Source organism: Thunnus thynnus, chromosome 5 (genome assembly GCF_963924715.1).
Source record: "Thunnus thynnus chromosome 5, fThuThy2.1, whole genome shotgun sequence".
NCBI classification, from domain to species: domain Eukaryota; kingdom Metazoa; phylum Chordata; class Actinopteri; order Scombriformes; family Scombridae; genus Thunnus; species Thunnus thynnus.
Genome location: NC_089521.1, coordinates 16,735,016 through 17,885,015, shown reverse-complemented (window position 1 = coordinate 17,885,015; position 1,150,000 = coordinate 16,735,016). Strand labels below are relative to the sequence as shown.

The 1,150,000-nt window shown below is 40.3% G+C and overlaps 42 protein-coding genes and 3 long non-coding RNA genes across 112 annotated transcripts; 18 read left to right on the top strand and 27 right to left on the bottom strand.

The window, feature by feature from the left end:
* Nucleotides 1–164,578: 164,578 nt before the first annotated feature.
* Nucleotides 164,579–170,865, bottom strand: LOC137183004 (uncharacterized). Its single transcript, XR_010928408.1, has 2 exons — nucleotides 169,230–170,865; nucleotides 164,579–167,222 (listed from the first exon to the last, which is right to left on the bottom strand). It is a non-coding gene; the product is annotated as an uncharacterized lncRNA (long non-coding RNA).
* On the top strand, nucleotides 168,568–186,544 carry nr2f2 (nuclear receptor subfamily 2, group F, member 2). Of its 3 annotated transcripts, none has more exons than XM_067589705.1 (3): nucleotides 168,568–168,900; nucleotides 173,246–173,773; nucleotides 175,828–186,544. In XM_067589705.1, exons 1-3 carry the CDS (start codon nucleotides 168,861–168,863, stop codon nucleotides 176,100–176,102), a joined length of 843 nt encoding a protein of 280 aa, XP_067445806.1. In that variant the 5' UTR covers nucleotides 168,568–168,860; the 3' UTR covers nucleotides 176,103–186,544. The 3 variants fall into 3 exon arrangements, with proteins under 3 accessions (XP_067445806.1, XP_067445805.1, XP_067445804.1); XM_067589704.1 differs by lacking the exon at nucleotides 168,568–168,900 and adding an exon at nucleotides 171,003–172,254; XM_067589703.1 differs by lacking the exon at nucleotides 168,568–168,900 and adding an exon at nucleotides 171,055–172,254 and having other exon boundaries at nucleotides 173,228–173,773.
* Nucleotides 186,545–196,950: 10,406 nt separating this feature from the next.
* LOC137183001 (uncharacterized) lies at nucleotides 196,951–297,393 on the bottom strand. 5 transcript variants are annotated; one of them, XR_010928405.1, is made up of 9 exons: nucleotides 296,985–297,389; nucleotides 295,676–295,756; nucleotides 293,490–293,542; nucleotides 229,267–229,373; nucleotides 226,593–226,684; nucleotides 200,119–200,408; nucleotides 199,955–200,019; nucleotides 199,610–199,655; nucleotides 196,951–198,456 (listed from the first exon to the last, which is right to left on the bottom strand). It is a non-coding gene; the product is annotated as an uncharacterized lncRNA (long non-coding RNA). The 5 variants fall into 5 exon arrangements; XR_010928404.1 differs by having other exon boundaries at nucleotides 199,955–200,408; nucleotides 296,985–297,393; XR_010928407.1 differs by lacking the exon at nucleotides 199,610–199,655 and having other exon boundaries at nucleotides 296,985–297,386.
* A 68,286-nt stretch (nucleotides 297,394–365,679) lies between these two features.
* On the bottom strand, nucleotides 365,680–400,311 carry mctp2a (multiple C2 domains, transmembrane 2a). 2 transcript variants are annotated; one of them, XM_067589701.1, is made up of 24 exons: nucleotides 400,107–400,310; nucleotides 398,216–398,319; nucleotides 396,542–397,580; nucleotides 394,941–395,000; nucleotides 394,753–394,852; nucleotides 392,164–392,306; nucleotides 391,965–392,041; nucleotides 391,758–391,872; nucleotides 391,632–391,655; nucleotides 389,130–389,306; nucleotides 388,306–388,436; nucleotides 388,022–388,208; nucleotides 387,640–387,733; nucleotides 387,433–387,535; nucleotides 387,245–387,338; nucleotides 386,998–387,099; nucleotides 386,804–386,878; nucleotides 386,395–386,514; nucleotides 376,032–376,151; nucleotides 375,074–375,115; nucleotides 370,224–370,333; nucleotides 370,003–370,112; nucleotides 368,747–368,844; nucleotides 365,680–366,578 (listed from the first exon to the last, which is right to left on the bottom strand). In XM_067589701.1, the coding sequence occupies exons 1-24, from the start codon at nucleotides 400,113–400,115 to the stop codon at nucleotides 366,519–366,521; spliced, it is 3,294 nt and encodes a 1,097-aa protein (XP_067445802.1). In that variant the 5' UTR covers nucleotides 400,116–400,310; the 3' UTR covers nucleotides 365,680–366,518. The 2 variants fall into 2 exon arrangements, with proteins under 2 accessions (XP_067445802.1, XP_067445803.1); XM_067589702.1 differs by lacking the exons at nucleotides 365,680–366,578; nucleotides 368,747–368,844; nucleotides 370,003–370,112; ... (1 more) ...; nucleotides 375,074–375,115; nucleotides 376,032–376,151 and adding an exon at nucleotides 378,039–378,666 and having other exon boundaries at nucleotides 400,107–400,311.
* Nucleotides 400,312–401,218: 907 nt separating this feature from the next.
* On the bottom strand, nucleotides 401,219–471,444 carry mef2aa (myocyte enhancer factor 2aa). 12 transcript variants are annotated; one of them, XM_067589692.1, is made up of 12 exons: nucleotides 471,181–471,443; nucleotides 470,763–470,902; nucleotides 445,466–445,684; nucleotides 436,162–436,365; nucleotides 417,431–417,565; nucleotides 415,748–415,970; nucleotides 414,213–414,272; nucleotides 408,809–408,993; nucleotides 407,237–407,260; nucleotides 405,375–405,504; nucleotides 405,089–405,212; nucleotides 401,219–404,898 (listed from the first exon to the last, which is right to left on the bottom strand). In XM_067589692.1, the coding sequence occupies exons 3-12, from the start codon at nucleotides 445,517–445,519 to the stop codon at nucleotides 404,562–404,564; spliced, it is 1,476 nt and encodes a 491-aa protein (XP_067445793.1). In that variant the 5' UTR covers nucleotides 445,520–445,684; nucleotides 470,763–470,902; nucleotides 471,181–471,443; the 3' UTR covers nucleotides 401,219–404,561. The 12 variants fall into 12 exon arrangements, with proteins under 12 accessions (XP_067445793.1, XP_067445791.1, XP_067445794.1 ...); XM_067589690.1 differs by lacking the exons at nucleotides 470,763–470,902; nucleotides 471,181–471,443 and adding exons at nucleotides 464,082–464,206; nucleotides 466,820–466,971; XM_067589693.1 differs by lacking the exons at nucleotides 417,431–417,565; nucleotides 470,763–470,902 and adding an exon at nucleotides 417,633–417,764 and having other exon boundaries at nucleotides 471,181–471,444.
* LOC137182999 (uncharacterized) lies at nucleotides 427,943–440,468 on the top strand. Its single transcript, XR_010928402.1, has 3 exons — nucleotides 427,943–433,787; nucleotides 434,927–435,021; nucleotides 440,218–440,468. It is a non-coding gene; the product is annotated as an uncharacterized lncRNA (long non-coding RNA).
* A 25,560-nt stretch (nucleotides 471,445–497,004) lies between the features above and the next one.
* ttc23 (tetratricopeptide repeat domain 23) lies at nucleotides 497,005–508,971 on the top strand. The gene is made up of 11 exons (XM_067589686.1): nucleotides 497,005–497,415; nucleotides 497,644–497,812; nucleotides 498,816–498,939; nucleotides 499,287–499,443; nucleotides 499,572–499,697; nucleotides 504,643–504,814; nucleotides 504,982–505,087; nucleotides 505,440–505,567; nucleotides 505,777–505,926; nucleotides 507,639–507,721; nucleotides 507,936–508,971. Exons 1-11 carry the CDS (start codon nucleotides 497,357–497,359, stop codon nucleotides 508,045–508,047), a joined length of 1,386 nt encoding a protein of 461 aa, XP_067445787.1. The 5' UTR covers nucleotides 497,005–497,356; the 3' UTR covers nucleotides 508,048–508,971.
* Nucleotides 508,287–516,508, bottom strand: synm (synemin, intermediate filament protein). Its single transcript, XM_067589685.1, has 4 exons — nucleotides 515,589–516,508; nucleotides 514,241–514,365; nucleotides 512,729–512,808; nucleotides 508,287–512,572 (listed from the first exon to the last, which is right to left on the bottom strand). The coding sequence occupies exons 1-4, from the start codon at nucleotides 516,384–516,386 to the stop codon at nucleotides 510,516–510,518; spliced, it is 3,060 nt and encodes a 1,019-aa protein (XP_067445786.1). The 5' UTR covers nucleotides 516,387–516,508; the 3' UTR covers nucleotides 508,287–510,515.
* Nucleotides 516,509–517,169: 661 nt separating this feature from the next.
* On the top strand, nucleotides 517,170–551,957 carry pgpep1l (pyroglutamyl-peptidase I like). 4 transcript variants are annotated; one of them, XR_010928401.1, is made up of 7 exons: nucleotides 517,172–517,532; nucleotides 517,610–517,662; nucleotides 517,750–517,866; nucleotides 518,306–518,532; nucleotides 518,609–518,822; nucleotides 528,236–528,290; nucleotides 528,455–529,416. XR_010928401.1 is itself a non-coding variant. In XM_067589684.1 (6 exons), the coding sequence occupies exons 1-5, from the start codon at nucleotides 517,502–517,504 to the stop codon at nucleotides 518,781–518,783; spliced, it is 603 nt and encodes a 200-aa protein (XP_067445785.1). In that variant the 5' UTR covers nucleotides 517,170–517,501; the 3' UTR covers nucleotides 518,784–518,822; nucleotides 551,941–551,957. The 4 variants fall into 4 exon arrangements, 3 of the variants coding, with proteins under 3 accessions (XP_067445785.1, XP_067445784.1, XP_067445783.1); XM_067589684.1 differs by lacking the exons at nucleotides 528,236–528,290; nucleotides 528,455–529,416 and adding an exon at nucleotides 551,941–551,957 and having other exon boundaries at nucleotides 517,170–517,532; XM_067589683.1 differs by lacking the exons at nucleotides 528,236–528,290; nucleotides 528,455–529,416 and adding an exon at nucleotides 527,962–528,229 and having other exon boundaries at nucleotides 517,170–517,532.
* Nucleotides 518,865–603,044, bottom strand: igf1ra (insulin-like growth factor 1a receptor). The gene is made up of 21 exons (XM_067589681.1): nucleotides 601,700–603,044; nucleotides 586,051–586,617; nucleotides 542,903–543,203; nucleotides 541,799–541,935; nucleotides 540,521–540,665; nucleotides 539,476–539,684; nucleotides 539,189–539,315; nucleotides 538,269–538,504; nucleotides 537,955–538,122; nucleotides 537,223–537,430; nucleotides 533,650–533,936; nucleotides 533,412–533,551; nucleotides 533,103–533,268; nucleotides 532,887–532,986; nucleotides 532,580–532,650; nucleotides 532,253–532,482; nucleotides 531,616–531,720; nucleotides 531,268–531,427; nucleotides 530,899–531,028; nucleotides 528,861–528,995; nucleotides 518,865–525,214 (listed from the first exon to the last, which is right to left on the bottom strand). Exons 1-21 carry the CDS (start codon nucleotides 601,800–601,802, stop codon nucleotides 524,698–524,700), a joined length of 4,242 nt encoding a protein of 1,413 aa, XP_067445782.1. The 5' UTR covers nucleotides 601,803–603,044; the 3' UTR covers nucleotides 518,865–524,697.
* A 3,477-nt stretch (nucleotides 603,045–606,521) lies between these two features.
* On the bottom strand, nucleotides 606,522–625,856 carry LOC137182992 (high affinity choline transporter 1-like). Of its 4 annotated transcripts, none has more exons than XM_067589676.1 (9): nucleotides 625,478–625,856; nucleotides 621,921–622,110; nucleotides 621,694–621,807; nucleotides 610,570–610,725; nucleotides 610,281–610,429; nucleotides 609,916–610,062; nucleotides 608,842–608,995; nucleotides 608,200–608,417; nucleotides 606,522–608,106 (listed from the first exon to the last, which is right to left on the bottom strand). In XM_067589676.1, exons 2-9 carry the CDS (start codon nucleotides 622,102–622,104, stop codon nucleotides 607,591–607,593), a joined length of 1,638 nt encoding a protein of 545 aa, XP_067445777.1. In that variant the 5' UTR covers nucleotides 622,105–622,110; nucleotides 625,478–625,856; the 3' UTR covers nucleotides 606,522–607,590. The 4 variants fall into 4 exon arrangements, with proteins under 4 accessions (XP_067445777.1, XP_067445778.1, XP_067445779.1 ...); XM_067589677.1 differs by lacking the exon at nucleotides 625,478–625,856 and adding an exon at nucleotides 623,044–623,306; XM_067589678.1 differs by lacking the exons at nucleotides 621,921–622,110; nucleotides 625,478–625,856 and adding exons at nucleotides 613,637–614,592; nucleotides 615,808–615,954.
* An 898-nt stretch (nucleotides 625,857–626,754) lies between these two features.
* Nucleotides 626,755–631,243, bottom strand: cfap161 (cilia and flagella associated protein 161). Of its 3 annotated transcripts, none has more exons than XM_067589673.1 (8): nucleotides 631,044–631,242; nucleotides 629,954–630,043; nucleotides 629,625–629,842; nucleotides 629,448–629,529; nucleotides 628,671–628,706; nucleotides 628,384–628,506; nucleotides 628,112–628,185; nucleotides 626,755–627,028 (listed from the first exon to the last, which is right to left on the bottom strand). In XM_067589673.1, the coding sequence occupies exons 1-8, from the start codon at nucleotides 631,113–631,115 to the stop codon at nucleotides 626,842–626,844; spliced, it is 882 nt and encodes a 293-aa protein (XP_067445774.1). In that variant the 5' UTR covers nucleotides 631,116–631,242; the 3' UTR covers nucleotides 626,755–626,841. The 3 variants fall into 3 exon arrangements, with proteins under 3 accessions (XP_067445774.1, XP_067445775.1, XP_067445776.1); XM_067589674.1 differs by having other exon boundaries at nucleotides 629,954–630,108; nucleotides 631,044–631,109; XM_067589675.1 differs by lacking the exon at nucleotides 629,954–630,043 and having other exon boundaries at nucleotides 631,044–631,243.
* Nucleotides 631,244–631,581: 338 nt separating this feature from the next.
* Nucleotides 631,582–637,156, bottom strand: cers3b (ceramide synthase 3b). Of its 2 annotated transcripts, XM_067589671.1 has the most exons (13): nucleotides 636,960–637,156; nucleotides 636,665–636,738; nucleotides 636,392–636,437; nucleotides 635,379–635,555; nucleotides 635,125–635,242; nucleotides 634,679–634,797; nucleotides 634,529–634,586; nucleotides 634,113–634,163; nucleotides 633,923–634,015; nucleotides 633,671–633,799; nucleotides 632,648–632,754; nucleotides 632,406–632,559; nucleotides 631,582–632,241 (listed from the first exon to the last, which is right to left on the bottom strand). In XM_067589671.1, exons 4-13 carry the CDS (start codon nucleotides 635,549–635,551, stop codon nucleotides 632,122–632,124), a joined length of 1,122 nt encoding a protein of 373 aa, XP_067445772.1. In that variant the 5' UTR covers nucleotides 635,552–635,555; nucleotides 636,392–636,437; nucleotides 636,665–636,738; nucleotides 636,960–637,156; the 3' UTR covers nucleotides 631,582–632,121. The 2 variants fall into 2 exon arrangements, with proteins under 2 accessions (XP_067445772.1, XP_067445773.1); XM_067589672.1 differs by lacking the exon at nucleotides 636,960–637,156 and having other exon boundaries at nucleotides 635,379–635,552; nucleotides 636,665–636,939.
* Nucleotides 637,157–637,861: 705 nt separating this feature from the next.
* On the bottom strand, nucleotides 637,862–658,753 carry ano2a (anoctamin 2a). The gene is made up of 27 exons (XM_067589670.1): nucleotides 657,936–658,753; nucleotides 653,736–653,903; nucleotides 653,226–653,531; nucleotides 651,675–651,770; nucleotides 651,299–651,471; nucleotides 650,730–650,784; nucleotides 650,573–650,624; nucleotides 650,365–650,420; nucleotides 650,033–650,080; nucleotides 649,524–649,588; nucleotides 648,918–649,052; nucleotides 648,652–648,812; nucleotides 647,706–647,788; nucleotides 645,886–645,960; nucleotides 645,727–645,783; nucleotides 645,079–645,153; nucleotides 644,225–644,426; nucleotides 643,055–643,166; nucleotides 642,905–642,962; nucleotides 642,711–642,811; nucleotides 642,449–642,612; nucleotides 642,171–642,323; nucleotides 641,851–641,903; nucleotides 640,748–640,926; nucleotides 640,433–640,538; nucleotides 639,241–639,820; nucleotides 637,862–639,121 (listed from the first exon to the last, which is right to left on the bottom strand). The coding sequence occupies exons 2-27, from the start codon at nucleotides 653,880–653,882 to the stop codon at nucleotides 638,457–638,459; spliced, it is 3,957 nt and encodes a 1,318-aa protein (XP_067445771.1). The 5' UTR covers nucleotides 653,883–653,903; nucleotides 657,936–658,753; the 3' UTR covers nucleotides 637,862–638,456.
* A 437-nt stretch (nucleotides 658,754–659,190) lies between these two features.
* On the bottom strand, nucleotides 659,191–682,974 carry vwf (von Willebrand factor). The gene is made up of 53 exons (XM_067589669.1): nucleotides 682,771–682,974; nucleotides 682,573–682,624; nucleotides 682,265–682,408; nucleotides 681,878–681,980; nucleotides 681,529–681,737; nucleotides 681,135–681,256; nucleotides 676,462–676,681; nucleotides 675,944–676,066; nucleotides 675,727–675,838; nucleotides 675,486–675,532; nucleotides 675,226–675,362; nucleotides 674,924–675,062; nucleotides 674,540–674,640; nucleotides 674,259–674,454; nucleotides 673,967–674,182; nucleotides 673,372–673,618; nucleotides 673,173–673,267; nucleotides 672,738–672,889; nucleotides 672,528–672,631; nucleotides 672,310–672,448; nucleotides 672,046–672,180; nucleotides 671,571–671,717; nucleotides 671,337–671,477; nucleotides 670,620–670,718; nucleotides 670,363–670,519; nucleotides 669,649–669,816; nucleotides 669,422–669,557; nucleotides 668,988–669,300; nucleotides 667,619–668,783; nucleotides 667,426–667,530; nucleotides 666,550–666,693; nucleotides 666,323–666,466; nucleotides 666,065–666,229; nucleotides 665,870–665,916; nucleotides 665,580–665,757; nucleotides 665,144–665,385; nucleotides 664,847–665,036; nucleotides 664,413–664,754; nucleotides 664,063–664,301; nucleotides 663,747–663,849; nucleotides 663,552–663,623; nucleotides 663,013–663,117; nucleotides 662,677–662,882; nucleotides 662,429–662,578; nucleotides 662,216–662,332; nucleotides 661,725–661,905; nucleotides 661,416–661,456; nucleotides 661,213–661,329; nucleotides 660,799–660,897; nucleotides 660,059–660,187; nucleotides 659,908–659,947; nucleotides 659,707–659,804; nucleotides 659,191–659,512 (listed from the first exon to the last, which is right to left on the bottom strand). The coding sequence occupies exons 1-53, from the start codon at nucleotides 682,774–682,776 to the stop codon at nucleotides 659,327–659,329; spliced, it is 8,565 nt and encodes a 2,854-aa protein (XP_067445770.1). The 5' UTR covers nucleotides 682,777–682,974; the 3' UTR covers nucleotides 659,191–659,326.
* Nucleotides 682,975–685,019: 2,045 nt separating this feature from the next.
* On the top strand, nucleotides 685,020–692,023 carry cd9a (CD9 molecule a). 3 transcript variants are annotated; one of them, XM_067589666.1, is made up of 9 exons: nucleotides 685,020–685,129; nucleotides 685,578–685,690; nucleotides 688,608–688,710; nucleotides 688,895–688,992; nucleotides 689,457–689,531; nucleotides 689,833–689,934; nucleotides 690,407–690,496; nucleotides 690,867–690,950; nucleotides 691,084–692,023. In XM_067589666.1, the coding sequence occupies exons 2-9, from the start codon at nucleotides 685,622–685,624 to the stop codon at nucleotides 691,147–691,149; spliced, it is 687 nt and encodes a 228-aa protein (XP_067445767.1). In that variant the 5' UTR covers nucleotides 685,020–685,129; nucleotides 685,578–685,621; the 3' UTR covers nucleotides 691,150–692,023. The 3 variants fall into 3 exon arrangements, with proteins under 3 accessions (XP_067445767.1, XP_067445766.1, XP_067445768.1); XM_067589665.1 differs by lacking the exon at nucleotides 685,020–685,129 and having other exon boundaries at nucleotides 685,172–685,690; XM_067589667.1 differs by lacking the exons at nucleotides 685,020–685,129; nucleotides 685,578–685,690 and adding an exon at nucleotides 686,943–687,345.
* Nucleotides 692,024–693,118: 1,095 nt separating this feature from the next.
* bbs10 (Bardet-Biedl syndrome 10) lies at nucleotides 693,119–707,455 on the bottom strand. Of its 15 annotated transcripts, XM_067589662.1 has the most exons (10): nucleotides 703,352–703,441; nucleotides 699,944–700,068; nucleotides 699,631–699,692; nucleotides 698,784–698,849; nucleotides 698,093–698,207; nucleotides 697,201–697,294; nucleotides 696,250–696,277; nucleotides 695,343–695,542; nucleotides 694,291–695,253; nucleotides 693,119–694,120 (listed from the first exon to the last, which is right to left on the bottom strand). In XM_067589662.1, the coding sequence occupies exons 8-10, from the start codon at nucleotides 695,537–695,539 to the stop codon at nucleotides 693,277–693,279; spliced, it is 2,004 nt and encodes a 667-aa protein (XP_067445763.1). In that variant the 5' UTR covers nucleotides 695,540–695,542; nucleotides 696,250–696,277; nucleotides 697,201–697,294; nucleotides 698,093–698,207; nucleotides 698,784–698,849; nucleotides 699,631–699,692; nucleotides 699,944–700,068; nucleotides 703,352–703,441; the 3' UTR covers nucleotides 693,119–693,276. The 15 variants fall into 15 exon arrangements, with proteins under 15 accessions (XP_067445763.1, XP_067445752.1, XP_067445761.1 ...); XM_067589651.1 differs by lacking the exons at nucleotides 696,250–696,277; nucleotides 697,201–697,294 and adding an exon at nucleotides 698,470–698,537; XM_067589660.1 differs by lacking the exon at nucleotides 696,250–696,277.
* On the top strand, nucleotides 698,865–705,762 carry syt1b (synaptotagmin Ib). Its single transcript, XM_067589668.1, has 9 exons — nucleotides 698,865–699,272; nucleotides 700,394–700,574; nucleotides 702,255–702,433; nucleotides 702,810–702,923; nucleotides 703,072–703,239; nucleotides 703,343–703,510; nucleotides 703,869–703,986; nucleotides 704,460–704,593; nucleotides 704,689–705,762. Exons 1-9 carry the CDS (start codon nucleotides 699,219–699,221, stop codon nucleotides 704,893–704,895), a joined length of 1,323 nt encoding a protein of 440 aa, XP_067445769.1. The 5' UTR covers nucleotides 698,865–699,218; the 3' UTR covers nucleotides 704,896–705,762.
* Nucleotides 707,456–707,543: 88 nt separating the features above from the next.
* On the top strand, nucleotides 707,544–732,809 carry otogl (otogelin-like). Of its 6 annotated transcripts, none has more exons than XM_067589644.1 (59): nucleotides 707,544–707,626; nucleotides 708,038–708,080; nucleotides 708,412–708,457; nucleotides 708,712–708,790; nucleotides 708,894–708,986; nucleotides 710,332–710,486; nucleotides 711,619–711,740; nucleotides 711,962–712,167; nucleotides 712,617–712,741; nucleotides 713,026–713,132; nucleotides 713,320–713,426; nucleotides 713,679–713,804; nucleotides 713,901–714,009; nucleotides 714,095–714,141; nucleotides 714,239–714,384; nucleotides 714,479–714,605; nucleotides 714,791–714,968; nucleotides 715,040–715,164; nucleotides 715,471–715,680; nucleotides 716,195–716,363; nucleotides 716,509–716,583; nucleotides 716,822–716,865; nucleotides 717,095–717,260; nucleotides 717,972–718,079; nucleotides 718,296–718,434; nucleotides 719,235–719,369; nucleotides 719,502–719,648; nucleotides 719,765–719,884; nucleotides 720,089–720,205; nucleotides 721,940–722,096; nucleotides 722,316–722,342; nucleotides 722,484–722,663; nucleotides 722,766–723,044; nucleotides 723,133–723,250; nucleotides 723,342–723,421; nucleotides 723,579–724,489; nucleotides 724,954–725,131; nucleotides 725,230–725,372; nucleotides 725,463–725,486; nucleotides 725,606–725,698; nucleotides 725,792–725,981; nucleotides 726,261–726,478; nucleotides 726,712–726,853; nucleotides 726,933–727,118; nucleotides 727,226–727,438; nucleotides 727,720–727,824; nucleotides 727,942–728,049; nucleotides 728,198–728,299; nucleotides 728,385–728,489; nucleotides 728,679–728,719; nucleotides 728,827–728,890; nucleotides 729,068–729,246; nucleotides 729,379–729,483; nucleotides 729,561–729,680; nucleotides 730,119–730,164; nucleotides 730,661–730,729; nucleotides 731,010–731,081; nucleotides 731,843–731,922; nucleotides 732,054–732,809. In XM_067589644.1, exons 1-59 carry the CDS (start codon nucleotides 707,554–707,556, stop codon nucleotides 732,252–732,254), a joined length of 7,980 nt encoding a protein of 2,659 aa, XP_067445745.1. In that variant the 5' UTR covers nucleotides 707,544–707,553; the 3' UTR covers nucleotides 732,255–732,809. The 6 variants fall into 6 exon arrangements, with proteins under 6 accessions (XP_067445745.1, XP_067445744.1, XP_067445743.1 ...); XM_067589643.1 differs by having other exon boundaries at nucleotides 708,412–708,490; nucleotides 714,482–714,605; XM_067589642.1 differs by having other exon boundaries at nucleotides 708,412–708,490.
* A 706-nt stretch (nucleotides 732,810–733,515) lies between these two features.
* Nucleotides 733,516–771,455, top strand: ptprq (protein tyrosine phosphatase receptor type Q). Its single transcript, XM_067589641.1, has 63 exons — nucleotides 733,516–734,050; nucleotides 734,209–734,334; nucleotides 734,470–734,614; nucleotides 735,075–735,353; nucleotides 735,524–735,741; nucleotides 736,496–736,676; nucleotides 736,926–737,297; nucleotides 737,406–737,717; nucleotides 738,484–738,774; nucleotides 738,884–739,186; nucleotides 740,032–740,162; nucleotides 740,475–740,604; nucleotides 740,693–740,846; nucleotides 740,968–741,074; nucleotides 741,696–741,793; nucleotides 742,254–742,422; nucleotides 742,599–742,859; nucleotides 742,992–743,152; nucleotides 745,566–745,677; nucleotides 746,237–746,345; nucleotides 746,928–747,042; nucleotides 749,240–749,309; nucleotides 749,421–749,620; nucleotides 749,829–750,057; nucleotides 750,175–750,303; nucleotides 750,402–750,548; nucleotides 750,897–751,060; nucleotides 751,676–752,213; nucleotides 752,369–752,530; nucleotides 752,708–752,887; nucleotides 753,016–753,123; nucleotides 753,440–753,721; nucleotides 753,824–754,105; nucleotides 754,540–754,660; nucleotides 754,760–754,914; nucleotides 755,045–755,190; nucleotides 755,850–756,021; nucleotides 757,434–757,754; nucleotides 757,845–758,120; nucleotides 758,242–758,393; nucleotides 758,665–758,806; nucleotides 759,918–760,193; nucleotides 760,340–760,711; nucleotides 761,529–761,638; nucleotides 761,875–762,061; nucleotides 762,172–762,410; nucleotides 762,605–762,674; nucleotides 763,108–763,266; nucleotides 763,486–763,774; nucleotides 763,895–763,968; nucleotides 764,078–764,177; nucleotides 764,381–764,509; nucleotides 765,785–765,829; nucleotides 766,548–766,574; nucleotides 766,770–766,851; nucleotides 766,939–767,029; nucleotides 767,626–767,702; nucleotides 767,992–768,126; nucleotides 768,277–768,402; nucleotides 768,827–768,972; nucleotides 769,217–769,352; nucleotides 770,644–770,767; nucleotides 770,862–771,455. The coding sequence occupies exons 1-63, from the start codon at nucleotides 734,006–734,008 to the stop codon at nucleotides 770,897–770,899; spliced, it is 10,827 nt and encodes a 3,608-aa protein (XP_067445742.1). The 5' UTR covers nucleotides 733,516–734,005; the 3' UTR covers nucleotides 770,900–771,455.
* A 427-nt stretch (nucleotides 771,456–771,882) lies between these two features.
* On the bottom strand, nucleotides 771,883–804,176 carry iqsec3b (IQ motif and Sec7 domain ArfGEF 3b). Of its 3 annotated transcripts, XR_010928398.1 has the most exons (16): nucleotides 803,471–804,176; nucleotides 798,172–798,246; nucleotides 794,129–794,243; nucleotides 792,644–793,051; nucleotides 791,381–792,108; nucleotides 790,498–790,659; nucleotides 788,448–788,570; nucleotides 781,171–781,337; nucleotides 778,536–778,675; nucleotides 778,232–778,363; nucleotides 777,998–778,097; nucleotides 776,539–776,697; nucleotides 776,351–776,443; nucleotides 775,733–775,779; nucleotides 774,242–774,757; nucleotides 771,883–773,673 (listed from the first exon to the last, which is right to left on the bottom strand). XR_010928398.1 is itself a non-coding variant. In XM_067589638.1 (15 exons), exons 1-15 carry the CDS (start codon nucleotides 803,983–803,985, stop codon nucleotides 774,338–774,340), a joined length of 3,384 nt encoding a protein of 1,127 aa, XP_067445739.1. In that variant the 5' UTR covers nucleotides 803,986–804,176; the 3' UTR covers nucleotides 771,883–774,337. The 3 variants fall into 3 exon arrangements, 2 of the variants coding, with proteins under 2 accessions (XP_067445739.1, XP_067445740.1); XM_067589638.1 differs by having other exon boundaries at nucleotides 771,883–774,757; XM_067589639.1 differs by lacking the exon at nucleotides 771,883–773,673 and having other exon boundaries at nucleotides 774,587–774,740.
* Nucleotides 804,177–804,912: 736 nt separating this feature from the next.
* Nucleotides 804,913–813,116, top strand: wash1 (WAS protein family homolog 1). Of its 2 annotated transcripts, none has more exons than XM_067589637.1 (11): nucleotides 804,913–805,071; nucleotides 807,467–807,607; nucleotides 808,210–808,321; nucleotides 808,481–808,627; nucleotides 810,604–810,740; nucleotides 810,845–810,980; nucleotides 811,103–811,298; nucleotides 811,414–811,581; nucleotides 811,765–811,923; nucleotides 812,436–812,504; nucleotides 812,584–813,116. In XM_067589637.1, the coding sequence occupies exons 1-11, from the start codon at nucleotides 805,064–805,066 to the stop codon at nucleotides 812,724–812,726; spliced, it is 1,416 nt and encodes a 471-aa protein (XP_067445738.1). In that variant the 5' UTR covers nucleotides 804,913–805,063; the 3' UTR covers nucleotides 812,727–813,116. The 2 variants fall into 2 exon arrangements, with proteins under 2 accessions (XP_067445738.1, XP_067445737.1); XM_067589636.1 differs by having other exon boundaries at nucleotides 812,433–812,504.
* ddx11 (DEAD/H (Asp-Glu-Ala-Asp/His) box helicase 11) lies at nucleotides 812,964–822,818 on the bottom strand. 2 transcript variants are annotated; one of them, XM_067589634.1, is made up of 28 exons: nucleotides 822,711–822,818; nucleotides 821,678–821,820; nucleotides 821,368–821,583; nucleotides 821,170–821,256; nucleotides 820,887–821,023; nucleotides 820,738–820,798; nucleotides 820,511–820,618; nucleotides 819,473–819,560; nucleotides 818,966–819,168; nucleotides 818,681–818,755; nucleotides 818,289–818,366; nucleotides 818,153–818,199; nucleotides 817,978–818,057; nucleotides 817,797–817,838; nucleotides 817,639–817,706; nucleotides 817,505–817,543; nucleotides 817,271–817,409; nucleotides 816,771–816,905; nucleotides 816,572–816,684; nucleotides 816,416–816,488; nucleotides 815,685–815,788; nucleotides 815,410–815,559; nucleotides 815,186–815,254; nucleotides 814,981–815,081; nucleotides 814,787–814,871; nucleotides 814,234–814,309; nucleotides 813,898–814,052; nucleotides 812,964–813,796 (listed from the first exon to the last, which is right to left on the bottom strand). In XM_067589634.1, exons 2-28 carry the CDS (start codon nucleotides 821,804–821,806, stop codon nucleotides 813,764–813,766), a joined length of 2,691 nt encoding a protein of 896 aa, XP_067445735.1. In that variant the 5' UTR covers nucleotides 821,807–821,820; nucleotides 822,711–822,818; the 3' UTR covers nucleotides 812,964–813,763. The 2 variants fall into 2 exon arrangements, with proteins under 2 accessions (XP_067445735.1, XP_067445736.1); XM_067589635.1 differs by lacking the exon at nucleotides 822,711–822,818 and adding an exon at nucleotides 822,449–822,652.
* A 1,822-nt stretch (nucleotides 822,819–824,640) lies between these two features.
* fkbp4 (FKBP prolyl isomerase 4) lies at nucleotides 824,641–833,344 on the top strand. The gene is made up of 11 exons (XM_067589631.1): nucleotides 824,641–824,996; nucleotides 825,577–825,721; nucleotides 825,811–825,953; nucleotides 826,084–826,204; nucleotides 829,236–829,392; nucleotides 829,645–829,735; nucleotides 829,859–829,942; nucleotides 830,037–830,222; nucleotides 831,106–831,249; nucleotides 831,834–831,929; nucleotides 832,063–833,344. Exons 1-11 carry the CDS (start codon nucleotides 824,898–824,900, stop codon nucleotides 832,162–832,164), a joined length of 1,368 nt encoding a protein of 455 aa, XP_067445732.1. The 5' UTR covers nucleotides 824,641–824,897; the 3' UTR covers nucleotides 832,165–833,344.
* A 2,103-nt stretch (nucleotides 833,345–835,447) lies between these two features.
* On the top strand, nucleotides 835,448–856,316 carry b4galnt3b (beta-1,4-N-acetyl-galactosaminyl transferase 3b). Its single transcript, XM_067589630.1, has 20 exons — nucleotides 835,448–835,911; nucleotides 840,399–840,454; nucleotides 840,562–840,645; nucleotides 842,591–842,686; nucleotides 843,433–843,523; nucleotides 843,624–843,724; nucleotides 843,832–843,899; nucleotides 845,557–845,635; nucleotides 845,786–845,852; nucleotides 846,087–846,221; nucleotides 846,406–846,515; nucleotides 847,063–847,163; nucleotides 847,454–847,521; nucleotides 847,625–848,879; nucleotides 849,420–849,679; nucleotides 851,039–851,192; nucleotides 851,295–851,367; nucleotides 851,455–851,608; nucleotides 852,552–852,678; nucleotides 853,286–856,316. Exons 1-20 carry the CDS (start codon nucleotides 835,776–835,778, stop codon nucleotides 853,395–853,397), a joined length of 3,327 nt encoding a protein of 1,108 aa, XP_067445731.1. The 5' UTR covers nucleotides 835,448–835,775; the 3' UTR covers nucleotides 853,398–856,316.
* Nucleotides 856,317–856,470: 154 nt separating this feature from the next.
* tnni1c (troponin I, skeletal, slow c) lies at nucleotides 856,471–859,741 on the bottom strand. The gene is made up of 7 exons (XM_067589633.1): nucleotides 859,586–859,741; nucleotides 859,245–859,283; nucleotides 858,297–858,338; nucleotides 858,007–858,138; nucleotides 857,766–857,855; nucleotides 857,438–857,620; nucleotides 856,471–857,349 (listed from the first exon to the last, which is right to left on the bottom strand). Exons 2-7 carry the CDS (start codon nucleotides 859,266–859,268, stop codon nucleotides 857,248–857,250), a joined length of 573 nt encoding a protein of 190 aa, XP_067445734.1. The 5' UTR covers nucleotides 859,269–859,283; nucleotides 859,586–859,741; the 3' UTR covers nucleotides 856,471–857,247.
* Nucleotides 859,742–862,999: 3,258 nt separating this feature from the next.
* c2cd5 (C2 calcium dependent domain containing 5) lies at nucleotides 863,000–886,820 on the top strand. Of its 9 annotated transcripts, XM_067589617.1 has the most exons (31): nucleotides 863,000–863,332; nucleotides 863,819–863,927; nucleotides 864,099–864,185; nucleotides 864,338–864,509; nucleotides 864,612–864,707; nucleotides 865,088–865,243; nucleotides 865,340–865,577; nucleotides 868,550–868,710; nucleotides 869,573–869,797; nucleotides 870,336–870,424; nucleotides 872,681–872,789; nucleotides 876,879–876,993; nucleotides 877,210–877,308; nucleotides 877,417–877,528; nucleotides 877,672–877,751; nucleotides 878,208–878,394; nucleotides 878,492–878,656; nucleotides 879,504–879,548; nucleotides 880,054–880,194; nucleotides 880,275–880,338; nucleotides 880,459–880,520; nucleotides 880,819–880,917; nucleotides 881,090–881,179; nucleotides 881,312–881,390; nucleotides 882,099–882,191; nucleotides 882,287–882,355; nucleotides 882,609–882,641; nucleotides 882,974–883,105; nucleotides 884,345–884,538; nucleotides 884,636–884,782; nucleotides 884,896–886,820. In XM_067589617.1, exons 2-31 carry the CDS (start codon nucleotides 863,838–863,840, stop codon nucleotides 885,019–885,021), a joined length of 3,555 nt encoding a protein of 1,184 aa, XP_067445718.1. In that variant the 5' UTR covers nucleotides 863,000–863,332; nucleotides 863,819–863,837; the 3' UTR covers nucleotides 885,022–886,820. The 9 variants fall into 9 exon arrangements, with proteins under 9 accessions (XP_067445718.1, XP_067445726.1, XP_067445719.1 ...); XM_067589625.1 differs by lacking the exon at nucleotides 879,504–879,548 and having other exon boundaries at nucleotides 882,974–883,075; XM_067589618.1 differs by lacking the exon at nucleotides 879,504–879,548.
* Nucleotides 886,821–887,617: 797 nt separating this feature from the next.
* lmf2a (lipase maturation factor 2a) lies at nucleotides 887,618–895,067 on the top strand. The gene is made up of 14 exons (XM_067589627.1): nucleotides 887,618–887,835; nucleotides 889,004–889,257; nucleotides 889,353–889,381; nucleotides 889,643–889,836; nucleotides 890,055–890,233; nucleotides 890,449–890,587; nucleotides 890,943–891,071; nucleotides 891,148–891,253; nucleotides 891,348–891,444; nucleotides 891,557–891,739; nucleotides 891,848–892,016; nucleotides 893,061–893,172; nucleotides 893,662–893,770; nucleotides 893,947–895,067. Exons 1-14 carry the CDS (start codon nucleotides 887,742–887,744, stop codon nucleotides 894,391–894,393), a joined length of 2,241 nt encoding a protein of 746 aa, XP_067445728.1. The 5' UTR covers nucleotides 887,618–887,741; the 3' UTR covers nucleotides 894,394–895,067.
* On the bottom strand, nucleotides 894,943–898,777 carry miox (myo-inositol oxygenase). The gene is made up of 10 exons (XM_067589628.1): nucleotides 898,613–898,777; nucleotides 898,442–898,522; nucleotides 897,628–897,708; nucleotides 896,800–896,962; nucleotides 896,604–896,671; nucleotides 896,261–896,370; nucleotides 895,934–896,001; nucleotides 895,769–895,818; nucleotides 895,491–895,603; nucleotides 894,943–895,410 (listed from the first exon to the last, which is right to left on the bottom strand). Exons 1-10 carry the CDS (start codon nucleotides 898,628–898,630, stop codon nucleotides 895,302–895,304), a joined length of 861 nt encoding a protein of 286 aa, XP_067445729.1. The 5' UTR covers nucleotides 898,631–898,777; the 3' UTR covers nucleotides 894,943–895,301.
* Nucleotides 898,778–903,179: 4,402 nt separating this feature from the next.
* adm2b (adrenomedullin 2b) lies at nucleotides 903,180–912,052 on the bottom strand. Its single transcript, XM_067589629.1, has 2 exons — nucleotides 911,620–912,052; nucleotides 903,180–905,448 (listed from the first exon to the last, which is right to left on the bottom strand). Exons 1-2 carry the CDS (start codon nucleotides 911,721–911,723, stop codon nucleotides 905,040–905,042), a joined length of 513 nt encoding a protein of 170 aa, XP_067445730.1. The 5' UTR covers nucleotides 911,724–912,052; the 3' UTR covers nucleotides 903,180–905,039.
* Nucleotides 912,053–916,223: 4,171 nt separating this feature from the next.
* LOC137182970 (MOB kinase activator 2) lies at nucleotides 916,224–920,622 on the bottom strand. Its single transcript, XM_067589616.1, has 5 exons — nucleotides 919,572–920,622; nucleotides 917,825–917,964; nucleotides 917,584–917,680; nucleotides 917,189–917,313; nucleotides 916,224–917,096 (listed from the first exon to the last, which is right to left on the bottom strand). The coding sequence occupies exons 1-5, from the start codon at nucleotides 919,652–919,654 to the stop codon at nucleotides 916,852–916,854; spliced, it is 690 nt and encodes a 229-aa protein (XP_067445717.1). The 5' UTR covers nucleotides 919,655–920,622; the 3' UTR covers nucleotides 916,224–916,851.
* Nucleotides 920,623–924,090: 3,468 nt separating this feature from the next.
* ppp6r2b (protein phosphatase 6, regulatory subunit 2b) lies at nucleotides 924,091–936,391 on the bottom strand. 3 transcript variants are annotated; one of them, XM_067589611.1, is made up of 26 exons: nucleotides 935,994–936,391; nucleotides 934,487–934,646; nucleotides 934,188–934,343; nucleotides 933,962–934,060; nucleotides 933,445–933,631; nucleotides 932,110–932,247; nucleotides 931,957–932,022; nucleotides 931,704–931,816; nucleotides 931,501–931,614; nucleotides 931,144–931,264; nucleotides 930,272–930,433; nucleotides 929,942–930,175; nucleotides 929,754–929,818; nucleotides 929,548–929,663; nucleotides 929,341–929,426; nucleotides 929,159–929,236; nucleotides 928,970–929,067; nucleotides 928,828–928,885; nucleotides 928,502–928,623; nucleotides 928,201–928,373; nucleotides 927,931–928,087; nucleotides 927,166–927,245; nucleotides 926,290–926,500; nucleotides 926,009–926,032; nucleotides 924,925–925,062; nucleotides 924,091–924,513 (listed from the first exon to the last, which is right to left on the bottom strand). In XM_067589611.1, exons 3-26 carry the CDS (start codon nucleotides 934,313–934,315, stop codon nucleotides 924,480–924,482), a joined length of 2,802 nt encoding a protein of 933 aa, XP_067445712.1. In that variant the 5' UTR covers nucleotides 934,316–934,343; nucleotides 934,487–934,646; nucleotides 935,994–936,391; the 3' UTR covers nucleotides 924,091–924,479. The 3 variants fall into 3 exon arrangements, with proteins under 3 accessions (XP_067445712.1, XP_067445713.1, XP_067445714.1); XM_067589612.1 differs by lacking the exon at nucleotides 935,994–936,391 and adding an exon at nucleotides 935,739–935,960; XM_067589613.1 differs by lacking the exon at nucleotides 926,009–926,032 and having other exon boundaries at nucleotides 935,994–936,388.
* Nucleotides 936,392–938,836: 2,445 nt separating this feature from the next.
* Nucleotides 938,837–946,691, top strand: dnaja2b (DnaJ heat shock protein family (Hsp40) member A2b). Its single transcript, XM_067589615.1, has 9 exons — nucleotides 938,837–939,165; nucleotides 940,427–940,486; nucleotides 940,910–941,136; nucleotides 941,225–941,305; nucleotides 941,460–941,593; nucleotides 941,729–941,925; nucleotides 942,090–942,234; nucleotides 944,801–944,928; nucleotides 945,029–946,691. The coding sequence occupies exons 1-9, from the start codon at nucleotides 939,088–939,090 to the stop codon at nucleotides 945,215–945,217; spliced, it is 1,239 nt and encodes a 412-aa protein (XP_067445716.1). The 5' UTR covers nucleotides 938,837–939,087; the 3' UTR covers nucleotides 945,218–946,691.
* A 146-nt stretch (nucleotides 946,692–946,837) lies between these two features.
* LOC137182968 (uncharacterized) lies at nucleotides 946,838–951,422 on the bottom strand. The gene is made up of 13 exons (XM_067589614.1): nucleotides 950,757–951,422; nucleotides 950,321–950,428; nucleotides 949,921–950,040; nucleotides 949,715–949,817; nucleotides 949,432–949,552; nucleotides 949,071–949,345; nucleotides 948,664–948,982; nucleotides 948,165–948,583; nucleotides 947,810–948,052; nucleotides 947,506–947,682; nucleotides 947,305–947,409; nucleotides 947,136–947,227; nucleotides 946,838–947,045 (listed from the first exon to the last, which is right to left on the bottom strand). Exons 1-13 carry the CDS (start codon nucleotides 950,948–950,950, stop codon nucleotides 946,970–946,972), a joined length of 2,352 nt encoding a protein of 783 aa, XP_067445715.1. The 5' UTR covers nucleotides 950,951–951,422; the 3' UTR covers nucleotides 946,838–946,969.
* A 2,019-nt stretch (nucleotides 951,423–953,441) lies between these two features.
* kcp (kielin cysteine rich BMP regulator) lies at nucleotides 953,442–980,373 on the bottom strand. Of its 2 annotated transcripts, XM_067589607.1 has the most exons (46): nucleotides 979,667–980,373; nucleotides 977,711–978,243; nucleotides 977,268–977,340; nucleotides 976,209–976,513; nucleotides 975,946–976,114; nucleotides 969,497–969,570; nucleotides 969,286–969,379; nucleotides 967,785–967,867; nucleotides 967,602–967,695; nucleotides 967,440–967,519; nucleotides 967,254–967,339; nucleotides 967,073–967,163; nucleotides 966,709–966,808; nucleotides 966,460–966,545; nucleotides 966,120–966,213; nucleotides 965,896–966,045; nucleotides 965,711–965,817; nucleotides 965,534–965,627; nucleotides 965,272–965,445; nucleotides 965,105–965,187; nucleotides 964,918–965,011; nucleotides 963,611–963,793; nucleotides 963,341–963,511; nucleotides 963,038–963,211; nucleotides 962,844–962,926; nucleotides 962,646–962,736; nucleotides 962,486–962,568; nucleotides 962,227–962,400; nucleotides 961,090–961,269; nucleotides 960,689–960,953; nucleotides 960,441–960,523; nucleotides 960,265–960,358; nucleotides 960,020–960,193; nucleotides 959,806–959,888; nucleotides 959,157–959,277; nucleotides 958,975–959,057; nucleotides 958,452–958,551; nucleotides 958,261–958,349; nucleotides 957,688–957,790; nucleotides 957,439–957,581; nucleotides 956,990–957,162; nucleotides 955,865–955,976; nucleotides 955,683–955,784; nucleotides 955,423–955,587; nucleotides 954,980–955,280; nucleotides 953,442–954,046 (listed from the first exon to the last, which is right to left on the bottom strand). In XM_067589607.1, the coding sequence occupies exons 1-46, from the start codon at nucleotides 979,767–979,769 to the stop codon at nucleotides 953,826–953,828; spliced, it is 6,318 nt and encodes a 2,105-aa protein (XP_067445708.1). In that variant the 5' UTR covers nucleotides 979,770–980,373; the 3' UTR covers nucleotides 953,442–953,825. The 2 variants fall into 2 exon arrangements, with proteins under 2 accessions (XP_067445708.1, XP_067445709.1); XM_067589608.1 differs by lacking the exons at nucleotides 967,602–967,695; nucleotides 967,785–967,867 and having other exon boundaries at nucleotides 979,667–980,371.
* On the bottom strand, nucleotides 970,857–975,551 carry LOC137182966 (uncharacterized). The gene is made up of 4 exons (XM_067589609.1): nucleotides 973,913–975,551; nucleotides 973,476–973,795; nucleotides 972,220–973,376; nucleotides 970,857–971,711 (listed from the first exon to the last, which is right to left on the bottom strand). Exons 1-4 carry the CDS (start codon nucleotides 974,478–974,480, stop codon nucleotides 971,519–971,521), a joined length of 2,238 nt encoding a protein of 745 aa, XP_067445710.1. The 5' UTR covers nucleotides 974,481–975,551; the 3' UTR covers nucleotides 970,857–971,518.
* Nucleotides 980,374–982,540: 2,167 nt separating the features above from the next.
* On the top strand, nucleotides 982,541–991,562 carry LOC137182964 (cadherin-related family member 5). Of its 2 annotated transcripts, XM_067589606.1 has the most exons (17): nucleotides 982,541–983,094; nucleotides 983,831–983,957; nucleotides 984,054–984,268; nucleotides 985,680–985,736; nucleotides 985,825–985,917; nucleotides 986,023–986,109; nucleotides 986,210–986,320; nucleotides 986,477–986,647; nucleotides 986,851–986,941; nucleotides 987,072–987,178; nucleotides 987,269–987,469; nucleotides 987,594–987,725; nucleotides 988,376–988,454; nucleotides 988,552–988,742; nucleotides 988,839–988,859; nucleotides 989,754–990,687; nucleotides 990,790–991,562. In XM_067589606.1, exons 2-17 carry the CDS (start codon nucleotides 983,867–983,869, stop codon nucleotides 990,822–990,824), a joined length of 2,616 nt encoding a protein of 871 aa, XP_067445707.1. In that variant the 5' UTR covers nucleotides 982,541–983,094; nucleotides 983,831–983,866; the 3' UTR covers nucleotides 990,825–991,562. The 2 variants fall into 2 exon arrangements, with proteins under 2 accessions (XP_067445707.1, XP_067445706.1); XM_067589605.1 differs by having other exon boundaries at nucleotides 989,754–991,562.
* Nucleotides 991,563–992,452: 890 nt separating this feature from the next.
* calub (calumenin b) lies at nucleotides 992,453–997,375 on the bottom strand. Of its 2 annotated transcripts, none has more exons than XM_067589602.1 (7): nucleotides 997,277–997,375; nucleotides 995,432–995,674; nucleotides 995,067–995,260; nucleotides 994,819–994,985; nucleotides 994,642–994,702; nucleotides 994,339–994,538; nucleotides 992,453–993,861 (listed from the first exon to the last, which is right to left on the bottom strand). In XM_067589602.1, the coding sequence occupies exons 2-7, from the start codon at nucleotides 995,659–995,661 to the stop codon at nucleotides 993,757–993,759; spliced, it is 957 nt and encodes a 318-aa protein (XP_067445703.1). In that variant the 5' UTR covers nucleotides 995,662–995,674; nucleotides 997,277–997,375; the 3' UTR covers nucleotides 992,453–993,756. The 2 variants fall into 2 exon arrangements, with proteins under 2 accessions (XP_067445703.1, XP_067445704.1); XM_067589603.1 differs by lacking the exon at nucleotides 997,277–997,375 and adding an exon at nucleotides 997,132–997,270.
* A 242-nt stretch (nucleotides 997,376–997,617) lies between these two features.
* gtf3c6 (general transcription factor IIIC, polypeptide 6, alpha) lies at nucleotides 997,618–1,000,941 on the bottom strand. Its single transcript, XM_067589604.1, has 6 exons — nucleotides 1,000,787–1,000,941; nucleotides 1,000,368–1,000,448; nucleotides 1,000,194–1,000,257; nucleotides 998,982–999,026; nucleotides 998,762–998,869; nucleotides 997,618–998,550 (listed from the first exon to the last, which is right to left on the bottom strand). The coding sequence occupies exons 1-6, from the start codon at nucleotides 1,000,808–1,000,810 to the stop codon at nucleotides 998,423–998,425; spliced, it is 450 nt and encodes a 149-aa protein (XP_067445705.1). The 5' UTR covers nucleotides 1,000,811–1,000,941; the 3' UTR covers nucleotides 997,618–998,422.
* Nucleotides 1,000,942–1,006,362: 5,421 nt separating this feature from the next.
* On the top strand, nucleotides 1,006,363–1,024,938 carry LOC137182958 (zinc finger homeobox protein 3-like). 2 transcript variants are annotated; one of them, XR_010928397.1, is made up of 12 exons: nucleotides 1,006,363–1,006,899; nucleotides 1,009,343–1,011,017; nucleotides 1,011,106–1,011,644; nucleotides 1,012,736–1,012,949; nucleotides 1,013,592–1,013,699; nucleotides 1,013,828–1,013,964; nucleotides 1,014,181–1,014,291; nucleotides 1,015,827–1,015,989; nucleotides 1,016,174–1,020,966; nucleotides 1,021,057–1,021,722; nucleotides 1,021,870–1,022,774; nucleotides 1,023,506–1,024,938. XR_010928397.1 is itself a non-coding variant. In XM_067589596.1 (11 exons), the coding sequence occupies exons 2-11, from the start codon at nucleotides 1,009,379–1,009,381 to the stop codon at nucleotides 1,021,984–1,021,986; spliced, it is 8,487 nt and encodes a 2,828-aa protein (XP_067445697.1). In that variant the 5' UTR covers nucleotides 1,006,363–1,006,899; nucleotides 1,009,343–1,009,378; the 3' UTR covers nucleotides 1,021,987–1,024,938. The 2 variants fall into 2 exon arrangements, 1 of the variants encoding a protein (XP_067445697.1); XM_067589596.1 differs by having other exon boundaries at nucleotides 1,021,870–1,024,938.
* Nucleotides 1,024,939–1,025,719: 781 nt separating this feature from the next.
* si:ch1073-390k14.1 (deoxyribodipyrimidine photo-lyase) lies at nucleotides 1,025,720–1,039,986 on the top strand. The gene is made up of 9 exons (XM_067589597.1): nucleotides 1,025,720–1,034,057; nucleotides 1,035,905–1,036,577; nucleotides 1,036,667–1,036,978; nucleotides 1,037,123–1,037,295; nucleotides 1,037,391–1,037,475; nucleotides 1,037,565–1,037,797; nucleotides 1,037,959–1,038,153; nucleotides 1,038,286–1,038,511; nucleotides 1,038,687–1,039,986. Exons 1-9 carry the CDS (start codon nucleotides 1,033,824–1,033,826, stop codon nucleotides 1,039,229–1,039,231), a joined length of 2,676 nt encoding a protein of 891 aa, XP_067445698.1. The 5' UTR covers nucleotides 1,025,720–1,033,823; the 3' UTR covers nucleotides 1,039,232–1,039,986.
* A 10-nt stretch (nucleotides 1,039,987–1,039,996) lies between these two features.
* On the bottom strand, nucleotides 1,039,997–1,043,318 carry LOC137182960 (glycine cleavage system H protein, mitochondrial-like). Its single transcript, XM_067589598.1, has 5 exons — nucleotides 1,043,129–1,043,318; nucleotides 1,042,820–1,042,902; nucleotides 1,042,641–1,042,704; nucleotides 1,041,817–1,041,948; nucleotides 1,039,997–1,040,572 (listed from the first exon to the last, which is right to left on the bottom strand). Exons 1-5 carry the CDS (start codon nucleotides 1,043,277–1,043,279, stop codon nucleotides 1,040,475–1,040,477), a joined length of 528 nt encoding a protein of 175 aa, XP_067445699.1. The 5' UTR covers nucleotides 1,043,280–1,043,318; the 3' UTR covers nucleotides 1,039,997–1,040,474.
* A 2,217-nt stretch (nucleotides 1,043,319–1,045,535) lies between these two features.
* On the bottom strand, nucleotides 1,045,536–1,062,960 carry fam107b (family with sequence similarity 107 member B). 2 transcript variants are annotated; one of them, XM_067589600.1, is made up of 4 exons: nucleotides 1,062,761–1,062,960; nucleotides 1,049,774–1,049,945; nucleotides 1,046,647–1,046,803; nucleotides 1,045,536–1,046,539 (listed from the first exon to the last, which is right to left on the bottom strand). In XM_067589600.1, exons 2-4 carry the CDS (start codon nucleotides 1,049,899–1,049,901, stop codon nucleotides 1,046,420–1,046,422), a joined length of 405 nt encoding a protein of 134 aa, XP_067445701.1. In that variant the 5' UTR covers nucleotides 1,049,902–1,049,945; nucleotides 1,062,761–1,062,960; the 3' UTR covers nucleotides 1,045,536–1,046,419. The 2 variants fall into 2 exon arrangements, with proteins under 2 accessions (XP_067445701.1, XP_067445700.1); XM_067589599.1 differs by lacking the exon at nucleotides 1,062,761–1,062,960 and adding an exon at nucleotides 1,050,904–1,051,070.
* A 15,487-nt stretch (nucleotides 1,062,961–1,078,447) lies between these two features.
* elapor2a (endosome-lysosome associated apoptosis and autophagy regulator family member 2a) lies at nucleotides 1,078,448–1,092,269 on the top strand. Its single transcript, XM_067589595.1, has 22 exons — nucleotides 1,078,448–1,078,756; nucleotides 1,080,330–1,080,450; nucleotides 1,082,263–1,082,452; nucleotides 1,082,535–1,082,682; nucleotides 1,082,775–1,082,864; nucleotides 1,083,534–1,083,639; nucleotides 1,083,767–1,083,919; nucleotides 1,084,745–1,084,833; nucleotides 1,084,944–1,085,124; nucleotides 1,085,244–1,085,372; nucleotides 1,086,110–1,086,200; nucleotides 1,086,293–1,086,395; nucleotides 1,086,486–1,086,623; nucleotides 1,088,107–1,088,370; nucleotides 1,088,473–1,088,646; nucleotides 1,088,753–1,088,939; nucleotides 1,089,173–1,089,269; nucleotides 1,089,360–1,089,461; nucleotides 1,089,596–1,089,722; nucleotides 1,090,627–1,090,805; nucleotides 1,091,273–1,091,441; nucleotides 1,091,562–1,092,269. Exons 1-22 carry the CDS (start codon nucleotides 1,078,661–1,078,663, stop codon nucleotides 1,091,628–1,091,630), a joined length of 3,003 nt encoding a protein of 1,000 aa, XP_067445696.1. The 5' UTR covers nucleotides 1,078,448–1,078,660; the 3' UTR covers nucleotides 1,091,631–1,092,269.
* A 5,427-nt stretch (nucleotides 1,092,270–1,097,696) lies between these two features.
* On the bottom strand, nucleotides 1,097,697–1,136,050 carry grm3 (glutamate receptor, metabotropic 3). Its single transcript, XM_067589593.1, has 14 exons — nucleotides 1,135,783–1,136,050; nucleotides 1,131,042–1,131,158; nucleotides 1,125,433–1,125,492; nucleotides 1,119,804–1,120,359; nucleotides 1,118,449–1,118,592; nucleotides 1,114,853–1,115,122; nucleotides 1,113,765–1,114,383; nucleotides 1,105,889–1,106,131; nucleotides 1,105,579–1,105,768; nucleotides 1,104,998–1,105,307; nucleotides 1,104,691–1,104,884; nucleotides 1,104,382–1,104,514; nucleotides 1,102,545–1,102,722; nucleotides 1,097,697–1,101,304 (listed from the first exon to the last, which is right to left on the bottom strand). The coding sequence occupies exons 4-14, from the start codon at nucleotides 1,120,119–1,120,121 to the stop codon at nucleotides 1,101,228–1,101,230; spliced, it is 2,676 nt and encodes an 891-aa protein (XP_067445694.1). The 5' UTR covers nucleotides 1,120,122–1,120,359; nucleotides 1,125,433–1,125,492; nucleotides 1,131,042–1,131,158; nucleotides 1,135,783–1,136,050; the 3' UTR covers nucleotides 1,097,697–1,101,227.
* Nucleotides 1,136,051–1,150,000: the final 13,950 nt, after the last annotated feature.

Genomic DNA, 1,150,000 nt, shown 5'->3' with positions numbered 1-1,150,000 from the left:
GGCATGAGTGAAAAGGCGAGGTCAGAACCAGGGCATTGTATGCAATAATCTCACTTACATGCACCATCAGTATGGAAAATGTGTGTGTTAGAAGCTCACCTAGTTTATGTGTGTGTACGTGTGCGCATGTGCATGTTTAAGAACGAGAGAGAGAGAGACACAGAGAGAGAGAGAGGGAGAGAGAGACTGCTGGATGCTGCAATCTCCCCTGTGGGCTAATAGATTCGAGATGACATGCTCTCCGCTTCCGTGCTGAATGTTCACTGAACTTTCTGGCAAAAGAGGCTGCCACTAAAGAGGGTTCAACCACAGGTTAATATAAACAAACAGCAGAAAATGGAGAGCTAGGGATTATTAAATACTGGGATGACTGACAAATCCCTCATTGCTATTAGCCCCTGGCCTCCACCTATGCCCCTTGCCAAAAAGACTATGTTCCTATTGTTGTCTTGATGACCCTTTGTATTTAGTGTTAGCTTTGCAGACCAAATTCTTGGTTGTGAAGTGACACAAATCATACTGTTGACAACATCCAATGAATATCACTGTAATAGTATCTTATACCTGTTTTTTTAATAAAATTATATCATTTTTTTAGCTGTCCAAAAGACCAAAGATTCATGACTTTTTTTAAATTCATTTTTTGAATAATATTTCTAATATCTTTAAAAAAAACATTTTTTCCTCTTCATTTTATGATATTCTGTCCAAAATAACAGTACGTGTTCATGGTGTTTAAATTGTATGCTGCCCTCTAGTGGTTGTTTTCATACATTGCTCCTGTTGCTAGACTACATGGCAGAGTGTGATGAGAGATCTGTGACCTGAGATAAACTTTGGTATTGTGCAGGGACCAAACTAGTTGCATTTATAATCTCACTAGTATGTAATTTTGATATTTTGTAGCACAGCAGTAAAATCCTGTGAATAGATCTGTGCAAAGATTATATTCATGATTGCTGGTATTTTCTTATGTTCTTAGGTGTCATCCTGCAGTATGGAGTCATAGAACTGCACAATATTGTGAGGAAAGGGTTAAGTGAAGGATGTGAGTTGTCCATGCTGGGACATTGAAATTTATCACTGCCAGCACTAATGTGCAAATTTTGTGACGTTAGCCGTGCATTGTTAACTGTGATTGTCATCTAATTAAATCGTGGATTGTCACAAGAGATGCTTTTAATGGCGAGATAAGCACTGGGAGTCTACTGAAGCATTCCCAAGATCAATAAAGATGTTACATTCTGGAGTACGAATTGTCTTAGGGTTACACAGGCCGGCTGAATTAATTAGTATTGCGTTCTAATATCCCCCACTGACTTTCTGACCAAGCACCATTTGTTTGGGTGCTGGATGCATGTAGCCTCTGACTCTTTATTTGCTGTTGGGTAGTTTCATTAAGGAGAGAAACAAAGCTGTTGTCCATCACATACAGTGGTGTTTTGGTTAATGCTACGTGGATACTGCTAAAAATGAGAATTTCATTCTGTACAAATATTGCCAAGGTATGCCTCCTGCATTGTATACTGGCTGTTGTTTACGTCCTCCTGTCCATTTTGGCCCAGCTTTTTCTTTGCAACAGTTTTATAAATCATGTCAATCAACCAGCTCTGGAAAAAGCTTTTCTGTCTCTGCAGGGGGTCCCACAGACAGACTGATGTCTACCCTCTTTGTATTACTGTGATTTCCATCAGCAGGCTCTGGGCAGGTAAAACAGAATTGCTTTTTTGACTTTTCTTGGCTAAAAGAACATTTTGGGGCCACAGTGTGCTTCATAGGTAGGTGCTTTCCGCTATGTTTAAGGCAGCTGACAAAGACAAACAATATTTTTCTCGATCAGTACAAGCAAAATTTGAAAATACACAGGAATCACAGGGTGTATGCTTTGATACAGGGAATTGACACACAAAATTTGAACTTTTATACAATCTTTATACATATTATGATAAAGATAATTTTTTTGCTCTGTGACATAATGCCATATTGAGCCTTTGTTTTATTTTATCAAAAGAATTTCTTCCCTGCATATTATTGCTGCCATTACATAATTACACTGATTATCTCAAATATATCACATTACAAAGATATAATTATATTTACTTAGAGATTTAGTTTTTTGATCCATACTTTATCCTTAATTTACTGAATTAGCTTTTTAGAAAGAGGCAGAAATATAGCTAAAATGTATCTTGGTTGAATTCATTGAAAGTGAAAAGGCTTATATATGAAAACGATGGTGATACAAGTTCATTATTAACACATTTATAAATACATTTCAAGTTTTTAAGTTAATATGAGAAAAAACAGGGAGAGCAGGAGAAACTGAAGGATAGTGGTGTCAGTCCAAGCATACTATAGCAGTGTACTGCCCAAGACATGTGACTGTGACTGTGTGAACCCCGAGGTTCCTCACAGACTGTGCCTTGTGTCAGTAGTGGAAGCCAGGGGCTCAACTAAGGGGCTCAGCTCAGGCCACCTAACAGGGAGTCGAATCAGAGGCGCTCAGTTGGCACCTCATGCCTGACTGGCCCATGACCCTGAGGGGCAAGACCCATGTCTGGGTCATGTACAGTCCTATGACCCACTTACCAACTGATGGGAATGTGACAGTCATGTTCTTATGAAGCAGCATCAACTTCACCTTCAAATAACAGTTCTGGTGTTTGCAATGTTAACTTGTAGTACTGTCAGAATAGATACATTTAATGTCGTGTTTGGCAGAAAGATGTATCATAAAGACCAAAAAGTTTTTTGCCTCTTCATCTGAGTTTACTTTTGAGAATATCAGCCTGAAGAGTAAACAGTACATACTGTATGTTAGTTTAAGCCACTTAAAAATGCCATTTGCTATCATTAGTGATTTATCATTCAGACTGATTTGCCCCAATCTCGAATGCAATAACTGGATATTTAGGGTCTACTAACACAGAGTTGCAATGCGACATTTGAACCTTCCTGCTTAATATAACTACTTAGTGCCCACTTCAAGTGCATAAAATATTGAAAAAGTCATGTGTTAATATGTTTGAAAGTTGATTAGATCAACAAACAAGCTAAAATAGCATCTTATCTTATCCTTAATAGCGCTAACATCTTAATGGTTCAGTGTGTAGAATTTAGTGACATCTAGCGGAACGGACGTGGCAGAAATGGAATATAATATTCATAATTATGTTTAAATTAGTGAATAATCACCTGAAAATAAGAATCGTTGTGTTTTCGTTACCTTAGAATGAGCCCTTTATATCTACATAGGGAGCGGGTCCTCTTCCACGGAGCCCGCCATATTGCACTGCCATGTTTCTACAGTAGCCGGTTTGCCAGTAACGGACAAACCAAAGACTGGCTCTAGAGAGGGCCTTTTCCATTCCACTGTAGATTCTCCTACACACTTGGAAAGGGACGCCACTAAATCCTACACACTGCACCTTTAAGCAATTCTAAAGGATGCAATATATAAAATTGTGTCACATTACTTTTATTATATTTTTAATTTCCGCTTTGAAGTTGGAACAGACCTCATTTTAAACTGGAACTACATTTGCACTGTTATCTGAACCATATTCATCAGAGTTGACATCTGATCTCTTAGGGGTATGAAGAAGCACACTGCAGGCTGCAAAGTGGTGGAGGGCCACTTGGAGCACATCACCTGCTTCCCTTGTTGTCACCCTCTTCCTTGCAGCTGTGAGGCACCACAGGGTCTGGTCACTGCTCTATGAGCCAACGCTAATGCACACCATCCCCCTATTTGCCCTCATATTGGCCTTTACACTTCAATGTCACTCCTCAGCTTACCCACAGCACTAAGATGCAAAGGCTTATCTCTTTAGGTCACAATTGTCCCTTGTGATATCATATATCCCTCTCATCTCAATATATTATGTTTTAGTATTAGCATCTTCATGAGATGAAAACTAATACTTTACTGTAAAAAATAATATCTATTTATACTTTTAGCACTTGGTGATATAATGTTTAGTTTTAATGCAGATACACAGTAGCTACTGATATTTGCCAAGCCATAGTAGCTTTGAAGGCTCAGGTAGTACAGGGGAATAATGTTGCTTATGGGTGAAAAAGTAGCACACCTCTTTAGCTTAATTTAATAAGACAGAGTGAAACTGTGGTCTCTCCTTGTGCGATGGGGTCTATTAGCTCACCGACATGCTACACAGTATGTCATTTGAGTCTGTTACAGTGGCAAACTGCCTCGTTACCCCTGTGCCTCGTTGTGCAGCCTGACCAATTACTTTTGATCTTAAGAGGACATGACATTTGTAGGTTTTGCACTCTGAAATGACTGCACATGTTAAAAGATGCATCATGCCTTTTCCCTTGCAAATAATTTATAGCACTAGCCCCCCAGGGTTTAGTCTTTGAACTTAAAGGTACAAGCTTTAAATATAGTTGTTATAGATGTGCTTTTAAAAATGTCACATTTGAAATTTGTTACAGCAAAGGGACAAATTTATATATTTTGTGCTTTCGAGAGAAATCTGTCACATTTAAAAAAATAAACAGTTTTTGATGGTAAGAGTTAAACGGCTCTCTGTTTATGAATGGATGCTAAAATGCAGAGCAATAAAAAGGTTATTGCCCTGAATATAGTCTTTTAACAAAAATATCACACACTGTTACAACTACTGCTAGTGGGACTGAAAAGAAAATACCATAGGGTAATGCAAATACCTTTTCTGATCTGTCAACAGCCTGCATATTTTCATCTTGTTTTATACAGCTAACTGGTAATGGGTGATATGATGTATTACATGTCATGTTTGTATTGTTAGGTATACTGAAAGCCTTAGGTCTGGACATATTTTATGCTTATTCAGCCATTTGAATTGTTACCTTTCATATCCAAATTTGCTGTGATAGATTGGAGGAAATGCTACAAGCTTCTCTGCATATTCAAAGAAGCTTTAAAGATGTTCTCTCCTTGTTGATAAAGATAGTGATAAATATAGACCAGTACATTCAATATGAATTCTTCACAGGTGATCACTTCACTACAAGTGTCTATTACTGCATAAGTACATTTCATTGTTGTCTTATATTCTCTATTATAGTACATATGTGCAGAAATCCTGACACTGGATAAAACTGTCATTACATGGCCAGTAAATTTGTCACCACTATTTTGAATCCTAGGTAGAACTTTGTTGACATTTTGCAATGTTTTCATTTTACCAAGGATTACTACCAATGATTTAGCAGTAAAAAAAATGTTTGTGAAGTATTGTGATTATACACCTCTGGGAAAGCATTTTATTTTATTTTTATTTTTTTCTCTTAGGACACAATATTTCTGTGAGTTACATCAGTTTTATGTTTTACTACTTTCCTGATCACTAACTTTTTATTACTGTTATTTAGCCACAGAGGCACAGTATGGACCAGGGATATTATTGTTTAGCACCTCTTCCTCTGCAGCTGCTGACTGTCATGATATAGCAGATTATACACATAGAAAATCAGGGATGGGTGGGTTGGTGGGAGGCTGGTTGTAAACCCAGTCATATTCCCTAATTCCCTTGCTGAATGCATGTGTTACCTCTATGGCAATTTGTCAAACACAACACTGCATGCTTGAGGAATCAAGTGCCCCCTGGTGGTGATGTAATGGACCAGAAAAATAGATTTTGATTGTTCAAATTGGATGTATAACCAGCCAAGGGCACTCTACGTCCATTTGAGCATTAATTTGCGATGGAAGAAACAGCATGTAAAGTCATTTATACAAGCCTCAAACAATGTTAGGTTGTATATTGCTGTTGAATGTATGACTCTGCCATATAGAGAAAAGAGGAATATTTTAATGTACAAAATTGTATAAAACCTACTGAGAGACATAACAGCAATATTTGTGAGACAGTTTTTTCATTCTCATAGCATAATCACAAAAATTCAGCCCTTCCACTGTCTTGGGTTCAAATTGTTGTGAAGTCTTAACATGGATGAGTAACCCACTGCCTCTCGCACACACACACACACAGACACACACACACACACACAAACACATGAGAGACATAAACAAATAAACAAGGGACATGAGGGAGTGTCCAGCCAGATGGTTTTTAGCCTTTGTGTTCCTGTGGAGAGGTCACCAAATGAAAGAGAGCCAGAGCAGGCATTTAATCCCATCAGCAGAACTGCATTCCCATAATGAGAAATTAATAACATGAGCATGCTTTCAGATTAAACAGAGCAGTTAGGACCATTAGATCGTTTTCTTTGCTGGCATTAGGGCAGCGGATCAGTTTTTTCCCCCGTATAATCCAACAAAGTAGGTCAGTGTCTATTGAGTATTAGTGCTGTGGCTGTGATCCTGTTGTTTCAGCTCCAGGACATGGAATTAACCCCAGAGACAGCTAAACTGGATAGGGCAGAGGTTGCTGGTAGGGTATGTTGGGGGTTGGGACTTCAGGCACCCCTGGACATGGGTGTAAACTGTGGATAGTACTTCTAAACCTCTAACAGGTCCTGACACTCAGCTCCCGCTTATTCTCAAAGCTTGAACAAGTCTACTTCCCTCCAGCATCAGCTAAGTACTATAACTTGTTACTGTATTCGCCACACTTAATGACCCTCACGTGAACTAGAATTATAATAAGAACCACACTACCACAACTGACTAGATAGACTATCAATTTGCTGTAATTACTAGATGCCTTTTTCTTTAACATGAGGCAAATTAAAACTTTAAAGTTATAAACACAGAGCTCAAAAAAGGTATCATTCCTTAGAAAAAAAAAAAAAAAGTTTCTGTCTGACATATGAGTAACAACACACATTGGGTCTCATTTGAAAATTATCATGGACATACAGTTCAATTGAGAACTTTCTCAAGAAAATCAGCTGTAGTTGTGGCAGCTATAGCATGTGCACAAAGTAATTATGACTGTGGTTTGAGGTAGATGCTTATTAAACCTGATCCTTAATCTTTATTTGATACTTTTTTTGCAGGAAATCTCGCCCATGCAATATTTATACTGGCTTCACTTGAATAAGTTCTAACAGCTCAGTGATCCCATCCACAGCTGCCCGGCAAGTAATAATCAGTGAGCAAGCAGAAGGCCCATTTAAGATCAGTGTCCTTAATAACCACACCCAAGACCTCACGCCCAATGAGATGATGAGGGGAAGTCACAGATCACGCCAGATTAGTGCAGCTTGTTTTGCTTTGGCGGTTGAAGCCCCCACGCCTCTCTCACACACACACACACATACACAGCTTGTCACTGCTGCCCTCTCAGTGTGGAAGCAAGTATATTTTGACAGATGAAGAATGAGTGGCAGGACAACAAAGCACAAATCCTGTCATATACTTGGGAGTAAGATATGTCAGTCAGACCATGAAGATTTTAAAGAACCCCTTCTTCAAAAATTACTTATTCTTACTTACTTATTCTGAGTGGCTGATGTGGGCATACACATATATGCAGGCTGGGGCTTCAGGTCTTACTGTTACCCATGCTAAAAATATACATATATGGTGATGCAACTTACTTTGGATGAAAATGTCTTTTGAGATATTATATTTTTAGCAAATTCTAAAAAAAAAAAGTGTTCACAATATACTGCAGGAAAGGTGTAGCCACATAAAAGTATGGCTCACTGTGAGATATATTTTCAAAGATTTATAAAATAACATCCTCCCCCTGACAATGGATGAAAACCATTTGGGCAGAGGATGCAATGAAGCAGTGAGGCTTGGGCTACTCTGTCCAGCTCTTAGAATCACAGAAGAACCTAAAGCCAGCGGTGGTGCTTCTGAAGCAATCTATGATGCCATTAAAAGTGACAGCAGCTGCTCTGTCTGTCCTTGTGCACAGTATCAGTGATTCCCTCTGCCACTTCTTAAAGAGCCAGGTCACTTTTACCTCTATTGACCCAAGAGCCCTTGTACTTATAGGGGTGCTCAGACACAACATGACCACCCTTTTTATAAGTGTTTCTTTGTGTGGCAGCATAGAATATCCATAGATCATTCTGCCTTGCACATTCATGTTGGTGGTGCAGTTATTCTATTATATATGGTGATGAGTTCACAGTGAAGATGCCATGTCCTGAAATGCACTATCGCTGTATATGCAGTCAAAGTTGGCTGGTTTAAATCCCAAGAGAGCTTTGCTGTGTCATTAGTTTGACCTAAATAGGGCAGTTTGGCACATTAACCTCAGTTGCCCCACAGAGACAGAAGAAGGATGGAGAGGAGGACAAGAGGTCGAGCCAGGAGGAGAGAGAGTGAGAGTGTTACTTATTGATTATTAACATTAAAAAAAGAACACTTAAATTTTGGTTACATCTTAAATTGAGCCCCCCAAGAGACACTGAGATTCTAGGCACTACAAACCCAGGAACTGAACCCCCAAAAGAGTCCCGTCTGTCAGTTGGTCCTGAGACTTACATGATTAAATAACACTCAATACTGTTTAACTCAGACCAGCACTGCTTTCCAACCTTAAAGTAAACCAAATTATTAAACTAACAAAAGGTGCCTATCTGGAATACTGGATGAATCAAACCAAAACTCAAAACAAACTTAATTGCTATCTGGCCCTAAACCATGAATATAAAATATCAGGTAGAATATCTCTTTACTGTCAGAGATACGAAGCAGAGACGGAGCCTGACCAAATACAGACTGAGTGACCACAGTCTAGCCACAGAGACAGGATGGTACAAGAAGTCATGTCTACCGACAGAGAAAACAGTATGTGGTCACTGCACCACAAGTGAGGTAGAGACAGAGATGCACTTCTTCTTAAAATGTGACAAATATCATAATATCATCAAGAAATTTGATTTGTTAATCCCAAACTTCATGAAGCTAGATGACAGTGAAAAGCAACAGATTCTACTAGGAGGGACATGCAGCAAACTTAGCTACAAAATATGTGACAGCATGTCACAAACTGAGCGACACATAATTAAAACAACATCACTGAATGTGACAAATAATTATCTTGACATAGCCTATTATACAAATGGATATCTTTATCTAATCTATTGATTACTTTTGTGAATGGCATGTTATTGTTGTTTTTTCTTTTTATTTAAACACTGTTTCTATGGCAACATTGTGACTCTACATAGTCCTGCCAAAGCAAGCACTGTACAGTAAATGTGACTATATAGTAGAGTTAATAGAGTAGTTATAGTAATACTTTATTAACACACACACACACATTTAGGTCACTTTTGGAGACATACATGGACTTACATTCACTTCCTGGATACTTACCCTAACCCTAACCATAACCACTACTTGCCTAACCCTAAATCTAACCTTAACATAACCCTAAACTTAACCACTAGCCCAAAAATGATCTTTTTCCCAATTGGACAAGCAGTCCCCAGTTAACTGGTCTTTAGTCTGAAATTTGTGTTTCTATGTCAGAAACACACATACACGCACACAAAGATACATATACACATACATTTGGACGGTTTTGATGTTGATATACTGTATTCTATCTAATATTCTGTTTGCTATCCTACTGTTTTTTGTGTCTTGTCTAAATATTTGGTCAATTTGCACTTCGATGCTTTGGCAAAATTGTTGTACTGAGGACAAATTCAGCAATAATGTTTTTAAAAGATACATCCCAAATACAACAGCAGTTAAAAGTAAAGTTTTGTGTAAAGCTATGTGTCTCAGCTCAAAATATTGTACAAAATTGTTCTTTGAAATGTGTGTCACATATTCATCACTCTGTACTCTGCAGCTAATGGGTCAGGCACTATTGTCAGAGATCCAGCTATCAGTGCAAAATGTGAATCAGTAACATGGAAGAATGATTCACATGCATGACTATTTTTACATCAATCAACTTGTACAATAATGACCTAAAGTCATCAGTACTTTTAAATGCTGGAACCCCGTAAACAACACAGTTTACACTGTTATTATTGTGTTGACTAGTTCATTTGTGAGATACAGACAGGTAACCAGTGCTCTTATCTCAAACGACAATCTGCAAGTACTAAATAAACACAATAATACAGCCAAAAGTAAAATGTGTAGGACTTGACATGTTCAAGTTATTAACTCTTTCAGTGAAAAGCAATGATTAGTGTCGATGACCACTTACAGTTGTCATGTATTTATGTACACTGCAATGTTGCTTTTATTCTTCAATAGTTATAATGCATTATCATAAGCAGTGTCATCAAATATACCAACATGACTACGTATGTTGAGTAACTTTGACTTTTTATTAGGCAGCTGGACCCGAAGGGGCAGTGAGCTATTGTTTCTCTCTTTCTTTCTTTTTAGCTCTGCTTTGCTTTCTTACTGAATCTTAAAGAAAAATCTTAAAGTTTGCAATCTGGAGAACTGAGGGGAATCTTGTAGACAGTTAAATGTACAGTAGAAGAAAACAGAAAAGCCCATCATTATGATTTTTATCTACACTGTGAAACGTTTAAGACTTTCAGTTCTTTTTCTCTACAAGTGCACAAAATTGCCATAAGTGTCAATGCAACAAGATAACTTAGCAGAAGGCTCCTCTCTCATCTCAGTATGATGATGGTGGTACCATACTGTAACAAGTATCTGCTTGTAGCTGTAATTTGAGATTAGTGCTGAAAAGTTTACATACTGTATAATCAGACTATTTAATAACAAGGAAGATAAGTGTATCAGCTGTTGTACATTTGAAACATTTCTTGTCCTATTTCCTAATCTGTAAGATTCAAGGCAAAATGGTTCTGAATCTGACAAATATGCAGACAAACTAGGCTCTTAGGATAAGCAGGTTTGTATACATTTCCCAGAACAACTGGCTGTTTCAGATTTGAGTTAATTGCTCTGCTGGTTAAGGTCTCGGCCACTCAGGTCAATGACTTTAGCTCCCGATAATCTTACTCTTTGCTTTGTGAAGTGCAGCAGGTGACAGACAACACAACTACCCTACAACTAACCTGGTCCATTAAGACACTGGATGGAAATCATAACTTTTAAACCTGTCAGAGGATGTAAGAATAAAAAGATAATTTATGATGCTCCCTTGAGCAACGACACATTATGCCAGGGTGCAAACGTCATTTTCATACCACCTTAATGAGCCCTCTTTAATTTGATTATTTCAATACAGACAGCCTTTACTGTATAGTGGAACCCAAGTGTGTAAAGTAAGGCAAAGGGTTTGAGTGCTGCAAGGGGTGGGTGTAAAAATAGTGTTTGGGTGGGGGGGGGGGGGGCAAAGGACATATCATAGATCACTAGGTACTCTTCATCCTGTAGAGGGCAGTGAAGACACATGGCACAGTGTTAGCCTGGGCTCTGTCCTGTCTTCTCACAGCTGTGCATGTAATGTTCTCCAAGCATTGCAGCTCTAACAGAAATACATACATACAGTAGTGGCATGTAATAAATGAAACCTTTATAGAACCACTCATCTGCAGGATAAAACTGCCAGTGATAGTGCTGCTAGTTGGCTGAAAAAAAAATCTCTACTTAAGTTAAAAGTAGTTATTTTGTATAAAATGTTCTCCATTAAAGTATAAATGACTGGCCTGAAATCTAGTGAACTAAAAGTTTGCGTATTTAAGTTGAATAAAAAGACATGTTGGCCATAATACATTACATTTTTCACTGAGGATCCCTGTACTGCTTTTAAATTTGAACATAACACAACTTCGGTACAATTCTTTTTGGCAAATGAAACAGCTAATAAAGTCTAGTAGTAGTTAAATGCCTTAGTCCAAATATAAAGTACAAAATTCTTAACACTTTTTACCAGCCAATTGTTAGTTCTTGTGAGTCGGGAGCAGCTATTTGGGTTTTATGTACTAGGGGTGATGAGAGCTGTTAAGAGTCAACCATACTGTAGGACTTAAACAGCTAAAGGCTTCGTAAACTGCTGATGAGACTGTTGAATATTAGTGGTTTCAGTAGTACCAGCAACCCTTTAACAATACAGGTAGGCTTTTATTATAGAAATATCCCTTTCTGGAGGCTTTCAAAACTCACTTAATCACCATAGTGAGAGGACTAAAGTGTTCTCTAAATGAGTAGAAATAATTCTAGATTATTAAATTCCTCAAATAGAGAATTTGGTCATTATCTACACAGCCATGTCATTCAAAACTCAGCTTGACTTTCTACAGCTATGATGAAATACACAGTGAGTGTAGTAGCGTACCCTCCTGGTGTTTCAGAACTGGATCTTTGTGTTCTTTCTTGGTGAAGATTGAGTTTGGATTGTTGACTTGTTTGTTCCCTCTGTTTTTACCTGTGACCCTGGCATCTGGCTTTTGTCTTCAATTTATATTGTAAATTGTTCTGTTTTCTGTCATTATAGCCATAAAATGCTTCAGATACTAAATAATTTGCTTTTGCCAGTGAAGAGAAATTAATAATTTTCTGCCTCTTTGACACAATTTTTTATATCAGAATTGTTGGATTTTTCTGCTTTCCATATTGTTTCTGCTGTGTTGCCATTATGTAAATTTATAGGTTTTATTAAAAAAAAACTGTACACACATCGGTTTGCTGAAACCTCATGCCTCTGAAAGTTTGAGGCCATTTTTATAAGGGACATAATCAGGTAAGTATTGATCTTTTGGATCCTTGTTGCTTAATTTTTCTTTTCTATTTTATTGGACAGCAAAGCTATGTAAGAGAGGCAATGAGGGAGATGACATGCTGGAAATATCCAGGGTCAGATTTTTAAGCAGGATGTTTTGACATTTTCTGTATTTTAATGCCGACTGACAAGAGTTTAATGTCTGCATCGCAACTTAAAAATCTGAAAAAAAAAAAAAAAAAAAAATTAATTACCAATCTTTTTCCTCCATCTTTCAGTCCACAGCCTCCGAACACACCTTTTGCCTATATGTAGGCTGCAGTAAAAATATCCGGTCTCAGTAGGCACTTCACATATGAAGACAAACAATTCTACCAGTGTACTCATCAGCCACTTATGTCAGATGATTATTACAGGCCACTCTTGAGACAGAGGGCCCTGGGATCATATCCACCTGAGTTGACAGTGGTAAACTTCCAATGAAAGGACAAACACACATGGGTCCGTCCCTCTATTCGCTGCTTGCCTGCTACATTGTTGATCTGTAAAGGGATGTTTCGTGTCACAATATAAGCAGTTGAAAGTAAAAGATAGTAGACAAGCCTGGGTCATCATGGCAATCTTCCAAACAGCTTTTAAACAGTGTTTCACAATTGATAAACAACCGTGCCTGTAATTAATATTGTACATTCATGGTAAAAGGCATTCTGCATAATTACTCCACTGTCTCCTCCAGAAATATGCACATTCAGTGTTATTATAAAGCACACCAGTATATCATATTAAGTCATAAATAATGTGCCAGTAGAATTAATTAATTTTATACACACCCCTCCCCCTTGTGTGGTACTTTACATTTAACTATGTCAGCAGTTATTGATGCACTCTTTAAACAACGACATTTTACATGCCTTTTAAAGGGAGCTATTTTTGTGAGGCGCTGACGCTGATGGTAAAATCTACTTAGAGATAACTTCAGGATTTTGCAAAGAAAACAGGTTTAAAGTGTTTGTACGGTTTAGCATTCTTTTTCCACAAAACATCTGTAAAGATTAAGTTTTCAAATCAATTGTTGCCCCTAAAGAATCAGTTATCTAGGATTAATTAAAGTTTACCTTACATCTGTGAAAGACAGAGTTTTACCTGATTGCTTAAATGTTGATTTGAGTAGCTGCACACATTAAGTGGCTGTATGCTGACATTAAACCTTAATCAGCAAATTAGCCAATTTTCCCAATAAGGACAAGGTACAGATATGGTTGTAAATTACCATTGATTTTAAATGTTATTAATGACCATTGGGCAAATTCCCCTCTCCTTGTGAGTTTTAAAAGGACGGGCTGAGATTTTACAGTACATCTTACTAAAGTAATCACATGAAAAAGTTATTGGCCACTGTAATTACTCTATACTGGCTGTGAAGAGTTCTAGTCTTAATGCAACTATTCTATTAAATATGATCGAACAAATCCACAGTCCTCATTCTGCACAAAAAATCTCTCAAAAGCACAGTTGAGGCCAAATCAAGTGTCTAACTTTCAAAGTTACAATATTTTATTACATAATTCCCTCTTTATGTTTTCCCAGGGAGCTTTCCTTGCTGAACAACAGTGGAGGTATATGCCCTGGTTGTCAAACGTAGGTTTGTTGCTGGGACAAGACACCAGCAATATACCCACACATGACTACTAGGATAAAGATATCCATGTGATTGGACTAACTCTAACTTCTGAATCCCCTTATTAGCTTCAGCTGAACTTCTGAATCCAGTTTTGCATGGAACTTGGACTGATTTGTCCTCCATGTCATATTGAAACGTGTTGGAAAGTGATCGCTTCACGGCCAGTGTGAACATGAAGAATATTTACAGAGAGACCTCTAAAATTCTTGTCCTGTGCAGTTAGGCTGCAACTACAAAAAGTTACAGAGCAATCACATCTTTAATTATAATTGAACACAATACACAACAATAATGACACTACTGCAAAAACAACAGTCGGGCCACGTACATGATAGTACATGCAGGGAGTAAAGTATAAAAGAGTATTTATTAACAAATTATAAAAAAATTAAATAACATTTTACTCAACAAACATATATGCTTAAAAAAACACAAACTAGCATGTAAACAGCAAAAAACACATTCAGAAATGTCTATACTGTAGGTCATATTTGACTTTGATAGTGTTTTACAAACTTAAACACAGTTATTGTTGATTTCGCTGCCTAATACAAACACTGTCTGAACCAGAACAGCTGACACGAAATCTCAGCTGTCCTGTGTGGATCATGTCCTGATTCCATTCAAAATGTATTATTTCTGTTCCAGATAATCATCTTTTGAAGTGAAAGTGCACCATGTAGTGTATCTCCAACCAGATTGTAAACATACCAATGAACTCATGTTTTTATGGTGTTCTGGTTGGATACATTCTAATAACAGGTCCTTGGATATATATATATATATATATATATATATTGTATCAGATTAATGTCTGAATATGAGGGCATTTGAGAACATATGACAGCACTTTTGTAGTTCTTATTCTCTTGTCAGGTTTCCTTTTTTTGATAAATACGAGATGTTGTCTTTGATGGCTGCTCAACAAAGAGAGAGCTGTCTTCAGCTGTAACCTCTCTGCACCAGAATCTGGAACATGACACATGTCAGGCTGTGATAAATGGTGCAGAGTCTCAGTAATTTCACCAGGAATGCCCTTGAGATGCCCAAAACCCCAATCGCAAATGCTATTGTTGAATTAAACCATAAAAAGAAATCCTTCCCCCTTGACATGATAGAAACCATGCTGAAAATGGAGGATTTTTTTTTTCTCTCCAGGATTTACCTGCAGTATTTTGGTTCATGTGCAATGGAGTGTTTGTATGTCTCCCCGCATGAAAGAGGACACTTGAAAGTGCACTATATGTTTATTTAGTTGTATGACATTTAATGTTAAAGCTATAAAGAAAAATAAGGGCTTCATACTATTTTCAAATGATATTTTACACAAAATGTTATTTACAAAAATATGGAAAACTAAAAAAAAAAATCTCATATCAGCACTGTTACAGTAGCTTCTAAAGAGCAAAAACAAATCAGACTGCCAAAATGTGCAAAATATATATCAAAATATTTCAAATTGAAGACGAATGATTTTCCATAAATATTTTTTTAAGTGTTAAAATTTTAATCAATAGGATATTTGTCTATCGATGAGACTCCTTTTTGTTCACAAGTCGCTTGCAGTATTTCAATCTGTCATTTGGGTTACAGAGTTTACTGGACATAACTAACGAAGATGTGTCTCACAACTGAGAGCTACCATTAACAGAATTACGCCCAAATTTAATCAGTTATTACAAAGGGAGTTGTGAAGACTGGACATAATGGTATATCTTTATTTGCTGATACTGTCGTAAAACTTGTTTTCTATTCCCCAATTTAAATGGGAATGGAAATACATCAAATTATCATAACCCAGGTGATAGTTAGATTGTGTTGAGTGACTTTTTTTGCACTAGACCTGAATTTTAATGTTGAGAATTGGAATTTAAAAGGTTTGTGACTCAGTTTTGGTTAACTAAATGTAATAATATTGGACAGGATACTTAAATAATATTTCTGTGTAGTTAAAATCACTGATTTTGGGAAATCCATATACAACATGGACCACCATGTTCACAAAAATACTGCCAGCCATATGATATAAAACCAAACCTCATCTGTGTGTGTCTACACAAATACCTAAGGTGCTCAATTTTCAGCAACCTTACCTATAAACAATAACAACAATGGCAACACACTTTTAAGCATTAACAATGTGAGCGAGGAACAGCCTGTGATTAATAGTTTCTAGATCCAGCTCCCCATGAGATTTATTTGTAAAAATAACATAAGAAAACATGTATCACTGGTATTCTTGTTCAGGCTCACTGAGTTTTCTTCGTGTGGTGATTTGCCCAGCAATTAATCCAAAAACTGTGGCTAAACTACCCTCTGTGATATCCTTTCCATCCTATTACAAATAGAGCAGTGGAATCTTAATTAGGAGGAGATTCACTGCAGATGTATTAGAGTAGCAATGGGAAAACAGATGAGGCCATCACACCACACAGCAGGGAACTGAGGAGTCTGGTCCCCCATTGCTGTGTCCTATCCATAATGCCACGAGTGTGCCACAAGCCTCTGCTGTCATCTGCATAGTGCCACCGGGGCCCCCAGGGGCCAGGGAGGTCCTCTCTGTCCAACACTTCAGCCTCTCTCTTCAGACTCATTGACTCATTTAGAGAACCTTCACCATTGTAGTGCCCCTATAAACCTGTTTCTTATTAAATAGGATATATCATGCACATTTCCAGGTCTATATTCATATTCTGGGGCTCTGCTGGAGTATCTTTGCATGATTTACAGTTCCAAAAACTCCTTATTTAACATAATGGCCTTTTAAGTCCTTCCTCCTAAAGAGCCCTCTCTGTCCTGATTGGCCAGCTCCCTGAAGCTGCCCCTTGGGACACTTCCATCGATTCTGGAGGCTACGTAAACAAACAATAGTTGTAGGATTTCACTTCATTTTCTCGAAAGATAAACTTCTTAAATACATCCGTTCATGTGCACAACATGAATGACCCATGGAGCAACCTTAGCAACAACCTTAGCAAAAAGGGTTACGGAATGGACGTCCGTTTGTGGGAATAAGTGAACAATCTGTCGTCATCACGAGGAGGAAGTAGAGGTAACGTTGCTAACAAAGCGTTCGGAGCAGGCTGTAGCCTGGACTTTCGACTTGCAGGGAGCATTTCTACAGACGTTCACCTCAAATTTTGGAACTTAAACCATGTTTTACATCGACATCCGACATCAAAACAGTATAAAAATAACAGAAAATCACAAAAAGCATGATATTTCCCCATTAAGTAATGAAGAGCAATCACTTAGGTTTGTAAATTGATAATACATACAGTAGCTCACGATTTTAAAACATGCAAGCTACACAAGTTAGGATTTACAGGTATAGCAAACATTTTTACAGTAAAGTGAACTGGATCTTTAAAGTTAATAGTTGTGAATTGGACCTAATAAATCATGCTACCATATCTGCATAGCCTTGCCCTGTGAGTTGGCCTGGAGACTGTTCCTGTTTTATTTATTTGTTTTTAACTTTCCATGTTGGTCATTGCGGTTCCCTTTTGAAAAATAGCCATAGTTTGAGTATGTCTGTTCTGCTGGCTGCCTTCAATTTTATACCTGCAAAGTTTCAATCTAGGCCCTCCCTGCGTCCTTTAACATTTGGTGCCCACACCAACACCCTCCCCCACCTTTTTCTCCCTTTTCCAGGATTACTGGCAGAGACTGCACTTGTGCTGTTATTTTCAACCTTGGTGGACAGGGGGTTTGGTATGTATTCTGGAAATACCTCAAAGAAAAGCAAAAAGGCAGCAATTTTCTGCTTGAATATCCCTCTGACTAAATCCATTGATCATCCTTGGGGTTCCTGAGAGAGAGGGAGTGAGATGGAGAGGCATGTTTTATCCTCTAATAACTCCTACCTTCACCCCTTCCTGCCTCTCTGTTGTTCTGTTGTTGTTGGTCGCACTTCTGCTCTATTCCTTGGAGAGCTGCTGAGATTGAAGTTATTTTATGCTTCGGCTCCCTGGGCCCCAATTTGAAAACTCTTGTGTCTCGTGTCAGTTTTCACACACTCTCATCATATGGCAAGGAGCACTGTAGAGTTTTGTCTTTTTTTTTCTGTGAAGGCGTCTTGTGGGGCATTCTGCATTGACAAATAGGTCAAGTAAAGAGGACTAGTTTATGTCTGTTTTAAAGATTCATAAAACTGCACTCTGTAAATGAGTCTTGATTTCTTTTGCCTACGGAAAGTTTTGACCAGGCCTGGTATGAAAACAGTAACACATCTGTATTTGTTATATTTACAGCTCAAGCTACAATGTGTAGTACAGCCCTGAAGTGGGTCTCCAGGATTTTGCGAAGGTCTGAGTGTGCGTCTGTGTCAACGGGTTGTACTGACAAGGTGCAAACACAAGTGAACATAATCCATTGGCCACATGGATCAAGCTTTTGCTTCTGCAAACTGAGCATATCACTGATGTTTTGTTTTATTTTATGATTAATTAATTTCCCCTGCCCCTAAAGTACAACTTTTACCCATACTGCCTACGCCAGCAGCTACATGTAGCACTCTAAGCCTATTTGATCACCGGTCAGGGCTGGATATAATTCAGAGATAATTGCAGGTAACAGGTTGGATCCAATACTGAGCTTTGCATGGGGAGGGCAAGTTTGCAAAACTGCACCTGTGCATGACTTTTACAGCCCCCTTTACAGTACTACTGGTCTGTTTTTTTGTTTCTTGTTTTGTCTTTTTGGCTAAGGTGCTAGCATATACGCCAATAGCCGGAAAGTTGCTAGTTGGGGTCACTCACTCATGGACTAGGAAGACAGTGTGTGAATTCTGTATCAGCCTGCTGTGTTGTCTGAATCCCATCAGGATTGTTTTTACTACACACAGAATTTGCTCCGCTCCAACCATTTTGCAGCACCAACTAGCTATTTAGCCATAAGCTATGTTTTTCTCTAAATTTGTATAATGCTGTTTTGTAGCTAAAATAATTAAAAATTCTAATGATATTTCAGTCATAAAATATGTAAATATGTTTCTTGTTCTGATTTTGAAGTATGTTTTGTGAGACTATTACATCAAGCCTTTAATCATGAGATGTTATTTTTTATCCATATTTCCCAGCTCTCCCACATACTTTTTGTTATTGAGTTGAAAATTAGCCTTCATATAAATATGCATAAACAGGCTGTGGCCTGGATACAGTTGCTTGTTTTTTTTCTGCAGTATCTTTGTGTGTGCCTGTATGCATTTGGCCTTTGCCTGTTAAGTCTTTGGGTCAAGGTGGCTGGTGGTGGATGTCTGGGTCACAAGTGAGCTCTGTCTTATTGTAGTGTACTGGCGCAGGCACCTTTCAGACACCTCTCTTCACCTGCTGACGTCCTCCATCTCTGGCAGACTCAATAAACTGCAACTAATTGGTAGGTGATGACAGACAAGCCAGGCCCAATTTATTGCAGTTTGAAGACAACCCATTCACTTTCCCACTGTGGCCTGGGTAGGTCCTAATGTTGGAGCACAGCTTTCACCCACACCTAAGCACACATTTAGAGTGTGATGTCTCAACTGTGTGATGGAATACTGAAATAACACATAAGGAAAAATGAATGAAGCGAATACCATGCATTCTTTTTAAAAAATGCTAGTAGATTAGCCTTGCTGCTTTCTTTACCTTGCGCTCTTTCAGTGGTATCAAAGGTGTTTTCCCTCGTTCAAGCAGGTTAATGCAAGTGTATCACAATAACCTGACACCAAATGCAATCCAGTACACATTTTTACACATAGCATGTTGGAAGTAGGAATTTAGGTGTCATAGCTTAGTGCATTGAACTCCAAGCTACACTTAACATGAAATTGTGTAATACGCATATTAAAACACGGATAAACCAGTATCGTATAAACTTTGTTTTCTACCGCTTGATTGCTGAAGCTCAAGCCTTGACACTTGTGATGTACTCTGCCAAGAACATTAAGTATCCGAAAGTGATAAAGCTTCAATTTGCTAGACCATTAGACTAATTACTGCAATAATTAAGTAACTACTTGATTAGAACTAATGGGTACCTAATTATCCAGGAAGAAAGGATCAGGTGGTAATTAATAGAGTCAAGCCGATGTCTTCTGACTTACCAGTGCCGATTACCAAACATAAGGGACTGAAACTGGTGAGGACAAAAAAGAAAAAAGCAGCAACTGCCATTTGAGTGTTTGCCTAGCCCCCTGCAGCTAAGACAAACAGTTTGTTATTATCAAATCACATGAGTGGATTGTTAATGATTGTAACAAGAACATTACACATCAATACATTATACAGGACGATTAGCCTGCATCTATTTTCTAATTTATCCCTGACCAGAAGTTGATCTCAGTAGTATTGATACTGATTACAGAGATGAGGAAGTGTAATACTGTACTTGACATAAGTTAGTTTGATTGATGGATGGATGTTTGTTTTCACTTCTACACCACCTTTGGTGTGTGTGTGTGTGTGTGTGTGTGTGTGTGTGTGTGTACACAAAGCAGAGACTATGACTATGTTGTTATGACACAGAAAATGAATGGTTTAAGCTTGATTTTAATCACATTTCACAATGAACATCTCTCTCAGACACAGAGAAAGATGAATAGAGACAAATCTAAAATTTATAGAATTCTACAATTTGCATAAAGTGTATTATCTAAACATATAAGTGAAAAGTAAGAGTGTTGAAAAGGTCATTAAAATTTAAGTACATTGAATGTAGAATATGGACATTATCTATCAATCCATCAATCTGCTTATTACTTAATGTATGACTGTTATAAGACGGGCAGCAGTCAAGCCTAGTCTACATATAATATGCATGACTATGAATGGAAGTAAAAGTGAAACCCGACACTTTTTGATGTATAGTTCTTTTTTATATTAATGTTTGAATAATATGTGCCTGGAGGGTGGGCTATAAATTAAAATAGAGAACTGAGGTATAAATTTTTATGAGTCATCCTCATCTATTTCTATTATGTGTTTAAAAATGAAAGAATCACTGTTATTTGGATTAAACAGACAATCATACAGTGCATTCCTTCAAGCAGACAGATTAAAGGTTAGAGGTTGCATTCAGGAATCTGCAGTTTTCTTCTGACAGCCCCACAAAGAATGCAGTGAATGAAAACTAAAATGCAATTTGATGGGACATTTTTCAGCTTACAATATATTTATGGAACCACAGTTGTTAATTAATGCTCTGTAACCATTTTATTGTGGTTATGTTTGTACAGGTTATGATATAGAGAAGCTTGAGGTTAGCTTGGAGGCATCATGGTCTGTAGTCAGTGTCCCACAACCTGTCTATTGAGGAAAACTCTTTAAAAAATGCTGTCATCACGGCGGTGGGAATTGCCCAGGGAGTATGCGATTACAAATAAAAGGACAGTGAAAGAGAAGGTGTGGAGTCTCCTGTGAGAGCCCCAATGAGGGTTCTTAACAAGATGAGCAGTGAGGCCAGAGATACTATGCCTAAGCTCTCTCCCTTACCATATTCCTGAGAGAAGCTGCTTTCCATCTCATGGCAGGATAAAAATAACATACTTTGTGTGTGTCTCTGTCATGGTATGGCATTTGGAAGGCAGGGGCTCATATAACTGGAAACAGTGGTGTCAATTAATCAAGTGTTTATAGGCCATGCTCTACAACACATCAAAGTTTACTACTCTCAGCAAAGACGGCTATTTGAAACATGGGCTCTCTGCAGACTTGTATGTTCATTAGTCAAGCATCTAACATGCTGAAACTTTATTTTCTTTATTTACACACTACGAATACATGAAAAAGTTGACAGAAAACTAATCAAATAGTATGTGAGAGCTTATTGTATCAGACTACTTGTAATAAAACAGCACTTTATAACTCAAGTCACTATCCACTCCTCTCCCTGTGCTCTAACACCACACTGAATTGATATGCAGTCTAATCATCTGCTAGGAGCTGATGTGATGTAAATGAAAGTAATTAGGGAAATGTCAAACATAATTAATAAAACAGGTTTAAGTTGTGAAAACACTTGTCAGCGGAATGAACGAAGATTTCGCCTCTTGTCTCCCTGACGCTGCCCTCCTATTTTGCTGCTGTTCAATTAGGTCACAGATTGCTCCTAAGTTACCGCTCCCCTCTCACTTTCCCTTTTACCCTCTATCTCTTGTTCTCAGAGCCTTTCCAATTCTATGCATAGAGACCTGTGAGAAAGGAGGGGGAGCCACCGCCATCCTCCTCTGGAAGGGAAATAAATTTGCCTGTCCATCCACCGCCTGGATGAAATTAATTGCAGACTCCTCATGCTGTCTGGGTACAACTGGGGCATTAACATAAGCAATTTGCGTCCAACTTCTTCTGCCGGCTGTTTAATAGAGCATCGGACCTGGCCGATAAGGCTTAAGGTCCCTGACGCATTAGCATTTTCATAATATCAAAATATTATAGCACCATGATTTGCTAAAGCCCATTCATTATTGATAAGAACAAAAGGTTTTATAAATTACAAAAGGGGAGCATGACCTATAATTACGGCAAGCAAATTAGGGTGTGCAGTAAAGTCAGTTACATTTTGAAGGAAAATAATGATGCTGGAGACCTTTCTCCTTCCCTCAGGATTGAAAAAATAATAGATTCCTTCACAGCCTCACATGGGGTTGAGGAGCATGCTCGCAGGTTCATGAGGGACAATGTCTGCACAAGAAAGAGAGCAAGTGTCCCTGGCCCATACATACATCGCTGTGTGCATAGAACAGCCCACTAGGTGAGTTAGTCTTAGTTAATGAACAAGAGTAGGGATATATTTATGCAAATAAAGATAAAATGTCATTCAGGACAATTTGTAGAATGGTGCTTTCAAATAAGCAGGACCAAAACATTGATATAGACTTATTTTTAGGACCTGACCAGTGGTGTAGCAGTGACTGTGAGGGATGAAATTGATTAAACTTCTGCTGTTAGTTGTAGTTGGACACATAATGGACACCTAATGTAGTTCACAAACTGCTGCAAGATTTATCTGCGCAAATAATGACAATGACCTCGTAGCCTGTAGCTAAATGATAGTGTTACAAAATCTGACTATAGTTACTATTCCTACTAGCTTGATATACCTTAATTTTACTCATTTTGTCCAATAGAATTTTATAAAATAAAGGCAAAAGTAAGAGTTCATGTATATTTCTCTTACCAGCCTTTTTTAGGTGGTGCTTGCAAGGATTGTTCAAATTATGAGTTGTTGTTCCACACACAGCTAACTGAAGCAGTTGTGAATGCTTAAGGGAACATAGGTCAGCAAAAAAACACTAGCAACACTGTATGCTGTATCACCAAAGCACAATGTGGCATTCTGTTACTATCCAGTTGTCCAGTCACATTTTCAGGTGGGGAACCACAGATGCCAGTTGATGCCTTCATGGTAGATGAGGTAATTGCGCAGGTTCTCCAGAGACACCCTCCATCATTATCCACCGTTTGTTGCTGCAGTTTGTTTGCCCTTGATGACAGGAATGGACTGGGTTATGCTTTTTTCTACAGTCTATGATTAATAAAAAGCTGTCTAAGGTGCTCTTTAGGCTGTTCATTTAATAGTGGAGTTTGCACACTGTCATAACACTGAACAAAATTCCAGGTAACTCTTGGCGTTATGTAGCTAACAGTATAAAGTATGTAATAAGACAGCTCTGGAGCTGTTGGAGGGTGTATTTGGTCCATAGACTGTAAAACAATATGGACGTATCCACCGTGATGTCACCCACTGTTTTCTGAAGAGAAGCTCAAAATAGGCGGCTCCGGCTTTTGCCATCTTGGCAGTGCCTGACTGCGCCTAACTACTGGCTAATCCAAAACCATTCAGTGCTACACTTAGTATGATTAGTTTCTATTTCTATTGGAACTTATACAGGTGGTATTAAAAAGATGTCCCCATGCAAAAACATCTGGTTAAAAAGTCATCTTTTGTGCAAGTAATGTATTTCATTTAGCAATGTATTTATGTGCATGTAAACATAAAATATGCAAACTATTTAAAGTTCCCCTCCACTTAAATATGTGTTTTGTTTGACCTTCAATAAATGATGTGTGCGCAAAGTTTGACACTGGAAGGCTGTTTTTCCTACATCTACCGTTTGATTTAATTTGATTACTCTGAGCTCACCTTAAATCTCTGCTTACGATGTGTACCTACAAACATAATTATGTGACATCAGATGGTTTTGGGAGCCAATCGTGATTCAATATGCAACCTACACAAGTGTGATGTGGAAACCTGAAACCTCCAGCACACATAGTGAGGATGGACTACATCTTCTCTTGAGAAGTTACTATTTGCATATTCATAGATTTTGGATTTTTCAATGAGGGAGAAAAGGTCGTTGTAATTTTAAGGACATTTTAAACAAGGTAATAGAGCATATCAGACACAGATTATTATTCAAAGCATGTTATTTGTATGTGTCTTAAAACAAGCTTAGAGGTGATCTGTAATGTTCACTAATCAGCCTATGGATCAATGAACATAAACACTGTTATAAGTTTTTCAGATGGTGTTTTCTTCTCAAGTGTCACGAACATGCTTGCACAATAGGTGTTGTGCTGCTGTAGCATAAGAAAGCCCACCAAAGCAGGAAGTGCCACATGAGGGACACAAAAGGGCTGCACACTGACCCTGACTGACCCTGAAAAAATGTTACTCTCGGTTATACCTGAACTATAGTTGAAATATTTGCAGCAATATGATGATGAAATATACAGAAATATTGATGAGCATAGCAGCCTTTCATTGGAATTAAAGCTGATGTAAAAAGTGTTTACTTAACACTTTGAATAACTATGCTGTGTCTTCACATATTCATTGGATATGTGGCAGTGTTGAAAGAAACTCAAGGCTAGATTCATTTATGGTGGAAAAAGACCTATCTGGGGTTGGATGTGTGCACACTATCCATCTAATATACGTTTGCCTTCATATTTACCCAGTTATCACAACAATTAATAAATCTAGAATGGGCAAAAAAAGAGAGAAATTTCAGATATCCCTGCCGTTTAACTCCATGCTGTAGTTGTCTGCTACGTTAATCTTATAGCATCAGTGTGAAGCTGGTTCTCAAGAGTAGTTACATTATAATATAACCAGTGGGAATTATTCTCTGTTATCTCATTCATCCTTGTAAAGTGGCTCAAAGTTTGATTGCCTCATATTGGACCCGTCTAATCACTGCCACACTGTGTCCCAGAGTGCTCCAGCCTCCTTATCATTCATTAACCTCCAGCTATAATGTTAACCCCAGTCATACAGCATTTCAAGTCATAGATATATTTTGCTGAAGAAACAATGCTTATGTAGGGAGAATATCTTGTGAATTTGCAGCTTCGTTAAAGGTGACTTAGTCTCCACTCTCTCTCCCTCCTTGTCCCTCTCTCAATTTCTCTCCATCTAATCTCCCTCTGTCTATAACAATAAGAATTAATTAGCCTGCTTATTTTTCTCTGGTTGTAGAGAGGCTCCCCATCTGGATGGAAGACAGTCCTCTGTGTGCCTGATTAATGGCGTGGAGAGACAGTTGCCAGTTCTGAAGCCTTGCTGTCTGGCCCAGGTCAAAACTTCCAGAAGGCAACCTAATGTTACTCCAAAAAAAAAAAAAAAACAAACCCTCAGAGATTGTTGTGCTCTCTTTAAAATGATCAGGACGTAATGTACCCAAGTTAGTTTTAGTAAAAAGTAGTAAAAAGTTGCCTATAAAAATAATTAATTGATGAAGGGATGTAAAAGAAAAATTGAAAATTTGTATTTTTTTTTCCTAATGAAGATGTACTAACTAGCTGAATTATCATGTTAGTGAACGTAATTTTAGTGAATCTAATAGAGCTTATAAACAATCTACTCAACTGTCCCGGACATTTACTGCTGTTGTTGAAGATGTTGTTGTCTTATTCACTCTTTGCACTCTTTGTCTTATTTACTCTTTGCATTCATTTTGCAACACTTAATCTTGTCAAAATGTCCTACTATGAATATTCAAATATATTTTACTACATGTCATAAATTTTCATGCATTTCCTCATCCAAATATCTGTCACCATAGTCAGACATTTTCGAATCCTGTAGGACTTAATGCTTTAATCCTTAAATATTTTGTACATAATTGATGCACTGATTGATACATTTAGCATCACCACTCGCAAGAACAAACAACACTAATACATTCTTTTATTAGAGTAGAAAAAAATGAAAACATGTCCACCCTCTTTCAGGCCTCAAATTTCAAGACTGTAGTCCAGAGCTAAGCAATTAGAATGATTATGAGGACTTTGTCTTTACTGGTTTTACTTTTGATTTATACTTTAAACTTTCTTTGAATCTTGGACTACTATCAGTACTCTGTAGAGCACTGCTCGTGATTTTAGCTGAGCCAGTCAAAGGAAGGGCAAAGCATCTCTCTTACCACCGGAGCCTTGACTCATTTGTCACTAATGTGTCAAAGAGAAGATGACATTTACAGCCTGCTGAAGTGACTGCCAGCTAGCCCTTCAGGCACCCCAGAAGTAATAAATGTTTACCTTTAAGAAAGAGGTCTGTGGGTTCAGGTTCTTTCTTTAGATGTGAGAAGGTTCTTTTGTACACTGCGTTCTTATTTTCCACATCTATACACCTTTATTTGAAATGTACAGCGAAGTGAAGAAATTGGTTTCATTTGTATTAGTGCTTTAATACCTATTCACATTAGCTTTTTTTTAGTCGCATAAACTGTATTTAAAATTAGAATGTGTCCTCTTTTTTTGCCATGAAGTATATTACTAAATAAATGTAGTTAAATGGCAGTATTATCTTTGCCTTGATGGAAGTGGAGTCCATTACCGACTTTGTGAAATTGTTATTGAGTTAAAAATTGAGTTACTCAGCAGAAAAGATAAAAATATTAAGTGGATTGAAAGATGGTAGGCATATTTCATACATCAACATCAAAGAGTATCACCCCCCGCCAAAAAAAAAAAGATTGAACTATATATAATATTGCAAACATTACAGCAACATATAGTAGAATCACATACATGAATAATAATAATGGATTTAAATATATAGCCAAAAACATCGTGGTTGAGAAATTCATGATGATAAAAGCCACAGCCATGACCAACATAATTCATAACTCAGTGTCACCCAACCTGTAATTCACACTGTAAAACAACCAGATTTCTATGTAAACCAGTGACCTCTGAAATCTTGTGTAAGAAAAGTGAAATCACACCCCTGGTCTCTTGAAACACTGTTTTAACTGATGATAAGCTGTTTATCTTTATCAAAATGAATGACCTCAAGTTGTATTTCTAGTAGAGCTGACCACAAACCTGTAAGAAGTAACACCTGAGGATATTTAGAATATGTTTTTTTGTAATATTCTCAAAATCTTATCGTGTTTCCTGTGATAATTACTCATAAATGCTCTCAACCGCATAGACATTGTTCAAGAGCTTGAAAACGTATCTTAATGGAATCCTGATAAATCGTGTGAAGGAGATAACAGTGTGTGTCTACATTGACCTACGCTGATAAAATTTGGACTTACGATGAATGTTTATATCCCCAACTGTCTGCATCCAGACAATAGCAACACCAGCTAATACAACCCTTGCTTGAACAACCCATAAATTGAACTAGTACTAAATCAATGGAAAGCTGCAAAAATGTGAGAACGAGATGAAGAGAAAACCAATGTCTGGGCCTTGAGGGAAAAGATGCGCAACATCACACCAGACTCTTATCTCTGGATGCATCTCTCCCCTGAGAGGATTCCACACTCCAGCAAACAGCAGGATTCAAAGGTATATCAGGTGCATGACCTTAGGGTTACTGAAATCCACAACCAAGCAGTATCAGCTGAAAAAGTCCGACACAGAACTAGATATCTTGTGGCCAGTATACAATTATACACACACATGCACACACGCGACTTCTTTCTTTTACTGTACACACTCCCTTGTACAATACTCACACACTCTCACAAACACAAGGTTTTATAGTACTTTATCTGAATAGATAGATACATAGATAGTTTGGATCAAGTCTTCCACATGCTAATAGCATAAATGAGTTAATTTTAAATTGAATTTGGTTTAATACAGATTGACTTTGCATTATGCCAAAACATAATGCATAATGTGCGATTTCTTAATAAAATATATCCATTATCATTCAATTTTCCCCTCATTAACCTTTGGTTCATTGCTTAATGTGTCACAGGTCAAAGGCCATTGTAATCTCTCTCAATGGACACACTGTTCTTGATCAATATGCTTCTTGCTCAGCAACTCACATTGTTTTATTTTCCTGCTTGTGTTCCAGGGTAAGGTGTGAAAGGATCATTCCAAGTCTCAAAGGAGAGGCTTCTTTCAATATCCTCAAAGTAGCGGATCCCACCCACTCAATTGTTCTCTGCATAATCATATAAAAAGATTCAGGAAGAGTTGTTTTTTATTGTTGTTGTGTTTTTCCTCTGTTGAACAATGCCCTTCCGCCACAGGGTCCCATAACAGCCTACCAGTCTGTGCTCAGCGCACCTCCACCCCTCATCCCACCCTCGCTATCTCGTTTTCCTCATCTGGCCCAGGCCCACTTCCACATCTACATCCCATTGTCTGAGTGAAGGCAGCACGCGCAGGGCTGGGGCCAGTCCAAACATACTCATCTCTCTCTCTGGATGGCTGCCAGCATTCTTTGAAAAATGTAAACTTTGTTACTTTCCAAATCAATTTAACAGTTGTCTCTTATAATGGAACAAAGATTACAGTCTGTTTTTTCCCTTTAAAAAATGTATATGTGATTATTTACATAGCTTCTTGTAGGTGTGTATGTGTGTGCATGTTATGTCATGTTGTGTGTTGGGATCCATGCATGCACATGTGTCGGAGAAACCAAATCCCAATCCATCATGCATTCCCCAAGGTGGGCCAGCCAGTGTGTGTGTTTGTCACTGTCCCCTGTCAGGAAAGAGGGTTGGAGCGTGTTCTCCGGACGAACCCTCTTTGGCTGAGGAAGTGCTCCTCTATATTGGCCTCTTTGTGGCTCGCTAATCGAGCTTTCCTGTCAGCAGGCTGCACGGTCCCAGTGCAGGGTGCACTACGTGATACAGACCCACTCCGGTGCTCCAAGGGAAGTTCTGGGATCAGCAGATAACAGCACAGCTCCCTCATCTGACACGCAGAATAGTGCTGCCTCTCTCTGTCTCTCTGTCCTTGCATGAATAAGGAAAACACCGATTTTAACCATCTGAAAAATTCCATTATTTAGACCTAAGTGCCATTCTCCTTTGGAAAACCCCACAATTTCCTCTATAAAGTATAAAATACTGTCCTCTAAAATCAGGATGAATGATATACTCTTTGTCTCATACAACTTCAACATCTTGTGTTACAAAGTTAATACATCTTGTAATTAGAAAATACTATCTGTTAAACATTTTAACATTTTGCATTACACTGTCTGGACTTTGTTGCCAATTTAGTGATTTCAACAGACTATTATCCCTCCCACCTGAGTTTTGTACTCCACAGTGGGCCATCATGCAAACTGTAACACTCTTTTGAAATGTAAGCGGAATCTAGTGCTATCTGAGAAGAGTGGTCACGAAGGACCCATGTTCCCGTATTCAAAACCAATTATAAAATGATAATCTGTAGGTGTCAATTCTATTTAAATTTTCCGGTTATTCAAGCATTTACACTTATGTCAGGGGGATTTTTCAAGGACACTGAAGGATATAGCAGATATCTTACTGGTGACATCACTGAATTTGTGATTTTCTCAGTCTACCTTTCATTTAGATGGTATATTATTGTTCACATTCCCCAAATTAAGTAGGCAAGGACTAATGATGTTACTACTTCAATAATATTATTTTAAGGAGGTCCATGTTATTGTGTTTGTATGCACATAATGAAATATGCAAAGGTGAATGAATCAACACCCCAGTTTCAGAGTAGAGCAATGTCAATGCAACATTATTTGGTTGTTGTTACTCATTTTCAGTTCTTCCAACTAATTTTCTGTGGTGGTGCATTAAAACTGGAAAGATAATTAGGTCTGAAGGTGTTAATTAAAAAAAAATAGTCTTGTTGATACTTCCTTCACTGACCGCCAACAGCCTTTTGGAGTTGTGGTCAGTTTTCTGCTACCTTAGAACATAACCTCTCTGTTGAAGGTGGTACATCCGAAGGAAGCGCAGGGACATGTGACAGAATGGTAATGATATGACTGCCACACAAGTTTAAAATTTTATTTTCAAACTCAAAGCTGCTGCATATTTCAAGTAGACTGGTGGTCTGGTGGTTAATTAGAACTGGCTCTTGACTTCCAGCCCTGTGAGAGAAGTATGTATCCAATGGTCAGACTATAATTTGTAAGAGCTTTTTAAAATCATACATGTTTTCAAAGTGTATTGCATTAAAAAGAAAGTATCATTTTTCTTTGAATTTAGTTTTTATTACCCATATGGCATTTATTCAACCACTTTATCACGTTCAACTTGCCTTTGAACATTTATACCAGACTTTCACCCCATGCAGATGGACACAGTGACATGAACAGCAGATCTGAATGGCTCAGCGCCAGTCAGTTGACCTGGATGTGTTTGAAGTTGAATGTGGGTCAGTTACTGCCTGCCTTTTGTGAAAAGGAGTCTTCATTACAGATGGGAACTTAATTTTAATAATGTTGAGTTTTAACCTCATTTTAAAATACTCAACAAAGCACGAGAGACCAATTTGTGCAAGGTGTGCGTGTGTGTGTGAGCAAAAGAAGCTGCAACAGAAACTTAATATGGTAATTATGCAGTGTAATTCAGTGTAAATTTAATCAAAAGTGTAGCTATGGACCTACTGTACACTCCTGACTGGAGTCTATGCTGATCATGACGACAAATGATTAGCTCCGGGTCTGAAAAATGAGGCCAATGCGGAAGTGACTTAAACATGCATTCTCTCTAATGGACAGCAGGGGGCGACTCCACTGGTTACAAAAAGAAGTCCGATTATATGGGAAAATTATCCCACTTCAAACATACATTATTACCTTAGTAAACACTTTCTTAATGTGTTTCTTGACAATCTCTAGTTTCAAGTCTTCGTCAATACAGCATGATGTTCATTTTGTCGATAATGGTCCCATTTAGAGTAAAATAGACAATAAAGCAGGGTATGCTGTAGGGCGTGGCTACCTTGTGATTGACAATTCGATACCTCGGCGACAACGTTTGTTACGTACGTTACGTAACGTAGGCGTATCTGTCGCCATTTTGGTGTGTTTTCAGTACATGGAAGTTAATTGTGACATCTTGGTTGCCTAAAAAGTCTTGTTCAGTGTTTGGTTTCACTGAAAGACCCTCTAATGAATCGGCTGTTCAGCTTTTCGGGTAAGTACACTTTGTCTTAAGCTTGTTTTTTGCTAGCCATAATTAGCATTAGCATAATGCATAATGTTGACCATAGACTGTAAAGCTCCATGCTGTAAAGGCACTGTGCTAACCAAGCTAGCAGCTAACGCTAGCGTTAGGGTCAGCTCCACCCTCTCGTCCAATTATGGTCACTTCTGGCTCCAAAAAACCAAAATGGCGACAGTCAAAATGCCGAATTCGAGGCTTCAGAACGGGAGACCACAAACCAGTGGGTAAGGTCACGCTGACTACGTGCATTATTTTATTTACAGTCTACGGTGACAGCATTTCATATTAATGGATCCACGTACATTTTGTTGTTCTCATTTCTCCTGAATGAAAAGGGTATATTGTTATTGGTGTAATAATATATCATCGCCGTTCATGCAAGACAAATGTATGCAACTTGATGTGGTTCCGTATGGTTTTAAGAAGACCTTATAATTCCAAGAGCTAAACAGGGTCGGTGCGCTCATTCAACAGAAATGTTTGCTGTAATGTAGCTTATACTTCCTCATTTCATGATTAATGGTCTAGATGATGATGGTAAGATTTTTGTCTTTTTGCAGTCACCTTTCAAAAAGTTGATACAAAAATTTACTTGCAATCATGTTCAACAGCCTTTCTTAAGGCAAATGGCATGAAGAACAGTTACCATAGTTAATTTATACTAACCTGCAGTCACCTTTTTAATACCAAAGCCACACAATGTCAGATCTAAACTCTGGTTAGATAACCCATGTCAATCCAAGTTCAGAGCTACTGAGCAGAACATAATGCCATACTACGAGATTCTGGTCTCAATATTTGAAAAACAGGAATATCAAATGCAAGTCTGAGACCGGTGAATTATTATGACTTTTACTGGTGACATTTTCCACGGGCATATGGCAGCAAGCTCATGGGAGTGTATAGCTTTTTGATGAATACTTTGAGTCAGAGGGACCAAAGGACAGTGCTGGGCATATGTTGCCTTCTGTCTTTGCCTTGTGAAATGATAATGTGGCCTCACTTAAACAAGATTCTGAAGCTACTGAGCTGCCATTTTTAGTAGCAAGAAATATCAGAAGACATACATGGAGGAACCGGCTGACCAACTATGTGTGTTAATGGCGGTGTGTGTTTGAGTGTTCATATGTGTTTGATGTCTGCTATTGTGAGTCTGTTCTTTCACCGTCACCTTTCTTAACTGTTGAACACCGTGACAGTTGAGTGAAACATGGATTTGTTTATATACACTATATGAGTATATATATATTAAAGTCAAAACATTTATTTTCAACATGGTCCCAAGATATTAATAGACAAAGAAAAACAAGACATTCAACATAAAACTAACAATAAAATCCTGAAATCCAAAAACACATCACTGGAATTTAAATAAAAAAATAATAAAGGCCACATCAAATTGCCTAAGTACAACAAGGACAATATGATAACTAAAAGCATCATTGAAGATTTCATTATAAATCTGTGACCCTGTTTCATAAATAAGTCCTGACCTGACCTCTATAAGCCCCTCTAATTTTTAACAACTGGATGTGAAGTGGAAGACTGTTCCACAACATAGCAGCACTGTGAAAAATGAACTTCTGGTTACATTTATGGTCATTATTTCACTTTTGTAGATGTAACTGAAGATGTTGACCAATATTTTAGGAAATGGTGTTTTTTATGTATTTTGAATGCTCCAATTTTTACTAGACTTCAGTGTTTATATCCAGATTTTGGCACGGCAGCATGAGCAACAATAACCACTTCATTATTTAAGATGGTCTAAGTTGTAAGTGTTTCGGGTAACACTACGAGCTGCAGCAACTGTTGACACTTCATTTAACTTAAAACTAACACTTCAAGTAGTACTGTAGTAAAATATATTTTGCTGCTTATATTTCCAGTCCATGTAACAACATTGACCATAGAAATTAAGGAATATTGACTAACAAAATATCATTCATAGTGAGCGTAACAAGCTGTAAACACATCATTGACATATTATCATCTTATAAAGTGGTTATAGTGAATGTGTTGTACACAGTATATATAGCCTATGTCCAGAAGACATTGAGCAACATTAGCATTAATCTGGAGTCATGTTTCTGGCTACCTGATGAATTTAAGTCCAATATTCACTCTTTTTTTCATCATTGTTTAGGACTCCACAAACTCCTAAGGGAAATATTTTGCTCTTACAAACACTAAAGTTGCGGTCTATAAAACCAAAACTGTGAGCAGAAAGACACTAAAACTGTGCTGACTGAGTGATGATTCTCTGTGAGTTTGTCACTACGAGTGACACTGTTCACATTACACATAGTAATTTTTAAACTCACCGGTATTGAATTATCGATGAGTGCAGCTCTCTCCAACTTTCAGAAGCTTCTCTGCTTTCCCGACTCTTCTGAAATTAGTTGTATCATCACTTTTTTGTTGTTGCTTTCTGCCAGCATAACAAACTCTGGTTCATTTTTGCCTGTTCAGTACGTATGGTTTTATTGGGCTGGTGTGACAGCTGTCAGTCAAACTCTGGTGTGGACTAAACAACTACACAGAGTCTGATGTGGTTTGTTTGTAGTAAACGGACCATGTGATAGTAGATATGTGGTTTTATCATGATTTCAAAAGCTAAACTACTATTAAATCCATCTGCTGATTGTGATCTGTTCTGAAATCAATCTAATAATAAGCAATCTGTCAACAATCTATATATTTATACATATTATTTGGTTACCACGGTGTATGCAGATCAGAGTACAGGGAGTGAGTACAGGGATTTTCCCTGAACAATCACACAGTCAAATGCTGTTAAACTGTTGTGCTTGTATCCAACTCTGTCTACTTTGGCAGTAAGTCAATTAAGTCAATTAAAATGCTTGACAAAGCAGCAATATTTCCCTGTAATATTGCTCTAGAATACGCCTCTTTTTTTGTCATGTCTCTAGCTTTTTGTCATTGTTCATAACAACGGTCCATTTGCAGTTTAATAATACTAATAATGCTCATAATCGATTATTTCTTCATGAGCTCTTTGTGACACCAGATAACATTATTATGCACATAAGAAGCATTAAAATGCTGTATGAGCTGTTGTCATGCAGCTCTCAGCTCTTCTTCATTATGATAAAATCCTGCAATATGCATCTGTTTGGCCATGACCCTCTTGATTCTTTGAACTTTAGTGTGAAATTGTCATATACACAGTTGAGCAAATAACTATCATGTTTTGGCATGCCTCTGTTAAATCTGTATGTGAAACCACCACCAACACACACACAAACACACACACACACACACAAACATTTGCATTCTGCAGTTTCCATAAACAAAATCAAATTGAAAAGGGTAAAGCCAGAAATTAATTATCCATCTAAAGCAAATGTACTGGAAAATATAATTTATGGAACAATTATGAAAATGGTGCGCTTAAGTGAAAACCCCACAATAATTTAATTAATATTTCATTGGATTACTCTTTTAATTCTAAGCAATGGTGAGTGTGATGGAATGTACAAGGCTGTTGAGTGGAGTGGTATTTGAGATTTTAGGTAGAACAAAAAAAAAAAAAAAGGCTTGCACTGCTTTCAATGAGATTGGAGTTTTAAAAGCTTGCTGTTATGATAGTAGATCTGAACCAAAGGGTAAATGTTCTGCAGGTGATTAAAACATTTACAAGATGAGACCTTGACTCTTGGCACTGAGATATGTTATATGATAAAGCATATTATCATGTACTGGACATTTTGCAGGAGAAAGAACACATGTAGCTTTCAGCGAATGTTTGTATTTAGAGTTTCAATATCTGTGTATTAGCATAGTGTGTGGGTAATTGTGTGCGTGTGTGTGTCACCTCTGAGCTCAAATGGTTCCTTTACTCAATGTCTTTCTTCTACACAGTGCCTCTTTATGCCAAGGAAGGACTTGTCCTTCTTCCTGTCACCCGTCCACTGGGAACACTGCTCTCTGTGCAGTCTCATTGGCATGCTAAAGAGCCCTGATAGTTTTGTCTTACATTTAAAGAGGGAATTACGCTGAGCTATTGAGGGCTTACGTCCAAGGCATTTTAACTTTTTTTCATGGTTCTTGGAAGTCGTCCAAGTAGATTGAAAAGATGGGAAGGTTAGAGAATGGATAGAGAGGTTATTGACAGCGCTGAGGTTGTACTTTGAGGGACAAGCGGAAACAATGTGCTGACTGTTAGCCAAGGACCAGCTCTGCTGTATTGCATGGGGACATAAGTGTCCTGAGTGGGCTTTTTTCAAATGTTTCTTCCCTTTTCCCTAGAAAGCCGTTAGAATGAAACCAAGTCTAAAGCAGCAATTTGTAAGTCAAGAGCCTGGCAAAATGGGTAGTGTGGGGAGAAAAGGGAGTTGAAAGTGCACAGTGTGTAAAGTGAGAGCCGAGGGTCTGTTTGGGGCAAGTGGAGCTCTGGTCAGCTTTGCATGCCACTTAAGTGGTTTCCTGCAGCTTGCTTGTATAGACACCACCAACACTGTAAAAGCCCTTTTTATCCATAGATATATCAGTCACTGTTATATGCTGTTGTTCGATACCATAAATTATGTCAGAAGAAAAGTCAATAAATGGCATTTGAGAAGTAACTACTGTAGTGCAGGGCTTATAGTTCCCAGGCACCATGCCCAATTTCAGGCATAGAGCAGTTTTAAGTACTTATTTCAATACATTGTACACATTTCCTCCTGGACAACTTTTCAGGCTCACAAATCTTTTCCTTGCTTTAATCCCTGGTAGTGTTTTCACATGCAAACTGATGATCAGTGATTTTAGCTTGGCTCAGTTAGCCATGTATTCATCTGGAAAGATAATCATCATTAAAGAAAATCCCATATATGAAAAAGTTAAAATATCAAAGATACAAGACGACCATATTAGACTGTTTGTTTATTTTTTCAATAGTTTCACACACTTTGAAACATGGGCATCAGTGTGCAAATGAAGAACATTAGGACTTGGCATACATATTAAAGATTTGTTTAGATTTGGGTAATGTGATTTCTAAAGTCAGGAAAAAATCAACTTGTAATAGCACTGCTTGCACTAGTCTCTTGGTACATAACAGTTTTAACAGGTGAAGATTTTTTTGAGAGTTTGTGTTTGAATCACTGAACTTTCTCAAAAAGTGAGCAAGTAATGCTTGAATTTCTCCTAGACACTTAGCAGACTTTTGAAATGCAGTCAAATGCACCATGTGCATAGGACATGGCGACGTACTTAATAAATCATATACAGTATGTCATGAATCACTCATCAGTCTAGATCCTGCCTCACTGACATTATAGCAGTCTGAATAAAACTGTATTTTCTGATGAAAATGCGATGTTGTTGAGCTTGTCTAATTGGTAGATGGGCGAACAGTGCTAAGCATTGTCATCCTTGACACCAAAAGTGCAGTGCTGGCTTGCCAATGGCACATCCCTACTGCGGCTCTCCTCCAACTTCAGCACAGGGCGAGTCACCAAAATGCCAAATGGGTGCAGGTGATGAGTACCTCTCTCTGCACCTCTAGAAAATGTCATTTCAACAGCATGAAGCTCCCACATTACACCCATATGAAATTTTGACACATTAAAAGATTTGGTAGACATGAGAGATTGCTCTAAAATATTGTAGCTTTCTCCATTGTGAGGGAAAGCAGATGGATGTAGTTAGTGGTATTCACAACATATACAATGATTTCAGTGGCAAAACTAATCAACAAACAAACCAGAAAACATCAAAATGTCCGTATGAACTCCTGAACCACTCCTGCAGCATAATTAACTTCTCTGTTATTGATAAATTGATATATACACTATTTGCAGAGTGTCTCCACTACATAGCGCTACATAGTGAATTGCCATGTTTTGCTCTGATTTGTGAAAAACACTGAAACAGAGTTGTGAAGTGTGAGGAGGAGCCGTTGGTTCTGGATGTGTTTTTCCCCATTCAGTATTCTCATTTCAGTTTCTTCTGTTGAAGATAAGATAAGTATAGACACCAGTTTTAATGATTTCAGGTTTGTTTCTGAGAAATCATGTTTTGTCCCTCATTTTGGTGTAGCAGGCGGCTCAAAATACTGCAGTATGCATGAACCTCGGCCATCGCTGCTATAGAGAAGCCAGTCCTGAGTTGTAAATCAAAGCAGTTGCAGTTGAGAACAAAACACAACAATGTTGCTGAATTCACCCACAACTGTCCCAAAATTTAAAAGTGAATTGATTTTATTTTGTGTGTTTTCAGTTTTTTCAATATAGTAATCTTTAGCTTCTGCCTGCTGTTAACCATGCACATAACAGATTTTTAAGCTTTGTGATTGGATGTTCCTCGCCAAAATGCAACTTGCGATTTGTAATTCGTTTCTTTTATGTACACACGCTTGTTGTATATTTGACATTTTATCAAAGAATCCAAAACCATATTTATGAACTGAAAGATGCTGAAATGCTCCATAGAGCTGAGGGGAATTGCAGAGTTGGTAATAATTATCTGTGGATTTGTTATGCAACACCTTTCACATAACACATAGTCATTTGATTGATTAATTGTGAATATAAAAATATGTATTAGATTAGCTTTAACATAATTACATTTAAATGTACTTTTTTTTGTTTCAGCAACCCACTTCATGAGTGCAAATGATATTCTAAACCAAACAAATTAATAGTTTGACAGTTTGTACAAATTACTACTGAACACATTTAACACGTTCTTTGTAATTGATATGTGCTGTAATAATGTTGTTTCAGATTTATTTGAAAAACAGTAGATGTGTCAAATTCATGTCATAACTCATTATTTCCTGGGCAAATGTAGAGTAAAAAATCTACCACAAGATCTACTCAGCTTTCAGAGTGACATGTTAACTGTAGCCTCTTAGGCAAGCATTCTTGATAGAGTCCCTGAAGTATCAAAACGATTATGAGAGCCATGGGCTGCCACTGGAAACAAACTCACTGACACGCTGATAAAATCCCTGCCCCGTGTTTATATGCCATTTTGCAAAGAAATCAGAGAAGGTAATCATGTATGGAAGCCGAGGTTAAGAAGCAATGTAACAGTCTATTAAGTTTAATATAGATATGTAGAATAAGCATATGCAGGGAGACATTAGCATAAATCTTGGTTACACACGAATGGTGCGGTGCGCTCTATTCTCTCACTCCAGTCGGGTCTAATGACAAATATTGTGAATGAGCCATGCCAGCCTGCCGACTGCTCACTCGAGCTCTCAATTAGCCCCCTTACCAGTAAGTTTCCCCTACCAGTCTGTTCAAAGCTCTAGTAGTATTCAGACTACAGTGACAAAAAGATTTAGACAGCACTGGTTAATAAGTAAAAACTGTCCACAGCAGCGATCATTTTAAAACTGTAAAGAGTTTTTCTGAGCTACCCAAAGAGCAATTCTAAACTTCAGGGGTGATTTCAATCCAACCCAAAGCTGTTGGCAGATTCTGTTATACAGACTGATCAGTAATGACTCAAGTTCAGTGTCTTGCTCAAGGATACTTCAGTAGCACATGCAACCGCTCTCTCACTTCCACAAGAATGATATTTAAAGTTATAATCGTTACAATTTTGATACTTTTTGATACTCTTTATGGTCATCTTTTTTTCATTAAATATTTTTTTTATATTTTAAAAAAAATGTAAAAATATGAAACACAGTGTGTTTGTCACAATTAGCACTAACCGTGATTTATCAAAAATATTCCTATAAAACAAGACAAAAGTCATTTTCAGGAGTGTTTGACAGTGGACAAGTGATAAATACTGAAGGGAGTAATGAAACAAGAAAGAGCAGCCAACGGGAGTGTTTCCAGTAGTATTAAACTACACTTGCTGTTATGACGGTCACCAGATCAACCATGACTGAAATCTTTCAAGCAAAAACAATAAATCCCAAAAGTTTTGCTGTTTTAACCCAAAGAAACCATTAATGTTTCTCATCTGGGATGCAGCTTATCTGATTGGGCAATGTAGAGTTTTTTTTAATTTAAGATTTTAAAATCATAGTGCATCAAAAAATCCTAATGAATTATTTTTTAGATACAAATACTGTCTTGTGTCTCTTGGTTGAAATCAACATGGATGCAAGGTATCCAGATTTCAAAATACTATTAGATATACATATTTTAAAAATGTTTTTTAAATGTTTTATGTGGAAGGAAACATTTGTTTGGCCTCAAGGATACACACAATGTGTTGTGGTTAGAGCACAGAATGTTAACATAAATGTTTGTTTACAAGAAATCTGCGCAGGGTACCTTTAATATTTGTTATCCTACAATACTCTGCCTTAAACATGGCTGTGTCCTTGTAGGAGAGCAGGAACTCAATAGCAAACTGCTATAAAGATTATTATAAAAGTGATATATCACAAGATAGGAAACACATACTCAATTGAGTTGGTGCTCTCTGTAGCGCCTGCAGGGGCTAATTGGATTGGTGTTTAGCAAGACCTGCAGGTGAGGCAAAGATTCATGCATAAAATTGTCTTTGTTTTTCTCTGTTGTCTTGTCTCTCCCTTTTCTTCCTTGGTTGCTTTTCCCACTGCCTCCCCCATCTGCACAGGCCATCGAAGGAGTCATGTAAGCATACCTTTGTCCCTGCATGGGAGGAAGAAGAAATGATCTGGTATTAAATTTCAATAACACGTTTTCCCAGGTCCTCCAGAGTACAAGCAATCAAGGGTTAAATTGGATCTGTAACGTATGCTCGGTGACCCACAAATCGCTTACCCATCAAACAGACTCATTACGAGCCGGCAAGCAGATGAGTGTTTGTGAGCCTTGCCTCTGAGCGGTGGGGATTGTGTGTATTACCGCTAACACGGCTGAGGTATTTAAATTTTGATTTTTTCGTAATGGGTTTTGACATGTTTCATTTCCTCTGGGGGAAGCGCTCGAGACCTCCGAAAGTAAATGTTGCTAAAAAGTCATCAAGGCAGAATATTAAAATGCCATCAAATAAGAATTTCACTAATGCGATGGGGCTTGGGCTTCAGGTACGAAGGGCTGGGGTCAGAGGGGCTTAGTTCTGGGAGAAACACTATTTGTTCCCCTTGGCTGCCTTCTTTCCCTCTTAAATAAATTATTAAACTACTTCACCCCCTCCTCCTCCTCCTTCTCTGCCCGTCCACCTCTTGTGCCTCTCATAGCTTAGCCCTTGCTTTTGAAATAAAAGGCCAACAAGAGGAGGAACTGGTAGAGCACTAAAATAGCACCTTTGGTTGAAATGAGATTAGCCGAATAGCTCTACATTTTCACGAGGTTCAAAAGCAGTCGTCCTATGTTTTTTTTACTTGTTATAATGCCATGCATTTAAAAACAGCAATTATTCAGATTGATAGTATTGACTAACATGTTATTTTACGTTTTTACATCTAGAAATGGAGATCAATGGACATGAGTTCTCCATACCACAAGCTCTCTGCTTTGACTTTTATCGGCAAGGTTTAAATCGTTGCGTCGCTGGTAGTTTTTGTATTCCATGGGTACTCCTTTTGAGGCCATTACCAAGCTGACAACCCACCAGCTGTCACTAATTGCCCACTAATGGGGTTTGGTGGTCTGATGGTTTATCTGTGAGGGGCGTTCCAATTCTACACTGGGGGTCCTTCTGGCTTGCCAAATCAAAGGGGACACATTTAAAAAAGCATGTCATGTTATTCTGTTATATTACCTCTAACTGCACCTCTAGAATAACGACTAATTTACAGGGCAATGTATTTGGAGGCAAAGATTTCTTGCGTTTGTAATTAATCACAGATTATTTAATATTCACCTGACATTACCTTGCATTGTTTAAAAAAATGCCAAAGATTGCTTTGTTGGTGGCAACAGCCATTATCATGCATGATATTTTCTGCTCCTTGTCATTGAAATCTTTGCAGGAGACAAGAGGGGCTCGTGTCTGCCCTCTGCGTCAGCCAGCCCGCTAATAGATGTGAGAAGGTCATCTGGCATTAGTGGCAGAAGTACGTTAGCATTTGTGCTGAGCGTCTCTTGCCAGACTGTGTGCATGTTTGAAGGCGCTTGGACAAGCAGGCCCTTTCATGGTGATGAATGGCTTTTTTCAAGCGTTCTGCTCCCTAGTTATGAGAAGGGTGACCTGGTCATTGGACGACTTTATGAAGCTATAAAAAATGTATGTCAGTCTGCAGTCTCTAATGCCATCCCTAAACGGGGGAAGGGTGGCAGGGGTAGTAGGAATGGTAAAAAGGCCATTTACCGTCACTCTAAATAGCTCTCTGACTGCCCTTCTCCACTTATCTGACAATGTCCTTGTCGTCAAGACAATTTTTTATTCTCTTTTTTTATTTTTCCCATTTTTATAGGTTACATTTGAATCAAGGGTAGACAAGCTAGTATTTCTGCCTAGTATTTTACAGTTCAATACAGTCACTAACTTGTAATTAGTGTTTATTCACACCTCTCTGGTAATGTAGTGTCATGAAGTGTGCTGCTCAGATTACAAGATATGTGCTTGATTAAACTGCTATATTTATACATAAAATGATATTCCATAACAGTATGGTGTAATGCTGTTGAACTGCATAATTGTTCCAAAATGTGCATAATACTGTATAACCAGTAATTCACAGTTCTTGGTAGGGAACAATGTTAGAAGACTATTGTACTGAACAGGGCTTTGCATCAAAGATCCATGACTTTTCTCCTCATCCACATGTGACATGGTCGGATGCCATTAATCACAAATGTCTCCTTTTTAATAAATATGCAAATTTATATTAGCCAAATGGTGTTACAGCTTTTGTGTCATTAATAAATTATGAGCTTCTTTGTTGGATATCTAAGGTATTTAGATACAAAGTCTTCACACTAGTAAACAGTGATGTGCAGCAAGCGAGTGTGAGTCAGATTTACTGTGTAATTTTACATTTAAGGGCTATGCTGTATAGATGCTAGGGAATCTGAAGTTATATGAAAGCCTGCACTGAGCTTGTCATTGTTCAGGCACATTATAACTGAAGACATGATGTATTGTTGACTATGCAGTTAGTTTTGATGAAGCATTTGGTTTAACAGTTATCAGTAACATGTAAGAGGTAACTTCAGTAATGGTGTGAAGTGTTACTAATTGTGACCAAGAAATACTCTTTGGTGCATCACATATTTTAAGATACATTCCATAAAACATAAAAAGTATCGATTGATCAATTTTAGTATGTAAATTCTCGTAAGCACTGGTACTGCAAGTTTTTGTAAAATATTTATTGGCTACACTGTGTCTGCAAATACAGGAAAAAAGAATCTGTCCCTAGAAATTGGAAGTAAATTGACAATCTTTCAGGTTTACTTTATAGCGAAGTTTTTCCGATTAGAGCATGATTTGTATCATACATAGTTTACTGTCAGATTGGACATGTGGCTTGGCCTCTTGTAGGTCTCAGACTCAGCTTGCACCCTTTCCAAAATAGTTAAATTTGGCAATATATAAACTGTGGTCCCTTATTTGTTGCTAAATTTGCCTAACAGTTACTAAAAAATACTTTTTCCCTATAAATTTTGGATTATGTGCTTATAAACAAAAACAGTGTTTTCACAGAAGTGCACCTGTTGGAGATTGTTAAGTACTTAAATGGACCCTCCGGTGTCTGAAATATATAGAATTCCCAGGAAGATTAGAAATAAAGAAATGTTTCCATTATCAGAGCATGGAGGCAAAAGTGAGATGTGGGGGGCTGAACTGCCTGACTCTGTCTCCTGGTGAACAATCAATCATGGGCCTCTCTGCAGTCTCTTTGATCTGAAAACAGCTGTAATCTGTGGTCATTGTTGCTAGAGTAGATTGTTTGCCAAACTATTACCATAACTGTCAGCCCAAATCAGAGAAATAATCTCATGGCTCTGGACAGATGCGGTTCCTCTGCATTATTGATATGGTCATCTGAGAGAGAGGGGGGAATTATAAAACATAGTTCTATTTACAAAGGGAGATTGGCTTGGTCCTTGAGAGTGAGTGAGTGGGACAGGCACCTCTAGAAAGTGAGATATAGCCAAGTTCAGGAGGAAAAAAACAAATTTCCTGGCTCTTTTAGGGTCAACTCACCCCATCGGTCTACTTCCTCCCTGAAAATGAGTCACCAGAATACACAATGGACTGATTTCTTGAGAAGGGCCTCCACATTCACCTGTATCAAGACATTAAAATATGTATATATATTTTTACTCTTCTTTTTACAGGGTTGCATGACCCTTGTGTCAAGGCAAGGCATGTATTTACTCAAGTATTCATAGTTTAGCATAAATGTTTACCTACATTTGCTTTCTAGTGTATCCAGTCATCTTTGTCTACCTAAATGAAATTCAGGAGTGTGACAGAGAGAGAGGGTGAGTGAAAAAAACAACAGCCTTTAGCGCAACATTGAATGTTTCCATTAGAACAAATGGTTGTGCCTTGTGGAAAGGTTGTGAACCACAGCAACCAATGCATGTTTATTTAGCAGCCCTGCCAACTATGTGAGACTGACTAAGTCAGTTAGTGTAGCCAATGAAAAAATTCCATATTTTAAAATTACAATGCCTTAACAGTAATAGTAGAAGGAAGTGTGAGGTTATCGGGGTGTCAGCATTCAGACACAAAGTGCCTGAAGGTGGGCGGGTCTTTACTACAGCCAGACAAAGACAAAGAAAGAAAGTAAAAGAAATATTTTACTTTCTTTTTTACTACATATATCTTTGATTTTGTGAACATTGTTGTACATTTTTTAGATAAATACCATGAATAGTAATCTCTAATTTGTGAAAGAATGAAAGAAATAACTCTAAGAAAGTAAGGTGAAACAATAATATGCTTGTACAAATTTATGTGGTATCAAACTACAAAATCATCAGCGCACCGTTTGCCAGATTTTCCTTTGTGGAAACATGTGGCCCTTGTTGGCAAAGGACAAAATTTGGCAGGATCCTGAGAAAGCGATTACAAGTACCGGCATATGGAACAACAAATAGTTCCTCATTCAGTGCATCAGGTCTGTGCCATCTTCATGGACTAAAAAAGAGACATGATGGATGTGTGGAAGTGCTCACTGGGCTGGGGCCAGGTTCTGCTGATGTGAGGTGAAAGAGTGCTGCATGACCCTTCTGTGGACAGTAAATGTCCTTTCAACTAAATGTTTACATGTTTTTGTACAATCAGGATTGAGACGGTCTGTTTTAATGATTTGGAAACAGGGTGGTCTTTGCCTGGTATTCTTACAGTAATATGTCATTACTGTGTTTAAACCTTTTCCATGGTGCTGCCTTCAGTCTAACCCCTCATTGCAATGCCATTTCAAATGAAATTACATTGATAATACTAAAATAATACAATCTGGTCATGGGTAATCATTAGGACTGCGACTAACAATCATTTTCAGGATAATTTTCTTGATTAATCAATTCATATTTTGTTCTATATCTAAATGTCAGAAAAGAGTGAAGAATGTATATCAGGATTTCCCAGAGCTCAAGATGATGTTTTAAAATGTTGTGTTAACATTTGGCTTTTTTTGCTTGAAAAATGACTTGACGGCAAACTTAACAAAAATATTTATGATTTATCTGTGCATGACATCTACATTATGATTAAAATGTGGTTAAAATTGGGCAACTAAAACCATTCAAGTTGGGGGGAAAAAATCCAGACTGTCAGAAAAAATTGTTTAGGTGTGGTTTACATTAGCCAACTAAAAGGCTTGGCTCAGGTTAGGGAACGGCTGTGGTTATGGTTAAGTAAGATTAGTCTATGACCAGACGCACACTCAGGACTCAATCATAAAAATCAGACACGCTACGTTCCCATCCACCACCCTGACCTCCAAGTACTTGCTTTTCACCTTGGCACACTAATTCCTTCATTTTACATTGGATATGTAAATCATGTAATGCAGAATTGTCTTTTATGACTGTACTGCAGGAATACTGGACTACTTATTATCTAACTAAGTGGTTTCTGTTCCTGACATAAACTGCAGGAGTCACATGATACTGTACATACTGTATGTACATGCGCATTAATAATGCATCTAGGATTAGTAAAGTAAATGTTATGTCTCCCAACTGGTTCAATCCTCCTCAGTGCATAGTAAAATTGTCCTTATTATCCTCATTGATGTTGAAATATCTTCATGGCCGTAACTATATAGACACCAGTCAGTGACAAGGGGTACTGCGACCTTCTTCGATCCATAATTTACACCTGTTAGTTGACTCCCCCATCATTTGTGAGTATACTCAGGCTTAAAGGTTAACAAAAGAGAAACAGGGCGAGCTCTGCTGCTGCTACAACGGATCAATGTCAAGTAAATAACCTTTTCTAGCTTATTTCCTGACTGGTATCGATCTGTCTCTCCTTTCCCCGTCTGCCTTCTGCACTCTGCTCCTTCACATGCCACCTCACTCTCCCCTTCATGTCTCCTCAACCCTACCATATTTTAAGACTCTTAATGGGCTATTAACTGCATAAAGGAACAGTTTTTCTGCTTTGTGTAATCTTTTTCCAAACATTCCTGTGTAGAACACACAAAGAATGAGGTTTTCAGATGTTTTTTTGTATGGCCTGACTTTTAGTTTTGTTAAAGAGTACTTTAAATGGGTAACTGTCTTTTAATCTAAACATATTTTATTGAGTTATTAAGTGAACAATTATTTTGTTGTTTTCTTTGATTACACCAAACACAGCATTCATGTAAATGTATTTATTAATTCTGTTGAGAGAAAAAGAAAACATCATTATTATTATTATCAGTGTGTACTCACAAATTTTTGTTTCACCATTATAAATTGAACTTTGCAGCTGGAATTGTTGATTGAATTGCAAATAGTATACTATACTATACTATACTATACTATACTATACTATAATGACAGTCAAACTCACCAACCAACAAAATCCACTAGTTTTAACGTTGGTTAGTTTTAAATATAAAGTGTGTTGAGTGTCTCTGTACAGTGTCTCTTGTGTAGTATGTCTGAAGATAATGGTACTGCCTATTGTTTGACATCAAAACAGCAGTGGTTTGGTGGCTGGTGACTGGCCGCTAACGTAACTTAGTGAAGCAGTCTCTGTGTGACCATAGCAACACAGGAATCCACAGCTAACATTAGCTAATGTTAGCCAAGCCTTCCAAGACGCTGTTGTCAGCCATTTGCCAGCAGGATCCTGCTAGGTATCAAAATTTGTTACTGAATGTCAAGAATTTTTTTGATTCTTGAAAATATTGAAGCAATTCAGTTGGTGCCATAAAAGTATTGAAGTTCGGTACCCAGCCCTAGTCACACTCATTAATGCCATCAATGCTTGCATCTCCCTTTTCTGACCCCAAAGCTAATGGAAGAGGGATTCTTTGTACTGGGGCTCCAAGGGCTCCTTTGGCACCATTATTGCCATTATTAGGACACCATTCTTTTTTGGATGAGCAGCCGCTGAATCAGGGGCAGTGCTTGGTTTGGGCTTAACAAGTCAAAAAATATAGAACCTTTCATACAGCCTGCAGTGTTCATTACACCTTGCAACACAAAAGCGTTCGACTAAACAAACAATGCACTGGCAATTTTGCTGATCTTAGAGCCTTACCGTGGTAGATTTGTCCTGATGGTGGCAAAAAAGAAAAGGCCATGGGGGGGTCATTAAAATGAAATGGGTTTGTCCTCTTGGGAGCACATATGTGCTCAGCAAACGTCTTTTTCTCCCTCTTTATTTTAATCTCAGAGTGAACCAGGATGCTTTATTTACATGTTATAATTGTACATTTCTGGCCTGATGATGATTTAAGAGAAATCCAGATGTTACCAATAAAAGTGAGATTCATCCTTTAGGGCCCATGAACATCCATAGCAGATTTAAGAGAAATTTCCTTATTCATTTTTGAGATATCTTTTCACCAATCAAAGTGTTTATCAAGGAAAAATGTACCACATTTCATTGTATTTTCATGAATACATGTTGTAGTAACTGGCGCAACAACCACTGGCAGTACAATGGTCTGCCATTCAATTTTCTTCCAGTGTGTTAAGTCTTAATTACTTAAATCAAGTAAAGTCAAATTACTTCTGCACCATACTACAACATTTCTGTTATATTAAGTTTAAACAATATATAATTCATATCATAAAAACCAGATATGACATGTAGAAAATAATTTTTACTAAAGAGAGATAGAGCTCTGATATGGAGGACTGAATTGTCTTAACATGACTGACTTGTTCCAGAGTCAGGCTTTTTCTTTTTCTGTTTTAAATTTATGAATACAATAGCTTAAAATCCTCACTACCACTTGTCGGCGGGTTAATCCTTTGTGGCACTTTGTCCTCAGATGAACTTGTAAACGCAGTTGTGTACATCTATTGATTTTTAAAAACACAACAACAGGGGACAGAGAAAGTGGTGAGACGGAGGTTGAACAGCAGTATTCATGTTCATGCCCTTGTGCTACAAAGGCTCTGAATTTCCTTTTGGGAACAAAAACCTATAACCTCTATGAATGATTTTGTGCATGATTGTGGAATCACTCAGTTTAGTTATAGCTTTGGAAGTTAGGCCCTCGGGTTTAAAAAAAAAAAAAAAGTAGAAAAAGAAAAAGACGTTCTCTGTGGTCTGAGGTCAGTGACCTGCTCTGTAGCTGTCTCTATTCCACCTCAGGGCACCTGCTAATGTCAGCCCTCTTTTAGATTCCCCAAAACGTGGCTTGCCACTGGTTATTTTCAGCCGCGATAAGTGATCCCAGTGACCCCAGAGGTCTGACACACTGCTTTTTTTAGTTAGAAGTCAAATGCCATAGCATTGCCTCCGGATCAAAGCCTTCAAAGTCAAACTCTACTTAGGCATCCATTGAAATAAGAGCTTCAAGCCCAGTTAAGTGTGCAGAGTCAGACCAAGACCATGGCTTGACTTTCACTCACACTACAGCCAAGTGATGGGTCAACAAGCACACATACACAACCTCACATCGAGATACATTTTTTCTTTCAATTTTTTAACCGCTCAGGCTATTGCTCTTAAGGACTAGCTGTGTCAGAGTGTAGCAGCAGACCGCCAGTGGAATCCAATGAATGCTGAAACTGCTCACCGCCGGGTCAGCCAGTTTGATTCCCAATTGATGCTTTTACCCATGCTGACATAGTACAAAACCTGTTTTTACAGTTTTGAAAATATGACACAGTTGTTTATAAATTATTGAAGGGAGACGGGGGATAGATATTGTACTCTGTTCCTTCCATTCTCTCACCTAATCCTGGTCATGTCCACTTCCTTTTCCTGTTCCCGACATTGCTGGACAACCCCTCCCCCACCTGACAGGATGCAGAGTCTGGCCTCTCAGCAGATAATGTGACGCACACGTGTGCTAGCGGAAAACGAGGCCATGAGCCACAAAGGTCCACTCTGGGTCCCGGATTATGATAACATCAGGAGTAGCAGAAAGGAAGAGGTGTCTGCAGGAAGTTGGCAGGCCTGTGAAGGCCTCAGTGAGAATCACACTTATCTTTCTGAGAAGCCTGGGTGTCACCCCGACTCTGACATGATATTCATGGAGAATGGGTGACAGGCCTTTTATCGGCTGTCATCACAAAACTGTATACACTTCATTACTTAGCTACCGCAAGACTCTTGCCAATGTTTTTTGAACTTTGGACATCAGTGCTGCTTTCTAGCTGCTGGCTCTTGCAGTTAAATTCCTGACCATTCAACAGAAAATGTCGAGAGAACATAAAGTGAGCCTCCTTAAGTGTAGTGATACTGAAAAAAATTGTATCCTTAAAAGCATATTCCCAATGGAGGATGCTCAAAATAAATGTTAAGTTTGGAAAGTCCAGATGGTCTTTAAGACTGTATTCCCCCGCCATAAGCGCCCTTGATTTATGAGATTCTCTAATGGTATCTCTGTTCTGATCTGGCTCTCTTTCACCCTGCTTGCCTCTGAAGCTTTAAACTCATCAGGTTCTCTCAGCCCTGTCGTTAATCCTGAAGTACAAAGGAAGGTATGGCTGTAGAAAATTGGGGATTCTTCCTCCTCCCTTTTTCTTCTGTACTGAAACTCCCGCTGTCTGATGAATGATAAACTGATGAGCAGACTTAATCCTGTAGAACTGCCCCCTGCTGCTTCACTTTACATTCCCCAAACAGATGTAGTCCGTGGTGGAAATTTGCCATGAAATTGGGAGCTGGTTGGTGAAGAATTCCTCACATGACACTACAGTGACTGAACATGTACAATTGACCCCCAAGCCTGCAAGTGGCATTCCTAGTTTTTGTAATGGAGTGAGAGTGGGTGGGCCATGTCAGCCTCACTAAATCCATGTAAATGTTCTGTGTATTATTTCAAAGTATATATGACTTTTTGAAGCTACCCATATTAATGACCAACCAGTTGGACATGAATGACTGGGACTGACGGGTCAAACGCCTCAAGAGTTTGGCACTTATACATGACTGTCATGAGATAATGTGGTTACTGTACGCAGCGGAGACTTCCAACCTAATCTCCCAGAAATTACGTTCAGCAATTATGTTTTGAGAGAAACATGCTGCATAAACATAATAAGAAAAGTCTTTTAAGGAACATATATGCCAAGGCCTGATATATTCATAAAGAACGTGTCTGCAAAATGTTCACTGACAATGTATTTTGTTTTATTTTCCCTTCAGTCTCCACTCTTTCAGTATAATATCTGCCAATAGAAAATACAGCATGATCAATGATTTTTATGGTTATGTTAAACCACTTAAAGCACTTGAGGTTAAATTTAGGGAAAGATCATTGTATTTGTTAAATACTGAAAAAGTCAACACTGCCCTGAAGCACAAGACACGATGTGTTTAACATTTAGCCGAAACCTCAGTCTTTTCCTAACTTTAACTGAAGTGCTTTGAGTGCCTAAATGTACCCACAAGGAATTCAGGATGTGAACTTGGGTCATCAGTGTCAAAATCCTGCACCTCGTAAGTCCACCCTCGGCAACAACCACCTGCTTATGATTTGCATGTGCTACTTTATTGCAGCTCACCCATTTTTTTTTTTGTTTATTCCTTTTTCGGTCAGGGTTGGAAATCTCATGATTCGATTCAGGTTCTTTGTGGCACAACTCAAATCAGAATCTTTTCTCAATCCAAAGCCCATTCTTGATCCAATGAATAGAAAAGGGGACACACACTATTTTTAGGCCTGACTCCAGTGCACTGTGTGCCAAACCTCTGACTCGTGTCCTTTGTCCAGTGAACTGCAATATGAAACATAACTGACAGTTAAGCTAACAGGTCTTGATGAAGGTCACTGTCACACTGTCAGAAAAAAAAACAGAACAGTGTGTGAGAGTACCCAACCTTTTGATTTAAAAAAGTTGACTGCGTTAATTTGGAAGCATATCCTGCGGCCTTCTGCCTGTATGAGAATAATGAAATGAAAGTGTCATTTACCAACCTCACAGGTTAAATGTTTTTTGTAACAACAGACGTTGAGTGTGTTATGTGTCAAGCAGAGGAGAACAGCCTCCCTGCTACATTAGTGCTGGAGAAAGCCATCTTTATCCATAGTGCTGTATGGATGCGGGGCCTTTGAAATGAAACTATAGACCGATTTATTTTCTTTGTCCCACCAGAGTTGGTTGAAGTTTTGTAAGTTACTGCAGTGTGTCTTTGTCCACTAATCTTGTTTGTTAGAAACCACAAGATAATTCTAGCATGTGGACGCTGTATACTGCCTGAGTGCTGCACTGTGCCCTTGTGGTTGATTTCAGCCTTTTCTCTTTTATCAACATAACATTATTAACTGGCATTATTACAGAAATTTATTTTTGGCACTTGTGAATGGCTTAAGAAACAAAGAAAATCAAAATTGCAGTTCTTATGTCACCCAACCCTATTTATGGTTTTGTCTTTAAACTTCTGCTTGCTATTGATGGCTGTAGTAAACACAAGTCAAAAGTTTCACACAGCCTGCCAAACATTTCTCATTTTATATGGCCTGACACCACAACATCCACCACAGATGAGGGATTAAAAGATGATCTTTGGCACAAATTTGTGTTTGGTGTTAACAAGCTTACAACTAGCTCAAGTAGCAATACTTTGTGTTGCAGCAGTAGCTCGATGCTTCTATGATGAAAAATTGCAAGAGATATAATTAGCGCAGCTATGTAAATAGCAGTTAGTGTTTGTAAGACTGCTGTAAAAGGATGTGTCTCAGTTTCTTACACCAATGGTAGTCCTGTACGCTCTATTGTAAAACTGGTCTGATATTTTATAAAATGCAGGCACGAGGTGATCACAAGAGTCAACTCACACGACACATCACATTCCCACTTACGGTGCAGACAGGAAGTTAAAAGAAAAAAAACTGAAAACAGATTCAGAGCACTTCCTTTTTGCTGAAATGCATAATTTCAATAAGAACATAACACTTCCGTCATTTGAAAAAAATGCTGCCACTGAACATAATTCATGTAGCAAGTACATTTCCCCCCCAAAACATATTGGTAAAAACAGGAGACTGGGACTGGATTGTAGCTCACCAACATATATATACGTATGTGGATCTGATCCTGTGTCATTGTCATTTAAGAGAAAAAAAAAAAAAAAAGCTCATGCTTGTCTCCAGGCTTGTGTGTTCACAGCTTGTGTGTACAGAAACCTTCTAAAGCATGGCATCACTTAGTGTTTCAGTCTTCCTGTGGTCTCAGCACCAGCATGGAACTTTTGCCCCTGGCTGTACAGATGACAGTTTATTATGATCTCTCTGACAGAGTGTGCACCCTGAGGGACCAGGAGCTCATACTCTCATGAACACACACACACACACACACACACACACACTGGCTGCTGACTGCCATCCCTGCACCGATTACCATTCATGCATGCTTTTTCCTCTCACATTTCCTTTTTTATTCTTCATCTGATTCTTAAAAAAAAAGCCATGTTCCCTTTTGGTCCTCTGTCTCCCCCTTGATGCAATCTTTATAAATAAACATACACACACAAATAACTGCTGTATAATTTGGAGTTTATATTTGGGTTATTTTTTACTGTCCCTCTTAGTCTTTCATTCATACTTAGGATAACATCATATCATATACTAAGTGTTAGTATTAAGCACAGCAGGTTCTTTTTGTAACACCCAGATATGTATTGTGTTAATTATTTTATGTTTGTGTATTTTTCTATGAATCTGTCTAAGCGCTACACAGCAATTCAAGATTGATCTATGAATGACAACCAGGTGTAGGGCAAAAATGAATGCTCAAACTTGACCCAGAGGTTCCTGATGGTAGACTTCAGCCTTCAGACTGTCTTCTACTGCTGCTTGTTCACTACCTTTATCTAATAGCCAAATAACTGTCTTAAGGTGATAATGTGAGTGAGGCATCTACATTTTATATATGATGTAGTTCTGCAGTGCATTTCTCTGGTAGCTGCTGCAGCACCTAACCAGAATGTTGCATTGTGTTGCGGCAAAGGTTGAGCCAAGTTGAACTTTTCTGCCTAACAACTTGCATTTTTTTGGGCGCCCTGCTGTGTCAACGAGTGGTCCCATTCAAATGAATGAAGGGATATATATATATATATATAAATTTTTTTAAGCATAATTATATTCATCGTGAAGCGCCATTTAATGTTTTTTTTTTAAAGGTGCTATATAAATAAAACTATTATTTACTATAATATATAAATACTTATTGCATTATAGATCAGATTATTTTTACTGCATATCTCTAGTACAGTTTGTTTTGTCCATGTTCTGCATGACTGACATTCACATCAGCCTTTCCTGACCATTCTGTCACACTGCGTTACTCACAAAAAGATTTTAGACTACAGTACATGTCAACAGGAGACATCTCTTTGTTGTGCTGGATTATGTTTCTTGTTGTAAACAATGGGAAGCACATGTTTCTTGTATGTAATAGCTAACGTAAAATAATTAGACCCTTAAAAAAGACACAACTCCTCCAACTGGCAATTGTATACATTATAATAATTTAAAGCTGGAGTGCGGGACTTTTACATATAAATGAACATCCGTTACATTCAGGCCCTTGCTGAGTGAGTTCACACAATGCTGATTAAGCCTATCACCGCCAGGTAAATCTCTCCATATTTCGTGGTATGCTGGAGTTTTAAAATCTGGTGTCTGTGGCGACTTTCCTGCGCTGGCGCACCGGTAGTGATGCGTTTTATGTCAACCTGCAATGACTAGTTTGTGACTCTCGACCAGGGTGGACTGTCTTCCTTGTGCCCGAACCATGTTGCATCGCCAGGACGGGGAACGGCTCACGTATAAAAAGCGTGACGTTGAAAGTGTTAGTATAATTACTCTCACTGTCGGAAGAGGGAGACAAAAGTTCTGCACTGCAGGTTTAATATTTAAGTATAATTATATGCTGTATAAGTAATAAGTGAGTGCAAATTATTTTCTGTTTGCATGTACAGTATAACAAAGTTATGTATGTTTTATAAGACTCACTACTAAATGCTGATCTTCAGGTCTGTATCACAAAATGTTATTGGGACATGAAAATTAGTTACACATTTATCTCAAAACTTATCTCAAAAATAAATTACTCTAATACATCAACAGCTGACAAGTTGATTTGAATCAAATGTCAGATGTACAATATGTCAGCTCACAGATTTACCACAGAACAGCTGGAGAGCTAATTATTAAACAGTGACTGTACAGCTAGGATCAACAATATTGTATTGTACAGTGTTTTATTTCTATTGTAGATCCATGTAGAAGGGTCCTTTTACAAAAGATTGTACACTGCAGCTATGAGTTCCACCTCACAGGTGCAGTGTACAACACAAAGAACCCATAAAGGTGCTAAATTGCACTTTTATTTAGTGTGTAGATTCCAGTGCTCTGTCACCTTTTGCTCCCTTCTCTCTCTAACATCCTTTGGGGTTTTGTTCACCTCTCATACTTTGCTGTCATTGCCTTGATGTTTTTGTCAGCTTGAGCCTGGAGGGCATCAGAGCAGCAGGTTCGTCCTGAGCCTCACAGTTCTGCGCTTTTCATTACGACGGTATCTGACTTACTATTTCAGGCGGGGAGACACAGAGACACGTATGGAGGCAGAAATGGCTGTAAAAGTCAGGACTGGTAACCTTGTCCGCCCATGGTCATGGGTCACTTGGCAAGTACACGTTGGAATTCGCCTCAATAGGAAACCCCTTTCCAAGGCTAGTTGAGTGAATGAGAGGAGCTGGGCAGGGAGAGACATGCAGAGGTGAAAGAGAGAGACAAAGCAGACAGTATTACAAAGGAAACTGTCTGAAAGGCTTGTATGTTTTTTAGATTTTAATGGCATAGTGATGTATCTCCATGTTAACCAGTTATACATCTTAATGTGACCCTAATACATTTTTATTTCACACTGTTCCGTATTATTTATTTTTTTGTAGAGATTTAAACTAGCTTAAAGCTGAGCTTACACTGTAAAATTATTTTGTATTTACTATTGTTCATACATACATACTTTAATGCTGAATTGCATTTTATGGCATGTTTTTAATGATTTTAGACATGTAATCCATACTAAGAAAGCAAGAATAATTTAGTTCAACAGTACAGCGTATGTTGTATTGACAATGCCGCTCGGTTACCTCTCATCTCACCAATATTGCATCATCACCTTGACCTACTGCGGGACCCTCCATGTCTCCCTCACTGCAAATAAAAATTACAATACATATTACAGACAAGATACTGTATAGTTATGTAACATCTTCAGCTCAAGCTGGGGCTTGAAGAAAGACAATGGCTTTTTGTATTTACTCTCATTTCCTTCCCTAATTGAGTCACAGACTAAAGTGAAGCAATACAAAGGCTTTTTTGTTAGCTACAAGAAACACCTATCCAAACACATTGTGCAAGGGCATGCTGGAGCAATTAATAACCCTCCGAGTCCAGCCAGTTGTAGACTTGCTCAAGTGTAGTCAATTTCAGCCGGTAGGTCACCCTAGCCTGGAATGCCTTATAAATATTGAAATAATCAGGACTATAATTACTGTTATTTTAGATCTCTATGCAGAAAATTCATCATGGAAATGGTTTCAGGGTGGATTTGTGTGCGCATGCATGTGTACGCATATTTCATCGATTTATTTTAGAGTTCTCAAATCAGACAATTAGACACAAATAAATACATCTATAGTAGGTGATCTGCAAAATCAGGTATTCCATGTGGCCAAAGATAAGCACCAGATATTAGCGGCTCACATTATGTTACATTAACCTTGTCACAACAAAATATAATGTTCCCAATTCCCAAGTGTCAACAACTAATGTAAGTGAGAGAAGAATCCCACTCAGTTATACACTTCCCTATGAGCGTACTCAAAGACTTCTACTCTGACATGTTCTTGAGATATAGCGGTCCTCTTGTCAGGTAGCTTGATTTAACCGCCGCAGTCCTGAATGTGTTATGAAATGATACAGCTTTCCTCTCTGAAGAGATGATCTGTTGGTTCTAGTTATTTCCCTATGTTTTCTACAGCTTCCACCCATTAACACGTAACACTTAGGAGATCGCTGGGTAAATGATCGACTCACATGACAGTTATGGGTCTCCGGCTGCAGATGACGGGGTGCTTTAAAGGCGCAGTAAATTATTTTGAAAGTAAAAGCAAAGCCGGGCGGGTGCAGGGAGTAAGCATGCCATTAACATTCCCTCTATTAGGATATACACACTACACATTTCATTTAGCTGACATTTGTGTGGGCTTCTACAATTAAGGAAATATGAGGCTTTTCACCACACATTGCAACCCATGCTTGTACACTACAGGGGCTATATGAGGGCTTGAAAACAAGGTTTAAAATGGTTAATTGGAGCAGTGAGGGTTTTATTGAGGAGCTGTCTTTTGTTGCATGCTTTCCCAACCCTTTGACCCACAGGCATACACCTGGTATTGGGTCAGGTTACATCCAGGCTCCAAGACTTGCAGGTCAAGACCTAGTGCTACACAGAGCTCTAATCCCTTGCATTGCAACATATTTGACTGAAGGGCTCGATCTACACACTCCCAGACTTCATACTTGAAAAAGTACAGCACTATCTCTTTTGCCCGCCTGCCCCTTTTCCTGTCTTTTCTCCCACTCCCTCCACAAAGTGATGATTTAACACTTAAAGGATGTTGAAGGGGTTTTGCGGAGCATTAACCTGCTGTGATTTATGAGCTTACAGAATTATGAGGAGTACATTTTGTCTTTACACAAGTTTGTGTATGTGTGAGCTTGTACAGTGTGTGTGTGTGTGTGTGTGTGTGTGTGTGTGTGTGTGTGTGTGTGTGTGTGTGTGTGTGTAGGAAGGCAAGGGGATGGGAGGAAGAAAGTGTGTCACCTAATGTACTTGTTTCCATTCAGGAACCCCTGAGAGAGATAAAAATCTTTATTTTTTCAAGGTGTAACACTCAAGACAAAAATGAACTTAAGAAATATTTTGATAGCCAATCTATTGAGCCGTGCAATTAACCATTTAAAGCAGTTGTATTGTGTTTTTCTTTTTTTTTTTCAGTGAAGAGCTGCAAGAAACTCCAGCTGCCAAGAGAGGTGAATGAGAGGTTGCTGAGCTGGAGCATAATGTGAAAACGCACTCGTACCAAGTCAGTACTTTGACCTAAGGGTGCATACTAATTACACTACAGATTATTCTCTCAGGCAATGTAGCAATAAGCACACCAGGGGGAGCAGTTATACTGTTATTTTGATCCTGAATTGGAGAAAACAGGAGCTCGGAGTTCCCATCTTAGATGCTTTCACAAGTAATAGAATAGATATTTCTTGGATGATTACATAAATAAGCACATTTCTACTGGAGACTAGCTTCACAGTTTGCCCAACTGCCCTGCCTCAAGTGGCCCCCGCTGCTCCTGTTTCAGAGGATTTCAGAGCATAATCCTGCCTGACTCCTGAACAACATGCTTGTTCTCACACACACACACACACACACAAACACATGTGCGCACACACACACGCACACACACACACACCCCCACTCTCCCAGGTTGTACTGTTATGAAATTGTGCTCTGTAATTATTGCTACAATCTAAAATGATGCAATCAAAATAGATATTACTATAAGAATGGATAGGTGGATACTAGAAGGCAGTTTTTATTTGACTATCTTTCAATTAATCTTTGTTAATTCTGTTACCTTGTACACAATGATTATTAAGCTTTCCCTACAACAAATTTAGTGTTGCCTACTAACAGCAGTGGTCCATTTAGTCGCTTTTACTCCACGTTTCAGCAGTCTTTGAGAGCTGGTTTATACCCTCATATTGTTTCTTTCAGTCAGTTTATTCTTTCAGTCAGTTTACTCAGCACTTCCATTCTGCCTGTCAAAAAAGACAGAAACACAATATACAACTACTGTATGTTCACCTCCCTGCATCAGCAATCTCTAACAATTTCAATAACACAAGTCTTTGTGCAGATATGTGTGACAAAAACAGCCGCCACAATGACAACAACAATAACAAGACAAACCACAACATCAACAACAAAACATTTTTTCACTCGCCGGTAATACATCATGACATTCAGTAACAGTATGTCAGCAGTTGGAAATGGAGCGCTGCACAAATCCAGTGGAGCACATATAACATTTACTGTATATACTATATACAGTAGAGCTGCAACTAACACTTGTCAATTATTTTACCTATTATGTAAAAAAAAATGCCCAGCACAATTTCCTAAAGCCTCAATTTACTTATTTTGTCCGACCGACAGTCCAAAAGTCACAGATGGATCAGTTTACTATCACATAAAACAAAGAAAATCAGAAAATCCTGACAAGTGAGAAGCTGGAACTGGATACTGTTTGGCTTTTTTTTTTCTTTAAAAAATACCTTTTACAATAGGTTACCAAAATAGTAGCTGATTAAATTATCTGTTGATCGACTAATCGATTAAACAGCTAATTGTTTCGGGTCTAATATCCAGTACAGTACACTAATAAGTGATGACTGAATTAGAACAAACAGAGCACAGTGTATGTACCATTATAAAAGTAATTAATTGCTTAATCCATTTCTCCTGGCACGTCTTCACTAGCTTCATGCCGTGTGACAAAAATAACTGCCAAGTAATTCTTCATCTTGCTCTCTAATAACATAACATATAGAACGTGTTTCATTTCAGACACTTTTACTGTTTGTATCACTTTCTTGTCAAAAATACACCTTTGAATGCACAAATCATACAAAAGAAAGTTTGAATTCTTACATACTGTCAGCACTAATTATATTGAAAATATGATGTTTCGTTATACACCATGACATCAACAACCAAATAAAAAAGAGTGATACAATACCTAAGACTATTACCCCCCTAATAATTGTAAAAAAAAAAATAAATCTCTAAAATTAGGAAAATAACAGTGAAATAATTATTTTGCATTGCCCATCCAGTTTTTTCTATGTGCATTTTTGCTTTTTTGCCTATATGGATCTTAAAATACAATATTTATTTTATCTTTTGCCAAAAAAAACCCACTTCAAAATAACAAAGATCACAAACTTTAAGCATGTGTTTATGCAACTATGTTTTAGTGTGGTAGGGGGGGCTCCTCTCCTCATTTTTCAGGATCAGGTAAATGGTTTTATTACCACACTTCTTTAAGTTGGTTATTGCTCCATATAACTGACATACGGCGCAGCCTCCATTTTTGTCCCAGACAGTTATGGGGCTGTGGTGATCATGTGAGGAATTTCTCTGGTGCCCTTGGTTTAATAGGATGTGTGTCTTACATCTCTGATAAATACACCCATTTGAGCTAAGTAGCTGAGAATGCTAGCAGCCTCTGTCGTTTTATCCTTTTCCCTTTTAACGTACAATATAACAGACACTTAGAGATCTCTGTACCAGTGTTTTAGGACATGACAACAAAACTACCAATTCTACCTCTGACAGCTGCTTTATCCGATTCAGTTATCAGGGAAAATAAAGTGTTTGTAAGAACACTTTTAGGCTGAAAGGCTGTTCCAAGTCAGAGACACTCTGCCCCTCTTTAATAGTGATTGCTGAACTCTGACTCACAGATTCCCTCTCCTCACCCCTGACTTCCTGTCTTAACATAGCAGAGGACTGTGCTGCGAGTCTCATTGCCATTCCTCTGCTCTTGGCCTTTCTCTTCCTGCGGGAATTATTCTAAATTGTGTTGTAGTGAAGCAACTGTTTATTAAGTTTCCACTCTGTTAATTTTCCACTTTGTTGTGCTTCTCTAAACCTCAGACGCTTGGGCTTAACATCAGTTTCCTTCCCCCCCCCCTTGACTCAGTGACATGAAATACGTTATGGGTATTAAGAGGGTTTAGAGTTGAAAGCTGTCTGCTATGTCCTGCATATGTTAATGTGATTATGAATACATATTTTTAGAATAACCTTGTAACTGACCTGGCGGTTTGTGAAATGTAAATCAAGTTTATGCCTTGAACTTCTTTTTGTCTTCTCTGTGTTTGTTGTTTTTACTTGCTGGACATGATTTTGGTTCCTAAGGAAGTATTGGCATGCTGCCGTACTGAGTAGTTGGGAACATGGTGCTGATGTTGAGTGTGTTTGCTCAACAAGCAGAAGCATATTTCATAGAAAATATGTGAAACCAGGTTTTACATACTGTATATAGCTAGTGAGATCAATCCCCTAAATGTCATTAACATAGGTTATGTAACATTTAGCAATGAACAACATAGATCACTGTCCATACCATCCTGCGGCGTCTGCAGAATGTGTGCGGTCTTCTGTCATTAGTGTTACTAGTGTATGTGAGGTTTTGATATATCACTGCACAGACACATTTATGTACACTTACACAATTTGACATGTTAAGTGATTCTAAAGCTTTTTAAAAATGTAGTAAAGCATAACACTCACAGTATAATAAATTAAAAAATAATTGAAAAAAATCTGCCAAAACTTTTGCTAAAAACTTTGTTTTAGATTGATTTCTTTCTCTTTTTAAGTTTATTGTTACTACACAAGCACAGTCCACACATACAAACATACCAGAAAAACAACAACCCACTGATTAAAAAAAAAAAAAAAAAGCCTGTGAACATTTCTAAAGATGGAGGTGGGGCACCGAGCCATTTACACTTCTAATTTAAGGCTTCTTTATTCCCAAATGTTAAATACTAATGATTGGCCCCCATTTTGAGCTCAACCCCCACTGGAGGCCTGTTCAGGATCTCCACTGAGGCATTTGTGTGTGTCTACCCCACTCCTTTCTTCTACTTTTAGCCACACAGGCTCAACTTCACAGGACAGTCGACAGCCCGTGGACAGCAGATGAAACACTAAGGCAGCATATCCTGCGCCTGTTAAGTCCTCAACTAATTAGCAAAAATGGTGTCCTTTCTTTTCTTTTTAAGCATTTAGTCTCGGGGGGTGGCAGAGAGAGAATAAGACAGAGAGGAGGAGACAGGGAAAAGGGGGAGATAGTGAGTGAAGGAGAAAGGAGAGAGATGGGGTAATGCTGAGAGCAAGACTGGAGCGAGGGAGTGACTGAGAGGGAGGAGAGGCATCTGAGCTCTCAGCTGGGCTGTTTTGAAAACACACTGTTGAAAGCCTCTCGGTTAATTCATGGCTTTTGTTTTTAGACCTTTTGTGTTTGCCAGTTTGACCATATAACATCATACATCTGGTCTATAGATTTTTTGGGGCTTTCTCGCTCAGGGACCCGTAGAGTCCCCCTGGGCTCAAATTCGAGTGGTCGTGCAACATAAAAGCACCTCAAGTGTGGGCCGAGGGAGAGACACAGAGAGCCAGAAATGGGGATAGATGACTGGGATGCGTTTAGAACGAGAAGGGATAAAAGCACAAAATTGTTCTACTCTTTTCTGCTCTAGCTTGTGTAGTCTCGCCAGGTGACTTATTGTCTGTGACTGTTTACTTAAGAAAAACGCTGTTTATATTTGTTATGTCAAGTAGGATAAGCGTTTACGTTTTAACTTTTACATGTACTCCAACAGCTCAAATAAACAATTGCAAAAGAAACTCAACCTTTTTACTTAAATGCCAATATTTATTAAGAGGTAGTGAGTGCAATGAATCTAATGGCTTTTATGTCAGTGCCAACATTTAAACAATAGCACTCCAGCCAGTCCATATTTCTACAGTATATCAGTATTAATACATTATTTCAGACTGTTCTTGCAAGCTAGTGGTTTCTCCTTGAATTACATTGTTTCAGTTAACAGTGCTAGCTTACTATTCAAAACAGTCCATCACATTTACTCCAATGTAAATATTTTGTGTACATTTAAATTGCAAAGATTGCAAAGATCCATTAAAACTGCTTCACAAATAATTAAACGTAATATATCATTATGGAATTATTTGAGATGAATTGTTGTTCTTCTATCTTGTTATCTATCTAATAAGTGGCTATTTGAATCTTATGTTTTAGGTGACTTTAACATAAGAGTGTTAAAATCAGTTAATATTTTGGACTGTTTTTCTGCAATAATTTTCAGCTGAAAGAAGATCCAGCATAAATTCCACAGCGTCAGGCTACCTGGACCCATGCTTTTCAGTTAATCCACAGATCACTGTTTTTGTCACTGTGAATTTAAATATAATGGCCTCTTTGAGTGTTCTGCTCAAACATTTCTGACTGATGATGAATTTGCATCATACTTAGAGAGATTTTGAACTTCACAAAAAGTGCAGTCACTCATGTACATCAAAATTATATAACTATTTTTCGGTGACTATCAGCCGGAAACAGTAACTTCCTTACATCTCTGCTGTTGATTGTCAATATTACGGTGACAACAAGACTCCAAGACATTTACATTGATAAATGAGATATAATATGTTAATGTCAGAACTCTAGAGTTGTTGCTAGGGAGATTTTATTACCTTCGGGGTGAGCCAAGCTGGCCATTACCCCCTGTTTCTAGTCTTTACGCTAAGCTAAACTAAGCTAATCTAATCTCCTCTTGGCTCTAGTTTCATAGTTAATGGACAGATTTAAGGATGGTTTCAATCTTCTCATCTAATTCAGCAAGAAAGCAAATGACTCATTTCCCATAATGTTGAACCATTCCTTTAAATATACACATATGCACTATGAACCTGGCCATGAAGTTGTTCCATATTCTTACTGCCTCATATGTACTCTGTTTTGTCTCCTTTAGCTTCTATTTCTTGATATAAAATAGATCTTTACTTATGAAGTAGAATAACTGTTAGCCCTTAGAAAAGTGACAGCAGCTTTTTTTTCTTACTGAAAGGAAGGAGATGTAGGGTTCCTCCAAAGAAACTAGTTAGTTTCATCCTACTGAAATTGGTATTTTCAGTAATGCTGTATGGTTGCATTTCCCTGTAAATAAAACAGATTATGGCTTTAGTAGTGGGGAGGAGTTGGGGCCAGTTGAAAGTAGCATTAGTTGCAAACACTACCATTATTTGCCTTGTGTTAATGGTGCCTCTTGGTAACTCTACAATCACATGACACCTTCTCAAAAGAGTTGCAGGTTTTGTGGTGCCACCGGCATACTTTCTGATAAAATTGCACATTTTGAAGATTTCAGTTGGTGTTGTATAATGACTGAATTCTTTTTTCTGATGTTGTGCTGCTCTGATTAATTACTTTGATTGCGAAGTAACAACGCAATGTGATCAATCATTCAATCACCTGCTTAGTTGACAGATCCTTACACATCTTATCTCGTTATCAATGCAGTTACAACATGTTGGCTTAAAAGATCGCCTCACTCATTAAATATGTAGTTCTTGCTAGTGCCACTACTTGTTTTCCCTGAAGCTTAAGAAGCCTTATAATATATTATATAATATTATCTTTGATAAAAATGTAATTTCTTCTGATGTTAGCAGAGGTGTTCTTTACTTTAGGCGAGTATAGGGAGGAAAATTGCTACCAGCAAAGAACATGATTTGTAGTAAAATATGTAAAACCACTGGTACGGTACCATAACTTGCCTCAACCTGCTTGTACTGAGACTATAACAACATGTTGCTCATATGCCCTTTTTGCACCTAACCACTAAGCTTTAGTAATCACAAGAGAGATGACTAATCATCAGCTACCAAAGACTGACTCATATTTTCTGTGTGTGTGTTTGTCTGTGAATACTTGTACAGAATATTTTTTCAAGAATGTGAAGACTTATCATTCTAGTTTGGTGAAATGTTCAAAAAATGTAAAAGTGTCATTTTAAAACAAGACTAAGAGTCCCTGAGCCACACTAGCAGCTCCATTAAGCTGTCTGAGACACAGCAATGCTATTAAGCAGGTATATTTTTTACCATGTTCAACATTTTAATTCAGAGTGTTAGCATACTTATGTTTACTAATTAGCACTAAACACAAAGTACAGCTAAGGCTGATACTAATGCCAGAAGTTTTGTAGGTATTTGGTTATAAACTATGGCAGTTTACAAACTGAAATTTTGACCCAGTGGTAGTGCTAGATTAAGAGTCAGAGGATCACCAAAGTGGTTACAATTCACCCTGAGGGAACCATGAATGTGTGGACCAAAGATCATGGCAATCCATCCAATAGTTATTGAGTCATATCATTCCACACCACAAATGTGAACATCATGGTGGCTCTAGAGGAAAGGTCAAGGGATCACCAAAGTCAGTGGGATTCATTCTCTGAGGATCATGAATGTCTGTGCAGAATGTAGTGGTAATCCATCCAGTAGTTGTTGAGATATTTCAGTCTGGACCAAAGTGGCAGTCCAACTGACCAACTGACATGCCAACATTGCCACTAAAAAAATCATATACAAACAAAAACAAAATACTCACCGTCAAAAAGTCAGGAACATAAATCTATGTTAGTAGGAGCTCATGGTAAGGTTGAACATAGCAGAATCTGGTTTAGACTTCATATTGCCCAAAGGGAGGAGGGTATATAAGGGTCAAGGGACTACTACCAATAAATCAATATGGTATATAATAAGAGAACAAAAAAGCATTTGAAAAATGGTGTCTCCGTTTGTTTGGTACATGTATGGAAGTACACACATGAGCCAAACAAGCACATGCACATGAGGACACTCAAGGATGTACAGTATATGAAGATAGAAAAAGATCACTACCCCCACCCCAACAATGAGAGGAGAGGAAAGAAGAAACCCCAAACATGTACTCGGGTTATAAATTAGGCGCTGTCAGTATTACAATGTATATTAATAGTCACACCTCTTTTTAATGAGTTTGGCATTGGCAGCTGAGAGGAAATACAAGTCATCATAGCGCAGCTCATGCACACCCCGATGAAAGAACCTATAATAAATCTTCTGAGAGCAGGGCTCACCATAAATATGTATCGCATAAGGCATCTGTTTTACATTCTGCATATAAATCAGCCAGAGTGCTGAATAGCAATGAATCAGATGCTCGACGCTTGATTTGATAACAAATCGACTCTGAACTTGGGAGGGGAGAATTTAAAGCCTTCAACAAAAGTGAGTGGGGTCAAGTTAAGACCTGTGAGACTCTGACATGCTTCTTTCTAGCAGATAATGCTACATTTCTTTTCCCGGGTCAGGTGTGAGACTAATATCTTTTGAGTTATCTTTTTCGTAGACTGCCTACTCTTTCACATGTCATAGATGATGACATTACCTGCATGTGAACTGGTGTGTGAGGCTAAGGTGAAACCACAGAATGAAGGACAAAGCTATGCAGTTGTAGTGTTGAGCTAGAATAAGAGGAGTTTGATGATATGGAGACCTATGTATTAATGATGGCAGCAACTTGAATCAGATTATTTTAATTAAATAAAATGAAGAAAATTTGAAGTACATTTGATTTCAATCCAAATTGATTTAAACTGGCATTTCTTTTGTAGATACTGTGAAGGAGCAGCCTGCCATTATCATTTCACTGTACAATTACATATTCAATATTTACAAAATATAGTTATAGTTTTTCCAGATTGTGTGATCACTTTATCGCTTGAAAACACTGTCATATACAGTTTGTGCTGTTTTACCTAATCTTTCGCTTGATGTACACACACATACATGCCTGCAGATAATGTTACAGGCTTCAGGGAACATGCTGCAACAGTTACGTAGTTTTTGAGTTCTAAACATGACAAGATCAATAACGTGTGCTTGCTGGTTTCAGTGGGAGTATCATTTTGAGTCCAGTGTTGTCATGAGTGGGACAAGGTCACTGAATGAACAGGAAAACATGAAAAGTAAAGCAATGGCTTCTTATTTCACTTTAAATAAAAGATTAACTGACATTGATACTAGTTCGTTACACAAAGCTTTATACAAAAAACACATATGTATTTAGTTTAAAGTTGGACTTTGTAGTATGTTTAAATCTAGAGCCCAGTCCATGCTGGATTTGTGATACTGATATTTGTTTTAAAATTCAGTAATTATATATTGGCTTAATTTTTAAAATAAATACATAGCATAAACATTTTTATAAGGATCACTTAAATTTACTTTAGAATTGCGACCAGGATGTACTGAGCAGGGCATTGTATAATTGAAAAATCATTGTATCACTGCTCTTGTGTGGCAAAACCATTGCAATGGTAAAACTTTTTTAAATTACCAAACACATCTTTGGGATTTCTGTTCTGCATTTTCTGTAACTCAGCCAATTTATATGCTGATACTAATGAATTAGCAATAAGCTAATATCGACATAGCCGATTAATTGCTCTGGCTCTACTTTAATTGGTAATTATAAAGATTTCAGTCCTGGTGCATTCATGTTTTCCTGTATATCCGTCGTGCTTAGGTAAACAATCTGAATCAATTGCAGGAATGGTGGACTCCACCACTACCAACAAAAACTACTATTCTAGAGAGGTAAATACAATAATATTAAATGTAAATAAATTGAATGCTAACCAACAATAAATGTTGTTTGATGGGTTTTGACATCACCTTTATTTCATGCTAGAATGAACAGCATACAATAATTGCACAAAACACTTATTATATGTATAAACAGTACAGTATAAGGGAGGGAAATATTTCACCTGACCTTTTAGTCTGACAAAATATCTAAAAACATTAAGGTGGATTCATACAGTCAGGGGCATAGAGGGCGTCTGGGGGGGAGCGACTGTAAAATATACTTAACAATGATACTGGCTGATTCACAAAAGGAAGACATAACCATCAACAGAAGAGCCAAATGGGAGCTCTCACCACAAACATACAAATTATCTTGTGATAGCAGCTGGGGTCTAACATCTGCCTGGGAAATCGAATACCCAGGGAGCAGATGTTCATACAACCAATGGTGTTATTTTCTGTACTTCATATTGCCCTTGGCTGTAAGGGCAGTACTTAAAAAAGGTGTGCCGTTTGTCTAACCTGGTCTGAATTTATCAGTGCTGGACAGTACCTCCTTTTAAAAAAACAAGAAATATTTATCACAGTGTAACTGATTATGGTGATCACTGAGGAGCTTTTTTTGTGAAAAATGTGGAAAATGTAAGTGTAAGACATCATGGTTCAGACGAGATATTACCCTTAAATACAAAGTATGGACAGCTGATATATTTCAACTCATCAACAAGTCGAACCTCCCAGAGGCCTGTGGATGTGGTATCTCCAAAGATAGGATGCCAGAAGGAACGTTAAAGGCAAGAGAATCAGAAGCCAATGCAAGCTATCTGGAGAGCTTACTCCTCAGCATGTTCTTATCCCCTGTTGTTCAGAACAAGCAGATGGTTTTCAGAGAAATTCAACAATCTTCCCTTGCTCCAGGGGTTTGAAAACGATTGGGAGACAATGTCTCTTGATATGAAATAAGACAACCTAGCATGTGATTTGTTGGCATGGACTCTTGCAAGCAGTGAACCCAATTAGGTTTTGTATTTGTTGTTAATGTGATTTGCTGTTTAACTCTTATGACAAATAGATGTAATAGTAGTATAGATACAGTAATGATTGCAGATCACCAAAAATTAAGATTTAAACATTTCTTCTCAGATCTTTGTGTTTTTCTCCAAAAAAATGTGATGTACTGGAGAATTATCATCCAACTCTGTAGCTCTACTTAAGTTTTTAGCCTCATTTAGCTCATTGTTTGGGTTTATTACACCCACATTTCCTGTACAGTTAAGTCTCTTCGCTTTCATCAACCACAGCAGCCATTTTTAGCAGATGAATAACCAATTTAGCCTAAGTAGAGTGCTGTTCTTCTCCTGAGTTTTGTTTTTTGCCTCTGGGAATTAAGCACCCATCTATACATACTGGGCTTGTAACAAAGATGATAGTACAAGTACAGATAGTACATATTTTTGCAGTGAGTTGCAATATAATCTAAATTGATTTAGCACACAGTGTCTCTCGTTCAAAAAACAGGGTAGGAGCAAATATTAGATGTATGATTTCTGTTGAATATAGAGATAGTCCTGACAAACATGGAAGATTGAGGAAGAGGCTGGCCATGAAGATTTTTCTTGCAGCTTGATTCACACCTGCACACCCTCTGTGGCAGCATGTTCTGCAAGGGTCGTCTGTTGCACGGCGGGAGTATTTGGGGATGATTAATTGCTCTGTCTTGTCAATGGTGTGCTCAAAACAGCGGGATCCTCTGCATATGTAAATACAAGCAGTCTCAGCACAGCAACCTAGAGCAGGATTAACACAAGTATGCTTCAGGATTCAGACCTATTCACCAATCTTTTCTATTATCTCTGACATCCAACATACCTTTCCTCTCTCCTGATCCAGATACATACATCTTGTCATAACACACTTCTTACAAACACAGATAAGATGTATGATACAACAGATTAATCTTATATTTTAAGGAGTTATTGTGGAAGTCTTCGGCAAGCAGTTAGTGCTGGTAGATATTAACATAATTAGGTATCACTTTTTAAAAAAACAAATACCTTAATGTATTTTTCAGGGATGAACTAGTGATACCAAGTTTGTTTTTGAGAAAACAGCTATGTATATCATCATAATAAACAGTTTATGGCAAATTCTTCATAGCTGTCATGTCAGTAACCAAACCCTGTAACAAAATCCTCATCCAGCCACAGACACAAACACAAGTACACAAACAGTAACTAATCATATTTTGAGAAAATAGAACATTTTCAGGTTTATTTTTGAATGTGAACACTGTTGTGAGAGATCTCACAGTCATGATATATTGGCCCAGCAACACCAGTCTGCTTCCTGTAATCTTTTTGGGCTCAAGATGATTAACAACATAAACCCTTCCTGTACCTGATTGGATGAACATACCACTTGCTGTCATTGGTCTTTGCTCCTGATTTTCAAATCAGAAACATGTTTGTTTTCAATATTTTTTTCCTGGGGAAAAAAACAAGATTTTTCTGCAAATATAACCCCCCCCCCCCAAAAAAAACAAAAAAAACAAAAAAACAACAAAAACACAATGCAGTTGCAGAATCATGTGTTGACTGGATAGAAATTTGGACAACACGTATCCACTTCCTGCTGCTATGCCAAAGTGAAGCCAAATTATCTCCCTTCCGGAAGCTGCCATCTTGCTTGTGTGACGTCATTTGTAGCCAGAGTCTGCGCAGTAGAGTTGGGCCCCCTCAGCTGTTCCACTGCCTGATGGAGTGGCCGTTAGAGCTGTCCATCATGATGTCACACCCCCTTTTTTATATCATCAAATAACTTATTAAAAACAAACATCGGAAAAATGAGCACTTGAACAAACATCAGCATGGTAAGAACTACCAAAAATAACAGAAACCATCTTTGGGAAACATTTCTTTTTTACATGTACTTTGATGTTTTTAGTTTGGCTCATGTCCCATCCATGAACATAGAGGGGGCGGGACTTATGACCTATACTGCAGCCAGCCACCAGGGGTGATCGAGAAGTTTTGGCTTCACTTTTAGGGAGCTGTCATGATGTCCATCTTTGATACAATTAATGATAACAACAAATAAGATGGTCTCAGTCAGTTCCAGGAAGAACAATGGCACTTTGCTTCAGACAATCTTACAGTTACGTCACTACAATGTGCTACAGTGCAAATACCTCTGGGGAGTCTCAGAGGAATATTCTGTTGTTTCACACCCACAGGACATCTGGTGACATGAAAACTGTATTGCTAAGGAGCGTTAAGAAGAGAAATCACCCTAAAACAAGCCGGTGATAAAAGGTTTCTGGGCATCTTGAAAATTAAGACTGTAACACGGTCTTGGGAGCCAGGCAAGACAACCAATTTCTTTGATATGTTTCATCCCTTAATGCCATTGGCTATTACGTGTGAACTCACTGCCTTGTGGCAGGTAAGGAATTTATTGGTGCTCCATTATTACGGGATGGCAGAGAAAGAAGAGCAAATCGCTACAGTTTTCTGAGGATGTTACGACCTCCTCCTAGATTATGCCTTCTGACAGGTTTGTCATCCCTGTGCACTGATGTGCTCTATAGAGTGCTCTGATATCATTAGCTTCATTGCTCCTAATGTGTCTGCTCCCCCCTGCAGGAGGACAGGTCATATATTGTGCACATCAGTGGACAAAAGCCAAGAGTGAGAGATTACTGGATAAATGCTTTCTCACTAGAAAAAGAGAAAAAATGTGTTTCATGAACTAATAATAACATAATATAAACCCAAAACAGTTGTGTACTCAGTTAAGATACCAGTTGCTTAACTAAGATGACATTTCAGATGATAGCAATATTAAGGACAGTGCCATTAAATAGACTTGCATTTTTATTGCAGGTTTTGCAGGAGCAGATGGGTAAGCTCATAGCTCTCTTAAAGGATTAACAGCAGTCCTGCAGAGCAAAGTGTCTCTTTTGGAGAGGCCATCTAGGTCAGGCAGCAACAATAACAGGAGTGGTGGGATGTGAAGGACACCCATGACTTTTAAATTATGACTCTTAGGAGCATGGGACACTAGTTCTATATCATGCAGGTGCATAGCGCAAGACACAGCTTTGCACAGGCGAAATTACATTTTCTTGAGGCACAATGAGGATGTAGTGTTTGTTTGGCAATTCAGTGGCACAGAACAATTTTAATGTCATTGATGACGACACTTATTGCCTGCAAGTGACCTGGCCGCATGAAGTGCAAGGCATCTGAGTCATTTCCATCACTTAAAGAGACACCTCACCAATTGTCAACCTGAATCCTTATATTCAAAAGATGGAAGGGCCTGCATGGAGTCTCAAAATGGGAAAAGCTGCTGGAAGTGTTTCTCCCTATTGTGAATTCCCATTTTAATTTTTTCTTTCAGACTCTCTTTGATTATGTAACGATCCTATTGGTTCATGGTATTACCACCATTTTAAATAGTTTCAGCTTCATATCTGAGAAATTGTGTTTTGTCTTTCATTTTGGCATGCCATGGAGAAGAGGTCAGTCAGAGGTGAGAATAAGATTTATAGTGTATTCAAAACATTCCGCGATTGCAGTTGAGAATAAAACGTAAAGATCGTAGTTGCTGAATTCATCCAAAATTGACCAAGGATTTAACAGTGAATTGATTCAAGCTGGTGTTTTCAGTTTTCCTAACAATACAAAATAGTAATCTTTAGCTTTTTTCCCCCCATTAGTATCGCACATAACATAATTTTAAGCTCTGTGACTGGATGTTTCTTGCCAAAATGCACTTTGAGCTGTAGTTAACTTCTACCTCATGTACACAGGCTTGTACCTTTGACTTTTCATCAAGTAACCAGATATTTTCTAACACAGTCATTAATCTTTTGTACTGATGATATAATTTCCATTCAGTTTCATGTACATCCAAGCTGCAGAAATGTTTCAACTGTGTCATGTAACAATTTTTAGGGGTACCTGACAAAAATAGCTCTTTTGTGCAGAGTCAAAGTATCACTTTCCTCACCTTTGATCTGTGTGGCTACTGATCCAAGGAGACTCCCATTTCACGATAGGTTTTCTTCACTGACTTTGTAACAGACAGCGTTGTCTTGGAGCCAGTATCTAGCAAGCATTAGATGAATTGTAAAGTAAGTCACCTCTTTGTTGGCTTAACGCCCTCTCACAGTTTCTATTGTCACACTTTGCATTCAAATCAAAAAGCTCAGTAATATAGCTGGTACCTGACCCATTTTCCAATTTCTCAATAGTTCTTTCAAATTAATTGACATGGTTTCCACCAACCTTTCACATCAACTTTGCCATCTTAGCTGTAGATTACTTGCATTTTAAACATCTTATTGCACTAAAAGTTGCTCAAATCGTGACCTAATAGCACCATTATCATATCTGTGTGTCCTAAAACTTGAATTCAACTGAAAGAGGCATCATATGTCCTCTGAAGCATACTTGCAGTGCTGTATAATTACATAATTTGGGCACATTGTAATTGCACCTTGGGACATGCACCTCTTTGACAAGGACAGTCTCTTTCTAATATGAAGCCATACTGGACTTTCCTCATGGCCCACTAGAAAACTGTTAACACATTATTGCAGAGCACAGCTTAAAAAAAAAAGAAAAAGAAATGAGTTTATTTGAACAGCCAAGTCCACCCACACTGTACCTGCTGATAATTAATTAACTCTATTAATAATGTATTTATCCCGTTCTAGCCTCTTTTCCAGAGTGTGCCTCATTGCACCAGATTGCGTTTGAGCATACGGTTACCAAAACTGAGAAAGTTGCACTTCCACTCTGAGCTTGCACTTGGGCTCAGTCTAATGAAAATAAAACCTTCTTCTCAGTCCAACTAATATTTTCAACAAACGAGGGTCAAGGACAAAGGGTCAAAGGATAGTAATCCAATGTAATTAATCACCCAACAGTGCTGCAGGCTTGTGGCTGCCAGACTGATGACAGCAAATGTTACTTGGTTCACGTTTGAAAATAAACGTGATGTGGGTGAGAAGTTACTGCAACAGTGAAGGTTTGTCTATTTTATTCGCAAGTGTAGTCTTAGTGTTTTTAAATCTATCCATTATTCAAACCTATAAGGACATTTGTAAAATGGGCCAAGGAAGCTTCCTTTTTTATTCTCATCAAGATGTTTTATTTGAAACTGACCTCCCAAGAAAAACAACGCAATAGGTCATAATGTCAGTCAGCCAAAAACATACATATAGTTACATTTATATAGGGACAGATGCCATCTAGCAACCATAGTAATTATGACCTGGAGTAGTGGCGCATTTGTTGTATATATGTCAACAAATTTCCTCATTCATTTCTTGTTTGTAACTGTGAGTGTGACATTTCCAAATGCAACTCGGGACAGTTTTTTTTTTTTTTTTTTAAAAAAAGCTATGATTGTCGCTTAACCTTAACCCTGTGGTTATTATTGTAGCCATGACGATGATGGTCACTTTTAAGGACATAGTAACTTAAACCCACACCACACGCTTCTCTAACCTTAATAAAGTGATAATTGTAACCTAAACCACAAGCTTTCCCTAAACCTAACCAAGTGTTTTTTGTGCATAAACATAACCAGACCTTAACCACAGCGTTGTCACATCATAAAACATCCATATTTTTAACAGTAATTTGTAACAGTTTTGGAAAGCACCGACAAATGATGTTGTCCTGCTGATTACTGCCAATAGGGGCGCCAGATTAGAAAATTACCTATTGTGTTGTTTAATTTGGAAGACTTGTTGCTTTATTTATTGTTCAGGATGCACTGCTAATAGACATACACTTCTTAGAAATACATTACACATTGTGAAGCGTCATTTTTTCTAAAACCAACTAGGTTTTTATAACCTTTCATTCAACTTAGCAGATATTTTTTGGCATCTACTTTGTTGTCTGTCCCCTCATCGTGCAATCAATTAACAGACATCAGTCTATGCAGCTGATGGAAAGGCAGGAATCCACTGAAGCTAGGAGAAAAAACTGCTGAAAACTGGTGTGGGGAATTACACCAATTGAGGAAATTCCTATTTTTCTGGGACCAACAAGAGTTATAGGCCATAGAAACTTTGTATATTTTGGTTAGGATGGAGAGGGGAGTTGAATCAAGTGAATATTGCTGAAAGAGCGTCGCTCACATTCAGACACAGACAAAAGGTGGAAATGAAATAACTTCCTTTCCTCGGGAAAACACGGCAGCTCTTGACAGAATAATAGCAGCTGAGTAGATGGAGAAGGTCTGGTACCACCAGCTCTAAAACACAGGAAACTGTTGTGCCGCCTGCTCGCCTTATTAAAAGTGAACAGACACACTCCTCAAAACAAATGCAAGGTCCTGTGTAAATGATTTTAATCATCGGCAGGATTTTACAGCATATTTAAATGTTGTTTTATCTAAGTGTCATTTATTTGAGATATACTTTTTTTTTCAACAATTGAAAGGTACTAATGACTGAATATATTTTAAGTGTGAGAATGGGATGTGGCCTGAGCATGAAATAATAGTATGTTTCAGTATTTAGTTGAAGTTTTGTGTGTGTGTTAGTGAAAGTCAAGGAATTTTCAGTTTTATAGGGAATCAAGAGTAGTTCACACTGTTGTGAATTTGACTTTCGTCATTGCTTTGCAATAACAAAGTTAGAAAAATTCAAAATTTCAAGGCAACTTGAATGTTTGGGTTTTGAGTCTGAAAGTTCATTAATTTAATTTACAATAAATACAAAAAGTAAATGTAAATAGTATATTTTTTATTTAACAGATTATATTATCACATTATTCAACAAAAACCTGCAAGTCTGAAATGCAGAAACATAGAATTTTGTATTCCTAAGACAGACTAAGTTTAGTGAACCCATAGAAGTTTTTCCTGTTAACTTGCTGAGACTACTCACTGAGTAAACAGAACTAAACTAAATTAAGTTAAAATAACCTAAATTATTACTTTTTTCACTTTCCGGCCGATGTGAGGAGACAGTATGGTGGACCTGAACCATTTTAGGAGCTAAAACTTTTAGGAGGAATGAAGTAGTTTGTTGCTGGAGTCTTGAAACTGTTATGTTTTGTCAATGAGTATATTTTAGTAAGCCCACAAGAAAATACACAAGAAAATAAAGTTTGGTGGAGCACAAAACTTGCAATACTTCAAATGGCCACTTCAAAAATCATATAATACTTGTGAATCTTTCATAGATACCAATTTGTATTTTGTTCATGATGGAGGAGATTAAAAGACCTCTACTGGGTTCCTGAACCTCTTCAGCATTTAAAAGCTATGTCCAATCAAGCAAGTGATTCCTCTTGTGCAATATGGTAATGACTCTCGTGTTCTTAGGAGGGGGGGGTCAGTATATTATACCAGTGTAGTAAAAGTTAATTACCATATGTTTGTGAGTCCTGTAAGCTGATGTACTTGATGTTTATAACTTGGATTATTAAAATGTCTCCACTCAATTACTTGAGACTCCACTCTATGCGGATCAAGACTTGACCTATTGTTTTCTTTCTCCACAGTCTGTGAACAGTGTAAATAATTTGAAAACCACACACAAAAATACATGAGGATTATGACATTTCAAACTCCAGTATTTGGCAGCATTGTGTCTCAGTCGTTCCTAAATATGACTTTACATTATATTTTTGTTGGCAATGAAGTGGTCTGCTGGAATCTTTTTTTTTAATTTTCATTTCAGAAAGCGTGCTTCAATGCTCTAACTCAGACGGTTGAGAACCACTGTTGCAGACAATGTTATCACTGTGCATGAGAAGCATTTCGATAAAAAGTCAAAGAGCATATGGTATTTAACCATTTGTATGGCTTTGTAATTGTTTTAGTCTAAACACAACTTGCTCATTCTTTTGAACTTAGCATGGAATTGTAATTGCAGATAATCGTAATCGTCACTGATGTTGATACTTGACCTGTGCAGGTTATCACTCTTGAATACCTGGTTTCCCTCTTCCCCTGAATCAATTGTCTGTTAATCTCTTGTTCTAGCTTTCAATTGTGAGAAAATGTAGCCACTGCAAGGGTAGTCCTTTAATGGCTTGACCCCGAGTGGCTTTTTCTCATACAAACAAAAGGGCTGTAATGAAATCAAAGAGAAGCATAATAAATGTTGAGAATTCTTTTGGTGCAGGGGCTAAAAAGCAATATCACTACTACAGCATATTTAGACTAAAAATTCACAATTTACATATTTGTATATGTAGGTTTTAGGAGGACCTGTAGAAAAGTTTTCCTTAAAAAACAAATAGCCTAATAGTAAAATGGTGCAACTATTGTTTCAGTGAAATACAGTTTTATTCAACGCTGATTAACATTTATATTAAGTGTCCGTTGAGAGTTTAATAGAACATCTATCCTAAATATATAAATATACTAAGAAAGTGGATATACAGTTATGCAATAATATAATCATGATGATGTTTTTATAATAATACTCATATGTAATTAGTAAATTGAATATGTCCATCAAAACAAAAGTTTCCTCATTATGTTGATAAGAAATATAATTCAGGGGGCATTAATTTTCTTTCTAATTATATAAGCATAATTTCTAGGAAACAGTGCCAAGCTACTATTTTGCTGATGGTAGATTGTTGTTCTACTTGATGAAATTCTACTTTGTTATATTAACAATTCAGTTGGTACATACAGTAGACATCCATGACTGTAGGACACAGCAACATGTAAATGCATCATAATTAAGATGTGATAATCATTGAAAATAGTTCTTGAAGACATATATAGAGAGATCCATGTTTTATTTTAAACCTCCGACTCCTAGGTTAATTAGTTTGTTAGTGAAGTTAGAAGTTTAAAAGGCAGCAACCATGGTGAAGTAGATTAAAAAATGTGACTCCCACAGTCAAATTGAAAATCGAGATTACAAGATGTATCTTGTATGAGGATAGAAGATTTTTTACTGTGTTGAAATATGCTCAGGACTTAAAGGATATGGCAGGCGATATTCTGTATTTTTCTTATTATGGACAAATCTCATTTGTAGAAACATGAAACAAAAACATGTCAGAGAGCCACACTATCACACTGGGTTACATGTTCCTTCGCCATGAATATTATGGTCATGTTAGTTTGTTTAGAAATGGCTCCAAAATTGATAACAGCAATTGCATTTTCAGTCTCTGGAGAGAAGTTCTGTGTAAGCAGATGCCAGGGCTCATGCCTGGGAACATGGTGCTATTTACAGTGCTTTGCTAGGTTGTTGTGCTCCATATCACAACCTCTTGACTTTGTACTGGAGTTCTATGAGAAATTTATAATCTAGTACAAAGTCAAAAGGTTGTGATATGGAACACACTTTTAATAGATTTTGGACAACAATGGGGATCTACGGCTCAGAGCTTGGGATGCACACACAATACTTGTAAGTAGGATGAGTTCATTGCTGGTTTGTTTTGTTTGGCTCTGCACATGAGATTTGTTGACAATAAGAAATATAAGAAAATGTAAGAATAAGAAATTGCCAGCCATATGCTTCAAATTGCTATACCACAGTACATCTGCAATGGAAAATGGACCTGGGACTTTGATATTTCTGTTAAACTCAGACTAAATAGTGCAAAAACATTAACACTGTCACAGGTGGATGTGTTGTAATACTGTTTTTCAGTTTGGGTAAATGATTATGTGATTGGTGATGGTAATGTTCATGATGCAATAAGACATTTTGGGTGCCTGCCTAATAGAGTACTAAAGTCCCTATTAATAAGTGTTCACATTTAGGACAAGTCCTGTGTAATGGGTCCTTTTAAGTGTTGATGCAATGGTGCCCACAGTAGTGTCGTACTTATCATTGGTGATATGTGTGCTGATTGTTTTAATGGCCTTCATTTGCTTGTAGGTTCGTCCTCTTTCTGTCTTTATTGAAGCAGAGAAAGGTCTTATCTTTTTTTCCAAGATTTTAATATCTAATATAAGCTAACTATCTTCTTTAGTCATGGTATGAGAAAAAAATACTAGCTTGTTTCACTGTTTGAACTACCTTGAAAATCTGTGTTTCAAATTAGATAATGAGATTGCATACAAGGGCGGTTATTGCATTCATAAATGTAATAGAGAGACATTAAATGGTCAAGAAGTCATTGACGTTGACATAAGCACTAGTAATGAATCTGAATGTGAAACTGCTAAATGTTATCAACCTCGACTTCGTATGTTATTTTTGTTCTGTTATTGAAGCATTGATGTGCTGTATTCTAAATTATTCTTTAAAGGCACATAATAAGCCCTCATAGAGACCTTTAGCTGAATGAACCCCTGCCTTAACTGATTGGCATCATAGCTACGCAGCTGATGTTTTACCTTCATACAACATATCTTGGCTGTCTATTTATTTTTTTTACCTGAGGGTGAATAAAGAGATAGTGGTGTAGTTCTCTTACCTTGATATAAATTAAATGGACATTTTCTTTTTAGTTTTAATTTAAAACACACGGATATCTGAGTTAATAAAATGCTCTGATGTCTGTGAAGGACAAATTATGCATTGGTTGACATATTTCACCCTGAGGGGGGATGTTTTTCTCCACTTACTTGCTATTTTCATTCATGTCATTAGTTAGTTGTTGTTAATAACGTATCTGCAGTCACTGAAGCCTCCAGGAATTCAACGAGACACGACGTTGTTTGTGACTAGATACATTTGTGACAATCAGGCCATGGCCTTTAAACTTGACATGAACTACCTTTTCAATGTCATCAAAACAATATAAACATGCAATACTAGGATTAAAAATCTCACCCAGTATTGAAAAAAGTATACTTCTTTGATAACCACTGTGTGAAGAGCTAAGATTTCCTTAAATGTGAAAGGAGACCATAGAGTCGTAAAACAGATGGATAAATTGCCATGGTTATCAGGCCTGAGTGTTTAGCATCTGGATTTACCCTTCCCCACTCATCTCTATTTTTTGTCTTCACTCGCTGAGACAAATCCCCATGCCTAGCCCACTGCTTTTATTAAATTCGCCTCAATAAAAAAGCTCAGACAGGATTTATTAGGTACTCAGCACGGACGTTTAGTATTTCCCTCCGTTATTAACTGAAAATCAATAGAAAGCAAAGAAAATGGAAGTCATACAAGTGTTGTCGCCTTTATATTATGTCGGCTGTCGGGTTAGATTCATGACGGGGCTCCAGCGTCTGCAAGGTGGATTTTCTGCTTACATTGCAAGACCTAAAGTGGAAGTTATTCATTAGAGTAAGCCAGCGGTCAGATACATTTCCAGGCCCTTTCACACATCTGTCTTGGTAAGACTCGAATAGAGTGAGAAAGGATGCTGATATACCCTGATAGAGATGTCAGACGCAACACACAGCTTTCTGGATTTATGATTATTTTGTTCTGAAGACCTTTTTTAACACCATCATGGAGCCTGTACCCTTGGAATGTAAACTGGAATAGCATTACGCTTAACCTTGTTCCTGCTCTAATACACATCATTCATTATTTCATCATACAATTTATTTTCTTAACTTCTGCAGTTGTCATCCTCAACTTGCTACCTAGCATGATCACAGGCGTTTTATCTTCTGCCTTCAATTTTTGAGATTTAACAGATGAGCGTTACGTGCTAATTTGACATTCTCAAAAAAATTCAAAATAGCATAAATTGAAGTGCTGCATACAAAAGTACCAATCCAATATTGTATCTTAAAGAAAGCCTTGATAGGTTTACTGAAGCTTATTCTGCACCATCAAAGGTTCGGAGTACTACACATACTCGAGTTCAAAAGGGTAAAGGTGCCATACACTTAATATGCTATAAAATAACAGTCATTCACTAAGCCTGCACACCATGGCTCGACTGCAAAGCAATTCCATCATGGGGAAAAGTGGCTTTGTTCACATATTAGTCTTTTCTTTCACAAAAGGGTAGAAAAATGTGGGAATAAAGAGCTTACCCACCTCACTAATTTAATTACTCTTAGGACCTCCATGACAGTAATGTAAATATTCCATCATGAGGACCCAAGATACACGGAGTAATTACTTAAGGCTTTCCTTCACATCTCTCAAGACTTTTTTTATTACCCAAAAGCTTTTTAACATTAGCACTCTCTTCCTGACAAATTAAATGAAATTTCATTACTCTAGCCATCCTAATGGCATGAAACTATCAGCTGTTGTATGCCTGGTCTCTCTTCCCCGGCTGCCCCAGCAGATTAATCAAATAGTCAGCTTCAGAGTCAAACTGAGGGGAGCATCGATCCGCAAGTCTGTGTTTGTCTAAGGTTGGTTCTTGTTGCAGATCTGAACCTTGAGTGAAAGTCTTATATATTGATCTCCATATGTTAAACATGTACAGTCCATCACAAAACAATTATTCAGAGCAGAGACAAAATGTCTACCTGCTGCTACCCGTTTCTGTGGTTAATGGAGAATATATCCAGACAGCATGTTAAGATTTACCAGAATATCATCATTAATGTATTTAAAATTAATTTAATGTACTTGAATTCATATAGTCCTCTTTACAAATAAAGCAATGCTATATAATTACCAGTAGGGTATATCTTTTTTTTTATATTCCACTTAATGTGAATAGATATATAATGGAATTCAAAATATGCTTAATGTGGCACTAAATGATATCATAGGGGGCACACCAATAAATGCTTTCCTAAGATTTGTTATAACCAGCCATTACCTATGATATTTAACACCTTCGGTTTTGTAAGGGTTAAGCTGCTTGGCCTTTGATCTCTCAGGGGTAAGGTCTTGGCAAAGTGCCCCTCCACCACCCGAGGCCCTTAAGGGACTTTCAATCCAATTGCTGGCTAAGAGTGGATGCAGATCTCAAGGTTACACCTGAGTGTTCAAGGGCAGGTCCAAGTGTAATCGGCACTTAGATCATAGATTAATCTTATTTGCTATCTATTAGGCTTGATTCTTGCTTCCTTCTCTCCCCTCCCAAAGCCAGGATTACTGTGATAGTTTAAGATAATGGATTCTTATGGAAGAGGAGGTCAAGAACCATTCTTGTTTCAGAACCTACAGATAATATGATTAATCTAAAAGCCTCTTTCAAAAGAGGTCCCACCTTCAAAGGCCTAATTGGCAAAAAGGTATAGAATAAATCTGAGATGTGGGCTCTTGGGTGTTTTATTAATTACAATTTTATTCTCTCACCAAGTGTAGGTGATAGAAAATAAAATTTGTATCTACTTCATTCACTTATTTACCAACGGAAACAGAACCAGTGTGTTTTTTCATCAACCAAATCAGCAGGGGTATATATATGGCATTTATTAAATATGATGTTGGTAATCTCATATTCTGAAGCTTTCAACCTTTAGGTCCTTGTATATGTAATTTATTGATATATAATGCAATATATTGATGTTGATGACACAATTTGGTATGGCATAATTGACATTTCTTTAATACAAATAAGCCAGACATTTTAGTGAGATGAACACAGATTACAACTTTTAAGGCATTTATAAAATGCTCTATTAACATTTAAAAGCAGAAGAATATGTACAGTAGCATCATTGTCCATACATTACACAAAAGGTTGTGTAGAGAGCTATATTGATTTCACTAAGTGCAATCTCATTTTGATTCAAAATCTCCCCTGTTTTGATTTCTGCGGTAGCCACTAGCTAAACAGATAACAGATAAACTCTGATAAAATATATCCAAATGTGGCAGCCTTCCTGATAACCTCCGAAGACACATTGGTTATCTTGTTCAGTCATCAGCAACTGAATATTTATCGCAAAGAACAGACTTGTGTTCCTGCCTGCATGTTTACCAGATTATACACAAGTTAGAGGTCTTTTTTTCTCAAGAAATATCAACCGATATTTGAACCAGGAGCATGTAAACCCTTTACCTACTAATATAAACAAAATGGATGTGCAAACAGTTTGACCAATTAAACATTGCTTTATTTTCTGACAGTGTAGAAAAAGTCTTAATTAGTATATGTAGGTGGAGATTCATATACCCTCTTGTGGATTGTGTTGTTTTGTGTTTTTTTCACTTCTTCACTTGTATTTCCTTGTTTCTATTTAATAGTCTTTACACATATATCAAGCCTTAGATAAGGGTCTCATTAGTTTGAATATCTTACTGCCAATCACACAGTTATTTATTTATTCATTTATAAATCCTAATTGCAAAATTAACACATAATTACATGTTGCGTATGTCCCACTGTTAACAGTTACCTATACAGCAATTTCCCAATGATGTTGGTAGAATATCAGTAGAAAAAATGTATAGTGGATGACTTTTTATATCACATCATTCTGACTCTTTGAATTTAGTCACTAATTAGTCAATAATTCATGTTCTTGATCAGGGCTGTAAATAAGGATAATACCCATTATCTAATAATTTGCTAATTAACTTCTTTATTAAGCAATTCTTCATTTGGTCGATAAAATGTCTCAAAGTAGTGAAAAATGCCCATCACAATTCTCTAAAGGTGACATCATCAAATAGCTCTTTTGTTTGTCCGACCAACCCCTTAAAACGTAAAGATATTCGATTTAAGACTGGCAGTTAGTAACTGTGCTTGTCATGATGGATCCTACAGTGATACTGACTGTTTCTCTCTTCACCTAACTTTAAAGGACCAGTGTGTAAGATTTAGGGGGCTCTATAGGCAAAAATATTGGCAGAAATGGAATATAATATTCATAAGTATGTTTTAATTAGTGTATAATCACCTGAAAATAAGAATAGTTGTGTTTTCATTACTTTAGAATGAGCCCTTTATATCTACATAGGGAGCGGGTCCTCTTCCACAAAGCCCGCCATCTTGCACCGCTATGTTTCTACAGTAGCCCAGAATGGACAAACACTGTCTCCAAAGAGGGCCTTTCACGTTTTTTGTGAGTTTTGTGGCCACTGTAGGTTCCCCCACATGGTAGGAAAGGGGAGGGGGCGAGGAAGGGTATTGATTTGGTTGCAATCTGCAACCTCACCTCTAGATGCCACTAAATTTTACACACTGGTCCTTTAAATTGCAGTTTAACACAAGTTAAATGATTGTATGGCTATGTGTTTGACTGCTCATAGGGCGACTAATTTATGTTTTTTCAATGGGTGACATACCATATTGTTTTATCAATAGAATTGAGCTTAATTTTAAATGATTTAGGAATTATGAGCCATAAATTCAACAATGTGAATTGATTTCCATAACACGTCACACATCTGCTCTTTCACGTGGCTCATTCTTTTGACTGGTTTGACTGTTAAGTAGCCTAATGTATATTGCTAAGCGGCAATGCCCCCTGCATAAAAAAAGATGGTTTGTGTGTGTGTGTGTGTGTGTGTTTTACTTCAATTTTGGGGAAAAAGGGGGGAAAAAAAATCATCCTCGAGAAAGAATTACCTCAATTATAAACATTACAAGTGTTTAGAGCGGTAATTTGCATTAAAATAAAAAAAAAAATACATGCCATTGTTGTGTGAAACACTTGGACTTTATTTAAGCTGGAAGAGGCTGATTTGTCATCTCACAGTGTCCACTTTGGAGCTCAAAAATAGGAAATCAATTACATTACAAAAGACTGTCTGGTTGTATGTTCTTATGAAATAGGGACATAACCTTTGCAAAGATAGATTGAGGCCTCATTTCTATTCTCACCTGATACTGTCACACTGCTGTGCTCATTAAAACCTGTCTGTCACCCTTCTCTCTCGCAAACAGCCCTGCTTTGTTTTCACCATTTATCAATGTCAGAGTTGTCATGAGAATCAGAATTACTCACATCTGTACATTGCTCAATTCTGGTTGTCACTGTAATTGATGGTCAGATTAAATCTCTTTAATTGTTGCTCATTTTTGAGAATGAATCAATATTTGACTGATTGATTAACTCCAGCAATATTGACTGAGAGTACTGTGGTGAAATTTTGCTATTTTTAAAGAAAGTATTTCAGAGTGGTGTTGACATGAAGTGAAAATGTTGAATAAATATGTTCACATTTTAAAGTTTGTTATTGGTTTTAAAGGAAAAATACATCCTGAGATACTTTTACGCTTTCAGTGTTGTTCCTCTTCTGCCCAAGATCTTCCTCCTCTACTTCTACTGGTGATTGCATATGGTAGTCCCCTATATTTCCAAGATTATCTTTTACCAACCCTTTTATAACAGTGTGAATTTGCCGTATTCGCATGTGGGTTGCAAGTAACCACCTGTGTTTTAGGTAGTGGTAGCAAAAAAAAAAAAAAAAAGATCATCATATTAATACATTAATAAATGTTAATACAAAATAATGGAAGCACAATTAACAAAAAATATGGACAATTTCTTGTTCTCACTGCAGAAAATGATGTCCTAAAATGTTTTTGTTTTTCCTTCTTTCCCTGCTTAGAGCACCTTCCAGGCTTTAATACTTAATCGTTACAGTAATGCACAACAAATATATGATCAGGGCAAAAGAGTGTTGCATGTTTTTTTGCATGTTTCCCCCTATTTCCTTAACAGATCTAGTCATTTTTCTTCTTAGACATTCTTATTGACTGTAATTTTCCTCCATATAAGGTTTATATTTTGTGCAGCATAATCATTGCATCAAAATGAAGCAGAATATGCTAATGACTCTAATTGGACTACTAATAGAGACTGTTTCCCCAGCTTTAAGCTTTCGGGGGGTCTGTGTAATCAGTGTAGACAGTCGTTAAGGGAATGGAGAGGCAACTAGCAATGTCAGGAGAGGGCCCAGGCGGTTCCGGCTGACACTACCCCAATCTTCCAGGACCCATTAAATGGCAGTTTCAACACATTACCAACCATAACATCCTTGAATATCACTGATTTTATTTGCAGTATCAAACATTTCATTTCACGCACCATTAATGGAAAAGTGCTGAGGTTCTAATGCTGCCAAACATTTAGTAACTACCTGGACTCAGAGAACCAATTAACTCCAGCGACAACATGGCCAATTAAACACACAAATAGGTGAGTCCGGCATTGGTTACTGCCCTAGTAATTTACTTTTGAATAAACCCAAGCAAAAATAGAAAGTCAGTCATGGATTGACCAGTTGAAGTGGAAGAAAGAGCAGCAATTTAGAAGCAGAAATGGAAGATAATGTACTGTACGAGCAATTCAGTAGATATTCAAGGAAATATGATGTCATGATGTAATGCACAAATGAAAAAATAGCAACTGAGTTGAAAAATGAATGATAATAGGGAAGGAGTAAGAACTAATTTGTATATAATTCAATTTGACATGAGTAAATAGGCTCTTGTTGAAGTGAAACTGGTTAGAGCATGAACTGTAACTGATGAAACAAGGAGAGCGAACTGTTAAAATGAAACAGATCATTCTGTGTTTTCCTGTATTATCCTGAACACGCGCTTTTTAAATGCAGTGCAAATTTAATAACATATTTTTGCTTTTTCACACCTACATTCAATATAAAGTATACTGAAGAAAGTCTTCTACATGTTGTTGTGTCTATTTACCACGTCTCTACCCCACACCCTATAGGTGATATGAACCATGGTGTTGGTTTGTTGCTTTGTGATCTTAATGCACTAACCTTACAACCTCATCTAAACTAGGTAATATTTTTTGTATTGATTTTCCACCATGCTTTCAATGATGCTTTCATTGGAAGCCAAAACATGTCAATACACAGCTGATGAACTCCTATGGCAAAGGGAAGCAAAGAAAAACATAAATTGAGGCTGTTATTTATGTGAGTCATGTCATATCGTAGCTTGATAATAGGTTTCCAGAGCCATTTACTGTGTATGAGTTAGAGAAGTGTGACAAGAACGTCCTCACATACTCAGTAGATTACCTCTGGGGTTCAGCTGACTGACCAGCAATGTCACCAATTTATTGTTTCATGTGTTTTCTTTGAAAATTTGTTTCTAAAGACAAGGTACCAAAATATACTGCTGCACTGCAGTCTTATTGATAAGTTAAACTTAATAAACTAAATTAGTAATAGTGTTAAATAGATGTGGGCTTGCATTCAAACAGGGCTAAAAGTAGCTCCTTACTGGTAAAGCTAGTAACTAACAGCTTTATCAGTCAACTTAACTTGGACGAAGTATTTTCTAAAACCTCCTAAATCTGAGACATTAGTGATACTGTAGTTCCAAAAGCTTCTTGGGTCACTAAGACCTAATCATTATCAATTGGCTGCTTCTTGTAGCATTCCTCATCACATTAGTGTTTTGGTAAAATACACAAGGGTATAAATCAATCAAATCAATTACAAGGGTATTTTGATGGTGCTTGGGGTAATAAGGAAAGCAATCAACTCGCTAATAAATCGGAGCAATCCAATAACCCTGGAGATCAGGGTTTGCACAACTCTCCACTACTTGGCCAATGGAAGATTTTACGATGTAGTGTTGATGAACTTGAAATATCCCAGCCGTCTGTCAGCAGAATTAGTCATAAAACCATAAATACCCCCTTCAGAACTGGCTGAACTGCAAAACAATATGATTCCAGATACCATTTATCACTTGGTTAAATGTATGTAATCAGTAACACTGTTTCATGGAATACATAAAAATATATTGTACTTACCTACCTACCCACATGCATAAAGTAGGATTGTTCACTCCAATCCTTTTGTAAAAATTGCTCTCAGCAACTTTTTAAAATATTGGTCTGAAGAGAAAACCCACAGACTTTTACTGCCATCTATGAAATTGATGAAATTTCGGACAGTTGTTCCAATAATATGTTAGTCTCAAGAAGCCCTACTGAGTGTACATATACCAGCCAGCAGAGCTTTCATCACCGCTCCAACAAGTCTTCCAAATTAAACAACTAAATGCGTTGTTTGACCATGCACTCCAGAGTGACACAAAGCTGTGCTTTCCAAAACTGTTACAAATGACTGTTAAAAAATATTCATGTTTTATGATGTGACAACGCTGTGGTTAAGGTCTGGTTAGGTTTAGGCACAAAAAACACTTGGTTAGGCTTGGGAAAGATCATGGTTTAGGTTAAAATGATCACTTTGTTAAGGTTTGAGAAACATGGTGTGGGTTAAAGTTAATACTTCCTTATAGTTAGGTGACCTTTGTCGTCATGGCAACAATAACACCACAGTTGGAACCACAGATAGGAGATGATTGTAGTTACAGTTTTTCAAAAACTGTCCCAATTCGCTGTTGGAAATTTGAAACGAACAGTGGTGTCCTGTTGTGAAGTCGACTTTTTGCAGGTTTGAGTTAATTCATCCACCCAACCTGCCACCTCTGAATGAGGAAACTTGTCAACTTATATAGATGTTATCTGAGCTGCGCCACTCCTCCAGGTCATTATTATTATGGCTGCTAGATGCCATCTATCACTCAAACATAGCCATAGGCCATTTTTGGGCGACTGACCACTGCTGCAACCAGCGCTCTCATTTTCCTGCAGAAGAAAGAAACGGATTTTCTTCACAGAGACGCGGAACTTCTCTGCCCCACTCTTCTTCCTCTGACTCGACTCTGCTGTTTTCCTCCACCACTCTGCCGAGGACCAACTTGCCGTACACCTTTGCCGACAGTGCGAGGACGGCTACCATCAGCATCCGAACCGAGGACCAAGCCGGAGCGAAAGACGGACTTAACACACACCCTGCTCGCTTTCTGAAGCGACCAAGTAAGAGACTTAAGTCTGGGCAGAGGCAGTGTTATTGTGTGTTAGTTTCAGCATCAGTGCTGTTGTTTAGCTTTTAGCTTTTTAGCTAATGCTATTGTTTTGTTGTGTGGATTGACGGACCACCAAGTCCATTTGCTCTGCTTTACTCTGAGGAGTATTTTAAGTTTGCTGCCTGTTTAGATGTGTTCACCATGCTAGACTGTTTTGCGTTTGTCCCGCTCGAGACTATTGCTGTGTTTGTGCCACCGTGAAAGAGAAAGCAAGTTGCTTTGTCGATCAGAAACCAGACAATGTGCGTCACAGACTGCCATCCGTACGCACGTTCTCTGTGGACAAAGGAACTGCCTCTCTCCTCCTTACGATGGCTTTCCCACCTCTTTCCTCCCTCTCTTTCGACTAACCCACACACGCGTGCACACACACATACTCACACCGACATCTTTTTACACATCTGATGGTCAGATAATGTCGGACAAAGCCTTGCTTTGTATTTCCTTATCCGTCATCAGACACGTGTGTTTTTCACGGAATTGGGTGAGTGCAAGATGCCAACCACCAGGCGGTGCCATCTTGCGATTGTCTAACCAAGACACCACCGTACTTCCGCCATTTGGTCCTTGCATGACGTGACTTCCTCCCATAGTCACGTCAGCGTCCCAGACCCACAACGCCATCTTGAGACACACACACACACACGCACTCACCTGCATGTGTTTGCCTTGTACATAGCTTTGTTGTGTTTTGCTTAGGTAGAATTAGATTTTAGGATAGTGTTTATTGAATAAAGCATTTGTTAACTTTGTTAACTTTGCTAAGTTTAATAAACACTGTTATATCTTTAAAGAGAAGTTCTTTTGTCATTATTGTGTTTAACATATTGTGAAAAGTGGCTGATTGAAGCAGTCAGAGCTCGAATTCAACCCTTGTTTGAATGTTGATATCTCTGATATTAACATTCTATGTGAACTCTTTTATGAGACTACCTTGTTTTGGTTATTGGTCCCAGTTTCCAGGTGGTGCTCCGTAATTGTTAATTCACATTAATATACTATTAATTGTTATAGTTAATTACTTATCATTGATAATTGATAATTATTGCAAATAATCAACTGCTCCTCACAGATCCAACAGTTGGTGCCCGAATTATTGATTGATATTAATAATCCCTTGATTTCATAATTCATAATTATCTATGATAATAATGAATTATTACTAAAAACCAAACACACCCCTACCCGTCCCAACACCTCTCTATGCAAAACCAATCAAAATATTCGTTTTTAAGCAAAATTTGCAACCATTGCAATATTGGTACAATGCAGACACCTGTCAGCCAATTTGAACTGTTTGTAGTTATACTATAGCTCCTAATTATTAAACTTTTGACCTTACAAGGTAACTAAATTTGTCCAGTCTTTCTCACGAGTTACATTAACAGGCTTAAACTTTTGGAGGCACCAATTGCTTGCTTGTTCAAGTCCCCTGACTGGATTAGAAAATCTGTGTGAAACGATAAAAAATATATTCAAAACAGTTCCTGAAGTGTCTTCAACAAGAATTTAAGTCTTTATGTTTCTGACTAGAGCTGTTCACGGAGCAACAACTTAAGCTGGTCTGGGAAATAGTCATGCGTTTTTCTTGCAGTTATCTCCATCTGGTGATGTCTGGACATACAGTAATATGATACAACAGCGTGTTCAGTGTATGTAACATTGATGTTTAAACCTTTGAAAAGGTTAATGACTTTCTGTTGCCATCTGGAAAATATTTGCAACTTGTAATTTAATCACATGATAGCTACAACACTTAACTAAACCCTGTAGTGTTATTTCGCAAAGTTCCTCTCTATTCTGGTAATTACACCTCTGTGCCATGACTGAGGTGTCCAATAAATATAATGCAATCACAGTACTAAAGGTGTTTGGAGTCATGTCAAGAGGACACGGATGGGTGATGGTCAGTGTTTTACTAAACGGCGTCTGATCACAGTGCCTGATTATGATGATGAAACAGTAAAGATGAAACGTTTAGCTGAATATTTCAGAGGATAAATTACAAGGAGCTTATGTGCCAAATCACTCCTCAGCAAGCCTGGCCTAGATTTGCTTTCTCTGTTTTAAGAGAAATTGGTATCTTGGCCCTCATAGAATTTTTTTTTTTTTGGTCTGTTGAGCTTGGATTACAAGGAAAAAATGATATACTACAGTACCATGTGCTTTATCAGGTTTTGTGTGCTTGAAATCCTAAAAAAACAAGACTGATGGATTCATATCTTTTTTCCTTCTCTGTTGCTTTGACTCTATTCATTCTGCACTACATATGTATAACAGAAAAGCAGTGAATTATCAGTACAATGGTAGACTGTTGTTATTCTGAATACTATGAAACACACACTGTGTGGACAAGTAAAATGTTCACATTACAAAAACACTTGAGTGATTACAATGCTGATGAGTAAAGTGCTCGTGATGATGGCAGCCTCACAGTTTGACATCATTACCCTCTTCACAGAGCGCATCTGTGTGGCATTAAGTAAGTTTGCATCTATTTGTTGTTATTCACATTTTTCATTTGTCCATTTAAAGACCTGAGTGGAAATTCCAGATTTCCAAAAAATGTTTTTACACTTGGCTGAAAAAACCTCTGCAAAGCCCCTGCCTGCAAAAGTTGGCATGAGAATAGAAACAAGTTGTGCAAAACTGTGATCAAAAATGGATTTTTCAGATGTATGATGACATTGCTGAATCTGCCTCAGTTTGTCCGTCTATTTGTTTTAGTTTCCAATAGTGTAGATGCAGGATCAGTGAACTGCATTCTTGCTTCTCACCATTACATGTCTTCACTCGACTGGCAAGCCCCCAAAAAAGCAACACATTTTATTTGAGCTGTATCTGGAGAAGAATAAACAAAAAAACAGTTACAGAACATTAGGCTGTCTTATAAATTAATATAATTTATTGATACATTGATTTGCATTTTGTTTTGCCTTTTTTTTGTGCTTTGCTTAGAATTTGACCAACATTTAAATGGAAATTTGTATGGTCATTGCAAAGATACTAAAACACTCCCTGTAGCTTTGCAATTATTTGTAATCATACCTCTGCCCTTCAGTCTTTCCCCTGTCTTCTGTCTCTTACACACACAATTTTAGTCCCTTCCTTTCCTCCACCTCTGGGGCAGACATCTAGTAGTATCCCAGCTTATTGTTCAGGAGCAAAGGGGTAGCCAAAGGCCAGGTAACTTGGATTTGACTGGTGTATTCTCTTGTCCCACAGGACATAAGATACAAATCAAGTTGCTTTGACCCCATTGTCCTCTCCACACTCCTAGTCCCCTAAAGGCAATACTGTGGTATGGGATCCTTTCTTCTCTTTATTTATTTTTTTCCCTTTGTATGGCTCCTGCTAAAGGCATAAGGTACATATATTTCCTTGGGTAAACCTACCAACATTTAGACCCAGAGTCTGCTAACGTTTTGATTTTAAATGGTGTTTACCCATGGTGATAGCTTAATAATCAGCTGGGCAGGTTCTTTGGTTTAGTTTCCATATTGATGAACACATTGTTTTGATTTATAATCGGAGACAATATTTAGTTTTTTTTCATTTTACTATTGATACTTATGTCTTCATGTTGTATATAACCTTAAAGATAACCTTAAACCTGAATTAAGACTTTGCATAAACCAGTAAGATTCTTGCACAACCCAGCATCCTCAGACACACCAGTGTCTCAGTCAGTGGTGTGTGGCTGGATCTCACCACAGAGGCTGAATCTCTTTTTCGAGTCACGTTGACCTTTCCCAGTCTTAATGAAATCAGTCCTGACTTAAAAAGCAAATAAGCACATTTCACCTCCCGTTAGCCCACAGATCATGCTAGTGACCTATGAACTTAATTTTCTATTCAAACATATATTCATAGGTGGCACCCTCTTTTTCCGTGATAGAAAGTGTCACAGGTGTTGAAGTCTGATTAAAAATATGATAATATAAATATCCTTGTTCAAAAGTCTTTTGACAATGCAATGAAAGAATAATCCAAACAGAATCTAACATATTTTAGGAGCAGTTTTACAAACCTACTGTAGTCCAATATACAGTTTTTTGACTGTGAAATTACATTGTGTTGTGTGTGTTTTTGTAGCTCTCAACTTAATGTTGATTGGATTTGTGTGAAGCACATTTTGTCTCCATAACTAGCTGACAATACACCAACAACATCATCAGCCTTTGATGTTTGTTTGTTTTTTTGTTTTGTTTTTTTTGTTTTTGTTTTTAATCAAACAGTTGTACACTGTGCGTAGTGCATACTGGATCATTGAGGTAAGAACATGTCATCACAATTTTATCACACAACACTTCACATTACTGCCATCCATTTTAGTAATCATACTTTTGTTTTCAAAATTGTTCAATGAGTCGTATCCCCCACCACATGCGCCATAGTTAGTTTACCTTTTTTTCTGTACCGAAAATATTGCAGAGGCTTGAAACTTGAAATAGGTAATCTCTCACAGTAAATATAATGGGTTTTATTTATGCCTAAATGATGTTGTCGTAATGTTGTAATGCACCGTCTTTATAAGCTTAGAACATTTAGACCTGTGGACAACAGAAAAGGAGATTAATCATGTTTTTCTGGTGTTAAAGTTGATGCCACATCGGACCTTGCTCACTGTAAGAAAAGTTAGAAGCTCTATCAGAATGTAGGTTTCTGAAAATTAACAGGTTGTCAACCCCAGATACATTTCAGCCACATTTGTCAATCAGTACAGTGTAGCTATTTGCACCGATGACGGCTTGCATTAATCTCGCTCTTTATCTGTGTAACTGTGTAACTCGGAGCATCTTTTTAGGTTTCTAGTCTATTTTTTCCCCGTCCTATGTGCGTAACTACAGTGATGGTGCGTTGAGCTGTGGGTGCTGCCAAATCAAATCTGTGCACACAGCATTGTTGTGGTTGAACGCATCCAGTGTAAACAGTGGTGTCGGACTGAAGCTGCTGCACCGCTCATGCTCTGCTCACCATGGCTAGTGTAGACAACGTACAGCTGGTCGTGCTATAAACAGTTGTACATCAAGGGTTTTACTATTCCTTTAAATCTATGGCAATATCAGTCTGTAACAATGGCAATGTAAAACATCTTAAAGTAAAGTGCTTAAAATATAGTAAAGCTACATTAATTTCTAGCTCTTTTTGACCATTAATCGGACGGTCATGACTCACGTTGCTGCTCTCGGGTAGCACTTTTTGAGATGAGCAGCAGACATTAAACAGAGGCATCACATGCAGAAAATGTGCTGTATTGCACTTTCCAAACTGGCTCCACAACAGTAATTTGTGTGGCGTCTGTAAATGTGGAAAAATTCAGCTGCACACCCAAATACAACACATGTTGGCTTGAATCAGATATAGTTATCTTCCAATTCAACCCTGACTGCTATTTTATTACTTTTATTAACACAATTACATTGTGCTGACAGTTGTAATTACTGTCTGGATTTTGTTCATAAGCAATGTCTTTTTCAAATGAATGAAGCGCTACTTTTAAATACCTCACAGAAGTTGGATAGAGGTGGTCCGGGTCGATGGCGGGTGTACAAAACAGAGGACGTTGATACCAGACAGACTTACCAGACAACATTTTCTCATTATGTTGACAGACAAACTTAATTCAGGTGGTATTACGTTTCCCTCAAAACGCATTTCATGTTGCAGTTTAGTAGTATAAACGTACTGCAGTTTCTAGGAAACAGAGTTGTCCACTTGATCAAATCTTTGCTTGTGTACATGCTGCAGAAGTTGGACAGTGTGTTTCATGGCCCATTCTCCTAATGGGGCCATAAAGGTAGCACAAGGTAAATGAAGTTGGGATTGTCTTTGGGTCCCCCAAGCAGCATTGAGTCACTCATCAGGAAAATTGAGCAACTGTGGAGAATTCAGGACTGAAGCCGAGCAAGGGAGAGATGCCGCCACAGCCTTTCTTGCAGAGGAACCCTGAAAGTACTTCTTCATCATGCCACTGACAAAACCTGTCAATAAGAGCAAAGAATGTGATACCTGATGGCATGCTTAACATAAAGGCACATTATGGAAAACTAGTAAAGACCAACTACAGTTTCCAAGTCAGGGCAGGATGGACAGTCTGTCAAGCAGTCACCATTACCTATATCGCCGTGTTTGGAACTGAAAAAGTGTATGAGGAGTGATGTTGCTGCTTCTTTTTGGATTGAATAGCTGCTTCTGATTTGTTGAGCATGAGCAGCCTCTACATTAGATTCAGGAACATATACAGAAAGATACTATTTAAATTTTATAATGTTTTAATTGAGGTTTAGCCAGTTTTTGGGTATTTTTCTCTTCGTATTTTTAAAAAGTGACATTTATGGAATGCACTTTGTGGGTATTTTTTCCTCATATATGAAAAGAAAAAAAAGGGATTTCATACTTAGTGTATCAGTTAATTTTAATCAAGGGGTCCCTCCAAAGTCATTGTGTTTAGGAAGTTAGATTCAGGCGTGGCTCTTGTTTCTTGTCAGATGAGGCAAACAATACAACCCTTTAACCCACCTCCTACCACCATCCTTATCAGCACGTTTCCCACAAAGGGTTAATTCAATCATGTCAAGGTTCTCTGCTCTGTTGCTTGCCTCTACCATCATACTTTAGGCGCAGTGGAGCGTCTCCTCATTGATGGCACCTTTGGCTTCACAATAGAAGCTAATTTGTTAGAATCTTTCACAGGTCAGGGGCTGCTTAAAGGCGAGGAGGGCGCCTTGGCCACCGGAAAAATAAAGCCATCCACTGAGTTGGAGCGGGGCAAATTAAATGCCCAGTCATTTTATGACCGTAGACATACAAAACATAAATATCCATTTTTTTTTACTTCAATACAGTCCACGAGATCTTGCCAGCCATCCCAGTTAACACAGGTTAATAGATTGATTCCAGTGACATGGCTCATAATGAACAGTAAATTGTTTTATCTCTTAAGTCTTATTTGGTCAGCCAGGAAAACATATGAGGTAATATGGCTGAGGCTAAATGGAGCGTATAATAGATCTCTCACTAAGGCATAAGGATAGGTTGATGGCAGGGCTATGATTAATGAAAATAATAATGCTCTTGAAATTGAAATTTTTCTCTTTTTTTTTTGGCCCTTTCAACCCTTCCCTGCTATGGTCATTCTGACTGTTCATGCACAATGTGATTGATGCATGATTGCTGAGATTTTTGTTTATGTCTATTGGGTCATTTTCCCAGAATGGTCTACTCTGGCCATGATAGAGACTTCAGCTTACAGTGAACTCAACTTACTTCATAGCCAAATATATAAGTTTATAACAAAAAATTCAAAAGTAGAAAGGGTGGGTCTCGTTTTACTTCATTATTTGTGTCATGTAGCCTTGCTGAACTAATTTTTTAAATGTAAGTTTAACATCGACAGAAAGTTCATGATAGTATACCATGCTATTAACTTTGATAAAGCTGACTCTGCACTTATTTTAAACAGTATATTACAAAGAGCAACAGAATTTGCTCCTCCCATTCAATTTTCAATCTCACCAAGCGTTTACTTATTTAAAGACATCAGATCAGTCAGTCTAACAGCTCCCACTACCTTCTTTGGACCAAAGGAAGAAAAAAAAAACTTGCAAAAAAATCAATGACTTTTAATTCCGTACTATTGATATGCTTAGATAATGCAGCAATTGAACTGTGCTTCTGCCAGTGGTGATGAGGAGTAGGTAGATGAAGAGTAATTGGGCCCTGACCCTTGTGTGCCTCGGCCACCATATCACCTAAGCGTCCCCCAACACATTCTGTCTTACAAGCAGGAGGGCTCATTTTGCAAACACTCAGTTGTGGCAAGGTGATAAATTACAGTTCTTAACTATCATTGATTACTTAGTGTTTCTCCACTTTCTGTGACAACTGTTCAGTCACTCTGAATGGCTTTTAATGGCACATTAGAGAGAAGAAAGCATACAGTTTCCCCAACATTGATTAAACTTGCTTGTTGCTTAATAAAGACAAACTGACATGCACTACTCTTTGGTAGCCTGTGACCAAGTAGAGACATAAGACCCATATTTCGTAAAACAGTGAGTTATCACTGGTGCAAATATGGCTTGGATGAAACTGAATCCAATGCAGTATTATTGAAGCTCAACCTTAAGCAGCTTTGTTATTCATAGTTAGAAGAATCAAACATTAAACCTGTATGTTTTAATTTCTGATTCTTGCAGTCATTTGTTATAGAATAAATGTAATAGCCCAAATCATTTCAAAATGTTTCATCCTTGAACAGAACTTGTATTTTGCTGTGATTGTGCGATAAACAACATTGGATTAGATACACAATACTAAAATGTGTAAACATTTGCTTCTCAATCTCTAACTACCTCATTTCCTTGTTTATTATGTACATTATTGTAGAGCTTGGCATAGCCTTGGTTAGCGCTGCTCTCCAACACAGACACACAAATACACACTGGTCTAGTATTTAGATATTGTGTTCATTATGTATCAGATGTTATGTTAATATGATCTGCAGATTGTTAAGAAAACATTCAAATTAATATCATATCTACCATTGGAATATGTGGAAGAATGTTCCAGGTTTTGATATCTCCCATCTGGCATCACAAATTTACAAAGCATGTTAACACAAGCAGTAAATATACAGTATCAGGAAATGCTACAAGTACAGTATGCATTTTAAATCCTCAAGGCTTGTCTACACAGAAAGCGTTCCAGCCGCGTAATGGAACAGATGCGCTGCTATTTTAATCAGTACAGCTGTCTGCACAGGCTGCGTGACGGCTCGCGTTTCACTTGTGCTACACGCGCATAACCGCAAACCAAATCGAAAATTTATAGACATATCAAGTCTTCATCATTTTCTTTTTTCGTTTGAGGCACATAACTATGGGATTGTGTGTTGGCCTCTGAGTGCTGTGGGTGACCTACACTCAGTACTGCGCCTGAACACATCCTCTGTAGACAGACGGATGAGTGGAGCTGCTGCGGCTGCTCTGTTAATGTGCTGCTTTCACTACACAAGCTGTGTAGACTTTGTGTAAGATTTAGAGTTAGTGTTGTATGAAATGTTATAAGAGTAACCTGTGGATCTCAGGGTCCTTTTATCCATTGAACTTGGGTCTTGGAAGATGCTAGTCGTTCGTCAGCCATGTGGGTCTGCTGATGACGCCTCTAGACAAAGTAATGTGTTTAATAAATACATAACTGTCACCCATGCACTGGTCACTGGCACTCCAGGTTCTCCCAAGTATTGACCTTGGCCTTGACTCATTCAAGAATCTGCTACTTACATGATCCACTGGGATCTACAGTATAGCATCATAAAGGAATTTCCAGTGTAGCTGTCTGTGTCTTCACTAATGTCCCGAGTCATTCAGTTGACAACAGCAATGCAATGATAGAGATGCAATGCTGTATAATGACGCTCAGACACTGTCAGCATGAAGTGTAGCTCATCTAACATACATGTTTTGGAGATGTGTTATGTGTAACCTTCTTCAGTTAATAATATTAAAGAATTAAAGAATGATGTGACATTGTAAAATCAGTCATTCTAACATATTATTGTGGGATTACAGGTAGGTCTGGTACAAGATTGATTAATCAATGAGCCTCTAATTTGTAAAAATCTGGGGTACATAGTCTAGTAATCTAGTGGTAACATATTATCCGCAACGCGAGATGTCCATGTTTGAATCAAAGTTTATACAGATGATAGTAGATTTACTATTTACTGATACAGTTTTGTTCTTTCTGGGAGTTGTGATGCTAACTTAGCATCTAAGTGTTTAGCCATATTCCCAAAGACAACAAGCTGAAAAACTAATAAACACAAATAAAAAAAACCTAATCGTTTTCTCCAGCTAGGCCCACTGAAGATTCTCACAATAGCATATAAAGTTTAGAAAACTTCATATCAAAGCATGCTATAATATAAAGAGCACAAGAAGTAAAAGAAATAATCATGTCTACATTATATAAATATCCTCAGTTGAGAGTAGGGCCTCTCTGATGCACAAATGCTTATTGACCTAACGGGTGTGACGGTAGTGACTTCCTGTTGGGCTTGTGAAGTTTTAAGATCCCCTGAGATGAATGTCCTGAAAGAAAACAAGATAGTTATCCTTGAGTCAGACTATTATTCATAAGGGAAAGATTAAGTATTCAACATTAAGTTGAAATTATCTTTCCTGTTGTATTTTTTATTCAACCATGGCATATGTAGATTAAAGTACAGCACATATAAATGTCTTATATTTTTTTTAGATAAAATCACTGTGTAGATAATGTATGAGATTATAACAGTTTAGTATATTTGTTTTACCACTGTAACCTGGGAATAAAGCCATATAAAACCTTAGTCCCCGAGCTGGATATCTGTTTCAGTCACTCATCTGTCTCTTTGCTGCCTCATTTCAAGAGATAAAGCAAACAGGCATGGTGCGTGTGTGTTTGTGTTTGAAAAGCCAAGGAAACCAGTTTTGACATTTTTGTCAGCTTGTGACCCACTACTCATAGGACTGACCCAGTCCATCAACAAAATGTCACCGAAGACAAATCAAAAAACAAAAGAAATGAACCCTCATTTGAATAAGGATAATATCATAATAGTGGCAGGTTGAGGAGTCTATAAGATGCTGTTGGAAAGATTTCTATTGTCTCTGAACCTGATGTCAAAATGCCATGAGAGGTGTCCCCCTGCCAGGTCAGTATGCCTCTGAGGTCGGGGCTTTTGCCCTGGCCTGGGCTCCAGGCCACACTGACTCTAGAGTGGGCCTGGCACTGCTGTCAGCCACACATCATGTGAAACTGCAGAGCTGAACCACTATAACAGGGTTAAACTGATTAGCAATGCACTTGTGTTCTGTGGGTCACAGTTTGAAGAACAAAAGTGATATTAAAGGATCTATGTTTCTCCCTTGGTTCCTTAATGCCATCAGTTCTTTTAACATACAAAAGTCAGCTTGAAATCACTGACAGATAGGTGCCATTTTTTTTCTATTCACTTTAGCCTTTTCTTTCCTTTCTCTGTGGATATCACAAATCCCCCGCACCCTGAGCCCAGTCCTCAAATTCTTAACCCCATCTCTCCCCCCTGTCAATACATGAACTCCTCTTTTCACTTTTAATTCTCGCTTTTTGGCTTGTACTCAAACTTCTGCTCTGTCTTGCAGTTTCCTTCTCACTTTCACCCACACTCATCCCTGGGAAATGTAGATCTTTTCCTGACAAGTTCCTCGTGAAGCAAAGCCTCTGGAGATCATCAGCAGAGCTCTGCCAAAAAATGCGTGGGAATAGTCTGGATGGGAAGGGGAAGGGACTTTTAATTGTTTTTCTTTTTTTTTTTTTGTCTTCTTTTGGAATTAGTCAGTAGGAAAAAAAATCTGTGATTGTTCCTTTATTTACCCTACAGTGAGTAAGGTTTTCAACCGTGGGTGGCGGTGACTGCTTATATAGGAGACTCAGTAAGATACTATTCTAATGTAACTGTAGTACTAATGTTTGGAAATGTTCTCCATGTGATACAAATTATGCATATTAATTCTGTTTTCTATGATATAAATCAAGCTACTTTGAACAGTGAAAATTATGTATTCCTTGTGTTTATACACTCAGTAACCTGCCTGTGTCAACAGCTGGAATAACAAGTGCTGTATTATGGTGTTCATTAAGAGCTCACTTAGATGGTTTCCCGACTGGAGGCATTTCGAAGTTCAGCTCTGAGGTTGGGGGTTGGAAAGTGCTGAAAAAGGAGCAAGCACTGTATAAAAAAAATGGGCAGTTTTTATCTTATGTAAGATTCAGGGCATTGTATGAAAATGCACCAACATGCATGAAACAGCCATATTGAAAAAACACTATTAAAAGTGGAAAGAATACATTTGTATTAAATTGCAGATTAGATTAAGGCCAGTGTGCTATAGTATGTTATTTTAGTTTGTTTTAGTCTGCTGCACTGCTGTCTTTTTATCTGATGGGTTTGCACTGTTGATCTGTTGTTTTTTTTCAATTTGGATTTTAGTTTATTTAAGTCAACACATCATATATTTGATGTAGTTTCTGTGGGTTAAGGAATGCCCCATGAAAAATATATTGTTCCATTATAAATTATCATGTGTCAGACAGTCAAACTTAGGACTTTTGGTCCATAATTACTTTAAAATATTATCAAACACTTCTTTAATACTAATTGATCGCAAAATAGTATATTTCAGTATAACTGTAAGTAAATCTGGAAAACTAGAAGCTGACAGTCTATCCCATCAGTTTAAGTATTAACATAAATTCTGTTTTCTCTGTAACAAAATGCTTACTAAAGATAATACATTCTTGACATGGTATGTGCCAGATGTGAGAACTGAACAGGGGGATAAATGGTTCTTTAATACTGTGAAATCAAGACCGAATAAGGTCATGTCTTAGATAAGAACTACATTTTTAATTCTGTTGACCTGCCAACTAATATCATGAGTGTATAAACGTGTATTTATTCAAGGAGCAACAGTGTGAAGAAAACGCTTGAATCGTACAAATATATTTGTTTGTGGCAATAAGATGTTGAGTGGACAAAATGTACATTTAGTCTCTTTTGCTGCTTTGAGTATCACTTAGATACATTGATATGCAGAGTGGTAATCCATTCGAAGCAGACATTAACTGTAGAAATGGGAGTTGTTTCCCAAGTTTTAAGAAGTAAACTCAGAAATCACAAAGGCTGTTTATCTCCAGAGAAGGAAAATGTCAAGTCTGCAAACAGTTTGAAATAGTTAGTTCCCTCACTGTGTTGTTGCACAATGTCAGTTACCATCTTTGTTCAGTGATGGACATAAAAGGGCTTCCATTGTTCAGACACAATAAGCCTCCATTCTTAAAGCAGATAAGCATAACAAAGTAAAAGTAGGGGGCCGTCAAACATCCAAAACTAGAAGTGTCCAAGCAACACTATTTACATATTAGCCATTCTCATGGAGGCTGAATAAGTTGTATTGATTGAAATAGTCTCCTGACAATCACACACATTTACCCTTTTGTCATTTGATATTACTCCCAGATAAAATAATTATATAGATTCTTTAGATGAAGGCACAACTGAATTAAATGTCTAATCTACTTATTTTGATATGGAAGTACTGCCCAGTTATCGTCACTGGCTTTACTACTCTATGCTGTTAAATTGATACAATTTATTTTTCAATAAATCACAAGCAAATCAGAGAGAAGACATTTGCCTCATTTAGTATCTGGCTTTATTGTCTTTACATTGCAAGAGGACCTGATTGGTATTTGTATTCCTGAATCGCTACAGGGGGTTGATTACCTAACAGTATTGTAAAGGCAACAACAGGCTGATGTTAACAAAGATAGGCAATGTAAGCCAAGTAAGGATGTGAAAATCAAATCCTATCTTACATAACTAAACTAGACTAATCTTGCAGTACATTCATATGAATGCAGAGGAGTAGGAGAAGGGATGAGAGGTCTACATGTGGATGGTGGCTGGAAAGGTCTGAACTAGTGCCTGGGATTTGAATCACTGCTCCACAGGAAGCAGGCCGGCTGGTTTGTTTAGCTGGATGTGATTTCAAGTGGCAGGAGGGGGTGTTGCCTGGTCATATGAAACACAATGGGGCATACTTTCTGAACACGACTATTAGGCAATAATGACGTGGCTGAAGTCCAAGCCATTTGCTGTCCATGTCTGCAGATTAAGATATGCCCCTCCTTGTATTAATCAAATAGTGGCCTCCGTGTGAGGGCAGTACATGAGCACATGCCTCTGTAGTGCCTATGCACATTTCTGAAGGCAGAAATAAGTTTTTACATTTTATTTTTCACCAGTGAGAAAAAGAGCAAGTGCTGCTTTTGAATCGCACAGTTAAAAGACAGAAGCTGCAGTTTAAAATGTAAATCGTTGCTGTTAATGATTGCTGCGGCTTTAGGATTCTTTGTAACAAAGTCCTGATTCGTTATTCCAGAAGTGACCATTGCCCTCAACCTAACTTGCACCATAATGATGTCCCTTGTGTACAGTCCTATAAACATTTGACTAAATGCACTATTAACATATTGAACAAACAGAAAAAAACAAAGAAACCCAGGAGTATCCTATTGCAGGAAATAACTAGTCTCATTTTCTCTGTAACTGATTCCAGGAAAGGAGCTACATGAGAGAAAGAAGTCAAGCAGTGGGATTTAGAACGCTGAACAAGATAGATTCTTCCAAATTCTAATTGGAGAACAGTTGATTTAATTGGTATCCATTTGGCTGACAAAAGAAAGCAAGAGTAGTGGGCAGGCAGGAATGCCTCTGGGGCCGATGTGAACATGAAGTGGCTCTGCTCAACGCTCAGGGACGGATCACTTCCAAAGACAAACCGTGGGAGCTGGCAGGACAGATTGCAGTGCGAGGGAAGGAGGGGAGGGGGACCAAATTCATGGCGGAGTGAGGAGCTTTCAATAGAGAGGCATCTTTATTTGGAGAAGGAGGCCATTTTAGACGCAAAACTGAACTCCCACTCCGGGTAGTAATGTGTAATGTGACTCTGACCCCGAGATGAGAGAAGTGGATATGGTTCAGCGGGCCTTGTAAACGCAGGCTTTGATGACAGACAAATCTAAATTATCTGTTTGATTCACAAGCTTCAGAAAGCGGATGGTAATATTTGCAACACTAATTAATTTGAGATAGATGAAAACACGCTGATGATTTCTAAAAGTTTACATTAAACCCTGTAGCCTTTTAGTCCTCAAATAAAAACCATCAATGACATTATGTTTTAGGAATGTTTGAAGGTCAGTCAATAATAATCTCTTTACAGATGTTGTAATGGCACTCATTATAACTTGGCCTTCACAATAACCTATCAGAGACGGGATTTTGTTTTTATGTCAAGCCCTAATCACAAAGCGCTCCCTCTTTTTCTCTGTGTGTGTGTGTGTGTGTGTGTATGAGAGCTTGTGTTTTCTGCAGATGAAAAATGTAGTAGGAGGTGTGTTGTACTGTAGCTTGCGCAGAACAGAGGGGGAACCCAGGTGTTGGAGTGTTTTTACTGCCTCTGTAGAGAGGAAGGGTGGGAGAGCGAGGGCAGATGACCTGGAGGGGGTTCAGAGGCAGGGGCCGTGCTTGGGAGACCTTCACAGCCTGCCTCAGGGGGATACAGCCACTGCTTATCTCTTCCTACACTTTTACTTCTTTTTTATCCTCTTCCACAGTACTGCTTTCATTTCCCTTTCCTCTCAGTTTAGGAGGACGAGTACTCCGGCATTATTTCCTACGAACGCCAGCCATTGTATTATCTGCTGACACGCATTTTCAAAGAGTGGAAATGCTCCTTTCTTCTCTTACAGCAAATATTTGAACCTGGCTGGATTATAAATCTTGGTGTTGAAGCACTCTGGGCTTACTGTGTCTTTAATCATTTAATGAGTCCTAGCCAATTTGGACCACAACACACATACACACACAAGACACCTCTACAAAGACGTAGTATTATCATGATGACATTATGGTTCTACACAAGACCTCTTTTCTTGTATCCAGTTGGTTACAGTGGCTCTTTTCCAGTAGTGACTACAGTAGGTTTTAATCCTCCTACAGTATATGACAGGCTTGCCCTCACCTTGCCCAGCACTTAAAGAAGCAATCTTTCAAAAAGTCCCCTTAAAGCCTATGTGAATGTGCGTCCGTTCAGAGGAGAGTGCAGTATGCTGATGGAGAATGGGCCCATTCCTGATGTAAATGAAGAGATGCATATCAGTGTTAATCCATTGCTTTGTAGTCACGGCCATACCCAAAGTCTGTCTAATTTCCCTCACACTCCCTTTTGCAGCCAGAAGTGTATCGATCGGCAGTAATTGAAGTGTACTTGATAATCCGTGAGGCAACAGGGGAGAGGGAGACCCTCAACTCTCACATCGATGCACAGAGAATGGGGCTGTGGGGTTGTGTGTATTTGAGTGTGAGTGTGTGGTGCAAGGGGGGCCCTCTAATGTATGGGCGGGTAAGGCAACACCCCCCTCACGGCTTCTTCTCAGCTGATTAAACTCATTGAGAGCCAGACAAGTGGAACAAATAGATATAAAGGTTTGCCTGGCAGCTTACAGCCATTCAGATTTCTTCATTGAAACGGCAAGCACCAAATCTACATGGCCTGCTTTATGCTAACATTAAGCAACTGGAGTGCCTGTTTTTGAAATGAACCATACATTATGCACCACACTCGCTAAGATATCTCAGGTGGAAACTTTAGGAATAGTTACATGGATAGATACATTTTCTCTTGAGCCAATTAATTGGGAAAGTACACAATCAACTGTGATGTTTGTGGTTTCTGTTTAAACACAACAGCCTGAAAGTACAATGTGTTTTTGTGCAGCTTTGGCTAATAATGTGTTATTCATCAGAGCGTAACGTTATGATTTTAATTTAGGATAAGAGCAACATTACAGATTTGAAAAAGTGTTTATTTTTACAATCAATCAGCCAAAATATTAGAATTTTAAATCAAGAAAAATTTGCATTTCTCTCCTTGAACGAAATATCCTTGTCATCATAACAGGTTAGCTTGTTTTTCATAACGTTGTGTGTGTTTCATTCAACCTGTTGTATGTTAACAATTTTTTAAACTTTTATGCTGTCAGCGTTCCTATACTGACAGCACATATAGATTATAATAGATTGTTTTATTTGTTTATAATTAATAAACAGTGAGGAATAAGATGATAACAAACAATGTTTTCTTTGGCTATTTACACAGATATGAAGCACAGTTTAATTTTTTCCCTGTACGACATATCAGTTGCTATAAATTATAATATTTGGAAGAAATCAATAAAACCGATCAATGCACAGTGAAATGGTTCAGGATGGAATATAAACAAGTGATAACATACTAATCACATAGCATTTATTGTGCAGCCGATACAGCTGTCGATTAGATTGTGTGATTATGTTCTCACTGCAGATGTGAGAACAGTCACTTTATGTCTCAACTTTAAATGTTATGAGATGATATTGAGATATTTATCTGTCTATCTATCTATCTAATTACAAGCCTCATTAAAGGTCAATGATTAAAAATGACTTTATGTAAGAAGGAAACATCACCTAGCATGCAGCAAAAACTAACTTCTGATTTCATAATACACTACCAATATGCCATTAAAGTCACTAAATATCCTAAATTAGGAAAGAGTAAAATAAAGAAAGCATGCATACAGATCCTATCCTATATGCATTGATGTAAATGGACCAACTGGAAAAGTGCTCCACTGCAGTTGCTTCATAAAAGGGCCCCAATGATTTAATTGCCCTACTAGGCCTGGTGGTGGGGTCAGGTGAAGGGACAAGCCTGGAGCTTCCTTTTACAGCATATTTATCACTACTCTGTGGCACCCATTCACTCCCACTGAAGGGCTTTTACCATTAAGGCTCAGTTATTCAGTGTTTTCGAATTTTTGCCCATTCACTTTGTTTACATTGACGTCATGATGGGAAATCCCATTTGAAAAATCACAAATCAGAACCTGGTTTATTGCCAAGTAGGTTTGCACATACAAGGAATTTGCCTCGGTGTTGTGATGCATAACAGTCAAAATATACACAAAATTAAGTAATCCTAAATAATATAAAAAAGAAAGAAAGAAATTTACAATAAAAAATATGTAGAATATGTATATAATATGTAATATATAAGTGAGAAGTGCTGCTACAGGTTTAAATTTTAAATTTAAGAGAATGAGATGAAATGTACAAAATATGGAACAGGAATGCACAAATGTTCATAGTGTAAACAATATATACAGTGTGCAAATAATAATAATAATAATAATGATAATAATAATAGTAATAATACAAATTGCGTTAATGTAATGTGCTGTGTTAGATCAAAAATCACAATGTGCAAATATTAGATTATGAGATTTTACAGTAATGTAACATGTAATGTCCATAGGTGAGACAGACAGAAATAAAAGCAATATGAACCGGTGTCTGTACGACAAAAATAAATAAATCAACAACAAAATAATCTTTCAGTAATGGTGAGAGATGCTTCAGGGCAAATTACCCACAAATGTCCACAAAAAGCAACTAAGTCTAATTCTTATCAAATTGTTGGTTGTTATTCATGATTCCTGTTATGTTTCATAGTTATGATTGGAACATGCCTACATTATTGAAATAAAGTCCGTTAACTACCATTGCTGGGCCTTTTACATCCAAACCTCACATATTTTAAACTCTCTGACTTGTCTTTGTCACACACCTGCTTGCACACACACACACACGTATTTTGCAGAGGAAGAGAGAGAGAGAGAGAGAGAGAGAGAGATGTTTCACCGAGTGTCTCACCCTGCAGAGAAAATAAGAAATAACCATAACTCCTTCCACTGCCAGCCTGCCCTGCATGACCCCTGTTTTAAGTGGGTAGCAGGTAATTGCTGAGGCGGTGTTACCCATCAGCCTACAAGTCCATGTGTGCCTTATGTGTCATCTCTATTTATTATATTCTGCACGCTCCCTGGGCCTTGGTAATCAATTTCACAAGGATACAGGGCTGATATCAGCTGCCGTGCACATTATGAGGCGAGCCCTCCTCTTATCAAGTGCAGAATTGCCGGCTAGAGGTCATGAACAGATAAACAGGGATGTAACACAACTCCCCCACTCACCTGCCCCCCAGTGAACACAAAGGTGGGAAGGTGATGTTGTGAGGGGGGTACAAAGAACAAAACACCCAGCAAGGAAAAGGTTGTGACCCTTGTAAGGTGCCTCTTGTTACGCCCAACCTTCAGAATTTCATCATCAGTGCTTCTGTCTGCTTAATAATTCGTAAGCGCCCGTCTCATCTCTCTCTTGAGTCAGCGTATGTGTGCGCATGTGGGTATGTTTGTGTGCGTTGGGGGTGGTTATGAGGCCTGCAGACACCCTCTCTCTGATTATCTCCAAGCACTCTTTGCAGACCTTTATAGACCAACCACAACTCCATCAATCATTTGCCCAGCCTTCTTACTCCTCAGGCTGCCCCATGTCCCACCTCACCACTGCTGTGCTAATATTATCTAAAGCTGTGTCTGTAGTGGCATGCACTGACTAAAAAACAAAGTTGATTCTTCCTCCACAACTTTGGGATTTAAAATATACATATTGATGATGTTTAGAGGGCAGAGAATCAGAAGAAGTCAAATCGAGCTCGTTTTTTTTTTTTGCTACAAATAATTTTGTTCTCCACATCCGATCCGGTCGATATAGCTGCTGAAGTGAGGTGTCAGGCAGCTACAATTTGTGAGAGAATTAAGAATCCATGTTTATACATGTTTGCAGCTCTAAAGGAGAGATGTCAAACTAAGTGTTTATAAAGATCATTTGTGGTCAGTGGACAAGTCGTGCAGCAGTAGAAATGTCATGCAGTTGCATCAGCCTTAGTAAACATTAATTATGAGTCCATCTTTGTTTACTCATCCCTACACCCCACACTGGCAGCTGTGCATATTTGCCAAGAGGATTGGATCTCCATGTCACTATATTTTGGTGATATGCCTATACTATCAACCTCATAGATTTGAGGAAAGATGGTTGTTATTAATCGCTAAATAGGTCAGCACTATCATAAATGTTTAAATACTGAAATACTAAATGATGAATAGCATTTTGAAGGATACTAGATGTTAAAATATTTTATTGTGCACTCTTATATTTCTCCTATACAAAGTTTAGCTCCGGTAACCTGCCTTTTGTTGTAGACATGTGTCTGGCTCCCTCACCCTGCCCCCGCCGCACAGCTGACCTTGTGCAGCCTTTCCAGGCCAAAGACTTGATGAGTGTTTTTTTAGCCCTTCCCCCAACATCCCTCGGCATGTGCGCTGCACATCCGCTCTGTCATTAAACCCTCCACCCGTGGCTTTAGGACCCAACCATATGGTGCAGCTAGTGGAGTGTTGCAAGAAAGGCTTTGCTTTGGTCATAATCTGATGAATCTTTCTCAGAAAAGAGGTTTTCTATGATGACATCACAACCAATCGTCTGTACAACAATCTGCACTGGTGTGTGTGTGTTTGTTTGTATGTGTGTGCACATGTGTGCATCTTGCATATTTTGTGTGTGTCATGCATGCATGTGGCTCTCGCCGCACATTAAAAGTGACAAATTAAGGAGAATGACGGAAATCCTCAAGAGACACGCGAGTGACATACTGCACGACTACATTTGTGGTACAAGTAGTAATGCACTTGTTTATGTTATTCAGTAAAACAGACAAACAGTGCAAAACATGTTTTACTTAAAAGTTTGTTTATAGTTCAATAATTGTCTAAACTATCCAACCACAAAGAGTTACTGTATGTTACAATATAAGAGGCCTTACAGAACATAGTAAATGGTTTAAGAGCCCTGGTACCTTGTGCAAGATGAAAGGTTGCCCTTGGAGTCGTTAGAGGCATGTTCAATAGCTGCACGAACAATAGTTGCCAGTTTCACAGTTAAGACATGACCAGTTGTCTGGCAACATGTTTAGTATGCAGCAAGCAGAGCGTATCACACACAAAGATGGAAGAGATTTTCTGTGGCTCACACAATCCAAAAGAAGCTATCAATTCCCTGACATAAGAGTGAATGGATATGGCTGATGTTCAGGAGATGTTATCGGTGTCCACATACTAAATCCACGAAAGAAGCAAGACAGTGACGTTCATGCTTGTATGGCCCGAGAGAAAACAGTGTAAATGAAAAACACGCTCTTTGTCGCGTTATCGTGGGTCGCATACGTGTGTGTGTGTGTGTGTGTGTGTGTGATAGGGAGAGAGAGAGAGGTGCATGGGGTTTGTTATATAATGCCGCTGAACCATTTTTTGTAGTTTTGGGGAAGTCACATGGAGTCATCTCTGGATTGACAGCTGTGCTTATTGAAAAAAAAAGCCAAGTTTGGTAAATCTGGTATTTTATAGGCTGTAGTGTTGTGTGTGATGACCCCTTCCACCCCCCCCCCCCCGCCCTGTCTGCCTGTTATTTGGCTTGTGTTGCTGCTGTCTTTGCAGGTAGTGGAGGTGGGTGTGGCAGAGTGTCATCAGCAACACATGGGCCCTGTGTGCCAGTTCTCCTTTAAAAACCCTCTTAGAGCTCAGTTGCTCGTGCGCTCTCCTCCTTGAGACACCCTTTGGTTTTTGGTTGGCGTTTGGCTTGTGTTGCTGCACTGTACGACGTTATACCTACATTATTTCCCCACTCGTGCGCTCACCTACACTACTGATCTCACTCATTACACATGTCACTGTTAGTTTAGGCTCTGCTCTCATGTTATTCCTTTTTCAATAGTTTGTTGGCTTGGTTTGTGTGTGTCTCCCTCTTTCCGTCATGGCTGCGCAGCCCGATTTGTGACATGTGTTATCCAGTTGATGTCAGGTCATGTTATTATCACAGCGGTGTTTTTTCAATATTATTACTCCCTTTATAGCGACCTACTGACCCAAAAAGGCAGAAAACCAAATGTGGTCACAAAACATAAGCTCATTTCCCCTTGGAAATTTGAATGAATGTAATTTCAGAGGCAGCTTAAGGACAGAGCAATGCTCCCTCATAATTTGAAATGTGTACAATTAATCCAAATTCCATCATGCTGGATTGCTAACTGAAACATTAAGCTATAAAAATATCTTTGGTCTCTCTTTTTGAAAACAGTACTAATGATTTCGTGACTTGTATAACTTTCAAAGCTGCCTCGCACAAAGTTCATAGAGTCCATCCACACATAAAAAAAAAAAAAACAACATACTAGCATTTAGTGTAATAGGCCTAGAGGCCTCCTGACTTTCTCATTTAGCTCTTTTGTGTATGTTAGAGTAAGGGGCAAAGGGGGAACACAGGGCCTTAAGCAGTAATTTCACCAGAGTGAAGTGTATTGCAGATGGGAATTATTAATTTGTATCTGCTTTGCCTCAGTTCTACCACTTACTGAAGAGGGGGGAAAGTGTCATTCTATTCAATTTTTGTGTTTTCTGAAGTCTCTGGTCTTGAGCACAGCCTGGTCCAGGGTCGTGAGTGTTAAATGTCAAGCCTTGTAGTGAGCTGTCAAAGAACAGAATAGGCCCGGGATGATTGATGACTGGAGAGCCTGAAACCAAAACCTCCCAATTGCAAATGCTACCTTGCGTCAGTCTTCTTACCCCCTGCTTTCTCACTCCTGATAGTTGCTCACTATAGGGCGAGGGCAGCTCCCACATGCACATTCACACACAGTAACAGCCTCAGCATACTAGCATCACTAAAAGTGTCTCCTCTGCACACAGCCGGGAGTTGTTTTGTATGTATGTGGGTCGGTCCCTTGCAAGCGTTTAATCCCACTAAAAGATGAAAAGAAAAAGTGAACCACTGCTTTCAATTGCTTTTTTGGACTCAGGCTGTGACATTTGTAGTAATGGGAAGTTGTCAGAATCCAGAGGATAGGAAAATAAGTTAGACAATAACTGAAAAAAAAACTTCCGAGATGTAATGACAAGATTATTAATGGCTCAGGCTAGACCATACTTAGCCCCATGCATATTCAGCAGAACCATACAGATGGGCGTCTGGCTGTGAAAAGTTTTCTGCTGTCTGCTATAGGTCAATTAGTCTACAGTCCAACATCTTGATTTTTGTCAGTTAGCCTAAAAAAATACACTGTGAAGTACATACCGCAGATAAATCACATTGGTAGAACAAATTTAAGATAATTTGAACCTAATATGTAAACATAATGAATGGATCTTTTTTTTTTTTTACATTATGTGCCATAGAATGTCCTTCCCTCATTTTTTTGAATAGCTTAATAAAAATAAATCCATTTTATTAAGTAGAAAGACAAATCATGTGCTTTAATGTTCTAAATTGCCTGAGGGTGCTCATATGTTCAATGTAATTATTATATATTGATGGCCCATGGAATCTAATATAGTGCAAATATTTATGCCTGCTAGCCTGTGACAGCTTCAACAAGGGGCACTTCTGATGAAGATATCTCCCTGAACACAGAAATGATCAAAGACTGTCATAGCATTACAATAGTTCCATTTGTCTGCCTTGGCAGGGACATACATCCTGCTTACCGGATGGTTAATCAGAGACTCCCTCTATCATCTTCATCAGAATTGCCTGTGGTTTCGGGGAATGTGTAAAAATGTGCTCACATTTCTTTATCTTCCTTTCTCCCACCGCCACTCACTTGTCCCCCAGATGCTATCTCCCCTCAAAGCACTGCCTATTTAGCAGATCAACGAATTATCTTTTTCAACCCTCAACACACTAATTACAATTCCTCACAGCTTTATTTATTCTTTGAGGGAGACTAGTACAAAGTAAAACCCAGCGATTCCAGTGTGACAGTTGTTGTTGTCGAGGCATATGATACTACCTACACATGTCAGGCTGAAGTCCCCTATTAAAACAGGGATCATTTCACTCACCTGAAGCAGAGAGCAAAGAGGCTGTGAAATCACAGCGTCAGAGCAGCTCAACACCTGCCAATCTGACCCGCAGTGACAGGCCACGCTCCTCTTGCCCACATTAATAACACAGATAAACATAAAGCTAAATACCAGGCCATGCTCTGTTAACTTTTATGTGGTTAAGAATGATTGGCTTTTTGCTTCACTACACCAGAGGGATCAAATACCCTGGAAGGATATCAGAGTGAGAGATCCTGCTCTGTTTCTTTAACTTGTATGCATATATAATTGTCAGTGTTCCCACTCAGGGTTACCTGCAACCTCTATGGACATGTCACACACAATATTGTGTGATATGTACGTAAGTGCCTTGGCAAGAGGCTGCACTGGGACTGTTGGACTTTGTATGCAGTATGCATATAAATTAAGTTTGGATGTGGACATACAGCTTTAATTAATACCTGCCCTGTTTTTTTAAATGACACTAAAAGATAAATACTGCATTGATTATTTTTTATAATTTAAGGTCAGTACTTAAGTATCGCCTATACAGCCTTTTATAGGTTTTACTGTATGTCTCAGCTATATTTTGTTCACTCTGAAAAAGTAAATTATTAAAAGAAAATTTAAATAGTAATACATATAATTATCTGTTGAAGGTTGACATTGCAAATTTGGTTTTCAGGTTCGATTAATTCCATTTAGTAAATAGTTTGTATTCATTTTGAACGCTCATATTTTTGACTGTTGAGTTAATGCAGCTTGATTTGCTTAACTAATAGCCCTACCAAAGAACCATATTTCACAGCTTGACATTTAAAAGGGTGGAATTGAAGGTCGTTAAGAGGCAGGGGATGCGGGCAGACGTCTGCAACTGTTTGTTTACCATACCGCTCATTGGTGTCAGACTTCCTGACATTCTTGTACCTTATCTCCACTATTCTGAAGTCTGCAAACTGGTGCCAGTGAACAGGGGATGTGTGTGGGGTCTACTTCCATGGCACTGCATTGCGCTCACACCGGGACTGAGTCCAAAAGAGCCAGGCTTGTGCTTTTGAGGAGTCGGGGTCAGGAGAGATTAACCCATGTGATCCGGCAGCGCTGGGAGAAATTTGACTTGAGTGTGGAGCAGAGGTGCTGCAGAGGGCAGTGCAGGCCGGAACAGGTTCAGCCCCTGCTTGCTTATCTCTGGGCCCCACTGTCGACAAAACTCCCTTGGTCAAAGAGTGCTGAGAGTGGTGTAAAAAACGTGTTTACAACTCAAGGAGGTCAAGGGCTTGAGGACAGATTACTATTAACAGAATAATGCCACAGTCATTTAAAAAGAAAGGACGGCATGGATGCTGGTTTAGTGTGATGTTGCAAATAATCTCAGAAGATTATCTCACTTTTTCAGTTTATCATAATAACTCAATTACCATGTTACCCAACAATATTAGATAATGTTAGATGAAAAAAAAAGGTTTAATTTAAAAGTGGAACTTTAACTACAAGGTCTATTAATGTATTATTTTGAAAAACGAGCAACTTAAATGTGCATAAATTCACAGACTAGAACGATATATCATGACAAGATAGAGACGGTACACTGTCTCAGATATATTGTATTGAACTGACCTATGCTGTATGTTTAAGCAGGCACTGGCTTGCCAATGTGTAATGGTTTCTTTGTCGAGTCATTCATCATCATTTTACTGTATTTAAATATAGACTCGCAGACACATGTGAGCCAGCTGGCAAGGGTGATAATCTTTAGACCTTGAAGTATTCTTTTTTTTTTTTTTCAAACACATGAAGGATCGATTACACATGCCTGAGTAAATAGGTGACAAAAACACAGTGGAGTACTTCGCCCTATAGATCGCCGGGGCAGCTGCAAGGTTGTCAGTCACGACGATGAATAGCGTCACACTTCTTTGAGGTCTTTGCCTACTTTAGGGCCTGTGATCAGACCAACTTGGATCGCTCTGTATCCATGCAGACTAACATCAGTGACAGGTGGTCTGCTGCCTTAGTTTTAATTGCATCTCTGTAACAAACGCACTGAAGGAATGAACAAATTCTTCATGCATTACCCTGCAAGATTATGGTGCAGTAAAACGGCAGTAGATGCCAATGAGGACTAATGTTATTTCACTGTGTGTTTCCAGTGGCTGACAGCTACAACTGACATCTCCCCTAAAGGTTTGGTGACCTCCATTCTTGCCCAAACCTGTCTAAACATACTATTTTGACATTGTTCCAGGGGTTAGCAATGTGAAGCAGCTGTTTCCCTGTATATGAGTTCAGTCTGAGCTTCACCCCACAACACCCACCCCACCCCCCCTTTTTCTTACTCTCCTTCTCTCACACAGATACAAACACAAAAACACTGTGTCTGTCATCCCATCCTCACACACTCCTCTCTGTCTGGGTGCTTTGTCTCCTAATGTACTGCAGCTATGGCCCTTGAGAGCAATTATTGCTTCAAGTCAAACATCATTATGACCTGATCAATGAAGACAATGTAGATACATGTAAACGGGTGAATCATGGACATAGAGTGACTGATAATTTACATGAAAAAAATGTAGGCTGTATGCTAAATGTATGTTTTCATCCCTCAATTAATATGTATGACTATATGAGTTTAATTCTACAATGCTTGACAGCATATGCTCCATAAGATAAATAATTAATAATGTTATTAATAACTAATAACAGGTTATTAAGATTATCAAGGTTTTATAGTCACAACAGGTACATTTTTTATATTTACATTTTTTTAATCTACCTATTTTGCAAAGGATGCTGTATAGGTTTCCCTCAAGGTTAACATGTTAAAACATTTGCTCCGTGCTGTTTATGTTTCATGCGGTGTGGTCCTTACTTTTTGTTGCAATCCAGCATGAATTCATATTAAATGTGACTGCATCCATCAGCACCTCCCTGGCAGCGCAGTTGTCTGGCTCTCGGTGTTTAATCTATTAAAGTGCACCCTTGCCTTTTTCCATGACATTGAGAATCTGAAACTGGCTTTGAGCTGACATCATGTTTGAGGATCAGACTTCCATTGACATGGGCATACTCATATCTCCTTGTCTTATTGATGCCACGACTTTAAGGTTATTGAGCTGTATTTTGTTTCAGTTGCATAATCCCTTTCTGTAAAAGAAAAATACTGGAATTGTTTTATGTGCCTACAGTGAGAGATGTGTACACTAAACTGGACCACAAACAACTAAATGACTAATGTAGACAATAATCTATTTAGAGGAACATTTGAATTGGCAGTAAACCCATAATCTACAAGAAATTATGAATTTTATTCATTCTGTTCACTTGTTTCCACTGTAGTTGATCAGGGGCACTTTTGAGTTAAATGCAGTCAGAAAAAAGTCTGATTCATTGTGATCAGACTCTGCAGGTAAATGATACTGTAACATAAATGAATAATTCAAAAGAAATTAAAGGTAAGGGAGATTAAAGGTTCTACCTCTGACCCATATCAGATTGACCCCAAAAAAATATCCGTAGGTTTGTGCCCTCAAGCCAATTACTGCAGGTGCTTAAATTAATCTTATACTATTTTTCTTATAGACCTGCACTGTATTGCCAGTTGATAAACAATAGTCCTTGAACATGTACACAGCATATGAAATGTTATATTTGCAAGGCTTCATGTAAAAGGGTCCCTCTTTCTCAAAAACATCATAAACTTATTCAGGAAGTGATGCACAGACAGGTTTAAATATTTTCTAATTAAAACCCTGAAAAGAAATATGAATATTTATGAAGAAAGCCATACATTATAACACTGAGCATCATCATTGCTGTACAGTATGTCAGGCCATCACATAACCAAAGCAATGACTGCTTATCACCAAAGGTGTCACCAAAATCAAGATAATCGTGAATCCAGCAGGACCGTCTATTTAATATTCTGCAAAGAGCTGCAAAGAAAGGAAAGTGAAAATGGAAGCAATTCCTCTTGACATTATTTCACATTTAAACTCTTTGTATTGGCACCTGCAGAAAAAAGGAACAACTGTCGGTGATGTGATTAGCCTAAGCAATGCTGTAACAAGGAGAGAAAAGAAAGCAGCAGTAGCTGGTACTTTAAAGTGTCAGAGTCTTTGTAGCAATGACTAGTTTATGATGCTGATGTCAAGCATCACACTCAATGAGGCCTTTGTCCCAGGCTGAGACCAGGGCAGTGGGAAAACTGCCCACTCTTAGTCGGCAGGCCCATCCATCTTTCCATGAGGCCTTGCCGTCCCCTTTGCATCAAAACTCTTGTGTATTAAAGATCTCTTGGGTTAATGCGCTGGAAAATTGGCTTGCATTTTTATTGGTGGAGGCCAGCTAAATGCAAGAAAAACAACTCACGGAGGGTAGAAAAGGACGAGAAAAATATCTGGAGGAGTGATTGTGGAGGGCAGGCCCTCAAGACTTGCTTCCTGTGACTCTGCTAAAAGAGAGCCCTGTCTGACATGCCAGAGATGATATTGTGCTCGGGCTGAGTGTAGCTCCATCCATTTATCATTACAGTCATAACCGGCGGTTGTTATTGCCGAAGTATTGACCTGGTCATGATGTCTGTAATAGGACATTAGAAATAAATCTAAGGAGAAAACCGGTGACGATAGAAACAAGAAATATACTATTTTCATCCTGCTTCACCTCTACAGTCAAGGATTACATCTCTTATTAAATTAATCACCTTTTTTTCTTTTTTTAAAGTTGGATTTTGTAAATCTATTTAAAAAATCAGTTCCAGATAACCCATCCATTTGCTCCAATGAGAAGTTTATCTCTGAGAGTGTTATGGACACATGCAGTCTGCTTGTGTCACCTACTGCCTCTCGTTCGTTTTGATGAAGGAGCTAAAGTCAAACCTCAGCACGGAAAACATCAGTTCGATCAATGAGTGTGGCGTGACTGACCTACTAGACACATTTATGGGTGTGGGAGGCTAATTAGGAACCACTTCCCAGGCTTGGAAAGACAAGCCCACAGAACAGCTGCTGGTCAGCACTGGACTATCCCTGGGTCAAATAGGTGGCAGCTCGTCACGGACAGTGACACAGCTATAGGTCTAGAGAGGCCAATTTACTTAATGGCTAGCCCTGAGGCTGGGGAGTCCCAGTATTTCTTTACTTGAACACTTGTAGATGACAGTGCAAGAGCCAAAACGATCCACTTTATCACAGCCGGTCTCACAGGAGATGCATGACTGGAGCCGTTTTACGGGAGAATCTTTTGTCTTTAAAAGTTAATTTAATGAAGTGCAATGCTGAAAGTTGTGGTGATAAGTTAGTTATAAAAATTGTTTACATCAATTTAATGCTACATTAATCATTATAATGTTTAACTGCATGGCGACAGTTCAAGAAGATTTTGTTTTGTCACAAGCAGCAGTTCTCAAGGGCTTTATGTCAAACCTGGTCATTGACACCAGCAATCGAAACTGCAGCTTCTTTATTTTTTTATTTTTTTTCGCAATCATGCCCCTGGGGGTCAAAATACTTTAGTCCCAGACGTCTCTTAACACACAGATGTTACAGTAACACAGGCAGGAAATCATGCCCAAACATCACCTTTGACCTCACATGTCAGCTGATCCACCATCACCTCTTTTGAAATAGACTCTCAACTTCTATAAATTACCAGATTTTCCCACCATGTCCCTCCATTCATTTTGTCTGGCTCCAGCCATTTTCCACTACAGACCCTGCGGTCAACTAATAGTGATTGCACAGTTGCTGAAAATCTGTCCCCTTGGGTTCACAGAGGTCAAAGGGCTCACACCAGGGTCAGAGCCTGTCTTTATGTCTCTTCCCACCAAAGGCTTTGTGGTGAATAGAGAGCCCCAGGAAACAAAAGCTTTCAGCAAAGACAAGCAACTTTGCTCAATACATCAGCACCTCCACTCGCTGCCGCCCTCCCTGGTAAAAACACACTTTCTAACTGAGATAATGTGAGATTGAGGGGGAACGAAATCCACAAAGACATTTAAAGCAAGCAAAGAGGAGAAGTGAAAACAGGAGAAATAGATCATTTGATCTCCTGTCCACATGTAGCGTTGGAAATGCCCCTGAAAATAGATGGAAACAAGACATTCAACAGCATTACGATGCAATAGAAGACAATTTGCTGCCGTGATATAAAACTTGCAACTTGCAAATGTACAGGCACATACAATGCTTCACAGTATTTCTTTTAAATCACCACTTTTTGTAGATTAATGTAAATCTCCAGCTGCAAACTGGATTTAGCAAAAAGTTGCATCATCATGACAAGGTTTTCTACGACTCTATCAGGAACCTATAGTTTAAGTTCCTGAAACACTTTTTCTTCCTCATCTTGTTTTCTCTATCATTGCATTTGACCCTTGTAAAACTGTATCAGCAAACTAATAACCAGGCTGGCCTCTAATCTACTGCCTTTGTTCCCTTCTTCTCTTATAATGTGTTGCAGATTCCAGAGGTTGAAACTGGCAGGGAGATTTTAAGCAAATGGCATCTGGTTAAAGGTCAGATTCGGGGGGCCCAGTGGGTGAAAGGTTGAATAACTTCAAGGAAGGTAGTGATCAAGTCTTTTGGGAGATGTTTTAGACCTCGTTTTAAGTAACTTCTTATCCTACGATCCATCTAATCCTTTAGAATCTTAGAGAAAACATTTAGCGCTATTGATCATTTGTGTATCGCATTTACAGATGCATGTTGCAGGTAAATGATTTATATTGTAAACTTTAAACAACAATTTAGTCAAAATGTTTCAGCATTGTTTTATGCTGTTACTGTCAATTTGGTATTTTATCGTTTTTGGCTGATCACTTTAAACAAATATGGAATGTCCTCATTTTGATTTATTATTTTAACCAGCTTTTAAAAATAAGAAGAAAAAAAAACCCTTTGCTGAAGGGATCACAGTCTCGAGTTCAAACTGCAGGTGTGTAAAATGGAACATGCACTTTTCTTCTAAATTAGGCATTGAGGGCTTGGAGAGAGCGGTAGGGAAATTAGTGGAATAACTGGTTGATTCTAACCAGATGATTGCTTCAGTTGGACACCAGAGAGTTTTCATTAGGTCTCTAATTTACAAGCCTCCCTCTGCATTCCAGCCCATGGATCAACTGCCCCAGGTCTTAAAGACCTCCTTTAGCCTTTGCCCCTTGCAAAAGTGTTTTGCGAAAGCCATGCAGTTTACAAACTGAATTATGGCCAAGTTAAACTTCAAGTGTCGAATGAATTGGTACTCTAATGTTATCTTCGTGCAACTTTTATTATTCTTAATGGTGTAAGTGGTACTATACATCCTCATCAGTCAGCTCTGTATGTGAGTTATGTTACTAAGAGCGAAAACAAGTAGGATACAGAAAACAGGCATGTACAAAGCCATGTGCAGGTGGAATTCATTGCCAGTACATATTGTTCATGATAATACTAAAGATCGGTTCAAAATTTTGTTAAAACTGTATCTCCAAATATTTTAGGAACCATAATTGTGTGTGTGTGTGTGTGTGTGTGTGTGTGTGTGTAAACTAGGAAAAAATGGTGTAAGAAATAAAATGTGAACCTGGGTGAAACTATAAATCGCCCCTGGCAGAGAATGAGAAATGTATTTTAATATCCTATTCCTTGGAATTAAATGTGTGAAAGCGCAGGATGAATAAATATATAATTTAAGGAGGTCATTCAGACAAAGATTTAAATTTACTACAAATGACTATTTATTTGTATGAAGAAGGAAAAAAAGTTTGCTATGAATTCTTGAGGAATTGTGATTGATTAATAATTGTGTCTTTGGCTTTATGTCTATTGAAACAATGACAATTTTGTTTCTCCTCCATATGTACCTGATCATTAATTCAGTGAGATGAACTGTTTTGTTTGTTGTGTTTATGTGGCTCGAGTGTGTATAAGTGTGTATGACTGTATGTGCGGTGGACCCCAGGAAGAATAGCCAGTGGTTATGCTGGTGCTAATGGGGATCCTAATAAACACAGAAAGAAAGAAAGAAAAGACTGTAAGTTGAGGCAGTTAAACCTTTACTGCAGAGGCTGCCCTTAAATACTTTTAAAACTTTTACACTTTTGACCTCAGTAACATATTCAAGGAACTGGACTTTGTATTTATTTATTAGGGACAGTGTACATTAATCAACATTAGACTGCCAATACACGATAGTTAGCCAAGACTGACTAAATTTTAATCTACCTGAGTGTTGCAATGGCCATAATTTCACAAACCACCTTCTTAACATTTGGTCACGCAATAACCTATTAATCATTTTGCATCAATCACCAATTGATAAAGCACACGTGTCACCAGATATGTCAAAGCATGTTGAAGGTGGTTGCTGATACAAACGAGTGCACATTGTGGACTGCAAGCTGTAAACTTAACAGTGATTCCATCAAACACAGTCATACTAACAGCCTATGAAAACCTGTGAACTCTCATATGGTGCTGATAAATCTGAGGTTGCTGTTAATTGTAGTTTAATTCCCATTTAATGCGGATTCACTGACAAACAACCCAAAAGCATAAACTTTACAACTATACAGTAAAAATAGAAATAATTTAAATTGACTGATTACACTGACTGATTGAACCTGCTACAAAAACACAATATATGTTCCATTGGATGGAGTCTGTATTCTAGTGCAGTGATCATTAAAAAGACACTAAACCACCCAACAACACTGTGAAAAACAATTCTCAGTCCTTACCATTTATTGTTTAGTAGACACTTTCCTTATCTTCCCAAGTTGATTGAATCAACTGAGATTTTGTCATGCACCCATGTCAAGCTGGAAATCAAGTTTACATTTAAAAAAGAGAAATCAAGTAGAATATAGCAAATTTTCATGATTTCTGCCACATAAACTTCATTTATAGAATAATCAAGCAAAATAATTCAACTTTACAATCCAAGACACCGAATATCTTGATCATAACCAGCTCATAAAGTTAGAGGTGATAAAGAAACTTCAGATAAAGTTCACTTAGCAATGTTAAGCCAACGCCTGTCACAGATGTACGTGCTACATATGTTATATTTAGAAGTTCTTGTACCAAAATATTGTCGACTCCGCTGACAGCTTCTACCAAGGGCATACAGACTGTTCCTCTAACTTGAGCACCACCCTGGGTCACTCTAACAGCAAACCTTCAACAACTGTTCAGGATGTTTTCATTCATCAGATCAAGTTCACTTTGATAAATTAACCTGTGTGTGTGTGTGTGTGTGTGTGTGTGTGTGTGTGTGTGTGTGTGTGTGTGCGTGTGCGTGTGCGGCACTAAAACTATAGTACACAGGAGGAAAGAATCTATACAAACACGTGTAAAAGGACACATTTTTCAGATGTAATGGCCTCTTTAAAGATTTTGTGTTAGTAATGATGATTTATATATTAACTGCTGAAAACCCATTACAATTTGCCAGAACTGACACAGTGGTAGTCTGGTTAAACACATTTGGCACAACAGATAACAAGTGTTTACACAAAATGTTTACACCATCCATAATATGAAATTCACTCGATTCAAATAGTTAAGTATAGATTGTAACGCTTTCCAATTCATCATAAGCAAATTCCAAAAATAAGCCACAGTTTTCCTGGCATGTCGCAGATGATGATGTTTGTAAACAGTGGGATGGATACAGGCGGGCCATGTGCCTCTGCTAATGATGTTGTAGGAAGGGAGGGGAACACTATGGGAGGCCCCATGCTGCTGCTTAACTCTCTCTTAGCTGCCAGGTCATGTGTGATTAAGAGGTTTGTGTTACCTGGAGCCCTGCAGAGGAACTTTCCCCTGGAGGGGAGTTTGTCCCATCCACCTAATCTGAGGAGGCCACGAATGGATACGGCACCATTTACCGGTAGTTTTATCACTCTTTTTCCCAGGGGAACTCTCTCAGGCTTCATATTCAATTTAGTAACCAGGCAGGGGCTTACTCACCACTGTAGATTAAATGCTTTTTATACATCGGGCTTACTTTTAAATCACAGATATATACTGTGTGTATTAGAAACATTTCTGAAGGTTAAAACAGTAAAAGGAAAACCAGCATTCATTTCACTGTTATACATATAAATTACAAATCAGTCTGACAGTGCACATACAGTGTATTCAACATTTGAGGACAGTGTAAAAAAAAAATGTTTAATGTGTTCATTGGAAAAAAGCTAAAATAAAAAACACACAAAGAATATACATGTACAGAAATTACTATCTCAGTGATCCACTTATAAACCTGTCAATATGTTTTAAATGAACATCCACAAAATGCTTGTCCCCTGTTTTTTTTTATTGACCACGGATAATAAATAGTCTTCAAATTGTCCCTGAAATTGTGTCCAACAGTGATTACAACTGGCATCACGCTGTGTTTGTGTGCAATGGAGCACGGGCAGAGATGAGCGGGGGTGTTGAAGAGGGATAGAGCTGAGACAGTAGTGGGTTAGGAGGTGGCATGCAGGACAAAGAAAAAGTATCACAGAGAGAGAAGTATAAGCATGACCATGCTCCTGTCCTTGTTTGTAAAATGATGAATGAGAGGACAGTGTGGTGTCGGATGTGTTATTTGAGAGTTGACTTTAAAGAAAGCAACAGTACCTAACTTCACCTTCAGAATAATTGTTTTCTGATTCTGTAAAAGGTTTGTTTACATTAAGATTACATTACCATCATTTGAAGAACACACAATATAATGATTTCCTATCAAAAACGCAAGTTCTTCAGTTATGTATGAAAACCTTTATTTATACTGACAGAATAATTGCCTCAATAGAATCATCTCATCCTCACTTAACTTTATCAATAAAAGTGAATCTAAAAATCAAAATGACATGTTTTCAAATTCTAAGCCAAAAACAAAATGTTAAACTCAGTACAGACTCATTTTTTATTCGTATTTTACAAAGATTCTTCTTAATGTTTGACAATAAATTGTGTCAGGGTAACAATGTCAAAGGAATGAAATTTAATGATTACTCCAACCCCTCAGCCAGACCACTACTGCCGGTGCCAAAGTGGTTGTGGTTCAAATAGAGAGCACTGAGGAGACAACTGATATTGTCAGCATGTTGAGTTGTTGCAGTGTTTTGAGTGGGAGAAGGAGAACCAGGGGAGCCCCAAACAGGGACGGGGCCGTGAGTTCCGCCAGCTGCACCCTGTCTTTGAGGAGGGGATGGAGAGCTTCTCATTGAGGTTGGCAAACGCTGGCTCATAAACTTTCCCCTGTCTCTCCCTTTGATTTTCCTTGGACATCTGCCTGGCCCTCCCATCAGGAATGTGCAGCAGCTGTTTGCTGCAAGTGTCTTCGCCGTGTGAACTCAGGCTTGTGCACGGGTCCTGGCTTAATGAATTGAGCCAATTCAAACTGGGTCGCCTGGGACACTGGGCCCTGGTGCATAACTCTGCTCCGGGGATGACAAGCAAGCTCAGAGAAAGAGGCTGGGAAATGTATATTATAGAGGTTAACCATTTGCCCTCATACTGTAATTGGCTTAGATTGTCTAGCAACCGGATTTGCAGGGGCAGAACCTGCGCCATGCTGCAGTGCAAAAGTTCAGCTGCAGCTGACATGATTGTGTGATCTTATGTGTGTGTGTGTTTGTGTGTTAGAGGGAGAATGTGTAAATGTAAGCCAAACGCATGGATAGACCGCAGACACACATTAAGTACACAACAAGGTGTGTGAGTTGAAATTGCAACAGCAATGCAACACAGATTTAATTTGTTTGACATTCTGTTATCCTGCAGCTTGTAGAACCGGGTAGACAGGTTGTACAGCTGTGCCAGTAAAAGTTGCGAAAGCACAGTTCTGTTGTTTTGAAAGGTTACAAGCGTACTACAAATTTGTATAATTTGTGTTACAATAAATTTAGCACAAAATTAAATTATGCATCATTAATGATTTTGTTATATGTTCCATTTCCTGTGGAAAGATTTCAATGGGACATTTCTTGTGTCTGGCTTTAATTGGCATAGATACATATAATTCTTTCTGCAAACTGATAAACTTTATGCAATTTATGTGATAGATAGAATTCCCTCATGCAAAAAGGAATTCCTCTTTATTTTCCCCTCTTTACTTTTTTTTTTTCCTAAGCCAAAGAAAGGTCCAGACTTTACTCACAATGCTCATCCAGACTTTAGACTACGACAGACAAGAGGATTACTGATAATGTGGACAGTCTTTATTCAAAAAGAGCTGGCAAACATGACTGAGTTGACTGACGGGGAGAAGAATCTGATGCTGCTTGTTTGTTTGAACGAGGAGATTAAGGAGAGCGAGAACACAGAATTCAGGAAAGTAAATACCACTGAGAGATTGCCATCATTGTCAAACCAGTGAGGCCCACTCTTCAGAGCAGTTGCACCATTTGCTTTATTGTAACCAGAAGAGTCTTTCTTTAACACTAGTCATAAACCCTCGACTGTTAATAGTTTAAAAAAGAAAAAAACAACACATAAGCATGTAGTTTATGATATTTCCTAGGAGGGCATGTCTGAATACTGAAAAGGCCCCCATGTTCATTTGTTTTGAATCTTGCCATTATTTTTTTTCCTTGTGTATTCCTGTATGACCGGCCACGCAGCACAGTGAGGGGAACTCCATGAGCCATGATGAGTTGTTTAAAATCTAATCAGAAACTAACAAGTCCCTGGTTATTTGTTTCAGCCTCAATACTTGAGAGTTCCCAGATGTTGTGGAAGGTAGGGAGTCGATTGTTTATACAGCGGCGAATCTCTCCCAAACACACACATTCTATCAGCCTTCATGGCTATCTATCAAGGGAGGCACAAGTTACAGTTTTTCTGAAGTCAGGCAGGCACAAAAGCCCTTCAGCAGCAAATTACAACTCCCACCCCACCTGCTGAAGCCAGCGTGCTGGCGGCGCAGTGTTCAGACGGTAACCTGCCTCCGATCGATCGGTTGTTGTTGCAGCTGTGCTCTGGTTGATAGTTTATTTAAGCGGCTCCACATGCTTGTTGAGGGGAAGGCAGCTGAATACATAAAACAGGCTCTCAGAACCACTTTGTGGTCCGGCTAAGAGTAAATGGAATAATAAAAACCAAATGGTTTCATCCCATGTTGTAGGCTCATAAATCCAGGAAGTTGCTTCTTACCTTTATGATCCGACGCATGTAGCATGTTAGTTTTTGTGGGATGAGTAGTGGGTTTACTTTAAGACAGTATGTCTTTTCAGCTAAATGAGCAAAAAATGTAGATCTGCTCAACTGTGACTGTTTCATCTGTATTAACTACTCATAATGCATCTCATTTAATAATCCTTATAAACAGAGAAGTGATGTGTTTCATTTGACATTTTTCAAAAAAATGTACATTGAAGTCGTTTCAGCCGCAGATCATTGCAAGTGTCAAATTTCAGCAGTCTACATTTAAATGTACTGTGTTTGTCTATGAAGTAAGTACACAATATTGACCGTAATAATATCAGAACATAGAGGAACTGAGCTCCATGTTCAGCCCTGTGTGATTTAAGTCCTCTGTTTAGTCAGCTAGGCTTCAAGGTCAAGCCTTGACTCTCTCCAGAGAGGTCAGTGACATCCCCTCTCCATTCACACTGTTTCCTTCCCTTCAGCCAGAGGGGAGGATGTATCTCTAACTTCCTGCTGCCATACACACAGACAGGAAATTAGTAATTTGCTGTGCTATGCCTGACATTTCAAGTGTTCAAAGTTACATGCTGCTGGACTGTAAGAGTTTTTCTGCTTTACTGCAGACTGTAACATTCAACCTTGTTGAGATATATACAGAAACACAGATACATTCAAAGAGAAAATCTGAGTTTGAAATTAAGTTACAAGAAAATCACTACTGATCATTTTGAATCAATTCATCACTTAAAAAATGTCCTTTTCAGCCATGGTCCTGTTATACTGATAATAAATGATATTGTAGATACAGTCGATAGTAAGCGTTACTGCTGCCCTGCTTATCAACAAAGCCTCTGACAGGTTGATAAGCACAGGACGACTCAGTGGGAACAGGACGACATCAATTGTTTACAAGTGATGTCGTCCTGTTCCCACTGAGATTTAAAGACACAGCTTTCTGTCTCATTAGCTTTTGGCTGTTTCTTAACTTATCAACAAAGATGTTGTGGAGTAAGCCCAGCCGTAAAAGTGTTTTGTTTTTTGTTTTTTTTTTAGTGTAAAAGACCAACTAGTTCTGTATTTTTCACAGTATTTTAAACCATTTTAAAAATCAACTAGTAATAACTGGTATTAAAAGAAGAAATGAAACAATAGAGTTGGTAAGTAAGTGGGTTTATAGTGTAACAAACAAACTGTGACTTGTCTTGTCAGATGAGCATAGCTTAATCATCCATTTAAATAGGGAAGTAACTGCTTTGAAAAATCCGGTAAACTGAAAATAGTCAAAGGTGGAAGACTTAAGTCAACAGCCTCAGAAGATACTATAAGTAAGTAACAAGCCCCAAGAAGAAAATGCTAGAAGTGTGTGGTCTAAGCAGTAATCGGCACTGAGAGTCATGGGTACTCCAGGATTTATTGCCCTTCAACTTACCATACTGACCAGAAAACCTAATTCAAGTTAAACGATTTATAACTGATGGTCATAACACACCCGATGATACTGTTAAATTGTTCAGATTACTGCTGTTAACAAAATGAAGAACAGGCTCATTAGCTGGATGTTAGCCAGCAAAGTTTAGAGATGTTTATCCTTGTATATTCTTGCATTTGCAGTAGATCTATTAACCACTCAGAATAAGAAGTACAAAACTGAAACAAGTAAATCTAATTTTTTTTATGGACCCTTTAATTGAATAAAACCCAGGAAAGCCACAGTTTGTCCTCATCCGTCTCATTCTAAAACTTATGATCCACATTTTTCAGTAAAGTTGTTGAATGTTCCGAACCAGATTACATCCCCAAATCCCTGGAAAATCACCCGCTGCTTTCATGTTGGGAAAATCAGTACATCATGAAATATGAATTTCCTTTCTCAGATTACAGTAATGCTACCACAGGAATTTGAAACATGACTTTGATTTTAAGGTAGATTTAAACTTTGGGTAAATACTGTTCATTTGTGACATATGGTTACTGTTACATGTTTTGGCTATGTCATTACAGACTGTAAACTCATTAGATCACATAGGTTTGCAGTATAGTGTGGTTTAGAAACATGGTATGATTCGCCCATGAACTTCCTAAAAAAATATTGCAAGCACATTGTGTTAAAGAACAAAAGGTGTACAGTGCTGCCAATTCAAAAAAAACCCCAAAAAAACCCAAATTAGAGGGATTTCATTTCATCTTTTGTTGTCAGATGTCGAGCAGCTGCAGTTGACTTTTCTGGCCCTTGGAAACAACAAAAGGTGAGCCACAGAAAAAGCCAGCCACTCTGATATTGTGGATATTTCTGTACACTCCCAGGGGTCTGAGCTTGCCCTAGAAATGGCTGAGGACTGAAAATATGTTGTTGGAGCAATATTGTTTATGCAGAGCACAGGCTCGTTGCAGGGGAATATTCAGAAAACAGTTTGGCCCTCTTTTACTCCAAGATATTTTGGCCCATGTCTCCCTGAGAATGACCTGAAAACCATAACCTAGATTCTATCATCCAATTAAAACAATTCAAGAAAACAAGCCCAGGAATAATAATAACTGCCACCATATTTAAATGATGAATCATGCAGCACAACTTACATGTTTATTTATTTTATGCAATGTTAAAGCATGGATTAAACTTGATGCACACAGAGTCGCTGCAAGTACTTTTATTAATGTGTGTTTGTTAAGTTTAAAGTGAAATACCCTGAAATAAATCACAGACTGGACTGTTTTAAAATGTTCACAAAATTGAGTTATAAGGTCATTAGTTGTAGTGCAACATGTGGAATATGTCTCAGCAAAACTTCAAAACCATGTCACTGTCTATTCAGGGTCAGAGAGGAAGCTCTTTATAGACGCTCACATACATAAACAGAGCATGACTTCCTCATTCCATTTTCAAAGCATTGCAAGTCATTATTATTGTGTTTTCTTTATACTGTTTGCTTCGAATGCAGTTTTGTAATCTTGTTTTGCTCGACACTTTTGGAGCATTTTTTTAATTTCATCCACACAGCATGTACATTATGTTCTCTCAACATTAACGACTCTTCTCACTTACAGAAGATTTTAATTTTCTGACTCTGAGCTGCACAGTAACACATCCACATCTGGCACTGAGTCCAATAACACATCTGGCTTTGGGAAATTTTCTTAAAACAGTAACTAACCAGTAATTACACTCCTAAAGACAATGTAATCATCTGTTCTGCTCTTTGAGGGATTCTCCGAAACACCCTTGAGAAAATCTGGGCTATCAGTTATAGAATCGGTTGCATTATTTTTTCTTACCTGAACCAACAGCACATTTCTATTATGACGGGCTCTCTAATTACCTTTGCTATTTATGGTGCACTAACCATCTGCTACTGATTCCTTCATTATCTTGAACACGACAAAATGATTAGGGCATCGTCGGAGAGAGTCATGCCTCTGCCAAGGTTAGGCACTTGTCATCACATATTGTTTATCAAAAGTCACCAAACACACTTGAAAATAATTAAAACCACTAATCACTTTATTGCTAAACTTTTAAGTGAGAAACGCCACATTTGAGCATCCAAAAGGTCTCTGTTTTACGGAGTGCCTCAGACGCTTTAAGATTTATAGGCATTGGGCGAAAGTGAAAATTTGTGAATGTCCCATTTGCTCATAATTGACAGGTGTGGATGAAAGTATTTTTAATAGCAGTCACTGAGTGTTTAATACATCTGTGAATGGTCCTATTTTTACATTAGAGCATTTTAAGAATTACCAGTCATCTCTTACAGTACTTTAAACCACCTTGAGCATTCAGCAGGCAGAATATCAAATTTCAGATCAAATTTTAATACAAGTGTGTCCTCACCAGAGAAACGAGAGCACTGGTCATTTGTTCAGACACTTAAAATGACCTATGGCTATGTTTTCCCAGTAAGCGACCTATTGCAGACATTGTCATCTCCTAGAAGCAAAAACGAAAGTGGCAGGATGTTATTATACCGCCCCAAAAAGTCTTAGGGAGGAGGTCAGGGTGTATGGTGGGGCTTTTGTACAAAGTGTATGACTTTGACACCAGAGGTTGCGGTGTCCAGCCTGCAGTCAACATTGGTTTCTTTTAACCATGACGACAATCTTTCCCAAACTGAAGCCATTTTGTTAGTCAACTGTAAATGTGTGACTCAATTGTTGAAAAGGTTCTACTTAACTCTTGAGACATTAATTAGCCACCATTTCATATTCATCACCAGGGCAGCTGTCATACTGTTTGACTTTGATTGAATAAAAGTTCATAGATAAGTAGTCAGTGAACTTTGGTTCTGATTTAGCCAGTGAACTGGTTACATTCACAAGTGCTTTTTCCTCGAATCTCCATTGATGATAAAGTGCGGTTTTTGTTTTTATCAAGAGAAGCTGGTTCTGTCATTAAATTAGTGATCACATAGTACAAAAATTCCAGGATGATGATTTGCATGTTTGTCTTTCACTGTTTGTGCATGAACTTTCCTGACCTCTGCTTATACGCTGTACAGTAGCAACAGATTTCGCCTGTACCACCAATAATTTATTTGCACATCATACTAGGGAAACAAATAACAGCCCTCTCACTGCATCCAAATATGATCCCCTCAATTATCTTGACATGTTTAAGACCAAATATAAACAGGCCGCAAATATCACAAGAGGTCACACTGACACTACAGTAAGTACATTGTTACTCATATTGAAATTCAAAAGGACACTCGTGAAAACACTGGAAAACACGACCACCCATCAAACACTGATATGAACACTCCTGCCAGCTCTCATTAATGTTTGGATATTGATATTTTGTATGCTTTTCGGAAAGCACTTCAGCATTTTTAAATATAATCTACAATGAGGAATGGTCGACAGTTATTTTTAAGTCTTACTGGACATAAACAGCACGTTTTGTCTTTTTCCCAGAGAGGCTATTAGCCATAATTTCACTGTCCTCTCTTGGCATTATTGTCACTATTCACGTTAGATTAAATCCCTGTGGCATAAGTGCCCAGCAAAATTGATTTGCTATCCTCCTTGTTGCATTGACTGACCAAGCCACAAGAGGCTTTCTGAAGGCTGCTGATCCCCAATATATATTTGTAACACATTTGTTTTAATTAAGTGTTCACACAGCATGGAAATTGGATACTTGACTAAATGACTGGAACCAACAGTAATACGACTAATTGCGGTTACTGTTGCAGCCATTGTGCCTCACAGATCAATATTTAGAGTAGCTGGGTATAGATTTCTAAAAAAGTAAAAGGAGTGATCAAATGGCTTGGGGAATTTGATGGCAAATTGTTTTTTTATAGCAATCTGTAAGAACTTTTGATCATTCTTTTTACAAGAGGAAATTTTACAAACTATAAAAGATACCATTTTTAAAATTAAATACATTTATCTTGCAATCAAACAGCAGATGTCTCTTTTTATCTTAAAAAATATATATTTATACCACCCTTTTGGATGTCTTGTAGTTGAGCCAAAGCTTGCGCACAGACCAAGGCAGCATTTTTAAACTACAAAACCGAATGAAATAAAACACTCAAAGGATTAGAACAATTTAGAAAGCAGACTCCCGTCTTTTCCATTGTGCCTCTACCATGCTGCGGCTATTTCTCTATGCCCAGCATGGGCTCCACTTTGTGGCTTTTAATAACCTACCCCTTCAAGCTTCTACCCCCTGAGACACATTTTTCCTACTTTATTTGTGCCGCTCTGTTTCTACCTACCGGCAGCTGCAACAAGGAGCAAGCAGTGGAGGCAGCAGCAGCAAATTTCTTCCAGTTGCTCAACACGCTAATACTCCCCTTTTCTTTGCAGCTCAAGCATTATATTGCAGTTTCATTGACTGGGAGGTGTTGTGTTGCAGTGGAATCAATAGCTGAGGGGATCCCAGCCCAACGATTAGCTTGTCAGTCAGGCCTCTGTGGTTGAAAGGAGGGGAGGCAGCGTAAATCCCAGAATACCAGGGGCCACCAGCATGGAAAAGCTGGAATGCTGGGAGCCGCCGATCGTGCTGCACCACCTGTTGTAAGAGGCAACATGTGCTGAGTGTATTAACCTTTCTGCTACTGTGGTTTAACCACTGACTGCTACCACTGGTCCCCACGCACAGTGCTGAGGACTTAAACCACAGCAGTAAGAGATGTTGCTGTTATCTAATCAAATTAGCTTGAAATGTTTTCATACCAACTGTGCGCTCTTGTTTGGGTTAAGTGGGAAATTATTTCAAATTAGATTTCTTTATTTTTATATACCCTGAAATGCAGAAATGGCTCACTGGTTGGTTACTGACCCCTGTCAGTTGATTTAGCATCTGGGAACGGAGAATATTTGTGGTTTTATATTTGATGTAGTGCAGACCTGAAGTGTTTCTGTTCAGATATCACAGAGGGGTCAGTAAAAGGAGAATGTGAGATTTTCATCCTAGCTAATACTTTCCCATGCTGGAGTTTAAAATTCCAGTGAACAGAAAAATAGCATACTGATCAAAAAGTACTTTCTTTTGCACGTCTGATGTGGGGGGTCATCATAAATCCCATTTTGAAAATCTCTGCCCCAAAGAGTGTGAGTGATCAGTGAATAAAATCCAGGTTATATCTACATGATGCAACGCCAATGCAATGCCAGTTCTAATGGTCACTTTTAAATTTCTTTTCTTATTTCCATGGTCTGGCTTTAAATTAATTTAAAAATACCTTCATAGCATTCTCTGTGGTTTAAATACACTATCATTATTTTTTTGGAGCCTTAAATCGATTTCTCAGGGGTAACTCTCCCCTGACAGTAGGCAATATTTTATTTCCTCAAGCAATGAGACAGAGCAATTGTAAACAGTTTGTATATGAGTCACATTTAGAGAAAATTTAGACAAAGTAAATCTTTGACCTTTCAGAATTATTTGGCTCTCGTCCCAGGGTCGCCACACAGTTCACCATCAATAGAAAGCTACGTGATATTAACAGAAGGCAACATACTGCTTGCGATGGTTCTTTAGCTATTATTCTCCATATGTTTCCTTGTGACCTTTTCCTGCAGCTCAGTTAGAGAATGCATACTATCATATCCTTGCCCATTATTTCATCAGAAACCTGGCCATGATGATGAGCACAGCTGTATTGCCAGCGCTATTAGACGACATACGCGTAATGCTGCAAACAATTGTGGTCCATAAATAGTGAGTGGAAAATTCTATGGCATTGAACTTTTATGCAGACTGTAGTTATTCAGATTAATGTGTGTATAACCAAAAAGATAGAAAATATTGCTGTAGGTAGTCTATTTCAACATGCAGACGGGCAGGCAAACCTTGATCGTAAAACAAGACTCTTCATTTTCTATTCTTCTTGAATGTATTTCTCATAAAGCATTTCCAGCATTGGTGTGTTATTGCATGCTGATTCCTAAACAGTATTAACTCTTAACATCTGTACAAATGGTTTGTAGATGACCACATCTTGTTATCAGGTCTCTGGCGACTTTCTGACCTTTTTAAACTTGGATGGGATCCTGACTCTTTAGCAGCAAACCCTTACTTGATTTAAATGCAGAGTAAGGATGCCTGCAGAGAAACTTTTTACACTTTTTAAAGTAGGAGCCAAACTGGGTAAACGAGTACCTGAACAATTGACCTCTGCTATTGGTAACTATCTGTTTGGAGAGTGTGCAGTATAAAATTCCTGCTTAAGCAAACCTGAATTCAGTAAATATGGAAAACTGTAAGTCAGACAGCCCATAGCTTAGACTTTGAACTGATATAATACTGTTAAAAAGCTAAAGTGTTACTAATTTGCTCTCTGCTGTTTCTCAGACTCAGAGTACAGTTTCTAGACGGCGGAAACGTGAGGCCATTTCTTCCTGTAAGCAACAGAAGATCACTAACAAGCCTCCCGCTGGGGGGCGGGCTCTCATACGGAGACTAGTGATCACTTGATGCCCCTGTCGTCAGACCAGGCTTAGGCGAAGGCAGCTTAAGTTCAAGGCAGGGAGAGAACTGTCAACTGAGGGTCACACTAAGAGAGAACTGGGGCATCAAGCTGTAGCACCAGAGGAGGAGTCAAGGGCAGTCATGGGCTGTTTGTCTTGAAAGAGGATGGGAGGGGGTAAGGGTCACTGCAGAAGGATTGAGACCCCATTAGCGGTGTTACTCTTACTTCCACTTGCTTAGCTTTTGACTGCTTAGCTTACTGAAATTACACATTTAGGCTCTCGGACATTGGAATATAATTTGCAAAGAAAACAAGTTTTAACTAATGTGTTTTACAAGCCACAGGTAAAGAAATGTAAATAAAAATATAGGCCTTATGGGCCACACCTCTAAACATGCTTTAGCATGACAGTTATGTAATAAGAAGGAGGGGGGCCCTGATCCTGCCACAATGCACTGTGCAGTATAGTAGACAGTAGTAGTGAGTTTGGACAGTAGGCATTCAGTTGTTTTTCTCTATTTTCAGTTTAAATTTCGCTGCTTTTCCTCATGATGAACTTTAGTGTTTCTGCAGACAGAAACTCCAGCATGTCAGGACATTGAGCTCAGCCTTTTACCACCAAGAGAAGGAAAGATGCTAGCTGTTATTGCTCTTTAGTGTGGTATCTAGAGGGGAATTTACATGCAGGAAAAACACAGATGTGTGCAGCCCTTATTTTAAGCAGAGGAATCATTTTTCTGGCTGGCATCATAAGTAGGAAAATTATTCAGTGACCACAAAAGACTAAGAAGATGCTTGTTTATCATCACTTAAAGCAATCCAACATGATGACGTTCAGTTGAGTAAAACAGTTCAATGAAAACAAACTGTTGTACAGAACATCTCAGTGAGCGGTTGTTAACTATATACTGTATTTGTATTTGTTGATACTTTTTTCAGATGGGGTAAACTTTAAATGATCGTCAGTAATTATAGGCAGAGTTTTCAAGATTTCATGATCAATTAGTAGAGTATAAAACGGAGAGAGAAATGCAGGCAGGTAGTTGTGGATATGATCCTGTTGCCAACTCGAAGAAGAACTAAATGTTACAACTCAATCACTATCTGAGCACCGAGAAGAGAAGTTTGATCTAAGACAGCTCTGCTAAGATCCTCTGTTCAATCAGAATAAAAATAAGAACACAGTTTTATGTAATTATGAGAACATCAGTTATTGAGTATTTTCTTAATTAGAGAAACTGTCTTTAGTTTTGCCACAAAAAGAAGTGACAAGTATATCACGAAAAGTTTTGTTCATCAATAAAAACATATTTAAGGAAGATAAAACGTTTTATTCACTAATGTTTGCCGAAGTAATTTGGAAAAGCAAAATATAAAAAATTGGATCGCTTAGATGATGACATATATAACAAACTCAGTTAAACCTGATTTCAATTAAACAGTTTATAATTATGTCTGAGGTGTGCAGTGTTTGTTGTACGTGTGTTCATGCGTGTGTGTGTGTGAGAGAGAGCAAGAAAGGGGGAGATAAAGAGAGGGAAAGTCTTTGTAAAGAATTTGGCAAGCTCAACAAAGTCCCTCAAGAGTCCTTACCAAAGGATCTGGGAGAATGTTCTAGGTTCCAAGGAGAAAGACCCCTCAAGAGTGAAAACACACTAGCGTTAAGTTATTAGCTCCACTTTGAGCTGTGTATGTGAAACAAGCTCTCACAAGAGCTGGTGAGAATCCCTTAACTCACATTACTCCACCCCCTGGCTTTGTCTCTTTTTCAGAATCAGACTAGGAGGGTTATTCTCTCCATGTGGATAGGTCCTCGGGCCCAATTATCTGGCTACAATGCTCAATTAGCCATAATCCCTCTTTTGAGGTGACAATAAAGGGGTTTAAAGTTTTACTTATAGAATAAGAACCACCTTATGTGAGATGGCATAAGAAATACATCACTTTCATCTTTTTTTTTTTAAAAAAAAAGGGAAGGGAAAATTATTCTCTTAGCAAAAAAAGTTGCCGTAATTGTACGTAAACGGCACAAAAACTTTGTGCTCGAGGCTTTAGTTGTTGCCAAGCGAATACACATGCAGATGTGAAAATAAGAAATCCAGTTACTGTAAAAGACGATGCAGCTGTTATTCTGAATTATTTTGATTTTTGAGCGTTTAAGCCAAAAATTCCTGACCCATGGCGGGATGCAGTCGTTCAGGTAAGTGTCACCATGAGCAAGGTCATATTCTGTCACCAGGTGCTCAATTAAAAGGAGCATTAACCTTGTTTACAAAATACAAGAGCAGTACGGAGTGGGGCAGTAAATTTATTGTCATTAAACAGTAGGAGGCTGTTTTCTCTTGGCTGCTTGCCTACCAGCCACATGAGCTGGGCTGGTTAGCACACACACACACACACACACACACACACACACTGTGCATTTAAGCCAGCACAAGGGCTACATCTGGGGCACCCCTCCACCACAGCCAACTAATGACAAATGTTTTTGCTTTACTTTGGCTTGCATCTTAACAAACGAGTTCAAGCGTTCTTGAAAAGTAGATTTAAGAGCAAGAGGTGCCAGAAGTAGGGGAAAATGTCTGCCTCAGCTTTATGATGTGGTAACTAAAGGCGCTGAATAAGGTGACTGCAAAGTAAGACATGACATAAAACAAAAGTTAAACTCTGGCACCCAAAATGTCATTGTGCTGCTCCTTATGAGGCTACCACTCACCCCCGCTCTGTTTATTTATGTGCCAAAAAGTACACATGATAAAAACTCCTCGAGAGGTGAAATAAAACAGTCTTCACTCTTTATTTTTATGGGTCACTTTAGTAGGTATTTGGCAGGAGATGTAACCTGTGTAGGGCTTTAGTTTTCCAAAAAGTGGAATTTGGATTGCACATGCATGTGAAGGTAAACCAGACTATCAGTAAGTTAAGGTGTTCAGCCAAGACCCCCAGTTTTCCCCTCTCCTGACCAAAAAAAGACCCTCAAAACCTTAGATCACCTTAGACCATTACAGAGGTTAGTGGTCAGATTGCCCTGGATACACTGGTGACCATAAGAATTTTTTGTTAACATAATATAACATTAGTTATATATCTGAGGAAAGGTGTCCCTTGTCTCCATCTCCACCCGGCTGTAACAATGTCTGATTCCATACCAAATCTGATACCGAGCATTACTCCTAAGCTCTGTCAAAGGTTCCTGCCGATCTAGGTATTACAACTGTCTCTGTTATTCTTGGAGGAGTGGCACTCAGTTAACCTCAAATCAAGGGCTGTAATTTGTGGTTGATGGCACACTTTAAGATGTGTCTGATCTCTCTGCCTCAGGCGTCGAGACACGGGACTTGATTAGAGACAGTTACATGTGGGAACTACTGCGCTAACCGCAACTCGGAGCGAATGTCAGCCGCATGCATGTCATGTGTCTTTTGCTTAGATATATTGGGGTAAAGCTTTGTAGTTATAACTACAAAGATAAGGGGTGCAGTCGCTTCACAGTGATCACAAGGTATTTTGACTTTCTCTTTCAAAGTTTTAGATCTGAGAGTACATTTTCTGGTACAAAGGTGGTGTCGATCATCGCAAACAAAAGATTTGTTACCTCTAAAGGTTCTCATCCTTTTGTATTAACACATGATGACATGAAATCTTACTTTTTTTTAAAAAAAATAAATAAATGCATGCTTGTGTAGAAATAATTTCTTAAAAGACAGACCACATAGATTTGCAATTATATAATGCAACAATATAACTACTATTAAAACCTTTCATGTAATAATCTTAAATGTCATTACATTTTAGAGTTTCTTAAATTCAAACAAATTAACTAAAAGTCTTACTGAATTTCAGAGCTGTTGATTTGGAAATGCAACGTTTTTCCAGAAAACAGTCGTTATTAAACATCATGCAAACTGTCCTAATTAACCCAAATTAATTAGTATTTATTGAAGATAGAACAAAATTTTATCATTAACACTTGGTCTCTCTCTATCACACACACACACACACACACACACACACACACACACACACACACACACACAATGCAGAGTTGAACAGCTTTATTTGGGGGTTATGGCCATTGCTCGCCCACCCACCCCCGCTTCACACTACACAGGAATAGATGTTGAAAGGGCGAAAAGAAAGAGAGGCACAAGGAGAATAAAACACAGCCACACCTTTCAGCGCCTGTGCTCTTGAGGAATTTGATGAGCGACAAAAGCAGAACATTTTGAAGCCCCATTTTGCCTAAGTAGCTGTGCATATAGTGAACAATTATTTACGCAGTAGCAGAGCGGTGGAGTTGCCTATGGATTCATTAGCCTCTTTGGGGCCTCCCCCCTCTTCAATCCCCACCAAGCCTTTCTCTATGTCTCTCTTTCTCTCTCTCTCTCTCTCCAACGCCCTCAAACGCCTTACTCTCGCTCTTTCTTTCTTTCTTTCTTTGCTGTCTATAAGAGGTTTTTAAGCCTAGCCAGTGTTTGTAATTAGCTCCCAATGTTGGAATGGAACATGTTGAGGTGGGTGTTAATGGGCTGGCCAGGCCCTTACTCTCACAGCAGGCTGAGAGCAGAAACAGAAACCAGTCTTTGTTCCTTGGATAGGGAGAAGACAAAAAGTGGGCATTAAAAGTGTGTAGAAGGACCTCTGGAAAATATTAACTGGCATTCATATTTTAAAAGAACACTTGGACCAAAGCGCAAAGCTGTTATAATGACTGTCACCTCTCTATATGTGCTCAGCTGGAAACTCTTTGGCAACTTGGTGTATACAATTTTAGGACTCCAGTTAAGCTTTGAAAAATTATGATCATTTTGAATTATGTTCTATGAATATATAAAGGATTATTTCATACATTTTGCTTTGTTTCTCAAGACTTTCAAGTATTTTTATTTACTTTTAATCCATTTTACTGTTAACTGTTTAAAAAAATGTTATATCAAACACAGATCATAGACATAAACATTGGAATAATTGGGCATCACTGTTAACACTGTTTGGACCACAGCACAGGGCTATACAGTCACTTTCAGAGCAGAACAAGCAAAAATCGTAGCTTTGAATGTTCAGTCTTTCAGGTCAGAGTTCAAACGCACTGGGAAAGCAGTGGGCGTTATTCTGAAACCTTTCAAGATCTTCCCTTCTCTCCTTTTTTTCTGGCATCTTCCCATTAAGCTGTGCGGCTGCTGGAGCAATCCATTACTGTGTCAAAGTTCTTGTTCTGCTTTGGCCTGGAAGCATAGTGAAACAGCTTGTTTTCATTTCAGTAGGGGAAAGGCAGGACTGTGTTTCAAGTCCCCTACCCCTCCAGATGTGCCTTGATCAAGGGAAGTTGACTATGCGCTTTGTGTTCTTTAAGACACTAATGTGATTATGTCACATATTTTCAGCTGATTCCCATTGCTATTAGTCTTGGTGTGGGGTCTGGGTTTCAATGGACTCTATCAGGATGGGAGTTGGAGGGATTTTTCTTCCAGCAAAGTCTGATTCCTAGCCAACCAGAGAACACTGAGGATTGTGTGTGTGTGTGTGTGTGTGTGTGTTTGTGTGTGTGTGGAGTGTTTGTGCAAATCTTCCGGTCTGTGCAGCAGCAGTACAATATTTAAGCTCTTCAAATCCAGTCTAAATAATTCACTTATGTTTTGGTGCTTCATGTTTCGTGCTCCTTTGACAAAACTCACAGAAAATTCCTATCTTATGGATCTTCAAATGTCTTCTTCTGTTTGTTTGCAACATATTTGCCTTCAGTGCATAGTGCGACAACACGACATTCATACTTTTTAATCTTTATTCTACATAAACCTACATTGTCTATATCTCCCTCTCTCACATGTTCTTAAAAAAAGCAAACAATTGTAGACATTGTGAAATTTACAGAGAAACAATACCGAAGACCTGTAACACTAACATTTATGGCAGCAAAATTAAAGCCCAAAATCAATCAATTTCAATGGAATTATAGCAATCAGAGTATTTGCTCTCAAAGACAAATGAAAAAAAAAAAAAAATTAGTGTGGTGATTTTTGTCTGGTGCAACTTTAGTGAACTTTGACAAACTAATTTGTGCCACTGACTAATTGCAAACTGTCTTCAATGTTCTGGGAGAGAAATGGAGGAAGATATCATATAAACTGTGTTTCACCATCCAATCTTATAAAACTCCACTCTGCCAGAGTGTAATTGAAGCAGCAAGTTAGCAGAGCTGCAGTAGCAGCTTCAGTCCTCCATCTGCGACTACATAGGATATGTTCGGGCACAGTATTGAGTGTAGGTCACGTTTTGGCAGCGCTCAGAGCTCAACACGTAATCACTGTAGTTACATGTAAATCTGAAGAAAATAGACATGTAAAGCGCTGAGTGAAATGTGGTCTGTGTAGACAGCTTTATTGATTAAAATACAAACATATCTGTTCTGCCAGACATGTGCCAGACAGAGGACTGAAAAACATGGCTGATAGGCTTGTAGACACTGTGTGAAGCCTTCTGCTATTGGTGTTTTATCTCCATTAAGAAAACCAGCCACAGTCAGACCTGCAGGTAGTCACTACCTCACCAAGCCTCCAGCATGACCAGTTCCGTACGGATACATAAATGAATTTCACGTAACTTCGTGGAACTTTTGAGAGCTAAACGTTGAGCTAGCTTCCCCAAGCAGATGCCATATACATTCTGACAATACGAAGTTGTTGGACGGAACAAACAACATACTGATGATTTTTTTCTATTCTTTGACATGTGAAACAAAACTGCTAACTGGGAGCGACTTTTTCGAGGTTCATTTCACTTTGCATTCGGTTGGCAGTCTGAGAACATGCAAGGTTTCCTCCTCACTTGGATGGGCCACAAACTCTGCTCTCCACTCTGGCTCATCAGGCCAAGAGAAAGGAAGGGCCACCTTGGCACTCATCACTGCCAGTCTGTCCACCTATTAGAAAGGCTGTGGACATTGTTGGCTTAGCCCCGGCTTCTTCTGAATTGTCCCATAATGTGACTGCATACTGCCAAAGAGCATACCCGATGGCAATAAGGAGAAAGCAGCGGACACATTAAATTTAGAAGCCTGTCCTCAAACATGTCCACTCATTGTATGGCAGGATGACTGCATATTACAGAGAGTTGCAGCATAGCTACTCTCACCCGTCACTAGATTAGAGGCCAGCTGGGAAGACAGCTCCATCATCTGCGAATCCAAATGGTGGACCCTACTTTCCTTTAAGCTGCCAGTCTGTGTAAAAACAGGATTATGCCTCCTGCTCACCGACTGGGCCTAGATTTGGTCCCTGATGGCTGCCAAACTATGTTGTGACAGGCCGCTGTCGTCGGCAACTCCTCTCACAGCACCCTGGACCAAGTGCGTAGAGTGGAGTGGGAATGGGGCCTTCAGCTGTGAGTTTTAGCTCAGCTTATCATAGGTACTAGTATAAACCACAGAAAGCTTAGCCACTCTTCCCACTCTGATTACTAGAGCAAAGGAGGAGAAAGATTTGTGAGGCTAATTTTACCACCACAAAGCATAGAATCACTACATCCATCAGAAAAGCAGCTCCAGATAATGCAGAGAGTGCAATGCAATGAAGGGGTGTGGCTTGGAACAGCTACAGCAACACTTGGCCGTGTTGTCATCACAGCAAAGCTCCATTTGAGGACATTACTGAAGAAAAGACGCACCGCTGCCAACAAGCACACTCTATCTGGTCTGGATAGCATCACACTCTACACCGAGGTACTGCCATAGAGAGTCAACTGTCGCAACCAAAACGGGGCAGGAATAGACGAATTTTGAGCTGTCCTCTGATGAAACCATAATTTGCTATGTTCTCACTGTTGCTGACAAGGGTTGAATGGGCTCAACATAACTGGCTGAGCATATTCATAAAAATTATCTGTGTCCAAATACATAAAAATGGGAGAAACCAATCTCATAGATTTCTGTTACAGGATGACGCTTCCCCCAAAGAGATGAGGAGTTTGTCATCCTGAAGAAAGATGAACAAAAGATAATTGGCTTTAACCCATTACTGTACTAATAAAGTTTTATTTGGGTTTGATATGCATGATGATTGGTCTTGTTGCAAGACAGTGAATTATTAGTTAAAATCCAACAGATTGAAAAACCTACAAAAATCACTGTTATGTGAATAAATTACTCTTTTATGATCTGGTGTCTTGCTATCTGTTGGTTGGAGGCCTGGATAGTGACAAGACAATTTTTGGTAGAAGGTAATACAAGGGTTCTTTGTTTAATTGACACTGTCCCTTTTCAAAGAGAAGAAATTCATTTGACCTCAACACGCTGACTTTATGTACTTCATGCATCTTAATCAGCATAGTGTGAACATGGCTGAGAGTGTCAGTCAAATACTCGAGGATTTTTTTAGACAAAGGGTGACGGTATTACAGATAATGAATTGAACGGTGGAGTTATTTGTTTTTAGGTGCTAACACACTCACAAATTAACACACAACAACTTTAATTGTGCATCAGTGTGTGTGTGAGAGGGTTAACGGAAGTTTCTGTCTTCAGTGAAGTTAAGTTTATAAAGTTTCAAGAAAGACATACGTGGGAAATAAAGGCACAAAAAAATCTGGTTGACCTCAGTGTCTGAAATGATTGTAAATCTTCTGTTCATGTCCCACAATTATTTTCATTTAACCAGTTTTTTTGGAAAAGCTGAAGAAGAATGTGTTCTTTATGAACAATGTACAATATTTATTATAACATTTTTAGCCAGAAATTAAACATTGAATCTGAAAAGTCTTAACAGAGGAAACTTGTTGGCAAGAAATGTTAAGAGTTTGACTAATGGCTGATCTATGCTGTATGTTGTATCAAATACTTGTTTTAGGTTCATGTAAAGCATTCCAACAAATTGGATACCAATTAAGAAAATACAATTTTTCTGTATTCTCTAAGGGGGGGATTTTCATTATCTAAATTATATAATCATTTGATTAATCTATATTTAATGCTGCTGTAGTGTACATACAGTAGAACTTAAGCCTTTTGTGTTTACAATATTTTTTTTTAAAAAAGGTCATTTGGTCTTGTTTCAGTGCTAATGAAAGCGGGACACCGTTCTGTGGGTTTCTTTGGGATAAAAGAAAATTAAATGCTTTCTAATATTTGCTATTTTAAAGAATTAAAACAGCTAAATAATAACAACAGGTAAAGATTAATCAGTGTAAAATACCAACATTCTGGCAGTTTCTTCCTTGAAGTTTTGCACCTGGGAGGGAAGTGTGAGCAGAGAACATGCAAACCACAGAAAAGACCAAGGCCAAGACCACAAAGAAGGATTTTGTGGCTGTGTGGTGCCAATTCTTACTAAGAGAAATAAGCATTCCTTCTTTGACCATGTTAAGCCAAAATACCAAAAAAAATACACCTGAAATACTATTGCGTCTCCAAAGTTTAGTACAGTTTTCATGAAATGACAGTAGTGGTCGTCTAAACTATAAATCATACTGTCTGTAAATACATCTGTAAATATCCCACAGAGGATAAGTGATCAGTAGCTCCAGAGGTGCTTTGGGTCACTATTGGAACAATAATTTTCAACAGGATAAATGTAATAGTTTAGTATAGGTTTGATTGGAGAAAAAATAGCATGTTTACATCAAGAGACATGCGCTTATGGTGGGATTTATGACGTTTGCATTGCCACAAACTGGATAATCCTGCTGTCAACAGTTTGTTAAATGCAAGAGCCACTTTCTGGGTTCATCACTGTTCGGAGCAGATTAGTAGAGGGTAGTGGATCTCATATGGCCTGGTCAGAGGCCATCATTGAAGGGCTTAAGGGATTAATGTTGTCTTGCGCTCTCACTCTGTCTCTCCAATATTCAATCAAACTCTGCTGTGAGAACGCATACAGGACAATTTGTACAAACATGTCCTCATCACTGTAGTTTAACAATATACATCTATTTGCTGAACTCCGTACAAGAACATATTTTGTACTTCTGCCAGATGGTTTGCTGAAGGATTTCCCTGACTCCTGTTTAGCCTTCAGACATACCAGTATTACAGCACAGTGTGTTGCAGTGCAGTGTAAAGCTATCTATGGCAACTGAGTCATGATGTAGTAGTGTCCATGGGCTTGAGGAGGATGGGTCAAAGGCTAAATCCCTGCTTAAAGACACCGTAGTGAGCCTTTTCTATCAACAGACAGGCCATTTCAGTATGTGTTGGATAAGATGTAATTTCCCATCTGCTTTATGGCTATTTCTGATCCCTGGGCTCTTGTCAGCAAACTCCTCAGGACAGATATCATCAGTAATATAAGGAGGACTCTGGCAATACTTAGGGCCTTAAAAGGCCCTTCACTTCCCTCAGTCATGTGGATGGCTTAAGGAGTTTGAGAGCGCAGGTCACAAGTAAACGTTTCACAAACACTATCAAATAGCACAGATTTAAGTGGCTTAGGACAGCTTCCTCACAGAGTGTTGCTGTGGTGTGGTGTGTGTGTGTGTGTGTGTGTGTTTGTGAGTGTATGCATGTAGTGGCTTGCGTTAAACTCTTCCTATCTGAATTTGATTTCTTGCTGTTTTTGTACTTATTTGTAAAGCATACATTTAATTAGTCAGCCATGTCTCCCAGAAATTATGTTTATATACTCCTAATTTGTTTTCCCAGATATGTTTTGAGTTTTGCTGCCTGGATCATGTTCAGTGGCAAAGTTTTTGTTTTTCCAGTGAAGGAAGTGCTACATACGTTCTTGTACCACACACTTAGGGAGGTGATTGTGGTGGATGATGGTGTACGTGGGACTTTGACACCAGAGACTTTTCATGCAAGTTCACAGTCTGCTTATGTTTAGACTCCAAAAGCACTTTGGCTAAGAATAGGGAAATATCATGATTTTGGATAAATATTAAAAAGTAAACACATCCTGTGCTTCAAGTCACTTCTGATTTTCTCAATATTAAAGCTGCAATAACATCCAAACAACCAAGCCAAAAACATCCTCATTAGAACAACGACAGTATAGGTCTAAAATTCAGGCTGGCAAAAACAACCCATAGATAGGTTTACGCCATCTTGCAGCAGTAGTAATGCAATCCGGCTTTCCAAAACTGTTATAAATCACTGTTAAAAAATAATGATGTTTTGTGGTGTGACAACACTCTGGTTAAGGCCTAGTTAGATTTAGGCACACAGGTTTGGGTTAAAATGATGACTTGAAATGTGGTTTATACAGTTTATACTTCCTTAAAATTATGCAACCTTCGTTGTTATGGCAACAGTAAACACCATGACATTACGTTGTTGTTGTTTTTTTTTTAAATGTCCTGACTCACGGTTTGAAACATGACACTGTTGGGACGGGTAGGAGTGCGTTTGGTTATTAGTAATAATTCATAATTATCATAGATAATTATGAATTATGAAATCAAGAGATTATTAATATCAATCAATAATTCAGGCACCAACTGTTGCTATCAGGGGCGTCTCACACAGGAAGGCACCAATATGATGGCTCCGTGAGGAGCACAGTTGATTATTTGCAATAATTATCAATTATCAATGATAATTAATTAATTACAACAATTAATAGAATTATTAATATGAATTAACAATTATGGAGCACCACCCGGAAACCGGGACCAATAACCAAAACAAGGTAGTCTCATAAAAGAAGTTTAATATCTGAGAGATATCAACATTCAAGGGTGAACAAAGAAGGGTTGAATTCGAGCTCTGACTGCTTCAATCAGCCACTTTTCACAATATGTTAAACACAATAATGACAAAAGAACTTCTCTTTAAAGATATAACAGTGTTTATTAAACTTAGCAAAATTAACAAAGTTAACAAATGCTTCATTCAATAAACACTATCCTAAAATCTAATTCTACCTAAGCAAAACACAACAAAGCTATGTACAAGGTGAACACATGCAGGTGAATGTGTGTGTGTGTGACAAGATGGCAACGTGATCTGGCATGATGACGTCGAGGGTTTGGGGCGCGGACGTAACTATGGAAGGAAGTTACGTCATGCGAAAACCAAATGGCGGTGTACGGCGATGTCTTGGTTAGACAATAGCAAGATGGCGCCATCTGGTGGTCGGCGTTTTGCACCCACCAAATTCTGTGAAAAACACACGTGTCTGATGGCGGATAGCAAGGGACGAGTCCCATGTTATCTGACCATCAGATGTGCAAAAAGATGTCAGTGCGTGTGTGTGTGTGTCGCAAGAGAGGGAAGAAAGAGGAGGGAAAGCGATCGTGAGAGGGAGAGAAGCGGTTCCTTTGTCCACAGAGAACGTGCAACACAAAACAGTCTAGCGTGGTGAACACAACTAAACAGGCAGCAAACTTAAAATACTCCTCAGAGTAAAGCAGACAAAGGGACTCGGCGGTCCGTCAATCCACACAACAAAACAATAGCAATAAAGCTAAAAAGCTAAAAGCTAAACAACAAAACCGATGCTGAAACTAACACACGATAACACTGCCTCTGCCCAGACTTAAGCCTCTTACTTCAGGTCGCTACAGAAAGCGAGCAGGGTGTGTTCAGTCTCTCTTTTGGTCCAGCTCGGATGCTGATGGTGCCTTGCCGCTGTCAGCGGGCCTAACGGCGAGCTGGTCCTCAGCGGCGTGGTGAAGAAAACAGCAGTCAACTCTCTTCCAATGAGAGACTGTATGTTGAGACTGTTTCCTGTTTAGCACCTAGGTGCGAAATCTGCAAAGCATCAGGGGAAATGGAGTTTGTGAACCTTTTTGGCGCTGTTCCTTCATCTCAGGGGGGACAAAGCAGAAGAGGCGCCTCGTGGTCAGGCCTCAGAGGTTACATGTGGGCCTACTTTGTATGACCCCATGGTTTGAGGCCCAACAACACTCATGGTTGGAAGCGGGAAGTGAACAGTGGTCTCCTGCAACCAAGTCCACTGGGCTATCCACCCAACCTGCCTCCTCCCAATAAGGGAAAAATAATCTTATCAAGTCAACTTATAATGACGTCATCTCAGCCTCATCACTTCCCCAGGTCATAATTACTAGGGCCACTGGATGGCGTAAATGTAACTATATGTCGTATTTGCCGGCCCGAATTTTAGATCTATACTGTTGTGTTTCTTGTGAGAATGGGCTGAAGTAAGCTGTAAACACAACACTGACATATTATCTGTTTGTAGGTTATGGTTAACTTGTTAGCTAACAGTTGCTTATTTACACATCCAGCAGATGGGCAGGGTAACATCAACATTCAATTGTAGTCATGCTTCTGGCCACCTGACAAACCAAAGTCTAATATTCTCTCTGTGTTTAGCTCCATTTGAATCTCCACCATCTCTCCATATCTGTCTCTTTAGTTGATATAGTCACAAGCTAGTCGCTAACTTTGTCTGTCTGCCAAATAGTCCTAATGTACAGTCAGTTTTTAGAGCATTTTTGCTGAGCCACCTGCTGTAGCTGAAAACTACACTATGAGAATGGTCAGAGTAAACTAAAACAGTAAAGTTGCGGGCTGCATAGCCAAAACAATGATCTATAAGATGCTACAAAGCTCTGTAGAGCTGTAGAGGGCAACTGTAGAGTAAAGTAATAATATTCTGTGGGTTCATCACAGATAATAGTGATAGTCATGTGATCTCATGTAGTTAAATACTGATTATAGCTGCTTCAAGTATAAGAATGATTTTCCCCTAACCTTAACCAAGTCAGTCAGTGTTTTGCAGACATGTTCAAATATGATATTGTGTGACTTTGCAGATGCAATCATTAAAAGTTCACTTACATTATTGAAAAAAAAAATGTTATTCATCTGATAATACATTCCTCACAAAATGTATTATCATATTATATTTGCTATTGCAAATTAGTACTATATAAACAGAATTTCTAGGCGACAGGGCAGTATGTATGTCCGTACAAATAAATTAGTAAAATCTGCTTTACTGACTTAGCATATACTGTATGGGGTAAGTAATAAGGTAATGGAGAGGCCATAAATAGGGACAGTTTCTTTCTTTCTTTCTTTCTTTTTTTCGACCACATGGTCAAAAGGCAACTACGGCCTGGTCATAAATGATAATGGGCAAAAATGCTCATTAGAAGGAACATTTAGGGAAACACTAGTTCACCGTTCAACTAAAACACTGCTGTAAAATGGAATTCCTTTTTTCTGCCTCATTATAGGCAAACAGAATCTTGGCATGTGAAATGAGTTATGAACACACTCTTGAGAGGAATACAAAACAGCATGAGCCTTAGTCTGGCCAGGAGTGCCGTAGTTATAATATAAAACATTAACTTGGCTCCGCTGCATCATCCCAACACATGTTAGTGTTGCTGCCAAATGCCAAATCTGAGTTAGAATAATTGTCAGACAAGTTGATAACATATGCTTAAATCCCATGTAAGTTTGAGGCATTTTCTGGTAGAAAGAGGTGATTTAATTTCTCCAGACTAATTTATGTTCATCATGCTGTTCCCACACAACACCTCTGAACTCAGTTTGACTTATTATTAGTGCAGAAATCTCTTCTAAATGAGCTGCCGTTGATTGTTTCACAAGCTGACACAGCGCTATGATTTACAGAGGAAATATCTCAGTTTCTCTCATCCTTTTTGTACCAACATCCTTTAGAGAAGTTTCACTCCTCTTCTTTGCACTCGCATCCTAAACCTTCTATCCCTCATTTACGAGTCTTGGACTACCGTTTTATCCTCCACTCCCACCACAGTACCACAGAGATATGCCTTTGTGACCTAACCGCCAACCACACTTTTAAAAAATCCAGCTGTTTCCCTTCGCCACTTTTACTCCCTCTTCACTTCATTCATGATCACGTATCCTCATCGCTAGGAGAAAACTGTCGGTGGGTGGATAGCATTTAAGACAACGAATTGTTTTCTCTGAGTCACTCAATGCACAGGGCCCATATCCAGCTGTGTTTCCTCAAGCATGATACACTTCACTTGTTAAACACGGTCATTAGTTAGTCAACACTTCTTGGGCTGCCTGGCAAGGAATTAGTGATGACAGTCTCTCCTTCATGCTCCCTCCCACACACCCAGAGCCTCCCACTACGAGTCTTCTCAGTTCTCTGCCTGTTCTGTTCATGGGAAAGTCCCAGGGTTGGTAACATTATGACCAGAGTGAATGATTATGTAGGAACAGGAAAAAAGAATCACTTTCCATACTAAATCAGTAAATGTGCGAGCATTCTATTAGTGTGCATTGAATAAGTTGCAAAGCCTGCAATATTTTTTATTGTGTCCTTACAGCACAAGAACTCTGTTTCCTGGCGAGCATAATATCTATTCCGTAACGATGTTCACCCACTGTTGATCCCTTAAAGCAGTTGGTAATGGCAGGAAAAATCTGATCAGGATTTGGATATGAATTTAAAAGCACATTTATCTGTCAAGCATACTTTTCTCTGAGCTGTCTGTTCCGTGGACATGAAAATCAGATGTGGAACGCTGAGATCCCAAAAGGGGAGTGTCCTTTCCTTGTGACATTGAGACAACCCAGGACCTCCATAGATCAAACATGGCTTGCCTTAAATAAGCCATGTGTAGGTGACCCCTAGCACCATTTATTTTAGCATGCAGAGCTGAGGAATGCTTGTTATTAAAATTACCTCCAATTTGCCCAAGTCTATTATTTCATTTAAATGCTACGTGTGATTCAAGCTGAACCCGCCGGGAGTTGTTGTCACTTGGTAACAGTCATTTTACATCATTATAGAGTTACAGGAAGAATAGCTAGTATCCTTTTTAATCACTGCAGTACTGTTTTGATGAAGTAATGTTATACATTTTACTGTCTAACTGCCTGAAAGAAAAATATCATCTCTCTGTCTCCCACACTCAAACACACATACTCCATAGACAAACACTGTACATATTGTATACATTTTATTTAAAGTCCCTGAAGCTCAGTACCAGTGTTTCTCCTTGGAGTTTCATTTCAGGAATGCAAATGCCTTGAGCCCAGACACTCAGTGATTTATCCCCTCATTTATCTTTGCACACATCTGCCTGTGCCCTTGTGTCTGCCTGTTGCTCATTCCTCCCTTCTTTCAGCCAGCGTGTCTCCCATGGGACCCGGGACTCCCCCACTTGCCCCTCTCTGCCCCTTAACACACACGCTCGTGTGCATGCATATACACAAACCACATGCACATGCAGAGGGAGGGTGAGAATATTCAGCTGCGTTCACCGCTGCAGTGCTCGATGCTACCCTCACCTTGCTACTGTCAGCTTTGCGGGGGCCCAATAATCCAGTCTGTTCACGACCATGCACAGAGTCTGTGCACTTCGAGCATCAACAATCTGCACGCTGTCTCTGCTGGATTCAGAACACTGTGGTGGTGCATTACTGGAAGCCATAGAAAGTGACCTGATACCCACACTTGCTTTCTGTCAACAAAGATTACACTCAGACAAGCGCAATGGGAGTTCCAGGCAGACCAACCTGCTGCTTTATGTCTCACGCAGACAAATACAGTATGCGCAGGACGGGTTGGAGCTTTGTTTTTCTTGTCAGAAACAGGTATGAATAACAGCAGGGCCTGCCACAACACCCCCCGAGTGAGGTTTCATATCTTCACAGCATTGCCATAAAATAAACACCAGTAGTGCAATTGCACTATGTTTCTTGACATGTCTCGCTGCTCATTCAGACGTCCCCTGTCCTCTTGTGCTATGCCCTACACCCTTCCTCCTATAGTGCCCCACATTCTGCCTTGATTTCACATTTCCTCATGCAGGCTTGTCTCGGGCCCTGCAGAGAAACCACCGCCTGGTGTGAGGTCAGGTGTTATTTATCACAGCCGTCTGCACGGGGAGTTGACATTCGTACAGGCGTTCTGCTCTGCCGTTGTAATTGACTCTCCTTGTCTTTTCGAGGACACCAACAGATATAACTATGTCAGGACACCTCTCAGCTATATATTACCCATCTCACTGAGGAAGACAACTGGTGAGTTATCATTCTGCATCAGCTAAACACAAGATGGGTGACACGGCTGGTCACTGGGAAATGGCAGGATTTCACAAAGCCAATACAAATCTCAGCCAGATTCATTTTTGCCTCAATATTAATCTTTTCCTTTCTTTCTTTCTTTCTTTCTTTCTTTCTTTCTTTCTTTCTTTCTTTCTTTCTTTGTCCCAAATTTCCAAGTAATATAAGTAATAACATAAGAAGTAATAACAGCAATCCCAGTGCTCGGGGATGAACTCTGTGAGAGGTTTTTTCAGAAGGAATTGGCAACAATTTACGGAAAAATCAAATCTATAAATGTGGAGTTTTATCATACTAGCCCAGTCGAATTATTGTTGTCCAAGAGTGCAGCCACTTTCAGAGAAAAAATAAATAAAAATCATTCCAACTCGTCTGGCAGGGGCTGACATTTGTGGGGCAAAGGCGGCGTGCACATTTTCAGAGGTCATCGGTAAGTAAACACTTATTAATGGTTACCTGCATGACAATCAGATAAACAGGTCATGGTAATGATTAAGCCAAGGTTGGCCAGGTTATAGGCCATGTGTGCACAAAAGTATGTTGGATGAAAGCAGGTTCATTCTGGTGCTAAGGAGTGAGTGTAATTGTTCTAGGACAACGATCTTTGACCTGTGATGTGTGAATGCAGTAGAGAGAAAGCTCTAGATCACTTTGGTCAAGCAGCAGAGTCACACAGACACTTGATAGCAACTTCACCTATGAGATCTAAGTCGTTGAAAGCCATCCGAATTGTAATGCAGGTATTGTTTAGAGAGTTAGCTGCTGACTGAGTAAAATGAAAGGAGAAAGGCGGAAGAAGAAAAAAAACATTCAACCCAACTTAAGTTCACAAGGTCATTTCCAGCTCAGGGATTAAGTAAACTAAACAAAACTACACAAGCTGCAACTTATCAGACTGCTTGCATGCCAGGACTTTTTTATCTCCCCCTCATGTTTGTGAGTGTGACAGAGAGGGCTCACAGTCCTCAGCAGTGTCAAACATTGGAAAGACCTTCAGTATGCTAAGAATTCATATTCTTTCCTCAATAAAGAGGATTAAAAGAATTTGAAATTGTGCAGTTTTTGGGAAAATTGTAATACAAGGAGTCAGTGTATGTGTGATGTTAGAGTGGTGGCTGATAATAATTGCACAGTCATGTGTTATTATGATCGCTTGTTTGCAGCATATTCATGCTTTTTTTTACTTCCTAAGTAATTGATTACCCAGCTGATTTATCACTTTTTACTGACAGAGTGGAAGGCAAGTTATCTGGTTATTCAGTGTCAGAATGAATAACAGTGAATATGTTCTTTAGTCACAGCCATGCAGGAAATAGCGCTTTAATTCTCTGCCTCAACAGCACATAATTGAAGCTATTCTGATGATCATTTTGTTTATTTTGATGAAATGCAGAGAACAGTTTTTTTTTTATTGCTTTCTCATTTTCATTTGGTAAGTATGGAGAACTTATTTCTCTGTGAATTGCTTCAATATGTGATCACTCAAAACCACCAGATTGCCCAAAACACAGATCCTGAATATTTTGCACCTTTTTAAAATACAGAAAGGCAGTGGTTGTTTGACCTTGACATGTTTATTTATGAAATCCTTTGGCTACTTTGAAATTTATCAGTAGGCACTGTTTAGAGTACAACTACGTTTTCCAAGTTTTATAATGGTATTTGCTGCACACAGTATTGAGAGGAATTATCTAAGTTGTCTTTAATGAATGAATAATATATCATACATTTTTAAAGATAATCTACCACAGTATAATTGATGAAAGGCAGCTGTAGAAGTCTAGAAGATTTGCGTTGCTTAAGTTTTTTTTGGTGGATTTTTTTTCTGGCATGATTACCTTCACACAGCTAAATTTATAACAACATCTGTTACTCTACCAAATGTACATTACACTTTTGTGTACATATTTGAAGCTTAATTTTAAGTCAAATTAAGAAGAGCAAATAAGTAGAATTGTTTTTCTTTGCTTGTTTATTTCTCTCTTCAAACAAAAAAAATCCAACAAATTGACAACACATTGACTACAAAAAAGATTTATATTAATTTATCATGATTAAGAAAAAATGAGTATATGAAAGACTTCTAATAGTTGCTAACATAATTATCAAAGACCTGATTGGGGACAGAGAAGGCTGTTGCTTAACAAATACATGTTTTATTGTATAAAAAGTTTGTTACTGCATTTTGCCCAATGAGAGAAGAAGATATTATGTTACTGTATGTTACTCTTGGAGTGTACCTCAGTCCGTAAACCACGCACTCGAGATATCTTTTGTGAGCACTTTTGTTCATTTATATATTATGAAAAAAAGACCTCATTTCACTACACACATCAGAATATAAGGATATAATAGAATTGTGACTTACCTTGACCTCTCAAATAATATTAATATAATATTTTCATTTGTTTGAATAAATCCTGATGATGATGAGCACATCATCTTTAGAGCTGCTGAACTGTCTTACTAAGCTGGTATGTACAGTATTTATTCTTCCAAAGCTAACGCTGTGTCAAAAAAACACTGGCCAAAGTTAAAATAGGAAAGGTGAAACGAAAAGCCCTGGCATAAATTACATAAGTGAGAGAATTCTCTGAGTCTGTATCACCTCAAGAAAAACTTCAACATTAAAAAGGGAGAAAAAAAAGGAAAGAAAGGTCATCTGGTTTCCATTAAGAAGATAAAATGGTTCACTTGGAGCCTTTTACTGGCCGCTTTGTTACTGGGAGGCATCCATGCTGCTCTCTCCATCATCATCCAGTTGACACAACATTAAAGGCTTCAAACAGCCGCGCTGGGTTCCTTAATCAAAAACTAATTGTAATAGATATTGAGGAGTGCTAACACTCTGACCGCTCAGCTGGTATCAGTGGTCCAAGGCTAGAGATACCATTAAACACAACAAAGGCATGATAGCTGAGACAGGGCAATGCAAGTGTGAAATACAACATGTGGCTGAAAAGGCACAGATACCCTGATACTATAAAGCACTGGTCCAAGGCGAGCCTGTCAAGTTAGGTTATTTAGAAACAAAACAATGGATCTGGAAAATTCCTGAAAGTGGATACAGCAGAGAGATTTAAAATCACTAAAAGCTAAGGCAAGGATACTGTGGCCTGGTGCCAGACTTAGAAAATTAGGGACATGTCAGACCTGATAAGAGTTTGTCGAGTTTTTCATGAGACTATGTCTGTGCACATTTGTGTGTGTGTGTGTATGGGGTGTGGGCCTGTATCACACCATCTAATTCAGCAAATTTAATCTTTAATTTGATTAGTTATTATCATTAACAATAACTCATGTCCAATCAAAGGCCTGTTCTGCTATATATTAACCTTTTAGACACACTCCCACTTAGCATATTAGAATTTGAGTCCAAATTCATGAACAAGGTGAGTAGACCTTCTTTATCAGAATGATACATGGTGTACTTCTCATCCTCTTGGATGACTGAGTAAGGAATTAAGGCGACATATACACTTGTCTTCTTCACTGTGTCACTCCCTTTGACAAGGCTCATTCTTTTCCTGTTAGTGAAGAAACAGTTTGATAAACCTGTCCCCAAATGAATCCTAACAGACTTATGGAGGTCAGCGCTGTTACAGTGGACAGACTGTTAATAGGAGCTGCTTTTAAAGGCATCTAATCAGCTCTTTCAGTTTAGGCAAGTGGTGATAATTCAGCTCAGTATCCAAAGGAATAACGTTCCTGTTTGATGATTCAACACCTCGTGCCAGCGCTCAGTGCCAGTGCAGGAAGTAGCATGCCCTTTATGTATTTACACGGAAACTAACGGTGTGGAGGTGGATGGGCGTGTAGAGCTTCAGACTTTCATGCAGAGTTTGTGCTCTGTCACAGACCTGCAATTAATGACTGAAAACATATCCTTCCCATAATAAAGTGTTTTAGTTGTCCAACATTAACCGTACCACAACCTTTACCATACTGTAGTTGCCATGCTGTAAGAGAGCAAGAATTTTAAATCGTTGGCAATGGACATAAAAAAAAACAAAAAACGTTGTAATTAAACTTAATCTGGGTTTTCACAGATTTGTCCAATATTGATGTTCTTTTCTGGCAATAGGGTTTGGATGATTTGACGCACCAGCATCTCCTTCAAATTGGTAATACACAGTTGCAATATGACTATGTGCACATATACACTAACAGTATATAAGCAAACGGTAGTGAGCATGTCTGCACACATGCACAGGCACGCACACAGATCATGCACAGGTGTTTGTATGCGTGTGTGTGGCAGTTTTACTCTGTTGGTGTAAGAGGGAAGGATATTCCAAAGTCTATATTGTATGTCACTTTCGCTTTAGCATAGTCAGTTTTCTCTGACCATAAATGTATGCCTATGCAATGTAAATGTGTGGAAAATGCATGCAGTCTCCACCTAGCATAACCACCCCTGCTGCACTCCCCTGTGGATAACAAATGGGCCTTTTCTCTGGGAATTGAGGCTAAACGATGGTTTCACTTAGAGAGCAAAGTGACTGTCCATCTTCATAACAGTGCTCTCCATCAAAGAGCAATGAATCCCATCCCGTCCCACTGGCTCTGATTAAACGCAGGCAATGGATATCCCCCTTTATGAAGGCCTGCAAAGCTGGTCCTCATGTCAGCCTTGCACCTGCAACTATCAGCTTCTCCTTCTCCTGTAATAAAAAAGCCCCACACATCTGGTCAGGGGAGCAGCATGCTGCTCCAGCAGGGCTATTCAAGCCAAGTCTGTTTGAAAGTGACACACCTCCACTTGATTCAAATTACCTAAGGCATTTCTTATTGCTGGGGTCACATGGAAAACCCACAGGTCACAAAGTTCACTGGCTGAGGGACTTTTACCCTTGGTTGTGCTTTGAACCTTCCCACTGGTGCTTTTTCCTAATTGTTATGTGATAACATCATGTTAAAGCATGTGCCCTCTCTCATTGTCATAAGGTTATGATATGTAATTGCATTATGAAACTATCACTGTTTCATTTTTTTTCTGTGTCCGTTGGATAGATTCAGTGGCCACCTCCCTAAAGAAATCAGAGCCTGTGAAATGTTCTTTGCTGTTATCCAGCTGAACAAATCAAGCTGTCTTTTAATTACCTTCAACTGAATCAAGTCCTGATGTTGCCTCAATTGCCTTAAGGTGTAACTGTCATTCATATGCATTTTGGGTGCAAGTGCAACACGTTGGAGAAAATCTTAAACACATGTATTGCAACGGTAATAATCAGAATTTATGCACATACTTCTGAGAAAAAACGTGATTGAATGTGATTTTATTGTTAAAACATGCTTCTTTAATTCTCAGTAGTGAAGAAAAGTTCAAATCAAAAAGTCCCCCATTTGACCTTCTATGCAAAAGTTGCTGACAATGCAACATGTACCAGAGCTGGCTCATACAGGCTACACATTAGGGGACACTGTCGTCTTTGACCACTTCCCACATGGTTTGTGCTCAGAATTTCCTCCAAGGTCTTCAGTGAGTCATATTTGAGCAACATCTTGAGGCTGTTAGGGCTTATCCTTGTGTAGAAAAAACATACAGTACACAGTTTCAGTTCAGGAAAGAGATCAAACTGCAGGTGAAGGAGCTACTAGCATCTGATGTTAACCTGCCATCGTCAGGTTAACATCTATTCACAGGGTACAGTGTTAAACCACTTGTGCATTAAGTGTGACCCACTAATAGCACCACTGTGCGTGATGAGAATTACTCTCTCTGGTCAGCACTTTTAAGAAAACTGCACTGCTCAGTCATTAATAGAGTACAGAAGACAAATAAGCCTTTGTTTTTAATTTGCTCTGAAAAGTAGGTTTCATGTAAGATGAATGACAATGTAGCTGATCAGGTGGAGACAGAGAACTCAAAGCAACAAAGTGCGTGTGTGTCTCAGTGAGGTATCAGAATGCACACAGAGGTATTCTATTGTTCAGACATTAGCTAATGTCATTATCTTGTCTGTGAAGTCAAAAGGGCTAATCTCGTGTTATAGGATTTGCAGCCACCTAGACTGATCTCATTGGGTAAACGCTTGGCACAGTGACAAAAGAACAGGATGAACATCCAAGTTCAGTGAGTAGTATCGATATACCAACAGCAACCTGACCCCTGTGACTGGTTGGAAAAGAACAAATGCAGATGTTACCATTTTTACATTTCACCATATACTGGTGTTTGACTGAGGAGCAACATTCGACACACTTCTTTCCCACTTTACATCATGCACATTGAGACACATTGGAAGAAACTGGAAAAATACTGTATGACTTCGAGTTTTGTTCAGTGGTTAAACTGGGATGTTGCAGGTCAGAGAACCCTAAGTATGTATTGATCAATATGGGGCAACACTGAACATTTTCAATGGTTTCGTAATTTGCACTTGCTTATGTTTTGTTCAGTCAGGTGTAAGGAGGCAGCAAACAACATGCAGTAAAAGAAGCGATAGCATGTCTTAAAATGACTTACATGTATTAAAGACAGGAATCTTATTGCAGTGTATTATAGTAACATTTGCATCATTGCCAAATCTTAAATGTGCCATATTATCGAAATCAGATTGGGTCTAATAGTCTCAATAATGCTGTGGACACTAATAACCCTGTTTTGGACTCCTCCAAACCAGTGAGTGACTTTACAGCATTTTCCAACTACTTATATCTGTCACCCTTCTCTCACACTGATCCTGATGGTCATTTCAATTTTTTAGATCAGAAGTTAGATAAAGACTTCATTCCTAACCTTCCTGTTAAGAGTATGGCAAAGCACTTTGAGTCATTAATTGACTACTTTGCCTCACTACATTTACATTTTTCTGTTGTGGGTCTTATTCAAACTTGGTTAAATTACTCTATAGTGTCTCTCTACTCAATAAATGGCTACAATCATGTTTTCAATCATATTAAAGATAGACCAGACGGTAGAGTATCCCTCTTTGTTAAAGAGTCTATTAGGTACACTCTGTGACAAGATCTAGTAATTGGTAATCCTAATACAGATCGTTATGTTGAACCCATTTTTACTGAGTCAATTAATAGGTGCACCTTGTTTTCCAGGCCATGTTGTCATTTGCTATGTGAAATATGTAATATTATATCAAGTTTGAAGTTAACTGGTGCTGGTCATGTTGATCTTAAAATGAAGTTACTGAAACAGTGCCTCACTGCTATTCTACAACCACTGTATCACATCTTCAATTGTTCACTTCAAACAGGTGTTGTACCAGACCAACTGAAATGGACCAAGGTTATCCCATTATTTAAAGCTGACAATCCATATTTACAACAGGTTAGTCAGTTTGTAAAAAGCTTTTGATATTATTTTGGTATTATTGGTATTATATTATCAGCATTATCAGGTATCAGTATTATTGGTACTGAGCTTAATTGGTTTAAAAGCTGCCTGCTTAACAGGAAAAAATGTCATTTGGAGTTGAACTAACTCATCATACAGCTACATACAGTGTGGTGTTCCACAAGGTCCCATACCAGGTCCTCTTTTATTTCTTATATACAGAAATGATTTACATTTGGTATCAAAAGAAGTACTCTTCATTTTATATGCGACGATACCAATATATTTCCTACAGATAAAGATGAACATAGGTTGATAACTCATATGAACAATTTTCTAGAAAGGATGGATATCTGGTTCAACTGCAATAAAATATCCCTTAATGTTGTACTTATCAGGTTATCTTCAATCTAGCTAATAATGCACTTAAATATGTTTGCCATGTTAAGTTCTTAGGTGTAATCATCGATGATCGGCTTAACTGGAAAACATATTTCTTATGTGTCCAATAAAGTTAAAAATATAAATAAATAATAAAATATATTTTGTCAAGAAAAAAACTGTCTGGATCTATATTATTCTATGATTTATCCTTTCATTTCTTATGGCAATATAGTATGGGCAAGCACATATAAAACCAGTCTCTATTCCTTCATTTTATTACCAAAAAAATTGCTAGGATGGTCACTATCTCTAGCTAGAAAGCTTATAATGCCCTGTCATTTCAAACCATTAAACATACTGTATCTGACATCAATAAACTTCAGATAGGTACTTTTGTATTTCGATTTCTTAACAATTCACTTCCCATTTATTTTTACAGTTTCTTTGTATCTAGGTCTCAGATCCACTGTTATCACATCAGATCTGTTGATCTTCTATAAAGTCAGTTCTACAGAACTAGCCGTGGCCGGTTTTCAATCAGGTACAGAGGTCCAGTCATATGGAAAAGCTTTTCTGCTTCACTTCGCAGTCACTCCTCATTTCATATTTTTAAAAAAGATCTTAAACAGCTTCTCTTGAAGGAGTACAGTACTATATAAATGAGGTATGATAACAGTGTATGAAAGCAGTGCAAACATATGTTATTGTAACCCTTGTATTCATTTCTTTTTGTTATTGTATGTTTCTTCTCTTCTGTTTTATATTTTATATACACAAATAAAGAACCAAAGAACAAAAAATAACATATTATCTCAACAGCTATTTTAACTTGAAATACAGGCTTTGTGGCTACTCGGATACTTTTTGCTCTATTCATAAGATATTGAGGAAGTTGTTTATAGTTTTAGTTTTCTTTCTGAGAGTTAGATGAGAAGATCGATACCACACTTCTGTCTGTGTATTAAATACATAGCTGAAGCCCGCAGGCTGTTAGCTTAGCTTAGCATAAAGACTTGAACTGGGGGGAAACACCTCGTCTGGCTCTGCCAAAATCAACCTATGTAACATGAACACAACAGAACAACTTGCGCTAAATTTGACAGATTGCCTCAGAGTTCAGAGTACTTCAGAACATATTTTGTAAGACTATGAATAGAATGTGGTATTAATCAATTTGTTATCAGTCTGCTAATTACAATCAGACAAGAAGAATGATACCAGTGTCTAAGACAACACCCAAACTAAACATCTACTTTACTGTTATTCCTAGATATTGTGCATAGCAGTTATGAAGCATGTGTAACATGTGTGATATTTCAGATTCTTCCCCTTTTCACCTTCCAGTACTGTGGGAAAGCAAGGTCACAATAGTTGAGAATACTTCCTTAAACCAGTCTTAAGATGTGTATCTTTCTTGGCAATCCTTGGATGGGCCCAGCCATTATGTTGATCTTTCCCTAGAGCTTCTTTTGAATTCATTAGTCCCATAATGCCCATTTGCCATATTTGTTAACATGCTGGGTCACCTGTCTCACAGCTGTCCATGTTGACTAGATTTGCCTTTTCATCGTTGAGAGCTACCTGCCATAATGACCCTGTAATAAAGTGTCATTATCTATCCACCCAGTCTAGTGTGCCATGCACAAAGCCACTGGAGGAATCCAGGCCCTGTCTGATTCATTTCTGCCGGGTATAAATGTCAGCGTCCTTTTGTGAGGATTAGACATTCCCACATTAGGGCTGGACTGATTGTTCTATATGGAACGGAGGGAGTGGAATAGAGCGTTTGATTTCAGATAATGTAGAACGAGACAAATGCCACCGGACCGGATGGGGCTTTTTGTCTGAACCTGGCTGCAGAGTTGAATCTGAGACTGTGACTGTGTCAGAGAGAGCTTGAAGAGATGAGAATGACAGTGGTGTGGATTACACAGTCCGTTATTACAATTTGTCAGGTTTTATGATGTCAGTGACAGCTGGAATTTATCTCTTCAACCTTTTATATTCTACCTCATTGTGTCGTCCAAAGACATCTAAGATCCTAATTTGTCACTATGCACATCATTCATGGATCTGGGTTCTGTTAAAAGGAAGAAATAAATTTAGATGGTGTGATCACTCACTTACCTTAAACATAAATAATCTTTGTTTTTGTTGTATTTGATTACAACTATTATACTTTCCAAAATTGAGAGGGCATGGTCAAAAATAAATCTGTCATGGTTATTTGTTAGAATCTGTCATCTTGAGCATGAAATTGTCCTTTAAACATCCGTATAAAAAGTTGTAAAACAGCAATGCACTTGTCAGTGACATTATGATGCACAAAATTCCTCAGATCCTTGCACTGTACAGCATATAGTTTGCAAAGATCATTGCATGTTTAATATCTTGTTCAGTAATTGGTATATTGATTGCTAATGTCATCATGATTTAGTAGAGAAGCAGTCATGTGGCAGCTTCAACAATTCAAGGGGCCCTTTGTCCATTCATCAGCACCCCTGATTGGGCCCATGTCATGGTTAGCTGCAGGCCCACCAGATAAAGATCAGTGGATGATTGGGCACACACATTCTTAACATGGCTGACCCGTGACATCTCAGGGGCAAGCAGGGAGCCTGTCATTATGTGTACAATGCACCGCTTTCTTCCCTCTTATCTTTGCTGATGACATTGAGAGTTTTTGCATTAACTCATTAACGAAAAGACTCATCATTAAAGGCATCACGGAGGCACGGTGCAGCGGTGGTGACACTGCATCGCCACTGCAAGCAGGAATGTGTCGAAGGCTCTGCAGCAGCACGCTGACAGCATGAGACTTTCTCAGTGCTTTGTTGCAGATGTGAAGCTATCAAGTTTCCCTTGTTCTCATATACACTGTGCGGTGGATGTACATGAAGAAAGAATGCAACATGATATATAAGATTGCAATCCCACTTTGTGATAAGACACCCTTTATAAAGTAATTATAAACTGCAACTAATCAATGTTTAATACATCATTTAATAATGCTTTATAGATAAGTTATAAGCCATCAGTAAGAACAACTTTTGGGTTTCCAGGTTGTGAAAAATTTCACTAGCTGAGGAGGATAAACATCTCCTCCAGCATGACACTTTAACAAGCTAAAGAGACAACAGAAAGACCCTCAATAGACCGCCAGACCTCTTACCTTCTGGGAAAGGTTTGCAGAGCATCTGGAACAAAATAAAGTGTGAAACTCCCAAACCTTGTAATGACAGTATCATTTCTAATTAAAGATTTGACAACTTATTAGAAAGTGGGAATCCCACAAGCATTTATCACTCTATTACCAACATTTATAACTACATTACTAACTAATAGAAAGGAGCAACATCAGCCAAATGGATTTTTCACAACCTGGCAACCCAAAAGTTGTTCTCTAAAATTGCTTCTAACAAGTCTGTAATCATTAGTAAATTATGTATTAATTCTTAATAATGCCATTAGTTACAACTTGAATGAATTCTTTGTAAAGGGTCATATTAGAAAGTTGATCTGAGTCTACATAAGTGTTGCATTGGCTTCCACGCATTATTATTTTGATTCAGAATAGTGAAATTTAATAAACCTTCAAATCCTAATGTGCCACGAAGAGGCCTTGATTAAATTTCAAGCTTGTGTCACTGCATGTATGCCCTGGCTGCTCAATACACCTTTAGGTGTGTGTGTGTGTGTGTGTGTGTGTGCGTGCCTGCTCACAACCACGTGCATGGTGGATGGGAGTGCTTATGTGCAGCTCATGTGTTAATGCTGTCATTTCCACAGATCAGTCACAGCAGCCTTTTCTCTGTTGTTTATGGTTATGTCACCACAATTACAAGCGAGAAGGGGGGCAGAAAATAAAGTGTCTGTGAAAGATTGATAGCTTTGGTCTTTAGTTCAATTGTAAATTAGAATAGCAAGTCCCTCTGGGATACAAGGGCTCTATTTATGATTAAGAAAGAGCCTCCATAATAGAGTGGCGGTAGAAAAGTTTGCTCCCGCTCACAAACAGGCAATTAGCTTGATGAAATGGGCCTTACTTTTTTTCGCAGCCCGGTTATGTGAGCCCATATTATTATGGGCAGCCTTATAGTTTATGGTATTATTTTCACCTTGAGCTGCAAACAATATGGTGTTTAAATAAACTGAAGCTTTTTTTCTGTATTAAAAAGCACAGACACTACGTAGTTGAATTTGAGCAGGACAAGTTCAGAAACAAACAAGGTGCTTAAGTCATGTGATGTTGGTGGCAAGTATCACACCAGTGCAAACTCCAAAGGCCACATAAATAACTTGGGTGCAGACTTCTTGCATTCATTTCACACCAAAACTTCATTAAAACTTACTACGATTAATACTTGTACTGTATATTCTGAAAAAAGAAAGAAAAAACAGTTTATACATGTATTAAGTATCTATATGGCTTAATTGTTTACCTTTCAGACAAATATTAACATTCGTATAAAAAGCTTTAATAAATGATGCAAACCTGAAATTTGAGCTGGTGTACACAATCTTTCCATCTTGCCTTAAAGTTTTCCTCTAGAGAACCTAATCCCTGCATTATACGCTCACTGCCCTGCCAGTTACACAACTAAACTGTCCAAAGTTGTCCCCCATTTTCCCTGCAAAGGATCAGTCACACCCTTCTTTAACAAGCTGAGCTTTACTAATGTTTCCTTCATAGAGGAAAATCTGGATCAAAAAAGGAGCCAGGAGTTAGTATTAGTTAACACTCGAGAGCAGTCTAATGATCTGAAAAGCTATAAATCCTCCTCTGAAATAAGCTGTGTAAAAGATTATTACCTTACCCATTGTAGTTAATGGCTTTATGACTGAAAAAAATGATCAGACTGCAGATTATTGAACCAACAGAATATCATTGGTTCTATTCTAGTGATTGCGGCTATTCGAGGGATGTAAGTAGGTGAGCCAGTAGGTGGGTGTATCTACTGTACATACATATGTACCAAAGGGTGCATACAAAGAGTTATGTGCCTGTGCGGCTCATCAGTTGTTCTAAAAGTGAAGATAATCATACATGAACATGTCCTAGAGCATATTCAGTTAGTATTTAAATGAATTTTAATTGATAACACGTTAATTTAAAAGAATTACAAGCATGTTTAAGATGTTAAGAAACTGAAGAGTAACTCAATTGTTGTTGCAGGGCAGAATACAGTACACTCACACACAACTAACCTAACTTACACTGAGTGGACAAAATAATAGAGACATACTCTTTTCATGTGCCTGATTGATGATGTGAATCCAGGTGCATGACTGATTTCCTTATTAAAGCAGAAAAGAAAACATTTAGATAAGTAAAGGCATAATTCATAGATTTTTTTAAGCTATATGATGTATGAAATGTCAAGAAAAGAGCTGCAGTTAGATCATCATCATTAAAACAACTTAACTAAATGATGTACTAACAATACACCCACCCACTGCTCACTACAGTACAGTATGTACCTACCGCCTCGGTACCCCCGCTGCTCCAAGCCTTTCCTCTCTCAATTAGTAATTTAATGTTTGTCTTGTTGGCTTCAAGACACATTTGATTTGTTTTTTTGTTTTTTTTTCTTCTTTTCATACGGACGTTTTGCCCTGCGAGCCAGACGAGGCTTCTCAACTTCAACACAGCACAAGACATGTGTAGCCACCCTCTTCTTTTACGGTTTTGCCTGAGGGCACATACTCCTGTGCCAGCTGTTGTCATGGAAATTATACCAGTTTATAGCATTTGTTTTTTTAGTACAAAGACAGTGATAATCATCCATTTGCTCTTGCCTCGCTAGTGTTTACACTTTGCAAATAAGTTCATTTTTGTTCTTGATTTGCTTTAATGCCTTCCAGTTTCTCTATGCCAGATGCTATGGCTGCACAGACAGCGCTCCGCAGCCACCATTGCTGTTTACAGCTCTGTTACGCCTGTTGATTGATCCACAAACAGATGTAGCTCTGTGGTGGTGGTGATTCACCACCGCCACAAGTGCTTTCTGTGGTTTCACCACATTTTTAATCACCTCGGATGTCAACGCCCTGTCGTTTTGTGTGTGCCTTTTTTGCTTTGTTGTAGTTTTTAGGCGTACCTGAAGTAGATTCTAATATCGTCTCATCATAAAATATATAGCAGTGCAAAACACCCCTTAATCTTCTCAGTGCAGTGAGACTGTGTTGTGTGAGTAGTTTATTGCTAGTTTAATCCTTTAAAAAAAATACTGCCATTGCACAGAGAGCAGTATTCATGCAGTGTAAAACACATAAAAATAACATTAAAGGCTCACTTTAGCCTAAGAATATGACACAAGTTTAGTATTTTTCGTAATTTTTTCTTCCACCTTGCACCTGCAAAAACGCTGGTAACAAATACAGTGACAGTTATCTAAACTCATTCCTCACTAATAAATCATAACAACTTCAGCCATTCTGCTAAAGCAAACCATTGAAAACAGATAACAGTTTCTCTGATAATCTGATAATTTATCTCTATCTTGTTGGGACCAAGCGTCATCTTTGAAGAAATTATAACTATTTATTCAGTCTTAAACCTTTATTATTTCTGTTGGGTAATATTTATCACTTTACTGCTTATGTGACAGAAGGAGGTGGCAAGCAAACATCATTAGGGATTTTATTTCGTCGCTGTAAGATATTGCCAGTGAGCACAGTTGGTAACGCCTCCTTTTTAATGTCTTTTAACATACTCTTCTAATCTGTGATGTCATCAGGCTGTTAGCACAGAGCATCTTGACAGATTATGAATTAGAGACACATCGTGTGGACTCAGGAACAGTCGAACAGGAAGTATACCTTTATTTGTAGACAAACAGTCATCCTGCTACTGTACAGCAGGGAATACTTACTCCTTATTTGCTCTTTGTTGACTGCTGCACTGGTGCCAAACATAAAATATTCAGTAACTGACATGACATGTCACTGTCTCAGTGTTGAATGGGTTTTACAATCTTAATAAAAGAAAATTGGTCCTCTTGTCTGTCTCAAATAGTGTTTAAATTCTGCACTGCGATGGACATTGTGTGTGTAGAAAAGTGTTGGCGAGAGTACGCTTATGGAGAAAATAATGTCACATAAATTTGAATAAATAGTAAAATTACATCATATCATATCATGATTCCTAGCCATGATAGTTAATCAGCAGGTCCCTGGTCATAAACTGGAACATTATACACAAATAGTGTTTACCCTGTAGCATTTATGTGAGAGCACGGTAAGTTTGGCCTTTTTCTAACCTCCGGGCACTATCAAATGTCCACAAACCCCCTCTCAATTATTGTCAGTGGAGAAAGTCTAAGGTCTGACTCTGATGACATCATCCACAGAGTATTGGCTCATGTCATGAGCTCTAAAAGCAGCTTCTGCTTGTCCTCTTATGACAATAAAGTAGCTAAAATCCTGTGAATGAGCGAAGTCTGTTTCTTGTTTGCTTGAAGTCGTCTCTACACTGAGAAAATCTTGTCTTCTCTTCATTTGGAGTCATCACTCTGGTGAAGGTTTTATGTACCAAATCACATTCACACATTTACCTTTTATTCCCTCCGTCACTTCTCAAGGACTATTGATCACGTGGATTTTTTATGATTGAAAAACCTCAAATAGCAATATTTTTGTTTATACGTTGTGTTGCATTCACCAATGTTGAATCAGTATCTGTGGAAGTAAAGATGTAGTTAACATCGTCAATATTCATGGGCTGCTGATTTTGTTTGTAGTTCCTAAAATTATGTCTTTTCATGATGTGATAAAACATTTCAGCTTGATTGATTTCTCAGCCTGCAATCGTTATGCTTGAAACTATATAAGTGTATGTTACTGTTGTTTATTTCGGTGTTAAACCTCCAGCTATTCTTTCATTTCAGACAGCGATACTGTACTGTTCAACTGAAACATACTTTTCTCAGTCCTGACGCTGAAGGTAAGGCTTCAGGCACATTTCTTCACATTTTCTTTAAATCTACTTTGTGAAATTTCAAGATAATATTCTACAATATCCCATGTTTTTCAGTTTTTGAGTCCTCATTATTTACACTACAGAAATAATCTTAACAAAATGTTGAATGTCCTGATCTTATTTTCAATAAATGAGAAGTTAACAACTGACAGTCAAAAAACTTACAATGCCCATGTGGTTTGGATAAAACTCCAGAAACAACATTGATGAGTGTGTTTTGAATCTAAATATCGTGCAGAATCAGTGAAGCCAAAGACTGAATTAGCCGCAGAGAATAATGTGAAAGTTACTTTGGGGAACAAACAGGGAGTCACACTCTTACTGTTTCCAACTTATCATTACAGATTGTTACAGCATGTCTCCTTAAGTTGAAACAATAGCTCCAGCGGAAAGAAGAAAAAGCAGACTTTATTGGCTCATTTACAGTAAACTATCATGAACTGAAAACACTTGAAATGTACCTGGAATACATTAAACAGAGAAAAAACACAGCTGAAGTATGTTATAACAAAAGTTTATTGGTCACAGATGTAGCAGGTGTAACACTGCAAATTGCAATTATACACAGCACCGCTTAATTGGCTACTTCGTTATAAACAGCAATACTTTATTGGTCATCCCGTAAGTGTGCGTACTTCACTGTCACATGAAAACCATGTACTTCCAAAATGTTAAAAAAACAAAAAAAACAAAACATGACTACATTTTAGCTTTACCACCATGCATTTATGTGTTGGTCCAGCAAGGTTTTATGAGTATTACGTCTTCCCCTATATACACAATACATGCATGATCACTAAAACTGGACATTAAGTGCTTTCACATGACAACAGCAATGTGATGTAACTGGTAAATCTAATGATAATGAGACTTTAATGATCACTATACACAGTAAGGTCACCATTATTACTAAGAAATGATGGTAATTGATATTTAAAAAGACATGCTGAACAATTTAAAGTTATCAGAAAGCTGAGGCTCAAATAATTCTCTCCTACAGCCGTTCAAACTTCAAACTGCTACCATGTAACACCTTGAGTTACAGTAATTCAATACACTGTCTGCTGCCTTTGGGGCCACATGTGAACCATGTCTGCAGGGCTGAATGCTGCCAGAGTTTTCTCTCTTGTGTCTTCTCCCAAACTTTTTCACTGTCTGAGTACATAAAAAAAAATGTGTGAGGCGAGTGGACTGCCCACTCTCTCTCTCTTTAAAAAAAAAAAAAAAAAAAAAAGGGAGGCCAGGTCACACTCAAAGAGACACATCTCACAAGTACCCAGTACAACCGCAATCTTGTACTGCTGGTCACTGTGCAGCTCCAATGAGACAGATGGGGTTTAAGCTGCTTTGCCGAAGGGCACTTCAGCAGTAGTTCCTAAGGGTTAGAGAGCACTTATCACACAATTCCCCTACCCAGACTTTCCCAGCGAGTCCTCAGAGTTAAACCACTGACCTCCTGGTCATTGCTGCTACAGCGCTGCTGCCTGAAGAAATTGTCACTAATGCTTCATCTATGCAGTGTTTAGCAGCCAAAACAGCACATCATTTATCATTTACACCGCTCATTTCTCTCCATTCTACAGTTTTGATCACTTTAAACCCAACAGCTGTGATTCAAACAACCAGCATTTACAAATACATTAAGAGCATGCTGGCAGTCAGCCTAAAGAGTGATCATTGAGACAAATTGATCCCTATCTGTTTAAATTGGCGCTATAATCTATCATTGGCAAATTGAACAGTGAGCTATCTGGGATCTATTGCCTTTTTAGATAGCGGCCCTTAGGGCACGCAGACAGAGAGAAAGTGATCTACACCACTGAATGAACTCTTTATTAACGGTCTCGACCAAAACGCATTTGTCTGCTTACACGCACACGTTCAAAGAAAAAAGGTTAATGTTATACACACCTCTTTTTCTCACATTGTATGTAAATGCCTCTATATGTAGCCAACATGTGCATGCACACAGACAAATCACTTACACACACACAAACCATAAGGCGGTCTGAATCGTGATAATCAAATGCAATTTTTAGTAATTACATATTATTAACAAACAAAAAAAAACAGGAGCATAATTTCAAGGATATGGGATCATCTTGGTCAAAAGTAAGAATAAGAATAAGCTATTTAAACAGAGGAAGTCGAATCAAAAGAAACTGTATATATAACAGAATATGCAGACATTATCAGCATGTATGAAACCCACATGTATAAATTCCTTTCAATATTAGTAGTTTTATAATAATTTAAGTTTAAGTTAGGTTTCAAGTTTAATAATTTTATAACTCATGCAATAATTAAATATTTTACGTCATTAAAAATTTTATTTTAAATAAATATGCTTAAAAGGGAGTATTTTTCTCGTGCTGCTGTATTTCTCTCTCTGATAATCTTGCGTCTAAAGTAACTTCTTGAAACTTTAATTATGTTTTGTCAGAAAATGGATTTACTTAAATTAAGCAAAATGTACAAGCAGACATTAGACTTAATTGGTCTAGTTTTTTTCATCTTTGCATATAAGCAACATCACAATGAAGCGTTAGAAGAAGAGAAAAGAGATATTTTTAAAGATACTTATTGATATTATGCAGTCCAACAGATAAAAACACCATTACATATGTGGCATAACCACCATCAATCAAGTGATCTTAATCAAGCAGGAACTTGAAACTATTTGTTGGTGCTCAAGAGAGTTTTTAACATTGAAACTATGCTGGACTGGTTTCATTTTATACTAATAACAGCTGAAACCTGTTGCCTGCAAGTAAACCATCTCCTCTTTTATCTGAAATTAACCCCTATATTTTTGGTTAATTTTAAGTTCATTTAATTTGAGCCCAATGACCAACGTCATGGTGTCTTTTTTTTTGTAAATGGTGCAGTTTAGTTTCTGTCCTGATTCCACAGTCATCTAATTCAATCAGACTCTTGAAGTTGATTAGCCTGGTTAACCTTTGCTCCTGCGCGGGTCTGGAAGGGTTAATCAGGCCGGGAACTTGGAGACCTCCGGGTCAGTTTCTCTCTATCTGCGTGAGCAGAGATAAGATTAAAGTCAACTTTTTTTTTTCCAGTTTTGACTTTTTACACTTTACTGTGAGAGGAATCCTTTTGCCACCAATAAGATAACACTTTTTATTTTAGATTATCAATCTCAAAGCTTTTTTAAAAAGTCAGATTTATATGCAAAATTACATATTTTTTAACCGAATTCACGCTCGTACTTTGAGTCTATAATCTGTTGACTTTTCCCTGTTTTGACCACTGCGCGCGTTTTGGCTTATAAGGGGAATTACCAATCTCAGTGCACGTGTCACTTTAACTTGATACATGAGTGGAAGCTTTTTCTTCGCACGCCCGTAAATCTCAAACTATTATCTACTCACTATCGATTAATTTAACCGCACTTATCCCAATCAGCACTTCTCCTCTCCTGTGTTCCAGAGCGTGTGCTTTGTTATACTAACAATAATAAAGTGATTTAGTCCTTTCTCTCAGCCAGGGCATGGGAAATCGTTAAAGATCCAGCTATTTGTGTGTGATCAGTAAATATTTAGTGCAGGCGACATCCTCTGTCTCGTCTTAATCGATACTAGTCCCGTTGGGCTGCGCTATTGTTGTGTGCATGCAGGCTTGCTGAGCATATAGTGCTTTATCCTCTGCTGGAAGGGAGAACAACTACTAATCACACAGGAAACTTTTAAACCCGAGAAATAAAAACTGCAGCACAAGAGCTTTTTTTTTTTGTGGTATTGGGGGATTTTAATAGCAAATCAATTGTGTTAGTGTAGAAATGTTTATGCGTGTGAAAGGTGCTCTATTTTTACAAGGTAGTAGCTTATAGATTTACGCGAGGTTAATTAAGGCTGTCCTCATTTCATCTATTATATAGGCCTTCTTTTTTCTTCATAAAGTATAATTGATAGAGGTGTGCCTGCAAAAAACATGATATTATTGTTTATTTAGTTGCGCATGTCTTTATTTTTTAATGTATATACAATTAATTTATATTGTAATTATTAATGCTAAATAGCAATAATAATAATAATGATAATAATAATAAAACTACACTTCTGTTTTTATAGGCTCCAGTTCAGCGTAGAGGATTTTTTTTATTTTATGCTTAAATTAAATTTAGTAATTTGTTAATTACAGCTGTAATGACAGCTCTTGTTGCATCTTTACTTCCACCCTCATATAATTTCTAATGTGCTGAATCTCGTAATGCATGCTCGCCATACTTAAAGACAGGTGTCTGTTCTGACTTCACCCCCTCCCTCTCTCCTCTGTAGCCCACACAAAGCAGCGGCGTGCAAACGCGTTTTGGCCATATTACTGTAGGAGAGAAAAAGGCGCACAGGCTCTCTGCTGCTGTAAAGCCTACTTATCATTTCCAGAGGCAGTCAAATGATAGTCTGCTCGGACGACACGTCAGTTTATATTCCAAATTTCTCGCTCAGCAACACATTGACGTGAATCAGATTGTTTGTTTCGGGCTCTCCAAAGTTTTTGCATGATCAGACATTGCAGTTTTCTAATAAACAACGTGGCTGGGGGCTTTTTTTTGTGTTTGATCCCGTCTGTTGAAGAGGAAGCTTTGCCAGTTTCAATCTGAGCATTGTGTCGAAAAAGAGAGAAGACTTAATATATTCTGAATAAGAGAGAAGATGCATCCCGCCTCGGAAGAATCCGCAACATATGCATTTGGTAGGTCTGTTATTATAAGAATACAGCCTCCTGCCTCACTATGACTAGCAAATAACTTTATGAATGAGTATTTGCAAAGTAGTGCAGCTTATTGTGATCATCATATAAATGAACACTCGGCTAATAAGCGAAAATGACTGACAGAGTCGCCCGTTTTCTATGCGCACTGTGGAAATACCGTTTAGGCTACGTTAAAGGCTCAGTCTGCAGCAGCCCGTCTTTATATTTCAGATAAGCTTCATTTTAACAAAATTTAATTCAGAGCCGAGGAATAAAGCATTGCTATTTGGCTGATTTATCCTAATAAAGGTTGCAAAATGTATACTTACCATTTGGAGCAAAGCTGGATCCTTGATAAGTCGAGACCTTGCGTAGTATTTTATTTACAGACTCTCCGTGTTTTCGGGATCTGTAAATAAAAACCGACAAAATAGTCATGCAGACAAAATATAATCGGCTCATTTGTTTTAGAATAAAGACATAATTGGTCTAAATACCACCGCTGGGACTGCCTGAAGTGGCAAAAAGTAAATCCAACTTTGGCAACTCTCAAAGCTTTGCCGTCCAAGTCATGTAAAACAGAATTTAAACAAACAGCCATCAGTTTAAAATGGGGCTCGTTAGTTTGGTCGATGCGAGAGACAAGACTGAAGCAGTTTCCGTGTCGGATGGCTCCTCTAAATTGAATCTTATTTGAAGCGAAAAATTCATACGCTAGGGGGCACCCATATACTGTAATACATCCTGGACAATGCATGCTGCTGCTGCTGCTGCTGCTGCTCACCAACACACAGCTCAGGCTATATGTTCATCTGTATGTCTGTGTAAGTTTTTACCTGCAGTACAAGTTTGATAGACTCCGGGCAAAGTAGAAGTATATCAGTCTTTACTGCTCTTTAAATACAAAGTAAAATATATTATATGAAGCAACTCTGACCAACCACTGACCCTGTTTTACATGCATCCTTCACAACGTTTGTTATTGTCATGAACTTCAGATTATATTTATTAAAGAACAACATCTGACAGGCATTAAAAAGCATCTAAATGACCACAAACAGCGTTTATAGTGTTTTCTATCAGGAAGTGACATCCTAACTTTTAACGTGCAGGGCATGGCCTTTGACCTCAAATGGCATTTTTAAATGTAGTCCCTATTTAAAGACATAGTCATTTAACGTTTTAAGCATGCAGACAAAGCTCTGACTTTTTCGACCCAGATCTGGCCTTTCTGACCTGCCTTGGTTGGGGATATTTGTGACCAGGGGGGATTAGCAGGCTGCAGCGGGTGTCCAGATGATGTCAGTAGCCTATCATAATATTTTTATAAGAGGTGTGGATTGTGATGAATGGTACCTGGTGTCATTAGAAGCACTAATAGATATATTAACCCGAAACTAATCCCAGGAATTTACACAAACATGTTGTAAAATGTAGAAATTAGTCAAGGCATTATTATTGTCTTGTTCACCTGGTCCAGTGTCTGCTTTATACTGTGTGTATGCATAGACCAAGAAGTCTTCACATGTATTTACTATTATCCTATTATATTGACAATCCTCATGTACAGTACCATCCATCCTTTTTGTCTTTTTTGTGTTTTTTTTTTTTTTTGTTCAAACATGTAGTCTGTGCATATCCACGGACCTAAAAGATCAAGATAAGGGCACAATAGATGGACAGTTTTATTGTAATGAGCACATATCATGTCGAGAAGGCGCAACTGTGTCTTAGGGACAAAATCTATTTGGATATTTCAGCTTGTTTCAATACTGCAACGCGATATGAGGCAAATAATTGAATTAAGATTTTTCTTTTTCATGAATTTTCTAAGGCTTTACCGAGCGTGCATGTGAGTATAGCCTCCTATAGTCTGGGCAATCTGAGTGACTAGAAATGATTCTTCATTCCCGAAAATCGTCTCCTTTTAGGACCAAGCGGCCCTCTCGACCTCCATGCTGGCTCTGGCAAGGTACCAAGTAGCACAAGTGCCGACTAGCCAATGGGGTTGAGGGGGAGGTCCCTGAGCTCTGACCAGTCAAACACACTCTCCTTCCTTATATGGCAGCTGATCTCCATGGTAACGTGTGCTAAGTTGCAGCAGTCGTGTCAAAGTTCACTATATAGAGAGCTCAGTGAGCTGATCAGAGAGAAAGCATTCTGCCAGCCCGGCTCCTACCAATCGCAAATCACTTCCTAACCTCCGCCTTTTTAACATATTTGATCACTTTGATTCTCTACTCCTTTTTCCTATTATTTTTCAGCGCACGGAGGAGGTTTGTAGGTTGTGATCTTTGTTTTTTTGTTTTTTGTTTTAGTGCTTTCGCTTTTCTGGGGGAAGAGTTGTCTTCATATTCCAAAGCTCTCAAAACATTGGCTTCAGCTGCGCGCTTGCTGGCGCTACCTCACAAGAATTAAAGGAAGAAGACGCTATTTTTTTTACCCAGTTGGTGATTTTCTTCAAGACTTGTGCTGGAACTTGATAGTAGCTGCTACAGTGTGCTCACCAATTGTTTTATGCTGCTGCAGGCACGGTCTCACCAACCTGCTCCATCATTTACTGAATAGTCCATGCTACCTCGGCTGATTATTTTAATATTTAGCCCACCTTCCCCATTGATGGGTGTACTGGATGGCTGACTGTAAGCGCCCCTGGACTTGGCCTTTAAGCGCAAGGCAGCGACTCAGCTCGCCATCGCATCAGTTTTGAAAACGTGCTTCGCAACGTCTCCAACAGCAATAAATCGACAGTTTTCGGGAGATCCAGAGTGGATTCAACGTAGGCTAGATTTGACATTGTGTGTGTCCGGCTGTTAATCACAGTTTACCGCGTTTCCTTGAGACATTATTCACCGCGACACCAAAACGGCAGACAAAAAGTTTCTTTACGTTGACTGATAGATATGGCAATGGTAGTGTGGAGAGGCTCCCAGGACGATGTGGCTGACACCCAAGGCGCCCTTTCCTCGCAAACCCAAGGAGGACTATCTCTTCCCACCCCTCAACCAGGCCAGTTGAATCTGACAGCCTCTCAGGTCGCCCCTCCGACCCCTCAGACTCCGGTCCAAGGACCCCCGAACAACACACAGTCCACGCCGACGAACCAGACGACGCAGCAGTCGGAGAAACAGCCACAGCACATTGAATGTGTGGTCTGCGGGGATAAATCCAGTGGCAAACACTATGGCCAGTTTACTTGCGAGGGGTGCAAAAGCTTCTTCAAACGGAGCGTACGACGGAACCTCACTTACACATGCCGTGCCAACAGGAATTGTCCAATCGACCAACACCACCGCAATCAGTGTCAGTACTGCCGCCTCAAAAAATGCCTTAAAGTCGGCATGAGACGGGAAGGTATTGGGACTTTTTGTTTTCTTATTGATGTATGTGTTTGTGCGTTTATAGGCTTTCCAATATGAAACCATCTTATGTCGTCTCCCCCTCCCCTATTGCCTGTTCTCCCTCCCGACTGTTCCCTCCGAGGCTGTGCGGCTGGAGCACGCCATGGAGCCGCTCTCCGCTGTGGTGGAGACGGGGCTCGCCGGATCGTCCTGTTTTTTTTTTTTTTGTTTTTTTTTTTTAGCGTTGCATTTTATTATCCAGCTACAGCGCATTATAGCTCAGCAATTCACAAATAAGATCCGACCCAAATCCACGCTAAGGCTATCGAATTTATATTTAGACAAAAGCTAAGGGCGTATAGATACATCTGTATTGAATAGATGATACAATATAGCTTCTGCGCTATTATGGCGAGTGTCGAACTAAGAGAGAGAGCGTGTTCAGGCTACATCTCCACATCTATGCTGCCTGCCTCCTCCACTGTGTCTAAAACTGGACATCAGCGTGAATTATGCATACAAAGCCTCCGCATAACCTCAAGAAATTATTAGAATATTGGTTTGAAAATAGGCCTGCATGTATGGTAAAACGAGATGAATTGCTAAGTAGGTTAAGGGTTAAACATGCAAGGTCTCCCTTGCCCTCTTTGTGTTCCTTCACAGCCAGCTCATGTTGCTGTTGCTAAAGAACATCATTTTAAAGCTCGACATATGCATGGCTTGTGTTAAACGCGTTTAAAGCCATCGCTGGCGTTTCTGTACATGCTTTGTCACACTGGGGGCTTCATTATTATCAGTGCAACCTGTCTGTTTTTAAACTCGTGTGCAATAATAGGCTACAATGTGTGTGTGTTTTGAGACAGCAAACATGCTGTGTGTCATATATTTTCTGAAGGTGTAAGCACTTTTTTTAAGAAAAAAAAATGTATAGCATGCTTAGAGTGATTGTATGATGATTTGTAGAATTCAGGCTTCAATATCTGTAGTTTCTCTTTTTACTGCAGCCGTGCAAAGGGGACGGGTGCCACCCACACAGCCACACCACGGTCAGTTCGCCTTGACAAATGGAGACCCACTCCACTGCCATTCCTACTTATCCGGATATATCTCTCTCCTGTTGAGAGCGGAGCCCTACCCGACGTCCCGGTATGGCAGTCAATGCATGCAACCCAACAACATAATGGGCATCGAGAACATTTGTGAACTAGCAGCCAGGATGCTCTTCAGTGCCGTGGAGTGGGCCAGGAATATTCCCTTCTTTCCAGACCTTCAGATCACCGACCAGGTGGCTCTGCTGAGGTTGACGTGGAGTGAGTTATTTGTGCTCAACGCCGCGCAGTGCTCCATGCCCCTGCATGTGGCTCCTCTCCTGGCGGCGGCTGGCCTTCACGCCTCCCCCATGTCTGCGGACAGAGTGGTGGCCTTTATGGACCACATTAGGATCTTCCAAGAACAAGTGGAAAAGCTCAAAGCTTTGCACGTTGACTCTGCTGAATATAGCTGCTTAAAGGCAATTGTGCTCTTCACCACAGGTAAGACAATAGACTGGCACACACTCCCAAGTTCAGCCTCTGTGAATGTCACTATAACATGCACACTGACATCAGCTAAATCACCGCTGACCTAAATATATCTGCACTGGCTAGAGGTTGTTGCTTGTCTTAGATCAACATCCTGCTTAAATGTTCACCTATGTTGCCTTCATGGTCAGGGGCTTTTTTTTGGATAGGCCTTAGGCTACTAAATTATAAAACCACTTTATTAATCAGCTGATTTACCAGACACATACACAGGGCTAAACTGAAAATTGTGGCATGACTACGCAAGATTTTTTTTTAAATTAAATTGGACGACAAAACAGAGGAAATAATACAACCTGATTGAAACAGTAAATAAGCTCGAGTTAAACAAGACTGATAACTTAACAATAATAGCCTTGAGCATCCTAAAATATAGCTATTAGTACACTTTTAGAGAGTCCAATAGCTTGCAGATGAATTGCTACACTTTGATTTTTTTTTTTCCCAGCATTTATCAATGTGTGTATACCCCACGTCTTGTTTGTAGGCAATGACAGATATAAATGATGTCAGGCTCCGAGGGGGAGGGGAATAGAAAAAAAGAAAGACAAGCCTAATGTCCTATTTGCACACAGTAAAAGCAAAGCGCAGGTTTCAACGCTCTCTTGTCATTTGGGGACAGGCATGTCCGAGAAAAAGCATGTAGAAACCCATGCACCGCCTGTAATTGCAAATATGTCAGTACAGAGCAGTATTGTGTGATACTGAGCAGTGACAGGAGGGGCGGCTTTAATTTTTATTTGCAGAAATATTCTCTGCGCTAGCGCCTTGTAGGATTCAAGGCGTCTCTGGACTTGCTCCAGAACTAGGTCATGACCTAAACTTCCCAGATATTTTGTTACATTAGCTACACCATTAAAGCGGGGGGGAATAAAAAAATGTGGAAGAGATTTACAAGGTTTCACCGTAGAGTTAATGCATGTCTTTGAAATGATATCATACCTGCGAGCCATCAGTCTCTGTATTTCATTCAGCTCTAGCAGCCTTCTATTGTTCTCCTGGTGGCTTGTTAGGCTTTTCTTTAAAAAAAAAAAAAAAAAAAAATCATATTACAGGTCATTGAATTTTATTATTAAACCCTGATAGGGCCACGATGGCTTAATTTGTCTTCTCCATACCTGAGTCCCGGAGGCTTGAACATGAGCTGTGTGTTGTAGCTTGAATGACACGCCTTTGCTGGTGGTTTGGTTGTTGTCATGCATAAAACTTTACAAACTTAACCAATGCGCGTACAAGCGTTTTTGGCACATAGTCAGCTGCCGCCCACATGCAGCAGCACAGATAGTGATTATGCGTCTCTGATGGTATAGTATGACGGCAACTCCGTAGGCTATGGGGCCTTTTTTTCCAAGCTAAATCTCTGCTCACTAAAGGTCAGCAGGTCTCCCTGTCTTTCCCTCTCTCTCTCCCTCCCCCTCCTCTCCACCTCGTTCTCCCTCTGGCTGTGAAAGACAGGCCCATCTAAAACAGTCTTTAGCTATGAATATGCTTAATTATTTAGTTCACCTGTAAGTGGCTTCATCGAGAGAAATAAGCGACTTATCACAGCGATAAACACCGAGTGAAGCAAGTTGAAGCAAAGCTCCCATTTCATCTGCTTCTTGACTGTGGAAAACTCAAGTTTTATTTTATTATAATTTTTATACAAACATAATATAATCGGTAAAGCAATATAAGTTGCAATCACAGCGTAGAGCCATATTTTTATCTGTGATGTGGTAATTATTAATCTAGCGCATTGTTATTATTATTACTACAAGTTCTAGTTAATTGATTCACTCACATTGGAAAATATCTGCACTAAGTTATTTATGAAAACAAGCCTTGAGACAAATAATCAATTTTTTTTTTTTTTTTAGATATAATGGGATAAGAGTAATTTCCTAAAATAATTGCTTTTTCAAACTCTGACAGGCTATCGCCACAGTGGGAAAACAAAACTCATAGTGAGAGGAACACTTTAGGTTACACTTTATTAATGTTTATTTGCTTTCCCCCCCTCTCAGATGCTTGTGGCCTCTCAGATGTGGCCCATGTGGAAAGTTTGCAGGAGAAGTCCCAGTGCGCCCTGGAGGAATATGTCCGGAGCCAGTATCCCAACCAGCCAACACGGTTTGGGAAGTTGTTACTCCGCTTGCCTTCCCTCCGCACAGTCTCTTCCTCGGTCATAGAACAGTTATTTTTCGTCCGATTGGTAGGTAAAACCCCAATTGAAACTCTCATCAGGGATATGTTGCTTTCGGGGAGCAGTTTTAACTGGCCTTACATGTCAATTCAGTAAACCAAGAAGGAGACGAACAAACAAAAGGTGGGGTTGGGGGGCTGCGAGACTACAATGATTATAGCTGCTTTTGTGGAAGGAATAAAAAACCAACCGGCTGTTACACGGGGCTGGCTTTCATGAAGAAAGACATTGACGTAAATGACTGTGAATTCCCCCCTACTCCGAAAAAAAAAAAAAAAAAATTGAGACATCCACTGAACTTTCAAAATGGCAGATACAAGCTCCCAGTGTTCATGCAGAACAACCTGCTTCGATCCATTTTTTAATGAAAGAAGAAAATGAGAAAAAAAAAGAAAAGGGATTTTGTTGATCCTTATAAGGAAATTTTAAGTATTAAGTGCATTTAAAAATGATAATTTGGGTAAAAAGAAAAAAAAAACTGGAGAAAGGGAAAATACGAAACGTGAATTTTCTTTTCTCAAATGACTTGTCCTGTGTCCATGTATAGCTGTGTTTTGTACTTTCTTTGTTCCTCCTTTCTGGTTCCAAACCGGTGATTTCTGTAGTACAGGTGGTGTTATTTTTTAAGACAATGATTTATTTTGAGAAGGTGAAATAATGTACAAAAAAAAGTTCTAAAAAGAATTAAAACCACAGCAATAGGAGTATAGGCTTATAATCTAGGCTTAATGCTGCAAGCGCACTTATATTCTTAGGATGACCAATTCCATCTGGAGAGGAAAAGGGAGGTTTTTTGGAGTTCATGTTCAACTTTATGACCCAGCGGAAACATTTGCTCTTTATTAATATGAAGTTACAGGATCCACTTGTTTTCCACTACTATTTTCCACTAAAGCCACATAAGCTCTCTTAAAAATAAGGATTTGTTAGTTTGACGCTCGCAAGACAAGACGAGTTTACACAATTTGAATTACTTGGCGAATAGTCTTCCCTTATTTCATCCACCTCTGAATATTTGGCATCAGTTCCCCAAATTGGATGCAAATTAAAAAAAAATCCTACAATTTGGCTAGACCCACTGTTATAAAGATATTAAACACAAGTTGCTCTAAAATGCGTAATTTGTGCATTTAAGGGCGTTTGCAGTCGCTCAAACTGCACTAAAAGCATAACTGACTTGTTTTTTTGTTTGTTTGTTTTTTAATGGAGAGGTCAAGGGTCATAAAAGTTTGAAGCCTAGCCAGAGTAGTGTTTAATAGCAGTATTATTAAAGCGTCCCTGAAATGTCACCCTTTATTCACTTCAAGCATTAAGTGCCTGACAAGCATGATGTGACTTCTTATCAAAACGTTGTTAAAGTAGGCCTGCAACAATTTTTGGGGGAACACAATTAGATTTGAGAACTTTCAGTCGTGTGTTTCACTTGAAAAACACGGATTAGAGGCAGTATTCTTGTAAATATAGGTCAATTCATTTCAACGAGTTTTTCCTTTATACAGAAGTATATGTGATTAAGAAAAATCTGTGGTTGCCATTTTTTTTTCGGTAATACAACGTCTTCAAATTGAGTGGCAGACTTAGCTAGTAGCACTGAAAGTTATGTTTTTAATGTATATACATATTACTACAAAATGTTTTCTTTTTCATGTATATTTAGACTGTGAATGCATGGCCACAGGTCGCTAACCTATTTTACCTTTGATATATAAATGTAAATGTTTTCTCTCTCTCTCTCTCTCTCTCTCTCTTTTTTTTTGACTGTATAGATATAATCTGTAATCAGCCCTTGTATTTAAAGAAACAAAAAAGAAAAAGAAAAGAAACAACGTTCATTATTAGGCTACAGACTTAAACAGGGTGTGCAGGTTTGGAAAAAAAGGAGCTGATATTTTAACTTTAGTGTTATTGCTCCTTTTGGTCTTTGACAGGTGCCGTGGTGTGCGTGAGCGTGTATGTGTGTGTGTGCGCGCGCGCGTGTGCGTAAGTGTGTGTGTGTGCGTGTGCGTGCGTGCGTGTGTGTATTTGGAAGCTAGCAATTTTGTCCTTGTTTTGAGGCTTTTCTTCAACACACACAAAAACACCATGTTGTGGTTGAATTAAAAGGGATCACTGATTGAACACTGATCTTTGGCTGTTCGTAGCCACATATGGACCAGAGAATGATACATGATTGTAATTATGAACAGTTTAAACTGACCCACGTTTTTATATAAATATATAAAAATATATGACTGCAGGGTATTGATAACGTATAGATACTTTTTTTATGATTATTATTATTATTATTATTATTAATTGCAAGTGATATATGTGAGTGTGTGTGAAAGTTTATAGTTGAACACAATTCTTGTTTGTTTGTGTTAGCTTATTGTAAACAAGCATTCTGCTGTAAATTTGTTCTTGGTATTAAATTATAATTTATGAATTTGAAACTACGAGCTTTTCATGTTTTTTTACTTCCCAAACGCACTGTGTGAACTTGTCCATGAATGTGCGTGTGTGTGTTTGTTTGCGTGCGTGTGTGGTGTGGTGTGCGGTCGGCTGGAGGGGAAGGGCGGGAGGAGGGAGGGAGGAGGAGGAGGAGGGGGAGGTGGTGGTGGTGGTGGTGGTGGTGGTGATGGGGGGACTGGAGTCAATTTGCTGTGGCAGGATGTTGCCCTTTTGCCCTATGAGAGTGATTAATGAATTACAAAATAATTAATCAGTCACCCAACAGGCTCGCTCATCGCCTTCACTTATTTTTGCTACAAGGTTATGATTTTTTTTTTTTTTTAGAAAAATTTTATTATAAAAACGCCCGATCTGTAATTCACTGTGTAAAATAATACCGGATTGATACTTCAGAAATTGGATACAACTCTTGAAATAAGGCGTCCTGCCTCAACAGATAACATTTCATAACAGTATAGACCCCCCCTCACACGGAACAGGGTCCATATAGTGGAGGAAATACCCAGCTCAGCTTCATATGCGGAATACAGTTTCACCTTTGGACGCTCACATAAATATTAAAGGGGTGAATTCATATATCATACATCATAAATACTATTGAAAAGGAAAATATAGAGAAGTTCAATTTATTGTCTGAAAATATAATTGCTTCCTGGCTGTATTTTTTTATACTGGCAGTTGCTAAACACTACTGTACATGATGCATTTGAACTTTTTTTATTTTTATAAACATGTCAGTATCCGAGAAGTGGATGTGATGGGTTTAAATGACAATTACTTACGCGCGTGCTATTGGCCTATCAGTAATTATTAGTAGTATTGGCTTAGTTGAGAGTTTGGCCTGAAATAGAATTAGCCCATAGGCTTAATCAGGATGGGTATACAAGCCAACTTTACCACGGTTTCTGCTGCTGCTGTTGCTGCTGCTGCTGCTGGTGTGTGTGTTTGTATGTGTGTGTGTGTGTATGTATGTGTGTGTGTGTGTGCGTGTGTGGTTTTGTTGCTGTTGATACTGATGAAAATGATGATTATGATGATGTGATGTGATGCTGATGGTCTTTTATCCTCGGCTTCTTGCTGAAAGCTCTATTTATCCATACAGTGATGCTTTCACTGCCTGTCCAACCAAACTGTCTCGGAGGCATATATCACACTCAGGCCACTATGAGCCCATATTGATAATTAAAGGTGGACATCAGCCCTACAACACACACACACACACACACACACTAGCGTCACCCCATGAAGCCAGTATGATCTCATTGGACCAAAACATCCATCACGGAAACCTCCATCACATCCGCCATCAGCACACACACCTCTAAAAATTCACCCCCAGAAATCAAAACTAGAGATTGAGAACAGGTCTGGATTGGTCAGATCTCGACAGGGGCTGATTTTAGTTGACAGAGCGTGGTGTATATGCTGGACTCTATAATTTGTACTTCTGCTCATTTATTAGCTTTGCACAAAAAAACTAATGAGGTGTAACCCGCTGCAACGTCACTTTTATTTACGTATGTGTGACGAGAGAACTTTTTGACACACGAGCTCGTAGGACCATAAAATTATATATCTATATAAAAAAAAATCATACAGGCTGCAGATGAGGGGTTTGTACAGTAGAGTCTGTGTGTTTGTTGGGGTTTATGCTGAAGCTGAGAACTTATTTAGGGCTCACAGGCTATTAGTGGGGCTATTTGTTTAATAAGATGAGGATATGGGTTGCAGTCCCTCTCTCTCTCTTTCTCTCTCTCTCTCTTTCTCTCCTTCTCTCTCTCTCTCTCTCTGTCTCTATTACACACACACATGCACACACATGCACGCCCGCACAGTTAAGCGACAAATATGCACATTATTTGCACTTTGGCACTATCACTATGACAAATTAGCCCATACAGCATGCGCTTTATTGCATAGCCTATATAGGCTCAGGCACCGCATCTCATGCACAGTGTAGCTATGAGTCAAACGCTTGTCAAGGTGGGGCACCTGTTCCTTATGTTAGTACACTGGCTTTAAAGAAAACATTATTAGTATTATTATTATTTTTATTATTATTGCTGTTTTTTTTTTGTTTTTGTTTGTTTTTTGTTGCTGTTGTGTTTTTTTTTTCTTTTCTAACACAAACTAGTCATACATCCTGAATTAAAAGTGAGTGTTTTTCTTTCACATTATTTTTATTTACTATATCAGTTGTTGATGTGTTTTTTGTTTTTTTGTTTTTTTTTTATTTAAAAAAAACATTTTCACACTTCATCATCTGTCATTAAAATAAATTGCTTTTCACTCACACTTAGTGCACAGGGCGTCTTGCATTCTGCCCATAAATGTAAGAAAATTGTGCCATCTACCCGCTATCCACGGAACTGTAGCTTCCCAAGACCTCGGAGACCTCAGCTCACTTTTAACACAAAGGGAAAAAGAAACCAGTGCTGCACATTCAGGCGCCTCCTCGCACATCCACGACAGCAGCTGCCGACTGCTATTAGGCTGTAACTTTACTAGTAATGTGTGTTTTAAGCACCTGTCATCCGCTCTGTATCCCACTGCGTCTGTCTGTCTATGCGCATGGGAAGGTAGTATATGGCCGCCGGCTACCTCTGCCTGAAGGAGAGTCCAAATGTGATCTTGTAAATTTTAACATGATAAGCAGAAGCAGAGATTTACATAAAAACCGGTGGGAATCTGTTTGGAAAGCTTATGTAAAAAAAATAAAATAACCTGAGTTTTCTCTAAATTTTTTCTCTCTGAACATTATGCGCATCTATAATTTATAACTATGATCATGTTGTTGTCAACATCAGTCAGAGCTCTTTTTGTCCCCAGATATTAGTCGGTGTTCGCGGGTTTGGAAGTTGTAGTTGGCAAAAAAATATATATTTTTTGACTCATGTAATGTAGGACTTGTCTGCACCAAACTATAGTAATCATCTTTTAAACAAGAATACTACTTAACCAAACCTTTCTTCTACAAGGAGTTTTCATTTGTGTTATACACGAGAAAAGCGAAATTGAGAAGAAAAAAAAATGCAGAAAGAAGGACCAATCAACACCAACATGGCAAAGTTCATTTGAAAAAAAAGAAAAGAAAAAGAAAAACCAGACTTTCAAGAGGGGCGCAGCGCTTTGTGGCGATATAAATAGGGGAGATAAAGACAACTGCAGCTGATGTAGACCAAGAGTGTGAATATACCCCATGTTGAATTTCCCCCATTTTGAGAAGCTTATTTCAGTTTTCTTTTAACTCAAGCGCGCTCACAGTGAGGCTATCTCAGTGCCAGTGGAGCAGCCAACATTTCCTATGATACTTTGAATATTGCATGCCAAATCGCAAACTACTATTTGGCCACTGAGTAGCACAACTTACAGTCTATTATATTAAAAAAAAATGTATTTATAGCCGTAAGAGGACCTAACTTTGGGGAAGCGGGCCAGTGGGTGGGAATCAAATAACGGTATGCACACTGTTTTAAAGCAGCACTTTAAAAAAAAAAAAAAAAAAGCATGCAGTTTGATTTGTCTTAATACACATGATCACACACACACACACACACACACACACACGCACACAGGGCCGAGACGAGCAGTGAGCCAGAGGGATGATGAAGAGACCGCAAACACTCTCCTGGATATTAGACAGCCCCCCTCAGCCTCCCCAAACCCTAACGCATTATTTCATCAGGACTACTTCATAGGTATTGATCGATATAGGCCTACATCTTGTATTGATTTGTTACTCGGGGTACATAGATACTTTATTAAGATCCCCATTAGGTGCACCGCAGTGGTTGTCAGTCTTCCAGGGGTCGCAGTATTAATGTTACAGGCTCGTCACTCTGAAGTAGTTTGGAGAAGGAGCCTCAGCTTTAACACACACGTTAAGTTTGAGATCACGTGCGTGTTTTTCGGCCCGTGTGCGCGCGTGCGTGCGTGCGTGTGTGTGTTACTGCGAAAAGACTGATTAAGTAAACATAATTAACAATGTCAATTGCTCAGGTCTGTTTATTCAGATCTTTCACCCTTTACGCGCACATGTATGATGGGTGTACAGGTGCACGTGTGTGCAACTCAAGCCACACGACGATGATGATGATGATGATGATGATGATTGCCTCAGTGGTGATGATAATATTGAAGACACTGGACATTAGCTTATGCCGACGTAAAATGCCACATAAATTGCTCAAATAAGAGCTTAATGTTTAATCAATTTTGCATTAATTAGGCGAGACGTGGCAGGCCTACGTCTCGCTCGTGTCACTCCACACGCGGCTCTGTCCTCATCCGCCACTGATGGAGATGTTTTCTATTTTCTTCCCTGCAAATGCTCTTTATAGAGAACCGTGTGTGTGTGTGAGTGTGTGTGTGTGTGTGTGTGTGTGTCGACGTGTGTGTCTTTGCCGAAACTTCAAACGCGCTCTTGGCAAAGCTCCCTCGAACTGTGAAATTAATTTGGCGTAATTCTGGTCGATGCTGGTGGTAGACTGAAGGTGCTTTAACAATAAAATTCACACCCTGAGCGTTATTCTCTCGTGCAGTCTTCATCACCACCACCACCACTGTCATCATCATCATTATTATCACCGCCATCATCATCATTTCCACCACAAACACAACATACAGCCCACACGTTCACATACTCCACAGGTGAAAAAAAACAAGTCAAATAAAGCAAAATCTAATCTCATCTTCACAGTGTAAATTCATAAAATGTACAAATCTCTCGCAACTTTCTTCATTATAGCGAAAAGTTGAGTCTTATTATCAGAACTGTTGCCAACAAAAGCGGCGTCTAGTGAAGATTTATTTATCCTTTTCCTTGTGTCCATCTACGCACAAATGGCACAGAAGGTGCGCCTGACATTTCTGCACAACGGAGCTTATTAGGCATCCTACCTGCGGCTGAAAAATACAAAGGCCTGCTTACAGTTAAACCTGTACTATTAAATGACTCTGCCTGCATTTTCCCGCATTATTTAGTTAGGTTTATTTGACCTCTGTGCCCTATTGCTGCAGAAGGTGAATATTTATTCTTGACCAGGTCTCTTCCAGGGCGGAAAAAGTCTCATAGGGTGCAGAAAGCGTTTAAAAGGGGCGAAAATAAATAAATAAATACAGGAAAAACTTTTTTTTTATCATTCAACCATCCCAGTTTGCAGGGAATCTCCAGTCCTTTCTGTTCCCTCGATTATTGTTAATTGTATCTGTTGTTGCAGAAACCGTACAGCTACACCAGGCTTATAAACAGAATATATATGTATTGAAACTGTGTTCTATGTATATGTATTGTTTTTTCTCTCCTCACGTTCAAAAACATTTTTCTCTCCCAGACCGTTTCATGTCAGGAACACACTGCGCAGATACGCGTTGCAGCTCCTGGATCCCCGCTTGATAAGATTTTGTCACACAGGGACCCGCATCTGACATTTTATGTGGCTTGATGGGATTTTGTGCACATTGTCCACATACTGCAGGCGGGCAGACAGCAAGTGAGAAACTGAATCCAGGATCTACATCCTGTAAATGTGCAGCAGTGAAATTAAATTATTTCTCTGATTTCTGATTTGTCTCCCTCCGTCAGCGTCCCGGGACTTCACTTTGGGAACTAGTTTATATGTTCAACTGGGACGATTCTGGTGAATTAGATTACAGTGAAATTACCCTACTTGTCAAGTTGCAGAGGACGCGCCTCACCCCCCTCCTCCTCCTCCTCCTCCTCCTCCTCTTCCTCCCCTCACTGACCCTCGCAGGTCCTGGGACCCGCGTCGGGACCCCCTGCACTAATGAACAGCGATAACACGTAGAACTGGTGGCCGCCAAAAGACAGCAGCACGCAGGCTGTTGTCATAGCTGGCTATACACACAGAAATCGGTCAACCTTATGAGAGGACAAATCTTCACTGAGAGTCTCGGTAGAGGAAGAAAAAAAAAAAAAGGTGAAGGAATAACGTGGTGCAACAGCGAGATGGCGCTATTCTGCACATTTAACCTCCCTGTGCTCCGGTGTCCGGACTGACTGCTCAGTCTCACATCTCCACCTGAGCTTCTTGCTGTTTTTTCTGCAAACTGGTTCAATTAAAAAATGTTAAAAAAATATTAGACACATGCAATCAATGTGCTGTAACCATGTGAGACGGATTTAGTTTGGAATTTCATGCATTTTATTGTTTTTTTTACTGAAATTGCACAAAGACATTTTGAAGGAAATCATTTATTCTATCGTCCATTTAATCGTTTAATTAAAAACGAATGATTGATTTTAGAAGGGAAATAATATATAAACAAAAATTAACACAAACACCTTGACAAAACACATTGAAGCTAAAGTTCAGACACTTTGTTTTGTACAAAAAAACCCCTAAACAACCTTGTATCTCTCCAGTAGAGACACCACCGCTGTTTATTTCGATTTTTTTAAAAAAAATCAGATGTTCTTGTTAAATATTTTAACAACAATCTGATCTGTCACATAAGTCTGTGCCTCATGTATCGAATATATATATATTTTACACTTCAAATAGATCACCGAGCACATTTTATGTTCGTTGAAAAGAGATTTTGTCTCAAAACCATCGAAAAACCTTTTTTTCCCTCACTGAGGATGTTCATGTTCTCACATCTGCTGTTATTTCATACAACTGAAACACGCTCTGCTGTCACCAGCTCCGTGTTTTCTTTTCATTCATTTATTTTATTGCCCTTTATAAAAAGGAAATATTGTTTCTGTTTTCATCTTGGAACCTTTTTAAGGTGTGAAACAAAACGAATATTCTGTTTCGGATTATAGGAAATAAAATGAGGTAATTTTGAGGTAATTTAGTGATTTTAATTCGCTTTTTATTGTAGATTTTACTCCTCTGTACACCTTGAAACTTACATTACAATGAATGCAATCGGATTTTTCTTATTTCAATTTATTATTATTATTGTTATTATTGTTATCATTTACATTATTTATATTATTTACAGTAAAAATTAAAGCCCCTAAATGAGTTCATATTAACGCGCTGTGATCTGCACGTCTGAACTGAAGGCTGCTGAAACTAATTTCTCCTGTAGGCTCAAAATATTAGGACAGATTTACTTATTCATTTATTTTTAACCACAATAATACTTCTAATTACTTTCACTACTGTATTATAAAATACACAAACTTACTTCTCTAATTTTGTCATTATTATTGTGTATTTTTCACTCTACAAAATGTTTTAAAACGAGTTACAAATCAACAAAATCAGAGGACAAACTTGTTAATTTCCTCTGAATTTCCCCATTTCTTATTATAAGAAGGTGAATAATATGAAGGACTTAAATGGAGCCATTTCATGAAGCTCACATGTTGTGGACTCAGTGATCAAGCTCCCTGAAGCCTTTGGCGAGTCCTGTGTAAACAAGTTGTCAGTTTGGGAATAATCTTCTTTACTTTTTTATTGGAATGAAAATTCAATCTCCCAAGCTTAGATTAGGCAGACGAGTTTTTTTTTCTCTCTCTCTCTCTTCTCTTCTTCTTCTTTTTTCTCGTTCCTTGTCATTGGTGGGGCTGGACTTTGGTGGACAATAATGCGGCAATTGTTGATGCTTTGTGACCCATAAAATTTGAGGGTGGCTATTCTGGCTTTGGTATGTAATTATGCAAAACACTTTGCATAAAGACTTGCCATCCGATCTAATGATAGAGCCTGCAGTCTCATTTCCAGAGAGGGAGGCACCAGCAAACCCTGCTCTCCGCGTGACGGAGGAGGAAAGGCTGCCATGATAAAAACCAAGACAAACTGCACATAAGAATATATGTTATTGTTCAGCTCATTTGTTGTGGTGGGGATATTTATAATCTATAAATGTGCGTGTATTTAAATTTAACTGTCACTTACAGTATGTATGTCTTAAATCAAATCCTCTGTTTTGCACCATGTTATCATACAGTGATGCATTGTTGTTGGTTTTTTTCTTCCTTTGGACACCACTGTCTGTTTTTTATTTATTTATTTTTTGTTATTGTAGTAATATTAAGTGTGTGAGATCTTCTGGGTTTGACTGTGAAAAATCAGATTTAAAAAAAAAAAAAAAAAAAAGGGAAAAAGGAATGCAAACATGAGGGGAAGTCAAACCATTTTACTTGATGTGTCTGCACTGAGGAGCAGATAAGCCAGAGCAGAGCACACAGTTCAGCTTCTTCGTTGGTATTAAGGAAACATATTTCATGGATCACACTGGGTTTCTTGACTCCAAGGATCTGGAATGAATATAAATATAAAAACTGTGTTCCTGTCACAATATTTATTCAGTTTTAGTTTAGCAAGAAATTAGATGTTGATGATTTTTCTGCAATAAATATGAGGGGAGGAAAAATGAAGGAAGTAAAAAAAAAAAAAGATACATGTGTTTTTGTGTAAAATTGTCCAGGATGTTTATTAAAAGACTGCAGACATGCCTTTGAGGTGTGCACTATATGGGATATTCTGTGTGTATGCACATAATAAACACTTGTGCTGCCTGACAGAGGTGTGAATCTGAGAGCTTTTCTACCAAATGAAGTGCCAGCAGAGAGAGAAATAAAGAGATCTGCAGCTGTCAGGGGTCAGTCAGGCAGAGATTGCTTCTAGAGATCTTTTGAAAAAATCACACGTTTGAAGGCTTAGTGCTTTGCTGTCTTCGCATTTCAAGCTCAGATCAGTGGAATCAGAAAAAAAAAAGAGGAGAACATGGGTTGGAGAATTCTGATGTTGGGATGGACACGGGATTGGAAGGCAGGAGACAAGCCTTTTTTTTTTTTTTTTTTTACCTGATCCTTTAGAGGAAAGAGGAGAGCCCGAGTTTTTGTTCTTACATTAAAACATGTATCACACAATTAAAGCAACAGTGTCTCTAATGTCTGCGTGCGTGTGTGAGAGGAAATCTAATGTACAAAACCTGCTCTACACTCGCCTCTAATTTGCTGTGTGTGTGTGTGTGTGTGTGTGTGTGTGTGTGTGTGTGTGTGTGTGTGTGCAAAAAGAAAGAGTGAAGCAAACAAACTGAAGTGTTTCATGCCTCTCGCAGTTTCTGTTGGAGAACCTTTATAGTTAAAATGTGGAAAACTCTTCAGTGTGTATAACTTCAACACATGAAAATAAAAAGGAGGAATTAAACTGAAAGTTTATTGATTTTTAAAATGTTCTTTCAGGTTATAATTCACCTTTTTTTGGAGTTGCTTTGCTGTGTGTGGTTTTGAAGAACTTTTGATCTTTTTGCCAAACAGGACGCCATGCTGCAGCTAGGAGTTGATATTTGGTGGTGATCACTTGCTAATTCTGGGTCTTGTTTGATTGATCAAACATTATATTTATCTGCAAGCCTTTTTTTTCAGATGATACCACAGATTTTGAACCTGCAAGAGCAAGTTTTAAGTGTTGAACAGCAGTAGAGGAAAGAAGGTGAGTAGAAAAGTTATGATGAAGTCATCAATCAACTGAATATTACAAATGAAAGCACAATGAATTCAATTAAAACAACTATGTAAACATCTGAACTTAAAATAACAAGATCGTATCTTTTCCTGGTAAATTCACCCTCCTCTCTCTTTGTCACACACACACACACACACACACACACACACCATGTATGATGACACAGAGCAAAGTAGGCAGTTCAGTTAAGGACAGAAACCAACAGTGTGAATTCTCTTATAAAAAGTTTGAAGGTTTTGCATCTCAAGGCTTTGAATAAATAAAAAAAAGTGTAATTAAATAAATGAATAAGTGTTTATTATAACAGTTTCTTTGTATATAATCCTAGTCAGGAAAGTTTTAGTGGTGTTATTTAAACTTGAGTCAATAGTTTAAGGTTTTCTGCTCTTTCTCTACATGATGTACCTGCAGAACAATCATATAATAGACTTACAGTTTAACCAGAATGATTCACATGAATAAATTAACACATTTGACAACTTTCTCTTTTAAACATGTAACAAACCTTAAACTAATCCTTCACTTCCACCGTGACACTACAGACAGTAAAGAAAAGATGCGAGACTTTGATTCTTGAGTGAAATGACAGTGCTCCCTCAGTAAGGACTAATATTATTTGACAGCAAGGTTTTCAGCGCATTTTGAAGGCACTTGAAGCATTTCTGAATGCAGGAATAAAGTAAACCTGTTCAAGATGAAAGAAGAGAGAAGTGAACTAAAGAGAAACTGTTAGGGTAAAAGAAAAAAGGAGCAAAGGTCAAATAAGCACAGTATGACTGATTATTTAGTTAATAATCTTTGTGACTGGGAGTCCTTCAGATACAAGAATAAAAAATATCTGTTCTTCAAGAAGCTTTTACCTTGAATACCTCAGATTTTTTCAATCACAAGTGAGTTCTGGAGAAACATATCCGTCTTAACGTGAACTTTAACTTCTGAGCGTGTTTTGTAACCGCTTCTTCTTTTTTTTTTTATAAGCCATGTGATTTCTTTCGCCTGCTTCCTGCTAGGGAGGCAAAATATGCAAATCCCATCAGATTTATAACACTCGGTGCCTTTCAGTGTTCATGTGCTTCTGCTGTGGTGTATTATTATTTTCAAGGGTTCTCAGCAGGACATAAAAGGATCATAAGTTATTCTTCCACCTGACAAAAAATATTTCATTCCCCCCCCCTCGTTTCAAAGATGGACCCAAGTAAAAGTGATAATGACGTGATTTATTATCATCTGAATGGGTGACGGCGGGCTGATTGCTTTCGACAGAGCTTCGTGCAATGCTGCATATGAAACAAAATATAAATTGACAGGGAATGCTTTCGATGAAGTAAAACAGTCTTTCATGTGACAGCATCATGCGCTCATTAAATCATCCGAAAAACAGGTGATACAAACATTTTCATTCAAACGCTGGACTTCATTCATCTGAAACTGGAAATGAGAGTTGAATAAGCCCTCCGGTGAACTCTAAAAGCTCTTGGTATTCCTCAAGTTTATTAGACAACTCAATAAAACTTTCTTGTGAATTACTTTTGTTGATCACTCAGAGCTCATTGTATGGATTTCTTATGTAATGTTGTGTTTATATGGCTGTTGTGTTGGGTATCTTTTCTCTGGCTGGTCTGTATTGGGATCCAGTGGCTTCAACAGACAGACCTCTGATAGGCCTGGTGTTAAAGAGCTCTGATCTGGGCCATGACAGCTTAGTCCAATCAGCCTGTTCAACATGCTGGTTTGACTGTCACTTTCAATTTTCACATGACCCCTTGGTCCTAGAATGGGGGATAAGTGGCAGAAAGTAGGACTGAAAGCTCATATTATTGGTCTGACAGCTTCACTCATCTGAAAGTAATGCAAGATGCAGTTCATATTTATACTCTGACCTTACGCTCAAACAGGGAATCTACTGTATCTACATGTTAGGTGCGGAGGCAAAAGGCCAAAAAAAAAAATGGCGGATTCCTGAAGAATAATTTGTCCAAAAATGCGTATTATTTTCAGACTCATTATTCAGCAGATGTATCTGAAGAAGAGAGCAACTCCTTTAACAGTTGCTCTGCAACAAAGAGTTTGACTAAATGCTGTTTAAACAAAACAACATATGGAGTAGTTTTAGGTGCAGAAAGCAAATCCACAACGTTTCACTTCATGGATCAAGTGACCAGCAGGTACATGTGCAACATATGGCTTTTTAAATATAATGTTATGAAAAAAAAAAAAAAAAAAAAAACACACATGAAAACACAGTTTCTGTTGCTACACGTGCGCAGCTGATCATATTCTCAATATCCTTCCTGAAATGTTTTATCTGAGCCGTGTTTATGCTCATGTAGGTCATAAAAGAGGAGCGCTATCAGCGGTGGTGGATGTGGTCATTATCAGACATGGTGCTAGACAGGAGGGAGGGGTTCATTGTTTACTGTGCGCTGGCTGCCCAATGACTGAATAAGGTGTGTTCATTGTTCATTCTCTCTGTGTGTGAAAGCCACAGGCTCCAGTTTTCCCGTCAGCGTATAGTCACTGTGCTTCACTACGCCATCACATATAATCTGGTGACTATAAAACACTGTCATTTGTAGAAAAAAAAGGAAATAAATGAGAGAAAGTGAAATTGCTGGATCACCTCTCACCATGAAAACACCCATAATATTTTGTCATTTACCAAAAGACTGCAAATGAATGATTGTGTTTTGTTTAAACACGTGTTCTTTTATCAAACCGAGGGCTTAAAACATGTAAAATATATCCTAAAAGAATATTACAGTTCTGCATTATGAACATGAAATAATAAAAGCACTATTAACGGAAATACAAGCTTCCTTTTTTTTATTTGCCAGTTGTGTGTAAGTGTTATCATCCACTTCTCATAATTCACTGACATCTCCATTTATTTGTCATAACTCCAGCAGTTAAACATGAAGAGTTGAGTGACGGAGCAGTGCAGGTTGTTGTTGTCCCCCCCCCCACCCCCCCTGTATAATCCACACTTCTTGTCCCCTGCCTGCCCTCCTAATCCCTTGGCATGTGTTGGTGACATCACATGGCTACTGGCTCCAAGTTCTCGTCCCCCTGCAACTGTCATTAACTCTGTGAACAAATGAATAATGACTGGGAGACTCGCTGGCTCCCACCGCTGACCTTGGGTATTATTACAGTGACCTCTCTTTGGCTTGACCAAAAAACCTTTTTGATATCATTGCTGGAAGTACACTAGGAATGATGGCCTGTCTGCCGGCGGGGGAAAGTCGAGCATTACACATGGGGAAGGTTGGAGGGGGGGTGGGGGGTGAGGGGGGGGTGATGCCGTCGGAACCTCCAGTGTCGTGTAAACCTATACTCTGCTCCCACTGCTGCTTCATGAATACTTAATTAGAGAGCACATCCTGAAAATACCCGACTCACAAGTTGCCTGACCTCTCTTTACCAACAATGCACAATATTTGGGTTTAGCTGGGTGACATGGTCAGATCTGTAAAGGAGAGCCATTTGGGAATCTTGTCGCAGTTAGCCGTGTGATATCATCTGTGCAGAGAGAGGAGAGCAGCAGCAGTCAGGTGTGGCTGTGGGAAGAAGCACCTCCATATGTCACAGGAATGGTTCTCATAAGAGCAGCAGACAGATGAGGGTGATTTATTAGAAGTCAGAGTGGTGGAAAGTAACTGAGAAAATCTACTCAAGTACTGTACTTCAGTACAAATTTGAGGCACTTGAGACTTTCCATTCTTTGCTATTTTATTCTCTACTCCACCTTTCAGAGGGAAATATTGCACATTTACTCCATTTCATTTGCAAATTTTACATGCAAAACATGTTGAGTTTATACAATATGATGCATTGTTATAGATTAGAACAACTCAACAATATACAGTCAGCCTCACCTCGATATGAAAATAACTAGGCTACAATACGAATAGGTTGCATCCACTTTAACGTATCAGCAATGATATAATAGTGATATAGTCTATATAGTCTAGTAATACAACACGTAATGAGAACTTTTGATATTTTACCTATGTTTTGCTGATCACTCTTTGCTTTTCATTAAGTAAAACTTTAAATGCAGGACTTTTAGAGTAGTTAGTCACTGTTGTATTACAACTTTTACCTCAGTAAAAGATCTTAATACTTCATACACTGGTTCAGTAGGAATGTGTCCCTTTAACTAAGAAACTACTGGTATTAAAAAAACACCAAAAACTCCAAGAATTTACATAAATACACCTTACATACATATAGTGATATACATCAAAGTTAAGAAGTGAAAGTACAGTGTAACTTTAACTGGACTGAAGGGTGGAGAATAACTTGGCCATTAAACTGTTGAGGAGGAGCCTTCTGCCCTCCAACTCCACCCAGAAAAAACTCTCTGTATTTAATTACAAAGCAGCCAATAGGAAATGAGAATTGTATTTTAAGACATGCAGTTTGTGTTTTGTCTGTTCTCTAATTAAGATCCATAAATGAACGAATAAATGAGTGAAATGAAACTGCCAGCTTCTAAATCTTACCTTCAGTAATGGAGAGTCCATCCCTATATGAGCAATGAGAGAGACGTATGGAAACTGTAGCAATTTATGGTGCGCGGAGAACGAATAAATACCTGAGATGAAAGGTAGACACAGAGGCAGGCTGATGTAATCAGCGCTGCCACATCGAGGGCTCTCCATCATTACAATCTGTAGATTGCAATAAAAGTTCCCAGAATTGCACTGAGCAACCCAATCTAAACCAATAGACAATCACAGCCTCTGATCTCGGTCCCAATTGAGACACATCCCAGCAGAATGTCTCAGAAATTAGACCTACTTGGTGTGTTCATGATCCCGAGATGGACAGATAGAGCAGGTGCTCTCCCTCTCTCACACGTGCATCAATCGATAAGGTTCACACAAAGAGGGTTTGTTATTCACAACAGTTTGTGTGAGAACAATTTTACACAGCTTTGCATGAGCGTGAAGGGGCCAAATTAGGTCGCAATTAATGAGTCGTTTGGTCACTGGGCTCCTTTAAAGCCGCGCGACAGAAGTGGACGACCTCTGGCAGCGGAACAGAGGAGAGAAAATACTGATGTTGTAGCAGAGCAGAGCGGCAAAGCATGTATGATACACAGGGTTTCTAAAAGCTGCATGTCTTATGTGTGACATGCTGAGAAATATCTAGAAATAGAGCAGTTCATAGACAGAGAGCATATAAAGGGCATTCCGTCGATTCCTGAAATAACAAGGCTCATATAGGCATTATAATCCAAATGTTATAATACACTTGAGTTACATGGATAAAATAATAAAATAAATAATAAAATAAATTTAGACACAAAAACATACTTCTTTCTCTCCATTACTTCTTCATTTAGTTCTCAGTGGTTGTTAATTAAAATATATCACTGCGTAGAAATGTGATGAGCTTGTGTACTTGGCCAATACATATTATTATTATTATTATTTTTTAATCATTTCTCTTTTTTATTACAATAAACAGATAATAATAATAATAATAATAATAATAATAATAATAATAATAATAATAATAATAATAATAATAATAAATGCGTAATTTTCAGAAGCGCAGTGACATGAGCCAGTTTCAGATTGCATGTGTTTGGGTGCAGCAGCAGGGAGAGCTGAAAGCTGAAATAATTCCCAGTGCGTAGAAACATCTCCTCAGGCGGAGTTGCTCTGAGCCAGTTTCTTGTTCCGCACCGCCTGGGAATGAGTCGTGAAACACGGCGGACTTGGAAACAGAAAACAGCAGGTTTAATGTCCGCCCAGCACCTGTCATTGACTTGGATGTTGTTGACGAGCAGGACGTAGAAGAAGAGCTGCGAGACGACAAAGGACGAGGAGGACGTGAGGGAGTGGGCGATAAGGGTGTATGGATTTGACCTTTCACAGAAAGTTGAAATGTGCTGCGCAAAGACCACATGTGACCAAGGTGGCCAAGATGATAGAAATCATCATCAGAGCGGTAATTACAGTATAGTTTATGGCTGGCTGCCTTTGCCAAAAACAGTAATTGGAGCACATCTCTTCTTTTAACCACAGAAAGCGTTCAGCTTGGAGGATGGAAGCAGTTGTGAAAGCAATGATGGATACTATTGTCCAAAATTTGACCCTCTATTAACATCTCTTGGCCGCATCTGGATCCCGTCACTATGGAAGAGGACAAAAGTCATTTTTTCAACATACCAAATCCCCTCTTTTTAAATGCCTCCCCCACCAATAGATGAGTGGAGGCCAGCCCAGAAGCCCAATCTCTTCCTTTATCACTCACCGCATTACCACCTCTCCATCCTCCCCTTTGTTTTGCAGGTGTCTCCAATTACCTGCTAATTTGCCTCTAATCTTGGCACAATTCTTAATAAATATGTTTACCCCCCCCCTAAAACCAAAGTCACAGAAAATCTGAGCAAGAGCGAACACACAGCAGTGTCATTCTCCTCTGCTGTGCCATTAAACAATGTGCTGATTTACTGATGTCAGTGTAAAAGTATTGCAACCCAGAGAGGGAAGTGAGGAGTGTCTCTTGGTGATAGATGCAGGTTGCCGGGTGGCTTTTCATTATGAATTTCTTGGTGAAAGATGAGTGCCAAGGACCAGTCAATTCAACACAGACACCAAGAGCAACAGAGTGTTGCTAAGAGACAGGGATGCTGCACAACTTCCATCAGGAGCTTGACTCTGACCTTATGCAAATTAGCTTCTGCCAAATCTTTTGTGTGAAAGCAGCCGCAATGTCACTAATACCTGGCCTAAAAAAAAAAAGCTTCAATATCTAGATTCCTCTCAGAATGCAAAATGCACTTTGAAAAGTGTAACAGTGCAAGAAATCCAGACCTCAGCACACTCACGAGGGCTTTAATTGAAATAAAAGAATGACTGAATGTCTAAATGAAGTGTGAAAATGAAGACTGAGGGTTTCTGCTGTAAATCTGTAATTGAATTGACTTTGTCTGCTATACATGTTTTGTTTTTTTTAATTCTAAGAAACGAAACTCTAAGAACTTAAGGAGCTGACATGTTTTCCAAAATTTCCTTGTGTATGAAAATTCTCCTACACCTATACAGTATATTACATATTATATAAAGTAGTGCATCTTTTCACAAATTTAACTGTCTTTAATACACTCTTATTAACCTGTATGCTGAAATCTACTCGATAAACCAGCAGCATGACATTTTGCAGGAAATGTCTTGCAGCAACATGGATTATTCACATGTGAGACATCAACACGGTGCAGGTTTCTTGACCTGTGTGTCATTTAACACAAGAATGATAATGATGGTTGGGAGGGTGGGGTCGGGGTTAGATGGCTGGAGAGGGCAGAGAGGTTGCGACCTGTGAAAAGGGCTGTATCAGGTTGTAGCAGGTTATCTGAAGTGGATGCTGATAATGGCCTTTTAGACATGCCAGGTTTGATCCTTTCACCACTGAAGAGGGAAAGTTGATCAATAGTATGAGTAGATCAGTGATATGAGGTTACTGTACGAGCAACTACTAAGCAGCCGACAACAACAACAACATCAGCACGCTGGTTAATTGGTAAGACGTCTGACAGGGTCAACATGAGAAAGAGAAAAGACCCGGTTATCAATAGAAAAATGTTATGAGCACCATGTCATGCGGCGTTAAAAATCAAATCAATTGTATATTGATTGTACATCACGTTATTGGCTCTTTATGCAAAAAAAAAAAGCATCCAGAAATTTAGAAATTATGATCACAGCATGCCCTTCACAGATTAACTTGTGAGTGCAATAAACACAACTTCAAGGCACAAGCATAAAATAGCCATTTTAATCAAAGCTAAGTGAAATATAGATCCCTTTCCTCCCGTGGTTCCTCACATTATGCAGAGAGAGAGAGGAAAAAAGAGAGGAAACACAGAGAGAGAGAGGGAGAGAGAGAGAGAGAGAGCGAGCAATACACTACCGTGTTCAAAGCCAACCTTGTCAATAGTACTCACAGTGGGCTAGGGGAGTGTAATAGCACTTCCCTGATTCTACATTGATATCATATAATCCAGTGTGCCCTGTTTCAGTATCATATTTATCTAACCTGCTGGGGGACAGGGTAAGGGGGACAGTGTCCCTGCTGCTAGGAGCAGACACATTACACACTGCCTCGTGTATTCTTATTGATTACTCCCACCCCACAGCCCAGGGACCATAATTTAACTCAGCAGGCTCTACAGTTAATACTGGAATTCAAACATTCCATCTACACTTCAAGAGACAAAAACAATTGACACTTTAAAAATGTGCAGGGCCTCTCTAAATGGGATCTGAAGGGAATGGATCTCCATTTTCTGGTCTGTGCTTTTTTTTTTTTCTTTCTCTCTCCTACTTCAGTCTCCAGCTTGTGTGGTTATCGTATTATTTCTGAGAAGAACTGCGGATAAAGTGCTTTAAAAGAAATACAATATGTTAAATTCTCTGAGAGGAATTTGTTAATTCTAAGAAGGACAAAAGATTTTTTTTTCTTTTAACTCAAATATGTGGATACAAAAACAATCATACAAAATTTGACAATGAGCAACAAAACATTAAAAAAAATGTAATCAAATTAAATTTTTGCTGCAATTTTTGAACGTCAATGAGGAATTACTCAGGATGTTATTAAGACAGCTTGACTGGGGTTGTGTAGGCATAGAGGTGCCTTGCTCAAGAGCACACAGGTAACACTGGAGAAGAAGCTGTTTCTGTGATAATTTTGCTCTTAGGTGGTTTGATTTAACTTCACCCACTGTGGTTAACTGTCTGATCATGATGATTGAGTCACTTAAAGTGGCATCCAGTGACATTCATAAAGCCGTGTTAAGAGAGCAAACAGCAGGGAACAGTCAAACAAGAAATTAAGCCAGTCAATGTAATGAAAGCTACAGGGGGGATAATAAATAATAGTCATAATTATCACAGTCTTTCTCACTATTAGTGTATTAACTAAAATGTGCAAAATCACATGATAAAGTTAAATTGATGTTTTCTCCATTAAAGCTGATGTTTTAAATTGTATATTTTTTTTATTAAGACACAAAAACTGAAGCATAATATCGCTATGGGCATTTATTGTGAACACAATTATATCAAGAGACGATAAATTACATTAATGAATTATCACCTATAGTCTTAATTGAACATTAATAGGTAAACACACACAAAAAAATCCAATTTGCAACATTGTTGGCGATCATATCTACAGACAATATCCCCACCTGCAATTCAATTATTGGGAGCTAAAGATGATGAAAAATGCTGTCAAAATGTTCAGACTGAGGTTGATTCAGAAAGTGATCAAACCTGAGTTTTTTGAAACGGATGAATCTGACGTCCAAACTGCCACGCTTTCCTAAAATGAGCATCAGCGGGGATTAATATGCATTAATTAAATTGACTCTGTTTCCTTTAATGAGAGGGAAAGGATTTGATGTTAATGCTGTTGATCTCACGGAGGCTTCAATCCACCTAATTAACCAGTATTTCTGCAACACACTAAAATAATCAATAAAAAAAAGATATTTCATCACTGCTATGGATCGTCTGCTCAGATATTCAGATAATTAAAACACATCGCATGCTAGCTCACCTCACCAATGACAGAAATAGGCTTTTCAGTTTGGAAACATGTTTCCTTTTTTTTTTTTTGTGGCGGAATAATTAAAAAATGCCTGTTTTATCTCAGCTTTTAGTCATAGTGTGGCAGCACTCACTGTTGCATCTGTGTGTTGTGCAGAGATAGAGCGTCTGTGGAGGGCCAGAGAGCAGACTCCAGAGATCCATCCATCTCAATCTGAGGCTACAGCTGACACCTTACAAAGAGGTACAATTAATAAGGGCATTATCCAGCGGTAGGCAACAATAGAGTCCTAACGCAGAGACACCAACCTCGGGAGGCCCGGAGAGGAGAAAAAGGGAGCGTGTGTGTTTATAGGTGGGGGAAGGGTGAGCCAAAGTGCTTCAAAATGGGATGCATTACAACCAATGTCTTCAGAACATGAATTACAATCTATTATAACCGAGCCTTATGATAGATGGAACCAGCTGCTTTGTGTGCTAAATAGGTCACTTCCAGCAACTCGTCCTGCACTCTTTAGGCTATATTTTTTAAAGTTTTCCATCTTAAATCTCCAAAAAAAATAAATAAAATTCTGAATTCATACAATACTTCACATTTCAAGATTTTATAAACTTCCTTCAGCTTTGGTGATGGCAAATTTAAGGTTTGAAGAGCTGATTGAAAGAATATTTAAGAAAGCATCAAAAAAAAAAAAAAGAAACTCATTGCTGTTTGTTTGACAGTCATTCAGTTTATGGAGGCATTATCGGCAGGAAATCTGAGATATCAAACACAGCATAACTCATAATGGAGCTCTCATGAAAGTGTCCTATTAGTGCAGGTTGAGTGCAGCACTATGGTTCACAGGGGAGAGGGCGGAGACACCGCTGCACTGACATTTACAGCAATCCAGGAGTTGTTTGTGGTCACTGGACTGGAGACAAACGCTGAACCCAAAGGTTAGAGGTCGAGGCTAAATTTCATCCGCAGTGGAGGTCCCTCTGTTGGAAAAGACAAACAGAGAGAGCAGCTGAGGTGTGAAGTGTTCCTGCTGTCGGGGAAATCAATCAATCGTCATGTATAAACACAACCCAGACCAAAGGAATACAGAGCAAAAATAAATGTTGGTATAAAGTTGGAAAAGGAACAATAAGCACAAACAAATAGAGATCAATATGAGATGAAGTGACACGTGAAACAATACTCTGGGAATGTATTCTTAAATAATGACCTCTAATCACTTCTGCGTCTGTTCCAGTTTTTATACGGAGTCAAGAGTCCTCCACAGTGATCGTTTTATATTTTCCTGCTCCTTCCGTGGGGGAAAGGATGAGCTTGGTTATGGATTAACGCTGTGATCAATAACAAGATAGGAGTCCGGCTCTCTAAGCTGAGGAAAATTAATTCGAAATGCAGTCAAACTCTTATCGACCCAGAGCCAGGGGTTGCTTTCATTGCAGGTAGTTGATAATCCACCAATATTGTGATGAGCAGCTAATCTCTCATTTTAAATATGACCTCCACTGCTCATAATAAAAGTTAAGGCTGGCCGTCCATTTGTTGCCCATATAGCAGGGTCTCTCTGTCAGCAGCAAGGTTTTGTGATCTATCCATATGCTTTGAGTGCTAATCTTCCCTGCAGAGTTTGAGTCAATTAAACAACTTAAATATCTTGATCAGTGGTTGCTCTGAACGCTGTGAAACCCTCGCTGAACTTTCATGTGATGTGTGTATGAAAAAATCTTATTTTGTATCATATGTTTGTTCTGTTTTACATAATTTGAAACATGATTTGGTGCCTTAAACAAGAACATGTCATATAGGAATGGCGGTGCAAAAAAAAGCATGATGGCGTTAACTTTTGCACTCAGTTTATGTAGCTAATATAAGAATAATGCCAAGAATAACATTATAGTGACCAAATTAAGGGTTTGCTGAACATTCAAGATCACCAATTTGAAATATTTTCACATTTATTTACAAAATACTTCCATCGTCTTGGAGAATGATTAGCAGATTATACAAGCCTAAATATGTTCTTTACAAAATCATATTATTTGAACTATTCCACACTAAAGCCTTTTAATTCCACTGGGTCAATTATCCTCCAATCAACCAATCAAACGTTCGGCCGTGACACGAGGCAGAACTTACTGTATGATGTGTCTTGGTCACCTCCAGCCAAACATTATACACAAACCTTAATCATTGGAGCGCAGAGGGAAAAACAGTGTTACGCAAGTTTAAATCAGAAGCAAAACAAAGCAGGTTAATTGATGATCAACACAGTCTGACTTTAATGAGGCCCCTGTTGCCCACGGCCAGGCCCAGTTCAGTATACAGGACTTTCTCCTGACTGCTCCCGCTTTCTTTGATCTTGTTTGCTTTTTCCACTGCTGGGACTGTCATTGTTGGTTTTAATTACTTCACCACCAAATGGTACAGATGAAAGATAGGTGTCTGTAATTAATAAAATTTCCATAAATTTGAATCACTAACCAGTCTCATTAGCTTGTGCCTTTTGTCTTGACTGAAGTTCTCATGTCATCTTTCTCCAACTCTGACTATACAGAATAATATTACTTAGGGCAGGAAATCACTTGATATGCACCATATTTTCTGATAATCAAATTTCACTGTAGGTAATTAAATGCAGCACATACTGTAGTCCTACTCCAATGATTGAGGTCAACCTGAAGAAAATGCCAATTGTTGTATTAAACCATTATAAAACTCTTTTCAATTAGTCGTTTCAGAGGAACACTTCGCAGCACCGGGCCATGTCGATTTTATTCAAGCTCAAATAAGTAATCAAATTGTTGAAGAACTCATCTTTGATCATGTGTAATCAGGATCAGGGCTGTGCGGTACATCTCTGGGCCACAAACTAAATGAGTTGCAGTGCTGCTGGCACTTGCTGGTTTGGATGGTAGTCAGCTTGGCAGTAAGAGAGCTGTGGTGTATTCACATGACAAAAAAAGGACAGTTACACAGAGGGGCATTTCTAGGAGAAAACACCTGTTGTTTTGATGACTTCAAATATGTTTGCATTGGAAAGTGTGGACTTTTTTCATTTCATCCTGACTGTTGAAATATGGATTTTTTTTTCAATTTTAAAAGGCAAATATAACAATCTCTCTGGAAAAAAAAATGTTTTAAATATATATGAGTTTCCAGCAAAAGTCATACATATTTTTTAAGACTTTAAAGGCTCACTGCAATAAAAATGTGCTTTTTATTCAGTCATTTGATCATATTAATAATTCAACACATTACACCATAAAAAAACACTATTTTAAATATAATAAAGACATCCTTCCATCAACATTGTAATTTTTCTCTGTTTACCTACAGAGTAAAATGAAGCCATTCTCAATTATAGTAGACCAGGTCAGACACAGGAAAGCAAGTCTTTGTTGCTTTGTGACAGGGCTCTATAATCTTGTGGGGAACAGCCTATCATTACCAGGCAGTGTGGTAATAGACTGACATGGATGCTATGGGGAGCAATTGATTCCACACATCAATCAGTAGGGAAACTCATCTGAACGATTGCAGAGAAGTGGCTTGTTTGTCCTCAACATCACAATAAATGCTAACACGGAAGCAGCCACAATACCTGCAGCTGAATGAAGGGGTAGTTACCCATCATAAGAAATTCATTAGTCTACTCTTACTTTGCCCGTAGCTTCCTTCTGATATTTTCAAACATTTTTAATACCTGCACATGTGTACTGATGTTACAGAGCTGAGATGAAATGGTGCCTCTCCGCAGCAGAGTTTAAATTCAGTACATTAATTTGTCCTATCAACAATATTTTTCAAACACTAATGTTGGATTTTTTTTAAATTAGTAATGTCAATATTAAGGGAAAAAATGAAGTATCAAAGAGCATGCATTCCTGAATTTATTTCTTAATATTTAGTTTTTTATTTTGAGTGTATAAATGTTCAGTAATCTACAGTTTTCTTTATGGATTTCTGAAGGTTTCATTTTTTTTTATTCCCAAGAAAACACACAAAGCAGCATTGCTTTCTTCCATCAACATTTCTCTGCTACGTCTTTATCCGAGGACATCTGTGCCAGTTAATATAAAAGCTGCAGCTGGATGCAGAGAATATACTATCTTCCACTCTAAAAGGGAAGGGTCCCACCTGATTAAGAAGGGCAGGGGAAAGACTTTGGCAGGCCAATGGGAGAGGTCAAGGATAGACCAGCCAGTTTCACTCCCCCACCACATCATTTTTGTATGACAGCACCACCCTAAGGTTGAAGTTCACTGAGACTTTTCATGAACAGAGCGCTTAACGTCAAACACAAGATTAAAGCGGGGGTGTCGCATCTTGGCAGGACCAAATGAAAATATCAACTGCTAAGCCCCCCTCTGAAAAGCCAGGGGACAGGTATCTAATATTAGAGAGTAAGCCTAGTTAGCAAAGGCAGCCTGCTACTTTCCACGTTCTCAGTGGTGGTCAAAAGGCCAGGCTGGCTTTGGAATTGCTTTATTGGTGAAATATATTACAGTAGAAGCCTGCAGAACCACCTTATTAAGAAGGCAGAGAAGAGATGCCCTCATGACATACAGCAGGAACTGAGGACATTTCCATATTACTGAATAAAATACAATTTTAGATTCTATTTTATTTGCAGCGCATCAAAAGTCATGTCAATTAAATTTTTACATGAACAAACATTTACTCTAGAGTTAATTACTTAGAAATAAGAAACACAATTGTCAAAAGATTATTTAATTATAATGAAGTAAAATATGGCAAGTAAAAAGAAATAATGAATAACAATGAATTAAAGCAGGCTGTTATTAAATATTTCTGTATCAAAAACATTTTAAAATTACAACTATTATATATTATAAAGGAAACAATGTTTATTCAAACCAAAGTCAAAATGAACCTTACTTTTTTTAAAAAAAAGGCACTTCAACTGACTCAAAGGAGGAAGCCAGAGCTCAAATATTTCGGATTTGAGGGAAGACGTTTTAGAGAGAAGCCATTTTGTAGTTAGTATACAAATGACTTGTTTTCTTCCCTCGCAGTGTAGCAACAGAAACTGGTGCTTCAGCTCTTTAAGTGGCTTGGAAGCATAAAAGAGGCTTATCTGCCCCTCATTTCTTCAGCCACATAATCAGATGACCTGAGGAGAGCTAAAGAGAAACAAAGACAGTCAACATTTACTACACTATACTATACTATCTATCTATCTATCTATTTATCTATCTATCTATCTGTCTGTCTGTCTATCTATCTATCACAGTTGAATCCATGGTAAACCAGGGTAATTTTCTTCACGTCAGGCAGTTTAACTGTGAATTTATATTTGATTTAAAAGGAGACAAATCATTGTAAAGAAATACAACTGGAAGTAACAGAATTCACCCCCTCCCTCACATTTTAAATAATAAGAGGCAAAGTTCGTGACCTGAGTTCACCAAACTTGGAGTGCAGACATAAATTAATACACAGGAGTCTGACCACATGGTAACTTTGGGAGTATAATGGTTGTAACGTATGAAATTTATTTCTGCAGGTTTCTTTCTCTTATTAATTGATTCTACTTCACAGATTCACTCTGAATGTTTCACATAAAAAAGGGGAAGTTTCTTTTCTCAGAGCAGATTATTTTTGTAGGTTGTGAATTTATTTTAAAATTGATTTAAAACATGTAAATCTTTGAGTTAAAGAGAATAAAATATTTTTTAAGGAAATTTTGAAAAATGTCCCTCACACTACTCTTTCTTTTTGGTTTGACATTGTAGGTAAATAAATGGCTTAAATATATTTTTCCATATGATCCTTGGCAATGCCTAGTTTTTCCTGTAACATAGCACTATTTATAATCAGAAACTCTAGTAAGACATGAAGCTGATCTCGAAGGCTTTTCTATAATCCCTCCCCTGGAAGTGGTCTTTACTGGAAGGCTAGTTTGTGATGGACTCACCCAGTAGCACAATGTTGCATTGGGATACAGCATTCAGCTTAAGCCAACTTATCAACTACATTCAAAGCACATCCATTGAGCTATGTGGGGAGACTTTTTGCAGATCTATTAAAAATACTCTTATCTGTATTTAGCATATGCTGTGTATGTCAGTGCTGGCAGCTTTAGACGGATTTACACTCAAAACACCTCAAGCTATTCTTGAGCTGAAACTCCTGATAACATTCTGAAACTTCTGCAGACAAGCAGGTTTTACAAATAGATAAATTCATTCAACATATTCTTATATCATTTTATTTACTTATTGTCATTTTTTTGGTGCACACTGCCTGTTTTTAAATGCCATTTTTTCTGCAGGGTTTGTTTTTTTTCCTTTTAGAAATAATTTTGCTTTCTACCTGCATATAAATATAGGCAGATTTAAATATTTAGTAGAAGGAGTTCATTTGTTGCTTTACTGCAGAGAATGAAAAGTCACAATGAAAAGATGAGCCATCTAACAGTGTTGCCACAACATGCAAGATCATTTGTAAGGTCACATTTTTTAACAGTTAAAAAAGGGGGAAGTGATAGTTTATTACATTTTTTAAATTTATTTTCTTATATTTTCATTTTGTTTTATAAAGTAAGATTGAAAAAAAAAGATATTTTCTTGGATATAAAACAAATAGTCAAACAAAAAGCTCGCTATAAAAGATTTGTTGTTGCCAGTTAACGAGAACTTTTGGAATCCAGCAGCAAATAATGTGGAAATAATCCACGCATGAGGCTTTCAGCGCGTTTCAGTGGGAAGTCCTTCAGAGAAAACGCTGGGGCTGCAGAATAACTCACAGTCTCTCTTTCAGCTTTCTGTCCTCACAGCAGACGAGCTCTATTTGTTCTCCAGAGTAATTAGACTGAGGCAAGCTCATATTTATTTTAACTAAAATGCAATTAAAGCAAAGTTGGCTAAAATTTGAAAAACATACACATTAATTCTCATGTTTTATGAGGCATCATGCTGCAAAAAAAATCCAAAAGAGATATTTATTCACAACACACTCATGACATTACTTTAATAAAAAAATATATTTGAATAGGATATTTGTTGTTCTGAAATTTGTCACATTTAAAATACTTATCTATCTATATTTTTTTTCAATTGCAAGCAAACCTTTATTTAACTCTGCTCTCTAGGCTGTAGAGGTTTGGCCTTTGAAGCGATTGAGAAAGAGCACCGTTATTCATGCTGCATTCAATGCTGAGAACTGAGACTCCAAAAACAGCAGTATCCTCTCATACCTGTTGAGAACACTTTCATCCTTAATGGGCTCATTAGCCACATTGTTAATTGAGTGCTATTCAGGCCAACATCAAAGCTAATAATAATTGTTTACTTACTTACTCACTTCTCCAAAATAGACCCAACAGTAGCATAATGCCGCTCTCTTGGAAGGTATATATGTTTACAAAAAGGGACTTATATTTCCACATGAAACATAAAGCACAAAAAAAACACTAAAAGTCTCACTTGAGAAATAAAAAACTCACAGTTCTGCTTGAACTGAGGGTCTGAAGAACTGCATTGCTGCAATTTGGTTTGATGAAAAACTTCTCTCTCTTTAAAAAAGTAATTAAAAAACCCAATAAATTTGAAAATCACAGCTCATTTTTGTGCTCCAAACTTGGACAGTTTTATAACTAACATTTTAAATACCTTGAAATAAAAATTTTGTTACCTTATAAAATGAAATAAAACAAGTATGGATTATGTTAATTTTCAAAAAGGGCAGATACGCTTTAAAAGTAATAAAGTAAGTTTTTGCATATGTGCAATGACACATAATAATGATAATAATGATAATAATAATAATAATAATAACAATAATAATAATAATAATGATAATAATAATAATGATGATAATAATAACTGAAAGGTACACAGCTAAAAACATTTATATTTATATGTAAGGACATATGTTTTATTTTCTGATTCCTTGTCCTGTAAGTTTTCTCCTCCCACACGCTGCTGCCATATTAGTGGATAATGGGATCCGAAAATGGAGGCTAACTCATTGGAATTAAATTTATCAGCATGTGCTCAGAGGTAATAAGCTGTCAGTTATAAAATGAAGATTTGTATTTAGATATATGATAGGAAGAAAAATGAATAGGCAAAATAAATGAAGCTGCTTTACAACTAAATTACTTATTTGGAGCCAACAGACCACGAAGAGAATCATGATGATGACAATGATTATTGCAGATAATATTTTCCCTATGGAGGTGAAGATAGCAAATATGAAATAATTATGTAACACAGGCCCACAAAGAGTTAACAGGAGGGAATATTTGCAGAAATGTTTTGATAGAAGGGACCAAAACCTTCAGGCATTATCAAACATTATAATGTAGGAAATCTAATTAGGACTGAGGGGGGATGTTTCTCCAAGATGTGCTGATCAAAACCAGACTCTATAAACTGCTCAGACTGACGCGGGCTACATTGTTGTTTATATACAGGCATATCATAAACCACAAACATCTCTACTAATTTTAACCATCGAGACAAACAAGTCCTCGCAGTGCTAATTACATAATATTGTGCAAATAAAACTAAGTATAAAAACTTAAACTTACAAGTTTTGTTTACAATCAGCTGTCTAAACCGCTCTCGCTTTAAATACAACACAGTGGGGAAGCTGAATATCCATTTCAAACTGAAATTTTCATCATAGCAGGATTTCTATTTTTAAAAGGCTGAGCTGATGAAAGCTGGTCTAAGTTACACCCAAGCTTGGGGGCTAAGGCAGCTGAATTTCAATTGATTAGGTACCCATGCATGATGAAAGTTTTTATAAATGACACCATAGTCAAAACATTTCAAAGGAAACAATCCCTGCTGTATGCCAGGATACTGCAAATGTGCCAGAAACCACATGAGAGAAGTACAGTAGATGAGAGGAATGTGAATACAACTGGGTAAAACACATTCAATCTAACAATAAATGACAGTAACTGTCTTATTATTTCTTATTTTCCTCTGGTTCCCCAATAACCAATTTGTAATTTGTGTAATATGTCATTTTGTAATTTACATGCGACTTGACAGCTGCGAATTGTTGTTATTTACCTGTTTTGTGTACTGATGAAACAATTTCTGCATGAACAAAGACTTGTAGAGGACAACAACTATGCTTGAGATTTATACTGATGAAATACAGCAAGTTTTTTAAATTATTTATTCTATAAAAATTAAGCTATAGAATTGAAAGAGTTTACTATTTTGACAACTGCAAACCTTTTTACGGGTAACAACAGTGCACAATTGATATCAACGGAAAGCTGCTGTAGGTTTTAATATATATCACTTATTGAGAGAGAGATGATAGATATGTTCTTTCATCTGAGCAGCTTGGTGTAAACAAGCAAAGAAAGGTGTATTAAAAATGCTGTGTCTACAGGGCTCATGTCTGATGCCTGTCAAATCATTAAAAAGGAGAGGTAGTGTTATCAAATGCTTGGGATCAGCAATAGTGGTGGCACATGACTGAGATGAGGTATGTCTTCCATGGGGGCAACTTGAGGGCCTTTTGTGAATTTATAGAGTGAGATAAAATCAGCTTCATATTTCTCCACGAAATCGGCTGATGAAAGCAGCCTGCGAGAGAATTACATGGCAAGAGTTTTGTCACCAGACCCATAGGCTTTATAGGCTGGGAATTGAAAAGGTAATGAGAAAAGCCATGCTGCAGGTTGGCTGTGTTTAATAAGTCATCATGCCTCTATCTATTGTTAGTCGCACAGACCCCACCAAGATTGTGTTTTCACCATGCTTAATACTCTGCAGCTAGCAGGCATTTCAATGGATATAATATATCCAGCACAGCAGCAGGCTAGCAGCTTATAGCACAGACACCATTACACAGAGTCGTGTGATAACAGTGAACAAAGAACAAAGTCTAAAAAATGAGACTGTTCTCCAGTTGCCTCTCTTCTTGAAGAATATGTGATTGCAATTAAGATAGATGGCTTTACCCAAAAAAAAAAAAAAAAAAAAAGAAGACATTTCTGGGACATGGTAATTATGTGAAGAACTTACAAGTAAAATTCTCCCTCCATGCACAATACATGGTATAAGTATGTGTCTGTGCATGTGCGCAAACACACAGCATTCAGGCAGCAGTCGACAGCAAGATAAAGAGTGACGTAAACGCTGCAGTCCAGAGCAAGCTGAGGAGGGTGATACTTAGCAGTTGTATTTTTCTCCTTTTTTAAAAATTGGTTCATCTCATAACTCGTCAAACAGATTCCCGCCATCCCAGTGATCCCTTTATTCTTCTCACAGATTTTCTGTCTCTGAGTAAACTCAGCACATAGGCAAAAAAAAAAAAAAAAAAAAAAAGCCTGAAGGAAAATGAATTTAAATGTGAGCTGATGATGAATGGTTGAACTGATTTTCTGGCAAGAATTAAAGCTTTGTAACGACACTTGACACACATTTGATGAAAGGGAGAGGAAAACTAAAAAAAAAAAAAAAAGAAGAAAAAAGAAAAGACTACTTTTTACAGTTTGTGTAATTACTGTATGACACATATAATGGGCCATATTTCCCATTTTGACAGCACACTCTAGAGCCATCTTTTGTCTTTATGTCATTGCCTCTGGCTATGCATGAAAACAACACTATTACTACATTCAAACGTGGCCAGGCTGTTTGTAGTACAGTTGTACACTTCCATCTACTGACATGAGCAGACCTGTTTTAAAAGACAGGCTTGTCACATACTCTGATCAACAAGAGCCAGTCAGGGATTTCTGAAGCGTGTGGAGTTTTTAACATGGAAATTGGCTTTGAACCCCATCTGCACAGGTCGGCACATCTTTGGGCAAAGCTCTGCTACTGCTGACAGGGAAAATGAACCATCAATTCCTTATAATGTGGCCTAATTATTATGCTACTTACCCCCCACAAATTCAAACTTAGTGAATTTCTGCACCCTAAGAAATTTGTAAACTCACAGATAGTGAAGGCCTAATATCTTCTTCTTTTTTTTCTCCAAATGGCATTCAAATAGCAGCACCATCAACACAACACACTCCAAAGTAAGATAAACCTAGCATCATTTCAACATATAAAAACCATCATATCCATCTGATAATAATCCTCCAAATCTCAGATCAAACATTTGTGTTGAACAAGGTCATATAAATCTTTAAAAGAATGAAAGTGAATGACAAATAAGTTAAAAACATAGAGGACTTTGACTATATTGATCTCGTGGGTCACTTATAATCACAATCTGAGTACTACTTTTATGTTTAACGAAACATATTGGCACCATAAAATGATTCAAATAATATATCCTACCTGTGTAGAAATGTTGATTTCACCAAAGTATCAGAGCGCAAAAAAACAAAACAAAATAAAGCAAAACAAACTAAAAAAAAAATAAACCAAAAATATAGATTTATAGATAATACCTTTAACTTAACAAGTGAAATTGGACACTGACTGTGACACAAGATACAAACCAGAGCAAAGTTTGAATGTGTGAAGTGTGTTCAGCAACTTCGGGAAGGGATCTGTCAACGTCCAATCTGGGATGTCTTTATTTGACACGATTGGTTTTGTTAGGTTTCTTGAGCCAGTCCAGCCCGCTGGTGTCCCTTTCACCCCTAAAAGCAGCTGGGCCCTGACCCTGCAGCTCTGGCCCTTAAAGCTGAGCTCCTTTCAGGCCAAGCGTATAGGGAACCTCCCTGTTCCCTCCCACCACCAACATCCCATTCAGCTGCAGAGATAACTTTATTCATCTTGTGCATCATTGTATCCAGTTGAATGCAGAAACTATGCCGACACTCGAGTGAATTGAGCTAGCGTGCGTGCATGTGTTAAGGACAGGAAAGACGGGGAGGTGTTATGTCTTAATTTCTTCATTTTGACAGAAAACGCATGCATGGGTTCACTTTGAAAAACCACCTTCAGCCTTTTCATTTCAGTATGAGTGCTACCTGAAGTATCTAATTTGAGGAAGACGGCGTCGTGATTACATGTTGGGGCTTAAAATATGTTATCATGCCAGAGAGATTCAATACATTTAGACAATTACACCAACGTCTGCAGATGACTCTGTGTACTGGAGTTAATTTACAAAACTGCTAAAGAGCTTTTTTCCCCCCCTTTATCCAATTTGGTAAACTCTGCACTCCTATTTCTGATTTAGCGATGGGCAGCTGGCAGGGACAGTTGAGCTTATTTTCACCTGCCTAACACCAAAACAGCACTAGGACCACCCTGCTCTTCTCTCATCATTCATATTCAAGCCAGGGCCTCTTGACAAGTCTGCTGATCTCACTCAATGTTTTGTGATTTGGACAATACGTTTTCACTGTGTGGGCAAAAATGCTGAGGCCATCACACTCCTTGAGGCCAGTCTTGTGAGACTCAACTGAGGCAGAATCCCTGAATTATTCCTCCTCTGCGAGAGTTATGCTTGTCAGTGCATCCGCTTGAACCAAGTCAAGTCTGAGGATGCAGTCAAAGTGAAAGTGTGGGATCCTGTGTTTCTATGCTAATATGACATCACTGTTTTATATGAACCTGCAGGAAAAGTACTTTAAATGTACTTTTAAAAAAATCCAATACAATTCAAACTTTAATTTACTCATTGTCGCACTCCTTTTTCCTTCCGAGTTTTGTTACAATATTTATAACTTTGAAATCTAATCTTACTCTACAGCTACTTACCTTTTTATTTTGAATATAAGATCAGCAATAATGTCAAGAAATAGAAAATACACTATAAAAATGTACATGATAATATTCCTTATATTGAAAGGTTCTATTGAATGTTGCAATAATATAGGTAGCAGTGTTGAAATATTGTAAAACAACATCCATTATGTTTGATTTAACACTAGTGGATACAAGACAGAGTCCTTCAACTGTGCTTGAATTGCTTAAATGTGTATTTTAATTCAATTTTAACTCAACAAACCTATAGAAACATATAGAAAGCTTGAGCCATGACTTATATAAATACAAAAAACATCTGTCCCAAACTTTAACTTCTCCTCACCACTTTTAAAATACCATTTGGTTTTCTGCTACATGAAGCGTAATGACACTTAAAAATATGATTCTTCATTAAGAGTGTGAATATTTGTGATGTAGCCATTGGTAAAAATCCTTTTTGGGGATTTCGATATCTAAAAGAGAGAGAGGTTTATACATTAGCGCTGTAGTTGCAAAACACTGTTGATATTCAAATGATTATTGTGCAAAATCTGGGATAAGCTTCTGTGTGAGAGCTCTTCTAAGTGCCTACAACTATTGCTAATTCCCCTCACCATTGTGGGCCGAACAAAGGCCTTAATCCCATTTCACTTTTGCAGAAGGCTGGGGCTATTTTCCCTCTCATAAACCAACAACACTCCCCCTAGCCAGAGCTGAGAGGTTCTGAGAAAGGGGCCAGTGTGTGTATACTTCAAGGCTTTTTTGTCCAACTTGGCTAGTGCTCTGCATAAACTTTTAAGTGGTCCCAGTAGGCCTCAAACACCTTTTGGCAGAAAAAATAAGCTACCACAAACTGTAAAAAGGAAACCAAACACTCTCTTAACCTGGACAATACAAAAGAAAATATATGAAGTCTTTTATAACTCAGATTGGGTCTGGACTGCAAAGAGTTAACATGTTTTTTTCATGCACTAGTAAAGGAACTTTCATTCTTCTGAAAGCAGCTCTCTCTCTCTCTGCATTTTAAACCCTTTAATACATTATTTATAACACGGTGGTCCACTATCAAAGCAAGTGAAGTAGGACAGGATTCAGTTCTTGTACTTTGTAGTTTAGCTTTAGCTTGCTGCGGAAAATAAAACCACTTCTCTGACTTTGACATAATATTTTCCTTTGTTATTGAATCCACTTCATCCCTCAAATGTATGGTTTAATTAAAGCAGTTTCAGGGATTTTGCTCATTCAATTATATGACGTAGTCCTCACTGCAATGTTAATATTGTCAAATACAATCACTTTTGCTATTACTGTCATTTCATTTCGTCTATAGATTATTTAATCTCATTATTGAATTTTGTTTTTAATAAAATAAATCCCTTAAGGATAAATAATAAACATCAAGCATATAAAGATGGCCTTTAAAAGTGATATTTTTCCAACTCAGTTCAATTTTGTAAATAACAACAGGAACAGAGTATGTTCAGTAGGAGTATGTACGGAAATCATACAGCACCCTGGAAGAAAGAGCAACACCACAAGCCCAGTTGTTCAGTAAGTAAGTGATGGCTTTATTCAGTTGCTGTGTCATGCGGTGCATGTGAACCAGCATGCAGACCAGCATGTGGCCTGTGTTGGCTCATGTTAGGTGTGTAGTTAGAGGGTGTACTTGCACTTAAAAAGGAGGGGCACGGCAAATACAAATCAGCCAGGCATTTTCTTCGACAGCCAGACAAACCTTCCTCCTTTAATCTTAATCAATTAGACACCCATGAAGTGCAAACAAATCACAAACCCGTCAGTGTACACAATACAGTGTAAAGAATTCCCAAATTACATGCAGTGTAGACAAGCTGCACCCCTTCCTACAAAGCTGCTGGGTTGAGTCCTCTAAAAAGCCAGATCATATTTGTGCCATTGACTTACAGTGTAATAAAGAGGATGTCTTTGCTAAGATGTCCACTGGAATCCAGAACTGTTAGCTTAATATCCACTGGGATCCACTGAGGTGAGTGTAGCCTTTCACATACAATACTCAGTCCTGGAAAGTGATACGTCTTTGCTTGATGTTAATGGTTTGTAAAGTCCCAAGATAGCAAAATTTATCTCTGGCTAACCTGGCCTAATGATATTTCTCTCGCTCAAGTTGACAGAGAGAAAAGCCATGGTTAAAGTATTATTGAATTTTTACACATGCATACATGGAGTCATGTATCAAATTCCACCAACTCTTATCTACACACAAGACCACCTGAGGCTTTTTTAGGGGGATGGTGTTGGGGGTGGGGGTTACTTTCTTCACCTGCTCCCAAGTTACAGAAACAACAAAGTACTAGTGTACAATAAAGAAAATGTTACTGATCATCTCATTAATGATTTGTTTACAATTACATGTACTACCATTGTACCTTGAATGGTTTAAATCATTTTGGTGATCTGGCGAGTATTTAAAGAACGAAAAGAGCAAGGATGCTGGCAACACAGTACTGTAACTAAGCACATTAAAATCTACAGTATATTTAGTTTCTCTCAATTGCCACAGCATTGTTATTGCTGTATATAGGAAACAATACTACTTTAAAAACCCATGGTCCAGATATTACTGTACAGTATGATTAAAAAACAAATTTTAATGGTCCAGTGTGGACCATCTCGGATGGCATCTAGCGGAACAGACTTGGCAGAAATGGAAGATAATATTCATAAGTATATTTTAATTAGTATATAAATACCTCAAAATAAGAATTGTTGTGTTTTTGTTACCTTAGAATGAGGCCTTTATAACTACATAGGGAGAAGGGTCCTCCTCCATAGAGGCCGCCATGTTGCACTGCCATGTGTCTACAGTAGCTCAGAATGGGCAAACCAAACACTGGCTCTAGAGAGGGCCTTTCACATTTTTCGCAAGTTTCACGGCCAACGTAGGTTCTCCTACATGCTCACAAGGGGAGGGTGAGGTGCAATTTGGACATGTGATACGTTTAATATTAATAAACTTTGAATCAACCAGTGATCGGCGAGCCGCTCTGCTCTGTGCAGGAGCAGGGTGGAGCTTCAGGGCTCCACCAACTGACTCCAGCATGTCAGGGAGAGACTAGAAACGAGGTGTGACACATGTTAGAGAAAAGAGAAAAGTAGACAGTGAAAACAGAGCATTTAATCAAGAATGGACATGTCTTACCCCTTGTCTAGACAGAAAGTGTAACGTTAGCAGCACGTTTAGTAGATCAGCAGCAGCAGCGAGTGACTACACAGTAGGTGTTCAGGTACATTGTTGAGCGTATGTCACCCGCATTTTGGAATCGCTCAGAGCCCAATACACAATTACTGTAGTGCGTAATGCGTAAAACATAGCAAATACTTCCTCGGGCAGTTCAGAACCAGTTTGTCTCATATGCTCCAAGACCATGGAGATTCTGAAACGCCACTACAGACAAAGCACAAATCTTTGGAGCAAACATACTCACTCAAATCCGAGCTGAAAATATCCTTTACACAGAAAATAAACGATCTAAGAGCCCAACATGATCAATCCACTTTATTTTAGGATGCACATTATTTTACTTAAAATGAGAAAAGGAGCATTTATTTACTAATAGAATACTTATTATTTATAACATCTTGTTTATAATTGAAAGTTAGTTTCTTTCATGTTGTTGGTGTATCATTCACACCTCACATTAACTGTATTATTTTTTCTATGTGTTGAAGAAGCGGCTGGAGACCAAACAATCGGCCTGTTCCGAACACGTTTAGAACAAGCACTGCACTAGTACTGTCTGATGTCGCAAAATCAAACCCAACAAAAGAAAACTCATTTATCTGGTTTTGAACGTAGTAATCACAGAATCCTCTCAGATATTCAGAAACACTGTAGACACTTATTTTGGTGATTTGTGCTTTGCTTTGCAGTTGGCTGATGCAGATAATCTTCTGGTTACAAATCTATAGTTTTTCATCAATAAGGAATATTTTCAGAGTATTAAAGTACATTTTTGGCACCTGTCCTAGAAGTTGAAAATTAGAAAATATAGTCCTTAATGTCTATTTCTTAGAGAAGCTTATTTTGTTACTCTCCATTATTACTTTTTAGGAAGATTGACTAGTTTGAGATAAAAGAACTTAAAAAATTATAAATTTGTCTCCAAGAATTTTTCAACTTCACTTTATAAGAGCTCCATCGTTGAGAACATTTTAAACAAATCTGATACAATGTTCTGCAACATTGCCAACTTTATTCTCCTTGTGCTTTTACAATATTTGGATGGAAACATGGCTAGACTGTTTGCTACAAGCCTATATAATGTTATCCTTCTCTGGCCAAGTTAGGCAAATCACATGGAGATATTTCTCTGAGGCAACAACCCTGACAGGAGAATTTGAGAGTTGACCAAGATTCCCGTTTCTTGTGCTTTGTTTTTGTCAGCCACAACTTCACCGTTGTCTTCAGGACAATATAGATGGCCATGTGCCTCCTCCAATACACATGGCGTCATAAGCTGCTTCTTTTCATCTGGAAACTAAGAGTTTTACCAAGAGGAGAAAACACATCCAGAGGTTACCGTCCCTAAACCTTACCTGCATCTGTGCAGCCACCATGACCAACCAGTAGGAGTCACTAGTGTAAAGACATGATCCCTCACCAGCTTCCCAACCAAGGAGGAAGGAGGACAGATGTCTCACTCCGCTACTCTGCTACTGCTGCTGCTGATGGTCACGGAACAGACATTTTCAGTCAATAATTGTAGCTTCCGTTGTCCAACTAGGTATTGATGACACGCTTAGTATTTTACAAATTAGTTTTTTTATTTGATAAACGTGGGCGCCGATACTTGATAATGAACCAAATGGGTTTTATTTCTATAGAAAAAGCAAAATGACAGTAAGGGTGGTGGACAAGGAATGTAATCGGTGTATGGATACCCGAACACCGTGTATCACCGGTAACACTTTTACACACGTTAACACATATTGCTCAGCAAACGTGTTAACGTTTATATTGTGCTTTGAGAAAATGACCTGTATGTGTCTACATGGCTTAATTTAGGTTAAATCATATAAATAATTGACTTTTTTTTTCTTGCAGATACCGCAAGAGTGAAATTAGACACATGTCTAATTAGCAAAAATGCCCCAAAGTAAGATACACAAGTAAAAAAAAAGTTGAATAAGTAAATTTCCAGGTCTTTGACAGACAGGACATGCTCATTGTACACCTTACTATATCTTCAAACAAGAGAAGAAGAACTTTGGAATCACTGCATTTGCAAAACCTTACATATAAACCTAGCTTCTGAAATCTTTTGCACTGTGTCTACAGTATTGTACTAGACTTTGTATTTATAGGGATGGCTGTTAATTGTTTATATAACATCAACTAGGTATTCTTGCAAAGTTTACCTAGTTGATCAGAACTCTGTTTGATGAGTCCTAATATACAATTTTAACCTGCCTGCCATTCAGGATTTCCTACACTGAAACATAGATTATACAATGATTATATGTAAGTTTCAGTGTAGTGGTAAACACATCTATCTTTGGGTCTTTTGTTCAGTTTGTATAATTGAATGATTTACATATATTTTCATGTGACATCTTCAAAGACTGCAGTTTTTATTTGTTTTGTTTAATTGTGATTCGATATCAGTTACTGGATGGCTGTAATCATTATTAGTCTGTTGAAACGTAACTTATGAGTTTATTTTGCTTCTTCTTAAGTATTAAATAAAAAAAACATAGGTACAGTATATTCTATAATAATATAGCCTACTGGAAACTTTGCACACCGCTCTTGTACAGCCTACAGTGACATAGTTACTTGTGATTGGTGGTATAAACCAAGCGAAAACCTCTGGGGCTGTAAAATGAAGCCAATGCGTAAGTGCCAAAAACTGCAGTTCCTTGAATGGCCACTTGAGGCTGGCTCCAAAAGCGAGTCAATCCCCATAGACCTCCTTGTTAAAATGCCCAACTTTACAACAGAAATAAACGTGTTTACAGCCTGGTACAAAAAACAGTTTAGGTCTCTATAGCTAATTTCCCCTTTCATGACAACTGTACGGGGGGTGAATTTTTTTATAACTCACTCGTTTAAATTTTATTAAACCGTAAAGTTATGCATAATGAAGGACATGGCTGCTTTGAGTGACAGGTCCGCTAGCCGCTAGGTGGCTTGTTTCAGCCATTCAGCCCGCCTCTTTTCCCATTTTTGATTGGCTGGGGGTTAGGCAGCGTCATGCACTGCCAAGATGGCGATGGCCGGAGTGGCTAACTTTGAGCTTCAAAACCGCTCTTCAGCTGGTGACGTCACGGTAACTACCTCCATATTTTTATACAGTCTATGGTATAAACCCATTAAAGTGCTTTTAACTTGTCAAAGTAGACTGTACATTAGTGGACAGAGCATCTCAAAAACAGCTGAAAACTGATAAACAGTGAATTTGGCAACTCTAGCAACCAATATCTTGTGTATGTCAACTTCATAGTTCTGCATGTGTAAATGCTCATAGTTTAGCACATTATGTGTTCTGTACTCATGAGCAATTAGCACTATTGTAATTATGAAGTGAGGAAAAATTTTTGAAAAAAGCTCAATTTTAATCAACAGTGAAAGTAATCAATACTTAGCATTATGTCTTGAAACGTATAGGAAGAGAAAGGAAGTAGAGGTATTTCAGAGGTAAGGACAGTGTTTTAATAGCAGCATCTTGTATAGATAACCGTGACGAGATTTTGTGTACTGTTTTAACTTACATTAGTTGATGTTTTATATTAACATAGAATCAAAGGACTACATATAATGTTCAAGTGGTTGCTTCCAGTGACAAAACCACAGAGAATTATCATTCGCAGGTCTACGGTGATTTGTAGTCTTTTGTAGTTCATCATTTTGGTTTTACAAACTTCACATTTACTGGTTGAGTCTCACAGTTCTCATCAACTCATTTTAGCTTAGATACACCCTCTGAATAAAGTTAGCTACTAGCTGGTGAAGATTGTGAAAAATCAAAGACACAGTCATTTCTATCAGTTGTCAGGAGTTGGATGAAGACCAAGTAAAGAGGACAATACTGAATACTGTATTTACTTCTGTCAGGTGAACAGAAACACGCCTAAAACGGGATGACAATGTTACTCCTTGTCTGCGAGATGTCTGAGTGGAAACATGTTTGCGAACACAGTCATGACAACTTACAAGGTGATCATATGTCAGCATGTTTTGGAATTTGTCTGTCCCCTAGTGGTCACATTTTTGTTTTTGCAGTATTAAATTAACGCCTGGACTAGAGAATGAGTTGCACTTGTTTCTCCACAGTGCCCTGATTCAGGTAAGCAGCACATCACCTGCTGGCCAGCAAAACATGTGAGTCCTCCATGGTTCTGTTCAGTCATGTCTTCCATATGTTCGGGAACTTCTGACAAGAAAAACCCAGCCTAATACTCAAATAAATGTTGCATGCATATCATTAGACATGTTGCCACCAGGATAAAGCTTAGTTCAATATGAACGAGGACTAAAACTTGGCAGAGTAGACACAAACAGGGAAGTGGTCAATACTTATCATTACTTTACCTGGTTGAACTTTTTTTTGCCCACCAAAATGCTGCTTGCAGCTGTATTTATTAACCAACCATGATTTCCATTAGCTTTACAGTGCAAATACTGTAAATCTGACAGATGTTATGCAAGCTACAATACACAACAGCTGTGTCTACAAATATGAAACTGAAATAGTATTTCTAACCTCTTCAGCTATGTTAAACTCGCCTTCCTGAACTCTACGTAGCTGGACTAGTTAAGCAAATACAAATAAATCTACAGATACAAAATATGTGCAGAAATGAGCTGATATGATCTCTGAGAAATATTACTGAATAAAATGCGGGGTTTCTTTGGCAGGGCTACTAATCGTTTGCATTATGTTTTGTTTAAGGACTAGGGCAGAAGCAAAAAATGAAAAAAAAAAGAAACCTTTGGCTTTGTAGTATTATATAAAAATGCATATATCTTCAAAATTTTACAATACAAAAGAACCACTTAGCCCCAGTAGATTATTGGTCTTATTAAGGTCTTAACTGGTGTGATAAGTTGTAACATCCAGGTGGTCATTAAATAAAATCTCTTATCAGGTTTTCACTTGTGGAGGAATTAAGAGGTAGTTTGGTAAAGAACATTTTCACCTCAGAGTTTAATTAATATTAAAGCAGTGGCAAAACAATAGCCCCACTGCATTTGAAATCTTAACCCCAGGTGCCCTCATTTGGAGTGCCTTGCATATCTCCATGCTGCACCAGTCTAATCTATGGCATGTAAGCGTGACCAGGTGAAAAGTGGCGTTAATTCTATATTGGAGCTGGGCATGTGTTGAGAGCAGCAGAGACAGGTAGAGCATGCCATGGGAGTCAGCGTGTGACCTGACAGGGATTGGCAGGCAGGGTGTTAATTGGATAGGTGCGCCAGCCCATTTGTGTTGGCCATCCCATCGCAGAAGACATTGTACCTAGTTCTTGACTCCCAAGACAAGCTGCTGTGCTCCTCTTAGACATGCTCTGAATATAGCCAATGAAATTATTTGTTTCCCAACAGTCACGTGACTTTCCCCAGACACAAAGACAGGGGGATGGGAAAGACAATGCATCAGAAGGTAGAGCCTCTCTAGGCTAAAATGGAGGTTATTTGGACTGGTAAGAATTCAGTATGTGTGTGTGTGTGTGTGTGTGTGTGTGTATGTATAGAAGTGAGTAGTAGCAGCTTGACACAAGTTTGTTTATAACTTAGAACATAAAGTCAAACATGTTTGTGAGATGCTAATTTGTGATTAGTTAGTTAATAAATGAAATTGCACTGCCAGTAATTAGAACATATTGGATGTGAACTTAATCAACCATAATAGGAAGAGATATACTATCATCGATATCATGCCCTGCAGTTTTCTTGGAGGCGTGATTCACTTAAGTGCAAGACAACAGAGTTCACTACTTTGCTATTATGATTGGCAAGTTGTTGACCATTATATGATATCTGGTATTAAGAGGCTTGTGTGTCACTGTTGGTACAAGCAATTTTGTTAATTTATATTTGTGTGGTGTTTTAACTTAAATACTACAATGTAATTAACTTACATGGTTAAGCTCATGGAGACATTGTGAAGTTAGTTCCTCCTGGATTAAAACTGCTGTTTCACGTGCCAACTTTGTCTCCGAGAGATTATGTTCACATGTTACTTAATTGTTTGCACGGTTACGTTGTGAAGAACAACGTAATCACTGCCTGTGTTGTGATAAATAAGTTAATAAATGTAATTATTAACTAAAAAACTTCTGTTCAGAGGTTTTTTTGTGCTACATTATACATTGCACTTGAGTCGCAGGGAGATTGGGATGGATGGTCAGCGTACAAAGTTTAGGACTGACACCAGTCTTGTGCATAAAGTCAATGCAGACTTTTTCTGTATTCATGCATGTATATCATAACCAATTGCTACCTAAAAATAACCACATTTTTAAAAAAATAATGCAGTAGTGGATATTGTACTGCAAGATCAAATATTTTAAGCAAAACAAATAAAATTCATGGTCAGTGAAGATGCAGATTCAGCGCCCACATTTGTGCGACTTGCCAGATACGTTAATTAACAACAGTTCCTCATTATGGTACCAAAAAACATAATTCAGACTAAAGCTGGAAATGTCATTTTCTGTTGAAGCTGGAGTTGCAGCATTCTTGAAGTTAGCTGGTTATGTGATTAACTAGAGCTCCTTGATCCTGTTGTTGGCATTGCACTGTGAAACTATAGCAGACAAATGTATGATGTCCAATGCAGTAGCAGGCAACTTTTACTACCTGGTCTGAAGATATCATTTTAATTCACATTGACAACCAAATGCATGACATGTTTTTGAAGAACCTTTTTTTTTTTTTCCCCCCCCAAATTTTCAACCTTTATTATCTAAGTGAAAAAAAATCCTCAATTTTGCTTTGCACACTAGTTACAAACATCTTCTTCCTGCTGTCTGATGAGCAAACTCAGCTGAAATTATAGGCGCTTCAGCATTATCACTGTCAATAGTGATGGACTGCATTTGTTAAGTGCGTTTAATATTGACTGATATTTTCAACATTAAGATAAAATATATGTACTATACAAATTAATAAAACAAATGTTTCATTTGAATTTGAGAGCTTAAATGCATATATTTTAGCATTATGTTGTAAGTATACATAGAATATCCTTTATAGTAACAAGTCTTATCCAGATGTTCAAGATATTTTGGTTCTTCTGTTTTGTCTTTTGTCATGAACTGATACAGTACATTGATCATGAAGTAGCTGCTCAGATGGAGGTTCTTCTTTTGGATAGATTTCCTCAAGTTCCTCATCTATCAGGAGTCCCACTTTACTTCACACGTCAGGCTCCATAAACATTACTTTACTGGAAAATGGGAAGAATCTCTCTGAATTATTTGTAAGGATCCCATGTTCAATCTTGACCCACATTTTTGAAAATGTCCAAAACATCATGAACAACATGTGAATGACTTAAAGAATGTCAAGGATTCAGATCTAGGATGTTGTTATAGTTATGTTAAGTGTCCCCAGTTAGCAGACTGACAGTGAGAAAATGTGTGAAAAATTATGACTAATATAATATTTTCCACAGTTTACATTGTTTTTTCTGAATGTTTACAAGTATCAGATATGACTTAGAAAGGCGTTAAGTACTTAGATAGGAGTAAATTATTGCCCACCCTTTAACAATTTAAGCAGACAAACTGTGAAATAAAAAATGAGTTAAGATTGTTGTTCGTTTTTAATATCAGAAAACTGTAACTCTGCATTGCATTTTTGCTTTGTGCGTACAATGCAAAATTGCACATTGCTATGCAATAGGAACCAGTGATGTCTGCTTTTATTTGAATATGAATACTCTCTAACACAGCAAAGGGTATACACAACCTTCAATTTAACCTTAACCATTGTGTTCGATGCAGACTAGCCTTTCTATTGTTAAAGATGCTGCATCTTATTTTTTTAATAAGCAAAAGGATTAAATTAAACCCCATGCAATCCAAATGAAATGGGGATTTTTGGACGCATTCATACAAAATGTGTCTGGAAAAGATAATTCCACTTAATGGAAGCATTTAAAGAAGTTGGCTGATGCTTCCACCGCAACTTGGATTATATTGTGTGTGTTTTTTATTTCTTTCTGCTGTCTTAATTTATCTTAAAAAAGAAGAAAAACATTAACATGAATGTTTACCACAATTTGTACACTGAAACATTTAATCAGTTTGAAAGATGCAGTGAATATTGAGGTTTTCTACATTCTGAGATAGGCATGATAACCTTAAAGATACTGTCTTATATTTTGATTATTATTGTTATTATTATTACTATGATATTCTTTGCCATTTATGTTCTTCTTTCCGTCCATTTCCTATAGATTTCTCTCAGCCTGAGGAAGGGGCTGGTGTGAGCTGTCAGATTTGCGGGTGATATCTCAATTAAGCAAAATAGGAAAATCTATTGTTTATGGGGGTGTGAGAGGGTATTTCCAAGCAGCAGCCTTTAAAATGGGAACAAGAATGTGTTCGGTCAGCTTGAACAGCGCAGGAGGATTTTGGGGAGGACTCCTCCTTTGTGACACATGCAGCATAGACATAATGAATTATATTATAATTACAAAGCACAGTCTGTAGAAGTGGACAATATAGATATTTGGCCAGGGGGTGGAGTGTGCTGCTCCATAGAGACTGGGCCACTCCAGACTGCATTTCTATTCAGATCACTTTAACTTAGACAAATCTCAATATGAATGAATGGGGCTTTGTTCGGAAAATAAAAACATTTGAACAAGGACGCCTCATCTTCTCATACGCTGGGGGTACATAAGCAATTTTACACGTCTGAATAAGACATTGAGCTGCCAAGATTTTACTATTTTTGACTTTCTCAAAAATCACTCTATGTATTTATCTATAAATAATCCAAAATAGACAAAACAATACAAGCAGGTACAATACTCATTTGATAAATAAATGTTTGTAGACTGGAATATGTTACACCAGAGAACATTGGTTTGTCTGGAGGAGCGTGCTGTGTGTGGTGATGGTGGAGGTACTGTATAGTTTGGAGAGATTGGGCAAAGCAGAGCGAGGAGAGAGGCAGAGGGGAGGGAAGCTGGCAGTGACTGAGAAGATGAGGATTTGACGGCAAGGTGACAAAGAGTTCAAACAAAATGAGGCTTGTAGATTAGCAGCACTCCCCTCAGTGACAGGTGTCATCTCTTGGGGCAGTCTGTCACTCTGCCTGCTGCCACTCTTTATATAAAATGAGGAGAGAGAGAAGGAGAGAGAGGAGGAGAGGCAGCACCACTTCCACCTCACAAGGCACGGCCTCTCCTGCTCTACCTGCCAGTAAGCAAGATTAAAGCCTAAAAGGCAGAGGGAGAGAAGGATGAACAAAAGTCGAGCAAATGTTTGTTTACCTCGCTCTGAATTTTCCTTTAATTATTTTTATCATATCAAGGGACTATTCAGTCAAAGTCAATGTAAAACCACTTAGCCAGGGACATTATCTTATAATAGAGAAACACTAATGTCCATAATTATTCTTTGACTTTGTAGTTTGAGGGTACGCCACTCAATATATACTGCTTTATATCTTTAATGTGTGTCATATTAATCAATCACTTTTTCTATAAGTCTATCTATGTGTGATATGATGATATATGCTGTGAGATGATATAAATGTATCATTTGTCATACCTTTTAGACTATGGTAGCTATTCCTTTAATATCTCTGGATGTATTAGGTCATTGTAAGTGTGAGCAGGACTGTTTTATGGCAATGTTAGATTTTTATACAATTTTTGCATCAATTCCTTGATTTGTCAGGTATTTTCTTCAAAAAAATAAACATTCCCATCTGGTTAATTTACCATAAACAGTTTCTTAATTAAATAAAACAAAAGTTACCATATTATAAAATTACATATACTTTGATAAAATTCTATAAATTCTATAAATACAAGTGTGTTAAATGGTGTCTTTCACAATACTACCCAACCAGAAAATCAATATATTCACACAGAGGTTAAGGGTAAAACATGCCAGTAAACATTTACCACCAGGGAGGGAGAGCACAAAGCAAGAGAGCGAGACAGACAGACAGACAAGAGAGAGAGAGTGTTGTTCTTTTGTAAAGCGGCGGTAAGTTTTGCCCACACCCTTAACAAGTCTGTGATACAGGAAGGTATTAACTAAAGCTCGGAGGGAGCCAGCTCACATCATCCTGGTGACATGCAGGCTGAGACCTGCTGCTCTCTGCCCAGGACTCCAGCCATCTGCTCCACAGATTGCACTGAAACACACACAGCAAGCGCTGCTGCCACCCCTCTGGGTGAGAGAGTCACCAGAGGGTCAGCTACTTCTTCAGGACTTTCTCGCTTATATGTTTTGACTGCTCTTACTCGCTTATGTTGATTAGAGTCGCCAGGCAACCCAACCAATAATCTCATAATCTACACTAAGCGACAAACTGCGGATCTGCAGTACGTGCGACAGGCGGCAAGAGAGACTACACAAAAAGAAGAGGACGGGAAAAGAGGCAAATAGCATGAGAAGTATTCTGATGTTTGTTTTTGACAGATGAGGGATGCCCCCTATTGACTTTGTCAGGGAAGCTAAAACAGGGGTAGAGAGAGTAAAACCAGGGAGCAACAGTCATTTCAAATTGTGAAGTGGAATAACCCAAGTGCAAGAAGCTCAGTTACAACCACAATAGTGGGAAACAGGTCCCTAAGATAATGTGGACAAAGGGAAGACTTGGGCTGAAAATTCAGATGGCCAATACACATTAAGGTTTTAAAATATTCATTGCACAGGTTGGAAGGGATAGAAGGTTATGTGTGTATTTGGCACCCTCCCGAATGGAAAATTCTTTCTGAATAACAATCAGGTGGTATAGAATCAGACGTATAATGACAAAGAAGATGAGTGGTAGCTGGTTATATTGTAGCTACACAGGGCAATTTTCTGTAGGCTGGAAAAAAATCAGCTACATTTCAACTATAAATTTTTCAGCCCAATAATTCTAAGTTAGGCTCAATATAAAACATTTAAAAATACCGTTAAACTCATATTTTAAAATGCATTTTTTTTATTTTGTTGATTCTCTTTAATTCAAAATGTTTTTGTTAAAGTGAATTTCCTGATAATACGATTTCACACACTTGCAGCATAACGGCATCTGTGCCCTGCCCATTGAAAAACAAGTCATATGCCTCACAGTGCCTCTCTGGTCTGTGAACCAGTGTCCGTTGGGGAAATCGACCACCCTGGGCACAGTTGTGCTGGAGTGAGTAATGAGGCAGGCTTTCCACGATGGCTGATAGAGGCTCCCATTAACAGCCATGCTTCAGGGTATTCTCTGTCTCTGTGTTGTGGAATGGAAATGAGATCTGATAGAACCATGTATAATTTGTTGTCACATCAAAGTGACACTTATTAGCTTTATTTCCTTATCATTGTTACATCTACAGTACCTCTGGGTAAATATTTCAGAGGAACAGACTGCTGTTAGCGTGCTTTTTTATGTGCTTCTAAGTATAGCAGTAGTCAGTAAAACTTTCATTGATTGGAGTTCTGTAACAAATGGTTATATAAACGTGTGTTTTCTATTGACATGCTTTCATATTGGATTCAATGAACAAACTTTAGAATACAAAAAGATTTCCTGAGAGCTTATATCCAACTCTTCTGTTGGCTCTTAAGGAATAGTTGGGGCATTTTCTTTCTTCTGGGAGTGCACACATAGCTGTCATTCTCCTTATTCCTCTGTTTCTTTTCTTTTCATCGCCCAGGTTGATAATCTTATTAGTAATATCATCCTACAGTATGCAAAAGTTTTTGGCGCTACAATGGTTTTTGATATATTTTATTCATCAGTCGTCATCCTCACACAGACACACAAGCAAACACACACATACACACATTTTTCCATTAATCTCCCAACTGTCCTGAAGTGGATTATTTTGAATTTATCCAGCAGCCCTCTTCATATCTTTGTGACTTTGAATTGGGATATTGCTGAATGGACCACTATCAGAGCAGAATTATTTTCCCAACTCCAACAGAGAACTGAGCATTGAAGGGCTATATTTTACCATTGCATCTATAGATGTGCAGCATTATAACTCATGAGTGGCACCTCATTTCACACAGCCTAATGGCTTGACACTGAGAGCACACTGGGGATCCAGGCAGGGGAGCTTCCCTTCATTTTTTTTTGGTCTAAGTTTTATGAGATACAAGGATTAGGGTTGATTGAAAGTCACAGTGAGCTGCTGCACAGCAGTGCAGTACGTATAACAGTTTTACATTTAAGTTTCCTTATTGATGACTTAATTGTATTAATCATACACATACAGCCCGAGGTATATCACTTTGATCTATGTTTTTACAAATTCTGCAAGCTCAATTTGCTGTACCGAATAAAAACCTGACAAGTCAAAGATAAGTTCAGATGCAGGTCTTTATACTTCCCCCAAAAAATCACCCCAGACTGCACCAGCCTTGTGATATTTAACTGATTTAGATAGAGAGAAGCAGACACTGAGGCGCAGTCTACTCTTCAGTGAACTTATCTTACCCGCCTGGATGTGACAGACAGTGTAGCCCTCCAGCTTAGTTGTCATACACTGGCGACCAGTCAGAGCTGGTCAGGTTGCATGATTGTATAATTGTGTTGTGACACCTTGAACCCGCCGGTGGTATATAACCATGTTAATTTTCTGATAGCACACCGTGGGCTGTTAGAATCAGAGTTATGATGGGTGTAATTTGTGCCTCCAACGGCAGAGTGAAAGGAGCGGGTCATCAGCAGGATAAATACAAATTAAAATTGATGCAGGTCTCATTTCTGCTTGACCAGTTTGTGTTGGGAGGCTGCAGAGAGCTAGGAATGGTGCACTTGCCATTCGTGCCATTTGGTCTTCCATTTCAATTCAGGGCCTGAAGGCAAAAACTCCAAATTAAATGTACCTGCCCAAAGATGTGCTGCAGTATCACAGGCTTGACAATAAACCTTAGAAAGCTGGAAATGCGGCTGCTTTTATAGTTCACAAACTTGAGTTAGGCCTCTATGAAGATGTTTCTTATATAAAGTTTTCTAACCTCTAATTTCATGTCAGAGCTGTTACCCCCCCACAAAAAAAATATTAACAGGAAAAACAGGTAATAAAAGCACAGAAACACAGGGGTAGATTTTGATGTTTTTCCAATATCAGTAGGAAGATTGGACATTGAACACTTTAAATGAAAATGTGATGATTTGTGAAACTATGCATGAGTGACAGCTTCATTCAGATTCCTGTATTACCTGTGTTTTGCTGTCTGTGTGTGTCTCTGGGTGCATGTGTGCCTGTGTGAGTGTGTGTGTGTGTGTGTGTGTGTGTGGGTCATACGTCCAGTAAAGCCAAAGAGGCATCCTCCTGAACTCCTGTCACAGCTTCTCTGACTGGGAGTTCAAGAGCTCTTCATTATAGCCTCTGCGCATCTGAGGGAAAGAGAAACAATGCTTAGAGCCCCGTGCACATAACCTTTCCATTCAATCAGCAGTTCAAACTGTCTCCCACTACTGCAAATCATTCTGTTTCTAGCTAGTCAAGTGCACTACTGAGTCAAAAAGTCTCCTATCAAAAATGGATAAAAATATCTTTCACTGTATTAACCGACAGACAGAAACCTAAATGATAATTTCTAAAATAGAACTTTTATGTGATAATAAAGCGACGCAGAAACATTGAAAATGGTAATCACAACATTTTAAACAGTGCCTATACATTATCCATCACTGTCTGTGAAATATGTATATTTATGAAAAAATGTGGGGAAACTGCCTGACAGTACAATACCAACGTCAAACAAAGACTCGTCAGTGATGTTTTATACAAATCCACTGATATAATAATTATACTATCCCCAGTCTTTAGTGGAGGTTGATTGTTCTTGCTGTGAGCTAACACACTTAATTGTAGTATGCAAATGAGAGCAATTACAAAGCTTTTAGGTGAAGAGATGACAGCTGAGTTTGGTGTTATTGGAGGCCTCACCCACAGTTGTCATGGAAACCACATAGAATAACGCAACTGTCAAACGGATATAATCTCATGATATGTCCAGAAATTGCCTCCTCTCTACTTTGTGTGCCATGAACCGATCCACATGAAAGGGAGATTCTTTTATTACAGAACAAATTGTCAATTTGGTTTGTGCAAAGGGAACGAGGGTTCGTTTGACAAAAAAGAAATGTTGGAATGGATTCAATTTCCAAACCAAAGCTTCATAAGAACGAAAAATATGCTCACGCACACAGTCCGAGATGCTTTGAGCTTCTTGTAGTGTCAACAATTAGTAACATGTATCAAAAAAGGAATTTCTAGCAATTATTTGAAGGAAAAATAGTTTTAATAGTACTCATTCAACAGTTTATACCTTTATTTGTTTATGGTTTATGGCTTGAACAACCAAGCGTCTCTTTTTTTTTTTTTTTTTTTAAATGTGATTTATTGATACAAGAGAGAATATAGGCTGTATGGGACAATTTTACCACTAGTTAGGTCTATCTATTGTACATCAAAGACTGTCTTAAACTGAACAGGGCTTATTTAGGTGAATGTTTACTGTCAGTGGAAACGCCCAGAGTCACCTTTTCAGGCGGCTGATGACATGACAGTCCTAATGATGGCGCTGATGATCGTCATTGTCTACAGCGTGACACAAGACAACTATTCCAATTAAAATCATCATTGCCATTTTTGCCATATTTGTATCATTTTGTTTAAAAAATATCCATAATTTGCTGTATGATGAAGTTGCTTCAACACGATCACGGTTTTAAAAAAAAAAGGCATTTTAAATTATTTACTTTTTAAGAGTATTTTTTGAAATTATTATTCCTAAATTAGACATTCACTGTTCATTCTCTGTTCATCCCAAATTACAGGAAATAACTGCTGCTTGCATGCAAAGCAAAAAGTTGCGGCCTACATTGGGTCTAAATTTTCTATAACAATCTATATTACAATTACTCTTGCGGTGGCTTTCATGAATTAAATATGAGTTGTGTCTGAGAATGAGATGTTATGGAGGTAAATGACAAGAGGCAGCCTGTAATTGAGGTGGTGGCAACATGGGCCTACTGAACTAATCCCTGACTCGGTCATGTGACAGGCTGTTCTCCAATGGCGGGAGTTCTTTTCACCACAAAGCCAGGGCAGCTGGGAAAATTGATTTCTCATCTGAGCTGTATTTGATAGCTTTTGAAATCAAAAATTGAAATTAACTAACCTACGCCCCATCATTACAAAAGAGCAAATTAAACTGTGCAACAGCGGTTCCTCTGAGCTCTGGAGGCCTGTGAAGGAGACAAATTCTAAGACGCGAGGCTCTTATCGGCCTGTGACTTTCTCTCATAACATTAAAAACAATGATTAGAACGTGTGCTGTTTTCTTTTAATGATATGTAAACCAGTGAACAACAGCTGTTCTCAAAATATAATTTACAGCACCTTTTACATCATATTTAAGTAAAATAAATCATTTTTACATTTAAATAGATTTTATTATGTGGTTTGCTTTTGTGCATGTCATCTAGAAATATAATAATTTGCAATTATTTTGTTTTATATTGCAGAATAATAAAATATTCAATCAAGAATACTGTATAAATATGTGAAAGATACAACAAATGTTTTAAAATGCAATTACTAAACTTTATAGGCTCAGTAGTTTTAGCAGCTTCTCTAAATGTGCAGCCTGAACCCGGGTAATTACACTAAATTATAATTAAATATAGAAATACTTATTTAAAAATTAACTAATTTTCCAGTACAATTACCACACCCACTCTTTGCCAAGAAGCAACAACTATGAATGACTAATTTACTTTACATTATAAGAACAATGCAAACAGCAACTTAACAGACAAATCTCTTTGTGAGAGAGAGTGAGTGAAAGTGGACAAGACGTGAAGCGAAACAAGGTAGCTGGTTGCGCTGACAAACGACATGCTGAAACAGATGTTCCTGCAGGTGGACATGAAGATCAATAGGCGGTGGAGAGCAGTTAGATAGTTACCTGAGCTGCTGGAACTTGTAGCAGATGTTAAACAGACTGATGCCCTGGAAGGCTGATCAATGGACAGGAGGCAGATGGAGGAGAACATGGAGGAGTGCTGGGAGGCGCTGTTAGCAGAGAGAAACATAAAATAATGGGAGTCACATTTGATATGCAGATGGGCGCCTGTCCACAACATTAACCCATCAACAACAAAAATAATAGGCTTCAACTTTGGGGAAAATTCAACTTCAGCCAAAACTCCACTCCCTTCATCGACTTGTGTGTGTCATGCTAATTACTGGTGAATTTACTTCGTCAAAGTCAGGATTCTGTGTAGCTGATTATTTGTCCGGTATCATGATTCTAAACAGGTAGGTTAGGGCACCGTGATGACCATTATCAGGTGAAAGTAACAGGAGATTCAGCAGTTTTTCTGTGCTAAAAACTTGCCTAATTAGCAGTGGTAAGAGGTAGTGTCAGGCTGTGATCTAACAGACTATCACCTTTACCTCCCATTAGTGAATTAAATAGACACTGAAAATCCCAAAGCATCTCTTGGCCATCACTACTGGGTATAACTAGTCCGTTAACAATCTTATTTTATAAGCACGTGACAAAAAAGGCTCGTTAGTCATGTTATAGTGTAAAATATATATATATTTTTGGCATTTTTTTGACATCTACACAATAACCAAGAAGTAAAATTCAGTATATTCATTAGACAGCTTGAACTTATATAACAAAAATTACATTTAGTTTGACACAATGTTATTTGTGCAGTGAAAAATAATTTCCCTGAGCAAAATCAAGACGTCTTTCTCCCCCCCCCTCCCCCAAATACTGTACACCTGCATGAGCATATATGTACGTATGAGGCCCACAGACGAACAGAAACACACGCTTACTGTACACACACACATACGCTTACACACACACGCACAGATCCTCTGACATCCAATGTCCCAGTGGCCTTGCTGTCCGAGAAGCAACTTGAACTGGGCGATAACCTGATAGACTTTATCTTGTCTTCCCTGGGTCTCAGTGAAGCCTGAAGAAGACACTTCAACTGCACAGCATCCCCCCAGAGTCCTAACCTTCCCCTCATCTCTCCTCGCCGGCATCGGTGCCGGAGAGCTGTCAGCGGCCTGTTGCTTATTGATGTTTCTGCATGTTTTATGTCTTTCTGAGATATGACGGCCCTGACACAGTGCTGATTTCAATCAGCTTGCCACATACCGCAGAGAGTGACAGCTGGGGAAAGTACGCAGGACAAAAAAAAAAAAGAGAGAGAGAGAAAGAAAGGATTGGTGGGGATGTCATTGGCTCAGATCAGCTCCGGCCTTGTCTCTGACCGAGGATTCTCCTCCCTTCTAATGAAAATGTTTCATTCACATCTCACATCTCATGCCTCTCTCACTGATGAATTCAATAGAAGAAAAAAGAGAAACGAATAGTGAGGGAAAGAAATTCAGCTTTTGTCAGATTGGGGAGGCAAGAAGAGAGGATGACCCCTGAGCCAAAGGTTTTGACACTGCATCAATCCCTTTAGGGGTGAGGCCTGCTGGACCAGCTCTGGCTGAAGATTACTTCAGCACATCTGAGGGATGGCTGCTCTATCTATTTCACACATTCTATGCAGAGGAGAGCCTTGTATGCTTTGGATCCTGAGCTGCCCAGTAAATTAGGTCTGAGATCATTCCATGGAATGAGGGGAGCTATCCAAGGCAATTCAACTCCAGACCATTGACAGAGAGCTTACCGAATCCCTGACAAAAAAAGGAGACACACATCTACTCCCTCTTTCTCTTTATGATACCAACTAGAATGTACCGTGGGTAATCCCAATAAGGCTCTTTACTTGCAAATTCAAGTATATGCACACATGTACCGATAAGACGCTCCCACGCAGCTTTCTCACATACATGTTATTGACAAGCATATCACATCTATTCAGCTCTCAGCGCTTTTGTCCCGATCTGGAGTAATATCTTTGACTTATTAGGTGGTGCAATGCTTAAATATGATGCGGTGATAATTGTAAATTCTCATTAAGATTTCCGACGGCTGGGGGAAATAATATTTTAGCCTGATTTTATAGATACCGTTTTATATTGCAGTGCAGTCTAGTGCAACATATATTTAAAGATAATAAAATATATATTCCCCATTTTTTCTGGAGTCCTCAATTATTCAATGTTCACTAACAGCATTCCTTTGTATCTGTGTTTAATACTGATGCTTTACTTCCTTTAAAAAGGTTGTGTTTGTCTCTATTTTCTACAGTGTTATCTTCAACTTTAACTTAATCTAAACTGGACTTTAAAGTAGGAAAAAAAATCTCCAAGATCTTATAGGCTTTTCAAACTTGTGCTTGTCTGAATCTGATAAAGCGCAATTTATTCACTTCTGTTTTTACTCAAAGATATCAAATTAATAGCTGTAGTCAGGGTACTTTACTTTGAGTGCGCAGTCATACATGTATTTCACTTTCAGTTTTTTTTATAGAACACAATTACTGCAGCCATAATGAGATTCAAAACAAAGACTAAATTAGCTGTCATTAAATTATTTCAATTTCCTTACCCTAATAGAAGATTGTGACAGGTGTCATAGTTGCCATTATGTTTGGCTTCGCAACATGTTATAATGGATAATTGATCCATCAAAAAACATCAAGCCGAGGCAATAACTGGCTTGAGACTAGCGTACTGAACATGCAGAAAATCGAATTTAACCCCATGTTGACTAAGACACTCCCTTGCTCTGTCGATCAAGCATGTCTCTCCTTGACAGCTCTGTTCGCATGTTGTTAAATAATCTAAAGGGAAAAGAGAAACATGAAAGAAAAAGCAGTCTCAGAGGAACTGTCACAGAGAAAGGAAAATGCCATGGGGGGTGAGGAATGCCTTCAGTCGCACAGCTTTTCACATTTTAATTTCAGTCTCCGGGACTGACTCATGGTAGCGCCTGAGTGAGTGGGTCCTGGGAGTCAGGGCTCGCGCTGACCCCAGAGCATAGACAAGCCCAGAGAGATGTCAGCTGAGAGCTCCTGAGGATCACCAGGCTGCCAAGCGCTTTGAAAGCTGCTGCCAATTCAGCCTAAGTTTCAGCTGAATGGTCGCCACAGAGAAGAGGAGCGACAGCAATAAAAACAGGTTGCAAAAGGAAGAGAATTTGCTTTCAAAATGTATTTGGCCTCTGACCTTGCATCCAACCTCGTGGCCTCTGTCTTTGAAGCTGAGCATATTTTTTGAGAGACATTGAAAGAGGGGAGGGTTTTAGGGGTGGACTTGGGGCCTGTCAGTATAAATATATTAATAATCTGACAGCTTCATCTGCTTTTGAGGGCTAGGCTTGACAGCTTCACAATGGCCTGCGCTGTAGTCCTTCTCGTACATGTCTAGCTTTCCTGTCTGAACAACACAGAGAGTTTATTAAGACATCACACTCCTGTGAAGTATTGATTTTACACCAGTCTCTGTCACTTACTGTATTAGCCCAAGCAGGAGCTCCAAAATAAACTATGACAGCTGCATGTAACCTGCTGAATATGTTTGAGAGAACTGCTCAGTTCAGGTAAATTTGCTTTTTATTTTGTACATCTTTAATCTAATATCGCCTGGCCAAGTTCTGTGATCAAACATAAACACATAACAGAAAAATACTCTGATTTATTTATTTATTTTTAAAGAATAGGGGATTCAAATTTTTTTGACAGCACAAATAAAGGAGAGACACATTAGAAAAGATATTGTTGCAATTAAGTTTCTGCTGCTCAGAAAAAGGAGCGAATGCTATCTTGAACAAAGGAGGGGGATGTGCATCTGCCTGTGGAAATGTGCCCCGCCTCTCAGACAGTGGGTCTGCCCGTGGAGAGACAGAGGGAGAGAGGGGTCAGAGGGAGCACAGGTAATTGAGGTGTCCCCGCCCCTCCCTTTTTTCCAGGGCTTCTCAACCCATCCTTTCACCCCCCACCCTAACCACACAGCGGGCACAATTACGCTTCCCATCACCCCACCAGCTGGCCCCCGTGATCCCACACTTCTTACTAAACGCGACTCCATCGGCCCTTTCCCTCTTAACCTCTCAGCACCCGCTCCGGGGGAATGGTAAGGCTGCACACAAAAAATGGGGAAAAAGAACTCAGACAGTTCTACTACTTTTAACACTTTGCAAAAAAAAAAAAAAAAAAGAAAGAAAAAAAAGAAAAAATGCAGAAGTTGAGTTAAATGCAGGTTGTGCATTGAAAATTAAAGTGGGTTTATGGCAGGAATGCTGAGGCTAAGATATCTACAGACTGCAGCTCTCTAAAATGATTTAACTGCATACGTGACTATTGAATTTAAGTGCAAATAGTAGGCTGTGGATTAGTTATTGTAAAACATTGTCATACTGGTTAATAAGACACTGCCAGTGTTGTGATAATTAATTTTACACTTTAAAAAGGAAGAAATCGGATTCATTTAGATAGATTTGAAGAAAAGTGATAAATCCTACGTTCAATAAGGAATAGTCCATCCAGCATCTAGCATACTAACAATTTAAATCAAACTGTAATAGCTATCAACATGTATGTTAATTGAGTGGCTTGAAATAGATTTCAACACCCGCGTGTCAGCCTGATCATATTTCTTGAACATGCACCGAGTGTCTCTTGATAGACAGTGTTTTCACTCCATCCCTCCACATTAATGAGTGGGAAGGCTCTCCTGTGCGTTATTACCTGAAATAATACCATATGGTAAAATGTAAACAACATCTGCATATTCATGTCATAACTTCATCTGTTTAATTAGTTCCAGCAAAGCAGTTTACCCTCTGAGGCCCTCGCTGTCAGAGCAGTGATGGTAGAGCCGTGCCCTGCTGTCGGTCCTGACAGTCCTCCATTGTTCAGTTGACGCTCCTGCCCTGTCTGTTTAATGCCAGGTGCATCTTTACAGGCCACGGATCAGGTGAAGTGCGTTAGGGAGCTTCTTTCACACCGATGCCAAACCTGACATATCCCTCTTTAGCAAGCAGACCTACCAATTATTTGAGGATATTCTATTATATGTAAACACGGCATGGTTAAAAGCCAAACTTTCACTAAAATGACACCATCTCTGACATGCACCAGCCACTTTGAGTATACAGCCATCAAAGTGTGTGGTGAAATGCATCTGTTTTCACTGCAGGCTACCACATTGTCAGAAAGAAAGTGATACACACAGCTCAGGTCAATCACATATGTAATATAATATCAGATATTGTTTATTTTCTTTACTTAAATCCTGGCCAAGATTAGATCAAACAATTCAACAGGCTAACTATTAAATGTAATTCTGAGAGCTTCATGAATCGGTGGTGGTGTAACACTGATTCATAATATTTTTATAAATTTTTAATTTGGCAGTCACTATTTCTGTATGTTATGAAAACAATGCTACCAGTGCCAGAAAATTCACAATGGCATTTTTTTAATAGCTTTGGACACTTGCAATGCAAAGTCCTACAAACAAAGACAATAAAGGAGAGAAATAAGAAAAACAGGGCAATGTGGTATGAGAAGCTTGAGTGGGCATTCTCTAATTAAATTCTCCTTCATCAGGCGCTCGTTTGTGCACAAGCATTAATACTTTTGACCCCATGTAGCCTGAACACTAACATGCCTGAGGAAGGAAAAAGAGGAGGGAAATGAAAGAGAAAAACATGAAGGAATATCTTATTAGGGGAGTCAGGCGTGTTTTGGCCCTCGTTTCTTGATGGCTGCTCTTGGTGTCGCGACCTACTGGCGTCTAGCTAATACGACAGTGTACGCCATGCCATTGTTCTCAATCAATAACTAATTATCAAAGTACTGGCTCCGACTTGTATTGTCCTCTTTGCTTGGAGCCCCTTGTTGTGGACTGAAAGACAGAAAGGGGGAAGAAAGGGGAAAGGAGGGTGGCTTTTGGCTGCACAGTGATGCTGCCGCCACAACATCCCCGCAAGCCTTTCAAGATACACTGTGCCGTCAGTTTGAATTACCATCCCCTACTAATTGATATGAATTAGAACAGAAGAATTATTGTTGCTGCTGAATGTCATAACGATATCCTCAAAGTAATCATGGGAGACAAAAAGAGAACAGCACAAAACACACAAGCAGACCAAATAAGAAAAGACAAATTAAGCCGACTCCTGCTAGGGACTTTGCAAACGAGGCTTTAGACAATGGGGAAAGAAAATTAGACTGCTACCAATCTGTATGTTTCATTATTTCAATCTTGTTTGCAAGTATGAACCATGATTTTAACTAAACAAAAGGACTCCTTTTCCAGAAAGACAGCATGAAGTTGTGTTTTATTTGTGAGCCATATCTTAACCATCAACAGGTTCAAAAGCAGCACTCTAATCACTGATACAATGTCCTTTTATCACCTTGTCATTGTTAGTTGGTTTTTACAAATGAGCTGACAGAAATAGAGGAACCCAGTAATTCGTAGTTGGCAACACAGGGTGGATTGTGTGCTGGTGCCTGCCTGTCTCTGTGCTTCCTAATGGAGTAGCGAGTCCTGTCATCCCACGTGGCAGCACAGTTCACTTCTCCGCAGCCCTGCTGGTGCCACTGGCACCAGGATTGGGGGCCAGAGCCCCCAGGAGCCCAGGGGGTGGCTGGTGCCCCAGTGGCAGGCAGGGGTCAGCCTAGTAAAAGTGCTGCCCTCAGGACAGTGAGTCTAATCCCACAGCAAGAGCATGGCAGCTGGAGCGGCCCATCCGTTCAGCCTGTGTAATGATATCACTTGCACTGGATCTGATGTCTGACCTCATTACCAGAGTTTAATTGCGTTGCTACCAGAGTTTCAGTTCTTCTTTTCTCTGGCCTCTTTCCGTTTTTGACAGTTGTCCAAAAGAGTTTCTCCTTTGCTTACAAAAATAAATTAATTACCTGCACATCTTGACCTGTTTACACTGTGGTCATTACAATTAAAATGAGCAATATTAAGTCTTGGATAAACAGGCAAAATATGATTTTTTAAAAATTAATCAGCTGAAAAATACTGTAAAATTTAATGTACAAATATTATTAATATATACATTAATTTTAAGAGTTCAGAACTCAGTTCAGAACTGTAATGCACACTAGACATACTGCATAAAACTGTCAATTTGACTTTTCAATGAAAAGTCTGTTACACTACTGCCATTTAACTCAGAACAACAGAAAACAATTTAAGCATGCAATGTTTTTTTGTTTTGTTTTTTTTAAAATAACAACTGGTTATTGATAAGGGAATAATTTGAAATAGGAGGGAGAGTATTAAATCAGCAGTTCATTAACACCTTTTAAATATACCTGGTCCTTATCACATTGTGTTTATTACAGATGAGTGTGAAAAAGCCTCACTACATATGTAAATGGGGATTGTGTTGTTCACACTTTTAATTAGGTAATTTTTTTTTTATTCATTACGCATAAGAAATGATTTAAAAGTGACAATTTTACCTTTACATTTTTATTTAGAGGCTTTCATTCATCAGATTTATGTAAAGCTACATGTTCTGGATAACTACAGAGGAATGGGCATTATGTCTCCTGGGAAATATTTCTTTTCTATTTGTGCAGGTTGTTTTGATGCTTTAAATCCAGAAAAGCCACCCCCCGCCCCAACTTGTTGCAAGCCGTGCGACCTGAGAGACAGCCGTAACCTGCCATCCACCATGAAGGAAATAACTCTCTTTCATGCCATGATACAACATGAAATATGAATAATGAAAACAGACAGAGTTGTGGTGTAAATAGGAAGCATGACTGGGGCTTGCTGCTGCAGATAGTGGCTCTGCTGCCTCGCTATCACCAGTCCTCTCCCTCCCACACAGCTCAAGAGGTAGTGTCATCTTAGTTTCGTACTCAGCGCCCAAGCTACAGCCCTCCGTAACGTGCACACCACTGGGTCGTGGGGAACGGGCCACCACTGTTAATGGGGTTGCTCTTTGAAAACATCACAACACAAGTAAACAGGGCACTCCATTGTGTATTAAGTGCAGTGAAACTTTGAGTAAAAGTATCATGGTGGGTAAAGGTTACAGGCAGAAGGTATCTCTGTGTGTGCAAACAGTGGTATGTGCACAGGTGCAGTGGAAAAAGATGCTGTACTGTATTGAAAATGCCTCATTACTCCCCTTCCCATTTTCTTGGGCTCATATAGTGTAGCAATGTGCCCTTGAAAACAGACCCCAATTAATTCTTTGCATTGTGCATGTGGATAGATTTTCCAATATTCTCATCATGAAAGAGCAATTATAATTCCATGATTCATATGCACACTCCATTTGAAGCAGCTATCCTAGCCCATTGTCAGTTGTCAGAGTAGAGGATAAACCATGAAAAGGCCTAATCCTGCTATGGGCAGCAGGCTTTAATGAGCAGTCTGTCTCAGGCAGAGCCATGTGATACCCTGGCTGGGGCCAGACCAGTGCAACGTGGAGGTCAGCTCCTAATGGAGGGCTCCATGGCTTCCCCTCTGGAGAAGGGCGGAGCCCACTTACGTTGACCTGTTAAGTCAAGTTGCTCTCCTCTGACCCTCCAAAAGATGCCTGGATGTGGGAGATTGTCAGGAAGGCTACAGCACAAACAGCCGTGCTGCCTGCAGGCAATGAGGCTCACTAGAAATGAAAGGAGGAAAAAAAGAAAACGCCAGCTCAGAACAAGAGACTGGAGCCTGTGAAAGATGTAAATTCAAAGCAAAAGCAGCAGAACTTTAACCTATGGGCTATTATGCAGCAAGTGAAACAGAGCTGCCGCTTGGAATTAGGGGACAATAGGGAGTTCAGGCCAGGGGCATTTAACCAATGGACATCTAGTGTATCAGATCCCAATCTTAATGACATCAGTGACCGAAGCTTTGCAGAAACTCTGATCTCTGGTGGCATAAAGAAAGGGTCGCGGCCAAAGGGGATTAGTAAAATATATGGAGTAAACGGGGGAAAAAGAAAAATATGAAAAAAGAATGGATAATGAAAAAAGGTTATGAGAAACTAGGGTGAATATTATTGCTGGACTTCGCCGAGATAAGGAGGGGGGGAAAGCTGTGCAAATAGTCATGGGATTGCAAAGTCAATAATATGTGCAATCTTCACAGAGAGAAAGCTATAATCAACAAAAATCCATATTGAGAGTGAATGCCAGAGTTTTTCAAAATGTCAGACGGGTGTGTTTGCAGAAGGGCAGGAATGACAGATGAAGAGCAGGGAGGTGAGTGGCAGGGACACAAGGACAGGCAGACTCTGTGCTGATGAGGTCCTAGACACAGAGACCAGGCAAAGTGCAGCACCGGGCCAGGAGAGCACTCTGCCTCAGCCTGCTCCCTTCAGAAAAGCCAAGAGGAGTCAGCAGTGCTACTGCTATCTAATGGGAACCATCCACTTAAAATTCATAGGTTAACAAGACAGTAGGCAGCCTGGATTGCAAAATGGTAGCAAGAGTGATTTGTGAAGACACTTTAAATCGACAATTTTGGCAATGATAAAATTACTTTTTCCTTCCTAACACAGTCCTATAAAATACAATGTTTTGTACTACTGGACAAAACAGAGCAACTGAAAACTGGGTGATTGTGGAAGAAGTGCAGTTTTTGTGAATATAAACACTTAAGTTGAGTCATTTTAGGGATATAGATATTTCCCATTTTCAACTCAGACAAAAATGCAGTAAAATAGATGGTCCATTTTTTTCCTTTCGATTTCTGTTTCGTAAATCCTTTTCAAGCGCAATTCCTATTCTTCTTTTGAGGTCTTTTAAGTCATTATAAATGTTTTCTCTCTCCCTCTCTCTCTGTCTGTTTCTCTCTCTCCCTCTCCCTTGCTTTAGTCTTCTTGAATAAAATAAGTGCAGATTTGCTGGAAATCAGTGGCTTTTGTGTGTGGCTGCAGGAGCATGGTGAAATGTTTGGACACTAATACCCATTCATTTCGGTAGCGCCATAAATAAAAGCTGCCAGCTATGCGGCTGCCGTGAAGTGGTATTCTTTGGTGCCCAGCGGGATGTCCTGTTCACATTAGCGCAGCAGGGAAAACTGGCCGGAACAGCCAGACAACTAAATCAAGACATTGTCAACTTCTGACAAAATTGCTATAGGGGGGAGAACTGGTTTTAAGAGGGGTTGTGCATGTCTGGTTGTGTGCATGTTGCAATGTGTGTGTGGTTGTGTGTGTTTGTAAGACACAGAGAAACAGAGAGGGAGAGCAAGAGAATGAGAGAACAAGAGAGGCATGGGGGAGATATATCCTTTCAAAATGCAGTATATTCTGAAAAATAATTCCTTACAGAGTAACACCATGGGGTTGGCATGAATGAGGAAATGTTGCTAGAATGGAGAAGACAGTGCTTAGCTCAAGAAATAAAACCTTAACCTCTACAAACACTCATCTCCTGTTGTGTTTTTTCCTCAATCCGTGCCAAAATGCTTCTAAGAATCAATTTTCCAATATGTACCAATGTTGTGCAAGCTTTAAAATTGTGATATGATAGAAAATAATGCAGAAAAAATACACATGCAGTGTGTTCTGAGTTTGTCATCAAGCTTGAATCCAGGCTCTAGATTTTGACTTGTTTTTGGATGACAGGGCTCTGGCCTCCAGTCATTCTGAGCCACCTAATTAACAACTGCACATGTTTCCTGTCTGTACATATAAATTTTACTAATCCCCCGCAACCAAAAAGAAAAAAAAAAAAAAGATCAGAGGTAAATCTTACAGCATCTGTGCTAAACTTACACCAGGTCAGGGCAAACAGCGCACATGCGACAGAATGTCATAAAGCATACTCCTTTAAACACAGTCCCAGCCCTGGGCTAGATTTGCAGGTGGTCGATTGCCTGGTCTTCACAGAGGTTAACTCTTAGGGAGTGCTAAAAGCTGCAGGTCTGAAAGGGAGTCCTATCATCAGAGGAGGCCTTAGTGCCAACAAGACCCAGATAATGACAACTCTGACCTCAGTTAAGTACATAACACAGCAAGAGCTCTTGGATGTGCTGCCCAGAACAATGTGCAGGGAGAAGCGAAATGCTGCGCCAGAGCCACAGCTGGGACATACCATGCCAGTGGGCCTGCCATTTTGATTAGGGGTAAATAAGCCTTTTAACTTAGTTAGATTGAAAAGAAAAAAAAGAGAGGGTAGATTTTCCATTCATATCTTTTCGCCTTATAAAGCCTACTTGACAACACAGTGGTTCAACACTTCCCTACAGTGGGGAAATGAACCATTACGGTGCATGTCACAGGCCTAATGTGTACTGCAGATTATATATATTTGGAGGAAAAGAATGAAATGAGGTTTGGCAGTGCCACCGTGAGGTTGCGGCTGGATTTCGTACATCTCGAGGCATCCTGGACCCCGTCCAGACTGCCCCTCTTTTGGAGTTCTGTGAACTGGAGATGAGAGGACTGCTCCCTCTTTCTGCAGGCTCTAAGTTGGAGTCTTTGCTGCAGGGTTCAGTGGACCTTGAGAAAACACCAGTGAATCCGTCACCATCATCCCTCCTGGGACAAAGCTGGCTGGCCACTTCTGAAGCTCCAGTGACCCAAGGCTTGAACCCTGCTGCTCTCCATTCCCTGCCCTACGCAGCCACTGGGAATCTATGACCTCAAGTTCATCGGGAATCACACAGTTGCATGGCAGCTTTAAAAGCAATGGCTGGCTCTGTCATGTTTTTAAACTGTGTTGTGCCCTCCACTGGCTTTGTGTAAATTAATGAAACAAAATATTGATAAGCGCACAATCTCTGTTTAAATATTATTAATTTTCAAGAAGGCGAAGACATATCATGGAAACAAAGCTCTGTTTTTTTTTTTTTTTTTTTTTAAAATTTGAGTCTCCACATCAAAAACATATCATGGAAATATGAAAACAGTTTTGTAATAGCTTTCTTACTGCATCCAAGCCCAGATGGCTCTTAATTGGTTGGCAAAGGGAGCAAGAGGTCTTTTTTTGAGGCGTGAGTGTGTGATTGTTGCTGCTGAATTGCTGCTGTGAAAGGCAGGCTGCGTGATGTGGAGATGGAACAGTGTGAGAACAGATCACACAAAGGAGCCACCAGCCTTGCATGTGGGGGGATGTTGGGGGTGCGTAGTGTGTGTCTGGGGGGGAAAACGAAAGACAGCTTAAGACGTAAAAGTGGAGACATGTAAGGGGGGTGGACATACAGAAAACCTACTTAGAGTGAGGAAGTCAGAGAGACTGTTTTATCCAATGACCGTTCTCTCATGTAGCATAATGCTGCTCATGCACAGTATATTCAGCTACAAATGCAAACCGACATTTTATTTCTGTCACTATGGGGAGCAATTCCAAAAGATACTATTAAAAACTAATTTTTTGTGCTACATCTAATTACTATTTATGTGGATCAATATCTATGCCAATTTCCCCAATACCAATATTACCACTTACTGCCAATTATCTATATCACTGCCTGCAAATAAATGACTTTATTATTTATAAAACGTTCCACAACAAATGATTACCAGCCTATATTAGGGGTGTAATGGTACTCATATTCACCACAAACCTTTCAGTACTGAAAGTTCTTTCTGTACATTTTTTTTTCAGTTTGGTTAACCCTGTGAACCAAATAATTACAGCACTATTATTGTAAAACAGTCTAATTAAAGTCTACATCTTGGAACATGCAGATCATCAATTTAGAAGTTCTACCCGGAAAGGTTTGGCAGTGTGCCAGCTGTTGACTGTTAACTACACCAATGCTAGTCATGTTAGCTTATGCACTAGCTAGCATCATGTGGTCAGTGCAAGTGAAAAGCCAGAGCTTGAAAAGCCTCCCAAGATCCCCTGTTGATGAGCATTTTTTATATCCTAGTGAATTTGTAACAACACTGGACAAGGAGTTCTAACATAGAGGAAACCTGTGTGAGAATAAATTTGATCATATTACTTCACCCACTGTGGCAAAAACATACAAATCCTGACCCCAAAACTGCACACGGTGAATCATTTTGAATACTGTAACACTCCTATTCTATATGGTAAAGTGAAAAAACTTCACCTCATTTCAACACACTGCTGCCTCCCACACCTGCATTATTACACATATACCCTGTAGGTAAAATAAATTTAACTGAGCAGCCTTTGCTTAATAAAACACCGCTTGGTCTTCAAGCACTGAGCGGGGAGATATAACCAGGAAAGATGAAGACCTAACACTTGTGTAACACCTTGTAACAGGATGTCTTTATGAGCAAGGGGCAAAATTAAGCTGTGTCAAAATGGCAGGCCATGGGAGAGGTTGCAGTAGACATCAAATCAACAGCAGTCCAATACAGGATCCCATTATCAATGACACTATATGAGTGCCCCCGGCCAAAAGTCTCCTGCACTGCAGAAGTTAAGGTGTTGCTTGATTCATTAGTGCCTGTGTCGGAGCCAAGGTGATGGCTCCCTCATTGTCCTGCGAGGGGTGAAAACTGGAATGTCTTTTCTTCCTGTCAACACTATGTCACTTTAATTTCTTTTTCTGACGCCCAGTCTTGACACCTGGAAAGGTTTGACCGAGCATGGCGGCAAGGGATCATAGGAGAGTCCTATTTAAAGGGAGTGGTTGACACTGTTGACATTTCATTCTCCTTCCTCCTTGTAGCTTCACCTTTTCTTGTAAGAATAGAAAAATGCATCGTATTAAAGGTAGATAAGTTGTTAATTGTTTGAGACCAGATAATGATCAGTCATAACTCAGATATTCTTTAAGAATTTGGCCAGACACTGACACTATCATCTGCATGTTTGAAACTGATCACACATGGCTAAGCTAGGGAATCTAGATATTAAAATATCTTGCAGTAATTTAAATTAAAGATGCAATCTCACTCACATTATTAGTAACTCCACTCAGAAGCAGATTTATTCAGGCAATTTCATTGATTATAATATACTGAACTCATAACTAAACAAAATTGTTAAAAGAATGATTGTAATGTGCTTCATTGTCTAATATTTGTGTTGAAGTATTTACAGTATGAAGTCACCCATAATACACCCTTAGAATATAATAGCTGTCAATGGATGCACAGTGCTAATAATGTAATGTGCCCCTCCCTAAGGGAGCTGATCTCCTCATCTGGGTCATGGTGAGTATTAAAAGGGTTAAGGGTGCACAGTAAATTTATTGTGGGTCTTCCAGCACCAATGGGCCAGAGCACTAATGGATGACCTTGGGGTTTGGCTGTTCCAGACTTGAGGAGATCATGTCTCACCACCTCCCTACCACCATGATGACCCCAGCCCTCTCTGCCCCTGGCCTCAACCTTTAACTCACTGATCTTTGACCAAATTATTAAGCAGACACCTGCTTTCCGGTGTATGGTCAGAGTGGGGGGAGGACTCACTCTGGGCACTCTAATTTGATGTAGATGTGTGGTGCGACAGTATCCATCTCGCTAAAGATAAACCCATCTGTTACACTTCTCAGCAGTATGACTCTCACTGACGCCAGCACGCAGTGTAATCATTTTAATGTTTATACTTGTGTAATATAACTTCATAATTTAATTAACATTAATAATCCATTTTAAATCTACCATTATAATTTGAAATCATAAAAATACAATTGATCTATGGCCATATTATCACCACACAATGCTGCATATAATTTATAACGACAGGTCCCAAGTGAGGGACAAGTATTTGTAGGAGATAAACTTTAGCCTGTTGACTCCAGTAATATTACTTCCTATTTCATGAGATATATGTACAATGTGCAATAACTTTCAGGCACAGTTCTCCAGGGCAGACGTATCCAGTGAAGTGACCTACAGCTGCTACCAAATGAACAGCTCAATCCAACTAATTTTTCATTTACATATTTCTGCCTCAAAGCTCATTAATATCAAGGTACACTAGCCACTTTGATGTATCGCTCATACAATGGAAAAGATGAGAAAAAATGACGATGATGATATAAAAAACACTGATTTTACTTTATTGTAAATTATTGCCATTTAACTTTTATCGATATATTTTCTCCATGCCCAACTAATCCACACAGTCTCATGTTCATGCCACACATATTTGCACACACTTACCCTTAAAATAGAGGTGAAACATAGAAATTTTGTGATTATATCAACTAGAAAATATAGTCCTCAGTCAAGGGCACAGAGGTACGGGGACCAGCCCCAAAGACTGCTATGGACCTTAGGGACTAGTATGTGTCAAACCTGAGGAAAAAAAGGAGAGAAAAAATGCTGCCATTAAGGTATAGCTTGGAAATGACACTGACCTAGGTCTGCCATCTTGCATTGTCCCACCATCTGCACAAATGTGAACTTTGCCTTTAAATCCTGGCTTCTCAATTAACATGTCCAGCTGGGTGGAGAATTCCGTCAGCTCCCTAATATCATTACTGCCACACCAGACTGTGATATAAATATTAAAAAAGTGCCCAGAGCTCTTTGCTTGCTATGTGAGAGCTTCTGCTTCTTGGGTTATAATGAAGTGCACCCACATAACAGGGTAACTGTAGAACACGTGGTCTTATTAGGGCTTCTGCAGACCACAAGAGGGAAAAGATAAATGTCTTGGGCCATCTTTCTTTGTGAGTTCTTATTCTACTCTGCTTAGTGGAGATCTTAGACACAAGGCAGCACCTATATGGCAAAATAACGCATCCTCCGATGCTCTACGACGGCTGAGGCTCAAGCCTCTTTGAGATATTGTAGTGGTCACAGACAAAGAGGGTTTAGAAAGCATCAAGTCTTCTTCCAAAATGCAAGCTGTGTGGTCTTTGTGATAGCCCCATTACAGCATGAAGGACTCTTACTTTAGGCTGTATGTCTGTGTCTGTCTGTTTGCTTGTATGGATAACTGTACTTTCCAGGAAAAGAGATCTTAAGAGGAAGTCTTTGAATGTAGGACATTGGCGCTGTAGCGGTTAATCTCCCCCCGCGGCTTTACAGACGGCTGTGGATTTAGGAGTTGGCATCATAACTGACCAGTGCTGTTTGATTAGATAACAGGGGATCTACTGCAGGCATCAATGGTCCACCGTGCTGAAATGAAACAGTTTGCTCTCCGCCCGTTCTGCTTAGAACACGATGGGGGTGATTCTTCAACAGTCTGATGCCACAAGCTGCCAACCAGTGTCCACCACAGCAATACCATGATCATGGCGATACTACGGACAGCACCAGCTTGTACCAGATGTTGGGAATTAGCTGTCCCTTTGGCTGTCATGGGTTGTGCCCTGCAGCTCTCCTTGAGACTCAATGTGTGGGATTGCAGGTGCTGATGAGTTGCCAAGAAGGCCATAGTAAGATATTTGTGTTTAAAAGAAAAGGAGACAGACTAACTCTGCCTTCAACAGTGACCATGTTTTCGGCTTTTAAGGCAAAGTCACAGTGTGGCCAAAGATGCAGACTGGCTCATTAAGCTTGGTGAACATGCTGACCAGATGAATACCCTTTTGTCAACACTGGATAATAAAGGAAATCCAGCTCCACATGGATGCATACTTTGAGGAGACAGACTGAAGAGCAGGAGGCTCCATATTTGCTTTAAATGCTACAAACCCAGCAATGTAGTATATGAACTATAAGAAGAATGAGAAGGACCCATTATTTTCCAGATTAATCCAATAGACCAAATATTTCAGCTGTATACTACATGTTCATTGGTTTACTGTTATTGCTATTGTGAATAAATCTGTTGTAGATTACGACAATTATGTCTTTGCATCCTGTTATCCTGATATGGACAATAATCTGGAAATTGAACTGAGTTGGGAAACTTAAGATTGTCATTTCATTTAAAAAGAAGACCTCTCTATTTCATGTATCACATGAAAGAACAGCAACCTACACATCTGCAAATTATAGTGTATGCATGATACTGATTGCACACTTATTCTGTTTACATGATGCAAGGGAATCACACTGAATGCTCTCACTATGTTAACCGATGTTTAATTCAAGTTCTCTGAAGGCTTGTATGGCAGCAGCAGCAGGACTGACTGGTTAAGCTCAGCCCTCGCTGTACTGTGGTGGAGGGCCTTTGTCCCCTAAAACGAAATATACTCTGAGTGCATGGGGGTGGATGTCACTTCAGATACAGATGCATTTGGGGTCTGCATGGGGGGATATAATGTGCAACAATGATATCTTTGATCATTGCTAGAACTCCCCAACACAGGAACTGTGTCGAGTGTGGTTATCATCAACCCATTTCTATTCCCCCAGCACAAATCATTTCATGGCTCCTTCATCCCATGTGCCAGAACTGGATTTCAAAAGCAATTTCAGCTGAAAAATAAGGTGCTTTTCTTCAATTTTCAAGCCATTTGTATCAGGGTTAGTGTTGTTTACCTAGCTAGTACACTGGTATTTACATACCTCTTTAAAGGAAAAAAATGGCCTGGTATGATTTATGGACTGCAGCAAGAACGCAATTTTCTATGTTGTACACCTAATCTGAGAGGGTATGGAGAAAGGTCACATTGACCATACAAATACCATGGCCCTTCCACAGAGAGTGGGTGGATATTCATTCTCTTTAAAAAAATGTCAGTTATGTCTGATTTATGATATGCAGAGCACACTGGGCTCGACAACACCTTTGGTTTCAGCCCTTACATCTGGCCGAGGTAATAGAGAGAATAAGAAAAAAGAATAATATGCCCTAAACTACTGTCTTTGATAACACAATGGATATACAATATATCTAGGTAACAACAGTGTAGCACACAGTTATTCTGTCTTGGTTTCTTAGCTTTTTTATAATACATTACGATGAAAAAAACAGTAGCAAAAGCAGCAAATGACGTGCATTATAATTACAAAGAGCAAAGACAGACAAAGAGAAACAGAGAAAGAGATGCTGTCAGGTGTTAGGATCAATGCCATGTTTCAGAGTTGTAACCTTTAGCCTCCCCCTTGACTCCGGTGTGATATGATACCATGGGATTGATAGAGATGGAAAATACATTTTCATGTGCTTAGTGAATACGATACTGCTATGCGGCCTTCTTTCTTCCCCTTAATTTCCCAAACACATCTTTTCTTTGTGGGACCCGGCATGAATTTGATCTATGTGACAGGAAAGAATAGACCACTTTCAATCCCTCTTATGATTTATTAAAATATCATTGCTTACAAAGGCAGCATCCTGCCTTGGGTGATGTTTATTGCCCACACATAGTTAACTATCAATGAGAATCCTTTAATTTATTATCCATTAAAACCTGACATTGTCAGTGTATCTTCATTAATATTTATATCAACTCTGTCTTCCGTGGTATAGCCGCATGGCAAGGACGCTTGTTTTTGCTGGAGAGAATAAAGGGAAGACTCCCAAAAAGGTCAGCCAATTCACAGAACTGCTGAAACACTAGCAAAGTAATAAAGGGCATCACAATCAAGATATCATCCTGGGACAAACCACTGAGTTGAAATGATAGCACCCAATTGGCTGAAACAACTTCAGGTGTTGAGTTACTCTAGCATCTGTTAGTGATTACATAGTTAGCGGTTGTGCATATATGTATTTTTTGTCCCAATTTAACCATTCATATCAAATAAAGTTGGATGAGATCGAATATAGGCTTCTTTTGTTTCTAAACCATTGTTACACCAAGAAACAATGTATTCCAGCTTTACATGTGACTGCAGTTTTGTAGTTTTACTCTGGCACCATGACACATTTAACTGGGAACAAATGGATCTATATAATATAAAAAGGAAAAGTATAGAGTGTCAGTTTTGAGATTCCATTTCATGTTCAGCATTATACGCTCATTATTTACAGCGTGCTCACTCCTCGCATGGACAGACCAATTTATGGGGAAGCAGAGGATCAAGTTCAGTCCTAATGACAACCCCTTACTGACCTCTCCAGAGAAAACAAATGGAGCCCCAAGGTGATGTTTCAATATCACTAACTACTTGGGTGTCCTAGGGAAAGGAACAGATGTAGCCCTGAGGATGAGGAAGGGGTGACGTGCAGGTCAAGGTCACCATACGCCAAGGTTAGGGTCAGATAAGCACGGCTGGCTCGAGGTCTTCACATGCCCACGGGCCATAAATGGGAGGCGTGGACAGAGACTCAAGAGCTATGGATCAAGTGTTATTCCGCTGAGGGCCTGAGGGGCGGGTGAGGGCAGGGGCACTGAGGTTCAGCACTGTCATATGCCTGTGTTATACAGTTGCTCTAAGTCTCTTCGTCTACTTTGGACTGTTGCTGGGAAAACACTTGCTAAATTACTCATGTGTTTATCAGTGAAGAAAGTAGGAAATCCTTTCTAAGTAATCCAAATTTGTTGTATGAAACTATGTGAGCTTGTTATAAAATCAGCTGTTACTTCCACCTGATATTTTGATGCAATTAAAGGCAAAACCATTTTTTATGTAAGGTAAAATTCATAGTTCATAATTAAGACACTGCTAGTAGGATTTCGAAAGAAAACACAACAAAGCTCTGTCGCAATTTCTGCTCAACTTACGATGCAAATTCATATGTATATATACTATGTTACAGCCATAAGAAATGATCTCTAATTGGAAAAATCTAAATGAATTACTTCAGGTTATTTGTTAAGACTATGAAATGTCAGACTATGCCATTAGTTGCAGTGGGAGATCCCATGGTATTTGGAGAGAATAAATTAGCTCTAGCACATTTATTTTGACTTAATTAATAAGATAACCTAAGTGATTTATTTGATTCCCCAGACTGTATGGCACAATAATAACCTACAGTACGAGGTAAATTTGCTAAATGTGTTCAACTAGAGAAGGACAACAGGAACAGAGTGAGACTGCAATTACTGTCATATTCATGGGGAGGAGGATGCTAATAGGGAGATTTTCTGCTCCAAGATCAAATCAAATGTAAATGTATCCTGGTGGGTTGTGCTTCCTTTAATTAGAAGGTGCAAGTAGTTTGATAAACTCTTAAAGATTGTGGTTCCTGTGGTTGTCAGCTCATTACATGCCTGCTCGTTCTGATGCAGTGCTATGCAGTGCGTAAAGCATTTCCGTGCACATTATTAACAATACTATGCAGGGTCTAGTTATAATATGTGAAAAGTCCACTCAGAAAGAGAATATACAGACATTTAATATCTCTATTCATCAATAATGACTCAAATAAGAATTCATAAGTAATGAAGAGTGCTGGTCCTGTATTCATTTATTATTCATTTTCCAGGTGAAAAACAAAGAGCGACCTGTCATATAAAGAGGAGATTAAAGAAGGTTCTACATAGAGGGAAACTTAAAATCAATTGCATTCTTCAAAAGCTTCTGAAAAAATATATTTAGGACTTTTCAGATGGGACTGAAGTTTGGCACACAGTATTTTGATATTATAATCTATGCAAGGAAAACATCTTTAAAACTGATAAAGGATTTTATTATACATTAATAAATGAGATTCCTGTCTTCCTTGATGCCACCTCTGCACTAAAGCACACCCATTCCAGTAAACTGTATGTACAGTATGCCTGAACATTGTGACACAGAGCTTCCATACTGAGAAATAAAATTTTCAAACACATAAAAAAAAAGATGCTTTCACAGTATCTCGTTATAACAGAAAAGTTCTCTCATTATAACTAGTATATGTTGTCAGAACAAGACGGGGTTGCTGGCTTTAACAAGTACATTTTCTCGATATAATAAGATGTGTTTATTGTGGAACATCCATTGTTAAAAGAATATATTTCAGGATTTACACTGATGGCTTAAGGTTAGTCAGATGACAGAATGAGAAACAATGCAACAACCTGAATATCATAACCAAAAAGGCTCTAATAGAGAAGGACTTCTCTCTCAGATAAAGCAGCAAAGCAGACATAATGTACATTACTTAGTGTCCAGACAAAACTGGCACGCTTGTTTATTATTTAATGGGAACAAAATTTCACAAAAAAGAAATATACACTTTAGGAGTTCATTCAAATGCTCTCACTTATCAACTTAAACAAGCCAACAAAAAAATCTTGTCATTGTAATAAGATATTTTTCTGGTTATAAAAAAGATATGAGATGGTTACAGTGATTTAATTTAACTTCACAAACATAACCAATATCATACATTGATTATGCATGTTTATAATAATGGTTGTTCTGTGCTACAGCAACATGAAACATATAGTTTGATACTGTAAAATACTGTTTAGAAAATCCATGTGAATTACCTTGATGGCAAATATGATGCCAAAATATTACACTACTGAAATATGCAGTACAAAATGGTATTTATATATAAAATAAAGGCGGACAAATTTATTAATGGCTAGATGATGGTAAGGCTGCGGCGCTTGTATCTACTACATTACTGAAACAATTCCACATATATCAAACACATGTAAAGCTGGGAACATGTTCACTACTTCTCACTGATGTGTTACATTGTGTCATTGTTGTAGACGCCTTCTTTATCATAGCTGTTGTTTTAATGAGATCTTAAGGAAAGCTGTTGACAGTGAGTATATTATTATTAGCAGCATGCATGTCAACGGACTGCTGTCATGAAACGTGAAAAGCAAAGTTAGTCAACATATAGCTAGCATAACAGTGAGAGGGTGCAAATAAAGCATAGGGAATACTATGACCATGGACAGAGAGAAAGAGAGAGACAGAGAGAGAGGGAGAGAGAGAGAGGAAGTGAGTGAACAGTGGATTGAGGAGAGAGAGAGATGACTCCACAAAGGTCACTCCTTTTTTGTAGTCAATAATTGACATTTAAACACACGTTTCAAACGTCACTGATAAAATTACGCGAGATAATGGAGAGCGAGCTGCTTACACTGGCATGCAATTATAACCATAATGAGATGCAAAAATGCAAATGTCTTTGTGCATGCTCCAGCTCCCTTTTGTGGTGTGCCGCGGCGTCTGTGGTGGATGATAGATGCCACGCTGGTGGTGGTAGACAGAATCGTGACATGTGGGAGTGGGAGCAAGCAGAGAACAGAACTGGGGCAAATATGCCACACACCCTCACAAAAGTAAATCCCATAACTGCCTTAGCTAATGCTTGCCTGAATGCTCTCCAAATCTATACAGTTAATTAATTGTTACAGATATTTTTCAATTAAAGGGGAAATATATGGGTTACAAGCTGTCTGTGGCTGTTTTGAAATAAATGGAATCTTAAGATATCAACATTGCATAAGATGGAGAAAAAATATCTTCATGCCCACAAATATACTTTTTTTCTGAGAAGAAGAAAGCAAAGATTCGTGAACATTTAACCTTTAAACAAAGTTTTTTGCCTTTTTGCATTGATTGAATGACAGTTTAATCCTTCTTAGGCGGAAAGAAAATCAAGTCATGTCATAATAACCAGTTTCTTGCCACCCACTGGTCTTTTTACTTTTGGATCACTGTATGGACATTTAAATATATGTTTAGCAGCATGTATTCAATAAACAGTTTAAAGAAATCATTTGTGTTGCTTTCCTGATCTTGAATTTGCTCTATAACGCTCCTCTCAGATGACAACTGAGAACATTATACGCTCAACATGGCAGGTATCTATAGAGAAACACAGCATAAACCTTTAACTCATGTATATCCTTAAAAAACATTCAAATATTGTAAGTACAAATGCCTTAATAATACCCTACTTCCACGATTATAGGTTCACCCTTTCCAGACCTGTCGCCCACCCTTCTACCTCTGGAGGCTGATAAGAATGGGACACAAAACATGCTAGCAGTCATGCTGTTTGTTAGAAGCAATTAATTTCTCCGAGGCCTTCATTCCATTCAGGGTAAGCTTTTGTGCTCTAAATCCCACTATTCTGAGCTTCTCTTGTGCCACGTAGGAGGGTATGAGAGAGTGGAGGATCGGAAAAGAGAGGGAGAGCCCGAGACAGAAGCTTTGGATGACAGATTATCTTGGGCCAGTTAAGCATGTAATTGCTCAAATGAGTTAAAATCCCTTCAAATATCTGTCTCTGCACCTCATCACACCACTTCATACACTCAAATATTTGACAATTGACAAAGATAAACCTAAAAGGGATCTTCAACAGTCAGCTGCCAAGACTTTTTTTTTCAGCTAAAGGAATATTATTCACTGGATTTCTATACATGTTTAGAAAAGTTTAAAAAAAGAAACTTGAACTGCTGTCATACAGGCCTTCAGATTTTGACTGACTATGAACTATTTCCTTAAACTTTAGTTGCAAAAGCTCCTCTGGAATGCTAACCACTGCAAACCACATGTCTCTGAAGACCTTGCATCACCTTATAGTGTGATATAATGTGATGTCAAGATCAACATGAAGTCTCCCCATCAATGGCACTAAAACACGTCTGAGCAATAACGCTAAGATCAAGTAGCAGCAGAATGGATGTCTTGCGTCAAGAGACAGGGGGATTGTTATACAGAGCAACAGACACAGCAGTCCACAGATTCAGATCTGGAGAATGCGTGCCTTCCTCTTGCCAAGCTTTTTTCACATAGCCACTGTTGCTCCAGACTAAGGCTGATGGATCCATGCCTTTGAGGAAGAAGCTGCTGCATGCCAGACTTCTGTGGGTCATTGAATGGACTGTTCTCTTGTGCTTTCATTAGTTTTGAATTTAATCATTAGTCAAATCACAGCTTTACAGCAATTTCCCCCCCTCTGCATCACATCTGACTTTGATATGAATCACACTTTGAAAAGAACTGCATTGTCTAAGGCATTTTGATGAAATTTGAAAGTGCTAAGATGTAATTGTTGCTACCCATAGTATAAAATAAGTAAATATGTTCTCTCTATGTCAAGTAATCAGCCTCTATAAAACATGTTTTGGATAATACAAAGACTGTTTTGTGTGCTTGATAGAAAACTAAATGTGATGAATATGATGGGCTAGAGAAAGATGGAGACTTTTTGCCAGGTGTATTTGGCCCTTGCCAAATGCCACCCTCAGAGCAGAGAGGGTGTCCTGCATTGCTTCCCTGAATGAATGCTAATGAGGGCGTGTGTGTATGTCTAAATGTTATTCACACCACATCAAACTGGGCCTGCAAAGAGGTGCAAAACTGGGGCTGGCAGCCTCCCAAACCAAAACAACCTGGAAGAATGTCAGACATTACATGTGCCTAGGACACAGTGCATGCATGGATTATTGTAGAGAGAGAGAGAGAAAAAAGTAGACTATGTTAACAGTGGCTCGGCTGTTACAAAAAGGTGGAGCTGCCTCCTGGAAAACTGTTAATGTTTATGTTGATAGAAAATGCATAGCTGTTTATTTTTAAATCCATACAGCCTACCACAAGAAAAATACTGAGTGGAAAAAAGCAGGAGTATGGTACAGTAATAGTTGCTTTAAAAGGACCAGTGTGTAACATTTAGGGGGATCTATTTTCAGAAATATTGTCAGAAATTAAATATAATATTCATAGGTATGTTTTCATTGAATCACCACAAAATAAGAATTGTTGTGTTTTCGTTACCTTAGAATGAGCCCTTTGTATTTACATAGGGAGCAGGTCCTCTTTCAATGGGGGCCGCCATTTTGCACCACCATGTTTCTACAGTAGCCCAGAGTGGACATACCAAACACTGGCTCTAGAGAGGGCCTTTCGCGTTTTTTGAGAGTTTCATGGCCACCATAGGTTTTCCTACATGCTTGGAAGGGGAGGCGGAGGGGTATTCAGTTGGTTGCAATCTGCAATCTCTCCACTAGATGCCACTAAATCCTACACACTGGTGCATTAATACACATCTGAGATGTGTTGCTATTTTTTTGGATTCCGATCAAAGCAAATAAGGCTTGTGTTTTCTGGTTGAAAATAACCGCATTCCTATTTACATAATTTGACATGAATTTAGTGAAATTACACTATGAGAGGACACCCTGCTGTGATGGGTTTCCAGGATTCAAAGCTCATATTTGAATTCTGTAACATTTAATGGCACAGTCTTGAGTTAGATTTCCTAAAGCATGTGACAAAAAAGTGAAAACAACCATATACTGTACCTTTCTTCTCCACTTCCACTGCAACTCAAGCTGGTCCAAAATGTAACAGAAATTAGATTAAAAGGAAGAAGTATGGCTGGGATAATAATGATAGATGCATACTTTAGATATACATTAAACACAAAGAGTTAAACAAAACTTAAGCCTGCTTTTACCACGCACAGTGCAGTACAACACAAGATAGATTCACAAACCAATTACAATCATTTAGGATGGTCTACTTTGCTAAGGTGAGACATTCTCTGGATTGGCTTCACATTCGCTGACAGCTGATGGGCAGACAAGGTCACTGGATGTACAAGCTCTCATTTAAAACATAGACATGAGAGCAGAACTGGGGTTAGTTGGGTCTATCAGAGCTGTCAATCAATTAATGACAATTATTGAGCAAGGACGCCTGTGGGAGGTGAGAGAGGGAATGAGAATGACCATGGGGGAACAACATGGGGAACGGGACGAATTATGGAGATTGGAAAATAATGACCAAAACTGAATGATATTACCAGCCCACACATGCAGATCGCTTACTTCCCAGCCTGCATAAAGTGTGTCAATTGAGCACCATGACAGGGATTTGGACCTTATTTTATAATCAAAGTACCAAAGAAGAAGATATTCAATAACTTATTAGAATTCCTATAAAATATGAATGAATTTTTATGAGCTTAATTATGTAAGGAGTGAAATGAGCCATAAATTATTTCATTTGTAGAGATGTGGATGGTGAACAGCAGCGTCTTCACCACACATATAGAAACTTGCCAAAACATTTGTCTGTCTGAGTGAAAAGAAACTCGGAAGGGATACCACACACTGTCCCACTATGACGAGGGTGATGGTGTTACTGCTGTGCTTATACAAATGAACACAGGACAGAGTCATGCTCAGTCTAAACCAGGATAGAAGAGAGAGAGAGGAAAAGGAGGGAGGGAAAGCATTTTGAAATTCTCCAGCTGGCAGGCTTTAATTTTCAACCATTCTAATTAAAATGCAAATTAAATTTATAATTAGCAACCACAGTATCCGAGAAACCACCTTGTGTGCAGCCCAAACATATGGGGTAACCAGCGGTGGGCAGCACTGTCTCTAGGAGACAACAGAGGTGGGTGGCAGGACTGGGGAGTGTTTGTTGAGGACAGAGCTGTTGATCACGGGCTGGGCTGGTGACATGGGAGCAGCACTGTGCTTTACCCTGCTCTTCTCAGCTGGGAGCCCTCTGAGCTCTCCAGGCACAGTGAGGCATGGGAGCATGGCCCAGTTTACTCTGCTGTCACTGCCCATGTCACAGGTCATTGCATGTGTCACCTCATCCAGGCAGAAGTGTGGTGACCAGTGCTGCCAGGGTCAGCTCCTCCAGATCGAAAGGTTTCTGACCAAAATTAACCTTTGCTGACTCTCAGATAATTCACTTTTCATTGATGGCAATTCTTTGTAAACACAACACCCCAACATTTCTTTACCCAGTACCTTTCAGAACCTGCAACTTGGCGATGTGGAGCTATTTTCCTAGAAACTCAAGTATAAAAATAATCTGAGTCTTACTTGAATAGCTTTTTTTTAGATTAGATTATAAGAGTCTGGAAGTGCTTCAGATTGTTTTGATGTTACTAATGGGAAAAATACAAATACTTTTTGGACAATAATCCGGCAGGGGAATGATGACAGGCACAAACTGTAGCTGACTATCTTTTGTTGTCCAACACAAGTTAGAGCCAGGTCACTGTGGGTCAGAGAAATGCTTTCTCTGAGGTGCCTAGCTTTTCCACTGACACTGCGGAAACTGGACCATCAATCATCCATCAGTTGTCACAGCCTGAAGCTAAGGTCAGAAGAAATCCATGTCAAAAGAAAAGGCCACATCTTACCATGCGCTTTCGCTCAGCTGGACAGTCTGCTGGTGACACTGTGTCAAGAGACTGCTATCCCACTCTATAGTCATTCTCTGTGACTGACTGAGTCGATGAGAAGGTCTCATATGACCTCTTCAACACCTCCATCCCCTTGTCACCTGAGTTGGACCACCAACTTCCATTACGCAGTTAAGTGTCTTGAATACAAGACAGATTTATCTAGGAAGCTGTCAGGTGAGTTAACTCAGAAAGCTTTGGGTAGACAATTGGACATGGCCCTGTGTCACAACTGACACCGTTTCCTCTTACATGCTGCTCTCTAAATGACACTCTTTGCTATGAGGAGTCAAACATTAACACACTGTCATCAGTAACCACATGTAGTAAGAGACATTCATAGATAAAGTACAGACATCAACATTAAAAAAGATCTCAATGTATTGCAGAAATGGAAATCAACCCATTTTCTTTTGCTGGATTTTCAGGCTTCCGTGTTTTAGACCGACAAGGCAAAACTTGGACCAAACATGTGGTGAGTTGATAATCAGAACATTGGATAAACTTTTTACTTGGCCACATTGTTGGGATATGACATCTTCTGTGCATCTGACTGAATTGACAAGTTACACACAAAGGGAAGCCTTTTTGTGAAGGTATCCTAACTGCAGTGGTGGACAAAAAAGTCAAAATGATATATGGCTTAACCAAATTGACAGCCACTGTTAGACAAAACACGGTTTCTAAATATAATCATCCATTGTTTTCTCCTCTCTAAGAAATGTTCTTGCTAGCTGTTTGGTTGTGCCACCTGTTGCCTTGTTAATCATGCTGAGAAGATACTCATAAATCATAACATTCTTCAATTAATCAAGCTGTCAGCTTCTAGTTGAGAGGTCATGCATGGAAGAGACAGAGGTCATCGCTGTGGTGTGAAAGGGTCATGGTTGTGTGGCATCTCTTATTCTCGGGAAGTGTCAGTAGAGGAGCCAATGGAACAAAGGAGAAATCAAAGTCCAAGGGACACGAGAAAGGGGGGTGGGGGAGGCAGCGGGGGCAGCCACACCAGAGCTGGAGAAAAGAACCAGGGTGCAAAGCATAAAGGCAGTCAAATTGACCTGTCATTACATCAAGAGAGCCGTGCCAAGCCGCTACATTATCACACTCACCATACCCTTTTAGATGACAGAGTTCCCGCAACTTACCAGGTTCCTGCAGCACCCCATTTGCATAATTAACAAGTCATTCATGTGTCATTCATTTGACTTCTATTCATTTGTAGGAGACTTCAGATTAAATAGCATTCACTGTATCTGGTAATTTCAACCAAGTGTCACAGAATTATTACTCAAAAAACACAAATTAAAGTCTATTATTGAGGTATTTGCCATTTCCAGATAAAAGATAAAGAATCATGTACAATCATAAGCACTAAACATTGCATAGTGGGTATTGTGTGTCTGGCATGTGCATCTTAAGAAATGCTTCAGGTTGACATATATATGGGAATTCCAGTTTAACAATGGTGGCTTTACTGTAGCAGTCTGAACTTCCAAAATTCCCACTGGCAGAACTGGAACTGTCCTTGTTTCAGTGAAATTGCTGGCCCAGCACACTACAGTATAGAGAGAGACAATTTGATACTGGTGCTCAGTGGGGGAAGAAGTATGTAGATTGTTTTCTTAAGGAAAAGGAAAGAAAGTACAAGTAGTAATACCACAAAGTAAAAGTCCCACATACTTATAAAGAAGTATCAACAAATCATATTTAAATTATTAAAAGTAAAAGTGCTTGTTAAGGAGGCAGAATGGCTCCTTGTAGTGTTTTATTTTATATATTATATCATTTGGATTGTTATTACTGATGCATTAACATCTTGGCACTATTTTAATGTTGTAGCTGGTTGGGGGTGGTGGTGGTCTTGGGGGGTATTTTAACTACTTTAGATACAGTTAGTCATTCATCTCTGTATTTTGTAAATAAATTTTAATCTGTAAAATAACCCGTAACTACAGCTGTGAGAAATGTTTTGGAGTAAAAAGAACAATATTTTCCTTTGAAATATTGCAGAGTAGAAGTATACAGTAGTACAAAATAGAAATACTCAAATAAAACACTAACTAAAGTACCTAGAAAAAAATACTTGAGTACAGCACTTGAGTACGTTTTTGTACATTTACAGATAGAGACAGTAACAGACAGACAGTGCGCCACTGATATGTGGCAGATGTGTGCTGGGTTCAAACCTATGAATTTATGTGTGCATGATTTCCACCTGCTATGCTATATATAGCCTCTATAGACTGTCCCCTACTATACATTCTCGCCATAGACTCCTGTAGCCAACTGTAGCGTATTTTAATGCAACCACATTATTGTGGTTGATTATTAAAAGCTCAGACAAGCCTTAACATGAGCGTAGTACATACAGGTTTGAGGTCCATAAATAAGCAAAGTGTTAAACAACAGTTCAGCATGTGTTTTCTCATTTTCTTTTCTTTTCTTTTTCTTTTTAAGCCTTTATTACAGCGAGAGTAGAGAGTAGACAGGAAACAAGAGGGAGAGAGAGACTAGGAGGTGAGATACAACAAAGGTCCATTGTGAGAATCGACGTATTTTCTCATTTTCAAAGTATAATACATCTTTTGGTCAGTGACCATACATTCATGCAGTACATATGGAAATTAACATGAATTTCCGTATTTTTTTAAATGTGAACTGATTATTTCCAACCATGAAAATAACTAGCAGAATAAACGTATCCTCTTTCTGGCTCTGCAGCTCATGAAGGTGAATGAACATACATTTCTTCTGACTCTGGAAATTATTCTTAACATTACTTTCTCCCATTTTGCCCCATTCATTTCAATAAAAGCATGCCATTTGCAGATACATGCCAATCTTTTCTTGTGCTACACATCTTAAAAGCAAAGTACAAGTACTTTAACCCGACACACTTTAGCACATGAGGTCACTCATTGCTGATAATTACAACATCTGTAATTTCCTATCTTAATGTGCCATACATCAAGGCTGAACTTTACCAAGCTCGACAAGTCAATCTGCTCTATGTATTTCCCTTTGCATTAGTGAATTTGAGTGACATTTAAGTCTCACAAACGTTGTTACCAGCCTGTCACTGCCCACTCATCCACCACCTTAGAATTTGCAAGTGATTTTAGTCATTGATTACTAAGTGTTTGAAAGTCTATTGCAAGTGTATCCAGGCAAATTTAAAACATCTTTAATGAGTCCATGTTACCACTTAAGTCAATCACTGCTCTTTTGTTTAAATGGGAACAAATGGTGAATAGATTTCAGAGAGCCACGGTGTCTACATATCAGGGCACAATTAGTTATGGAAAAATGAGAGCACTGCTTTTCCTTTTTTTCTTTTTCAAAAAAATTACACGTGATTTTAAATGTTACAGATCAGCATAGGTTTGTAATTTGAGAGAGACAAAACAATGATTATGTAGTGTTTTATACATTTAAACCATACAGACATTTATGCACCATTGCCAATAGGGCTTTTTTTTAACACTTTGATTAAATGCTTTAATCAATCACAATCCCAGCCTGTTTATTAATCACTTTATCAAACAGTTGATGCATTGCTGCTTTTAATGGACTCCATTTATTTTGATTTCTCCTCTCTTCATCTTATCGAAAGGGCTCTCCCAATCTGGACAGATAAAAAGGGGGATGCGAGAATGTCTGGCTGTAGTGGCGAGAGCTCAGACAACCCAGTCCCTTAACTTCATTACAATCACTCTGCTCGGACTTAACCAATTTATTAGTGGCAATATGTGCCCTGAGCGATGGCTAGGTAAACCACATAGCTTAGCTCAGATAAACAGGCGCCCATTCATTTGTCTCCTCACCTGACACTATGGTGATGTATGATCCTAACAAGATTAATATCCCCTGGATTTATTCCCTCTTAGTCCCCACAGGCATCTTTTAATGTTACTCCTCAATGATCTCAGACTGTTTCTCAACTTCCATATTGTAAGATTTGGAAGTAGAAATATAGCCGTTTGAATTATAACTTCATTCCAGGTTGGATATAACATTTCAAATGTAAATGTCGTGCTAACAACAATTTATTGCACAGAGACAAGGCAGCAAATTCTTACACTTGAACTATGAATGAACATTCTTCCCTCCCGTGGAGGGGCTGAAAACAAATTTCTAAAACAGAAGCCTCTCTCACAATTGCATTTCAAGTTTCTGTTGTATTCAATAACGCATTAAAGTAGTCATTGAACCTGTCATGTTCTGGTCAGAAATGACCACAATTAGCAAACAATCCATCTCCTTTTAAGCCCCTTCCCAGCCAACCCCGCCATCACCCAACCACCACAGTCTCTAGTTTGGATTCACGCACACAGACTTTCTGTCTCATCCATATTTCCCCCTGTCTGCCCTTCAGCTTCTCCTCTTCTCTCCATTGTGTGCTAAAAAGCTATTGTCTGCATCATCTGAAACTCTGCACGCTGTTACGAGGCAGCAGTGAAAAACATGAGTGCGCACAGGTTTGGAACGCTGAATAGAAAATTGTACTTAAGTGGTCTTCTCTTGCCCATCACCTCTAGCCTCTACCCTCCTCCACATGAGAAGGGCTGCTGGGGTGGGCTGGAAGGGGAAGCCAGCAGGGCAATAGCAAACTTGAAAGCAGCCAACATTTGCAGCACTCTTGAAAAACAAGCATTTCACACCTGAAGCCTTTCATGCGGGGCCTCGAGGCATCCCCTTCAAGGCATTTAATTGGCTATTGCTTCAGAGCTCGTTCAACGCGCCCATTATGGTGAGGCGACAAGCAGCCAAGTATGTCGAATGAAAAGGGTCCTTCTCCCAGATGGGCCTAGTGGTATTAAAAACTGCCCGATCACTTCTTGCTGTTGACTGGCAGAGGTAATTCAGATGTATGCACATCTACAAATACTTACAATGAAAAGAGTGCACTGAATAAGATAGAGAAAAAAAGAACGGCCTTCAGGATTTCTTTTAAATACAGTACTCAGCCACAAAGATTAGAAGATGTAGAGATCATGTTGTGATACTGATGTACATATGATATAAAGTAAAGCACATACAGAACAGCACTACCTTTTTATACAACTGATAGCTGTTGTAGTAAATGACACTCAACTTCAGCAGTCCTGTTATCAATGATGACATTTGAACAAGCTGTGAAACTCATCCTTGGTTATTGTCAACTGATGAAAAAATACCCTGCAGCATGCCTCCACACATCAGACACTTTGATCACTTACAGTTTTTGAAATGAAGACATTTGTGGCTTCTCTCAACATATATTTCATGCTTTAATCTTGGCCCTGGGACATAAGGCTCTAGGATATGATGTTCCACTTTTGTTTGGCAGTTCTACCTTAAAGATATGGACTTTTTCCTTCCCTGTGCCATCTGCCATCTAAAGTTTCACCCATATCAGCCCGAGGCATTGGAGCCTTCATTGGCAATGTTTTTGAGGGCACCCTGACTCCCCATGGATGGACAGCCTTGGGGGAACCAGATAAAGTAGGTGTTTAGTCTCTGGGCTGCTGATGAGGAAGGGATTGGCTTTGAGCTGGGTTGGGACTCATGGGAAATCTGGCGTGCAAACTAATTACGTTGTGCTGCCAAACTGCCTGTGATTACAAAATGGAGAGGCAGCGAAGGTGGAGCCTAGACTTTATCAATTGCCCTACTAGTTCTTTTTTAAAAGAAAACAGCTAAAGCTAATGAGATTATTTAACAAGATGTTCTTTTTGTAGAATCACTTGTTGTATTTTTATGCATTAAGAGAGGGATGGATGGATGGGTAATATATATATCATCAAATAAACCCATAAAGCCAAGGGAAAAAAATAATCTGATTTAAAAGTTGTGTCACCTGAAAAAATCTGAATTCTCAGGACAGTTCGGTAAAAGCAAATACCTAATTACTTCTTCCATGTTTTCCCACCTGCCAGTCACACTTTTGGTGAAAGCCACTTAAAAACAGGTTAGTTCACAAATTATCTGCTATATTTGTATTAACGCCTCAGCTGGTGGCACAGACAGCCCCTGAAGATACGCACCAGGCAAATCATTAAAGGTACAATGGGCTACTAGTTCACCTCCCTCATCATGGACCGAATCACATTTCAGACTCAATATCTGAATATTTGTACACTCAGTTACTTGATTTATACTTTTTACTTACTAATTACTTTAAGTTTATATTTAAAACGTGTTTTCTTACTGTGTTAATTATCTCATTCTAATTAATATTCGCATGGAAATTTAACATTGCTAGTACTAACAAAAATAATTTATTGTTGCTATTAAGTCTTGAAGGAACATACACACATGTACATCACACTCACACAAAATTACAAACACTAGTCATAAAAAGCAGGAAATAATCAAAAAGTATTTTAAGAGGACAAAGTGTGCAGCACCTTGATGGCGTGAATAAGAATTTTGCAGCTATCGACAGCTCTCTATTTGCAAGAATCCTCATGTTGTAAGGGGGGAAGTTGGAATGTTGCAATAAAGCAGAGCAAGGATGATTATAATGAGAGATAAATCTTCTATGTTGCCTCCATTATTTTTATTACATTATGTTTCATTAAATATGAATGTGCTTAGCAGGTGTCTCAAAGCATTGTGACTTACATAACTTATATTCTAGCTCATAACCCATTTATACAGAGGAACATGTCACCAACTCAGATGAGGAACATTTGTCAAGGATGGAGTGACAGCGCACAATGAAGCAATATCATCCCTTAAAATAACTTTACTTATTCTTTCTCCCTCACTCATTCACTTTCACTCTCTTTTCTCCCCGATAGCGGACTTGGCGCCTTGTGGGTTAAAAGAAAGGAAGTGATTTTATAAGGGAACTGTAGGCGCAGTCATGGATCTAATCATCACAGGGGGATGCAGGTAACATCAGTCAGTGACATGGAGCAACATGATATCAGACACAGAATAGATCACTGTCTGTGTGGTATACATAGCACCACTCTTCCTGAGACCTCATCCTTCAAAGGGGCAAACTGGTTGTGGTTAGGGAACTGAACTTGGGACAAGAGGGCTACAGGTTCAATATCTCCAGTCAGACACCGAGCAAGATACTTAACCTGAGCTGCCTCAATGAACATCCCAACTAATAAATAGATGGCATATAAAATGTCAGCACAGCGCTGGAAGATAGTAGCAATGCAATAATAATATACAGCGAATGCCTGGGCTCGGCATATCACAATGTGCACAATAGATATACGGACAGCAGGGCATATTTCTTTAAAGATGTGCGTCACAAATAACACATTACAATTGCTACTGGAATTAGTGCTGACCTGAAGATTTATTTTTTTTTCTTTGGTAATTTACTCTTATCACATTTTGTAATTTAAGTTGTCTCATTTGTTTTATGTTTTATCATTAATCTTAATAGGTTTAATTCCTCCTTTGTTACTGCAACTGTTTTTAAAATTGGTTCAGATTTCAGGTTTTTTATTTCAATATTTTGTCATTTTGGGGAATCTGCCTTGTTTTATTCTGTGAAGCACTCTGAGTTGCATTTATCTATGATGTGTGCTCTATAAATAAATTATATTATTATCTATTATTGTTATTATCATGAAAACTGCATGTTTAATGGTTAAACCCTTGAGTAAGGTATAGTCTCTTTCCTGTACCTTGGCTCTCAAGTTTCTGTCCAATGTTCACAGAGCAAGGGGAAGAAAAAAAAAAAATCAATAAACCAACACGACAGCTACTCTCAAGAGGATTCACTTTGGATTAAGAATAGAGAGAAAAAGAACAGAATGCAATACTGAGATTGCATTATGACATTATTATCAAAATCCTCATTGATTACTGATGTGTAAAAATAAAAGGTAATCCTACAGGTAGTAATTGAAACGAAATCCAGCAGCTCACTGTTCGACTGGGAATGATAGCCAATGACATGACATTAAGCAACGTGAGACAAGGGCCAGTGGTTTAAGTGATCTGGCAGGCGGTATGATGCCCTCCTGTCAGGATCGATCAGTCCTGCTGAAATTTAGAGCAACACTCTAAATTGGTCTTAATGGTGTGTTTCATCCTCCAGTCTCCTCCACACATTGACTGGGAGCCAGTGTCCTTCATCACGCCGGGTTGCTGCCCTCCCTTTCAATCTGGGCATACCACTGATCTCTGCTCTCTGAGGAGAGCGAGCAAATCAGGCCAGGGGCACCCACAGCATCGAGTGGCTTACATCCCACCTCCGATAGTCAGGGAGGTTCCCCTTCTAAAGCGCTAAAATAGTCTGAAAAACAAGCCGCAAGCCCTTACTGTGTGCCAAGCAATTTTTTTGATCAAAATCCACTTTTTGAGAGTGTGAATTATCAAATGGCACAGAAGAGCACACATAGAGTCAGCAATACGAACTAACTGTGTGGTATGGCAGCGGCTTCTGTCTCCGTCTTTAATGGGGCAGACCCATAAGGGGCACAAAAAGGAAAAAAAAAGAAAAAAAATCCACCCAATGCCCCTCTCCCACTCTGTTGGAAAGTAATCTGCTTACATCATTAGGCTAAGCTTGCTGAAACAAATTACCAGATGTTGTGTTCCTTTTTCTCTCGTCTTTTTGTCAGCATTTTAAAATACTCTCCGCCATTTTTCCTCACTAGCGCCCCCTCCTCTCCAACACCTCGACACAATAAGGCCATTTGCAAATAACAACAATTGGAAAAAGAGAAGTCCCTCCCGCTGTTCACAAGCCCTATCTGGTTCTGTTCGCGTCCTTCCATTTTCGGGCGATCCAGTCATGTAGTGGCTAATAACCTGAACAGAGAAGAAGAAAATACCAGGAAAAAAGAAGAAGCAATTGAGGTCCCCCACCCGCGGTTGCACTTGGTAGGGATTTTTGAGGGTCTAGTTTAGCTTATCACATTATAAACCATTTAGAGATAAAGACATGTCCCAGTGCTTGTTATAACTCTGTAGCATGCTGAGCATGCAAACACATATTTCAATCCGCCTCCCTTTTAGATATTTCTAAGAGCAGATGTAACATTAACTCCAAAGTCAATAGAGAAGAATTAGGCAATGTGTGCAATGTCCTTGAAACACTTTTAAACTATAATTTTGATGTTTACACATGCTATTATGTATTATTTATTGAAATGATAATTTTTGTAAATTGTAAATGATCATTGCAATAATTGTTCTTGTAAATTACTAATAAAAATTGGATTGAACATTCAAAATAAAAAAAAACAATCTGACAACATGTTTCCTGAAATAAAAGTGGCCATAATTATGAGGACACTGCTACTAGCAGCACTGTTCATAAAAATAATTTAATAATGCAAATAATATAATAACAATAATAATATAGTAAACATCTGGTATCATTATTTTTTAGTTATATAATATTTTTGTTATCATTATAACTATTATTATGATTATTATTGTTAATGTCACATTTGTATTATACTACATTATCATTAGTTATGATATTCTGTTTAGATTTTAATGTTGTATTTGTAAGTCTACCTTTTGGGTGTGAGAGAATTAAACTGCACCACACTTGTCTTGGTCATCATGTACATTTACAATTCTTAAATTAAATGCAAGCTTGTCATTTAGTCTCAACTTCTTCCTTTTCAGGATGGTGGCAATTGTAGAAAACTGGAGAGTTCAGTACTGACAATAGAAACTGGCCTTAGATTGTATTGGACTTTTAAAGAAACCGGTGTGCAACAAAGCAGAAATAGTCCGCCTTGCCCTGACCTTATTTTCTTGACACATAAAAGAATACATAAACGGATCTATACTTTAAAATCAAATTGCTTATGTATTTACCTCTTATCAACAGCCAGGCAGCAATTGTGATTCATAGCAGTCATTTAAGTGATAATGCACTCATTCACTACACTAACAAACACATACCTCCTGGTTATCTGTGCGTGAGCGTCGTTGCAATGTTAGTCGCCAAACAGGAGGCAGAAAACTCAAGATGGTGTTGATTGATAAATTGACAGGTTAATTTTCGGATGGATAATGAGAGTAAGACCCTGAAAGATGGTAGGGAGAAGTCTCTGGCCCTTTGCTCTACCTTGGATGCAGTGCCATCTATCTATAACTGGTAGAACCGCAAGTAGGAGCAGGTACACTCAGGCCCTGCCAAATGTTTGCACCATCTAGGTTAAATGAGGTCTCAAGCTTTAGATCTGTATTTTCTTGTTATATTCCCTAAGAACACATTAACCACAGCTTCACAGAAAATTAGACTGTATTTATTTATTTCCACCATGGCTTATATATCTCTCTATTTTTTTTTAAACTACAATGAATAACACTTCAGGAAACATTTTAATACCTGACTCTACATAAAAATATCTATAGCTAATTTCGATAGGAATCCTAATTTCTTAGACAAACTACACAAGTTTTACACGTTCTTTGGCTTTAGTGTAGTGAATAAACATTCACAAAATCTGCAACGTTCCTATATATTTAGAGTTGATAGTTTCTGAGACTTCTATTTGTCAGACAATATCATAGATCATGGTTTTAAAGAATAGCGTAATTTTCTGTGGTTGCAATTAAAAAAATAGACAATCCAACCCCAGAGCTTAATTAGAGGGCAAACTGTTAGAATGGAAGAGAAGGTTTAACTAGAGGTTAGAAAGGTTTCTATATCTTACACAAATTTCTACTGCTTGTCACTGCAATGTGCCAAGTCTGCAAGCACTCTAATTAAGTCTCCACCACATTACTATATAGCTCTTCTTCATGAATCAGCATACAATGTAATGCTAATCAAATGCCACTATTTTAGTTTCAGACCTAATGCCCATTATTTCTATCTTGTCTACTGTACCTATTAGTGAATGTGTGTGCGTCTTTATTTAATAAGGCAGAAATGTGTGGAAGTGAGTTCAGGAAAATCATTCACAAACGTGTCAGAATGACAATGACAAGACAAGAACAATTACATTTTCTGAATATTGCTGCGACTCACTGAAAAGTGTAAACATAAACTGTATATAATACAAATCCTTGGTAAAATGACAACACCAGTTTAGTTGACTTTTGATTTCTGTTACTGTGGTGATTGAATGCAATCACATTTCTATATTGTAGTACAACAAGACAGAAAGATGACCCATTTTATTATTTTTCTTTGTACTGAGGCTTCAAGAGACCCTGGTCTCTTTTGGATATGCCTCGACTGAATTTTCTGGCAACTTGTTCTCCCAATAGTGAGGCAGTTGGATGGGAAAACATTTTAAAATGTATTATCTATCTAGCTACAATTAATCTGAAAACATAACTATTTTATATTGAATTTTACAAATGGCTTAATTTGTATGAAATTTAATGTATTTATTATCCATTTTCAAGGTAGAGTATGTTATTTTGTACTATTCAGACTGAGGCTTTTTTATGTAAAAACATGATGTTTCTCCCTGTATTTTACCTGATAAGTTTATTATTCTGTCCGGCCTTGAAACAATCACGCGAGGAGGAACAATTTACATGTAGCACAATAACAAAGTCTCGCTCTCTGTCAGTGCTTCAGTGAGGCAGGAGAGGCTCTGTTTAGTACAATGTTTGATGATATGGCCACAACCATGAAAAAGGACACTCTCAGTTGCCATGGATGCAAAACCGGGAAAAAAATAAAACTTATTTCCTGTAAGCTATGCTATATTTGGTAGGTATAAGCATAACAATACAGTTTTTAAAAAAATATAATACTACTACTAATAATGTAATAATAGAGGTGAATCCTTATATGTTAAAGGTTTAAACTCCACTGCACACTAATATTTTTAAATGTATTCAAACAGGAAAATAGGGTGATAATACAACACATAAAAACACAGGTCTTGTCCACTGTTTAAAAAAGTTGACAGCGTAAAAACTCCTCACACTCTGCATTGATCTAATTTATAATGCAAAGGCTCAATGCAAATCAAATCAAAACTAATTAAACACCAACAAAAGTATGAAAAGATCCACACAAACTGCAGAACAATTTAAAATTCTGGTATGCACATCTATAATACTGTTCCACAACCCTTTTCTTTAAGTGCATTTTGTCCCATATTGTTGAAATCGAGAGCAATTGTGATGAGAAGAATTATGGCTTAGGGTGTCATTGTACTGCTTGTATTGCTGTAAATGCTGTTGATTACCAATAACCACACGGTCACACCTAGGGGTGCTGCACTCCTCCCATTCATTTGAACAGTGTTCTGAGCTCTGACAGACACCGCAAGTACGAAAGGAAGGGTGCAGAGGACAAATCTTGGGGGATTCACCCCATCTAAGTCTCCAAAGCACCCAACAGCTTGATCCTGTGTCACTCTGAGGGCATGGCTTGGCTCTCCCTTGATTTGCCTTTGAAATCTAAACGTTTAATTGTGGTCAATGAAAAGGGTTCAAGCAAATGAATGGTTGAAGAATATGAGCGGAGGGAGGGGCTATTTCAGAGTGTCAGGCTGTAAAATGAGTATACATAAAAAGCAGGAGAGAGAAAAAAAAAATCAAGAGGGAATAATGAAATTAGGGATGGGGCGAGAGAGAAAGAGAAAGCAAGGGCTGGAGAACTTGAAGCACTGACCCCTATCGTCCATGGTGAAAAGCAAGAGATTAGAAAGTGTTTCATGCTAATTTCCATGGAGATTTCTGTAATTTCTCAAAAATTACTTCTTCCCGCTTTGATTTGTCCATACTGCCTGGCCCCCTGCTAGTGTTGTCAGGGTGGTCTGCTCTATCATGCCTCTGCTCTCGTGGGCCCCTCGATGGCCCCTCGCTGCGGCCAGCCGTCGTGAGATTACTGAAGCGGCGCTGACGTCTCTATCAGCTCGCGCCACCACATGCCCTCTCCCAACCCCCCACCATCACCCGATCCCTTTCCCTCAGCCTAGCTTCCTTTCTGCCCACCCACCACCAACCCGCCCTCAGTGCAAACTCTCACAGATCTGTCAGATGATGGCTTCATTGGGTTTGCACTGCTCCCTGCAAACTCATACCAGTCTTTTTACACTCCCTCATCCCTCCTAGAAACCTGCACCACAAGAAAAATCCCCCCTCCCCCCACCACTGTAGACTGTTTCACCTTTTGCTATCCCTCAGCCTTCTCTCTCTCTGCCTCATCCTGGTTTGTGCTTCTGCCTGCCACATCAAAGGAGAACCAGGGGTCACGGAGCCACAGGCATGGAATATAAATGCAGCCAACTGCGTGGCAGTATGGGAAATCAATCCTCTAAAGATAGCTCCATACACTTCATGAACCCATCATCAGTCTCTGATACATATAGTAACATATAGGAATTTTTACGGCCTTTTGTACATTGTATAGTGCAAAGCATGTTTAGTCCCAAAACAACTGTGTTTTGCTGTTTTGCCTGAGCATTTATTTTTGACTCAAGTTTCTTTGACAACTTCTTAGGGTACCTTTACAATACAAGACTGTAAGATAATATCAAACTTACAATGTGTATGCATGTATGTATTAACAAGGAGAAATATATTCTTTAAAAAGTGTTAAAAATGTTCTTACAGTGTTAAAAAATATACAAATTTCCTCAACACAAGCTTGAATAGCCCTTAATAAGAGTCAGCATGTGTGTGTCTGTGTGTGAGGGAGGAAGTGAAGAGAATCAGCAAGACAAAAATGTCTGAGAATAACACTGCAGCAGAAATATGTAAACAACTTTTGTTGGAGGCCCTGAGCCGAAGATTCATGCCAGCATACACAGGTGATGCTTCCTGCAATATGTCAGAAATTTACTCAACTTTGTGTTAAGCACCTGTGAAGCTGTCGGGCTGTTGAGTGGATGATGGTACGAAGTATCTGGCTGAATGATAAAAAACAGACATGACACTGAGCAGCAGCAAAGTCATTGTTATGAATTCTATAAGTCTTGAGGGATGAATGGGAAAACTAGTGTGATTGCCAGACACTGAGGTCTGCGGCGGGGTTCGATGGCTCCGTGTGGGGGCGAATGGCTCTGGTTGCTTAGCATTAGTATTAGATAAACACTCTGTCGGAAGATGTCAACGTCTCCATTAATGCCAGAGCTGCCACACAGGCTGTGCTTGAGTGACACAGTGTTTTGTGGAGTGTGACAGGGGTTGTAAATGCTAACTCTCTCTGGCTGCATCTCCGAGCCTGGTGGAGCCAAACCCTGGCGACACCTGGGAGCGCAGAGGCGCTACACTCTGACACTCTGTGGAGATGATACATGTGTCTTATCCTCCTAATCTCGGGGCACAGTATTACAGACTCACCAAAATGAACTGTCAGTAAAATGAACATGGCAAATTTTATGTTTGATTGCTAGTTTGTTTGTTTGTTTTTGTCAGTTTTGTGTTTACTAAATAGTTTATTTAATCAGCACTAAGTCTGAGACATATTATAGGCCATAAGCAAGAGGGACAGGGAAAAAAAATCATTACTCACTTATCACACTGTACCAACCACAAGCAGATTAGCATCATCTGGAAGTGTGGCTACCCCAAAAGGCTTTTCCATAGTCTTTACAAACCACAATATGGAAGCTGTGTGTTCAGCACAAGTCTAATGCACTTAAAGCCTGCCACAAGTACACATATCCAGCCACACAATAAGCAGGATATGGGTTTTTCCATGCTTTCACGAAGTGGACAGAGGAGTTTTCCAGTCAGTAATTATGCAGACTGGAATATTCCAGTCAAAATATAATTGCATTATTGTTTAAAAAGGTTCAAATTTCACACAGAGCATGCTTATTTTCACAAACAAAAGACATGGAACCACATGCTTATCATACATAAATAATAAAATAATAATGGCCACAACTATATGTATATAAGACCCAAACTATAAAGTGTTGCTACATTATCTTAAAAGAATAACCATAATTGCGCTAAGAAGTGTACAGTAGCCAGAGACCCTTTAAAAATATATTTGTTCTTTAAACCAGTATGTGTTTACTCAAGATCACGACTACAACAGAAGTTGCTCTGCTAAGAAGAAAAAAAGTGGTTGCAAAACCATATGAACCAAACTCTAGTTGTATATAAAGTTCATAGTATATTTCATCTTTTTCTCCAATACATTTTACAGCCGGAAAGGTTGAAATTTTTTCAGTCTGAGAAAACAGCATGGAGAATTAAACTGCCTTGAGCTCAATAATACTGGCCATCTAGGAGCTGCTGAGTTGTTCTGTAGGCTGGAGGGCTGGACAGTGTAGTGTACTCTTCCCCCTAATGCCCTGTCCATTGATCTTTCCCGTAACTACAGCTCCCCACAGAAACCCACACAATCTGTGCAGAGGAGTGCTCCTAGGCACCCCCCACTTCAAAGGTGCATATTTACTCTTAGAAATTTAGAGAAAGTGCAGCTGTGGATGCATCCTCCAACCTCAATCAATGATAGGGCTGGTCCTCCTGACCCCCCCCTGCTGGCTAATAAAGTGCTTCTTAGGCTTGGTGGTTTCTCTGGAAGCCTTTTGGGGTTGGTTCAAACTAGCACTTAGGTTTGTTTCCATTCTCTCTTCTCGAAAATTGATTTTTAGAGAAATACTTATCTTGTTGCCCAACAAAGTTCCACAGTGAATTACTGCAGTCAGTTTTATTTTGTCCTTATATATTTCTTATTTATTTGTGGCATCTAATGACTGAAGTAAACAAATAAGAAGTAAATCACAGACCTGTGCAGGGCCAAATTGTATGATAAAGCTCAACCACATAACGCTTTGAGCACAGTAATTTCTCTTATTAGCAGAAAACTTATACCTTAACTATAACCTCAGGCTAGAAAAATGAATACATGACCGTGGATATTTTCACCCACATTCTGGTAGGATGATAAAGAAACAGAACTGAACAATGGTTTATTTTAGAGGGTACATTTAAAAAGTCTTTTGGGTTTCTTTTTTCCTCATTGTGTATCCTGTCACACTACTTTCCAATAAAACTGCAGTGTCCTGAAAATAATCGTAGAATAAAAAAGCTTCATTTTCAAATACCCAAAAAAAAAAAAAAAAAAAAAAGATTGTTACAATGTCTTTAATTAGCATTTTTCAAAGAATCTACATATGCATTAAGTCTACTTAACATGTCCTGTTTTGTTGTCTTTGACAAAAATATTTCATGCTGGGATACACATTATCATAATTGTCATTCCCAATCTTCAAAAACAAATGTGTATTAAGACAGTAGCTAAAATAGTCCTTCTGCTGAAAATCAGACAATCAAAATCTATTGTAATTAAGCACAGCGATATTCTAATTACTGATGATTCAAGCTACTCCATGCTGCTTCCTGTCCCCCCTCTGCAACAATTAGAAAAATATATGTCAGCTGTGATTTTTCCTTTATTTCACTTAAATGTGAGTCTCCAAAGTGGCGCAGTGGGGGATTTATCCAAAAACAATGACATTTATAACTCCTCTCTGGAAGGACTGCATTCATTCTTTACTCAGCAGGAAAGCCTAAGTTTTAAGTGACTGGAGTAAAGGTCTAAAGTGATTTGCATGTCTGGAGAACACTGTAAAAACCTTAAAGTAGCAACTCTTGACAATGTAGTATTCATTGTGCAGAAATTATAATCGTAAAAGTGAAAAAAGTAAAACTTCTACTTGAGAAATCATTTCTCTTGCAGTTACTCTCCAGACTACACATGGATACAGTATACATTATTTTGTGTGATGAGCTACAGTAGCCTGAGAACTAGTGACCTTGTGACTGCAATGTCTGACATCCATCATTTGATCATCACCCTGAGGTGAGTTCCTGCCTAACCACGATTTTCCTTATAGTGTTGCATTCTTCAAGTCTGCCGCAATAGTGTTAGCACTGAAAACAGCGGAAAAAAAACTTGTTTCAATGTCATTAATCCTAACTTGTTTGGACTCCTCACATTGACTCTCCCACACATCTCTTTTTCTCCCTTTTTTTCTCTCTCAGCACATACTATTGCTCTCACTCTCTCTGCCTCGCTAACATGTTGACAGCAGTTTGTTAGTAGGTATCAGTTTTCAGTGAGCAGCCTGAGAGGGAGAGAGGGATGTGGTAATCATCTCTATCTCCGGCTGCTTGGCAGTGTTCCCCTCGGCATGCTGGCAGACACTTGCCATTGAGCGGCTGTCAGGCAGAAAGGGTGTGGGATGTGGGCTCAAGCTACACAGGTCACGGTCATTTCTTTCCAAAAGCTGCTGAAGCTAAAACCTTAAGTGGCATTTGAGCTACCTGCACTGGCAGTTCTGACACTCACAACACTAACAAGGAGACCACCGGTAGAGAGTCAAACTCGATTATGCCTCCCTGGTGGATTTCCTTAATATAGCTTAGCTACTGCCATGCTTGTTTTTCTAACCCTTAGGAAGCACATGCTTTCAATGTAATGAGAGTTGTTCTGCAGGTGTGTGAGGTACAATTTTGTGGTATAAAGAGTGCAAAAGAAATATATTTGACATATTTATTAATATTCATATATTTAACAAGTACAACTGGTAAATACAATCTATATACATACTATATATATGTAATCTACTGCATAATGAGAAAAACAGACAGTTAATCAACTTTAGCTTGTAGCTTATAGTTTATATCATGAAAGGGGGACAAAAAATGCTGAATTTAGAATGTGCTTGGATACAATGCAACACAAACGCTATCATTATTTTATGTTTATTTTCTGACCTTCTAAAAAAAGGTGACCGGTATAGAGAGTTTTTTTTTTTTTTTTTTTTTAGTTATAGTTTTTATATTTCTAAATATTATTTTTGTGTTATGTAAGTCATATTGAGTCCTGGAAAGCTTTGCGTTGTTTGTTGTTGTTGCTGTATCTGCACTATTATAAATAAAACTGTATGTAATATATATTCACGGTAAAAATGGGTGTGTTGAATCACTGCCAGGTAAAATTAGAGAGTTAAACGAAAATCATTTTCAATTACACTTCAAAAATCAATGTTTCTCAAAGATGGACTTTGTGTAACATTGCTTTTCTTACACATCAGTGTAACAGTCATGCTCTTCATTATAACAATTATTCTGCGCTAATTCAAGGCTGTCTTTAGTTCACAAACTAGAGCCCCTTAGTTTATGCTGAATTAGTTGGAAACATAACTAATCAGCAAAAAAAACCCAAAAAGCAAAAAAACAAAACAAAAAAACCCCATCAAGTTCCACAAAAAGGTTAAAACTTTAAACAAAACTGCATGGAAAAGTAGTCTGACTTCCATGGCTGTAAACTGAATTGTGCTTGATAAGTTGCAGGCTCTCACAACCTGGACCTGTGATCTTTAGAGTGATACCCTCAAGTTCATAGCAACAAATACACTCAATCACTCGGGGAGATCCAAAGTCTCTCTGTTGGCCAATTACTGCTTTTTAAAAGCCTGAGGCACCCAGGAAACTTTGACTCCTGGAAATAAAGACCAATCTGAGAGAGAAACATTGCAGCTATTAAAATCTTTATAATTCTGTAAATCACAAGTGATTTGTTTTGCCCCATGGCTTGTTCCGATACATCCTTGCTGCTATTGCAAAGGGCATGGGGTGACTGCAATTGAGGAGAGCAAGCTTATTTTTACAACTAAGCTTGGAAAAAAGAGATGCCTTTTTTTCTTCTTCTTTTGGAGTGCAGAAGGCAAAGATCTCCTCTGTGTCATAATTGCCTGAAGTTAGAGAGTAAAGGCTCTGGACTCCTGATGTTAGTGTGGGCCTTTCATCAGGGGGGTTGGAGTCAAAGTTGCTTTAAAAGATCAGGCACTCTGGAGGATCAGTCTCTGTTTTTATTTATGTAATAAAGGCATTTTAAAAGAGAGAAAAAAATGATCATCATTTATCTATTGTTGCATTAGACATTTTCTAGACTGGTGCTGTCATTGTCGGGTTTGCTGTTTTTGTTGATGATTAAGGATCCCATTATTCAAAACAGATTTACATTTTCTCAGCTATTTCATTTTGAACTTCAATATTAAGTATGCTATACTGATTAATTTTGAGGATGGATTCTGAAATTAGCCTGCTTATTCAAACAAAGTGGAAGCCAAAAGTGGTAGAGAGGATCATGCAATTATGAGTAAAATCACTCCAATTAAACACTGCCATGTTAACTTTTAGAGAGCACACACTCCACATAAAATAATTACAAATTGGGATGGAAAATGGAAAAGAAAACACCAACATTATGGAATGAAGCATTTACAGTTGATAGATTCTCAAAAAGCTCTTCTCTCCTCTGGTGCTCAGGGTTAAGAATGGCACTCCTCTGCTGCTGCAACACTCTCCCTCCCAACTGCCACACTCCCCATTCAGCAGCGCAAGGCCCTCTGGTGCTAGACAAGGGCCCTGGCTGAGGACGCTTTGATACTTCAGCCTCTAATCACCAGAGTATCCTTATAGCGTTGAGCTGATGGACGAACGGGTCATAGGAAGGATGTCCCAACCATAAATCAGACTACAGGGGTGACAGCGCACAAAATAGGTGAATTGTCCTTGGGTTTGCGATGCTGGCGGCATCCCTTGTGTCCCCGAGTCACACCACCCTTTTTATTATTTGGGAGCGAGTCAAACGGATGCCCTACCAGCCATTCTGCCCTCCCCCTTGTGTTTTCCCCTACTCTTCGAGCCTGGACCCTGCTATGAACTGTTTCCAGAGTCAGTTACTGGTGTAATTGAAAGTGCTTTGTCATCGCTTTCAGCCAAACACTGATGGATGTGAAGTTGAATGAGGTTTGGGTTTTAGTTATACGAGTGAGCCTGTGTGAGATTTATCACCAGAGGCTTAAGAGGCTACAAGGGACCATTAAAGTACCACCGCCATCTACATCACAGTGAACTGTTCATTATTATTCATTAAAACAGAATGCCTTTAATATGTCTAGTTTCCCATGTGAAAAAAAAATGCACATACATGTTTTTGTTGACTGTTAAAAAATGAAAAACTGTTCAGTTGCCCAGTTTTTACAGTAAGCTCGGTCTGGTGCAATTAAATATGGGTTTCAAAAAAGTATAGGTAACACATTAAAAGTAACCTGGCCTAGAAATTAATAAGCACTAACATGAGAGAAAAAAACTGTTTGCACTTTTCTAAGTTTCTGCAAAATCAAAAACTCCAGAAAACATATTTTTTTTATTCCTTTATGTGTGTTGTATTAATCTTTGTTCTTTAAAACTTTGCACTTTCTTTCATTTCATTTTCATTTCAGGGTCTGTGATGTTAAACATATACCCTTAATATATATCTCATCTAAACCAACCAGTGTATTTTATTTCCTCTTATAATTGGTGTAGTGTATGGAAAATCTATGAAACCATTTAATTTCAATTCTGAATCGACATCCACATGCAAAGCGTGGGAGGTGTGCTAGTTCTCATTGTCTCCCACTTATTATAGGCTGCCCCCAGCTGCCTGGGCTGTGAGGGCCTGGATCCTGGCTCACGTCCAGCTCGGCTCTGATCTGGGCCTCTTTGTGATTTGAGGAGTATAGAGCTTTGCTGGGCTGCTGTCCTAGAGCCATGTTGGAATGCAAGAGCAGTGGTAGAGGTGCAGAGGGAAGTGACCTCACTGTGTGATGCGAGCAAGAGTACGGGGCAAGAGTTACACACTGAGGTTGGTTGGATTATAAATAAAGTAGAGTGTGGTTTCTGTGCTGCAGCCGGGAAATAGGAAAGGTGAATACCAGTGCTCACAGCACAGTTGTAAATGGTGCCCTATCCTAACATTGGCTCAAGGCTGCCAAGATAGGATGGCCAAATAAAGTAGGTTTAATAGAAAAATATTGCCCAATTTCTACATGTTTCTCAAAGATTTTGCTTTTCCATTGTGTATGTATGAATTCCCAAGGCATTCTAACATCCGATTAATCATTGCTATCATTAATTTTGTCATCTTAAATTATATTTCTTGTTTCTGGGGGTGGGTCAGGATTACTGGTGTTCATGTTGTTGTTGTTTTTTTCTTTTGACTTTTTTTTTCATTTAGAAAAAATAAGAAATATTATGATATCTTTACACATTCACCTCAATATAAAAAAAATATCTATATATATTTTTTAAATTATTTTTGTCAGATTTTTTTAATGATAAAATTCAAGAATGTGCTGACATGGTACGAGAGCCAATCATGTGGACTGCTGACTGCGTGTTGAGGGATACTCATGACCGACTTGTCTGAGGCCGGTGTGCATGCAGGTCGTCTTGTAGAGCAGAAGACTAGCAGGCAAGTACAAAAGACCGAGACCCTGCCACAGGCACAAATACCTGAGAGGAAAGACAAAGGCAACTTCACTTTAACTGGAAGTACAATGTCCAGGATAAACAGTGCTTGCATAGATGAACCATCAGTGTGTGAAACTTAATATGACTTGCAGGACATCCATCTGGAAGAGTAAAATGTGCAGGGGACCACAGATTCACTGCTCTTGAAGCTGTGTGCTTGTTTTGGCACCTTTCGTATAAGTTTATATTCCAGCTGAATTCACTTCAATCAGTTGAATTTAGTTACACCGAAATATTTTATTCCTCATCGACAGATTTCAACTTTTCCACATGTAGCCTCCTAAAAAAGGTGTAATTTTGTATATGAACCATTTCATAATGCCAAGAAAAAAAAAAACCCATAGATACGCTGTTGCCTATGGGAACATTAGCATGGTAAATGAACATTAACTCACAGATGGTTGGGTATAGGGCATCGCTGTGGCTCCTAACAAAAAATTGATTAACTTGTAAATTCCCATTGCCCAGCTGTTATTCAGGCTGTTTACCATAAATAAAAAAGGGGCAGTAGAGAAAGAATCCAGATGCTTTGAGTGCAGCAGAAAAGCAATCTGTCATTGTTCTCAACTAACACTGATGGATGCTGCTTTGAATGGGGATTGGTTTTAGTTAAACATGACAAAGTGAGGGATGACACGCCATTGGTCACAAAGGTCTGGAGGTCCAGCAACGCCTCAGCAGTTGCTTTTTTCAGCCAAGACAACCTCTTGTTCATGTATCAGCTGCCAATAAAGGGAAGAAGTTGTTGGGGCAGGCTTTGGGGTTTGTTTGTTTTGCTGTGTGTTCAAGCTGAAGTTGAGAAATGGGAAAATGGACAAAACTTAAAGACTATACCGAGGTGGCAGCCAGTATGATTAGAGTATGATCTACTTTCTTTCCTCTCTCCAAGACTCCAAGATTTCTGAAAATCTATAATATTGGGAAAGGAAGTGTGATTCCATTGGGGGCCCCATGGCTCATATTTGGCGTATTCAAAACCATGTTTGATCTTAAGTTATTACATATAATGACAGTACAGCTCAGACGTAGTTGATCTCTGCATTCACTAATTGCTATAAATATTCCACGAAATTCTGACCGATGGATGTCTATCAAAGTCACCATTAAACTAGGAAAACCATATGCAAACTTGCAAAATCATTCAGCTATTAAGTAGTGACCATTTTGTTTATGGAATAAAACATGAAACACTGGCAATAAACCAAACCAAACTTTTGGACATCGGGTAAAACCATTAAAGGCAGACATCTAAGTTTTATCACATAGCATAATATAAAAATTTAAAAGACATAATGTGTGTTGAGGTTATTGCTGTCAATGGACAGGAGCATTGGGATGAAAAATCCAGTCTCAACCAGACTTTGGTGTGATGTCAGATTGTGAATGGTCCAGTAAACCCTGCTTTTCACTGACCCAAAAATAACTGAGGGTGATGTAAAATGCATATGTGCGGCTCTTCCAGCTGCAGAAGATCACATACATGTTTTCAGTAAAGGATGACATCACAGATCTGGAAGGAACAAGACAAGCCTTTCTTTGGACTGGAGACTTCTGGCTGGCCCCAGAAGTGATCTAGTTTCCCAGATGCAGGGGGAGGGGCGGGGGGAGATCTACAGAGCACCAGGGACAGTTTAAGTTAAGACGTCTGCGAAACTCATCATTCATTGTCAAATATGGTTGAGGTAAAAATCCACCCTCGATCCACTCTAAACATACAATCCTTTCATCCTCTATCATTGACCGTTTACTTTTCCGCACATAAAAAAACTATCCCATAGCTTTCAAAAAGACGGGCAAGATTTTAAGATTCCAGGGTTCTCAAACCGGTCATCAAGAGACACCTGCAAGACACACACGCACAAAACATGCACACACACATAACCACCGCCCACATACGATAATATTCAGTATAAAGATGGTCTCTGTAAGGTGGTCTCAAATCTATCAAGGTAACCCAAAATGTTTGAAAATGTAAAATCAAAGTCAAGAGACAAAAGGACTCCCGAGACACTGTCTCAAATAAAATTAAGACTTTCACACAGCAACCAAACTGTCCTAAGTACAGAGTGTAAATAAATAACTACAGTGTAAAAGATGTGCATACCTTTTAGGATTTTAGAAAATGATATAGATCAAATTATATTCTCATGCAGTACATAATTGAAGAGTTTGAGTTATTGATGGAAAAAGAACATTTGATATGATTCTCAATCAACTCTAGGCCAGATATCTTATTCTGCTCAGAGGACATACTGACACAAAAGCCATCCATGAGTACATCTCACAGTATAGTCATGTTTTTCTGCATTTGAACAGTTGGTGAAGATAAGTTTTCAAGAAGCACTTGAGAGTTATGCACCGTTCCACAGTAATATTCTGTCTGATTCCTCAGATTTAGAGTTTTAACAAGTGTTTATGATGCACTAACAGGTATTAATATTTTTTACCCATAGAAATGTCAGAAGATTTAGCTCACATTTAATGGTACTTAAAAGAGTACTTCAAGTTACACTTAGAAATAATCTTAATGACATCAAAATGAGTGTGTCCCTTGGTCAGAATTGTATTTTGGTCACTTTATTTGGTGAAAATCACACAAATCACACCCTTTATTCATGTTTTGCTCATCTTTCCACTTTCATTTTACGTTTTTTAACCTATCAACATGTGATGATGTCCGCTAACACATAGAGCTATCCACAAGAGATGCTCACCTCCTCTGGGAAGATACACTATTTCAGACAGCATAGACCACTTAATGAATGAGGACCTTTCAATTAGGAACTACACTGATCATACAATGAGATTCCATCAGGTGACAGTGACTGAATGATCAGGTTTACACGTTTTATGTTTGCATCACTGTAAACCTCAAAACACCAAGTTTACATTAGTTTGGGTTTCACCAGCTGGATGCACGTTTTCTCACTGTGCACATGGTGAAGTTAATTTGTAGTTGGATATTCAGCAGTGGGTATTTTAACATGAGTAGCTACATGTTAGAAGTATCAAGTCCTCTCAATAAAGTGTTATTTAGAGAGGCCTCTGTGTTTGCCCTTTCAAAACATCCTGTGGCTGAAATCCCCGGTGGATCAGTGCAGAGGAGATGGTTATATAGCATGTAGTTGAAAAACAGATTTTGACTGTTTTATTAGCTCCAATCGACTGTGCAGGACTTGCAAGCATTTTAATTAATAAGGTACTGTACTAGAGGGATTTTAGTATTTTGACTATGCAGGACATACAGACCAGAGAGTAAAGTTCCTCTAACAAACTTTCTACTAGAAACCTTCTATTACTTTATAGTAACAAGTTATAGTTCCAATTCAGGATCGACTTGAGATCTGTAATATTGTCATTTGATTAATAGCATGCTTTTTGTGATTGATTGAGGGTCATTTGATGGTCAATTTATATTGGACTATAAAATATTACTGATACTGCCAATGATATTCAATATTATATTAGTCCTTATGCTTCCCAATAATGCTAAATAGCTACAAATAACGCCAACTGTGTTCACTGTAACCAAGGTCCAAGCCAGAGGTACTGCTACTGTATTCCTTGATAGGACATCAGTTTAGTATCTCCAGAGTGCTGGCTAGATATACAGCTCTATGCAATATGGACAGACCAAAGCACAATCTACACACGATTTGGTCTACTCCAATGGCCATGACCTGGTAACCAGAGATAATATCCTGTAAACAAACATAAACAGAGCATAGACAGTCCTTTGTATTCAAGGACTCTAAAATGACTTCTGGTTCTGCTACAAGAGCCATCTTGAGTCACAACAGCAGCAGGTCTGTCATGACTCAAGAAAACCAATGTAGACAGCTCTGCTCTAAGTTACATTTTGACTGCAACCTTTCTGTGCCCTTTATAAAACTAAATTCCCAAAGTTGAATTTATCACCACAGAGCAGAGGGCTCCAAAATCCATATACACAACTCACATGCACAATTTATAAGCCTAATTTCACTGTTCAGGCATGCAGCTACATTCAGGAACATTTCCGTCTTGCGTCTCTTCACATATGCCATGGCAATGCTGGAATAGATGGGGCAAGGGACAGTCCAGCAGATGACGGTCATGGAACACTTATGGATGCCAACTGCTCTGCATCGGCATAAATGAGGTTCTCTTATTTCTGAGTCGGTCCAATTTCCAGCCATTCTTGAAAAAAGGAGAGTGTTTGCAAACAAAAGAACCTGTATTGCTTGTTAGTTATCAAATCACCCACAAAAGCATTGGCAAGGCAACCATAAGCAAGTCGCGGATTCAAATATGTCATCAGCAGAGTCTTGTGATTGGTTCGCTTGCTCCATGTGAAAAGCATAACCAGACAGACATAAACCTTTACGTGCATGTCCCTGCAATGTTACTGCTTTCATTCACAACACAGCTGTACCGCCATTTTCCCTGAAATATCACTAGGTCTCGTGGTTTGAAATTGGCGGTACATATTTCCCTGAATATCGATCCCTGCTCCCATTCACACATGACCGCATGCAGGAAATGTTCCTGAACATTTCAGGGACAGACTGCATAGGTGAAAGGGGCTTAAGACATACCAAGTGCTTATCAACTAACTGCCCATTTAACACCAGCTGTAAATTCTGTTTTTGCTGACCTTCAGTGTTTTTTTTGCTGCAGTGATGTAAGTGTACTGCAGGGTATGTCAGTACACTCTGACATCACTGTTGGTGTGTTTACATCCAGTTTTTATTAAATTTTAAACTGTTTAAAATTTTAAAATCTGTGTTTTTTAGCTTGCTGTATGCTTGACTTTCTTCACCAGCTACTTGTTTACTTTGATTTTCTGCTGTTTCACATTAGGTAGTGTGCTGTTGCCTTATCTAAACTTGTCTGAAACAGCCAAGTATAGAGACCCGAAGTTATGACATCACATCTGGGCTAGCCTTTGTTCTATTAGCTTCTGTACCTCAGTGCAATCTCTCATTACACATTTCTTTCATCTGTCTTTCTGAAAAATTAAAGCATGTTCATGGAGTTTACTTTGCATATTCTACAAAAAATTAGCATCCAAAGAATTTGCTTTTAGAGGTTGAAAACTTTGTTAAAATTGCAAAGTTTAACAACTATTTATTCATTAGAATACAAAAAACTACAGCGACAATATAAATTTACCAGCACAACATTGCAGGTACTTAAATCATTGTAACATGGTTTTATCCATATCCATAGTAGTCACAGACACACTCATCTAAAGTCAGTTTTTCAATTCTTTAGCTGTGATCTCTGCTGTCTAAAAATGTCTACACTATTTGCAGCCCTTTGTTTAAAGCTTGTGGGAAATGTGGTCCATTAAAGGCCTTTAACAGAAATACTGAACAATATCAGATTGTTTTTTTTTTTTTTAAATTACCATCCTTAACCAAACATATGGAGTGAATAACATGACATACTGCATTATTGTTAAATGTTTTTTCCTACTTCTGGAGAAGAATCCAAAAGTTACAGTTTCACTATAGTTTCACAGAGTTGGCGAAAGGCAACCATAGAGTAAATGTTAGGTGATCATTCTCAATTAGATTTTAATATTTTTTGATTTATGAACATCCATATCAAATTTCATGGCAATTAGCCAATAGAAAACTTTGTTGAAATTACAAAGTTTAACAACAATTTATTTGATAGAATACAAAAAACTACGGCTACAATGTAAATTTACCAGCACATATTTAACAGGACGTATGGTAATTCTGTACAAGCAATATTCCAACTGTAGTCTGACCAATGCATTTTTGAAGCAGATACCAATATTTATATTTGAGTTTTAAAAATCTGATAATTATATATCGACTGGATATTAATTTTCTTTGCACAACTCATACCATAAATACACAAACACTTGATAAGGTGCAATGATTGGATCAGCAATGATTAGTTTGCGACTGTCGACTGGGGTGTCCTCAGTGCACCCCAACCGCATGTATCACCAGGGCGGGGACTGGGTCACGTAAAAAGCGTCATGGGGTCTGTAGCGATGACTTCAACAGTGTTTGTGTAATTATTCTCACTGACAGAAAGGGAAGACAAAAGTTCTGAACTGCAGTTTTTCAACCAAGCAACGTACTGGGCAGGACATTTTATTGCTGAAAAATAAACTTGTTGCTACTCTCTTGTGGGCTGAAATATACATCAATATCAATATATCTGTAATTAACTAATATCGGCCAACTTACAGTTCTGGCTGATTTACTGGTTGGGCTCTACTCCTCATATCTTTTTTGATTACTATTTTAATGGTGATCAAATGATGCTGTCTGATGTGTTTCATGTGATGTCTACTTAGAAATTGATAATTACTGTATTTGTGTGTTGTCTGACAGAAAACAAAGAATGTAATACTGTAGAAAATGACTATCTTCATAGTCTGTTTATGTTCACCTTAATGTATCATGTATTTATCTAAAAATTCAAAATGTAACATTTCTAGAGTCGTAACTATTAATTAATAGATTAGTTGATTGACAGAAAATGAATAGGCAACTATTTTTGAGAAAAATTGCCAAATGTCCTGGTTGCAGCTTCTAAAATATGAGGATGTGAAGTTTCTCTGTGTCATACATGACAGTAAACTGAATATTTACTGGATTTTGAACTGTTGATCAGACAAAACAAGACATTTGAAGACGTCACCATGGGCTCTAAGAAATTATAATACCTACATTTTTCACAATTTTCTCACATTTTGTAGATAATACAATTAAAAAATAATGAAAATAATCCTTAGTTGCAGCTCTACACATTTCATAAATTGTGTATAAAATATATCAGAGCCGAGACAAAAATAGAACTCCTTATTGTAACATTGATAACGTTTCCTGTCACAGACTGGGTTATTGTGGAGAACCAATATGATTCCAGTCATCAGTGAGACAGAACGTCAGATCAGCATGTTTTTTGTGATGTTGCTTTTAGTTCTTTAATGTGAGTCCATGCGGCCAGACTGCTCACAGACTTGGCCGCTGGCTGAAGCCAATTGTCTGAGTTAGGCATGAGAACACAAGACTCCCCACTTGGAAAAAAGGAGGAAAAAACAGTGGAGGAGTTTTAGCAGTCAGCCCTCAGACAGGAAGACTCTAGAGGAAACACCAGAAAGCCATTAACTAACCACAGTATTATGGTGATCTATTTGCTGGAATGGGCTACAGACAGCTAATGAACAAGCCTTACCCCCCTCCTCCCAACTCACCACCCATCACACACACATATATACACAGACACATCACATATACACACACTGAGAGGCAACACACACTGAGAAGCAATGCTGAAAGAGCTCTTGCTTGTACAAAACAGCGTGACAGATCAATGCCTGATTCCTAAATCAAGGGAAAAGGTTATTCTCTGTCTCACTGGGATTCCACTTACTATCCCCCTATATCTAAGACACTCCCATACCCATTTAAACCAAACAACTCAACCCCCCCCCACCCCCCCCATCAAAACAACACACACACTTGCACACATCTCCTAATTAAGAGTGAGGCGGTGGGGCTTTTTGTGTCTGTGGTTATGCTTGCAATGTTAGTGTCTGGAGTGTGAAAACAGATCTGATGGACTGGTGCCCTCAGCTCTCCCTGATCAGGCTCCAGCAGGTATCCCCCATGATTGACAGCTCACAGGTCAGCCGCCCATCTCTCAGTCTGTTAGAGGGTGGGCGGTAAAGAGATTTGGAATGCCTGGGACCCTGATTGCTTTATTGCTCGCCTGTCAGAACCATTGTACAGCTCTGTATTATTAGGGCTCGCCATCTCTCACCGTCTGGAAGGTGTCGCGTCTGAGCTCTGCATAAAGAATCACCCCACCATTCAAAATCCTCTTTCTTTTTGGCTGAAAGGAAGAAAGCACAGATTTTTCCACTGAATCTCCTGTATTGGTTTGTCAGATAATGCAACACAAGTGTCTCCAGGGAATGGTTTGGATGGCGCTGCTTTTACACTCCAATGCAGAAGATTTGAGATCCCATTTGGCAATAATTTATCAAGTGATACCAACAATAGTCTATAACATTATACAGGAATTACTCTAATGCTGCTGATTTTGTGCCTAATCATGTTGAATTTTTTACTACCATGGTGTCCACACACCTCAAAAAGGACACAATAGCAAGCTTCTTTATTTAGCATGTTGCATTTTTGTTGTTTATTTCACTTGTTTATAAGCCAAAAACAATTCATTTTTTACATATTTTGGTGTAACAAAAACTTAAAAGCAGTTGCATAAGTGGAATGAAGTATGCATTAAAATGCATATATTTCTGAATAATGGTGATTAAGAGTTGATTTTTTGACAATGTCACAATTTAGGTTAACCTAGCCTTAATGTAATTAGTTTGGTAAGCTAATGGTGAGCACCACATAAACATTTACACTGCAACAACATATTATACTTCAGTCTATAATCAAGACAAGTGCAGCATGTTTTAAATCCAACATATTTCTTTTACCATAAAAAATGTTGCAAACTACAGTGGTGAATAATAATAATAAGGGCATGAACAAACAGTGATTGTATTGTATTGTCACTTGCTGAGAAAAGAATGAGTCAGAAGTACAAGCATCTGTATGATAATATTGCAATCTGATTATATTAATTTATTTTTTACCCTTTACTTTCTCAGCTAGATGTTTCAATTTGACAAACCAATCACAAAATGCCAGTGAAGTACAAAAGTACGGTATAGTCTAAAATGCCCTATATTGCCTTGACATGTAAGGGTAACACAGACAAAGGAAAGTGAGGTAATGTTCTGAAAAGTATTTCTCTATAGTTCACTGCTGCTAGAACAAAGAGCCTCCTGCAAATATACAATGGCCCAGTAAACAATGCCTCTACACAAATCCCTCGCTGATTTTTTTTCTTGTTATTCCCCAGGCCGAGATGACAGACTGGCAGGTTGTTGAAGGTCATCAGAGCAGTGCCTCCTGGTCCCCTGGAGCCCAGGTGATGGCCAGGCCACATCCCCAAGTGCTCTTGCTGCTCCAGGCCATAGCAGAGACAAGCCCACTGGGGTGCCACGTCGCTGTCTCCATGGAGATGAGGCGACAGGCTGGCCACGGCTCAGACTCACACCTTTGTGGTCAGCGACTGAGCGTCTCTGAGGAGACTTCCCTGCCTAACAGCAGTTGCACACAAGTTGTGATCACCCCCACTTCCACCCCAAAACCATTCACCATCTTTTTTTGTTGTCTTCTTTAATGCCAGTGCAAGAACAGCACACGGACGCTCCCCCCCCTCCCTCCCAACAGTCTAACCCTCCTTGCCCTGGCAGTGCTACCCTTGTGAGGCCTGCTGGGAACAGTGGTGAGATGTTAGATTAGACCTGCAAGTCTGGGCAGGGCCTGAGAGGGGATGCAACGCAAAGGGACTGCCCACTCTGTCTATGGCTCATGCTCCATTACGGTTTTATCTGGGGGTGTGAAAGTATCATTCCCAAATGCTGTCTCCTTTAAGATCCTCTCACAATTGGCTGCTGAAGAAAACTGGCTTGAATAGCTCAGTTCAGTATCCCTGTTGATCCATGTTATCATGTCTCATTAGACCAATCATATTTGACAGATAGTTGAATAGCACATGCATAATTTCAAATGTACACATCACTGACAAGTAGCTTTCACGTTAGTAATCATATTGATTTTTAAAGCATGACTGTTCCTTATTGTGTATGTATCCTAATCTGAAAAAATGAATGATAACCTCTTCATCACTCTACCCCCTGAGTGTTCTTACTGGAAGCCATATTGATTTTGTTAGTCTGAGAGTCCTTGCATTGCCTGGCCTTTACCTCAGGGACAAATCTAATTGTTTATCTCTGGACAGACTTCTGCCTTTACTCCCTTCTGTCTCATTATGTGCCAAGATTTGTCAAGTCAAGTCTCTCCACACTCTCAAATCTCGCTTTACAACATGTCGTTCGGCAGAACACTACAGATGGCTTACTTATCAACAGACCCTCCCACATGGAATGCTACAAACATGACAGCACAACACACTTGCAAAAATATACACAAACTGACATACAATGTAATCACACTCTGGAGACGCGATTACACATACTGACACACAAAACATGAGTCACATTTTTTTTAAGAAGCTTATTTTTGAAATCTTTGTGCATGCTTACTTGGAAAAAAAAATCACAAGTACCCATTGATTGTTTGAGATCTACAATACACTGCACAACAATGGCATTATAATAGTTACTATTTTTTACTGCTGCATTCAAGACAATGTTGTTATTTCTCCTCATTTATAATAAATCTTATCACAGATGTCTTACAGTAGAAAAAAAAACATTGATCAAAATGAAATTTCCCACAAATGTATATATGCAACTGGTACTTTAACCAGTTGAGTCTTGTCAATAAATGTATTTGACTAACAATAATATTCTACTTGGCTGATATTGGAAATGATTTAATGTTCAACTTCGGCTGCTTTGAGTGAAGAAGTGTAACTTAGTAAATGCATGTAAGTGAGATTAAATCAACTGTAATTCAAAGGTGACTGAATGACTAAGGCTACTTTATAAATCACTGCAATCCCAGTTGTATTTATATACTTTTCATTTTACAACATAAGCCCTTTCTGTGGCAAGTCATTTCAGAAGCTCCACCAAAAAATATACGAGAAAGTCGGGACGAGTAACGCAAAGCTTTTTAGACAACTCTAACTCAGTATGTAGTATACAGCATGTCAAAATGGAGCACATAGGGTTAAATCACTTGAGTGGGGATGCCATAGTCAAGTGACTCATAAATGGACGTATTCTTTAAAAAGAAAATCCAAAAATCTATCAACCATTTATAGAGATATAAATACCAAATGAGTTAACAAAAGAAAATGCTAAATGGTTTGTATATGAAAGTATGATCAACACTTCCAAATATCAAATTTGTGTATGGTATGAACCATACACTAAGGGACGTCTTTATTCTTTTACATCAAAGTCCCACAACCATTTCTAACATGGAGGTTTGTTTTACTCTCAAAATCAGCATGTTAGTAGCTGCTCTAGAAACGCTACGATCTATAAAGCTTTAGGATACTGTGATTCAAATCAGATAAGGGTTAATATTTTAAGTCAAGCAACTATCTTGTCTAATTATGGCCTTCTGCAAAGCTGCCTACAGTAAAAACGTCATTAGATGGCCAGACAAGATTAACAAACTTAACAGCTGACTACCTTAATTTTATGACAGAACATTTTTGTAAATATTGTGACCAGTTTCTTTCTTATGATCTTTTCTTCTCACCAGCCCTCCAAACTCTTTCAGGCCATTGGAAGCCCTTGGTCAGGTTTTATCAGTGAGTTAACTCCAACGAAGTAGGCCAGATCGATAAGCACATTCTCAGAAAGGAGCCAGAGAAGAGAGTTAGAGGCGCGGGGGAGAGAGGCGCGAGAGGCAGGGAGCAATCAGAGAGCCATGGATGTGTGTGCCTTCAGGAGTGGATCGATGCACTGACAGGAGCCCTGCTTTGTTCTCACACAGTGCTCAGATGTTAGGCGTGCTTAACATGATTGCTTAAAGGTTTTTGTTTGCCTACTTGTGTTTTTGTTTGTCATTTTGCTCTACTTATAGTATATCCTGCTGTCGCTTTTGTTAGTAAGTTAGATAGGTAGTTAGGTTGGCGATCTTGAGTCTCATTGTTTCTTACACTTTTTCTTTCTAAATCAGCAGGGGTTTTAACTGGCATTTTAGTCTTCAAATTTCTGAGCATGGATAATGGCCAAGTATATAACTACAGGCAGCAAAAGTAACAACAAAAAAGCTGTTCTGAATACACCATTTTATTTTAAAAAAAAAGATGATTAACAATAGCCAACAGCATGCTTCTGAACCTATAAAAAAATCAAGTGCGGAAGTAAGCATTCAGAAAGACTTTGGTGCCCTTCGTTCTTTAAATATGAGGATTGTTTGCTTTTGACAAATTGGGTCTTTGACATCACTTGTCATTTCTCTAGTTCCAAAGAGTTTTTCAGCATTACAAAACTGCATTCTTCATCCTTATTCCCCATCCTTATACCACCCAGACCAAGTTAAGCACTTTGCCTCGCTAAATACTCTGCCAAGAATTACTTCTAACAAGAACTTGGGTGTGCCTGAATCCTCACAGAAAGGTGTTGACCGCAAAGGACAAGTAGGTGTCAATAGATCTGCTCTCAGCGCCTATGGGACGTTGAGACGCATGAGCTCTTTTCCAAGGCTTAATAAGATAGCACAGATGCGCCCTTGTCTGAGCAGAGCCCTGTGTCTCATTGTACTTTGGCCTCCCAACCCTGCCATTGCAAGACCTCTATTGCATTGGCCGCATGAGAGGGTCTCATTAGGACAGACAAACGAAAACTGGGGTCAAGGTATATAAAGGTAGCCACAGCTAAGGAGCATGCCTCTAAGATGAGTTGGGAGCTCCACCATATCCTAGAGCCACCCCTGCAGACCTCTGGCCCTCCCCATCATGACCTCCAATATCCACCATTATTTGATGAAGCAGAGCTTGATAATTATTTTGCGTGGATGAAGAAGGGGGCACAGTGTGAAAGGAGTGTCTCACTCTAAGGGAAAGGATAGTAGGGGATGACAGAGAAAAAAAAGAAAAAAAAAACTAACAAAAAAAAAAAAAGATCAAAAGCAGGCCTTTCGCTTTTCATGCCTCAGAGGCTCCAAAGAGGATAAGGAACAATTGGGCCCTGGGTATTCTGTCCTCTCTGGCAATTAGACTCAGCTGATGAAGTGAAAGGGATGAATGGCAGGGTTCAAGGCCTTCTCTAGGATTCACACAACAGGGTGTGTTTTTACCTTCTTCTCCTTTATCTTCATCTCTCTTTAGAGTGGCAGAAATGCAGCTGAAATATTTCCAGATGAAGACAATGTGATTCAAGGTGGCAAAATCTTAATCACGAGGGCTGATGAGATTGAAGAGGTTTAAGAGGAGCTAAGGGGCACAAACAGACTTGCATGCAATCATGTATATACAGACATTTTCAAGACAGTGCACAAAGAGATGTGCCTCTGTGATTACAAGACATTTTCTAATAAAATGTAGTCTACTTTGCTATGAGTTTGTATCATGCATCCATCATTAGTAACATTAACAGCTATTACATGCTGCACTGCAGTTATGTATTGTGTTCAATAGGCTGAAGCAGATGCACCTGACATATGGACAATTGTTCATTCATAGTGTTCAATGTGTTCAGGAACGTACCTGATTGGTCAATTTTTACTAATTAAACAAAACACTGCAATTTTCAATAATTTAGTTTAGACAAAGAGCATGCTCACATGTAGAAAAAATATAATAAATAAAATATATATAAATATAATAATAACATTTGTTCATTTAAATAATGAGCATCTAAATTCTGACAAACCTTACAAATCACTGATTTTATAAGTAAGATTTGTGGTAGGATGTATTTTTCACATTTTTTACACTACTATGGGTTGTAATTGTTTTAAAAAAAGTACCAACAATTACTTGTGCTGAGACAAAAAACAATCATCTACTGCGTCCACTGAGACAAACAGTAAACTACAAATTTAGAAAATAATTTGGAGCTGTGTAAAAAACAGAAGAAAAACGGAAGAAAAAAGATCAAGCAGCTCGACTGATTGATGTGGATTAAATGTTGCTACGCATTTGTTGTGGATGTCTTGCAAACCACCAGGTTCTACAGAAATCTGATTACTTCATATTTCCACTTACATAATCTTTGTATAATATGCATATGCGGTATCACCCTTGCCAAAAGGTATGCAGTCCATGCCAATTTCTTGACAGTCATACATTAATTATTTATTAAAGTGCAGCACTGACAGTTGACATTAAACTTCGTGTGAAGCTCTCCAACGCGTAGGAGTAAGTTTTAAGTTGACACATTAAGTAAAATGTAAAGTTATCTGTTGATGTTGGCAAAGAGGTTTTTGAAAATCTGGTTTCACTGAGTTTCATTTTGGAGATGGAGGATGAAATGGAGAAAAACAAAACAAACAGTGACAATAGAGCTTGTAGTTGGGTTAAGGGCTAAGGTCCATTGCTGTACTTTGAAGGTCGGTGGCTCAAATCATTTTCAGAGCTAAATAAGTGAACTAAAAGTAAATAAATACAGTGCATCCTGTACTATGATGCTACATGGAGCATCCTACAAGCATTCATACCACATCCCAACAGATACTACTGTAGAAATATCACATTTGCTACAAATGTCATATTATCAACAAAACTGCACCCATCCTGCTTTTATTCCAAAATGATGTTGTAAATGTAAAGAATTTTATAAAACATTTGACTTTTACAGTGAATTATTGCAGTGATTTAGGTTTAAGCTGCTCTAATCTTAAATGCATAAACCACTTGCTGCCATTAAGTTATCGTATATTTCACAGAAAATTTCTTACAGTGCCCATGCCAGCAAATGGGCCCCGAGGCTTTAACGATACTGCCACACTGCACTAAAACCTTAAGATGATTAGTGATATTCTTAAAACCTAGCCAACTGATAATGTGTTTAAAGAAGCGATACGGCTTTTGCAAGCTTTGAGTTCAAAGTCTGAGAAGCATGGGGTCAGAATGCCAATGGGCTAAACAAAGAGTAGCCAAAATGGGCTTTGGGGGATTTGAAAGTTAGGCCCCTGAACCCCTTTGATGAAAACAGAGCTATGGCCATAGAAATACTAAGTATCAAGTGCCTGGGACTGTGTTGCTGCCAAAGAATCGTGAGTTTGGCATGTGGAATGACCCAGTATACTGTATGTTCAGTAACAATTAAAAAAAATCACTAAAGTAAAAGCTAAGAAGCAGGTAAATGCTGTTTTATTCAGATAATATTCAGGGCTCCAACCAATGACCAATATCCGGGACAATTTAAGGTCGTTTTCCCAAAACAGGTCCACTTGGCCAGATGGACCACAGCATTGATGGGTGCCAACACTAATCTGAACATTCCTACACTCAAATATATTTTGACATTTCTATACCAAGTTATATGAGTGACACAGCCACTTGGTTCAAAAACAAGAAAAACACAAAGGATGCTCAGTGTAGCCTCTAATTACTTATATGTTTCAATTTCAGGTTTGGATGATCCATTTTTAAATTCTGTTTTAAGGTTCAATCAGGTGGTAAAAACTTTTTTTCTTCACCATCTGTTTTAAAGGAAGTTATCTGCTAACTCTGGAAATATTCAACTGGCTAATTAGTTCTACTTTGACTCTCAGCAAGTGTCCTGTTTTAGTTGGTGAGCTTGATGATACAAACAAGAATAAAGATGATTTAAACTCAAACTTGAGCAGATTTTCCCATCTTGAGCAGCCTTGAGCAATTAAGTAGGCATGTTTTCATCTTAGTCTAATGATAAATCCATTAAGTCCAAAAGAATCCCACCGTGTTCAAAGTTATTATTACTAAATTGACAATAAGGCTAACAGTATAACCTGACCAAATGTACAATGCGATTAATAAATCTCTTTCTTTAATGTCAAGATACCTGAAGTCGTTAGAGGAAAATGAGCAAATAATCTAAAATCGTAATCAATCAAAAACTCAATTATGCATGTTTATTATTATCCTGCCAGTTATAGTGTACCACCTCTATGTAGCTACATCAACAACTGATTAGTGCTGGAGACAGCCATAATGACAAATAGAAAATATGATGGAGAAGACGATTAAATTGGAGAATTTCAATTAGCCTATGCGAGGTCTTTGAATATTTCCTGATGGCAGTGATGGTTAGCTCACATTTAAACAGTTATCATCATGTTTCCAGTTAAAAGTATTCAAAAGGTGCATGGTGAGTCATACAGTGTCATTAGTGTACCGCAACAACACACACATTGGAATTCAGTTACATTGTCTGCAGCTACAACTAAAAGACACAAATGTTCAGGATGTGGCACAACAATGCAGAGTAACAAGCGTAGCTGTAATACCAGTGGATCATACTTTTCATAAAGAGAATAACATCAGGGTCTGGATAAATGAATCTATGCCTTCCTCTGTTTCTACTCAGTTATATGAGGAAACAGACATATTTATAGTACACTTTTCCAGTACATAACTGAATGCATACAGCAATACTATTCTAGCAAACCCATCAAGTAGAATTTTCATGGGGTTCAACACTTACCTTTAATTCTTTTTCTCTAACACTGACTCTTTGTAGTCATCAAGCATCTTCAGCTGTAGAAAGTAAACGTAACTTGTCAGAACACGTTTCACTGCAACAAAATGCACTATGATGCAATAAGTCTGTTGCAATAACAATAACTCTGAGGGAGAAAAAAATTACTTTCATTCAACGACAATATGCATGAAACTGAAATAGGACATGAACAAGTTTACCCAAAGTATACAGATGGCACAAAAGGTACATAATTTGAAGATTGCGATAAATACCATGTGACTTTGACATCCTGCGTTCAGGTTGAGCAACCTTAGATATTTATTATTGAATTCTCCGTACAAATCTTCACTGACTCAATTTTTGCTCTAACCTATTCAATGATCAGAAAAGCACAATCACAATAAAATTGACATTTATCAAACACCATATGTTATATTTTTCAAGTCATTCCTCCTTACTGTCTTTATTTTAATTGATCATTTTCAGTTTGGAGGACATCTTCCTTTATATTTATAATCAATAAAACTTATTCCATTATTCAGTCTATTAAACTGACAGATCCCTCCCGATGACACAAATAGATGGGATGCAAAAAATATAATGGGTGTCTTTTTTTTAATTGTTCAAATTTTCTGTCTTTTTTTAAGGTGACAGGGCCATTACTCCAAAGTCACCACTTATCGGCAACATCACTGAGGATTAATGGTTTCACTTGTGCTAGTAAGAAATGTTTAAGTTGTCCCGATTATCAGTGCAAGAAAAAGAATAATGGTTATTTGTCATTGTGTTAAGCAGTGAGAGAGACTAATCTAACAAAACACTGAGTTAAGAATGTCATTAACCCTTTGTGGGGAGACTGAAAGGGATACGTGTTGGACTATGCACAGTCTAAAATGAAGGTTTGCCTTCAGGAGAGCTGGATTTATAGTTGGACAATCTATCAGCAACTATACTATTGTGTATGAGAGGTGTTGTGCACAGACAATTATGTTCAAATGAAGGTAATAAAGACTAAAAAGGAGTGTATTTTCACTTACAAATGAAGAAATCTAAAGTTTCTATACCTTCAAACATCAATGTGATATTATCTTTCCCATTGATTTGGCTCATAACTCAGACTATGACTGGATGACAAAGAGGTCAAAAGATGAAAAAGGTTTTCCTATAACGTGCTACATAAGAACAAATGATCTGAAGCTTGAGAAACCAGGGGTGGAGAATCAAGGACCTTAAAGTCAATCAATAAAAAGCATGTCAAAGGAGAACCAACCAGAATAAGCAATGGAAGCTGAACTATAGCAACTGAAATCCAAAATTTTACAATAAATATCATAATAGAGCAACACTGAATAAATTCAGTAATCAAATTTACTAAATAATTACTAAATGTGACAATAAATGAAAAAATAGTAATAGATTACAATGTCAATTTAAAATAATTGGAATTTAAATTTAAATAGAGACTTATAGTTTGTTTGCAACAACAGCAATTACCACCAGCAATAACTGCCATACTACCCATTTAACACATTTGTCTGGTGAAGGATTTTTTTTTCCGCCGGTACAGTCCCTGAAGCTTTTGTACTGATCGTGCAGGCTTGTTCCTGCACTAGTAATCTCCTACATTATTTTCCTTGTCTGTCACCTTTATAGTATCTATTAGCCGCTCTCTACTATCTGTTTGTGGGGCATTTTCTCTTCCTTTTCCCCATGAATTTTTTATATATTGGAGGGAGAAAGATTGTTCTTTGCAATGAGGCCAGCGTGGCCTCAGTAAGACAAATTGCTCCAGAACGTCTAAATGGCAGTCAATGATAACTCATTGTAAGGAGAGTAAGTGACTTCCAATGGAGTGGATAGGGGACAGAGAATAATGGCAGAGCACAGGTGAAAAATAGATGTTTGGCTCGGTGTAATTACTCCATTAGGGGGCTCTCTGTTAATCTACCAAACCACAGCAAGTGTTTTTACAGCGATGAGGAGGTGACGGGCGAAAATGACTGCAACTGGACAGAGAGGAGCCCCGCTACCTCCCCAATCACAACACACACTATGAAGTGTTTACTAATGGACAAATGTACTCTCAGTCTGCGCTCTCTGCAGCATCCCACATGAGCTACTCCAGTTACAAGTAAGTGTGGTGGTAGATGTATTGACCAAGTTCATCATTGAGCTAACATATTAATTACCTGCAATATGGTCCCATGCGTTCAGAGTGTTTTAACCTCCACTGTCTCAATTGTGCACTGGGAGATGGATCAGCTGTGAGCCTGTTAAACATGAAAATCTGGGTTAGAACAAAAAGGGACAAAGGAAAACCCACTCGCTGGAAATCAACACCCCCACTCTGCTGATTTCCAGACAAACATAATGATAACAATTTTTTGACCATTTGGTGTCTGCTGCTTCCGCCTGTGGCAATCTAGACAAAAGAAGCCCGGGAAAAAATGGTCCAATATGGTCTTAAGAGTTTATTCTGACCACACAATCTGTTTTCTTAAGTCAACTTTTAAAACACTGCTATGAGCAGTGCCCACAGCTTTATCACTGAAGCTCAGATTGACCTTGTATTCACCTTTATACTATTTCCCATCTGTTTAGGTTCCACCCTACAATCCATCCCAGTTGGCTGTAGGCCCACTTTGCATTGGGCTTTCTCAGTGGAACCCTGAACAAAACCCTGTAGGAGCAAAAAGACTTTGTGTTTGGGCTATTTCAGAGAAATTTCAGCTTACATCTCAGCATTTCTCTCGACATCCAACAAGCCTACTTTGACTGTTCCGGCTGTTCCCCATGTGCAACATAAAGAAACCCCAGCAAGTGTAAGAGATTTACCCTTGTTTTACTGCATCTTTTCACTAAATCAGTATAGTCCTCCAGCATATGGCACAGTTAACAAGAAAGGTTAGAATGATGCAGTCAATTTTGCAGCTTAGTTTTTTAAAAGATAAACCGTGCCCACCATGTAGTGAGGCTGATAAGGAAAACATCCACCAATATAAACAAAAAAAGTAATTACATTTTTCAGAAAATTAGTCCATTCTTGTTTCTTTAAATGGCCCCACACTTTCATTTGACTTGCATTAGATTTAGCAGTGAATTGAGTCCATACACATTTATCTACATCCTTGCTTATACTGTTGGTGGGCAGATACAAATCCTCACCGCAGCTCATTAGAGGGGTAATTTGACCTTCAACTAGATTGAAAAAAAACGTTGAAAGCTATCAGCAGGCAGGTGTACATGGCTCAAAACACATACAAAGGCACCAATAGGGGGAAATACAAGGCGTCCAGCTGGACAATTTTCACTGCCCCAAACGCTACAGGTTGTGGTAAGGGGACTTCAAATGCTAAGGACAGTGAGAGGTGCCATTATCACTCACTGCTGAAAACGAGCACGGTGACCCGATTAAAGCGAGAATTTCTGGGTCACGGTCTTGTTTTTCAATGCTTAATTTGTCTATCGATAGTGACACGGTCCGTGGCTTGCACCTACCTGTAATATTATCTTTCTAAAAGTCGTGGTTCAGACAGGGGCCTTGTCACTGTAACCCAACACAGAGTGAATGAGCGGATTGGCCTGCAGCGTGTTGTGAGTGGGGAGGAAACGGCGACTGGATGTGGAAGTTGTGGGCTGCGGCGCCGCTCAGTGGACGCTCCGGCTTCAGGAGCCGCTTCCTCACTGTGCAGCTCTCAAACACGGCAGCCTTCCGGGCATGCAAGACATGCACCCACACTTCTGCAAGTTTTCAAACCCCGGACTTTTTTTTTTTTTTTTTTTAGAAAGTATTGAGTTACTCATTAAATGTAATCTTTTAGGTTTTAAGAGTTGTATACTTTTTTAAAAGAAGTTAGAAGGAAAAACAATTTGTTGCTTGAATTTTTCAGTATATAGGTTAATACCTATCGAAAAAAATATTAGTATATACAGGATATTTGTTTGTTCCTTACTGTGTAGTATAGATCGATCGATCGATAGATAGATAGATATTGCTAATATAATACATACACACGTTCCCTACACATATCCTAAGGTGTATTGTTAAAATAACTGCTCTAACCTACTAGTTTGTCATGCTAATGATGGCAAAAGTTTTAAATTGATCAGCATTGCTAGATCAATTAATTACAGATAACTGAGCATGTATGCTGAGATGTCACTGAGGTTTGTCCAGAGGCTTGGAGGAGTTTACATCTGATGTCTGTGTGCAGTTGGGTGTCCTCCTTTCTTGCAAATGACAAGCAGAAAGAGAGCAGTCTGTGATACCTCAACACGCTAACAAACCGTAGTTTTCCCAGAACCCAGGTCCATACAGTGTGCTGTTTTTTTTGTTTTTTTTTTAATATTGTTTGGTTACAGGTGATCAAAAGTGGACCTACATGCACACACAACCTTTTGTAAAACCTGTCTACATTTGAGGTAGATAGAGGTAGATTTGTGTGACTTGAGTCATATATGTATGAAATTCAAGCATTGGTTTTGTCTTTAGGTGCAGTAACATTGCAAATGAATGTGCAAAAAATACTATGGACTTACATTATACACTTCACCTGAGCTGAAACTGTTAAGCTTGTTTCAGTGGCCTTTGGTGTACAGCAACAAACAAGTTCATAGTGTCTGTGGTCCAGCCTTCTCAGGGCTTCCTTTGCATCAGACGCACTGCCCTTCATCTCATGCTAATGTAGTACAAAAAAGATATCCAGCTTTAAAGACATGGCAGTCAGTTAAAAAAAGGCTGTGCTTAGTGTTTGAAGCCATAAATGTGACAGAAGACTTCAAGAGGAAGACCCAAGACTGGCAGTCTAAAGATGAGTGAGAGGCGGACAGGCAACATGTTTTTTTCCCATCCAGAGGGATATTCTGCGGCCAAGCTTGATTATTAGAGATGAAGGACAGGCTGAGAGGATGTGGGATTGTTAAATCCTTGAATCCTTTCACCAAAGCCCCCCTATAACATTCTTCTGCACTCCATCTCTGTGCATTTATGGTGCACCCTTGATTTTCCTCACTTTTCTTTTTAAGGCTGAATGAAATTCAGATTATGATGATATGCAAAAAGCAGGAGAGAAATATGAAAATCTAATTTGACATTCTACAGTCTCCAAATTTTCGATATTTCCAAATAATATTGTGGTATAAATTTGTAATGTCTGTATTCCAAAACAGACCTTGTATGACTGGAGTAAAGGTGCTGGCAGGAATTCATAGGCTCATCCCACAACTAACTAATCACTACACTGTACTGTAGTCTATGTAGACAGCACTTCAACCGTGAATGGTATTATGTGAAACCCTGGCTGTGGATTCAAAACCTCTGCTCCCCTTGCTATGAGAGGCTGTGCTTCATTTGATGCCCTGTCCATTATTGCCAGCATATTTGAAAAGTGCTAAGCCTTGAAACGAGTCCCATATTATTTCAGGCCGGACTGAATATTTCACGGCAGGAGGCAGAAAATGAGACCTTCCCTCAAGAGACTACCTGCAGTGCATTCTACTTGGTGCAGCAATCGGAAGGTCTCATACTGTGCAAAACACACTTGAACAAACAATTATATATTTATCCACCACACTTTTGAGGATTTTTCTTTATTTTTTATATGTCTGGTGGTAGAGGAAAATAGGAAAGAAATTCAAAACTGAAGTGTACTGTAAATATGGAGAGTTCTCTACTTTTGTGTTTGCTAAGATTGGTATCAGTGCAGACATCAGGGTACGGTGAGTAATCACCGACCCATAAAATAAGGTGTTTTATCACCACCTTAGGAGCAGAAACACATTCCCAGGAAACTGGAGATGCCTTTGAGTTACACCCAGAGTATAACAGCAGCAGACTAAAAACAGGAAGCTAACCAGATTGATTCTTGAATCACCCGTGCCTGCTTGTCTTGTGAGATTAGCCAACAACATTGTCTGTGTTCTGGCGCATGATTCCATAAATGTGTAACAGAGTAGACGGTGGACTCAGTTGTTTAGTAACAATGCTGTCTTTTGACTGATTCAGGAGCATGCTGTTGAAGTAGCTTCACTGTGAGTGTAGCTTTCTGAAATGCTTGCAGGCACAGCACTCATGAGTAGCAGGACAAGGAAAGTTCCTGAGAAAGCTATCAGCCTTATTAGAAAAAAAATGAACCTAAGCAAATATGTAGGTGTGCTATAGTCACCCACTCAAACTGCCCTCTGCATATTTATACATTATTACTGTTTGAATCATTGTTGCGGTATTATTCTACTTGGCAAGCAGCAATAATACTATTTATTCAGATATGCATTATGGTTTGAAAAAGGCCATCTCTGCACAGATGATGATGGGTTCTTTTATCTGACAGAATGCTTTTTTTTTTCCTCATTTGATTTTGATTATCCACCTTTAAATTATAAAATTGTTATCAAACAGAAATGACCACCCATTACAATTTAATGTTGACATATAAAATATGATTCAATTTTATTTCAGAATATTGAGCAAACTACTCAATTTGCACCTAAAAGTAGATTTTGCTACAGGAAAAAAGTCAAACAACAAAGCTTTGCTTAATCATTGAAACTTCAGCTGGCAGTGACCTTTGAGAAGGATCCATATCTCTGTTCCTGGAAGAAATGATGTGGATGGCAAGCAGTTGTGTCCTTTGTGTTTTGTGAAGATATTGAGTGTTTGAAGTGTTAACACTGACACTAAGCCTTTGGGGCGAGCAGGCGAAGGAAACATGTCACACAATAGGATGGGACTTGGATCTTTGCTTCCCCTTTTCTGACCTTTGACCATTATTGGTTTTCAGGGTTGCTGCAGCCCAGGCTCCTTAGAGGCAGTGTCTGCCTTGATCATATCATCACAATGTGCAGAAATAAGAAATATTACTTAGCTAATAATTGGATGTTGAATAAAATATTCTGACTCATTTTATATAGTACTGCCATTTTATTCATAGTGCTCTCTTATTTTTTTTGTTTGTTTAGAAGGTTTACATGTATCATAGATGTTGTTGTGGTGAGGATTATTATGTGAAGTAAATTGCTTTAGTCTCATGTAAATGAGACCCTGTTAACAAAATCACGTATGAATGCTGCATAATTTATAGTACAAATCATTTGTTTGTTTTATAATGAAATTATAACTTCTATTCACATTTCAAGGCTTCCTTATCCAGTCTGCTTTTATTCTCATGGTGACTTGTGTCTTGGCCATCTATTAGGCATTTGCTGTCATGGAAATGACCTTTGTTAATGAATCTTTGGATTTTGGTTGACAATGTTTTTGTGTGATCTCTGTATATTATATGCCTCCAGTAGCTTGGCTGACATAATCCATTGAGGCCACACATAAAACAGTGTGCCATCTGCACCTGGAGCATGGCTATCAGCTCTCTTTTTCCCCCTCACACTGCCTTTGCTTGAGCTTTCTCCTGCCTGTGTGTAGCCTGACCCTGCTCTTCCCGTTCCAGGCTACAGAAGCCAAACCAAAGGCAGCTTTCAAGGGGGACTGTCTGTTCAAATCAAGTCAGAGGCCTTTTTAGAATCGGTTCAGAGATCATAGCAAGTAGAAGTCAGGGAAGAGGATGACCCTCTCCTCAAGGCTTGATCGGATCTTGGCCCAGTCAAACCCAGCAGGGCTCAGTCTCTGGACAGCTTCGTCTCTGCAGGCTTTGACTCTGTGATAGTGCGAATGAAAGAGGGCACCAAGAGAGCAGCAGTTCTGATGTGTCAGGCTCAATGTCCTGGCAGTCTCACAGAGCAAAGTGGGCAAAGCAAAGGACACAGCCAGCAGGCACGGGGCCAGAACAAGACCCCTATATTGTGTGACATGTCATCTAATGGCTGTCCTTTTGTTTTAAATTTATGCGTCTGAGATAAGCTGGGGCAATGAAATAGGTCACAACGTATAAGGCAAATAAGCAAACTCTTTAATAGCACCAATAACATAATGTTTAGTCTAAGATTATAAGTTAAATACCATATTGTTCACAAAAAATATAAAAGCCTTCCCTTATTAGTATCAATTAGCATCTGCTAATTTATCATAAACCTGTCTTATCCTCATCAGTAATTACATTCAGGTTTTATTTGCTCAGGCTACATAAGACCAGGTATTCAAAAACACCTTCTCTCATGGAAAACATTGTGAGTTTCTTTCTGGAGTCTCTTGCTTACTTTGTGATAGAACAACAATGTCAGATGTCAGAAAACTTTTGAATTCTGCTCACTGTAAACATGGCTACATATTGGGATAGAGAGAGCTAGTTATGTCTTGTTGACACACAGGATTATTCACCCTGTGTCTCTGACCCTTCCATACTTGACTTGGGCTCCCCTCACTCCCACCTCCACAGATCTCAGCATTCATTAAGATTACGTATTTACTTTAAGCCCGCCGCCGCTTTGCATAATGGCAAGCAGGTTCCCCGGCTGGCACAGTGTGTTTCAAGTGCTCAGTGAGGATAGGACTGAATTTTAAACACGATGTGTCTTGCCTCGAAGTTGACCTTGCACAAAAAGCCCAGTGATCTCATTCTTCGCTTCAGTAGAAAGCTGCTGATTCTCTCTGTTGCAGTGTTGCTCCTGTAAGAAAGGAGCCCTGTATGGCCCGCATATCACTGCAGGCTACTTCTGCAGACTCCCTCCACTCTCTCTTTTCACCAGAGCGGGAGGGCAGGGAAAATGGCTCAATTCATAATGCTTTGATATGGAAATCTAGGTTAATTTCTCTCTCCAAAGGGAGTAATTTACGCACAGAGAATATAATCCAGCTAAACCCAGGAAAGGAGAGCAGCCATTTTAAACTTTAGCACAGCAAGACTTATTTCCAGTTATTATTCTACAAAGATAGATAGCAAACATGATAAGGCTATCATTTACATTTGCTGATCATGTGTCTTTGTTAATATTGTATAGTGTTAGAAGTCATGGTCCCTTGTGTCAACCACAGTAATTTCCAACAAGGAGATGGCATCAAGTGGATATCACCCAGTTCCCACTGGATGTAACTTTATCTTAGACTTACTTAAGGCCAGTGAACTTTTAGGTCAGGGGAGGTCACAGAAATACCCTCTATACACTGAGGCCACATTGATCTGTCCACTCATATGGACCATAATGATTTGATTAAATGGCCTTGAGCTTTGGCATGGCCCTTGGCAGCTTTACTTGCCTACAACTATCTATTAGAGCACAAAGGACAGACAAAAATTGGTAATTGTTTTAAAATATCCTCACAAAAAATACCACTTAAATTTTATGTTTGTATGGTCCACATACAGTTGCCAAAGCCTCATTGTAAGGCAGTTAGGATCAGACTTTTATGAAGAGCTCCTCAAGTGCCTATCATCATCCATGGCTTTATGTGACTGAAAGCATTTATTACAGTGACACCCAACAGTTACTTTGATACTGTGCCTGTCAGTCTTAGGCATTGCCAAGCTGTCCTATGCGACTTGGGGTTATGAAGGTTAATATTGCCTAGTGCTCAAAATTCAAATGATGACAGGATGGGTTCATTGATGAATGACTGATAGTTGACCCCATATTTCACTTGTCACTGTGTCCACTAAAGCTTTCTCAGACAAGGTTTGTCAGAAGAGGTTTGTAGCTTAACTCTCAGTTGTCTCTATCTTTCCTCACTGCCAACATCACAGCTGATGACTCAGTTCCTTATCACGACTCATCGTCAAATCTGATTAAAACAGGATTTGCTCGACAAACAGTGCTCATAAACTCTCTCACTTATTTTAAGACATATGTAACTATATTTTTTAACAATATGTCCATGTGTTTACTCATGTGCATGTTAGTTCATTTAATTGTTTAAACATTTGCAGCAAAGCCAAATAACAGTGGAAAAAAACCTTTTTATAATCATTGACATCAATCCAACCAATCCAATACAACAACTGTGGTTTCAAGGTCAAATTTGAGGACTTTTCACATACCACAGTGGGTGTGAATCCAAACTTTATTTGGCTACATAAAATTTAAATACTCTGTCATCGGGTTATGCATCAGGTTGTTTAGTTCAAGTGTCCAAAAACAGTACTCGCACATACAAATGTGTTTAAACCTCAGGTTGAAATGCTTTTTCATTTCATTGGGTGTAAATGCCTTATTTTATTGGTCATTATATTACAGTAATAGCCCATTCATCCATTTCATTGGGGGAAAATGTCAATATAATGAGTCACATTGTATGGTGTTTCAAAAGGTGTTGTGCTACATTTGTTTTTAGAATAATTAAAAATTATATTATTCAGTACATGAAAAAGGAAAACAACAAAAAAGCATCTACTATCTATTAAAGCCATGGCAATACTTACAAGGTCTGTAATGTCTTGTCTCTTAATCATGACCTTTAGAGAGAGACACTTTTAGGTTACAATACATACATTACCTCTGTACTGTCATATGCAATATTGTTAGATGGCTTTCAAATAGTAATCTCATTTGGCCTTGGTTGGCCCATAATATGCCATTGCTTTGTTGAGGTCTTGATACCCGCATCTTGCCCCTGGGTTTTTGCTCTTTCAAGAATTCAGCTGGAGGACACGTTGGTGAAACCTTGCAGTGATGAGGGCAATATGTCAGTCAGAAGTACTTCAAGTCAGAATTGGACAAAAGTCATGAGTTGCATCAACTATAGTTCAGCAGTCACGGAGTCAAAGGACAAAGAGTAAAATATATGCTCTAATCTAAAAAGGTTGACTCAATCAAACTTAATTACATGAATAAGTGTTTACAGAAGTGTGAGGTCAGTGCCAGTTTTCCATAATAATTTAGATTTATTGTAAATATGTAGCTATAAATAGTGTATATGTATAACCTTTGTTTACATGGACTCTAATGAAATGATAATTAAAAAAAAACATTACTTACAAATCTCTCTATCATATCTGCAGATATCAATCATGGACACTTGTGCATAGTGTTGGTACTGTATGCTTGAATCAAATTAACCTAGAAAATTGGTGAAAAAATATGTGAAAAAATAATACAGCACTGGCTGGTTTTTACCTTTTGACCTGACAGATACCTCTCCTTTTTAATGATTCTTTAAATGTATCCATCACACACAGAATCTCCTGACTACTGACATTTATAATTCCAAGTAAAACAACTATCCCAACCTTCCCCCTTTCCTTCATTGGACAGGGCCTGCTGGAGCAGACAGGGTGCCCCTATTACGTCTCCCTCCTGCCCAGCCTCAGCACTGCTGTACCATACAGCCATTAACCACCATTACCGGGCAGGGCCATTTCATGGTCAAAGAGCATTTTAGTGTTAGCTCTCCCTGGGGCGACGAAATCAGCCAAGTAAGTTTCAATCCTGCCCAACTACATATGCTGTGTTGTACATTTTCCCTTTTTTCAGCTTATTTTTTTCCCTTAACATCTCCCTGTTGTGCACTTTGACTCGGCAAGTGTGACTCAGTGTAACTCAACTATACATAATCGATGCCATGCATGTCTGCAGTGAACTGTGAACTTTACAAACAATAAAAAAACAGTGAAATACATACTTAATATTATACATAACATAATGTTAAAAAGCATTCAGAGATCTTTTCAACCTCATCACTGAAGAAAGGCTTGAAGACCATTTTTATTTGTAAAATGATTGTCTGACATAATGTGATGGTCTATGTTGTGTCAATATTACAAAATATTGTAAGTGTAGTTTTATGATTATTGGCTGAGACCACTAATGGGGCTCTATAGACTTATGTCTCTTTGCATCACAGCACATTATAATTTGTATGCTCTGCTGCCTTTTCAACTCAAAGTATTCAGTAATGGGTGGAATGACAACTCATTAAGGGGCTGTGATCATAGAGAGTTAGCAGGTTACTTTCTACAAAAGTTGTTCTGACTGTCAGAATTTGAGGGTGCAGATGCCAAAGGATGCCAAAGGAAGAATTGTCTCAGCTCTGCTTTCTCTTTCTCAAAACTCTGGAGTTGAAGAGTTGGCAAAGACACTGATGCTTCCCCATGAATTCAGCAGATTATCCAGATCTTCTTTTTCTCCACGTTAGAAAGTGGTCATCTAGCAAATCATGCTTGACTCCAACTGTGCCTAGACCCATGACGTTGCAATTCCCTGAAGCTGCGTTCAGACCAACATCAACCCTGCGTGAAAAAAACGCAATCTGTCGATGCAGAGAGAGTGCCAGTGCAGACAAAAAAATGCGGGGTTGTCTGACAAAACAGTTGAATTTGGCTCAACTTTTGCTGCTATGCAACATGACGTCTTCCAGGAAGGGTGCTGAGGTGACCAACCGCATACATTCAAGCACAAACTCCTGGTGTATTACTTAGTAACTTGAACACAGAATTTGGACAATTAACCTCGTGATAACCGCAACGGTTCGTTGCCACCGTGATAACTTTCCAAGGTTGTAAAATCCTGTCTTTGCGTATTACAAAGTATTGTACAGTGTTTTGGCATCTGATAAGCCTTTAAACACATTATTCTCTTACTCCAACTGAACTTCCTGGACTGTTTTCCATTGTCTCATTGATACCTTAAATAACCCTAACCCTGCACTGTTTTAATGCGGGACTAATTTCAGTCTGAATCCCTGCTTGCAGAGTTTGTTCATCCAACCTGCTATGAAGCACATTTCCTAATAGCGAGTAAAGTCATGGACAATAATGCATCCAATGGATCCTTGCCTTTGTGACTCTTTCACTGTAAAGATGTCCAAAAATCCACGAAACAGATCGTCAGGGTTTTGCAAAGTATCATATTTCTTCAGGATAAGGGGCAATTATTATGGAGTTTTACACTGTATCCAGTTTGTAGACACACTCCAGGAAACACTTTGCATTGCACTGGCACTTGTGCAGTGGTAGACTACATCATGTTGGAGGTCAGAAAGTGGACACTTTCTCAATAGAGAAGGAAACAGATTGTTATCAGTTCATTAAAACCACATTAAATGTGTATCATCGTCTTCACAGTGGCTAACAGCAGTGATGGGTCTAGTGCAGGAGCAGTGGGCCAGAGGATGTGATAGGGCCAACACAACAATCCACTCTCTTTTGTCAGTAGAAATCTCAAAAGAAAGAACTTCCATGGCTGCTATTGTTTTACAAATGCAAAGGACCAGCATTCAGCACTTTCCTGCCCATCTTCTGTTAGCAACAGTGTATTCTGCACCAAGGTACATGAATCATGTAACCTATCAATGGAAGAGACCAAGCCAAAGTCATCACTAGAGCCTGTGTGAAGTTGGGTGGCTTCCCAAAGTATATAATATGTATACACTCATCCCGATTGGATGATCTATATTATGTGCTGCAGGTTACAGCCATTTTCAAACATGCATAAATATGCAAGCTTTTCTCTTTGCCTTTTCATAGTGCTAAATATCTTCTGAATACAAAATGCAATTTAGTATTAGCTTATAGCACAGGTCAGTGCACTACAAAAAATACACAATAGTGTATAATTAGTACATTATTTAAAAGTATGCACATATAATTATTATTATAACATATTATATTTTCATGTACTGTACTATTATTTCATATACTATTGTGCAGTCTGCTTAATAGTATACACTTAATGCACTTGTTACACTTTATCATTGTGTAAAGTGCATAAATAATATGTAATTAAAACAATTTAAGATAAAAGTATAAAAAAAAGTATTTCTGAATACACTTGGCTGTGCTAAACTGTGCTTACTTTACACATACTGTAAATAAAACTAAAATGACTAAAATTACATCTTCAGGCGTGTTCATAAAATATGTAGCATGTAAAAAAATGTTTGATTTTATTGAAAAGGGTGCTATTATTTCTGTACTTACTGTAACCTGTGCTATTTTCAACATAGTAACATTTTACTTTTATTAACAATGTAAGATCAGCAATTGCAATTTCTAATATACAGAACTACACTTAAATGCACTTGACTGTTTTGAGACATGATTAAAGTAAAGTGTATTCAAATACACTTTTTTGTATTCAATGTAGACACACTTCAAATCTATCTTAAGATTACATTTTCCATACATTCTTTACATAATTGAATTACATTATAAATTTACAATATTTCTTGTATATCAAATATGTATTAGTTATCCTAAAAGTGGAACATTTGATTTTAAGTGCATACCAAGTACATTTTTTTAAAAGTGCAGTATCGGTACAAAAAGATGTACATTAGCACACTGAATTACAACTACATGGTCTAAAATAGCGTACAATGTATTTTAATATATTTCCAATTCATTAATACATTAAATACATCATTAGTTTGTCACAAATAGCACATTTCACATACATTAATCATCAGTGCACTTGAAAAAAAATCTTAAGTATTCTTATTCTATATGCAATTTTGTATACTTATTTTTTTACAAGAATAGACTATCGTCCTTGCAAGCTTCCTCTGACTTTTCTTTTTAAAAATCTTGTCAGACAGATTATATTCTTAGAGAGATATAATTACCACACAGCAACTGGGTACATAAATCAATCATGTTTCTTGAATAAAAAGGTACTACGGACAAAATTACCAGTGATTCTTCTGAAATAACAATTAATTATGTTTATTATTACATTAAGTGCTAATATACAGATCTACAAACATGCATCTGATTGTATTTGTAATGGTACCCTAAGTGTATATTTACCCTACCTTGCAATAGCTTCTGGCTCTAACTGCTGTCAGTTCAGGTACCAGACATCCCTTGAGTGAAGACTGAAACATCTGGAATTCTTCAGAAATGAAGTAATCAAAGTTGACGTCAAGCTGGTCTATAAAGTTTGTTCCCAAGAGTGAGCAATCTGGCTCAACATCGGTGTGGAGTGTAAAGAAACATTTTTATTAACAAATAGCAGTGACTTGTGGTATATAGTCATGTAGAGCAGTGGAACATAACACACAGCTGTTGCTAGCAGACCCCACTTATATGTGTTGTGCACGGACTGTCGCTGCCATCTGGCTATTACCAGTGAAGGTGAGGTGATCTAAAATGCGAACATTAAAGCTCAACCTTAGTGTTTGAACAAGTTAAGGATCAAACTGATTCTAACTACCTACTAAACTATCCTTAACACCTGAAGGCATGCATTCTTTTTCTGGGACACAGAAACCTTGAATTCAGTAGAGGTCAACCTACAGTCATTTTTTAGCTTACTGTTTTACAGACAATCAAGGAGCAAAGGGTCTATGTACTGCATGGCAGGTAGAGCTTGATTCCCTTGTTCCTCAAAAGCAACCTGCTGATTGACGTTGGCAGAAGATGGCAATGCCACTGGGTGATTCTTGGGATGAGAGCGAGAGATACCACCCACCGTCAAGTTGTACACCAGCTCAATAGTCCACCGAGCATTGACAGTCACCACAGCTGTACATTTTACGCTACCTGAAGCCCAATAATTAGCATTTCTTTTTGAGCAATGGAAAAAAATAACAAACTGAACATGCACACTCAGACTTGCACACACATGCATACATTCACTCACACATGCACGCATAGATCACTGCGCTCAGCACATTCATAGAATTTCTTGTTAATTTATTTGTTTTTGTAAGCCTGAGCTCCGGATGAAATTAATTGTGCAGGTTTTGTATTAATTTGTGTCAATGTTACACTTGTCAGCTTGAAGTTGACAAGAGGAGCCATATTCTTGCTGTACAGTAGGAATCCAAACATGCTGGTTCTGCCTCATGCTGGTGGCGGATGACACTCAGGGAGAGATCATTCTTGCTCAGTAGGCAGTTTCCTCTCAGTTGAACTAGCCAGCTGTTAGTTTCTCAAAACTTGACTGTTTGACATATGTTGTATCCATGTTGTAGAAAATCACTCCAATAACAAATTACTTTTCCCCAAACTGTGTCTGCCCCTCGGAAAGAGCAACGTTTCATTTGTACATAATAAATATTTCGCTGCTCAAAGGATTATTATATTTTGGAATTCATTTTCTGTTTCCAGTACTACAGTTAAGGTTAGGGTTAGTGTGTGTAATGTAATTACTCTAGAAAACTGTATTTTCTTTAATGTACATTTTTAGCATTTGACTAATTTAGAAAATGCTGGGATATTGCTGGAGCATAATGTTGCCTGTGTTGTGTGTATTTTGTCCTAGAGGCAGACATAGCAGGACGAATCAGCAGGCCTCAGGACAAACCTCCCTGTCACCAGAGATGGAGAGCCTGGCCAACTGTGTTGACTGATTGTTAGCATTAGTGGCTGTGAGTGTGATTAATATGCCTGCCCCTCACATAGCACTCTGGAAAAAGAGAGGTGTAGCTTAAAACTGAACAGGGGTGACCACAATTCATGCTTTTAAAGAAGATAATGCATAACCTGAGCGTGGCCGGCTGTATATGGCAGGATGGATGGCTCTCAGAGACCAGGTGCTGTTGTATTAATTCCTCCACCCTAAATCAGAGGGAGGATGTGCTGGCCTAATGAGCTTGTTGTGTGGGATGCTGTGAGTGCTGCTGAGACGCTGTGAGAACACACTGTGCTCCGGCTTAGTGAGTTTGAGACTGCCATAATTGCTGCATTGTGATGGTGATTTTCTTCTTCCGCATTTAAAGCAGCCCCTTAGCATCTGCTTGTTTGCCTGGGCCTCCTGTCTACGGCGGTCATAGCACTCCCTCTGCTTCCACACACTGGGCCTGTAGTACTCACCAAACATTTGGGCTCTAATTTGAGAAGATTAGGTCCCCATGCTGATAAGTCAAACATTGCATCATAGCCTTTCTACTGTGATATGAAAGGGTGTCACTATGCTCTGGCAATGCTGACAAAACGATGTGCATGTTGTGCCATGAGTGCCAGCATGCAATCCTGCTTTTTTAAAGAGCTGTTGCCTCATCAGAAAGGCTCATGTTTTAATGAAATATATATATCTTGTTAACTGAGGCTAAAATTACCAGTGCCAATGTGTTGGACTCATGCCTTACGACGAGCTGGCGCCCATATTCGCATCTTTCTATTATTACATTTTTTATTTTGCAGTAAGTATGACATTGCTTAGAATACCAAACCAAATATATACCACATCCAACCAGTCTCACATTACACGTAGACATGACATGATAAAATACCACCTTCAATTTTCCATTTTTGTACGAGTGTCAAGGCCATAAGATGGCTAAGCGATTAACCACGCTGCTCACTCAACATCTGTAAGAGGTTCATCTGTGCAGCAGAGATCCATGGCTCGGGCACTCCTTCTGTGCCCCTATGGAAAAAGAGGCCTGCCAGAATGAGGAATGATGGCTAAGGCCCTGATTATTAGGATTAATTGTCTTTTAGTTATGCAGTGGAGCAGGAGTGCCAGGGTAAAGCAAGGTGGAAATAATGAGGGCCAGCCAGCAGTCGTCATGTTTTCTTTATAAGCACCTTTCACAAAACAGTTGCTAAGGTTCTTCACTCTATCAACACGATTTACGTTGGTGATAAGCATGAAGTCATAATAACATGTGAAATGCTTTTGAATGGAGGATAGCTTATGAACTGCACTGAAATAGGCAAAGTGGACAAAACAGTTCATTTGTCTTAAATAAAGCATTACATTGAGAATAAAAATGGTGCTGTGTGGCCCACAAAACACACCTGTCAGGTTAGAGGTCTATGTGGTGTTGTCTCACATAATTTATCTCCTGTTCATTTTGGCCTCCTAAAGTATTGATCTTCAGACAAAAGACAAGGCAAAGTGTTTGCATATAAATCTTTTTAAAGTATGACTTTGGTAAAATGTTTTGAGGAAAGGCCATTATAGACATTACTTGTTGGTATATCAAAACTGAAGCAGAAGTTATTGTTTTTTATAATATATTTTTCCTTTACATCCCAAAACTAATTAGTCTTGAGTTTTAAAATTGTTTTCTATGCTCTGACTAAAACAGACCGAGTATTAAAGTTGAATCATGTCCTCAAAGTGAGCAAGAACTGATTTCCAGGAAAGTTACAAATAGATGCCTTTCCACAGACAAAACGTCTAAACAGCTGTCACTTCCTGGCATATTCATTCATCATTATTAGATAATAAGTGGGGAATAGCCCCTGAAAACCTCTATTACCTTTATGTACTCTGCAGAAGTGTGCCACAGATAACAGATGAGGCTGGACTTGATGTAAAATTAAATTACTTTTTTTCATATTGGGCACAATTAATGGGTTTTAGAAGCAGCGAGGCTCAGTGCATTTAGGGATGTGTCCCATCAACTCATCCTGGGGATTAACCTATCTACTTTGCATTGGCCTCTGACTGCATGCAAGCAATGCTAATCTGTGCACAACCAGACAAGCCCCCTTCAATAACTTTCAAAAACTTCTGCATTGATGATGGAATATCTGTCAGCTGGATGTCATTAATTTTGCACATGATTAAGCGTGCATTTATGACACTTGTCAAGTGGAAGTTTTGAGCTGTTTCTACTTTGAGCAAAGGCAACATTTTTTGTACAACCTTGTGGAGCCTCTATGTATTGTTTACTACCTCATGTTGGAAAACTGAGGCTCTCTGTTGTCAGTAAAAGTATAAAGTCAAAAATGATAAATCCACTGACTTTGACAGATTTTTCACTGATAATCCTGTCAATCCCTATTATTTACAGTTACTGTAACTGTTACTACATCATCTCATCCTCTGTATCGTTTATATTTCTCCTCCTGGAAAAGCTTGGATTCTCTATCTCCCACTGAGAAGGTACATCTTTTGCTTTTATATAGTCAGATTTGTTCTGTTTTGTGTTTGAAAGCACCGCTGGGTCACCACAAGCTTCCCTGTGGCCTTGACTGTGACAACACAGCAGTTGAATTAAAGTCATAGGAGAAATGCCTTTGATTGTGGAATACCCTTCCAAATCCTACATAGCCTTGGGTAAAAACATGGAACAACAACGCAGAGGTACAGTACAACACAATGGAGGCGCTCAACATGAACTAATCAGTGTTTTGGGAATATATAAGTCTCTTTGACTTTCAAGGCAGTCAAGGGAGAGAGAGAGTTTCCAAGTTGTTTGTCATCTAAACAAATCTTCCCTGCAGCATTTCTTCGTACTTCCAATAATAGTGACTGGTTCAAATGCCAAATTATGCTTTGCTCTGACATATTGCCCACACCATGTGGTGTATGTGCGTGTTTGTATATGTGCTTATGTATATGTCTCTGTTTGTATGCCTCAGTTTGTGTATCACAGTGATTGTGTATGTGAGCCTCTGTGTGTGTATGTGTGCCCACTGTTTGTATGCATTACTGTACATTTTAGTGGAGGTGGCTGGTGGCGGTGTACCAACTAGTCACGGACCTGGAGGATTAGATTTACCATTTCAAAGATGCCTGTGTTTCTCAAGTTTACACACATACATGCACACACACTCATACAATCACCCACCCACACACTGCTTCCCCAGCTTGTCAACGTGCAACGTGGGCTGTGGAGGCTTGTGCGAACAGATGGGAGGAACCAGCATAAAATAAAGTTAAACTAGAACAGAATGACTATGCAAGTGGCGTGGCCGCCCTTTGTTTGCTAGGAAGGTGATCCTCAGCAGCTGGGGATGATGGAACGCATGATTAAAATTACCAGAGGGAATGATTAATATCTCCTTAAAGCACACACTTCCAGCATATCAATCATCTCATTACACTGGAAAAGTTAATTGTGTGAGGGGAGGGTTGGGGCCCCTGAACCATGAAAAAGTAGCCCACCCCTCGACATGTTTACTTACACAACAGAACAGACCCAATAACTCCATGTGTTCTGTACTGAGAGTTTCAACTGTTTCCACTGAAACAAGCCCCAATCATCAGGGGACACTGTATATAACACTGACTGGAATTTTTACTGACTGACAAAACTTTGTCTGTTCAGTGAAAATTGAAAGGTGTTGGCTGATACATGAATGGTTATAAGGTTCACACATAGTATTAAAGAATGGGGTATATAAATTTGCATTAAGAAAGTACAGCAGGCTCATCAATACATCATGCAGCTCTCACCTCTTTATACATTCATGTTAATAACACTCATGAAAATCGTTAAGAGCCAAATATTAGGGGGTTATTATACTATATACCGGATGTCATAAATGGCTAGGTTATGAACTGTTTGACTGTTTAATTCAACTGAGATAAGTTTGCTGATAAACCTGATTTCTTGTAAGATTTATATAACTAAAGGACACAGGCTTCAACTTTCATGAGGTGATTCAGAAATAAAGTGTGATCTCACGGAAGTCGGCACATGTTTACAAACAGTACGCACTGTAAGTGAATAACTGAAGATTATTTAAGTGCTAAACCATGACAAAAAAAAAAAGAAAAAAAAAAGAAATGAAGCTGCGTACAAGGGGAGATGAGAGAAGGTAGGGGTCCCTGTGCCTATGGTGGCCCGGATTGCCCTTGCCTTGCCTTCCTTTCCCCTAGCTGCCAGTGTGTCCTACTCTTTGCCCTCTCTGCTCCGCTGCGCTCGCTCCCGTCCCCCCTCCCACCTCTCCCTGCGTGCCTACGCTGCCTGAGCCAGCTGCTCCCACTTCATCTTCAGCAGCGTCACCAGGCGGGGTATTAATCATGTTTTTCGAGGGGGACACTCTGCTATTTATCTCTCTGACACTTCCAGCATTCAGAGGCCCGTTGCTGGGCACAGCCCATTGAGTAGTAAGATTACACATTACTTCGCTCCATTGCTTCTCCCTGCCCTCTCCATTGACTAGCTGTTCAACGGTGGCATCAAGCTTGCACGATCGGACATAATTTATGCCCTACATGTATAAAAACACTATCCTGTTTCTCTGTTTTCACCCTCTTGGTTAATGTGTAGCATGTATAAATGTAATACGAATCATCTACTGGATTCCATAACAGTAAGTGATGTAGTATTACGACATAATATCACTAGTGCAAAATCGAATTAATGTGAAACACTTCCAAAACATATAACCATGTTACTTCTACTCAGATACCTCGTGTAAATTCTCCTTCTTATGTCTGCTGACCTGAAAGATCTCTCCAAAATTAGCTTTTTAAATTTTTCCTCTGCCATTAATTGCAAATTTAAAATGCAACTAAATGCAAATGATCAATACTTCTTCGGTAAATCAGACTTAGTAACATTCTTAGTATTTATAGTATTTTATTTGCAGTCACCAGAAAGGCTACAGAATAAGAAGTATTATTTTGTATGATACACAAGGTATCTACTTTCAGTCAGTGATGCACTCACACAGTATTCAGTTTTCAAAGAGTCAGTGGGGTTACATCTGTGTAATCCAATTACACATGTTGACCCTGTACTTTTTCACTTACACTGCATATTGAGGCACTTTAACAACAACTACAGTGTAGCTCATGCAATAGATTCAAATCTCAATCCAATCCTCGTGTTTTTCAGTAGGCGATGTATTGCAGGAATGAATGCACCACCATTCTCCTGATATTTGGTTCAGTTTCAGTTTGTTAAATGTATGAGAATCCTCAGGCTAAAGTGATCTACTACCTCTTCCCATTGGAAGTTTCTCAAACAACTGAATTATACTGAGGATGAAAAAGGTTTTCTTGGAGAAACAGGAAGCAGTTATATTGGCTGATGGCCAGTCTAATGGGCTGATGGGAATGCTGAATGAATGAGTGATTCTCCAGGGATCCCCTCAGCTTTTACTAGAGTTCTGAATCGAGAGTGTCAACTAACTCCTCCTCTTCTGAAAATGGAGGGTAAAAGTGTGTTGAAATCCTGCCAAATAGTAAATCAAATATGTGTTCAAAAAGGAAGTGAACATTTTTAGAACAATGGAGTTAAGTACCCCCTCAACCCCCACCCTGTCCTCTCTCTCGCTCATTCTCTTTGCTGTTACCACTCCATTTTTCAGTCTCTACCATTTTCTCTTTCTTTCACGCATATTTTGATATTGCAGCACATAAAATTTTAGTCAGAAGAAAATCATGTATTGAGGTGTAGATTAAAATTTACCATAGCTGTTTTTGCAGACATGGTCTATCTACCTCTCCCCATTCAATATAAACTATGTTTCCTATACATTGGTTTAGATGTCAGCGGGTGGCTTTAAAGGGCCTCTTTGCTGATCTTTAACCTGACTTCCATCCCTCTAATGTGGGAAGGATAATACTTAAGTCTGACCCTAATCCTGCTGTCTGTTGGATGATGTCAAATATCATAGATACATAATAAAAGACAGCAGATATGGCTCTTAACATTTAGTACGTGTATCTTCAATGGACGACCAAGGCCTCTCCAGAATCAGCCAAGAAATGGTTCTGCCATAGCATGAGCCTGTTAGTAGCTAAAGCTATCATATGTTATAGGTAGGGCAGTGAATTACTGTCATTACAAATTGGTCACACTAGCAATTATAAAAGCCAAATGTTCAGTTTTGGTGCAAATTTTCACCATTGAATGATTGCACACCATTTTGACAGTGCAGACTTGAGGGGAACGGAGACTCCAAAATAATATTTGCTGTGTCTCACCATCCAGTCTTATTTAACCTTCAGCCCTGGTATAAACTGTTCCACAAAAGAAAATACACAAACACAATCCCCTCAATTAACTCCATTACTCTGGTTACAGAGGGATGTAGTAGTCACTAAGTCACCAAGCTTCCAGCACCATGTATTTCACAAGGAGCAGCAATTAAATTTTCTTGTGCAACTTAAAGCCCTTCTCCACTCAAAACTGTTTTCTGCTTCTTCACTTGGATATTTGACCTTCAATGTGCAAAATGATGTATGTAGCATTTGATACTAAAAGGCTGTTTTCAAACTCATCAACTGAAGGGAGAAACTTTATTTGTACTCACCTTAATTCTGAGTTTCAGCTGTATACTTAGGAGGATGATTTATCACAACTACAACTACAACCACAACTGTGGTCCAGAATAAAAATTACATATAACAGATAGGGATCTGTATCTCTATCTCTATACCCCCACTACATTCTCCTTATTTTAAAGAGGACATTTCTGAAACTCTCCATTCAGAAATCACCCATTTCCAAGCCCAGGGAAACGTACTTCTAACTGGAGATCTGAATGGACGAACAGGAATTGAACCTGATGTCATTGACCCACGGGGCAACAACCATGTGTTTGGTCAGTCCCCTCTGTTTACCACACCAACCATCACCCATCAGAACAACCTTGACTCTGAAATAAATCAAAGTGGCAGGGAGGTAGTGCATCTCTGTCGGGCCTTAGGCCTGTACATAGTTAATGGTTGCTTCAGGAGGAGATTCACATACTCCTCAGCTATGCAATCATTGACATGGATCCCTCTACTATCAGTGCATTCACTGTCAGACAGCAATCCCGCTTTTCAGACCACAGCCAAATAAATGTGTTCTTTAAACTCTCAGGTCAAATGAGTGACACAAAAAGGGAACCCAGTAAGCTGTATAAATTAAATCCTACTTACAGATGGGCCTCAGACAGTGGTGACAAATTCATCATGGCCTTGAACTCACCTGGTCTGATGAATGACATATCAATATATGACCAAAATCAATATGTCCCTACCAGAGATGGTGTAAACAAGGCTTCTGATTATATCAATATGATATTTCATGAGGCAACTATTAAAGCTGACCTTATAAAACAAAAAAGGAAACCTGCTAAAAGGCAAAACAAATGGTTTAATCAGGAATGCAAGACCATCAGAAAAGACCTGAGAAAAATAGCAAATGAAACACATCACCAGCCAAATGACCCTGCCTTACGCATTGGGTACAATGGAATTTTAAATGTACAATTAAGAACAAAATATGAAATAATACCCACATCAAACCTGAAGATATTGAGAATGCCATTAATCAAAATCAATTCTGGGATATATGGAAGAACTTCAACAAAAATCAACCACAAGCATTACCCATCCAAAATGGTGACATCTGGAGATCATATTTGTACAAAGACATACCAATACCAATAAATCTAAATGATTCAGATCAATGTATTACAAAAGAAAAACTCCAAACATTAGAAGAAACCATTAAAGACAAAAAAACCCTTGATTTCCCAATTACATGGAAAGAATCAACCACACAGACAAAATCTCTCTGGCCAAGGGAAACTTGTGGTCCAGACAGCATTAAAAATGAAATGCTCAGTTGTTCAATATCATATTACAGTCAGGATGTTTTCCTGACATCTGGTGCAAAGGGCTCATTTCTCCCATTCATAAGAGTGGGGACAAATCAGACCCTAGTAACTACTGTGGCATCTGTGCCAGCAGTTGTCTTAGTAAATTATTCTGTAGTATTCTAAATAAAAGAATACAAGATTTCCTTGACGAATACTCCGTCTTGAGTAAAAATCAAATTGGCTTCCTCCCAAAACACCACCGACCATGTATTTACCCTTCACACTTTAATTAACAAACATGTACACCAAACAAAAAATGTTAAGCTTTATTGATTTCAAGAAAGCTTTCAACTCTATTTGGCGTGAAGGGCTCTATTACAGACTTCTATATTGTGGTATAGGGGGCAAAATGTATGATGTAGTTAAATCAATGTATTTGGAAATTTGGAAAATAAACAAGCTGAATTCTTCACCCAGAGAAGAGGTGTTCGTCAGGGTTGCAATTTGAGTCCAACTTTATTTAACTTGTATCTAAATGACCTTGCTGTTCAGTTGGATCAATGTTGCTGGCCTCTCCCTCCTAAATATAGAGGTGAATTCTCTGTTTTATGCTGATGACCTTGTTTTACAGTCTCCTTCTGAACAAGGACTACAGCAACAGCTGGACATAGTAGAAAAGTACTGTCAGAACTGGACCCTGGCAGTAAATATGAAGAAAAGTAATGTTAGAACAAATACCAGTTTATCATAAATAATCATTGAACATAATATGAGTTATACCTACCTTGGTATAACCATAAGAGCATCAGGGGGGTTCAACATGGCAGTGAATGCACTAAAAGAAAAAGCTTGAAGAGCTTTGAATGCAATTAAGAAAAAAAGTTAAAATTTCCAAATTTCAGTTAAAATCTGGCTTAAAATATTTGGTAATGTCATCATGCCCATTGCGCTGTATGGCAGTGAAGTGTAGGGTCCACTCAGTCATCATAGCTATACCTGTTGAGACCAACATCTTGAACAGAATCTTTTCCAGCCCCCTCCATTCCAAAGCCCTCCAAACTCAAGAGCTGAGCCCAGAAAAGAGTCCCTATGTCAGTCGGTGCTGAGACTAACTGCCCCGTCTCAGACACTCAGACCAGTCTCACACCAACACTGCTTTCCAAAACACTGATCAGAGTAAACCAAATTATAACGCAATGTAAAGAAACTATTTGGAAAGAAGAAACTAAAAGCCAAAGTAGATTAGAATGTTATCTGGCCCTAAAAAGAGATTATGAATTGGCAGAATATCTCTGTACTGTCAGAGATAGAAAGCAGAGACAGATCCTCACCAAATACAGGCTCAGTGACCACCAACTGGCGATTGAAAAAGGACGACACAAAAAATCATGGCAACGAAAAGAAAACAGAATATGTGGTCTTTGTTCGACAGGTCATGTTGAGACAGAGATGCACTTCCTCCTACAGTGTAAAACATTGGAGAAAAAAAAAAGAAAATATGCATTTATATATATATATGTATATATATATATATCTGGATTGGCAACACCTTGTCTATAAATACACAAATTGAATAAAAAAAAGGGGAAAAAACATAGGTTACAACAAAAATTGACCAAACCTTTCACAAAATTGATAAGATTGCTCTTTAATTACTCCTTAAATTTAAATTTAAAAGCATAGGCATTATCTATATTTTAAGTAATACTAGTAGTTGTTCATATCTAGTAGTAATAGATAGTAAGTCTATGGATAGTAATACGTGGAAATTGCTATAACCATAGTAATTATATTTGTTTGCTTGCCTCCAGTAAAAACATAATGACAAGGGGAAACTTACACTTTTTGTTGGTTGCATCATCTTAATTTTTTACTTTTATGGATTCAGTCAGACTATTTCATGCTCATTAAGCATGGTTTGTGGCTCCTTTTTTACCTGATCTAAATTCAGGACTTTGAAGAGGCCATTCACTGTAAGGAAAAAATTAAAAAGCATTCAGTATTTGGAACAAGCTTTAAAGTAAAGCCCACTCCCACACCCCAGATGTTTTGTATCAGTGGAACCGTAGCCCTCTCCAAGTCCCTGCTGCTCAAAGTCCAGGCTTCTGCTAATATGAGACAGGAAATGGCAGCAGCAGGGCTTAATGGCTAATGTCTACCTACTCTGTCTGTAAGTGGTTCTCTACAGAGCAACAAGGAGTGGGCGTCAGTGTGGGGAGGAGAGGGGTGCTGTTGAGGGGAGAAAGACTTACAGTAATAAAGTGATGATTTATGACATCAAAAAGCTAAATATAGTTAAAGATCGATGACAGGGGTTGTCGGATTTGCATAGGTCTTTATGTGTCTGTGGGAGTGAGTGTGTGTATGCTTGTGTCTTTGTCTGTATCTGAGTGCCTGTGTGTGGTTTCCACTCACCTGGTATTTTGGTTGTACCTGTCATGTATTAATATAAGGAAAGGGTTTTGAAATGTTAACCATCAGTCAGCATGCCACTGGTTCTAAGACTGTTGGCTTCTGTATAGACGATGGCTCTCAGATGAAAGCCCTGGACTCTCCTCAAAAACCTTGGAAATGGAGCACGGTATATACAGTAGCTAGCAGTGATAACAAGAATTTGGCTTCAAACAGGGAAAACATCAAATACCTCTGTGTGTGTGTGTGTGTGTGTGTGGGTGTGTGTGTGTGTGTATGTGTGTGTGTGTGTGTGTGTGTGTCTGTGTGTCTGTGTATGTGTCAGTGTGTATTTTTGTGCATTAGCTGTGTGTGAACATGCATGTATCTGTATATGTGCTGTACATTTCTGTGTTTTCCTCCGCCATTATGTTACGTTCGAGTCTGTGTGCATGTGTGTGTGTGTGTGTGTATGTGTGTGTGTGAGAGTGTGTGTGCGTGTGCGTGACTTTCTGTTTTTCCAGTGAAAACCCTCCCATTTCAGCTCTAATGACACAGTATGTTGTGGCTGGGTTCACAGGATTTGGACATATGTTCACCTTTCTTTTGATGAACAGAAATTGAGACCAGAAGAAAGGGGACAACATTTGGACCAGGGATTCACCAAAGGGAATAAGATGAAAAGGGAAAGACTAGATGGCTAGTGAAACCCTGTCATGACCAGCAGAGTGGCCCATTCATCTGCTCTAATTCAGGGCATTAGTGCCTCACAGGATCAACATTGTCAAGGCTACAAACAAGAATTGTTATAGACTTCACTGCTGTAGATTCTTTCATGTGTCTCACAGCATTCTTTTATGCAGTAAATTTCATAACAGTGTGTGATCTTATGGTCATTGTGGTGGCATCAAAGTGGAAAACAACACTTTAAAAACAAGATATCAAAATAGTTTCATATACAAAATGACTTATTTCAATATTTGTTTTTCATAGTGGAAGGAATTTGTCTTGTGCACATATGCTGTGACCTTAAGAGTAATAGGAGTAATAATAAAGTGTTAGCATGATTAATCACCCTTTCTGCCACTGATTCCTGGTGGACTGCTGATATTCTATCTCCAAAATTTTTTATTGATTCTGATCAGACTGTGTAAAGTTGTGGCGTGACCTTTCTTTACAATTCCCTTGCTTGGGTCTCTTCCAGCATCTGTGTCTCTCAGCACTAGAAAGGCTCATTAATGGTTTTGCGGGTGCCTTTATTGCTGTGTCCCATCTTTGGACCTATGATTGATTGTTGGCATCGAGTGAAATTGGAAATGCTCTTTGCTGTGATTGTTTTGTTAAACACCTGCACAGTATTTATTACAAAGGTCAGATCGCCTTAGTTCCCTCATCTAAGAATATATGATCCCAATCTACCTCTGAAACAATTTCATTTAGACATACCTTTATACTCTGCTGCTACTATAGACAGTTTTTAACTGCAGCATTCAGCTTCAGAAATTTATTTTTATTATTTCTTACTTTATTTTCTGTAAATATCAACAGTGGTGATATTCAGAACGTTATCTGTCTCTATCAAAGCTCAATGTCATTTCACTCTGTAAACATTACAGTTATTTTAGTTGTCATATTTCATATTTTACATAAATATATTTTTATATCAATTTTAATAACTGCACTATTTGATTATTTGTCTTTCACAGCATCTGTATGGTGGGGATCAATAGCTGATTATCAGTGATGCAAAATGTATGTCAAAGCTTATAAGCATCCAGCATGAAAACACATGAAGCTCCGTCAGCATATTACGGTTTCATTTCCACAGTCAGAACTTCAGACAACTATCTAAAGAAAAATTGTTGTACCTAGAACCAGAACACATTTACATTCACAACATGAGTATGACTGTTAAGATATCAGACAATTAACTGTTAGTGTATATCATCAGTATGGATTATCAATATATGAGATTCACATTGCCTGGACATACGTGTACTATATATCTTGTTTTCTTGCACTCCTGTGTTGTTCAGTGTCATTTTATAAATGCACTGATGTTGTGCAACTCTTTGATAAGCTCTAGCCTTCATATGTCTTGAATATGACTTGTCTAAAGCCAAAGGAACAGAGTGATGGGACTTCAGCAAAAATATCCAGTCAGTATTATAGTCAGTGGCGTACTGTAGATGTAAAATATATCTTTTATTTTGCTGATCAAGCATGGTGTATAGTAATATACATCATTTTCAAGGGCCAAAGTAATGTATATTTCAGTTTGGTTTTATTTTACAATATGCATATCTTGTGTATATATTCACATGTCATGTGTTACAGAATATGCAACATTTACATCATTTTTTGTTCAGTAGCAATAATGAATCTATTTAACGTTCAAACACTTGAGTTTTGTCAAATTCTGTTCTAAATCACACAAACCAACATTTTTTTTATGTGCTTGTGTGGCACTCATTAACACAAACAAGCTTGAAAAATTCTACTTTTAATGATATTAAATACATGTTCAAGTACACAGCAATGGTAAAAAAAAAAACCTGCATTATGTTTGAGTAAAATGATGAAAATAGGTTTCACTCATTTTTATATGATCATACACAAGTCTATAATTAATTGAATTATAAAAAGTAAGTACATCTGCTGCAATAATCAGTATAATTGAAGTGTTGTACGCTTAATGAGTAGCTCATTAAGGGCTCTGAAATAATGTGCTCCATACCACTTCAAATTTTGTATTTTCATATTTAGTTAGTGTCCATTTACCTTAATTATACTGAAATGAGATTAAAAATATGCATCTTTATCTTCTGGTATGTTTGCACCATTATACGTCATTTATAATGTATTGATCAAATCAGGGAGAAGATTATTATAGACAGTCTGATGGCCCTCTGGTCTTTCATTTCACAGCAGTAAATTAAGTTTTATTTTTCATGCAAATTCACAGAATTTTCTATTTTCTTTCTTTTAAAATACCAGAGTCTTCATCAAGTGTTGTGAAATCATAAAGCCATCCTTATAATACATTTTCAAGCCATTTATTTGAACTTCACAGTTGAAAAAGGATTTCCAAGCTGGCTATGTGTATGCAAAAAGAGGAAAATCATTGATCCTTTAATGCTGTCCCAAAGGGTCTAATGGTGGGGTACAATAAAGAAGCCCTTAAACTCTGCAATTCCCAATAATGAGCCATCATTACTCAAATTACAGCAAGTACTGATTGGGTTTAAAGTAATGAAGAAAACAACATGATCAATCATCATCAAGGCCTGGTGTCGTCATGTCAGAGCCCAGGCCTTGCGCTTTGACTGGCGGGGCAGAGCTCCATCTACAGGGGCCAGGACTGGGCCATGTCCTTGGGGCAACCATCCATCCTCCAACATCAACATCCCAGAAGCAGCAGCACCTGAACAGTTCACTTTGATTTTAAAATACTGCTATGACCAGCACCTAATGATAAAATTAGGTCTACATCCACCAGATGATGGGACAGATGTTTTTATCAAAAGGTAATTGTTGGTACTGTATATGATTATAATGCTGTATATCCAGCACCGGCTTATTATCTGTGGGCACTGCTGTCCAGATGCTGACTTTTGTCTGTCTTTTGGCAGTCATTTCCACCAGAGATGAAATTTGTAAAGAGCTGAATATAATAGTTACTTTTCATAATCTCTACCATAGATGGCTTGTCAAGCACCCACACGCTCTATTATCATTTTAATACCCTGCTTGGACTTATTTCACCAGGGTGCTGACAGAATGGTTTCTGCGAGTAAGTCGTCTTACGAAAAGGAAAATTATTTTCCCCTGGTTCATCGCAGATAGCTCAATTAAGATAAGAGAGAACAAATCTAAATCTAGTCGCATTATGAGGAATATGTAAATGGAAAAGAAAACTCCTGGCAGCAAGGAGGAGCATTAGTTGCCTGATGAAGATATTGCTATTATTGCCTTGCATGGTAATCTTACTGACAAAATTTAAATAGTGAGGATAGTCAATCCATGTAACAGTCTTATAGTATATCTACAGTATTGTTTGCAGTTTATTCTAATTCTCTAGGTGTGCACTCATCTTCTCCCACTTATTTGCCATTCAACAGTTCAACCAGCCAGGCTGCCCTCAATCTCTAGCAGGAGATGCAGGAGGTACAAAGCAAAGTTTTATTGCTGATCCAATCCCTGTTTAGATTCAGCGTGCATGAAAGCTCTTTTGCCTACCATCAATAATGAGGTCTCATTTACACAAATTACTCTGAACGCTGATTAGGTATTATCTAACAGCAAGGGCCACCTCGATCAATCATCATCAGCCTGTGGAGCGTCAATGGACATCGAAAGGTTAACCCAGATCTTGGAGGCCCTGCCAGTGTCAGCAGAATCAGAGTGGGAGGCCTCTATGTTGTCGATAGAGCAGCCAGACAATTAGGTAATGATTAAAATAGCGGCACCTGGGACTCAATAAGAAAATGAGCCATCCCGGCATAATTTGAGAATGATTTGTTTACCGATCCATATAGCTGTAGACGAAAGTCACCGAAGTGCAATGTATTAAATGTACTAAGTCCTTTCTCTGCGACTACAAACTTTCTTAAGAAGTGTGTGGAATAGTGTGCAGTTTGACATTCATATGAAGTAAAATCAGTCTGGAGTGGAAAAGGTGCACCATACTCTGTTCATTGTATTACTTTGACGTGTTTATTTTTGTGGCATTTGCAATCACAAATGGGAGAGAATCATAGCTGCAGACTTGGAGGTGCTGACCTTAATCCGGATTCTGTCACTCTCAAATGGAAACCCTTGTAGTGTACACTGGAGATCACCATGCGATGATGTCCAAAGGAAAACATTGAGTGCACAAGAACAGGAGTGTTATTCTTACACAACCAAGCTCGCAGGGTTTTGATATCCTTGACACAATCACCAAAAAATTTAAATGCTTTTTTTATTCAGGTATCAAGTGGTAATATTTTAACCTGACGTACCAGATCTTTGTTAGGCAGAACCATCTTAGAAGTCGTCCTTGGAAACTGTTTGGAAAAAGGCAGGCACTTTCAAAAAATACTTGGCAGGTGATTGGATGAACCATCTGTCTATCACCATCTATCATATTGAAGCCTGACAATATGAATTCTCGCGTGATCTTGTGATGACGTGATCTTGTGAATCCAGCTGCCTCACAACGTAAGTCACGTTTATCTTAAGGCTGATATTTCTTATTTATTGTGTTAATAAACACTAAAGACAGCTTAAGTAACTTTTACTGGGCAGAGGCCTCTGTGGTTGCAAGTGGTAATTGCAGTACATATATATTATATATATTATATATATATATTATATTGCTCAAGATTCTTGAATCATCATTAGGCCTATTTGTGGGAATACACCAAACCAGGAACAACAAATGTGTGGTGTGAGTTGTGGTGTGTTCACATAATTTTGCTACTTCCATTACATTGGTTATGTGTAACATGCTAAAATATAGTGTAGCCCAGTAGAACAAGAAGAAATGAGTAAGATTTTTGTGCAGTGTGGATGCCTTTTTTATAGGAACATTTTTAAGATTTTAAGAAGAATATTCTTGAGTAAGACTTTGAAAAGTACAGTTACACAAAAATAGAGGTCAAATAAGTGTCCTGAAAGTTTACTTTCCCTAAAAACTTCAAGGGGATTTACAGTAATCAGCCCATCAAATGTTTTCAGGATGAAAATATGATAAGTATTTGTTTTTTGACACTAATTCTTTTAAAGCTATGGTCTTCAAAGCTACATATCTCACAGCAATGATAATTACTAATTCTGCCTTGACAGTATGCATGTGTGAGATGAAAATTAAAAAGTTAAAAAAAAAACAAAAAGCTCCTTTCCTCTCAGTCTGTAAATGTTAGAACAGAAAGATTCAAAACAGTCGTGTGGAGATGAATATGTGGTTGACAGTAAGGATGGATCAACTTCTTGTGATCTAGGAATATGCATTAAAAATGTCAGTTATACTTTCAACAGTGTAAATTAGCATTTCAAGATTATTAAGACACAAAACGCCCCATATATTACAGACCACAGGCATAATTTCTGCTCACATGTGGGATTCAAAGCATTGCAGTACCCCCTCAGACCATTATGACCTCACTTTTGCACTTCAGAAGAGCAGGAGATCCTGCATAACATCCAAAAGTTTGCCAGCAGTCTGTATCTTCTGAGCTGACTAAGCGCTTTGGTAAGTCATCTGCCCCTTCCATTGGAAATAACATCCTCCAGACACAAGTGAAAATGTAAACTATAGATATGTATGATGGGCTGGGGGGGCTAAATGACATGCAGGAGGCTGACGCTATATGTGTGCCTGATGTGCTACATTATAGCACGTTTCATTCCTGACATTTGCTCAAGCAATTCAGTCTTCTCTCTGTGAATGAAGTAGGAAAATGCATACCTGTTGGCTCAATTTTGTAATAAATGCTTTACAAGCTTTTTCTGTTGGAAAAAATTAAAATATTTTAACAAAGGTTTTTTTGTATTTAGACTCTTTGTTTGGATGTTCCAGATAGTCTCTAATAATGACTATTCTCTATATGACATAAGATGGTTGTCAGGGAAAGAACAGCTATGTCAATTATACTGCAGCTTTCTGATTTGAATAAAAAAATTAAATTCCACATTTCTGTCATTTTTCCCCATTGTTTGATTAGTCCAGGAGAGAATGTGATGATAATCATTTGAATAATTTGACGTCTAATTTTATAGTAGTCATATTTGTAATGCATTTCCAAGGAACAGATGACTAAATGAGAGTAAATTATCAAGGGAGTGTTACCTTGATCAGCAAGAAAATCATTAAAGTCTTTATTCACTTCTCATATAATATCATATATATATATATAAAAGCAGCAATAAATATTTGGATAGATACATATCCAATCTTTAGCAGCAAATATTATGTGTAAAGATATATTACAATGACATTACATTTGACATTATTTGGACAAGTAGGATTTGCTACCAGGAGTATCATGACACAAAGCCAAAATCCAATTCCATACTACTTATCACATACTTCTTATTCAGCACCACTTGGAGGCTACTTCAAGCCAAATATTTGCTCTTTGGAAAACCTTGTTACCTAAATCAGCTGGTGGCCCTCAGTATACATCCATCCCATAAGGAGTGAGTGCCAGAGCATGCTGTGTGCATCCACTAATACAAATGAACTTCTTCAGATAGGTCTGACACTTACAGCAGTGAACAAACAGTGCAGCCTCTTTATGTAATGGGTAGCAGTGGGGCACAGCAAAGAAATGATGAGACATGAAGGGCCATTGCCTCTGGATAGAGGTGAGTACTATCGGGCCGCTAGGATTAACACATGTCCCCCACAGCCAAGTCACATGCATTTCCTGCTCTCCGCCAAACAAGTAGGGTTACAAGTGTTATTACTCTCACCTTTCAGAGGGGGTTTTGGATAGAGAGATCATTAAATTAACCGCAGGGCACTGCATTTGTGACCAGAAGTACATAAGCCACTCGAGAGTGGTGGCCTACACTCTGTGTTTCTTGAGATGCACATATAGCAGTCCTCAGAGAGCCAGTATGACACTGAGGTGAGTCCGGGTCTGTAATGGTGTTAGCCTTTTGATCATTATGTGCTTAACACAGTAGATCTTCATTATTCAGGCTATTTTTCACCGAATTCACTTAGCTGAACATTATTTTTCTGTGACCTAGTTCAATATCTGGCACTTCACATTGACTTGACTGGGAGCTCTCTCCTCTTAGTGGATGGTGAAAGGTAATGAACGAGTGCCTCAAAGAATTTTTCTGCCATCAGTCTACAGCCTTTCAAAGAGAGGGTGATTGACAACATCCTATCAGTGTAAGTGTGCAGGGTATTATCATAGTTGTCCATCCTGTCTAACAGGAGAGGATGTCCCTGTCTTCAGACGATGCTTTTCATGAAGTGGTTCTGCCCGATCATTGTCAATAAATAAATCTGATAATTGTCAGTGCAGACAGCTGTTTGTGACAGCTTTGTTGTCTTGACTCACTGCATCCTGTCATTCTCACAGAGGGAAAAGTGAGTTTTATATACTCTGACTGCCATGCGGGGAGCGGAGACATTTGCACATGAATCAATTGTCAGCATCACTGTACTCTGACAACTCAGTGACAGCTCAGATACACCAAGAATGTTGTTGTGCACATTTTTCTCTGTGGCATCCAAAGTTTGTGCAGATATTTTTCCTAGTCATGTGATTCAAGGAATCTGGAATATCAAGGTTATATCTATCATTATGAAAACAGAAGTGCAGAAATCTTCAGAATTATGGACTCGAGCAGAACAGGAAAGTAGATGAAACATCTTTTTTTTTTTTTTAAATATCTCCTCTTTCAACAGCTACTTGAAAGTGAGCCTCTCCGATTATGATTGTGGCTCTTGTTGCTCAAGATAACTGCTTGACATTTGCTAAATCAGTCAGTGTCAGTCTTGCATACTCAATTTCCCTCCACTTGAAAGCTCTCTCCAACTTTGGCATTTTGCAATGTTCTGTCACTCAAACAGAATTTGCTATGGGTATCGATAAACAAAAAGTCTGACAGCATAGCAAACAAAAAGCTGGTTTTTATTACAGAAATAACTCACAGTGCCTTCCGTCAGAGCGTTTGGACTTAAGATGATAGATGCAGTAAAAGCAATATGTTTTATGCGTCGACATACAGCATTTTAGATTCACCTTGCATTAGTATGCGTTTGACTGCGGCGATATCCTATACTGTAAAAATGATCTTACTTTGAGGACAGGCAACTGTAGATATTTAAAATGCAGTTAAATGTCTTGCCTTTAGGTAACATTCTTATCTAGGCTGCCTTGCTATGTGCAAATAAGTTCAGCGTCTATAAAGGATACAACCACAGCAATGTTGATGAAAGAAGGCTGATGACGGATTGGATATGTTATGCTGCAGGGACTGAACTGGTAGCCTGATACCAGGAGTAGAGGCAGAGAATTATTTTTACTCTGATTACGCACCGGTATTGTCATGCTGTTGGCCTACAGTGGGTATCACAGCTCATGGGTTAATAAGTTTAGGAAAATTAAGATGACCTTCTGTCAACAGAAAGCCACTTATCCTGGTAGACAGAGGCACATTGATCCACGGTGGTGAGAGGAACCCTCTCCAGTTGCACTTCATCGTGGACATCTCTTAAATGCTTTGCCAGTGTCAGTACACTATAAGTGCTCCCGCTGAAAAGATAATCACTGCGATCGGTGTTCTTTAAGGCTTGACCAGCCACAATAATCTGTTCACATCAACGACTGTGCACTCACTTGCGCCTAATGGCTCTTAAGTTCTGCTGCCCTACAGCTCCCCTGCACCCTTTGACTCGCAGCCTGCAAGCTCCGGGGCTGATCAATTAAAATGACTTGAACATTTAAAGGCCCATCAATAAACAGTCCCCTATGACTCAACACAACCTGTTGAAGTGTTTGGATTTGGCTCATGTGCAGAGTCACTTGATTCCAGTCAATGCACCTCAGTGTCATAAACACAACTAATTATTAGGCAGTGTAAACACATTGCATTTTTACTGTAGTCGGGGATCAGTTATAGTATACAATGTAAAAGTGGGTTAACATTAGTTTTCTTTGTATTTTTGAGAGAAATTATACATGGATTGTTTAAATTAGAATAATTTATCAACCAAAACTAAATAACTATGTGTAAAAGTGTGTTTTGTGGCCATAGATGCTGGAACATGTTGAAGTTTGTACAATGATGCAGATAACAACCAGAAATTTAAATAAAGTGTTGTGTATAAGACATGATCTGTTCTAATACACAGCAAAATATGATGCTGAGGTGATATACATATATTGTAATGGATAATGTATACTACGATACATATGGTCCAAAAGATTCAACACTAAATGAGTAAAATATGAAAAGTCTAGAAATAGCAGTCACATTAGAGTTAAGATGGAAAAAAAAAAAGAAACGTTGCATTTGCATGAGCAGCATGAGCTTGTACTCACCTCGCTGTTGTTACAGATGAGATTGAAGTTGATGCTATAAATGGGCCGGGCAACTCCCTTAAGGGAGCCTCAGTTGACATGTGTTACTAAATCTTATGGAGATACCATCTGCCACTGTGTTAACTGTTGGGAATGTTGACCTCTGCAGACACTGAAGTCATCCAAAACTGATCAGATCTGGGGAAGCAGACTCACTGACTAACAGTTTTAAACAGTTTGACGGTTTCTTTTTTTTGATTTTAGAATTCTTGATTTTCCTGTAGATGCTAATGTGTAATGCTCCAGATGTAACATACAATACTACTGTGAGGATATCTTTGTGTGTGCACGTGTAAAGTCGTTCTTTGTGCAACTTTTCCCTCTTTGGAGTGAAACACTGTGGTTATTTACAAGAAACATGATAATAATTGTCAACTTCCTTCCTCACACTGCATGAACACTTTATATGTTTATTTTGACTATGTAACTGACACTATGGAGTTGGTTGTGGGTGGATACACTTGCCTGGAGCGTGAGGTCATGACACTGACGTACCAGGCTTTCTGTCCTTAGCAGTGAGTGACAGGAGGAGACAGCCCGCTGATGCCTTTCACGTGGGAATCACAGCTTGCAGCAACAATGAAACACAAACGTCTGCAAGATTTTGTGGGAAAATTCAATTGTGAGCTTTTTGGTCCCTTAATGTTTCTCTTAAAGTAAACTGCTGTCCAAAGTTTATTAGTTCAGATAACATTTTTGTCCAAAGAAATGAGCAGCTGTGTTTTCAGTCCTGCCCACAAGGTCACTCAATAGACACCAACTAAAAATAACTCCTTCTAAAATTTCTTGTTGCAACAATTGTTGTGGATTCAGATGCAGAGACGGTGCTTATTTCATGTACTGGATAGTTATTTGTTATCAAAGATATTAGTCTTTGTTTTCACCAGGGAGATGATTATACTGATGAAACTAATTTAATGAGGGGATTCTTAATTTATACTGACAATCAGATAGGACAGAAACAACATATTAGTGGTGACATTTGGCTAAAAGGAAAGCTTCAAAGTACGTTCTTCCTAGCGGTGTTTGACAGTGAAGGCATCAGTTGTGTCAAAGTATCTGCTTTGCTGTCTTGAACCATTGTGCAGTGCTAATCAGTTTGCGAGCATTTGGAACTTCTCCTGACTACTGAGCCATACAATCTGCACACCTCAAAGACACCTTTCCTATGGAACAGCGGGGGGCTGCTCGCTTTACAGTTTGTAAGTTCTTCACTGAGTCTTGTGTAGAAGTTTGCAGGCTTATTACTCAAGGGGGGGTCTTCACTGTTTTCCTTGCATGTCCCATGGGTGTCTTTTTCAGCTGTAATGAGGCCTCCTGGACCAGAAAGCTCTCTTTAAAACAGGGAGTAATGAGTCCTTGTTGGCAGAGAGAATGGGGATTTGCACTACTCAGTGGAAAGGGAAGGTCACTGAGAGGAGTTTTATTTTGGGAAACTGTCTTGTTTCTGAACCAAACAAAGCTTAAAGGGAAACGCTACAAAGTCCTAGTCCAGGAATTGACTATCACGGTCTAAAGGCAATTCAACACCTTCGAAGCTCCAACTTAGACTTGACAGCTTACGTCCTACATTCTCGCCCTGATGCCAAGAATTATTATAGCTGGCAATACCATTTTGCAGCAGAATTTTCATAAAGTGCAGTACTTTTTTTTTTTTTACATGCATGCATTACACTGGATGTACTATATTTTCTGCATTTGTATTTTCAAGCGACCAACTAATCAAAGCCAAGGACAAATGTTGTATGCAGGTGTAACTTCAATTATACATGAAATAAAACAGAACATTTCAGTCATGTATGAGCTTTTCAAGGGCAGGAATATCTTTTCAATGAGGTCTTTTCAATGAGAATGTGCATATATACCATTGTATGTAAAGCGTGATGGAAATTCCAATGCTTTTAGAAATAAAATTCATTAGCTTAAAATATGTAATTATGGCTATTTTTCTTTTAATGTCTCTGTCTTTCATAGCTTTGCACCAGCATGTACCAAAATCTGCCAATACAAACATTGCTGTTTACAATTGTCAAGAGTTTATCCAGTCACATAAAGAATGGTTAGCATTTTTACTCATTCAACAATCCATGCTAACTTTAACCTGAAAATGGGTTCTCGCCCTACATCGACCTACAGTGGGGAAGATTGAGCGCCGCACCTGCTAACCTGGCGTTGGGTGGAGAGGCCAGGCAGTTTGCGACTGCCTCACGTCATCCCTTTCCTGCAGTAATAGCAGTCGCACAGCCTGCCACCATGACACATCCAAGCATAATTGGCCCTGACAAGAGGGCAAATCATCAACGCAGGCCTGATAAGCATTACAGCCAGATGACAGCGTACAGAAGTGTATTAGCAACAGTGTGACATATCACATTACCACTGTGAATACAATAAAGGAGATACTAAACACTATGGCAGCTTCAATGACCATCCATTTCTTCTTTCTCCTGTCCGGCCATTATGCCCTATTTTCTATAGCTAATTTGTTACACAGATTTGTGTCACCTTAGACACAGTAGACACGTATTATACATTATGATGATACTGCATATAAGCAATTCATTTATGGTGGCCTTCGAGCCATTTGTTTTTTTTGTCACATGCTCCCCTTTACCTGACTGTAGGGGAGGTTAAATGTTGCATTGAACATGACAGTTTTCATCACTTATTATGTTTTAGGGCATAAAGAAGACGCAGTATGTTATCAGTTTGCATGAATGACCCTCAGTCACACATTTATTTTTAGCATACATCCGGTAAACCTACACAAAACATGAGTTATGTGAATTAGAGGTGATTCCTTCCTTCAGACACACAAGATCTACATCGTATAGAAAATGTTTTTGCTCACACTTGAGATAAGTTTGACTTGTGTTCTATGACTGCCTCCAAATGTACTTACTCTGATTGGAGCTTTTATGACAGACTTAGGGAGGCTGATTTCTGACATGCAGACAGTGGAAAATCCATTTCCCTTAATTGTTTTACCACTTGTATTAAGGGCAGTGCCATGTGTAACAGGAGCCCTCAGATACTGGGACAGGTCTTGAACCTGATAACTTGTACACGTTTTATAGCTGTTACATTATAAATTATTTCCACAGACTAAGGCCTTGAGGGATCATATTCTCTCAGCTTCAGTTACTGGTAACATCTTTTAATGATATTAACAAATTTGCAGCTCTAGTGTTTCAGTTTTATCTGGGAAATCTTAAACGGCTCCATGGTAATACTTGGTTATGATATTATCAGGCACAGCCCATTGTGTGCTGGGTGGATCATATGGCTATTAAAAGTGGGCCAGCAGTGGTAATAACTAAGCTCATAAAGGCCTGTGTTGCTGCCTAACAGCCTGTCTGCATTTCCTGTTGTAACAGTGCGATATTGGCTGGAAAAGCAGGAAAGAACACCTATTTAAATGGTTGCAAAAGCAGCTTTTTACAGTTTATTTTTCATGGCTCTATGGCGCTTTGTTAAACCTCTCATTAACCTCGTTTTTAACTTCCTCTGCTACGTACAGTATATTTGATACAGTATTGTATTTCTGCTCAGCTTCAATAGTGTCATTGCTAATGAGGCTCTCAGAAAAGTGTATGCCCAAATAAATGTGTTTTAGGGTTCACACTCTTCCAGCCTTTTGTAATGTTCCATTAGCCTCACACTGTTTGTACGTATGGATTCCTTTGGCAAATTGAGTCCATTCATTATTGGCTGTACATTTACTGTACCTTGCCATGTCTTCTCATTAGTTCCATGTGGGCTATTACGTTTCCACAATAGTTGCCAATAAACTGAGGTGTTACTATCAGAGGATAAACAGTTCTATATAATATGGCATTTATTCAGGCATATGATTACGAATCATGCTGTTAAACGTATGTAGTGTATGTTATTTCATCAGTATGGCAGATTTTCAGGGTAATAAAACCCAACTGGCATAATCAAATCCAAGCATTGGATTTACCATTTGTCATGTGAAGAGTGGAAGCAAAACTACTGGTAAGATAAGAAAATGGAAAATTGAAGGAATTCTTTTTCAGCATTTAATTTAGTCATACATACAGTATTATGTTTAAGTTTATATGACATTGTAATCTTGGCAAAATATGAAATTAGTTAATTCTTATCTCTTTTCTATCTGATACTGATGAAAATGTGCATGGAATAATGAGCTGCCAGATATCATCCTAAAGAGCCTTGAAGACTTATTCTACCTCTGTGGTCACACAAGACATAACAACTTTTAATCTCAGCATGGAACTATGCCAAAGCCCATTTTATCCCAAAGACAGGGAGAGGGATTTGCTTCCACTAATGGAGTTCAAAGATTGCCGCATGTCAGATAAGGAGTCATGGGAAGTGAGTGACAGCACTGGGTATGAAGTGAAGAAGAGTATGTGTATAGCTATGCAAGTGCTTGTGTGGTGTTTAAAAGGGTTTTGCTCCATCACTCGTCAAACACTGTCACTGTTTTATTTGCAACAGTTCTGACTTTTAATAGACTAACTGGCGAGGATGAGGAAATGTTGCACCAAAGCTTTTCAGAATCAGAGTTATAGGGGCATGAGCAGCATCAGACCAGACAGCTATTTATGGGAGATGACAGTTTGCAAATATCTCAATCTGGGGAAAGGCACTTGGGGTGACAATGAGGAGTGCCGTGAAATTGGAGGAGTCAGCAACCAGCATTTATTTCATCAGGGTTTTTCCAATGAGGTGCAATTGCCTGACAGCATGAGGTTATTGGTGGATGTGTCATAACACCCACAAACCCATTCTGCATAGATATGTGTTCCTAATGAAAATGTACTCCAAAAAGGCAAAAGAATGGCAGGGAACTAAACTAAAAATCTGAATTCATGTGTACAGGTAAGACATGCTGTCGTCTAAATCATACAGTATTATACAGATCTCACTGGAAACATGTACCTCTTTGTATGGAATTAAATTTCTTTTTATTTTTGATATTAAAGGAAATTAGTGAACAGTGTGGATTCAACTAGAGTTGTTTTTTACAGTTAAAATGTGAGATCATAACCAAAACTTTAACCTAACTTTCATCAAAATAATGTAGTTTAACCTCTGCTCTAAAAAATTTAACCTATCCTTAAACATTGTGTGGCAATAGCACTGTAATAATATTAACTTAGTAACACGTTACAGTAGTGTAAAGGATTACAGTTTTAAATTCAGTAATTATATTAAAATTACTGACAGCAATTTACTTCAAAAATGTTGGCTTGGTACATCGTCATATTTACATGCTGTGTGCTTTTAGCTGGCTTGCTAACATTAGCCACCGGTAAGCCTGCATTCTGGTTTTGTCCAGAGCGTGAGGGTGTGTGAACCCCGCACCTTCACTGTGAGGATGGGACTTCTTTGTGCAGTCGACACAGATAACATTGAGCGAGTTGCAGTAAATACTGTACCTCCAAAGTTTAGGCTGGCTACTTAGCAAACCATAAAGTCTCATATTCTGTTTCTACACGTTAAATACAGAATATGTGATGTGTGTGTGTAGAGGTTTTGAAGTTGTTTCAAGGCACCTTTGCTGAGTAATGAAAGTTAAATTAGATCAAGGAATTCCACAATATAAGCTGAGATAAAGTTAGAAGTAAAACTTTAAAAATGAAACGTCTTGCAGCATTTTTGTACTCAGAATTGTACTAATAAGTATGTAAATTGCCATGAAAACATGTTATATATTAGAGTTAGAACTCAGTTCCTACAGATTGCCAAATTATGAAGTACATTTTGCTGTAACGATCATCAAATTGACCCCTGAGTGGCTTCAGTATTCAATACATGTACCCACCGACAAATCACAATAACACAGCTCTACACTCTTAATGGTGCACGAACCAGTCCTACTTTTGGATCAAAGCTGTGTCACAGCCAATGACTTCCATGACGCACAGTATTAGAGGGGACGGGAAACCAGTTTGCCAGCAGGTATGTGCAAACAGCTGTACAAACAATATTAAACAAACAGGGGGAATATTTTTAAAAGGAAGCCAGCAATTCACCCAAAAATCAAGGGCAAGGTGGGGATGAAGACACAAAGAGTGAATTTTTGCAACTGAACCTCCACCCTCATTTCCAACTTGCTCTGATCATTTTAAACACAGCCATTTGGTTCTTTGGACTGTGCTCAAGTGACACTCTCAAAAGTAAATATGAACTAAAAGCCACCTTCAAAATGTAATTATGTTAAGTGCAGGCATATGTTGACTCACAGGCCTGTGCTGTGCAATTGTCATTTCAGTCAACTCTGACCTTTAAATGAGGTCTGGAAGCAACTGAATTTATCAGCAACAGCTGCAATTTTTCATGACTTCTAAAATGCTTATATTCCAAAGAGGCTCATATTTCTGTCCACTTGCACAAGTCAGGACCTTTATCGCTACTTTTAGTTTCAACTGGTATTATGTTGACCTGGATTTTATTGAGCATGACACTTTGTCCAAGGCATGCTGCATACAAGCATTTAGACGTTTGATGTCATGGTCGGGTATAGCGTTCAGGTTAGAGGACCTTCAGCTGTGATTACAAAAAGTATGGATATCTCCACAAAAGGCAACTTTATGATCTGTACCGACTCAGTGTCTGTGAATGCAACCTATTAAATGTGGCACATCCACATTCATAGATTGAGTTCTCAGGGGTTTATGTTTCCACGTCCTCTGATCTTTACCTACAATATAACATCACAGTACTTAGTGGGTTCAGGGAAAACTGTATGGCTACAGAATACCTGCTATTGTGCGCATGCAGAACAAGTTGGACTTTGGGGAGGAAAATCAGGAAGCATGAAGAAGAAAGAGGAAAGAATAAAAAAATTATAATAAGGTCCCAAATAATACCTTAGGATCTTAATCACTGCTGTAAGGCTAAAACGCATGAACTCACAGTATAAGGCTTTACATCATCAGAATTGTAAAAATGTATTGTATGTATCTCAGGGCATGACGCTTACAATTTTAAACGATTCCTCAATTTAACTATTTTATTCAACGAGTCATAAGTGTAACCAAAAATAAATGTAAACCTGAGTTAATCTAAAAGTTAGTAAGCAAATCTACAGTAGGTTAGAGTTTGAACACTTAGAGGTCTTGTGTATGCACACATTTATGCAATGCAGAATTTTCAAGTATGTTTCCTTTTTTTCATTTCCATATTAATGATTTGATTAGACTGGGTTTTTTCTTTACAGCCTGACTGTGTTACTTATTATATTGTAAAGGTGTATCATAAGTCACCGTACCCAGATCTCAGCTATGAACCTGCATTATGGTCAATCATGGTCCAGAAATGGTTACCTAATTTCCTGTTTAGATTGACTGATGTACAGTAAAGTTCACTAATGTTAAAATAAGTTCAAAGTAGTTTTAGTTGTTGAGATTTAACCATCTCATAAAGCTTCATCCTTTGGAGAAAGTTGGGATAGTTTTATATTCCATTAATGAGTCTAGCTTGATATTGTAATTGTACGTTTGCTCCATTCAAGAGCTAAAACCAACAGTCAACCAATATATCTATTGAAAATGACATGGTACTACACGAATAATGGATGTATACTAATCAAAACATGGTTTTGAGCATCACACATCCTCCATATGAAATCAAAAGTGAGCCTTTACGTTTAATCAATTCATGTTAGATATGCATTTTGAAGAGAGGTCAAACAGGTACCGCCGCACATGTTTTCCAGACAGTAAGAGAAAGGCTGATGTAAAACATATCATTTAGGGGGGGCTGTTTGTGAGGTGATACTTTTTAATTGCTTCAGACAAATTTGTTTTGAGACAAGCATCAAATTCAGAACATTAAAGTGGATTTCAGCGGATGAGCACGTAAAAGGCGTGTCCTTGGGGAGCACTGTGATGTGCTGGTAATGAGTGGAGGTAATGAAAGACTTCGCATAGACAGATGTATCCATTTAAAATAGTAATAACTACAGTTAAGATGGCAAAGAGCAAATTACACACAACTTTCACTAAAGCACATGTTTATTCAGACTCTGTAGGGACCTGTCATTTTTACTGAGTCCCCAGGAAGTTAAGGGAGCTCCTGATGACTCTCATTGCCCCTCAAACAAGGTCAAAACTGTGATAGAGCCAGCATGACAAGTGCTACTGGGTACTTGTACCTCTGAGACCAGGCGGGGCTCACTGTGTCAAGCATACATCCACTGTTGTGTGTGGCAAATGTGTATCAGTTGAAGTAATACCATCTCTAATATGAATATAGAGGACCATCTTAAAATATGTATCAGATCTGTACATGATTTAACATGGTTTTAACACCAACAAATCACGAGGAAATCACGGTCTGAAGTATTATACTCAGAATTTCTTCATTTAATCAATTTAATTTCAACACAGGTCATTTACAGTATATAGATGTGGAATAGAAAATGATGGACAAAAGATATCTATCTCAGAAATTGAACTTGTGTCCCAAATTCCGTCTGCACGCAGAGCATGTGTGACCTAGAGAGGATGCGTGTCCATCCATATGGATGGTGTATTTGCTGGCTGACAAGGTAAATGACACTTTATAGAGCTGTGTCGCTCATCAAGCTGCACGTGTGCTGGTGTGTCGGTTAGGCCCAAACCCTTCACCTCATGTCTGTTGTTTCAGGTACAGCCTGCCAGTGAATCACTAAAGGTCAATAGACTCAAATGACAGAGCTGAACACTTCTTCATTCTGCTCTGATGGAGAGCGAAGAGCAAGTTAAAGACAGGACTGTTGTTCGACAGCAACTCGCTCCTTACCTGAGCAATCATTTGTGCCATGTAATTCCCCTGGCACTGTGTCACAGAGATGCTTCCCAGACAGCTGTGTGGTTTTCAGGGCCTTTGTTGTGGAGTCACATGAAGTGATGGATGGTGCACTATTGAATGAAGATGAACCTCTTCCTGTGTGTGAGAAGGTGTCAACACTATGTGTGTTTGTGCACTCAACAGTGCTGCCTCCTCCTTGTCTTCTCCTGGAGGGTCCAGCCATTTATCCTGATTTAGTCTGGAGTGGTAACATCAGTACTTCCCCTTTGTGCTGGACAGAGACTGATATTCAGCCTCTTAAAGCTTTAGTGGCTTTCACTACAAATCTGTGGTGTAAAACTCTGACGAATGGTGTTTGTGTATTTGTGCTGCGTATGTGAGAGAGAGGAAGAAAGAGAGAAACTGTGAGTACATGAGTGTCTTTGTTTGTGAAAACTGTTGCCTCTCACAGTCAGCATGCACAGAGCTCGCCTGTGCCAAGGCAGTGCTTCCCACGCAGCTAATGGCGGTGGATGTGGAAATGAGTGGCTGACCGGGGTGGTGGAGGCAGGGGATGTGTTAATTGAAAGTTAGGATCACTTTGTGGCCATTACAAGGAAACCTGAGATGTGTTAACGCAACAGAGTTAGGCAGCACCTGCTGTCGCTAGCTAATTGTGTTGGGTTTGGTCATGTCTGTCAGGAGCGGGTTCCCATCACGCTCTGCTTCCAGTTACAGCTGTATTACTGCCAGAGTTGACATTACTGCAGCAGCCACAGGGGAGCTGGAGCAAACCTGTGACCTCACTGCCATGGCTCAGGCTGATGGATCCTCAAAACCCAATATAAATCTCATTCACGTAATTATTTTGCCATTTGATTGTTTTCTCTTATTCCAATTCTCCATTTTATTTAATCTCGATTAGATATATTACAATATGTGCGCAATATGCCATTTTTTTAATGCATAATATTTTAAGAAAGTGGTCTTCCTCTGAAATTATTGTATTGACTGACTGAAAGAGCGTCTGGTAGGAAAAGAAAAAACAAGCTGTGTGTTTCCAATTCATCCTCACTTACATATGCATCAGTCACAAACCAGGGTGCCTTGCAGATGACTCACTAAGGAGGCATACTGTGCTTTTGAGGACCTGCTAGGGGCAGCAATGTATAATCTGATTTAGACTAGAGCAACCTCCTATTTATTTTTAATTGTCCCACTTTAGCATTTAAGAGCTATTGATCCCCGGAAAAGTATTAAGTGACAGAATCACTATTACTGTTAGTGCTCCCTGCTTGGAAGGCACATCAAAGGACATTTTAATGTCAACTGACTTTCTGAGGGAATTTGAAGCCTGGTTTTGAACAGGCCAGCCTATGAACAGAAAGGACACACAATAGACAAATGCAGAAACAAATGTGAGGGCAATTTGCAGCTAATCAAAGAATAGCTGGAAATTGATTTTCTTTTTCTGATTGAATGTTTGTAGTGCAAGGATTTCATAAAACAACAACATTTAAAAGTCATGTTGGGCTCTTGTATAATATATGGTATATAGTCACAATTTATAATTCATAGAGAAACTATGGCAGAAACATGATAGATAGATAAAAAGAGAAAATAGCGAACATGAAGGAAAACATTGTGCCTATAATACTGCATCTTTTTTGTGCTTTATTTGTCCACTATTTGTCTGCAGATATCACACCTGTAATCTACACAGGGCTCTTTGTTGAACAGTCGCCTTGCATTGACTCCACTCACAAAATACGTCCCTTTCAAGTGAGACCTCCCCCCTTCTTCTGCCACCATCCCCAGATGTTTTGATTAGCAGCAACTCGTATGCTGGTCAGATCCCGGGATTAATGATGGATAATTTGCCTAAGGTTGGCACAGCACACTGCCACACTGCCAGCCTTTGGATGCCATATGGGCAGAAGCAGCTGTTTTCATTACTCTCCCTTGCCCAGATGTGTCAAACAGGATGCCGACTTCAATCCGCAGTCTTGCTGGCACTTGGTGGGGGGTGCTTTCTACTAGCTTGGCAGCTAATTACTTTAATGTAGCCGAGTATGGAGGCCCTGCGTGTTTTTTAAAGGCCTTTTACAAACAGCTGAATGCCAGCTGTCACCTCTGTGCACAATGAGGGAAGATGGATAGGTAGTAGCTGAGTGTCTGATGAGGTTGGCCACAGGCACAGACCCAGCCCAGACCAGGGGCAGGGCAGCCTCTGCTCACGAACAAAGAGAAGGTCATCCCAAATACATGCTGGCGAGCCACGTGGCCGCAGCACCACAGTGACACCTCTCACTTTACTAAAATCTGCACTTTCAGATCCGACCTTGCCCATGTCATCCATGTCGCCGTGTTTGCCCTCCCTCCACCCAAAAAAAAAAAGCTACTGCGGAGCGCCGTTCAATGAAACGAATGTGAATGTGGTAATCTAAGCTGCGGAGGTACAGTGCCAAGTCACAGCAAAGACCACACACAGGATAAGCTGGCACAGGAGCAGAGAACGGCAAGTGAAAACAGAAAGGAGGATGCTGCCAGAATGTCAGCTGGGTCTTTACATGAGATTGCACACATCACGGAACATGTGTTCAATGTGTCCCATTTCCTGCTGAGCAGCTCTGTTTTATTGTTCAGTGATACATCCTGAGATTTGTCACAACTGCCACATTTTTCATTGTTCAGACTTGTATGCCACTGCTGTCTTCAAACTGTGTATAATGTGCTTTGAAGTGATTGACACCAGTCAGATTAAACCTTCCCTTTTTTTCTGGGACATTGACACATGTCAAACAGCGTGAATAATACAAATAATAGCACTGTGCATTCAGTCAATTTCATCATTACAGCAGCACAGGGCATCAATAAGTTTTCATTATGTTGAGATGGCATGTCTATATTATCACTTAAACAGTGCCCAGCAGCAAGAGTGGAGCACTGACATCATGAAAGGGTCAGCAGCGCCTGTCTGCGGCTTTGATATTTCCATCAATGAGACTTGATGTTTCCACACCTGTATGTCCTCACTCCTGTAATGATCAACAAGGGGTTGCCATCAGTCAATACAGTACGATAGTTTCTTCCTAGGGCAGAAGATGATGAAAGCATTGTCTTCATCCTGCGCCTGCAGTCATCAAGGTGCTGTAACGTGTCCAAGGACCTGATTTTTTAAACGTTTTTTTTTTTCCCTCATAAGTTCACCAGAGAGGGGTTGAATTCAAACATTCAGAATTTGAGGCAGTGCTTGTCTTATTGACAGGCCTAAAAACATAAGCAATGTGGGGATAGTAACAGTGATAGCGCTCCCTTGCAGCTCGATCCAACAAAGTCACAAGGGTGTTGTTTTGTTGCTGTTGTTTTTGTTAAGTATTGATCTTAATGTTGCGCTTCATGTTTGGCTTCCATTGGGGAAAAGATGAGTGAAGAGAGCATTTAGTAAATCAAAAGAGCTTTTTAAGCAAGGGTACCAAATGCTTTCTTCTCCTTTTTTTCCTTTCTTTGTGTTTTGAGTGACATTTTGTTCAAATTACTGACAGTGCCTTAGGGAAGTTGATGCCAAACCTTTAAACTGTTATTATTGTATATACAAGTCCTGTTTTATTTCCTCGATGTAATTGAAAGTGGTGTTTGTTCAGCGTGGCTCCGTCGACACTTTTCCATGTAGTGTGCATCCCCTTCACAGCACTTTCATAGTCATGCTCACTTTTGGGCCTTAGCCTCTTCTCCCACAGGAGCCTATTATCCTTCTTAACATATGCAAAAGCTTGCTGGATTGTGCATCATACTCACTAAGGGACTTGACACACTTGTATTATGAGGCTCGTACTTCTGTGCGGGCTGCTCAGCATTATTGTAGGGGTGCTTCTCATTTGGAAAGCTCTCCTCACTCTGAGGGCTTTTACAAAGAAAGTCATTATAAGTTTTGAGCAAACATGAAGGTTATGTCTTGGTATGAGTTGGAGCATCTTGAAAATTCTACATTTAAAGACAAGATCGGATGAGTCTTTTCATTTTATTCATATTTTGTGTTAATCCATATTTTCTGTTTTTATGATATAAGGTATAACCTTGCATTCTTTCTGTTTAGCACTGATAACCCATTTTTTGGTATTTCATTCACCTACAGACCAATGCATTCTTTTTACAGAAGCGAAATGTTATAAATATTTTTAATTAGATTCGAGGACACAGAAAAACTAGCAGTTTTTCTCATCATCACTGTTCTGAAAGCATACACTCAATAGAGATGGGGGCACCTCAGCGACGCTTTGATTTCAGCTATGAAATTTTAATTTGAAAAAAGAAAGGAGGGAACATATTGCGCTCATTCAAATCTAACTTTGTTCCCTCAAACTGGAAGATTGGATTTTCTTAATTAAATTATCCCCCTTGTTCACATACTCAAGGGGGCCATTGGCTCAAGGCAGTGAGAAAAATGTGTCTGGGTTTTTGGATGCACGGCTGGCATAATGCTGGTTTGTGAAGAGAATGAAATGTTTTGTTCTGGTTGGACTCCTTTTTTCCATTCCATTTGGACTCCTTTTTTTCTAACTGGCTGTCCCTGCTTTCTTCTGTGCTCCTCTGTGTTGTGCCAGCATCAGCCCTGAGCCTCTCACCGAGAGAACGCTTTGATGTGTCCCCACTGTGCCGCCGCCCCCCTGTGCCCTGATTGGTGGATAGCAGGCGGGGCTGGCGGGGCAATGTGGGAGTGGATGGGGGATGAAAGCGAGCGGGGCAGCGAGGGGGCACCTGCACACAGAGCCTTGCCTGTGTGTCTGCTTCATCTTCAACTGCTTCCCTTGACCGCAGGCTGAACTCCTGTGTCAGCGACCATCACACGGTCGCTATGACCTCCCTCTCCGTCTCTCTCAATTTATTTCCTTTCTCTCTCCCTCCATATCCTCTTCTTTTCTTTTGCTCCCTTTTGTCTGTCTCTCTGTCTCTTTATAAATGTGTTATGAGAGACTAGCAGATGACAGGTGAATCTTTCTATGTGTGGAGTATTAAGCAGAATATGAATCAAATGAAATTCCTACTCTATTCAGACGGATTTACCAAATCAGGAACCGTATGGTATACCTTAGAAACATTAGTGTTGTGTTAATAATGACCAACTTTATAAATGTAACTAAAATAAAGAATTTAAATTGCATCAGTGTGAGGCAGATGAACAATATCCAACCACATCTGTTAACTGTAAAGCTGCTCTCCTGATTCTCTGTTCTGTGGGAATTTGATTAACCATAAAACGGTGCATTATGTCATTTCTATTTGTGCCATTTAGAGCTGCCAGAAGGTCAGAGCAAAAGGACCCCTTTTTTACTTTTATTGAGATGTCTCAGCAATAAGGGTACTGTTTCAGCACAGCTGTATGCCAAGAGAGGCCGATCAGCAACAATGAATGTCTCTGTGCCATCACATTTCAGACTTCGCTGTGTCCAGAAGAAAAGGGGTTTCGGTTCATGGCTGAAATATGGCTGGCTCGTGTTACTGATGTATAAAAGGAGGATAAAATGGATTTACATATTGTTTTCCAAAATTTGTTCATACTGTTAAGGTCAGCATTATAATTTTGGCGGCAATAGTGTCCTACCCCACCAAGACCTACACTGTGATCAAAACAAGATTTCATCACAAACAAATGCAACTGTTGTTTATATCAAGATCAAGACTTAATCTGTGTTCAAGAAATTGTATGATGTGAGTTAATATAAAACTGGCTTCACTCATATTGTTGTAATATAAACATGTGATATTGTTCCCTGTGTTTTTCCTCATGTGGTTGAAATGTAAAAAACACGAGAATCCATGTTTAGCTTTTATTTACAGTGATGCCTTTGACTTAAAATATAAGTCTTAGAGTAATACTCACTTCCATACCCTTGATAATAATTGACCTTAGACCTTTGTGTATGTATGTGCCTGCAGTGTGTATAAATTTCTGTGTGGTTCTTTTAGAGAAAAGCTGTTGATGCATCTCTCCTTTCGATGCCAGGCTGGGTTGTGACCCTGCTCTCCTCTGCTGTTTATGTGCAGTCATGTCTCCACTATTAGGAAACACTATATGATTAAGATCTGTCTGCTTTTTAGAGCTGTTTGGTGTACAGAGATCTTAGCTGACCCTGTGTAAATGCAGTTGTTGCAGTGGTGACCTGCTTGTAAATGAGGGTCATGGTTCAGGTGCTAAAGGTCACAGGAGTTCGCCCTCTCTGTGCATGAGGGCACCTTAGTGGCTGCCATGGCTTCGACCCCCAAATGCTGAACGTGCATTTGATTGTGTTAGGGCCAATAACGTATGGAGCTCCAAGGCAACAGAGAGGTCACCTCTGGGCCCATTGAGATGTGAAAGGTGACAGGCAGCAGGATCTAAGCCAATAGAACTCAAAGAGCATCTGTCAGATGTCTTCGACAGGAGTGTTTGCTCAGCAATCAGACAGCATTCTTTTAAAGAGACACAAGTACTTTGTGGATAGAAAGATATTCTTTAATGCTGTTTGATACTGTGCACTAACTAAAAGATTGTTTATTGTGAGGCAAATTATTCAAAAAGTAATAAATCTGCTAAAAATAATAAATCCTCTAATCAATCTCCCATTGACGTTAGCCATGTTTTCACTCACCTAGACGTTTGAGAGAAACTCAGAGGAATTGTTAAAGAAGTGTAAAAGACTTTCATGGCTGCCTGTGCTTGAGAATTTCAGAGCAAAGCATCACAACGCACAGCACTTAGGCCAAATCCCAAAGGCCGTGACTGGCGCAGCGTGTCCCACATTAGCTCAACCACAGCTCACTGAAATGGACTCGCCTGAGTGGAATGAAACCCATAAGGCACCATGCACACCACGCCAGCGGCTTTATCAGACAAAGATCAATGAACGGCAGCATTCACTCTGAGCACCCAAGCTGCAAGGACAAATACAGTATCTCGGGGGGTTGTGAGAGTCATTGATAGGCTTAGGCTGTGTATGTGTACGTCTCGCCTCCTTTAATCAGGTTTCCCAACAGCAAACACTGGGCGTCAAGTGATGCGTTTCAGGCAGTGAGGCCTTTCAGGCAGGACAAAAGGTGGGAGAAGCTGTGGGACTCAGGGCCCAGCCCTCTTATTCGGTGAATGTCTCTCAGTTTTCCAGTGGAGCTCAAAAGGCCTTTGCCCTTCCAGCTGTAAAATTGGCAGACAGGGAGCCTCTAAAATCCCCCACTACTGTGAGTCCACACAAAACTGCAGCATTTACTCTGGAGGAGCTAACCAGGCTTTATAACAGCCCATATCAGACAGTGATAGGGACTGAAAACAACTGTGTTGGCACTCTTTTATTCAGAATCAGAGTATAGAACAAGTGTAGCCTGTATACATTATGTTGCGTGTATTTTGTTACATTTCCATCACAGTGAATGAATGTAATCAATAGTTATTGTAAGCCATCAAAGCAATGTAGATAACAATGGCAATACCCATGTCATATCCACCATGGTTATAGGATTTCATACTGAAGGGGGGCTGTTATACAGATCTGAGAAAAAGGATGTTAATCTTAAACCTATGTTTAAAAAAAATGTATAGGATTACCATCAATGAAAACATATTCAAAGGGGTTTTCTTCACACAAAGAAGATAGAAGAATCAGTCACAATATTACAGAGGGTTTAGTTTTGAATTCACTCTCATCACTTTGTGTTTTGCAGTGATTTGATGTAAAGATTAGTAGAACAATGACAGTAGTTTGGAGGGTTGCAGAAACATATTCTTTTGATAACTGATTAATTTGATGATTTTCACAATTGTTATAGTTCAGAGTGAGAAAACTGAAATGATAAATATGTTTGTTTTGGTTCTACTGTCTCTCTTAAAATCCAGAATGCTTATAAAAGGAAAACACTACTGACAGTTAGTTTTGGTTAATAATATATTCATTAAATGAGTACATTGCTCTAATATTTGAGTACTGTTAATTTTCTCTATTGCATATATTTTTCTTTTGAAAATATCCTCAACAATGAGTGATTTAGAAAAAGAAGAAGACATTAATCTTCCTTTTTGTTAACAATTGTGTCAATGCACCATTTTCTGCCTGAGCGTTGCTTCAGTATAGTGATCCTCATGCTGTAAGCCTCTACACATTAGAGCACTAAGTGAAAGTGCTGGGGGTCTGAATTCATCATTATTGCATCACAAGCTAGTGAACTGAACTAAACTGAAGCCGCAAGCCCCTCGCTGGAGAAAATCATTTATTTATGAAGTGGCCCATGACTTAAGAGGATCATGGATCTTATGAGGGATTTACTGTACATACTGTAACCTAAAACAACTGATGCACATTTAACAAAGTAACAGGTCATCCTTACAAAGCTATTTATACTGTAGCAGATTCAGAAATTGTTTAAGGTCTTTAATGATGACTAACTTTAAGCCAACATGAGATTCTTGCCCACCAGTGCTTTATTCTTTTAATATTATTTGACACTTTATGGATTCACATATAAATAAAATTATTTTAGGCTATAAGGAAGAATGTTAATGCTAAATTATTTATAACACTTTGTCTGCATTTACACTGGAATGTTTTAATTTCCCTAAATATGTGGGATGGCCAGTAAGGAAAATATGTTTCCATGTGTCCGCAATCACACTTAAACAATCTGTAAGTACAGTAGGCTTGAGCATCTTTGAAGGCAAGGCTTAATTAAGACTGCATACCTTCTATAGGCTTCAAACCAACTATGGCAATAGTGACCTATCGCTACTGTTGACCATCTTAAAGCATCATATTAGCTCTGTGAAAACGCTGTAAATGTTTGTTCATCTCCTTTACTATTCCTATATCCACTGTGAGAGAAAACACTCGGCAAATCAGCCTTTAAAACTGACACCTTGAAGAGAAAATACAGCAAAATGACTACTAATTAGAATAGTAGGTGGTCTCTTCTAACCTTTTGCAAATTTATGAAATTGGCTAACGACAAGGTTACGACATAGGCACCAGGACACTTTGAAGGAAGACAGTAGAGGAGATGTGCAGTTGACACAGAGCACATCAGTCAGGGCCTGGCCATGTTGTTTACATGATTCATAGGGCTCGCTGCTCATCACGGCCTGTGGCACTCTGTCAGAAAAAGATAGAAAGGATTGTAACTTTGGCCCTATTGTTTAACAGCTCCCAAAGACGGAGGACACAGAAATTATTCTGAAGAGCAGGAGGCACACGGTGGAAAATGACCTTTAACTGCACTTCCTTAGCTGAATCTCATCCAATTAGAGCACTGTATATTTTCCCTAATAGCAGCTGATGAGGCAGGGCGTATGAGCGAGCACGCCCGACCGGCGTTGCTATGCAGCGAGATGGCTGCTTAGCACCAGAGGAGCGCTAGGGAATAAGTGAGCAGAGAGCTTTAATTTGATAGGGTTAGAATCCTGCAGGCTCCAGGGTCGTGGGTCACCAGGAGCTCGTCTCACACTGAATATGAAGAAATCAGAAGTAAATTGCTTACATCTGCTGCCAGTGGCTGTGAAGGCTGTGATTGGATCCCAGAGGTGTGCACTATCTAACGCAGGCAGCGGAAGGGGGCCTTGGTGCAAAGAAGGCTTGTAATTGGAGTAATTCTGCATTAATAGATGTTAAAAATCCTCCAAGCAGCTGGTTTGAAGAGAGAGAAGCAGTGCCTTCATGAAATGCTGCAGGATCATGGGGGCGTTTTTCCTTTTTTTTCTCTCTCTCTCTTTCTTCTTCTTCTTCTTTAAATGCCTGCAATACATTGCAATCACAACAGCCGGCTGCAAATGCTCTGTCTCCCTGATGAAGGCAGTGATGGTTATGTCAGACAGCCGAGCAGATAAATAAGGCAAACAAAAGTGCCATGTGAGAATTACTATCCATCAACATTTTCCACAGCCTGGAATGAGAGGAAATAGCTTGTAATATTACTGCCAATGAATAATGTTATATCAGGTCAAAGTTTGAGATGCTCCATATTGCATCCTCCCTGTTTCCTATAGATTCCATACCAGCTATCTGGTTTGTTTGTCTTGTATTCATTGTGATTACTGCTCAGCTATTTTGCCATGCAACAAATACTGTACATGTTCTCTTGTCAGTGTGACACTGTCTAGTGGTTCATGTTTCTCATCACAGCCCCTACTTTGGGACTGTGTCCAACAGAAAATGGGACAGGCTGTGAATTATCACAAATGCTCTGGCAAATGACACTTCATTGGAAGGTCTTTGTCACCAATTATGTGTCTATTAAGAAACAGTCAATCAGTCAATGTGCAAATAGCTAACCCTCCAAGGGCTCAGCTATTGACAGGATGCTGTCAATAGTCCATCTGATATGATTTAGCTGTGGAGGAACTATGTGCTCACCACAGAGGCTTGACAATCCCGGCGACCATTTTCGAGGCTAACTTCTACTCTCGCTTGTTTATTGACCAACAATTATTTTAATGAGCCTTTTTAATGGAAATGTATTATTCACATTGGATTTGCTGAGCAGCTTGCTGTGTGTGAACCTTTTGATTACAAGGTCCTCAGTACATCAAACGTAGGTCACTTTTTTGCTTAGGAAAATAAAAGTCTCCATTTTACATCAAGAGTAGCATATTTTTGTGTTATGTAACACAAATGAGCCACTCTCCACTCGCCTTGTGGCCTCCAGCATATTATGCAGCAGCTACATTTGACTAAACCAAAACACAAATTGGATGTCTGGCAGACTAATTTGATTTCCCAAAAACCCTGAAACTGAAACCCTGTTAGTTACCTCAAATGATGGACACTAATATTGTGTTTTCAGCATGTAACTGCAGCTCGCCAGACCATCCCATCCCAATCAAAACAGTTGCTTCCCAAATGTTATTACATTATGTTGCCATTTTCAGATAAATTACTGTAAAACAGCTCTGCTACACCATTGATGTCCATGCTCAAACACATTACATTTACTGGCATACTCTGGTTTCCTAATCCCACTGTCTCATTTAAGTAACTTATACACTTGAGATAATGAGCTACCATCACTGTGGATTAAAAAACATCTCTTAACTAAATACAGCTATGGCATAGAAGAAGACGTTTTTTGATCATTTATTATCCTGAGTCCTTCAATCCCTCTCCTACCACAGGCAGAAGTACGGTAATTTTTAATGTAAATGTAATGTTTTCTGTTTGAAGGGCATCATACTGATCTAAAAACTGTCAGCAGACATGCAGAAACAAGAAGAAAACAAGCATACCAGCTTCATATGGACTCTGGGAGATGTTGGATGCTGCTTCCAGACACTCTTCCTGTCAAGGAATGACTGGATTGTCAGTAAGCAAATTATAAAATGAGTGACAATTCTGTGACATTGCATTTGCCTTAACCAGTCAGCTGGTTACGGGAGCATTCACTCACATTCTGACACAGCCTGATGGATAATCAAACATAACGGCTGAATACGGCCACAGGGCACACACTGATACTATGCCTCAAATACAGTTATTCCTCACCATAAAATGCATGTGATTTGCCTCAGCTATTGCCATTAGGTAGATAAGTGCATCTTTTCAATTTCCCCAAGTTCACAGGAGACTCTTTATGTTCAGGATGGATCAGACTGGCAGTGAGCTAGCTGAGGACCTGATAGTCCTCAACTATCCACCGTAATTACCATGACAGACTCACTTAAGCTTCTCCTCCATCTAGCAACATTACTGACATGGATAGATCTCAGGATTCTTGTTGTGCATAATGGTCATACACTGCCAGAAAAAGCAGAGAGGTTACAGCGTATACAGTTTAGACCTTGTTCTTGTAATGAAAGGTGTCAGCGGAACGTAGGTGGACTGAATTTATTCCTGCGGGATGCTGTTTAAAGACTGACAGGGATTAGATTAATTAGTCATAGACTGTATAGGGAGTCGAGGATATTGACATCTCTTTTATTACTGACTTTGTGCGCATAAATAGGTTTTGCAAGTCACAAATATAAAAAAAGAAATTAAACTAAATGAGAAATTAACTTCAAAATGAAGGTTTTAAATACCCTCTTCTCCCCCAGGAGAATTTAAAATCTTATTAGACATTTTATTTTTAAGCTCTCAACAAGCAGAAGATTCAAATGCTGTTATTCCTTTGATTCCTTTTTCGTTTTGCACATTTGAATAACACCTCCTGTTTCCTTGTTTCTGATATGATTTGCGAGGAAAAAATAAACAGATAATCATTAAAAGCAGAGTAGTCTGCAGCTCATAAATCAGTGGTGGGTGTTCCAGCTGAGGTAGCTCAATAAGCTTTCCCTTAAACATTGGCCCATGGTAATGGGAATATCTGAGGGTCAATCGGGGTTAGGCAGTCTTCCTCAACAGGAAATGAGCTTTTGGTGGGCTGTGTTCCCAAGGTAATGAGCAATGTGTGTGTGTTTAATCTTAGCTAATATTGTTATAATAACTGGATAAATTATTAAAAACAAGCAAATGGTAACATTCTAAAGACCACCAATGCAACTTGATTTTATCTTACAACTTTTAACAGTACAGGGGAGCTTCATTGTGAAGGGTTGTAAATATACTTTTTAGGATCTTGGGGTGATTTGGTGCCTTTAGTACCCAAATATTCCGCAAGTTGTGAGTCTCATGTGAGGAGGTTGGGATGGACGACATCTCCAAATATATTAGATGTAACCTTTTTTAGTTTAATTGCTACAGTACATAACTCCTGCCTCTCTAGTAAGCTTCCTCATCAAATTCCTGGATGCCTGTTTTTTCCCTGCTTTCATTCTTTGTGCATACTGCATTCATTTTACCCTCACAAGTGAGCCGTCAAATCTTTGTTCTTTTCATCTGCTGTAAGGTCATTATTGCCTCGAATCTGCCATAAAGCAGCAGCGGTGAGGGGTATGAAATTCATGTCCTAATATGCAAATGAATTCATGAATGCTCCATATTGTATAACCACATGCATCTGGCATGATTGGGCAGTGTGGGACAAATTGTCCTCAGCCGAGGCATTTTGCTACTCAGCAAAAGCTAATGTTGAGGAGTGGAAGCGTGTTCACAATTACCATGATAAAGGTGAGCAGGGGAAGAATAAATTGTGAAATTAGGAACTTCTGTGTGCATGGCAAAAAAAAAAAAAAATTCCCCCTACAAAAATACAATATAGACTTAGTCCAGAAATCACAGGACAAATGCATCAAATAAATACTTTATTCATGTGGAGCTAATTTCACCCCGCCATTTTGATCACGTCATTCCCTCTGGAAAATTGCAATTAAGTTTGGTGAGATAAAACATGCCAACTACTCTGCATTTCAAGGCTTGATTGGCCTATCAGCTAGTCAGTATGCCGCCATGGTTTTCATCACTGTTAATTGATCCTTTCTTTAATTAATCTGGAAAGGAAAGCCCATATCTCTATCCTGTCTGATCGTCCCCTCTGTCTGTCATAACACAATAAAGGCCCTATCCTACTGCTAGTAACTCTGCCTTAGCCTCTCCCTCTGGCTCTCGGCCAAATGGACTATTTATGGTGCACCTATCTAGCGACGCTGGGTTCATTAATAGTGCTTTACTCGGCTACTTCTAATTTACATGCAGTGACACCTTGCTTTTAATATGGATGTGAAGGTTAGTGGTAGGCCAAGCCACTTTCTCAACTACTATTGGTCTAAATATTCTTCCTCCACCTCCTTGTCCCACAATGTCACCACATTTTCCGTCTGATTCAATTATACCCACCCTTTTTTTCATGCTTTGTTCCTCTGCTGGTACTCGTCATGTATGTTAGCCTCATACAAGACTTTTTTTTAACAACCTCACTGCTGCTTATATTCAGATTAGTACAGATTTGTTTGTTTTAGAACATTATAGATCAATAGACATTATGAAAATTATAATGTCATAAAAGTATAATAAACACATTTGTCAATATTTAAGTTTTTTTTTTTAAAGTCATACAAAATGACTTTTTTAGAGAAAAATAAAGAGTTGGTGTCTTGCAGTCGTTATAAATTTAAGAATCGCTGCAAATACAAAGGTATCTGCAGTATAGGTCTTTGTTTGAGTAGCATGGGTGTGGTCTTCAGGCAGGAGAATACCTCAAGACTTTTTAAAAATACTTTCTTTGTCCACGGAAAAAAAAAACTCTTTGCCCTCTCTTTTGTGTATTTTAACAGTTGGCCTGTGATTCTGACAGCTCTACCTGCTGTAATGGTTGCCTCTAGGAGGTGTGAAACAAGGTCTTAACACTTGGCTTTTCACTATGAATGTGTGGTTCTTTCTGTGCTCACAGTTAAAGTTACAATTGGACCATAAAGCGTTTTTCCCCAACAGACTGTAAAGAAATGGACGGGAGGCAGCTGAGAAATGAACATGTGAGTATCTGTTTCTGTCTAATTAAATCCACAGAACAGCCTCAAGCCTTCCTCTGCCAAGACTGGATTCAGACAACTTGCAGATACTGTAGCTGCCTTCTGTGGTAGCACACTGCCACCTATTGTTTGGAGACCTCACCTCTTCCTCCGACACCTTTGTCTGCCTTCTCCCTTGATTGTTGAAAAGACAAGTTAGCTGGTAACAGATAACTGATGATAGTGACATCAGTCATCTGCTGGGATAAAACACTCTTTTAAGATCACATATCTCTTTTGAAGGCTTCTTTATTACTATTTGTACAACACATAGGCTACCTCTAATGGCACAAATCATCTGAGCAGGAGAGTAATCCAACCCCAGCTCTTATGTGTTATCATTGTGAAATGTGTTTTCTTAGTGTGGGATTCTGCAAAGGCCCATTTGTTGTTGTTGCTCTTGAGAACAAAGCAAAAGAAGAAGTGGCAGCTGGAGGAGCAATTTTTGTCCATCAAGGGCTATTGAGAGTTCAATTATTTATCTTGTGAAGTGTTCCAAGGATGTGGTCAGCTCATCAGGGTTATAATGCACGGAGTGAGAGGACATGTGCATGGAGCAGAAGGAGGAGGACGTTGTTGTAGTCTGAAAAAGTCAGCTAAAGCTTGTTTCCAGATACCAGCACTCCCACGCTCTCTGCAGCTGATGAGGAAGTCTTTAGAAATGAACATTGTTCATATCTGTGGTGGTTAGGAGAACAAAATTGTGAATGTTCAACACTTGTTCTTGTAACTGAAACTGACAATAAAATACAGACATAGAAGAGAGATGAGTTTATGTCTCTTTTAAATAACATTTATTCATTGGAAGTGTACAAAGTGAAACTCAAGGTCAAGTCTGCTGGCTGCTTGCATGCTGCAATACAGTTTGTCCTTTTTTCCTCTTCTTATCATTTAAATGCATTTTTCTGAACATAGTACATCCACATCTTTCATGAATTACCTAAATTCTATAGAAGATCTAAAAAAGATAATAAAAACTATATGTTTATGTGTTGGATTTGAGGAGGAAATTTTATTTTTTGAACTAATTGAAACTGAGATCGATTTAATTAATTTACAGAAACAAATTTTGTATACAATGCTGGGATGACATGTCTGAAATTGTTCGCTAATAGTTATGTTTTATACTATATAATCAACTCCAATCATTTCAAAAGTTGGCTGCAAAACCAGTGCTAATGAGCATACAGTGCCATCTCATAGTCGCCATTGTAATGAATGAAATAAACTGTCTGGTACTGTTCTGAAGTTTTGATACATTGTATAGGTTGGTGAATTTAACTAACTGGGGCACAACTACTGTATACAAAGTACGTATTCAAATATTAGTGGAGTGGCAGAGTAAATGCTTGACTGATCATAGGAGAATTTATTGTCTACACTTTAAGCCAAGGAAACCTCGGTCGTAATTTTTCATGCAAAGATACATAACAACAGTTAATGGAGAAAGGTTGGCAGGGGAAAACAGAAAATGCATTACGACCATAAACAATGTCAAAGTTCTGGATGACATCATTGACTTTTTTTGGTCTATCTTGCTGTGTACTACATAATATGAAGCATTGCATAAAAATAAAACCATTCATGACAACATTTATATTACACATCATGGGCTGCCGTGTTTGCTTAGTATCCTAATCTATTTTGTTGTGTGACCTTTTTTTTTTTTTTTTTTTGCAGCTTTATGACAATTTACGTAGAAAATGCTGCTACTACACAAGACCTACACTCTAGGCTCTTATTTAACATTAGACAAAGCTTATAATCTGCCAGCATTTCAAATAAAAAAAGTTTTGATGCTCATCAGCCAAGTTCACCACTGCACTAGACCTTCTGGCCCTTCACATCATGGAAAGACAAAAGCAGCCAGCTTCGAGCCCACCAGCCCAACTTCCTACAGTAAGTATCTTCCAGGGTCTCGCTTTTCAACATTTTCACTGAAATATCACAACTTTAAAAAAAATGTCCAACTTTGACATCAGCCAAATGCATTTGAAGAAAGACAAAGTAGAAGTGAGATCTAATGAATTTCAAGTGACTGTTAGAACACTGCCGGAGGCGAAATCCATCACTAGTTTACCACCCCCACCCCCCCCAAAAGAAATGGATCACTTTCAGAATTCCTGATAATGTCCATCCATTTCTTCCAGTCAAATGGACTCTGGAGAAGTGACTGATTTTACACTGAACTCAATAATCCAGAGCCTGTGCAGCTTAAGCCATGGAGCCGCACTGTGCGCATGTTAACACCATTAAATCACCTCAAATGTCTACATGATTCAATCTTTTTCACAGTGGACGACAACTGAATTGAATTTCCCCAAAGTGGCTGTCCATTTCCTGTCTGTGTGTGACGAGTGGCTGGGTTGCTGGGGAATTCAGACCCACTCTCCCATTCACTTAACCCCCATATCACATTTAGCACAAAGCATGTGGCTGCACATTTTTCAAAACTAAAAAAATCAAAAAATGTTTCATGAGAATCAAACAGAAGATATGAGAGTCAAATAAACGAAACTTAAAAATTCAGTGGGATGTTATCTTCCTTCTATGGAACCTTTTATTTATGCTTGTATTTATTGTTGACAGTGTGTGGATATTTTGGATGGATATGGTTATTCTTTTTTATTTGGGCAAGGATATCTTTTCTATGTCTCAACAGTAGACCATATTCAGTCCCTAAATTTTGGCATTGCAGCCAGATGAGGCCCTGGCCTTGTACAAGCCTGTCAGTGGCACTCTATAGCACAGCGGCTCTTAGTGGCCGTGACTCCATGACCTGCTTTCCCGCTCCATCGTGAATAGCTGCTGGCACCTCTCTCCAGCCTGTCTACTAGATGAGAAGCAAGTTTAAAGAGATACCACGTTTTTTTTCTGTACCATTACATTTTTTTCCTTGATTATGTTATTATACTATATGCTATGTCTGCATAGCTCTGCACAGTTTGACAATGCCCTCCAGGTCAGGTATAAAATAACAAAAAAGAGTCTCCTTCTGTGTTCCTCAAAGACTCTTTGTATAGTTCAGCGACTCTCCATGCAAATGCTCAGCAGGAATGAAGAAACACAGAGAAAATGTAGAAAAAGTGTTTGCCATTAGATTGGAACTCATATCACCGAGGAGTTTATTTGGCGCTTCCACTTCAGCAACTTTTGTAGCAGGCAAAGGCACTGAAGACATGAAAGAAATAAAAAATACATTGTACTGCTATATGACATCAATATTCCCAGTAGCTTTTATTAAAGCACAAAGACTTTGTTGCACACTTTTGTTGTAACAATTTCACTTCTAAAGTATGAGCTCTCTAATCAATTGCAAGATAAAACCTTCCACCAGGAGTGCAGCTGTAGACGGGCTGAGACAGACGATGTACACATAGGCTGGGGAACACTGATTCCCTCTGACAGACTGGGCCTGTTTGCTACCTGCTTAATCCCCAGCATTTTAAAACTGTGTTTGGAATAAACGGACTAAAGGGAATAGAGCACCTAAGAGCTCAAGAAATGAAGAGCTCTGTGGGCTTGATTGGCAGGCCTTGTCAGTAAGTCTCTTCCAGTAAGAGGCACCTGCCTCAGCCCTAGTGGGATCCCCGCTCCAAAGTGAAGGCATTGTCTTAATTATACCCCTTCCCAACTCCCCCCCCCCCCCCAACACCACCACATCTCAACAAGAAGAGAAAAAAAAAAACACAATTAACGGTAAGCGTTTAGGGGAGAGAGATTATTTACTGGGGCCCATCCAGTGGAGACAGACGCTCAGTGGTCCTGAGAGACAAGCATGTCCATCAGCTTGGGGAAGCCAAGCAATCCAATTAAAGTAGAGATCTTTCAGGCGGTCAGCGCTAACTGATGGTGTTCATCATCCAACAAGGAAATTTCTTTAATAGTTTTTAATCATCTCTTTCGGTCAAAAAACTGCTTTTTATAGCAAGAGGTGAAAAACATGCAAGATCATCAGTTGTTTGTATCAAGAAGAGAAGAAGAGCAACCCTAAAACGGACCAGAAAACATCAGTTACACTTACTTATTCATGAGATAAGGTAGCGTAGAAGAAATTATGTTTGCTACGGTATGCATGGAGCCTAACAGACTGGAATCAGTAGGTGTAGGTATCAGCAGTCGTTAGCCATCTACATGGAAGGCTGACCACTCTGTCATGAACAAGGGGATTCTTATTAAGACAACAACAGGCATGGGAGGATATGACAGCAGGAGGATTCCAGTGCTCTCTATAGTACACAGACTTCACTACAGACCCTCCAGGCTGAGGCAAGAAATGAGGCAAAAAATGCTGCAATTCAAAGAACAGGACTTTACTTTGAGAGAGGCAAACCAAATGAGAGTCTGGGCCTTGGGTCCCCCAGGTCAGCTAGCAGGTGGGAATGAGATGAAGCAGAGCGGGGAAAAAAAAAAAACAGGATGGCAGAGTGGGGACGTCACATCTGGGCTGAATTAGGAAGGTAATACAGCGGGCCCAGGAAAGTGTTTGAGGATCTGGGAGGCAGATCTCCTTTCCTTAGGAACAGCAGGTTAGTATGTCAGCGGGGAGTCCAGATGAGAATGATTAGAGCTGGCCTTTGAGGAGCAGGTGCCTCCTCTACCACCGCTGCTTAGCACTGAATGGACCGTCATTCATCTTATATTGTCACAAGGCATTTAAGCAGATGATACTTTATGAGCTTGTCAAATTCCACCTTGTATGTGTTTCAAATGTAGAATTTTCTTCATATGCACCATTATGGGGGACTCCTTTATTACAGCCAACAAGCCTTGAAGTTGAAACTGGTGTACTGCGATGGAATAAAGAAGAAAGAGGCGCCTCTTAATCATTCTAAGTGGATTACCTCACCAAACATTACATCATGGTTGAATTTCTGGACACATTATTTGAGAATATCAAAATATAAAATAATGTGGCCAGCAGTTTTAACATGGACTGACCAGTTGCTGCCAACTATTAAAATGAGACACATCTACTGACAAAATCCTGTAAGAAGCCAACAGTAACAACAGTGTCTCCCTAATAGTCTCATAATTTCCCCTATGGCTCTATCATATTCACTGTCTCACTCCACTTCCCCATCCCGCCTGCTCTGTACAGCAGGGATAGACACGTTTGAGAATTGATTCAGCGCTACATTAAGTAATCTAGTAATCATTTACACCAACTGTTTTTGGAGAAACAAAAGCATATTAAACAGGCATTCATGTCACTACGAGGAGAATGGAGTGGTTTGGTTGCGATGTGAGTGCTATCTGACTTGGACGGCCCACGTTGGGGTTTTGCTCTCGGTTACCTCCTCGAGCTGTACAATGAAGTGGAAGATCTCTCTTTTCACGCCACCATTTCCACCCCATTTCTTTGCATTTCAACACCATTGTTATCTCCAAAACAATTCAGTCAGTCATGAGGCTCTAACCCAAAAAAGCGAGGCATACATCTGTTTGCAGGCGAGTGGGAAGAGCAGCTGTGGACACAGACCACTGCATGAGAACTACAGTGTAGGTGTTTGTCAACATAAAACGCTCCAGACAGAGATACTCTTTCACCATTTTGAAACCACAGTGGAGCACTGCTTTGTTATTCATTCCACCTCATGATTGCAAGCATTTTCAGTACATTCAGCTCCACTTAAGCATTGTGATACTGATACAAGTGGTGGTGTAGGGTGCTAGATTGGGGTTCGTTCATAGTTTTACGAGTTAGTATTTTTATTCGTTTCTCCAGTGGGATTTTAAAACACACCTTTGTGTTGTGGATGACGTGCTTTAATAAGAATTGTATGGTCTTTAGCTGTGAGCCATCTCAAACCTTAAACCTTGGACAAAGACAGGGAGATGGAAAAGAAATCTAAGCCAAAGGCATTCTAGTTTGAACAGCTTTACAGACTTGCCTCAAGTGCATTGCGCAGATTTTAGGAGGTAAAAGAATGAAAACGGTTATCCTCACCTGGCAATAGTCTTTGTCATAAAACAAAAGGTTTGTGTTCATGCAGAAAATTTCAAATATAAGATTTTCGATAGTTTTTTTGTACTGAAAGTGATGTCTGAAGAGACAGCTAATCAACATTTGTGGGGGGTTTTGTGTTAAAACACGTTTCCATAACTTACAAGCATGTTAAACAGAACATTAAGCTAAAGCTAAATATTTGTCTACATATAACAACAGTTGAAATAATGTAGACATCTGCAATACAATAAGGACAACTATATATAACATTATTCTACAAAGTAGTCCCCTGATATTAATATTTGTTGTAGAAAAAAAACCCTAACTTTTAAAAACTATTTTTCTTATGCTTCAAACTTTTGCCTGAATGAAGTGCATTCTCACTTCTCACATAGGTTTAGGATGGAGGTGTGGGTGGCTGCGGATCAGTAATGATTTACAAATAATAAGTAGAGGAATGAACAAATCAATAAATCAGTAGATCTCTGGATATTTGTGAGGCAACCTTATTTCTTTATTTATCTGGGTGTTTTATTTGTTTTCAACTCTCCAAGGCAGGAGCAGGAATCCCAAATTATCCAGGGGGTTAGGGGGCGCAGTGCCCCTGAGCCCCGAGCCCCATAGCAGAGGTAACGTATTCAATGGCCTGGGGCGAGTGGAGGAGAGGAGCGGCCCTACTGCATACTGATGGCAGGGAGAGAAGCCAGTAATTGGAGCTGCAGAGGAGAGGGGAGAGGAGGGCAAGCACTGGGAGATGATTGCTTTGTTTTCTCTCTTCCTGTCTGTGCTGCTCAAACTCCTCCCCCCAGACCTCGCTCTCCCTCACACTCACTAAGTAGAGATATGGAGAAATTGAATAGAGATACTTGCTAATTGGTCTCTTGCTGCTTGCTTAAAGGACCATAGACATTCTTTTTCATTTGCCTATTGAAACTAATAAACTATGTCTGTGTGTGTGTGTGTGTGTGTGTGTGTGTGTGTGTGTGTGTGTGTGTGTGTGTCGTAATTCAAGGATTACATGAAGCACTGTGTAGTTCTAATGCATAAAAGAGGAAGGTGTGAAGGACTGCCATTGCAGTAGTTTTAAGAACGGTTGTTATTGTTATTAAGACTGAAAGGAGAAACGTCTCGCTGAAATAAGCATGTCCTTTAAAAAAAATCTAAGCGTATTTATAATACCATATCAAAGCTTGACTAGATCATTTACCGCTTTATTTCTCTCTCTTGTCGTAAAACATATGCATTACGTCCATGAAAGCCAATTTAAACCCAGTGCTGCCTGATATGATGTAAATTGGTAAATACTATTTTAATCAGAGCACATCGCAGTTAATTAAGAAAATTACTTTGACAAACAGGTTTGAAGCTGGCGTAAGAGCTCAAGCCAACAATGCAATCAGTCTCATTCCTTATGGTGGTGCTCCCTCATGTGGGTAAGGAACGCTGAGAATGCTGTTACATACATTACAGAGCATCACTATCAAATCAGCCAGGAGGAAGTGGCGCGGAAGTGAATCTGTAGCCTAAATACTTCCAGAATTGGCACTTTCTCCCCACAGAGTCGTCTGTTGACACAGTTAATCGATACGAAATATACTGGCAAATGGCCTGAAACAGAAAAAGAAGGCCGTCGTTGTGTGTTCAAGTTGCCGCTGTTGGCCAGTTTGCCCTTAACAGGTTGAAGCTCACAGGTCACTAGAAGGACATAAGCAAGTGGAGCTTTCATTTCCTGTCAAAGAGGAGCAGGGAGTTACTTTCCAATGCATCAGTCGCAGGCTAATTGGGCCCCAGTGGGTGACACTGCAGCATCATAAATAAAACAAACACAGTTGTGGTGTTTCTGCCACTGGACTCTTTAAACCTTCATCACAGAGCAAGCAGTTCTGATGAAACACCAGGCCTAATTACTCTGGTACAGGGCTGTTATCTTTTCTGCCTCACTGTAATTGATCCTTTTTTTTCCTGCATGCATTTATGTTTTTAATCAGAAATGAGAGCAGGCATTGCCTGAGAGCTTGAAGACCTTGTAGGAGCCGATAATTAGCCGCTCTGGTTAATGGGCCTAACTGTGCTCGTGTGCTACATGACTCTCTGGTGTCATAATGTGGCAGAGCTTGGAGGAGACAGTGCTCAGGGGTGATACACATGTGATTAGTCTCCTCACTTCACCACAGCCCTCTTCACACCTTAGCTTTGCAGTCAGCACCGCAAACCTCTGGTGTAGAAAATTACATATCCTAAAACTGCACTCACTAATCAAATCTGCTCTGTGTGAACCCCTGACTGATCCATGACCAGTGTTAGAGTTTAATCGTTTTTCTAATTCTCTTGAAAGCAACAGAAATACTAAAACACTCTCTTTCCAAGTATGAGGACTAATACTTGTACAAGATAAAAGTAATGTGGCCTCTTTAATATGTGTACAGCATTTGTGTGTTTGTGTGGCAGCATGTATGCTAATTTGGATAAATATACAACTTGCCCTGGGCCGTGAATTATAAATCGGGCTAATAATAATACACTTTTAGTCTCTTGCTTCTTTTAAATTCACACCGGATCAAAATACATCAGCTCCCGATTGTCATGTTGTGCATTCTTCATTGTGGCGGGTTTGCTGGAGATTTCACTTTGTTATTCAGCCAGTGGCTCCTTCCTTGGGACCATATATCCATATTCATTCAGAACCTATAGAATGTGTCAAATAGAGGTGTCCTAATTGTGTCCTTGATGAAAGGCTATTAATATTGAACACTTTCACATTCACCCATGTGCCAGAGCTGAGGAAATGTGTTTTCCCCTTCTTTCACTGAGACAAAAAGCAGATCTGTTCATATCTCTAATGATACCTGATTCCCCAGGGGTTAGTGGTGAGACTAGCTGTGGCTTTAGCAGATTCATCAAACAAAATATGGTGCTCTTTCCTCAGGAGGCTGAGAGTCACATTGCGTTATATCACTGTTAATTAGAATGAAATATGCAGTTCAATTATTCTTTGTATTGTTTCCTGACGCATGTGCTCTTGCTAACTATAGAGCACTGATGTAACACCAAATGTCAGAAAGCTTAACACTTTATTTCCCCTCTTTTTTTTTCAAAGCACAGAACAGTTTTTCCTTCTACAGTTTATCCATTTTTCAACATAACAAAGTGAGTCTATAAGTATTTGGTACAGTGGCTATAAAAACATTTAATAGTTTGAAGGTTCTTGTAGTTCTCATAAGCAGTACTGTCATGATTTTGGCAGTAGCTGGCCTGATTGGCTCTGGGTGTCTATTCCCATGTGACATTGTTTTTTAAGTCAGGCAGTAGCTGTCCTGTGGCCAGTGTCAGTACCCAACAACCTCTGATCCGGGAACAGCAACTGTCAGGCCTGCACCTGTAACACCGAGACCTTGTGTGCCCCCCGTCCACAACGCAGGGTTGCGCTCAGACATGCTTTGCATCTCGCCGGCACTCATTGGCCCAAGCAATACTCCCGAGACCGGGCATGATCCCAGCTGTTGTCTTCATTTTAATGCACTCTGAATAATATTAAAGCAGAATCAGTTGAATTTATTAATGCAGCTCGCCCCTTAGAGAGATGCTTTTAAAGGCCAATGATTTAATTTCAGCTCTTAAAGGCCATCTTCTATTCTTGATGCTACAAAGAATTATGGCTTTTGCCATGTCTTAACACCAGTGTGTACTGTGGGCCACAAAATGAATTGTTAGTAAACTGGAGCCACTGCAAACAGCTGCTATTAGCGACCATTTTTCTCTCTGTTATCTCTGTCGGTTATCGCAGACATATTTTCACCCCTATTCCCAGAGACAACATCAATTCTGGTTACTGTGATTTATATCTTATATCACTGTGAGAGACTAAAGCAATGCGCCGACTGTTATGATCTGGAACAAACAGCAAAAACAGGCTATAGGATAATTTTAAGCGCTCCCCATGCAGCCTCCTTAGGTAGATGTGCTCTCCTAGGCAAAACAATCAGTAATTGTAGCAAACACAGTCTGGTCTGTCATTTGGATTGTGTTCTTCTGAGTTGATGCCCAGTAAATCCTGCTCTTTATTGGTGTCAGGGTTCTGTCTGGAGGCAGATTATAACCTCTGCACTTCTAATTTAAGCCAGTTGGTACTTGGAGCGCAGCCACTGATCTCTATGACCCGCTTCTCAGGTGGTACAAGCAGACCAAATAACATGTGCATAAGAGCTTTAACACATGTAAGTCAACTATGAGTTGTGCTTTTGTTACTTTGTCGTACTGTGAACATTATGTCTCTCAGAGAGGAGGTCAATGGCATTGCACATGTAACAATTACTAAGGAGATGCTGAGAATAGTGGCTTATTCAAATGAGGAGGGTTTTTTTTTTTTTTTTGCTATGCATCTCCTTATAAAGCAACACAGAACGGCGACAAAGAGAAAGGGTGCAGTGTTCTCTCTTTCTGCACTTGGTAGTTTGACGCCCGCTCCGGGGCTGAACATCACAGGAGCGGCTGCTGAAAAAACAGGTTGTATGGGTCCTTGCACACAGCCTGCCTGTGGTGCTGCCTGAAGGACTGCCATGGAAACAAGGAGTGTGACAGGCTCTGGGGGGATCCGCCACAGCTGCAGGCACTTCCTTTTTGACAGCCTGATGAAGACATCACTGCCACACCATGCACAACAACAACAACTACTGGAGAAAAAATGTGATCAGACAATGTTAACTGCTGTGTGGCTCAAATGTTCATTAGCAAGCTTGTAAAACATCCAGGGATTTTCCCCACTGCATTCAGGGACCATATTGCACGGTGACTTCCTCTGCAGAGATTCACAGTCTTCCCAGGAGATAATACATTGATAAATAATTCCTTAAATATGATTGCACATCTTTGAAGAGGGACTTATGTGTGTCTGTGTGTGTGTATGAGTAGACAGTATGAGTGTGCATTGGTGCATGCAGAGCCAAATCAACAATTGTTGTAACCCTGTCAGACTCTTCTGTATGATCCATTGACTATGAATGATACCGGGAACATCCAAGTCCACAACCTCAGTGCCACAGATTCAAACATTTGACAGCTTGGAGGCAGGCAACCGTATTCCCATATGACCTCTCATAATGTCACTGGCAGCATTTGCCTCAATAATATATCTGCTCATGACACAATGTTATTTTGACTTAAAAATTGCAATGCTCCTAAGTGACTTTTTATTTAAATTGGGATTTACATGACAACTAATTGTCAGGTTCTTATTTTTACGTGTCTCAGAGAGATTTAGATGTCCTGGTGCGGCAATTTGGTTGTTTGCTGAAATGTCGATTAAAAGTACCCTGGGAGTATTGCTTAATTGGTTTCACCTCTTGGGGACACTTCATCGGGTCTTGCCAGTGATCTGCTTATACCCTCTACCCCCCACCCCCTCCCTCCCCAGCACTGCCCTCCTCCCAGCAGAGCCAAAACCAGCCCCCCCACCCCCCCACCCCTCCCCAGCCCTGATGGAGCCAGGAATGTAGGAGGGTTTCAGCCAGTGTGTGGGATTTGGCTCGTCAGAAGCTCAGGGTCACCTCCACACCCTCTCACTTTGAAATGGACCCCTGGTGGCAGCTCCTGGGAGAGCCCAGTGATGTCTCTATCAGCCTGTCAAAAGAGATAGCCCGGGGCTCCACCAGGTCCCCCTGAGCCAATCAAACTCTTCACAAAGCACAGATGGATGCTCTTTCACCAGCATGCTACTGCTGAGGAGGGGGGCACCCGGCCGCAAGGCTCAGTCCCCCAATCAGTTACAACAAACTCCCATTGCTGGGGTCCAAGCCTCAGTTCAGCCCAACTCCAGTTCTAACTATGTGTATTTTAAAAGGGAGTACTCATTTGTCTACTATCAGAAAGATAGAAAGCAGAGATAGAAGAAACCTTATTTTTCCATGTTAACGTTAATTTGCATGGTGAGAGTTCAACTGGCAGACTTATGTAGACTAGCTGATATAATGAATCAATGCAGTATTAATTATAAATATTTTGAAGAAACTTGTTCTCTCAGTCGTGCATTTATATGAGAATAATCTAAAATTGCTTGGCAGTTTTGCAAAAATCTAAATGTCAAAAGGTGTCTTTAACTGGTTACTTCTTGGTATGTAAACTTAATATAAATGACAAAAGTGATGGATGATATAATACATCTCTCTACTTGGAAAAACTATTGTGGGAAGACAGATGGAAAACACAGTGTGTGTATGTGTGTGTGTAACCATTTGATAGGCCAGGTGATTTTAGTGGAAATGTAAAGCACTAAGTGCTGAGGATGGAGAGAGTACTCTCTGTGAGATGAGCTCTTTCTCTCTCATCTGGACCCTGTTATTGTGAGAAGGCAACAAAGCATTGCATTAGGAAGCACACAGGAGCCACACAGCTTTGATGTGAGCTCGGTAACCAAGGCGCAGCGGTGGCCGGTGTGTGAGCTCTGTTCCAATGGCTATGTTGTGTAATCAGATGTGTTTACTGTGTATTCAAGTAAAGAAGTGGTGTAATCCATCCTCACTAAAGTGCAGTTATTGAAAAAAACACGGGCAAAAACAGGAGCTCAAGCTGATCAAGATTCTTTATTCAGGATACTTGCAAATTCTTCATTTGATGATTCACACATGATACTGAGTAAAAATAAAACTCTCAAATGAATTAGTCTAACATAACATAGAGACTTTAGTTAAAAAAATAAAGGCAGCCAGAAATAATACACACACAGTACTTGAATACATTTATTGCTGAGATAAAATTAAGAAAGCTGGCAGCATGATATTATATATAGTAAAGAATTCAGTACTCTGTCCTAACATGTTTAATGTGTGATAAAACATTGATTCTCCCTGATTATTTAAAAAATCATTGAAAAATCATTGTGATATACTATACATGACCTTTTGACTTTTAATTATATTAACACATGGATAGAGAAAAAAACATTGCCATGATTTGTTTTCCATAAACTGTTAAGCTCATATTAACTTTACCTTAAGGCAAATTTCTCAGTTTCACCAAAGTAAAAAAAAAAAGAAAAAAAGAAAAACAGTGGAGGTCTGAGGTAAGCCAAACCCAACGCTTTTCATTCCTTTGCTAAAATACATCCAAAGATGAAGGCTGAGCCTTGCAGCACTCTCTTTTCTTTACCTCCAGGCTTGTGATTGACAGCGCCATGTGCTGCCCTCCTAGCTGCTGCAGTTCACAGCCCCTGTCAGGGGGGTGGCAAACACACAAGCCAGAGTGCGGCTGGCTGCCCCTCAGCAGCAGGGGGCAGAGTTAGGGTGCTATGGTGGGGCGCACAGGGTCATGGGTTCTGCTGGCACTGGAGCATTGTTGTCAGGTGGACTGCGTCGTACTATATTCAAAAGGAGACCAGCCTTTCATCCAGCGTGTCCGCGGAGCTTACCTTTTCTTCCGCGGCTGGCTCTGGCTGGTGGGCGCTTTCTGCGCGCTGTACTGCACCTGTAAAAACAAACAGGAGTTTGGTCAGAGGCAGGTAATCCGAGCTCAGTGGAGCGCACGGTAATGGCTCCCCTGAGGAGAGCTGGTGCAGGGGAAAGCGAGGCGGGCTCGCCTGTAATGAATCATTTTTTAAACACAGGAGCAGAGGGGATTAATCACAGGGAGGAAGGATTTGAAGAGTCAAGGGTTCCGTACCAGTGTACGCCCCCCTCATTCTGCACCACAATCACAATATTAGAAACAGACATCAACTGTTGAGATGACCTGCCAGGCCAGTGAGGGAGTTGCAAACTGCATAATCACTCACTGTAAGTTATGTCCCCTAAAGAAAACTTTGTTAAAGCTCAAGAATACGATAAAGCCAGTGTTGTTTAGGTTGAAAAGTTACCAACATCGCTTTCTTACAGAACCTTGGTGTGACTTTGATTTCTCCAGGCAAAAATTAGACCTGAAATGTAACATCTGAACTTTCAACCTTATTTTCTTCTACTTGTTAATTCTACAGACGTAGAATTAAGCTTGAGACAGGTTCACTCAAGTTCCAGACCTCCTTTTTTTTTTCAGAAATTCCTTGATGTTCAAACGGATTTAGAAAATAAATTTATGTTGTAAAATTGTGTTATCTTTGAAATTCAAGAAATTATATTCAAGTGTCCGTATTTTTTTGTTTTCAAAATTGCCATCGTAATCCAAAGAATTCTGATCATAGGGTAAACTGAAAAGGAGAAGGGCTAGAATTTGTAAACTTGCTTTTGAAGCATGCTTGCTGAGCTCAAACAATACGTTGAATCTGTTGAATAAAGGTAAGAACTCTATGCTAATTAGCTGGTCTCCATTATTAGAATGGGAGATGGAATGTGGGAACAAAGTGACTGCCTCCTGCATCAGAACATGAAACTGTCCTCAGAACTGACAGATGCTTCTTATTTCAGGACAGACACAGTGTTGTCAGAAGTCCCCGTTTGAGGCAGACTTTGTAGATTTGCGCAGGCACTAATTGCCAAGTCACATTTGCAAGAAAGACAGGAGTCAATTTTCAGCCTTTGTGGTGTTTTTGTGTCCACACCTATCTGAGGATTGAAGTTCTAAGTCAACAAAAACAAAATATGTGGTCTATTGTTTTGGGTCTCCGGTGTATATGATGTTAAGGTTATTTTTCACAGTACATAATGAAACGTACTTATGATGAATCTTAAGGGTGTTTTGTTTTTTATGATTGGAGCTATTTTCAAGATGTAGTTTCTCTTTTAAACCAGGCTAAAAAGTATTGTTTCCATGGGATTTGAATGTGAGTCATTTTCAAAGCTCAAACATCATATCCCAATGGGGAAGAAGACATACAAAGCATTCTGAATCAAAATGTATTCACCACCTTGTTTTGCCAACTCAGTCAGCCAAATCTCAAACAACACAGGCTCCCTCCAACATCATAGAGAAGTCAGCAACGGCTTGCTGCAGGAGGACATCAAGGGTGCAGCAGAGAAACAGACTGGGGTGAGAGTGTCTTTCCAGATCCAGACTGTCAGGATTTTTCACTGAATTCTGTCTGGTGAGTTACCTGGGAGATGAAGGCACTACTGTGGCACTTCATTTCCTGGCAGAGCAAAATTCTCAGTCAGACAACGACGAGCACCCAGCACCACTTACAACACCCTGACAGCTCTCCCCAGCTCTGTGATGTAAATGCAAATGACATATCAGCCATGGCTAATATGTAATCACATATGGCACCCAGCAAGACGACCGGGGCTCACGACTACATTAATTGACTCTACCACCCTGAAGTGACTGAGGCCACATCAGAGTTTCTGTGCTGACACAACAGCCAGAGACGTCAGGAGCCCTCTGCTGGCCCTCAGCCAATCACCAACTTTAATGTCACAGGCTAGCGCTTCAATCAGACAGACAAAATTGCTAATAACGGACGAGGCTGCAGCAATATGGCTGAGGACAGATCTGAGCATCTCCTCACTCAGGCGGTGCGGCGACTACATGGTACTGCACTGAGGAATAATTGGGCCAGTGCTGCTTTAAAGGCGAGAGTCCATTAATAATCAAACAAAGCTAGAGGATATATTTCTGCAACACTTGGGAATTCTGGTACAGCAAATAATGCAGACATCTTCAGGGAATTCCCTCCCTATCTGTATGTAAAATTGGACCCTTACCTTTTGAACATCAGAAGGCACCCTCTTGAGGAAATCCAGTATTTCATTATTGTCAATAGCATATGGGTTGCGCAGCTTCTTGGTAAATTTGTTAACGCCTGTGAAAACAAGAACACATTAATAAATAAAGTTGTCATACTGACCAGCATGTTTTTATGCAGTTTTACAGTATAAAAACTAATAATAATAAATAGAGTTGTGTAACCCTATCTGTGTAGAGTATGGAGCTCCTACCAGTGTATCTGCATTATATGATGCTATTTCCGTTGATACTCTTTAGCCAAACTGACCAGTAAAATGGAGACAAGAAAGGATAAAGAAACACTTTTCTTATCAATCAATTAGTTACTTCAATTTGAAAAACAGGCAAAAGTTCATGGTAGCTTCTTCTCACTTTTGTTTCCTTCAAACTGATCATTTCTATATTTACTTTGCACATGGCTGCATACCACAGAGAAAAAAAAAATATCTCTGGGGTCTTGTAATGGGACCATTATATTCACAGCTTGGTACTGCCTTACCTCAACATGCAGACAAAGAACCTAAGGACTTAAATATGTGCAAGCAACTTGAAAGGCTTGCCTTGCAACCACAAAGATGGGGGTTAACTGGGGAGGCAGAGGAGTGTCTCAGACTGTGTGTTTTTGTTTGATATGATGGTTTTTTGGTATTGATTGTGTTGAAGGCAGTGTGGAAGTACAGTGGTTGTGGGCTTACAGCTGGAGGAGGAGAGCCTGTTAAGGGCAGCATATCTCCCTGACCACTGAGATGACTGTCTATTCTGTATGACTACAGCAGATAATGAGAGGCTAGACCAGGAGCCTACAGACTGCCCAAGGACATCATGTATTATATACAGCTTGCTACTCTACCTCTGCTTTGCTTTGTTTTCACACAAACCCTAGGCCTTGCCTCTGCTGGGCTCTGCCATATCAGCCCACACTGAGCAGAGCAAACCTCTGCAGCTGTCTGATCTCTGTGCATTTGCAGAGGTGTAGGGATGGCAGAGTTCTTAAATTACCGCACTTCATTAAATCGTGGATTTGCAGTTAGACTGAATATGAGTTGTGTGTTGCAACAATGGTACAGGCATTGATTTTTATACTTTTTGTTGGGATGTTATGGTCATAAGAATTAAGAATCTAGCAAGAAGCACACAGTGGGAGTCTGTTAGCTTTTAGGTATTAGTTATGTAAACATGTTTTGTTCCTTTATAATTTTATGAATAACATTGTTTTTTCAGATGTACAACTTACCCCATATCAGCACAATATACCGCAGTGGGATAAAATACAATAGTGCTGTTCCCGCAAACAGCACTAAGCAGGCCAGACATGACAGGAATGGGACCGACCAGTTGAATATGCTGTGAGAGAATTATTGTGTCAGATTAATGTTGATTCCACAAACACTATTAATAAAAAATAAGATAAATAAAGTCAATGCTGCTGTGACAAATAGAAAATGGTTAAATTACTTCTTCATTCGCTCTCCGATGTTTGCGATTTCTTCCAAAACATTCTGGACAGCCATCACTACTTCCTGCACCATATGTATCTTGTCCATCAAACCCTTTTTTCCAGCTTCCTGAAAAAGCAAAAAAAAAATGCAGTCTCTGATGAGGTACACTGTATGTCAATTGTTGGGCAGGGTAGACAAAGACCAGTTTATCTCTGCTGTGCTATTATGTGTGATTTATCTATTGAATGGCCCATAATGAGCAAACACTGTATATCTTCAGACTATGCTTTTGAAGATGAGACAGACTCAGTGCTCAGAAGCTGTTATGTGGATGGCTGCGAGATTTCAGCTTTTGTCCACCACACACAATAGAGCTGTTGCACAAGTGCAGCACAATCAAGACTCTCTGGTAGATGAAAAGTACACAAAATGGCTATCCGCAATCAGGCAGACTAGACGACCTAGACAAGGAGTGCAGGGGCCTCACAACTTAGGAGAGATTCCATTCCAACAGCCTGCACAGGACAAGTTTGAACATGTTTTTACAAATCTGTCAGTCCAGGTTTTCTAACCTGTTTTAACACTTTCTCTGCATGAGTGAAACACTTCACCCTTTGTAGAGCACCAGTTGGATACGTATTTGTATGAATCTTGTCACAACTAACACTGTACAGAGAGTATTATTTGCTTTTAATGCGCTGACATAATAACGACTGAGTCTGGCAAGCAATAAGTCAACATGTGAGGGGGTTGGAGGGTTTGTCTCGAAACGAAATGAATGCGTTCACATCAAGGCAAGAAATAACGATGAGTGTGAAGCCTTCCAGAGGCAGATGAGTGACCAGAGATAACACAAGTAACACAAGCTAAAGAGGGCTGAAAAACCTCACATCAAAAGGAGGAAATAATGACAGAAATGATGACAGAGAGGAGGGTGGGAGAGGGGAATCAGAGTGCTGGGGGAGGGTGCTCTGATGGACCCTAACAGGAGGCTTGAGGATGTCTATATGTTTATGTTACAAGTCAGCCGAAGCCGCAGCCTGTGTGCATTGACAGGGTCCAGACAGAATGCCTTTATCAGAGCTTCATGAGGCAGCCCCTGGGAACACACTGTCTGTCAGTACAGAGAGACTCCCCACTGTCAGGCCCTCTCTCCTCCACGAAAGGCACAGGAAGAGAGCAATTCCCACACTAGCAGAGCCTCCCCCACTGGGCTCAGATCTGGACAGACACTGGAGGCTCAGCACTGTCCAAAAAAGGAAAAAGTATCACAAATATGCTTTCCTTGAGATTAACATCTCATGGTCTCATCATGGGGAAAGAGGACTATCAGTGTTTATGCGTCTTCATCATCTTACTCCCCTGCATTGAGGGGGCTGGGCGAGCATTCATGTGTGTCTTTTACTCCACATCAGGTGTTAATTGAGCTCTTTATCCTAAGTTTATTTTGAAAGCAGGGAACACTGTTAGATTCTGCTAAAAGCCATTACAACTCATGTCGGGGAGCTCCTGATGGACCTAGAGAGCCACACATTGAGAAATGATAGCTCGCTCAATATAGAGCCTCATCAGTTAGGCTCGCATTCCTTTTCATGTTTCCATTTCAATTTGTCTAAGCGACCCAATTACATGATTTAGAATTGAAATCTAATAAGTGATATGAGGCATTACTTAACTGCAATGGATACACACGCAAGGTAAATTTAGCCAGAAATATAGCCCCAGCAGAAAAAAAGAGAAACCATATTGGCTTTCATTTCTAAAAGAAAAAACAGACAAATAGATGCACTCTGAAGTATAAATCAAGAGACAGAGCTTTCATGATTATCATTATTCATCTCCTTTAAGATTCTTGAAATCCTCCATCTCCTTGGCGACCAAAACTGAAGTCCTTCCTACATTAATCATTTGATGATATTCTTTATCTTTGTTCATTTCTCTTCTCAGCATGTACAGGAGTGCACAGAAAACAAAAATAAATAGAATCTTCTTCTGAAATGGAAAAGGATGGTTAAACTGGGGGATGGACTAAATGAATCCTAAATGTCTACTGATTAGAAAACCTGTGTGAAATCATATTCTCATTTCAGATAAAATTGTAAAAGCTTCCTTTTAAGGTGCAGTAATGGAGAACCAATTTGATCTCGTGCACAAAGGTAAACATACTCTCACAGACATGTGGGGTGTTATCAAAGGCTGGAAAAAGCTCATTTAGCATCATTTTAATTAGAGTAAACGGTGCCAAATTTAAATTCTCAGACTGAATATTTTTCTAGTGACTTTTTTGACAAAGATAAGAAGTACATCCAAATGAAAGACACCTGTTTTTCAGGCAAATTATCTCATATGGAGCTAAAATAAGCTAACAAACAATTTGCTTGGATAAAACACACAAAAATTCTCTCAGAGGTTTTAATGTGTTCATGTCCATGTGCGGTAGCTCCCATAATACACGCCACAGATGACGACATGGGCAGTTTGTCTGACTGGTTTGCTCAAGGAGAACCAGTGGTGACTGTGAACTATCGGGTGAGAGATGGAGCAACCCCCCAGCCCCGTCTAGCACCCCCACAACCACCTCTCTTCCTCCCCCTAACTCCCCCTGGGCTGGGCTCTGGGAGCAAGTCAACCCCAGACCAGCTCTGCCAGCCGGGGGGCATGAAAGGGCTGTTTCATCTTCCCTGTTCTTTTCTATTGGAGATCTATGGACTTGTTTTGCCTCTCTGTTTCTTTATGTTATGATTAAATATTGTCTATCTGCACAATTGATACCTAAGGCCAAAGGGAAGTCACTTTGCCCACACATAATTTGTAAGCTGTCTCTTTCCCTGAGGACAGATTTGTTCACAGGCAGAGAATCTGTTCTGTATTATCCTGCTGTAACACTGCCTTGCCTTTCGTCTCTCTTTAACGTCATGCCTTCACATTCTTGGTGCTCTGCCTGAGGTTTACATATTTCCTTCCTCAAGGGGGAAAAATGGGGGATAAAAACATATTTGAGTGGTAATCATAACCTTCTCAGAGGGAAAAGCCTTTATTCACATGTTAGAGGAAAGACTAGGGGAAAAAAGCAAAGACTTTGAAGTCATCAAATTTAACACTGATCACTCTTTAACCCCAAATATTTTTAAAGAAGACTTTGATAGGCAGTGTAAATCTACACTGTTTGATCTAACTGCATGATATCACATTCAAGTGACAGCAAGACCATAACAAGACTTTCAAATAAGCCACTTTAAATTAAAGCTGACAGCTTAAAACAAACATGGGTGACTGCTTAATTAGTAAATGAAAGGAGATATTTCATTTCCTCTGAGTGTGAAAGGGCTTAGGAGGCTCATGGAAAACCTTTCAAAAAGCTTTAAGAGGCGAAGGCTGAGTTCCGAAACACATGCAGCGTATTGAGAAAACCTTAAATCTTTCTAAAGACACTGCTATTTCTTAAACTAAAAAAGTACACATTCCTCTATCATACATTGTGGTTTCAAGGTAAAGACAAATGTAATAATCCTTCTGTGAAGCAATGATATTAAATTCAGAGCGTGAAGCTAATCCTGCCAGATTCAATATCAATAAAAACACTGAATTTTCTGTATCAGTGCTATATGTGTAAGAACCAGTTTGCCTGTTCTTAGCAAAGATAGCAAGTATGGCTTCCCACTTTGTGTGAGCAGACATATCATGCGAGTTTCATCTGTGAATTAGCCCATCCTTTCAGACAGGATTTGGTGGATGTGCCTGTGTTTTTAAAAGGAGCTGGCTTTTTTCGTAGCCCCAGGTCGTCACAACAGAATATATTGAGCGCATTATGGATATGAATCCTGGGCCTAGACACGCAGCACAAGGGTCATTGCTTGGAGGCTTTGTGTTAGTTCCACACTTCATTGCCATAAAGCAATAATACACATCCCTGTTAACGCTTCCTTCTTTACAGAAAACAGTGGGATGAGTGTAATTGAATATTATGTGCTGTGGGGAAGTATAATTTTCAGGCTACTTAAAGATTTCCTGTTGTTTTTGTTTTTCAGGAGACACAAGAGAGATATATTAATACACGTCATTTATTGTTTCTCACAAATGAATAAGTGAAAACGACTCATAACCTTTAGGGCAGAGTATAAGTTTACTGCTGTGTTATTGTACTTTGTTCATTTGTTCTGGTAGTAAAGGTCATTTTCAACATTTTTGTTCCATTTAGACAATGATGATAGGAGAAATCTACTGATATTATCCCCAACAGCTGTGCAAAATTTAATTGACAATGCCGGTTAAATTTGATTTATAGATTTTCAAAGGGCTGCGGTATCTCAGCGGAGTGCATTTGTAGAGTGACACTGAATACCCAGAGGAACAGAATGCTGCAGTTTCATAGATGTTACGCTCATTTGTGATGCATGAAGATATTTCTATTCTTAGTTAGAAAAGAGCTTCTGAGCCCTTCATTGTGACTATGCTAAAATCTCAACTAGAACCTGAATGGTTCTTTACTTTGGTAGAACATTTTCTTTTTTTTTTTTTTTTAGGAAGCATGACTTTATTTGTGAAAGAATCACAGCTACTTTCTAAAACAGGAATTTGTACCCACCAGAAGCATGCAGTCATATTGATATATGTTACAGTATGTGTTTGATTTTCCCATCGTTATTCAGACATTAAAAAAAAAAGTCTTACGGTTCTCACACTTATGATAAACCAGAAAATGATTTTTAGACAAGCCACTGATTAATGCCACCATGAAATGTTAAAACAGCCAGTACTCATGGTAAACCTTTAAAGATTTATATTTATAGTGAAAACTGAGGAGTGATAATGCTCCACCAAGACATATTATCCCCTAAAATGTTAGAAAGAGACAAGATAAAATACCTTTTCGCCCTCATCTTCGTCGTCACCCATGCTCATGTTCACCTAAGAGAAAATAAAGGGTAGAGGGTGATTTCAAACGAACGGGACATGTGGGCACTGGAGCATTTTTAACAAACACCTAGTAATGAAATTTTCTTTGAGTACATTCACCCCTATTGGGAGAGGCTTGTTTCCATAGAGACTGCATCACAGGGGTGACCTCACACAAAAGGAGAGGTGAAAGAGGGCCTTCCTCACAAGAGCACTGTCACACCAAAGCAATCTCATTTCTCCACAATATAAGCACACAGAAAAACAGAAAGAGGAAAGAAAAAAAACACATTTAATTTGGATGCTGTTGCCTAGATCACTTTATATCAAGTCATCCCTGACCCGACTGTGGCGCACACTGTGACATTGCCTGGGAACAGAGCTGTGTCATTGCTGGCCAGAGGGTCAGAGAGGGGTGACAGAGCCTCCACACTGGATATGAGGGTGAGCCAGGGCTTTAACACTGCCCAGAGACAGCATCTTTGCCAGCAGCCATAAACACAATCACTGGGCCGGGGATGTAGCTCTTGGGAGGGTGTGTGAGCAGGCCAGGCCCCTGGCTGGCCGGTGAGAAGGCTTACAACACAGTGAAATTGGGGGGCAGTCAGAAGTGTGAACAGCATTAACCTTCACAGACATGTGTAGGGCAAACATAATTTCCATAACAGTAGATAGAGGACATAATGGTATGTTCAGGAGAGAGCAACAGTCCTGTCTTTACACATGTGGTGAGACTATCTTTACAGGCTTCTGCACATTGCATTCATTTCATTGTATAATACAGTATATATATTCAAGTGTAACAGCTGTGATTGACATTAAAATTTGCAAATTGTCCAATGTGAACAAAGGTTGTTTAACACAGTGTAGTTTTAATTTGTACTATAGATGTGTAAATACTGAAGAGTTTAGGATCCTCATCACTCACCAGGTCTTGGTTGGAATTGGCCTTCGCTGGGGTGAGATGGAAGTAGTTCCAGCCGATGAGCAGAAGCAGGAAGAGGGGCAGCATGAAGAGCTCCCAGTGCCACACCGTCACCAGGAAGATCTGAGGAGACAGGACGTGACAGCATAACGCAAAGCACATCACACTATAGCACCCTCACCCAGCTTTCAAATCTCAGCAAGCCTGTTCCCAAAACAAAATATATAATGGATTTAACCACGTCCTAAATCTCATGAAAGGCACTACAGACTGTAAAGCCTTTGAGATTTACAGCCGATGGCAACAGATTTTACTCTTAGTGGTTTGAAAGTAACAGACATTCAGGGGCAACTTTTAATATCTTGAAATCCTATTTATATACACCAATAACACTGTGCTGGCAGAGTGCCTTACTGCTGAACAGAAAGTATGACATGGATAGGCATGGTATGCTGTCTTTTAACTAGCACATCAAATCCTCTTAGATTCAGAAGCAGCGAGGCTCTCTGACGAGGCACATATGGCAACTGGAGAAGCATTTGCAACATTTACCCCCTCCGTGGCGATGATACTGAGAAAAGCCAAGACCCCTGGTAGAAATAAGATGGATCACACTGAATGAGTAATCCCTCATAATTCTGTAAAGGAGTGGTGCTAAGCACGTTGCACAACACCCACTGCATTTCACAGCAGAGCACTAATTGGACGGCTGCATTTAAACCCATTTAGTGACACCCTAATGAGTCTGTCTCCAACTGAAATTATCAGGAATGTGTGAGGAGGATCACACCAGCAGGTTGACAGGGATGAAATAAAAATGTCCCCACAGCAAGTTGAATCTTAAAATCTACTATAGTGTGATTATGCGCCAATACACCCAACATATGGTCCACTTTTATTCACAGACATCTTTCACAATGTAAATTTTTCCCTCATACTTATGCAACATTTTATATAATTAATGCATCCTTTGCATCAGTAACATTAGCCCCTTTTAAACAAAGATCCTGCAATATTGCCATAAAGAAGACCCGTCATTATGTTGATTCGCTTTTTTACATTGCACCAAACAAAGCCGGCATAATGCCGCCCCCGTGTCTGATTTTAGATAGCATGCCAGCGAATCAGAGGCGTGACGTGTGACACAACAGTGTCGACGTGTAGTGTGTGAAGTCCCGCCATGGCGGTTGTCCCTTTTACACAGATATTGACCCGGCAATGTGACTACCTGCGCTGCTGGCATAATGGTGGAACAAACATGTCTCCCACCGCCCCACAACCATTCCATGTTCTTACCTTTTATACAGAGCGGTGAGGCAGAATAACAGCGTAACATTCCTACTTTCCTAACAAGTTTTTCTTACAGAGTTTATTTCAAAACAGTGAATATGTCTGCTATGCTGAGCCCACACGATGGTAGCACTGTGCAGTCTAGGCTCAAAGAGCTGGAGGCTGCTTAGAGTACGAACAATATGTTCGAGTTAAGCCCGAGACAGGATGTGAAACACTGGGGCCTTCAGGCCTCAATAGCAGGCCTGTAAACAGCAGACTGCTCCTGTCATAGCAACCATGCAGAGTCTGTGCATGTTGCTCTGGGGGCCAGTCTACCTACTGCCACATCAGGCCTAGGTTCAAACGGCCACCAGGGAAACGTGAACCATGAGTAATGCAGACAACACTGTGGCCCGACTGCCCTAGGCTTCACCACTGTACTGCTTATTATCCTTCAATACAACCTGGGACATGGTGGTGAGCCCAAGCTACATGCAGAAACACAGTGGGATGACCAAGATGTGAAGAATAGAACAATATGTTATGGTCATTTTTTAAAAGAGCTAATTTGAATTACGTATACAGCAACAAACTAGAGCTGGCGGGGGATAAAAAAAGGTAAACAATGAATATGCATGATGTGCAGAAGTAGCTGCAGTATATCTCCTCTCTGTTATGAATAACCTACGTCATGTGTTGTCACCTCGGTTCCCATGAGGCGATCCTAAAGCGACGCTCCCCTCACCCCAGAGGAATTCAGCTGGCTGGTGGACAGGTAGCTTGTCATATTCCCAGTATTCTCATAAAAAAGGGAAAAGAAAAGGGGGGGGAATGTGCCTGGAAACTGACATGAGCCCAGCAGGAATGTTGAACCTCCTTGCCCTCCCTGCAAAAGCTGCTACATTAACCACTAAAGTCTAATTGCTTGGTCTCTGTCTTCCTGTGCAAGTCAACAGAGGGAGCCAATTCATTTCCGCCCAGGGAGCCAGTAGAGAGAATCTGTCACAGGTATTCATAATCGCCCACTAATGCAAATTTCTGCTCACCGCGTTCTGGCTCAGTGGACAAGATAAAAGCCTACAGAAATACAATGCCTTGTGTCTAAACTGAGCACTTAAATGAGGGTATAAACCAAAACTGTCAGAAATATCTTCTCAATTCCTCCCTCATGGTATGTCAGCCCATGTGTGCAGGATTTACATGCTTTTTTAACACTAATAAAAACGATGGAAAGAAACATCTGGGAAAACCTCTCAGATTCCTTCACTCAGGTGCACAGACTGAGACTTTGCCGTCAGATATCCCGCAGTAATGAGCAGAGGCAGGACTATACTTTCCCCTTGTCTCCTCACATTCTCCAGAGTTTCTGTGAAATGGAGACAGAGTTAATTCCCCACTAAGTGGTTTATGTTTTATTAGCAAGCAGCTGAGTGATTAAAGGACATGTTAGACAAAGTGCAACCTTTCAGGCTTAAGTGTAAATTTGTATAAAAAATAATCCACATTTTAATTGCCATCAAAAATAGGCTCCATTTCAGCTGTAAGGGCTTGACTGTGTATTTTTTCATCCGTCAACAAACTACACACAAGAAGTAAAACCTTGAACTTTTTAAACACGACAATGCTAATACGTAGCACATACGGTAAAACAGTCATTTATTTAACCAAAAGGATGTACAGCAACAAACAAAAGAAAGGCGGGTAATAATTAATGATATACCTGGGCATTTAGGTTTATACACAGCAGAAGTGGATAACGAACGACTTGTAATTGAACAAGTGTTAGTATGTATGTCTGGGAGGAGAGTTTCTAATGTAGGAAATCTCCCTTGACAAACACCATTTAGCTGAAAAATGTCTGTATGATTATGCACGGGGTGCCTAGGGAGAAAAAAAAACAATGAATTAATAAAACTATTAGCACACGGTGGAGTAGATGATGGAGATGCACTCTCCTTAGCCACCTGTAAGCGCTTGGAGAAGGGGGCAACCCTGGGCAGAGCAATTCTGCCAGCAGGGTTAAGAACAGCCTGACAGATTTGTTTTATAGTGCCATTAATATGATTCCACTAAATGCATTCTGCGCCTTCTCATGCAGATCCCCTGGCCAGCAGAATCCAGCACCTAATAATAAAGCACTCAGCGATTAAAAGTGTGAATAAAATAACTTAAAGCTGAGCAAGCATGGCAGCTCCCACCACCCACACTCTCCCAGGAGAGGGAGAAGGGATCGTAGCAGGAACAAAGGGACAAAGACACCCTCTATAAGAGTTTCTACCATCCTGTAAATTGATTAACAGAGAAGGGGGCTGCCCAGTCTACCAACCCAAACTACTGACTGCCAGACATACAGTACCACCTGACTACAAGGCTGCCAAATGCTGTCTTAAACACTACTGCAGACAACGGGCTACGGATATGGGCACCACATCAGTATAACATGCATAATACTGTTGATGAGCCAAATTATTGTAATGTCACAACACATGGCTATACAATATCATTACCGTAAATAGCAAAACAATCTTTCCACTATTTTTTTAAACATTTTTTTACGTGGTGCATTTCAAAAATACCCTTATTTTTAAGACAATGTACCACCTAAAAACACTGAAGATTTAATCTTGGCTGTATCTTCACTACTTCTCCTCAGTTACACTCCACTTGGAAAGCTAAACAAAGCGAGAAGAGCGCGCCAGCCAGCATTATGAGGGTCAGTCATGGGGGCTGTGGACGGATGCCAGATTACGTGAACATATACTGAAAGAGTTTAACACTACAGGCTGCAGGGTTTGTGTATGTATGTGTGTGGATGTCTGAGTGTGTGTGTGTGCGTGTGTGTGTGAGGGACAGGAAGTGTGGGATATATAAATATTTAGAAGATAAGTTAAATTAATTAATATTTTAAAGAATAAATAAGAGCCTTAACACAACCTTGTCTTTACTTTGATAGAGATGTTCTTTTTCTGGGTGAAATCAAGGGCAGTAAAATTAATCTGCATTACCACCTCAATTAAAATTCAAAAAAAAAAAAAAAAATTAGTAATGAATCAAAGGCACAAATAGCAGCGCCGCTCACTCAGGTCTTTTTTTTTTTTTTTTTTCAACCAGGCTGAAACAGAATCTGTGGCTGAGGGCTTATGTTGGGGACAGGAGCGGCAGGCTTTAAAGTAGCTGTAAACGCAGAGCAATGAGACATGTAATTTGTGTTGAGCTTGGGCCAGTGTGGGGACAGGCTTTCAGGGGGTGACGGAGGCAGAGGAAGCACAGATAAGATTTCTCTTCGGGGCAGGTAGAGTGTGTGGGCAGCCATGGTGCTCTGAGCTAACGCTGAATAAATATTTCACATACGCTCAGCTCAAGTCTTATCGACTTGGGAGGGAGAGAGAGAGAGAGACAGAGGAAGAGGGGGAGAAAGAGAGAGAGAGAGCGGCTACATTCGAGTGAGAGCAATAAAATGGGGAATCTTATGTCCCTCTTGAGCAGGGAGAAGTCAGTTGTATCATATCTGGAGTACGATGCAATTTACAATTCGATTTTTAATTCAAATACAGATATACTAACATTGATACGTACTTAGGTATCAAGTTAGGTGGTTATTTTCCCACTCTGATTAAATTATTACTATATTTGTCTTATTTCATGCCTTAATAAAAACAAAATAAACAAAGAAAAGTACAAATGTTAGTATTACATGCATAACTAAATATAAGTATGATCAATGCAATTAACTTAAATATTCCTTAAGCAAATTCAAAATTAAACCATAATAAATTGTTATATTATATAATTATATTGTCCTGAATTAAGTGTTCAGTAATTTCTCTAATCTGTAAACAAAAGAAGATTAAAAAAAAAGCCACAGCTCGTAAGGATGTCTGCACAGTACAGTGCAACAGTGATAGCAGCTCTTTATCAAAGCACTGAGGAAGAGCAGTTGTGCAAGGCAAAGCATTAGCATTTGCTCACAGGGCCAGCTCTGGCCGTTGTCTCCCCTCCTGTCTGACACATGCCAGGGCCAGAGTAGCGCCAGTATGAGGCTGGAGCGGGGCAGTCAGCAGGGGCCCCGTGGTGCCTGTCAGTGGTGGCTACACTGACCCTGCACTCCGGCACTGGCCACTAGTGTTTAATCCGTGTCGGGAGCGTTAACACTGAGCGACCTCCTGGGTGACAGCTCTGCCATGCAAGCCTTTTCCCCTGAGGAGGTGGGGAGGGAGTGGCATGGACTCTCTCTCCCTGTCAGCTCCGCTCACACACACGTTAACGCGCTGGGGCCAAGACCGGCTCCAAAACAGCCACACACAGGGGCGGACAGGTCACCGCCTCAGCTGCCTGGGGAGAGGTGTCCTCTGTGACTAGTAAGGTGGTGAGTATGTTAAAGGCAGTCATTATGATACGGCACACACAGTGGGGTTAAACACAGAGCATACTGCATCTAGGTGGAAAACCTGTATACTATTAAACAACAAAGTACAACAGATGCACGGATAAAACCATGCCTTCTCAGGTGTCAACACATTTATTTAGTGTGGTCGGTTATTATTAATCTGTAGACATTTGCTTCCACTTAATGCTGTTTAATAATACTAAATAATAATGATGAATTTGGTTAGTTTAAATTGTATCAAATGTGTTCTCAAAACTGAAATTCATGTCCTAAAACATATTTAAATGTGAACAATTTTGCAGCACTAATGAAGTGAATATTAGCAGAGAAAGCTTATCAATCCCACTAATAAGGGGACATGTTTCAAGGTTACACATTGCATTCAGCCAACCTCAAAAGCTGTCAACTATACCCATTCATAGCAGCTAAATAGTAACGCTATGTTAAATCAGGAGGCACTGCTGAGCTTTTTGCAAGTAGTCACAGCCTATCATTTAATAATTAATAGATCACAGACTCAAAACCACGAATACACACATCACCATCACAACCATCATTTTTTTTCCCCTAGTAGACACATTCCCACTGCGCAGTCTGTGAGAACTCCTACAGCCATGGAGAGGGAGAGTGTAACCCCCATGAGACTGAAGAAGCCCACTCCTTTAAGGCTTCCAACTTTTTCAAACAGAGAGAAAACAGATGCAAAGCAGAAACAAGGAGACAATTCACAGGCATGCACAGTCCTCTCACTGTTCTCACAAAAGCTGGGCTACACTGCAATGCAGTAAACCACAAATGGGCAGATCCAAGACTCACAAAGCATCTCATTTTCAGAAACAGTGTTAACAAGAACAATTATGACAACTCTGATTATGTCTTTGATCTCAGCTGGGCTGGTGTTCTGGTTAATGGCCCCGACTGCCATGGTTCTACACAGGTGGTCTCCCGAGGCCTCCGGAGCCAGATTTGACCCTGTCCTGCCCTCATCTGGGGAGACGATGATTCTATCAGCCCCAAAAAAGCACCCGTTGCAGCTGCCAAGTGTGTTTACAGCTGCACCGCATCAAACATTCATCAAATGCCATCTTTACAGTGTGTGATGTGAGGCAATCAGCATTTCACAGGCTGTCAAATGATGTCTAAAGCGGTTGCTACCTGGCAGTGTCAAAAAGAAAATGGTTCAAATACTCACATAAGGTATACAGGTTTCTTTCTAGTCTAACTCCTGACAGATGAGGTACCTCATATGTTTAAATATTAATTCTACTTAAATACTTAAAGTGGTCTAATGACAGCAAAGCTCAAAATCAGCTTTCAAGTGTAAATGATCCTTTTTCTTTTTTTAACTTTCATCCATTTCATCTAAATCAAAATTGTTCTCAACTTTAAACTTCTGAAACAGATTAATTTGGCTGGCTAATACATGCTCATTTAGCTTTTTTTTTTCCCTTCATCTTTTTTGTGGAAGAAACTTGTGTCTCTTGGTCTAATGCACAGAATGGAGGATTTCACTCCAAGTTGTTCCCACGAATGGCTCCGGTTGGGAAAAGTAACTGATCTACTTAGCGCCTCCATTCACATTTCCAGCAGTGCTGTAGCTCCATCTACAGGTCCTATTCTTGTGTGCAGCAAAGAACTCTGGGTGACCCCTCTGCAGTCAGTGCTGATGTATAGCACATTCATCTCGCTCAGTCTTAGTGAAAAGCACATCTAAAGGCCGTTATTTTATGAAGATTTTAGCTGTCACATTTTCTCTCTCTCAGAGCAAGGAACATGCTGTTGTCAAACTCTTGAAAAGCGCAGATCCTAGGCTCATTACTGTAGCATAAACAAGCAGAGGAAAAAAAATCCAAACTTCTTGTTTGTATTTCCGTTCCCTGATGAAAATGTTTATGAGGATTTGCCAGAACTTTGTTTAAATGCGTGAGAAATATTTTTTTCTTTTTCTCGTGCTTTTTTTCCCCTTTTTGTTACATTACCTAATTAGACAGACTCTATTTTAAAACTGCAACCCAATGGTGGAAAATCGATGGCAACTTCGAAGAGGACTGACTCTGCTGATGAGATTTCACAATCAAAACAAGTGACCTCCTGCACTGTGACAATACTGCAAGTCTTTCCATTCCTTGCAGAGTTTTCTCTCACACAATAACACTCAGTAGCAGCATAAAACGAAATAAACTATTAATCTGTAAATGCTGAATTCATATGTTCCTGGATGAGCAGCTTTCTGATTACCACTCATGAAGGAAAAGTTATCTTGATACGAACAAAGAAGAATTCGCCAAAAAACACTCATTTTCTCACATTCCCATCTACTTGCTTAACGTGAACCAAAGCAGTGATTTGAATACCTTACACACCACACACCAACAACCACTTCATAATGCATACATGAATCTACATAAACAGGATAGAAATGTAGACTCCATGCTGTGTAGAGTTCAGAAAATTGGCCTGTGGGACTGAGTGATATAATGGCTAAGTATTCCTGGTAAAGCACTACGCGAGCATCCCGCAGTCCCAGTAGAAACCACAGCAGCGGTAATGCATTACAGGATGTATATGGTGTAAAAGGGTAGAACTGGTCTGCTTGCTTGATAAATAATGTATTGTAATGTATATTAAAGCTAGACCCACCACTGCAGCATTTCCTACCGGCATACCCTGAGAAGCCGTGTGCTGCCTTCCACTGTGGAAAAGAGCAGACACTAGTGGTATAATTATGCACATCTGAGAGGCAAGCAGAGGCCATCTGTCAATGTCTGAATCAGTTACCTTATTACCACTGCCTAAAGATATAAAGATAGGAGTGGGAGCTGCTTTCATTAAGGCACATGGTGGCATGCTGCTTTAGACAGCTCCAAACACTAACTTAATTGCAAATGATGACTTGGAGGAGGAGGAGTTGCTGTACAGTGGCTGGCCTTGGAGTGGGCAGGGGCACTAGTGTAGATAGTGGCGTGGCACTAAGCATGTAATGACAGTCAGTCAAGACCTTGTTGTCACCCCTTCTGGCTGTCAGACAGTAGTGCAAATTCAGGGGTTTTCCTGTTGCTATCAATTATGCAATATTTACATGTCATTTGCATGTTTTCTGTGCTTGTTGCTTGTTGAGAATTTAATCATTGAAAAAAAAAAAAAAAACTTTTCACTCCTCTCAGTCTGCTGATGAGTGGGTGATGAATACACAGTGGCAGATTCACTCTGTTTGGGCGATTCTCACCATGCACCTTCGACACTTAGACTATTTGAAGCACACCTCCACGCAGACAAAGGTGTACTCTGACTACTCTGACTGTCTGCTTTTAAAAATATCAACCAGTGCTCCGGTGCTAGTGTCTGAAAACAGAGCAGTTGTTTCAAATAAAAAGGACAGCAGCATGACAAAGCAGCTACAGTCGATGTCACAAGAATTACCGCCTTCACTGACGGGGAGCAGGAGACATACAACTGACAAAAAATAAGATTGGGAAGCACTCCACTACAGTAACAATGATGATCATGATGAAAATAGTGCTTGTGCGAGTCCTTTTCCTTCATTCTAAGATCTCTATTTTGTGTGCTGCACTGCTAAACAGCGGGAGGAGTAGAAGTGGAAATGAAAGATTAGAGTGTGCCACCACACACTCCCATCGCCTGCGGAGGATCTAATTATAGGTGGAAGAAGATGGCCCCATCCCGCTGACCTGTCACCTGTCAGCCTGCCTATCCTCCTGCTCTCATGCCCATATCCCTGCCTGCCCGCCTGCCTCCAAGTCTCTCCCTATCCTCCCTATCTGCCTTCGTAGACCGCACTCTCACTGAACTGTCTTCCTCTTTCTACACTCCAACTTTCTTTCCCAGATAGCAGCCTGCCTCCCACTCTATCCTTATACAATCGCCTGCATTGTTCTCTGTCTTCCTGTCTGTGTGTCCGCCTGCCTGTCTGTGTGCCTTGCTGTTCTAAAGGCTGTGATACATTGAGCCTGGCCATTGCCTGGGGGGATTTGCACCTCAGGATCAGTGAGAAGGGCTTATAGAATACACCAGGTATGAATTGCATGTCATCCTGAGACAGAGCAGACAGAAGAAAGGCGGTGAAAGGAGAGTTCTTCACACACCCTGTCTGTGACCGCTTCCTCACCCTGACACGGCGCTGGCAGGGCTTTCATGGCAAGTGTACACTCTTAATCATGACATTACATGCGCTGTACTGAGGGGGATTCACAGGGTGATTTAAGATTATTTAAGCTTAGGACCTTAGATCACATACCCTCATTAAAAACAGCTAAACAGAGACATTTAAACAAGGTTCAAATCTCGGAGGCAGACTGTCACTCCTCCACCCAAGGAAGCTGAGACTGTGATCCTCCTTACACCGTGCCCCGGGTTAGGAGGCTTTGCTAAGAAGTCAGATGTACAAACGCCCAAACCCCACCCCTTCAAATACACTCTAATGTCATCAGAACTGAAGGAAAGCCAAGTGGGGTTTGATTTAAAGGATAAAGCACATCCATCACATACACAGGGGATAAAAACAGAAGCCAGCCATTGTTTTTCATGGGAAAAAGACTAGCAGAGAGAGAAAATGGCTAAACCAAAGATTCTCCTCAACATCTAATTCACATAAAATGAAAGAGTTAAAACTGGGCTGCAGTGAAATGGGACAAAACTTATTCGCCCCAAGGCTTAAAGAGAGTTCATTAACGTGAGGCAATGACTTACCAGAAAGGCTATTAGACTCCGTTGCGTGCTCTCCCATTGAAAACAGCTTTTAATGTACTGTAACGTGTACAGAACTGCTGTGCTGATTTTTCGAACCCGATATATATTCCGGGCAAGAACCTAATGGGAAATAATTGGAACAAAACACCGGTTAGTATCAATTGATACTGGACATAATGTTTATGACTGTGCAATGAGGTTGAATCAGCTTTACAATCCCTTTCCCTTCCCGACTTGTGAAGTTAAATGTTTAAAGCCAATTAAACTAATTAGTTTGAATGTGACCAATCCAAACTATGACCGTGTGTAGCTTTGTTGTGGCTACGTAGTGGTATGTGTAGTGCACTGATAGTGGAATGTGAGGGGAAGCCTTTTTGTTCCGTCTGCTAAAAACATCAACTGAGATAACCTTTTTGGAAAACTTTGGGTTTTCCTCCATTAATTTTCCTTCCTTTGGTTTGAAGGTTCTGATACCAGCTCTGACCTAAGACAAAGAAAGAAAAAAGAAGCAACATAATTTAATTACTTTTTGACTTTGGACTATATGATACAGAGTGTTATCACCTTTCTAAAAAGCTTGACCATATTTAGTTTGATACTTACTTTGTTGTAGACAATCTCCAGCACCAGTGTGATGGTTCCTTTGGACACACTTTCCAAGTCTTCTTTCTTCAAGAACAGACAAACCTGCTGCCCATTCTGAACCTTTAGGAATTTAAAATCACAGTATATTGATAATTATAATTTACAGCTACTTTATATTTTGTATGTCAAAAATTAATGTGTAAGACGTAAACAAACTAAACCTTTTAACAGTAGTAAGGTAGTGGCTGCTCATAGATAGACTTACAGTCAGTAATGGAATGGCCACTTTCCCCAAAAAGTTGTCTCCATTTTCATCCAGGACAGTCAACTCTATCACATCATGAATGTCCTTAATTGGGCTGTAACATCATAGTAACACATGTTTTTCAAGATAAAATATACAAGATAAAATAGGATAGATGTTTTGATTCTTTTTCCAGATGTCTTACATACAATGTCAATGCTTTGTTCCACTCCGGATTGATGGTTTTACAGACTGTGTGAGTTTGAAGTTTGCTGTTTCCGAGCTCAATAACACATAAGGGGTTGCTTTTCCCTGCAAGTGACAAATTAGTGTTGTTATTTAATGTAAAAAAAAGGCCACTATGAGAATAGAAAACAGTATTAGTGTTAGAGTAGTGAGTTGTTGTTACACGTTACCATTGAGGTCTGTTGCCGGAAGATCATTTGCCTTTATAACCTTCACCTGAAGAAAGCCGACCTCCTCCACACACTTGTGTGAGTTCTTTAAGCTCTGAAAAAACAAATATTATTAAAAAGTTATTCTTTTTTGAGCATGGTTAATAAATGTATCACATAAAATTATATTCTAAACACCTGGCATGTAACAGAATAATTTCAATGTTATTGAAAATGTGTTCATAGCATAAAATTCTTACGAACTATTTGCATTCCTTACCAAATTGGTAAAATTAGTCCTTACTAAACTTTAAATGCCTATAGGATATTATTACAATATTCCATTTCCTTTTCCATATTCCATTTTTATGCAAAAATGAATTTAAAACAAAAATGTACTTACAAATTTCTCCTCTATTGTGTCTCTCTCATCAGGCTTCCCCAAGGTAGCTGTCTCAGAGTCAGAGATGGAGACTCCCCAGCAGGGTCTTAAGGTGACCAAAAACACCAGTCTGCCCTTTCCTGGATCCAGCACATGAGTGTAGAGCTGTCTCTCATTAAGTGGAAGTCTCGATAGGTCAATCTCAAACCTGAGACACAAAAGGAAAATCGCTCCATTGAAACACATAAGGCCTGTGGAGGAGCCAATGTGAGCAAAATTAACACTAGCCAACAGGAAATACTCACATCCCCCATGATTCCTCACCCTTCCTTCCCCTCTTTGAGTACACCTCCACCTGCAGAGGTTCCTGGTTATCTTCAAACTGATTGAAGTCAAACTGCTCTCTCCACTGGGGATTGGCCTGAATGCAAAGGTTCTGAGGGCAATAAAGACACAGAATCAGCTCATACAGTAATGTGGAAACGCACACACTTTGACGTAATGTCAGGTTTAATGCATTAACAGACTGACCAGCTCCTTCACGACAGGTGGATTAAGTCCTCATTCAGTCAGACCAGAACAAGGCAGGAGAGGAGAAAGAGAGGTGTGTTGTGTGTATGTGTCTCTATTTGTGTGTGCTTGTATGTGTACACCTCAGTAGCCACTCTGGGATTGTAAACACTGACAGCTTCCAATTAGAATCAGCTTTGTTCAACAAACAAACAAGCAGAGAGGAAAGCAGAGAGGTTTACAAAGAAATGACACGACAACACAAGACAAGTGCACCATAGAATCATCAGGGGGGAGGCCAACAAGTACAGGTAGATGAACAGGGCATGCTGGGTATGCAAATGAAGGCAATGAAGCCCAGCCCCACAAAGCACAGGGCGAAGTGAGTGGCAGCCTTGCCCAGCCTAATGAGCTGCCTCTGCCATGGCCCAGTGAGCCAAGGTGGAGGTGAGTCACTGACAGGCACCTGCTGAGAGAGAGAAGCGGGGAAGTAAGAGATAGGGGCAGGGAAGAAAGACTTAAAGAGCAGACATTAAAAAGACAGAGGAGCATGAGAAAAGGGGGTGTAGAAGTGGTAGTAAGTAGGTAAGAGAAAGACTTTTAAAAAAACAAGTCCAACCTTGCTCTTGTACTTCTGATCACCAAGTCGAAAGCGGACATAAATGTCCCCATGGCCATACTGCGGCAGATCTTGTCCCTCCACCAAGGTGATACTGAGCACCCCACTCCACATCTGGTTCTTTGGCTGATTCTTCTGCACTTCAGCAGGACGCACAGTCGGTGTGGCCTGGGCCAGCTGCAGGGCAATGATACACACAGACAATTACAGTTTTAAAAGGGAGAACTGTGTGTGTGGAAGTTCTGTGCACTCCCCTCTGTTTACCTGCTCCTGCTTCAGCCTGGTACCTCATCATGTTCACAGAGTGCATAAAAGTAGGACAAAGGTTTACACTATACAGCACATCTCTGTTGGAGCATATTAGCACATCTCTTCTGACAGGCAAGCCACACCACAGAGGCTCCTGGAGAGAGAGGAAGAGTGGGACGTCAGCGAGCAGCCAGATGTCCCTGGCTGTGACAGTCCCACTCATCACTGGCTCCCAGACTGAGTGTGGGGAGGCAGGACACTTGGCATACTGCACCAGAGACAGCAGGCAGCAGTGAGTAATGATGCAAACCGCACAGCTCTCTCATCAGCAAATTATGCATACATGCAGTATGTATGGCCAGCATCAGAGTTTGCTTGTTGGCAAATTCCTCCAATTTTAATTTAACCAGCAAAATAACAAATATTTTCTACTAAGGTGAAGCTACAAAAATAGCAAAGATGTTGTGCATTTGAGAACACTTTGGAAATCAAGGACAAGCCCAGCAAATAATCCACTTCTCCTGCCGTGTGTCACAGAGGGAGTGAGAGAGAGAGGCCTTGATATGTTTCCATGTTCGAGTTCCCGTGAGGCCATGCGGTGATAGGCCAGGGCTGTAAAAACAAACAGCAGAGAGGTTGTGTAGGGCTGACTGTAATTAAAGAGCAGGACCGTAATCTGCTCTAGCCTCTTTGATTGCCCAGCTCCTTCGGCTGCCCCGGCGACGCCGCTTCAAACAGCCCCACTACAACTCCCCTGCCACTCCGGCCCCTCCTCTTCACTACAGGGTCACAACCCACATTGCCACCCAATCCGGAGGGGATCAAAGCACATCTCAGGGACCTGAATTAACATGGAATACCACAGGCACAGCCCTATAAATATCAGACCCTTCAAAAGAAGAAGAACAGAGGGAGTGGAGGAGCGATATAAAACAGGCCTCAGCCAAGTCATCCCAAGTGTTTATCTTGGACACATTTCTATCTCAGCGGCCAATAAAACAATTCCACTTAACTGTAAGTGGCCCCTAAAGAGAATCTATTCCTGGTCCTAAAAGGGCTGTGCGATTGCTTCCATATGGTGGGACAGCATGGGGACAAGCACGATGAGCTCAGACCCAGGTCCATTTGGCTGGTACCTCAGCAATGTCCATCCACAGCTGTGATATTACATCCTAACATCTGGGTTATTGCCCGCTATGCCTGGGAATTATCAGCCTTGCCGATCTTAGGCATCCCACACTGGCAACATGCCTCGAACAGCAGAGTCCCCCTCCTGCTTCTCCCATACGCCCCCCTCCTGTTTGAAACACTATCACACAGCAGAGTTTTACTTAGGCACTTGCCATTCCCTGTCTCTGTGGTGGTAACACAGAGGGAGAAAACGATGTTCTGAAAGAGGGGGAGTAGAGCTGTAAGAGCTGGGTATTCAGCACTTCCAGGATAGGTGTTAAATGCAATAAGATATTGTACGTTTGTCAAAAATGAAATGGGAAAAAAATGGCATTGTTACATTGTTAAATTAGCACTGTGATTTAGGCAGCAGAACATTGTGCAGAGTCCCATCACACATTTCTGTCTCCCAGTGAGTATCTTTAACCATCTGTAGTGGATAACCTACAATGTGTATGAAAATGGCGTCATTCCTTTGTCATCTAAAATCAAATTGATATTGTCTACTGGACCATCAAGAGACTGAACAGTGGCAGATGTAGTGACAACATAGGTGTGAATATAAACCCACTCGCTGCAGTGAGTCCCAAACAGCAACCCACCTATTTCACTCTGAATCTAATTACAGCTGCAATATATTGAAAACCACTTGAGAGAAGATGGAACTTTGTTTACTACAAAACCAAATACTGTGCTATAATACTCATCTAAGAGCTCTTTCATGACAACATATTTGGTCAATATTATTATTTTGGTTTTGATCAGAGTGTAATATTGTACCATACTTTTCCACAGCAAATAATACCACTGAAAATAATATGCATTACAAAAAAGGTTTCGCTATAAAACCACAAAAGCAATAGGCTGTGCTGAAACCAAGGTTACATACAAAAGCTTGAATCCTGAGCATACACCTCATTCTTTGCTGCACCATAGTACAGTGAGCTACTGCCCCCTAGTGTTTTACATCAGGGTAACCATAAGCACAACCCAGTAAAAGACAAAGTTGAATGCAAGAATAACAGCATTCTGGATACAATTTGGAAATTTTGAGAGTAAATGAGATGATATCAAAATCCATACCTTATTCTTCCTTGCTGGCCATCTCTATGAAAACAAAATCATTACAAGAATCAGTACAAATAGTTCAGAGAAGACAAGGGACAGAGATTTGCATCAACAAATACTTTTCATACCACAAATACTTACAGGGCCTCTTTTGATGGTGGCATCTCTAAACATTAAGCAGACGTCAACAATAATAACTCCCATGTCATCTTCCTTACTTTTCGGATCATTAAGATGCAACTCCATTTCATAGGTTCTGTGCAGAGAAAGAAAGGGCATGTAGATTACAACTGATAACCACTTATGGATATTGTTTTAACAATCTATTCTATAAATATAATCACTTACTTGTACAATTCAAGAGCTTTCAGTGAAATAGTGCTGGAGCCCATGAAGTCGTCACTTGTGCGATTTTTATCATAGACCTGCGACAACATTACAAAAATCAATACAATTTCGGGAGTGGGCTCCTGTACGAGACCGCTTTTGTGTCATTAGACAATGTATTTCTGTTCAAAGGTTTTAGGAAAACTAACAGTATGCCTACCCGAACTTCCACATTATGCTCTCTGTCTCGCAGAGGATGGGTGAAGGACTCATTCCACTGTGGATTCAAGTTTTTATAAACCACTTTGCTTTTATAGAACTGTTTTCCTTCAAGTTTGAACTTCACATAAGGATCGCTGGTACCTTTAAATAAAAAATAAAAACAACAAATCAGCAAGACAATGTTGTGAGACACAAGTGATAATTACTTTGAAGTGTTAAGTTTACATACTGTATATCCATAGTGTAAAATCACAATGATTTCATAACAATCTGTGGTTAAAGTAAATGATCTAATGCAAACTATGTTTACTTTGTGTGGAACATATTGTCACTTTAAAAACTAGTGTGTATGAAAGCACGCACATGAACACATACACACCCTTCCCCCATGCTGGTTGTGTGAGACTGAAATATGTGAGGAGGAGGTGCACCCCACACATTGCAAAAACAGAGGGATGTAGCTGTTTAATTGTGAAAGAGTAGAAACACTCGCCAGCATGAGGCAACCAGAAACTAAAATCTAGAAGCAACCAGTGTTAATCTCCCAAGCCTGTTAAGAAAGTCTGTCTGCGAGTGGGGTGGGGGTATGGGACTTCTTTGTTTCTGCAATTGCATGCAGATTGGCCAAAAAATGAAAGCCAGTCCCATGCCTTCATTTGTATAGGGGAATAAAGGGGTGCTTGAGAGAGCCTGCAGGGAGGCTTGAATCACATGACAAAGGCCCTGTGGGGATGGGCTGTCAGGCCTGTCAGCTCCCCACTCCAAATGAACATCTCGCAAAGGCAGGCAGGACCCACAGCAGCTCCACCCTGCCAGCCTGTGACAGGGAAACCTCCAGGCAACTTGACAGGAGGAGAATGTGGCAGCTAGCAAGGAGAAAAGCTCTGGCATGACTGAGAACGGTGACGATGGAAATTAATGGGAAAAAAGGGGAGAACAAAAACCAAGGAGTGGGGGCTGGTGGCGTGGGTCCTTTCAGAATATGTAATGACAATGTATGCCATTGGTGAGCCTTTGGCACGGTGTTGATTGTTGGGCAAACAGTGGAGAGACAGGGGGCGTGTGGGGATTGCATCATCATGGTGCCATCTTGTCAGGGAAAGTAAGGTCTCAACTAGCAGGGAGTAGGGCACTGGGCTTGGAGGGTCTCCTGCCACCAGACAGTGAAAAAACAACATAATTTTAAGAAGGTCCTTTTACCATTACACTCTAAGGTGAGTTCCTAAATCCGACAGGAGCCAGAGTGAAATCTAATACTGACTAAAATCATCTAAGGGTTTACTTTTTCACTTAGATAAGATTGATGTAGCTTTGAAATAGAGTCATGTCCCAAATTCCTATGAAAATTCATTTTCTGTCTAAAACAACTATTTAACTATTATTTGTACTTTAAGTATGAGAAATTATAAAAGTAAAAAAAAAAAAAACATGTCAAAAGACAGTCAGTAAATAATCATACTTAATGAGACCACACATGAATTTTCTCTTATGTTGTAGTTCCATTTAACACCACTTGAGGTCGCTGCTTTCCCAAAGTAAAGTCTACTGGGCTCCAGGGCAGGGTCAAGAGGAGAATGAGGAAAAACAAAAGTGGAAATATGTATTTCATACTTGTGTGTCTCTGTCTCCTTGTCACACACAGATCAACATAGTTGTCACTGAGTACTCAGTTCTCTTGCTCTTATGTATGTATGGATTCAAATGCACTACTTCAGAATGTTTATATCACATTAATAAAATATCTTCCAACTTCAGCACTCCTCTTGAAGACTCATTTCAACATCTAGCCTAAAGACATCAACGAAATAATTTAAGAGCAAAACTGTCTCCATGTTTAATACAGAATCTTGGATAAGCGATAATAACACTTTCCCTTTAAAATATTTTTGTTACCAGAAATCCCATCAGCCTATCAGTTAAGAACTATGGACATCTGTTTCTTAATTAAATTTTACAAACAAATTTAATCTGTCATACCATTTCAAAGTCAATTCTTTACATAACTGATATATCAGTGGTTTCATGTACAGATCTTGAGTTCCCTGTAATCAGTACAGATTGCTTTATCCTGGTCTGTCTTTTGTCACACTGGTCTGACTGCATACCTTTCTAGTGTTTTTTCCCTTTATACCTCTTGACAGGAGATGTTATTCTCACAAGTAAACAAAAGCATTAACTGAACACATCCCATCTTGCCTTTATACGAACACAATAACTCATTTCCGATTCTCTACTTTTGACTGTCTGATTCATAAACACAACAAGATTAACAAGATGTACTTGCAATGTATGTACGTGCAGTTTTTCATTGAGGGCTCACCCTTTAGCTGTGGCCAAGAGCCAACACACACAAAAACTGCATTCTTTCAGTACATGTACATGTAAAAGAAAACTGATAAAGTATCTCTTGATCTGTACTGATCCATCCAAGGGTGTTTCAAAAAATTCCTGCAGTTAAGAGAACAATTTGATGTTAGCTTTTTAAAAGTTAGTAATTATCCGCTCAAGACCTAAGCGAGACAGCTTTTTCGTGTCATAGGTTGTGAAAGGCCAGGGCTTATGGATCACCTGCGGGTTGTTGACCTACCGGAGCGTTTGTCTCTGATGACCAAGTGCTTTCCCTGCTTTAGGGTGATGCTCAGGAGGTACCTCTGGAGTGGGACAGGTACTAGGGGGTCCCTAAGCAGCTGTGGAGGACAAGCCACATTTATATGTTTTCTTCATATCAAGTGCTTGGCATACTTCAATGGGCACAGCAGTCAAGTGACTACTCACTGAGGTTTCTGACGGATCTTGCGCAGTTTCGTCAAAGAGGTCACATATTTCACTGGATGTCTACGTAGGAAAGGGATGTAATGACATTTTATGAAACATTAGAATGTAAACACTCAAAAATTCAAGCGTAGCTGTCTAGATGCATCTACTGCTCTTTGGTCTACATGATAACTTTAATTAGAAAGAGGACTGTTCATCAGTTTCAAGACACAATGTAAGTATTCCTTCCTCCCTTGCTTCCTGCTATAGATAGAGTCATGTCTTTTAGGGACACAAACGACAGTCTGACTTAAGTATGCAAATACTTCTAACAGCAGTAACAAGTGCCAAGTGTATGGCAAAGAGGGTTGTTATCAGCTTCTTTGTGTACTGTTTGTAGAACTCTCTGTGCCACATTGTGTCTCTAACTAGTAACACAGGTTTTTGACTGGTTTCCATATCTAAGAGACATCTAGACAAAAGAAGATACAATAGTTTTAGTTTCAACTATACCCAAGGGCTGTATAAAGTAAAATCCCAGGTGGTCACTTTACATTGAACACAAACCATCTGAGGATGCTTTTGATATGTTGCACCAGTAGAATGAATAGTTACTGTCACAATGCATATATATAGGATATACTGTATACTATGTGTATACTAAGTAAGCAAGTGCTGCAGGGATAAAGTGTAATAAAACTACAGGTCCAAAATTTAGACTTACAAAAGGAATGTCGATTTCATGTAATGAGGCTGAGGACACCTCTTAGCATAACAGCTAGTGTGTGAAAAACGAAACCATACTATTTGAAAGAGATATGAAAGCATGCAATTGTGACTATGGTGAGAATATATTGCTTGTTACTGTGGTATTTATTCATTTTATAGTAGTAACAAGTAACATGTATTTAGAGCTGCAGCGATTAGTCGATTAATCGATTAGTCGATCAAAAGAAGATTAATCGGCAACTATTTTGATAATTCAACAATCGCTTTGGTAATTTTCTAAGCATAAATAAAATTTTGCTGTTTGCAGCTTCCCAAATGTGAATATTTGAAGCTTGTCTTTGTCATAAACGATAGTAAAGTAAATATCTTTAGATTTTGGACTGTTGATCAGATAAAACAAGACATTTGAAGACGTCACCAAGTGCTCTATGAAATTATAACTAGCATTTTTCACTATTTTTATGGCATTTTATAGACAAAACAAAGCAAATGATTGTCAGATTAATCAATAATAAAATATTCGCTAGTTGCAGCTCTACATGTTTTTATTTATAATACCTTTATCACTTTAAAATAACTATATGCATCACAGAAACCTGGTCTTGATGCATTTATCGCACTAGAGCTTGTATACTTTGATCTAATTCCTAAAAGATGAACAGTTTCATCTAGGTTTCTAGAACTACAGCATAGGGTCTCTAAAATCCTTGAGTATGTGCACAGGACTGGATTGGATTTGCATCTATTTGATTTATCACTATGACCCTACTTTGACATCTGAATTCAAACTTCAAAAAACATACAGTAAGTCTACGGTACATGCAGAATTCAAATAAGAATATGATCCTCTAAATGTACATGAAGTATAATACACTTTTAAAAAAAAAGCTGACCTCTGCTATGTCTTCCAGGGCCTCCTCAGGCTGGCCTTCTAGCAGGGCCTCTTCTATGTAGAACTCTTTCAAGGGAGGGAAGGGTTCTCGTTCCAGTTCCTCCGAGTCTGTCCAGGGCATGCTGACTCGCTCCTCAATGGGAGTGCCACAGGCAGAGTCCAGAGAGATGCCATCGGCACTCTCCAGAGGGGTACCCAGAGTATCTATTCCCTGAGACATCCTATCTGCAGGAGCATTTTCTCTGATTGATGGTGGAGTCCCTTTTTCAGATGACACCTTTCTCTGCTCGAATGATGCGGTCTTCTTTTCTGTGTAAGTGTTCACTTGGTCTCCCAGTGAAGTTGTTCTGGCCAATGCTGAAGCAATTGTACCTGGAGGTGCTCTGTCTACTGGGGTGTCTTCAAGGATGCAACCTATTTCACCAGAGAGACTCTCTCTCTCTACAAGGTCTGGTCTTGGTGACAGGACTTGTGCATTGAAATAAACAGATCTTGGTGCGGGACTAGGGTCAAAAGAAAATTTTGGTACATTCCCCTTGGCTCTTTTATTCACTTGTGCATACAAGGCTTCTCCAGTCAAGTTCACGTTTGTCTCGGAGCCTGATTTTATCGTATCATCAATTTCCTCATAGAGGGTCGATGTCTCTACTGGTGTACTTCTATTAAAACCTGTAGCTCTGTTATCTGAGGAAACTCTGAGTCTAGTTTCTGAGACTGAATCGGTCAGTTTGTCTGCGAAAAGCGGCCCATCAATGACTGAGACACTTGCAACAGAATCGGTATCACTCAAACCGGGGGAAATGCCAAAATAGATGGCATCAGAGGCAGTAGCATCAGAGGAAGTGGAATACAAGGCGTTATCTGTAAATAATCCTTCACCTGGCACAAACCTTAGGTCTGGTACGGAGATACTGCGCCGGTGGGCCAGCCTCCCCCCCTGCTTGCCAAGTCCCTTCTTACCTGGCTTCTTAGCAAACTTTTTCACACGAAAGTTATCCAAGAAGTTCTTTTTCTTGACATCCATCTTGAGCGATACCTTCCTGATGAAAAAGAACAGTGAAATAAAGATCTTTTACATGTGTACAGGCCTGTTGTGTCCTAGGTAGACAGTTCACGCAAATACTATAAATATAGGTAATAAATAAATAAATAAATAAATAAATCATTTTCACAAGTGGTATTTTCAGCTTACCACAAGCTTTGACGAAAACAAAATTAAAGCCTCTGGACACATTTTCTGTGTTCTACACAATTCAATCTAATGAAGCTTTATAATTGTACGTGTTACTCTTACAGAAGGTGAAGATATGCAGTAGGTTAAGGTGTAGTAACGCAGTGGCAGATTAAGTGCTTCAGAGTATTTATCACTTTACATAGACAATATCAAAATGTTACTACAGTTTGTCTGTCATCTAAATTAGTGTTACAGCAGACTGTATCTACGTCTGCCAATTTTCTGTCTAGACCTAATAAAAACACAAACAACGCCTACAGATCAGATTACTAAATCAGCAAAACCAAAAGTGCCTGTCAGGGTACATTATTAATAAGAAAATCTTAGCATTAGTGCTAAACCCAAATGTCACAAACATTTACTTGACAAAATTATTCTACATGACATATACTTCCTGGATTATTCCAGTTAAATTTTGACAAAGAAAAAATCCTACCATACCTGTACAGTAGACCTCTGTTGAACAGCTTGAAAGAGTTACACACTGAGTCAGTTCCCACCAAGAGCAGCAGTAAATTTCCAGAGAGGCAGCTAAACGATTCTGACTATGATAAATAAGAGGAAGTGCAGCACATTTAGTCAGTGCACTTGTCTGCTTAAAGACAACTTTGAAGACAAGTGATTGGTGGAAACACCAGGAGTCCAAACTGGGTGAAACTAGCCATACCAGTCTCCCAAGGTGAGTTTCAACAACTCTGAGAATGCCACCGTCAAAGCCTTACATTGTCATTCCTACTCTAGTCTGCCACGCTGAATAGAGCTACATACTGTGGTGTGACTTCAGTTATGTGGGATCAGAAAAAATAATCTGATGACAAATAGGGAGTGTATTAAGACACAAGATTAAATTCACACTGAAGCTATAATGAACAGTTGCTACAGTACAGTAAGTTGAACAGCCTGTTTTGTCAGCTGGTCTGTTTATTGTTTATTTGAATATTTGATTTCTTATTTGAATTTCTAAGGCTATGTGTCTGTTTTAGGAACTTGCATGCATTACGCTTCCTCTAGAATGTGTTTTTTACACTGAGTCCAAGTATTTTGAAAAAAAAGAACTTAATGCCATAATCTATGCTAATTCTACAGTACAACTGTCATTCCTATCTGTCCAAAACAGTCCCAAAATACTGCTGATGGATTCTGCAACATGACTGAAGCATATGAAATGTTGGCTATCTGTTCGTTTTATCTTATCCCTTATCTTCAGCACGGATCTGGCATTCAGTGGATGCCTTGTCATACCAAACTCCATTTCTTTCATACAGCCCCATATTTGTTTACAGTGGAACATGGTTTAGCCTAAGCTCGTCAAAAGTGAGCATTTGTGTTGGCAAAGTATAAACTATAGCTTTCTGTCCACACATAAACGCTAATGCAACAGACCCACTGGTGTTCACTTTCTCTCTCTCCTTGTCAGCGCGTAACAGTGGAGACTATATGACAACAGATGTGTTTGAGTCTGGACCGAGTCTTGTTCAATATTTGCTAATGTCTTAAGGAGATCAGGCCCACATGAAAGAACCCCAACTTGGCTTCCAGTTGAAAGGCAGGGCTGGGGATCCGAACAGGGCAAGCCCCAATGGCAGGTGGCCTGTCGCCCTCCTTCTCACACAACTCAAACAGCCCAAAACCCTGCTTGGTTACTCTACACATGCACACTGGACCTGTTCCAGCCTGCAGCACAGCTGGTCTAATGGACAGGAAGCCAAGAACATGCACTTGGGGACAAATATACTGAGGGGACACACATGCAAAACTTCAAACTAAATACAGCCATGAAAGAATGAGGTTGTCAACTATACACAGCTGACCTATAACCCCATGTTGCAGTGGAAAACGTAATTAGCCTTTTTTTACTCATACATAAAAGTAGCATTATCACAATGGAAAACGCAGATAAAAATCCAGCATTCAAAATTGAATCTGGGCAACAGTAAAATATACTTTTAGTTAAGTTAAGTAAGTTAAAGTTAAGTAGGTCTACTAACTACCCTGCTTTGTATAACGTTGACGTGCCATCAGTGTTGGGAGAGTTTCACTACAGCACTGCTGCATTATATTTTATGAGCTTATTGTTTTACATAAGATCCTATTGTAAAGTAACTACCTAGTATACCCGTCAGATAAAGGACTATAAAGTAAACTAATTTCCCTTGAAATTCACTGGAGTCTAAGTATAAAGCCCTCCCAAAGGAAATAAGTTACTAGTTAACTCACCAAGGTAAGTTACATTTTACCATTAGTGCTAAAGCTAAGTTACAGCTGTACCTCCGTAAAAAGTGTCTAAAAATTACAAGTTTGTGAATTGTTTGTTTTGAAATGTTAGACTTACCGTTTTCATATTAAAAATAAAAAACTCTCAAGCCTGTGTGGATATTTAATCACAACTTTAGGAAGAGGGACATGGGACAAACTAACCAACGGTTAACTTAGCTACGTTAGCTACTAACTAGTTTATTCGAGTTGTTGTTTATAGCTTTAATGGTTTACTAACTTACCTTTACTAAAGTTAAGCTAAAAAGACATATGTGTCAACAACAAGCCAGCAATCTACTGCCTATAATTTAGTGTATTACAGTGCTTCCTGCTGGCGATACTGTGGAACTACACTGAGGCTCTGCGTTATATTGTTATAAAGAAATGTCTTATCTGTAACATCCATATTATACAGTCAACATGAGCTCAATAGTCTTCAAGGCATTTCAAGTGAACCAGTTGGAGGCTACAACTTGATTAAAATTACAAATAAGTAATTTAGCTTTGCACTAACTGCTGCTGACACCAGATGTGGAAAGTCAATTTAATACAGCACTGGAGTACAGTTTTGAGGTACCGAACTTGTATGTTACTCATTTATTTCCATTTTATTGTAGCCTTCTTCTATTCAAATACACTTTACAGTAAAATGCACAGTTTAAATATTGTACTAATTACTGTGGTTATTAAACTACATTTATCTGGCAGCTCTATAGTTACTAATCACTTTGCCAATTTAAATTTTTCCTTCTAAACATCTGACCCATATGTAGCCTATAACAGTTGAAATTAGCTCCACCTCAGTCAGCTAAAACATTAAAAAGCTGCTTATATGTTCATGCATCAGTAATAACACTACAATAGTATAAATATAATAATAACCCTTAACTTGTACTTTCTGTAAGTAGAATATTGGATGCAGCACTTTCACTAGTGATGGAGTATTTATACACTGTGGTATTACCACTTTTACCTAAATAAAATGTGTTTTTATTCATATACGTATATTGTGTATCTGTGTACTTCAAAGACTATTCTTTCATGAAGTCATTTCAGTGCTGTGTATCTGCATCCCAGTTCAGCTTGTATCACTGTGTACTGTGAACCAGGCAATGTTAGTGACGTGCTGATGCGTGACATCAAGAAAAAACATTTTCTGCACAAAATTCAAAGAGAATAGACATTGAGTTCAGATTGAGCATACACTGAGGTGTTTAATAAAGTTGACAGTTTCTACTGTTTGGGACTTCACAGGAGAACAAATTCTATGTAAGAGTCGTTTACTTCATTTTATACAGAATAAGAGAGATAACCTAAATTACACATTAAAAGCCAATATTTGTACTTTTGTGAAGAATACAAATTTTGTACAACAATATCTAGCATAGTATCTTAATTGTTTAATAAAAAGTTCACTTGAATATTTATTTGTATGATGAAAATAAAATAACACATTCAAGGGAAATAAAATGTAGATTAACTTAAAATCTCTTTTGATTTTGAAACAAATAATTTCATTATTGGCAACAAAGTCCAGCTTGTGCCGCCAAACGGTCTGAGCATTCAAACCGAAAACAGCTTCTTTAGTTAAGTGAACTATAAACTACAAACACTTACCAAACACATAGTTCTGTTTATAAAAGCCATGAAGCAAAGCAGTGTACTCTTGCACAGCAAAGTGAAGAAAGTTCTCTACAAAGGTTCATTGATTACCCTTTCCTTTCACATTCATCAGTTGTGCACAATTTGGACATAGACCAAAAGAGCAAAGTGTATCACAGTGCATTCACCATGCATGTTCTTGTGTGAGTCTTTTCTGAGTAGAAGAGGCAGGTCTGGTCAAGTTTGAGTGGTATCTGCATTGTTGTTGTTGTTGTTTTTAAACTGAAAGAAAGTAAAAGAAAAGTGGTGCATTTTTTTCTTTGGGATAAGGCATTTCCTAACTGTGCATATAGATAAGAGAAACTACAAAATTCCCTGATATGTCATCAAGTGCTAAAGTATGTGCTCAACTATGAGGTGATGCTGCCAAGGCAGGCAGACAATTTTTGTTGTAGTCATTTGTTATTGCTATTTTCACCTGCTGTGTTAAATATTATTACATTATGGATTACTATACATTATGTTAAGCATGTCTACCAATGTATATGAACATGAGGAGATTGCCCCTGGGTATCCAAATTAATCATTCAATAAAATGTATTGTATTGTGACTTGTAATCCAGCAAAAATCCAGCTGTGGCACTTAAGAATAAGAGGCTAACAGTCTACCCTCAGATGCTCTTCCTCCTAATGCTTTGTGGACTGAATATGACATCATAGTCTGTACTAGTCAGGTGAATTGGGGTAAAAACTGCATAGATCATTACGGGCGTATACTGAAAACTACAATGGAGCTGATGATGGGGAGGAAACCTCAGAAACACACAAGATATGTCACGGTGAATGCAGAGTGATACCCCCCCTCGTACAGCAAACTTCTCATACAAATGTGTGCAATCCAGCAGTGAGATTGAAGTCGATGCCATTGCGTTGTTGTTTTTATGAATTAGCTGCTGAATTATTTGCTTCTGTGACGATGGAGAAGAAAACAAGTCACAGCCCCCCTTTCCCCTTCTGTCTTCGCGTGATGTGATAACACAAGCATCAGCCTTACATCGCAACACTTTCCATATAAATGACTTCAATGCCTTCAGATTTTGACTTTTCTGGCTCCTAAGGTTCCTAGGCATACATTATTCTTACTAGTAATAGGGCATGGATATGAGATACAATTTCTGGAGCCAATTAAGGAAACACATGAGTACTTTTGTACATAATTATGACTGACATTTCAAGTAGACTGCAATATTTACAACCACCTATGGGCACAGGCATGATCAGTTTTGTGAGAAGGTCAGTGGCCATGTTTATGTCTTCTGCTTAAATTCCATGAACCAAAAACAGGATAGTGGAAATGGCTTGAGAGATGGCATGTTTTTCAGTTGAGTTACATGCAATAACAATAGATTATTCTTCAATGTGGGGTTAGGACCTTGGATTTGAATGTTGGCAGTGTATTCAGCAGCTGCTGGTATACAACTAACACAAGCTAACACAATAGGAGGGAAGAAACCCTATTTCCCCTAGCCTTGTGATCATCCTTCACAAATATGAAAATAGTGGAACTTCAACCTCACAGCATTGTTATAACATTGTCTTAAGAACAAACAGTCACCACTAATAAAGAGAGAAAAAACAGATTGACCACCTGGAACTAAAACATATGGAAGGTTTTGTTGATAATTCAATTTAGGAGAGATTACAGTAACATTAACAAAATAGCAAATATTGACCAGTGAATGATCTACTTTTTAAGGGTCTACACTTGTAAACTTGGCTGTAATCCACAAAAATATACTTTTCTTGAAAATGGTGATCATACAGTACATTCAGTATGTACTCACACCCCGGTGATATATATTAAAGTCGCTATTTACACAACAGAAGAAAATGTTTGGCTCAAATTTTCAATTGTACAAACAGAACAGCAAATGTTCATGGCTTTCGATATTGATTCAAGATCTGGTTTATATGACTTTACACTGTTTGAAATAAAGCACAATAGAAAATAAAACTATGACAAAAATGGTGCATTTGAGTGAATTTTTGAGGAAACCATAGCAACTGTACAAAACAACACAAAAGAACAGCTTTGGCTTATATTACTGATGAACTGTTACACAAATGTGAACATGTTGATTTTCTCACCAGTTCAACTGGACATTTTCGCATTATCTTAATTGCACATTTATATATCCTACTCTTTTAAATTATAAAATGAATAGTATGTCATTATTGCAATATATTCTGTTGCTATGGTGTTTTTACCTCCAACAGTAATTTTTCATGTACTCAATAAGTAGTCTCAACTGTTGCAGATGTTTACTGTATGATCCAATTTCCTATATAGTATTAATTAACTCCATGTTCTCTGTATCTCCTGATTGACTGAATCAATAAATTAGAGGCCACTTGAGATAAAGGTCTTGTATGGTTACAGCATGACTTTAAAAGATAGTTCTTGCAGTGAACATCATATGTAAGGGTCCTCAGCCTGAAAGCAACACAACTTTCTCTGATTGTTTGCAACTTGCGAGCACAACAGCAAAACAGCAACTACATGTAAGTGTCTGACTAGACCAGTGACTACAATAATCTACCGCCTATTGTTTAACAATTTTCTTTGAACATCTTTCTTCTGCAAACGTCATCTGAATTGCACCAAGTACCTGATACCACCTGCTTGTGCATATAATTCAGCCCAGCTAAGTGACATTTGTTTTATCTTACTGTATCAGTTTGAGAATTTACTTTAGATATGTCCTGACACTTCTTTGTTACATTTTCCACTCAGTCTTACAAATTGAACTGGAGTTGAATAATAGTATCATAATGATAGCTCTAAGGACCCTTGCTCTTTCTTTTATCTCCATGTCTAACCCCTCCCTCTCTCTGACTGGCTGGTGACTGGAGGCTCGACCGGGGCTCTTTATGTCACCCATGTGTCCATGCGCAGGCGCTTGACTGAGGGGCTCTCCCTGTCCTCAGATCCAGCCGGAGGTCTGCCCAGCCCCAGCGGGGAGTGGAAGTCTGGCCGGTGGTCCTCACGATCGCTGCCATCATAAGAGCTACAGGAGGAGCTGAGGCTGTCAGCAGGTGAACGTCCCAGAACTTCCTGTCGGCTGGAGCCTTGCTGCGGCTGCTGAGGGGGGAAGCCAGAGGGGGTGACACGCTCCCGTGGCGGCGAGATGGGCTCGGACTTGATGTTTATGCTCTGGCTGGTGCTGATGGAGAGGTTGGAGCCCTGAGGTAGGTGACCTCCACCACTGTCGAAAAGATAAGCAGAATATATTGTGTTCAGTTCAAAAAGGAGACAACAAAAGTGAGATGCAGCAATGCGAAAATCCAGGAATATGTAGATGTGTGATTCAGCATGATATCACAGAGCACAGTGGGTGTTGCTTTTATGTGAGGGCGTCTGGAGAGTGTGCCTTTGTTTGGAAGGGTGTTACTCACACCAAAGAATTAAGAGCTGCCTGGCCCAGTTGATGCTGTTGCCATGCCGACATGGATCCCAGTGAGAGCCCAGGAGAGCCGAAGCCCTGTAGGGAGGTGATCTCTGCACTATTCAGGGAGTACTCTGTAAAAACAAAAGCAGCCACACACAGTGAGAACTCACTAACGTTTCATTTACAACACTGTGTGCCACTGAGAAAGGAGCAGGAACCACCAGTGTGTAGTACAAACAATCACGGCTGAGACCGTTGTTTTCACTCTGAGGGGAGAGAGAGGCCAGACTCACCAGCAGGGTTGTAGGAGGTGGGCATGCCTGAGTAGGCCAGGCCCTGTGGGGGTAAGCTGGGGGTGGTGACAGACACTACTGGAGTGGCCAGCGGCTGGGTGGACTGGGAGCTGCTTATCCTCTGGGTGTTCTGCAAAACACAAAAAACAATAAAAAATTCATAAGTCCAAAATACAGCATTCAAAAAACACCACACAATAATACCAAACAATGTGTGTTTTCTTATCATTTATGGCATTTATTCCAAAGCCTGCAATTTCTTTCAGATGGTATTTAGTGTACATATTGAGGTAATCAGGGATGAATGTGTTATAATAAGTGTTAGCACAAGGTGGTGGTGTAGTTTCATGGCAGTCAATATTCTGGTTTTTCTGTTTATGTTGTTTACCATATTAAAATCTGTTTTGACAAGGATGCCAAAATAGATGATAAAAACAAAGCACAAAATATCAAATAAGTGATTTTGTGGTTTCATATGGGAATTCACTACCACCAGGGATGAATGTGTTATAATAAAAGTTACCACAAGGTGGTGGTGTAGTTTCATGGCAGTCAATATTCTGGTCTTTCTGTTTATGTTGTTTACCATATTAAAATCTGTTTTGACAAAGATGCCAAAATAGATGATAAAAACAAAGCATAAAATATCAAATAAGTGATTTTGTGGTTTCATATGGGAATTCTATGAATGTATTCAGAAATACAATCCACTAAAATGTGTATACATATGTGTTTGTATACAGAAAACTGCAACTATACTTGTGAATTTACCCTGCACCAAAATGATTACCATGTACCTATAAAAAGTTAGGTGGATTTTAGTATTTACAATAAATATTTCATCCATTCCATCAATCTAAAGTGGACAACAGATGTAGTCTTTAACATGCAACTTGAGGCACAAAGGATTTATTAGTTTACTGAATCTATTTTTTATTACAGAGTTTAACTTCGTTAGACTTGAAAAGTGATATTATTAAAGGGATAGTGCACCACAATAAAGAACAAGGCTGCTAGTGCTTCTAATGCAAACATTCAGAGTGAGTCAAACCAAGTGAGTCTAGTGATCAACTAAACAACTCATAACTGAGAGGGTACAAAGGGATAACATCAATTACACATTTCGCAGAGTGACGTCAATCTCTAGCGGTTTATAGTGCAGTGACTGTCATGCAGTCCACACCTACACAACACGGTGTGGTCATGCAGCGAAGTAAGTTGCGAGCTAGAAAAACACACACTCCAACTACACTAATCAAATGCAGACGTAGCTTAGAACAATACTAAAACAAATCCTCAGTATATAATGTAACAAACATATGTGCAGCTGCCAGTGGTTACGTTTGAAGCAGCATGGCATCATGATCTAGTTGATGGCTTCCTTGCATTGTTCCAACACTCTCCAGCCAGATGACTTCACCAAACCCGAGTATTTCACAGAATGACATCATTTAAGATGATGTAATCTTCTCTTCCTTAGAAAAAGTATAAATTATTTATATTTTGTACTGAACAGTCTTTTAACTGTAAAACTTTTTAGACTGTGACTACAATAATTATAATAGTTAAAGCACTGACTATCTTTTTCTCTTTCACACACTCAAACACACGCTTACAGACAAACTCCTTGTGGTATATGACCAACATTGACGTGTAGGGAATGGAGCCAATTTAACAGGCTGAGGCAATTTTCACAGGCCAAACCCAAAACATGCAGTGACAAAACGTTTTTTAGAATTTATTATTCTTGGCAGTTCTGAGAGCCAATCTCCGGTTTCAGCACTGCCTTTAGTCTAGCATGTGTGATTACCGGAAGCATGTTCACATTTCAGCCATTTGCCCAGGCATTTGTCACAACTCACCAAATCCATTTCCTCCTCCTCCGACTGCCCTCAACAGAAGAAAAGAAGAGAGGCAGAGTTACAGAAAAGAAGCAGAGCGACTATAAATCGCTCTGGAAAATAGTTCCACCTGTCTAGACTTTAAAAGGCACAACAAGGAATATAAAAGTGTGGATGACTGCTGCAGTCGTTGTAAAAACCCACTCATTTTATGTCTGTTGTGATACTCATGAACCATTTTGTCCAAAGCATAAGCACCAGATTAACTTCAATATGTTGCCACAATTCTCCAACCATGCGTGAATGATGAGTTCTGAAGCAGTAGTTTGTTGGGCTACAAAGTTTTTAACCAGTAAACGAAGAAGAAGTAAAATCTTGAAAAAGCCAGTGAAGTCAGGAACAAAAAGTAGAGTAAGGCTAACACTCGTCTGATTCTGAATGCGACACCATAATCAACCCATAATCATAAGAAATTACAGATAATATTTCTATAATTCTTTCTACCTACAGTGACTGCATGGTACTCTACATTTTGAATCAATCTTGTTCTTGTCATGTACTGTGCTAGAACCAAAAGCCCATCTTCTATCTTTTTCTGTGCTGTGGGACATACTGCGACCAGGCCAGGGCTGTCTTAATACCCACACTCAATCAATAGCTGCAGGAAGACACGACAAGGGCGACAAGATATTATCTGGCTCACACCCTGGGCCCCTGATTAAGTCTTCATCTACACTCTGTCACACTGAGATGTGATTAATTTAATACCATTATGGCCTAATGACAGGCTGTCTGCAGACCTGCTACAGCCAGCACCCTCTACAGCCTGTACCAGTCTAAAATACTTCATGGCTCAGAGGAGAACTGAACCCACCTCCCTCTCTGCCTAACCTGTTTCAGACCTCTTACAACACAACCGGTCCTGCTCTAATGATTCCACATGCCAACATCGCACCACACAGTTGTTTGAACACTGCTCCATGCTAGTTGAGGCTTGGAAAAGAGAAGCACCCACAGTAACCCAAAGTGTATTTACCAAACACAATCATTTTCCTGGAGTGGCTCCTGCTGCTGTCAACAGCAGATAGTAAATTTATTGGCCTATTGAAAATCCCCCACTTACATTATTTTTGAATGCTGATTTATGAACGGAAGAGTCTAGCGTAGCCCCAGGTGTTCACTGTGGTCAGCGTGCTGTGCACCTTCATTATTATAATTAGAGAAAGCCTCTCATTTAAATGTGAATAATTGAGTGAGAGTTATGACACCTGGGCTGCAGATTCTTTGCTCCGTCCACATTTTAATGGGTGTGAGAAGAGCGTGGCACAAGAGGCACAGATTTCGCCTGCCTACTGTAAGTGAGTCGCACTTTGTAGAAAAATACAGTTCTTGGTGAGGTGACAACCTCACTAGCATGGCATGCTACACTGATGTGATAACATCAAAAACGTGTGTAGGCAAAGTCCTACAAAACATTCTGCAAAGAAAGTCTGAATAAGACACTAAACAATGCTCCACTCTGCCCTGCAGCAGAGATATTTGAGGGTACTTCAGCTAGTGATACTTGTGTGCAGTGGTGTGTTCTGTACTCACCAGTGGGGGCATCATCCCTTTGCTAGATGGAGGGATAACAACCCTTAGGTCTGGCTTGCGGCCTCCCATTCCCATGTTCCCTCCAGGGGGTGGTGGAGACTTGGTGGGCATGACTTTACCCAGGCCATTGCCGCTGGGTGTGCTGAGGAGGCCCGGAGAGCCCCTGGGGTTAACAAAACCGTTCCCTGCAGAGGTACACAGCGACAGAAACACATCATCAAACCATGGACCGTGACTGACAACACTTCCAGTCATCAAGCAAACCTCTCGCACTGTGTTGTTTTCCAGCTTGCTGCAGCATGCAGCGCTAAGTGTTTCCAACCCTCTGGGAAGTTTTAATAGACTTGGATAATTATCCTGCACATTTACAAAAATAAAATGTCCATTTCAAAATTGATGAGCCTTTTATTTTTATTGTGAATGATTACATCAAAGTCAGTTCTTTGCATCTTGGGATGAGGAGCAGTTCACTGTCAAATGTACTGTGACTGCTTAAAAGAAATAGCTGAAGCCATTAGAGTTGAATAAAAACAATAAAAAATTTCTACGTGTTGTTTTTAAACTGTGAACACAAACAGTGCTAGACAGCAAAGTGCTAGATCCTCCCTTCATGGTCACTAGTCACTTCCTTTCTTCTAAAAGTGCCCACTCCCCCACTCCCACTACATCACTGGACAGCTATCCCATGTAAAGGACAAGTATTATCAGTGGGTGTGGACAGATTATTGATATTCAACAAGTAGTTCTCTTTGAGAAATACTTTTCACAGTGTATATATAAGTGCTATAAACTAACCATTGTAAACAACTTTATAGATTTATTGTACTGTTTTCAGATACTGTGTTGTATAATATACTGTAATATTTCATTCTTGGTAGTTTGCCAATTAAAACCAATCATTCTGAAGCGCTACAATGTCAAACATTAACCCTTTAAATTGTTAGAGCACTGCAAACTGCACCTTTTCAATGATGGTTTCACAAAAAGATAAAAAATCTTCCTGGTTTTGTCAACCTACAGTACATTTATTTTCAACAGCAAGATACTGTATGACTCATCTGAACAAGGTCTGCAGAGGGATTCTGCAAATTCCAAACAAATCAAATCTAATAAAAATGGAACAGTGAATTGTTATGAAATAAAGCAAACAAACAAAAGTGATATTTCAAGTGCTCTTCAATTTTAAATTGAAATTACTTTATATGAGTAAAAACTATACTTTTACAATATACTTTATACTCAAAATGAAAAACATGTTGAAATCCTAAAAACGAAGGGAAGAAAGAATAAATGGTATCTAGCACTGCATCAACAGATCAGTAACACTTCAACAAGTCGCTGACTTCTCCATTGTGTTCAGTGTATCCCAGTGAAACACAAAGTGTGTGCACAACGAGTAGGCTCTTGCGTAGGAACATAATGGAACAATAGCCCCTCTGACTACAGATAAGGACACCAACAATTGATGGTCAAATAAACAGTTATGAAGCCCACAATAGTATCTCACAGCTGAATCAACAGTATATACAAGCAGCTATCGCCGTCAGCTCTGGCTTTGATCATACAAGACTTGGCTGCTGTGAGAAAACAGTGTTTACAGAATTAGCAAAGTAAATGTCCAAGGCCCTAAAAATAGCAAACCTGATTAAAAGCAGAGAAGATGTCATTCAGTGGGAATGAGATGTTCATGTAAATAGAATTTCATGTAAAGGAATGATTTGCAGTGCGGTAATATGGCATGCGAGGAGATATCTGATTACAATCAGTGAGCTGTGATATTCTACTTTGAAAGAGATTCTTAACCATAAAGCTATTGTTGGGAAAAGCAGGATAAAGGCCTTATTCACAACAGACATTTTTGACTGTGTTGAAAATTACTCCCTCATTCATTCACTTGCTACTCCCTATATAATAGACACCTAGTAGTAGTTAACTCAATGGTGGGAAAGTAAATTAAGATTTAGGACACTTACAAATTGTCATTTTGCGTCATCACTGACAGGCGTCATGTTGCATAACTGTAATTTGTTCATTTACAAAATTTTGTACAAGATTTTGTACACACCTGCTAGTAGAGCAGGTTGTCAACTTATTTTAGGGTCGGCAGTTCAATCCCTGGCTTCTCTTTTCCACACGTTGACATGTCCTTGAGCAAGACACTGAACACCAGTTGCTCCCAATGGTTAGGGAGTGACTAGGTCTTAACTTGTGTGTGTGTGTGTGTGTGTGTGTGTGTGTGTGTATATATATACTGTACCTTTTTGTACAATGACGTGAAAATGTGTACTTTGAAAAGGACTACTACATTTCTTTCTGGCAAATTAGCTAGTCAGTGAAATACACCTGCATCAATATCCTACTTCCATTGTTCATGGTTCTTTAATGAGCTTATTGTAACTTTTTTTTTAAGTTTTTTTTTTGCCTTTATTTGACTGTGATTAGTGAAGAGGCAGACAGGAAATAAGGTCAGAGGGATGGGTATGACATGCAACAAGGTTCCCTGGCTGGTATTGAATCGAACCAGGGATGTTGCGGTTATGTGGTATGCACAGTTACTCTGATCACTGTAACATTTTAACTTTTTTTTTTTGAGGACTTTAAAAAAATCTCTAAATCTAGACATTACTAGACCTCCTTTGCACTGTATTGTATCTAGTGACATCTCAGTCATTTTCTTTGTCCACTTTATTTACAGTGGACTGGAGTTGATACCAATATATTTTGGGCAGGAGGCAGTGTGACACCCTGGACACACTGCCAGGTCATCACAGGGCAGAGACAGACAGACACTCACTGCTGTATTCATGGGCTAATTTAGCCTCGGATTAACCCACCTGACTTGCATATCTGTGGAATGTGCCTCTGATTACGACTTCAGATGTTTGATGATGAGTAAATCCCACATTTCTCTCAAATAATTGCCAGGATGGAAACACATGTTTGAACACATACTTAGACCGAGATAACAGCCACAAGTTGAGACCTAGCCTTTCAGCAGGGGCATTTCAATGGGCTTTCGTGATGTTTGCCCTCATTTCATACACAGTACAGATTTTTGTAACATTGGTTTTGCCAATGGATCTTCTCTGACTGAAACCTGTGCATGTTGAAAGCAGTTTGGTTTCTGTTCATTGTCCTGAATTATTAACACTGTGTGGGAAGGGGCATTACGTAAGGGCTTGTGTTTACAAATGAAACATTCTGTTTCATTTGAAGTAAAGTAAATGGAAAAAAAAACACACACAGTGACTTATTGTGCCCAACATCCCACGTGCGTCAGGTTCAGGCAAAAGCGAAATGTCTTGATGAATGAGAACAAATAATAGATATAAATCAAGTGCCTCCAAAAAGAGAACAATTTTCTAATAATAGATGCCATGCACAGTCCTATTGTTGTGTCTCAGAAAAAAAAGACCAGACAGGATGTGCAGAGGGTGATTTGTTTAGACAAAAGACAGATGGCTACCAGGTAAATAATTGTTCGTGCCCTTCACTCTTTTCCTTACAACTGTAGTTGACAGTTCACATTGTTGTTTTTTTTTGTTTGTTTTTTTACAGCTGGGGTACAATTCATCATCATCCCTCAATTTTGAATACATATTTTACATTTAATTAACCAAGCACAAAACTACAATAAAAAATAACTTTCTGACATCAAATTTGCACCAAAACGGACTTAAGTACATGATGATTTATTCCATTACCAGATGTGATGTGCTGAACATACAAACATGCTCTGTAATTGTGTTTCAAAAGCTTGCAATGCCCCAATATTAATGACGGGATGTGTATAGCTTGCAGATATATTGTATAACAGAGAGCATTCTCTTAAATCCTCCTTGTTCACCACAACTTTCAATTCTTAATGCTCACCAGTCAACAACCAAAGCTTGTAATTAGGTGTAATTGCGTGAGTTGTTGAGAGAAAAGATCTATTATAGGATCGCACACAGGAGTAACAGTGTAAAATGAGACTGGTTTATCTGAACCAAAGACTAGACAAGAACAACTACAGATGACTTATTTCAGAAAGAACAACTGAAATTTGTTTGCTTCAAAAATATCTCTGATGATGTTCACGGTGACAAAGACATACGAGAACTTGCAAATCAGGCAATTTCACAATTCACTAAGTAAATAATAACTCCTCCAGATCCCACAATGAAAACAGCTGCCCAGCGCTCTTCACAGGGAGCCGGAAGTTGTGTGGAAAATAAGACCTTTTCTATTTGTGTTATGTTTAAAAAAGTGGTAAGTATTTCACCGAACCCTGCTGTACATGCTTGTAATCTTTGCTCTGCAGTGACACCATCGAACAGGAGAGAAGATATCACACGACACATCTTCCATCTGGCAACGTTGAAAGGCTTCTGCTGTGGTCATAGCTGCAACTTGTGAAAAATCAGAGCTATGTCAGGAATGGTCATCTGACAGCAGGGCTGGAGAGGTTTCTCCTCCCTGTAGTCTCTGCTGTTCTACACACTTGGTACAAACAACAGCTGCAGCATACTCATACTGTGCCAAACGCTGACGCCCACTGGCAGAAGATCCTAACTCTGCCCCGACCCGGGACCACACCCCAAACTTAAAACTTACCCTGTACTCTCCTCAAAATGCTAACTGCAAATAGACGAAGTCGGTCTTCTGCTATCTAATCAATACCTAACAAAATATCTCATTCTTGTGGTCTTCCACAAACTATGGGCATTAAATACTGTACCATTTGGTAACAACATTCTGCATTTAGTCAGAAATACTATATGGAGTACATAAGCTAAGCAACAAGGAGTTAAAGAGTTAAACTCCACCTGCCTCCGCCTCTCAAACGGCACATTGCAGCCATGACAGGCTGTCCGGTCATTGTGTACTGAGGACTTAGTGGGATGTCATGGCCCGAATACCTACAGGGTTATGCTGGTCTAGGCATCTTACAGACCCTCTCCAGCCTTATAAGGGCTGCCAGGGTAGTGGGGGGAAAACAGATGCACCTGTCAATAGAGGGAAGGAAACAGGAGGAGGGAGGGCTGCATAGAGGTGACAAGTTTAAAGGAAACGCTGCGTTTATTTACCTGCCAAAGTCAGTTGGACAGCTAATTGCCTTGCCTAGTTACCCTTTTCAAGCACAAACACCACACTGTCTGAATGCTGCTGAGCCACTTCCCATCTCTCATGCATGCATTTAACAAGCATATCATACATTTCCTCTGTTGAGAGGAAGTACACAGATGTATCCCCTTAGCATGCAGCAAAAATATAGTCAGGCAAAGGCACTATCAGTAAATGATAGTGACAACTGTCTTGAACCAATCACAGATGGATACGCAACTATCCAGCTCGCGTGCTAAGCAGGAGGCCTATTGGGCAGAGCTACAGAGAGCTAATGAATCTCTCCGGGAGGACTTACCCGCTGGGCTGCAGCCCACACCACTTGGCACTGAAAGGTCTGTGGTATCCAGAATGCCACCTAATGAGATGCACAGAGTGATATGATTAACCATCTGCATCCTTCTGCGAACTAGCAGAGCATGTGATGGAGATGCCAGACCAAACATGAAAATGTCATGTAGATCTATCTTCAGAGCACATAAAAGGGAGGCATGTTTCCCCGCCGGTGTCCTCATGGTGGGGAAATTTTCAAAATGTGATTAAAGAGAGCAACATCAAGCTACGTTCAGCATGGTGTTTGTTTATAAGGTTTAAGATGGTGAGTGCAGCGCTCCACTATGAGCATGCATCTGCAACAAACAGTCTCTTGAAAATCAAGCATCAACCAGAGCCTCCCCTGACTGTTGTATGAACACTCCACCGAGCAGAGGCTTTCAACACTTTCAAGACTTATACTTAAATCAAAACAGGCAGAGCTACTATGCCACATGAGCCAGGAAGTTAAAATCTTTGCTAACATCTTTTGAAATATGTCCATAAACAATTAAGATGTTGCCGCGAACGATCAAGAATGAGATATTATCGTGACAACAACTATTAAGTAAATCCCCTGGAAATGAGAAGGTGTCAGCCAGTTCTGATATGTGGTTAAATTCGAATCATGAGACATTTCACACCTTTTTGCATGTACTTCTATCATATGCAGTGTAGCTGAATCTTGCAAAAGCCATCTGGACTGACTGAGTCAGACGAGTCATACAAGTACTAGCGTAGACTGACATCATTTTTCCACAATGCTACAGTACAAGGCGTGATGAACCTTTCAAAGGGTGTGAAAAAAATATATATCACACAAATACCACAAATATAAGGGTTTAGTATGACATGACTGCTTCTTCTCAGGCCATTTACATTTTTAAAAAAAGGGTAAAATACATTGTATGCATTATAAACAACGCAAAAAGTTACCTTAAAGTTACCTTTGATATCATGTGCACATATTATGCATATTACGTCCTATAACTGTTTCTTGGCTGGGTGAAGTAACTGTAGTTTTGTTATCACAGTGAAGTTGCCAGGCAATCAGCATAGACGCTGAGAGAAGTGCTGGGCATACAGATAAACTGTCGTTAAAAACGTTTTTAAAATAGTTATAGTATAGGATGAAATGCTCTTTAAGATAACAAGATAAAAGCTAATTAGTGAGTTTTAGAGAAGTTATTAGTTGTGTTTTTGAGCATTGGAAGGAGCCAGGCTATTGTAAATGTTTCCCCCTGCTTCTAGGCTATATGCTAAGTTAGGCTAATTACCTCTTGGCAGAGCTATACTTATTACTGAATGTACAGACATGAGAGTGGTATCAATATTCTCAGCTTACTTTATTTAAAAGTTAATGAGCATGTTTACCAAAATATCAAACTATTCCACTATATGTGGACACTATGGCAGACAACACTATGAGGGCTTTAATCAACTAGATCATCTGTTGCGAGTGGTCTGGATCACCCTCCGACTGACACATTGACCAACTAAGTGGGTTTGTTGTCCACTAACCTGCACTGCCTGCACTGGTGGGCCTCTGGGGGCCTCCACTAGAGCCCACATTCCTGTGCAGGGAGGCCTGTGGAGGGGATAGCATCCCACTGTCACTCAGAGAGGCTGTGGCTGCTGCCAGGGCCTGGCTGCCCAGAGTCCCTCCTGGCTGGTACATGGCATTAGGATTGGATACAGGCACTGCCACATGCATTGAGAAGTTCTGCTGAGGCAATGCTGTAGGCTGCAAGAGGGAGACAAACACACACAGATATTTACACACAAATGCACACAGAATCCAAAGCCTGATGATGATGGGTCAGTGGTTGTCATGGTATCATTAACAGAGAGCTACCCTTGAAGGTTAGCTTGAATTAAAAAAAAAAATAGATTCACAAAATAATCAGGCAGGTCACACAAAAAACTGTAAAAATGAAACAAAATATAAAATACTGAATGTTTTAAAGCTCTGCAGTTTATTTATATGAAATAATATTCTAAAAAACATTTCTGCTCTACATCTAAGGGTTATCAAGTGACACCATACAACCTTCAAAAAAAGTTTATTCTGGTTAACATCATACATATAGAAAACACACAATCTTCAGTGCTACCGTAGCACACAAAAAAACAGGAAACAAAAATCCAAAAACATGCATTTAGGTGATCACTTTGGCATTGCAGCAGTCAGCACTAAATACATACTTTTTGCCTTTTGAAACACCAGTGTGTGATGCGTTTCTCAGCACAGCAGAAGGGTAGCGGGGATTCACAGCTATGAAAATCGTGACTCACTTGCATTTACCTAAAAAAGTGCTGACTGTGCAAAGCGTAAGTGAGAATGACAGGTGGCAGTGAGAACATTTCATCATAGCATTATCCAGTGGGCCAGTCGGGTGTTATCATTAGTTTGTTAATGGCAAAGTGATGCTCTTCATGTCAGGAACATAGAGAAAACTACTGCTTAGTAAGCACTATGTTCTTGCACAATTCTAATATTGTCACGCATGATAAGATCACAAAAGGTTTGTGGTATTTTAGTGGGCGAGCCAGTGTGGTATTTGATGAAGGAGAGGGAAGATGCTAAATGATAGTGTAGTGTTATTGTGCACTGGGAACAGTGTGTTGCTGGAACTGTTCAGGAGTAAAAGGAGATATTTAATGCTAGAATGCATTGAGAGAGAGGTGATAGAAAGATTTAAAGGAGGGAAATTACATTACATATTACATTAGCAAGGAACTGTGAAAATGAATCTTTTGTGTTAATTTATTTTTGTTACGCAATGAGGTGAAAAAAACCCACCCCCTAAATCACAGAACCTGCAGATCTTTATGATAAACACTACATGAGTAAGTATTTACTGTAAGCTCCTGATGTGTTTAAATAGCAACTGCTGTTGGATTTATGATAACATGACCATGATACTAGGGTGTAATCTTTCCAGCAGAAGCATGCAACATTTCACCTGTTAATGAAATGTGATCTTATCAGGGTGTGCCAAAATATCAGTTGCAGAACAAATCAACATAAGGAACAAATGAACACCCAGAAGAGGGGGCATTAATCTTAAGCTAGAGTAGTTCTGAAAGAAGTTGACAGAGGTTCTGGGGGTGTAACAAAAAGAGGAAAAAGTTAAATGAAAAAAGAGTGAAAATCCTTTGTGCCACAAAGCCAAGCAAAAACGTTGCATTTACAGTACTTACGATTTTATGATTTCTCATCATATTATCAAACTCCTCATTAATTTTTTTATACTTTTCTTCTGTGTGAGGAGTGAGGACATATGAGGCATCGGGGTCCGGGCTATCACAACCTCTGTGTTCTTTCTTGTTTAGCGCCTGTAGTGAACATCAACATAAAGACAGGAATCAACACAAAATAGCAGGGGACAAAGAAAGTACTTACACCACAGCGCTTGTACATTAAATCACTCTCTTCGCTTAGTTTGCCGAAATGGTCGTCCATGAGGGGGCTGTGCCCAAAACAGTCATCAGGATCAGGACTAGCACAGTCATTATGGCCTTTGTTTCTCAATTTCTGAAATGAAATTGCACAGTTGAACAGAAACAGTATACAAGATGTGGCTGTGTTTTTGTGCTGTTACCTAATATATACATTTCTGCCAATATATATATATATATATATATATATAAAAATCAAACATTTACCAATTATTGTATGCATGTCCTTCATTGTTTTTCTTATAACAGCAAAACATTAGCAGCTGTTACACCAATGCAAAGCTAAACTGTAGTTCAATACATGGCTCTGTACCAAAGGGAAACTGAAATGTCACTCCATATCCTTTCACCCTTCAGAAGTGTTCAGAGAAACAAAATATTGTCCTCCTCCCTTTTCCTCTCTTTCTCTCTCCTTCTCAATCCTCCACCCTGCCGTTGTCCCGCTCTGTTCTTCCTTCTCCTTTTCTGCAAGTGTGTATGTTTGCATTTTTTATTATACTTCAGTTATCATAAGCCACCCTGCTGAGAAACCCCTGCATAAGAAGATACTACGGCAGAGCACTTTTTGTGTGTCCCAGTCTGTAATTCAGTATGGTTGTCACTCGTGGGATCTTATCAAAGTTAATGCATGTGGAGAATAAAATGGATTATCAAACAACGTGGTCAAAGATGCTTATTTGAGCATGAAATTGTGCAATTATTGTAAAAGCAAAGAGCTCATAAGTAAATAGGGTGGTGTGTTGTGGTGTTATAAAGAGCCTATTCTAACTATAAAAAACACACACACAAAAAAGTCATGTAACTAAACAAGTAATGTGCTCTTTTGCTCACTTTCATACAGGCTGTTCTCTGCTCCTCATTACGGCTCTGAATAGCTGTGTTAACAAGACTTGCTGACAGCATGTGACAGCTTGTGATATCAAGGCAGTGTACATCAAAACATGATTTATGTGTGGCTCTCAAGGTTCCTCTATCAGGCTGCTGCAGGTCCACAGCAGCGCCCTTCTCTATCTGTGGGCTGCCTCGAAGGCCTCGTGTCTACAGGAAGGTCACTGACTCCTGTGGATGTAGGGGTCAGAGTGTGAGCCAGAGGAAAGGAACCTACACACACTAATGAGACCTTACTCTCTGTTTCTTGTCTTCATCACCCAACAAAGTGGAAAATGTGTGTGTGTGTGTGTGTGCGTGTGTGTGTGTGTGTGTTACTAAAGAGAAAGAGAGAAAGAGAAACTATAGGTGTAAGAATCGGTGTCGTGTTGGGTGTGAGAGTGTGTGACTTCGGTGTGTGTGTATGTGGGGGGGGGGGTATTTCTACAGCTGCTACATCCTCTGACAGCGGTGTGACAGTACGTTTAGGTCTGTGCAGACAATGTGGCTAACCCAGAGCTGCTCACCACAACCTCAGTGTAAGTCACATTTCCTAAAACTGCCATGGTTTTATGAGACTCCTGCATAGTATCACTGATCATTAAAACCAGATGCTAAATCCCTCACTTTATCTTAGATTTTACGTTCATAACATTTTTTGAGAGAAGTACATTTTAAGGCACAAAAACTGTCAATCTACATTGCACAGATATAAATGTGATGCTGTGCATAGCCGATACCGAAATAAGGAAGTTCAGAGAAGCGCCCACATCTCTTCAAACGTAAGTGTCCACAATGCCCAGAGGAGAGTGAGAGAGAGAGAGGTCCTCTGGATAATGAATGGCCAGCACTGTACCACAGATGCATTACAGTTTGGTGTGGTACAGAGCAGTGGCATTCTTCTCATTCTAAGAAAACGCCTTGCTGGTTCATTTCCTGTTTACTGAACGAACCCTCTTTAGTTCAGGCCGTGAAAGGCCTGTGTTTACTGGGGTTAAACTATGCACTTTCTCCACCAGTGAGCCAAAGATCTGATCTGAACCTGCAAATTTAAGTTCCAACCTGCTCATTATGGGAGTATGTTGGTTGGACTGGTCGGGCACGGCTGTGCGAGATGGGCAGGGCTGCTCTACTTTCACAACAAGCCTGGCCAGCCTTCAGTATGCCTCACCCACTGGCCCAAGCCATTTAGGGAGGGGCTGCAGCAGCACAGTGGGTAAGCGGGAACCAGATAGCAGAAGACGAGGACAGCCAGCACTCAGATCTGCACCGTGGCACCCAACATGAATTATGACAATACATATTATCTTAAAAAAGACACTTTGAAGCTGTGATGCGAGGTGCTGTGTATACACAACAGTTGGTGTGCATTAGTTAAACAATGAAAGAGGTAATCATCTCAGTATCATTCTTATGCATATAAGAGACTGAAGGCCTGGGAGAGCATGGCTGTAATTCTTTGTTAAATGACTTGGCATGTTTTGGGTGTCCCACAGACACTGCCCACAGCTCCCAGTAAATGGATCACTAAATCAGCACATGGCCAAACAGGTGTCTCTCTTCCAAACACCTGTCAAGACCTGGCTCCCCATGCCGGCCAATCAGAGGCAGCCGCGCAGAGACATGGCCGTAGAAGGGACCACATGGAGCCCTGAAGGCCACCTGACCTCAGATCAACTTTGCTCTTACATGACAGTGCTACAGATTTCTCCAGACACTACAGTGTTCTGACCTAGAAAAGGGAAAACCTACTACACAAACAGGATGCAAAAGAAAAGATAACTTCTTTTTACATCGTGAATAGTTTGTTAAAAGCAGTTTCAAAAATGCCTCTCAAATGTTGGGTCAAGCTGTGGGGGTTGTTCTTTGGAAAGTGAAGTTGGCTGGATGTGAATGCAGCTGAGGTTGGGATTTTCAGTAGCATTTCTGATGAAAGATATGGACTGTGTGTTGTGTGAGGGGGGCTGTAGAGAGTATAGACAAGGGAACTTGTGTAATCTATTCACAAGGCCCTGAGAGGCTCACAAAGATGAGTGGGAACAAGGCCAGCTGCTATTTTCTCACAGCAGTCCAAACCTGTATTGACAGAAATTTGGCTCTTCAAATAAAAATGAGACTGTGAGTGGCTGACGTCAAACCAACTGGGCACTATTGTCCATGTGTGTATGCGTGTGTTCATGCATGTGTGTCTGTGAGTTTGCTTGTGTGATACTTCAACTTCTCTTTAAAAAACATTTTCCATTGCAGAAGGCCTTGAAGCTTCCTTGTCCTGAAGAAAACATCTATCTGTCTTCTCCACCTGAACCCTGACTATTAACCTAGCTGTAACCATGGGGAACATTCAGCACAGTAATTGCCTCTCCAGGTTTGCAGCATACAGTATGTCTGGTACGGAAAGATATAGCACAGTGAAAGGCAACCTTGCATACCACTTTGATTTAGTATCAATGTTAATTCTATGAAATATCATTCTTGACACCGAAAATTTAAGAATTGTTAAAATCAATATATATTTGGTAGCATTTTTAGACTTTTCATCATTTTAGAACATGCCTACATTATGTAAATTTTTGGATCCTATATTACAACTTTGCGTCATATACACGTCTTTATTACAAAAAAAACTGAAGCAAACACAACTCCATGGATAAAAATAAATCTAAAACCATTGCATAAGCCACCTACATCACCTGTTCCTTGAGAAGTACTTTCAGTGAAATGGGTCCAAGCAATTTACTCTGCTGTGTGTCTTGGAAAACCATTTCACTCTGATGTTCTCCATCTCTCGTGTCAAGAGAGCTTTCTGCATTTAACTTATTCATGTACTGTACAGTACTGTACGTGAATAGAAGGCAGGGTGAAAGGAGAAAGATAGTGGTTAGGTATAAAAGCTGAACTTCAAAATTGTGGGGGAGATGGCTGAAAGGAAGGCATGAAGAGGCTGTTTCTATAGTATCCTCCAGTGTGCCAGAATCACAGGCAAAAGGCTATACTTACAGTAGCTTTCACCAATGGCAGAGCACCACCTGACCTATGACTGGTGCACCACAGCTCTGATTACAGGCCCCCTCAACAGCAAGACAGTTTCTAATGTAACGGCAATACAGCAGGAAATTACACAAAATGTTCCAAAAGTGGAGGACATCATGAATGTTTAATGCATGTTGTGTTTATTCCAGCCTTCCGGCCTAAAGTACATAGAAACTATAATTTAACTGCTTGTTGTGCAGCCACCTCCCCTCACCTCATTTCAGTCGGGTGTCCCAGCCTCTCGCCCTGCAGTGCTGTGAATTAGCCCTTGTGCCTGCTGCTACACTAAGCAAGGTAGCGTGCTAATCCTCATGACATCACCATTGTGTCCAGGCCGTTCCATCTAATGTGCTTATCAAAGGGCTTCTTTGAGTGTGAACGCACTAGGAAATCAGCATGGGGAGGCGGCTGATAGGAAGGCTTTTATCTGCTAAGGAATATTTCTGCTCTTATATAACATCTTAAGAGACTTTCACTACCACCATGTTCCCTTTCCCCTGTGGTGCTGTAGTCTTCACTTGAGGGGAATAAAAGCCTCTTTTGGTGCCTCTTCAGGCACTGTATGCCATGGCCCAGCACTAGTTACTGTAATGTAGGAAGCCTTCTTCTTTCCTTTCTCTCTCTCTCGTTTCCCTTCACATATTGTGAGTTGGACTATTAGATAAGGAACCTCTGTAATTCCCAGACATATCTTGTTTAATCTCATGACCATTACACATTACTGAGTGGACTGATATCAGGATATGAGGCTGGATTCATGTCCTTCCTTTGGCTCATTCTATTGTCTAGTTACTCATGTACAGGAAGAGCTGTGGGAGGGGGCAAGCTCTCAACTCAACTGTCTGCATTTTATTTTGATATTGTTGTCTTGCAGCTGTTAGAAAAACAATATACATAGTGAGATTCAATCCCACCTGACATTACAATGACAATGGACAGACCACAATGGACTCAGAGCCCAAAGTCAGACTGGCCCATTAATCCAAAGTGAGTCATGCTTGCTGAATCTAAAAAAGTGATACATATGGGAGCAAACTCATCTTATTGTGTGTTGTATACTGCAAATGATTACCTGCATTTGACTGATTAGATTGCCAATTAAATATAGCCCACCCATTTTACTGAATAAGAGGCAATTGCTGTGCAGCCAGCAGTCCCTTCAGAGCTTTCTGCTCTGAGACTGTGGTGAATGACTGATGTGACAAAGCTATTAGCTGCCACAGTCAGAGAGAACAGTCTCAATCAGCGGACTACATATTTTCAGTCATAGACGAGAGGGAATTAAACTACAAATTGAGGATAAAGGCAAACCAATGTCATCATTATCTACAGATTAAAAAGAATGAGAACACAGACTCTGTTCCCACTCCACAGACAGAAAAGGTGGCACACATTAAAAACTGATCAGAAGAAATTACAATCCAGACAAAAACGTTAACATACAGATTATTGAAAATCTTTCTGAGCATTTTACTATGTCTCTCTGTCTCTCTCCCTCTCTCTCTGGTCATTGAGTGGATCATTAGCTGTCAGGGCCCTTGAAACCATACCCCCAGCCCTGAACTCCCATTCCTGCTCGCCTCTAAAATATTCATAAGGACAATTAGGAGTTCCGATAAGGCGAGTATGGAGGACTGGGGGGCGTGCGGCAGAGAGGGCAGGGTATGCCAGCAGGACGTCTGTTCTGCAACACTCTAAACCAAGACCACAGACCTGTCCTCATCAATCTGAGACACAGCAGCTTCCCTCTTTGCCCCCAGTCAGGCCAAGCTGCCAGGGGAAGGTGGCACAACGCCAGCTAACCCCCAGCCCACCCCCCACCCCCCATCCCAGCAGGCTTTGCTCTGTCCTCGCCCCTGGGCAGGAGGGGTTGGCCACACAGCACGCACAGTGGGAGGAGGGGGGCACAAGGGCAAGCTGGTTGTTGCACGAGCTAACTCACAGAAGCCACTGCGCAGAAAAGCAAGGTCTCATTTCAGCCGTTCAGCCCGCAAGGTCATTGAAGAACACAGGGGGTGGACTCATGGCTTGTGGTTCAAATGATCTTTAACACAACTAGAAACACTGTGGCTCTGTGACAAGATCAAACCAAATTAGGTCAGCTCAGTGTCTGACCTATTTCATGTGGCTCATACCAGACAGGTATATGGTTGGGTGTCAGTTTGAGAAGCTACATATGACACATTGTAATATGCCATCCAACATACCGTTACCACAGAAAGTTATTTTATGTTATGCCCTACAATGCTGCCACATCCATTGGCTTATGATATAAAATATATGAAACCTAAGCACACATTTCTTGCTTGAATAGTTGCATGAAACGTTAACTTCCAAACTTTGAAGTTGAATTCACCACATTGTTGCCTTGTTTCTTTGCCATCTACTGGTAATTGTAATATTATTGAAAGTACAATTTGAAAAGGGTAACATCTCAATAAATACTGGGTCAATGAAGGAATTAAAGAGGTTAAAGAATGTTATGCCAGCATGCCAGATCAGTGATTTAAAACAATAGTGGCTTACTCAACTCTGTTACAAGAGAAGGTAATGTACTAATAATCACTCATTACCTTGTAAAACATTAACAACCAGCAACAATTACCACATAGAAAAACAAGAGAGTATTAAATTAGGTCACAAAAGCTTAAAATATCAAGACAAAGAAAAGCATTTTCATGTAACAACATAAAATAATCATGTTTAATCTATGTAAATGTCAATATAAAATTAATGCCAACATCAATTTGCAAACTATAAACAAAATACTGAACCTCAGAGCTTCACTGTAAACTGTCTTTTTCTGTTAGTACAAACAATGGGAGACAAGTGACGTGTCAGACATCTTCATTTCTGTGAGACAAGTGGAGCTGTCTCACAAAGATGAAAAAGCCCACTTTTTCTCTACTCTGAACTGACTCAAGTACCTGGACGTGCAGCATAGTAGCAGACTTCTTGAGAAAAATAGATTTAAAAAAAAAAAAAAGAAGTAAAACTTAAAGAGCCAGGTCAAACTCTGCTCCATTTGTTGTGGAAGTTCAGTCTCGCGACAAGATGTGTGCTGAGAGAAATTATGTCCACCAAGTTGAACAAACAAAACATTAACTTCTGTAGAAGAAAACTGTCATGTATGAAAGTTGGATACAGTTCATGCCTGTCGTTCTATCTGCAGTCATGTTGTGCTGAAGATTATGTAATTGTTTAAGACATGTTTAGTTGCTTTCACTCTACGTACAATGTTAAAGCTACCTCCAAATATTTAAATTCAAGTGCAGTATCCTCTATAAATCCGTCAGTAGTTTGTGAAACAAACATAACAACTTCCATCTAACCACTAGTTCCAGGAAACTCTCTGAAGAAGTGAGATATTTCGCATCTTTAAATAAAAAAAAAAAAAAGAAGTGCAAAATCTTTTAATAAGTGTATGAAAACCACAGAGAACATTAAAACAGAGAACATTTCTAATTTATTCTTTAACTTTTGCATCTTTTTCTCTTTGGTGAATAAACTGTTTTTAGTTCCAGATTCTGAGATAGAGTACATCTCGTTTTAGACCTTAGAGTATTAACTCATTAGTGTCACTGGAAACTAATGTTCTGAATAAGGCACCATGGCTTGTGGTCTTTTGTTGTTGTTTGTCCTTGCATTATATGCTCTCTAAGAGACCCTCGATTTGAAATGAGACATATGCAATGTAGTTGTGAAGGTGGAAAAGAAGCTCTGACGTCAATGAAGACATGTGCCAAAAGCAAAAATCTCTTAGCAGTAACTAGGTAACAAGCATCACACACCGGAGAGCGGAAACATAACAAAACAATTAGATGTAAAACAAGATGGGTTTAAAATGCACAGAAAAACACTACTTTATAATGGAGTTTAGCTACTCAGCCAGTCATTCAATTTTCTGGTTTAAAATCAAAAGCCATTACTCAGCCCCCAGGTAACAGTTATCTGTATATCTGTTACAGAGCAGAGGACACATATTACAGAACAGTCTGTGATACTCTCATATGAACATTACTACAACTGTTTCATTACACTCAGAAAACTACAAAAGAGGACTGGTGACCCTTTTTCACTAAAAGCCCAGAGGAAAAGAAGTCCTTGTCCTATAAAAAGGGGCACTTTGAAACCCAGCATGTTGCTAGCAACGGAACCATTAATACTGCTTCACTCACTGAGGCAAGGCTGAAAAGACTTTTCAGACAACTCTCACCAGACTCCTCCATCAGAGATATCATAATATATAACAAGCAATATCATCATTAGGCTTTATCTCCATATTTATTATTTCTTTACTCTAAAACTCACTCAAAGTGGCTTACTGTACCACTGAATAACTGTAAGTAAAATTATCAGACAATATGTCTCTTTGTTTTTGTATTCACTATCACATTTGTGAGTTCTTATTCATTTTTAACTACTCTGAAAACAGATGCTGCTAGCCAGTATGTTTGTTTTGATGAGCAACACCGGTTAACTCTGCAGCGGACCTGGCCTGAAATACAGGCCCAAAGGTTAAGTGCCTCCGCTCAGGTCTACAAAACATTCCGTGCACGCACAGGAAATAGGAAGTAGCTCATCTTCACAACAATGTGTGTTTACATGAGCACCAAATGAAGAGGTGCTAATAGAATTTCAGAAACACAAATTACTGCTTGTCCATGCTGTTACTTTACCATCCTCTCCAGAGACAACAGATTGAAGACTGACAGGCTTCATATTCATGTGGCAACACAGAGAGGATGCAACCTCCTCCTCATTACAACACAGTATCACAGAGAACCTGCCTATCCATTAATTTAAAAACTAAAGTACCAAAACATAATATCAACATACTTATCTACAGTGCTGTATGTGGCCTACAGTCAAAATAAAAATATGGAAAATCATATTAATATCACTCCAATAAATCACGGGAGCCCAAAAGTGCACATATTATTAAAAATGGGCTGGCAGAAAATTTCATATATATTGGAAAGCTGAAAAATCAACATCAACCCAATAAGACTATGCCAATAGAAGTGACATTTGATTTAGCTTAAAAGGGATTTCTCATCATTGCTGCTGTGAGCTCAATGGTGAAATATCAAAAAGGAGAATAGCAATATGCTAATGGGGTAGATGGGAGACTGAAGTATAGAGATACCGCTGAAGAACTGGGAGTGTCAAGTGTTACAGAGACTTGACAATGAAGTCATTGAATCTACCCATCTATCTATCTATCTATCTATATATATATATATATATATATATATATATGTATGTAATTACTGAAATATTTTCGGTGACCTAGATTTGTTCTTCACCATGAGAAAGTCACCATTTACATTGGAGAACAGACCAACTTTCTGCTTGTTTTACCACTTTTCACTTTTCATTCTCTTTTAAATTTACATGTCCAAATTGAATAAAAATCAAATATTTCCAATCTGATATTTGATTAAAATATTTTTTTAATCTTAATTCATATTTTGTTGTTTCATTTAGCTTGCTGCTCTCCCGTGCCAAGCCTTTGTAAATAGACTGCCAATGATTAAAACATTATACATAAAGAATGAATAACAAGTCACACAATAAGAAATTGCAGATATTTCTGACTTGAATGATGATTTGTCACAAGTGTAATCTACCATAGTTACAAAATGTTTCATTAATTTGCTATGCTCCATCTCTTAAAATGGCAGGAGACTATTTTTTGGCGAAAAAGAATAAAATAATAAAACACAAAAGCATGTTTCTCTTGAGACCTGAACCACTAACCAGAAACTCAAAGTGAATGAGTTAAATGAATAACTTGATAATAATGTTACAAAAAAAAAAATAAAAAAGTTATTAAAGGACAGGTTCACATTTTTTCAAGTCTGTCTTGAAACAACAGTCAGGTGCCCAAATGAACATTGAAATAAGTTTTTTCTCTTTCTGCTATAATCATTCCTCCTTTTCATACTGACTATTAAAGGGTTCCCAGACTTAACTGCCCTCTCCAACCTGACAACTCCAACCCTCCCCCTCCCCTGCCTATAACCTCTACATGACCATGTAAGAAGACAGCTGATGAGACTCCACTCAAGCAATGTGGAGTACTTCACTATATCTTCGATATGAGCCTGAGTCTTCAAAAGGTCCCCGTGCTGTTGAAGACGTCCCGTCTCATTCCTGTGCCAAGACGCCATGTCCCACTGGCTCCAAGGACTACAGACTGGTGGCACTGACTTCCCACATGAAGACCCTGGAGAGACTTGTCCTGGAGCAGCTCCAGCCCATGGCTAAGCCACTCTTGAAGCCTCTCCAGTTGAGGATGCCATCATTTACCTGCTAAACCCTGCCTACGCACCGCTTGGTTTATGCCACACATGCACTGGCCCACTTGTCGGGAATATGGTGAGGGATGATTCATCTGACCATATCACTTTTTTTCCACATCTCTGTAGACCAGTGCATATGGGTTTTGCATCACTGAACTCTCAAATATGCATTCATCTTTGTAATGAGTTTATGCACTGCAACCCTACTACAATATCCCTCTCTGTAATTGTCAACAGACTACTCTTGCTGACACAGTTTGATCACATCCTGCATTGACATCCACCTGAGGAAGAGTTGCTCTTCTGTTTCCCCTTACATATCGCACTAATGCACGAGCATCACAGTCATCAAATGTGTGCTGTCAACCACAATTTCTGACCTTATTTACTGATGTTTTTGCCGTAGATCGAAATGCAGATGTCACTTTAGTCACTGTTCCTCTTGAAACACGAGCCAGCTGAGCAGTCTTTGTGACTGAAGTTCCTGCCATCCGAGCCCCAACAATGAACCCTCTTTCAAATTCACTGAGATCTTTTCCTCTTGCCACCTTGATACAAAATCAGAATCTACTAGGCCTGCTCAGCATTTTTATACATGCCAACAGAGAATGATTGGATGTTAATTGCTTAATTGTACCATGCAGTGCACCTGTGTGGAAGCATCTGCATTCATTATGTTTCTCTACTCATTTATTCAGGTTTTTCCTTTAATCTGTCACCCGTCTGTACATATTTCTATTATAGAATGTGAGAAACTGTGACTGTTTGATAGGCAGTATGAACAGGAGGAATGATTACAGTGAGGAAAATCTATTTCAGTGTTCATATGGCCACCTTACTGTTGTTTTAAGACAGACTTAAAAAACTGTGAACCTTTCCTTTAATAATGTTTTAACTGGCTATTTTAGCGTTTTGTGAAATACATGAATGCTCACTTAACATAACCTTATGGATGTAAGCATTTGAAGCTCTTCTTCTGTGTTCATTGGATATCAAAGATGATAGCCAGACACAGCGGCACAGTGCAGACCAGTTCAGTGCAGCTGATTTATAGCCGCAGTTCAGAAGTAGATGAGAAGGAAGGATGAAGGAAGAGAAAAACTAAACTCAAAAGACATACTTCTCTAAACTTCACAAACAGACCTTTTTACACTGTTATTCTCAATATACTGTACAGACACACTGAGCAGTAGACTTGTTTAGATTTTGCCCCTGGACATTACCACAAAGTAAGGTGGCTCCTCGAACAGTTAGTGCGCTTGGTCTTTCCAGAGAAAAATACTCTGCTGCAAAGGAAGTGATTTTTTTTGGCAGCAGCGATGTCAGTTTCTTCAGAATAAACAGACAAAGACATCAGAAAATAGCTTCAGAAGCATGTGGCAGCTGCAGAGACAAAACAAATACTATTGTCTTAACACATGGACAAAACCAGGACAAAAAAAAAAAAATAAAGATTGGTAATTATCCAAACTACAGGTACAGCTCAAAACCAACAACAATAATACTAGTGAATTCCTATACATATCGAACCAATATTGTGGAGTCAAACCGTGGACATTATGGTTGCGTGATATGCGCCTTAACCATAAGGCCACCAGGGCACAAACTTTAAATCTTTCATGAAAATGATAAGTGATGTATTAGTTTACTTGTTTTCCCAACAAGTCAAACATTCCCAGACACTTTTCTCACACACTTTTCTAAGATGTGTTGAAATATTTTATGGGGGAGAAAAAGACTTCCAAAATTTTTGCAAAAGTAACTTGAAGGCTACTATCAGCGTATCTGTGTGTTGGCCCATTTACTATAAATTACGTCTACTTCACATGACTGTTAACCATTTTTCTAAACTTGCTGTAATGTTCAAAGATCCCCTCCAGACATGTCTTAAGATATATAAAAAAAACTGCTTTGAATAATAATTTGAACCTACCATGTTTTTCCACAAAAAAATAGTTCACTGTTGTCTTAGGTGCCACAAGTGTGGAAGTATGAAAACCAGACCATTTCATTTGGTATGGTTGTAGCAAGACAACTTATTCTACTTATGTGGAAGTCAGACTATGCACCAACATATATGTGGATAAGTTGATGAATGCGTTATACTTAGAAAGGTTAAGGTTCTCTAATAAGAACAAGACTCGAATATTTGTCAGAATTTGGAGCCCTGTACTAGAGTACCTCAAGTAACTGTGTGCCCTCTATCACTGTGTATAAATATTTTATTTTACTGGAAATGATGAAGTCCTGTGATTTATTTTTGTTTTTCTTTTTTCTGTATCTGTGAAGATAATTGTGGCTGAGTTGCTCAAGCTCAAATTTACTAAGTGCTTGTCTCATATAGAAAATCCTGAAATAAAGGTTAAAAAAAGTTCATGACCTCATTATAATCCTTAAAATGAAATCTCCCTCTCACTCAGAATCTATGAATATGTAAATAATGTTCATTTCAAAACATTTTAATTGCTGGAAATAAGATGTCTCCTACTTCATTATAAAGTCCATTCTCTGTGTACGTGCACTGGAGGCTTCAAGTTTCCACATCACCTTTCTGTAAGTTGCATACTGGATCACAAATGACTCCAAACTAGTTATGATGTGACAAATCATACCCGTACACACACGCCTTCAACTGAGATTTAAGGTGAGCACAGAGAAACTGTCTCCTTTCAGCAGATGAATGTGAAAACAGCCTTCTACTGTCAAACTCTGCACATACATCATTCTGCACAGTGAAGCCAAAAGATCCGACTGAAGGAACAATAAGCAAAACACATTTTTGAGTGGCGGGAGACTTTGAATTTTTTAATAGGTTTTACCGAGTTTACAGGGAGCCATTAATTTTCCTTAATTTTTATGGAAACACAATTACTTTTATTAGCTACATCATTTTGTGGTAATGTAGTTGTGGGAAAAGTGTGTGGTGGATTACTAAGCAGTAATAACATAACTTAATGTGACATAAGTTAAGTTCATGTTAAGATGTTCATTCCACACAGAAATGCATGGAGATCAATGACAGCCTGGTTAGCAGCAACGTACATGATAAATGACTGCAAACACCATGCCTATTTTGACAAATCCTTTTTTATATTAAATTATATTTTTCCTCATTATTATCAGTGTGTTGCACAGTTTAACACGAAATATACATATATTATATTGCCTTGATAGCTAGTGTATATTAGCTAAAGCATAGTTAATACTCCGTGAGAACATGATAGCAGCCATGAGCCTCATTTGACCATCCTGTTATGTTTTTGTGTCACAATTATAAATGTACACTCAAGACAATCTGCCTCTGGTACTCGGTGTAGTCGTACCAGTGTGCTTTGATATTCAAGGTTTCTAGCTCAAAACATGTTAAAACCGACACAAACAAGCTACAAACCACACTATCTAATATATCAAAGTATATAGAGTACTGACAGTATATTTGCATTGCTGAGGATCATTTCTCAAAGGAATATTTGATCAGAAATTCTGCTCAGAGACTCAGACACATTTTCAAGATGCAAATTGTGTTTTTGTTCATGTAAAGTTGATGTATCAGAATGGGAACGCAAACAAAACAAAAAACGTAATTACAAATTCAGCACCACATAACCTTCTAAAAAATGAAACCAGTCAACCAGTAGTTGGTGAAATACAGTTTTAATCTTGGGATCTGATCTGATCTCTAACCTGCCCTTTTGGGTACCAACTTGGAAATAATTATTTTTGTCAAAAAAGTAAAATTACTGTTCAAAGATAAACTGACAGATTTTTTCAGTAATACTTCATCACTGTCTATTTAAGAGGTGTGTTAAAACTAAAGCCCCCTTTTTGAGTTAAATGAAGTGCCATTATTCAAATCAAATAAAGAATGTGATTCAATGAGTGAAGGTTTTGGATAGTTTTTTGTTCATTTTTTCTCATGCTCTTTCATCTCTCTTGCTACCCCCCACCCCCAACCACCACCATGTTCCACAGCCTCTGTTTCTAGTGAGCCACCAGCAGGAGGATAATTGATCAATCATGCTAATTGAAGAGTCTGGACAGCTAGCCCACCATAGCAGATGTGCCGATTTGCATTCATTAAGATTGAAATGAGTCTTAATCACTGCTCAGCCTTTGATGATTGACAACATAAACATCCCCTGTCTTAAACTCCTGGTGCCCATTCAGCCTAAAGCTCTTTAAGGAATTCATTCCATAACTGTTAATAAAAATGAGCTTCACTAAGTCATACATAAGAGATACACTTTAGAAACACACTGGCTCCATTAATGCATTGACTTCCTCCAAAAAGTAAGTTAGGCCTACAAAATATGGGGCACCATGACAAACTGAATCCTTAGTTGTAATAAATACATAAATAGCTTTTGTTACAGTAAAATCTACAAAGGGCAATGGTTAAAGTCAGTTACAAAATAATAATGTATGAAGCAAAGTATGATCCAGCTGAAGAAATACACACAGGGCCTGACATTCTGTAATGGTCAAAATTTACATATCTTATTGAATGATTAATACAGCCCCATTCATAACAAAAATTGATAGTGATCATGAAATAAAACGTAATGGAAATTACCTGATAATTTTATGCTCATTTCCTCTTACTGTAGTTGTCTTGTGAGAGGCAGACTGTTCCTTCATAAATAGAGGAGGAATTGTTTGCTTCCCCCAAGTCACATTAACAATGGCCACCTCTCTTTATTATGAGGAAGAAAAGCAGAATTTCCCTATGAATGATCGCGGGGTTGTTTACTCTCACAAATCATCAGGGCAGAAGACTTCCAAAAAAGCAGAGTCAAGTCAATTCTTGGCATATGGTGGAGTCCAGTTATCTACAATTACAAGGCACTGGTATTTGACTAAAATCGCATTCTCAAATTGGGTTAAAGGACCAGTGTGTAAGTTTTAGGGGGATCATTTGGCAGAAATATTGGCAGAAACTGAATATAATATTCATTAGTATGTTTTCATTAGTGTATAATCACCTGGAAATAAGAGTCATTGTGTTTTTGTTACCTTATAATGAGCCCTTTACATCTACAGAGGGAGCGGGTCCCCTTCCACGGAGGCCGCCATGTTGCAACGTCATGTTTCTACAGTAGCTCAGAATAGACAAACCAAACACTGGCTCTAGAGAGGGCCTTTCGCATTTTCTGGGAGTTTCACGACCAACGTAGGTTCTCCTATATGCTTGGCAGGGGAGGAGGAGGGGACAGAGGGGGCAGGTATTCAGTTGGTTGCAATCTGCAACCTCACCGCTTGATGCCACTAAATCCTACACACTGGTCCTTTAAAACCTATTCACAGTCCTGATTTTATAAGATTACAATTAAGTGTTGACTTAATGTCGATTCCGTGTCCCTGCAAACTTTATTAATCCTAATCTAAACTGTATACCTTAATTGCATTGAACTGCTCAAAGAGAGGACAGATACATGCTGATTGGTGCCTGTGAAGTTACTATCTGATTTCAAGGCTTCTCCTGGAGACAGGGGTCTTTCTGTGTGCAGCAGAACGGTGTGAGGTTATAGTGGAGCATGAGCAAAATCTCATTAGCTTCACTTGCGGAGAGGGGAGGAAGAGTAAATATTATTAGATTAATCTAATGACTAACAGCAGCATTTTCATTTGTGGTATAAACAGAATTCAATAAGAAACACAATAGAAACAAAACCATAAAACCTTCAGTCATGAATGCGCTGCTTCTTTTCAAAATAACACAACTACACAAAATTACTTCCAAATAGAATTTGTTTTGATTTGTATAGTACTGGCACAAAATACACTATGTATTCACTTAAAAAAAATGAGAAGAAGCTTTAAAACAATTAAACAGGTGAATGCATAGAAAGAGAGATTTCACAGAACAGCTCCACTTCTTGTCGCCTGGAGTGTTGGTAAGGTTAAGACCATCGATACACACAGACACGTACACACACCATCTCACACACACACATAAAGGAAAAATCTGAGCCTACTGCTCTGCTTTGGACTGCGAGCCAAGTTTGAGACAAAGTCCATAGCCCTCCACTGGGTTATCAAACTGTGGCCCAGGCATGCATCCATCTGTGGAAAACATGGAGACTGTTCTCCCACACTGCACAGCTCAGCCTTTATCTACAGATGGTACTACTGAGCAGGAATGTGACCTTTGATTTAGTTTCTCACACGGAACGAGCTTCCCAATGAAAAGTGGGAGAGGGTTTGCTGGCCTCCCAAACTGGACAAATGAGCACATGATTGTTTGCATGGCAAAGATTGGTTTAACACAATTTAAAAATTTAGATAAGTGTCCAGAGTAAGTGTCCTCATGTGAGGCTCATTTCTGTAGATAAATGGGGGAGGGGTGGATTCTTCCCATCATTACAAATGCATCAGCTCCTCCATGTAGTGTACGAAGACCAGTACAGCTGTAGAGAAGTGCAAAAGCTGAAAAGGCAGCCAGTAAAACAGGATTTCTCTTATAAAATGATAAAATCAAACCTTCAACAGATTATCAACAACCTCTGATACTGGCTCTCAGGGCCAAGTGAATAGTGAGGTTGTGTGGTGATGCTGTGAAGTGAACTGGGTTGGTTACTTCTGCTCTGCTTCTTCACTTCTGAGCCTGGACCATGTAGCCAGCAGGCAGAAGGGGTTTTGTACATATCTGCAAAGATGCTGGCCGAGTGAGCTGGGACAACAGTGGCTTGTTCTTGCCTTTTGTGCAGCAGGGCAGCTTTCTTGAGAGTAGCCAGAAGGGCTATGTGGAAAATCAGCATGTGACCACTGGTGCTACATTATGCACAATGTACATTCCAATTACACCATGCTGTCAACACATACATGCATCACAGATATATGTGATATAACAGCCTGAGGGGAATGGCCAAACTGATAGGCAGTGAATAACCCCATAATGATCCTGAGTGTGGGGTGTTGTTGTGTTTGCAGCAAAGTCTCGTTTTAAATAAGAAGGCTTCCAGAGTCACGGCAAAAACAAATTTGTGGTCACTGTTACATAAGTAAGGAATGTATCCATGTATTTTTTATGCAGGTGAGCCCCTGCTCTGCTCGGAGGGCCCCTGATGGAGGAGTGACTGCGTGAGTCTACTGGATGCCAGAGCACTCTTCTGCAGCTCTGCCAAGCAGGTAATTCACAAGCAGCAGCAGCATGAATAAAAGATAATGGGCCACAGCTGACTCCTTTATGCTGCATGTAATTTCTCTAATTTCTCCAAGAGAAAGTCTTTTCTAAAGCTAGGATTCTTGAAAATGTACATTCTCACGTATAGCCTTTATATCTCTTAATGGGGCAGCAGTAATAAAAATACCCTACGTCTCAGTGGACAGGTGGCAGTAAAAACACTGTGATTGCAACGCAGCAACATGCATTGACTAATAAAAAGCATCCAAGTACAAAAAATACAAATAATAGCTATAAAATGAATGGGCAACCCTATACTCGTAGTGTCACGATCTTATCATAGACATTATAGACATTATATATGCTCTCATTTAGTCAGAATGAAGATACCATCCTCTTAAAGCAGATCTTGAATAAGTGGAGAAACCACACGTGTGCCAGTGAATGATGTTTGGAACAGGATGTATCCCTAATCATTCTCATTTACTTTGGCTTTTACACTTTTGGCTGACAATTTTGTATGCTGGCATAACAAGTAGCGTACTCTTCCGCTAGTCACTGGGCATGAAGTGGCTGCCAGAACACCCAAGTGCTTATTGAGTTTTATAGAGCAGTATGGAATGCACTAAACACTGTATTTTTACTGCAAGATACTGCAGCAATAGTCAGGCTGATTGTCTATCATTAAAGAATTGCCACAGAACTGAGCCCTACAGGTACAATATCTATGGGAAACAGGGTCATCCCGCTGGTCAGCAGCTACTGTGAGCATGAGTGTGCGGAGATAGGTTTTCCACGTCAGTTAATGGGCACAAGAGAAGCTGAACTTATCAGGGAGTGCAGACCTCCTGCGCCCTATCTGAATGGTGACTTGAAGGAAACTGTTACTTGTTCCTCACTTTCGTATGTCTGAAACATTACCCCCGCAGCATTTACAGTAACAAAGGCTACTCTTTTTATTGAATAAGTACATTTCATGGTCTGAATTCCAGCACTAAAATAATTCATTTAGCCTAAATTTGATATATTTGAATGACAGTTTTGTATAATAAATCATAAAGAAGAGAAAATAATTGATCACAGTGAGGGAAATGGTGTGATGTGAACGTTGTCCCTCACAAAGTAAGAAAGCAACAGTCACTCACCTCTACAATGTCAGAGTTGGTTCTGCTCTCATGGGGCTCGTTGTACTCTGTATATTTCAGCAACACTTTGTCCATGTCTGTGCTGGCGTACTGGAACAGTTTGTTAGAGCTGTTGAAAATGATGAGGGCGATCTCACAGTCACATAGTACGCTCAGTTCATAGGCCTTTTTCATCAGGCCAAACTTCCTCTTTGTGAAGGTAACCTGAGGAACAAACAGAAAACAGAACCATCCATTACAGAGAAAAACTGTTACTAAATTAAAAAGAAAATCAAATTAAAGTGAACAACATAGAAATTGGTACAATACACGCAATTTGCGCATGAGTAAATGTTAATTTAGCCTTCTTATTTATGACAGAAAGCAGTAATTTATTTCTCCAACTCCATGTTTAATGTACAATTGTCAGTGTTGGAAAAAGTATTCATCTTCTTTTACTCAAGTAAACATAGCAAAACTACAGTGTAAAAATACTTAACTCCAAATAAAAGTATTGCATTAAATCTGGAACTTAAGTACAAAACTACTGTCAGCAAAAGTTTTAAAAGTAAAAAATTAAAAGTAAAAATACTCATTATGTCACAAAAAGGTTCCTGTCAGTGATATATTATTATTTATTATATTATTGTAATATTATCAGAGATGCCAGTCAAGAGCTTAGGATGGTGGTATAATGCAAGCCTTAAGGACTCAGACCAGAGTAAGCAATTGAAGGAAGAGATCATCAGAGGTCTTGCTAACATAGACAAGACCATACTTTCAGGTAAGTTGAAACTTTGGTGTCTGCAGTTTGGATTGCTCCCCTGTCTGATGTGGCCTCTGACAATCTATGAGGTTCCCATCACCAAAGTCAAGAAGCTGGAAGAAATGGCTCGGACTCCCACAATGCCTAGGCAATATCGGCTTGAATGGGAATTGAGCTCTGGAACTGCCTATCACTAGCCTTACCGAAGAATACAAATGCTCCAAGGTAAGGCTGGACATGACCCCCTTTGGGCTAGGCACAAATAGACCCACATGGCACAGAGCAACACCTGCCCAGAAGAGAGGGCTACAAGAAAAGAGACAGAAATACCAGCAACCCTATGGCACATACAGTACTCACCGGCTGCTGGATCAGCCTCACCCAAGGACACTACACCTGAAGGCACAACCAGGTCCTTCAGCAACTGGCACAAGTGCTGGAGGAAAGGAGGACTAACGACAATGCCCTATCTCCCCCAACCGCTGACTTCTCAGACACTATGGCCTTGTTCCAGCAGGAAATGTACCAAAGAGGTCAACTTCAAGAAAAGAATCAAGCCTACTGGATACAGCCTGGGATTGGAAGATGAAAGTCGATTTAGACCAGAAGTTCATCTTCCCACCAGAGATTATTACCAGTCTTAGGCTGGATCTCATCCTGTGGTCAGCCTCACAAAAGGCCCTGTTCATCATAGAACCAACGGTTCCATGGAAGGATGCAGCTGGTGAAACGTACAAACGCAAAAAGTACTCCGATCTAGCAACTCAAGCAGGAAAAAAGGGGTGGAGAACTCAGGTGCTCCCTGTGGAGGTTGGCTGCAGGGGTTTTGTGGCCATGTCAACCACCAGGCTGCTGAAAGGGATGGGAGTCTATGGACAAGCCCTCTGACAGGCTATCAAGTCACTGGCAGAGGCTGCCAAGTGAAGCAGCAACTAGCTCTGGCTGAAAAGAAACGAGGAGAACTGGGAAGCAAGATGACCATCAGCCACCAGCAGGGGTAAAAGCGGAGGGGGGTGCACCTGGGATGCCAGGTGTCCATTGAGCCCTCTGGAGGTGTCATGGGCCTATCAACGAGACAGGTGCCCACCTGATGACCCCAGTAGAACTTCTACCCCTGCCCCAACTGCTGGTTATGATTTATAGTCCACATTAACCAGGACTGTATCATTGACAGAAGAAACCTGGACTCGACTGATCCTCCTGAAGTTCTGTTGCTGCTGATTATGATTTACAGTCCGCATAAGCAGGACTGAATCATTGACAGAAGAAACCTGGACTCAGCTGATCCTCTTGAAGTTCTATTGCTGCTGGTTATGATTTACAGTCCACATAAACAGGACTGAATCACTGACAGAGGAAACCTGGACTCAACTGATCCTCCTGAAGTTCTGTTGCTGCTGGTCATGATTTATAGTCCACATAAACAGGACTGAATCATTGACAGAGGAAACCTGGACTCAACTGATCCTCTTGACGTTCTGTTGCTGCATGGGCCTATCAACAAAACACCAAGGAAGGAGGGTGCCTACCTGATGACCCCAGTGAAGCGTTTACCCTTAAACAAGAAATGATTGCAGATTATAATACGAGATTATCGAACCAAGTCCTATGAACTCAACTTAGATTACTTCTACTGCTGTATTAATGTGTAAGCAATATTAAAATGTTATAGCTAGTCAAAGTGCCTATAGCAGTAAAAAGTATGTTTTCTAAAACCTAGTGAAGTAAAACTGTAAAGTAGCATAAAATGATAAATAAATGCATTTAGTTACTTAACACCATTGAATAGTGGTGACAACTTCTAAATTATACTGTAGAGATGCTTCATGCAGAAAATGTACTTTTTAAATTTGTATAAAATGTATTTGTAAAGATTTCTGCTGAGGTTTAAAATCTGTGCTATTAAAAATAACTCTTATCTGAGTGTGTAAAGGGCAGGTTAAGCCAGGAGAATATTAACAGTCTCATTATGTTCCAACAATGTTACTGTAACCAAGGTGACAGATAACAAGATCACTCCTCCTTTAGAAATCATTGCAATAACATAGTGCATGTCTGAAATGTCTAGTTATCAGGCCAGAGGTCAGGGTTAGAGGCACGAGTCAGCGAGCTGAGTCAGAGCTTTGGCAACAACAGGGGTCCATACATTACTGTAGCCCCTGACTCCATATACGGAAAGCTATCTCTGTAGTGCAGCATAAGCCTTGTAACATGAGCCCTCAGATGGGACTTCAGGTCATACATCACTCCAATGGTAATGCAACCCTCTCTGCAAAGTGACTTTATGTCCTGTATCTCTGCAGCTCTGTCTCTGTGGTCACTTCAGACCCATACACACATGTCATTATGTTACACCATCTCTTTACAGTATGCTACTCATTTCTCAAGCTAAAAACATCATGCACAGGGAGGGAAGATGTTTTCTCCTTTGGTTTTGCAATGGTTGTTTTTAGAAAACAGTTTAAAATTTGGCTTCAAATTTATGTTTGTCTTCAGTGCATGTGTCTTTTCTATTAATGTGTATCATACTACGTGCCTTGTGAATGTGCTAGTAAAAGCTGTGCTCGGAGCGCGGAGGAGTGCATGTGTCTGTATTCTCCATCAGTTTCACTGACCTACTAAGAGAGGAGTTGAGCAGATGAGCTGGCTTTGTTCAACTTTAATTGGTCACAGCTTGCGGCTATACCCTCATTTTAACTGGTATAATGCAGTATAATCCTATGTGTTGCACAGTGTCTGTGTAACCACTCAGGCAGTAGGGTCACTCCAACTGTGATAAATGAATTTCAAATCTTCCACACTACAGGTAATTATACAGGACCATTATTCCTGCTCTAGACACGGAGGAGCCTGTCCTTGTGTCATTTTCTATTCAATGCACCGATGTTAGTCGAGCTCAAATGACAAACCAAATTCTAAAATGACATATCTTAAAATGACAAGGTTTAAATACAGGAGAAGCTGAATCAAATAACATGTTTTCTAGCAAATTGAAGTCACATAAAGCCTTTGAGCAAGTTTGGCTGACCAGAAAAAGCATTGTGTGGTTTTCATGTCATTCTGATGATTTTCTCAAGGTGGATGGCTGCATAGAGGCAGACAAGGGGGTATGCTATGACCAATCTCTGGACTGTTTGTACCAAGTTAGACCACCTACAGTTCTAACCAGCTGATACTAGTTTCCTCTGACTAAACACCATGGCTGCCCACTCGCTCATTTGCCTGCTTGTATATTTGTTTGTTTGCTTAGTCAACCGGAATGTAGGGACTGTCATGTGGGGAAAATGATTAACAAATTGTACGCTCTTTAGCAGATGAATGTGGCTGTTAAGCCAGGGAGATGTCACCTTTCAGCAGGAAGCCCAGGATGAGACGCTGAGCGAGGATTTTGTTCCACCTGGATGCGTGGCAGAGTGCTGAGTGCAGAGCTGCTGACCCAGGCACCGCTTCATTTCAACCTCAGCAGCAGCACTGAGACTTGGTCCTTGCCCCAGCCACAGAAACAGTACCTCTAAACCTAGCTGCTTCTCACACTGCCATTAAAGGTGTCAACCACATTGTTTTTCTGTTTTTACACAGTTACCTTCAATAGAGAAAGAAGTGGGGTATTTTGTACCTTATTTTTATCCTTTTGTTATAATATCTAAGAAGTGCAGCTGAATTTGATGAGAATGACACGAAACAGCTCAAAGAAAAAGGACCAACATATTCATAACCTCCGTCCACCCCCATCTTCTCTGGGGTGACTGGTGAAAGAGTGGAAAACCACAGACATCCTTGAGGTCAAGTGGGAGGTTCACTGGCAGAGTTTTCCTATGGTTCACCAAGTCAAAGACACCCACAAAGTCAGTCAATGTGGTTGATCCTATAGTAAGTTGTGGTACACATGTGGCGTAGCACCCTGACTAATTCATGTAATTTACAATGACAGGATTAGCCTCCGTTGTATTGTAAAGCTTTGTTGCACTACATACTGTACCAGTGCATCTTACAGCTGTTCTGAGACATCAAATGAAAAAAAAGGGAGGCCACATTTAAACTTCCAATGAACTGGAGTGATTCCAACTTTCTTTGCCTTTGATAAGGTCATTATAACAGCCCACACAATACCAGACAGATCTGTGACTATACTAGCATTTCATTTAGACTGTGCCAGGCTGAAAACTCTGGTGGTTTTTCTGCACTCAACTCACAATTTCTGTATTTCCAACTTTTTCCCAAGTGCTCCACCACCATAACCTGTTTTTACTGAGCTTTGAGCTTGGTAATTCAATTCTTATATGCATATTGTTTTTACATTTTGGGTACGAGTTTTATGTGTTTACAAGCTAACAACATTTTATTTTAAGCTGCACTATGCAAGATGTTTCCCTAAAGAGACACACCCATCATATCAGTCCAATTGTGTTATCTGTCTCTACTAGACAGCGTAGGGTCATCTATCTATATGCAAAATTGCAGTGTGTCCTGGGAAAATGCATCTAAAATCCATAGCAAGAGCCTATGTGTCTGTCACCCATGCTTTTACTGCTATATTCAATTTGTGTTTTATTGTTTTCATCCTCCACTAGACAGACTCTGCCACTGAAAATTGTATTGTATATAATAACATATGCTATAACAAACCCAACACACACATCCACACAGAGTTGATGTGTCAATCAAAAGGTCTATCAATGTCTGTCCTCCGGCAGAGGTGCCAAGATGACAAACAAGACATCTGGGACTGCGAGTGCAGCTGTGACTGGGGCATGGCAGGAGATGCCTGAGTCACTAACACCTTCAGAGGGGTGAGGAGCTAGCGGCCTTATTAGAATCTCATGTCACCTCTGACGGCCCCCATGGCAGACATGAGAGTGGGCTTGAGAGACAGAGAGGTCTGGCACCAGCTGGCAGAGTGACCCGGGCCCTGTGGCTGCTGCCCTGGCTATGCAGCACCAGAGTGTGGGGGGCCTGGGAGACAGGCCAGGGCCACCGCGACTGTCTGGCTGGATCAGCTCTCCCTGGGAGAGAGAACAGCCCCAGGATCCCCATGTAGACAACTGAGGGCACAAAGGCCTCGTCCACTGGGTGGGATTGACCTTGAAACCTACAGTATCCGTGACTGATCCTGCTTAGTAGAGAGGATGACATGGTAGTTAACAAAACGTAAGTAGGTTCGTAGAAATCCCTCTAATCAATAACAAGAATTATTCAACTTAAAGACAAAGCTTGTTCAACTCATTGATAACTGAAATTGTCATGAGAGACAGTGTACTGTGTCTGTAAAATCATAAATAATTTTCCATCATCTAAAAGTGTGAGCAATTCAATGAAACATCACAAGATATAACCTCTTTGTGATACCCAACAGCACACATACAATCACCATCACCCGACTTCATGTTTTTGCTGCTTCAGCGTAGTTTTTTGGAAACTACATAATCATCTTGAACATGGATAATATATGGACTGGCTGTCACATTTAACAGTGTTCCTCTGTTTTGTCCATTGCCTATCAACAAGCTTTTTACCTGTCAAAAAAATAATGATGACTGATCAGAACTTCAAGAATGGGTGAAGGCTGAAAAATGGGAGGTATGTGCTGTGCTGCTCCCTGGAGAGAGAAAGGGAGAGAGAGAGCTGCTCTGTGCCTGCAGGAATCTGACGTGCCAGAGCAAAATCCAAAATGAGCCACAGCAAGGGCAGGCAACCCTCCACCCAGCAGCAAAATCATCAAACTTTTAATGACTTGGGCAATTACCCCTAGTGAGCCTGCTTAATGGCATCCAGAGGACGTCACTATACACTGCTCACTAGGCTACACCAGCCTCTTCCTGACACTAACTTGCAAGACTAATGTCTACAACCATCATTGTGTAGATCCACAAAAATCATGACAGCAGCTGAGCTTGGCTCTGAGAAGTAGGTGAAAGACCCTGAAAATGCTCAAGGAGTGCCACTGGCTGTGCTGTTATTATTTTTTGTGGTTCATGAGTTGGTGCTTTAAACTCCTCTTTTTGAAGGCCATATTTCACAAAACCACTGGCAAGACATTGTACTGTGTATATGTAAGAAGGAGACAGAGATTATGAAAAAATGTAAATGTGTTTGAGTCTGTGTGTGATTTGTGTATCTGAGTCTCAAAAGGTAATAATTACTGTGAAAACTATAAATCAGGAGAATCATCCAGGGAGGTGCTGTTGTCTGGTTGTTATCTAGCATTCATTTACAATCAGCATGTCAAGTCTGGCTGATGACTCTGCTACTGTGTTGTAAGACCATCACTTATGCAGGGCATGGCACAGGAACTGGCTCTTCACCATCCTACAGTATGCATGAAAGGACCTCTGCTGCCTTCTTGTCTCATTCTGTATACCTTGCAGCAGAGACACACACTTATGTGGACACAAAGCACTGCATAAAGCCAAAATTGTACATTGTAATTTTTGTACAATACACTTCATTATTTTGAACTGTAGAATGTGTTGTGATTATTAACAAGTCTAACTATTGGTAATGACTTGAAGCAAAATTAAAAAAAAAAATCAGCTGAATTCACTGCCTGTCTCAACACTGCACTCACAATTCCTGATAGCAATTACAGACCTTCTCAGCCTGTGCCACGCTGTGGTATAAATCCTGAAAGGTGAACAGCCCTCCCAGAGCACTTGCAGTGATAATGCAAGGAGTCCCCGCTGTCCTCACACAACATCCTGTAGAGCAATACTATCTAATTAGCCCACTTAACAACTTTCATTTTAATGCTATGAGTATGGATAGCTAGCAGCAGAGCAGCATGGATAAAGATTCAAATTGTCTCCCGACAATGGGGACCATATGCTAATGGCTATCCCCCCTTGGTTAGGAGCACGCCCCAGGGAGATGGCACTGTGTGCTTCATGGCCCATGGAAAAAAGAGAAAGACACACACGCATACATCACTTTACACCATAGCTTTATTTTAGCACAGCAGCCTATTGTCATAGCAGAGTCTCTGCTGAGCCAGCTAAAACCAACTAAATGCAAGCTGAAATGCCTGTGTTCTGCTGATAAACTTTCTCACAAATTATACCGTGAGACATTTAAAATCTGATGCAAACACTAGACTTTGGGAGACACATTAATAATAAGCAATATCTCTCTCTGCAGCTCCACTTTTCTGTGAGACAAGAGAGCAAAACCTCACTTCCTTCGCATATGAACTAGAAGGAATGGATCACATGAAGAGTTAACTTGCTCACCTAGCGATCAGTTGACAACCTGTTTTCGTGTAATTTCCTCTCTTTCCTTTTTTTCTCTGCTGTCACAGGTCATTGCATACAGTGTAGATACTAGAAATGAGCCAGGAGTGATTCCTCCCCTGCCCTCCTGTTTGGATCCCACCCAGAGCCAGGTGTTATACTGATAATTGGCCCACAGTGTGGATTTTTGTTTCGCACTTGGCTGAACTGCTAGCCTCACAGTAACAGACAGATACACGGTTGGAGTACCGATTGGCTAGTGCGGTGAGCTATCATGTTATAACCCTCAGGAGAGAAAGCTCTACCTCCATTATATTTCTGTGTTCACAGCAAAATGTTGCTCCACCTGTGAAGGAATCTAAATGATAGTTTGAGGGAGCGTTAACAAGATGCGTTCTATTTTGCCCAAGCGAAAACTACGCATCTTTGTTAATTGGTATAATTCGTCAAAAACTGCGCTCACCATTCCTCAACTTAGCTCTTGAATCAAAGGGAACGTAGCTAAAAAAGAAATGGACCCAGCCTCCCTGCTATAGATATCCAAGCCTGTTATTCTTGTTTCAAACAGACGAAGGCTGTTTTGTACAGTGTTTTGCTGTTTAGGAGTTTATATTTAATGTGAGCAGACAGAGTGAATTCCAGCTCTCTGCTTCTCTGTGGCTAGACGGGACCAGTGTAGCCGAGGCAGAGAAGGGTGCTGTGTGTCCTGCTGACCCAACCCAGCAAATGAGAGGGTGCTGTGGTGCAGTGGCTGCTCCTAATTACTACCAAACAGCTGCAAACACATAGGGCTACAGCGAAGGGGCCCAGCCATACTGCCAGGCCAGGGGACAAACCCTACAGTGTGGGGAGGCCACAGGCGGCCCGCTGTGCTCCTTGCTACCCTCAGTTCACTCCCACGCCATGAGGCCCCCGCTGCAGCCCAGCGCTCCTGCTGCCTCATCAAGTTCTCTGGCTGAAATTGCAGGGTGGCAGGGGAATCATGTCTGTAAATACGACTGCACTGACAAAGAAATGTCATGGTCCCTGTTCAGCTGGCTGGGACTTTGGGGAGGGAGGTATGTCTGTTTAGATCCATGCACACCATGACAGCTGCTGAACTCTGGTCCAAGGCAGGAAGGGAAATAGAGGGAGACTGTAACCTTCAGACAGGTACAGAGCGGACCTTTTTCAAATAGACGCAAAACAAAGATACAATAGGATCTTGTGAAATAAGACAAGAAATATGTCATTTACAATACATACATAAACTTTTATAGATATGACTGCTCAACCTTTGACAGTTAAAAAAAGTTGTTTGTCTTGTATGTGTACAAAGTCAAATTCTGACACTCACCTGTCTGTTCCTCTCATCCATGATCCTGGTGATCTGTATCTTCTTCCGCCCCATTGCTGCGTCCTTTCCCGTCTCTCTGACACTTCAACAATATCAGAAAAACAACACGCTGTCTTCCACCGCTCTCCTAGCACATTGTGCAACAGTCTCTCTTTTCTCGTATACACTCTTTTACTCTTCTCAATACACTCTTCGCTCTTCAGCAAACCACAGCACGATCTGCAATAGGACAGAAAGAGAAAGACAGAGACAGAGCGGGAGAAAAACAGAAAGTTAACTTGACACTTACCAATGTCTCCTTAGGCACTTCAAAGCACCAGAAAGCTCTGTGTTCTGTTCTCAAACACATTCAGAGTATGAAACCCACATGTTGTGCCCTTATCTCCTCTGCTGTTGAACCACAGCTGAAGTCATTGAACAATGGCTTCACACTTACAGGGCAGCAGCTACCATATTTGAACTATACATAATTTCATGCATTACTTCAGACAATAGCAAAAAGAGCTGGTAACACACATTCACCAAAATAATCTAAATAATAAAAAATAGTTCAGCTACTGACATAAACCATGATGAGTAGATGAATAGTTTGAGCTTTTATAGGCTATGTTTGGCAGCTTATATTTTGAGTAATGAAACTAGATTCACTTAATCTCTATGTTTTGATAGAGCTTTACAAAACTACATCCACCTTCATAGAGAAAGTTGATCTGCCGTCCCCTGCTTGCAGAGACAGAGCAGCAACATTTTCTTGCCCTTCCTGAGCTGACCCGCCCTGATGCCAGCTTTGCTCTTAAGATGATTAAGAGAGCACCCAGTCTGGAGTTGACAGTAGTTGAAATCTCCTGGGCTAGAGGAAAAGCCGAGTGGGGGGGTGTAGGGGGGGGACTGAGAAGGGTGGGGGGTATATTTTCACATGAGATTGTAACCTGGCCATTGGTTCAGACTGCACTGTTCCCAGGGGTACATCTAACTCTGTCCTGTCTCTGCTTCTCTACAAGAAGAGATATAGCCCCCTCCCTGGAGGCGTATCCATCACTTACACCCAGCAAATAGAAAGTGTCTAAACAACTACATCTCCCCTATGAGTACAAATGTAAAAAGGTTAACAACTCAGGCCATTAGATGCAGTCAGCAGTTGTGAGGCGAGGAAGCCAGGGGCCGAATTGACAGTGAAAACGAAAATGACCAGTTCCAGTGGCACACAGTCATTATGGGTTACAGATGGACTGGCATTATGGTGTCTGGCTGTCTGAATCGGGGCTCCACTGTAGGCAAACTTGACTGAGATCACCTCGCTAACTACCCACGCATGGCTGCGGGAGCCAGGAAAGTAACCGCCTGAACCCCCGCAAAGAATTTCCCCAAACCACATCACAACAGGCCAGGGAGAATGACAATGTTCTTGTTCATTCACCATTTCACACACAAATTGACGGAGCAGTGTTCAAATTAGAGAGAGGTCAGAGGAGTTCAACTCCTCCACCCTGAAAGTAGAATTTGTGTCATTTACAAAAAGTGATCATTTCTTACCCATTACATTTTATTAATATAGGTATATCAACTTATTCAGTTAACTCACTGTTATAAATCAGTGTGCATTTTAAAGGTATACTATAGAGGACTTGGGCTACCTACACACCCACTGAAAATACAGTCTCTATAGATACAAACACCGCTACACACTTCTAGAGAGAGAGGTTCCTTCTGTATGCCTTTAAATAATAGAAATTTGAATTTCTTCAGTGATTTTGTTTTGTACATTTCAGGTAAAGGAGATTCTCTCCATCAGATTTCATGACAAAATTTCAAACAGAGTTTTGGTTTTACAAATAAGCTCAAAGCTTGTTGCTAAATCAACAAATGATGAACCGAAAAGATAGCAGGCCACCGCAATGTGTTTTATTTGCATAATGACATAATCATTTCTCAGTGTGTGTTTTAAACTATGTGTGATCTATATTGGTGACGGGGTGTATGTGTGTTTGCTATTTGCTATCAGTGGTTATATCAAAGCTTTATTTGTTGTCAATGTGCTAGTTTACTGCATCCTATTGTTTCATATGTGCGTCTGTGAGCGAATTTAGTGTTGGTTTAGGAGAGCTGATCTGAGATGGACTAATCTGTAATAATCTGTTGAGACTGGTTTGAATTGACCACAACAAATTCTGTTCTTGGAAAGCGTGCTTATGTGAATGTGTGCATTTTTATCAATCTAACATGAGTGTAGAGCTGCATCGACAGAAAATTAATCTTGTTTTAGTCATTTTTTAAGCAAGAATGCCAAAAAATTTGCTACAGCTTCTCAAATATGACGATTTGAAACTTTTTTGTGTCATACATGATAGTAAAGTAAATAACTTTGGATTTTGGATTATTGATCGGACAAACCAAGACATTTGAAGATCTCACGTTGGGCTGTAAGACATTATGTTGGGCATTTTTCACATTTTCTGGTATTTTATAGACAAAATGATTAATAAATTATTGAGAAAATAATCAGCAGATTAATCAACAATGAAAATAATCATTAGTTGCAGCCCTACATGAGTGTAAACAATGTGTCCTACCTACAATAACTGTCTGCTCTTCTAAAACACTGCATCCTTGCTCATTTTATAAAAGTCCAGTAAAACTGTAGATCAGAAAGAATTGAGACACTCTCACACATAAGCATGCATGCACACATCCTTTCCTGTCTTTATACAGAGGAGCTGTCACAGTACGACAGTTCAAGTCTAGAGGCATAATAGATTGTGTCATGACATTTGTCTTACACAGATATGAAATGACAAGCTGAGAGGGCCTTCAGACTGCAGGTGTGCCACGCTGTCAACATAGTGCCCACATTCATCAAAAGTTAGTCAAAAGCTATACTGTAACATCTTGCTGACAAAACCTTACTTTCAGGGTCCATTTAATCTAATACTGTGGTTGATCATATCACAACATACTTCACTGTGCATTGAATAACACAATTTCATTCCTTAGAACTAAGTGGGAAATTTTCAACTGGCATCACTACCCAGATATACATGTCAGGAGATGGTCAGATTACAAAGGAGAACAATGTCTGTACTGTAGCAGAGTACAAGTTTGTGAGGTGACACTCCGGCTTCTCTTGAGTGTTAGAACGGGACTGTTTATGGCCTAAATCATGTGCTCTTTGTGCGTGTGTGTGTGTGTTTATGTGTGTGTGAGAGAGAAAAAATAAATGCACAAAGAGAAAAGTAAAGGGGGCAAAATGAGCCTAGAAGCAAGAGCAGGCCAATACATTAATACTTGTGTACTCGATGTAAACAGGAACCTTACTGCAAAAGTTCAACCTCAATAAGTCACATATATATCATCCTGTGAATGATGACGGGCAAAATAATAGTTTTTGTCATCAAACCTTGTTTGTAGCGCGTTGTACAACAGCATATCATCTTATTCTCTTTAAAAAGACCTTGATATGATACACCTGGCCAACTTTAATATAAAGCAGTCCAGCACTTCTGAAAGATGCTTACCAAACATTTGTAACACATAAATCAATGTGCAGAGAATATGTCGCCATAGGAACGACCACATCAGCGTGAAAGAAAGTCAATATGACATGTCTAACACAACAACGCCATGCCTTAGTGTACCTTCTGTTAAACACACATGCAGTTTTGGCATATACTGTGTCTAGTGCTGGGCAGTTGGACCAAAAATTTTTATCACAGTATTTTTTAAGATTAGGGTGGTTTCACAGTATATCACGTTTTTTTGTTGTTTTTTTTGGTTTTTTTTGGGTGGGGGGGGGGGGGGGGGGGGGGGGGGGGGGTTGTTTTTTTGCAAGACTGGGCCTTTATATAGGCTTATAGTGGCTTCTTCTACTGTCAGGAGTACATAGAGTTTACATGAATCACTTCAAAAGTTTGTTTCTGAGTCTGCATGAAAGTAAACACAGGAACTAGCTACCTGTAGCAGCATTATGGCTAATTGTATAGAGCTCTATGTCTGGGGCAGTTTGCCGGTTAACTGTACCACCCAAATATTCATCTGCACACGACAGTTTGTTTACATGTCTGAGGCTGAGGTTTAGACTGTAAGGAAACTAAAAAAACTAAGTGCAATGACAGATTGTCCCATGGACTGAGGACGATTGTGAGTCATTTCACTTTGAATGGTCAAGCATATTTATTTGAGCTGGAGTACACAGAGAGGAGATAAAACAACTGAAAGAAGGAAAACAAAGAATGGAGGCAGAAGGGCAACAGGACAGTAACGGTTACCGAAGTTAGTGAAGAGTAAAACTTTTTTTGTAGTCTGCCAGACTCAGAATCTATATCTAGAAGTCTCCACAGATGAGAGTAATCCAAGCTGTGTAACTACTACACATTGATTTACAGCGTTAATCAACATTTTCATCCTGGAGATTGTTTCACCTCCACAAAATCAACTGGGAGAAAAGAGCGAGGCCCGCTGGATCAAACGTTCAGCTCCACATGGCAAGAAAAATGCGATTACAACACGTAATTATGTGTGTGAGGAATTACAGTATGCAAGTCTCTATCATCCAGCGGTAGTCCATGAAAACTGTTCAGTGTGTATCTTGTCATTTTACCCTTGCAATTTGGAAATTTGCAGACATGAACCATTTTATTTCATCTACTAAGTTACTACTTCTCCAGCATGAAGAGACGCTGAGCTATCCACAGCCTCAGACGTGAAGAAACCGACATACAAACTGCCACGGATGTAGTTCACTATGCAGTTAACCATAATGCTGCTACAGCGGATCGTTCTTGTGTTTATTTTCATTCACTCACAAACAAACTTTTAAAGCAATTCATGTAAAAATCAGTAAAGCAGTAGGAGTCTGACAGAGGTTGCCCCAATAACCGTCATTATACGCAAGGTCTTGTTCGCTCAAATCTCAATCTGAATCTCCGGATTCTCAATAACGTACCTGGCTAGCTAGCAAACTGTACCCAGCATGCTGTATGAGGGTGTAATTTTGTAAATGTACAATTGTTAGTGTTACAAATTATTTAGGTGTCACAAATTGTTGTGTGCTATGGTGTTTTGCTCTGTAAATGAGAGTCAGTTGTGGGTTACTTTTAATTGTTGTGTTATATATAAATATATGTAAAGTTATAAGCGTTAGTAAGAAGGTTACGCAGTTAATAGGGGTCCCCTTTAAAAATACTCTACACAGCTTGCCCAGACCGTAGCACTCTTCGGCGACTATATATTTTGCCGCGTATTGAAATGTTACAGCAATTATTTCAGCTGTGCACTGGTATGGCGGTATACGAAAAATTCACATCGTATGGGAAATTAAAACCGGTATACTGAAGGAATTGGTATACTGCCCAGCACTAACTGTATCTATACCAGGAGATAAGCATTACAGTAGTTTTTGACCGGGGATGCACTGATCCACTGTGAGACTGGTCAAGGGCCAGTCTGCCTCCTCCTCCCTTAAGACGGACCATCGAGACACTGAGAGGCTTGATGACAGACCTGGCCCTTTCACAATCAATAAAACATGGTCAATTCCCAGTGTAATTACTGAATCCAGCACATTCTCCTCCCCTCGTCTGCTTGTAAGTCTGTGTTAACTCTACGCAAAGTTGAGGCATTACGCCCTCAACTCTTGTCCTATATAAAAAGGTAACATAAAATAATATAGTAGATTTATGTTGCAGGGTTCACCTAATCAACAAAAAAATGAGGCCAATCTTATTCTGTATGTTTGTGGTTTAATAAACTGAATCAACTAAATCTACACAACTATAATCTTTTCCATTCCACACTTCAAGCATCCAAATGAAATCTAATATATTAAAGGTTATTTGAAAATTCATCCTATCTGACTTGCGTTACAGAAGCACCCACTATGTGCGGCAAGCATGCCTCCACTTCTTTGAAGGTGATGGACAGCAGCCAAAGTCTTGAGCATAGCCGTGACAGTTGCACTTCCTGTGCAAGGCAGCGTTAGCCTCAGTATCCTACCACAGGCCGTGGGCAGACAAGACTCAACTTCCTGCCCCTCCACTTCCTGTTATTCAGGACACTTCTGCATGCCCTCTGTGGGGGAGTCAGCGGGAGCTGGAGAGATGGAGAGGAGGAAGAAAGGGAGGGACCACCTTGGGGACACCCTTCCCCTCTGATCCTTCCCCTTATTACGGTCCTGGCTGTAAGTCCGAGACTAAACAACAACAGAAGCTCATCTCTTGTGGCTTCAATTTGTGTGCTTATTATGTTTACTGGAAGGATCATTACACTGGCTGGACGACGTGCACACGCTGCTCTCAGCCACTCACTTTACAATTAGTAGGCAGGGACCTTTCCTTGTTATTCAAACACTCTGCCGGTTACGTAAGAATGAATCACAGCTCTCACAACACAAGTTAATGTGCATTGAAACAACATCATTATGACAGAACTACATTTCTTGCAACTCACACAGTAATCTGATGTGAATTGATATGGGGATTCTGTGAAATAATCACTGACAACGTTCTTAAGTGTATCAAACTCAGAGTGTCAACACTCTGGCTCAGTTATGATTAGCTTCTGGCAGACTAGAGACACAAAGTGAAGCAGCCTAAATCCACAGTTTTACCGATTTGTTTCAATGGAGCCTTGACACCAGCGCAGTGGGAAATGAACATCCACCTCTTTGTTCTTGCTTTCATCAGGAGGTGCTGTACCTGTAAATGGGGCTGTTGGCCAGAGGGGAGTGGAGGCAAGCCAGCCCTCTCACGCTCTCTCCCTCTTCCCTTTTGTGCAACAGCGCTTATCTCCCTCTCCAGCAGTGAAAGGCAGGATTGTGGCCCCAGCAGCATCACTAGTGTTAATGTCTCCTGATGCTAATCTGACACACGGCTGATCCCTCAACAACCACTTTCTACAACGCTTTTTTTTCAGCCTTCTTTCTTTCTTTCTTTCTTTCTCGCTATCTCTCATAATTTCTTCCTTTCTCTTTTTCTTTCTTTCTTTCTTTGAACTCCTGTTATACATTCCCTCACCTCAGTTTCCAAGGCAACTAATGAGATATAATTAATAAGAGCTATCGCAAGGGCATGCGAACAAAAAAGTGAAAAAGGAGGCTTTGAGAAATGTAGAGAGAGGTGGAGTAGTCTGCAAAACATGTACTTTCTGCAGCACTTCCCCTTCCTCTGTAAAGCATTGCTTGGGGTGACGTTTCTTGTAACGGAGAATGATTTAAATAACATTTAAAGAGGTGGGTAAAATTATTATGATATGAATACCTTGAAGGTGTTGAAGGAAAATCAAATACATATGGTTCACACAAAAGAAAACCCTGTAGGCAACAATCTTGAGATAGTCAGATTGTAAATTCAAGACTGGTAAATCTTCAGTAGATTGCTTACAGGTTTGAAGCCACGTAAGCAGGTCGTCAAACATCATTCTTGTCTTATTTCATTAAGCAATGTTTTCTCCACATATTGAATCAGTCTGAACCTAACACAATCAACTAAGATATAAAAATGTATTGTTCAAATGGAGACAGTGACCTGCACAGTAGGGACAGTAACAAAGCCGGCAGTGAGAGCCTGCACTGAAATGGCAGCCAAGCAGACAGCGAGTGGTTAATCTGCCCTGATGACTGGTAGCTCAGTCCAACTCTCCAATGACCCAGCTGTAATCCCACATTGGATCAATGCAAGTTCAAACAATCCTCCATGCTGCTAGCACCTTGCTTGGGCTGGGGGATGGTGCTGTAAGACAGGGACCAAGAGACAGAAAGCTACTTAGCACCTCCAAAATGACATCAAAAGGAAAGAAAACCCCACAGGAAGGACCTGTTCTCACTGAGAAAATGTTTCACTGTAGGCCACATTATTCAGTCGCTCTTCAGATAAATAGTGGACATGTATCCAATCTACAAAATCTGAATGACGATGAGTGGATATAACAACCAATAACCAAAGGACATCATATGCTGACAGCACTACCAGACAGACATCCTCCATCTCACTCTCACAGTACTGTCAGGGGATGAGAGGACTATGCAAGGTGACTTTGACTAAGTGCCTTGGGGTTTCATGAGAAAACGCCATTGACATTACATTAATTTCATGTCTCTTTTTTAACTGACTTAGTGCCACAGAGCCCTGGATAGCAGGAAAAAAATGAAACAGACATTTTTTTTTTTTGCTTTAGCTTCAAGGCAGCGGGGATCCAGAGGCCAGGAAGACAACAGTGACAAATAGGTGACATGATCAGCCACCAACTTTTTCATTACTTTAAGAGTCATCCAACAAAGGGGCGAGACATTCGCAGAACAGGATAAATGTTAGTCAGAAACTTTCCACTGCACTTCTCGTATGTTTGGATTTGATAGCAGGTGTGTGTATGAAAGAGAGACAGAAAGACAACAAGAGCGAGAGAGAAGAGGATGGAGAGTCAGACAGAGAGAGTGGGAGAGAGAAGACAGTATGACTGTGTTAACTATCTGGAAAGATGTAAGGGAAACAAGACTAAAAGAAGCACCCCGCACCCATCCCATCCCACCTCTGTGGTAGTGTGCGGCAGCGGCGTTGTAACATAATTACTGCTGGGACACTTCTATTCCCAATGATCCATTTGCGTCAGTCAGGTTTTCGAGCCCAGCCAATGAATGGATTCTCAGTTTCTCAAGGATAAAGAGATGACCCTCTCCTAACAGTTATATCCATTTCATGTAGAAAAGCTACTCCTTCTCAAGGTAAATCCCTTGATGCATATTTGAGTGAAACTTTTTGAACAAAGAAAATGATGATAACTTCCTTGATGCACGAGTAGGGTGATGAATTATGTCTCATTAAAAATGAATGCGCTTGACAACTGAGAAATCATAGACATATAGTACAGTTTCCATAGTGTCCTACTAGCCCTGCTTGGTGCCTCTCATGTATTACAATTACATTTGAGTCATAGAGCTAAGCATCAGATTTTCTGAAAAATAAATACCCAATGATCTTTTACAAACCCAGCAAGTTATTTAACAACACTTACTGATGTTCTGAAGGTATTTTCAGAATCCTCAAAGGGTTTTCTAACCATCTGGATGAAAAAATATTCCATCTGCTACAAGATAAAAAAGATTTTTAACACGTCTCCCAAGTTGCGCTTTTTTCTAATCCAAAGATGGAATTTACATATCCTTTGTATCAGTTATATTGACATTTATTGCTGTTACTTTCCAATAATTTTCATACAAAATATTAACATTTTCTTATGTTTCACAAAAAGAGCAAGGACACGTCATATTATGAAATACAGTCGCAATTTGAAAAGCAGATTAAAAATCTTTTAAATAGTGCAGCAGACAAAAAAAATCATCCAGATGGTTAAAAGAGTCTTTGAGGACTGTGGAAAAACCTTCACAACATAAGTGTTGTGAAACGACCTTCTAGGTTTTACAAAGATCACCATATATTTACTTTATTAGAAAATCAGATACTTAGCTCTTTCACACAAATGTAATGGTAATACATGAAAGGCACAAAATGGGGCCAATAGAGTTTCAACCTGTTTGCAGCGGTTATCAACATGGGGCCCCATAGCCAGGGGGTCCGCAAAATAAATTAATTGTGCCATGCTGTGCAATAAAACAAGTACACCTATACTCATAGAATCTGGGGTTTCGGTATGTAACTACTCCCACCCCTGTTAGCTTTGGGCCAATAACAACTCTGATATGATTGTGACACATCAACGGACATCTGGTTATGTTTTAAAATGGGGGAGCAAAGTTCGAAATATACACAATTGGTGAGGAGTGTGGGGGTCCTCCCCCAGATATAAGATTGTAATTTAAAACAAATTTCCTTCATTTCTACACCACTTAACCTCTTGGATTAAGTCAAGAAACAGCCAACTGCACTAGTCTAGATTAATTAGACTGAGGAAACTATGAAAACCAAAAATGTATCAAGAACATATACAATATGTAACTGGGTGGATCAGGACAGGAAATGATTATTAGAAGAATGTCTGTTTCATATTCAAAATTATTTTTATAAAAACATTATGCCAGTTCGGCATTTTGGCAACGGTATATCCTACATTTAGCTAATGTAAAGTTTAGCTGGAGTCAGTGGGCCAAGCAGGTTAATTCAACACATGCTAGCCTATCTTTTCCTACATTCTATTTTCAGTCAATGATCGCAATTGAGCTAAACGGCATGTTTCTCACTTTTGAAAACAGTCAGACTCCTGTGACAGACTGTGAGTGACAGCGAAAACATGCTGTAGCAAATGATCGGTGATGGGTTTGATTGAACCAACTCAAAGGATGGTCCAAAACTGTGTGATTTTTTATTATCTGTTTTTGTCAGTTGCTGAAAATAGGTAAATGGTCATTGACACAGGCTGCATAAATATGATCACCTGGTTGCGGCGAATGTATGATGATTTGGGCTGCTTGATTATGGCAAAAATCATAATCATAATTTTTTGGTCAATATTGAGATCACGATTATTTAACACAGTTACTCGTTGACTTTGGAAACATTGAATTTCCTTGAACTTTATATATAATTCAGCCAAAAAACAAATAAAAAATAAATGTCTTATGATAATAATGATATGATAATAATAATATAATATAATATATATAGACTTTGACTTTTGATATATGATGTGTATTATAATGTTGTTTTTATTTGGTATATAAAATGTAAGAAAGGATCGCTGAAATGCTACTCTCGTCCTTTTCGGCCGCTCCAAGCACCAGTATCGTAACAGCACGGATTCGCAAACTATGGTTCAGTTGACCGCAGTGAGATGAACTAAGCATGCCACAGCCTGGCTGAGAGTGAGTTTGGGCTTTTAGAGGGGGGTGAAAGCAAACCACTGTAACGGAGCCGGGGGTGCTGGATTTATAACACAAGACCTAACGGGAGCATCACTGTAAAACGGAGTGTGGCACAATAATCGTTTTATCTCAATTATCTTGTTTTCATAATCGTTGGAAGCCGTAATTGTGATTGAAAATAAAATTTAATTAATCACCCAGCCCTAATGATGATAAGTTTATTTTTAAAAAGACAAAAAGTGGAGTAGCAAAACCATAACTTCGCTCCTCCGAATTGAACAATAAGGATGCATTTGCTTCATTTGTTCCATTGCTCAAGTGCCTTGGGACATATCACATCAATCTGTCATGAATGACTCACTTCACTCAGGGCACAACAAACCATTCCTGCTGCTGCTTAGCTTGGCTTATTGGCTAACTAGCTAGCTGGCAAGCATGGAGAAATATTTGAGACAGCCCACGTCGTCAAGTGATGCTAAGCCCCAACTAACTAAATTGAGAAAATATGACAACAGTTATATCGTTTGGTTTTATTGAGAACAGCGATGGGAGACCAAAATGCGTCATGTGTCTTCAGGTGTTAGCAAACGAAACCATAAAGCCAGCCAAGCTAAAGTGACATCTGATTACAAAGCACCTGGAATTTGAGGGCAACACAGAAGAATTTTTCCGTCGAAAGAGGGAGGAGTACACCCCCCAGAGAGCACGGATGGTGAACCTGGCCCACTGAAGGCTTCTTATTTGGTGGGTCAACGGATTGCTAAAAGGAGCCACACACAGTTGCACAAGGAATACTTCCAGAGGCATTTGAAATGTGTGCAGTTATGCTTGGGATAGAGGCAGCCAATAAACTGAAAGCTGTACCTCTCTCAAATCACACCGTGAGGAGGGGAACTGAAGAACTCTTGGTTGATATTCAGTCACAGCTACTGGATAGATTGCGCTCCTGTGAGCAATTTTCTATTCAGTTGGACGAATCAACAGACATTGTCAGTGTGGCTCAGTTGATTGTTTTGGTTCGCTATCCATGGGAACGGAACATTTTGGAGGATTTTCTGTACTTCAAGGAGGTGCCCAGGAGGACAAATTCTGTCAAGTTGAGTCCAAATGCAATTTGAATAAAATGGCCCTCTGTTTAAAAGTATATATGTGGCCTTAACATGATTCACATTGAAACGTGTTTCTGTTCGTCACTATGAAACAGGTCTGACGTATTTAGGTTGAAAAGTTTTAGAATACAAATAGTTCCAATTAGGGCTGCACAATATATCTTTTCAGCATCAACATCGTGATGTGCACATGTGCGATAGTCACATTGCAGGACAAGCAATGTCAAGTAAGACAAATTAACTCAAACACGTCATGCCACAATTGTTGATGTACTCTGGTGAAGGGATGCACTTTATTAGTTTATCAAACAACCTAAACAGGCCCTATTAGTCGCCTACCACAAACCTGAAAATGAGCGCTGCCTGTTTTGGTTGTTTGATAAACTGATCAAGTGCCACCGTTCGCCAGAGCACATAGCAAAGATTGCTGTGCATGCAGAGTCTGAGTATCACCTGCCTGTAAACATGCACGCGACACAGCTACTGTCACAGATAATGAGTATGCGTATATCCCTGTTATCAGCAGCACTTCATCCCGGTGATGGTGATGGTGAAGTTAAACAGTTGCCACCTGCTGATTAAAATGAAGGGGGTTAGCCCCGAAGTTAGCCTCTTGTGACGGAGCATAAATGAGCTGCCCATTGGATACTGACCAAGTTCACTTAAGGTGGACCAGCTATTCTCATTATAGTGGCAGACATCCTTAACAGAGAACAGAGAAATGTCTGGCTGCTGAGTCCCGAGTTCTCATCAGCACCCCCCTCCCCCATCACAATATATATTGCAGAAAAAAAAGATATCGCAATGCCAGTTTTTTCCAATATCATGCAGCCCTAGTTCCAATTGCATCTAAGTACAAATGGTAGTAAGCATATGCTTAATCAGTATTATAATTATGAGGAGATCCTTGGAAAAATTTCTCCCCTGTAAGGGGTCCCTGGCCCCAAAAAGTTTGAGAATCCATGGGCTACAGTATTTGTCAGAGGAGTGAGGCATTATTGTGACTTGAGAAACTTCTCTATTAGGCTCACCTCTTGACCCTTAGAAATAATTTCTAATCAGCCAATCTACAGTATGTCATGCTATATCCATGAAATGCAATTGACAGACTAATGGCTAACTACTCACTTCATATTAACGCCATTGGTTTAACAAACGATGTCTCTGAGCAAAAGCCCTCCATCACCAACATTCCTTATGACAGTATGTCAGTTTAACAAGTCAATGTCTTGACACGGCACAACATCAGTATTCAGCAGTCTTTATGGATGAACACTTGTGTCACACTTTGCTCTTGCTGAGAAAGATACATGTGATATATCTGAGTTACTTTTATTCTCAATTTTCACCATTTCATTATCTTTTATTGCTTTGTCAGATCATTTTCTGTGAACTGAAAGGGCAAAGGAAGGAGCAACACTTACGCTTAGACACACAAACACAAAAAAACAACAAACTAATGCATGCATGGTCCTAGAGGTTTATAAATTTGCATAGCATTACAATGTGGTGTTGTGGTCTGGCATGGTACAATGGCATGTGTCCATTTGCATGGTTGTCTATCATCAGATGGACTTCTCATCAGGGAACAATAATAATGCCAACACCATAGGGAGCAACAGTCCCCCACCCTCCCAGGAACCCTGCGAGCTGTGTTAAGTGCCATGGCAGCCTTTTGATGTTGCGCAGACCGCAACTCAGAAATGGTAAACAGCAAAGATGAACCAAGATCTTCCTCCAGGGGGAATCCACAGTGTAAGGATATTAGGGACGTCATGCATAATGTGTCTCAGCAGCAGCGCATTTACCCGATCTCAACACATCTTTGGAAACACTGAGGATCCAGATTAGACACTGAGATTCAAGATATTCAGTTCTCCCCTAGTGTTTGATGATCAGCAGGCAGATTTATTAAATAAATAGTAAGCGCTGTGGAAAGACAACAGTTTTTGGTAGACATACATGTAGTCCATATTGTTTAGGATTATAGTTACTGTGTGCCTTGAGAAAATGTCTGATTTTAATGGGAAAAAAAGCTCAGAATAAATATTTGATTTTCTCTTCCCATTTTTATCATCCACTCGATGCCTCTTTCCCACAGTGTTCCATTACATAAAGGTTTATGCAATCTGAGCAGTGAGGATGGCCATGAGTCATAACAACAGTAAAAGGGGCTAGTTGAAGTAGCATTGTTTTTTTGTTTTTTTATTTCTTACAATTTTGTGTCATAGAATTAGTAATGATCTCACAGAGGCCTGTTATTGACACATTTCATGTAAATAAAATAACTGCTAATTTCTGTAAACACTGAGTGACACATGCGGACTGGTAGTGGCTGGTAAATGTGTGAAATTCGCTTTTGTAAAAAGTTATTAGTTTCCTGTAACATCACACTGAGAGACGGTTTTCATTTTGAATAATAAGTGCACGTTCTGAATTTGTAAATTATTTGTTTTAACACATAATTTGAGAAACAAGAGAGAGATATGCATTTTCTCTCTCTATTGTCTCTCAAATCGAAAATCTATTGACATCAATGAACGGCATTCACTGAGCAAATAATCTGAGGGGTATTTCTGCAGCTACAGCCCACAGTTTCTCCCAAATCAGATGATGTGTTCTTGCTGTCACATGAACACTGTGTGCAAACACTGTGATAAAGAAAAAGGGAGACAGACAGAGAGAAGGAGAAAGAGAGAGAGACCCCCACAGGCCCTGCTGCTCGCCTCTCCAGGAATCTTTTCAGTCAAACTGTTTGCCGATAGCCTCTGGTCCTGAGTCTCAGGGCCAATGGTTGATGATGAATGCCCCCCACCCTCCCTCAAAACCCCCAAATATACTCTGAACACCCCTGGCAGTTGGACCAGCGACAGAGGTTGAGGGAAGGAGGGAAACAAAATCAAGAACACAGTCTGACATGAATACAGGCTGGCGACAGCTAACTGCTGGAAACACTACACCATTTTCACCTAGATTTGCAGCCCATGGCACACAGATGGAAAGTGGACTGGGAGAGAGGGAGAGGACAAACGGGCAGACGCACAAACAGCGGGCAGACTCAACACCTCAGTCACAATCACAGTCACACTATAGAGGGCTGGGATTAAGTGACTGGAGCTACAATGACAACACTGTATGAATGCCCTTGATTCAAATAGTAGTTTTAACTAGATGAAAATCTCAAAATTGACGAATATGGCCAGCAAGAGTGCAAGGATTTAAACCGTGAGCTTAGAGATGATATCATGTCTCAAAATGACACTTGACCAGGCTTACACTTCCCCTAAAGTGAGCAAGGTCAAAAAGACATTCTTTCCATCCTAAATCTGCACACAAAACATACTGTATCTCTGCCTAATGTACAACACTTTGGAATCTCGTCGTCTGACTAAAAAAGAACATGCATTAGATTTTTCACTGTTCACGCTGCTGGAGCGCAGCCCTAACAGCAGTGTGGAAGACAACTTTGAACTGCAAGTCAGAGCCCTGGGGTGGACTGGAGCAGCTTCTAGAGCAGAGGGGGGCCAGGTCACTTCCCTTCCCTGTTCATATGGCCGATGTGTGCTACAGAATAATGGGAGGAATCGCATCCCCCCCAGCTGTCCTTGTTCACAGGGCTTCTCAGACAGACAGAAAAACAAGGATATCGCAGGCCAAGCCCCCTTCCTGCAGCTCATGGGGCCATAGGGCCAGCCCAGCTGCAGGGGATCCAGCTCTTCCTTCCAGCAGCCACTGGACTAAGTCAATGGGCTCGCTGTAGGAACTGTGACACCCAGGTCTCACAGCTGTATTTACTACACAAACCATTGATAAACACTTTTTCATGGACTCTACTTATTACCATCATGGGTAACATAAGGGAGGCTAGAATAATTGGTGATAAAGGCTGCAACTGATGTTTCAAATCGCCTATTTTAGCACTCAGTAACAATGCAGTAAACAGCCTCATCACACAGAGCTCACCAGACTTTGAAGAAAGTTTACTTTGCACACAATTCAATTCTTTGTCTGTTCACGATGCTTCTACTTAATCGACTCTATACAAAGCCAGAGAAGTTAAATCTCCAGTGAGAGATGCTTTTTAAGATCTACAGTAGAGCATCAGGAATTCAATACAGTGGGGTATATTAGCAATCATGGGAGATCTTTTGATCTAGTAAATTAGATTATAATATATTCCTTTGATTTGTGTTTTTTTTTCAAAGTCTCATTAAAATTCAGTTAAAATGCAACTCAGCAAAGAGATGTCTTTCTTAACTTCCTTTTCTTTTTTTTACTTTATAGATGATTCAACTGAATAATATCACCACAGTATTGTGTAGCAGTATAGTCACCAGCTCTCAATGCAGGCAACTGTGTGTTGTTGTAATCAACAACTAGAAAACAAGCTTAAAAAATAATCACTAACCAAACCACAGGACACGCACGTTTGGCAAGTCTGTCCTCTAAGGGTGGCCCACTCACTTTTGAGATGATGCAGTGTGATTCTGTGGTTTTTCTTGCACTTCAGAAACCCAAAGAAGGAGGAGGTGGCATCTTAGAAAGGTGCTAAATGACTTGACTTCACAAAGTCGTCACCTTTGCTCCACCGCATGCTTCCACAGTCTTCCCTCCCAAACCACACAGTGTGCATGTGTTATTCTTGCTGCAGATAAGAGATGGTAACATATGAAAACTGAAAACAATAGCCAGCAACTGGGGGGGCAAGAAAATATGTATCATGTTTAGCAGAAAAGGGCTTAACATATCATAATTTGATGATAAAAAGTAACTATGATGCTATTTCAGGATTCTATGGCTACAGAGCATGTATAGCATGATAGCTATGTTTGTTTGAGTTACAGTCCGTAACTAGTATTGATGTTGACTGAGAGACAGACTAGGATCATAGTGGTGAAAGCAGATTAACAGCAGATTTAGAGTGCGGCTCTGCTTGAGGATCTTCCTGCTGATTCTCCTGTGTGGTCCAGGTTGGCGAGGTGAAGAGACCTCCAGTCAGGTCTCGTTTGGAAGACAGGAAAAGACGCTGCGGCCTTAAGCTGCTCTGCCCTGCTCAGCAGCACATATGCTGAGTGAGCCAAACGGGGTGGCTTACCACCAGAGGTCTCAGTCAAGGGCAGGACAGTTGAAAGGTCACAGCTAGCTGTCCTGCTATACGAACGGTGCTTCAGCGAGTAATACATTCACCCTCTGAGCTTAAAGCAGGCTATTAGAGCGCCTAAACAACACTGGAGATTCTTAACAGAGTTTCTCACTGCAGGTGACATTCACAGAGGTTATTTAATCACAGAGCCATATGTTGTTACAGCAATCATTTTGGAACTTATTCAATTATATATATTAGGAATTAGGAATATTAGGAAAAGTTTTAAATATTAGGAAAGTTTAAAGAAGCATTTGTTAAGAAAATAAATAACCTTAGTATGAGCTATATCAGTTGACTCAGTGATATCTAAAAAATTACATTTCAGTGTATTTCAGAAAATTCTAATGTTTAAAAGAAAATTCCTGTAACTTTGAATCAACCACTTAAATGTAAAACAGTAAGTAGTATCTAACAGCTTTATGTTGTCTGACACTCGCTGCCAGTTCTGGACACTCATGCCCAGTTCAATGGCAGATGATCACAGCACATTAATGTCCTATCTAATGTGCAAATGCCACACAGAAAAAGAGAGCCAGGAATCGAACCCAGGGCCTCCGCGCAGTGAAGTACCACTGCTAACCAAAGGCACACTGTGACACCCACACTGCAGGCACCAGAGTGACCTATTTAGCATGAATCAAACTCAGAAAGAAAAAAAAGTAAATTTAAAAGAACTCAACTTTCTCTCAACTTGAAATCAAACTATCAACTATCAGATTTAAATGTATAGTTTAGGCATGCTTCTTGGTTTACTGTACAACAACGGAAATAATCAAACTATATATAAATTGATATATAGAGAAATAAGATTCATATATTAACAGGTCAGCTATTTGTTTACAAGAAAGAATTACACATTTTTTTTCCTCTCTTTAGTCTACAGTTAACTGCGGTCTAAAACATTATCTGCCAGGCTCAAGATTCTGCATCCAACCTCCAGGTCTCACAGGAGAATGCTGGAATCTCCATATTGATGATGGAGCTCCAATAAACAATGAATCATGTTTCCAAGACGCTTTTGTTAATCAAAGAGAAGGCTAAATGCTTACTGAGTGATATGAGCATTATCATGCCAGTGATCTTTATTTCTAATGACCATAAAAAGATTATAGAAACGAATGCAAGTATGTACTAAAAATAAGAGTAAGAATTAACTGTACGAAGAAAAGGAGAGGAAGTCAATTACTACAATCACCTCAATCTATTTAGGTAATTTTTTCAGCGAACTTACACAAACTTTCTGATGTTTCAGTACCTTATTATAGCCAGTTTTACCAACCAAACTAAATAAAAACTGTATTCAATATTTAATATCTAACTATATGCCAGAAAACACAACTGCACTTGAAGCTCATTTGCCAAATGTACAGACTCAGAAACCAGTATGTTTCAAATGCCACTTCAATGGTACAAAATATGATTAAATAAAGTAAAAATATAAAAAAATAGACTCACAATCATGATTCTCAAAGATTTAAAACTGTTATACAACGTATTATCCTTAATTACTGTAATGCTGTAGCTAAATTTGCAGTATAAAAGAACATCTTGGCTTACCAAACAATCAAAGAAACACTATCCTCTTTATTGGACCGAGAATGTGCAGCTTCTATCGCTTATTTTTCAGTCAATACATCGTGGCTTTCAGCTTTCTGGTGTTTTGTCCTCCTTGGAAAAATGTCCTGGGAGGAGGAGAGTGGAGGAGAAAGACTTTCACTCAGTGATTCAGAGGCATCGTGTAAACGCCAGCATTCTCTTTCTGACAACCAGCATTAATTGCAGATCCGACTCGCCCACACACTCCACATTTCTCCTGGAAGGAGAAGCTGAGACGCTGAGATTGAAGTGGGATGAGGAGTGCAGTAAAAGATGCTGCAGCTGCCCGTTCCTCACACCGTCACCACCTCTCATTTCTCCCTTTCCACTGAGAACTTCGCCGACACGTACTAATGCACATTTACAGAGACATAGGGAGCACGCGAACACAACATGTAACAAGGCTAAAACATTTAATAAACAGTGGTAGTCTTTGTGGAAAATCAGCCATTACTACATCATCCTATCCTTGATTAAATGATACAAGGTGGAATCTAATAGTTGTATTATCAGACCTCTCTGTGTGTGTTTGCATAATGGCAAAGGCAGAACATTTGGGGTCTCTGAGGTTAGAGCAACAGTTCACCGCATATGTGAGAGTGACGTTTATGATGGCACTATCTGTACCTTCACAGATAGATTATTCATTCCTTTGACTAATATACGACATAAATTGTTAAAATGATATTCATTTCAGCAGCATTGAAAGAATCCCTCACCCACACATTAGACATAAGAGCTCACGTGATGTGGATCATGAGCAACAAGGCCCATTACTGGCAAGGCCTGGGGCAGCACAGAAGCTAATGACTGCAGATTGGAGGGTGCTTTACTGCTTTGCTTTCGAAATCACTGGCAACCAACCGGTATGGTAATGTACATGCCGTCAGAACGGTGGTAACATAAAATGGACAGAGAAAAATACAAGTGCGCTTTTAATACTGCTGCAACAACTCGTGTCCCTGAGGAATTATTTTAGTAATAACATTCGTCATTGGTTCAATCTGATCAGTGAGGGTTGGACTGTAAGTAGTAAAATATTTACGATTGGGGTTAAAGCATTTTTAAATACATGCAACTAAACAATCTATTGAACTCACAACTATTATGGATTCTTATATATAGTTTGGATTTTCTGTCGGTGGATTTCATCCACATAATACTACAAAACAACTTTACAGGTTGTAACACACAAACAAAAATTCCCAGAGACTAGATTCATACTGATTTTAAGAAGTTCTATAAAGAAAACTGTAGGTTTTGTGTATATTTTTTTAAACTGAATAAAACTTACACACACTAATGAGCCATGTATGGTGCCCTACACTAGAGACATTTGAGAAGGTCAGGTTACTGTTGGTCATTTCCCAAGCTGGCCAGGGGTTAAGGTCACAAGAGTCCGAGAGATTCAAACAACCACTACGCAGCGAAGAGTCACTCTCACAGGCTCAGTTACCAAACCCTCCACACACACACAGCAGATCTTAAATGTACTGCGCACTGTCCCATAGCCTGTTACTTTAAATAATAAAATAAAAGTGGGATCTTTAAGTGATCTTCTTAAGCGGTGAAGAGTTTATCTAGAGAAAGATTACCTCCAAAACATGGCACATTACTTCACCTGATTGGGGACATTTCAGCTGACCTTTTTTCAGCTTTAACTGGCCATTTATCCCCATAATTTCCCTTAAATAAAGCATGACTGGATTTACTTTATACCCAGGTAATAGCTACCAGCTATAAGCACTATTAAAGTTCCAGAATAACTGGTGAATTAGTTGCATGACTTTATATCATACAACTCACTTTTATAAATACTAAAAATACTTTCAGTTGGCCAGATAGTCTCCTCTTGTGAAATTAAATAGTAAACATACAAACAACATTGATGGCAACATCTATGACAATAAAAAAATATTTAATTTCACAGTGCACGAGCTGACCAGCACCAACTAGATTAAAACGCCACTAAGCTGTTATCAAAACTGGCAACCTTTCGCGCTCATATATATAAAAAATAAGATACAGTGAATAATTATTAACTATATTTTAAGTTAGGTTGAGGTGTTTACATGATGTTTTGAAAAGTTACACAATGTGCGTACATATAATTTTCAGTAAACTCAATATCAGACTTCCATTACCAGGATATTGTCACTGAGTGAAATGTAGCCTGCTGCTGTTATGATGGCTCAACAGTGTTATTACATACACATTGATTACTATTTTCCCCCAAACGATGCGCCTGTTTCACAAAGTACAGCTTAACATTTCACACTTTTGACCCCACGATAAACTCCGAGTGAGTTTTTAAGAATAATAATTCACAAATAGACCACCTTGAGGGACTTACAGTTAAGAATTGTCACCGGCGTATTAGTGTTTACGATGAAATCCGTAAAAGTTTCCCGCAATTAACTGATAGCAACAGCGCGCGCGCGTCTGACTGCACCCTTTAAACGGACACTTGGACATTTTACGGCGTGAAAAGCTGACACATCATTTGACATGACAGATGTTAGATGACACGACGCGGTTTTTACATTCTGTATTATCTCACATTCCGCATGTACGCCGACGAAGATACTGTCTCCGTCTCCCAAATCCACTCTACGTCTCCCTCTTGCGCTTTTCTACTCTCACTCTCTGTAGCTGCCGCTGCCACACTCCGCAACATTGTTTCTATTTCCGTTACTCACCTTTACTCCCAAGTCAGTCGCTGTATATAGACACTCTATATCGGTGGCTCCAGTGGATAAACGTAATTTCAGTTCACATTTACACGCTGACTGCTATTTTAGGGGGAGCTGACAAACTCAGAAAAGCCAGTCTCCCTCTTGTCAGCTAGAGACTCCTCCCCTTATCTGACGAGCTGCCTCCTTCTCTCTCTCTCTCTCTCTCTCTCTCTCTCTCTCTCTCTCTCTCTCTCTCTCTCTCTCTCTCTCTTCTCTCTCTCTTTCTCTCTCTCTCTTTCTCTCTCTATCTCTCTCTCTCTCACACACACACACACACACACACACACACACACATACACACACAATCCAACAAAACATTGGAACAAGTTAGAGAACTGTCTGTGTTTATATTGGAAACTTATAAGTCGCAAATAAAGTGAGAGTGCTTCAGATTTGTAGCTGTACAAGTACAACACATATCTTACGGATTATTTGTATACATGCATGTTGATATACTGCTTCACATTTGAATCTTGACATAGCCGATCCATTATAATAACAACTCTGTTCCAAATCGGCCCTGTTACAGAGTAAAAACAGACTAAACTTATGGAAACTTTGACAGAACTAACAGGCAAAAGAGAACTGACAAAACCGCAAAACTGCAGTCAGCCAGAGTACATTCTGTTTTCTTCAACTTGAAGCCTGACTTGTAGATTTGGACAACTACTTTCCCAAAATTACTCGGCTCAGCCTCATCACATTAGAAACATTTGACGTCATATCTCTAAGACAACAGCAATGGAATTTGGTTTAAAGGGCACCTCGCTCGTCCAATTGAAACCCTCAGCGTCTGTTGAGCAGCCAATTAGAGGAGGAAGGTGGGACCTGTTTGACTCGCATTTGAGGATGTCACGTGTATGTGCAGGATCAGAGGAGGTGTGGTGCTTGGACTGTTTTGCTGGCATTTGGAAGCAGGTGCGATAGAAATCCGGCACAACTGTCTGACTATGTATTTAATATGAATGAGATGAGCATGTGGCCAGGTTTAATAACTACATGCTCATTTTGCAGTTTAAAGCTATCACAGATGTTAAAGGACAATAAGCCAGTATTGTAACTAAGACCAATTACTCAAGTTCTTTATTAAGTATCATTTTGAGGTAGCCTACTTGTACTCTCTGCTTGTTTATACTTTAACTCCGCCATAATTAAAGGGAAATATTGTACTTTTTACTCTACAACATTAATCCTACAGCCATCATTATTACTTTACAGATTAAAACATACAAATTCTAAGGTGATCTTATAAATATGATGTTTTGCTTAAATAAAACTACTCAACAGTATATTAAGTGGTTAAGATCAGCTCCACCTTTACCATACAACATCAAAATGCTACGTACACATTAATGCAACAGTAGTAATAATCAAATTAATAATAAATAAATAAAAATATAACACTGACAGGGGCCCATTTTGCCCCCAGATTGAGTACTTTTACTTTTACTACTAGTACATTTTGCTGATAATTATGACGTACTTATTCTCAAGTAAAATTCTGAATGGAACACTTGTACTTGTCATTAAGTATTTTTAGATTGTGGTATTGTTACTTTTAAAAGGATTTGAATCCTTCTTCCACTACTGCTTGCTACTTGGTACTGTATCAGAGGGGGCTCAGAGGAGTCATTAAAATTGCACAAAAGTCTCACACATTAGACAAAGGCACGTCATGTTGCTTTTGAATGACTGCTTCTATATCACATAACTTCATCAGTCAGGTCACGGGACTTCTTAGACACATAACTGATTACCACAAGTGACATTTTTGAAATGTCAAACTACATTGGAGTTAACTCGCTTTAAGTTTTTAATATACTCAGATGTATTTCTGAGTTTTAGAAATGTCAGAACAACCGGATTTCTCTGCAAACAAGTGATTTGATGGCACCATTGCCTTGGTTGAATAGTAAAACAATTTTAGATTATTTAGAACTCCTCTTTTAATGTTTCATTTCACTGCATACTCACTAATGAAGAAAAGGGGCTTTTAGAAGAAAAGGGAGAAGTATGGTGGCAAATATCTCATTTGTTTAAGTCTGGTATAGTATTGTGCTGTCTTTTTCAACAATTGACCTCTAAAGGCAAAGGCCATGACTAGTCTTCCTCATCCCTCTTGATTTCTCAGGGCAAGGAGTAACATCAACTGACCTAAATAATAATACAAAAGTTCTGCGTGAAGGGTCCTCTGTTACCGACCACACTTCAATATATACAATATGAGAAATTAGATGTATTTATTACATTCTTCTTGTGTCAACCTTTCTTACAGTAAACTGTAATGATGGTGAGATTTAAACAAATTTAGTTTGACATGTCTTCATTGTTCTGCTCTTGGCTCTCGGTCATGCACCAGTCCAGGTTATATGAGGGCGCACTTTATGGCAACATGAGGCAACGTGGGCTGGCTCTTCCTGCAGTTTGCTTCAGCCTGTTTTGCTTTAGTGTGCAAACTCAGGCTCCAGAAGGACAATATTATGGCACACAGAAATTCCATTTGACAGTGACTTTGTTCATTATAATCTGTGGGGGTTGAGGCTGACTCCAGATTAAATTAATGTGTACATCACACATACAGTACATGTCCATTCAAAGAGACAGAAAAAAACATGTAAAATGCTAAGCCTAAAGGACACTGTTATCGTTCTCATAGTAGCCATAATAAGGCTTGATTTATAGTTCTCCCATATGTTTCCCACTCATACACCCATACACTACTCCTTTGTATTTCACCATATAATTGCAGATATTATCTAGAGCAATGCAGTTTTTGTTTTACAGTAAAATGCTTTTTTATTTGTTTGTTGGTTAGCTTTTTAATGTTGTTTGTTGATCAATGGTTTCCCAACCTTATGGCGCACCAAATGAGAGTTCAGGCAAATTTTCTTTCAGAATATAGAGACAAATTTATTTTATCATATCTGTAAATCACAAGGTATTCATGCTTGTATACAATTATACCAAATTCATTTTCTTTATTATGTGGATGGCCAAAACAACAGCAAAAACACACTTGGCACTAAACTGTCTTTTTGTTTTGTGTACAAAATGCATTTTGCACCATAAAAGCATCGATTTCAAAATTCAGCATGTGACCCAGAGAGATGCCACTTAAAGAAAACTGCAAGAAAACACCTCAGACTGATGTCCCTGACAAATTCACTCAAGCGTAGTAACATTTATCTAGATGCCCATAAAGCATCTACAGACTCTGTGAAGCACCTGACCTGGGATGACAGGGCTTTGTCCATTGCTGCGCCCACCCTCTGGAACTCTCTCATGATTGCATCAACTTGTCCACATTAAAAAACTACTCAAAACTCACCTTTTCAGAGTTGCTTTTAATGTATGATTTAATGCTCCCTGCTACGTAATGTACTTTTAGTATGTTCTTTTGCTTTTAATGTGTTTTTTCTGCTGTGTAAAGCATCTTTAAATACCATGAAAAGCACTGAATAAAATGTATTATAGTATTACTTGTTTAAAATTGGCTATCTGAAACTCAGCACTCCTTTTCTTGCTATCTACAGGTCAAGCCATGGGCCTATCACTAATACTGCTTCAACATCACGTGAGATTATGCTAATGATTAATAAAGACATATATTTAGTCTACACACTTCAGTACACTTCAATTAATCAATAGAATGAATCTCTTAGTTGAGTCTGCTCTTTACTACAGAAATGTATATATTTCTAGTTAGCATTAGAGCTCCTCGTCTTAACTAATTTCACAGTAATTTATTAATAGAATTCTAATGATCTGCACAGCACAGAAGAGTCAGGATTACAATTTCAACTCTAACTACACACATGCCACTAGGAGCACATGCACATTATTCTGCTCATTCCTGTGTATAACAACAGTTGTGACAAAAAAACAATTAGACAGAAAGAGTCTCCACCTGTTCTCCATCAGTAAAGTTTCTACCGTGTTGCAGTTGTTTATGAGTTCAGGTTGATGCGAACTGACAACAGTGTGGATCCATATTGCTCTCAGCATCCCCTTGAGCAGCAACTTTGTGTCGACATACACCCCTCCCATCTTCCCAAAGTGATGGCAGCAACAACAAACAAAAAAAACAGTGTTGCTAGCAAAAAATACAACCAACTTTATGGTAGTGATTTACATCAGCCTAATAAGTTTCACTTGAGCATGATGCTACAGTGTATGTGATGAATCCAGATTATCACACAAGAAATAAAATCTAATATTGGATTCATTATAAACACCTGAATCAAACTTGTCAAGACATTAGCATTAATTGGCATCCATTTCCATGTGCAAGGCATCAGGACCTTTCCTGACACCTGTGTTCTCACCTGTTTGTTGTTGCTGTTGCACAAACGCCTTCACAGAACCTGCTGATCCAATCTCCACTTCTCTTCCCTTTTGACTTTCTTTATCTCTTGCTGTCTACAACTCTTCCTCTTCTGTCTGCTGCCTTTGTTTCACTCTGCCCATTGATTTACCTCAAAGCCAGACCAGCTGGCTTTGAATGCTTCCCCTTCGAGCCCTAAGAGGCCCGACTTCACACCCTGTTCCTCCTCTTGTCCCTTGGTCTCTCTGCCGGCAGAGAGTAAGGGGGGCCGTGGTTTGAAGGGTAGGACCCCAGATGGACATAGACATGTCGGGCATGCGTTATGTGATGGGGCTTGGCTCTGGGCTCTCTGGACCAGCCACAGCTGTCAGTCATAACTCCAGAAGGTGTTGAGGATTTTTCATTCCTCTCACAGAAGTGTAGAAAGATGTCATTTTCTCCAACACAGTGAACAGTTTTAGAAAAACATTCACACGCTTATGTTCTTTGTGGTTGATACTGTGCTGGTAATAGTAAAATTAGTTTAAACAGCGGCCAACTTTTTAAAATGTATGTGTCTAAATGTAAAGGATTAAATACATCTTTAATCTGTATTTATCAAAACTTGAGCTAATTTGCCTTTTTAAATTAGGGAGGAAAAGTTATTATTCATGACATAGTATGTATTTCAACAAGTTGCAGGGACATGTCAAATAACGGTTTGTTCCAGCAGGGCTTTGATGCGCGACAGCTGGCATTTCCAACATTGCACCAGACCACAAATAGACCCAGACACTCTTTCTCTCCAATTAAAAAAGGGGCCTAAAACACGCGTCTCATGAAGCAAGCTTTATTAGGCTATATAAGTCAAGTTTGATCCACAATACGATAGCGAGGAAAGAAATAGATGTTTATTTTGTAAATGAGAAAAGCACAAACAGATCACTGAGTCACACAATTTTCTGAGACAGAGATCTGACCACCGAGCTCTGAAATAACATTTCATTATCTGAGGCTCATTAAAGCAGCCTCTCTGAAAAGCCCTCAACAGCCCTCACCAATCTCCCTTTCCCTGCACATTCAGTCATGGGATAAACACTGCCAGCAAATGCCATACAGCAGTTTCAGTGACTTTTGAGATAATCTAAAGATACCCATTACATACTCTGTAGTGTGAGCTCCCTACATAACCAATTGGGGATTTTATTTTATAACAAATATACACGTATTTTTTATAATAAATAATGTTTAAAGTACACGAGTACTCAAATCTAGACGGGTTGGTACATTAAGTATTTAGAAATCTGTTGATTGACTGATTACAAAGTCCAGAAATTCTCCATCCCCAGCGATTTTAATCATGATGGTACAAAAGTCTTCCAACAAAGTCATATCTGAGGAGACCGCAGCTATGTGTTAGATAATCAAGATCAAGATCTAAAAATACTCCATGTCTCACAGTCTGGATCTCTTCTCTCATTACCCACTGTAATTAAAAGTAACCAAGGCATGCCAACTCCAAATAGCATAGAATAGCACACAACTGTTAATGCGAAGGAATGACACTTGAAATGGAAACCGTTATGATATCAGCTCGCTGAGGAAAGCAGAGCGGATAACACAGAGCTATGAGAATTTCAGTGAATGTGGGTTAGTAGGAAGATGTCCAGTTAGCTTTAATAGTCAACTGCAGTCAAATGCTTTTTTTGTGCAAATCAAGACAATGCAATGTATTTGTCATACAGGTTTAATGACAGGAACAACTTGTGATGTTTTTCTCTTGTTTATATCTCACTTCTATACAACTTTGACACTGTAGTAGGTTTTGCCGAGCGCCTGTGCTCTTCCCGAGGCAGAGAACGACAGCATACAAAGGACCTTCTGATGAGCTGATGATCTCTCTTGAGATTACCAGTCTCCTGGGTTTCTTAATGTATTCTTCTCTGTTTATCGCACTGCTGAATACTTTCAGCTGCAAGGTGGAGTAGCCCAAACATCCATCCTGTCTTGTTTACTTGATGGACCCCTTTTTTTTCCCGGCAAATGTAAAGAGAATCAAATAATAACACAAGCTCTTTAATTATCTCCAATATTCACATGAGCCTATAGCTCCATTTATAAAATGTAGTCTCCATTGTACTGAGCTCATTAAAAATTGAACAAGGTCAGGAATGAAACTGCTCTTACCATTATTCATTTTGTCCCTAATTTCAAGTATTATTTAATTAATCACCTGGAATGACTCAAATAATTCACAATGTCATGAGTTGCTAGGTGATATTAGCGAATTACAAACAGTACCAGTCAAAAGTTTGGGCACACTTTCTCATTCAAGAGAATGGGCAGGTGTCTTAAGTTTTGACTGGTACTGACTCACAAACACATTTGCATGAGTTAAATGAGTTTCCTCTTAAATCTTTTTGAAAATGAGAGCCAGCTCTAAATTCCTGTGGTAACATTTATTAAAATAGAAGAATATTCATGATGCTATGATGCCTTTTCTGGCTTTTTAGGGGGGGAAACTTTGATATTCTATGAGTCAAAACAATCATTTTGTACTTTTCACAGTTGCCTAATTTCAAAGATTTTCTAAATTGATGATTGCATCATGAACAAAAAAATTGCTGCATGTATGTGCATGTATAGTGTGTGTATCGTGTGAGTTTCTGACACCACCATAGCCAGTCAGCAGGTGCCATCACTTCTCATTCCCACCATTTACCGTGTAAAGACATGTTGAGGACGAGCAGGATCAAGAGAGTCTGCCAAAGGGAATGTGTGGGAGAGACCACTCTAATTTCTGCCTTTCAGCCAGTTCTCCTTGGCATTTTAGCTATGTTTCCACATCAAGCTAATGCTACTGTAATTTATTTTGTCAGACTGTATAGCAAGAAGGCTAAAGATATCTGGATCTACTGTCACTGTTTACCTGCAGGCGGCATTTAGAGAAGACAGTGTTCCACGCTCCAAATCCTGTTTCTTTAGACCTTTTTAACTGATAGGTTAACCAGGCTCAAAAAATCTGAAATATATGTGTACTGTATCTGTGGGTCTGTGTCCTCTCTTTTTAAACAGATTCAAACATTTTTCTTCATACTAACTTTTGTTTTTGCTATCATATCCTCTGAATTGCTCCTACACTGCTGCCTTAGAACACTGAGCACTCACAATGCTCTATTACTGCATGGCTGATTTCTAAAAAACCTTCTCTATCACACAATTGTAGGTAGTAGGTGCCCAGTTCTCCCTAAGCATTATGACTCACACCAGGCATAGAGCAGCTATCCAACTCTAATCCACAAGAGATAATTTGGTATTCATGTTTTACAAATGTGCTTGAGAAAAATCCCTAAATCTTTTTGGCAAGTGCAGTCGAGAAAGTCGTGCGAGCATGTCATCCACCATGAAAAGGCAGTAGGATGGTGGAGTAAAGCGGGGCTTTGTCTCCTGAATTCAGCCTGAAAGACACTGCCATCATCAGCTTCCTTTGTTGTAGACTTTGTCTTTCCAATATTTTACTGGTTTCTCAAAGGTAAATAGAGGCTTGACTCAGTGGGGCACATGCAGTTTTCCTACAACAGGTAATAAATTTGCGTGTCAGGCCTGCGCGTCACAGATTAAACATGCTTTGTTTAGGATGATTTATGATTGTGATGTCGTGCTGAGTGCACTTGGCTGTGAGGAGCTGAGGGTTTGATGGCGGTGAGGGGGTAGCAGGTGAGGCGGTGGGTTGGTGAGTGTCAGATTTGTCTTACAGGAAGACTGATCTGTAGCTGCTCCGAGGGTGCCCACTGCAACACACACCTCTGTCATTAATCACATACAGCCTCGGAGTACAGAGTGCTTTGTCTTCTCCTCCTCTCACACCAGCGCTGCAAGCTGTCACCATCCTGAGAAAAGCTTACTTTAGAGCCACTATCAAGAAGTAAGATAGACTGCCTTTGCCTTCTGAAACTGTAGAGTATATATGTATTCCCACAAACAAAGATATAAAGTTACAACACTAAAACAGAACCCCCTTGCTTCTGCACAAATTCGTAGCTGTTGCGTGCTAGCATCCCTAACACTCAAGAAAAAAAATAAAACCTAAAGATCATGAACTCATGTATGAGTAGTTACATTTATATGCTCTGTTTTTTGTATAAATATTGCCTGACTATAGTATCTGCACTATTCTTGCACTCTTCCTCCTTCAGAGAAGGTTACCTGGATATACAGGATTAAGATCATTCACTATCCTTATGAGGAAACAGCTGAATCAGCAGGCAGCACAGCTGAAAGCATGTTGGCTTATAATCCAAATACAGCTGACTTCTGATGCCCCACTTACTTCCGATCTCTCACACACGCCTTCCTTTCTGAGCTGCAATCTGAGGTATTAGTATTAAATGATATATGATATTCTTTGTTTGGGGCTGAGTAGTTAATCTTTCACTGTAAGATGAACATTAAGAAGAAACATTGTTGACTTTACATTACACACATTTAGAGCAAAGCACCTTACAAGTAGTGCATTCAACCTGCATAGTAACAAGAGCTACATGTCATTAAAACTGTAATTCTATCCCTTATAAAAACAAACTGCTAAGAGTGTGTTGGCAAGGGAAATGTAAACCACCGCACCTGCAATCTCCACAATAGTTTTAGATGTGATGAGTGCTGAATGTCCATAGCCAAAGTACATCAAACCCTTGTGTTTGAAGTGTTTTCATGGGCCTAATAGGAATAATAGATGATACTGTGACAGCATTTGTAAGACACAGAAAGGTGAAAAATTCAAATACACAGAGAAGATAAAACCTGATGATGATAACAGTCTGTTAAAGCATGAATTCATAATAGCACATATTTTTTCCATGTAAAACATTTTGTAACTCTGTTTTGAAAAGTGCTGTATAAATAAAGTTTATTTTATTATATTATTATGTTATTCTACACCATTGCCTTGCCAATACAGTAATGGTGGGGGCAGAAAAAGAACAAATTAAAAAAAAAAATCAGAAAAGAGGCAAAGCAGGGAGCAGAGCAAAGCTAAAAACAACAACCTGTTAATTATGTCATACATATCTATCTAAAGCATCTCTGATCTGCATGAAACTAGTACCTGTTTTCTCTGTGTATTTTAATGTGCTCTCTACTCCCTGAAACTGTGAAATTGTCACGTCAAAATCTATATTTTCTTCACACTGAAATATGGGCTAAATTTTGCCATGTACCCTAGGCATCTCATAAACAGTTAATTTTTGAATGTAACCCTAGGTGGTCAGGAAGGGGAATAACGATCTGTCAAAATAGAGTGCAGGTCCACAAAGCATGCTTTCAGTGTGGAGGGCCAGATATGTGAAGTATATAATTGCGCGCACTGTTTAACATTTATTACATTCAGTACACCATTGCGGTTTGTTTATCGTAACATACCAGGCAAACAGAGTTAATGTGTGCCTAAGTAAATATTTGCAGCACTATATCAAATTCAGCTACCAAATTAAGGATATCAGAGGGGCCAAATAGGGTCGCGTGTGAAATAACAGAGTTGTTAGGCCATCCGCTGTTCCATACACAGATTGCCCTATCACAGGAGTGGTTGAAGTGTTTGCACACAGAGCTTTGCCGCCTGCGGGCTTATATATCACACTGTGCCTTATTAAGAGCTTTAACAAAATCTGGCTTTCACTACCCCCCCTTTAGTCACCACTCTGAGGGCAGCAGTCTTCAGGACCACTATTTCAACACAGCTCCGACTAAACGCCTAGTCCCCCTAAACAGATTGGGGCAGTGTACATGTGCTTGATAGATAAAAGGCAAGAAAAAGGCTGTGCTGTATAAACTCAGAGCAGAACGAGTCTAAAGTGATATCCTTCTTCCTTTTCTCTCTCCCTGTAAGTGGTGTAAGAGATCAGACACACTCTACTTTATTGGATGTCATGGCTTGATTTGATTCAAATATATTTTTCAACACACTGCACTGCCTATTTAGATGTGCACCACAAATGCTATACATGTTTCCAGTATTAATTCAGAAAGTGCACGGTATTGAACTTTTTTTTTTCCTTTCAAAATGTAATTTATGAGCACATGAAGAGAGCATGGCAGAGACCTCATGGTACAAGTTCAGCTGTCAGCTAGACAAGTCATTTACTTAAATGCAAAAGTAATGAACAGTGGTGCAAAAGAGTGAACCGCTGACCCATAAATTGATTATATTCAGCTGCATGCTGACCCACTGAAATGACTTCATGGTAATTGTTGAAAGTTACGATGTATTCTGGGTGTAGCCTAACTCTGTCCTATTCCTCCAGTCACCAAAATAGAGGCTCCATTTTATCACAGCATGCTGGGAATTCCCCTCCATTTCCTCGTGCTCTTGACCTCCCACCCTCCATTGTATGTGCGAAGAGAGGGTCCGGGGCCGGAGTAGCGTGTGCAGCTCTGCCAGGCTGACAGATCAGCTCGACGTGCCCTCTGCTGCTCCGTCTGCACTGCGGCTCCATTGTTCTGCCCTCTCAGGCCGAGCCGCAGGGCAACTCCTCACCATTGTGTCTGACAGACCTGCAACCTGATACCATGGCACCAGGCGCCTGCCTCTGTCCCTATGGAACACTGATGCAGCATGTATATGTGCACTTGTGTGTGTGTACATGAAATTTAATTACATTTGCACAGAAAAAATAATTGTAAAACTCCTCTTGAGTTCCATTTTCGCGTTATCCACATATCTCTGACATGTTTTTTTTTTCAGAAAGGTGTAGTTTAACTGTTGTAAACGTGAATTTTTCAACATTATATTTATTGGTTTTGAAATAGAAAGAACATACAGTCATACATACATTGACATTTACGAACATCCCCTCCCCCCACCTTAAATATGGGAATTAATAATCAGGGGATGTTAACATACTCATACACAAAAAAATCAATGTGATCCAGGCACCATAGGCACAGGAAGAAACTTGGGACTACACTGTAGTAGGATATATGTCTACAAAGGCCTGATGCTCCTATTTAGTAGCAAACTATACACTCACAGCCACATCTTTACTGCAACAAGAGGAAGACTGACATCTTATCTCACCTCCACAGAGAAATGGAAAAACTGAGTCTGAAGAAGCCTATAGTGCAGACACAACACAACAGCCTATACACATCAAAGCAAGCCCCAACCAAGCTGAGCATGCCGTTGTGTGTCACTGAGGAATAGTCCTCTTTTTATGTAACACACAGATGATTAAAGAGTTCAACACAGCAAGCAGACTAATGACTCCACTGGGTTGCAGGGGAACTCGGGAGAGAAGAAGGCAGGGCCTCTGGAGAATACTTGCTGAAACGGGGATAGGTTCTAAAATATACAAATTTATTCATCAGAAAGCAGTCTTTTTATGTCATCGATGTGTGCGTATGTGAGTGTGTGCAGGTGGCAGAGAGTGAATGTGAACGAGCAAGGCGGAGGGGGAGAGAAAGAGATGAGAGAGAAAAAGAGATAGCAAGGCTGATAGTATCAGCCTTCTGTGAGCTAAAAAACATCAAGCAACCGGTAACAACCACAATGAAAAATCTGCAACTCTGCCATAATGTTGGCTTCTGCATCTTCTTTTTTCTCTAATAGTCTAATGGATATTTTAAATATCATTAATAAGTTATCTTGCTCCATTTTAAGAGGTTTAAATGAACACTGTTTCTGTCTCTTTGGGATTTTTTATTGCTTTTTTTTCTTAGTTTATCATACATAGTAATGGTTGCTGTGGTATGTGCATACAGTCCTGAGTCAGAATTGTTTATCCAGTGGATAAATGGACACCACTGGGTCCCTTGTGAGAGGTGACAGAGTGATGAATGGTTGTGGTGTCTCTGGGACAAAGTGCAGGAATTATTGTCAGTCACTATAGGAAGAGGGATTAATAACCACAACCTAGTGGCGAAGGGTAATCATAGGAGATTAAGAAAACGCAATCTTCAAGGAGGTGGAAGGTGCAAAGATTGACCCATAACACATGAAACTGTGCATGCGGTGTTTCATAACACTGCATAATCATTTTAGAAAGATTGTGCAAACAGGTCATAACATGACTCCAAATTTAAAGTGTACTCTGTTTGAAAGACGCCTTAAAAACAAACTATTAGAATTTAGTGTCTCATTTACAGTGATGGATTACTGTTGCTAACCTAATTAGAAGTTCCCAGAGCCAAATGCATGAGCCAAAAATGAGAAAAGAAAAAAATCTGAGCAAAAACTTTCTTGAAATGTATGAAAAAAGAGTTGTTTTTAACAGTAGAGCATGTATTATTTATTCTGAGCTCCAAGGATTCTTGATTACAAATATGTCTTATTTATCTGAGGTCACGAACTGGCACTGTTGCTACCAAGAAGGTCCTTGGATTGGTTCTCAACCCCGCTCCTTTCTCTTCAGAGTTCCTGTGTCCATCTGGGTAAATACGGTTTACTCCCACTCTCTAGAGATCTGTCAGAGCGGGTCACATTCAGTGTTGCCAAATCATAGCAAGACATTGTTTAAAGTGGCAACGGTACTGTATTGATTGTCCTGTTGCAAAGCATTGGTGTAGCAGCGGCAGCTTAATGCAGATCTGTGGCTCTTAGAGAGTAATAACAGCTAAACTGAAATGTACAGTATATTAAACAGTGTGACGTGGGCTCCATGATTTACTGATGGCACTCTTTATGTATGTCACTGCTCTGTTCTCATCATAGATTGGTATTGGTTTCCCCAACGAACCAACAAACGGGAGCAAACAACTCAGAGGAAACATTTAGTTTGAAGCTATATATCTTTGTCTCATGATGATGTGGATTTTTATTTTAACCTTTTTTACTATGATGTTGGTGGGGTTCTCTGTGTGTGTCTCCCACTTTTCAAGGGCAATGCTCTATACTTGGTATCCATTATTCATCCATATTCTATACCAGCCTTTCCTGTTCAGGGTAGTGAGGGGCTGGAGCCTAATTGAGCACACACTGGACGAAAGGCGGAAGTACATGATACGCTGGACATGTTGCCAGTCTAACACAGGGCTCCAATTTGGTATGTTGGTTGTTAAATGTCACTTTGTTGTATCCATTGATAGGATAATGCTGTATTTCTCATGACCTCGAGACGTAGTCAAGACATGTTTGTCTTTTGTTTTGTTAATCATGTGAATAAAGACTTTTTTAATTGTTTGGACGACAATAAAGTAGTGCGCCTTGTATTTTGGGGGGATTCCAGTCCCTCTCTTGTTGACATAACTCAGAGGCTGTTACAAACCATTGTGCTCTGAGAGGAAACATTTTCCGTCCTTAGATTGAGGTGCTGTTTAAACATAGACAGGTAGCCAACACACTTGTAGAGAGTCAGAGGAATATTTTGAATACGCCTTTACCGGAACAAATTTGTCAAACTCAAACTCGTAAGAAAAATAGCACCAATTACCCATTGTTGTAAAAAGTCCAAATATATAACACACAATATTTTTTTCATGCACACATAGCTCCTTCACATACATAACAAAACAGTGTATTGTTGTAGTTGGTGAAGAAAATTGCAATACATTTCCAATTGATACGAATATTATCCCTGTGTGGTAGCTTTAAAGTGCTTTAAATGTATTATTATTTTTTGCTAATGTGTATAAGATGGCTTTAATTTACATATGACCATATACTCAATTTAACCAAAATCTAGAGTACATTTGAAATAAACTGCTTCAGAAGCAAATCGTTTTAGTCAAGTGTCTTTCAGATTTTATCCCATCTGATTCCATTTAAATCTTTCTCAATTCAATCTAGGGTTGTTTTTTTTTAAATTTCAGTTTCATATCCGCAAGAGCTTTGCTACCCCTTCTCTTTAGTCCAAGGCCTCTTTGGAAATAGAACATAATTTCAGAGGAAAGGATCTTCATCCCTGGATATGTCATTGGAATAGTAAATGCAAATCCACTAAAATGGTTACTCCTCGTGAGTACAATCCAGCAGGGATAACAACATAAACAATGGTGCAGATAGTTGTTCAAACCAGCTGCACAGTGCTATTGTTAGGATTAGCAAGGTAATCTCAGGGCTGGAAATGCTCACTGTGGAGACACCTGATCAGCCAGGGTGGATAAGTGTTTGTTCCTCTTTGATTTCAGACAATTATTACAAAAAGCGTTCCTACATATTACATTTTTCGGAGATGGACATTTAGGTTTATATTAAAGCTTGAAAATAGAGAAGTAGAGAGGTATGAGCAAGATAGAAATGATTAGAGAAACAATGTTGGGGAGGATTGGACTAAGACCAGGCAAAGACAAGAGAAAGGAAAATATAACGGAAGAGAAAAGAGAGCAAAACGAGAGCTTGTGTTTGTCTGGATGGGCAGAAGGCCTGCAGAGCTTGGCAGGAGTCCTGCTTCTGACAGCAGCTGCGGCCTCAGTTTTATATCTTAAGGTGGTGCCTTGACTCTGCACCAGCTCTTCTATCTGCAGCTCTCATGTTTTCAATCAGAGGGGACCATAAATTATTGTCAGCAGTAATCACAGCTGTCCACTGTGGGCCTGCTGAGGGGTCCCAGCCTGTCCTGGTGCATCAAGTCACACTGGATTGTGGCACCTCTGATACGGGCAGTGGGAAGGACCTGCAAGCGGAGTGAGAGAGAACACAAAAGTTTAAAAGAGGTGCTGTTTATCTGACAACCTGAAGCAAATGAAAATGATATGTTGGAATGAGACAATCAAACTCTGACTTACAGCAACAGTGCTAGGTTATGATATATCAATATCAGTTTCTAAAGATACTGCACCATAGTTCTGCCCTTGGCCTTCATCTCTGTACAGCTCCATAAACACATGTAGCTGGCTGGCATTTATAAGGTGAATATTAGACTTTTGACCAAAAAGAAATCATTTTTATCCCTGTTGTTTTGAGGCTAAGATTTAACTTCTAGTGTGCTTATTTTTTGTTCTGGCTTCAGTGGCGTTCTGATGACAAGGGGTTGAGTTGTTAATCACCGAATATTATGAACAATCCCTTTTATTCTGTAACACTGGAAAGCAACACCAATGACAGACTATACATCTGTGATCAAACATGATCATTCATTGTCACATTGTTAAAAAAAGAAAGATGTGGTTTCATTTAATTCTAACCCTGAATGAAATGAGAGAACGCCTGTTAGAGTTTTCACTAAATGCTGGCACAGCTCTCCTCCCTGAAGTCGTAAAGCAGACAAAGTGGGTTTCCCCTCTTTCTTCTGTCCGCAAAATTCATCTGGCTCCTTTGGCAAGTTGCCCGTGTAATCGTGGCACGGTCTGTGTTTTTCACGACAGCACTGTTATTTTGCTGTGAAAACTCTCAGCATGGGGTGGCACACCCACCTCTGGCAAGACACTGCTGTCAGAGCTGATCAGCAGAGAGCAGCCTTCCCTTTCAATTAGCCTTGTCTGTCTAAGAACAGGGCCAGGAGCACCAGCACACAGCCACACAGGCACCCAGTGAAGGAACAGCAAGGAGAGCAGGTGGGAGGAGAGGGGAGAGATGGGGAAGTAAGCCCCAAAACTCCAGACGGGGACTGAAATACCCTCCACTGCTGTGCACTAAGTCCCTCTATACCAGAAAGGGCCCTGCCATGGCACGTCACAGTAAACACAGGCAGGCTCCATGGAAACACGGCCATTTGGCACAAAAGCACGGGATGAGATATGGCACCAATGAGGCAGATAATTCCCTGAATAACTATATCTTCCCCCTCATGTGCTATCACTGTGATGAAGAGTGAGTGTGCATGTGTGTGTAAAAGAGGGAGAGAAAGAGAGTGCAGACACATGCGGTGAAACAGCTATGTCACATGTTACCCATGGAGTGACTTAAAAAACAACACACCACAATTTATATGGCATTAATCAAGAGACAAATTAGAGGCTGCTGGGGAGCTTATGAACAGCATTGAAGGGCCTTGAAGAGGAGCGCTGGGAGTGAAAAGAGAAAGGGTGGCAGCCATGCCCTTAGGTTGTTTATTACAAATGCCACATCCAGGTGGGATTTGCAGAGTTGCACCCTAGCCAGCATCTTTCTCTCAGTGGAAAGAGCCTGAGGTGGAGGATGGTAAACATGGGCAGCTGTAACACAAGCATGAATGTCCCCTTGGGCTCGGCTGGGGATTTTCAATAGAGAAACTGCTAGGAGGAAGTACTGTATCGATAACCTTATCAAGTCTGTGGACATTCTTAGCATTCAGAGTGGTGGTCAAAGTAGATACAACTTCTAAGTAAGTCTGACTGGACGGAGAACTTAGTTCAAAGATCTGTCTCAGGGCATAATCTCAACACCTTGAGCCTTTTCTTCCGTTTTCAGTGTTTAATTCACCAGTGGCGAGTGTGTTGAATAATGTACACTAGAACCAGGCAATAAGAAGTAACAGAGAAGAGAAAGACTGTGTGGTATGCTGCTCCAATTTTCCAAGGTTCGTTTTTCCTAACAGTTGAAGAGATGCTCTACTGTAATGAGTATCATGTGTTTAAGGCTGTTGTAGACGGTCGTTGTACCTATAAAACCGGCGGCTCTGTCACCAGCAGACTAGAACCTGGAAAACCCATCACTGACTTAAACTTGTAAAACTTCAATGTGAATATGGTGAACACACAAAATGGGTGTGAATTAATTCATTATTTGACTTTTTTGTCAATTCGTCATAATTTATACACCATCTCCCATTACTGAACCCTAACAACAAATATCATTTAGTAGCTGTTCGGGAGCTTTTAATCCTATCACATCATCTTTATGGTGAGATTTTTCTGTTTCCAAGGTCAGAAATGAACTTTTAAGCTTTAATATCTTATCATTCATCAAACAACTTGGTTGAATAAGAGATAGTTGTAGCACTTGTAAGTGCTCTATGTGAGTAGGTCATTCATTCATACTTGTACTGTAGCAAATCCAGACTAATGCCATCAGTTTCACTGTATACTTACCGCTCCAGATACTTGTATTAATGCACACATTCTATATTTTGCGTCAGTGACTGCAGGAACAATACAGGGCATTGTTGTGATGTGCATTGAAGAGGGTGTGAGATACTCGAATGAATGTAATGCTATTAGCGGTGCAGATGTAATTCTATTAGTAGTGCAATGTAATACCACAGAGCAAATCTAATAAGACTGTTATTATCAATGTCACAGCACAAACACAGTGTTATGATTGTTAAGTGGCATGGATGACTCTGCATGCTCTTTTTTTTTTTTTTTTTTGTTATGGGCTGGACTCAGTATCTCTGCACACTTTCAAGCAATGCCAAAATCTAAATTCCAGCTGCTTTCTTTCATATCTCTGGTCTCACATGCATCCTGTTCAATCCATATGTAACTGAGTATATGACTCTACCTCTTTGTTCTTTTGCCATTCACAAAATATCTATGACATTTGGGAGATATTTTATTTCATCCTTATTTGACCAAACGTATCATGATGATATGGTTTGACTTTGACTGTCTGAATTGATTAAAAAAATAAAAAAGTATTTCGAATGTTGATGATTTAGAATACAAACATCTGTGTCAATAGATCAGTTTATAGACATCATCCAGCTGTGGTGCAGCCACTAAATTTTATCATGTGAGCCAAGATATTGATAGTAGCTCTGCTTATTAAATTTTAGATCTAAAAGTGTTTTGATTAAATCGTTTTATCCCCATCCATGTCATAAACATGTAACAGATAATACTGAAAGAGATGCCTGTTTAAGAGAAAATATAATAATTTAGGAAAGGAGCAACAATATGACTTTAAGTACAGAGGGAAGGACAACATCCTCTCTCAACTATCCAGCTGATGTGTGGGATGGGGGGCCCTTTGGTGAGTGTTGTTGTCAACCGAGACAAACTGCAGCTCCTGGGAGTGCCCCAGATCTGACAGAAACCTCCCCCTCCATCAGTCACGTCATCTGAGTCAGTGAAGGAGTCTGCGCCCTGCTCGCGGTCACACTAACCAGGAGACACAAGCTGTTCCTCTCCAGGTGCTCATTAATGCACTTGTCCTTGATACCTCCACCATACAACAACACAAAGACAAACACATGCCTGCCGTGTTCTAATTACACTTGCACGCACACACTCACAAGGATGTGCATCGTGTATTTCACTAAGACTTGTAAATGTCAAACAACTGCAGATGCCCCCTTGCTTCCCCCTCCTGCTGTTGCTGTTCTTGTCTCTTTTGTTTTTTCTTTCTTTTTTTTTTCATAGGTGGGGTACACAATGATAGGGACCGTTGTTGTGAAGCGGAAAGAGACAGAGCAAATGCAGTGCTATGTAAAGATGGTGCAAACCTTTGAAGTGGGGGACGTTGGGGACAGCTGATAGGAGTGCCAGCACTGGAGTGGAGATTCATCAAGCTTCCTCAGCAATTAGCATATGGGCCTAATTATCATATGAAACCAATCCTCCATAACCAGCCTCTGCCTCCAATATGACTTCCTATCCCTCTACATTATCACCCATCCCACTGAAAAATGGCGAGCATGGATGACCCTGGTATTGTCTTATACTTCTTCTCTCCAAGGCCTGCTTGAATAACTACCATACCTCCAATGTTCCTTTTTCCATTATGCAGTTAAGCCAGACAGTTAATTATCCAGGAGCAGAGAGGCCGGGTCTCTTTGCTGGCTGCGATAACGATATGCTTTGCTGGGCAGAGAATGAAGAGGGCCAGCCCATAGGGAGCTGTGCTGATGTCAGGCAATCTTTCAAAAAAGGCCCAGGCAATTAGATGCACCAGCGCTACCAGGGATGACTAGTGTTATTGAGGATACTGGCTAGCTTCTCTAATGGGGGTATTTAGGGCAATTATGATAAAGATGTCAGGGCGACCTCCCTGCGACTGCTGCTTTTACAAGGGGTGCCTCTAAGTGCAGAATCACAGAGCAGAAATAAGGAGTGACTAAAGATGCGGCCAGTCCCGTGTGGAAGTCTTGCCACCAGCAGAACTGCACTTAAGACTTGTCTCATGTGGAAAATGCTGTCTAGAGGTGCTAAATGGGCTAATCTGCCCTCAGAGTTTAGTTTTTTTTTAATTTTGGGAGTCTTTAATGACAGTCTAAAGAAAATAAACACTCCAGCACTCAATTAAAGAGTAAAGCCTGGCTGATTTGTTTCCATTTAGCATCATTCGGCTTCAGCACATCTGGCCCAGGGAGAGATCGGAGCACTGTTATTATTTAATGGACGAGGGAAGCTGACCATCTGTAAGGTAGCAAAGCCCCACAAAGGGGCCTTTCATGTGGCTACTGTTGTACACTGCTTTCGTCTGAATTGTTTCCATATACACGTTTACCTTAGTCATCACCTCTCCACCACCTCACATCAAAGTTACTTCTCAGGGACTTAACCACGAGCTACTGGTCACCGCACACACCTATAACCAGCCAGCCCAGTTGCAATGTTAGCATATGCCATCCACATGGCTGGCATGACACTAGACACACATTGACTAATGTTTGAAGTGGGTTCAAAGAGGCAAAAGCAGAGGAAAAGTGCAACGTGGAAGCAGCATGTATCCTCTGTCCTCCTTTAAAAGCGCCAAACAGCTGGTCATGTTCTTACAAAGTGCTCAGTACATTTCCATGATTGTTTTTATACCATGGCTGTGGATAATGCACCATGATATCCCTCTCTCTGTAATAACTTCTCTGGATAGATATTAGACGGCCAGGAAACAGCAATCCCACTATCCAGATGAAGAAAAGCTCTTCAGTGAAGCACATTCCAAAAGTAAGTGTTTCTTTCTGTTGTAGTTCATGGAACAGAGCCATACACTAGTCAAGAGAGACTGGGGAGATTAGATATGAAGTTTAATGCAGTAAAACCCTCAAAGTACAATGAGCCTCTCTCTATAACACTGTAATGAAGGAGTGCTGCTAAAGAAAATTAATCAGATGAGAGGAATGTAAAGTGATAGTGTTTTTCTCTATATGTAGATACATTAATTTTTTTCCACACTGGTGGCACAACAAATATTGGATGAATTGCCATGAAATTTTATACAGATTCATGATCCGATTTCTACTGACTTTTTCCTCTACAATCAGGTGAGGCTGACATTTTTGTTTTTATTTAAAAGTCTCCACAATTATTGGACGGATTGCCATGCAATTTGGTACAGACATCTATGATGTCTAGAGGAAGAATCCTAATGACTTTGGTGATCCTGACTTCTCCTCCAGCACCACCAGTGGCAATTCACAGGTTAAGTTTTCAATCAGTGAAATGCTTCAACATCTACAGTATGGATTGGCACAAAAGTTTGTACAGACATTCATTGTTCCCAGACAATGTCTCTTAATGACTTATGACGGTGGTCTCCTGACTTTTCCTCAAGCGGCACCATGAGGTTGACATTTGTGGTTTTGAGTTAAATGTCTCAAAAAACTATTGGATGTATTGCCATGAATTCATGTCCCTCTCAGAATAAATCAATTCTAATAACTTTGGTGACCCAAATACCAGCAAAGCTAAAGAACAGCCTCACCCTTGTAGAGCTGCTAGCGTGGCTGTCGATTCTTAGTCTTGTTTAAATTGCTGTAACTCTTGATATATCAGATGTTTTCAGATTTATTCATTATTTTTTTACTGCTCGCCTTTATAATTAATTTACTATATGCGAATTACATCCATAAAAGTAGCAAAACAGACTAAGCCAATTTTGAAGTAGACTGACTTTTACTCATGAAACATCTGCTCCTTTCTTCTGTGAAATGAAAGACTAACAAAATATGGTAGCATTCAGGAGTGGAACAGCACTCATTCTGCTTAAATAATATAAATACCAGCATAGCTACTCCCTCTTTTTCCTAATTCACCCTCAATGATTTTTCATCTCACGTTGGCTGCTTTTCATTATTTGTCTTTACTCCTTCTACCAAATGCTACCAAAGCATTCCAGCATCATAAGCAAATGGGCACAGGGGCCTCTCTGAAATACTAGCCAATCAATCAGGCCAGGTTTGCCCTTCTGGAGCAACAAGCCCCCATCCTACCCAGCAATCAGTCATGCCCAACCTCTGGTTGTCCTCTTGTCTATTTTCACACCATCTCTTTCACTCCACAGCTAACACGATGACTTATTATGTTTTCCAACTTGATTCCCCTTGATGTTTGCTCTCTAACTCTCTCACTGCCTGTGAGTTACAATCCCGTCTGCTGAATTTCCATCACGATAGCTGGAGAATTAGCTCCAAATGTTTGGCAGACTGTCAAAAGAAAACAGGGGGAACCTGGAGAGAAAGAGATGGCTTTAAATTTTGATCTTAATTTTTTGGCTATTTACCTTTATCAGTAATATTTATCATGAAAAAGATTTTTTCTTAATACCTACCGACAGGAATGTGATGAGGGCATAATTGTTGTACAGTCACTATATTACCTTCACTTGGCAACGTAAAAGTTTCCATACAGTATTCTGCACAATGTTGGTTTAAAAAAGAGTTTAAAAAGCTTTCCATGACAAATTGCCTCTTGCAAATAAATGTATAATGCCCGTACTGGATGGAAGTGTATTGTCTTCTTTGGAATAACACTCCAGTGTAATAAAAATGAAACAAAAGTCAAAGCTTTTTCCCAAAAGGGTGCAACATATACCTGTACTGTACCTTTAAGGCTGCTATGCTACACTGTACACACGGCTGAGAGGTACATTTAAAATATCAGCTAAGCATCAACTAACAGTTTCACAGCCTGAGTGATTACACACATGTTTGTTTCTGTCATTTACTGCAAATTGTTGTTGATTGGTGAGGTGATTTTGTGAGGAACTTCTTTGCCTTTTTTGTCACAGGTGCTGAGAGATGAGATTACTGAATTTGTCTAAATCTAAATTGTGAGCAAATTGTCCTGAAAATGACTGAAAAAGCTCATAAATCAAAGCCTTACAGATAGCCATTTCATCAAAACCAAAGCATAACCTTACAAATTGCAGCCATCTGAGTCATTTAGTTCCATTAGAGTGAGGTGTTCCTCTTAATGCAAATGGATAATCAAGAGCTCTGCATCAGGCCTGGACAGAGGACCAGCATGACCTGCTGTGTGTACATAAACCACAGCTATAGTGATGGATGGCTGGCTTGACACTGTTGTTCTGTGATGTAGTGGAAGAAGGTTCCCATACACCATCATATGCACACACAAACCCCTAAAAACACCATATGTATCATTGTCTGCAGATGCTGAAATGAGGATGTGTGACAAAGGAATTGTTTGATAGTGTGGGTGTAATGAAAGGGTAAAAATGTGTGCTTGTGTGTGTGTGTGTGTGTGTGTGTGTGTGTGTAATTGCATAATCAGGAATACATAACAGCTCACTTGTCTGATTACATCAGACACACAACAGGAGTGAAAATCACCTTTGCTACACAAGCTCTACTCCTCTGCTGTTTTCTAATTCATCTATGGTCAACAGGAGGATAACAAAAGAAAAAGCAGAGAAAGAGTGAGAACAAGACCCACCATCCTTCCAGGAAGGACCCTGAAGGGTTTGGCGCCCTGAAAAATAAGGCTAATTTGAAGGTCATTTAAAGAGCGCCAGGCGGTGCAGCTCAGGAGGGGGGCCACGGAACAAGTGCAGGGGGAGCAGCTTGGGTTGCACCGCTGTGAGGTAGGCGCTCCGAAGCTCTCCCTGGTGCTCTTCATCAATCTCTCGCATCCACCGAGAGCCTCCTCTGACCCACATAGCCGCCAGAGGGAGGGGGTTGCCTTTCTTCTATTATTGATACCACTGCATCACACAACCTGCACTTACCTGAACCAAGTCAGCAGAGGAGCCACAAAGGTCAGAGAACCACAGGCAGACATTTAGCCTCTCATTCACATTCACAGTCAAGGGTAGGTGACAAAAAAAAGCCCTTTTGATATTGGTATTGTGTATGAACCATTCATACTGCATATTCATGGCACTCTGGGTTAAATTAATGTTCTGGTCAAGTATTAAATCTGAGCGAATCATTTCAGCTTTCAGCAGAAGGGATACATTTCCTTTGCAGTCGGCCTCTTCCTCAAAGTGCACTGACTGTACAAAAACTGCCATATTTACAAAGTTTTCTAATTGGGAAATTGGAAAAAGCCGTCTGAAACATTACTGACTTTTCGGACATATAATGTGCATCTCAGATGTTATGTTAAGTAAACTAATATGAAAAAAATTGATGTTCTTGCAACTGCAAAAAACTGACATTCTTTTGGTCTCGGTTTTATTTTTTTTTCCTGGACATATGCCACACATTTTACACATGTAGTAGAAACAGGTGAAATATGTGTTTCCCTATGTAACACTCTGAGTCAGTGAATGGGCAACTTGCAGCTTTTCCCTAGTTTAAAATCAAGGTGACATGGGGTGCAAGGCTGGACCATAGTGTACTAAGGACAAGGAGCCGCACCATCCTCTCATCATTTGGAGGGATGTCCTTGGCAGTGTTCAGTGTTATCTTTCTGTGTGTGTGTTTTGGTTTTCAGGGTGCAGGGATACGGAAAAAACACGCAACATAATTTTGGATATGTCTGGCGGACAGTTGATCCGTGTTTTAGCAGCTAAAGTTTGATTGCAGGGCAACTGGAAAGAGATGAAACTCCCTCATACACATATCTTTCTGTCACAATGCTGCTAAAACTGCAATTATGAGGGAATGTACATGCTGTCAGCACACAAAACACAGTTATTGGTTTAGTGGGCCATTGTCTAAGCAAAGAATGGCAATATCACCTCCAAAGCTCTCCGTAATCTTTGATTTTGACATTGAATAGAAAGGAGAGAAGAGGCATTAGTGGCAAAACAATAGTAGATTTGTTTTCTGCATATGCTTCAAATTAGGCCAAGGTTTGGGTAAGGATAAACATAAGTTTAAGCCATCCTAAGTCCATACCAGAATACAATTCACATTTGAATGCAAAACTATTGTTAAACAAAGCACTGGCATTGGAACGATGCTGCTGGATGGAAAGAGAGCTTATCTTATCGTCCTGTAACTATCACGTCTTTGTTGTGGACAGCTTCAGTCAGTTCAAAGAAAGGGGTGCCTGGCTTAAGTGTCTGGCTTTGTTTTTACTTCTCAACAGCAGCACTACTTGCACAAATACTTTGATTACAGAACTGAAACACATTTCTTATTCTATGTGCGAATAACATGCTTTATCTGAAGTGTAGCAGCTGTGAAGACATTAGCATATTCGCTGTGAGACAGAATATAATACCTTTGTTAAAGTGGTAAACCACTTATGCAATCTAACAGCTATAGAATTGTGCCAGTTTTCCTACATTTGGAATTTCAGTTGAAAATAAATGAACTATGTTGTTCTCAAACATAAAACATGAATAACTCAGACAGGTAAGACTACTGTATTATAAATGCTTCAACATCAGTAATCAAATACTATTTAATGACTTAATCATAATCTAAGAATGTACAGTATAAACATATCTCTGACTAAATACAATCTGTACTATCAAGTTGTACTCATACTGCTACTCTAAACTGTTTCGACAAGGGGCTTATGTTCATTGCTAAGGGATGGGTGTCTGTGGCTTAACTAACACAGGAAGTGGGGACAGCTGTATAAATGTTAGGTGCTAGTTTGTGGTTTTAACAAATAACTGTGACATATCTGACAAGCATGAGCATAATATGATTGATGACTGTTACTGATTGAATATGACTCCAAAAAGAGTCAAGATTGCAGGCATTCATCTGCCAGAGAATTTGATACATAAATCACTTTCCTGATACACAAGAGTGGCATATCCCTGTGTTGACAAGTAAAGTAAAGTAAAGTAAAGTAAAGTAAAGTAAAGTAAAGTAAAGTAAAGTAAAGCAAAGTAAAGCAAAGCACTAAGCTGGGCAGAGTTTTACATTAAGGCATGATAATAACTGGTCTCATTTACCTTGTTAGCCCACCACTAAATGTGAAATATCTCTGGTGCTATAGTCATTCTGGGGAGATCATTTTGCAAATGTATGATTTTCATAATTTCATTGAGCACAAACACTAAAACAACATGAAATACACATTACATGGATTTAAACTTCTAATAATGCATGACAATTATATATATATATATATATATATTAAAAAAACAAATACAGTGATTGTGTTGTGTAGTTCATTTCATTTTCATTCAGCTCAGCGAGCAGACTCTTACTACCAGTTATGTTCATGACACATGTTCACAATACAGCTTCAGCACAAGCTGGAGAAACTGTGGTTTGTTATCTACTGTAGCCTCTCAGTAACCGCACAGTTGTGTGACAAAAGTTGACAGCAAAACTTTGGGGACTTCACCCAAATTCTGTAAGTGCAGCTAGATGCAAAACACTGGTTACATGGTGAATCATGTGATGTTTTGATCTAAGTTTGGTTCCTTTTAAATTAATTGATAAAAGTCTGTTGTAATAGTACATCCGTTATCCTGCCTGTATATTTAGTATTTCTGCTGCTGCCACCTTCAAACAGACAGTGAGGTTTTCTGTTTTCATCAAAAACTTTGGTTTTACAAGTGAAGTTGACACAGCTTCCATGGGCCTCTTAAACTGCGAACAGGAAGGACAAGTGCTAAAGTGTTTACAGGCACATCTCTTGACAGATGAAAATGGAGTAATGTCAAACAAAGGACTCAGTTCATGCAGTGGACGTTCATAGCTATGAAACAATTAATTAAAAGGTTTTTATTACCAACATATTGCATTTCCCTTGGAGGCTAACACTTTGGCATCATTTCTGAGCAGGCGTGGTATTTTATGAAGAAAAAATGAAGCAGAATCAAATATTTAGAGCTGTTGTATGATTACAAGAAAGTTTACTTGTACCACTTCTCCTGTGTCTTTCACTAAAGTGATGGCTTCATAAAGTTATTCACTGTTAATGTTTGTTGGAATGGGTCCATGGAAAATGGAGAACTTTGAAAGTTTGAGGTGTATAGAGTAAACATACATTAAAAACATGTTTTTCTTCCGCTGCCTGTACGGCTGCTGCATACCTACAGTATGCTCTGTATCTTACATGTAAAAGGGTTACCCCACAGATACAGTAAGCCCTCATAGACGCTAAAAAGATGTACAGAAATAATTCACAGTGAGCATGGTGATCAACTCAAAATCATATGCATAAAATCCCAAATGCTGTTTATGTCTGTGAGAGTTGTTAATACCTGGATTTTGCACTCCTCTGAAGCTATTTTACAGAAAGTAAGTGGTGGAAGGGGCCATCCTGATGAAATAAAATAAGAAGATAAAAAGACAACGCAAGTCACACTGGAGGAGGATAAATACCAGCAAAATATTACTCTTAAAAGTGCTTTGACAGTTTTTCATTGTTCAGTTTATGCTAAGACTGTTTGTGGAGAGGATATTTTAAAACCGATCCTGTTGATGGTATAAGCACCATTATATAGAAAATTCAAGTCTTTCAATAATTCAGGTCTGTAATACCTTTGCACTGTATACTATAGGTTTGCTTTGCACTCTAACAGTGGGGCTGGAATAAAACAGAAGACTGATTAGAAGTGTTTGAATGGAGTCTGGCAAGGGTGAGAAATTTTAAGTGCTCACCCTCTACCCCTCATCAACCACCCCCACACACTCCCTTGAATGTCTACACATACACACAAACACAGAGATGTCAGAGAGGTCTGAGTGACTCTACCACTGTCACTGGGTGCCTGCTGTGAAAACAACCCCCCCACCCCCCCACCCCCCTCCTCCCCTCTCTCCCTCTTCTCTGGACGCCTGCCTGACATACCAGACCTTGTTCGTTAGCGCATATTTTTACCCACCGTTACTAAATTAGGAAGCCAGAGGGAGCAAATGTAGTGTGGCTGCCAAGGCAGAAGAAGAAGGGTCTGATCAGGCCTGGGTTTGCTGAGGGCCCATGCCAACCCTACCAGCTTCATTAAGAGCCACTTGGGTTTCAGAAATAGAAGCCCAACAGGGACCTGGGCCAAACAGAGCCCTGAACGGCCAGCCAAAAACTCACGGGACAAACAAACAAATAAACGGGTTGTCTCATGGCCTGCCAGAATCAACCGGCAGCAGCCATCCCAAGGAGCCATAAGAAGTTATCTTAGGCAGTCTTGCACACAAAATGTGCCCTGCCCTGAGTTTAAAAGTGGTGACAGTACACATACTGCCAGCCCGATACAGAATAAATTAACCTAGAAAGCTGTCTCCGGAGACCAATTTCTCAAAGCAGCCACAGAGACGTTACTTCTTGTTTATTTGGCATGGATTTTGGGCACTGATGTAAGAAAGGATATTTTCACAAGGAAATGTACATTTCCTCTTCTCGCTATTGGCATATAGTATTCATGTGTAAGATGTGAACACAGGTGTTCCTTATCTGTGTTCTGTTTGCTTTTTTTAACTTGAAAAGCCTTGCAGCTCTTCATCTCCATATACACTTACAATTCAGATTTTCTTGATTACTACAAAATTGTAGGCTATATAAATGGATACACATTGTGTGTCACTGAAACAGAATGTAAACTCTTTTTTGGAAAATAAATAAGTAAATAGAGGGGAAAGCCTGTTTTTGTAGAATATTTAATCAGTTTTATTTCCAGTAGATTTGGATAGAAGACAGAGCCTGTGAGAAAATATCATTTTTCATATCTGACAGTGTAATTTCAGAGAATAACAAACAATTAGAAAACACTGTAGAAAAATGTGTTGTTTTTTACATTAAAATTTGGGGTTAAAAACCATAGAGAAACATCTTTCAGGTTCATTGTTTACCGTTTCATCTGAGTGGCACCTCTCAACCTGTGTACCACAGTGACTTCAGTCCATTTAACAGCCTCCCATTAAAACTAATGAGCTATTAGCAGCTGACTTTGAACAACTTTAAGGTCACTGTTACCACTCCCATATTTTAACCAATAAGGATACAGAGAAAGTATGGGCCCAGTTTCTTTACAGAATTCGTTTTGACTGACAGTGCTGCATGTTTTTCTTCTTTTGATGATGCTTTTGATTTTATAGCCCATGCAGATAAAATTCTCACATAACATCAAATACACATCACTTTTTAACCTTTTTTCAGACTGTTGGTATGAGGCGCACAAATAATCATAGGTAGCATCTTCAGAGGCCTGTGAAAACTATAAATGAAATAGATGGTCTGATAAATGCTGAGGATGCAGTTTGGATTTTACTGAAAAAAGAGGAATGGCCCTGGGGTTTACATATTGCCAATTGAACACTTTGAAGTGTGCATACCCTGAAGAGAGGCCAAAGAGAGGCCATCACTTCTTAAAAGAGCACAATAACATCATAATTCTCCCTTGAGCGCAATCATACATGGGCGTATTACTCTTGTGTTACTATACTGACACCTTGTGGTAGTAGCAGAATATCACAATTATTATGTTTCAAACGTTAAAAATTTTCACATAAACTGCACATTAAGAACCCTTAATGTGATGGTTTTAAGTTTCTATATTTTGTGCCAGTTCACATGAAGTGATAAACAAACCATGAAAAAGGTATACTAACAGTGATCACAAGCCAGATTTAAACCCACAATTTAAAGTCACCTCAAGGAAAGCCACAAGGATATAATTTGTCTTTTTTAACTACAACTACCACTATTGCTGCTACTACTACTATTACTGATAATAATAATAATAATTTAATTTATTTATTTATTGTTGCATATTCTTTTAATTTTAGTAATAAAGTGAGTAGCAAGAACTGTAGTAGCGGTATATGGTCAGGTTTGGCATGGTTCAGCCATTACCCTGTAAGAACAAATGTAATCATTCACAATGGAAAATAATATCTTGGACTCATGAAGTAGTGAACCAGTGTATAGGAGTTACCCTGTTACTAAAATGACCAGATTAATTTGCTGGAGCCTTAGGGCAATATGGGCTGCGTTCATCCCTATCCCTGTGCAATGTGAACAGTTAATCTATGCTGATATACTGCCTGGTTCCAAGTTTGCTGTGTACTGATTTGGTGTGACACAAATAAAACATAAGCACAAAAGTGAAAAAAAAAGAAAGATCCCAAAACTAGATTTTAATACACAGGCCCTCTTTAAGACAGGACCTCAAGGTCACACAATAAAGCAAGGGCTGCTTTCAGGCCCATATAATGTCATTTGTAGTGCTTTTTGCTGCATATTTCCAAAAAAAGTTCAGGTTGAGGCACTCAACATCCACACAAGTGCACTCAATTCCTCTGACTAATTAGACCTCTAGTCTGGTTGAAGTTGGGCGGAGCTATGCTGGAAATTACGTGATGTCACCAAACTCTGAACTAATAACATTGACAAGGGTGTTCGTTTTTTGTTGTTGCTTTTTTGAGTGAACTAATAATAATGATAACAGTGTTAAAATAATGATGACGGTGTAAATTGTTCCACCTCAACAGTTGCAACAAAGTTTAAGTATGGAGCTGTCAATCAAGCTTGTCTACACAAGTCCATACAGAAGCGGTTTAATCAGGCAACACACGATTAATGAGAACAAACCAGTTGACACAGAGTTTACGGGGACCCTGAGGCCAAAGTACTGCTAAAGCAGTTGGCAGCTTTAGCAATCCAGCCTTCATGACCAAACAGAAAATGTGATGTATTGGCAGCATACTTTAATTCAATCACCGACTGTACAGAAGCCTAAAACAACGCACAGGAATTCACAGATAGACATTAAAAAGGAAAATATGAAAATCACAAAATCACAAATTTTCTATTTGAACACTAACATTATAGCCTAGTGTATCTATAGCTACCTAAAACGGGAGGCGTATTTTTCAGCGTTTGTCGATTTGTTTGTCTGTTTTATTAGAAAAAAACAAGCTGTAAAATCCATGCAAGCCCTCTGGTTCTTGAATGCGCCCCGCCTCCGTCTGTATACCTTCAGGAACAGCTTTTCCAGCGTTGGATAACTTTGTGCACTTCCTTCATGGCAGCCCACAACAGAGTCTGGCCTGATGACGCTATAGCTTCTGTCAGCGTCATGCTTTTAGAATTGAATTTCAGGCATTACATCGTATCACAAAGGGTAGTGTTGTTTTGAGAGCAAACGTTAAATGCTCCGAAGGAAACATTAAAATGGAGTAGCAGCGGTTGGTCGCGTTAGCTACAGTAGCACGCGCAGTGTATCCACGGTAACACGTAAGGAACACAGACTGCTGGTTATGGATCTGTGTTAACGGTTAAATCTCATACTTTCCCCACTGGTGGTTTCTAAAATGGATAATGACAACACTATGTCAAAAATACGACCCAAATCATCCGATTCTGCTGAGTCGTAAGTGATTTCTACTTACAAAACACTTGCGTTTTTACCGTAAATAAAAGTTCATCACCTTTTTAACTGGCTTGAGCTACCTAACGTTAATGTCAAGTACGATTTAGCTAAGTCATGTTTGTTGAGTTTTAAGTAGCGTTAGATACTAGTTCCACAAGTGTTTTCCTCAAATGTTAGCTATATCTCAATAAAAAATTATTAAGATACCTTGTTTGACCAAACTTGTAGGTCTCCTGAAAGCATCAACAGGGGCGTGGATGCGTCTCCTTCTTGTGACTCAGGTGTGGTCAGTCCCTCGCAAATAGGATATGCTAAGAAGGAATTTATTATGATCCATCCAGAAGAAAAGCTCAGACACTTTGAGAGCAGAGGTCAAGACCATGAAGACAACCAAGAAGTGGGTACAGTATAGTGGCAAATTTATATTACATTCATTGTTGGTATTTTGCAGTCAATTGTGCACAGATGTACTGTTTCACAATTTGTTCTGCAGGATTGATGCATACAGTCTGCATAAAGCTATATAAGCTATACAGTATGCACACCCATGGCTGCAACTAATAAGTTTTGCTAGAAATTATATTTTGTTCATAAAATGTCAGAAAATAGTGGGAAAATGTCAGGCACAGTCTAAACTGAAAGATATTCAGTTTGCAATGATATAAAGAGAAAAACAGAAAATTTGAAATCTGGGTGGACAGATTGCTATTTTTGCTTGATATTGACTTAAATGATAAGTCAAATTGTTGTCTATTAATTTTCTGTTAGTCAACTAATCAATTATAGATTAATAATTTCAGCTGTACACACCTTACAATAGAGGGGAAAAAATCTTTGGATTAAACAGTCAGAAAGTAAGGTTGACCCCTATGCAAGTCCCTAAGCATGATTGGAAGTTTCTAAAGGGTGTGTTTTTATTAGAGGGGGTGATACTTTTTCTAATCTGGGCTCAGGGTTGGCTGTGGTTCAGGAGGCAGAGTGGGTCATCCACTAATCAGGAGGTTGACAGTGGTTCGATCCCCGGCATGTCCAGTCTGCATGTTGAAGTGTCCTTGGGCGAGATACTGAGCCCCAAATTGCTCCTGATGGCTTCGCCATTCGTGTGTGAGTGTTTGTGTGAATGAGTGAGCATAGAAACATTGTGGGGGGCTTTAGATAGGAAGCACTGTAATGCTCCTAATGAGCAGGTTGGCACCTTGCATGTCAGCCTCTGCTTTTAGTGTATGAATGTGTGGGTGAATGTAATGTAAAGCTCTTTGAGTGGTCAATAAGACTAGAAAGGCACTATATAAATGCAGTCCATTAACCATTTAAGATGTAACACAATCATTATTGATGTGGTTTTTGATGCATGACATATTGGGCTATCAAGTAATACTGACAGACATTTATCCATTCAGTTTGATGCTTGCATCCAGGACCTGGTACGTTGTGTGGCACTGACGAGGCTGGTATATGGGGATGGTCACCTGAAACTAGCCCAGGCCCATGCCAGACTGGCTAAAGCATATTTCCAGTTTAAAGGTAAATTCAAAAAGACTGAGTACATTGTAAATTACCATTTAAGACTGATACGCAAAGCATATGGCATTTTTTGAGTGATGCAGCTACAATTCAAGCATCTACTGTTTTACCACTTATGGCAGTTGCTTCACCTTGTGTTCAAAAACTAAAATGTAAAAGTTTTGAATGTAAGACAACTTTTCAAGACTCACACATGCTTCAACTCAATGTGATCGATCCATGTAGCTGCTGTATGTGCTGTATAGTGATTTAGCTACTTCAATGACTAGTTATTTTCATGTGGTGTTATTTTGCTCTCTTTTTTCCCTGTTTATTTCAAACTCAACGATTGTTCTTTGTTTCTTCAGGCTGGGGACTGCAGGCCCTGGAGCACTCATTGCTGGCTAGAGAGCTGCTGCCTTTCTGCTCCTCCATCTCTCCTTGCAGAGGTGAAAAACTAGAGGTTCTCACATGTCTCCTGAGCATACACCTTACACAGGGAGGTGCTGCACTGCTTTCTGCCAAATATCCTTGCCATGATATGTTTCACAGTAAAGGTGTGGGATTGAATTAATAAGATTAACTCAGAAAACAGGCTAGATGTAGAATGTTACATTTTGCAGCCATAGACAATGTCCTTGACTCTTTTCAACTCTTGAGGAAGCAGAATCCTCTTATCTGGAGGCAAAACAAATTATTGAGGAGCTTCATCAACACGGAGGAATCAGTGAGGAAGACAAGATAAAGGCTGAGCTGCAAATCTCCACTGGTCTATCAAGGTACAGTAGTGAAACATATTTTTTTGGCGTACAGCAAATCTGTAGTCAAAGTAGTAAATTCACCAAGTGGTTAGTAATATAGTAGATTAGAGCCTTTGAGGGCTTGATTTTTAGCAGTACTCTTTGCTTATCAGGTGATATGCTCTATTTATTTCCTGTGACACATATAGTATCATGTTCAAGCTGAGTTAAATGATCTGGGGCCATCCCACGTTAAATGGTAAGAGGTCACATCTGTTCAGTTGGGTTTCAGAGTTTAGCTTAAGAGCATTTTACATTAACATCAATTGTTACAACTAAATAATATTAACATTATTACATATTGCACAACATGGTAACTGAGTCTAATTTGAGAAACATAACCTTTGAGTTTAGATTTATGTTTGACCACAAGATGGCGATATATTCCTACACATTCCTGTTCTCTTGGAAACAACGCCATATATTAAATCAGGGTTTTCCCCTGTGTTATTGTGCAGTCCACTCAGCAGTGAGCATGGGTGATTTGTAGTAATCCTTACAGACCTGCTGGGTGGGGTTTCTGCATGTCAACCCATCCAGTCATTGCACAAGCAGAGGCACAGATGGGAGAGAAGCATGGCTGCTCTTTAAAAATATTTCTTCCTTTTCTCCACATGCTTTCTGCCTAAATTTTTTTGGCTACCTCCTTAATTACTATCCTCCCTCACGTCACTCTTCACAGTGTGGGTCACTGCTTGAGATAAAGCAAAGCCTTTTTTCTTTCTCTCATCCACAGAAGAAATGTCGGTCACTTTATTTACTTTACCCCCTCTACATTTACACATTATTGATTTGTTTAACCATTTCAAAATATGCATTTGTAACCTAATGATGATATTGACAACAAAGGTCCCAAGGGTAGTATTACATGCTCAAGAAAAGATTAAAGAATTAGAGGATCATGGTGGGGGCACCAAGCACAGACATTAAGTGCAAGACAGGCTGATAACCTTTTACCGGAACTGTGGCCTGGCAATATAAAAAAATAGCAGCCACTTGTCATAGCTTAGATCACTGTGGGAGAATTTAGAATCTCAATCAGGAACTGGAGTATAGTCTTACCTCGGTTGAGATCACCTCACTAATGTGTTTATGTTTATTTTTATACTGTTGTTGTTCTATGTGAAAGGAACAGTTAATATTGAATATATTTGGACTAACTGAATAGGTAATGCTCACACATATTGTGTACATGTGGTTATAGTTTAAATCCATAAGTGCAAATATTATCTATGCTTTGTTGAATTGTGAAACACATTAAAAGTCAAAATACAAGCTTGTCGCCATCAAAACATTTGACAACCTCACAATGTGAGACAATACATACAGTTAGAATTGAGATCAGTTCTTTAAAATATGTTGGGGTTTTTTTTAGTTTTAGAAGGGGAAAAAAATCATCCTTATAAATCATTATGTAAGGGAAGTCAGTAGTGGGATGACAGTGTTTTAACATGGGACTCCATCCTAAAGTTATGCTTTAGTTTAATATTTCTAATCTCAGCCTGTAATTCGGAAGCTTTGTTTTAAAAAATCCTGTTGCGAGTTAAAGACAAGCAATACTGCAGCATTGAAACGAGCCTTATCAGCAGCTGAGGTGAGCTACACTAAAAGGAATTCATAGATGATGCCATCTTGGTCTGTTTCAGAGAGTCAGAGTTTGTTGACATGATATGCGTAATTGAAAAAATGTGCAGACTCTGGCTGGTGTGTAAGCTTGCTAAATCTCTTTTGTTAGGTGATGACTAAGAATTTGGCATGCGTCTAAAGCTCTGTCAGTCAACACTGTTGTGATGGAGGGGAATGTTCCCACCAAAGCCTGGAACAATAAAGTAAGCTCAGCCCTCCTATAGATCCTGGTCCAAACATTCTGCTTCAGTTTCAGGTTCACACTCAAGGTGTGCGCTTGTGATCAGCCAAATGAGATATTTCTTTCAAGGATGCAAAAGCTTTATTGCTAGGTTTAGATTTGTGTTGTGTGTGTGCTCAGATGACATGTTTATCTTTGCCTATTCATAACTGTTGTCATAAATCTACACTTAAGTTTACAGATTTCATCGAATTAAATTAATGTATTCATCAACTCAATCTAGTTGATTAATAAACCCACAGTAATTTCTTCCATATTTTCTCCACCCTTACATAATTTCCTTGTTCATGCATCACATTAATTGAACTGCACTCCCTGTAAACCAACTTTATGCAACTAATCTCCAGAGTTTGTGCTGTTGAGATAATCAGTGGCCTTACTCCCCTCTCCTTAGTTTTTACACAGGCTATTTACTGGGTTCATAGATCTAAAAACACAGACTGACTGCTCAAAATACCAGTAGTATTCTGATGATCAGGATCCACGGATTGCTGGTTTTCTTTCCAAAAAGGTAGTTAAGATGGCTGGAATAAAACCAGCAGGGCTTTTGTTTTAGATGACTATGATGCCTGGACAGGTGGTTTAGTATTCCTGTGCATATTCTAGATTATACCAAATTTTATCTCACTCCACCTGAGGCACACAATAATAAGCTCACTCTTGAGTGTTATTCAGTCAGTTCAAAGCACCACACAGATTTCTTGGAGCAGGCTGCTGTGTTTTTGTCCTCCTGCTTTCACTTTGGCTTGGCCTTTCTGGACCATTTTCCAAGTGAAAGCTCAGAGCAAACTTACATCAACCATGTTCTGGAAACATTTACAAAAGAGGGCTGTGCGGCTTGCTTGGCAACACTTCTACAAATCCTTAATTATAATAATTCCTGGCCCTGTGGACTGTTAGTAGATTTCAGTGGGATGTGGCATATTACCGCTTTGCCAGGAAGTGCGTAAGGATGCAGAGTGAATGAGAGGATAGAGGGGCATTGTGTCTGTCTGTCGATGCAAGCAGAATGGCAGAACTCAAGGCATGCTGGAATGTAGCTCAGCTAAAGCCATTGCTGCTGCCCTAAAAGGATCTGAAGTGCCTGCCCTACGAACACTTATGGGTGGGACACTCCATTATTATCCATCGAGGCATGTTAGGATAATCTGGGATTCATGGGAAAATTCAAAGAAATGAGCCTTCATAATGTTTTTGTAACCTGTGCTGCTGGCATTTAGCCACTGAGCCATGGATACCCAAATTCATGTGGTCCAGGGATGCAAGCATGACATACCACTGACAGCTTAGACTTTTGGTTCCCAGAGAGGCTGCCTGTGCTAAAATTACTGTATGTACTCATGATACTGGAAAGCACCTTGGATAAAACCTTAAATCAAATATCATGCTATAACAGATTGACTGCAGCATTCACTCTATAAATAAATAAATAAATTATCAGTCATCCAAAAAACCACATACAACTATAGTCTGAACAGTGCGGATGTGGGAAGACTGATTTGTGAAAGGGGTTTCCTATACTGCTGTGTGGTAGTAATGTTAGCTAGAGATGGTACAGTAGTGCCCTCTGAGACAGGCTGCCTCCTTGACTGGAGAGCTGAATTAAATTTAGAGTCCATTAGATGGTTTGAAGCTGTTCGCAGAATTGCCTGATGGATCCAATGTCCTTGCAGTGGATAATGCAGCCATGGTCTCTCGTCCTCTCTCTCAATTTCCCTTTACCATCCAACTGCTCTGTAGTAGCTCAAGCAACTCAAAACAGTATGACAGGAAGCATTAGGCACATATAAGGGACAAATTAAAGGAAATACCAACCTAATGTGCCTTAGAAAGGTATTAGGCCACCACAAGCCTCTAGAATAGCTTCAGTGCTCCTTGTCTACAAGTGTCTGAAGCTTAAATGGATGGAAACACCACTGTTTAAAAAGATATACCATCATTTGACAAGGGCAGTGGAGAGTGATGTCCAACACATCCATCTAAAATCTATCAGAGGTGTTCAGCTGAGTTAAGATCTGGTGACTGTGAAGTCCACAGCATGTTATTCACAGCATTTACAAAACCATTCAGTGACCTCTTGTGCCCTGTATGGAAGCAGGTGCTTCCATACAGGGCTATGTGTTTCCACACATTCATGTTTTTCCTTTAATTGTTACCCGTTTGTCGAATTTGTTGACATAGATGAAGAATTCTAAGCTACCAGTGTTTTATCAATGACGATGCCTAGATCTCCAGCTTTGCTCGGGTGGTTTCCACTGAACCTCCAAGGGCATCCGCTAATTTAGACGCCCTGGAATTAGAGTTTGAAAATACTTCAGGGGTTATTTGTCTGACTCTGAGTGGTTCTAGTTAAAATGCAAAGGTTAGGAGCAGTGTAACCTTCAGTCCCAGAGGAGACAGACTGTTGAAAGGATGCAACCAAAAACAGATAAAAGGGCAATGTGCAGGCTTTCCTCATTATAGAGTGCACTCCAACTGCAGCCATCAGCCAAAGCATTCACCACTCTACAGGGACTGGGTTTGGCTAGAGACCAAGGAAATTACTTCAGTAATATAAAACAGGCTTATAGTAATGAATTAACAGACATATAGGTATATACTTTATACAGCCAATAATTTAAATAAAGAGTGCTACTAGACAAAATGTGTGAACAATTGTTCAATTTTATTTTGTATTCATTTCTTTATCAGGGTGTGCAGGTTTAACAGACATTTTCAAGGTCTATTCACGTTTCCCTGTTTTTTACATTCTGTTGTGAAGAGTTGGTTCAACATATTACAAGAAAAATGTAATTCCAATACTCATTTGTACTATTTTTGAATACTCTGATATTGTGTCAATCCCCTGAATGGAAATCAAAGTGCAGGGCAAACTACAGAACATACACTGCAGCTGCAGCTGTAAAATGCTTTCAAATACAGGGACCCAGACAAATTACTTGAAGGGTAAGCTTTATAATCCTTACTCTACCCTGCTGCCTGTGTGGTGGGCTATACTGGTCACCGTCTTTCCATTTCTGACAGTCTGCCTATTTGTGTGCTATTTTTGTTCTATAGGGTCCATAAGAAACAGAACAGGCTAGAAGAAGCCTTAAGCCAGTGTGAGAAGTCGTTGCAACTGCTTAAGGATTGTGGTAAGCCTGAAAAGACCACTTCTGTCTATAGGGACATGGCCGCCATTGAACAGGACAGGGATCATTTGGACAGAGCCATAGAGCATCTTTCCAAGGCAAGGGGACTATCATTTACAAAGACATCATACACAACACTCAAGTACAACATACACAATCACACTAGGGCTGCTTTAGACAGTGCCAAGTTGTCTTGTCAGCTACACCTCCTACACCTATTTGTTGATATGTGATCTGTCTTATTTCACCGGGTTGTTTCTGCTAGGCTCATGCCATTGCTATGAGTCACTGCCCAGAGGGGCTAGAGAGGGCTCAGATCTCCCACAGCCTGGCCCTCATCCTTTCTGCTGCTGCAGAGCCCCACCACAATGGTGAGTCTATTCACATATTCACATATGTCGGGCCTGAGCGATAGGCACAAGGGGTTAATTAAGATTTGAATCTCCCACTGTCTTCCTATATGTCAAATTCTTTAACATGGTGTTATGGAAACCAGACTTACAATAGCTGTATTGAAGACATGTCTAAGTTGAGCCATATCAATATGATTCATCCATGTCAGCAATCATAAAGAAAACATCTGGAAAGAAAAAATTGAAGGGTTCATGTAGAAAAATATTGATAAGTTTATGTTGTATGTTTTCAGAATCAGTTATTCACTCAATTATTACCATAAATTAAGTTAACATGCATCATTTGTGTGTTTTCCCCATGCTGGTGTAGACTCTGCAGGTCGCTACTTTGAGCAGAGTCTAAATTCATACAAGATATCTGTAGGTCTGCTGGATCCAGCCTTTCTCACTGCCCAGGATGATTTCTGTCGATTCCTCCTCCTCAATGGACAGCAAGAGGTTACGCCACACACACACACACACACACACAGTGATTTTCTCCAGGCACATTTTTATCAACACATTTAAGTATCAACACATTTTCTGTTCCGAGAGCAGCACCATGGAAACATTTCCTCATTTCCTTTGTGATTGTCAAGGGATTGATTCCACCTGCTACATGGGTTGTGGCTCTGTCTGCTGATGATTTTCACCTATTTTTAATGCAGAGATGTGTGGAAATCCAGAGAGCATCTCTAATTTCAAAGAGATCTACATTCGGTGATTTGAGTGCCGAAGTAGCGGACACCCTTCAGCTGGTAGGAAGTGTGGAGATGAGTGAGGGCAGGATGAAGCAGGCCCACAGGACCATGACAAAGGTAATCACAAATTACAGACCACTTAGTGGTATTTTTTTGTCCTGGTTACAATCTATAAATACATATTAGAAATGCTGGACAGAGTAGTAGTTACTGTTGTCAGACATGACATTTTCCCTGCCAAATATTTGGGAGGGTTTTATTAAAGGCCAAGAGTCAGGGGGTGTGACCACCAATACCAGTCAAAGGTTGAGAGGCTTGTTCAAAATATATACACAAAGAGTCCCTGTAATATTGAGATGAGCTATTTTCACCATCCTCTCTAAAGGCTCAGCGCTATCAGAGTCGCATGCTAATCTTGGAAGGGTGCAGTGTGCAGAGCTGTCCTCCCTGGTGTAAAATATCACACAGAGTGACTTTGTGTTTCCTTAGTCTGGCTGGAGCCTGACAGATGGGCAACACAACTTTGGAAAGAGAATGTTTGCTAACTGTTGTCAATTAAAGGGACACTGACCCCAATTAGTTCTGTACGCCATTATGTCCTTTGAAACAGAAATGACATTCATGTGTCTTTCAACACATATGCACTGAATAAACAGCAGCATTTAGTGGATTTAATCATGTTCCATCTCAACAGCTTTTAGTGCTTTACTTTATTCCTTATGTAATGAGTATTATTTGTTTCTCATAAGTGACTGCATATGTGTGCCCTATGAGCTCAGTTCTACCGACCACCAAACATAACTAAGTTACACAAGTAAAGGGGGATTTCTTCATACTAGTAAGGACATGCCTGAAAGTAAAGGAGCCTGGTTGCTATGTTGCTGTGTTATTGCATCCAAGTGCGGAGAGGGTCTAAGTATGACAGAGTGAATCAAGTCTCACTCTCTCTTCTCCACGTTCGACTACTAACCTTTCTGAAGTACCCTGACATAGAGCAGATATGCCAGGACTTTTTTTCCCCGCTGTCATCATGACACCATCTGCACAATGATTGAGCAACTTTCCAAAGCAAAGCTAGTTCATACAGTATATACTACATAAGGTCTACCAAAAAAAAAACATAGAGAACAATGGCACACACACAAACACACACTTGACATTTCCACCTTCCTCTGTTGTGCTGCTGAGAAAAAAAGGCCTTCCATTACATCAACCTTAGCAACAGTGAAAACATCCAAGAGGCCAGATGGATCTGTTCCAGAGTGTTTTACTTGTCCTGGTGAAGCAGGAAACTTTTAGCTACTTTTTTCCCTGCTTTAACAAAAATCTCCTCACATCTTGTTATTTATGATGATTGCAAAAATGGCAAGCAGGTTTTTATCCTGTCTGTTGCGTCACTGTGTGTGTGTTGTGTAATCGTACATGTCTTTCTAGTTAAAAAGTAAGACTTCTCTGGATTTTGGAAAATTGTGTTATATTTTCATAGCTAAGCAGTCATTGCTCATTCATGTCATTTGATTTCAGCACACTAAATGTAGAGTGATATAAGCTGTATCTTTGATTTCTTGGGTTTACTACCTCAGATTCCTGTCTTACTGCTTTAGAGCCCTGAAAATAAATCTAGGAGATCCCCCTTGTTGACTCAACTCTTCGAGTGTTCAGCACAGGTGTTATCTCAACCTTGGTCTGCTACAGTGGTTATTTTGGGATGTTTAGTGCATTCACATGTTGCTAGGAAGTGTTTATTCCCCTGAGTATGAGTTGCACCTCTCATCTTCCAATGACCACTCACTCTGCCGTTATTAATTTTTCTTTATTTTTAATTTTAGTGCCTGGAGATCCAGAATTTACTGTATGGCCCTCAGCACAAGAAGACAAAAGCCACACAAAAAGCTGTAGACATGTTGGCCCGGTAAATATGCAGAACATTATTATATTTGTCACTAATTAAACTACCTTTAGACTATATTAAGACCAAGACATTTGATTCACCTGGTGATAAATTGCCAATCAACAGGTTTTATTAAATAGTTTGGTGAATTTAGAGGACAAATTGATTTGGAAGAACAGACATAAGAATACAGTCCCTGTTTCAGTGATGTAACCATGTACTGTATGTTTTGCAGGGCACCAGAGGTGGCTGAGAGTCTGCAGAGGCAAGGTAGAAGGAAGACAAAACCTCACACGTTTTCAGTTCTACCATCCGGTAGCAAAGAGGGAAGCATATCTGACTCTTAAACTGTTCTTCTCTTGTTTATGTCACAAGAATAATCCTGATGGTTTGGACCAAGAGCTAGTGATATTCACTTCCTCAAGAAATTTGTCTGTCTTTTGTCAATATTATACAGGCAACTCCCTCTGCTCAAAATTAGCTTGAATTGCTCTAATCATGTCCTCTGGAAGTACATGATTTTGTGTCACTTTGTACATTAGGTGAAATATTTTGGTTTTAAAGAAATACTCACACTCACAAAACATACCCACAGTAGTTTTTAATGATGTTAACATATGAAACAATTTCCAAGGAACCTTAATCAGCAAAAGCCATATTGTTATTTGTTCAATGTAAATTATTATGTCAATAAAAGCAATAATGTTGGGCTGTCCAGGGTGAACACTCAGTCATTAAACATCTTTATTCATCAGTAGATTTTCTGTATGCTGATGTATATTATTATGTTTATGGTATGAAATGACATATACAGTAGTATCCAGATTGCACTGTGTACATACTGTACATGTTAAAAAAAAAAACCTAACAGAGAATTTCCTTATTCAGCTACAATTTAAGTACACTGATGTGACTGATGTGAAACTTTTTTTTTCTTGTATTACTGCAGTTTACAGACCAGAAAATCTATGAGAATGTGTTGTATCTGGGCACTTAAAGGTAAAACATTGTTTTCATATAGGTTTAATTTTGTAGATTGACAATAAACATATTAATAGTCAACTTAAAAGCCATGACATTCACACTCACAATTTTTCAACATGATGGTGCCAAAAAAGCAATTTGAGTAGACTTTGCTCAGTAGTTAGTGTAAGTGTAAATTGTACAGCCATGCAAAACATGTCACCACACTGTAATAGTATTGGACCATTTCTGCTTCTGGAGCTAGTACACAACACAACAAACCCTGGTGAACACTCGGTGCCACTAAGCTGATGATCCAAAAATAGTCATGGTCATGAAAACACTCTTGTGTCAGAGCAAAGGTGAATCCTTCAAGCCAACACTGTGATAAACCAATGTGTACAAACAAACAACGTTCATACAAGACTTACATCAAACACAGATGTGATTGTATCTTCTTTAATAACCCTATCGCTGCATTCTTTTTCATTCATAAAGGTTCTACTACCTTCTTTTCTTTCTTCCGTCTTACCACTTGCCTTTAAAATTGACATTTTCCTGTGGAATTTAAAATGGTATTTTGAATTTCCAACTCCTTAAGCATGTGTTCAAGTCACAATATTTACTGTTGGGTGAATAAAAACACATGGTATTGACATACCATGTAAAGATATAGATTTTGTAGAAAAATGTAACATCGTGTAACAGAATTGTAATTATATATTGGGCAGTTATTTTTTTCCAATTGTTAAAACTGTATAGTGTGTACTTAGTTGTGAGTAGGGGTAAATCCTAAATACCTAAATATTTATTCTACATGACAGACACTTTTACGTGCCACATTTACTTGCACTCTACCTTGATTTCAGTGTTCAAAAACCTGCAGTATTTGTTAAGACAAATTACTATCTTTTTTTCCACTTCCCCAGCATACATGTGTATACTTTCTTCCACTATAAGCTTACCTATATTCTGTGTGCATTAGTGTCAACTGGTTAACATAACCTGCTGTTTTCCAGCATAGAGTATATACTATGATCATTCCATTTTGTAGCAGTCCCCAAGTGAAAAAAAAAATTAAAGCTCCAACCTGCAAATACTGCACACAGCACATCATAACTTCCAACTGTCACATGTTGCTCTGCATTAGATGTAGACTACAGAAGATTAGTCTTTTGGTTAACTCTGGCATATTTTCAGAAATGTAAGCAATATGCATTGTCCCTTTAAAATAAATGAATAAACTAAACTAATTACATATTAGAAAAGGCCATGATCTGATGGTCAGGGTGATGGGGTGCTGTGAACTGCAGAGCAGGATGTTTAAGCTGTACAGCACAGGTTAGTACAAAAATAGAGAAATCTAGAGAACATAAACAAGTTCAAAGATACTGCAAACTATAAAAAGGTTAACCCACACCAGCACTACACTCCAACAGTATATAGACTACCATTAAAAAATTGCTATAATATATAGATATTACAATCCTTACTCAAGCTAGCCCTTATTAGTTGGCATTGTGTATCTTTGACTATGTAGCACTGCCTCAATTAATACCATAAAATATGTAATAATCTAGTATGCTTACTTGATTAATTGAATTTTGTTTGAATTAACAGATGCAGTTAGGGGCACAAAATATTGGGTGACATACTGTACAGTAGGTACAATAAAAGCTGCACATCAATTGTGTATATAATGTTTTACTGCAAAAATGAAAGCATTACAGTGTCTGCAACCAGCATTAATGCCATATGTGGTGGATTGCTGCATCAAAACAACCTCTACATGTGCACTGAGTGACGCATTGGCAAATATTGAGTGTGAAAATATTTTTCACTGAAAACTTTTTTAATCATCTGTAGGGCTTTCAAGGTAAACTGTCGCAACTCTTTTCTCATGAGAAACCTTCACCGGGGTCTCCAAGATTTGAGACTGCAGATCTTGCTCTGAGGTTGCCTCAGCATGGCTACCATGCACATCCATCTGGAAGGTGAAGGACTTCTCTGATGGCCCCAGTTTGATATGTTTCTCAGTTATTTCAAGTGCAGACTCTCCTTCATTAGTGAAGCCTTCAAACTCTTCTCCATACGCAGCATCCTCTTCTTTGGTGACTCTGAAGCTGTACCCGCCTCCTGCCCCATCTTGGAAGGCTTTCTCAATGTTAGAAGACTTTAGAGCTGCCATGATCTGCTCTTCAGATAGATCATCACCTGTGTCTAGAAGCCCAGATTCCTCTAGTGTTTGAGAGACATTCAGCTCTGCAACAATGGTCATGGTTCCATTGTCACTTGACTGTTGCACTTTTTTGACATCGACAGTCAAATTCTCTGGACTTTCATTGCTCACTTTTCTGAGGTAAGCCAACTCCTCTCTCAGTGGACCTGACACTGAGTCTTCTAACTTCTCTAAAGCTCCCTTCAGCTGCTCTTTAGGCTCCAATGCATCCTCTCTTAGGAACTCAAGCACTGACTCCTGCACTATAGGGGAGACACAAACCTCTTCTTCAATGATGCACTCTGGAAAACTCTCTTTGACAAAGGCGTGATCACCTGACATGAACTTGAATTCGTCACTTTCCTCAACAATCACACTTTTTGATGGAAGACTTTCATCTCGATAATACCTCTCATCTGACAGGTCATCTAAAACGCCATAATGGCCATATGAGGTGATGCCAACACCTTCCTCGGGTTCAGAAAGGTTCTCATCTGGTGTGGAGACAAAGTACTCATGAGGCTCTTGGTCATGTGAGAAATATGGAGATTCACTCTCCCTAGAGATCTCTTGAACTTGAACAGATCCACCCTTGAAATGGACTGTGTCCGTCGTGAAGGTTTTCATGGCATCAACATCACTCTGAACTTGAGCGACATGAGGGACATTTTCTAGCTCCTCAATTTGGAAATATGTTGAGGAGGGCTCATAAAAACTAGATCTGGACTTCTGCTCAACCTCATGCTCCTCATCACTGAGAGACTCAACTGGTTCCTCAATAATTTCCACGTTGACAGACCTATTTTGCAGGCTCTCACCTCCCTGCAGGCCACTCAGCAGGTTCTTGATCATGCTTCCTGTTGTTGTGTCCTTGATGTCCTCCAGTGACACCTTCTTCACCCCTTGGTTCAGTAGCTCATCCAGGGCAGAGTCCTCTGAAATATCCAGCTCCTCCTCCACCTTGGACTCCAGCACAATCTGTGTCTTAGTTGAACCATCCTTCTGCTCAGTTTTCTCCACATGATAGATTACCTTTGAGTCTCCTGATGAGCAAACTTTAGCTTCCAAACCAGCTGGTTTTATCACTTTCTCAATGAGCTCCTCAACAGACACTGAGTCTAATACCTTTTTCTCGCCTGGGCCTATCGTAGACTCTGTTTTCCCTTCATCTTTAAACTCACTGTCACAAACATCTCCTTTTTCTTTTTCATCTGGCACTTTCTTTTTCCTTTCAGTCTCGGTTTTCATGTTCAGGCTCATCATTGGTGGCGACACCACTCTCACTGATGTGGTCTCAGCAGTAGAGGACTTAACGGGGCCTATTTGATTCTCTACCTGAAAGACCTGTTTGATTTGCACAGTTTTCTCCTCTGTTGTTGTTTTCTGCGCCTTTTGACCAATTTGTTTTTCACTGTGGACCATTGGTTTATCTTTGGTAGCAGTGGGCGCAGGGGCAGAAGCAGCAGCCCGAGCTTTGGTAAATGAGATCATGTCCCTTCTGGATGCGGGACTCTGATGCTGAGCTCTGGCTGTGAGTGAAATGGGGATGACCCTTGAGGGACTAATGGACCCAGAGTGAGGCACAGGAGATCTCCTCAGGTTTGGAATCGGCGCTGTGTACCTGGCATCCACATGTTGTCTGATTGAGGTGGATGCTCTTGGAGTGTATGGTTGGGCAGGCATCTTGATATCTGAGGCAGAGAATTATCATTTCTTGATAATTTATACTTATGTTTGATTAAGAAAAAAACACCCTCAGTGATGGAGATAAATACTTCAAACTATTCTTACAATGAACTCTTGGGATCAACATGCAACAAGAACAATAACACTTTTCATTACAGTACCTATTATTCTTTCTCTTTGATGTTGATTCACCCTCCTGTGAGCATCTTGCAGACCTACTCTCTCACCTTCCAGGAGAGCCCTAAACAAACAAGAAAAAAGACAAAATACTTTTTCAATACAAGCGCAAAAAAAGTAATTGTAAATTATGTGGTTATCTCCCCTTTCGACAATAATTATTTTCCCATGTATGTAAAAAATTACCAAAAATAAATACCTTACAAGACGCTCCACATCATTCAGCTCTGCCATCTCAACCCTCTCAAACTAAACGCAACAGGCTTACAAGACGGTATGAACCCAGGACCTGGCCATGTAGGGTAATAATCATCAAGAACATAACAGGCCACTGTCATCTAACAAATTCCTTGTAGTAATTTGCTTAAACAGCTCACCTTTCCTTGGCCGTGATTCAACAAACAAACAACAGCAAACCAAAGTCCCTCAAAAAGAACAACCTCTCCGGAGAGTGCTTTCAAGAAGACTGACCTAAAAATAACAGCTTCATAGTGGGGCTGTCCATACTTCCGTAGGAATCCAAAAGCAAAAGCTGACTCATGACATATACAAAAACACATGCCACTGCCACGTCTCGGAGAAAGCATTCTGTCTATTCCAAAAATTCAAAACAAACCAGACGTGCCTGATAACTGCATATAAACTTAAAATATAAGTATATGTTTATTAACTGATTCATAAATGTTCAAAAACATTTCAATAAAAATAGTCTGTTAGTATGTGAGCATGTGTGATCTAGCTGTGGTAGGAGCATGAAGACTAGACATGCCATGCTATAACAGGATATGAAATGCCAAATGTAATTTGTCTCTCTTCCTGTACGGTTAAAATAAACCCCAGAGAAAGTTTAATGAACCCTATTAAAAATCTATGTATAGTATTTATAAGATAGTAAATAGGAGCAACTAATTTCCAGCATATCGAACTGAAGAAAGAGGGTTTAGATGAGAGCACTTAGTGGCAAACAAGGAACGGAAGCAAGCAGCTGATCTCTTCTAATGTTTTTGATGAAATCAATCAAGCTAAGAGTAAATGTAGGGAGTGGGGGTTTGTTTGGACAAGCAAATTATTGTTAAAATTTTGTAAATATCACTGAAGAAGAATTTTTTAGCCAGCCAAAAAGCTTTTATCACTCATACTTCACAATGTATTTTCATCATTATCATAAAAAAAACATAACCCCATTTTTTCATCACGTGGTTCATCACCAGTTTGGTCATTAAAGACAGTTTGGGAGGTTCATACTTCTTGAACCAGTTACCACAACCAGTTCTTAAAATAGTTAAAACACATTCTATGACCATAAACTGCAGTGTCCCCAGTCTCGCCCACATTTCCTGTTATCTCTCTAGGGTCAACTATCTAGTAAAGGCATAATTCCCAAAAATGAATTAGGGAAAACTACTTTCACAAGGAGTTTAGAACTGGCGTCTTTTTCTGAGACATGATTAAAACATTTCATTTGACTAAAAGACTGATAAAATAAATATGATCACCTGTAGGCAGCCACCTCCATGCTCAAATCCATCTTGACCTGAAGAAGGTGCTGATGTTCTTTCATCTTTTCTGCCATGGTGTCAGACATCATGTTCCTCTCATGCTCCAGCTGCTCAATAATCATCTGAAGGAAAAAGACAAGAAGTTTTCATTTTTCACATAGTGTAATTTCACAAGTCTGCGGTCTCTCCATTAGGTACAGTATTGCATTTTTTTTGTTCATCCCTGCAATAAACTGAAAATTATGTAATCATTCAGCTCCCTTGTTCAACATTTTATTTTACTGCAGCCTTCAGTGTTAACTTGGTAAATCTGTGCTGTTTCTGTTAGATCCTTTAAGTCCCCACCACTTATTCTCGTTTAAATCTAATTTAGAAAGAAAGATAGTCATCTGTATGAACATTCTTTTTAAAATCAAGTCTGATCCCACTAACAGACTGCACTAATCATTTGCAGTGACTGCTCTCATGATCGTGCATAAGCCTTTTCCATAAGAATTATATCTGACATCTCACAACAGATGTCATGCGCAATTCTAAATTGTAATGCGGTGAACCTGTGATAAATGTGTCTTTGTTACAATATTGAAAGCAATCCTTCAGTATTTGAGCAGTGTTGTCACTGAAAGCTGGCTGACCTGCTTTTGGCTCCATCTTAAGGAGGCTAATAAGGATTTGTCAGTCTGACAGCTAATTGGTTTAAGTGGCTGGTGTAATCTAGCAGCCATGAAGTACTGGGGAGGTAAAACGCCATTTAGCTACTCAGGCTATCCAATCCTTTTATATGCAGGTCAAATGTTGCACGCAAGATCCATACTTTTGACAGTTATGGGAACACAAACTTGACAGGCACCACTTTGTTATTATGGAGGAGTGTTACATTAACTTTAGATCCAACATCTATTGCATGTTTTATTGTAATGGCACTGCCTGGGACAGGCCGGAGCCAGATTGGGGCAAGTTACAGGATGTCACACATCATATATATTCTAGTTAGAAAATAATCATTTCTGCATAGATTTTGGTGATATGTTCATTATTTAGGCTTCAAGGATTAGATTGATCCATAAATCATTTGTACAGCAGACACTGACAGCTGCTGCAGCTGCATCAGTGCCTTTAAGGACAGTGGGTGTGGCACAGCGAGGGAGTAGCCTCTCTCCTCTCCCAAGCCTCAGCGGGGTAAAGGGGGATCTATTCTGTTTAATACAGTTTTGTGTTTTCTAATTTCTTGTAGGCTAGTTGAAACAAATCCCCTGATCCCTGGTTTCAACTCAGTCTGTCTGAAAATATATATCTTATAAATAAGATATAAATCTTTCCTCAGTAACAACAGACTTCTCCTTACCTGATATTCACTGAAGTCCACACGGAATTTTTCCTGCATATGCATCAGTTGCTCTTCGAGATGCATCTGAACCTTGCCTTGGTTTTCCGCTTCTGTGCGTAATTTGTCCAACTCTGATGCGTACAGCATCTTCTCCCTCTGCAGATCACTCAGCCTCGCCTGGTCCGCTTTAATCGACTGCTCCATTTCTTCCACTTTCTGCTGGTACATTTCAAAGGTTTCAATCCAACCTTCGGACAGTCCTCGGGCATATTCTTCCACCTCTTCCAAGGAGGCCGCCGGAGGCCCGCAATAAGTTTGCGTGATGATTGGTACCACCCGGGACTCCACCTGACGATGTAAATGGTCCATTTGATGCCTGTGCGCATCTTCTAAGCATTTATACTCTTTTTCTAGTTGAAATAAACGCTGCTGGAGTTCACTGTTGGTCTTGTGAGCGTGGTGAAGCTCCGACTCGCAGCCTTTTAGTTCGCCACTGACTTCCCTGCACACCTCAGTCTGCTCGCAGCACATAGACTGGATCATCTGCAACTCGCGCCATAGCTTCTCCCTTTCCATCTCAGCCTGGGACTTTTCAAACGACATCTGCCCCACCATTCTCCTCAGATCCCGAAGCTCAGCCTTGTACTTCGGTTCCCATTCCGCCGTCTTCACATGTCTGAGTTTATTTATTTCGGCTATGAGATGCGCATTTTCCTGCTCCAGCTGCTTGGTTCTGGAGAGATACTGGGCAAGTCTGCTGTTGAGCTCCTTTAGTTGATGTTTTTCGTTCTCAAATGTTCTCTTGAAAGGCAACATTGTGGCATCTAATAAGAAAGAGAGAGTTTAAAAATTGTCCCGTCTGTATGACTCAGGTCCCGTTGTGATATGCGTGTGCGTCTGTGGGCACAACTGTGATGTAATTTGCGATCAGTGCCCTTTGACAAGTGCAGGAGGAGGGCGGGTCCTGCTTCAGAGGAGCGTCCCAAACGCGTCCGTGTCCCTGGCAGATGTTATGCTGCTTTTAAGTACTGTACGACATGTAAAAACTCAGTAATGACCAAAGATGTGGTAAACATAACTGTGAAAGTTATCAAACGTAAAAACATAGGTGCTGAAAAAGTAGTTATAAAACCACTGCAGTGTTATAAAATTAAAAGACGGTGGGGGGGACTAACTACACAATCTACTCTAGTCTATTTATAAAACTTAAGTTGTGTATATATTATTAAAAATTCATATGAATATTTTGTTTATTTCCTTTTGAATTAATATTTTATTGCATTTTCCCTGTAATTAAGTTAGGCTACATGCCTAATGTTAATTTATAACCTTCAAAGTGCTGTGCCCATTATAGGCTACTGTAAATCAAACTACACTTAAGATTTTTTTCTTTCAAATTTTATTGTCATCTATATCGGAACCCACAGGAAATTCAATGAAATCCTTGTACCAAGGCACCCTCAATTTTAACAAATCTGAAAATAAAAATACACACGTCAAGAAAACCGCCGTTTATTAGATTGTAATTTATTGTTTCCGGTAAAAAGCCTTCAAATGTAGCCTGTTTTCCGACCGTTTATATTTATATGTCATCATTCGCATAATAAAGTATAAAGAAGTGTAGTGAGTACATTCTGTAAGTCCTAAATTGTAAAAAATTGAGTGAACACGAAATTCAGTTTGATTATCACGCTATTTAAAATGTGCGACAGCTTGTCTTGGACTTGAATTGGATGCTAGAATTTACCGGAGGTCCCTGAATGCGTCGTCTCCACCCGATCTTACTCATTCGACGGAGAATCGCGCCACCAAGCGGACGAAAGACGAGTTGCAGGAGCCAAAATAAGCTTGTTGTCCTCTTTTAATGTCAAGTTATTAAATCCGAAACAACGTCTGTGTTTTCTTTCTGACCGAGTAAACCTGACTGCGTCATGAATGAGAGCGAAACTGTGGTCGTTACAGGTAAAGTAGGAAGTGTTTGTTGTTTAATACCAACTTTTGAAACCGGCGTTATGTCTGTTTTTTATTCTATCTGTTAGGGTTTGGACCTTTCAGGCAGTTCTTAGTGAACCCCAGCTGGACAGCAGCACAGGTAATGTTTTTTTTAAAATAACATGCAGTGCAACAAGTCTACTGTAAGCCATATGGACTCAAAATGTCTAATATTTCTTTAATCAAGGGGTTGAAGTTGGTCGGATTGGGAGAGCGGATTGATGTTTACACCAAGGAGGTAGCAGTGAGTTACTTCAAAACCCAGCAGATCATTGCTGAGATTTGGCAAACTCTTAAACCAAAGGTAAAAACATAAATATATTCTTATTCAAGGCTTAGCCATAATTTTAGAAATTATACTGAGGTCATGAGTCTCTCACCCAGATAATTTTGACCTTTTTATTTTAATGTATTATATTTTTTCATTTCCAAAATGAAATTCTGTAGGGGAAGCAATAAATCCTTTGTTTATTAATTAGTTGGCTGGAAAGTTTTTTTTTACATTTTAAATATATTTAGTTTAAAAACAATGGAACCAGACCATAATTGAATGTAAACTCTCCACCGGTTGTAAAACTCTCAAATTCCCAGAGGAAATACAGTGAACATGACATCAGTGTCCTCAATGTTAGCAAGGGCCCTGGACGATAATTTACTATGTGTTGAAGCCCGTAAATACTCTCTGATTAAGGTATGTGAAACTAAATATCTCACATGACCCTCTGTGCCTGTGTGTATTCCAGTTTGCTGTTCATCTGGGTATCGCCAGAGGTTCCCGAGTCGTCATATTAGAGCAAACAGGGAAGAACAGTGGATACAAAGACAGAGATGTGTGTGGCTTCTGTCCTGAAAGTCACTGCTGTGTGGAAGGAGGGCCGGAGAAACTGGACTCGGTGGTTAACATGAGAGCTGTTGCCAAACACTTCAAACAAGCAGGGATGGATGTAATTTATTCAAGAGATGCTGGCAGGTAGGCATCTGTTCCTGCAGTGTGTTGACAGACACTTAAAGACTTTGAGATAACGCTTTCTCTGTCCTCCTCTCAGGTACCTGTGTGATTTTGCGTATTACTGCTCACTGTATCACGGTCAGGGGAGAGCGGCCCTCATCCATGTACCCTCATCTGGCAGCCTGGCCTCAGCTGACAGACTGGTACTTCTTCTACAGAGCATCATTCAGAGCATGCTCGGCCAGCTGGAGGACCCTTTACAAACAACTTGAAGAGATGATGACAGCTGATTCCTCAAGCTAGCAGACACAGTGAGCTAGATCCTCTAATAGTTACCTTTTTTCCCACACCACACAGGTCTCAAGGGAAATGAAATAACAGAGTCATAGTTCTCATTCATTTATTTATTCAAAAGTTCAGAAAAAAAAGAAAATACAAGAAATTCTCAGATACACATTTGGAGATGGCATGTCAAAAAATACACCATCTCAGCTATAGGTGTGAAAAAACTTTGAGGCCTCAGATACAGAACTTGAAAGAAGACAAGAGTGAAGTGAATGTTTTTTTGATTATTTCTTTCCCCAATCAGGTAATGAACACAGAGATTTTGTGAAAGTAAATAAAAATAATAGTAGTAGACCAAGGCCCCCTTCTGAAGTTATAGGAATGCAAATCATAAAAACAGCGGCATGATAATGATAAACCTCAAACTTGTTATTGCAGTTCTTCATGTGAACCTCATTATCCTGACGTTCACATGAAGAACATTCCGAAGAATTAAAATGATAATGACGACTGCATTGAATCCGTTTCAGTAAGTTATTGTATATTTATGCTGGAAATCTGGTAACACAAAAAAAAAACAAAGCTAATAGTGTGAAGCTGTAAACTCAAGCCTATCATCTTTTTCTAGTCGTGTTGTTTACTCTTAACAATGACTACCCGTAATCTAGGCAACATCCCTGTCCTATATATGTCCATGTGTTTATTTTAAATGCTGTTTTGACAGGTTTGTGATCTAATGGTAACTAGTAATTCACCTCAAAACAAGTCAATGTAGTGTCTACTCTGACAGCTGAAATATATCATAAATGTTTGTATCATTACATACATTCAAACTGGAAAAAAAAAAGAAATGCACAGATATGTTAAGTAACTACATAAGCTGTTTGCCTGTCAGTGATTTTCAGCAGCAATCTGACTCGTTTTTCAACCAAAAGATGTGTACTTCCATTGTTATACTCTTAACTCATGCACCGATAAAACGCTTGCGAAGAACCTTGATTGAGCACCCAAATTTCACATTAGAAGTTACCCAGTGGCCTATTCATAATCACATTTTTTTTTATTGCTTTTGAAATCATTTCAACATGTAATTATCAAATTATTTGCAGAATTTTTCAGTTTTAATCTCCAGCCAAGGAGCCCATGCATCAAGACAGCGCTCTCCATGTAGCCTCTGTTAGTAAAAAGTAGAAATGAGGTCTTATTAGAAGCTTCAAGATGTAAAAAAAAAAATCACTTTTTCCACCTTTACACTCAACATTTTTGATGACAGTATAAGATCCACTGAGGCGACTCTTTGAACCAGCAGCATTATTGTAAGTAGAGCTTACTTACGAGTGATTCAAAACGACAAGAAAATCACAAAGAGATTCACCCTGATGGTAGTGGAAATGAGCTATCACTAGAGCTGTAACATGGTGGCATTCAGCAGGTAGACGTGGACAGGAGAGATGATGGTATTTATATAACCACAGTGAGTTTATGGGGTAAAAAAAAAAAGATCAATTCTAATCATCCTTGTGACAAGAGCAAGGTTTCTTCTGCTGCTTTGATTCCAACACTGACTGACAAATCTTTAAAATAGTCTATTTAGGAGTTTCTACTGAGAGTAGAAACACACAAGAGGTGGAGTTAATGCTATCTCTATGAGGGTTTTGTGTAGAAAGTACAGAAATATCCATGTTACATTCACATTAATGATCCATAAACAGAACTAAATGTATTTTTGAATGACTTCTGGATGTTTGGAATAAACTTAAGTTGTTGAAATGAAGGAGTGGTGCTGTAACCTTGCAGTATTACAGGCTGCAGGTAAACGGCAAAAAAACCCCTACAATGATTTTTGGAGGTCAATAAAACATTTTCCCTTTTTTAAATATTCCCCATGATAATTGTTAGGTTTCTATATAAATGCATTTTTAGATGAGACTATGAAGGTTTCTGTCTGCTGAGGATTTGAGGTTGTGACAACATGTTGGGAGTCAGCAGAGATGGAATGTCTGATGTTGGATTTGTGCCCCGGCTTCATTCCCACACACTGACTGTACTGCACCTGCTCTGAGCCACAAAACACTGCAAACTATCCTGTCAACATAAAATGTAAGTTGTCATAATTATGCAATCTTTTCTCGCATAAATAGTCAGATAATTTAAACCGATTCTGCAGAAAACGAGACCACACTTGTACCGAAGGCCTCTATTATAACACACAGATCTTTCATTTGTATTCTCAGAGGTATAAACGTACTTTTTGTAAATCACAGGGCCATAAATCGGTGGGCTGAACCTCCACACAGAGATTCCATCTCTTGTCCTAGTCTGTTTTTGTGAGGTTTATCTAGAACCCTGTGGATTTCATCCAGATGATGAGGTTTCGGTACAAGCTGATGAGAAAGAGTGAGATGTATTTGTTTTCCATACGCATACATATATTTAAAAAGAGTGAGGTAGATATATACTTGAAAGAAAAAAAAAGTTTTTTAAGTCCCCCAGTCATGACACCAAAGAAAATACATACAAAAAAATCCAACTTTATACTGAATCATGGGGCATTTATACAGTGATTTAAACTGATATCACAAAAGGAAAATAAAAAAATAAATAAATAACACTCCTACAGAAAAAAAACTTAAAGAAAGGAAAAATAATAATAATCACCAAGCAACATTTCCAAAAGATGAGGAGAAATCCTTCAAAACACTTTTCACTATTCAGCCTCCATTTTTTAAGACCTTTTCCTATTCATAACATTGAAATGTGTTCCCTTCCCTGGACTTTAACCCATCCTTTATTTGGTTTTCAGAAGCAGTGATTATGAAGACAAACAGATAAGACCTGTTCTCACTTTGAAGAAGTAACATGTCAACATTAGCAGAAGTGGTGTAGTATTGCGCTTGAGAGTGTTGAAGTAATAATAAAAAAGAAAAAAAAATTCAGATGGGTGAGAGATGGTTGGCATAATTAAGGCAAACAAGACAACCCAATTAGCCCTACTAATTCAAGAGGAGGCAGGAAATGGATGGGTTAAAATACCAGATCTGGTATGAAGTAAATATCTCGTGTACTGGAACTAATCCTGACTTCAAAAAGGAGGCACAGAGGGGGGAAAACAGGTACAGTTTGCTGTAGAGGTCAGTGAGGGGGACCAGAGGGAAGGAGAGAGGGCACTATTGGATTCAACAAAGCATGATGGGGGGAGGAGGCAGAGGAGGGGGAAGGAGGTACAAGGTGAGACAAGTAGAGGACGATCATGAGAATGTGTGGAGAAAGCAAAGCCTTTACTTTGACCTGAGATTGAGTCGCACCTAGAGGGCAATGCTAGGCGCAGTGCTAGACAACAAGTACAAAAAGGGTGCAGAAAGTACACGCTCACACATCGAGCTAAGGTGTCCATTCCAAATAATAATAATATTAATAATAATAATAATAATAATATAGACATCCACAAAACAAATACAGAAGGAAACTTTTCATAAAAATAAAAGGCAATGAACAAAATGTAGTGTTACAGAAAACCTTCTGGGGTAACAGAAAAAAAACAGTTTTATATCTAAGTCATCTTATTTTTTGTTGTTTTCTTTATTTTTTTAACAGAATTTGAGGATATAAGAAATGGACTGTAGTGGAGACCATAAAATACCAAACCTGAAGGATTTCTTTATATATATACTGTAACATCCAAAAGAGAAAAAGAATAAAATAGCAGCTTTGTTCTGTACAGACATAGAGGCAAACATTTTGAACCGTAAAAAGGTTTAAAAAAGTGACAAACCAATGATGTGTATAAAAACGATCCTGCAGTCTAAAATACAACTGTAAGACCTTTATATGTGTTTGAAATGTAGAGAAACAAATGACTATTCTAAAAGAGACCAGCTGTGTCTTCAAAGTCGTCTCTAGGCTACTAAAATCTTTACCAATCCAACGCCTTCTCGTTTTCTATCTCAGGTCTTAGATTCTGTTGGTGGTTGTGTGTTTGGTGCCGTTTGAGTTGAACAGCGCTGTCAGCAAACGTTGTTCACCTCTCGTGTGAAATGCACACTCAGTAAATGACAGATAAGGGTTGAATAGAATGAAAGTGGAGGCAAAGTTGTATCCCTTGATTGTGAAGTTCAGTGATTTGCAGTGTGAGATTTATGATGTTTTTGTATTACAAAGACAGACTAAGGCTGTGATTCAGAGTTGGTGGACTTAAGTCACATGTACTTTGCTCAGATATTCAAAAAATCAAATGAATGAAGAGGAACGTTCTTTATGCTCAGGTCTGAATAGATTATTTTACAAAATAAGTGACTGGTTAATTGTTTGGTCTATAAAATGTCAGAAAATAGTAAAGAGCAGCACAATTTCCCAGAGCACAAAGTGATTCTTCTTCGTCTTCAAGTCGCTTATTTTGTTTGACCAATAGTCAAAAACCCAAACATATCCAGTTCACCATCACATAAATCCTCCAATTTGAGAAACTGGAGCCAGTGAAATTTTGTCATTTTTGTTTGAAAAATATTTACATTTTCTTTAGAAAGACTAATTGATTAATTGACTAATGTTTCACCTTTTATTAAAAAATTACATTTGAAAATGTTTCTTTTGATAAACCCCCAAGACCTTTTATATTTATACCTATTTATAATCTTTTATCCTTTATGCATCATATCCACACAATGGATCATGACTCACAAAAAAATTAGGCTTTATGACAAAAATACAATTTTTAACTTGGTAGATTTGTATACATAAGAATCTTTTAGTCAGCCTCTAGCATTTAATAACTTACAATGGTTATAATCAGTTAAGAATCCAGTTGTTCAAAGAAATCTTCCTAACATGAATTCATACTGATATTGTGTCAGGTGATTTGAAAACTTAAAATCTGATGAAAGAGGTGTTTGCTTGCATTTCAACTCAACCTACTTTTATGCTGGCTACTCTGCCATATATGTAATACACTTGATGGAAATGTAGTTTTGACTTCAAAGTAGATTTATTCTAGCTCCAGTGCGGACGCAGCCTATTCTGAGAGAACTTTGACTGCAGGTGTAAATGCAGCACATCTCAACAGAAACGCTGTAATCTGTCCTGTTATAACTCCACACAAACACACAGCAGAGAAGCATGAAGTCTGAATACCACCAATTAATATTGATATCATTCCCCGGAAACAGACTTCTACTCCAACTCTGAACCACAGCCTTAAACAATAAGGGCAGACCTGTATGAAATTGGAGAAAAAGCTTGATTTGGCAATAGTTTGGCAGATACACAATAGGCCCTCCTCTTCCATTTTGACACACTCCTGACGGGATCTACAACCACAGAAATATCAACAATGATCTCAGTCCAAAATGTTTAATTGAGGCATCCTCACATGACATGAGCCAGCCTGCTCATGGAGAGAGAGTCTTTTGATGGAAAGTCATTTTAGAAATGGAGCTATAACCATATTATAGAGAGAATGATGTGTTCGTATAAATACACACTCAGATATTCACAACATCCTCTCTGAAATCTTCAGGAAAAAAGTGCTCTTCTGTTGGATTTGCTGGCAGATATGCTAAAAAAAAGTTCATGTCTTCCTAAATCTGTAAGTCAGGATAAATGCCTGTATTGATGTCCTTCTTGAAGGACTTATGTAACAAAGATGCAATACAGGCTGCACAGGAAGGAGTTCCCCAGTGTTGAGTCTGAGCCACCAAAACTCCAAATGCTTTAGCAGGTTTCTGTGCTATTCTTCAGTTTTTAGAGTTTATGTTTGACCTTAAAGGAGTGGAGAGACCATCTACTGGCACACAGTAGAAGAATGTCATTTCTTACCTCACCCATCCCTCCTTAAGAGATGGAGGAGAGGTTTGTGTTACCCTGTGTAAGAGGAGGAAGGGCTGGTCTGGCCACAGGGGGCTGATATCAGCAGGCCGACGACTGGGGCAGTGGTAACGCCCGTTCGTTCTTTCTGCCCCCGTTCATGTGTGCATAGGGTTGCATCTCGTCAAAGTTGGGCTGCAGCACCACCACAGGCCCGTTGGCCGAAACATGTCCTGAGTGCTTGTCCAAGGCTTGGCCTGGAGACGCTGAGGCGACTGGGCCCGGGGAGGAGGGAGACACAGGTCCCAGCAATGGAGTACTAGGGCCTTGCATGGGGGATAACTGCTGTGTAGGAGGCGGCGTGCCTCCTGTGCACCCTGACGAGGGGGCAACGGCAGCAGAGGGCTGCCTAGTGGATGCAGGGTCCAGTGGAATGTTCTCCATGTTTTCTACCTCCATGTCCAGCTCCTCAGTGTCCGGCGGCTTGTTCTCCTCACTGTAGAAGAAGCTCAATTCCCTGAAGGGAGGATCCAGTTCATCGTTGATGCTGCTGATGATCTCCAGGAAGGACGGACGCATCTTGGGGTTGTACTGCCAGCACATCCTCATTAGCTCAAATCTGCAAGTGATGTACAAAAAGTTAAAGGATTAAATACAGGAGTTATTTGGATTTTATACAATACCTTTGATGTGCAAATGTCCCATATGACCATTGAGAAGGTTCCTCTGTAATCATTCCTCCTCTTCATACTGGCTGACTCCATTGTAAGAGATCAGTCCTTTTTCTGTGTAAAAATGTATTCTTAAGTGCAGCTGAAGCTAACACGAGGCTTCAGCAGTCACAGTTAGCCAAATCAAGTAGGTATCTTCCAAACTTGCATTTTTTTAGTACAAAATTCCCTATTTGTATCTCCCCAGACATTATTTCCTTGCCAAGTTGCAGCAGACAGCCAGTAACACAAAGATGGAATCTCGCACTAAACTTTGGAATAAATGACTTGGCTTGATTTGGCTAACTCTTATTAGCTTCAGAACGAGGACTGTGGATTTTGTCCCCCAAATCCTACAGTGTAATTGTGCAGGAGGGGATTCACTTCACAGCCAGTATGGATAGGAGGAACAATTACAGCAACCAGTAACTATTTTAATGCACATTTTGGCACATAAGTATTGTGTTAAGACAGACTTGAAAAAATCTGAACCCATCCTTTAAAGCTTAGGAGTGGAAAGATTTCATGTTTGGTCAAAAATAAAGTTGTCGTTTGCTTCTTTTTCTCACCAGCAGGTGGCAGGAGACACTTAGGTTTAAGCACTATGGTGCTCTTGAAAGAAAAACTGCAGACAGGACATAACAAAGTATACAGTATATTTACTAATATACCACAGCTTACTAAATTAATTATAACTACAGTCCATTTCTGATGCTTTGATTCATTTCCCTACTGTCCTTTTGGAAATCAGTTCTGTGTTTTTCAGAATAGTAAAACCAGATATAATAAAAAAAACATAATAAAAACAAGTGATAAGGCTCACCTATTATATTTCACATTTCCCTATGTAAGTGGGTGTGAATGTAATGTTTTACAGAGATTTGTTGTTGCCAGGCAGCCTTGGCAAACTAACAAACTATCTCATTTAATGCCATCCAGTAAAATGTTTTGATTACTAAAATTAATTGAAATAGTGGACAGTGTAAGTACATGCAAACGTATTCCAAACTTGCAGTTAGCTATAACACTTAAATTAAACTATAAATTAACTTAAAAATCATTTTTTAATGTCAAGTTCAATCAAGGCATCTGGAGTTTGCATATATTGGATTTATTGCTACATTACTAACTCACACAGTAAAATCAGTAATGTAGCATGTACACAGCAGCGCAGTAAATCATGCGTAAGGTTACGGTGCCAGGCCAGCAGCCGAGCTATGGGAATGTCAAAACAACATCATAAAAGGGAGAATTATTACAGTTTTGTGTGGTGCTATACCACACGCCACAACTTCAATTATACACAAACAAGCTAAGAATACTCTAAAGCCCGCTGACATAAACACCTCAGCCATCTCTCTACTCTTGCTGTTCTCTCTCTCCTGTTTTCTTTCTCTCCGTCACTCCCAGTGGTCTCTTTGTAGCTACATCAGCCTCTGCAGCTGGGTGCCAGCTCCTCTCTGCACAGAGGAATTATGGGTAGAGCTCTCCAAAGCACGCGCCTCACTTCATACTCTGAAGCAGCAGGGGGGCGGCTCTGACTTGTTTTTCAGCGGCGCAGCAAGTGTCTTAAAGTTAACGTTCAGATGTCCAAACCCAGGCGGCGAGACCTCCCGTGAAAAAGACGTGTAATGCTTGGAGCCGAGCCAACGCTCCAGAGTAACCTGTCCGTGTAGTCCCACAGAAAACTCTTCTCCTCTACCATCTGTTGCTGTGCGTGAGGCTTGTTGATGCAAATTAAGAAAACAAACACTGCAGTAAATCTTGACTTCTTGTCAGCGTCCTGACTGTCATGGCACACACAGACACATGCTGTTGCTATTAGGCAACATTTACTTGTACTTGAAATGTCATCAGTCAGCCACACTGGTCAACATGTAACAGCTCCAAGTGTTACGTGCACTGTGAATGCCTGGTTCCTAAACTGGCATGAAGAGAGCACTTTGGGGTCAAACCACAACGTTCAGACACTTATTTGATTTCAAATCACGTTAGTTCCTTTTACTTGTTTGTACCAACTGAGCTTAACCGTGTATGCAACTTTTGTTCAAGACATTGAATGCTGAGTGTTACCAACAAATATCTGGTACCGAAAGTGTTACAAAAGCGCTTTCAAGATGGGATTTGGAGGCAGTCAGGCTTCTACAAAAATCCACACTGGTCTGGGTACAGCCAAAATTGCACCAGACTAAGAGATAGACAAAAAAGATCTTGAAATACTGATAAAATCAAAAACAGACACATTTTCAGGCCAAGTGTGAGTGCAGAGCGGTCTCCAAACATCAATGGTGGACATTTAATAAACTTGAACAGGAATCTCTTGCAACAGAACTGCACAACTTCACACATGCAACGTCCCCAGCATGGTGAAACCTTGATGTATAACAGCGCTGTAAGAGATACTGCACATTCCACAATAAATCGTGATGTTTAATGTGAATCTGTCTTTCATTTTTGCCCCAACCCTGCAAGAGAGAATGCACTTTTGTCCGTAGGAAACTCGAAACAGAAACATGGGAAATCCAATCAGTGACCCACAGTTACCTGAGTATGGGAAAGACAGTGCGGGGGAGAGACATTCAAAGCTCTCCAAATATGATCTCATCTCTCTCTCTGTTATCCTGCTCACTTCCTCTTCTTGTATCTGACTATTCAGGCATTGTATGAACTTCGGGGTTCACTACACTTCAGCAGTCTCCTGGAAATCTCCATTAAGTCACTACAGCAGATGCGACCAGCAGCAGCCTGACTTCCCTGTGTGTTTCTCACAGACCAGGAGGCAAACCCCCACCCCCCCACCCACCACCTCTGTAACACAATCCACACACTCCTGTAATCAGGGCAAAACAGTCAGGCTGCCATAGAAACCAGAGGTTTGTGTCTGCACAACACTTGGCCTTGTTTTTTTCTACTCACTCTCTCTTTCTAAGGTGAGGTCAGCCGTGGAGAGTGGGAGGGGAGAGAGCAGAATGCCTTCTTATTGAGGTCAGTGAGGGAGAGGAGAAATGCATATACTGGTATGCAGCACCGCACGCTGTCAAGCAGGCTGTGCTGTGTTTTTTCTCCAACAGCTGTGGTGATTCATTAATGAATTCTAAATGAATTAATGAATCCTGTCTGTCTCTCTCACTCCCTTTGCCTACGGACAGACACCATCACCGTCATCATGGCCCTTCGCAGCGGCAGGAATGAAGGGCATCTTTCACACACGGGTCGTGGCATCCCTTCTATGGGCCGAGACAGATGGGTGAGGAGTCCTCTCACTGCCAGCTGACCACCAGGGCCATGTCGTCAACGGACCACATTTAACCTGTGACGTTAATGTCAGGCCTCATCTTGGCTCTACCTTAGTGACACACCACATGATATCTTACACACTTAGAACCACAACTTAAAATAGATGCTGGGCAAAATATTAATGGGACACACATCGTGTGAGACGGTGGCAGTAGAGGATAAAACAATACATACTTCAAGGATGTTAGAACATTAATCCAGAAGGCCTAAAATGGGCAAAATTACACGGTTATTGATCGCATGTACAGAAAGACTTACAGCATGTCAGGGCAGTTGTCAGGTTTGTCCAGGAGTCCTCCCTCCATGACAAAGCGCAGCACTTGTTCGTTGGACATGCCCTGATAGGGCTGTTCCGCTAAGGTGGCGATCTCCCACAGCACAACACCAAATGACCTGTGGTGAGAGATGAGGACAAATTTATAAAATATTTTTACATTTTTGCCTCTTATGAGCAACTGTAGAAAAGTTTAAAGCTTCTGTCAGTTCAGATCACCAAGTACATTTATTCATTTTTATTACGTCTAAATAAGTCTTATCTATAAAGGACCAAAACAGTGTTTTTGCATTTTCTTTCAAACTATTATGACAACGTTGTTGCACACCAATAAGTCTTATTGACAGGTTGGATCAAAAACTTTTGACTGACGAAACCAAACAAGTACAAACACTGTTGCGACTTGTATTATTTTTGTTTATGACATTTCAGTCATCATCGGGTAAAAGTCAATGGATAAATTTAATCAACTGTACCTGATGGAAGTCTGAGGACGAAAACATCATTACATAAATAAATAAAGTGAGTATAAGTGGTCAACAGTTTGCAAGATTCTTTGTTTTCTTCACTTCCTCACTCACTGCAAATCATGTACAGTATATTTTACATTAATGCTAACCATATTTTAAAGCATGCTGTTGTGTTTTAGATTTATTAATGGTGTTTTTCAAGCAAAAAAATACTAATATGGTTCTTTTTACAGTCCTGAAATGTTTTAATCCTGGTTCGACCATGTAAAGCACCTTCTAACTGTGCTGTATAAAGAATAAAGTTTATTGTTTAAATACTGCAGCATTTAATTCCTACATTATCTACAGTATAAATAACCTGTTAAATCTATTTAATGAGCAGAAGATGTTCGAGAATGATATAGAAGAGAGAACCAGTGCTCAACGGATACTCTTAAAATTATCAACACTGTGTAAAACCTGGCAGCTTAAGTATTAAGAATAATGTAGGCTGTGTATCAGTGTACCAGCCAGTGAATAATAATGATTTCATTACTGCAGGACAAGCCTTAGTACAGTATTTACAGTAAACGTCACCTCAGTTTTACCTCAGGCTCCCTTGCAATGAGATTGCTATGCAACTATTCATGGAGAAATTCTTAACTTGACTAACAAAGACCACAATATTTGTTCACTCTTGCTAGTCATATTTTTACCATTGGCATGAGTTCTGAGAGCACACTCAACAGTCTTTAAAACAGCCTTATTACAACACTGCGTGTAACTGGCTGAAACAGTCTTGTGCTGACAGACAAAGCCACATTCAGACAGCTTTTCTTGATCAACAAAATAAAAAAAAGTCACCTACTCGCCGATTCCTAAGGAGCCTGGAATGGGTTCGTCTTACAGTAAACTTCATCTGTACAACATCAAAGCGGAAGATATAGTACGCAATGTGGAGGTGGGTTTGTGCTGGCACTGCAACCTCTCATTTGAGAACATCTGGAGCAGTTTAAGCCCACTCTTAGGGACTGACCCGTGGGACACTTTGAGTTGGGAAACAAAAACTTGCAAGGGAGCTAGTAAACAATTTTATTTCTCCACAACAATATTGCGCCTGATAGAAAAATGCTGAGACTTCTCCAAAAGCTGGCATAAAAAAAGGTGTCAGGAGGAAAAAAAAAAATCCTTTGCTATAATATTTTGTCATGCAGAGAAGAAATTCCAGGGAGCCAGCTGGAAAACAGAAGATTTTGACGGTTTTGGAAGTACTAGCTGTCATGGCATACACAGAAGGGATAGAGGACAGAAAATGCATGTTCAAACTAAGTAAGTAGTTAGCTAAGTAAAGAATGTTGTTACAAATATGGGCCGTGAAGTGATCCGAATGTTTTTATAGTTTTGACTCCACAGCATGAACCGTTTTAGCGTATCCAGACACACACACACACACAGACACACAATATGCAGACATTTCTGAAATACTTTGCAAGCCCCCAGGATTAGAGCAAGTTTATACATGTATAATGCAGGCTTGTGTATGTGTGTGTAAGAGAGTGATGTGTTCTCATACCAGACATCAGACATCGTAGTGAACACGCCATCTTTCAGTGACTCTGGAGACATCCAACGGACAGGCAGCAGGCCCTTCCCTCCTTTTCGGTAGTAATCCGTCTCATAAATATCTCTGGTCATGCCAAAATCTGCAGAAAAAAAGTAGAAACAGAGGTTGGGGAAGCCACTAAATATCACTCATTCTGTGTGGGAGAGGAAGCTCCTGAGAGCTCATCCATTCTCTCACCTCCTCCCTTCCTCTGTCCATCGACATTAACTGCCTCAGGCACTCACTGAAATCCAAATACTTATTTTTCGAGGCCAGCGGAGTGGGTTCAGCATCCAGCAACCAGGGGGCGGCTGGAGGCATCGTATTAACTTGACTTACCTCCAATCTTTACAGTGAAGTCCTCTGCTACCATGCAGTTCCTAGCAGCCAGATCTCTGTGGACAAATTTGTTGGCATTTAGGTACGCCATGCCGTCGGCGATTTCCCCTGCCATTTGGATCATCTTTTTTAGCGGGGGTAGGACCTGGCTGGTGGCGTTCTGTTGAGGAGCGAGAGATGAGGTGAGGTGAGAGGGTAAACGGCACAAAAAAAACGAATAAACAACACAGTCTTCATGTTATATTTATCTGCTTTCCTCAGTTCAGCACTACAAAGTGGGGGATGGATACAGTGTGTGGAAAGGTGTATGTAGGTGTGGGAGAGTGACAGAAGGGGGTGGGGTTTTACTTCTTTGCGGAGAGAGCGCAGGTGGCTCTTAAGATCTCCACGGGTCATCAGCTCCATAATCACCAAGGTTGGCTGTCCCTGAGAGACCACGCCCAGCAGCCGCACCTACACCAATCACAATACAACACACATCAGCAGGCATAACCCAACTCTTAAAATGAAGAAAAGAGCGTCTCTTTAACTCGGTTTGAAAATTGTAAAAAAAAAAAAAAAAATTCCTTCCTTTAAATTATTCAAATTGAATTTTATAATAGAGTGTTTGGATTTTTAGCAGCCAGATTCGATAAAAAGGTTATAACAACAGCTTGCAGAAGGGAAAAGCATCTGTTTAACGTAGGTAATGATGCTGTGATCATGCTGATCAGAGAATGTACACATTCTCCAGGAGGCTGAGACCTGCCTCAGGCTGCAGCTCCCTGAGTAGACAACTACACTGTACTCTGTGCTTGTGACCTGCTGGCCTCTTTCTCTTTACATCTATGCTGATTAAGTAGGAAATAATGATAAGCGAGAGCACTGTCTCACGACTGGTTTCAATATGACAGTATGTTGGTTTATTTATAACCTTACTGTAATGATTCGTCTGCATTCATTTGTGGTGCCTGACGGTTACCATTTGAGGCCGTGTCTCTCTTACCACATGGTGACAGTTGAACTCCTTCATGACAGAGGCCTCGTTCAAAAACTCAATGCGCTCCCTCATGCTGGCTGACTCATTGACTGTCTTGATGGCCACTCGCGTGTCAGGTTCGTCCTTGACCACTCCCTTGGCGATGCCTTCGTACACCATGCCGAAAGAGCCCTGGCCCAGTTCCCTGTGCATGGTGATCTTCTCCCTTGCCACCTCCCACTCATCCGGGACGTACACTGGCAATACACAGCAGACAGCAGGTTAGCACCACATACACACATTGCAAGGTAATGCATAGAGATATTTGAAATTTGGCATTAAGATGGCTCTTACTCTCAGCAGCACTGAAGTACTCTGGGTTGACTGAAGCATAAAGGACTCCATTCCCCAATCTGTCGCTATTCCTGTTGACGCAAACACATCTCAGTTAGCCAGCAGGCAGCTCTGATTGTGCATGGTATATATAATTCTCTATCGCAAGTCTCCTCTTCACCACAGGGGAATGTTAATGAAAACAACACCTATTAACTCTAATTAACATCACACCGGTCATTAAGTTTCATGAGCATAGCAAAGTAGAACAACATAACCAACAAACTTGGTTTGGCAATGTGGAAAGTCTGTTCATGAAAATACTTGCCTCTTTTTGTTAACAAAGAAGAAGAGTGTGATAAGTCCAGCAATGAAAAGCGTCACTATGATGGGAATTATGATGACCAAGTATAATGCAACATCTTCTTCTGTCAGAAAGAGGAGAACAATAAAAGTGATCAGCAATGATTAAATGTGGAATTTTTATCTACTTTAAATTAATCAAGAAAATATAGTATTTAATGTGTGAGACATGTTGCATTACGTTTGGGCGGAGGTACGCGGAAGGTCACGCTCTCCGTCCAGGAGCCGTTCCCTGCTAGAGAAATGGCACGCACACAGGCAGAGTAGTTCCCTGAGCCCAGGTTGGTCAGCCGAGCTCCTCTGTGCTCACGGTACTGATGACGCGACACACACTCCTGTTTTTCAGGCTGAAAGAAAAACAAACATTTTGTGGTTACTGCTGGAGGGACAGCAAAGACTCAAAGTCAGGTATGGAGTGTTCTGTTTGTATAGGGGTTTCTGTCCCATGAACTGACGGTTAAGTCTTTTACTTTTACCCCGCCTGACTCACCTCATTTCCCAGACGGAACTTGATCTCATACGTCAGGATGAGTCCATTGGGCATGATGGGCTCTGGCCAGTGCAACACCACGCAACCCTCAACCTTGTCGTTCTCATAGATTACTTTTCCAGGAATGTCATCTGCTTTGCCTGGGAAACACACACACACACAGTATTAACAATATTATAATGACGATGCCTTTTATCATTTCCATCAAAGGTCGTATCCAGGTTCGCGTGGTTCTCACTTGCAGGTTTGGTCCTGGAGAAGACAAAGCCTCCAGCGCTACAGCGCCCCACCTCCTCATTGCAGGCATGGATGTCAATACGGTAGACAGTGAAGGGCCGCAGGTTGGGGATCTCTAAGTTTTCTGTCGTGCTCTTGTCCTCTGAAAAGGGGTACTCCCTGATAGGAGGTATGCCATCTGTACTGTTGTCCACTGGGCCAAAAGTGGTGTTCCCCCTACCAGCACCGTCGTGCAGCAGAGTGTTGTTAGCCACACCAAAAAGGTCTCTACGTCGACGGTCTGGAGGTCTGAAATACAGAGGGACAGATCAATGCAATTACTATGATAAAGTTGTCTTAAATAAAGTGAGCACTGTTAGGATGATAGAAGACAAAAAGCTAAACAGGATGCCCTGGAAAACCTATTGTAAAAAATCAAAATTGCCTGTTTATAGCTCCCAAAAGCATTTTACACATAGCTTAAGCATCTCGCTGGACCGGACAGAGTGAGTGTGTGTTTCGTCTGTGTGTGTGCGCTGTGTGTCTGGATGCTGCATACTACTCCCTGTGGAGATATGTCGAGGGATGAGGTCAGACGGGTCATAGTGAGGTGGACAGACAGAGAACACGAGAGATTTTTCCAGACTAAGAAAAAAATCCTAACTAAAGCTGCTGTCCAACATATCCCAATCAACAATGAAAGAGGACAAAAGGGGGAAAAAAGCTGAAATATAAGCAAGAGAGAAAATATGGCTTATATTTTTGTGACAACGACACTGAACCAAAATGTTCAATTCAATAATGAACAATTTTCAGCAGCCACTGTGGTAAATGGACACAGGTTCCTGTAGTGCAGATGATAAGCTGTGGAGCCGTGTGAAGCTAGACATTGTCATTACTGAGGGCAAGCAGGCGCTGACAGCTGTGGCTGAGGCAGCAGCAGAGGCACAACAGACGCCACAGGGCACCTTCCCTACGGTTAACAGTTACCTGTGAAACCTGCAGGGTAGTTAGCTCAGACAGACGGACAAAGAAAAGAGTCCTGGCTCTGATTGAGTTGGAAGATGAAAGCTGTATTGATCCAAACAAGTGGCAAGGTAAAAAATAAAAGCACAAGTGATGTACTGTACATGAAGCCATTACAAAGGGGTTGTTTGGAACAATATGATGTAAGAAAATAGTCAAAAAATAGTGAAAAATGCCCATCACACTTTCTTAAAGCCAACAGTGATGCCAGTCCAAAAACCAAATATATTCAATTACTATCACATACAATACAACAAGGAAAAGCCGCAAATCCTCACACTTGTCTAGAGATTTTTTCTTTAAAAAATGACTGAAACAATCATTCGTGAAAGTAGCTGTAGATTACTTTTCTGTTAATTCATTAAACGTTTGTGTTCTACTGGGAATTTTAAAAAATGCTAAACTAGGAGAGCTGACTAAGCAAAGGTAAAGTCAATAGAAAGCATCTTTTGTGTCTGAGCAGACAGGAGGAGCGGAGAGACATGGACAGATCCGTGGGAAAGACCAGTCGCACGGACATGTCAACATTCCTCTCTGACAGTTATAACTGGTGCAGTACAATCCAAAATCTTGTGCTCAAAAACTATTTGTTTCTACTGACATTTCGTCAAAAACAAATCAGACAGTAGAGTAAACAGTAAAGACACAAATGCACAAGTCTGATTTCCTGTGATAAAAGCGACAACAAGAGGAATAGATATGAATAGATCACACAGAGAATTGGTGGCAGAGGCCAGAAAGAGAACTTGAGAGCTCTAATCTAATGTGCAATTAGAGCGTTGGGTTAACACTGTGAGAAAGCTCCTCAGCTGACTGAAGCATGACCTTTTAACTAGTGAGTTACTACAGTCGGTGTCCTGACCTCACCTTCTAAAAAAAGATCTACCTTTTATGCAACAGAATGCAGAGAGGAAAGCCGTGACTACACATTCAGTCAGTGGTGAGTAGGGCACATTATTAGCACCTTAGTTGTAGAAACACATGCAATACTGCAGGTTAACAAAGAAGAGTGAAAGATCTCTGGATTTGATGTCAAAAGGGGCAACTTCTACGGAGTCCTTATCAATTCATCTGTCTGTATTTATCATGAGTTTCAGCAGCAGGTGATTACAGTAAATAAATGCTCCAGCAGGCTGATAACAGGTTTTGGATTGTACCAGAAGATCTCCTGGCAGCCATCCTCCTCTCCTCCAGTAAATCAGTCTGCCTTCCTTACTTTTCTGTTTGTCTTCTAGCGTTCACTAGCCAGCGTGATGGGGCTCTTCCCTCATTCATTTAAATTCCAGATGGATTCACTGTACATTTCCTGGCAGCTGTCTCACTCCAGAAAAAAAACAAAAAAAAAAAAGAGCCCCGGACAAAGAGAGCGTGCAAGGGGAGGAGGAGAGTGGAGTGCCGAGTGGAGGGGGACAGAATGGAAAACATTTCCTCTTCTTTCTTTTTCTGTTTTCACCCGCCCTCTTTCCCCTCACCCCGGGTCTAAACCCTGAACTTTTGAAAAAACCTCCCCAATTTCGAGCCCTTTCCCTAGAGTGGTCTGTAATAATGCCGGCTCTGTTACAGTGGAGAGTCTGTGCATACACAGGCTGAGCCCTTCGCTGCAGGCCCGGGGACCTGCCACCCGCCTGTTTCTTAGACAGCTATACTATAACAAATCAACACAGTCAGAGAGAGGAGGAGGAGGAAGGGGAGGAGGAGGAGGAGGAGGAAGAGGAGGAGGAAGTGGGGGAAGATATGAGTTAAATTGCAATAGAAAGCTATGTTTTATTATTCTTCCTCTAAAGCCACATCGATCCAATTCAACAATAGCATTGGGTAGGAAAGCAGAAGTATTGCTTCTTGAATGAGTGAACTTTGGGGCTCAGCGGCATCGTTTTGAGATATGGATTTCCAAGATACCTGCTGTGTTCTTCATAAGAACCCACAAGTATATCAAAGCTCTCTGTATTTTACTGTGATGGATGGCAAGGCTAAGCAGAGCCTCAATTCAACAAACACAAGCATAGATTGTGTGTGACTGTCTATATGAGAATAAAGGAGTGCGGGAGGAGAATAAAGCTGCAGTCTTTGAAACAGTGAAACATTCATAGCCACGAGCAAGTTAAATGATAACACAACACAGATGTCAGTCGCTATAGTGGAGAACAAAAGCCTGAGCAGCTAAGAGTGTGCAGCCAAACTAGGCCCTTCAGACTCCTTAATCACCTCTCTCTCCTGGGTTTGTTTGTGTTGCCTAAATTGCTGCCTGCTAGGTCCTAACATCCTCCGTGCCACCATTGCCACGGCAACAGAAAGCCACAAGAGCGCTAAGAAGGCTTTGGATCCTACTCAGCATGTCTCCTCATCTGCACCGCCCGACAAAAGGGCTGAGCCCAGCGGGCCGGCTCAGCCCCAGTCCAGTCCATCTACACACCCCATGCTCAGATCCCATCAGAAGGTGTCGTTACACCCGGGCCGCCACCTCATCCCATAGTTTGACCTATCGAGGCAAACAAGCTCAGCTCCTTGCCGCTGTAAACAGTTTAAGGAGATCGCTGTGAGGCTCTGCTCTGTCTGTGTTTTACTGTACCTTGGCAGAAAGATGGCATTGTGAAGGAAGTTCTCGAAAACTTTTAGAAAGACGCGGTCGTCCTTCTCCCGGTCCTTCTCCTCAGGTGTCTTCGGGCAAACACAGCATGGGCCCTTCTCTACCCCTGACAGGTCTGACTTGGTGGGCTTGGTGTTCTCTTCCATGTCTGTGAATCCTGTTGCTGGGAATCGCATCGGGACCTTCAGCTCTGTGTCAGAAGAAAGCAGGAGAGTTTAGTTCCTGTATGCAGTCATGTTTCAGTATTAAAGGTACAGTACAGCAGTTTGGGACGTTGGGATCTACTTGCTTTCTTGCAAGAGTCTGTTGAGAAGACTGATTTGAAAACATCTGACATGGCTCTGTCCTTAATGTAAAACCCTCTGTAAAACTCAACTTTTTGTTTTTTGCACAAATATGATACAGCACGTGAATTAGTGATTTTTAGAAGTGCTAGTTGGTGGATTTTGTTACCTTTGGACAGAGCCAAACTAGCTGTTTTCCTGTCTCCAGTCTTTATGCTAAGTTAAGCTTACCAGCTACTGTCTGTGGCTTATTTACTGTACAGACATGAAAATGGTATCAATCTTCTCATCTAACTCTCAGGAAGAAAGTGAATACGCGCATTTCCCAAAATCTCAAACTACTCGTTTAAATGACATGAAAAGTCTCATCAGTGGGAAAGCTCAGACAATAAATAGGGGATGACTATTATGTAAAATGAGTGATGCAGACCTTTGGAGCAGTAGTTATGTTGGTAGAGCTCCCTGTCCTCAGGCTGCTGCTGCCAGCGGACCAGGTAGTAGGTCAAATTGCCGTTGGGAAAGACTGGAGGTGACCACTTCACCACCAGCTTGGTTGAGGAGTTGGCGTAGGCACGGGGGTCTTTGGGCATAGTCGGCACTGCAATAGGGCCAAAGTTATATTGTTATATGGTTTGTTATATTAAAATGTTTACCTGGTTATGTACAGTAATGACTGAAAGGTATCAGAAATACAAAAATTAACACCTACAGTATTGGTGCCAACAGAGTGATGGTCAGACTTACTCGATGGGCGGGTCCGGATGTAGATTATATCACTTTTGGCGCCAGAAATGTGTTTGTCCTCCACCTGAAAGGTAATTGCCCTCACAAAAATGGCATACTGGGTCCATGGCTTGAGGTGTTGAAGCATGACACTTGGTTCAGTGTTTTTATCCTGAGGCTGATCCACATCCACCATGTGCCAGCTGTTTGAGCCACAGCCATCCTGGCCATCAAACTCTGTGATGTTCTGGAAAGGGCTGGTAGAGACACAAAACATGGCTGACATTGACAAGAAAGGATTTCCACCATTTACAAAAAAAAATCTACTCGTATCAAAATTGATTGTTGGTATGAAAGTAAAACACATTCATTCACATTTGAACATATGATCTTGCCAGTGGTTTTGCATTTTTTACCTCATTATTTACAATTGTTTGTGTATTTTCCAAAGCATACCACACAATTTTTGAATCATTACCAACCTTCAAGACAGCCATTTCTTTCACTTTGTACCAGTTCAGTATGAAGATCTGCTAGGTAATCAAACCCAGATCTCAAACAATAAGCAGACATGGATGATGTAAATTTGGTTATTTGTTTTGCATTAAAATAAATTAAAAGATCAGTCATCTGAAATCAGAGTGCCTCAAAGGCAGAAAAACAATCCAAAAGTTCAAAAATAGTCTTTGGGAAAGGGTTTACAGTAATGTGAAGTGTACACAGTTAGTAGTAATTGAGGTAAAGTATGCAAAACCAGATAGGCATGATCATCTTAGATGCTTTTTTCCATAAAATAATTTGAAAATTCTGAATTTCAAATATGTCCAACATGTTTTTTGTATTTTAAAAAACCCTTTCATCCTGTCTCAATACAGAATTATTTTTATGATATGATACTGTTGTATGGAGTGTAATGATGTGTTTGTCTTCTGAGTACTCACGCCTCCTTGTAGTAGACTACGAAGCTGATAAGGTCTTTGTACTTCGGCGGCCAGAAGCGCTCCCATGTCAGCTTGATCGTATAGCTTGTTGTGGTGTTAGACAAGAACTTCAAGATATGGCTTTCACCTGTTGGGACAGAGCAGGATCCTCAATGAGACATATACAAAATTAAAATGACACTCTGAATGAATGAAAAAAAAAAAAAAATCACAGGTTGACTTTTTTTTTTTTTTAAAGATCACTCAACACAACAAAAATGTGTCAAAATTCATATGAATATACTCACAGCTGGCTCTTTCACCATTGTTGCGGAAATCACCCTCCTCTGGCTTCACTGTTATGCCTGTCTTTTCCCACATCATATGGATCTCAGACATGCAGAGTTTGGGGTTCAGACTAAAGAAGAGACGTCCAGTCCGAATAGTCAGGTTGTGCTGACTCCAGTCCCACAGGTACTGCAGGTGCTGGTTGTTGATGGCGGAGAATGAGTACATCCTGATAATGGAAGGAAATCAAAAGAGGTTTCAACAGTCTCATATAGATCAACAAAGGCTTTTTTTTATTGTACGAGAACAAGTTCCATGGAAGCTGAAGTTGTCAGAAATGTGGTTAGAAAGAGCTTTTTTTGCCACCTGGTGGCAGTGTTGAGCACTAACGTCACATGAACTCAGGTCTGTGTGTGTCTGTCTGACAATGTGCCTGGGTTTGTACAGAGGACGATATGAAACAGAAATAGTGTCGTGCCAACACTCTGAGCTCCACCAGTCCAAGTGACGCAGAAGAGCACCTCCAGAGCGAAGGGAATGCCTGCCATCTTCAACAGCATTCCACTAAGTGAAACTTTACCCTGGGAGAAACGACAACAAGATGGGAAGACAGACTTTCCCATGACCCCTTTGGCCACTACCAAAAAAACTTTACCTCATATCTAAGACTGCTGCTGATATCCCTTTAAAGAGGGGACTGATGGACCTGAGACAGTCCATTCAGCTACGTAGCCACACTCACTTATCTGGCCCGTCAGCATGACCTTGTGAATCATTTTTAAAATGACAGAGGAATATCTGTAAGCAGTGTCACAAGACACAAGACCGGAAAGGTTATATTTAGATTTACCCATTTATGTTAATGTACACATCCACCATCCAGGGCACACTCTCATTCAACAAGAATTCACTGTGACATTTATGTAACTTCAATGATATGTTGGTGGCAACCTCCCTGCTAGGCTACGGTTCGCTCATGTCCTCTAATTCCCCCAGTCACCACACACATGCATGCACACATTTCACAGGCAGAAAGTGCAGACAAATAGCGCAGATAAGCCATACTTGTCCATGAGCTCCTCCCCATTGATGTAACGCAGGCTCTTGAGGAAGGACAGCGAGCCAAGTGCGTGGGAGTGTCGAATCCTCACATAGCCCGTCACTGTCTGGATCAATCCCATGAAGCTCTCCAGCTCAGACGCTATGTTATCTGGGGACAGGAGATAAACGCGTGCAAACACAGACACACACACAGAGAAATACAAAACAGCATATGAAAAATCCACAGGGACCTCTACTGCTACTAACCCAGACTAGCTCTTAATGCAGATATCCCAAGGAGCACTAATGTGTATAAGCTTCATCATATGTGAAGATAAGCTTGTGAGCCACACTGCGAAACTGAACAAATAAATAGCATTATAGCATAATGTGATAATTAGGTTAGAGCGCAGGAAGCCGATGTAATGTTGATTTTGTGGCCCTCACTGTGTATCCCAGCGGCTTAGACCACCAGACTCTTCTTCTTTGTCTGTCTCAGTAATCATAATAGGTGCAGGGCCGTCAAGTGCAACTTGGTGCAGTAAAGGATTGTGCAGCAGATTGTGGTCAAGGAAAAGGATAGATTCACAGTTTTTCAAGTCTGTCTTAAAATAATTCCTCCTGTTCATACTGACCAACAGAAGATCCCCTACAAATGCGCTTACAGTGTTAGTGATGGGAGACAAAATCCACAGTCCTCATTCTGAGCAAAAATGTATTGAAAAGTTTATCTGAGGATAATATGAGGCTTCAGCCATCTGAGTTAGTCAGTTAAAGTGGATATCTTTCATATATATAGTCTTTTTAGTAAAATATTCCCTCTTTGTGTTTCGTTTGACAGTGTTTTCCTGTTCAGCTGCAGCGGAAAGACAGCAACAAAAAAAAGGAAATTTGATACTAAAAAGACTTTTAAAGATATTGATTTGACTAATTTGGGGAGCCGAAGCCTCATATTAGTTTCAAATAAACATTTGAATTTTTGTATTGAGGGAGGACTGTGGATTTTGTCCCCCATCACTTACATTGTAAGTACATTATGAAGGGATCTCTTAATGGCCAGTATGAACAGGATGAATGATTAGAACAAGAAAAATACGTCAATGTTCATTTGTTTTTTTTAAAAAAAACTTTAAAAATTGTGAACCTGTCCTTTAAATATTTTATTTAGTCAAATTCTACTAGTGTGGTATAATGTGCTTAGTTGCCGCTGATGTAGTCCACTTAAATTACCTGGAATGTAGTGTACTATGGTCTACTAAGTGTGGTGTTAAAAGCAATGCGCTGCTGCGTAGCTGCACTCACTTCCATGGCGGATGTTGATGTCCAGATTGCCTGAGATGACAGTGCAGTCCTTCAGGGACTGAGCAGCATCCACAGAGTCGATGACAAGGGACGAGCAGACCTTATCACACAGGCCATTGCAGGCATTGCATAACATACTGAAAACAGCAGAGGCGGAGGGAAGGAGTGAATGAGAGGGAGGAGACAAGGGGGAGAAAAAAAAAAAGTAAAAACTGAAAGCTAAATCTTATGTGAACCTTTCTACTTCACCCTGAAATCATTTTGTCCACTCCCTAGCTCCCAAGCATTCCAAAGGATTCATGCAAATAAATCCTCTGCATGATACAAGGTCACCTCTCACACTGAGAGTTTAATCTTTTATGGGCCCTCATCTGAACTCTGTTTCGTGAGAGAGTGACTCACTGTATTGACCTCAGAGACAAAACAGCAGTGTTATGGCCAAAAAATATAAAGCAGCAGAGAGTCGGCATGGAAAGTTTGGGAACTGATGAGTCAAAACAGGGAGGAAAGTTGCGTACAAAGACGTTTTCTTATCGTAGGTTAATACCAAACAAAAAGAGAAGTCAAGTGGAGGAAGTGTTGCCGGTAAAGACACTTCAGCTGAGTCTCTTCTTACTTCTTGAGAATTAATCTATAAAAGTCTAAACTTGAATGGTTAATAGTCCAAGACACTCTTAACCTCTAGCTCTTCCAGCTTTGAGATCTATTTTAAGAAAGGAACCTGTGAAGGGCCAGGTCAGGTGAAGTTCAGCTCAAGGATACTTTATGCAAATGAATTCATTATGCAGAAGTACACAGTGAACACAAGCTGCTTTGGTGTCGGTGAATACTGAATGGAAACAACACTGCTTTTCACAGAATAATAGCGAGGAAATAATAGCGAGACCTCTGGCTCTCTCTGTGTAAAAGATCAGGTTATGATCCTGTACAAATTCAAAATAAAGACCCTGCTTCAGTCAAGTACAGAACAGTACTTTAGAAATCTTTGACAAAATGTAAAATTATTCATTTTAAGGAGCTCTTCCTGATATTTTGTACATTCAGTGTGTTTCACCTGGCATGCCATTTCAGGACCTAACCTACAAGTGAAGGGTACGTCTTTACCGATTAGTCTCGTTGCGTGTGAAACCGGAGGGGCAGTCGGGCATACATTCTCCCCCATGGATGACAAAGTGAGGGTCGTCAGTCAGGTGCACTTGAGAGCACGCCTCCAGGGTGATACAGCGCCAGCCCTCAAACTTGTAAGTGTCTGTGGGACAGTCTGGTACACAGTGATCGTCATGGTCGTAGTGGAGGCAGGCAGAGCAGGCCATGTCGTTGTTGGGTTCAGTACAGCTGCCCAGGCACTGGCTGTGGCAACACTCCCCCTTGTCTGTGCAGGCATGCTTGCAGTGTTCTGGACATACTGGAGGAGACAGAGAAAGATGGGGAAGAGGTCAGTTTTGGGTGGGTGTAAACAGTCTGCGCTGTTGGACACTATTACAACAAAACAAAAGAATGATAAGGGTCAAAAAGATACTAACGTGATGCTGATAAAGTCCAGACTGTGGTTTAAATGTCATGTACAAATGAAGAAAAATCAGAAGATATTAAATGATGAAAAGCAAGCAAGGATAATGAAGATGTATTATTGTTACGTACGTTTGGACACAAATACAAACCTGTGCTAGCTGTTTTATTACAAGGCAGAGCTGAGCTCATTTAATTAGATCACCTGTAATGTCATCACCAATAGTATCATCTGTTCTGACAGCAACGTGAAAAACAAATTATTGGAGACAGATTTACCAGTGAGTTGTTTAAGCCAAATTTATCTTGTTTTTTTATGAATATTCTGCGATAGTGGAGGAAAAGACAAAACTCTCACTCCCACTATCTCTTCAGCTTCTAAGGACAAACTACTGTGCATCCTTCCAGGCTGTGAGAAAACCGACAGAAAAAATGATTGTGTGGGGTGTTTCAAATTAAGCTTGAGCAACATGAATAATAGAGGCTTCTCATTGTTTGCTGAGCATCAGTGAGGAACCCATGGCAATGTGTTATCAATAACACACTGCACTTTCCAGTTTCTTGGGACAGACAGACATTTGGCAGATTGCGCTTCCTGATAGTTTATCTTGCTGAGCTTGACCATTAAGCTCAACCAGAAATGACCATTAATGTGTCAGCCTTCGTCTTTAGAGAATACATCTGTCCAAACGCTGACAAAATGCTGACAAAAAAAAACAAAAAACAAAAAAAAAGACAAAAGTTACCAGGGAGTACTTGTTCAGGTAATAAGACACAAGAAAATTAAATCAGTGCTTGTTTGTAGCTTGTTTACCAGCTGCTTCTGATCACTCCACTGCCTTCCACAAATTAACAGTGACACAAATGAAAATGGCAAATGGGAGGCGTCTGTTTTTAACGTTCAAAAGCATTTTTTAACTGTAGCCTATTTATAGAGAAGCACTTCAGGAAAAGCAGATGTAAAGAGAAGAAAGCAGATGACTCCCACTGCTAACTAATCTTGAGACACTGCAGGCAGGGCTGTCCTAGTTTCAAACAAGTCCGCTCCATAGAAAAAGCACCTGGTGTGTGCGGACCTGTATGAATGGCCTGGTGACAAGGTGTTTACAGCTACTGATTGTTCCCTCGTTGAGGAGTTTCTGTATAGATAAAGAGCCGCTCTAGGAAAGACAAGAGCAGTTCTGGGAAAGACTGAGGTTCATGTGTCTTTCGGGAAAATTAGTTACAGATAAGAAATCTATCATAATATGTGCAAAAATCAGCCTTATTAGATTTACGCAGGCAGCAAAGCCCTGCCCCCCAACACCCTTGTGTTGTTTGTATATTGGGGCCTTAAGTGTTTACTATTTGTTGTTATGCTCTTTGTTATTGCTGCAAGACAAATTTCCCCACAGGGGCAATAAAGCTGAACTGAACTACGCTGAACTGAACTGAACTGAAGTGAAATAAGAGGCACAGCACTCCTGGTTCCTTAGCAACCGCCTCCTGGTGCAAAGCCAGAGCTGGAAGGAAATGTGCACACACACACACAATCATACAAACCCAGACAAAAGTACACTGACACACACATTTTATCAGTCTCTTTCATGTGTATTATCATAATTTGCAAGAATCTGAAACTACACATATTACTTCCTTGTCAGTGTCTTTATCTTGGCCGTGCTCTTAACACAGACTTTTATAAGACACATGATGAAGAATGAGGGTGCATGTGTGTGTAACATGTGCGCACATGCAAGAGAGAAGGGAAAAGAGCTCTGCTTGTTTATTTGCTTTTAAATTAAATACGGGTGTCAGAGCATTCGCTTTGTGAATCAGTCAAGGAAATGAAGCCGGCTGCGGAGCTAATCTCTTGATGAATATTTCATGTTGCTTTACAAAACATCTGTGTAGGTTAATAACGTGACCGTGCACTACAGCAATACTGCAGAGCAAACACACACTCCCACGGTGCCAACGCCAGTTTCGCTTCACAAGGGCAGGGCAGTGACCATCCCCACTCTTGACAGTTTCTCAAATACTTGCCATTCTTTTCTCACATTCAGTTAAATATAATAGTGCAGGGGAGGTGAAATGGTCTGTCTGGAAAATTCCTAGATTCTATGACAAAAGGAAAAAACAAAACATCTCTGGCTATTTCCTTAAAAAACTGAAATACACTGCAGTCCCTCAGGAATTTCCAATAATTGTTTCCTGATAAAACAGACCTTGAAACTACACAACAGTTACTGTGTGTGAGAGCATTTTCATGATGGCATGAGTGAGTGGAGTATTTAGCTATATTGCTTTTCCTGTGCTATGTATAGCTTTACGCTACATGTTCTGCCACACCAGGAGTTGACTGGCTCTGCAGTACTTCTTGAATAGTGTATCTAAACTATTCTGGATCTGGTCCAAAACAAATGGCAGAGAGCTTTTTTAAAACAACAGCATCAAATGCCAACACACACAGGTTCTCGTATGAAAGCTGTGATGTGATTGGAAATATGATGCAGACATTAGTGTGGTTAAAGCAGGAAGATCACTCTTGCACATTTGTAAAGTGAGGAAAAAAAAAAAGAGAGAGAGAGAAACAGCGAGGCTTCATTTTCTTGGAATCCTACCAAAAGGGGGCAGCCAAGGCAAACTCTAATGAGCCTTATTGGAGGAGGTCCCTTCCTTCCGCATCATTTTAACAGATTCCTCAATGAAGAGAAATTCCAAACATGCATACCTTCTGCCAGAAGAAAGCACAAGAGGAGGAGGGGGGGATTAAATCCATATAAGTCAACCCGGTTTCACTGTGTGACCAAACAACCCATGGTATCAAGGATACAATCCTCTATTTATAGATGCTCCTAATGCGGCCCTATTTCCACGCTGCTGCTCTCCACACATAGCTATGCAGGGCATTGTGGGTTTCCACTACTTCAAAGGAAAGGGACTACCTAACAAGGGGCTTCTCTTAAGATAACGCGTCATCATCCTTGTAGTCTCCTAAGTAGGCGTTTAATATGAGCGGGAATTAATATGAAGCATCAGAAACATGTTGGGATTGGACCCTATTTAACTACAAACTGTATCACATTAAGCAACTGTTGAAAGAGCAAAGTTGCGGAGAACAAATAAACTTTGACAATAATCTAAGGCTGCAAAGTCAAATAAGTCAAAGTGTTAGGAGTGGGGGTAGGGAGGTTTATGATGTTGTCCCTCTCATACAGTAGTTGCACAACCCCCCTCCCCTCTCCTCTTTCCCTGAGCAAACACAGTCAGGTCAGACACCATAGCCAACCACAGGCCTGCCCCTGCTGTTCACCCGAGCACTGCGACACGAGGAGTGGCCGGGTCCATTTCATCAATAGTAAACGAGACAACAGTCAGCACCAAGGAGTCTCTTTCTGAGCAGCTGGTGCATCCCTACAACCGCCATTAAATACACTAGCGGGGGGGGGGAGGAGACATCACTAACAGGGCGAGAGACAGACAAGTGCTGTTTGTTTTTTGTTCTAAAGGTATCCTCCAGTCACTGGACTATGTGAAGAATCTGCAGAATGTTCCAGGCTGCAGAGGATTCAAGGGGGAGAATGTTAATCCCTTGTTCCGCTGCAACAACACAGAAACCTGAGAAGAGGAGGTCATTCTGGCTACAAACGTGACAGCGGAGGATGACGCGGGATAATAAAAGGGGAGCATATAGCTGAAATGTATTAAAAATAACATGCAAAGATGTGAGTACCACTTTCAGACAGAAAAAAAAAAAGATGCGAGCCTGCAGCAGAGCAACAGAGGCAGCAAGCATCAAATTTATTCCTCTGTCAGGCTGGCCTTGCCTTCTTAAAGCGGAGCGTGCAAAGGGGGGTTCAGGGTCATGTGACCTAGAGCCCTTCAACCATGCCTTGCCCCTCCCTTCTCGCCACAGTCTGTATCAAAAAAAAAAAAAAAAAAAAAAAAGCAGCTTCAATTTGATAACAAGATGGCTAGATTTCAACAAGTCTGCTTCGGAGAGGGTGTGCGTGTGTGTCCCTGTGTGTGTGTGCATGTGTGTATGTGGTAGGAGGGATGGGTGAGAGGGTTCAAAGTTGGATTCACAAACAAATGCATCGCTTTATTGAATAAAAATGTCTGTGCTCGAGAGGAAGAGGATTGCAGTGCAGCAACGCTTCTCATCTGAATGCGAGTCATGTCCTGTGTGCTAGAGAGCACGCTGTGTAAGTAGACTACTACACTGTTTACACTGGGAGGCTGGTGACACGTTTACTGCCAGCATGCCACTGCCACCTCTGAAGATGAAGTATGGTGTGAAAATATAAGAAATTTGGTAAATTGATAAAAATGTTCCCAAACCAATTTTAGCTGTCAGCCACAGTGAGACATAAAAATTGTTTGTTTTTTTCTTAAATAAAAAGATCTAATGAAACACAAAATATTTCATCCTTCATAGCATATCAAAGAGCAGTATGTTCTCCCTGTGTCATTGAAGATAAGTAGGAAGCGTGACAGACAGTTGGGAAATCATTCATTATTCACAGTGGGGCTTGGGGGGAGGGGGGAAGTACGGGGGAGGAGAGGGGAGCAGGGGGAGGAGGGTGGGGGTTAAACTGGGAGCTGTCTGCTGGACCAATGGCAGGCAGGCAGGGGAGGTTCTAATCCTGATGATTGACATGTTATTGAGTCTGGAGCAGAGATGGTAAACAAGTCCTCTCTTGAGCAGGCGTCGGGAGGGGGAGTTGTAACCATAGTGATTAAGCATGGCTTTTCCACGGATTCAGAGAAACCATAAGTTAAGGGAAAACCTGCACAGACGTCGCTTACTCAACAACAAGCCTGAGTAAAATTATTCCTGTAAACACTGCTGACCCTTAACTGGAAAAGCCTCTACTGATTATACCAAGATGACTGGGCTACACAGGAGCTGAAATTCAAATCCAAGTGTTTTGCAGGAAGTAATACATGTCAAGACAGTTTAGTTAGATGCAAGACTATAATTATAGTGATGTAAAAATGTGCATTTTTTCAGTTTGTGCAGGAAAATAAGAACATAACCTCAACATGAATACTTTGCTGTAACTGCATAATTTTAAAGGAGGGTGCTGTAGTGGCTGCACATTAAGTGTCAATCACGCTGGCTGCTTCTGCTTCACAATATAAATGGGGCCATAGCGCGTTAGGACATGATTAAATTTATCTCTACATCACCTCCATTTACCGAAGTATTCACTCTACTGCACACTACAGTAATCCACTGCACTGTAGGGATGCAAAGCCTCCCACTCTGTGCAGAGTCGGAGTTGGTGAGCTTGGGTTACCAGAGAGCAGTAGCAGACAGTAAGGTAGCTAAACAGGAGTACAGTAGCAGGAGGCAGGCCTAGCAGGGGCCACTGCAGCCCAGATCGCAGGCCGACCCCCCAGCTCCCTGAGCTCCATCAGGCCACATCCTCATCCGGCAACCCGATCCTCCCTGGGAGACCCCATTGGATCACTCCAGACACTTGTTTAAACCACATCAGCCCAGACGACCAGAGAGAGGATGCTTCCTCCACTCACAGCCAAAGACAAACCACATCAGAGATTCCAGGGCTGTCTTACTGCAGCAGCGATAGAGTCTCAAGTGATCTAATCTAAAGTGGTGTTTTTCACCTCTTCAGAGTGCGTCTGGCTGTGCGTGTTCTGCAAGATTGAGTGTTCTGCTGATCAGAGCGTTTTTTTTTTAAAAGAGGAACACTGCACAGTGTCATGATGTGATTTTCTCACGCAGACACCTGGCTCAGACGAGCTTGACTAAATCTCTGTTCAGCCCTGCGCACAAAGGTGTGTGTGAGCCCATTCCTCCTCGTCGCAATGTTTCTGGGTCTCTTCCACTCCCATGCCCACTAAAGACCAGCAATGTGTTTTTCACACAACTATGTGCTGGTCTGTGTGTTCAGGCATGCGTGGCATTTCCCCTCACTCGCGTTCAGTCACAACAACACACACAGGCACACACACACACACACACACACACACACACACACACCCCTTCCTTCTACCCTCAGGCCTCGGTCTACTCTGCAGCTGCTGCTGCTGTTGTTGTTGCTTTGTTGTTGATTGCACTCAGAAACAGGACACAGGTATGCAGCACCGTCACATGTGAAAACACTTTGTGTTTTTATCACTGAGGAGGTAGAGGATCATCTGAGAGCTATTAGAGACAAGTGGAAGCAACAGTGGAAAAAAGAGCGTAAGAAGATCCATTTGAACTAGTATTTGGCCAACAAAACAACAAATACGATGTTCATTAATATTCTCATATTATTTAGCATAATATGAAAGTAAATAGTCCTGATAAGCCTATATTCTGGTTATTAGAAAATTGTATATGATAGGTAAAGAGTCACCTTGGTCTCTGAGAAATTGTGATGGGCATTTCTCACTATTTCACTGTTTCAGTTACTCGATAAATCAAGAAAATTATTTGCAGAATTATTGTTGTATGTATAGAAAGATATTGAAAGAAATTGGACATGAAGGTTCATAACAAAGTTCAAATAAACATGCTCAAGTCCCACTTCTGAGAGTCTGAACAGTCGTGTGTAAAAATGATCAGTGAGGTCAAACCCCATAACTGAGTCTGGACCCAAGCTGAACTTCTGAATCCCTGTAGGCTTCTAGTAGGCCACAAGTCCCAGAGTCCCAGCTCATTCCCTGACAGAAGCACCCCTGGAGTCGTATTTGTAGCAGAAAGATAGGCCTCTACGGCAATCTTCCGCATTAAATTACTCTGAGCACTCACTTGTAGTGGCTTTATGTAGTTGTCATGATTTTTCTATAAAAATAAATAGATCAATAAATAAATAAAAAACAGGATGAGATTTCACCCTGTCTCTCACTTTTTTCTTTTTCTCTTTGCCTTTCATTTGCAGTAAAAGTGGCACTAACCTGCCCACTAAGCCATCATACAAATTCATGGCACTGAATCATTTTAGCTCCACTTTGAACATCACCTCTAAATCAAGTGTTCTTGGAGTGCCCCGGTAGCCAAATGGTTACTACACATGCCACATATGCACCATGTCCCTGGTTCAAGTCTGGCAAGGGACCTTTGTTGCATGTCATACCCATCTCTCTCTCCCTTAGTTCCCTGTCGGCATCTTTGCCAATAACTGTCTAATAAAGACAAACGTGTGCCAAAAAAATCAAGTGTTCTTACGGAGATGTTCTCTGTGATGAATGCCATCACCTGCTACATTTCCAATGCTGATCTGATTTTCTGAAGAAAAGAAAATCTGTGATATACAATACTTACTTGCAATACACACAATATTGCCAGTTCAATGTTTTTGCTGTTCTTACCCTTCTGGTTAATCTCTGTGATTACATTTACAGGCATTATCATGTTAGTTGCATTGCTAAGTCAGACGCTAAGGCATTAGTATGTGAAAAGCAACTTCAGGGAAAACTCAGGCAATGGTTTTTTTTTTTTCACAGATTCTGAGGTGTTTCCTCTCACTAAAAGTGGCTTCTAAAAATACCCGACTTCCTAGATGTGCTTCATTAAATACAGTGTGTTTCCTGGCAGAGCTGTGCCGGCTGGCTGGTGAGCTGTGTTGGTTGGCTATTTTGCTATCTGGGTGACTGGTTGGGGTTAGTGAGAGCGTGTCAAGCCCTCACATCCCGTCAGCCTTCTACACATCACACTCTAATCCCTCTTCTGAATGTAAGGGAGACAGCCATGAGGACAATTACTGAAGACTAATGCCTGGTGTATAAACTGAACATGGTTTCCATCAACCACAAGCTTTGCTAGGCAACACTGGAGAGAAACAGCACTGTACACGTGAAATGAACAACTTGCTCCTTCATTTGGCCCAGGTGCTGGATGTTTGCAGGCACAGTCTAACACCTGGCTGTGTACCCACCTGTCCCCTGACAGGCAGCTACCCCGAGAGAACCTCCAGCCATATGGACCGATGTTGATTCTCACACATTAAGCTAACTCCACAGCACACCAATAAACACCTTGGTTTTTTTTATTAAAAAAAAAACATGATTCCCCGCATTACAGTACCTGTGAAATGCTACAAGCAACAATCTGCAGTGGTTTGTGTAACATTCTTACTCTTTGCCCAAACTTGGTTCAGCCTATCATCATCATAGCATCAGAATAGTAGTGGTTTCAATGCCAAGGGCTATTTCTGTAGATGACCATCTGCAGCTTTGCGGCACACGGTGCCCAGACTTCATCCTGGCACGGTGTCCAGCATACATTCTCCCTGCTGGCACAACGTCTGGATTCAAAATGACACATCTTTATTTCACATTGACTTCAAGGAGGCCCTAATCCTGATTAAGCATAGCAACATTTGCCTTGAGCTAAAATGCTGATGGGGAATTTGTGTTCATTGAGAGCATTCCTACCAGGTTAAAATGGAGTGCTTTACAAACACTGAGAAGGCCATTAGTCGATTACTAGGCTGATAGCCAGTGGACTGTAAATCCTGAAATTATGTTTGGTTACATTTTATATGTGTGTGCAAGAGTTGGTGTTTGCATGTATGTGCGTGTACACGGGGAATCATATTTAGGACCATGTCACAAAACTGGATATCATATATGATAGGTTGTCATGATGGCTGACATTGCAGTTTCTGTCTGACTGAAGTTTCCTTGTCTTTCAGATGACAGCGGCTGGTTGCTGGCACACGCAGACAGACTGCGGTGAAATGCTGTTGCTCAGCCCGTCTCTCCAGTGCATCTCCCTCTTCTCTCTGGGACGTACGCCTCAGTGTCTGCCACCTCAGTGGAGCCCGACGTTCTGTACGGTCCAATTAGCCACTTCAAATATGACATCTGGATTTAGGGTTTCCTTTTCCCTCCACTTAATTTCATTTTCACAGTGAGTTTCTTGAGGGTACACACAGTATCCTTTTTGTGAGGCTGCACTCGTTCTTTAAAAAGGAAAAGCTGCGGGTTCAGCAGGGACAGTTGTGCCTTAACATCTGTTACGATGGGACACTGAGACTATTCTTTCCAACTGGAGAGCCTTCGCTGAGACTTTAGGCTAATCCTTTCAAGTGTAATGGTCTGATAAGATAACACATTCCCAGATGGTATCACAGTAAAAAGGCATTGTATTGATCTGGTATCTGTTCTATACAAAGCTTCATTTCACATGAAAGAAGCCTGTCAGTGGTTTACCTTTTACTTATTAATACACAAACCTCGTGCTTGTTTTGCCAATTTCCTATCTGCTCAGGGAGTTAAAAGCTTGCAGCTTACAGGTACTTCACAGAAGAATAAAGGCACTTACTGCAGACTTTGTGTCGTGTTTGCACATTGATAAGGCCAAAGAGGATCAGTGATGGTAAATGTTTGGCAGCGTTCAACAATGCACTGGTTTTCACTTGATCCTTTTACACCAGAGACTGCACCTGAATACAAGACGTACTTTTAACATCTCCTTTATTCCAAGTGGTTGAAATAAAGGTGATAATCAAATAGGTGGTATAAGTTACCGTGTGCAAAGATTACACTAAAAAAGCCATAATGGTGCAGTACACAGTGAACTTGTAATAACTTGTCCTCATTAGTAATTGGGTAACAACAGCACCAAATATGGCAGTTGCTCAAAGCCTGTGCAGTGGAGTGTAAAAAACGTCACTGTTTACAAGTCTCTGAACAAACTGGGGGTTACGTCACCTTCAATAAGTTTCGCTCACAGCCTCAGCACAGACACAGCTCCTCAGTTTCAGCCTAAGTTTCGGTGTTAATCAGATTTTACCATGACGCAGGTCTCCCATTCACTTCTGGTCTCAAACACAAGCGGTGCAGTCAGAGCATGGAAACCATACAAGTGACAGACTGCAGGCCCCCAATCTAATCTCTACCATATTTAGTTTAGAGGCAGGGTTTCGGTGGCAAATCAGCCACAGTATCAACTACACAGAGTTGGGCTGATGATATGATACACATGGACTGTGGGACTAGGGGTTTGGGGCTCGGTTCTATGGGCTCAGGACAAAGGCCAGAGGCTGGAGGTCAAAGGCCAGAGACGGGGCAGAGTATGGATAAAGCCGTGGCTGGCCTTACTGTACCAACAGCAGAGGAGGGCAGTCGATGTGGATGGAGCAGGACAGCTGACGGGCCTTAAACAGTCCCCAGCCCACACTTCCTATTGGCTGCCGGTGACATCATGGTTCTATCCCCATTTTTCACCTCCTCTTTTCAGAGTGGGTGGAGAGTTCAGTTTTTCCTCCTCCTCTCTTTCCCTCCACTCAACCAGACTGTTTCTCTCTTTCTCTGTCTCTCCATCACACACACACACACACACACACACACACACGCACGCACAAACACTCCGCTTCATTTGCCCCTTTTAGGGACCTCAGCAGCTCACATGGCCACCCTTGTTCAGGAGGAGGGAAGAGAGAGGGAAGGAGGGAGGAAGGAGCGAAAGAAGAACGAAAGAACTATAGCATGTTGCGTATTGAGGCTTGGCTAAACTCTTCTTTCTCTCTCTCTATTTATCTCTTTATGGAGGTGTGTGGAAACTACATGCTGTGTGTGTGACACTCACAGGACATGGCATGCACGCAAGGCTGCAGAGCGTACCCTTCATAGTTTCCCCCCTCTGCCACATCACACTTAGTTACCATTAATGTCCACCATGTGGTCTTCGATGGGTCAGTGTGTGGTCCGTTAGCATGGAGCGGAATGAGACACACATGGACACAAACAAATATAATCACACATATGCTAGGATTTTTTTGACTCGAGCAAGCCTTTCTTAATTAACACAAGCGAAGTGAAGAGTTATGGTTGTTGTATTATGCTTCATGATATGTTATTGTGCAAGTCTAGCGCTGACATTTTTACTAGCAGACAGCTCACTAAATTACCAGCTTGGCTTCACAAACACACTGATATTTCTCCAGTAATGAAACAAAAAGGATGCTCAAAGGGAAAGAGAGAAAGACCCTGGGAAGAGGCATATTGAGAAATAATTGCTTAATATAAAAAAGATGTGTTGGAAGAAGAAGAGAAATCAGGCCATCTATTTATCGGCTGTATTAGAACAGACATGAAGCAGAGGGATGTGGCTCTTTGGGGAGGTCTTAATCACAGGGATCGATCCTTGTGCCAGACAGGTATTCCATGTCTGATGAGGTTGGAGGCGAAGGATGGAGGGAAGGTGACAGAAGTGCAAACTGGTGTGTAAGTCGGCCAGTCAACTGACCTTCCTCTGCTCTGCGACAATCAGATACAGTGTTCAGTCCGGGATCCACACAGCCCCCCCATGAGAGATTAGCTCTTAGTCGGATTAAGGAGGAGTCAGTGCACGTAGGAGAGGTGAAATGTCATCGCGGCACTGCAGGAGGAATCAAGAGGGCTGCGGCGAGAAGTAGGGACAGGGCAGAGGGGTTTGCTGGCACTCAGGCAGCTGATGGAGAAGAATCTGCTCTGCTCTGGATGAACCAGACCTTAAACACCCTTCAGCCCAGGCCAGCATGGCAGAGCACAATACCTCCTTCAATCCTTCCCCTCTAGCTTGTCCTACTATGAAGGTAATCCAAAAAGTTGCAGCATGTGTCAGACCCGCATCATTACAAGACTCCACAGGTGTGAACATGCAGTAAATTAGGGCCTTCAAAAGACGACACAGAGGGCAGAGAGGACAGATGCCAGAGGAGAGGCAGAGAAATGGGCACAGAGAACAAGCCTGCCTCCAACCACAGGAAGTGCTAAGCCCCCACCGTGTCAAACATAAAACTTCCAGAAATGATTGAAACAAAATACCCACGCTTTCTCCCCCAAACAAACAATGGCCTCCATTGTGAAATGCTGTGGCACACTCACAGTCAGGGGAGACATAAAGACACAGTTTGAAAACAGTGGGCGATATTCCCCCTCCTCTCTCTCTCTCGCTCTCTCTCCTGTCCAGGCCACAGACAACTTTCTCCTTCAGTTGGGACATTGACGGGGGGCACGCAACACTGAAGCCCACTGTGGAGCCCCCCTGCTCAAAAAAAATATGTCTTTTGTCTTCCTGTCCTTACAGACCTCACACAACTCAACAGACCGGGCTGCAACAGTATTAGAGCACCAACAGGGGGCCTCAGCCATGGGATCTCAAAGGAAAGGCATGCTGCACTGCAGACATGTTACACACATCCACTGAGAACGTAAACACACGTCTTAGGAGCCTTTTTTTTTTTTTGTTATGACCCCAAATCTACGGCGTCTCATAAGTTGGCGATGAATAATCAGGCAGTGAAGAAATGACATATAAGTTGAGAGTGCTCAGAGTGCACACACAGAACACATCCGAAATCCAGCATATGTTCCCCAAACGCCACAAACAGTCTTCATCATTTCTCACAGTCTGATCTCTAATAATATTTCAAGCTTGTTATCATTCCTCCAGCTCAGTATCAGTCTGCCTGAGGGTTTCCTCAAACATATCACTTTACATCAGGTTTATGCCATTTCTTAAGAGATCACTCTACTCCTCTGACATACAGGGAACCTGCAGAAAGAGGACACTGCACCAGCCGCGCACACACGATTCTATATTTACTTGAGAACTACAGTATCCCTGCAGTCCCTAGATGCAGTAATTTGTTGGAGTTATTTCATAAATGTCTTGTTAACTATTATTGGACTGAAAGCCACCAAATTGCACATCATACTGTAACAAATGGAAGGCCTGAGGCTATATTTACTTTTTCACGGTAGCACTGCTGCAGCTCTGGAACTGGTTCATAAAAAATCACTACGCCTAGTAACAGAGGATACTTGTGTATCAAGTATTAAACTGCACCAAAAAGCTGTGCAATTGATGATACAAAGAGCTCTTTGTCACATTTAAACTCTAAATACAATATTATCTTAACTACATGACCTTGTGTTAAATATTTCCTGAGCCTGAATGCACTCTAGTTACACGTTATCTAGTCCTTACTTCTCAGCATTAAGACCATGACAAGAAGCCAGAGTGAGAAGAGGATTCACACCTGCTAGATCAGTGATTTCCCCGCGAACACACTTAGACAAACATGAATGTGCACACACACACACATCCATACTTTCTAACAGCCGGTGTTGGGCCGGCTGGCTACAGACAGCCAGGGGACAGATAGCTGGCTGGGAGAGGGAATGGGAGCATGCTGCTCAATCAATGAGCCATCAATCACACACACACAGCGAGACGGAGCAAACACAGGAAACAGGAGACCATATCCTTTAACTACCACTCAAAAGAAAGCCATCAAAGTCTTGGCTCTGACTCCAGGCCTTTTTCCATGGCCAAATTTCCAAGCACTGCTTTGTCTTGTGATGGTTTGATTAGAGCTACTATTACTCTGCCCTGACCCTCTCAGAGGAGTTTGTGTGTGTTTGTGTGTTTGTGTGTGTGTGTGTGTGTGTGTGTGTGTGTCCTGTACAGTCTGTTGCACTACAACAGCTATCTGCTATCCTAACTAGCCCACTGCTCCGGGGCCTCACTGTACTTTGCTGAGCTCTCAGACAGTAAGAGGTTATAAAAAGGCTGTAGAGGAGTCGGTAGCAATCATATAGCAACACACATGCTGTGTCTACAACTAACAATTTTTGAGTTATCTGCTCATTTATTTGGTCCATAATTTCAGAATACTTTCCTAATAATTTTCAAGAGATTTTCTGGAAGGGATAGAGACAATGTTCAGTTGGTACACTTACAATTAATTAATTCTAATTGATTAAAGAATCTTCTAGTCAGTGCACAGAAGGTCTGCTAAATATTTTTTAAAAATTTAATTTCTCTAAAGGCAAGCCTAGAATTCAACAAATATTATGAATAAAGTTTCCAGTAATAAAATACTAATGAATGAATGTTTACTTGGGTTTAAATGGAGCAGCTGTGTAAGAGACATTCATATTTCCCTTCAATATTTCCCGATAATTAGTAGCAAAGTACATAGTTCTTTCCAGAAAACTTCCTGTGAAAATATTAGGGAATTACAGATCCCTAAAGTAAAGTGTTACCATTTTTTTAAAAAGTTGAATGATTGTTTATATCACCTATTAATTAATTGTTATAATTAAGTTAGGTCTCACTTACAAAATTGTACAGCTCCTGGTTAATTGACTATTTTATATCTCATCAGAGATTATCATAACTATGCAACACAAGGTAGTTCAACTACTATTATGCCTTTTAGATTAAATGCAACCGTTCTATCTATCTATAAATTGTCAGAAAATGTAAAAAAAAAAAAATGTCTATTACAAGTTTTGTGAACCCGAGTTGACATCTTCAAATTGCTTGCCAACAGTCTAAAACCAAAACATATTCCAATTTAAAATTATATAAAAGCAGCAACTCCTCACATTTGAGAAGCTGGAACCAGTGAATCTTTTATAAATGACTTAAATGATTAACTGATTATCAAAATTATCGATTCATGTTCCAAACGACAGATTGTTTCAGCACTACATCAGAGTTAGTGGCAGTACCACAAAGCCCTCCGGATCAAAGGAACATTCCGCCATTTCTGCCTGCAGGAGCACATTCTTACTACTTGTCGGCAACGCCAGGCACACCTGAGGCATGTTATTACTGCATAGCCTGTTCTCAGGGGGGGAAAAACACGAGTTCACCGAGTTGCCCTGAGAGCAAGTGAGCTCACCCAGCTCTTACACTGTGTTCCCAATGTGTCTTGGACACAGAGCAGGTCCAACGTGTAAACAGAGTTTTGAGTCGTCTCCAGGCCGAGCTGCTCCGTTTCTGTACCCTCAAGGGAGGGTAGAGAAGAAGAAGCAGGAAAAGGCTGGCAAGATCAGCAGAGTTAATGTACGCAATGAGGAGTAAACAACACCAGAGGATGTCCTTGTGTCCCTGAGCCACAGTGACAGCATGTCCTCCTGTCTGCGCTGTCACTCTGTCAGCTCTCATTACCTGCAGCGCTACACGACCAGCACTGACTGACTGAGTGACCGACTGGCTAATGGCACCTGCTACCTACTGTTGTATGGATGACAGTAGGGGGCTGAGATCACCATGACAACGCAGAGGCTGCACTATCCCTGACCTTGCTCACGTAGTCTGACTGGCTTTTATAAATATTAGCCATTGATTATTTATTGATAATACGTAAGAAAGCTATTTCAGTGTTGTGTTAATTATGTATAATTCACAGTTTATGGAGCAGAAATAAAAGGATGCAATTCGAATAGCCACCGAACACAAAACTTAAACAAAATTACAGCCAACATATGAACAAGTTTAATCAAAGCGTCATCCCCTCACACATTGTCTCTCTGCAGCGATACTTGTCTGCTTCACTGCCATCACAAAGGTCCTGTCGGCTTATTCACCAACAGCCATAAGTTATTTGGCTAGCAGTGCGGCACTCGGGGGGGGATACAAATGAAAAGGGTGGAGTAGGTTTGAACGTTCAACCCCTCTCTCAACACAAGACCCCCATCCCCTCAGTCCCATCACGCATCAAACAGAGCCGCAAACCCCTAACTCCCCACAGAGACCCGAGGACAGCCGTGCCAGCATTGTGTTGGCGGTTTAAGGGTAGACGGAAGTTGGCCAAGCAATGGCAGTGAGGGATCAATACATCTTGGCAGCTCAACGCCTCATGTCATGAGCATCCATGTAATATACTGCCTCAGCAAAGGAGAACAGTGGGTACACTCTCCGTGACCTCAAAGGCAACAAAAAGAAGAATGTGAGTCTTCACTAAAAAAAAAAAAGCGTCTGTACAATTTTGTTCTTTGCCTAAGAAAAACGTATACCGTCTCTGCTACCAACAGAAGCAGGGTCTCTCAAAAGTGTTTTAGAAATAAATATGTGAATAAATCTGTATTCGCCAACACCCCCTCTCTGCGGGAAAGAAGGAACCTGGGTATTCCGATTATTTGGAGGCGAAAAAAAGAATGTTTGTATTTACAAGAAGGTTTAAATGAAATAATAGTGCGGGGTAGATTTCATGGTGCGACTGGGACAACAGGGGAGCATAAAAACAATGTTTACAGACGATCCCCACCTCCCAGATAAACAAATGCAACTCAAAAGCAGCGAGTCTCTCTTCAGTGAAGCTGGTGAAGACTTCATAAAACTGTTGAGGTGTTCCTGTTACTCCTGATTTTGAGGACTGATCTGCTGAGGCTGCTAAGCGAGCAGCCTCAGGCGGAAGCAAAGCCCAAATTGGGCCTTTGTTCCAGACTGCACAGTGTCTCAGCAGAGGCATGAACAAAACACAAACACACAAAGCCTGTGAAGAGGCAAGAGTGTATGTGTGTGGGCCTACCCCAGGCTCCTCCTCAGCCCGAACAGTCGCTCACACACACATGCACACTCACACATACACATAACCAACTTCACCACAAGCGCCTCTGAGCCGCGTCTCACCCACCCACACACATACACAACACACAACCTGACCCGCCTCCCCTCTCACTCTCTCTCCTTCCTTATTCCTCTCCGTCTCTCCTTCCCACCCTCATTCATAAAATGGCCGCTTCACAACTCCAGCTGCTGGCATGGAATTTATGGATGAGGGGTCAGGGGCAGCAACGGGCCAGGAGGGACTTGTTTGTTCTATTTTTTTTTTCCCCCCCCCTCCCTTCCATCTCTCCATGTGCCCTTCACTGTCTGTCTAACCGCCTCCATCCCGCACCAACGCTAAGATTTGTCTGCCTAATTCTCCTCCTCACATATGCCAACCTTCCTCATCCTTGTCCCCTTCCTCCTCCTCCTCCTCCTCCTCCTCCTCCTCCTCCTCCTCCTCCCTCCCCTCCCCTCCAAAACAAACCTGATACCCTCATTGCCTGGGAGGGAAACTGAAGCTATGCGTCTGGAAGGGGAAGGCAGGCGCAGAGCAGAGCGGGGGCAGGAGCAAGCGCTGGTGGCTCCTCCTCAGAGGCCAGCGAGAGGGGAACGGGGACATTCTCAAGTTCCATCCCTGGAACACAACCTCCATGTTTCTGCAGTTTTACCACATCACACGCACACACATGCAGACTCTCGAGGCATGCTTTCAAAGGAACATGAGATTCATTGCTGTAACGTTTGCTTTTTTTCCACCACTCTTTGTAGTCCAGAAATAGGAGGCGATTTTTTGTCTTTTTATACCCAAACATTTTGCAAGGTGGTACTTGTGCAGGACAGTCAAAGCAGAGACAAAATGAGGCAGAGCAAATAGATTGTGTCCCTGAGTAGCTCATTCCAGCCTGCCACAGAGTTTTATAAACTGATCAATCAGACAGTGACTGCACACCAGGTTTTAATTCAGGGGAGAAAACAAAGACAACAGTGCCAGAACCATTCAGATAACACAATCGGGTGCAATAATAAGTGTCACTGTGTGCAGTTTTATGAGCGGAGGAGGTGTGTGTATCTAGTCTGAGGTGAATGAGTGCACAAGCGCTAATGCATCTGTTCCCCCCACCATGCCACTCTGCAGCGTCTTCTGCTGTAAGCACACAAATTAAAACTCACTCAACCAAGAGACTTGGCTGCCCCCTCCCCACCCCAATCCATCCATCCATCCCTCTCCTCTCCTGCTGCTACAGACCCAAGCAGACGAGGGCACAAGGGGGGAAGGATCGAGGGGCCGCGGCAAAGTCGAACAGACCCACCTCTTGCTGGAATGAGTTTTAATTTGGGAGGGTGGGGCTGGGCCTGGGCTTCTGTGGTAGGACAAGCACATGTGCCACACAAAAGGGGCATGTGTTTAGTTAATGGCATGCGCACGCACATACATACACACACTTATGGCAGACACGGTGACAAGGGTCAGTCTTGGGATAAGAGTCAACCATATGGTTTACGTTTCGCTGCATATAGCTCCTCACAGACGGTCTCTTCTTTCGACATGATACATCGAAACGAGGACACCAGACTTAACTATATATATCTGTAGAAGAAAAGGTATGATCTGATTATATAATCTCTGTACTAGTATTGGCACTGTGCTTTGCATCTCATAAAAAGCAGCACATTTGGTTGTTCAGCTATAACCAGGATATTGCATTTCCCCTCCTCAGCCCACAGGCTTCAACCCACGCAGGCCACCTTCAGCCCACCCACCACCCACCCTCTGCCTGCCTGTGTTTCAGTCCTGGCCCCACTCCACTCAAACTTTCCACAGATGGGCACAGAGCTGTGTGGACGTGCGCTGAGCATTCAGTGTACGTGCGTCAGTCACACCACAGCCCAGGGATCGGAGGATCAGAGGTGGAGCTGAGGGACAAGCGGGTGGGGTATAGTACGTGCAGGAGGATGGCAACATCAGACGCCATATCTGAGCTGGCAGTGCAAAAGAGGACCAGCAAGAATGAACTAACATCCAGGCTGTGCTGCATAGTGTGGTTACAGCTGCCTGGCTATTTATATGTGTCCCTCCTTCAGAGAAGGAAGCCGCTCCTATTGGATCCAGATGTGAGAGGAAGGACAGACAGCAGCCCGACTGAAAGGTGGCAGCCTGGACCCGGCGGAAGTTCTGCTGTTACAGAGCTACTGTGCTGACATTTCAGAGACAGCTACTTTAGTCCACTATGACAAGGACAAAGATGAAATTACATTCAAGTGTAACAACAGGACGCATATTTGCAGCATGATTGGCTGTCATGAGTGAAAAGTGAATTATCATTATGTATCTTTAGATATAAAAAAACAAAAACAACCACATGTAAATAAACACATATTCATACAAAAAGAACGCAAATCTAGGTCAAACAAAAGAACCGTGGTGAATGAATCTGTTTCTGGAGCTATCTTTGGACATAAATATTTCATTGACCCCAGTCAAGCTGTGTGGGTGAGTCATGGGATGAAGTGGTTAAGGTAAAAATCATTCTTCTGACAAGCTAAGGTCGCAGCCCCATCAGGGGCTTCAAAGATTAAATTGCGGCCCTCTCAGCCAGCCACCTAACATAACTTAGTGCTGCTTTCCTCCTCCCCCTGCTTGACCATGGCACTTGAATGACAATGAGTGCTTGTGAGACAGGGCTAAATGTGTTGTGACCCCTGATGATGGATTGCCAGTAGCCAGCCCCCAGTGGGCTACGAGCCCATTGATCCACTAGAGGATCCAATGACACATCATCAATCCCCAGGCTTAGCTCCTTGAGATGTAGAGGTGGAGACTAGTGAAGGAAGATAGGGCAGAAGACCCTCAATATCGCCCTCCAGAATAAGTTAGAATGACGGAGGAACTCGTCTGTCTATCAGTTCCTCTCCTCTCTCTCCCTGTGACTGCTTGTTATGGTTGTCCTTCTGTCTAAGTAAGGCTCTTACAGCCACTGGACATGACGCAGCAGACAATAGAGGCTGTGGACAGCTGCTAATCTACTCACATCTGGCTCCATCATCCCACACTTATGCCTCTTCCACAGTGAAGGGATACGGATAGGAAGAGTATTCTCAGAAATGACATACTGATCCCTTGATCCACTGTTGCATCAGATATGTCTGGCATGAGATAGCTGATGCAGGCGCAGGGACGTGCACACACACACACACACACACATATATACACATGGGTGCTGTTTGCGGTTGTGGGAAGTGAGGTCTGAACAGGAGCCATTGTGAACTGCGCTACCAGGCAGGCACACTGACTGGGGCCCTTTCGCCCCTCTGATATGGCTCGAGTCTGAACACCGACGTCAGCCCACAAGCAGCCCGTGTGACGTCAGCACATGTGTGCTTTGACCAGGCGCCTGAATGAGTCGGTTCCACACACACAGGGAGCAGGAGAGGATGGGAGGGAAAGGAGAGCACAATCCGGATGTCACAACTCCCCAAAACAGAAATTGAGATTAGCTTTGATTAGAGCAAGCAAAATGCAACAGTATTTCACAGCAAGCATCACTGTTACTGTAATGGTATAATTATGTGTCTGCTCTCAAATAACTCTGAGGCATTCCTGGTGCCCACAGTAGGGCCAGTGTTCAAATAAAATAGAACTGTCTGGTTGACCAGCGACTGCTGGCTTGTATTTAAAGAGAAGTGATACAGATGGCAAAGGAGAAAGCAATAAAAGTAAATCATTTCACCAGTCAGGGGTACATCAATGTCATGTCAGATTGGATAAACAGGTTTCTTGGAATAAAATCAGGCTTTCGTGTAAGTCAATATTCTCCTTTGTTCCTTGTGCTTCTTGTGTAATACAATGTTATGTGTTGTTTTCTCTGTCCAGGGCAGGGTAACAAAGACAGCCATGGCTAGTATTGTATTATATTAGTTAATAAATGACATCCTGATGCTGAGCTAACTGAGTTGTCTGGCTGGATGAAAAGCATTGAGAGAGATGTCTCAAAAGGTAAAAAAGTAGGTTTCTCTGTGAAATTAAATCTTTCTCTTTCTGTCTCACAAACACTGACACACAAATGCCAACTCCAGAGCGCATTCCATCGATCCCTGTGTCGCCCCTGCACCCTCCTTGTACCCGTTCTGCTGGCTCCACCCGCCCAGGCCACCCGCCACGAGAGGAGCGGGAGAACGGGCCGGCATTCCACAAGCCTACGTGCTACATGACACAACCGCACAACAGCACACACAGAGGGGCAGGGTGAGGGGGACCCTATACTCTCACAGCACACCCCGTCACACTCAATCACAACAACACACACATAACAGACGCACAGACACACAGGGCAGAACATGAAAACATTAATGCTTTCTGATTTCTTTGGAATATCTGTTGCCTTTACGCGCCACAGCAGGATTTCAGACCGCTGTATGGTCAAAAGAGCAGAGAGCTCCACTTGGCACCCAGTCCACAATACCATCAAAACAGTTTTGAACTTGGGGCTGTTGACCAATGAGGAGTAAAGAGGGCCTAATGGGCTTAAGTCAAAGCCCAGACTGCCCACTGCTCTCCTAAGCCTGTTTGACCAGCTGTCTGTCTCCCTGAAGATAGACTAGAGAGCACCTCGCGCACACACACACCCACCCACTTAAGGGAGGGAGAACCAAACATACTCCAACCTCCGGTCACCCCTCCCATCTGCTGCACCAACCGCCAAAATCAAACCACAACAATAGCAAAGAACCTGTGCTTAGCCTCATTAAAACCTCAGAGAATCAAACACACGCATTTATCTGCCCCACTTTGCACATCACACCTATATGGTGCAAGGACACATCAAAGTTTATCTGAGCTAGAAAGCCTCCCAAGTAATCAGTTAGATGTTTGTTATTTTTGTATTTTCATATGGATCTTTATCTTTTAACATTTTGCATCCTTTTAACATGTTATCTCTCAGAATCAGTGTCTTGTAGATCCCTATAAAACTTAGATCAAAACCAAAAGGCTCACATGCTTTAAACACCACACCTTTGTGTGTTACTTTGCACTAGATTTTAATACTTCATAGAGTTTAGAGAGTATATTACTATGCTGCAGCTCTGAGGTATGACAGACTGGAGCTATCAGCAATGAGTGGGTGTGAGTGCATCCTCTGTGTGTTTCTGCCTCAGCACTGCATTTTCCTCCACACTCTTGTCATTAGAGGTTGGCAAAGAGCAGGTTCACTCAGTGGGATAGAGTTTGTTAGACCTCTCTCATCAGTGTACTATCTGCCCCCCTGCTCTCCCTCTCCGGCCTACATTTTCTCTGGTGTTAACCAGATAGTGCTGCGAGATGAATGACTACATTAATTGTCTTTGATAGCTCAGGGATCTGCCTTGTGCACAGGAGGGAACAGTGTGTATATGTACGCTGCACAGCGTCATTTTGTTCAACTGTGTCAGTGTCTGTGCCTGTGTGTTAATGTGCTTGCACACACATTTGCAGAAACAACTAAAAACTGCTAAGGTTGGGCCATGCTTGATGGGCGATTCGTCCCTCTGCTCCCACTGTCTCTAAATGAAGCTCATAATGCAACATGGCAGTGGGCTCTTAACCCCACTTTGTCAGATGGACACATGACTGCGTCTGGTCTCCTGCTCTCCCCTCTCTTCAGAGGTGAGCCCCCGTTAGGCAACCACAATTCCCTTGGATTCCTGCAGCTGTCAGGGAAGGCCCAAAGGACTCTGGCCTGTTTCCAGAGAGGAGAGACAGTTTCTCACTCTCTCGCTGTCATACACACACATTTTCCCTCAATCTCTTTCTCTCCATGGGGGGTAAACTGTGAAGTGGTCACACTATGACATACATACACACTGCAGGGAAGAGCTGCAACAAACACCTGTGTCAAAGCAGCCACAGGTGTCAAGCCATTATACATGGCCTTATCTATACATCTGGGAGATCTTAAGATTCACTGTCACCCAATCACATCAGCATGCAGATTATGAGGGAGAGCTATGCAGGGTTTGCCTGCATGTGTTGTTGTGCAGCAGTGCTATATCATTATGGCACCTTTCTCCAGAGGGTACCTCTAATCCAGTTACAGATTTAAACAAGGGAAATGGTTCCAAGGCATCCATCCCACTTATCCTCGGATCACAAGGAGAACAGAAAAGCTTCTTGTCAACCCTGCAGGGACTTCAAAGGGTTCAACAGTCTAAACATTTGTAGAAATGTGTGGAATTCAACATACTTAATTGCACCTGACCCACAAGTAGACCTGAATTCTAGCCCATTAATCAAATTCTGTGATGAAACAGACACAACATTTGAACCTGGAGAGTAAGGCATGAGAGAGATAGAGGTATCTACATCTATTAATTCTTATTTAGACTGGAGGATTTGGCTATGTGGTCTAGGGAAATTGCGGAAAGGCAGGCGACCTGGCACTGACTGCGAGATACAGTGAGTAGCCTAGTAGTAGATGCCGTAGTGGCATGACATCCAAAGAACATGATCGTATATCTCTGGGGTTGCGGAAGAATGTAGGTGACCAAGCCAAGAGCAACAGCAGCACTACAGCTGGACCATTCCCACTGCACGACTTCATATAGAAACCATCAGCACTCCATATAGCTTTTGAGCCAAGCCCACACACACTATGCCTGATGTGCTGAATTGGAATCAGTCCAAGCATGGGGCAGTGTGACGTCAGCAGAGAATATGAGAAAAGACAACATTTCATTTACGGGAAAAGCGACAGCACTGAACAGCCTGCCCATACAGACTGTACAGTGCCTGTGTACCAACCTAAAATGGCCTTTTACAGCACAGCTCAATAATACTACCTAAGTAGAGGAAAATAATAGAAATCCTGCTTTGTATGTGTCATTGGCTAATCACTGTTAGCTTAAAGGGGAATTAAGAGGGAGTGGAATTTTCTAAAAATACTCAGATTTGTTGGGGTCTTAGAGGCTAAACACTTCATTCTGGTGAAGCTGAGCTGAGTGCAAGTGACGTTTCAGCGGATCACTTACCGTCATGCATTCTTTATTTGAGCTGTGTCCCTCTTGATTGCCTTAGGTAACCTCATAATACCGAGGAATATGGTGGAAACAGGTCTCTAAATGGAGATAACGATGTGGTGCTAGTTGTATTTTCATAGACTCTCTCACCAGTCCGGTGCATTGCGCAAAATGCCAAACATCCATTTTTAAAAGCCTCCAAAAGCTCTGGTGTCTACAAAGAGTGTGATAGCCTTTCGAGGACTCATCCATATTTTCCACTTGATGGTATACTGGAGCAAAATGACACAAGGAAAAAGTAATGAGTCACCCAGTTTAACCAAACTGATCCAATGAATGGGGGTTACAAGGAAAGTTAGGCAGCTGAGCAGCCACAGGCCTGAACGAGCTGCGAGGTGGTGGATTGAGAAATGAAGTTTTTAGAGGACAAGGGTTATGTCCTCTTTCTGTCTGTGACATTACATAAAGGCACCGGTGTTATCCTTTTGTAACAGTGGAAATGAACTGTACTGACAGCAAAGACAGTAGTCTTTTATGTAATCCCTGTCCAGACTGAGGCATTTTTTTATCCTGGTTAAGCAGGCCAACAGTGCCCACAGGCTGAGAGGAGGTCTTCCAGCTCAGCAGCTGTTCTTGTGAAGATCAGCAGGGAAAGCAGGAGGAAGATGAGGAGGAGGACAGATGAGGAAGAAAGGATGGAATGGGAGCTGGGTGAGAATGCGAGGAGGAGAGTTGGTGATGGAGTGTCGACAGCTTTCAGCCATAGAGTTGGTTTAGAGTTTATCAGACAAAGCAAGTGATGAGGAAACAATAGGCATTCTTCCAGTTCTCCCTGTGAGGGTCAGACAGTGAAAAGAACAACCACCCCCTACATGCTGTGCCCTACAAAAGCATTTAAAGCAAAGCACTCTCTGCATGTTACACAAGCTTTAACTAAGGCATATACTGGGCATTAAGAACAACAGATATTTTCATGAGGCAGACATGACATCATCAAGTGAATAACACTGTGACAATATGTAAGACGATGTCAGCCTGACTCAACACCAATTGGCTCATTTTAAAAGAATCTGCCCTTTGTCTGCCCTCTTTCGCGTCCCCCATTCCTCATTACTGTTGTAGCTCCTTATCTCCCTCATGGACAGAGGAATCTTCAGTATGCAACGAGAATGCCAGCAGGGAGACCAGCCACAAGACTGAACTTAAGTAACCCTGGGCCGACGATGTTAGGGGGCAGTCAAAGCACAAGAGCTCTGCCAAAACCTCTTTTCAAAGAAAAGAAGTAAATGTTGATTTTTCTTTTTTTTTTTTTTAAATATTTGCTAGAGGTAGATTCTGTCAAGTTTTTGAGTCCAACAATGAAATGTGTAAAAACTATCAAGTCTATCAGTAATCAGAGATGCCTGAATAGGTCCCAGATTGTAGGGCATTAGTAGCCACTGATGACAAATCAAGGCTTTGAATATTTCTCTGGGGTGCTGGTGCAACCATTGGGAGCAGTTTGGGGTTCAGTATCTTGCTCAAGGACACTTCAATATGCGGACTGGAGGAGTCAGGAATCGAACTGCTGACCTTCTGATTGGTGGCTGACCTGCTCTACCCCCTGAGCCACAGCCGCCCTTTTCAATAACATCCACATGCTCTTGTTTATCCTGGTCGAGACATTTTCTTCCATGGATTTAATGGAGCGGTACACTTTTGAAAACTCAATTAGCAGATTTATGGTCCTTCAACCCATGGTCACAGGCGCACATACGGCAAGAGAAGAGAGGGGAGCAGTTAACAGAGAGTAAAAGTAATGAAAAGCACTGGATTCAATAACAGAAGGGCCATGCACCTATTACCTCTTAGGGATCAATTCAGAGGTGATAGCAGCAATGATAACCAATACTCAGATTAAATAAACCACTACTGTGCAATATTCCAATGCAGAAATCTAATTACTTTCTCTATGTAACCCCAGTTCCACTGTCAATTTAGAAAACAATGAGGAGCTATCTAGGCTTTGGTGTTAATCCGAGTAGCCTGATGTCAGATGCTGAGTGTCCAATACGAACAGAAAGTAGAATCACTCTAGAACGACTGCATTGCCTAATAGAGTCTGTGATTTTACTGACTTAGATAAAGAGTCCAAACTAAACTAACAGACCATTAATAGCCATTTGTGCGAGGCCTTTGGCACAAAAAGGCTAATTCATTTATGCTGAGTAGCACAGCTCAGTTAGAACAATGACACTGGGCACTGATGAGGGTGCGAGGCCTCACTCAAACTCATTTATGATCTTCACAGTCCAGAGTCATGGGGGCAAGGGGGTGGAGATGTGAGCAAGAGTTGAGAAACTTGAAACAATAAAGCACATGTGTGCCTGTTAGTCTGAGATCAGAGCTGCTCTGCCAATCCTCCTCCATGAGGAGAGATGACAACACCAGCTTCTGCATTGTAATCCCAATCAGAAAGCCTTTACTCTCTGAGGATGCCCATGACAGACCTAAGATGGGGAAGGATGCCAAGCAATTAACTGGAAAACTCACTGGTTCAACAGTCACAGTCTGGAAGCGTTTTAATAAGCTGGAAACTATTTCCAAAATGGTTGATGGTTCCGATGCCGACCAGAGACAAAGGCCTGCATTGTAAAGGCAGAGCGTGTATTTTTCTTCGCTGATCAAGTTTACTGCCAAGAGGCAGGGAACAGGCGACAGACCCAAGAGCAGTCGCCGTTGTTTCTTTAGGCCCCACCTCCCCCCACCCCCTACTCCACGTCCGTACACACAAAACACACACAGCCCCCTTCACCACAAAGGCAGACATGCGAGACCTCCTCCATTGAGCTATGTCAGAAAAATGCCACGCTGCAGACCATCCCCACAGTGGCCTGTCGCCAATATCCTGAATCAATCTACAGCATGATAACCCTAATTTGGGCCATTCAGTGGGTAAGTCTTTACATGAGAAAGTTAAAGTCAGTAAAACCACCAGAGATTCCTGGAATGGGTGTGTCAGTTAGTTGACAAAAAAAAATGAAAGGAGAGGGAAAGAAATAATGTCACAGACAAACGCACTTCCCAGAACAATGCCTCTGTTGCAATTACAGACACACAACAGACACAGAGATGCTTTTCACTGGCGTCTCTGTGTGTCATTCTCACACGACAGCCCTATTCCACAATTCAGTCAGTCAAACACAAACATATGCACACAAATACAACCCACACAAAAACACATACAGCCAAGGACAAGTTTTCCCATTTTCAGGCTAACATTTTACATTGTTATGTTTTAGTTCCTTCTCCGCTCTCAGCAGCCAAGGCTGGTGGTGATTATAGTTGAGGGGAAGTTTTACCACTTGGCCTGGTCATAGATCAGAGCTGTGGGGTTATTTCTGGGACCATGGGGGTGACAGACTTGTTTGATCTTGACTTTGTCTTATATAGATGTCAATGTGGATGTGACCTCACGGCTGGGTGGGGATATGTGAACCTCCGCCTTTCTCTTTTTGTCTCAATCCTTCTTCACTCTTGAGTTTTTCCCTCTCCTTCTCTTCCTCCAGTAGCTGGCCTCTCTGGCAGGACATGACCCGCCCAGCTCATACTCACTCCATAAATCACGAGTGGCGTCTCCATCGGTGCACTTAAAAAGAGGCCGCCGCTCTTCCTTTCTTTGCCGTGCCCCGAGAGGCCACTTCCTCCCACTGCACCGGAGCCAAGAGTTTAAACACATGCTTGTGTGCAGCGTTTTCTGACACCCGCAGGCACAAAGTCACGTGCTGAATGCAGAGGTGTCTGTCTCCATGGCAGCGCCAAAGAGCATGTTGAGCAGAGCACGTACCTACATGCAAGGAAACAGCAACCCCCTTTGATATTTACATACCGTACTCTCCAATGCAAAATCACAAAAGGCTAGTGTGTGCTGCCATGTGGCTTGAACGGAAACAAATACTGTAGTAAGAGATCACTTATCTTGATCTTAATATACAATGTTAAGATTTGTCAAGGGCAGACACGGATTAAGTTTGTGCCAAGTGGTAGGTTAGTGACGTTTTATAGTGTAGATGTGTCACAAAATAAGGAAAAAGAATTTAAAAAAAAAAGAAAACACACACAAATGAGAGCTTAATTCCCTTACTGAAATTAAAATGGTTAAACCCAAATTCCACGAGCTTAAAAAGTGTTATTAATCCTTAAACTCAAGTATCAGCAGAGGCAGTGACTGGAAAAGGTCACAGTCAAAAGCATCCCTGGTGGTCTGAAATATTTCTTTTACTTCAGCCAACATGCTTGTGTAATTACACCAGCCACTTTAGGCTTTCACTTAATTAAAACACTGGCCAGTGTGCCACAAGGTGTAAAAAACTTCAAGAGCATTCCAGGTCTGTGATTCTATATGGTACCTCAGCCCCTAACCAGGCCGAGGGGCAGCTGGGTTGTTTTTATGACCAGGAGGCCTCCAGAGGCACAGAATGCTAATAATACCATGGCTACAGAGAGTAGGCCACAGTCCAGCATATCTAATTGCTCTTCTATGTGCCAGTCATGCCAGTGGTGCCAATCCAGAGCGGCTCACAATCTGACTCATCCACTCAGTCTGTACACCCAAGACTGTCCTTAAGCACATGGAGAGGAATCCTGCTTCTTACATCACATGAATCTGCCAGCCAGGGTTCACGTTTTCAGCCATAATCCATAATGATTCAAAGAAGTGCTCCCACTGAACCCCACCGCTCTCATCGCCGTACTTCAAGATGAGTTATGGATTCTCCGGCGCTAATGCTGCAATTCACAGACCCTTCCACACCTCAGTGATAAAATGAAGTCTGCCTCACGCTCTCTTCCCTCCCTACACTCTCTCTTTCTATTGCTGTCATATACATACAAAGTCATAGTGTGTCAGAGAAGCAGACTACAGTAAGGTGAGGGTCAGCTGATAGAGTAAACTTAGTAATATGCTCCAAATGAGAAAAAATGTCAAATGTGAAATGGCGGAATTGAGGCACATTTGTCTTCAATTACTGCAATGTACAAAGGATGTGAAACCTGTCAAAAACCAGCATAACCTGCTTATTTAATTTAATTTAATTTAATTTTAGTGTTTATCCACTTTGTGCCTGCTTCCGGCTTGACTACATGTGAAAGCGTGGATACCACTAAATGAACTCACATGCAGATGTAGTGTTTCATTAAACAGAAGTAGATAGTACATACTGTAGCATCCACTTACATGACATTACTCCCTAAAATCCAAAAAGGAGAAGAACTCTTCAGCACAGAGCAGATATAAACAGACTGAAGGCTAAAAATTACAACATATCAGCAAAATGCAGCACAATATATCTGGGGAAATGTATCAAAAGTGCAATAGTCTCTGCAATTTTCCAATCACTACAGGCTTTTCTAGATTTTTTAAGTGCTTGAACTTAAAGTGAATTATTATTGTGCAGACTGTGTAGCATGAACAGTGAGGTGGATCTATCTCAATTCCCCTGAGCTATGAACAGAGCTTGTTGTGATGTGATGCTTTAGGCAGCTACCACCACACACGGACATATCGGGCTTGTGGATGTCATCTGTTCTCTGTTTAGACTCAGGCTAAGCCCTCTGTCTAGTCAACTGTCACTGGATCACCTTCCACCAACTTTCATAATGGACCACACATGTCCAAAACTCTCAACGCCTGTTATGGGTCAGTTGTGTTTGTATGTTTCTGTCAATACATGTAAACATGCATACTCGATGTTATACAGTCTGTGGGCTTGTGTGTGCTTGGTTAAGATGGAAATCATCTCACATTCTTTGTCTCTGAAATAAAAAAACAACTTTTTAAGCAAAGACATGGCATGAGAGAGTAGCACAGAATGAGTGAACATGCTCTAATAAATTAACAATAAAATATATTAAAGTGGGGGTTTTATTCACGTTCAATCTAATGATGATCATTTGTTACAAGTGTCCATTTGTGTGGCACATCTCAAATGGTCTTTGGACTTGGACCACTGGCTTTCTGGCAAGCTAATGGCACTCCTTAATGATTTTGATGTAAACAAAATTAACCACTCATTTGAAAAAAGCTTTGGAGCAGAAGTAGATGGAGAAAAATACATTAAATGAATTTGAGCCTGAGGAAACTGTATTCTGCAGTGCGGATGAATGACTGACAACATTAGGGTCACAATGCCACAGTTCCTTGGACAAAAACCACTTTGTGTCTGAGAACGCTACAAGCATGCAGACACATACATACAGTACATAGAGTACATGCCATACACATGCCGTGAGGCAATGACTCATCTTTCCCGATACACCTCCCTGGCATTGATTCATTTTCAGGATGAATGATTACGTTTTGACATTTAAATGTGCAGTATATCAATTTAAGTAAGTAACAGTAAGTATATTGAGTTATTTTTATTCCCTTAAAAAATTGCTGCTGACTAAAGGTCATGCTATCGTGGTGAAAACTGGTCTTTTGTGTTTGAGCTCTCAAACAGAGTTATGAACTCCAATCCGATTTGGATAAAGCTTTATAAACAGAAAAATGTTAAAAGCATGTCTGGAATGTAAATATTTCAAAACAACCATTCAGATTAAAATTCAGCTATTGTGTTATTCCTAAATAGGAAGTTAGTTTGCTGCACTGAAACGAGACAAAGGAGAAAAATAAATAACTCTCCACCCCGTACAGTAAACAAAATAGACAGGAAATAAAGGCAATAGCAACAAAAGTTCTGCCTTATACAAACAGCATGAACAAAAGGAAAGGAACAAAAGACTTCCTTGTTTTCTTAACTTTAACTGAAGGTTACGGAAAAAGACCTCCACCAATGTAACATTTGGATGTATGAAAAAGTGCATTTTGCTATTTTCTTGTACAGAAAGAACTACGTTTTCATGCATTTAAATTTGGAACTCTTTTTCTATGTTTCTGCCTCCATACCACACTACGGCATCATTCCTGGCCACTGAAAACAGATATTTTCAATATGCATCCATACTGCAGCTATGAGTATAAACAGCAGATAAACAGAAAACTCTGCAGTCCCTCTGTTACCGGCTGAGAAAACAACAGAGAAAGTCAAAGCTGGATGAAACTCCAGGGGCTTTCCTACACAGGAGCATCAGTGTCATTACCCCACACACGGGAGGAGGAAGGGAGAAGGAAAGAAAAGGGTTGGAAGATAATACCATATATTATGCAGGGAGGTAGGTGGAATGCAAAAACAAGCTTTTTACAAGCAAGTACATGTCTGGTCTGGAAAAGTGCTAACAACAGTACATATAGCACAGAACAGTGTCTAACTGCCGGGAATGACTGAGACTGAGACCAAAACAAATACACTGTTGACTCACGTATTTTTCTTTTTCGTATGGTGGAATGGCGAATTTTGACTTACTCATCAACGGCAAGTCATGGCATTTTTAACTGAGAGGTGTAACAGAACAAAAAGCAAGCTGTTGGCCATGGCGTGGGCCCAGAGAGGAGAGGCTGTGCTGAGTAAATGAGTGTGAGTAATAAAATATGAATGAGAATGGGCGGCGTTTACATGCAGGCTGTGGGCTAGTGTCTGTCATGTTTATCAGACAGCCACAGAGAGAGCGAGGCGATTCCTGATGCACACTCAAGTGCAAACAAGCCCCACAAGCCTTGTCTCTGTAATTGAGGCGCTAATGGCAGTGGGTGGTAGGGGGATGACGTTGGATTGAAGGGGGACGAGTCCAGACTGGGACTTCAAAGGGCCTGCTGGACGCTTATCAACAAAATGCGCTCTCATCAGACACAAGGGGATGGAACAGATGAAAGGAGTGCTAAAGCACCTCCACCTCCACCCCCATCAAACCATCCATTCTGCTAAATCAGCAGCAGACCCGGGGAGCCAGGCTACCATAGGAGGATGCATAGTATCGAAACACACACACACACACACACACACACACACACACACGCAAACAGTTAGGGTCAATGAGTTCTTCAAGCCAGTAAGCAAGCTCATCATTGAATAGCAGAGTCATCACCAGGGAAGGTCACACATACAGAACATCCAGTAGGCCTAAATTAGTGACGACTCAGTACCATCCTCAGTATCATCACTTATCATCCTTAACTTACATCGAAATTAACTGATATGATTACGTCAGGTTATCGTTTTAACAAAATTATGTTGTCCAAACTATTTATTAAAAGCTGAAGTTAAAGAGTCAGTTCACCAAAATTAAAAAAAACATTTGACAAAACTACCCAGACTCCAGAGCCTCTGAAAAAGCTAGAAAGAGAACAATGAGTTGAAAGTGTTCTTTGAAACTACTGTTTCCAAGGTCACGAATATTATTTGACTCTAGTCAAATGTAGCCATGTAGACAGTTTTGGCTGGTAGATATGTTTGGGTTTTGAGATAACCATCTTTGAGATATTTGCCTCTGTCCCAAAACAATGGAAGTGAATGAAACTGATATCTCAAAATCTGGGTACATAAAACCAAAACTATCTGCACAGCTAGATGTAACTAGAGGTAAGTGAGAAAATGTTTTTTTGTTGGGTTTTTTTTGTCATTTGGGTGAACTGACCCTTTAAAAACAAGAAAAGAAAATTAGTTACCAAAATGTTTGTTTTACACATTTGAAGAGTTTTTGACAGTTTATAGCCCTGACTATCAATTTGATTATTTAATATTTATGAGACTTGTCATACATTTGCCATTTTTTATTTAATACCAATATCAGGAAATTCTTCTTATTGACATCATTATATGTATTCAACCACATCACTTAGCCTAAATGACAATCTCTCTGATGATCTCATCGTGGGTCGGCACTGTGTTGTCATATACAGTAAGCGCCTTGAGGGGTTACAGGAAAACGGTGACAAAATTGTCTTGTCACCTCAGCTTACCCTATCTGCCACTGTAGTCACAATAATCTTTAATGTCCTGTGAGTCTAAAGCCAATTTAGCGAGGATGAATGAGGATAGTGGCAGCTCCCAGGTGACGCAGCCTTTCCCTCCCTCCAAGCAGCAGGCGGAGATAGAGCTGCAGTGGGGAGCTCCAGAGACCTCTATATTTATCTGACACAGTAACAAGCCGCTGTCTGACTGCTGCATGGTGCAGTACAGCTGTACAATCTCTCTTCATCCAAACCCACCTCCCCGTCCCCCTCCTTTTACTCAGACTCTGCTCCGTTTTGGCCGGTGATGAGGGAACCAGGGATGACCTAGCAACATGTCATCACTTTGTGAGTCAACATGAATGAAGTTGCATTCACATCCATGTCTGAGGGAAGAAGAAATACACAGAGTTCTGTCCCTATATAGCTCATCGGCGGCACTTCACATGCTGCTGGATTTCTCTACAGGAGGAGCCATATTTCATCCCGGGCCACCCCGATGCTAACAAAGCACCAACTGGTGATTGCTGTGTTGGAGTGGCCCATTGAGGCGGCCGGCCAAGGAGCTGCCGGCCTGCCAAGAGAGCAATGCCAAGAGGGCTGGAGAAGGCAGAGGAGCCCCAGCCACCTGTGCCCATTAGGCTGCGTGCTGACAACTGCACTGGGCCCTGGGGATCCCACCCAAACAAGCTGAGGAGAAAGAGGAAGGGGAGGCACCAGACAGGGTCAAGGTCATTTTTCAGTCATTGACAGAATGCAGACTAATGACATTAAACAAGCCAGGCTGCTTTATGGATTGTTGACACTGAAAGCTATATGGGGGAAGATTTGTAAAGAGCTGACATGATCAAAACTTTGTTTGGAACTAATATAACGTCAATCTTCATGCTGGCTTACAGGGAGATTGAAGAAAGGGGTTTGAGGGGAAGTGTGTGGTTGTCAGAGGCATTTCATTTAGCTGTGTAATTCATGAAATGTCCTTTGTAATTTTATGACGCCCTTTCATCTCCTCATTGTGCACATGCTCAGAAAAAGAACAGACGGCAAAACACTGCTGGCACGCTGAGGCCTGCATGATATCTCTTTTATAGATAGTGCACACGCTAAATCCACACACAACACACCCTTTAGCTCCATGACTCATCCTGAGTTAAGCTGCTGCAGGATACGATAACTGTCCTTATCGTTATGCGTCCTTATAGTTATCGTGAAATACTTTTTCCCCTGTTGATATAAGATGTATCCCTATTCAAACGTAGTGTGTACCTGCCATACCACTCGGTCACAAAGCTTTAAAAACAAGACACATCCCACATCTAAACACACCGCCATACCCTACTTGGGAAGTGGATCTGTTTTCAGAGAAACACACGTTTCAGCCATGTGTGGAGGGAAAGGTAGAGGGATCAGATCAACCCCCCCCCCCACCCGGCCACTCGCCTCCTTACAACACATAACAGGGGAAGAAAATAGAGGAGCAGTGTTTCTGTGACCTCAATAAACCTGACTAACTACTCTGGCAATGCAGGATACTCTCCTCTCTCTGTGGTATGCCAGCGTACATCCTCACCTCTGCAGGAGAAATTTGTCAGCAGGAGATTTCTTTTTTTCCCTCTGTGGAATTAACCCGTGCTCTCAGAGCTTACTTGCAGGCATGGCACATTATCTCACAGGAAGCACTGCCAAGCCAGCCCAGCAGTGAGTAAATGGCTGGTCTGGCCTGCGCTATATGGAGGGACAGAGTCGGGACAAGCCGTGCAGAGAGGCAGACAGAGGCATAGAGGCAGACAGAGGGACGGCTCAGGCGCCATGGGCAGGCAAAGGCAGCAGGCGTGGGCGCTCATCTCTCTCACCTCTCTAAGAGGCGTCACTAAGAGGAGGAGATAGCTCTCATCCTTCCTGCCATTTAGAGCAGGACTGAGGGGAGCCTACAACAGAGCCGGGGGGCCCCACCGCTCTGTCAGAGGGAGAGGAAGTTATAGTATTCACGCAGATTTATGAATGAGTGGTGAGAGCAAAGGATGAGTCACAGCTTCCAAGCTGTACAGCCAGAAGTCAGCAGGCAGTCTATCACCAGAGGCACTGGGTGGCTCAAATAGGCATCAAGCGGGCTGGAAACACACTACACACTGGGCTGACACTTACACAGGCGCACATACATTCACAAACCAACACAGCAGGCACAGTCACAGTGGGCACACACACAACCTGGGCACGAGTTGAGGAAAATTTGTAAACGAAGAGGGATGGCACGTGAGAGAGGCGAAGTGTGTGTGTGTGTGTGCATGAGTGCCTGTGTGTTTGGATGTGAGTGCAAGTGTGTCAGTCAGTCTCTTTGGAGGCTAGGCAGCATGACACACAGGTCCTATTTTGGTCAATCAAGTCTATGAGAGGAAACCTTGGAAAAGAGGCCAATCTGTCAGTGCTTTGAGAGGAGTCCTTTGTAGGCCACAGAGGACAGGAGTCAGATAAACTCAGCGCTGGCCATCAATGGACAATAAGGCTTGCTGTTCATACATGGACAATAACACACTGTATAACCATGTCATCATGAATGAACTTTGCTTACTTGCAATCAAATTGAAATTATACCAAGAAAGACACTGTTGGTAACATTAAAAGTTAGCAATGGCAGTCGACACGTGTCTGTGGCTTTTCATGAGTTTCACCACACTCTGCTCAAGCAGTGAGGCAAATATAATATGTTACAATTTTGCGTTTGGGAGGAACTCAAAACAAATTAAAGCATGAGGCAAAAAGGATTCCATTCTGACCAATCACACTTGCCACTCGTGCTCCAAGCCTCTCAAAGTCCAAAGGCAACCAATAAAACCAATTGAGCAGAAAAACTATTTGTAACCAAACAGAGTTTTCCCCCTTACTTTAAGAGGGCTCAGGTTCTGGGTACTGAGTGAAGAAGGTTTCTGTTTTGGGTGAATGTACTAACATTGGCTGCTAACAGTTCCCGAGAATGACATTTATGAATGTGACCTAGATGGGAGAAAATGTGGCAAAGGCCAGGAGAAGGGGAGAAGAAGGAGGGAGGGTGCAGGGATGTCGATGAAATGTATTAAAACAGACCAACACATACACACACACACAAAAGCAATCATAAAGGTGTAGTGTCCTGAAATTTGCTGTCAACATTTAGATTAACAGCAATATTTGTAATGAAAATGCTGTTAGATTTTTGTTAATAGGAAAAAGAAAAATCTAAAAACTAAAACTTTTGATTTAAAGGATCAGTTAGACATTTTGGGGGTATGCTTATTTGCTTTATTGCTGAGATGACATTAGATGATTGATACCACTCTAATGCATTGCTACAATATTTTACATTTCTGTATTTAATTATACACAGACACATTTTAACATCCAGACTTTAGTCAGTTGCTATAACAGTAAATTTATATTCATGGAATAGTTTGACATTTGGAGAAATATGCTTATTTGCTTTTTTATTCTGTCTATAAAAATACAGCCAGCAGCCACTTAGCTTAGCTTAGTATAAAGACTGGAAACTGAGGGAAACAGCTAGCCAGGCCAAAGGTAAAAAAATCTGCTAACCAACACCTCTAAAGCTCACTAATTAATATGTTCTCTCGTTGTTTAATCTGTACAAAAACTGAAAAGTGAAAACGACAGGTTGTGGTTTTACAGGACGTTATGTGCTGGACTATTTCTTGGGTAGAGTGACATAAAACCACAAACTCATTTTTCCACCACAGTTTTATGTACAGATTAAACAAACAAAAAAATGTGTTAATGAGTGCTAGCTTAAACTCTATTGCATAGTCTGCCGTTTCTCCCTGTTTCCAGTCTTTATGCTAAGCTAAGCTAATCGTCTCCTAGCTGTAGCTCCATATTTAACAGGCAGATATAAACAAGCAAATAAGCATATTTTTCAAAATGGCAAACTATTCTTTTAATACTAATTTACTGATAAAGGAACTGACTAAAATCTGGAAATTAAAATGTGTATGTGTATATTGCTCTATATATAAAATGTGTAATATTGTAGCAATGCAATACTGACACAGTCATAATGGCATCATCATATATATGTAGATAATTGATGTCTCTAATCAAAGATAAAAAGCTTTTCCATGAAGGTAAATACCACAACTGAAGGAACAGCAGTAAAAGAATGACAAGAGAAGCTGTTGTGTCCACTCTCTCTCTAACACACACACACACACACACACACACACACACACACACACACACACACAGAACCCTCTTTACAGCCTGTTGTGGCTTCTCTTGGACAACTGTTTAAAAAGACATACAGTAAGCATCTGAGAACACAAAGAGAACAAACGGCTGCCTTGAAGGGAGCTTTGTCTGCTTTCTCGAATGTATTTATTTCAATGACACCATCGAGTTGTAACACTGTGAATCAATAGTCCCCAGTCCTCCGGGGAAATAATAGAGACAAGGGCGTGCACGCATGCACACGCACACAGTGCCGGAGTTAACTGGACAGGACGACTGTGTCACACGTGTTGAATACATCTTCCCAAAGTTACCTACAAAGTCTGCACTATACAGAGGCCAGTAATGTGTAGAAGTGTTCGGTACTAACTACGCACAAGCCCACTTTATTGGTCCTCGCTGAACAGTTAGAAAATCTGAGCACAGTAGCAGAGAAGATGATGGATCTGATTATTCCATCTTTTAGTCTGGTGGTTGTGGGATGGCAGGAGTGAATGAGTCTGATCGACATGAGTGCCATCTCTTCGGCATTAACTCTGGCACACTGCCTAAGCTTTGCACAAAATGGAGCAGAGCGCAGGCGAGTAGTTCATGCCGGGTGGAAACAACGGATGTATGGTCACTGAGTCATGGTTGCTGATTGTGCCCCCAGGAAAGCACCAGACTCTCAAGACTGGAATTTGAGCCTTTTCTGCTCCTTGTCGCTATAACCGCAGGACTTTGATAAGCTTCTGGAAAGCCATTAAATATTTAAAAGCTTCCTCATATTTGTGGGACAAGTACTGGAGATGTTTGTTAAACAAAAAGGACTGGCAGATGATCATATGAACTCAACCCATCCTGTCAACACCCTCAGACAAACACGAAACAGATCAAACTCACATCAATACCATCACTATCAGTTTAGCTCCTTCTTTCTACCAACAAATAGTTTCTGTAAGGCCCAGCACATGTAGTCTGCAAATACAGCCTGAGCTGTGTATTCCCCCTCTTCATCCCCTCAACTGCAATGACTAAGCCAGCAGGAATTTCTACCTTATATACTTAAAGGGGCAGTCTCATTCCATCTAGCTTAACATACATTCCTTATACCTTAAGTGTCAATAAATCTAGCTCTCAACCAGCACAAAGAGAGTATAATTTCTACAGAGTTCGATCTCTCTACAGCTAATCTTGACAACAAGAAGTATGAGCCATGTAGAAGCTCTAGAAATCAATTTACAAACACCTCAGAGAGAAAAGGAGGATTTACATTCTGTTTTCTCACTGATTAGTTTATATTTTCTTGTCAATATATTTTTTGATTAAATACATAAGCATAGAGAGCCACAAAAACAACCAAAATGAAGATAGAAATAAAGAAAAATATGTTAACAATTACTTGCCCTGTTTTAAAGGATAAATCTGGTGATTTTCTATGTTTTTATTATTTTTCTTAGTATTGTCTGTGTAGCCAAAGTCTGATATACTTATGTGCCACAGACCTTAAGTGCCACAGACCTTTTATGTAAACCAAGCTGTTAAAAACACATCAATGAGCTACGCAATTGCACCGAGTGGCATGCTCCTTTCATTACATGGGTACTGTAGTTAATTTTGAGTCGATCGTAGATCACTGTTCTGCTGCTGTAAATATCTGCTGGCACACTAAACCCATGGCTGAACACAGTCGCCAACAAATTCTCAAAGTTCTCAGAGTTTAAAAAAGTCAAATAGTTAAATCAAAAAGCTTTTGTGTGCAACACAGGTTAAAAAAGGGCCTCCTTTGCCATATACAGAGGACAACAGTCCAGTCTCTGTCTCAGGGCTTTAATATTTGTCCCATTAAATTCAGCAGCCTGTTCCAAGGTCGCTCATTTGGTGGCTTTAGCAATCATTTATTAAGCAGGTCTTAATTCAAAATAAAAGAGTGGCTATAATTTCATTATTTTGTTATACTTTCTAATATATTTTCATACTGTCCCTTAGTAAGAACAAACAGGATTAAGTATGAGTGCCACAAATGGAATAGACTATTATTACTTCTTGGTTTTGGTCTTTTCATGGGATTTGTTGGCAATCAGAGAAAAGTTTGAATATTGCCTGTAAAAAAGTAATCAAACAGTAGAAACTGCAAAAAACAGAAAACTGTAGAACATTTACAGTATAAGATTTTGTCCACCCGTCTGAACCTGCTTACCCTATAGTTGCATCCTCTAAAAAACTGTTCCCTCACTGTAAAGTGGGCTTAGGTCAGAGCACTCAGACCAGAGATATCAAGTAGGTCTCTGGCAAGGAGGGAGTAAACATTATTAAATGCAACAGTCTCTCGGGTCAGTGGAGAGCTCTCCTAACTGCCAGGGCTCCAAAATGCTTCGGCACTGCTGAGTTTCTTCTGGGTTCAGTACAAGGACACACAGAGCAAAGCCTGTCTGTAGCTTAGCAGGACAGCGGGTCTCATTACGTCAAATTTCACCTTACAACACTGCAGCTCAGACGCTAAAAATGCAAACTGACACCACATCACTGTCAACCCAATTACAACTCAGTTTCGCTGATTCAAAAAGCAAAAGCAGCTTCAGTATGTGAAAGTTTCTTTCATTAAACTTCCAGAGGAAAACTTAATCTCTGATATTTTTCTATCAATATCAATAGACAACACTTGGAACATGATGTTCCTTAAAATCAGGTAGCAGGAAGTTACTATATTGTTACTGATACTGTAAGTTAATATTCTATCACATAGAGGAGACATGTGAGCTATGTGAGGACTAGCAGGTGTGAAAGTGTGTGCCTCCCTGTGGAGCTATGAAGACAAACCTGCCCTGAGACTGGGCCTGGACACTGCAGAATGCCTTCCTGCTTGTCTGCCTGATTGTAAAAGCCTCTTGTCTATCTAGCTTTGGCTTCACTCCAGGGCTAAAGGCAAGCCTGTCTGAAGCAAACACAGAGACCTGAGGAGGCTATCTGAAGCAGGCCAGACACTTTTTAGTCACGGGATCCCCAAAACTCAAAGCAAACAGCGTGTGATGTCAAAGGATCCAGGGCCTGACCAAACAAGCCAGTTGGCCACCACTGCAGTGATGAGAGAATGCCTCCAACAAGTAAACAGTGGAGAGGTATCTGACAGCCGGAGCTGTTAACAGCCCCTGATAAGCCCTGCAGAAAAGAGTGAGGTGAAAATAGAGGAGGAAACACCAGCAGAACAGCTGACAAGGACAATCAGGGATGAGATCCAGGCTGAGGCTAAGTGAAGGGGAGAGCGCTAGAGAGGAAGAAACGGATAGATGTGTACGAAGCAGCGGCAGGCAAGGCAGGGAGGATTTACGAGGAAGCATGAGGGGGGCGAAGAAGGAGGAGGAGGAGGAGGAGGGATGAAAAACAAGGGGAGGAGAGCTTTTTTTTTTTTTTCAACCCTCCAAGAGCTTGCAGTTGAGCTTGTATACTTGACATTTGTCTGACATTTCCCCTCAGTGCCCCTCCTCCTTCATAGTCAGGGCCTCTCCACGCATCACTGCCTGTCACTAAAAAGCACCCAGAACCTATGCTCCAATCTCCACTTCCCTACACAGTCACTCCCACTCTCTTCCACCCAGCCTCAAGTACAGCATTAACCTGGCTTAATCTGTCCGGCATCTCTGAGAGGGCTGATTCACACACCCCAAACTGTTGTGGGAAACAGCATCTGGTGAGTGGATAAGTGTGTGGAAAGAGGAGTTTTGTTGTCGCTCCATGAGGAACTAGAAGGCCCAGAGGCTGCTAGGCAGACAGCACTCCCTCCTCATGAAGTGTAATTAAAGAGGAGACCGGACCGTATTGACTAAAAAACCACTGCATGCCCTTGAAGGAACATCTGTACTGGAGAAAAACAAGGCAATTATGCAGAGGGGTGGAGGGAGGAGAGAAGAATCTTAAGCAATGGGGGGAGAGAGGTAGACACATTAAGTCTACCAGAGACAGGGTTAGAAATGTTATCTGTGCATCAAGCTTGCAACATTAACAGACACCACAGACCTGCTCTGTTGCTACTATCACCAAGCTTCTTTCTGTCCTATTATTGCTTCAGTAACTCCTCCTTTTTTTCCACTGTGTCACTCCCCGAAGCCTTTATCTGCAGCCTTGAGACCTCAAGGCCCTCTAGATGAATGCATTCACCCTGACCTCGGCCTGGGCCTCAGAGAGAAGTGAACTGGTTCAAACAATACTCCTGCGCTGCCTCTCAAGTGCGACGTGACAGAACAACAGAGCGCTTTACAACATAACACTACATAGTATCTCTTGTGGGAAGAACAGACGTGACTTAAAGGTCATCGCTAGATTTTTATCCGACACCACAGATGACTGTACCTTTCAAAATGTAGCATTTTGTAAAGAAGAAAATGTCCTTTTTTTGAATATGTTTCGTTGTTTGAACATAATTTATAATTGCATATGGATCAAGCAATCAATAACATTATGCAGGGAACTCAGGGAGGTCAACACGTTCACGAATAAACCGAGGCAAAACAGTAAACATCAGAGCTGTTCTAGAGAAGCAGAGGTGGTCACTAGGGAAAGCACGCAAGCTTGATTACCACTATTTGTTCTGAGGGTCCCCGGGGGTTGGAGGAGGGTGGTGTTTGAGTCTCCCAGTAGACCATGGGAGCTGTACACAGGTCTTCAATAGAAAAGGGCTGGGGGAGCATTTTCCCACCATTATTTCACACAGATGAGAGGGCAGAGAAGCTCACAGTGAGCAGAAAGTTTGACCTCAATCTTTTCACCAAGAAAAACATTTATCTGTATATCTTTGATTCAACATTGAGATGGGGTGTGGTATGGATAGTCAGACTCCAGAAGGAGAGAAACACAAACCACCAGTCGCTCTCAAGTACCACAGCGTGCTGATGGTCTATGCAAAATAAACAAATAAAGGAGAAAAAATGCACAACGCTGAAGCTGTGGCACTGACATCACCCTCTGACCAGCACATAAACAAAGCACAACGAAGCAGCAAAAAGATAAAGAACCACAGTCAACAAATCTCCTCACACTAAACCATAAACTCTACAGCACTGATCTCTCTTTCGTTGTGTTAACATGGTTATCCACATATAATGTGAGTGCTATAAATGTGCTTTTATAAATGCAGACTGAGCTGAAGTGATTTGTATTTGTGTTAGCTACCTTTTCTGAATTATTGTAATTGCTGTTTCAACTGTTCAGAAAGGCACTGTGTGTTGTGTGCTATCTGTGAAGGAATCTGAACTTCTAATAAAAACATCAATGGCCCTTTTGTATCTGAAGAAAAATGTATGTGACCCTGCCTGAAACCTTGAAAAATGATTCATGACCCTACCCTCTTGCACCATAGAGAAAAATGTTAAAAATAATCCATGCAAGGCCTGAGAAAGCAACTAGAAAGCTTGATAATTACAAAATAACTGCATGAAAAATGATATGTGTGAGAAACATGATACAAAACCATAATGGTCAAAAAGCAACATAACATTTTCATCAAAAGTCTCATCGACAGATCAGTGCTCTCCAAGTCTGTTTGTGTCAAACCAGCTGTGCAAGTATATTACAAAGCCTCAAATTGCCTTCTACAGTAGTTTTGAAGATGACAGCTTATCCCAATTTCTAATCAAAAAGCACACGCCATCTCTCACTCTGAAATCTGAGAGAAAAAGAGCAGTGAAGATATGTTATGTTGCCACGTGCTGCTACCCTCACTTCAAATGCTGCACTGATTACTGAGACAAACTGAACAGAGGCGACAAATACACAAAACTGAATTTATTCAAACCTGAAGATTGAGATTATAATATATATATATATGATATGACCCTCCTCTGAACTGTTTTAAAAAATGCATGACCCTACGGGGCCAAAGTTAAACAAGGATGACCCTCCCCCAGATTCTTCAATATACCCCTTTTCATGAATTGCAAAAAGTCCCTAAGGCAAATATTTAACTGACATGGTCCAGACAGGTAGACTAGCTCATTTCTTGGCAGAGGCAACTTTAACCTCAACTGAGTATGCCTTTCTAATACCTGGTGCTCTATATTGCAGCCATCCCTCACTCCACAAATAGCCTGATCTAAAGACAAGGTCTCTATAATGAACAGAGAGGAAATGTTTGCACTGGCCCGTGGACAATCCTGCAGCCTGACGGAAATGAAGGAAAAACACTGCATAGATTCATGGGATTTGTTCACTGGTGAAGAAATGCACAATTTCAGAATGTTTGTGAGACTGGAAACCACCTACGTAGATCAAAGACACATCTGCACTTACTGTACTTGTATCACAAAATATCGCACAAACATTTCCGCTATTAAATTTAATTTAGCAAACATCCAATTTAAAACATTCTCCGCATTTCTCTGTTGGGATAGAGGATAAAATAAAACAGCATAGAATTCAGGTTACCTTTCTGACACTGGTTGGAGGTCCAGCAGCGATACTCTTGTTTGTTACTGAACGTTGTCTGTCGACACAGAGGGTTATCCTCCATGATGCCCGGGCAAAGGTTGTCACACTCCTTGGCCTTCTTATTCCCACTGATAATATTGTTGTTGAACTCAGAATCCATAATAAGAGACCAGTCCACTGAGTCCAGGTAGCAGAGCTCAGGGTTCTTTTCAATCCGGATGGCTCCCCGGGTGATGTTCCTCAGGTTGTACAGGCCGATATCCTTCAGGCTGGTCATCTCGTAGATCACCAGGGCGTAGTTGTAGAAGAGATTGCGCCCGCGGATGACACTCAGGTTTGGGAAGAGCACACTGAGGCTGTCCAGGCCCGAAACACGAAACAGCAGCAGGTAGTCGGTGATTACGGTCAGCTTTGGGAAGCTGAGGGAGCGGAAGACCTCCTGGTGGATGTTGTTGGTCTTGTCGTTGATGAGGAGGATCTGCAGGTAGCCCTCCACCACCGTGCAGTTCTCCAGCCGCTTGAACTCGCTAATCTCATTTCTGATGTCGATACTCGGACCACAGACTGGAAGACACAGAGAGAGACACGAAGTTGCATTTTCTATCTCTCAATCAGGAAACATGTTATTTAAAACATTATACATATACAATAGAGAGTATTAAAGATTTATTTTACTTTTGTATTAGAAATGAATGTAAGAGAAGTGTTTGGTGGGGAATACAGCAATGCTGCGTTAGATTAGCATGTAGATCATTTTTGACAAAAGATTTTAATTATAATAATCTTCTTGAAGCATATAATCCTGTTAGTCAAGATAGTAAGGGTGGTGCTTTGCTGGCAACATGTCATACATACAAATAATACCGAGCAGTGTGCAGTGACAGGACATCATGTTTTTTCATTTACATTTACAAGTTAATGTTTGCTCTGACTGTTTTCTCCAAGTTGAATGATGGCCTGCAGTCACACACGTTTTTATTGTAACAAAGGAGACATTATCATCAGGGTCAGCAACATTTTTAACACAGAGGTGACAAGGGAAATTGTTATTTAGTTGACGTTGAGGTTCACAAGTTAACATGTTGATACACCTCCTGTATCCGTCATATCAGATGCAAACCCTGCATTCCTCTGTAAAATGTTTTGTCTGTCACCTCAGATAACCCCAGCGCTTGAATAAGCCATTCCTCTGTACTCGGAAAACAACACTTGAAACCACATTGCCTGGAGCGTCCTCCAATACCACACATACTCTCTCACACACACACACACACACACACACACACACACACACACACACACACACACACACACACACACACATTAACAACAAAGACAATATTACTGATGAAAATCATCTCTCTCTTTAATTGTGCCTATCACTTACTACACCTGGGAATCAATGGTAGACGATATTCTCATCATGTGCCTGTCCGCTAATGCAGTGGTTTGTTATCTGATGTACCCACAGCCCTGTCAGATGAACTCAACTGCCGCTCATCAACACCATCCATCATGTTCCACATGTGCTCATTTAATTTAATGTTACACAGGATGTTATTTAACATCATTAATTATCGAAGGGGATAATGTTACCATACTTTTTTATACATTTGAACTGAAAATGTTTAAGTTGTTTTGGTCAAGTTTGCATTCAGAGAGTTTATTATCCCTTGCTGTTGGCTATTTCAACTGTTTATCTATCACCTTTTAACTATTTCAACTGCTTATCCATTACTTATCTATTTCAACTGTTTATACATTACTTTTAGCTATTTTAACTGTATATCCACTACAGTTAGTTATTTGAACTGTTTATCCGTCACTTTTCAGCTATTTCAACTGTTTAAATAGTTAGCCAAAGGTAATGGATAAACTGTTTATACATTACTTTTAACCAACTATGTAAGCTGTTTATCCATTACCTTCAGTTAACTATTTAAATTGTTTGTCTATTACTTTTAGCTATTTCAACTGTTTATCCATCACCTTTAGTCAACTATTTAAACTGTTTACCCATTATTTTTTTCTATTTAAACCATTTACCCACTACTTTTAGCTTTTTCGCCATTCATATATTGCCTTTAACTGTCTGTTTAAACTGTTAAACATGACTTTTAGCTATCTATTTTAGCCATTTATCCATTAGCCTACTTTTAGCTAACTGTTCTCTGCTCATTTGCTAACTAGCTTTCATGCACACTCAATCATTATACGTAGTGTTCTGGTAACAGCTCACTCAATATGTGGCTATATTTCGTAAATCAATTTCTTTTTTTACAAATTGGTTGAGTTACCCCACAATCTTTCCATGTACCCCATATAATGCAGCCAAAAAGTTGAAAAGTTCTTCTGCAAAACCTAACAGATAAAAAACGTCTAAACTCCTAACTACGTTGAAGATTTATGAAGCAATAAATTATTTATGTAATTACACAAGTGGCACATTTTGTAACTAACAGATTGCATATTATTTTGAACTGTGTTAAAGACGGTTCAACAATCAGCACAGGAAATGCCTTGACATATGAGCTCCTTGGTTAAACCTGTTATGTTCTTACAGAGGCTTAGGACGCCGTCGCCATGGGCGACACTGTCACAGGGCCTGTCCAATGAGACAGGCAGGCATGTTTTCAGTAAGAGTCTTTGATCCTTGTCAAAACACTGGGTAATGGCCCTAGGCCTTATGACAGTATCTGTGTTGACCTGCCTCTGCTTCCCTCTTCCCAGATTTTACGTGATGGTTTGGCCCCTCCCACTTCATTTAGGGATTGGTGTCACCTGCTTGGAGCCTTTATAAACTGGGTGATTCCAAAATGGCTCCCTCTCTCCCCCTCCTGAAAGGCTGGTGCTTTTCAGGTACCCAGTTTGGTTTTATTTGTGATTTGATTGTGTTTAGTATAGCCTTGGTTCATGTTACAAGTAGTTTAGGTTAGCACCTACAGTTTCATAGCACCCCACACCCATCCTTCACTACTGACTTTACAACCTCATAGTTTGCTTACATTGAGTTATTTTTGAATAAATTATTTGTTTAGTCAAGCTGTTACTGTGTGGACCTCCCTCCTTTGTTATGCTCCTGAATGAGCTTATGCTTCTCAACAAGCTGGGCATAACAAGTGGGGGCTCGTTCCATGTTGAACCTGAAAAACATCAAAATTTTAGGTGAGTTTGAGTAGTGTAATTGTGTTGGGATGCCCACAGTGACAGTTTCCTTATGTTCAAAGTTAAGCAGATAAGGTGCAGGGACAGTATAGTTCTCTATTAGACTTTCCAAATTTTATCAGACCGATTGGATCAAATTCTGATAATGAAACGAGTCATTTTGAAGGGGTTGTGTGATGCTTGAAACAATTTATCCACCGTCTTACAGCTGCAACAGTAGGTTAAGGCCAGTATCTACTGGCCATCGGGAATACTGGGACACATCTCGGTGGGCCATCAAAATATACATTTTTGGGCCAAAACATATCGGTTTATACCAGCCCTCTCTGTGTGCCTGTCATTCGGGGTGCACATGAGAGTGTGCTGCATGCCTGTGTCAGGCCGTATTCAGACCAAATCAGGTGTCATGGCGCACCACCACCGGGTTGAGCGGAGGTGTGGGTGTGTTTGTGCTCTAGAACGTAACCATTGTGAAACAATCAGAAAATAAAGTTTTATTGATCTGATTCACCATCTTTCTCACCATCACGGCTCCCTCTCTTCATTCACTCTCTAGCACGCTTGACCACAGCTGCTCTCTTTCTCGCACACTGGTCCTCTCAGTTCTCTCTCTCTCTTTTTCTCGTCTTTTTAAAAATGAGACTGGCCCCCGACAGAAAAATCTAACTGTCTTTTAACGTTATCAAATGAAGAGAAATGTTCTCCCCTCGTCCTACTAATGTCTTTGTACTCAGGCAATCACAGCTGAGTGCCCCCTTTACTCTCACTGCCAGAAGGGGGAGACAAAAGTCCCGCACTCCAGCTTTAAGGTGCATATAAGTTGTGTATCCAATGAGAATGGTGAGTGTGGGTTATGGAGTATACAGCTGGGTAGCTGTGCCATTTGTGCTGTCTGGCTGGAACATTCATTGTGTCCCCCAGAAAGGTGGTAGCACCAGTCATCTCACAAGGAGAAGTTTCTGATTTTTTTGTTTTCAGGGGCATTTTATTTTTGTTTGTTGTTCATGCGGTTAGTAGCATTTGGCTCGGGAGCACCCTGTATATTAGCTGGGGCAATTTGTCTTCCCCAGTACAGACAATTTGTAGGTGCATAAGTACCCACTGCCAGTATGCACATGAAAACTAGGGTGCAGTTAGTCAGTTTGGGCTAGGCAGTTGGGGGGGGGGGGGGGGGGCTCTGATGCCTGATTTTGTTCTTTTGGATGTGCTTAATGTATTTAACTCTGGCTGCGTAGTCAATCTGACAGTGTTAAACATGGATACTGAGCATTGTAATACTTTGGTCTCTGAATTTCTAAAAAAGACTGTCTCGTAGTACTTTAACTCAGTTTACAAAGGCAGATTTAGTAGAGTTGGCAGCATGTTTGAGCTGGTCAAAACCTGAAAAGTTGCCAGGCAAGGCTGAGCTAGGGGGCATTCTGGAGGGGCTAGCTGTATCTGCCAGGCTTTTGGAGGTAGTTCAGGCTCCAGTCGCTCCAGTGGTTTCAGAGCTTTTTGGTGGGACTTTGTCATTTGAACATTTGAGCATATGCAGCTAGAGAAGGAAAAGTAAAAATAGAGGAGAGATTACAGTTTGAGTTGGAGCAGGAGAGAATGAGGGTTGAGGTAGCATATGAAAGGGAGAGATTAAGAGTAGAGCAATTGAAACTGCACGAGTTACTAATGGCCATTTGTAGAGGACGTGAAGCTATCGGTTTGTATACTGGTTTTGACGTTGCTGAAAGCTTACGGCTTCTGCCTGAATTTGATGGAGACCCGGACATATTTTTTGCATTGTTTGAGCGTGTGGCAGAGGTTAGAGAATGGCCGGACAGTCATAAAACTTTGATGTTGCAATGTGTTTTCACAAGCAATGCCCAGAGAGCTTTTTCTGCCCTTAGTTCTGCTGAAAGTGGTGATTATGCTAAGGTTAAAGGTGCAGTTCTAAAAGCATATGAACTAGTTCCTGAAGCATACAGGCAGACATTTACGAACTGGAAGAAAGGGAACAAAAGCAAACCCATGTTGAATTCGTGCAAGATATTTTGGCTCATTTCACTCGCTAGTGCTCTGCTTCTGAGGTAGACAATTATAAGGATTTGTGTGATTTAATTATGTTGGAACAGTTCAAGAGTTCATTGCCTGCCCACCTTGCTACTTATATCGATGAGAGAAATGTGAAGACAGGATCTGTGGCTGTATTCCTCGCTGATGAATATGCTTTAACACATGCTAGTGACTCAGAATTTGGTCAAGTCCACAGAGAAGGGCAACAGCGGGAGAATTTCAGGTTTTGGCCTGCTAAGTCTCTAGGGGTCACCCATGAGCCCGCTCATCTTGTGGTGAGGCACATTCCAGGGACAAATGTAAGGTTTGATCCAGCCAGGATATGTCATGCATGTAAAAACAAGGGACACTGGAAAGGGGAATGTACTATCAGTAAGGCTGGCCAAAAATCAGCCGATTCCAGTGTATATGTGAAGTCGGCTGGCATAGTGTCCTCTGCACTAAGCATTGATATGTCTGAATCTTCCCTTGAAAACTGCTCCATCTAAAAAAGTATTAATGAGATGCATGCACCTTTTCTCTCAGATGGTTTTGTGTCTTTGGATGGAAAGGACAAGATGCTTCTTATTATTTTGCAAGACACTGGGGCTATTGAGCGTTTCATTGTGGAGAGCACTTTGCCCTTTTCAACCTGTACTGCTACTGGTGGAAAATCTCCTGTACTTGGCATTAGGTTGGTTCCTCTGTGGGTTCCCTTGCATCATTGTCATCTCTTCTCTGATCTGGTATGTGGAGAGGTTGAAATGGGTGTCTGTCCCCAGCTGCCAATTCAAGACGTAGACATTATTCTCGGAATGACTTGGCTGCGGCAAGGGTTTGGAAAGATGGTCCACCGCTATTGTTCACCCTTACGGGAATCTGAGGAACCAGATGAGTGTGCTAAACAGCACCCTAAAGTTTTTTCTTCCTGTGCTGTGACACGGGCAAGGAGTAAAGCTAAGTCAGAGCAGTCTGAGGTGTCTGAACAGATCCGGTTTTCTCAGGCAGAAGACATTTCTGAGGGAAAGGAGCAGTTTAACTTGTTTGCTATCCTGTTGCCATCACTGTCTAGAGAAGAGTGTATTAAAGAGCAAGCTGCAGATCCCACAGTGAAATCCTTGTTTGAGTTGATCTGTCCAGAAAGTGAGCTCAAGTGTGTTCCTAGTGTCTATTTTGTTAATGATGGATTGCTGTTTAGGAAGTGGGCTTGTGTAGTGTGTAGTGTGCAGGTACACAGTGCTGTTCAGATTGTGGTGCCCTCAAAATTTAGGGACCTTGTGTTGAGCAGATCACATGATGGAGTTGCAGGTCATTTTGGTAACAAGAAAACTTATGACAATGTCCCCCACCATTTCTGCTGGCCTCGTCTGAAAAGGGATGTAACAATGTATTGTGCAACTTGCAACACCTGTCAGTTAACTGAAAACCCTGACCAACAGATTAAACCAACTCCATTGTACCCGATTCCATTGGTTGAGAAGCTGTTTGAGTATCTGCTGCTTGATTGCGTGTGTCCACTTCCAGAGAGTAAGGCTGGGGATAAGTACTTATTGACAGTGATGTATAAAAGTACTCGCTATCCTGCTGCTTTCCCCTTGTGATCCATTAAAACCAAGCCAGACTACCTTTTTGACTACCTTTGGCATCCCAAAATTGGTGCAAACTGATCAGGGGAGTAATTTCATTTCTCACACCTTTTCCCAATTGGTAAAATGGCTAAGGGATAAACATCCTGAGTCTCAGGGAGCACTTGAGCTTTCCTATTGTACTGAATTTTCTCAAGATTGGGAAGATGGCCTGCTGTGGTTGTTGTTTGCAATGCAGGAGGTGTCTGGACACACATTTCGGGGTCCACTAGCCATGTTGGGTGATGAGTTGAAAAATGCTGAGCTGCCTGATACTGTCTTGAACTAAGTAAATGATTTTTGCCATTGATTGCGTATTGCTTGTGCCACTGCTCACAAAAAACCTTAGCTGTACACAAGAAAAAGTGAAGGAGGTTTTTGATTGCAAAACCAAAACCTGTCTATTTGAGACAAGCGATCAAGTTTTGGCTTCGTTGCCTATGGTAGGTTCACCATTCCAGACAAAGTTTAATGGGCCTTACACAATAAAAATCTGTATGTCAGACAGGGACTATTTAGTATACACACCAGAGAGGAAGTGCAGTGGTGTCATGTAAACTTATAGAAGCCCTATCATTCTGTTCATTCTGCCTCTGATGTAAAAGGTGACTCGCTTTCCACAGACAGTATCACAATGGAGCCTGTACGGTCAGTATCCACAGTTGGAGTCATGCCTTCAGAAGATTTTGATGTTCCATCTGAGCCAATTCTAACAGGGAGATTCAACAATTCTGAGTACCTGACCTACCAACTTCTAAGCACCAGCTGCCCATAGGAAAACATAAGCAGATGGAAAAGGAGCACATGTTAGAACCTGGGACCAGCTTGCTCTAGCTGGGCATTTCCATGTCTGTTGGCAGATGAGACTGATGGGTCAGATAGATTTTACAGAATTCAGAAAGGTTAAGGCTGTCACCAAACCTGACTGTTATCCAATGCTTCGTATGGAGAGCTGCACTGATCAGGTGGGAAATGCAAAATTTGTGACTAAGCTAGACCTTTTGAAAGGTTATTGGCAGGTGCCACTAACACCAAGAGCCAAGGAAATTTCATCTTTCATCACACCATGGGGGTTGTTTTCCTATTCTGTAATGCCTTTCAGGCTAAGACACACTCCAGCAACATTTCAGCACCTTATGAACAGGGTGTTAGCTGGTCTGACAGGGTGTGTAGCTTATTTGGATGATGTTCTTGTGTTCAGTGACACAAGGGAAGCTCATGTTCAACGTTTGCATGCAATCTTTGACCGACTGGCAGAAGCAAATTTAACTGTTAACCTAGCAAAATGTGAGTTTGTTAAAGCAACAGTGACCTATCTGGGTAAGGTTGTAGGCCAGAGTGAAGTTCATCTGGTGCAGGTTAAAGTAGAGGCGATTGATAAATAGCCTGTGCCAGCATCCAAAAAAGAATTGATGCGGTTCCTAGGGCTAGTAGGGTATTACTGCGGTTTTTGCAATTTTTCCACTTTGGTGGCTCTGTTGACTAACCTCTTGAGTGAAAACACTCCTTTTGTCTGGTCTCCCTAATGTCAGCTGCTTTCACTTGTGTAAGAAAATTGATCTATTCTGCTTCTGTTCTTGCAGTTCCTGATTTTGACTAACCTTTTATGATACAGGTGGACGCAACTGAAATCGGTGCTGGGAATGTCCTCCTACAGGAAGGGGAAGGGGGAAGGGGGTGATGGCCCTAGGCCTTTTGATAGTATCTGTGTTGGCCTGCCTCTGCTTCCCTCTTTCCAGATTCTCCCTGATGGTCTGGCCCCTCCCATCTCATTGAGGTATTGGTGTCATCTGCTTGGAGCCTTTATAATCTGGGTGATTCCAAGATGCCCCCCCCCTCTCTCCCTCCTGGAAAGCTGGTGCCTTTCAGGTACCCAGTTTGGTTTTGTTTGAGTTTTGGTTGTTTTTAGTTTAGCCTTGGTTCATGTTACAAATAGTTTAGATTAGCATCTACAGTTTTATAGCATCCAACATCCTTCCTTCACTATTGACTTTAAACCCCATAGTTTCCTTACGTTGAGTCATATAAATTATTTGTTTACCTAAGCTGTTACTGTGTGGACCTCCCTCCTTTGTTATGCTCCTGAACAAGCTGGGCATAGCAACTGTCTAACCATGGCTAAGGATAAAACGATGAGCTAAATAATCAGACCAATAAAATGGGAAAATGCCTGCAGAAAATACACAGAAATGGCATTTGTGACCTCTCCTTTGCGTATTCAAACAGCTTGTGTACATATTCTCAAAAGGTCTTGTGTGTAAATTAAATCCACTTGCCTATGTTTGATGTTCTTTGTTCAAACTATTCTACCAAAAAAAGAAGCCGCATTGTTTATCAGGATAAATGAGCTATCTTTGCTCTTGTCAGGGTGTTTCACTTCTCCAAATTTAGAACGGAAATGATTACTCCAGTAGAAAATAGTATTTGCTTTCTACAATCAACACCAATGCCCCTGGGCTCCACTTGTGAGCCATCGAGCTGCATGTCTTCTTTGTTTCATTGAGAATTTTCTTCCAGCTTCTCCAGCAGCCGGAGAGAGAGGGAGGAGGGGTGGAGCCACTCAAATACAAAGACTAATTTGTTTGTTAGTAAAGAGAAACTCTAGGCCCCACTTCCTGATGAGGGCATTAATAAAATCAGGGGGTGTCTGGCCAGAGAACGGAGAGGGGGGGGGGGGGGCAAAGAGATACTGTGGCAAGGGAGAGATAAGGTTTCTGCCCAGCATAGCTATCTGAGGCCAACTGGTGTAAAACCATGACAACAAGAAACCGCTATATGCATTAAATGTAAATCTGGGAGTTGTAAATGCCAAGAAGATATTCCTGTGTGTTCTATCTTTACCCAAAAATTGAATTACACTATAAAAATGTGGGGAAAAAAGGAAGTAAGAACAGAAAAAAAAATTAGGGTGGAGAATAAAAGAAAAAACTCCTTTGTGATTCCCTTGTTCTACTCATTAGGCATGTGAAGTACCAGGAATTCCAATAACCTCTTTGGAAAAGGATTGAGTAGGATGTTGCCTCAAACTAAGCCTCCAGGCTTCTGATTCTTGCCAGTCAATCCATTTGTTGTGAAGACAACAATGCTTGAATCAGGTTTAGATACCAAACCCTTTATTCATTGTTACATTAACAGGAAGAGGTGGAAACAAAATTAAAGAGCTGGCAATAATGACCTGGGAGTGATATGGATATTTCTGATCTGGCCGCAGAGGAGGGATAAGCCTGCATACATGTGTCTGTCTCTACCTCCTGCCTCTCTTTGCTCTTCACACTGCTGAGTAAACACACATATCTCCACAGTGTAATGGGATCCAATGGCTCATGTTTATGATTGATAAACCTTGCCCTGGCCCTCTGCTGAAATGTCATCATGCAAACACACACACAATTATTCATGACCCCTTTGTAAATCTGGGCAAATGAAGCCAAGGCTAATGGCCATGACTTCACATATAATCTGATCCTGTATGTAAATAAACCTAATCTCAGTTTTAGCTGACAAAAACATAACATTGAACGGTCTGGACTTTCAGACCACACGTCGTGCTGTTTATCAGAGGCCACGGACAGAGCATTCTGGGAAAACACATAATTGTATCCTTTTCCACACATCCAGCTGTAAACTCCGGGAAGTTATTAGGAAGATTCCTCTATCCCATGTTTAGTTTAAGGACAGTGTTTCTCAACTTTCTCTGACCTGTGGCACAGTTCTGGGGGCCTAAAACTGTCATGACCCCAGTAATTACAGAGCCGTCAAGGTGCAAGACTGCAACTAATAGTTATTTTCATTACTGATTATAATATAAAGGGAAAAGGAAAACATAGAGGAAGAAGCGTGAAAATGTTTAGTATTCCTACTGGAGAAATTATTTTAACAGTCAATTCATGATCAAAATTCGCTTCCCAATTATTTATTTGTCCATTGAATTAATCATTAAACTGCTAATCTTTTTGGTACTTAGAGTATAATATATAGCACCGAGAGAGCTCCATGTATTTCTGTGGATTTTTTTTTTTTTTTACAAGGTGCAATACCTTTTTTTCTAATTGAAATCATATTAAAACAAAGTGACTGAACACTGACAATTTCTGATTTATAAAGTATTTTAAATCTATCTATCCTTTATAAAAGTATACATCTTCTGCAAAAGACCCTGTTAAAATGTCATATTTTGGGTTGGATGTTATCCAACTTAAAAAAAACCCCATAAAGGCCAGGGTATTGAGTAGTGATATTTTTGTAATGCACAGTGAAGGTCAACAGATCTGTGAATTGTTTCTTAAATTAAATGTAATTGGATTTTCTAATTGAGTCTCACATTTAGCTCCAATTGATAGGCAATCACCAAGCACCTGCTTTTATTTAGAGGTATGTAGATGCCACATGGCAAAGAATTCACTCTGAAAAACTAAGACAAGCATCATATTTGGAATTTGTATTAATTCTGAACCATTATACGAACTGTTATCACCAAAAATCTTCCACTAAACTCTAGTTGTAGTCAGAGCATTGAGGGAGCTGGTCACTGTGCGGTCATATCCCCTCACACCTGCCACATCAACTGGCTCTAATCCCCAGCATACTGGAAGTCATCTGACCGGCAGTCTGGTGGGCTGCTTCCCCTCAGTGGACTCTTACTTCAAACACTGTGGCTCAGATATCACCAAAACCCCAAACAGTAACACTACACTCCCCATCATAACAACTCTCACACAAAGTCCCCCCCTCCGTTAGAGGGGAGAGGAGGATTTACATGCTCACTCTAACCTGATCACTTTAAATAACTACATCAAGTTGACTGTTTGAATATAGCAAAATCTGGTCAAAAAGGCCTGTTTTTTATTAAATTATTTGTTTAATTAATGGCTGGAAAGATGCGTGGAAGCCTACAGGAAACTAAAAATAATAAGAGAAGGACAATGGAAGGACTATTATTGGTTTAATTTAAATAGTGATTATTTTATTGACTTCAACCATAAGTTGCAACATAAAATCCTTTTTTGGAGTCGCCCTAAAAATATTATTTCCTACAGCTGCTAGTAATGCCGTTGTTACACTCTGGCATATATGTAAATAAATAAAATCCATGAAAAAAAAGGTAAATTGAATTATGAATCATAAATCAATGCTACACCAACCGTAAAAGCTTAGTGTGTAATCAGACAAAGGCATTTACATTGTTAGAATAATGGCTTTATCTGAAGATACAAACAAATCTACCTGCTGTCTTTTATGACATTATTGCAATTTTATAACCGCCAGTGCTCTACAATCACATGCAGAAATAGCTTATTTGGAAACTTTTATTTGACCAAGTGATGACTGAATGATTGGCATGAAATAACACAAAGGTTTCCTGCTAAGATTCTGGAAACATCTCAGACAATAATCTTTGGCTGATGAATTCAGATATAGATACATTTTTTGATGAACAGCTTTCTACTGATACAACAAGCGCCATCCATTAGAAGAGCTAACATTTGCAATCATCTCGCAAATTATACAATACTCCACAGGCCATTAAACCGGCAGCCCATGATGATGTAGTATGTGCGGTTGGCCAGAGACTGCATTTGAGCAAATCCAATGACGGGCCACTTGAAATAAAGTGTTTAATTAAGCATTGTAAACCTCAGCTGGCAGCCTGAAGGAGCTGCAGGACAGCATTTGACTGGGCTCTCGCAAACTAGCCCAGTGACACACTTTCACATCCTTACACAGGGGCACGCCACTGACTCAGGCTGTCACGCTGGGTCCTGCTGCAGTATGCGGAGAGCTGCACAATAAACTCACGCCCGCACAAACACACTCGTACGCACACCATAGGGCCATGAACATTCGCTACACCTTCTCACCAGGGGTGAGGCAAGGCATTCCTGCATCCCGGAGTGGGGGAAGGGAAAGCATAGTGAGAAGAGAAGAGGGGCGGGGGTGTATATAACCATGCAGCCCTAGTCACAAGATGGAGTGGGGCACCTTGGAGTAGAGTGACAGCAGTCATATATGAGCCACTTGCTCCGTCACGACATGGAGCACAGTGCTGCAACATACCATACCCCAAAGGGAAAGGTAGGAGGGCTGCCTGTCAAACACAATGCTCGCTGACGTTTGATTATTTATGCCGCCATTCAAGTTTTCCGGAGCAACATGCCCTTTCATAAATAACTGAACAGGAACACTGGTGTGCCCTCATGGAACAGGACAGAGGGTGCCTGTACTCACACAACCCCTGCGCCAGTGTTGTTGGTGACATATCTATTTATAACTCTAATAGTAGTGGTGCCAAGTGATGAAGTTAAGCGAGGGGCGCATCAGTCCATACAGGAGACCGCTCGGTGTGAACAGCAAAAGCCAATTAAACAGTTCACACACTCTCTACTCTTCCAATCAACAAAACCAAGTCTGTTTCTCTGGCAAGTGTATTTTTGCACGTTCTATTTCCAAACACCAAGTCTCCATCTCCCTCATGCTCCCTCTCCCTTTCAGAGACTTGTTTGCTACATGCTTGGAAGCCATGGCATGGAAAGTTTACTGTGGTGAGAGTTAAAAGGGAGCTTAATTACATTTTATTGGTGTGGATAGATTATCAAAATGAACAGAGCAAAAAAAAAAAAAAAAGTTTTCAACCCCTAATGGATATCTGTGATTTTCCATTGAGTGATGATAGAAGCTGGAAATTCTGACCCGCTACAGCCCAGTGAAGTAAACATCATCCCTGAGTGATAAACTGGTCCCTGTCTTGATATTCGCTGCGGTCTTTGTGTGTGAACTCTTTGTTCTGGAAGGACTGATGCATTATACACCACAGAGCGTCAAGATCTGAGAGCAACCACTTGTCTCCCAGCCCCCAGCTGCGTTCAAGGGTGTCTCACAAGCTCAGGAGGGTGCAAAGAAATAGAATAGAGGTCAGCCTCGTGTCTCCTTCCCATGTCAAGTTGTCTAAACCATCCCACGCACCCTCTCAGGAAACTGGCATATTATTAAAAAAGGAAGTGACGTAAATGCCAAATGCACACAAACAAATCACGCCACCCATGCAAAGCAAAACCACAATCACAGTCTCTGTGTGAAGGGCTGGAGGTAGAAAGACGCACATTGTCAAGTTAACACATGACATATCTAATACTTCAAAGGATCTTTGATGTAGTGTTATCGTAGATGTATAAGAGTCATGATTATTGACAGAAGAGTTACGAACAATGTTTTGAACTAATACTCACTTTTCTGGTTATGTAAAGCACGTTCCTGTAGTTGTTTTAACTAGAAAACATCATAAAAAACTAATTAAATTATTTTTTTACTACTGTATGTTACATTAACAGAGAAAGCTTTACTAAAACACCCCTATAATACAGTTAATCTCAGCCCTAAAGTTTTTTTAAAGACAATTTCAGTGTATCTTTCGTCAGACACAGCGAATGTTACTGAAAAGCCAAATACATGATCAACAGCAGTTACAGAAAATAATTGTAATGATTATAATGACCAATGAAAAAGAGCATCAGCCCTCACTGATTCCATTTGTTCTGTTTAAGCATTGGCAGATAGCTCTACTCTGCTCTGCTCTTCTATTACAATCGATTAGATAAGATTACTTAAGATTAGATGAGAAAAGCTTTAAATATGCTCACTGAAACATTATTAACTCATTCTAAATTGTAAACCATAAAAAAAACATTGAGATCACAACCAGGGCCATAAAATGGGTAAAAGCTTAAATCATATTACATGATGATACAGTAAGTACTTTGAAAAGTGCGTATAATTTCAGAAAATTCAATGAAGAATTATGAATATGGACATAGATTTTTAATAGCTGAAATTTAAATGCTGAAACACTAAAAGCCCAGCAGGGGAAATGAGTTTCAAAATGAAAAAATATATATAACAGTAATATCTGCTGTTTCAATGGGTTTATTTGCCCATATTTTACATTTACAGGCTATCATGACTAAGCTGAAAAGTTTTGCCATATTTTCTTGTACAATGTGCCAAACATTTTTTTGTTTTATCAGTGTAAAGTAGCGTGATGTTAATAATGGGTTGGAAACTCACCTGTATTTTAAAACTCACATTAATTTAAACCACATAATTGTAGCCTATACAATTCATACTTAGTATGTAGCTGGACTTTTTTAAAACGGGGTCTGGAAGTGAAGAATGCAATTACGAAAATGTAAAAAAAACATTTTTTTCCCCATCATGGTGACTGTTTACAATGATATTCGGCTGCGTGATGATATTTAAACCCTGTTCTTGTTTATTATGGCTGTTTGATCTTTTAAGAAGTAAAGATTAGTCTGGTTCAGGTTGTTCATGCGCAGCGACGCCATGCAAAATGGCCACATGGTCGTAGTAACCTTCAGCTCTGGTCCCTGGCTTCATCCTCTGCTTTCTGCATGTCTGACATGAAGATTATGGCGACATGTGTCTAATATCGCTCCTGGTTCCTGAATAAACAACACTGCTTCGTTACGTCAGGTGATATTGCGCTTAATAAAGCAGATTTTGGTTTATTGCGTTCACATATTGCAGGCAGCTACCACATGGTCTTCTTCAGCAAATATATATATATGTAATATAACAGTACACATCGGTGCACTACGAGCTCACCAGGTTTGTTGTATTGAATAACAAAGTCCTAACATACAGATATTCACTTGAAAGAAAAATATAATATCATTTTTTAGACGTTTTAGCACATTCACCTCAGCAGTCAGCTGCTTTACAAGAGGCTAAAATGGGCTATAATAATGTATTAAAGCCTTTTTATCCAATAAACTTTTACTAAATATTATTTAAAAAAAAGAATTAAAAAAAACACTTACCCTCTCCATATGTGGACCATATGCAGATGGAGACAGACAGCATCAGACCCCAAAACAAGGTCGGGCTACCCATGGGTTTGTCAGATCTCATGTTCCTGAACATTATTCACCTCTTTAAAAAAAAAAATCAAAAGGCAAGGACAAAAAAATGAAATAATATAATGAGGTTGTGGAAACCGGCTCTTAAAAAAATAGAGCGTTAATATGAAAAAAAGGAAAAATAAATGCGTCTGTAGCCCAAAAAAGGCTACTCTCTGGTAGCCTGCAAATGCGTGGCTGCTTGTCTACCAGGGCTTTCTCTAAAAATATTTATAAATATAAGTGTATGAAAACTAAAACAGGGAATTCCTTTGAAGAAGGAGAAAAACAGTTTGCTATTTTTGCCAATCACAAGATACTTTGACGTCGGCTGGTATGGCACACAAGCCAGTGATTTTACTGGATAAATGATGGTAATCCCCATCTTCAGTCTCCATCTCTTGAAAACAGCAGTGCGCGCACAGTGCGATCGGGCCTGGTAATGATAATAAAAATAACAGACTAGATGTTATTATTAGTGGCCTACAGGAATACCACCATAATAAATGAACGCCAGTGTCGCTCGCAAGAATCCCCCGTGTGAATGACTGTGTGTGAGGGGAGGAGGAGGAGGAGGAAGAGTAGGAGGAGAAGGAGGGGGGGGGGGGACGCGTCCAGATCCACAGGGGTGGTGGCTGCGAGGGTGAAAAATGAATGAAAAACCCTTTTTTGCCTATGCCATTCAGCCAGCACAAGCTTCCGATCTCCACCAAGCAGTCCTGTCCCGGAGAGAGAAGTCGTTATTCAAACCAATTTTCCAGCTCCTCCGATCGGACTTATCTTTGCCGTCAGTCGGGATTTGCAGCTGAAAGAAAATACCAGACTTGTGCCACGCAACAGAATGGGTCTCCAGCTCTCCAGCTAGACGACCTCGGCTAGGGTGGGAGGGAGAATATGTCCAAGGAGTTGCCCTTTAAGAGTGTTTCTTGTGTTTGCTTTTATCCTCATAAAAAAAGAGAGAGAGAGAAAAGAAAAACTCCCGTTGCGCGTAATATCCAGAGGCTGAAATCCTACGGTTCGCCCTCGGTTAAGCAGGCTGTGGGTCTCCGCTCCTCCGTGGATTCTCTGCTGTAAACAAGAGTCGGCTTCTCTCACACAGAAACACATAGTGCTACGGATAAGGTGGCCGGGAGCAGAGTGGAAAAACCGAACTGGATTTGGACCCAGGGATTCCCAAATACGTCTCACTTACACCCCAAAACAAAACGCGCACTAGAGCGCACACACAACACCGCGGGGCGTCTCTGGGAGCATGAAGAGGTTTAGGATATGTTGGTGCACCTATACTTCAAGTTATACAACATATGTATTCCTCTTCTAGCAGAGGGAAATAAATCTGTTCTTAATTCTGCTGGGAACCCCCTGAATTGATTATATTTTTATTCCATAAGACAATAGTTCCAATTATTAAACCACAATCAAATTTTCTACATTTAGTAAGAGAGACTAAGCATGTAAAGCAATCTGTATTTCCTCACTTATTTCAGTTAAATCAGTGCAGGAGTCACAAGATGATTACCTATAAGAAATAAGAAAATCTAAATTCTGCAACACAACATTTTATCTTTTTTTTTCTCTTCTTCTGTCTTTGCTTTCCATCTTTCTATCTTTAGCAGTAGTGCTGACAGAAGTGGTATAAGTATTTTGTTAGCTTGTTTTGTTTACAGACTTACCTTCAAACACTCACAGCAACAGCTAAAATGTCCACTCCTAGCCCACACACATACACACACACACACACACACACACACACACACACACACACACACACACCTACACATATACATCAACCTGCACCCATGCCACATCCTTTGGCTTTCTGAGAGTCCTTGTAATGCAGTGTCTCATTGTTTCATTGTTTGTTTTCCCAGATTTGTCTCAGTTAAGATACCAGTGTTTTGTCTTGCTTCACCAATTCACCAAAAAGCTTGTGTGTGTGTGTATGTGTGTGTGTGTGTGTGTGTGTGTGTGTGTGTGTGTGTGTGTGTGTGTGTGTGTGTGAAATTCTGGATAGTTTTACCTCTTTGCATCTCTAAAAAAATATTTAAATGCAACAGTCTGAGAAGGGAGAATCGCTACTAAATTGAACTGCTCAAATCTAACAAGGGGTCTCAAGTGGACATTGTTTTCTTTTAAGGAGTAACAAGCAAAAAAGGTTGTTACTGAAGGCAACAAGTTGTCTTTGTGGCAAAAAGTGAACCTGTAAGGGCCCTAAGATAGCTCCTGTAAGTTTTTGATCCAATGTTAAAGTCTTGTAGAGGGGACCTGTGTCAAAATCTAGTTTTAATGCCATTGATATTTCTGTTATGCTTACATGTACATATTGTTCAACAAATTAATATTCAACAATTATCAAACTGACACAGCAAACCTGTGGCAGTGCAGTATAAAGCGAAGGAAAACTCTGCACAATGTGTTGAGGGAACACGTGTCAAAACTGGGTTTCAGCTCATCAGCACAGTTAGACATTAGTTGAGGTAAAAATATAACAGTGTTGGGAAATGTACAAACTGTATCCAGACCATGCTGTCACGGCTGCTCACTGTTCACTGAGTAACTTTGTGTTTGTGAGGTTAATAATTACAGTTTTACAACAAATGTGTGAAAAGAAATTTGGTTTCATTTGTTGTCAAAACAGACGGAAGCATAAGCAAAAAAAAATAAAAAAAATCCATTTGAACAGTATACTATGTTTGTGTTTGTGTAAGACTTTATGCAGATTATAAAGGTGAAGATGCAACAAAAGTGAATCCTTTGCATTAATATTTTTATTATTAAGTATACTTTATTTCTTTTAGGTAGCAGAGACTGAAATGATGATGCAGTTAAACTACAGTTGAACTCTGGTGGTTGGACTTGAAACCGTGGGAGGGAAACAGTGACATAGAATTAAAAACTGTGTAAACAACTGGATTCCTCTTTTAAAAACAGCTGGTTTTAGAATGTAGCTACTATCTATTTAAAGTTTTATGTGTTTGAGATATATGTATGGTTCTGAGACACCTACAGTTTTCTTGGATTCTTGACATAAAATTTGTAGAAAACTTCTATGTTTAATTACTTTTTAAATTGTAGATATGTCTTTTTACAGATCATCATGAAATCAGTTTTGATTTCATCCCAAATTGGGATTTTTTAACTAAACTGTGCATCAGCACAGAGTGTAAAATAATCTATATAAGGTTCACTGGAAATAACTTATACCATTCTTCATTTTTCATCTTTCTGTTAAGTTGATGTTTTTTAATAACAAATGGGAATCTTTCATTATTCTAACCATGAAATAATTATTTAAGGACTGTAGCATTTAGGGGAAAATAATTACACCCAACAATCAATCAAATTTTCTTTGATTACAAATCACTTTCTAAGATTTATTTGAACCATTTATTCCAAATTGATTATGTTAAGTGCTAGGGTTTCTGTCATTGTATTGTTGCCATTTAAAAGAGGAATATGTGCGTTTATCAAATTAAGTCCATCTAAAAGTGAATTATTTTTTATATAACAGGACTTAAATGATCAGAGCTACTTTCAAACATTCAGTACCATGAAGTGTATTTAGTGCACTGGAGCTGTACTATAGGTTACACTGCATACCATCGTCACAGGCCCAAAGTAAAACGTGACATGGAGCTTCAGTGAGGAGGGGGACTGTCAGCACCGCCTTCACCCTTCATTCATTGCGTACATGCAGCCGCCACAGCGCGCTGTGCGATGGGCGTCGCTGTTTATTCTGATCCTGGATGCAGTTTAATGTCAATGTCAAAAATCACAAGACACTCAGGTGCATTTTAACATGAGGGCCTTTTAAATGACATGAGGGATTAACATTCATGTCAGATGAGTGTCCTTCAGTTTATTGGTATGTTTGAACTCAGTTGAATTATTACGTGAAGTTTCCCTTGTTATGATTTTTTCATAAAAACTACATTCAAATTGTGATTGTAATAATTTTGGATTACAAAAAGGATACTGAAAGGATGGTAATTGCATCATTGGAATAGATGAATTAAACAAATGACTTCGTGCTGTTATTAATTAAAACTGATTTGAAGCTTGTTAATATCTAAATCTGATAAGTTTGTGCAACGACGGAAGTAATCTTCGTCTGTCAACACGTGAAAAGAGCGAAAATTTGGCATTTGAGACATAAAGTATCCAGAAAAAATGTTCAAATAAAAAGAGAAACTTTACAGTTTATGTTGGGTTTCGTAAAACTCTCATTTGCCTGTACTGGAGTCGTCTGATATGAGCTGAGGTGAAGTATGTAGTAAATGAAGCATCTCCAACCAAGGTTATAAAAAAAACATAAATAAAATAAAGGTAATGATAAGTGCTGCTAACTTTTATGTCATGTAATATTGGAGTTTAGAAGAGATTCAGTCTGGCTCAGACTACTTTTGGTCCTTTCGGTGTTAAAGTGTCGCCATCTGCTGCTGCAAAGGCGGCATTGCAGTTACATTATTGCTTAAATGTCAAATACTATTGATTGGGACATAAAGTCTAATCTGTACTTCGAAGACAACAACGGCAGATACTTTTTGGTGGCGTGATTAAATGTTGTACGTGAAAAACGGTACACTGATTCAAAGGTTAAAAAACAAACACACGTTGTTGAGGTTACTCTACCTTACAGAGTTATTTAGATAATAGAGTATGTAGCTTGTTTTTAGGTTTGCATATGTAGCTACTGTCTTTTTCTCTTTCACACTCACACAAACAAATACACAGACTCTATCAGTTGCAAAGAGAGATTATATTTAATTTTTTATGAACACTTCCAATCACAAAACATCTAAAAAAATAGCAGTTATATTTTTATATCTTGATGGTCCCGATGATCCCTCTAAAACATCAAATAATGGGAAACACTTAACACTTGTCTGCTAAACAATTTGTTTCTGATGAACACTCACCCTCAACATCTCAGGTGTTGCATCACCAATAGCAGTTAAGCTCCCCTCCCTCATGTGCTTATTAAATGCAGAGAGGTAGAACTGCTTTGTACAAAGCCTAGGAATGTCTAATGATCACACATTTAAATAAAAACCAGTTGGTTTGATTAAAAAGTACATATGGAAAAGTTTGTGCTATGATTAACAACTAAGGAAAGAGGTTCAATTAACAAGGAATAGGACCAAGTGAGTTCATGTGAACAAATGAATTCTAACATCAAGATCAGAATCCTGAGGTCTTCATATGTGGCCCTATTAATGTCCATATTGTTCGGGCTACTAAACAAGGTGGAGGTGTTGCCGTCATATATTTTCAATTTAACTTCCAAACTTTAAGTGTTACTCATTATTCAGTCCATTTCCACCAGTGATTGATTGCTTTGTTGAGGGTAACACACTCTGGTCATTTTACCTTCCACCTTATCATATTCTTCATATATGCTATCAATCTATATATAACTCTGTCAACTGATAACATCTGTTGTATGCCTGTCCATCCTGGAAGAGGGACCCTCCTCTGTCGCTCTTCCTGATGTGTCTTCAGTGTTTTCCCTGTTAAAGGTTTTTTTATAATGGCAAATTTGTGATATTGGTCTATACAAATAAAAATTTATTTGACTAATACTGTTCTGCTAAAAGGAGACACCTATCAACTGCCTCCTTAAATCACTCTAAACATACCGCTGGTCAGAGTTTGGTGGATTTAAAATCATATATAATTTAGTTTTAAACATGTGTAGTATACAGTACATATAAGAGCGTGTATAAATAGTCTGTGCAGAGCAGGAGGCTGGTAGGAATATGCATAAAAAGAGGTTTGTGTATACTTTGGCTGAGGTTGTACTTAAGTTAAGCCTAGAGTTTTGTATTATGAATAAAGTCCATCCCCTCTTGATGAACAGGTATTTTCTCCCCCTCCGCCTCTCTTCTCTCTTTAAACACCCCCAGTACATCCCAGGACTGAGGAATTAGTTGGTGGCAAAAGCCTAGCTCTGTCAGCCAGGAAACTATAATAAGACACATCAGAGAGCAAAGCATGGCGACAGTCCTGAAGGGAAAGTACTGTTTGATAACTCCATCCTGCTCTCTCCAGCCAGGGAAAAGAAGTACAGGAGGGATCCCGAGTAACGGCTCCCCACTCAGCACACGGAGCAGCAGCCCTCCCACGTAGCCGCTGATAGCCCCGTAGCTGTTAGCACAGCGGAAGTGCAGCACGCAAACGAGCTGCGGGAGGACTATGCAGTAGAGTAGGTCCCCGCTTACCAGCCAGAGAGAGAACACACTGTCATCATCAAAGGCCAGGCCTGTTCCAGCCAGGCCCACCACCAGCACGCTAACACGGATCACCCGCTGCAGTTCTCGCTCTGAAGCCTGCAGGAAAAGAGAGGAAAAAGGAGCATAAAAATGAAGCTGCATTGCTTGGTGCTGAACCAAACACACACACTCTCTGTCACACACACACACCTGCTTCCTCAAAGTCGTCTTGTATATGTTTTGTGTAAACATAGATGCTGATGACAGCAGCGCAGAGTCCATGGAGGACATAACTGCTGCAGCCACAGAACCAATGCCTAACACTGACACCCAGGTGGGTGTGAGGTAGTGCAGGGCCAACGGCAGGATCTTCCCTGCCTCCCCACGTTCATAAGGAGGGGGTAGACCGTACGCTGTCTGGTTCCAGTCTTAGAGAACAGGAGAGAAAGAGAGAGGAGAAGATATAGGTAGAGAAAGAGATAGAAAGGGGCGAGAGAAATAATGGGAGGGGAAGAAGCTTTTAAGATTATGGTGATAGGGGCAAAAAAATATTAAAAACTAAATAAAATACAAGCACTGGGGAAAATGAAGAAAATATCTGAAAACAGGCAAATGTCCCTCCATAATCAATATGACACGCTACCTATAACTACATTTGCAAATGCTGACAGGAATTTCCCACACACACATACAGTAAAAATGCACCCAAGATGATATCATCCCGCACCATTTACCACGGTGGTGGGATATACATGTCACATGTATTCTAACTGAACATATATGACTGCAGACCTGCATGCTTCTTGGGTGTCTACTGTCTATGCAGAGCTGAGTGTTTGCATTCATGTGTACCTGCAGAAGCAGCCACAGCTCCAATGATAACTGAAGGGATTCCCATAACAAAAACTGCCCCAGCAGCAGCAAAACAGGTGACCTGAGCCTGAGCCGAGGAGCCTGCAGAGAGGATCCTCTGGTGTAGAGCTTGGTAGGCCAGTCCCCCTAAAGCCTGCAACATACACATGCATGTACAAAAACACAATCATTGTCAGTGAACAACTTGACAATATACCTTTCTCACATCAGACAGTTTATCTAATAACATGAATAATGGTTGTACTACATTTAGGTGTGCCAGTTCCAGGGGCAATCGTATCATGCGTGTTAGCTCACTAGTATGGCACACTTAAAGGAGCAGAGCCATTTTATAGTCACATTGAGAGGAGGGGAGTAGTACAGCTAAAATGCTACAGATATTCTGAAATTAAAACTGAGGTACTATTTCAATAGACCCTTTTCACTGAAGGCATTTTGACATGCCACAATATGAAAAGCACAGGTGTTAATAATAAAATGAATGATGGCGGAATTCAAGTTAACTGCTCCAGTTTCAGGGTCCTGGTATTGTCTCATCGTCATGGCTTACTGGGACACTTAAATAGAACAGAACCATTGTTAATGTTGACACCTGTGCTTTTTCTACTATGACAAGTCAAAATGTCTGCTGTGAAAGATGCCTATCAACTAGAAGCAGCAAATTCAGATAAGGTTATTAAGTTTACGACTATTACTACAAGTCAATATGATGCCGTACAATTTCAACGTTACCTTATACCTGACCAGAGCTGTAATCTATCAGCTGCCAGCAGATACGAAGACATCAGACAAAGCTGAATGGGTCATAACAGGTCAAATAGTAAACTGATGACAATTTTGTTGCACATTAAAAAAAAGCTAACAGGAAAGTATGTTGTTTTTCTGAAACATTTTCATATATTTGTGCATCTCCAGAACTGAAAAGTTCCACTGATGAATTAAGGTTTTCCTGGATGTATGGGAGACTTACTGCTACTATAGATATATTATGTGGTTGCATGTGTGCAGTGATACAATTAAGAAAGTGACATAAAATCAAATCTAAAATCTGACCAATAACAGCATCTCGTCTGCCCATTTTCCTGCATCAGCCAGCTCCAGCTCTCCGATCCATGAGATGCCACTTGATTGGTTGACAAAGGCTGTTTGTGAGATGTCAGTAACAGCAGGACAGAGTATCAAAAAGGGAATACAGAGCCACTGAAACAGAAAAAAACAGTAGTTATTGTAAAACTGAGGACAAGTCATGTATTGAAATACTTCTCTGTGAATGTATTTATCTAAGGATCTCATTTAAGTCCCATTATTCCTGTTGCCCTCCCTCCACCCTTCCTCTTTCCTCTGAGTCCTGGCTGAAGTTCACTACTTTATTGCATTCCAACTAATTTCTCCAACTCTGTGCTTCCTCTGTTTCTCACCAGGCTGACAAAGATGAAGGAAAGCTGGATGATATCGGTATATGCCACAGAGTAGAGACCCCCCAAAAAAGTGTAGATGATGGAGACAGCGGCCGAGATTATGATGGAGATGGTAGACGAAAGCCCGAGAATTACACTCATGGTTCCCCCTGGAAATCACACAGAAGATTAAATCAGAGATGTTGTGCAAAAATGTTAAGTGATGATTATGGCAGAATCACAGAGTAAAGATTTCATGTTTAAATTGGCACATAAAGACATTAAGACTGAGGCACGAAGAATTACTAACCCAGAGCAGCAAGGATGCAGGCAACCCACAAAATATCACTTGCCAAAGCAGGAAGCAATAGTGCTGTGGTGAACATGTTGCCATAGCGATGCTGAAATGGGTCCAACATGGTCACGTAGCGCTTCGATCTCATAGGTTTTGCAAAAAACAATCCTCCTAAAGAGACAGAGAATATACAAAGGAAAAAAACAAGTGTTGAGGAGAAATATGATGTCTGACAGAAAAAATATTCTGATGATTTAAAGTTGAAGTATAAATTGATTAATCAATTAGTTCTTCAAGAGAAACATGATCAGCAAAAAATTGGAGTAATTTTTAGAGTAATTTTTAAAATAAAAACAGAAAAATTCAGTGGGCTTCACTGGGTTTTGGACTATTGGTCGGACAGAACAAGCCATATGAAGGTATCACCATGTAATCTGCAAACATGTGATGGGATTTACTGACATTTTACAGACCAAATGATTGATCCAGAAAATAATGAGTATGTTAATCAATGGTTAAAATAACTGTGTACTCATAATTTAAAGTAGCCTAAACAATGCCATATGCATTTGGCAATTAGAGGCTGAAATATCTTCAACTCTAAAATTTCCCATAGGTGTAAATATGTACAAATGAATATTTGTCTGCTGAGGGTATATAAATAAGCCTTGATGGGAAAATTCCTTTTCCAAGAAAATTCCAATTTTGCTTCACTGTCAATGGGAGGGTGTCAAGTTAATATCTCTCACCCAATAATAATCACACTTCTCATGTGTCTCATGTGCATTTAGGCTGTTGGCATCAGATGAATAGCTTATACTTTATTGTATGCCCGACGCTGGTTGAAATAAATCACATTGTGCATTATAGGTCATGGTTATAGAATCTGCTGCTTTATAGTTTCTGCTGCTAACTTGAACAACTGCAATACCAGTGCAATATGCTACATGGCTAACACTGACAGTATAACTGAGGGAAACTATTTAAATAAAGGAACACTTTGGCACTACATACAATACATGTATGGATTATTTATTAACCTTGCTAGTTAATATACCAAAGCTCTATGTGGCATTTGAATGCAACAACAGGCTTTCTTGACAAATAAGTATATTTTAATGGATTATATCAGTAATGGTATGATGTGTTTATTTGCAAATGTTTGAAATCAAAATTGGATATTGCACACATTCACTTTAATTGGGCTCTGCCTGAGTGTCAGGCAACTATTTATGGATGTACCCTGCTTCCTGCCCTGGGATAGGATCCAGTCTCCACCAACCCCAAATATAAATAATGTATTTCTGGAGATTAACATCTGCTGGATGCAGATTTACCAAGGCTGCTGTTGGTGTCAAATCAAGTTCAGCTTAATGTAAATGTAAAAAACATAAAAACTTGTAACAAACGCTGCAGTCATGTAATCAGTTGTCCACTAATACAATCTCCGATCTCCATTCTCGAATCATTTTGCTGCTTTTATGTAGTTTGCGTTTACCTTTGCCTCTTTCCCTCCTTCCTCGGTTCAGTTTTCTCTTTTCTCACTGCTTGTTTCATACCATTGTGAAACAACTTCCGCTCCTCCCCACAATGACCAAACAAATAGTGATGCAATGGGGCCGCAAATGTCACTGTACTATTTCTAACTGCTCTAACAACAAATGTTAAGTAAACATGATTTCATGGATTAAATATTCTGTTTGTTGCTGAAATTACTACAGTGGAAGGAAATGTGTTTTTTACATTTACATTAAGCTGAGCTTGTTTTGACCCCATAGCTGTATGTCTGTAAAATAAAGCATTTATTACAGGTTCCACCTGATCTGCACCACCGTCAGACCTTTTTTATGAGTGATGCTTAAGTCCTCAGATGAGTCTGAGCTCTGATTATAAATGTGTGCAGTTCTGGCGTTAGCCTACAAATAGAACATTGAACAAAGTTTTGAATAAAACCTTTTTTGCATTTATTAACCATTTCTTTACCAGTAATAGCTTAGATAGAGATAGATACCTCTCTGAAATTCCACTTCAGTGCATGTACCATCTCGAGCCTCAACATCAGTGCAGAACCCAACAGCTTTTTGCGAATTACAAGTAGTTCATAGGAATCCCTGTAAACTGTTCCCTACAACAAGGTCAATATCAAATACCTTGTCATAACATTTTTTAATAATGATCTTCCTTTTGTTGTTTTTGTTTTTTGTTTGTTGTCAAAAAAGTATCTCACTCACACACACACACACACACACACACACACACACACACACACACACTATCTCTCTCTCTCTCGCTCTCAAAATTATGTTAAGGACTAAACGACGACTTCCAGTGACGTCACAGACTAAATGGCTGCCTGCAAGATCTGCTCTGACCACCCTTGACAGAAAGGGTACACCTCCATCTCCTACATTTTAAACCCCAAAAATAGTAAAATGGTGTAATTTTGTGTCAGCTCGAGCAACAAGTCTAGAAACAAGAACAATCGCGGCAAAACATTGCTGGATGAAATGGATACTGTAAGGTAAGTTGCAGACCTTCGCCACATGAGGAGGTTAATATCACTAGCATAGCTAGCGGACAAGCTAATGCTCACTCAACAGCTCAGCCTGGTCAACAGTTTGCAGGTGCAATTCTGACAAAAATTAAACACTTCAGGAAAGAGGTAAAAGATGGCTTTGAGAGGAAACGGTCTACAATATCTGCTTTGGGGCAGTGGACACAGACTGACTCCTGTGCTATCTCATGCAAAGGGACCGTCAGTTTGAAGAAAGGTGTGACAACCTGGAAAACTCCATGAGAAGAAACAACCTACAGGTGTACGGTAGACCAGAGGGATCTGAGAAGGGAGATACAGTTGAGTGGATGGAAGGAGACACTCTGAATTTACTGCATGACTTCCATTATCTCTACAGTGCTCGCCGATCACTGCAGCAGAGACCAGTGGACTGCAGTGGGCCCCCAAGATAATTCATGATGGTGTTCCTCAATTTTCAGACCAAGCAAAGTGTGCTAACCAAGGCATGGAGTGCCAAAAATCTACAGTACAAAGGGAGAAGAATAACCATGGACCAGGACTACTCACCAGAGTTGCAGAGGAGATGAGGTGAATATGGGGACAGAAAAAAGCAGCTAAGGGAGAAGAACATCAAATCCCAGACCCCGTTTCCAGCATTCCTGAAAGTTCATCTAGATGGCTGAATGAAAACCTTCCTGGGTGGTAGCAGAGGGTCTGTAGAGATTTGGCATCACGACCAGCCTGACTGAGGAGGAGTACCTGAACAGACAGCTTCACTGTGGAGGTTGGCAGACAGCGGGTGGGAGGAACCAGGGTCACACAGCACAGAAGATGGGCCGCGCTATGATACGGGACATGAATGAGCTGGGAGTCACCAGAGAAGTGGTTTTGGAAGAGCTTTGTTGTTGATGGTCAGTTGGACTCGGACAATCACCTTTTTTCTTGAATATAATTCGACTGGCCGAATTTGTTCAGATGGAGGGATGGACTGAGGGGATGGGACATGGGTAGTTCCTCGTAGCACTCGAAACAGACATTTGACAACAGTTCGTACAGCTGGTAAACAACGGCCAACTGATGGCCCGGGCGCAGCTGGGACAGTCCTGATGATCCTTGGGATTTTTTCTCTTTTTGCTACTGTTTTCATACGGCAGAGGTTGATGCTGCACAGTTCGTCTTGTATCTCACGGAGGAATTGTTCTTCTCAGACACAAATGGAGTGCCTTGTGACAAAATTGTTTGAGAGCCACTGAGCTAGACTAGCTAAAAGAGCCCTCTTCTTCACCAACTTGAGCTTGTAGATGAGGCAGTAGCACTCTCACGTCCTCCTCCACCTCCTCTCCCCTCGCCTGTGCCTCGTTGCCTCCATCCTTTTTATTTTTGAAAAAGCTTCTTATATCCATAGCCTTCAAGTCTTGCCTTAGTGAATTAGCTAGTAGCTACCACCAAGAATGAGATCCGGGGCTATTCATAAAACATTCAGGGCTGTATACTCGGACACCTGGGTCTAACGACACCGCTGCCTGCAGGTATAAATGATTATGAATAATTAATAAAGGGTTATTGTGTTAATGTATTACCTGTGTTAATGTTTTATTAAATAGTTATAAAGCATTACTGAATTATTCATTAACCACTGATTAAGCCATTCATTAATGCTTATAAACCCTTTATAAAGGGTGCCTTATCAGAAAGTGGTACCACGAAATGTGGGAACAGATATGAGAATTGTTTGGAGAGAGAGACGACGGATTGCAATCAAACTGTCCCGTGGGAGTGGTAATGGGTGATAGTTCAGATGGTGAGATGTGGCCTCCAGAGATGGAGTTTAACCAAACAAAATCTGCGAGGAAACATTCATGGTCAGAAGCAAGTAGTGGAGAAGAGCGTAGTCGAAGACCTACCACCGAAAAGATTAGAGCTAACGTTAATGCTAAAGAGAGCAATGATGATGTTTATAAACAGGAAAGAATGTAAAGTTATTGTCAGTAATGACAAAGGCCACTTTCATCCGGTTTAGGTGACTAAAGCAATAGAGAAGGAAATTGGAAAAATAAAGTATGCTAAACTGCTGAGTAATAGAGCAGTTCTAATTTCAGCAGTAAAACAGAAGCAGCAGGAAAGGATACTGAAACTAGGTAGCCTTGATGGCAGAAAGATTATGGTGCACATACCAGGAATGGCAGCAGTTGAGAGGAGTGATTTCAAATGTACCACTGGAAATGTCCACAGAAGAGGTGAAGAAGGACATACAATGTAGAAAGATGATAGAGGCCAAAAGACTCCAAACTAATGAAAGTGGTGTCAAATCTAATAGCTTGTCAGTACTGTTTGTATTCGAGAAGATAATGCCTACTGAGGTAAAAATGGGCTGGATTAATCATAAGGTGAGAGAGTACATTCCACAACCTTTAAGGTGCTTTAAATGTCAAATAATGGGACACACCGCACAACAATGTAAATAAAAGCAAAGGTGTGCAAAATGTAGAGGTGAGCGTGCTCATGGCAAATGTAATAAGGATGCTAAGCTGAAATGCTGCAATAGTGGAGGTGAGCATAGTGCTGTGTATGCTGGATGTGTGGTACAGAAACAAGCAAAGGAAGAGCAGAGATATAAGATTATGAATATGCAGAGGCATTAAGGTGTATTGGAGCTAATGAAAGGAAGCAAAGTAGGCCTATAGAGTCTCATTAAATTTTGATTGACAATAAGATGCAAAGTTATGCAATAGGCCTACCCCAGGGATCAGGCATAAGGAGATTTCAACCAGGAAGGTCAGCACCGCCACAGCAGCCATGCACTCACAAGTGCAATGTTGAGGAGAACACCTTGATTGTAGACATGAAGAGCTTTAAAGCTTTCATGTGTAAAGCTGTCAATGTTGCTACACAACAAGAAAGGAAAAGCGACAGAATCAATACCATGGTGGAAGCTGCAGAGGAGTTTCTAGGTATTAAAGACTTGAGAGCTGAAGAGGGTCTCAGAATGCTGTTTAATCTTATAATGGTATTCCATCTCTTACACTGGAATGCTAGAAGTCTGATTGCAAATGAACAAGCATTTAAAAAGTTTATAGCAGAATCAGAAGTTAAATCTGATATTCAGGATACTGGCTTCGGCCGCACCTTGATTTTATGTTTCCTTTGTATGAGTCAGTGAGGTGTGGTAGATATGAGAATCAAGGTGGAGGTTGTTCAACATTTAGAAGGGATGGGTTATAAGGGATAGAGTTAAGAAGAACAACAACCTCAACAGAAATGGAAAATGTAGTTACTGAAATATGTAAAACAGATGGGAACGTTATATTAGTTAATTAATATAACCCATGCAAATCAAATCATGCAAATGCAAGCGTAGAAACGTTAGAGAAGGTAATAGACAAACAAGGAAATACAAGAGAAATATGGTGCAGAGACTTTATTGCACACATTAGCCTTTAGGAAAGTAAGCATACTGACCATAACAGCAAGGTAGTGGAAGAATTGATGGATGTGACACAGTTAGTTTGTGTTAATAATGGAAATGGCACAAGAATTGATATACGTTCCAACACATTGTCTTGTATTGATCTTAGTTTAGTTTCTAATAATTTGGCAAGTTCTTGAGAGAGGAATATTAACGACATTTCATGTATCGGAATGCGATCATTTTCCAATAATATGCTCTGTGAACGTAGAGATAGATCTCCAGGAAAGGCCTAGTCAGAAAAGTGGTGCTTTGCAAAAGCAGATTGGGAAAAACTTAAAGAATTTATGTAGTAAATCAGCGGATTCGATTTCATTCGAGGGTCTCACATTTAATACGAAATGCTGCACTGAATAGCATACCAATGAAGACTATAAGGTGGAAAAAGAAAATGATCCCATGGTGGAATGATAAATGTACAGAAGCTATAAAGGAACAATCAACAAATCAAGAAAGTTTAATTAATTATCAGAGAAAAAAGGCTCTAGTTTGCAGAATAATTAAAAATAGTAAACAAAATGCATGGAGGAATTATTACTCTATTATAAGGAGGGAAATTGAAAGAGGAGATGTCTGGTCAATGTTAAAGAAAATGAATGGGAAAAAGGTATATAAAAGAAAACATATTAGGAAAGAACTTTGAGAGTGTGCACAGTTGTAACCATCTAGATGATATCCATAGACAAAGGAAAGAGAAGATCTTAAATGAAAATAAGGATGTGTACAGAAAGAAAGATGATGAGGAAAGTGCCATGGATGCAGCAATCACAATGAATGAATTAGTAATAGCATTACACAGAACTGTATATACTGCTACAGGAGAGGATCAGCTGAGTGATGCTACGTTCCGAAAAGTACTTGAACAAGTGTTAAAGCTACTCTTGCAACTATTTAATAAGATATGAGAAGAAGGAAAAATGTCAAAAAGTTGGAAGAAGAGAGAGAGAAAACATTTAAAATTAAAGAATTGATGACTATTGTGTTCTTTGATATTCAAAAGGTTTACGATTCTATGTGGAGGGATGGAATTGCTTAAGGAATTCCACAAGCCACTGCCATTAGTCCAGTTTTATTCAATATTATGATTAGTGATATTTTTATGAATCTTGACATAACGACTGGCTCAGCTCCCTATGCGGACGATGGGGCCATCTGGGCATGGGGACGAGATTCCCCAAGTGTATTGGGTAAAATCGAGGAAGCAATAGGAAAAATAGAACAGTGGTCATATAATTGGGGCTTTAAGCTTTCTACAAGTCTTGTTACATGCTCTTTACAAGGAAGAAAGGGGCAGATAAACAGAGCCTGAAGTTATATGGACAAACCATGGAAAAAGTAGATAATTTTAAATATCTGGGTATTTGGTTAGACTAAAAGGGTACATGGAAAAGCATGTGGAGAAGGTGGAATCAAAATGCAAAAAAAGTTGCTAATTTATTGAGAGCGATAGTTATGCAAGAATGGGGAGCAGACAAACAGGCACTGACGTGTATATATAGGGCTCTTATGTGGTCGACAATAGATCATGGCTGCTTTGTGTATAGTGCGGCAGCCAAAACACATTTAAATAAAATTGATAGAGTGCTAAATAAAGCATTGAGGAGCCGCTGCAGTGAGGTCAAGGCCGATTAAGGTAGAATTAGGAGAAGTATCCTCAGATCTAAAAAGAGATACACTTATGCTATTGGAGCCGTCTGCGGGGGTGAGGCAATGAAAACTCTAAAAGAGTGTTATTAAGGAATGCTGGGAATACAACAGATTTCAAGGTAATGGCTATGGTTGGGTAATGAAGGCTAAAATCAGAGGAATATAGGCTGAAAAATATTTGTTTTAACTCCCCTACCCCTATTAGTAATGTCCTCACCGGCTATTCCCAAGACCTAAAATAGACCTAAGCATAATGGATTTAAAGAGAGAATGGAAGATAGTGGGATAGGATATCTGGCAAGTCATTATGTAAGAAACAAATATTATAGTTATTTAGATATGTATACAGATGGGTCCAAAGATTAAAGGGATAAAGTAAGCATAGCAATATATAAACCCTCAATGAATGTTAGAGTAGGAAAAAGAAAACCTGATCAGATGACATCAGATGATGATCAAATATTACAGCGTGCAGAAAACCATTAATACACAGGGTGTGTTTAGAGGAAACAGAAGGGAAGAGACTGTTTTAAGAAGATTAAGGTCCTAAGGACCATACAGGTCTAAATAAATGTTTTTGCTAGGGAAAAGTACATCAGATGAATGCTTGGAATGTAAAATGACAGAGAACGCAGAACAGAAGTATAGAGAAGAGAGGATAAGACTAACTCAAAGGATAGGTAGGAAGTAGGAAGAGAATGGAAACTTGAGGGTATTCTGGGAACAAAAGGACACACAGAACGCTGTTGTAGAATATTTGAAGGAGATAAGATTATACCTTAGAATTTAGTGAGTTTTTTTAAATTAAAACTATCATTTACAAATTATTTATTTACCTAATGATGTAAAGTAGACTAGGGATAATATCTCATACTACATACTCTGGTACAGTAGGTGGCGGTATGTACCTTATAAGAAATGGTTGCAATCCTCCATAAAACCAAAAGACGAAGAAAGTGGTACCATTCTTTCTTCATCCATTCCCCTTTGTCCCATGGATGTATTATAAGAGCCGGATAGGGCTCAGCCTTGTAGCTAATTTTTGGTCAGTGGTCATTTGCGATATTGCAGCAAAAAATCCCTCTGTGGCCCAAGAAGCATTTCCCCCATAGACCACCACCCAGAGACATCTGTAAAACTGATGACAGGACACCTCGAATTGCAAACAAGGTCAATTATGACTCTATTATGAATTTTTGATCCATGGAGGTTTTATATTTGTAAAATATCCCTCGAGCCAAGAAAAGCGATTTAAAAATATGTGACATCATCACAATGTAAAGTCTATGGACCAATTGGGAACTCACAAGCAGGGCCGCACAGCGAGGAAGCAAACCCGGAAGCTAGAAATCTTTTTTGCCGTGTGTGCCAGCCGAGCAATTCTTATTGGACTGAACGGGTGCCATTTTCAGTCCGGTATCCAGCTCTTATAATACATCCTTTGCTTTGTCCTCCTAGAGCTCCAACAGCAACATGACTGTGAGGAGGAGGAAGGTCTCAGTGACCAGCAGCTCTGTAACCAGGAGAGGAACTCCAGTCTGGACTAAGAGGATGTGGAGCCTCCGCAGATCAAAGAGGAATAGGAGGAACTCTGTACCAGTCTGGAGGGAGAACAGCTGGTACTGAAGCAGGAGACTGAAACCTTTATGATGACTCCTACTTGTGAGGAAGGTGACAACAGTGAAGATCAGACTCTGGACTTGAGTCCTGATGAAACTCAAGAGTGCAGCAGAGAAACAGCGTGTTTTCAGCATGTCAGTTAAAAGCTCTGTGGAACCAGAACCAAACAGTGACGACCAGCTCCTCTCTCACAACTCTCATGTAGTTGAGAGCCAAGATCACAAAGGAGGCAAACATGGAGACTCAGGATCAACTGGAAATGCAGAGCAAAAACCAAAGAGGATACGCCACAAAAGCAAAAGTAACGTTGACAATGTATGTAACCCTACCATGTCAAAGATTCAGCTGTATACCCACACAGGTAAAAAGGTTCTGAAGTGTGACACTTGTGAAAAAGCTTTTAAGTATATTTCTCTATTGAATATCCACACAGATGGGAAAGCATACCCATGTAACACCTGTGAGAAAAGATTCTCTCATCTGTGGCATTAAAATTGTTTGTGAGAATTCACACAGGTAAGAAGCCGTATAATAACAAAACTTGTGGGAGAGAGTTCAGATTTAGTCATCAACTGATGATCCACATAAGAACGCACGCAATGAGAAAAAAATTCTGCCAGATGCCAGACAGGAAAAGGCACGTAATGATTCATCCAGATGACAAACCACATTATTGCAAAAGAGGGCGAACTCTGTGTTGACTTTTCAATCTACGTAAGAAGAACCTGCTGAAATAGGGGAAATATTTTATCATCCATCCGAGTTGGAAAACCACATACGAGTCCATGCAAGCAAGTAGCATTGTATTTGTGAAAGTGTGTAGAGGATTCAGTTGTTGTGAGTCATGGACATCATACACAGGTGAACAGTAACAGAATCACATATTGAAAAAATCTATTCATAAACAGGACAAACCATCAAGCCGAAACACCAGTGGGAAAGTGTTTACCAACTATGAATACACTTTTGTAACAGCTACATCTTTGTTATTGAATAAAAAATATTTCCCATAAAGAAGAGGTTTTTTGTATATTACTATTTGTCTACTCCACCTGTGTCCTGCTTTATTTATAACCATTTTTTAACCTGTTTTTATTATTTTATGGCTACAATTATTAATCTCACTTTTACTCTCCGTGACCATGAAATGCAAGTAGGTTATGTGAGCTGTATGTGGTGGTGAGTAGGAGTGAAGATGTGGGAGGGTTGGGGATAGGGATGCACCAATCTGACTTTTTCAGTCCCAATACCAATACCTGGGCTTTGGGTATTGGCCGATACCAGTGTGTCTCACTGTGTGGAAGAGACCGAGATCATTCTTTTATGTGTACGGCAAAATCAGGTGTGACTTAAACATTGCTTTCCTAACTCTGTAAAACAAAATGTAACAAATAGATTCATTGATATAAATTTACTGAATTGTTATTTATTAAAATAATGGTATCCGATACCAGATCGGGCCCATTGTCACTGATACCCGATCCAGCTATATCCGATATCAGTATCGGTATTGGTGCATCTCTAGTTGAGGAGGGTGTGTGAGGGTGGGGGGTGTTCAAGGTGACAGTGCACGTTTATATGCTTCAAGTGGGATCCTGAATTTGAAAATAAAAAATGAGTTAAAAAAAAAAAAAAAGTCAAGTTTGCACATGTGGTAAGTATCACATCCTGTGAATGTGTGAAACTGAACATACCACTCTAGGGTGATATTACACACCCAAAACAAAAAACAAAAAAAGCTTTTATATATTTTTGGTATGGGGAAGTATGTGGAATTATATATGCATTTTCTCATTTAAGTTTGAATAATAACCATCCCCTCTTCTTCTGGTGTGTGTTTTCCTATTTTATTTTATTTTTAACAAAAGCTTCATTTGTTTTAGCTACTTACCCAAAAGAAAATTGGAAAGATATGCTGGAGGTCCAACAGCCCAAATAAGACCTTGAGCAGGAGAATAAACAGCCTCAGCCGTTCCCATAATGTAACCACCACCAACCCATGTAGCTGAAAGAGAACAGGAAATGATTGAGTGAAGAATGGGGCAACAAAACACAGAGACAAGAGTGTGGAGCACATCAAGTACCACTAAATGACAGACAAGAAGAGAAAAGTTCTACCTGTCATGGTGAAAACCCCAACTAGGACACTGATGTTGCGGCCACCGACAATGGTAACTTCACTTTTGTTGCCAACGCATGTCTTCTCCTCTTTCTTGGATTTTCGAGATGCCCAGATCCCAATTACCAGGATTGCGATATAAAAGCCCACCACCGCCACCAGTCCAGGGACGTCCACTGCCATGTTTGTCTGGTTATGACACACAGTACATCAACTACTCAGACAGAACATATGAAACACAGGAAGTCCACAAAAGTATACACAAAAGAACAGCTGCTGCAGTTGTCAGCTGTTTAGGTACAGTCAGAAGTTTAAAAACAGCATTTAATTGAAGCTGTGCTACAAGCCCACAATGAGTACTATTGTCTCTTACCGTCTCCAGGAAGCACCAGTGAATAAGCAATACACTCTTTTCAGCTGAAGTCTCAACTAGACCTTGACAGGCTATGAAAGGCTCCCCCACTCAGCCAGTATACAGTACACAGACAATTACTGTATAACTCGACTGTATAACTTCCTCTAGTATTACGAACATGTGACAGTGAAGATTTACTGTTCTCAGGTTCTCATTTGTCAAAAAGAAAAAAGAAAAAAAAGAAACATTAACTTCATTTTGAACTAAATGTTTTGTACTGCAAAGGCATTTCCTTATGTATCAGTAAATGCCCAATCCTTGCTGATGAAGAGAGTCAGTCTTCACTTTAGAGCTGAAACAATACGTGGATTGACAGAAAATTTATCAGCAACTATTTTGATAATCAAATAATTGTTTGTATTTTTTTCTTGCATAAATGACAAAAAAATGATGGGATTTAGCTTTTGAATTTGTTGGATTTCTCTTTCTTTTCTCTGTTTTATATTATTATCAACTGAATATATTGAGAAAACAAGAGATTTGAAGATATCACCTTAGACTTTAGAAATTGTGATCAACAATTTTTTTTTTTACTATTTTTAGACACTTCAAGAACCACACAGTTAATCCAGAAAATAATCAGCAGATGGTATTAGTTTCAGCCCTACTTCACCCAGCAAACCCAGCATCGACTACTGTTGGTTGTTGTAGCATGTTGAGATTTTAGCAGAGTAATATGACCAACGTTAAAAACACATGTAGCTCACCTGATACGATGCTACTTGAGACTGAAACAGAGCCTTGTCGTTATCTGAATAAGCACCCAACTCCTGGGAGCATTAAGGACTGAATGAACCAGTGAGGACACCGTCATATCAAGGCTGTAAAACCTCGCAAGAGTGTGTTGGGTAGCAAAGGAAAAAGTAGCAGACACATCCTCTGTTGTGATGCACTGTAATAATGTCTTGGAAATTGCCAGAGCAAGACTGTGTTAGCTTTTATCGAGGACGCTGGTGTCGTGTACTCTGTATTTTTCCTGTGGATTTGAGCCTGGGGGGAAAGTCTGTGTTCTACAGATAAAAACTTAGGCTGTGGCCAGTATTTTTCCACTGGGATTCTGCATCTCTCCACCGTATCTTACATCTGACAGTGTTGAGGGGACTTTGAAACAGTATTTATACCTTGATACTGGGAAAAAGGCTTGCTTCCATGCATACTGTGCTTTATTTCAAATTATGGGTCCATAGTTTCCTTGTAAATTCTTTGGAAGTTTTCTGGAGAGAGCAATATAATGTGGTACTTTTTAGAGGGAATAAAGTTCTACAACAGTTATTTTAGTTAGAGTTTACCTTTTAGTTATTTTCAGAGGAATTTCCTTGAAAGAACTAAATTAAATACAATTTAAAGTTGAGCAGTTAAATATAAAAAATCCAAACATTTTAAAAATGATCACTTCAGTCATTTGGTTGTATTTAGCTTAGCTCTCTATTCTTTCACTCACTGGTCATTAAGATTGGCAAAGTAGTTTATTGAGCAATTGTCTGCTTTGTAGTTAATTAATGATAGTTTTTTCAACTTCTAACTTACAGCACCACCTGACCACCGTCATCTTGACAACGGTCATAAACTAGTGTTTGGCTAGACTGATTGTTATGGCATACCAGAATGTTTTGTCACTGGAAAAATGTGCTCAAAATGCCTGTTAGATATATTTGAAATATCTTCTACAACAGCAAAACTACCAAAGTACCAATTATGGTAAAGTCCTCATTAAATCTATGTTATTATCTTTATCTAACTTTCTGTCTCTGTGTTAATTTATAGAGTTGTATTTTCATTTCACCATCTTCGTGCAACCAGCTGAATCAAGAGTGCTTTCACAGCAGTGAGAATAAGAGCAAGAGAACTATTACTGGTCTTCAAGTGCTATACTTGAGTAAAAGTAACAACATCACAATGTAGAAATATTCCATTACAAGTAAAAGTCCTAAATTCAGAATTATATTGAAGTACAATATAAGTATTATCATCAAATGTTAAAGAACTGAAAGCAGTACTCATTATTCAGACAGAAAGGTCCTTTCAGAGTGAAGCAGGTGAGGGTGGGGTTATTTTAACTAAACTGCTGGGAGATTTTCTCTACAACTACACTTCATATAACTGAACATTTGACTTGTCTGAAAAATACCCAAAGTAGCAACCGTTTTTAAATAAATGTAGTGGAGTAAAAAAAAGAAAAAAGAATTTAAAAAAAAGAAAAAAAAGTACAGCATTTCCCCCCGGAATACGAAATAGAAATAAAACGTAAATACTAAAAAAGGTTTCATAACAACACCAAAGCTGCCAATTTAGTTACATTCCACTACTGATTAAAACCATCTTGAGCGTTTGTGTTGTTTCCTCTTGTAAATGTGCAGGGCAGCGCAGGATACAGACACCAGGAAAACAGCACTTAAAGTGAAACCAACTAACTATTTCTGTAAATTCACGATCACTCAAAATATTCTTCCTAGACAACTTCTACATCATTTGTATTCATAAAGCTCACCACTTATGTATTTTAAAGAATAATTGAGACGTTTGCCAGTTTTAATTACTTATTTTAGTCACAAACAACGTTAAACATTACCGACAAGAGCAAAGGCCAGACAGACGCCACCGAGACGTATAATTCATCGGAACAAGACACGTAGCTGATGAGTGTTTACTTGTTTATCTGTATTGGTATCAATACGTGGAGTATTGATGTTATCTTCTGTAAACAGTCTCAAATATCAGTTTATCCTCACAGTCCGGCTGAAATTACAACATTTTACTGTATTTTGGATGTATTTTAGCTCATTGGCTAATCTTCCAAGAGTCCACATTAAAAACATTAAAGCACACATAAATAATTCAACACATAATTGTTGACACGCACATCTCATATTACATGTATACATACACACACGCGCACATATATAACCTACACACATAGGCACATATACTGTATGTACGTATACACGTGTGTTCACATATAAAACCAATACTCTAAACCTAAATATACATCTTAGCATCACAGCAGCCAAAGGAATTAATTAATCACACATATTTGAATAGCGAGGACCATGATTTTTTTTTTTTTTTTTTTTTTTTTTTACCCAGCAGACACACCGAATAATTATATATGAGATGTTCCCATGTGGTGGCTAACGCACTTACCTTTCTTCACAGTCCTTTCTTCCACACATCTGCTGCCTCCGGTATTATACAAAGCCCCCGTCTGTCTGTCTGTTGGTCGGTCACTTCTCTATTGTTGTCTCCCTCTGATGACACCTGGGGTTGCGTTCAGAGCCGTCGAAACGCGGAACACGTTTTTAAACAGAAGCGGCAGTGTGCTCAAAGTGATGCTACCGCAGTATCCCTTTCAATCAATTCCAGGCTGGAAATCTTCAACGATATAAAACACAGTCTCAAACGCTGTTATGAAACGTTGTGCGCAAATAGCAGGAAACAGCTAAATCAAAATGGTTGCAAACCAGAGCAGCGGAAAGGACCTTACTTGAACGCACCCTCGTCAGTGTCATGAGTAACGGTAGCTTCATCTATGTTTGAGGATGCCTGCTTTCATTATATTTTATCCACTGACAGGCCACACGTGGTACTAATTATCAAGTGGGAATACTATATGGTTTCCAGTTAAAACCCAAGACGCTGAGATATTTTTCACTGTGTATTTGCCAGGATGCTGAAAGGTGACACCACCTATCTGCACGTGTGTTGTACAACCACGCAGGCTGTAAATCTCGTGAAATGTGAATAAGGTTTCGTCACGTGCAAAAACAACACACTCAGGCATGCACATCCAGTTTCACTATACTTTACACATTATATATATATATATATATAGATATTATCGCTATGTAACACCGGCCACTGTGGACACAAGCGGCACTTACAGGATTAACAACCAGCGCACACTGTAACATTCACCAGTGCACTCATCATCTACCTGGAGCAACATCCTCCCACTCATAATGAATTAACTGTCATAACCATAGAACTGACTCACATCTTTCCCATATTGGAAGGCAAACTTTTACTTTTTATCCTTCCACCTTTTTTTCTCCTTTTAGATATTTTTAAACATGCTAAAGGAGTTAGATGACTGTATTAATTCAGATGTTGGTGACTGTTCAGATGTCTTTTTCCTTTATCACAGAGCCCATACTTCATCCCATCTGTATCTCATATATTCTTTCAGTGGAAAATCCAAATGCATGGGAAGCTGGCTACATCATGCTGCCCACTATCACATTCTTTTTATTATTTTATCACCAACCCAACAGAATAGTTAGTCCTCCTGTGTTTGAATAAAAATATCAAATTTTTCTTTCTACAGAGCTTCCTGGTGGTTTGGTTGGCTAATGTCTGTATCATATCACCCCCGGTTGGAGTCCAGCCTGGAATCTTTTTGCACAAGAAGAAAAAATCAGAGGCCCAAACAAAATAAACTTTATTTTTTTAAGTAGTTTTTGTTAATCATCTGTCTATTTGTACATGTACATCAGTGGATTTTGTTGGATTTAGATGCTTGTGTTGGCCTGTGTGAGCTCCACGTCCTTCGCTGCTGACTGCGGGCGGTTGAGAAGTACGAGCCCCTCTCCCGCAGGGTCAGAGGTACACAGTATCCAGTGGTTGTTGTCCTGTTCAGCTTTATGGGAGTCCAAGAAAGTGTGAGCCGTCACCTCATACTCTTTGCCATATGTGGTCCTGCAGGGATACAACTGTTACCTACAGAACGACAGCAGGCATGTAGGCACTGTAACATGACTTCTGGCTGCCATATTGGAGGCCCTTATCTTTTGACAACAGCAGCTGTGAAGACCTGCTTGTAAAACTAAATGTACAACTTGACCATGCCGACAAAAGTGAATCTATGTAGTTTATTTCTTCAAAATTTGAACAGGAAACTGATTATTTTTATTTAGATACATCAGATTGTATTTTTAGTTTAAGAGAGCTGATTCTTCTCAACCTACAGCTCGGTCTTGGAGTGGGCTGCAAGCAGCTGGTTTTTCATGTCAGTGTAACCTAAATTTGAAAACAAATCCCTTATCAGGCTGTTCACTTTTACTCACAGTAAGCTGACCTACATCCACACAGCAGTTTTCTCTCTGAGATACAGACAGGCAACAAATTAAAGGAAAAACCGATACAGGTCTCAATGCTTGACCTCTACAGTGAGGGCATCTAGTAGCTGTTATGCTGTGGGGAAAAAGTTGTTCTGAGTCATCACCTTTATCCTATGATGACTGGTGTCTTCCAGGATGACAGTGCCTCCATCCACAGCGCACGAGGGGTCACTGAATGGTTTGATGAGTATGAAAATGATGTGAATCATATGCTCCTGTGAATTGCGGAATTGTCATCCTGGAAAAGATCATGTCCATCAGGAAAGAGATGTTTCATCATAGGATAAAGGTGATGACTCAGAACAAATTTGTATTGATTTGCAGTGATCATTCCCTCTAAGGGGACAAGTCGACCCAAACCATACCAGCAAAATGCCCCCCAAAGCATAACAGAGCCACCGGAGCCCCTCACCGTAGAGGTCAAGCATTCAGGCCTGCACCGGTTTTTCCTTTAATTTGTCACCTGTCTGTATCTCTCTTTTTACACATTACATATTTTCCCATTGTTTGTGAGAAGCCAATTCTTTTAACAGACCTCCAAGTTGACATCAGACATGTGTCTGTAGTAGGAGAGCAACAAAAGCCTTTATATTTGACAAAGCAACAAAGCAACATGTTGTTCTTTGTTTAGGGTTATTTTTAAAAGAAAAATGGAAAATACCAAAGGACTTGATCACCCAGAACAGCAAGAGCCTGGTTTGTCTTGCAGTGTATGATCAGCACTCTCACATTTGCCTGTAAAAAAACAAAACAAAAAAAAACAACCAAAGCCCATCAAGACTTCCATGGAGATTCTCAATGCAATGGAGGGGAGATAAAGCAGAAGAAACACGGCATCCTGTATGCTATCATCAGTTACAGCTGAAAGCAACAGAAAATGCTGATGTTGCAACAGGTGGAATGGTTAACTATGAACCAAGAGTATGGACTTACAAGGACAGGCTGACCTTCATATTCAAGCCTCTCCTGGGGATCAAAGTGCACCACTTTCCACCGTGAAAGAAAGGAAGCATCGTCAGTCAAGTTTACTTCCTGGAGGCGGGACTTCTTTGCACACTATAAAATGAGTCATGTGAAATCTTGTGAGAAGGACTAACATAAATACCGCAGTCTGCTTTTGAATTGCACTTCCCCTTTGTTTAATTGCCATCACACACGGTGGTTGCTCAGTCAGTGCACTGTATTCTCCTCGATCATCTTCACTAAATAACTTGATTTACCTTTTGAAAATTCTTCAGGTCGCTTGTCAAGTAAAGCTGAGGAAAGAGGGAAAGAGAAAATACAAAATCATACCAAATAACACACTAAAGATGTGATTTATGTTGTTTCAATAACAATTATACACACAATACAAAGTGAACCACATTTACATCATTGTATGACAGGATATTACCAGCGTTTTGTCTTAAACTGAATGTAAAATATAATTTTAATTAAAAAAAGTGAGCATATCTGTTCAATAAATTGAATGGTAAAACATTGATAATTGAATGATATTCACGTAACTGGGCAAATAAGAGGGTCTCTTATCATTGTTAGATGTTAAAGGGGTATTCAAGGGGACTTGAAAGGACTAATTTAAAAATCAACGGTCGAAATTAAAGCAGCAGAGGCCAAGATATTTGGACTTTTACAGAGTGTCTACACAGGGTGCGTAGCAAAAGCAGCAGAGGCAGTTTCAGTCATCTTTCTGTGTTTACAGAAGCTGCATTTGGCCACAGTACTGAGTGTAGGTCACATGCATCTTGACCTGAAGGATAAAAACATGATTCAGGGCACGGTTTTGCTTGTAAAGTGAAAGAGCTGATTCGTGGTCTGTGTGGACAGCTGTACCAATTAAAAATATCTGTTCAGTCAGATGCACGTGAGATAGATGACTAAAAAAACGTAGCTAAAACGCCTTCTGTGTAGACAAGCTGTTAGTCCTTATATAGGTCAAGCTCCATCCTCCCATAATACAACTCAGTTGAATCTGTCAGTAGACCTGGTTTACTTACACCCCTGGCAAAGCCACTCGTAGTTTTCAGGGCAAAACTTTGCTCGAAATGCAGAGTCGATCCTTCAGGACTTCCATCTACACTGTAGTCATACAAGCAGTGTTGCAGGTTTACATCTGGCAGTGTTACCATGTGTGTCGAGGTGAACAGTATGTTAATGTAGATTTGAGCGTGTACCTGGTAATGATGAAGGCCGTGCGTGTGCAGGGCTGAATACCTCTTCCAGCACTGATTCCACATGGAGCTTGAATGCCAGGCGAAGGAATCTTTGTCAAACTGTTGATATCTGCGTTAATGCTTAATGCGCTATACTCCCTGTTTTCTCCTCCCATGTTCACCAACATCACAACATCCCCAAAGTGTAATCCTCCATCCTTTGTCACAGCGAGATCCACCTACACACATGGACAAACACCGTCATCATCATTATCATTACCACACTAATCATCATTGTGCTATTATTGTTGTTGTTGATGATGTTGATAATGAGCTGGAACTAATTTTACCGGTCTCAAAATGTTCTGTTTGAGGAAGTCTACTTTCTGGGTAGCAAGCTCGCCCCTCTGTTTTTTCTCCAGGTATTCTTTCATTGCATCCTGGAGACACATCAATATACAAAATGTGTATTCTTTAATATGTCTCCACTGCTGCTGCTGGAATACTGTAAGTAAAAAGACTAAAGCAATATAATTCCATCACAACTGGGTCAATTTTCAGTCACGTCTTTCTTGCTCTAAATCCCTTTTATTGGCCAAATGACAAGCACTGTATTCTGGCCTCCTCTCTCACTTTTTTCTTTGTTACTGAATACTCCCTCAAGCGTTTCTGTTTCCCTGTGTATCTATTTTATGCTTAAACAAACATACTGGATTGGAAGACTTCATTTGACCCAGAATATAATAAATACTTTCATTTAGATGTTTTTTAACCACTTAAAGGATTTTTCAAGTCTGTCCTAAAACAACAGTCAGATGCCCAAATGAACATTGAAACATGTTTTTCTCGCCTCTCATCATTCCTCCTGTTCATACTGGCCATTAGAAGATCCCTTCATAATGTACTTACAATGTAAGTGATTGGGGACAAAATCCACAAGTCTCCTTCAGTGCAAAATATATTGTATTTGTATATATGTATTTAAAAGCTAATATGAAGCTTCAGCCATCCAAATGAGTCAAATCAAGTAGTTATCTTTCAGTGTTACAGTCTTTTTAGGGTCAAAGTCCCTCTTTTTGTTACAATACTTCCACCACAGCTCAATAGGGAAACGCTGTCCGAGGAAACATGAAGAGGGAATTTGATGCTAAAAAGACTGTAAATGTGGCAGATATCCACATGATATGACTGACTCAGACTGCTGAAGCCTCATATAAGCTTCAGATAAACTTTTAAATGCATTTTTGCACAAAATGACTGGACTTTGTCCTCCATCACTTACATTGAAAGTGCATTTGAAGGAAATCTTTTAATTGCCAGTATGAACAAGAGGAATGATTACTGTGAGGGAAACCTCTTTCAGTGTTTAATCAAACAACAAATAAAGAATAACGTTATCTAAGATTAATACGTTAGGTGAGAGCTTTATTTGAAACAAACCTCTTCTAAGCGCAGGTCCTCGTTCCAGTTACCGATTCTCACGTTAGTCCGATACGTTCTCACATGAGCCATACTGGCTGTAATATTGACTCTCTGTGTACTAATAAAATAATAAATTATCCTGCTTCTTGTGTTTGACCCCTTAGACGTCGCTTTTAGGCACTGTTTGTGTAGCGGTTTCTATGGTAACTGATGTTTTCGTCTTCTCTCAGCTCCCGCTGAGTGTCGCGAGAGGGCGCGCTGGTACAGCCGCTGAGCATCATCAGAGTTGGTGGGAGCTGATATTTTTGCTCTTTCTGCTTCTTACACGAGCATGAAGAGATCATGAATTGATATTGACCTATAAATAAACCTTTAAAAAAACCACATACGTCACAATAATAAAAAAAAAATCCCTGTAGTTTGGTTTTGCATTTACACCCCACACATGCAAATGTGCCCCTCCATGCATGTAGGCCTCAAACGTCAGTATTGACATTTACATTATTAGCTATCATCTTCAACATCATTCAAAAAATACAAAAGCTACACATCAATGGAGTCTTCTTCTTTTTTTATTGAGGAGCAGAATAATATTGACAAAGAGAAGAAGTGAGTAAGTACTCTATTGATCTCTGTGGGGAAATTGATCCTCTGCATTTGACCAATTCTGTGCCAGTGCCTTGGTCAGGGGCACTGACAGGAGACAAGAATGATGGTGGAGTGATGGGAGGAAACCGAAGCACCCAGCAGAAATCCGCGGAGACATGGGGAGAAGATGCAACTCCACACAGAAAGGATCTGGGACAGGCAGGGTTCAAACCCAGGACGTTCTTGCTGTGAGGCAACAGTGCTAACCACTCAGCCACCATGCTGCCAAGATAATATATTATTATTATTATAAAAGTTCTGGTTTTAGTGAGTTCCAACCATGCAGCTTCAATGTATTATCCTTCACAGTTCCTTTAAGAATAATATTCTCTGCTCAAGTGTATTTACTCCTTTTTATATGCAAATATATTCCAACCACTGCAATCCAGACTGAATCTGTCCAGGTGTCTGCGGTCCGTTTTCCTCTGGCTCTTTCTGTCTGTGTGTATTAGTGGCCGTTGGCCCGACCCCTGGCTCCAGAGCCAATAATGTGACTCAACTTGTGGTTTCTTTCCTTCGGCGAGTCACTGTCATTCTCCTCTTCATCGCTTCTGTCGTCGCCTTCCAGCTGCAGGATAAAGATGAGTCACAGAAGAGAGGTGGAAAATGAGAGCAAACCAAAAAGAGACAACATAGAGAGATGTGTAGTAACTTGCAAGATTTACGTAGTTTGCAATAGTTTTCCTTCCTCTGTAAAAATGCATAGACACATGGATACACTTGTAAACACACCTTGCTGAAGATAAACTTGTAAAGCATTCGTGATATGAGAACAGCCCAGTAGAGGTGGAGTATCTCCAGAACTACCAACATGACGTTGAAGAAATAGTAGCCAAAGAAGGGAGCATAATTCTCTAGCGGATACACCCATGTACAGTGGATCAGCCTGTGGAAGATATGCACATGTGACATTTTTACACTTTACACCAAGATCATCGTGCATCATGCCGCATCCTTTCATTTTACACACTTACCAGAAAGGAAAAATCACAAGTCTTGTCAACATAAATAGAACTGTAAACACCGCAAACATGGCATCAGCAGTCTTATGCCACTTGGCGTAGTTGAATACCTTTGCACCCTGTGAGATAAAACAGGGAAAAGTATCAGGTTCAGTTCTTTGTTTTACAGAAACAGTTCACAGACTGTCATAAAGTCAGACCAGACACAGTTTCTATTTATGTTGTTTATGAATAAAGTAATAATCCCAATGCAAGATGGGTATTTTTCAGAATGCTTATAGAGGCAATGGACATAAAATTAGTTAGATTTTAGCTGAGACTCCATCCAGAGGAGTGTTGATTCAACTCTATGTCAGTTATTGGCTTCTAAAGTAATACTTCTCAGATGCAGTTTCAAGAGAATATTTATATTGATAGCGACACTGCTCTGATATTTGCTGTTTAAAATAAAATTTGAGCATCAAGCGTCACACAATGTCATTCAGCTACTTTCTCATAGTTTAATACCAATTGCTGTCAGTTAATTTGAGCTGAATTCCTTATGTTTGTGCACAGCTATTGCATGAATAAAGAGAACAAGTTAAGAAATACATAGTGGGACTAGGTACCGCCTTCATGTTTATTGCTGTGAAAGTTCAAACTCAACCTGATGTTCATGCAGGAGGGATGGGCAGCACTTGTGTGTCAGAGGGGGAAGTTGAGCGTACATGTGTATTTTTTTTTGTCTTCAGACAGCTTGAAACCTGCATTCAGTGACTTAAGCAATAAATAATAATGACTGAGTATTGAATGTGTATATGAAAACATATAACACCTTTTTTTTGTTTGAAGACCAAAAAAAACAACTTTGCTATCTGGAACTACATCTTTATTTTTTTATTATATGTAATAAATGTTTCTTTAAATCAGTCTGTTAATGTAGAACAGACAATGTGATATCTCACCGTTATCTGCAAACATCACACCAGCCTACATTTTGACAACAGATATCACACAAAGATAAGCATGCACATGCACTGATGTAACTGCACTGACCTCGAGCAGGATGTCGGCTGAGTCATGTACTGCCATCACAAGGGTTCCAACACGGATGTAGTTTGAAATCCAGGAGAAGCTCAGCAGAGTCAGTGTGGCTATATGATGAACCACCTGCTCCTTGAAGTCCTACACACATACAGATGACAAGTGAGCACGTACATATGTGCAAGAATGCACAAACATATGCGCATCCCCAACTTCCCTTTTTTTATTAATAGACACAAAATGCATTCACATCTGCACACTCACCTTCCGTTTCACATCAAATGAGAGGCTGAGGAGCAGAGAAAGGTAGAAACCCATTTCCAAGAGGTAATACCAATACTGAGATGGCAGCATGGACTGCATGGACACATAACACACATATTTACTGTATATATTATACTGCTTTCTGTTATTTTGTACAAGCTATCCTGATAGCAATGCTAAAAACACTTACCTGTTTAGGGAAGCCTGCCCAAACCTCCTTCAGATTATAAAGCCAAGGTTTCTAAAACCAACAAAAACAGAGAAGAGGAGTGTGAGGGGGTTGGAGAACAGCCTTGAAAACAGCAGCAAGGGTAAATGTTGGCCAACCAGCTCATGCATGCTTGTCTGTTATGTCAACTGCCAGAGTGTGAGAAAAACCCTGAAGCGTAGAGAGACATGAAATAGGAAGAGACATCAGGAGTTTCACATGCATTACTGTGAAATCAGACTGGTAAATCCAAATAGGAAGATAGAGGGAGAGAAATATCCCACAGCTGCAAAGCAAACAACTCATGCAATGGAGAAGTCAACTGACACAAAAGACAAATCCTGCAGTAGAAACGGTTCCTGTAATAAAACATGGAAAAAGGCCAAAAAATTGCTTACATCGTACAGAGCAAGGACTCCGCCAATGAATGCAAAAAAGTAGAACACACATCTCCAACTGTTGACAGAGAAGACCAATAATGACACACATGAACACCTTAGTATTTGTGCACACATTAGTGTACTAACGTACACACAAGACATGCTCACCTGGCCTCACAGAATCTCTTCCGAAGCCCTGGACGCTCCTGGTTTCTCCTCCTTCTGAACCAGACTTGAACTCTCCTTTCTGGCCAACTGGTCTTCTTACACAGAGACGTCACATCAGCCTGAGACACAAGGGAAAGAAAATTTTTACAATGCTTTCCACCCTGGGATGCACACTCTCAAGAGTTATTTCATTTATTTTAACTCTCTGCTTATCTTTATTAATCTCCCTAAGTACTTTGTTGTTAGCAAAATTTATTTCATTTATTAGTATATTTTGTAGTATCAAGTATATAAAACAAAAATTCCCTGAACAATAGACTTAGATTTTTTACTTTTACGTTCATTACTGTATAAAATAGGTTTCCTTGTCTGGATGACACTTTCACTCCTTGAGATTACTGCATGTAAGCACCTCTCTTTTTTAGTGAAATGACCCTTTAACATGCCTGCGATGGAAGCCGTGCTTGTCTGCAGAAGTAGTTTTCTAGGACAGGATTTGGTTCTGCTGCGCAACGCACCCTGTCCCTGACTCCCCAAACATCAGCCAGCGGTGTGGCCAAGTATCTGCAACAGCAAACAAGCAGCAGGGAAAGAGAGAGGACTACATCACCCATGAACATTTGGTTAGTAAATGTCTGTCAGTACATCATACTGTAGAGGAATTCTCTGACATGCAGGCCCACATTCAGTCTATTCTCACCTCTCAAACAAGAATCTGACTAAGAGTAGGCAGAGGGCGCAAGGCAGAGCAGCGTAAAGTTGAGAGGCTTTAGCATAGACACGACCTTCACTGTCCTCCAGATCGGACCAGGAGACATTTGCTGGCAGCCACAGACGCTCCCACCACAGCCACTCACTGACCGTCTGCAACATGCTGCTGAAATATACCCATGAAAAAAACAATTTGGGACCATGATGCAAAACATTTTATATTCAGATTCTAAAATAATATTTTTCTTAAATGTAAAATTCTGAAAGTAAGTAAAGATAAGTCTACTTGGCTCCATGACAAAAGTTAAGCTTGATTTGTCATAAAGCAGGGTGAGTTTTACCATTTGCTTCTAAAAAATAAGATTTTAAGACATGTAATATGATAATGATGAGTTAAAATTCATGTTTTTTCTTTTAATTACAGTATGAAATTATGTCAGCTGGCCAAAGTGGTGCACATTCACTATGATTGTATAGCAGCCAAACCAGTCTGGCAATCTGAAGCAGCCAGGGCACCAGTCCACATGAATTCACGTTCAAAAATACACCATTATTTTGTCTTGAATCTACTGAATTGTGCTTTTTTTTAGTTGTCAACACTATGCTTCTCCACTACCTCCCACTGGTCCCTGACAGAGCAACTGCACTGTGGACATGCAACCATTACAGGAAGTGAGTAATTTGAAGATGAACAGTAGATATCAAAGGGCAAGAAAGATAATAAGGGTGAGGAGCAATTCAGGGAGATAAAGATTACAGAGAAGTAAAGTCCTTCCTCTTGTGGACTCTGCCCATAACAGTGTAGATAAAAACATCACCAGGACTGTCAGACATTAATTTCAAAATTGGCAGTCAAAGTTGTCTTTATCTGCCTTAACAAACATAAATATTAGTAAATATTGACTGGCTTTTATTCACTGAGATACAACACAACTCATATTAGTCTGTCCCTGAACCTCAATGTTAGTTAATAAGTCAGCATGGGAAAACGAGCATACATACCTGCAGGCAGTGTTGTCTTGACAAGTTCCAACAGAAGAGATGGAAGCTGAGGCAAAAAACAGAAGGAGAGTGTGTGACAAAGTCTGGTGAAACTAATTGAAATACTGTATGAAACCCAAGCAGCCGCAGCCCTCCATCTGATCTTCACTTTTATGACTTTTATGAAGTGATAATAATGGATAGTAATAATGATAATTTCATGTCTACAGACGTCTAAATTATTACAGAACACATAAATAAAAAGGTAATGTATGTACACACACACACACTCACCTTCGGTATGCCCAGCGTGGGTTGTGCAGTGTATTTTCCAGGGGTCTGTCTGTGTGAAGCCAGTCTACAATTCACTTATACACACACAAACCAGATAACAGATTAGATCCTCTGTTCAGCTATAGTAGAGCCATTCTTCAAAGACATAGTAAAAAGTAAAAAAAAAAAAAAAAAAAAGAGGGCAAATATTTACTCCTCTGCTAATGTCCCCTAATCTGAACATGTACCTCATTGTGTGTGAGGCAACAGGCTCCAGTGAGCATGTTGATTTTTGAGCATGCGTGTGGTCGCTCACCTGCTTAGAAAGCCTGGGATCTTTCCCTCCCACTCTGTCTGCTCTTTTGATCACACCCTTGTAGTTACCTTTTAATATAAGGCTAGCTCAGCACTGGAAGCCCCAAGCTGCCCTTGGAAGCATTTTGCATTTTCAACTGCGGTACATGGTAAGCTGCAGCAGTCATCTGAGCACAGACTTGTTTGTGTATCCTCACCTGCAAGAATTCCCTTGGAATGCTGGGAAGCCCCCACAAAGGGCCTATTCACTGGTGGGACAGGGGAGGAGGAGCCAGTGCAGGTTATGGATTGAGGAGAAAAGGGAACTTTCACGGTAAAGAGAGAGAGTGAAACATTACTCTGCATAAATAGCTGCCTTGGTTAATAACAAACATCAAAACAGATCAAGTGACCTTGGTTAAAATAAACTGTTTCCTTGTGTATAGCTCTTTTTTGCAAAAATGCAATATATTTGTTTGTATCCATGAATTCCATGTAATCAATTAGTGTCATGATTCATCTTTACTTTTATAGACTGTAACCATAACACATCACTGAGCCCCCATATAAAACTAGGGGATACTAAATAATTTGTCAGTGTTCCACCACACACCAGAAGGGGGCAACAGAGACAACACAATAAGCCTGTCAGGCTGATACCATCTCCCTATCAGGATTCACTGGTGCCATGTTATTAAAAGTGTTGTTGGTCTCATGTTTACAACATTGTTCCACTATTTCTGAATAGAACTGCCTCTCGATATGTGATGTTATTTTGTCACCTCTAATATATGATATGGATCATTTCTTAACATAAACTGCAATAAATATAATACCACACAAACATATTTTTAACTTTCCTGTCAGTAATCTAAGACTGAAATGCAATATCATAAAGGAAAATTCACAAGGAAAAAACAGATGTCAAAAATATGTCCTTCTTTTATTATGATTTTACATATTTTATATATCAAAACCTCTAAAAATAAACAGTAGATCTACAAGCATAACTGTTTATTCTAGCTGTGCTGGATATAATTTCCATGTCCCTCTGGTCTACAAGGCAGCACTGCTGCATGTGTGGGATTCAAAATAACAGGAGGAGCAGCGGCTATTGAACTGTGGCTGTGGGCAAAAACAAACCGACAAAAAAACAACAACAATCAAAAAATAAATAAAAAGAATAGAAAGAGTTAAAGTTCCAGTGGTGTTTCCTTCAGGCATGGTAAGGAGAGTTTCAGAGGATTGCATTGTCTTTCTCTGAATTGTCCAGCACTCCCCTTGTCAGGAACAGCCCTAAACCACTGAGCAGTATAAACATCTCTGTGAAGATTAAGAGGATAAAAAGGAGGTTCAGTTGATCTGGATGGTCTCCCTTCAGACCCCAGGTATTATGTATGCAGATAGGGAGGACAGACGGAGGGGTGAGGCTCCAGGCACAGACAGGAGAAGATAATCTGGATAGTCCTCCCCCTCCCTCTGCCACCCTCTGTCCCTTTCCCTCGCCTTCCAGCTCTCCTCATACTGGTGTGTTGCGCTTCAGTTCACTGGGGGAAGGAGGGATGCGATCTCCCAGCTTCGTGAAGCTGGTGGAATGGCTTGGCTTGGTGGAGTGCTCCTCTGGGCCGGGGACTCTTTGTCTTGTAGGCAGGGTGGAGCACCGGGCTTTGGCCCTGGAGCGTGGCTGTTGGGGCGGAGGGGCTTTCAGTGCGAATAGTTCACTGGGGGCTTTGGGCTGTGGGGACTGTGTGTGATGTGGAGATAAAGGTGACACCGGTGTGTGTGGGGGAGAGAATGGGTTGGATGAGGCTGATAATGAAGCGCCCAGGGGAACCAGGGGAGTAAGTGAGGCCGCCTGCTGAAACCTTGTGAGGCTGGTGGAGTGGCTGGGTCGTGGCAGACTGTAACAAGCTTCAGCCCCTCTGTGGCGGGAAGGCAGGGTGGAGCAGCGGGCCTTTGCCCTTGAGCCTGGCTCTCTGGGAGGAGGAGCAATTAATGAGAAGAGCTTAGTGTCAATATCTGATGTTGTAATATCTGCTCTGGAGCTCCTCAGACTCTGAGAGGAGCCTCTTTTAGATGGTGGATCTGGATGGGACGGGGGCTCCTGGTCTTTCTGGTATCCCTGTTTGGAGCCTGAGCGGGGAAGCGTTGTACTTTTAGCTGTGCTCGATGAGGGTTCATCATCTAGAAATAAATGTAAAAATGAATCATAAGGCAGCATTATTACAAATTTAATTAAAAGACAAAAAAGGCGCTGCAAATCTAATAGCAGAAGTTAAAAATAGAAAGTTTTCTCCTCCTACCTAACAGGCCCAGGTCGTCCATGAAGGAATCCAGGTCGACAGTAAAATTCTCCTTTTCATCTGCTTTCTCTTCAGTGTCGTTTATCTCCATCTTTATTTGTCTGTCTTCCTCTTTTTCTTCTCTTTCCTCTCGCTCATTATCACCTTTTCCATCCTCTTCAGTGACCTCTTCATCTTTTTCCCTCTCTCCCCGTTCTCCCTCTCTGACCTCATCTTCTTCACATCCTCGCGTTTTGTCTCCATTTTCTTCAACTTCTTCAAGTGACTTACCAACCTCTGGATCACTGTCACTGCTTCGCCTGGATTTATCCAGGCTGATCTCAACTCCAACTTCTTCTTCCTCCTCCTGCACTTGCTGTTGCTCCTCTTCTTCTGGTGGTGCCTCCACCACAATATCTATGGTGGCAGGGAAGCAGGGGATGGAGCGTCTTGGGGAGTGAGATTTGGCACGTTGCTCCTGGTCTTGATTCAGCAGAAACTCCATCAGCATCATGTTCTCTTTCTTCAGCTGTTCCCGCAGAGACCGCGGCACATCTGGGATCATCCAGGCAACCAGCATGCTAAGGAACATGGCAAGGTTCTGAAGGACAAAAGACAAGGAAATGTTTTTTTTTTATTGCTATTACATTTAAGAGTATGCAGTTGCTGCTCTCCATCATGATTTTTAAAATGATTATAGGGAAAGAATATTCCTTGGTTTAATAGGTTTAATTAGCTGCAAGGGTAAATGGTCGTTCCAATTAATGAGGAAGCACCACGCCGCCAGATCAGTATTGGTAGTGTTACTGACCTTATTAAGCTGATTGGCTATCTGCCAGACGTGACGTATCCACATCAACATCACAAATCCACTTTGTCAATGTCATTATAAAATTTACAGTTTCCAGTTATCAGTTACACTAATTAAGTCATGGTGGGCTGCACGCTCAATCTTTGACCTCATGTTATCTTACATTAAAAAAATCATTTTAATGAGTTCCACACAGTGAGGTATACAGATTTTAAATCTGGGAAAAAGAAAATACTGCTAATTGGGACTTGGTACCGGACGATAATCTAAGTTGACACATCAGAGTTGGAGTGGGAAAGAAATGGGTTTTGTATCCATGGATTTGATAAAGACTTAGAGATCAGACACCACTTTTTAGATTGGCATTAACATTAAAAAAATTGTAAATATCTGTTTCCATACCTGGAAGAATATTACGAAGGCCAGCTTTGCTGCGAGGACAGACCAGTACTGTTTAGAGAAGGTGTAGGCATCTGGTGCCCATGGAGGGTCTCTGTAGTCCTTATACCTGATAAACGAGCAGAGATTATTGACGTTCGATGAGATTTGCCCCAGTAAATAATTTAATCCTTTCTATAAATGCCACATTTCACAGTTTCTAGAAACTCCAAAAACGTCTAGGAAACTGTAGGATTTAGGTAAGTAAGAGGTAAGCTGCTGGGCTCAAGGATTTAAAGGAAGCTCCAGGTAGGTCAAGGTTAAGAGAGTCACTCTGACCTGCACATGGACACTCCGGTGATGAGGGTGGTTGTGGGTGCGGTGCCCAGTGGGAAGTTGCTGACATTAAAGTAGGACAGTGAGTGCTCTGTGTAGCCATTCATGGTGCCATTTACACTGTACATGTACTGGTAAACCATTCGTGGAACAAACTCTGACGTGAAGGAGATCACAAATGCCTGAGGAGACAAACAAGGAGTGGAAACGGCAGTGCTGTATTATTGCAGATACATCAGATAACTATAGCAAACATGTCAGTCATACAAATAGTTTAATATCAATAATATTATCTACTTAACACACACTTTAAAACATTGATATCAGTTACAAGTTTTTGTGAATTTTCTCTATCTGTTCTGATACACCTGTACTGAGTACCAATCAGTAAAACTGACACACCTACCTATTATTATTCCATGTAGATATTTATCTAGAGTCACAGCATTTAACTTCAATTAACAATGTGGTTTAGCACAAATCAAACTGTGTTGCATATCATCCTAACCCTCAGCAAGTGTACATTTTTTTCAATGTAGGAAACATGCTTTTTTGATGTTTCTGAGAATGACACATGTAGGTGTTGGAGCTAGACAAAATTTTTCTTTCTCAAAATGACTTTCCACCATATAACCTACAGTAAACGTATTGTTAGATTAATATCAGTTTTGTTAGTTAAATTTACTGCTTTGTTTGTTTTACACAGACCAACAAGAGACAGGTCACTGTCTGAGGCAGAGAAAACTGTACACAGATTCAGTGAGACAGACTCAGACATATGCTTGACAGGAAATGAGGATCCATGAGCTTCTTAAAAAGTAGCTGTGCTGCAGCAAACAGAACAGATAAAAGATTTCCTTCTAAAAAACATTTTGATGATGTATAAGATCATTTCTAATCCCTTTTATCTGGATCTCAACAAAGATATGATCACAGCGACACTTCATTCAATTCATACATACAGCCAGTATTTACAACTTAAATAATTAACTTAGCATTCAAAAAAGGATGTTGTGTACATAATTTTAGTAAGGCAATCTCTGCCAGAGGTCAAAGGTTATGGGCAGAGCAGACAGACTCACACACACTCAGTCACACACACTTACATTGGTAATGACAGAGAACTTGCTGATTCCACAGAGAATGTTGTACCAAATCCCTAGAGATAGCATGTCCATGAAAAGAAACGAAGACAGAAAGGGAAGTGTGTCCATCCGTGCGTGCATGTGTGTGTGTGTGTATAATGTGTGTATTTGTGTAAAGGAAAGTGACAAACAGACAGACAGACATGGAGACAAAGAGACAGAACATGGAGGGGCAGAGTGGAGTAAAGGAAAAGAAAGTGATTATAAGTTCCTGGATAGCTTCTTTCACATTCACACAGAGACTGAGACAGATTGGACATGCTCTTATGTGTGATCTGTACCTATGTCTTTACACCTCACAGCGTCAGGCCGCCGGATCTCAGTGACAAATTTTGCAGCATCGAGGCGAATCTCGATGACATTGTTGAGCAGAGCAAACGCAGGTGCCAGTGGGAAGGAGGCCACAAACAGAGACACGAACCCGTACTGGATTACTGTAAATAGCAACAGACACAGCAGGGACACACACACACATTCACCCATTTTTAAAGAATTACGCTGGATTACTGGAGTGGCAAGTGTGGATAAAAGACTGAGCAATAGACTAGAAGAGACTCACTCATTTCCATGTACTCTGGGCTTACACCTTCAAAAGGCTCCAGAGCAAAATCTTTGTCAAATTGTTGTTTTGGTCTCTTCTCTTCTGATTCATTATTCTCATTCTCTGCTGCTCTTTTCTTTCCTTTTTCTTCCTGTATTGTTCTGTACATCTTTTTCAGTTTACTGGGGGAAAAAAAGCATGCAAGGCATAAGACTGTGACCGGTAAATTATGCAGTTTTGCAAGAAACGTATATTTTTCGGCGTAAAAAAAGATACATACGGTATGAGAACCTCAAACACATTGTTTTGGATGAGCTGTTTTCCAAGCATGATCATGCTGAGCTGGATGCACAGCTCAATGAGGCAGCCTGGAGGAGCACACTGTGGAGTACAAAACACATTAAGTGAACACACAGATGCAGTTATATACACATACACACACACTAACAAATAAATGTGTGTAACTGAGCCCACCTCCTCCATGCGATAGTCTCCAAAGACATAAACATAATCGCCAGGCCGCCCAACAAACCTACGTGAAGAGAAGACCAATTCACATGATAAAGAATAAAGACAAACAATGGTGAGAAGTGAGTGAAGGAAGAAAAAATAAAAGATACACACCTGCCCTTGAAGAAGGCCACATAGAAAATAGGTGCAAAGGCGTTCATGGATTTGAGAAAGAAAGACTTGAAGATCAGCCTCTCTTCAAACTCTTCCTTTGTCTTAGGAAGTTCTGATGGACAACAATCATAAACACACCATTAGCTCATGTTAAACTGTTACTACACTAGCTAATATGTGTTTCACTCACAATTAGTTACTTGCCTCCAAACTCATGCTTCCTAAATTACTTACATGCACTTTCACACTGAAATAACCTGTGTTGTACAGAGTCAGGAAGTTTTTTTCATCATGTGTATGTTTCTAATGTATACCGCCACACAAAAAAATCACTACTATTTTGCACACAGTATATTGAAAAACAAGGTGACCCTGTCGTCAGACAACCATCTGCTCAGTATTTAGCAGCCAGACCAAGCCTCTCTGCTTCACACTTACCATCAAAAAGTCATATGGAGCATGAAGAAGATCTGCATCTGTACTTTTATGTCTATGATCAATGATAATCTATAATAATGAATCTCTGATAATTCCTTATTCCTTAGTTGTTGTTGGTTTTGTGAAGGAACTATCGCTGAACAATTAGCTAAAGAGTTTTTCTTTAAAAGGGAAAGTCTGCCGAAGAAGAAATATAACACGAAAAACACCACTGTAGGTTTAAGATGACTTTCTTGCAAGATAGGATAGACAAAATAAGGGTTATGGAAGTTACAGCATTAGAGTTCTCCTATGTAAAAATGTCACTTTAATCTGCAGACTATGAAGAATTTGTGGAACGATTTTTTTCACTCTCCATTTGGTTTGTTGCTGTTCCTCATATTTAGGTCTAGGGCTGTTCCTACGTTATTTGCCATTCCCAAATCTTACCAGCCATTCATACTTTTTAACCAGTTCTCTTACTATCTGTGTCCACTACATTACCACTGTGTCAAATTTGGAGTTTGTTCAGCAAAAACAAAGAAGTCTAAACTAATAGTGAGACCCAAGTTTCACTATTTCATGCTTTACTTATCAAAGATGTTCTGAATATATGTTGCATATTACAATGCTTGAAAGTGGACATGACAAGAAAAAAGGCATAAGACAGCAAGCAGAAAAATGCACATAAAGGTCACAGTGAGGTCACAGCGAGGTCACGGCTTCTTAAAGAGTATTAAGGAGCAGTATTACCCAGCTCAGTCAGCCACACAGCGATTGCTCCATAGACCTCTTCCAAAACCAGAACGACCAGCATGTTGAGGATGATCCCTGTGGTGGTGACCGTCATCCTTACGCTGGCCTTGGCTTCAGGATCAGGGTTCATGGACCACACACTTAACATGCAGATGCGGTACACTGCCACGCCTACCACTGCTGAGAAGGTCACGAAGATCTGAACGCAGACAGACACAAGACATATGCAACATTAAAAAGTTAATGACAAGACTCTGGTGACAAAGTCTACTTGTTCACAGTTTTATGTGATTTGTGTGTTCATTTTTAATATTTGTTATATGTAAATATGTATTTTACAATTATTTTTAGTATTGATTAATCTGCAGATTATATTCTTGATTAATCTTTTAGTCCATCAAATGTGAAAAAATAATTTCTTGGAGCCCAAAGTGATGTCTTCAAATTGCTTGTTTTCTCCAAACAGCAATCAAAATATATTTGATTTACAAGGATATAAATACAGAAAATAGTAGCAAATCATCACCTGAGAGAAATGACTGAGAGGATTAATTGATTATCAAAACTGTTGCAGATTAATTCTTCTCTCAATCAGCTATTCATTTCAGCTCTAATCTGTCATTTTCCCCTTTCTATCAATTGTTTTTCTTATCTTTGATCACTTTTTCATTCCTCATTGTCTTATTTCATCTCTTGTCTTTGTCTAATAATGATTTTAATGTCTAGAAAAAGTTAATTTAATGGTTGATTGACAAAATATCAATAGTGAGGATAGCTGTACAACACAGGGGGTCAAAAATGTGAAAATTAGAGAATGAATACTAGTAAATGTAAGAGTATAAACAAAGTACCAGCAGTAGTAAGGTGGACACATTGATGAGGTAACCTGACAGGTGATCCTCAATGTCCAGGGACTCTGGTTCTTGCTGTCAAGAAAAACATTCATATTATGGGTTATTATTATTGGGTTACAAACACGCAAATACACCCATATACACATATTGGTATATGCTTTTGAGTACAGTGATATGCAGTAATGCTGAGCACATGTTCTGCTCACACACATTATGTTTTCTGTCTGGCAGGTGCATGTTTGCCACCTGAAAGGACAGAAATCCCCTCCCCTTCTTCCTCTCCCTCCTCCCTTTTCTCTCTCCATCAGTAATCTGGGCTAATCTCAGGCAGGTAAGCAGCTTTGGACTCAACCACCCGCAGTAGGTGAAGGGGGTTTCCTCTTTAAACACAGACATAAACTCGTACACATGGAATGAGTCTGTAATAATTTAATTGTACATGAACGACTAAGACGGGCTGAAACATTTGTTTGTTTAGCAACAATTTATTTACCCTCAGTGGGTGCAGTGTCATTGAAGAAATGAGATCCATGTTAGCACTCACTACGAGGCAAGTTTAAATCACCTTAATGTAACAGCCCTGCCCTCACACCCCAGCAACTCTATCCATGTATTGCCCTCCCACACAGAGAACTGCAGTGATACCTGGGAGGCCAGCATCTGGTCTGTTTCTCCATCTACACCATCCCCGCTTTGTGTGAACTATAACAGAATAAAAACAGGCAGTGAGAAACCACACATGCACTTAGTGTTACAATTCATTAAATTATATCTGAAACACACACAAACACTCAGATACAAAACCTTCTTTTTAGACCGTGCTTTCATCCTATGTTTCTTCTCCTGTAAAGCCTCTTCATAATCAGGCCTCAACGCCTCCTGCAACAGACACAAGCAGATGTTAGAACACATGCGACTGCATCACACATCCAATGAGACAAAGCAGCCTTATGTCACACTACTTCTTTTGTTTTGTTTGTAGCTATTCAGAGCTTTACTGTATAATGGTTTCAGACACCAGTTGTGGCCACAGAAATCTCTGCTCTAAATGACCTTTAAGCTACAAATTCACTGCTTTACTTTATTCTCTGACGTTTTTTGTTGGCTGTCAGATGACATTTGCATAAGTTTTAGGTTGACCCTACATAACAGACTTTAATGACCTCTTACCTGTTTGTTTTAAGGGGTGCTAGCCTAAAGCGGGACATGTTTTACATAGCAATAACTTTCACTGAAATATATTAATATTTTCAAAAGGAACACAGTGATATTGTTTGGATTTCTGTTCCCACAAACACAAAAAAGTTTCTGTTGCTGGTTTCCTTATTAGAGGACACTATTCCTCAGAGTATAGAGACTCTCACTGACAGCTCAGAATGTGCTTCTCAAATACAAAAAGTCTCTGAAAGCATATAACGCTAGAAAATAATAATAAAAGGTGAAACTACAGAATGTTTGCATGCAAATTGTATTTACATAATTCTGACATAATCTTTTCCAGAATTTTTGCATTATTGATTTATTATTCAATTTTCAACAGCTAAAAATATTCAAAAAATTGGCAAAATTTTGGGGGATTTTTAAAATACAAAACAAAAATAATTGAGCTTCTTAAACCAGATTGTAATTCACTTTTGACTTTGATGTTGCTAAATCTAACATGTACAGAAACTTTCCCACCTGGACTCGCTCCTTCAGTCAGCAAAGACAAAAATAAATGAAAGAGAGCCATAGAGAGAGAGAGTTGCATTAGAATCAGAATCAGAATCAGAAAAACTTTATTGATCCCTGCAGGGAAATTGCTTTGTTGCAATTGCTCAAGTAAATAAGTAGAAAGCTAAAAACTACTATAACAATAAATAGTAATAATAATAATAATAAATACACGGTAAGAAAATATGAAAATGTACAAGTGCAAATGTGCAAAAAAGTAATGTGCGAGGTAGAATTGCAGTACAAATTAGAACAGTAATTTAACAGTAAATCAGCCGTAATGCACAAAGGTAAACTGAGTGAAAAGTGTAATGTGGGTAAACAGTAAATTAACAGTGGTTTGACAGCAGAGTAGTGATGGAGATGCGCAGAAGTAAGTAATTTACAGTAATTTAAACATAAATTAGCAGTAGTGGCAGTAGATTAGGCTGAAGAGTGTTTATGTTGCAACCCTGCTGCGTCATCCTATCCTGCAAGTTCACTGCTTTAAGAACAGACCAATCCCATTATACCCCTTTACAGGGTAAAGAGTCGTGTCAATGCATGTATACATGGGTGGCTATGTGTATATGTGTGTGTGTCTGTGTGTGTGTGTGTGTGTGTGTGTGTGTGTTAGGGGGAGGGAACTGTCCTGAGACAAATGATAATCTGCAAGCCAAACCACAACTGATCTCTGCCGTCACGGGCCAGGAGGTTAACAGTCTCACCCTGACTGACTTTAACACTGTAACAAACCGGCCGTATGAAAAACGAAGGAGAAAAAGATAGAAACTAATAATGATATTGATATTGGCAAAGCAGCAAAGGCTCTGACTGTATATACACTCAGATAATGTATGTGTGTGTCTTTACGTGTGTGTGTGAACTGCACAGTATGTGTGTGTACAGTATTCTTGTATCTATTTTAGTACCTCCTCATCCTCCAAGCTTGTCAGGTCCCAGGTATGCTTCAGACACATCTGTCGCCTCTTCCAGTGCTCAAGGAACCAAGCAGCTACAAGGAGATACACAAAGAATACGTTAAATATCTAAAACATTAGAAAAAATTCCAAGATCCTGACCTTTGGTTTGACCACTCAAGTCTTATACAGTAAAATAATGTTTCAGCAAGAGAGAAAAAGGAAACAATCCTTGTTCAAAAGCTGCTCTCAATGTGCCCTTAAGCAATTCTGTGAATCTGGAGCTTAATATAAGTGGAGCAACAGAATTTTTATTTCTGAAGGCAGCCCACATGCATGGTTGAATACAGCAGAGGCTACAAAGCAAATATTTTGCAGTACATTCACACCCCAGGTAGCAGCTTGATGTTTCACTCACTTCAGTCATGCAAAGCTTAATGAACCCATCTCCTCCCCCAAGCATCTATACTGGAGATCACTAGCTTAACCATGCAGCATTCACTTGTTACTGAAAATTCATTATCCCTCAGTAATAATCTCTAAATCATTACAGTAATAAAAGATCACTGTAAACCCCAAATGAGAGACATGTTTTCTGGAGCTGGTATTTCCAACTTTATGCCATACAGGAATCCATTTGTATTACTACTACGGCTACCATTTCAGGGACTTGTATATAAATTTGCTGTAATAATTTTATGCATGATTGTTAACAAACCAATGGTTTTATTTGACACAATTTTTATTCTGTTTTCTTGTCTTGACCAGGGCTCACATAAGAGCAAGTTTCCTTTCTTAATGTGACTGTTCTTGTTAAATAAATAAAGGATGAATTTAGATCCAAGATCCAATTAAACCAGTTATAAATTTCTCTGAGCTATTAGAATAATATAGTTTAGTATATTAAAATATTTTTGCTGTAACATTATCAGGAAAGTGAATTAGAAAGTATAGTTACCCCATAGAGACATGAAAATAGCAAAGAGGACAGTGGCTCCGTTGTCAAAGAGGTATGATGTTCGAGCCAGGGAGCACACCGAACTGAGCCGCCAGTAGTCACACACTCCATCACACAGTGGACACATGGTGATGTTCAGGTTGTCATCACATGTTTCCTGACTGAAATATATGTGAAAACACCAAACAAAGAGAATAATACATATATATATATAATACATTGTTGTACATTTTATAAGCATTCAAAAAGATGTTGTATCTGCTTACCTTGGCACATTGGTATCCACAGTAAATATGCCATACAGGAAGACAATGATGCCCAGTACAGAGGGAGGGATGAGGAGCTGAGTATAAACACCCAGCCAGGCAAAATACAATCCAATCTGCTCTCCAAAGTATTTTCTGTCAACATAGAAACAACATGTCAACGAGCAGTCGACTGACTGTCCAACATTGCAGCACAGTTGGTTAGTCCAACTCTGTTCCAAAGCATTAAACAGTATCTTCCCAGCTCCAGGTCTGATTATTCCCCCTAATATCCAGCACCATCACCATGTCAAAAGTTACTCTTAACCAACATTTTGTCCTGCGATAAGGTCTTTTCAAGGCAGTTGCTGTGGGAATTCATGGTTCCCATAGATTGACCATACTCACAAACCTGTGAGGATAATTGCTTTTTATTTTAATAACCCCATGTCCTTGCACTTTCACTGGGACAAACTTTACACCAATGTTACGCCACTTTGAACAGCAATATCATCAGAATGTTTGTTTAGTCCAACCCTGTCATATTAGTGGCTATAGTGAACTTTGCAGTCTGAAGCTATAGCTATAGCTAGACATTTATCTTTGTTGATACTAACTGCTTAGTACCTGATCAGGTCCACAGGCTGGTATTTAAGCATGACTCCATAGTTAGCCCATTCTTCATGGAGGAGCTGAAGGACACCCAAGCACATGACACAAGACTAAAACACCTAATAACAGTTAACGATTGAATATACAGGATACAAAATGTCAGAGCAAAGCATGTAATATTTTCAGTCCATGTCAATCAGCTAATATTTGTTCTGGACTTCTGCAGATCATACTTGATGTGCAGAAGCTACACAACAAAATGATGTACACAGACAGACGATGGTGTTCTGCCCTTTTTTGTAAGACCAATGCAAGGTCTCCATGATCTTGAAAATCAGTTTTAAGGTCAAATCGGGCTAATAATAGGCTTTTCATTGCGCAGTCTGTTGAAAAGCCTGATTATTAGCCTGAAGCAGCAGTAGTATTATCTCCACCGGCTTTACTGATTATGTTCTGAACCGGTCAAAGCACTTTTAAATAACATCTATTACTGTCAAAACCTCATTACAGGCCAGTCAGCTCACCTGTCTGTCATTTCGCTGATCTTTCCGTCCTCTCCTTGTAAACGACCCCTGAAAAAAAAGGCTTGACTTACAGCTAGTCATAGTTTAAAAATTATTTTCCTCCTGAAATTTCTTATCGTCTCCCTTTTCCCCATTTATCTCCATAATGCCCATTTGTAAATTTATTGTGTAACCTTTCCTACATTATACAAAAACGTTTGTGTTTAGTCAATATGGCACAAAAAAAAAAATCTTAATTATAAATAAATGCATTTTCAAATATCCCTAAATGAAACATATACAGATATGATATACAGTATGTTCAGTATAGATGCTTTTGCTGTTATACTCACATCATGCAGAGGGAAGGCAGAGTCGTAGACACCCCGAGCCAATAATGAATTGATGCCTTTTGACACAAAGAGGGAGTGTAACACAATGTCATGTACATATATGGTCAGTTTTGTGACCAATAACATAAAGATAACATGAAATCTGACTGATAGAATACATATGAACCGTATAAAAAAGAATGAAACCACAGCAGAAGTGAGCCCTCACCAGTGGTTTGGCAAGTTTGTCTGCAGGTAGTGCGTGAAATAATCTCAGCAACCTAGATGCAAACATAGCATAGTACAAATGGTACCGTTTGTACACTCAAATAGGTACTGTATGCAAAACATGTACAAAATATTCTTCACATTGTTGCTGAACTTACTATTCTGCTGCGTGTTGCATTGTCAAATACAGTGTCTGTTGACTTGATGTCATACCTGCAGGGGAAGACACAGAGGAGTCACAGACTGCATGTGAGTGTTCACTTTCAATTGTAGACCTGATCACCACAGTTTTGGATGGTTATGAGGATGTGGATTACTGTTCATACTTGTACCCTTACCAACTCAAAGTTGATTTTGTTTCTTTGTTTGTTAAATCAAAGACGTTTGTTCTCTCTAAGGAAGTTGCTCTCACTGTTTGTCCTATCTCATCACATGCAGTGACCCAGTAGCACACAGACTGTAGAATCCCCATTTCAATGGTGTAAACAATAAAACTTCAATCTACGTGAGAGCCCTGCCATGCTATGATAAGGATGATGAAAGCACACAGCCTTTAGGTGATTTAGATATTGGGGTGTTATCTAAATCACTAACCATGACTGAACTAAAACACATCTGTGCCCTCAGTCAAGGGCGACTCCTAAAGTGGGTTAGTTTGCTGACACAGGATATACCATTCCACTACGTATGCTTTTGTGTGTGTGAGTGTGACAGTACAAGTACTTACAGGTGGAGCTTGTCTCTGATAAAAGAGTGTTTGAGGGTTTTGATGTTGACTTTTGTCTGTGAGTCTCTGTGGATGTCAAAATCAGGGACGTCTGGTTGAAACGGTGTGTTGACTTTAGTGGCAATGGAATCCCATATTCCAGCAATGCCCATCCGTTTCCGCAATTCACACTTCTGCTCAGTGAAAACATGGAAACACGGATTATTACTTGAGCTGATCCATTCATATATCATGACTCAGCTACTACAGCTTCCCACCAAGCTGAGTAATAACCTAACATCCAAATTATCAATCTTCTGCAAATAATCAAAAATATGCACACTGAAACTAGAATATGAATGACTAGGGTATTAAAGGACGGTGTTGAACTGCTCACCTTTTTCACAGGAACTTTGATCTTCTGAAGCTCTGCTTCGCGGCTGAGTATTGGCCATGGGATATGCAGCCGAATAAACCCTATGCCGTTTGACCTCTGCATGTAAACACACACGTCACACACTGATTAATATGGAATGTGGGCTAGATATGTAACTTTACATCACATCAAGTGTTGCATACATGTTTAATTAAATTTGGATTAAGACTGGAAAAAATAATTACAGTTATTATCACGGGCCTGTATAGATAGATTAACTGGATATCGGTTTTTCTGCTCTCTTTGTCTATGCATTTAATGCTCCTGCTATTTGTCCTGAGGCAGCGAGATGAGCCTTCCCTAAACCTGTAAGTATGCTACTTTGTCTTATAATGAGGCTGTTTTGTTGGAAATCTCATTATTTCAAGCCCAGAACCTTCCAATGCTACAAAAAGTAAGAAATAAGTGCAGATAGTGATGAATTGCTCAGATGGGAACACAAAAGATACCATAATGTAGTTAATAATCATTTTTGAGGATGTGAAAAGAGGCTATTATCAAGCCTCTGGACTGCTGAATAACAACCTGCATATGCAATTACTGCTGCAGCTCTAATGTTGTGTGTTACCAGAAATTTTCCAGGTATGACATTAAAATCTATTATAGCCTGTTCCGATGTACCAAACTCTGCTCTACATTGAAGCCATTCTGGTCCTAAATGGGAATATTTAAACATAATAATGGTAATGTTTGGTAAAATATAAATAAAAACAAAATCACTGCAAGATCCTCACTAAGAATTAATTTTGCTGAAAAGATGCTGCATACCTCTACCTATATGAGGAAAATTATTTCCACATATTAGCTACAAACGGAGACCATGCAATTATAATTACACTTTAATGAGGAAAACTAGTCTCAATTATTTGATGTGGAGAGAAGAGAAGCTTATCACAAAAATGATCATGCTAATCCCCTGAGCACATCCTTCCACCCATTCAATCAAAATGAAACCCACCCATCACCCTCCATATGCGTTCATGTGCCAACACACACACTTGTGAGTAGTGGATCACTCTCTAATAAGGCCCTATAATCTGGCCTTTGGCTTCACACTTACGGTCAGCAGGCTTAATCCTCAACCAAAACAGCAGCTGATTTAACACGCAAGCATCTCACAACCAAATAGACACAGACACAAACACGCACAGAGACACACACAACATGCATGCGCACACATATATATATGTGTGAAGTGCCAAAAAAACAAACACACATATTTGTACAGTGCATAATAAAAATGCAACATAATTCACTTTATTATTGTTATTATTATCATATTGTCTTATCATATACCACTGATATTAAGTTCTCTCTTTAATTAGAGTGCAGCCATGTCCTCCGGCTACAAGCGACAGGCTGAGTCTTATCCTTAACCTGTTTGGCGGCCGTCCAATCACAGGATTTGTGGTCACATCACTTAAGGATGGCTCTGACCAATAAATGTCAATAGGAGTGTACACCAGATGAAAAAATAATCATGGTGAAAGCACTGTAAAAACAGATACACACCTCTTTTTCACGCTCTAACTGTAGTCCAGCTTCGAGTAGTCCAGCTTCAAACTCCTCCCTCATTATAGCCTTTTCCTCATCAGTCAGCTTTGACTCCTCCACATCTCCTGCAGGTGCACCTGCCTCCCCTGAATCTGCCTCAGTTTCCCATCGGCCTGTTATCTGTATTGGTATGCTACCATTGGATGTAATGGAAAGTCGTGCCTTGGATGCCCGCCTTTTTTTGTATTTGTAGCAAAGGACGTAGTCCACCTTCCTCTTGCCATCAGCGAAAAAAAGCCCAGGGCCAAGATCTATGCCAGACTCCTGCACAAACACACAAAAGCACACACAGGTAATAGATTTGCTAAGTGATGAGGACTGGCAGGGAGGGAATTTGGGGAATATTTTGGTGTAAGAGCATAATAATCAGGCATGTCAGCTCAAGGCAGGGTTGAGAGTTGAGAGAGAGCTGACATATTGCTACACGATATACAGGATGTGAGTATTAACATTCAGAGGACACCATACCGGAGGAGGAGGCTCGTCGGTGTCAGGCAGAATGACGGCGCCTCCATTGGCGGCGTCGAGCCCCAGCCCAGACAGCGATCGGGCCAATGACACAAGCTTCGCAGAGTGAATGGACGACGTCTCACTCATTGCTGTGGTGACAGACATACGTTCTTTTGCGTTTCATCCCTGTGTTAGTACATGAAAAGAAAAATAGGAGCTCAGTATCCACAAGTTGGGAAGGCCTGGCAGCTCTGGCTGTAAGTAGGGGAAAAAAGAGTTTCCATTAATGGTGGAACCATTCCTCCCAGTAGAATCCTAACATTTTAGACAATTGGTTCCTAGTCTTTTTGGATTGTGACACCTTAATGCAATGACTGGTTGAATGTCTACCAGTTGTGACCAAAGAGTGATTTTCTTCTTTGTTTGATATGAATATTTTTTATGGCCCAAAAATGTAAAATTATGAAGCAATTCACATGAAAAAAACAGTAGAGTCTGAAAAAATAAACACAATGTTTTGCTTTCCTGTTAATGAGAAAACCCATTACTGCCACTCGAAAGTGAAATAATATCTCCTAATTAAGAGATACTCTCCCATAATTATGACTTTTCTCATAAGACCTCAGAATGTTACCTCAGATGTCATCTCATAATTATCGAAAGAAAACGTAATAATTTAATAATTTTACATTATACGATCTCAACAGTGAGAGTCCAGCCCCCAAGTTGAGAACCACTATTTTTGCCTATAAAATGAAATAGCTGACTTATTTAGCATTTACATTACCATAAAATATAATTTTCCTTGAAATAAGAAGTTTTCTTTAAAAAGTTGATAGTCCTGTGGCAGTTATTTACATTCTGTCAGATATATACATTGTAGATGGATTTTATTTTCAAATATCATGGGTAAAAAAATCGTGGCGAACAAGTAATGGTTGTTTTAGACCGACAGATAAAATCTAAGCCAAAGTTAAGCTGCCTCCTCTCTTTTTTACCAAATTGAAGCTGTAGGCTCAGATTAAGCTCACACTGCAATCCAAGCGGCACAGTTTACAATCTGTTGGGGTAATTTGGTCACTGGGCTCATTCGTTGGAGATAAAAAACAAAGTGTTAAGAGACAACTGAGAGGTTAAGTAAGTTTCAAGCTAGTAGAAGCATATGTGTTTCACCCCCATGCTTGAGTACACAGACAGAAGACATGCTACATTTTATCTTAAGAGGAAGAAGAAGAGGAAGCAAAGCAGCACAGTTTAGAGTTGGTTGTGTTTCAGTCACCAGACAGTACATTTATTCACCTTGAAAAGCCCAACTAGGGACAAGAGTTGAAAATTGGCAATAGCTATAAACTCTACGCAGTACATCAGTTTAATGCTCTGTATTGGAACTATGTTAAATTGCATCGTCCCTATCAAATAAAATAAAAATACAAATACTTGAATCATGCATGAATGAACAAAACAGATACTAATACTGGTAACAGAATAGATTTTAGGATTTAATTGCCGTGAGTCCTGACAAGTGAGTGCACTACTTTTCTGTTCCTGCAGACTTAGACATGTTTGTCATTGTTTGAGAGACGTTCATTTGGAGGAACATTGTGATGTTTTTGAAATTTTAAGTCACTTAACTCCACCTTTCATTGTAGTTTATGCAGCTCATATGTTTTCTAAGGCCTCTCCGTTAGGAGTAAACTATGAAAATATTAATATAAACAGCAGTGTTAATCTTACTAATCAAGGTCTGAATCACTTAAATGATCAGGTGGTAGGGCTGGGCAATATGGACAAAATCAAATATCATGATATTTTTGACTAAATACCTGAATATCATTATTGTGACAATATTATAGGGATGACAATAGGTGCTTTCAAAAAATATTTACACAATGAGAGTTTTGATAAATAATCATCAGTAATGTGGATATAATGACTAAGTGGGTAAAGGCAAATAATAGAACAGCTAGAATGGTCTGGTAAGTTCAGAAAATCACATCACTTAACTGTAATGCAGCCTTTAAAACCAGGAAAATTACAGTATCCAAAATCTAAGATGATATCTAGTCTCATATCACGATATCGATATAATATCGACATATTGCTCAGCCCTATCAGGTGCAACATGCAACAAAGGCTCCACAACAGAACTCAATGTTCTAGCTGCCGATAACACCAGGAAAAGCCATGAGACATGCAAATACACCAACAGTCAACCAGACAGTGTAAGCACAACACATACCTCAGGTGCTTCAACAGTCAATCCCCTTACACATATGCACACACACACCCACGATAATCCCAGTTTACCATGTGTTAGCAAACACAGAGCCAAGATGGAAATGGAGAATATGACTGGGTTCAAAAGGTCAAATCATTTTATGTAAAACATTAGTCCTTCAGGACACTTGATACTAGGTCAGTGGCTTGCAATCTTTTTGGCTTGTGACCCCCTCTTCGAGGCCTGAAGAGGTTAAAGTAACGAGTATTTTGCAAAACAAGGGCAAACATTTTACATCGTTTCATGATGTATATATATATCTTATCCCTTTAAATCTCTTGTGATCCCTCAGATTTATCCTGGGACCCCTTAGAAGGTCCAAATCCCCATGTTGAGAAAAGCTGATTTAGATGACTACCTGATAATGGTTGTTCTGGGAGAAGCATGAAGACGTCTGAGGTTGTTTTTTTCATATGCTGTAAGCCACATGTCCCATGTGTGGTGCATTAGTCACTTTAGCTCATTAGTCATGATGCCTTTTCCCCAACGGCTGATATTCCCAGTACGAGGATATGCCCATGTTTATCAAAATGCATGCACATTTGCAGGCACTTAAGCATTACACATCAGGGATGGACCACCATGCCTTGCAGAAAACTTGAATTTTCTCTTATTTTCTCTTTACAACCAGATACAACAACATGATAAGACATAAAATCAGTTTGTGGTGGCAGTTTTCTGCTGATTTTAGTAGAAAAGTTATGCATAAGAAAAGAGAGACTGACATGAATAACTGAAGCACACAAAACTTCCACCAATGAGTACATGGATTCCTGAGATATCGAAATTATACGCAAGGAGAGACATTATCTATTTCATTATATGAAGGGATGGAGTTTGCATGGCATGACTCAGATATGGCAGTTTTCATATAAGCATGCCAAAATTGCTCCCTTGTACACTATGGACCATATCATATTTCATTGTTTTTTTGTTTTTTTTTATTACCTTTTCTTTCGTGTGTTATTGCATTCCATTTATTTAAGTGTCTGAATTGTTTTTGGTATGTTTTTATATCCTCCCTGCCTGATCATTTTAATGTAGGCTGCACAGGTGGAGTACACAAATTCGTCCGTGTGTGCGTCTCAGCGCGGGGCTTAAAGGTCTGTAAGCTTGCTGACAGCTCAACGGCAGAGGCAAGAGGGTCAGCTGCACCCTCACATTAACGGGGCAGAGGGCAGCAGGGGAGCGATCTAATACGGCCTTTCCTGGCAAACAGCAGATTACACATCGCTAATTTTAACAGCTGCTCGCTCCTTTTTGATACCATAACAGGAAACACACAGTCAAACTCAAACCAGCACAAAGACAAATCATTAGTTTGAAATCCTGCACTAAAACTTTCACTTGAACCAGTCCAACTGTTTATGCTGCCTTTTCTTTACAAACTGAAGTCAAAAATAAAAACAGCACAGAATACATCAAACTAATTCATTTCCATTTTGACTAATTAATCCCCAGGCAGTTGTCAGGAGCTGCTTATTCGACAAATATGTGTTTAATTAAACGCGCGTGGGCACAACAGTTGTGTGCACACAGATGGTCGGATGGAAAAAACAGCCTCAGCACCCTGGCTCATACACATACACATACACATACGCGCGCGCGCGCGCGCACGCACACACACACACACACACACACACACACACACATATACACATACACATACACACACACACACACACACACACACACACACACATACTGGTTGCAGCCACCGCACAGAGGGAATTGAATAACAAAAGCAATGGTCAAGCCTTGTCTATGGAGTTCTGTCAACACAAGCAGCTACAGTTGAAATAAATGAGTGCAAAAGTGCAAAAAGACGCAGTCAAAGGCGACGGCAGCGCATTTAAATAAGACGTTCAAAGTGAAAAAGGTCAAGTCAAGTGTTTTTTGTTTACACTTCACATCAAAGAAAAGTGAAAAAGTGGACTCACCAGTGCTCGTGGAGGATCAGATCTGTGCTATGGAGATGGATGATAAGACGCGCGAGGTGCACAGCCTGGCGAGGGGGCTGAGATGGTGGACAATCCGCGCGCGCTCCCGGAACCCCTGGCTTAACTCGCGCGCGCAGGGCGGCTAATTCCCTGACCGTTCCATAGCGGAGGGAAGGAAGGTGTGATGCATATTACCGATGCAAGGTGTGTGCAAAGTGTGTGTGTGTGTAAGCCATAGAGGGAAGAGTTCACAGGTGACCAGATTTGAAACTGAACCTCGCCTACCCTCTGCAGGCATGCACTTTAGACGACGCAAAAAAATAAAATTAAAAATAAATCAGTGCAAACACTTATTGTCTCACATAGGGCGGCAAACATTAACCTAATTATTTTCTTTATTGCAATTTTTTAATCCAAAAATTAATTATTCAGTCCTTACATCACCAAAACTAAAAAAAAGTTAGTAGCAAACTATTCAATTACAATTATATAATATTGAAAAAGGCACCTTATAGCAGCAATTCTTTGCTTTTATGCAACTGCAACCAGCAGATTTTCAGTATTTTTCAGCGATGGAGGAAATCAGATACTGCACTTCTTAACTGGCAGTACTGCAATATAAAAATACTTACAAATTAAAGTAATGAAAATGTCACTTAAGTAAAAGTAATTAGTAAAAAGTACTCATATGGCAGGAAAATGCTCCTTCAGTGTTATACTATTATATATTATATACATACAACATATTTCATATTTCTACTATATATTACCAGATTTTTGTTATTGACACATTAAGATGTGTTTAGTTGGTCTAGGTGGAGCTATCATATTTTATAAGATCATCATATGTTTTATATGTAAAATCTTAATCTGTGAAGTAAGTGTTACTAGGACTGTTAGATAAATGTACTGGAGTAGAAAAGTACAATATTTCCCTCTGAATTGTAGTGGAATAGAATTAACTGAAAATACTCAAGTACCACAAATTTGTACACTCAGTTGTATATACTGTATTTGTAATAATGTATACTTAGTTACATTCACATATCACTGGTATTTTTGTAAGTTTACTTTATTAAAAAGTGATTTGATTCAATTTTATTGTCTCAAATTGTTTCACAGATAATGTCAGAAGCCTGATGAAAAAGAAAAGCAGAAAACTTGTTATCAGTTTTAAACTATTCGATTATCTTATCTCTCCAAACCCTTACATTTCAACAGGAATACTAAGATTACAACACAACAGACAAAAAAGTAGAGCTTGCAGAAACTGGCAGGTTTTTAATTGTTATTTGTGATATTTTTTATATGGGTACATTATATTTGGATACACACATACAATACAGCAATAATCTACATTTATAAAATCTCTGTTCTCTCTCTTTATCCCTCTAGGTGCAGTGTTTGGACAGACAGTCACATGCAGTGACAGACAAGACAGTGTGCTGGCTGCGAGTGCCGTTGGCACACAGTACAGGAACGCTGAGAGGCTCTGTCTCCACAGCAGCACAACACACACACTCCTGCTCCACGGCAGCCCTCTCCAGGGAGAACATGGACTTACTGCGACATTTACCCTGATAGACAGATGGACAGATGGACAGATGGCACCACAGGGAGAGACAGAGAGGGTGGACTGGTGAGGGACAGTGTTATGATTTCATTGAACTTTGTAAGCTAATCCTGGGGGGAAAAGTATTATCATCCTTACGTGTGTGTGTGTGTGTGTGTGTGTGTGTGTGTGTGTGTGTGTGTGTGTGTAGTCCTTTACCTCACAATAGCGCAATTCTATCTGGTGCTCGGATTGGCAATCGTCCACTTTGATGTAGTTAAGTGTTCCCACTGTCTTTCGACACTCTGGCTCAGTACCTTTACACCAACATGCACACACTCTTATTAAAGTCAGACCGTCCAGATTTTTTTTTTTTTTTAAATAGTGCACCAGTCTAGCCAAAGACACAGCTCTACTTACACATCTCACAGCAGGTTGTTCCAATCTGGCTGACCTTCCCCTAAAAACACAAATAACAGGGGAGATAAATTTAACAAAAAATTGTTGCAGATATAAAGGTGTAAGTGTGGGAATACTGTGTAACTGAGGACAGGTTGTGTAGTGGTCTTACCCCCTGGTCCAGGCACTCTTGGCGGTTAAAAGGAGGGCAAGTGGTCACTTTGGTCTGCAGGACGAGATCTCCTTTATTGTTCAAACCACAGGCATACAGGTTGCAACCATCCTCAGAAGTAGTGTTCACCTAGAGGCAGAGGGGCACACAGACAGTATGTATCTCCATTATTGCTGCTGAAAGGCTGTTGTCTTCATTTTATAATGATGTTTTTAATGTAGTAAAATAAAGGAATGAATACATTAATTTTCTAATAGGGAAGAATTTTATGAATTCATGTCTGTTTTTTATTTTGCTGACAGTATTCTACTGATTCGAGGGATAAGTATAGTATAGTATAGTGGAATATAGTATAATAGTACAGTATAGTATAATACAGTCAAGTATATTATAGTATAGTACAGTATAGTATAGTATCATATGGTTTCTTATAGTATAGAATCATATCATATAGTTACTGTAGTAAGGTATAATATTTTATAGCATTGCATATTACTATTGTATAGCATTACAAAGATAGCACTTTATAGTATAACAGTAATGTTCAATATAGCATCTATCTATCTAGTATCATAGTATAGCACATAATTACATTACATAGTATATTTGTAAAGTTTCTCTATTAAAAAGATATACATTAACATAGTTATAAAGATGTCTTGCGACAGTAAATCCTATGTGTATCTGTATATGTGACAGGGTTCATGAGAGAGGCATCATCTTTCCTGCAAAGTACCTACCTGCAGACTGATCAGCCTTCCATCTGGCCTTTCCATGATGCAGGCGGTAGGAACACAGTGACCACAGCAAGCATCTTCCTCCTTCTTCAGAGTGTATCCCTGAAAACATTGTGGTTAGTACTAAGCATTAGTTTACATCGGATGGCATCAGGAAGACATCTATCGTCAACACAGTGACATAAATTTCCCTGGACATTTTGTGCAAAAAAATAATTCACTATTTACCTCTGTGAATAGAGGGAATCACTGAAAACGATGTGGCCGCAAATTTATGATGAGCGGGGAGGGAATGTGGTCAGAGGATTAGAGAATCTTTGATGAGAATGATGGATTTTTGAATTGATGATGATGATGATGATGATGATGATGATGATGATGATGATGATGATGATAAAAAATAATGATGGTGGTTACCATGGGACAAGTAGGGCAGCTGATTCTCCTGCAGGACAGTCTGTATTTTCTCACTGCACCGCCCTCTACTATACACTCACAGTGTGTACATACATCCACCATCAGCCTCTCCCCTGCCTGTACAAACACAGAGAGATTGAGAGGGAGTACTGATGGTACTGTTCTCATATGACAGAAGAAAACACCTTTTCTGTATGACTTACTCCTATCACAGTGTGGTTGAGGACGCAGGCATCCATAGGAGCTGTAGAGAGAGAAATTAAACAGTAAATCACACCACAAGCTTCGTAAGGTCAGGTCAAGATAACTAGCAATGGGTTGACACCAATATGAGAGCGTCCTCTGCTGGACAGACACTGCAACTGCATTTTGGTATATATACAGTTTGCCCACGATACTCACTTGAGGGCAAATTAACAGAGCAAAACCTTGATACAGGTGCTTTCTCGACTGATTTTTGTTGCCATTTTCTGCTTATGCTTTCATGTGTATGTATGTGCATGTGTGTTTACCACAGTGGCAGTGGGGGCAGCAGTCCTCAGTGTCACAGCGTAACTCAGTTCCCAGTGGGCAGGATGGAGTGTCCATAGCAGGGCAGCTCATATTTGTAGCAGAGATGAACACCTCTTCTTTCACCCTCACACACTGATTTAACACACATTTATCATGTGGAGACTGCCACACTTCACCCACCTATTATTAAAGAAAGAGATGAGATTAAAATCAAACAAATGAGGAGAAAAAAAGCTTTTTTTTTTTCTCTATTTACAGACATTAATCTATAGACTGACTATGATTAAGTTGTATGTGAAAAAAACATAACGCACAACCACAGAAGTGGATGGAAAATCCACTGCAGGTAATAGTAGGTGGAAACTTGTTTAGAATACAAATCAGCGTTTATTATTACAATGAGTGTCTTAAACAATTACTGGAAAAGCATAATTACTAAGAATTAATAGCGTATATTAGTCAGATACATGAAATTCCTCAACACACATACATGTCTGAGTTTTTCCCCAATCACTGTGTCTCCTCGCATCTCTCCCTCTGACTCCACACAGCTGGAAGGTATGCACTTCCCACAGCATTCTCCCTTTGATGGAGTGTATGTCGTGCCCTGAAATGTAACAAATATATAAACATTAACGGTAACAGAAGCATAATCCAAATGTTTATGTTTGGTGTGTATTTGTGTGTAAGGTTTGTGTCTCACCAGAGGGCAGGTCCGTTCACAGACAGGCGGAGTACACTGAGCAGTGTGCAGTGAGGTGTCTTTGTCCTTTAGCTGGGTGCAGCTGCACTTCTCACATCCCTCTTCCCATTCAGTCCCCACTGGGTGAACCACACCACCAACCACACACACCTGGAGACACACATAATAACACAGGGTATGTGTCCAGCAGTAACAGCACAAAAACTGGAAAGTGATGTATTTTAAGTTGCAAGCAAACACACACTGACCTTGTCCGGAAGGCAGATGATCTCTGTGCAGCCACAGTCGTCAGTAGAGGAGGATGTGATGAAACCAGCAGGGCAGGTGCGGGTGGAGTTCTGGCAGTTGCACACGCATTCAAATACGTCACAGCACTTTGTCTTTTTGACTGACAGTTGGCGATGTGCGGGACAAGTAGGGTGAGTTTGTAGATCGCACTCTTCTTTTTTGCAGACTGAGAGAGAAAAGAGATGTATTGAAAGGCGTTGAAGAGATCAAATGGGTGTGCGCTCTGTTTCATGATGTGTGTGTACACTGGAGCACAGCAGAGCTTGCACATCATAAAGAATGTGTAAATGGCCTACCGCACTCGTGGATAGGCTGACATTCTCCTGGGTTTTTCAAAACCAATGATTGACCATCGTCACAGCGGGGCACTTCAGGAAGGGCGCAACTCACCAGATCACACACTGAAAAGTCACAGAGTGAGACAGTCTGTTGCGGATGGGTGACATCTACTGCAAATTGAAGCTTTTCCTGATGAAAACATGCTCATCCAATATCGTAACAACTTCTCAGTCTGTTTCCTGATAAGGAGAAAGATTTTTTAGCTGTACATTTTTTCGGAGTGAAGGTGATTTGGATTTACTTTCCTACAAATCTTTTGTTTAATTAATTAATTAAATTGAGTTTATATATAATCCATTAGGACTGAGGTTACACCAATGGTTTGTATTGTTCAGTAAAGCCTTCAATATCTCCTCTGGGTGTAAAGACCCAGACACAAAACACAAAACTTGCACTGAATACTGACAGGTCTGTTCCTCATGTTTATTTGTTGAAACTTATATTGGATCTGGAAAGAGAAACATCTTAATATTGATACATAGTTTATTATACATACCACACTCATACTCTGGGCAGCACTTGGATTCTCTCCTCTCCCTCAGGACCTCACAGGGTCCACACACTGGAGCTACACACACATACAGATGATTAATTGTAAAAGGTGTTACATCTAAACCCACAATGCAATGCTGGCAATATTTTTAATGTTTAGGAAGGCCAGAAAATAGATAATAACAGTCTGGGTGCTTGCCTTTGATGTCATTGCAGGGCCGGGCGGTGCAGTTGATACGTTGTTGGTCCAAACACATACAAATCAAACATGGGTTCTCATCTGGTACCCAACTCTGCATGTACTGTAGGAAAGAAACCAGGTTCTTTTTTATTGCAGTATTTTGTTATATTAACACTAGAGGGCAGTCACAGCACACTTTAATGGAGAACACATAAACGGTTGCCCTAACTAATCCTGTTAGCATTCATTTCTGTAATTAAGAAGTTGATTTTTTTTTTTTTTTAAATCAGTCCCATACATATTCTGTCAGGTTTTTCTTGTCCACGCATCTCACCATATAAGTGTGTCTATGATGGTCGACACACTGCCTACATCCCTCTGGTGATACACATTCTCCATGATGCAAAACTGTCCCTCCAGTACAGAAACAGCCCTCAGTAGGTGTGTCCATACAGGATGACTCGTTACCCCTGGCAACAGACCAGTCGCCTGGCAACGTCTGTATGCTTCCGCAGTCCTCCACACACCCTGTCCGACATGCATCATACTCCATGGAGCTGGGGCACTGTAATGCTGTAACAGAGGACAGGCTTAAGTTTAGGTGTAGGCCTGGACTCAGTATTAAAACCTAATCAGCAGTGGAACTTAAACCTGCAAACATCCGCACATCAGAAACTGACTTACGGCATAGGTGGGGGCTCCTCCAGTCCACACACACACCTCTCTGTCGACAGAGGCGTGCGTAGGCAGATATGAGCTCACACACATCTGACTCCTCACATGTCTGCTCCTCACACTTGGCAAGGAACACCTGAACGGGTATGTGTGCGTGACACGGTTCAAACACTTCCGAGCGTAGGGCCTGACATCCCATCGCTGCCCCAGACACACACACCGCCCTCCGTTTTGGCAAGCACACACCGCCATCTCCAGTCACTGTCCAGTCAGAGATGAAGGCTGGCTGGTCAGCAGTCGAGCTGCCATTACGTAAAGAGAGGACATTAACCTTATCCTCTCCACAGGCACCTGGAGGAAAGACACAAAGGATGATCAGACAAGAAAGCACCACTCCAACTCCATTTTACGGTTTTGAAGGAGTGGGTCTGTATTTATGTTACCGCAGAGTCCAGCAGTTTGGGCGCTGGTGGTGGAACTGAGCAGTGTGATGGTGAACTCATTGCTCTGAGGAGTGAAAGTCAGGACGTAGCCATGGTCTGATTTCAGCTGCAGCATCACTCCCCCATAACGCACCACCTCCAGGCCAGCGTACCGCCATGGCAGTGCAAGCTCTTCCTGATCAATCGATGCCTGCTCAAAGAAACAAATACACATTCAGTGAGTAAATAGCCGTTCTCCCATATAACAAATAATCTCAGTGTCCCTGCAGCTATCCCAACTAGCAACACACAGCTTACCGTCATATCATCTTTCAGCAGCAGTTTATGTGATCCGTGGGTCACCTCCATGGCTTTCATGCAGACCTGGTTGTAATTAGCAGAGTCTTGACAAGGTCCACTATGGAGTTTGACCTCTGAACCTTCACCAACGCCTCTGCTGACAGTGAGAAGTGTGTAGGAGCACAAACCCTCCCCATCCAGCCTAAGTGCCAAGCCATCAAACCTCACAACATGATTGGTCGAGCTGCCCATACACATGCCTGTCACAGCACACAGACAGGAGGAAGAGAGCCAGGAACATGTAGTCCATTAATAGTCAGTATAAATAGACTGGAATGCAAGCCTCCAGTATTCATTGTTAACAACCCCAGTGGGCAACGATGTGTGCTTAATATAGACAGTTTAAATATAATACTAAGAACTTCAGAAGTTATTTGATCCTTTTGATACATACAAGGGCATTCCCAGTGGCAGCCACAGGTATCCTGGACTTTGAGAGGTGGCATGTTGTTCCTGCAGGCTGGCGGCTCCAGTTTGTCACAGCTGACTTTGTGGTTCTGTACTGTTACTGCTCCACTGGGATGGCACAGGACCGAGTGGCAGCCATCCTCCAGCAGCCATGACTCTCCCGGCTGGAACACACAAACACAAAGATACACAATTCATTGAAAGTAATGCTGTAATTGCTGTAAAAGGTTGTCGTACTGCTGTTACTTGTATTCAACATCAGCACACATTACTCACCTTTCTCTCATTTCCATGATCATCAACGCACACTCCTGGTGGACCAGCTGAGAACCAAAGCAAATAACCTTTTTTTGACATCAATTATCATCACCATCATTATTAAATCTAAAAGACATTATTGTGAAAACTTTAAGAAACAAGGAACAGATTCATTTCTTAAAATTCTTTTTAAGTGTGTGTGTGTGTAAGCACCTCTGCAGATTCTCTCTGTGTAACCACTGTCCAGAGTCAGCAACATTCGTAATTGATCCATGCTGTTCAAGTGCAGAGTGTTGTCTTGTTTGCCATGGCGACCGAGCACACTAAGCTCACTCCTGTCATAGTCTGGTCCCACCCCAATGGGGAACACTGATACACCTGAGGAACAAGACTCTTATCAGTGACACACAGCAGAGGATGATGGAGGTTACAAACATCCCATGGTGATCATGTTAGTGGTGGGTTAATTACCTGCGGCCAGTGCTTCATTAGCTGCTTCTATGACATCATCAGCAGATTTATCAGTCACCAGCATCACCACAGCCTTGGCTACACCCACTCTCCCACCACTGGCTGGTGAGATGGCGGTCTGCACAGCGAATCGCAGCACAGAGCCTGCAGACAGACAGAACAGTGAACATGTGTGTCTGTGTGTGTGTTTTAATGTGTGTGCATATGTTAGTTTATGTATCCACTACCTAGTGCAGGGGCAGCAGTGGTCCTGCTTGGTATGCTCTCCACCAGGTTCAGGAGGTGTGATTTGCTCTGTTCATCTTTCCAGGTGAGCTCTGCTGTGTTGGTGCGTCCATACTGAACAACGCTCACCTGAGTGCCATTCAGACCTGCAAACATAAACAGGAGGTTAAACCATTGCAGCAATGCAGAGATGGAAGATCTACAAATTGGTTATTAATGTTCCTTAATGCTGTTACATAGTTTTGTAAAAAATCTCACAATATTCTTAGTGTACCTGGACAAGTGGTAGGACAAGTCCAAACCTTTGAAACCACATTTAAGTTCAAGCACATGTCTCCTCTACTGTGTCCCTCACTGGTTTCTTAATAATAGCTATGTGACAGTGGGTTATTGAGTGAGCACAGAATGCTGAGTAATTCTCCAAACTGCTGTTGAACTGAAAGACTTCTTAAATATTATATCAAATAATTTTTTGACCCTTAGGGGATAGACTTATGATTTGGAACCATGATTCCATCTTTAATACTTCCATAGCTCTGACTAAATATTAATAATTGTCTAATGGCAAAAATCACAGCCCAAGGTAATTATTAAAATCTAAGTATAGCACTCTTTTTCCCAAGGCCTATCTGTGCAGAAGTTTTTGAAATATTATTGTGAATGACCTCCAGTGCTTTAACTTCTCATACTGTTGCAGTGATGTACAGGTGTACCATATGGGACCCTGTGACATCAATACTGGGTGTGGTTACAGATGCAATAGAACACACTTTGCAAAACTTTCAACCAGAGACAGCTGTGAAACACTGCTTTCCAACCTGGTGTTGAGTTGCTCTTTAAAAATGTTCTAGGACATTTAGGGGCTGGGTCCCACCTACCTATGTCAGCATCATTGATGAAAGCTTTGACAAACGTCTTCATGTCCTCAATCTGATCACCAGACTTCAACAGGAACAACACATCCATGGGCTTCTTACACGGCACTATGCAAAGATATGTGCACAGTTCAATACAGGCTAATGACTCGACTCATTGTGGACTGAATGATTAAAATGAATGCGTTTTCTGTACCAGTGGGTGGCAGGCTGGAGAGTGTTGGGAGGACGAGAGGTGGCAGCGTAGGGGAGCGGGGCCTGATGGTGCTGTGTGTGATATTGACTACACGGTGGACAAGGGTCGTCAGGCGGCTGTAGTCATCCACCATCAGTGGGCGCTGGGGGGAGCTGTACGGTAGCAAGTCAATCTCACGAACTTTTGGTCCAACCCCAATGGGATACACATGGGTGTTGGTGCTTGTGGACGGTGGACGTGTCACTGTGTCAGTTGGCGGGTTCTCTGTCACGAGGAAGACCAGCTGAGGAGGTGTGGGACCGTGTGAGGGCTGGACTGTAGCCATTTCTTGAATGGTCGTAGTGACAGCTTTTCCTGTATTCGTCTCACTTCCACCCCTCCAACGAATCTCCCTCAGTCGTTGCAGCAGCAGGGTCCTCTGCCGTCTCAGCTCCCACCGACTGATCTCCACAGTGACTGTTACTGAGTATTGGATCACAGTGATGCGAATGAACTCCTCTTCCTCTGTCAACTGTGAGATAACTTCCTCCAGAAAGATTAGCGACTTGTTAAAGTTGGCCTCCCCAACTTCATCGGAGCCTTCCAGGATGAATGTCACATCTACGGCTGGAGAGATGGATGATGGCGATGTGGTGATGGAAGACAGGCCAGTGGGTGAGGTCGAAGTAGGAGTGTTTGGGAGGTATTGTGTGGGGTTGGGCTCTAGACGAGGAGCTAGGGTAGTGGTGGTTGTGCCCTGGCGAGCTTTACCTGGTGTGGACTTTGGCTTTGGAGGTTTCGCCCCCTCAGGTTCCATCCCCAAGGTGCAAAGGTAATCTGTTACCTCTAACAGACGATCAGGCAGCTCTCCTGTGCTGCTAAGCACATAGGCCCTGTTTTCTGGGTTGGCCTTGGTGATGTCATTAATCTGCCCCATGTTTACCCCTGGACCAAGTGCCACTGTCTGGGTGGTGATGGATTTCTTGCGGAGCATCTTGACGATTGCACGTACGGGACGAGGGTTGGCACTGGCAGTCAAGATGATGGCAACGCGGCCAGCATTGACACGCTTGTTCTTGTCATAGATGTTGATAACTAGATACTTGACAGCCTCATCCAAGAAGGCTGCATCTCCTCCTGTGTAATGCAGCTCACGCACAGTCTTCTTAAACAGCCACTTCTGAACCTACAGGCATAAATGAGAGAGAGAAATGTGGAGATCAAGCAACCAGATGTAGACTTTTACTGTACATTCAGTGCAAGCAGTTTATTTCTGAGCTAAATTTGATGAATCAAGTATTATTCCACAGAATGCTTAATGCAGCACAGCATGTTTGTGCATAATTACATACAACACAGTATCACAGTTGTATATAATGGGTCTGTCTACCTGCAGGTCATAGGTTTTGACTCCAGAGTGGTAAAGCAGCACTGTGGCTCGAGTGTGAGCTGAGCCCATACGAAATCGTTCGACCACTCCCAGAATAAACTCTTTGGTTGTCTGGAATTCTTCTTCGCTCAGGGCTGCTGAACCATCCAATAAGAAGGCCAGATCCATGGCACGGTCACACATGCCCTCAGGCATCAAGGTGGTGAAAGGCAGTTGAGTTGTGAAGGTGGCCCAGGAAGAGGTTGGTGTGGGAGTGGTAAATGTGGTCAAGGAAGCACAAACTTCACAACTCAGGGTGTTGTTGTCACAGTGACTTCAGAAAACAAGAACAAAGCACATTCGTAAGTACAAAGAATCAAATACAAAGCATGATGTGTTGACTTGTTGCTGCGTGAAAAACTGGACAGTAAATGACAGCTCTGATCCAATATTACCATATTTTGCAGTGGTCGGGGTCATTGTGGTTGAGAATGACTTTGTTGCCGTGGGAGATTCTCTGACCCTCATGGATACACACTTGACACTGAGAAGGATCTACACAACGCATGGCCACCTCATCCAATAGCTGACCTAAAGAAACAAGGATAACAGTTTGACTCACTCAATCAAATCTATATTGTGTTTAGATCTTGCATCTATGTCCAGTAAATGCTCTCGGCACCTGGCGGGCAGTAGGCATGGCAACCTTCCACACATGTGAGTGAGCAGTGGAGGGGATCAGGGTGCTGGCAGGTGATCGGACAGGCAGGGCCACAAATATTATACCTCCACTGGCATAACTCCTCCGCTACACCTGGCCTCTTAGGGTTCAGCTCCTCACAGCTCACGGCTAAGGAAACAAAAGTTTCAAGTTGAGTTACAGGCTATTTTATTGACCCCGGGATAAAATATGGCTCCTGCATTTAATTATGAAGTATTGAGAAATTCATATGAGATTTTTAGAACATCATACTTAAGAAACAAAATGCTACAACTAAAATCTCAAGAGAGAGACAGCGGAAAGTCAGGCTAACTTCCGATTCATTTAGCAGAACTACAAAAGATAAACTATCTGATAAATATGCGTATGGAAAAAGAATACAGAACTTAAAAGTCCTGGTGTTGGTAAGTACTAAGAAAAATGGGAAGTTATGTGACTGCTATTGTCAGTTCTGTGGGCAGTTATCTGACAAAAAAAACTTTCACTTGTGTTTCAGAGGAAAATCTTTAATTATTACTGAGGGTTTATTAAATTTTTCAGGCCATTTGTTTTTTACATGGGGCACTGTCAACTGGGATAACATTAGCTGTCCATGACAACAAAGTGTATTTCTGCCAGAAAACACTGGTAAAAATATATGCCTGAGTGGATGATGGAGAGATTCTTCACACTTACGGCAAAGCTCATTGGATCTCCAGCTGATGGATACACCCCTCTCTGAACAGGCCTGAGCATAGGCTGCGATGACATCACAAAAACACGCACAGTCGCCCACTGATGGACAAGAGCATGCTGCCTCCACACACATATCTACATATGGCTCTGCATCCACCTAGAGACACATGGGAAAAAGGACAGAGAGCACTGAGTGAATGAACCTAATGATGCTTCTGATGTCATGGGATATCAAGGGTGTCTGTAATTACACTCACCTGGCTGTTGCATTCTTTAAAGAGGGGACCAGTTAGCAAACGACACGACTGCTCCACTGTTACCAACTTGATAATGTTGTCACTGCAGGGAGCGGGGATCTATACACACAAGCACACACACAAATATAGTGCAACAGCACTTATCTCTTTGCTAATAAACTGAATATAGAATATCTTGTCCTTTATTAATAATGCAATAATTAGCGATTCAAGAACCAAACAATGTTTTAGCACATTAAACACAAATCAAGCATACTTTATATGATGGCAAACCATTTTCCAAACCATATTTTTAGGTTGATTTCAAATGTTCCAGCCAGCCATTGGTTTTCAGTCATGTCAGTACAGTACAAAACTCAACTTTCACAGATTTGCCTGAGGTAGGCACTCCATCACAGTTAACATGCTTTTTGAAAAAATCTAATTTACCATCCTGCCCAAAGACAGTCCACATAGTCTACTTTCACTTCCCTGTATACAACAAAGTCCATGTTTCTAAGTGCTCCACAAGAACAGCATCATGTATGGAACATTATATAGCCACAGGGCTGAACAAGGTTTTGCACTGGCACCAGACTTCTGCCTCAACTAAAGCTCAGCCAAGCCACATATCAACAACACTTTCATTGCTTGGCCTAGATTAAAGAGATCTCAACAATGGTATGGTACAAGATATGTTACTTTGTATTGACCATTCAATCTCAGATGAGATTTTACCATTGCTACATCGGCACAGCTGGGAATGACTTTCCAGGAGTTCCCAAAATGGGAGGAATCCACCTCCAGCTGGTTGTTGCTGCTCATCAAGTCGTTGTTGACGTTCCCATCAAAGTTACCACACAGACCACACACCCGACCCTACGCACAAAGGAACATGTTCAATATAAAACAATGTGAAAGAAATAAACAAATCTCAATGAGTACAAAAGTAGTGTTATAATACATCAGTACCCTGTATGCGGCTGAGATGTGGACCAGGAGGCGGGTTCCCCTGTCCCAACTGAGAGAAATATGTTCCCCCAGCAGTAGGGTGTAAAACTGACCAGATCGGACAATCTCGACCTGTGAGCCCTGCGGGACCGGCCTCTTCATCTTCACCTGTAAGAGAGAATGATGGCAACATAGGATGTATACAGGATTCTCACAGGTCAAGTCTGAAGTCTTTGGTTTCAACTCTAAGTCAATTGTCAGATTGTCTGAGTAAAGCAGAATAGAAGTCATGAATGTGTCAGACATACGAGAGAGACATTAACATTTTAGTTGCGTCTGATTTTTATGCTTTAGAATTTGCAATTTTGTCATTTTGTGCAACACTACTGTACACTATGTGCACATATTCAAAGGTGCATTGCTAATATGCATGTATTGTATATTATAATATGTAGGGGAGTTAGTATAGATATTCCTGGATTTGTGTGTGTGTTACCTCTCCATGTTGCATTAAAATCAACCCTCCCTGGTAGAAGATTGTGATAGCTTTTGCACAGCGGTGTCCCACAATTCCACAGGCCTCATTTTCCACCAGCACTCTGAACGACCCCTCTTCTCCATTACACATATCCTATTGATAGTAAATGTAGAAAAAGAGGAAATGTAGCAAATGGATAGAGAGAGGAAGAATAAGAAATGTGTACTGTATTTTTATGCTTTGACACCAAAGTGTTCTCTAGAACTGTTGTTGATCTCTTACCTGGACCAGGACGTATTGGCAGAGGCCAGGGAAGGAGTATTTGAGGCCATCGAAAGTGATGTAATGCCCCTCCCCCACAGTGCGGCACACACCATCGCACGCCTTCTCAGTGCAGTGCCACTTCCTGTTTTCACACACACTGCAAAAGCAAAAGCATGTTAAGCAAGCATGATGCAAGCGTTCAACTTTGCAACCATGTATGCAAACAATCTTTTTACCAGGTGTTGCAGTCCACAGATATGGTCTGCCCTGATGCGTATGCCTTGTTGTTATGGAAACAGGGACACTTTTCCGGTGCAATGCAGTCTCTGCGGTGGCGTACCTGAAATCAATCAGCTAATCAATCAGCATGTTCCATTTTGAATGTCTGGTGATTTATCTACAAGACACAGACATGCAAGGACACACAAACATAATACACAACCTACTGTGCCAGGTGGACAGAGGCAGCCGGGGATGCAGGCAAGACTGACACAAGGAAGATCCAGGTTCTGGCAGCTTCTGGCACACTCCAGGCCTTGTGTTTCTGCATCACACTCTGCACGAACTAATGGAGGAGGGCACTGGGCTGCTCGGCGCTCTACAAACAGGAAAAACAAACACCAATATGTAGATGGGTCACATGAAGTTGGTGATCAGTTCCTCAAATGCAAAACTTTTCACTTTGTTGAGAAATAACAAAGCAGATTCACTTCAGTTCCTAAGTTAATATAATTTTAGGTGACCAGTCACAATGTCCCACATTTAGCACAAATGGTTAAATGAAAGATACCTCACAGACCGTGATTAATTAAAGTCAGGAAACACATTCACATTCAGTAGTACAAAACAGAGAGGTTTGGGATCTCCTTTTAAATTCTTACCTCTGGATGGTGCCAGGTCATCATCATAGAAGAGATCAGACAGTAACGCGCTCCTTTCAGGGGTGCTACAGCGCATGGAACCATTCTCACAGTAGCTACACACACAAGCAAAGAAGAACATACAAAAAAATAGCCATAGGTGTGAGACAATGTCTTATAGCTGGTAAGTTTCTGTATGTATGCATGCACAGTCACTGACCAGATACTGTTGTGATCAGCGTAGACGTCACTAGGCTGGTAGAGCTGTCCATCATGCAGGCAGGTGCAAAGGTCAGCAGTCACACATTCTCCAGAGTCGCTCAGGTACTTTCCAACAGGGCAAAAGCAGCCCTCCTCACACATCCTTTCCCCCTCACAACTGGCCTCAACTCCAGAGAGAGACCGGCATGTCCGGTCACACATACTCCCGCAGGCCTCATACACCTGTCCTCCAGTGCACTCCAACTCTGACAAAATCAAATCAGGGGAATGTTAGCCATCGATTCTCAGTTAATTTGTTTTTATCTGTTAAAAATAGATAGTGCGCCTACCTTTTTGGGTACAAAAAGATTTAAAACCTTCTCTGGAATTATTATAATTTTTTTTTTGTCTGTATTTATTCTTGTACTCATGATGACACAAACATTCATATAAACGGATCTTTAGGCTTCTGATGGGCTGGTCATCACCTACTCAAGTTTTAGCTTACCCACATTACTATTGACTTTTGAATTTTTGTTCTACAATACATTTGTCAAAAAAATGGGACAAAATGTTTGTGTGTGTAAAAGTGTAAATATCAGTGTGAGAGTTACCACAGAGTGAGGCAGACCTCCAGTTGACCAGCACCCCTTTGGCAGCACAGGCGGCTGCATAGGCAGCCAGAGCAGAACAGAGGCACTCCTCACCATCCACACATGCACAAACATCATAACGACAGAACCGCTGGAATGGACTCGGGTTCACCAGAAAGTGGCACGGGCTGAACACCTCTGACATCATCACCGAACACGCCTCTTCTGCAAAACGCACTGAAAGGCATGGGAGGTTAATCAGAGGTAAACATTAGGTTGTTTTTTGCGGTGATGTGTGTTTGCCTGTGTCTACCTCTTTTGGGGTTAAGGGCACATGGATCAGTCTCAAGTTTGTGGGTGGATTCGCAGTCTCCATTGATCCTCCAGGACTGGCCGAACGCCTGAGGACCTGCCTCAACCAGTCCAGAACCAGACAAGAAGTCATCGCCTTGGTTACCATTGTAGTTCCCACAGAGACCACAGGTGTGCCCTGCCCATCGTGGTCCCAACTGAGGAGGTGGACAGAATTTAGAGGTTGCCAAGCTTTTCACATATATTAACCAAAAATATCTTTATCTGTTAAACTTGCTTCACCTTTAGGAGGACGCGGCCTCTCCCATCCCAGTCCAGACGAAGGTCCTCTCCAAACTTCACACGTACAGCAGACTGGACAGGTCTCTGTATATGTAGACGGCCTGTAAAATTGCACACACAAGAAACTGACTAGTTAAATTCAGTCTAACTTTACTGTAAACAGTTTAAACAACAAATAACAATCCTTCCAGTATCATACCTATCTATTTTCATGCTGATAATAATGATCACTTTGAGACAATGTATTTTCTCTTCAGAAAATAACTATTCATACTACTTTCTCTAATATTCTTTAAGCCTTATTAAAAGTACAGTGCTGTATATAATCTGCTTATAGAGTGACTAAATGTAGCTCTTATCCATTCATCTATCAAAATGACATACCATGATGCATTGGGGTCTGGATGTCCATGCTGTTGACAGAGACAATCCCTCCGTGCTTCAGCTTCACTGTCATGTCCTCCAGAGAGGGCAGGCTGAGCGTCACTGAGCGTGTGCACACAGCATCTTGATCATCTGCACACTGAAAAACCAACAGCACAAATACTGTAAAATGACAAGCAGTCAATGGTATAACAGTGAATTAAAGAAATGTGGGGTTATTTTTCATATAATTTGGGAAATATGTTAAATACAGAACCACAGATAAAAACAAATTCCAAATAGTTTAAAAAAACATCTATTACCTGTACATTCTCAATAATGACAGAAAACCCTCTATCTGTGCAGTCTCTTGCCAGCAGATACTGACAGTGGCCAGTGAAGGTGAAGAACTTGTTGTCAAAGGTCTTGAAGTGCGACTGGCCCACCACCAGGCACTCACCTACAGTACAGACAAAGCCATATTGGCAGAAATGTTGAGCAACCCCAGGACTCTATTCACTATTCTCTATTCATACTACTACTCTATTCATTTGTAAGTCTGTATGCTGTGAATCTCTCTCACCAGGGCAGCCTTCATTGGTGCATTCCCAGGAACCGTGACGACAAACACTGCAGGAGAGATTAAGATTAAGACCATCTTTATTGTCATTTCTCAGCACTCACCTACACTGAAATGAAATTTATCATCTGCATTTGACCAATCCTATTTAGTGAGGAGGAAGCATTGTGAAGTATATTTCATATGGCAGTACTTCTGCAGGTATGTATTTATGCATGTCAGTGCATCCATGTTGCCCTCTCACCAGGTGTTGCAGTCTTGAGAGATAGTGGATCCTGGTGGGAAATGTCGTCCCATGTGCACACAGGAACATTGAGATACCTCCACACAGCGGTTACCATCTAAAACCTTCCCCACTGAAACACATACACACACACTATGTTACAAAAGAAAGAAAGAAAGAAAGAAAGAAAGAAAGAAAGAAAGAAAGAAAGAAAGAAAGAAAGAGAATGGGAGGTTACCAGGGCATGTACAGCCATCTGTACACTCTTCCTTGCAAACCTCCTGGATGTTGAGACTATGGCAGGTTGTAGAACAGGACTTGGTGCATTCACTGTACTGCATCCCAATTGGACACTTGGGGACTGTACATGTAGACAAACAAACATATTGAGTTATTGAGAATATAACCTCATATCCTGCTGTGATTTTCTCACTCATGTGACTGACAGACTTACGTAGACCTGCAGAGAGAAAAATAATCAGCAACTGTTTTGATAATCGTTGGTTCCAGCATCTTAAATGACAGGATTTTCAGCTTCTCTTGTCATATGTAATAATAAACTGAATATCATTGGGTTTTGGAATTTTGGTTGGACAAAACAAGACATCTGAAGATGTTATCTTTGTTGCTGAGAAGTTGAGATGGGCATTTTTGACATTTCATAAATTAAACACTTCAACAACAATCAATTAATCAAAAAAAATTGCCAGATTAATCGATAATGAAAATAATTGTTAGTTGCAGCCCTAGACTTACAGCACTGACTCTCCTCCAGCCAGCCATGTAAAAGCATCCCGTGGGCGTGGCATGTGCGGGCATACTCCAATAGGATTGGACAGTAACAGTCCTCCCCTCCCCCTTTCTCACAGTGACACGCCTCCCCCTCACACAGCAACAAGAACGCTTCAGGAGAGACCAGGTGGGCACAGTGCAGAAACACGCTAGATGTCTGCAACACGCTGCAGCCGGATAGAATCTAGAAAGCACACACACACACACACACACACACACACACACACACCACAGGTCAAGTTCAAATGAGCTATGTGGTTAAATAAAGGGGAAGTCAATGATTTCAACCGAAGTTTATTTCTGTTTCGCTAGCAAGAACCATGCCACAACAATATGCCGTTTAAAGGTTTAATGGAATTCAGAAGGTATTGAATGTTGAGGATAGATGCATGAATGTGAGTGAAGGTAGAAGGAAGATGTCGTCTGTGAAGCCGGTCTGGGAGGATGTACTGAAGACCAGTTGGAGGGAGACTTAGAGTGGGGCTTCCGTCTCAGGCATATTTCTGCCCACACTGATCACTTGCCCCCAAAAGAGTCATATGATTCACTGATTTGGACTCGAGCTCTGTTTCGGTGAGGAAGAATGGGTGTTGAGTTGATGCCTTAGTGGCGTACCTGGTGTTGATGTATTCGGTCAGCGGGTTGTATGGGCTGAGATAGGATTCGAGAAGAATTATAGATCAATGAAATCAAATTTGGAGCACCCCGAGATCCAAAAAGCCACCAGAACATGGATTCTAGGGTTAAGTCAACCATAGGGAATATGTAGCCTGAATGTAGGGGGCGGGTGCAGATGCTGAGAAGGTAAGAAGTGAATGGCAAGTGTTAAGCTGGGAGAGCCGGTTCCTGTTTATGCTAGCCTTTTATTGACCTGGTAACATGAGAATGGGAGGTTGAAGGACAATGGAAGCCAGTGACTAGTTTGATGAAGGAGTTGATTCCTGCTAAGTAGGTCTGGATGGTGGAGGACTGGATTTTGGATGGAATGAGCATGGGTAAGAAATTGCAGATGGACATGATGTCCAGAAAAGGAAAAGGCAGCTGGTAGGTGAAGTGAAATGCCTTGAAGCAATTCCAGCCAGTTAGATAGGCTGAGAGTGTGCTTGGGATGAGACTTTTAAGGATGAGTTCTTGTGAAGCGTTAGAGAGGTTTGCCAGCTGTGGAGCGAACATTGTGGCTGAAAATGGATAAGCGCTGGGTGAAGATCCGATTCTGGGGCCAAATGTCTGAATTTCTGGAATGAGAAGTGAGACAGCGAAACCAGGAATGTGGGCTGCCCAGAGGATGAACTGGTGTTGAGCTGAGAATAAGGAGAGTCTGCGCAGAAACTGCATCATGGTTAGAGAACAAGATGGACCTTTGTTTAGGATTTTCTAGACCATTCATACCCCCAAAGAATGGCAGCTATTGAGAAGGGGTACAACTGGTGAAGCGCAGATGAAGGAGAGCGGTACTCTGAGTCAAGGGATTCGAACACTTTTCTCTGAGGGCAGAGATGCTTTGAAGGAAATTGAGTCCAGGGTGATGCCTAGGAACTCGATGGTATTGGAGTGACAACAAGAAAATCGTCAAGAAGATGGATAATGTCAGGGAGCCTGTGGTTGTTAGTCAGGAACCAGCCAAGGGCTTCTTTACAGGCGTGCTGAGGCTCTTTACTAGTTAGTCTGCAGGTGTGGTTGGATTGTTGGGGCAAGTGCTCCTGGCATGAGCACCGTCGCAGAAGGAGCAGACGTGCAGGAGGCCGCAGTTGGAAAGAGAGCAGCCCAGGTGATTGAAGTTGTTGCACACCATCCTGCCTCCTTGGTAAAGGATTGGCCTTCCCCGTTTGTCGACCCCCTTCGGCATGGGGACATTGACCAGGGAACTTACTGTGGGCCTAGGGATGATGGGAGGTGAGGGTACGGCAGGTGACAAGTGGTTAAAGAATGATTGCTATATTTTGTCCTTTTTAACTGTAAAGTGTATTGGGACCATGTTGCATGTTGATTCTGCACTTGATTGACTGTGGCATTGCATGAGGAAAAGGGGCATGAGCGAGTTTGAGGAGCAGTGATAGTGCATGCTGTGGTGGGGTGGGAAGGGGCTCCGCATAACTTGCAGGAGAGGGAAGTGCGTGCTGCGAATATATGGCAGTAGAGTTCAGAGTCGAGGGTGCCATAGTAAGGGGAAAGGATAAATGATTTGGAAGTGAAGGAGGAAGCTGAGGAACACCAACTTGGTTAGCCTGTGACGGAACCCCTTGAGTTAATGAATGGGGCCCTCCTACTGCTGTGTTAGCTATGGAAGAAAAATGAGGAGCAGAAGCCGTGTTGCTGAGAACGGCTGAAGGAAGGCTAGAGGAAAGGAGGAAGGGATGATGGGATGAAAGGATGCATGTGCACGGGGATTTTGTGAAGCCTGTGAAGACAGGGATGAAAAGAAAGCTGATATCATCTGAGAGAAATCAGAAACAGAGGGAGCAGACACAGGGGGGCATACAACCTGGCCCCCACCAGAGGGGGCTGATGATGCAGGCTGTGGCAGGGGCAGCGAAGGCACTGTGATGTTACGCCTGATGACACTGGCAGTTGGTGGCTAAGGGAAGGAACCCGGAAGTGCGGGAGGTACGGAGTCTGTCGCTGCGTTGGTGGAGGCTAAAAAGTTTGGCTTTGTGTGTGTTGCGGTGAAATGGGATGCCTTTACCTCGCAGGAAACGTTGGAGGCGAGCAACGGTTCATTCTCTGATATTGGGCTCGGTTTGTGGACGCGGAGACTGCCGACTCGCTAATGAGGGCAACCACCACCGCGAGTGCACCGTGGTGGAGTGCGGGGAGCTGGAAGCCTGCGTGACGGGGATAGCTGCCGATGAGGAGAGACTTCGAGCTGGCTCCTACGACCATGCCCGTAGCGTCCAGCCCTCACAGAAGGGGGAGAGGAGGCCTAAGATCTGCGGAACTCCGAGGTTGAGTCGGAGAGATCTCGTTTGCGGAGGTTGAATGGAGACGCCGGCGGGACGGAGGTACGCAGACCACCGAACGCAAGCGACTACGCCGGGGTGTTTGTCTGCGGTCTGGTTGCTGCTGCGAGTCTGGTGGACCGGTGTCGAACAAGATCGTCATACAGATCGCCGTCTGGATCCATGGTAAGTAGTAACATTTTTTTTAGTTTTGTCTTTGTTTAAATCGAAGTTCTTGTATAAAGCGTTTAGGCGAGAAGCACTGTCTGTCTGATCCCTAGAAATCTGAGACAAACAGGGTAGGATTGGTTGACCCGGTAGAAGTAGGCTTGGCAGGTGATTAGAGGTGTGGTTGAGGCATGGCTCTGCTCCCGAACCTAAGTTAACAAGTTAACCACATTTGTTTCAAAACCTACAGAAAAACGTTGAACTGTCAAGACCTGTCATGTTTTGTCAGTGTTTAAATATGGAAAGAATATATTCCTATGACAACAATACCACTAGTTTCACCATGATGGAAACATAATTTTGATGGTTTGACAAAAAAACATAAACCACAATTAGGCAAGTAGTAGAAAGACAAAAGCCAATAAGTAAGAATAGTTGAAGGTTTGAAACGAAATACTACAAAAAATATCTTTAAAGATCACGTTTAAATCAATGGTCTCACTCAGACAGACCTTGGTAGTTATTGCATAAAGTCCTGTTACACAGTGATAGAGCAACCACAGCATTTCTATCGCTAGATGGTTGACAAAAATGCAGGAAATGTATCAGACTTACAGTTGCTCAAGGAGATGTTGATGACATCCGATGTCATTGCAACATGTAATTTTTACTGGTTTCTCACATGTAGGCGTTCTTGTGGTACAAAATGTTCTCTCTAAAACAGGCTAATCATTCCGTAGCAACCCACCCACAAAGACTATACACATTAGAGAATTGCACTCACACCTCTCAGTTTTGTTTGCTTACCAGTTACTGGACTCGAATTACAACACCTTAACCTCATGTATACTGTATATAGAAGCCTATTCCTACCAGGGATTCTAAATTAAAAAACTTTTTGGGTGGCCTTTATTTGATAGCAACACTAGATATATGACATGAAACAAGGGGGGGGGGGGGAGGTGCAGAATGACATTAAACAAAGATCTGCTGCTGTAGTCAAATTACTGAGGATGTGGTTATGTAACATTGTTGTAACCAGTATGCTACTGTGGTGTGTCCTAAAACAAAAGTTTGACACAATTATGAGATTTAGTCAAACCAAAAAGAACAAAAACGTCAAAATTTCACCTTTGAGGATTATGAGAGAATCAAGTACTGTAAGTCAAAATGATGAGGTATTCATTAATTCAACAATGGATAATCTTACTAACTATGTCAAACAGTTTGACTGTCTCCTGCTTTTGACTTAATATATATCGTAAGGTTGTCTTAGAAAGTTGAGTCAGAATTATGATACACTTGACTAGACAGAAAACAATCTTGTATGCAGAGGGAGATGAAGATGATTAATTAATAAGTGAGCTGTGGTTGAGGTTTTGCAGAGGCTTATTGCACAGTCAAAGTAATATCCCCTGAATGCTTTTGCATCAGGGGCTCCGATCCTGTCGTGCCTAAATGTGTGTCTGTCTTTATTTGTGCTGCATATGATGTATGCATGCACATGTACGTGTGCCTTGAGTGTTCTCTCACCGCTGAGGTCTGTTTTGTGCTGTTGCAGGATTGGCTGGGAATTGGAACACGTCGACATGCCTGACCAGCTCCTTTCACTGCCCATGAATTTGCAAAGTCATAACTGTCCTCTGTAAGGAATCCTGAAATCAAAGACACACACACAGACACAAAAGAGTTGAACGATTTATCCTTAATCTCATCCTACCACTACTGTTTCTTTTGCTTTCTTTTACCTCTTATCTTTTCCTGAGCTGCTACTCTTCCTGTTGCTGAGTGCTGGTGACTCAAATCATTTCCTAAATTCCAGTAATAATGAACTCTCCCCTTGTTTCACCCTCAAACATTCACATATCCCAGACACTGCACGCACACAGACACAGTCTGTTGATTCCATTACCCCACATGCACCTACCTTCTTGAGCGGTATATTCATCAGCTGATACAGTGTTGAAGTTGCCACAGAGGCCACAGGTGTGGTTTGCATGGTGTTTGGTCAGCGTCAGGGCAATGTTGGCTGCATTATCAATGGTAACAGTGAAGCCAAACTCCTCACTCCAGAGTTTATAAAAGCCTAGCTCTGAGCCCACAAACACAGCGTGAGATGCATAGGGCAGAGAAAGCCTACACAAAAGGAGACACATATAGAAACATCAAGCTCCTGCGTAACCAATCTATGGGGTGCTTTTACCCACAATAACATGAATACAGACATACATATTTGATGATTTTTGCATGATAACTTAAATATTCTTTTATTCTACCTTTTTTCTCCTTGTGAAAGTCGTCCGTCGACAGACATGTGCAGCTCAAAGGCGTCCCCCACAAACAGAGTGACTCCAGTTCTTTTGCCACCAACAAAATCCCCTGCAGATCCAAAACACTTTTTTCACACTACTACATCAAACTGAAACAGCCTGAGACAAACAAAACTATTCTTTGAATCTGAAGACAATCAATAAAAGGTAAATGAGAAAGCTAATATATTGTTTTGAGTGCTTACAGTACATAGTTTTAGTATACATATCCCAGGGAGAGTCAAACTTGGCAATGACTATGTGCAATCTCCTGAACGACACAGCATGAGCATCGGACACTATTAGAATTCAAATCTGTTTACTTCTTTATTGAATTGTCTGAGTGTGACTCACCCAGCAGTGTGAAGGAGCGATGGTTGCAGTCCCCAGCCAGTAGGTAGCTACAGTCTCCGGGAAACTCGTATAAAACCCCATCAAATGTGTGAACGTAGTGACGTCCAAACAGACTGCATCTCCCTGTCGCACCTGCTGCGCAAACTGGTCACACGCAAAATACATCAATATTTGATCTACTGTAGGAGAAGGCATAGAGCAGATTTCATATAAACACCTCACATGTAAAAATAATAGTCTACAGGATGGTGTTACTTTTGAGTGCAAAGACCAGAAACAATCTGGACATCCCCTGATGTGACACTCACCTACCAGATGTAGGAGAACCCAAATTTCTCTCAAATACCTCCTCATACACACCTGAAAAACACACATAAACACACTCTGCATTGTCACCATCATCTCTACTAACATCATGATTCTCAGTGTCTCAATATCTTATTGCCCTGTGTGAGAGTGTTTGTAACATAAACCCTTTCCTTGAGCTCTACAAACACCAGTCCTACCTCCATGGCTCCAGACTCGGCTAATCCAAAATGATGCAAAGAAAAGGCAAACACAATCCAAAATGAAGAATCCAAATGTTGCACTTTCAGACCTCACATTGCAATACAATGTGGTGGGTCTGTGTCAAACATAGGCTAAACTGCGAAGAGGATCAACGCTTTGTTGCACACGCAGACACTCAACCACACTGAAAGAGCTATTTTATAGCAAAAAAAGTACTCCCGCCCTGCAGTCATTGGCTAAGGAACCCTCCCCTCACCAGGTTATGTCAAGAAGGGCAGAATATCATTCTGTCCACAACTCTGTGCCTGCAGACTGACACCATCAAACATACTCAGCAAGACAATGCCAGGATATGCCCACTGATCGCCTGGCTGAGTGATTAGTCTACACATTCAGGTCTGTATCAGTGCCAACCCAAACAATCCCTTGGAAAACACACTTACTGGAGATATCTCACGCAATAACAGTGCTTTGGTGGTGCCACATGCACAAACCAGCCGACACAAACATGACCAAGCCGCGCCAAAGTTACACACACATAAACCCATACACGCTGGGAACGTGTTCTGATCAACACTCTCGGGTGCAAACTTCTCCTATCATCTGGAAAAAAGTCAAAGACAGAGGACGAGAGAATAAAACATCCCCTCGCACATTTCCAAACACATCCAAGCAACATTTACAATCAGTGTCACAATCTCCCAAACATAAACAGAGCTTCCAAATAGTCCTCTGACCTCACATAATTACTATCGTAGCTCTGCCCACCTGCAACCTAAGCAGAGGTCTAATTAGCTAGAATCTTTGAAAACACCTACATAAGTGTGCAGGGCATTTCTAATAACATGTCTATGTTTCTATTTGATAATGGTGCAGTTGTGAATGTTGGTACTCAGTGCTATTCAGTAATAAAAAAACTAATGGATTTCTGACTTTATAGTAAATCATAAAGTCTGCAGTTACAAATGTTAGCCACTCATAAAGGGTTGTGGATTTCCCATAAACCATCAATTCTGTAGATTAAAGGACGGGTTCACAATTTCTCAAGTCTTAAAACAATAGTCAGGTGCCCATTGAAATAGGTTTTTCTTGCAATAATCATTCCTCCTGTTCATACTGGCCATTAGAAGATCCCTTCATAATGCACTTATAATGGAAGTGATGGGGGCCAAAATCCACAAGCCTCCTTCTGTGAAAAAATGTATTAAAAATATATCTGAAGCTAATAAAAAGCGTCAGCCATCCAAATTCATCAAGTTAAGATATCTTTCAACATTACAGTCTTTTTAGTGCCAAAGTCCATCTGTTTTGTTACTAGGGAGGGAATTTTATGCTAAAAAGTATGTAAATGTGGCAGATATTCACTTGATATGACTAACTCAGTCTGCTGAAGCCTCATATAAACTTTTAAATGCATTTCAGCACAAAATGACTGTGTGAACACACTTTGGATTTTGGCCCCCATCACTTACACAGAAAGTGCATTTGAAGAGGATCTTTTAATAGCCAGTATCAACTGAAGGAATTAGGAAAACCTCTTTCAGTCTTTATATGGGAACCTGACTATTGTTTTAAGACAAACTTGAAAAATTGTGAACCTATCCTTTAAAATGTTAATAAAATCATTTATAAAATGTCATGGACACTTTCACACTTAATGATAAGCCATCGAATATAATAATTATGCAGTCTACAGGCTATAATGATTAATAAGTCATTAGTAAAGGGATTTTACAACAATCTATCTAGTCTGTAGTTGTAAATGTTAAAAAGTTGTTACTAAATTGATTCTTTATCCCAAATGCACTACAACCAGCTTCCAGAAGTGCTCAAAGGGTCAGTCAGAGGGATCTTTAAGTATAAGTAGGCCTAAATAATTAATTAACTATTAATAAAGCCTGAATAATTGGTATACTCTATTACATAGTGCCAATGTCAGACGAAAATAAGTAGCTAAAAACGCAAAACAGTTGTATTTAGCTGAGACAAAATATAACTCAGTAGATCTAACAGATGATGCACACTGCATATGTGCTACTGCGTGCTATATATAGGGGAAATGGTATGGCATGTTTGTGTGTGCGTGTGCGCGTGAGCGTGAGTTTGTACTGGCTGTCTGGGAGAGACGCTCGCGAGGACATGCTCGTGCACCGTATTCATTCATGTACAGTATATTCAATCCGTGAACGCGCTTTTCTTATTCTGGGAGAATTACGTCATCGCACTGCCCAGGGTGCTGCAGGAAGTTGCAACCAAGAAGCCCAGCAGGCTGCTGTTCAGGGCATTATTGTACCATTTTATGCAGGGAAGACACAGACTGAATAAGCTATAGGTTTCCTTGGGAAAAAGAGTGACGTAAGTAATTTGCATTCGACTAGGTCACTGATGTAACGTGCTCCTGCAATACATGTAATAACTTATTTAACTTTAATAAGTGCAAAAACACTTTCTGTGTTAGAAATGCTACTGCAAGTTATTGTGTAGAAATAAAATGACAATTACAGCGATGCCATAAAGGTTAAGCATAAAGCATAGTGCTTGTCAAAGTCATTACACCACTGAGAAGTCCACCAAAAAGGAAACCAATTTTTAAAGAATAAAAAGTAGGGAATGTGACCGAAAGAAGGAAAGAAAAAAGCTACAGCAGGCTTTGCATTTGCAGTCCGCTATGTGTGGGGGCGGACCACTACAGGCGCGCACAGCACGACGCGCGTATCAGTGGCGGCGCGTCGGCAATAACCTCATTCTGCATACCGCCTGTTAGTTAAAAGGTCTTCTCCTCTATTCTACCGTCGGGTTGAAGAGGTGATACCATCAGTAAGTGTCATCTGTAGCTCAAGTACCGCCATGGCAGCGCTGTCGGGAGGAGAGATGTGCATCAAATACCTGATGTTTGCCTTCAACCTGGTTTTCTGGGTGAGTTTGAAGCGAGAAATGTATTGTCCTCACAGAAAAAAAAATATACATCCTGTTTGTGTGAATGTGTGAATGTGTGTGTGTGAGCTTGCTACTATAGTGAATGACAAGGTGTCCCAGATGCAGAATCGTTCCGAGCGCTCATACAACCCCCGGTTACTTATCACAGTAGTGCATATTCTAAGGTGACCCTCGAATGATTTTTGGCATTGGCTACCACTAAACACAAAGTGTCCCAGTGCGTGTGGAGAGCGAGCGAGTGGAAGAATAATCCCCAGTGGCCAAGTGACCCAGTTCCACCGCGCAGACTACACTCTGGAGTTTGCGCGCACGGCATTTTAATAACTGGAAAAGGGGGGGAGGAAGGGGTAGCGCTTTATTGTGGTGGAGAATGTGACTGATATAATAATAATTAAGACTTCTACTCAGTCACGTGATGGGAAGAGTTGCGCATGTCAGGGAGCCAGCTTGTGTGTATGTGTGTGTATGTGTGTGTGAATGAATCCTGGATATCCCATATAGGCTATTTGTGTCCTACTAAGCCTGCAGGGTGTGTCTGTGTCTATTTGTTTGTTGTTATTTGTATTCTGAATGTGTGTGTGTGTGTGTGTGTGTGTGTGTGTGTGTGTGTGGTTTCAGATGGATGTCTTGCCCTTTTATGAACATTTCTTATGTGTGCAGCTATAGATAGAGCCATGGATAACCATTCATTACAGGGCAGACAGGTTTCCCACAATGTGTGAGCGTGTGCATATGTTTGAGAGAGAAATGACTCAGGCAAAACAACCAATTCCAAAGATGCAAAAATTCACTGAATCAATTTGAGACAAATAAGGTTAACATATCAAAAATCAACAATTTTGAATCTGCCATTTAGAGTCAAAGCCTGCTCGAACCTCACAAGTGCAGATGTTCCCCATTCGAGGGGGATTACGCAGGAAATGAAAATGTGACACACAGTCATCATAAATGTTTCCATGCAGCCACAAATCATATGATGCAAATGTTTCATCACAGCCTTCCCTGGACACAACAAGAGTGTCCATGTGCAGCTTTGCGTCAGTGCATCAAGAGTTCACAAACCCTGCTTTCAATGATGTCGGCTTAGGAGTGCAGGAATGGAGAGTAGTCATATTTGGGATCAGCCTATTAACTGTAGTCACACACAGTTCAGACACCAAATATGCTGCTAGACAGGTATTTTAGAACGCGTATTATGTCAGCATGCCTCAACAGAGCCCTCTGTGCTGCTCCCAGATTATAAAATACCATACTGTGTGCAACGCACCGACGTGCACATATGCAGTAGATGTAGATACAAACTGCACATGCATGAACATGGAACAAAAGAGAGGAAATAAGACAGGCAGGGTTTCATATCAGCTACACAATGGTGGCCAGTTTCTCTAGTAACACTGCTGCTCTTGCCACTCCCTAATTGTATGATCAGGTGAATGTAGGCGTGGTATTGAAAATGCTTTCCCTCTCCACCTCCTTTTTCTAACTAAAACTAGTTTGCTTTTGCTTCCTCGTGTGAAGAAATTTGTTAATAAACACTCAAAACGGTGCACTGGGTTAACCGAATCAGCATGGCTGTCGCTGGGGGACTCAAGTGTGTGAAATATCTCATGTTTGTCTTCAACGTTTTCTTCTGGGTAGGTGTACTTTACATTTTATTGCGTCTTCTTGTGGTCTGTGTGGGAGAAACAGTTGGGGATACTTCCTCAACTAGTGTGATTACCTTTGTTACTACTTTGTACCTAGTCTGCCATTTTATTCACACAGTAGAACATAAGAGACAATAAAAAGTAAATGCACACTGTGAAAATAAGTAGCATAAAGAACAGAATACACAAAAACACACACACATACAAGATTGTCATCTATCATTGAAGCTCTCAGACAAAGTTAAAAATTAACAGACCTGTCGGTGCTGACAAGGCTTTTAAAAGTGCGTGCCTGTGTATGCACATTACACAATATGGCACCATGTACTGACATTTATAGATTGCAGTATTATGCTATTTGGATCACATGCTATGTAAAAAGAGCAAACTGAGTAAGCAAAGTGTTACAGGATATAATAATATGAGTACAACTATGTGCTGATGGATGAACAGGCTCATTTGTGTCAATATTAAATATGTATGTTGATGAATAAGAGAATCCTAAAACAAGCAAAAGAACCTTGTTTTTTCTTCTTATCTCTCTCTTCTCTGACTGTGACACTAAGTAGGTGGTTACATCATCAGTTACACATTTGTATGCCCACATACTGCACACAGCCACATTTGCATGTACACATGACATCATTTTGCACATGCTAACCATCAGTGTGTGGTAAACCACTGTAGTGTTACTGTAACATCAGAGAGGAGTTATAAATGTCTGTTAGCAGCTGAGTTTGTCTCTCTGCGATCTGTTCAATTGTCTCTCCAGACTTATCCGATTAAGAGTTGAAAAGCTGAGTGTTATTTTCAATGGCTTTGTCAGATATAAGAACAGGAATGTGGCCTAGTGGAGACCAGACATTGGTGTTGGTGAAGATCTAGAGGTAACGTGATGGCTGCAGAGGCCTAATGCTGAGGTGACACCTTCAACTGAAATCCAATGAGACCCGCAGAAGGATTACAGATGTCAATGCAGAAATGAAATGACAGCTGGTTTTGAATTCTGACAGCCACAAGATAATTGTGTTGTAGCAAAATGATAAATATAGATGCATATAAAGATAGCATGTGTGTGAAAGGTTGTCTCCCTGTCTGAACTTCGAAGCTTTATGTCTCACAATTGGATTTTCTTGTATGATTTGTGCTGCTGTACACACAGACTGATAGTGTACAGTGTGAACAATACATTTTAGTGTTGTGGTAACTGAATTTCACTACTGTATCTAAAAATGTGTTTTGTGTTTCAGCTTGCAGGCACTGCTGTCTTCGCTATAGGCCTGTGGCTAAGATTAGACCCAAAGACCAAAGGCCTGTTTGAAGGACCAGACTCTCCATATGTGTTTTACACAGGTAATACGCTTTCAGTCTGTGAGCATGAATGTTATTTAAAACAACTTCAGAGGATTATTACTTATCATTTAGTAAAATTACGGTGCTGATAAACTTCATTTTATCTCTGTATCAGTGTACAGTTATGCAAAACAGAAAGTATGCTTGTATGTACACATCTGTGACATATTTTATGTGTGTGTAGGTGTATATATCTTGATAGGAGCTGGAGCACTGATGATGGTGGTGGGTTTTCTGGGATGTTGTGGGGCTATCCAGGAGTCTCCCTGTATGCTTGGATTGGTATGTACCACTTATATCTCCTTTCTTATTCTAATAACGTCTTTTGACTCACATAAAATTCAAACACTTTAAAAATCAACAGTTTCTTTCTCTCTGAGGCTTGTGACTTTTCTTTTGTGATATTACTCAACAGCCCTTGGACTTGTGTGGATTGTATATTGACCTTGATCTCAATAAGAAATATGTTATGTCTGCCTTCATCAGTATTTACTGAATAGTGTCAAGGCCAGAGAAGAGTCTCTAGATTTCCCTGTACTTGTTCATTCCCTCCCTCCTCTGCTCTCTCCCGCCCCGTCTGGCCCTAATCTTCTTGCACTAAATCTCCCATGAGGAGGAGCCTATGTAAATTGGGTCCGGCTACACTCAAATGACCTTACCCGTTCATGCATGCACACAAAAGACATGCGCACAAGGATGCATGGAGGCGCACATCAGATGATTCTCATTTTGTCTTTCCTTCGCAGTTTTTCTTCTTCCTGCTTATCATATTTGCCATTGAAGTTGCAGCTGGAATCTGGGGATTTTCCAACCAAAGCAAGGTAACTTACAAGTGAAAAACAAGATCATTTTATTTGTAGAGTACTTTTCAACAATGTTACAAGTGCTTTACATAGAAAAAGTAGTACACTAGTGCACCAGGTAGACTAAATACAAGCCAAAAACTAAATCAAGTTCAACAAAATGAATAAAGTGATAAAAAAAAAACAAAGTGCGTGAAATATATATTTTTTAAATGAATATGACATGTTGCTGTAAAGATTTAAAAGACACTAGGGGAGAAAATGTGTCTGCTTTAGTGACATGCTGTATATTAAATCATCTTCTCTGCTTGTGCCGCAGGTGGTGAATGACATCACAACATTCTACATGCAGACTTACAACAACTTCCAGAAAACAGGAGATGAGCGTCTCAAAGAGACACTGCGTGTAATTCAAACTGGGGTGAGCCATTTCTGCCACTTGTGCTTCATTCTAATCGAGACTGTTCGGACTTGATTCAAACCTTATCTAAAAGGGAAGTGGATTATGGGTTATTGAAGCATACTGGGAAGTTGTTTTTCTCTGTGAGGTGATGAAACATTTTAACTCAGTCAGCTCACCAAGTTAGCCTTTTAAAAAATGTTAAGTATTATCCATAATGTAAATGATGTCTAGAAATTAAAGGTAAAGCTCAGCATTTTTGCTTTCTTTGTGAGAAAAAACTTGTGATTTTGTTATGGGAGTTATGTGCTGTAACTTTCTTGATGAACAACTGTTCCATCCGCCCAGTACTACTGTGCAGTATCTCCACCAGTTAACTAGTAACCTCACTTTGACCAAAATGTTAAACTACTCCTTTAAACACTTGTCATAAGAGATGTGTTCTTCTGCAAGTGATTTTGTTCTCTAAAGGTATGATTTTGTGTGTTTACAGCTGAATTGTTGCGGTCCGACTGGTACTGGAGTAGATGCTGCCAAAGACACCTGTCCCCGGGGAGAGCCGCTTGAGGAGCTCATTACTAAGGTACAACCACGATGTATGTGTGTATAGATTTGATGCCAACACAGCCAGGTACTTAAGTCAAGACAAAGAGAATGAAAAATGATATTTCAGACAGGAGATCGTCCAAGAGATCTAACAGATGTCAGACATACTTCAGCTCTGTGAGAGCTGAGGCAATTACTGTATGTCAAATACATAATGATGGTCTGATGTGTCATGAGTTTATCAGTCCTCCCTTTGCAGACTAATTCCCTCAGTCTCCGTGCAGTGTTACTATGGCAACAATGGTTTACTGGAGCCTGCATACCGACTGTTATGTGCGCCATACCACAAGTCATGTTCAGCATAGGTTTAGAAAAAACTGAAAGGAATCATGGCTTCTGTGTTGCAGAGCTGTCCTGATGCCATTGATGAGGTGTTTGACTCCAAGTTACACATCATAGGAGGAGTGGGCATCACCATCGGTGTAGTTATGGTAAGTGTGCGATTGGGTTAACTGTAACCCCTCTAACGTCAATATGTCTGCTGCTCAGGAGGATGAACACAGAGAAGACATGAGCCAACAAAGACTTCAATGTTGTATTATATTGTCTCCCTCTCTGTTTCAGATGTTTGGGATGATCTTTAGCATGCTCTTGTGCTGTGCCATCAGGAAGTCTCGGGAGGTGGTGTGACACACACCATCACATCGTGAAATCCTTGTTAATGTTGCATGATGTCATTCCTTGAGTCACATGGCTCTCCACTGCCAATAGAAACACTGCTTGTTCAAGGGGGATAACCTACGCTAGGCTGGGTACAGATATTTCTGGTTATCAGTTATAACTCTACTGCCGACACTTAAGCCCACCTTCCTGGACTAGATAGATGCGATGTGGTTATTGAGCCCACCTATAGAATGGGTTTCATCTGTGCTTCAGTGGAAATATAGTACAGAAATGTGTAATTTTGTGGTCATTTGATTGATATTAGTTATTGTGAACTGCTAATTATCTAAACAAAAGATCATACTATTGTATACTGATCACATTTCTATTGCTATCACTTGGGGTCATCCACTGGCAAGAGGAGTCATGGTCCAGGGCCAAAAATAGCCAACCACCACTTCAGCACAATACAGCAGTAGCCAATGAAATTCTATAATTCCTTTTTCTTACAACACTGAAGTCAAACCATGGCGACTTGTAGCCAATGGAACGCTGAGCTTTGAACTGTGGTGACTGTGTTTTTTTCCAGCTTAGTATTAGAGTAGTATCTAAGTTCCTTCACTGTAGTAACATTTCATTGGTTCCTTTCCTTTCTTTCTCCATCTCCTAATTTGCCGATTCTAAAACGCCTTTGATTTTTTTGGTTATATTTTGTAAATGTCTTTTTTTTTTAATTTGTAAAAAATGTATAAACTTAGATGGTTGTATGGTACATGAGGTTTGATGATGTATTTTATAATGTCCTTTTCATTTTACAGAGATTGGATTGATTTATACCATATGCACTATGTTTCACAAAGAAAATAATTAATAAGAGTCAAATAAACCAAAATGAACTAACTGAGTTGGAGGATTTTCTAACATGGCACACAATCACTCACGTACACACAAAGTATGACACAAATGAGCTGTAATTTGTACGGAGTAAAGTTAATTAACTCGATAGTGAAATCTTCCACATTAAATTAACTCTGCTTGTGTGGGCCCAAAGAAACAATGGTGTGTTTGATTTAGCTGTGAAGGATATCGGGGGCAAGAAGGGGTTAGATGGGTGTGCGTGCTTTGATAAGAATGAAAAAAACATTCAGGTTCTTTTAACATGTGTGCAGTGGGGGAAAAAACACATTCCACCTTCCCGTCTTTGATATTTACCGTCAAATGTGACTCATGTATTGTTTGATCTAGCGATAAACACAGCCAAGAACTGTCTTTGTTTACATGAGTCATCCTATCACAATTCGTTTATGGAGAATTTCATTAGAAACTTGACGCACACAGTGATGACATTAAACAGTACACATTGATATACGATAGTGAGTCCAGTTACTATCTAGGGACTCTATTTCTCCAAAATAAGAAGTTAAAATGGAGTTAGTGTTCCTCTGATTACAGCACAAGGAAGTACATTCTGATTTGGTTGTTGACAGTTGGGTGTTGCCCTCTCAGACTCTACACCCCTACTGTGGAAATAACACTGATTATTAAAAAAAAATGAGTGTGTATATTTGTGAAACTATGTGGTTGTCTGTTTAAACCTTTTATGTAACAGAATGTGCACTAGCCAAGGGAAGAGGGCAGGAAAAATGAGATAAGGAAGAGAAATGTTGTGAAAAAAAGGAACTATGATGAGAACTTAAGAGACAGGCCAACATAAACACTCACACAACTTAACACATTAACACCCAGTAGAAAACATTCCAAATTATTTGATGATAACTGAACATTCTGTACAATACAGAAAATAACAATAAGTCATTTGGTGTTTTCTTTTTTTTTTTTTTATTATTGCCTAACCTGGCCTTGACTCAGGACACTATGGTACAGAGCCGCCTTAAAATTCTACTAACATATAAACTGAACCACACAACAGTACAACCCTGAAATGTGATTTACTATCTCTGTAGAAGATTTGCATTATAAATAAACTCATTATAAATACATTGCAGTGAGGTAAAAAATAATGTGGCCATATAAACATTGCTGTAGCAATCTGCCTTAAAGTGCATTAAAGCATTTTCTCAAACTTTTGAATAATACCTGAGTAAGTGTTGAGAGAAAACGCATATATGGCTTTCATCGTGGGCCCCAACAATCTCAATCCTCAGCTTCGTCCTCTGTGTCCTCCCAGGAAATGTTTCTTGCCAGTCTGCCTGACTTTGTGTATGAGTGAGTTTGTGTACGCAGCATAGTGTCCACTCGGAGAAGATTTGTGACACACTGCAGCACGGCCAGAACCAGCTGGTATTTACAGGAGACAGATTCAAGGCCTGAGTCCAACATAAAAACTTTTGATTTCACGTCAGCCTTCCTATAACAATACATACTTAGTTTACCGGCCTCTAGAGGACATTCACTTTCACTAGAACCCTGTGTGGGGCTTGTGTTATGCTCATGTTTGTAAATGATGCTGAAAGGGTGGGAATGATTTTGAATAGAACACAGGACCTTGGTTTGAGTCTGCAGGAAACGTCTCGGACTGTGGGAGTAAATCTGTCGGGGCACGCTCAATAGAGCATTTGCCATGAGCTGGGAAACAGCAAGGACACCTACATCTGTGTGATCAGAAACCGAGCGATTGTGACCATGTTGAAGGAGGGCTTGGTGTAAGAGAAACTCAAATGTCCCACCAGCATGTATGACACAGCCTGGCTCCAACACACACTTCTGAAAGGGAGGTGCATTGGAGGATGCGGACCTGGTTCTGTCATTCTGATTGTCCATATGTACAGATGTGATTTTGTGTGACAACAATGTTCTCTTTGATGCTGTAGTTGCAGTCATATGCATGGGCTCCCAAGTTGTAAGTAGCATGCGGATGGCATCCTGAAATGCACGTGCATACTGGTCTGTTTGGCCTTCCCCTGGGCCACAAATGACAATACTACAGGGTCCAACCACGACACTTTCCTCTGAATCATGGAAACCCATATGAACATATCTGTGGAAGAGAAAAAAAAATTCAATTTTGATGTCCATTAATCAAAACAGATGAAGAAAAAACAAATAATGAAAGCATTGTGTTGTGTGCATGCATTTCTTTGTAAACCATATGCATATGCGTGATTCTACACTGTATGTATATGAGTGAGAAAGAGAGAGTTCTCAAACCTATGTGCTCCCAGCAGTATTGGTCGACAAAAGGTCAGAGTAGCAACATGCTCTGGTTGAATCATCCAGCAGTCTGAGATAGGTGTGGCCCCGCTAAGGTGGGCAAAGAGAGAAAGTTCATCCTCACTGACACACTCCACAACACACATCTCTGCCTGTGTGGCTAAAGCCAGGACAGCGTCCGACTGTTTCACCGCAGACAGGAGCACAGAGACACCCAAATTCTGCAGCTTTGCAATAACACACTCTAGTGACCTTTCTGCCCAGGCGCTAAACTGCACAATACTTCTCTCCTTCCTTGTGTTCTCCTCCATCAGTTCCAACACGTCTCCTGCATTGAGCAATTGTGGCTGCAGGTACCCAGTAAAAACTACAGCTTTAACTGGCTGGTGGTCAGTCTGAGGGCAGGGCGTAGCAAAGTCCCTGTGGATGACTTGCCCCTCAAGCAAACGTGAACAACTGACAGGAAAGCCTGATACAGGTGTATGCAATGCAAGGAAGTTGTCATTTATAAACTGAAGTGATGAGGAAGGTGGATCATTTTTAAACTTCCAATCAGTGAGCAGTTCACAGATGAGGTCAGCAATGAAGTCACAGTGGATGTGACCCAGACGAGTAAGAAAGAAAGACGCCACCAGCTTTTTAAGATAGGAAGTGTTTGTGTGACCTGGTGATTGTGTTTTTGCTGTGAAATCCTCCCACGGAAGACAGCATCCATGAGGGGCCACTCCGACAGCGATGAGATCATCCAGCTCCTCCGATGCAAATGCAAGGAGTTCGCGAGCCAAGCGCCTGGCAGTGGCAGCCTCTGCCGCTTCCCTGGAGTTATAGGTGTGAGACACATTAGGCTCCTTGCAGGCTATTGTATGAATCATCCGTAGTAATGATGCCAGCAGAATGATAAAGGTCTTGGATCCATCCCCTGTTTTTGTGCTGTGTTTCCAGACACACTCCACCACCATCCTACAATGAAAAATACATAAATATAGCACAAAAGAAATACACATTTGACAAATAGCACAACAGTAACAGAGTAAATGTCCGTGTGTTACCTGGCCAGTGGCTGCTCCAGTTTTAGTGCCGTGAGAATGCGCGTCCCACTGCAACTCAACATCACCTGTCCCGTGTCTCGGGTGAACAGCACCTGTCCTCCTTCAGGGCCAAAACAGCGGAGGACGACTGCCTCCAGTGCACACACAGTCTGCAGGACATGTTCCAGGTGAAGATGCTCAACTGGTGGCATCCTCATACCCTGGAAAGGCACAAAGGCTGAGATTTAAAAGTTTGTTTTTTTAATGAGTCAGTAATGATTCACTCTTTGTAGCCTCTCGGAATGTCCAAATATAATATTTTGGCTAATCTTGACACAACTCACCACAACAGAGGCATTCAAATGTTATCGGCTCAAAGTGCTTGAAGTTGGAGTGAATTATGAACTGTCATTCATGCAGCAGGGCTGTACTTTTCCAACTTTTTTTGGCACATGATGGGTGTCAATTATCTCGGTTTTCAGTGTTGCCAGTTATTATCTGATCTTATCATAATGAATCTTTTCTGGGACACCCTGGTAGCCCACGGGTTGGGATGCGAACCACACGGCTGCAGGATCAGCGGTTTGTTTCCGGCCTCTGACCTTTGTTGCAAGTAATACTCCTCTCACTACCTCTGCTGCAACCCTCAGTTCTTTTAAATCACAACTGAAGACTTTTCTGTTTGCCACTGCTTTTTATTAAACTAAATTTGAGGGTTAATATTTTACACTGCACTGTAACTTTTATTCTTGTTTTATCTGTCTTATTCTTTTTTAGCTTTTTATTTTCAAATTTAACACTTTTTAAATTGTATTTAAATGTCTTTTTACTTGTGTTGCTTTTATATTCTGTCTTGATGCCTTATATGCTCTATGTAAAGCACTTTGAATTGCCTTGTTGTTGAAATGTGCTATACAAATAAACTTGCCTTGCCTCCTGTCTCACTGCACTTTCAGCTATCAAATAAAGGAAACAAACAAAAAACAATTTAAAAAATGCAATTAATAATTCCTACAGTAATATCTGTTCACAGAAAAACATTTATCTATACTACCTACACACACACTGCAACATATTATTCAGTATAGCGTGTATGTATCAGACCCACTATGGTTTATTTACAGTATATTGTATTGGGTGCATAAATGTAATGTGTGATAGATGAATGTAAACCTACTATGTAATTACTGACTTGGCTGACTGATTCAGTTTTTTTGCTCTGAAACTATGCGAGTGTACTATGTGTTTTCTGTATGAAGAATGTTTGTTTAGACAGCTTTTATTTGTAAGCTTCAGGTCTGCAAATTGAAACATAATCTGAAAAGCTGTAAATTTAAAATTTTACTCCAGTTGTCTGTAAACCTTTTTTTTTGTCAACGACAGAAATTTAGCTTGATGCTGGTAGTTATAAATATGTGGGATAACCATTGTTCAATATTTTTGTTTTGCAGCAAAAAAACGCAACTGCGTACATTACAGATATTACTGGATGTTATGTTTTTGTATAATTAAGCATATTTTAATACACGTAGTGTTTGTCAGTGTTGTCTTCGAGGTTCTGTTCTGTGTACACCTCCTGTCATTACTCTTTCATTGTAACGTTACTTATAAATCCCCAATTTCAGTTCAGCATGTTAAATACTGTTTTAAACAAGCGTTACTTCGCGACTTTTCTGAATAGCTAGCGTTACTTAGAGACTGATAGCATCTACTAGCCACGTAGCTGTTAGTTAGCTAAACCATGGACTGCACTGACCTCGGCGGCGATCTTATTCTACTGTAAACCCCAAAAATGACTTAAATCACAGTCTCCTATCTATCTGGGAAACTTAACAGACTAATTTATTTACAAGACACGTTTTCATCTGAGATAACTCACCGTCAGTCCAACAGGAACGCTTCCCTCTGTATCCTAGAGACGAGGCTTCTTCTGCACTTGATGCATAATTTAGATCATACATGACTATTGCCACCTAGCGGAGGGAGGTAGGAGCTACTTTTCTATCCATAAAACTTTACAGTTTTATATACAATCAACTGTGCAGATTCTTATTTTTCAAGTGTCCAAGGAAGCCATACTAATGAACCATCATGCACTATACCAGGGTCATGAATTTGCAAAAGCTAAATGGGATTCAGCCATCATTAATGTTATTAATTGCACCTGTGCTGTTCTTGATTTGACCTGTCAAAATATCTGCTAAAATTAATGATGGATCAATTCCTTTTAGCTGCACCTGTTTCAGGATTATTGTGCTATTGTGCATGCAGGGTCGCTGCAACTCTGTCATGGCTTGTTGGGAACTTGAATGGAGACATCATTGATGTTATTTGTAACACCTGCACTTACCTATGATAAGTCAAAATGTCTGCTGTGAGGGTGTGATGTACGGTCCACAATTTGCACACTTTGTCACTCACTTTATATATATATGTAACCCTATCCTTTAGTTCAAATGAAAATCTGGTTCTTTTTAGAAAATTCACATTGCACATTGAGTTTGCCAAATATTTACCCTTGGTTACATTTTTAATAATATAATAATATTTTTTAATATAATATCTGGGGTTGTTCTTTGATTGTCCTTGTCTTGTTGTGATTATTATATGTTTATGTTCACCTCTATTGTAAGAGATCTTTATCTAGGATTTCTGTCATGCCCATTTTAAGAACAGATAATCACAACTGATCTAAAATATTTGTCAGCAAAATAAATACATAGTGTATTTGTGCATGTCACAGAAAGAGGTTATGTCAAGATCTCTCTTACCCTGCCCATCCCCCCCTTTTTCCATCTGTCTCATTCCTCCTTCTGTACAGTATCTCTGTTCATCTCTGGTACCTCAAGGTGAACTGGGCGGGGCTGGAACTTGATCTCTGTGTCGCTGCAGAAACCACATCCACAAGTTTCTAAATCAGGCAACATCATCTATAGATAGACAATATGAGACAGTTCTGCAGCTACTGCCAGATGTACAGATGCACGCACACCAACACACACACACACACACACACACACACACACACAGAGCTGTCCACTCTGAATGTAAATGTCCTCTATTGCTGAACTCTCAGTATGCTAACTAGCCTTTAAAAAGCCATGTCACTACACTAATGAATATTCATCAGTGGCCTGGTGAGGGTGACCTGTAGGGATGGGACAGAGGTCACAAGAGGTGGGGTGTCAAAAATAAGGACCGGCACTCCCATGAGACCTGAATGGACAGAAAAAAAACATTCATCAACACACACGCTGACAAACACACACAGAGGGAAGCAACACAAGATGACCTGGCTGCAATTCCACCTTTCCCAACCTCAACCCTGTCTTGTCCTACCCTCTCTATGTCATTCTCTCTCTCTCTTGATCCAGCTTTCACACACCTGCGCTCTTCTTCTCGATGTCAAATAACTGGTGAGACACAAAAACAAAAGGGCAACGCGCTGACACTCCTCCGTACCTCACTATTTTTCTCAGCCTGTCCTCTCTGGTCCTGTCATCTTTTCTCCTCCTCCTCCGCCCCTCTCTGTAAGGAAAAGGAGTACCTGTGAGTCTGAACACCGCTGCTGGGACGATCGAATACAGGTAGGTCTCTGGTTCCATTTATTTTCCCTCTTTGCTTCATTAATAAATATGACTTTGATTTATTTCTCTATTCACTCAACTGTGCTGAGTGAACAGTAATTGTAGGTGAAACTCCCGGATGCATAATAGATGGCAAAAATATTAACCAGGTCCGTGCAAATCATCTGTTGTTAACTGAATATGGACTGGTGTACAACAACATGATCAAGATGGGTAATTTATTAGTTTGTAACTCTAGTTTTAGTGATTTTCTTTTAATTTCACTGAAGGATTACACATTCTCCTCTCCTGTAGGTTGAAAAGATGTCCAATGTCAAGCAACAAGGCTGTTTTTTCTTTGGAGATTCAGAGCTTCCATCGTGCAGTAAGAATTTAATGTAATGTATTTGCAGCCTTATTAGATCAGGTGTAATCAGTCACACAATAGAGATTTTAAGCTGCACTGTAGAAGTTGGAAGACCATATGGTGTGAATACCGAATCATTCATTATCAGTAAAAGGAACACTGCGTTTGCAGTGTGTACAAGTTAGTTGCATATAGTGTATGTCTTGCTTTCATGTTGGTACAGGATGAAAACATTTGTGAATCATTTGTGAATTACTTTTTAACTCTTGAACACCTTTACAAAAGCACATCAGCAACAGAAATGCTTAAAGCTGCCTAAAATATGTGATTCATGTATTTCTGTAATTACAGGTGTACTGTAACATGTGAAACTTACTTGAAATTACCTTGAATTCTTCTGTTTGTTTCTAAAGCTGTGTAAGTGGTAGCTTGTCTTTTCTGAAAAAAAAAACAAAACTGGTGAATAATCCTAAAAAAAGCAGACGTAAACTGAGGTTCATTTTTGCTTGGGTGTGAGATCACCATTGGCTGACTCAGCCCCAGATACTCAATACCTGTAATGTCTGCAGAATAGAAACTAACATAATCAAAACATTTTTGCACTTGGGAGTCAAGACTTGGCAGTGGAATTTTTTTCTCATACAGTTTGTTTGCCTGCACTGAGCGTGACCTTGGCACTTGATTCTCACCTCTGGCAGCTCACTGTGGAACAGCAGAGGTCCACGCGTGACGCTTCAATTCTACTCCCCTTCCTCTCCTCCTTCCCTCTCCCCTCCACGTCAGCAGGTTTGGCAGAGACAGCGGGTTGCATATCCTGTGTTCAAGTGTTAGTGCCAGGCCAGCAGAAACAGGAGAAGTCATTTGACACTGATGGTCAAACAGTGTCTATAAGCACATTATCACTTCAAAAACATCTGATCAATAGCATTTATAGAAACTCTTCTCTTGTGTGTATTTATGTTTATGTGGTTTCTTGGTTCTTCAAATTAGGCTTTTGGCATTCGGGTGGCATTTACAGGTGTGCTTATCTTGATTTGTTGAAGTATAATGTTACATATATTGCATGTTGTGTTTTTTTTTTTTTTTTTTTTTTTTTTAGAGCTGAGCTATCTTATTTGCTCTTTCTGTTTCTCTGCCAGTTTGATTCTGGATCCACTGTCAACTGTCAAATAATGACTGGGAACCGTCAAGCTGCCCCGGGGACACCGGGCACCCTTCATACATCTTCCCACTTGCCAAATGCCACAGCCACCCCAGGCCAGACACAATCTGGTAGCCACAGTCCCGACAAGTTCATGAGTGAACTGCGCAGCATCCACAGTGAGTTAAAAACAGAAATTACTCTTCATCCCCATGGATCCTAGCTAGGTCTGTAATTACAACTACTTTCTGTTTAAAATTATACTGATATAATGGTTTCAGCCATTAAAAAATGACATCTTGACTGATATTTTGGTCACATATCAAAGCACTACATCCAGCAGATACTTTAGATATAATACTAGAGGTTTCTGGTAAGGCATGTGAGGCATTTAAGTATAATTTCATACTACATGGCTGTTTGGGGGAATAAAACTGTAGCTGTGTCTTGTTTTAAGAATATGAATACAAAAGTCAACATTTCTGGCAACTCTACAATGTCAAAAAACTTTCAAAGTCTAAAATTTCTAATGAAACATTAATGGTTTAAGTGAGTCACATTATTCACATGAACAGTAGTACGCTGGGAATACTACGTTGAAGGTAGTCAACTTAATGCACTGTGGGCAGGCCCCAAAATTCATACCAGTAAGATTTTGGATATCATAGAAACACATTCTTCATTCTCTCCATGATCTATATTTTTAGTTTTTTTATTTATTTATTTTTTATTTTATAAGTATTAGAGCTGCAACAATTAATTGATTAGTCGTTCAACAGAAAATAATTAAACAACTATTTTGGTAATCAATTAATTGTTTCAGTCATTTTTTTAAGCAGAAATGCCAAAAATTTGACGGTGCTCGCTTCTCAAATGTAAAGATTTGCTGAATCTCCTTGTCATATATGACATTAAATTGAATATCTTAACATTCTAGGCTCTTCGGCAGACAAGTTGCAGCCATAGAGAGTATTATCTGTGTTTTCTCAATTATCAGAGGACCGGACTCAGACAGCTAAAATAATTTAATGGTACATTTTCCCTGAAATTATCCAGGAATGGGTGATTAAACTAGTAAGGGTCACTGCATATAAAAGGCCAGACTAATATTTTCTCATGTGGGACACAGGTATACTACATTAAGTAGAATGTACTTAAGAATGCATAAGGGACAGTTATCTCCCTGGTAGAAATACATTATCTTTCTGTCTTCTCTTGTGTGGATCAAAATTTTTCCTTTTTTTTTCTCCATTTTTTCTCTCCATTATTTGTATTTTTTGAGTGTACACCTACACAGACCCATTCTTCAGATGCTGAGTAGGAAGGGTGGTCAGAAGTACTAGAGTTGTACAATCCCATAAGTGTGTATATCAGAAAATCAAAATTGCAAGTCATAAAGAGTGGTGTCTTAAATTATGTCAGTTGATACCAGAGTCATATACAGTATTGCTTTAATAACGCTTTAAGAACAAGCAGAATACACAGGAGATGGACAGATGATAACATCTTACAACATATTGTAATCGAGTATAACACCACCACAAAACACAGCCTAATCATTAACACAGCTTTGAATCAGCACCTCTCTGACAAAAGTATTCATTGAGGGAGTATTGGATTGTATCGCATTGTATTCCCCAGTGTTTCTGCTATTTTGTTCGCTCTTTGTGTATGTGATGTTATCGGACAGTGTGGGGAAAAAAGGGTTTTTATCTTACTTTGAAGTTAGTCGAGGGGAAATTTAAGGGTAATAGTTGGAACAGTAAGTTCGAGTGTCCGACTTAAAGTGTATGCAACTAAAATATGTATGTTCTGTGTGTATGTGTGTGTGTGTGTGTGTGTGTGACGTGGGTTTGCAGTGCCATCATGGGCTGTTGCTGCCCTTTGTATTGTGAGTTTGTGCGTGGTGCTGTCTTGTGTTGTGTGTGTGTGGAAGAAGTGCTTGAAAAAGGACAAGGACAAAGAAAAGGACAAGAAAAAGGGAAAAGAGAAGAGCAAGGGATACTTTGACACTGAAATGGATGGAGGTTACAATGAGGTATACCACACCCACACACACACACACACACACAAACATACACACACTGTGTCTCCCCTGCAGATGTATTGTCCTTGCAATGTATCACAGCCCTGACATCCAGGTCACCTAGGACTAGTAAACCTGTCAGTGTGTTAAGACAAACGGATGTTTTGCACTGACAGTGTTAAATTAGCCTTTCCCCTTTAAACAATAAATAAACCTTAGGTGGTAACATTATCTTTGTTTAATTGCGTCTGGCTGTGTAATTCTATACAACATACAGTAGGAACACAGCACAAATAGCTGCTCCACAAGTTGTGACAGGAGCTCTTCATTGATTACTTGTAAATCTATATTATTCACCTGCATGTTACGTGTGTCCATGTGTGTGCAGCCGCCGAAAGATGAAGGTAACAAAGAAACAGAGCTGTCAGATAATGAGCCCAAGGAGGAAGAGAAGTTGGGCAGACTGCATTTCACGTTAGACTACAACTTCACAGATAATACGGTGAGATACTGCTATTCAGTGTGACGTGTTTCTTTCCCACCATCTGCAAAATCCTAAATGTTACATCTGAATACTTTTCTTATCTCTCTGTGAATCAGCCAGATTCTCATTTATTTTTCTATTAATTTCCTCTGTTATGACATTCTAGCTGGTAGTAGGAATCCTGCAGGCCGCAGAGCTTCCTGCCATGGATGTGGGAGGTAGTTCTGACCCTTATGTCAAACTCTATCTGCTCCCGGACAAAAAGAAAAAGTTTGAAACCAAAGTTCATAGGAAGACTCTTGAACCCAACTTCAATGAGACTTTCACCTTTAAGGTACATTCCTCGATAAGTAAAAATGGACAGTTATTTATCCTGACTTTTGAGATCACTGTCGGTACGTGGTACATGACATGTTCCAAATTATGTGTGTGTGTAGGTACCGTACACTGAGCTGGGTGGGAAGACATTGGTGATGACTGTGTATGACTTTGACCGTTTCTCAAAACATGACGCGATTGGAGCTGTGAAGATACCAATGAGCAGTGTGGACTTCAGCCAGTCTCTGCAGGAGTGGAAGGATCTGCAGAAGGCGGAGAAGGAAGAGGTGGGAGCATAGTGTGAGAGGAGGAGACAAGTTGAACTTGAAATTAAGGCTGCACAGTACAATTAATACAACCTTTTTTATTTGGTTTCCTTTTTCCATAATGTGTTTCTGTTTGTTTAGGGAAACACGGTTGCTCGTTGTTAGGTTTGAGTGAGATCTAACATTTTCTCTGATATTTACACTTCATTTTAAAGTCAGGAATACTGCACAGATGTGTGGCCCTGAATCTGAAACACTTCTGTCTCTGAGGAAGACTGCAGCCTCTTGTGATTTTGACATTTCAACTTATTTGTGAAGTAATATTTACAGTTCTTAGACAATTCACCCAGCAATATCCTCACTTCTCTCTCTGTACCAGAGCGAGCGGCTTGGAGACATATGTTTGTCTTTGAGGTATGTGCCTACTGCAGGGAAGCTGACTGTGGTGATACTGGAAGCCAAAAACCTGAAGAAAATGGATGTGGGTGGATTATCAGGCGAGTCACACAGCTGAATTCACATTAGATTTAAGTTCAAGCACTGTGTCATGTTCCTTTTAATCAATAGATGAGGAACTTAACAGTATACACAACTTCAGTGCCACAATAAGTTCCTTTAATTTCATAAATTGGTGTGGGGGAAGCAATTACCTATTCATATAGGTTACAAGATTTACTCAGTTTTTTATTATTTTAAACCACTTTTGTACTAAAAAGTATAAACACATCTTAGTACTTCTCTAATAGGACAAAGTGCACACTAAGTAGCTGAGATTTCTTACTTTTTACTGAGTCATAACCCCAGATAATTACTTTTTTAGTGGTGAGTCCACTTTCAAGCAGTTTCTATTTAGGGGAAACTATCAGGAGCTACTACAATAGATGTTGTGTTTCACTGATGGAGTTACTGCACCGGTGCCAGGCTGTTGGTCTGTTGATCTAACATAAAACCTCCCTGTTCTCTCTATCAGACCCTTATGTGAAGATCCACTTAATGCAGAATGGGAAAAGACTCAAGAAAAAGAAAACAACGATAAAGAAGAACACTTTGAACCCTTACTACAACGAGTCATTCAGCTTTGAAGTGCCATGTGAACAGATAGAGGTACATATATTTGCATACACACATACATACACGCTAATACATTCCGTCAGAGATTTGTTAATTTTGCCTGTATGTGTGTGTATTTTCATTTATAGAAGGTGCAGGTAGCAGTGACTGTGTTGGACTACGATAAGATTGGGAAAAATGATGCCATCGGGAAGGTACTGCTGGGCAGTAACAGCACTGGGACGGAGCAACGCCATTGGTCAGACATGCTAGCCAACCCCCGGCGGCCAATAGCCCAGTGGCATAGCCTAAAACCAGAGGAAGAGGTCAACGTGCTAATTTCCAACAAGAAATGAAACTCAGTGGGCAGCTTTATGCAGCTGTTCCATGAAACCTTGCAGCACTTACCTCAACTACCTCCAATTTATGTTCCTATCTCTTCCCTAGCTCCCCTTCAAAAAACATTTAAGCTACTTAGCTGAGTGCATCTACCCAATTATTCACACACTATCCAAGTCTATTATGAACTTTAAGCCTTCTTCCTTCAGTAATTCCCTCCTCCTGCTTTTACCTAAACTGCTTTAAAAGTTTTAATCAAAGATTTGATGTATCACTGTGTACAGTGCTATTAAACAAGATCAGATTTTTTTTAAACCTGTGTGAGGATGTTTTTCTTCATATGTTCTGTGCTGATCAGCTACATCTGACCTGCAGGGGGAGACAATCCAAAGGATCATGAAATGAGATCCTCATATGACTGATTTTATGTCTGTAATTTCATAGTATTCACTGTTTCCTTTTGATAGTTATTTATCGGTTCTTTTAACTGTAATTGACCAAAGATATGGTACTTTCTAATGCTGCCAAAGTATAACACTGTTTATGGTGTTGGAGTACAGCCTAGAATGAAAGTAATGGCAAGAGAAGTGCCTGGGCATCGTACTTTATAGGTTTCTCTGCAGCATTGCAGCCAAAGTGGAACAGGACAGGCCAGATGAACAAAAACAATATAATCAATACATTTCTTTTCTCACTTTTAGTATTACTGGAGAACTACGTATTAGGGCTTTTTCCACAGCAGACATTCTGACTTGTCATATTAGGAAAAGCACAGGTGTTGTTAATACCATTAACGATGGTTCTGTTCTCATTTAAGTGTCCCAGTAAACTGTGACAATGTGATAGTGAGCCAGCATTCGCAATGCCAGGACCCTGAAGCTGAATCCATCCATCATTCTTTTTATTATTTAAACCTGCCCACTGTGACATGTCAAAATGTCTTGAAAGGCTTATTATGTTAATTTGTTTTCTTCTCATTCATTTTAGTTTTACTATTATTTCTTCACGTTATTTCCAATGTGACACTTTAACACAATTATTATAAATTCAGCAATATCTGTAAATTAATATCAACATGAGAAATGCAATAAGCATCACCCATCCTTTCTAATTTCTTGGCAGAAGGTCTGTGTGATCACATTTTCTTCTTCTACTTTGCAGTTTGCATTGTAGATGCCAACTGGAAAAATACATGAAAACAGCAGGTTAAATTCTTAGTGTGTCCTCCCTCGTGTTTTGTCTACCCCTGTACAAAATAACAGGAAACCCTGACAATAATTTTGAGAGTTAATCCATCTCTCTGACACAAATTCAGTGACCATTATAAGCTTCACAATAGTACTGCTTTGAACTGCATTATATTGTACAGGGGTATGCTTTTATTGCATCAACACCCTGTAAGTGGTCATTTAAAAACTAGCAATGACAATTTTCAGTTTCCAAATGTGTCAGTTATGCTATCGTTAAATACAACTTGGCAAAAGCACAACAAATCATATTTGCTGATACAGTATCAGCAATGTGTGGCCTTTGATAGTAAGATGTAGGCCTATACAACTACGGTAAATGTTTGAAAACATGTATATATGCTTTTTCCCCCTTTTAACCATCAATTTAAACATGAAATAAATACAATAAGAAAGGACATGACTTTTCACCAACTCTATATTTGAACAAAAAGATAAAAGGGGTTGGGGTGACCATTACCAAGTTTCAAAGTGTCAACAGGTCAGGATGGCTTAGCAAAGTCGTTACCTGGTGTTTAACTAGATAAGCATTATTACAATAAGCCAGACGTCGCCAAGAGTTTAAAAAACGAAATATCTGAGAGGTATTGTTGGTAACTAACCAAACGTTAACGGCAGCTTAAGGTAATGTTACAACAGGGCATAACTAAGGCTAATTGCTAAATGTACGAAGATGAACTTCAACTTCTGTTAGCTAACACCAATTAGCCACAATTAACTGAAAAGCAAACGTTTTTTCACTAGGTTTGCGCAATTAGTCGAAAACAATTCGTTGTTAACGCTAACGTTACGGACAAACGGCTGCTTCTTCATACCCATAAAGTTAACTTATCTCTAGATATGTTAATACAGACACTGATAACACTTTAACGCTAACAGCTAAATTTTGGTTAGCTACCAACGCTGACGTTTTTCGTTGATGTGGCAGCATAAATTACATTCTAACGGTAACGTTAGGTAACGTTATTTCTGGGTACCATGGTACGGTTAAATCTTTACCGTTGATAGGGTCCACGCTTGTTATCACAAATGTAACATTAATAGGCGGTCTGGAGTTAAGTTACCTGTCCTCTGTTGGAGTCAAGTGGTCGACCAGAAATTTAACGGTAACTTTCAAGGTGAATACCTCCGTGATGGGGCGACAGTCCTGCGGCCTCACCCACACAGACCACGGGGAGGGGGGGTCAGATAAAGCCTGTCTGCTGGCTGGGGATGTTGGAGTGACAAAGAGCAGTGCAGGCTTACCTGCCCACACAGGTGTACAGTAAGCTACTCGTCATCCGCCCAGGGGGGCTGTCGCCACCAGGTAGTTTTTACAGCGACGACCAAGCATCATCTAGGTGCTACCAAACATCCTGAATCCTTTCCTCCCGGGACCATTGAGATGCACCGTTAACGTTTCGGCGGGACTTCCTTTCGGACTCTGAGATGAACTTAAAGTGGACAGTGAAACGATTTCTTCTTATGTCGTTTTCAATCTCCCACTTGCTGGTACTTGAGGGTAAGTGTGTCAGCTCTACTTATTAAAATGTTGTAATTGTCTCATAAAGTTTGCTACACAGATATGAATATGAACTACATGTTATGCCATAGAGTCACAAAGCCCTTAAAGTATTACAAGTTATTGTAGAATATTATAGGAGGAACCTTTATGATTTCTGTCAGAAATGAAATTATTTTATAATCATCACAAATTTATATAAAGCTGCTTTCCTTCATATTCTTACATATTAACAAGGCATCTAACTGCTACATCATTATAAATGATACAGATTTGAATACCTTAAAAGTTTGGGATTGGGCACTTCAGGATCTTCCTATAACTATCAAGGTGATCGTACATTACATAAATAACATATACCCATTTTGACAGGCTAATGATTTTATGTTACTTGTGTGACTTTGTGTTTAGGAGCTCAGAGCCGACTTTCAGTGGCAGAAGGAAGACTACAGAGGTAAATCAAAAACAGAAATGGAATACATTTTTCTATGTTATTAATAGTGTGACTGAAATATAAGTAATTTTTGGTAACAAAACAATTGATTTTTCATAGATCATTCTCACACAATACCAGAGGCTGACAGTGATAAATGCATTTGCACTTTCTGCTTCTGTCACTAGGGTGTGTGACAGAGACAGCAACTGAGTGTGTGTGTTCATGCACTTGTGCGTGTGAGGGTTCAGTAAAGAGGAGTTTTGAACCCGAATTCAAGTGGTGTAAAGTGCACTTAAGTCTCCCCTCTGACTGTTTCTTCCCACTAATGTGCATGTTTGTGTGTGTGCAGAAGGGCTAATGCACTCCGGAGGAAACGGGATCTCCTCGGGGAGGAGGTTGGTACACTACACCTAAGAGAACCAGAGGAGGTCAGGGCACCCACATGCGCACAACACCCTAACCCGCACAAAGCTGTCTTTGTAAAGAATGAGACACACTCACTAAGTCATACACTTTCTCCCACTCACCTGGCGCAACTTTTAACATACAGAGACAGGTACACTTACGGTACAGTACATTGTCACTGATGCTGTTTAAGCTTGATAATTATTTCAGGATCTACTCTAAGTATTGTTCATTGTTTTCCAAGACATACAGACCGCTGCTGTCTGAGGGTACTCTGTCACGCAGCATTTTACACAACTACACAGCCAGAGATTCCTCTTCAGGTAAATACACTGCGTATGAAATGATCCCAAATGCATTCACAGAAGCTTAAAACTATCATTACCCATTATCCAGTGAACTTGAGTGTGTTCGTGTCTTTCCCAGAATATTGCGGCTGCCTCAATGGTGGCTGGTGTCAGGAGGGCGGTGTGTGTGACTGTGCTCAGTTCCAGGCACTGGGAGACCGCTGCCAGATCAGTGAGTAATAAGTACAGTCAAACACACACACACACCTATATGTCTTCTTTTGGTTTCAGCTCAGGTTTGTCAGAATCTCATCCAACACGGCAGAAATGCCAACAACCTTATGGTTGACTGACAAGCGCCATTCCCGGTATGCAACAAGCCAGCTGGTTAGCATGCTTACAACTTTTTGATAACAGCACAGAGTAACATGTTCAGTTATACAGGAAATGAGTGTGTGTGTGTATATAAGATTGTTCGTGTGTGCACATCGGACTCTCCAATCATTCAACAAAAATTAATTATACCTGCATTAATTATCAGATTTCCCCAGATCTCTGTCTCTGTCTCTCTTTGTTAATACAAATCCACCATCCTCTACCTCCACACACACACACATACACACTCACACACACTCACACACACTCATAGACTTTACTCTCTACAGTAACAGATATAAAACTACTTGAACTAAGGTAATAGTGAAAGGGCTGAGTGATGGAGTTTCTGGTTTCTATACTCTGAACAGGCTCCTTATAGACTATATCAGGAGATCTGAGGTCAATTATTGTAAAGACATTTTTCATTTCAACAAACTAATTTAGTGTTGACATACATGTTGGAAACATTATAGCTCCTAAGATACCTGTATCTGAACTGAGGCTTTACATTAAATCTTCAATTAGATCATACATAGAAGAAGATTAAGAATGTACATTTTTTATCAAAGATAGCATGAAAGTGGGTCATAACAACAACTATGTTTCTTGAAAAAAAAGGAAAAAGGAAAAAATTGAATCCAAGGCAAATTATCAAGGGCTCCTCAGCTGTACAAACCAACTAAAATAGACATTTATTTTTTGCAGATTTTTAAGATCAGGCTAATAGAGGTGATGCTAAATATTAAATTAGATTTGGAAATGTTAATTGAAACGTGTATATCTTGTAATTGATTTGTAAAGTATCATCATATATACAAAATGTGCCATTTTGAATCACTATGATGAACCATTCACAGACTGAATCACTATGACGAGCCATTGACTACAGTAGAAGGTGTGAGTCACTGTCCCCATCCTCACCCCCTCTGGTTTTTGGCAGCATCTTGCCATAGCCAACTATGGAGATTTACTGTAACAAAGGGCTCTTTAGAAAATTCAGGTATTCATTTTCCACTGATAAGTTCAATGAAATAAAATATGATGAAAGATTTAAAGATGATAAAAGAGATAGGATGTATGATTTGCCCCAGCAGTTTAATAAAATGTCAATTTCTGCTGAAATTCATTTGTGACTCGAAACTAATCTACTTCAACATCACAGCCATCATGTCTGAGTGAACTGCCCATTTTCTTATTAGTACCTAACCAGGGCCAGGATAGAGACGGGATCTGCAGGTCGTGGGGTCAGCACCACTATGAAACATTTGATGGAATATATTTCTACTTTCCTGGAACCTGCTCTTACATTCTGGCTCAGGACTGCCACTCAGCTACACCACAGTACACTGTGTGGGTAAGAGCATACGTATTGAAATTACCCACTGGAATATTTAACCAGTATGTAACCTTTATTTTATTGGGTAGTTTGTTTAAGTGTACATGCCAACCTACTATTGTCAACCCCCTTCGAGCTCTTATCATCATATTCCTTTGGTAAGTTTTTAAAATATCTGTGTTTGGCATAGATAATGTTCCCATTGATATATTCAATAATTTTGCAATTGATATTTGGGAGCCCCAGACCTTTTGGAGTTCTTTTATCTAATGTTTCTTTTAAAGCTCATATTAAAAAGCAGATTTTGCTTATTTATTTCAAAGATAAATCTGTGATATTCTGTATTTTTCTTATTGTCAACAAAATCTATTAATATTAAATCTATTAATTGCCCATACTAGCAAGTATTGCATGTGTAGTCAAGCCTGATACAGCTCACTCATCTGTGCCATAGACCTCCATTGTTGTCCAAATGCTATTAAAAAGACATCACTGAGCCACACCATTGCTCAGAGTACCCATGTTCATTACCTTGAACATGGGCATTGTTTTGAGTTGATCCCACATAATACAACAAATGTGTTCCTGTATGAGTATTGTTTGCTAAAAACTATGGTGCTCAGCAGTTTTAGGGAATTATTAGCCTTTAAAAAAAAACCTTTATATTTGTGAGTTTGTAAAAATTGACTACAATAGGAAGGGATAGACTTGAGTCTTCCCTGGGCTGTGGAAGTCTGAAAGTATTGAGAGACAGATCAACACACTGGTGGCCTTTTCATAGGATTTGTTCATAATATTAAAAATATAGAATATCTCCTGAAAAATACTGGTAATTGGTGTAAAACATCACAGCTATTGTAACATTTTTAATTGTGATTAAGTTACTTCGAAATTAAAGTCCTAAAGTCACAAAGTGTTTCTAACTTTGTCTGTCCCTTGTGTCATAAACTGTTTGCTAATCATAGCCTTTGTAAATTAAGTTGTTGCAGTAATTAGAAGTCACACCACAACAGCCTTTTCTGGCTGTTGGTGGCAATGCCATTACTACACAGGTTACAGACTGTGGCTAATCCTTGTTAATACATTTTCATGCTTTTTACACTTTGACCCTTTCTTTGATTCTTTATCATGTGCTCTCTTATCTGCTCAGGTCCACAACAGCAGAGTGTGTGACGGGAGTGTGTATTCATGCCCAAGAGCTCTCAGTCTGTTCTTCCCAAATGAGGAGGAGATCCACATCTCTGGATATCAGGTCCACCAGGGAGGCCGCAGGTGTGTGTGTGTGTCTGTGTGTGTGTGCTTGCTCTACAAAGATATAGAGGAAAAAAGACAGCTAGACTTTAGAGATTCCGAAACAACTTAGTTTCTTAACACCTCATCCACACTGACTGTAAAAACCACAACAGAGCATTTTAAGTATGATTTTCAAAGAGCTGACTTTTCCTGTCACTTTCTTTGTATGTGTGTGTGTGTGTGTCTTTGTTTAATGTCAGGCTAAGTCTGCCTCAGACTATAGGCAGTGTGTTTATTGAGCGACTGGCTGATTACCTGCTGGTGAAAAGTGTGTTTGGGTTCTCTTTGGCCTGGGATGGAGGCTCAGGAGTCTACCTGAAGATGAGCGAGGAGCACCAGGGTGCCCCCTGTGGCCTGTGTGGGAACTTCAACCACCTTGCAGGCGATGACCTCACCACTGCCCGTGGTAAGACCGGCCTGACCGGCCCCTCATCCTCTTATCCCTTCTCTCAGCACCCACTCACCTCAATTATTATTATTATACACTCAACACTGATTCTGGCCAATTATAGTAGCGATGGGACCGGGAGAGACCAGAGTGGAAGGACAGGGGAGAAGTGATAGTTTGGGTTTGAATGGTTGGAAGGAGCAAGAATCCTTCCTCGGATGACCAGTAATATGAACTGGGCTCCCCCTTGTTTGACTCGTCCAGTGGAGTGAGGATGAGTTCAGAGAAAGAGAGTAAACAAGTAAAATGTCTCTGTTTAATGTGCTGTATACAAATATGTAGAGACAGAAGGAAATTATTGCTTTTGTGTGCCTTTGTGCATATTTCGATGGTATTGCACAAGTACATTTTTATCTGTGTCTGACAGTCTGTGCATATGTGCTGTGTCCCATGACTATGTGTTTTAGGCATTCGGACAGATGAGCCTGCAGTGTTTGGTAACAGCTGGGCAGTGGACCTGCCACATGAAAGAGCCTGTCCCTCTGTAGACCTTGACTTCAATGGGGCCTGCCAGTCTGAGTCGGACATGGATGTAAGAACCACAGGAACACTCTTTCTTCTCAGTGTTATTACCCAGTGCATACTAGGACTGAAAACTGTGAAAGAAAAGCAAATTAGGCCCACCATATAAACATTTTTACTGCTTGTTGAAAAGTAAAATTAGCAGCTCTTTTTCATAACTAAGACCTCCAAAATAACCAGGATGGTCCTTGTATGTTAAGTGAGTGCAGTTGTGTTTGTTTTGCTGTATGCTACAATACTTTTCTGTTATTATGTGCTGTGTTTCCTAATTGTATTTATTGTGCATGTATGCAGGATGCCATAGACAAATGCAGTGCACTTCTCTTCTTCCCATTTCTGTCCTGTCATGAAAACATTGACCCAAATCCCTTTGTGGCCAGCTGTGTCTCTGACCTTTGTGTGTAAGTTGAAACTCCCAATGACTATTTAAGTTTTTCCCCACCATTTTCCTCTGTGTTGTTATTGGTGTAAGCCCAGTTACAGTAATAAAGCTACCTTCCCTCACTAGCTATAACACTTCAACTAGAGACTCTTTGTATAGAAACCAAGTTCCCAAAAACATTTTGTACATTTTTAAATTTATTTCAGATCTGATGATGAGGAAACATTTTGTCGAGCCTTGGTTGAGTACACCAGAGCCTGCTCACATGTCGGATATCCAGTGAGGGAGTGGAGAGACAGCTTCCCTTCCTGTTGTAAGTTACCACTGAAACTCTTGACACTTGGAAAATGGCAGATCAGTACTATTTGAACTGTTGTGTCCTACAGTATATTCTGTATAACGTAGGCATTACACCTACAAAAACCATATACCATCAACAAAAATCTGAATTGATTTTAATCATTAGTTAATTTCATACACAACATGTCCCACTCTTATGTCAACATTTATTCCATGCTCATGTTCTGTAATCTGCCTTTGTGTGAAACTCTGTGTTTGTATGTAGATGATGGCTGTGAGGAGAGTTTTGTCTATAGAGACTGCATCAGTTGCTGTCCACCCACCTGTACGTTTGAAAAAGAATGTCTGGGAACCAACCTACATTGTCTGGATGGCTGCTACTGCCCTGATGGTATTTATTTAAACAAAAACATCTTCCTAATTTCCATTAACTGTTCTATAATTGACCTCTAAACATACTCTTGTTTTCTAATCCTCTTTCCGATAGGTCTTATCCTACAAAATGGAACATGTATCGCTGTTTCTCAGTGTCCTTGTGTTTACCATGGTACTTCATATGTACAAGGACATGTGCTTCAACAGGGATGCAGTGTTTGGTGAGTGTGGCCTTGTATTCCATAGTGAGCATAAAATGCAGCATTTCCAATGTGCTGTTAACCTGCTGTGCTGCTCTTTTTTTAGTGTTTGCACAGGAGGAGTGTGGAACTGCACTGAGAACAACTGTACAGGTGAGTTTACACTTTTAGACCAGTTAGTACTGAAGAGAAACAAATTCAATATACATATAATAACAAATTCTATATGTTACCACTTTTTTATCCTTAGCGGAGTGTTCAGTGGTAGGGGACGTGTTTGTGACGACATTTGACGGGAGGATGTTTCTCCAGCCGGGGGCATGTCAGTACGTCTTGGCAAAGAGCCGCAGCAGCAGCAGATTCACTGTCACACTGCAGTATACCACCTGTGCTGAGGTAATGTGCACAATTACTTGCACACACACAGATCAGCCCTGCAGTATCATTTCTAGATGTAACCGGCCCTCCTGTGTCATCTGTGTGTCTCCAGCAGCAAGTGTGTATTCAGTCAGTGACAGTGGTGTTGGATGAAGATGTGAGTCGTCAGGTCACTTTGACCAGAGAGGGGGATGTGATAATCGGTGTCAGCCCGGCGCCTGTCTTACCCTACGTTGATGGTACTACTCACAAAAGCTTAGAATGATCCACAGCAAGTTTATACTTGCAGAGAGATCACAATGACATAATTCCTCTTTGTACTTTATTTAATTTAAAAATTAAAAAAAACTATCACACCTACCCTTGTTTATACTAATGCCATCTTTGATCATGAGCATTGTTGTTTGTTTCTGGGTATATATAGATGTGCTGGAGGTGCGGAAGCTGACCTCCGTGTTCACACAGCTGAAGGCAGGGATTGGTCTGAGGCTGCATTATGATGGTCGAGGGGGGCGGGTCTATCTGCAGCTGGACAGCCAGTGGCGTGGACCGACGATTGGCCTTTGTGGAACCTTCAATGGAAATCTACGAGATGACTTCCTGTGAGCAAGTACTTCCCACTTATAGATCAATGTTGAAAACAAACTATGTCTGATTGTATTTGTGTGTGTAGGTCTCCAGCAGGTATGATAGAGGGTACTCCTCAACTTCATGCCAATGCTTGGAAGGTGTCTTCTGCTTGTGTAGCTCCGGTTAACCTGCCCATAATAGACCCATGTGAGATGAACCAGCACAATGGTAATTATGGTTTCATCTTTGTTTTTAATGTTTTGGCCGCATTTGTTTTTTCACCTCGATTAAATATTGGGAAAATGGAAAGGGTGGAGGGTGACCTAAAATCAAACCATGCATCACGTGAGGATGAGAAACTTCATGGGCGTATATGCCAGCGGCTCTACAGACTATACATGCTGACATCCGTAGTATTATCGATTCCTCAAGAGGCACTGCGCTGTGCAGGTTTTAGCTGCAAGGTATCTCAGCTTGTTCAGATCAGAATTGTGAAAAGTATTAAAATGTGTTTTGTGTGTGGCTATGTTCTAGTATTCTATGCATCCCAGTGTGAGGTGCTTTTGGGGAGTGTGTTTGCTCCGTGTCATGGCTACATCAGTCCAAACATCTACCAGCAGCAGTGTCGCCACCAGGCCTGTCGGTGTGGGAGCAGTTGTCTGTGCACAGCGCTGGCACACTATGCTCTCCTTTGCTCCAAACACGGAGTCGACATTAATTTCAGATCACATGTCTCTGAATGTGGTGAGTGTTTAGCCACTAGATTGCTTTTATTCATACTTGGTTGTGTTTCAAATACATTTAAATGTATCACCCAAAATTCACAGAGATAAAAACAGTGCTGTAGTGTATGTAATGACTATTTTTGTTCAGAATCAGAAAGATTTCATTGTCCATCACATGACAACACGTAGAGTATAAACGTACACATATGCTGTGTCGAAATCACTCCCTCATTCACTTACTCACTACTTCCTACATAATAAACAATATAGAGCAGTAAAACGAGATTTCAGACACTTACTAATAATTTTTCATCATCACTGACAGCTTTTGAATTGCACAACCGTAATTTTTGCACCTATAAAATGTGGCGCGTTGCATTGTGGGATTGCTAGCAGAAGTAGTATGTATGCCTTTGACACAACTTTTTTAGCATATAGTAAAAAGGGAGTGATTTTGGACACAGTGATAGAGTTTGAGAAATTGTATTCTCTTTGGGGTGTATAAAAATGTATATTACCGTTTGTGTATACAGAAGTGGTGTGTCGCGGAGGAATGCTGTACCACTCTTGTGTGTCGTCCTGCGGGCGGTCCTGTCGTGCTCTGTCTAGCACAGAGACATGTAGCCCAAATGACTGTGCTGAGGGGTGTGGCTGTCCAGTCGGCAGTTACTATGACGACGTCCGCCAGCGCTGTGTGCAACTGTAAGACTTCACCACCTCATATATCATCCTAATGATCATCATCAATTGTCATTTGGCAGAACCGCACACAGAGACAGAAACACCAACACAGAAAGCACCATCATTAGTTAATGTAATTAAAATAATGTCACGAGTTTATCCTCAGGTCTCAGTGTCACTGTTATTCCATGGGTGGCGTGTCACAGCCAGGGGAGGTGACCTTCAGTGCCTCTGGCCCCTGGTGAGTCATAGTTGGCCTTGACCTGCACTGATAAGTGAAAACTTGCTTTGGCTGTTCTCCTTACTGCACACAATGTTAACATCCTTAAACACTTTGTCTGTCTACATTTGAGGAAGCAATAAAAGCTTGAGTGGTTGTCAAATGAGACGTAGAGCACTTAAACTAACCTTGTGTTTGATAACATTACTCTTTCCCAAACACTTACCCTTTTTTTCTCTCCCTTCCTGTCCTCCACCAGCCTGTGCAGAAATGGGAAGATGGAGTGCGTGCCAGAGGAAAAAGGTAACCCCTCCGCACTCCCCCCTCCCTTCAGTTCCCCTCATTCGTTCCAACAACAAAGTGCCATTTCAGGCTGTGTCCCTCTTGCTGAAATCAAGAGCCTTATGTCTGTAGTTGTAGCTTGTTTCCCATGACTAGCTGTTGAAGTTTAAGAGGATGGAGGCATTGATTTTCTTGAGATTGTGTGTGTGTGTGTGTGTGTATGGTGTGTGTGTGTGTGTGCACATTGTAGAGCCAGATAGTGTAGAGGTCGGGGAGTGTCCAGAGGGGAAAGTGTACCACAGCTGCACCGAACAGAGAGGAGGCGTGGCCTGTGCACCGACCTGCCGTAACCTGATGTTGAACCTCACCTGCCCTCCCAACACACCATGCATCCCTGGCTGTGTCTGCCCTCCTGGGTAATATGAGCCCCTGTTACCTTCCAAAATATTGTTGTGTTTTTTAAAAACCATACCAGTCGATTTTCCAGCCCACTTGGCAAAACATATCGTAATAAAGTGTCTTCCTTCTTTCCAGGTTTCTGTTCATTTCAATATGGTATAAAAATCTACTTGTAGATACTTGAAAAATGAGATCAGTGCTTTGTCAGAGCATTTCTTGCCTGTATGTACCATACCATGGTATGATAATGTCACTTAAACAAAAAATGAACAAATTAGAGAAGTAGATTGTTCACTTAGCTGAAGTATAAATTTTTTAAGTCTTTACAAGTGGATTTTAATATTCTAGTAAAAGGAGCTGACTCCAAAGGCTGCCTGCAAGCTAGGAAGCCATTAGTCAGTAGTCATCTGTAATGAATGGACTAAATCTTGCACAAGCACAGGTATAGTCCTTTAAGGTATGTTTAATCAAGGAAGACTGGCACAGCATGTAGTCATGCTTTTATCAAGGAATTAAAAGCCTTCATCAAAGGTATCTTGACAGCACACAGTAGGGTATCTATTTACTTTCCTACCCTGCGGCATATTTCCCAATCATCCAGAATAGAAACATGCCTCCCATTTACAGGTTACACTTAAAGCAATGGGATATTTGCTCCACAATACGGCTTTTAAGTCAGGTGTTACATGTTCTGTACCTCTTATTTGAGTTTTGTTTAATCTACAAAGGCTGGTTCTACATCATGGGGAGTGTTACTATCCAGAGAATTGTCCCTGCGCCTGGCTAGGCCTTGAGTACCTGCCCGGGGAAACCGTGGAAACGCAGTGTTACAAATGGTATAAGCCCTTATTGTACTCTCCATTTATATTTATCCATGAATAAAGAAATAATCGGATTCTAACTACTCTCTAACAAGCTGTATGTCAAAACAGATAAAATTGTATCATGCATAGGACAATAAATTTGCATTTGTGGCGTGAAACTGCACTTTTGTCCCAACTCTGCTTTCTCTTTACTTTTCCCATGTGCATCCCACGTGTCTTTCTCCTCAGTGTGTGTCACCGTGGCTATTTTAACTGCAGCTACTCACCATGTCCAGCTGTGTGCACTGTCTACAGTGACAGACACTACCACACCTTCGATGGCCTTGAGTATGACTACCACTCTGACTGCCAGGTCTACCTGCTTAAAGTGAGTGGAGTGTGGTGTGGATCTCGATGATGTTCGCATTTGGGTAATGCATGTGCAAATAAAAAAAATGTAAAGTAAAGGCCAAATTTATGGATTCAGTTAGGGCACTGAAATGCTAAGCAGATGTGTCAGAGCGCTTGTGATAGATTGTGTGGGAGAGGTGGTATGTGTTTAGGGACAAAGTATGAGCATCCTTCATATTTCCTGGCCTAGACTGATTTGGATCTGGGAATGAGGATCCAAGCTGGTTTCTAATCTTGGAAGAGAGAGTGGTTTTTAATTAGAGCAGATTAAGGTTTGTAGGGGTGTGTGTGTGTGTGTGTGTGTGTTTGCACCATGGTAATGCTAGCAGACGTTGGGCAAGCTGTAGCGACACAAAGACACCAGTGTTCACTTCAAACCCCAGGGCTCCTGCGCTCCCAGGGATATAGAATTAGAATTAGTAGAACAGACATTCCAATTCAGACCCGACAGACTGCCGGCCACCATGCAGACTCGAAAAGAATGGGGAAGAGTAGTGTCTTAATAGCCTAGAGTTGCTTCCTCTTCTTGTCACCTCTCAAGTGTCCATTTTGACAAGGTTTTCTGAACAGGTAGACTCAAATTTCAACTTTGAATCTGCCATGTGGAGTTTATGTATTGCATTTCTGGTTATTGTGGCTTTAGTTAAGCAGATTTTCTTAAATAAACAATGTGTGTTGTGTTTGTAGGACATAGATAAGAGGAGATGAGGTGACCTGCTTTTCTCCCAAGAGTAGCCTAATATTTTGTGAATATAATCGTTTTCTCCCTCTCACCAGAGTGCAGGAGAAACCGAGGTGTCCATTGTTGCACAAAACAAGGACTGTTATGAGAGCGGCATTGTGTGCATGAAAATACTGGTTATTCACGTGGGACTTACCAAGATCTACTTCACTGACAACTCTGGCAACCCTGTACGGACTACACACACACAGTCACACTCAATCAAGCTATGTACTTGTGTGTCTTTCCCTCTCAAAATGATGTCTGTTAAAAAATCCACTCATTCATGCTATTACCCATCTGTTTTTATTGTCCTGCCCTAGAGCCCATCCACTGTTGTGGGTCGAGGGTCAGAGTTTGAGCTGTGGAAAGCAGGCTACTACACCGTGGTCCACTTCTCCAATCAGGACCTCACCGTCCTCTGGGACCGCAAGACAACTGTACACATCAGAGCTGGTCCTCAGTGGAAGGTCTGTACTAGCGGTTCATTTTGATCCTGACAGACTTTTAAAATTGTCCTCAGATGTTCATTGTTATTATGAAAGGAATCAGAAAACATGACTCGGTGTCTGTTCTTTTCTTCCAGGGCCTCCTCAGTGGACTATGTGGAAATTTTGATAGTGTCACAGTGAATGATATGACCACCTCCAGCCACATGGAAGTCAATAATGCACAGACCTTTGGAGACAGCTGGGCCCTGGGACAGGTATGAGTCAGCTCAGCTCCTTTATTAATTCTCCTCGTACCCTCTTTCTGTCTTTGTCTATGTCCCACTCACTCTTTCACTCCTCTCTAGCTCTCTGTCGCCCCTGTAATTTATGTGTGCCTGTCTCCCTCGAGTCCACTGTGATATTTAAGAGTAATCAGACTCTCAATCACCTTCTGTGTGTGGACGTTTTGTGTGTTTTAGTGTGAAAGTGACTATGTCATTGAGCGACCGTGTGAAGGGGACTTGGGGAGACAGCCATACGCCAAGAGGGAGTGCGCTCTCCTCTACAGCGATGTCTTTGCACCCTGTCACAACGTGGTGAGTACCATTGAACTGATACACACATACACACTCATACACAAACGTCTGTATGCAGTGGATGCAGCTGTGGAAAGGTTAACTTGCTTGTAATGAGGGAGTAGGGGTTGGTGAGGGGTTATGGGAACAATTGCTAACTGATCCCAGAAAACACACTGTTTCTCAGAGATAAATACCAAATAGCACACCAGATGCAAGGTTACAGACTTGCACAGACACACACACACACAGACACACACTTAAATGTTTTACTAAAGTATAGCATTGCTCTATGTGGCCAGCAGATGGAGCCATGTATATGTGCACAGAGGTGACTAGTGGGCCACCACATAAAAACTGAAGCCACCCAGTTCACTCACTTGACTTAAACACTTCCAGTTGAGATGATGCTGATTTTACCTGTTCTGTTTGGAGAGTGGCGAAAGTGCAAGATATCCACTATCCAGTCAAACCAGATACATGCAATTTGTGAAAATGGTTGACACCCTTTTTTTTTTTTTTTACTAGTGTGCTCCTCAGAGGTATTATTTCTCTGACTTCAGGCCAAAAACAAAAATATACATGACTCATATGTATCTTTTCTAGGCAGTTTTTTCTGTTGTTGTTGTTGTTGTTGGTTGTATTGTAGAAAAAAAAGTTTCACACAAGTAAGTAAATCCAAAGGTTAGCAGTTGATCCAAAGGTTTTATCTACAAGATCATGGTTAGATGACACATCCCAGGGTTTTTCCTGAAGACTCCCAAGAGGCTTTGCTTCTCCTGCTCTAGTGGATTCTGTATTCATTCATTCATTATAGCTATGCAGATTTCTCTTCAATATCAGGCAAGTATGATTTAAAAACACCAAGCCAAGCATCCCTATTCAAATGATTTTACTGAAGTTTTCTCCACATCCTAATTAGAGAGAAAAGCACCCACCCGAGGAAAATCGAGGAAAATCCACATCTGTGTGTTTTCACTACCAAAGCTCAGCTTTCTTGAGAAAAACGCCTTATTTCAGATTCAGAATGTTTGTGTCCTTTCCCTGCGAAGATAATTTCAGTTTCTTTGGTTTGCTTATAATTTGCATGATAGGAGGACAGCTATGGAAACTCAGGGACAAGGGAGATTCATTGTGTGACAGAAAATTGCACTACAATACAAAGCAAAATTTGAGCAATCTGTTGTATAGGTATTTGCTTTTGTTGACAGTAAAATGCGTGTGTTAAAGTTAAAGGCGCAACTGTAAGTTTTGTATCAAGAATAACTAGCATGGATGAACAATTGCCCTTTTAGAAGCATGTCAGTAACAATTAAATGCAAGCCTGCTGCTCCAGTCAGGATGCAGCAAACTGCCAAATCAATATTTGTGCTTCTTACATCTTCTAAAATGTTAGAATAGAGATCTAAGTATTGCTGGGATAAAATGCACCATGTATGTGCATTACAGCAGCAAGTGTCAAAAACGCTGAGTCCCAGTTAACCTCGCCTTTGGACAGACCAACTCACTGCTGATGCATTTTGCCTGCCTGTCTGTCATAGGGCTCATCTGATCCCCACTGCACCAGAGGTTGACCCACATTCCTTTGTCCTGATATCTCATCACTCCTTTCCGGTCTGAATTATTGAAAACTACTCACCCCCTAAACAAGACCTCCCCTAGTTTCCCCCAGTGAGATTTGGCCTGGTTCACTTTATGATGGTGTGTGTATATATGTGTGTGTGCTGATGTGTACGTGGTGTTTGTCCCCTCCAGGTGGATGTGGCCTGGTTCTATAGGAACTGCCTGACGGACACATGCAATTGTAACCGCGGGGGTGACTGTGAGTGTCTCTGCACGTCAATCGCTGCGTATGCACACAAATGCTGCCAACAGGGAGTTACGATACACTGGAGATCGCCGTCTGTGTGTCGTGAGTATACACACACATGCTCATAGTATGTTAGTCTACTCTGTGTTGTGACCCCTGCTTACCGCTTTGCCCCACTTCCACCATTCCCTCTGTCCACCAACCAGTATACTGCTATCATTTCAGTTACATATTTCTTCCTTTCCTCTATGTCTTGTCATGTGATTACGTCTGTGCTATTGACATCCTTTATAACATCTGAATTGTCTTGCTCTCTTTCAGCCTACGATTGTGAATACTATAATCAAGGTATTTATGAGAGTTGATTAATCATTTTCAAAGAGCTGTTTTGTTGATTGTCATTTGCAGATTTTCAAACCTTACGTACTCTGATTCCCTGAAAGCTTGTCACCAAACTCATTTCCTGTCTCTCACTAACTCCCCCCACAGAGTTAGGTGATGGCCCATTTTCCTTGGTGAGTGCTGTCTATAATGACACCATGTTTGGAGTGAATCGCACCAGCAGCTCAGTGTTTCCTCTGGTGAGAGAGAGACCAGGGCACTTGCCTGCCCCAGGCCTACTGTTCAACTTCATGATCACAGCAGGCCTGCAGAAGGACAGAACATCACGTGAGCATCCATTTTCACAAAATTACACAGTGCTACTGTTTTTGGTTTTTTTTGTTTTTTGGGGGGGGGATAAGTTAACCCCCCATTCGCTTATTTTCCCAGGTGTCCCTGTGGTGTCACTGGAGTCTGCAGAAAGACCAAATTATTTCCTCGTCATGTCAAGGCGCAGCCGTCTTCAGTTGGAGCGCTGGAGTCGAGGGGAAGAGTTCCGTCGCAGAGCAACCTTTATCCAGCATCAGGGGCTGTTTCTGCCAGGTCACACCTCATTCGAGCTTGTCAGCCAACCTGGAATCTTTTTGACACTGACACGCACTGCCGCACGAGCTCAGAGATATGACACCTCTGACAGCTTCAAAGCCAGCAGTAGCTTCATACTGGAGGGTCAGAAACACATGCATGTACCTAACCCACATACACATGAATACATATGCACATAAATCCTAACTAATTAGATCCTCTCCTCTGGCAGAGAGCAGTTTTGTAATTCCCTACCGCATGATGTGTGAGTGGCGCTATCAGGCCTGTGCGAGCCCCTGTGTCCACACATGCAGTGACCCAGATGCCACACGCTGCCAGTTCCTGCCTCCGTAAGAGCCTTGGTTCATTGACAGTACTCATTATACACCCAATCTAATCTATGCTCAGCTCAAGTGCTGTAATTGTTTCTGTGTGTTACAGTGTGGAGGGCTGCTTCCCACGTTGTCCCAAGAACATGGTCCTTGATGAAGTCACCAGAAGATGTGTCTACACAGAGGACTGTGAGTGGAGTTAATGAGTCTTTTGTCTCAAAAGTGCAATAAAAGGCTCAGTTTTTTTCATACAATACATGGATCTAGTCTTGTTGGTCTTGTTGTAATCTTGAATATAATTTTACAAAACACTACATGTGCTTGCAATATTACTTGTCTCATTTAGGTGTGACACTTCCTCCAACTCCTACTCCCTTTGCATATGTGACACGGTCAAACAGAACTACTACAGCACCACCACCAACTACAACCACAACAACCACTCCAACTACTACCACTATCACAAGACCTACAACTACGACTACCACAACTACTACCACTACCACCACAACCGCTACCACCACCACTAGAGCCACGACTACCTCTTACACTACTGTTAGGCCCACGACAACCACCGCCACTACTACCACTCCCACTACATCAGCCACTGAGCGTGTCACCCCTTCATCTGCCCCATCTCCATCACCCTCTGCCTCGCCCACAACCCCCACCATTCCCTCGACCCCTTCAGAGACAACCACTCTCAGCACGACCATAATGACGCCCACCCAAACTACAGCAACCACGATGATCACCACAGTAACGCCCTCTGCTGTGCCCACTGAGACTACTACAGTGCCCTCCACTTCTTCCCCTCCTTCCCCTACTACTCTTGCTTCCACCACCTCTCCATCCTCTCCTACCTCCACCACTGTCACCACACTGTCAACACCAGCACCAACATCCCCCATAACCTCCACCCCACCTCTTCTAACCTCACCCACCACACAGCCACCGCCCACCACGGTTATCACAACCACATCAGCCTCCACCAAAGACACCTCTGTCCCTGAAACCACCACCAAAACAACAACCCCTTCTCAACCTGCACCAACTAATACAACCATAACCGTAGAGACCACCACCCCCACGGACACCTCAACAGTTGCTGTGACAACCACAGCACCGCTACCTACTACCATTGAGCCCACGACTGAGCCTGTAACTACAGAAATAGTCACAAGCCCCGACACCTCTCCAATATTAGAGGAAGCATCAACCACTCCTCCATTCCTCTTGCCCACTACTCGCTGTACAGTAAGTGTCGCTATTGCTGTGTTGCCACAAACACACATGAACCAACTGTTCATGAACATACCCACAAGATAAATCTATGTGGGTCAAGATAGTGTGTCCTGGAAATAATTGCAATGTTTTCAAAAATAGGGACAGTTATATTAAGTAATTGAATATGAACATGAATGGGTTTATGTATAGTGTCACGAGTGTTTATGTGCTCCATTTTTTGAAATGTAATTATAAAATACTGAATTTGCTACTCCTAGAAATATTAGTATGAACATTAAATTGTTAAATTGTTTGAGGAATTGTTGTTTACTATTCCTTATATATATATTATACAGTACATAGAGTATACTAATGATTAGTATTCTATACAGTATGTATACTATATACTGTATAGTATATAGTATATAGTGTGCAAAGGGCAATGAATATATACAGAAACGTCTTTGTAAAACCAAAGTTGTGTGTCTCTGCAGCCTCCTTACTCCTACCGTATAGATGAGTGTGCAGAGCTGATCTGTTTCAACGGAGAGCTGCTGCTTCACAACTCCTCTCTTCATTGTCGCTTCAACACCACCCAGCCCCAGTGCAGTCTGCTGGGCCTGCCCATCCTCATCAACACAGACCCCTGCTGTCCACAGTGGCAGTGTCCATGTAAGTCTGGTTGCTTTACATTAAATAGCATTGATAAGGGAAAACAGATGGTCAGATGATCTGTGTTGTATTTTGTTGATACCATTGCCTTTTTCAAGGTCGCTGCACTGTGATGTCCGACCTGCGTGTGATCACGTTTGATGGCAACAACGTGGCCCTGTATGATAACGGCTCCTACATTCTGGTTAACCTGCCGAGAGAGACTATTATCGGCACCGTGGAGAAATGTCCAACCAGCCAGGTAACAAGCCAGGCAATGGATAAAATCTAATCTTCAAACTTCTAAAAACTGATCTTTGCTTTCAGTGAATTGTTTTGTTTTCTTTTGTAGAGTGTAAACTCCATCAGAAGAACGGTGAGCACAGTCCCTTCTTACCTATAATACAGTTTTATTTGCATCAGGATCAAAAGCTGTTATCCCTCCAATAAATATTGTCTTGCATTATTATATCATCTAATTTCTCTTCCCCACAGAGTCCTACAGGTGGAACATCTGGTCTGTGTTTTAAGAAACTGAACATTACTACCTCTTCCTACAGAATCATTATCAACCGACTGGATCGCAAGGTGACTGTCTTTACCTTATTCACCACCAAAGGTTCAACTTATCCCACACAAGTAATGAGATTTTTGTATGCATCTGTGCCCATCTGTCTTTAGGTGTCAGTGAATTACAGGCCTGCCAGGCTCCCATTCTCCCGTCACAATCTTTATGTGGAAGACACAGGCAGTATGTACCTCATCCATACACCTGGCGGGGTCAGCATACAGTGGTATCACAGCACTGGTATCATGGTGCTGCAGTACATCACACCTTATAATGCATCTGTGCCCACCCGAGGCCTGTGTGGTGAGTCCACAAACACTAACACACACCAGCTTTGTTTCCATCAACACCAGCCTCATTTATCTAAGTGCCAGCTCTTAGCACCCAAAGGCTTAATGTCTAAACAGCGGCATCACTTTGACTTGAGTCGTTATGTGATATGACAATTTGGAGATGTTGAGAGCCATTTGGTTTAATTAGGGAGTTTCACACAGACATTATCTCATTCTATGTTTATATTGCTCACTGTCTATGGAGCAATAAAACTGACATACACACATACACCGAAATTCTGTCTGCCAGGTTGTTGTGATGGGAACCCGGAGGATGACCTGAAGCTGCCCAATGGCACAGTGGTCAGAGAGGTGGGAGACATGATGGTCTTTCTGCAGGCTTGGAGAGTCCAGACTACCGATGAAACCGAACACACACGGAGGGTCGGAGACAACTGTACCACTGGGGACTGCTCCACCTGTCTCTCCATGCTCCGCCAGAGAGCCTTCACGTCATGCCACAGCAAGGTAGCTGTAGTATTCACAAAAATGTACAGTATTACAAGCTTGAACATAAGGCAGGTGTTTGGTTACTTCGCTGTCATTTCAATGCAGCAACAATTAATTGTTAATTTATTGATTGATACAAAAAACTGTTGAAAAATCAACAGATTAATCGATAATGAGTGCAAAGTTGTTACAACAATAAGTTGGCACAACTTGTAGCCCTACATGACTTTAGCCTGGTTGTGTGTTTTCAGGTGCCTCCAGAGCAGTTCTGCGACATCATGTGGGCGGGGGACCTGCACTACAAGGATCACCAATGCGACTTTCTGGCAGCTTACGTGGCAGTCTGCTACACACATCAAGTCTGCATCAGCTGGAGACGACACAACTTCTGCCGTAAGGAGACACGCATGTACGCAGATGTACTCGCTCATGTTTCCTATTTGCTCATGCATAAGTGCCTGTCATCCTGTAGCACTGCGGTGTCCCCCTGGCAAGGAGTATCAGCCATGTGTGAGCACCTGCACCAGCCGCACCTGTCTAAACAGAGAGTACTATGAGGAGACCACCTGCTCCTTCATAAGAGAGGAGTGCGTGTGCCGCAGTGGAACCATCCTGCACCGCGCTGACTCCCCTTACTGTGTGACAGAGGATCGCTGTGGTGAGTGAAATAGTAATTACACACCTTTTTATAAAGAACACTGCACTGTCAGAGAGACTGAATCTAGGAATATCCTTGGTGTATTAACTTGGCTGTGGGTTATCTAGTGTGCACAGATAATGAAGGTAACCCTCGGGCCCCGGGCGAGGTGTGGAATGGCTCTGCTCGCGGCTGCTGTCTATACAAGTGTGTGGAGAACGGCTCTGTGGTGGCTGTCGAGCCTGACTGCAACTCTGTCCCTACACCGCTGTGTGAGAGGGAGGGAGAGTATGTATTGGATGTGCTGGAAGAAGGAGCCTGCTGCCCAAAGAAGATCTGTGGTGAGTTTAAAAGTTAATTTGTTTAACAAGCAAAACTTTTAGTTCTAATACGAACCCATGGGAGCTGCTTTTAAGAAATGATGGTTTCGTTCTGTCCTTTATCAGTTATGTTTAAGTTTCTCTTTCTCTAATAATATTACATAGCTGATGGTTATCCAATACTGTAGCTTACCACTATTCTCAAATTCTTAGAATACTTCAGTTGCTTTTCTCTTGAAAATCACTAAACCACTTAATTATCTTTCCTTTCCTCATCCTCTTGCTCCTTTACTCCATGTCAGAGTGCAACATGACCATCTGTGACAGTGAAGCTCCACCTTGCGATAACGGGAACCGACTTGTGATTGGTTACAGCGCTCTGTCCTGCTGCCCAGAGTATCGATGTGGTGAGTGCAGACTTCCATTCAATTTTCCACTATTCTCTGCAAAGTGTAGACATCTTGTAAACTTTGGTCCGAACTTTTACTCTCACTAACCACTTTTCTGTAACTGGTCGTCCTCAGAGTGTGACCCCATGGCGTGCCCTCCTGTCTCAGCCCTCGACTGCAGGGAAGATCAATTTTTAGTGGAGGTCAGGGGGGAAAGATCCTGCTGCTACTCTTACCTGTGTGGTAGGTTTTAATTGCAGTTCAAAGGCCATTTCTAAACTGACAGGCTCTGGTATGAGGATGACCATCTGCTATGGCTCCTTTTTTGACACCTTCATCAATTATAGCAGCAAAACTGTAAATTTGTTGTTTGTGTTTTCTGTCTGTGCAGTGTGTGAGTCATGTATTGAGCCCATTCCAACTTGCTCACATGGAGAAATCCTGGCTGTGGATCTAAACACCACCAATAGCTGCTGTCCACAGTACCATTGTGGTAAGCTCTGTGTGTGTGTGTGCGTGTGTGTGTGTGTGTTTTCTGTCATCAAAGTCATGTTCATCCTTTTTCCCATGTGTTTCAGTGTGTGATGTCAACCTGTGCCCTGAATCATCTGTGAGCTGTGCACCCGGCCTCTCTTTGGTTCAAACTAATGTCCCTGGGCATTGCTGCCCACAGCACCACTGCGGTACTCACACACTCTTACACACACACACACACACACAAACACCACAAGCACAAAATTACACTCTACAGGATTTCTTCCTGGCATTAGTGAGTTGATAATTGAAGCTGTCTCAGAAGTTGTTATGCCTGTCACATATTTGCATAAACTTGACGCTACCTCTCTCTTTAACTTTTTCTCTGTCACTCCCAGAATGCCAATGTGATTACAGCTCTCCCCCCATCTGTCAGGTGGTAAGTCAGCAAAAAGCTGCATCACAAGTCACTGTCTAATCAGTTCTTTGCTAGAAGGAAGAAAAAGTGAGCAAATTCAGTTAAGTCAGCACTCTGTTTTCCCTCAGGGGGAGGTGCTGGTCGAGGTCCCAGACAGCAGCACCAACTGTGGCTGTCCTCAGCATACATGCCGTACGTGTAATGCAAGCATGAAAACACACAGACACACACCTGACACAAGTGTGCCAATAAATGCTTTAGACATTATTTCATTCACTACTTCATTCTCCTGGCACTTAACCTACATATTTACCATTTATCACATACAGTATAATTATTGATCCTATGTTTATGTGTATGTATGTGTAGAGAAGGCAGAGGTGTGTGTTTTCCAGGGGGTGACAGTGCTGGGACCAGGCCAGTCTCTGGTTCAATACTTTGAGGGAGAGTTGTGTTATACTGTCCACTGCCTGCATCACAGAGATCCAGACACTGGCTTCTATGCCATGGAAATCACCTCTGTCAACTGCACCCAGAAATGTGGATCAGTATGTATCCAACATATTTAACACATTTTGATAGGTCTCATTGTCATTGTAACAAGCATTTCTGTGATTTCATCTCTGTAAACATAGCTTTTACACACTACATCATCTTCTACCTGTCCTTCATCTTTTTAGCACCAGGTGTATATACAGTCCACGGACCCTCAGGTGTGCTGCGGCTCCTGTAAAAACGTCTCCTGCACTTTCACCAATGAAAATGGAACAACAGAGCTTTTCGCTGTAAGAGTGAACACATCCACATCCATATGTGCTAAATGCTGTTTTCAGAGCAATACTGATCCTGATTGCGTGTGCAGGCAGGGAGTTCCTGGGTGGAGAACTGTACACGTTACGACTGTATGGAAACGGCAGTGGGAGCGGTGATACTCGCCTCTGGGGTGGTTTGCCCGCCTTTCAATGACACAGAGTGTATTCAGGTCAGGACTTCTAATTGTACTATAGGGTAAATATGATAACTACAGTCAAACTGTTTGTTCTCTACATGAATAATAACATTAATAATTACAATATATAACTATACTGTATGTTCTGTGTTTTTTTTCTGTGTAGAATGGATGCATAGATCCGATTTTTTTTCACCTCCCAAAAAATAAAGGTCTAATGTATGATCAAAGATGATAAAATTAAAAATACAATATAAGAGATGAACAATATGTTTAACTTCTACTGACTGTACTGACTGCTCATACTTTTTACAACATTTCAGATAAGACAATTTAAACTCTTACCCTCTAATAAAGACTGGTGAACAATTGATTAATGTACTCTTACAATGTGTTGCAATGTTTGTTTTGTACTCTTTGGAGTCTTTCCCAGTCATCCCACTCTGTTTTTTTTCTACTCTCTTCTTGCAGAATGGCGGTGTGGTTCAGAGTTATGTGGACGGCTGCTGCAGGACATGTAAGTCTCCAAATTTATTAGACGCTTCTGGTTATGCTTTCAGCTGTCAATCAAAAGGGTGAGCGCCTTGTTGCCTGGCAGTGGATGGGCTTATTGGCTGAGTGGTTGGGGGTGTGGCCTGTTGTAGAGGGTGGAGATAAAGCCTGTTGTTGGCCTATGACCACATTTCCCACAATCCCTGGCTTTCCCAGCTTTTCCCCAAATTTTCTATTGACATATGCAAGAGCCAACACAGCCCAAGCTGAACTAATATTTGGTGGAAAACTCAAGGAAATAATAATAAAAAAATGAAATAGAATGATAAAATATGATTGCACTCAACATTTAAAAGTCATTACTACGTCAATACATAACCTGCTTCCAAGTTCTGTGGACTGTTCTTTATGTCTGCTTTACAAAATTACATTGAGTAATAAGACATTTCCAGGTTGTTTGAATTAAACCTTTTTAAATGCATCAATAAACATGATAACATTTTCTCTCTCTGTGGATTCAGCATTGCAGCCTCGCCCGCTTGCCTGCTTTAGCAGTGACTTTGCATTTTGGCCTATCGGGGTGCCCCACGGTGAGCGTTTTACCAGTGAGAATGCAAGATGGTGCAAGGGCTGGTGTTTGCCCTGCTGAGCTGCTCTTTGTAGTACATCAAGTGACTGAGTTTCTTGGCTGGCTGCCCGGAGTAAGCCAAAAAAATAAAGAAGTAAAATCCATGTGCATGCCAGCTGCACTGATTCCCTCCTCTGTTTGTGTGTGACATTCAACTGTGTTCTCCGCATCAAACGTAACCTTGTGTGTGTTCTCCTGACGTTCTTTGAACCGGACGGCTGCGGTCCTGACGATGCTCCCAGGTTCTGGAGTGGGTGTTTTACCATTTACCGTTATTCCTGTAACCCCCACTGGTAGTACTAACTGTGACACAGGTACCACCACCTTGCACTATTCCCTCCTACAATGATTCTTTGGCATCTTGACTCTCAGTGACTCATTCACTTTCATTGTCAGGATTTGTGTTGGTGTGTGGGAGGGATGTGTGTGTGAGTCTGTTTTTGTGTTTGTGTATCTGTCTTTTCCATTTCTTACTTTCTCTCTTAAGTCTTAAAACACATTATAAGATAACATTTAACCTTGCATAAATCCCAATAACATATCCATCAGTGTGTGATGTTGAATAGAAAAAGATAAGGCTGGATCAAATGAAAGTGTTAATACCTGTTCTTAGCCAAATGAGCTCCACTGTAACACATGAGACGAAGCTGGAGATAATCTAGTCCTTTCATTCATTCCAGCCCTGCAGAGTCCATTTGACTAGCTTTGATTGGCTTGAAAGTAAGGTTAAGTCTAGGTCAGTAGCCAATAAGAGAGCCAGATCTCTGCTGTGAGAACTGTGCCCCGTTGTCAACCAACTGTCAATCAAAGCGAGCTCCTACTGCTGGGCAACAAAGAGCCCTGCTCAATAGGCCTTTCAGCGTTTGTGACTGACAGGTCTCAGCAGTAAAATGATCAAAGAGTTTGTGTGTGAGCATATGTTTGCCATTTTTTGTGTGTGTGTGTGTGTATTGTGTATGTTTAAACTTGCATCTTCAAAGGTATGGTGTGTTATAGTGTAATGTGTGTTAGTGATGTGTTTACTTGGGAGTGTTATTCTGTGTGTCCATCCTTTTTTGTGTGAATATGTGTGTAGGTAAAGAGGATGGTAAGACATGCAAGCGGGTGGCAATTCGGACTACCATTCGAAAAGATGACTGCAGAAGCAATGCACCGGTGAGAGAGAAAAGAAACATGCAAGCACAAAATGGGGAAGCTGAGAAAAATGATGCGCTTTATAAGAAAATACTTACAATTATGCATCACCTTACATCTCCGGCCATCACCCTCTCTCCCTCCTCTTACAGGTAACAGTCTATTCTTGTGATGGGAAATGTCCGTCTGCCACCATATTCAACTTTAACATCAACAGTCACGCCAGGTTCTGTAAGTGCTGCCGCGAGAGTGGACTACAAACCCGCTCAGTCTCGCTCTACTGCTCTCGCAACGCCACAATCGTGGAGTACAACTTCCAAGAGCCTCTGGACTGTTCCTGTCAATGGAACTAAATAAAGGGTCCAGCCATAAAAGTAAAGGAGAGCTTAAGGGATAAATGGGGTTACTTACAGTGCTTATGGACAAGCATGAAAACCAGCCATGTTTCATTTTGTTTGTCATAATAGTACACATTACAACACTGAACTTGTCCTAGTTGTAACAAAAAGATATCGAAAATAACTGAGTGGGAGATTGTTTTCAAGTAGTTTGTCTGCACTTTAGTCTTTATTTTCTTCAAGACCTGCTGTGCCAATCCAGTCAGCTTTTTAGTGCTTTCCAGTGATGGTACGATGATAGACTCGTATCCCTCTGTGTATTAATAATTGATATCATGTTGACACAGCAGTTGTTGCATTTTTACTGTATATCTGCTGTCAGGTTCAAACAATGTATATGCATTTTGGTTTGTCTTAGGAGATCATTGTAGCCTTTGTACAAATGAATGTGTTATACGATGTTTTGCTTCCTTAGAAAAGATTAATCAGATTCTACAATGTGTTTCTAAATGCTCTCTTTGTAGTTTCTTTATTTTGAAGTAGATTAGGTGAATAAATGATTTAACAGTCTTTCTTGCATGAGTGACTGTGTCCTCATGATGTGTCCTTTTCAGACACCCTTCCAGTGTCTCTTTCTTTAACACTTTTTACACACACACACACACTCTCTCTCTCTCTGTGTCTGATTCAGCATCTGTAGTGCTGACATGAGTTTGTGTTTCACCTCTGAGAGGTTATTGCTTTGTGGGAGTCACCTCTTCATAACAGAACCCCTCAGTAGACTCAGCTCTCTGTATGTCAGTCATTTCTCTCTTTCACATTCCTTTCATTCCACATGGGCCAGTGCTCCTACCACACCCCACATCCAAACTGTTCTCGCCACTGTACTGTTATGAACAATTTGGAGCACATGCTTATTTTAGAGGTTAGATGAAATCTTAGACTTCTCTGCTGTGACTGGGTGGTTGTCTGCTGCTCATGTAGGGGCGTGAAGCTTGTGAGCACATCTCAATTTCCCATAAAGCCCCAGCGCACCTCTTTCTCCTCTTCCCCTCGGTATGGCCCACATCTCCAGAGCCTCCCCACCTCTACACTCCTCAGGAGCCAGCTCTGGAGTGGCCATGTGCCCGTGGTTGCCATGGTGAACTGTTCTTATCCCAACAAAGAGCCAGAACAAATTGGGTTGAGCTCATACATGCACAATCTCTCTCTCTCTCTCTCTCTCTCTCTCTCTCCCTCCCTCCCTCCCCTCTCTCTCTCTCTCCCCTCTCTCTCTCTCTCTCACACACACACACTCCTCCCATACACACAGAAACTCCTTCTGCTCCTTCACATAAGAGTTTGCTTCTCGACGAAAGAGCCATTGAAAGCTGACTTTGAGTGCGCGCTAAATTCAAAGTCCGGGCTGTGCGTAAAACTAGCAAAAACAATCAGAGACTTCCTCTGGGTTAAAGATAACTACGCGTGTGTGACAAACTTTCAAAGTCGTCTAAAATACCTTATAATTTTATAATAGATAATTTGTAGGCTACAGACTGTTAACTTTTTGACCCTGAGCTTTGCGTCAGCGACTCAAATACTGTGGTTTGGGACTTTCCACAACCGATGTTTACGCACAGCTGTTTTTGGTCTTCGTACTAGCATGCCAATGGCTCAAAACACATCCAGGATCCGTTGTCTGTCGCCGTTACCGAAGTGATTTTATATATCAAGGTTGATCAGTGATTGCTGCAGAGTGTGTTTGGTGAGATGGATTGACACTTCCAATGGGTGGAACAGAGCGTCTGTGGTTACTTGCTAGTTTATGTCAGGTAAGGTAAAGGCCTAGACCATTTTATTCCTTTGTAAAGCTATTTCTAGTCAACACCGGTATAAAAAAAAAAAAGCATGGTCATTTTCCTTATCTATTTTTCCAGGTGTATTGTCAGTGTATTTAAGGCACACTTTCCATACAATCTTTCCTCCTCAGGTGGTATTGCTGACCTGTGAACAGCATTCAAACCCTGTTGAGGTTGAACTTGTATTTCACCCCTTCCCTTATGCTCAACATCCAGACAGCTACACAATCACCTGCAGGACTGCAAGTAACCATCTGGTAAGAACACTTAAATGGGGGTAAAATTTTAGTAGTATTCAGGTTCAGCTACATTAGTTTGGATATAGGAGTTGAATTTATTAAGTATGAGAACTGAATATATTCTTCTCACACTTTGTTACAACATCTCTGCAGGTGTACGTGGAGCCCATTGATCACTCAACATGTGCTCCTGACTGCAAGATGTCACTATGGTTGGTTGAGGATCCAAGAGGGTATAACATCACATTTAGAGCCAGCAGGAATGATACCACGCTTGAGGCAAAGACCTTTCACTTCAGTGAGTCCTTGTGCAGAAAAATGGCATACTTTATTCAATGGACTGCATTTATATAGCGTCTCTCTAGTCTTCCGACCACTCAAAGCACTTTACACTACACACCACATTCACACACACATATTCATACGCTGATGGTAGAGGCTGCAATGCAAAGTGAGTGCTTATCAGGAGGAGTTTCTAATCATTCACACACACACACACACCTATGGCACAGCCCTCAGGAGCAATTTGGAGTTCAGTATCTTGCCCAAGGACACTTCGACATGCAGACTGGAGGAGCCAAGGATCGAACTGCCAATCTTCCGATTAGTGGACGACCCGCTCTACCTCCTGAGCCTCAGCCACCCCAGATTAGAGTGCTTCAAACTAACTTTTAAAGTGTGGTATAATGTTTTATGATGTTAACATATCTCTTTTTTTATCTCTACCCTTCCCCTTCTGTATTTATGTCCAATTCCAGTCTTCTTGTCCTCTCTTCATATATACAGCACAACCACTACTGCCGTCCTGACGTGGAAACTCCAGAGGCATCAAAGCCTGTCCACCTTGAGTCTATACAACACTCACACACAATCTGTCACACACAACTTCAACATTAATTCATCAGAGGCAAAGTCCCAGTATGCAGTGAAAGGTCTCCAGCCTGGCACACGTTTCAAGGCCCAAGCTGTGATCACTACATTTGTAAAACACCTCAATATGACCCTGAAGCAGAGACTCAGCTTTGGCATAGAAACAGGTACTGTACATCATAATATGCTGTACCACAAACACATGACCATGACTTGATCATCAACCTTAAAGGATAATTCCTGTTTATTTCAACTTGATGTATTCCCCATAAATGTGGCCATCGTGACCGCGACCTGGGATCTGTGAGTGTGAGTTGATGATGATTTCTGTCTCCAGCTCAATGCCACACTGGCTGGTTGGCCAATGGGAGAAACTGCTACACTGTGAGAAGAGCAGGTTTGGCCTGGAGTGATGCCCAGCACAGCTGCAGAGAACAGGCAGCTGGAAGTCACCTGGTTGACCTAAAGACCCTGGAGGATCTGCTTTTTGTATCTTCTCATCTGCTGAGACACAACACCTTGCTGCTGCTGTGGACTGGACTCAATGACCAGCAGGTAGCCGTATTATAGACACATCAAGTACACAGGAGAATATGCTTTTTTTTCTATTCATCTTATCATTAAAGCTGTAATAAATAATAATGTTGTATTATGACTTTTACTTTGATTATTTTTCCATTTACATTGTCAGATTAGCTAAAGCGTCTTTGAGAATATGCATATTTATACATTATTTAATAGCATTTTCTCACATTTCTATTTCAACCTCATGAATAACTTAATATTTAGTAATTTAAAGAGGGATTTGTCAAGAAAACCTTCTGATTAAATATTTACAAGACAGTGCATGCTTTTTATCCTGTATCCTTAGGAGTTAAGTAGTTGTTCTGTCCTGCATGACTATCAAAATTATGCAGAAAATTAAGTGCAGGACAAGTCATTTGAAAATATCCTGCAGTACATCCAGTGAACTTTTCTACATAAGAATAACAAAGTTTTGCTTACAGAGAATCATGATGGTTTGAGGAAAATGGCCAAAATAGTTTTACTTTTGTGGTGAATCATCAGTCACAAAGGTATTTATACTTGATTTTAATGCCAAAGTAAAATTATACAAGCCATTACTGATGTTCAAATGAGCAGCATGTCAGTGGAGGAGGATTTACTGGAAAACTAGTTTACTGTATAAACAGGAAAATCCCCATGGAAGTAGTTACTCCTTAAAGAGGAGGTTTGTTTTTGATATTATCAAATCTGAAGTTGATGGCGTCTTCCCATGTGTAAAGCCTCTCCTCTGTTAACCCCACAGGAGGAAGGCCAACCTTTCTGGTCGGATGGCTCAGCCTATAACCTGACAAACACTATGATGTCATTACTGCCAGCCAGTCAGACAGACTGTTTTATCCTTCAGAGGAATGCCACAGGACCAGGATACTTTCTCACTCCCTTCTTCTGTAACATCTCCTTACCCTTCATCTGCCAATACGAGAGTAAATAACTTGTGCAATATACCTTCATTACTAAGAGCATTTACATTATTAAGTTATTGTGAAAATATCTCATGTTGAAACTAGCAGAGCAGTTTCATAAAATATCTGTTTTCTAATTGGAATCGCATCAGCCCTTGACCGATGATTTTCTCGATCTCTCTGTCCAAAGCACGTAAACAATTGCATTTGTGAGCACATCTTCACATTTCTAACTCAAGTTATGTTACTCTGCTTCTCCCTCTGCCACAGTCCCTCCAGTCCCTGCCTTTTTCTCCTTTGACCTGGTTCAAGTGACAGAGCAACAGGTAGAGCTTCGCTGGGGTGACCTCTCACCCCTGAACTCACTTAATCCTTCATCTTTTGAGATATTCCTCCAGTATCAAGAAGACACAAGGGGAGAGTTAGGTCAAGATGAAAAGGATAGAAGCAAGAAGTGGGCAGAGGATAAAAAAGGGACCCAGAGAACTATTAAAAAGGTTGTGAAAGTCCCCATCTCCCTCTCCTCTAGAGGGGTAACTGTGGCAGGTTTATCTCCAGGAAGCGTCTACTCTTTCACACTTCAAGCTTGTCACCCTGCCGGTGCCACCTGGAGCTTGGGACAAACACAAACTGCATACACGAGTGAGTCTGCTGACAACCAGCCGTGCTTGTAGGGTACACAAATGGAGCAAAAATAGGCAATATCCTCTGCTAACAGATTTAATTTCACATTTGTTCTCTTTATCACAGGACCTCTTTCTCCACAAAATATCACTACCGGCCCCATAACAGTCTGTCAGATCAGTGTTCACTGGATGCTGCCAGACGCACCATATGTGGCTGGGTGGACATTTGTTGTACATTATGTGGACATGTCTTCAAGACAAGAGAGGATAGTTGGAAAGACCAATATCTCCAGATCATCTCTGGCTGGTGGGTTGCAGTCATATACCGCTGTGATTGGAGGGCTGGAGTCTTACAGGAAATACAGGATTGAAGTTTACACAGTCACCCAGCATGGGATTGAGAGCTGTGGACAGGTGCCTCTGACTGTACAGACAGGTAAATTTTATTTATTTATTTTTTTATCAAGCTTTAGATACCAAAATGTGTTCTATACTTGGTTGCAAATACTGTATGGTATGTGAGTGTTGAGAAAGCTTGACAAGTATTTTAGAGAAAGTTTAAACAATCTATATGATTCATTCAAATATTTGGAAAAACTAAAACGTTTGAAAATTAGAGCAAAACATACAAATGAAAACTTTACTATTACATGATAATCAGGCTTCACTAATTCTCTATGATTGACAGTTTAGATCACCTTATTCATCCAGTACGATACCAAGTCACAATTGGCATTGACTTTCGTTGTGAAGTTAAACCATCACTGTAAATGAATACCGTATTTAGTTCTGGGAGGCCCCACAACCTAATGCCAAAAGTGAGCTGGCAACCCTTCAAAAGAAATGTTGAATATTTCCTGCACAAAAAAGGAATTCAGATAAGAAGTTAAACATCTTAAATGTCACACCAAAAGTCCAGTGAATGGGTTTAGTAGACTTGTCTTTGATTTAATGAATTGTTCTGATGTGATCAAATGGCTGTAATGTGCATTTTTGCATTGTATCTATTGTAAATACAGTTGGCATTAATGGACATATGATCAGCAATTCTGCCAACCAAAGTAGATGAGTTATAAAATTTACAATATGGTTTCAATGATTGTCAAAACTGAAATCATAATCATAATTGTACATAACACAATTATGCATGAGTTGCGTTGACTAAACCAAAACTAAAAAAAATCTTCTATTGTACCTCTCAGCTGTGAAGCCTCCCAGCAGTCTGCTGGTGTTGAGCAAAAGGGGAAACCTGACTGTCTGCTGGACCAGTCCTCTTGAAGACTCTCCAGATTATTATGTCACATCCCACCCTGTCAATAACCCCAGAGCGTCTTCACTGTGGATAAACCAATCCAGTCCTGGTGCACTCTGGGTAAATGAGTCTGTATGTGTTGATTTGGGCAAATTTACTCCAGGTCAGACTTATGACATAGGAGTTGTTGCTCTGAGGGGAAATGACAGGAGTCAGAGGACCAGCATCATGCACACCACAGGTAAAAGAAACAAGATTACAGCCTTTAACCATGTATTGAAAGTACCCATCCCACTGTACAGTAGGTACTCATCCATTGCAAAACTGTCTGTTTTTGTCTGTATGTCTAGATCCAATGCCTGTTCAGGTAGCAGTCCCTCTTTCAGTGGGCACAAACTCTGCACAGCTGTACATCCAGCATCCACAGCTGGGTCTAATTGACGGGGTCAAAGTGTGTTTATGTCCGGGCCTATGTGACCGTGTGTGTGGGGGATTGTGCGGATATACATGTAACTGGCACTCCCTCTCTAGCGCTAGCTATCATATCATAACCCTCAGCAACCTCCGTCCAGGATCAAAATACCAGCTCAGTGTGTACAGCACCAGCCGACAGCAGACGGGACCACCTTACTACACCCACCCTGTTAAAACAAGTGAGTTACTTCTGCTAATGGAAGCTTTCTGCATGCACACGCGCACACATATATGTACTGGACATACTGGTCAGATCACCATTGGCAGCAGACAAATGTAAAAACTTCTTACTTGCTGGTAAGTGCAACAGCATAAACACTAGGTCTCATATTTACTTTAATTAACTCACAACTAAGAAGATCCATTACCAGCCTCCCAAAAGGCCACAACATACACATACACAGCATTTTTCTCTATTGTTGTACCACTTATATTTCACCTAAAGCCCAGTCAATTGAAACCTCTACAGTAGCTGCTTTCATTGAGTGCTTCAGTGAGCGATAAATGGCTGGACAGGAAAACTAAAACAAATAAGATGAAACATTATCTGCCCTCGCCAGTAGCCCTAAATCTAACTGATAAACATGAAAGCACTCAGACAAAAAAATCTGGAGTGTTTTCTGATGCTTTAAAAGTAACAAGAGTAGAGAAGTGTGACTTCTTTCAATTGAGAATGATTTGCAAGTTTAAGACTTCTGCATTTTCGAGAAGGCCAAATGTGTTTTTGTTCACATGATTGCACTACAATAACTATCCTCATCCTGGCATCAATTAAAAGTTTTTTTCTATCTCCTCTCCCTGTTCAGATAACAATTAGTTAGTACAAATTAATCTGCCCCAATGTTGACACCAACACTTCACACTGTACTGTAGAATTATTAGCACTGTAATGTCTTATGATTTCTTTTTTCTTTCACACGACCCCCAAGTGTTTAAAATATCCCCAGCTGAGGCTAATTAGTATTTTGAATATGCTAGCAGAATAATTACAGCACAGTTTGTGTGCTATGGTTCGTGATTTTAGGTCTGGCCCCTCCCAGCAGAGTGAGGGAGGGTGTGGTGACCGATTCATCCATAGAGCTACTTTGGGATCCAGCACAAGGACAAGCTCATAGCTACGAGGTCATCTGCTTCAACTGTGACCATGCACTCATGGTAAACAAACAAACAAACAAAATAATGTATTCAACAGTGCTTTTAGGTTTAAGAAGCAGGTTTACTGAGGCTCATATTTGATTAAGTGCCTGTCAAAGTCTTCTCCCCACTGGAATTACTAATAAGTAGCCTTGAGCAAGGCACTAATCAGTGGTTGCTTCAGGGAAGATCCGTAGTGACCATGTTTTTATGTATAAAACATTAATGTATGCATGTGTATAACCTCCTTCTGCTGGAACTAATGCTGTTACTGTAGGAATTATAATAAGGCTATTAGTGAGCTTCCTTACTCATTTAATTTGTGTCCTACAGGTTCAGAAGGTGTTAAGTGAGAGTGCAGTGTTTTCTGGTCTAACTCCAGGCAGACTCTACCACTTTGCATTACGAACAGAGAAGGAGTCCTTCACCGACAGTTCTCCTGTCACCATCAACATCACTGCAGGTAAACAGACACACACACACACACACACAGGCGAACACTGCTCTATGTTTCTATTCTGATTACTTTTTTTTTTTTTTTTATGCACCAGCTCCCAGCCCAGTGGAGGTGTCTTTTGTCAATAAAACCAGATCATCCATATGCATTAGTTGGAATACAGTCAGCGGTGTGCTTGGCGGATTCATCCTGTCAATTAAAAACAGAACATCCAATCAAGAGCTGATCATTTTTCATCAGGAGTCCAGGTCAGTCTCATTCTTGTCATCAAGTACACAAATTATTACAATTGTATGAGACTGGAATTACAATCAGTAATCAAATTAATCAAAACATTCTTTAATAACAACCTCCTGTGTGTGTTCACAGATTTTACACTTTTGAAGGCCTCACTCCTGGAAGCGAATATACAATAGAAGTGATCAGCACCAGTGGAGAAAGGAAGAGTAAACCTGCTACTATTATCCTCCATACTAGTGAGTAAAAGAAAGACAGCGAGTAGGATCTCAAAATTAATGCAGGAAATAATTAGTCAGAGGAGAACAGAATTATGCAGCACAATTTCAGTGAGTATTCTGTTATATTAAGAAAATAAGAATATTTCAGTAAGAAATACACACAACGAATACCTGGGGAAACTATGAGAGACAAAAAGGAAATCATTTTTGTCTGTATTTGGTTTCAGTCTCAGTCACTACACTGATAACATTCTATTACAATATTGTGTCAGCGTAGGATGGTAGTATGAAATTTTTTCATTTTCAAAATAGAAACAAGTTTTGAAACATAGAGGAGCCAGCCAAAAAGGAAATTATACATGTGTGTCTTTGGCTTCGATATTTGCTTAGATTGCTGTTTCACATTGCTTTTACTATTATAATGCTGATTTTACTTGAATTTTACATGCAAAAAAACTTTAGCGCAGAAAATACTTACTTTAAAGTAAACATACATAATTTAGTTTGGATCACAGTACTCTATCCCCTCCAATATCTCTCCCTGCTGGTTTAAAGTGAACCTATAAAAGTTAAAAGTTCACTTCATGCCTTATTACCCAGAGTAAGTCTTGATTATGTGTCATGTGATCCTGTCTCCAGTCCCAGAGGTGCCACAGGAAGTGGTTCTTGCGGAGCAGGTAGTGACGTCTGTGTTTGTTACCTGGAGAGCACCACCAGGACAGGTGGAGGGGTACAAGGTAGGACATCCATCCAGTGACACCCAACAATCACAGAAGCAGAGACGGGCATATAGGTTGTTACGCCGTAGTAACTTCCAGACAGATGTGCATAATGATGTAATTTGTCTGACACACACATTACTCAAAATTATTTTTTTCAAGGACAAAGGAGGCCACATGTGTCAGGTTCTGCACTCACCTGTTGGTAACCTAGCAACTGCCGTCGGCACACCACAGATTGAGTTTCCAACCCTTTAAATATGTATGAATCTCCGGAGGGGCAAGGCCAGGAAGAATGACCAAGCACATTACATGCACATATCATGCAAACCCATATTCACTGAAATAAATGAGAGATATTGGTAGATGTACTGCACAGTACCTAAAACAGAAAGGTCTCTTGTTTTCACTCACAGTATCTGAAAATTTTTTTAAATCCCTGAAAAGGACTCTGAAGATTTCTTATTGTTTTTCCCAGCTTGTTTTTGGCCTGCTGACCGTGGACAGAAAATCATGGATAGAGGTGCTTGTCCAGGGCACAAGTTATGAGATCAGGGATTTGATCCCAGGGTCAGACTACAGCATCAGTATTCATAGTGTGCTGGGCTCAGACACCAGTCAAGGAGTCCGCAGAGACTTCAGCACACGTAAGAGACACACTATATATACAGGAACACACACACACACACAGAACTACGCTTTTCAAGATATAAAAAGCTGTTAGTGCCTCCTTCATCAGAACATAATACCCTCATGACGAAATAATTAAATTGTTGCCTAAATTATGAAAACTGCCGTGGTAAAATTGTAAAATCTTGTCCAGGCCCAGCAGGTTTATGTGCCCTTCATTTGGGTGATGTCAACATTTCCTCTATCTCTGTGAGCTGGGACAGTGCATTTGGTGAGTTTGACTTCCACAGAGTCACAGTAGCCAACACCTCGGTCACAAACACACTTACCATACCCAAGGAAGAGCAGGCTGTCGTGGTTACAGGGCTGGTGGACGGCTGCAGCTACAATGTGAGCGCTGAAAGGGTGAGAGGACTGACAGCGGGGAGCGCGGCCTTTTTGACTATAACCACAGGTAGACGACATCACAAGGGCTGCACTGGTCATCACCCCATTATTTTCAGCTGGCCTGATCGCCTCTCTATTAACTTACAGGAACTTTCACCACCTCTCTGACTTTATTTCTCCCTCTCCTGTCCTCCATGAGTGCCATCCCGTGTACGAGGAGTCCGTGTCGTCAATGTGTCTGCACGTGCATTCTCACTATGTTGGGAGCAGGCAGTTGGGTGTGTGGATCATTACCAAGTGAATCTGCTACCTAACCAGGGAAAAGTCACAGTGCACCCTGCACGTGATGGATACATTCAGGTAGATACACCTTTACAAACCATTCTCAATCAAACATACGCTGCTTGGCTACTGTAACAAGGTTTTTTTTTTTATTTACACTTGGACAACAAGACAGTACAATTCACCTAAATACATTTTTGTAATTTTATCAAGGTGAGAGGAGGATGGCATTGTAGAGCTCTGGACTAATAGCTGTGTTATTATTCTAAATGTACAACTTACACGCGCGCACTCTCCTCCCATTCAACCAAGTCCCACCCCATACCGGCTCTTCCCGGCTGCCAGGTGTCAGATACCCCCCAAAATGTAACCTTACACACCACACACACACACACAGAGAGAGAGAGAGAGAGAGAGAGAGAGGGAGAGAGAGAGAGAGCGAGAGAGCACAGAGTTGAGTAATAGATCTCATTATTTATTAAGTTGGCCTCATGAGCTCAACTCTGAATCATTCATTTGTTTAAGCAGCTCTCCCTAGAGAGCGAGAGAGACCAGAGGGAGAGAATTAGCCTCGTGCTAATCAAAAGACCCACTGCCCTCCCCAGCTAACCACGAAAAGTTTGGACTACCTCAAGACCAAGATCTGTTATTATCCAATTCCTGGTTGACTAACCTTGTGACCTTTACTCATGCCACTAACCAGCTTCTAGTCATTCCAGTTCAGCTCAGTGGATTACCTGTTGACCACTACTAACGTTTGTACACTAACTGTGGATGCAGCTCTACTGGCGAGGCCTCTAACCTGCTGTGACTAAACTAAAGCTAACTCTGCTACCCAGCATGGCCTTCTTCTCACTCATCTCGCTGCTCACACTCTGCATGGGACAGGTACACTCACAGGTAAGAATTGAGCACTCACTATCAGGTATTGCTGTGCATGTAGGTGTTAACACACTTCATGTATACACAGAACATTTTTGTTTCTCAGATATATAAATAAGTACACTTGGAGCCAAATGAATTGAAAAGTATATACGGTATGTGTAGAGGATGTGCACACACAGATGCAGAAAGTGCTTGGTCATATTTCGGGGAGGTCACATAAGGTATGAGTGTTACACATTGTTACCCAGCATGCTGATGTACCAGGTGCAAACACACACTTAAGCACCCTGTTCATCTGTCTCACAGATAATTACACTTACAATTTCATTTAATCCATTTAATCTTTTATCCAAAGCGACATACATCTGAGAGTTGATACAACACAAGCAAGGATCTAGTCAGGAGAGAACAATGCCAGTAAGTGCCATAAAGCTAAGTTTGAGTCCGATAGGATGCAGATACCAACAGGCAGTGCACATAGGCAATGCATAGAGTGCATAGAAAAAGACTGATTTTTTTTTTCAGCCCATCAAGTGCAGAGGTGTTCACAAAAGAGCTGGGTCTTTAGCACTTTCTTAAAGATTGAGAGGGACTCTGTGAATCGGATGGAGTTTGGTAACTTGTTCCACCACTGGAAAACCACAGAAGAGAAGAGTCTGGCTAGCGACTTAGGGCCCTGTTGTGGTGGTGGTACCAGGCGCCTTTCATTGGCAGAGTGTCAGGGTTTTGAATTTGATGCCGGCAGCAACTGGGACCCAGTGGAAGAATATGAACAGTGGGGTGAGGTGCTGTTTTAGGCTGGTTGAAGACCAGCCGTGCCGTCGTGTTCTGGATCATCTGCAGAGGTTTGAATGTACATGCAGGCCTGTGTCAGGAGTAGTAAAGAGTTGCAGTAGTCAATGCATGATATTACAAGAGCCTATACCAGGGGTTATGCTGCATGCTCAGACAGGTAGGGTGTGTTCTTCCTGATGTTGTACAGGGCCAATTAACACGACTGTGCAATTGAGGCCATGTAAACCTTAAAACATTAGTTAGCCATCAATCAAGATATCCAAGTTTCAGGCAGGCTTTGTGGGCATGAGTTGGGTTGATTGGAGCTGGATACTGATCTGTTGTTGTATAGAGGGACTGGCTGGGATGACAAGGAGCTTGTTATATAGCATAAACATATGTAGCACAACATATAAAGATGCAAACAAGCAGGAACAAGCTGTCACCTTGACAACCACCCAACTATATATTAATACAGATGGTTGAGTGTGTAAGGCTTCTCTTCAAACAGAGTTGTGGTGTATCAGGCATTGCATAAACTAAAATACCAGAAGTCTGCGTGCCTTTAGGGTTGTTGCAGATTTTTACATAGTAGTTTAGCTTTAGATTTTTTATTTAAGGCAATTTATAAAAAGATTTTTAAGGAGATTTTTAAGGAATACTGTGGGTACAATTAGATGCTTGCTAATATGACATTTGATAATATGTTCTATATCAGTGACCCCCCCCCTCCCCCCCACTGAACCACTGATCTACAGTATATTACTGATGAGCTTGTTGTGTGTATGTGTGTGTGTTGTGACCAGGTGTTTGTGTTTTTCTGTTTTCACAGGCCAATGTGGTCAGTGTCAGTCCAGGGACACAATACACTGTCACAGTCACAGCAGTGTCCTCCTCCAATTTCAGCCCTGGAGTCAGCCGCATGATCAATACTAACGACAGTGGTGAGATGTGCACATGCACACACTGTTTTGTTTTGTTCTTGTTTGTTTGGGTCATGTTTTGGGGTGATAAAGTCTCTTATGCCCTCTGCTGTTTAAATTAGTCCCTGTATAGCACATACAGTACACACACTGAGGAAAAGGAATTAGTGTGTGTATGTGTGTGTGTGTCGGACAGGGGTAATACTCCCTTCCCTGTTTAATTCCTCTTAGGTAACTTAAGCCTGGGCTTTTGAACCGCAGGATGAATGGGTCTGCAGTGAATGTCAGTGAAATGCCACTGCTGTGTGAGGCCTTATTCATCAGAGTTCGGCCTAAGACACACTCACTCACACACACACTAACACAAACGCTCCAAGGATCAGTCCACAACAACACTGTTCTTCAAATGGTGTTGCTAATGCAGTCTGTTGGCTTCTGATATACAGAATTTGTTATTAATCAAATGATGTGTAATGAATTTCTGGTTATTGATGGTATTGTACACTGTAGATAAACTGAAAGTATTGAAATGAAAGACTCGGGGAATCTCCACCTTACACATACACTTCCTCCCCTCCAGTTCCTGGTCCACCTTCAGGACTAGAAGGAGAGGCCGTGGGCTCTAATGGTATTTTGCTCTCCTGGATCATGCCATCTGATGCCAAAAATATTGACGGATATGTCATCAGGTAGTTCTTCATTGGTTTTCTTGGAAGACTGTGATTGAGCATTTATTTCAATCTATTTGGGTCAATGCAGATTGTGTGTCTCAAGTTCAAGAGAGCTCTATTGTCATTGTCTCTGACAAAAAAATTGCTGTTGCAACGGCCAATCAGATGCTAAGACATCATGAGATAATGAAAATGTCAAATATATTACCAACAAATATGTTTAATTGTCAAATTTAAGAAAGAACATCAATAAATAAAGGAAAGAATTACCAGTAGATACACATCAATTATAAATACTAAATATCATAAATTAATGTCACAATGTGTTGTAAAATATACATTTTGTGTAACAGTTTGTAAACTCTGTGTGCTTGGTTTCTATGCACGTTCAAGCCTCTATGTTTGTAGTTGTATTGATCACACTGAGACATGCGTTTCCATGGTTCCATTTTATGTGCAATTTTGCATCTGAATCTAATAGGATTTAAATCATAATGTGCCTTTAGTGTTGCTTAAACCTCTTCATCCAGCTCCATACTGTTTATAAATGTATGACATGTTAAGGAGACGATGATCTCAAGAATTGATTTCTTCCTGTAGGTACAAGGAGGTGTGTCCCTACCCCGACCCTTCCTTCACACAGGTGACCAAGTACCTGGACATACCAGAGACTCTGCTCACTGACTTCACATCAGGCTCTACGTACCACATTCAGGTAGCGTACACATAGAAGAGCCCACTCTCCATTCATATTACTTCTTATAACATGACTAGTACATATTCTTAGAAAGTGTCTTCTTGAATTATCATGTGGATGTGCCTAGCTAACACAGATCCAACAGGACAGGGCTATTCTCTTGATCTGGCTGAATACTGGTAATTGATCCTGATTGCATTATTAATCAGGTAAACAGATCTATGGATGAGCCACGGCTCTTTCCACTGTCTGTTCTCACTGAGCTTGAATGTGATCGTGCTTATTAGTTTTCAGAATTCATTAACCCATGATGACCTTCATACAAATGGACTCTGAGAGACTGACACACTCAGAGATTATACCTGCACATACTGTATTTGTGTGTGTGTGTGTGTGTGTGTGTGTGTGTGTGTGTGTGTATCATATTACTACATCTCACCTGTGAGTTTGTTAGCTCACTAACCTGTGTACAGAGCTCCGTCTTTGATCTGTATAGCTGGGCAGGCTAAAAAGGTTCTGTGCATGTTACTGTTACCTTAGCAGTAAAATGACACATACTGCTTTGCACACTGAAACATAAACATCCATCTATTATTTATTCATTTCTTTCAGCGAACAGAAAGAAATGACAACAGAGGGAGTTTATTTCTCCTGTTTCTCCATCATGTTTTAAGAAAGCTCTAAAATCAGTCAGAATAAAGTATTTTTGATGCAAATGCAGAAACCTACTCTGCCCTGTCTTGATTCAAGGTACTAAATCTAATTTCTAGAAAATTCCTGAAACAAGAGAAACTGCACTGTAAAGCTTACTAGCAGATGCTTTTCTTGTTTTAAGTCTCAACAGCTGACTATGAGACACATTAACATATGAAAACCTATTTTTATAGTGTAATTGTTGTAGTCAAAGACCTCTAAACTACATTTGTGGTGATTTTCAGGGGATAGAAAAAATATCACGAACACTGGTACAATCTAATCCATTATAGTAGCCCCCAGAGAACCATTATCACTGTATGTGAAGCATGAAATGCACAGAGTGGCATTTTTATGCTGCTCAGAGGTTGTTATATAGCATTTCATTATGATAAATTGTACCTACTTTTTTGCATAAGACTGCACTGTACAGGTGTTTTGTCTGCTCTCTATACATTCTCTTCTCAAACGTACTTACATACCACTCTGTAAGCTGACATTTTTCTGCAATTATTGGCATTGGGAAATCATTTTTAACAATTTAGACAAAATAAGAAATGCTTGGTGGTAAAGCTTAAAACAAAGCTGTTTTTCTTTTTTTTTCCTGACAAGTTGTCATTTATTAAATATTCAGCATTTTTTCATCAGTATAACAAAGTAAAGTAAGCAACAGCTGAACATAGATGTTTTTTCCACCAGGTAATCCCACTTGCTTGCCATTTCTTTTTTTTCCTTTATTATTAACTGATTTTTCATTTATTCTATTTTAATCATTAAAAAAACATGTAGGCAGGATTTCAGAGATCTGGAACCAGACCAATTACCATAAACTGATCTCTTTATACTGGTTCCCCATCAAATTCAGGATCCAATTCGAGATCCTCATGATAAGTTTCAGAGCTCTGCTATCTACATTCGAGATCTACAGTGTCCTTATATTACCAGCCGGTCTTTAAAATGGTCCTCTGATTAGAATTTGTTGATTGTTCCAGGCTGAAAACTAAAGCAGACTGTGCCTTTAAAATCGTGGCTCCTAAACTTTGGAACTCTAATATCTGTGGACACTGTGGACACCTTTAAAAAGCAGCTTTAGACCTACTGTTTTATATTTACCTTTGAGTAGTTTTACTTATTAATTTTTATCTCTATATCTATATTTTCTTGCAATTACTTCTATATTGTGTCTCTATTTTGTGTCTTTCTTTTGTCTGTTATTGTGAAGCACTTTGCGACATCTGAACTAGAAAGGTGCTATATCAATAAATTTACAGGTTCCAGTGATTGTGTTGTTATCTGTTTACATAATGTTGACATACTCTGTGTATAGTGTTGTATCATTGTGGCTCCTGTGTCACTGGGATCACTAAATCACCTCTAACAGTGTGTTGTTCCAGTTCCTCATGCCTGAGATTAGAACATAATCAGGATCTGATGACTGCCCTATTGACAGGAACATGAATTAATCATTATAAGTAATACCTAGCAACTCTCTCTCTCTCTCTCTCTCTCTCTGTGTGTGTAGGTAGCAGCCATATCCCCAGCTGGCATAGGAGCATTCAGCAAATCTTTATACATAAAGACTGCTGAGTCCCGTAGGTATCCGTGCACAAGCACACCCTTGCATTCTGATCTCAAAATCTAAGATAAATGTATTGTATATAGATGTGTTTGTATATTCATGTGTGTGTGTGTGCTCCATGCAGCCCCTGGCCTGGTGACCAACCTCACTGCATTTGCCCAGAATCACACCTTCGTCATGGTCACCTGGTTCCTGCCACACCGCATCAATGGCCTCATCACAAAGTTTGCAGTCAAGGCTAAACATGCTCGCACAGGGCAGACAGTCCGCATACTGGAGGTCAATGCAGAGGACATAATGACTGGAGCGCTGCCTCACTGCAATGTACTACTTTATACTGTCACACTCTGTCTTCCAAACTGAACTGTTATTATGAAATAGTGTATACTTTTTCTATACTCTCTCTTTAAAAGAAAATCTATTATAGCCTCATTAATGAAATGCTACCAAATCACAAGGGTAACAATCCAAAATCATTTTTTTCTCATGTACTTTTCCTTCTTGTCCTTGTGTGTATGTTTTGTATGTCTAGGACGCAGCTGATATTCTATCTCGTGCGACTCTCAGTCCCTTGGAGATAACGGCATCATCTCCACCCATCACCCTCTCCGCCGTGCCCCCTGCAGCCTCCTGGAGTGTGCCCATATCAGTAGGAGTTGATCAGTTGCGACCTTACACTGCCTATCTCTTTGAGGTTTCAGCCTTCACCTCCGATGGAGAAGGACAGATAGCTTCCACCATGGTCCGCATGCCAGAATCAGGTGTGGAAAAAGAAGCAAACCAGGCCCTAGGTTTTCTTTGATTTGTGCATTAGAAGGTTATGAGCACATATATTGCACATGTGAAAAAAATGATTTCTTTGTGTTTGTTTATGGCAGCCCCAGAAGACCCGCCACAAAACTTCTCCATATTGAATATGACGTCTAGATCAATCTCTGTGTCCTGGAACTCTCCAAACATTATCACGGGAAAATTCACTTACACGCTCTATCTTTATGGGCCTACAGGTCATTAAATATTGACTCAAGAGCACACTCACATGCACACATAAGCACACTCAAACTGACAGAAATGCACACAATTGTTTTTTTCTTCTTTTGCCCAGGATATTTGTATGAGAACAGTACAGGAGACACGCGGTTTGCTTTTACTGGTTTGACTCCTTACACAAGGTACACAGTCGCTGTCCGAGCCAGAGCTGCTGGAGAAGTGGGTCCAGCGGCACAAGAAGATGTTATTACACCTGCTGAAGGTAAAAACACTTGTGAAGTAATGTACTAATGCTTCTCTTTTTGCTTTTTAAACATAGAATTGTAACTTAACACTTAACTCAAATAAACTTAACTTAGTTTAGTTTATTTGACATTTCATCATTGTGGACATTAAATCAAACACAACTACAGAAATGTCACACAAATAAGTTCAATAAGTTTTTATTGTGGTCCTTGATATAAACATAACAAGGATGCAAGAGTCCAGGTGACTGAGCGACATCATACTACCAACAAAACCTTAACATAATGCGCAATATTTGTACATGTGTATAGATGTATTTTATGTACCTCTATGTCTTCCTCTGTTTCTATCTTTGTGTGTGAAGCACCCAGTGCAGTGCAGGACCTGATGGCAATAGCTGAGGATTCGGTTTCAATCCGTGTGAGTTGGAAAAGCCCCGCCCAGCGTAATGGTCCGATCATCCAGTACAGACTGCTGGTGCTGGTTGATGAAACTCTACTGCAAGACATCACCCTCACATCAGAACCAGTAAGCCCCCTTATATTTTTCCCATCACAGCTCAGTACTGTTAAAAAATTGCCCTCAACTGTCACTGAACTTGTTCTGTTGAAAACATTGGATTATATTGGACTGTAAACTCTTCCACTTACTTATTGTACATATTAAAGAAAAGTGCTCTCTAAAGTCCAGAGATTTTCAGGAACACCTGTTCAATTCATTACAATTGCCCTCCAAGAAAACCCATGTGAATCTTAAAATGCCCATTTCAAAGAGGCATTGATTAAACTCTGCAGTGATTTTCAGGTTGTATCATCACCCCTTTGCAATGTAATGTAATCCAAATTGAAAACACCACCACAGCCTCACAAATAACCACAGAGTTTAATGGTACTCTCGACACTTTCTATGAACAACAGCTGAGTATAGTAATCATTTGGATTATGAGACATTTTAAAAATAATCTTAATATGCAACCTGTAAATCATGTCTATTGTCGACTGATGTCTACTTGCAACCATGGAGATATTCAAGTAGACGTGGTTTTGTAGGCTGATGAGCCAAAATGGTTGTTTACACTCCACCCATGGCATTAACTATAAGAAATGAAAAACTACACTCAGAATATTTTTTTTCTTCCCTCAGAGTGCAAATACAACTGATGTGTACAAAAGGTCCCTTTCTCCTGAGCTACATAACAGTCCAGGGCGACGTAAGAGAACTGTTGAGCTCAGTCTGATCACATCTCCGCCGACTTTCACTGCCACTGTGTCTGACCGCGCACAGCCCACTGATGTGACTGCTTCCACCCTCACACACTCTGGACTTACAAGTGCTGACCAGAGTACTAACACTGACGCTCAACCCAGCATGGACTTTAATCCTACTGCTGACCCCACGGCCACCGAGAAGTCGGGAAAAAGTTACACTTCTGCTTCACACGCTAATAGCGCAAATATTCAATCTTCTGACCCTACAGTCTTTGGGACCTCTGCGTTTTCTCTGACCTCTGTGCCACCTGCTACGCTTCCACCCTGGCTGACTAAGCAAACACATGCTAGGGATATGACCTCTGACTCGTCCCCCTTGGGGCTGACCCCAAGCCAGGTCCGCTTGTCCACACGTGATGCATCAGTTACAGGACACCTTTCAACACGCAGCGCAACAGGTTCTGGTACAACAGGTGGGAGAGTGTAATCTGTAAACACTGCTTTGCTTAACTTCCTGCAGTCTTTACTTTGCACAATTCACAGACTCTTATAAGACAATTATCTGTTCAGATTCTTATGAATCCTGTGTCCACATCTATATCCATCTGTGTTTGCATTCATACTGCAGGTGTGACAGTGAGAGAGGAGGTGATGGATGTTTTGTCTGAGGAGTTGTCTTACCTGGTGTCGGATCTGAATCCCTTCACCGAGTACACGTTCAGGGTCGCTGCTTCCACGACTGTGGGGGAGGGCCCTGCCACAGATATCACTGAGAAGACCAGAGAGCAGGGTGGGTGGTCCCAGGCCACTTGTAAAAATCACTAGCTATGAGAAACTAAGAAGAAAAAAGTATCTTAAAGTGTTCTAATTGCAATTGAACTGCAGCTGAACTGAGTCTTTGTACTTTCAAACTTTGTTTAGAATTTCATTTTCTATAATAATGTCTTGTGATGAATGTGTCGTTTAGTCCCCAGCTCTGTGCTTGATGTCTCCTACCAAAACATCAGCTCCACCTCCATACTTGTGAGCTGGGTCCCACCGCTCAATCCCAATGGACGGATCACACATTACACTGTCTATGGCCTCAAAATGCACAGTGATCAGGCCCTGAAGTGGGTTACTAACACTACCAGTAAACTGATAACAGGTAGGGTATGCACACTCATGGACTGACAAATTCACATTTTCTACACAGTTCCATGCAGTCGTAATACTCATTATAATTACTATAATACAGTTGTGTTACTAAATATTTTTTCTTCTGTTCTAATGTAGATTTGGACAAGTATACTGCTTATAAGCTACGTGTGGCTGCATCTACAGCTGTGGGAGAGAGCTCTCTGTCTGAGGAAGATGACATCTTTGTTTTCACCTTAGAAGACGGTGTGTACTGACAAACACAACAAACACAACGTTAGATAATGTATGACTGAAAACAATGGTAGTAAATCTGTTGTGGATTAAAAGCTGTTTCACCTTGTTGAATTTTTGCTGGTGCCCAGCATGTTTATTTGATCAAATTTACTATGTAGTTACTGAATTACCAATATTTAATTTGATGCCAGATCAGTTAGATTATTTGATTGTATTGCCGTTGATGACATTCAATAACATTTTATTCGGTGAAAGATAATTTTTAACTTCCACTTATACTGCATATGAACTCTTTTGGGACTTCTCCTGTCCATCTCGTCCTCAGAACCGGACTCCCCCCCTGTAAACCTCACTGTGATAGACACCAGCCCCACCACTGCCACAGTGGTCTGGTCTTCACCAGAGAAGGCCAACGGGGTGATCCAACATTACATGGTCCTGTATGAAAATGAATCGTATTCTGCTTTTAAGAACACTTCCTCTAACAGAGTCACCCTGATGAACCTGAAGCCATTCTCCTATTACAACGTGTCTGTGATGGCGTACACGCGTTACGGCAACGGAAACCAAACATCAGACACTTTATACCTATTGTCTGGAGAGGATGGTGCGTTAATGGATGCAACAGCCACAATAAATACACAAATATGATAACAATTCATATCATCATCAATAAAGCTGCATCCTCTTGTGTTTATTCCTTCTCCAGTCCCAGGTAGTCCTCCGTACAACCTCTCCTTTGAGTCAGTCAGTCCCAGTGAGGTGAATGTGACCTGGCAGCCTCCTCTGGTGCCTAATGGGATAATTACCCACTACAGCCTGGAGCTTTGGAATTCCAGTCACTACCTTAACCTCACCTCCCCAACCAACTACCTCCACATCACGCACCTGAGGAAGTATGCACACTACCGAGTCATGGTGCAGGCACACACACGTGTCGGGCCGGGAAACTACAGCAGCGAGCCGCTCAACATCACCACACTGGAGGATGGTGAGAAGCAAGGGTGGGGACAGAGGAAAGAAAAAAAGAGGGTTTGTTTTCACTTCCAGGAGACTGTACGATTGCATCATGACTGAGTTCGAAGGGGCATCTGATTAAATCTTACTTTCCTCTTGTCTTTTCCTCCTCGGTTACATGTCTCTGTTTCAGCTCATGCTAATGGTTTTACATTACAGGTACTCCATTCCACGTGCTACTCGTGCCTCCCATCAGGACTGAGAAGTCCAAACAGAATCATCACAACTAACCATTTATTCATTTTAGGCCAATATTCTGTTTCTCGCTGGTATGCTCCTGTGGGTCTTCTGAGTTCCTGATTTGTTGCAATTCTTTTTTAATCACTCTTAATTGGTTCACTTTCTCCCTTGATGGGTGTTACACCTGTTTGTGTTACTGTACTTGTAAGTTTTTCTCCGGCATCTCAGCTCCAGATACACCTCCTCAGTTCCTCCGCACCAGGAAGCTGTCAGACTATGAAGTTGAGTTGTCATGGCAACCACCACTTGAAGCCAATTCAGACATACTCTACTATATTGTCAGAGTTTGGTGAGTTTTTAAATTTACTCAACAGTCCCCATTTGGATCAAATAGATTTAAAAAGAAAACGGAACACAATGCGACATTAATGGCTGCTCTCTTTGTCAGGAATGAAACAACGGAGCTGTGGCAGAATGTAACAGAGACATCTGTGGTTATTAATGTGGACTCAGAAAGTCGTTACAATGCCTCTGTCTCCTGTTGGACTAGACTGGGAGATGGAGGAGTGCTGGTATACATCAGCTTTACCACCACAGATGCAGGTGCTAGAGAGTTTTTTGGCAGCTAACTTTATTATCCTCACATCCAAAATGTTTATTCACCATGCTTACTTATAATGTTTTTTTCTCTTCCTGAATATCTGTCTGTGTGTCTTTTGTGTCTGGCTTTCAGAGCCATTTGACCCCCCACAGAATGTGACTTTTGCAAATGTGACCGCCTCCTCTGTCACCTTGCTGTGGCACCCACCAACCGAGCCCAATGGAATCATTGTACGCTACACCATTTACTACAGCGACAATAACACTGTGACTGAGCAGGTGAGACGCATATAGAATATACATTCAGGTGACATTTCTCCTCAGCTCTATGAAGCATTCTAGTGTCCTTCAGGTCCACGTTTTGGTTTTACAGTCAGCAACTCTACTGTTTTGCTTCTGTGTCTTTGCTTTCATTGACCTTGTTTTCCAGTTGCTGCAGAGAGCTGTTTTCAGCTAAAAAGCTCTGATAAAGTCACTTTACACTGCATAACTAATCAGACAAAGTTAGCAACAAGCTGGTGAACTGCTGAAGAACTGGTGGAGACTACACAGAAGCCAAAAGGAGAGTGAATATTGGACTTACATTCATCAGATGAACCCAGACATGACTCCAAATGAATGCTAATGCCATGCCTGCTGGATGTATAAATAGCTAAGTAATACTGATAACTAGTAACTAATTGCCTACATGCCGTATCAACTTTATGAGGTGATACAATGTCAGTGTTGTGTTTACAACTTATTTCCCTACCTCTAAGTAGCAAAAAAAGAAAATTGCTCTTAAAAAATGCATAAATGAGTGGAGAAACATAACAAATGCAGAAACTTTCTGGTGGCTCATGATGGACCAACACCTTGTTAAGACACTTTATTGTAGTATTTCCTTTAATTTGTTCTAATGTGTGAAAGTAACCCCCGTCACTCTTTTTCCTCCATAGAGGGTTCCCGTTTCAGACTTACCTGTCCCTGGCTCTCATGATTCAGCCCTCTCCCACACTCTGACTGGGCTGATTGGGGGCACTAACTACACCATATGGATGACCTCCAGCACTGTACAGGGGGACGGAGGGGTCCAGAGCGAGCCAATAACCTTGTTCTTACCTGAGGACGGTCAGTCAGACACACACACACTTAAACACAAGTATACATACACCAACTGAAATTAGACAAAGTGAATAAATACACATAAAATGCCACACGTTAAGCCAAATAATTATTATATACTCAGATTCAGTTTCTCACTGGATGGCAGATCTGCACACTTTTTTCAAAACTCTTTAATTTCAAATGAAAATTACATAAAAACTCTGCGATTAAAGATGGTAACTTTCAGCCTGTTAGTGAAAGGAGATAACTGTCAGTCTAGCAAACTGGCTCTATTTTTGTCCGCCTGTGACACTGTTCCTTGAAGACAACCAGTTTGTGTTTCCTTTTACTAAGCACGACGAAAGTTGTGAAGTATTAGAAACATTGAGAAAAAATAGGAAAGAGAGAGCAGAACCGTTGACATGACGTGCTTTGATAAGTTCATCTTGTGCTCATGCTACAGTTGCATTGTTGCGATGGATACCAACATTTGCATGTACGCATATAATATGTAGTTGTGCACGTGTCTTTCTGATATCCTCAAGGAGAGAATGAAGTGTATATAAAATTGATATCTTTGTTTTTATGTGATTTTGGGAAAAATGGTGCAGACAGCCGCCATAGTAGATGTAGTCACATAAAGTACATATTTGTGTGTAGTGATTTTGTTTTCTCGTTAACATTTTGCTCGTTAAGTATTCTCTGTCTCTGATTGATAACTGCTCATACTGACTCTGTATCTCTACCTGTGCTCTAGCTGCTCCACTCTCAGCCAAGCACCGGACCTCCAGGGCACCTTATCTCTCCCGCACAGCCAAGCCCAGCTGGGGGTCACACCCCTGGGCTCAGACCCACACACACACACCTGGCCCCTCACATCCACTCATTCATCTTATGGATCTCTCAAGTTTTATCTCCCCTTTTCCCCTTCATCTCCCCCCTTTTTCTACACTGTATACTATGCTGCTTTGTGCATTCTGACTGAGTTATTTTCAGATGATGAACAGTAAACACAGGTGTGAACAGGATGAGTATTTTCTCTTCAGCCTCTTTCAATCCCAAGGTTTTCAGTATGTGAGTTTCCCTCCTGAATGCCTGAATGTTTTTGAATCGGCTGATAATTTTTTAGGATACTGTCTCTTTGACTGTCTGCTGTTCTATTTTATTTTGCTGTGTTTCTTTTTTGCTGAAGTGTTTTCATGCCATATTTTTCCACTTGACGTGCTGTTGTTGAGTGTGTTCATTACGACAATGCTGCCAATGATTATGACAGTGCTTGTGACACATGGTGATAATGATGATGATACCAATTGGTGTGCTGCTCATTTGAGTATGGTTGATTTATGCCCTTATTTACTGACTCACAGTAAAATGAACTCAAATCAAAGTGTTGTCACTGGTAGTTAATAATAGTAACCACCTGTCTCCTTTTCCAGTGCCAAGTGACTCAGTGCACAACCTGACGGCTCAGATCTTCAGCTCCACTGCCATCATTATCAGCTGGGACCCTCCCCTGGAGCCGAATGGCCGTCCCCACTATCTGCTCACCTTGCAGGAAGCTGGCATCCCCCCAAACTTGCCCAACCAAGCACCCTCAGCTCTCAACAAGACGATCAAGCATATCACCAACGACAATGTCTTCCTATTCACCAAACTCAGGAAATATTTTCCTTATGTGCTGACTGTTACCCCGGCAACTGGAGCTGGCCCTGCCTACAACCATACCAGCACAATGTACCTGAGAACGGATGATGATGGTGAGTTTATGAACACAAACATGCACTTATGAAGTATGGTTCATGTATCTGTCATGACATTCACATGTGTGTGGATGTGTTTCTCTTTAGTTCCTAGTTCTTCTCCATTGCTGGTGTCCACCAGGAACCTGTCATCGTCCTCCATCGCGGTGGTCTGGCAGCACCCTCTGGAGGCCAACGGGGAGATAACAGAGTATACCCTCATGCTGTTTGGCCCAGGGGGATCCAACACAACACAGACGCCCAACACCTCATTCATCCTCACTAACCTACTTCCATACACAGCTTACAACCTCACTGTCACAGCTGCAACGCGTAAAGGCTCGGGGCCTGTTCTGCTGCTGCTGCTGCACACTGATGAAGGAGGTTAGTTTGAAAGCAGGTTTAAAATCCCTCTAAGATCCAAATGAGGTAGTGTTTATTTATGAAACAATGGGTGTGTATCTACTGTCTGTTTCAGTCTATCTTCTTTATCTGCCTATTTCAGGCCCTATGTCCCCTCCTTATAACCTGACGATACACAACCACACAGATGTCTCTGTGTGGCTAAGCTGGGAGCCTCCTCTGGAGCCCAATGGAGTGGTGATACAGTACGGCTTTAGGATCCGAGACCTCATCACACACACCGTCACACACCGGGTACTGTCAATTTCACACACCAAAAGCTACTCCACAATAACAACAACACACACACACACTTGAACACACTCCAGAGACCCACTCAGTGAAAGTACACACTGTCACACTGACGGTAGCTCCAATTTCACACTCCAGATACCACTCAGCAATAACATTATACTTACACACGCATGCACATATGTGTGTTGATACAATAAGACATCCAGTAATCAGGATTGGATGATTTAATCTCCTCTGTGTGATGTTTTTATGTGTGTGTGCACAAATGTAGAATTCCTCTGGTCCGTCAACCACAGAGTATCTAACAGGCTTCAGGCCTCATAGCTCCTACGAGATCAGTGTTTACAGTTACACCAGAGTGGGCCATGGGAATCAGTTCAGCAGCCCTGTGACCTTCACCACTAAAGAGTCAGGTAAAGTACACACTGTCTACACACAAGGGACGTAACACTGATTTAGTTCACTTCATTTAATTTGTAAGAACTCAAAAGGGAGGGGCACTGTGGCTCAGGAAGTAGAATGGATCGTCCACTAATCATAGGATTGGTGGTTTGATCCTTTGCTCCTCCTGTCTGCATGTCAAAGTGTCCCTGGTTCAATGTCCCTGAACCCCAAATTGCTCCCAATGGGCAGGCCAGCACCTTGCATAGTAGCTTGCTACCATTGGTGTGAGAGTGTGTTTGTGAATGAATGAATGAGCTGCAAAAAACCCCTGTAAAGTGTTTTGGACAAAAGCGCTACATAAATGCAGTCATTTAAAAGACAGGAATAAAAAGGCTGAAACACACAAGGGTTAATGGCAGCAACCAATCCAATAATGCCAATTATATAAAAAACGAGCAAATAATTCAAATATATTTATCCATCTATACAGTTATTTTTTTGGTGTAAACTTAGAGCTGAGGTTCTTTTAACAAAGGGATGTAAACCAGCAAATAAATGAAAAACTTAAAACACTTTCAATGAAAGAAGTATAAAACATTGTCATTATTCTCCCATCAACTCCAAGGAAAGGTAGTGTTCATAGGCAGTGGAGACGCTGCTGAGACTTTTTCACAATAACATCTGAATAGCATTGTGAAAAAAAGCCCAGCAGTTATACTTAATTCAAATATAAAACAAGTAGAACACAGTTCCCCCCAGGTACAGTGGAGTGGGTTGTTACAGCAGAGTTGCTGGCTATACAGCCAAGAAAATTAAAGGCGGTAATGGTTGTCTCTGAAAATTACAACAAGTTCAAGATAAAGCTAATTTGTCTTGTTTTCATGTAATAAATGTATCAGGATTTCTATTCACAAATCTGTTAAGTCTGTCTGCAGACTGCATTTTTTTTTAAAAAAATGTAATTTTCAGTAAGGCAGAATCCTGTGTGTCTTTTTTTCAGCTTGTGTAAGGAAATAACTATAGATAAAAACTGAAATTTAATTTGGTTCTTTTCTCCTACAGTGGACAGTGAAGAATACTAACTAAAACTAATTCTGGTGCAACAGCATCACTGTCTCACTCCTCTCTCTCTGCCTGCAGTGTCTGATGCTGTGGGGAACCTGTCTTGTTCAGGAGTGGGCTGGGATTCAATTCAGCTATCATGGGAACTTCCAGCCAACCCTAATGGGCAGATCCTATTTTATGAGATTCTAGTGGAGGTAGACTTGCAGTCCTTCACACTTGAGGCCCACACACCAGAGTACACAGTGACTGGGCTTTCACCAGACCAGGAGTATGCACTCACTGTGGCTGCAGTCAACTCTGCAGGACCTGGAGACAGAATGAACTGTACTGCTTCCACTCTTTCTGAATCAGGTAGTCAGTCTTATTGTAATTATTGTAATTGTCATTTTGCAACTGTAGACACAGCTTACTATCTAATAGAAGCTACTCGCGGTGAATTCAAAGAATTGCTCATTTTAATGCAGAACAAATACAACCCTCTGTGTCTCTCCTACCAGTCCCAGCTGCTCCTCGCTTCCTCAACATATCTCAGGTCACCCCTAACAATGTGACACTTCAGTGGGCTCCACCACTCTCCGTTCCAGGCCTGCTGAAAGAGTACCACATCATTGCACAGCTGCTTTCAACTGTTTGTGAACCAGACGTCCTAACTACTGCACAGCCGGCCTTAGAGGACGAACCGAACCTGGACTGCGTGGACTCTAATGTAACCGTCTCAGTGACTGCTTCAGATGGCACTGAAGGGAACCAGAGCGTCACACTCCAATCTCTGGCTAAATACAGATACTACCGCTTCAAAGTGGCTGCTGTGACAAACGCCGGAGTTGGAGAATATACACGCTGGAATTATGCACGCACCCTTGCTGGGAGTAAGAACATCACAAAGATTGTATGACGTTTCTGTGTTTGCACTTGAGGGTTGGCGGTTAGCCAGGACACAAGGAGTAATATTTGACAAATAAGTCTGTGATTTTTTTCCAGGTATGCCAGTAAAAAAAGTATACAAGTTGTTAAATAGTATTTTTAAACCCATCTAGATTGATGTTTCATTAATAAATTGGGCCTCTGGTGTCTACATTACAAGACCTAAACAAACACAGGTATGATTGAGCAGCATCACTCTCACAGGTATATAGTATCTGGAGGATATTTATCTCGTGTTAAAGCAAGTTGTATTGCTTTAACAGGTAGTAATGTGGCATTTTAAGATGTTAAAAGAATGTTTACACACACAATATCTTAATGCATCAGAAACTAGCAGCAATCACCATCAAGATTACCACATCTTCTTGTGTTTTTGGTCTTGCAGTAGTTCACATTCTCATAGCACTGTAATACTGCCCTCGACTTCCTGTAATGCAATCTGTTCTCTTTTTGAACCCTTTTGCTACTCTTGTTATTAGGAGAAGTAGTGTTATTAGTATTATTACAAATTCATTTGTCAATCGAATTTTAAAGAATATGCAAACCATGAAAGACACAACTAATTTGAGGCACTTACCTCAACGTAGACTGAACCCTGAGCAGATGCAAGAGCCATATAAGAGCAACACAGCCATGAGTCAACAGGGGTTGTGCCTACCAGTTCCAGCAAATGGCATGTTAACATTGGTGTGATAACATAACAATATTTTTAAGATGTTATCACTTAGTGTTTAAAGATCTTACTTGATGTTTATCCCTCAGACCCTGATGTCCCTCCCCGTGACCTAAAAGTGACCCCCACCGCCAACAGCCTTCGTGTTGCGTGGGACGCTCCAGCTGTTCTCTCTGGACCAACTTCATATCTTGTGCAGGTCAACTCACTGAGTTACATTAGACACATACACAAATATAAACACAGTTAGATCTGTTCTCAGAACAGATCAGTATGTTGTTATTTTAGGCAGAGTTTTTAGAATAGCAGTAGTATCTCAAGAGCTGATTAACATATGATGTAGCAGAATGCACAAAAATGACTCCAACTGTGCTCACGTATCCACACAAGACACAAATATTAAATATTTCCATTGACTGTGCTGGTATTTTTTAGGTGGATGGTCCTGGTTTGAACTACTCAACAGTCCGGGCTCCAGGAGAGTTGATGACTGTTGTGGTGACAAACTTGACTGCTTTCACCCGTTACTTTGTGACTGTCACTGCCTTCACTGGTCCAGTGGAGCATGCTGCCAGGGATGGGAAGGCCATTGGGCCTATTGACTTTCAAACACTGGAGGAAGGTATGCGGAAAAATCTTTGAGGGCCTATGACAGCTGATGCCCATCCTAAAATAAATCTACATGTAGTATCTCTTATTTTTCCTATATTATACTCTCTACTCTGTCCCCAGAGCCCAAAGATCCACCCAAGAATGTGATCATATCAGTTATACCAGAGGAGGTGAACCGTGTAAAGGTTACTTTCACCCCCCCAGAGGAGCCCAACGGAAACATCACTGCCTATTTTGTGTACATCTATGAAAAGGAGCAGCTGGTCAAGAACATCAGCCTTAATATCACCCAAAGAGACCATAACATGCTGACTGCTGTCATCGAAGGCCTAAAGGGAGGTCACAGCTATAGTATACAGGTGAGGAGCACACACATACTGTATATCTCACATACAGGTGACACACACTCATTTGGAGCTCCCAAATTAACCCTTCCTGAGCCAAAACACAGATGAGCTTTTCCTTGTTCAAATAGCTGTTTTCTTTACTTGAACCCATATCTTGACCATCTCTCTCTCTGCTGTTTTACTTCCTTCTATTTATCTGTTTCTAGATTTCAGCCAAGAACGGGGCTGGGAGGAGCCCACCCAGCGCACATGTGCAGATAACAACAGGGATCAAAGGTTCAAGTCTCTCTTTTTGTGTGTGTGTGTGTGTGTGTGTGTGTGTGTGTGTGTACAGTGTTTCTCTATTTTGTTGCAGCAGTGCAGCATAGATGCAAGACAGAGAATTGTGCTACTGCACAGTATTAATGCTCAGTACAACAGTATACAAGCCTGAGTTATTCTGACACATCAAATGTAACTCAGCAATATCATGAGATCTGTGTGGATGTTATAGAGACACAGTTTTTCTGTGACTGTGACTGAGCAGCAGCCTATTTGTCATGTTTTATAAATACAACAGACAAAAAACACATCTTTACACATACTGTATCACACCACAACCTCTGTGTGTGTGTGTGTGTGTGTGTGTATGTGTGTGTGTGTGTGTGTGTGTGTGTGTGTGTGTGTGTGTGTGTGTGTAACTCTGTGTTCATACGTTTGTGTGTTCCAGCCCCGGCCAAGCCAACCCAAAGACCCCAGGCAGTGCTGGGCCATGGAGGGGTTGCCATGGTTACCCACAGGAGTATCACCATCCGCATGCCTGCCTGTTTCTATAGTGACGACAATGGACCAATCACAAAAATTCAGGTCATCGTGGCCGAGTCAGGGGGTATGACTCTTCAAAAACACTGATAGATGTCACTTTTAGTTGAACATGCTTGGCTATTTGTCCTGTATGCGCTTTAAACCAAGTAGACTTTTGTTTTACAGTACGTTACTGTGTCTTAAGCTCACAAAAGACAAAATATAAGCAGAAATCGAAGGGCTTAATGTAAAGAAATTTTACTCATAATTTTACTCTACCCTGCTAACTTCCATCCTGTCACAGTGAAGGACATCGTGAACATGACCAGCTGGAAGAATGCGTTTTTTCATCGCCCTGCCCCTTACCTGACTGACAAGGGGTTCCCCAACCCGCCATGTTTGGGGAACGGGGCATCACGCAAGGACACACACGTCAGAGAGGGTCGCAGTGTGTCTGGAGACGGCCGGCCCCTGGTGAGGCACAATCACACTACGTCAGGAACATACGTGATCGGAGAGAGTGATGCCTGTATGGAGGAGAACAACACTGACACTTTCTGTAATGGACCTCTGAAGCCTAACACCGTCTATGTGTGAGTACGCCACATGCACACTCGCTTCAACAACACAACTATTCAAAAATATTGAATGTACAGTTTATGCTTTGTAGAAAATATAAAGCTGAAACTGGAGTGATGTTCCATATTCATCAGGTTTAAGTTCAGAGCCACTAACATCAAGGGCCAATACACAGACTCTGAGTACTCGGAGCATGTCAAAACCAAAGGTATGTATATTCAACACTGTATAACTTTACATCAAAAATTTTATAACATGATCTGTAACTTCTCTTTGCGTAATACTGTCCATTTAGTGTCCTCTCCTTCTCTCTGTAGTGGACGGGCTGTTGACCAGAGAAGAACAGATCATAATGGGTGTGCTCCTCTCCTTCTTCTTGGCTGTGTTACTCATCATTATCATCTGTGGATCAGTCAAGTAAGACGGCAACAGGCATTCATTCATTTACCCAAACACTGCATTGATCCTATTTACTATGAAGACCAAGTACTCATGCAGGAAAGAACATGTCATCTGCAAATTCTTTTAACCCTTTTTAAGTTTCTGTTTTTATAAATTCTAATTCTGTCTTTATCAAATTATTAACTAATGTGTTTGACGTGTTTTTCATCAAATGTTAGGATCCATCAACGCAAGAAGGAGGGCGGGACTTATTCACCCAGAGAAGCAGAGATCATTGAGACCAAGTATAAACTGGATCAGCTTATTGCTGTGGCAGATCTGGAGCTGAAACAAGAGAAACTCAACCGGTCAGTGTCCAGAATTTTTCATTTTGATCTAAGTGTCGATTTACCCGATACAACACACATGTTTTTGAGCTGGGTGCACACTGCATGACTTCAGGCTTGATTTAACTGCTTCATACAAAGTTTTAGTCAACATGACAAAAACCTCTTTGCCGCAGCCAACTTGATTTGCACTCCTGTCAGCACAAATCATCAAGTGTTGTAGAGTTTGTGCAGAAAATAGAAGCTGCAGCACCACGAAACAACACAGCATCATTGTGGCTTTATAGTTTCCCCTCAGTTCTCTGCAGAAGTCATGCTGTCTGCTTCTCTACAACCATCCTCTCCTACATACTCAAGGGCCCCTTCTGATTTTGGCACAAACAAGTGCACAGATAATAAATGCTGCAAGCTGCTCTCCCTTCTCATGCTGCAATTTCGCATCAGCTAAGAAACAAAGTCACATTTTGTGTTAGCTTTGGTGTATCGAGATCACTGACGGCTGATGAAGCGAGAAACTACAGGAAAGAAAAGTTTTTAATATGAGTGGAACATTTTTTTTTCACAGCAATTTTTATTCGCCAATATAAATAGACATCAGCATTAGAACAACCAATAAGCACATAAAGCTTTCTGAGCACCTCCCCAACATTGGAGAATGCCATCACCCACACAACAACAAAATAATAAGAGAAACCAAAAATAGAGGGTTCCATGTAGGTGTAAAACTGGCTGTCTTCATATACACATAAAAATAGGAACTGAATGAAAAGGAACATTATAAACATAAAACCCACATGTGAGGAGATGGATAAATAAAAGTGCTCCCACCTAGCAGATAACTGTCCCTTAACCTTTACTGTGTGTAAAAATAACATAACTGCCCTGCTTGAGCAAATATTTGCCTGCTTTATTAAATATCACTGTATTAAGTATCAGTTACCTGTTCCTGAAAAGGGAGGCAGTTCCTGGGATAATGCCGTCTACTTATTTTAGCTACCACACTATTTTAAGAGTAGAGATCTGATGTTTTTGACAGTTGCATGCTGTGCTCCGCATTAAGCTGCCCCCGCTGTCTTTTAAGTTCAAATTGCCGTCGTTCCAGCGGTACGCTGCTCTGTTGTGACCAGAATCTCTTCATGACTTGGACAGTGAGCTGAGATAAAGTAACACTTACGCTTGCCACTTGTCACCGATTTTCACAAATAACTTTCCTTTTCACGTGCAGACACATGCCTTGACTCACCCAGCCTGCTGGTGCCTTTGCTTTTCTCTCACCGAGCACTTTTCTCTCACCAGGTATTCTTCCTTCTTCTTTAGACGGAAAGAGATATATGTCATCCAGTAAGTTGGGCTTTTGGTGTGTGTGTGTGCGTGTGCCACTTTTTCCTGTGTGTATCATTTGGTTGCATCACCACTGTGTGTGTGTGTGTGTGTGTGTGTGTGTAATCATCATCATCATATTAACAGTATGAGCTTGTGTTTAATCATCCATTTGTGTTGTTTATCAAACCTCTGGTGGAGGTCGACAGTCGAATGAATCGATGATGTTAGTGTTTTTCCTCCGGTGTGCTCCTTTGCCTCCATCACTGACAGGCAGCTATTGCAGAGCTGTGCTGACACTCTTCTGCTTGAGACCATTTTAATTTGTTTACCCAACTCGCTATCTCAAAATTGCTTGGAAGGCTTAGAGGTTTTAGGGGGCACAAATGGTAAGCTTTATCGATAGCTTAGGATCAGTAATGCAAAGAAACAGCAGCCACAGGGGAGCAACCATGTTTATTTGTTTATTTGTTAAATTGGATCCCCTTGCACTTCATTCAAGTTTACTGCTGTTCACGTATTCCTTTTAGACTGAAACATCAAAGTCAGTCTGTCACAGTTAAATCAAAGTGGAATTGATTAAAGATATAACATGGTTGAACCTCCGTTGCTTAACATACTGTACTCTCTGTAACGAGGATCATTTCTGCTCTCATGAATAAAAATACCACAGTGGGAGTTGTGATTATCGAGTTAATTTGTTTATTTTGTTTGATTTTTGCCATCTATTTTTGTCCAGGCTGCTCAGCTACAGGAAATCACTCAAGTAAGTCATCCTGCATAAATAATGTGAATATGCACACAGTTGCTACAGCATAGATCTGCATGTTCTGTGCTGCTCAGTAATACGTGTTGTAGCCTAAGAATACATTTACAGAAAATAGCAAATTGTCGTAGAGTTTTTGTACATTTTTGTCTGTTCCTCACATTCTGTCTTTTTCTCTCCCGGCCTCTCTGTCAGGCCTGTCAACAAGAAGTCTTTTCTACAGCATGTAGAGGATCTGTGTGCCAGCGACAACTCCAAGTTCCAGGAAGAATTTGCGGTAAGTGACCCTAAAATCTGAACCTGAAACACATGTTTGTGTATTTATGTGAATACAGATGTGTTGCATTGTACTGTATCTCCTCAGGAGCTCCCGAAGCTGCTGCAGGACCTGGCCACCACAGATGCTGACCTGCCCTGGAACAAATCCAAGAACCGCTTCCCTAACATCAAACCTTGTAAGTAAAACAGGGAATAAACTTAGTTAAGTCAGCCAAAACGTGATATAGTAGACCTCCCTTCCAAAAAAGTATTTTAAAAAACATCAGTGAGTCACACTGTGGCACTGGGTGACATGTTTCTTCACTACCATGAACAAGGGCACCGTAGTTTAATCAATATCACGTATACTGTCCCGCTGCCCCCTGGAGCACCAAGTGTCCCCAGCAAATGCAGTATTTACTCCTGTTTTCTAAAAACTGCAGAGACCAGCTGTTTTAGGAAATTACTGACCCCTTTTTTAAAAAAAATTAAACTATATAATTGTCAGCTGTTTTTAAAGATTGCTGTCTTCAGTAGAAACAAACGGCCTTGGGACTGAGAGCCACAGACAGGCTGGGGAAGTGAAAATAAAATATAGAATACCAGCAAAAATATGCCTCAAAATAATGATCAGGTTGAAAAATTGCTTCCACAGTTATGATATATGATGACATAGCAGAAATATCTCTTTGTTGTAGCTCTAATATAAGCTACATATGGATTTCGCCACAGCTTGCACAGCTGCATTTCACATTTTTCTACCACAGTCCTCTCTTCTCTGTGCTGTGTCTAGATAATAATAACCGTGTGAAACTGCTGTCAGAACCAGGCACTGCGGGCTCTGACTACATCAACGCCAGCTTTGTCTCAGTGAGTACCAGCTATCGGCTGCTAAAAGCCGACACACATTTATTGCAAAGTAGAGGAGTTTATTCTGGATATTTCTCAGTTTCTCTCTGATTCTGTCAGATAGATAGATATATTTAGAGGTTTTCCTCCCAATTTTGGGGGGGAAATCCTTGTCTGTGTTTACATGTATTGTAGAAATTAAGGTTTGTGCCTCAGTTAATAACCTTTATTTATTTATTTCATTTTTTGCAATAGTGTATTATGTATATTACACATACAAGCCTCTCTTTCTCTCCGTCTGTCTCCCAAGGGCTACCTGTGTCCCAATGAATTCATAGCCACCCAGGGTCCTCTGCCTGGGACGGTGGCTGACTTCTGGAGGATGATCTGGGAAACGGGAACGCGCACCATTGCCATGCTCACGCAGTGTTATGAGAAAGGCAGAGTGCGTCATGAGAGATTTGTTATAAAACACCACTAGTTTTGGCATTCAGAGGACAGACTGGGCTCAGTTTTGGGCTCTATTACTACGTTGTCACCAGGAGGGTTATATCTGCTACGAATCTAATGTGTGTGTGTGTGTATGACATTTCAGATTCGGTGTCACAAGTATTGGCCAGAGGACAACAAGCCAATGTCAGTGTTTAGCGACATTCTAATCTCAAAAGTGTCGGAGGAAATCCTTCCTGACTGGACTGTCAGAACCCTGAAAGTAGAAAAGGTAACTAACCTAATAACTCGAAAAGTAAATTTGTTCTTCACTAATTTGCCATGTTTCCATCTAACTGAGTAATACAAAAGAAATTAAATGTGACTCAGTGCTTTTTGTTCTGCAAGGTAATGGGCCACCAGATGTTTTACAGGCAAACCACTTAAAGGACGATTGATTCCACTCTCATGTCTGACAGTGGTATCAATCTTCTCATCTAACTCTCAGCAAAAAAATTAATGAGCGTTTTTCCCAAAATGATGAACTATTACTTTAAGAATCATTGTGCAGAAAAATCCTTCCCTCCTCTAGCACACAGAGAAATCTTTTGGAGTCCTGAGTACATTTGAGTAAATTATCTGCAGTCTGTTACAGTCATGTTTTTTATGTTAATGTAATTAGAAATATAATGTAATAGCTGAATTCCTCTCTGCAGCATGGGCACTACATTTTGGTTCGCCACTTCAACTACACGTCATGGCCTGAACATGGGGTCCCAGAATCCTGCAGCACTTTCATCAAGTTTGTCAAAGCTGTCCGAGCTCACAGGCATGACAACACCACTATAGTGGTCCACTGCAGGTACTGAAGCCCCTCAGTGTTAGTATATATACACTGCATGAATTATAGTATTATAATGTCCTTAACAATTAAACTATTTTATTCTGTTTTTGGTGATTAAATGGAGTTTCATATCAACAAAGTCCATCACAAATAGCTCCTTTTGTGCTTAACCCTCAAGTGGGACATAAACATGTCAGTTCCTTTGGTTGTAATGGAGGAGCAGACAGTATAATGGTGTTTTCTTCTCTCACTGTTCCCTCAGTGCTGGTGTGGGCAGAACAGGTGTGTTTATTGCTCTTGACCACCTCATTCAGCACGTCAGAGATCACGACTTTGTCGATATTTACGGTCTGGTGGCTGAACTGCGCAGTGAGAGGATGTGTATGGTACAGAATCTGGTTAGTACACTTTAAATAAAATGCTATATTCTATTTCTGTGGTTGAAATTTACAACCAAGAGAGAATAAACAATCATACAGTGTTTCTTGTTAAGTTGTTCCAGTACACTTGAGAATCATCAAAGACTCACCAATAGCAGTGTAGTTGTCCCACTTTTTACTTCATGCCCTGCTGTGATCCCATTCCTACGAGGAAATATTTGGAAAATTCTTGTTTTGACAAAGAGAATGATCTGGCAATAGATTAAATGTATACTGAGCAGGATTCCCCCTCTTGAAAAAACATGAACCTATCCTAAAATTACCCCTCTTATTCATCGCTTTTGGACCGCTGGTGTGTGTCTGAGTGCCTGCGTGGACTCTCTGCCTTGTGCCAGTGCCTCCTCATAGTTTTATTGTTTTATCTTCTCTGGATATTCCATACATTTTTTTGAAATTCAACATTTTGGCTGTAAGGTTTGAGCATGAAAGAGCAGCTTCCAACCTGTGAGAGCTTGATTCTTTGAGACAGCAGTGTTCAGTGAGCCAGATAGCTACAAGGCCATCATTCAGATCAGTTGTTTTATAAAAATGTTACTCACAAACATCATCGCAGAGATACTGGAGCACTGTGACTCTGCAGGCAGCTTTAAACAAGCCCACGGGTTGACTATATTATCTAAAAAAAACAAAGGCAAATATTAAAGTTATTATAAGTGAGTATCAGAAGTACACTTCTAGTTCAGGTTTCCTGCTGCTCCCACGCAGTTTTACAATGAAATGCCAATGAATGACAATTAAACAGAGCAATTCAGATGTGTTCACTTACATTTTACTTCCAAAAAAGTTAGAGATAACTTAGAGATAACTGAATTAAACTAGGGATCTGTTAAAACATCTGTAGTAGTGTTGCTTGCCTTGTTGGACTTCAAAAATTATGTCACCAAATCACACAATAGAATGAATAACTGATTTCAATAAAATTAATGTTGAACTCTCATTATTATTTAAGGCATTTAGTCCTTTAGTAGACAGAAGAGAGCTGACAGGAAATGAGGGGAAAGAGAGATATTGGTGATAACATACTACAAAGGTCTCTAGTTGGACTCGAAACCAGGAATATTGCCAGAACATGGTTAACTTTGACCCCTGAGCAACCAGAACACCCCTGAAAAAACCCCACATTATTTTAAGGCTTAATAATACCACACCAAAGGAATTAAGATGATCATTTGCTCAGCGTATGTTCTGTTCAAAATAACACTTGAATCATCAGAAAGGTACAATATTTTTCAATGTGTTTGTGTGTCAGGCCCAGTACATCTTCCTGCACCAAAGTACCCTGGAACTTCTAAACAACAAAGGCAACAGTCAGTCCATCTGGTTTGTCAGCTACTCTGCTCTGGAAAAGATGGACTCCCTGGATGCCATGGAAGGTAAACGACATATACAATAAACACACACATGCACACATACACTCAGAAAACCACTCCCCACGGCACAGAGCTCACTCCACATACTTCTCTCCAGGTGATGTTGAACTAGAATGGGAAGAGACTACTATGTAAAGACTGACTGAGGGACACCCTTGCCAGAGGAAGAGTGTAATTTTCGGCGTCGTTTGGAGGTGGCCTGCGCACAGACCCTCGACACGAGCGCCTCAATCGTGAAAGGCTAGAGGAGGGAGGAGGAGAAACAGGAGGTTAACAGCACAGTCTGAACTGAGTGGTTTGTCAGTCGACTAAGACTATGTTACTCCACTTCAACCCACTTCTCAGAGTAATCCTCGCTTCAATGAACCTCTTGTCCACTTGTTTTCAAAGAGAGGGAAGGAGACAGAGACAAAGCATTTCAGAAACGACGGGGATTAAAAAGAAACGGTGAGCCGACTGAGAGCTCTTACATCTGTAAGCCTAAAGGTACCCTGCACAAACTGATTTCACTGTGTATTGTAATTACTGTATTATAATGATATCCTCTATGTTTTTGTAAGATAATTTATTCAGCCAAAGCGGTGTTTTTTTCCCCATCTCTTTGTAATCCTGCCTGTGTCGAGGTGTTTTTTTTTGTTTTTCCTTTCCTGAGAGTGATTTTCAAAAAAAAATAAAATCAACTTGTATTTTTTCTGGCTTTGATACTTAACAATAACACATTTGAGACTCTCTTAGATCAAATGTTGGCACTGTGACATTGCAATATGAAATTACAAATTATGATATTGCTCCCATGGAAAATTATGCACTCCAAATAGTGCATAAACACACACACACACACACACACACACACACACACATACAGACTCACTGCAACACACAGATTTCCACATGTCAGATTCAATATTGCTTTGGGTCGGACCTCATCCTCTAATGAATGACTTCAGACCCAGTGTGCTGGGGGGATACAGGAACACCCGTGTAGACTGATTTCCCATAAGCTCCTTCATTCCACCTTCGTACTTGCACACCTGGTGCAAATTCATTCATTAGAAAAGCAGACAGTGCTACAGACGCAGGTAATTTAAAGACAGTACAGACAGACAAACAGTCCGAGAGTAAAAACTACTTTTATTCTTTCATTCTCTTCAAACAGAAAAAATTAGAAATATTCCATTAGTAAACATGTTGATCTTTAAGAAACCTCCTTATAGAAATATTGTGAGGGTGCAAAGATTAATGACAGTGCTCCACAGTGAGGATGCAGATTGGTGCGTCTCCATGACAACCACGGAGAAGAAGGGTAAAGGGGGGGGTGGGGTCGGGCAGAAAGGAGAGAGGAAGTAGAAAGGGGGAGAAAATGACATCAATCAACCAAACATGCCCTGACAATAATGATACGAACATATAATCAAACTCCTCCCGTGTACTGTAAATTAAAAAAGCAAAAAATAAATATCATGCTGTATAGTACAAGTCAGTCAGAGTTTACAGTAAACAAAGCAAGGTTGCTGACTTGAGTAATCGAGCAGTTCCTAAGGTGAATCTAAGCTGGATTTGTTGTTGCTTTGGCAGCTATGTACGTGTTTGTGTGCGTCAGTGTGTGTGGTTGTGTATGTGTTCATGAGCATGTGTTCACCTGTGTGTGCATATACATATATATAGATATATATATATATATACTGTGTATGTGTGCGTGCATGACCTGTGATTTACTGTACGTATTCACCAATACAGCATAGCCCTTTACACACCCTAACAGGTGACACAGCCATCTCTTAATAATCCTGTAATAATATGACATGGTAATTAAATGATTAATGTAGATCTGTAATAATATCAGTGTGTGTTACCATGGTAATTGGAGTATATTCTATAAAAGCTGCCTGTTTCCTGTCTCTCGTAGCAGTAGGATTTAGGACACCCCCTGATATTAAATGTGAATAATAATAACTATAATAACTATATCCTTTTTTTCTCTTTTAAACTAGATCTTCTCTGTACAAATACATACGTAGATACATACACTGGGCAAACCAATCACTTTTTTCAGAATAAATCTATATTATCTATTTACAATATATCCAATATATTCTGTGGTGCAAAAGGTACAAGACGTGTTCGGTGTGTCTCAGTTGGATGATTTGTGATCTGCTGTACAAACTGGCTTGAGCTCGAACCACCGACACGGGACAGACAGACAACATGGTGATGAAATCAATTATTATTTCATGGACATCTTCCGTTTTCCCCCTGATTTAACATTCAGTAAAGGAATGCATCTCTGGTTATATAATATATTCAGTGTGCAAGGGAAAAATATGTGAGAAAGGGATGATGTTTTTGTAAGGTGACCTTGGTCTACCCTGTGTGGAGCCGTTTTTATTCATTTTTAAACTAAAGCTAGACTTTTCCAGGCAGATATATTGCCTAAATCCAAAGGTAACAACAATATTCACACTAGATAATCCATTAGGAGTTAATGTACAAGGGGAGAAAGGGGTTCATTAGCCTTGTTTTGGATGAATTACCAGCCCTACCCACTGCCACCCTTGAGTAAGCAGATTGAACACACAGTACACAAGCACACGGCTCTCAATACAACTCAAAGGTGCAGATATCATATGTTATAGTGCAGCAGATCCTTTCCTGAGCTCTGTGAGAGCAAAACGCCACAGAATCAGGGCAGTCACACACTATTGTGAGGATACTTGCTCGCACGAGTTCAGCAAAACTCACAAGAACAGCAAATGAAGCACAGAAAAATATGATTGTCGCCGGGATATGGTTTCAGGTTAGTTTAGCAAGCAGCAACATCCTTGCATACTACATTATACTGTACATGACAGGGTAGAGATGTTAGAGCTTTTCCTGCACCTCCTTCCTCAATCATACCGATTTTCTTTTCCCTAGAAAATGAAGGAAACAAATAAACTGGTAATCTTATTTCTTCACATTTATGCAGAGATGAGCAAAAATGATGGCAGTGTGGAGAAGCTAGTTTAACTGTGCTGAAACTGTTCCTTTCTGAGTGTGTTATCTAGTACTGAAAAACGTAGACCAAACAAAGAGGTGTGAACATAACATCAAAACCCTGAAAGTAAACAAAACAGAGTTTTTTTTCCTTCATATTTAAAGCAATCCAATGTTCTTTCAGGGCTGCCAGAGTTTGCTTTTCTGACAGAAACACATTTGTTGAGCAGGTGACATTTAAAAATGCAAAGTCACAAGATCTCTTAAAGAGTGTGAAATCTAGACAGACAACACAATCATCTACCGGGTGATGTACGGCTGGAGACAAAAGAAAGAAGAAAAGTTGTCTTTCAAAAATGGCATCAAAACTACTCCATGTTCAAAAACACCACCGCTCAGTTACGACTATGAATAGATTCTTGTTGGTTTCCTTTTCCTTTGTCCCTTCATTCAACTTATACAGTATATCCCTATTTTTTTTTTTTTGCTATACTTTTATCTTACCCTTCAAAGTGAGTCGACTAGTGCTCCAGCAAGTGTGTGTGTGTCCGGGTGTGAGGGTCATGTCTGGCCCCCAGGGCCCACAGAGTAGTCAATGACTCAGACAATGCTGCGGGAGCCACTGGAGTTGCGCCTGCGGGTGAGAGGCATGGTGTGGTGGAGGGGCAAGGGTGAGTCAGGGGGGCAGAACTGGTGGGGATGGTTGTACGGGGGAGGGGGAGGCGGCAGCGGGGGCTGAGGGCCGTCTCCCTCCCTGACACGCACAGGTGTCGACATGGCCGACTGGATGAGCTGGTGGGTGGCCGGGCCTTGGCTGAGGAAGGCCTCCATCCGCCCTCGTCCACTCTGATCCACGACGATCACCTTGACGATCTGCTGACACTGGATGAGTGTTTCTGGGCGTAGCTCCCCGGGCTGAACGGGACTGAGCAGGGCGGGCGGCGCAGCCAGGGCCAGAGGCGTGGACTCAATGCTGGGCTGGCTCAGTTGATAGGTCTGCAGCCTGTTGTGAATTGACACCTAGTTTAGGAACAGTCAGAGAACGCATGAGGAGTTACCAGCCTGAACGCAGCCTCTACGCAGCCCTCTGGTGTGTTACGCACATGGGCATGCAGGCATGCAGGTAGGTAGTATGCAGAGCGAGCGCATGCAAAATATACAGACACTCTCTTTTTCTCTCAATCATGTTTCACATGATTTACACTTCCATTTTTACACACACCAGCCCAGAAAGAGAAAAGGGTTGCAAGGTAAGAAGAGATTTTAGTCAGAGATCATGGTGAGAGAGTTGGGATTTTATGTGTGTGTGTCTGTGTGTGTGCGAACATGGTCAATGAGTGGTAGAATGAGAAGCTAAAAGATAAAGGGAGTGTCAGGAGAGGAGAGAGGTGACACCGAGGGCGTGGTGTCTCCCTAACACAATTATTTACAACTCTAAAGGACTGACTGAGAGGTAGGAGAGAGAGGAGAGAAACGGGCAAAGGAATTAAACCAAGAGAAAACTGGAAGGAGGAAACAACTTCTATCACTAAGCTTAGTTAAAGGAAGGGCTGGTTTTACAGAAACACACACACCCAACACAGTGTTAACGGTATCAAGCTTATCTGGCTTTGTAGATGGTATTCTAGCAGCCAGCCAGGCTTATGGTGGCTCGCAAAAGGCTTATACAATAAGGCTGGTAAGCAGCAGCTGATGAAAGAACGGATGCTGTATAGGGAGTGGAGTGGCTGCTGATCCACTCATGAGGCACAGAAAGAGACTGTTTGTAGCACCACTACAGCAGACTCCTCTCAGTGGCCTTTGTATCCTTGGCTGCATAGTGGAGATGCGCCTCAGGCGGAGCTCTTTTAAAGCAAAGCATAAAGCAGACTTTCTTTTCAGGATGAGGCAAAGTCCCTGTCTAACTGCACACACCCTCACATACAAAAACCACACCCACAGATCTAAAGACGCAGGCACTTACCTCAGGGAGACAAGAGTGATTTTGGCACTCACCTCTACTGTATTGTTGTTGCCTGTTTTATCATACACATCCTGTTGGCCTGTGGGGAGAAAAAGCTCTATATGTAAGTCAAGAGGCAGATTTCAACTATACAGAATGACAAAGATCAAAAACAGTTTTTCATACAGGGGACCGTCATTTGCTTAAAGGAATAGTTCAGCATTTTGGAAAATATGCTTACGAGAGTTAGATAAAAAGATTGATACCACTCTTATCTTTGTACGGTAAATATGAAGCTATAACTAGAAGTCGATTAGTTTAGCTTAGCAGAAAGACTGGAAACAGAGGGAAACAGCTAGCCTGGTTCTGTCCAAAAGCAACAAAATCCGCCAACCAGCACCTCTAAAGCTTATGAATTAACACTCTTATCGCTGGTTATCGGACATCATCACGGTGACCCCATAAAACTATACCTTCTCATTTTACACTTCAGTTTTTGTACTGATTAAACAAAAGAGATATAACCTGTTAATTAAAGTGTGGTGGGTTTTATTCATGCACATCCTCTATGAACTTGTTCTATTTTCTAGATTCCCGTTAGATATATATGCATTGTCATGACTAATACATAGTGTTTTATGCATTTTATGCCATGTGGGCAAAATCAGCACCTGAGGGAGAGCCGTGTCCTGTGTGTGTGTCCACTTGCCCGCCATTGGTGTGTATGCTGTGTGGCTGGATGCCTTGTTGCCTCTCCAATTCCCCTACAACCCAAGAGAGAGAGGGTGCAGCCAGCTGTATACAGTATGTGTGCATTTAATTTGCATTTGTTGAGATGTGTGTGCTTTTTTTTTCTTACACTGGATGTGTATCTGCTCCATCTCGTTGACCTCAGCGATGGCCTCTCGGAGCTCCTCTGCAAACTTCCTGAGCTCCTCTCCGCTTGGGGAGCAGAAACTCACCAGCTGCTTCTTCTCTGAGGTAAATGGGCTCAGCATGGTGATGCCATGGGCGTAATCTGATGAGGAACACAGACAAAGAGAACTTTGATTCTAAAAAGGGATGCAGGATGTGGATCTTTCATAACACTTCAGTGTTGCCATTTTTACTTCAGTTTCTCTTTCACGAGACGATGCTAATAATACTTGCACAGACTCATACTTTGAGGCTAATGGCCAAATGTGTTTTTGGCAGCATTAGCTTCTTGAACACTATAAGTGAAGGCCATATATATTAGGAAAATCATACATACTGGTGATCATTAGGGAAAACTTTTTTCTCTTTGGTGACCTGAAGGTAATTTAAAGGATGATTTCACAGATTATTCAGGTAGAATTATAATTTAATTGAGAAATCCTAACTTTAACAAAACAGTACATGGTGGTGTCAGACCTGTCAAGATTCATTCATAAATCAATAAATCACACCGCTGTGTTTGAACTCAAAATCTACATTATGGGGACTTGGATCAACTAATGAAAATATTGAAAATATCATTTCTATCTAAGAGCTCAGATGATGAATATTTTTGTTTGACCTGGCACTGCAGACCAAAAAAAACTTGAACTTGATGGGGCAGTGAAAAATCGGCACTTGCCTATGAGTTGAGTGGTACTTTATCTCTGTAATTTCTAGATGGATGTGTGGTTAAAATACTTTTAATAGCAAGTAAAAAAGCTATTATGAGGAGTTGGGGGTTGAGGTAGAGTACTCCTGGACCAATAGTTAGTAATTGTGAAAGAAAAAATGTTAATGGGAAAAAATGATGCAAATCTTGAAATTACAAGAAGCACAACTGAAAGAAAAATGGGACAAAATTGACGTTATACAAGTCTCAAAGTGACATTGCCCAAACCAATTTTTTATTATTTTTAATATTAAATAATCATAATAATATTAAATCTGCATCAGATTTGGGTTGTTCTGGGTATCGTACAGATGTGAGTGTTGAGCAGAAGAGCATTCATACTCATACAGCAAACCTACCCTTAACACCCATGACATTTCTTATGTTTATACTTAATTTTTATGATGATAATGTGGTGCCCTTTGCAGATTCTTTTACCACAGACAACAATTTGATGAAGAAATAAAAATATTTGTTTAACAGATAATACTTTTCCTGCAATTTTTCTGGGAGATAGATGCCATAACAGTGGATTATTTTTGTCTTCCTGTCAACCCCTTGGCATTTTAGTCTGGGTCCTGACCCAGACTTGCCAGACAACAATGCTGTCTCTGACAGTTAACTCAGCATTTTTACTGCAGGGTTGACTTGGACTGAGAATAATCTGCTGAAAAGTAAAACAGCATCTTACATTCATTGCTGAAGAGGTGAAACTGCATTCCCAGGAGACCCATAGCTTTACAGAAGGTGTAAGAAGCTGAGCTTTTCTTCTTGGGACACAATTTCAGGATCTAGAGTGCACAAAACACAAAACGTGGCTGTGATGTCTCACTCAGTTTTGCATTGGCTTTAAAATATGGTTTCAGGAGCATATGTAGTATTGTGGTGAGTAACTGAATAGAAGTTTTTAGTGGTGAATCCTCACCAGCAGCAGGTCATTGAAGAGGAAGACCTCTCTCTGGAGCTGGGACAGTTTCTGTTTATGAGGCTTGTTGGCATCAGGCACCTCAAACAGACGACAGCAGCACACCAGACGTCTGTGGGGCACAGCGAGGATCTGTGGAGGCAAGGTTAAAGAGATGGAGATGACAGATAGTACAGAGGACAGGCTGCTGCGAAATAATAGATGACACAAGAGAAAAGAGACAGTACAAACAAGTACAGACAGCTGCCTGAAATGAGAACAAAAGGAAAAGGGAAAGACTTGCAAACAAACACATAAAACTCACAGTTTTCAGGCCCAGGATGGACTGCTCCACACGGCTCACATAGGTGACGTGGTCTTCATTGGAGCGGAGCTCTCTCTGTTGGATTCTTTCATAAATGCCTGCCACCATCTCTCTGGGTATGTCTGCTCCATCATCCACACCTGAGGTGAACAAAGGTCCATACATTATAGAAATGGTCACCATCAGGTTAAGAAGTAGCCTATAGCTAGCTCCTAAAGGCAGCCCTAACCCTAAATGTGCAATTGTTATTGTTGCTATGGATGGTTGCTATGCCTTTCAAGCTTTCTGTTCTTGCACTGCAAATATGCAGTTTACATTAATAACAGTGGAAGATTTACCACTGAAAATAATGTAGTCATTCTTTAAACAATGGGTCCTTGATTTCAGACAGAGGTACACAAAAGCAGGCTTCTCATGTCTAATCATCAGCCATTGATTTTGCTAACTAAAAGACAAAGATTTTATCAGTTGTAGCTAGCTAGCTAATTAAGGTAATGTCAGCTCCATGAGTTGGTTGAAAATGTCTCTGGCTGACTCTAATGTTTCCAGCTGACTTGTTTTAAAACAAGAATCTTGTCACAAGGTTTTAAATATGCATGTTATGGCTAAATATATTGTGCTAAATGACTGAGGTTAAAGCTGCATGGCTCAGGCAAAAAGTCAGCATGTTCACCAGCTGATGATCCATGTAGAAGACATAGACATAAACCAGCTTAATCTTGCATTGCAGTGTAGAGCTAGTTAGCCTGAGCAGTTAGCTGGACATGCTAACAATCTTATGGTAGATATGATCTTATCTTTAATCGATTACACTTTCTTCTTGTGTTTTTGATTTTGGAAAGACTAAAAGAGAAACCACCCTCCAAACTTTAGATACAGAGTATCATTCTGCCTAGTCATGGTTGCAAAGCAATTATTGGACAATTGCAGTTTGAGCGAGGGATTTAGCAAACAGTCAGAAAGACAACATACTGGGCACAAAGTAGTCAATGAGGTAACATAGCCCATTAATGTTTGGTACAAACCAACTGTAGTGAAGGGCCTTATGTGAAGAAGAATTTAACCAAAAAATGAAAGCTCTACATCACCATTAGCTCTATAGAAAAATGTACTGGCCTCCCCAAAGAGAAAAGACTTTGTTATGTGATTTAGATGAGATTTGAAGTCAATTTTCATGTTTTATTACTTGTTAGGTGACGGCTTACACTTTTTAGTAAAATCCTGATTAGTTCTTCTGGTTAGATGATAATAAAAACTTAAGTTGAGGAAGGGAACATTTTGTGGCAGATTTTAGGCTACTTGTGGGGCTTGGGATGGGAGACAAGTTCTTTTGCAGTATAAGAAGTTATCTTAAATGTTTCATCACTACCAAAGAGGAGATATCAACAAATGGCCCTAGGCAGTACAGAGAAGAAAAATCTACCCTCAAACAGAATCTATATTGTGCTATTCCACAGATTTTAGACACTAAAGCCAAAACCTCAAACACAGCCAGCTGATGTCTGTGTTTATTATTCACAGATGTTGAATAAGAATTGAATGATTTTACTGTGCAGATCCCTGTGAAGATTAGCACCAGCTACAGTGGAAGCCAGTGTGGATACAAAAGATAAATTTAATAACCACTGAATTTGATACTGACTGTGTTGGCTCATATAGTTTTTTTGTCTGAAATATTACAGCCAAATTAATTTTATTTCATTGAAAGGTTTGTTGCTGTGAATCAGAAAATGGGCTTTTATCGCAGTATGTGTGCTGTCATTGTGTCCTGGCAGATGCTCCATTATCACCGCAGAGCTGCTCACAGACATCAGACTGCAGTCTGTCACTTCTGTTCAGCCTAAGGAAAAAACCTGTTTAGCTCACTAATTAAAACTGAGTTGTGAAGGTATTTAAAGTTTATTTTAGTTTGGATTTTTACCCTTAACTGAAGGTACAAATAAAAGTCAAACTGCAGCGCTGTAAGCCCTGGCTGAAGTAAATGTATGTATCTGCTGAACTGTTGGACGGAGACAAGAGCCTCGGGGAGCACATCACAGGTGATGAGATGCTTCCGGAAACCTGAGCTCATATCGTTAAATCTATCGCTAAGTGGGCCTCAATTAAATGGGCTGATGCCACGGTCTCTGGGGCAGAACTCTGAGTCAAGGATATCAGAAATCTCCTTCTGCACTGCTGATGGGTTTTTTTTTTAATGTTAGCGAGCAAAGGCAAGCGCCCGCCACCTCTTTGAGTAATTTACTTCAGTTGAAGAGGCTGTCACTCAAAAGGCTGATAGTGAGATTGAAGTGAGGTTGATAAGAAGAGTGGCTGTTGTAAAATTTTGACTATCCTCCCTTATGCTCTCCTTTTTCATCCATCTTATCATTCTTTCTGTCATATCTCGCCAGTGAATCTCTTCATGATCTACAGTAAAAGGTTTGAAATGTGCATGTGTGTGTGCATGTGGTTTCCATAAATAACCAATGTTCAAACTTTCTGCTCATAAAACCACTTAGCATAAATGTTGAAACATGACTGCAGCTCTTTATACCAGCTCTGTCTACAGGGACAGTTCACACAAACATAGAGCATCTATGTAAACATTCTATCTCTCTCTTTCTCTCATACATGCACATTATACGCACACACTAACCTCTTAGGTTGCGTATGAAGTCATCTAAGCCCATTTTGCGCTGGGGTTTGATGTTGGGCGAGTACATGTCAGTGTTGAGGAGGACCACAGCGAAGGCTAGGATGAAGATGGTGTCTGGGTTGTGAAACTGCTGCACCACATCAGGGTTACACATACAGTACCGCTGGCTGTGAAAGGCAAATAGGACAACAGAGTTATATATATCTCAAGCCACTTCTTAAAGTGTGATAATAGTTCTTGGATTTTTAGCCATTGTACCACTTTTAAAAAGACACTTTTGAGTTGCCACAGGTATGACACAGCAAGTACCATCAGATGCACTGAAATCCCAGCGATCATTTGAATAATGTTCTGAAGAGTATTATTGCTTTTATATGGACACCAGGACGTGTAGCTGAAATGCTTTACCTAGTGTAACAAACATGGGTTACAAAGGAATAAAATACAGAAAAAAACCAACAAAGTAGTTCCCAGGTTGACAGTTTGTTGAATAAACCAAAAAAAGGGTAACACTTTATGTATTATGCACAAATCACATTTTTTGCTTTATGTACTGCCAAAGTATCATGAGAACAATCCAGATCCAGAGTATGTTGTTAAAGGATGAGGCTGGTGATTTTCTATATTTTCCTTGTCAACAAATTTCATGTGCAGAGCCAAACCAACAATGAACTCATCCTACTTACAAGTATTGTGTGTGTATCTAAAGCTTGATATATCGTATTCCTCTGTGCTGTAGAGCTCTCTTGTTGCCCAAAAATGATTAAAAACATGTCAATGAGCCACACCGCTGCACTGGGTGACATGTTCCTTGACCCCAAATACAATGGTTACTGTTGATTTTTTAGTCTCCAAAGACTAAAAATAGCGATCACATTTTCAGTCTCAGGAGAGCAGTGCCTTGTATGGCAGATGTAGCTTCGCATGTGTGAGAACGCAGCTCCATTTACAGAGCTTCACTAGCTTGTTGTGCTTACATATCTCAATCTCTTGACTTTGTACTGAAGTTCTCTGAGAAATGTATAATCTAGCACAAGAACAATGAGTTCATTGTTGGTTTGGCTCTGCACATAAGATCGCCAACCTTATCCTTTAATCACTGTTGGTGCAGGAGCCTTATTCAGCGTCTGCATCAACTTTCCAGCAACACACAAAAAACATCCACAACTGAGTGATGTACGAAACTACTGCTCTGATGTGAAATCACACTCAGTGGCCAGTTTATTAATTACACCTAACTAAAATTACTGCATACAACAACCCTGCAGTAAATCCTACCTTCAAGAAAGTTTTAATGTTAAATTTTTGTTTTAACTGTTTTGGAGATGTGTTAATTCAACTTTATGGTCATTTTGGAGGCTCTAGTTTAAGGCGCTGTTGAATTGCATTTCATTATACTGAAATTTTATATATATAATATTTTGTCCACCCCATTTACATCAATGAGGACTGATTAAATGTTAGAAACACCTCTCGACACCTTTATATCCTGAGGCTAATACAGCCAATGTACCAAACCTTAATGATGCACTCCCTGGCTTTGTTACATCACACTCACAAATTTCCTCTCAGCACTAACTGTTGAGTTTCAAAATATCAACAGTCAGCTGGGAGGAAATCTTGGGATTTTGGGGGTGCAAATGGGCACAATAACAAAATCACATCATCAGTGCATCATTAAGGGAGATTAGTACAAATTGTCAAAGTTATGAGGGCAACATGAACATATTATTTATGCCACAAACTGAAGCCAATTTGACTGATTTTAAGGCAGATATCTCACCAAATGAGCTGCACTGTTTTATCATCTGACTGATTGACTCAAACACTGACTGATTGTAACTTCTAATCAGATGCGAGGAGCAGTCACTCTGCGATAAATAAGACTGACAGGACACAGGAGATATTTGACAGTGGAAAATGGTTCTGCCGTAGGTAAGGTAACGCTACCCAGCCTGCTTTGGAACCAGAGATGGTGCATTTGGACTTGCTCTGCTCCATTGCTGCCCACAGGCTCCACAAACTCTCGCTTCCACCCCCCTCCCGCTCCCACAGCTCCCTCCCTATCTTTCTTACTGTCACTTACACTTACACAGTGGGCCATTTCAGTGGCGGGAGGCTTTTATCTTTGCAGCCAGGCAGGATGCAGACATGGAGAGGGCTGCTCTGCTCCAAAGGACTGTGTACTTGTCAGAGCATATGCAAGCGAGAGGCCACATCTGAGACCTGCACAACCAGAAAGCCTTTTCCCATACCCCACAGAAGATCTAAGGCCAGAGAACTCACAGGGTATCAATCGACTGTAGCCCAGTTCAATGCCTTTGTTTGAGGAAGAATAGATCCTGCTCGGCAGAAACACTCCTATAAAGACACAATATGAGAGACACACACAGAGGCACACACAAGCCTCCTGATTTGCCAACTTGATGTAATTCTGCAGCAAATTCATCAAAGACTGAATGCAAGGCAAGATCTGCTGTACTGTGTGTGTGTGAGTATGCATGCAAATGGACATGTGCATGAACTGTAAGTGTATATATGTGCATGCTTATGCACTCAGTGAGAAAACAGTTGAGTGAGTAAATGTGTATGTATGTGCGTGTGTGTGTGTGTGTGTGTGTTTTTGCTTCATTCACACTTTCAAGCGCAGGTCTCCATCTTATGTAACCAGTTCATTTAAACACTGGCTCCCAAGCTTATATCGTCATATCTGCATATGAAAGTTGCATGCCAGCTGGCACAAATACCACTTCGTATAAAAGAACTACTCACGACAAGAGTACAACACGCTTCAAACAGATGACATAACAACTATTATGTAACATACATGGCATCGGATGTCTGGCTGTCTCGATAAAGCCCGCTCATTTCTGACCTATACTTACAGCTACAGCAACGGAGAGTGTGGTCTGAGATCGCAGATGAATTTGTAATCTGCACCCTGGGGCTCAGCATGTATGATTGTGTGTGATGTGATTAACTGATGACCATGGTGGGTGTTCTCATTGGCCCTCAAATCAAAAGCAGAGGGGGGAAGTGTCATGACTGCTCCTTTTTCCCCTCCTCCCTCACCACTTCTCTCATGGAGTAGGAACAGACTTTATTAAAAAGATAAGTCTGTTGATATTTTACATTTTTCTTATGGTCAACAAATCCCATGAAAAGGCCAACACCAGCAATGAATTGATCCTGCTAACAAATATTGAGTATTAGTAAAGCCTGATATATCTTGATCATCTGTGCCACAGACCTCCATTGTAGTCCAAAAACTGTTAAAAACACATCAATAAGCTACACTATAGCACTGTTTGACATGTTCCTTTACTATGATCAACATGGGCATCAGGATTTTTTGTAAGTCAACCCTACATAGGGCATCCTGCTGCCATAAATACTCCCTAGATCACCAAATTTGTATTAATCCACAGCTGAAAATAGTCCCCAACAAATGCACATTTTTTCTCATGTTTGTGTAATGTTTGCCAAAAATTACAGTACCCAGCCAATTTAGGAATTTACTGGCCCCTTTTTCCATCCATCCATTTTCCGCCGCTTATCCGGGACTGGGTTGCAGTGGCATCAGACTGAGTAGGGAAACCCAGACATCCTTCACCCTGCTAACAGCTCTTCCTGGGTGAAGAGATATGTAATCCCTCCAGCATGTTCTGGGTCTGCCCTTGGGTCCCCTACTATTTGGACTGGCCAATACATCCAGAGGGAGGTGTAAGGAGGCATCCTAATCAGGTGCCCGAACCACTTCAGCTGGCTCCTTTTGATGTGAAGGAGAAGTGGCTCTACTCTGAGCTCCTCACGGATCTCCGAGGTCCCTTGAAAAATAGGGATTTATTTAGAGCAATTCCACAGATCTACACATTTAGCAACTTCTTATTTTGTTATGGACGTAGTGGTGCAACAGGTATGCAGGCTGTTTTCAGGATTCAAAATCAGGCTCCAAACAGTTGTGCCAATGACATGTTTACCAGCCAAATCTGCTTTTTCTGGCTTCTACTTCTGGGCAGTGAAGTTTTGTTGCATTTTTACCATCACCGCACTCTTTGCACTATGTGACAGCTCTCTCCACTGCTGCACCGCTCCAACAGAGCTTTCCTTATATAGAGAAATGGGGGTGTGGTAGTATGCTAATAACCAATAGCGGTCAGACGCTGTCAATTTAGAATGATTCTGATTCACTAAGATATGCTCGGTGGTAAGAACAAAGTTTGCTGATGCGCACATGTCATGAATCTGGTGGTAATTTTGTGTGTACACTTTTTTTGTGCACCAAGTAAGAACATTTCTATGCACATATTAGTGAATGAGGCCCAGTCAAGGTCAGCAGTTCTCCCCTGCTGAAGACAGTCTGGGCTAAGCCCTTCTTCCCCTTCCTGAGTCACCCAATGGTTTGCCAGAACTTCTTTGAGGCCAACCGAAAGTCCTTCTCCATGGCCTCCCCAAATTCCTGCCATATCCAGGTTTTGCTTGAGCAACCACCTAAGCTGCCGCCCTTTTGGCCCTTCAGTATTCATCTGCTGTTTCAGGAGCCCCCTGGGTCCGCCAAACCTGAAAGGCCTCCTTTTTCAGCTTGATGGCCTCCTTCACCACAGTTGTCCACCAGCAGGGTCTCAGGTTGCCACCCTGATAGGCACCAACGACTCTGGCCACAGCTCTGAACAGCTGCCTCCACAATTAAGGTCCTGAACATGGCCCACTCAGATTCCATGTCCCCAACCACACCCGGGATGCAGAAGAAATTCCTCCAGAGATTGGAGTTGAAGACCTTGCAGACAGGGGCCTCTTCCAGACATTCCCAGTTCACCCTCACTATTCATTTAGGTCTACCAGGCAGCCTCCCCCACCATGTGATCCAACTCACCACCAGGTGGTGATCAGTTGACAGCTCTGCTCCTCTCTTCACCTGAGTGTCCAAGACATATGGCCGCAGATCTGATGACACAACTACAAAGACGATCATCGATCTTTGGCCTAAGGTGTTCTGGTACCAGGTGCACTTATGAACAACCTTATGCTCAAACATGGTTTTTGTTATAGCCAATCCATGACTAGCACAGAAGTCCAACATCAATGCAAAACTCGTGTTCAGATCAGGGAGACCATTCCTCCCAGTCATCCCCCTCCAGGTTTCTCCGTCATTGCACTGAAGTCCCCCAGCAGAACTATAAACTCGCTGGGCCACATCCCTTCCAGGGCCCTACACAGAGACTCCAAGAAGGCAGGATACTCTGAATTGCTGTGTGGTGTGTACACACACACAACAGTCAGAGTCTTCCCCCCAGCAACACATAGCTGCAAGGAGGCGACCCTTTTGTTCCACTGGGAGAACTCCAACACTGCGACACTCAGCCAAGGACTCATGAGTATCCCAACCCGGGATCAGCATGCCCAGGTCCCGCTCCCATCCACTGCCCATTTGGCAATGCACCCGACCCCAGTTTTTATCCTTGCAGGTGCTGGGCCCACAGGGTAGTGACTCCATGTTACTTCTTTGGGCTGTACCTGACCAGTCCCCATGGGTCAAGGCCCAGCCACCAGATGCTCACTGACAAGCTGCTCCAGGAGGGTACCCCGGTCTTTCTCTTCTGTGCAAGGCTCCCATGTACCTGAAATGCTATTTCATTGAGGTATATGAATCGTTCTTAGTCTGGACCCTCACCTGGGACCAATTTAACTTGAGAGACCCTACCAGGGGCTATTGCACCCGACAACACAGGTCCCAGGATCACAGGGATACTCAAACCCCTTGACCACGATAAGGAGACAATTCTCGGATTCTCGATTCTGCCCCTTTTGAATAAATGAAACTATAAATTTTTTAACCATTTTTAAAGATTGATGTCTTTAGTAAGAATGACTGAGCTTGGAGCTGAGAGCTACAGATGAGGGAGTGAAGTCTGAAAGTACTGAGCAATAGGTTAACGCATTGTTGGTTTTGGATTTTTCCTGGGATTTGTTGACAATGAGAAAACAGCTCCAAACAAAGACAATGCTATTTTGAATGCTGTTGGTACCTTTCGATGGTGATTACACACCCCTAACTTTAACTCATACTAGCAATTTTGTGCAATAGAAAAGGACTTTTTGGTTAATGAGTTCAAAGGGGCAGTGGCTCAAGTCATGTCCCACTGTTAACATTGTTGATAAACCTGAGGGTAAGAGCTGCAGATCACAAGTACATCACAAGCAGGAGATGAAAGGTACTCAACAATGCAACCAATTATGTTGAAATAGAAAACAATGATGGACATTTTTATTGCATTTTTAGTCCTGTGGGAAATCTATGGATAATTCGAGGACATTTCAAGGACAGTTGACAGCCAGGGGATGCAAAGTCTATTTGTCTGGTCATTTCTGTCTGCTGTAGCCTCAAAGGATTTTCATACAGAAGGTAAAATTGCATCACAAAAACATGTGTCTGTCAAAGAGTTTGCTAGAGGCCTAGCCAGGCAGTCCACTCAAAGGCACCTGGGAGTGTGCAAACTAGAATAGGTCTCTCAAGGTCCTCTTGGTATTCAAATGAGCCTTCTTCAGCAGATAAGCTCATACATTTTTGTGACTAGAAGGCGAGAGTCAGCACTGACAAAATGAGCAGAAAACCAACTCAGACTAAAACCTCATGAGTACCAAATGTGCACTTGTACATATTAATTTATGATTTTTGATGGCACACAACTGCCCGGCACATACAAACAACCAACAAACCCTCAAGATTTGGCCAGAAAGTGTCATCCAGAGGAGAAAGTTGTGAAATAGAGCATCTATTTTTGTCTTATGGAATGCACACTGATTGCCTGCAGCTCAGATCTCTGTTATGATTGGCTGACAATCAAATACTGCTGAGTTTAGTCAAAGGTTACAGGCAATCAGTGTAATTTGTTAATGATACAGAGCTTTGGTCTCATCAGAGCGTGCTGCACTGAGCTAGCAGAACCAGTTAAACACTTTGCCTATACAGTTGGCCCATTAGTATGCCATTCTGGATACGTCTGCTACCCCAAGGCTGCGAGATGAGATCAGAGGAGTTTTTTTCTTTTTTTTGATTAAATTTATTGCAAAATATGTGAGCTTGGTTACGTGTCATTGTTTTTTCACTTTGCATAGGTGGCCACAGGCAAAAGGTCTTTTCATTAAAAGAGTTCAGAGTGCCCTTACAAGCCCTGCTCAGTCATGTGATGGACTGTTGTAGCGGGGAGTCATATTAAAGAGTGAAGCCAGAGCCTGTTAGTCAGCGAGGCCAGTTTTGAGCGAGTTGACAGTCTCACCTAAAGGCTTCGATGAGTCTCTCCACTTTCTGTGCTTCTCCCTGAACACGAACATGAGCCTGGAACTTTCTCAGGGCTTCATCGAGCTCCATGCCTGAAAAATCCATCTCATCCACAACACAACTGTGAAGAGACAGACAGAAAGACAGAAAACAAAAGAGAAAAGGAGAGTGAGATAAGGTTTTTAGTTCTAGTGTTTCACAGAGAAGAGAAGGTGAATAAGCGAGTGTGCGTGTGTCCGTGTGTGTGCATGTACAACAAACTATGAGTACCCAAGTGCTGATGGCAAATCTTCCTTTTACAGTCACACTTCCATTACAGAACCACTGACCTGGAAGACGCACATAGAGACAACATGTTTGCACACATAAACACACACACACACACACGCACTTTGTGCAAACATCAATGGAGAAGAAAGGGTCTGACGACAGTGGGAGATAAGAGGGAAGGAAAGAGGGGATGAGAGGGTGAAATAATGAAATGCAAAGAGCAAGGGGGCAAGAGAGAGGTACATGAAAGACTGAGGACAGGCTGTGGCAATGGAAGTACATAAACAAATTTGTGTATGTACGTTTTGCGACCGTGTGTGTACATCTACGTTGGTATTTGTGTCCATGCATGTGTCTGTGTGTCAATGTGAGAGAAAGTGAGGGTGTGTGCTTGTGTGTGTGTGTGTGTTCAGTGCAGTGACCTATTTCTACAGTCTCTGCAACAACCTCAGCAAAAAGCCTCTCTATCCTGGATCTCTGTCTACACTGGTTGGATGCAAAAAGGGTGAGCATGAAAGCATTAAGTAAATGCGCGTTTTCATGGATGTGTTGCATTTATACAAGTGCTGCATGTCAAGTTTGTCTGTTATCACGTGTACTGTATATGTGGGGCTGGGTTCCAATAGCCAGTTCTGTTTTTAGCTCTTTTAAAATACCTGAATTCATTAAGTTCTAACAAACCTCTTGTTTAATCTTTCATTTCCTCTCTTTTTTTAGAAGTAACAAAACATCCAGGGAGTCAAAATTCATTCTTTACCTTAGAAAGAGTGGTTGACAAAAATCTCAAGGTTCACTTATACTGGAGCTTTTGACCATATCACATGGTCCTCATCACCAGATAGAGTTTGCTCAGTTGCCTTCAAGCAAGCGTACCTTTATTTGGCTAAAAAGCTCCAGAATTGTGACTTTCAACATGGATGAGCAATCATGGGGGTGCTCAAAATCATGGAAAGTTTGAACATCTACAGTGGCAATTAAGCAATCTAAAGAGCTTTGTGTGATATGGTCGAAAGCTCCAGAGTAGCCTACTAAATCATCATTTAGTTGTAAAATAAAGCATTGTAAGTCTCTTACTATCTAGACATTAAATCTGCCGCTGTAAATGTTCATAAGTCATATATAAATTATAGATTTTTACCACAAACTTTCAACTCTGCAGCACAAGGGATTTTAGACCAGATGCTCTACAGCTTTTTTCCAGAAGGTAAATGGTCAAATAATCTATTGGAGGGGTCTTCTTAATGAACTAAAGGACTAGCTAAAAAATTAATATAAAGTGTCATGCTGGAGGAGGAAAAAAACATCCAAAGGTTTTTTTCTACAACCTGGCAACACTTCTCATGAAAAGGGAACTACAGGAGTACTACACAACCTGTGAAAATGTCTTGTCTCATTTCTAGTGCAGCTCTGGAGCAGCTTTCAAAAGTGAGTAATATATGCTGACGATGTCATAGTGATTGGTTTTTGCTGCTTTGACTTTAGCCATCCTTTCTTTTAAATTAGATTTTTATCCCCAAACTTCCCCAAAACTATCCCTCAAACTTTCTGGAGGTGTAATACAGGTAATAAATTGCTGCAATACCCCTTTAATGGCTTATGACAGATCTATAAAGCATTAGTGAATGATTTAAAATTTGATTTGATTTGAAAAGAGGTTATTTATAACCTTTGTTAAAAATCTAAAACAAAACTCATCTCCATGAACAAACTCCATCATCACTCATGAAGACTGTGAGGTGCAGTATAAATGTCGCCATATACAAAAAATGAGGACTCACTCAAGAACATCTCTGTTGAATTGCAGCTTGCTGTTTCCCAAGAACTCTCCAATCATCTGTCTGCTCAGGCCCTTCCTCTGCAGCAGGAAGTGAGCCACTCCAATGGCTGTGTCTGGGACGAAACCACGCGTGATCAGGAAGTGGATGCCTCTTTCTGGGTTCCTGCCCGCAGTAGCCAACAGCAGAAAAGCAGATAGTGTTAGAGTTAACAGCGTGTGTATGATGTTTCTGTGCATTCAAGCGGAGAGGTGTGTGGGCCAGAGTGAGAAAGAAAATGCGTAGCACTGTATTTAAGAGAAAGGGTGCTTAATGTGTGTGTATGAGAGAAAGTGTGTGTGTATATGTGTGTGTGTGTGTGCATGGGGTGTGCATGTAAGAGGAAGAATAGTATAAAGAGAAAGAAGGAAAGGACGAGTGCATTCATGCACAAAAGCTGTTAGCTCTGGACCTCTGGATCAGACCCACTGTCACTGATGCATATGAGTTAATTTACTTTAATTTGCATTTAACTAATAAAAAGTGCAGGCCAACCGTGGACTCTATTTATAGTAACTGAGAGGCTCTCACATTGTTCATGACCTCCTTGACTGCCTTTCCTCTTCAACTGCATTCTCACTCTTTTCCTCTGTTTGTCCCCCTCCCTCCTCTCTATCTCCAACTCTTTTTTTCATGGACATCACAACATGCCACTGAACAGGCAGCTCCTCCAAACAATCACAACACTAATGAGCAGCTGCTTAGAGCAGTTTGCAGGGCTACTGGAGATTTGTTAGACACACATTGTAATAAGTGTACTTTGAACCCGGAGCCAGAAGCTGCAGAAATTTTTCACAATTTTCTGTGTGCATGAGCGTGTGTGTGTGTGTGTTGTCTGGCCACTCACACATTGAAGAGGTTGAGTCCTATACGGTACAGGCGTTTGCGGTGTGTGTCTGTGGACAGGGTTGGTGAGCGGCAGGAAGCCGGGTCCTGGCAGCGATCTCTTGGCAGAGAGACGACCAGGGCCTGCAGGGCCTCGGGGCTCGGTCCTCCTGGAATCTGCTGAGGATGAGTGTAGTGGTACTGCTGGTACTGGGTGTAGATCTGGGCAGGCTGCTGGTTAGACTGGGCTGTGGAGATGGAAGTGGATGTAGAGGTAGAAGTGGAAGTGGACCCCTGTCTGTCTGAGCCACTCTCCCCCTCCGTCCCTCCTACTCCTGGAGCTGGCACTGCTGAACCCCTCCTGGATCCTGGATCGACCATTTCCAGCTCCTCACTGGGAGGAGGTGCGGGAAACTCTGGCTCCACACCCTCTGCCGACTGGCCGTCTCCCCCCCCAGCCATCCCACTCACAGAGGCTTTCCTATTGCCAGGTTCTCCTCCACCTGTGTTGCCCAGAGAGGTGGTGGTTGTGGTGGTAGCAGAAGAGATGGTGTAGGAGCTATTGCTGTCAATGTGAACAGTGACATCCCTGAAGGCCATGAGCAGCGAACTGGCACTGCGGGGCAGACAAGCACTCTCAGCAGCTGCACGAAGGGCCCCGGGGTCCATCAGTAGGCCTTTCCCCTCTCCACCCTCTGACAAGCTCCAACCACGAAGGGCATCATCAATTGACTGGGCCAAGGAGTGCAGCTGCAAATTTTAAAAAAAAACAATGCTTTTCTTTAGGTCAAGGGACATGATTCATGGGTGGAAAAGTGTGTGATACCAGCAGATTTGCTAATTAGTATTTGCTTATTATTTGTAAAACTAGATGAAACTAGATAAACAGGATAGTGACTGAACAAGCCAGCTGAGACAGTGTAATTTAGTTGAAAGAGATACAATGTAGATATAAGGCTTGATTAAACAGCTGAGTATCTGCTCTTTGCTTGGGTGAGCGTAGGATTCAAAGGCGGGGAGGTCAGGATTAGAAAATGATGTTGCCTGTCAGTGGGCTGTAGATTTATGGCAGCACAGCTGTAGGGCTTAATGATTGGTCAAAACATCAACATGAATACTGTGATTCAATTGGAATGTTTATCCAGCTTTTGGCAGATTTCACAGTATATTGATAAAAGTAAATATGAAACTACATTTCTTTTTCTGCACCATTTTGGATCCCTACTCAGAACAAAGTGTATGGGAACTATAACTGAATAAAAACAGTTATAAGTGCAGCACTCACTTGTTCAGAGAAGCAGTCCTCCAGCTGTGTGAGTGTCTGTCCAGGGGTTTGAGTTGGAGCTGGTCCTGGGCCTGGGCCAGCAGGAGGAGCAGCTGCTGGGGCAGACGCAGGAGAAGGGGGCAGAGAGGTGGAGCGACACGGAGGCGGAGGTGGTGTTTTGGAGCGCAAAGGTATCTGTCCTCCTCCCGGATGCAGACTGTAACTGTGTCTCTGGGTGCTGTTCCGGTTTTGGCTTGAAGGGCTGGGATGGCGCAGGGAGATCCGACGGGGCAACTTGCTCTCCGACAGTGAGTTACGGATCTTTTGGAAGTTCTTGCTAAGCTGGTACTGACGGAAAGCTGTCTGGATGCGACGGGCGGCCCGCCTCGCTATGAGATGGCCTCCATACTTCTGCTCCAACTCTTCTATCTGGGGAGGGGAAGAGAGTGAGGGGGTGTGAGTTTAAATATCAAACATGTTTACAAGGCTCCGAGACTCACTGAAGACACTGCAAAAGTGATACTGCAAAGCACACAGATGCCACTGAAAAATATTTACTCATCCAGCAGCAGACAAATATCATGTTGCCATTTTGTGCCCATGTCTACAAAAGACCAAAAAAATTTCAGCATTGTCTGAGTCATGAAACTCACTCACACCCTTCTTAGAAGTATCCTTCTTGCTTATCTGCCAGCTCTTTTAAAACCGGTGAGGGTTTATGGTATTAGAGCCAAAGTAAACATCATCTATCATCATTCAACAGCTAATAGTGGCTGAAGGGCCAAGGGAAGGAGGATGGATGGGCTGTGACAAAGGTGCTGTTGAGAAAATGAATAGAAAAGTAAACAACCGCACAAGCCTATATCTGTGCTGCTTGTTGGCAGAGCCCAAAATCTCAGCATCCTCCAGAATTTTGCCCTACTATATTTTCAGCAAGAGGAAGAGACGAAGGAAGCAGAGGCAGGGAAGAGGGGACAAAGAGTAAGAAAAAGGAGGACAGCCTCATGTGTGCCTGGGTGTGTGTCTGCTCACACAAGCAAACACGCCTACAAAAAGTGCACAAACACACACATACAACAGGAGCACGCACTCATATACACACACATTGCAGAAGCAATAGCAGTAGCAACAGAAGACCCTTCAGCAGTTTGCTATGAGAAATAAAGACATCTCCAGCCGCCAGAAGCAGTTATTAACTGTTACCATGACAACCTAGCATCTTTCGTGTTCCTCTCGCTGTGGCGGTGGAAACGATGGTGTTCTTTCTCATGTCAACAGTGACAGAAATAGATCTGAATGGGAATCTTTTTGTCACGCAAGGCATAATGTCAAATGATCATCCTGTCACCCTCTTCACATGCGCTCACCTCCTCACACTGAAAGAGGGATGGAGGAGTCATCATTCACTCTGTCCCAAACACACACACACACACACACACACACACACACACACACACATACACACCTGAAAGAGAAGTCACACCTTACATTTTGAGAAAAACATACCTGTTTGTTTTTATTCTCCAGGGTGATCTCATACTCGCTGGGTCCCTCCCTCTTGGTGCCCTCAACTTCCTGTCTGCTGGAGGACGTTCCATCCTCCAGGCTCAGCATCTGTCCGCTGCCACGGAAATAAGAGCAGAAAGCTATCAGTCCTCATCCTTCCTGACCTCCAAAACTCTGCCGTTATTGCAGTGGCAGGTCATCAACTATGTGGAGTGTGAAGAGCTTCATGAGGGAGGCAGCAGGTGGAGAGCAATGTGTGACTGTGGCGGCTCGGGGCGAGGAGGACGCTTCATGTGTCCAGCTCTGTTTCATCAGATTTGTGGCTCCACTGCAGGTTGCAGGAGAGAAACTCTGGAAATGTGACCGGGATGAAAGAGTTTACACTATAGACTTTTGCTCTGTCCTTTTATTAATTTACTATTGTCTACATAATAAAACCCCGATGGTTTATGCTCTAGCAGGGCTGCAAGCAACAATATTTACATTAATCTGTTGATTGTTTATTAATCGATCAATTAATCAATATGTTCAGAAAAATGTCAGAAAATAGTGAGAAATGCCTGTCACAATTTATCTGAGCTCAAGTTGACATGTTCAAATAACTTGTTTTGACAAACGAACAGCAATAACTCACATTGTGAGAAGTAGGAAACAGTGGAAATTTCAGCATTTTTAATTGGTCAGTTACAAATGTTGCTGATTAATTTTCTGCTAATCAATTAGTCAGTTTGACTAATCGTTTCAGCCAAAATCTACAGTGGGCAGTAAATTGAGATTTTGGACACTTGTGAAGTTTTGCAGCTCACTGTCAGTTGTAGTGTAACTGTAATTTACACATCTATCCAATGCGAAATATAGCAAAAAATAATGTAATGACACCACATTTTACACCGTCCCAATAAAGTTAATTATATAGTTATTTATAGAGCAATGTTTTGATGACAAAGAGATCTTTGTTAGGCTCTGTCAACTTGTCACCACCAGAGCACAACAAGCAATGATTTATCCACACACAAATACAGTCATCACTCAGGTGGTTTCCAACTGCATAATTAATCATCGATCTGTTCCAAGACAAATAAAAGCAGAATTACACTGTCTGAAACTCCAGGATTTAGACAATAAATTTAAATGATGTAAAGTAGACATAGAGCACTATGTAGTAAATGCAGGTTGATTTTAGACACAGAAATTGAAAGAATAGTCATTCACATTTGAATCTACTCTGAAATAGTCGTTTGGCGCACAAACAAAGTTCCACTAGATAAAAGATGTGTTACCATAGCAATTACATCATTTGGATGTCAGTGGCGGCTGTGATGAAAAGTCTAACATACTGAGTCTGCTGCATAGAACTAAAAATTACTGTTTTATGCAATTTTTTGTGTTCTGCTGCTAGGATTATAGTATGAAGGGAAAGAGTTCAAAAACATTGGAAGCACTGCAAGACAATAACAGAAAATATCCTCAAAATCAAAAATGACTTGCAGTAAAAGTAGAGGAGTAACCAAATCAGACTCCGCAGATATTTTACAATCACTTCTGTGATACAGCAGAAGTGGTAAGCAATTACAAAACAAAATACATTTAAATCCAGCATGAATCTGACCCAGGGCACTTTTTTATTCATTTCATTTCAACACAGTTTATTATGGAGGCTGTCTCCAGTGCATGCTGCCTATGATAAAGTGTCCCATCCTCCTCTTATAATCCCAGGTCCTATCCACAGATGGAACAATGTTCTTTTAAATGACAGCATTATTAGAATTCTGTGAAAGCCATACAAGGCTTACCCCAGCAAATTATTACCATGACACAGCAAAAAGTGTCCTTTATATCCAAGTTCTGTTGTTGACAACTCAAGCTTCATTCATCTTGGTAAGATTTAGAAGAAAACACAGAACAATCAGCACTTTTTATACAGCCAAACTGGACTAATGTAAGCATAGAGGTGAAACCCTAAGAGGTTTTATTATAGTGTGCAATTATGACTGTGTGTGTGCGTGATGCTGTGTACTCCAATGCGATAATACTTACTCTAATAATTTTTACACAAAGTGGACCAGTGCTAAACAAGTCTGGGGACACTAAAAATCCTGCTCATGGTTAAATAATGAGTTCATCTCTAAAGTTCCTCTTTGTTTTCTCTGATTGCTTCGAAAGCAACTATTCAGTGTCCCCAGTCAAAAGTCAGAGATAAGGGCAGAGAAGCTGGTCATATCTTTAAATGAGATAAACCGCCTGAGCGCAAGAGAGGGAGAGAGAGTGGAGCCAGAGGAATGACAGAGATGGAAACACAGAGAGAGGAAACAGGACGATACCGAGAGATTGTGTTGGTGTGTGCATGCTGGAGGCTGTCTCTTTCGAAAACTCTATTAAAACACCGCCATGCCCCAGCGCTGCATCAGAATACATTAGAGTACATTAGAATACATTAGAGGATTTAAAAGCAAGACTGGAGCTATTAATGCATCTGGACAGCAAAAGCCTCCATAATGATATGGGTGCTATACACTCTCTCCTGCTCTCTATCTCACAATCCCCCCCACCCCCCCGCCCCCCACACACACACACATACACAGTAGCAAACACACCAGGCACACACCCACAGTCTCTGCCTGCCTGTGTGATGTCATAGTGGAAGAGAAATGAACATCTGTCGAATCGTATCACTCAAGGTCCCAAAGAGACCTACAGTACTGTACAACCACACACACACAGAGGCTGAGGAGAGGAGAGAAAAGGCATGGCAGGTTAGGCTGGAGGCGGATCTCATGACGTCTCGAGGGGGGTGGGGGCGGGGGGGGGGGTTATTTGTGTGCTCCGATGAATTCAGAGGATGACAGTTAGTGTGTAAAGGTGGTGCAGGTTTGCAGCCACCAGGCACTCACAACTTCATGTGATGATAATGATGAGCTACACTGTTACACGGTGCCCCTACATCTCATCATCTCAGCTGGCTGTCCACCGCTGCTGTGCCATTAGCCCATCCAATCAGGACTGTATGTGGGTGTAGGAGTTAAGTCATCAGATCAGAGAGAAGAGAGCAATTCCAGCCAGACAGATGGTGATATTAATAAAAACAGAATGTGAGAGGGCTTGATAGGGAGGGATGAGATAGAAATAATGGTGGAAAGATGATTAATAACGACAAGGGCTTCCAACAGACTGGTAAATAATGAGTAGAGGTGCATACAGAAATAAACAACTCAGGGGTGGAGGATATCACAGCAGATGAAGAGATGGAAAAAAGTGAATGTGACTGGGAAAGACTAGATTTAGAAATGTTCTTTTAGAGTACAGAGGGTTGAAAGGCGGGAGAAATTCCGGAGGAGGGAGGGCAAACAGTAATCATTGAGAAACAAGACCAAATCAGCTTTTCCAGAGTTGAAAACAGCTCATTCAAACATGCCGAAGTGAAACGTCATGCATTCACACGCCCCCATGCACACACACACACACACAAAAAAACATGAACAAATTCATACAACAAACAGACAACCAGCCCACGCAGAAACAGACGGCAAAAGTGGCTACAGCAGATTCTGAAAGTCAACACTTTTATTCTGTGGTTACTATGGTAGTGGTAGCCGTTGCGTCATTGCTGGGTTGCCATGGGCACTTTTATAGTGGCAATATCAGCTCATACCCCCCCCCCCCCCTCCCCTCTTCCCATCCCCCCACCGCCTCCTCTTTTTGCCTTTTTATACGTACGTTACCCTTGAGGCTGTCAGAGCTAGCTTTGTTATGAAGCATTTAACTCTCACACGCAGCGGACGCACTGTAACTTCAGTGACCGCAGGCTCCACATGTACATAAATACACTAATTGACACTCACATACAGTACTGTGTACACGCTAACAAGCTTGATGAAAGAGATTGGGTGTGGACATGACTCAGTTAGATGACACACATGTACAGATAGTGTGCATATTTACAGTCACAGAAACTTTTCAATGGTTGAAGGAGCACACTGCAAGAAACCAAGGAGCAAAAACAGGAAAATGAAAGTGCCTGTGATTGGTGGTTAAATCTATCTTACCCGGATGAGCCGGTGGTGTCAGCCTCAGGATGCTCAGGGGCGGGGCAGCAAAACTGATGCAGCACTGTCTCGCTCCTGCAGGACGGACAAACAGAGGAGGAGGAGAGGTGAGCAAGGGGAGAGGAGACATTAGAGGTGGACAGAATTGGAAGAACAACGTGTCATTCAGTAATTATTGGCTGTTTGCTTTGTTCCCTCCTTCAGTTCATTCTTAGTCCAACATCCCAAAAGATCCTGAGGAGGCTCTCATTAGACTCTTCTGGATTATTTGCATGGTTTCTGTTTACGATTTGGCACTGATCCCAGGGTAAATACCCTATGTAGGTCAATCCAAGGCTGAGAACGCTTACAATGTGTGAGTGTATTTATATGTTTGTGTGTGTGTGTGTGTGTGTGTGTGTGTGTGTGTGTATGTGTGTGTGTGTCTGGATGTGCTTGTTTATGCCCCCTTTCAATCCATCAGAGCAGTGGTGATTTAGCAGAATTCCCAAACCCAATCTGGACAGATGGTAACTTCAGCTCTGTTTCCTCGTCTTAAGTTCGCTTCTCTTATTTCTCTCTCAAACATCTTAAATTTACATTCATATTTTGAGTATTTTGCTGGCACACTTATTTAGAGCAATTTAGAGTGAAAAGCACAAAACTATATAACTGACACACATAATGTGTAAGCCGTTGCAGAGATCGACCCTTCTGACCTTCTGGATGCTGGATGACCTCTCACTACCAGACATAAAAATGAGCATGATCATGACTTTAAATAACATCTTAAAGATACATTGTTTCAGAGGTGTGGGGGCGGGCATAGGTCACATTATCCTCTTCCACAATAAGCCCAAAGCATTCAGTTAACAGTGAATTTCTTGGCTACGCTACAGTAAGTCTTCTGACCTGGGCTCAGCATATTGCAAGTGACACAGACCCACACTGACAGGCAGTCAGAGTCATTGTAAGCCTCAGAGTGACAGTCTGAGCTATAAAAAGCTTCATTTTCACAGCAACTTCTACAGACTTAAAGGGACACTGTTTTTTTTCTCCTTCTTTTTAATACCTCCAATCAACACTCCTCACACCCGGTTTCTATGAATAATACTCCTCCATCTGTTGTAACACCTACCTCACCACTGACACCCCACACACAGACTAACACGCAAACATACACACATGAATAATATGTTCTCCGTTTAGCAGCACTTCTGCAGTAGTTTACAACCTTGGCGTCAAAACTTTGTGAGCCTCTTAGAGCCTGAGATGAGGTCCCAAGCGCAGTACCCATGCTGCCTTAATGGAAGGACGGCACTTTTAAAATCCATCACATTTTATTCAGAAATACTTTTTTTTGCAGTAATTCCCTCAGTAGACCCTCTGTTAACCACTCCCAGGGGCTTTAAAAACTCTCAAAAACACTTAAATCTCAATATTCATTTTTCAAAACAGTGATTTTCTTTATGGTGCTGCTCTCCTCTGCATCTCAAACACCAGGACCAGAAAACCTGATAAAAAAAATAAAATTAAGTACACCACCTGTAATTAGCCAAGCTAATTTCCATCAGTCAGTCAGACTCATCTCTCATGCATCCAACTGATTCTTTTCAAACATGCTAATCAACGTACAGTATGTTAAATTTAGTAGGATACACTGATAGACTGAATGTAGAATAAACAATGTGACAATAATGAGTTTCATGTTTTTCCCCTCCAGGTTACTTCACAATCATCACATAATAAGTCAATTACTTTTTCAATTTTACTTTTGTAGTCCCTTGACTTATAATCTAGCCATACACAAAGCTTTCATATATAAGATAAATCTATTTTGTCACTAAAACTATTTAATGTTTAAACAAATCTGTTAATTATTCAAGAATCCATCCATGTTCTTTGAGAGTTAACACTTCTCACATCCTCCTAAAGGTGAAAACTAATTCAAGACATACACACATCTGTGCTGTGCAAGTGTGCAGTAGTTCACTATGTTGTAAGTTTGTAGGAGGGTCACAAGGCGAAGTAAGTGTTATGTAATGCACGGGAAAATTAAATCATGTGAATGAAACGATTTAATTACTGCACACTGTCAGCACTGAGTCTATCAGAGATATAACCTTTTGGTCATGGCCCTTTTGGCATCTGATTCATCTTTATACATCTTCATACTAAAGCCGCATGATGTAACATCCAACCAAAAAGGGAGCAAATCTCAAATATCTGAGTCAAATCTCACATCAATCATTGATATAAAAAACACCTTAAAGATTAGGCCAACAATATATGTTAAAAATCTGTGCAATACAAATGAAGATAGAAAAAAAGGAGATTGATTCTTTTCTCTCTAAAAGGTTAGGTGAGCAATGCAAACAAGAGCAACGAGAGAAGTTCAAATACGGGGTAGAGGAAGGAGATCATAACTTAAGGCCAAAATGTAAAAACTGTGGAGAAGCAAAACTAGTTCCTGTTCACCATTAGTATGAGAGCTGAATTATTTTGCCAGGCTAATATAAAACAGCCTCATGCAGTGAGGAAGAGGCCAGGCTGCTTGGGTCCCTTAGCACACACACACACACATACTCACACACACACACGCACACACACAGAGTCAGCAGGTCTATCCATCTGTCTGTACAAGGCACACACATAATGGCCATCCGCATCCAACAACGCTTACAAAGAGAACAGGTGAATATTTTAAGAGTACATGCCTCCTGCCGTCGGCCCATGTTCTCTCTTGCTGTGCCCTGTCCTCCCTCTCACCGTCCCTCTCCTCTTTCCTGTTTTGTAAGAGTACTTTAAACGCAGTGCTTTTCATCGGCCGGTATCCAGTAGATGGTGTAAAAGAAAGCGGGGGGACAAGGAGGAGGGTTAACATGCAATAAAATCAGCTACATTTGTACTGTGGACTCAAAAATGATGCCAGTACATTGTGTGCACCTCCCACTGTGCCAAGGGACGCCATACTCTGTCCCTCAGGTTTCCAACCTATCTGTTTGTCCGCCAGCAAGACAGATAAACAGAGGAGACAGCTACCTTAGATGCACCCTTTTTTCCATCTCCTTCCTTCTCTCTGTTTTGGTCTCTCTCTGTACCTGTCTCACACTCTGTGCACTGAAACCCCCCTCCCTCCCTGTTTTTTTTTCTTTTTTTCTTTCTCTGGTCCATTCCAATGTCAGCCTCAAGCTCCTTCCTCTAGACACCTCCAAGGGCTCCATCAAAGACAACGACTGAGCATGCATCTTTCTCTTTCTCTGTCTCTCTCTCTCTCTCTCTGCCTTTCTCTCTCCTGAGAATGGCTGATTACTGTTCGCTCCATGGGCTAAGTGGGGCAGATAGGAGGCTCAGCTGGAGAAAGAGACAGAGAATGAGTGGAGGAGAGGATCCTTTCTCTTCCCCCATAGGCACATCCACGTGCAGTGGCAACACTGACAACAATGCAAAGCATATAAACACACACAGAGCCAACCCTGCGCAACGCATGCCATATAGGGCAAAGAAAATTGGACTCTATAGGGTTAGATAAACATTTAGATTAATGCATACAGTAAAAACGTGTGAAAGAAAGCAAGTGTGCGCCGCTTGCCAACACGTGCGCCTACACTTAAACATTCAGCATGCAGACATACAGTATGCACCAAAGCACACATGTTTGTAGCACAGAAACACGCTTGCACACACAAGTCACTGACAACAGGAATAGCACAGGGCAGATCTGATCCCCAGTCAGCTGCAGACAGGATGCAGCAGGCAATGACAGGGAGGTGAATCCTCCAAAAAATGCAAGTGAAAGCTTCGCCTCCCCCTCACCTGCTTGGCCTGCCGGGAGCAAAAGTAGAAATGATGTGTTAAGCACATGGCCTCATCCAGAGAGACTTATAATCAATAAGAAAGTGGGGATGTAAGGTTACATTCAAGGACACACATCAGCAACCGCAGAGACAGGAAGGCCGATTTAAACCAGGAGCCCCACATTTCTGCCTGATCATGTGATGGATGCTGTACAGCTTTTACAAAAACAATTTTAATTTATTGTGATTTCCTCCTCACCAAACCTCTCCTGTAAAATGAATAGAAATTAAGAACTGGTGTAACTCTGGTTCATGTCAAAGAATAACAAATAGTTGCCGGGGGCTAAGCTCTTTATAACAGCACAAGTCAGGTTAAAGGCAAGGCCGTAAAAGAGAGCAACAGGCAGATATACACACACACAACTCAAACACAGGAAGTGTAAAGTGTGACAGGTGAAATATTCGCTATAGATTTAATATCAACAACTCCTCTTTTTTTGTATCCCCTTCTGCACTCCTCTGCTCCTCTCAACTCCTGCTCTGTTCTGTGTTGCTCCTCTCAGTGGGGGTGGAGTCCCAGAGAGACCAATCAGGACTCCTGCTGGGATACAACTTATGAACAGAACACACACGCGCGCGCACACACACACACACACACGCACACACACACGCACAGAAGGAGAAAAAGAGAGAAGGATGGGTTTTCTCTCATTAGGTGATGTGCTGATGTACTGTGAGGCTCCGGTGCCAGGCAGGGGGTCGTGGTGGTGGTGGTGGTATGTGTGTGTGTGTGTGTGTGTGTGTGTGTGTGTGTGTGTGTGTGTGTGTGTGTGTGTGTGACTGTATGCACGTGTGTCTCATCTAACACAGCAACATCAGAGGCCCGAGAGGTCCCGTGAGAATTCTCAGATCCCGTGCAGTAATTAATAGAGAAACCCAGCAGCACCATGGACAGCGACTCGCGGTGTCTCATCATCACACATGAAGCTGCTCCTGTCTCGAGCTGACATTGACCGCTGCGCCGAGTGTTTTCCCAGCACACACACACACACACACACACACACACACACACACACACACACACACACACACACACACACACAGGCCTACAGCTGTTTGTTATGTAATGATCCAGTGATCGTGATCCAGTTTCTCATTTAAATAATCCACCTCTTCCTCTTCTGGCACAGTCCTGAGCAGACACACACAGCTGAAAATTAGAAATTTTCAAGCGCCTTCTTCATTAATTAAACGCCTCTCAATCTGCAGGACACGCACGTGCGCGCGTGTACGTTTCATAATTATTCAGTGTTAGACTAATGCCACACAAATACTATGAAGAATTTGAAAAGACAACTATAACCAAGGTAAGAAATGCATTTGGCTGTGGGTCGATACTGCAGAAATCTCAATACCATTTTTTAAAAATGTATTAAACACCCTTGAAACCTTCTTTTTGCCTATACAGTATATTCCCTAATGGACTATATTAAGACAGACGCACACATATAACATATACTCACTCGGATTTCTTAGTCAGAGCCAAGGATCGACAAAGGGTTGTCGAGGTCATCGGAACCAAAGAGCGGCAGCTGGGGCAACTTCCATCGTTTTCTGGGTCACTTTCAACCGGGGTAACCACGGACGGGTCGGCCGGGACCAGCTGCATGTCTCCTGGGTCCATAGGTTGTGGAGGCGACGGCTGAACCCCCGGAGCCGCCTCGACCTGTGCTGTTGGAGGCGCATGGTCTGGCAGAGACCCCGCACTAGGGTCCTGAGGGTGATGGTGATGATGAAGGCAGCTGGGGTCGGGGTGATGATGATGGTGGTGGTGGTGAGGGTAAGGATGCTGCTGTTGTACCCTGACGTCCCGCAGGTGCCTGTTTTCGCCGATGAGGTCGTCCACCCGCCGGTCCAGCTCCTCTATCCGGGCGCGCTGGGTCTGGATGAGACTCTGCTGGTTCTGGACGATGGTGGTGAGTTCCCGCAGGTACAGAATCGCCTGCACCGGGTTTTCCAGCAGGCTGGAGCTCATCATATCCAAGACAAGAAGAGGGATGAGAAGGATAAGAAGAAGAAAAGAAGCTGGAATGACGGATGGAGGACTGGGATACAAAAATATCCGTGAGCGCGGATGAGAAGGTGAGATGTCCTTCCACTCTCCTCTCCTTTTTTTGCTCGGTTGTGAATGAGGCTGCACCGACCGAGCTAGCCTCCGCTTCTCCGGTCGTTTCCTTCCCTCCGCTCTCTCTCTCTCTCTCTCTCTCTCTCTCTCTCTCTCTCTCTCTCTCTCTCTCTCTCTCTCACTGCGCTGAGTGGTGCTGATGAGAGGAGCCAGATCCAGATGTGACAGGAGGGAGGGAGGGAGGAGGGGAGGAGGAGAGGCGCTGGAGGACGAATGCGTCATTACGCACAGGCACGAGAAAACTCCAGAGCAAGATCGCACCCTATAGGCTGTATAAAGAGGTTCAACATTTGAGCCAGTGTGTGATTTACTGCACACGAAATCTGAAGATATTTTTTTCCCAGCACACGTCTATTCTATTTTCCGATATAGTTTACCACAGATCGCCAGAATATTCTTTTCCTTAGAATAATATACATGTATGATGATAATAATAATACATTTAGATTGAAAATTCATTCTTGGCCGTGGAAACAGCAGTTGACAAATCAGTGTCACCTCAAGGTCCATTCAGTAGCTGTTCTGGAGCTTTTGATGATATCACATAATCTTCACTTGGGAGAATGTTTTGTCAACTATTTTACACCAATTGGAGTTGCATTTAAATGATGCATGAAGAGTGAGATAAAAGAAATACAATTTCTTTTAAAAAAAACAATGATAAAGTGGGTTTTCCAAGTTTTATACCTCTTACGTTGACCATTAGTTCAGGTCATTCAAGCGGTTAAGTACTTTTAAATCGGACCGTTCAGAAAGCACTTGAAGGCAACATTTTAGATTCGTCATAGTCACGTGTCACATGGATGCGGAAGTGGGGGACCGTTGTTTTGCTTATTAAGTGGCTAGCTGAATTGCCAGTGCTGTTAGTCTAACTCCTTCTTCTTATTATTATTATATCTATTCTGTAATCAGTAACCAGAAAACAACATCCATGGTCAGGTAAGATGTTTATTTTTACAGGGTGTAGGTTTCGCAGTGTTACTTGTCATTAAACAGTTATGGCCCAAAAGACTTACGGCGACTCTCCTTCTTTAGCATGAACAGGTTTTCCTTTGATCGTCCTTTTACTAACTTACAGTATAAAGCGAATTTCTCTGCCATTTAACACTTTGGATGCAGTTTTTTTTAGCTGTCAGCTGTTGGTATTACCAAACACCGCAAAAAATGATTAACATTTTACACACTGAAAACCACAAAATATCATCATATGGTGGTGTGTTGCAGCACTGTCATGTGAGAGTCAGATGAGGTCAAAAAGTGAGAAGTGGAGGTGTATGTGTAAAGCACGGATGCATTGATACATCCATGGTGTAAAGCAGTAGGGTTTAGTTAACCATACTGGGTGCATGATGATGTTGTCACAGTGATGTGTTGGATTTAACAACGAGCTTCATTGTGAAAGAGTTGGCTGAAATGAGAAAACAATTTAAATTGCCACACTTTCTGTCTCATTTTTCCTTTCACTGCAAACAGATAGAAGTTAGATTCATTGATTGAGTTGAAATTAATTGTCACACATACTGATTCAATCTGTATAAACTCGGACTGCAACTAACTATTATTTTAATCAGCGATTAATCTAACGTTTATTTTCTCCATTAATCGTTTCGTCTATAAATGTCAGAAACAGCAAACAAACAAAACCTGCTATGATTTCCCAGAGTTAAAGGTGCCGTCTTCAAATTTCAAGGATTTCAAGATTTTTAGTGTCATTCCAACAAAGGAACGAAATTAACATTACTCGGTCCAGAGGCCTGTACTATGAAGCTAGTTTAACAAACCCAAGATATATTTTTGTTAGCTGGCTTCATTGGGATTTCCTATCCAGCTACGAGCGTGTTCATGTAAAAGATGCAGGGTTGTTAATTACGAGCGACATCATCAGAATGAATGAAGTACCTCATACAATATGAGATGAAACAGTGATACAGTACCCGTGGATAACTTCTGTTTTAGGGACAGCAAAGAGTCATATTCAACAAAGTAAAATGTAAACGACGGCCTGTAATCATACCACAGAATAAGAAGATGTAGAAACACTAGAAATAATTTCCACATAGTAAAAGTAGGCTAAGGCTTAAAATACATGTAAGAATTATTATATATGACTTAGCTATAGAGTGAATATTTTTTGCTATTTAGTTGGATGACGAAGGAATCATTCTGAATATGTCACTTTTTTTTTTTAAAGTATTTAGTATTTATAATGATGAGAGCCAATTAACAGTGTGTGGATTATTTTTCTAATAAAAGACAAGCTCTCATTTTTATTTCCAGTTATCATCACACAGTAGTCTCATGGTATTCTGAGCTGCAGTGATCAAATCATCCACACTGTCAGCCGGGGACAAAATAAACTATTTTATAAAATTAAAATGCAGCTAAAATCATCATTATGTGTTTAGTATCGTAAACGATCTCTCCGTTTGTTAGAAGCTCTGTTTTAAAACCAGAGTGGAAATAAAAAGCCTGGAACAATAAAAAATGTTTCTACTGACCAATAAAAATATATATTGCTCTTTTTTACTTGTCACTTTATTGTAAACTCAGGACTTTTGTCAATGTTGGGATCCTTTAGGAATGATAACTCTTTTTTTCTAGTGATCTGATTGGTCAGTAGTCGGGGTGTTGACAGATCTGACCTCTGCTCCAGAGCAGGTTAGCTGTTCAGCATGAGTTGCCATGGTGATATATCCTAGTTAAAAGTGAACCAGCTTTGTGATACAAGAAAACCTGAGTTAAGCCCAAAGATAGCTGGCTAACCTATTAATCTCGCTTCGTAGTACAACCCTCTGGTCCAGAGCGGGTTAGCTGTTCAGCATAAGTTACCATGGTTATATACCCCGCTAACCCCAAATCCTGCTTCGTAGTACAGGCCTCTGCTGACAGAAACAGCGATGTAAACTGGTTGCTACGCTACGAGTCCCAACCTCACACCTTGCACGCTGTTATTGGCTGGGGGCTACACACCCACTGCTCATAGGTTGACGCCCAGAAACATCGCGAACACATAAAAATAATAAGAAAATACAGGCAGAGGGCTGGGTCTCTGTAGATAAATACACTGCCACACACTTCTAGTGAGTCATAAGTGATGATTGAGAGGGATTACTTTTGTATGAGCCTATACAGTTTTTTTAGGAAAATCCTGCATAGTATACCTTTTTTTTTAAAATTACTAAATCAATCATTTGATTATCAAAATAGCGGCAGATTCATTTTCCATTTGCTGCAGCTCTAGTATCAACAATTAACTTCCATGCTCTATATCAGAGTTTGTCTTTGCACAGCCTTGATCTCGATGTAAACTTTGCTCTGTGTGGCTGCTTTCCAGGATGACCCAGAAGCACTGCCTGGAGGGCCAGGTGTACTCAGTGCCTCTCATCCAGCCAGACCTGAGGAGAGAGGAGGCTGTTAATCAAATAGCAGATGCACTACTCTACTTGGAGACCATCTCTACGGACATCTTCAGAAGGTAAACCCAGCGCACACATCATCTAGAGGTGGTATCTATGAAGAAAATCAAAGCTTCTGAAGCAGTTATGTTTAATATGGGAGTGTGATTTTTCTCTTAGCATGCAAATGACAGACTTCAGGATTTGCTATTTTTCATATTTGGCATGTACGATGGTTTATTATTAACATCATGCGTCCAGACGTAGTGCTAAAAGGTTGGTTGATAAACCAACAAGATAAACAAGATATAATCGTGATAATCAGTTGTAACATTTATATTTTACAAGCAAATAAATACATCTACTGGTTACATCTTCACAAATTATAATTTTGCTTAGATTTCTCAGGATTTTTTATCATAAAAGTAATCACTTTAGGCTGCGGCAACTCCCAATAGCTTCAATATTTGTCATTAATTTTGACATTTTACTGAACAATTAATGGAAAAAATAAATGAGAGATTAATCAAGTATGAAATTAATAGTACAAGTATTATTGTAACCATTATTAGTTACACACTCCTCTATATTGGAGTGTGAAATATGGTCTCAGACATATTTTCCTCTGTGTGTGTGTGTGGATGTGTGTATGTCCATACTGATGTTGGTGTGTTTCTTCCAGGGTGTCTGAGAGTGTAGAGAAGAACCGCCGCCAGCTGCAGTCCGTCACTGACCGGATCAAACTTGCTCAGGCCCGCGTCGACAAGATCAAAGGCAGTAAGAAGGCCACCAAGGTAACACAGCACCTTCGCATTAGATGGCAGTTTTACATATTGCAGCTGTGATACACAGTTAAGACACAACAGGGCAAAAAGATAACAAACTTTATTAAAAAAAAAAAAAAAATTTGCCTTGTGTCCGTCAGTTATATTAGCTTTTATCTGTGTTTCTAGGTTTTCTCCAGTGCCAAGTACCCGGCCCCAGACCGACTTCAGGACTACTCATCCATCTTCACCGGAGCTACAGACCCCTCCTCACATACACGCTCTCGACACAGGATACAGAACAAACTTCGACCCTTTGATGAGAAGGCCTTACAGGTGAGATAAACACATTAAAACACTCATGACACAAAGATATAGATTTTTGATATGCGTGACTTGCCTCCAATTACGCAACTATGGAAAGAAATGTGACTTGTTTGGAGCCATAGTTCCACAAAATGTTTGACAACTAATGGCTTGAAGCTTGAGACACATGTCATAGTGCTGTAATTGTTATACGATAGATAGATAGAGGTGTGATTAATTGGCATATGAGCCAGGGTACATGTTTTTAAAACATGAGACCCACCACCCCAACTGTCAACCCATTCTCACTGCCGCCATCCTTCACTGTGGCATCCACAGTGATGCACATGTTCACTGGGGTGTTGTGGTCAAAGCCAGTACAGGCAGCTTAAATGAGCCTGGGCTCACCATTGGGTACAAGGATGAAGAGCTCAGATATCCAGAAGGAGCTGGAAGTGGAAATGCTTCTCTGTCATGTTGAAAAGGGGCCAGTTGAAGTGACTCTTAACATCTGACCAGGATGTTGCCAGATTCTTCCCTGAGGAGGTATTACATAGCCGGTCTGGCTTGAGATCACCTCTGGACCCTGCAGGAACTAGTGGGATGATGTAGCAGGGAAGGACATCTGGGCTACTTTGTTCAGCCTGCTGCCAGTCTTTCTCAACAAAATGTTACCTTTACTCCAAACAGCGAATCAGACCCGGATCAAACAGTTTTTTTTTGAAGTTGGTGTCTTGTTTCTAAGAGCTAGTTGTGATGATAATTGGATTCTTTGGATCAGTCTAAATATAAAAGACATATTGTTCTATGAATGTGAAGGCAAACTTGCACATCGCAGTAGTATTTGAAGTATTGGAAATCAAATTTGGGTACAATATACCTCATACAGCGACAAACATTTTTAGCACTAAATAAAACATAAGCCTGTTGTAAGGTACGCCTCACATTTCTGTGTTATTGTTGGTACCTGCTCCGCGCTGTTGTTTCGTTGCTTTCCCACTAAACACTTTCTTAGATGAACAGCTGTTCACTCGTGATAAGTAGCATGCATGTTTATACACCACTTATCAGTCAACCAGCTCTAATGAGCTTTCATTCGCATCAGTCTCCGTTACGTCAAATACCAGTTGGCATCCAGTTAATCAAATGTTACATAGCATATGCTGTAATAAGTACCATGACATTTGTACTAAAATATTCTGGGTTTTTGATACAGAATATTTATCAGAACTGGCAGTTTATTTTGCAGGTCTACAGATCTGGCAGGGGTGCAGAGCAGAGCAGCCAACCTTTTTACTGGATTAGCTTGTTGTTTTCTTTTTTTTTTTTTTAAATCAAATTTGATGCTTGATTAAGAGATGAGGAGGTGAAAACAACATAGACATTTGGAAAAGTGCAGTGTTTTTAATCCTGCATCTAAACCATGATGTGCTTTCCCTTTTACAGTCACAGTCCGGTCCAAAGACACAAGATGCAGCTGAATTAATCACAAACTGTACATTCAGTAGATGTGATGACACGTGCTGTGTGTATATCTGTCACCGGACAGTGAGAGCACACTGTAAATGTGTGATAGTATTATTTTTTTCTGAAGTACTTTTGTGTGTGTGTGTGTGTGTGCTCAGCTCAGCATAAGCTCCTGCATTATTTATAGTGAACACCACAGTTTTTCTCTCACCATCTTAAGAAACTTTACAGAAACTGGCATATTTTCTGTTGTGTGTGTGTGCTCGGTCTCGCAAGTGTGTAGTTTTGTGTATATTTGTCAGAGAGGGAGAAAAAAAAAATGAAAACACTTCTGGCAATTTTCTCTGGTGCAGAAATGCATTATTCAATATCCCCTAGAAGCTATGTCCCTAACCATTTAATTCAGTATTGCAGTGTTTGTGCGCGCGCCTCTGTGCGCAGGAGCACTTTGGTGGCATTTGTGATTCCTGTTATTCAGGATTAAGCTGACATTTTACAGATCTTCCTCTCACTCCTATGTCTGCCTGTCTTCCTTTCAGGAGAAGTTAATGTATTTCCCAGTGTGTGTGAGCAATAAAAAGAAGTCAGAAGATGAGACAGAAGAGGGGCTGGGCAGTCTGCCGCGTAACATCTCCTCTGTCAGTTCCTTGTTGCTCTTTAATACCACTGAGAACCTGTGAGTCCAAACACACACACACTCACACAAATAGACACATATGCTAACTATAAACGCTGAAGACTAAATGAAAATCTTTGTATCTTCTTTTGTGTGTTTTACAGATATAAGAAGTATGTGTTCCTTGATCCTCTGGCGGGAGCAGTGACAAAAACACACACAACGCTAGAGACGGAAAAAGAAGAGAAACCATTTGATGCGCCGTTGTCCATTACAAAGAGAGAGCAACTGGAGAGACAGGTAGAAACTTCTTCAAACCACAACATTTTATCAATGTGGACATTATTAATATTGCCGCTATTCACAGTTTTTTTAAAAATGTAGAATTAGTAAGGACACATTCTTATACCACTCTTTAACAGACAGCAGAGAGTTATTTCTACGTGCCAGATCTGGGCCAAGTGCCTGAGATCGATGTGCCGTCCTACCTGCCGGACCTGCCAGGTATTGCAGATGACTTGTCCTACAGCGCAGACCTGGGGCCTGGCTTCGCCCCATCTGGACCAACACACAACATCCCTGAGCTGCCGTCTTTCTCTGAGGAGAGCAACGTACCAGGTTCATACACACACACACACACACACACACTATCTCTGATTTTAACTGTGTGGTTGTTTTAGCGATTGGTAATGTGTTGGTTAGCTGACGTAGACTTTTCATTTCTTTCTTTCAGGATCTCAGATCCAACCTAATGCTCCACCTCCCCCGCCGCCTCCCCCTCCTCCTCCTCCTGAGCCCGCCATCGCTCCAGCCACTCCTGCAGGAGCTCCCCCTCCTCCACCTCCTCCGCCACCTCCTCCTGCAGAAAGCCCCTCAGAAGTCTCTAAAGTGCCAAGTTCAGGTTTGTCACATGCACGCAATTCAGAATCCTACAGTCTTGGAAGAATATGATCAAGACATTGTATAAAAGTTCTCCTTAGAAAACCTGTTCACTTTAATTAGATTGACCTAATTGACATTAATGGGCTCAAACTCAAAGTACACTGCCGATCCTGTCTCCTTACATTGCTTCATCTGAATGCAGGCCCTGTGTCTGGCGCTCCCAGCGAGGTGGTTCAACCGTCAGACGGCCGAGCCAGTCTCCTAGAGTCCATCCGCAACGCCGGAGGCATCGGCAAAGCCAAGTTACGCAACGTCAAAGAGCGCAAGATGGAGAAGAAAAAACAGAAGGAGCAAGAGCAAGGTGTCAAGATTGTTTGAGGCGGGGGATGTGATTCCGCTCATGTTTTATTTAGATGCTACAAGATGCAGCTGTAACAATGATGAGAAAGTCATGCAATCAAAGCAGAGCGTGACCGGTCCCTAGTCAGCATTCACCCATACGTTAATGCAACATGTCACACTGCATGTCAGGGTGAGCGTTTGTGTGCATCTCTCCTGGTTATCATCACAGTTCCAGGATAGTCCGGGACATTTTGACCTTATGAACCCCATTAAAAGGTTGACGTGGTTACAGTCGTATTTTTAACCGATAGTACTGTATATCCCTCATGACCCAGCATTTCATTTCTGAAGAGAGCTGCTTAACTAGATGAAAAGTCTTGTAATTATGTGCTCCACTTTGAAGCCCACCTACGGGGGAATGACTGAAATCATTTCACTGCTCCAGTTTGCAAAAATGTAAAAACACTGATTGCATGATTATTTAGTTAGTGTATTTAGTTTAGTGTTTTTTTTGTTTTTTTCTCTCAGCAGTGGGAGCGGCAACTAGCGGTGGAGACTTCATGTCTGATCTCTTCAATAAGCTTGCCATGCGCAGGAAAGGTGAGCAGTCCCTCTCATGTCAAATGAGATTAAAGAACATTGAAGTGCATTCAGTAAATAATGCGTTTCTTCTCTGTAGGCATCTCTGGTAAAGGTCCAGCAGGTGGAGAGTCAGGTGAAACTCCCACTGGCACCGGCGGAGCATTCGCCAGGATGTCAGATGTCATCCCACCACTTCCTGCCCCACAGCCAACAACAGATGACGACGACTGGGAAGCATAACATGATGGACGATGAACACTTAAAAGCACTGATAATTGAAGTATTTGATAGTATTGGCTTATTTTGTGTACGAAAGGACTAACATTTCTTCCTCCCAATGACTCAACATGAACATCATAAAAAAGTAATAAGTCCTGCTGACAGAAGCTCTTAGTGTAAAACGGGCAATAATTGACCTCATTATGCCAATAAATGCAGTGGTTTGTCTAAAGCAGTTGAAGAAAACATCACTGAAACTGAAATGATGAAACAATTTATTGATTGCATATTCATTATGAAACATATTTTCATCAAATTAAACTAGCGGATCTTATTCAAATACTAACTGAGATCAAGGAACCATCTCACTAACATCTTTCTATTAAATAAAGCAATCTTTGCATTACATAACGCTTCATGTTGAATGCTTTAAATATTTAATATTTCAGTCACATGGACGCCAGTGATGTGCTTGATATCTGCGCAGGAGCTGCTTCAGTAATTCATTTCAACATGCTGAATATAAAAAACCTTCTTCTGTGTCTCCTGCAACATGTTCCAGACTGAATTTGAAGACATCCCAGTGATACATGTCCATCTGGCCTTTGTCTTCATTGTGCCGTCGAACACTTGTGTTCATTATTCTCTGAATAATCTCAACTTGTCTAAACCAGAGATGTTAGCAGACCAAAGCAGAACACAACATGTAAACTAGATCATAGAGTTGAAATATAAAATAAAGCAAGTATGAAGCACTGAAAACAGGAAAAACTGCCTCCCTGGATGATCGCTGAACTCCAGCCTGCAAAATGTTGAAGAATGTAAACATAAAGCAGCGTACTGTGGCGACCTTATGATGAGGAACTTATTACAGAGGCCCTTTAATTATCTTTCAGTATTTTTATTAGAACATATTCAGTTTCTCGGGCTCCTGAAATAGCAGAGACTGCTGTTGCACTCAGTTTTCCCAGAGTTCTTCCCAATATTGATCTTGTTCCATTCTTTAAGTCACAAAGCTGAATACTTGAAAGTGTCAGTTGAGCCCAGTGGGAGTGAAGCTACACCTGCTTTTGCTTTTTCTCCAGGAAGAACTGAAAGAAAGAGAATATACATACATGACGTGGATAAGATGAAAGTTTGAATCATGAAACTGTGGATTGAATGTGTGTGCGTACGTTCACTCGTTTCTCACCTTCCGCAAGGCAGCGAAAGCGGGGCCGAAACTTGGGTGTGTGCTAGTGCGATTTTTGATCCACGTTGGAAGTTTAGAGAGCGTAGCGGGTCGAGAGTAACGTCTGTCGCACAGCACAATGGAGGAATAGTCGCCACGGTGACGGATAGCTCTTCCTTTGGGCAGAGGAAATCAAATATAGGAAAGGTTCACAATTTTTCAAGTCTGTCTTAAAACAATAGATACCCATATAGACACTGAAACAGGTTTTGCTGATCGTATTATCTAACTACCTATGAAATAAGCAATTTTTGTCAATTATTTCTTATTTATCTATCGTGAATATCGCATCATTACCTATGGACTGATTGACCGCCTTCATGCAGAGGTTTTCTATTAGTGCTTGTCCAGGGCTCCTTCCTCCACTATGAGGCTGAAAAACAAACAAAACTGGTGAGCTTCATGTCACTGCTGTTCTGACCTTGTACTTGTTTTGCAAGGTGTGTGGATACAGTGAAGACTTTGAAGGATGAGGCTGGTGATTTTCTATATTTTTCTTATTATCAACAAATCTCACGCAGAGCCAAACCAACAATGAAGTGATCTTACTTATAAGTATTGTGTGTGTGTATCCAAGGCCTGATAAATCTTATTCCTCTGTGCTGTACAGCTCTGTTGCCCCCCCCCCCCCAAAAAAACATGTCAATGCCGTTATCACTGTTATTACTATTTGGAGCTGTTTCTAAACAAACTAACGTGACTGTACTCTGTGTGAGGAAAGAACATGTCACCCAGTCTGACGGTGTAGGATTAATGAACTGATGGTTTGGCCCTACACATGAGATTTGTTGACGATAAGAAAAATATAGATAAGCCAGCCTTATCCTTTAAGAGCAGTAAAGAGTCTGACCAGGTGTTTGTCCAGATAGGTCATCTTTTCCTGCAGCTCTGGGGATTTGATGTTGGGATATGGCATTCCCACCATCACCACACACCTGTATCACATGCAAAAAAATATACACAGAATAGAACGTTTAGTCATACAGTACATTAAATACACTTAATCTAGTAAATAGCTGCTGAATGGCCATGAATTGCAAACACCTGCCAAGCTCATCAGAGAAATTGATGCCCTCACTCATCTTTCCTCCCACCACAGAGAACAGCAACGCTCCTGTGAGTCCGCCGCCGTCCAGAGCACACCTCTGATGACAAAATACAAAGAGACAACCAATGACTATTCAGTCGTACAAGCGATGACTACCCATGTCGGTGATGAAGGTTGATGTGTCAGCTGTGACAGTTTTACCTGGATACAACGGGAGAACTCACTCAGCACCTGCTCTACCTGGTTGGCCCTCTTTGGCTCCTGGAAGATCTGAGGAGACAATTATGACAGCTTAGTGACTGTCAGGAACGTTTTTCTTTTTCTCGAGATGATTTTCTAAACACTGCCGGTGAGTTAAGGCATGATTTAGAAGGCTTTCTAGGTTTTTAAATTCATTTATAAAAGAAATCATGTAGCTCATGCACCTTCTTCTTGTTAGCCAGGCGAGTCAGAGTCCCGCTGGCCTCCCAATGTGAAACGATACGCCTCGAGTACTCATAAGAAGGGAAGAAGCACACAACACCGCCCGGTACCACGTTACAAATGTTGGAGAGAATGCGGCCCGTCTCGTCCATCTGTCAACAAACAGGCACAAATGTGCAAAGATGCTTGTGCAACCAATATATGCAACAACAAAAAAAAAATCAACAATATTACAGCAAGAAGTTAATAAAACAGTGTGAATATGTGTGTTTGTTACCATGCGTGGAGAGTCTCGGTTTTGGAAAGTAAAATCCAACTCCTGACCAGACGGACCGCTGCACAGGACGATGGGAAGGATGTTCTCAGGAGGGATTACATGACCTACAGACAAAGTTATGAAGCAAACAGATAGTATATCAAATTATATATTCCATACACCAAACTATTCTGTCAGCACATACATACATTTGCAACATTTTTAGGCATGTATGCAACATAACCTTCTTGTCTGTGCCTATAAATGATTCAAATTTGAGTTATACCCAAATTTTACTCAGATCTTATGAGTCTGAGGATTGTTCAGGTGATGTATGACGATCTTCCTACTTCAAAAATGTGAAGATAGGCAGAACCCTTTCATGTAATTCTCAAATGATCTTACATATAAGGTTTAATGGTTGTATACAGTGGATGGACAATTAATTCAGGGTTTAGTTAACAAGATTGGTCAGTTCTGATATAACCTGTCACCTCCAACATCTGAACCAGGTGTGTTGTTCATGACATGATTCAAATGTCTAGCCAAACTTAGTGCATAACCCAACAGAAAATTAGTCCTCACACTAAAACTTGCTTGTTATTGCAGTTTTTTTTTGTAAAGGATTCATTTATCAAAATCTCCAACAAACAGAAATATTGATAACCACATCACTAACAGAGTGCATTATAAAAACACCAAAGTAAAACTCCAAACAAGTCCTGCGGTGTTGTAAAAAATGGGCCACTCACCACAGGAAAACTCAGTGATGCGCTCCTCTCCCACTCCGGCAGAAAACAGTAGCTCTTGTTTGAAGTCTGAAACCTACATACAGCATCTTTTTCAGAACCGTAAAACTTCCACGGCAACAGCTTTGTTTATTTTTTTGTGCATCTAAAATAACTCACAGGCTGCATGGTTCCTCCAGCGATGATGACTGCTCTGCACTCCTTCAACACCTGGGCAAAGTGGACCGCCGGGTTCAACAGGAGGAACTTGACACTGCTCTCTGATAAAGTACCTGCACATAGAAATGTAACAAAATGATACTTTAACACTTTAATTTCTTCACTTTCTCCTATTTGTGTTGTCTGTTTAAAATGCTACCTTGTCTGTGCAACACCACTCTGCCGTCAGCGTTGCTGTTGGTGAGAGACATGAAGAAGCCTTCCACCTGCATCATTGGGGATGCAGAAAGCGCTTTCTCTGCCTCTGCAGACCCCTGCTGGTCCTCTGAAGAAACTGCACAAAAGAGAAAAGAGGGAAGAAAGAACAGATAAATCACTAAAACCTGAGCCACGCTAAATTATTTACAGTGCTTCAATTCTGATGAATGCCAGTGTGAGTCAGAGCTGGATGTGAGAGCCAGAGACATGGTGAAGAGTGAAAAATCACATCTATATATGCAACTCTAAAATGCTAAAAACTAAAAGCTAGATCTTACAATGTAGCTGTTTCTGAAATTCAACATTATGAGATTTTTCTCTTTAAAGAATACGATCCAATTTCCTTCAATAAACAATGTCATGCTGCTACCATACTGCCACATCCTCCAAAATGTGCTTTTTAATATGTACAGTAGGTGGCGTAAACTGTTGACCTCTGACCTGGTGCAGGGTTCTGGTTGTTCTGTAGTGTTTGAAGGTAGCGGTTTAAGCCCTCTGTGCGTCGGTTCTCCTTGTTGGAGCTGCTCTGAGTGTGCACACTCACACCTGAACCTGCGTACTTCTCCACAAAACCACCCAGCTGCAAGAAGACACATGCGGTATACATTTTATCCTACAGCGCAGAAGCAGAACGTGTTTATGTGAAATCAACTTGTAGACAAATTAAACACTTACTTTTCTGCTGATCATGCTCTTCTCAAAGTATTTCTGTAACTGAAGTGAGAATGACAGAAAGAAATACAGTTGGTGATGGTGTGTAGTTGTCATAAATGTGATTTTTAAAAGAACTTTAGAACACTGACAGCTACCTTAAACAAGTTGATGTTGTCGATTTGAGCCTTAAAGAGGAAGTTGTTAATGGTGAGCATCTCTGTTCCTGAAAGAAAAAGAAAAAATATATAGTGGTTCATGAGTTTTTTATTATTCAATTTAGATCTTGTGTGTGTTCATGTGTGTGTTGACTGACCTGCTGGTGTAGTCTGGCTCTGTGGATTGTGCCCCACTTTACCTGCAGGGAGAACATTTACACCATAATTAGAAATGTCACATTGGCTGACTGCACTGTCAACCAGTTCCTCCTCCCCACCCGTGTCGCAGACTGGCAATAATCAAAAGTCAAAAACTAATTTTAGCTCAAATACACTCACCCCCCAGCACCCGGACAAGCCCCTCAATCACGAACAGAATCTGTTTTATGTACATCAGGTTCTTTGCCTTCAGCCGGGCCCTGATGTCACAGACACACAAACATCAAGAGTGATGGCGGTTAGATGATATTTAATTTGTGAATGAGTTGCAACGTGCAAGTCCGTGCATACTCACCTGAAGCGGTCAGCGTACTGGGTGAGCTGAGAGTGGGCGCGGCAAAGCTGCACAAGATTTGAGGTTTTAGCACATCACAGGGAACATGCATAATTAAAAACCCAGCCTTGTAAACGGTGTGCACGAATGTGTTTACCTGTGCTCCAGTGAGCTCTGCACTGTGTATACAGGAGAGTGTGTCACTTAGATTGTGAGCTTCGTCTATTATCACCACCTGTTTACAAATCGTGAGAAACACATTCTGCTGTCAAATCAATTCCATTTGTAAAAATCGAAGCTGATTATCGAGTATCCAAATGGTTTTAAATACTGCATAATCACATTGTTTATATGGCTACATTTCTATCAGAAGTAGTAGTAGTATTGCAGCTGTACGCCCCTGTGTGAGACAATTTAAACTACTAAAGAGTAGTACTATATTTTTGAGCACATAACAGCTTCTTTAAGACTTCCATGAAAGGTTTTACTGACAATATTTAAAAAAAAAAAAAAAAAAAAAGAAATGAATGATCAAAAACTAATACCTACCTGTCCCTTCAGCTGAATCCCTGCTGCCCTTCTTGTAGCTTCATGAAGCACCATCTGATAGGGCAACACCACCAACTACGCAAACACAAAAAACACAGATCATACAGATTAACACTGAAACTTAGATTTACCTGGAAAAAAAAGAGAATAAATGAATAAAAATATTGTAAGCGAGGGGTTTGTTTTACCCCTCAGGAAAAATCGAAATCAAGCAGCGCCAGCACAGAACATCACAAAGTTATGAGACGCAGGGATGAAGGAACAGTACAAAGACTACTGTGTTACCTGTGCAGGGGGAATAGCGAGGCGCGTGGCGTAGTAAGGACATGAATGCGTTTCCCTGCCGAGCTTCAGGAGCTGCTCTATATCGTGCACGGTCCCCAGAACTTCATCCCTCATCTGCTGCAATGCTGAGGCCTTATAATAGGGACACACAGCCTTTGCTGGACCTCGCTTACGCTTCACACCCTCCTCATGATGCTGCTTCTCTACAAAATAGAACAACAGGCAGAGTTGCAAGAAAAAACTGGTCTCTTGGGTATTAAGGTGTTAGAATTAAATCTTTTATATCACTGTATTAGAAATATTATTCAAGATTTTATAATGATATTTGTGTTTAATTCTTATAGTTATTGTGTGTAATTCATTGCTATTTCTGCCTATCTTGGCCAGTACACTCTTCAAAAAGAGGTTTTTAATCTCAATGATGCTTTCATGGTAAGTAAAGGTTAAATAAAATATTAAAAGAAATACAAATCACTTAATCTAGCTTAAGGGTGGTTTGAAAAGTACCATGTTTGTTTTTCTGCATCTCCATGCAGCGGTCGTTAATGCGCTGAATGCTGCCCAGGCGACGCACCTCCTCATTGACACAAAGATTCTGCAAAATACACAACTTTGAGTTTACTGGACAAACGGTGTCAGATCATGGATAACAATAATGTTTTACTGAGTCAATACAATAGTTCCTGTGCATCCCCAAGTCTGAAATATACAAATATAGATGTAATATACTGATATTGAACACCCTGCATTTTAGCATGTTGACTGAATATGAGGCCATTAGAAAATCAAAGTAAGAAAATGTATAAATGACTTGAGAAATGTTGGAATTTGTTTCCTTTGGAACGACTTGACTTCTACTTGGAAATAGACCTGAATGTTCTGGATCATTCTGGGAGCCTGTAGATGAAACCATACTGCAAGTTTGTCTTGCAGCTGTTGCTAGCACTCTCTACACACTTGTATCATATATAGGTCATATATGGCTGACTCTTTAAGTGCTACTTGAGTCTTGCTATACTCTGGGTAGTATATCAGTATATCATGCTTTATTCCCCACATTTGTGTTTATCTTGTCTTCATTAAGGTGGAAACTACAGTGGAATATGAAAGCTTGACAATAAATATGTACTTATATTAAAAGTTTGTTGGAGTGCTTACTCAGCAGCTCTTATAGAGGTAAATCCATGTTGTCAGTTCAAGACAGATAAAATTCAAGCTATAATTAATGTCAAGAATGAAGGATTGTCTTACAATGAAATTGCCAGAAAGCTACCGAGCACTCTGGTATTGATAGTCACCGACATGCTGGAAAGAAATAGTTAATTTTCTAAAAGGTGCCTTATAATATTGAGAGGGATAAAGGACATTTCCACAAGGCCATTACACAAACACTTCTTCATTGATATGTAGTCTTTGTATGAACTACATAAATGTTATGAGCTTTTTATATTCACGATGGATTTATCACTACCATAGATGATAAACTAAGATTTAAAGTGTTCCAATTTTTAGTACAATAGTTTTGGTGTATGTGTGTACGTATACCTGCCGTGAGCCCAGTGTGACCAGACTGATGTCCTTGCTGAAGGGGCTCTTCTGAACCTCATGGACAAACTGGGCCAGTTGGGAGTGAGTGCGACTGCAGTAGTAAATCTGTAAATATATACAAAATTATGCCGATTCACCACTGTGTCATGTGTGATGATATCAAATCATTGGGTCACACATTTTTACAGCTACACTGCGAAAATGTGTCTCTTTCATGCACACACCTTTGTAACATGTTCTTCAACCAGTTCATCGTCATCGTCTTCCTCCTCAGCTCCACCGAATCTGAGCATGTGAGCAAACGCACATCTCACTGTCATTGTCTGTTTATTTTTTTACGGTGACAGTTATATTTGACGCTGTTGATCCTCACCTGCTTCTGGACTTTGACTCGTCATCGCTTTCATATTCTGCGATGATGAGCTCCTCGTCCTCTTGATCTCCTGGTGCCTCTGTTTGTTCTTCTTTGCTGAGCTGGAGCAACTTGAATGCTTCATCCTCTTCATAGCTCTGCACACACACATATATATAAATCATCTCATTCACTTGTTTGAAGACTCATACAAAGTGCTCACAGTGAATGAAAGCATAAAATAATCCTAATGTAAACTCCTGGAGCACAGGATCTTTGAATATGTACTGTGCACATGGCTTACCTTTCTTTTCATTGCATACTTTAGTTGAACGTTGTTTCTGATCATTTCTAATCGCTCCTCCCTCTTCTTTCTTTTCAGTTCGTTCTCCTAACACACAAAAACATTCACTAAATGTTCTACACATGAAAGCCACACATGTGTAAAGCCAGGTTTTTCAGACATCCATGTCAAGATCACATCCAAATCATCCAGACTTACCTTCAACTTTGACACCAAATCACGTTCTGCCTTTTTTTGAACAAAGTCTGTGATCCAGTCAGGCTCTGCTGACGAGCCAGCGGCGGAGGACTCGGCAACAGAGGAAGAAAGGACTGTCTCTCTTTCCTGCAGCAGAGCAGCTGCCTCCTGTCTTCTCCTCTCCTCGAAGTCTGTGAGCCAGCTCAGCGCTCCACATATCAGACTCAGAGACTTGCCCTGGGTTACAGGAAAAATATGTTTAAAGACATAAAATCATCAGTAAAATCTAACAACTTCTGCAGTGATCTCTCTCTCTAATGCACAAACGCACCGTTCCAGTTGGACTTTCAAAGATGCCAACTTTGCTCTGGTCTAGTGCGCCGTACAGGGCTTGCATAAACTCCTCCTGGATTTTATAGGGCTGGTAAGGAAATGGAAACTGGGCCCTGACGTTCTCCATGCTCGTAAACCTTCCTGGAAGATGACATATGAGTTAGAAACAATCAGGGCTGCAACTGACGATTATTCTCATTATTGATTAATCTTTTGACTAATCGATTAGTTGTTTGGTCCATAAAATGTCAGAAAATGGTGAAAAATGTCAATTACTGTTTCCCAAATCTCAAGATGATGTCCTCAAATGTCTAGTTTGTCCACATCCCAAAAAAATCAGTTTATTATCTAAGAGGACTAAAGAAACCAGAAAATGTTCACATTTGAGAAGTTGGAATCAGAGAATTTGGACTTTTTTTTCTTAAAAAATGACTCAAAATGATTATTCAGTTATCACAATAGTTGGCAACTAATCGATTAATCTACTAATCGTTGCAGCTCTAAGAACAACACATTAGCAAAAATAGCTGAAGACATGGTCATCAAATGAACGCCTGCTTACTAATTCAACTAAACCGCAAAGTGTGTTTTGACTGGCTTGTATCAGCTACAAGCCTAAACCTGATAAGTGTTGTTATGTCTCACACCAAAGCACACATCCTGCTTTCAGATCGTATTCTCCTTTGTGCAGATCAATCTAATAAAAATCCAGACGACTTCCTGATTCACTCCTCAGCTGTCTGAGCCTACTACACGAACTTAAACTTACCACCACGAACCAAATCGCCATCTAGCTAATCAAAGAACTCTCTCATTCGTTTGCATGATGTGAAAAGCAGTTTACAGATGATAAAGGCGGTCAAGGCTGTTAAGCTGTCTTGAAATGAAAACTTGAACGCTATCTTCTGTCTTGAATTCATAGCTAAGTTACAGCTAGCTAACGTTACAACCAATCCAAGACTCTTCATCGGCTGAAGTCTTGTATCGACAGCTGATAATAATCATTACACAGGTCGGCGGTATATACTTACCCGCTGATATTCTAAAACAAGAGTTTCTACTTTGTGTTACTGCTATTTTCGACTCCAGGCGGCTGTTCAACAACCGCGCCAACAGACAGCGGTGGACACGACATTTGACCAATAGGGAGCAAGATAGAACAAGGAGCGCGTGTTTTTTTGTAAGATAAGACCTGCACGGGCGGGGCTATGAGCCTGTATGCCCTGTCTCTTCAGAGCTGGAAAGTAAAGAAGCACATTTACTCATGTGCTGCGCTTAAGTTTTGAGGTAGTTGTACTTTACTTAAGTATTTCCATTTTCTGCTACTTTATACTGCGACTCCACTACATTTATCTGACATCTTTAGTTACTTTTCAGATGAAGATTTGACACAATGGATAAGATGAAACCAGTGGTTTCCAACCTTTTTTGGCTTTTGATGTCTTACGAAAAGCAGTGTGTAGTCGGGGTCACATTTCACATGTCTATGAGTTGTTAACAGCTCCACCAAATAGTGATTTTTCCCTTTAAACTTCTCACCTGGTTTCATTTTAATAAATGTTCAAATGATCCAATATTTCAGCAAAAATCAAAGATTAGAGAAAAAGTCCAAAAACTGAAAACAGATTTGTGTATCATAACTTTATTTTTTCTTCTTTCCTCTCTCATTAATCATCTCACAACCCGTCAGATTTATCTGGTGACCCTTTGGAGGGGCCCGACACCAAGGTTAGGAATCACTGGACTAAACTAGCTAACTGTATATAAAGTAGTTCAAACTAGCTCCACCTCCAGCAGCTACAACAGTAACATGCTGCTCTAACACTGATGCTTCACTATTAATAATCTAATGATGTCATTTAAATAATATATCAGTCAGAGGGATGAAACTGTTTGATTTTTCATGCAGGACTTTTATGGCACTTTTCAAAACAAAGTTATAAGGTGCTTTACATGGTTAAAACATTTAAGTTCTACAATTAATCAGTAAAATCAGACAATTAAAATAAAATAGAACAGAATAAAATACCCCTAGTATAAAATTTAAAATAATAAGAATAAAACAGTAAAACAACAGTAGTAATACAATAGACGAGACATGTTGGAAATAAAAGCATGGTATCATTAAATAAAGGCCTTTCTAAAAAGATAAGTTTTGAGATGTCATTGATTCCAAGCCTCAAATCTTCAAGTCCTTTTTGCTGTAGTGGTACCTTTACTTAAAGATCCCCTACACATGTTTTAAGATGTGTATAAAATACTCTACTTTGAATAATACTTTGTGTCTGCTATGGATTTTCCACAAAAAAAAGTTAAATTACCTTGTTAAAATCCTTAAAATTACATCTACTCATTAAAAAAATATGAATATACGAATGTGCAAATATATTTTATTTTAAAAGTTTTCCTGTTGGACACAAGATGTCTCCTTCACTGTAAAGTCCATTCTCACTGTATGAGCACTAGAGGCTCCAAGTTTCTACATCACAGATGTGTAAACCAGAATTGGCTCCAAACTATTTATGATGTCACAAATCATGCTTGTAGACCCACCCCTTAATATCAGATTTTCAAGGAGCACAGAGAAACTTTCTACTTTCAGCAGATGAATGTAAAACCAGTCTTCAAGTGTCAAACTCTGCACAAACATCATTCTGCACAGTGAAGCTCAAACACACAACTGTAGGAACAAGAAGAAAAACGTATCTCTGAGTGGAGGGGGGACTTTAAATAAATTATCTAAATACTTCTTCCACCACTGCCATATCTTTGTCACTCATCACTATTTTAGTATTTTATTATTGCAGAATATCTTTACCAAATACACAATAAATTATGCATTTGCTCTGCTCTTTGTGTTTGCACCGCCCTTTTACGGAGGTGCTGAGGTAGTAAATGTAACGCCACCAATGCGGGCTCATCCCCCCTGGTTCCTCCTAAGGTCTGGAAACTTCTCTGCCCTCCTTTTAAGCGGTTGTCAGATGCCAGCCAGACAGCGAGACAACGTGGACCTGATAGCCCTCAGTCTGGTCGGGTACAAGTGTGACTGGTTCACAGCGACAGCAGTCTCCACAAGCTGTAGCGTGTGTTGTATTCCCATTAAGCAGCATTAATTGGCTGCACAAAAGTAGTTTGCTTTAGCAACCACTACTATCAGCCAGTGTTAGGTTGCTTTGAGTTGTGCTGCAGGTCAGAGTAGGAGGGGGGAAAACTGCTTCATGACAATGACTGCGGAGGAGCAGACAAGTGAAGGACAGCACACCATCCCAATGGAGGGAGAGGACATTACGCCAAAGAAAGACGGGGGTGTTTTAAAGGTAAATGTCCAGTGTTTCTGTGCCGCATGTTGATCCAGCTAGCTAAGAGATTAGCCGTGTGCTTGCTGTCTACTCACTCTGCTAGGCTAACGTTAGCTGTGGTTAGCTAGGCTACAGTAAGCACTGTCAATAAAACAGCTAACGTTAGCTGACAAAAACGTAACGCCGTTTATCTGGTTTCCGTTTCATTGGTTTAATTGCTGACTAATTGCCAGGGTGTCAACATCATGGGTACTTTGTCATTTCAAACGTCCACATGTCTAGAAGCTTTTCTAGACCTCTCAATAAAGACACATGCTAAAGCTATTCATGCCGATGGGCACATCTAATATTCATGCACATGCACACATGCACATTTTGAATGAGACATTACAGGTTACGTTCATTCACACTGAAGCATTTGGCAACTTCACCACCTATGATGCAAAACATCAGGTTGCAGAGTGGTTGTACAGGACTGTTGGCTTTATATGTCTGTTGTCAAATTGTTTTTTTTTTTGTTGTTTTTTTTGTTTTTGTTTTTTTTACAAATTTCCAACTTTTTTTGTTAATTTCTCTCACTGTCTGCACATTTTTCCAGCTGGTGAAAAGGGAAGGCACAGGCACAGAGCTGCCTATGACCGGTGACAAAGTGTTTGTACATTATGTGGGCACACTTCTGGATGGTACTCTTTTTGACTCGAGCAGAGACAGGGGAGAGAGGTTCTCCTTTGAGTTGGGCAAAGGTTGGTTCATATCTAGCGGAGACGTGAACATTCACCTGCCATGGTTGCAACAAGCTAGTGTTATTTCATCAAGTCTTCTCTCTGTCTAGGTCAAGTCATAAAGGCATGGGACATTGGTGTAGCCACAATGAAAGTGGGCGAGGTGTGCCAGCTCATCTGTAAGCCAGAGTTAGCATATGGATCTGCAGGCAGCCCACCCAAGATCCCCCCCAATGCCACACTTGTGTTTGAGGTAAGCTTTAGATTATTTTGGTTGTCTAAATTTTAAACTATAGTCTTGAGTTTGTAGTTGAACTATACCTTGATCCTATATCAATGAGAAAAGTACCTGTGGATATTCATTTATGTCTGCGCATTCGTAGGTGGAACTGTTTGAATTTCGAGGGGAGGACGTAACTGATGAAGAGGACGGAGGAATTATCCGTCGCATCATCACTAAAGGGTCGGGATATACCAAGCCTAATGAAGGAGCTGCTGTTGAAGGTAAAACATCTAACACTGCTATTTTATTACCGAGATAGAGGAAAATTATCTTAGAGGGGATGCAGCTGTAATGTTTTTGAAGCGTAAAAATATAACAGGATCACCAAAAATCATTAATAGGATAATAATTTAACTAAAGGTGCAGTGTGTAGAATTTAGTGGCATCTAGCGGAACGGACCTGGCAGAAATGGAATATAATATTCACGAATGTTTTAATTAGTGTATAATCACCTGAAACCAAGAATTGTTCTTTTCGTTAACTTAGAATGAGCCCTTCATATCTACATAGGGAGCGGGTCCTCTTCCATGGAGTCTGCCATGTTGCACCACCATGTTTCTACAGTAGCCCAGAATGGACAAACCAAAGAGTTCCACTTGCATTTTTGTCAAGTTTGGCAGCCATCGTGGGTTTTCCTACACACTTGGAAGGGGAAGAGGGAGGGGGATTGGTATTCAGTTTATTGCAATCTGCAGCCTCACCACTAGATGCCACTAAATCCCACACACTGCACCTTTAATATGTAAGAGTGATACGTCTCATTTTAAACAGAGTGTTTATTTTTAGGTGAGAGCCATTCTAGGCGTTCATGCTTTACATGTGAGGACACGTGCTGCACACGTTTTGAAATCAAATTTAATGCTTTTTAAGACCTTGACAGAGAAAATTTAATTTCCTTTCCACAGCAAAACCGAAGCACATCAGGACTGAGCTTTATGTTTGAAACCAATTTGACAATATTAATAGGAATATTTTTCTGGATATTTTTGTATCTCCATAGAACAATCATATTTAAAATCACATAATCAAATTAATGGCAAATGCAATGAATTCTGTCCCACTGTTACACTTAACATTAAGTAAAACTGTTTGAAAAAAATGTAATTTCAATTACACTTTGCTTGGAATTGTAAATTTTGAAAACATTGTGTAAAACAATGAGGTTGTTGTAATCGTTCTCGCACTCACAGAGCAGGTTATAGTAAATTTTCCCCATTAAGACACACTCGCTCAGGAGCTCTTAACATACAGCATATCTACCTTTCTTCTACTTTAACAGTCCATTAAATCTGTAAACACCAGCTAAGCGGTCTTCAAATTAAAGTCTCCTCCTCCTTCATATTGGCTGTTGCAGCTCCACACTAAAAATATTATCCAGATTCTAACAGCTATCAGAAATAACAGAGGACTTTGTGTCTTCTCTGAACCCCCATGGCCAACTGTCTTTAGCTTAGCATCATCTGTGCTGTTATGTGTACTTCTCTAATCCTGTTACCTTCGTAAGAACAGGTGGTCTGTGGAGAACCAATTGAAACGCTACCAGAAAAAGAAAAGAGAGAGCTGGACTGAATCATGACCGAAGACAACAAACCACATTTAAATAAGTGAATCCTGTGGGAGGATATTTCTCATGCAACTAGGCATCAGCTCAAAAATTACGACCTATCATAATTAAAAATAAGACTTTTAGGACATTTTATGACCTTAAATTCTGAAAATCTTATTTAAGACTTTTTGAGGGTCCTCGGGAACCCTGTTATTGAGGCTTTATATGCAACAATGGGTATGAGTACCATTACTTAAGCAATAGTGACAGTACAACTGAGATATCAGACCACAACTGTGAATGAAATGTCCGAGGAAGTATTTCAATCAAGGCTTAAACCATTTAAAGATACCAAAGAGGAATTTGCATTTATGGGTGCTGATACATGACTGTCAAACACTATCGAATCCCTTGTAGGCTTGAAAAGGTGGCTGTGTAACGCTTGTAATTTCATGCCTCACGAAGAACAGAGGCTGGAGTCAGCTTGAGCTCATGTTGGTTAAAATAGATTCCAGTGGTAACAACTTTTTTGGGAGTGGGCAGAGAGGGAGACTGGCTTCCTTTGGTCTGGTGTTTGTGTAGAGAGGAAATACTATTTGAGTGACAGGCACTAGAGCCAATAAACAAACTACATTAGGTTTAAGGCTACATTCGCACCGACAATAGTACGGCAACAAAGAAACACAGCCTCCTCCTCCGTTTCAATATGAAACAACTGTGGTAGCTTAGCAGGAATGCATCAGCAGAGGGGTCTGTTAAAACTTTGGGGGTTTTTTTCTGGTTCAGATTTTGCCGCAGTCCGCCCCAACATCACCTCACAATTCAATGCGTTGGCCAATTGTACATTGCATGTATAATACCTGCTAGCATCGTGTTAACTCTGCTGTTTACCTGAGATGTAAGGGCAAAGTTTCACTCCAGACATTAATTTCTTCAAATGAGGAGAAACTTCTGCAGCGCTTTCGAACTGGACTTCCAGGTTCCTATTATCTTTATCCACCATCTCTGCGCTACTTGTAGCAACAAGCCCACGCTAACACAGCCCATTTTGTGGTTTGGGCAAAACAATGCATGTACCTCCTCCAAAGCTTGACAAGTTCATATGTGAAGATTATAGACAATCATTGTGTTGTGTTAGGATACATTTTTGTAAAAAGAATTGTGTTGAAAACAAAACTGAGTGTATGGATGGAGAATGGACATGTTAATTGTTTGAGGGGTTATTGTTTCCCATCATCTAATCCATCGTACTATAACTGTTATGAATTAAAGCTGCCTATAGCTGCTGTTTACAAACTTTCACAGCCACCTTTTTAATTTGATGTTTGATACTGAAATGCAAACATCTGTGTGTAACAGTGCTTTTGTATTGAATCTTTAAATATCCCTTTCACTCTACAAATAGATTCCCGTTCAACTGGTAAAGCAGCTGTCTTTGTAAACACACATTATTTTTCATCTCAAGCAAACCTACCTGAGTCTCCAGTTCTACTTTATACAAGTGTTATTGATATTGACTAGCAGGAAAGTTGCATGTAAAGGACTAGTTTGTTAAAATAGTTTAAAGATCCTATGTCAGATTGTGGGAGTAATATCTTTACAGTGTATTTACCATCATAAGTTAACTTTGTAAGTTAACAAATCAGGCAATCAATTGCCTGATTTGTAGCAGGAGCTAACCCCAGGATTTTTCTGCCCCTTTCAGTAACGGTGGAAGGAACCTGTGAGGGACGCGTGTTTGACGAGAGAGAACTGAAGTTTGAGATCGGAGATGGAGAAGGTCTTGGCTTACCCGCTGGAGTGGAGAAGGCTATCATGGCTATGGAGCAGGGAGAAGAAGCTCTCTTCACCATCAAGCCCAAGTATGATCACATGTACCATATAAATAAGAGTGTTATGTGGCATTTTTATTGTTGCTTATATTCAACTGTTCATTTTTGCCGCCACAAAAATTAAAATAAAATCAGCAACAGAATTATCCATTCTACTCTAGGATACAGTGCACTACACTGTAATACTGTTAAGTTAAACTGCAACAGGTAATACGCCATTCATACACCTCATTACAGATAAATAATGATAAATATCTTTTTTTTTTTTTTTTTTTTTGGTAGGTATGGCTTTGGGAATGCAGGAAATGCAAAATATAACATTCCCGGTGGGGCAACGTTGCAGTACAAGATCAAGCTGGCAGCCTTTGAGAAGGTTAGACTGATCTTGTTGCTGTGCTGTAAACACAAGTTGGCTTTACTCTGCCAATTATATGTTGGCTTTGCATATCAATTTTTTCTTTAAAAAAGTGACTAATATTTGTTTTGTTTACTTTAGGCAAAGGAGTCATGGGAGATGAACGCAACAGAGAAGCTGGAACAGAGTGTCATTGTCAAAGAGAAGGGCACACAGTATTTTAAGGTACACAGGGATGTGTTTGCAAAGTACACAGCTTAAAAGGAATTTTAAGATGCATGAATACTGTGTTCTAACGCATTGATCTCATATGTTACAGGAGGGAAAATACAAGCAGGCATCAGTGCAGTATAAAAGGATTGTTTCATGGCTGGAACATGAATCTAGTTTGTCAGAGGAGGATGAGAAGAAAGCGAAAACATTACAACTGGCTGCACATCTGAACTTGGCCATGTGCTTCCTCAAACTTCAGGAGCCGAACCAAGCTCTAGAAAACTGTGACAAGGTACCTAAAATCTGTGGTATATACTTGGGTTGGATGCATTTAATTAATTCAGTATTTAGCAGGCAAGTGACTGTTAAGCACCTTTCACACATGCAGTCTATTCCTGAAATGTTCAGGAACATTTCCTGCATGGAGTCATGTGTGAATGGGAGCAGGGACGGATATTCAGGGTAATCTGTACCACCAATTTCCCACCTCAAGACCTAGTAGCATTTCAGGTGAATGAATGTTGTGAATGAAAGCAGTAACATTGCAGGGACAAGCACATAAAGGGTTACGTCCGTCTGACGAAAGACGCTTTTCACGTGCAGCAAGCGAACCAATCACAAGACTTAATGTGTGGGTGACGTACTGCAAGTGAGGTGGCGCTTGGTTTTGGCTCGTCTGTTTTCAACATGGCGGTCGTGTCACAAACTTTCTCATATTACGGCTAAACAGTACAATAAAATATGTGTTTAAAAACATTTGAGGTGAGAAATAGGCAATGCAGTAACTGAATCTTGATTCATATTTGATCAGGACTGCCTAGTTTAAAAGTTTGATCTGATGAGTACTGTTGAGTTTTATGGCGGTTGGCATCTGTAAATGTTGCATTACCACCATTTGGTTGACTGTCCCTCGCCCCGTCTATTCGGGCATTGCCATTGCATGTGTGAAAAGGCGCAAGATGGAAGTGTTCCTGAATGTAGCAGCTTGTGTAAATAGTGAAAATCACTAGCAGTGCCTGAAAGGTTATCCTAGTAATTTACTGGGAGCTATGTGTGAAAGAGGCTTTAGAGTGACCTTTATTCTTTAAGTATTATAATTAAAAAAAAAAAAAAAGTTTTTAATACCATTGCTGATTATTTGTGGTTAAATACTGTTATTATAATTGTCATTATAGGCTCTGGAGTTGGATGCATCCAATGAGAAGGCTTTGTTCCGGAGGGGAGAGGCGCTGTGTGGTATGAAGGAGTTTGACAAGGCAAGAGACGACTTCCAGCAAGTCGTTCAACTGTATCCTGCCAACAAGGCTGCCAAGAGTCAGGTATGATGCTGTGTGTCTTCAAGGATAATTCCAACAACTTTGAACTAGGGCCTTATTTGGCTAATTTTGACAACATCACAAGTCAGTTTGTTTGAAACCGTGTTTCAGCATAGAGCTATTATCCTGCCAGTCAACCAAGAGCTCTACTGTTGGAGTGGAGCATAAAAATCATCCAGTTAATCTACTGATTTTTGTTTCTTTTGTTTTTTTTATGGATATATTTTTGTACCTTCATCAAAAGTTAAACTGGCATGTGTGGTACCATTGGATGAATTATTATTATTGTTATTATTATAACTGGCATGAGCTCATTTGGCAAGTAAATTGTTGCTGCTGCAGTTGCTTGCTGGCTACGGATAATGTGAAACTACCAGTTGTAATTTAGAGGTAGGATAGTTGAGGAATTTTTGGTGCACTCTGACAAAGTCTAGTCGAAAATATTCCTAATTATCCTTCAGCCCCTATTAAATTGGTCATAAAGTAAATATACACCTGGTTTTAATATCTTTTGGCTGTAGCTGTACGTGTGTGTGTGATATCTTAAAATAAGGCTGCCTGACATCTCCTTCATTATATCCTGCTAGGTGGTTCTTTGTCAGAAATACATTAAGCAGCAGCATGAGAAGGACAAACGCATCTACGCCAACATGTTCCAGAAGTTTGCAGAGAGGGATTCAAAGGTGAAAGATTGTCTTTTTCTTCAACAACCACAAGAGGGTGGGATAGCCATGTTTTTTTAGATTGCCAAACTGACTGGAAAGTGAGAAATTGCTGATTTAATTTGTCTTTTTTTTTTTTTTTTCTCATGAGCAGAAAGAAGCAGAGAAGATGAAGGGCGACACCAAGGAGAACGGCAACGACAACATGGAGGTTGAGAACAGAGAAAAGGAAGTTGAGAGTGAAGCAAAAGCGTAAATGTTTCAGATGATGTGACTGTATTACGGTTCATCTGTACTTCAGACTTTTGTAACTTCAGCCATTTGTGTTTAAGGAGTGACTGTTGAAATATGTGTGTGTGAGAGCGAGCGTGTCAACGAGAGCACTGACTTATGGGCGCGTCTTTGCTGGCTTTCTTTGTGTCCGGGCTTTTTGCTGTGGCAGCTAGCCGAGCGGGTGGGGCTTCCCCAGCTGATGGCACTGTTGGGACGTGGTTTTAATAAATGAATTGTGTGCCACCACCCCACCCCCGAACCCTTTCAACCCACAGCTTTGAACTGTGCATGTGTTTTCATAGCTTTTTTTTTTGTTTTTGGAGGTGGGTGGGGGTGTAGGGAAAAGAAGTGCATCTAGGTGTTTTGTGCAGAATATCAACCCCTCACCCGTCAAGGGCTAGACCATTCACCTTGCACTACCCTCTGTCCTCTACCCCTCCTCACGTTTTTTTTTTTTTTTTTTGCTAATCCATCCAACCCTCCTCTCATGGGCCTACTGATCAATTTCTGGAGTTGTGATGGCTGTGTTCTTAGATTTGATGTGTTTTGAATGTTAGTGTGCCTGTGTCCCAAAAGTAAGTATGTAGCAGCACTGTGGATAGGTGGAGTAATAAGACGTTAGCCTGGAATAGCTGTCGGACTTCAAGCTTCTCTCTCATTCTAAAGATGGAGCGCCCTTTTAGCCCCCCCTCCCCCCCAGGGTACAGGACTGTTTACCTTTTTTGCTTTGGAAATATTGACTTTGTACTTATTTTTTTTCCCTCAGTGTTGTGCTTGTGATTTCTGTATTGTTCTCAAAATGATGAATACAACAAACTGGAATATGTGCATTTTAAAGCAGCTAGTAACGACATTCATTAGCTTCTCCTGGACACACTCAAGTAATGAACAGTTCAGTCTTAGTCTTAATTTACTGTATTAAGTACTTGTACGAACGTGCGCACATCAGATTCAGGCTGTTAAAAAGACTGTGCGCCAGAGGAAGATGTGAGCCCTGTTCCATTTTAGTCAACAGCACCTGTATAGAGGGGCAGAAACTAAACTAGGGGGCTAATTTAAAACAGAGCTGTGGGTCATGTGTTGAGTTTATATTTGTCTGTTGGAAGGGTCACTGCTTGGTCTGGCTTGACCAAAGGATATAATAAACAATAGCTATAAAGTGACTGTGTGTGGTATTCTTGACTGGTGCTTCCTCACAGTTTCCAGTTAGTATCCAGCACTTTTCCCCCTGTCCTGTCTACTGTTCATAAACCAGATGCTGTTTGGGAAAAAAAAAAAATCTTTCCAAACTATATAAAGAGAACTTGTCAGATGTGAGTTTGACATCATTGAGGGCAAAATTAAAGAATCTGCTGACAGTTAACAGGACTAATTCCAGCTGCACTTTTATACTTGATGATGAGCAGCGTGTTCACACATGTGGTCTTAAAGCACCTTTTATGAGTGATATTTTAGATAATTAAGAGATTAAGTTCAGTTTTTTTTCATGAGTTTATATGTAAATTTAAAACCCAGTTGTAGATTTGATCAGTCTCAGCATGATATTGCAATATCTCACATATCTAACAAGTCTAGGTTTAGATATGAAACTTGTTCCACAGGAAAATAAATCTGCAACAATCGTGATAATCAAGTAAGCAAAGCAAAAATGCCTAATATGGTTCCAGCTTCTTGACTGTGAACATTTGCTACTTTCTTTGTTTATTATGATGGTAAACTGAATATCTTGGGTTGTAAACTGTATGGTCAGCAATTATAGTACTATGTCAGTTTGCAGTGTGAGGAATTTCAATGGCCATCATAATTATTTTCTATTATTATAATAGATGATGAAAATGGTCATTAATTGCACCCTCAAATAGATTTGCATAGGGGAAATACTAAAGTTTTGATTGAATGGCATCATTTGTCAGCATTTTTTTTTTAGGGGAAGGGGGGTTGAGTGTTTTGAAGATGCCCAAAACATGTGATATATGTATTTGTGAGTCAAAATACAGTATTTGACCCAGTGTGTATCTGTGGTAGTCTGGAGGTCAGAGTCTTCTTTTCCCGAGGACAGAGATGATCTGATGTGATCCTCCAGCTCTCTCTCACAGGGACACCGGTGTCAGTTTACGGATGTGATGTGATTATACCAGCCAGCGCCGCCTGTTCCCTACAGGTGGATGATGAAACAAAGTGGAGCTTTTAATTATTCATCTGCACTACTTGATTTACCCCGCACAAGGTGTTTTCTTTGTTTTGAGAATATCAGATTTTGCTGGTTCCTTGTTTTGTTTTGAGACATACTGTAGTCTCCTATATAAGAAGGCAGGTGTAGGAGCAGCACTCACCCAGGAGAGTCCCTTTTTTTTATCAGAGCAGCAGGTGCCACATCTCTTTGTTCTGTTTACCTGCTTGACAATGGAAAATAAACCACAGGAGAATGGATGTAAAATGGACATGCAATTACACATAAGGTGCAGCGGCCTTTTTTCATTGCAAGGTTCTGTTGAATTACATGACACTCCCAACACAATATTTCCTTCTTTCACTTCCTTTCTTTATTTTTGAGCTAACTGCACTGTAATTATTTCATTGCAAGAGTTATTTTAGTTTTAATATGGTTAAATATTAAAATTAACATTCAAACAGTATTTTTAATCATTATTGCTTAATGTTCCTGTTCCTATATGACTTTTATTCCATGTTATATTATGAATGGAAACGAGTAATGTTGCTTTTAAATTTGGTTTTATTTCAAACCTTTTCTACTCATTGTGGATGTTTTTAATTACAAACAAAGTGAAGAATAAAGCCTTTATCTACCTAATAAGGGGTTCCTCGAAGGAAAGTGAATAATTACATGTTATAATATACAATATGAATATATATGATTATAAATGTGCGGCTGTTGATAAAACCCGGAAGCTAAAAAGCTCTAAACTGTCTGTAAATGTTGCCACTACCTGTTACAGGTACAGGGTTGCTGGGTGCTGCCCAGGTTCACTCCTCCCTCCAACCACTCGCGATGACGTCAAGTTAGCTGCAATACACGATACTGTTCCCAGTATCACTTTCCAAAATAAATCCCTAAATGACACATATCTTTAAACTTTTGCTCCAGTGTAACATCAGCAAAAGATATATACATGCGATGAGTGATGTAAAGCAAGTGAAGTTAATATAGTCAAGTCTTTTTGAGTGCACATACGTTTAAGTTTATTGAATCGCTAGTGTGACATGGTTACGATTTTACTCTGAAGGCGGAGCTTGTATCCCGACCTCCCCCTGTGTGTCTTCATCAAATTGTGTGCACTGAAGCTGGTGTGAGGTCTAACTGTTCACTCCGTTGTTTGTACGCCACAGTGGGACGAGACGTGGAGGTCAGCGCGGTCACTGCGAGGTTTTTTTTCGCGGGGATGAGAGCCACCAGGGGCCGTGCGCACTGGGGGATAACCGGGGCGCCCCGGTGTTAGTGCGCACCCAACTTGGAGCAGCGGCAGGCAAGCGGACGGGGCTGACGGTGCGTGGGGTCGGTCCCCTCCTGATGACAAAGCGGGTGACCCGGCCGATGAGTAACTCCTCGGGAGGAGGTTTCACCCGAGAGCCGAGATGATCGCGACGTTTTTCCCTCTGAAGAAACTGCGGCGCAATGGCAGATATCTTCTGTTCGGGGCGATTCTGCTGGTCGGAGCGGTGGCCGTCTACCACGAGATGGTTGCTGCAAAAGCATGGAGCAGTGGGACCAGTAAGTTTGTCTAGTTGACCAGTCCAGACGTTTTTACGACAAGTCTTACTCAAGAGTTTATCCCTTTAAACTTTTGTAAAAGTAATGCATCACTTACACTGCGCCGAATAGACAACCTGTAGCTGCCTGCAAGTGGAAATGATACAAAACCTCAATTGTAGGATTATAAAAAAGTAAAACTAAAGGCGTCACGTAGCTACAGGTGAAAAAGAAAGTGCAACATTACAAAAAGGTGAAAGTGACCAGAAAAAGCAGACACAACGTTATAGATAACAGATATGCGATAACTTACCTCAGTTCGCTTTGTTTTCAGCTTTCTTCTTCAGCTGATTAACTATTCCCTCATTTCTGACACATTTTATAGATGCTACGCACTGGTGTGTAATTGGAAATGTTCAAAGCTGTTTCCAATATTTTGTCCACCTCATTAATAAATGCGTAATTGTTCGATTTGAAAGGAGTTTTAGGATGAAATGCAGTGTATTTCAATACAACAAACCCTCGGAAATTAAAAAAAAAAAAAAGACAAAAAGTAGGAGAAATATGAGGAATATTGTATTGTACTGAATTACAATAATTTTAAAGGTTTTTTCTATTTTTCTGGTCACTCACTATGTATAAAATTAAGTAAATTATGTATTAAATCACTATAAATGCATTATAAAGTAACTCATATATATTCCTTATGAGCCTTTGTATGAGCATTAACAGGAATATTTGTTTTGCTATTTCTACTTTTTCTTTCCACTAATGATGCTGGGTGAGCTTGTACAGGAAATATGAGCCCACAGCAGGTGAAACAACAGGTCGATTTAAAGACAGAGTGTGTTTAGAGAAAGAGAGCGAGTGAGAGAGAGGGGGGATGGGGAGGTCGGGGGGTCAGACCACAGGTTTAGACTCTAAAGGAAGTCTTGTCTAACACTTGGTAACCAAACTTCCTGCCCCCTTTACTTTATTTACACCTCAGCCTACCATCTGTTCCACTGCACTCACACCCAAGTATAACATCAGGGTGTCACCACACTGGCATAGATGGAGATGAGAACAGTGGAAATAGTCAGGTTGGTGTCTGCCCACCAGAGAGAAATAACAACACACGACACACACGCACACACACACTTTGAACAAAGCCAGGCGTGTAAACACATGCCTAAGACCTACATTACAGGGCTTGCCTATCTACACATTCCAGGGCTGTAGCCCCCTCGTCACAGTGGGACTCCTCTCGAGGGAAGGACTCTGCAAAGCCAAACAGATGATCAGAAAGAGCAGTGTGAAGATCTAAATGCATAATAGCAGAATGGCAGGTAGGGTTGGACAGGTTAAAACAAACTCATTACTGTTTAAGCTGTTTGTGGTGATCAAAATGTGTCAAAAACAAGCGCAACAGAAGTGTTAATTTCATCCGTGACAGTAATCTAGATTTATTACACTTAATAAGCAGAAGACACAAACTCTTATCAAAGTATCTACACGCCTCAATGTAGAAAAAAAGGAAGGATATGTTATGATTTTGTAATCATAGCTGACAGCCTTATGCAAAACCAGTTGCATCAGTTTTACTCTCCATAAAAGTGTCAAATTAGGTGATTCCAGGTAACAGCAATTATTTCTGTTATTAAATTGCTCTCAGCAAATTATAACCAATCACAGGAGGTAATGAAGATAAAAAGCAGACAGTTGAAAGAGAGATTTTGTAAGTTTTGAGACAGTTAAAATGTAGATTGTGACCAAAAGTGCTGCAACTTGACTACTAGGAAATTGCGCTCATGTGTGCTTATTGGGGACAGTGATACACATTTACTCTGATTTTCATGGCTCACCAGGAGTTTTAATAACTCATCTGAAAAGAGATTTTCTTGTTACACTCTCATATTTATTTATTGATTGTTTTTATAGGGACAAGTAGATTACATGGACCACTGCCACATACAGCAGCCTTTATAGCCTAAGCTAGTGTGTGACTGCCGTCCGTATTTGTAATTGTGATACTAGTGTAAAAGTTAGTGAGGCTTTTTGAAAATAGAGGGATACACTTTAAAAGTATTGGACACTAGGATTAATAGACAGTTCTCAAAATCATCCAAAATGTAAGATATTTTGATAGATATAGATTTTCTTCTTTTGTTTTCACAATTATTTCTCACCCTGAAAACTTCACACACAGACAAGAAACATATCGCAGGGTTACATCACAAAGTATTATCATGACATCTTTATACACAGGCCTTGATTAAATACTATCAATCTACACCTGGTCAATAAATCTTTAAGTCGGTAAATCAAAGATTAATTTCTGCAAAATCAACACTCTATTTCATACATAGATCAGATACTGTCTGTAACCTATCATGAAGCACTTCTTTCTTTTACAGTTGCTTCATCTTGATGACTGCTCTGACAAGTTACTAACCAGACACAAACCTCATTGTTCTACTTATCTTATAATCAGCCCCTGTGAACCTTTTTATAGTAAAAGAAAATATCAGAAACAAAACAGGAGCGATCAAAGAGAGTCTAAGTAAAGAAATGAGTCCATGTCATCATAAAACTACAGTAAAGGGCCCCTCAGAGTATCTAACATTAGGATTAGGAAGTTCACAGTCTTCCTTAAAAAGCTCTTTGGCTCTGTGTGTCCAAGTTAAAAACCCAGAAGCATTCTAACAGCAAATGTCGATTGTTCCGGTTTCCTCCTGTGCAGCAGGGCAGGAACGTTTTCATCACCTGCCAACTTGCAGACGAGAAACTGAATGATTGAGACATGCAATACGGGTTGCCACAGGAGTGCTCTTGGGCTTGGCTCTTCAGATATGGGTCTTTCAGGGATGGCTTGTTTTTCCCACATGTAGGTCACATGGGCACTTAAGAACATAGATAACGTATGAAGTGCTGCAGTTAATAAATGTCCCGGTGGAGAAATGCCTGTGTGGGTAGGTGGCTTAATGTTATGATGTACTGGACACGTCTATTGTATTTTTGAATAATCCTTTGGTGGAAAAGGTTTAATTGGAGTTTTCGTTATCCTCCCTTTTGCTGCTTTTGCTTACTGGAGAAAACCTGTTGGTCTGTTCAGTGTGTTAAGAGGGAGTGTGCCACTCCCTCTTAATTGTGTAGACTATTTAAACTGTATATTTGACTTTCTATACTGTACATTAAATACAGCCTCTCTACACACAAGTGCAACAGGATGTAGAGCAAATTTTCCAGTGGGAACATTGTTTTTCAGCTGCCTCAGGAGAGTAGCTGTGCTAAATCGGTGTCCAAAATAGACCAAAACATCGCATTAATACAGTCGCCACTTGAAAAACTTCCAGTCTCTTTGTTGTTCAGATGTGATTTATGTGCCATGCATAGTAGCTGAAAGCCAGCAAAGAACTGCAGCAATTTCCTTTTTATCTGAAAAACATGTCAACTCTTGAGTCATTATATTTCACCGTACAAAGCAATGCCAGTCATTTTGAAATGATTGTATCTGACAACTGCATGAGTAAAAAAAAGGCAACGGAAGGAGGACTGGAGTACAGATGAAGATAAAAATACTCCTCTCTTGCTTTTCTTAACCACCACTCTAGAATTATGTGCGTTGTCAAAATTGGCCCCGTGTCTCAAGCGTGTGTGTGCTTGGAAATCTCCGCCCTTGTGATAATGACAGATGCCGAGTCCACAACCACAATCAGTTCACTCACTGACACCACAAGCTCTTAAAAAAAAAAAAGACATGAAACACCGAGGTCTTTTAAAATACACACTGCCCTATAATTTGAAAGATGACGGAGGAGGTAAAGGAGTAACGTTTATTTATCTTCTGTGTTGAAGATTATTTTGCCAACGCAGGAGTGCCGTCGCTGCTCATTGAAGGCTCTGACTGAGATGAGTTACATGCAGTGGACATCAGCATTGAATTGGGACAGGGAGTGGGTGGGACTCAGTTGGGACACTGGGCTTCATTGTTCATGCAACATAAACCCACAAGAAATGGATGAAAAAAGCATCTTGTATAAGAAAGACTGGTAACACCTGTAGTACGTGATCCACAATCAAGCATATTAGGTTTATGACATTGTATGTCGACAGCCTGCATAGTTGCAGGAGTGCTTGTGGTTTTTGTGGATGTAGATATGCAGCAGAACTATGTATGTGCTGTTTCGAGATTCAGCTTAACTATTACAGGAGTTTGTTACTCATACATGTGTGCTTCCCTCTTTCCACACCTGGCAGCTGAGTCCTTCAGTTAACTGATTTTCCTATGTCACCAAACATCAGGAGCAGATCAAACCACACACTAGTTCGGGATTAGAATACAATTAGGTTGAATGCAAAGTAGGTAGGATGCCAGTGTGAGAATAACAACCTGTTGCACCTGACAAATCTTGTTTATTTTCAGTCAGTTGAAGAGACCATGTGACAGTGATTGTATTTGTGCACAGTCGCTGCATATTTGTTCGTCAACCGTGCGCTGCGCTGATTGTTTTCACCCTCTTCCTCAGGTATGAATCCTGAAGCTGAAGGCAGCAGCTGGCGGAGAGCCACGTCTGACGAAAGGGTAAGGACGGTGCATGGAAAAAGAGGTAGTAATAGAAACTGTGATGGGGTGAAGGAAACCAAGCTAAAGACAGTGGCTTTAATGTGTGTGTGTGTGTGTTTTTCCAGGTCAGAAGGGACCATCAACTAGACTCTCTGGAGGATTCAGCTGCTTGGAGCTCCAGTTATATTCCACAAGCCTGGAAACCAGAGGTGTGTTTGTGTGTGTGTGTGTGTGTGTGTGTCCAAGGGTGCCTGCATACTTAAATACCCTCTTTCACCTCTTTTGAACTCTGAACAACCTGCCCATTTCCCCTCCCACTTCAGTGCATTTGCCTCTATGTGCAGCGTGTTTCCAGCAGCAGAGGTTGTCTGAGCAGCTTCTATTGCTCTGTATTAGAGTCATCATGTTTCCACTATATTAAGCAGGGCTGGGCTGTACTTTTGCCAGTTGCTTGCAACTCGTATTTCATGTTTAGGGGAAGCTGTTGCTGTCTGTGCGTTTGGCTCTACAGACTTCATGTTCGCATTGTAAATAGTGCGAGTGATCATGTTTGTGTGGGAGCTTTAAAGGCCCAATCTATGATGGAGTCTATGGTGGAGGAACATTTTATATATATATATGTATATGTCACCCATTCCCACATCTAAATACGTTTGATGTGCAGTCAAAGAGTGTTGAATGTGTGTTTTTTTTTACATGAGAAATGACTGTAAATGTTGAAGTAAATTACAGTTGCATAATTTGAGAAGATTCTGAACAATATATGTTGGATCTGCTGGACAAAACTACTTTAAACAGAGGATGTGAATTTATACATCGCTTATGAACCAAAGAAATCACTGTATCTTTGAAGTATTTTCACAAGTTCAAGTCCTGCTGAATTCACAGAACACATTGACAATATGTGATTATAAAACTCATACACTGTCAAAAAACTAAATGCTCTCCCAATCGAGTGGCCTTTGATCTCAAACGTGGAAAACTCATGTTTATAGACTCAGGCAGCAGGCTGTGAAATGCCTTGAGTCATTATTTAACAGTCTTCCTGCGAGCCAGGTCATGCTAACATTTAACCGACTGTGCTGATGACAGCAGTGTTTAGCCTGACCACTAATGAAATCTGATGAACTACTAGAGGACAGGTAATATAAAGGTTTTGGCTCCAACCCGAAGTAGCGTGCCCCTTTGCTGCGCTCAACACACTCATTCACACATACACACAGCTTAAATAACACGGCTTCTTTGGCAGATGTCACAGAGGTGTATGTTTACAGGACATCTGGGCTCTCTGCTGAAACTCAACTTCCTTCTTGTGCGCGTGTGTGTGTGCTAGTGTTTCCAACTGACTTTCATTGAATGGTTTGGAAGTGGGGGAAGAGAAATTTGAGTACCGTCATTTCATTGTCACCCAGTTCCTGTTATTGTCTACCTGTGTATAAACATGACTCACCCAAATTACATAAAAACATTTACTCCTGAGCTCTAGCAGTATCCACCCATTAAGATTAGTTTTGGTCTTATTTTCTGAGATTTCTGCCTCCACCCAATTGATTTTTTTTCCAGAAACAGTGCTTCAGCTACTCTTGATAATCTATGAAAAAATGCTGTCAACAGTTTTTATAGGGACTATTTCTTTGGCAAAAGGTAGTTCCAATGAAAAAAAACGCTTCACAGTGACATATGTCCAGGGTGATGGGTTTCTGTAAAGATAAGTTGTATTTTATTTTTTTTATGTCATTTAATAATACAGTGAGGACCACAAACGAAATACAAATTCCCTCCATTGTGTTGGAGTGGAGGTAAAAATCTTAGTGGCGGTTATCTTAAAACCTGCCCCCAAACTATCTGTATGTCATAAGATACCACCAGAGGTAAGGGAGACAATCTGTTGTTGTGTTATTTGGCTGAACTCTCGTGAACTGAAGTACATTACACCGGAAGAAGGGTGGATTATAATAGGAAATAGGTGGTAGTTGAGAGCAGAAGCGCTGCCAATGCATTGTGAAGTGGTATCTAAACAAATCTGTTGCAAATGTTTATTGGTTTTAGTTCGCCAAGTACTAAGGCCAGATGGTTAATTGTCCCACTGCTGACTGCAGCACAAACACTGATGAGCTCCCAGCATCGTCATGACTCTCTCCTCTCTGCCTGCAGTATAAGGGACAAGCTAATCTGCATGTCTTTGAGGACTGGTGTGGCAGCTCTACAGCTGGTCTCCGCAAGAACTTGCACTACCCACTGTACCCCCATGTGAGTCAAACCCTGATGCCTGATCCTTGCGATTCACTTCATTTTCAATAATTATGTATAAATACGTAATGTAGCAATTCGGGAGAATCACTTATGTGTGTTCCTGCTGAGAATTAGATGAGAAGATTGATACTACTCCCACGTCTTAGAGTGATGTTGATCTTGTAATTTAATTGTATTGTAAATTACTTGTAATGTAATTTGGCAAGACAGCAAATGTTGAACTATTCCTTTTAATTGACAATTTACATTTTTGGTTTCCCAACAGTAGCTCTTGTTGTTTGTATGGTTTGTCATTCAAAAATGGAAACGTTTTCTACTTGTTATTCATAAGTCACTTTGAATTCATGAGTTAATGTATAGAAACTTAAGAAAGTACTCAGAAGGAAGGAACCAGTGATTTGTGTATATCTGATTAGAGGCAGAACATTTTCCTTATCTCAGTTTTCACAAGAAGACGACTTTATCAAGATCATGCAAGCACATACATCTGTGTAACAACTGCACATACATTAAAACAAAATGTTCTGCTGACTGAGAAGCAATTCTTGCTTTTATGTGGCAAAGACACCGCAGCGCACACTCTGACACAAGCAAAGGCACATGTACGCTCACAGTTGTTTCCACTCAGAGTCACATTCTACATCCACATGCTAGATCCTCATGTCCCTGGACTCAAGGTGTAGTCTCACTTTGAGTAAACATCTTGGCTCAGTCTCTGTGTTTCCCTTTCCTTGCTCTTACAGTCCAGGACTACAGTGCAGAAGCTGGCTGTCTCTCCTCAGTGGACCAACTACGGGCTCAGGATTTTTGGTTATCTACATCCTTTCTCTGACGGTACAACGTGTACTTTCTCATCTTGTTCCAGCCTGATACCACACTAATTATCTCTCCTTCAATCAGTCTCTTTATCTCTTTTTTCTCTCCGGTCTCTCAGGGGAGTTTGTGTTTGCCTTGAGCTCTGATGACAACTCTGAATTCTGGCTCAGCACAGATGACTCTCCCCTCAACTTGCAGTTACTGGCCTGGGTCGGAAAGGTATGAATGTCTATCATCTTCTCAAAGGGGCAGAGGGCTGGGGGCTAATTTCCTTATACCCGTCACTGTAGTATTTGTATGCATGTGGGTTTTTTCCTTTTTTATAGACTGGCACTGAATGGACAGCCCCTGGTGAATTTGAGAAGTATGCCAGTCAGACCTCTAGACCAGTTAGGTGAGTTGACGCCAGACTAGATTCCGTTGTTGATTAACTGCTTGGGTCAACAATGCAAGTGGATGAACATATAATACATTGTAATTAACTCTGCTTCAGGAAAAACTGTCCTCTTGCCGGACTGACAAAACTCAGTTGTTAAAGCCCCTGAAAACTTGAAATTTTCAGTATTTCTTAAAGCAAAAATTGGTTAAGTTTGGGGGAAAAAATATATGACTCAAAAACTCTGCTTCATCGGGACTCTGTGAGTATGTTTGATCATCTTTAATTGACAGTGACCTCTCCCTCTGGTAGCATAAACAAATCACCCAACAACTTTCATCAGATTGTCATTCAAATATTGCTAAAATTCTGATTGGTGCATGGAAATATGTGACGTCACCTTTTCTCAGCTGAGGCCTTTCCAAGTTAAACCAGTGAGAGCACAGGAAATAAAAGACACAGATGGAAATCTCTCAGTTGTAATAACCAGAACTGTTGACTCCCATTAGTCATAGTAAGAAAGTAATTGAGAGAATACATTTCACCTGCCTTTAACTACTCTTAAATATCATATTATTTACATGTAGGGAGGGTCTGACAGAAAGACATTATTGAGTTACATTATGGGAAAAGTAGTATACAGTATTTTTAAGAGCTTAACCAACACTAGGGGCCAAAAATGTATGTCAAAGAGATGTCACAGTCTCCGCTGCACCAATTATGACCATTATTTATTTAATTGCAAGTCCCCAACCTATGTGGAAGTGCAATAAGCGTCTCTTTAACCACATCAAAGTAATGTCTAGACGTAAGCACCTCTTGCCTAATAGCCCAAGCGTAACCATTTCTGTGTAAAAATGTATTTGCTCTTCTGGGAATCCAGTGTAGAATAGCTGATGTGGTTAACTCTCTACATAACTGTTATAACACAGAACGTGGAAACAGTTCAACCACTGCTTCAAACTATGTCGTAGCATTTTTGCTAGCATGACAGAAAGCTTTTGTCACACGGTGTGGGTGTGGTTTACTGGCACTTGGCAGGAAATTTTGTAGGCTACATAATCAAGACCAGTTTGATAAGTTGACTCTAGACAGGAAATGTAAACATCAGTCGTCAAGAGCAACGCTAAGTTTATGTACACGCCCGGTGGTATTGTTTGTACTAATTGTTTTGATGTTGTGAGAACCTGAACATTTTACCCTAAGTCCATAAGAGTGTAAGTGTTTGCTCAAAGTGTCTTTTTACAAGAGGCTCAAGGAGGACACATCTGTTTGAAGGAGAACTTTATATCTAGAAGTTCTGATTTATTTAAAATGTATGAAGTTTAACACATGAATGAGGGAAAGCAGAAAAATACAGCAGCAAAAGTAAACAAACATACACATGTTTCTTGTAGTTTCAGTTTCAGACGTTTTCAGAAATATATCCAGAAAATATGAGTGCAGAAGATAGATTTTAGGTTTGAGTTGTACCAAGTAAACCTATATTGATAAAAAATATATATTTCTGTTTAATCAGTCTCAAGAGGCAGCAGAAAGAGACTTTTTGCAGCCATCCAGGACCTACATGACCTCCAGATCCTGTGCTTGGAGCGTCATGATTGTATTTCTTTGAAGAAACAGTAAAGGTTTGTTTGATATGTAGTACTAAATATGAACTGTTACTGTCTTACAGGCTTTCTTCTCAGAGGAGGTACTTCTTTGAAGTTATCCACAAGCAGAACGACAGAGGGACTGACCATGTGGAGGTGGCAGTAAGTAATTAGACTCAGCACAGTCATAAAAAAATGTCCACACCCTCATTCCTTTTCCAACCCTTATATCAAATCTGTGCTCATTTTTATTTGCAATGTGAATAATGAAGTGGAAAAGACAAACAGCTCTTTGTCTTCCTTTTCAAACAGTGGAAGCTCCTGGACCAAGGCTTTAGGTTCATGGTTATTGAATCTAAGCACATCTCCCTCTATGTTAGTAAGTACATAAACCCCCGCACATCATTCCTGCTGCCTGAGAAAACATTACTCAGTGAATTTTGTATTGGAGTCCAGAGATCAGGGAAAATCTCCATCACACGGCGTCTCATAATCCAAAACTGTGTCTGCCTTTATTATCCTGCAAGGATGCTCAAAGGTGCATATCAGTTCAGTGGTTTTTGTTGCAGAATAAGCGCTTGTTATTCTAATGCCCTGTGGTTTTATCCCACAGATGAGTCTGCTTTGTTGATGAGTGATGTTGCCCACATACCACAGACAGCCGCCAGCCACCAACACACCCCAACAAAACAGCACAGTGCCACAGCGGACATGCTGAGGGAAGACCCACGAGACACTCTGTACCAAGGTGAGAGATTTCTCTCGCCTGCTCTATTTCTCTGCCACACGACAGATACACAACAGATAGGTTACCCATCTTGTTTCCTACCATCCCGGATGCAAATATGGTGTAACCTATTTCCTCTTACTAAATGAACAAAGAGTTCAAAAAGTAATCTTCTCTCAAATCTGTGTGCTGTGTTTATTTGCAGTGCCTTTGATAAACAGCGAGTTCCTACGTGGTGTTCTGCCCGACTGCTCGTACAATCCCAGCTATACAATCAAAGACTTCCCTCTGCTTCGTTACCAAGGACTTCAGTTTGTATGTATTTATATAGTTTATTTTATTATTTGACATTTCTACTGCTTGAGCCCCACCTCATATTGTTCCTCAGAGCATAGCAGTCACACCTCAAAGGTCCTGAATACAGTGTTGGATTTGAAGAACCATATTCTAGTGAGAAAGCAATTTTTATTATTTATGTTGCCCCAGAGCGATATGGAAGCTTTTTCTATCTTTTATGGCCCTCTATTATTTTGTTTCTGAACTTGCCCCTTTTGTGCCGAGTTATTTTAGGAATCTAAATTGCACCACCATGCTAACAACTGAAAGCGCATTTAGTAAGCAAGGCATCTGAATTCTTTCAGTTGATTGTGCAACCTATATTTCTAAAGTCTCATTACTTGATTTTTTTAATGATCTAAAGTCTCTTTAAATTAGGTGTAGTGTTAAACGTTGCTTGACAACAAATCTCGGTTCACATCCAAAAACACATACTTATATAGTATATAACCCTTATTAAACAAGATTTCATGATTCATCGTTCAAGTTCTCATAGCTTTAAGAGCATTTCATTTCATCTCCCCAGGTCCACATGTCCTACATCTACCCCAACGACTACACCCGACTCACACACATGGAGACCGAGAACAGCTGCTTCTACCCTGAGAGCCCCTACTACATGAAGATGTGAGACCTCAGGCGCTAAACATGACAAAGTATAGATACATATGTAGTAAGATTTATTGTGACATACTGTACTAAACGGAAATACATACAATAAGAAGGGTAGGTTTTACAGTATCACCAACAGAGGGTGCTGTACCCCTCAATCTACTGAGAATTTTTTATACAGCAGAGAGTGTTTTTTGAGGGGGAATCTCATCTGAAAACTGCAGTTTGTGATTTTCAAGTAACATCAAGCAAATAAAAACCTCTAAATCTTTGCATAATTTTGCGTTATATCCTGTTCTCTCCAGGTTCGGTTTCTCCAGATACATGAGACTAGACCGTTCTGATGTGCAGGAAAAAGGAAACTCAGCCAGAGGTATTTTCTAATTCTACCTTTCATTTAAAAAAAAAAAGGAAAATATTTGCATTGTCAGTTCATTTCACTCTCCTTTTCTGTCTCTGCTTCTGGTGAATGTCAGATTTTGGTTTCCAGAGGAGGAAGTTAATCCGAGATGAGGAATACGAATTAGACAATGAAGCCTATCTAAGAGAAAACGGAGCAAAGCCGGACCGGCATGTAGATAACAACCTTTTTCCAGACTATGGGGATGATTATGACGATTACGCTCAAAAACGCAGGCGCAAACTCTTCTCCTTAGTCACGGCAGAAACTAACAACACCCTGAAGAACTCTTCTGACACAAATTTGCACATAGATAAGATGCAGAGGAGGCAAGGAAAAGACATCCCACAGCCTCAGTCAGAAAAACAGAAACCAGCTGAAACTCTGCAGTCAGTGCCAACCCAAGCCTCAAAACATCACCTGAGTCTGAAACTGAACCGGACAGAGTTGAAACTTGAGGGCCCCGTTAAAAAAGTAGAGCAGATAAAGCCGAGAGGGAAGCAAAAACCAGCAAAGAGACAAAAGCTGAAATCAATAGAGATAGTTGAGGGACCTGCACGGACTAATCCACCGATACCGGTGGACAGAGTGCAGCCCGGGGCAAAAGAACGACCAATAATCCCATCAGAGCAGCTCAGTTATAAACAGCATCATATCCAGAGGTCTCGAAAAATGAACCATACCCAAATCCAAAGACTCAAAGACTCGCAGCTTCAAGCCTTAGAGAGGGACGCTCCGATAACTAAATCCACAGGGGCCAAGCAGCGGAGGTATGTAAACAGGGAGATGGAGCTCCAGCAAGTTGACACCAAGCGTTTTATCACTCCCAAGAGGGACATTAATCGCCCTTTAGTAAGGCTGAATCAGAGGGAGATGGATACCAGAAAAAGCCTGAGGAAAAAAGAGATAGAGATGAATGTACCTCTACAGGATGACATAGAAAATAGTATCCACAGAGCTAAGATGATCACTAGAGGCAAAATGGTCAAAAAGAGGCTGAATACAAATGAGGATCCAGTAGGGGAGGAAGACGAGATTCACAATAGGGCCGAGAGTAGGCGAGATACCAGAGAGGGTGAGAGAGACTCTCTATGGGGACCAGGAGGAGACTTTGAAGGTGCCGATGATGAGGATCTTACCCCTGCGCCGGTGTATGACACTGAGGTGAATTGGAGCCAGACCTTCCAGGTCAACCACCTGGACCTGCAAGCACAGCGCTCAGATTGGATCGACCTGCGCTGCAACATCTCTGGAAACCTGTTGCTCCACTCCAGTGATGCTCTGCCTATTGTCAAAGCTTTCATGGACAAACTCAATGAAAAGCACTATGGGTAAGTTTGTGTATAGACCTCTGTACCTGTGCATCACCAATTATGAGAAACATTTATAGAAGTCAGATTTTCTGTATTATGTCTAAAAAGTAACAGTTGACAGTCATTTTCAGCTTTTTTGGCTTTCGACCCCTTAAAATTGATGAATGTTTACATGCAAACCTTCTAACAGGTCACATATGTGTCTATAAGTTGTGGTCAGTTCAAACAAAGAGTTTGAGTTTCCATTCACAGATTCTTTCAACACTTTTAGAAGATTATGCAGTATATTACAAGAAAAAATGCAAAGAGTAGAGAAAAGTCAGAAAAAAATACTGCTGTTTTTTCCCAATTCCTTCTGTTTCTTGCAACCCCTCAAATTTGTCTTTGGTGGTGCCCAGACCTTTAGGTTGGGAACCACCGACCTAACTGAACAATGCCTGCTGGCATGTCAGTCCTGCACATTTGAAAACACACTTCCAATATTATTAGACAAGTACAATCATGTACATAGATTACACAATTGTTTCATACCGCTTTTGACCCTCTGTGTCTGTGCAGGCGGTTCACATTGGTGAGTGTGGTTAACGTGGAGAAGCGTGTGGACGGGATTCAGGGCAGCCGCTACTTCCTGGAGCTGGTGCTGAAAGATGTGAACGGCCAGGTGCTGCGCCTGTCACACTACATCTACGCTCTGATTCACCACAGCAGGCAACGCAGCAAAGACTTAGGTTTCCAGCGGCCGAAACCTCAGATGTTGCTGTGTAACCCGGTGGGCTTCCGCTGGAATCCTGTTGCCACCGTCCACTTCATAGTGCCGGGTACTGTACATCTACCTGTAGCCATGCTCATTCTTTTATCATGTGCTTTACTGTGCTTCTTGTTATATGTTGGCTTCTGTTTCAACTTTTGCCGTTCTGACAGACATTCCTTATCAAGGTACTCGGGTGTTAAAGGTAAAGGCAATTTAGATAACAGCCATATGGGAAGGCTTTTAAACAACATAAAACCTCAGTATGTCAACATTTCCATGTCGGACTCTGAGTCCAGTAGAAAGTTAAATATTTGCCTTAATAGGTGTCTCAAAGAATCTTTGTCAGTATTTCATTAATCAAACAAAGGCCTCTATTATGTGCTTTGTGTTTTATTATTTAGCAACAAGCTAAGATTTGAAGCTGTAGAAAGTCAATATTTCAGTTGACCGTTGCATTGTTACATTTTATGGGAGTGAACCAGAGCATTGTAAGGAAAGTCTTACTGGCAAGTGATCATAAAAATAAATTGTTGAAGACGCGGACCTACTGGTTGGCACCCTGGAGAGAACAACACCTGCTGGTTGGACAATCTACGACAATAATAATGTGGTTTTTATCACTGATGCTGACGTAATTGTCCACAAGGCATGTAACAGAGGTCTGTATTTACTCAAGTTATGAAATATTGATAAGGATAATGTGACAATACTAATAAACAATACTATTAATGTAAACATTGTGCTTCTTACAGGATTCTAAGAGTCTAGAAAGTGAATGTTGAAATATTTGTTCTACATTAATGTTTAACTGATCCTTTTCTCTATTGAAGGATACTTGTATATTATTCAGAATTCTTTCCCGTGTGTTTGTTTTCTAAATTGTATCAAGATACTGAACTGATGCTCACCAAAAAAAGATATATTGATTATCACTATGATGTTTCAATAATATGTCTTCATCTGCTGATATCAGATATTTCCTTTACTCAATACATTTGACTTTGGAGCATCAGTTCAGTGCCTGAGCGCCTTTTTCTTGATATTGTTTTATCTTTCATAACAATGCACCAGATGTAATATTGGAATATAGATACACTAGTTTATGGCTTTTTGTCCTCTAAATTGTTACTTCTTATAATACTGTTGTCGTACTACAGTGTGTTAAGGTGAAATGTTAAGGTGTTCATGTATATACAACACTACGTCACATGATTACCTGCACACATTTCAGACATAGTGATAATGACTGAGCTGATGAACAGTAGAAGCCAAATTATATCAGCTAATAAACGTTAAACTGAACTTCTTGTGGCTGCAGTTATTTTAAAAGCACAGGCCTCTTTATAGTTTTTGTTCATGCATTACCTGATTCCATGAATCTCCTAGTGTGGAAATAAACAATTATTTGTTTGCATGTCTGCCTCAGTTAAAAACCAGGCTCGGTGGGTACAGCAGCTGATTGTTGACATGGAGGAAATGTTCAGAACAACCGGAGATGCTAACTTTAATCTCATCATCACGGACTACAACAGCACTGACATGGATGTGAGGAAGGCTCTACAGAAATCCTCTCTCCCCAGGTGTGTGTGTGTGTTTGCTGGACTTTTATACTGAATACAAACTTGCGAAGCTCATTATAAAGGTTATGTATGGAATATCATTATACCCATGGAATTTTCCAGGTACCAGTATGTGAAGCTGGGTGGGAATTTCGAGCGCTCCGCTGGTCTGCAAGCAGGTGTCAGCCTTATAAATGTGAGTCCTGCAACGTCACTCTGCAATATCAAAAGATAGCAATAATACATCTCATGTTGTTAATCTTTCCCTCTCATTCTCCTTCAGGATAACCACAGCATTGTGTTTCTTTGTGACCTCCACATCCACTTCCCTCCCTCCATCATCGAAACCATCAGGAAACACTGTGTGGAGGGATACATGGCCTTTGCTCCAATAGTTATGAGACTGAACTGTGGGTCCACGCCATCAGAGGCCAAAGGTAGGCACAGATACACTCATCTATTGATATATCAATAGATGAAAGTACTTTCTTTTACTGAAATATAGAACTTAAATTTATGTCATGTTATCAAAAGGTCACCTGTTCAGTGACTTCACATCATCAGAAGTGAATAAATGGGCTGTTCATATAGCAGTAGATCTAGAATAAATGCTTCTTTTAAATCAATGGTTTTACTTATAAAAATAGACAATACGTGATCAAAGCAATTTCACGCTTTACTCCAAAATATCCCAATTTTAAATTCTTAAATGTCACCAAGATGTTAAAAAGTCAGTGAGACTTTTTTTCCACGTGAGTGTAGAAACCCTGTGAGATGTACAGAAAAGAGGGAGACAGACAGTGAAGAGACATGAGGGAAGACGGTGGGATTTAATCCAAAATGGAACAGAAAAGTGAGAAACTTTGGTTTGGATTAACTGGAATAGCTGCCTTTCCCAGTCTTTTTGTTTGTGCATGTATTGAGCAGTTTCCACACGTTCCTGCGTTGGATGGCTCCCCTCCGTTTTTCTTTGTATTACTACTCACCATTCTGGGAAGCTTGTTCTTCCACGGTAGACGTGTAAATTTGTGACTCCAGAGATCGAAGAGAATCTACAGGACGTCTCATGTCTTCCTCTTTTGTTCTCGCATGGACTTGTTGCAGTTTGTTGCCTGCAGACACACACACACTGAAATTGTCTATACTGGCTACACCTGTGTTGCAGCATCTAATCCTGCCAGGTTAGAACAAGTGGCAGGTGTAGCTTCGTGAGAATGATGTCTTGCTCACCTTGATATGAGACCTTAGAAAAAGGTAGCCGTCACAGTAAGACATATATTATGACTGATGCATATCAAAACCCAGGAAATGAAGAACAGAATTAGTGTAGATGTGAAGCGACATGGAATCTGAAGGAAAATGTGACCGTCTGTTTTGCAGGTTACTGGGAGGTTAATGGGTTCGGCCTGCTGGGGATCTATAAGACCGATCTGGACGCAGTGGGAGGAATGAACACGAAGGAATTCACAGACCGCTGGGGAGGAGAAGACTGGGAGCTCCTCGACAGGTGTGTTCCTCGCTTCCTGAATGTCAATGGATAGACTCAAATTGTTTGTTTCTAATAATTGCTGGCCACTTTTTCCTTTCCTTTAATTTTACTGGAAAAATACAAAAAGAAAGCTCTGTTTGAAAATAGCTGTTGGCCCCTTCTGTTTTTCTGGTCCCTGTTGTTCTTTGAACATTTCTCATTCCCACAAATAACTGCCAAATTATAAACGTAGATGATTCGACACGGTAAATAGATCATATCAGCACTGTTACAAGTTTAATAGCACAACATTTTCAGCAATCTTAAACATTTATGAGAAAGATTTTGGAGTCAGACCCTTAGAATCAAAGAGAAAGAGCCTCAGTAGGAAAAATCTATCATGAAAGAGGATAATACACATTTCTGCACCAACAGTAATAGACACATTTTAAATGAGAGGCTTGCAATCTCATTCATTTTAGATTGATTGTCTCTCCACTTTCGTGGCACTTGACAAGTTGTAGCATGCTCCTTAAAGCTGTCAAAAGCAACTCTGACTGATTCAGATAGAGATGAGGAAAGACGAAAAAGACAAAGCTAACGAAACATGAGAAAACCAAACGCTCTCCTCTGCTCTTTGCTCTAGGATCCTCCAGGCAGGACTGGAAGTGGAGAGGATCTACTTGAGGAACTTCTTCCACCACTATCACTCCAAACGTGGCATGTGGAACCGACGCATGTCACCCAGCCACAGGTGACCACGTGTCACCTGCCTGCTGCACCTGTCGCCACGGTTACAACCACGGCAACCAGAGCACTAAGGCCGGAGCATGATTCCTGCTGCCTAATCGTCACACCTGCTTATCGATCAAACAGGGTGATATAGGACTGGATGCTGTCTTCAGTCTCTCCAGCTCTATGAGACATGAAACAGCAGCTTACAAGTGGCAGCAGTGAAGGTCATCGCCATGGAGATACTACTGAGTTCATTTCACTGGATGTACTGTTGACTACTGAGAGGGTACTGGCCGATGAGTGCTGTTGACTATGTGATATTATATATGAAGATACTGCTGTGCACCATGTTGCTGACTGAGACCACAATAATCTGCACTACCTGCTGCAATGAACTAACCTGATCCGCAAAACTGGACTTTTCAATGACACTCCAAGGACATATACACACAAGTGTCTTATATCTTAAAGATCACGAGTCTTGCACATTAGTCTTAACTGGGGAAAAAAAATGTCTTTGTTTTGTTTGTGACTAAATTAAATACATGTATTTGACTGCAGATTGTGTGTATCGTTAGCACAGCCTTATTTGTCATGTTGTAAATTATGGAAAACTTTCTATTTATTATATCAATGTTTGTAGGATTTTTTTTTTCCATTTGCATTTTATGTTACTTCTAGTAACAAAAGACAAAAGTGTACCTCAGTTCCTGTACCTGTTGAGCGCCCCCTCCTCTGTTTGTTCTCATCAATATTAATTGTGCCTTCTGCTGTGACTGTTATTCAGGTACTGGGCCCTCTGAGGGCTGATTTTACAGACCAGTCAGGAAAAGCCTTAAACTGGAAAAATTATTACAACTGAAGTGATTTTTCAAGAGTGTATCATCAAGTTTTGTAAGAGAAACTGTTGCTTCGAAATGCTGAAATGAATTTAGACTGGTGTGTGTGTGTGTGTGTGTGTGTGTGTGTGTGTGTTTTGTGGTGTCAGCTGATGTAGACAATACTGGCATATTTGATTACGAAACAGTAATCAAATATGATACAATTGAGAAAACCGGAATTATATTCAACATCGAAAATGAATATGCATATTCTCTGTACACTGCCACTCACCAAAGATCTTATTTGAAAGTTGAGCAAATGTGTGTGTAAATGCCGCATGAAGGGCCGCTTTAGTCAAGAGCTATTTTTTACTGTAATTTATGTCTGTCACCAGCTCATAATCTTTTTACTGATCTACCTGCTGAGCTTAATTTTTTTGCTCTTTGTTCCAAAATAATATTTGTTTTGTTGAATCTCAAAACCTACTTTGTTTGGCTCAGCAGTTCCTGAAGTTTCCCATCCTAACTGGGATTAATACTGTTTTCACACAAGAAACACAGACAAGAAATATTCTGTTGATGTAGTGAACGATAACATGATCTTGTGTTTTTATCACATTGTTGTATTGTTATTTAAGACAAGACTAATGGTGCATTTTCTAATATCTGTTCACATTCCGTTTTAATGAACCTGCTGTGCCTGTCATTTCAAATTGATACATCTTGAACCATTTCACTAAAGATGCCGCACAAATTCTGGCCTGCTGCCAAACTTTGTGAGAGTTGCGTTTGATGCTTTCCCTTTTCCTACATCACTTCCTTGGTTTTTTTTTTTATATACCTCGACACTCTTTACGCTGGGAGTTCACCTCAGCCTTACTGTACGGTGTGGGATTCTCTTCTCTCAGGGACCGGTTTTTCCATTTACACTGCCTTGACAAATCTGCGGAATAAATTTCTCCAAAAAATGTTTTTGTTGCCTTTATTTTCATTACATTGTATATACTTTTTAATAGCTGCCTCTCTTTCAAGTAATGGCCTAAGAAAAGTGACAAAGAAGAAAGAAAAATTACAAAACTGAGATATTCTAGCTGTCAATTGTATGCCTACAGCCATCGAATTCAGATAAATAAGAGGTTACACAATTTGTGGGATAAGCTTTTTTTCCACAATAAGCATTGTGCCGTTAAATAGATTGAACATGTTTTGTTTTACATGACATATCTGTCAGTTTCAGTCTGCAGTCTGTGCCTCCTCATCCTGTACTGTACACATTTCTGCAAATTCTCATTGTTGGGTTAAAAGCTCACATTTAGGAAATTGTTTTAGCTTCAATTGATTGATCACTTTGGTCTCTATGGAATGTATGACACCCTTTTAAAGCTGTTTGAATATACTCACTTCACTTTCTGCGCAGACTATATACTTTTAATGTGGACAAGACACTGATGGCTTTATTTTACAAATTCTTTATTGAGTCTGTTTTAACCTTTTGTTTAATTACTTGTATGAGAACCTTTCAGTGCAAAACAAAAATCGTTTGTTCAATATTGTTAAAGTAGCCAGCGAATTCAAATTTTCCTTTGCTCCAAGTACAATAAATGCACTTAATGTGCACTAAACCTTGACTGCACTTCTCAGCAGCACTTTATTATGGCTACTATTCCAGTGGTTTGATGACGAACAAATGCTTTTTTTGGGCGGGGGTTGGTTTACTGTAACTGTCGTGATTAATGTCCCGTATCCTCTTGTTTGTTGTGTTTATGTTTTTTCCCTCTACTGCAAATCAAATTTCCACTCGAGGAAAAATAAAGATCTGAACTAAAATAAAAACACAAGAGTCTTGGGAGTCATTCAGTGCACGGTCCTGTGCAAAGCTCTAAGTTTGTCCATTAAGTTTGTGGCTACAGAGGCTGAAGTGTCTCCAGTTGGGATTTGAGCTCCATGCAGACATTCTCTTTGACAATGTTAAAGAAAAGATGTGGTGCTGTAATTTGGCATGCGGGAGGCACTTTGCTTCCCAATGGATTCTACTATTAATATTTAGCAGACCCGCAGCATACAAATGTACCACCCACAGCATAGCTCAGCTGTGTCAGAACAGCTCACACACAAACACAGCCAGCGGCAGAAAAATGGCCACCCATAATTATGGCTTTATGGGACCATTACCCTCCCTCAATGTGGGTCCCTGCCTAATTTTCAGCTTACCTGAATTGTAGTAAAAGCACAAATAATGTGTCGGTGAACTTTTTAGAGACAATTTACAGTAAATATAGATGTTTGGTGCATGAGGACGGTTTTAAGGTTTAACAATAGTGATGAAAGTGGTCCACATAGTATGAGTAACGGCATTCAGACAGGCACATACTGTATTTGCACAGATGCTCACCAGGCCCCCATAAATTCCTTGGAGGCTGCCAACTCCATCCCGTCGCTTAGTCATTCAACCTCTATCTCACTGATGCCCAAGGACAGCTACTGGTGTGTGTGACTACTGTTCATATGAGAGGAATACATTCCAGTCAAGAGTAAAGGCTAAGTATATCCTGGCTCTGACATAAAATATATATCTGCTGCTTTGTCACTGTAATTCAATGGCATAGCTTAGCAGACACTGTACATGAGAAACAGCTATGATATGTTATTCATAACTGTGTGAAAGGACAATGTCAAGTCAGTTGTATTAAATAAATTTGATATTATACTGTAAGGGCTGTAGATATGTTATGTACTGCAGTAATAGAGTGAAGAATAAGCTACATTTAGCACCAGCACCAGCTTCTAAATGCAGCAAAAAAAAAAAAAAAATTGACAAAGACCAGTGCAGGAACTTGCAAGCCAGCTGTTGTAAACCAAGTTCATATTTCTGAGCTTCATCAAGCATGATCCTCCAAGGCAATTTTTATTTTTATAATATTTTAATATTTTTTCTTTTTTGTCAGTTGTGTATTTTTGTTGTATTATTTATTTTTTTTTATCTATCATTTTATGTATTCTTCAGTTTCAGTATCACTCCCTAACGTCACGCGATGTTATTGGAGGAGCTTTTTTATTGAGCACCACCAGCAGCATCAAACATCTTCTTCCTGCCTTCCATTCCAGACATAGCCTCAACGTTCTTACGCCAGTCACCCACGTCCATGGTCAGCTCCTAAAGTTTTTGAAACACACATTCAGGCCACTACGTCTTTGCAGTTTCATTATTTTTCTTCCCTATATGTTTACTTGAGTAGCCATACCTTCTCTTGTTTGATGTCCTCTTTCTTCACAGATTTGAGATTTGCCCTCAGGTCCATGGAGCCCTTGTTTCTGGATCCAAACAGAGCCTTCAGCATCTCATCTGCTGACACTCTTACCTTCCTCAGGGCCGGCTTCTTGAACTTCCCTCCGAGGTCCTGCACTTTTAGTTTCAACTCATGGATCTAGAAATGGTGAAAAGCTTTTCTGGTGAGTTTATGTTAATAAATAACATTTTTTCTTTATTTACCTCTATTTTCGACATTTCGACATATTTTTTTTATCACTAGAATATTGTGTGTCACAGTCTGGTTTGTGTTGATGTCATACATCTCTGTTGTTCTTCATGACTTTGGCCTCACAGTCGTACCGCTCCTCATCCACCCCATCAATCATGGCATGAATCTTCTTACACAATTTCTATAAAACAAAACCACAAACACATATATGCACACAAGTACACAAATAAGACACTTTTGTCACTATTTCTTTGCATAAACAATGTTCTATGGTTAGTTTTAGGACCACAACCTTTTATGCTTTACCTTCTCTGACTGTTTGTGGCTCTCACCTGCATTTCTTCTATGTTTAAACCAGTGAGCTGCAGCGGTGGAAGCTTCTCTCCCAGGTATCGAACCTTCTCTTCCTCTCTTGCAGCCTTTTCTGCCTCCAGTTCCTCCGTGGCACGAGTGAGCAAGAGAATCTGAGCAGGTCAAAAGATGAAACAGAGTGCCTGAGATCTTGGTGCTCATAATTTTCCTGTTGATTTTTACATGTCTCTCATTTTGACAGTTTTATGTACAGTTTGTAAGCTAATACGTTAACATATGACTATTTATTTATAAGTTATGTGATATTTACCTTCAATGATAGCTTCCGGGAGGCTGAAATCTTGCATTTGGGCTGAAAATAATACAAAATATCACATATTAAAGCTGACCTTTTAGTTTTAATGCAATTTAAACATACCATTTGTGAGATAAATGCAATTTAAACATACCATTTGTGAGATAAATAGCAAATCCTTTACCTGCATAAGTTCCATTTTTATAGTTTGGTACAAACTGGCATGCTTACTGTCAGGTTCACTACTCTGAATGTGACTGTGTTATTTCACTATACAAAGACAGCAGCTGCTTACAAAGCCCAGTATTTCAGCTATGAGAAGAGTTATTTTTCTCGTCTAAATACATGCTGCCTCTATGTAAAACAATCAAAAAAATGTCTCCTTACCCTGAAAATAGCAGTAATGTCTAGACACATTTGTCAGTATGACACTGTAAAATAAACAGCACAACTCTCTCTACTTTCAGTGTACTTCAAAGATATTAAATATTATCTCTGAAACCTGGTAAGATGTAAATGAAAGCAAAACATAGTTTACATTTCGCAAACACATCAACAAAAGATTTAATGAGGAAGAGAGTTATTTAGTCCATGTGTACACCCTTTAGAGACTGAAATCATTCATTCAGGCTGTCAGCTATGTTGAGAAAGTTTTATTATTCGTATCGTTGTGTCTCTGGGTTTGCGGTACTGATCTTTGCAAACAATTACATTTTAACTTATCAGTTTCAATACGATATAGTACAGTAGTCATAATATGAGATGATGATGTACAACTCAGCTTATCTTTAAATTTTGAATCCTATCCTATCTTATCATTCTGTGCCCCATTTGCTTTGTAATATTGTTTTCTTCTAGGAAGCTGTTCAGCAGAGTGATATGATGCTGTCATGCAAACTACTTGGCAGGTTAGTACAATGGGACTATTATTCATAAACACATTGTCAGTTCAAGTATCACTACCTTTGCCTCAGCCTTGGGGGCCATGGGTGCTGGCGTGTACTAAGGAGAAAGAGATAAAGAAAGTGAATTTAAGCTTCACTGAACATTATTTTGTAATGCTTTCTCCAATTTTTTTCGGTCAGATAGCAGGGTAAGACATGCAGGCTGTAACTTACGTAACTGTTTTGTCCATGTGGAATTTGTTGGACCGCAGAAATCAGAGAAACACAAGCAAACAGGAGACACCGTTAAATATAGACACACATACAGAAATACAGACATGAAATGTTTCCTAGGCCAATAAACAAATAGAAAAAAACTTAAATTTAAAAAAAAAAACTTAAATTGTGTGATGACAGAACTTACTCATCAGACATTGTTGAACCCTTGACAAAGACACAATAAGGATAAAAAAGGATTTGACAAAGAAAAACAAAAAAAGAGTCCAGTCACTGAAAATGACACCTCCAGTATCAGAACATGGATCATAAATATACAACAGATAGATATCAGTATGACTTTTTAACTGCAGTTGGCTTTTATATACCAGACTGATGCACCAAAGATAGTCTATTATGAAGATGAACCACTCCCCTTAACGCCCATCTTCTGGTTTACAAAGCAGTAACAGGATCCTGTGTAGTCAGAAATCACGGTGTCTTGGGTTACAGGTTTCTATTGAAAAATAATGACATCCTGCTACTTTCTGTCTCTTTGTAGTTACAATGGTTAGTTTACAAATCTTTTTACAACTTTTCCTTCAAAATATAAAGTCAATATTTCCTTATTAGTTTATTATACCAATAACCACTTCACTAACACACTGAATGTAATGACAGAGTCACATTTTATCTAACCTGGTTTGATATTTAATGAATTTATAGCCTATGATCAAATCCTGTTAAACACAAACGCAACCTTAAGCTCTGCAAATCAATAGTTTCTGTCAAGTTTTATCCAAATAAAATTATAACGTTTTAAAGGGAATCGATATCAGAAATGTAAGAGCAGACTCTGCAGCTGTGAATTCAGGTTGATATCTGTGGTACAAAGAGAAAAAGCACGTAGTGAGATGTCTTCTCTTTTCCCCACTACTCACATACCAGGCCTGTGACACCGCCCACCAGTCAGTCAGAAATTATTGGTCGGTCACCAGGGATTAATGGGAAAGCTCCGTTTGTTAACTCAACAACTCTTAACTGGCTGTTATGATTATCACCTCAGTTAGAAAGGATAATGTCCTATCAGCAAACCTGATGGACCCTGTCATGAATTTGAAGTAAAGTATTTGTTTTATGGTCACTCAAATCCTGATCTGTGGTGTAATTTGAGAATTAAAAAAAAAAAGTCACATATATATAATACTGTTTTCCTTTACAACTGTGATTTTGTAGTGACTATTCCACTCTAATGATATACAGACACAAATACAAGAACAATAGACATTATAGTTCTTTCTGTTAGTGTTGGTCCACAGCAGATGTCATGTTGCCATACTCAATAACCTTTCTTTTGCTATGTCTGACATCTACACAATGCAGTGCACCCACCCAGCCACTATTAAAAACATGTCCGGATTAACCTGCCCGGGGACCAGGGTGCAAAACTGTATAGTTACAAACACCCCCCCACCCTCTGTCTATGTACCCTGTCGCCTCCAGGTTCACATCAACTACAGGGTTGGCTACACTGGTTGGCCAGACCCAAAAATCAACAAAAAATGATGTTTTTGAGGAGCTTTATTTCTGCCTCAATATATAATATATAGGACATGCGCTTTGGCTCGGTGTACTATAACCTCTGCACAGACATGAGCAATAGCATCAAAAGTTCCACCTGCAGCGTTCACCCATTGTCCATACCTGTTTATTCCTATTCAGGGTTACAGAAAGTTTGGAGTCACAGCATGCACTGGGGGGATTCCAGGCTACTTCAGGCTACTTCACCTGACTTATACAGTATATCTTTGGACTGTGGTAACACACATAAACACCACAGCTGAGACTGAAACCAAGGACATTCCTTTGATGTGAGGTGACTGAACACACAACTAATATTTCTCTTATTTCAAAGAGGATGTTTAAAGGTTTATGTGGGATTACCAAAAAAATGCATTATGAATTTCCATTTTTTCATCACTTTTTTGAACCCTTCTGCCCTCTCGCTCTTGCGTTTGAACTGAAAACAGAATACATCTGCATGGGAATCACTTGTCACATAGCATGTGTGTGCTTTGTGGCGTGACTGTATAGTATGACGCAGAAAGTAAACATTGGTTTAATGTTACATTTTACCCTTTTCTTCCTTATGGCGTGTAGCTGTTAACATCCTTTAAAAGTAGCAAAGTGTTGACCTTGATGGTGTCAGCCTCCTCTGACATGCTTCACTTCTCTGAGAGTGAAGATATGTTTTTTGGGCTTATATGAGCAAAAGCAGTGTTGTATTTTATATGGGAATCAAGTTCAGTTCAGTGCAATTGCCATGTACCATTCACATTGTGGCTATTTTGCAATTGACACCTCCTTTATTCAAGTCATCTTTTTGTCATTCTGTAATTATTCTATGTGTTGTAATAAACAAGAGGGCCAACAATGTCGAAAATGTTATTTAAGGAACATCCCTCCGAATGACGCCTATACTGTCCTGATTTAACCTTTAAAATGTGTCCAGGTGAGAAGAGAGTTATTTTATTAGCACTTAAGGATGGTCATACATGTGTAACCTAATCTTGAGGGATGACTCCCTCTTCAGGATGGCACAGATATTTGTCTTCATAGATACATACTGGCCAAAAATACCAACCTATGGTGTGACTGGACAGAGATGACAAGCTTGAGGCTCTGTGATTTAATTCAGACGAATCCACCTGGCAGAAGGCTCCATATAGTATGGGTCTATTTCAGGTCTGTGTAACTCTCTCAACAGTTGGTGGTTACTTATACACAGAAAACAGGCACACACTTAATTATGTTATTGTTTAGCTGTTATCATTACCGCAATACCACTCTGTAAAAATACTCACTAAAAGTCCCAATTCGAAGTTCAAAAAAGTACAAGTATAGTGCAAAATTTCCCCAAAGTATTATACTGTATGTAATCACTCTTCAGTAATATAACCTTTGTTTCAGTTTATCATAGGACATATACTAATAAATAAATCATCAATCAGAATTTCCCTTGTATAAAAAAGAGGAAATATAGCCTAACCTGCCACCAAAAAAACCTTTGTGTTATTAGAATTTCAGGTTAAACCTGTGGAAATGTGGAAGTTACCTCAAATGTGTTCTGCTTACAGTAGGCCTTGATTCAATCGTGGTATACATATAATTCTAAGAGAAACTAGTACTATGAAACAGAAACTAAACAATAACATGACTGCCCAGCGACACAACATACTTAACATAACATATAATATGAATATATAATAAAAAGTTAGTAGCCTAGTTATTTCTTCTGAGCAGCGTCACCTAGAACAGTTAATGTTGCGCATGTCCAAGACAAAGCCTAACGCTGCCTTTAAGGACTATCTGAATACAGTCATCAAACGAGTAAGTGGCTTTGAGCATCTTGCTTTTTAACAATATAACAAAACACACCAATACATACTTCCCGTGCTTGGTATAATAGTATATTGGCTCGGATATGTTTTTAATTTTTCCAGTTAGAGTAGTTGTTATTTTGTTGTTTATTTTGTTAGTATTTCTACCCGAGGAAGATCAGTGGAACATTTGAAGTGGAAAGTACGAGTTTACGAGGTGTACATGAAGGCAGCACACACGGACCACTGAAAACTCATTCATCATCACGCGCTGTATTCTGGTCGAGCTAGCCGTTGGTTTTACGCGCTAACCAGCGACACGTTTTACGAACCAAGAAGTCGGTCGTAACGTCGCCCGTATAGCTGTAACCGTATCTATTTAGCCGTAATATCAGCCGCTGTATATTTGTCTAACTTTAGCGACACTTTCCTGTCTGGTGTGCTGGGAACTAACGTGTCGTGTTATGGGAGAGACACGGAGGTCAGGCGAGCTTTGGGCTGTCAACAAGAATGTCCGAGTAACACAAGCCTGCTGCCAGTTTGACAGCTGTCTGTTGATATTGTAGCACTGGTAAGGATGATACTGTTTGCACTGGGAACAGGAAGATGACAATGTTGTTACATAGGTGGCAGGATTGCAGTGTGATTGTAAAAACATGGCCGATCAGGTAGAGCTTAAGAGATTCTGACTGCAATGCAGTTAACCTAAGTGGCTTTTCTTGCTAGCTCTGCTTTGCTAACGTAATCTAGCTAACTGACAGTAGCTGCCGTGTTCATAAACGGTTGTTCTGTAGATAATTTTCAACCGAGTCTGTAAGCTATTTACGGTTAAACTGGAAGCATTAAAGTCTAGTTTAGCTGGGGGGAGCTGGCGTATTAGCTGGTGAGTATGCAAACAGAGGAAGGAACTCTTCACACTGTCAACAACATATGCCATGTAATTAGGTGGTCCACTCCTCAGTCCTCACCGTTGTTTGTGACAGAAGCCTGGATTATAGTAGGTGTCAGTTGAAAATCTGCAGATCGATTTATTATTATTGTTACAATATTTTCACAGATCAACTGAAAATTGAATCATGCCTGGGAAACTTAAGGCCAAAATAGTGGCAGGGCGCCACTTGCCTGTGATGGACAGAGCCAGTGACCTTACAGATGCTTTTGTAGAGGTGGGTAAAAGTGCTTGAACTGCAAAACTTATTGTTTTTTGTAATTAAATCGTTCACATCTGTAAAAGTATGTTTTAGGTTTGGTTTCAGGTTTGTTTCTACATTATTATTATTGTTAAAAATGATAAATTAGAGATTTCAAGCTGTGCTTTTATGTATTTTATTTTCCAGGTCAAGTTTGGAAACACAACCTTCAAAACTGATGTCTGTCCCAAATCCCTGAATCCACAGTGGAACTCAGAATGGTTCAAATTTGAGGTAAAATGTTTGATGAGCTTCTCTTTAAACTGTGCCAGCATTATTTTTAGTGCCTGCGTCACACAGATGAATTGCATTAAACCTTAGCTCTCCTAACCTCTGTTACACTCTCATCTAATGTCTTCTTTCCTTCTCCTTCCCTGGATATCTAGGTTGACGACGAGGACTTGCAGGACGAGCCATTGCAGATCACAGTGTTGGACCACGACACTTACAGTGCTAATGATGCCATCGGGAAAGTTTACATTGACATTGACCCACTGCTGTGCAGTGAGGCTGCCTCTGTCATATCCGGCTGGTTTCCCATCTATGATACTATCCATGGTACAATAATCAGCCTGTAGAACCACAATAATCACGTAGTTGTTGTTGATCCAGATACGGCTATTCCTTATTAGACTTTTTGTTTCTATTATTTGCTTTTAGGTATCCGGGGGGAGATCAATGTACTCGTCAAAGTGGAGCTCTTCAATGATTTGAACCGCTTCAGACAGTCCTCCTGCGGGGTCAAGTTCTTCTGCAGTGCGTCTGTCTTGATATTTATTACATAATTGTTTGTTTACAGTTTGGAAATACCACATGAAATGTGTGAGTGTGTATGCATAAAATGCATATTGACAGTATGTGATAGATGGGGCAGGAACCCATGAAGCAAATGTGTGAGAGTTTAATTTGAGTACAAAATAATTTTGTTTTACGCATAAAGTTGATCATCTTATTCAGACTTATAATTACTGATGGCTTTTCAGCAGAAAAGGTGTCATTTCCAAGATCAAAAAAACTACAATGCCAGCTAAAACAAATGGTTTGAAACAGCTGAGGAGAAAAGTAGAGGGAACTTTTTTCCATTTAATGTAAAATCATTTAACTCTGTGTGGTGTTTGTCTACTTCTGTATGGTAGCCACATCCATTCCACGGTGTTATCGGGCAGCGATGGTGCACGGGTTCGTGGAGGAACTTGTGGTGAATGAAGATCCAGAGTACCAGTGGATCGACCGTATTAGAACTCCTCGGGCCTCCAATGAGGCCCGTCAGAGGCTCATCTCTCTTATGTCTGGTAAGAAAATTCACAGTAATCCTCATTTCATGTTTGTAGAGTCTTCCCTGTTCTCCCCTCTCTTATTAATGTGGCTGTGTGTTACCCCCTGTGTAGGAGAGCTGCAGAGGAAGATAGGACTTAAAGTACTGGAGATGGGAGGAAATGCAGTGGTGGGCTACTTGCAGTGTTTCGATCTGGAAGGAGAGTCGGGCCTGGTCGTCCGAGCCATCGGTACTGCCTGCACACTGGACAAACTGAGCTCTGGAAGCGCCCCCAACACCAACACACACATGCACCCTAGCACAGCCCCTGCTTCCAATGCCTGCAATTCCCCTTCTAAGGATGGCAAGGAGTGAGTATGAACCAACAACACAAGCATGGACCCTGCCTCTTTTTATATGCAAGTTTCACTGCAAATTTAGTGTGTGAGAATGGAAGGAAAAGATGATCAGTGTGTGCATGAGAGGGAGAGCGTGTGGGCGAAATGTTAGTCAGTCTGTGTGTAGTCTAGCAGTTACTCCTGTGTGTGTCTCAGTATCTTTTGATTTCCCTTTGTAGATTGTTTGTCTATTGTGTGACGTGTATTGCATCACGAAACTAACAGCACACGACACATCCTGAGACACACACATGCACAGTGCACACACCGGCATCCTCAACCACCCCCCTCCCTTGTCTGCTCTTTTAGACCACTTCTTGCATGGCTTTCTGCTCTACCTCTGCATGTTCTAGTACTGCGTCTTTTTAGTGAGTATCTAGCACACACGTGTTCTGATCAGCCTCTAACAGTCTGTGTTTGTTCTGTTGTCCTCATCCTGGCTATTGAGTGGTTAGTTTGTGATTTCACTAGTCTCTGTAAGAATAATGTAGCAGTTGAGTGCATGTGTGTCTCTTATTAGCATTTATACAGTGTATCTGTGTGTGTGTGTGTGTGTGTGTATTTGTGTGTGTGAAATTGTGTGTATCAGGGATGTAAACACCTTTTGGTGATGACTTTGTTTCTGTTACAATTCCCCCACATGACCTGTGTGAATTTGATGAGAACATTTTTTTTTTTTTTTTGGGTGGGGTTCGATGACAGGAAATATATACTTGTTATGTACAAAAGTGGTTGGATGAAAGATAGCAAGGTTGATGATTTAGTACGATTACATCATCTTCTTCCCCTCCTCATCTCACTCCCTCCTCCAGTAACTTTGTTTTAGTTTGCCCATTCAAGTTGTAAAGAGACGATATGCTCAATGTTTTATTAAAAGTACTCTGTACACAATCTAAAACAGCTCAATGACTTCAACATATGTCATTTTCAATACATATTTCCCTATGCTTATTTCCTCTTTAACTGTTTATTCTTGAAACTAAAGTTACCCTGACTGAGAATTTTGCAGCAACATAAATGTTGTTGTTATTTTTACTAATAACTGTATTTTATTAATTCATTATTTTGAATGATCGCCTCCTGCTTCATGTCCCCCTTAAATATTCAGTTTTAACAAAAAGTAGATTATGGAAGCAGGATGCAATTTAACTACAGCTGCAAAATAACAATTATTTTAGTTATGATGATTAATCTATCAAGTATTTATTGATTAATTGTTGAGGTTGTTATTGTTCTTAGCTTACAGCTAGCCTTACTTCAGTATTGTTATCTGTTTTTAGTATTGTTTCGTCTAAAACTTTTTATGCTACTGTCTTGGTTTCAAGCCTCAATGGTACTTACCTGGTTAAATAAAGGGTAAATAAAAAAAGGGGGGTAAAATGTAAGAAAATAGTCGAACATGCCTACAAGATTCCAAAGCCTGAGATCAGGTCTTCAGATTGCTTTTTTTGTCCAACCAACAGTCCAAAACCTAAATATATTCCATTTACAATAATATAAAACCCAGAAAAGCAAAACATTCTAATATTTGATAAGCTGGAACTATTAAATGTTGGATATTTCTGCTTGATTATTGACTCAAACAATTAATCCATTATCAAATTTATTTATTTTGGTGTGTTTCAGCTTTAATGGGGACTTTTCATGGGGATACACATAAATAGATTCTCTTCTTTCTAGCATGTCCCTGTATACTTTAATATGTATGAGCCTCTTTGGGTCTCTTTTATCTTTTTGATCTCTGTTGTGTTTGCATCCCTGCTGTGTATGTCTGTGTGAGACTGAGATCTTTAGCTGAGAGCTATGCATGCGTTTTTTGCTGCTTACACATGGCTTTAAATGGAATAACAGGGTAAAGAGAGGATGTAAAAACACACCCTCTCTTTTCTGTTCTTTTCCTCTTTTTTTTTTTTTTTCCTTTTTCACTCTTGCAATGTTGTGGTGTTGTTTGTTGTGTGCGTTTCTTTCTTCCTCTCTGGCTTCATTCTGACTGGGACATTTCTTACTGCGTGTGTCCAAATCGGTCCTCTCTCTTCCTTTGTCTGCGTGCTGATTGGCCCAGGTCTCCCCTAGCCCACGGATGCCGCTCCACCCACAACAGCCCTGTGCATTCGGCCTGCAGCTCCCAGAGACTGTCCCAGAACTTCTCTGTCTCTGTTCCCACACTCATCTTCACTGGTATGCAGAGGCAGGGAAGGAAATAAGTGTAGGAGTAAAAGAAGTTGTTAGATATAAAAGAGAAGTAGATGGTGATGTTTGTATGTAGACTGAAAAGTGAATATACTTTTTTTTCTGGAGTCTGGACAGTTTGACGTAGTAGAAATATTGTAAAACAAGGCTCTAGCCAAAGACATCGAGACAAAGTAGGGAGGCAGACCCTTGCAGCTTTGTCACAGACAGACCAAATGTCTCCACCTGTCGTGTCTTTTCACACCGATAGGGGGAGGGTATACAGTATGCCACTCGAGTCAGCCTTCGTTTTCATTGGCTGTTTGCGACAAAAAGAGTCTAAGGTGTGGCTTTAACCCTGAGGAAAGGCTTGTGATCTCTCTACAGACACCTGACCTTTGCTTCACTCCACTGGGACACATGCTTCATGCTCGTCATCCTCTGTTGGATCTTATCTTGTGTTTTGCCATGTTGCTTTCCTTAGTTTGACTTGTGTGTGTGTGTGTGTTTGTTTTGTTTTTACATTTTGCTCTCCATGCTTGCTTTTTTGTTCTCCAGCCATCCGTAGCACCTCAAACACACCTCACCCAAAGCAAACAACATGACACATTAAAAAGTAACCTCCCCCACTTAATGGGTACACTCAACTGCTCCCACGTATGCAGACAAACACACACGCACATACACACACGCTCAGAGGGTGAGGTGATGACTGACGTGGATGTGTGTGTGTGTGTGTGTGTGTGTGTGTGTGTGTCATGTTCTCCCCCTGGCAGGCCGGTATTTGGTGAGGACCTGCCCTTGTCCTCCGGCCCGCCTACCCCTTTCAGAGCCCTTCCCACCTCCTCCTCCTCTCCTCCCCCCTTCTCTCCCTCCAAGCCATGCAGCCGCCAGTCCTCATCATCAGACACAGACCTCAGTTTGACGCCCAAGACGGGTAAGCACACGTGGCCCCATCCCCTCCCCATGTCATCCCTCCCTTCCCCTACACTTCATGTGGTGCTACTCTTGTGGTGGTTTTTGATTATTATTTTTTTAATTTTTAAATCTTTTCATATTTGAGTTTAACATTATTTTCTTTTGAAATGGTTTATCATATTTATTTAGCCGTGTTCCATCCTCCCCCTGCGCTCAGGGGTCTGGTGTGTTTTCTTTATTCACACTATTGGGAAAAAAAAATACACTAAACTTGCATATAATATATAAATATAGTGTGAAGACACACCAGATCTCTTTGTAGTAGTTCTGTCCCTCTGTTGTTGTGGCCTTTTAATAGAAGCACTGTGTCTCATGAGGGGCTGTTGTTGATATAAGGTCACTTCTTCATTAGCAACCATTATGGTTAATCATTGAGGAAAAGGTAAGTTCAGTCAAACTCTGCCACAAGGACAACTTGAGCACATTTTACCAGAGTTCTGTCTTAAATGCCACATAGCCTGAACGACTTTTTTACCAGACTGCGCCCCCCCGACCCTCAGGAGGGTACCAGCAATCCCCCAAGCCCACCTCCCTCCTCATTTCTTACTTCTCCACTACATTCTTTTTCTTGTTTTCTCATCTTCTGTTTCTCTTCTCCTTCTCTCCTGTATCCTCCAGTCACTCACCATTTCATTTATGTTAACTTGCCCACCTGCTTCTTTCGCATACCTGATTTCTCTACGCTTTTGTCCCCTTTATCCTCCTCACACCTCCCGTCACAGTTGTTGCACTTCTGCTCGCTTTCCTCATGGCTCTACCTGTCCATTCTCAATATATCTGTTTTTCTCTATGCACCTTCCATCTGTTTTTCTGCTGGATAGAGGAGCCCCAGCCAGTGAGACGCCGGCCTGGGATCTTCCTCTGCCCCAGCTCCCCCACCCTCTGCACAGACACTCTGTCCCTTCCTGGTACTGGCTCAGTGGGCTGTGGTCACGGCTCTGCCCCCAGAGCCACCACCCCGCCCCCTCCCTCCTCCATCCGCTCAGACTCTACCTTGCTGAGAAAGAGCGTGTCCTTCACTGAGGACCTGCTGCTGGCAGCCTCCGGTATAGTAGGACTGCTGTGTGTCATCAAGTAGAAGAACCTGATAACAGCGCAGTGTGAGCGCCTCTAATGTAACGACATCTTTAGGGTGGACAAGCCACAACAGACTTGTTCTCTGTGCAGAATATCACATTATAATTGTACACGGGATGAACAGCAGCACTGATCACATCCAGAAACATTAACTCCACATGCATGATATTACTGCTCAGTTGTGTTGGGAAACAACAATACTGACTGACAGTCTGACTCTCCTACCCCAGCACGCAGTTTGATATGTTTTTCAGGCGTATCCGTTTCTTAGTTTATCTAAATAAGACAAATATTTAGAGTAGGCTAGTCTTATGATGAGGAAGGAGCAGGAATATCTTCTGTTCTCAATTTAGATGTTTATTACAGTTCCAGTAGTTGATTTCACTTGATTTGTCATAATAACATTAATACTGCATTGTAATTATCAACTGAAAGTTTGGCTTTCTAGTCCATTGACGCATGTGCTAGAAGTGATAAGACTGAAGCCAGATTCTCCTCTGTGATCAGGAATGGGCAGTGGGGGCAGTGCCGGGAAGGAGGCGGGGCCCCTGAAGACTCTTCTTAGACAGCAGACGCAGACGGCTCTGGAGCAGAGGGTACGATGACGATCACACTCACACATGCTCATGCACACATATATACAGATTCACGCTGTGTGCAGACATTTGCAGCTGAAACGCACCGCAAACTGCAAGTCAAAGCATTGAATTTTATATGATGTTTTGCCTGTTCGGCTAGCCGTATCGATGCAAAACACAAAATAATAAAATGTGGTTTTATTTTATAGCTATGAGCAGCAATATATATCCTGCAAACTTGAACACTATTTTATTTCATTAAGAGTATTGTATCTTTTTAAAACTATCTTAGGTTTCTGTTTGTCTTAGAGTTTTAGAGATTTGCTAATTAAAATTCCGTTGTAGCACCTACAATGATGATTTTATGTCTTATGTCAATGCAACTCAAAACAGCGAGCTAATTGTTTTACTTTTGACAGTTGACTCTTGCAATTTATGGTGTGTTTCAGCCTCTGATGTCTGCATGTAAGATCAGACAGCTACTTAATGTCACACACCACTTTTTACATAGCTGTATTCTTTGTGAAAGCTCACAGATTTACACTGGTGAGGTGTTAAATGTTTTATAGGGAGTGGGTCTGTGTAAGAACAAGTAATGTTCCCTTTTTCTGTCCTCTTGACCACTTGTGCTACTCAGGGAGCGTCCTCCTCTGGGTTATTGTTAAACATCAGGGTATGTCCCATCAGCGTGACACTCTCTCTCCACCTCTCCCCTAACTCCCTGACCAGCTGATGGCCACCACCCAGTCTAAATCACCTCCTAACCCCGTCCCTCCTCTACTGTTTGTAGATCTCAAGAGGGGCAGGTCGGGTTGAGCAACATGCAGCGGGTCCTTGCGTGACCTCGCGTTTGCTTGGCTACCCACCGCACTCATAAAGATTCACAGACATGTTATGTGGAGGGCTGGAGAGGAGTTGTGTTCCCTTCAGGTTTGAAGGGGTGTGTGACTGTGGGTGTGTGCCTTCTGGATACTCATGTAGAACACCTCCTTCCTTTCTTATCCCGAGCCTTGATTTTTGGTTTCCTGCGTCGACGACGGGAATGAGCACGCTCACCTCATCACCTCATTCTTGTCTCCTTGCTCTGAGTGGGAGGAGCTGTCAGTCAAATTAGTAGTAGTATCTTCCTTACTGATTTTTGGACAAGAAAGAAGCCAATGCTAGTCCTCCTGCTGTCTCCCCACTAAAGACATTCATCAAATATACCTGCATGGTTGGAAATCCCAGTATGGTTTTCTCTAATGGTGGTCATCACTTCAACCTAGAATGAATACCAAGATGCTAACAAGCAGTCCAAGTATTCCCAGCTCTTCTTGTGAGTGAATGCATGGATCTGCATTACAATGTGTGACTGGAGGCAAAGGACCGGCTGTCCTGTCGGAGGATAGGGAGAAGCATGTAAAACAAAATCCCAATCCTCAGCCTGGACCTTGTCTGTGTGTGTTTGACTTTCAACTCCAAACCAAAGTAATGCATTTATATAGATTTGAAAGGATTGAATGAATCACTTGACCGGTGATACAATATATCTACACTTTATTGAAAAGATATTTTCTCAATCACTTCCAGATCTATTTGAAATGCTGTTGAGTTTTGTCTATACAAGTACAGGCAGAAATGGAGCAATTGGAGGAATCCTTGGGGGGGGTGCACCTTGCATGTGGGGGGGCGTACACCATCCCACTTCAGTCCTTGCTGCATGTTGGCACTTTCCTAGCACATTTTCCTAGTCTACACATAATACAGATTTATCTTGTATTTCTCTCTATTTTGATCATTTAAAATTCAGTTTTTGACTACAGTTAAGATTCAGTACATTTTGTTTGGGACTTGAATATTTTTTTTTCTTCAATACACAAAGAGAAACAACAAAATCTGTCAAGTCTGATGAGCAGTTTTCCTTTGATTTGATTTTGGCTCTCTGATTTACGATACAATTGGTTATATAGGGTCACTTATGGAAATCTTTGGACGATATGCACCCAAAATGTGCTACAATTAGTTTCTGCTAGTTTAACATTTGGTAAATCTTGTATCTTGAAATGTCTGACAATAACATTTATTTTTACTTGTATTACTTAAAACTAAACAAAGCAGGACATTCAAATCAGCTGTTCACCAAAAATTAGCATTTGAGCACACAGACAATAAGATTATGTATATACTTATAGAAAGCTATAGAAAAATATGATGAAATAGAATAATCATGAAACACTAAATGTGATGTGAGTGTTTTCCCCTGCCGTAAGTGACCTGGCTGCTTTCTTCCTGCAGGAGTTCCCCTTCTTCACTTTGACGTCATTCCCACCTGGTTTTCTGGTTCATGTGGGTGGAGTAGTCAGCGCTCGCTCTGTCAAACTACTGGACCGCATACACAACCCTGGTGAGTTCTGTGTACATAAACACACAATGTCCCAGTGCAGGTTGTCCATTGTCCTGTGAAACGATATGATTGAGCTCCTCCATTGACCTATCGTATGAGCGTCCAGTCTTGTTGCAACTGGCTCTCCTATGTGTGGTTCTAGTCCCTGTTTGCTTGTCCTGAAATACTGTGTCAAAACTTGAGTTATGTACGAAGCAACCGGTCCTAAACAGGTGAAAGCTGTTCCTGGTCACAGTCACAGGCTGCAGCTTTGTAGCATATTGGAAACAAAGTTAGGATAGGCTATCATCACCTGCATCAAACGGTTTTACAGATAGGGGCAACTTTCACCTTGTGGTTTGATTGACTGGCTTTGTGTAATGTATAGTCTGTGTGCTGGTCATGTGATGGCTGTGTGTGTGTGTGTTTGTGTGTGTGTTTGTGTGTACCCGCTGTGTTGTTGTGTGTGTGTGTGTGCGTGCGTGTGTGTGTGTGCGCTATAATGTTGCCCCCGGAGGTGAGGTGCAGTAGTGGTGCATGGCTCCAGTCTGTTGCTTGCTGCTTCTTCTGTGTGGTGTTGTTGGCTGCGGGTGGCGCTGTGGTGAGGTACTGTGGTATCTTATTTATGCTCTGCTGCTTTGAGTTTTAAAATAGGCTTCTTATCTCTGTGTTGAAATTCTAATGTTTTCTTATACAATGTAGACTTGATTAGTCTTATATTGATGATAATGAGACATTTGCTCATTAGGTATTACCTGCCCTTTTTGAAGGTGTTAGATTCCCCCCGGGCAGCATCAGTAATTTTCATTGCTCGGTTCACTAGACCCCTTTTAATTTGAGGATGTCTGAGAATTTAGGGAAAAGGGAGTGCTGATGAATGTGGGCTGGGTTAGGAGAAGCAGGGTTCTTTTCAGAGGTGGACAGGGGAAACAAAATAAGCTGCACAAAAATGACAGTTGGCAACAACACGTCTGTCATTCAATGATTAAACCTACAGTCTTCCTGTCTAAAGTAGGGAAATTGGCACTGTTTTCATGCCCTGGTCCAAATAGCAGGCTTAACTTGCAAACCATTCTGAAAAGAGCCCTGTTCACTGTTAGTATGTCATGACTTTATCTACAGACTATATTAAAGGTACCCTGTGGAGTTTTTGACCACTAGTAGCGCCATGGAGCCCTTGTTTTGTTTGTATCGTGCACAAGGATGCATATGTACGTGTGCAATACTCATGCCGATCCTTTCACACTATTTCACTGATCGACAGTTTGTGGTGATAACGCTTAAAGGCAGTGAAGAAGACTGCCAGTGAGTAAACATGAAGGTAAACAATGCAGGATTTAAAATATTCAAAAAAGGAGCTTCATAAATGTTTTGAGGAAAGAAATGCATTCAACACGTTTATTACACCCTACGGACATACACGATAGGCTTTGGTGAGAAACACTAAATGTAAACATAACTTTTGTTTGTTTACAAGAAAACTCCACAGGGCACCTTTAAGTTTAGAGAGTATACTGTGAGTTATGGCGCAGTCAGACCCGAAATCTGCCCGGCAAAATTTACTCACATGGTGGCCAAAAGCAGGGAGACAGGAATTGGCATAGATCAAACATAAACTAAGACTAATAAATAGGATTTCACAAAGTTGTTAATTATACATCGGTTTTTTTTTAACATTTTACTGTAACCTCTGTCATTGTCCTTACAGTCAATGTAGTCATACAGCAGCTCTTCTTCTCTGCTGTCTGTATTATTTTGCTGTGAAGTTATGAATCAAGAATGTAAACAAACAATATTTTCCGATTGAGGGGTCAATCCCACCCCTTCTCTCAAACTGGTTGCACATCGGAGAGCTCGTGTTTTGCCACGTTTCACATAAAAATGAATGGGAAGTGAAATCCAGTCTGACTGCGCCTTTAGATTGCTACTGCATGCTCCCTTTTCACATTATGTAGTCTTCTCTTCTCCTTAAATCTTCTCCAAATTTGAACAGGGCCTGTAGCTTTTCTCATCTCTATTCTCTTCTTTTCCTCGTCAGTCTTGTTTGAGATTGTGTTAGTAGGCCTGAATTTAGTTGTCTTTGCATAGTGACTGTGGAGTGCTGTCTGTCTCTGCATAGTGACTGTGGAGTGCTGCTGTTGTGCTGTGCTTGTTTGTTAGACTGTCTCTTCTTTTCTTTTTCTCTCTTTCTGTACTAACGGTGTGTTCTGGCCCAGCCTTGGGTAACACGCGCTCATACAAACTGCTAGACTGGAATAGTGTCACTGCAGGTATTTCCCCCCTTTTACTGCTCTCACCCACAGGAGTGATGGCAGCTCAGTGAAATAGATGAGTCTCTTTTGTTAAACTTGCACTTAACACTTAACAACTTTGACCCCAACTTGCCCAAACATCTACAAACAAATTCAATATAAGCCTGATAATGTATCGCTGAAAACTGATGAATTCAGTGAGCTGCCATTCTTCTCTCTCTAATCTGTGTGAGTGTGTGCTGAGCTGAGTTGAGCATGCGCTGTGTCCCCCACCCCACCCCATCCAGCCTGGCCTGGCTACCCCCCCCCTCCCCGGCTACCCCCCCTCACACCCAGCTCATCCTGCTGCACTGAAGCACTGCAGCTCTTCCCTAACGTTGTCCCAGCGCTGTTCTAATGCTTCCTGAATCGGCATCGTGGTCAAACCTTTCTAGACCAGAGGAGGTTTAGGAGGTTTACTCTGTGACAAAGAACCACTGACCGGGCATGTGCATCCCTAACTCACTGGGCCGTATTCATACTGAGAGAGCGAGAGAACGAGGAATGGATGGATGGATGGATGGAAGGCGGGGTGATAAAATGGGTGGCAGTATAGGAAAATTTGAAAAATGCATTTGGGATGTATGATGGGGAAAGAGGTGAGCTCGGGGTAATGGAGGAAATATGATAGCACTCAGCGATCTCTACCTTTTAAAACTACATTTGATGGACTCTGGTGAATGAATATGGCCCTTCTCTGCCCATGAGCGTGCACATGGTCATGAGCGTGCACGTTGGTGAGCCTGTGCCTGTGTGACATCCTGCTTCTGGTTTAAAGGAACCCACTTGTGGGCCTGATGCCTGACCATCAGTCATTATTCTTCATCTCTTCAGTTACCACCCCCCCCCCCTCCCCCCACCCCCTCCCATTCATTCCCATCCCCTGTCTCACCAAGCAGCTGAGTTTCTCTCTCTTTCTGGGGCTCCGTCAGCATGTGGCCCTCCCAGGGAGTCATGGGGTGCGGCTCAATACTCTAATGTAGCTTCCTTCTTCGTTCAGTGATCTCGAACTACCAAACGAGTGAAACTTTAACCCAAACAATTAGGCTCTTCTGAACAGTGCTAATAAAACCGAGGTGGTAGTGGAGCAAAGCCTCATGAGACTATTGAAACACACCCATGGTTTAGCCTAAGTATGATGAAGGCTCAATCCCTTTGACCTTAAAACCTTTGTCACCAGGTTAGGAAACATTTTTCAGCACATCAGGCGCACAGTGTCTTTTATATAACGACTCTTTTACCAACAAACAAGATTTTCTTTCTATACCACCACAGCCAAAACATACCTACAGGCTGCCTCCTTTCTGTCAGTGTGGCTGAGGGAAAGGAGACATAAAGAAGAGAGAAACAATCAATTTGGTTTTAGACAATGTGCAAAGAGAATATTAAACACACACACACACAGCTAAACTATCCATTGACTTTGCCTTCATCATCATCCTCAAATTGTCATAAATCATTCTCATTGTCACTTTGTTTTACAAAATGATAGTTGGTTTTGGCTTGCTTTGATACACCGTTTAACCCATGAATCACCAGAAAATACAACCTGTACTGTTTTTGCTGTCTGTTTATTTTCTGGTAAGTCATAGAAGTCCAGATATCAGATTAGATACAAACTTCAATGTCAAATTTCCTGTTAACATGTTTGTACCTGTCAGGGTAATCTTTTTTTTTTAATCTAACTTGTTTTACAACAATTAGTTAGGTTTAGTGTTAATTCATTATTATCTAGACTGTACTGTTCAATGACGTTTTGATAGGTAATTCATCTGAAATCTTTTGAAAGCTGTTTGATTCAGAATTTTGTGTTTTTCAGATGAGCCAGAGACTCGTGATGCCTGGTGGGAAGAGATTCGCCAGGAGATCAAATCTCATGCCAAAGCTCTTGGTTGCCATGCTGTTGTGGGATACAGTGAGAGCACCAGCATCTGGTGTGTAGTTATACACACACACGACGAATTCCCTTCTCTTTGTAACTCCAGCTTTGACATGTCCCTGTGTTTAGCTTCTTCAGGACATATATTGTTGAATCTCTTTGTTATAAACCAGCTTGTCATTTGCTTTAATTCACAAATGTGCTCTCTTCTCCTTCTCTTACTCTCCCCCCCTTTCTTTCTTTCTTGATCTCTCACCTCCCCTCAACATAGTGAGGAGGTGTGTATCCTGTCAGCGTCGGGCACAGCAGCCATCCTGAATCCTCGGTACATGCGGGAAGGCTGTCTAGACATTGGCAGCACCGACCACAGGTTGTTTTGATTGAGATTTAATGTAAATCCATGTATGTGTACAGTTTGTCAGTACAGATTGAAATGAATTGTGGAGGCTGATACCAGATGGTGTGTTTTGTTCGCCAGGTTCGAGGAGCCGTCTCCCCCGAGCTGTGGCTTCTGTCACATACCGTATGATGAACTCAACATGCCATTTCCTGCTCAGCTCACCTACTGTTACCACTGCAGACGACAAAAGGTCTCAAATATATTTTCTTGTATTAAATGAAAGGCTCCTATATGTTGAAGATGTCTTTGGTTTTCCACTGTGTAAACTCAGCTTGGTGGAAAAGAAAAAAAAAAAAAGAATTCATTATGTTTTTGTTTTTTTTTTTTTTCAAGGTTCCTGATGTGCTGTTCACAACAATTGACCTGCCATCAGAAGCAGCTGTCACAGGGAAGGGTTGCCTTATCCAGGCCAGGTATAACACCTCACAGTTAAATGGCTCCACATCCTTTGAAAATGATGCCGATACTGAGAAGAAACACACCTAATTAAATCAAATCAAAACTTGTATTACTGTTACAAACTTACATTAGCCTTTTAGAAATGCCAAATGCTTTGGCTCACATAAAAATCATAAAGAAATTTAGCACTAAATAACTTATAAACCAACAGAGATATTTCAACTAACAGTAACTTGATTTATATGATTTTAATAATACAACAACTAAGTTATAGTATAGTAAGTATGTTGCGCTTAGTTGAAATTTAAAAGTTTTGATTACTCAAAACTAATTTGATTCAACTCTGATTGTTAGCTGAAAATATCTTCCCAGCAGCAGAATGTAGGCTGCACAACACGCCTCCAAAAATGGAGCCTTACATCAAAGACATTGATCAAAACGAGTTAATGCCAGTGTTTGTTGTCTTCTAGACTGTGTCGTTTAAAAAAGAAAGCCCAGGGAGAAGTGAATGCGACGGCCATCTCCAACTTGCTGCCTTTTATGGAATACGAGCTACACACGCAGCTGATGAACAAACTGAAGCTGCGGAGCATGAATGCTCTGTTTGGTCTACACATACAGATCAGTGTCGGCGAGAACATGCTCCTTGGTCTGGCTGTAGGTGGACATTTTAAACTACAAATTTCACCTGACATACACGTGTTTTGCTGCAACACAGCCCTTAAAATATATGTGTGTGTGTGTGTGTGTTCAGTCTGCCACAGGAGTGTATCTGACAGCCCTCCCCGCACCAGGGGGCATTCAGATTGCGGGGAAGACTCCTGGTGACCTGAGCAATGAGCACCACATCTTGACCATCCAGAAAAAGATCAACGACACTGTAGCGAAGAACAAAGAACTCTATCAAATAAACCCTCCGGTGAGACGCACAACACACCCGCATGTGAATCTGCGGAAGACACGTTTTGTGATTAAGTCAGCAAATCCCCCCTTATTACGCCAGGTTTTCACTGCTAAGTAAATTTGGGATTTTGTGATTCCCGTAAGCCCACAGCCCATGACATAGTCAGGGTGAAAACCCTTCAATACAAAAGCAAATCCACTCAGTTGTCAGTTGATTAGCTACACCCAGCTAAAACTAATGCAGTCTTATACAGTCTAATATTTAGTCTACCCTCATTGATGTAAATAGGTAAGCAAAATATTATAACACACATCACCATTCGATAAGATCTCCCTAAAAGAGTTGTAAAAAAAAAAGAACATTATAACCTACATAAATGTAGCATTTGTTGCAGAACTGGTGTATTATACTTCACTAGTTTTAGCTAGGTGTACCTAATAAACTGGCAACAGAGGGTTAACAGTATTTGGAACCTGTTTCAGCCAGATTGTGGTGTTGGAAACATACAGACATCCCCCTGATACACTTTTTATTCATTTACCTGTGTCGTAAATGAATAATATTTACGACAGTTGTCCTATGATATAAAGATGTACCTTAGGATATCTTTATACTGCAAATAGGACACCAATAGGCATGTCTTTTGGACTTGGATGAAAGATGCCAGATGAATAATATCTACAATTTATGGCCATCAAATTCTACAGATTTGTGCCTCTTTGTCAGTGTCACAGCAAGTTGATGAGCTTTCATTTTATAATTGTTAAAATAATGTAATCATACATTTTTTATATATATATATAGTCTGTTCTCTGTAAATCATGATAAACTTACCCCTGTTGTCTCTCTCTGGTCATTAAAGAAATTATTTGCCCTGGACCCTGAGGTGTTCTGCGGCATAAACATGGTACTGAGCACGCCAACTTTTAGCTGTGAGACACAGCAAAGCATGACAAATACTTCACTCTATTAATCGCAATTCTACACCACCTATACTCTGTATAACAGCTCTTAACCGGGGACATTTGGGAGCAGGACAATGTGTAACCCACTCCAGAGTCACCTCTTGAGGGCAACCCACTGTAGCCTCATTGTATTATTGTATTTGTATTTTACCCCGCCCATTCACACTCTCACATGTGTATGTTTTTAAGGCGTGCGTGTGTCTTTTGTGCCACTCCTTAGTCTTCCAGATTCACATTCAAATTAACACCAGCCATGTGTGTGTGTGTAGTGGTACATCTGATTGGGTACTTGAGTGAGTGTGAGCATGTGGTGTGTTTATTAACATAGTCATTCTACTAGCTATACAGTCTGGACAGATGTGGGATTGCAGATGGTGGGCTGCTGTGATGTTCTGGTGTTTACCTTGATATCCCATCTGCTCAGACATCACATCCCTTTGCTTGCAGGAGTTGACAGAGGAAGCGGTGGGTTCTCCGATCCCTGAGCCCAGACAAAGATCCAGACTTTTTCGCTCTCACTCAGAAAGCTCTGATGAACTGTCAGAATTGGACCTCTCCCATGGGAAGAAGGATGCCTTCGTCCTGGAGGTGTGTGTGCTTCTAAAAATAAATGACATTGATATGTAACTTTCATGGACAAGTGTAACTATTTGCCGTCATTTCTATAGATTGACGACACTGATGCTGTGGAGGACATCCACTCTCTCCTCACTGATAACTCTCCCCCTACAGGTATGTGCCATGTACTCACTTCACAGCAGTTACGACAGATCACGCCCTGTACATGCTCAGTTAGTTATCTCCTAATAAGGTCAAAGCTCTAATGAATGTCATTACTTATTATGTCTCCAGGTTTCTACAGCTGCAACACTGAGATAATGCCTGGGATTTACAACTGGACTTCGGGAGTACAGGTCATTCTTTATTTTACACTGTTGCTACCTTCACAGATTAAACACTTCATTAAACACTAAACATTTCGAGGCTATTTTCATGGTCTTTCATTGGTAAAATGAGAGTTTTTTTAGCCTATGCATATTTGGTATTTTCCAACCAGTCGACACATCTATGTTAACAGAAAAACTACAATTTGAAGATGATGACGATTGCAATTCTGCAATAAGGAAATGTACCCATTACTGTACCCTAATTTAGAACACCTTTGTCTTTTTTTATAAGTATATAATGTGTATGTGTGTTTCTGTTTTACAGATGTTTTCATCAGTGAGGGTCTTTAGGTTGAGTAATGCCAATCTTACTAATCAAGGCTTGAACAAGATCTTCACCGACCTGTGTGAGAATCTGCTAAGGGTAAGAAACCCTGTTGAGCATCAAGTGATTACGCCATATGTAGGACCATGCTGATGCTTTGTAATGGGCTTGTTGGATAGATCAGGCCTTTATAATGATTAATATTGTATTTTCAGTAGTTTTGTTTTCAGTTCGGAGTTATAAGTCTTTCAATTTCTTGTGTTTGTTTTAGAGTTTTTACTTCAAGCTGCGCTCTATGATCCCCTGCTGTCTTTGTCATCTCAACTTCACTGTAGCAGTACCAGAAGAAGAGCTCATACAGGTGAGCATTCGCAGGCTATCTCTGATTTATGAAATTGTATCAAAACAAAAACGATAGTAATACTGTCTACGCTTTTTTCAAATGGTTCCCTCTACTCTCACCTTCTACTGTACCACTCTGGCTGCCTCCCAGGTTGTAGTGACAGCGGTTGCCATGACATTTGACAAGGACCAGACCCAGGAGAAGCCAGCAGACAAGACTATCACCAAAGGTCTGTTGTTTTAAAGTTTGGGTCATTTTTATTTTTCCTACTCACCAAAAATCATAAAGAGTTTCAAATACATTTTTTATGTCTGTGCATGTGGTTAAAAGTTATATTCAACAGTGAGATCTTAGTTTAGTTCAGTGTCTGGGTGGCTGTGTGATCAGTGGCAGCTCTGCTCAAAAGCAGGGAGGCACGCTATCTACAGCACATACATCGTACTTGTTAGTCTAGTGTTAATAGCTTTTGTTGATGAAAAGTAAAAGTACATGCTAAATCCTAATAACTGGATTATCATGTGACGCTACATTTTCTAATATGTACACATTCATATTAGTCCACTGTGTCTGTGGGTGAGTGGAAGCTACAGATACAGTGGATTAAGTTTTAATGGATTTTTTTTGTAATTAGTCAAATTAGTGAGTGAAATGTAACATATACAGTAATTTGATGGATGGATCTGCATGGACCACTTGATCTGAGCTAAGACACTAACACAGTATCAGTATTTAGTGAACCTTGAAACAACATGCAGAGACATAAAAAGGCTTTTAAGAGTTTGTCTCAGCAGTAGTGAAGTAGGAAAACACAGAACTTTTTAAGACCATAATAGTCGAAACACTTCAACGCATTTAAGAAACATCACTTGTGTTGTATTGCGTGTTTGAAATCAGAGCTGAAGCACCTGGATGATTGTGTATGCGTGTATCTTTTCAGGGTCCAGTGAGACTGAAGAGCAGCTGCAGTTTCCCTTGGAGCTGTGCGCAGACTCGTCATCCACCAACAATCAGCCATCATCCAAAATCTCAGGTAGCCTCAAATTCTTTTTCATATTTGCTCCCCGACCTCCTCCTCTGCCCTGCTTCACTAACAGGCATTGCCCATCTGCTCCACTAACACTTCAGGTACAGTCTCTTTACTCACCCCAGCTGCAAAACTCTGCCAAAATCAGCTGGTTGTGGTTCGCTCAGCAGGTAAATAAACAGTGTGTTCTGTTTTTGCCGTGAACTTAGATGACAGTGTGATGTTGTCTGGAGATGTTGTACTCCTGCAGACTATAGATGGAGCAGTTTGATGTACAGAACATTTTAGATTTAGAATGAAGGTTACAGCATTGAAACACCTGCTGAGTGGGAAAGGGATTGACGCCGATCCCTTTTGGCTCTCTGTCAAGTGCAAAGGTAAACTTTTGATGTTTGTGTGTGTGTGTGTGTGTGTGTCTGACAGGTCTCCCAGAGAGTACCAATGTCTCATCCAGAGGTAAGCTGCCCTTCTCGTTTACCATCTGCCCCACCTCTCTTCTACCAAAACTACTACACTGCTCTGTTTTGACTTTTCATCCTTTTGTCTCGGACAGAATTGTCCTGCACTGCTCCCAGACCTCATCCACTTTTGTTCTTTTCTGTTCTTCTGTTCGTTTTTTGGTGTCTTGTTTTGTTTTTGTTTTGTTGTTGTTGTTTTGTTTTTTTCTTTTCTTGTTATCGTTGTTGTTGTCGCGTGTATGTATGTTTGGGTGTGTGCGTTTGTATGTATGTATGTATGTGTGTGTGTGTGTCTGTGTGTGTGTGTGTGTGTGTGTGTGTTCTCTCCAGCTGCCTCCGTTGATTACGGTTCCTTTGCAGACAGATGCAGCACCTGGCTAGAGCTGCTTAGGCTGAAAGCTCACACCATAAGACGGGGATCAGTTAAGACAAGTAGGAGGACACAGTCTCTAGCACACTCTGGTGATCATACCCACAAATACAGAACACAGTTTCACAAGCAGTCTCACACACACACACACACACACATACACGCACACATGCTCGCATCAATCACACACCCCTCCATGCATGCCGCTGGGGGGCGGAGCATCGTAAATCAAGCACCAGCTTTTTAGCTAGAGTGTGAAAGTTGAAGCCCCGCCCCTCAGAGGGATCCACAATTAGCAGCTTGGCTTTGAAATTCCTGTAGCCATGGTAACCATGATGACAAATGAATAGGAAATGATTTTTTTTTTCCACATTTAGCGAGCACCTCTTTTTTTTCTACGCACTTTATCTACTAGATCTGTAAGCAATTTGATGACAATTAATGGAGGAATCCCTTCGATTTTTCTCTGCATTTGCATTAGAGGATGAGAAAACACCACATGATTTGAAGAATATAAGAATGCTGAAACGTTTCATGTCTGAATCCTACAACTTTTAACACATACAATGTGCTAAAGATCGTGGTGGGGTGGGGGACAATGCTTTTCTGCAAGAACTGGTATGATTTTCAGTCCTGTGCACAGTAAGTGAACTGCAATGTGTGGCTCTGAAGGTTCCTGGTTAGATGGATGTAAGCCACATCAGGTAAATTTGCAGTAGTGGAACGAACATCTTTCACACTCTAGCTCATGTACATGTGCCCAGCTCAGCTCATAGCTGTCTCTGTCCGTCTCCATTTCTCAAGCCTCTTTCACAAATGCAAACAGATATAAATACTCTCACATATCAATTGTGCTGCAAATACTGTATTCACACATGTAAACATACACAGCTGTGCCCAGGTCTGTCTGTCTGTCTGCAGACACTGTGTAACTGTCTTGTCTGTTTGCCTCAACTGCATGAAACGCATGTGAAACTGCATGGCACTGCACGCTTTCCAAGTGATTGTCTTGTTACAACACCAACACACCACTGCATGTAAATTCACGTGTATCTGACGCACACATACAACTGACTTACTCACATACAAGTGCACACACACACATGCGTTACCCCTGCTGTGCAAACGCTAACAGGATTGCATTTTTGCACGCACATTTGACATCGACATTTCCTCCCGCTTCAAAGTTCATATTGGCTTTTAATTTTTATTCATATTTTTGAATGTTTTCTGGTATCTCCATTCCCCTTTTGTCTTTTTTCTTTCCCCCTTCTATTGTTTCTTTTCTCGTCTCCCTCCTTTGGACCCCTCTGCTCTCTCTCAACCTACAGTGTCATCTTTGGATCGCAGCAGTCCACTCCCCGAGGGACGTTCCCGCTCGCTGCGCTCCACCCGCTCGTTTGGAGGAACCTCGGTCACCGTGGTGAAGATGACACCGCTCTCCTTCCTTCCTGGGTTGCGCATCATTAAATACCTCGGGATCATCAACATGTTCTTTATCAGAGAGACGACATCGTTACGGGAGGTAAGAAGAACACACCACGCGTATAAGCCCTGGGATCATCTTATACAAGGTGTATGCATACCTATACACATGAAACGTGTGTGTTTTTCTTCTGCAGGAAGGCGGTGTTAGTGGCTTCCTCCATTCATTCATAGCAGAGGTGTTTGCAATGGTTCGAGCCCATGTAGCAGCCCTTGGTGGCAATGCAGTAGTCTCCTACAGCATGAAAGAGTGTATGTTGATGGAAAATCCAAACAAGAACCAGGTAGCCAACGCACACATTTAAACATAAATGCAAAACAGAACTATTTCATCCTCAGACCTGACAGTCTTTAGTGTTTCTGTGGTTTAATCTTCCTGTCTTTGCTCCTCCTCTAGGCTCAGTGTCTCATTAATGTGAGTGGTGATGCCGTCATCTGTGTCAGGGAAACGGACCAGGAGCCCATGCCCTCAGTGACAAACATAGGACAGAGCAGCAGTAGCGGAACTGATGGGACTACATGACAATGAAACATGGACCCTCACTCTGTCTGCAGGACACATAATATGAGGACACACTCTCTGAGTCTAGCCGTCCAAATATGAGTAATTTATGTCTGCCTTAAAACTTTGTAAAAGATCCAAATGTCTGGACATAGGTAACAAAGAACAAATTCTCACACACACAAACATGCAGTCTGTATTAACATGGAAGGTGCAGGATGTTTGTCTCTGTGTTTTTTATGTACATTAACAGAATTTTTGCAGGAGATACTGACATGGTTCTTTTGTAATTAGGTCACCTGAGAGTATTTCAAGACTCATTGGTTAAAACAACAGCCAAAGGACCCCTTTGCATCGAACTGTTGCCTGTGTTTTGCAGCCGTCCATATGGGTTTCACCCAAGGATACAGTATCTTGGCCATCCCTTTGTGTGTGGGCACAAGTGACACTTAAGGCAGCTATGACTAATTTGTCCATCCACAGATCACAGGAGTCACCGGCCAGACGGCCATGCCAAAAGGGACACCGCTATAAACCATGAAAAGATTTTAATGCAGTCAGATTCTCCCTCAGTGTTCTCGCTCTTGTTTCGAGTAACTTGCAGATTAAAGTCCCATCTGTCCATTTCAGTTTGGCCAGATAATCACTGTGCCGGGCAAGGCATGTATTTAAATTTCAACATGGCTTGTGCTCCTCCTAAAAATAGAAAATTCGCCCCAGAATATTTTGGAAATTTTAAAGCTAGAAACCAAACAGCCCAAATCTGTGATGCCATTTTATTATAATTATCTAATAGTTAAAAATGTCTAAATTTGTTTTGTGTATAAATTAGATTTTGTATTGCTTTTGTTGATAATCTTCATTCTAACTTTCACAGTATTGCTCACAAGCACAGATAATCAAATTTCTTTAAAGTGTCAAATAATGAAGTCGCAGTTTAGTCTTGTTTTTATTTCCACGAGGGACATGACAAGTTACATGCATCTCTAACAAACAGGCCGAGATTACATGCATATATGCACATATTTTTGTAGGGTGAGGATTTTCATTTAATAACAGGCATTACTGAGCAGTCCAATGACAATGAATAAATCTATAAGAAATTTTTTTATTGTTTTACCTTGAAGTGGTAAAATTAAATAGCATAATTTCTATGCCTGGTATTCACTCACATCTAGAGTGGGCAAATGTCAAGTGAGTATAAATGGAACAGACATATATATTGAGACAACTCAATATATATATATATATATATATTGAGATAGTTTTGACTGAATTAAACCTTCGGTTGTGTTTATTGATGCAACTGTTGCTTCACTTGCAGCTTTAGGGTCAGTTTCTATTATAGGTTCTTGCTGTCAGTGTCAAATTTCACATCTCTTTGTCAAGCTTCATCTCTGTTGTTTGCCATGTATGGTCTGAATTTTAATCCTGCTACTGATCTATACACCTGACATTCATGTCCAATGCTGGAAAGAAAAAAAACATCTCTGATGTAGGTTCCACTTAAAAAATAAAGGTTGTAAATGTTCTCTAAAATCATATTTTTGTAGCATAAAATGTATGAAACCTACTGCTCGTTTTGCCTGTGCAATTAACTCCTGATGTTTTGACTCACTGTGTCAGAGAATTAGTGGTACTCTAACCTGTTTCTGTAATGAGCAGTTTGTGATCAGTTTCCGATATTTGTGTCTAAAACTTGAATGTACATACTTAGATGCATATGCTTTCTGACTAGCAGCATGCAGACCCACTTTTTATTGCCATGAATCTGTATGCTTGTCTGATAAGTCTTGCACAATAAACTCAGTCAAACAAGAGGCTTCTGTTTGTCATCCTGAATCAAAACTGTGAACACCCACACTTATTAATAAGCAAGAATAAAACAAATGTATACTGTATAAGCCCATTGCTACTGAGAAGGGCTGCAACTAATTAATATGCCTTTAATATCTACAATTAATCGGTCATTTTCTTTGCTAAGATATATTTTCTCTAAAAATATTCTTCCATAAGTATTTCAGCCAGAAATCTAAAGAAATTAAATTTATTAAGTCATGCTTTTTTCCCAAATATTGAGTGATTGGTTGTCAAAATTGTTAAATTAATTTTCTTTCGATGGATTAATCGACTTTACGGAGTGCCAGTACTTTGCTAATGTAAATTTTGTAATTTACAGTTTTACAGAGTAATATAAGGAACAGTGTTAACAGATAAAGTGTACAACTTGTGGTAGGTAATTAATTTATATTATGTTATCATATATTTTGATGGTTCATTTTTAATAAAACGACAATTTCAACAGTTTTGTTTGTAAACTAGGCTGAATTTTCAGTTTACAGGGCGCGCGTTTAATGTTATGTTGTGATGCGTCACCTAGCAACATTAGAAACTTAAAAAGATAACCCATAAACAACTGTCGTAAAATATTAGCCTAAGTAATTTCATAAATATCGACTAAAATTGACTATTTTCATCGTATAACACACATTGGTTTTTCGGGAGCGACGAAACTTACAAAAAACAAGTAAACACTGCACACAATTTTATCCCAGGCACCTTGAATGCAGCATAAAATTCACGCGAACTGCAGCGACATCTTGCGGCCTTTCGGATGATTTTAACCGCTCGTCGCTACGTGTCGTCGTTCCCGTTAATCCCGCCGTTTAGCCACAGGAACAGGCAGCGGCAAGTCAGCAGTGAAGGCAGCGCCCGTTCCGCCCTAGCAGTTCAGCTCAGACATGGGAGAAATCATCCTTCCGCGGCGCATGTTCCTCTGGAGCATGGCGGTCATCTATTTGATTGCTTTTGTTTCCCTCTATGTGCAGATACCAGGTGAGACATAACTTATTGGTATAAATGCGTGTGTGTTGTGTTAGCCTGTTAGCTGGGAACTTGGTTTCCTGAGTTCCTCCGCTTTTCATGCTGTCATGGCCAAGAAGCGCCTGGAAGTTTCTGTGGGCTTCGGTCAAAAAGCTTTCCTCCGCATGTACAGCCTGCACCGGGCTAACTTTACAAGCTAAGGGCTGCGGAGAGAGAACCAGCTTGTTGTGAAGACGCACACATGAGAGTAATGTTTTGTACTACAGCACCCACAAACCCCTGTTTCAACAGTGGCGTAGGCTTTTTTTCCCAGCAGAAGTCTGGAAGTCATGGCCCTTGTGTCAAAGGAAATGCATATTTCTTTGGTGCCAAAATAATTTCCCAGTGCAACCCTCAGTTCCTTTCAAGCCTTGCCAGAAATGTATTTTTAAATAGATGATCACATTTGGAATCGGTAATTACCAGTGAATCAGATTTTCAGAGTATATTCAATTAAATATAAATACAGAAACTAGATCATATCAAAGCATATTTTGTCTCTGTTGTACACTTTGAAATGCATTTTGATATCTACAGTATGCCCAGTATTCTTCTTTGCATGAGGCTGCAAATTCAAATGCTACTCTATGGCCTTTGCAGTGTACTTATCTCAATCCACCTGGACACCTGTGGCAGATTTTGGACTGATGTGTTCTCCACCACCATCATCAAAACATTAAATGAGGGAGTATAATTTGGAAGAATGGCTTTCATCCCTCCAGTAGTGTCCCAGAGACGTCTGCCGTGCAGCATTGAAGCTGTTCTGACACCTTGAGATTTGATAACACCATATGTTGTAGAGCTGCAACGTTTAATTGATTAGTTGTCAACTATTCTGATAACTGATTAATCTTTTTGAGTCATTGTTTAAGAAAAAAAAAGTCCAAATCCTCTGATTCCATTTTCTTAGATGTGCATATATACTTGTTTCTTTAGTCTTCTACGATAGTAAACTGAATATCTTTGGGTAGTGGACAAAACAAGACATTTGAAGACATTTTCCAGCATTTGAAGACATTTTATGGACTAAAGAACTCATCAATTAATCGAGAAAATAATCGACAAATTAATTAACAATGAAAATAATCGTTAGTCGCAGCCCTAATATGTTGTTGCTTCCCATGCTTGTGTCTATTTCCAGGGCTCTATGGTAATGAGGGGCTGTTGCCTGCACGTCGGCAACTGCGATATGGCGGTAAGTCTCTGATGGAACAGCTGCAGTCTTCTCCCACCCTGCTGTGGTTTGGACCTCGGCTCGGCCTAGACACACACACCGCCATGGAGCTTCTGTGCCTCTTAGGGGCGGCGCTGAGCCTGGCCGCCACGTTGATGGAGGCTCTACGAGACAGCGTGGTGTTTTTCTGCCTCTGGGCCATGTACCTGTCAATGTACCAGGTGAGGATACAGTAGCAGGCTGTAGCATGTTTTCTCTTACAGGTTGCTGTCATTGCTCTCATGATGTTTCTTTGCTTTTTGCTTTTTTGTGGCAGGTGGGCCAGGTCTTCCTCTACTTCCAGTGGTGAGTTTTAATTTGCAGATCTTTGTATTTAAATGTCTGTAATTAACATACCACTGCTGTAAACAGCAGCTAGTTGAGGGAACCCAAGTCCTTGGCAGTATGATGATATGATGATGTTTGTATCATCATAGCCATGTTTGTCTCTGCTGCTTTGCAACAACATCAATCTAAACAACCAGAATGTCCTCAGTCCTCTCTTTCTTTCTTTTGCTTGCCCTCTCTACTGTTTCTCATTACACTTACGACTTTAAAACCATCCAGGGACAACCTGCTTCTAGAGACGGGATTCCTCTGTATCCTTGTTGCTCCGCTGACATTAATCAGGGGGTCCCGGAGGGTCAGAGAACATGATGGTGTGACCTTCTGGCTGATGCGCTGGCTGCTCTTCAGGCTCATGTTTGCCTCTGGAGTGGTGAAACTCACATCACGCTGTCCCACTTGGTGGGGTCTTACAGGTATGTGTCTCTATGTTTGGAGGAGTGAAGCATTTTTTTTTTTTGTCTCATTTATGTCTTTACACTACAAGACGTACTGTGACACAAAGATTAAATCAGTTTTTTAGGAGCCACGCAAAATGCTTTCATGACAACTCAGCCACAAATGTTAATGCTCAAACTGTTCTGTATGTGTCTTTCTGTCTGTGAACTAAGTCTTTTTACACTGTGTTAAACAGCTCTGACATATCACTATGAGACTCAGTGTATCCCCACCCCACTGGCCTGGTTTGCCCACCAGTTGCCAGTTTGGTGGCAGAAGCTGAGTGTGATGGCAGCCTTCATCATTGAGATCGCTGTACCCCTGCTTTTCTTCAGCCCATTGCGCAGGCTCCGACTCGGAGCTTTTTACTTGCAGGTGGATATAAATTTACATGCTTGCTTACATGCTTTTTAAGTTTTCAAAGTTGTTTTCTTTCTATACTTTGCAGAGTTACTTCTAAATATACCCACAAACTGTCTCTTTAAATCTACAATTAACAAGGGTTTGCATGTTAAGTGTTCTTTCATCAAACGGCTGCTTCTTTGTGCACCAGGCAAAATTACAGGTTGATTTTCTTTTTCGTTGTATAGGTGCTGCTCCAAGTGCTCATCATTTTATCTGGCAACTACAACTTCTTCAACCTGCTGACATTAGCCCTCTGTCTGTCTCTGCTGGACGACCAGCACGTACACTTCTGGCTGCGCAAGACAGACAAGACCAACAACCATGGTAGGATGAACATAAACACTGTATACATACGCAGAGTTTCCAAGCTAATTTCGAAAATGTACAAAAATAGGGGGGAAGTTAATCTCACAATTCCCTGGTCATTTGGGATTTGTATTTAATAGTCGAGATACTGTACACATTTGTCCATTCAGTTTCCACAACTGTGGAATCAGCCAGTGTTGGATTTTTTTGTAATAGTGCTGCTCACTAGTCATCAGCATACATTAGCATATTAAACACCCACCAAATGCATATAAACCCTGCTTACAGAGGGCTTGAATATGGGCCTGCATTGTTTATGTTTACTTACCAGAGCATCTTCCTCTCTCTCTCTCTCTCTCTCTGTTCTGATCAGACTCCAAGCTGTGGTCGTGGCTGTCTTACCTGCTGGAGTTGGCAGTCTGGTCCCTCCTGATCTTTGGAACAATCGTATGCTTCGACCTGCAGCTGGATACCAAAAAGAACGCTGTCTCCTCCAGGACAGGTATGTGTGTATTTCATGTATGTAAACAAGTGAGTTTGCGTTTTGGAGTTTTTCATTCACGTTTTCGTCCTTCCAGCGTTCACATACCATCAGTTTAACCATTTTCTGAAGGCTGTCACCATCCCCTCTGTCTGGGTCGGGGTCCTGTCTCTCACGTGGGAGATAGTCAAAGCCATGTTCAGGTAGGACTCTCCTCTTGTGGGTTGGTGGGTGCTTGATTCTGTGGTCTGTCACAGCAGAAGTACAACAATAAAATGTGTAATGTGCCTTTTCTAGGTATGCATGTGTCTCTGGCTTCCTGAAGAGGTTTTGGGGAACCATCCAGTGGAGTCTGTTTGCTGCTGCCGCCGTCGCCATGTTCACCATCAGTCTGGTGAGTGCCGATGGAGATGCAGTAATGGTGGAATTTCATATCACAAAGCTGGTGATCTTTTCTCATTTCCACTCTGACTCTAAATTATATTTATAATGTAATTCTTTTCCAGGTGCCGTTCACCTATGTAGAGTATGACTCTCATGCTAGGTTGTGGCCAGGAGTGCGTAGGGCCTATGAGCTGGTGGATCGCTACCAGCTGGTCAACTCATACGGCCTGTTCAGAAGGATGACCGGCGTCGGTGGGCGGCCTGAGGTTGTCATCGAGGGAAGTAACGATGGAGTCAAGTGGACGGTGAGAGGAAAAACTCATCGTGGTTGATGGCGTTCAAGCTGACTGTTCTGCTACACCCTAGAAAGTAATTCACATCAGTTCATATCATGTTTCCTTTTTTTCTTGTAGGAAATTGAGTTTATGTATAAGCCAGGCAACCTGAGCGCGCCTCTTCCTGTGGTGACACCTCACCAGCCCAGGTTGGACTGGCAAATGTGGTTTGCTGCCCTCGGGGCTCATACGCAGGCTCCATGGTTCACCAGCCTGATGTACAGACTGCTGCAGGGCAAGACAGATGGTACGCAGCGCTGCAGTTGATTTGCTTGCTGACACTCTTTTATCTGCTTTAAGGATAATTAAGCACTGAATCAACAAAAAAAGAAAAGAAAATGATGATGTATTCCTTTATGGATTAAAGTTTCCAACCATGCTGCACATATGGCCACATCCAAACCAGTAATATCATAGCAAATGTTATGTCATCATATTGACAAGGCTTCCTGTGACATCACTAAATAGGTGATCAGAAGTGAATCTCTTAAGGTATCTGCAGGTCTTAAAAAGCACTGAATTTGAACTTCTACTTCTATAAACTAAAAATGAGACTGGTGTGACAGTGTATTGTGAGCAGGAAGCTATTTTAATCCTTTTTTGTGACATTTCAGTCAGACCTGTAGCAAACCTGTCACTACTGCTAGCTGTTAGCCAGGAAGCTCATCCACTCATAATGGACAAGTGTCAATTTAAGATAAATCTTATTTTGTAATCGGTTAATCCATCTGTCAGTTTTCTGCCACTTATCTGGATCCAGGTGACATTAATTGATTAATTCTATCACTAGGAACTATTGTTATACACAGTTTTCCGTCCATTCTTTGAACAATATGACCATGAAAAAGGTATTAAATTGCATTTATGTGCTATTAAAAAGGTCTATAGATTCTTACATTCAATTTGGTGAACCCTGCAGAAACCCTGATCCAGCTCTGGGTCATCGTGTCAGTCAAGATCAATCTAAGTGGCTTTTAGAGAATGTTAACTTCATGCGTAGAATTTGGCGCCCCCAGTGATATCATCAAAAAAGAGACTATGGCAGGCAGCGCTGCATGCAATACCATGATGTCTTTACTTTGAGTGATGAAAATATGATAAAGCCAAGTACAGTGCAGAAGCTCAGACAACCACATATTGATTTACAGTCTCTGTGACAGGGTGTCAGAGTGAGACACAGCTCCGTAACAGGGCCAGAGGTGCATCATGCTTGAAAGTTTCAACCCATAGAGCACTTTTCTTATTATTAATAGAAAGAACAAACTGAACTTTTGGTTTTTATGTTCTGCAGTGATAGAGCTGATCCAGACGGATGTTACTCAGTATCCGTTCCACAAGCAGCCGCCTACCTACCTCCGAGCCCACCGCTACAGATACTGGTTTACTGAACCGAAGGCTGACGGGTCAGTGCTCTCTCACACTTCCTCTGCTTCTGCTTCAGTGTGTTTACAAATACTGAAGAAATGTGATCATTCCTGGCTTTCAGAAGTAACCTGTGTGAGCTTAAAGCTATGAACACACAACACCACTGCCGTAATGAGAAGCTACTAAAACATATTTGAAATATTTCTCACATTTTCAAAAGTTTTGTCATTATTTTAAAACTATTTAAACTGATCAAATTTAGGTCAAGTATTTTTTAGTTCCTAGTCCCTCAAAACATTGTCAAAAAAACTGATTTACTTCTTTTTGTATTATGTTATTGGCGCACAGGGTTTGACTGTATTTTACTTAATTGCACATTGCAAATTTCTTGCTTGTCTTTGCTGTTTAGCTTGTTCAAACTCAAGAAGCATTTTATATCTCTGTTGGACAGCCTTTATAAATAATATTACACGCACACAAACAACAGGATATTTACTGCTTGGCCTTTTTTTTTTTTTTTTGGGCAGATCATACCCAGAGCGATGGTGGAGGAGGGTCTATGATGAGGAATTTTATCCCACAGTGCACCTGGGCAACACGTTCCTAGACAGCATGCTCAACCAGTACGGACTCAAGGTAAATATATCTTAAAATTATATATAAATTATAAAATTCTTTCTATATCACCCTTCTTCATAAAGCTTCCATTAGAAACTGTGGAAAACAAGGGATGACGGATGTAAGGAAATGTCAGTTTACAGGCTTTAATTCACTGACTCCAGTATTGATTGATCTGTGTTCACTATTTGTAGGATAAATCGCCTCCACGTCGTCCACCCAACACCACCGTTGCCCGGGCGATGAGGTGGATGCGCTCTCAGATCAAGGGTGTTCCCTCTGAAGTATTAATCTGGACCCTCATTGCCTGCAGTGCCACCCTCTGTCTGCTAAAGGGACTACGAAGCAAACACACAGAACCAAAAGCACATAACGCCTCTGTGACTGTGAACAATCACACAGAAACTGTACCTGACGGCACTTCAGACCATCTTGGGAAGTCAGATGAACATCAGGCAGCGGAGGAAGAGGAGGGGGAGCAGGGAGAGGACAGTGAGGATGAGGCAGAGGAAGGCGAGGGAGAAGAGAAAGGCAATGTCACTGATGATGAAGAGGATGAGACTCGAGAGGAGGAGGAAGAGATGGATGACGAGGAAGAAGAGAGAGAGAAAGACGTCAACCCGCGGAAGAGAAGGTTTTAAGATGCAGGTCGTCTTTTATCACCATCTGCCTTCATAAAACATAAGAAAAAATGACCAAAGAAGTTGTTCTTTGTATATTTGTATTTCCTGATGAGATGATTATGGAAAAAAGGTTTATTTGCTGTCTCATCTTACTGCAGTACATTCTCATATACCAGTCGACTTTATCAGATACTGATCACTTAATCACTTTAAGTGATCACTTAATCACTGTAAGTGATCAGTCACAGTTTGAAATCAGCAGATCTTACCAGGTTTGGACAAATATTAAAACCACCCTTGTTGGTTGATTTCTTTATGTTTAATCAAAGTGAAATCTTGTCAACAGAGTATGAACATGTATTTTTTTGTGTTTCAGAATTTTCTTCTATGGTGTTCCTGTTACTTTTTCTATGCGGGTTGTATGGCTGTAGTTGCACTTGTGTGGGTGTGGATGCACGTGTAAACTGTAAACGCAGGTGTTTGTGTTTTGCTTAATGTATTTTATATTTTGTTCCTGTGGTTGTTGGCCTCTGCTGTATGTACAGAACTAAAAAAAAAAACTGCACTTTTCCTTTTTTTTCACAAGTGTCTTTATATTTCTGTCTGTAAATGAAACAACACACAAAACAATGTAGTACTTTAAAAATGTTTTTTAACAACATAATACAATAAAATTTTCTGTCAATGAGTAATTATGAGTAATATGAGTATAATTTTAAGAACCTGAATTGTTAGTTTACACAAGATCAGATATAACATTACTCTAGTTATATTCTGAGTAGTTAGAAACTTGATATAAAAAATATTTGGTGATAAGTAATATGCGTACAGAAGGTACTAAGTGCAGTTATAGTATTATATATGTGATCAACTCTATCAGGTTATTCCTTGATAACATTTCATTGCTGTGTGGCATGTTGTCTGATTCACCACTTCAGTATTCCAGGACAGTACTTGTCGATCAGAGACTGGTAGTACGGCTTCAGCTTTTCAACGTCGGGCAGATCGGGGGTCTTTGTGTACAGGTCAAATTTGCTGTGGAGAGGACAGAAGGTTCAGCGTCAGGACAAAGTGACGAGTAGGACAATGTGCACATTAGAGAGAGAAATGCTCACTTGAACTCTTGGACCCAGGGCAGCATATTCAGGTCTTTGTCATTGCACAGGTGCATGTAGTCTCCATGGGAGTGCCAGGGGTAAAAGGAATGGAAGCGGATCATGCACAACCCCTGAAGAATAGGGATAATGAGTCTGTAACCACTGATGTAAATTTTTATTCTTCACTTACACATGACCAGTCAAGGCCACATAACTTTCTCTTCCATTGTGTGTCAACTGTGAAATAATTTGCCCAAACATAAATTAACAGTAATTTAATGTTAAAATGTACTCACTTCCTCTGGGATGGAGCAGTTGTTGAACTTCAGAACTCTGTAGAGATACTCTGAAGACAAAAATGCAGGAAAGTAAATTCAGTATCACTTCAATAACTACACATTTTCTTGTTTAAGAGTCAGTGTTTAATGGTGAATGTGTTTGAATGTGATGACATCTCTTACCGTCATGGCCCCAGGACATGAGGACATTGTCGAGCCCACAGTTTGGTTTATAGATCCCATGTTCAGTACTAAGAGAAAAAAAAATCACTTTATAATGAGACAAACTCCTTTATCAAACAAATAATCTATGTATAAAGTGCTGTAGATGATTATAGTAATGAAATACACAAGTTTAGTACAGCAGAGTACCTGTGATGGCATTGCATATAAATACAATATATATATATCATATATTATGTGCATTATTGATAGAATTCACTTTTTAAAGTAATCAATCGATCAACCCTTCGTTCACAGGCCTTGATGATGTAACATGAGAGTACCTACTTGTAGCTCGGGTTTTTGTCATCTGGGTTTTCCAGGAAGGTTTTGTCCCTGAACACAATGGAGTTTTGAAACTTGCAGCCCACAGGGAAGGTGTCCCCCACCACAGCCCACTACATAGTACACAGACACATTAAATACAAATGATCTGAAATAAAATAAAATCATGAATGAATATTTAAGAGAAGACAAAATGAGACCAATGTTATAAACATCAGTTTTAAGAAAAGCTAGTCGGAAAAATGAGACATTTAAGGCGGGATATTGAACTTAAACTCATCAGTGAGTTCAGGCACCATGATGGAGCTGTAGTGGCAGCTACTGTTACGTCTTAACTTTCTCATACCTGGGGTTCATCCCAAAGAGCCATGATTTTCCCAACATCATGGATCAGACCCACCAACTGGAACCAGTCTGCGGAGGAACAGTGAATACAAGACATTTACCAGACTTTGCATGTGCTTGTGTGCTTGTGTGTGTGTGTGTGTGTGTGTGTATGTGTGTGTTGCTGTTGTGTTTCTTTCTCCCTCTCTGTATGGTACCTTTGTCTGGGTGCTCTTTACGGATGCCCTCAGCAGTCTGGAAGGCATGGAACGAATTGGGGAAGTCCACATCAGGATCAGACTCATCCACCAGCTGATCTAGAGACATGATAGCGTCCATCATCCCCATCTGAGTGTGGTTGCAACTGGTCCATTCAGAATGCTGCAGGAGGATGAGAGTCAGATCATTATTAGGAAGGTATTCTTTCTCAAACATCTTTAGAAATATATTTGGTGAGAAAGTGCCTGAACAACTCTGAAAAAAAGTAAATCTAGTAGAAAAGGATTTTCAGTGTTAAATTTGAAAAACAACTTTTTGCATTATCCAGATGTGATCCATCTGTTTTATATTAACGCATCCAGTGAAATAAAAGCGATACTAATTCACCAGTCATCACTCATATTCTGAATGTTATCATACTGAAAGGACTCCTCCTCTTTCTATATTAAAATCATTCTCCAATATCCCTCAAAAGTCTGAGAACAGCTGAGTGGGTGATTTCTGCTGGAATACCTCCAGGTCACGTGTATAAAACAGGAAAGTGTTCCTGCGTAACCTTTAGTAGAGGTGAAAATGAGGTTAATCAAACAGTGTTTAGTTCAGACTGAACATCCACTGGCTCCTTGCCCTCTGGCTTTCATGTCTGGGGACTTGATGAGATTTGTTTGCTCAGTCTGAAAGGTTCATTGTGGTGCAAAACAAAAGTTCAGAAAAGATCAAGAGAATTCAAAGTCAGTGTGCAAGAGCACATTCTGTGTAAGAATGTATTGTGGTCAGAGTTTTTTGACTTTCTGCACAGCTGCAGTTTTTACTCTTGTTTTACTCACCTTTTGCTTCACAAAGTCCAGCGTCTGGTTGGTGTGCATCAGTTTGTACGTGTTGAACACACGGTCAACTAGACTTCCACTCTGAAACACACATATATATACAACATGCACCAATACAATTACAGCACCCTAGTTGTTTAAAATAAAGACAAGGAGTAACACCACATGAAATCTTTGCAGAAATTAAATTCAGAAATGCATTTTTGCACAAGTTGAAGCTTTGTTGCACTTCTAACACCCAGTCAGTAATGCAGCCTTCTGTGATTTCTGCATTACTTTCAAAACTTACTGAGACTCAGCAATTGAATTAAAAATTACATGAAAAGTTTGTATGTTGCAGTACACAGTATAGCAGTTCCATGGATCAGAGGAGGTTAATTAGTGCATACAGAGGAAGGTTTAAGGCACTAAACTTCTTGAAAACATAGCATCTCAGAAGGTCTATGTATGATGAAGATGTATGATTATAATAAGTTTGACTCAGACATTAATAATCAATCAGGGCAAAGATGCAGAGCTGCCTGTTTAAATCATCAGACTGTATGTAAAGAAAATCTCTATATACATTCTGGAGAAGTCGAAAAACTCACAAAATTCACAAAGTGATGTCAAATAGTTAACAGTTATGTTATTATTATTAACATTTCTAAATTAGATTTTTTACATATGTGGCAAATAGTATTTCTGCATAAATGTTAAGCTCCCATAATTCTAATAACAGTGTGTTTGTCACCTCTGAATTTGCCCTTCTGGCCATAAATTAATGCAGCATTAAATAAGAGTCATAAGCTGAAGAGAGGCTTTGAATGCTCACCTCAAAGTTTCTGTAGTCCTCCTTCTCTTTGGCTTCATTCTTCTCCAGGTTCGGCCGATATGCCAGAGATGGGTCTGGACCCTGCATTTAAAATAACAGACAATACAGAATACATTTTCAGGTTTTACATATAGTAGATACTTTCAAAAGAATAAGTAGAAAGGCACATACAAAGCTGATGAGCTTCATGGTTTGTGGATGAAGTCTTTGCAGCTGCAGTGTTGTGATGCGTTGATCCTCTGAGACTGAGCATCCGTCTCCCTGCCGGTATATATCCTGTTGGTTTAAACGATAATGCTTGCGACCTGCACTGCAAGCCTACATGAAGTGTACTCCAATGTCCAGTCACACTTTAACCAAACCTCACCTAATGGGGTACCCTGTGTTGAACTTTGGCCTTTGTACATGTGAGTTTGTGTGTGTGTGTTTTTTCAATAATCAGCAGGTTACATGTTTGGAGCGATGTAGAATGACTCAGTAGTTCTTTGTTCCTCAGTTTAGTTCTTTATTTTTAACCATATAGAATTTGTATTATTACTGGGAAATGGCATTATTTTATTTAAAAACCATCAGACCTGTCAGTATATACATATATCACCTATCACCTACACTAACAATTATACAAAATAAATCACACAAATAAAATAAAACCAAATAAAAGATACCTGCTTTCAGGAGTGTTTTTTTATTTCTGGGTATTGACCCCATAACAGGATCTGAATGATGTTTTCCCATGATCAAATATCCTGAAATGCCTTGGTTCGTTGTGTCAGACACACACACACACACACACACACACACACACACACACACACACACACACACACACAGACCTCTGTATTGCTAGGGATTGGTTATGAATGATTAGGAAAAAATTTCTTCTGTTTGTTGAACCAGAGGTAAAAGTGTTCAAACAAACCTCAGTTGATGATCCAGTGTTGCCTGTCTGTCACAAACACCAGACACCCTGTGTGATTTCAGTCCCAGCAGACAACCAGTTGTCCATCTCACCGCTTAGGACTGAATATGTGAATGAGAGGAAATTCTTCATATTAATCAGCTTTGATTAAGAGGAAAAGATGCACACTACATGTTTATGTGATGTGACCTTTTGTGGATTGTTGTCAGATTTGACATAAATTTACCTTTGGCTTACAGCCCTACTCCTGCTTCCTTCTCAGAAAGGTCAGTGACTGGATACACACACACGTAGACACACACGTAGACACACACAGCATCAAATACCTGAATAGGTCAAGCTTTTTGCATCATTTTACTGTTTGTTTGTCCCTGTGGAAAGTGTTGTCAAGTCACAACAGAGGTTCTCTCAGAGCACTCACATGGAGCAGGTCTAGACTGTACTACTCGTTGGGTCTCTGTATTTTACAGAGACCCAATGATTCCCCCATGAGCAAGAACATGGCAACAGTGGCAAGAAAAAACTCCCATTTAACAGGAAGAAACCTTGAACAGATTCAAGCTCTAGGTAGGCAGCCGTCTGCCGGCCATTGACTGGTAGGGTTGAGAGAGAGGGGGGGGGGGGGAGAGGGATATACAGAGAAGCACATAACAACAATAATAATAATAATAATAAAAAAGTTTATTAGTACATTTGCAGCTGCATTATGGACCAGCTGGAATGTCTTTAGAGACATGTTGGGACAGCCTGATAATAAGGAATTGCAATAATCCAGCCTAGAAGTAACAAAGATAACTCTCAGAGTCCTTACGGTGGTGCTGGAGGCCAGGGTAATGCCATCTAGAGTAGCTATATCATTATGTAATGTGTTTCTAAGGTGTTTAGGGCCAAGCACAATAACTTCAGTTTTGTCTGTGTTTAGTTGCAGAAAATTGCAGGTCATCCAGGTCTTTATGTCCTTAAGGCATGCTTGGAGTTTAGTTAAATGATTGGTTTCATCTGGCTTCATTGATAAATATAATTGAGTGTCATCTGCATAACAATGAAATAAATGAATAATATTACCTAAAGGAAGCATGGTGAATAGTATTGGTCCAAGCACAGAACCTTGTGGATCTCCGTGTCTAACTTCTGCGTGCATGGAGGATTCATCGTTAACATGTACAAACTGAAATCGATCTGATAAATAGGACTTAAACCAGCTTAATGCAGTTCCTTTAATGCCAATTAAATGTTCCAGTGTCTGTAATAGGATGTGATGGTCAATGGTGTCAAATGCGGCACTAAGATCTAACAAGACAAGTACAGAGAGGAGTCCTTGGTCTGATGCAATTAGGAGGTCATTTGTAACTTTCACCAGTGCTGTCTCTGTGCTATAATGCACCCTAAATCCTGAATGAAAATCCTTGAAACAAACTAGTGTTACGTAGAAAGTCACAAAACTGATTGGCGACTGCTTTCTCAAGGATGTTAGAGAGAAAGGGAAGGTTAGATACAGGTCAATAGTTGGCTAGAACACCTGACAACAGGAACGCATTCAGCCCCGACAAAACTTAGCAATGTGGTGCATTGTTGTAGTACTCAAACATTGCAACTGTGGCAACTGAGAAGGCCACTCTCTGCATTCTTTCCGAAGAATTTTTGGAGTCTGATGAGATCGGTTTAAATATTTATTTAATACTGCAAAATACACTTGATGTTATGGTCACTGCCCTTGCCATCCAGAATAGCAGAGAACATCCCAATTGAGTGAAGGGGTATGTGGAAAACTCTGGTTCCTAATTATAGTGATCCAACATTTGCCTCGCATTTCAAGGCAAACATTTCAGGTGAAGGATAATCCACCTTAATTATTTTACTATGATTATTAGGCCTATCATTATTGCTGATCACTGTTGTCGTGGTATGATATTGTAATAGCCTATTTACCATTATATATTTAGAGGAGTAGAGTGGAGTAGAAAGATTTATGAAAGTGTCACTCCACAATGGTACATACAATAGCAAAAGATACAAATATGTCTTAAAATCACTTTGCAGACCACTCTTAATATTGGGTAGACTCATGTCATTTAAATATAGCCTACAGTATATGTATATGTATTTGTTACATTAATCATAATGCCCAGCACGCCCTCCTAAGGAAAGGACATGCACCAGAAGACAGAAGACATTTCAAATTACTAAATGATATTTAGACAGACTTTAAAGGACCAGTGTGTATGTTTTAGTGGCATCTGCCTTTCAAATGAGATCATGGCTATGAATAATAACCATATATATATATATATATATATATATATATATATATATATATATATATATATATATATATATATATGCACTACAAAGACATTTGGACTCATTTTTGTAAGGCCATTTTCATATCTGCCTCAAAAGAGGATACTGGACACATGACATCACAAAAGGCAGAGCGGTCAAGCCTCAGTCAAGTTTAACAATAAGAAATATAGATCCCCAACATTAGTTTTGACACTGATAAGGTAATATATACTAATTTGAATATTTTTGTGTTTCTGATTATTTGGAGAGAAGCTCTAAATCAGAATAATTTGAAATCTGAAATACCTTGCACAGTTTTGTCTGTATATGTGTGTCAGTCAGTGGAGAAACCATCTTTTAGCCTACAACATGTATCACATTAAAACAATTACCTGAAATGTCTTTTTGATTTGTAAGTCAATCAGTGTGTCCAGTTAATTTACAGGTTTTGGAAAATTAGTTGTATTTACCATTTAGGAAGGGACTATTTCTTTAAAGGGGACGTATCATGCAAATTTCCTGTATATGTTTTTATTCTGGGGCTCAACTGGTACATCTTTGTATTATTGACAGTTAAAAAAAAAAACTAAACTATATTAGTCTTATACTGACTCTTATGCAGCCCCTTAGTTCAGCCTCTGTCTGAAACAGGCTATTTAGCTCCTGTCTCTTTAAGGCCCCCCTCTTGATAAGCCCACTCTGTTCTGATTGGTTAACTCGCATAACTCAGCAGACTTCCAGAGGCTACATAAACAAACAAATGATAAATAAAATTAACAATAATAGTCAGATTTCACTTATTTTTCTTGTTCTTCCTTCTCAAATACATCTGTACATGTTTGAGCCTGAATCCAAAATATATGAGTGAACAACATGAATAATGCATTGGAAAACCTTAGCAACAAAGAAAGAACGTGCGAACGATCTGATGTCATCACAAGAAGGAAGTAGAGGTAACATTGCAAATAAGAGTTCAGGGCAAGCTGAAGCCTGGGCTTTTGACTTTCAGGGAGCATTTTTACATACGTTCATCTCAAGTTTTGCACCTTTGACCATGTTTAACATAGACATCCGACATCCTAACGGTATAAAAATAACAGAAAGTCACAAGAAGCATGTTATGTTCCCTTTAAAAAAACCTGTGAGAGATGCTGTGTTTAGGCTAAAGGAAAAAGAAGTTTGTACTGAACTGTAGGCCTTGTCATTAAAAGTTGTAAAAATTAAGATGGACGTGTTTTGGGTTACTTTGGGGGTGCAACGTATGTACACACATATAGTCACAAGGTAGAACAGAGGTACAGTATGTAATGTGATGAACTTGACAAATTTGGTGGCAGTCGTTTGGACTTTTCACTTTCCTTATCGTTGACTCTCGTGGGCTTCCTAAAGTGTGTGGGAGCCCAGATTAATAATCATTTTCATTAAGATAGTGTGAGATAAATCGTCCAATCATTAATAACTATACAGGTATTATTATTATGTAAATGGTCACACTTGCATCTCAAACTGTTGTTAGACAGATAAAAAACATGTGAGTGTTTGACTGGAGTTTTATTACACAATGCTGCTGTTGTAAAGACTAAAAGATAGTTTACAAAAGGACACTTGAAGGGGCTTGCACAACATGAACATGAAGATTTAGTGAAGTGGGACATTTACAGCAAAGTGGTCTCATTAATTTAAAGTTAAATAACACATTTTAAAAATTCAAGTCATACTCAATGTAAGGAAAAATAAAGTGCTTTCATGCATTCCTAATAAACATTTAACCTGTGAGAACAACTACTGAAACTCTCAACTAACACAGAAAAGTAGGGGACTATAAAGCCTCACATAACACTTTGATAGTCAACATTCACAGTGATGCTTAATTTGGACAGGTGAAAGGCATACAACAACTATAAGGCTTAACAAATGATTAACATTTGATTAACAAATGATTAAACCTATTAAGGCTCCAAAAACAGACTTTGAAGCAGCAAAAATCAAGCTGAAGCATTGCAGATTAACAGTTTACAGGTCAAAAAGCCATCTGCTGAATGGATGTCCTGTCTCTGGTTCAGTTGTTAATGGAGTAAAGACAAGCTAAGACGTACACAGACAGATCATGGATTAGGGTTAGTGGTTATTTTGGCTGATTGTGCGCACTGCAGGGTTTTGGGTGAAGGGTTAACTGGGTTTGATTGGAGGATATTCTTGGTTTCTGTCCGTGCTGATGTAAAGCTACTTGTTTGCACAGAGATGAGGGTGCTTTTAAGAGACAAGGGTGGATTAACTCTGAGCTCAGGAAAGTTCAGATCAGTAGGATCAACAATGGTGACGATAGTCCGGTAGGCCAGTTTGACGGAGGCTTCTCTGGTTCACAGTTTTTCATGTATGCACACGTCACTGGATAAGTGCCACACCACAAAAGTAAAGTATAATTCAATTTTACTACAACTGTTATTTCAATAGTTTTGGTAATCTATTGTCTATTGGTTATGTGATAGTCTTCTACTCACCAAAGTAATTGCTAAGATTCAGGAGCACGGCAACATCGCTACAGCAAAATCTGATGGGGCAACAAAATCTAATGTTTCTTCTCAGTCAGATGATCAGACTATGGTGAGTATAGCAGGACCCAAGTAAACTGATGGATGTTTAAAACGGATACTTTGGTTAATAATTTTGTTGTTTGCCTTTGTTTTCTCTTCCAAAGAAGTTTCGCTAACTTGGAGGTTTGTTTAAAGGGTTACTCCGGTGTTTTAGTATTCAACTTCCAGCCTGATACAAGCCCACATCTTGTAAACTCCACACCTGAGTTTGATACATTTCTCAAACCCAAACTGAAATAGAATTATTTTCTCAGACTTTACTTCCTAGCTCACCAGCGCATCTTGGTAGGCTACTGGTTAAGCCACAAAACCACAACATCCATGGTTTGATTTTGGCAAGGGACATTTGTTGCATGTCACCCCCAGTCTCTCTCTCACTGTCATCTCACTCGACTGCTGCTACAAATAAAGACATAAAAATGTCCAATATAATCATAAAAAAAAACAGTTCCCAGCTTGCGTCTCTTGTCGATGTTGCTACATTCCCAGATCTCAGCAATTTTTAATTGATGAGTATAATTTCATTCTTACCAACAACAATTATGGTCAAATTGATTATTATATAATGAATCAATGCTCTCAACCCCAGTATGTATAGATGGGTGCTGAATTATTTAAGAAATGTTGTAATAAACCAGAATGATCCTTTAACAATAATGCAGCTGAGATCAGATGACACACCACTGACTGACACTAAAGGCTTATTTGTGCCCTAATTTTATCACTGATGAAAAACAGGACCTGGTATCTGTGAGACTGTAGATTAACTCTAACAAAAGTTTTCATCCAAGGCGTCTTCGTGTTAGCCGTAGCTGTGAGGACTGCGAGGGTTGATGGGGGAGGAGTCTTCCCTCCCGCTCTGTCCGATCAGCTGGTAGAGACGGTGACTGAGGTTCTGAACCTGACAGGTGCCCAGGACGCACCCCACCCTCATCAGATGGCCGTGGCCCCTTCCACCACCGTTGATGGCATGACGACGACCTCGTGACCCTCGCTGCCAGACTGGCGCTTCCTGTAGCACGCTGTCATTCTGGTCAAGCAACAGTTCAGACAACCTCGCCGGGGGCTCTTTGTGCAGGAGGGCCCTCCAGATGATATGTCTGTCTCCCTGGGTGATGTGGTTGTCAAGGACAACAGTGAGATCAGACGCAGTAGGCATGATGGCGGTGTAAGAAGACTTTGGGTATTTACAGGTTTTGGGTGAATTGAGCCTTTGATGCAGAGAAACAGAGAAAGAGAGAGAAATGTTTAGATACAAGGCAGCACAACACACACTCAGCCTATTCACATATGATGCTGCGCAGTCATGCGCCTGTCGCCTGCTTGGGTTTCTTAGTGTAAGTGGATCGCTAAGATGAGATGAAATGCCTCACAGGAAGTCAGGCTTGTACTGCAGGAATGTCTGCGGTACTCAATCTGTGGTCTCATCTTTTTTTTTTTTTTTTACCAGTAAGAAAACAGAGAAAGACAGGATTGAGAGAGAAAGTGAGAAGGAAAGATAGAAGGAGAGATAGACAGAGGGTGGTGAACAGGTGAGTTTCTACTTCTGTAGCTGACTTATCCAGCTGTACTATCTCTGCATCTGATAGGGTGTGTAAGTGTGTGTGTGTCTGTTGTTACTCATCATAAACTAGCTTGCATATCACATTATTCTTATTATTGGTGTGTCTTCTTTAAGTCAACATACCTATCAGAGCATAAAACATACCTGCAGAAAACTGGTTGTGCCACCCCACAGAATATACAACAACAAGGTGAAACAGCATTAAAAAATGTATCACCAGATGCTCTGTAGGTTGGGTGCGACAACAAGTGGTTAGCTACAGCTTCATTATTAAACTTATTGGCCCAGTGCCACCTAACTAGAAAAGTGTCATAGAGACTTTTAACACCAGCACCTAATAACAAAATATGTGCAATCAATAACAGTGATATTCCGCCTAAATTTTTTATTTTGTGTGTTTCACATGTTCCTACCCATAGACTTGAAATAAGCTCTTATGCAGAGCAAAATAGATTCACTACAGCCACAGTGGATCTGTGACGAATTTAGAGCGAAAAAAAAAATCTAAAGGTCAATAGAAACTTCTCTAACCCCTCCTAAACATATTCCACATACCACAATTCCACAACATATTACTTTCACAGTCAAAAAAGCACTTTCTAAATACACAACATGTAAAAGATAAATGAAAAGATAAATGCGGACATGAAGTATTCTTTATATTTAGAGATGTTTCCCCTTTCTTCAAGGGCCTTGAAAAAGTTGTGTACTGCCATTTTTATTACTACATCTCAGAGGTGAGAGAGGATAATCTGCGAACCTGCTGCCTGCCTTGGATTTGGTGGCTGTTCCTCCATCTTTTTCTCCTGATTCTCTGTGGTCACATGGTAGGCACAGAAAGAACAATTAAGATTTGAAAGGGCACAAATTCGAATGAGACGTTGCCATCACGAGGGTCAGTGAGCAGCTCAAGATTACACTACCACCTCGAGAGGCACCCTGCATGTGTTTTGGGTCCAATACAGTCAATACTGATATTGTAATAAAACTGAAACTGATATCGATGCTCTCATCTGACTCTGGTTAAAACAACAAACATGCACATTCCTCAAAATGTCAAAGTGTTCCTTTGAAACACTTGAGACACTTGGCTGAGTACTGCTTACTCATCTTCACGTGGACCTGCACAATACAGTTAAAGAGTGATGAGTTGTTTCCTTACATGTCTTTTAGTCAATTATTGAAAGTTTGGACCAAGACTCTCAAATATAAGCTAGCGACCCCTTGAGGCTCTGCCTTTCCTGCACCCAACCGGCCCAAAGTGGTTTGAACCGACTGACACTACATCTGTTCCATCATCAGCACAGCTAAAAGATAAATATCCAGTTAATCAACAACAGTATCTAACAGCAGCAGAGGAAGAAACAGAGCAAGAGAGTGACAAAAACAGAGCACAATGTAGGCATCAGTAAGAGGCCCCTACACTGCCACTTCTCAAGTAGTACTTTCTCTCTCACCTCCCTGCTGTCTAGCCTTACTTTTTTTTTCTCACGTCACTGCAATACCTTTTTTCTTTTTCATTCATGCCCACTCGCTCTCAGATGTTCAAGAGTTCAGAGCCGGTCTGTTTGACCATGTGACCGGTCAGAAATGATGCAATACTGAGTGTAGAATAATATAAGTAGCTGGGGTGAAAGAGCACTCAGTGCTTTCAGTCTCTGTAGATTGTTAAGCAGGCTCAAAACAATAACACAGTCATATATTTACTCGTGTCATTTTGTGTTGCTGACAGGACTGAGTGGTTAAATAAAGACACTGGAATTTGGGGCATAACTCTGGGACATATATAACCAACTCTTATCTAAATAATAACTAAACTTAACTGTGTTAGTAATGTGTTTACACATGTTGCAGCACAATCCATCATCTATTCACAATCTATTGCAGTACACATGTACTTAAAACCTGCTTAAATATGGGTTTTGGTGTTGTTAGAGGAGTCGGTTGAGATTTAAGTAGCATTTGAATGGAAATATATTCAGTCTTTCTCCCTCTAAATGTAATGTATTACTCTGGCATTAGCATGGTATTATGTTAATGAGTATTGTTGAAACTATTTATGTTTATTTGATTTTATATTCTAGGAAAGGTAGATAAGATTAGACCTATTCAAATCACCACAGGTATAATAATGTGCATTTTTATTGTATTGGTTGTGCATGAGAATACTGCAGATACTATGTCACCAGCACTCAGCTACTATGCCAACCCCATGATGTGCAACTGTCCTGCAAAATAGAAAATCACTTTATGTGCGTGTATGCTTCTGTGTGCACACTCATACTTTCATGTCGGCTATTCATGAGACGAGAAACAAAGAATAAGGGGAGGCGAGTCGACGGATCAAGATAATGTTTTTGTTTGTTTAGTGTGAAAAGTGGGCCAAAATACCATATGATCTTTATCCTGTAAGTAATCCTGACTGGTATTCTGATCACTCTTCTGGCTGGACACCTTTGGCTCTCACTGCCAACACACGCGCACACACTCATTCATTCACTTATTCACGTATACTCACTCACTGACTAACTCACTTGTGGCATTGCCCTAACTCTATTAGTGTTCACTTCTTTTTAATGGATGCTGAGCTCTGGCAGCTCTGGAAAACACACACATACACAAACACACACACACACCCACACACTGGCATAATGTTAGTTGGCGGTGCATTAGTGGGCATACACGTGCAAGTGACATGTGACTGCCTGGCAACAAACACAGCTTATCAACAAAAATACATGAATACACATTATATATGCAAAAACTCACTTTCCTGCTCTACACCTGCATGCACACACCTGCAGTGGGTGCATTTATCTTTATCTCTCTCTCTCTCACACATACACACACACATGCACACACATACACAGTTAAAAGGCCACCTGTGGTGAGGGTTAGAACACAGTTGTCTCTGGAGGGAAAGCCACTTGGCGAAGAGAAGCTTCCCAGAACAAGTAAATGTAGGCCACTGAACTGCTTGCCATTCTCTACGTAGCACAACCAATACAGGTGGGCTGCAGCCGCTCTGACATACAGCAATGAACTAATGAAAGTATCTGCATGTGTCAAAGATGTGACATTTAAATGAAAAGTCTGTGCTTTTAGGTTGAACAGTTGTCACAAAGAGCACAAAAAACTTCATCTTAATGCCAGCTTTAATGAGATTCACTGTCAGTACTATCAAAAATGTTAAGAATCCACAGTTTTTAAAACATTACCAGGCCTGATCAGATACTGATTGTGATGTTTGAGAGCTTGTAACTCTATAGGAGCCAGAGGCCCAACTACCTCCCACGTGGCATCTGCATGCATGCATCTTTTTAGTTGAGGAGCTTTGCTGTTTTATGTTTTTATTGATACAACTGCTCTATATCACAAGATTTGGTTCTGCCACAAAGAGGAGCATGAAATAAGTTTGTTCTTAAATTGTTTCATAGTAATCAGCACTGCATGATGGCAGTATGAGTCGAGGTGAATACTTCTTTGTGTTCGACCTCTCTCTCATGTTTTTCCTCTCTCCTTCTCTCATGTGTGTGTGTGCTGATTGTGTGAGAGTCCAGTTTGTGGACCTGTGGAGAGTCTGAGAGCAAAAGGAGCTTCTCCAACATTCCTCCCATGTTAGAGCCCAGCATGTGGTTCTTCACAGAGGAACTGGACACACATACACACACACAGCTTCCTGTCGTAACTCCTCACAACTACTTTGTGCAAAGAAAACTTTTTGTCCCTATCGGAGCCCCACCGTTTCACTACTAGTAATTGTTACTGGGTCTATTTGTTATTTTCTCCCCCTCTTCCTCTCTTTATCTTTCCAAAATTACAAGAGTACAAGAGTGTTACATCCATCAGTGTTGAATCACAATGAGATCCTCTCTTCTTTTTCCCATCAGCCAGGGATATTTTGTGGACACCTGCTGCGCTTAAAGCTCCTTTTTTCTTATTTAAAAGAAAATGCATTTTACAGTATCGCAGCATTACATCATCTGACTGTCTATCTGAGAACAAAACTTTGCAATGCAATAATAAGAAAAAATGGAAAAAATGGAAAAAATAATATGCTGTGTAACATGTATGCAGAAATAAATATATGATGTCACATGCTATAATATGTCAATAGCTCATTATTGTTTCAAAGCTTTCTCAACTTATTGAAGCAACTCTTGATTTCTCCTTTTCACTATTCAAATATCCAACTTAACTAAAATTCACTGTAGCCCTTCAACTATGGGCTTACTGCATTCACAGTTTGTTATAAAAAGGATAAATGATGGAAAACTCTGTTACATAAGGCTCATAGATCACACATTCTCCCCTTGACCCTCTATCTCTAAAACACAGATAACATCAAATAATACAGTCATCAAATAATAAAGTCTTCAGATCAGATCACAGAGGCTGCTGGAAAATAAACTGATGATACCCGAGTCTGCATGTGACAGTTCTTTTTTAAAGTGTGCTACTGTTCTCAGCTCTCAGTCACAAGATGCATTCACATCCACAACTATCACAACCTCCAGTGAGTGAGTTATTGTCATCTGCATTACTGAGTCTGTGGCGTGTTTGCTGCTCGGCCCCTCGGTATGCACATGTGTCCTTGTCCAAAATCCCACTAAATCACCCTCACCTCTGATCTGCCTCACCTCCTGCTGCTGAGAGGAATTACCTCATTTTGCTGTTGGACCTTTTTCTCACATTAATGACTGTCAGGAGACAAGAGCGAGACCTTTAATGTCCTCCAGAGTGATGCTCTATTAGTGCTGCAACTAATGATTATTTTCATTAGCCTACCAATGAACCTGTTCATTGTGTTTTTGATATATCAGTCAGTGATTTAGTCTATAAAATGCCCGTCACAATGCCTAGAGGTGATGTCTTCAAATATCTTGTTTAGTCAGACCAACAGTCTTAAACTGTCTAAATAGATATAAGATGCACAGTAAAGAATAAACGCAGCAAATCCTCTGACTGAAGAAGCTTTTTTTTGTTCTGTACGATTAATTGAGTAGTTGTTTCAGCACTAACCACTATATCCATCACAACAAAGGCAAACAAGTGAAATAAAGGCTTTTTGATTGGGTAGTTTTGGACATTTTCCTTCTCTGAATTGGGGGAGAGTTTCACATATTGTTCAGATTTTTTAAAAAACAATTGTAATTTGGCTGTATATACATTTTTGCTTGACTTGACTTTTTATTATTTTAACAGCCTATTTTATTGTGATTAAATGATTGGATATCAAAGCCAAAATAGACCATAGAGGGCCTGTTGTATGAATATGGATGTGGCACCACTGGGGGACAATGGGCTTCTTAAGAACAGTAAAGTTACTACTCACTAAGATAAAAGATAAGATAAGATAAGATAAGATAAGATAAGATAAGATAAGATAAGATAAGATAAGATAAGATAAGATGAGACTTTATTGCCTCGGAAGGAAATTTGTCTTGGACACAATACAAATTTCCATTATTGGGTGATATACTGTATGTAGGCTAGATCCGCTAGAAGTCTCTAATGGGTTAAAACATCAATAGCACATCTTGATATTTTGTTGGAAACGTTTTTTTGTCCTTTAAGTGTCCAATTCATTATAGCCAATGTCAAAAGTAGCCTAATAGCTTAACTGAACTGAACAGATTAAAGCATTTCAGCATATTTCTGCTACTGTAGGACATGACTTAGTGAGAGCTCACTCGGGCATCATAAAAACTTTAACCAAAGTTTTAAGTTAAAATTTGTTCGCTTTTCTAAATTGTCCACCTTCAAGTAGAACAGCATACTGTCTTCAGCCAGTAAATGTCCGGTGAGTTGGTGCTACCTGTGTCTGTGACTGGGGCTCTGCAGAGTCAAAGCCCGGGACTGGATCTCCAGAGGCAGGAGGCCGAGCAGCAGGCACAGCCACGCCGGCAGCAGAGCGCACATGACGGCGCAGTGGAGATGCGCTCCCCGGAGGAGGCGGGTCCCAGAAGACCAAACTGCTAGTATTATAATAAAAATAAAAAAATAAAAGTGATCAGGAGGGGGAAAAAACTGCGTAAAACTCCTGAAAAAACTCTCGAATTTGAAGTTATTTCTAACAAGTAAATTGTCCCTTATAGGTGAGTGACATTGACAGCATCCTCAGTCTCTGATGTCGTTTCTGTTGCATCCTCCGCACTCTGACCCTTTAGTCTCGCTCATGAAGAAATCCACAGGAAAAAAGACGTGAAACTCAGGAGCTCATTGACGCTCACATAGGGAGCTACTGAAGACCTGAGCTTTCTCGTTTATAAAGCCTGATCGAGGGAGGAGGGATAGGAGGAGGAGGAAGAGGAGGAGGAGGAGGAGGAGGAGGAAGGCTTATTGTCTGTCCTACAACGACCTAACCTCTAATGAACCCCACAACCTAATTAAACCTCAAGAACTCCAGTCTTCTCATGTAAGTTACAGAGGTGCAACACCTTTACCATATTGTTTTTTTAAAAAAATATATATATATGAAGTCAAGGTGACCTTTTAGATTTTTTATCATTGGATTTAATTTCTTTTTATACGAGGAACTTCTATTTGTGGCCATGGTAAGCTTGACCCACTTAGAAATGAACTGCTGAAGCCAACACTAACACAGTCATATTCAAGCAATAATAAAGACCTTGACTTATGAGTACCACTGTTAGAAAATTGATTGCAGACTGATAAAATACAATTATCCAATCAATAATTAGCTCGCTGTAAGACCTTGCTGATAAGAGATGAAGTGTATAGGCCTTCGTTCTGGCATTAAAGACTATTACCCAACAGAGAAAATCACATGTTTTATCTGAACTACACATACAGTAAAAGCTTTGTCAGCCCATGTGCCCTTTTTAAAAGTTCTGCCTTGGTTGCAGGACAGGTTGTGGTGACATTTGTAAAAATAAACCATAAAAACTGGCATTTATGTTTACAAGCAGCAGATTCAATTTCAATAAAAACAAAACGAAACAAAAAACAGAAAATTGGGGATCACTCCTCTTTTGACTTGTTTGGAATTAAAAACACATTCTGTAAATCTCTGCAAGATTTTCTTTTACAGTACAGTATTTTACAGCACGCTCTATTTAACCAGCTATCTTTTGTACAGCAGCAGTATATTTCTGCTTATATTATCACATACTGTAAACCCATCGGTTCCCAACTTGGAGTTACAATCTCCCAAATGGTCATAAGATGAAGAGAGAAACTATAATTTTTCTTCTATATATAATTATGTTCATTTTTTTGGGACATTCCTCTTCTGTTTCTTCTTCCTTTTCATTTTTACTTCTGTGTAGTTTTACCTCTTCAGGGCTCTAAATATTCAGATTAAAGAGTCTGATTAGGTGGAAATGAAACACAGAGGGTTGTGAGTATCTTTTTGCTTCGTATATAAGGATCAAAAGCCAAGAGGGCTGGAAACTAAAGCTGTAACCTGCTCTGGACTCTGGAGCAAACTTATTTGACATGGAGCAGTGATATCAGACATCAAAGTGTGTGTGTGTGTGCGTGTGTGTGTGTGTGTGCAGATAAGTCAATACTGTAACCAGGAACAAGTTTTAGTTTCCCTTTATGTATAAATGTCCACATAAGAAGGCTTGGCGTGACTGTGAGGGAAATAAGAGTAGTGTGGTTCTGCATTGGTTGTTCTCCTCATTTTCTTTGCATAAGAACATCTTTTTTTTTGTGAAGAAGGAGACACAGAAGAGGAGCTCAGAGTCTGAACCTGATTAAAAGAATGCTCTGTATGTGGAGGCGGCTTCAAGCCTTAATTAAAGGGCTGAGTGTATATCTGTGTCTGTCTGTGACTCAGCAGTTTGTAGTATTACCTTCTAAGCTCAGTTTCCAACACCGTGAGCCTCAACTCAGTCCAACATGTGCATTAACTCATCTATCACAAGAACAGACCGCTATGTGTGTGTGTGTGTGTGTGTGTGTGTGTGTGTGTGTGTGTGTGTGCGTGTGCCTCCACACTATCCAGACTTATCCCCCCTCCATCTGATCTCTTTGCAGGCAAAGATGCTTTGGCTCTGATTAGAAAAGCTGAGTTTCAGTTTCAGTCTTAACTTTGTTGAGTCTGCTTGACACATGAGAGGAAATCAGACGTCTGGACACATTCACAACCTTGTACTATAAGTATAATGTGAGCAATATCTATATCTTTACTTGTGAACACATACTGTACACTATATTTCACCTGCTGTTGACACCCACTCTTTTTATAGACATCCAGAAAAAAAGTCCAGATAAAGAAAGCATGACTTGCGAGGATCAAAATCTGTTGTCTTTGGAATTTATGTAGCACTGTTTTTGAAAGACGTTACATCAAAAATACAACCAAAACCTATTAAAGGTCTGAAAACCATAGAGAGGAGTGTATTTCTGTTGAAAGCAGGTGCAATGAGTGCAGCAGAAGGGTTGAGGAGGGTGGTAGTGAGGTGCACTTTCTCACAGAGGACATTTTGATGTCACAGAAGGTTATTTCTTTTAGATCAGTCATTCAAGTGCTAAACCAGAACAGCACAATCATGCTGAATGTGTTTCTGTGAAGATTATTAGCACCTAAAGGTTCATAACAAAAAAATGTATGAGATAGAGTTTTAGCAAAAATAATTGTGTTACTTATGGCGCTATTGAATTAGTCTCAATTAATTCTGTAGTTTATTCCTCTTTAAAGATCATCATTTCAGGATAATTATTGTCATCTCTCTCAGGCTGGGCAACATAATGCTCACATTTACAATAGCTTGGTTAAAATGAATGATTCCCTCTTTATAAAATATAGTGTGAAAAAGCATTTCAAGGCACCAGTTTGAAAGACGTCTTTCCATTTGAATACAGTGGCTTTTTGATGCCTCTGTGTGGTGAAGTTTGGGACTACAAGATCTGCACAACTGAATGAAAAGAAACCGCTAGACGATACTGTAATCATTAATTCTTTCATCATATATTCCCATTTTATCCTGTTCAGGGTTTCAAAAAACAAACCCTAAAATATGATTCATTTTGTTGCTCCCTCCCAGAGAAAGGGAAATTACTATCTATGTATTTACTGTATGTAAGACAGTAATGTTCACCTACTGACAGTGAAACTGAGAGTGACTTTATGGTCTCAGTATCAGTTTGTTTTCACCCCTGGACATTCTTTTCAGTTCCTTGATTGTCAAGAGAAAGCTGACAAAAGCAGCTCGTATCTCCTGTCAGACGGCTCACAGCGCTGTCATACAAAGGTGTCCTGGCTCTCAAATTTCACCCCTTTGCAGCTGCATTCATATTTATATACTCACTATAACTGGAGTGTCTGTTATTGTAGAAACAGCCGTGGATTATATTTTATTTAGCCTCGGACACTTTGCTGTGGATTATTTGTATCCAGCTATGGGGAGGTGAGAGTGACCTGGGTGGGAGTTTGATGAAATGGGCATCTGAACCTGTGAATCCAGCAGATTTGGGACAGTTTCCATTATCACTAAACAACCCCCCTGCAAACTCAGAAGATCTTACCGACACGCTGCAGGAGTAAAAGCGAGGATTGAGTGTTTCTCCAAAGATGTGCAGCACAGTCTTTTGTTGAATAGAGGCACATTTCTATTGGTTTGGCTCTACTCCAGCACTTTGAATTGTTTCATTTAAAATCCATTATGCTGCAGCCAACATAACAACTCACAGACTACAGTGTGGCTGACAGTGCGGATGAAAATGTGATACATGCTTAGTTCCTGTTCTGGCAGCAGGTGGTGCTGCTCTTAAACCAATAACCTGGAGACATGTTGGTAAAACAGTTTGGAAAAAAAAACAGGAATACTGAGAGGCAGAGTGCTTGAATGAAGAGAGCTGATTAAATTAATTAAAATAAAGTGTGCTTTGATAAATTAGAGAATTTATCAAAACAATCAAAACCTCACTTCTATTATATCACTAGAAATATGGAAACATATCAGTTAATCTATATTAATACATGGAAAACATGTTAATTATCTTGGAGAGTATTCTTGGAAAATTCAACTAAGTTTTTGAAAACACCTCTCAAACCTACTTTTTTATTATTTAATTACTTAAATTAATTAAAAATCTTAACTAAATGTATTGCTATTATTGTTGTTGTTCCTGTTTCTTTCCTTCTTTTTATTTATTATTATTATTTAGAGATCATGGGGTGGGATGATATACTTATTGTAAGCTGTTTGATGCTTTTTTTTATAACTAACAATTGTAAAGGATCATGACTGACAAATAAAAAAGTATGAAATAAATCAAATAAAATGTACTTCACATTCACAATAATCATGTTAGAAACAGGGTTTTACCAGTTCTGTTACACTGTTGAAATGTTTGCGAAACTTTGAAGTCTTTCAATAATACCTCAAATTATCTGATTATTTCTACATAATTGAGAAAGCTTGAAAACTTTTTTTTAAATCTACAATATACAGAAAATTGTCACAAATGTTTATTGCAGAGTACAGATTCATACATACAAAAAGCTGCGGAGTCAAGCTGAGCAAGTCCATATACATGAAGAATATACCGTTCAGTCTCGACAATGTAATCACATTTTGCATCAACACATCATGTTATGGGGTTTGCACATGTTCAGCATGCAGCAATGGCACATTTAATTTATATTTACACTTGGGAAAATACAACCGAGGACGTTTTTTTTATTGTGTTAAGTGTATGTGGAAGACTTGAATGACCTTAAAGATCTTGACATCATCGAGATAGAAAAAATGCACTATTATGTTAAAATACACAAACATGCAAAAATACAGTTTCACACAATATCACCATAACTGATGAAAGCGATATACAACAAGAGTCAGATACTGTTGTGCGGTCTGATTCACTGCTTCTTAAAGCAAAACAGACTCATTCATTTTCCCTCATGCTGTTCATAAACAGCTTCTTTTACAACTTCCAGACCTTCTTTAAAAAAAATCCATACTGTGAAGTATAAGTTTGGCCCAGAGAGATGAAAGTAAATAGCTTTGTAATCAGCTATAACAAGTAAATAAATGTGTGAAAAAAAAGGTGTACAATATATGTGTGTGTTTCTTTAAGTTTCTCCTTGCTGTCCCAGAGCGGTGATGAGGTCCTGCAGCGGCTCGGTGTCTTCTGGCTCCAGAAGTGCATGCTGCCGGCAGAAGAGCGTGAGGTGTGTGAAGAGCGTGTTTAGGTGTGGATGCAGACCCAGAGCGAGTGTCTCTCTGTAGTGAGACCAGTAAATGTGAGCCAGAGTCCTGAATAACAGCAGAAACACCTTCTGGACTAGAAAGACGAAGCCAGTCGGAAATGCTGCACCTGGAAAGAAGGAAGAGATTAACAGCTTAACACAGAAACTGGAATGTGACGCAGAACAATGCAGCACAGATACATACATTAATAACTTTTACCTGCTTTCGTGGGGAACACGTCTTCGTCAGTCAGTAGCTCCTGAATGTATGACATGGCATAGTCAAAGTAAAGTGGAGCGGAGCATTTCAGCTTCCTGCCATGGTCGTCGGTCCAGACATAAACTCTAAAAAATATACAATTATATGTCAGACAAGGAGTAAATAGTCTTTCACAGTTTCAACTCCTTTTTGCTTTGTGGCAGAAGAAGTGCACATGAAGTATGTAGAAGCAAAATGATGATCATTAAAGGGTCAGTTCACCCAAGTCACAAAAATCTCCGCTGATCCATACTATACATCTTCCCTGAAACAAAGCCTCAGGATAATTTTAATCTCATGATTTGGGTGAACTAACCCTTTATGTATGTGCTGCATATACTGCTCAGTTAACTCACGTGTTGCCCGGTCCGCATGCAGTCGGGCAGGTGCTGGGGGTACAGAACTCGGACAGCGCACTGGAGAACAGGTTTATGTGCTTGAAAAATGCCACCGCTGGAGGAAATCAATATGAAGAAAATTACATCGTACACATCTTTTTTTTTTCACATAGATGCTATGTGTAGTTGGAGGATGAGGAGCAGGAAAAAGAGGAAGCAAACAGTTACAACTCTGCCGTGTCTAATGGGGTTTACTCACTGTTGCTGGCAAGCCACTCTGCCTTGTCGACGCCAGGCGGCAGCGCTGTGAGGGTGAACATGTCTGTGTGTGTGACCCGCTGACACACGTACTGCTGCTGGAGATACGGACGCTCCTCCAGATTATTGTTGTTAATTCCCCTTGGGAGGACAGTGCAGAGTTAATGAACCACAGACAGAAAGAGAAAGACAAAATAATGCTGTGTAAAACAATTGATAGGTCAATGGATTAATTACTCCGGCTGTAGCCAGTAGATAAGGCCTTTTATGCTCCCTCTCGTGTATCTTGCCCTCTGTGGCTGGCACATGCGAACACTGCTGCAACTGCAATCCTGAACGTCCACTAAACCAGCAGTTAATGTAATGAAAGCAGTTGATTCAGAGCCACAGTAATTATTGTTAATGAAGCAAACAATGCTGCAGTGGTTGACTAAAATCGAGACTAACATTGTGCGAGATAATGCAAGCTGAGTGCATAAACCTCTCTTTCCTACACCAGTACATACATACTTACTGATAAGCTACAGGTAATGATTTATAATCAGTAACACAGGACTGGCGGCTTGGGATCCTGTGATATCTTTGGAGTGTGAGTGCAGGAAATGAATGATGTGTACTGGAAAGTCAAACCTGGCAGCATGATTTGACTTTATGCAAAGAAGAGAGGCCACACTGTACATGTAGTGCAGTGTGATGAGGAAGTGTTGTTCTCTACTTTTGTTTGCCCAACTGCTAAACGTTTGTGAAGACAGTGCTTTGCATTAAAGTGGAATCAAGCAGCTGCCACGCTCAGTTTTTAGATGTCTACACAGCAGCTGAGAGTTTACTCAGTGTGACCTTGCCTGCTGTGATAAGGGAAACACTGTGCTCTCTGTGGGGTTTCACTCCCCCCGGTGTGGATGTGTGTGTGTGTGTGTGTGTGTGAGTGAGGAATGGGTAGGGAGAATTAGTTTAATGGTCTAAACAGCAGGTCTTTGTCAAAAGTAAAGGTCAGCAGAGGTAGAGAGGGAGGGATACTGACAGAGACGAATGTAAACATCAGTTCAAAAGGTACAGTAGTGCAGAAGTACCCTAATATCCACAGGAACTTCTTTTGTCAACATCCTGTAGGCCGTCCTGTTCCAGCTCCATGGTATTAACTCTATTACCGCCTCTTGGCTACCAGTTGTCAGCACACAAACACAAAGAACCCGGAGCTACTTGTAATGGTGTGTTTGTGTGTAAACACACTCTTCTGTGATCCCGCTCTCTCTCGCTCCTGGCTGTCTGTTTACCTTTGCTTTTGCTGTGAGGGCGAAATAAACAGTCCTGTCAGGCGCAGCCAGCTGGCTCTAAAAGAGTCATCCCGGAGCACAAATTTGCACAGTAACTGTGCTAAAACGCGTTCACACATCTGCCTTCACAGTCTCAGTTCAAACTGCTTCTCAACATGTGTTCCTGCTGTTAGAGGAATCCACCTTCATTGATGCCATCAGACAAATATGTACCACACACACACACACACACGCTCACTCTTATCTGGAGAACATTCCTCAGTAAACCATGTGCGGCCAGCTTTCTAGTCCTTGTTTCTTACACATATGCATGCATCTTCTTTTCTGTACATTAATCTGTAAGATTCAGGAGTATATCAACACTGAAAGATGGAAAAGCAAAGAAACTAAAAACTTTCCTCTACACAGGAAACTGAAACATGAGAGCAAGCGGAAGATGAAGAGAGTTAAGAGAGGAAAAAAAATATCACTTACAGTTTTTCATCGTTGATGTCAGAAGGCTGCAGAGCCGTGCCGTCTGTCTTTGTAGCTGAGGGGTAACTATGGCAACCCCCCATGGCGTAGAGCTAAGAGCAGAGCTGTTGGTCGTGCCAGCCCCACTTTTCCATCCCAAACATACTAACACACACACTTCTGCACACTACAGGCAGCGTATGGCGACCAGCTCCTCAACACAAACATCTCTCAGCTCACACGCGGATCCGTACAGCTGACAGGATTCCTTTTTTTTTGACAAGTTTTCCGAAACACAACAAAGTATTCCAGGAGTTGAAGATTGTCTCCAGCTGTCTGCGTCTCCTTGCGCTCTAGTGATCCAGTGTCAGTGTGTATATGTCTCCTTTGTCTAGAGTCCCACACCCCACAGGCTCCTCCTCTCCCAGCTCCAAGCGGACAGGCAGGTTTCTCCACAACCCATTTAAAGTACAAAACACAACTCCTCCTCTTCCCCTTTTCCATCCACTTCTCACTGCGTGCACTTCTCCACATGTATGCACTCTGGAAAGCAAGAGCAGGCAGGTGCAGATGACAAAGTAAAGGTGGTCTTCTTCTGTGAAGGCGGAAAGAGGTGGAAAGGCAAGAGAGAGAGAAAGAGTAGAAAAAGCAGTCCGGGAGTGGCAGGTGTGTTCACGATCACTCGTAAACTATAGAGGAATGTGATGACATACACAGAGTATCAGAGCCAAGGAATGAAAACACACACCCACTGTGAAGGAGCAACAATATATAGATAGAACTGCTGTTGTGAATATGAGAGGTGTATTGTATGAAAGCTGAAACAAAGAGGGGTCTTCAGCTCCACCCCCCCCCCCCCCCAACTGTTATATGAACTCATTTCACCTCCGCCTGCAGCACAGTAGATCAGTGTGCCGAGCAGGTTTATGTTTGCACTGGGGGAGACGGTCCGAGGGTGTAGCATTAATTGTTAGTGTGGCTCACATGTGTGGGAGACATACAGTAAGAATCGGGAAGCAACATAATCCATCAGCTCACCTGCCCCTAAGGTAAACATATTTGTGCTTCCAACCGAGACCTGTTCTCGCTTTCTCTGTGTTTGTAATGTATGTGTGTGTTTTAGTGTGTGTGTGTGCGTTGTAGGTAAGACAAAGACATCCTTCTTCTTGGTCTGACATATTTATTAGGTTCATATCTGAATTTACAAGCTAAATTGACAACAGGTAACAGACACATTACTCTCTAAATGAAAAAAAACAAAACAAAAGAAAAGAAAACACCAGCATCAGTCCACTTTACAAAAAAGGCATTTCACAACATGGCTGTCTTTCACACCACTCCGCCCCCCCCTCCCCCCAACACACACACACACACACACACACACACACACACACACACACACACACACTAATGTAATAAGCTATAATGCGCGGAAATTTTAAACTTTGAAATGGCCTCATTGTAAGTTAACAGGCGATGGGATGAAGTAATAACACCCAACTGTCTCTCATTTAAAGTTCTGGGCACACGCTGTACAACACAGCACTTACCCATGAGGTGAATGAGGCCAATGTGCAAACTTAATGGCACTTAAAAAGATGACCGTATTGTATCTCATGCCATTATGCATAACAGCTCACTGTACCCGTAGCTACACTGCGCGCGCTCACACACACACACACACACACACACACACACTCAAGGTGAAGGAGTCACTCACACACACGTACACAGATCAAAACACAAAGGTAAGGGTCAGATGCAGTGCTTAGGTTTGGTGAAAGAGGGGTTGACGTATTCTGACCCTGTACACACACTGACAAAAAACAATAACAAAAAAAACAAAAAAAAACAGCCCTGTTTTTCTCTTCTAACCCGGACTGAAACCAGTGCTTACTCTCTGTGCAGTTCCACTTCAAACAGCTCAGTGTTGAACGGATAAAAGCAAAATGGCTGTGATCTAAGATGAATCTTCAAAGTCTTTCTTTGACATGTGGCATCTCCTCCTACTGCTGATAACTCCATCACATGACTTAAAAAGAACATGAGGGAAGGATCAAACAAAGACAGCTTTAGATCAATCTATCTATTTCTGTAAGACCATTGCAAGAAAGGAGGCTACTTCACAGATATGAATCCCAGTTATACACTGGTGGGAAGACACACTTTGGCTGAAAGCATTGAATAAAAAGTATTCTAAAGTATCTACATGATTCACTCATTCAAGTCAAACATTCCCGCCTCTTCTAGTAGGGAATAATGATGGTGCGTGGCACCACCAAATACAAACCAAAAGTGCTTCTTCAAAAAGTGCTTTTAAAATAAATACAACAATCTATGTAAATCATTTCATAGGCATATATGCAATTAAAGTCAACTCCTGCCCTGAGAAAGAGAGAGACGAGGAGAAAAGAGAAGTAAAGCATGGCTGTCTGGCACGCGCAAACTTGAAGAATAATTCCAGCTCAGGGTTTCCTGCAGTGTCTTATAGTAGAGTGAACAGTGCCTCCACCAACTACAGAAGAAATTATTATAAAATTTAATATTATGCTCATTAAGCTTCAGGGAAAATAAACAGCAGAGCTACATAACACAGCAGAGACCATGTAAATGAGGCAATTTTTTTAAACCACCATGTTCTCAAGATGCGTCAGGATTTGTCTGATTTAGCTCAACAAGTGATTGATCAATCACATTGTGCGCTCACTTCAAAGTAATTCATCAGAGCAGCACATCGCAGTGTCGGGAAAAAAGAAACCTGAGATTTACAAGTTGAGAAAAGAAGAAGCGAACAGCTCAATCAGGTGCTGATGGAAGAGAAAAAGAAACTCACCACTGTGCTGCAGGTCAGACACCAAACGGAAGTTAGTTTGATCATCATCAGCTGGACACATTTTGTCTGCATCAAGTTAAAATTTGTGTCGACCAACTGGATATCATCAATATAACTATAACCATCCAAACCAAACCCTGCAGTTTAATACAACTTGGGTCTTGTTTTTGTCAGTTATGAGAAAACCGTAGTATCTAAAGTCATTGCTGAAACTGGAAAACACAGTGGCATCGCTACGATAAAGTCAGACAGGGATGGCGGGAGATCAGACCAAAAACCAATCGCCATACATCTGCAAAGAAACACTGTTCGCACAACTTGGGTTATTTTTACTGATCGCCTATGTTTTCTCTTCCCAGCACATGTGGCTAACCTGCTGGTTTGTTTAGAGACCTTTCTGATCATCCTATTGATTGTGTTTCTTGCCCCGTCGGACTTCTTTTTAATCGATGTCGCCATGTTCTCACGTCCCACTGATTAAAACTTGATGACCGAAACTCCAAAAATAAGAACCAAGTTGTCATGAACCAGAATTATGCTTGAACCAAATGATACGGAAGACATACTGCGGACTACTGACTCGCGCACATGCACACTCCCAAACCTCCATATAGGAAGCATGTAGCAGAGGAACAGGAACTGATGCTGGGATATCGACCGAAACACAGACGTCATTATTGCCTCATTTCAACAGTACAACACACACATACAATACGCACATTGCAACCTGCAAAACAACTGCCTTTCCATACATTGGATTTGTTCCAAAAATAGATATAATGTTTATATATACTGTTTACATTTATATTACGTTTACATATTACCAAGAATAGCCACAACCTAATACAGGTTCAAATTTCACAATATTACATTTAAACAGCTCTGAGGGTGATATGAATTAGTGTGTGCACATCAGTGTGTCTTGTGGGGATTGTTTCTTTTTTTTGCATGTGTGTATAGATATAGTTGTGTATTCATGTGTGTGTGGCACTGTGTGTGTGTGTGTGTGTGTGCATGTGTGTTACACAGGTGTGCTTTCTTTGTATCTGCATACCTCTCCTTTGACCTGAGAATGCACTCTGTACCTCAGACAGAGCTCAAACACACACACACACACACACACACACACACGGGCTCATGTCTACACACATAGATACAACAGCGCACGCACACACACACACGCACACACACACACACGCACACACACAAACCTCTAAACTACAGAGGTTTGAGGAGGAAATGACACATGATTCTCCCAAATCCGATACTCCCAAATTAACAAAAAAGAGAGCATTTATGTTCCACATGATCAAAGCAAATAAATCTTACTCAGATTGAGAAATTATTCAGGTAGCATGTATGAAAAAAAAGCCAAATTCTTATCAATCACACATTTCCGCTTATAAAATGTCTGCCTGGCATGTTCATCGAAATGCTGAAATCAAAATGGCAGCTAGCTTTGCAAGCATCTTGGCTATTGTGATCTTGGCTGATTATTTGAGTACAGATTTCTTTACTAAAGTGTAAACAGTCAAATGCTCTGCTAGAAAAAAAAAATCACTGGGCTGTAATTTCATGCCCAGAGAGCCGTCATGCTCAAACAATCTGAAATTCTGACGCTGAATTCAGTAAAAGGTCAAATTTCAGATTGATGTGTTTTCTTGTGGTTTAAAGTGCCAAAGTTGTAACTTAAACACTCAGTGTCACTTCTGATCATCTCAACAGGTTACAATGTTGTTGTTTTTTTTTTAATTTCCCAAGTTCAAACAGTTCATGTGTGACACAATTTGGCTTTGGGGGTTCTGGCACGATGAAATGTTCTTTAAAAACACACATTTCTCTTTGAAGCGGTTCAGTTGTGATTATGTCATGGAGGTGCAGGAGAGACATCAATAGTACCCATGTGTGCATTTGTGGTATCCAACATACATACTGTTAAGGGCTGTTTGACCTCAACATGGAGGATCTCCTATTCGTTTGCATGTCTTCAGACACAAAAAAGGCATAAGAGGACTGCTAACAGGAAGCAAAGGTGACATGGCTGTGTGTTGAATGGACAGGTGAAGAGCATGTGTGTGTGTGCCTGTACCGCGTCGTTAGGCTGGTCCATTGGCAGACGGCTGCATCTCTCTGTAAGGTTACGATAAAAGAATATTACAAAAAAGGACAGAAACGACAATTCAAAGCACCTAACATTAGTTGACTCAACTTGCTACACTAATTATGTCATATTGCCGACGGTTCCCTCTACTTTAAGTTACAATCTGCACTGTTTATGACATGATAATGTAATGAGGACATTAATGTAGGTAGAGAGAAGCAACCTGTAGCGTGTGGTACAGGTAGACCCAGGTTTGTAAAACACTGGAACACTCTTTTAAGCATTGTGAAATAGTTAATTTGTGGTTGTCATACATAAAGCATTTACATTTTTATCAAGGTTTGTGCAGGTTGAAAGGTGATTTGAATCATTGTTGTAATGCGTGGTGATCTTACTCCTACTTTATTCAGCTGTACACAAACATGTACACACACACTTACTGTGTGACAGCAGCCGACTGCTTAGTTGGACTGGCTGTAGTTGGGTCTCCGTGTTTCTTTCCCTTTTCGCTGTCTTTCTCATCGCCCTTCCCTTTGTCTTTGATAGAGAGTCCCTCTACTGGCATCTTATCTGCTTCGCTGAAAAAAAACAAACAAACAAATAAAATTTTAACAAACTAGAGAGATGACCAGGGGATTGTCACCTAAAGTCAAACTGTAAAGACCAAACTGCAGATGCTAGTTGCTGCTATTGGCAACACACAGTTACCTGCTCTCAGCTCAGTACACACTGGCCATTGTATGCCCAGCACATACAGTCACCCATGTATCCACTGCTCTGGTACTGTGACTGACCAAAATTATAGTGAGTTGGGCACAAAGTTGCTGAGGTTTGTGCTAAGATAGTTACTCTCAAATTCCAAGTGGGATCATTTTAACTGTAGCATGCTTGCTGGTGCACTGTTTGTTAGTAACTTGCTTGCTAATGTGTTGGTTTGTTAGAGTGCTGATATGTTGGTCTGGTAGACTTTTTTTGTTCACAGCATGCAATTTGACATACTGTTAGTGCTGGAGACCTAAAAGAAAACAAATATCAACTTTAGTCGTATCAATCTTATGAAAATGGAATTACATATATCGTATAGCGGCATGGCTATGTTAATCACAGTGAGAGTGAGAAGTCCTACACTGCTCCTAGCTTTAGGTCTAATTGCATAAATACAATAATGGACCATCATTTGATTTCTATAATGCTCAGTGGATCTTTTCTGACAGGGGTCACTGTTGAGGCAAGTGGTGTTTGCTACTTACAGGATAATGTTGAGAAAATAAAATAAACCTAGCATAAGGACCGTGGTCCTGTAGGACCTCTACAAGTCACCAGTTGTGGGTTAGTGCATTCTTTTGATGAATTAGTCTTGTCCTGAATTATGGCACAATGGATTGTTACTTCACATCCTGTTAAATGCAACAAGCAAACGAAAACATGTGGCACATCTGTGCTTATGAAAGCCTTTTTAATCCTTCATACAACTCCAGGGAAGCATTCCACACTCCAGAATTAAGGACCTCAAGCACAACATACCGTCTGACTGCTGGTCTGAATACTCTGGAGTCAAGGGGAGATGAGGCAGATGGGAACAGACAGGAGGGGGTGATATCAGAAGAAAAACAGTGAAGGGGAAAGTAAAAATTGCACAGGAAAAAAGTGTGCAGGGATAAAGGTGGGAGGTCTCTGTGTAAGCATTTGAGAGCAACATGGATAGTACAGTACAACACAGTACAGTACAATGCAGGGGGAGATTCATAACAACCACCAAGACAGAGCTGCTGCACTTCATTTTTGTGTGAGCGTGTGTACTGTACCTGGTGAAGACTGCCCTCTCATTTTTGGCGTCCACAGTGAGCCGGATGGTCTCCTTGCCAGCACCTGTAGTGATGGTCTCTGTGGTGACGGTCTCAGTGGATGAAGACTCTGTCTTGCTCTCTTCCTCGTCACTTTCTGAGCTGCTGGAGGAGGAGCTGTCTGATGCCACAAGTGGAGCTTTTCTCGCCACGCACACACTCCACACACACGCTACAGAGAGTGAAGGAGAGGAGGTCATGTGATTTTAACATGGATGTGTTCTTATTTCACTAGAAAAGTCAACGCATCACAGAGGCAGGAGATTGAGAGGCAGTAGTCAAAAGTTGCCAAATGTATATAGTATTGGGCCTGTCATATATACTACATATGTACTATTCAAAGACTCTGTGAGCCTGCATGTTGCATTAGTTTGTGTTTACCTCTGCAGAGTTTTTGCCCAGGATTTAACCCTGGGCAAAATTATGTTTGTCCGTTTTTTATGAAAGAATAACCTTACTTTTATCCTTCGACCACATTCATTTTGAAAGGAGAGTGAAATGGTATAAATCTGTAATATGCAACTGTCAATTTGAATTAATTAAAAAGGTAAAAATGAAAAAAATCCACTGTGAATATTTTAAGCAAAAGATGCATGGTGTACAGCAGCCTTTTCATTCATGTTGTGGTCTGTGCAGTTCAACATACACAATTTATATTCCATTGAGGAGGTTGACTTTTGAATGGGCATTTTACACAAATGGCAGAGACAGACAACTTTGAAATGACATGTTTTCATTTATTGTATTTACTCAATTTGACTGTTGTATCAATGCGCATTTATACTTTCATTCATGTTGTGGTATTATCACTCAAATAGCCATGCTGCAGCAACTTACGGTTCTGGTTTGGTTTGGTGCTGTCTGATCCACTGAGCTCTGAGTCCACAGGAGAACTGCATCTGGGACCTGTTTCAGAGCTGGAGAAACATGTCACACAGATAAGAAAACCTGCAGAAAACAGTACAGCCGATGCATGAAAGACACAGAGCCACTGAATATTTGGGGTGAATTTTTTCTCCATTATAGTGTCTCTATGGTTGCCTGTGTTAAGAAATATTCTTTGGCAGTAGTTTTCTGCACAAAGTTTTGAAGGTCACATTCCTTTGACTAACTAAATGCCAATTTGCATTATGCCTGTGCACAAACATTTCATATTCCTATCCGTCATTGTTGGTTATGGACACAAAAGTTTTTTCACTGATGATTTATGAATGGCATTGCACAACCATCACTGCATACTCATGGAAAACCTTCCTTTGGCAAGACAGACAAAAAGAAAATTATATTTTTTAAAATCAGTCTTATCTAGGGCTGTGTGATATAAAGAGCATCATATGATATTTTTCAAGTTTCCAAGTCCAAAATTTCCAAGTTTTAATATGTTAGTATGTTAGGATTTAGCTTTTTCAGTTAAAATATTACCCAACATCTTATTTCAGCTGTAAGTAAACCTGTCATACTGGAGCTTTTCTTCAAATATAACCTATTCTCATTTAATTAACATTACAAGTTCTTAATTATTGCATCAGTGTGTAATTTTATGATTTCTGAATAAAATAACAGATGTGCAGCTCCACATATTTAAAGCAAACTCAGACTCACCAACAGAAAGGCTGGAAGTCGGTGAACTTGGCCCAGCCTTTCTCCTCTGCCTCTGTGGCAGCTGGTTGGGAGAATGAAGTGTCCCAGGCTGCGAATCCCACTCCTGCTGCCGGAGCCTTTGAGTTCACCTCCCCGAAGTCTGCGATCCAGCCAGAGCCTGTATGAACACAGCAACATGCACACTCTGCATGAGGCGCTTACTCGAAACCTGCAATCCTTCATTAAAAGCAAAGCAATTATTGCATTATCATACAATATTATATATCTCACTCTGTGCTGTCTCAGTCTGGCCCTGGCTTGAGAAAGGATCCAGGTCATCTTTAGGCTCCTCTTCTTCTTCAGAGTCTGACTCTGGTGTCCTGTCAGAGGCCTCGGTGCCAGAACCTGCTGTCCTATCACAGGCCTTACTTGCTGCTTGGCTCTGGGACTGTGACCCACCAAACCTGGAAATAATGTATGTTTGGTTGAGTGAAGACATTTAATTTCTCTACATCATGAAACTAAAAGCATAATGCTTCAATAAATCATTCCATAACGTTGAAAGCATCTGTATTTGCCATTGTGTGCCTACCTGTTACGAGATTTTGTTTGTGTTGCATAGTTGATCTCTTTCTCCTCCCAGATATCCTCTTCATCATCATCAAAGGGCTGAATCCTCTCCTTGGAACAGGCCTCAAACACAGCTGTATTTCTCTGCACAGATCAAGATGACAAATGAAATGTGTTAATTTTTTATAAGTACTCATTAATGGGCATATGGGTGAGTCTTAGCTGCTGTCCTCAACTGCCTAAGGCAACCATTTCAGTGAAAAAGTCTCTGATGATGAGGGCTCTCCAGCAGCCTACAGAAATACAACCTAGTAGAGCAAATGTGGGAATACATATAAATAAACTCACGCTGTCCTGGCCTGCATCAATATTGATATTGATCTCTGCAATCCGGTCAAACGTTGCCCTGCAATAATGTTAGGATTCACTTAGTCAGCAAACGATCACAATTACAGTGGTACACTGACACACAGAGTGGAAGTTAACATACCCAATGCTGTCGTCATGATCAGTGAACTCCTCATCATTGAAGCCAAACTGATCCACAAAGTTAGCTGTCATCTGCTGGATCTGGTAGTCTGAAAATGCCTAAAATGTACATCACAGCTTAAATTAGATTACTATATCTGAAAATAGAAGCCCTAAATATTTAATGTATGCTTATGTATGGTATGTGTACCTGCTGTAGTGTCAGTTCTTTAGGGAAGGGGCTCTCCATATCATCCTCTGAGGAAGGGCGTGGGTTTCCAGAGCCAATCTGAACAGGGAAACAACACCATAAATGCAACACTGAAAGTTTCTGTGTGTGCATAATAACAAACAGCTATTACACAGTGCAGATGTGCATTTTTGTGTGATTACCAGATCTATGGTGTTTCTCCTATTGGTCTCTGACAGGGTCTGGTCCACAAAGGTCTCCCAGCGCCCTCTGCAGTCATCTGGCAGCTCTATATTCAAAAACACAAGATCAACAGCAGTAAGAAAACAATATTCCAGTCGAGTGTAAATTTCGTCTTTTATCATCACATTCTAAAATGTACGAATGTGAGTGGTTGTCCACACACATACCTGTGATGAGGCTACTAATCTGGGTGTGGACTGGGCCTTTCTCCAGGTTGTGGACTACTGTGTTGGCAATCCTAGTCAGATGTCCCATGTAGCCTCTTCTCATACCACCTTCTGACCTAAACACAGAGGTACCACACTTAGGGAAACTCATAGGCTACTGCCTGTTGGCAAAAACAACACAATGTCATTCACTCAAAGTTCCTTACTGTGTTTTATCATTCTCCTCCCAAGCCTGTAGAATCCTCTGGACAAGGTGGCAGTGCTGAAACAACTTGTGAGAGACAAAGACAGAGTCAATCAATTGTCTTAATTCAGAAAGAGCAACTACAGTTGTGTCTCTAATAGATCAAATGGAACTTAAAACCTCTTTCTTAATACACAAACAGACACCTACATGAGTCACCATTAAATTATGTGCAGAGTTTTCAGTGGTGACTGGAGTTTCAGAGGTCTGTGTCTCAGCCAACGCCTGCTCTTGCAATGCATCCTGAAGAGGCTTGAATTTTTCCTGGGATCCCAAGCCAGGCTGAAGTCTCATTTCATGGGCGCAGGGCCGGAGGATGGCAGCAACACAAAGCTCCACTTGGAGGTGCAGGAAGTTGTTCCATGTGTACTTGAAGAACAAGTCCTGAAAAAAGGCATATATTTTCCAAAGGGACATCACAAGTGTCACTCTCTTAACATTGTATTTGACAGCGAAAAAAACTGTGTTTGCTCCTCTCACCAAAAGCAGGTCCATTGTATTGAGCTGGCAGAGTTCCTGTGCTACGACTGCGTGGCTAGCAGAGCTGGTATACAGCAGAGAGGCCACTAGTCTGGCTACGTGCAGTCGTGTGTTCCCAAGTGGTTCCTCCAGCATACCCAGAGAAGTCAGCATAGGATTTCGCTAAATGTGCACAGATTGAGGGAACAGAGTTTTGGAAACAACAAGCTGGAGGTTTTATACAGATTCAATTACTGTACAGCAAAGGTATCAAAATGACAGACAATTAAACAAAACTATTGAAGAAAGCAGTTGCCGCACATCAAAAATCTGAACATATTCGATACTTATAGCATGTTGTCACTTTCTGCTAGTGACAGAACTTGCTCTCATGAGTTTTTGTGTGGTGTAAAACTTTTCTTCATTCTCAATGCTTTTCATATGACCTGCAATTGGCACCTGAATGAATTATACTTCTGTGCAGGGGATGTGTGATTTTCTATTGATAAATAACATTATATGTTCATGAATAACATGTTATCTCATATTACAAAAGCTAATATAAAAGGACCTACAAATGATAAAGCACAGGATAAGCCTATTGATGTCTGAAAGTTTTATTGTTACAAAATGTTTCTTGTCATACCAACACTGTGCACTCCCTTCAGACAAACAGTAAAGTCTTGCCAAATTAGGTCTTCTTGCATGTGGAAATGAATTACTTAACATGCCAATGAAAAGTCACTTTAGTAAAGATAAAGTATGGTAATTAGATAAAAGATGGTGAAAGATTATCAACTGAAAGCATGGACAATTGTTGATTACTGTTTTAAACAAACTGAAAAAGCAAAAATATTGAAACATCTTTGTGCCTGATATCTTTGTTTATATACCTTGGGTGGCTCCAAAAGTAGCTGGTGGAAGTGTACCAGGTGTGGCTGAATGGCCAGCAGAATGCTGCTGTTAACAGTGTAACTTCTCTCAAATCCCTGAGCATCCATTACACCATCCACGCTGTCATAAACACAGAAACACATACAACAAACTCATATCAAAACCAGAAAATGGATCGATAAATGTTTAATAAATAGTCACATAAGAGAGCTTCCATCATCTGCGGACAATTTTAGAAAAATGATAAGGGTAAGGAGAGATGAAAATTTTTATGACAGTGATCATTATATATTAAAATGTAATATAATATATAATGTATATATGTATATATATATGCTTTCAAGTCTCTCACTCACACAGGCCTCCTGATTTCCAATAATGTGAGAAGAACTTGAATTCCATTGACGATACAGCTCTCCGTCCTCTCTCCTGAGAACATATTCTGCAACAACTGCTCCACACACTCCTGCCTGTAGAAACATAACAGAGTATGTCATCACCTTTGCATCCAGTAAAGAGAGTGTGAACATCTGTGTGTGTGTGTCTATGTCTGACTTACGATTCCAGCACAGTCAGCAGAGGGTCAGGCTGTGACATCTCTTGGAGCTGATTGGCTTGGTCTCTGCTCAGACGAATGATGTCGCACAGAGTCTGAGATGCGTTGGACTGCCTCTGTGAGAGAAAAAAACCCCCACCAACACGGACATTTAGTATTGTCAACGGTCTATTCAAGAGTCAGTGGTAGTGATAGTATATTTTAATCACAGAAATGAGGTACTCATTACTGTAAAAATATTGAAATGCCCTTCTACCTCTTCATCTCTCTCGGGGTGAATGAGCTCTATGAGTCTCTGAGCCAGCTTCTCTTCATTCAGCCACTATTGAGAAAGATCTCACATTATTATTGTACAAGATATAAGAGTGTAATGTCTCAAAGTGTAAATGTGGGTTCATCTGTCTCATACAGTAAGAGTCTCGAGACGAAGAGGGGGTGGCTCCACACAGCTGATGAGTCGGAGGAGCACATCCATCATGGCAGATGTGTCAATATGCTTCAGGACCAAGGAAAGGAATCCCTCCTTTCGTCGCAGGAAACTAATCACCTAAACACAACAAAGAGCAACGGAAACACCATGACACAAAACACAAAACTGAAAGACTGAGACTCAGACTCAAACTAAGAATTGGACATGGAATCTCGCTGTAAAATCATTTTCATTGGGATTATCTCTTAGATAGAAAGATTATAAGACAGATATTGTTTCTGGAAAGACATGTTACTGTTAAGTTTTTTAAATGTAGCAGCAACACAAATTCCATTCACCTCTAACATGTTTGGGAGGAAGATGTTTTTAAAAGCTCTGCAGATGAAAGTGCGGGTGTATATTAAGTGGCTGCCTCTGGTAACATATATTTCCTCAACGTTGCTTCATTGAAAGTCTCATAGGACCACTTAGAAACATTAACTCTGAGAAGCCAAACAGATTATGTAGCCTTGTGTCTGTATACAACTCCTATCCACATATAACCATAAATACTTATACTCATAAACGTATATTAATTTGAGCTGTGTGGCCATTTCCAAACAATTAAATCCAAAGCCTTTGCACATAAAAATCCAAACTGTCTAAATATCTAAATAGCTTGATACCAGGAGGGGTTGCTGAGAATGTTTTTTCTTTTTTTTGTTTTTTGACTGTGGTGAACTGAGTACAAATGGAAGTGTTCTGATGATGGCAATGGGGCTGGGGGGTGGGGGGGGGGGGTGGTCTGGAACTTGTCTGGACTTGTCTGGAACATGAATATGAATACCAAACATCACAGCTTTCCAGCCAGCTGTCAAGAAATGTTGCTCTGGACCAACAAAGCTGGTCAGATGGAGAGGCCAACTGACCTTGTCGTTAGGGGTGGGGTAGGGGTCAAAACCGATTCTTGATTCAATAAATAGAAAGGGGGGCACTATTTTTAGGCTCTGACTCTAGCGGACTGTGTGCTAAACCATTGACTCGTGTCCTTTGTCCACTGAAGTGCAATATGAAACATAACTGACAGTTAAGCTAACAGGTCTTGATGAAGGTCACTGTCTGACCAACAGAGAAAAGCAGAGAAAAGTGTGTAAGCATACACAGCTTTTTGATTTAGAAAAGTTAACTGCTTTAATTTGGAAGCATATGTCTGTCTCAGTTCCAATTATCTTGCTCTAATCACCCCTCAGACTTCTCTGAGTACGCCCTTTTATAGAACTCTCCGTGTGTGTGTGTGTGTGTGTGCGTATGTATGTGTGTGAGTGTATGTGTTACCTGCTCAGTCTTCCGGGTGATGAGGTTCCCAATTGTTTTGCTAAAGAAAGATGCCAGGAGGGGGTTAAGTGGGGATGGCTGCTCCAGGAAGGCATACAGAGTTTCCAGCAGAGGCTCCTCATTACCCAGCTTATCATTGATCACTCCCACATCACATGTCAGCAGCTCACATGCTATATTTGGATACCTGTAATAAATGACGAGAACACACCTGGCAGTTAAACACAATCAGTATCTTATTTTCTACCTTAGTGTACTTGATATCCTATAGGACTGTACTGATTTTCACATTTTTGACTGTCCAACTAGTATTTAAGTAGTCATTTAGATATTTTAAATGTATTATCAATTGTTTGGTTAGATCATTGGATCGAGAGCAAATCTGAACCCTCTTGAGCTCTTGGTTGCAGCTACAAAATGACAGGTAGTTGACATGATGTAGTGCAGCACCAGCAAATTTCATTTTTTTTCTAGATACAGTATACTACATCAGCATATTCTACACAGCAGCACCTACTTAAAGCGCTTGGTCTCCTCTATACCAGCAGGGGGCTCTGTAGTAATCATGTGGACCAGCTCCTGCATGCACTGGTCCTGGCACAAGAACAGGAGAAGTCTACAAAAGCATGATGATGTGAAAAGAAACACCAGTTACAAGCATGATAATAGGAATGACTGAAAACAAAGATGTAGTAATAATAATAACACTATCAATGTGCTGCTAAAACCAACAATACACAAACCTCCTGTTCTGGGCCTTGCACTCCTGCAGCACATCTTCCTCCTCCATGAGCTCAATGAGCGTAACATCCTCCTTGTCCAGTAAAGCCTCCAGGTGAGAGGATGTGTGTAAGTCAAACTTCCAAAACATGGCTGACGTCACCAGCACATATACTTAGCTGTTGACCAAAAGAGGATGTGGCACAGTGATCAGTATCATGACTTTGTGGCATACATGTAAAAGTTAATTAATGACAATTTTTTTGTGTGTGCTAAACAGTTATAACAATGTTTATTTCCTTTTTAAAAAAAATGTTCTTACATTTGGACAAGGAGCAGTATCCTCAGTCAGATCTTGCTAAACAGCCATTTACCTTACTGACATTGCATGGCCTGGACAAATTCACACAATGACGACACAAACACACCTACTTCACTCATACAACACCAAACACACTATATCCAGAGAAGATGCCTTCAACCTGTTAATGAGAGAGGAGAAAATAAGAGAAAAACAAATGCTACAGAATCATTTCCAGGAAGATCTGTTTTGTGTTCCTTAGAGTCAGAGGAAAAGTTAGTCAGCGCATGTGCAGACGAACAGTAGGCTTGCTTCCTGCAAAAACCAGGAAGCAGTTCATCTGTAATTGAGTAAGAGCTGTACATCTGTGTATTGACACTAGCCAGCTTACTTTGAGAATGGCCTCACACGCACAGTTACATCAGCAAATAATGTGTGTATTAACAAATCCCATGCAGACAGTAATCTAGCTTTAGTATGTGACATAAACACTTGTATATAAGGGAAACAAATGTGTCAGCCACTGTGTTGTGGTGATGACTATTCAGTTAAGCCTGCATTGACTGACATCTGTGTTATTACAAAGTACAAACTTGAGACTAAATGCAGGGAAGATAACAGTTGACCACTGTATTGAGGCATTATCCATTATCCGTATGTTTATCCATAAGATGAAACGGTTCCCATGGTGAACATGCCGCTGATCCAGCATGTGTTTATGTCAATGTAGGTAGCTCCCCCTCCCACACCTAATAGTGGATGTGATCTCGTATACCGCAGTCAGCAGTCACACATTGGAAAACGGGGGTAATGTATTGTTTAATAGTTTAAAAAAGAGGCTTGAGCATACTCATTTCTAAGCACCATTAAAACGGATTGCATGACATTAATTATCTCTGCTTCCCTGGTGTACCCATCGCTACAATAAACATATTGAGGCTAAACAAACAGGTGTTAGAGCTCACACTACTCACTTCAGGAATCCATCCATTCCCAATACCTAACCTAAATATGTATTTTAAAATTCATACAAACAGCACAACAATGCAATGCTCAGCTTTAAGACAGGCCTCTGTGGCGTTGTAAGATCAGCTGGTAACGGTTAACGTTACTGTTAAGTTAGCTAGTAATGGATATTAACCGTAATGAACTGTTATATATCAGCGTGAATTCATGTTAATTAGCTTATCCATACTGTTATCGCAACTTCACGTTAAGTTTAAGCTTATCTCCTGTGAACAACATCTTCCAGTACGTTTTCCAGTGCACTTACCTTGCATGCAGATCATAAACCCACGCTAGCAATGTCTCATTTGCGTTGCTAACGTTACCAAACTATTTTAAAACGGTGCCGGTTGCAAACAACGGTTAATGCAGGTCACAAGCTAACAGTCAGTTATTTATCACGGCTGCGTGGCTAGCGTTACCGTGTTGTCCCGACCACTTGACAGCGAGGCAGCTCGGACAGGCTTTACGTTAGGTTACATGTTTTTCCTCTCAAAATACGAGCAAATAGCTAGTTAGTTACCTTCTATCCATCATTTTTCTCAGTCGTCATCTAACTATACGGCAACTCGGCGACTGTGGCTGTCAGGTCACCCGGAGGCCCGTAGCTGGCTGTTCATGACTGCGTTGTTAGCTTAACGATACCCTTTCCCGGTTGCAATGTCATTTACACACTGCCGTTACACGGTGGTTGGCCTGCTGTGCTGAACGGCTGTGTTGACACTGTCCAAATTACTCGTCAGCAGGCAGGCAACGAGAAATCGGTCTGATTTGGAAATCAAAATGGCGGATATATAAAACGTAATCAAAAGTTCGTCTGTCCATCACATGTGTAAACATAACAGTTTACATATTTATTTGCTGTCACCCTGAACATTGGATCACACAGCATCGAGTGCTGCAGCAAAAAGGTTGACATTCACATTCATAGCTTTCAAACAAAACCTGTTTTTAATATGGAAAACAATTCTTACTTCAGTTTTAAATTATGGTTAAAAAAATGCAATTTAATTATTTGACTCTTCCCATATCTATAGCTAGCGATGTGCGACACCTTTAGGGAGTGTCATTCTCTTTCTTAAGATTTTTACCTGAAAAATGCAGGGACTCGTCTGCTCCTCGAATATTGGTATATTTATTTATCTACCACATGAACAAAAGCATGCAGATTAGAAATGTTACTCAAACAAGCTTTAAATGAACCCCAGAATCAGTGGTGGAAAGTAACTCAGTACATTTATTACTTTACTTGTATTACTTTAAGTCCAGTTTTGATGTACTTGAGTACTTCCACTTTACCCTACTTTATGCTTCTACGCCACATTTCACTACATATATTTATCAACGACAGTTACTACTTTTCAGGTTCTTCAAATTTTACTAAATATGATCCATTTATTAAATATGCATCATTACAAATTAAGCTACACAACAGAAATAAACAGTTAAAATACTTCCACCTTGATCAATAACATTACCAAAACTCATTAGTGATGATGATTCAGTAATAACTGTACAGAGCCATTCTGCATAATGAGTTCTTTTACTTTTGATACATTAAGTACATTTTGTTGAAAATACATACATACAGCTTCACCTTTACTTAAGTAACAGTTTGAATGCTGGACTTGTAATGGAGTATTTTTACACTGTGATATTACTGTTACATAATGATCTGAATACTTCGACCACTGCTAAGATCAAAGGAAATCTCAATAAATGCTGTAACCCCCTCTACTGCTGACTCTGATCTCCTTGTTGTTGCTGCCCCTGAACTGGGCTCTGTGGCTGTTTTCGGTTGCAGGTCTGCACATTCATTATTTTACCAAATGTGCATCTGCAGCTCCACACTGGGCTGGTCACCTGGTACACACAAATACTGCAAAGTACAATATAAATTGCAGTAATAATGATAATCCCTGCCAGGCCTCAGCAGGCTTATATATTTCCTCATCCTTTCAATTTCTGCAGAAATTCTGAATCAGCAAAAGTGCTATTTGCTGCTCATCTTTTGAATAACAGGTGACATGAATCCTAATCTCCTCAGAGCTACAGTAGGATGCTCTAAACACTGATTTATTCCCCAGTTAAATTTGAATTTCAATCACAAAGCTTAGCTGTAGAGAAGCAGAAAAAGCAGAAAATGGGGGCCTGCTCACTTATGATGCACCTGCACCGGAGTCTGACAGATAAAGAAAAACATCAGATAAAACCACATTTTCTAAAGGAGAATCTACAGTGATGATGAAAATGTGGTCCCGCTTCTAGACCTTATTTCCATGCTTCCCTGCTTTCAGATTTAAACTACCTCAGATAAACATTGGTCTTCTCCAAGTGGAAACTCATAAATTGAAGAAGCAAAATTACGGAAGCCAAGAACAGCCATGCTTGCAATTATTTTTTAATGCCATTATCTTGAGATCACGAGTTAATTTATCTTGTTATCTTGAGAAAACAAAAGGCCAATTTCTTGAGATAATAAGATAATTTATCACGAGATTTATCACGGGTGGAGCTCATTCTTATTTGTTTATTCCTGTTTTCTCCTCTCCATGTTTCCCTCACATGGATTGCTCAACTATTGAGATCGAGCACAGTCAGTGCTCTTAAGGACAGGGGTTCAAATCTGTAATATGTTGGCTCTTATTCCCTCTCTCCACCCCACTTTCCTTTCTCTAATTAAGTCTAATAATATGAAAATGCTTGAAAGGTATTGTTGAGTGTTTCTCCAATATGAAACATCCAATCATATTATGACCAGGAGTTAATCAACTTGCCATTTGGCTGTGACACAGATGTCATTAATAAAGGTGCTATTAATAATAACAGGTAATCCTTGATCTGACATTTTCAACTTAGATCAGTTGCTACAGTTGTCAAGATGCCATCTATGCATGTTGACATGGCACTCTTGATCTCTGATAAACATAAGTAATAAAAGGAAACAACCTTTTGTTTTCTTGTGATAACGGGTTGATTATCTCTTTACTTTGAGATAACAAAGCTAGATTTCTTGAGATAACAAGATAGTTAACTCGTGATCTCGAGATAATGGCATTTTTTTTAAAAATTGCAAACATAGCCGTTCTCGGCTTCCATACAAAATATTTCACTCCTCAAGGGAAAACTTTATTTTTCACACAGTGTTGAGTAGTTTACTTTAACGACCTTCCCTAATCTGTAAACTACCCTGTGTTATGTAGATAACGGCAGTTTCTAGTGAATATTTGGACAAACGCCGATTAAACATTTTCAGCGACATTTTTTCTGCTTTTATTGGGGAGTCTAAAATTTTATTTCAGCCATTTGAACTTAATTTATGGAACGTTTTGCGGGCATTATAACATAGCGCAACATTAATGGTTTCCATAACAACCACGCACTATTTTGTTTTTTCAATGGAGAAAATAAATGGCAAATTTACTGTAAATACATAAGCCCTCTGGCTAACTCTTACTATGGTTGCTGTTTTTGGGCATGTACTTCCGAGTGGGTGTTTATGTGTGTCGTAGTATCTGGCAGCCGCGGACGGTCCCTGCCGGTGGATCCTGCGTCGGCCCCTCTCTCAGCTGAACCTCCGCAGAAGCTCTTTCTGTGGCAGCCGGCCGGTTAGCATCATGTCGAGCGTCGTGGATACTAAGCTGTACGACATCCTCGGAGTTTCCCCATCTGCCTCTGAAAATGAACTTAAGAAGGTAAGCAAATGCAGAAACAAAAGAGAAATTTGATAAGACTGAGAACATAATAAAATAGGAAGAGAGGTACTGAAATATGGCCTAGAAACAAGCGAATCAAGATGCTCATCAGCAGCAGCTTGTGAGTTTGCTATCCTAGCCACAAAACTAAGCTAGATAACTGCTTGCATTGCGCTTTGTAAGGCAATCGAGTTATACATCGATGTTGGTGAAATAATTGAGAATGTATTTATTTTTGTCATCGTTCCTACATGTATTGGAGAGATAAGAGTTAGCCTGTTTGGAAATGGAAACCCAGAATTACTCCGGTGACCACGAGTGTGCTAGTTACGTTAGCTTGCCGGCTACTAGACGATAACGCTACCTAGCTAAATTCCAGCAAATAGCCCCCGCCAAGTCAGTCAGCGACGAAGCAAATAATGTTAGCTTATCAGCTCACTTACAAAAATATGCTAAGAAAACAAATCTGCCTTTGTGTTCACAACGTTTATGTGGCATGTGGTGACGCTAAACTTGGCGTGAATCACGACGTATTTATTTACATTATATGTTTATGGATAAACTTGGGTGTTTTTTTTTTACTTAAATGACAAACGTTAGCTAACGTTAATACCACTCGTCGTATTGCTAACGTTACGGTAGCTATACGTTGCTAAAATTCACGTCGCTATGTACTCAGAACTCGATTCAAACATCTCACACCGTTAATTACGAATTGTCTATAAACAGCAAATCAACGTCAACCTTGCCAAACGTGACTTGAGTCATTTTACCAAATGTTTATGACCTCTTGTGGGTTAATCTTATATTCAGTAAACTCAAATGAATCATATAACTCGATTAAGTCTGAACTATTTTTAAGATAGCTGTCATCTATCCCAGCTGTTTTCTCCTGGCAGAAAACATCAAGCGAGTAATGCGAATCAAATGTATGTCGACAATGTATGTCGAAATGAAGTGCCTTTAGTGTTATGTTGATGGATTCCGAATTTACCAGGAGATCGTGACAGTTGCTGGTTAAGCAGGAAAATTTTAAAAAGATGCATATTTTCGCATGAAGATTTTGTTGTCGTCTTCTTCACACCTGAGTGATAAGTGTCTTGACATGTCAGAGGCTGCGATGCTCTCGCATATGTTTTTTTTTTGACAGCAGGCCCACAAGTTTAGCCCTTAACTGGTAAGGAGAGGTAATGCGGTTATTGATACCTGAGCTCTAGGCTCTCATGCAGCTTTGTTTATGTTGATTTTTGGTTCATTACAGGCCTACCGTAAACTGGCCAAAGAATATCATCCTGACAAGAATCCTGATGCTGGAGACAAGGTATGATGCACCAAAGCATTTTCAATGGCAACAGCAGCAACACTATAATTTACAATAAGAGCAACAGCAGCAGCACCACAGTTGCTCAACAGTTGGAACCAAGAAATTATGTCAACTTTATTTGTCATGATCACACACAGCCCAACTCTTTGAGGGTTAATAATAGGTACAGACCAGAGTTCAGAATATGAAACAGTGTTTCTCTAGAGACGAGTGCATCAGTTTTTGATTTATTTTACTGCTGCTTTGTGACTCAACCCTGGTTTTTACAAGACCTTGATACAAGAGACTTGACTGTCTGTATTTCTTTTTTTCTTTGTAATAGGTGACTCATGAAACACAAAACTAGTTGGCCCACATTGCTGTCATATATTAAATGATTTTTCATCCTATCCTGAGTGTTCTTGTTTTTCTTTTTTCCAGTTTAAAGAGATCAGTTTTGCATATGAGGTACTGACAAACCCAGAAAAGAAGGAGCTTTATGATCGCTATGGAGAACAGGGACTACGGGAGGGAGGAGGAGGAGGGCCTGGGATGGACGACATCTTCTCCCACATTTTTGGTGGAGGACTGTTTGGGTTCATGGGGGGACAGGGCAGAGGACGCAATGGAGGCAGGAGGAGAGGAGATGATATGGTACACCCTCTGAAGTAAGTATTGTACTTTAAAAGCGTTGGGGTTCTTTAGTGGGTGGTTAAAAAATGTTTTTGTGTCACTTATAACTCTTTTGTCACACAGAGTTTCTCTTGAAGACCTCTACAATGGCAAAACCACCAAACTACAGCTCAGTAAGAATGTGCTGTGTGCTGCCTGTAATGGGTGAGTCTGCTTTGAATGTTTAAGGATTGAAAACAGCCTAATAATCTATAGTTTTATAGGCCAGCCAGATGATGGGATGTAATTGCAGTGATTCTGTTGTGCATAAATAGAAATTCCTGCTAACAATGCTGACGCTTTACTGTTTGCCTTCTAGTCAGGGCGGTAAAGCCGGAGCCGTGCAGAAGTGTGTGGCATGCAGAGGACGAGGTATGAGAATCATGATTAGACAGCTGGCCCCCGGGATGGTTCAACAGATGCAGTCAGTCTGTACAGACTGCAATGGAGAGGGTAATATGTCTGTCAACACCCACACACTGACTTTACTTTTTAAAAAAATGGATAGGTAGAATCACAAGCACAACAGTACTCTGACTGTGTCTAACCTGTGTGTGTGTGTGTGTGTGTGTGTGTGTGCTTGTTTAGGTGAAGTGATCAATGAGAAGGACCGCTGTAAAAAGTGTGAGGGTCATAAGGTGTGTAAGGAAACTAAGCTTCTGGAGGTGCATGTGGACAAAGGCATGAGACACGGACAGAAGATCACATTCTCTGGGGAAGCTGACCAAGCACCAGGCGTTGAACCAGGAGATATCGTCCTGGTGCTACAAGAGAAAGAACATGAGGTACCTCACCTGTCTGCCCTGGATTCTGATATTGATTTGTTAGGCTGTGTTTATTAACAGGGCTACAATAGAAAAGCTGTTATTCAAGGAAGCATTCTACATTTATTTGATGAACAACAATTGTGAACCTTGGCAACAAATTTTTGGATTTTTATCTAAATCAGGAATTCCGCCGTGATGGCAGTGACCTTCACATGGTCCAACGTATTGGCCTGGTTGAGGCTTTGTGTGGCTTCCAGATGACTGTCACACACCTCGATGGACGTCAGCTGCTTGTCAAATACCCACCTGGAAAGGTCATAGAGCCAGGTAAACATGTCTTCATACCACATTCGCAAATGATCTATTTTTCATCACAGTCCTGCTTTTTTGTTCTGATGGACATTTAGTGAACAAAAGCAGATTATTGTGTAGAAATATTTGTTGCCGAATTAATCACAGTGAGAAACAAACACAATGAGCCAAATTGATGATACATTTTGGATGTGGCACTTTCTCCAGCTATTTTTACAGCTAACAAGCCATCATATTGTTCATAAGAATCTATAGTTCCCTAATGAAATTACTGAGGTGCCTGAAAGGTCGCAGATATACTTGCTTGCTTTTAACTACATGCGCGCGTGATGGCTGCCTCATGTATCCTGCGTCCATTTAGAGTGTTGGTTGTGCATGTCCTCCGAAATTAACACTTCACATCTGCAAGATACAATACGCACACAGGGTTTTTACCTGGATTTTTTTGAGACAAAGGTGGAAAAGGCTCGAGAATGTGCTTGCTGTGGCATACACGATTTGTGCATGTACCTTAGAGTGTCGTGTGCTTAAGTGGAAAATTGATTTGACAGATGAAAGTGTCCATAGGGATTTGAATTTTATACCAAGATGGAAAATGAAGGTTGTGACAAATGATGGTGTCTATTTTGTAAGACTGGGACGTTATACTTATCTCCCAATTCGATACTATCGCGACTATCGATTCTTGATTCAAAACCAAATTCTCAATTGAATAGAAAAGGGGGCACTATTGTCAGTCTCTTGCTTCAGTATATTGTGTGCCAAACCTTTCACTGGTGTCATTATTCTGCTGAAAAACAATAAGAAACATGACTGGCAGATAAGATAAATGGACCGCAGCCTTTTTATTTCGAAAAGTTAACTGCATTAACTAATGAATTAATTCATTTGAAAGCATCTTACAGTCTACTGCCTGTATGAGGGGGAGGCGGAGTGCCCTGCTGTGTTGTTATTAACATCATGTCTCCGGCAGTGGAGAGCAGCCTTTCTGCTGCACTGTAAGCTCCGGGGAAAGACATTGCTGTCCAAGACGCTGAGCAAGCACAGGGTTTTTGAGGTGAAACAGACTGAGAACAGAGTTATTTTCTTCACTTCACAGTTAGTCCAAGTTGTTAAATGTTGCAATGTGTGTTGGTCAGCCGGTCTCGTCTGTTACTACTGGAATTCGCTGCTCCGCTAATGTTAGTCTCTGAATGACGGCGTAGAAAGTTTACAATATACTTCATGTTCATCTCGCAAAGGTAATTATTGGGTCAATAAATCAAATCATGCTTGCAACCGCTGCCTTTTTTGAAGATGAACTACAAGATAACTCTAGTGTGTGCGTGCTGTAGACTGTCCGGTTGCTGCGCTGCCCTCATAGTTGAGTTCCACCTTTTTTGGTCTGTCAACATGACATGCCAGTATTTTCAACAAAGATGGCGGCCAGTAATACAAAGGCGGTCCACCTTTGAGTTAGATAGGCAGGGAAAACGCTGTGCACATGAATGGCAGTATGGGGATGTGATGGTGATAGCAAACTGCTCTGCTGAACTGACTGGCTCTCTGTGTATGTTGTGTTGTGTAACAGTGGGCTATTCTGACGGAGAAAATCATCAAACGTCCTGGTGGACATTTGAAAATACTGGTGCTGTTTCTCATCATCAATTTCTCACATTGGCAGAATGAGAGAAACATTCATGTACTTTTTATTTAACAAGACCAACACACTACTTCAGTCAACACAATATAGTGCAATTCTACAGAGTTTACAGTCAGTGAGTATTGAGTGACCAGATAAAAATAGTACAAGTGCTTTCTTTAGTGCAGAGGGTGTTGTGCAGAGACAATACGCATCATGTGGACAGGAGTGTGTTATTACCTTTTTAGTTAATCTGGTCAGCGATGGATTTATTTTAGCTAACAGACCATTAGCTAATAATTAGCACAACACACCTCTGAGTAGTCAGAGATCGATGTGAATAATTTAACTACAAAAACTAGCTTGGTGTAATGCCTGGTGTTAGTCAGGGCTGAGTAATTTACTATAGAAGACACTTACAGATTAGCTGGTGACGTTGCACTGACTCCTGCTGCTGCTGCTCCAGACTGGCGGCTAACGTTACTCCTCTCCATGCTGCAAGAAGCGCACTGCCCACACTGCAAAAACTATATATCTTCCATATCTTCCAATGCAGATTTATGAATATTACGAGTTTGTTGCATCCTTACTGTCAGAGTAGTCTGCAGTCAAATGTTAACTGGTAAAGTTAGTAAGCTGTAGGATGCTCCCGCCATATTTTTTGATTCAAATGAGGTTCACTATTCTCTCACATGGCCAGATCTTGTTGCATGAAGAACCAAAGGTTGACCACGTGAGAATAACGTTTCACGTTCAACTTTTCACGTATCCATGGGAAAAGGCATATATTAAATCTTCAAATGAAGATCTATTTGAATCGGAAAACCCTACTTATGTTACAGTATATAATACACAGCTTGTAAATTGCAGAAGCCAAGGCCACAAGGTCCTTATGTGTCTGCATGCCACATGTCTTTACACCCTTTTGTTGCTGTGTGTGTGTGTGTGTGTGTGTGTCAGGTTCTATTCGTATGGTGAAGGGAGAGGGAATGCCTCAATACAGAAACCCATTTGAGAAGGGAGACCTTTACCTCAAGTTTGACGTCCAGTTCCCTGAAAACAACTGGATTAGCCCTGAAAAGCTGAATGTGAGTTGCAGTTGTTGTTGTGATTTGCACATTTTAAACTCCAGTCTGCTCTAATGATTATGCTGTCATTGTGTATTTAATAATGATCAATTTCTTTCAGGAACTCGAGTGCTTGCTGCCTGCTCGTGCAGAGAATCCTGTTATCACAGCGGATGCGGAGGAAGTTGACTTGACAGATTTTGACCGGAGTCAAGGATCAGGAGGTGGAGCCAGGAGAGAGGCCTATAATGATAGTTCTGATGAGGAAGGGGGCCATCATGGCCCAGGGGTGCAGTGTGCACACCAATAGAAAGACTCATGCATAAAGACATGCGCACACATTAAAGCATAAATACATGAACATCCCTTGAGTCCCATTGCTAACACCATTCAAAACTTGACGCACATTTCTCTTCTTTCATGATACCCATGAAAAAGAGATACAAAACACAAATACAAATACACGTATATCCACCCTCCTCAGTTCCATGGTGCCCATAAGTCAGAGAGATGCTGGACTTGTGATGACCGTTTTGTGTTTTTGGACAGTAGTGCTCATTAAAGCCTCCAGCAAGAAGGTGGTCCCATTCTCAGAGGTTCACTGACAGAACTTGATGTGGACCTCCATGTTTTCATCCTAGGCTTTTACCTTTCACTGTGGGAAACACCAGTCTAGTGTATAAAATGCAAATATTGTTGACTATCTTGTATAAGGTGTAGTTTAGTCTGTCACACACAAGCGCATGCTGCTTTCTCGCTGAAGATCTTGCACATGTTGATCCTGGGTCCAGACACCACACCAGTTTAAATTTCATGTATTTCACAAATCGAAGTGCCCTGCTGACCTGATTACAGCCTGAAAAGTGTGTCATTTGCACAGCCTGCTGGGAACCGCACATGGTAATAATGCACCTCATCCTCAAAGGTGAACTCTCATGTTTTGAAAATGGGACTTGTGGGTTCTTTTTTTTTAGTTCCCAGCTGTCACATTGCTAGAATATTAAAACTCTGAGTATAGCACCTATCAGCCAGGCACAGTTTTTGTTTTTTTTTTAGTTTGGAATTTAAGCTTTTTTGTCTTTGGTTTTAATGTTAGTGTGTTCGAGACCACATGACTTGAACCTAAGCTGTGTACTCTTCATTTGAGGACACACTCGTGTATTTTGTATGTATGTGTGTAACACAGTGGCTCTGTGTGTGAGAGCTGCTGTGGAATGTTCTGGCTTATTAGGATGATAGGTATTCCTGCTTTGTGTCGGACTGCAGTGTGAGTGGACACTATATAAGATCAGTTAAAGAGGAAACAACTGAATGTTTATTTGCTGATAATCTCTCCCATGTAGACAGTCTCCCCCTCGCCCCCCCCCCTCCACACAACTGGGCCGAGAGATCCCCCTCTCTTGCAGGAAAACTACTGGGCCCACACCCAACCCTCTGTATTATACATATCTCCCCATCATAGAGTTGTTAGCAAAGCTTTCGTCCTTTGACATGTTACAGTACTCACATCCTGTAAATACAACCCCAGTCCATAGGTGCAATCAAAGTCTACATCAGTGTCCTTCCTGTAGTCACAACATAATGACCAACAATGTCTATATAAGGAGAGATGATGGAACTTATGTAGACTATTAACATGCACCTTTGCGACTCATTGTGTATGTAATTTAGGCCACGGGGATAATGTGTACACAAATAAAAGGGGTCATTGATAAATGATATTACTGTTGATGCTTATGTTTGTCAAGATGATAATTAAACTGTATAATAAACAGTCACCATAAGTTTGTTGAGATCTTTTTTTCATATAAACAATCTGCATTTTGAGATATATTTATGTTCTATATGACATCAAACAGGAAGGCCACCACTCACAATATCTATAGCATTACACACAACAGCATGTTACCAATGATTGATACAGTTTGAATCATTAGAGAACCATATATTTGTTGTGCTACTTAGTGATGGGAAGTTTATTAGTGTCAGCAACCTTCATGAATATGGAAATAACTAAAAATTCCTCTTTTACTCGACAAGAATTTTAAGCAGCTCTAGTATCTCAGACCTCTCCGTCGTCTGTTTCTCTGCTGTGGAGGGTTACTGGACCCAGGAGTTCCTTGAATCCTGCAGTATTTCTTAAGAGTGAAAAAAAGAAAAAAAAAGAAAGTGGAGAAATTGATGGTAGACATTCATTTGTTGTCTAATTTAAATAAATAACCCCTCACCTGTCTCTTTTGGACTGCATGACATAAGAGCGCTCTCTTCTTAGCTGCTCCAGTCGCTCTCTGACAACTGTCTTCTGCTGGTTCTTGTCCTCCTGAAACACAAAAGTTAAAAGTGTGATAATACAAAACTTATCAGAGTGTTGCAGACAGATTCCCTCAACATGTTTACCTGTGGTAGATCATGTGTGAGGTGTCTTAGCCTGTCTGTGTGTTTAAGGCCAAGCAGATCTTCCTCTGCCTTCCTGTTCTGGATGATCGACAGACGTTCTTGAACCTAAGACAAACGAGATGTCAATGACAGATGTCTCCGCGCTCCTCAGCCTCTCACTTGCGATGATCTGAGTAATCTTTCAGTGCCACTTTCTCTCACCCTCAGCAGTTGTCTCTCTCTGTCTCTCTGCTGCCTCTGTTCGACCTTTCTTTGCATGTCCACCAGGTTGCGCATCGTTCTCTCTCTCTCCATTGCTGACAGTGGTTCTCTTGCTCTCTCTCTCTCCATCAGTGTGGATTCCCTCATTGTCTTCCTCTCTGCGAGGCTACAGTCTGCCTTTAAAGCAGGAAACAGCTGCAGAATTATTTTTAAAATAGAGTAATGTGGAAGTGATGCGTCACTGGCGTCTTCATAAAGTAATGTTAAAAGCCCTGGCTGCACAAAGAAGTAACAGTACACTTACTGTGGCTTGCGAGGTATATTTCTGGTCCTCAGGGTGAGCAGGTTCAGGCCCTCCCAGATCCCACAGCTGTGACTCTGATGCAGTGGGACACATTTCCACCTCAACCACTTCTACCCCATTGGATGTCTCATTAGATGCTCCAGAACAGAGGTCATTGGCATGCTGTTTAATGTCAAGAGAGTCAACCAAGAGATGTGGTTGTACAACCTGCAGGGTCGGTATTGGCTTCTCCTCCAAGGTCAACTAATGAGTGAATGATAAAATATAAAAGGGAAGGAATCAGATGACACGGAATGACAGCAACACAGTGTTTTATGGTCTGCTATATGCTAATGCTGTACGCTGCTGAGAGTACCTGTTCTACTGCGCTGCACTGCTGAGACTGTTGGTCAGGGTGGCCTGTGGAACCAGACTGGAACAGAGTGGGTTTCAACTCTTCATCGTGGCTTTCTGCAGCAGTCTCCTCACACTGTGAGTGTTCAGCTGTGCTGCACGTATCTCTGGTCTGCAGACTGCTCTCACCATCTTGGCTCTGTGCTGTGTCTCTGTCTGCAGCCTCTGTCTCGTAGTCAGTGTCATCCTCTGGTGGTTTGCTCCAAGCAAGGGCAATCAGTGAGCCCTGTTTCTCATAACTCTGGGGGCTCTTTGTTGCTCTGTCCTCTTCCTCATCCTGGGCTCCCCCCTTTGCAGCGAAGGGCTCGTGAGTATTACTTGTTGTATCTGACACACACAAGATCTCCAAGTAGGGCAGATCCTCCATTGTTGCTCCACAACCTGGGAGAAAGCAAAGTTTATTGTAATTGCAGTGGTGAGTATATGTTCATATACAGTATGTTTGCCTGCGTTTGCAATACCTGTGCAGACATCCTGTGTGTTAGTCCCATCTTCAGCTTGGACTCCATGTAGTTCTCTGTTGGCCCTTCTGACTGAAACAACAGTCAGAGCTCCAGGTGGCTTATCACTGATGTTTTGGGCCTCAATGGGCCCACTGCAGCAGGACTCAGCTGGGATTTGCTCTTTGCTACTGCTTTGTGCCTTGTTTGTATTAGGAATTAGTATAGAGCCTGAGGTAAAAGGGGCATCTGAGATTAGGAGTTGGAGCAGGTTGGTGTAATGCTTTGCTTGAAGTTCAGATTCATACTCATCTCGCAGAGCTTGGAGATGCTGTGTACTCTAACAGACACACATAATTATTTCTGAATTCTTGTGACTTATTATAGAATTTTGCCTTTGATTGGATGCTGTGGCTGTCTTGACTCACCTCGTTCATCAGCGCTGGCAGTAATGCAGAAGCTTGGACCTCCTGGAGCTCCAGCAGATGGGTCAAGAGGAGCAGAGCACAATCTTCCAGCTGGTGTAGGGACCATTCAGCCAGTGTGCTGCCTATGTGGGCCTGCATTTGGGGCTGGGGTTGTAGCTGAGGGTAAGTTTGCTCTAAGTGGATCTGAGTCTCACCATGTGTCTGCAGGCTGGCATGGATTTGTCTCAGCCTTTTTATACAGACGTCCCTTAAAGACGCCTGTTTATGGTCATCTCCTATGGCAAATAAGGAATATGGGATTTAGGGAAATAAAAGCAAACCAATTCTGAAAGCAGGTGAAAAAGAAGAAATATTGATTTACCCTCTTTTGGAGGCAAAGTGCAGCCTGGCCACTGCAGATCCTCTATGGAGACCCCATGTACCAACTGGACCAAGTGCTGCCTCTCCTGCTCATGAGTCAGCACCAGCAACTGCAGCAGTGCCTGCTGGGAGAGGGCCAGAGTTTCTCTGCTGATAATACTACTGTAGTGTATGCTTTTTCACCTTGAGCATTACTGGAGAAAAATATGACCGCACAAAAGAACATAGTGTATGCAATTCAAGAATAATGTAATGACATTATGCACTAATCAGATTTACAGTACCTGCTGTGGTGATACTGAGATAGAGTACTTCATTTGCTCTTCTTCTTCACCCTGTAGCCACAAAACAGCCTGCTCTGCTCTGCATGGACTGTTAACATGTGGCCTGAACAGATAGATGAGGTGCAGGGAGTATACAGCTGAGATTTTTATGTCCAGTGTTGTATATTGTACAATGTATATTGTTGTTTACATGTTTTTTGGCTCACCATGTCTCCCAGGATTGTCGGGCTGCCAGAAGAGCACTGTAGGACATTTTTGCTCTCTGCGCTCTAAGAGTTGCCAACCTGATGTGCAGACACATTAGTCTCAGGCTGTCCCTGTCCAGCCTGGAAGGGAAAAGAATAATGAATCAATTGGCTAAAGCGATATGGAAGCCCAGCAGTGTCCAATCTAGAATAAAAATGTATTTCCAAACAATTCCTATAATGTTAACCTGCTTTGGGTTCAAGATGAGCAAGATTATACAGTAGGTAAATAAGATTATAATAAGTTAAGTGGATCATCTAATATGACATGACCTTGATTTTTAAAGTGTAGACCTACAAGCAGCTTTAAACTGTTTAAAATTTGTGTGATCTGAACCTGATTCATGTCGAATGTAAATACCTCTTGCCTAGCACTGTCAGTGTGTCCCTTTCTTGTTGATGAGATGTGTATAATTCGTACAGGAGAGAAATGGCAGAACGGCACTGTTCCCTGGACTCAGGACAGGCCCTGCAGGAAAAAAAAAATTATAGCATTTTGTTGGAGGCACATTAAGCTACAATTGCAGGTGGTTTGTAATATTAACTTGTACAGTACAGCATATCTGTGTTTTTTTATAGATAATTGAAGGTGAGTTTCCTAGTTGGAATCGTAACATTGGTTGCTCAACATTACATAATATATTTTTACTGCTGTATAGTTAGTTTAGAAACCAAGAAATATTGTTGTAATGTATTTTGATTGTTGTTTTCTTGTCAGTTGAAGACATTTCCATATATTTAGTTTTCATTTTATTTTAAAAATTACAATAATAATAATCTTGGTGTGTGTGGGCTACCTGTATATCCTAAACGCTCCCGGCAGCTCAGCCAAACGGAGCATGTCACCTGATTCCAAAGCCTCCTCTGCAAGATCCTCCAGCCCCTCCTCTTCCTTGTGTCGTTGCCCTGGCAGCAGGGTCTCCCAGACATTCAGAGCCGTGGAATCACCAAAACAGTGAAAGAAAGAAAAAAATGCAGGAATGTGAAGCATCTGGACCAGATTCTATAATGCTGAGCAAGTTATACTTGGTTACAAGAATGTTCTCAATGTGCTATTGTGTCAACAGTTCAGAGTAACTTTTTCCTTACTGTAGTGTTCCTGAAGCATTTCTGTATAAAGCAAGTGGGTCACCACATCATACTTCACTCCCACCAAGAGGAGGACATCTGACAGGGAGACAAAGCCCCAGGCTTGACCTCTGACCCCTGGGATTTGGCCATGCAAGGGAGAGGCCAGTATGCTTTGCACACCATCTGTCGCCAATCTAAGGAGATAAAGACATCAACATTATAATCATATTAAGCACGCATGCAAAAGAGATAAGATTTCAGTGTATAAGGGTTGGCTTTTTAGATTACATAAAGGTGTTAATTGTTTTGAGTGGTGAAAAAATATTCACACCCTCTAAAATACTACAATGTGAAAATAGTCTTTCATTCCAAACATTACATAAGTTAAGGAAGTATTAGCAGTAAAATGCAGTTAAGATATCAAAAGTAAAAGTACTAATTCTGAGAAATGGTGCCATTCAGGTGTTGAATCATTGCCTTAACACACATGCAGCATTTGAATGCTGTAGATGGACAATGTGGCTCCAATATACTGTTAAATTATAGTTTAAACTTCAGCAAGTCATCATATTTTGAGTTTATCATACTGTTCGTTCTTATCCTCAATCTGCAAGGTGACAATAAACTTAATCCTTCATACAGAATCATCACAGACTGTAGAGTAAAGTTGAATGGAGTAAAAAAAAAAAAAGTGTCCCTCTGTATTGTGGTAGAATCAAAGTATCTAGTGTAACAAAATAGAAATATATAAGTGTCTTGACCAGGGAATTTTACTTTAGTAAGCTTTTGTGTCTGTTTCTTGAACTAAAGATGCTCACCTGGCCCAGCACTGCCTTGCTGCTTTCTTGAGCCTCTTCACACCTCTCAAACTGCAGTGCTGTGTTTTCCCTCCCGCCGGTCTCTCCCTCTGTGTGAGGAAAGTAAGGGCAAAATTATGATGAACAGAGAAACGGCCTTCCTGCAGGAGAAAATCTGCTGACTTTCAAGCACATACCTGTGAGTTGTCTGTGTCAAGGGTAGAGGATTGTGAGGATCCTAAATCTGAGTTGTAAGCTTTTTTGAAGGTATTAGAGTCTGTGCTTTGGTGCAGGCAATTCAGCACATGAGGACTGATGATTACTGGCTTGTCCATCGCATATAGAGGGTTGAGATTCCCCAAATTTAAAAGCTGGAGGTCCCAGTACAACTGAAGATGATAATATCATATATATACTGTATATATACATATATGTTACTGGGTTTCTCATATAAAATTTACAAATATAAGCATTTCATTAAGTACCTTTTCCTTCTTTTTCCTCTCCCTTTCCATTTCTAAGAGAACATCCAAAACATTTTCACCAACACAGGACCAGCTGTTATCAGTTCCTGCAATCTGAACAATACACAAGTATCGACAAATATTCTTTAAGGATAAATGAAAAAATAATCAAATGATAGCTGATTTCATGGTGACATTTGTTGTTTAAAATATATCTGAGTTGTTACCTTCTTCATGGCCACATGTGCTTCATCCCTGTTAGCGGGAACATGAAACACTTTGCTGAAGAGGAGACTCACGTCTTCAGTGGAAAACTCAGCTCCGACAGACATACCCAGAGACTGGTACAGACCAGCGATACAATCCTGAGGGAAAGAATCAGTACAGTATGTGTAACTTACACATACACATGGAAAACAAATGCAGCTCTCACCTAATGTCAAAACATCTTACCTGCTCCATGTTTTCACCACTGTGGGCTGATGAATTATACAGGCCATTACTATGGTAACAGCAGTCCTCTGGACAACAGCTGGATCAGGTTACCAAGCAACAAAAGTGACAGTGTATCTGTCAGAGGGAGACAGAGAAGAGTGATATCTGATACACGACCATGTGACACATTACACCTGTGTGAAAAGCATCCTGTAACACTGAACTATAAGTGAAAGTTGGTGGATCCCAGCCCATAAATTGTTTTGTGTTTGTGTTGTCTGTCTCAATACAGACAATATATGTCATCATGAATAAAATACTCACTGTGTAAGATCATTGTAACTAATTAAATATTCGTCCATTATTGTTATTATTATATTTATTATTGGAAACTTTATTCTCCATACATATTAAATTGCAGACATATTTCACATTTTGCATGTTCAGCTTACTTGCTGTACACTTATTAGAACACTTTCTAGGTTAAGCAAGCAATTAACTATAATTAATCAATTAGAAATATACCAATTAAACACTTCCTGCATTATTTTACCCCTAACTTGTACAAAATTACATATTTCTTCCCAGGAAATGTCCAAAGAAATTATTGAGAAATTACAGATCTGAAAAGCAAAGTGTTACCAAGATTATCCTCATGTCTTGATGAATAATGATTTTTATATCTGTCTTCGAACAGAAAATGAAGTACCACAAATATTTGGGACATGTTTATTTGTAAAATGGAGAAGGAAAAAGTAGTACCTGAGATTATGTTGTTTACTGTCTATACAGTCAGACATTGCACAGTGCTGACATGGAACCTGTACAGTAAACATATGCTCATTTGATACCAAGAATTAAGTGAAAATTAAACAAATTACAATGACAAACTCTTGTGTAGTATAAATATTCAGTGCCACATATTCAGATATAAAATGTTAATAGAAAACACAAAAAAATGCAGTATTTCTCCTCAGTCATGTAGGTTCGTTAGTTGACATTTTTTTCATTTCCAACTTATTCATTATACAGTAATAAAACAGGTGGCAGTGCATGTGTGTGTGTACAAGTCTCCATTTCAAGATGAACAGTCCAAACATTATGAGGGGTTGCCATGTATGATCTTGGGGCACTTTTCTGGACGTATGCAGTAGTTGTTGTGCAAAACCAGACCAGCAGGACACTGGCAGCCTGGGACACAGGGCTTGAAGCAGTGGCTCTCTATCACCCCCAGTGGTACAGCCACGTTAAAGCAGGTTACAGGACACGGGGGACCGCACTCGTCAAACACAAAGCCCCTCTCCACCGGACAGCCCACAGCTGTGGAAGACAGCAGCAGACAACAAAACAAAGACAGAGACTGAGAACATTGTGACCGCTATGGTGTCAAAGCTGATTTCCTGTATAAATTTACTCGACCTCTGCTGGTGACCAGTTGGAATTGACACATTAACAAGGATCTGACACAATACAGTCACATTTTATATGATATAGTCCCACTGTTAGTACAGACCTTTCATTTTTGTATCTTATTGAAATGTTGTGCATCAGTAGTTTACATTAGAATAGGTAGATGATAAGGTTTTAGATCCTAGATAGGAGCATGAGTCACAAAGTGAGTAATAAGGAATCTCAATAATTGTTATGACTTTTTTATTTCAAATGTAATATGGTAATTTTGCAACATAGTTTAGTAAAAGTCTTAATTTTTGGCTCTTTAATGGTTTTATTAGCAAATAGAAAATAGCAGATGCTTTACAGTTAAGTCTGCTGATATTCTATATAGTGTATATATTCTTTATATTTATATATCTACTGTATCTACTGTGTCAACAAATGAGACCCAAACCAACAATAAATTCATTGTAATAAGTACTTCACTGTGTAGCCATAGCCTGATTTAGCATTCTTCCTCTGTGCCATATATCTATAAGTTGTCAAAAACCTTTTAAAAACACATCAATGAGCCACACTGTTGGCTCACATGTCCCTTCATTACAATGAACATGGGCAGTGGGCACTGCAGTTTATTTTGAGTCAATCCCACATACATTGCTTTGCTGCCATAAATACTCAGTAGTGTACCAAATCAACAGATGAAAATAGTCCAAATGCACTGCTTCCTCCTATTCTTAACCCATTTTTTTGGATTTCATGTTCAGCAGGAATGAATGGGCTTGGGGCTGAGAGCCAAAGACGGGGTGGGGAAGAAATACACGCTTTGTTGGTTTGGCTCATGTGTGTTTAACTCACCACACAGCGATGGGCTCCTCCACTGCAGGATGACTCCAGCCTTTCTGCACTGACTGGCATAGGCCTCCAGTGTGTCGCACAGACACTCGTCAGTATTGGCCCCGCATGCACAAAGGTCATACACACAGGCGCCGTACCACGGTTCAGGAGGGACTACGCGATGGCAGGGCTTAAAGACAGCAGACTTCAACACCTTACAGCGACCATTAGCTCCCTTCTTGGCCTGGTAGCCTGCGTCCTTACAGGGGTCGACATCCTCACCAGGACGACAGGATGAGAGGGAGTGGCTACCATTTGTGACCTAAAATGACAGTTGAGCAGAATTTTGATTTTTATGCAGTTAAATCTCTTCAACAGACTTGCTTATGTACGACAGTTTAACTTAATTTCTTTTATTTATTTAGTTCATTGCTACATTTTCAACCTTCTATCTACTATTTTACCCTCCAGCTGTTGCCAAAGCCAGATTCTGATGGGCTGATTCTTCCGCTGGGCATCCGGAGGTCATCCTGGCCGTAATTGTTGAAGTTTCCACAGAGGCCACAGGTCTGGCCTTTATAGGAGCCTGGCACACTCACTTCCAGGTATGAACGGCCATTCCACAGCACCTAAAGGTGAACCAGTGCATGCATAAGTGTGTATATCCAATCACATATTATCCACAAAGGAAAGGAGAGATGAAGAAAACAAAAGAAGACTATACCTTCAGTCCGATGTTAGTATTGAGTAAGATGGTGTTGGTTTGGCGTTCTATGTAGATGTACGGTTCTCTGAGGAATGGCAAAGTCACGACCTCATCATCAACCTGGAGATAAACATTTGGCTGAGTGGGTGCAACACAAACATGACTGTACACACAGATTTTGAGTATTTTTACACACAAACCTTCACAACCCAGTCTTGCAGTAGCTGCACCTTGACATCTCCTTTGAACACGGTCACCTCTTTAGTCCAGGATACTCCTTTACGCCCACGATCATCATTAGTGGCATGAATACTGTGCAAACAAAGAGGGGTCATTGAAAAGGGGATACAGCTGGAGTGAACTGTTTCACCTTATTTTTATTATTTATGGAAGTTTGTTTCTTTATTGAAAGGTCACATGAAATAGCTTGTTGTTTTCTTCTGTGGATTAACATTTTTCTGCATAAAATAGGATGTTGTGGGAAGGACTTAATGTTAGTATGGACTTACTTTCAAAAGTTGTAGAAAAATTTAAAATCAATTCTTTCTTTTTTTTACAGCAGGTTACGGAGGTCTTTTTGCAAATTGACAGTTGCATGCAGCTTCAATCCATCTTACTGTTGCTAATGCAAGTTACCTTATGGATGTAGGTTGACCTGCATGACTTCTATGATGAGAAAAGTTGGCTAGAATACCCCCACATCTGTGATCACATTTTATTTTTATTGGCTGCAACTACTGATCATTTTCATTTTGCTCAATTAATCGATTAATCATCTTGTCTACAAATGGTAAAATAGTTAAAAATGTTGCATGTTATAATATCTTAGAGCTCATAGTGACGTCTTCAGATGTCATGTTTTATCTGATCAACAGTTCAAACTCCAATAATATCCAGTTTAGTATCACATATAACAAAGAAAAGCCTCAAATCATCACATTTGAGTGGCTGAAACTAGCTAATTTTTGGCATTTATGTGTAAAAAAGTGACTAAAACGATTATTCAATTATCAAAATTGCTGCTGATTCATTTTATCTCGATTGACTAATTGATTAATTGACTAATCATTGCAGCTCTAATTAGATGTGTCAGCAAAATAATTAGCATTCATTAGCAGTGGTGGTGTTCTGCTATCTGGCATCACACAACCAAAACAGAGAAGACATTTTGTAATTTCATTTGACCTTCACGGTAGTTTTGCTGTTTGCCAGAGCTTTAGGGACTTCAATTTATCAAAAACGCTAGAGGATTCACTACATACCATATGATTAATATGCATCCAAATAACCAAGTATTCTACTGTACAGCTGTTGCCATGGCTCACCTGAAGTCTCCCCCCTCACAGTCCTGTGCCAGGACATACGTGCACGCCCCCTGAAAGTGCAGCATGCGGCCATCAAAGGTACGGTAATGAGGGTCACCAAAGGCAATGCAGGTGGCTGGACGAGGAAGGCAATGAGGACAACACAAACCTGGGACAACCGCTGGCATCTCATCCTGCACACATACACACACACACACACACACACACACACACACACACACACACAGGATCAGCTTCACTGGCTGTGTACTATGAGGACCCCAGGAGAGTGAGAGCGAGCCAAATAAATGTCTACATTGTCAAAATGAGCTAGCAATAGTGTCAACACTGACGAGGAATGTCAGGTATTTAATTTCTCTCTACAGACTGAGTGGTTAGAGCAGTGAGGCATCATGGGAACATTTCAGACCGTGAAAGAGTGTGTGTTGTTTGTTTTCTTTTGTACTCACTGTTGCACAGGTGAGGGGAGGGCAGCGTTGGCTGTGACAGTGTACATCTCCAGACACACACGTACAGCTGGTGCACTCATCCACCTCCCACTGTTCATTAGAATGATACACTGTCCCTTGGTACAAACACGACACCCCTGACTCTACAACATGTGCACAAAGACAGAGACACACACACATGAAAGTCATTAAGCAGAACTTTATGCAAACACTACCACAGATGCTCACTGTATCGGCTGGTTGTGATACCTTGGCATTCATAGCAGCATTTCCCGGGAATCTTCACTGGTTTCTGGCCCTCCAGACAATCCAGAGGTAAACACTCTTTAATGCTGCACTCAATATAGCCCAACTAAGGAGTACAGAAAGAACAGATTACTTATAAGTAAACATTTGTCTAATATTAGGCATGTAATTAGGTGTAATTTGGATTCTGATCTGTCCACTTCTTGTTTTCTTTGTCTTAGACACATCACCACAAGTCCTTTCTAACTACAGGCATTCACAGTTTGACAGTGAGTTTAAAAACTGATTTTAAGATTATATAACTGTTTTTAGAGCTTGTCACTACTCTGACCTGCTTTTGGTATACTGACAACCAATCTGTTTGAGATCTTTTCATGTCTTCTTTTAAATCACTAATCGAAACTCTTTTTTAAAAAAATCTTTACAGCGTTATTACTAATTTTTTCCTCCATTTATGTTATATTTGTCCTATTGTCTTGTAAAGCACTTTGAATGTTGTTTTGAAAAGTGGGGTATAAATAAATATAATCATATACTTGAAGCGTTTCGTGATCAGTGCATTTCTGTCCGACTCACATTACAGGTGCATGTGACACAGTCATCATCACTGTCTGTCCAGCTGCTGCCGTTGGCCACACGTTTATTCCGACCCTCAATCACACATTCTGTATGAAACACAAAAAAACCCCTTCACAATCATCAGTAAGACTTTAAAATTAAAACACAAAGGGAACAGAGGGAGGAGATGAAACATAGACTCATCCCACCTTTACACACAGGGCAGCACGAGTCTGGAGGGGTGAACTGTTCATTAACAGGGCAAGTAAGTGGGAGGCAGGTTTGGTGCAGGCAGGTCCACGTCAAGTCCTAAATCACAGACACAGACATAGTATCATTGCACTGCAAAATGTCACATAGTAGTTTAAACAGCTAAACAATTAGATTTCTATGTGCTGAGATGACTGATTTAAACCAAAACCCACTTTACTCTGTTTTAGAAACCATTTTTGATTTGTTTACTCTGATTAGCTGTTTTTTTGTCCTATTGTAAAAAAATTGAACTATATACAGTACCAGTCAAAAGACAGGACTTTTTCATTGAAGGGAAGATGAGTCCAAACTTTTGACTGGTACTGCATTTATTCTCATTACAGGCTATCATAAGCTGTGCTAGACATGTGTCAGTATTATTCATATTCCTTAGCTCATTTCAAAGATCATTTAATTGTCTTCAGAATATTCCTAACATATTCATGATATAGGACAAGAAAAGTGTTGTCGTTGCAGGACCTTGCACTGGCAGGTAAAACAGGGGTTGTCTGTGGCCAACAACTCACTGCCAATCCGCGCAGAAGTGCAGTTACTGAGAGGCTCTGGACACACGTACACACACACACACACATACACACAAATGTTACAGAACTGAGTGACAGTGCACAGCAGTCTATTATAAAATGCAGTTAAGTACTGACGTGCACAGACAGGACAGCAGGAGTCTGGTCCGGAGAACAAGATGTTACTCTTCGGACAGTCAACCAGACTGGGACACTGCTTTCGGTAACAGCGCAGGTGCTGCTTTCCATCCGGCATCACCTGTGATACACACAGTTCGGAATACAACTACTACTAGTACTTTTTACTAAATTCTAGAACTTATACTACCATAGTTTCTGCTCCATCCTTATCTATTCTATTACTACTGCTTCTACCTCTATTACTAGTTAATTAATTGATAAATAGATTTACAGAACATTAATTAACAACAATTTTGATAACGTATTAATCATTTAGGTCATTTATTAAACAACAATGCCTGACATTCTCTGGTTCCAGCTTCTTAAATGCTCAAATGTTTTATATAATTGGAAATTGAGTATCTTTGGGTCAAATCAAGCAACTTAACAATTTCATATTGGGTTCTGGTAACAGCCATTTTCTGAATTTTGTGGATGAAACTATTAATCAAATTAAATAATTAAATAATTATATAATTGCAGGTTATTTGATAAAGAAAAAAAATGTTAGTTGCAAGCCCAAAAGTAAACAAACAAAACAAAACATAAAAAACATAAAAATGTCAGAGTTTCAAGTTTCCATATATCAGGTTGGTAAGCATCATACCTCACAAGTGCAGACTTGACAGGGGTCATTGGCGGGATGGAAACTCTCCCCTGGGCCGTATACTTTGCCCTCAAATACACAGTCTACTCAAAAACAATCATATAAGAACATCAAACAAAAAATTCTAATATGAAACATACAGCTTAATTCCTTTAGGTACTTTCAAGACTGGGAATGTCTCCAAAGACACATCACCCAAACATGATTTACTCACCATTACACACGGGGCAGCACTCCCCGGGCACGTTGATGAAGTTGTTACAGGGAGATAGACAGCGTACTTCAGAGCATGTGGTCACCCCGTCTACACACATACAGGTCCTACAGGGAGTGGAGTCTGCAAACCAACTGCTGGCCTCTGTATGCGCCTCACCTCCATACACACAACCTGAAAAACGTAAGTACTAGTAAGAATGTATACTCTTGTGATTAATCCTATCAGTGATCTATAGTATTTACCTCTACAGCGAGGACAGCAGGCTCCTGGATCAATCACCTGGTGCATACAGGGCAGCTTGGGACACTCAGGAGCTGCACACTGCACCTTGCCTGCCTGGAAGACTTGAACAGATTAGACAATAAAGACAAGAAGGGTGCATTTATGGAAGGAAAAAACAGAGACTGAGGAGTCAGACCTGACAGGTACAGGTGTAGCAGTGGTTTGAACGCAGTGTCCATGTCTGCCCTTCATTGTACTCCTGTCCATCCAACATACACACTGAGACCAAAGAAAGACAAGAAACAGAGTGAGAAGAGGGAAAAAAGTGACATTTATGAATATTGAGAACACAAAATTTCTCATTTCTGGGTAAAAAATGTAATATAAATTAGCAGAAACACGTAGGCCTTCACTTATCATTCATGCAGACAATTCAAGAAGTACCTGTGCACTCAGGACAGCACTGTCCTGGCTTGGTAACAGGTCGGACACAGGGTGTTTGTGGGCAGACCGGGGAAGCGCAGGTGACCGAGCCTCTGTCACAGGTGCAGCGCTGGCAGGGGTCAGAGGAGGGTGTGAAGGTTTGACTGTGAGAGTGAACGACGCCCTCATACAGACAGCAATCACAGACGGGGCAGCAGGCATCTGAAGGGACGGGATGGGAGCACTGGACTGGACAAGGTCTCCTCTGACAGTTCACCACCTCATTCTGATCAGAGGAGAAGTGGGAGGGAGGAGAGAAAAGAGGGAGGGATGGAATTAATCAAACTATTAAATCATTTGGAGTTGGATCAGTTAAACTGTCAGATGATTTCATATAATTTAGTAAGAATTGTCAGACTGACCAGACAGGAGCATGAGGAGCAGGGGTCAGAGGGTGAAGTGAAGGACGAGCCGGACTGATACTCTTTTCCCTGATGCAGACAAATCCCTCTGCAGACGGGGCAGCACTCCCCTGGAGGGGTCACTGGACGCACGCAGGCAACGCTTGGACAAGATACATGTGCGCACACCACATCGCCATTCTATACAGACAAACACATGTTTAAGTTCAGAATATTTCCTTCATTTAAAATCCTTGTACAACTCAAGATAAATTGATGATGGAGTGGTAGTAATGTTTTTTCATGCCACTCATGAAGGATTAGGGTGATCAGATAAAAGGAATAATCCACCAAAATATCCAATACTCACTGCCTGTGAGCTTGTAAGGTGGCTGTAAAAAGTTTATAGCTTCCTCCAGTTTCCTCATAACACACTGTGTCATGCTACTGCCTCCTCATCCAAAGTTCCTCTGGAAGTATCATATTAAGCGATTTATTGGCAAAGCAAAGATCTTTTGGAACAGATGGGACACATGTATCAACAGTAGAGAAGTGGCTTATGCTGCAGGACTGTAAAACATTTTTATGGAGATTTGGACAATATTATGTTTGCTATGACTCTGGGTGTCTGATGTAATCCATTGTAACTGCTGTAAATCTACAGCTGCTATCCTGCATGAAGAAGAAAGCAACAAACTTTTTAGAGCCAACTTTTGAAACCTACAGGGGGTGAGTATTTGATACTCAAAAGAATTCCATCAATTTTACACAGCAAAGTCTGTTTACAGTCTTTCTTTCTTGGGAAGTACTACTACATATGTGAAAAAAAAGTTGTATAGAGTGTTTTGTGGCTCCACAGGGAGCTGTGGGAAGTTTGATAAAGAGCCTCAAGTGATGTGACACAAGGAAGAAGTCTGCATTGAATTCAATTGGCGTTATCGCTCATCCTCCTGCATCACTTTTGATCCCTTTTTCATATACATTATGGGAGTGCAATGCTAAATTGTATCTAGTATCTCAAAATGAGTTGGACATGTTCTCTCCACAGCTCCAACACTAATAAGAAGTTAGATCACCTTGTTTGTTTGATTTTCTAAATAACTTTACCATCCTGAAAACAATCAGAATTACAAGTGTATTAAAATATGTGTAGAGTACCAGACAGGAGCAGCGCTGACAGCGATCTTTAGGGTGTGGGAATCGTTCTCCATTGAAACGATCTCGTCCGCTAAAAATGCATCCATCACACACTCTGCATGCACAGCGGTCCAGTGCCGGGTGTGGGCATGACACAGCAGGGCATCTTCGCTGTGCACACACCACTGAACCTCTCTGTGGAAAAGAGCAATGAAAAGACAAGACAGTTGCTGTAATGTTGCAGTGAGGTGACCCAAAGTTAGATGCCTCTCCCACTCACTGAGCATCTGCATTCTTGGCAGTCTTTCTCTCCTCCCGGAAGGATCTCTCCATCAATATAATTCACACCTTGGAAATGACAACCTACACACACAGTGAAACATCTATTATTTACTTGTGCCACATGACATGCACTGTAATGAGTTTGGGAGATGACATACCATCACAGACAGGGCAGTCACATGGGTTGGTGACCGGGTGAGAACAACGGGCTGCTGAACACGGCTTCTTCACACATCGCACTGAGCCGGCCTGTAAGGGAATAAGCGTGACATGTGGTTTAAAGAGATTAACCAGCAGAAGAATGTGTGTGTGAATGTGTGTGTGTGTGTGTGTGTGTGTGTGTGTGTTGATGTTACCTGGCAGGTACAGTCAGAGCAGGGATTCCCTGGGTCAGGGATGGACTGTCCATTAGTGAAGACTCTACCGTTATAGAAACAGCCTGTCAGATGAAGACACATGTTTACATTGTCATTTTGTAATCATAGAAATGATGGAACCAGTGATGATAAACTAGGAATTTGTGGGAGTGTGGGAGTCTGACTTTACATACGTTCACATTCTCCACAGCATTGTCCAGGTGTTGTGTAAGGGTGGCTGCACTCTCCATAACAATGTATTTTGGTGCAGACGACCTCACCTCTGTTACAATAACATACACCGCAGCGGTCTTTGTCATCGCGAAATTCAGTACCGTCAGGATATTCTTTACCATGAAATGTGCAGCCTGCAAGTAGAAAATGAGATACTGATATAATTTGAGATAAAATTAGATTGTTCCCATGAAAACTATTGACAGGGATTATCCTGCTGTTTCTGGAGAGGCATGGGGCTGTTAAATCTTTCAATCACTCACCATCACAGGACGTGCAGCACTGTCTCGGGACAGGGTGTTTACAGTTTGAGGGCGGACAGCGCTTTCTCTCACACCGGACAGAGCCCTCACGACACGCACACACAGTACATGGGTCTGACACATCATCCCACGTCTCCCCATTAGCTCGCTCTTGACCCTCATACAGGCAGCCTGCAAGAGGGAGATATGATGAGGTTTTTTGTCGCAAATGATAAACTATTTATTTCACATGTCAATTTTGCTTTTTCCTGTCAAGTTGAGAATTTGTACCTTCACAGGTCCGGCAGCACGGCTGTGTGATTGGGTGGGAGCATTGAGCAGAGGGGCAGGGCTTGCGTTGACAGTGAACGTTCCCATTGGTGCAGGTACATAATTGACAGTTGTCGGTTGGGTGGTAGAAACGCTCCGTGTGTCTGTAGGTTCGTTGTTCATACACACAGTCTGATGGGGGAGCTGAGGGATCATCAGTGAAAACAGTCAAGAAGAGTGTGCCTCTAAACCACAATTTTAGCTCTGATCATGTAACATCATGAACCAAGAATCTGCAGGTTTCAAAACTTAAAAATTAGATGATTTCACACCTTACCATTATCTTAATCAGAGAAGATGTAATGGTAACACTTTATGGTATGGGTGCATTAATTATCATGAATTCATGCATTGCTTCATGTATAAAAAAAGCTTGAATTCATCCGTGAATAGCTCATGAACATCTCATTCATGCCTTAATGCTAGAACAATACCTTAAATAAGGATAAGATGAAGATCGAATACAGCCATCATTTAATACAGAGAGACAAAACAGCAATTCAAAACATTTTAAACTAAATTAAAAATGTATAGATCCGTGTATTGGACTAAAGAGGACACATTAGCTGCATGTAGACTAACTATTAACAGATGAAATAATTGCACAAAAGATATATATATATATATATATATATATATATATATATATATATATATATATATATATATATATATACATATATATATATATATGTATGTATATATATATATATATATACTGTTAAAAGGACGAAGTATCATAACAATAATAACAATGACAAACCCTTGTGAGTTCTACACAATTCTCAAAACCAAATTCATATCATAATCTCATTAATCTGATTAACTGATCTTTGGCACAAGACCAATCAATCCACCAAATCGTAATGTTACTTTTGAATGTTCTCAGAAAAGGGTGAAAACACACCCTCTTTCTGTTGCTTGAGGTTAAAGACCCCATTAACCAGTGGTCCACCTACACAGGTGTTCTCACTTATTTGCCATGTCAATCAAGTTCAGCCTACAGACTGATTTGATTGACATGTGTCTGGCCCTCTAATTAGTTTTGTTGTAACTTTTAGGGAGCGAAACATTACACAGTTGTAATTCTTATTGGTTCATGAAGTTTGGTGACCTCATATAATTCAAACGTAGCTCCATCCAACTACAACCTGAGCAGAAGTCAGAAGCCAGAAAAATTGAAAACACTTGTGTGGGTGTGCAGGGTCTTTAAAAACCCTTCACTGCACCGTTACTGCACTGAACTTTTCACTCCTGCACGTCCTTACCGGGACACCGGGGGCAGCAGTCTTTCGGCAGCACATTCGGGTCAGAACATGGCAGGGGTGGACACCTCCTCTTCAGACACTGGACATTTCCATTCTATAATAGACACAACACAGACTGGGTTGAAAACCGGCTTCACAGAAAAACATAAATGTTCAGCAGTGTTTGACATGCTCTTCTCATGCTTACTATGCAGCTGCATATCCTGCATGTGTCAGTAGGATGGGGAAACTCCTGACCATTGGGATACTCCTTCCCACCATAGCTGCAGCCTATTGTAAAGCAATATTTTATAATTGTCAGATGTTAATATGCTAGATGTTTTTTTTGTATTCCTAATAGGCATAATACCTCACCATTGCAGTTGTTTTGACAGCACGTTCCAGGCAGAGGCGCGTTACAACGAGGATGGGGGCACTGTGTATGGTGGCAGTCAATCCTGCCACTCACACACTTACACTCCTCACACACATTCACAGGGTTAGGAAAAGTCTCTCCATCAACAAATACACGGTTTTCAAAGGAGCAGTCTGGTAAATACACACACATAAGTAAATGCGTAAATCAATAAATTCAAAATGTACAACTAGATTCATATTTGTTTCTGAGTTTGGGTACCTGGGCATTTAGGGCAGCACTCTCCAGACGGTGTGTATGAGTTGGTACAGTTGAGTAGAGGACAAGGATTTCTCTCACATGCAACAGTGCCATGCTGAGGAGGAGAAGGTGAGGTTGTGTCAGCAGGTTTGAAGGTGGACGGTACAGTGTACTGTGTGTGAATGGAGGCATGCTCACCAGACAGGTGCAGATGTGGCAGGCCTGGTCAGGGGTGGTAAACCTCTGGCCGTTAGTATAAATACGATGGTTATAGGTGCAGCTGTCACACACTGCACAACAGGAGCCTAAAGAGGGAAAAAAAGACAGATTACACAGTCATCTGCATACAAACAAAGCTCAGACTCACACTCACGCCCTGTTACCAGTGTTCTTGGTGGGATGACGACAGGCGGGGGGGGAGCACTGTGTGTGTGCACATAAGATTTCTCCATTCACACATTTGCATCTGGAACAGGGATCCTCAGGCTGCCAACTGGAGCCTTCTTCATATTCCACCCCCTCCAACACGCACGCTGTAATGAGAAAGGAGGGATTTTGTCATATCTTCATTGATGAGCTGCATCTGCATATGTGCTTGTGTGCATACCTTTGCAGATTGGACAGCAGAGATGTGGGTCTATAATAGGGTTGGAGCACTGGACAGGAGGGCACTTCTCTTCACGACAAATTACACTTCCGCCCTAAAACACACAATATGCATGCAGCGCAAATAAATACAGTGCATTTCAGTTTAAATATAGCCCTACAAAAGAAATGATGTTCATGCCCATAAGTTGGTGTGAAAAGGCTTTGAAAAGTCAAGGAACATACTGAGCTCCAACACAAAAAAGAAAATGCAAAATGAGACATTTTTTAAGAGACAAAAGTAGAAACATTTTCTCTTTTGTGAATGACACTTTCTGTTGGAGTATACTGTATGGACTTACCTTACACCTGCACTGCAGGCAGGGTCCGCCCCCAGGAGGGATGAACACTTTTCCATCAGCATACACTCTTCTGTCATACTCACATTCTGTGGGATCACACACACAAAGCACTTGAGCTTGAACAGTAACAGTGAAAACTACTTCAAAATAAATGAAAGATGACATGTAACAGTAGGCAAAATAAATCTGACAAGGACATGAGAAAACAGAATTTTTTTTGGTCAGTATATATATACAGTATATACTGACCATTGCATGTAGGACAACACTCTCCTTTGCGCTTAGCTGGATGACTGCAGTGTACTGTGGGACATGATGCGTCCATACGCTCACAAGACACTTCACCTGCCTAACAGACAGAGACAAGAAGGGATAAAATGTGTTACTCTGATAGAGTATTTTAACATATATTCATCTGCAGCATTTTCAGGATAAGAAAAAGATTAATTAACTAAACTAACTAAATAAAACTAAATCCCATTTACTTCTGAAAAGTACAATAGGTTTTGAAAGGTTTTCTTTGAACCCCTGGGTCATGAAACTTTGCCAACACATCATGAGTCCAGTCACATGAACATCGCATGACCACAAAACTTTGCCAGATTGAACTCACAGAGCAGCGGCAGTGGAGGCAGGGGTCTCTCCTGGAGGGGAACTTCTGTCCATCCAGAAACACCTTGGACTCATATTCACACTGCTCACACCTACAGGTCACATACACAACATGTTTCCAAAAACACCTGTACCACATTCAAGGTAGAATTGTTATGGATGAGATTAGGCAGGTTTGTTACCGTGGGCAACAGTCTCCAGCACGATGCACAGGGTTTCGACAAGACAAGGCAGGGCAAGAATGGGATGAACATACCACATTTCCATTCTGGAGGAGATAGAACACAGATATAATTTGAAATAATATTAAACATAGTTGATTTATGCACAAAAAGATGACATTTAATAATGATAAATGATATACATACTGCACATGTACACTCTTGACAACGGTCTTCAGTGGGGATCACAGCTCCATTAGGAAAGTCATGACCATTCACACTGCAGCCTGAAAGACATACATGAACACAAACTTTGTCTCTGTAACTCACAGAACACACAACACGCCACAGTAACGTAAAGGAACCCACTTTGACAAACTGGGCAGCAGGTATTGGGTGGAGGAGCAGCTGGGTTTTTACATGGGGTTTGACATTGCTCCCTCTCACAGCGAACATGACCTTCCTGGTGAGAGGAGTGAAAAGTATCACTAGAGATGAAGGTAACATTAAAGATGGGGGGTTAAACTGGTAATTATTTGGTATCAGACTCACCAAACAGTAGCAGACATCACAGGGATTCTCTACTGGTCGCCACTTTGCTAAGTGATCATACTGGATACCAGAATGGATGCAGCCTGAACACATATTTTCCATCAGATTACTTTAGATGGTGCAACTGGCAGTAAAGAGGTTAAAGGTTTATTCAACACTAAGTCACACAGGAAAGAAAACCAATACCTCCCCCAGTAGGATAAAACTTTTAACTGTTTTTCACACCAAACTAGAATCAATTTTTTCAGCTTTCATGGATAAAAAGGACGATGACTCATTTTGCATCCTCTGCTGTCCAGGCAGGATTTTTATAGTTGTCGAAAGAATTGAAACTGTCAACTCATTGTATTAGTAGAGTTGGCAGGCCACTGGTGTTGCACTGTGCTGAATGGAGACAAAGTAAACGAACTGCTGTAGCTAGAAGTCATGCACAGACAGTGTGTTGCTAACATTGATTTTGAAGAGCAATGCTGTTTATAATGGCTGAGAAGCTAATTAACTACCTAGCCTGTTAACTGACATTAGCACTTTCCCCTTGGTTAACGTTTTGTTTGGTGGCTTGTTCAGCAAGCTAAGGTGCAGGACAAGACGTGCGTTTATAAGTTGGATAAGAGGGAGACTTTAGCAGGAAAGCTAATGTGGGTTGTTGCTCAGAGTCTGTGGCTCTTGTGTTGTGTAGCAGGATGCTATCAGGCTCAATGTAACTGTCTGCTTTGCCTGTGATCGAAGGCTGCATTACTGCTTTATGAAGGTTTTGATTTGCTGTATTGAAATAAGGATTCCAGCTACTTAAATGGATGGTGCAACAGTATTTAATGAAAATAATCTAAAACTGGGGCACCATCATGAGATCAAAGAATTTAAAATATAAATTTCTGCCTTTTGATGTCAGATTTTTTATTAAAGGAGAACACAGGACAAGTGATTTACAGAGCAGATATGTATGCTGTATTAGACAAACAAAAGCAATCTAATTTCAGTTGGACTTTAAACTCACAGCAAAATTATTTGCTGCTTAAGGATTTTTTGGTTCGGTAGGTTCTGCAATCCCAATTTTTGACTTTAGAATTTTCTACAGACCTTTGTGAAAAAGTCACATAAATTTGATTGATTTTACAACAGCCCTCTTAAACTTTAGCTCAAAGTTTGAAAGTACTCATAAGAAGAAGAATCTGTGCTTTTGGGCACAGGTGTAGATATATCAATTTTTATTTAGAGGTATATCAAATGAAAACTAATCCCTTTGTTTGAATTTTTGTGTGTAATTTATTGAATCAGAAATGACCTCCTGAGGATAGACTAAATGAGCCCCTATACGGTATGTATGTCTGTCAATAGTGATATTTTGAATAGCACTGACAGCAAAGCCAATCATCCTGTGCATGTTGATGCCGTGTCTAGAAAATTGATATATTGCATCAATTCACTGGATTAAATCAATTAGGCACACTTAATGTTTTGCTTTCTCTCATAAGGATTGTTGTGTACAGATGATTTTTACCTCTGCATCGCTGGCAGCAGTCTCCTGGTACAGTCTCCTTTTGTGTGCAGTCCAGTAAAGGGCAGGGCAGGGGTGAGCACTCCCTGTTACCACCCTGTTGCCGAAGGAAGGACACAAAGGTGAGAGTAGAGGATTAACAGAAAAATAAAAAGGGATCATTCAGATTTCATGAATATGTTTGTGCTAGTGTTGATGTATCTTAAATACTCACCTTACATGTACAAGTCTTACAGCCATCCAGAGTGCTGTAGGACACATTATGAACTGTACCATCTGGCTCACACCCTGAAGACAAGACAGACATTTAGTGCATACACGTTTTTAAGCTTCCGGGTATGTGTCTACAAGTGATGAAGCAGCAGAAGTGTGTACAGGTAGTTTAATAAAAGAGGAATGTGGAAGTAAGTTTGAATATTACAGCTGGTTTCATCTTCCAACCTCTCTGCCTATCTGTAGAATTTCTTCACCTTTTCACTACAGGTCAGTGGGGAACATCTGGCTCTGCTTTTTCTCCAATAATGACAGAACAGCGTGGTTCTGATGTAATGTACACATGTTCTCTCAAAAACACACAATGTTTTATGGACTGTAACCATAACCAGAAGTGCCTGCAGCCTTCCAGCCGTTAAAGACTACCACCGGCAAGTCTATTAACACTGAAAGAGATTTACTGTAGGAGAAACAAGGAGAAGACCACTGGACAGAGTTGCAGTTTTCTGAAGGATTCCCTAAAAAACATATCAGATATAGCCCTAACACTATATGACTGTCTGAATTAATGTGATGACAAAATGGTTATTTACAGTAATGTATTACAGTAAGTTATTTACAATATTCTTCAGTGTTCGGTATATATACATACTGAACACTGAAGAGCAAAGTCACTTGTTTTTTTCAAGGGCTTTCAGGGAGCTCATCAAATATTATTTTTGCTTAGCTTGGACATTTCAGGAGATAATTATTTTAATGACGACAGAGACAATGTGTTTGTGTGTCAGTGAGGGCAATAATCACAGAGTGAGAGAGGGGCTAGTGAGGCTGCCTACTGTGCCAGCAGCCAACAGGCATTTCCTCTAGCAAGCCAAGCATGCATGAGATCAAAGTGTGTGTGGGAGTGTGAGTCTGCGAGTGTGTATCAACTGGGTGCCAGTGGAGTCTTCTGGCCTACATGGAGAAACAATTAAGGGAAAGATGGATGAAAAGGCAGAGACAGTGACAGAGAGCAGTCTAAGGGGTTGAGAGGAGAAAAGACACAGAAAGAGGACAGGCTTTGTGGGGACACAGATGCATGAAATGATGAAATATTACACAATGGACAGGACAGGACACGGTTTACATAACTTTGTGGGAGTGGGGAGTGGACTAATGAAGAGAGAGAAAGAGAAGGAATTCTTAATAAGGCCAGTTCAACATCAACTAAAGTCCCACATGTTTGTTTTACTCCACTATGACAGGTGGTGGTACACAGTTTTTCCTCAAATGTTCTCTAAAACATTTTCAGAATAGTCCCTGCACACAACTGTACTGCTATAATATAAGGTACTCTAAAACTTATGGGATTCTTTGGCAAATTGAAGTAACACAGTTTTAATTGTAGTTAGGCAAAAACATGTAAAACCATTCATTAAATCTGCATTAATTAATTGTGCCCCCAGCATAACAAGATGCAAATATAACATTGACAAATCAAAACCACAAAAGCTTGATAATGAGAACACATTAGCAAACAGTTGCTAATTTAGACAGTTTATACGGAGCAACATTAGCATTAATTTAGAGTTGTGCTATGGGTTCATCACTACAAGCAGCACCCTTCACATTACTCATTTGATTCAAAATCAAGATATTTTTCCATTAACATTATCTCAGACTTTGTTACTCCACATAAATCTGCAGACCTCACTGTCAACAGTTTTCAGTGGAACTTCTTTCAAACAAATTATGAAACAAATTATGAAAACTTAATGATAACTTAAAAGTTATTTTATATATTTCATACATCTTATGGATTATCCCCAAATATGGGCAATGAGGTAACATTTTTTTCAGAAGAATGTTATGCTATTATCACATTGGTATTTATGAATGGTGTCTTTGTCTCCTTTTATTTTCTTAGTCCTTTCAACAATCATCCCTGTCATCAGGTACTAGTGGGTCAAACAGTACAATGTCCTTCTCTCAAAGCTGTGAAAAGTACTTTATTCTTCCATTTTCCTGGGAGACAGTCCAGGGTTTACCAGCCATGACATATTACATGGTTTCCAGTAGCTGGATCCCGCCACTCTGTGAAACATGAACCGCAATTGTGCATATGGCAGACAGCCTCAGGGTAACCATGGCAACGAGCCTGATGGCAGAGTTCAGGGCAGGTGATAGGCGCAGAGCCAAGGGGACAGCCGCTGAACCAGTGGAGCTTGAAACAAAACCTACAGAAAGTGTTTTGAGGGAAAGCAGATAATAAAAATGGTGGAAAATGCATATCTTGCTATTCATTATATATCTATTGTCATTAAGGCCTGGTAAAGCCAGCCTAAATATCCGATGCTCAGCTAAGATTTTAGTCTCAGTAACCTCCATTGAGCATTGACTGATTCTACACCAATCAGCGAGGTTTGGGGAACGCTTTAAGTATTTATCTCTTTAGTAGGTATACACTGAAGTCTGGCTCTGCAATTGTTATTGAGAAACTTATTTTACTGGATAGTGAATACATGGGATAACTGAATATTGGAAGCAAAGACCAATCACAGCCCAGTAAGTGGTGTGTTGGTCCAATCAGGTTTAGGAAAGTGTCATGTTGATGTCTGGGGTAAGGAGAGCCCTTGCCAATAGACAACTGTATATCTTGCGTCAAATGTTGCCTCTCCTAACTCCTACGGAAAGTAACAAAAATTAAGGGCTGGCTTTCTGAGGCTACTGGCACTTTTTTAATACCTGTGATCTGGTGTGATTGGAAGCCATGTGGTGCTCCTATTTTGAGTGGCTGCCATAATAGTATCATCACTTTCTTGCTTATTTTGTTCCACCCAATCCTGCTCTGGTTGACCATTCGAAGCACTGCTTTCATCCGGATTATAAATCATCCAGTCCTGTATGGCCCAGTGCTGGGGAAGCGAGGTGATTGGAGGGCAGATACGGGTGATGCGGTCAAGAGCTTGGTCACTGGATGACATCAATTGTTGCTGGGTGTGGAAGTAAAACCGCAGGTAGTGTGGTCCATTGAAGAACCAGTTGCAACCGTCCTTGTCATAACCATCTGTTCGAAAGCCAAATGCATCAAACCCGCCCCGATCCAAGCTAAATGGATCAAACCCATAGATACTGTAGCCTTTGTCACTGAAGAGCTCAGACATGATCTTGTCTCTGAGTGCCTTTTGATCACTCTTATCATCTCCACCTGTCTCTTCATGCTCTATCTTGTCTTTCTTAAACATCCCATCCCAACGCATGCCAAACAATGTGACATTAGAACGGTTGAACCCATAGCGATTGAAACCAGATACATCATATCCATCCCTATCTATGAAGTCACGATTAAAGCCATCTTTGCCGAAGCCCAACCTGTCCCAACCGCTCTGATCGTAGCCCTCACGGTCATACCCATCCTGGTCAAAACCATTGCTGTCAAAGCCTCTGCTGACAAAACCACAGTGATGTGAATTGGGCTTGGTAAAGCTATGCTTCTGATATTTCAGACTTCCTTTTAGGTGTGTTTGTAATGATGTCATATTACAAGGTGCACCGATGGTTATGGGCACATATATAACACACATCTGCTTGTCGGAGGAAATCACATCATCAGGGGTAACATCAAAAGGCTTCATCTTCATATGCCTCTGTCTAGCAGGGTCTTCTTTAGAAGTTTGTCTGTCTGATCCATACTGATGTTTCTCTTGCCACTGTGCCCACAGCTTGTCCATGAATGCCATGTGTGACAAATATAGAGGGTCATAAGCTGCCAAAGGTGAAGCCATGAGGCCACCCACCCACAGTCTAAAGAGCCCAGAGAAGGTTTGCAGAGACTGGGAGAACAATTGGAAGTCTGCCTGGTTCAAAGTCCTCTGTAGGGTCACTGCATCTGGCAGCCAAACCTGAAAGAAGCAGTGGAAGTCAATTAGACAACTGGCAAAACATAAGGAGGACTGTTAATGAAAGGAGGGCTGTTAATGAAAAAAAATTGATAGACAAACCGAGGAGTTGAAACTCCGTCTGAGACAAGGGGACCAGTGGAAACGAGATGTCCTGCCCTGGAAAGGGTGATATTGGACACAGCCAGAGCCGGCCTTGCCATCTCCTCCAAACAATCCAGCCTCCCAGGCAGCTGAGGACTGCATTGACCCAGAGTCCACTGTCCACTCAAAATATGGAATTCCCAGTTTGCATGATGACAACGACTGCAGCTCACGCTCCACTAATCGCAGGAAGTAGCGGTGCCAGGGGAGGAAGAAGGCGTGATCACCCGTTTGAGGAGAAAACTCAGCTCTCAGGAGTGCAAAGCCCTTCCACACAGCTATAACCATGTGCAAACACACATAGAGATGAAAGTAAACCACTCATATTATAAAAAGGTGAACTGGAAATAAATTAAAAAGACAAGGAACAAAAACATTTAGATTAACAGTCTTACCTGGCCTGGCGTAGAGTTTCCTGACAGCCTTTTGGTACAAACTCCTCTCTCTCAGTGTGAGGTCTCTAATCTCTTTACGCTGGGTGAGGTGCCTGCACACGCAGTCAATTCTGCCACTGTGAGTGCATATGCACTTCTCACAGCCTTGCCTGAACCTTTCTCCATATCTCCAGAGTTTGCGTTGAGAGAAGCATCCACAGCCTCCACCACATCTCACGTCAGAGCACTTTAATCCAGGGGAAAAGCTCACTACCTGTGCCTCTCCAGCTTGGTCCTTCACCAGAGCTTGACACTGCATTAGAGTGAGGTAATCGCAGGTGTAAGTGAAATCCGGATCCTCATAACAGTCTGCTATTGTTTTTTCTTGATCTCTCTTTAGGTTTTCTTTTAGATCTTCCAACTCAGTAAGGTTAAAGTCTATATTGCCATACAATGTTTCATCCTCCAAATTGTAATGATCGTACTGCCCAAGAGTGCTGTCCCCAGAGGAGATGTTGTATCCATGGTGACTGTGATGCTGGTGGCCAGTGGGAAGACTTGGTTTGCGGAGGCAGCATGCTCCCAACATGCACTGGTCCCTACAGGCATTAAAGGAAGGGAAGCTGTTGCTGCTGTTTCCAGTGCAGTAGAGGAAGTCCTCACAGAGGCCAGAAGTGGGATTAAAGGCCCAGCGGCGTTGAAATGGCCGCACCCCTTCACAGCTGTTCTCTGGTTTGGGTAACCAACATGCCTAGAAGTGGGGAGGGGGGACACAGGGCCTCTTACCCAGCCTTACACCCCACTGCAAAGCCCATACCCAGAACTGACAAAAGACGGATATAAAGTAAAGCACTGCTATTGGGCTCACCCAATCCAGCAGGCCGAGCTATGTTCTACAGCCTAATATGAACAAAGGAAATCAGGAAATCACAAAAGTGATCTAAAAACTGAATAAGTCACATTAAAGGAATAGTTGAACAGTTTGAGAAATGCACTCATGCTAGGAGTAGTTTAGCTTACCATAAAGATGTAATCATGGTGAAACAGTTAGCCTGGGTCAGGCCATAGGTAAAAAAATCTACCAACGGATTAAACAAACAAGATACAATGTGTTCATTTGTGAACTTTAGAGGTGCTGGTATTTTTTTTCCGTTTGGACAGAGCCAAGCTAGCTGTTTCCTTCTGCTTCCAGTCTTTATGCTAAGCTAGGGTTACTGTCTCCTGGCTGTAGCTTCATATCTAACAAATAGATATGAAAGTGGTATTGATCTTCTTATCTAACTTTGATAAGAAACTATAGTACAAGAGACGACTACAAACTAATGACTAAAAAAGAAAATGCTAAAACACTATGAAACTATAAGAAAACTACAATAACACAAAACTTAACAGAAGGGGGTTTCAAACCTTGGTTTTCATTTCTGATTGTGACCCACCTCAAGCATTTGAAAAGTTCTGGAGACCTGCCGGGTAACCAAACATACAGTAAGAAAACCTTCAAAACTAAAACAATTGTAACACCTTCAGTGTACAAAGACACACACTCAACAAAAAAAAGACTTGAACCTTGATACATACATTTTCACAATGTGGACAAGAAACATTGGACACCGACATGGACATTTTGTTGTCTTGTAACACTGTGAATCTATTCTAATCCACTACTAATCCACTACTCCAGTCTTGCACAAAAGTACCTGTCTCAGCTCTCTGTGACAAACTGGTCCTTTGGTGTTGGGGGGGCAGGAACAGTGAAACCCCGCAGGGTCAAGGGTCAAGACGAAACATACGCCTCCGTTTTGACAGGGGCTAGACAGACAGGGGTCTGGGAGAGGGACGACCATCTGCAAACTAGCTACTTAACATCAGTTGAATGTGTGTTAGTGTTAGGCTGTTGAGAACGTTCTGACATAAAAAAAAATAGATTTTATTGTATGTTTTTGTATGTGTGTGACAAAGAAAGAAGAGAAGAAGAAGAAGAAGAAGAAGAAGAAAACATTTGAAAAGGGAAAATTAGAGACAGAGAGACTTGACAAACAAACAGAAGTTTTTACCTTTAGTGTTATCTTGACATGTGACCTTTCCAGATGTGCATCTGCACACATTGTTGAGGTCAATCTGCCAATGCTGACCATCCTCCACTTCACGTCCCTCCCACACACATCGCTGCCTCACACAGTCACATCCCTCCAGGTCCTGTACACGTGACTGTAGGTCTGCATTCTGTTACAAAACAAAATAAAATGATCATATGTCACCGATTGTTATGACGTATCAATTTTCATGAAAAGCCATATATTAAAAGTGCGATAGCTACCTGAGCTTTGACCATGTCCAGCATATGAGCCATCTCCTCCAGCCTCTTCTCCAGCTTCTTCAGCCTGTCATCTTTCTGTCCCTGAGAAACAGATTTTACCCCTCTAGGAAATCCTGGAGGCCCCAGGACCACACCTCTTTGCAGCTGGTCACTCTGGACGTCGTGGGGATAATGGCTGGTTTGGTCCTGTGGCCTGTGGCTTATTGGAGGTTTACTGGTGGAAGCGTCCTGCTGCAACATTCGACTGCTGTCAGTCCGATAATTTGGGTTACGGGCGCCTGTGTACTGAGATGGAGACAGATCATCTGGGAAGAGACAGAGACAGTTGGTGGGAGGAGAGGGGAGTAAAATAGAGAGATTCCTGAATAATTCTTGAATTAATAAAAAAACACATTTTGAGCCTAAACAAACATCCAGGAAAGCACTGTCTAAATTAAGACCCACACTGAGGAATAATGAACTAACTGTTTGGGGGACTTTCTGCCAAAGGGTCAAAAGATATGATCTACAGTAATGCACATCAACTATGGTGGTCCTTCAACCGAGTTTAACTCTATATAACAATGAGAAGAGTGTCTCACTGTTTGGGAGGACAGAGTTGAAAAATAAAGTGATTTACTCCTTTACCCCTTATATATTTGTGTAGTTATTCATGGCAAGAGAGCGCTTCAATGACAGCAAAATCTAATCTCTCTCCGTGCAAGAGTATTCAAAACAAAATAAATTACCAGTGTCAGTAATGAGGGGAAAGAATGAAGAAAAAAACAAATGATACTGCAGCCTCTGAATTGCTGTAAATTGTCGCCACAGCATGCTGTTACAAACTGATACACAGTATAGATGCATATGTACAGACACAATCCTGCATATGCATGTAAAATCCAGAAAAAAACAGACAGTCAATCACAGCTCTTCAGTTAGCTTTGAAATTTTTATGGCAAACTTTCAATACATATTTATTCTTGTTCTGCGCTTATGTGGAAAACTCACATACATTATTTCATTTCATTTGACCCTCCAAACAAAGAAAATAATTTGATATAGATAACCTTTCTTTACCTGTAATGTTGTCACAGTGCCACGGGCGCCTTAGATATGCTTTCATGGAAATCTCAGCTGTCTTCAAATATCCCTGTATTCATTAAGAAACACAGAAAGGGTCACATACAGTATTTTACAATATTTACATAAATAAAATTGAATGGACACAGAAAATATGAAATGTAACTGTAAAGTTGTGAATCATTGTGTACATTTTGGACATGCTATATTGTAGTTCCAAAGACTGTCATGTTACATGTTTTTATGTTTCCTTCTTTTTGTGATTATGGATTAAATTATGTCTTAAAAGAGGGAGCAACCACTCATGATTACAAGGTTTATATAGCATGATAACCTGTAAAAAATACTGGAAATAGTAGATAAATCAGTGATGGTGAGGTCTCATGTTGTTCTTTCAGTGTTTGAATACACACAGGCATGCAGTATGTGCAGAAACTCACACTAAATTTGCTGTCTTTCTTTCCCGGTGTACTGGCAAGTGTGACAACGACATCTTGAGGCAGTTCCAGGTAGATCTTCTCTTCACTTTTTATCGGTATAACCACCGCTTCTTGACAGTCTACAAAAAAAGCCAGTCTATAACGCTCCAGGCTCACAGCCAACCGTACCCAGTCCTCCCTGGAGAAGGGGTTTCTCCTGGGGAAGTGAAAGCTGGCAAGGCCCTTAACTCCTCCTCCAGCCCGGTAGTCCAAACGCAGAGTGTCATTGAGGGTGGAGGAGATGATTTGGAGAATGGGTGAGGACGGAGAGGAGAGAGAAAAAAGGGTGGCGCTGGAGCCCACCGCCTGGTGCCCCACTAAATGCACCCCCATGCTGCCCTGAAGGTTGGAGTACAGGAAATGGGAATATTCACGAGGGAGGGTCAGGTGGGGTGCTCTGGGACGTATTCTGTACATCACGTTGCCGGGACTGTGCAGTCTGGCCACACCGCTTATTTGACGGGACATGTTTAGAGCTGCCAGAAGGTCAATCACTAAGAAAGAGATGAAACAGAGACACACACACAAACATACTGCATGTCATCATGCTCTGTCTAAGGATGACACTGTGGTTTGTGGGGTAAGTCTATGTGAAAGGGAACCAGAATGAAGCCTCTCATTAGCTGGTCACATGGCTGACTCATTGACCTCAAACACCACCAGCAGGCCATGACGGACAGCCTCAAAATTAATGCAATACAACTCTTTAAATCTACCTGGAGGTATCTGTTGAGAGCTAAAACCTGAAGCTAAAGATGTTTTTTTGGCTTGTTATATGAATATGATGTGTTTTCCAGTGGTGGAAAGTAACTAAATGCATTTTGTTCTTAGGCACAATTCATGGTGAGTACTTGTACTTCAGTATTTCTATACTTTTTACTTCTACTACAATGAATTTCAGAAGGAATATTTCACTACACTATGTTTATTGAACAGCTGTAACAGCTGTTGCTTTTAAAGTTACACACTAAACATTAGATGAGCTAATAAAGCGTGATGTATTGTTAGTGTTAGAAATCTAACATCATTAGATCAATGTGGTAATACTAATGTACAGTAATTTAAATATACATTTGGTAGTTATGGGACACACCATTGCCTACTATATCAAAAACTGGCCTGCCTGCTCTATCAGTGAGGAAGGATCAGCATTTGTTTTTAATTATTTATAAAACTAAAAAAACTATTTTACAAAAGCCCCCCCCCCCCCCCCCCTCATCTCTCCGCAATGCTTTCTTGGAATGCTGGTAGCCATTGTACCCTTTCACAGACATGGATCACCCTGCAAGTACCACAAATTCATTCAGACTGAGGAAGATCTGCTTTCTGTTACTGTATCCCACATACTTGGAATGTGCTTCAAAGAAACGTCAAGTTGAAGTTTTTATTGATTGTAACTGTCATTGTTTTTAATGTTTTTAATTGTTCTTATTCTTAATGTTTTATTTATCTGTCTCATTGTCAACTCCTACACTTTTACTTTTTTATCATTGTTAATTTGACCTTGTTTTCAATTGATGTAGGCATGTATTTTTCTTTTATTGCTATTTGATTTTAAATGTGTCTGCATTTATTGTATGTCTGTACCTCAGCACCCCTGAAAATGACGGTTCTCCCTCAATGCGTTTTTCAGAGGTTTTAAAAACATAAAATGATGATGAGGCTGATGATGAATACAGGATTTTAACTTGTCATTGAGTACTTTCACATTGTGGCAATGCTACATCCAAGTAAAATACTTCTTCCACCACCTTCCCAATTTCATGAAGTAGCCTATAAACATATTCTCCATATCACATAAAAATAAAAAAATAAAAATATAAAATACACAAATCTCTAAATATGTAAACTAAACCATTAACAATCGTCTCAAAAGTCAGTGACTAATGGGTACCACTGACACTTTTTTAAACTCACCGTTCTCATGATTTGGACCAGGATGTCCGTGCACAGGCAGAGCCAAGACCCAGAGCAAATGTATCCCCAGCAGCATGAGCGTCCTCAGTTTGCCACTCTCCATTATCAAGACGCAAAAAAGAGAGGAAATCCTGGATTAAAACCCAAACACCTCAAACCTCAAACAAAAAGTGTGATGTTCATCGTATTTTGAATTGTCTGCTCAACTCTAGTACACTGTGAGTTCAAGATTTCCCTTGTTACTCTGGATCAGACCTTTCCAAAGAGCGCGCGGGGGGAACATGAAACATCTGGATGCAAGCAGGGCGTCACTTCTCCTTAGTCACTTCACATTCTCCCCCGGGGGCTACATCTACAACACTTTCACTGCATGATCACAAAGGCAAGATAGTCATGCAAGCTTGATCATTTATTCGAAAACATTTAGTATCCTTGTTTAAGATGTCTGTTATTTTCTGAGGCGAGAAGAAAAGACACGCGTGCAAAAAAGCGTTCAGGTGTGCAGTGCGTGAGGTCACCGCCGGCTCTGTCTCTAGTCTTCAGTCCCAGAAGGATAGCTGTGAGTGGAGTCTTTTCTTCCCCTCTTTTCCCTCTTTTTGTTAGGAAAAAACTCTCTCTCCACCCAGCACGGCTCAGTTGTGTTGATTCTCAAAGACCCTCGTTTTGGTAATCAGCTAAAACCTGGTCTGGAGACTGGAGGGGAGCCATACTGAAGCAGTCAAATATGTATGTGTGTGTATGTGTGTGTGTGTTTGTGTGTGTGTGTGTGTGTGTGTGTGTGTGTGTGTGTGTGTGTTTGTGTGTGTGTGTGTGTGTGTGTGTGTGTGTGTGTGTGTGTGTGTGCAGAGAGAGAGAGAGAGAGGGTGGGGGTAAACACAAGTAGTCATGTTTCACTGCTTTGGAAACAGTCCCAGTGTGCATCCCACTGTGTTCAACCTCCCCCCCCACCCCACCCCACACACACACACACACACACACACACACACACTCCCCCACCTCTGTCTCCACACAGCTCTTGGTTTTTCCCTCATGTTATTGTCCCATTCATCTCTGCTGTGTTTATTATTTCAGAGCCGGTCTTTGAATGCACCCCCGCAAGAAACAGCTTTGAAACTTGCTGTACAGAAAGACAAACATATGTTGCCTCTCTGTCTTGTCGAAGTTGTGATGATAGGACACCCATGTGATTCCTAATGGACGCAGCAGACAGGAGATCCCTCCTCAGTCTGGTGCCAGATTGTTTTCCAAACAGTTGTGCAGTGATCATGTCTGATGAAGAAGAGCCAGACAGCGACACAGAATGAGACGTTGTGCTATCACACCTGATTGTAACTCGATGTCTGTGCGCATATCAAACGAAACTCAATCCATGATCTGGATCATCAGAATGAAAACATTTTCATACTTTCAACTGTATTCACTTCAGAGCCTTTTGAATATACACCCAGTCCCTCTGGATGGTGTAGCACTTCCAGGCTTATTGGAGACTTTGATAAAGCAGCAAATTTTTGCTCTGGGATGTAATTTCTGATTTAGCATTGAACTTTATTAAGGCAGTAAAATCTCCACAATCCAGAAATGCTTCCGGCAGGAAAAAAAATGCTGCTTTCACACTCCCATCTGTACCCAGTAGGCCTTTCTCTTGTGTATAAGAAGTAGATTAGTGTTTCACCCAGTGGATGTGAAAGACAATGTCAGCAACTTCTGGTGAGAGAAAGAACAGTATATGCAGAAAGAATGTGATCTCATGACATCTTTAATGCAATATTCATTATTGCAATGTATGTAACTATTTAATGCACCACCAGAGCAATTGGGAAATGATTGCCTAAGAAAAGTTTACGTATTCACATACTGTACATAATTAAACACAGAAAACAAAATGCACTGAGAAATGTTTGTGTTTTCGTGACAGTTTGATAAGTGCATGTACTATAAATATCTCCATATATCATGTTTGAGTACAGACAGTTAAGTGTGTGTTACACTCTTAACAGTCTCTGCTATAGTGGATTTGTTCAGTAAGATGTCTTTCTTCAGTAGAATCAACAGTCTTCAACAATATCCGTTCAGCTTTTAATGACTGCTATTGCCAAGTGACAACATTACATGAAAATATAACAGAAAAACAGATGTTCAGATGATGTAGTTCTCAAAAGACAACTTGTTATCTACTGCATCAGCCATCTGCCATGACTTTATCTTGTCAACCACATCTCTGCTGACATCCAGTGGACAAGTTCAATCACAGCAGGATAACACAAACACTACAGCTATCTTTAAGTCTGGAGTCTGGTGGTGAGATTAATCTGTTTAAATATTTGTTGGCTGCAGGTCATTAAAACAAAATGATAACGAGAGAAAAGAGAAGTGCAGAGCACTATCTTAATGTTTCAATTAATTTTCTTTAAATGCTGCTTGAGATGCCATATTTAAACATTGATATGATCTGAGGAATGCTTTTCTCTCTCAGGGACACAGACTGTGCAGTCTTCAACCTTTCCCTGAGGCTGCTCCTCCTGCTTTTCCTCTGACAATCGAGAACACACACAAGTCTGCACTAACCAAAACATTTCTCCCTGAGCCAGACGTGCTTTTATCACAGGAGCCCTAAAGATATTTGAAGACAGAATGTGTCTTTGTGTGTGTGCCTGTGCATGCCGGGACATGTGTGTAAAAGGATGTGGGTTAATCTTCAGAAGGTGAGCTGCCGATGTTTGATAGCTAATCCCTTGTCAAGCCCCATTAGTTGTCGCTAATTGAACAAATCCAACAGGCGCAAGCTGTGTAGCCAAAGCACATGCTCGGGCTCTTTTAAAAACTTCTAACCCAAACAACACACTGAAATATAAATATACATGTACATTTAAAGTATGCTACAAGAAACTGAAGAGTATTCACCAAATAAAATATCATTTCCTGTTATTCTCTGTAACATAGCAAGTGGAGCTTAAACAATAACTGACTCTGACTGTTGAGCTTTGATTCCATGACAACCTGTTTATGAAGGTCAAGTGTCTTTTGTACCAGACAAATCTCTTAAATTCACTTGTGACCCTGGTCTCTAACCTCACCGTCAGGTTCTTGCCATCTCTAATCTGATTGGCTTGTTCTTTGTTCCTGACCAGGTAGGCCCCGCCCTCAGGCTTTAGCCTCTGAGCTGACGTTTATCCCAGGACACACACCATAATCTGCTGTCTGCTTTTTAATGTATGTGGGGGGGTCAGTGTGTGTGTGTGTCGGTGTGTGTGTGTTATCTATTGTTGTCACTTTGTTTCTTCCTAAAAGCTCCAGCGTGACCTTTTTGTGTAGGTTTGAGTGGCTTTTTTCAGGGGTGTTGTGCTCATGAATCAGTGATGCTGTTTCGAACACATGTCAGTAGGATATGGAGACTGACAGACAAGCTGCCGAGGATTTGACAACAACAGGTCAGTCCGCTAAACAGCAGTATAGATATGTGTTGTTCATATTTGTGATCATGCTGATTCCTGTGAGTGTGTAATTGAAATAACGTGTGTTTATTGACCTCACATGGGCAGCAGAGTTCATGTTTTGGTAGGATGTGACCCCCTTATTCTGCTGAGCTTTCCCCTTCACGTTCAAATTCACACACACACACACACACATACACACACACAAACACAAACCAGTGCACCCATAGACTCATATGAGCATGACAGACATGTATTCACACACACACATCATGTTCTTAAAATATACCTGAAGGTGAGTTCTGATAATGCTCTTCATTGTTTTCCAAGTTAGTTAATCTTCTGACGTTATTGGATATCTGTAGAATTTCAACCATTAGACAGCCATAGCTACAGTGAGTATTGGTCAGAAGGTTTACACTGAACATTATCAGTGTAAGAGGAATCAGCTGAGAAATACATGAAGAGACAAGGGATAGTAGTTAATTCTTCTACTGGTCTGCTTTCTCAGACTGGGGAAAGCTAGGCAAAAGCCCACTTAAAGGGGATTTGAGGGAATTATAGGACAGAGAGGAGTGTGTGTATAGTTGTGTTAGGAGGAGGGTTTTAACCTAATAATGATTCTTAAGATGTGTCACCATCAAGTTAGTAGTAAAGCCCAGTCTTACCCACTCATTCATACTTTAGAAGGGAAAATGATAACCATGTTAAGTATTTCTCTCGCTTCACTCAGGCAGAACTGTTTCCTGAGGCCTGACCGAGCTCAGGAATGGCCCTTACTGACCTAAAATGGAGTTTGTCTCAGCCCAAGACTCTCATCTGCACTCTGATGGTCTTCCTGAGTCTGCACACAGTCACAGGTACAGCCACTTCGCATACATATTAAAGCTTAGTTGTAGGCCAGAACTAATGCACCTCTCACCCTCTGTGAATGTGTGCCTTTGTATTTGTCACAGGAATGTCCGGGTGGGATGGATGTTTGGATGGTCAGGATGTATTTGCAACAGTCAGAGAAAACAGCCTTTCGGGAGAAGTTGTTGCTGAACTCATGGCTGACACCACAATAGAGGGGGTTCACTGGAGCCTGGATGGGAAAGATGCTGATTGGTTCCTGTTGGACGGAAGAAACATCCGGCTAAACACATCAGCTGAGAAGATCCTCGACCGAGAGGTAAGGATAGTTCTTGTTAAACACTGATTTACATGAGAGTTTCTTCAGATAACTATTCATTTAGTATATATTTTATGTGTTCAGTAGTTACGTTGAACTGATGTGGGCCTGTTTAGTTGAGACTGCAGGAATGCATGCAACAATGTAGGGACACAATGAGCCTGTTGTATCTAAATTTAGAACAAACTATCAGGGGTTGAACTTTACAACGTTATCCTTGGACTGAACACAATCTCTCTTACCGTCATCCTCTTCCCAGCCAGCTGTCTTACATCATGGCAGCTGTTAAAGGGTCAACCAGATTAACAGTCTCTCTTTCTTGCTATCAAACTTCCTTTGTCACTCTCTCTCTCTTTTTTATTTTTGCCTTTATTTGACAATCATACCATAGAGAGACAGGAAACAGACATGTAACCAGTTAGAATCAAACTGATATACATCTTAACCATTCAGCTACTGGGGCAAGTTTTTGTATACGTGGGGATAATTAACGGCGGGGTCGATATAGTACCCTCAGTCGGTGTTGAATCAGGTTTTATATACTGTAAGTATATATATATGTGGAACTTCTTTGTCACATGCTGAGTATACTAGATGAAGACATGATGTTAAAACGTTGTGGTCGAGCTAAATAAATGTTTTGGGATCATCAGTTCAGTGTGCAGATGCCTTTCTGTAGAACTGTTTTCAAGGCGTTTCATTATAAATTTATCTGCCAGGTTTCTTTTTGATTGATAAATTGTTTGGTCTCTGTGAGAAAATAGTGACAAATGCCCATCACAATTTCCAAAAACCAAAGGTAATATCTTCAAATTGTTTTATCTTCAAATCTGAAGATATTCAGAAAAATAAACAACAAAATTAAAAAGCTGGGACTGTGTAATATTTGGCATTTTTATTTGAAAATTTATTTTAATGATTAATGGATTATTAAAATAGTTGCGAATCAATTTTCTGTCAGTCGTCTAACCAGTTAATTGACTGTTTCAGCTCTAATTGTTGCCACATTCTTGCTAAAGCAGCTAATGAAATATTGGAATGTAAGAAGACTATACTGTAACCACACAATGAAAATCTGAATAAAAAGAATATATATAATTGAGCATTAAAGTTAATTCCTGACCTTGGAAACAGTAGTTTTACATTAATATCTAACAGAAACAAATATGACAATATATGGGAATATAAAGTGCATTGTGTGTCCCGAGATAAACAGCATTATATTTTTCTACATTCATACTTACTTTATGTGAAATTAAAGCAGGCAGATGTAGGTTAAGAATAAATCATTTCTATCATAGGAAAATTATCAATCTCAATTATGTGATCCCAGTATTTTTGTTAAAATATCCTACCACACTGAATGAGGGTCTACAAATCTGTTGGTGTCTCCTGTCCTCCCATCTCTCAGGCACAGGGTCCTGTCCTGATGGCTGAACTGTCGTGTTATGAGGAGGACACACTTCAGGTACATTCTGTCCCTTTATCTTAACTCTTCATCTTAATGCTTAACTCTAAAAACTGCATTTGTCTTCTTTTCGCTGTTGTTGTTGTAGAGTGTGTATAGGATCATGGTGGAGATTCTCAATGAGAATGATAATTCACCTGTGTTTGCGGAAGACACTGTCCAGTCTCTTATTATCAGTGAGGTAAGACGTTCGTACACAAACACATGTGCACACATTTATAGCGTGTACACAAAACATAGAATAAAGTTAGCCTAATATGTTTCTCTGTCTGTCTGTGTTTTCCAGCTGACTCCAGTGAATACACTGGTCTTTACTGTCCATGCAACAGACGCAGATAACGACAAGATCATTTACTCAATTGACCAGACATCAGTAAGTTCAACTTTGACACTCTTAAAACTTAAAAAATAAAACAGAATCACTGCATTATTGTTTATGTGTGTGTGTGTGTGTGTGTGTGTGTGATCTGCAGCCTGATGCAGAGTACTTCAAAGTCGATCTTCCAAACAGTGGAGAGGTGATCCTGTCTAAGCCTCTAGACTATGAGACTAAAATTCTGCTCACTGTCACCATCCATGCCTCGGTAAGCTATGTACATTTTATTTTTGACTGTTTTCTGTACATTTATTCATATGTTTCTATCATCTTAAGTCATTTCCATGGTCACTTCCCATCAAATTGATGATAAATGATGTGATGTAATGCTCTCTAAAGACCTATTAACTTCTGATTATCTCAGGAAATGAGCACCGCTGAACGCTTCAACACCAGCACCACCATCACCATCACCGTCCTGGATGGAGATGACCAGTACCCACAGTTCCTGCCCTGCACGCTACTCTTTCAGGATGAGGCCAATCGTATCTGTACCAGCCCTGTGTACACAGTCAACGTCACAGAGGGGGAAGAGGTCAGTTGCTTAACTCTACCTCGGTCACACTACAGATATATAATGACTGCTAACTGGATTATATAGATACTTCCGTCAACCAACCTGATCTTGTTTTGTACAACATCCACGGACAAGCCTTTTACTGAAGCATCTACTGTTACACCAAGTTAGAGAGTGGTCATGTATGATGTGTAGAGCAACAAATGTGTGTCATGCTGCAGGACATTGTTTTGGACTTCTCTCCTGGTCCCATTCATGCAGTAGATGGAGACAGAGGACTCAGCTCCTCACTTAGCTATGCCATCCTCTCAGGTACCACACACACACATATCAATATAAAAGTCAGGAAAAAAATATCAGTGTGTTTATATTCAATAATCAGTTGTTTTTTAAAAAATGGGCTGTGCTTGTATGTGTACATCTGTGTTTGTGTTCATGCTAGGAGACGATGATGGGCGTTTCCTGATGGACACAGTGACAGGAGAGGTGAGACTGACTCAAGCGGTGAGGGACAGACTCACAACTCCAGCGCTGCATCTTCAGATCATGGTAAGATTAATAAAAGTCATATGTGAGTCACATAGTAAGCTTGAAAAATACCAACCTATTCTCTCTGCTCTCTCTGTGTCTTGCACCCAGGCATACCAAGACGACGACCCCAGGAAGTACTCTCTTGCTACTGTGTTGGTCCGTGTGATGGCAGTGAACCAGTTTTACCCACAGTTTGACAGGGCTGAATATAATGGCTTTGTAACGGCAGATAAGAGTCCCGCCTCTCTGGTCAATACCTACGGCAGCAAAGCACTGATGTTACATGTACAGGACCAGGACTTTAACAATGTATGTACTGCTACATGCACTTATACAGCATACGCATGGTGCAAAAATAATGCTCAGTGTAGTTCTGTATGTTTTTCATTTTCTGGTACCCACCATCTCCTTTTTACTCTCCACAAACTGGCAGGGATTCAATCCCATGATCTACTTCACCTTCAGCCCCAAATCCAATCACACAGACATCTACCAAGTCACACAGGAGGGGCTTCTGATTGCCAGGACCAATGAGCTCAAACCAAAACAGAAACACTTTCTCGAGGTGAGCCTCAGTCAGTGAAAACATTTGTTTAAGGTTAGTGCCATAACAGAGCATTTGATTGTGTTTTTCCATGTTTTAGGCCAATAACTACAAATTATTTACACTTAACATTATGCCAGAGTATAATTGGCATCTTTTTTTCAAATGGTACCAGACAATACGGTATGATTTTGAAATCATAAGTGTTTATATTGTGCATAAAGTGCTTAGATTATTTTCCTACATTACAGAAATATGAAAGTTGCTTGAGATAGTGAACACACCCATCATTAGGTTGACCAGGTTTTAAGGGAAAAATGCAACAACTCAGAAGTAATAATATATTTTGATATGCATGACAACAGAACTATGGAGTATTTTCTTTGTGAACTGTAATTACACAAACACAACAAACCAGTTAACAAAGGATGCCATTTATTTTCACTTTTTCCATCTAACTGAAAATGGAAGTCTGGAAATAAATCTAAAATGATCTGTTTTGGAAAATGATCGTCAGAAAATGATTTCACATTACTTGGCTAAAACCTTAAAAGCCTCCAGTATGTCCTTGAACTTACCAAGGACAAGACTCAGCTGATATCCAATGAGCATGTCCTATTTCTGCAAGTACAACCTTATCTTACTGAATATTTTCATACTTCTACATCCAGATAATGGCTATAGACCAGGAGTCAGGTGATGCCACCTTTGCTACTGTGGTGGTGGAGGTGTTATCTGAAGGACAATCAAGTAAGCACATACCAGACACACTGCTGATTGCTGTTGATACTACAAACTGAAATAAATTCTGTGTATACATGTGTGTGTGTGTGTTTGTACACTGCAGTCCCTCTCAGTCCACTGGGAGATGACCGTGTGATAAGCTGCACTGTGGGCAAAGCGATGTTTCTGAGCATGGTGTTCATGAGCGTACTTGGATGTATCCTATGTCTGGTGATGTGGCTGAAGAAGAAACACAAAGGGCAGAGGAGCCCGCTGGAGAGAGGCTGTGTGGCCCAGGGCAAACACCCCAATGTGGTGAGATCATTAATTACTATAATCTAGTTCATATTTACCAGGATGTATTTGCCAAGACGTTTGTGTTTCTGAAATATTCTCTAAATACTCCCACAGAGCTTACGATGGTTCCAACTGGTGAGTAATTTATTTTCTATTGCAGCTCCTCTTCATTCTTGTCTTGTTTTCTTTTTTGTTGTTACTTTATAGTATACTAATTGTAAAATCAATGCATTGTACACCTGCATATTGTAGAATAGGTATCTTAAAGGATATTCTATTTTTTTCAAATTGTCAGTAAATATCTAATTTTCCACACAAAGGCCAAAACCAACAATGAATTGATAACAAGTATTGACTGTGTAGCCAAAGCTTGATATAGCGTATTCCTCTGTGCCATAGAGCTCTATTGTTGTCAGAAAATATTACAAGCACATCATTGATTTTGAGTCAATCCCACAAAGTCCCCTGCTGCCATAAATACTCACTAGAGCATCAAATGTGTATTAATCCGCCAATGAAAATAGTCCCCAACAAAAGCACTATTCCTTTCTTTTTGAGTAATGTTTGCTAAAAAATAGTGTCTTTTTTAAAAATTAAACTATATAGTTTTAAGTTTTAACAATGTTATTGGGCTTGGGGCTGAGTGCCACCAATGGAACAGAGAGAAAGAATAACACATTGTGTGTTTTAGTCTTTTGATGGGATTTGTTGACAATAAAAATAACTATATTTTAACTACAAATCTGTTGCAATGATCTGATGAAGGTTACGTGTGTGAAATTCTATTAAAAGTAAATAAACTATTTATATTTGAAGATGCGAAAGTAACTCACTCACATAGCAATTCAATTACTCACTCCCACTTACTCAAGGCTAGACTGTCTGATCTTTGTGGTTATTAAAATGTGGTAATATCTACACATCACACTAAATCCAGAGCGTTCACTCCACACTTGTCTTCTCTTTGCAACATAATAGTTATTTCTTTCCCCCAAATGTTGACCCTGGTTTACTCTGGTGGCTCCTCAGGTGAGTCACCGCAGTGCCATGCCACAGATGGAAGAAATACCCTTCAGCAATGAAGAATATGGCACCTGCAACCCTTCCTTCAGCTTCACGGACAAACCTGGTATCTACACACCAAAACAAGACCTCCCATTGTGCCCAGGACCCGTTCCACCCAAAACAAATGCTGCACCTGACATCAGTTTCATCCCGACCGAAACTGTGCGCAGCCCCGTGATCTTCAATAACAATGTTCCTACACCAACCAAAATCCGCTGTCGCCCGCCCACCTTTCACCCACCCGCTGTGGAAGTGATCCAGACTGTAGGTGCTCCTCCACCCCAAGACAACCCCAGCTCACCGACCCCTCCACCTGACACAACCCCGGACCCCACTGAGGCCCTACCTGACATCAGCCCTTCCACTTCACCACCTCCCAGCTGTCCTGATTCACAGGCAAACACCAGCGATGACCCTACTGAACCCGTTACCAACCCCTCCTCTCATCCCTCTCCATCTAGTGTGCCATGCAGTCATCCCCAAATCGCTTCAGCAGAGACAGACAAACCTTTCAGCAAACCTCGCGTGAATACACCCCCAAACCGTCCACATTCACCTTCAGAGTCCTCACCCCTCCCAGAGCAGACGAGCACACCTCCGCCCTCCCCAGAGCATGCACCTTTAAAAGCCAAGCTGGTACATATAGATACGTCTCCCGTTGAAACACCACCAGTAACACCAGGGGGAACATCTGTGACTCTAAGCGTAGAGGCAGACCAACCCTCTACATCACTGGACCTACCAGACCAACCAGAGCAGCCGGATGATGCAGCAGAGGCCTCATCTCAGGACAGAAGGCTCTCGACGATCTCAGGAAACACCCAGGACAGCCAAGGGGTGGTGCATGAGGAGGACGATGGTTTTCTGGGAGATGAAGATGCAGACAAGAACAGTGAGGGTGAGGAGTTAGATCCAGATGAAGAAGAGCTGCTGAGAGTTATGGCTCGTTGTAATCCCATTTTTATCACATTTAATAAGTGATGTCACTATAATATCACAGGTACTGTGAGCGGTGGGGTGGACAACAGAGAGTGAAGGTGGTAAGGTGAAGATGGGTTGACACAGACAGAGGACACATCGTCGAGCAAGAAACACCTGTATGTGGTTCTGCTGAACTATAGGTATTGGCAAGGCACGGAAATGGACAGAATATACGCACAAGATACACAGATACACTGTAAAAACACACAATTAAGAAGATGAATTATAATACAACACATATTAGCTTAGATGACAGGAATGAGTGACCTTGAAAGCACGATGCACAGTTAAAAAACGATCTTTTAAACAAATGTATAAATTATGATTTTTAAGGCTCCAGCATATTCTCACATTATAAGGTTAGCACAGTACTACCCTGTCATGACTCACAATATATTGTCTTTGATTGTTTACGAATAATAAGATTGTATTTTTTTTTTTTCAAGGGTGAATCCACAAAAAAATCATGTAGAGTGGAAATTTGCAGCGTCACTGCTCTTGTGTTGAAAAAGCCAGTCACTGATGAGACGGTTGGTGTTGCAACACAATGCGATTTTGTCATAGATGTGCAGCTTCTTCAAAATTTAAACGCACAGAGAACAAGCAACAGCGACAGTTTTTTTTTGGCGCTCTGTGTGGTTTAGTGTGGATTTATCCTTTAAATAGCTGCAGATTCTGTTCAAAACTCTCATCTAGTGTACTGCAGCATTGATTGTTTTGTTATGCCTACTCTACAAGCTGCCTCAGTTTTTTTCTTTGAACGTGAGTAAAGCTATTGTCCAACTAAAACAATGAACTATGAGTAGTTATTCAGACAAAATTATGGATCCTGTCAGATTTATGGGCATGAGTGTTGTGATTAGCCTGGGTTAAGGTGTAGGATTGAAAATGTTGATGTTAAGGTTGGGATGGAGATGGGTAAAGGTTTAAGCTAAGAGTAAGAATCTGGGACCTTCTTCTCTGTCCATGAATACTGCAAGATACCGAAGAATGTGTCATTCATATCCAAAAATGGTGATAGAAAAAGAGGGAAGGGGCCCACAGTACTTTGACTACAGTATACTGTGTGCAGCATGTGACTGTCTTATTCAATTAGCAATCTGTCAGCTGATTACAGTGGGGCTGCCAAGATTAGCTATTAAGCATTGGCTTTCCACCTCCTGCGGATTAACCCACTTTTTTCATTTAAAAAAGTATTTATTATTGCTTATATAAACATGCAAATAAAAGTCTGTGGTGACCAGACTTTCCCCATACCCACTGAAAAGATCTCTAAAAAATTATTATTATGGTAAAGTCAACAAACTAGCTTAGGTTATAGAGCACTTCATGAAGACACTAAGATATTTTATAAATAGTATAAGTTATTAGTAGGAGTAATAGTGAGAGGATGTTGAACCCAAATATCTGAAACAACAATCCAAAGGGTCAACAGCCTGACAGAAAACAGGAAACAGATCATTTCCTAAAAAGGCAAAAGCTGTAAAAACAGTGACAGCAGTGAGGATCTCTACTGCAACACCAACTATTTTCATGCTCCACTTAATGCTACGTTATATCTTTTTGATCGTAGTTATTAGAAATGAAAAGACCAGCATTAATCTTTTATAAAACAGAAACAATGAAGGAAATATCAGTGAAATATATGTATCGGTAAATAATATAATAATAAGACTAAAAGCTCCAATTTTATTTGTTTTATTGAGACATTCTTCTCAATCACAAAAACTGGACCTGATTGTTATTAGAGTGCTCAGTTGCAGACCAACAACTTATATACAGTAAAGTCACTCGTGAAAGGCAAGTCGCTGCAGTGAGCCTGTAAAAAAACATTATCATGTACATTATAGTATACCATAAAAATTATCAACAGTGGTTATAAATGGTGGTACTGATAATACAAGCATAACAAACATATTTAGCTCCCAAGATATGAAGGAGAAAGTGTTTTTTTTAAACTGCCTACAAAACAGGACAAAGATTTTTTTTTTGCTTGGCACACAAATGAGTTAGTAGTTCAGCTGAATCACACAAAACTCAAAACATAACATTGAAAAAAGGGGGAGTCAATCATCAAGAATCCAAGTACATATATACACACACACACACACACGCACCCACACACACACACACACACACACATTCACACGCAGACACACACAACATTGAGGTGATGAGAAAGAAGAAGAGGCAGATTTGACAAAGCATCCATCAGTCCCTAAAGTCACCTTGATTCCTTCAACTAACACACAGCGCAGCTTGCGTTACCATGGATGTTTTGGGGGACCATTATAGCAAACACAGCGCGGTCCCACTGATGATACTGTATTGCACTAGTCCGAATAGTCTTCATTGTCACTGTAATTCAACATTTACCCCTCATTTCAAACATCCTCTACTCCAGCACTTTTCAAACTATGATCAATAAAGACATCAAAAACAAAGTACAAGTGAATTCAGTTTGGACCCAATTACATGATTAGACAGAGGAGTAGAGCTAACTCTAGAAATCAGTTTTACTCTTCACGGTCCAGTGCATTGCAAAAAGAACAACAAACTATTCTGTATACTGCACGTCTAAACTTAATTTTTTTTATCATGGTTTTCTTAACAAAACATGGCTATTTCATAAAATAATTCTTTCAAAAAGAAAAAACAAAACACTAACACTGTTTGTCCTTCACCTGACCTGGACAAGGCGAGGATAGTGTGTGGAAGCAGAGCAAAAGCTGGCGATATATATCCCAATCTTACGCACAACTGAGCTTGAGGACACACTTGGCATTAGTGTGTGTACAATGGGACACATTCAAGAGATCAAATAAATTATTGTCCGTGGCGTTGGATTAGTCGAGCTCATCTTGTTTTTTTAAAAACAAAACAAACAAACAAAAAAAACAAAAAAAACAAAAACACGCTGTCCACAGTCAGAGCAGTAAGGTGGTTTACAGGATGAACACAGTCTTTGGGTGCCAGGTAGATTAGCTTAGAACTCGTCGTGTCGAGTGAGAGCCTCTCCGAAGTCGGTCGCCTGGCTGCCCACGAACAAGTCGTACTTCTCCACGATTTCTGCCTTTGTCAGACGGCCATCCTGACAGAGAGAGAACAACAAACATGTTTAAGCTTATATTTATGTCACTAAAGATACTTCATCATCACAAGGACTGAAATTAAGCCTGTTTCTCCTGATCCCTTTGTTTGTCCAAGAGCAAAAAGAAAAAAAAAAGCCCAAACAGCTTTAGTTTTTCAGCTGCATAGTTACAGCCTTCCAGTTTCTGAAAATCTGACGACAGCAAGAAAGTCCATTATTTCATAAACATTTGTCTAAACCTAGATTGTAGTTTCTTGTGCTTCTTTGTTTCGTGCCATGGTTTTAGTGTTAATCAGGTTTCAGTTGGTTCGTATCATGGTGCAATGATATGACATGTACTATTAATATGCTTAGTAATACTGATGACTCACAAGTTCCCCTTACACTCATTATTCAGTGAATGACAAAGGAAATAAAACTTGAGTGAAAAAACTAATATTTTTGAAACTGGGTCCTTAAACAAAAACACACACATACTTTGTCTGCATCTGACTCATAGACCAGATGCTTGGCCTCGGCCTCAGCATGGTCGTAATCATTGGGCAAGATCCAGTCTCTGGTCTCCTCCTTGTCCATCTTTCCGTCTTTGTTTTTGTCTCTGAATTCAGTAAATTGTTCCCTCTCCGTCTTCACCCACTCAGGTTCTGTTGCGTCTCCCTCCTGGTTGTACATGTCACCTAGAGCACAGGAAGATAGGAGCGGTTTTGACATTGTTTCACTGTACAAATATGTGTATATTTGCGACGGCCTAACAAATTACAACAGGCTGTTAGAACTCACCGATGTACTCGTCCAGATCAATTAAACCATCTCCATTCTTGTCAATGTCTTCCATAGTTTCCTACAGGAAGAGAAGGGAGTGCAGGTCAGAGAAAGGGGATGTACAAGATACATAAGGTGTTTGTCTTGTCAATTAACACCTGGGTGTGTATGTCAGTGTATGTGTTTCACACTCACCAACACTACAATGTCTTTCATGTGGTCGTACTCCTCGGGGTGAAGGAAGGCTGTGAACTCCTCCTTGTTGGCTTTCATGTCATTGTTTTGGTCAGCCATTTTGAATCTCCTCTCATCACGATTCATCATCTGCCTGTAGCTAAAGCCATCATCAGGGTCGGGGTCGTCTGCAAGTCAGAGGTCACAACTTTGTATAGTGTATAATTTATACATCAAATATATAAAATAAAGATCGTCTGCAACCTTACCAAGAATATATCCATATGTGGCATTCTTATACTCCTCCCATGACACCAATTCATCCCCATTGAGGTCATGACTCTTCCACTGCCGATCCACGTCGTCATAGATCCATCTCTTCTGAGCGTGTTTGATCCACTTCTTCATCTCCTCAACAGTCACATAGCCATCCTTATCGTCATCTATACGTTCAACCAACATGCTGCAGAGAAAAAAACAAAGATTAAGCAAACATTCATTTCTCCCTATTTCTTGTGGTGTGTCACCTCAGATGACCTTTACTGCTCCCTCAGGTGAAACTAGGTCATTGCCACAGCATATATACTTGTACTAAATTCTTGCAAGCATATATGCACATTTACTGTGTTCTTACCCGAGCCTCTCCTTGCTCTCCTCTGGTGTGAGCTGGTCGAAGGTCTTGGCCTCCTCTTGTCCCAGAAAGGCTTCGTGGTCATAGTCAAAGTTCTCTGAATCATCGTGCTCTCGGTTACTTAGGGGGTCATCGTGGTGAACACGGTCCTTCTTCTCTGTGGGTTTGCTGGTGGCATAAACCACACAGAGAGCAAAGCACATGACAAGTGGCCGCAGCTCCATCCTGCACATGTACAAACACCGTCTGCACCAGAGGTGAAAAAAAAAACAGGCCAAAAACCTATGGTTATTGCTTAAATAGTACTTTCTGCTTAATCGTACTGCATGTATATCAGAGTTTACATCACACTTTCACACTGCAATACGGACAAATTCTGTCAGTACTGGTCACAGCATGTAACTTGAGGTTTCTCAACTCTACACGTCCAAATTTGTTTAGAGGTGAGAGAGTAATGAGTCATGGTGCCAGCAAATACTCTGACAAAGAATGAGTGAATGACTAATGGCTAATCTGTTCCAGCTAACACAATCCCTTATTTGTTCCACCTCTACTACTTTAATACAGTTGACATCTCATAACATAGTAGAAGCACCACCACCACCACCAATTCTCACAATAGGAAAATAACCATTCACATGTAACAATTTGTAAATTATTTAACTGACACTTTCACACTAGCTTCAAATTATAAAATACACTCACAGTTTCTAGCTTTTGTTTAGATTATTTTATTTTATTGATTATTCATTAATCAATTAGTTGTTTGGTTCATGATGATGTCACATAATGGTGAAAAATCTTGATCACTGTTTCCCTGTTCCTGTCTTGTTTTGTCTTGACCAACAGTCCACAATATAAATATTCAGTTTACTATATAGAAGACTAAATAAACCAGAAAATTTTCACATTGAGATTTGGAATCAAAATAGTTGCTGATTAATTCAATAGTTGGCAACTAATTGATTAATTGACAAATTTTTGCAGCTCTGCTTACCTTGATGTAGGTTATAAAAATGTTTTTTTTGTTGAAGAGGTTAGAGAGGTGTTGAATGAATGGTCATTCTAGATGCTGTAGTTTGTGGTACCATTGAATTGTGTTGCGTAATACTTAGAGGTGATTCAAATATTTAGTCTACCCTCAATGACATGACAAAATATTAACTCACTAAAACATAATGCAATTCACAGCAACACACCACAGCCTCCAAAATTACTATAAAGTTTTAATAAAAAAATCAACATCTTACCCCTCTCTAAGATAAATTGTTGTATTAGGATGCAGCTTAGTCTAAACAAAGAACTCCAAAAAACTGTCAGCTGAGTGTATATTCAGCCCATTCTCTGAAACAAATCTATAACAGCAGAGAGAAAAATCTTCAGACATCACCTGCCAACATCCTAAAGTATCATTTTTATTAAGAGACGGTATTGTCATTGAAATAATAAGAGATATGTCGCCTCATTGAGAGAGAAAACATCAGATTTTTGACATTTTTACCTCCCTTTCATTAAAACACGTTCACTGTTTCAGTGTTACACATCACAGTGTCTGTGTTCTCACTTTTAAATGTCTCGTCACTTTAAATGTTCTGTGTTATATCCGTTACAACCGTTTGTGGCCGTTATTTTGAATTAGCAACCCTTACAATCTAAATCCAACGTTAAACAGGCTAACCCAGCGAACCGTTACTTTTACATACTTATCTGCAGTTTCACTCGTCCCTCGGAGATATACAACCAACTAGATTACTTCTCCCAATGCGTATTTTTAAATAACACCTACAGAAGTTAAATGTTTGAATTAAGTTATGCGTTTTAAATGGCAATCTTCTGAACAGCACTCACCGGTGTCTTCAGGCAAGTTCGTCGTTGCAGTTTTGGAACCCTCCTCCCGGAAACACACCCATGCACTTCCTGTGCTAAAACACAGACTGACCAATCGGACGCTGAGGATGCGAGTGCCATGTCGCTCGCTCATTGGTCCACATTCAAGAGACCATCGGTGATTGGATTGGCCGAGAACCGCCACGTCGTCAAAGTCAACAACACCTCGTTCATTCATAAAACTGATTCTACAGTTACCGGGACAGGTACGCTGCACAAAAACAGCTCCAAACCATACAGTCTGTTCTCCAAAACAGTGCTTTTTGCTTAATTTTTTAATGAAAAACGGACAACCCAGAAACTGCAGCAGAAATTAGTTTTATTTAATTAATTCACAGTTTTTAAAACAAGGATTTCTGCCTGATTGACAAACTGTTGCTTTGCAAACAAATGCAAAATCCAGTATTGTGGCAGAAAGTCAATAAAAATTAAACCAAACTCATTTCCCTTTCTGGAGCATTTTTTTTATTTTATTACTTATTTGTTTATCTATTATTATTATTAATATTACCATTATTATTATTACTTTGTCTCTCGTTTTGTGTTGTTCTGTTTTAGTGGGATTTAACTTTGAATAGTATAAAAACACCTTTATAAAGGCAGAGAGTTGTTTTTCTTTTGATCCACTGAGATGCACAGTACTTTGATTGCACTATTATTATTATGCTGCTATGTTTGAACTGTGATTGTTTACTCTTTTCATGCACCATATTTCTTAAGAAAAACATTAAACAAACCAATAAAAATCAAATCAAAACAAGAACAAAAAAGCACAATAAGACCAACAGTAAACATAAGATGTTAAGTTTTCGGTGAACCAAATCTGTAACTGCCTTTCCCAAGACTCCTCCCATGTGGATCTGATCAATTGCTTTCTCTATAGGTGTCATAGGTGCCATATTTCCTTAATCCTTTGGATTAAGTATTAAATTTACTGATCTTGAGGCTCAATGATGAAAGGATAGTAGCACATTGTGCAATACAGTAATACTAACACTTATTATTACAGCTTAACTGTACAAATCCATCTGCCTTTAAATAGTTGCAGAGATGGAGTCCCACATAAATCACAGTGTCTCTACTTGTATTTAGTTGAGTTTTAATGTCTCAACCAACTGCTGAGTCTTCCAAATCAGTGTTTTCCATCTCGTCTTCTGTCTCCCTCTGTTTGTTGGCATTTTCTTCTTGACTTGACTGACAGGCGGAGTCCCTCTGTTCATCACTATCAAAGCTTCCTGTTGAGACAAGAAAAAAAGCACATTTTTAACAAGGTGTCAATGAAAAGTTCATTCTTAAACAAGCTGCAGATAAGGGAGGACAAGTTGGGTCAAGCTACAGCTAAAAAGCAACATTGGTTAAAAATGTGTGTCACAGAACACAAGTTACATTAATTTTATTATGAGCATCAGATTTTGCACCATGGTGAGTTTAAATGTTCTGGCTTACCTGTGTTGGTTTCACCTTCTTTCTTCTCAGTGAGGAAGATCCGCTGCATCATAAGTTTCTTCACCGTGTGGCACATATACTTGAGCTCTGGACCACTCTCTGATTTTCCTGCAGATATATATGTCAAATGGGAGCATAAGTGAAAAACAAACAAAAACAACAACTCAAGAATAACTGCAACAAAAGAGGAACATTGAGAATATATGGAGCAGAACCTTACCTTTGTGTGGTGCCTCCTCAAATAGGACACACGTTCCCAAAGCGTCTTTGAAGAGGAAGGGATAGCAAGAAAAATTTCTGTTAAATGTTTCTTTTTTTAATGATAAAATTTATTAGGAGTGCATGGAAGCTTTTTCAGCACTGGTAAAAATAGTCAACATTAGCATGATCGACAGAAAATTAATCTGAAACTATTGAATAATTGTTTTATTCACTTTTAAAAAGGAAAAATTTGCTCGTTGCAGCTTCTAAAATGTGAAGACATGAAAATTCTATGTGTCGTATATGATAGTAAATTGAATATTTTTGTATTTTACATTGCTGATCCAACAAAACAAGACATCAGGAAATGTCACCTTGGGTTCTTAGAAATTTTTCACTATTTTCTGATATTTTACAGACACAGCAATTAATCAACAGTAATCTATTGTATTTTCTATTTTAAAGTAATGCTTCAGAAAAATAGCAGTTCTATGATTATTAAACCTTTGAAGGTGCAGTTCACAGAAGTCAACCACAATAATCACATGCAGTGGTGACAGCGTTTCATCTTAGAAAATGAATCCTTGGAGGTCATGTAAAGTGTCCCAGCATGACTACATGCTTTACGAAGAGGGAAAGGAGGAGATTGAAAATTATGTTTAACTGCAGAAACAAGCAATTGGTTTTCTTTTCTTTTGTGTTTTTTAAACAATGAGAAAAAAATTTGGGCCCTCATTTACTCTTTGTCATTGGAAATCTTTGACTTTTTGACAGTTTGGTGCTATTTGGAGGTGGCTATAATGTTTAATGTAAAATGTTTAAATAATTATTCCTGATTAATTGGCACATTTGTCCTTAATCCTTTTGGATTTTTGACAGATTGGGTTTACTATGTGTTTTGCAGTAATATGTTTAAAGACACTGTGTGTTTATGATATATCAGCACTTTTGTTCTTAATTTACTTGTGGTCATTTTCTACTTTTTGACCTTTGGAGAGTTTTGGGTAAGGTGGATGATAATATAACATTTTTTGTATGACAATATTGCAAAATTTTGTAGCATTTTTCCTTCATCATTTCCATTTTTCCTAAGCTTTTTTCACTGACTAACCTGGATAATGATGTGTGCGGGGGTTTTTCTCATTGTTTTCAAGTTACTTTCCTCTGATGCACCTTATTTATTTATTTATTTTTTCACAATTTCTTTTGTTGTTAAGAGGTTCATTCTTACCTTCATATTCGCCTGCAAACACATACTGTCCTACTTGCATCATGGGCTTGTCACTGTCAATATCCTTTAACACAAGTGTACCAATTGAATCAGTGTGAGAATAATTGAGCTCAGTGAGAGACGATGATAAGACCTCTTCTCTTTTCTCACCATAACACGACAGTCAGAACTCACCAGTATCTTGCATGTGGCCCGACACTTGGACAGAAAGTCATTGTTTATTATACCAGAAAGCTCCACCACAACAAGCTGCTCCTGAACACATACACACACAAAAGAGCACAGAACAGAAAAGAAATTGAGACTTGACAACACAATGAACTATTTCACTGCAGGTGAATGGTCTGACTAATGGTCAGAAAACGAGTCAAATCTAACGTTAACTTACTCGGGGGAACTGAAATATGTTCAGAGAAACATCAAACATATAAAGATTCTGAAATTTCCCACATAACTCCCGTTTTAAAGGTTAAAATGAATACAGTAATGTTGAAAAGTTTACCCCATCCATAGCTAATTAGCTAGAATGTCAGGTAACGGTTAAGTACATGAAGTTGGTCCCGCTATGCTTCTACATTAACGGTACTACATACCTCCTCTTCCCAATCATCGTCCATGTTTAAAGTCCTGCTAGAAAAGAGGGACAATAGAGATTTCAATGCTCTATTCCTCTTATTCACCCTTTGAGTTTACCTCTCATCCTCTAGCTTCCTAAATATTAGTTTGACAACTTCCGCGAATATACGGTGGCCGAGCAGGATTCATTCCTCGCTTGCGTCAGTTCGGGTTTCCGACCATCGAGGGGAGCTGTTGCTCAGTTTTACTGCCATGTTTTGTTGCTGAGCCATTTAATGTGAATGAATCACGATTAAATCTCCCTCCTTCCTTCCTTCCTTCCTTCCTTCCTTCCTTCCTTCCTTCCTTCCTTCCTATCTATCTATCTATCTATCTATCTATCTATCTATCTATCTATCTATCTATCTATCTATCTGTTCATTCTACTCATGGTCCAGCATGATTGGATCTAAATATTGGCTACCTGTAGGCACACTCATCTACATCTAACATTAATATTATTAATGTTCTCCTGCAGGACGCCATAGCTGAGGTGATGAGATGAGATGAGATGAGACGATACACTTTATTGATCCCCAAGGGGAAATTCATCTGTCAAAGGCAGACGCAACAAAAACGAAAGGAAGCACACACATCAAACGTATCCAAACCAAAAAGAGAAACAACCACACAGACAAAAGGCCAAATATGAAACCTGACTGAATCATAATCAAAGTGCACAATGAGGAAAAACCATGAAGTACAAAGACGTGTGATATTTGTCAGTGATATTAGAAGCACCTGAGGTAGAATATTAGTTTTTCTGCTTTGCTGTGCCAGATATGCAGTGAATTGTGATTATTATTATTGTCCAGATGTGAATTTGGAGGTGTCCCTTACTGTGCTCTGGCCTGGTGTCAGAGGTAGGCAAGTGCCTGAACAGCCCAATTCCTGGTGCACACACATCAAAGGCAAAAATGTATCTGAGAGTTTGTCATTACACATTTATTTCAACCATCGGGGCAGTGAGTGCAACGTGAACAAAATTTAAAAACTGGTCCAGTGGACATATAATGTATGATTTACAGATGTTTTGTGGCTCATCAATGAGGTTTTTCTCAGTTTTAATTCAATTTGTTTGCAATGCTGGATTCTGTCAGGCATCAAAATCCATGTGACTAAATTAAACTAATGTTCTGTTGCAGTTTCTGGTGAACACGGTTAAAAGCCAGAGAATAATTCACAGATAGAATCATGAAGCCCCTCTGAATGAGTGATCATTTTTAACTCATCTATCATCCAGTTGGTTTGGTTTTCATATTTCTTCTTAAAATGACTGGCTTGAATGTATAATGCTAGTTTGTTAATATAATTTATACATTTGAAATATAATACACATGTAATAGTCCTGAAAATCATCTTATTTATTGATCCTTATTGGAAATTTCTCTTTTCCTATTCTTTGCTCTCCTCTACACAAGGGTCAAAGATCAGGGTCAGCTGAAGGCCAGCACCCCTGGAGCTGAATAGGATTCATCATCTCGCTCCAGACTCCTGTAAAGACAGTGTTCTTCTTACTGAGTCCTCCATTTGAAAGACCATCGTACTGCCCCGTTATGAAAAACAGCACAGTTGTAATAAATTGAAGATGTAATAAATTAATGAAATGTATATTTTTTGCAAATCCACATGGTCAACTATCAACTGTCACTGGTGACTTTTACACACATATACGTTCGTCAGTAAATGTTCTGGAATTTGTACATTTTTGCATCATGTTCAAAAAAAGAGCCGTGAATCCTCTTCAATGTTCAGCAGTTTAATAGAGGGATGTATTGCAGCGATACTGCACCTGTTTAACTTGTGGTTTGACAAATCCAGGTAGATTGGTGCTTGGATGTTTACAGTAACTATCCTCAGAGTTAAGAAATGGAGTCATGGGAAGAAGGGGGCATAATATGAACATAACTGCTTGCTCCTGGACTTTAAAATTCCTGCAGCTCCTCCAAATGAATTTGGTGTTTTTTGTGTTGGCAATAAATAGCAGAGTCTGTGTAAAAGTGTAAAAACACACAGGACCCACCATTTATATTTTCTTTGGTAGAAAATGTATTACTGTTTTTCAGGTCTGTTGTCTGGATATTGGATAATAAAATATCCCAATATTTAATTAAATTGTATTTTTAGTATTACAACAATTAATGGGACTATAGAAAAAGGTTGAGAAATGTTTTTATCTCTTTCAACAATGTCCGTCCATTGGGCCACAGGCAGATAACTGTTAAGTGGAGTTGCTTAGAGGCCGATGCTGTTTGCAGGCTGTAAATACCTGTATAAATGTAAAGCAGGTTGATGCTGAATGAACCTCGCCCTTAGAGAGAGATAGAGAGAGAGAGAGAAAAAAAACATTTTGAATCAGAATCAGGCAAACCAAATTAAAGGGGGTGCATATCCCCCATGTGCCTTCTCCCTCCCCATTTCTGGCCTATCATCTATCTCTGGACCATGGGGTTGTCATGTCGACCAGCCCACAAGTTACTATGACAACGGCTCAAGGGGAAGCACTTGCTAGGGAGGTTATTGCCTCCTTGGGGATGTAAGAAGGACAGGGGGAATGTGAGCAGAGACAAAGATAGGGGGACTTGCACACACCAAAAAGGTTTAAATGAAGCGAGAGGTCAAGCTGGAGTACGTTAGCTGGGTGTGTGTGTTTGACTTACTTTAGAGGCCAGTTTACACGCGGAACTGGACACAGTGTGTAAATTGAGTTGCCCCATTGAAGCTTTGGATGAAGAGTGCAAAGTTTTTTTTTTTTTCTGGATGAGACCTGAGCCTCTCCTATACATGATGTATTACACTTCCTGCTCAGTGCGATACCCTGGGGCAGAAAGGGGCGGGGGTAAGGGAGGGAGTGACATTAAGGACCCTCCAAGGTGTCAGATGGGTCCCCAGCTTCCCCCACATTTTGTCATATAAATGTCATAAAGACAAGTTTGGAGTTGGGGAGCTTTTGACTCTCCTTCAGCCTGGGGGGTATCACAGTGGTTAATTGCCCCATTAGCACTGACAGGGTAAATTGGTGGAAGGGTTAACTATATATTACAGTGAAAACAACAACCCCTGGCATACACCCGAGGGCATGGAACGCGTGGAATGTTTTACAGTATGGCCTGTGCATGTTTGAGTGTGAATGTAAGAGAGAGCGAGTGTGTAAATTGTAAATGTAGATTTACATTTACACGAGACCTTTAATATTGGTAAAATATTACAATTTTATATTTATCACTACGGAAATGAAATCGCAGTGCCAGTCAGGGAGAGACTCTCCTCTCATATCTGTGCTGAACTTTCTCAGAGTGCACATTCAACCAATCAGGAGAATTATTTTATGCTATTCTGTGAATATGTGACTTCGTGTGAGGACTGTGCATTTATGTGTTGGAAGAAACAATGTAACTGTGAATCACAAATATATATATGACACACTCCCTGCTCACAAGCATAGGCTAAATGTATGTGTGTGTGTGTGTGTGTGTGTGTGTGTGTGTGTGTGCATGCTCACCTGCCTTATCTACAATTGCAGATTCAAATATAAATGGAAATTTACATCAATAACCTGTGATGCAATAATTTGAAGGATCATTGGAAAGCGTTTTATTATTGTGTCGCGGCACTGTAATATAGACTTTAAGATTATTTGATTTTATGATGACATTCAATTACATAAATGATTTTAAGATGAAAGTGAAATCAAAAGAACCAATTTCCTCATTATTATTATTTATTTTCTCACATCACATCTATTTACAGGTTATTCTTTTACATGCATAAAAGAAACAAAAATATATGAATTATGATAAATAAACCAGAGTTTCAAAACAGATGTATATTCTTAAACAACAGATCCATTTTTACCAGCAATTATCATTTTGCATTTCATCTAAACACATAAATGTAGGCACACACCTGACAGATAAATTCTCTCTCTCTCTTTCTCTCTCTCTCTCTCTTTCACACACACACACACACACACACACACACACACACACACACACACACACACACACAGACACAGATATTGACTAACATTAAAATTACACCACCATTCACTGTCATTGTCTTTTGCTAAAAAGCAAGAAATAAAATTGTCATTGTTTTAACTGCAGTCATAACAACAACAACAGAAAATGTAAAGACAGCAGTCGGTGATTTATGTTTGTGATGACCTGCAGTCTTTACTTGGTGGCATGTACCAGACAGACAATCACTTAAAACGTTTTCAAATCGTAAAAGAGTTATTGGATGTACACCAAACGTAAACCAAATAATTCAGCATTTTATTAATTGGACAATTAATTCGTCTTTACATATTTCTCAAATGACAAAAAAACAAATCAAACAAAACCTGGACACACCAAAATCAAAATGTCAGTTCACTCAAAACCAACACAACGAAATATCATTAATATTCATGCACTTTTCCGATATGGCCTTGTAATGCAGGTGTTTCACGCAACAGTGAGCAGATAGTAACCTTACTTTTGTTAATGCGAAATATATATTTTATCTCTTGTGGTACAAAATTCCTATATCTTTTTCATAGGGACTTTTTTTTTCTGCAACATTGGAGCCTTTCATACCATTTTAAAACAGCATTTATACAATTCTTAAATAAGGACGAGGTCAGCTTTGTCAAGCAAAGCCCAATAAAGGAAAGGGATACTATGATCTTACAAATAAATGCAGTTTTCACCTTTTAAAATATGGACGATCGACAGATTGCACATCCAGCGTGAAATTCACAATAGTATTATCATAACAATAGAGCCGAGTGGCGAGGATGGGATGGCCGGAGAAGGAAAAAAAATCTAAAGATCTTCTCTGATGACTAACACAGGAATGGACACATCCATTTTTTGGCTTAAATATATATATATCTATATATATTTGTCTTCAAAACAGAGAAAATTAACCAGCAAACCAATGTCTGAAACCCAGACTAACCTGCTCAGTCCAAAATCAATCAAGGGTGGAATGTCTCATTTCATATTCAAGCATATATAAGACGATTCTTTCTTTCTTTCCTTTTGTTTCTTCTTCGTCTTTTTTTTTTTTTTTTTTTTTTAAATAAATGTAATCTTCTCTTTGTTAGACGTGAATATTTGTTCAACAAAGCTGGCGAATACAGGCTCCAATAACTTTTTCACAGCATTTGTTGTCAAATCATTTTAATATTTCATGAAAATGTTACAGTTGAAGTATTGGACATACATGTAAACGCATAACTGGTACTTTATCTTAGACAAAATGTCAGTATCATATTCTTAAAATATTCCTCTAGGGCCTTAGAGTGCGCTCGCAATGCTCAGTGGTGAATCACGGTGACAGTGTCGCATTTCGTAGTAGATTGTCTGGCATCACAATATTCCCCTAAAAAGCTTTTTGTTGTGTCAATAACCACATTATTTTCACATTCCTTAATGATATTTTCTTGTCTTCAGGTAGGCTATATTTTAATTTTTTTTCTGTGATATCGTTTTCACGGGATATATATGTTTAAATAAACGAGGATGTGTCTTGATTCCCTTCTAAAATGTATTATTGGATTTTTTATAATATCACGTCTGTGATTAAAATAAAACGTTTCAGCTATAATTTCTCGTACTTTTTAAAAATATTTTCCTCTCCTTGTCTTCTATGCGTCCCCTGTAGCCTCTCCCCCTCCCTCCCTCTCTTTCTCTCTCGCTGAATCCATACGGGCTAATTAGCGGTGTCTGCGCAATTACGCACATGCGCACTGGGCGTAATCTCAGCCATTTTTTGAAGGAAACTAATTAGCAGGAATAAAGAGCCAAGTGTTTTTCCCCCCACAGTGATCAGAACTCATTCTACCTCTGGAGCTCGCACAAACCCCTCCGTCCCCCATCTTTCTGTTTACTACTACAGCCTATATGTAGCTTTAATTACACTGTTTGGTAACAACTTGGACCCCGCTGCTCTCTCTCCCTCTCCCCGATTTTTTTTTCTCCTCCTGGCTCCGTAAAAACGCAGAGGATCATTCATAAGGAATGAGTGGGCTCTTTATACGATTGTTTTCTGGACTACTACACATTCAGCGTACGGAGCTTTGTACCAGAGCCGCTGCAGAAATGTAAGTCTGCCATTTGTTTACGATATTAAAGGGGAGCTGGGAGGAAGCAGCCCCGGCGGTGGGCGAGGAAAGGGGGTGTTTGGTTTGGTCAGTGCAGCCTGTTAATTCGCACAAATCAAGCTTTTGTTGATCTGCTTGTGAATTGAGTCACCTGTTACTGGATAGGGAACACTATCGGTCTTGGTTTCGCTGCGGTCCACTGTAAACAAAGGCTGAAGTAGTCCTGGAGAGGTTTCATGTTGGTCAGTGGCTTGACAACACAGGCAGAGACGGGGAGTGAACTATTCAAGTCCCTGCCCGTATTCTAAAACAGCTTGTATGATCTCAGAATAATGCAAAATACAGCGTAGTGCTATTTATTACCTTGAGACTGGTGTTGGCTGTAATCGGTCCACTGGGTCCTCACGCAGTCAAGTGCGTTCAAAACAATATTTGTCCACATCGAACTGTATTTGTCCACGTCCTTTAAAGACAAACAAAATACATTTTCCTTAAGTATAGCCAGACAACTATTCTCTCTGTCCCTTTCTCTCTCTCCCCCCTCACACCCCTGTCTATCCCCTCTCTCTCTCTTACACACACACACACACACACACACACACACACACGCACACACACATACACACACACCAGCCTAAAATAGGGGTTCAGGGATTGCACTTTTTGTTGAATATTTGAACATAATTTTATGTTTCAAAATGTACATCATGCACACCAAATAACAATAATGTCTTGTTTTGTTCATTAACATTTTAAATAATTCTAATATGCATGTTGAATTTCAGGTGTCCTAAGTGTGAGCTTAATTGACATCATCAGAATCAGTTTGCTGTGCACAACAGCATGTGTACACACATTAACACACTCATAGATGTGTACACACACACACACAGACACACACACGTTGTTAAATGATGGTTTCCCGCACTTGTGATCGATAGAGAGCCAGGAATGCTTGTATAAATAGTTACATTGCCGATAGACCTAGGTTATTGATTACAGTGTAAATGAAAATCTTTATCAGATTAGAGATTGTTCTCAGCTGCTGGCAGGCAGGCTCAGCCCCTCAGCACTACCCGGCAGGACAGTGGACAGCTGCAGTGGGCAAGGGTCTGTGGCCTCTGACATAAAGACAGTACATTAAAGCACTATCAGAGTGCCGATGTGAGCCATATATCTTTAAGCTGCAGAGAGAGGGGAGAGGGGGTGGCTACAGGAGAGACGGTGTTGAAGGAGGAGGAGGGGGTTGGTTAGTTGGAGGAGAAGGTGAAAGGGTACATTAAGGGCTCTCCTTGATTAAAAAAGGTCAGTAATGAGATTGTAGGACACACACAGAGTAAGAGAGATGTATCGTTGTCATCTTGCATCTATTTGTCAGTCAGACACAGAAGAGGAAAGGCACGTTTTTATTTTCTAGGAAGTCTTTGTAGGTATTGCATGATTGTGCTGATGTGAATCATAACCGTCATGAAACATTAGTGCTCAATTTTTGGGAATTTTATTTATTTACGAATGTTTGTGGTCATTTATATATGATAAAATGTCACAGCTCTTTACTAGTTTCATTAAAACCTAATTTAAAAAAACAAGGAAATGCAATCTTAAAATCTGTAGATTTTTAAACTTTGTTTTTATAAACACTATTATTGACTAAAAATGTAACTACAAATATAAAAACTTAAATTTATTACTTATTTTAATGTAAATTACTGCTATAGTGTGTGTGGGTGTGTTTATAGTGTACAAGCACTGGGACTTACAGGTGATGGACACAATATCATACACATACAATGAGGAGAGGACAAAATAATACACAATCTGAAATCTCAACAGAAAATGCATAAGCTTCGCACAAGCACTTGTCATACTTTGAACTAAATTCAATTATACAGGTTTTTATGATATTATGTCCACCCGTATGTTTGCACTATATGCTATAAAATGGCTCATACAGCTTGTGCTAAACAGAGATCCCTTTGCCTCACATAATATCTCTGTGCTAATGCGCAGAAAAAGATGCAGAGACTGATACACTGGCTTTAAAAATTGTTCTTTTATCCGCTTTTATCTAAGTGTGGCAATTTAGTGGAAGCCCTTTAGCTCAGAAGCGTTCAGTTCTTTATTTAATCCTATCCCCCGAGGAATATTATAGACCTCCTGCGTAGCCTTTACACACATTCCTCTACCTAGTTTAGCGCTCATGCTATTGATTTTCCCATTAAGGGCTAACGCTAACCCCTGAGTAACCAGCCTCTGTATTGCACACTCTGAAGGCTGTATTGAACAGATGCTATCCAGGGACTATAATCAATGCCCTCCACTGTTATGCAACATTATTTACATGACTTATGTATTTCATTTTCTCCCTTTTTTTCCCCTCCCTTCACTTTTCTTCTGTCTCTGCCTATCTCGCTCTCTTCCTCTCTGTTACTGAAACACACAGGTGGGGTAGTAATGCGTGGCAGCTGTAGCCTCTGGTATGGACAGCGGTGAGGGAGGAGGAGGGGATGGAGGGGGAGGAGAGGAGAGAGATGCTGACCTCAGTCCCCAGGCTTTATCTCTTCCTCTCCTGACCCTGGCGGTCGTTCCAGAGCAGGGGTCATCCTCTCATACCTCAGCCGTGGCCCCTGCCAAAGAGCCCCTGACCCTGCCTCAGCAGGAGGAGGAGGGCGCAGAGGGGTCCCAGGCTAGAGAAGAGACCCAGGGAGGTGAGCAGAAAGAGGGAAGCCGGCATTCACAGGAGAATGGAGCGTGTCAAAAGCAGGGGATGAAGGAAGACTTCGGGGAGGGATATTTGTCAGGGCAAAAGAAGGAAGGTGGGGAGGTGTCCGTAGGTGTGGGAGAGGTGACAGTTACAGGGGGCCTCCAAGGAGCCCTTAGCAGCAGAGGCGGAGAGGAGGAGACGGAAGAGGAGGAGGCCATCTCAAACCAAAGCCAAACCAAATCCAAATGTTCTTTATTACCTCAACAGAGCCAGCACAGCTCTTCTTCCAGCACTGCAAAGGCCAGTGGCACACTCGACAGCAAAATAGCCGCCTCTCCAAAGCCCTCCCCCACTCCTTCCACCTCTCCAAAGCACTTCACTTGTCCATCCTCCTCTTCTGCCCTGCTGAGCGAGACAGAGGTACAAGACATTAAGGGAGATCAGGGCTGGATTTCTGGGTTTCCTCAGAGCTTTAAATCCCAGCAGTCTACTCTGGCTTTTCCACTGGCAGGTACGGAGCCTGCCAGTACACCTGCCGAGGACGATGGGCCGTCAGGGGTTCCTCACTCTTCCATTTCCGATGGAGATGGTGCCAAAGCTCCAGAACCAAATGACAGCCAGCTTGAGACAGAGGTGGATGACGAGAGAGACAAAGAAGAAGAACAGAAAGAAGCTGTCCTTAAAAACCTCAACCAAGACCTCTCTCCTAATTCACTGACTAGTCACATGACCATAATGCACTCACGCAACTCTTGTAAGACACTGAAATGCCCCAAGTGTAACTGGCACTATAAGTCTCAACATACACTGCAAGTCCACATGAAGGAGAAACATCCAGAGACGGGAGGTCAGTGTGTGTGCGGTGCCACTGGGGGAAAGTGTGTGTGTGGCGGTGCAACACGAGGTGTGTGTGGGTATTGCAGTTCAGGGAAACCCCATCCTCGCTTGGCCCGTGGTGAAACCTATGCCTGTGGCTACAAGCCCTACCGCTGTGAGGTGTGTGACTATGCTACCTCGTCGAAAGGCAACCTCAGCATACACATGCAGTCGGATAAACACCTTAATAATGTTCAAAATGGGGGACACTCGAATGGTCACATGCACACTTCTCACATTACCAACAACAGCAGCTCCTCCAACGGTCACACAGTGGATGAGCCGGCATACAAGCTCCCACTCTCTATTCCCACGCCTACTACTCAGCCCACCAAGCTCACACCACCTGCACACTCTCACTCTCACGGTAAACGGTGGCGGTGTGATGTGTGTGACTATGAGACCAGCATTGCCCGCAACCTGCGCATACACACCACCAGCGAGAAACACACACATAACATGCTACGGCTGCAGAGAGGTTACTATCTATCCCACTGTAGGAGCCTTGCTCCCCAGCTTAAACACCTACAAAACACAGGTAAGAAATGCATCATACCTCTTGCTGTCTTCCAATGGGAAAGTTTGAAAACTGGTTAATGCTTACAGGGTGTCTCTCTGTGTTTCAGGTGGGGAGCTCTCCTTGAACATGCGACTGACCAGTCAACAAGTCGCAGAACAGCCAGTCACCCTTGGGTCTACGCTGACTCCTTCTCCCTCCCCCTCTCCCTCTCCCCCTCCTGCCCCATCTTTGTCCCCCACTGGACCCCTCTCCCAGGGCGTGTTCCAGTGCCTAGTCTGCTCCTGCTTTTCGTCCGACAGCTTAGAGTCTGTGGAGCAGCACCTGAACACCCCTCGCTCCCTGCCCCAGTCTGAGTGGTGCTCCCTGGTCGCTGGTGGCTGCCACTGCAGGCTGTGTGGCTACACCACCCCCCTGAGGGCTAACTTCTCCTTGCACTGCCAGACTGACAGACACCGCACCCGGTACCAGCTTGCTGCTCACCTCCAGGAGGGAGGAGATAGGGGTCAGGAGGGGGCCGCCCTTATTGCTAAGGGCAACCCCATCCAGCTGAGGTGCAACCTGTGTGACTATGTGACCAGCAGTTTGGAGAAGCTACGAGGACATTCCCTCAGTTCACACCACGAGGCCAGCGTCCGGGTTTACCAAGTCAGTATACAAACACACACTTCTGCATACGTTCTCAGTAATAACCTCTTTTTCTTAAAGAAAAAATTCACCGTTGTGAATATGATGATTTCTTAAAACTAGGTCACCTACGTAGTAGAGATGTGCAATTATTTTTGACATTGTTGCCCTATGACTAGAGAAAACTGAGAAAAAGGCTGTAGATTCCCCATACCGCTCTTAAGGGAGAATCCTACAACAACCAGAATTCATTGCGTGCATCTGGTCCCGTGAGCTACTCATGGTGTGTTTAAGACAGGCAGTCACCGGCCATGCTGCAGCAGCATCTCCGGCTGCAGCGTCTCTCTCAGCTGCCGCTGTTACAGCTCCTGTGGTTGCTTCCTCTTCCATACTCTGTTATGTCTGATTACACAGCACCATATTCGGCTCCATAAATTGTAATAGTTGCACCACATCTCTGTTCTGACATTATATTGTAAAGCTAGTTGTTTTTTTTTGTGTTAGATACAGCTCTTCTGGATGAATCACAGAAAAACTTTGCAGCTTAACTTAGCTTAGCTGTGGCTGTGCCGTCGCTCCGGTCTGGTGGTCGCTTCCTCTTCCAGACTGTTGTGTCTGATTCAACAGCGCGATATTTGGCCTTGTATCATAAAACTAGTTTTCTTCCAAATATACTGATATTTTAAAGTATTTAGTATTATGATATTTTAGTGTCTACTTTTCCCTATCGCTAGTGTAGTGAGGTAGTCAGGAGTGTTTTGGAAAAACCACATTTTACCATCCTTGAAGGCACCACTACTGAAAATGAGGAAACGTAGTTTGTAGTCTAGTGCAGATCTTTTGCTGGCAAATGAGTGGAGGAAAGTTAAACATTGTTCATTTGTATATACTACCCACATTGTAATGATACAATGCAGGTTGAAAATTGGTAAAGTTGCCCTTTAAGAAGTGAAAAACTGAACTGAACTGAAAGCAGCATGTGAAACAGAAAATAAATATAGTAATTTATGATTAGGAGAGCAGATTTTAAAATTCAAACTCAGCAATATGAGCCATTTTTTCTAACCATAATAATTTTCTCAATTTCTCTCCTTTCTGCCTAATGTCTTCAGTTCCTGCAGCAGTATGATGGTGAGGTTGATGGAGGTTCATGGCTGTTCCATTGTCTCCTATGCAACCACTCCTCCTCTTCTAAACTCCAAGTACTACAACACAGTCAAACCCCGACCCATCAGCAGAGGGAAGGGCTACTACAGCTGCAGCCAATGGGCGGAGAGGAGCTGGCAGCAATTTTTACCATCAGGAAAAGCCCTGATGGTGTCACAGGTGAGAATATGAACTGTGTGAGTGTATTTGATTTCATGTTGCATGTGCTTGCTGACATCAGAGAGCAGACACGGGATAAAGATGAAAAGAGTGAGAAAATGAGTAATGGCTGTTGCTGAGATATTGATCAAGTAAATTGATTAGTCGATACACATTCTTGTTATATCCCCAATCACCCCCGACAACAGCTAACTAGCACCTGCTAATCAATAGACCAATACAAATCCCCCGGACAAGGAGGGGGGAGGTGGAGGTTGGCCACTAACATGCTGGATTTTCATTGTCTGGAGTGTGTGAACCACCAGAGTATAACTTAAAATGAGTAGCTCAACACTTCTCTTGTAAATTAAGTCTATCCTGTGATTTGTCTGTTTGCGGATTAAGACTTATTGAGGTGAACTGATGTGTTGTAAGTCCATATTACCTCTACTCCACCTCTGAGGAGAATCTAATGGAAAATCAATACTTGATCAATAGGGTATGGAGGCAAGTAAGAAGAATGAAGTGTGGTCCAAAGACATTGGTCTTTTTGAAGGGTGCTATCTAGAGAATAAAATAAAGCACAATTAGCCTGATTCTGAGGACATATTGTATGATTCACTACATATGCATAACATAATTACTTGTTTTGTCCTCTCCCAGGAGAGCTCAGTGAGGATATGGAAACTTCCAGTGAGACCACCACTGGTCCTTTGGACCAAACCAAAGACACATGCAACTTGGGGGTGGAGAAGATTTCTAAGGAGACAGGTATGGCTGCTTTTACTTGTAAAACAATTTAACATAACATATTAATAGTTAACTCAAATGATAGTGTGATAATATATACATGGGGAATATCAACATATTTACATGTTCATATTTTTTTTTTCTTTAAGAAGAAACTAGGGGGGAAGAAAGGGAAAAGAGGGAGTCATTGCCCCCAGTCAAGCGTCCATTGTCTGGATGCGGGGAAATGGAAAACTCCATCTCGACCAAACGCCCCAGAATACACCAGCAAAATGAGAACCAGCAGGTGAGCACTTGACACACCTTTTAATAATTTAAGTATGTCCATGTACATATGAGAAATATGATGACACACACTATATATACAGTTCTAGATCAGAAGACCTGCCAGTTGCGTGTGTAATGTGTAAAACCCATACCTTCTTGCTGGCCTCTAATTCAACACTTTATTAACCATTTTTCTCACTTGTCTCGCTTCTCCTGTTTTTTCTCTCTCTTTTAGACTGTCCAGTGCCCTTTGTGCCAGGTTAAAGTCCCATACATACACCTTCGACAGCATCTCACACATGTGCACAGCGTGGCGCAAGACTGTGTAGAAAAGCTCATCAGCGCAGTAAGTGTATATGCAAGTGTGTATTTGTTGTATTTGCGTTTGTCAGGAAGCAAAAGAAAATGAAAAGGCAAAGCGATGGGGGATGGGGGAGAGTGAAATGTAGGGAGACAATTCCATTAAGAAGGCACCAGAGAGAAAGGCAGCGCTTTTTTAATGCATGTTTAAGTAGCTCCCCGCTATCATCTTTGATGCAGCCGTGCATTCTGTGTATGTGTATGCGTGTCTTTTAGAGTGGAGGAGAAAGGGTTTGACTGAGTGAGTGAGGGAAAAGCCAGTCTTTCTATAATGCATGTTTAAGTAGCCCTCTATTACCAGAAGTGCAGTCAAGCTAAAAAGGGGCCCCCATGCTTTTTACTGTGTCTCTCCAACTAACAAAGACTGGTCATCTATCCACATCACCATCCTCCATCTCCCTGGCCCGTATGCTAAGTGGCCTTTGTCTCTTGCTCTCTTCGCCTCCACTTCACTGACTGCTTTTCACCCTTTCTCCCCTCTGCCGTCCCTCCCTCCCCCCTCCAGCTACTCCTATCATTCCTATTCTGCAATTTCTGTCCCTGCCCCTCCCTTTCTGTCTCTCCCAAGCTCTCTCTCAATTTCTTATGCGTTACCCCTCCCTTACTCTCTCTCTGAGGCATTTTTTTTTTGTTCATTGCCCCTGACTTCCTCCCTCCCTCTCCCTGCTCTCTCTCTTTTTCATATTCTACACCCCTTAGCCCCCCCACCATCGTCCTCCCTCCTTCTCCTCCTACACCTCCCTCACTCTCTCTGATAGTAATTGAGGTTCATTAATTCAGACTGAGGTGATGATGGCCATTATGTACCTTGCTTTCCAATTACGCTCTCTAGATTAAGCCTGACCTTCAGTTTTCTCTGCAGTGTGTGTGTGTGTGTGTGTGTGTGTGTGCGTGCGCGTGTATGAGGGGGGGGGGGGGTGTTCTTCTCTTTCTTTCTTATGAAGCTGTTACACAGAGAAAACTCTTGTCATGTAAATCTCATCTGTAGCTGTCCATCCTTTCCTTAGGGTAGCTAGCTGTTCTCATAGATATAGTATTTGCTCTCAGCGCTTGAAGCTGTGAAGATGGAGGTTTTCTATATGAAGAATGATTTTAAATAAATTCATTATTCAGCTCAGTAAAGTTTTATTAAACCCTTGGGGCATGTTGGAGGGTGTCGTCGGAGCTGAAGGGCAGACCCACATATCTCAACCATATACACTTATTACCAAGTTGATGCACCTTGCTGCATATAGTGCTGTGCAGGCAGGTGCAAGATGTAACGATACACTTACAGATTCACACTTTAATGTTTAATGACATTAGGATGGGGAGTGCAGGCACTCTATGTTGATACATCTTGATATTTGCTTGCTATTATGCTGTACAATTAAACATGTTTTATTCATAAAGTTAGATGAAGAAAAGAAGTTAATATCCCGTATTTCTTTTATTCTAAATTGCTAAAACCACACTGTGTCGCTGGCAATGAAAATCAAGAAACACCAAAACTGACATGCTGTCACATTTTCTTTCATCCAGGTCACACCATCCATGGAACAACCGCAGCCTCAGCTGGAGACGGAACTACAGACATACTCGCGCACAGATGATGCTCAAAAAAATAAAAACATCAAGAATGACAATACAAATTCCTCCCATACTGCTGATTCCATTGCCTCAGTTGATTTACAGAAAAACAAAGGTTGGTGTAAAATGCATGGTAAAACTGACCACTATTAATATGTTGATAAAAGAAACATAAGTACCAAACCATGTCATGTTTGTCTGTTCAAGACACATACATTTTTTTACACAGTTTTTTTTTGGCTTAATGTTATTGTAAAATAATTCTAAATTCACAATCATTATTTTTGTGCATTTTTCAGGCATTTCAGGGGAGAACACTGAGGGAGATGTAGCCGCACCCAAAGATGTCACAGCTCTACTCACCCCACCCCTGGAAGACAACACCGCTCACCCTTCCAATGGCAGACTGGCTCCTCAGTCCCCGACTCAGACACCCCCCTCCTCACCACCCACCTCTCCAACCGGCGATCTCCCTCCCCTTTCTGATCGCCATGGTTACCGGTTCCGTTGCAGCAGGTGCAGCCTGGCGTTCCCCACTCAGGAGAAGCTCCAGCTGCACTGGCAGTACCATGCCATGAGGGCGGCGACAGAGTGCCCCCTCTGTTCTAGACAATGCCGCAGTCAAGAGGCCCTGCAGAGACACATGCAGAACACACACTCACAGCTGGACAACACACAGGGGCAGAATACACTCTTACCGCCTCATACTGCACAATACATGGAGAATAATAAGAATTCAGTTCAACAAGATTTCAGTTTATCACCTCAAGTGGGTCAAGAAGCAGGAGAGGGTGAGGATGAAGAAACAGAGGAAGAAGCACTTGGCATGGAGGGAAAGGAGGAACAAAATGAGGAAGTTAAAATTAAAGAGAAGGACATAGTTGGTCAAGTTGATGGAGCTGACGATGATTTAATTGAGCCAGAAAAAGAGTCCCATGAGGAAATCATATCAGAACCTAGTTCCAGCTCTCTTGTCAAGAAGAGCTCCAACCCCACAATGGACCGCTATCTGGATCCATCCAGGCCGTATAAATGCACCATATGTTCTGAATCTTTTACTCAGAAAACCATTCTTCTAGTTCACTATAACTCTGTGTCCCATCTCCACCGGGCCAGGCGAGCTCTGCAGGACTCTGGCACAGGTGTTGCTGCCCCTGAGGCTCCCCGTGGCCCAGATCCTAGACCCTACCGCTGCCGATTGTGTGGAGTGGGCTATAGCCAAAGCTCCACACTGGACATACATCTTCGCTCTGTCCTTCACCAGACTAGAGCTCGTGCTGCCCAGAACCCAGGTCCACAAACCTCAGCATCTAGTGTAGCAACACCAGTGTCAGTGCCCACCACTGCTACTCAGGCTGCTACCACCAGAGAGGAGACGTCCAAGAGTTTGGCTTTTACCAAGAGGCCAGATATAGTGAGCTCTTCAACCTCTTCATTATTAGGCTTAGCAGCCGAGGCCCAGCCAACTCTCTCTAACCAAGTTGAGAGCCAGCAGGCTAAAAAGAGAGTGGCAGAACTGCTAGCATCAAGAAACCAGCTAATGCTAATACAACAGCAGCAGCAATTAGCCCAGGCACAGGCCCAAGCTCAATTACAACACACAGCCCTGCTCCAGTCCCAAATGATACAGCACCTTCCCTTAGGGCCAGAGAATCTCCTTAAACAACACTTCTCTCTAGCACCAGACAACTTGCTTTCTCTGCAGCAACAGCTTCTTCTGCCCTTTTACTTTGCTGGAGACATGACACTTAACCCAGAGTTGGCTATTAAGAGCCTAGAACTTAGTCAGTCAGAATCTGCCATCTCCACCCCAAAAGAACAGGTTAAGGCAGAGGCTAAACGAGAGTCCCTGCCTCAAACAGATGAGAAACACATCCAGAGACAAAATTCAAACTCAGCTGTTACCCAACCAAAAAATCATATACAGTTTGACACCAGGGTTGAAACAGGCAGCAGTGGATCGTCCACCAACCATACAGAAAAAGAATACAGCACAAGTCTTGAGGAAGAAAGAGAACAAACGCACATTCATACTGTTAAAAAGGAAAGTCAAACAGAGGAAACAGATTCCTCTTCATTTAATCTTCTTGGATTGCAGTGTCCTCCTCCTAGAGTGCCCTATGCTGCTGTGAATGGGGAGCCTCTTAGAGCTCTGCTGCAGAGTTATGGCTATGAGTTAGCACTGCAGTATTTACAAAGTAGACACAGACACCAGCAGCAGATAGTAACCCAAATGATAACAGATAAACAAGTGTGCTCTCATATTAACAAGATGGAGGTGTACTCAGAGGAAGAAAAAGATGAGTTTAGTGAATTACAGGATAGAAAGGTGGAAGGCTGTAATAAGGATAACACAAAAGGAGTAGAAGACAGTGGAGACTTAAATAGTCTGCCACAGGAGAAAAGGCAGAACAAACAGGAGGAATTGGCAAACAAGAAGAAAGGATGCTGTGGAAAAGGAGAAAAGTGTAGAGACTGTGGCAAGTTTTTTTCAGATGCCATGATTTTAAAAAGCCACCAGGAGTACATCCACAGGATGATGTTTCCCACTGCTGCACTAGAGAGGTTTTCCAGAGAATACAGGCTGCAGTACGACCAGATGTACCCCCTTACACAGCCTAAATTGGCAGATAATTCAAGTGCTAGTACCCAAGCTGCAGTCCCAGCCACATCCTCAGAATCAGAACTCGTACCCGAATCAGTTAAGTCTCAAGTTAAAAACATCACACCCTCACCTGCACCCTCAGTTGCAGATTCCATAACCAAAACAAGTGCTCAAGCTACTGATCTAACACCAACAGCCCCTGCACCATCTCCTCCTCTTTCTCCTTCTCAACCTCAAACATTTCCACAACAGGAGGTAACCATCCCAAACACATCTGATACAACCACTTCTCAAACCACATCTCCAGCTAAGGCCATGCCTCTTCCCTTACCGAAAATCCCTATGCTGCCTCTGCCCTTGCCCCAGCTTCCTCTACCCTCACTGAATTTACCTAAGCTTCCCCTACCCCCCATTCCTTTCCCAATGGAGCTACCTCTCCTCCCTCCAGTTGTGATGCAGTCTGTGGCTCTCCAGCCCCAATCTTGGTTAGACTCAAGTGTAAACCCAGAGCTGGCAAAACTCTACCAAACTCAACTCAACCCAGCACTGCTAGGGCAACAGCCACAGCTTAGTCCAGCATTGCTTGCCCAGCAACCCCAGCTCAGCCCAGCTTTGCTAGGTCAACCTCCACAGCTCAATCCCACCCTGCTAGGTCAACAATCTCAACCCAGCCCCATCCAAACAGGACAGCAACCCCAAGTCAGCCCAACAATACTTGAACAACAGCAGGGTAAGAGAACCCGAACACGAATCTCTGAGGAACAACTGACTGTTCTAAGAAAACACTTTGATATTAACACCCTCCCCAGTGATGATGAGATTAATGAAATGTCTGCTCTGTCTGGTCTGCCTCACAAAGTAATCAAACACTGGTTCCGCAACACCCTATTTAAAGAGCGCCAGCGAGACAAGGATTCTCCGTACAATTTTAATAATCCTCCCACCACAGCCCTTGAGGAGTCCAGAGAGGAAGCAGCCCAAAACCAGCTTCTGTCACTTTCCCCATCTTCACTGTCCCCAGGCCTCCCAGCCAACACTTCCTCACAGCCCCAGACAACAGACCTCCAAAGAGGAGAGCCCCATAGGGGCAGACGCTCTTCCCGAACCCGTTTCACGGAGCAACAGCTTGAGACCCTGCAAGGGGTGTTTGAGGCCACTCCCTACCCCAGAGAGGAAGAATATGACAAGTTGTCGGCTCTGTTGTCCCTCCCTAACCGTGTCATTGTTGTATGGTTCCAAAATGCTAGGCAGAGAGCCCGCAAAAGTCAAGACCGGGGAACAGATGATGGATTAGAGGGGAATAACCAGCTTGGCAACATTCACAGGCAGAGAAATGGCTGCTACAAGAATGATGGTGATAATGAGGATAACAGCTGTGGGGATGAAGGACAAAGTGACTCTCAAAATGAAAACTCCATGGATCTGACATATGAGTATTATACCCACCCTGACTCACCTGTCATTGATTCTTCTACTAACTGCACAGAAAGTGAGCATCTAACAGCCAAAGGTGAACCAGCACCTGTTACAAGGAAACAAGAAGATAAAACAATCTCTCCTCAGGCTAACAAGAGCCCAGCCACTGTTCAAAATGGAATTTCGAATACAGACATTCAGCATAAAGAAATTGTTCAGGCCATACAAACAGTGTCCTCCCTGCAACCTGAGGTTCAGCTGAAGCCACAAGGTACACCAGAACTCTTCCTCCACTCTTCCTCCTCTTCGCAAAAAATAGTACCTATCACTGCGTCTATATCTGATACAAGCCGGGGCCATGCCCATAGCCCTCCTTCTGATCCAGTTGTTGAAAAGCCTACTGATACATCTCCCAGCCACCTTTCTGTTCCAGAGTCTGAAACATGCCACACGCGGCAGCCTGAGGTCACCTCTGGCCTATCCACTGAAACCCAGCCACAAAACCAACTCCAACCCCAAAACCAGGCTCAGTTCCAGTGCAGTCTCTGCCCAATATCCTTGCCATCGTTCCAGCTGTGGCAGGAGCATCAGACCAGGCACCTCTTGGCAGCTCAGTCCCAGGTCCAGCTCCTCCACTCTGGCTTCGCAGACCGAACCATGCCTTACATGATGCTTCACCCCAACCACACCCTGATGGCCAGCCAAATGCTTTCAGGGGCTATGTCCCAGATGCACCCTAATCCCACACATCCCATGATTTCACACTTAAACAGCATACAGGTTAAGAACACACTCTCTGACCACTCGAGTAACACTCTCACCAGCCTCTCTCAAAGTTCCCTGACACCCGTGAAGCAAAGTTCAAAGCTTATGTCAGAGACCAGTTTTGAGGGCCAAAGGTGTGGTAGAGAGGTTGAGGAGGAGCACCGTAGGGATAAGCGTCAGAGAACTACCATTACTCCGGAACAGCTTGAAGTGTTGTATCAGCGCTACAGCTTGGACTCAAACCCCACCAGAGGAGTCCTGGAAGGCATTGCACGAGATGTGGGCCTCACAAGACGTGTGGTTCAGGTACTTCATGGATGTTCATTAAGACAGAGCAAATAAGTCAATGCTTTTGTGTATCTTGACTTTTAAAACATACTGGTCTTTGCTTCACAGGTGTGGTTTCAGAACACACGAGCCAGAGAGAGGAAAGGACAGTTCCGGTCAATGGGGCCAGGATCCAGTTTCAGCTTGGGTTTGAACCACCTGCGCTGTCCATTCTGCAGGGCTCTCTTCAAGGTAAAGAGTGCTCTGGATGCCCATATGAGGTCACGCCACTGGGCAGAGGCTGAAAGAGCAGGCTACAACTTATCAATGAGTAATGGATCCAGTGGCCAGATTGGGATGGTTATGTCATCTTTCATGGACAAACCAGGTCCATCTATCTCTTGTAACACTATCCCAAACCCTGGCTATGTCATCAGCAACAAAGAGTCAGTTGTGAAGCCACCTGTTACCTCTTTGTCTTCAACCACTGATCTGCACCACCCTGAGGATGATGATGACTATGAGGAAGAAGATGAGGAGTACCCATGTGAAGAGGGTTCCAGTATGGCTGACCAAGGGTCTCCTGGTCCTGAGGGATCTGGGGGTCCAAGCTTTGATTGGGGTGAGACACAAACTCTGCAGCAGCACCACCATCAGCAGCAGCGCCAAAGGACACAGATGAGCCACTTCCAGGTACTCCAGCTGAGAGACTTCTACAGGAGCCACCGTACACCCAACCGACATGAGTGTGAGGCACTGGGCCAGGAGTTGGGACTGCCTCACCGTGTGGTGCAGGTAAATGTTTAGAACATTCAAGACATAATGAAATGCAGTTTGATCTGTACTTATCACAGATCAAAAACATCAATCACAATTAATTCAGAACAAATAAAATATTTTGAGGGTAATAGCTAATATTTATATATACAAATCATTTTGCAGGTGTGGTTCCAGAATGCCAGAGCCAAGGAGAAGAGGGCCAGGAGCCTGAGCTCTGACTCTGCAGAGAGGGAGCAGGCCGAGCTGACCGCAGGGGCAGGGGAGAGAGACAGAGCTTAGAGAGGCAGACTGGGGTCCCTTTGCTTTCTTCTACTACGTTCTCCCCAAAACCCCTCCTGCAGCTGCTGTTGACTTCTAAACATAAACCCTGTTCACTTTGCTGCCAAACCTGTAACCTGAACACCCCAAAGATTCAGAGCCACAGTGGCCCAAAGAGAAACTCTCTCAACTGAACGTGGGAGAGACCCCAAACCAATTTTCCACAACTTACCACAACTTTCCTCTTTTCATATTGTTCGTGAACTCTGTCCTGGTCTGTCCTTTCTTGTTGAAAAGAGCTCCTCTCCCTATTCCATCAGACACCTTACTACAACCAAACACCACCTTGATTAAAAACCAACCTGATGCCACAGAGGCCAAAGAGCATTCTCCAAGTATGTGACCTCACTGCCCAGCTAGACCTGCAGTCTACCTCTCAGTCTGCATGACAGACTCACAGTGAGCCCTCCACCAGACAGTGCTAGATGACTAGCTGTGTAGCATGTAGTGCCAGTCTATACAAGGCTGGAAAAGAAATTGTCAAAGAGATTTTAGTGTAAATAGAGAGTTCCAAAAGATAAACTTGAAGAAAAACAAAGCAGTTAACAGTGGAAGAAGAAAAAAACAGAATATCCTTGAAATAGACGGAGGTATTTGCATAGAGCTTTTGTAAAGACTGACTCAGATTCCAAAGCTCGTAACCAAAATTTTACATGTCTGTGGATTTAGTTTCAACATGTTTGTTTTCAATAACAAACTGCAGAGCTGACGTCTGTACGGTGAAGGGGTGAGATCTGCACCTGGCAGAGGTAAGCTGAGTACCAATAGACTGATACAGTGTGAGAATGCAGCTTCACCCACCACAAGCCAATGATGAGTCTTCTGTTGTACATGTACACCTTCTATGTTCCTTTAGTGGATAATAGCCCAAATAGCACAGAACGTAAAGGCCAGTTTGTCTTGAAAGGGACAAACTATTTTTTTATAGCACTCAACCATTATACTGTATATGAAAACTTTAACCAAACTCAAATTTACATTGTGTGTGTTTAGTAATAGTTTCTTAATATAAATCTTATGGATTGAGATAAACTGTCTTGCTTCGATATAATAGTGTCATGATTATGAAAAGATTATGACAGCTTTGATATGTTCAGGCAAGGCGACTTACTGCCTTTCCGTTCTATTTGAATATACCAATGGCTTACCAATGTTATGTGATTAATGTAAAGCTTTCTATGCTCAGGTCAACAGCTCAACATGGCTCCACTTAAAATATGATCTTAATACTGTACTTTTCTGTTTTTAAAACAGAAGGGGAATGGTTTAACCTTGGACTAAGTATTAAAATATACCTACAAAAACATCTGTATATCAAAGATCTGAGCTTTTCACCTTTGAGTAATAGATTGTTACAAAAACGTTATTGAAACTAAAGTGTTTAATAGTGTGAGGGGTAAATGTACAGTATTTAGCTTTTGTATGGTTGACTCAAGACTTCATTGGATGTTTGAGACATAACTCCCTTTTCCACTTACAGATAGGGAGCTACTGCGCAAAGCTGAGAAAAACTTGGATGGACGGATGTTATTGATGTTATTTTTGTACACTTAATTTATTTTCCCTCTTTCTCTCTCCCTACCTACTTTCCTCTTTTACTCTCTACCTTTCTTCCTGTGTTCATTTGCAACCAGTCCTTATTCTAACTGTAATAATGATAATATAACAATAATAGCTAAACAATAATTAATGCTTTAAGACAAAAATCCAAAGACGTGATAATACTTTAACCATATGACCTACAAAAAAAAAAGCGCTACTGTTTACTTGACGATGTATTGCTGTTTTTAAAGAAGGAAGGAGTCCCTATATCTAAGCTACTGTTTTCTGCCTCTCATAAGCACACTGGAAACTGTAACCAAAACCCCAAACTAGAGCCATGGCAGTCTGTAATATAGAGGTTAAAGAGTTTTACTTCTCTTGAGAAATGTTGCAGTTTATTTTTCTTTGTTTTTTTACCATAGTGTTGAACTTCAGCCCTTAAGGATGTCCAGTTTGCTGCTAATATACTGTAGTTTCTAACGATACTGTAGAAAGATGCATGCTCTGATCGCTTTACCACTAGGCTTTAATGACTACAAACTGTAATGATACCTGTGATGCTGTTGATAAACTGCTCCTGTCATTCTGTTGAAAACAAATGGATATGTGGGGCTAAATTCCATCAAGTTTGTTTTTCAGTATCCTATTAATTACCCCTATTTCAAGAATATAAAAATGGCTTTCGTAATACCAGAAATATTTTTTCATCTAAAATAAAAGCTTCCAGTTTTCAGAGAAACCTGCTCTGGGCATTAACTTCTCAATGCATATGAAAATACTGCATAGCTATTTGAAGGAGTTCAGCCCCAAACCTTCCACTGATATGGTGTCAGTCAGTTTCTGTGTTGCATTGTCTGTAGTCCATTTGTCCAGCTAAAACAGCTTTGCTGAACTCAGACTGACATCCCAGCCAATTTTCCAAAGGACGTGGACTGACTAACTCTGTCATGTTTTGTTCTTAAACTAACCAATGTTTACGACAATACCAATGAGCTTTCTTCTGTACAGAGATGTGCATTCCAAATACCACAAAGGCAGTTTTTTTGTATACTGATTATTTTAAATTTCATTTCTCTCGTATTCTCTTGATCTTAGTGACTGTAAGATGTACATATTGGGGTCCTCTATGGTGAAGGGACTCTGTTATCCTTATCGTAGGTAAAACTATTCTTTTCATTTTTTTCTGGATATGTTGTTGCCATAGTGATGACCAAAAAGATACCTGTGATGTGCACCTGTCCTTATGTCCTGCTCCAGTGGTTTAGTGTGTCTCTATACTCTTCCCTCCCCCAGTTCTCCCCTACTGGTGTGTGTTTCTCTTCCTTTCCCTTCCCATACTCCACTGAGCTAAATAAAGTCTGCTTTGGTGCACGCTCTGGTCTCATCCCTTCGGTCTAACTGAGAGAATCCATTTTGTGAATGTTGTGGTATGCGAGGGTGTCTGCCTGTTATATATTCCAGGTTGTATGTTCGGTGGCGGTGTGTGTCCGGCTGGAAGGCTTTTGATGTGCAACTGTGTGTGTGTAACATGGTAGTGTGTGGAAGCTGTTTGGTGAATGGAGCCATGACCTCTGGGGTCACTTCATTAATTACATCTGTGACATTCAGCCAGATGAGTTTCCTTTGTGACTAAATGATATGATGAATATTAACGACCTCGGATGAATTACACTGCTGCTCCTGCTGCTGCTGCTGATGATAATGTGTTTTACGACTCTGGGAGAGAGGGGAGGAAAATTGCACACTACAGCACATTTAGGACACGCAGATTTTCATATGCAACATTTCAAAGACCACAGCGTAGGTTGGTAGAGCAGGTTTTATTATTTTGTCCTTTTTTGTGTAAACTTTCCAGCGGCTGATGAGACAACTTGCCAGCGAGGAAAAACTTGAAAAATGAACAGGGGAATGTGTTCATTTAGAGTCTTAAGCACAAACTGATACCTGCTCCTTGTTCTCTAGCAGCAAGCCATTTAACCATCACAGAGCATTGTGACAACAGAGGAAACATACCGTGAAACAGCTCTGATTGGGGTTGCGGGGAATACACAAAACAGATACACAGAGAGAACAATAGCAAAGTAAAAACAGAAGAGGGCTTGAGATAGCTTCACAGCTGATGATAGCCATCTTAGAAAGTCATCCTGATAAAGTGATCCCCCACCATTTCTCCTTCTCCCTGTCCTCCCCCTCTTAATCAAATGAGTACTGTGCAGCTGGTGGGGTTGCGGCAAAAAGGGGTACGAGTGTGTGTGTGTGTGTGTGTGTGTGGAGAGGAGGTGGAGGGGGGCTTTGAGGGATGGCGTGAAATTATTGCCTGCTGGTGTATATGTGTCGCTGGGGGTAGTAGGGTTGAGTAGGGGGTTGGGCTGGGTTGTGGGGGGGTAGGGAGGGTGTAATGTCATTGCCTGCTGGTGTATCTGTAGTGGGGGCTCATTTAGATTTAGATTGGTTATGTGAGGAGAGAGCTGAAAGGCCAGCTCATGTTTATGCATGAATCCCAAAGCATGCTGCTGTGGTGGAGCCCTGAGTTAAAGAGACAGAGCTGAAATACATTCGCACATTTAGACACAGCTCTGCTTCATTGGATAAGGCTTCAGGTTGAAGCGACACTGTGCTATCAGATACATTTCAATCAGTGTGTGTATGTGTAGGTCTGTTTGTTGCATTTATTTGTCTGCAGGTGCCTACTTGCGTGTACACAGATGGATTACATCTTCGTCCTAATGAATTTCATGCTGCTTCGTTCCGTGTAGAAAAATATTTTCAAATTTTTGATTTAAACATGTGAACATCATCACCCACTGCCCAACGACTGTTCTGGTGTTTGCTGTGGTATCTTCTGCAGCTGATACAGAGCTACAAACAGTACAAGGGTGCTTCCCACATTACACTCACTCACACACCGAGAGTAATCAGTAAATGTCTTTGAGGGAGAGTTTGTTCAGCACTTCATCAGGTATAAAGTGGTTTTTATTTGGAAATGTGGTCCCTATCCATCTTTTAAATGACTTTTTAATGGTCGTCACACCATCCTAATCAATCATGTGGCAGAGCTAGCCTGCAAGCGCAAATACACTCTATTTATAATTCCTACATTCCTCTGCAAAAACTGACACTCTGGGTCTTCTCAATACTGTACATGAACAGAAAAGGCAGCAAAATTGTCTTTCTGATTTTGTGAAAACATTAGACTTCCTGTACTGATCGCCAGCCTTCTTGTTATGAGGTACCCCGTGCAATCTATTATATCGGTACTCTATAGACCTCTCTCAGTAGGTGGATGTTATAACTTTATGAAGATACTGCAGCTTATTGTCATTCTTTGGCGTCTCTACATTCAGGCCCACACTTTTTTTGTGACCCCTCACCATCCCCCATCCATACATGCACCCCCTCCTGTCTGGCCCCCCTTCAGTACTTTACATCTATAATGAGATACAAATACGCATCAGCAGGACAGTGTCTACGCCACGCGTCACTGTGTGAATATTACTCACACTTATTAGCTGGATTATGTTAATCTTTACACTCTCTGCTCACAGACAACAGACTCCCCATGATATGGGGGTGGTCACGGCAGTAAGCGTGTGCTGTTGTGTGTGTGTGTATGTGTGTATGGCTGTATGTGTGTGTTAGAGTGATTGCCATGTTGTCAAACTGATCTGCATGTGAAAGGGTGGTCTAATTACATCACTTATGCAAATGAGAAATGCATGTATGCATGCACACACATACACACCACTGACAGCTTACTACTAAGGTCAAAAAGACAGTGTGAGCTATCCTCTTATTGACTAACACAGGGTGGCATCACCACCTGTCTTGACTCAAGATAGACATGTCTTGACTCAATTCATAGAAGTCACAATGGATGTTTTGATACTCTCCTTCAGATGAATTAGGGAAAAAAGTGGATGGGTCAAGCTCACTGGACTAAAGCACTTAGATTGTTATTGGAAAATGTCCGACCGCATATCAACTGATTAGTCTTTTTTCAGACTGAAACATTGATAGTATCCCAGTTGGAATGATTGATTGAGTCTGACACATTTTAATTACGCCCAAATTAAATGAATCGGCTGGCGGACTATAAAACATTGCTGTTTAATAACGAGCCTCTCCATTTGCCTTTTTTTCCCTTCCTTCATCCAATCCCATTTTGGCTGCCCGCACCAAATAACCTCTCTCCATTTAATGATATGCAAATGAATTTTCATGAACCCCATGATCCCATGCGATGATTAAACTGAGATGACATTAGCTGCCATGCTGCTGCCACTGTCAGTGTTTCTGTCTGCCTCCTTTCTCTCTCCCTATCTCTGCAATCTCTCTTCGTATCCACGACAACGGCCAACTGGTGATATTAAGGGGTTCATTGTCACCATTCCCTTATGAATTTTCTTTGTGAGAAAAGACATTCTGCGCATCCAGTGTTATTTAACAGAAGTTTTTCCAGTGGTAGCAGAGATGGAGCATCAGAGCATGAAACGTTGGTTCTCACAGCTCAAGTGGTAGTGGTACACCAAAGATCTTACAACAAAATACAATTGTTGTAATGCAGTAAAATCATATACAAGATTTTGGTAACCTTCCACATCTCTTCATTTTCCACCTCCAGTGTTCCCCTCCCACCGTTCCGCTTCAGTCTGGATCCAGCTCCACCTCTGCTGTCGTTTATTGTACTCCATTTGCATAATGAAGCCCAGGCTTAATTAAGATCCCACTGGAGTCTGGAGCCAAGGATGAAGGAAAGAAGGACGAGGAGGAGGGGAGGAGGGGGGGATCCGGCGTTCCTTAGCTTATCCGCACGTGTCCAAATAGGAGGCACAATTTAAGGGGGGAGAAAAGCGTTGACGAGCGATTAAATCGCTAATTATGATCGGCTGTTAGAATTAGTGTGTGGCTGTTAATTAGCTGCAGATGAGATGCCCAGACAGTTGCCCGCCCCTGACGACTGCAGCACCCTCCCTGACTGGCAATAGAGAAACACAGCTTGACATCCTGGAGATGATGCCAACACATCCCTCCCTTTAACACACACAGCAGTCTGAGGGGATATCCCTTTAAGAACATCCCAGGTGTGCATATGCAGGAAAGAGGCTCTTCATCATCCTTGTCCACCCACTCCCACTGTTCTTCATTAAGCTCAAAATTCTCCATTTTTTCTTCTTCTATATCCTTTTTCATTTTGCTCATTATTTCTCTTCTTACACATACTCTTCTTCTCCATACAGGAATGGTACAATCCCTCGTCTTAGTTCTTTGTAATTTGCAGACGCTTCCTTCCAGCGCAGCAGTTGGCACTGAGCAGAGTTGGCATCGAGGAAATGGTTTTTGTCCCATAATTCCACCAAAGTTGCATTTGTGGCTCTGGTTCCAATCTTCTGCCATTATTTTGTGTCCGCATTTACTACTGTTTTGTACAGCCTCTGATGGCACTTGTGAATGCCTCCCAGTTTGCGTTTGGCATGGTGCCATCTCTGTTTCGGGTCTCTCCCTTGAGGGGATGCCATCGCTGAAAACACTGAAGGCATCCGAAATCTTCTGCTCACCGTATGGAGGTTTCTGTTTGCAAATGTGTGTGTTATGTTGGCTTGGCAGCGTGCCATCTTACTCCCGGTGCCCTTGCCGCCCCTGCAAAGATGCCATCACAGAATCGCTGGCAACCGTTGCCAGGGCACCTCTTCTTGACTTTGTCCAAGCAAACAAACGTTGATTAGCGGCAAATCCTCAGAGGTGAGTCCCCTTGTCTTTGAATAGGACAGTTCTCCGCCGACCGCTTTGATCGCTTCGGGTATGCCAGGATCACAGGCTGGCATGGTGCCCACTGGCTGGCACGCAGTAGCTGGCATAGAGAGAATGAAAAATCAGAAGATGGATAGAATGCAGGTTTTTCCGCCAGCATTTTTTTTCGTTAGATCAATCGTCATCAGTTATACCTTACAATTTCCCAATATCCTCCATTTCCCTCTTCAACATCCTTCTATGCTTTTCTTTATCCATCTACATCTGAGTCATCCTCTGTCTGCTGGCATCTTACTCACTTCTATGCTCTGCTATCCTGATATGATATTTTCTATGTCTTCCTTTTCGCTGGCCGTTCTCGTTCGTTTCGCCCCGTTGTGCCTGTGCCAAGGTGGCATCGGGTAGCAGTATGGAGGTCTGTTTCTCTTCCTCTTTCGTTCTTATTCTCCTCGCCCCTTCGCCCATGCCCATGCCCGCCCCCGCTCAAGTCCTGACTGGATGGCACTGTGCCAACCTGCCACCGCCATCGCTCTCATTTGTAGCTCATCCCTTCGTTGCCCTTCCCCCTGTTTCTACATCTCCATCCCTCTCTCTTCCCCTCATTTCATTCATCCACTTTCTGAATCATTTACCCTCTCTGTATGTTTGAAATGCTGCATGTACGTACATAAACAACACTGGTACATTGATGCATATACAACTTTTCATTTCTTAAATGAACGCTGCAAATCGTCGGTCTTTGTTGTCATTTGGGAGACTTTTTTGGCACCTGAAGGAATGCTCTGACTGACTGCCCTGTAGGTAATTACTGCGGCAGTTACTTATTCCACCGAGACAAGAGGAGAAAGACGAAGAGAGCCCTGAGTTTGGAGAAAGCTTCTGTTGTTTTAATTAACTTTTACCAACCCCCCATCACGTGTGCTTCATTTCACATCTCTCTAAGAGCCTGGCACAGGTTGTACTTGTTCAAACACACACCATACAGTAATACAATTGATCCGATTATCAGTCACATCGATTGTGTACCATTGACCTCGCCCACTTTACTAAGATGACCCTTGCTCCCTTGTTTTTCTTTTTTTCTCTCCTCTTTAAAATCTCTTGAGTCAAACAAAAGCTGCCAGTGGTGGTGGAGCTATTAAGCAAATACTCTCATTAGTACACAAAACATAATGAATATGTAAATGGTGTGTGTAATTTATGCATGGGCTGAGAGACTTCTTCTCTTTTCAGTCTTCCTTTGTATTCATTCTATTTATATACCCTTTTCCTTAAAAGTTCACACTCTTATGCCAATTTTCCTCCTTTCTTGGACCACATCCTGTGAATGAATCCATGGGAGACTTCTTGAGGTCTCACTATTGTCTCCTTTATTTTGTGTCTTTTTTGAACACATTTCTCCTTGCCTTTAACCATGATTTGTAGATTTTAATAGTCTCTCAGAGTCTCTCTTCTTCTCTGTTTGCTTCTTTCTATTCGCTGCCTGTCCTCTCCAAAACAAACCCCGCAGTGACGCATTAAACCAACAACTGAGTGTTTGGACAAGGTTTTTCTTCCAGGAATATGAATACTGAATAATCTATCCAGTAAATCACCTAAATCACATCCACACTTGACTGTGTTAAATTCTGTGTTTTCCCTTTGTCCCTCTGCGACTGTGTTGATCTTAATGTGTGGTCCAAACCGTGTGGTAAATTTAAAGGTGTCCTGATAAACGGTGAGTAGCCTTGCTCCTGTCTAGGATAAACACCTATAATACTCTGGCTCCCTTGGCAATCACCATAGCAACAAACCATGGTACCCACGTGAGTTGCATAATAAGATGTTCCCCAAGACCACAGACCATAAAGCGGTGACAAACTAGACACCCACAAGCAGTGAATGTGAATCAAAAAATAACCAGTCAAATGTCAGACATCACCTCTGACACATTCCAGACCAATCTTTTCTATTTATCAATAGGCTTTCATCTCACAGCACAGACTCTCATACGCACACGCACCTTCTCTCTGTCTCTCTAGATCTTAACAGGTGCTGATGAGCCGCAGTCAATGATTGTAATGAGCTATCGATCACCGTGGGAAAACAGAGGGACAGAGAGGGGTGAGGGAGGTAGGGGGAACCAGAGGACACACACACAAACAGAGGGAGGTGAACTGCCTGTTGGAAAAAAAAAAACTTCAGATGAACTAAATGGAGACAAGCTACCTTAGACAGAGTATCGATACTTGCTTTAATCAAGTCCTCATCTACTATTGTTCTGCTAAAATAGAATTTATGGGCAAGTGCTTTCTGCCAGCACAGGTGAGAGGGAACTGTTCAACTCAGAGTGGCTTCTGGACCGATTTGATCTGCTCAGGATGACCATGCAGACATGCTTGTCATGACCGAGTCCAGATGCCAGTGAATGGCACTGACGCAGTATCTCTATTTTCCTCTCTTTTTGTGCTGTGTGCGTGGAGTGGAGGCAGACAGCTTTAGGGAAGGGGGAGGTGCGTTTGTATGTGTGTGTGTGTGTGTGTGTGTCGTGTGTGTTGGCTGGCGTTTCAGATAATGAAATGCAGCAGGGAACAAAGAGCTGGGGGCCCCTATTCTCTGCGCTGCAGCTTCATTTTCACTCCCGTCAGTCTATGATTCTTCCATACCCGCTTTCTTGTGTACGTGTATGTGTGTGTGCGCCTGTGTTTATGTTTGTATGAGCGGGTTGTTGTGTGCACGAGTGTCCCCTCCTCCTCCTGTTAGTATTCTGCATGGCAGATCCCCCTAATGTAATAACTGTGTCTGCATGTCTAATTTACAGCAGGAGAGAGTAAATAGCCTGTGGTTAATTACAGTACGTGTGTGTGTGTGTGTGTGTGTGTATGTGTGTGTGTGTGTCTATGCATGTGTCTACATGCGCGTGGGTGTGTCAGAATGATTTATGAGTTGCAAATAGCTACACCAGTGGCCCGTTTCTCCTCACTTAGTTTTTAATCTGTCTTTCCATTAATTTTCCTGGAGACGTTATTATGGTTTTATAACAGTGTGCACGAGGATGCACATGTGAGTGCGCGTATGTGTTAATGAGACAGAGGTGTGGACATTTTGTGAGGATCGAGACAACGCAGGCACCTGAGCTGCACTTTGTTTTGCCCCCTTTCTTTTTTTACTTCTCCATTTCCCTTCCTTCCTTCCTTTCCCCTTTTTCTCTCTTCCGGCGTTTCGTTCACTCTCTTCATTGAGAGCCACAATGAACACAGATCTTTATTGACAGTACACGGTAGAACATGGAAACAGCAGGTCAATCCGTTTAGCCCAAGGGCCGATACACCAATTCACCAATTTGTCAGTGTTAGTTTGAGAGAGAAAAGCAGCTAATCTCTCCTCTCTGCTCTCTATTGATCACACACTTAGACTCCACTTCTCTGTCTAAACACTATTGATTCTCTCTCTCTCTCAATCTCTTTCTTTCTCTCCCTCTCTTTCTGTCTTGCTCTCTCCACATACCACAGCTCTCAACACATCTTCCATCCATGCACACTGCCTACTTCTCAGATAAAAGCCTAAATAATTGACACTGTACAGTATGTCCTTGCACATGAAGCTCCGAGTCACATATTAGATAGACACTTGAGAATTTTTTAGCATGAACAAAAATAAGACTTTGAGTTATTTCTGTTAATACAATACTATTATAAATGGTGCTTATCAACTACACGAGGCATTTTAGAGTTTGGTCCACAAGTGTCACAAATCATTGTTCCCTGCTGCGCACATTTAAAAGCTTATGCATGGTCTCATTAAAAAAAATCAATTACTTAGCAACCCCTTTATGGCGTGAATACAGTCCGTGATTAAAAATTCACTGCTTGGTACACTGTCTCCTGGCTTTGTTTTTCAGCCTCACGTCAAAGGGTGCACTTGAAAAGGACCACATTCCTGCCAAGATGAAGGCAATTCAGATGAAACCGAGGATCTCTATTCGGTCAGATATAGCTTGTGGGGGCCCCTTTCATGAAGCATTTTTGTTGATAGAAATGATTTGGTCAAGGAGGGCTCCATTGATTTACCAAATCTGGTGTTATCTTACTGTATATGAGAAGATAACAGCAGGAAGAGAGAGAGAGAGAGGGAAACCTTTGACAAAAACAGACATTCCTACATGATTTATTATCTCTATATATCTCTATCCAAATGTCAAATTAATGAGATGTAAACAGGGATTCCCAAACTGTTACTCATATGCTGTAAAACAACAGCGTGGCACCCATGGGTTCCTCCATCCTCCCTGCATAGCTGTTATTTATTAGACTTGTACACCCTCTACCGGTGATATTAAGTCATTACAAACATTAAGCTTTGCAGGTTACAAAACTCTGGCACATGGCTTGTGTAACTGAAAATCAGCTGTTGTTTGATAACCAGTACTGAGGGTGTAGTTCCCAGGACGTGAAGCAGTCTGAGCTTTAAGATATGTGTTACTGTATTTATAAAGTGTGAATTGATATCGTCACCTTTTCGGGTTGAAGATGCCTTCTCCAGTGGTCGGCGGCGCCGACGATAGCAAAACTGTAGTGAGAAAGATGTTGAGGGAAGTGCTGGTGGGTCGAGAGGATCCAGAGGGCTTCTTTGCGATGTGTGTGTCCGTCTTGGGGCACCAGGAGACCCGCTCACAGTTTCTGTCCCTCATCCAGCCCCTGTCCACGGCCAACAGCTCCCTGCACTCCGTCCTCACCTCCATCTACCGGGAATATTTCACTAAGGTTAGTGAGAGTTTACTGGATGTACAGCAACTAAGCTAGCTAATACTTCGATTATAATGTCACAGAACTTATGCAAGAGTACAGGAAAAATAAACAAATTAGTATATACAGTAAGAGAAAAGTTTAAGAACATTAACATTTTGTTATATTAGGTAAATTGGTCTGCTTTATAAAGCTACGAGAGCCAAATTAAGCTCACAAGTTGTTATGGCAACCAAATATCTAGTTAACTTACGTTAATGTTAGCAGAAATAGAGAAACATCTCTGGACACTTGTTAGATTTAACAAGTTTAATCTAACTTTACTAAGTGAAATAGCTGACTCTCGCAGTGCAAAATACAGGAATGTCGTCACCTTGTCACCATTTTACTTTGCTTTGGCTCCCTGCTGTGAGTCTGGTCAGGTAAAGTTTTGTTAGCTCCTGTGCTGGGAGTAGCAGCCCACTGGTGGCATTGTTTACCCAATGAGCTGAAAGTGAAAGATCCCTTCCACGCATGTGTTAAGACATACAAAAATACTCTGCTTGGAACAATATTGTGTGTCTGATGTGGTTTTTCCACACACAAAGAAGTGTAATTATTATGTTAAAATCCTTATAATGAGTCTATGTACATGCAAATGTATTTCATTTCAAATGTTCACAGAAGTCTCCTACTTCACTGCTAAGTCACTTCTTAGTGTATGTGCATTAGAGGTTTCAAGTTTCAATATCACACTTATGTAAGTTGAATTTTGGACCAGGATTGGCTCCAAACTAGTCGTGATATTACAAATCATGCTTGTAGGCCCGCCCCCTTAAAATCAAATTTTCAATTAGTGCAGAGACACTTTCCACTTGCACAAACATCATTCGGCACAGTGAAGCTCAAACATCCAACTGTAGGGGGAAAAAAAGAAAAACAAAGGAGGGGGACTTTAAGGATTTGCAGTAGTACTTTTTTTTTTTAATGTGGTTCTTATACAGGTACTTTATTTAACAATATATGACACTGAGTTGTTTACAAAAATGGTTAATGGGTAATAGAAATCACATAAGATGACCAACATGCAATATCTTTACAAAATGAATACAAGTCAAAAGTCAAATAAACAATTTTCATACACTTTTTCATATGTACACATATGTATCATATCTAATTAATACATGTGAGATTTTAAACTCATAAACACATACTAAGTACTAATATATAACTATTATCAGTCCTGAGACAAGATCAGCTCAAATAAGTGAAAACACCTGTGGGGGTTATATGCAGTTAGTATTGGGCCTTTAAAATCAAAAGTGCATGAATGAATTGAAAGTTGACACTTTTTAATATTTATTAATATATTTAATTTGAGACCAGATATCACAGACGTTACTTATTGTAAAAATAATCTTACAAAATGTAATACAGTTTTTAATCAAAAAACTAAGTTGAAGAGACAACATAACATTAGCTAGCTCATCATTATCTCCAAGAGCAACATTGATTGTAAATGGACTGCATTTATAAAGCACTTTTATCCAAAGCCTCTCATTCACCATTCACATACACACTCAGATAGTAGTAAGCTACCATGCACGGTGGATTCCTCAGCTGTCCCATAATGCAAAGCAACCTCAAAACATTTTTGCATAATAACAACCTGGTGTTTGGTCATTTTAGAGTAGGGTACAGTGCATACTTTTGTTAGGCTTAAGATTCTTACCACAGTAGTTTTGACTCATAATCCTTCGGGGAAAGACGGCCTGATATCAGAGGTGCTGGTAGTAATTGCATTGTACATGAAGTTTTCCATCTCTACTCCAATGACTAACAAGTTATTTTAACACCAATAATAACGGGTTCTAATTAAATTGCAGACTGAAGAGGATGAACTGGAGCTGGCATTGACCCTCTCTCTACTTGACATGCAAGATCACCAGCCATCAACCCCCAGCCAAGAGTCCCGACTTCAGCTACCTGGGAACAGACCAAATCAGAGTAGCTCTGTTCATTTGACCTCAGTGTCTAATTCTCAGGGAAATAGTTACACCCAGGTGGTTGATGAAGCTGGCAGGAGAAAAAACACCAACTTGCCACAAACTGGACCCTGGGGCAAAGTTAGCCCACCACAGACCACGCAAGAGTCTGAGCTTCAGAAAAGCACACATTTTGACAAATACAATAAGGAGACACCAGGAATGAGTCAGACAGTGTGTGTTTCCAGACAGTCTGCCTCATTCTCCAAGCAAGACACGGTTCGAGAAGGTGACCAGTTGATGGATTCAGGAGAGTTGAATCAATCAGAGAAATCAAAACGCTCTAAGAACAGGCGGCAGCGACGTAAAGGAGGTAGCCAGCAGGTTGTAGGTTTGCCCTGCTCTCCATCAGCGCCGGCACCTGTATTGTTATGGTTCCGCAGGGATTTGCGACTTTGTGACAACCCTGCTCTCTGTGGCTCATTGGAGGTGGGTGCACCCATCATTCCTGTCTTCATTTGGAGCCCTGAAGAGGAGGAGGGACCTGGGATTACTGTGGCTATGGGGGGAGCTTGTAAGTTGACGGAGGAACCAGTGATGGCATTCTTCTTTAAAATAAAATGCATCACTGTTTGCAATCACTCCATCTTTTCTTTTTTACAGGTAAATACTGGCTTCACCAAGCCTTGTCTTGTTTCTGTTCATCTCTGGAGCGCATTGGCAGCCATCTTGTCTTTCTCAAGGCCAATGGAGAGGGGAATGAGGCTGGATCGTCTCTGCGTACCCTTAAAGAGCTGGTAAAGGACACTGGCGCGAGAACTGTGCTGGCTAATGCCCTCTATGAGCCCTGGCTGAAAGAGAGGGATGACGTGGTGGTGTCAGCTCTGCAGAAGGATGGTGTTGAATGCAAGATGTTCCACTCTTACTGTCTCAGAGACCCTTACTCTGTCAGCACGGAGGGAGTTGGACTCAGAGGTTTGTCACAACAAGTTGAATTCGGTTCACTGATCTTTCTGAGGTATTTGTGTCATATATCACAGCTTGAGATATGTTTAGCATCAAAGCTAAAATTCAAAATGATCATTTGATTTTGGTGTTTTTGTCTCTTCTGTGATGAAGGAATAGGTTCAGTGTCCCACTTCATGACCTGCTGTAGACAGAACACAGGGTCTGCGTTAGGAGCTCCCCTGGATCCTCCTGTATCTCTTCCTACACCTGCCCACTGGCCTCTGGGGGTCTCTTTGGAAACGTTAGGCCTGGCACACATGCCCCGCAGGAAAGATGGCACAATGGTTCGTGACCACAGCAGCCTAGCTACAGCCCAGAATACAATAATGATTAGAACATGCATTCCTCAATATTTTCTTGTGTTTATTTTGACATTCAGATTGATTGGGCAGCTAACATTCGTAAGTCGTGGGATTTCAGTGAAGAAGGAGCACACGCCCGGCTAGAGGCCTTTCTTCATGATGGTGAGACACCTTGCATGCGCATTGTACACGTGTTTGAAGGAAGTGTGGCATTGATCTAGCAGTACCATAACTTTTCCCTTGTTTTCTAGGTGTGTATAGATATGAAAAAGAGTCAGGCAGAGCGGATGCTCCAAATACCAGCTGTCTGTCTCCCTACCTTCACTTTGGTCAGCTCAGCCCTCGCTGGTTACTGTGGGATGCCAAAGGGGCGCGCTGCCGACCACCGAAATTTCAACGCAAACTGGCATGGAGAGACTTGGCTTACTGGCAGTTAACACTGTTTCCTGACCTTCCCTGGGAATCTCTCAGGCCTCCATACAAGGTTGAAATGAGCTATAGAAATGCTGATTACACATTAACATATTCCTTCAATTTTATACATGAAAGTACAGAAAGAAACTTAAGCAGTAATTAAATGCCCAAATGACACTATGAAGACCTATGTTTTATTACAGAGCATTATTCATTTACTGGTGTTTGCAGGCTCTACGGTGGAGCAGTGATCATGGCCACCTTAAGGCTTGGCAGCGAGGTCGAACAGGCTATCCTCTGGTGGATGCAGCCATGAGGCAGCTTTGGCTGACTGGCTGGATGAACAACTACATGAGACATGTGGTGGCGTCTTTTCTCATCGCATATCTCCATTTGCCCTGGCAAGAAGGCTACCGCTGGTTCCAGGTGAGACGTGCATACACACAGGCACAAAATAAACTTGTAAAGATATTGTATTCAACATCACAAATTATTTGAATGTGCAATAGGTTGGCTGCCTCCTTACTGACAGTATCCAACATTTATATGTGCCTGTAGGACACTCTGGTGGATGCAGATGTTGCCATAGATGCTATGATGTGGCAGAATGGGGGCATGTGTGGTCTGGATCACTGGAACTTCGTAATGCATCCCGTTGATGCAGCAATGACCTGTGACCCCTGCGGCAGCTTTGTTAGGAAATGGTGTCCTGAACTTGCAGATTTGCCTGATGAGCTCATTCACAAACCCTGGAAATGTCCTGCATCCATGCTTCGACGTGCAGGTGAGGAATTTATCGTCATTAGGCGATAAAGTGAACTTTTAAGCTTATTATTATTGTTTTTCTTTTTTCATGAGTTAAACACAAAAACAACTACTGTTTTGAATCATGCTACCTAAAATGTATAATTCACACCTTGACATAAAAATCTCCTGTCCTTGGTATCGTCACTGTTCAGGTGTGGTGTTTGGCCAGACCTATCCTGAGCGAATAGTAACAGACCTGGAGGTGAGGAGGAGTCAGTCTCTGCAAGATGTGGCTCTGGTGCGGAAAGAGTTTGGACAGTATGTGGACAAGCGCACAGGCTGTGACTTGGTGCCTCTGCCCCAACGCCTAGTCTCTGAGGCCCTGGGGTTATCGCACAGCACTGGGGGTGTGGTGACGGCAGGCAAGCAGTTCCTTCTGCCTGTTATCACCCGTATGGAATTCAAACACCAGCTAGAAGATCCGGATGCAGATGCTGCCTCAAATCCCTACAATGCTGTGTTGAAGGGATATGTGAGCCGCAAGAGGGATGAGACCATTGCTTTCCTCAACGAGAGAGACTTTACTGCCAGTGTGATGTATGAGGGAACCCAGAGAAAGGAGAGGCTGGAGAGTGATTATCGCAGAATGGAGGGACTCCCTCGACCTCCTGCGCCGCGGGGCAGGGCGAGGCGAACTCCAACTGCCAAGGACAGGTTCTCTATAGTACCTGGTGGGGCGGTTACATCACTCAGGTGATCCAGGGATCAAAACAGAAAGGTTATAGGTTATTAGAGGACAGACAGTTACTAGCTATAAACTGCAAAATGTTACAGTAAGAGATACAAAGATGAGGGGATACGTTTTTTTACATTTATATCTACACAGGTCCCAAAGACGTAGAGGCAAATTAGTTTTCCTTTAGACAAAATTTGCTAGAGGGTTGCGAAATGTTAGGAACATTTTATTGATGAGTATTCTGTATAATCTCAGGTATTGAGCAATGTTATTATAGTCCAGGTGAAAAACATGGGTTCAAGTTAAGCAAAATACATATGCATAAATACTACAGTTTACTTTTGTAAACAGCCTTAAATAAACTGAGATTTAATCATGTGTATCAAAAGACTTCAAGTGGGAGGTGGTATCATGTTCCAATCTTGTCTTGAATTTTGGTTATGGGGAAACCCTTTTGTAAACATTTTTGTAATGGGTTCTAATTTTGGGCTGGAATGTGTGTGTGTGTTTGTGGATCAAATGGATTTAACAGATGGTTGTCTGAAGCAGTTTACTTTGTATTTATCTTAAGTTATACAAATGATAAAATATGCAAATAGCATTTATATTATGTGATGACCTGACAGGTGTCAAGCATTGACCTCTTTAATACCTGTGTAATACCAGCAATCTTATGCTATCACTTTTACTGAAATGTTGACACGAGCTGTAATTTTTTAAAATATTACCCACATTTATAATATCTAATATATCTAAACTTTGGGAAATAAAAAATGACAAAGAAAATACAATGTGTCAGGATGTTTATTCTCTATTCTACAGGTCCCATGACCACAGTGTAGCCGTCATACATGCAGTACAGACCAACATTATTAATAAGACCATAAAGACCAAAGTGCTTTTTTAAAAGTCTAACAGTATCCTAGAACAGTTTCCATTTGACTGAAATAATGGGAAACTGTTCTATTGACTGTGAGTCTTAGTCTCTTGTGTTTTGGGGCTTGAGGCTGCAAGAACTCAACATTGGATGTTTAGTTGATGCAGATTGACAGGTCCCCTACAGTCAGTCTTTTACAGTAGATAAAGGATTCCTAACGTTCACAGCTCTACAACACTGACAGGCCAGCAATACGGAGCTCTGGAGCTCCATTGGTGGATGCAAAGTGTAGCATGGTACCTTGACACAGACACATCTTATGCATCTGCTTACCAGTAGTGTTTGAAAAGGAGAGAGGGAGCATAGCACTTATTAAAAAGTATTAGGTTAGTCCTCAATGGAGCGGATGTATCTCTCGTACGCTGCCTCATCCATCAGAGCCTCAAGCTCAGCAGGGTTGGCGATGGTCATCTTCATCAGCCAACCTATATTGAATAGGTTAAAAGTTAGATTAAGCTGGGAGCCAAGGACCACACCTGTGTGTTTGCATGCTTATCCCTTTTACCACAAGTCACATATTTTTAACATCACTGACGCCATTTTCCAAAATACTTTCCTGGTAGCATTTGGCTTCCTTTTTTCATTATAGTATGAACATGTAGAGATTTTAAACCAGCTTCATTTAGGACATCTATCAGAGTTAACCTTGTGCTTGCCTTTATTGTTGTCAAACTTACATTATCAATGCACAGTAAAGCTGTTATGAGTGGAAACTGATTAGAAAGGTCTGCAGTGCATCTCCATGCAATGGTAATGTCATTCTGACAGCAAAATTAAATGTTGTTTAGTGTGATGGATTATCTATCTACAAGTGGATTTTCATATTTGGAAATGAAAAGGAAACCAGTGGCTGTCTGGAAGGTAAAAAAACAAAAAACAAATAAATGTTAAACACTGGTATGCCTCTGAAAATGGCTTGCAGTAATGTAAAGTGCATGTGATAGACTATGGGCTAAAACATGCAGGTTAAGATGGCACACACTTACAGTACAAGATATTACTTTTAATTATACAAAACCCTTAATCCTTTGATTAATTCATAATTAATAATTATACAGTGGCTTCCATGTTAAGTTGCACTACTGCCATCTACTGTCTGAAAAATAATGTAGCTCAGATGCAGTTTACTATAAACACAGCTCATTACTGAGAACTACTAAGATTTAAAACACCACAAACAGGTGGAGGAAACTCTGTTTATATGGTATACCGATGTATATATTTATTTTTCAGTCAATATCATATCAAATCCTTTAGAGCAAGTACTGGCAAATAATGTATCTGTAATGTTTTGGGTTTAGTAAGAAACATATAAGCCAAGCTAGATCACAAGATGACTGCAGTAAGAAAGTTTAAGACAGTAAACAAAGACCAGTGTCATTGTACAGACTGTACATATGATCTTAAGACTCCAGAGGCTCGTTAATATAGTGTATAGTTTTTATTATCTTACAACTTTCAGCATTAATATTCATCTATTGACAACAACACACAATATGGAGAACTGTACTTAATGCTGAGTGAGCATTCCTATGCAAGCCCACTTCTGTTCAAACTCTCACATAAACCCATCGTATTGTTTACTTCTTTCACTTTCCATTGCCCTCTCGAAATAACCAAATTATTCATGCGGACTGTGTGTACTATGTATTTTTATGGGTGTGCTTACCATCTTTGTAGCAGGATTTGTTGACCAGACCAGGGTTGTCTGCCAGAAGCGTATTAACCTCCACCACTTCTCCAGTCAAAGGGGAATAGAGCTCACTGGCAGCCTTTACACTTTCCAGAGCTCCAAACTCATCTGTAGCAATAGAGGTTAGAAACAAGTGCATTTAAATCAAAGTCAGAAATATGACAAATACAAAGAAACAAGGCAAATATTGCTGAGGTGTGCTTTTGATGATTTTCAGAAAGAAATGATTAAAAACCTGTTGACAAGGCTCTTAGCAAGGGTAACAGCCTTGCTAATGCACATGTGGTTGGGATATCACCATGCCCCTTGAATAAAATTAAATGGATTTTTCAACCAAATGCATTTTACTATGAATGGAAATAGCTGAGCAATTGTTTCGCATTATGACTGTGTCTGAGGGGAAATGTGTGTTGGTCTTTCTTCAAAATGCTGAAAGTGCAGAATAATTTATTCAGAAAAACATGTGCACCACTTACATTGAAATTTGATCTTTTAACAGTCAGTATGAACAGGAGGAATGATTACAGTGAGGAAAACCTCTTTCAGTGTTCAAATAGAGCAATACTTTATTAATCCCAAAGGAAAATTTAAGTTTTACAGCAGCCAACAATGAGGTAAAAAAGGTAAAAGAAACAATGCAATTAAAGGCTATATTATATACAACTAAGTAATTTAGCTTTTAATTGCATTGTTTCTTTTACCTTTTTTACCTCATTGTTAGCTGCTGTAATATGGGCACCTTGTTTCAAGACAGACTTCCTCTCTTATAATTTCTTTCATATTTGCTCTTCACACTGTACCTTGCTGAGCCAGCTGTGTTCCCACCTCTGGCAGTCCACAGTAAACCACATCTCCCAGAGCTTCCTGCAAGTGTCAGAAAGCAAGGTCAAAGGAAGTAGCAAACACATATTCTTTTGCGTGTGCTTGTGCGTGTACATGCGTGTGTGTGTAAGTGTCTGTGCAGGTTCAAGAAACGTACTTGTGCAAACTTGCTGATGCCGACAGTCCCGACTCCATCGTCTTCTACTCGAATCCATTCGTGCTTGTCTGTGAATTTAAGTGCTGCAAGATAACATATAACAGACTCAGAACACAAAGAGCCTCCCAGTAGAAGAGTTTCAAGTATATTTTATTCCCCGGTCAGTAAAACAGAGAGTAGAAACATGAAGCAGCGTCGTCAACACTCCGTGTCCTTTTATCTAGCTAATGTTACCCTCTAACGTTGACTAGCCACCGGAAATCTTAGCTAACATGCAACACAAAAACACGCTGGCAAGGGGGGATATACCTGCTGAAACCCGGCTGGAGGAGGCTAATGTTCTTCGAAAATAAGGCGCTGGTGCCAGTCGCAACGGAGAAAGCGGTGCCGACCGAGTAAGTAAAGGCAAAACTGTAGAAAAGTTAGAAGACAGCGAGCGGAACAGCCCACAGACGGCCATGTTTGTCGCTTATTGATGAGAGCGTGGGTCCTCTTCTTCTTCGTGGATATTCGTGGAGGCATCAGTGACTCTTTACTGCCTCAGAGTGGTCAAGAAAAAAGTGATTGTAACAAAAATATTTATGCCTGTCATTTTGTGGATCTTATTTTGAGCCAGATTAAAATAGATATTTGGATCTGACAGATCTCATTCCTAAAACGTTGTCCCCTGCGCCATAAAACTCATTAAATTCTAAGCCTAACTCCCCCCTCAGCCTGCAGACCTGCTTCTATCTGCCCCTGCATCTGCCACTTTACCCCCACAACCACACCCACACACCCAGCACAACAGTGTTATCATAACAGTGCTTTACTATGTTAACTATGTTTTATGTTATTTGTTAGATTTTTATTTATTTATTTATTTATTTGTTAGATTTTTTTTATTGAACCTACCCAGTGTAACATTTTCTATGTTATGTTATTATATGTTTGTTAGATTATTTATTGAATATAAATGTCTTTGTGTGTTTTGAAAGCTGAACCAAGTCGAATTCTTTGTATTTCTATACTTGGCAAATAAATGATCCTTGAATCCTTCTTGAATGCTTGAATCCTTAAAACTCTTTCCTGATGTACTTAATGTTTAAAAAACAATCAACACAAAGAAACTTGGGATGATTACAGGTAACTTTTAAGGAACTACAGGTTGGTGGCAATTACTGGTAATTAAAGGGAAAACATCACAAAATACCATTTATTCCATATGATATTCCCTTATCTGTTGTTTTGATGATTGGAGAGGGTTGTTTAACAGTCAGTCCAAAATCTCCCATAGCCTAGATGTTTAACTAGGTTGAGATCTGGTGACATGACGTGTGAATCACATCATTTTAATCATCAAACCATTCAGTCACCCCTTGTGCCCTCTACTGAATAATCTGCATTCATTGCTTTTTTTTAAATGTGTTTCTGTTAATGAAAAGGAAATATGGCCTCAAAACATAATATTGTTCTGGCTGTAATTATTTATTTCTCTAATGTCCTGTCCCCACCCCTCCTCCCTAGAAAAAGCACACATTTTACCATTTTTTCCCATTAACTTTTCACAATTTAGGAACTTAACCTGTAACCTGCATCTGTTGACCTGAACTTCAAGAAGATTGTGAGACTGTGGTACTGGGTTATTCAATGTGTTTCCACTGTATTTTCCAAAGTGGGACATTTCAGATACACACAGTGGTACAAGTATTTTTAGCTAAAGGTTTTAAACCTTAAATGCCCATTTAACTAATCACCCACCTGGGATATTTCACAGTGCCTGAATATAAGTTTATTTAAACAGCTCCATATTATATCATATTGGTTTTTTTTCCGTTTTTGCTTACTGCAACTATCTTGCCATGCCCTCCTGAGCTCTTTCTGAACTGCTACTAATTGCTATTACGGTATGGTGCTATGCTTTACCTGTCAAAACCACAACTTCATGTTTTCTTTTTAACAAGACTTTAACCTGCTTTTTATGTTCCAAATACTTCTCTATGTCTAGATGTATTTCTGGCGAGCAAAATCAACATTAGTTCAAGACTAAATAAGCTGAGCTTATCAAAGTGATGACTGTTTAAAAGGCTGAGTGCTTTGCTATTATTTATGCATCACATTCCATTTAGAAAATAAAGACTATTTGATGGATAACAACTCCTGAGTCCAGCGGCAAACAAAATAAAGAAAAATAAATGTGATGTGTTAAAATAATGTTTATTTTAAAGAAGATTCGGTATCTGGAGGAACCAGGGTTATGTTGTTTTAAATCCGCCTCTTCCCATGAGAACAATAACGTTATTTCTTAAAGACCCACAATCCAGAGTTTTTGACCCGTAATATTATTGTATGTGATGCTTAAATAATCACTAAGACAGCCAAAGTAATCACATCCCAGTTTTTTCACATCCTGCAACCATTTTGGAATTTGCACCAGCGTGATGACAGCTTCTTGCATTAGTTAAATTGTTTTGCAGGTAATGAACCATTTAAATTTTCTGTCTGCACATGAGGCTCCATTGTAAATAAAGACAAAATACTGGAGCCAGGAAATTCCAGAGAGATGTTTTGGGAGCCATGAGTATAGAACTACAAAATCAATTCTTTTATGACAGGTGTCTCACATGTATAGACTTTCAATAATACTCCCCAGTTTTTACCAAATCCTTTGTTAATTAAAGCAAACAAAGACTGATCAGACAGGCCCCAAGCCTTATTCTCAATGACCAACCTAACAAAAACTTAAATTATTTATTAAGTAACACTTTTATTAATACAAAACAACAGAATATATAAAGAATAGGTCACTCTCATGCCTGGGAGTTCTACTATTGCTCAAAATTGCATTAGCTGAGGAAATGGCATGTTTAGAATTTTAAAAATAATAAAAATAAAGCAAACTTGAGTGTTTCACACAACCATACACTCCCTTTGTCCTGTTCTGGCTTCATAAACTATGCTGTAAAACGAACTAAAATACATAAATGACTAAAAGTGTCCTCCCTATACCTGGGCTAAAAGCTACAAACATAAATAACAAAAGCACATTAGTTTGGCTTTTATATTACACAGCTTCAAGAGTCCATCCAGTGTCCACTTTTCCTTATTTGATTCTGAAGATGATAACAAAAAAAACAAAAAAAACCCAACAACGATAACAACACCGATAACAGTAAAGAGAAATGACAGCTTGCTGTGGAGAGAGGAGTGAAAACAGAGGGGATGAAAACTCCTGTGTGTGTGTGTTTGGTTGTTTCTCCATCAGAGCTCATTGGAAGCTTTCTTGCCCTTTTCGAAAGGCGGGTAACATGTAACATGTCTGTGATAGGTCACTCCTGCAGGGGGTGCTGTGTGCTGCTGGATGGGTGTGAGGAGCAGAGGTGACTACTGGCGGTCCGTGGCAGGCAGACAGAGGGGGTCTTTAGTCTGTAAAGTCTCTCTCCTCACTGCAGGAAGGAACAGCTAGGTCGGGAAAGCCAGGAAGTTCATCTCGGACCATGGTCAGGTCACCACCGTGTACCACAGACACAACACACACTCTCTCTTGTACACACACTCCTGACGTCTCTGTGCCCACAGACACGCGCACAGTCAGCCAGACCCAGACACCCCTGCTGGTTTTTAGGTGGTTCGTTCCTCCCCGTCAGCCTCCTGCTTGGTCCTGCGCAGGTTGCTCTTCATCTTCACAAATTCAGGGGTGTTCTCCTGTTCCTCCTCGATTTTCTGTTGCTCCAGCTCCAGCTGCAAGAATACGAACATTGGAAAAGTTAACACATTATACAGGTAATAATCTGTGTGTGGTAATGTTCAAACACAGGGGTGAATAAGACTTTCTTTCAATCATTTACCTGCTCTAGTTTCTGTTGTCTTTTCATGAGCTCTATCTCCAGGTCACTCCTCTTTTTGTGGGCCTCCTGCTCCTCCTTCTGAGCCTTGATGACTTGCTCCCTCTTTCTCTTCTCCAGAACCTTCTGGAGCTCCGGTTTGTTCTGAGGAGCCAGACCCCTGTACAGAATTAATCAATGAAACAGCATGTTACTAGAATAAAACATAATGAACAACGTCTGACAACACATGCTTCAAAGCCCCACATGGAGAAATACTGGCATTCACATGCATGCTTAACAGATGATGACATGACCTCATTCTAGTTTGACACGCATGCTGACTTAGATGTTCTGGATTAAACATGTCAATCGTGTTCAGGAAAGTTTTGATTTTGAGCCAATCACAGATTGTTCCACAATTTTAAATCTGTGTACGAGATGGTTACCAGCACTGGAGTTGACCTTGGTAAAAGTGGAATGAAACCATGGTCTGCTTTTTTTTTTTTTCTTGGAAGTACCAAAAAAGCTCCAGAATTCATTCAACAATCTGCAAACAAATTCCTCATATAAACCATGACTTAAAAGAAAAAGAAAAAAGAAAAAAAAGAGGACAGGGACATCTTGGTACAGTGTGTGCGTGTCTTGCAAAGAGGAGCAAAACACCAAATGTTATGTAATACTCCAAACTCCTCTAAATTACGAGAGAGAGGGAAGGGGGCTGAGGATGAGAGGAGTACTTAAGACAGAGGGGAACAGAAATGAGTTAGAGTCAGCTAGAAAAGGCAAGAGCCAATAAACAGCAAAGCCTGCAAAGGATCAGGGAGGCACAATAAAGTACAAAGAAAGTCAGGAGGAGCAAAAGGACAGAGGTTACCATCCAATTGAAATCAAAAATGTAATCTCCTCGCCCTTTAAAAACCATATGAACCAGATTACTTCACTCTCCTCATGGTTAGTGATTTCCCTTTCGCCTGAATCTGCGTAGGCTGTTCAAAGAAAAACACAGTGTGCCCACCTGACTGCAGTTTAGCACAACAACGCCTTAATGAAATGCATTATTAAATCCTGAAGATTACATAACCAAGCCCACAATGTTCCAAGAAGCAGTGGGAGTAAATTTATTACTTAAACTAAAGTCACTGCTGCAGTTTAAATGCCCTGGTTTCCCTGATAGTGAGGGTCTTATGAAAGCACTTAGTGAGCTTGAGGCAGAGCAAAGGGTCAACGATGTGATCGGGTCAGGCTGTTTTCAAGCGCTGTGCTCAGAAAGAGAGGAGGTCAAGGTCACTTCAAAGAATAAAACAGGCTGTTAAAGATACTTTACGCGACTCTCCCCTCCTCTGTGGGGGGATGTTTACATAATCACAGACCCTCCTTTCCGCGACCCCTCCCACAAGCGCACACCCTCTGGCAGACTAGGAAGAATGTGCGTTCAAATACCTCCATCTGCTCAAACGCTCCACCAGTCTTGGTGGCTGAATTTCTCAAATTCCTTTCCTCTGTGTCTGTGCACACAGGCACACAAACACAGAGGAAAAGTCACCACAGCAAAAGGTAGCTAAGGCAGAGAAAGGCTCTCAGCCAGAGACTGTTTTGTAATCTTGATTACATAACTCGTTTTTTTTCCCCTCTTCATACAGTCATCCATCCATCTATGCATCCATCCAGCCCCCCCCCCCCCTTCCACACTCTGATCACCGTGACTAATCCACTATGCAGGGAAGCTTTCTACACGATAAAAAGCCCAATCAAAACAAGTTCATCCCACTATTAAACCCACTAGATTTATCTTACAGACTTCTACTGGTACTAAACTCATAACATTCCCTGTCTAGACAACTAAAAATAATATGCTGCAGCTTCTGGAATGAAACAAAGACAGCAAAACTCTTGTTTTTTTTTTTTTTTCCTTGATGTTTTTATTACATTTCTTGCTTATCCTCATTGGCATCTTTCCCATCACTCATTAATGCCCTGTTTCCATCAGTACAAAAGCACCTCACTCTTTGACTTGTTTGAGACAGAGCATCACTGCTGTGATGTAACAGCTGTCAGCAGCGTGTGTGTTTATGTTGCTATTAATAGCTTGGACACAAAGCGGATGTCGCTCCGTTTGGTGAGAAAATATACAAACATTAAGTGTCAAAAAGCGTGATCACAGACCCCAGTGTGCATGTGTATTCATGTACACAGACGCTGCTGCACGGCTGCTCACACTGACCAAAGAATGCCTGAAATCCTGTTTTATGATGTGGTATTAATATCATCGGCCAGATCAGGTTTATCCTGTACAGTATATCTGTGTGACCTTTATATAACCAATTTTTGACACACATGAGGTTTTATATAATGGCTCCTATGAAATTTTTATTTGCTGAGCTTTACATAATACTGCTGCTGGGGGGGGATCACTGAAGTCAACTAAAGTGACACGCTGCAGGAACACTGGCCAAGTCTGCATGGATACTATCAGACCAATTACAAGAAAGTAGCAGGATTACTGTATTAACTCATCCTCCATAAGAAGACGTAAAACTAAATTTTCACTGCATTCTTTTAAATCCTCTCTCAAAACTTACTTATACCATATGGCTTTTGTTTAATTATGTTTTTATTTTATCTGTTACTCTCATGTCTTACTTTAACCATTATTCTTATCATTACTTTTAACTGTTTTATGTGTTATTTTGTTTGTTGACTGATTTTGGATGTTTTTTTTTTTCTGCTTTCTTTTACTCGTTCTTGTTTGTAAAGCACTCTGTGTTGAGTTGTTTTGATAAGGGCAATATAAATAAAGTTTATCATTACCATTCTAATAAATTAGCCTTGCCCTGGTGACTGCTATCTGCACTGCTTTTCCTTGTCTGACATGTTTTGAATTGGGAAAAACGTGATAGTCATTGCCATAAACAACAAAGAATTTTACTACTCGATAAATAAACAAACCATTATCTGTCCAGTCACGTTCTGCACGTGAAGAAGTACATGCCAACAGCTGCTTTATTGATCTGGTTTTGTTTATCTGCCATAAAGTGTGATGAAACATCAGATAGCCAATTATAAATAAGAATCACTTCCTTAAAAGTTGGCTGTGTATTAAGGAGGTGTGTTTACATGGAAACAGATAAGACATGAAGAAGAGACAGACCTCTTCTGGTTCATGAGCAGCTCTCGGTGCAGGTCCTGGTGGTTACGGGAGTTCTTGACTGGGTTGATCAGCTTCTTGGGTTTGATGAGCTCATCACAGTCACCCTCCAGATAGTCTGGCTCCGCCATGACACTTCTCCCTGGTGACACGGACAGACCAGGGTCACGCGGATCTAAGAAGACAGAAACGAAGCGAAAAAGATCTTAATTTAGCCACTACAGTGTGACGTGAGCCTGGATGCAACAAAACAAAGACATGTATTTGTCTCTGTGGTGACAGAAATTGTGTGAAAAAGTGTGTTACACAGGTAAACATTTTGAGGGATGTGTTATTTGTCTAAAATAACACTCCTTTCAAACCCTAATATGAGCATCTGCTTCATCTTCTAGCATGTGCTCAAAGTTTTTGAATGGTCTCTATTTTGATAGAGGGAGTCTTGAGGGGCGCTGGAATTACATAATTGTTCTCACACTACATGAGGAGGAACATTTCATTCCCTTGTCAGATGATGTAAAAACCAAATGAGGAGATGAATCAGGACAGCGCATAACCACACTTAAATACCTTTCAGACACATGGTTATGGAAATATTTCAGAAGTTACTGATAATTATGCAACCTAAAGGTTAACTTCAATCCACACCGTAGTCCGTGACCTCAAAAACAAAGCAATGATACCCTGATATCAGCACACAGCCTTTGGCCATTGTATGTAATTAGAAAGTATCAAAGTATTCTGTATTTCACATAAAGCTGAGAAATAACTGGGATTCACAACAAGTTAGACAAATACCTCAATACCAGATTGCAGTGTTCATGCAATAATACTACAGTAAAGGAGTTTTGCTGGCAGCTCAGTGCTTCTGTTTCCAGTTTTTACAGTCTGCTCAATGACACAATCGCATTTAAATTGGCTCACATGCTCTGTTTTCAAGAATGAAACATCAGAGTTTTTTAAATAAACACATCAGCTGATAAAATTCAAGATCTAGCCAACTGAAATGAGACAACAAATGCTTTAAAAAAAAAAATAAAAAATAAACCATATATTGCCCATGTAAGGGTAAAACAGCTAAACACTTTTTATCTAATGTTAAAAATGCCCAAAAATTCCATGTTTGCTTAACTCACCCTGCAGATGAGGAAAGACGGGATATCTGAACATTGTCGTCATCTCTGCTATTTTGGTTTGAAATCTTTTTTTCCAGGGAAAGCTATTAAAGCCCGCTGTCCTGTTTATCAGTATGTCACACGGGAGAGGTGCTTTGTCCTGCACAGCTGTCTGCTACTGAGCTGGTTGGAGTTCAAAGTCTGCTTTATAGCTACGCTCACACACACACACACCCAAACACACATACACATACACACACACACACACACACACAATCACTCTCTCTCTGCTCCCTCCCTCACCTACTCCCCTCCCACTCACTTTCAATGCACATCTCTAGACGAGGAACAGCTTATAAGCACATTTTCCATATTATTGGACAAGTTTCTTCATAAATGAGTGAATGAACATTCTCAGTTGTTAGGATTTTTTTAATCTTATCTGAAGTTTAAAATAGCAGTAAATGGGTATAATAATAGTAAACTACAAAATCAGCAGAGTCTATTCACTTCGATATTAGATAACAACATCATGCGCATTTCCTCTCCTGCAGGCTGAGGAATGACTCAGATTTGTAAACAACTGCCTTCTCAAATGCCTCCAAACACAGTGATTTTTAAGGCGTTGCCTAGTTACGAATATCCCCTGCCTGTGACTAATGAGGACAGACTGAAAAAAGACAGGAAACATGGAGTGATATTTTGGAACTTCAGCAGGCCAATCACAAACAGCGGTTGTACTAAAGATGTGTTACCCTGCACGTGCTGAAGACAAAAGGTGGGTGGGGGGGAGTGTGTCCTCCGAATCAAAACACACGCATGCAGAGTATTGATGTAATGAGCTGAAGACGCCACTAGAGGTCGACATTCTTGCATCATAAAAACCATACAGTCTATGATAGAAACTAAAGCATGTCAGTTACATAACAAAGAAGCCTACGATAAACATGGTTTGTGGTTGCTTTCACTGCAGAACAAAAAAAGAGAATTGCAACATAATAAAAATGCTTAATGGGTATAATGGAACATGTTGACAAATGAAAATACTGCTTTTCCAGTTGGAAATGGTTTTTAAATGGTCATAGTGGTGTGTAATCCCTTCTAATCTCAGATTAGTAACCTTTTAAAAATTGCGTTCACTCGCGTGGCTGACAGAAATCTTTAAATCTATGTATATAAAACCATCATCATAAGTATCACGAGGTCCTATGAAAGAAAACGAAGTAATCCTTGATCAGATTTTTAAAAAATCAAGGACAAAATGTACTAGTATCTTCATATAGGCCTGCTACATAATGTTGTCAATAAAGTCTATAACGCTGTTAGGAACATACCAGTCACAGTCGTTTCTGTGACACCGCCGGGACATTCTGACAGTGTTTGAACATGAGAGACGGTAGAGGTGGGCAGAACAGCTTGTGGCTGTAATCAGAGGCTACGTGTGTGCGCACACGTGCTGTGTACATCAAAGGTGGTTTTTGTTAATGGCGGTAGTAGGGGGTAGAAGAACTTAAAGACTGGCAGTGTTGTCAAAGTGTCCGTTAGCTCGACACATCTGCTCCTACTTCCTCTGTGCCCCAAGGGAGAGGGGAAGTGACACAGGGAGTTCAAAAGGACCCTGCAACCTCAAATTGGAGCCCTGCTTCAATTCTGCCTTATCACTGGTAGCGCTACAAGTTTTATTGAATGTCCCTTCTAGTTAAAAGCTACAGTATGTATAGATAACATGTTGCATTATCAGTTAAAGTCCAACACCTGAAGAACAATAAAGATAACCAAGTAAATACGTTCCAATGTCGCTCAGATAAAAATCAGCATTTAACTCATGGTTATGCCACAATATCCTCTTTCTTTTCCCTTCCGCAGGTGTTTTACCATCTGTGTGTTTCAGAATACAAAATACTGTTATGAACAGCCACTTCAAAACATACTGTGCATTGCGTATGCTACTGTAGCACAATCATTTTCAACACTTCCGTGTTCTAAAACGTGGACTATGTAAGCATCCCCGCAGGCATGTTGGTGTCTGGATAACCATATACAGTTTTTGTAAAAACACTTCCCACTGTTCCAGGAATCCCATTAAAACAGTTTGTTTATTGGTTTTGGAAACACACCCTAACAGCACAGACAACGCACACACACACACACACACACACACACACGCACATGCACGCACACACGTAATGAGCCTCCAAAAGACCTAGGTCTCTGAGATGTGTCCAGGAGAAAGGACTCAATATTTACAGGATTCAAAACCTCCACGCATTCAGGCATAACAAGAGAGGAAAGTTGGTGAAAACAGAGGAAAAAGAAAGGAGGAAAACTGGGTCAGAGGAGAGTCTAGGAAAAAAGAAAAGGGAGTTGGCCAAAGACAGCTTTCCTCTGTTTACTTCACCCTGTCTTTGTCATCCTCATGACCTGCGTATGACTGAACTTACATACAATGAATTGTGACATTTTTGAACTAGCTAGCTACAGGAAATATCCAATCAATCAAGAACCATAAAAACTAGTGCAGTGAGAGTTACAACCATGCAGAGGCTGGAACTCTACACATACGTTTTCAATAATATACCACTCATAACATGCTCACACAGACTTTTATCATTGTATAAAAGTTAAAAGAAAATGTCTGTGTGGCAGATTTTGAGTGAAAGAAGATAAAGAAAGTGAATGAATGTCTTCAGCAAACATGTTTGCACTCGTCTGTGTGTGTGTGTGTGTGTGTGTGTGTGTGTGTATGTGTCAAAGTGCACCTATGGTGGCCAGTTGAATTAGCGCTGATAGAATGACTGATCCTGGACAAGAGTGCCTGCAATGTGCCAAATGATTGCATCACCGTGCCCAGCTCTGCTAATTAAGAGCAAACACGCACACGGACTTGCATTCAAATACAGACTCATTTCTCAATTTCCCCCTCAACTGTCATTTCCCCTCGGTCGTCATGGAGACCTGCCATCACCCACACTTCATTCAGTGACACAGCACTCAGAACGGGAAATAGCTGAATGCCAACTGACTATTGCCTCAGGGCCTCCGATGGGCAACACTGATGAGACTTTCAACAACTGAAATACAATCCTCAAAAACACAAAAATATGTCTTTATGTGTTCCATCTATAAAAAAAATCTATACATGAAATGCAATCTTCCTGGTTTAACCCTAGAGAGAAGAGCACAGATGGGCAGAAAAACTAATGAAGAGGGATGGGGAAGAGAGGCTAAATTGGCCATTATGAGTGCTTTCTTTTTTGTTTCATTGCAGACAAACAATACTGTGAATACTACAAGAAAGAAATGACAATGACAAAAGGTGAATTGTTTCTGACATACAAGAGAAAGAAGAAAGAAAGAGGTCGATAACTTTATCTTGGAATCAGAGCAAAAATAGGTTAAAAAAGAAAAAAAAAAAGGAAAGACAGAGAGATCCAAATGCTGACTAATGATATGGTTTGGTTATTCAAGAGTCAACAGTGGTCCTCTTCCTGCTGCTGCCTTGAAAGAGAGAAATGAAGGAAAGGCGAGCAGCTGGTGATTTGCTTCATCATGTGACCCCCCCCCCCCCCCCCACCCCCCCACGCTCCTCATCCTTCTCCAGGATACAGATACAAACAGTGCAGACCATCCAGAGCTCTGCACAGGGTGACGTTGGTCTGTCAAGTGTCACTGGTTTGTGAACACACAGCTGACCACGCCCACCCAGTCATCAAGGAGCCAGGGTTTGTTTTCCACAGTATCCAGCAGAAAGGTGTACAGGGGTCAGATTTACAAAAAAAAGGATTAATCAGCTTTTTACCATCCGGTTTTGATATATGCTGATCTTAGACACATTTTACATGAAAAAAAAAGACTTTTTCTCGACTTTTGAAATAGCTGACGTGTGTTCATTTTCCTTTTTACTTATTGGTTGGTTCTTTCTGGTGAATAAGCAGCTTAAAAACAATAGATATGAAATTGATTTTGGCTTTTGTGTATTTTCTTGATATTAGCTGCGGTTTTGGGAAGCAGACGTACCAAAAGAAGCTTAACAAAAAGTGTGAATTTGACATATTCTGAAGAAAAAACAAGATCAGCTGGCTTTGAATCAGACTCACTGTATAATTTCATGACAAACTGAAGAACATGTTTTCTTGAAGCTTAATTTACCAACCGCTTTATTGCTCCAATATCCCCTCCTTGTCCCACATACAACCTCTTGTTCACTCTCCCCCATCTCTCATTTTTGGCCAGATCCTGTCTATTCCACTCACAGATGGGAGGTCCATCCCTCAGGGGAAATTACGTCATCAATACCCCTAAAGCAACCCCCACACCCCATTCTTTCTCTCTCTCTCTCCCTCTCTCTCTCTCTCACACACACACACACACACACACACACACACACACACACCCTTACAAGCCGGACAGATCCGGGTATTTGTCTCCTAGCCTCTCTGTTAATGAAGCGGCCATTGAGCCATAAATAGGAGAGGCCCTAATTAAAACACACAGATAGATGGGCTTTTAGCTGACAGCTGTAGGGGGATGGGGGAAGGGGGGGTGAACCGGAGTGTGTGTGTGTGTGTGAAAAAGAGAGAGTGAAAGTGACAGAAAAAGTGAGGGAGAAGCAGACACTTGGGGGCCCACTAGTGACAATGAGCTCATTTCCCGTACAGGCCCTGTGTACGCACATGCTCATTTACAAGCCTCCCCCATGACGGCACATAAATCATGGTGGGAAGCAGAGTGACGTACATGTGCACAATTCCAGACCACAGATTCAAACAATAGAATAACATATTGTTCCATCACTTGTACACACAAACACATTCAAAGTCAGCAGAGACTAAAAAAAAACAAACAAAAAAACAAACCGCCCACATAGTCAAAGTATTTGTTTGCAGTCTAGCGCTGCATGTACATCTGTAAGCAAAACGATGAGTACAAATGACTCTCCTGCTCCCGTCAGGAAAAACTGGTCTGCCTGAGGAAAGAAGCAGAACATGCACAACATGAAGTACTCAGAAGCACAAACATGTTTCTGTCTATACACAACACAAGTCCACTCTTGCCATTGCAACGGCATGAGTTTAAACACACTTTATAATCACTAATAGTAGAAGATGAGAGGATGAGTGGCAAATAATGATGTTGGAGTGGTTATCTAAATATATTTAGACTATAAAAGCGCCCGACGTTCATGGCGGTTAGTTACAACATACTGAGTTATGGGATGAGAAAGTGAGAGAAAATGGTTCTACAAAACTGTGTGCTGGGGAGTTTGGGGATATCTGTTTTGTATTTCCTGCGTTGGAGTGGGGGTCTGGAGCAGCAAGAGAAGAGGAGCGAGGGAATTCTGGGGCCTCATCATGATCTGACCTCCAAAAACACCGCCCTCCGCTCCCACAGTACGATGATGTCACTAGGGAGACGCAGGGGTATGGGAATTTACAATCAGGGTTTTAGGGTTCATAAAAACACAGATGCGCACCCATGCACCAACTCAAGAAAAGGATAATGTCACACTTTGTATATCTCATACGAGGGAGGCATGAGTTGTTAGGCTTTAGCTACAGAGTGTGGATGTGAACGCCTTTAAAACACTTATGTCATTAAGGGAGTACTAGGCCGCCCTATAGACTGTCATGATGAAAAGTAAACCCAAACTCATTATTACGCCTGCCAACTAGGAGTAGTAGTTTATACAAAAGCATCTATATGACTGTGACTCTCTCCTTCTAACATACATATAGACCCAATGGCCATCCAATGCCTTCTGTAAAAACATCTATTATCTTTGTCCTCACTTGCAGGTTGAGTAATATCAATAACCTTTTTTTCTGCGACCAAAGGACTGTTAGCATTTAGGGGATGTATCATGGATGTTTCCAGGTCTATATTCAAATTCTGGGGAATACTACTAATGGAATATCTTTGCATGATTTACAGTCCTGTCTGAGCCACTCTATGAGCCCGCTCTTTTCTGATTGGTCAGCTTCTGGGAGTTGCGTCTCGGCTGACTTCAGGTTGGTCCAGAGGCTACGGAAACAAACAGTAGTAGTAGGATTTCACTTATTTTTCTTGTCTTTTACTCAAAATGGAAACTTCTCAAATATATCTGCACATGTTTGGGCCCGAATCCTTTCCAAAATATGCAACAACACAAACAACACGTGGAACAATCTTAGCAACAAAGTCTACAGAACTGACAGCCGGTTGTGGGCATGTGCGAACAATCGGACGTCATCCGATGAAGAATTAGAGGTAACATTAAGAGTTTGGGGCAGGCTGTAAGTCCCTTTTGACTGACAGGCAGCATTTTACATACGTTCACCTTAAGATTTAGAACTTTGACCATGTTTAACATAGACATCCAACATCATACCAGTATAAAAATAACAGGAAATCACAAAAAGCATATGTCCCCTTTAAGCAATTCTGAAACCAAAGCATTAAATGTCACCTGATGTTGAAAAATTGAAAAATGGAAGTTTATACTGTCTCATCATACAAAGGCTTTTGTGTGTTGTACACTGGACATTGTAACTGGGACTCAAAAAGTAGCCAAAAAGTGGAACCTTATCAGTTCTGCTTCTCTATATTCTGCACAATAGAATTCTTGTTCTCAGTTTAAAAAGAAACATCACATCTTTGGTAACAGTTATATGTACAATGTAAATGAAATTTGGGGGGTTTTATTTGTGATTTTGGCTTCAAAATAATTAACTCTTGTGGCTGTAGTTTTTCATTCTGTGTTACTTTCCATCCCTCTCCGTGTCCTGGAGCTCTTAGATAACCACAGAGGCTGTATCTGGTCTTGTCAAATTATAATGCAAACTTGACCACATCCATATCTGGCTTTTAAGATTCGATTTCAATACGAGCAAGTATCCAGATCTGTCAGCTGTTTTTATTGTTAAGATGATGTTACTCTTATTATCACAAATTGGTAATGTTTAACTGTGATCCCTCTCTTTGAACTGAAACATGCGTGTAAGTTTGTACTCAGCACAGACTGAAGTTATTTCATGCGGTGTCCCATCCTGCACAGTCCTATCGACAAGCGCTGTGAGCCCCGGGGTGAGGCAGATTACAGAATGAATGGGATGGATTGAAAAGGCACAGACACCACTTTGAGTCACGCTGAGGGAATGTGATGAACCTGCAAAGTGATTATCGCTTCAGGCAAATAACAACGTCTACATGTAGGGGCACACTCACTTACACACACACACACACACACACACACACACACACACACACACACACACACACACACACACAGCCGGGGATCTAAACATATATTCAAACACACATCTTTGAGTGACAGAGACATGGGGATGCACGCTATGTGCACTTTTCTATAAAAGGTTAAAATCAAAGTGCTTACTCAGACCAAATTCTGAACACATGTCCTGAATAATTGGCGAGGGGGGGTACACACCTGTCAGTCAAATACAAAAGGCTGGTCTATACTCTCTCACAGCTGACACTGACACATGGTCCTGTATGTATATGTATGGACCAGATGAGAACAGGTGGGCTGAGGCAGACTGAGGTTACAACACATGCACAGAATCCAAACTGATTTGCTATATAGACACACCCTAAAAGGACAAATTATAGACAGAGCACATGCACGTTTCATGTGGCTCTTCCTCACTGAGATGTAAACACATATAATACACACATCACCCTTTTAAATGCAGCTCCAATATCTTTCTCTTTAGTGGTATAAATGCCATATAGTAAAAAAACTGCAGCCGTTTAGTCTGGCTCAGCAGTGTGAAGTACCATTTGTTCATAAAGGAAAAGTCTTTGTTATGGCCTTGCTGTCTGCTCCTGTTCCAGATTCAAAGCTTTGTGCTTCACTGCTGTTTTTCCCCTTATGGAGCGGAGTCACGCCCCTCCTCATCGTCTACTGGCTGATCCCAGCTGGGTGCTCAATTTTGATTGGCTGGGGGGCACACCGGGGAGGATTTGGGAGGTTCTCCTTTGTTTACATGCTAGCAGAGAAAACCCAATAACAACTGTTACCTTGGGCAACCAGAAAATCTACAGTTAGGCAAGGCAGACACACAGGAATGAAAGCAGAGCACGCATGCATGTGAGCACACACACACACATACGGATAACAAAGTAACCAGGTGTTCAAAAACAGGCCAAATGAAGAGTCTTTGTTCTCTGTGGTTCTCTGCTGTATGCTTCACATGGCACAAACTATATGGTATGTACATGCATATTTTTAGATGGGACAGTATGCAATCATGTCATTTCATTGTCTGACGAAACTTTCCAAAGCCAGTATTGGTGTATATATTCTAAAAACCCAGTTTGCTTCAGGCTGCAACAGAGAGAGGTGGCTCTGTTCTTTCATGGGTGTTTGTTCCTGATTGTGTTTGTAATAAGACAGGATCATATATCTTGATACTGACTTACAAAGAGCTTAATCCAATTGGTGCAGCTCAGACTCCCAATCTCTCTATACTTCAACCTAACAAGCCGTAAGGAGGGAGGCATTTAGAGTCTGTGTGCATGCGTGTGCGCGTGTGTGTCATCCATCCGTCCTCCACGAATACGCAAAGTGGCCAGCACAGTAATGGTGCTTTATTGTGATTCAAGCTCCTGCATAACATCAGGAAAATCGATGGGATTCTTTGAGAAGCAGAGTCTCTGTAGGTTTGTGTGCGTGTGTGTTGGTTTTATTCCTCGCTATGCGTGTTTATCTTATCTTTTTTATGAGTACATCAACATCAAGTCCTGTGCAAACTCAAATAAAAGTCAAGCCTCTGCACGTCTGACTCTCATATGAACTACCAACCCCCTCCATCCATCCCACACCAGCTCTCTATCGGGAAACTCAATACCTGAATTGTGACATCATAATCTAAAACCATGGCAACAAAACCACAGCACAGTGTAAACAGCTCCTTTGTCCTGTTGTAGGATTCTGTGATTGCATGTTTTATGTTTGCATTGCATCATAATATGTCATTCAGCCTACATGGAGAGGGCCATTAAGGCACACAGTGTCTGTTAAAAAAAACTGTCCAAAACAGTGTTAGAAAACAGATAAACAAAAGAACAGATTTGCTGCATTTACTGTCTGTCTAGGAATTAATGCTTGACCATATTAGCTAGATCTGATAAGTAACGGCCAGATAAACACAAAAGGACTATCATAAAGGACTGTAGTACCAACTCAAATGTGTAGCACTGGGTATAGAGAAGAAGTGAAGTACAAATCAGATTATTCATCAGGTTTTCTGGGTTTCCTCTCAGGAAACTGTTCTGCCGAGGTGGTAAACCACCAGAATCCTAAAATATCTTGTCTCATGATCAATTTAGGTAGCAGATGACAGCATAAACAATAGCCCCACTCAATAAATATATAACATTTGCAGTGTGAAACGGTATCCCTGCTCTTTTCCCCTGATGGTTTATATCTTATTTCATGAAAGTGTATTTAGTCTTTATTATGTTAGCAAAGGTGGCTCTTTGCTTCAGGTGCTGACACACTGCGAGAATCCCTGGATTTTGTTAACGTATTCTTTGATCAGATTTTTGCTGATTTGAGTCACAACCATAACCAGTCAACCTAGATCTCATATGGCTCCTTGTGTTAAAGAAAACATTAAGCATTACTGTTTTCGAGAAGTTTGGCAAGTTTTGATAAACAAAAAAAGAGGTTTTAGAAGAAAAAAAAGTTTATTTCCCAAAGTAAGGTATGAAAAAAAGTCATGTTTAGGTATCGGCAACTATACTCAGGTTTCATAGTGACACTAATATCATCAAATTTCAAACAACACCAAGCCCCAGGCTCATAATTATATATTCATCAAAAGTCTCCTAGCAGACCGGAATTGGGCCGAGTGAGTATGTGTTTGGTAAGACATCGAGTACTCCACTCTCAAACAGCACAGAGACCCACTGAAGACTCGCTCTATGTTTACATGGCTCTTTACAGGGGAAAAGACTTTAAAAAACATGTGCTACAAGGCAGTCTTTCACTGCTAGTGAACAAGAAGTCTGAGCCACATCATGAAACTCACACACAGGAACACACTGTCTCGTGCGGCGTAGGTCTTAAGGATCAGTGCATTCTGCTGAGTAATGAAGATTTTGTGCCCACAGACAGACCAGCAGGACTGTTGGAGATAATACTGTCAACACACATGTGGTTGCCAGTTAACCCTCATGGACACACACACACACACACTCACACCCATTCCTGACCCAAATACCTTGATATTCTTGAGGTCAGATGGAGTCCTTGACATGGACTCACATTCTATAATGATACATTTGAGAAACGCACCAGAACCACTAATGGACACATGCCATTATAGAATGGAAACTCAGACATTTCATTCACATATTTAAATTCCTTTGAGTGCAATAATAATGGTGCAGGGAGCATTCCAGTTGTAACACACACACACACACACACACACACACATACAGACACACGCACACAGTGACAGCATCAGCCCTTACGGGAAACAGAAGACAGCAAGAGAGACAGAGTTGGGGAAACAGGAGAGAGAGAGAGAAAAAGAGAGGGGAAGGAGGGGGTTCAAAGATCAGAAAACAGATGTAAATCGTTTAGCAAACTCCCCTCCAAATGACTAACACATGTGCAAGAACTTTCCCCTCCCTGCACATACACACACATCCACTCGCACTCTTGCAAGCTCTGCACCTAGACAGTATATTCATACCACCTGCTTTTATCACTTCTCCTCTCCCTAAAACACATCTGATGATAGAGAATTAAACTACATCACATGTTAAAAGCCGCCCATTTGTATATGCCAGGCTGCTATTCTGCCTCCACCCAGCAAACACACACTTTAAGAGCTGGGTTTGGCCCTGTTTGCGTAACATTCTGTTAAAGTTTGACAGCAAGGCTTCTTGACACAGCCTAAACTAAAAAAAAAATCCATCATTGATTCGGAGACTTGCAAACCTGTTGCCACATTAGAAAAAATAACACTCTGCTCCCATCATCACTTAGCAGTTGGTCCATCTGCCTGATGACAGGACAGGCCAGTGTGTCAGCTCTGAAGCCATGTGCTTTGACACAGGAGCAGTAGTCATTGCTGTGCTATTACACACATACACAGTCTTACTCACACATGATGAATTCAGCTACAGCTCATCTATTAAATATGCTCTCATCTTGGGGTGTTTGTCTCACAAAAAATTGAAGAACATTCAATAACATCCTATTATATAGGAACACATGCAGTAAGTCTCATGTTGAACAGATTGGAAATTACTCTGAGACAAATACATGCTTTTGGGCTATATAAATACACTAGATTTACATTTTAAACAAGATTTATTCTATAATATATGTTAGTATGGTGGTATATATATTGCCAGCTGTAATATCCTATGTGAGCATGGCATATAACATCCTCTCTAAAGTAGCCTACTCGCAGACACACAAGAGAAAAAATAACACAAAGATTTTTTTCTTCTTATATTATCCTCCCAAAGTGCAAAGTATGAACTGCCATGAATAGTGTCAGTGTGCTCCAAAGTGAATGAAACTGTAGTCTGCACATGCTGTACAACAACCTCAACGTGTTTGTTCTTGACTGTCCCGTCGGCTACAGTCATGCGCTGCAACAAAAGGAGACAATGAAACAAGAGTTTGTGATTTGCAATCTCATCCCCTCTCTCTCCTCTGTCTTTCTTTTCCTCGTCACTTTCCTTTTCATTTTATATAAACCCAAACCTGCTGCTTCTGTCGACTGGGGAAGACAGACAGTTAGAACGTGCCGCTTTTGTTAGTGCGCTCATGAAACAAGCTCACGAAAAACACACGAGCTCCAGACACACATACACACACACACACACACATACAGACACACACATGTACACCTACCTCAAAGTCGACTCCGACGCTACTTGTCCAACTCAAGTTGTTTAATATTTAGAAGGACAAAGTGGTTCAGGCCACATCAGTGCGTCTCCGGATCACTTCTTCGGGTTGAGGTGTGTCTCTGCTTCGCCGCTGCTTTTGGAAACTGTTCAATAGCTCCAGCACACACACATGCACTCAGTCAGGACCCATAGAAAATGTAAATGTAAGCTGGGTGGGAGGGGTGGTCTGACGTCACGCATAAGGGCTCCTCCTCCTCCTCTTTCTTCATCTGCTCTCTCTGAAGTGGAAGAGTGGGGACTCCTCGAGCTCAGGGCGGGGTGGTTGGAGTGCGCGCGCGCACACCCACAAACACACGCACACACAACACAAGAGTGTAGGTATCCATATTTGCTTACGAGGCATCAGGTTTATTCGTTTATTCATTTTAAAAGAGACTTATATTGTGCTTGCTGTACTGTATAAGTAACATATTAGTAGGTCAATTGTACTTTACATGTTTATATGTTTCCATTTTTTCAAAGCGATTTTACAATTCAAAGCGATTTTATGATTTCTTTGTACCTGCAATAGCTGAATTATGTTCTAACATTAGTTTTTTAACCACTTGACATACAGTTTTTCCCCATTTCTGTCCCTTAAAACTGCACTAATCAATATTTTTTTTTAATTAACAATGGATCAAATTAAGTGTGAAGTTGAAAGGAGTCCTTGGTAGTGGCAAACCTACAGAGAGTTATCAGTGAGCATCTTTCAGCTCATTATTTTGGATCAGTGTTGCTACTCTCAAGTGACATTTCCTGCAGGGGCAGGCAGATGTTATCTGTGAAAATTTTCTGATAGGACTTTTCCACAGCAGACATTTTGACTTTTCACTTTTCACTTTTCATAGTAGGAAAAGCACAGGTGTTCATTCAGTTCAAATGCCCCAGAAAAGCCATAACAGTGTGACAGTGAGTCAGCATGCACACCGGGACCCTGAAACCAAAGCAGCCAAACTCAGCCATCACTGCCTCTCTTGCACCTAAGGGGCAGACAGAATTAGCATCTAGCTGGTGAACATAGTGGACCATTTAGCAGCTAAAGAGCCAGGTATTTCCCTCAGGAGTTGATGAAGACCAAAACAGCTGAAAGGAGAGAGAATATAGTTGTCAGGTGGACACAAATGCAACTCCAAATGAATACTAATGTTGCTCTATATCTGCAACTGTCTGCGATCATGTTCACCACAACATCTATCAATCATCTATGTAATGTCAGTGTTGTTTTTAAAACTTGTTGCACTCCCTCCAAGTGATCAAAACAATCTATTAATGCTGCTTTAAGTAGCTTTAATGTATGTAAGTATATGTATTCATTAACAGCTAGTTTCAACATTCATTCAGCTTCATTGAAGCTATATTATGTTTATGTGACACTCAGATTTTATAATTTCTTACTGCAATATGCTATGGAATGGACATATTCCAGATGCTTTGAAATTAAATTTGTGAGCTTGAACAATGATTGGCTTCACAGAATGAGTTTTTAATGACTGGCCCAGCAGCAGGCTGCTGCTTATTAAAGGGTTAAGTGGTGTCCTTTTTTTTCTTAAGTGGGGTGTTCACAGCATTTTCTAAGGAAGATCATTTGATCTTTCATCACTTTGATTACAACAGATCGGTCTGACCATTCTTCACTTTAATTACAACAGATGAATCTGCTGCCTGTTGTTGTCACAGACCGAATATCCTGAGGATTCTTTGTGATAAAGAGTAATCTGCTTACTGATGAAGGGTTGGTGGATCTGCTTATCCACCATCCTTCTGTTAAATCGGCTCACTGAAACCCCTAGTTTCATGGTGATGGTTCTCCGTCTCTCATTGGGTTCGCTCTCAGTTGGATAAAGATCTAAGTTGCTGTACAACTACTAGAGCAGGCTTACTGGAAATGACAAAACGAAAGGAAAACGACCCAAGGGTCAGGATTGAAATCCAAACATGTGGGCGTCAGAGAAGTAAAACATTTCTCAGGACCTTCTCATAATTTAGGAAAGGGGTGACTAAGAGTGCTGAGCTGAACAATAGGATGAGTCATGAGAGGGGTCGTCTCTTACAGAGAAGACACTCCCTTCTGAGACCACCACACTCAGCCTCCCACCATGCAGGAAACAGATGTGTATGTACTGGATGTGTGTGTGTGTGTGTGTGTGCACTGTGCATGCATGTAGTTGTTTCTATTGCTTTGCTTAAAATGATATGCAAAATATAATTTATTTCCGGTAGTTTATCTGACTAAAACAAACACTTTTATCTAAACCCAAGTCATGTCAGAGGTAAAACTTTTACTGCTATAGGAAGAAACTGCCTCCTCACTGCTATGGTAAGTGAGGCAACTTCTCTTGTGATCAGTAGAGATATTGCACATGTCAGTGGTTTCCGTTCAAGGCAATTTCAGAGAACTACCATACCCCTTTCTAACTTGAGATGAAAGGGTGGAAAATTATGTTGCTAAGATGCAACCAAATAGTGGTTTGAACAAATAAAAAAAACCCTTTCACTGTTTTAGAAAATGCACAAAATATCACTCAAAACTGCTACGTTCTTTACCCTGATTCCCTTGCAGTTTACCTTGAATATGATGACTACTCAAAACTCTACAATATGTCCCATGACTAACCTGTGAGGACAGATATCAACATACAGACACAGACCTTAGCTCTGTATACAACCTTGACTGTAAATAAAGTCTGATAGGGTGATGCGGACAGGAATGCACACTGACGGTTATGTTGTTGCCTCTTCCTGTGCGTATGTGTATGTGGGGGGTTTCCTCACTAGAAGTCACTGCCTGGAACTGGTTTTTTACTGCCCCCACCTCTCTATCTCGCACTGCTAGTATCTAAAGTCTAATTTCTGGGACAGATGTTTCTGTTGTCGTCCAAGGGTTTCCCACAATTGCACATGTGTGTATGTAGTTTTGCATGTGAGGCCCCTTGTTTTTTCTTTGTCAGGCCTCCGAGGGCCTCCACTTTAAACAGGATATGGCAGTTATCTGAAAACCATGGTGACAGAGAGGCTTTCCTGTGAGTGAGGGCACGTCCTAAAGCTGATAACAGTGAATCTCTTTTTAGGTTTGAGGGATATTCTTTATAGGAAAGACATTAATATGTAATAAGGATAGTCATATGAAATTAACTGAAGAGCTTGGCAGCTGAATTTTCCTGCTTATTTGTTGCTCCAGGTAAATGTAAAAAAACACACATTTAAAAATGAATAGGCTAATGCACAAGGAGAAAGTAATTTCCGCATTGCTTTTCTGAGTGTGTGTATCACACCACTACAGGAAAGGATTAGATGGTAAATAATTGCACATAATTGTAGTGTACATAAACACTACCCCCCATGTGTGTGACCTACTTCTGAATGACTGGGGGTCTACACCAGCAGTACACCCACCATATGCTGAAGCTGACATGTATGTTAAAGAGCCCTTGGTTAATATGAGATATTTGTTGAAATCATCAGTTCTTTTTTTTTTTTTTTACATCAAGCCACCATTTTCCTCTCCTTCTGACTCATCCCAAACAGACTTAAAACATTCTTTCCACTCCGTTTTTTTGTTTTTTTTTTCTCCCTCATGTCTGACCCAGCAACAGTCAAGGGCAAATAACCTCAGTGCACTTGTGGAGAAACCATGAGATAAAACTCTGCAGTGAAGTAGTAATGCACATTTATGACATGTATTATTGCCAGTTAAGTCACTGCGAGTGTCTGGGTGAGTTGGGTGGAAGTTTGCTTTGTGTATTTCTGTGCATGCAAGCACAGAAGAGGGTGTGGATAGACTGTGTAGCTTTAATAAAGCTGGATGATCTTGTAATGAAATTTGGGCGACACTCTTACTATCAGCCTGTCTGTCTCTGAGATGTGCTCACCAGTTCTTGGGGTAACGTAATGCATTCAGCTTTTCCTCCCGTTCCCTCTTTTCATTGCAAGTGTACAGCCAAAGTTCAGCTAATTCAATCACTGCTGGATGACTCACACCACAGTGTCCCTTTCTCCACAAATGCACAGACGCACACACAAGCTTGGAGGCGCACACAAACACACACCACACACACACGCGCATATACATGCACCATGGTGCCTGGCTGGATGAGGATTGTGAGGTCAGTGCTGCGTCAGCCTCTCAGCACACTTGTGAAATGATCTCTTGTTCCCCAGCTTCATTACCCTCACACACTCTCCCTGTCTGTTTTTCTTTATAAGATGATGCACTGCCATGCAATACTATTGTGTTTATTATTGATATTTTTGGTCATTCATTATTTACTGTACTTGTGTGCACTACTTATTTCTTACTGTCTCTCCTTAACATCAACTCAGACATTCCTCTGTGTCCATGAATATATACTGTAGAAAGGCATCAACACAGTCTGGAGCAAAAACAATGTTCATAAACCATGAATTATTTGAGGCAGCCTCTTTATGGTCCTTTATCATTTACTTACTTCACTTGTCACTGTTCTTATTCGCTACAGATATGTTTCTCCTTACTTGTTACAGCTAAACCACACATTCCTACCAGCCTGTACAAGGTAAACATGACCACAGATCCATTCTATTCAAATGGAAAGTGATTCACTCAAGCGTAGCAGATGCGCAAATTACAGCATGCCATTTCCTGCATTTGCATGCCTTGGTGTGTGTTCATGTTTGCATGTGTTTGAACGTCATGCATTTGAGCACATGCAAAGCTCAAGATACAGTAATTTAACTGCAGTCCTTGGATGTCGTCGCAGAGGCTGTCATTACTGGTCAAGCCACCCAGATTTATTGAGCTTTACTGTACAGAGCCTTTCTACTTAGCCTAATGACTGCCAACAGAAATGAGAGCAGATGGCTCTGTTACAGTACAGTAAGGGTGAAATATCCACAGAGTTGGACTAAAGTGCCCAGTATTTACCATGTCTATTTTATGACACAGTCTCTATGTTTATCTGTGTCTGGGATATAAATATTTGCTGGGCACTTAAGACATTTATACTTTACACAGATGTTCAAACTATTAGAAACACATAGTTTACATTTAAATGTAGCATTACTGTGTCACAGCCACACAGCTTGGCTCAAGGGATGGCAATGTCAGTTCAGACTGAAATATCTCAACAACTGTTGGATGGATTTCCATGACATTTTGTACAGACATTTATGGTATCCAGAGGATGAATACAGACTTACGTGGCCCCCTGACTTTCCATCTAGTGCCACCAGCACTTAACATTTACTGGATGTTACTGACTTCAGTTTTCCTCTAGCACAACCATGAGGTTGACATTTGTGGTTTTAAGTGGCTGACAATTGGATGGACTGGCACAAAAATACACGTCCCCCTCAGGATGAGTTTTTAACAACTCTGCTTCTAGGGCCATAAGGTCAAAATGTACATTTCTCCAATAATTTAAAATCTTTATGATCAAATAACTGTAAAACTAATGACATTCTCATCAGCTGAAATTTGTATTTACTGAGAATTATCAAGTAAACTAAACTACTGACATTAGCATCTAGCTCATATCACCACTGTACCCACAGCCTCACTGAGCTGCTGGTGTGGACTCTAAAGCTGTGTCCCAAATCCATATTACACACTAATTCCAGGCAGGTTTTGAGTATGCAGTGTGTTTACATTGGAAAAGTGACAAAATTAAGTATACTGAAAACAAATGAAATGCATGCTAAAAAGCCCTTTGTGAGTGGGCTGTTGATGTGTGCTGTTCTCTCATGATGCACGCAAAGGAAATGGAGAAGCTACTCACAGCTGGACAAAATTAAAAGTAATAGTGGATGATGGTGAGAAAACACCAGGAACACATCAGAAAAGAAAAAAAACACTTGTCTTGAAAAAAATTTTGCTATTTTTTCTGTTAGGATTAGCTGGCGGTGGCACTCTGAAGTTGCAGTTGGATTGCCTTTGCACAGCGCACATATTGCATAATTTCCTGCTAGAATAAAATTATGTACTATGTTGATTTATTGTATACAAACTTCAAAAAACATTTATGCACTAAGTAAACTATGAAGATGAGTATATAGTACACAGTTTATATTGTATACAGTTAGTGTGTACTATGAAATTGGGACACAGCTCTTGACATGGAGTAATGCAGCTCCACCATTTGTAAATACAGCCATGAAAGCCCACCCCATACTTGAGCATATGCATACATACCTTACATAAAAATTCCAATACACCTTCACAGAACTAACAAAAGCTAACAGGTTATGTAAATACTAAATGGCATTAACACTAGTTAATAATAGATAAAAAGCTAAACAGAAAGAGAAAACCATTAAGGTCAAATGTGCCAAGTGAACAGGCCTGGACAAACTCCTACAGGAGAGACAGGCAACATAATAGAGAGTTGTGTATCTGTCCCTCCCTCTGTCATCCACTTGTCTGTCTGTCTGCGTGTTTGTGTGAATACGCTGAATAAGCGGGATTTCCAACACAGAGAGCAGGAAGGCCCTTCCAACAACACACTGCGTGCGTGTTGTTGGAAGGACCGCAGGAAATCAAGGTCAGTGTGACAATTGTGTGCATGTGTGTGTCAGAGGGAAAAAGACAGAGGAGGTTCTGTACTGACATTACCCCCTAGTGCATCATAATCTCTTCCATTTTGTTCTTGTGGAGAGGCGGGGACAAAAGTGGGTTTGTGTTGTTCAAATTTCTCTCATTGGAATAAGAGGGGCCTCAGTTGTCAGGCTTACCGTGCTCATTATGTTGATATGAGATATAACTTGGAGAACCACATGTAGCAGATGTTCTCTGGTTTTCTGTTTGTGCATGTGCTTGTGGCACAGAGGAACAGTAAAAGACGTTAATCCTTAAAAAGCATCTAGAACACTGGGTCAGTAAAACATTCATGACAGTGTAGTTTGGTTACCTATAGTCTATTGTTCCACTCTCCATGCAGAAGAGCAGTGCCTCCTTTCACTGCCTTATATACACTTGATATGTACCTTATTCAAAGCACATGATCTCATATACATGGGCTGGACAAAATAACAGGAACACCAAGCGATACCATGCAATCAAATACAACAATTACCACCTTTGAAAAACTTCAAATATCCATTTTTTGTTATACCAAATTCACTTGTATGGTCATTTTTGAGGCCATAGTTTATGGTGTTTTTGCAGTGGAGAGCTTTATTTTGTGAGATGTTTTCATCTCCCAACCCCCACCCCACAAAATCCATGCTTCTGTATGTTATCAAAAGGGGGTTAGAAAACAAAAGACTGAGAGATTGACTGCAGATGGGGCAGCCTTGGTTTGTGCGTGCCGAGGCTTTGTTACACTCTCTGCTGTAGGTCTACTGGCAAACACAACTACTCTCAAATTCACATTCGTGCACACATGTAGACACACAATGTGCACACTCAATCACATTATTAATCAGCCACTCAAATACATCCTTTTACCTATTCACCCCTCCCAGTGCTTTGCCCCAAGACTCATTGCCAAGGTAACCGCCAGCACTCAGCTCCTCACAGACAATCCTGGCAAGATGCACGCATGCATGCACGCATGCACACACGCACACACACAAACTGTCCTTTCCCCTGGATCACTATTTTCTACAGACAGACAGAGAACCCTTCCTAATCACTCATAACATTACAATTTGTGGAAAACTACAATTCTTTTACACTGGTATGTTGACACACTGGGGGCACAACTGTGTGAACCCCATCATTTCCTCACACACAGATATTTCACAAATATGTTCCTCTCCACATAAAATCAAACTTGTCTTTCCACCACTTTGAGCCAGAACTTTTTTCCATTTCAAATCTGTGCACAACAACTCCAGCATGGAAGAGTGGAGCAGAGAGAGAAACGAGGAGGAAGCTCCTGTTGTTTTCCGTACCTGATAACCCTCCATCCTCTGCCTCTCGATAGTCTGACCTGTCAGACGCTGTTTCCTGGAATTCTGATTCCTGAGGTGAGGGTGTGGGAAGGGAACACAAAGGGATACTGTCAGTCACTGTAAGGTCATCACTGAATAACAAACACATTAATCTAGAGGGCATGACCAGTACATGTCAGTAAGAACATGCTTGCATGAGACTGAATAAAGCAAGGTTTGATTACAGGACAATAAAAAGTTAAACTCTTGGTGGCTAATTTTAGAAAAACAGACATGCACATAATAAAATCACATTTGAAGACAATCAGCATGTTTAACATTATGATGTACGTAGATTCATTCATGAGTCTACAGGATATTGTGGTAAAATAGGCTTACAGCTAAAGTTTAGTTTCCTTCTCATTTATGAAGTATGAAGTAAAAGTAAACCTATATTTACAACCCAATATAGAGATAAAATGACATCCCGGGTGATGTCACACATTATTGCAGTATGCAATGTCAGAATGAAGGTAATTTAACATTCACTTAAGAAGAGTCAAAAGAGCCCACAACCAAGGGACTGGAACTTAAGGCTTATCACACTTTGATTCACAGCTCAATGTCTGTACTCAGCACAATAGGAAATTACAGCCTGACACATAAGTACATTTCAGATGGTTTGACTCATACTGTACAGGAACAAGATGGTTTTAAACCAGTGTTAGGGGTAGACAGTATCTGTTCTATTGGGGAATGATCATGTTCTTTGCTCTCTGTCATCCTGTTCAAAACAACCCCTTTATTTGCTTAATGACAGTGTTCAGTAATCTTTTGGTACTGTGTGTGTGTGTGTGTGTGAGTGTGTGTATGTGTGAGTCATTCTGAAGAATTTGTATGATTGTTTATAATAGGACATTCTTTTATGAACCATGTAACTACTGCGCCTGGGTGTGTATTATGTTGAATGCTCAGATATGACATTAGTTTGTGCTCTGGATAAAGGAAGTGTCCTATAAACACGTCCGGCTCCAAGGGAGGGGTCAGAGATAAATGCTACAAGCGTATTATCACACACTGATATGGACACACACACACACACACACACACACACACACACACAGATAAAGCCTCGGGGCCCAGGAGATCAAAGCTACATCTGTTGTGCTCGATATCTTAACAAAGACACTAATGATTAAGTCAGAAGAATTACACACTGTTAAAATTGCATGCTGGACAAGCACACAGTAGCTCAAAAGTCACACACTCCTATGCATTTTCTTACTTGACATACTGTACGGTCCTTTCTCATTCTGGCTGTCATTAATTGCCAGTATTTTCACAGCCAGTCCCTTGAGCTCCATGACAGAGGGGACATTAATTTGCACCCTGAGGCCAGGAATCAATACGGCTTTTGGTTGTGTGTGGTTATAAAAAGTCAGCTGATAAGGAGAACCATAAGGGTTCATGCACATGCTCAGATCATGCCTGTGCTCCAGTGGGTCAATCAGCTTTCTGCTGTCACTGTTCAATGAGGAACTCTGAATATTACACAAAATTAACATTTGCTTTGCCAAAGCAAATACTGAGAACCCTTCCTGTTTCTACAGAAACATATGCTTAATAAACAGTTTTGTAAGCAAGACAGCTAAAACTCATCCTGAAACAGCATAATAATAGCTGTTTAATGGGGGAGGGGATGGTTGTATACATTCACAGTCTTAGTTACAACCTTGGGAGGTCCCCACTACAAACATGTATTGTACTGTTGACAAGTAAGAAGCTGCACTGCAGTTTTATTGGGAGGCTGGTACATGGTAGTTAAAGGATGCTTTTACAGAAATTGTTGAGTAATGCTCCAGTTGGCTCAGTGTTTTAGTCGGTCGAGGAATTTAAAATTCACATAAAGAGCTCGTATCAGACTGCCGCAATAAAGCAACCATGTGTTTAATACTTTCATGGTACATTTCCTATCTTAGCCCGTATCAAACTGTACAATTGTCTGGCCTAAAACGATCATCCCAACAGATGTCTAAACATCTGCTGTTGAGATGTCCCCCATTTAGGATGAAGTCATGAGCAATGTAAAATTCCAGGATTCCTACTAAAACTACCCCTCCTCCTTTGCATTCTTCTGCTGTTTCCACTGCTGATCAGCATTATTGATCAGTGCCTGAGGACATGGCTTACATAATGTGTCATCCTCTTCTTGGAATTGGGAAGAAAATCTTGTACAGAAAGACTGTGTTAGGTAGGATTTAAGTCAAGAATAAATAACAACTACACTGTGCTTGTACAACAACACATGTACAAGCACACACTCGCAGACACACAAATCAGGAAACACATATCAGGTTGAACAGCAGCTCATGACACATTTCACTGACACCCTATCTAGAGTCACTGAACACTCTGACCACAAAGTGGATGTGTGAGTGTACACGTGTGTTTTGAGCTTCAGAGCTTTACACCCCATTGATAAGAAGATTTAGCTGTAGTCTGTTGAGAAATAGATGGATTAAATCCGGATAGGGGGATCTTCTACTGAAACCCAAAACTCAATGAATGAAAAACTTTATTTGGGTTCTACATCCCCCTTGTGGTTATATAATGCATTACATCAAATCTACACTGAACTGAGGTAACCTTAATTCAAAGGGGATACAGTATCTACATATGTATCTATATCTATAAACTATCAAACAATCACATGAAATGATTAAAACTAAGGTTTAACTGAGAAATTTAATTGTTTCATATCAAAATTATTTCAGTCATAATCAATTACTAAATTAATTATTATTGAATATATCAGCTAAAAAGAAAAGTTACTGGCTGTAGCCTTCTTACCTTGGGTTGTCTGATAATAATGGAGGGTCTGGGGATTTGAGGGTATTTCACCTCCAGCTCAGGACTAAAATCCACCTCCAGGTCATCATCCTCTGAGCTCTGGGAGAGTCTACGGCAAACCGGAGGTGACTCAATACACAGACTGTCATCTTTGTCTTGCAGGTGGCAGATAGAGTTTGTACCATTTGCGTTTGTGGTTCTGGTGGAGTGGGTGGAGATGCAGCTGACAGTCCTTTGAGGCTGCTTGTGCTGCTGCTCTGGGCTGCTTGGTAGGGCTTCTGGCTGGGATACAACTGGGTCTACTGCTGGAGGTCCACAGTCACATTTGCTTTGTCTGGAGTTGGTTGGCTCCTGAGAGGGTGCTGGATCAGTGTTAACATCAGATGGATTACCAAAACAGTGCCCTAGAGATGAACAAGGCAGTCCGTGCATGCTGGCAGTTACCAAAGGAAATAGTAAAGCAAACCCTACTTGCACTGACATCAGGTGGATCTGGGGTTTCCTAGGGTGTGGCACAACATTAAGCAGTTAATCTGGAGTGTCTTCTTGTACAAACACTAAAGTAGAGTATGAACAACAACCATTATTTCCTTTAAGTGGGATAAAGGCAAATGCACTACATAAGAATGACTCAACCTTTTCTACACTGCTGAAGCAATATATGAAATAAAAACCTTTCTTTTTCCAAGGAAGATATTTAGTTTGATCCATGCCAAAGAATATCCTCAATAGCTATCCATTTCAGCAGGTCCTCTTGTTATGCCATGGCAGCATAAGTTGTCCACTTGTCCAGTTGCAGATCTGTCAAAGGGTCATCCATGTATCCTAGACTTAGCCTTGAAAGTCCAGACTGTGCCAGTTGTCTCTCGGTCAGTAGGTCGAGCTGTCATCACATCATTCTCTCATTCTGTCACAGAAAATAGATTCCCAGCCAGGCTGCTTTAAACTGCTTCAACCACTCTCAACAAGCAAAGGTCACTCTTTATCTAGTCTGGCATACAGCAGTCCCTTGTCTGCCTCCCTGACAACCTGCATGTGTATGAGTGATGCAGGGTTTTTGTGTGTGTGTATGTGAGTGTGTCAGTAATGGGTGTCTCATTACTGGACCAGGTAGTCCCTTGTCTGTTGTGAGTTTGGAGGCTGGGGTTGGGCCACACGGCACGGTCCCAGCTGGACTCTGGTTACCATCTGATTCAGGGTCAGTTACTAACACACTTGCTATACACTTCCCCACTATTAATTAATTCATTAATGAACTCATCTGATCACGGAGCAGCAACCTGGAGTGCAAAGGTTATTGGAGTGTTACAGATGGTTGAATATGAGAGCTCAAGTTACAGGTGGACACTGTAAGTGATAGGTCTCAGATGAGAAAGAAAGGAAGGGAGACAGAGGGATAGAGATAGAGAAAGAGATAGAGAGAGAGAGAGAGGCCTTGCATCCCTCCTCACAGAATGGGGGAGACAGCAAAACCCAGCTGCCCTTGGGTGACTGCTACTTAAATATTCATACAATCACATAAAGCAGACTTGCATCAATAGTTTATCCAGCCTGTTGTACTGGTGAATATGTATTTTTCATAAGTTAATAGCAAGTGTGGCATTATGACAACCCTGCAAAGAGCATCTTATTTATATTTAGGTTATGTGTGCAGGTTTGGATTTGTTCCCTGAATTTGAATTGGTACAGCAGATGCCATTTCAATGCAGGATGGATATTAGGCTAAAATATTTGAAAACACCTGTTTATGTAAAATTAATGTGCTTATAAAGGCCCCGCAAAGATCTCTTCCAGACATGTATTAAGACATATAAAAGCACTCTGCTTGGAACAATAATGTGTGTCTGATATGGTTTTTACACAAAAAAAAGTATAATTACCACTTTAAAACCCTTAAAATGACACCTACACCTTCTCCCTAATAAAAAATTCCGGAATCTATAAATATGCAAATATTTTTCATTACAAAAGTTTAACTGCTGAACACAAGATGTCTCCTACTTCACTGTAAAGTTCATTCTAAGTGTATATGAACTAGAGCCTTCATGTTTCCACATCACACTTGTGTAAGTTGAATATTGGACCAGGATTGGCTTCCAAACTAGTTGTGATGTCACAAATCATGCTTAAAATAATTTTTTTATGAGCACAGAGAAACTTTCCATTTTCAGCAGATGAGTGTGAAAACAGTGTTCTAGTGTCAAAATCTGCACATACATTATTCTGCACAGTGAAGCTCAAACTTACAATTGTAGAAATAAGAAGAAAAAACATATTTTTGAGTGGAGGGGGGCTTTAAAATTAAATAAGGCGTACAACTGTACTTTAACAGCATTAGTAATAGTGTACTTTTGGTCCATTTGATACATCCAGCACCAAGGTCAAATGATGAGGCCAGAAGTTGGGGAGAGCACACAGATGACCGAGCTGAAAACGCAGTACACTTTTGGTGCCCAGAAATTGGACACTAAACAAAAAATAGCAGAATTTCCTACCAAGTTTCCTTTAAATAAAGTCAGGATTTGAAATGACAAATTCATTACATTCTGTCATCTTAAACAGTGGTGTCTCCCGCATCCCTGGTGGTCTCAGGATCAGCACCTTGGACAGCGACTGTAATGCACTGATGCAGAATGCCATACTGTAACTTATCCTCATGAGGTGTATAGGAAAGCAGGATGATAATAAAGACTACAGCAGAATATTTTAGATCAGTGTCTTTTCAGCTCACTGAAGCCTTGTTGCCGAAAGCCCCTGTGCAAACTGGAGAATAAAATTTGAGGATTAGAAGTTATCATCATCTGAGAAAATTCTTTTGGAACATTTAATTTTAATTATTTGTTTAAATATGGAACTTTCAGTTGTATAGATCTGGAAGTTTCAAATCTTATCTTGAATTCTCAAATATAATGATATATATTATAAACATCCGGAGGTTGATTTGGAGGTACCAGATTGAGAATGGGAAGTTTCACTTCTAATACAGGCATGGTAGCTCAGTAATTTGCATTGTTGCACCCATATACCTGTTGATCCTAATGGGTGTAAAGATTTAATTTCTTAACAAAACTCTTGTATGTAGAAATTGTGGTTCACTGGTCTTATATATAAACAAATAAATAAAATTTGACCCAAATCTGTCAGATGCAATGTGTTGCAATATGTTGTGAAAATGATTTGATTTTGTTTTAGTAAAACACTCAATTTTTTTTTAATTAAAACATTTATTAGAACATATTGATATTTGTATTGCCCCACATTCTTAGTATATTCTTATAAATTATGAATGAGTTCATTATTCATAATTTATATCCTTTAAAGAGGTGTTTTGATAATTCCTAATGTAAACAAATTCACAAATAGTAATTTTCCTCTCTCTCTCTTTATGAGAAACAAAACCTGACACACCTAAAACACACAGCGCTCTGTCTCTTAGTCCATCTCTCCCACATCCTGTGTTCAAGCAGCTTTTTATTGTGGGTGTTGTACACTCTGACAAATTGAAGCAGGGTGTGATTATGAAACATGCATGAGCTCTTTTGTCTCAGAATGTAAACGGAAATATGGTTTGCACTCACTATTTATAGGCTTAGAGCAACTGTATGGTTGCATTCATTGAAAACCATGTGATAAACTTCTGTAATACTATGAACATAGACTTTCTGTAATATGCTTATTCTTATTCTGAAGGGGAAGCTTATGAGAACTGCACCTTGTTGGAAAGAGAAGCTGGATAATATTTTATCTTTTAGTATGTTGTCACTTATATGTCAGCAAGCTTCCATTCTCGTTTTACTTTTGCTGAATGTAAACAATTCAAAGTTGCAGTAGTAACTGCAGTTGTATGGCAGATATTTTGGTAAAATGGGCAATACAAAAACACAATTTAACTCTTTGCTTTACATTTAAACTTTGAAGCTTTAAGACTTATCCTGAAGATTCACAGTAGCAGAAGGTTTTACGATTCCTTTATTCTTTTGTCCTCTGATATGATTAAGCATTACTGACAAACCCAAACCGGTTTATTGTGCTCATCGATGTCACCTATTCATGTCCTACTTTGATAATACAACTCACATCTGTAAAGGTGGGCCTATATGAACTTGAGGCCTGCTTAAACTCTCACTAAACTAGACCTTCATAGATGCCATTAGGCAATTTATGTCTATCATAGCATCTTATTAGTATTTAGGTTATTTCTATCACAGCAGCAGAGAAAATACAAACTACAAACTGAATGTGAAAAACACATAAAGCAGCCTGTATGGTCCAGTAATGGATGCAGTAAGGTTGTGCTATTGCAGAGCTTGGCTTCCCTCTGGCGGTCAATGATAAGGACTACAACACTTATGATTAAAGGACAAATGCTGCTGGTGCCTCCACAGTGTGCCCTCTAACAGCGGCATTTACCTAAACAAATCTGGTAATGATGATGACATCGATCGAGGATTTTCTCTTACATTTTAGCACTTATATTATGATTTATAAAAACAAATACATCTTCACATAACCTTGCACATAACACATAACAAATTATTTTGCGCATTCATTTTAAATGGTTTCTTACTGATAGACATAAGATAACTGGTATTTTTTCCTGAGCGACGTCATAAGAGCGTCAGAGCCGGTGGTTGGAGTCGCCGTACAACTGCGTCAATTTAGCAGATGTAACCGGAACAACACCAGACCGTATTACCAATTTGCCTTCACATTAAAGTGACAAACTTATTTATCGTTAAGAAAATGGGGGGTACTTTCAAACAAAACGAACGCGATCGTGGTTGTGCACAAAACACTATCACAATAATCAGAGAATCAGGTATGAGAAAATGAATAGGATGAGATCAAGAGGACCAATCATTAGCTTTAAAGCATGCATCGTGAGTTTTACCTTGAAAGCTATCACCGGAAGTGCTAATTTATTCTGCCAGCCTGACTGAACTGAAGCAGCCCTGGAGCGCACAGTCTGAGGATAATCGCAGGTGCTGAGGGTTACAATCTGCCGACAAGAGGCGACAGAGCAAGTGTTGATTTGTGATTTGTATTTGAGCATCCTGTAATCTGGCTCAGATTTATGATACATTTCTCTCTGTTGGATCGAGGTTGTTGTTGGTGTTGTGCTCTTTTTTTTTTTTTTTTTTTTACCCCTCGATGATCTACAATGCGGTCCTCGGCTTGGTTCGTCGCCAGTTGCGCTCTCATCCTCTGCACGCTCCGGCTGATTGACGGGGCCAAAGGACAGCAGCAGTGTAGTGAGGTGAGAGATGCCACAGTCGATCAATATGCTTTAATGCTATTTCTCTATATCTGCTTTCACTGCCACAGCTCTCTAGCTACTGCGGGTTGGCAATTAGAAAACGCAAACAGCACTGATTGGGCCGCTATGGCTGTACGCGCTGCCTGACAGTGAGTTGGTCATCCACGACCATATCAAACACGATTTAAAAATTGATGACACATTTCCGGGCCGATTTATGGTTAATATGATGTTTAAAATCACAATTTCCTCAGCCTATCATCATAACTCACAGTAGCTGGGAAGACTTTACTGTACCTTAACCTCTTTTAAAAAGAGCACAAGTGATTGTACCTCTGGTGTGTGTTGAATTTCACCACTCAATGCCGAGGGGCTGTTATCAGTTTCCTGCATCCTTCCTTCTGCTCTGGCTCAGCTCAACACCTCCTCGGTCCAGGCTGGCACAGCACAGTCACACGCAGACAGTCCCAAGATAAAGGAGCAACATTCCTCTTAAGTTATTGGCTCAATCTTTGTTCTCACACTGGCAGAAACACATTACTGCAGCTCCCCAGTTTGGGCCTATATGATCCTTGATTTCTCTGCTGCCGGCTTTAGTTCTTGTGCTTTTTGGGATTTAGAAATGCAAATACAACGTTTCTCGTTTAAATGTCATGGAGTGCATTTGGAGGTTGAGGCTGGCTTGCTGAATTATATTGGAGACAAGTGTGGAAAGTCTGCCGTATCAGTGACTGACAACAGCTCTTGTGGGAGTCACAGGAGATAATGAGGGTTTAGTGCAACAGAGTTCAGAATACAATCCTGTTCTTAGTAGCTTCTGTTGTCTTTAATCACAGCAGCTGCGACGCTCAAACACTTAAGTTTGGTCCACACTTCCATCTGATTCCTCTCATCCTTTATCAACAGTGACTGAGCTCTATCACTAGACCCCTACAGACAACAGAGAAAATCACTCCACACACAACAGCCTGCATGCGCTGTGGTGTCAAAATCCGGTTTGGCTCAAGGAACAACATTATGTAAACTATCTGGAAAATTAGGCCACACTCCTCTGCAGACAGAGAGGTGGCAATACAAAGCTCTGCGGAGGCGAGAACATCAAGCTTCACTCCAGATCGCAGATTAATACTTTAAGATACAATAATCAAACGCCTAAGAGTTCATCCTGAAGATGTGAAAAGCTTTTTTTTTTTTTCACGCCTCCTGACTGTTTTTCCAGCAGCCCGTCACCCCTGTTCCCATCGCCGTGGAGATGGAATGTTGTGTATCCAGGGCAGAAGAGTGGCTGTGGCTTCAGAGATAACACTGTAACGAGCACTCATGTTTTCTAAGCAGCTGGATAAGGAAGTTAATATCACTGCTGGTTGCTAATGCAGTAGCTCCATCCACTCAGTCTGCTATGATTAGCAAAAACATTCTCATCAACAATGAGATGACTCAGGGCTCTGATCTGGGTGGAGGCGTCTTTGATGTTTACTGACCTGCCTCTGGTCTACACTCATTTTTTATTTGGGTCCAAGACTGTAGTGGCGACTGATTTCTTATGCAGATGTTTTCTGTGTCTCTTTTGCAGACGGACTACTACTATGAGTACACAGAGTGTGACAGTACAGGATCCCGTTGGAGAGTGGCCATCCCACAGAGCCCTGGATCCTGCGTTGGACTGCCAGCGCCAGTACGTGGCACAGAGTGCAGTAAGTTAGCAATATCTGTATATATATGTGTGTGTGTGTGTATGTAAGAGTGTGAAAGTTGATGTGTGTATCTCACCTTCTTATCAGTAGCCTGGTATTTCCACCAGTACATCCTGACTGACCCTGTTTGGATATCCTTCAGCCAAGCACAGAGCAAAGCCACAGGCCAATAACCTCAGAGCAAAACACTGTCACATAATTGTTGTCTACTGGCTTTCTTTTTTAATAAACTTTTTTTTTTTTTAAATTGAAACATTTCACAGCAAATACAGCTTTACAAAAACATATTTTTCCTTTTTTCTTTTTATAATTTTCAAACAAACCCACCCTTTCCCACCCAGCCAACCTTCCATCCCTCACCCCAGCTCCCAGCTCCTCTCCCAGTAACAATTTAACATAAAAGTGTACAATATGCATTGCATGTAAGGTATAAGGAAGAAAGCAGTGCATAGTGGTATACAAATGGCAGTGATATTAAGACCGAGAACAGAGAGTGAGAGAGAGAAAAAGATAAATGAATAAAATAATAACAAATTAATAAATAAATGGAGGAGAAAAAAATATATGTATGTAATATATTAAAAATAAAATTATGTCTGCTTAACAAGTCACATTATTGATGGAACAGATTACAGATACATTGATTGTATGTGTATAATATGAGGTATAGTAACTGGTGACAGAAGTTGGTGTTTCTCAAGAACACAGACAACTAGTCTCTAAGGTGTAAACTATTAGAATATAAGGACAGTAAGTTTTCATAGTTAGTGTCTTGCTAATATTTTGCCATGGAACTGATTTATGTAGGTGAGTCATTGGCAGTGTGTGGGGAGTCACGGGGGGGGGGGGGGGGGGTGTTGGTACTCACTGATTGGTAGTGAATAGTGTCTTATCATGATGGAGCTTGGAGGGCAGACTATAATTGTGTAAAAGCACACTAATTCTCCAAGGTGGTCAAACAGGTTTGTCCTTTGTTAGACCTCCTTGGAACAGGTTTGCCCTGCACTGTCACAGTACCGCTTCACTAATGGCTCAATTGAGATTATCATCGGTGAAATCTGTGTGTGGACACAAAGGTCACCCGCAGAAGTGCACAGGCGTTGTCTCTCTGAATGTTAATGGCCAGCTAATGTTTGCTAACATAGTTTTTTTTACATATGTATAAACTGCACATAGAAACTATTCTCAACATTCGTTGGGATAAGCTGTCTCGTTTCAATAAATGTTCATTTTACTTCAGCGTGTGACTTCCACATGGCCTGCAGCTGTTTGCATCTTCATGTTGCATAGCTCTGCACAGGTAAAATGTTCAGTCATGCAGGGACAGAAAGCTTTTATCAACCCTTTTGTTATTTTGACATTTTTCTGTTTCCTTCTTCCTGTTCAAAGTCGCATGAAATTCGACAGGAGTACACCAGACACTTGTTTCCTCATAACAACTGTACATTGGATCTTACTACAGTATCTTGGCAGGAGGCATAAGTCATAGTATCATAGACTCATAATGGCATTTGACCAGATCAGGTATGAGGAAAAGCTGACACTGTCAAAACACTGGCAGATGCAGAAGACTCAGTGGCTCAGTGGAAAAAGTGCAGAGACAGACATAGTGTGTAACAGGATGTAAGGATTAAGGTCCTCGATCACTGTGGCTACATAATACTGATTTGCATGACCATTTCTTCTTCAGGCTGTGTCATTTCATATTGTGAATGATTTATGTAACAAAAGGTGACGAGAGTTGTGAAAATGGCTTATTTGTCATCATATCCTTGTTTTTCCTTTTGCACCGCCTCTCTTTGTGCCCCTCAGCCTTTTCATGTGAGGCCGGGGAATTCCTGGAGATGTCGGCTCAGGAGTGTACTCGGTGTGCAGCGGGGAGCTACTCACTTGGCAGTGGTATCCGCTTTGACCAATGGGATTCCATGCCTGCTGGATTCAGTAGCCTGGCAACCGCCCTGGAGAACAGTCCAAATGGAGATGACAGCCTCACCTGCAACAGGTGTGTGAGTAAAACGCAAGAGAAACTGAAAGTCAGGCTGTGAGCTTGTTTTTAAAATTGATTTTATGTCTTTTCACTGCAGCTCGTCCTGGGTGCCTCAGGGAAACTATCTGGAGTCCAACAGGGATGAATGCACGGTCTCTCTCATCTATGCTGTCCACCTTAAGAAGCAGGGATCTGTCAGCTTTGAGTACCAGTATCCAGACAACAACCTGCTGTTTGAGTTCTTTGTGAGTATCATACATTCATAAGCTCTACTTATAAAACACTACCTTAAAAGAGCTTTCAGCTCTTGGATACTGATAATCTGTGTGTGTTGTAGATCCAGAATGACCAATGTCAGGAGATGGATCAGACTGCTGATACAAAGTGGCTCAAACTCACCAATCATGGTGAATGGGCTACCCATACGGTAAGAGTTGCATGCTTTTAAGATGAGCAATAGTCATGAAGCAGGACAGATCTTTGCCTGCTGGCCTCGGTCTGCCAAAGGAAATGTGTTTAACTCAGGCTGAGCTGCGAGAACTGGGTGGATACAAGCAGGAAGCCTGTTAGTACACCGGGAGAGACTGCCATCACTTATTATTGTCTCCAGTATTTTTCCAGACACATGGTGAAATGAGTGCTGTCTGTAGTTCAGTCCTGTATTATGGTGGAAAAGAATGACAATTAGCTATAATGTTTGTTAGAGCTTTGATACAATGGATATTCTTGAGAGCATATACTAGTTTTTTTTAAAATATAGCTTAAGGTGAAGTTTTAATGAGTAAGCATTTATGCTGGCTAAAGCATTGTACTATTTTTTTTGGTTTTCAGCCAGTGAGATTGAACTTGATTGGCACAGCATTAGATTACTATGAGGATATTTAGCAATTTAATTTGCATAGCATTAAGTTTGCTTTATTTCAATCTGTGATTTTTTATTCTCATTGTAATGAAAGTCTCAACTCCTCAGATCCAGCATTTTAGACAACCTCTTAAAGTATTTTTAAGACGCAAACCCAGACTTTTTTTTCTCTTGGAACTACCACACTGATCGTCTTTGTTTGACTGATGATTCATGAAAATCTGTGTATTCCAGGTGAACCTGAAATCTGGCACCAACATCCTATACTGGAGGACTGGTGGTGTTCTGATGGGGACCAAAGTGGTCAAGCCTGTTTTGCTGAAAAATGTCCAAATAGAAGGTCAGTGACATATTTTGTCCCTCTTTTCTTCCTCTTTCTATCTAATCAATGACAAATCAATACACCAATTAAGTATTAATTATCCTTTTCATTCTCTTTTTCTCTTTCCATAATCTCCTTCTAACAGGAGTTGCCTATACGTCAGAGTGTTTTCCATGTAAGCCGGGAACATTCAGCCGAGTCCCAGGCTCGTCCACATGTGAACCCTGTCCTCGGGACACCTTCTCTGGCCACGGTGCCAGCTCCTGCACTCCCTGTAACACCACCACTCACTACGCAGGTAGAGGCACACAGAAGAAGACATATATTTGCCATTTCAAGTCTACATTGAATCTTTGGAACAACACAACAAGACTGCATTGCAGTATTCAGTGCAGCCTAATTATTATCAGTGCTGCTCACAGAAGCACATAACACACCCAAAGGATAGAACGGGAGCTTGTCCTATTTTTAGCCACATTAGACGACGATTTCAAACTTTAGAAGAAACATGCTTGTTAGTTCAGTGCAGAGAGCTTTTTTTTTTTTTTTTAAACAATTTTGTCTACTAATATGCTAATTTCTGTGGATAAAAGTGGTATGCTCCCTAATCGTTTTAATATATTTGTCAGCAGGGTTTTGCTTGAATACATAATAATCGTAATAATAGAAATTCAGTTGTGATGTTTTAACCTAACATAATCAGATTAAATGAAATATTATTATATGATGTGAATGCATGTCCTCTTCAGTGTTGGTAATGACAATGAGAAGTGACTGGGAGAAGACAAGAGTTCAGAACATATTACATATTTAATTCAGTACACCTCTTTATGTATTTTGTATGATCCCTTGCTGTTATGCTTTTAGCAGGGTCTCCTGCTCAAACACTCCTTGTTTTATTTCAACTGAATGGGTCTCTATTCCATTTGGATTCTTGTGTTTTAGTGATTTACCTCAATATCTTTTATATGAAGTGCTTTGCTTTATCTTTGAGAAAGGTTATTAAAGCACTATTTGTGGGATACTGGGTAAATGATCAAATGTATTCTGCAGTTGCTCCTTTATTTGTTATTAGTTACTTTCATGAATGTTATTTTATTTTTGTCTCAACTTCTTTTTCAAGCTGAGGGATCAGCTGTGTGTAAGAGCAGACCTCCGTGTTCCAAGAAGGACTATTTCCAGATCCACACAGCATGTGATCATGAGGGCAAGGTGAGGGGGAAAAAAAGGCCACCTTATAGATTAAACAACCTGAGGAATCTCATTCTGTAATCACAGTTTCTGTTTTGTTCAGTCACTCTCCATTTGCTGTGTAATTTCAGACCCAGGTCATATATAAGTGGATTGAGCCTAAGATCTGTCTTGAGGGTGTGACTGGAGCGGAGATGTTGCCTCCAAGTGGAGAACGAGAGCCATGTCCCCCTTGTAACCCCGGTTTCTATAACAATGACACAGCCACCTGCTCACCCTGTCCACCTGGGACTTATTCAGATGGGATGAAACGTACTGAGAACTCTCTTGATTCATCTTGTTTTCCTCTCTCTCATTTTTCTTCAGTTACTCCCGTCTTTTCTCTGTGTGGTTTCCTAATTGTGTATTTCTTTACTGTGTCAATCCCCCAGCATGTAAGCCATGTCCAGCAGGCACTGAGCCCACATTGGGTTATGAATATAAATGGTGGAATGTTCTTCCTGCAAACATGAAGACCTCCTGTTTCAATGTGGGCAACTCAAAATGTGACAGTATGAATGGTGGGTGTTTATGGAAAGAGGACACAATACAATATGTTCATTAGGGCTACAACTCGATTTTTTATATTGGTCTTTCTCTTTTTTTAATGCCTCTATTAAAGGAATAGTTTGGCTTTTTGGGAAATATTTCTTAGAGTTAGATGAGAAGTTCAATACTCTCATGTCTGTGTGGTAAATAAGAAGCTACCAACAGCAAGTGGTTAGCTTAGCTTGCTTAGCTAACTGGTAACTTACAACAAATAGCTTGGCTCTATTCAAAGATAAAAAAATTTGCCTATCAGCACCTCTGAAGCTCACTAACTAACTTGTTATATCTTTGATTATTTAATCTGTACAAAAAATTAAATGTAAAAACAATGTTTTGGTTTTATGGGGATTACGTGCTATTATTTGCTGGATGCAGTGACTTCCTGGAGTCTTTGATGTTTTGCTGGCAACCTCACAGTAATGAGATCACTCAACAACTTAGTGTGCCTGTCCGACACATAACCCCCCATAAAATGACAACATACTATTCATACACTTAGATTTTTGCAAAGTTTTGTAGCATTTTCCTCCTGTTTACAGTCTTTATGCTAAGCTAAGCTAACCGGCAGCTGGCTGTAGCTTCATATTTACTGTACAGACATGAAAGCGGATCTTCTCATCTAACTCTTGGCAAGAAAACTAATAATGCTTTCTTTATGTATATATTTTTCGAAAATAGTTGTGTAATGTGAATTTGTTCTGTCCTTTAGGCTGGGAGGCGGCTGGTGATCATATCCAAAGTGGAGCGGGAAGTTCGGATAATGATTACCTCATCCTCAACATTCATGTTCCTGGCTTCAAGTGAGTACAGTCTCCATCCCTCTTGTCACTGAGCTGTCTGTTTCATTCTGCTGCGTCTAATACCCCTCTTTTCTGTTTGCATCCTCCATCAGGCTCCCTACGTCAATGTCAAGCCACTCTGGGGCAGAGTTTGGTCGCATTACATTCGAATTTGAAACTTTGTGCACAGCGGACTGTGAGCTCTACTTTATGATGGTTAGAACAACCGCCATTCTGACATGTTTTCTGCTACATACATTACTATATAGGTGTTTGGTGGATACATTTTTTTAATGTGTCTTTTAGGATGTAAACAGGAAGAGTACAACAGTGGTGGAGTCATGGGAGAGAACCAAAACAAGACAGTCCTACACACATGTCATGACAAAGAATGCCTCCGTTTCCTACACATGGGCTTTCCAGAGGACTAACCAACCTTCAGATGTAAGTATTAGTACAAGTACTTTTATCTACAGTACCAGTCAAAATTTTGGATGCACCTTCTCATTCAAGTGAATAGGAATGTGTGTCCAAACTTTTGACTGGTACTGTATGTTCACATTAGTGCTGGCAATTTCTTTATTGTCTACTATTATAATTGTACTGTGGGATTTTCTTAATCAGTAATCAGTAATATCAGTAATCATGATGAATTTTCTTGTTTAATTAAATTCTACAAAAAAAAATCCATGGTTGCATGCTGAATAGGTTCATAGATCTTAAACATAAAAGAAATTCATGTTTGTAGTCTTAAGTCAGAAGAAGCAGGAAAGCTCTGAAAAACTTCCTGATAGCCTTATTGTCTTTTTTTTCAGCCTTGTAAATTCACTCCACACTAGGTACACTGAACACTCCCTTCCATTTGGTATTCAAAATAAGGTTGTGATTGTGTTTAAACCAAATAAAATAGATTAGCTCTGTGCTCACTCGAGGTGAAGCGTGAATCATTTACTTGCCCTTTTGATTCACCTGTTTTGCCAAATATATGTTCCAGGGAATAGTATTTCTCATTTGGTTAATACATGTGTTAATAGTAAATCCAAGGCTTTTATCTGATTTGTACTTATACCAACAAATACCCCCACTGTGTGTCTCACAGAAAACAACACATTTAGAATATTTTACGTCTGGACCTGACCTGCCAAGACAGTAATCTGTTCCCAAGAGCATGTTTTTAGTTACAGCCTGTCATCAACACAACCTCACATTGAGTAGGGGACTTAAGCCATTGATTGATAACGGTCACAAAATTAACTGCACTCCGAGGGCAGCAACTTTCAGTGCTAGTTTGCAGTGGTTTCGTCACTTGATTTAATCAGAGATATCCTGGATAAACAACACTCAATAAACCTCCTTAAAAATTGAAGAGGACACTTGAGGGAGCTGTCTTTTGCTTAACGAAGCATTCTAAATTCATTATGGATGCTTATCGTGTCTCTCTCATCAAAGTTTCCAGCATGTCTCCACCACTTTGTTTGCTGTCAGATAAGATATTATTTCCCTTGGGCTACAACAAATATTGTTGTGATCAAGTAATTTTCTTATTTTTTGATTAATTGTTTTGCCTAAGAAATGTCAGAAAATCAGAAAATACATTTAAAAAAAACGGTAATAATTTTCCACAGCTCAAGATGTATTAAATTGTTCTCAACCCCCCCCCCACCCCAAAATGTTTGGCAATTTGGATTGAAGAATGATTGAATTAAAACAAATGATTATGAAAACCATTACTTGAATTATTAAAATTTTCTGTTGATTGACTAATGGATTAATCAGCAAATCGCTCTGAAGTGGCTTTTTTATCATAGTAAAGCTGCACTAAAGCAGTATTCATAACGAAGAAGACAACTGTTAGTCACTGTGATTTAGGCAGCACTTAGTCAACAGTGTAGTTCATTCTGTACTTTTGTGTGTCTCTCTTCCTCAGGTGCGTCGGTATGTCAATGACGTGGCGCGCATCTACTCCATCTCAGTGAGTAACGCTGTAGATGGAGTGTCCTCTGAGTGCCGCGCTTGTGCCCTGAGCGCCCAACCATCCAGCTCTACATGTGTGCCGTGTCCACCTGGACATTACATAGACTCACGCACCAGCCAGTGTACAGAGTGTCCACATAACACGCACCTCATCTCTCACGCCACACCGGGTCCAGATGCTTGCAGACCCTGTGGACCAGCCAGCAAAAGCGACAAGGTTTGTTGCTGATGTTGGGAAAGGAGTCAAGCTACTTTTATCACTTTTTCATTAAACTTTCATAAAGACACAACCATGTATGTGTATTTGTGTTTTTTACAGGACCACAGTTTATGTTACAGCGACTGTCACTTCACCCACACAGATGGCAATGTCACTCTGACTTATGACTTCAGCCTCCTTGGGTCTGTAGGGTTGCTGATGAACGGTCCAAGCTTCACCTCCAAAGGAACCAAGTACTTCCACCAGTTCAATATCAGCCTGTGTGGAGGACAGGTGAAAAGATGGAAATGCACATACATGCAGGACATGCCTTTTCAAAAGTTTGTGTGTACAATATGAATGTAATGCTCTTGCCATTTCCTCTCTTTCTTTATTTCAGGGTCAGTTGGCGGTATGCACAGACAATGTAACAGACCTATCCAACACCGACTCCCAGAGAGAGAAAGGCGAAGGAGCCAGTGCTGTCAAGACCTTCATCTGTCAGTCAACAATAATCCCAGCTAGTGGACGAGGCTTCCATACAGCACTCTCCTCGCAGTCCATTAACCTGGCTGACACATTTCTTGGTGAGTGTGACAACTTAAAATGCAGAAGTGGGGTGAATTTGGTATGTTTTATACTGGTGTCATTGCTTAAAAAATATTGCATAATGTCAAGAAGTTCTTTTGGGGTCATGTTGGTCTTTTAATAATGAATTCATGTTATGGAAGGGGAAGGGATTAGACAAAAGGCAGAATATTAAAAACATTAATTGTACATACACACATTAATCCAACCTGCCCTTTTATGTTATTAACAGGAGCAACAGTTGAAAATACACTTGATGGAATAAGAGCAAGACCAGAGCTGTACCCCCAGACCTCCAAGAAAGTCCCTGATGTCAACTTCTACTACCGGTACCTCCAACATTTCATATTTTTTTGAGACAGAAAAAAAAATTCTGTGCTCTAAGATTCTTTCTTTCTTGCTTTCTTTTTGTTGGTAAGGTCATTGGAGGCGACCTCGTCTTGTGAGTCAGGTCGAAGTGCAGTGGTGACACTTCGCTGTAACCCAGAGAAGAGCACTAAAGGGGAGCTCTCAGTGCCCAGGTACATGTCTGTCACTGCTTTTCTGATTGCCTGTGTTGTATCCCTCCCAGACAGTTTCAGTTACAACACATGTAACATTTATCTGTGCTTTGAGGTGGTGTGGATGTGACTAACTCTGTGTTTTGCCATTGCAGTCAGTGCCCTGCAGGAACATGCGACGGCTGCACCTTTCATTTCTTATGGGAGAGCTCAGGGGCCTGTCCTACATGCACAGAGAGGGACTACCATTGGATAGAGGGAGCCTGCAAGGGAGGACACCAGGTGTGTGTGGATGTAGAGTTTAGTCCATAAGTACTGGGGCAGATATGTTTTTCTCTTTCATGCAGCAAATGGGATATGAAATGAAACAATAAGATTAAGTTGCTTACGTTCAGCTGTGTTTACACCCACATCTGATAAAACATGTTGGAATTATTTCTCATTTTATACCCGCTGCCTAAGGGTAAGAAGGGCTGTATTTTCTCCATATGGATGCTAACACCGTTAAAGCTGAAAGTCAGCACTTTAAACAGTCTTTGTTTCACTTGAATTGTAGTGTAATGGGGTAGAGCCAAAGCAATGAAAAAAAAAACGTCACTGACACTGAAATACTTATGAAGAGTAGTCCACCCGTTGAGAATTGTACTTATTTGTCAAACTCACGATGGGGAGTTCAAAGATCAAAATAGATGCAGCAGAACCAGCGATATCATCTTTTTCTTTTCTATCCATTCCTCTTCCTTGTCAAAACTTGGGGCCTTCATTACTCACAGTACTCAGTTCACTGAGGTGTACAGATTTGAGTGTTTTATGCTGTTAGCTGCTAACGTAACTTAGAGACACTAGCCTCAAGCAGAGATGAGGAGCGGGCTGCAGAGGTCTGGTAACCTCCCTTCTTTCTAACTTCACACACAGATTTTTTTCATTTTCAAACTTGTTGTTTTTAGCCCCAAGCCAGGTTTTTTTGAGATTTTGCGCAGCTGCCTCTGGAGCCACAGAAGTCCTATATACAACTTTTTTCACATATGCAATACTCCCCAAGACTTGTAAACAGGCTGTACAATTGATGGAGTCCCACTTTAACAGACTGCACTGTATGTGTGGAAAGTTCATATATGCAATTTTCTGTTTATCTGCTGGCTCTCTCACACTCTTGTGTAATGCTATATGTGCTATTTATCCTCAGGACCTGCTGTATGTGTGGACTGAACCGAAGCTGTGTATGGGAGGTGTGACCTTGCCTGAAAAGAAAACGTTGCCATGCGAGGGTATGGAGTTCTGGGTACAGCTCGGTGCGGGGCTGGGAGCTTTCACTGCAGTGCTGCTCGTCTCCCTCACCTGCTACTTTTGGAAGAAGAACAAACGGTACCATTTCCTTTCCTCTTGCTCCCTTTCTTCATCTCTTCCTCCATTCTTGTTTCTTCCTGTTCATTTTCTTTCCCTACACCCTCTTGTAGTTCCTTCTCCGTATTCTCTTAACCTAATCCTTCCTTATCTTATTGTCTTTCCCATTCTCTCTTTCTCCTCTTTCTGCTTCATTCCTTCTTTTATTTCTCCCTTCTTTCCCTCCTCCCTACTCCCTGTTATTCCCCTCTTTTTCTCTTCCTTCATGCCCCCCTTACTAATTTATTTCTTCTTTCACTCTTTTTTTTCTTCCTTTCCCACCCTCTGTCTTTCATTTTCTCTTTACTCCAAACTCCTGTTGTTTGATCCCATCCCTCCTGCCATTCTTTCCTTGTTACATCACAGTTTTATCATAATTCATGTGGACAACATTATTTGTCTTCTTCTATTTTCCTGCAGTGTTGTTGTATCTCTTGTCTGTCTGCTAGGTTGGAATACAAGTACTCCCGGTTGGTGATGTCTGCCAACAAGGAGTGTGAGATGCCAGGAGCTGACAGCTGTGCTGTGATGGAGGGAGAGAATGAGGGAGACATGGAGGATGAAGTTGTGTACACGAAACCTTCTCTACTTGGCAAACTCAAAGCCATAGCATCCAAGGTGAGAGTCACAGTATCACTTCTCGGTATTTACTTTAACTGAAAGCAAATCTCATTATCGTAAAAGGTTTTGCTTTTGAGTAAACTTTATAACAAAATGGATGTTTGTTTCTGGTTTTAGGGAAATGGAGAGAACTATGAAAACATGCAGCTAAACTCATCCCATTCGAAAGCACTGGTATGGAGCTAGAACAATGGTGAAGTGAGTGGGAGTGAGGGGAGAGACCAGACCCTCGAGAAACTTTCCACTGAAGACCCCTTTAACCAGTCACCCCCTTTATGAGCTTTGGTACCAGGAATACCAACTGTGTGTACATACACAGATATACACACACATCATGCACCTATAGAACCAGGTTCAGAGAAGTCACAATAACATGGTGGCCTTAAAGCTTGGTACGACAGAGCCGTCCACCTGGAAGCATAGTACTGTGAAGCAGGTGTGTGTGTGATAGACACTTCCTGGTAGTAGTCTGATTCAAACTGATGTCAGAAAGGCCGTTAGAAGAGCTCAGGGCAAGACAAGGACCTATTTAAGATGTTTTGTTTGTATTTATTTCAGTCTGTGAGTTTTGATGGTGTAATTTGCCATCAGGATTACAACGGTGAGGGTGTGTCCATCTCCCATAGACGTTTACACTGACTGGTATATTCTGACCATATGAAGCCTATATTTTCTCATCTGTTTGTTCTTTTGCTTTGTTGAAATTCATGTAATAAGGAGAAGTTTTCGGCTTACTGATTGAAAATTAAGATGTCATATTATGCGGATGAGGTTGTGGTGTTGACTTTCCATGTATGTCAAATAAATTATGATGTATTTATGTAAGTGGACCCAGTTTGATTGATTTCCTTTTCAACCATTTCTCTTGAGAAATCCGTTGGCGACTTTGAGACAACAGAGAGGGGTTTAACTGACATTCTAAATACAAATAGCAAAGAAATACAGTTCAAATATGGAATAATTTTGAGTGCAACTAATTGTAATTTGGGCTTATGCTTGGAGAAAAAGTCCACTCCAGAAAATGCAGGGATTTAAGTACATCTGTGCCTCTTTTTTTATTAAAAAACATGGGCAAGTTTTGCTTTAGTAAGATATTTTCTTGTAAGTACAAGATTTCTTCTTGTAATGCCAAATGTTCACATATAGTGAGACAATTTCTCTCTAAACTCATGTTACAATGAGAATTTTTAATGCGTTTTCTGATCCACATAGGAAATTGACAAAGGGAAATTACTAACACTGCAAAACATGCCAATAAATACTTGCATCTCCAATATTAAATTAAAATGTCATCATTTTGGCACATGTAGTCAGTGTTTTTACTGTTTTTTCTTAATTCGTATAGCTGCTGATTTGTGTTAGAAGTAATTTCATGATTGGGAATTATTATTATCCACCTCCCTTTAGCTCTGTGGAAGCTGAAAATGCTAAATTTCTCATAGCTTTGCTGAGGGCAGAGAAAGGCTTTTAATTCTAAGCTCATGATTTGTCTTTTGTTGTGATTGAAAATGATTAAAACTTGATATAATGTTAGACTGTGAGAATAACAGTATGACGTCAGTTTTTCCTGATTAACTTGCAAGTCACTCGCACTTGGCCAGATTTATTTTCTTGTAAACATCCATTCATCAAAAGATTTGTGTCTTGTGTGGCCCAAAATCATTCAGTGCTATAAAAGCCTCTGTCACTTTGCTTACAAACCCATTTTTATCAAACTGTAGGAACTTTGGCCTGCCTTTACATAACAGCTGTGACATGTCAGTGGCTAGCCATTGATATCATATTCCAAACTGGAAACCGAGGGCACTAGTATTAGTATTAGTCATTTTGTTATTTTGTCTTCATGTGATAGTATATGCACATAGTCCAGTGATTAACGATATTGTCACTTTAGTGTCCCTTTTAGATCCGAAAGGTTGTGAGATCAATCCCTGTTGAGGGCAGCATTCAGCACTCAGAGTTCTACAAACATGCAGACACATGGTGCTCCCAGTCTGCTGATTACTGATACTGGCATGCACTGGCACACACACAAATACCCCTCTTTCAAATTAAGTTCTTTAGAAACAGTGTAAGCTTATTTGAATATAAGTCCCAGCATGCATTGCAGTGGTGTGAAAATTGTCCAGAAAACCTTTTGTCTGGACAATTTACATGATGGAGGCCATTGAGTGTCTTTTTAGACATGTGTCAGAGGGGTCAGATGGGTTTTCTCACTGATCAACATTAAAACAATTCAAACCATGATGAAGATAGATATGCGCATTACTCACCTGCTGCATACTGTTACTTTTAACTTCTACATTACTCACCAATATCAAAAGAAGTTGCAGTAAGAACAGCAGCAGCTAGTAGTCTAATGAACTAGCAGCAAGCCTATTCTTCAGTTAATGTTCATTTTAGTTAATCTGCAATTCTTCATTCCATATTCTGTATGATTTTTGGACCTTTTGGAGCTGCTTATACTTTGACATTTGAGCTGTTTTTCTAGTACAAACTGCAGCTCATTCAACAGATGTGTGCTACTACTTTTCTGTTTTGTAGTGTGTTCCACTGATTTTATATGAATTTTTAGACATCAGAATTTATAATGGCAGTTGGGCGAATTTGATCCCACTTAGTTTGGGCGTTTAACACTTTGAAACTCAACTGCTCAGACATCCTTTATCCTACGGACCCCATCCAAACTTTGAAACATTCACAAAACTTTCAATTCTATGTTGTATGTGCTCTGCCCTCTAATGGGCTAATGAGGCTCTGGCTCGGCATCTGAGAAAAAATCTTTGCATCCACGCAGCACCCTCCCCATAAAGCCCCAGCGCTAGCATTGCTCGTCTCCCTTTTTCACTCAGCCATCTTTGAGAACGGATCATCACCTGTGAACTTCGTTAACCATCGGCGTCGCAGAAGAATTCACCATCATTTGTCATGTTTTCTAGCAAGCCATGCATCTCCTCTGCCTTGTCTATGCCACCTGTGGACTCTCACGAGTCCTGCTTACTCTGCCTGGGTTGACGGTATCAGGCTGAGACCGAATCCTGCTCCGCCTGCCTTGCACTCCCCCAGGAGGAGTGTGAGCATCGGTGGAAATTCATAGAGTCTGTCCACTTGCTCCATGCTAGCCCCGTGCCAGCGATGGAGGGCATGATGACTTGGTCAAAGCCATAGGCTGACTTCAATGAGGAGGATGAGCGTCATATCTTTGAGGAGGAAGACTCTGCATCCCTATTCAAAGATGAAAATTCGCCGGCAGCCCACCGCTATCCACTGGACGACCTGTCCAGCCTGTTCGAAATCAGCTGCCGGCAGGATGGTGACCCTGCTGCCACCTCGACTTCCCAGGGTCCTGCCAACAATTTCACAGCAGGCCTCCTCGCCCAGCCACATGAGCCTTGTGTTGATGTCCCCAGGAAGGTGCCCATCTTCAACTATGCGCAGTGTGAGTGGGTCTCTCCGCTGACCGCTAAGCCCCCGGCAGTGGCTTATGGGCTGTATTCAACTGTTGAGGGCTGGGAGTGGGACAAGGGAGTGCCTTCCTCTGGCCCGGCGGTTGGCCATTGTTCCTGTCCGAGAGGGACAGAGTAATGACCAGCTTCCTTGACTGCTAACCTGACTCACGCACCAGAGGACTGAGTTGTCGGTACTGGAGATCATCGAGGTGCAGACAACGTCGGCTACCCTCCTGCACATGTCCCAGGGTTTTGCCATTGATGACGGCCATACCATGGCAGGTGACCTGTGCGCCTTGTCTGTGCATCCCTCTTGTAGGTTTATGAGTAATTATAGGGGGTTGGTGGAACTATGTCCGAATCTGTCCTTCTGGCCCAAGGTCATCACCTCCTTGTTCAGGTTGAGGGCCATTCGCCTGAGGACTTATTTCCCCCCTCTTCACACCTACAGGGAGTTGGGCCTTTGTGACCTTTGTGCAGTCATATCTCAGGGACATAACTGCTGATTTGGTGTCTCATTCAGTGCTTGGTGCAATGTCTAGGGGGACCTCGTCTGGAGCAGAATGAGGTGTTTTTTGATGACGTCCAGCTTATTCCTGGCTTTTTGCAGTCCGGTGCAAGACCCTCAGGCAGTGGCCACTGGACTGCTGTTGTTTCTTGGTTGTGGCTAGGTTCGGACTAGTATTGGTTCAGGTCCAGCTGGGAATACATCTCTTCCTTAACGGCCTTTGCCTAAGGTTTTAACCAATAGTGAAGCCTGAGGGCAGAGTATGTACATCATAGAAATAGCAGTTACCTGGATGTAACTCCAGTTCTATGAGTATGTGCATAGCTCTCTAACCACAAGCTCAACTAATTGGGCAGTGAGTGCAAAGTTTTTTTCTCAGGTGCCGAGGCGGAGCCTCGTAGGGTAAACCAATAGCAAGGCCTGTTTGAGGGCTACGCATGCACTCATAGAACTGGAGTTACATCCAGGTAACTACTATTTTTCAAAGTTGTATTCTGTGTCATACCATAAAATGTTGCCACAAGCCTCCTCTCTTTCAAAATGTAAATATACAGTATTTCCTATAGGAGAGTCAATGAGAGCGCTTTCATGCTCTCTGACTTGACTACAATACAATCTGCAGGCTCTCAGTCTCCTCACTAAATATAAATAATAAAAGCTTAAGTATGAAAATCTGATCTTGCTGACTATTTGCTGTGTCACATGTTAGCACAGTGCATAGCATGCTGTCTTACAAATATGAGACCGTCAGGTTGATCCCACCTGTAGGCAATCTTAGTCTTGGTAGAATTTCAATACTATTCAGCTTCCAGCAACAAAATCAATCTCAGCTTTCAGCAATCACACATAATTTCTTCAGAAATTGCATTTTCTAGTTTTAATTTGGTGCATGATCATAACAGAAGTATTTCATATGTCATAGGTCAGAATTGGATACCTCTTTAGGGAGTTTCTCGTTTTCTTTGTTTTCCTCAAATGAAGGATATGTACATATATCTAATGTCATAGTTTGACTTATTGGTATACAGTATTTGAAGATCACTATACAAATAAGTGAAAAAGTGCAGCACAAATTTTATTACTGAAAATAATAATGATATAATACACAAATAAATAAAAAATGAATATAATCTTTGGTAATTTGGTCTGAGAATAAATACTGATAACTTTGATTTATCAATTTAACTTCTTAAGACTAGCAGTACTTTTAAGTGTAAATATCTTGAAGTTATTTTAAAGACCTGGTGGGAATAACTGAAAATGAAAATGATCCTGTCTTGAATATCTATGGCTTATATATTGTATTGGAATTTTTATAATAACAAATCATATATATTTATGGAAATTATTATTACCATATTTTGTTTAAGCCCCAGCAGCTGTGTGAGATATTGGAAGAGAGCTTCTCATATTGTGCTCCACAGGCAGAATTTAGAAATCCAAGTATTTGCTAACCTGCTACTAGGAGATTAAACATGCTTGTTATGTTGGGGTTGGAAATTCCTGGCTGTAGTATATTAGGTTTAAAAGTTATTTGTGTAATGTGTGTGTAATGACCTGATCCTACCACCAGAGAGCGATCATTGCTAGGCCAGAAGACAAAAGTCAACATCCAATTTTGCAAAAGTAGGAATTACAAGTAGTATGACGTAGCCAGAAATAATAGACAGAAGCAGGAATAACCTGCAAACATTTATAAAAGCATTTTGCTCTGTGCAGAATTTTCATTAACTCAATCAACAGCCTGACATGTTTGATATCTCCAAATATCTAAAAATCTTCCTTACTTTCTAACCCACTCTTTTTCTGTTCTACTGCTCTACTCAGGGCAGAAAACTCCTCCCTATCTGTGTGTTTCCCCTTTCTTTCTATTTTTATATTTCTTTTGTTTTTATTTCTTCTTTCTTTTCTCTCATTTATTTCCCTCTTTCTCTCTTTCTTTCTTGAGACTGAGCTTACACACTGGAGTGCATTGCCCTAAGGCAGGGAGCACTCCATAGATGGTTTAATTGGAGTGCCATCACTTAGGGAACAGATTAGGCAGAGTGTTACAGACATCTTTTAACATTTGCCAACACACACTAGAATAGAGTAGAGCCTCTGTATGTGTGTGTGTGCGTGAAAGTGGTGGTGAGGGGCTATTAATGTTGTTGACAAAATCTATCTACACTTGCATTCAGCATTTAGATTTTACCTGAGATTTATAGATGCTGTGCACGCAGACACACTGAACTCCTTTTTTTTGATTAGTCAAAGCAGGACAGACATGGAAGGACGAACAGACAACACCAGCTGTTTGCTTGTTGTTATTTATTATGATGTCATCACAGCCTCGTTATTGCACATATCATAAACATGGAACTATTGCTTTGTGATTGGCCAGTTCCAGAGTTCAGCTTGACCTTGGCTTCATTTCACCGCAGAGATCTTGTCTTGTTTCAAAGCCTAGAGGCCAAGGACACATTCTGTTATATAGTGGGGGCTACAGCACAGAGACCTTTGTAGAGCACATGGCAGTTGGCAGAGGCTGAAGAGAGGAACAATGTCCTTAGTGAAAAGGATATTCATGAGTAAAGCCAAGTAAGAAGTTACTGGGGTACATGAGATGATAAACTGAGTGTAGCATAGTGAGAAAGGTGATGCATTTCAAAGTGATGCATTTTCTTTATATCTGAATCCCGTTTTCATTTTCCCATACACTCTCCAACTCCTTTATCTTCCTTCCCCTTGTCCCTTTTCCAACCCCTTCAAGGCCGCCTTGTTGGCATGTGCTGTGTTGTGCAGTCAGCTCTGAGTGCTTCAGTTTAAGTGTGGTGCTACCAATATGTTGGCTTAGGTGGTCTTGGCTGAGACCAACTCAGCAGCAAGTTTCACACATAGAAGGTAGACAAAGGTGGCGTGGAATAGGTTTAAGGGGTGAGGTGGAGTGAGAGACAAAGGGTCAGAAGAAGAGTGTGAGACTGTTGTCCGAGACTAGTCCCTGGACCAAATGAGAGGAGAATCAGGGTTAAGTGCTCTATTTGTGTGGCCATTAAAAGCTGGGGGTAAAGTACTGGGCCTTGCTGAGCCAAATCTCATCAGTCACTGCCAATTTGAATCAGAACCAGCAACCCGTTTTCCTCTTTCTATTCCTCTTCTTTCACCCTCTCCTCACCCCTCCTCCCACCCTTCCCTCCATGCAGACAAATAGACATTCCGGCAGCGGATGCGGCGGTGGTTGTCCATAGCAACCTGCCATGCGGGGTGTATCTTGTGGGAGCAGGACCACTGAGTGAATGGCTAAGCCTTCTGCTAACAAAGACTGTGAATCTCTGAGATGCTTTGAGCTCCCATAGAAGCGCTGTGACTTCTGGGCTGTGGGAGTGCTTTACATAATCCAGCAGCAGCTCCCCTCTGCTCTGCCACATCTCTCTCTCCTCCTGCTCTCTGCACCTAACACACACGCCCCAATGTAGGTCGGCTCGTCTTGGCGCATCCACCGCTCTCTAAAATTCTTTCAATCTATCATTCAGTGTGATTATCACAGGACGCTTTTGGAGACTGGACAAGAGATGAATGTTCAACAGTTCTGCCTGTAACTACTATATGAATTTTAACACGGAGAAAAGAGATCTGGAGAGCTTGTCTGGGGAATCTTAAAAGATCAATAAGTGATTCTGATCACATATTTTGTTAAAAAAATATCAAGTATAACAGTCACACTTTTCTTTTAGACAGCATAATATAGTATGTAACTATTTAAGATATGTTTATCTATAGTTTACTCCCATCCTAGATGCATTAAAGTCATGCATGAGGGCACTCTTTAAAATGAAATATGCTGTAATGCTAAATTAGTCCACTAATTTACGCTATTTAGATTTTCTCATAACTTCATCCATATGTTTTTTTTTCATTTATTCCCCCACCTCATAATTATCCCCCAGCAGAGTCTGTTATATTTCCAACCACAAATAGAAAGAGTTTGATGGTTATGGATGCTTTGATAAATGATATGTATGTTATGTTTATGAGTTCTACTCTAACATCCTTTTGTTGCTGGGATTTGCCAGCAGCTGACATTGTGTGCTCTGCTTCCTCTTGTGAGCCTCTCTGGGACTGCTGAAGCCAGCTGCTCCACTGTGCCTCTCAACGTCAACACATTTAACACAGACATGTAAACTGCACACTTCAATAAGTCAGTGAGTCAATGACTTCATCTTAATGGTATATGAGCTTCTCTTCCCCTGCCTTCTTATTGGAGTTAAGCTGTAAAAAAATGTAGCATAAAATCAGATGAGTGTATCAGAAATATCCACTTAATGTTCATTAAATTTCGGACTGGAGAAAGAAAGGGGGTAGAGAAAGTCATTTCAACCTAAGGATTCCTCAGATTCACTGTTTCACACACTTCAGGTAAACAATCAATGGCAGAAGGCTTAATAGGGAATAAAACTAAAAGGCATAGTGTTGCCCTGAAACATGTACTCTATACTGAGATCACTTTTACATCGACCAAACAAGGATATGCAGGCGATCATGTAAAACTGATCTCTTACAACCTCTATCTGGAGAACTATCAAACATACATTAAGGCACATAGCCATATTCAAAACATCACCACATACTGTATCTATGGGGCACAAAAAACATAAGCTACCACTCCCCTGTAGTTGGAAAAATTCAACATGTGTTCAGCAAAGCAGACAGTGTCCTTCCCTTAGCGTTTGAGTCATTTGAGTATAAATTCATAATAACTGGGTAAGACATCAATTTGCTTTTGTTGACAGAACTAATGCAGCACTGTCTATATTTACAGTTTTGAGGCAAAAGAAATGCATTTGATGTACTCTATCTTTTCATCCGTGCTATTAGTTATTATTAGCAATCCATTACGGCACTCCTCTAAAGAAACTGTGATTGAGAGTGGGAGGGAACATACTGTTGCTTTGGTGAACACATGTCTGGAACTATGGCCATTTAGATAAAGGGATTCCATGATTAGAAATAGAAAAATGAAAGTTTGTATCAAAAGCAAAACATATTTTCCTGCAAAACAGCCACAATGGGTTCTTTATGTGGATCTAGGATGTAAAGCACATCTATCAAGATGTGAATAGATGAATTCTCAAACCGAAAATTGTGTTCTGCCACAGTATAACTGTAAGTCGATGAGCTTGATGGATTTTTGTACACGTCTGTTCCAGACGTTCTATCCGATCCAGTTTATGCTTTTGTCCACCTTCATTCTAGGGTTACAAGAATGTCAACATTGTGCTGTTTGAACCATCGGTAGTATAATATACAAATGTACAGATACACAATAGAAATGCATACATAATTGGTTATTACAATGAGACCTACAAAAAAGCATGAGAATAAAAAGTCTGTGGGATATTGCGGGTGAGTCAAGCAGAGCCACAAATGTGCATCCAAACTGAGGGATACACACCCTCCTACCATGAGTAAGCGAATGTCTATTTACACCGCATCATAACAAAGCTATCAAAAACAAAGGCTCCAAAAATTCCTCCTAAAAACTTTTTTTGTTTTGTTTCTCTACTTACAACAATGTCGATTCCATGTATGTACATCCCTAGAAAATAATTTAATTATAGATACACACTTTCTACATTTGTGAAACAATACAGTTCTAGTCCACAAGGAAGGTGTTTGTTGGTTTGTGCGTGTATATGTGTGTATGTGTACATTTGTGTACGTGTGTGTGTGTGTGTGTTTGACTGTGTTCAGTATGTGTATGAGGTGGGGAATGATGCTTGAGAAGGATAATGTTCATGGATTCGCTAACAGTCGCAGGGGCAGATTTAGAGAGAGGACTGGGTGTGGTCACAGAGAGGAAGTAGTGGAGTCGACAATTTCTCTCCCGTTGCACACGGTCGGGACGTAGTGGGCACTGACAGAAGCTGGAAATAGAGAAGGTACCAGAAAAAAAAGGACGGAATAGATATTTACATGGAAAGACAGAAATCTTGCATATTTGTTCATAAAAGCGTACTAATGATTTTAGCTGCCAAAGTGATTTTTTCTTATTAAAGGTCCTACATGCACAGCTGTTTTCAATTAATGTGTGTGATGAGACCTCTGCTCGGGTTGAAGTTGGGTGGAGCTATGCTGGGAATTACATAAGGTCACCCAACTCTGTGCACCAATGAAAATAATAAAGGTGTAATTTGTGAGTGAGGCAGATGTCAATGAAACAGAGTCAGTACATTCCCATACAGAGCTAAGAAGAATTTTAATTAGCCAATAAGTGGAATCACCTTTGTAGCTGTGCTATCATTGTTTCAAATTAATCATAGGTATGTGCATGTATCGGTAGACTTATATACTCAATGACGTGCTGTGTTAGTTAAATATGCTACCATAGAAGGATAATCTGATTTCTAGATGACAGTGCCTGTTTTGCCTTGATGCATCTGTGCAGATAACAAAAGAACTGCACAGTTTTATATTGTAGTCAGAATAGCTGAAGCTAATAACTAAGCTAATCAATTACCAAAGAGCAATGCCTTTTTAGAACACTGATAAGAATGATAAGTAAAATTTGAGTGGTGGTGTAAATGCAGACTTAATCTAGTGATACTTAAAGTAGTATCACTTTCAATTTACAGTTTATTAGGACGAACTCAATTATCCCACTCATCCCTCCTATAAGTATTCTTTTTGTTCTCACAAAAGACCTGAAATATGTTCACTGCATAGGGGCATGCATATTCCCTGGTATCTCATTGTACTGCTCCCATTACTGCTTCAGCTCTGTCAGCAGGATACCATTCTTTAAAGACTCACTAGCTCATGATTGAACTTGTCAATCATGCATTAACACATTTGGAGAGACAGTAGTCTGTATTTGGAGACCTTCCTGGCATGGGACATAGCATTATCAGACGTTTCAAAGCTGTTCTGTTGGTGTTCTATATGAACAAAATACAGAAAAATGCAGAAAACAAACAGCTTGATACTTTTAAATTCAGATTTTGTATTCCCTTTAACTAAAGTGGAACGTAGAGTTGTCCGCTGTGCAGGATATTAAATGTTGAGCACACCCATTTGACAGAGAGAGAGAGAGAGAGAAAAAACTGCAAGAGAGTGCTGCTCTAAACCCCTGTCTCTTTAAAAATGAGGTAACTGCATGTAACCTACCGTGAGACGCGTATGTGGTGGCAGCCCCGCTGACACTGAAGCGATTGAGGTTAAGCCTGTGGCTGGTCACATTCTTTTGGGGCTGGAACATGATGATATGGACCTTGGGAGCAAACATACAGCCCAGGACCACAAAGCCACTCAGGCTGACTGAGATACACATGGTTGTGGTCTGAACCTGCAGAGGGAGAGGACAAACGAAGAGACTGTAATTAATAGCCAGACTTTGATGGATAAATCTTATGCTAATTTAGTACAAAGTAATTGCCCTTAAGAACTAATTCGACGATAATAATCTAGAATAATGAACATTTTTCAAAGGCATTTTTTGAGTGAGTATAATGGAGTGCTTTGCAGAAAATAAAATAATAATAAATCAAAGCCAATTGAATAAACAGTGGATAAATAGACCGAATTAACCGATTGCTAAAGTACACAAAGCCAATGAGGCCTTTAAAGTGAGAGCATGACTCTTTATTGGCAGACTTAGTTACCTTGCAACAGTCGAGAGGATAACAATTACAGAGTGGATCAATAAAAGACTTAATCAACAGAGACCACAAAGACCGAATAATAAATCAAAGCCAATTGGATAAACAGTGGATAAATAGATCAAATTAACCGATTACTATAAGTACACAGAGCCAATGAGGCTTTTAAAGTGCGAGTATGACTCTTTATTGGCAGACTTTGTTACCTTGAAACAGTTGAGAGGATAACAACTACAGTCGATCAATGAGACTTCATCAACAGGGGCCACAAAGGCCGAACTTGACGTCTCGACAGTAGCTTTAACTTAATGTTTTGTGATTTATTGTACGAAATAGATGCTAAATATAATCTTATCCTCTCTTGATTTGGAGAGGTGTATGTCCCTTTTAGGTTTCCATTATCATTGCTGTATTTAACTTTGTGTGGCTGAAAAGTGTTGGTGAGGGTTACAGGGTTAAGTAATAGCAGCTTAGGGCAAAGTCACAGTACAGTGAAGGACATTAGTTATCTACCCTCCAAAAAATGTCCCCTGCGTATGGACTTTATGTTTATGTGTGTGAGTGTGAGAGGGTGGGAGTGGTGAGTGATGTTATGCCTCTAACTGACTAATCTTAAAGTCAGATTACAAGGCCAAAGAAATGCTTATTTTCAGGGGGAGTGTGTGTGTGTGTGTGTGTGTGTGTGTGTGTGTGTGTAAGAGAGAGAGAGAGAGAGAGAGAGAGAGAGAGAGATGAGAGAAAGAGAGGTGATAGTAGTGAGAAAGTGAGCTGTTTTTTATTGGGATCAAATGAGCAGCACTTGCATCAGCACTCTTCTCTCACACTCTTTGATACTATGCAGTGTGTGTGTGTGTGTGTACGTGGAAGTGTGTGTTTAAGGTGTGTGTATGCGTAAGATTTGTATGGATCAGGTGAACACTCACTCCCTTCGCTGTTAAATCTGGACATGTGTCAGCAGTTTGACAGAGTCTGTCTGTTTGTCATCCCAGTACTGCAGAGCTGGGACGTTTGCCAGCAGGATTAGAAATTGTTTAAGTTACCACTACACCTGTTTTTTTTTGTGGCTTGTGTGCTTATTCACGTTCTGGAGATAAAAATCTGCTCACATATTCATGGCCTCCATTTGGGGACACAAAACAGGTCCTCAGAAGGGTTGATGTGGTTCTTAGTTAAGATTAGGGTTAGGTTTAGGCTACGGTTAGGGTCAGTTAGGCATGTAGTAGTTATGGGAAGATTGAGGTAAGTCTCGATAGAATTAATGTAAGTCAATGCAATGTTTTCCTAAAGGACAAGAGCAAATGCGTGTGTCTGTGTGTGTGTGTGTGTGTGTGTGTTAAAGAGGATACCCTGTAGTCACTAGATGTAACATAGAAGATGGGAAGAAATGCCAGCCAAATTATGCAGGTGGTGTACATAGTGAATCCAATAAACTTGGCCTCATTGAAGTTCTCGGGGCACTTCCTGGTCTTGAAGGCATACCTAGGGGGAGAGATTCATATTCATGATTAGACCATCTGGAAAAAAAAAAACTGATAGCTACTTTGACCTATGTTGGAGCCAAGCACAACTGTTGAACATAGTTTAAATCAGAAAATTGCAGCAAAACACAGTTAACAGTGTATCACACCAAATCGAACCAGGTCTGCTACACTTACACAGTACACAGGATGACCAAGAGCACATCATATCCCAGTGACAGCAGCATGCTGGAGTCGCGTACGTTACACTTGAGGATGACAGTTTGCCGTCGCTCTGGCAACGTGAAGCGCCGTGTCCCGGGAACTTCCAGCAGCAGCCACACCGACACCATCACTAACTGGACCGAGATAAGACTCAAACAGATGAAAACCTAAAAAAAGAAGAAAGGACAGGAAGGTAAGGTCATCAAGATCTACTGTCTCTGTCTGTCTGTCTGTCCGTCTGACTGATGCAAATGGAGGGTGTGATGCTGCAATTGCTCACCTGAGAGAACGGGCTAATGAAGCGTGGCCTCACTGCACCCGCTCCATCTTTCACCCCACTAAAAATCCTGGCGATTCTGTTGGTTTTGGTGAGAAGGGCGGAGTAGCAGACAGCGAATGACGTGCCCAAGCCGAGGCGCCGCAGGGCACAGATGGCAGGAGAGGGCTTGGCCAAGAAGAGGAAAGTCATGGCGTATGACATGAAGACTCCCAACAGGAGGATGTAACATAGCTCTCTGCCTGATGCTTTCACCAGCGGTGTGTTATTGTGCCGAATAAACACCCAGAACACCAAGCCAGTGCACATGAACCTAGGGAAGGAGGTTGGGGGGGGGTTATTCAGCCAGACAAACGAAGACGAAGACAGAAGTTGATCAAAAAAAGAGTATCCTAATAACTTAAGAACCATCCTTTTCATCATCCATGTTTAGGTTTGGAAAACCAATCAGAATAACTGATAGTTGTAAATGATTGTCTTAAGCCTCAACTCCCTTTCCTTCTCCCAACACAACTATACAGACATTCACACAAACTTACACCTTTCAGAAACTGACATCATGTTGACAACTCTTTATCACTCACCCTACACAGGCAATAGTAATTGGACCAATGGCCCAGGCATCTTCCCACATAATATAGTCCTCAGGAAGGTCGTAACAGGATGTCAGGTCATCAGTGGGCCACTGGCCAGGAGCACAGGGCGAGCATGTGAACTCATCAGCCAGGTATTCATGAGGCTCACAGGCTGTACAGATCCAGCAGCAGTACTCACCTGGGAAACAGGAATATGAACAGAAGAGTATGACAGCTTGAGATTTTTCAAAAGGCATTGTTGCTCGGTATGGTATGTGGCTGTGACAAAAAAGAACATTGTTGAAATTCAGTCTCCTACCTGCCTGCATTTTCTTCATCTCATTGCGCTCACAGGGGTCGCTGCACTGCGAAGTGGGCACCACTTCTCTGGGCCAGTGAATCAGATCGCTGCTCAGACTCAGACTCTCTGCCCATTCACCTACTGGCACGTAACCGTAACGATCGCCAGAGCGCTGGTAGCTGAAAATGTTGTATCGGCCCATGCCATCCCCCTGGGTATCAAACTTCACTACTGTCTCACTGCCTGGAGGAGAGAAAGGGGCTGGAGGGGGTGAGGGGAGACGAAGAGTGAAAAAGAAAGTGATGAATGGAAAGAGGAGATTAAAGCTAAACAAACTGCTCACAAACAATCATCCCATTGATTTCTCATTGATGCCTCGTAAAAGCAGCAGTGAGGATAGAGACAATAACCCATGGTCATTTAAGCCTTAGGGGTCTAGAACAGACAGTAAGGGGCATTACAATAGCGTTTTCATTACTGAAGATCAGCCAGTTACAAAAGTATTTGCTAAGAGGCTATAAATGCCTGGTATGCTTGGTGATGTTTGTGTGTATCAATGGCCTCCTGTCCATCCCTAAGGTCACATAGGGACAAAAACACTGCTCTAAATTCCGACCTGACAAAGTTTATTACCAAATGCATCATTAACAAACTGCATGCCCATAACATGAAGGCAGAGGACTGAATCCCTGGGCAGTGCTATAGCTACCCACACATTGATAGAATTAGCCTTTGGGTCTCTTATGTGAGGGAGGTACATTGCTGAAACTGCCAAATTGGTTTGTATACAAGTTGTTATGAAAGGATTACCATCTGCCCTGAGGATGTGGGAACAGAAGAGATTGTAAAATTGGCAGGATGCTGAAAACATTAAAAAAAAAAAAACAAGGAGAAAAGCGTCTATGAACCGGAAAAAAGTAATTTCTTGATGTGTTGCAGGCAGTGTCGGACCTGACAGTGCTGACACTTGGTCGTTTTGACACAAAATGTATGTCAGTCCTACAGTGCCATTTCTGTCCTTACAGCGGAGCAATCAACTCCGTGCTGCTAACACACTGCACACCGCTGTGTTATACGCTGCTGCCTCCCCTGCCAAATGATGATGTGGCTGGGGATAGTACAACGTATGCTGGGTTTATAAAGCATCACTCTTCAACATATAACAAGGCTCTTGGTCTTCAGTGCACAGCAGCATTGATGATACTGTGCTGTCTTCCTCATATCTCTGTGTCATTGGGTTACTGAAGAAATCGCAGGCCAAATTCTTTCTCCCAACATACAGCTTGGGATCAGTGGAATGAATCAGAATACAGATTGCGAGTAAGCTGTTGGCTGAAAAGTGTGTATGAGGATGTCCGTGCACACACCCGTGTGGACGCTCCATTAAGTTTTACTTTACAGTGTGATGGTTAAGGTATTGCTCTGAGCGCTGTGGGAGGCTGTGCTGACAGAACCAAAGCTCTGACCCTGCTGTTAGTGGTGTTTGTGTGTGTGTGTGTGTGTGTGTGTGTATGTGTGTGTGTACGTGCATGCAACACTGACAAGGGCTAAAGCTGCACTATTGTTGTGAAAGCTTAGTGTGTTCAGAGAAGAATGGTGTGTCAGATGGCAGCAGAGGGGGTTAGGGTTTATGAAATCCATAAATCACAGAGACAGCATAACCCTCTATATTTCTCCTCTCCCTCTCTGTCACAGGAAATTCTAGGTGTCAAGTCTTCTTTGAGTTTTTAGGCTAAACGTCTTGGTGACAGCTAAATGAAAATGATTTCAATAAGAAAATGCTGATAATATCTTCAGACGAAGAAGAGATATGAATCCATTATACTGCAAGTTGGCAGATAATAAAGTCTGCTAATAACACAGCAATAAGACAAACTGGGCCCTTCTCCTCTAAGACACCCATACACACTCACAGAAACACTTTGCCACCAGCTAATTATCATAACTGCACCTTATTAGGACCTTAGATGTGTGCTGAAGCCTAATTAGCTGTATGTGGTAATTACGTGTAATACAGACTGAGGAGATAACGGCATTAGCCTACAGACCCATTTGAGGGCGCTGTATTGTCCTTGACTTCCCTCTAACAGATCACATCCAGAGAGCAATAGACTCAGGGGACTGGCGATTCCTCCCTATAACCAACAAGCGACCTTGCTGACGTGACAGAGCGGCTTATCAGAAAAGTGTATGAAGTGCAAGTTAGAGCTGGCGAAGGCCACCAAGGCTCCTCTGGTGAATGCAGAGAGCTGAGACAGGCAGCCCAGGTCCTTGACTGATGGACGCCACTCTCTCTCCATAAAACTCTCTCCTGGCTAAATTTAAAACACTGATGAGCTTTGAGTTCCAGTGACCAAAAGATTTGGTTCTGATTAAACAAGAGTCTACAGCCTTGCTGGCGGCACTGTGAGTCACGGCAGTGCTTTGAGCTAGGTTTTGAAATGCTAATGTCAACATGCAAACAATGCTTGCAAAGATGATGCTAACATGCTGATGTTAAGCAGTTATAATGATTACCGTGTTCACAATGTTACTTTCACTTCTTAGCATGCTAAGATTTGCAAAGTAGCTCTAAACACAGTACAGTTGAGGCCAATGGGAATGTCATTAGTTATTTGATAATAAAAAAACAAAAAACTGGACTAAAAACTAAAATTTGGACCTGATTATGGCACTAGATGAACAGTTAAGGGATCACTAAATTTATTACAATTCATCCTGAAGGGGACATGTCTGAACCTAATTTTATGGCAATTCATCTAATAGCTGTACAGTTGTTTCACTAAAATTCAACGCAGCAGGCTTCATGTTCTAGGGATAACAAATGTCTACAAAATTTCATCACCATTCATCCAATAGTTGTTGAAATATTTCAGCTGGATAAAAGTGGTGAACTGACCGAACAGACTGGCATGCCATCCATAGAGCCATGCCACTAGCATCTGCCAGAAAGCATCTGAATTTTGGTAGATGCACAATAGACATGTTTGTACCACAGTTACCTTTACAGCATGTTTCTGAGTGACATGACTTTGATTAACTATGAACTAAACCAATTCCATCATTTCAAGAATTTAATTTAGATTTACATTTTATACATTTTATCATTTGGCAGACGCTTTTATCCAAAGTGACTTACATGCGAGACAAGATATTCAGGCTTTAAAGCTGTGGTACAAATAATCAAGGAGCTGACCAGGGACACGTGCATTGAGTAAGAGCACTGGATAGTTAAAAAAAAACAACTAAGAAATGGCTGGAAATAGGCAAGTGCATAAGAAATACTGTAAACAACAAGACAGTAGTGCAACAATTAACAAAGGGCTAAAAGGTTAAAGAGGCTCCATTGTTAAGGTATTGCACTGAGGGAGTCAGCAGACATGTGGAGCTGGGTAGCTCATTCCACCATGGCAGACCAGTCCAGATGGGAAGGGACATCTGACCTGATGAGTGACTCAATGGAGGGTGCCATTCCATTGGTTGCCTTGAAGGCAATTTAATGTGGTTCCTAACAGTAGCTTTTAGGCTTTCCTGTGGTGTTTTAACACATAACTCACAACTTAAGCCCTATAACAGTGATGGCTGATGATTCTGTGTGACCTCATCCATACAATACTGCTTGTGGCGCAGTCCAGACCCGCAGCTCTCAGTGAGATTCCATGCCTTCAAGTTGTTGTCAGCACTCAACAGTGGAGAATTTCCTCCAATTCTACCCAAAGCATCCATGTTGTGTAGCTGGGGTACACTGGATACAGTGCAGCAAATAAACTGACATGTTCAGACTCAAAATACAAAGTGCCCTTTATGTAGACTAACTGTGAATATATTGTTATTTATCTAAGAAGATTCACTACATTGTCAGCCAAAATCTGTTCTGCACTCCTCTATTGAATAGAGTTAATCAAACAGCTGTAGCCACAGAATATAAAACATTTACAGTAAAAAAGGCAAATAAAGTTAGGCGAAACAAACTGTCGTTATAACGCAGCCTAACCAGATCCCTAAATTTTTGTGAGACACTTTAGCATTCCTGCTAACTCGAGAAACACCTTATTATTCTAGATTAATTAGAAGCATGGTGAAAACAGGCTTTTCATTGAGAAGCTGAGAAATTAATTATGTTCTCGGCCATGTCGGGCTAAAGCGAACCCCAAGGGGGATTGTGGGTATTAAAGGAAGGGAGAGAGAGGAGGCAAAGGGGCTTGGGAGGAATGAGTAGGAATAAGTAATCTAAAAGTGGAAAGACAGCAAGAGAGAGGTATACAGACTCATAGAGAGAGGGGGAATCTTTTCTTTGTGTGAGTGTGTGACTAAAAATTCAAAAGCTGGCTGTTGATTAGCTGTTGGCGAGGGAATAGAGAATTATATTTCCAAACATAAATTCACCTGAATACTTGATTTAATCCCGATTCAAGCTTGACAAAGTAAACACTTCATATGGGGGCATGCATGAATGCACACCTGCTCCAGGTAAAATGTAAAGAAGATACAATGGCTTTGAACTGCGAATGGTGTGACCAACCTTCCAGAGGCATCATCCCTCTCTTTCTTCCTTCAGAGCGTTGATGACCTTACACATCTGTGCCTCACAGAAAGAGTGCGGAGGGACACACACACATCCCTGAGCATATACAGATATGGAAAGAGGGGTGCACTCACATGTCACAAATGCACACACAGACGGATCACATTAGCTATATTTGTTCTCCCCGCAGATTCCGTCCCCAGGGATGGAGCACTGCCTGGGCCGCGGAGCAACAGGCCACAGGGGAATAGAGCACAGATACGGTGGAGAAAAGGGAAGTCTAAAACAAGGGAGAGAAATGTATAGGAGGAAAGGCGCAGCAGCCAAGAGCTGAGGCTTGACTGAAAGAAAGGTGGTGAGATAGAGGAGACAAAAGAAAGAAACAGCAGGCCAAATGCAGGAGGTGCTGGGAGGGAGGATGAGCCAGGAGACAAGATAAGGGCAAAGAAAGGAGGGAAGTGACAAGGGAGAAGAGGGATAAGAATACGAGAAAAAGGGAGAGGAGATAGCAAAAGAGAAAAGCAAGAAACTGACGTGACGGCAGCAGAGATATAGGTGGACGGAGGAAAGCCTTTACATGGAGGAATCAATAGAGAAAAGGTGAAGGATGGACAGAGGGAGGGATGAGGAAAGTGAAGGAGTGCAGAGAGGCGGTGGAGGCAGGAGAGCAACCTTGTGAAGTCTGAGTGGGATGTGCTGTTTTTGAATGTAGAGAGAGTAGGACAGTTTCTGGGTGAGAAAGAGAACAGAGAGAGATGTAGAGCGATAGATAGTGACGAGCAGTAAGAGAAAGACAGACTGAAAGACAGAGAGTGACAGAGACAGAGAGACAGAGGGAGAGAGTGAAGAGAAAATGAGGGAAAGAAGGAGTGAAGGTTGTTCTCTAGCATCTAAACGTTGCAGTAAGCTCTCTGCTCAATATGGCCCTGAAGGCACACCGCCTCTGCTAACACAGACATATCACGCGCACACACATACACACACATCAGTGCAGGGAAGGGGGAATATCACATCTATCACCGCTATTTGAACAGAAGACTGTGTGCATGTGTGTATATACTGATCTGTTTGCTGCAGATCGGGGAGGTGGGTGGGTGGGAGTTGAATGATGGCTAGGAGAAGTGTGTGGGTTGGGGTTGTCTGCAATTTCATGCTGGTAAAAAAAAACAAGCATTTCAAGCTCCCTCTTTGTAAAAAAAAAAGAAGCTAACTGTTATGTGTGTTTTGTGTTCTAAGTATGCATCAAGTGCCTCATAAAAATGCACAAATGCGCCTCTGCGTCTCTTACTAGTTGGTAGGGAGCAGTTCCCATGATCTACCAGATCACTTCAACAATTGGCAATAGTGTCGGCTTCATTACCATAGCAACTAGCGCGATGAGACTAGATGAAGAGAGCGGCATATGAATACACACTCCTAACCGCACAACATACTGCCTTGGTGCACCAGTGTCAGTAACACACAACAAAAACAGCCCTAACACAGTCCGTTCTGTTGTGTGTGTTAAGTCCAGGAGGGGGAGTAATTTAGTGAAGTGGGAATTCTGGGAAGATATATGTGAGATCAAACTTTGATGCAATAAAGTGTATAATGAACACGCATGTGTGCGTAAGAAAGGGAGATGGGAGAGAGATCTGGAGAGAACACTGAACAGTGTTGGTTTTCCGTCTGCTACAGTTCAGACTGAGAGCACTGCGGATGGTGATGCTGCAGTATTTATACACCACATGCAACCTCACCTCACCTCAGCTCCTTCCTTACATACTGTAGATGCAAAGATGTATATGTACAGCAATGAGAGTGAGTCATTTAGAGCTAGCCAACAACTCAAAACAAACTACAGTTTCCAGTTTCACCGCACCACCCCCATCAACATCCAAAATCACTGTCTAAGCTTCTTTGAGTGCATTTTTTACCCATACAGCTGTTTATCATGCTGTCACCGTCATCACTGACACTGAGCTATAAAGAACTCGAGATCCTTGTACATGCTGTTGCTCTTTCGCTACTGCAGAATAAAGACACACGCCTCATGGACATACATCAGTAGTGAAAAGAAGGGAGAGAGAGTGGGAGTAGGGGCATGTAGGGAGAGAGATGATCAGACATAGAGATGTAGGGAAGTCACAGCGGGATTCACACCTCCTCTCCTCTCCTCTCCTCTCCTCTCCTCTCCTCTTCTCTCCTCTCCTCTCCTCTCCTCTCCTCTCCTCTCCTCACCTCTCCTCTCCTCTCCTCTCCTCTCCTCTCCTCCCCTCCCCTCTCCTTTCCTCTCCTCTCTACTTACTTTCTCCAAAGCATTTTGAACTTTCTGTGAGTGAATCTGCATATCACTTCCACCCCTGTCAGTACGCATCCTATAAGGGAGTGGTTATCATCTGTGCCAACCGGAGGCTGTGTCTGCAATCGCCTTGACTGTTTTCTCTCTTTCCTTCTTTCTGTCTCTCTCCACTCAGACTGAAATGCTCCAAGTCCTTTGATTTGTAGCAGAAATGAAGATGGGGAATTTCAAAGAGAATCCTCTTCTTCTGCTGACGCATGCTGTCCCACTCCGGCATTGCCTCAGTGCTCCCTTGTTCCTTCCCTCCTTCCCTCCCTAATACTTTTACCTTACCCCCAACTCTCATTTCTCGTTTTAGACTGCCTGTCAGTCTTATCTGTAAGTTTCCCTTGCCCTCCCTCCATATGTGATGCCAGTCTTTCGTCCTCCATCCATCACTCCTGTTCGCTCTCCCCAGCGTCCCGTGGAAAAGCTGCCGTGTTAGTGTTGTTTGTCTGGCTGTTTTGATGTCTGCTCCTGGTCACGGTTGGTGGAGGAATAAGCAACTCTAAACCTGTGTCATTCCCCGAGACACAGCCGTTTATTTATAACGCTTCCTTTGTACGCCGTCTGTCAGTCAAGCCAATCCTCTGTCTCTACTCTCCCAACTCTACAGAGACTGACAGACAGACAGGCAGCCCGCTATAGGAGCTATTATAACACACACAATCTCATTAGTGCAAGAGAGAAGAATATGGCTGACGGATTAACTGCAGCTCTCATTCCTCAAAGCAACTTTGTAGTGTCGTATCAATTACGCATGGGTAATAGGTGTCAATGGCAGGCTGGCTCTGACAATACATAGCAATTAAGCGGATTTGTCTCAGTACTTTTTATGTTCTGTGGCTTGGCTGCTTTGGCTGAGGAGAAGGACAACATTCCTGTGTTGTTCATGAGAGGACTGTTAACTAGGCGCAGCACTCACATTCCTGTCTATTTGTCACTATTTTTCCTTTTTCTTCCCCAACTTCCTCTCCAACATTCACTTCTTTTCACTCTCCATGTACCTTATCTGGGACTCACTCACTCTGCCACGATTGTTCTCTTACCTGTGAAGCCGACATTAAGGATGTAATCCCTGTAGAGTCTGCGCCCGTCCAAGGCCTTCATGCTGTCGCACAGCTTGGTGGTGTTGAAGCACAGGCTCCGTTGCATATCATGGAGGGCATAAGCCATGGCGTACACCGCGTTTACCACAAACATGATCTTGGACTCTGGTTCAAAGTTACTCTTGTCCATTGACAAGTCCTTGTCACACGGTGGGAGAGGTGTCTCTCCCAATCCAGCACCCCCCCCTCCTCCTGTTCCTCCACCACCCAAAGAGCACTGGAACCGCTGCTCCCAGAATTCCCTGTACCAGGGATTCCGATGGTTTTTGACTGGGTTCAAGCTGAGAAAGTAACGGTTGAACTCTGGTACGGGATTGGCTGCCAGCTCAAGTGTGATGGCTCCTTCAGCGGTGACCTCATTTCCCTTGACAATGCTTTCCTGCGCACCCCAGCCATCGCTAGCAACCCAGATGAAGGAGGTGTTAAGCCTGGCAGCAGCTGCCAGCAGCTCTCTGGCATCGTCGCTGCGCAGGAATAGGACGGCGACACGGGCGTTAGGCTTCTGGAGGAGCTGACGGATCACAGCTTCATAGGACTTCTTAGCATTAGAACGCCCCACCTGGACAGAAAGTGGATTTTAATGTAATGACAGATGTATTGTGCTCTATAGGCTGCCTCTACACCCAAAATGGTTTGGTAGCTATTTGTGAATTTTTGTACTTTAGTCTCACACCAACATGCATCTCTGTAGCAAATGAGACGAAAAATGTCAAAGTACCCAGTATGAGTTCTTGTAGATAAGCTTTCATTTTCTAGTTCACAGCAGATAACAACAGTGTAATATAAAACTCATTTGTGTGTAGGACAAGATAAGACATGGAGACAAACTTTTATAAGCGCACAAATTTAGTGGCCCTTTCATTGTTACTGGTGCAGCTTCAGGCCATACATCAGTGTGACGCTGCAGATTAAAATATTTTTGGTATCTGGCTCTGAGCAACGTTTGCTTATATTCATGCAGATTGGAGCACAGAAACAAACTCATATTCTATTATATTCTTTGGATTCTATTCTATTCCATGCCTTACCTTCTCTGAGGTGGCGATACAGATGTTCCTCATGCGGGCCTCTTGCTCGAAGGCCTCTATGCCTGTTTCACCATAATCCCCCTCTGATGCCACTGTGGAAACATATGTCCAGTTGAAGAAGCGGAGAATCTCGGCCATGGCTTTGGCCTGGTAGAAGTCAGGGGGCACGGTGCGGGCAAAGTAATCATAGCGGCTCTTATCGCTGAGCTTGGCACTGGTTGACGCATAGCTTATCTGAGGAATCTGGAAGAGCCTGAGAAGATTGGCAACCTGGGGCGAGAGATTCAGTAAAATGAGACATAAATCAAGAGAAATATTTAAAAAAAATTCATTTTAATGAATAGTATGATTTTAAAGTTGATATCCCATATCTGAATAAGTTGTTGATATCATGTGCTGTAGATTGAGTTTGATTTGAACTGACTGGTTTTGATCACAATATTGTTGATCACACTTGTACAAATTCTATAATGTGATATGTTGTGTAGATCAAATTGGATAAGTCTAAATCTTACTGCTAGTTTGTAAGATTAGTTGTATGTAAAGTGACATAAGAAGTCTACAAACAAGAGTCTGTTTGTCTACACTGTAGTTACGCTGTTGAAAGCAGATGGGTATCAGCCAGGCCTGCGGTGTGGAACTGTGTTAAGTTAATTGTTAATTTACAATTTACAATGTGGAGAGGTGGAAACAACAGAGCCAATTACTATACAATTAATTTCATGGAGCACTTGCGAAACTGTACAAGTATACACAGATAGCGAAAAACTGAAGAAGAGATTAAGTATCTCAAAAACAAAACAGATTTATGTGTGTATTATAAAAGAGTAAAAAACTCTCTGGCTAATGAAAAATGTGGATTTCCCTAGAAAAGAGCCATACTACAATTAACCCTCTCATGCTTATCAGATACTGCTCCGAGAAATGTGTCCAACCCTTGGATAACTTGAAAGATGCAACCATTATTAGTTTCATAACAGATACTGAGAGTTTAGATCTGCCACTGCTGAGTTCAACATTTTTGAATGTTCTGATCAATACTGGACACTGGCAGCTGCACACAATAAAGATTTCAGATAAATAAAGTAGTGTACCTTCCAGTTTCTAGGGAGCTCCAGTCTCTAATATGGCCCAAAGGGGCAAAGGGAGACTAAAAAAACAAAACACAACCCAAAAGCATCTAAAACAAAAGCTTTGCAGCACAGCACTCACTGGAAAAATCCACAGAGTGTCTTTGTAAAAGATGATAGTTTCTTCTTGGTAGGTGGGAAGAAAAGATGTCTGCATAAAGAATGTCAGCCAGCAGAGAAAATAATGATGTGTATGAGTAATGTCAAAACAGATCAAATGTAGTATTATTAACTGCAATGAAATCGTTCAACCACAGCTATTTAAAAACATACCTAACTGCAGGTGTATAGTGTTGTTGTGTTAGGTGTTTTTATTCTCCCTTGACCCACTACTTTGTAGTGGAGAGCATCTCCATGTGTGTCAAGCCCCTTGGTTAAGCAAGTAATGGAAAAGTTTGATGAAAAATGATAGAATGTAAAACCCACAAAAACAACTGGAATGATGAAATGTCTTTTTTTTTCATCAAAGGAAAAAATAGAACATATTTGGATGCTTGACACTGTTAGGAAGTGCTTCAAGCACAATGTGATTATTTGAAAGTAAAAGACAATGTATTAAATGCAAGCATATACTACATGCACATGAAGAAGAGATGTACAAAATAGCACGCACACACGCACACAGACACACGCACACAGTTCAATAAATCACTGACTCATGCATTAGTGATGGACATCATCTGGGGTCTACTGATGTCCATATAATATTCCCTTTTACTGTTGATTGGGGTTTGGTCATGTTCTCTTCATTACAATTTTAGTCATAGACACCAACACAACAGTGGAAATATAATTGCTACATATACTCATGCGCCACAAAGGCATGTAAACATACCCACTCAAACATGCACACACACGCAAATAAACACAAAGTACACAGCCATTCTGTTCTTGCCTCAGTTTAATCCTTTTAGAGCGCATCTCTCTGGGCTTTTCTATATTTCATTCATAGCTCAGTTGATGAGCTGTTTTGACAACATGTCAGAATCTCATTAGACTAATAGTGTAGAAGATTAGAAAACACACTCACATATATATACTGATGCGTGCAAGGACAGGTCGACACATACACAACACCTGCATTGAGGTACGCACACACACACACACATACACTCACATGGATGGCTGCTTATAGTACTCCAGGCAGGTTTTATAGTTTTGAGATGGCAGTTGACTTAAATGTCAGGGAAGGTCATGCTGCAAAACGTAACCCTATTGCTCCATTACCTGCCACTGAACAATGACCACAGCTAGCTAAGAGGCCTGTCCGCAGGGACACGCAGAGTTTACTCTGTTAGTGAAAGCTGCTCTCTTCCTGTGTTAGAGAGGGAAGGGAGATGTACTGTAGGAATGGGCTGAATATGAGAGATCAGTTGAAAAAAATGAAAGAGAAGAAGGAAAAAAATTGGTGCAGTGGAGGGGTGCTGTGTGTTTTCCACTTGGAATGCAAGTCACACACACACAGACACACACACACACAGACACACACACACACATACACACACATGTACGAACGTAGGGAAGGAATGATGCCTGCTATGTAAATGCCTTCGAGGCATTGGAGTTTAGTTGTGCATGGTAAAACATAAAATAATTCACTATTACTTCATTTAGAAGCAACAGACAGACTGGCCAAGTAGAGAGGCATGAAGAAGTAGCTGGATTAGCTTCACTGGCACAAGATCAGAAAGCAGAGCACAGTTAGGGTCTCGTAAACAGCGCTTCCCTCAGAAAAGACAGGTAAAAACAACAGCAACGCCAACAAAGGGCAACAAGTAGGAGCTGCGGGAAAGACAAGCGATAATATCTGTGATGAAGGACTAGAGACAGAGCAGATGTGTTAACAATGGCTGCCCCAGTAAGGAGGAGGAGGAGAAGAAGAAGGGGGCTGAGGTCAGCATACACTGAGCTCTCCCCAAATAGCCGGGAGGGACGCCTCTGAATGCATATAAAAGAAGAAGAATTAAAAAAAAAGAAAGAGGAAGTGATGAGAAGGAGGAGAGCAAAGACTTAAGGTACAGGAAAAAAAGAAATACATAGAAGAGAGAAAAAGAGAGGGTGAGAAAGATAAGACAGAGAGACAGTTGCAGAGATTAGGGATTTAAGGACTGATAGGAGGAAGCTTTTGTGCAGTCACAGAGGAGTAAGGGAGAAGGAGGTTTTATGCTAAACTATGCAAATTACCCAGTTCTGTGACAAGAGCTACAAGAGCTGGGGAAACACACAAGAACACACCGATGGAAGTTGATTCACAGAAACAAGTACACACACAGACACACATGCAGACATGGACACACTTGCACTGCCATGTAACTGGATGTCAGCTTTTGCACACTTGGTCACGATACGTCTGGTACAAGGATGAGCAACATAAGAGAGAAGAAGCTATCAAGGGAGTTAAAGTAAGATGGTGATGGTGAAATGTGTTTGTGTAAATATTCCTATACCTGTTGGTGTATTTCTTACCTGTATGGAGACACTGCTGAAGGATCCTCCAATGACAGCAGCAATCGCCAGCGGGCTGTCGTCCTGCAGGGCGTAAGATCCGTCTGGACAGATGAACTCTGTGTCGTCCACCTTGGTGAGGGAGGCTCTTACAAATTCCAGAGCCTGGGAAACACAAACACATTGATATTTTATATCAAATGCTGCGCACCATATTGTGTACCATATGGTCTGTGTTATCTATTATTACTAATCAGACTGTGAAACACTTTGAATTTGGTCATTTTCAAGAAATATGCTACATAAATAAAGACCGATTTTTTTATGATGTAGAGTTTTTATCTTTTTGAAAGGACAATAAAAGCCAATTTCTTCACAGTAGGGTACCTTAAATGCTTTCAGTACAGGTTCCAAATTGTAAATTAATTCCTCTGGGGCTAAGGCACATTAATAACATATTGCTGGTCCTTGGACAAACAGCCAAAGAACCTGCAACCCATTTAAGTTAATTAATTAATTCAAAAATCCTGGGTGCTGTCTATAATCAGTCAAAGAACTCATTGTAGATCACTAGATGCATCGTCTTTAAATAGCTTGGCAATAAAATACAATATATTGTTGAAGATAACAATCCCTGAGGGAGACTGCTGCCTTTTTTTTATCCGGCTCATTTCCCTCATCGCAAATAGCTTCAATCTCTATTTCTCATCAAGCATTTGCTATTATGATTTGAGGCAAGCTCCTTTACCCATAGTGGATAAAATAGAATTTTGAGGTACATTTACTATACCTGAATATTACCGTTTAATGAGATCTACTTTTTCCTCAATTTAAAATGGATGCATTGCACTTTTTACTTCTGACGCCATAAATTACTTTCCAGCGCAACTTTTTGAAAATGAAAGGTGGGAAAAGTTCAGGTCATCTGGCAGCACATGAGAACAAACTAATTAAAACTGTATCTGAACTATAGCATATCTGAAAACCTGTATCAGCATTTACAGGTAAACGCAGATACACTTGAACGCTGTACGGCACACAAATGGGTGACCGTCTTTGAGAATAAATGCTTTAATTGAAGTTAGTATTTCATTGATGTACTTCTAGTTTTGCTGTTATAAATGATTTGATTATCAATGATAACAATGATAGAATAAACAGAATCCTGTGTGGAAATGAAAGTGATTTTGATTTACATTTTTAAGATCACACCCTATACACACATGATGTGAACAGTGTTTTGATGGCAGGAAGCAGAAACTTAGTAAAGAGGAGAAAATGATTCCTTTGACAGAAAAGTATATTTAAATACTATCTGGAATCATCTCTCATTGAGAAACATGCAGTGTTTATGTACAGTCACCGTGCTCACCCACCTGCTCCAGTGCATAGGTATCTCTGGAGCAGGTGTCCAGGATGTGGACACCGAGGGAGACCCCGGGCAGCAAAGTGTTGTCCATATTGATTCTGTCTATGGCAAACAACATGGCCTCCAGCCTCTGGATCCCTCTGTCCTCATTCACACGGCCACACTCCTCCATCCCGGCACCTTTCTCATGCACCGGGAACAGGCCGCCGAGCACCAGGTCACCCTCGATGCGTATCTCCCGGCGGGACTGAGGTGGGTCTCCAACTGACAGCAAGACGCCCCGACACATCATAACCAAGACTAGAGCTGGAACGCAGGCCACCATGTTGGGCTCAGGGGAAGTTTAGGATTGTCAAAATGTGAGAAGAGGCTTGATGGAGAGTGAGACAGAGGGAGGTGAGGGGCGTAGGGTGAACGTTAGGGGCGAGGGGTTACGGGTGAGGTGTGAGGCTTGTGAGTGAAGCAGCGGCCGTGGATGTCTGGGTCGGTTTGAGGCCCATGAAACGGTCAGGGAGAGCGGAATTGGACCACACATGGAGGGGCACACCATCTGGGCATCAGTCCTGCTTGGAGAGGGGAGGAGAAGAGAGGAGAGGAGAGGAGAAGAGAGGAGAAAGGAAATATAACTCAAGTCAATCCACGTGCCACAGGACAAATCACAAAGCTGTCAGGAGCTGCAGGATGAGATACTTTTGTAAGTGTCACTATAAAGTATAAAGACAGCAAAGTAGACCTTTAGTGTAGTTTGGGGACACTGTTAACAAGGGCTCAATGTTGTTTCCGCTTCACAGCCATAGCCAGGCCATGACTAAAAGGGATATAGAATTGTTTGGAGATTGTACCCCACTGTTCTCCAACCTCCCCCCTCCCTTACATCACACAGTAAACTTTCTTCTTTTGTATGTGTGTGTGTGTGTGTGTGTGTGTGTGTGTGTGTGTTTGCCCCTGGTTGTATCAGGATAAGCCAGCTTAGATGTCTGGTTGATACATGAGCCCAGCCTTCTCATACCACAGATCAGAAAAGCTTCTCTAATCTGATCTCTGTTCCGACAATTCTCAGCTCGTCCATGAGTTTATACCCCTATGTATGTATGTGTGTGTGTGTGTGTGTGTTATCAGATTTATTGCCCTCCCTCTCTCCTGCATAATTATAGTGTGTGAGGACTGAATGCATTTTACCATGAAAGAAGCTAACTGACAACAATGAGTCCAACAACAGCTGATGCTACTTATCCTACAACTTGATCAAAGCTACCTTTCTGTGTTTTGACTGTCTTGTTCACTAAAAATTCCTCCTCTTTTGCCTAAAATATTTCTATACACAATAATCTTAATTCTAAAGGACCAGTTCACAGATTTTTATAAATATCCACTTACTGAGCCTGCAAAAATCACTGCCATATCTTCTGTGGCTCTGGAGGGAGTTTCTTCCCCTAAAGATATCAATAGGGTCATCTAAGCTTGGGCTTGGAAAAGCCTACTATTGAGTTGCATTGTGGGAAGTGCAGGAACCAGGGTTTTTGGAACTTGAGGGACTAGACCCCGTTTTCACCTGGTATTAACATGCAATCTGTATCTGGATATCTTATCTGGATAATGACACATTCTCATGATCTTGATTATACCATTTTTGTGACCAATCTTAATATAAGGTTTTAAGGGAAGAGATGCTGCAGTATGGGCTTAACTGAGGAGGGGATTGTCTGTATGTATATGCTGGGATAGTGGGAAGAGTTGGAGTTAGGTGCCCTTTCAACTTGTTGGGTAGATTTTTTTCTTAAGAATGTAGCCGAATTGGCTGAGAACATGCATTTTCATTATAAGATATCTGGATATATTTCAATACCAAGTGGAAATGGAGTATTAAAGTCAGCATATCCCCTGCTGCATTGATTTTGACCTTTCTTTTCTTGCAAGTTCCACAACTTTATGCAAATGCAACACTAAATCGCTAGATGTCAATGACTTCAAGATTCAGCTATAAGATATAATAAATAACCTGGTCTTACTCTTCTCTCTTTGTTTATATCTTTTAATCTATTTAGCTAATGCAAAGTCAGTAAAAGAAAGCCTAGAGTAGGAAATAGCTTTTGTCTTTTAAATTTTGTCTCTCATGTCTCTCATGCAATCTCTCCAGTCCTCAGGAGCGATAAGACAGAAGCTGGAGGTTGATGTTTTGACTATGAAAATCAATTTAGACCAAGGAGTAAGCTTGTAGTGAAATTTCTGTTGATTGCTGGCATCTGTGGCCCGAACCCTGCTTTGTGTATGTATGTGTGTGTGTGTGTGTGTGTGTGTGTATGTGAGTAAGAGAGAGATAGAGAGAGAGAGAGAGAGAGAGAGAGTGAGAGTATGCCTCCCCTCTTTGGTGGGCAGGTAGGAGGATGAAAGCTTCTCTTAGATGCAGGCAGCTCAGATTTTTCTGCAGGCAGCTGCCATACCTTTACCACTCTGCTCTGTAATATGACACACACATACAAACACACACACACCCAGACAAACACCCACCCACACATGCACACACAGACATACACACACACATGCACAAACACACACCTCTGCTTCTCTGAGGGGTTGACCTAAAAGCAGACTATTTCTATGTCTTTGCTCCCCTCTCTCTCAACCAACAGAGATCTGAATTAATGTGTGGAAATGTGTAGGAGACACACAGAATCAGGATATATGATAAATAATTATTGCAGGAGTGCTGATATCTGATTAAAATTTGTGATGTACCCTGATATGGTCTTTTGAAGTCGCTCTTGTCCCTGTTGCTTTTGCTTTAAGAAGTTGTTTCCTGTTAAAATCCCACAGGAGACTATCTGACATTTATTTGATGGATATGTAATTTAACTTAGTGCCTGTTTTTTTTTTTCTTTCAGAAAGAACATTGATAATGCTTTTGAAAGATTTAGATCCAGAGCCAAGCTGTCACATGTGCTAGATGTGAGTGTGTGTGTGTCCATTGTATGTATGTTTGTGTTTGTGCATTGGGGAAAACAGTAGAGCCCCTTTGAATGATTTCCAGTATTCCACTGAAATAGCTGGAGTTCCTGGAAATAAATTCTTAAAACAAACTTACATCATTATTAGAAGCAACTTTGAACTGACATAAAGAGGAACTTTGTAATGAGTTGGGGTTTGAGGACAACATAGCAACAAAACAGGATATGTGGCTGAGCGTGTGTGTTAGTGTATGCAGGTTTGAGCGCTTACACATGGGTGTGTATGTTGTGGTGTATACAATTGTGTATTTATGGAGCTGAACCTATAACAACAGTTTCACTCAAAGCCTTACTTTAACAGTATGCTTTAATGTAATTGTCAGCTTTTGAAATCAATTTCCCAGAAATGTGCCAAAAAATTTCTCTCACATTTTTACACCGCTCTCATGGTGTCCACTGAAATTGAATGTTTGCTTCATTATAACCTCTTGGAAAGAACCCAAACCCAGCTTCCTGTCTCAAGAGCAACTGTGCAAACAAAGCACACGCTGTGAAACAGAAAATGTTTCACATTTAGTCCCTTCTTTCTTTATGACCATGAAATATTACCAAGCAGGCTAAAGTGCCAGACAGTGCACTTCACTTAGGAATATATAGCATGTATATCTTTTGCATGTATATGTTTGAACCCCTTTATTAGAAAGCCAGAGTTATATTCTTTCAAAATAAGTCACAGCTATATGAGACTGATGAACTCACTTTTCTTTTTTTCCATGATGACAGCTCATGTCAGCAGATTATTATTATATCAGCATGCTTAGACTTGAAACTTGCATAAAATACATATTCCAGTATGGCAAACATATATTCTTTGTTTTGTTAAAGTAACATTATCATTGCCTGGAACTTCAATTTAAACCATTAAAACAGAGGAGAAGCTCTTACATCAGAGATTTAAGAGTCACATGCAAACCACCACTGCATTCATAAGATATGCTGTCAGAAAATCAAATCCAGAAGACAGACAGGCAAACACGGACACTATAAAATGATCATGTAAAATTGGACTAGTGTCTTGCATTTAAGGGTTTCACTTTGACAGCTAACCCTCAAACCTCAGAGCTTCCTTGAACACAGCTGGAGAATTTTCCTTCACACTTGACAGCTTGTTATCTCTATCGCATGGTGTCTACAGTATATCATGGTATGTCTAAGCCTGTAGCAGTGTGGTCAATGTTTATTTGATCTTCTTGAACTATTTCATTCGTAAATGAAAATATTTACAGTAAATTTTACATGTAAATACTGGTTGTATCATCTGTTCCATGTGTAAATAAAAAGCAACTGCTGACAACTATGGCAGACTTGCCCCTGAAATACCCATAATAGCCCTGTTTCACAGCAGACATTTTGACTTGTCATAGTAGAAAAAAACACAGGTGTTACTAATAACATTAACAATGGCCCTTTTCTATTCCCAGTAAGCCGTGACAGTGTGACAGTGATCCAGGACATGAAAGTGCAACAGCTAAAGGGAATCAGGCATCATTAGTTTTATTATTTACTGCTGTGCTTCTGTGACAGTGTCAATTATATAGTAGTAAAAGATATGTGTAACAGAGTCAAATATACATTAGTAATATGTAATATTACAATTTCACAAAATCTGTGCAAATAGTAAGAACATGAAATGCTATTCCTCCAGAGTCAATATGTGGAACACATGAGTCTCAGTTTCTGTAACCCTACATTCACTCCCCTATAAATGATGTCTCCCACCTTTACTTCTCCCCTTTTGTTACTGTAGCTTAAACCTCTTGTGTAGTATGCTAACATATTCCTGTGTCATTTAATTTGTGTAGCAGCTCAAGTTACATATCGCGATTGACCGGAGGATTTTGTTATTCACTTCTGTCGTCAGAACAAACGGAGATCGCCTCCAAAGATATGCTGGTCTGAGCCTCTTCATCAAAACACAATGCGCATGATGTTAGACACCACCGGTTACACTTCCTACTGTGACATGTCAAAACATCTTCTATGAAAAAGGCCAATGCAATGTGACATGACCTTGATCCCCAATAAGCCCTGTATGTGATTTGTAAATCATGCAAACACACTGGCATAGTCTCTTAAAGGAATAGTTCAACATTTTCAGAAATATGCTTATTTGCTTTCTTGCTGAAAGTTAAATATGATTGGTATGATTGATGCCATTGTCAATCAAAGCTGAAGCCAGCTTAGCATAAAGACTGGAAACTGGGGGGAAACAGCTAGGCTGCCCAAAGCTAATAAAATGTTCATACTGGCATCTCTAAAGCTCACTCGTTGACAAGTTATATCTTGTTTAATCCATGCAAAAATCAAAGTGTAAAAATTACAAGTGAAAAAATGACAATTAATAGTTTTATGGGCAGTTATGTGATGGACTATTTGTTGGCAGGAAGCAGTGTCTTCCTTGAATCATGTCGTCACCATGAGGTTGCCAGGCAACCAGCTGAGGCAACAGAAAGTCACTGTGCCTGGCCAAGAAATAGTTAGAAACAGTATGTAACCACCTGTAAAACTAGCTAGCATAAAGCCTTATATTGAACAGATGGATATGAGAGTGATTCTCCCAGTTAATTCAGTAATGAACAACATATTTACTTATTACATACACGTACATCATAAAGGCATTAAATGTCTCACCTGAATAAAGAAGAATAAGAGCAGATGGCAGCTGGCACATGACAACATCACCACAGACACCTATCAAAGAGAGATGGGGGACATACATAAGGTGAGTAAACAACAACCTTACTGTCAATAGAAGGAGAAGAGAGAATATCAGATAGAGGAGCTGGCTGAATAGTGACCCTTCTCCCTGGGAGCTTTGATGCAGAGTAACATCTGACGGACAACCCCATTTCACCTCTGACCCTGTTCAAGTCAGTGAGTAGGCTGCATACACACCACCGCACACCTCTTTTGCTTCTCGTGTTTCATCCTCTGTTTCCTCCATGGCATCACCCCTGCATCTTTCTTTCCTCCTGCCCTCCTCTCCACTCCCTCCCCCACCCTCTCCTTTTGCTGGTGCTCTACTCTCCCCATTTATTTCCACCTCCCTTACACCCTCCGCAGACCTCACTCTCCCCCTAACAGGCAGGGCTGCTGTGGATGACACGTATCCAGCTGAGAGCAGCCATGCAGGGTCGATGGACCGAAGTACACTGAGAGGAGAGCCCCACAACCCGGCCCTGTGTGTGTGTGTGTGTGTGTGTGTGTGTGTGTGTGTATGTGTGTGTGTGGCGTGCATGTGTGTGTGTGTCTGTTTTCTTTCCTCTGTGTGTGTTCATGTGTATGTGTGTGCTTGTTTATCTGTCTATTGTGCAGATCACAGAACCCACGGCTGCACCAGTGACGTGAATCTCACAGTATGGGGAATCGCTGTATGTGCATGTGTGTGAGTTCTGTCTTTTCTTTTTATTCGTTAGAGATACAGAGGGGAGTGAGGTATCAGAAGCTTTGTTATTATGGAGCAAAATAAACCTCAGACCCCTTTATTAGACCTGCACATTGTCAGAGGTTTATCAGTTAATTTATCCAATTGCTTTCCATCTCTCTCTCATTCTGTCCTCCCTCTCTTTTCTAATGTTTAAGGAAATAAGTACAGTGCTACTCATTAGTGCTGAGGAAATATGAACTTGTGCCTGGAACGTGTGTAGTCCTTTTTAAAAATGTGTGAAATTTTTTTATTTTTGACCATCACATAACTATTACATGTGTGTGTATGTATGTATGTATGTGTATAGACATGGTGTCCCAGACTTCTGACAATCTAACGGGTGCAATGGGCTGTGACCATTAATTATTTACGAAGTGCGTTTTAGGCAGGAAAGACTGATGATCCATGAATAGGAAAGAAAAATATCACAAAAAACAAAAGTGACATGATGCACACCCCTCTACCTATTTAAAGCAGACACACTGGTCTACATGGTTAAAAAAAACAACAACAAAAAAACTCGCACAGGTTCTGTCCATTCAGCATAAACAGATTTAATAAAATCTAGTTTCACACAAGAATTTAGTTAATGTTTGTGACGAGCTCTTTGCCACCTAATGACTTCTGACAGTGTGTAAGCACTGGAAAAAATGTGTGTAAGGTGTCCCGACGGCTGACTTGGGTTAAACCCCATTTATCATCATTTACCAATCAAAATCAATAGGCAGGTACTCTGATCTCAGATGACTATTGATGTTCCGTTAACAGTCAAATAGAAAACAGCCTGTTCCTGTATTGATTAATCAGTCCATTTCGTGACCTGCATTAGGTTCAAAGGTTAAAGACCGTATCATGTTAGAAACATAGAAATGGATTTCCTGGACCTGACAGACAGCTGAAATTGAAAAGATTCAACCGTACAATCCATTGATCTTTGCTTAATAAAAGAACTGCAGTTCCACATTTTAAAAGTGTGTAATCCTCATGCTATTATAGATAAAGAAGTACATTTGTAATGAAAATTGGATTAACCCATACAAGAACTGCTGTGCTTCAGGGGCACACAGACTAGACGATGCTCTCATGTGCAGTGGGTACTCCAAAAGGATTCTCCACTAAAAGAGCTTTTAACCTACAAGCACCACACAAAGTCTGCAGTGGGAGCACTCAACATTGTGGAGCACATTTCACTACTGAATCTCCAAAAATGGTGTAGAAAATGAGGGCTATTAATTAACTCTGAGATTGATATAATTGAGAGAAAATGAACTGATAATTTTGCTAATTATGTCATCATTTAAGTAATTTTTTAATGAAAGAAAAATATAATGCTGAGTCTAGCTTCTATAAAACTAATTTAAAACTAATTTAAAGCTTTTCTATGTTTTATATCACTGTAACTTTAATATTTTTGGGTTTTCGAAACAAGTAAATGTTGCCTCTGTGGGCTCTGGTAAATTGTGATTTTGGCATGTTTGAGATATTTTATAGACCAAATGATTAACTGATTAACCTTAAAAAAATGTCTAATAATCTAGAGTGAAAGTAATTTTAGGTCCCAGCCCTTGATGTATCTGATCTATGTCTTCTCATTCAGTTTCAGTCACTTGTTGTCTTCATAGTCTTCTCTGTGTTATCCCTGACTTTTGGTGGCCCACAATTCATGTGACATGGCATGATTAAAAATGACTGTTCAGCCTAAAAACAGACCAGGATTGGGAAATGTGTGAAAGCATTCATCAGATCAGCATTTCATCACTGCAGAGGGCGACAGGCCTGTCAGAAGGAGAATTACCCCTCTGTGGATGGCATCTATCAACTTAACTGTCATGTAATGACCCTGGGAGTCATCATGGAGCATCAGTCAACCTCGCCATAGCACGGGTGCTGCTGCATCCTACTTAATTCATGTTCACACCCCGCCAGTCGGTCGTCACCGCAGTCGATACATAAGGTGTACAGCGCGTTACAATGGACAGGTAGAGAGTAATGGTGGGCACTGACCACAGTATGCCTCACACAGTTAGAAGAATACATATAATTGGTTTGGAGAAAGACACAAGCCTCTTAGGTTGAATAATGTGTGGAAACCAATTACTGTAGTCATTCCTGATTAATTGTTCAGAATTCAAAAGTTGTACTTAGTTTCTGATTTGCTCTCCTGCATTAGGTCTGGATTTGTCTTCATCATAATTGGAAGACATAGCATAGCATATTTAAAAAAAAAAAAAAAATGACAGTATAGGTCTAAAAATTCAGGCTGGCAAAAATGACCTATAGTTACGTTAATGCCATCTAGCAGACGTAGTATTTATGACCCGGGGAAGTGACGCAGTTCACATGATGTCAGTATAAGGTGACTTGATAAGATGACTTTGTCTTATTAGGAGAAGGAGGAGACCACTGTTTGCCTCCTGTATCCAACCATGAGTGTCATGTTTCCAACTGAGTCAAGACATTTAAAAAATAAAAAATTGCAACGTTGTGGCGTCTACCGTTGCCATGATGATGAAGGTTACGTAAATTTAAGGAAGTATAAACCGTGATTCAGGTGATCATTTTAACCAAAGCCATGATCTTTTCCTAACCTGAACCAAGTGGTTTGTGGGCCTAAACCTAACCAGACATTAACCACAGTGTTGTCACATCATAAAACATCATTATTTTTTAACAGGGATTTGTAACGGTTTTGGAAAGTAGCATATTACGGCCCTATGGGTTGTTTGGGGTGCACTGCTACGTAAACATAGGTCATTTTTTGCCAGTTGAATTTTAGACCTACACTGTTGTTTAATTATGAGGATGTGTTGTCTTTATCTTGTCATTTATTGTCTGTTGCCTTGTACAGTATAGTGTATATCTCAAAATCATAAGTGCTGAGACATCATGATATTTCTCACAGTTGGACAATGTTTTGAGCAAATATGTGTATGCACACAAGTTGTAGAGCATATTTTTAAGCATCCAATGTTGTTTATTATTCATGGCTCCTTCTTTTTATGATCATACTGTAGTTCAATGGTTGTCAGTGTTATAAAAATTGACTGAAACAATTAAAAGCTGTCCTACTGCTCTCTCTCAAACCTGTCTGCATATATTGCTTTTGCTTTGCAGAAACCTAAACATTTCAGGAACATAGCAAGATTGACACTTGCACACATTATATTGATGCTTATAATCTTTAGGCGTTCAGTTTGATCATGTGATAATTGATTGATAAATATTTGCCTAAATATTCTAAGTGAGAAAAAAATACAGTCTCGGTTTTACATTTAATAATGAAAATATCGTGCAGTAAAATTCTAAAAATATAATCCAAACTAGTAATACACATTTGCAGGATGCGGAGGATACACATTACAATTTATTGATTTTTCGCAGTGACATTCACAGCTCACATGTAGGCTACAGTGATTCCCAGGTGTGTGGCAGATGCACACACAGCAGTGAACAAGGAAAAGCTGTGTGGTTGGGTTGACAGGGTTTGAGCTTTGCATTAGGAGTGAATTTCTGTGGGATGTTACTGTGCCTGAAACAGTATGAGAGAAGGATTGACACAGTTAATGTGCCTGTAATGTAATTATGACTTAAGTAAAAGACATCATCATCGAAAGACATTTTAGACATGTTGTAATGTTTGTAGTAATGATTTGTTTTGTATTCTGAAAGTGAATTTCAACTGCCAGAAAGCTTTATGTACAGTATATGGTATGATGCACAAATAAATTAATATAATCATGTAAAAATAATTTCAATTGGTAAAACATTTTGACATGTTATATGTGATGTTGGTTGGGCCTGGAACAACAGAGGAACACCCAAATCTTTCATTTTTGTCTTATATCACATGTACACTCACACTCAAACTCCATCACCACCATCACCAACGCACTAGAACTTGCATGTGTAGATTCATGTTGTTGTATAGATTGCTTATATCAAACATTGACCCAATGTTGCATCGTTTGGTCTGATTATTACCATGGTGAGCTGACAAAATTTACAATAATTAGCTGTCATCTCAACTGTTGCGCCAAGACAGTTAAAACTGTCATCAAACTTAAACAGACTTAAACAAAACCTGGAAGTATTGCAGCTTATTTACCTGCACTCTGAAACTTCCAGGATGGCACTTTGTATTGATAGTAGCCACTGCATGACGAGTAAGGCACCTAAAACACACACACACGCACACACACACACACACACACACACACACACACACACACACACACACACACACACACACTGCTTCCCTCCTCAAGCTCATAATTTATTAAAGAGTCTGATCTCTCTCTGAGACACACCATTCACAGCTGTACATCCCACTGCCCTTTCACTGCCTCATCCCCTGAGTGTATGTATGTGTGTGAATGTCTGTGCATGTAGAGAAGAGGGTATGTCAGTGGTGAAAGGTGTATGTGTGTGCTGGTACGTGTGTGTATGTGTGTGTGTGTGTGAATCAGTGTGTGTTGTGCCTGTTGTTGCTGATGAGAGGTGAGCTGTGGGAAGCAGCAGTGATTTGCAGACACTTTTCCTGTTTCTTCACCAGAGCATAACAGTGTAGGAAACATGTGAAGCAGAGCAACAGTAGTATTGAAAAAAACCCCAAAACATGAAAAGCCAAGAACATCAGGAGGTATTGAGGATTTGTGAACTAGCCTGGCCCCTTAACATGAGTCCTAGTTTCTGCATTAATGTAACTGGCCATTTTAAAATTGGTCTTAACTCAAATTTGGTATGATTGCTTATTTATATTTTTTTTTTGGTTCAATAGTTGAATGAAATCAGACACTAATTTTGAGTTACCTACCTTTGTTTTTATTCGTTTTTTACACTCCGCTTGGCTCTACTGGGATTAGATCCCATGTTTTCATCCCCTTGTGTGATTCCAGATGTGGTGTACTTCACCCCTCCACTGTCTTCAGCGCTGATGAACACATGAAACCAAAGAGAGAAAGATCAGACTGAAGGATGAAAATGTACCATTCATAGATCTCACAGTCTTTATAGCACTTTCCCATATGATATATATTGACTGGTGTTACAGCCGATAAGAACATCTTTCATGTGGGAGCGGAGCAGTTTAATGAATGAATGTCTATCTTTGGTGAAGCCATGCAACCAAAGAGAGAGGTTGTTTCAATGTTAGTTTTACTGGCCCTGCTAAAACAGCAACTTATCTTACACCTTAAGGCTGTAAATAAACCACATGTTGCATTTAAAGTCTTTATTGTTTTTGTTCATCTCTACACCAAGTTTACTTTTTTAAAATATACTTCCACCCACTAATTTGTAATTTGTAAATAATGATCGGACTATTGACTAAATTAGGTTACATTTGTATAATACATTCAGTGTGACCATTCTAAGCTTATAAAATCCATCTGATGTGTTGTGTTTTTTTCATTTATGCTTTGCATTTTAATACAAAGGACAGCTTACAAAGACTTGAATCAATAAGGTTAAAAATGATTTCATCTTCCTCTTCAGTACCATGGACAGCAACATTAAGAAACTCTTACATGCTCTTTTCGGAGAGAACTATGGAGCTTTAAAAGTAGAGAAACACTTACAAAACATTGTTAAACTCTAAGATTGATTATTATTGTGAAACAGTGTCCAGAACCACCTTGGCTCTGTGTCAGCGCCCAACTGTTTAACCTGAGCGCTGCAGTTCATTTACAATAAATTAACTGCTTTTGTGTTTTTGTGTCTTTCCTCCGTTGTAGCAAAAAGAGTTTCACTAAACATTTTAAAATATTTACTAAATGCTCTTGCAAAACATCAAATGCTCAACAAATTTTCAATATATATTCAACAAATAAATTATCATCAATAATTTGTTATTACTGATTTATGAATTCCTTGTTTACCAAGTGCTTATGAATACTGATTCATTTACCAGCATATTTAGACACTTGAATTTGAATAGATACTAAACAACAGTATTCAGAGCACACCGCCACCAGGATAACTTGACTGAAGGCAACACACACTCATTTTCTGCACACAAAAAGTCATGCCATCTAAATAATTTAAATGATACAGATTCTTCATAGTGGCTTTAAGTTAAGTACACGTTGCAATCTACTTTTCAGGACCTTTCAGTATATTACTGTATAGTACAACATGAAATACACCGTGTAAATGAATACTGCAAGAAAGTAACACTTAAATTACACTTTCACAAGTGACAACACTAACACACTCTTTAAACCATAAGCATAGTTGAGATATCCTCAAAAACAACAATACTTCATGTGCCACAGGTAAAGTGAAGTGCAAGTCTAAAAGTACTTTTCAGAAAATGAATTCTTAAAAAACACTGAGTAAAAATTAAATATTAAAAAGTATTACTCAGGACTGGCAAATTACACATCACAGTTACATGAAAGCACATTCATTGAGAATCAAAAACACATTACAATCTACAGGGTTATGGTGATAAGATGCTAAAAGTATACTTTCATTATGAAAGCATGTTTTCACCTGAGTGATTCTGCCGTCATTACAGGGTGACAACTAGACCATAGTTTTCTGTGTGTCATTAAGTTGGTACTTACAAATCTTCTGGTCCACTACACTGTTTTATCTGGATGATATTGTATTGTACAGATCCTTTAATGGCCATTCCACATTCTTATCGGAGGTATAGTATGCTCTGAGAGGCTGCATAAAAAGTAATCTCCTAAACTTCCAGCTGCTGCAGAATTCTATACTATAAAACACTTCCAGGGATGGACTCTCCTCAGATTAAGACCACACCCAATAAAAGCCAAATTGGTGTGAGATTTTGCAGGGGTCCACTCAAACCAATGATATACTATTACTATAGAAGCAGAGAAATAGATTATGTGAGGTGTGGTGTCAGACATTTCTATGGATATTTTGATGTTTTCCAGTGTGTCACTATTAGAATCCACAGTGCCACATGTGCTCCATGAAGGACTGAACAACAAACTTTTGATAGGTACTCTTCAAGCTTATAGGGGCTGAGAGTTTGATAGTCACAGTATCACTTTAATGGCTTTGCTGAGAGAACTGCCTTACACATAAACATGTTGACTTTATTTTCTTTAACTCTGTGCCTAGGATTTAAATCTGAGCGCTGTGTGGTCAATAAGACATTGTTAAATTTACCAGGCAGCTGTGTGATGTTGAAACAGACATCCACTTTTCTGATTGGACAAAGCCTTCCAGTTGAAGTTGACTGATTTATCAAACACCTGGCTACACTCAAACAGATTAAACAGCTAAAATCAATCACAAGAAACTATCGGGAAAATCATTGAGCCATGATTCTGCAACCAGCATTGGTTATATTTTCAAACTCTATGTCATACACTCAAATCCACACATAACTCCCCTGACAATTCACATATCTAATAAAACTAGAATAAATCAGTGCTGGAGCAGTGTGCTAGTACACTGCTAAGTGTGAGGTTCTGTACTGCATGCAGTCCAGAGAGTAGTGCTGCGTGGAAGCTACAAGGCCATTTGTACACACACATACACACACAAATGCTTGCATACACATAAAGGTGCCCAAACACAAGCTCATGTAAGCACATTTACCAGCACAAAAATGCTGAAACTCAAGGCCAAATCCATTCATTGACAGACAATCGTCCCCTGACTCGCACATAGATACGCATTCTTCAAACACACATGTGCATACACAAACACATCTAAACATGTAAGCATGTCTTTAAGGTTTAACAAGGCCACCCAGTGCCCACCCACACACAACGACTCCCTCCTACACCATGTTTGACCCTCCAATACACACACGCAAGCGCACATACGCTCACTGAATTACAAACTGCGTGAATGAACACATATATGAAATTACACTGAATGACACAACACACAAACACAGCTGCACTGTATCAATAAAGAAAACACTCCAACATACAGAGATTTCAAATTTTTAAAAAAATATAATAAACATGTGCACACGCACACTCACACATACACACACACACACACACACACACACACACTGAGACATGCAACATGTTGACCCCACCCCTAAAGAAAATCATGCAAATTCTGCATTCATTCATGCTTTTATTCATTACTACCCACAACAAATTATGATTATAATTATTTCTATTATTATCATTTGTATGTCTGCTATTGAACCAAATCTCTCATATATTTAGCGGTACAGGCACTACCCACCCCCTCCTCTGAGTAACTGTTTATTCTTTCACTCCCCCTCTAATAGAGCACATAAAGAACAAGAGTGAATTAAAAATTCTCATTACTCTTGCTGTAGTTATTCTATCTTCTGATGTTGATATTGAAACTGCAATACAGTTCTAGTCATAGTAAGTAATTATCATAGAAGATAATTTGCAAAATCTTGTAACATATAATTCTAGTTATTTTGCAACTACTCCAGTAAAACAGGAACATTGTTGTCAGCTGTATGCCATTTTAGTTGAGCTTTACCTTTTTATCTGGGAAAAAGGAAGGTGGATCAACACCAAGTCAAAGTGTCTCAGTAGTGTGAGATATGGTGTCTGAAAAAGCCCACCAGAAGTGTGGCTAAAAAAGCATGTCAGTGTGATCATCAAGTGAAGATACTATCACACTAAATATACAGTTAAAACTAAATGCATCAATATAAATAATGATTTGTTTTTATTAAGAAATAACCAACACTATGAGGAAACAGCAAGGTCACTATAATCTGGTGAATGTTCAAGACACACCTCCTCTGCACGAAAATCAGCCCATGGGCCTTGAATTTTTTAATTTAAATGTGTTATTTGGACTTGGAGTTCGGGGTAAAATAATTTTGGGGAAGAACAGATGTGCAGAAATATTTTCACCCATTGACTAAGAGCTGTGTCTATCCCGCCTTTAAGCTCGACAGGGGAAAATAAGAAACTGACAGGTGCATCAAGAAGACTGTATAGTCTAAATGCGTAACATCTGATGTGGATTTTTAGACATTTTGGTTCTCCTGCACCTTTAGTACTCGTCCATGCGCCTCTCCTCTGGCGCAAGTTGTGGAGTGGCTGTTTAGAGGCAAACGGAAAGTCATTGCATTGATAAACAGTGACCAGATCCGGTTATCAGATCCACCTGTATGCCTGTTTCCAAAGACGCACCACCCGCCCAATTCCCGGGAACCTGAAAGCTGCGGGACATGCCTTGGTGCGGTCTGTCTGAACCCAAATAACTTCTCAACGCAGCGTAAAATACGCAACTGCAGATACTCATTGTTTCACCTTCTGTATCTTTATCATGCATCTGCTGCAGAGATTAGCTACCAGGGCTTTTCTTCTGTATCTCAACCCGCGATCAGTAGGAGCATCTGATAGAAAAAAAATACACAGCAACCACGTTTATGCAGTACAATTGGGTGTTTAAATCCTGCGCAAAGTTCAAAGCAAATTGCTCCCTACCGTAAGATTGGCTGACGTGCGCTCGAACGGTCCCGGACTGACAATTTTTCACTGCACTCTGTCGCCTAAACCCGTAATCTAAGACTGCAACACATTTACACACCAGTAAGAAATATGTTTTATTTGACCTACCTTGACGTCTTGGATCCTTCAAAGGTTGCGCACAAATTTTAAGCTGCTGGAAGTTTGACTTAGTCTACTCCTGATCCCTCGGAGGAGTCGCACTGAGAGAGAGGATGGGCGCCACTGCTCTGCGCGCCAGCTCCGTGGATGTGTGTGTGTGTGTGTGTATGCATGTGTATGTGTTTATGTGTGTGTGTGTGTGTGAGCGCGCGCGTGTAAGAGAGCGAGAGAGAGAGAGAGAGAGAGAGAGAGAGAGAGAGAGAGAGAGAGAGAGAGAGAGAGATGGGGAGGGAAACAACAGACGTGGAGAGCTGTAGCCCCTTGCCAAAGGATGCTTCAGTCTCCTAGCAACAACAATCGATCTGGCAAGGAGACATTTTTATTGGATAAAAAGAAAACTTAGCCATTCACCCCCCTTAGCACATGTTTACCACTCAGAACAACAACTCTAGCCTCACTGAGTGAAGAGAGAGAGAGAGAGAGAGACAGAGAGAGAGAGAGAGAGAGAGAGAGGGAGAGAGAGAGAGGGAGAGAAATGCTCCCAGATGAATGTTTTACATGTGTGTTTGAGGTGCAGAATGACGTACAGAATTAATCTACATCCGTCTGTCCTTGCAACCCCAATCAAAAATATATAGAGAAATACAGAGAATTTCACATGCCGTTTTTTCATGCAAGCTGCATCAGTCTTTTAACACATTATTACACTCTATGATGTCTGAAACAGCTCTAAACATGCTGTCCATGCTTTATCTTCTTCATGAAAAACCTGGCAATGCCTTCATGGTTGTATGTTAGATATGTAGCTCATCCAAACCTAAACACTCTCACGAATGTGACTGAAAGTGTAAGTCTGAAGCATATCATATATCACAGTAACGTGATGCATGATACACACACACACTCAGGTGTCTGCATGTTTCCTATTTTTCTGTCAGAAACAGTGGCACTCAGTGGTGTCTGTGTGTGTTTGTGTAAAGTGCGTGTGCATGTACACAAGCATCTGTGCATCTGTACTTGTTTGTATGATTATGCACATGGAGTCATTAGAATGCAAGTATGCAAGTGTGCAGCTCCTATTGAACAGAAAATCCTCTTCACGCATGATTGAGTCACAGAGCGTCCTCGCTCTGCTCAACACAAATGCACACACTAATACACACTGCAAACACACACACACACACACACACAGCCACTCAGTCTAGAGGAGGCCTGATTTCTGTATTGTAAAGTTAGTCAAGTGCATAGAGATACACTGTCTGAGGGCTTGCTTAAAGCAGTTTTTGATTGCAACTACAGGCCACAGCATGTTGTTTTGCCTGTTTTATATGCAGATGCATGATGACAGGATCCTGAAGTTTCTGACAAGCTCATGTGCTTTCCATGTATGTACTGTGTCACACCATATGGTATAAGAAAACTGTCTCTGAGGATAAGCTTTGGATGGGCAGAGATTGATTACTTGACTGAGGAAGTAAGAGCATCCACTTCACACTTCTGTGACACACATGCATGCATGAGCATGAGGTGGGAAGTGCACACACACACACACACACACACACACACACACACACACACACACACACACACACACACACACACAGTAGTGCCCAGTGTCAGTCACAGCTTTCCCGGACTTCATCCCTCATCCCTGCCGTTCCAGCTCAGAGATGCTGGCTACTCTAATAAAGGCCTCATTGTCTGCATGGCATGCATATATGCAGAAAGCCCAGAAAGCCAGCTTTGTCCCATAAGGGTCCCTCAGCGAGAGAGCTTTGTGCCCGGCCTTTCCCCATAGACCGAAAAAAGAAAGAAAGAAAGAAAGAAAGAAAGAGAGAAAGAAAGAAAGAAAGAAAGGAAGGAAGAAAGAAAGAAAGAAAGAAAGAAAGAAAGAAAGAAAAACTGATGTGATAGACGATAAATATGAAGCACACTATATGAAACAGTCCACACTCATGAGGCCACATGCATGTGTGTTCGGAAAAGCTAGAGTGCAGGAATTTCACGTTTTGCCTCATCATGGTGAACTGCTCCAACTCATGCAGCAGGAAGTGGGTCCGCTGGGATTATGTTTCCTTCTTTGATTCCCCACAGATTGTTTGTGTCCCCGCGCTAATAGAATTAGCCATGCTTCATTTCCCATTGTCCTCTGTCCTGTCTTGGCCTTGTGATGGATGGAGCTTCACACAGAGGGGTGAGTGTGCTTAGAAGTGTGCCCAATGTTGGTCAGACAACGGAGCTAGTTACAACCACAAGCTTCCATTTGCTTTGGTTAGTGTGGTCACTTGTGATGTGGCCAAGTGGACAAAAGGTCTCCTAATAATGTGGACCTTTGAGCCATCATGACAATGTCACAGTTTTTGGCAATTTCTGTTTGACATATGATATGATTAAAGTGCAGCGTGTGTTGATGTGTATGTGTGTGTTTCTGACAGAGGCGACATTTAGGGCCACATTTGGTAAAAATAAACAAAAACACCTCACATCCTTGACATAGGATGGCTTGTCTAATTTGGTTTCACTGCAATTGCATTAAGCACAAGCTAAATTTGTTTAGTTGATTTTATGTGCTAAGGTTAAAGGGTTCTTAAAATATTTCCATGTGCACACGCCAGATACTGAATGCCTTTTTTAAGCCATGCAGACTGGATCACATTGCAGAAAATCCACTGGCTGCATGTATTTACATAACAGAAAGTTCCTGTTATATTCTTATAACATTCCTATATAGACAGTGGGACAGTGGGATAGACAGTGTGTCGATATTGGTCCAATAGGATCCATATAATTAATAAGCCTAGTATTTTTTGCATGACCTTTATTTTCATATATTATGAGGTTAAAGCCTGATGCTCCATAGAAGTCTGCTAGTGTGTAGCTGGCAACTGAAAACAATGATTACTTTTGGAAACTAAGACACATATGAAAGCTTACCTTGGCAGCTGTATGCGTGAGATCACAACATCACGAAATCACGCAAGAATCCATCTTGTCAGGCTTCAAGTTATGCGCTTGTTATGAGCTTTAGTGGTTCGGACCAATCAGCATCCTATGAGGATTCTAATGTGATCTTGTGATCTTGTGACCCCACAAATCCAGCTGCCTCACAAAGTAAGACGGTGACAGACAGTAATAGACAGATGGTTCATCCAATCACCTGCCAAATATTTTTTGAAAGCACCTGACCTTTTCCAAACAGTTTCCAAGGACAACTTCTCAGGTGGTTCTATGTGACAAACCATCTGGTGTGTCAGGTTATACCAAAGCTGTCCTAAATGCTTTTTAGGTGCCTAACTACAAATGTGTGTGTATGTATGTGTGTGTATGTATGCATATCATATGGTTGGTAATGTTGTTTTGGGCTGTTTATGGCTCTTAACAGGGGGTTGGACTCTAATTATCCTGGTTACAGAGGCATGGCCAACAGACTGCGGGCCACACACACTTGACAGGACACGCACTGACCTGTCTCATGTTCGTCTGCTTCAACACACACACACACACACACACACACACACACACACACACACACACACACACACACACACACACACACACACACACAAACACACTTAGACTTTCTCACAAACCTCCTGTCTGAGGTGTTTGAAATCCAAACTTCTTTTGCTGCCATGTCTGATGGACTGTTGTTACAAAAACATTTTTTTTTTCTATGAAATGTCTTAATTTTTTTCTCTCTGTAATTATTCAATTTCAAGGCTCATTTCTTTAGGATATTGAAATAATTTTTAATCTGAGGTGAAAATTAGATTGAAAAATTATAATTATACAAAAATTCACAAAAAGCAATACTATTTGTAGCACAAACACGCTGTAATTTAATTTAAGGGACTTCTCTCCCCTTTATATTACCAGAGGTGTTTTCTGAGCTTTCCCTTCCAAGAGTATCTCATTTACTTTAAACAGCACTGAACAATGTTATCTTTCAATGGGAAGCAAACACAACTTTTGGACTGATGGGAATATAAAATAATCTGGGTAAAAATCATTGCAAGCTAAAATGCTTTTTATTTGGTGAAAATGATTAAAAAAACGAAAACAATGAGTTACTTTCTAACCAAACCATACTTTATACATGTACACACACACAAACACACAGTGTACAGTATCTGATTTGGTCTCTCCTCTGAGCTATCTCACCACGACCACAATTCATTAGTAATTGACCGCAGCAGCCTCACTCATTAAACATTAACAGGCTACTAGTGAATAATTAATTAATGATATGAGGCGATCTGCAGCAGCATTCTGACAATAAGAGTGCATGGATGAGAGGAAGGAGAGGCCCAATCGATGCAATGCAAAGCAAAGGCCCTGACACATGACACATGACACAGATACACACACACACACACACACACACAATCAATCACAGACACTCACTCACTCACTCACTCACTCACTCACTCAGTGGTCAAGTGTGAAACATACTATACTAATTTTAATGCTATTCTGGGCTCCGAAGCCAGAGTATTGACTTACAAGCTTGTTTTGAGCTAGATGTCGAAGAATAGTATTACCACCTTTGTGCTCCTAAGGATTGCTATCAATCTTAGTTTTAGAGCCAATGTCTGTTTTTTAGTTGGTTGATATATCTAATTTTGGACAGAAACCCAACCCAATTTCTTATTGCAAACTGTCAGACAGTTTGTCAGTCCCAACAGATACTCATGGAGTGTTTCCGTGATTATTGCAACCAGAAAGAAATATTGCAGTCGTATTTGTGTTTTTGCGAAATATTGTGGATACACACTCAGTTGCCTGTTTATTAGGTAAACTTAAAACTAGTGCAGTGTAATACAGCAGCTCGGCAATAAATCCTCCCTTCATGAAGGTTATAATGTCCAGTTTTCGTTGAAAATGTTGTAGAGAGTGTTATATGCTGTTTCTGATATTTTATAAATTTTGAGGTTGACAAAATTAAAAAAAAAAAGTTCTCCTATTCTCCAAAGCACTTTACAATTTGCTTCTTATTTACAGACATACAGCAGCAAACTACCACACAAGATGCTGAACATTGGGAGCAATTTGGCGTTAAGTATGTTCGACACATCAACAGGTGGAGTTTGCAATTAGCTGCCCAAACACATAAGACTAACTGCCGTTTTACAGAAATGTTACAACAGCACCAATCAGTGCTCAGAATCAAATTGGCCTATTCTAATGACATTTAATTGTTGATTGCTTTTGCCCTTAAAAGCTTTGAAGCATCCTGGGTGATGTGGATTTCTCATTGAAAGTGGTCAGACAGTTTCATTAAGGGTACCTGGCATTAAACTGATTGGATGTTTCAAAAGAGACCAGGCTTGTTTAAGTGTGAGACTAATACACATGAAGTTTTAACTTTACTGAAAGGAGTTGTTGATATGTCTACTGATAAAGTACTATTTTGATTAATTTGTTGGCAGTGCAGCATTTCTTTTGACTGATGAAAAGGTAATTTTGACAAAATGTGACTCAGTGGTCAGTTACTGAAAACAAATACATCACTGCTGTGTTAAAATTGGATTTGAAACACACACTGGATACAGTGCATATAGTCAAACACACACACACACAAACACACACACACACACACACACACACACACACACACACACACACACACACACACACACACACACACACACAGCACTTATGCTGACACTCACAGAGTGAAAATTAGGATAATGACAGTCATCTAGCAGCGAAAATAAGAGCTGGATGTCTCCGTACTGGAGTCAGGCTGGGAGAGCAGGAGCTCATCAGAGAGAGAATAGAGTGAGATATGTCCACTGTCAGCTCTGATGAAACTCACCAGGACTTGGCAGGGGCCAGCCACAGAGGTGCTAGATGATGAATAGGGGCAGTTTCACCCCTTTAAATCAACTAATGGTGTGTGTATGTGTGTGCATGATGTTTGTGTGTCTGTGTTTATATGTGTGCACGTCTGTGTGTCTTGTCTGTCTTGGCTCCTGACACTCCGAGCAGTTAAGCGGGCAGGCCAGTTCATTATCACATGTTTTAATATTTAATTTTGCAATCTGATAAAAAATTATGTTTCATTAATGAGGTGATCCATCCCTGGATATCAAAAGTCATCCAAACCAGGGCAATACTGTGATACTGAAACTTCTACATGTCTCATCCTTTTTTTTGATTTGGTTTACTTGGAGATGCAGCATGTTGTTTTTGACTCATCTGCACATATTTTTAGTTTATCTCTTAATCAGTATTATCCAGTGTGAAATTTTGTTATCTGCTTGTGCATGTATGCTTTAAATAGCACAGAAATCATTTCATCCCTGTCCATTAATCTCCCATTTGGTTAATTATCACAGTTGCTAATTACAAACCTCTCAACTGAGGTAGACCTCCTCTGCCTGTTTCTTCCCTGTTCTTTCTTTCCATTCCCTTGCCCAGTATTTCTATGTTGCCAATTGCTACATGGCACAGAAAACTCTTGGAATAAAGAGGAAGTTTAGCTATGATGAACTGATTAAAAATGTCTGGAAACATGCCCAAAACTCAGGAGATCTTCAGTTCCTAACAGACAGTGCCCCCCCACCCCCGTCCTTTTTTAAGTGGATGCCTAGGTTGGTGCTGGCTATGTATCCCCGGCCATCATACTGCTATTTCTGCTCATGCCAGTCGCTCCAGGATGGCTGCTCTGAGAGGGGTGCTTTGAAGAGCTGTCCAGGTGAGAGCTTGGCAATGGTAGAGCTTTTTGTGCTCTTTCACAACACAGAGTGCCCTTCAGGGACTCAAATTGCCCTACAGTATTATGGATAATACTCAAATCTACACTAAAATCACACACAGACACACACATGTGCACATATACAGACCCTAAATCGAGAGGCATTCTATGTGTGCCCACAAATACAGTACATAAAAAGCAAAGCATATCTGCATGCTCTTTCAGGATGCATACACACACACACACACACACCGACACATACACACACACTCAGTTCCTCCATGTATTAAAATAGCAAGTTAGATGAAACAAAAAAAGTGGAAGGCAATTGCTTTGGCATGAAACTTTCCCTTGGTACCATTTCAAACACAGCAAGAAAACAACTTAACTGCTTTAACTGTTTATTTTTCTCTCTGGACTTCAGCTCTTCTCTCAGTCCACCTCTTTTTGTTTCCTCTTCTCGTCCACCCGTTAATTTCACCTCCCCTTTTCTAATCAGTAAAAACATAGACACACTACAGATGAGACCATATGCGCCTGTGTGTGTATGTGTAATTATGTGTGTCTAATTGTGTGCGATTCTATTTGAAGACACTTTGCAGAGGCAATGGTGGGGTAATAAAATGTGAACTCATCACTTGACAGATCCTCAGAGGTGGTCCCAGAATGCACTGAATGTCCATTCTAAGAACTGGTGCTCTCTCTTTTTCCGCACATCTCAAAGGAGTGTGGATTGACATTACCTCACAGAGTAACACTATTCGTTTTTTGCCCATAGTGTCTCTCTGTCTGTCTGTGGGAGGAGAGGAGCTCAGCCTTTGGGCAGGATCCAACTGGACCCCTTATTTGCCTGAGTCTTAGGTGAGCTCAGAGTTGATAAAGTCTTTCTGAAGTTATAGAAAATATTGGGTCTGCTTTCAGATAGAATGCAATAACTCTGCATCTGTGCTATAAAATCCTTTATTTTTCTATGGTTTGTGCCACACAAAACTTTTAATGCCACCAAGTAAAGTGTTGCCATTTATCTGAGAGATCTTCACACTGTGATAAAGGGAGTTGCTGGCCTGGAAGGGAAAGAAAATGCCTAATTTCATAGGTACTTTTCGGTTGCATAAACATACATGCTGCAATATGCTATATCCTCAAATGTCTACTCAAGTTCTGTCCAAGATTTGAATGCCAAGCCTAGTGTGGCGTGAGAGAAAGTCCCATGCATTTATTTATACACCTCAACGACAGGCACATATAGAACACTACAGCACATAAGCACAAACACATGCACAGCCACATTGAAACACAACACGTAAATATACAAATACAAACAAAACCTTTCAAGCGAAAGTGTTCATACACACATACAGTCATCAGGCATATAAACACTTGCATATGCACAAACACAAGCAGCTATCACAAGTGAACCAAAATGATGTGGGTAATAAATCATTTCCTGCTCACATAATCTCTCAGATGACAAACTACATACAGTTCAGAATATATTTGTTCATGAATGTTTGTGTGCGCTTTGGTCCACACATCTTTGTCATGACCATCTGTAATTTTTTTCATTTCCGGTCTGTATGTGTGTGTGTGTGTTTATTGACGTGTAGGGTGAGGGGATATGTGTGAACCGTGGCATAGAGCCTTGGGGGTACAATTTCAAATCATAGCCTTAAGGTGGCCTCCTCACTGATCTAGTTAAATGAGCCAGTTATTGTGGTGCACCAGGTAAGCATGTGTGAATAGATGAGATCAAGATTTATTGGCTGCCAGGCATTGATATTGGCCCTAAATGTTGCATAGATGGCAAAGTTTGGACAAATGATCAAAAAAACATCATAATATACAATATTTTTACTCAATTACTCAATTTCTTTTCAATTTTGTTACGAAGATGTTATGGTGTGCAGGAGCTTTTTTGAAATCATGACCAATTTCTGCAGAAAAATACTGAATTTTCCTTGTCTTTTATGTCTCAATGCCCACAAATTGTCTTGCTGCAAGGAGACATTGATTATTGTTCACATCTAAGGTCCTCTTGCGACTACCACAAAAGGAAAAAGGAAAAAACCCAGCAATTGTTAAAAAAAATTTGATTGGACAGGTGGTTGTTATTTCCTGCTAGACATTTCTGCCTGTTGCGTCTCCCATGGCACCATGGGGTCAACTGTAGGCTCATCAGCTGGGGACCATGGATCATTGATGTTTTGGTCCTTCAGCACCAGAACATCTCCTGGTGGTGGAGCAGTGGCAAGGAGGTCTCCCTACCAACCCCTGCAGCTGCCCTTTCTCATTAGTTGGACCTCCAATTCCTGTTCTTCCTCCTCAGCCAAAAGCTGCTTCCTTGGCGAGGACTTTGGTTGCTCTTTGGAGCTTCACCCCAGTTACGCCTACATCCTGAAGTAGCCCTGGTGTTGATGTGCTGATGAAGCCCCAACAGCTTACTTCCACTGGGTAGATGATGGTAGTCCAGCCTGCCTCCCTGCACTCAGCAGCCAGGTCTGAGTATTTTGTCATCTTATGCTCATGGGCAGCCTGCATTCCCTTCTCCCAAGTGATGGTGAGCTCAATGAGTAGAGCAGTCTTAGCAGCAGCAGACCAAGGACTGATGAACTGGATGAGGTGTTTTTTAGCTGTGGGCTGGTTGTTGTTTGTGGCTTGCTTGCAGGTTTCCAAAACTTCAGCTAGCTTCTTCATGACCTGGTTGTGCCGCCCTCTGTAGCACCCCTGAGTCAGCGGTGTCTTGCACCCTGATAGCATATGTTGGAGGCTACTACTGGTTGTGGGGAACAAGGGGAACAACGGGTTATGGAGAGTCCCTTGGGAGCACTTTGCGTGTCTCAGCAGCTCAGCTTTATCTCTGGGGAGCACCCCCAACTCCAGGAGTGATGTCAAAATTAGGAAATGTGCATCATGTAGCACAAGGATGTGACTCCACTCGTTGAGACCTGGTGAAAGACGTAACAGCGTAGCAGAGGAGAGAGACTGAAATAGCGATGTAATTGATCTGCGCACTGTGAAATACCCATGTATTTCACATGGGTTTTTTTTCTTCCCAAAAACACTATTTGTGCTTTGCTGAATAACGTATTTATATTTGGGCACACCACTAGCCTAGAGTGCCCTCCCCTGTGGTCCAGCTTCCCTGTCAGCCCTGCAACACAGCCTTGATCTTGTATTGCTCCTACTCTGCCCTTGTCGCCTCCTCCACAACCACAGTTTTCCATTCTTTTTTAGTGACCTTGGACCAGAGGTATGGAGTTTCTCCCCCACCAAGCCCTGATCATCCAACTTGCACCCTACCAATGATCTCCTGGTGTTGCAGCCTGCTAATGGCCTTGTTAACCTCTGTGTGTGCCTGCCACTTCCGGCCTATTAGGACAGGGCCATCTGCATTCCTCACTAGTGGGTCGGCAGACTCTCTTAGCTCTAGGACTAATCTACACTTCTGCTCGCAGCCCAGGGTGATGGATTGAATCGGCAGCTGGAGTGAGTTGGCCCCAAAGAGTCCTGTGTCAGAGAAACAGCGTGGTAGTCCCAGCCATTTTTGTATGTATGAGTTGGCTAATCTGTCCATTCCGCTGGCGGCTGATGAAGGAATTTCGCACATCTTCAGTGGCCACATCACCCTTTGGTAAAATGTGAAGTTGTAGCACCACACCTTGTACTTTCCTGTGAGATGGCTCTGGTTGATTCTAGCTAAGGCTTCTGAGAGTTGTTTTTGTGCTGCCTTACCTGTTTACTTATCAGAGAGGTCTGCATTATATTGCCTCTCTAGCCTTTGGATGGACTTTCTGGCCAATAGGGGGATTTCCTCACCGCCTGCGACAAAGATGGTGTTGTCGCTTCAGACATAAAGTACTTGTGATGTTAATGATGCTGTTAAATTTCTATTTTTGAATTTTGATATATTCAAGATGTTTAATACTTATTCTTTAATATTCAAATTCCAATTTCTTTATAAAAAACTAATGAAACAATGAGCTTTATGGAGTTTGTATGATATGATGTGCTTATGGTGCATATTCTTTAAGGTATACAACTTCTTCTTCTTCTTCTGCAGTCTATAGCAAGTAGATGATTTGTAGTTCATGCTGGGCTGAGGCATGGGCCTGCTTTGCATACTGGCGCATAGTTTGTAGGAGCAGGTCTGAAGTCAGCTTCATGTCTAAATTAGAACACTTAGTAGCAACACATCGTAAATGAGTCTTAATGAGTTTCTCAGCCGTTATTTTCTGCACTGTTAGACAGCCCTATGGCAGCACTGAGATGTCAGCCGCTCCTGCTGGGGCTAATATTCTCCAACCACCATGATGACACTGCCACCAGTCTTTCACATACACACAGGTAATTGCATGCTCCAGGCTTATATATATTTGTGTGTGTGTGTGTGAGAGAGAGAAAGAGAGAAAGAGACAGCTCGCTGTGTTCACTAGGAGATACTGAAGGAGAATGTATCCAACATAAGGAGAAGAGGAATAACATGGTTCTCTCTGAGGGTTGACAAAGGACAACACATGAATTATACCTCAACAGTGTGACTGTGTGCTTTCATGCAGCACAGTATTTATATGTGACGGTGCATGTGTGTATTTCAGTGTGTACACATGTCATTTTAAAAATGTGTGCCTTCCTAGGGGAACAGATTTGTTCCACTTTTCAACACAACATATGTTAATGACAATGCATTTTACAGTACAAAACCATATGCTGTTATCCAAAAGCAGATACACATGTGTTAAAGTGGAACATCCTTTTTAGTGTGCATGGTGTGTGTGCGCATGCAGCAATAATCGTCTCATGACTCATCTGAATACTAAATCTCTCTTTGAGACTTCCATGCAAAACACCTCAAATCCCCATGTATGCTGCTAAATGCAAAAACAAAAAATCATGCTTGCTTTTGCATTTTTATCAAACCGCTGGCAACATCTGCCGCAAAGACTTAGATATCTGTTAGCTGAATATGTGGGGCAGCATACATTAATCATAACGATATTGAGTGGAGTGACAGATACTCATATCAGCATTTACATAAACAAGTGGAACAGCGTATGAATCCAAATGATGTACCATAAAGTATGAATGATGTCAGACAAGAATTGTACCACGAATGCTAGAGAGTATGAGCTTATAGGTGACAGGAAATCCAAGAAGCCCCGATTGTAACCTAGAATAAACTCGATAACTGCAGTCACCTTGTCTTCTGCGGGTCAACCTGACATCTCTAATTGCTTGTGTCTGAGGATGCTTGTATTGTGATGTTTTTGTGCGAAAGTAAAAAATGGAGGGTTTCTCCCATCTGCGGATTTAACATGTCTGCATTCAAACGGCAGAAGCTAGTCTATGAATAGAGTGCTTTTGTAAAATGTTCGAGGGATGTGTGCCAATCTAATAAGGCTGCTATAAGGGTATGATGAATACAGCATCAGAACAAGTATATGCACTGTAATCTGGGTGTGTTGCGTCACCTCAAACAGCTAATCTTCTTACAGTAAAAAAGCAAGCAACAAGGATGCTGCTTAGCTGGGCAAAGAGGAAACAAACACACAACACAAAAGAATCTGACTTTTTCTGTTTGCCTGTCTATCTGTCTGTTATGTCTCAGACTCTTTGGGGATTTTTTAAAAACAAAGCACGTGGAAGAAGGGTAGATGTATTTTTGCTACATTATGACTGTTCAAATATATGTTTGTGAGAGTGTATCTGGGTGTGTATTGCTAATCAATAGGTTGCAAGAGGCTTTTAACTGTTATCTGTTTTTGTAACATTCAGTTGTAAATCCCTCGGGAGAATGTTCACTATCACAGTATTACACACTGACATTTTTTTATTATGCTGTCAGGTCACCCTACATGTGAGTATGTGTGTGTGTGTGTTTGTGTGTTTATGCATGTGTTTCTTTATAGCTTCAGGGGAAACAGGCAAACTGATGTTCAAGTGCAAGCTGGATAGAATACACATGAAGCATCAATATTTTGCCAGTGCAGAGGCAAGGATTCAGCTTACTGCACAGTGTGAATCATTGATAAATCTTAAAATATCAGGAATCAGAAACCAAGGATATCAATCCATACAGCTCCCTTACACTTTCTCTTTCTCTTAGGTTTTGTATATAAACACACAAAAACTTACATACATTTGGTATATTCCGCTCTGACTTACTTTTAGGCGGAAATTTTAGGCTGAATTAGAACTTTTTGGCCTTGAATACATGCAATTTTGTAAGCTCATGGAAAAGCACCTTGTCTTTCCCTCCCTCTCTTCCCCATCTCTCCTTCACCTCTTCCTGCCTCTGCCCCAGCTCTCATTCTTCACTCCCACCTTCTTCCTCCTCCTCGCTGACTACAGGGCAGGGTAGCAGAACTGTCTCGTCTTTGAGACGTGAGGAGTTTGATCTTCAGAAAGTGGAATCTAGATAGCATGTCTTGCTGTGCTTCAGGGATCTGTGTGTGTGTGTGTGTGTGTGTGTGTGTGTGTGTGTTTGTGTGTGTGTGCGTGCATGTGAGTGTGCATGTGCGCTCCCATGTGTGTCTACCTTACAATCCAGAGGAAGATAAAAGCCCCAACCCTGACATTGCTCAATTCTGCTAAGTAAAGCAACAGGAAGAGTTAACAATTTTCAGCTGCAGAACCCCAGCTTTGCCTTCATAATACTCACAAAATACAGTCAGGAGTCATATTTATGATATGTCATAGCCTCATTGTAAACACATACTTGGACACCTAAATATAAATGGCTTTTAATTATTTTTTCTTTTTTTTCTTTATTCACTATTTTATGTCATTGTCTTGTATCTATGTTTCTATTTCTTGATTACCTTGTGTATTATATTATTTTCACTGTATCATTATTATCTGACCAACAACAACATTTTCCTCTACACAGTTTTTAATATAAACTAAAATATAAACAGATAAAATGCAGTAAAGGGTTTTGCACATTGACTGTATATAAGGATGGATGTAGCGAGGTGTCATGTCACCCATTGGTTTACATTGGAGTCAGTTTGATGTCCAGAGTTGCTGCTTATGGTTGGCACCATCTTTTCCATTTGAGGCCATGACCTTCCAAATAAGGAGTGCAGGGTGTTGATTTCACGCTCTGGAAACACACCCCGCTACCCCAGACCAAATTGAATGATAGCTTACGTGGAACACCGAGTGGTGCACAATTGTGCTAACGTTAGCTACTTTAGCTAAACTGTGTTAACAGGGCAGGAATCGTGATCAAGTGACATTAAAATTAATGAATTATTAAGGTATATTGCAACAGTAGTCCGACTCACTGCGGGTCCGGAGCCAGGAGAGCAGCAGGTGAGTGAACTGTCAATCAACTCCTACACGGCAGACATCAGAGCCTAGTATAAGTCTTCAAATCTTACTAACGGAGCAATAATTTCCAAAATGACCACCAGCACACTTATTAAAGGGCCCGAATTTAGCGTTCGAGACTGTAATGACTCATTGAAAAAAATGATTTACTTAGTATTTCTAGAGAAAAGTTGACGCTTTTTTAATGGCAGTCAA

Coding starts and splice junctions, on each gene's coding strand:
- ano2a (XM_067589670.1), bottom strand. CDS start 653,882: ATGTCTGTCACCACAGCAATGAGTGAGACGTCGTCCATTCACTCTGCG. Junction 651,472..651,674: donor TCAAAGTTCCTGTGAAAAAG/GTGAGCAGTTCA, acceptor TTCACTGAGCAG/AAGTGTGAATTGCGGAAACG. Junction 644,427..645,078: donor TGTCCACCTTACTACTGCTG/GTACTTTGTTTA, acceptor GTCTGCGTTCAG/ATCTTCGTGACCTTCTCAGC.
- calub (XM_067589602.1), bottom strand. CDS start 995,661: ATGTGCAGGATGGAGCTGCGGCCACTTGTCATGTGCTTTGCTCTCTGT. Junction 995,261..995,431: donor GAGAGCAAGGAGAGGCTCGG/GTAAGAACACAG, acceptor TTTTCTCTGCAG/CATGTTGGTTGAACGTATAG. Junction 993,862..994,338: donor ATGAGTCAGATGCAGACAAA/GTATGTGTGTGT, acceptor TCTCTCTGTCAG/GATGGCCGTCTGACAAAGGC.
- si:ch1073-390k14.1 (XM_067589597.1), top strand. CDS start 1,033,824: ATGCCTTCTCCAGTGGTCGGCGGCGCCGACGATAGCAAAACTGTAGTG. Junction 1,037,798..1,037,958: donor CTCTCAGGCCTCCATACAAG/GTTGAAATGAGC, acceptor TGGTGTTTGCAG/GCTCTACGGTGGAGCAGTGA. Junction 1,038,154..1,038,285: donor AAGGCTACCGCTGGTTCCAG/GTGAGACGTGCA, acceptor ATGTGCCTGTAG/GACACTCTGGTGGATGCAGA.
- dnaja2b (XM_067589615.1), top strand. CDS start 939,088: ATGTCGAGCGTCGTGGATACTAAGCTGTACGACATCCTCGGAGTTTCC. Junction 940,487..940,909: donor ATCCTGATGCTGGAGACAAG/GTATGATGCACC, acceptor TCTTTTTTCCAG/TTTAAAGAGATCAGTTTTGC. Junction 941,926..942,089: donor TACAAGAGAAAGAACATGAG/GTACCTCACCTG, acceptor TATCTAAATCAG/GAATTCCGCCGTGATGGCAG.
- vwf (XM_067589669.1), bottom strand. Junction 670,520..670,619: donor TTAAAGAATGCAACAGCCAG/GTGAGTGTAATT, acceptor ATGTGTCTCTAG/GTGGATGCAGAGCCATATGT. Junction 666,694..667,425: donor CATCAATGATGCTGACATAG/GTAGGTGGGACC, acceptor TTATGTTTGCAG/GTCTGAATGGCACTCAGGTG.
- wash1 (XM_067589636.1), top strand. Junction 807,608..808,209: donor TCTACGGACATCTTCAGAAG/GTAAACCCAGCG, acceptor TGTTTCTTCCAG/GGTGTCTGAGAGTGTAGAGA. Junction 810,741..810,844: donor TTTAATACCACTGAGAACCT/GTGAGTCCAAAC, acceptor TGTGTTTTACAG/ATATAAGAAGTATGTGTTCC.
- ptprq (XM_067589641.1), top strand. CDS start 734,006: ATGGGTGGAACAGAGCGTCTGTGGTTACTTGCTAGTTTATGTCAG. Junction 762,062..762,171: donor CTTTCAAACACTGGAGGAAG/GTATGCGGAAAA, acceptor CTCTGTCCCCAG/AGCCCAAAGATCCACCCAAG. Junction 767,030..767,625: donor CTTCCCTAACATCAAACCTT/GTAAGTAAAACA, acceptor TGCTGTGTCTAG/ATAATAATAACCGTGTGAAA.
- fam107b (XM_067589599.1), bottom strand. CDS start 1,050,946: ATGACGACAATGTTCAGATATCCCGTCTTTCCTCATCTGCAGG. Junction 1,049,946..1,050,903: donor CGTCTTTCCTCATCTGCAGG/GTGAGTTAAGCA, acceptor CTGTCTTCTTAG/ATCCGCGTGACCCTGGTCTG. Junction 1,046,804..1,049,773: donor CTGCTCATGAACCAGAAGAG/GTCTGTCTCTTC, acceptor AATTCTGTACAG/GGGTCTGGCTCCTCAGAACA.
- LOC137182966 (XM_067589609.1), bottom strand. CDS start 974,480: ATGTTGGGAGCATGCTGCCTCCGCAAACCAAGTCTTCCCACTGGCCAC. Junction 973,377..973,475: donor GACGGAGTTTCAACTCCTCG/GTTTGTCTATCA, acceptor TGCTTCTTTCAG/GTTTGGCTGCCAGATGCAGT. Junction 971,712..972,219: donor CCAATCACACCAGATCACAG/GTATTAAAAAAG, acceptor CACTTTCTGTAG/GTTTTGTTTCAAGCTCCACT.
- elapor2a (XM_067589595.1), top strand. CDS start 1,078,661: ATGCGGTCCTCGGCTTGGTTCGTCGCCAGTTGCGCTCTCATCCTCTGC. Junction 1,078,757..1,080,329: donor GACAGCAGCAGTGTAGTGAG/GTGAGAGATGCC, acceptor TCTCTTTTGCAG/ACGGACTACTACTATGAGTA. Junction 1,086,201..1,086,292: donor ATTCATGTTCCTGGCTTCAA/GTGAGTACAGTC, acceptor ATCCTCCATCAG/GCTCCCTACGTCAATGTCAA.
- c2cd5 (XM_067589617.1), top strand. CDS start 863,838: ATGCCTGGGAAACTTAAGGCCAAAATAGTGGCAGGGCGCCACTTGCCT. Junction 881,180..881,311: donor CAGAAGAAGAGCTCATACAG/GTGAGCATTCGC, acceptor GCTGCCTCCCAG/GTTGTAGTGACAGCGGTTGC. Junction 882,642..882,973: donor TACCAATGTCTCATCCAGAG/GTAAGCTGCCCT, acceptor TGTTCTCTCCAG/CTGCCTCCGTTGATTACGGT.
- mctp2a (XM_067589701.1), bottom strand. Junction 392,042..392,163: donor AGCATAATGTGGAAGTTCGG/GTAGGCATACTG, acceptor ATGTTGTCGCAG/GTCTATGATAAAAATCGCAC. Junction 387,339..387,432: donor TGGAACAAAGCATTGACATT/GTATGTAAGACA, acceptor ATGATGTTACAG/CCCAATTAAGGACATTCATG.
- iqsec3b (XM_067589638.1), bottom strand. CDS start 803,985: ATGATGAGCTCCAGCCTGCTGGAAAACCCGGTGCAGGCGATTCTGTAC. Junction 793,052..794,128: donor TGGAGAATAAAAACAAACAG/GTATGTTTTTCT, acceptor TCCCCTCCCCAG/ATAGAAGAGTTGGAGCAGAA. Junction 775,780..776,350: donor AGGACACGGCTCTCCCTCAG/GTGCTGATTTTG, acceptor TTCTCCCCACAG/GCCAACAGGATGTGTATGAT.
- LOC137182964 (XM_067589605.1), top strand. CDS start 983,867: ATGGCCCTTACTGACCTAAAATGGAGTTTGTCTCAGCCCAAGACTCTC. Junction 983,958..984,053: donor GAGTCTGCACACAGTCACAG/GTACAGCCACTT, acceptor TATTTGTCACAG/GAATGTCCGGGTGGGATGGA. Junction 985,737..985,824: donor ATGAGGAGGACACACTTCAG/GTACATTCTGTC, acceptor TTGTTGTTGTAG/AGTGTGTATAGGATCATGGT.
- adm2b (XM_067589629.1), bottom strand. CDS start 911,723: ATGTGCGCTCTGCTGCCGGCGTGGCTGTGCCTGCTGCTCGGCCTCCTG. Junction 905,449..911,619: donor AGCCCCAGTCACAGACACAG/GTAGCACCAACT, acceptor TCTGCATCAAAG/GCTCAATTCACCCAAAACCT.
- pgpep1l (XM_067589684.1), top strand. CDS start 517,502: ATGAATGAGAGCGAAACTGTGGTCGTTACAG. Junction 517,663..517,749: donor CCAGCTGGACAGCAGCACAG/GTAATGTTTTTT, acceptor TCTTTAATCAAG/GGGTTGAAGTTGGTCGGATT. Junction 518,533..518,608: donor TATTCAAGAGATGCTGGCAG/GTAGGCATCTGT, acceptor TCCTCCTCTCAG/GTACCTGTGTGATTTTGCGT.
- syt1b (XM_067589668.1), top strand. CDS start 699,219: ATGTCAAGCAACAAGGCTGTTTTTTCTTTGGAGATTCAGAGCTTCCAT. Junction 700,575..702,254: donor TGAACTGCGCAGCATCCACA/GTGAGTTAAAAA, acceptor GTGGGTTTGCAG/TGCCATCATGGGCTGTTGCT. Junction 703,987..704,459: donor GGATGTGGGTGGATTATCAG/GCGAGTCACACA, acceptor TCTCTCTATCAG/ACCCTTATGTGAAGATCCAC.
- otogl (XM_067589642.1), top strand. CDS start 707,554: ATGAACTTAAAGTGGACAGTGAAACGATTTCTTCTTATGTCGTTTTCA. Junction 708,081..708,411: donor GCAGAAGGAAGACTACAGAG/GTAAATCAAAAA, acceptor GTGTGTGTGCAG/AAGGGCTAATGCACTCCGGA. Junction 722,097..722,315: donor GAGATCGCCGTCTGTGTGTC/GTGAGTATACAC, acceptor GCTCTCTTTCAG/CCTACGATTGTGAATACTAT.
- nr2f2 (XM_067589703.1), top strand. CDS start 171,804: ATGGCAATGGTAGTGTGGAGAGGCTCCCAGGACGATGTGGCTGACACC. Junction 172,255..173,227: donor AGTCGGCATGAGACGGGAAG/GTATTGGGACTT, acceptor CAATATCTGTAG/TTTCTCTTTTTACTGCAGCC. Junction 173,774..175,827: donor AATTGTGCTCTTCACCACAG/GTAAGACAATAG, acceptor CCCCCCTCTCAG/ATGCTTGTGGCCTCTCAGAT.
- ddx11 (XM_067589634.1), bottom strand. CDS start 821,806: ATGGAGAACGTCAGGGCCCAGTTTCCATTTCCTTACCAGCCCTATAAA. Junction 815,082..815,185: donor AGTTCTCCCGTTGTATCCAG/GTAAAACTGTCA, acceptor TTTTGTCATCAG/AGGTGTGCTCTGGACGGCGG. Junction 814,310..814,786: donor CCTATCTGGACAAACACCTG/GTCAGACTCTTT, acceptor TTTGTTTTTCAG/CCTCATAGTGGAGGAAGGAG.
- gtf3c6 (XM_067589604.1), bottom strand. CDS start 1,000,810: ATGGACGATGATTGGGAAGAGGAG. Junction 999,027..1,000,193: donor GTTTGCAGGCGAATATGAAG/GTAAGAATGAAC, acceptor TCCTCTTCAAAG/ACGCTTTGGGAACGTGTGTC. Junction 998,870..998,981: donor TGAGGAGGCACCACACAAAG/GTAAGGTTCTGC, acceptor ATATATCTGCAG/GAAAATCAGAGAGTGGTCCA.
- LOC137182992 (XM_067589676.1), bottom strand. CDS start 622,104: ATGGCAGTGGACGTCCCTGGACTGGTGGCGGTGGTGGGCTTTTATATC. Junction 610,726..621,693: donor TCTTTCCAATTTTCTTTTGG/GTAAGTAGCTAA, acceptor CTGTCTCTTTAG/GAGGATTGTTTTTTGCAAAA. Junction 610,430..610,569: donor CTGCATCCTTGCTGCTCTGG/GTTAGTAATTCT, acceptor TGTGATTTCCAG/GGGGAACCATGAGTGTAATT.
- ttc23 (XM_067589686.1), top strand. CDS start 497,357: ATGGATAATGACAACACTATGTCAAAAATACGACCCAAATCATCCGAT. Junction 505,568..505,776: donor TCCTCAATGGACAGCAAGAG/GTTACGCCACAC, acceptor TTTTTAATGCAG/AGATGTGTGGAAATCCAGAG. Junction 507,722..507,935: donor GCTGTAGACATGTTGGCCCG/GTAAATATGCAG, acceptor TATGTTTTGCAG/GGCACCAGAGGTGGCTGAGA.
- LOC137182970 (XM_067589616.1), bottom strand. CDS start 919,654: ATGGGGGGTTGCCATAGTTACCCCTCAGCTACAAAGACAGACGGCACG. Junction 917,681..917,824: donor AGAGTGGCTTGCCAGCAACA/GTGAGTAAACCC, acceptor GATTTCCTCCAG/CGGTGGCATTTTTCAAGCAC. Junction 917,314..917,583: donor GCATGCGGACCGGGCAACAC/GTGAGTTAACTG, acceptor TATATTTTTTAG/AGTTTATGTCTGGACCGACG.
- tnni1c (XM_067589633.1), bottom strand. CDS start 859,268: ATGGCCCCCAAGGCTGAGGCAAAG. Junction 858,139..858,296: donor CCCGGAAGCTATCATTGAAG/GTAAATATCACA, acceptor TGACCTGCTCAG/ATTCTCTTGCTCACTCGTGC. Junction 857,856..858,006: donor TAAACATAGAAGAAATGCAG/GTGAGAGCCACA, acceptor TTTGTTTTATAG/AAATTGTGTAAGAAGATTCA.
- lmf2a (XM_067589627.1), top strand. CDS start 887,742: ATGGGAGAAATCATCCTTCCGCGGCGCATGTTCCTCTGGAGCATGGCG. Junction 890,588..890,942: donor AGACAAGACCAACAACCATG/GTAGGATGAACA, acceptor TGTTCTGATCAG/ACTCCAAGCTGTGGTCGTGG. Junction 891,254..891,347: donor ATAGTCAAAGCCATGTTCAG/GTAGGACTCTCC, acceptor TGCCTTTTCTAG/GTATGCATGTGTCTCTGGCT.
- cfap161 (XM_067589673.1), bottom strand. CDS start 631,115: ATGGCTCATGTGAGAACGTATCGGACTAACGTGAGAATCGGTAACTGG. Junction 630,044..631,043: donor AGGACCTGCGCTTAGAAGAG/GTTTGTTTCAAA, acceptor ATGTGTCTCCAG/GATGCAATGAAAGAATACCT. Junction 628,707..629,447: donor CGAGTGGCTTTGCCAGGGGT/GTAAGTAAACCA, acceptor CTCTTTCCTCAG/CTTTACTTGACAAGCGACCT.
- cers3b (XM_067589671.1), bottom strand. CDS start 635,551: ATGTTGCAGACGGTCAGTGAGTGGCTGTGGTGGGAGCGTCTGTGGCTG. Junction 634,587..634,678: donor AAGAGATTCTGTGAGGCCAG/GTGAGCATGTCT, acceptor CTCTGTCAACAG/TTGGAGATGTGTGTTCTACT. Junction 634,016..634,112: donor GGGCAGGCTTCCCTAAACAG/GTAAGTGTTTTT, acceptor GTGTCCATGCAG/TCCATGCTGCCATCTCAGTA.
- LOC137182960 (XM_067589598.1), bottom strand. CDS start 1,043,279: ATGGCCGTCTGTGGGCTGTTCCGCTCGCTGTCTTCTAACTTTTCTACA. Junction 1,042,903..1,043,128: donor CTCCAGCCGGGTTTCAGCAG/GTATATCCCCCC, acceptor GTTATCTTGCAG/CACTTAAATTCACAGACAAG. Junction 1,040,573..1,041,816: donor CAAATCCTGCTACAAAGATG/GTAAGCACACCC, acceptor TATTCAATATAG/GTTGGCTGATGAAGATGACC.
- synm (XM_067589685.1), bottom strand. CDS start 516,386: ATGTTGCCTTTCAAGAGAACATTTGAGAACGAAAAACATCAACTAAAG. Junction 514,366..515,588: donor TGGACTTCAGTGAATATCAG/GTAAGGAGAAGT, acceptor TTTTTCCTTCAG/ATGATTATTGAGCAGCTGGA. Junction 512,573..512,728: donor TCAAAGAGAAAGAATAATAG/GTACTGTAATGA, acceptor TCTCTGCCTCAG/ATATCAAGATGCCTGCCCAA.
- kcp (XM_067589607.1), bottom strand. CDS start 979,769: ATGGAGAGTGGCAAACTGAGGACGCTCATGCTGCTGGGGATACATTTG. Junction 963,512..963,610: donor GTGCTGCCGGACCTGTGAAG/GTACAAATTCTC, acceptor TCCCTCTTGCAG/GCTGCCTGTATGAGGGTCAA. Junction 962,569..962,645: donor TGACTGCCCTGTCTGTGATG/GTATGTCATCTC, acceptor CTGTGTGTGTAG/GTTGTCATTTCCAAGGTGTG.
- ppp6r2b (XM_067589611.1), bottom strand. CDS start 934,315: ATGTTTTGGAAGTTTGACTTACACACATCCTCTCACCTGGAGGCTTTA. Junction 932,248..933,444: donor TCACCCGGAAGACTGAGCAG/GTAACACATACA, acceptor TGTTGTGTTTAG/GTGATTAGTTTCCTGCGACG. Junction 929,427..929,547: donor GATTAGTAGCCTCATCACAG/GTATGTGTGTGG, acceptor TTTTGAATATAG/AGCTGCCAGATGACTGCAGA.
- bbs10 (XM_067589659.1), bottom strand. Junction 695,254..695,342: donor CTGGAGCAGCCACTGGCCAG/GTAACACACGGA, acceptor TTTTCATTGTAG/GATGGTGGTGGAGTGTGTCT. Junction 694,121..694,290: donor ATACTGCTGGGAGCACATAG/GTTTGAGAACTC, acceptor TCTCTTCCACAG/ATATGTTCATATGGGTTTCC.
- LOC137182958 (XM_067589596.1), top strand. CDS start 1,009,379: ATGGACAGCGGTGAGGGAGGAGGAGGGGATGGAGGGGGAGGAGAGGAG. Junction 1,011,018..1,011,105: donor TAAACACCTACAAAACACAG/GTAAGAAATGCA, acceptor TCTGTGTTTCAG/GTGGGGAGCTCTCCTTGAAC. Junction 1,021,723..1,021,869: donor TGCCTCACCGTGTGGTGCAG/GTAAATGTTTAG, acceptor ATCATTTTGCAG/GTGTGGTTCCAGAATGCCAG.
- mef2aa (XM_067589692.1), bottom strand. CDS start 445,519: ATGGGGCGGAAGAAGATACAGATCACCAGGATCATGGATGAGAGGAAC. Junction 417,566..436,161: donor CCAACTCTGACATTGTAGAG/GTGAGTGACTGT, acceptor TGTTCACTACAG/GCGCTAAACAAGAAAGAACA. Junction 404,899..405,088: donor GCAGCTCTTAATTCTTTGGT/GTGAGTAACACC, acceptor TCTTTTCGACAG/TGGTGGAGGTCACCTACCTC.
- miox (XM_067589628.1), bottom strand. Junction 896,672..896,799: donor TAAAGAGCACCCAGACAAAG/GTACCATACAGA, acceptor GTTCCTCCGCAG/ACTGGTTCCAGTTGGTGGGT. Junction 896,371..896,603: donor CTCTTTGGGATGAACCCCAG/GTATGAGAAAGT, acceptor TGTACTATGTAG/TGGGCTGTGGTGGGGGACAC.
- LOC137182968 (XM_067589614.1), bottom strand. CDS start 950,950: ATGCTTCACATTCCTGCATTTTTTTCTTTCTTTCACTGTTTTGGTGAT. Junction 949,346..949,431: donor CACTTTGCCTCCAAAAGAGG/GTAAATCAATAT, acceptor TATTTGCCATAG/GAGATGACCATAAACAGGCG. Junction 948,053..948,164: donor AGTGCAGCGCAGTAGAACAG/GTACTCTCAGCA, acceptor TTCACTCATTAG/TTGACCTTGGAGGAGAAGCC.
- fkbp4 (XM_067589631.1), top strand. CDS start 824,898: ATGACAATGACTGCGGAGGAGCAGACAAGTGAAGGACAGCACACCATC. Junction 824,997..825,576: donor AAGACGGGGGTGTTTTAAAG/GTAAATGTCCAG, acceptor ACATTTTTCCAG/CTGGTGAAAAGGGAAGGCAC. Junction 826,205..829,235: donor TGAAGGAGCTGCTGTTGAAG/GTAAAACATCTA, acceptor TGCCCCTTTCAG/TAACGGTGGAAGGAACCTGT.
- cd9a (XM_067589666.1), top strand. CDS start 685,622: ATGGCAGCGCTGTCGGGAGGAGAGATGTGCATCAAATACCTGATGTTT. Junction 689,532..689,832: donor GATTTTCCAACCAAAGCAAG/GTAACTTACAAG, acceptor CTTGTGCCGCAG/GTGGTGAATGACATCACAAC. Junction 690,497..690,866: donor TTGAGGAGCTCATTACTAAG/GTACAACCACGA, acceptor TCTGTGTTGCAG/AGCTGTCCTGATGCCATTGA.
- grm3 (XM_067589593.1), bottom strand. CDS start 1,120,121: ATGGTGGCCTGCGTTCCAGCTCTAGTCTTGGTTATGATGTGTCGGGGC. Junction 1,118,593..1,119,803: donor ATACCTATGCACTGGAGCAG/GTGGGTGAGCAC, acceptor TGTGTTTCCCAG/GCTCTGGAATTTGTAAGAGC. Junction 1,104,515..1,104,690: donor TTGGTCATCCTGTGTACTGT/GTAAGTGTAGCA, acceptor CTCTCCCCCTAG/GTATGCCTTCAAGACCAGGA.
- b4galnt3b (XM_067589630.1), top strand. CDS start 835,776: ATGATCGCGACGTTTTTCCCTCTGAAGAAACTGCGGCGCAATGGCAGA. Junction 835,912..840,398: donor AGCATGGAGCAGTGGGACCA/GTAAGTTTGTCT, acceptor CCTCTTCCTCAG/GTATGAATCCTGAAGCTGAA. Junction 847,164..847,453: donor AGCCCCTACTACATGAAGAT/GTGAGACCTCAG, acceptor TGTTCTCTCCAG/GTTCGGTTTCTCCAGATACA.
- igf1ra (XM_067589681.1), bottom strand. CDS start 601,802: ATGTTCAGGAACATGAGATCTGACAAACCCATGGGTAGCCCGACCTTG. Junction 541,936..542,902: donor ACACGCAACGAGACTAATCG/GTAAAGACGTAC, acceptor TGCTGTTTTCAG/TATGTTATGCAATGCCTGCA. Junction 539,316..539,475: donor CAATGGTGAAAGAGCCAGCT/GTGAGTATATTC, acceptor CTGTCCCAACAG/GTGAAAGCCATATCTTGAAG.